Source organism: Ursus americanus, chromosome 11 (genome assembly GCF_024610735.1).
Source record: "Ursus americanus isolate L20-20 chromosome 11, mUrsAme1.1.p, whole genome shotgun sequence".
Lineage (NCBI taxonomy): Eukaryota > Metazoa > Chordata > Mammalia > Carnivora > Ursidae > Ursus > Ursus americanus.
In genome coordinates this window covers 19,474,279-20,627,711 of record NC_142137.1, presented here as the reverse complement: position 1 = coordinate 20,627,711, position 1,153,433 = coordinate 19,474,279, and the positions used below count along the sequence as shown (strand labels likewise).

The 1,153,433-nt window shown below is 35.2% G+C and overlaps 1 protein-coding gene and 3 pseudogenes across 3 annotated transcripts; 1 reads left to right on the top strand and 3 right to left on the bottom strand.

Annotated features, from left to right (window-relative positions):
• Window positions 1-96,069: 96,069 nt before the first annotated feature.
• LOC123798594 (nucleophosmin-like) lies at window positions 96,070-96,932 on the bottom strand (annotated as a pseudogene).
• A 58,851-nt stretch (window positions 96,933-155,783) lies between these two features.
• Window positions 155,784-156,749, top strand: LOC123798595 (ras-related C3 botulinum toxin substrate 1-like; annotated as a pseudogene).
• Window positions 156,750-328,649: 171,900 nt separating this feature from the next.
• Window positions 328,650-971,048, bottom strand: GRIK2 (glutamate ionotropic receptor kainate type subunit 2). Of its 3 annotated transcripts, XM_087865344.1 has the most exons (18): window positions 970,906-971,048; window positions 965,255-965,661; window positions 719,087-719,254; window positions 713,690-713,947; window positions 676,511-676,692; window positions 670,218-670,271; window positions 666,817-666,990; window positions 580,454-580,597; window positions 577,624-577,731; window positions 561,585-561,698; window positions 528,596-528,802; window positions 487,245-487,468; window positions 453,047-453,165; window positions 448,959-449,176; window positions 363,371-363,596; window positions 342,803-343,053; window positions 332,683-332,817; window positions 330,237-330,353 (listed from the first exon to the last, which is right to left on the bottom strand). In XM_087865344.1, exons 2-17 carry the CDS (start codon window positions 965,367-965,369, stop codon window positions 332,698-332,700), a joined length of 2,682 nt encoding a protein of 893 aa, XP_087721470.1. In that variant the 5' UTR covers window positions 965,370-965,661; window positions 970,906-971,048; the 3' UTR covers window positions 330,237-330,353; window positions 332,683-332,697. The 3 variants fall into 3 exon arrangements, with proteins under 3 accessions (XP_045662944.1, XP_087721470.1, XP_045662945.1); XM_045806988.2 differs by lacking the exon at window positions 332,683-332,817 and having other exon boundaries at window positions 328,650-330,353; XM_045806989.2 differs by lacking the exons at window positions 330,237-330,353; window positions 332,683-332,817 and adding an exon at window positions 334,357-334,519.
• Window positions 971,049-1,040,256: 69,208 nt separating this feature from the next.
• LOC123798492 (small ribosomal subunit protein eS19-like) lies at window positions 1,040,257-1,040,831 on the bottom strand (annotated as a pseudogene).
• Window positions 1,040,832-1,153,433: the final 112,602 nt, after the last annotated feature.

The following is a 1,153,433-nucleotide window of genomic DNA, read 5'->3' as shown; positions in this document are numbered from 1 at the left end:
TTTTAGATACCAGTCCTTTATCTGTAGTGTCATTTGCAAATATATTCTCCCATTCCGTGGGCTGCCTTCTAGTTTTTTTGACTGTTTCCTTGGCTGTGCAGAAGCTTTTTATCTTGATGAAGTCCCATAAGTTCATTTTATCTTCTGTTTCTCTTGCCTTTGGGGATGTGTAATGAAAAAGGTTGCTTTGGCCAATGTCGTAGAGGTTGCTGCCTATGTTCTCCTCTAGAATTTTGATGAATTCCTGTCTCACATAGAGGTCTTTCATCCATTTGGAGTTTATTTTTGTGTATGGTGTGAGAGAGTGATCAAGTTTCATTCTTTTGCATATAGCTGTCCAATTTTCCCAGCGCCATTTATTGAAGAGACTGTCTTTTTCCCACCGGATGTTTTTTCCTGCTTTATCAAATATTAGTTGCCCAAAGAGCCGAGGGTCCATTTCTGGGTTCTCTATTCTGTTCCATTGGTCTATGTGTCTGTTTTTGTGCCAGTACCATGCTGTCTTTGTGATCACAGCTTTGTAGTACAGCTCGAAATCCGGCATTGTGATGCCCCCAGCTTTGTTTTTCCTTTTCAACAGTTCCTTGGATATTCGGGCCTTTTCTGGTTCCATACAAATTTAAGGACTATTTGTTCCAGTTCTTTGAAAAATGTCCTTGGTATTTTGATCAGGATAGCATTGAACGTGTAGATTGCTCTGGGTAGCATGGACATTTTAACTATGTTAATTCTTCCAATCCATGAGCATGGAATATTTTTCCATCTTTTTATGTCTTCCTCAAAGTCTTTCAAGAGTGATTTATAGTTTCTAGAATATAGGTCCTTTACATCTCTGGTTAAGTTAATTCCAAGGTAACAGATGGTTTTTGGTACTATTGTAAATGGAATGGATTCCCTAATTTCTCTTTCATTAGTCTCGTTATTCGTGTATAGAAATGCAACTGATTTCTGAGCATTGATTTTGTATCCTGCCACATTACTGAATTGCTCTATAACTTCTGATAGTTTGGGAGTGGATTCTTTTGGGTTTTCCATATAGAGTATCATGTCATCTGCGAAGAGAGACATTTTGACTTCTTCTCTGCTGATTTGGATACCTTTGATCCCTTTTTGTTGTCTGATTGCTGTTGCAAGGACTTCTAGTACTATGTTGAATAATAGTGGTGAGAGTGGGCATACTTGTCGTGTTCCTGATCTTAAGGGAAAGGGTTCCAGCTTTTCCCCATTGAGAATAATATTTGCTGTAGGCTTTTCATAGATGGCTTTTATGAGATTGAGAAATGTACCCTCTATTCCTACACTCTGAAGGGTTTTAATCAGGAGAGGATGCTGTATTTTGTCAAATGCTTTTTCTGCATCAATTGAGAGGATCATATGGTTCCTGAGTCTTTTCTTGTTGATATGATGTATCACGCTGATCAGTTTGCGAATATTGAACCACACTTGCAGCCCAGGTATGAATCCCACTTGGTCATGAAGGATAATCCTTTTAATGTACTTTTGGATTCTGTTAGCAAGGATCTTGTTGAGGATTTTGGCATCCATATTCATTAGGGAAATCATTCTGTAATTCTCCTTTTTGATGGGGTCTTTGCCTGGTTTGGGGATCAAGGTAATATTGGCCTCATAGAATGAGTTTGGTAGCTTTCCTTCTGTTTCTGTTTTTTGAAATAGCTTTAGGAGAATAGGTATTATTTCTTCTTTGAATGTTTGGTAGAATTCCCCAGGAAAACCGTCCTGGCCTGGAGTTTTGTTATTTGGAAGGTTGTTTATCACTGACTCAATCTCTTCATAATTAATTGGCCTGTTTAAGAAATCAATTTCTTCCTGTTTCAGTCTTGGTAGTTTATAGGTTTCCAGGAAGGCCTCCATCTCTTCCAGATTGCTTAGTTTTTTGGCATAAAGCTGTTGATAATAGTTTCTAATAATCCTTCCAATTTCATTGGTGTTGGTTGTGACCTCTCCTTTTTCATTCATAATTTTAATAATTTGGGTCCTTTCTCTTTTCTCTTGGATAAGTCTTGCCAGTGGTCTGTCAATTTTATTGATTCTCTCAAAGAACCAGTTTCTAGTCCTGTTGATCTGCTCTACTGTACTTCTGGTTTCTAATTCATTGATGTCTGCTCTCATCTTGGTCAACTGCTTCCTCGTGAGTGGATTAGGCCTGTCCCTCTGTTGCTGTTCCAGCTTCTTGAGGTGAGAATATAAAAACTGCATTTTAGATTTTTCTGTTCTTTTAAGTGTTGCTTGGATGGCTATGTATTTCCCCCTTAGGACTGCCTTTGCAGTATCCCATAGGTTTTGGACCGTTGTATTTTCATTCTCGTTGGTCTCCATAAATTGTTTAAATTGATTTTTGATTTCCTGGTTTATCGAGTCATTCCTGAGCAGGATGGTTCTTAGTCTCCAAGTGTTTGAGTTTCTTCCAAATTTTTCCTTGTGGTTGAGTTCCAATTTCAGAGCGTTGTGGTCTGAGAATATGCAGGGGATAATTTCAATCTTTTGGTATCGGTTGAGACCCGTTTTGTGTCCCAGAACATGGTCTATTCTTGAGAATGTTCCATGGGCATTAGAATAGAATGAGTATTCTTTGGTTCTGGGGTGTAGTGTTCTATATATATCTATGAGGTCCAACTTGTCAAGTATGGCATTCAAAGCCTTTGATTCTTTGCTAGTTTTTGCCAGGGTGTTCTGTCTATTTCTGATAGTGGAGTGTTGAGGTCCCCTACGATTAATATATTTTTATCTATATGTCTCTTTATTCTGGTTAAGAGTTGGCTTGTGTATCTTGCTGCTCCCCTGTTGGGGGCATATATATTTATAATTGTCATATCCACTTGTTGAATACTTCCCTTAAGAATAATATAGTGCCCTTCTGTGTCTCTAACTATAGTCTGTAGTTTAAAATCCAGTTTATCTGATATGAGAATTGCTACCCCAGCTTTCTTTTGAGGTCCATTTGCGTGAAAGATGGTACTCCATCCCCTTACTCTCAGTCTGAATGCATCTTTGGGTTCGAAATGAGTCTCTTGTAGACAGCAAATGGATGGGTCATTTCTTTTTATCCAATCTGCAACCCTGTGGCATTAATGGGAGCATTTAAACCATTTACATTGACACTAAGAACTGAGAGATAGAATTTTAATGATGCCATGTTGCCAGTAAAGTCAGTGTTTGTATCAGTTGTGACTTTGTGTTCTGTATCACTCTTGGGGCCTTTTTACTTTTATAGAACCCCCCTTAATATCTCCTGTAGGGCTGGTTTCGTGGTTACGAAATTGGTTAATGACTGGCGATTCTGGAATGTCTTTATTTCTCCATCAATTCTGAATGACAGCCTTGCTGGATAAAGGATCCTTGGCTGCATGTTTTTCTCTGAAAGAGCTTTAAAAATGCCCCCCCAGCCCTTTCTCTCATTCCAGGTCTGTGTAGACAAGTCTGACATAATTCTGATGCCTTTGCCTTGGAACATGAGAAATTTCTTTGCCCTGACCGCTTTCAATACTGTATCCTTGGATCTAATATTTGCGAAATGCACTATGACGTGACGTGGCATAGGTTTGTCGTGGTTGAGCTTGGGAGGGGTCCTCTCTGCCTCTTGGACACGAATGTTTGTTTCCCTCGCTAGATTAGGGAAGTTTTCAGCTACAATTTGTTCAAATATCTCTTCTAGACCTCTGTTTTTCTCCACCCCCTGCCGATGATACTGACATTGGATCATTTCATTGAGTCAGTAATCTCCCGTAACCTACATTCGTGGGCGTGGATTTTTTTAAGACCAGCTTCTATTTTCATTTTTCCTCTATTAACCCATCTCCAATTCACTAATATGTCCCTCTGCTTAGGTGACCCTGGCCATAACAGCCTCTAGTTTTGCCTGCATTTGGCTCATAGAATTTTTAATTTCTGTCAGATTCGCTCTCATTTCTGTCCTTAGGGATTCTATATTCTCAGTAAACTTTTCGTTAATACTTTTTTCAATTCTACTCATCATTTTGACCATCGTTACTCTGAATTCCATTTCTGATAATTTGGTTACATCCATATCCATTATTTCTGTGGCAGAGGCCAGATTCACTGTTTTTTATTTGGTGGGGGGGGGGGCTTCTCCTTCTTGTCATTCTGATGAGGAGAGGTTGCGGGGTTGTCCAGAGCCCAAATTATTGACTGGGGCCCAGGCCGTGCCCCTTATTTTATAGGGATTTTAGGGATGTGGGCTTCTTCTTTAAAGATTTTATTTATTTATTTATGTGGCAGAGAGCCAACCAGTGAGAAGGGAACACAAGCAGGGGTGTGGGAGAGGAAGAAGCAGGCTCCCAGCGGAAGAGCCCGATGAGGGACTCCTTTCCGGAACTCCGGGATCACGCCCAAAGCTGGAGACAGGCGCTCAATGACTGCGCCACCTAGGCGCCCCAGGTTGTGGGCTTCTTGATTTTTCAGCTTGCCTTCTGTGTTTTGGGGGAGGGGCCTGCCACGCCGATACTCAGGCAACCCTGTTTGGGTAGAGTCTCCGTGTCCCCTGCGAGGGGGGATGGGGATGGGCACTCTCTGAGCCGGTCTTTCCAGGGTTTTGTTCTCTGGCGGCTTTCCCTGTCGGTTTGCTGTGCCTCTTCTGAGAGTCAGAGCAGCAGTGGCCGAATCTCAGCCTCTGTCACAGAACAGAGGGATTGCGGCCCGTTCTCCACTGATGTTCTGGCCACTTTAACTCCGTTACTGTTGGTGCTGCTCAACCCTGCAGCATCCTGGGATGTGCGCCCCACAGCCGGCGTCCCAGCCCTCACTTCCAGGGCCGGCGCGTCTCTGTCCTTTGTGTTTCTAACTCTGGCAGCCGCCAGCCGCCCCCGCGCTCCGGAGCTCCTGGTCTCTGTCTGAATCCAGTGAGCATACCGGGTTTCTGGAGTTCCGCGAGATGCCTGGCGGCGCGTGCTCCCGGCTCACGGTCTCAGTCTGCTGTTTTGCGGGTGCCGGTCTGCGAGCCCGCCCGCTCCCCCGTGCAGGTGGCTACCGCTTCCCGGCACCCGAACGCGGCGGCTCCCTCCCCCTTCCGTTTATCTTCCGATATCTGTGCGCGGTTTCATGGCTCCCCGCTTCGTACCTCAATACTCAGCGCTGGAGATGTTCATTTGTAGAGATCCAGATGTATCTTCCTGCATCTCAGGCTGATTCCGTGGATGTTCAGGCTGGTCTGGTACCTATCCAGCTCGACTCGGGGGACCGGCTGAAAAAGGCGTCCCCTACTCCTCCGCCATCTTAACTCCTGTGAGAGGGAGAAACTTAAGCAGACTCCACTCAGAGAGGGGAAGCCCAATGGGAATTGGATCTTACACTCTGAGATCATGACCTGAGCTGAAACTAAGGGTCCCACAGTTAACCAACTGGACCACCAGACACCCCTTCTCATGGGTTATTTTTAAATCATGATTTTATGTTTTCATTTTTCCTTTGCAGAATGCTTATCTTTTTATAGTTATTTTGTCATAAGTTTTAAACTTTTATTTTGAGTGTGGAAATGAAGGCAATTGATTTATGCATACATGTTTTGCATCCAGGATTCAAGAATTCTCTTTTGTTTCCATATGTCTATATTACTTTATTATATTTTTTCTCACTGCCACTATTTTGTTTTCTAACTTTTAAAATTAACTATGAAATATATTTAAGAAGTAAACTAACTGAAAAATATTTTTTTCTTCTATTTATTTTTATTTTTATTTCTTCCAACTATATAAATCAGTCTTTTAGGAAATTACACTGGAATCAAAATTATAATTTACTATGGATTCTAACATTATACATTTTATATAGTACATTTGTCTTCTACTATAATTCCAGAGGTTTGTATAATTTATTCCATCAATTGAGATTATTTTCTAAATTAACCTTTTAATATCCTTAAAAAATAAGTACTATCTTCTTTCCTTCCACCAATAACTTTTAAATAATAAATTTAAAACAAAACTTTCCTTGAATTTTGACATGATTTGAAAATATTTAACATAATAAACTTGTGCCTGTTACAAATTAATGTTAATTTTGCTCTTCAATCCTGTTTTATTCTGTGAGGACTTAAACCTTTTTTCTCAACCATTTCTTCTGAGTTTTCAGTCAAGGTTTTTGACATTTTTGTGGACATGAGACAGCTAAAGAATATTAAAGCATTTTATTCTAAAACACTGAAGACAATATCACTTTTTAAAAGTCTTAGTTGTAATCCCTTTTTGTTATTTTGCATCAGTTTTTACATTTGTGGAAATTTAGCCTCTCACAAAGCTTGTTTCCTGTTTGTTTTAAACTGCAACAAACACTGACATTGTTGCCTCCTATCCGTCCTTTTCTCACCACTCCCACTCATTTTCCCTCTGTCCCCTTTTCCTTGCTGTGGCTTGTCTTCTTAGTTTCCATTCGTACTGCAAGTGGTCTACAGGTGTAGGACTGACTATATAGTTAGACCATATCATCAACCTGTTATATTGTCTTCTATCTTTAATCTTTTAGGTCCTTTTCTTTTTCTATATTTTTTTCTCCTTGGAACTTGTTTGGCCTCAAATTCTAGATTACTTTAATGTATCAGTTCTTAAGCAATTCCTGAGCACATAAGTAATGAACTTCATTATATTCAACTTTCTAGAATGTGGACCATCTCAGCTATGTACAGATCTAAAAAAAATACTTCAAAGTGTAATTTTTAACATTTCTACTCCAGAAATGCCTTAAATGGCTAGCACTGAGGCAGAGTTTCAGTGAAAGCAGTGAAGTCCCTTTATACCTAATAACCTCTGAGGATAGAGGCTATTTTGTTGACTTTGTCCTTAGTCCATGCCTTTTTCAATGCAGGGAAAAAAGCCATTCTAGTTCCATGGTAAGATAAGGATGTTTTAATATATCAAAAATATCTGCTAATCAAATATTTATAACTTTGAAGTTATAATGAATAATAGAAATTTCCATTTCCATCTATAATATGGCCTATCATGACAAGGCAACACTTTTCTGCAAAAATTAGGAACAATTAGGCATATTACCAAAATTGTATTTTAAATGTATCTCAGAGTTGCAAAGCGATAAGAACTAAAGTTTCAAAGAAAGAAACACCCTCTGAGTGAACTGACCTGCCCCATTCTCTTCCCCGATTTCATCTGCCAATTATGGATGCCAGCTGAAGTTGGAGCTGACCTTAATGGAGGAAATACACTGAAGGAAATAAAACCAACGAACAAACTTCAGCAGTTACTTGAGCCTGGCAGGAAATAAATTTGGAAATGAGGAGCCCAAATCCATGGTTATCTCATCTCAAAATATTTGCCAGATTTTAAAGCTACATGGAGCCTGAAAATTGATTACTAGCCCAGGAACTTGAAAAGTCTGCAGACTTTCAGGCTTCTATTTAGTAGTCATCTCTGTTTTTTCTTAAGTTCATATCATTGTCCATACTTCTTATATTATGCTATTTACATTTTTAAGATAAAAAATTAAATAAAAAATGACCAAGTCATTTTGTCTACTAACTTGTATGCCTCTTCCATGGAGAATATTCTCTGTCAAAGGCTAACATGTGGTACCAAGATTTTAACACTTTTTAACATATATGCATATAAATTAGGAGGTCTGTTTGTAATCTTTCTAATCTTCCAATCTTTCTCCTTATGGCCTCTGACTATCCAGCCAAGACATTCACAAGTGATTTTGAATCCACACATATTCTAAATTCTAGCAACTTCCCTTTCCACATCAGCTAAATGGCCAGGTCTACCATTTTCCCTCTTTCAGTGTCATCCCTAAATAGAGTGGTTGTGCAGTTGTCTATTTGGCCTGCACCAGTATATCAAACTGGCTCATCTGTGAACCAAGCTTGAGCTTTCCCTCTTCCATCAATAAGTTGGAAAGATTCCCCATATAACCTTATTTGTAACAAAAGGACATTGACATATGAATGGATGACATGAAGATGGGTTCCATACATCAGGAGCTCACTTGCACCCTCTGGTCCTATTTATCTTGAGATTCTATAATTGTCACTTTTAACTTACAGTAAACTGTCATCAGGTTTGGCTGATTTCATGACTTAGTGAGTTTGACAGAGCTAGGTCATGATAAGCAATTGTGGCCACATGGTCAGTCACCTCATTTTCACTGAGACTCAGTAGCAATGCTAGGGGTTGTTTTTCAAAAGATGTGTAATTCTTTTCCATAGATGCTTAGTTTTTCCCTGGAAATCTAGGGGTATGTATTGTGATATTCCCCTAGAAGTTTGCTGTTCCTTTCACATGGCAATTTTTCACACTATTGATACATCTAATACTAGGATCTCTCTTGCCTTATAGCTCAAGTCCAGGGATATTTGCTCTGGAGCCTCAACCTACTATAGAACATTTTCCTATTCTGGTCCCCATACAATTCAGGCAGGCTTTTGTGTCAGGCAGTACCTAAATCAAAGTAATATTCCCAGGTGTGGTATGCTGCCTCCAAAATCCAGAGATGCATACTAGATGCTGTATTTCCTCCATAATGGTGACAGGTGCAATATGCAATAACATATTCTATGCTTTCTTTAGTTTTTCTTGCCATGCCCATAACCATTAAGACCCTAAACATTTTACAGAAATGTCAGACTCCTGAATCTTATTGTTTGTGTCCCACCATCTGGAGTACATTTTCATACCAAGGCCTGAAATGTAATATCCTCTTCTTCCTCTTCTGGTCCAATTTACATGATATCATCAATGTAATAGATCAAGGTGACATTCTTTGGAATATCCAGTTGACCCATATCTCTTTAGGCTATTTATGAAAGAAAGTAAAAGAGTCAACAAAACACATGAGCAACACAAACTTTCACTTGGAAATACTAAATATGACTCTTTTTTAAGAATTTGTATTTTGTTGTGGTGAGAACACTTAGCGTGAGATCTACCCTCTTAAATCTGTAATTGTACAACTCATTGTTGAGTATAAATGTAATGTATAACAGATTTCTAGAGCTTATTCATCTTGCTGAAATGAAACTTTTATCCTATTGATTAGTAACTTCCCATTTCCTCCTTCCCCAACTTCTGACAACCATCATTCTATTCTCTACTTCTATGAGATTGACTATTTCAGATACCTCAAATAAATGGCATTGTGCAGTGTTTCTCTTTTTATAATTCATTTATTTTACTTAGCATAATGCCTTTAAGGTTCACCATGTGGTATATTACAGGATTTTCTTCTGTAAGGATGAACAGTATTTCTATGTGTATACCACATTTTCTTTATGCATTTTTTTGTCAATGGACACTTAGATGTTCTACATCTTAGCTATTGCAGATGTTGCTGCAATGAACATGAGAGTTCTCGTACATCTTTTTGAGATCTTGATTTCAATTCTTTTGGATAAATATCCAGAAGTGGAATGCTGGATCATATAGTAATTCTATTTTTAATTTTTTGAGGACTCTTCATACTGTTTTGCATAACTGCCGCACCATTTTGCATTTTTACTACCAGTGTGGAAGGGCTCCTATTTCTCCGCCTCCTGGTCAACTTTTGTTGTTTTTTGTCTTTTTTTAATAGTAGTAATCCTAATAGGTGTGTGGTGATAACTCATGATTTTAAATTGAATTTCTCTGATTCTTAGTGATGTTAAGCATCTTTCATATACCTGTTGGCCATTCATAAGTCTTTTGAAAACTATGGTGCAACAGAATAAAATTGGACCCTCATCTTACACTATACACAAAAATAACTCAAAATGGTTTAAAAACTTAAGTGTAATACATGAAACTGTAAAGATTTAGAAGAACACACAAAGTAAAAATTTCATAATGTTGGTTTTGACAATAATTTCATGGATATAACACCAAAAGCATAGGCAACAAAAATTAAAAAGTGGGACTACATCAAAATAAAAAGAAAATAATCAAAGTAATAATAATCAAGAGTGAAAAGTCAACCCGTGAGATCAAAGAAAAATTTGCAAAACATGTATCTGATAAGAGGTCAATCTCCAAAATATATAAAGATGTATAATGGAATAGCAAATAAAGCTAATAACCTAATTTAAAGATGGGCTAATCATCCAAGAAAAATGACTCATTTTAAAGACCAAGGACTCAGTATGAGGTTTTTACCAGTTACCAAGTATATGTTTATTCTAATTTTACATTTGAGGGAATATCCAATGGAATCACTGTGATGCCAGATCCTGGCCAGAACTTTTTTTCCCTCCCACCCCCAAATTTATTCTGAGATGTTAACTATAGTGATGTTTTGAGTCTTTGGGCTTCAGTGCTAATGTGGACTCTTTATCCAGAAGTCCTTAAAATAGTTGGATGACCCCCTTTCCCTAGTGTTCTGTTATCTAAGTAAATGACTGTAATGCCTCGGAGAAGGGAGAAGGACTAGGTGATCATTATCATGTAGACTTGTAGAATTACAAACTTCTTCCTCTTGGAAATGAGGATTTTTAATAAATCATTTTGTTTCAGGTTTTGAAACTGATTCAGGTTTAACTGGGTGAGATGTTATGACTTTTTTTACTGGAGCACTGCTCCCATTTTACTGAGCCTTCATCATTGATTTGTTTTGATGATACAGATTGAGTAATCTCCTTGTGGGTCCATCTGATTTGCTTATAAGAATGCTAATTAGGACCCTCTATACTTATGCAGCACCCCCCACCCTTTGCCAGCTGCTTGTCTGATCTCACCCTTGATTATCATATTTATATTTTAATATTTTCAATTTTTTAGTCAGTTAGGTGCCACCATCTGAGTTTCATCGTTTTCGGTGTTGTTTTAGACCCATTGTTATCTCTGGGCCTAATTTTGCAATGATGTCTCCTACCTTTGGCCATGATCTATACAGGAGAGACACCACTGAAATTCTTAGTAACGCTTGTGCCCTTCTCCTTAGTGTATTTCTTATGGCCTTCATAAATTGCCATTTTGGTAGTTTTGTGGAACAAAGTCATCTTGTGGGTCTCCCAAAATTACATGGACTATCACTTTATATTGACCACCCTGAGCCTTTAATCCTTTCTTCCACTGATTGCTACAGTAATTCACCACCACGAAGTGTGGCAATCACTATTTTATGCATCTCAGAGCTACCCTAGTAATGAGTTCACACCACATTGAAAGATCCTTATTATAATGTTGAATTCTGTGGCCCAGGAAATTACTCCAAAATGAATAAACTCTTGTTCATCTAATTTTTTTGTTCAAAACCTTCCTCATCAGTCAACCTCAAAATCAAATTGCACATACACTGTTCTAGTTCTTTGGTATATATTTTTAGCTTTAGATTTTGTAACATCTTTGGAACATATTCTCTTTCCTTCCTTACCAGACCTAACACAATCTTGAGACTATGTTGTGACAGATTCAGGGACAGGGGAGGACCATGCAAATGTCTTGAGGGCAAAAACCTCAGTATTATTTCCAAGCAAGTGGTGAATACTAGCTCTTAATATGGAAGAGTGGGTCACTTATGTATGTTCAGAACATTTACGGGGATAATCTGGAGATTCAGTGTTTTCTGAGTCATTAACTAAATTGTGTCCATGCTGCATATTAGTACCTCATTCCTTTCCGGGCAGAACGTGGCCATGAACTTGGCATAGCTGACCTTCCTGTTAGAAAACTTAACTTCCTTGAAACTTGGATATTCTGAAGATTATGAAGTGGGCACAAATTATATTTCTTTCTCAGTTGCAATAGATACAAGCCTATTTGCAAGCTGCCAAGAAGGTTCACCACTTCTCACACTTAGCTTTTAATTAGCAATTAATTATACTTAGCTTTTCATTATCATTTTTGAAAGCATCAGTCAAGCTCAGAAATATCCAAATATTCCATTGCCGTCATAGTTACTATTTGTCTCATACATTCCAAAAGCCTAAACAATCACATCTGATAATGTATCCTTTTTACCAGTTTACCATTCCAGTTCACCAATAGTGAAAGTTTTAGTTATCACCTGTGCAAAGGGATATCTATGTTTCACCTATATCCAATGATGAAGTCCTCATTGTCAGCCAGGTGTCAGATAATCCAGATCAAATATCCCATCTTTGTGCTTTCCTTCTCTGATCATTCCTGACCCACATGTCACAGGTTTATGTACCTGAGGAATAGAATCTAAGAAGAGTTTAGTGTACAGAATGCGCTAATAGCATCTTTGGGACCAACACCTGTGAAAAGGAACGGAAGAAAGCAAAGTTGTAAAGAGAAAGAAGTTGAGCCAAAATTAAAATCTAAGGCACACAACCAATGTGTTGTGGCTTAGCTGACTCCATAGGAAGTTTTGGACTTTCAGAGTTGCTCCTATTTGTGTACTCCCACATTGATCAGTCTTCGAGTGGGGCCTGTACCAAAAATGAACATGATCTTGAAATGGGTCTCTACAGCTGAAGCAATTACTGAAGAAGTTGAAAACAAAGGCAGTGTTTGATAGTACTCCCAGAAATTATGTCAATAAACCCTCAACAAAGATGGATGAGTTGATAACCAGTGTTATTATCCAAACATATATCTAACAAAGGATTTCTAATCAGATTATACAAATAATTTCTAAAATCAATAACAAAAATACAAACAACATGATTGAAACCGATTTTTAAAAATAGAGAAAGGTATGACCAGTCATTTCACAAATGAAGATATACAGAGGACCAATAAACCCATGAAGAGTGAACACTATTAATTATTAGGAAAATCCAAATTAAACCCACACCAACATAGATACCAACTAGAATGGCTAATATTTAAAGATACATATACTAAGAATATCAGTTGTTGTCAAGGATGCTGACCAAATGGAACTATCATACGTTGCTCTTGGTTGTGTAAAATGTTGTAAGAAATTATAGAAAACTTTTCAAAAACTATTTTAATAAAGTTAAGCATTCACCTACTGTATTATTTAGCAATTTCATTCCTAAAAAAGTGAAGTCCACACAAAAACCTGTAGTGACTATTTATAGTTGTTTTATTCATAATATTTAGAAAGTGAGGAAGAAAGCTATACACAAAAATAGATGTGTGGATAAACAAATTGCTGTGTATTCATACAATTGATTACTATTCAGCAATAAAACAGAGTAGATTATCAGTATATACAAAAACATGAAATCCAACAGTATTTTGATGATTGAATGAAACCAGATACATAAAATATGATTAGAGGATTTCATTTATATGTAATTCAAGAACAGTTAAAACTAATCTATGGTAATAGAAATCAGAAGAAAGGTTGCCTGTGGTGGTAGTGGTGATTGGTACCATGGGAATGGGAATTAATTGGGAGGAGGCATAAGATAATTTTCTCAGGTGATGGAAGTGTTTTATATATTGATCAGGTTGTGTGTGTTGGTGGATGGGTATTGGCTACATGAGTATATATATTTATCAAAACTATTTAATTTTATAATTAATATTTGTATATTTTGCTGTATGAAAATTTTACCATAATTAGAAATATTACCATATTGATCACTGTGGATTCACAACCACCTGAGAAGGAAAAACTCCTATACATAAATCAAAAAGTGACCATAAATCAAAAAGTTGCCACAGAATGAAAAGCACACGAAGGAACATGTATTAGGAGAAATAATGCTAGCTAATGTGAGAAAAACCCATAAAATATCAGTGACAATAGCATAATAAAAGTTTATATTTCTCATTCATATAACATCAAAAACAAACAAACAAAGCTTGGTGTCTCCCCTGAGGATTTTCATTCTAAGCTCTGTTTTAGGAATCCTGCTTCTTCCATTTTACAATTCTGGCATCTAGGATTATTTCTTTCAGCTGCATGGATATGCATGGTAAAGCAAAATCTAACAGATGATCTTACAGGCTAGTCCTGAAATTTGTTCAAATCACTTCTGTAAATGTATATTGACTAGAATTAATTATATAATATCTAGATGATGTTGCTAGATACAGATACAGATATAGATGACTCAGCAAAGGAAGCTGGGGTGTAACCTTTTTGCATACACAGGGAAGAGAAAAGGGAGAAGTTAGTATCTAGCTCTTCTTTACCAAAGGACATATTATTGCTTTTTATAATATTTTAGAGAGTAATAAAGCACATATGTAGCCTCATGAAAACTGAGAGAGGTCTTTCTACAAATGTATAATTAGTAGCAAATATTTTGATTAATGTAATGGAAGAAAATAAACAAACTTAAAAACCTTGTTTATGAAAAATTGGCAGTAAAAATGTGAAATTAGAGCAATTGAAAGTGAAGAATGAATTTAAAAAAATAATGTAACTCAAATTTCTTCAGTCATTATGAGTCTGTGGGAGGTAATGATATCATATTAGTATTTATATCCTAAATCAGAAGCAGGTGGCCACTGCTGTTTTGCTGCCAATTTTCTGATGGGCATTTATTTTATATCCTGGACACCAAAGTTTCCACTGCTAGTCTGTCATTATTTCCTCTAAAGCAGCTATGTTGCCCATAGTGCCACCTCTCAGGACCAACCTGCAAAAGATTTGAAGAATCAAAAATAATGTTTCATTTCTTTCTGTATTTAGAACCCTGGGGCCACCCTGTATTTAACACAAATATGTGTTTCTCTTCTGTCAAACTCAAAACTCACAGGTCCATGATGTCAGGATAATCTTTGCATATTTGTTTCTTTCTTGTCTTTCTCTTTCAGCACATGTACGATATACTTTTTTCCTGGAAGATTTCTTCATTTTATGCAAATCAGTCATGCAAATAGATCCTAGCAAGTTGATAACTAGTGTTAATTTAGGACCAGCCAGGGCCATCCTTCTAGACTAATAAGGTCTCTGTCATAAGATATGGAATAGGAACAAAACATATGAGGGAGATTTGTAAAATAAAAAACAGACTGCATCAAAATAGAAAATATTATTTTAGTCATATGGCTTTAGGGTTTTCACCAATTATAGAATGGAAAATAAATGAGATCTTATAGTATCTCTGTCATTCATTCATGATGTGTATACTTAATAGTATTTATATTATAATATGTATGCAACCTAATAATTATTACAACTACTGATAGAGATAACTACTTGATCAGAAAGGACTCTGTATATAACTATTAAAATTAATATTCTGATGCCCAGCATTTGCAAAATCCTTTATACTTTTCCACAACATACAAATATATTTATGTGTTGTGGTAAATTATGAGCCATGGTCACAAATAATTTATTTTTATTACTAATTAAAATGCTAAATACTGTAAAGACTCACTATTTTAAATGTTAACAGATTCAAGTTAACTCATTTTGTTATTTTCTGTTAAGCTATCTTAAGTGAGAAATAGTCATAAATAGAAGAAAAAACAGTGTGAAAGAGTTAAGAATAATGGCTATATACATCATTACTTTAATGTAAGTTACTTATCTGAATGTATGATGAACATTACATTTTTATTTACATTATCTCATTTATTTTTTTTCACATTTTTATTTAAATTCTGGTTAGTTAATATAGTGTAATATTGCTCTCAGGAGTAGAATTTAGTGATTTATCACTTACATATAACACCCAGTGCTCATCATAACAACTGCCCTCTTTAATACTCATCACCCATCTAGCCCACCCCCCTGCCCACCTCCTTTCCAGCAACCCTCATTTTGTTCTCTATTGTTGAGATTTTCTTATGCTTTACCTCCCTTTCTTTTTTTCCCTTCACTTATGTTCTTGTTCTTTTTTTCTTAAATTCCACATATGAGTGAAATCATTCTGTGTCTTCTCTGACTTATTTCACTTAGCATAATATACTTTAGTTCTCTAGTTCCATCCACATTGTTGCAAATGGCAAGCTTTCATTCCTTTTGATGGCTAAGTAACAGTCCATTGCATATATATACCACCTCTTCTTTATCCATTCATCAGTTGATGGACATTTGGGCTCTTTCCATAATTTGGCCATTATTAATAATGCTGCTATAAACTTGAGCAGTGCATGGGCCACTTTGAATCACTATGTTTGTATCCTTTGGGTAAATACTAGTAGTGCAATTGCTGGATTGCAAGGTAGTTCTACTTTTAACTTTTTGAGGAACGTCCATACTGTTTTCCACAGTCGCTGCACCAGTTTGCATTCCCACCAACAGTGTTAAGAATGTTCCCCTTTATCTCACCAGCATCAGTTGTTTCCTGTGTTGTTAATTTTAGCTATTCTGACAGGTATGTGGTGGTATCTCATCATGGCTTTGATTTGTATTTCCCTGATGAGTTATGTTGAGCATCTTTTCATATGTCTGTTAGCCCTCTGGATGTCTTTTTTGCAAAAATGTCTATCTGTGTCTTCTAACCATTTCTTAACTGGATTATTTGGTTTTCTGGGTGTTGAGTTTGATAAATTCTTTATAGATTTTGGATACTAACCCTTTATCAGAAATGTCATTTGCAAATAGCTTCTCCCAGTCTGTAAGCTGACTTTTAGTTTTATTGATTGTTTCCTTCATTGTACAGAAGCTTTTTATTTGAATGAAGTCCCAATAGTGCATTTTTGTTTTTGTTCCCTTGCTTCTGGAGACATGTCTAGTAAGACGTTGCTACACCAAGGTCAAAGAGGTTATTGCCTGTGTTCTCCTCTAGGATTGTGATGGTTTCTTATTTCACATTTAGGTCTTTCATCCATTTTGAATTAATTTTTGTACATGGTGTAAAAAAGTGGTCCAGTTTTATTGTTCTGCATGTTGCTATCCAGTGTTCCCATATCATTTATTGAAGAGACTGTCTTTTTTCATTGGATATCTTTTCTGGCTTTGTCAAAGATTAGTTGACCATATACTTGTGGGTCCATTTCTGGGCTTTCTATTCTGTCGCACTGATCTATGTGCCTGCTTTTATGCCAGTACCATACTATCTTGTTGACTACAGCTTTGTAATATAGCTTGAAGTCTGAAATTGTGATGCCTCCAACTTTGGTTCTCTTTTTCAAGATTGCTTTGGCTATTCAGAATCTTTTGTGGTTCCATACAAATTTTAAGAGTGTTTGTTGTAGCTCTGTGAAAAATGCAGTTAGTATTTTTTGATAGAGATGGCATTAAATGTGTAGATTGTTTTGGATAGTATAGACATTTTAATAATATTTGTTCTTCCAATCCATGAGCATGGAATGTTTTTCCATTTCTTTTTGTCACCTTCAATTTCTTGAATACGTGTTCTATGGTTTTTGCAGTATAGACGTTTTACCTCTTTGGCATGGCATAGTCAACTGCTGAATGGGAAAAATATGCAGCCAAGAAAATTTCCCTAGTAAAACTGTCATTCAGAATAGAAGGACAGATAGAATTTCCTAGACAAACAAAAACTGAAGGAGTTTTTGACCACTAACCCAGCCCTGAAGGAAATATTAAAGGGGACTCTGAGTGAGAAGACCAAAAGCAACAAAGACTAAAAAGAAACAGAGAAAATCTCCAGAAACTATGACTTTACAGGAAATACAATAGCATTAAATTCATATCTATCAATAATCACTCTGAATGTAAATCTACTAAATGTTCTAATCAAAGCACATAGGGTATCAGAATGGATTAAAAAACAAGACCCATCTATATGCTGCCTACAAGAGACTCTCATTTAGACCTAAAGACCTCCAGATTGAAAGTGAGGGGATGCAGAACCATCTATCATGCTAATGGGCATCAAAAGAAAGCCAGAGTAGCCATACTTATATCAGACAAACTAGATTATTTTTTAGAGGGGGGAGGGGCAGAAGGAGATGAAGAGAGAGAATATTAAGTATGCTCTGCACCCAGCACAGAGCCCAATGCAGAGCTCTATCTCATAACCCTGAGTTCATGACTTAACCCACAATCAAGAGTCAGATGCTGAACCAACTGAGCCACCCAGGTGCCACAAGACAAACTAGATTTTATACCAAAGACTGTCACAAGACTTGAGGAAGGGTACTATATCATAATAAAGAGGTCTATCCAACAAGAAAATCTAATTGTAAATATTTTTGTCCCCAGATTGGGAGCACCCAAACATATAAATCAATTAATAGCAAACACAAAGAAACTCATTCATAATAATATAATAATAGTAGGGGATGTTAACATCCCACTAACAGCAATGGACAGGTCATCTAAACAGAAAATCACCAAGGAAACAATTGTATTGAATGACACACTGGACCAGATGGACTTAACAGATATATTCAGAACATTTCATCCTGAAGCAGCAGAAAACACATTCTTTTCTAGCACACATAGACCATTCTCTAGAATAGATCACATATTAGGTCACAAATCAGGCCTCAATAAATACAAAAAGATTGAGATCATACCATGCATATTTTCAGACCACAACGCTATGAATCTTAAAGTCAAACGCAAGAAAAAATTATGGAAAGACCACAAATACGTGAGGTTAAAGAACATCCTACCAAAGAATGAATTGGTTAACCAGGAAATCAAAGAAGAAATACACAGACACGCACACACATATACACATACACGGAGACAAATGACAACGAAAACGCAACAGTCCAAAACCTTTAGGATGCAGTAAAGGCAACACCTTGATTTTAGGACTTTGGCCCTTCAGAACAGTAGGGTTATAAATGTATGCTGTTTTAAGCCACTGAGTTTATTTTATTTGTTATAGTAGCCATTGAAACCAAATGTAATCAATACAATTAAAATTTACTCTTCAAAAAATGCTGATTTTAAAAACCAGGAAACCGGAAAAAATGCTTACTTTAGGTGTCAAGGGAATATTGTTTATGAACGAATAAAAGCACAACTTCTCATGGATAGATTTCAATATAGTTTGACTTATTTTTTACCAAACTGCCTTCATCCCTTCTAGATCATTTTAGACAGACAGATAGATAGACAGATATAGATTAGAAATAGTTATAAAATGAGTATTTAAAAAATCATTAAAAGTAAAACAAACAAAAATTAAGCATTTATTTTGTATTTCAAATTAGAAACAATTAATTAGGGAAAACAAAGAATCCCAGTTTTTAATGGAATTTTTACTATGGAAAAGAACATAAGGTTAAAAAATTTAAGTTAAAATAAGTTAAAGAAAAAAAATCCATAATTTTTCAGCACCTAATGAAATTTTTGTTCCACATGTATTATCAAGTGATGATAAAACCGTAATTCTCAAGATAGAAATTTTATTAATACCTAATTATGACCCCACAAAATACTTTTTGGTTACAAGAAGAAAATATGCTTTTAGTGGAGAGATCAGGATGTTGTCACCCCAACCCAGTGGTTAATATTAGTATTAATAATGGTAGGAAGGAACATATTATATGTCTGCTGATATAGTCCAGTATGAATTACATCACGTCACATAAATTGTTTTGAACTAAGAACCTTTAATCTAATTAATCCATCTTATAAATAATATGAAATAGATGAGACAGAGAAACAAGATAAAATTACAAAAAGTTGGGGATTTTTACCAAGTGTCATTAAAAATAGGCTGTTTACATGAAAATAATAGAATTGTTGAACAAAGCTAACATTGTCTGGATTGAATATTAGTTAGGAAAAACTATTATAAAAAACAATTTGGAAGAAGAGAAAAAATGTGAATATGGAATGAATTATATGATGCTAACTAATTATCATTAATTTTATCACATGTAATAATGTCATTTTTTCAAATAGAATTTGTTCTTGTTTTCACAAACACATTATTTTGGAGCAAAATATCAAGATCTCCACTTTTCTATATTTCAACATAAGATAATGGGTTAGAAAATGGACACAAAATGTTTTTTAGCATTCTCTTAATCATATTTTTAAATTTACAGCAACTCAACTTTGCTCCTCTACTCATTCTAGTGTTATTTGTGCTTTGTCTTATTTTTAATCAATCAAATTTTCAGAGCTTTATCAACTTTATTAGTCTTTTTAAGGAATCCGTTAAAACTATATTTTGTATTTGTTTTCTATTTCATTAATGACATTTTTCTTATTTCCTTTCTTTTACTTTCTTTGAGTTTTCCTATTTTTTTTTCAGCTTCTTAGTTTGAATGTAACTAGGTTTTTGTTAAATCTTTCTCATACTATCTTTTTTTTTTTTTTTAATTTGATAGTTGACTCAACTCATGCTTCTTGGCACTTCGTTGTGATATTTGAGGCCCATGTCAAATCTGGGTTCCTTCAGAGAGGATTTGTATTTACTTCTGCCAGTTGCCCAGGTTCACTTAAAATCTGGCACTACTTGAAACTCTTAATTTACCGTTTGGGGACTATCCAAACAAGTGTGAATTTGGAACTAAAACCTGAATAAGAATCAATACCTGATTGTGAAGTTATTGCACAATTTTTTTTTTTTTCTCACACAGCACAAAATTCAAGCAGGAAATTTCTTGGCTAGGCTAGGAGTACATATTCATTATGGTAACACATTTATTTCTTATTTCATCCTTGTATTGAGAATTTTGACCTTGAAGACTCAACATTGTATAGGATTCTGTAAATAGACTCCATTTCTTCATTAGAACAATTCACATTCTTATTTCAAAAAGAAAATATTTAGAAGCAATAGATTGTGGAAAATATATGAAATTTCTTTAAATACAAACACATTTTGCATTTTGTATTAAAGCATTCTAATTTTTATTTTTCTAGTTGGATAAAATCCTTTTGAAACAAGATGTTAACGGAATAAGTTAATGTATATGAAATATACATTTCTCAAGTAAAGTTGTAGTCAAGTGCCATCGTGATAAGTATAGTCATAGGTTAAATAAAAACATATTAAGATTTTAATGACAAGAGGGTACTTGAAATGTTGATACTCATTTATTTTGTGTTCTAAGTATAGAAGGTTGCCTTGATGAAGACGTTGGATATGGAAGAAAGAAATTGGTAATTTCTCCTATCAGTGTTACTTGCCAGCAGTGTAAATTTAGACAAGCTACTTGTTTGAATTCCAATTTATTCATTGATAAAAAAGCATAAATAATAACCAATTCTAAGTATTGATTTTCTGATTAAAATTATATAATTTTATATTATCAATTATTTAAAAATTATGGTTTTATTGTGCATTTCATTAGGTTATTTTTTCTGCTTTTGGTTACTCATTTTTTTTAGATTCCATTTATGAGTGGAATCATATGGTATTTGCTTTCTCAGTCTGACTTATTTCACCTAACAATACCATTTAGGTCTATCCATGCTGTCTCAAGTGGCATGATCTCATTCATTAGGTTACTTTCAATAGTCTCATTGCCACATGGAAGAATAAGACAATTCAAGAACTCTAATAAAGAAAGATGTATAGGAAATACAGATTAAAGATCAACAAAAGACACTTGATTTTTAAAATTATTCATGACATGATTCTCTTAAAGTACTTAAAAAAACCCATGTTTGTTTGTTCATTTATTTATTTCAAATTTTTATTTAAATTCTGGTTAACATATAATGTAATATTGGTTTCAGGAGTAGAATTTAGTGATTCATTTTTTATGTATAATACCCAGTGCTCAACACAAGTGCCCTCCTTAATACCTATTTCCCATCTAGCCTACCCCCCCTGCCCACCTCCCCTCCAGGAACCCTCAGTTTGTTCTCTATAGTTAAGAGTCTCTTATGGTTTGCTTCCCTCTTTTTTCCCCTTCTTTTAGGTTCATCTGTTCTGTTTCTTAAATTCCGCATATGAGTGAAATCACATAGTATTTGTCTTTCTCTGACTGACTTATTTTGCTTAGCATAAAACACTCTAGCTCCATCCAGATTGTTGCAAATAGCAAGATTTTGTTCTGTTTGATAGCTGAATGATATTCCATTGTGTATGCATACCATATCTTCTTTATCCATTCATCAGTCAATGGGTATTTGGGCTCTTTCCATTATTTGGCTTCTGTTGATAATGCTGCTATAAACATCAGGGTGCATGTGCCCCTTTGAATCATTATTTTTGTATCCTTTGAAAAAACTCATGTTTATTTAAAATATAATTCCATTAAGAACCTGTCATATTGAAAATAACTATAATCTATAAAATAGGCTTAAAATATTAAAACTGACTAAAAGTGGAACATTTTAAACTCTTCTTCTCAAAAAGTAATATAGTGTGAAGTAATCCCAGATTAACATAATATAATTGATTTTACATCTCAGACCGTGCTTTCTTGGTTGATCTAGTAAATACTGCACAATAGTGATGGTAGTAGGGGTTTTTTTGTTTTTTTTTTTTTTTACTCCTGATCTTAAAGAAAATGCATCCAAGATATTCCATTAAGTATGTTGTGAATTTCTGGGTTTTGGTTGAATAGGTTTTATCAAATAGAAGACATTTTCTTGAATTCCTGCTAAAAATAACTTTATCATTAATGTATCTTGAATATAAAACATATTTTATCTCTATTTAATGAATTGGTTATGTAATTTTTATAATTTGGCTCATTTATGTGATGAATTATGCAGAGAGATTTATAAATGTTTATCATCCTAGACATATAAACCCTTCTAATATTATAGTCTCCTTTTAAATTATGGTTTATATTGGTTTTCTATTGCTGCTATAAAAACTTACCACAAACTCAGTGGCTTAAAACAAACAAATTTCTTATCTCTCAGTTCTAGAGGTAAAGTCCAAAATGGGTCAACTGAACTAAAAACAAGGTGTGGTTTGGACTCTTCCCTTCTGGAGGCTATAGATGAACATCCATTTGTGTGTGTGTGTGTGTGTGTGTGTGTGTGTGTGTGTGTGTGTGTCTTCAGCTTCTAGAGGTTCCTTGCATTTCTTGGCTCCCAGTCCTCTTCCGTCTTCATAGCCAGTAATGGACATTTGAGCCTTGTACATCTCAAAATGTTGTAAAGTCCCTGTGGTTGCATTGGGCCTACCACATAACCCAGGATAACTTGTTTATCCTAAGGTCAGCTAAATAACAACCTTAACTTCTTCTGCAACTATTATTCCCCTTTGCCATGTAACATAACATGGTCATAATATTCATAAGTTTTGGTGATTTAAATGTAGACATCTTTTGAAGGCTATTATTTCACCTACCACACAGTTCCCATTTGGCTTTTATCTATCATTCATCTATCTATCTATCTATCTATCTATCTATCTATCTATCTATCATCTATCACATATATGTATGTATATACACATATATATGAAAAATAGAAGAGACAGAAAGAATCAGAAAGATGGACAAAGAGAGGTATTTATTATAGAGAATTGTCTTTCACAGCAATTGTGGGCCTGGTTAAGGAAGCCCAAAGCCCACAGGGAAAGCAATCTGGAAGGGAATATGACAAGCTGGGACCCCTTGAGAATGAACTTAGTGATAATTCCAAACCAATTGAGAGAGTTTTTATAAATGGTCTATGGTCATGTAAGGTGTTATTATAAGGAAAAGCTGGATGAAAGGCAATAATGACTGTGTATTATGTTTATAACCTGTCTATAAACCAAAAATTATTTAAAAATAAAATTCAAAAAAAAACAAAACCAGAGCATATTGATTAAAGAAAGAATAATACAGGTATGGAAAAGAATAAGCCACATATACTATTGAGCTAGATACATCTATTATTCAGAATTTATTAGACTAAATCTTTCTAGTTCTTCTCAAATATTATACTTTATATGGCATTTCATAAATTTCAATACATTAACCAAAAAGCAGATGGAGAATAAAGGACAAATTGCATTCACTGAAACACAATAAAACTGAATGCTCTGTCCTTAATAAACATAATAGGTGAGAAAAGGAAATAAAATAATATATTTAGAGTGGTGATGGGTGACAGGGGATAGGAGATATAGGCTTCCAGGTATGCAATGAATAAGTCATGGGAATAAAAGTCACAACATAGGGAATATAGTCAATGATATTGTAATAGCATTGTATAATGACAGATGGTAGCTACACTTGTGGAGAGCATAACAAAACGTGTAGAGAAGTTGAATTGCTATGCCGTACACCTAACTAATGTAACATTATGTGTCAACTATACTCAAGTAATAAATAAATAAACAAATAAAAATGGAAAAAATAAAGTGCTGAAAATCTTTTAATAACTATTGACTATGTAATACAATAATAGAAATCTATGGAAACAAAGTGGTGCAAGGTCAGTGATAGTGTCTACCACACATACAATGAAAGGCATAGCCTCAATAATGATTTAAGATATCCAAAGTAAATCAACAATTACACAGGGGAACATACACAAAGATGGCTAAAATTAAAAGTGTTGGTAAAGGGCACCTGGCTGGCTCAGTTGGAAAAGCATGCAAGTCTTGATCTCGTGGTCATGAGTTTGAGCTTCACGTTTCGTGTAGAGATTACTTATATGAATAAATACATTTGGAAAAAAGAGAAACAGAGCCTTTAACATTTCTGGTTAGGGTACATAGTTTTAAGCATTTTTTGAAAAACAGTCTGACTTTATCAAATAATACATACTGTGTATATTAAATATTTATTACTGCATAGTAAGTCTCCTCAAACTCTGTGGCTTAAAACCACAATACTCATTGATGTTCTTTGGTGTTTTTTGGGGGGGGCAAGGGATTCAAGTGTGAATTGGTAGGATTTTGCAGACATACGGTGTCTGGATCATCTCAAGATTTTCTTCACTCAGATGGTTTGTGCTTGGACTGCAAGTGCTAAGAACTAGAAATGAATCATTTCTCTTTATCTTAACATAGGCTGTCTCTATAATCTCTTTAACATTTTGACTGTAGAGTAAGCAGACGTCTTACACATCAGTTCAGACTCCTTACACACATGGTCCAAGAGAAAGAACTAGGTGGATATCATATTGCCTTTTATGATCTACACAGCATAGTTTCTAACACATTCTATTGATGGAGAAAGTTTCAAAGATTTACTCATACTCAAGGGAAGAGAATATAGCCTCTGCTTCTGAAGAGGGATTGTCAACGTCATGTTTTGAAAATACAATCTACCACAACCTATAATCAAGTAATTCACTCCTGAGTGAATAGTAATCAAAAATCCATGCCCATCACACCAAATAAAATATGACAGTATATTTATCATCACATTCAAGTAGGAGAGCCCTCTTGAAATAATATAAGAAGCACAAAATATAAGTAATAATTCTAGCACACCTAGCTACTTTAAAACTATAACCTTTGCCACTAAGGTAAATAATACTAGCTAAATAAGCCAGGTTAGAAAAGATACCTGGAAAACATTTAAGACCCTATTAATCAGGGTTGCAAAAATTACAATATCATTTATTCTTTCACACCCAATAATATAAAAGTTGGGTAATATCAAATGTTTAGAAAATATGTTGGAATGTGGTGTAGATTATTATAACCATGGTGTAACTAGCATCTAGGGCTCAGATATCCCACTTCTGAGGATGTGAATCTTAGAGAAAAACTTCCAAACACAGTTTGCAAATATGATATAAATATATCAAGTCTATTTTTTGTTTTTGTGTCAAGACAACACCAGCAATCAATCAATCATCAATCAAAACACTGCCATAGCGGCCTCATATGTATGCACAAAGACATGAACAAGAATGTCCATTGCAAAATTGTTTGCTGTAGTAAAAGAACTGAAAAAAATTTAAAGGATATTTAAAATGATAATTATATGACCAATGAAAACAATTAGAAATAAATGGGTCCATTTTTATTCACAAATACAAAGAAATCACAAAAATCTTGGGTAAAAAAGAAAAGTTGCAAAAGGGTAAGCAGTGTAAAGATCATTTATGTAAATTTAGAAACAATAGTACTGTTAATTGCAAAACAATATTATGTATTAAATTATTAATGCCCTTTTGAAACTTTTTTCCCCAGTTTCATTGAGAAGTAAATGACATCTATCACTGTATAAATTTAAGGTGTACACATGATGGTTTGATTTACATATACTGTGATATTATTGCCACAATACACTTAGTTAACATCCATCATCTCATATAGATACAATAAAAAGAAAAGAAAAAAAATTCTCCTTGTGATGAGAAACTTTTGAAACCTAAATACATCAACTTCCTCTAATATCACTCATCAGATAATGTACATTTTTCTCATGAAATCTTGATTACATATTTGTCTACAATTTTCTTCTTTTTAATAAAATTATAGCTATTCAGTGGGAGATACTCAAGGACTGTATCTTAATGGACATTTAACTGGTGAATCTAATTGGATCAAAATTGAATTTTTAAAAACTAAAATATCTATTATAGTTACCCAACTTTTTTTACACTGAAATGCCAAATACATTTATTGTTATTATTAATCTACTACCAAAAGCTAACACATACACATGACTTACTCTATTATTTACACACCTAATTTTTTTTATGTGAACCCAGAATTAAACAGAATGTCTATAAAAGTGGAAGAGGTATAGAAAATTCTGTGTGTGGTGGCAGCCAGTTTCCTGATTCATAGGTGACCATCTTCTCAAAGTGTGCTCACATATGGTAGAAGGGGAGAGGACTCCACCATCGTGACCAAAGTACAGTCCAAAGGGCTTGCTTCCTTATGCTAGCACATTGATAGTTAGGATTTCAACATATGGATTTTGGGAGAACACAAATATTTAATCAATAACACAAGCACTTAAAAAATGAGATATGAAGCATTGAGGAACAGCCATTTCAACATTATTGTAAAATTATCTGAATAAGTGAATATAGTAATTTTTAACTTTTTAATCTCCCCTATATTTCTAGTTCTATTACTCTGTAATTGTATTTGTTTTGTGCTTTTTTCCCACAGAACATTTGTGTGTGTGTGTGGTTTCTCACTATTACATCTTCCAGAATTTATAGATATCATTGTTTAGTTAAATTAATTGAGTTCTATTTCAAAAGTTTATTGCAACTTTAAAGATTTATTTTTGCAAAGTTCTTCCCTGTATATTCTAGTCTCTGAAGTCAGTTACTCAGTGATGGACATTTTGGACACATTCAGTCTCCAGAATCCACACTCAATTCTGTAGCCTATGAACAAAAGCCACTATTTGTTGTTCATTACACATGGCATTCTCTCTGTGTCTATGAGGTGGAGTGGGACTCGTTCTGCTAATGCTACTATAAAATATACATTTTTCCCCAAGAGATTACTCCCACTTTTTATTTTTGAACTTGAGTTGATTTTGAGTTTATCACTGGTCCAAAACTAGTCTTGTCTACCTCCAATCCCATAATAATGTTCTGTAATGATGTTCTATGTGCATATTGTTGTATGGTTTCTTTCAGCTATATATTCATGGTTTGTCTCCTATCCTTTTTTTTTTTTATCTTTCAAGGATTTTCCCAATTCTCTGGATGATTAGTGTACATTATGCTGTTCTCCAAACCTGTTATTGACAACATTTATAAAAAAATATGCTTTCTCATTTTGAGTTTTTTGAGCTGGGAGACGTGTGTTTAGTTGACCATGTTTTCTCAGTCTCTGATTTAGACTTTATATGCCATAAAAATAACATATACATTCTCCATGTCATCAAATGTTCTTGCAGAATATGAATTTTAATGGCTATAAAATAGCCAATTGTACTAAATAATACATATTTCATTTAATCAATCTTCTATTATTAGATTTAATATTCTATCTGAAGAGTTTTATAAATAATGCTTCAAATAAATTATTCTATATAAAACTTTGTGAACATTTTAATTATCCATAAGAATAAATGCTTAGCAGCAGAAATGCTGAATCAAGTACATAAGCATCCAAAAGTATTTAAATATATATTAGATAGGCCTTTATGTTCTTATTTATGAGGTTATCTCAAATGTTATAATTTTGCATAACATTTTAATTACTGCTATTAATTACTGCTATTTGATTCTTAACTCAGAAGATCTGAAAAATAAATATTTATGGAAATGCTTCCTTAACCATCTAGTTACTTTATGTGTTATTTTCTCACACTATCTAAGGCCAAAAATACTGCAATACACACACACACACACACACACACACACACACACACACATTGTGTTCTCAATGTTTGACATCAATTATTCCATATTTAACTCAATTCTGTTTGGGAAAATAATAATTTCTTGTTCCCTTTGGTTTAAAATGCCACACACAGAAGAGTAATGGGTTTCACATTTTTTACCTCACTCTCTGTCAAAATAGTTCTCAAGTAATTAATTACTCTCTTGTGAAAGTCACTAAGGCAAATTTTCAAGTAGAGAAAAAAAACCCACATGCTATTTTGGGTGCCCCCTAATATGCTGCCTCTTGCCATTCTTCCTCTCTCTAAACCTACACTGCCACTATTGAGTATCCAATGGCTTCATGTTTCCCTCATCATAAAAGATCTGTATCAACAGTTTCAAAATGCTTTAAGGCTGTACCAACCTGCATATGTAAGAGGAAATCTGCCATATCCCACACTGAGAATCTACCACATACCACAGGTGATATATTAGGCACTATATACACAAAGAAGAATAAGGTACAGTTCTTGTTCTTGAGAACTTCAAAGTTTCACAGATAAAAATAAAACTTAAAAAATTCTAATGCCTCTGGATAGGTATGTATAAAGAAGTCACATATGGAGTGCTTGTGAGTGCACAGAGACTAGTTATCTACAGAAAGCCTCATTGCTTCACAAAGGAGCTACTAATTGAATACATTTTAAATGAATGTACAATAATTAACTAGGCAAAATGAAAGGAAAAATATATTTCAACAAAATAAGTAATTTTGTCCAAGAGGACAGAACTGTGATTTAGATCAAATGATATGCAAAATATTGAGTTTCCATGTGGTGTGGTTATTATAAATGTATATTTTGAGAGAAGAGAGTATAGTGAATATGAACAGGTAAGTGAGAACTAATCTTTGCAAGGTTTTCTATATTAAATCAAAAAGTTTGGGCTTTGTTCTAGAGACAGTCGGAAAATGAGAGAACCCTTAAATAGAAAAGAAACATGTACTACATTTTGTTTTAGAAAAATGTTGAGCATATAGGCAGGAAGAATGAATGAAGCATTTATGATTCAACAACTGGGACCACTTAACAAATCTGACTGTAATGGTCAAAGGAAGAAAGATGATAATGGCTTGAACCAAGAGAAGAGTAGGAAGTAAAGAGAGAAAATATATCTTCTATTTTTTTATCTTTTTCATCTTAAATAACATTGTTGCTTCATTAAGGGAAAATAGATTATCATTAGAGGCGAGGACAGAGATTTTACTACTGTGGGTCTAGAGAGGTCTTTCCAATACTATGAATAGACAGCTGCTGACCATGCCTAAGAGAAGAACATTTTGAGGAGACTATCAATTGGGTACCACAACTTCAAGGAAGAAAGGAAATAAAACAACAGAAAGTTTATGAACATTATGTATTCATATATGAAATAAGAAGGAATAGGAGTAGACGTCAGTTTGCAAGGTTTCTTGATGATTCCCTCCTCTCTATTTTATCCGACATTTTGCATAATAGGGTAGAAAGAAACAAAGAGAATGCACAAGGAAGTTAAGAAAAGTCTGCTTTGTTCAACAGACACATCAAATTCTAGATATTTTAGATATTTTCAGTGAATGTTTTTGTCAAATTCTTATGCAACTAGCCAAGGACTAATCCCTACAAATTATGAGATTTGTTTTTCATTTATATTAACATACGAATTTTTCAACCAACCCTAAAAGCTTTTAACTTGGCTGGTGGTCAACAAGTCCATCACCATGTATATTTAGACAGATTTTTTTCTCCTGTCCATTAAAGAAAAAAAAAAAAAAGACAAAAAACCATGAACTCTCCTGGAACCAACCGATTAGTTAGTATGTATGCATGAATGTATTGGAATGCTTATTTTGATAAGTCTTTCTAAAATACAATTCAAATTATTTGGCTCCAAACCAGGCCTAAGTGTTAAGGAAAGCTGTTAAGTTTTTAAGAGGGATTTTCCCTTTTGCAATTTGATAATTGTAGATTTTTCTTTTAATTCCAAATACTTTCACATTGCTTTTTCTTGGCATTGGAGGATGTTAGCTATTTCTCAGGGGTATTGCTGTGCTCTTTTCCTGGAACACTCTAAATGAGAAAGACACAGTAACAGGTTAAAGCTAGGGCTAGCCTCACTAATTCTCTAAACATATAATGTTAAAGAGCCAGATGTAGGAATGAACTCCTCAAGTGCCAGCTCCTCAAGTTAACTGATCTTTAGGATCCTGGCCTTGGGAATACTACTGTTATCCTCTAACAACCTCAGGAATATGATCAATCTAAGTAATAGCTCATATAAGTTGGAAGAGATTGGATACCTGTTCCGTTTACAGTTTGTTCTCCATATGTGATGGTTTTGTTATAGTCCTTTGACTCTAACCTGGTGTAATGTGAACTGCCAAAGGATGGGATTTTTTTCCCCAGGTAGAAGGTAGGAACAAGTTCAAAATTTGATACTGTTTTACTATATCTAATTAAAGCACATAGTGTTTAGGCTGGCTTAAAGAGAGAAAGAATGTACGTTGTAAAGTCAACCATTATTGGTTTTCCAATTTTAATTGTATCAGAAAAATATAGAGGATAGAGAATATATGGTTAAAGAGAAGATACCAGAAATTTGGATTATAATCATTCAGAAAACAAAAATAAAATCCTTAAGGGCTTTCAATTGTTTGGGGGATTAATATAAGAAATATAAGGGGCGCCTGAATGGCTCAGTTGTTAAGCGTCTGCCTTCGGCTCAGATCATGATCCCAGGGTCCTGGGATCAAGCCCCGCATCGGGCTCCTACTTGGCGGGAAGCCTGTTTCTCCCTCTCCCACTCCCTCTGCTTGTGTTCCCTCTCTCGCTGTGTCTCTCTCTGTCAAATAAATAAAATCTTAAGAAAAAAAATATATAAGGCATTATGCAAATTCATGGAAGAGAAAGTGAGATAATTAACTATCAGCTTTCATTAATGTAGGAAAGAAATATATTGTAATTTAGAAGAAAAGTGTCTATCAAGATGAAAAAATTCTGGAAAATATCACTGAGGATTTACAAATAATTATCCCCAAATTTCTCCAGAAGAAAATAATCACACATTTTTGGTAGTTTTATCTCATTATTTAAATGAAAATAAAGCCAGTTAACAGATGATTAATGAAGGTTTCTATCATTTCTCTGATTTAATATATTACCAGTGGCATAATGAAAAATTTTCTAAAAATTTCCCATTATAACATTGCTTGATTAAAGTCTTCTATTGGGACACTACTAAACCATTTGTTTTTTATAGCAAATAATAGCCAACCAAGTGTTGAATGTTTATTGACCAAAGTGTTACTGGAGTGAGCAAATGGGCTGTGCCTGATTTCATCTAAAGCTCACTCACAGAAGACCCACCAGATATATTTTCGTATTGAAGAGATTGCAACTATTTAATTTAGCTATAAATCTAAAAACAGAAAAAGGAAATCCAGAAGTATCCCTGAAATACCTGTTTTGCTCGTTCCTCAACAGTTATAATAAGTTCTATAAAATAAATAAAGTTTGAAGATATATTAAAAAAATGACCTCTGCATATAGTAACATGATTGATTTATTACATTTCCAGTCACTTAGTAATCCAACAAACACTTGAAAGCTACTGAGTAAGACATTATGCTCTCCAAGTTGGGGCCATAGTCTAAAGATTATTTCCATTTAAAAAAATCTGTAAATTATGTATTCAATTGCAGACAAATCAATTTGAGTAATATTTTGAATAAACTGTAAATTCATAGAATTGTATTTACAATAGAAATTCTCATGAAGGAAGTTTTCCATGACTGTGTGATTAACCCATATATCTCTAAAAAAATGATGGATATTGCTGAAGTCTTCTTGGGGTACTTTTCCAGTGGTTTTTTAGCCTATCTTCACTGGAAAAAAAATAGTTTTAACCATTTTTAATTATCAATGTGATATATATATATATATGTTTTTTAAAAAATTGGTATTACCCAAAGACTAATACAAATAAAAATAAAATTCTCTCTCATCACTAAATCTAATTTTAGCTTAATGATTTCTTCAGTGGATTGACTTGAGATCCCTAAAAATTATACTTACTCTGGAAATTTCTTATACACTCTAATTTATGCATTTGTTTCTTTATTTTTATTAATGTGAAGCATATACACAATCAGAAAGAATCAATGATTGGGGTTCCTGGGTGGCTGAGTTAGTTAGGTGTCTGCCTTCAGCTCCGGTCATGATCCCAGGGTCCTGGAATAGAGCCTACATTGGGCTCCCTGCTTAGCAGGGAGTCTATTTCTTCCTCTGTCCCTCCCCCCATGCTCATGTTCTCTCTCAAGTAAATAAAATTTTTAATTTTTTTAAAAAAGAAAGAATCGAAGATTAAGAAAAGCTCATAATAAGGAAATAGAACTCTGCCCTACCACTTCCCAATCAAACTTTCATGTCCTACATGATACATTTCTAAATATTTGTTTTGAGAGTTAACTCCTGAAATTATTCGTGTTCCCGGAGTTTTTCTTGTCTCATATTAATAGGATTAATTCAGTTTCTCACCATTAGGTTTGTATGGTGTATCATTTTCCACCCTTGTATTTTAAATTATTCTGTGTATTTGTGTTTTATAAGGGTTTCTTTAGGCACTATTTAGTTTGTCAGTATTTTGGTATTTAATTATTTTAATTATAGTATTTAATCCATTTGCTTTCAATGTCATTAACAATATGTTTGATTTTAAGACTACCATTGAATTATTTATTTTATTTTCATGTTCTTTTTTCCCTATTTCTTGCCTTTTTAATTAGCTGCTCATTTTTCACTGTGTAGTTCTATATTGAATTAGTCAATATAACACTTTAATTTTTAATTTTTTGTGTTTTTCTAAGATTTTATTATATGCATCTTTAATTAACATGCCCTACCCTAAAATCATTATCTGATATTTCCTTGTTGTTGTTGTTGTTGTTGTTGTTTTTCTTTTTGTCCTAGTTGTTGTTGTTTTAGTTTTAGGTTTCCTGTGTGATCATCTTTACGGTTTTTATATTTTGATCTTTCTCTTTCACATTGTGAGGTCTCCTCAAGTATCTATGGCTCTCAATTACCTAAACATATTTAATGATGAGGCAATAGAAATTCTGCTGTAAACATTAGGTAAAAAGGATTCGCCTTGTTGACTAGAAGGTTCTGCTTTTGAGTGTGGTTAAGTGGCAATCAATAAGGGTTAAAAAATATTTGGGTTCATTTGGTTGCTACATGTATTGGAGAGCACTGTGAATAAAAACAGCTAACCCCAATTCAGTGCTTATAATATTCCTGTACGAATATTTGCCTTAATATTCTTAATTCATACAACTGGCATATGAGGTAAGCATCAATATTTTTGCTCTTATTTATTATTATTAACATGTAAAGTATTTTTTGTTTCAAGGGTACGGTTCTGCGATTCATCAGTTTTACACAACACAGTGCTCACCATGACACATACCCACCCCAGTGTCCGTCACCCAGCCACCCAATCCCCTCACCCCCTTCCCCTCCAGCAACCCTCAGTTTGTTTCCTGAGATTGAGAGTCTGTTATGGTTTGTCTCCCTCTCTGGTTTCATCTTGTTTCATTTTTTTTCCTCTCTGCCCCTATAATCCTCTGCCTTGTCTCTTAAATTCTGCATATCAGCGAGATCATATGATAATTGTCTTTCTCTGATTGACTTATTTTCACTTAGCATAATAGCTTCTAGTTCCTTCCACGTCGTTGCAAATGGCAAGATTTCATTTCTTATGGCTGCATAATATTCCATTACACACATATATATATATATATATATATATATATATATATATATATATATATATCATCTTCTCTATCCATTCATCTGTTGATGGACATCTGGGCTCTTTCCATAGCTTGGCTATTGTAGACATTGCTGCTATAAACACTGGGGTTCAGGTGCCCCTTCAGATCACTCCATTTGTATCTTTGGGGTATATACCCAATAGTACAATTGCTGGATCATAGGGTAGCTCTATTTTCAACTTTTTGGGGAACCTCCATACTGTTTTCCAGAGTGGCTGCACCAGCTTGCATTCCTACCAACAGTGTAAGAGGGTTCCCCTTTCTCCACATCCTCACCAACATCTGTTGTTTCCTGACTTGTTAATATTAGCCATTCTAACTGCTGTCAGGTGTATCTCACTGTGATTTTGATTTGTATTTCCCTGACGCCGAGTGATGTTGAGCACATTTTCATGTGTCTGTCGGCCATTTGTATGTCTTCTTTGCAGAAATGTCTATTCGTGTCTTCCACCCATTTGTTGACTGGATTATTTGTTCTTTGGGTGTTGAGTTTGATAAGTTCTTTATAGATTTTGGATACTAGCCCTTTATCTGCTATGTCATTTGCAAATATCTTCTTCCATTCTGTCAGTTGTCTTTTGGTTTTGTTAACTGTATTTTTGCTCTTTTCATTTGAGATCTTTTAGTCTAGCTTTGGTATGTAGTGTGGCAGGTGCCAGACATTCTTACATGTAGGAAAATCTTCCTCTCCTCTACCCAATTTTTTAATTGGCCTTCACATGCCTATTCCTTCTATGCAATTAAACTTTTTTGACAAAATAGATAAAGTTGGAAAGTTGATAAAGTTGATTAAAGTTTTTAAAAATATGCAAGCCAAAAGTTAATGTTCAGTGCATAAACGCCAACAACAAACTGGGAGAAAATATTAATTTATAAATAGTGATATATATATATATATATATACACACACACACATATATATATAACACATGACTATATATGCAATATATATAGTATACGTGAGTAATTTATATGTATGCAATATATATATATTCTACATATATACATATATAGTGAAAATTACCCAAAACCTCATTTATAATTATATAAAAATGTGTTAAAATGTCCCTCAAACATATTAAAAGATGTTCAGTCTCTCTTACAGTAAGAAAAATACAAATGTATAATATAGTGAGACACCACATCTCTCTTAACAGATTGGCAAAAATTAAAAAGTTTTATAACACATTATTGTGGGAGGCTTTGGGGAAACAGGGACTCTCAAATATTGCTGATAAGCATGCAAACTGGTGTAACTATTTCAGAAAGGAATTTGGAAATATCTAACAAAATTATAAATGCATTTACCTTTTGACTCAAGCATCCCACTTTTGGGAATTTACCCTGAAGTTATATATGCAACAATATAAAAATGCCTATGTACCACATAATTCATTACAGCATTGTTTGTAATTACAAGACTTTGGAAACAAACCAAATGCCCATTATTAGAATTGTTGAATAAACTATGATACCCCACAGACTTATGAAAAAGAAAGATTTTATTTTGTAATAACTTCTGGTTAATGCAGTCAAACCTTGAAAAATATGAGTTTGAAATGTGTGGGTCCACTTATGTGCAGATCTTGTTTTCAATAAATATAGTACAGTACTATAAATGAACTTTATCTTCTTTTTGATTATAATAATATAGCTTACTTTATTTTACTTTTCTTTAGCTTACTCTATTGTAAGAATACAGTAAATAATACATATAACACACAAAATATATGTTAATTGACTGTTTATGTTATTGTTAAGCTTCTGAGCATCAATATTTTGTATTTTTTAGCATGGAAGTTCTGTACATACTTTGTTAGATTTGCACCAAAGTATTGAACTTTTTGAGGGATTATATTTTTAATTTTGGTGTTCATCGGTTTGTTTCTACTATATATAAATAGTATGTATATTTTTATCTTACAACTTGCCTAAATTACTTATTAATTCCAGTTTTGCTTTTTTTGTAGATACCTTGGAATTAACTATAACAACAATAACGTCATTCTACAACTAGGGGCAATTTTATTTTTTTTAAATTTCTGATCTATATGCCTTTTTATTTCTTGCTTTGCATTATTGCACTAGCTGGAACTTTGAGAAGTATGTTGAATAAGAGGGGTGAGAGTGAGTATCCTTGTCTTGTTCCCAAATTCAGGGAGAAAGTGTTCAGTCTGTCATCAATAAGTGAGATGTTGGCTATAGGTTGATGTTATATGTTCTTTATCAAATTTAGAAAGTCCCTTACTCTTCCTATTTACTTGACAGTTTTTATCATTAATTGGTATTGAATTTTGTCCAATGCTTTTGAAAAAAATTTTATTTATTTAATTTGAATTTAAATCCAACTAATTAACATATGGTGTATTATTAGTTTCAGAGGTAGATTTAGTGATTCATCAGTTGTATATAACACCCAGTGCTCATTACATCAATTGTCCTCCTTAATACATCACCCAGTTACCCCATACCACCACCCACCTCCTCTCAGACAACCCTCAGTTTGTTTCCTATATTTAAGAGTCTCTTACAGTTTGTCTCCTTCTCTGATTTCATCTTACTTTATTTTTCCCTCCTTTCTCCTATGATCCTCTGTTTTGTTTCTAAAATTCCACATGAGTGAAATCATATGATAATTGTCTTCCTCTGATTGACTTATTTTGCTTAGCATGATACCCTCTACAAATGGTAAGATTTCATTTTTGATGGCTGAATAATATTCCATTATATATATACATACATCTTCTTTATCCATTCATCTGTTGATGGGCATCTGAGCTCTTTCCACAGTTTGGCTATTGTAGACATTGCTGCTGTAAACGCTGGGGTGCAGATGCCCCCTCAGATCACTATGTTTGCTCCCTTGGATAAATACGTAGCAGTGCAATTGCTGGATCATAGTATAGCTCTATTTTTAACTTTTTGAGGAACCTCTATACTGTTTTCTAGAATGGCTGTACCTGTTTGCGTTCCCTCCAACAATGTAAGAGGCTTCCCTTTTCTCTGCATCCTTGCCAACATCTGTCATTTCCTGGCTTATTTATTTTGTCCAGTCCTTTTTTTCTCTATCAGTTGATATGATCATATAATTTTTCTTCTTTAGCCTATTAATATTCTACTACACAGATTGATTTATTCCAGTAATAAATCCCACTTGCTCATGGTAAATACTTCTTTTTATACCTTGCTAAATTCTATCTGCTAATATTTTGTTGTTAAGAATTTTTTGTGGGTTGCCTGGGTGGCTTAGTCAGTTAAGCATCTGCCTTTGGCTCAGGTCATGATCCCAAGGTGAGAGAATGGAGCCCCTGCTTGCCTGAGAGCCTGCCTCTCCTTCTCCTCCCACTTGTGCTCTCTCTCACTATCTCTGTCTCTCTCTGTCTCTCTCTCAAATAAATAAGTAAAATCTTTAAAAAAAAAAAATGTGACTCCGTCCATGGAGGATAATTGTCTGCAAGGGCTTTTGTTTATTTCCTTGTTTATCTTGTCTTTGTCTGGTTCTGGTATCAAGGTAATGCTAGCTTCATTAAATGATTTAGGAAAAGTTCCCTCCTCTACTGAGAGAGATTGTGTAGAAAAAAATGTTGATTCTCTTTAAGTCTTTGATAATATTCTCCAGTCAGTGGGGATGGGATCCCAGCAATCTACATGGCCTTTTCTCACATCCCTCCAGCTAGGCTGTTGCACCTTTCTTCCTACAGCTTCACTCTACATTCAGCCTATGATGGTGTGAGATGGGGGACACCTTTCTCTTGTGTTTTGGTGGAGTAGAGTGCTTATGTCTAATAGGTTTTTTGTTGTTGTTTTGACAGGCTGCTCCTTTCCTTTTGCTAGAATAAGCAGTCTTTGGGATAGGGGGTTCTTTTTTTGTACCTGTTGGTGTTTCCTGTTTGTCAGCATCTTCAGCTCCCAGTTTGAGAAATATGAGGCAAAAGAAAACCCGGGGGACTCATCACTGTTCTGTTCCTTAGGTCCTTATATCCCTAGCCAGGGTACCTTCTTTCCTTATTTTTGAATCTTCCTATGTTTCTTTATATGTTTCTTTATACATATCTATGTTTCTTTTACATGCATATATATACATGCATATGTATATGTATATATATATATATACATATATATATATATATATGGAGGGTTTTGTTGTTTTTGTTTTTTTCTCATACATGATGAGAGGATGGGGAAAGTATGTCGATTCCATCTTTCTGTAATTGGAAATCTCACTCTTTCTAGAGTTTTTAATGTGAAATTTTAAAACCAACAACAATCTGTTCTAACACATATGCTAATTTAACTCTCAAACCTTTCATCCTAATTATGATAAATGCTTGAGTCAAATTTAAACATAGATCATAATATTCAGAATAGGGAGTGCTCAGTTAAAATATCAGTCAGTTATGATTAAGGGATTACATGGACTAATACCTCTGATACTTTCATACAATGAAAACCTTACCCAAGAAATAAAAACACTTGAGATTCAAGAAATAGAAGACTTGGCTTAGAAGAGCCATAGAAAGAAATACAAAAAGAAAATCAAGCATAATAACTAGGCACCATTAAATTATTAATTTAAGAGTAGAATAGAACGTTAAATAACTATGTATACTCCCACCCTAAAAAAATTAAGTTCCCATTAATATACTGTAATTAATAATTTGAATGATTTTGGTACAAAACTGGAGCATGGTGTAATAAGGACACATTAAAGGTTATGATATATTTACTCATGTTCCTGCCTTTTCCCATATTTAAAGTTCTATTTTTGTCCACAAAGTACAGTTGAATGCCATACAGTAACAACTTATTATTTAGTTTTAGATGTATAATTAAAATTTACATATATTGTGATATATGCATGATATCATAAACACTGATTATTGCAGAAATTATTTTTAAAACTGATTAAAATAAGAAAAATATAAGACAAATAAAATTAAAATGAAATATTGGAATAATTTTAGACAAAAGAGCTTTTAAATAATAAAATACTATAAAATTACATGTCATTAATTTTTCAGTGTAACAAATTATAAAATAATGCCTTGAAAAAAATGTAAAATGCAAAGTGAAATAAGAAATGGGAGATGTAATTTAACTAATGGCCGATAAAAATGGTAGTAATAAAAAACTTACCCCATCCCACATCTGCCAAAGTCCTACATTATTAGAATTTTTTTAAAGCAATGGAGCTGCCATGTTTGCTTCAAAAGAAAATGTTGCCCCCAAATTGTGCCATGTCATGGAATAAGGGAAATTTTACAACTCATTTAATAATAAGAAAATATAATAATATAATTTATTTAAATCAGCGTGAATAAAACCTACATTACTATTGTGGAAAAAATAATATAGAGAAAAATGCATATAGTTCAATGTCATTTATGTTTGAAGGCAGTGTGCACATCTGTTAAACCATTGTTGTGTAAGCAAAGAAATTAAATGAAAAATATATGAAAGTTTTCTTCTAGTGATAAGATTAGGCAGGTAAATGTAGATATGTTCAATTGCTTAAGCTGGGTTTTGAGTACATGATATTCAAGGCATTTGTGTTTTTTAATCCAAGTATATATAATACTATTATATATATATACATATATATATACACATATATACTATATACTATATATACTATAATACATATAGTATAGTATATATAGTATATAGTATATATATATAGTATATATAATATATATTATAGTAATGCATAGTATAATATATATTATGGCATATATATAGTATTATAATATATATTATAGTATAATATATATTATAGTATAATATATATTATAGTATATAGTATATATATAATATATATTATATTATATTATATATAATATACATATTATATTATATTATATATAATATATATTATAGTGTATATATAGTATATAGTATAGTATATATAGTATATAGTATATATATATTATACTATAAATATATTATAGCATAGTATATATACTATAATATATATTATAGTATATATATAATATATATTATAGTATATATATAGTATATAGTATAATATATAGTACAGTGTGTAGTATATATAATTATAATATATATTGTAGTATAATATAATATATATATTATAGTATATAGTGTAGTATATATAATATAGTATATATTATAGTATAGTATATATAGTATATATAGTGTATAATATATATTATATAAATATATAAATTTATATATTTATATATTATATAAATATATATAATATATTATACACTATATATATGTAATAATATATATCATAGTATGTATTATATATATAATATATATACTATGATATATATTATAGTATATATGTATATTATATGTATATATATTTATATATTATATATTATATAGAGATGTATTATAAGTTATTTCTGAGAAGTTTGATTTCAAGAATAGATAGATGATTACTTTTAACATAAAATTTAGTATGTATTTTTGCACCTTATATGTGTGTGTGTGTGTGTGTGTGCACAGAAATACCTATACTGAATATGATGTTCAATATATATTGAAAAAGATTTGGAAAGCTATACATCGAGTTCTGCTAGTGCTGTTTCTGAGGTGTTGGAATAAACACTGGGGATTCAATGATGTCAGAGTTTTATTATGCTTTTTTTTTTTTTAACTATTTGCCTATTGTTTAAATTTATAATTTTAGATTTCTTTCTACTTTAAGAAAAATTTTAAAGAAATCAATTTAAATTCAAAAAAGTTAAAAAAGGAAGCTTACTACCAAGCAAATAAATTTTTCATTTTTCCTAGATCAAAATAGAAGTCAATGATTTCTTAATTTTAAATGGAATATTCAGTAATAATGTCCTTTTCAATTCTTCTAGTTCTTATGTAAACTTGAAATGATTTCTAGAGACCCTAATAAATAGAAATTGATTTTATTACTTATTTTTCCTTTGTCTTAGAGGAAGCTCATGGGAACATTATAAATCACTGCCACCCATATATATGTAATACAAAGATTGGCCATTTTCTATTATATAATTTCTTACAGTCATTTGGAATTCTAGCCATACACTACAGTTCATCAGATATCTGTGTTACTAAGATACCTATTTACCAGAACATCTTTAAAAAAAATTTCAGTCTTCTGTGACAACTACCATGCACTGCTACCGCATGGTTTTAGCCCATTAAAGGGTATAATCCTTACTCTAGTCCTTACAGCCCTTGTAAACTAAATGTATCTTCTTGCATGTGTGTTTGCCTTTTTTCTTTTCATTTAAGTCTGCTCTATCCACTGTGTTCTTCCTTTCCATATTTAACAATCATCTCATTTAGTCAAAATATCTGAATTACATAGAGCCTAATGTATTTTCAACTCTATTATTTAAAAAAAGATATATCTTGTTATTTGCAAAAGCATTACCCAAATATTTTTTCTTTTATAATTATGTGTTAAGACCTACTACTTCCATTTCTTAGTTGCTTGTTTTTTTCTCATTATTGTTTCTATGATCTACTACTTCCATTTCTTAGTTGCTTGTTTTTTTCTCATTATTGTTTCTATGACCTATAAATGAATATCAATATACATATGAAAATATTTTTAAAAATAACATCTAATTATCATTTCAAATTTATTTTTTCAAATGTGCATTTAATAAGTGAGGGGAAAATAATGTTATGGATTGTTTTACGTTTTGAAATTAATAAATTAGAGAATAATTATTTCATAAGAAATAAGGATTTGGCCTGCGATCTGAAAAGGTTATGCCATTGTTCTTATGTCAGATTGTGCGGAGGGGAGCTAAAATCATATAGTCTTAAAAGGTAGGGAGAAATAAAGCAATAATTCAGATAATGTAAAAGTACATGAAATCCATTATAATTTGGAAGATAAATAAATTAGTTAAACCATATCTCTAAAATCTGTAGATTAGTCATAGTTCCCCTGGAATTATTCTAGTATATTGCTAAGCTAATTTTCAAAATTTTACTAAAAATTCCAAACATTTGCTGAACTCTGCATTGTATTCTAAAGACACAAAAGATTTTGTTGCATTACTATTGAAAAACTATTTTGTTACCCATGAACAATCTGGAGCAGAATTAACTAATTATATTATGTAGGCACAATGGCCTAAAAAAAGCAAACAGATAAAGGGCAATTATCAATAACACAGTAAGAAAAAATTGTCCACATCAATTAAATCTATCAAACCAGTAGGAATTAAAATAAATAAGTTGCATGCACATTCTACTCCCAGAAATATAAGAAGGTTAGATAAAATATCTATCAATAGGCTTCTTGCAATACTCAAGATTGACATTCCATTTAAACATTTTGTCCGGCAAAAAAGATTTCTCATAGATTAAAAGTGAGACCCCAATTAGCATCTACTGATTTGTCTATGTTATAACTGGCAGAAGTCTACTTGGTAGAGAAGATTTTACTGTGGTCAAAAGATAAAAATCCACATACTCAATATACTCTTGAGAATCTACTACAAGTATGATTAAGACCATGGCACTACTTCCTAGAAACAAAGTTTTCTCTCATTTAATGTCCACCTACTGCTATTTTCACAGTCTTCATCACAGTAGAAATAAACATTAAAAGATTCTAAATACTATATTTGGATTGCAATTTTCTGGGAGCAAAGTAAAAGCCATTTTTAAAAAGCCCATTTGGCAGCAGTTGATTAAATTCTGTTCCATCCATTATTTTAACCATGTAGACTTTGTTCTTTTTTGGTGTGTTAACAGCATCTTATCATCTTTAGAAAATTTGCAGAAAAGAGATTCAATCTGGATAGTGGCTATACTTTCAGATCGATGGCCCTTTAGTTACTGGTTTATTTTCTGCTCACTTTCCTAGGACTCTTTCTTCATAGAATTGTGTTTTAGCTAGTCGACCAAAATAAGTTGAGCTGCAAAGAATATGAATGACTTTGTGCCTGGCTGGTTTGGCTTAATACTTGGTCATTAACTAGACAGTTTACATTGATATTCCAAGAATTATCATTTGGGAAAGTAATTTCCTTTCTCCTGCCATCTGGTTTAGCACGATATTTCAGCAAAGCCAAAGTAACCTGAAAAACAAAAATCTGTAATGTGGACAACTAATATTGAACATGATGAGGTCATGGACTTAGCTCTAATCTAAAGTTTAGAAAATGTTAAAAGCTGTTTCTACGGAGCATGGTAACCTGGCTCAAAATTTAATAAATGCAATTGTTTCTAACTTGTCCTACTAGCCATTATGATGTGGTAGTTCCCTTGAAATCCTACCTTATTTGTGATATATGCCATATTAGTGCAGTGTTGCCACTGCAAACAAAGGATTCATTCTTACAGTCTAGGTAAAATGTTTAAGGGCTATCACTAATCTACATTATTGTTTAGGTGTTTATCTGCCTAAAATCTGACATAAACCTTTTGGATTAACATTCCAGATGATTATGTTATAGGCTTGTACGTGGTTACTCCTAACTCAGAAAATATCTGTTACCTGAACAAGAGATTTTACAAAGCATATTTATAAACATAATCTCATTTGGCTTCCTCAACATCTCTTAGAAATAATTTGTTTTAATCTAGTTTAAAAAAATTAGTAGGTCATAAAATTTAAAGAATTATCCAAATATATTTAACTTGAAAATGAGAAATCTAAGATTAAGCCATTAGACTTAAGACTAAAACACCATTAATCGCCTTTCTTTTGAAACTTTATTTGCATTTTTATGTTTTAACAGCAGAAAATAGCACACATTTAATTAAAATTATTATTTATATTATTATTTGCTCAATACAGAGACCTTTATGTGAATATTTATAATAGCTTTATCTGTAATCACCAAAAACTAAAAACAACCCAAAGACCTATCAACTGGTGAATTGTCAACAAATTATAATATATCCATGCAGTGGAATACTACTCAGCAATAAAAAGAACTAACTACTGATAGACTCAATAAGGTGGATGAATCTCAAATTCAATCCAGACTCAAAAGCCAAATGCAAAGTCCGCACAGTATATGTAGTATATGTTCTATTTTATGACATTTTAGAAAAAGGCAAAATTATGGGAAAGAAAACAAATCAGTAGAGTTCACAAGCTGGTGTGGGAGAAACAAATGGAGTATAAAGAAGCAGAAGGGAAAGTTTTTGCCATGATGGTAGTATTCTAATTCTTGATTAGTCTGGTTGGGCATGTGACTGTATACATTTGTTATGACTCACAGAACTGTGCAACTAAGAAAAGTGAATTCTTTTCTTATTTAAATTATATTTTAATAAATCTGACTTTAAGGGGCACCTGGGTGGCACAGTCAGTTAGGTGTCTGACTCTTGGTTTCGGCTTGGGTTGTGATCTCAGGGTCATGAGATTGAGTTCCATGTTGGGCTCTGTGCTGGGTGCAGAGTCTGTTTGAGTTTCTCTCTCCCTCTGCCTTCTCCCTCAGATAAATAAATAAATCTTTACAAAAATCTAACTTTAAAACATATATATTTGTAAATTTTCTGAATATATGAAGAGATATACAGTTTTCATAATTTTTCTACCTGAAGTGGAGACACATGTAACAATTTGTTCTAAATAAATCAACCTCAGGCATACACTTAGATATTATTAACATATTTTCATTTAAGATTAGCTGTGGATTTGAAATATATTTTAATTTAAAAACAGATTAGAAATAGAAAATGAAAACCTTTCTGAGAGCAGTCAGAGGTGACAAATACAGTGGCAATGAAAATAGAAACCCTTATATTTTTGTGTTATGATACTCCTTAATAAAGCCAGCATCCTCAAGAAGTGATACTCACTGAAAAGGTAAATAAGAAAAATCTACCTATAGGCAATAGTCTTTAACTGGAAGAACAGTCTTCCCCCGACACCCAGTATCCAAAAATCCCTAACTATAGCTTAAGCAGGTTTGTGCCTAAACTTTTATAACTCTTATAACTCAGAATGTCAACATTGTCAAAAAAAAATGGACAAGTTAAACAGGCAAGGAGGGACTTATTCTAGACTATTGAAATAGGGGAGAAAGATTGAAATTTTAAGCACTGGGATGAGCTAGTGTCAAAGTACCGGAGGACATCAGTGGGAAGGTTGAACAATGTGAGTATCCATCTGTGTTTGCCAATTGGGACTTACTGAGGTTGGGCTCCTACCCTCCCACAAAGACAGGGAAGTAGCAGTACTTTCTTTCCTGGTGGTTACATTTCAAAGATACAGCTCTTGGGTCCTGGAGAAATATATTTCTAGGTCATGAAACTTGCAAAAGTTTTGGAGAATAGTTACATCTTGAAGAGGCAGAGAAAGAATTTATACCTGCAAGTTTTCTAAAGAAAATAGTCTAAGGGAGGCCAGGAGACTATAGCTAGGAAAAAACCTGTCTAAGGGGAATGTTAAGGTAGTCTTAGTAAGCATAAGCTAAGTTCCAAGACTGTCAAAACTCTAAGAATCCCCAAACCACTCTATATAAACATATCATTATGCCTGTTCCTAGAGATTTCTTCCCAAAAATGCATGAGAAGATGATCCTTAATAATTATTAAACAGCAGAAAAACAATAAGACCACCTACATGACAAAACAATATGTAAAATATTTGTAAAATACATACATTTGAAATGATGACATACACCAAAAGAAATTGAAACAATAAAAAAATAGCAAGGCAGTGTAATATTTTAAAATTAAATTTTGAAAAGAACTTTCTGATAATGAAACATCCCTTCCATTATGTTCAGTGGACACTTCTTACATTCCTCTTTTGCTGAACATCACCATTATACCTCAACACTTATTATGTTCTCTACCCTGGCATTTCATATCTTTCAATAGAACTATAAACAAAAAATTGAATCAATACTTGGGACAGTGTTTGCTTTGCAACCCCCTTGAAAGAGGGCTTGGCACTTTGACCCACATCTAAAAAGTACAAAACAAAAATGAAAGAAACAAAGATTCAGACCCCAAGGAATAACCACCAAATGGATATTTTAAGAAAGGTGTCATGGATATATGAAGCAGGATATACAAAACACAATACCCAGTCAATTCCATAACCCTGCTCCAACAGACAGCTCAGACATTTCCCCTTCCTACACTGAGTCTTTGAAATAGTACCCTCTATCATCCTATTAATTCAGCTATCAGCTTCATCTTGCATATGTGACTCGGCAAAACAGAAGTCCAAATATTAGCTGAACTATCATTTGTCTCCCTTAGGCACCCTTCCTGGGGTCTGCATACTCACCCCAGCTGACCAAGTTTGGCTTTTTCCTTTTATGTTCTATCTTATATTGTTTTGTCTTGTTTTGCTTTTTCTCTAGAGGTGATTCTGATGTCTATATATATCTATATGGTAAATAGAAGATAGATGATGGATATTCCTTCCATATTGCTAATGAGTAACTCATTACTCTTCTACTTTTAGACTATTTGAATCTTGAAGAAAAATATTATTAATAAATAAATATGCATAGATTACAGGAATGAATGAATAATGTAAGCGTATTCTAAACAAAGCCAAACATTGGAGAATAGTGTTTGATATAGAGCCATCATTAGAGAAACTTTTTTTGGATAGAAAACCTGGAGTAAAATTCAGTAGGAAACTTTGGTTTACAATATGGAGATATTTCAGTTTAGAAAACAGAGCAAATATATGATAAACATTTTATACAGATATTGAAATGATAATTTCATGTAGAATGAATTGAAGAGAGACACTTCATTTCAGAGGTCTCATTTTATAACACAAGTATCTGAAAAACACTTATGAGTTATATATTGCAAGACCATTAGTTTTCAAGTCCCAGAAGGAAAAGGGGAATAAATATGTAAATGAAAATTTGCAAGACACTTCACAAACAGGTATTTTCTTTTGGAATTCTGAAATAAAGTTATACTGTAATTATTATCGGTAATAAAATAGGTGAATGGAATGGTAAGTTGTAAGTGATATTCAAAATATTAGTTTTGTGATGATCAATTTTGAGTTTAAATATTTATATTATTGTTATTGAATTACAGATTGAACATGAACCATTTTATGCTTTACATGTAGAAGAATATCTATTAAAGGTGCACTAAGTGTTCCACTACCACCGTAAAATATATATATAAAATCTTGTTTCTTGAAAGGTTTCAAGGGGGCACATGTCTTTTCAGAATGAAAATCAGATCATTTTGTTTGCTTGCTCAAACTCTTGTATGTAATAAAAGGCCATTAGTGTGTCAATAAAAATAACAGCTTCCTGGCGTGAATATAGAAGCCTCCCTCACATAACTCCAGTAATCCATTAGAAAAACAATAATTATGCCACAAGATGCTATCAGATGGTCTATTTCCCATTCTTCTAAATGGGACATTTATTAAGAATTCCACATTAGCCTAAAATCCCCAACTAACTTCCTAAAATGTAATTAAAAACAATAAAGCACCTGTGTAGCAATTTATTATGTAAAATACTTAAAACTTTGTTTCCTGATGACTGATTAAAATGGGTTGTTAAACTTTTGGCTTGTGTGCTTTAACACATACAGTTTGCACACTGTGTTATAAGCATCGTCACACAGAGAAATACGTAAATACATCAGAAAACGAGTCAAATATTTAAGTAAAAAGCAATGCAATTTATTGTTCCTCACCAAGTAAGTTGGACGATAAAGAGGCAGTAAGTTGAAGGACGAAGGGAGAAGAATAGAAGCAGTGGTTGACATTCTTGTGGAAGGTGATGCAATGATTAACTTCAAGCAAACTCCCAGACTCAAAGGAACTGTAGATAATCTTTGTTGTTTTGATGCTGTCAAAGGGAAGGCTATGAAAAATCTTCTGGGAAAGTGATGTACCATTAGGGTTAAAAAAATTCAAAATTGTCCTTTGTACACCTGTGTTTATGTTTGTAAATTCCTTACCTGATGAAAGATATTACATCCTTTTTAAACAAAAGTCATCTCAACATATCACTTTCATGTTCATGGTTGTTAATTATTTTTGTCAATTTGACTGGGTCATGGGGTGCCCAGGTATTTGCTTAAACATTATTTCTGAGTGTGTCTGTGAGGATGTGTGCAGATGAGATTAGCATTTTGAAGTGGTAGACGGAGTAAGGCAGATTGCGCTCTGAAGTGAGTGAACATCCTCCAGTCTGTTGTGGGCCTGAATAAAACAAAAAGGCAAAGGAAGGGAGAATTTAGTTTCTTTGCCTGGTTGATTTAGCTTTTCATGGATCTTCTCCTGCCCTGAAACTTGGACTACACCTTAGGTTTTCCTGATTCTCAGGCCTTTGGACTTGTACTAGTATTACCAATGTTCCTGATTTTCTGGCTTGCAGACACCATAATCTCATGAGCCAATTCTTCATAATGCATCTTATATATATATTGTGTGTATACATACATCTACCCAATACACACATACACAAACACATACAAACTCTTATGTATATATACATATATATATATTGTTTCTGTTTCTATGGAGAACCCTAATGCAGAGTTTGGTACCAGGAATGGGTATCATTGAGTCCTAGTAGTCGACTACTCTGTGGTGCCTGACTTACCACTAGCCAAATTCAGGAAGCACATTCATTTGCTAGACATATTAGTCGTCTTTTGGAATGTCAACATTCATTTTTAGGGTGACTCTTGAGAATTGTCTTGGTCATCATTTTGTTTAAAATGTATTAAATTAGGCAAAATGCACACTTTTTCTTTTAAAAAAAAGAATTTACGTATTTATTGGAGAGAGAGAGAGAAGGAACAAGCATGGGTGGAGGGGGAAAGAGCAGAGGGAGAGAGAGAAGCAGACTCCCCGTCAAGCAGGGAGCCCAATGAGGGACTCGATCCCAGGACCCTGAGCTGAAGGCAGACCCTCAACTGACTGAGCCACCCAGGTGCCCCCATACTTTTTCTTATAACAATAGCCAGAATCATCCAGTTTATTTTTTATTATTAGTTTTTAGAGATAAACATCTATAAAATGTAAGCATTGGAAACCAAGAATCTTTTTACCAGCAAAACCTGCCTGCAGACCACTGTTTAAGGACTATTATTGATTATTGTTCTTGATTTAAATACACACATTTTTCTTATTTATCTTGTACCTTCAGGTACATCTCACTCAAACCAAGACTGTAGTTAGGCCATTAATAATTTTAATATCAATAGAAAAGATTAATTATTAACAATTTACACATTCATGAAGTACATTTAATACTTTTATTATAAAAACTGTTTTATAAAAATTAAATAAGAACTATTACATTTTGGAGATTAGTCATTTTAGTGACAGTTAAATATTACTTATCCTGAAGTGTAGATCATTATACAATTTAATTACCTATGTGGAGGATACCCTAATTTTAGAATGCTTTCAAACTGCCTGCATTCATCATTTCCATATAAATTAATAACCCAAAATTATTGTATATATTTGTGTGGAATCTATTTTAAAAAATAAAAAGGATACTTTCTAAAAACCACATTAAATAGAAATCTTAATTTGTAAACAAGTTAATTCGAAAGATGTTTAAAATAGATTTTTCTTAATGAGGAGACATACTGGAAGTTTCATTGTTTTTATCAATTTGGTAGTGAATAGCTTGTAAAATCTATAGGAAACTGGTAAGTTTTATTATGATCATTTTCAGAAGTATTACCCCTTTATGAATCACCCTTATATCAGTGAAAGATCCAAAATCTTTAGCATGGCAGACAGGTTGTTAGTGTTTTGATCTTTCCTAACTTCTCAGCCTCATGGATTTAAGTTTGAATCACTCCCAAATGTGCTATGTTCTCTCTAGTACTATATTCTATGCTAGCGTTCCTTGACTTTCGTCTCATCCCCTAGGCTTCCTGGATAACTTCTACTCATAATTCAAGATCCCACTCATATCACTAACTCTTGAGAAGCCTTTTTTTTTATACCTCCGCAGTCTAAATAAAGTTCTGTCTGTACTGATAAAACACCTTCCTTAATCAAATCACATAATGACTCATTTTCTTACCCCTCTCCCTTCCCACCAAAGATCATGAGCTCATTGAAATTCAGAAAAATATTTTATTCATTTTCATGTTTCAAAAGCCTGGTTTAATGTTAAATAGAATTCCATAAATGATTATTTAGAAAGATCCAAATTAATGAACTGAAAGAGTATAGCACAAAAATAATAAATCCCACACTGAAGATTCATTATGTGATCTAGAAAAAATAATTGAGATAAGTTGTCTTTCTTTTTAAGATTTTCAAAATTCCTGGAGAAACCCTTTATAGTATTTTAGGTTTGCTGTCTTTAGGGGTAATTGTATATTTTGTTATATTATAAAGTAATGTCTTTAATTTATTCTCTCTGGAAGTCAAAGTAGTAAACTCTATGTCATAGTTATAGCACTAAATGAGGCATGTTTAAAAACCTGGGACCTGTTTACATTATGATAAGGGTTGATCTTGTTTATAACCTTAAAAATTGATGCATATTTAATATTTACAACTTATTTTATCATTTATCTTAAAACATTAAGTAGTAGAGAAATATTAAAATACAATCTTAAGATTAATGTAGGGTCAATCAAAATTATTATATTATCATTCACACAGTAGGTCATCTCTTTTTCTTTGGGTATGTGATAAAGTTTCAGTTCTCTAGTATGTTATATTCTGAACCACATGTGTTCTTAATATGTAAATCACTATCACCAAACAATTTTATTCTTCAGATATGATTTATAAAATAAATTAGTAAATGTAGCTTAGGGATTCTGTAAACTCCCTTTTTAGTCCTTGTGAACATCCCTAGATTTGGCTAAGAATTCAGTTGGCTTCAGAATCATACAACAAACCTCAATTTCAAATAATCTCCAGAGAAGTATTACTTCTGGGAATATGTGTGTAGTGTTCTAAATGTTTTGGAGACTTGCTACAGTGTTTTCTCTGCTTTCCTTCACTTCCTTTCCTCTTCATATCCCCTAAGAAAACCTCAGGCACTAGATATAGCAATAAATTGTTATGAGTGTTATGTAAGAAGAGAAAAGGTGCTCTGAGATACAGAACAGGGCATATTGTCTATTCCGTGAGGTCAGGAATGTCCTCCCTGAGGAAGTTTTGAAGGAAGAGTATGAATACTAATTATATGGGGCAGGTTTTCCAGGCAAACATAATAGCATATTTAAGGGTTTGGGGAAAAAATAATGAAAAAAAAAAAAAAGATCCATTTATCTATCTATCTATCTATCTATCTATCTATCTATCTATGTGCGCACACATGTGTATGTCCTCATCGTTAGCTGAGGTTACAATGGCCATTTACCCACAGATTAATCTAGATTGTCTAAGCAGAATCTGCAAGGAAATGCCCTAAACCCAATATTCTGGGCATTAGTTCACCCTACTCTAAAAAGGCTTATGTTGAAAGAAGCTGGGAAATTTACACAGAAGATATTTTTGGAATGTTATAGTATGTACTCTCCTCTCCCAGTGAAAAGAGGAGATGTTTGCCTCCCCCTCACCTCAAGTTTGATAAGCCAGGTTTCAAGGAGCAACATATATAAGGATGAAGGAAGAGCACTTCATGGGCTCAGCTCTTTCTTGTTCATAATTTCCCATTTCCAAGTTAACCCTAAGAGGGAGTGAACTCACAGACACTTCCTTATTACCTCATTCTGACCAATGGCTGCTCAGGAATACAGGTAAGTTTCCCCAGGAAAATAGACTCAGAAGTGGAAGTTTGAATGCAGACAGTTTAGTGGGTAGTGCTCCTCAGAACAACAGCTATGTAGGAGAAAGCAGAACAGTGATGCAGTTACAACAAAATGCTCAGCCCAGCTCCAGAGCCCCTTAGTCAATCACAAGCCAGGCAAAGGGACCAGACTCGTATTTCTGTATCCACTGGTCTTTACAGGCAGTCTGCATCCAGATTGAATGTATAACCTTACAGGGGCCAAGGGAAACACTTAGAAAAGCCCCTGCTGTGTCGTCAGTACACAATATTTCCAGACACTAAAGAAATAAGTTCCTTGTCTTTGGAGGGGCATTCAAGTGACTCATTGCAGTGTCCACCACATACTGTCTCGTGATATGCTTCCTATTCAGTGGCAGTGGAGAACTGACTCCATCCAGTTTGTGGACGTGCGAGGCATGTTAGCTGGGGAAACTTTAGCTAGCTGGGGTGGCTCAGCCAAGGTGAGACTCAAGCTATGCCTCTGGGATAAAAAGATAGTTGCTGAACTTGTGTAGGCATATAATGTATGTGTCTAATTCAGTCGGTTCTTTATATGTAGTAGTTATTACTCATATAGTATTCCGAGATTCACAGAGCACTCAGTTAATTGGAGAAAATTCAATATGATGAAAGGTTAAGTACCAGTGGGGCAGAGTGAGAGATATACTTGGAGAGTAAAGCAAGCACCGGTTTATATCCTGCCTAAGAAGCCACATTTGAAAATTTGGACTTTATCCTAAGATAAATCAGAAAACATATCAGAAGTAACATGATCAGATATGAATTTCAGAATGCTTGCAGAATAAAGAATGAAAAAAATATATTAAAAATTGGAAAATTACTTGACCAGGGACTTCACAAATAACATATTCAAAACAACAAAAATCATATAAGCTGGTAAGCATAATTAGTCATTCAGGAAATGATATTTTAACCAAAACAAGATACCAGATAGCTATCATAAAAACATTTTTTGCTAGAGATATAGAAAACTAGGACCTCTCATTACTGCTGGTATTTGGTATCACTGCTTAGAAAACCAGAAACCTGTACTAAAGCTAAACATAGGACCTATGACCCAGCAATTCTACTCTTTGGAATATATTTAACAGAAATCCATTCATAGATCTGTAAGAAAAAAAATCACAAAAAAAATGTTTATAGGAACCTTATTCATGTTAACTAAAATTGGAATTTAACAAAATGTCTATCAAAAATAGTCAATAAAAATTCCTGGAATGTTCACTATGGAATACAACTTGCAGTGAAAAAGAATGAACTATTAATATATGCAGCAGGATGAAAGAATCTCCAAACGTAATATTGAACAAAAGAAACAATACATTGAGTTCATTTGGCATAAAAACAGTGAAAACATTTGTTAGGAGGAAAAAAGCTTTCAATGAGAAAGTTAAAAAAAATAAGAGCCATTATTGGGGCAGATATTAGCTGGGGGAAAAGTTTGTGTGAAGTTTAAGCAGATGCATTTATAAAACATGATTACATATTTTTCAATGTATGTAAAATTATGTAAAGAGTATGTATTACATATTTTTCAACATAGATATCTAAGGACCTATATTGAAAAAATCAGAAAGGATATTATTGGTGAGAAATAAGACTAAAAATGGGTAATGAAGGGAGCACCTAATATAATAGTGTACCATGAATTAAGAATTAGTACTGACTCTCCTGCACCTGATACACTATATTAATGGAAAAATTTATATTTTAGTTATTGATATTACTGGGGAGGTTTAGTAAGTATACTGCCCAGTCCATGAAGATGAGTCCTCATATTTATTCTGCAGAATGAACATTAAGTACACTTAGCTAGGTCTGGAGAAGGTACACCAATAAAATAATAAAAGCCAGACATAGTCTGTTGAAAATTAAGAGTTCGTCTGTATAGTTTGTGATTCTCTTTGAGGAGCTATTACTTTGGTCAGTCAAGACATACAACACTGTTGGTTAATTCACTTGCATATTTAATCAATATAAATAATGTAAGACCAAGTACTTGAGAGGGAAAACATTACTCTGGACCCTAACAAATCACGTGGAGGGTATAGACAAGTGAATCGTTCGCTACAATATGTTACACTATAATTTGCTATTGTGTGACAGGAGGTATGAGTAGAATGTTTTATGAGGTAAGATAAATACATCAACTAAAAGGGTATACTAGGAATGCATTACCCTGAAAATGAGAGAAATCGAACTAATAGTGTTTAAAATAAATGTTTACTAGTAGTGGTTCTGGCAATGATTTTGGAACTCAACAATGTTAGATCCTGGGAATACATTTTTCCATTTTATTCTTGCTTCTGGTCTGTAGTCACAGGTTGATTGCTGCTGCTGCTCTAGGAATCATGTACCGTTCTGTGTTCCAAAAAGAAGAAAACACTTTCCACACCTTTATCTTGATATTTTGAGGGAAAATCCTCTCTATATGATTTCTGATAACAGTTCATCAGCCAGCATTACTACATGCTCACTCTAACAGAAGTGTTGATTAGTTAACACTTCAATTCTCATCCTTTATAGCAGAGGAAGACAAAGAAAAAGTCATTGGGAATCGATGTGTATGAGCCATCCTCATTCTCTACTGCATAGGAAGAAAAATCTAAAAATCCAATAGAAGGTATTGTTTGAGTTTCGTTTTTAGTGTCAAGCAGGGTGTAGTCTAAGTGTATACAGGGAGTGGAGAGAGAACAGCATTGCACGAGGAGAGTACTACTTTTAAGAAAAACCATGAGCCCTGGGTAAATCTATAACTAATTCTATGTGGGTGAACAAAAAGGAGATGTTTGGAGTGGTATGACTTGAGGCTAGAATGGTTAGCAAGAATTATGCCATGAGATGTATTCTAGAGTAAGTTAAGGAATTTGAATGTTAGAGTAAAAATACAGAAAAACATTAAAATACCTTTAACAAAATGTTACATGGTCTTATTTGCATTACTGAAAGATCATTCTTATAGAATATGGAGGATGAAATAAAGGGATGCCCGACAAATGCTAGGTGGGAAGTCATGAAAAGTCGGATATAGGAATAGAAAAAAATATGATTGGAGTCGGTGAAATATAGTTAAGACATATTAAGGACATTATATCTATTGAATATATAAATGACCAGATAATAAGTAGTAGATAAGGAGATAATAAGAAGAAATCTAGGATGTTTGTCATGATTGTGGATTGATGAATGAGAGTCAATCCATTTAAAACATAAAAAATACAAAAAGTGAAGCTGATACTGTGAGAAAGAAATCAAATTCCTTTTTGTATTTACTGAGTGTTAAATGTCTCTGGACAATCAAATGTAGGTACCCAGGTTGTGAATGGACAAGAGTAATAGTTTGAGACTATGGGTAGTATTTGGAATGCTGATTATAGATCAAGTTTACTACAAATTTTATGGAGAGAGGTAAGAATAAGATCTTGGGAGGAATATCAGTATTCAAGGGCAGTGTAAAGTGTGATGGTCCCATGGATGAAACTAAGAATAGATAGCCCTCTACAGACATTTTAAGAATACTTCAAGAAAGTCACAGAAACTGGCAGCAGGTATGGTCAAGTGAAAGCAATGAAATAAAGAAGTCAATAAGTACAGAAAAGAGCATATTAAAAAGGAAGTTTTGAATATATTAATGAGTGCTGTTTCACTAAAGTGTTGGTAGAAAAGATAGGTTAATGAGTGAGGAAGAGAAGTACATGCAGATGGAAGAATGAGTATAGAGTATGCTCTCAAAAACACTTTCCGAATCATATATATGACCTATGAGAGCCTATTTGTCACATTGTACTGACTTACTTCGATGTATGCATGTTCAGTAAAAAAGCATAAGGCAAAGGTTTTTAATACTTTCAGTTCTTTTGATGTCCCTCTCCTACCCTGTATTTTTCCATTTTATTCCACTACAAACTGCTCCTCCAGCTTTAAAATAGGCCTGTGTCTTGCTTGAGCTTACCGATTAGTAATTACTGATTTCAGCCACTTGTTAAGTGAATATTTATTAACCCATCCTACCCTACTCCATGGACACATTATCTTAAAACTGAATAAAGTAATTATATTAAAATAATTTATATTAAATTATAAGTGTTCAAACTGTTACCCATGGTAGAGTTGCTTTTTCAGTGTTTTAATCTAATGAGATCTCTATTGGTGAAATTCACAAGGGATGTATTTGAACATGAGTCCTCTGGGCTTTGAAATGGACACATGTTTCAGTCCTATCCAGTTATCTTCCAGAACCCAGACATTTTATCATCTTTCTAAATGCCAAATTCATTATCTTTTCTGTTCTTTCAAAGCACAGTAAAACACAGATAGCACCTAGGGAGAGACTGAATCAGTACAAAGTCTAAACCTAGAGGGCAGAAATGCCATAATTTATTTATTTTTATACCAATGTCCTTTCTTCAACTTAACATAGCTCTTTGAATATATCAGGAAAAATAATACGAGAATATAAGGTAATTAATTGTGTAATCACACATTCACAAATATTTGTTTTAAGATATAAGAAAGGAGTTTTACAAATGACCGTGAATAGAGCTCAAATGAAGAAGTATTCTTGAGTACATAATTACCTCCCATGAGTGCTATGAGAATTAATGAGTTAATGTTTAAAAAGCAATTTGAAATATTTTGATGAGAAATGCCATTAAGTACTTTATAACCCCAACTTGTTAATTAAATTTCCTAAGGAATATCATTTTATTACTGTCAAATGAAAGTACAGGGTGTCCCCTTCAATGTGACCTGCAGTATAAAATTATAGCTTTTACCCCTGGAAATTGCAAAGACAATAGACTGTCTTGTCAAACTTACATGCATAGCGTTAAAATCGGGGGGGGGGGCGGCAAAGGAGCCTCTTCCTATCCAGAAGAAAAAAAAAATACTTTAGTACATTTTTGAACATGGATTTTACCTGAAATGAGGCTTTTAAAATATAAAAGAACATATAGATTTTTGATAAAGTGGTTAATCATTTATAAAATACCATTTCCTAGATGAAAGCTAAATAAATAACTATATGATACTCAGCAGAAGGTGATGTGAAAACATTTTAAATCTGTGCAGTTAAAGGCTGGAAGAGATGGCAAGACAGGAAGTAGTTATTAAACCTTTGCAAAAGAGATGTTTCCATATTAAAAAAAATATATGCAGAGCAGATAAGCAGTTTCTGTGGGGCTTTTGACTCAAGACACATTTATATGAATGGCACATCCAATGCTCATTCCAATCTGTAATTCTATAAAAGTTTACAAGAGAGAACTAGAAAATGTATCATTAGTACGAGTTCTAATTTTCATAATCTATAGAATTCAGAACTCTAGGCAATAATAAAAGCAGCATCAAATAGTTTGGTTTATGTCATTTAGTGAGTTTCTTCTTTATATGATCATGGTTAATTCTTTCACTTAAAAGTACTTCAAATCCTCTATTAAAAAAAATAATCACCAAAGCAACATCATCAAATCAGGAATAAACTGAAATTAACAATATTTTTGTCATCCACAATATTACAAGGTTTTCAACTGATAAGGAGAGAAATACTGAACATTGCCTGTATTTAATAGATCTTGTGTCTATTAAGAAAATACAATAAACTCTATTTATTTATCTATTTATCTATTTATTTATTTATAAAGATTTATTTATTTATTTGAGAGACATAGGGATAGAGTGCATGTGTGCAGGGGGAGGGGCAGAGGAAAAGAGAGAGAAAGAGAATCCACAAGCAGACTCCCCCCTGAGCACAGAGCCGTACAGGATACTCCACACCAGGACCCTGAGATCATGACCTGAGCCAAAACCAAGGGTCGGTGGATTAACAGACTGTGCCACCCAGATGCCCCAAGAAAACTCAATTTTAAAAATTTACACATTTCCTTTTTTAATGTTATTTGAAATATATGCAATCAGAAAAATGAGATATTGCCTTAGTGGCTCTATTAGGAGGAAAAATGTCTTCAAAAAGTGCCGAACTGGCCTAAACACTAAAACCTTGGCTTTATAGTAGGGTCTGTGTTAATGGCCAACTTCATTATCTAACTTTAAAAAAACATCCACCAAGTATCAATTGAAACATTTAACCATGTAATATGAGACAAATATACTTTAAAGTTCATGCTATTTAGACAGTCATTGATAAATATTAATTTCTGTTATATTAATGGACTATAAACATATGCTTTATGTAGTTTTATGTGAACTCTAGAAAAATCTAAAGATTTCCATGTTGCCTCTTTTCTTAATAAAACTGAAATTTTTCTATTACTAGGTGCATTTGAATCAGAATACGTTTGTAACATTTTCTTATTTTAAGAGAGTTTTAATGCATTTTTAAAGTAAATTTCAGCAGTGAACTATTACTACAATTATAGATGCTGGGGTATATTTTACTTACTGTAGAGGATTTTAAAACTTTATAATCTCACCAACATGCTAGGGGCAAAATAAATCAGTAGTCATAATTTTTTTTTCCCAGCCACATGATTTATTTTTCTCTTGTGAAGTGGTCAGAAATCTCTCCTCTGCTTCTCTGAAAGTGTTGGGTCATGGCCTGAGCCTGGGGCAAAGGAAGCGGAGAGAGTTCTTAAGGCAAATACTTTCTGGAAGATTCTGGAAAAATAAGCCTTGGGGTAGATTCGACTGACAATTATCCTTGTTATAACAGATCACAGAAAAAATATTTCTGTACCTTGAAGGGAAATGTCCTCAAAGGAGATGAACTTTGAACTGGATTCCTAAAGGACATAGAATTCAGTTAGGTAAAAAAGGATGTGGAAGGCTAATCTAAATAGGAAAATAATATGAGATATTAAAATACTATAGAAAGAGTAGTGTATAAAACATTATTGGTGGCAAAAAGATGGAATATATGGGAAACAAAATAGGTTAGAGAAATAACTTGGTATCTTTGATCTATCAACAAATGTGTGACCTATTTTAATATCTCCTCCAGATTGTGGAGGGCATTCAGTTCTAAGTTAGAGTGTGGCATTATCCTATGGGTTAAAGATCACAAAACTTTTGATCACAGAACACATGAGTTAAAAAGAAAAAAACAAAAACAAAACAAAACATGCACTTTGTATGTTATCTATTTCTGAGTAGCAAACTACCCCAAAATGTAACATCTTAAAACATAAGCAATGTACCTGTCCATGATTTTCTAGTCAGCCATTTAGGCTAAGTTCAGCTAAGAGCTTGCTCATCTGTCTATTTATCTATGATCTATCTATTTTTCCTACATGCTGAGTACTCCTCTAAGAGCTTTACAATGATTATAATTCTTCCTGAAAACTCTTATGCAGTTTTATTATCACTCCTATTTAGAGCAATGGAAACTGAAACAAACACATTAGAGACATGCCCAAAATCACAAAAGAAATAATAGATGTAACCTGGCTATATTATAGAATATAATATAATATAGAATATATATATAATATATATATATTCTGGCTATATTATAGAATATAATATAATATAGAATATAATATAATATAATATAGAATATAATATAAAGTGGGATTTCACCTCTCAATCATAATTGATGGATAGGAATGTGTGAAATGGTCCATAGAGAAAAGTAGACTGGGGGCTCAGAACAGAATCCTGAAGAACACCAACGTAGAAAAGATAGGCAAAAGAAGAAAAGCCTTTTATCAATGGTCACAAGCCTGGCAGTGCACCAGAACCCTGAGGAGTTTTAATGAACAAATCCTTATACCCCAGGACACAGTAAATATGGTGTGGGGCCACAGAACCTATATTTTCTCATACTAAAATTAGGTAATTCTGGTGCATCCACTTCACAAACATGCATTTAGGAGTTTAAGAGATTATCTAAAATCTCTACATGGGACCCTGGGTGGCATAGTCAGTTAAGCCTCTGACTCTTGGTTTCTGCGGAAGTCATAATCTCATGGTTGTGGGATAAAGCCCCTAGTGGGTCTCGCACTGAGCATGCAGTCAGCTTGAGATTCTCTCTTCCTCTCCATCTGCCCCTCCTGCTCGTGCTCTCTCGCTCTGAAATAAATAAATAAATATTAACAAAATAATAATTTAAAAAAACTGTACAAAATAATTTAAAAAAACTGTACAGAAACTTGGTAGACAATCTGTGAGAGTTCAGGAAACCAAGAGGAAGTATTTCAGGTAAGATGTGGTTGCTACAATGGTAGAAGACACTTGAGCATTTCAAATTCTAATGAGAAGAAATTAGTAGAAAAAGAGAAGTTGAAGACAGGAGGGCGAGCTGATAGCTGTAGAGTAAGAACCTAGAATGATAAGAAAGGGTTAAAGCATCGATTGAGAGTTTAGCTTTTAACAAGAGGCAAATTTCCCAAGTGTGCACAGATGTGGGATGTTTCAGTATAGAAGGTGTGAACAAATCAATTTACAACATATGAGAAATAATTGCCTAAGGATACAAGTGAAACTTATAGAAAGATTTCAAAGCCTAATTTTAGTTAGAGGAGAATATATTTTCTTTGTACTGGTGTGAAAACTCGTATATTCTTCCCATCAGCTCCCAGCAAACATTGTATAGGACAGATAAATTAATTCAAGTTCAATGTTTTGCCAGGCATTTTATAATGAAAAGGAAGTGAAACTAATTGCCCTTGTCAGGGTGGAAACATCAAGTCTAGGTTGCACGAGGAAGGGAGTTGTCAGTGGGTAGCTGCCTCTTTGAAGATGTGGGGAGAGACAAGATGTAATGATTTTTTTTTTAAGATTTTATTTATTTATTTGACAGAAAGAGAGACAGCCAGCGAGAGAGGGAACACAGGCAGGGGGAGTGGGGGAGGAAGAAGCAGGCTCCTAGCGGAGGAGCCTGATGTGGGGCTCGATCCCATAACGCCAGGATCACGCCCTGAGCCGAAGGCAGACGCTTAACGACTGTGCCACCCAGGCGCCCCTGTAATGATTTTTTTTAGACCAAATTATTTCAAGACGGAAGAGACCAAGTACTCACGCCAGTTTTGCCATGAACTAGTTTGATGATCTTAAGTATAATTTATTCCTCACTGTCACTTCTCCAAGACTAAAATTCTGCAACTTCATCTCTTTAGCACAAAAATTCAATCAAATGAATATATTCAGTTATTCAACTGTTGTGCAATCAAAGCGTTCTCTCCAAGTTTTGTCCTCTCACCTGGCAATCTGAGGAAAACTGACAAAGATCCCTAGCATCGTTTTTACCTTGTTCCCTGGAACATTTTTCCTAATGTCTTTCTTTCACTTTTTTTCTGTCTTCTACAGACTAAACACCTGCACACAAATGTTGGTGGGCTATTTATTTAAGCGGAAACTTAAGAGATCTCAGTAGAATTCAAAGGGAAGGGATTACTCTCTCAGTCTTTTTAATTTCAAAGCCTGGTGCTGCTATTTACACCCATCTGGATGAGTATGTACTTTATCTGTTAAACTTTGCTAAATTCTCTTTCTACTGATACTACCATTCTCTACTTTCATTCACTTACTTCTCAGTTAATTCCTTGCACAGTTTTGCACCACTGCTTTCCTTTCTTTCTTCTTTTTTCTTTCTTTTGTTCTTTCTCTCTTTCTTTCTCTTTCTTTCTTTCTTTCTTTCTTTCTTTCTTTCTTTCTTTCTCTCTCTCTCTCTTTCTTTCTTTCTTTCTTTCTTTCTTTCTTTCTTTCCTTTCTCTTCTTTTTTCCATTTTTTCTTCTTTCTTTCTTTCTTTCTTTCTTTCTTTCTTTCTTTCTTTCTTTCTTTCTTTCTTTCTCAGAGACAGAGTGAGCACAAGCAGGGGGAACAGTAGAGAGAGAGAGGGAGAAGCAGGCTTCTGGCTGAGCAGGGCGCCTTATGTGGGGCTTGATTCCAGGACCTTGGGATCATGACCTGAGCCAAAAGCAGACACTTAACTGACTGAGCCACCCAGGTGCCCCAATTTTGCACCATTTCAAAATGGTACATTCTTGTGTGTGTCATTCAAATAGGTCTTGCTATTACTTCATCCATCTGATTTAACTGTTATGCCTGATAAACTTTCATTGATTTTATTTATATATATCACTGTTGAAATTAATGTGTTTTTTAAAGGTTATTTATTTAAGCAATCTCTACACCCAACTTGGGGCTCAAACTCACGACCCGAGATCAAGAGCTGCATATTCTACTGACTGAGCCAGCCAGGTGCCCCTGAAATTAATGTTTTTGATATAGTCAAGAAAGTGTGTTTTCTCTTACTAATTTACCACCTAAGTATCTACATAAGCTTAGAACATATAATTTAATCTTTTATTATCATTTATTTTTTTCATTAGATAATTCAGATATATTACATCATCAAACTGAGTGTGCCATCCTCATCTCACTATTATCCGTGGTCACTATACAAGACAGAAGCCACCCTGGGCATGTATCCCCTTATGTACTCATTGTCATATTACTTTTTTATTACTTTTCTTCCAACCCAACCTTCCCTTGGTGCCCCATCACTATCTAATGTGCTAAATCAAACCCCTATTATTTTATAAACCAACAGCTGGCATCCTCAGCCATTTTGTTGAAGGCTTCACTTTACTACAACTTAATTGAAAATTGTCTCCATTCTGAGGACACAGTTTTCATGGTTTTTTTATCAAGAGGAAGAAAATTGCTTTTTCACAGATCATAAATCTCAGGAGTAGGATGTAAAGTACATGTCCTCTTCATTCTACCTTGCTGAATTAAGATTTTCACTCATGCACTCTTATGGGGGAACAAAATCCCAAAGCCCAAATCCTTTTATTTTCATACTCTGTGGCTATCTCAACATCTGTTCTTTTCACTTGCATTTTATGTGGTTTTGCTTGTTCATTTGTATACTTCTTAACCATTGAGGCAGAACATCTTTCCATGTCCTCCTAAACACACTGGGCATCATTTTTAAGTCTTCTTCGCAGTTAGCAGGTGCAATGTGATTGAGTTCTGGCCAGTAGAATTTAGGCAAAAGTGATATATGACATTTCTGGGATTGAAATAAATCTCCAGTGTTCTTCTCCATACTCTTTCCCAATCTGCAAGTTAAATACAGAGGTGGAAGTGGCATTTGGATTGGGTATTTGGATTGGTCAGTTTGATTCAGATACTCCTCCCTGGATTGAGATAAGAGCAGTGTAAGTTGGGAGAGAGTCAATATCACAAGTAACTGAGAACTTTGGATATCATAAAAAGAAGAAAGGGACAATAAACAAAAACAGATACAATAAATGGTGACAGTCCATTGACTTCTTGTTACTGGTCAGTAAAAAGAATTAAATTGAAACGAGCAATTCAACTAAAGAGCATTGAATCTAACATAAATGGGGATTTTATTACACTTTTCTAAAAATTCATCTTACTGCAGTTTACAAAAGTATCCACCTTCAATGGATTTCAATCAAAGAATAAGCACAGTCTTTCACCATAGTTGGAGAAAAACTGCACTACACTTTCCAAAATCTTCTCTTACCTTTCAAAGAAAAGCTATTGATGAAGCCATCAAAAGCCTTTTTAAACACTTCTTATAAAGTAAATTATAACATGTACTAACATTTTCTGTGTTGGTCATCATCATCAATTCATTACTATTCTTTTCTGATATTTGATGGTCTCTGTCTTTCAATTAAAATCCATTTATACTAGTCAAATTTTGTTCTTTAAAGTGACCAGAATATTCTGGACCCAAAAATGTAAAGCATAAATAATTGTAGTAATCAAATAAAGAAACATATATTTGCCTTCATAATATTGATTTACAATTGATATCTATTCTAATACAAATGTTAGCCACCTTAGACATTTTTCATTATTCCCATCTAAGAATAAAAAGTGAAAAGAAAGAAAGAGACAATGAAAGAGAGAGGTAGAAGGAGAAACCATCACACTACGCTTCAGGAATTTAATATTTCCTCCAATGAGCAGTTGGAGACCTTTTTTTTTTTTCAGCAAAACACCTGCAAAATTATTCAAATGAAGAAATAAATTTTTTTTACTTTAAACTTTTTTATTTTTTTTACTTTAATGAAAACATACATATTAAATCATACAATATTCAATTCTTAGATTACTTAAATTTCTATGGTTCCATGGAGCTTGAGTAAATATCTAAACTACTATTGTCCTTGCTTCAGGCATTTAGTAGCACTCAGTAAGTAGGTGAGTCATGTTGCAAATGCTGGCTGAGAATGAATTGAGCCAGGAGAAGCAGCATGCTTAAGTGATCTCTAAATAGCAATGGGACTTCTTTCATATTTTACATCTATGAAAAGAAAGAAGGAAGGAAGAAGGAGGGAATGAGGAAGAAAGCCAGAGGGAGAGAGAGGGGAAAAAAGAAAAAAAAAGAAAGAGGAAAACAGAAGAAGGAAGAGAAAGCTTCACACAATTTTTTGATAGGAGTATATCATGGATATATTGCTCTGATGAAAACATCACGAGGATAGATAAAATCATGTCATGACACATTTGAATCTTTTTTAATCAAACATACAAATAATCCACTTTGTTATAGGCTAAATTCTTTTGGAATCAAAAACACATGATTCATTTTAAAATATTTTAATGGATTAGCTCAACTCACCACATTTGGTGTTCTTATTCCATTGTATTATTGTAAATATATTGTACATATTTACATAATTTTTATGTCACTCTACTTTCTTAAGATGTTTTCAACTGAAAATAATTGCATTTGCACAAATGCAGTAAAAATCTGTAAATAGGATGAACTCAATTCCTTTGAAAGATACGTTATCTATTCTTATGTATTTAAAATAGGAATTGGATTACATATATTTGAACAAACTTTGTTATCTTTATGCTACAATAATAAACATTCTTTTTTTTTTTTTAAAGATTTTATTTATTTATTTGACAGAGATAGAGACAGCCAGCGAGAGAGGGAACACAAGCAGGGGAGTGGGAGAGGAAGAAGCAGGCTCACAGTGGAGGAGCCTGACCTGGGGCTCGATCCCATAACGCCAGGATCACGCCCTGAGCCGAAGGCAGACGCTTAACTGCTGTGCCACCCAGGCGCCCCAATAATAAACATTCTTATAAAACCCCAAAAAAGGCAATTCACGTGAAGTAATTATTTAGTACAATTTTACTGAATCATGGACCAATGATTTGGAAAAATAGAGTGTGTATAGTCTTCCAAAGATATCTAACTTTTTCTAAATTAGACTGCCAACTAAGAAAAATGATTACAGTAAATAATGCATTTAAAAGTTATCCTTGAGCATCACTCTCAGAGTTTATTATTGTACAAACTCTCCCTGTCTCCCACTTTAGTCTCAACATCATTTTCTTCTCTTAACCTGACTTCTTTTTTAAATAAAATGTTTATAGAGCTATGCAGTTTTATTGTGATTATAATACCACAGTAGACAACTGATGGAGAAAATTATTTGGGTTTGAGTGAAAATACAATAAAGTGTCATTCAAGAGGCATAATTAGTACACTTCACAATGCCCAAAACTAAGTATTTCATTTATTCCGGAAGACATAGAGATTAATTATTATAAAATCATAGCTTGTAACTACAAATGACTAATCTAAGGAGGATCCCAATTATCAACATATACTTGTCCTACCCTTTAAGAGAGTCAATCTCTTCATAAAATTTAATAGTACTACAGTAAATACATATGATCTGATCTTGAATGTAAAGGATACTAAAGTCCTTACAATATCATTACATCTTGAAGTATGACTGAATATATTAATTTATTTAAAATGTTTATTTGTTAAAATTCTGTATCTGGAAATACATATTATTTTCACACATTATCAGTCAGCTTTCTTTTTTTCTTCTTTTTTTTAAGAGAGGGAGGGAGGGGCAGGGGCAGAAAGAAAGGGAGAGAATGAGAATCTTAAGCAGGCTTCGTGCCCAGCTCCGAGCCTGACATAGGACTCTATCTCACAACCCCAAGACCATGACCTGAGCTGAAATCAAGAGTCGGATGCTCAACCAACTGAGCCACCCTGGTGCCCCTAAAAGGCATGTTTTTAAGAATAACCAGTGTATTGGTTAACTAGTGCTACATAACCTGTCCCCCCAAACTTTGTGGCTTAAAAGAATAAGCATTATTAATGTTCATGAAGCTTATCTGGGAGGTTTTGATAACGTGGTCCATTTTCCATTGATTTTGGCCAGAGTTACTCATATGGCAACTGCTAACTTATCAGTTGGCTTGGGGGATAGATGGCTTATGATGACCTTATAGATATGTCTGCTGATTGGATTGATTCAAATAACTTAGCAGTATATCTCTTATTATCCAGTAGGTTAGCCAGGCTTGTTCGCAGGGCAGTGGAAGACTTTTTAGAGGCTTATAAGACCTCTCGAGATTCATGCTGGGAATGGGAACACTATCAAGTGTGCCACATTCTTTTAGTGAAAGCAAGTTATAAGCCTAGACCTGATTCTAAGAGTAGGAAATTCTAAGAGACCTGATCTCTTGATGTGAGGAGATGCAAAATCACATTACAAAGGGTTTGATTAATGGAAATGTGGAGAACTGGAGCCAGTTTGAAGCCAATCTATCACAATCAGTCGTAATTTTTAACACCACAATACCATTTAAAAATATTTAGAAAATAATCTCTAGAGTTGCCAAATACTCCTAAGAGTTTAGATAAATGGATTATAATATTGTTAATTATAAGCATAATTAGCAAGAAGGTTATAATTTAAAATCATCCACATTCTTTAAACAGGAGGCAGAAGTGAAATATAAAATTACAGGTCTTGGATAGAGAATGGATCTTCTGGTACTAAAATGGACACAGCTCATTAATTAAATTTATTGTCTTTAGTAGTAATATATGTTTAAGTAAACATATGTTAGAAAGAGTAAATAAAAGTTGGTGGTGATATTTTGCCTTAAAAAAGGATACAAATAGAAAAAGTCCTATCTGGCAAGCTGAAAGAATGATTTTAGCAGAAGTAATTCACCAAAGATAATAACCAAATCCCTGTAAAAGGATTTAAATTGACTTTAAAGACATGGGAACACAATCCACCACTTCTGCAATTTTGCATCAAATTGTGTCAAGCAATATGCAGAGAATTGATAAGCAAATGAGTTAAAATAGAAAGCAAATAAGAGTACACATGCTTTTTAAATTCATTTTTATAAAACTAGCCCAAAATAATCATGCCCTGAGATTCCTCAGGTGCCTCTATGTAGGAATATAGGCAGTTTAAAAACGAGACGTTCTGAGTGAGCCAATGATAACCTGATTAGCAGAAAACTATTTCAGTCATGAGATAGTTCACCTGCTTTGAGCTTTAATTCCAGTAAATTTCCCTCAACAAAATAAAAATATAATACATTTTAAGATTTACATAAATTAATTTCCCTATCTATTCAAGTAGAGAAATTCTTGATCCTAAGTCACATTGTGAATGAAATATAACACTGTAGAATACAGTATTAAATAGAGGAGCTTATATGTTTCATGGATTAAGTAATCTATTACTTTCAGAATTCTTTATATATTACTATTCTCTTAAGAGAACCTATGCACAACTTAGCTGTGCTAATTCAAGGTGCTTATTTGGTGCTTATTTAAAAGTAAAATTTTATACTGAGGGGCACCTGGTTGGCTCAGTCAGTTAAGCGACTGCCTTTGGTTCAGGTGTCTGCCTCCCTGCTCAGCAAGGGTCTGCTTCTCCCTTTCCCTCTGCCTCTGCCCCCCGCTTGTTCTCTCTCTCTCGAATAATTAGATAAAATCTTTAAAAATAAAGAAATAAAAGTAAAATGTTAAACTGAGCTCAAGATATGTTTTTGGGTGTAGTTTATCCAAATAAGTATCACATTATGCAACACAAGAATAAATAAAATGTGCATGGTATATTCAGACGATGGACTATTTTCCTTCAATTAAAAGACATAAACTCTTGTCATTTTCCACAAACATGGGTAGAATATTAAAAACATTAGGATGAATGAAAGAAACTAGAACCAGAAGATACCTACATTGTATACTCCTGAAGAATAAGTAAGAGCATGGGTTAACAGAGAAAGGCATGAGGGAAATTTCTGTGTTGGTATAGATACTCTAAATCTTACATAGGCAAATGAATATTCCAAATTTCACCTAATAGCACACTTTAGTTTTATGCATTATACTCAAAGCATATAAATGCCTAATAATAAATAATGTGTAATTCACAATATGTTAAACAGTAAGTAATAAACAAGTAGCTAAGTATAAAATAATTGTAAACAAATATTGCTCTCTAGTTATTTAGTTTGGTATTCCCTGTGGTATGGGTTAGCAATCTTGAAATTTTTACATATTTTAAGTTTGAACAAATAAGTAAGTACATTAAAGAAAATGAGATGCAGATTTTTCATTGTTGGGGAAAGGGGCTACAAATTAAAAAAAAGATTACAATGAACTTTGCAATGTTGGATTGAAATTATGTGAATTCATGGCTTTAAATGTGGATATTTGAGATGCCTGGGTGGTTCAGTCGCTTAAGCGTCTGCCTTTGGCTCAGGTCATGATCTTAGAGTCCTGGGACCAAGTCCGGCATACAGTTCCTTGCTCAGTGGGGAGCCTGTTCTCCCTCTGCCTGTTGATCTCCCTGCTTGTGCTCTCCCTCTTTCTCTCTCTCTCCACCCGACAAATAAATAAATAAAATCTTTTAAGAAATAAATAAATAAATAATGTGAATAGTTAAGGGGTGCCTGGGTGGCTCAGTCAGTGAAGGCTCCGACTTGATTTCGGCTCAGGTCATGATCTCAGGGTTGTGAGATTGAGCCCCACGTCGGGCTCTGTGCTGAGTGTGGAGTCTGCTTAAGATTCTCTTCCTCTCTTTCTGCCCCTTCACCCCCGTGCTCTCGATCTGCAAAAAAAAAAAAAAAAAAAAAAAAGTGTAGGTAGTTAAATATATAAATAACTTATAAATAAATATGTAAATATATACATATGTGTATATAAACATATACTATATACATATTTTATATATATATAGAAGGAGATATATTAGATAAATAGTTGACATGATATAATATATCCTGAATTACTCTGTCTGCTAAGAGGACCTAAAAGCAATGGTATAGAAGTAGCAATGAGTACTCTAGCATGAGTATCATGGTTTATAATAACATTCTCTAGAATAAGGAATCTGACTCTTAAGATTTAGATGATTCCAGAATTGGGTCATTAGAAAACATCGTATAAATTAGCAACATCTTGCTATAGAAGAAACTAAAGTAGGTGCTAAAAAAAATAAATAAAGGCGAGTCTGTCAAAAGGTCAGAGAACCAGCTTGAAAGGGTTTCCACTGGCCAAAAGGGTAAGTATTAAAATTCTGGTAATATCAGCTTACACTTCATCATGTCTAATTTGCTGGTCAGAGGATCAGCAGCATATTTAGCAATGGCTCCTCGCAGTGATGGCAATCAATATAACTGAATTAAAAGGAGGTGCAATACTTCCTTTTTTATTTTTACTTTTTTTTTCTGATATTAACATGGAACGGCTCTGTTTCCTAACACTCATATGTGCTCAGTTGGTTCAGTCTTCTACTTCACAGCAAACAATTAATTATACCTATTCAAACCTCAAACCAACACATAAATCTCCATTGCATTATGCAATTGTCTAGTGCATTTTTAGAAGGAGTCTTATTACAAGAATAAAAGACTGGAAAGCCCTGTCCAAAGTTAATTTTCTGGCAGTTTTGCTAAAATGGCAAAGAATGTACAATGAGAAGGCCTGAGCTTAGTCTTGGTTCTGATACTTTAAAATGCCTTGGGATATTGGGAAAATCACTTTATTGCCAATATTTGTCATAGCTAAAAATGTAGGCAAAAAAATCATATCCACCATATTTCCCTCACAGAGTTTTTGCCAAAGTCGTTAAGAAGACCTCTTCATAGCTATGTGATCCTATCTTACTTCAGCCCTACTTCAAGGCCCTGATAAAACTTCTTTATCATCCAACAAGGTTTTACCCCTATTCCAAAGTCCTTAATAATATGTATCATTAGAAATTATATCTCATGGAAAATGATTTGTTACAAATAATGTAAAAGGAGAATGAGAGCCCAAAGAAAAGCATTAATTAGTAGAGTCATGGCCTAAGTGTTTGATTCTTCAAATTTTTTAATTATGTTTTTCTTATGAGCACATTACAAATTTTTCATGCAAGAATAATTGAATGGGAAAGGAAAATCTTCAAACATCTCTAAGAAGGTTTTATACAAGAGACCTGAAATTTGTTCAATATATTAAAAATTTAAATTAAAAGAGACAGTCATATTAGATTTCATTAAGGGGATAAATGAACACAAAGCCTACACACATATTCCATTGGTGCTTCATGTCAAATAGCAAAATAAAATGTACTGGGATCTATGCACTTGTCAACGAAACAATAAAATGCATTTTGTTATAATCCCCAGTCAAAAAAGATATTGTAAATCAAGTTTGCATGCTGAAATGCTATTGTAATGTCCTAAGGTTATATTCCAGCATTCAAAATAAATACTCAGTATTCTCTCTGTGGGATAATATAAATATAAATAAATGCAAATATAAATTCCTACTCTAACTCCACATGTTTACAATGAATCCCAAATGTCCCTTAAGGTTGAAAAATGTTATGGCCTAAAACCAGAATTAGATTTGAACTTCAAAACTTTAATTTTTAAATATGCATATTTCATAGGATTTTAAATTGTACAAAGTTCTTTTTAATTTAAAATTGTAAATTTTATGGACTTATAAACATACGTAATTCATTTTTTTCTCTTAGCGTATAATTTTAACAAAGAAATTCACAAAACAGAACTTTTTCATATTGCTTCATTCTTTCCATAGTGTATATACTACAGATCTCAAATCCTTTATTTATAGTTCAGAAATCCAAAAAGCTCTGAAAGCTAGAAGTTTTGTTTCAAAGCTTTGTAGTACATTTATTTGGTGGTGAAATATGTCTTGCACTGGCCTAGATTATTTGTAGTCTTTTGGAAATCTCATCAGCTGTGAATATTCATCATTTTGTTGAAGAAATATTAAAGTGATTGCTTATGGAGTGCTGCTCCCTGGCAGTGTTACATAATCTATTCTATATTACCTTCTTCAACTCTGATATATTCTGAGTAGCAAATCACATCATGCCCCAAGTTTTTTAAATAAGGGACCAAGGACATGTACAATCCATGCTTTCAGTTCAGACTAGGATTACAGTACTTGGCTAGCATATAAGGAATAATTTAGGTAGAGGTAGGATATCCATGCAGTTGAGAACATTTCAAAATATTATTTAGGTAAGTAACCTAAGTTAAGAAGAACATTTTAGAGTCTATAACATCTGATAACTCCATCACCTGGAATCCCTTAGTTTTCTTTCTATTGTCCTTACTTTTCCTTTGTTGCATTTATGTGTTCTTTCCACCTTTTGTGCCTGGTAATTTTTTATTGTGTTTTAGATATTGTTCATGAAAACTGTAAATATAATTCGAGGCCTAGAATTGTATTCTCTCTCTCTTAAGAGGTTTCTGCTTGCATCCTGCAAGCCCCAAGGGAAGTTGGGATTTGGTTCACTCTTAGTCCCAGAGTGTTGCCCTTAACGGGATTCCAAATCAGAAACAGGCTTTGCAAGTGTACCTCCTAATCTTGAAAGACGTCAAGCTCCAATGTTTGCCTGTCTATTATTGAGATGCTTTTAAGTGTGTAATTTGACTTTACTTCATCCAGAATTAAAAATAGCTCTAGAGGAAAAATAGCCCACATTAGCCAACTTAACTCTCTGGATCACTATCTTCTCTTGGCTCTTGGTTCTGTAATTCCTCACTACCTTGCAAATAGCCAATGCCTCCATACATTTTTTTTTTTTTTAATTCTCATATTTTCCATTGGTCCTTACGTTAGCGCAAAGTCCTGTTCCCTGGCCTGGGTTCTTAAGAAAGAACTCAGAGCCAAATCTTAAGCAAGCAAGCATTTAATAGTGCTCAAAGCAAAAGTACATTTTCAAGGTGGAAGAGCCAGCAGGGCCAGAAGTGGCAACTCTGCCAGGGTCAAGGCTGTCTTGTTATGGGTCATAGCTAAGGTGGTCTCTGACCAAAGTTGCCTCCAGCCATCTAAAGGACTCCTCCTAACAGTGGAGAGGGGGAGTTTTGGGCCCTATATGGTCCTTGTCTGAACTATTATGGTAGCCATCCTCCACAAGAAGGGCCAAAACATCAATATAAATGTATTGTAATAAAGCTATAGCTTACTTTGGGTAGTGGTTATAGGGAAGAGCACATGAGTGTTCCCTGGGGTTTTCCCTGGCTTTTCATATTTCGGGGGTGGTTGGCAGTTTCTGTCTTCTTCAACAGTTGGAAAGTCCTGTTTCCTGCTCTTATCTAGCTAACTTCCTACTCTATCACGTAAAGGACAGTTTGTAAGATTATCTAGTCTTCCATTTTCATAATCAGATATCCTTGCATAATATTGACTGATTATATAAGAGAAAATGCAGCAATTGCTAAAATAGATTCCAGGGTCCAGTTTGCCAATTGCTTACAAATAATTTAATTTTCATTTTTTAAATGTAGTGAGCCATAAAGCCCACTGGAAAATTATATACACATCTTATATCATCTTCTGGTATCATTTTCCTTCTTAGAGTATTGTTTGTTTATGCATATAAAGATCTGTTGGCAGAAACTTGCTTGATTTTATTTATCCGAGAAAGTCTATTTTGTTTCCATTCTTAAAAAGGATGTTTTTTCTAAATATGAAATTCTAGGTTGGTGGTTACTTTTTCTCAGTACTTGAATATATTTTTACTTTGTGATAGCTTCCATATTGATAGTGAGAATTTTATTATCAATCTGATTATAACTTATCTTTAAGAAGTCTGTTATCTTTAAGAAATATATTATTTTTTCTGAGAAATCTATTTTTTCTTTTTGTTTTTGGAATTTGATGTTTTCATATAGATGTGTAGATGTGGATTTCTTTATATTACTGCTTCTGGATATTTACTGAGATTTTTGAACCTGAGAATTTCTGAAATACTCACATTCATCATAATCTCACTTGCTGCTTCTCCTCTTTTCTTTCTTTCTTTTTTCTTTTTTTTTTTTTTTAGATTTTATTTATTTTTTTATTTGACAGAGATAGAGCCAGCACGAGAGGGAACACAGGCAGGGGGAGTGGGAGAGGAAAAAGCAGTCTCCCAGTGGAGCAGGGAGCCCAATGCAGGCCTCAATCCCAGGACCCTAGGATCAGGCCCTGAGCCAAAGGCAGATGCTTAATGACTGAGCCACCCAGGTGCCCTGCTTCTCCTCTTTTCTTTATTATTTCCTTATGAAAATGTGGTTAGGTAGGTGTTAGGCCATTTCATTCTGACCTCTAAATCCCTAAACTTCTCACATATATTTCATCTTTTTTCCTCTCTATACTGAATTATCTGTACTTTGTTACAATTTATCTTTGGTCCACTAATTCTCTTTTCTGATATTTCTAACATTTGTTTTATGGTGCTTATTTCATTTATGATTTTTACCATATATTTATCTCTATAAAATTAGTTGCATTTTTGTATCTGCTTAACTCACTTAGGTATCTGTTTAATAATATCATTATACACACACACACACAAACACACACACTTAATATTCTGTAACTGATAAGTCTAGTGACCATAGTCTTGGCAAATATAATTCTAAATTCATTGTTTTTTCCAGCTATAAATAGTGGCTTATTTTCTCATGAGCTTCATATTTTATCGTAAGCTCACATTACTGGACACTTTTTGAGCTCCACTTATAAGCTATAATACTTGAAAGAGGATGTGGTTTGCTTCTGCCGGGTACCAGAGGGGAGCTAAAAATCTATGACCAACTTAAATTAATCATCAGCTTATTTATTTTAAAACCATAAGGTATTACGCATTCTGGTGTAGAATCCTTTTAAGAGTACATTTTTTTCTTAGAAACTGTAGGGAGATACTTATTTTCCATCCTCACATAGAGCCCAGTGTGAGACAGGTATCACCCTCAGCGAAGCAGGATTTGTGTGTGTGTGTGTGTGTGTGTGTGTGTGTGTGTGTGTTTTGGTGGATTTATACACCAAAGGTGAATTATGATTGGAGAACCACAGAACCAAGCTTAGTCCTTGTTTTGGCCCTAGGCTTTGTCTTCTGCTCCCAGTGAAAACAATAGTCTGGGATAGTCACCAGAAATTAGCAGATGCCTCCAGGGCAACTGCCAGATTCTTTGCAGTTCCTTTCCCTTTATTTCTGGTTTCATGCTGCTCTGGGGCTCTGATTTCCTTGTGCTTTCTTTTACAACACAGTAATACAGTCAAAGCCATGATTCTTGTACTTTATCCAATGTGGTTGCCGAAGTCTTTCAGCACATCATTTAAGATTTAATTTAGCCTAATAGTATGGATCCAGATTGCTTAGGTTTGAATCCTACCTCTTCCATTTATCAGCTATAACACCCTGAACAAACTATAAAACTTCCAATGTTCTCAGTTTCTTCATCTGTATATTAGAGAAAAATAATAGTAACTGCATCAAGGCTTAACTGTGAAAAATGCATGATTAACTTATATAAAATAATGTTTGATATTGTTGGAATACTTGGTAATCAGTATTGCTGGAAATGGAAAGTTTCAGTTTTTTTTTTCAATATAATAAAACGATCAGATTTCAGAATCAAAATCAGAAAATAAACTACTTGAATCCAGCATGAGGATTTTAGGAAGTAGAAACAGCTCTCTTGAGATCAGGATAAGGATGATTTCAAGTTGGTCCATTATGTAGAGTTGCCTTGATTTCAGAGAAACATGTTCATTTTAATCAGCAAGTATGGTGGAGAGTTGCTATATTACTAAAGGAAATAATTCTGCCCTCCAATACATTTAAAGACATCATATGAAAAAAAAGGGATTCTTAACTTCAAAGACTTGGAATGAAGCTTTCCAGTATTAAATAATTATTAAGTTGCTTATGACTTTGGAAAGGTGGGAATCAGAGCTCTTGGTTTATTTCTCAAAATTATTAGTTTATGTATTTTATGCATATGAAAAAGCCTCGACTTCTATGGCATATTTCTTATAGACCACTTTTCTAAAAAAAAAAAAAAAGAAAGCATTTTTGTGAATTTGATGCCAGTTTAGAAAGCATGTTCTTATCTGGAAAGTTGTCACATGATACATGTCTGTTAATAGAGAAGTATGATGATATGGAGCCAATAGATCTCTCCAGTTAAATATTTTGAGATTTCAAGTCAAAGTTAACGTAATTTTAAGAGAATAATAATGTAAAATGTGAATCTCTAAAGCATCAGTTTATAGAAACCAAAGGAGGGAAAAATAGTTTATTATTTTCCATTTGGTTATGACTTATTTTGTCATTTAACAATAGCTACCTATCTTTACAAAAGTCTAAGAAAACTTGTCATCTAGAAGTTAAAAAAAATCATTTAATATAGATTTACTTCAGGTCAATCATTAAGGTAACTCAATCACTGAGTTTGACACCTTCTAGGCATTCATTAAATATTTCAGAAGGAATCTGTCAATAAATTATTATCAGTGAATTGAAGAGGTAACTTTTCTGAACTTTGCCATATTCATAAAATCTATGACATTCTGAATTTTACTCTGTTAATTTCATTCTAAACACTTTACTAATCTTGCATTTTACAAAATAAAATAGACATCTATTACCTTTGTATATTTCTTGGGTCTAATTTTCCAACTAACCCTTTTCTTCATTCATTTGGCATCTTAAATGATTTATGTTGGTTTCCAAAATGCACAAATTTCACAAGTTGTGATGTCCTAAGTTATACTGTTGTTTGTATCCTTCTCTTTTTAGCATGGTGTTTATTTAATTCTATAATGCTAACATCCATTCCATATATTACCCATTTTTCTAATTCTAATATAGCATTAATAACTACACATTCCTCTATACACTTCTTTTCTTTTAACAGTCCCTTTAAATTCTTGATCAAATGTTTTAAACTGTAAGGAAATATTGTACCTTCATTTATTTCATCAGCTTTTCAGAAGTGTCCATCTCAGCAACTTCATTAGATATGCAACAGTTAGGTCTATCTTTCTTAAAATATGCAATTACCTATGTTTCTATTTTTTCAAAGTAGCTTTCACAGTGAAAGTCATTCTCTTTTATGGCATTAGGCCTGTAAGTGGCAGCAGATGCACTCACATGTAATGAAGCACAAGGCCCCAATTTGGCACTGCTAGTCAAGAGTTTCCTCTTATAGGAGATGTCACTTTTTGCACTCAACAAGCTCTCCTGCTAAATTAATCTTTGGTTGGCATTTATGTCTACTTGAAACTAGCTTGCCACTTCCTCAGTGTGGCACCATGACAACCTAACAGATGGGCCTAAGGACATGCATGCCAGATGATCTGAATGACAACCAGGTTTAAGTATTATGGGATAGATTCCCATCCTCAAATATTGAAATAATGATCCACACCAAATATGTGTATATTAAAAAAATTAGAAAGTGTCTCATTTCAACCTTACATAAATTTTTAAATACTTATTTCAGGTATATGTGAAAATTAAAGATACATCACACCTCATACTTACACCTATGTTTTTGTACGTCCAGATACCAGTTAAATGAAATTGAGGCCACACTGGTATCCTCAGGGTTCTTAGAATCACAGAGGATGTTAAAGGCACCTTCCCTCTGATGAAACATTGAAATTACTAAGGTCAGATATTCGATTTTTTACTCAACTTCTTCTTAAATACCTTGTCTCAGTTACAAGTCAGTTTTCTGTCCTATTCCTTAGGATAGGTGCTGTTCATCTTCCAGCTACTGATCTACCGTGCTCTAAATTATTTACTTTTTCTTATTCTTTCCTACCTGTCTCTTTCATATTTTTCCCTCCCAGTATAACTTTTTTAAAAAAGAATTTATTTATTTGAGAGAGAGAGTGAGAAAGAGGATGAGGTGGGGGTGGAGGGAGAAGCAGGCTCTCGGCCAAGCAGGGGAGCTTGATGCGGGTCCCATCCTAGGACCCTCAGATCATGACCTAAGCCAAAGGCAGATGCCCAACCCACTGAGCTGCCCAAGCGCCCCCCCAGTGTAACTTTTATTCTTGTTATTACTCCAAACTCTAAAAACCTTGACTCTTTTTTTATCATTCTAGTTGTACTTATTTTAATTTATTGTATTTACTACATTATTATTATTATTTATTATTATTATTATTATTTTGTGGCATTAACTTCCCCTTTAAATTGTGATGTATCTTGCCACAGGATCCAGTGTTTGGCCAGCTTTCATTACCAATACTTGTATGCATTTACCTCATTTTTTATCTTCCCTTTTTCTGTTTTGTTATTCTTGTGAAGAAACCTCAGGTTTATATATTTCTTGTGCTTAGTGACAATATTAACAAAATTGGTTCCAAAATGTGGGTGGATTAATATTTGAAAGTGATATGGTTAAATGTGACTGTGTTCTTCCAAAATACTATTTTCTCCTGAGGGTAGGAGGATTTAAGGGCTCTATAATTTGGCTAGGTTTACCCAATACAGGTTAAAATAGAAAAATTAGTCAATTAAACAATTTGGAACCAAAAACGTTTTTATTAAATCATTGCTTTAGGATAGCCTGATATATGCTGGAAATGTTTTGTTGCCCTAAACCTTCCCAGCTAAACTTGGATTCCCACTATACTTTCATAAAGTTTTAGGATGTAGTTAGAAAGGAATTTACACGATAACTTAGCACTTTAAGAAGTTAAGGCCACATGTTATTTTATAGGTATATTAGTAAATCTCAGAGAGCTTAAATGTTTCCTATAGTCACTCAAGGAGCTTCTTAAGAAGGCTTATAGACCTTCTTTTTTTACACCTTTTGTAGATTCGTTCTAGCACATTTATACCCACAGCTTATACTTTAAGGTTATTATTATTATTATTTTAAAATAACTATTATTATTTTTCTCCAAACATATTTTAGATAATTCTATAAGTAGCAATTAAATAATTCTATTAGTAGCAATTTAAAGCATACTGAACATTTAGAAAGAGAGAATGACTAATAGAGTTAATTCAACATAGTCTACAGTCAATATAGACTAGCTAAGTTGAGCTCTTGACTCCAGCTCCAGGACTTTCTTTCTTTCTGTGAATTTCTGGGATCTTTAGGCTCAATTTTTCCTTCTTGAATTTAGGTCTTTTTACAATAACTTACTGCATGACATTTTGCCTAGTCAAATTTTGTTTTGCTGGGTTTTAAAACTATAGTTTTATTTGAATATGATGCCTAACCAAGACAAGAGCATTGCCTATAGGAAGCTGGCTGCCCACTGATCCACCCCTGTGACATTACCTTATGCTGAACTGGGCTGTTAGAGTCCAGGAGCTGGACCTCATCTCTGCAGTCTCAAGAATTCTGCTATTATTATGTCAAGAGATTATTAGAATTTCATGGAGTACTCACTCATTTACATGAACAAAACTCAAAGAGACTGATAAAAATTTAATACTGACTATGAATTTATACATAGTTAAGCATGATAATTGAATGGACTGGATATCCACGCTACCAATTTGTTTATTTTCTCTTTGTGGGCATATCCACATAGAAAGTCTAATTCTAATCAGAAGATTTCTCAGCAAACTTGGAGGCAAAGGAATGGTTTTCTGTGTTCTTTTAGATAATGGTCAGTCAAGTACAACCGCAAAAGGGGACCAAGAAGAGGCACAAGAAAACAAAGTTTATTCTATTCACAGATCCTAGAGAAGATGCAGAGCTGCTTAAATGGCCACATACTCATATTTAAAGCACCCTCCACCCTAATCAGGGCTTGGAGAGACACTACTTTTTTTTTTAATTTACTTGGGTATTTATTTATTTATTTTTACTTTTCTAACCTTCCCTTATCTGTGCCAGCATTGTTTCTGATGGTCTTTTTGTTTTAGGTATGTTAGTAATTTTATTTAGAGTACTTACGACCTGTGTCTTCTAACAATGCATATTGTGTTTATCTCTCAAAAGGAGAAACAATCCTTTTGTCAAGTCTTTGGATTAGGAGACCTTTATTGATGAAAATAACTTAGCAGCAATGTGGAAAAGATATTTTTAATGTGTGTAACTTGCACAACTGTGCCACCTAACTGAGGCTGAGCTTTCATCCTAAACTTTTAGTTCAGTATTACCTCCTAGTTTCTGAAATTCTGAAATTGCACTGGAGTGCAATGAATCATTGAAGCCTTTTAACTTCTCTAAGTCCCATGCTCTCTGGCTAGTTCACTGCAGGAGGCTAATAGCCTGGCCAAAACCCTGCAGATCAAAGACATCACATTTTGAAAATTGGGTCAAATATACTCCTTTTTTTGTTTACAAGTCTGAGTCTCAGATTAATCTCTTGAGACAGAGGTGCCTCAGGCTTATTACCATATATCTGTTATAAATTTCATCCTTTATATCCTACTTTTACTATATCAGCTCCCAGTCTACTTTCTTATATCCTAGTAAGGCAGGCACATTAGACACCTGTGGTTTTGGTTTCTAAACAATTTCTAAAAACCAGTTGCTGGCTTTTGCTTCTATTATCTATGCACTAACCATGAACATGTATTTAATTAATCTCACCAACTTTGATCACTCTTTTCTTCAGCCAAACAAAATCTGCTTTGTCTTATTGATACTGCTGACTTGGGTTCTCTTTTACAATGGAAGCATTTGTACACATGATTTGATCTTGGGCTCGTCTTTTTTATTAATGCTTTAGAGGCCTAAGGATATATTTGACACCAAGGATAATATCTATATGCTTTCCAGCCATCATTTCTTCTACAACCTGAGCGTGCCATGCCTAGAAATTATCTCCTGCTATGGAGAAATTTCTATCAATGCATTCATTTCTTTGACCTTGACTATTGTCTAGATTTTCTTTATGAACTAAAACTGACAGCTCTTTCGAAACTCATATGTTTGGTTGGCATTTGTCCCCTTCCTCACCTGTGTAATGGAGCATTAGGAACTCTAGATAAAAGATAAAAATGCTGTATACAGATGCATGTTATTTGATTAATTTCTCACCCAGTGGGGAAAAGGAGACAGAGTTTAGGGTTATATTCCACACTGTGTTTTCTACAGTAAGGATAATAGCACCTGTCTGCAACCATCTCATTTAGTAGCTGCCAAGGGAACAATAATTTTAAGAAACATATAAAGACTTTTAAAGTTCTTAGAAGAAGAAAAACTTGAGATAAATTCCAAGGAGATGTTTAACTTATAGGTAATGCAATGATGGCAGTGTCTTTTTTTTTTTTTTTAATCTTTTCCTGTGCTATATTCAGTTCCACATTTTTGCCAGTGGACTATCTTGATTTTCTTACATTCTCCTCAAAAAAGAAAAGAAATAAACAACGAACAAAACTATACTAGGTACACATATATAAATACATTCTTATAATGAACTCTAAGATTACTCTATTCATACATTCTTATTTAGAATTAGTTGGATGTCATTATTTTAAAAGACAACTGAAATATTCAAGGTAAAGTTCATATGAAATTGATATTATTAACATCATAAATTGCTAACCTCTTTTTTCAAAATTCTGAACAGCAAAATTATACTGAGTATTTTAATTTATACAGCTTATCGACAGATTAGTTATTCCTATCAAGAAAACTAAGAAGTGAGATTTTATTAGTAGTAACACTAGAAGGAATTCCTTCCTGACTTGAAATCTATAGCACTATACTTGCAGCTTTATATTATTTTACCTTCTATTATAAGAATGCACCAATCTGATCTTTCTTATTAGACTGCATGCTCCTTGAATATAGAGTCCACATCTAATGCAAATTAACATCACCTGTGCTGCCTTACGCTTAGAATAGGTCAATAATATATTATATCATGTCAACTATTTATCTAATATATCTCCTTCTATATATATAAATTATGGTCAGAAAGTGGGGATATAGGTTCATGATAACCATTTGAAGAGCACATCATAGCGAAAGAGCAGGAAATGAAATAAAATATGAGTCTTAAAGCAAGCTTTTAGTGCTTCCGTTAAGGTCCCTGACAGGTTATCTTCTACATGGGATGGATTCAGCTCACTGTGATGTAGGTAAATTCAAGAAGTATGTTTAAGTAGACTTCCTGAATTTGAAATTTGGTAGCTACAGAATCTTGGTAAAGTCCTTTAAGTTCTTGGAGTGAGTTGCCCAAGTATAGGTGGGAATAAAGAAAGCTCGGGCCTTGACAGTATTTGAAGATTTCTAAGGCTTCTTAGCCTGATCTACAGACGTGCATGCTGTGGTCCAAGCTTACACTGCCTTGATTGGCTGCATTGGACAGAATGGTGTGTAGCTGGCACTGACTCAGGAATGTTTTTAAAAGCCTCTAATACTCTGTTGTGTAAGTAGGGACATGAGAGATGCTCTTGAGCCTTGAAAAACACATGCTATACTTTTTGTTCGTTTGTTTGTTTCCTGGAGCTGTGAGCAGCTATCTTTTCTTGGTGTCACTTCAGAACTTCTGATAGTATTACTCCCGGAGCAAATCATTAGTACATATTGGAGTTTCTTGAAAATATATTCTATATTTAACACTTGGTCAGTTATAACTGAGACGAGATCCCACACATGATTAACAGGAATATTTCCCAGGGGAACTGTCAAAAAATTGGGACCCAGAGAACAAAAGTTAGTGGCCTTGGACTTTTAAGAGGATTAGCCTTGCTTATGGACTGGTTATTTGAAGAATTAAAATATGCCAGAAAAACAAGAAGATGCTAAGGAATAAATAGGAGAAGGCTAAAAAGATAAAGAAGTTACTTCCTCCATTGAAAAAATATATATATATATAATGGACAGTAAGGGAGACTGGGAATGAAGTAGTGTGGGAGTTTTCTGAAAGGGTGACTAGTATGTGTATGTTTAGGCAAAGAACATACTCCTCTTGGGGGTGGGGTTGAACAACCCGTTTGAGACCCAATCACAGCTATGAGAGAAATTATCATTGAAAATGAGGTAGGAAAATCCTATAACAGATACATACCATCCAAACACAGGGGGGAAAAAAATGTACTGGTGGCTGCTAGAAGGGGTGATAGCAGGTAACCATTGCTGAGAGTAAGCAAGAAAAGCAAACCAGGAGATAGGACATGATAGAGGAAGTATTGGGATTCCCTGGTGGATATGGAATAGAAAATCTACCTCATGTTATGCCGGGGTGAATTCTGTATGTCACAGATCACAGTCACCAAAGTAAACGACCCAGTTGGGAAGTTTAACATTCCAAAAATAGAATGTATGAGTCTTAAGCTCTGTTGGATTCTCCAAGTCAATGGCTTTGCCTCAGGGTCTCACATCTGCCAATCTTGGATCAAAAGATCAAGGGCAAAAAAGTGGAAAGTGTTTTAGAGAAGGGAATGTTTCACTGACCTTTTTGATGTAGTTAGCTAACAAAGAGAAGAACACAGAAGAGTATTTTAAAAAATGCTCTCATGTGGTACCTGGACTAGTTGCAAGTGATATTATTTTCTTTGATTCTACAAGAATCTGCTTAAGACTGTGAATTTAACTTTTTTTTTTTTTGCCGTAATGGCAAAATATGTTTCTCTTACAGAAACCCTACCTTTGAAAAAATTTAAATTTGTTCACAAAATCCAGTAGTAAGAGATTGCAGAGTTTAAAAATAGTTAATTTGGGAAAGTTACCTTCAAATGAATGATTAACACTGCTTTACTGGAAAAAGAAAACCTCATTGTTAAAATTATGAGTTTTCTCACCATGAAACCATGAATTGTGCTTGTGTTTGGTTCATGTGTTTCCTGCTCAGTATCTTCTGCATCTTCTCCTTAGCTGTTTGTGTGCATTTATAATTTCTCACCTTCCTCTCTCGGATAAGATGGAGCTATGACTTGATCAGTAAAAATTTACACACACTAATATGATTATTGTAATTAGTGGATTAATTTAACTGAAGAAAAAAATGGACTTTCACCAAATTTTTATTAATTAAATATGCTTAATCACTAATTTATTTTTTTATTCGATCGTAACTTTCCTCTGTTGGCAATTTCTTTTTGCACTTCACCCATAATTTCTTGATTTTTGAGTTGATTTGTTGATGCTGCTGCAGCCACTGTTAGTATCGTCATCATTTGTGTTTCAAGAATAATTTCCCCTGCCTTTCAGTAAGGATTTTTTTTGCCTTTTAAAGCAGAGTTTATTGATCTGTAGCATTGGAAATCAACCACAGGTAAAGAGTAGGGAACGTTGAACACATTCTATCTGCTGTCTAACTGCTCTCTCTCAGTAGTTAGGTAAATACTTTTACACCTCTTTGAATCTTGCGAGATGGCTCAAGGAGTCAAGGATAGGAGACGAAACAACTTCCTCCCTTATTTAGAAATAATTACCTCAATAAGTGATTTTATTTTTAAATTAAAAATAAAAGGTGGAAATAATACAAGACATTTTTAACCAAGAGAATTATTATTTTTAACCTTTGGGTGAATTTTTTTACCTGAATATCTCAATTACAGTAGCTAATTTTATATTTGGTAATTGGATTTGTGTCTGCGTATGTGGATGTAGGGGGTGTTTAATGTTGTGTAAGTAAATATGTCTTTTTTTTTATCTCAGCATGACAGTACTATTACTAAAGAATGCTGCATTATGAACTGCAAAGACTTTGGAGAGCTCAGGAAAACAAATATGACAGTTTCTCTGTCTATGTAAAGCATTTTGGGTATAGATTAAAAATGTCTGAGAATAATAATGTGTAAATATAAAGCAAATATTATGAATTCTCATATAACTAAACATATGTCACACATATTGTGTCCTTCAAAAAAACCCACAGGAATTAATATTATCTTACTATGATTAAGATTAATTCAGTTTACACATATTTAATCCCTTGATAGTGGGTCTGAGTTTCCTTATTAAATTACTAGGAAAAAAAAATTCTGAATTTATCATAGAAATATTTGGCCAGGGGGCGCCTGGGTAGTGCAGTCGTTAAGCGTCTGCCTTCGGCTCAGGGCGTGATCCCGGCGTTCCGGGATCGAGTCCCACATCGGGCTCCTTGGCTGGGAGCCTGCTTCTTCCTCTCCCTCTCTCCTGCTGTGTTCCCTCTCTCGCTGGCTGTCTCTCTGTCAAATAAATAAAATCTTTAAAAAAAAAAAAAAAAAAAAGAAATATTTGGCCAAATTGAAAGGAAGTTGTGTTTCTGTTGCAAGGAATGTGAGCAACAGAAAGGAGGTACGGAGAGATGGTGCAGTATCACATGATGTTTTCAAAGTCTCCTTACATATTTTATCATAGTTGCCATAATCTGTCAAATCATCCTTGATTATAATCTTTAAACTTACTCCTGAAAACATGCCTTTTTTTCAGCTTTGCTCTTCTTGCATATGCTTTTTCCTGCACAAAACTAGCAATAAATCAGTAATTTTTATGTCATTGATTTATAATGTAATAGTCATCTCTGTATCTGATTGTCCTTAAACTGCATAATGGAAAGATTTCTCATATTACATAGTTATTTTAATAACTACCCAAACTCTAAGAAACAGTCTCCAAAATTTAGTTTCTCAGAACTTATGCCCAAGAAGATATTTATGCCAAATATATAGAATTAATTCCAGATCTCTGCCTCTACCAGTACTTTGCTTCATACTCTCTTATGAAACTGAAATAAACATAGCATACACACAAGAAAAACTTTATGCAACTTAAAGAATAATAATAGCTGGGCCTTCTACTGTTTATACTCAGACCTATGAACGAGAACTTTACCATATCTCAGAAGACCCCAAGGTGTCCTCCGCATCAGGATAGCCTCTTTCTCCCTCAAATAACAAGATACTATCTTGAATTTTCTATGAATTATTTCCTTGCTTTCCTTTATAGTGTTTATCATCACTGTGTGTATTCCTCCCCAAGTATATTGTTTATTTTACCTCTTTTTGAGGTTTGTATAAATGAAATCTATTTCACATATTTTTTCTGACTTACATTTATTTTGTTTTGAGATTGATGGTTGTGGTCCTTTTTTTACTACTATAGCCTACTCTTTCCTATAGATGCCCTAATTTATTCTTCCAATCTACTATCAATATTTATCAATTCCAGTTTTTTCTACTTTCACAATGATATAAATCCTTTTATATATGTCTTCTTATGTCCATGTGTTATTATAGCTTTTAGGGGAAGCAAATATTTAACTTTACTAGGGAATGACAAACTATTTTTTAAGATGAATATATCAATTTACACTTAGGCTGGCAGAGGAAGAGAGTACACTAGTTTTCATTCTTACCATCATTCCTAATTATCTGATTTCTTCCTGTCACTTGCTTGTAAAATTTTGTTATATTGTGACTTTATTCTGCATTTCCATTTTCAAATACTTATTGATAGTTTGCTTATCTTTAAAAAAATCTGTGTGTTTTATTGGTTCACTTTCTATTAGGTCATAACTTTTTTGACTCATGTCTTCTGTATTTCCGTATATTATAGACATTTATCATTTCTTGGTTGGTTGTTGGGTTTTTTTTTTTTTTAAGATTTTATTTATTTATTTGAGAGAGAGAAAGTGCATGAGTGGAAGGGAGGGAGGAAGGGGAAAGCAGACTCCCTGCTGAGCAAGGAGCCCAATGAGGGACTTGAACCCAGGACCCTGAGATCATGAACTGAGCCAAAGGCAGACACTTAACCAACTGAGCCGCTCAGGTGCCCCATTTGTTGGTTACTCGTATCACAAATATCTTTTCATTGTTTGAACATGGATTTTGATTAACAGAATTTCATAATCAAATATCATCAAAATCATCAGCATTTTCAATTATTATTTACACTTTGGGATTTTATTTAAAAAAATCATTTCACACACCAATATCATAAAGAAATTGTTCTATCTTCTAAACTTTTACTTTATTAATGTTTAGTAATATTATTTGTGGAATGTATTTGTTTTGAATGATGAGAGGTAGAACTCTATTTTTCCACATGGCTGGCTATGGTTCCATCACTTATTTAAAAGTTCATGTTTCCTGATTGATCTGCAACTCCATCTGTCACATAACAAGTGTTCATATGTAGGTGGTTTTCTTCTGGCTTGATGTTTTATTTAATTGTTCTATTTGCATAATATGCCATTTCTTTTTTTTATACTATAGATTTCTAATACATCAGGATATATGATAAAGCTTATCCTCTAATTTTGTCTTCATAAACATTACTACAGAGTGATTATGTTTTTGTCTCATTCCATCACGAACAAAGAATGACTGTGTATGACATTACTATTCTGGAAAATTGTTTGGAATTAGTAGGGAACTCCACAGCATTGCCTTTTTTCCCTTTTTTTCTAACATCCCTAATTTTCATACATTTTCATAGCTTCCTAAGTAGTACAATGCTGGGTAGAAATGATAATAGTGGGGGCACTTGTTTATTCTTGACCATAATGGTAATACTTCCAATGTTTTATTATCAAGTACTCTGCTGTGGAGGTTTTATAGACATCTTTTATCAAGGTAAAAATAAAGTTTCTATTTTCAAGATTTTTTATGAACCAATTAAGATAACCATAGTTGTTATTTTTTGTTTCCTAAGAAACATTTGTGTATGTTTTCTTTTAGAATTATTACAGTTTAATATTTTAGATTCATATCTATTTTCCATTTTGAGTTAAATTTTATGTTATATTTTCCTATATATTGATGCCCAATTGTTCCAGTACCATTTCCATTTATTGAGATTAACTTTTCTTCGTTTAATTACCTTGGCACGCTATATAAAATCAATTGTGTGCAGAGGAGTAATTTTGGATTCCCTACTTTCATCCATTGATATATGTGTCCACTCTTTGGCCAACACCAGACTGTCTTGATTATATAACTTTTATAATATGCCTTTAAATCAAGTAGTTTGAATCCTTTATGTTGCAATTTAATTACATTTTTATAACAGTATATAACACACAATACCAAATTTTATGGAGCGTGTGTGTGTGTGTGTAAGGAGACATTATAAATCAATTGAGATCATCAACGTGATCTAATGACTGTAAGAATTTATGCGAATACTCCATCAGTGACACAAGAAAATAGTTGCTGGAAATTCCTCTAGTTATTTTATCAATATATGCATAGCATCCGAACTCTGGCCAACTCACTTTTACATCATGATAGAAATCAGAGCTTTGGTGGAATGTTAGCATACCACCACAAACAAGGACAAAAGAAGATGACTCTCAATTTTATTGTGTCAGAAAACAAAATTGTTTTCAAATATGCTTGAACTGTGTTGAAAATAAAAACAGGAGTTCAACTTAGAGAGAACACCCACTGGAGAAGTAGTCACTGAGAATTAAGTAAATAAATTTAGATACACGTTATATGCATACACACATCCCTCCCCACTACATGCATCTTTTTTGTTGAAAATATAGATATTACTACTGTTGTCTGACAGTTAAAGTGCCACAGAATGTAAAATTGAGAGGAGGGGCAACAGGCATATCATACTGCAATCTATATGTACCATTTTATGAGTTATTACTGGAATAAATCTAAGTAATAAGAAAATTATCAAAATAACATAGAGCTGTAGTAAAAATATTGATTTTCCAAGTCTATGTAAATAAACTGTATATGAATGACTCTTCGCTCGGTAAAAATTTTTCTCTAGGCCTGACATCCTTTCTACCAATTGCTAGAAGTTAATAGAATGAGAAAGCATAAATAAAGTGGACTGGGAAACTCATAAAATGTGAGGGAATATTGGGAGGATATTCATGTTAACCATCTAGAATTTAAACCACTGTTATTGTAAAGATCTTCTTCACAATTCTGTATCCATATTTTGTTCACAGAAATATTTTTCTTAACAGTGTCTTTTCATATGCCTCTTTTATACTCACCGTTTTCCTAAAAGTGCTTATTTCCTCCTCTGCTCCTTGTACTTTTTTCTTTGTAAATCAATCCAGTGACCATCAGCGATGCTTCCTGTGGGAGTGTTCTGGAGTATATAAAGTACACCGAGAGAAGAATCACGGGTGTTAATTACAGTGCAAAATCTCAAACTACTGATGGTCATAACCTACTGCAACATCTGGAGCTTATCTTTTAAAAATCGTCTAAAAGGTTACTACTTTTAGATTTTAGCATTACTATAGAGAAAAGCTAAATCACAGATGGCATAATTCTTTTTATATATCACCAGAGAGCTTTAATATGTCATATTACAATGGAATGCTTTAGACATATGAGCTCCTTAAAATATAAAATTTATCATATAGTTTCTTCAGCATATTCTCTGAGGCCATAACATGGAGGTCAAGCATTATTAACCTTGAAAAATAAAGACAATATAAAATGCTAAAGAAAATAAAATGCCACTTACTTTCAAAAAATGTAATAACCTTATCTTCCATTTTTAAATAAATAGCAATATCTCCTCTCCAATTATGTTTAATTTTAATGAATTTAAATATACTATCAGTTTACTTAATTATATAGATTAGTAGATATATTTGCTTTTAGCAAAGGTACCACCTCTCTGAGTCTTTTTATATCATATGTTTATGAATTAAATGTACAGTGTTTTATATATATATATATAATGTGTGTGTGTATATATGAAAATAAAAAGAGACTAGAAATCTGTGATCTTGGTTGATTAATAAAACACTGGATGAAGAAATATAATAAAATAAAATGGATAATATAAGGGAAATATAAAATATATACAGAAATCAGTGAAACAGAAATACATATTCCTATATATATAATCAACAAAGCCACAACTTACTTCTTCAAAAAGATTAATAAATTCCCTAGATCTATTACTTTAGAAAGAAAATAAAACATTTCTTATAATCAAGAAGATAAAAGACAGTCACCACACAATCTATGGACATTAAAAAGTTAGTAAGATAATATTATGAACTTGTTTTTGGCAGCAAATTTGTCAGTGAAGTTAAAATGGAAAATTTCTCCAAAATATAATGTTTCAAAACTGACAGAAAGAAAAATGAAAATCTGCATATTCTACCATTTAAGGCAACTAAACACATTCTTAAATATTTATCCATAAACAAAATCCCTGATGAAATTAATTTACCAGTAGATTATTCCAAACATTTAAGGAGAAAGTACTACCAATATTATCTAAAAACCTCCCAGTAATAAAAAAATATAATAAAAAATAAAATATTGAGGGGGGCGCCTGGGTGGCTCAGTCGTTAGGCGTCTGCCTTCGGCTCAGGGCGTGATCCTGGAGTTCTGAGATCAAGCCCCACGTCAGGCTCTTCCACTGGGAGCCTGCTTCTTTCTCTCCCACTCCTCCTGCTTGTGTTCCCTCTCTCACTGGCTGTCTCTCTCTCTCTGTCAAATGAATAAATAAAATCTTAAAAAAAAAATTTAAAAAAAATATTGAGGAATACTTTCCAGCTATTTTATGTATCCAGCATACCTAAAATCAAAATCTGACAAAGCCATTACAAGAAAAATTAAAGATCTGTATCTCTCATGGGCCACGATGCAAAGATCCTAAAAAAAATGAAGTATTATATAAAGTGCAATTTAAGAAAAACTTTGACATGTAAAATAAAATAATTTGACATGACCATTAGGGTTTATTCTTTAAATTTGTGAATAATTTAACATTTAAGAACAAAGGGAAAAAGCCATGCAATCATCTCAATATATTTTGAAATCATATTTGCTGAAATAAATTGCTGTTGAATTTCAGCAAATATGATTTCTGTTTAGGATTTTTCTTTTTCTATCTTTGTCCAAGAGAGGTATAGAAGGAAGAAATGAGGGAGAAAAAGCCCTGTCTTTGAAGGAATCAATAGATGTGTAAAATTGATAAATCTCTAACCAGTTTAACAAGAAAAAGAGAAATGACACAAATCACCAATATTAGGAATGAAAAAGCAGTCATCACTTCTGATTCTGTAGATATTAAAAGGGTAATAAGGGAATACTACAACAATTCTATGCCCATAAATTTAATCATAGGTGAAATGAGCAAATTTTTTGAAAGACACAAATTTTATATATATGTATATATAATTTATATTTATATATTATATAATTTATATATATTTATTATATATCATAATTTAATTATATATTGCATATATATGTATATATGACTGGGCTTGTATCTATTTTCTCTTTTTTCTTTTTTTTTTAGAGAAAGAGAAAGAAGAGGGGCATTGGGCAGAGAGAAAGGGAGAGAGGTAATCTTAAGCAAGTTTCATGCCCAGCTCAGAGGCTGATGCGGGGCTCAATCTCACAACACTGACCTCATGACCTGAGCTGAAATTAAGGGTCAGATGCTTACCTGACTGAGCCACCCAGGCACCCCTGGGCTTATACGTATTAAGGAAATAAAATTCACAGTTACAGTCCTTCCACTCCAAAAAATTCTAGGTCCAGATTTTTCACTGGTGAATTCCACAAAGCACTAAAATATAGATAATACACCAGTTCTTTACAAGATTCACCAGAAAATAGAAAGAAGGGAATACTTCTTAATTCATTTTGTGGGGCCAGACTTACGCTGATACTAAATTCAAAGAATGCGTAAGAAAAGAAAAACATAGACCCATATTCATCACAAGTATAGACCAACAATTCTGAAAAAGAAAATTAGTCCATCAAATCTAGCAGTATAAAAAAACCTCACATTTAAGTAGGACTCATAATAGAAAGCAAGCCTGGTTCAATGTTCAAAAATTAAAATTAAAAAATCATTCTTCAATAAAAGGAAACAAGGGTCTTTGAATAAATGGCTTATTCTAGGACTAGGGTATGGAATATACAAGATGAGTTTGGACTTCTTGCACAATGCCAGAAAATACAGAAGTGTCCCCACCCCTCACAAAAGCAAAACAAAATAAAACACAATGACCAGATTATGCCAAAGGGACACAAGGGCCAATTGATAGAGATACCAATGGCCGAATCTGGAACAATTTTAGCAACAATATCAATAATGCGGTATTGTATTATACTACATTACATTACTATATTACTATAAAATGAATATATTGATATAAAAATGATTAAATAAATAAAAGTCTGAAAAATAGACAAATCTTTTGTGCAGAAAAATTCCAAATAATTTATGTAAATATCCCTCCCTCAAGCAGGTGTAGCATAACTTCCCATTTATAGAAAGGGGTGAGGGAGAGAATAATTTTACAATGGAGAAATCTAACAAAACTAATTCAACCTGAAAAATCATGATAACATGTACATTGATATGATATGATGAGAATAGAACTTAGTCTTTTGGTCTTCTCTCCATTTACTTATGAGGAAACATAAGACAAATCCCAGTTGAAGGACATACTAGAAAATGTCTGATCAGTACTCTTCAACATTATCAAGATCATCAAAAAAAAAAAGTCATAGCCAAATGGAGCCTTAGGAGATATGATAACTAAATGTAATATGGAGATAAGATCCTATAACCAAAAAAGGATAACAGATAAAAATTAAGGAAATTTGTAAACAGATGGACTTTATTAAATAATAATTGTATTTATATTGATTCATTAGCTGTGGCAAATTTAGCAAACTAATATAAGATGTTAATAAAGGAAAATGAGTGTAGCCATCTAGAAACTCTACATTATCTTCACAATATTTCTGTATATCTCAAACTATGATCATATCATTTGGTCTAGAAGAAAATTAGACAATATTTGACACATATTCATGTTAAAAATTCTCAGCAAACTTGAAATAGAAGAAACACTCTTATCCTGATAAAGGGTATCTAAAAAATACTCACACTCAACATCATACTGTATGATTAAAGATTGAATAGTTTTAACTCTAAGATCAGCAACAAAGCACAAATGTTCATTTTCATCACTTCTATTCAACATTGTATTAAAAGTTTTAACAGTGCTTTAAGGCAAGAAATAAAAAATAAATGCAAGCAAATTGGAAGGGAAGAAATAAAATTGTCCCTATTCACAGATGGTAAGATTTATCTTAAAAATACTAAATAATCTACAAAGTTCTTGAAATTAATAAATGAGTTTAGGAAAGTCCTAAAATACAACTTACAAACATAGTTTAAAATCTTATTTCTATATCTCACACTGAAAATGTAGAAACCACAATTTAAGTAGATACTAATTATAATAGGTTAAAAAATTGAAATGCTAAATTACAAATCTTACAAAACATGTGCATGAAATGTGGGCCGAAAAGAAGGAATCGAAGACCCAAATAAATAGATAAATATACTATGTACATTGATTGGAAGATTCAGAATACTGAATAAGTCAGTTGTCCCCAAATTAATCTATAAATTCAGTGGAATCACAATAAAAATTAGTTAGGGATTTTTATTAAGTATCTACATGCTAATGCCAAATTTTATATGGAATTCATAGGAACCAAAATTACTAAAACATTTTTGAAAAAGAAAAATATAGTCAAATAACTCACACTAAGCAATATCAAACAACCGATAGTGCTGCATGCTATAGTAATTGAGAAAGTGTGGTAGTGGCAAAAGTATGGTCAAAAAGTAGATGGGAAAAAATAGAGTTCAAAAATTAATCCACACAAATGTGGTCAGTTGGTCTTTAGCAAAAGTGCAAAAGCGTAACAATAGAGAAGGTATAGTATTTTTAACAAGTACTGCTGATTCCATTTATATAAAATTCTGGAAATTACAAACTAATCTAGAGTGCCCAAAAAGAAAGCAATCATTGTCTTATAATTAGGAGATAAGAAAGAAAGATCACATTTTTGGGCAAAGATATAAGTGATTGATATTTGGGGCATGGTTTCTTGGAACATATGTACAGTTTATGGCATGTCAATTATACTTCGATCTATAAAAATTTTTAAATAATAATGGCAAAAAAGCATACTTCATGTTGTTATTTTGATTTATGGCATCCAATAATCAATTTTTTAAAGAGATATTTTAGCATACAAAAGACATTTTTTTTAAAGACAGTTATTGAACAAATATCTGTCAGGCAGTGTATTAGCGCTTATTCAACTTAATCCTTACTACTACCCTTTGAGGCAGTAACTTTATTTTAGAAATAGAGTTAGAAGTGCAGAGAGGGGCGCCTGGGTGGCACAGGGGTTAAGCGTCTGCCTTCGGCTCAGGGCGTGATCCTGGCGTTAGGGGATCGAGCCCATCAGGCTCCTCCGCTATGAGCCTGCTTCTTCCTCTCCCACTCCCCCTGCTTGTGTTCCCTCTCTCGCTGACTGTCTCTATCCTGTCGAATAAATAAATAAAATCTTTAAAAAAAAAAAAAAAAGAAGTGCAGAGAGGGGCGCCTGGGTGGCACAGCGGTTAAGCGTCTCCCTTTGGCTCAGGGTGTGATCCCGGTGTTGTGGGATCGAGCCCCACATCAGGCTCCTCCGCTATGAGTCTGCTTCGTCCTCTCCCACTCCCCCTGCTTGTGTTCCCTCTCTCTTTGGCTGTCTCTATCTGTCAAATAAATAAATAAAATCTTTAAAAAAAAAAAAAAAGAAGTGCAGAGAAATTTGCAATTGCAGGTAACACTGCAAATTACAAAACAATGTTAGAGGAAAGTTTTTGAAAATTGCTGAACTAAACTTCTCTAATAAAATGTGTATCTCTCTAAGAATGTACTTGGTATGTCTGGATATGACACCATCAGATGTACAATTTGAAAATATCACTCTAGGGGCACCTGGGTGGCTCAGTCGGTTAATCATGTGACTCTTGATTTCAGCTCAGGTCATGATCTCAGGGTCCTGAGATGGAGCCCGTGTTGGGCTCTCCACTCAGCAGGGAATCTTCCTGAGATTCTCTCCCTCTCTCCCTGCACCTACCCCCACTTATACTCTCTCTCTCAAATAAATAAATAAATCTTAAAAAAAAAAAGAAAGAAAGAAAATAAAATTCTAACTTTAATGTGGAAAGCAGGTTGAAAGGATGTTTGGGAACAGATAGTTGTAAAAGGACCAGATAGCAGACTAATTTCAGTATTTTATCCAGCAAACGACTACAGTCTGGACCAGAACAGTGGAAATGAAGATAAATGGACATTGCCAAAATCTATTTGTAAGAAATCTCACTCACACATATCCTAGTGACTGAGAACTTGAGAAAGTATTTTCATTGTTTAGAGAAAATAAAATTATTAATAAGAAAATTAATTACATTTGTTCAATTTGGGCAGGTCTCTTTGAATATATTAAAGTTATATTCTCTAAATACCACTTAATCTCAACTCTATCATTAGAATTAATTTAAGTTATATTAAGATCCTACATTATTCATACTACGTGGCTAAGAAAATGTATTTTTGATTTTTTTATATTTATTTTTTTTAACATTGAGAGGTTTTGGGGTTTTTTTTAGATTTTATTTATTTATTTGACAAAGAGAGACAGCAAGAGAGGGAACACAAGCAGGGGGAGTGTGAGAGGGAGAAGCAGGCTTCCTGCCTGCCGAGCAGGGAGCCCGATGCGGGGCTGGATCCCAGGACTCTGGGATCATGACCTGAGCGAAGGGCAGATGCTTAACAACTGAGCTACCCAGGCGCCCCTTTTTTGATATTTAAAACAGCTGCTGGGAAGACCTCTTGTGAAACCAACTGATTTGTTTCTACAGGAAGAATCCTTTAATGATAGCTTCTGGCTTCCTTGATCTGTACTCCGTCCAACCCATATAATGGGTGAGTTAAGTTTCTAATCCCTTGTATGCAACCTGTATACTTGAAATGCAAATAATATTTTCTGCTCCTCCTGGTGGAGCCCCAATTCGAGATCTACTTTCAGATTTTATCGGACTATGTAAGACTACTTCAGGTGCATTCGTAGGTTTTTACTGTGTTTCCCCACACCTCTATATACTTATATATATAGCTCCTTTTATTAAACCCACAATTTTTAAACACAGAGATCTTTACCTTTGGATCTCAGTCTCTGGAACTGCTGGGCTGCCTGGCATCAGTAAATGCTCATTTAGTGTCTTTTGAATGATTATTGAAATGTTTATAACATTAAGTGAATTTATTTTTACCCAGGGGTCAACTATTATGCTATATATTTTGAAAATAATAAAAAAGGTATCCACATGGACTGGGGAAGAAGTATAGAGATATGTTTTATATAAAATTGTATATTATCCTGCCCTCTGTATAGTAAAAGAATCTGTAACCAGTATTGGGGAATTAATGGTGTGCAGCCATAGTTTTATTATTTTTAACAGGTCTAAAGTTTGAGTAACCCATAATAGTTTTTGATAACTTAAAAAAGCAAGAAACTTATCTCATTCACTTAAAAGAGAAATGTGAAATGAATTTCATGAAGAAAAATTACCCAAGGGATAGTCCGAATTTTGCAGTATAAAAGACTTACCCATTCTCCTTTTATTAGCTTTGTAGACATAACTGCAAAATTAACAAACCATGAAATTCAACACCACACCAAACAGTAACAGATGCCTGACTTTGCAGTTGCTAGAGCAAAAACCCACGAATATATTTCAAGAATTGGAAGAGAGATCGTTTTGCTTCCTTTGAACATTCAGACATTTTCATGCTTTATGCGTACCCACTTAGAAAAGATTCCTATTAAATGTACACTCTAGATCATTGGTGAAATAGAGGAAACATTTCAAAACTCACTGAAGCATTGCCATCATGTGTCATACTTGCAAATATAAGTTGTAGACAACAGTGATAATCACAGATATTTTACAGAATAAAAATTAAATACCACATCTCTATGTGTGTTATTACAGATCTGCTCACATCTCTTTCTAATGAGATATTAAAATTACAAACTAAATTTTATCACTAATTCAAGTAGGTGGTAATTATTAATGGATTTTTTCCTTCATACATTCATAGGATTACCAATATTAATTTTTTTGAGAATTCGGTTATTGTATGTGCTTAAAATTCTTTTAAAATACTTAAACTTTGTGTAAAATTACTTTGAAATTATTCAGATGAAATTTAGTCCATTTATAAATCAATTACTGCCTTAAAAATAAAATCATATTCTTCTTAAAAATATTAAAATAAATAAAATAAAATAATCTGATCCAGATATTTCAATTCTTAGGACCTTATCCTAAGGACAGAATCAGAGATGTACAAGATTTATATACAAATATGATGAGTCATATATTGATGATATTCCTAATAGTGAAAAATTGTAAAGAAGCCAAATGGTTAAATACGGTTATCCATATAACGCACCATGTGTCCATGTGTGTATTTTAGAAGAGACTATTAAATCACATAGAGAAAATGTTTACATTGTTTTTTGTTATTTTTTTTTTTACTTTATTAAAATACTGAGTTTATTTCACAGGTATATTTATGTGTCCCCACCATTTCCATTTGTCTAACTACCACTACTACTATGTCCTATCATAACATTTCATACATACTCAAAACCAAACAAAGAGTGGAGGAATTCCATCTTTAAAAACTAAACAGGCATTTTGGACAACACATTCTTGGCAATGGAACCTGGACAACACTTATCAGACATGGTAGGGGAGGTTCTCTCTCTGCATTATAAAAAGGACAGCCAGATATCAACTGTTACAGAAATGAAATAATAGAAAATTTTAACAAACTGTTTAAACTATTTTCTTAAAGACACTTCCTCCACTGCCAGATATCTTTAACAGCCTCTTGGTCAGTCATGTGGAAGCAATTCTTTACACAATTGATGAACTTAGCTTCCACTTTGGGAAGAAAACCACCTTTTTCTATATTGTCTTTAATGTCTTCTACAGAATTCTGTCCTTTAGGTGTTTTGGGAGTCTTTTCCTGTTTTTTGAAGGATTCTTGAGCTTTTGATCTTGGTGTTGATAGTTTTGAATCTTTTCCATTCTTGTTTGATTTTCGTGCATTTTTGGCTGGAGTATCTCATACAAAGTTCTTTATTGAAGACTTTTCTTCAGATTCCTCATCACCAAAATCATCATCATCATCATAGTCATTGTCGTCGTCGTCATCTTCACATCATCTTCATCAGCAGCAAGATTTACTTTTTTTTGTGGAAACCTGCTACCACTTCCAGATAAGCTAAGGAGTTTCACATCCTCTTCCTCTTCATCTTCTGACTTTGCATCTTCCTCCAGAGCTACTAAGTGCTGTCTACTGATATGCAGGGGCCCTGAACCATATTTCAACCTAAGACCATGGGTGGGGTTATTTCAAGCCTCCAAGGAAAACCATTCAGACATTTTCAAAGTTGCCAGTGTGACTTTAATTGGACTGCCTTCCTAATTCATTGCCTCTGATTCAACAACGTGTAATTCATCCTTTGCACCAGCCCACAAGCTGACTGGTCTTAAAGATAACTGGTGCTCATTTTCATCATTATACCTTAAAGTGATCATCTTTGCCAGCCTTTAGTTCACAACCAAAAAGATAGTTCTGGGGCCTCAGGGGGCTCATGTCCACATCCATCGAATCTTCCATGTGGTAGTGGCACACAGGTAAGATAGAAGGTGGGCAGAGATAAAATGACTACTGTTCTAGAGAGCTGCAGTGCAGGATAGAATCACACCACAAAAATGTTTACATTGTAATGAGTAATTAAATTATAGCAACAATATTTAAAGGTTATGAAATATCACCTCCCACTCCAGTGCACAATGAGAATACACAAACACACACTGACACACATACACAAATGAAATCTGTCCCTGATGTATGTAAAGCAAAATGTTAATAGTGTTTATTTCTGAGAAGAGGATATAGGTAGGTATATCTCACCCTTTGCACATTTCTATCTTTTAAAATTTTCTTTTTTTTTAAGATATTTATTTATTTGAGAGAGAGAGAGTGCAAGAGAGTGAGCGCAAGTGGGGGGAAGGGACATAGGGAGAGAGATAAGCTGACTCCCTCCTGAACAGAGAGATGATACCCATACGGGGTTCAATCCCAGGGCCCCAGGATCATGACCTGAGCCAAACGCAAATGCTTAACTGACTGAGCCACCCAGGCGCCCTATCTTTTAGAACTTTCTATCATAAACATTAGCAAAAATACAAATAATTGCTGTTGTTTTAAAAACTGAATAACAGAACATAGTTTGACCTGTCAACAGCTTGTACAATAATCAAAGTATTTCTATTATGCCAATTTAGTATTACATGAATTGTGTAAATGATAGTATGAGACCTGCAGATCTGTAAAGTTTTGACTCAGAAATTAAGAGATTGCACAATTTTTTAGATAACGATTAGGTACAAAGTTTCAGAATATTAAAATGTACTCAGTCAAATTCAATACTACCCATGGAAATATCAATTTTTGGTAACATGCCAGAGGTAAGAATTCAGTGGTTATTTAAAAAAAGAAAAGAAAAAAGAAAAAACAGGTATATCCCATAGGTTATGTACTATGGTGAAGAGTAGACATTTTTTAGTTTAAAGATATTTTCAAGTATTCAGAGTATTATCAAATAGTTTCAAGTACAGAACAACTCACAACAAGTATACCTACCCATATATGGAAGGAAGGGTCTATTTTGTGAAGCCTTCTCAGAGAAAAACATTTAAGCTGAGACAAAAAAATGAATTGAATAGATATAGAATAAAATAGCATTTTGAACAGACAATAGCTTTGGCTAAGATGCAAAACTGGAATAATACGCATTTTAAAAACTCTAAAATTCCAGCATTGGAATGAAGATGACACTGACAGAGTAATGCAAGGTGTTCCTGGAAAGGTATCTAGGCCCCATTCAAGCAGTGTCTTCTACCATCTGAAACAGGTTGTCTTTTATTCTGGGGACAATGAGAAGCCACTGCCTAGTTTTTAATAGAGAAATTCCATTTTTTTTTTTTGACGTTTATTCGCTCTGTATTGTAGAGACTGGATTGAAGGAGGAAAGATGTTACTAGCAAATAGATGTTAGAAGATTGCCAATAAATTGAGAATGATGGTGACCTAGACCATGGTTGTGGCAATAAAGATGGACCGTATTAAGCAGATTTGTGAGATTTGGGGCTGATAGATAGAAGAAATCATGCGTGGCTCACAAGTTTCAAGCTTGAGCAACTGGGTAAATAATGGTGACATTTATTTAAACTGAACACTGGAAGTGGGGAAGATTTAGAAGAAGGTAGTAAGTCTAGTTTGACATGTTTAATTTGAGGTATCTTTGTGAGATTTAGGTTGAGATTTTGAGTAGATGGTTTGATATTTATGGATAGAACTCAGAAAAAAGTCCAGATATCAAATTTGTGAGTTTTACTGGAGATAGATGGGAAAATTTCATTTTGTGGCCGTGGGCATCTATATCTTATCACTTGCCATTCAAATAATGACTTTTAATTTGTTATCCTTGAGGGAAATATAGGATTAATAACTGATACATATTAAGTAAAATATACAAATAATTGTGTGACAAGGGAAAGAATAATAATAATGTCACAATTCTGGTGTAAACATGTATGTGATTGTGTGTGTGTGTGTATGTGTGTGTGTATTAGGATAGAACAGGATGTTCCACTTAATCTTGCAAATGAGATAGGCAAATTGTGATAGGATGTCACTAATAAATCCATTCCAAATGTTAATGGAAGTATGTGATGCCTGGGGTCTGCCATTTCTGTCTCAAGAATTTTATAAGAATGTATCAAAAAATGTACCCAATTTGAAAGAAGTTCCCAGACTTACCTTGAGAGCTTGTCGAGTAAATGTAGATAAATCCCTCTTTGTCCACTTATTTATTAAAGTTAGCTCTGATAGTTTGGTTGCTGTGAGTACTTGGAAAGTCTCTCCTGCAGTAGAGGGCCAAAAGCAGTGCTAATAACATCTAATTAGCATTTACCTGAAAAGGAAACAAGTGGTCTGTTTAAAATACTACAAACAGAAACCCCATCTCTTGGATTCCTGAAACATCCTTTACATTATGTATAAAACAAATAAGGCAGATTCTATGTCTTTATTAAGATCTTTACTATTTCCAAGAAATCCTTATGAGTTCTACCTGTATTATCTGAGGTGCTAAACACATTAGAATATTTTTCTATGAATTATAAGTTGGATAAATATTAATTTCTTAGAGTACACATTTTACCCCTCAAAAAATGCATATAATGGATCCATTATTTCCCAGCTTTAAATATAATTGGGGAGAAGTCTGAGGTCAATCAATTTTATTACCTGTTGTCATTGGTATGCTTCATGGTCTTTCTTGCCCTGATAGTTTTATTTTGTCCCAATGTTCCAAAGCTTTATAACTTCACCCAAATAAATCTACATATTGCTGATTTTCAGTGTAGTTTTTTCTTGGATCATTTATTTTTTTTCAACAGATTTCTTTCTCTCGTTATCACATATAAATTTAGGAAAAGAAAAGAAAAGGAAATATCTTTTCTCTATTTTGGTTTTGAGTCTGTCAATTGGTCATCTTTTCCTTCTTTACTTGAGTTATATGAGTTCCTGTGGTATTGCTTTTGTCACAACCATCCCTATACCTTAACCTTCTCATCTACGTGATTTTTGTCTCCATAGTTTCCATGTTTATTTCAGACCTTTTCTTCATGTCATTGATTCACTATTAGATTTTCTTCTATTCTTCCTGGTTTTCTTTTTATTTTTTTAAATTTATTTCTAAGTTCTATAATAGTTTTCCTTCAGTTTAGCTATTCCTCAACTTGGATCTTACTCATCAATGTCACATTTCCTAGCCCTTAAATAATCTTATATTTGTTATCTTCTTAACCTTTAATGTTCCTAAGAGAGTATATTTATTGTTATTTGTTTCTGTACATAAAAAAAAAAAAGTTGTTGATCTGTCTTGTTTAGTTTATATTACTTTTTACTTTTTAATATTTTGTACTGTTTCTGTGTGGTTGCTACTTTTTTCTGGTAATTTTTTATTTAATTCAATATTTTTTCTCACCAAATATATCTTTGGTGTATTCTCTTTGTGTTTACTACCATAACAAGTTGTTTTTGTACAATTACTTCAAAACACCAGTTTGAAGACTGTGGGCTGATGGGCTTTATTATGTTTTGTTTTGTTTTGTTTTGTGTTGTTTGAGATTTTGAGAGACAGCGAGCAAGCAAGCATGAGCGGGAGGGCGGGGGGAATTGCAGTAGTTTTACAAGAAGGGGGTGGGTGGGCAGAAGAGAGAGAGTAGCAGACTCCCACTGGGCAGGGAGCCCAATGCGGGGCTAGAATCATGACCTCAGCCAAAGGCAGATGCTTAACTGACTGAGCCACCCAGGCCCCCCTCTGTGTTTACTTCCTACATAGCTAAGGGATATCAGGTCAGAGGATAGGGGACATATATGCTTATTTTACTCTTCTCTCAACTGCCAGAGTCCTTTGGGAAAGCCATTGTGTTTTGGAGTACTGGAGTATGCATAAATAGTGAATGCAACAATAAGCTTTTACTTCTGCCAGGGACAACCAGTCCATTCCTCTAATTCACCTATCTTCTTTCAGCTACTTTTCCCATTCTCTTTGCAACTAGAAACAGACAAAACTTAGGTCACTTTTGTTTTAGCCTACTGTTATTTATTTATTTTTTTCTTTATGGTAATTTCTATTATTGCAAAAGCAGCAGCTTGCCCAGAGTCATTCAATTGGTGGGGACCATGGCTTATTTGAGTAAATAAAAGTCCAGTGTGGATAGGAAGCAGAGAAAAAGACAGCATGGGTGAAATGCAAATGTTGAAGTTGGAGGAATACACAGTAACCAGTCTACACAGTCTATGTATTAAATATTTACAAGGGTTTCAGCAGCTAAATGTTATGATGTCATTATTAGATCAGTATTTTTGAAAGCTATATCTTGTTACAGTATGGATAATAGATTAAAAATGGTGAACAAGGCCATCAAGCCCAGGATGATAATCACTTTTATTTGATTGGTATAATGAAAATTGACAGAAGCACATGGAGTTATGATTGATTTAGTTGGCAAGATGATGGAACTTAGAGAAGCCTAATTAGGAGGTAGAAATTTGAGAAATACTGACATTAGTAAGTAATTAAGATTATAGGTATGGGCTCCTTCAGAAATATAATATTGATTGAGGAAATCTGGGAATTTAGAATTAGCCTTGCTAATTCCCACTATGCAAAGAGATGACAAAGAAAAATAGTGGAGGGCGTGGGGAAGGGAAAACTACAAAACTTTGGTTAGGAATCTAGACAATGTCAACTATTTAATTTGGAATACATTGTTTCCCTTAGGCAAGATCTTTGCTATGCAGTAGTTTTACAAGAAGGCATTAGCCTGAAATGGTTAAGAGCATGAGTTCTAGCATCAGGTAACTCGACCATTCTCAGACCTTGGCCCTACTAACTGTTATGAAGACAAGTATTATATTTGTGAAATTATTCTAAAATTATAGAAAAACTACATATTCAAAGATTATACTAATCCATTTATTTTTATTATTTTTTTAAGATTTTATTTTTAAGTAACCTCTACACCCAACACGGGGCTTGAAACTGCAACCCTGAGATCAAAAGTCACATGTTCTACCAGGTGAGCCAGCCAGGCACCCCTGTATCAATGCATTTAAAGGAAAGTAGTCAGAGGTCTACAAGTCTACAGAAATTAGAAAAGTCTGCATGAAGTTTATCTGTTCAAATAGCTTTAAATGTAGTGCCATGTTTGGAGTATTAAAAGGAATGCAGTGGTACCAATGATCAATTACTGAATAACAAAACAGCCCCATGCTAAAAAGAATTCATTCAAATTCTCCGTGATTCAGTGAGTTGCCAGTTTGGATTGAGTTCACCTGGATGGTTCTTTCCTGATATCATCTAGAGTCACTTGTGTGGCTGCAGACATACGAAGGCTTGATTGCAATGGGATTGTCCAAAATGTTCCCAGTCACATGTCTGATGCTTGAGGCTTGCTGTCAGATGGTTGGTATAAGGAAGTTTATCTGGGTTGGTTTGTCTCTGCTCCACTCAGTTCCTTACCCTCTAGTACACTAGATCCGGCATCTGCCCAGCTAGTGTTTGGGACAGCAGTCCAAGAAAGAGAAAATAGAATCTGCAAGACTTTTAAAGACCTAGGTTTCGTATTCCCACAACTTTGCTTCCTCTGAATTTCACTGGTCAAAGAAAGACGTAATGCAAGAGAATGTAGAAATGGGTTCTATTTCTTGAAGGGAAAAAACAACAAAGCCTCATTGAAGAAATAAATACACCCATATAGAGATGGGAGGAAAGCGTATCCACAGGGATATTGCAGATGACAGGAAAGAGGAGCATACATGACAATAATATGAACTACTGCATGTTGAAATGTTAAGGCAGGCTGGTCTGCTTAGACTGGAAATTTGTGTGTGGAGTCTTGAGTTATATAAAGTATTAACTCATGGAGTTTCTAGAAAAACACTATCTGATAGAATTAAATTTAAACTACAAAAGTGAGCCAAATATAAAACTTTCAATTTAAAAAAAGTAAAAAGAAGTAGGTGAAAAATATTTTTCTTCACTCCACAATAATATTCATATATTATTATTTAAGTGGGTAATCAATGCCTTTAAAGCCTTAGAGACATTTGCTTTCTTCTCTTTGTAATAAGAATTTTAAATAGGGTATGATCTTAGGACATTTCAATTGAGACAACACACCTTTTACATGCACAAAACCCAAATGTAGCTACTGGTCAACCTATCAAATAGGTCAGGTATATAATGCTGGATTTAGAATTTTTCATTTGACTATTTTAGAAAAACATAGTTTCAGGGGTGCCTGGAGGCTCAGTCAGTTAAGCAGCCAACTCTTGATTTCAGTTCAGGTCATGATCTCAGGGTTGTGAGATTAAGCCCCATGTTGGGCTCTGCACTGGGTGTGGAGCCTGCTTAAGATTCTCTCTCTCCCTCTTCCTCTGCCCCTCCCCCATCTATAAGTAAGTAAGTAAATAAATAAATAAATAAATAATAAATAGAAATAAATAGAAAAATATAGTGTCTAGTTTGTAGGAATAAAAAGATACTAGCCTGGAATGATTGTAACTCTGGCTTCTAACTCTGGCTAAGCCACTAATGTGTATTTATATTATAAAGCTATTAAATGCTATTTTTATTGCCTTGTCAAACAGTAAGGGGATTGGCCGATATTTGCGTTAATGTGCTTTGGATCTCTAATATTGTATAATCTTATTATTCTTAGGCCAACTGGGAAAATAATTTAACTTCATCATGCAAAAAGGAATATAGAATTAAAGTATAGAGTAACACTGAAAAATAACACTGAAAAATTGAAGAATAGTGCAGCTAAAACAAGACCACTAATTAGGAAATGTCAGTGTGAGGAAAAAGGACCGAAAGCAGAGAAGTGAAAGACCGATGATTAATCCTCAGAGAGAGGGGGGATGGAGCCAACACCTTTTAAAAGGCTTAGTAACTGATAAAAAAGCAAATAGAAAACAGCAAGAGTGAATCTCAAGGAGAAACCGAGTGTCTTTCTATAGTGATCATATCTGAAACCTGGAGAGAACCTGGAGAGACTTTTCTCTTTAGAAGAAGGTAAGGGGAAAATCTAGGGCAATGGCTACATTAGGTTACAAAAGAAAAAAAAAAATCATTGATGAAAAAAAATAAAAGGAAGCAGCCTTTTAGTATAAGGTGAAGGAAAAGTTAAGAAAATATTTAAAGAAAAAAGGTAATATTTAACATATTCAAAAGCTACAGGAAATCAAGAAAGCTGAGGATTAAAGAAAATAATTCAGTTTTGGAATTAAGAAGCAATTGGTGTATATATATACCACATCTTCTTTATCCATTCATCTGTCGATGGACATCTGGGCTCTTTTCATAGTCTGGCTATTGTGGACATTGCTGCTCTAAACATTGGGGTGGAGGTGCCCCTTCGAATCACTACATTTGTATCTTTGGGGTAAATCCCTAGTAGTGCAATTGCTGGGTCATAGAATAGCTCTATTTTCAACTTTTTGAGGAAACTCCATATTGTTTTCTAGAGTGGCTGCACCAGTTTGCATTCCCACCAACAGTATAAGAGGGCTCCCCTTCCCCTGCAATCTCGCCAACATCTGTCATTTCCTGACTTGTTAATTTTAGCCATTCTGACTTATGTGAGTTGGTATCTCATTGTGGTTTTGATTTGTATTTCCCTGATGCCGAGTGATGTTGAGTTTTTTTCTTGTGTCTGTTGGCCTTTGGTTGTCTTCTTTGGAGAAATATCTGTTCATGTCTTCTGCCCATTTCTTGATTGGATTATTTGGTTTTCCAGGTGTTGAGTTTGATAAGTTCTTTATAGATTTTGGATCTCTAGATTTGGATCTCTAGATTGGATCTTTAGATCTCTAGAGATTTTGGATATTAACCCTTTATGTGATAAGACATTATATATATATATATATACTCAGCCATCCAAAGAATGAAATCTTGCCATTTGCAATGATGTGGATGGAACTAGAGGGTTTTATGCTAAGTGAAATAAAGCAATCAGAGAAAGACAATTATCATATGATCTCACTCATATGTGGAATTTAAGAGACAAAACAGAGGATTGTGGGGGCAGGAAGGACAGAATAAGACGAGACAAAGTCAGAGAGGGAGACAAACCATAAGAGACTCTTAATCATAGGAAACAAACTGAGGGTTGCTGGGGCGGGGGGATGAGGTAACTTGGTAATGGGCATTAAGGAGGGCATGTGATGTAATAAACACTGGGTGTTTTATAAGACTGATGAATCACTGAACTCTACCTATGAAACCAATAATATACTATGTGTAAATTAGTTGAATTTAAGGTAAAAAAAAAAAAAAAAAAAAAAAAAGAATATGGCCTGAAACTGTAACAGTGAAAAGACAGCAGAAAATGTCACACTGATTTGGGAAAGTATATTACTTCTAGAACTCATATGATATTGCTCCTTACACTGTTTGTTCCATCATTATTAACTCAGGTTGTTAACAGGATTTCCATCAGGCATATGGACACTTCTAATAATAAATCAACCTGTTTATATAGGTGTGGGGGAGGAAAATAATTTTCCTTTTACTCTTCTGAGTTCTTGGCTAAGTTCCACCCCTACAGTAAAAGACCATTAATAGGAGAAAGACAAACAGAAGTTTAATAACAGGTATACCTCCTGTATACATTCGACAGACCCAGAAAAACTGAGTTAGTCCCCAAAATGGCCCAAACTCTCACTTTAAAAACTATCTCCAGCTAAAGGCAAAAGATGTTGTGGGTGGGGGGGAGCGGCAGGCTAGCCAATTATGGCAAGCTATCAGAAAAAGCACAGTAAACAGAGATAAGGTTGTTACCTAGATTCAGGCCATTGCCTTCTCCATTGATGAGAGTTTCTATAGATTCTCTTTCTGGTACAGAGTGGAAGACACACTTACACAAGGAGAGTTCCCTTCTAAATGTAAATGTCTCTTACAAAAGGATAGCTTATACACAGTTTTTAGAATTTTTCCTGTCTGCTATTTAAGTGGGCAGCCTATAATAATCCATATGCCCAAGAGACATATTTTGGGGTGGTAACTTTTGCTTCCATTCTAAGATAAACTTTTCTATAAACACAGTTGCTAAACTGCTAAATTAGAACTTAGATATTTAAATAACCTCTAATAACTGGTATAGGGATTGGTATTTTGCTAAGTAATAAATATTAATTGAATCAGGCATATTCCTGGAAAGCTACTCCACAAATTTCCTTCCTGTAGAACCCAAAATTTTATAGTAGTTTACTAATAATTAAAACTATTACCAGCACTATCTTGTCAAATAAAAACTGCAAAAAATTTAAGCTACATATGGTAGTATATATTAATATAACTGACTAAAAAAATCTGAGGATCCCAATTTAGCAGTTTGGAAAATTCAAGTAAAAAACAATAAATAAGATGAAGTTAGTGTGTCAGATACAATTAAAAGATATATATTATATATAAATGCAAATTAAAGAAAATTAAAATTGTTCTGTGCACTGAAACATGTTAAAGAATGAAAATTCAACCTAGTAAATTTAAAGATCTGACTGGCTTTTGTCAATGATTTATGAATTGGGCAGCAACAGAAAGGTACTTTGAGGAGGTGTATAACATGCAGGCTTTTATAAGCACAAATGGGGTAGGACAAAGAAGTTATTAGCTAAAGAAAAGAGAGGTCACCTACCCTTGGAGGGAAGGGCAGAGGTCTTATCCTGTGATTACCTCACAAGTGCTGATCACAAATTCTAGACTAATTGGTTTAAAATTCCACTCCTAAGAGAGGCTGACACTGCAATTAGGTTAGGTATTAAGTCTTGGTGGCCTGTATCATGAGTGACTACATTTTGGACCTGTTGTTTCTTTTTAACAAGGATAAATTGTTAACATAAGAGAATTCATTAAGAAAAATTGGATTTAAAGTATTTTCATGTAGGTAAATTAAAATGTTAATGAGTTCCCTGATAGCTATGTTTAAATCTTATTGTAGTAAGTTAATAGGCATTAGAACTTTGAAATTAGAGCATTTCTTAGAATTTTGAAAGCATATATATGGTATATAGTCCCAAGACAACTATATAGTTTGGCCTCAGGGAACCTGGTCAACTATATGAATAGTATTGCAATACTATTTGGGATCTAATTCCCAGTCCCCACCTACTTGGTTTTCTACCCCCCTAATATTCCTGCTAGTCCTCCAGCTAATTTCTCTTCACAGTGGGTCCTAACTAACATCTGCTCCTTGCTTATCACTGACATTTTACTGCTGCTGCTCCATTTTCTGCTGATGACAGAATGTGTACCAATATAGTTATATAACTTTGCTTCCTCTGCTCAGACGCACAGAACAACCATGCCTCTTGCCACTCCTTACTGTCCTATCTGCAATGCCTTAGAATTGGGGGAAAGTCTTTTGCTCTAATGATTGCAGGACTTTTAATCAAATCTGAATTGAGTTTTTCTTGTGATAACAGATAACTCCCTACTGAGAGGAGTGAGTCTTATTTTCAGTAAGTAAGTAAGCTTTTCTTTTCAGTTTAAAATTCTGTTTATCAGGATACAAAGAAGATTTTCCCTAGGATATTTAAGGTGCACCTGTTAGTACTGTCCCACAGATTCCTCTTTGTTTTTTTTTTTTTTCTCAAGATTCTATCCATTAACTTGACAGAGAGAGACAGCCAGCGAGAGAGGGAACACAAGCAGGGGGAGTGGGAGAGGAAGAAGCAGGCTCACAGCAGAGGAGCCTGATGTGGGGCTCGATCCCATAACGCCGGGATCACGCCCTGAGCCGAAGGCAGACGCTTAACCGCTGTACCACCCAGGCGCTCCTCCTCTTTGTTCTTAAATGATGTCCCAGTTTGAGTCACATGAATTTGGGCTGCCTAATACTCAAAGTAGTTTCTTTACTACCCTCTGAGAGACTATGCAATTATGTTCTTCTCCTTTGTGTGTTTTACTCCCCATGATACTGGAAAATGCACTTGTCAGCATTTGTCACTAAGGTCCCAGGTGTTGGTGCAAACATGTCTCCTGGTGGTGAAGGGGAGGAGAATTTGCCACCCCAATATATGACTCTTTGGCATAAGGATTATCTTGAGCTGGTTATTTTTTTTTTTTAAGGTTTTATTTATTTATTTGAGAGAGAGACAGAGATAGTGAAAGCAGGAGTGGGAAGGAGAGAGAGGAGCAGGCTCTCCGCTGAGCTGGGAGCCCAACTCGGAGCTCAATCCCAGGACCTTGAGATAATGAATTTAGCCAAAGGCAGCCACTTAGCTGACTGAGCCACCCAGGTGCCCCTTGAACTGTTTATTTTTAAGAAACAGCAGACACAGGAGAAGCTCTGAAAACCTAGTAGAAGTTACTCTTTTGTAAGGCACATTTACATTTAAAAGGAAATCTCCATTTGTGAGGCTGTCTCTCTCTGTACTAGGAAAAGGAAGATGATTAAATCTAGAAACTCTCATCAATGGAGAAGGCACCAACATAAATCTGCATAACAACCATAATCTTATTTACGTGCTTTTCCCAGTAACTTCTCATAACTGCCTCCCCCCACCATCCCCAATATCTTTCTTTTGCTTTTAGCTGAAGATGTTATTTAGAGTGGTATTTAGGCTTACACCATTTCAGGGAGTTATTCAGTTTTCCTGGGTGTCTCCCATGTATACAGGAAGTATACGTGTTATTAAACTTCTGTTTATATTTCTCCTATAATCTGTCTTCTATCACAGGGTGGTCTCAGCCAGGAGCCTAGAAAAGTAAATGGAAAATTATTTTTTCCTCCCCTACAGTGGCATACCTTGATTGCAGTTTCTGAGTTCTGAAATAAACATGTTGATTAATGTTACTCTTTACATTCTTCCAGTCCTCTCTACTTGCCACTCTCTCTAATGAGACTGACATGTTTTTCACCTTATAAAACCTTTAGTTTATGCAACAATCTATCTATTTAATAAAACTTTATTTCTTCCTTGAGAAAAACTAGATTAGGGACATTTTTTTTTCTGTTTTTTTTTTTTTTTTAATCCCCATTTACAAGTTTCTTGTTTTAGATTGTATGAATTTATAAAGGAGAGGTTTATTGGACATTTTCTTTGGTAAATCATTCTCTGAATTTGGAGATATAGCCAAATAAATTACTCTGATATAGTTACAGCTTAGTATATCTTTTCAAAATGATCAATTTGTCACAGATTTTTAACAGAAGACTATATTCTAAAATGTCCTTTTCAGAATTGTATTTTAAGTACCAGTTTTCCATGATATTTTCAAACTTATAATGTTCTTGGTGACAATCTTAAGCTTTTCTGACAGAAGAACTAATGATTTTCTAATTCAGTCTACATTGTATAAACAATGAGAAGTTATATATTTGAAAAACATATTTATCATCTTCTGAAAACTGAAAGTGACCCAGTTCAAAGTATAAGTTTATGATATAACCTGACAAAGATAATACTGAATAAAAACTAGATTAATCTTACTTATGTGTAGGGTAAGCATATACTTCTCATCCAAACTGTGATACATTTGAGAATAAAATTATGTGCTATTAATGATTATGATAAGAAAACAGTCATAAAATTCAGGGTTTCTGAACAAAACAGAACATATGATCACCATACTTATGTAATCTTGAAGTGTTAGAATATTAGTTGAATGGATAAATTCATCACTTCCAAGCCAGGACTACAAGAATAATTGTATAATACCCCGATTCAACTGTTGTTTGTGAGATACAGGATTCATTTAACAATATAATCAGTTATAAGAACAAGGAGAAAGAAAGAAAATAAAGATCCCTATGGCAATTCTGTATCAATTATAAGATAAATCCGTAAAGTTGAAACTTAAAAATGCTAAAAATGCACATCTTAGAATTAAGGAAAGACTGTATCATGAAGCTATTATTATAATATACCATATTAAGTTAGCAGATAATTTAAGACAATATGAAAATTGTAATAAGCATTGAAAAGACAGTTAAAAACATGAAATATTTTTGTTACAGGAAACAACACGTTGAAGACAAATGTTTCTGTGTAAAAATATATCTATTTCAAATCATCCTCACATTTCAAATCTGAGACTTAACAGTGTACTATGAAAAGTACAATAAGCAGTATCTTTTCTCATTTTAGTAGGAATAGTAGTAGACTAGTGCAGTACACAATTTAAAAAGTGATATATTTTCAAAACAACTGGAAAATGGTGGCCAAAGTGTTTGCCATTGAAAGGTAAATTTTTTACTGCGCAGAGAACAAATCAGCCATACTTCTGGCATTTGGAAGGCATCTTTAATGAATACAAAGAAACTGCCAACAGATTCCCCCCACTGGAAAAAATAATAATCCTTACTCAAGATGCATTTGAATATATAGAACATCTATTTGAAAACAGGCCCCATTACCAATTTTATAATAGCCTTTTTCTAACAGCCACATTTGATGTAATGAAACTATCAGTTATATACAAAGTTTGAAATATCACATATATCAAGACCATGGTAATGTTTGTTGGACTTGAACAATTGCAGGTCTTCAGATCTTCATGAACTTAGTTATCTGTGGTTGGTGCTGTGGATACTAATCATATCCCCTCTACCTCTACAAGTTGTGATATAATTGTAAAGTAGTCAAAGAGGATATATAAGGATGAAAATATCAGCTTTATTAATTGTAAGATTTGATTAGAAAATATCACCTGAAATGAAATCAGATTCCTGTTATGGATTGATTTGTGTGTGTTGAATTTATATGTTGAAGTTCTAACCACTAGTACCTTGGAAATACTGCATAAAGAATTAGTTAAAATGAAACCATATTAAAGTAAATAGACCCCTAGTTTGTGTCACTTCTGTTCTCATATCAAGAATGCCACATGAAGAAAAAGAGTCATACAAGAAAGATGATATAAAAAGTACAAGAAGAATGTCATCTACAAACAAAGGAATACCCAAGGCTACCAGACGGTAGGAGAAAGGCATGGAACAGCATAGTCCTTGGAAGGAACCAGGCCTGGGGCGCCTGGGTGGCTCAGTCATAAAGCGTCTGCCTTCAGCTCAGGTCAGGATCCCAGCATTCTGAGATCAAACCCCACATAGGGCTCCCTGCTCAGCGGGATGCCTGCTTCTCCCTCTCCCACTCCCCGTGCTTGTGATCCCTCTCTCACTGCCTCTCTCTCTATCAAATAAATAAATAAAATCTTAAAAATAAATAAATAAATAAATAAATAAATAAATAAATAAATAAGGAACCAGGACTGCCAAAAGCCTTGATTTTGGACTTTTAGCTTACAGAACTGTAGGAACAATAAAGTTCTGTTGTTTTAGCCACCTCATATGTGGTTCTTCCTTACGGCAACCTTAGGAAACTAATATAATTTCTTACTTTTCTGCACTCACCCATTACTTCCAGCTGAATTTAGAAAGTGGGATCAGGGGCACCTGGGTGGCTCAGTCGTTAAGCGTCTGCCTTTGGCTCAGGGCATGATCCCAGGGTTCTGGGATCTAGTCCCACATTGGGCTCCATGCTCTTCTGGGAGCCTGCGTCTTCCTCTCCCACTCCCCCTGCTTGTGTTCCCTCCCTCACTGGCTGTCTCTCTCTCTGTCAAATAAATAAATAAAATCTTAAAAAAAAAAAAGTGGGATCAGAATGTTTGGATTTTTGTTATGATTTGTATAAGTTCTTCATATACTTTGTATATAAACCTCCCCCCACTCTCCACTCCCGTATCAGATATATGATTTGCAAATACTTTTTCCCATCTAGTAGATTACATTTCCATTTTATTGATGGCTTCCTTTGTTCTCCAGAAACTTTTTAGTTTGATATAGTCTCACCTGTTGATTTTTGCTTTTGTTACTTTTGCTTTTGGAATCAAATCCAAAAATTCATTGTCAAGACCAATGTCAAGGAGATTACTGCCTATGTTTTCTTCTAGAAGTGCTGTGGTTTCAGGGCTTTCTTTCTTTCTTTTTTTTTTTTTTAAGATTTTATTTATTTATTCAACAGAGATAGAGACAGCCAGCGAGAGAAGGAACACAAGCAGGGGGAGTGGGAGAGGAAGAAGCAGGTTCATAGCGGAGGAGCCTGATGTGGGGCTCGATCCCACAACGCCAGGATCACTCCCTGAGCTGAAGGCAGACACTTAACCGTGGTGCCACCCAGGCGCCCCCAGGGCTTACTTTCAAGTCTTTAATCCATTTTGAGTTAGTGTTTATGTATGGTATAAGATAGTATTCTAGGTTCATTCTTTTGCATGTGGGTGTCCAGTTTTCCCAACACCATTTATTGAAATACTGTCCTTTCCTCATTGTGTATTTTTGACTCCTTTGTCGTAAATTAATTGACCATATATGTGTGCATCTCTATTTCTGGGGTCTCTATTCTGTTCCATTAATTTATGTGTCTGTTTTTATGCCAATACTATACTGTTTTGAGTACTATAGCTTTGTAATATACTTTGAAATCATTAAGTATGATGTCTCCAGCTTTGTTCTTTCAGAATTTATTCTAGTTCTGTGAAAAATGCCCTTTGACTTTTGATAGGGATTGCATTGATTCTGTAGATTGTTCTCAAGAGCATGAACATTTTAAAAATATTAATTCATTTAATCTATGAACATGGAATAATAGCTAATATTTTCTATAAAACAGGCTTAGTGGCAATAAATTCCTTTAGCTTTAGGTTTTCTGGAAAACTAGTTATCCCTCACTCAATTCTGAATGGTAATCTTGCCAGGTATTCTTGATGGATTTTTTTTTTCCTTTCAGAACTTTGAATATACCATTCTACATCTTTCTGACTTCAGAAGTTTCTGCTGAAACATCTGTCTAAAGGGGGTTTCCTTGTATGTAACATGTTTTTGTCTTGCTGCTTTTAAGATTCCTTCTTTATTTTAGCTTTTGACATTTTAATTATAATGTGTCTTAGTGTGGATCTCTTAGGGTCCATCTTAATTGAAACTCTCTGGACTTCCTGATCTGGATATCTGTGTCCTTCCTCAGGTTAGGAAAGTTTTCAGTCATTATTTCTTCAAACAAGTTTTCTGCCACTTTTCTGTCTCTTTGCATCCTGGGATCCCTAGAATGTGACTACTCTTCCACTTGGTGATATTCTACAGGTGCCTTAAGCTATCTTCACTTTTTAAAGTTCTCTCTCTCTCTCTCTCTTTTTTCCCCCCTACTTTGTTTGGGTGAGTTCCATCTCTCTGTGTTCTGGACCACTGATCCTTTTTATCTGCTTCACCTAGTCTGCTGTTGAACCCCTCTACTGTATCTTTCAGTTCAATTATTGTATTCTTCAGCTATGTGACCTCCGTTTGGCGTTTGCTTATATTTTATACCTCTTAGTTGAAGTTCTCACTGTGCTCATCCATTTTTCTCCTGAGTTCAATGATCATCTTTATAACCATTTCATTGAACTCTTTATTAGGTAACTTACTTATCTCTGTTTCATGAAGGTACTTTTTTCTGAGGTTTTATCTTTTGTTTGGCATATATTCCTCTGTGTTTTTTGTTTTGTTTTGTTTTGTTTGTTTTCCATTTTGCTTGACTCTGTGTTTGTTTTTATGTAGGAAATGAAAGTTACGTCTTCCAGTCGTGAAAGAATGGCCTCATGTAGGAGATGGAAGTTATTATTCAAGACTGCCCTAGTTCTTTGTTGTCTCTCAAACCTTCATGATTGTCTAAGTAGCCTGATTTATTTTTATTAGGCCCTAATTCTTGAAGGTGTGCCAAGACCTGTCAGTGTTCTAAAGAGAAGGATCTCAGTCAGAATCTCATTTCAGGCTGATTGGAAGCCAGAACTTCAGGCTAAAGCTTTTAAAGTATACAAATGTATAGAGTCCTATGGGATCATAAACTCTGCTGGTCTCCAGACCTGGCAATCTGAAAGTGACCTCTGGATAATAGATGCAAAAATTGTGTGGGTAAATATATCAAAACAAGCTCCAGACAAGTATATAAGCCCCTTTTGGGAGGTACCAGTGAGCTGCAGCAAGGCCAAGGGACAGCACAGTGATGGCATCCCTCAGCCTGCATACCCTAAGAGAACCTTTGTAGCCTCTGGATATGTGGTAAACATGAAGCCTGCTAGCTATTTAACTAGTTTTCTAGTCTTTTTCAGAGGGAATTGTTCCTTAAGTAACAGTAGTTGTGGTTTGTCCGTGGGATTTGGTGAGTTCAGGCTATACTGCTATTTTTTTGAAACAATCCTATTTAGATTTTTAAACAGAATGCCTGATCAGTTAAAATTTGATGATACAGCAAAATATTAACAAATATGACATTTAAATTGTAACTTGAAAAAACAGCATCTCTCCAATAATTGGATTATAGGTTTCAAGCCCTAATTTAGGCTCTGGAATAACATTTATTGCTTGAATAATAACATTTAAAGCTATCAGAAATAACTAGAATTATGTGCAATCTATTTATTATTAGCTTCAAAAATGAACCCACATTAAGCACAGTTTTTTGTAGGCATCCCAGTGTATTTATTATTATAGTATATTTATTTTAAGGAAGGTATCTTAAATGTAGAGCTTTTTTTTTAAATTTCAAGCCATAATAGTGAAGATGGATAAAACTGACAATTTTTAAACAATTTTCAAGGTAAAAATGTTATATTTTCTCATCACAAAATATGAACATCTACAAGTACATTTTGAAAGATTAGTTAGAGTGTTGTCATGGAAACATTCCTATGCTACCACTCCATGAGGCTGTGGCAAAATTTCCCAGACTCTGCTCTTAGTAATCTCAATATTTTCCAATAATGCCATCAGATGTGGTGCATGCCTCCTGTACCAAAGATACTGAAATTGGTATAAAATCCTTTATTTTCCATCTAAAAGTAAAAAATAAAATCTATTTAAATTGGCAGTAAGACATTTTTAATTCCTATATTAGTAACAGCTTACTGAGAAACTAGAATATAGCAAAAATTTAAAAATTATTATTTTCTATTATATACTTCCAAATGGCTTCATATATATAATGAATATCTCTACATATGTATATTTATGTAGTTTATATACTTATAATGTATTTACTTTTGCTCATTCATTTATACTAAAACTTTTTATAGCAAGATGGCTCAAGCTACCACAAAATTTGCAATCATGTTTTAAGATGGTTGTAATTCATGGTGGAATTTGAATCTGAGTGACACACATTAATAACTATTAGAATTAACTTTCATTTTACTGGGCTCAACTTATTGATTATTTTCCAGACCATTTAACACTCAACTTGTTCTCTGGGAATGAAAATCATGTAAATAAGATTACAATGACATTGATAAGTTATGTGTAATTCATAATGCACAGACAGGGAATAATAGTAACAACAATAATAATAATAAGAGCTCTTAATATTTTATATTTTCTCCATTACAGACACTTTGATTAGCACTTGCAAATCTCTCTTTAATTCTATGAGATTTTATTTCTGTTTTATAAACTAGAAAATCTATGCTCAGAAAGATTATGTAATTTGTCTAATATTGCAAAATTATTAAGTGGTTGAATATGGAACTAAAACACAACTTTATCTGACATTAAAGCCAATTCTTGTAGCACTGATATGTACTGTTCCTCAGAACAATGGACTCTGGTTATTATAGTTGAAGCTAGCTACAAACAAGATACACACATTAATTTAGATTTTAAAATATAAGTAAGAATTCATTAGGCAAAAGGAATCATGAACAATAGAATAAAAAATATATGTTATAAATCTTGCCCTACTGTTTATCAGCATTGTGATGTTTGTTCAGGTACTTAATGGGTAAATATATCAAAACAAGGAAAATAGCATTATGTAGTTATAAGCTCATTTTGATAATTAAATAAAATTAATGAATATAAAGAATGTAGCTCAATGCCCATCAAAAAGATGCACTTAAAAAGTAAGTATATAAAAGGTCCCATAATATTAAACAACTTTAAAAATCCTGGAATTATTTTTTTTTAATTACACCAAGAAGAATGATGGTATAAATTAAGGCTTATGGGAAGTCCAGTTTTATTGAAGTAATCATAGCAAATATTTCATGACCCTATGAACAATGAACTACTAACATGATTCACTTATTGATCTTACCAATACTATGGTTCCTTCTGTGAGAAGCCATAATGTACAAACTTCTATGGTGTTATGGGTTAAATTGTGTCTCTCCCCAAAAAGATAAGTTGAAGTCCTAAAAACCTAATGCCTTAGAATGTGATCTCATTTGAAAATAGAGTTGTTGAAGATGTAATTAATTAAATTAAGATGAAGTAATATTAAGTGGTCACTTAATCCAATCACACATTAGCTGAAGTAATAACTAAGAAAAATTTTAAATAAGTTACATCACAGTAAATAACAAATACACAGTAGAGAGAGGTAAAGTCACATGTTAGTTGAAGGGTGAACAGAAAGACCAAACTAGAGATACATATGAAAAGAACAGCTGGATCAGATTAAGAGCAGTATTGCTTGAATGAACATTGGCAGATTCTAATTACTGAGGTTCCAAAATTTCTTCAGATTTTAGAATGACGCTTTAATCTCATACTCTCTGGGGCATAAAGTTTATGTTGAATTAGCCCAAGCTTATTTATTGCTCCATATAAATCCTATGATAACTCTTCTCTTTTTAATTTTTTAACTGAATAATCTACATTTCTTGTGGAATAAGAAGTTCCTACTAGCAAAAGTAATTTTTTCCCTGGTAAAGATAGAAGTATTTTAAAAAACTGATTTATCTTTGCTTTCTTAAGTCTTTATATTTGTCTCTTTCCTGCCCACCTCACCTTTTGTTTCTTTCTTAAATCTTTTGCTCACTTATAACACAGAGAAGCAAAGGGCTGAAAAAAGGCTCACTTGATAAAGTGATTCATATTAGAATCCCATGCTAAAGAGACCACCAATGGTAGGTACAGTAGGTAGTCAGCAGAAGACACACACAAACAATGAAGATGGACTTGGAGAATAGAAGTATGAGAAGTAAGAGATTGGGAGAGTTTGAATGATAAGGGATTGTGATAAAAGAAAATGGGATATTGGTTTGGGGAGAAATAATTGCTCTTATAAAAGTAATTAAAGTGTAACCCAAGCCAAAAGTTTATACTGATAAAAAATTTTAAATTAATCTTTCCAGATTCCTTTATGGATATATTTTATAATACATGGATATAAGTAAGCAATATATATCATATATATATATATATATATATATATATATATATATATATGACTATATGTGTGGACTATATGTGATTATATATTAGATACACACACACACACATACATAGGAAACATATTTATCTGCCAATTGTAGTAGAGCAGAGTGTTACAACCATCTATAGAATCAAAATGTATGAATTTGAATATTTTCTTCACAACTTTCTAGCTATAAAATTTGGGGTATTATTTACATTCTTGTTGCTTCCGTTTTCACATCTACAGAAGTGATATATAACGTTATCTAAACGATCTATTTGTACTAAAAATTAAAAAGAGAGTGTTCCTTAGACATAGTAATCATTCAACAAATCTCACTTCAATTTTAACTAAGTGTATCTGGACATGCTGCCATCTTTATGCAGTAGAATAATAGAATTTAATGTAACATACTGTAAGCTGAAAGTTTAAAATCCATCTAAAATCTGATTTCCTAATGTTTTCTCTGATTAAGCCATTATATTGCCCTCTGTTTGATGTAATAATTCTTGATTGAAACTCTTAGACTTAACTGCTTCAGATGTAGTGTGACTTACTGGTTTTAGGAGTTCCTTGGTTCATGTATGTTGAAGGGATGTAATACTAAAAATACAATATAAGAAATCAAGTGGTTTTGCTTTTGTTTAGGGTTTAGAAGGGCACAAGGGAACATCAGTCCTATCCTAAAATTGATTTAAAAAACAAGAAAACCATAATTTTCTTCAAATTCATGATTTTTTGAGCCCATCAGAGTGCTAAAGTCACAAGTTTACTAGGTGAACTGAATTCCAAATGGTGACAAAGCCTCACTGTATGGAAAGAGACATGCATACTGTTTCACTTTGGGAAGATCATGGAAGGAAGAAGTAGTTACCATAAAAAGTATGTAAGAATAAAATAACTAAAGATTTAGCAAGTTTTTGAGGGCTGAGTGGACTGGTGTGATACTTTGGAATCTCTGGGAGTCCCAGACGGATGAGGAGTCTGTCCCAATTGCCATCATTTGCAAGAACTTTCCTCTTAGACTTTATTTACATCTGTGACACTAAGCAATCCTATTACTTCAAGTTGTAGCTTTTAATTTCTTTCCCAAGGTTCACATTGCTGATCACTGAATCACAGAATATTTTCTTTTCTAATCATGCTCCAGTTACTTTTTACATCATCCTGGGTTGTGCTCCAAGGAGATTTTAGGAATTGAGCCTTAAACTTGAAACATTATTAGCTTACAGCTAATAAGCTCAAATGTTCATTTTTATCATTCAGCAGGTAGTGAAATAAAAACACTGGAATTTTATGATAGTATTTTGTAGGACATAAGAAGAGAGTATAATCTGATGGAAAGAGGACAGATTTCGGCATTAGACAGACTTGGTCTTACCCACATACTCACTGTGTGACCTTTAAAATAATACTTTAATTTTAGCTCTTGGTGTCTCATTTTTCCAATCTATAAAATGGGATTAATAAAATCTACCCTACATATGTCAAGGATTTGAGGTAATATATGAAAATTCATTCCATAATTAGTAGTCATTATAAATTCAAGTTTTATTTCCTAACACTACATCCATTGTTAATAATAGTCTTCGGATTTTCAACTTTTTGTTTATGTTAATGGGCTTGTGAGAGAGTTGGAGAGGATTATTTTTATAAAAATAAAATTATCTGTTAGTATTTTATGTCAATTAACATTTCTAATATTGGAATAATTTTGTCAGTAACCTACATTATCATCATCATCATCAAATCTTTCCCCACAGGCCTAATGGAAAATCCATAATGATCCATAAATCTACATGAAAGCCTAACTATGTAGAAGCCATTAATATTTTATTAGCAACATAGCTGTAGCTGTCTTTACAAAAATTTGATTTTAAGAAAAGTTTTTGATAGATTTTTCTCCATTAAACAATTGAGGATATATCTATTTTCATTTTTTAAAATATGGCTTTTAACTTCGACTGTGTCATTGGATTCAAAAAGGAACATTCAATCATGTTTAATGGAAATAACTTATTAAATATTGTAGAGAGATGACTTTGATGATACTTTCATTAATTGAAGGTTGCCATAACAACTGAAGGTCTACATTCACCACCTCATAGTTACAACGGGAACTCACTGTCCTATATCACCTTTATTATAATTCTTAATACTTGCACATGTGTGGCATGCCTAATTTATCTCAAAATGATATTGAGGTGAAAAGGACATGATAAAAATGCAAATACAGGGACTCATGTCCATTTTTGTTAGCACAAAGTATCACAACTTAACTAATTTTTTCTGTCTCTGAATATCTTAGAATGTATTTACTGTTTTCAAACATGTAATTGTACCTAGGCAAAACTGCTCAAATTGGATCTTTATGAGATTTTCTTAATATGTTATTTAGAAATTTCTTTATGCATATCAGACAGATCTTTTTATCCTATGTAACATTTGCACTAGTTAAGCAGTGAATACATGTTTGTTGGATGAATATCACATTAGAAAGTAAATAAGGGATTTAGTTAACAAATAGAAAAAATTACTGTCCTCTGGAAAGCAGCATAATGTAAGGTTGCCATATAGTAGTATGTATGTAGCTCCGCCATCATCTTTTGAGGCAAGACATATGGCAATCCATATAAATCTACATGGTTTCCACTAGATAGAATATATTCTGATTCCAAATTCCCATTTGGAACAAATCATCTAAAATTTATCTTCAGCCCTTTCCAGGGTTCTTTTTCCCATCCTTTGGACTGATCACTGTATTTGATTGTACAAAAAACTAGCTAGTATTTTTGTGGAATGAGAAATTTTTCTGTTCTATTTTAGAATGGTCAAAGGCCTTTCTTTTACTCAAATTATTTACTAGCTGCTATTATTGACCTAGAATTCTCTCTTACTATACTGTTCAATTAGTTGGATTTTATTAATATTTTTAAAATTCTGGGTAGGAAGGGAGTTTTAGTCAGTCACATCTTTGCTTAAACATTGTTAACAGGGCCTACATTCATCTGAACCACCAGACCTACCTACCATACCCGAATATTTAAGCTCCCTTTCCTCTGCCAATATAGTTTCAGACATACTAAAAAATATTCTCTACTTTTTCCTGCCTTAAGTCCATCTTGCATGCTCTTTGATTTACACTGTCCTCATCTCAGTGTGATGGAAGCTTTACCCAGGCCCACATAGCCAAGAATGTGAGGCTCCCTTCCCCCACAGCTCCCAGTCTACAGAGATGGTTCTTGTGGGAGGGACAGGTGACCAGCATGTCTTATGACCCTCAGCCCCATGTTGCAGAAGCATTATTTTAGGAAAGTACAGCTGAGATGTATTAGGCTTTCTTCTTTCACTCAACTTCTACTTGTAAGGTAGAAGCCCTAACCTAGACATGGCAGGCCAAGGACACCAGGCTTTGCTTGCTCTCAGTCTATCTGACTCTTAGGATGGGTGTTCCGATCCAGGAGGGGCAAGCTGAAATCAGGACTACCATCTCCACTCAGTGCCTCACTAGTAGAGCAGAATAGTCACCCTGAGAGAAACAAGCAAGAAGACAGTCCTTAGTCCTGGGATCAGATGTATCTAGCAAATTTTATGGCAAATTCTTATTTCTTTCTACTTGTTGCTTTCATAATGTCATTCAGCTCAGAACCACACAGTCTGGATTTCCAGAAATAATACCTCTCAGTTTCTTTCTAGAACTCTAACAATCTTTTAAATTTCTGCTCTTTCATCTTGTTGCCATTTTTATTACTAATGAGAAAGAAAATATCTCATTTTCTTTCTAGATTCGTGGATCCATAACATCTATATATATAGATAAATCATGTAACATATTTGCAAAGAAAAGAGCAAAACTTTGTTTGAAATACTTTTCGAAGTGCATATAATACATTAAGCAACATTTGTTTAATTTTCTAGAATGGGTAGCCAAAAATTCTGAATACATTTATCCTAGCTGGAAATCAAGGCTTTGTTTTTGTTTTACATACTAATGTGTTTAATTTTTAAAACTCAAGTTTAGTATAATTTATTCTATTATTCTGCTCAGGCCGCCATAACAGAATACCATAGATGAGGTGACTTAAACAACAGAAATATTGTCTCACAGCTCTGGAGACTGGGAAGTTCAAGATCAAGATGCTGGCAAATAGGTTTCCTCTGAGGCCTGTTCTCTTGGTTTGTAGATGGCTGCCATCTTGCACTGGGCTCACACAGCCTTTTCTTTCTGCAGGGGCAGAGAGAGAGAGATCTCTCTCTCTTCCTACAAGACCACCTAAAAGATTAGAGCTCCACCCTTATGACCTCATCTAAACTTAATTACTTCTTGAAGGACCTATCTCCAAATATAGTCACATGGAGGTTATGGTTTCGACAGATGAATGGTGGGGGGGCACAATTCAGCATTTATATTGGGCTTTTACTATGAATATGTACTGGAATATTCAGCCATTGCAATAGTAGGAGTCTATTTTAATACTATATTTTCATATCCGTGAAAATGTTTATTGGTGAGATTTCCTAGCTTCATGCAGTTTAATATTTGACCTCGCTTTCCTTTTAGGATGGTTGCCAAATGGTCTATGACCTCTGCTATGACTAATTTTATAGTCACTTTCATAGCAAAGTCATTATCTTCTAGCAGTTTCTGAACGATTTTCCAAGGATATTTCACATGTTGAGCCTGTAAACATTCCAATGTGATATTTGCTTCCAATTTCATTGTAGCATTTTCAAATATGCCTGCATAAAATAGGTTGGCTAAGACTGAATTTAATACACAACTTCAATTTTTGCTTTGGAGAGGAGAATAGATCACAAATGGCAGAAATCTAAAATGTATTTTCCAAATAGTGGGTGGTAGCCTAAGGATACTATGGAAATGATCTGAATTAAAATATTTAATTTGATGTTAACATAGTTTATATGTGCAAAATGTCAAATGTTTTAATGATGATAATAAATGCAATATTGAATTGTTACTGTTTTCCTCTAAATTGCTACAACTGATATTCACTGGAAATATCAACATGAAATTTTAGAAAATTGTTTCATTAAAAGAGTTTTATTACCGCTATTAGGAAATAGAAATAAAAATAAGCAATAAAAAAAAAACAACACGGTAAAAAGATATAGGAAAACAAGCAGCTTCAAGAGAATTTTGAGGTAAATTAATTTATAAATAGCATGAAGATAATAAATCTGACTTTTGATAATTATAATTAGCAAGATTTTTTATTAAAGAGGGACTACATTACTTAAATAGTAAATAGTTGCAGCTGAGATGTTTAGCATCTATAAATTTGAGATTCCGATACTTAAGGTTTCTTTTTTCCTTAACCAAATTTGTGATCCTAATTAGGAAGCAAGTGTGTTGTCATGAGTTACAAATGTTTTCATGGAGGTAATGAATGTTACCCATCCAGGATAAGTGACAGCTCTTTAGTTTTGCCATTTAATTGTAGCAGAAGGCATTCAGATTGATAAAAGTAATCCATTTTAACTTTACTTAGCTATTGCATCTGAAAACTGTGTCGTCCATGGCAACGAATCAAAATATATACTTTAATGTTAAAAGCAAAAACATCTTCACATGACTTGATGTTTTAAAACATTTTTTTATACATTCCTATTTTTAGTGTTTTCAACTTGCTGTTTTTTATACTAATTTTTCTTAGTTTGGCTCATGCACATGACAAGCATAATTATAATTTGCTCTGTATTAGAATATTCAAAGAACATAGATAGCCTGTTCTGATCAAACCAAATTGCGAGAAAACATTTCTCTTTACTCTAAATCACATGTTTCTTAAGTTCCCTTTCATTTCAAACAAAAGGAATGTAATTTAAAAGGGGGGGTATCCTAAATAAAAACCCCTGCTATTTTGTAGTTATTGACAATGGATTCAAAATTTATATGAAAACACAAAAGATTGAGAATGACCAACACAATACTGAAGAAGAACTAAGATTACTAACACTACCTGCTTTCAATACTTACAAAGCCATAGTGTATCAATACAAGTTGGGGTTGGTGAAAAAATAGACATACAGATCAATAGAATCAAATAAATAACCCAAAAAGTGAGTGGCACAAATTTAGTTACTTGATCCTTGGCAAAGGTACAAAGGTAATTCAATGGAGAAAGGACACTTTTTCAACAAATGGTAATGGGAAAACTGGAGTCCGTATTCAAGAATAAGAATGACATGATATGGAATGCAGCTTATACTTTCACAAAAATTAATTTCAATGTGGTATAGCTGGAGTAAACTACAGATTCTAATAGTTACAAAGTATTCACTATTAAGTAGTTAACTTGACTTTTTGTTTGTTTCTAATTATATATATATCCAGGTTTGCATAATCTACGGATATTAAACAAACAAAAAAAATCAGTGATTATGTTTGTTAATTCTATTGTTTTACTAATGAATTGATTTGTCATTTATTTTTCAACATACATTTTTAAATCAAATTTACACATTTGCCTCTAAATATTTCTGATATCCCTTGAGTTTGGTTATTAGGCACTTTTTGTTATTTAGTTTTAATAGTTTTCCATTATGATATATTTTTTCTATCCATCATTAATTTTGTTATTTTCAAAATTTTATTTCAGTGTTTAACATTCTTTTCAATTTGATTGAATATTTTATTATTTATTTTCTTTTTTTTTTAGGTCCTTGATAATTATGGTAATTATTACTTCTAAACTTCAAAACATGGAAAGTGTTTATTCACCTAAGATATGACTGTTTTGGAAAATTGTCAATGTAAATGTAATCAGGAATATAAAATCAATTTAATAAATGTAGATTTATGAGCAAACATGATAATATGTCATTTAAATTTCCTATACTTTTCAAGATTTTTCTATTAACATATAACAATAAAGGCATGGTTAATGTTTTAATACAATCGTGGATTTACCAACTCACTCTTGTGATTTGGTTTAATTTTTTCCAGCTTTATTGAGATATAATTGACACATACCATCGCTAATCATCAGGGAAATGCAAAATAAAACCAAAGTGAGATTTCACGTCACACCTTTTAGAATGGTTATCATTATAACCATATAACCATATCATTATAACCATATAACCATAACAGGTGTTAGCAAGGATGTAGAGAAAAGGGAACTCTTGTGCACTATTGGTAGGAATGAAAATTGGTACCATCACTATGGAAAGAAGTGTGAAGGTTCCTCAAAAAATTGAAAGTATAACTATACCATGTGACCCCGCAATTCCACTTCTGGGTATTTGTCTGAAAGAAATAATATCACTATCTCAAAAACCTATCTGCATCTTTATGTTCACTGCAGCATTATTTACAATAGCCAAGACATGGAAACAACCTAAACGACCATCAAAGGATGAATGGTTAAAGAAAATCTGATATAGGGGCACCTGGGTGCCTCAGTCGGTTAAGTGTCCGATTCTTGATCCCAGCTCAGGGCTTGATCTCAGGGTCATGAGTTCAAGCCTCATGTTGGGTTCCACACTGAGCATGGATCCTACTTACAAAAGAAAAAATTATATATATTTGCCTGATGATTAGTGATGTTGAGAATCTTTTTTATGTACCTTTAATTTTTTCCCTCTCTTTTTAATAGTAACATACAGTATTCCATATTTACTGTTTGGGATGAAAAAATATTTGTAGCAAAAGTTTTGGTAAGATTGGGAAGTAAGGAACATAGGACCGAGTATGTAGAAAGACTTTTCAGTGTATGGAATTATGTACTATTGTGTTCTCAGCAAAAAAGGGATACTCTCAGGTGATAAAGATTTCAGCTGTAGTAAGGAGAGATTTTTATGTAGTGATAATTTGTATATCAGGTATGGATGTGAGCTTCTTTGTACAGAGAGACCTATAAATAGTCTGCTCCCAGTTCATACACACCCACACAAAAGTAGCAGACAAGGACAGAATAACCACAACACTCTCTTTTATGGGAAATAGGACAGTTCTGAAATCCTCCTAGTGGGAAAACACGTGAAGGCTGCAACCCTGTGGCAGAGAGCAATCCTTGATTCCATCCAACTTCTGCTTTCTGCACTGCTTTGTTCATTTTTCTCTGTGGTCTCTGGGAGAACTCCTTTTTCCATTAGCTTTCTAAAACTCAGGATGACGTAGGCACTGGGAAATATACTCTTGAAATGGCCTGCATATTTTTAAGATTACTTCAACCTAAAGGATATCTGAGGTCCAGAATTCTAAGTCTCAAAGTCACAACCACAACCGCTAGCCTGTTTTTTCCTGGAAGTGCAACTCTCACACAAATATTGTGGAATTTATGTCTCTTTGATGCCTGGCATCTTCATTTGCCAGGAGCTATCCTTACAGTTGTTTTCACACCTTAGTTCTTGAATATGCACGCTGTGGTTCTCCTCCTATTTTCTTGGGGCAGTTTATTCTTTCTCAGTGTAAATAGGACTACCTTAAAGCTGTGGGATTCTGTGGAAGAGGTTTAATCAGGGCTTTGCCCTGAAATATTTTTTTTGGTTAAAAAGATCTAACAGATATCACACTTTTGGTCTGATACTAGCCCTGATTCAACTTTATTTGTTTAAAATGTCTATTCAAGTCCTTTTTGTCCATTTTGTAATCAGGTTGTTTTTCAATAGCAAGTTAGGTAAATTGTTTCTGTATTTGAGGTATTAACTCCTTACCAGACGGATGATTTGCAAATAACATCTCTCATTCAACAGGTTGCTTTTCTATTTTGTTGATGGTTTCCTTTTCTGTGCAAATCTTTTTAGTTTGATGTAATCCCATTTGTTTATTTTAGCTTTTGTTACTCTTAAAAACACAGAAACCTTGAACATTATAAAACACAAAGAAGGTGAGAAAGATGGAAACTAAATATATGCCAGACACCACTAGATGTTTTATTCGTATTGTGGCATATAATCTCAAAGAATGACATTATTATTATTATTCTATAACATTTTTCATAAATATACTCAACCATAAATTAATTAAGTGCTAACACCTCTGGGAAAATTACTACAAGTTATGATATGAAATCAAGTCACAAATATATATATTGTTCCACTTAAAGTCTCTATTGTGAGCTTATAAAATATTTCCTGCTGGTAGGTAATGGTAGTGTGCTATTATCAAACACTAATATATTAAACAATGACACCTTTAGTACATGTTCCAGTGGCACAATAAGCTACTCTTATATAATAAACCCCTCCAGTTTTATTGTAAAGCCGGGAGCTGTTTCACTATTGTGAAACACACGAAGTAGAACATTTATTGCTATTATGCCAAATAAATGAAGTGAAACAACAAAGAGGCCTTTAAATGAACTGTATTTTATGGCTAAAGCACAGAGAAGATTAAATGAAAAACCAGCTTGGAATTCATTCAGTCATTTTACTTATTCGTTTGTCTGTGTGAGAGCACAGTCCATTCTGAACAAGAGGAGAAGCCCTAAATTCTAGTACTGTCTTATTATGGCAGAGTTATGAACGAGCCTAAACCAAGAGTGAAGAAAATAGGCATAGTATATAATATCTGAATGATATAATTTAAAATACAGAGACAAAAAGGAATAAAAACTGGCTATTTTCCAACTTCATATGGATATGATAAAGCCAAAGAGGTTTCAGTTTCATCAGAAAAATGCTGATATTTAAGCATATAGCACAACCACAAATAACATTTTTATTTATTTATTTTTTAAAAGATTTTATTTATTTATTTATTTATTTATTTATTTATTTATTTATTTGAGAGAGAGAGAGAAAGAGAGATGGGGGCAGGAGCAGAGAAGGAGGGAGAAGGAAGGGGAAGGAATCTTAAGCAGACTGTGCTGAGCGTGTTGTCCAATGCCACGCTTGATCTCAGAAACCTGAGATCATGACCTGAGCCAAAACAAGAATCAGACGTGTAACCGACTGAACCATCCTGACACCCCGCCAAATAACATTTTTAAATAGCCTATTTAAAACCCAAATTCTTGAAACTTTAGTTTCCAAACTTTAAAAAAATGTAATTTTTTAAAAAATGTAATTTTTTTGTGGAGAGGTAAAGTATGAATTTGTTTTTTCATATCTTGATAAATATCTTCTGTCCTATTTCTTTATGTTCCGTATTTTTTTACATTACTTACTCGCCTAAAAGGTGCACGTTCCTATACAAAAATTTGCTAATATGGAAATATTAATTTGTGTGGACCTGTGTCAATGTTGACACTAAAGACAGGAGCTTATACTGTCATAAGCAGTTGTAGAAAATCAATTTTCATACATATTTAAAATCAGTATGATGTTGGGTTACAGTGATATGTTATTGATCTCTCCTTAAAATATTATAACAACCATAAATCAGTTTTCTGGGACCATAGCATTATCTATATATGAGGCCAGCAGGCAGAAGGCAACAAACAATATCTGTCCCTCTCAGCACTGCTGGAGTTTGTTCTGCCTGTATGTTTAATCCCTCCCTTTCCTGAGCCACTAGCCTTCATAAATGCACAAATTTGAAAGAAAAAGAAGAGGAAAAGGAAGAAGGAGGTGGAGAAGAAGAAAGAAGGAGAGAACAAAGGAGAAGGGGGAAGTAGAGAAGGAAGGGGGAGGTGGGGAAGAGAAGAGGTAAAGGAAGAAGTGAGAGAGGGAAGAGAAGGAAAGAAGGAAAAGATGGAATGTACTTAATCCCATTGCTAAAGGTATATTTGTTCTTTTCTCACTGCTAATAGTTTTGGGGAAAATGTGGTTTATTTTAAATATCTCCATTCTTCTTTCAATCCCTTTTCTTTTTCCCCTGTATAATTGTCCAAGAAATCCAAAGCCTCTCTCCCATGGAATTTGTCATTACTTTGGCTTTGGGTATACTGTATTTTCCTAGTTCTTTGCTGTATTTACAGTAGATGCTTCTATCTCACTCAGTGTTTCATATTCTGATCTAAGGTTGATCAAAATAGTTGATCAGCTTTATTCTTACCAGTGTTTCTATATTCCATATGAATAAGAAGCAGATTTAAATCTTTCCCTTTTGTTCTCTCTCTTTTTTCCATCTTCTTCTCCCCTCCCCCCCACCAAAATAAAAAAGAGCATATATCCTAAAAAGAGTAGTATAGTACTGGTATTATTGCTGGAATTTTTGAGGGGTAATTTAGTGAAAATAGTATGAGGATAATGTACTTGTCTCGTAGGAGCTAAAATTCAATCAGGGTTGTAGAATGTACCTGATCTTCTAGGTGACCTCAAACATGCCAGTTGAATAATTTAAAAAATAACTTGGCATTTTGCCCACCAAAAAATCTACCCTAATATGGATTCTATGCTCTTATTACCTGCATGCGAGCTCTATATGAGCCCAAATCTATCAAAATGATATTAATCATTTTGGAATAAAGACACTGCCTGTTTTCCAGGATCTCCCAGGGAGGGAATAAAAAGGAACAAGTAAAGGGAATTGACTTAGGTTGTTTGAAAATAGGTTATTTTAGAGTTCTCCACCCTAAAATGGTATGGGTGTTGTCAGCTGAGCCTGAGGCTTATAGCACACCATAAAGTGTTTCAGAAACAAATACAATGTGAATGTGCATATGTATACACACATGCCAAGGAAAAGAACAAAAGAGAAAAAGCCATAGAGAGAATAAAAACCAAATGGTGCAACAATGTCTGAATCAGGAAAAGAGGGTATATTGGAACTTCTTGCGCTATTCTTGCAACTGTTCTATAAATTTGGAAATAAAATAACAAAATTTGCAAACACATAAAAGTTTTTACATATAGAAGGAGAAAGATTGGGCGAGATGGAGAAGAACCAAGATGACTTTGGAGAAATAAATAGGGACCAGATCATCTAGGGTTTTGCGGTGCATGGTCTGGGCTTAGATTTTACTCCAGCTGCATGAGAAGCATTAACTGATTTCTAGTAAAACCTGATTTGATGGAGGGGTTTCAGGTCTTTGAGCTGCAGCTTGGATGAGATGGTTTTTTTGTTGCTTTTTGGTTATTTGTTTTGTTATTTTCATCTTTCCCTAATAACTGCTATCAGCATGTAATGTGCACTTTGTCTCCCAGTGGAAAGCCAGTTTACTTATTGACATCCGTCTAGTTCATAGCTTTTCAATCGCTTTTAGTTTTTACAGCTGTCCACTTAATGAAGCTTCTTCCTGCCTGCAGGACAATATAGGATTGTGGCTCCAAAGAGTGAAGTCCAGGATTGGAGAACTCTCGCATATTCCCTTCTTCCCCCTCTTTGTTTGATTCTGTGCTCTAGTGTCTGAGAGAAAACATCAGAGAACAAAGGCAGTTCCTCCTTTGCAGTTTTTGGGGATACTTGTATTTGCTTTTTAGAATCAATGTTTCTAAATCAGGGCAACATTGTATCCACGAGAGTGAACAAGCTGACCCCTCTATGCTAGCTCTCATTATTTAGCTTAGGTTTTAGCACCTGGCTGAGAATTTGACTTCAGGTCATATTTAAATTCTCTTTGTTAATCCAGCCCAATATTTTTGTCAATAGTTATATTTAAACGTATTTATCGTTTTTAACTGAAAAGTACTGCTTTAGAAAGCAGCATAATTAAAATAGGTATTGGTTCACATAGATTTTTTTTAAAATTCAAAAAAGTTTATTATACACAAAAATAGGAGTATGGCTAACATGTCATATATACAATTATGGATATAACCAATAGAAGAAAATTTAAATAGCAAGAAAAATAACAACATGATGCTGAATTTTTATTATGAATCAACATATATAGATCATTGATTATTTTTCCCTAATTGTTTCCTAGAATCCTTCATTCAAAGAAAATGTCACTTGAAACTCATAATAAAATAGATGAAATCTACTATGTTCCGGTAAAAGCACTGGTAGTTGTCCTAAGCCCCACCTCTTCAGCCCTTCCTAATTCCTTCACGTGCAGACCCCCAAATCTCTTCAAAGCTCTGTGGAATAAACCAATACTTAGCTAAGTGATAGTGTTTTCCATAGCTCTCATTTTTCTTCCTAAGAAAATACGTCTAAAGTTAGTATAATAGTTTATTAAATAGGATATTATAATTAACATAACATTTTTATAAATACAAAGGTGCCATTGACATTATATTTAAGAAAACCGTGATATAAAATGTATTTGCAACAGGTCTCAATTTTCTAAAAGAATGAATAGAAATTTAAAATATGTTGAAGTTGAGAAAAATGTTAGTGTGTTTATATCTGTGTTGTAGGATTTTGGAGTGAGTTTTACTGTATTTTGAAAATGTGTATGTTTTCTCAATTATCTATAACACATAAATATAATATCAGGAAAACATTTTAAACTTAAATCACTCTTAAAAATCATTGTAAAACTTGTGTTTAAATTTTATGTAAATTTCTTTAATCCAAACTTTTTCTTAATAAAATTATTTTTGGAATTACAAAATATTATAGTTAAAGAAAAAAATATCGATCTTCTACTTAAGTCTGTATAAAAATCAGTGTTTTGAAAACACTGCTTTGTTATTATATAATATAACACTTCAGGAATTACCACATAGTATTCTTTAACTTTAGAGATTTATAATTACATTAGAATTTTAAGGACTAAAAAATTGGAGATTTTTAACTTTGTTTAACTGACTGTTTTCCAAATTTATTTTCATGTAACATTCATTATACTTTTTGGTAGCACAAGATGTAGTATTAGCAATATTACTATAAGCTGTTCATTTTATAGGTGAGATAACTTGAATCTAAGAATGAGGTTCCCTCCCTGGGACTACATTATCAGGGGTGGAATAGGAACTAGAACACAGGCTTTTATTTTTATTTTTTTAGAGAAGGGTGGGGGGCAGAGGGAGAGAATCTCAAGCAAGCTCCACCCCCAGCATGGAGCCCTATGCTGGGCTTGATCTCATAACCCTGAGATCATAACCTGACCTGAAATCTAGAGTTGGACACTTAACTGAGCCACCCAGCTGCCCCACAGACCAGAGGATTTTAAACTAGGGTTTATAGTCTGTAGATACAGTCCAATGCTTAGTACTCAGCTCTAATAGTTCCAAAAAATCTAAATCCTGGATATTTAATTGGAGGCACACCAAAAGGTTTATTATACTTAGACAAATAGTTAAATTGTGTTTTAAAAAAGTATTATATTTGCTACAGGCTTCAGAAATTATAACAAGACTATCATTCTCTTTCAAATATTAATCCTATAGAAATGCCTTTCTTGCAAGATAAACAAGAGAGGGCGGGGCGGGGGGGGGGTAAGAAAGCAAGAAAAAAAGGTGAATATAAAGAATTCATTCAAAAACAATTATAAGGAAGACATTATGTATCTGCATATGTGTTTAATTCGAACGTAACTTTTTGCTTACCTCATTCACGATATTTCTTTATTCATATTTTTAACTCAAAATCCAGAAAATTCAAGAGAATGAAATGGTCACTACTTTTTTTTTCTTTTCTTTTTGTTACATATGAATTTTTAGTCACTGTTTGATTACATAGATACCATGATTGTTCCTGACATCTGTCACTTTATGGAATGAAAATCCCACATGCTTATGAAGGATTCCACAGCTTATATTTGAAAAATCACCACTGATATTCAGTTTTGTTTAATGGAAATAATGCTATCTTAATGATGTCTTTTATCTCCAAAAGAAATACTTTTGAAAAAATAGGTCATACAAGGAAGAAAATATTATTTGAAAGAAAAATGTTAGATCAACAATTTACATAAAAATTGACTGTTAAGAATTAAACTGAATATAAATTGACAAAGCCATTGTTAGAACAATCTTCAGTTTGTGTTATGGTTCAGTTATATTAGTTAGATAAAGTTACTATAACAAATAGACCCAAAATGCATATTGGGTTAAACATAATACACATTAATTTTTTACTGATATTGCCATCTAGTTTTGGGATTACTGATCAGTAGGTGGCCCTATTCCACATGTTGACTCATACATGGATATAGATTTTTCTCCATGCAGCTTTTTATTTCCCAGTGCCTTATTATCAGCATGCAGCTGTGGGGAAGAGACACAGCTATCCCTTAAAAGCCTTAGACTGGAAGAGCACATTATGACTTCTATTCATATTACAGTGATAAGAACTACTTACATGGTCGAGAACTAACCATGGGAAATGTAAGCTTGTTAATGTAGTCCTCGGCTGTTTTTAGCTACAATTGTATATCATGAGTGGGAGATTGCAAATTGATAACTAGACACCTCTACCATTAAAATATATATACCAAGATATGCATGATAATTGCAAACAACCCTTAATAAACATTTACTTTTTATTAATTATAGTGCATTTAAATTCTAAAAAGCTTAATTGAAACTAAGAAGCATTTTAAATTTCAGATTATCAGAGAGTAAGAACAACTTCCACCTAAAATGCATGTATATGTGAATCCTAGCATATCCGGACTAAAGTAGAAGTTATTGATTATTCTTTTAAACAGTGCTTAAATGGACTTACATGTGACCTTCCCGCCTCATTTTTCTTTACTGTAAATAGTAACCCTTCTCTGAACAGGCCATCACTCTCTCACACATGTACAGGATGATAGAATGAATTCATTTTCTTTACTTGATGAACTCGAAATTTCCCTTAAGTAGACCACTCAGCTATTACCTACTCTAAAACATTCAATGGCATTAGATAAAATGAATGCATTTCCACACTGTTCTCCTACAGCACAAAGCATAAGTAACTAGTGGCAAAACCAAAAAGAAATTCACTTCTTAAAATAACTCATTCTAAGGAATACTGCTTAATATTAGCCACTGGGGCCGATTACATTTTTCAAAAATGGCCACAGGAATATTGCGACCTTACATGATCTTACAGAAATGGGGCAGAATATGTTTTCCCTTTGAATCTGCACAGAATTCTGTGCCTCAAGAAATACACAGAAATGATGCTATATTACTTCCTAATTTGGGTCATAAAGATGGTATGGCTACTCGCTTTCTCACTCTTGCTCTCTCTTGCCCTCTCTCCCTCTCGCTCTCTCTCCCTCTCCTTCCCTTATTCTCTTTATCTCTCTCTCAGAACATTTGCCCCTGGAGAATAGCCACCATTCTGAGAGAAAGCCCAAAGTAGCCCTCCCAAAGAGAACACATGAAAAGAGAAACTGAAGACCTCTAGCCAACAGCATCAACACCCGGACCTGTGAGTTAACTTGAAGTCACATGATTCCAGCTTCCAGGCTTCAAGTTCAATCTGTGTCCCCAGACCTTGTGAAACAGAGACAAGCAACATTGCTATCCCCTGTCTGAATGCCTTACCCTCAAAAATCTGAGCATTAGAAAAGGTTGTTTTTGTGTGTGTGGTTTTTTTTTTTTATAATTTTTATTTTGTTATATTAGTCACCATACAGTACATCCCCAGTTTTTGATGTAATGTTCCATGATTCATTATTTGCGTATAACACCCAGTGCTCCATGCAATACGTGCCCTCCTTAATACCCATCACCGGCCTATCCCAATCTCCGCCCCGCCCCCAAAGCCCTCAGTTTGTTTCCCAGAGTCCATAGTCTCTCGTGGTACATTCCCCCTTCTGTTTACCCCCCCTTCATTTTTCCCTTCCTTCTCCTACCAATCTTCCTATTTCTTATGTTCCATAAATGAGTAAAACCATATGATAATTGTCTTTCTCTGCTTGACTTATTTCACTTAGCATAATCTCCTCCAGTCCCGTCCATGTTGCTACAAATGTTGTGTAATGTTTTATGCCACTAACTTTTGGAATAATTTGTTATGTAGCCAGAAATACTGATATACCCATTTTAGACACAAAAAGCCAGGTGGGTTGACATACTTTAGATACCTATTAAATATCAAGAAGAGATTAGCGATATCATGGGATTGGTAAAGAGTGTAGTTGAGAATGACTAACACAGACAATGGACTTAGGCTAGAAACACATTACAATATCAATAATATAAGCATAAACATATCCAAAATCAACACAGTCAAAACCTTTGTGTTCTGGGGTGCCTGGGTGGCTGAGTCACTTAAGTGTCTGCCATCAACACAGGTCATGATCTCAGGGTCCTGGGATTGAGCCCCACCTCAGGCTCTCTGCTCAGTGGAGAGCCTGCTTCTCCCTCTCTCTCCCTCTGCCTGCTGCTCCACCACAATTGTTTCTATCTCTCTGTCAAATAAAAAAAATTAAATCCTAAAAAAAAAAAACCTTTGTGTTCTAATAATAATTTATAGTTATCTTCTCAATAAGGAATTAGCAAAGAATCCCTAATATAGTACACCAAAGGAAAATGTCTCTATTCTGATCACATTCAAGTATTTTCTAAGTTTTGTTCCTTTTTTTATCTCCATTCTTTGATTTTCTTACCACATGTAAATTTATGTTGGGCTATCCCTCCCATCTCTAAGACCCATATGTTACTAAACATCACAAAATTTCACTAAAGTACAGTTTCAATCAATTAATTGTAAGCAGACTGACTGCCTCCCACTTTCTATGAAATAGCTGGCCACTTACTACCAGTTAGCTTTAGAAGGCGCCCCCCTTTGTAGCTTTGTGACCTGGCGGCTTTCCGATCTTAGTTCTAAGCCCAGGGTCAGGATACAATGTCCTGCCTATGCTGTGGCGATGGTTGGGATTAACTCTCATTCTAGTCAGCAATGAAACGTACCTCCCTGTGTTAGAAGCTAATGATTGACTTTCCCAATTGGACAGCACAGAAAAGCTGACCCTGTCAGTAAGGCTTTGTTAGATACCTGCCCTGGCGGAGGAAGCTTGGAAGCCCTCTCTTTCACTCAGTCACCTCTGCAGTAGGGACTATCAAACCCAATTATATTTTATTTTGTTGTTATTCACCTGGCTAGAATCTCAGCTCCACAAGAGCAGAAAACCTGTCCCATCTTCGTTTCCACAATGCTAAGAACAGTGTCTCATGGAGAGGAGATGCTCAATAAATATTTTTGAGTGAATCTTTTATATAGAAATCTTAAAATTAAAATTGCTATCTGGCAATAACACTGTTCTTTGAATTCTTACCAATTATTCACACTACAGTTGTTCTTTAACTTTTAGACATCCGGTTTTTAACTCCTCTCCTTTCTCTCAAACTATAAACCCTGCCATATGTTCTTTTTTAAATATATGTTGTTCTCCATGTGGGCCACTTCAACCAAACCCCTGTCTATACCCACAACCTCAATATGCAAAACTGCAAGGACAGAGTAACCAAGATATATGCCATTTCCCCCCCTTACTAAGGTAGCTAGACCTAAACAGAGAAACATGCCATTGAATATATAAAGCATTGTTAGCTCCAAAAATTCTCAGTCTCCAAGGTTCATGGCCCTTTAGAGCTACCAGACAATCATTCTGTTTTCCCAATAAGTCCAATCTCCCATTATTTCCAAGGCTACTTCAAACCTTCTTCACTTACTCAATTCCCTTATGCATTACCTTTCTACTCACCCTGGATGGATGATCCCCAGTTGACACAAAAGATAGAATCTATCAGGCACTTTGTCATTCCTCTGTGCTCTTGTGGTCTTGTGGAAGCTTGGCTCTATCCTTCCACCTGTCCACCCATTCTTTTTTCTTACCTAACAGATGAAAATTGTCTCCCACCATTTGCTCCAGATCAAATCTACCATCTATGCCAGGCTCTTCACTACAAAAATCTGAGAAATTATTCCAAATGTCTTATTCTTCAACCTTTCACTTTTTGTTGGCTCATCACTTCAACATTTAAACACAAAATTTCTCGCAAATTTTGTGAAAAAACAGATTCTTTCTTCCTTTCAAGGTACCAGCCTATTCCTCTATCTCCTTTCAGAAATTATCTTCTTTACTTGAGGTTTCTACTTCCACACTTCTAATGAACTCTTCAAATACTTCTTCTTCTCTTTCTCCTCTTCATTCCCCATCCAACCACCTCATCATTGAAATAGTCCCTCACTTATGGTAAATGTGATTGGTATTAATTTATATATATATATATATATATATATATATATAAATATAAATATTTAAATATATAAATATATATATTTAAAGATTAATTTATTTGAGAGAGAGAGCATGTGCACATATGTGAGTGGAGGGAGTTGCAGAGGGAGAAGGAGAGAGAGAATCCCAAGCAGACTCCCTGCTATGTGCAGAGCCCCATAGGGGGCTCCATCTCAGGATTCTGAGAGGCTGACCTGAGCCAAAATCAAGAGTCAGATGCTTAACCGACTTTGCCACCCAGGCATCCTGGTTATTTTTATATTTTATTACCAAACCAGATTCTAGCTTTTAGTAGTTTTAATTTTGCCTTGATGTTTTCACTTCCATTTACACCACTCTGTTTTTTTTTCCAAGCACTTCATTTTCTTAATAAGTTTGCTTTTCTCTTATTATACTTTCAGTGCTTGTTTGTTTCTTTGTGTAAAATACTGCTTTTCCTCTCTTCATGCTATACCATTTCTCTGGGTGTATTGTCTGTCTCCTGTTTAAATTATTGTATCTGAATGCTCTTAAATTCTAAATGCATATGTTCATCCCAGATTTATCTAATGGGTTCCAGACCTATATAACCAACTACCTAATGGACATCTCCACTTGGGTTTGCACAACTCTTAAAATTCATCTCAGTTCTTATAAGTTCCAGTTATTACAAATACTAAAGTGACCTCATAATTTACATATCTCTTAAATTTTGTTCATGTCTGTATGCCTTAAATAGTTAAGGCAATTAAAAGACCTTCTTGCAGTTTTGATATTTCTAAACCAGATTTAACTACAGGAAATTTTGGTAAAATTGTGCAAAATGCATTTTCTGTATATGTTACCAGGAATCAGGGCACAGATCCTCCCCCTCCCCTTGCCCTAAGGTGCCACTGACCTTGGACCAATGTCCAGTTAGTGAGAACCTTTAGTTCTTACTTCTCAACTCTCATGAGGAGCCACTCACCAATCCTTCACTATATGCCTGGGATCTCCAGCATAACTCCAATGGTGTTTTACAAAATGCAGAAAGTTTCCTAGAAGCATCTTTTTGTTCAGTCCTACCATAGATCCCAGAGGAAATAATCTTGGTGAGGAAGAATCCAGAAAGGAGAAAATAGAGGGAGACTAAACAAAATGTAATTTAACATTTTAATTATCTTGTCATATTTACACAAACTTAATATTTTAACAAAAATATTTTAAGTTAAAATGGGAAGTCTACCATAATTGTATTGTTTCTCTAAAAGGATCTTCCAATCACTGATGTGTGAGAAACGTAAATACACTCTTTATTTCTCTTACATGAAAGGTTGTAGGGAAGGACTCTAAACCACCAAAGACACATTCTAGACCCCGCTAATCTCCCACTCCAGGGCACATGAGCCAACAGCTGTAGGTTTGCTTTTCCAAGTCCACAAACCATTGCCCAAACCACATACTGAGAGATGTTTTGGAATTCAGATTTTTTTTTTCAGATTTTACAAAGGTAACATGATGCATGCACTAAATATTATTACTAAACAACTCTGACAATCTCTGAAACAACACTTTGTAATCATAAACATTCACATGACTTCAGGAGGTAAGTAAAGACTTAAAGAGTCATGTGTAAATTTAGGTCAGGTTTTCTAACTTACTAGAGTTACACCAAACTTAAGCACAATGCCTGTTATATTTTTAGAGACTTTTAGATTTTGTAGCTGCAGGCAAAAAAATTGTGGGTCTATATCTCTTGAGAGTCAGATTGCAGTGAACAATAATGAAAACGAAAATCAAGAACTTCAACATATAATTGGAAATATAAGTATATAATCCCTGGACTGCATAAAGTGTGTTAAATCAAACTAGAAATAATTACCTTTTTGGAATTTACTTTTAAGGTCACAAGAAAATGGGACAAAGAAAAACGGAAGGAAACAATGACTAGCTAGAGTACATTCATAAAAGTTCAAAGCTGTTCTTGAGTATTATCGTGGTTTAGATAAAGTAATCAGCTATTTAGTGTTTCACATGCCTACCTCCTGAAATGGAAAACTATCCCTGTTCTCTCTTGCCTCTAAGAAAGATGACCTAAGCTCAAAGTCTGTATAATAGAATGTGAAGGTCATGGACTAAGGACAACAATTTTTGTGATGATTATTTAATTAAAATATATTTCTCTACTTATTTGAAAAGAATTAAGCTTTAATGAGTTTATAATAAAAATAATTAAGAAATTCTACTTCCCAGGGAACATAATTGTTTTTATTAAAATATAACATTAAAACGTTGTTCTGAAATAAATACTTCTCTACATTTTTAAGTGTTTAGAAATGTTCAAAAGTTACAATATCACACCAGGCTTGAAAGACTAATGAACACGACTAGCTCAAGTAATGCTCTCCATTTAGTTTTATTTAGAAGAACTCAATTTAAAATGTCAAATTGATGTCTTTATTACAGAGTATAAAAAGATTTTAGGGGAGTTTTTTTCCTTTTGTTTTCTAGATGGAACTATTTGACATCTCACCAATTTGTGGTTTAATTGAATGATAATTCCATTTCCATTCAAGATTTTACATGCCTTCATAAATTTTGCCATACGCTCTACATGTTCTTTGTAGACATCTTATTTTACCTCTAAAATAATCCTTAGGTCTGTTTTCATTTCTTCATTCAATCCTCCATTGCCATAGCACATGGGTTAACCTCCTTTAAGTTGGATTGCTGTGACCTTTACTGGTTGAAATATTCTATAATTCTTAGAGACTTTTACTTATGGAAAGAAATAACTGCAAAAAGGTGTGTTTTATTTAACATTCAATTATCAAAAAGATTCATCCAAAAACAAAACTTTGTGTAATCGTCAGGGTTCTTTAGAGAAATAGAATCAATAGGGTATTTTAAGAAATATATGTAAGAGGTGAATTACCATAGGAACTGGTTCATGAAGTTACGAAGCTCATGACATCCCCCAATCTACAGTGTGCCAGCTAGGGACACAGGAAACATGGCATAATTGTTTGAGTCTGAAGACTTGAAAACCAAGGAAACCAATGGTTTTAAATGCCACTCCAGCGCTGAAGGCCTGAGCACCAGCAGTTCTGATGGCCAAGCACAGAAAAAATGGAAGTCCCAGCTCAAGAAGACAGAAAGAATTTGCCCCTCCCTTGTGTTTTTGTTCTTTTCAGACCCCCAGTGGATTGGAGGATTCAGGTCCATGTTGGTGAGGGAACATATCTTCATTCAGTCTACCGAATCAAAAGCTGATCTGCCAGAAACACCCTCACATACACCGAGAAATGTTTTACCAGCTCTCTGGGCATCTCTTAGCCCAGTCAAGTTGACACACACAATTAACCATCACAGTTTGAAATTTAAAAAAAAAATTAGATTTATTTTGCTTTAATATATTTAAAATATTAAAATAAATTTGAAATTTAAAATATGAAAAAATTTGATCAATTAAATTTCAATCAAATCAATCTGAAATTGTAAATTCATTCAGATGATTGTTTTGGATAGATTAAGCACAAGAAAATACATTGTTAATATGAAGCAAAAAGTGCCTCATCACAAGAGAACCTACAGCTGCTAAAATGTTAGGCAATATTAACATATATATTTCAATACTTTTGACAACCCAGAACAGAGCATATAGGCCAAATGTTCCCACTGCCTATTTTTATGTGGCTTATGAGCTAATTTTAAATGACTGAAAAATAATCAACAGAAGAATAACATTTTGACCCATGAAAATTACATGACATTCACATTTCAGTGCCCATAAGTACAACTTCATGGAGCATAGCCACACATGTCCATCTATATATCGTCTATGACTGCTCTTATGCTATAATGGCAGAGTAGAGTAGATGCTACACAAAACTTATATAATGCTTTCATATGTGCTCTTCTGCACAACACGAATTACAATGAAACTGTTGCCACTTTATAGTGTTTCAAGTTAAACTCCATGTAAGTGAAATGTAATCTTCCAGAAAAGAATTTAATACTTCTCATTAGTCAGTTTGTGTTAAAAAGTATAGTAGATCTGTATTACAAAATAATAATCTCTTGTTAATACATTTTGAATTTTTCTGTTGTTATGATAGTATTTAATTACCTTGATGTTGAGTCTTGGCCTACACAGCCTAAAATATTTATGATCTGGTCCCTTAAAGAAAAAAAACTATTGACTTCTGGCAAAGATGAAATAAATTACTTGAAATATACATATTACCAAACAAATGTAACACAGAGAAAATTGGAATAGTCTTCTATCAAATAAAATGAATTTATAATTTAAAATTTTTCCACAGAGAAAACTTCAAGCACAGATGGCTTCGCTGATAAAAATTTCATGAAACATTTAAGGAAAAATAAATGTATTCAAGAAAAAAAAATACATGTTTGTGTACCATTATCTACACAAACTCTCATAAATTAGAAAAAGGTGGATCACTTCCCAACTCATATTATGAGGCAATAACTCTCTGGCCAGACAAAATATCACAAGAAAAGAAAACTACAGAAAATAGCCTTCATAAACCCGAACCAAGAAATCAAAATTGGCAAGTGAAATCTAGCCATATATAAATGGATCAGATATGATGACCAAGTGGGGTTTATTTAAGGAAAGCAAGTTTGGGTTAACTTAAAAAAAATTAGTGTAATTCACCATACTATATTTTTTAAAAAAGTAAAACTTGATGCCCAATAAATGGGAAAATCTTGATTAATTTTATACTCATTCATTATAAAATCTCAGCAAAGTAGGAATATAAGGGAGTTTCCTGAATCTCATTAATGATGACCATATATAAAATCTGCCATCATGCTACATGGTGAAAAGCTGAATCCTTTCTCCTAAAGATAGAGAATAAGTGAGAAAAGCCTACTCACATTTCAATTTGTTCTAATCTGTTGCATACGTTTGTATGGTTGTCTTTATGTCAGTACAACACTGCCTTGATTGCTGTACCTTTCTATAGTATGACTTCAAATCAAGTATTATGAATCCTCAAATTTGTTATTTTGTTGAGAGAGAGAGGGAACACATGTGCATGGGTGGGGGGTATGGAGGGAGAAATAGAGTCCCCACTGAGCGCAGAGCCCTATGCCTGGCTCCTTGCAGGGCTCCCTCTCCACTGGGGGCTGATCCCAAGACCCTGAGATCATAACCTGAGCTGAAGTCAGATGCTTAACTGACTGAGCCACCCAGGTGCCCCAAGGTTCTTTGCCTTTCTATATAAATTCTAGAGTAAGATGGTTAACTGCTTTAAAGAAGGAAGGAAGGAAGGAAGGAAGGAAGGAAGGAAGGAAGGAAGGAAGGAAGGAAGGGAGAGAGAGAGAAAGAAAGAGAAAGAAAGAAAGAAAGAAAGAAAGAAAGAAAGAAAGAAAGAAAGAAAGAAAGAAAGAAAGAAAGAGAAAGAAAGAAAGAAAGAAAGAAAGAAAGAAAGAAAGAAAGAAAGAAAGAAAGAAAGAAAGAAAGAAAGAAAGAAAGAAAGAAAGAAAAAAGAAACCTATTGGAATTTTTACTGGTGTTGTGTTAAATCTGTAGATGCATTTGGGAAGAATTGGCATCTTAACATTATTGAGTTTTCTGATTCATGAATGTAACATCTCTTTCCCAGTATTTATCTAGGCTTTTAAAACATATAATTCAGAAATACATAGTGTTCAGTGTATAAATTTTGCACATCTTTTTTAGTTTAACCTTAAATATTTCATGTTTGAGTATTGCTGATGGTATGTTTGTTTTACATTTCATTTGCCAAATTTTTCATTGCTAGTATATAGAAATAATGACCTTTGTGTAATAACTTTGTATTTTGCAGCCTTGCTAAATTCACTTGTTATTTCTAGAGGCATTTTTTTTAGGTTAGTTAAGATTTTCTAAATGTACAATTATATCCTCCATGGAAAAAAAATCAGATTTTTATCCTGTTCCAATTTAATATTTTCATTTCTTTTGGTGCCTTATTGCATTTTCTAGGATGATCATATGGCATGTAACAATACTATCTTCTACCTTTATTTGTTTCTTTAATGTTCCATGTAACATGCAAAGTATTTTCTTATGATTTTGGACTGCTGATCTCTAATCTGATCCCACCTATTTCCTCATTGTTAACTATTTCTACTTCTTATTTTAAGGACAATGCATATGATTAAGGGAGTTTTGAACTGTCAGATTTTATAATCGCACTTACTACAAACGTGCCAGCCACTCTCCCCATCCGGAGTCTTCACCTTTCCTGTTCTTTCTGCATGGAACAAACTTACCCCAAATACCCACACAGCACATTCCCTTGCTTCTTTCAGGTCTCTGCTCATGTCTCCTTATCAGTGAAATCTACCCGAACCACCCTATATAAACTTAGCAATCACTTTCCAGAGGCTCACTTAGACCCCTTCCATGCCTTATTTTTTTCAATGCCACTAATTAACATTTAGTGTATTATTATACTTATTTTCTCTCCATAATAGAATCTGAACATCATAATAGGGACAAAATATATTTCTTTCATTGTGGCATCCTCATCAATTATAACAGTGTCTGACAAATTACGGGTTCTCAATAAACATTTTGTGGAGGAATGATTGAAAGAATAATGAACGATTCCAATGGGAACTCAAAATACTTTATGTGTATTTGTTCACTATATTAACAATTGCTAGTTATGGTCAATTCAAGGGCAAGATAATTTGAGGATTTATAGAAGCATTTTAAAAATATATAATATTTGGTGAACATTAAACATGTACAGAAAGTATATAAACAAAATGTGGCATAGAACACTTATTTTAAAAGTGGAATGAATAGCATGTGTTTCATGAATTAGTTGAGGAAAACATGACAAAGGAAATAAGTTGTTTCCTAGGTTCTTCATGAAGTTCAAACCTGTTGCTTTCTGTGGGCCAGATTTTGACATACAAGAAATCATATTCCATATTTTCCAATACTGCAGAAAGATTTATCATACCTTTTTTAGACCAGCCAGAAAAAAACTCAATTCTTTCAGTGAGTAACTAAATATGATACCTCCCATTTTTATTTTTATGATCTAGTTTAATTAAGATACTATAAAATGACCAGATTCTCTAAACTGTTGCAGTGATTATCCACATGGGCATCAGCAGTGGTGGAGTAATTACAGAAAGATACAAATGGTTTAAAGGAGCTAGTGTTGCTGCACGGGGATGGATCCACTCAGTGGGAAACAGTGCAGTATAGCCCTAGTCAGAGATGCACTTTGCAGGTCTCCCAAGGTTTTTACAAGATCATACAGCTGCTGCACGCTGTGTGGTGAATTCCCTCCAAGCCCCAACACGAGTTCTGGCTGTGTCATTGCCCTTTTATCAGTATTTTGGAAGAACTGACACTAACAATCTATGTTATACTTTTTCAATAAACTGTTAATGACAGTAGGAACTTATCAGCAAGGATACATATTTTTCCCTGGGCATGGGAAGGAGGGGTGAGAAGAGCAGAGGAGGAATGCAAGTATCCCTAAAGAGATTCTTTGTCCTCTGTTTTATAGGATCCAAGAAAATCTACTTCCAAGTAACACATGTAAACTTACAAGGAGGATGACACTGTAAATGATGCACCCATAGGAAGGTCTGTGCATATATGTTTGCCTACGTAAATATTAAAATTGGACATGTTAAAAATTCAAAAATAGAAAAGAAGGTTTTATTTCATTTCTATTTACATCTCAGAAGGAATGAAACATATTAAAGGAAAAAGAAGCCAAAAGAACACAGGCTGTGAAATTTCTTACCACTGTTATTACTGTTTCTGACACCACAATTATTTCCCCACTGTAAATATAAATATATATAAACATATTTATATTTATTTTTATATATATTTATTATATATATTTATATTTAGAGTAGGAAAAATATATAAATACACGTGTATACACACACAAATATATTCACCAATATACAGTGGGTAAGAATATATAGCAGAAGGTAAATTATTTTTTCTAAAACTTGAGGAATTATTTAGCAAGTTGGAAAGTTCATTTATCATTTTCAAATATAATCACAGCTTTTTCTGTGAGTTAATCCACATGCTATTGTTCAGTGTTGCCTACACTAACATTATTCAGCACTTTTCTGGGTAATAATAATTCCAGGACAAATATGTAAATAGAGTACTTTTTTATTGTAGGTTTTCTAGAATTTAGAATTCTCTCAATTCACTATATTCTGTCTTATTTTTGATAATTTTTTTCATTGAGAAGATTATCAATTCCAGGTTAGAACTGAGTAAAAACCAACGAAAATTGGAAATAAAAGTTAAATGTCAGACTGGCAAATGTCTGGCTTTCAAGAAATAAATATTTTTAGGGAATTCAGGAAACATATATTTTTCTTAAGAGCATCTGAATGATATTATCTAGTATTAAAAAACATTAATACTGTTTCACGTAAATAAATGTATTTTATCTTTATAAAGAAACCAAAGGCTTTGACATAATTATTATATTCTTATAACACCAATAGTATATTTTTATGATTAACAGTATTTACAAACTCTTTTGTGGAAACCAGGGAGGCTGGAAAAATAGAGATAAATCTCAATGAACAAGTTGGTAAATGCAGAAGCAGAAATATAAAGGTCAAAATTAGCATTTCTGGCTAGATATATTAAGATCTTTTATTCTTTTACTCAATTTGTTTAAATATTTTCATGTTAAAAAGTCGGAGGGATTCATATTAAAATTTTATAGTGGAGTTTGTCTTCCACAAGCATGGGCCAACTATCACGTAAATGGTAGAGAGTAACCAGAGTTAACAATGAAATTAGATTTTGTAAATGAACTAAGACATGTTCATCTTTGATATTCTAGACTTAAATTTCAAGGAGCAACCTCATATGCCCAATGTGGTAAGCATATTAATGGCCTCTCAGAGACGTCCACGTCCAAATCCCTGGAACCTATAAATGTTACCTTATATGCCAAAGGAAGAATAAGGTACCAGATAGAATTAAGGGTGCTAATCAGTTGCTTAACACAAGGAAATTATCCATGTGGGTCCAATGTAATTGTAAGAGTCTTTAATGTGAAAAAGGAAGGCAGAAGTTTCAGTGTTTGAATAATGCTATATGAGAAAGACTCCACCAGATATTACTGAGTTTGATGCTAGAAAAGGATCAGGAACCAAAGGTATGTGAGCAGCCTCTAAAACCTGGAAAATACAAGGAATTGGGATTCTCTCCTAGATTTTCCACAAAGAAATGCAGCCCTCGGACACCTTGATTTTAGCCCAGTGAGAAAGACACATATAAGATTTCTAACCTATGTAACTGTAAGATAATGAGGATAATAAATTTGTGTTACTAAGTTTATGATAACTTGTTATAGCAGAAATAGGAAACTAATACATTTACCAAACATAGATATTAAAGAAAAGAAAATATTTTCTGAGTTAAATTTATACTCTAATTTATTTTTGTATAAATTAATATATAATAAAGTAGAAAAAATTAAATCTATTAGGTTGTTCCCAAAATGTATTTTTATATCTAGTCATGTTTTAAGACTCTGACCTTCTGTATCTGACCTTTCCTGAAAAACTCAAGATAAACCTACTGTTTCATATTTTCTAGTTTACATGAAATTAAAAAGAAAATTTTGAGGTGTAATACATAGCATCAGCATAATCAATTACATAAATCTGAAGCGAGCATTCAATCAATACTTAAATTTTGAATCATTTAGAGCATTAATTGTTTTTTAGAAACTCAGCTAGATTTAGAATATTATCAGAAAACTCAGAAGCCTTTTACATTCTTCTTCCCAGAAGATACTCTTGCTAAAGGTAAATACTATTCTGAATAGTACCTTTGATTTGTTTTGATAGCTTTTGAGACTTATTTTTTTAAAGATTTTATTTAGTTATTTATTTTAGAGAGATTGTATGTGAACTAGGCAGAGGCAGAGGGAGAAGGAGAATCTCAAGCAGACCCCTTGCTGAGCACAGAGCCTGAAGTGGTGCTTGATCCCATGACCCTGAGATCACGACCTGAGCCAAAATCAAGAGTCCACCACTTAACTGACTGAGCCACCCAGGCACCCCAGTTTTTGAACCTTATTTACATAAACAGAATCATACAGTATGTACTTTTTTTACCTGGGATGTTTTACTCAATATTATATCTGTATTAATCATCCATGCTGTGTTTTCTGTAGTTCATTCTTTTTGATTGTTGTATGTTATTTTGACATATGTATATGCCAGGAGCAGATGGAATTAAACTTGCTAATCAATTAACTTTAACATAGAAAGATTATCCCAAATTATCCAGGTGAGCCCAGGGTAATCATAAGAGTCTTTAAATGTGGAAGAGGAAACATACACACATGATCTATTGAGATAATTATTAATGAATTAATGAATCAAATCTTTAGAACATTTTGGAAAGAATTGACATCTTCACAATATTGAGTTTTCTACTATGTGCCTTCCAATCTACGAAACTCTCTAGCCTCTAATTATTTGGGGTTTTAATTTATCTCAAGTAACTTTTACATGTTTTCTTGTACCTACTGTTCAAAAGAAGAAAACACAAAGACAAAAATTCATACTCAGAGATGACACTGATGCCTTGGTCTTGTAGATATTTTTATTTGGATTGATGGTATTCTGTCAAATACTGTTCCGTGAGGTAATAAGAAAACTATAAATGAACTGCAGTTGAGCAAATATCTATCTATCTAGCTATCTAGCTATCATCTATTTACTGATCTATCTATCTCTCAAGTGGCAAATTACTCTTTTGTGATATCCTTCTTTAAATGTAAAAGAAAAATAAATTATAGTATAAATTACATTTTCTGTCCTAGACTGTCTCAAACATCTGCAATGTAAAATTCAACTTCTATGTTTATAACTGTTGCTTGGCAAATTATGCCAACTTATGAAATATATTCTTGTTATATTAAATTATATGATAAAAAGATAATATATGTTATTTGCTTTTTGCTTTCTGTTTTTGTTTTTCTAACTAAATATATTTGTATATACACTTTTTTGTGAAAATATGGTGAGGATATTAATATTAGTTTCTGAAATGATCTTTCCATTTTCAGCAACATATTTTTTTCTGGGAGGTAGTAATTCTTTTACTTCCATTTACTTAATTTTTATCAATTACTATTTTTTCCCTTAATTTGCTGCATCAGCTTTTCAAATACATAGAAATATCTTATTTTTTTACAAATGCCTAAATTTATCAGATAATCTGCCCATTGCAAGGGCCATGGGTCTCCTCTTATAATCTGCAGCAGGAAGTAGATTTACCAGTCTGATGCTAAATTGTGGTTCTGAGACTCCTGTCTACTATTCTCCTGTGTTGGATGCTTATTTATTTTTAAATGCAATGCCCTATTTTTTTCTTGGTTTCATGTTTTATCTTCTGAAGAAGACTCCTTCAGTTAATCCACAAGGAAGACTACATAGGATATAAAAATATTAGTCTTTTTACATCTTAAAAATATTTTTATTAGACCCTTGCTATTAATTGTTTGGCCTAATATGTCAGTTTACGAAATATGTATCTGTTACATTCATTACATATTAAATATAATAAATGTCTTTATTTTGCTTTTTGTTTCCTATTTTTGTTCCCTTAGGTCTTTTTGTGTGTTTCTCTCGCTTATTTTCCATGTGTTTGATTCTCTGCTGTTATCTTTGAACCCTTCTGCTAATTTTATTTTCTAAATTTTAGTTATCATATTTTAAATCTTTAAAGGTGTCTCTTATCCTCAAAACCTTCATCATGGCATTTCTTTCTTGTTTTATGGCATTAATAGAGCTTATCTCTGAATACACTCAGTACAGTAGTTTTGTTCTGCTCCCTGCCCTACCCTTCTTCCTTCTGAATATGTGGTTTGTCTCTTTATTTCAGTTTGTTCTTCATCCCTAAGGATTTACTTAAATATCGGGTGATCTTCAACTCTTCTTGTTTAAGATGAGGCACTGAAATGTGAAGGAGTCTGTCTGTGCAAGAGTGTGTGAAGGACATGTTCACGATTTTACATGTGAGTCTTCTCATTTGGCGATTCCCATGTCTCAGATGTGACAGTGTTTTTCCTGGGGCAGTTCAGTTTTTGCAAGATTTGGGGATGGGGACCATGAACTACCTGTGGCTGTCTACTTTTGTTAAGAACGTACAATGGAGAAAAAGATACCAAAAGTTAATAGCTACATTTGTATTATGTCATTAAGTATAGCTTCAAATCCCATGTCCCATGCCTGTGAGTTTGGTGTCCTGTGATGTCTGGAGTCCTTTGGTTCAATTTCCCCTGTGAGAAAACCTCTGTTTTCTTATGGAGGACATGGAAGTTTAGGTATCTGGTTACTTGGTACATGTTACTCTGTTTTCTTCAAGTTTTGAATATCTCAGGAATTCTATAAAGAAACTGATACCTATGTTAGTCCCTTTTCCTGCTTAGACTGTAAATTCTTTTTTTCTAGTTTTTGTCTTTTATCAAAAATCAATTCGCATTCTTTTTTCTAGTTTATATCTGTCAAAAAATTTTAAATGTTTTATTCACTTTTTTCCTCTCTCTAGTTCTCGTTGTCTTTGCAGTATAACACTTTTGTTCCTCTAATACCAATTCATAAGACTGGGGAAAGAAGAACATATAAAATATGTTTTCCTGGAAGTCTCTCCCTTTCTTTTCTCCTTACAGAGAGATCCCAACCATTATTATGGCTATAAATTGTCAAGTATGCAGTTAGCTGCAAAAACAGTCACTTTATTATGACATCACTACTATCTTGCAGCCTTCGATGTCTGTGGTATACCTGACATCTCATTGAACAGTCTATTGCCACTACACATGCTTTCAATTTTAAAGCAAATTAATTAATTCTCCAACTTCCCACTCCTGTTCATGTTTCTCCACTTTAATGGACATTTGAATTGTTTTGAGTTTTAAAATGTAATGAGTAGTTTACTATAAATATTTGTGCACATGTGTTTTGTGAGATATACACATAATATCTTAGGAACTTATTTAGGTACGAGATTACTGATTTAAATGTGTTGTTTGATTATTGGTGCTATCTTTAGATTGTGTCTAGAATCATCTAAAGTTGCAACTGAACCAGAAATTGAAATGACTCAATCCTGTAACAGACAGTTAATGCTGTTTGCCAATTGGGAGTTATTTCAAATAAATCATTTACTCATTGCTTTTGCTTCTACATGTTGTTTGGGATTCTCAAAAAATGGACATTGGGGTCTATTAGCGTCCAGGAGATCTAAGAGGTTGTTGCAAGGTTTCTGGTGGCCAAGATTTGATATCTCAAAATATCACATCTACCGTATTCAGTTGTTCCAGCCAGTTGCAAAGGGCAGGCTGATTCAAGAGCAATAAAGATAAGATTTGAATGCTAGGATTGAGAGGCCATGTTTGGAGACCATCTACCAGATATATTACCTTTTGTAAACATCCAGTTTTCCAAAATAGATGCATCAATATATGGATGCTCCAGGCCTTCCACACCTTCATTAGTACTTGAAACTTTCAGTACTTTTAATTGTAGCCACCTTGGCCAACATGTATAGGCATATTATTGAGATTTTAATATGCATTTTCCTAATGAGTATATTGCTGAGGAACTCCAAGTCTGACCACTTGACTGTTCTCTGGGGTAAAGTGTCTATTAATTTGTGCCCAGTTTTTATTATGTTGTCTCATTTATTTTTCTTATTTATAGGAAATTCTGTATATATTTGACATACATATTGCATTTCAAATATATCTATTGTTCATATGCTCTTGTATGTGGTTTGTCTTTGCATCCTGACAATGTTGTCCATTTATGAAAAACAGTTCCTAATTACAGTAAAATCCAAAATATTTTTTTTCTTTTATGTCTAGTGTGTTTATATTCTGTTTAAGAAATTTTGTCTACTCCAAGGTCATACATATATTTTAGAAAATTTCATTCTAGAAGCATTATAGTTTATGTTTATTTTATTAGGGTCTATAATCTACTCAAACTATGTTTTCTATTTAATTTGAGGTAGGAATAAAAGTTCATTTCATTCTATACAAATCTTTAAATGTTCCAAATTTCAGTGGAACTTTTGTCATAAATCTGGTGACTATATATACGTTCAGGTCTTTTTCTAAAGTTTCGATTATCTTTCTGTAGTCTATTTGTCTGTATGCTTTGCACATGTTTTGTTATATTGTATTTTTTTGCTAGGTACCTATGTTGATAGTATTTAAATCTCTAAGGAAAGTATAGATGATAAAGTCTTAGTAATTTGCACAAAATTAACAGCTTGCAAGTGATGGAACAAGGCTTTGTGTCCATGCCTGTTTGCCTAACAATTTGTGTTATTGATACTTTAAAATACAAATTTCTATGATAATAATATCACTTTCACATAGAATTATGGTGCAAATCAAACAGAATAACAAAAGTGAATCCTCTTTACTAGCTGGAAAGCACTAAAAACCTGAACGAATTATTAAGAGATAGATGTACTTTTTACTGGGTCAGAAGACATCAGTTGTGAGTCTTGTCATTATTAGTTATATGGCATTGCAGAAGGTACTTACACTTCCCGTGACAGAGAATATTTGCCTTCAAACTATCTTAAATCCTTGGCATAAAATTAGACTATACATTTTCTAACATCCTTTGTAGTTACTTATGACTATGTGATTAATTTCGGCCAGTGAAATATGGTCAGTGAGGCACCTGGGTGGTTCAGTCGGTTAAGTGTCTGCCTTCGGCTCAGGTCATGATCTCAGAGTCCTGGGATTGAGCCCCACATCAGGCTCCCTGCTCAGCGAGCAGCCTGCTTTTCCAACTCCTCCCCAATAGTGCTTGCTCTTGCTATCTCTGTCGCTCTCTAAAATAAATAAAGAAAATCTTAAGAAAATATATATGGGCAGCAGTGATGTACAGCTCTTCCAGTGCTACCCAGTAAAAGCTTCCCATGCATTTTCCTCCATTATCTACCTTGCCTAATGTGCTGGTTGCATATTAATACACAGGACAAATTCAGAAACCAAAGCTGAAAGAGGCAGAGCTCTCATCAGCCTGCATTCCAGAATGTCTATGTGAACCAGAAAACTTCCCCTCATACCAGATTCCTACAAGCTTCTATTAGAAACACCATGAGCAAGAAATAAATATCTGTCAAATTAACTCTCTTGGATTTCAGAGTTTATCTATTTTATAGTATACTGTATAGTCTTCACATTTAATCTGTATAGTATTTTGCATTTAGATTGGTACCCATATAAAACCCTTTTTGAATATTTTTAAAAATGTGAAATTTATCCTTTTCCGTAAGTTTGTCTTTCCTTGTACTAGTTACATTTATAAACAATATATTATAGCAGTAGGAAAAAAACAACAGCAACAACAACAACAAAAAAAACACACCCAAAAACCAAAATAAAACCCCATAGCACTGACACTATCTTTGTATCACAAAGAGAAAAATAAGCTCTTTTAAAAAACAAGTAGGTGCTTATAGTAAATTTTAAACAAAATGCATATTGAAAAATACTCCTTCATCTCGAAGTCTATTGCCCTTTATTACATGCTATAAATCCTAAAATTAATTAGAACTGCACAAATGATAAGAATAAAATCCCCAAACTATAAGCATTGGTTTCAATGCCAATCCAGATACCCAGATACACTAATATGAAATTTTATATTACACTTTCAAGTTGAGAATAACTTCTCAGGTGCACTTATATTGGAGTTTTATATTGAGGCTCTTTTCTGGAATAAAAATATGTATTGTTTATAGAAACATTGATGTGTAAAATGTAGTTTAGAAAACATTCTATAAACTTAAGCATACAATTTTCCATTTTAAAATGGCTCCTTTATTTATTTATTTATTTATTTATTTATTTATTTATTTATTTATTTTTACTTTGTGGAATAGTTAAATGGTCAAGTTTTCAAAAGGACTAAGGAATGTAGCATATTAATTCTTGATTTATTTGTATCATTTTTTTCCTCTTTCTCTCTATCAGTATCAGAGTCATAAAAAATAAAAAGTAGCACAGAAGCCTTAGTTCTGGGGCTGCTCCATCTCTCGTCAGGAGTACAATTGACAATGGTGCTAGCGTCCCTGCATTGCCTGGGGCTCTGTCAAAGATTAATCTGCTGAAGGATAAACTGTCTTTAATACATGGCTCTTTCATAATCTCTTAGATTTCTGTGATATTACATTATATTACAACTCCTACTTCAAAGATCTCAGAGTGCTTCACAGATGTCATGTATTTCCTTCTCAGACTCCCTCCAAGGTCAAATCTACCAAAAAAATTATATCCTCTTTTTTATGATGGGATTTCTCCAAACATGCAGCAACCATAATGAAGTGTTCAGCATAAATAACTCTCAACCTACAATCACAATTATGTGGAGGAATATGCAAAAGTAAAAGTAATCATAAGATAACTGAATTTTTAGTTGTAATAAATTTTTCAATTTAAATTATATCATTATGACTATTAACATAATTGATGAGAAAATTTTACAAAACCTTCATTATTCAGCTATAAGCATCCTTTAAAATCAATTCTTACAAAAATAGTTTCGCTTTTTTTTTTTCCCAAAACAAGGCAGTATGCTCTCATGGAAAATAAATTCAATTTGTTTTGAATTGAATCAGCTTTCTATCTTGATTCTGACACTAGCTATCTAACTTCAATATGAGGATCATCAACTAACTATTGGGAGTTTTGTGCACTGTAAACTATTACTGAAATTAATCCAACCCAATGGATAAAATGGGAGATAGGAAAATATTTATGTATACATGTATATATTTTTTATTTAAAATTGCAGGAAACTAAGGAAAATATATAATAGCTCCCTCTTGATGAGTATCTACTATGCATCAGAAAAAAAATGAATAAACTCTATTTACCAGCAAAAACAAAAGTAATATTTTGTAGGTCAGAATATTCAGAATGAAGTGACTTTCAAATTCATCTAATAAGTGGATTAGCTTAAATGTGAATCAAGGATCACTAATCTTTGAATTATCTGTGATACTGTAATGACATCTGTTATGCAGTGAATATCTCATATAGTTTAAGGGAGAAAGCCAGAACTATATACATAAAATTGCTTCAAAACTAATGGGCATATATGCTGAAATGCCCACTATTTTCTACCAGCAATAGTAGTCTTGGTCTTGAACAAATGTTCACACTCCTGGGACACAGTAGACGAGGTTTATTTAGCTTTAATGAAACACAGATGACAGCCAATAGAGCACACATAACAGACTAGCAGATGTCTCCTGACTTTGAGGACAGCTTCTGATTGTATTACTTGGTAAGACAATTACTTGGTACTGAGACATATGTGATCAAAAGAGACTCAGCCAAGTAGATGAGGAACTCCTCATTTTAGGGAATTGTCCTCTTTGACATCCCTTTAGGTCTTACTTTGCTGGTCACACAGCCTTCTCAGAATGACGTGAGTAGCCCCTATTCTCTAGCTTAGCAAATTTCATCATTTAATGGTTACTCATCAATTCTACATTATAAATTATCAATCTGAGCAGCCAGATGGCAACTTCAGCAGGATTGTCATTTATTTTGTATCTGATCTATTCCTATATATTGCATGACTAAGGAATACAAGGAAGATTAAATGGAGAGTCAAATTCTCAGGCGTTCTTGATGTTAGAGGAAAGACTACAGGACAGTTGTTTAACCACTCCTTTTCAGATCTTATCAAGCTTATGCACTGGACTTAATTGGAGATACCTAAAGCCAATTCCCTTCTGCCAAGGGTTCCTATAGTTGCTGCTTCTTATTTTCTATTGAGGTGTTAGATTGTTTTGTCTTCATACAAAGTCTATTCCCATATACGTCTAATCTGCTCTTTTCAGGTTGGAAAATGTTCTAAGGATAAAGATCTCATGCAAAGGAAAAAATAAAAAAGTTAGAGACAGAGGACCTATGTTCTAGTCATACTATTCCCTAACTTTAGGACATCAAGGAAATATGTTGAACTCTCTGATTATTAATCAGTACAAGAAGTGGGATTGACTAGATGATATCAAAACCTATTTACAAATCAAATACTCTTTTTTTTGAAGATTTATTTATTTGTTTGAGAGAAAGAGAGAGAGAAGCCCAAGCAGGAGGGGTGGAGGGAGAGGGAGAGTGAAACCCAAGCACACTCTGAGCTGAGCACGGAACCCAAAGTGGGGCCTGATTCCATGACCCCGAGATCTAGACCTGAGCTGAACAGATGCTCAACTGACTGTGTCATCCACGCACCCCTACAAATCAAATATTCTGTATATCTCTGAGTCTACCAAAACACTCACACCGAGTATAACACTAGCTCAGAGGGAGATTTGGGATACATTCTATATAGCAGTATGTATTTTTGATGCTGATAGGAGAAAGGGAAAATCTGGGACCAAGAGAGGCAGCTAGCATATATATTTTTTTCGATTATTTTCATTCTGAGACTCTGTAACGATTGTACACCGCTGCCCATTGCCATGTAACTTGCAGTGCTTTCCTGTGGGAGGAGTTGCCCTTCCTTTCCTTGTTGTGTGGCTTGGCCATGTGAATTTGTTTAGGGTAAAAATCTTTGTAGAAGTGACATACGACAGTTTTGAGGAGAACCTTTAACAGCCATTACATGTTTCGTAGCTTCCTTGAACTTTTCCATCTGTTCCAAAGTCAGCATGTTTCAGTAGTGTTGATCCCATCGAAGGCATAGAACACAAAAGCACAGCAAACTTGCAGCCTACATGTAATGAGAGAAAATACATCTTTGTTTTGAAAGTCACTGAGACTAGAATTGTTATCAGTTCATGAATTCCAGATGGTTCAATAAGCAATATCAGAAACCAGATTTCTACATAGCAACATCTAAATAAATTACACCTCAAAGGAGATTCATGTGTGTATCTCATTTTGTGGAAGTATTTAAGCCTATGTAATTTAACCTCCCCCAGAATATATGTGTCCATGTATCTGAACATAATAAACTAATTCAGCCTGACACAGAACATAAAGTAAAATTAATATTTGATATTTTAATACATCAGATGAAAGTAAGATGCATCAGCTGACTGTAATTAAATTTATATTACTTATCTATTTGGATTTGGTGATTATCAAAATACCACATACTAAATTGCTAAAATTGTATGATTGAAATAAACTCATTTGACAATTTCTTTACTTCACAAACGCCTTAATATCATCCCCCAAAATTGTCATTAGCATTGTTATTGTCAATGGTACATGATAAGAATTGGTTAGTAACAGATTGTAATAAAGGAATAAATGATATATTGAGTAATTAATTTCAGAATTCTTTCTAGGACTCTAAACCTTACTCAAATGCAACATAGAAAGTAACATTGAGCAAATATTAGCAATGATTTTGAAATCATTTAAAATTCATTTTTGGATATTTTTTCCAGATTGGTTAGAAAAATATATGACCAAAATACTATTCTCAATGAGGTCTATAAATGTAGATCTAACCATTGTATTCATTTGCTTTATATAAAGAGAATTAATAAAAGAAACATTGAAATATTGCTAATTATGTTGGGCTCTGGCTTCAGGTCACTGGAGGGTGAGACAGCCTGGATGGCAGCCCCCACCCTGCGCCTTGCTGCCAGGCTGAGGTGCACAGAGCCCGCAGAAGCGCCCAGATGCAGGCCATGGGGTGTGTAGTGGTGGGAGACAGAACTGTAGGTAAAACTTGCCTATTGATCAGTTACACAACCCATGCATTTCCTGGAGAATGTATCCCCACTGTCTCTGACAACTACTCTGTCCCTGTTATGGTAGATGGGAAACCGGTGAATCTGGGTCTATGGGATACAGCAGGACAAGAAGATTAACGGATTATGTAGCCCATCCCATTCGCAAATAAATGTATTCTTAATTTGCTTTTCTCTTGTGAGTCCCGAATCATTTGAAAATGTTGGAGCAAAACGGTATCCTAAAGTGGGACACCACTGTCCCAACACCCTCAACATCTTAGTGGGGACCAAAATTGATCTCAGGGAGGACAAAGACATGATTGAGAAACTGAGGAAGAAGAAGCTGACTTCCATCACCTACCTGCAGGATTTGGCCATAGTGAGGAGGTCCGTGCTTTAAAGTACCTAGAGTCGGTGATGGGTATTAAAGGGGGCACATACCGGGGCGCCTGGGTGGCTCAGTCGTTAAGCATCTGTCTTCGGCTCAGGGAGTGATCCCAGCTTTCTGGGATCGAGCCCCACATCTGGCTCCTCCGCTGGGAGCCTGCTTCTTCCTCTCCCACTCCCCCTGCTTGTGTTCCCTTTCTCGCTGGCTATCTCTCTCTCTGTCAAATAAATAAATAAAATCTTAAAAAAAAGGGGGGGCACATATTGCATGGTGTACTGGGTGTTATATGCAAATAATGAATCATGGAACATTGCATCAAAAATTGGGAATGTACTGTATGGTGACTAATATAACAAAATAAAAATTATTAAATAAATAAATAAATAGATAAATAAATAAATAATAAAGTACCTAGAGTACTGCCCTCTCATGCAGGGAGGCCTCAAGACAGTGATGAAGCTGTTAGAGGAATTCTCTGCTCCACTGGCATCAGGAAGAGGAAAAGAAAATGCCTGCTGTTGTAACTGGTTGGGCCCTCTGCTGCCGAGTGCCCCTCGGAAACTTTGTACACTGTGCTCAAAAATGGTATAGACTTCACATGCAATTCCAAGTTTTTGTGACAGATTAGTTTTTCCATAAAACCATTTTGACGAATCAGTAATTTTTAAGTTTTGTTTGTTTAAGTGTAAGACTTCAAACTTTCACATTATATTAAAATTTAGCCCTAAAATGACAAGATTTCTTAAAGACATATTTTTCAAAAGCCCCTATTCTCTCTCACATTAAGAGTTGTCAAAGTGCGTTGTGAACTAAGTTGCATTGTTGTGCTGAGAACACTAAGCACTAAACCTTTCATGACCTTTGTCTTTAAGAAGAGACTGCAGTGTCTCTTTGGAAAAGCAAACACTTCCAAAGTAGTTTCTGATGTCCTTCATGAAATGTTGCCGTGTAATGCACCCCTATATCAACCCCTGTCTGTCCCCTAACACTGTACTGTATGTCATCATGGAATGAGTGTAATGACTCAACTCTTCAGATCAATCTTATTGATTTTGCAGTGAGATTTAAAAAAAAAAAAAAAGGAAAAAAACTTAAGAGTATTCTCTTTTGCTGAGATTTTGAACACACCTCTTACTCCCTTGACCCTCTGGGGAAGTATCTGCTCTAGCCGTGGGCGCACCAGGGTGGGGTGCGTGCAGTGGAGATTATGGAGATTATTTACACTGTATTGTACACGCCAGAATCAAAATGAGTAAAAGTGTCATGGGTGAAATTTTAAAAGGTTAATCTCTGTCAAATGCAGTAAATGACAAAGAAAGGTCGGTATTATCACTAAGTAGCTTTAAGCTTTCCCTTATTAGACTTGCTATCCTTCCTGAAATTGGGCATTTAATTCATCTTTGAACTGGTCATTCCCATAGTTGCTAACTTAGTGCTTTTCTTGCAGAACCCCTTGTTAATGAGCAATATGCTTCCTTGTATTATAAAATCTTTCTGAGAAGGCAGTAGGAATTTTTTTTTTGTAGGTTAGTAAAGGTGCATTCCTGTTTCCTTGTTGCTTTCCTTAGTTTTCTAGTAAGTTGGTGTAAAAATCATGTGCGGCAGCTTTATAGTTTTTGAAGTATTTTAGATATTCCTAAACTAAGAACTTCTTAATGTCACTGTCTTGCCAAATGCTGTAACTTGTACTTGTACCTTGACTAATGCTGACCCTCCTCTTGGGCTAACCCCAATGGACATACCCTTCCGGCTACTCTGCCTAACTATGTTCCTTTGGGTCTGTGAGGTTCTGTAAGCCCTTGGTGAGGCTAACAAAGTTCTGTACGACTTACACACTGGCAAGAAGACACCTTTCAACCACTGGAACAAAATTTTTTAAACTGACAGTTGTAGAATTGTGGAGTGTTTTACATTGATCTTTTGCTAATGCAATTAGTAGTATGTTTTGCATGTATGACTTAATAAATCCTTGAATCATAAAACAATACTGCTAATTGAAAAAATCCTAAGTAAACCTTTGTACTTAGTAGACTAAATAGAAAAATATATGTTGAGTGTCTTCAAAAATTGTCATATTGTAAAATTTTATGGGGATAATATAATCTTTCACCCATGTGCTGTTGCCATATCAAAGTATATTCTTCAGATATATTTCTAGTGTTTTTTTTATTCTTGCATAAAGAAATGCATAAAAAAGATAAATACCTACATTATTTATTATAGTAGTTAAAAATAATTTCCTTTCCTTAAAGATGTCTACATCCTGATCCCCGGAATCTGTGAATATGATAGGTTATACGGCAAAGTTAAATTAAGGCCATAGGTGGAAGTAAAGTTGCTGATCAGCTAATCTTAAAATAGAGGTTATCTTGAATTATCTATGTGGGTCCAATGTAACCACAAGGGTCCTTAAAAGTGGAAGAGGTAATTAGAAGGGAGAGTCAGAAAGATGGCAGCTTGAAGACTGGCCCAATGTTGCTAACTTTGATGATGGAAGGAGAGGGCCATGAGCCAAGGAAAATGGAACCACTAGAATAATAATAACAAAGACAAAGAAATGGAGACTAGATCCTCCCTCCAGTAAGAGCGCACCGTGACAATGCCTTAATCTTAGTCAGTGAGATCTATATTAGACTTCTGACTTATAGAACTGTAAGACAACAAATTTGTGTCATTTTAAGACACTAAATTTGTTATGACTTATCACAGTGACTATAGAAAGTTAATACATCTATCCAATACATCTCATTGCAATTCTTGAGTAGTATGTAATTTTATTATAAACCTGAACAAATTTAAAAGAATATAGGTCATATCAAGCCTTTCTCAGGACGTAATTTAATTAAACCATAAACCAGTAAGAGAAAGATACATGGAAACTTTCCAAGTAATGTGAAATTAAATGATACACATCTAAGTAGCTCATGCACTCAAAGGAGAAGACTCAAAGAAAATTAAAATTACTAGGACACCTGGGTGGCTCAGTCAGTTAAGCGTCTGCCTTCAACTCAGGTCATGATCTCCAGGTCCTGGTATCAAGTCCCACATCTGGCTCCATGCTCTGCAGGGAGCCTGCTTCCTCGTCTCCCTCTGCCTCTTCTCCTGCTTGTACTCTTTCTGTTTCTCTCTCTCTCTCTCTCAAATGAATAAATAAAATCTAAAAATAAAACAAAACAAAAAACCCCAAAAATTTCAAAAAAAAGAAAATCAAAATTATTTTAACCAAACACAAAAAAATAAAATATCAAGTCTGTGAGATGCAGCTAAAGCAGAGACTCAAGTGAAATGTATAGTATAAAAATGCTTGTATTAGAAAATAGGACAAATCTGAAAAAAAGAAGAAAAAAGCCAAAAGTGAGCAGAAGGAAGAAAATCATAGGAAAATAAGAAGAAATCGATTAAAATAAAAACACAAAAACAGTACAGAAAGTCAGTGAAAGATTCTAATTATTTAAAAAGAATAATTAAATTCACCATTTCTAGCCAGACTAACCAAGAAAAACAGATAGAAAATAAAAATACCAAAATCAAGAATGAAAGAGGTACGTTACTACCAATCTCAAAGACTTTCAAAAGATGTTAAGAAATACTGTTAACAAATCTATGCTCATCAGTTTGACAATTTAGCTAAAATGAACCAATTCTTCAATAAGTGCAAACTATCAAATCTCACCAAAGAAGTAAATAAACTGAGCAGTTCCATATCTACTAAAGAAATTTAATTTTTATCTAAAATAGTCCAAAAAAGATAACTCCAGCCTCACATGACTGCACTGAAAAATACTATTAAATATTTAAAAAATAAATAATACAAATTTTACATATTTTTCTAGAATACAGTATTAAAAGCAGATAAAATCACTAGTAGAAAACTACAGAACAATAAATTTTATAAATATAGATGCAAAAATTCTCCACAAAATACTAGCAGAATACACTTATTTTTAATAGATTGATATGATAGACAAATATAAAAATATAGGTATTTGCATATTTGCATATAATGAATATATACGTATGTATGAATATATATATATATATATATATATACACACACGTTTACATGCTAGCTTTTTCTCTTGAGAAGGCCTCCAACAAGCAGTGACAACATAATAGTGATGAACACATTGAATACATCTTGTTTTCAGATCTTGGTTTCTAAATGTATTCTCTAATAAAAAGAACCAGGATTCCTTGACAAGATGACTGACTCTAGTTAGGAAAAGGAAAAGACAAGATGAACATGGAGCATCTTGTAGTATCAAGAAGTGTTTAAACAGATAAATAGTTAAAAAAGGATTGGTGGCATATCAAAAGGACACAGGAGCCAACCACAAAAGCGCTCCCAATAGCCAAAGTTGGAAAAACTAGAGCAGCAAAATAAATAATGTTCATTATAACTCAAAGAATCAAATAAATACACATATATTCATGGGTCCAAAATAATATAGATATACTATTGAAAAATAAAGAAGCTGGAAAAAAGGCAACTCTTCATTACAGAAAAATCTCAAATAAATATTATAGAAGGTATGTGGTCGTAGAAAATCACCATTGGCACATCACAGTAATGAATACGGCAGGTAAGAGCCGCTGATGAATACTGTATCAGCAAGCTAACAAGAGATCTGCATACCCTCAAATAAACTTAAAATATATATTAATTTATGTGGTAATTTTAACATGTATTTACAAGTTCATTATTACTCATCTTTCTGGAGATAAATTTTAAATACCTTTTCTTTGAATATTGGCTGCACTTGGTGAATTGTTCTAACAAGTGAAGTATGAAAAGTGAAAAATTGTAACTTTAGAGAGGAGAAACCATCTTTTGTTATTTTTTATTTCATTATAGTTGACACATAATGTTACATTAGTCTCAGGTATACAACTTAGTGATTTAACAAGTTTATACATTTCACCATAAGTGTAGCTACCATCTGTCCCATTACATCACTATTAACACTGACTATATTCCTTATGCTCCATTTTTACTTTCCTTACTTACTCATTCTATAACAGGATGATTATATCTGCCTCTCCCCTTCACCCATTTTGCTCAACCCCCATGCCTCTGGCAACCATCAGTTTGTTTTCTGTATTTATAGTTACAATTCGCTTTTTGTTTATTTATTCATTATTTAAGATTCCATTTATGAGTGGAATCATATGATATTTGTCTTTCTTACTAAAACATGGTATGGCATATATTTATATGTACTTATATATATTATGTATGTATTATATAATATATATTATATACATTTCATATATAAATTGTATATATATAAAATTTCTCAATTTTGATAAATGTAGTGTTTATGTAAGATGTTAACATTTGGAGAAGCTGAGTGAGGAGTACATAGAATCATTCCCTACTATCTTTATAATTCTTCTGCATATCTAAAATTATTTCAAAATTTAAGTGTTCAAAAACAAGAACAATAACAAAAATAACTAGAAATTCAATAAGCCAAAACTATCTGACAAAAGAACATGAAGAACAACAGTCAATAAGAACAGATTTATAAGTAATCCAGATAATACAATCATCACATGCAGACTTTAGAATAAGTATGGTTAAGATGATCAAGGAAATAAAGGACAATATAAAAAATTTCACCAAAGGACTAGAAACTATAAAAGAAGAACCAAATGTATATTTTAGAACTTGAAGCTACAGTAATTGAAATTAAAATCATCAAAGACCACATCACTTTATTGAAAAGACACTTCTCTGTTCCAATTTTACTTGGGTTTCCGGAGTATTTGAAATTGTTGACCAACTGTGTCTTTTAGCTCTTACTGCTACGTGTTAATTTGGCCCCAAGCATTCTTTGCCCCATCAGTCTCTAGAGTCTCTGCCTCCTAAAACTCCTTCCATTATGTGACTTAAGCTCTATACACACAAGATTTCCAAATTCGTGTCCTATGTCATCCTATACAATTTCTTTCTTTCTTTCTTTTTTTATTTAAAGATTTTATTTATTTATTTTGACAGAAGAGAGAGACGCCAGCAAGAGAGGGAACACAAGCAGGGGGAGTGGGAGAGGAAGAAGCAGGCTCCCAGCAAAGCAGGGAGTCCGATGTGGGCTCCATCCCAGGACCCTGGGATCAGGCCCTGAGCAGAAGGCAGACACTTAACGACCGAGCCACCCAGGCACCCCTATCCTATACAATTTCTGATCAGTTGCCTTTGAATGTGTATAGCATGCACCTCAAATTTGACAAACATTTGCTTATCAGCATTTTTCTCTGCTTTTTAAAAAATTATTTGTTTTCCCAAAAAGAAACTAAGCTCCTTGAGTATTTGTGTTTCTTTGAAACCCTAAAGTGTTTAATGCTGTGATTTGCACATAGTAGACATTCAAAATATATTGACAAATACAACTTCTACGAGGATCCTTATTACAGTTTAGTGTCACATTATTACAGTTTCAGAACAAATGCAAATATTCTTAGTATTTATGGCAGTTATCAGGCTTTCAAAATTAATCTTTAATAATCTTTTTCATTATGATGACATCATTTAACTTGTTAATGTTTTAGAAATGACTTACTTGGAAAACTAAAATGTCAGTTTTAAAAATCCTCTATGTAAAGCAGAATTTCTTTATTTATGGTTCTTAATTTTGAAGCTAAATAGATTATTTTCTCATGTTATTACATTTCACCATTTTAATTATTGAAAGTGTTCAAAGATGAAAATGACTATGAAATGAAATGCTTTTTTTTTTTCCCCACAAGGAGCATTTACTGATTATTTTGCTCTAACAGGTACTTTGGGAATGAAACAGTTATTCTGTGCTTACAGCCTATTTGTCTTCTGAATTACCAGACATAGTCACCAGGCATCCACTTATGCAGCAGAGGAGCTAATATTCCTGATGAAGGCAATAGATAAGGCAATCTGTGGTCCTAGGGCAGAATGTGTAAAGCAAAATGCAAAAACTAATCAAGCCAACTAGACTGTGCAGTGATGAAGTGAGATGAGGTATATGAGTTCACTTTTTAACTGGGAAGGCAAGACACAAGTGTAAGATAATAGAAGCATAATTATTCTCATAACTTCTGTTTAATGACTTGTTGAATTTAAAAATATATCCAAATTTCTTATTAAATGTTATGCGTCGATAACAACTTTAAAATTTTTCACATGAGAGAAAGCTTGAAGGAAAATGGTAGTTCAGAACATTTAGTACCTGAAAGCCAAAAAATAAAAATAAAAAATAAATTTAAAAAATTTTTTTAAATGTGGGGGAAGAGAGAATAAAGAAGAGGGGAAGGGGAAAGGGATAATTCCTACACAGGACCCAAGACAGTATGGCTGAAGTGGAAAAGCAAACTAGCACAAAAATTTCATTTATTATTATTATTTTTATTATTATATAAAGCAGTCAGCTGAGCTCTAATGAACTTAATATAAATATATGTATTCTATACAAGTCCCAGTGTACCTCGGCACCCTAATCAACCACATCACATTTCTCCATTGAAGGATGAACGGCATTTTCAGAGCTGTTTAAATTCTGAAAAAGAGGACGCAAAGTTATAGATTGGTAATACATTATTCAGAATCATGAATTCAGAAGAAATCTTTTGAGTACACCTTGAGATCTGTGTTTGCGATTAGATTATGATGTGGTTTAAGGTCAACTAGCATGCTTTGAAGAAATTGATCCAAATGCATGTATTTTACTGTTCTTTTCTCCATGTAAATTGCCCTGCATTAACTTCCATCAGATTGTTGATTTCTATGTAGGCAGCTACTCATCAACAGATTTTTAAACCATAAGATCATAGGAAGTATATTAGTTTAAAAACATGTCAACACAACTTTAATTTCCTCCACACTTTGTTCACACTTCAGTATTGCTTCACAATATTAAAAATCCCAAAAACCTTGTTTTATAATATCACCCAACTCAAAATGCAATGGAAAAATGCATTCCTTAGTCTTAGTATTAAGACTTTGCATGTTAGTCCCGATACTTGTTCATTGCTTTATAATAGAGATCATGACAATAACAATTTCAATAACTTTTATTTTCTTGGTGGTCTTCAAAGTTTGAAGCATTATGAAAGCATATGGAACATTAATATTTCAACAAGTCTGTTTTTTTTCCTTCACTCAGATATTCCTTGTACATCCAAATAATTTTTGACCTTTAATGTAGTGAATATATTTCAACCATTTTAATAATATTTACTTGGGAGTGGTCTAATGTAAATACATCCAGCTAAAACAGCCCAAATATTGTATGTTACCGTTGTCCTCAAAATTGTTCTTTTTTTATGCTTTAATTTTGAAGAATCGCTTCTGCCTGCATTTATTGGGACTTTAGCTTTTTTTTTTTACGATATTATTTATTTATTTGACGAGAGAGAGAGAGCAAAAGCAGAGGGAGCTGCAGGCAGAGGGAGAGGGAGAAGCAGGCTCCCCACTGAGTAGGGAGCCTTCCTTAGAGATCAATCCCAGGACCCTAGGATCAGACCTGATCCCAATGCAGATGCATAACTGACTGAGCCACTGAGGTGCCCCTAGCTTTTTTTTTTTTTGCTTTTTTTTTTTTTTTTTAGTGACCTGTATAAGTGCTAAAGGGAGGCACAGAGACAATGCCCTATAGGAAAAGAGCCATACATTTGGAGTGAAATGTGTTTGCCTCTTAACTGTGAAATTTTTAGCCACATTAACTTATGCAGTATACTTAAGTTCTAAAAACCCAACTTCCTTAGATAAGATATAACACAGTTTACACATAAAAAATATAATCATGACTTCTGTATGAATCACTACTTTAATAAGCACATAAGTTATACACATAAAAGGGTTTTTACTTACAAAAGCCTAAGAGTACATATAACAATATTTAATAGACTAGGCTGTGGGAAATATATTTATATGTCCGTAGTTTGTGCATTAAAAATAAAAGTGGATAAAATTAGGCATTAAATGTGAAATGATAAAATAGTTAAGACTCTATAAATTAGTTCATATTGAATTCACTGATAGACACTAAGCATATTAACTAAATTCCATTGTTTTAGGAATACTAACTATCTTGCCAAGAGCTTTATTTTTAATTTGTAGCTAAAATAATGCAAGTTTGCAGAATTTCATTTGAAATGTGAAGCAAGATACAATTAACAGGGGAAAATACGTGAGCAAATTAATGGTTGTTTTCATGAGGGATTTAATCTTCATGTTCATTTAACAGTAGGTGATTATTTTGTGTCTAAAATTTTACTGTGATAAAATATTGGTCCTGAGTATGTAAAATAAGGAATTCATACTGTTTAAACTAAAATATTATGATTTAGTTTTACATTGACACTCTTCCATGTTATATTCTCTGACTTTTGTGTGAGAAAGTAAAAAGTCATTTCAGGCTTAAAAAAATTCATGTGGTATTAAGTACAATTTCAATACTTTCTAATATGTCTTCTAGGTAGACTTGATTTAAAAGGAAAGAAATATTTAGATAATTAAAGAAATATATTAAGTCGATACACAGACACTGCATCAAAATTAGTTCCATATAGTCACTGCACATTGGAAATACATAGAGAAAAAGAGGAATAAAAGAGATATATGCTAACATCCCAGGTTAACCTACAGTAGATGTCGATTCTAATAATGTCTCTATTCAACTTCCCCTACTTGTACCACTTGCTTTCAGTCTACAAAAATTAAAGACAATTCCATGATTAATTTAAAGGATGGTAACATAGTCTGTCAAATACATTAGAAGATAAAAGCATCTACAATTCTGAAGAACACTTACTTCTTTCTTAACAACAACAACAAAACATTCGTCAGTAACATCAATATTTTAAATGGTAGTTTTTAAATATTTGCTTTTGCTAAAACAGTACAAAGATATACATGTGTTGTTGCTTCACTTGAAATGCCCCAATAAATCAAATTAGTCTCTGACCTCTGTCTTATCAACATTTCAAAGGTCATTAATAGCTCTTATTAATAAGGTAAAAGTTTAGAAACTAATACATATTGGTAAATGCATCACTTAAACATAATGGATGACATTTACAATTATATGGTACAACAGATCACCTGAATATTCTTTATCACTGTAAACTAACTTTAAGACACATTTTGGAGCATAAATGTTTTATCACATTGCCATCAATGGAAAAGCCTCTTGATGTTGAAACCACTATCTTTTTTTTTTAAGATTTTATTTATTTATTTGACAGAGAGAGAGAGACAGCCAGTGAGAGAGGGAACACAAGCAGGGGGAGTGGGAGAGGAAGAAGCAGGCTCCCAGTGGAGGATCCTGATGTGGGGCTCGATCCCAGGACTCTGGGATCAGGCCCTGAGCCGAAGGCAAACGCTTAATGACTGAGCCACCCAGGCGCCCCTCAAAACCACTATTTAATGGCTATGGAGGTTAGTTGTATCTGAGGAAACTCATTTATGCCTTCCAGGCAACTACGTAGGTGAGAAAATGTTTTATACCATTAAGTTATGACTAATTTCAATATTAGTTTTGTTCTGTTTGTGCATACATACAAACTATGTCCTTCAGTCTTTTAAAAATCGAACCAGCTGCCAGATTTATCATTAAAATATTTAGATTTAGATCAAATGTTGATTTTAAACTTCTTTGCATATTCATTTTATAGAAAATTTTTTGTATTATGTTTGACTGCTAAAGGCCACCTGTACTGAACTGAAAAGACATGAATAAAATGCACAAATTGTATTATTGATCAGAGAAGGACTGAATGTGATAGACCTACATGATGGGAATTATCAGAGGAACCCACTCTGTGACAGGGCAGGATATTTTTGTCAGTTGTCACTATGGCCTATAAACCCATAGAGGAGCATATGAGAATTTTCTCCTTGGAGAACGCAAGGCACACAGACAATTTTTAAAAACCTCACATTGGGGGCACCTGGGTGGCTCAGTCAGTTAAACGTCTGCCTTCAGCTCCGGTCATGATCCCGGGGTCCTGGGATCAAGTCACGCATTGGGTTCCCTGCTCAGCAGGAGGTCTGCTTCTCCTTCTGCCTCTGCCTGCTGCTCCCACTGCCTATGCTCGCTCTCTCTCTCTCCTTGTCAAGTAAATAAATGAAATCTTTCAAAACCAAACAAAGCAGAAAAACCTCCAAAAACAAAAAAACCCTCACATTGGTTTCAGTACTTCTATACAATGAGTCATTGCCCTAAAAGACTAGTTTTTTCAAATGTTGGGGATCAAATCAGATCACTTGGAGGACATGTTAAAACACTGATTTGTGGCCCAACCCCAGGATTTCTGGGTAGAGTCTCAGATTTTACATTTCTAGGAAGTTCCCAGGCTCTGCTGATGCGGTTGGTCCAGGGCCCACACCTAAGAATCACTGCCCTACAAGGTCTTGCTTTTCTAAGTCACAGCTGTCCTTGTGAGACCCTGTCCAGGGGTGGGAGATGGTTTTTTCTCCATAGATGATTCTACTCTCTGGATCTTCAACTGATATTACCCACTTAGGCCTGCCTTTTTATATACTAGAAAGATAAAGGACTTACAATTTTTACATTTTTTATTTATTTAGTATCTATGATATAGTAGACATGGGGATACTAAAGTGAATTAGCTGAATCCTTTCTTTTAACCTAGTATAACCTAGTGCAAACTAGCAGGGTTACAAAGAGATAAAACGTGATAAAAAGAGACAAGCCCATGGTAAAGAAATGTTCAAGGAATATAGAACATACAACTAATGCAATATGGAATCTGAAGCCAAAAAGGTTTTGTGAAGAGCTGATGAAGGATTATACCTTAAAAGATAAACGGCAATTACCCAGTGAAATATTTTTAACAATGGAATACTCTGTAATCGATCCCATTTTTCTGATATGTGTGAAAGAAATAAGACAAAAGAAGTTTTCTATTATAATCTCCCCACAAAATAGTTGACTCTGGTCTATGCCCTGTTCTTTTTTTCCTTTTTATAATCTTATCCCAATCTGAATATAAGTTTTTTGTTTGTTTTGATTTTCTGTTTGTTTTTTAAGTTGAATTGGAGTTATATTTGTATATCCAGGCTGATTCTAACTTCATTTTTAAAAAGTTTAAGACTTTTTTTTAAAAAGATTTTATTTATTTATTTGACAGAGAGAGAGACAGCCAGTGAGAGGGGGAACACAAGCAGGAAGGAGTGGGAGAGGAAGAAGCAGGCTCCCTGTGTAGGAGTCTGATGTGCAGCTCGATCCCAGAACGCCGGGATCACGCCCTGAGCCGAAGGCAGACGCTTAATGACTGAGCCACCCAGGCGCCCCAAAAAAGTTTAAGATTAAAAAAAAAATTTAAGATTTCTTGACTCAATCTTGGAAAAATTGCATCTTCAAAAGTTCCAAATAAATTCCTATGTGTAGTTTTTCAAATACAAACACAGAGCGGCTCACTCATCTCTCATATGGTGGCACAAATACCAGGACATGGATATCATTGAGGACCACCTTAGAGCCTGCCTAACACAGTAGCATATAAGCTGAGGTTCTGCCTGTGCAGAAATGAGCCATGACAAAACCAGGGATAACAATACTTCAGACAAGCCAATGACATCAGGTAGTTTGTAATAATACCATTTTAACCAAATTGTATTTATAGACTTGGGAAACACACACACGAGTATTTTTACCACTCTGGCGGTGGTCCTGTCTCAAGGTCTAATATGTTTTACTTACTATTCCCCCTCAGCTTCTTCTCCGGTAATTTCCCTTAGCATAACCTCTTTCTGCTCAAGTCACCACACTTTACTAGGTTACCTTTTGAGGCAATCTGAGCTGTACTACTCTCCTTGCAGTCCACGGGCATCTTTGCCTTTCTAAACTCTGAAAATACCAGCTGGCTGCATTCCCAAACCATGTTTTGCACTCTTCTCTGATAGCACGATGTGGTGGTCCTACATGTATTTGCAGCTGAGTGATATCTGGTGCATCAGCTGTCTCTATGAATCATTCTCCTAAATTATCACTTATTTGGAACACAGGGAGAGAAGGGAAGATACCACAGCATTCCCCGTGGAGTAAGACAGCAACCTTTTTTTTTTAAGAACCAAATTATTTTTAACTTCTTGTATTTATATACATAGAAGAATCATGACTGACATGTCAGAAGAGCAAACTTTCCTAATTCAGAGCATATCCTATAGATGCCAACAACATCTCTATTTAGAAGGAGAAGGTACTTAAACACTAAGACAAAAATATTCCTGTGTAACCTCCTGTTACAGTATCATAAATAAAACCTTGATGAGAAAGTTTGGTAGAGTAAATAATTGATGGATAGATAGACAGATGCCATAGAGATTTATCTTCCATATTTTTTGGTTATTTAAAGAGAATTTCCTATACATAGAATTACTGGACAAATATATATGAAACATCTTAAATCTCTTCATAAATATAACTTTTAGAAGAGACTTTGGAAGATTATCTCATGAAGAACACAACTAAATAATAAGAACACTCAGAGAAAAAGAGAGAAATAATGAAATCCAGGGTGGTATAGTGTAAATATTCCAAAGATAATAAAGAATTTCCACAGGGCATGAGATAGGAAAATATAAGTCAGCTTACAATACCATTTTTAGGGGCGCCTGGGTGGCTCAGTTGTTAAGCGTCTGCCTTCGGCTCAGGGCGTGATCCCAGCGTTCTGGGATCGAGCCCTACATCAGGATCCTCCGCTGGGAGCCTGCTTTTTCCTCTCCCACTCCCCTGCCTGTGTTCCCTCTCTCGCTGGCTGTCTCTCTCTCTGTCAAATAAATAAATAAAATCTTTAAAAAAAAAAAAAGAATACCATTTTTAAAGATCACAAAATTGGAATATAATAAGTAAGAGCAACCCTCATACATTTCAAATGAACTTCCTTCAGCATTGGGGGAGAGAGCCAATACTTGGATCATAAATTTCTCTTCAAATGTCCTCTTGGAAGATTTCTCTTCAGCGTTACATCTTGTCCTATTTCTCCTCATTTTGATGCAGTCCACTGTTGACAATGTTGCTGATCACTGCCTGGAATGATAGACTTTGCCTCTCAGAGGATTATACTCCGCTCCAAAGTGAGAGAGTTCTGTGAAAGGCAGTTTTCTCTTTTCTGTCCTTTTTCAAACTTTCTCAATCTTCTGTTTACTTTTCCAAATAATTTTTCCTCATTCAAAATTCCATATGCATCAGTCATTTTTCCCTGACATTCCATGTTTTCTTCCACAGAAGTATTACTAATCTATAAACAAAAAATAATGGATTACCCAAAACTTTATTTCCTCTCACCAGTGTAGGCAATGGCATCAAATTTATCTTTGTATACTGACTTGCTAAGTTTTCCTTCTAATTTTAAAATCATAACAAAACAGTATCTCACTGTAACTAGGAAAGTAAACATGATTTATAATCACAAATTCAAATATAAAGAGATCCTTATTTCTGAATAAAAGCAATATTGAAAGATTCAAAAAACTTTCTAAGAAAACTAACAAGTTTACATGCAGCTGTACATAAAGAGAAGGAACATGTTCTCTAGAAAGAAAAGAAATGTTTAGGTAAAATCAGTAAGAACAACTAATGTCTCAGGAAAAACAAAGTGTTTAATTTTTTTTATCTCTACACACTTATAAAAAGAAAAAAGAAGAAGGTGGGCTCTGGATGTTGCCCATTAATAAAATGAAAATGTAGAACTCTGATATAAAGCTTTGGTTATTTAACTAAAATAAAATTGTAAAATTTCTAAATATTTCATAAGGCATTAAATTGTATAATGTTAAAAGTATAAAAGACATACGTATCTGTATGAGAAACTAAACTGGTTGAAATTTCTAAAAAAGCAAATTAACATGGAAATACCATCTGTCTGAGTGATGATGTACTTCCTGTTATATGAATTCTAGAAAAATTAGAAAAGCTGACAGTAAAATATGCATAATGCAATATTGTTTTGAATAGTGACATTATAAATGATAGTTAACACATTTTGACTGCTTTTTATATAGCAGTAACTGGGGTAAGTGTTTTATATGTAAGTCTTGGGAATCAGAAGATTTTATATTCAAGCTTCACATATGCCATTTACTCTATGGTCTGAAGCAATAACTTACTACTTGTGAAAATCATCTCTAAAGTGTGGTGATAATAGCAAATAGCAAGAAGTGTGGTGTCTAAATTAGACGACACAATACACACGGAACTACCTGGTAAAAAATGTGTTCTCTTTAATTAGCATTTCTAATTTTCAGGAATAGGTTGAAGCCTGGTTAATTTTTAAAAGTCAATAGTTTCAATATTTATATTTATTTTAAAATTTGCTGCTACTCTAAATGTTAAAGCTAATATAAATTTCAAAAAAAAAGCCAGTTGCTAAGGGTTATTCAAAGGGAAATTATATAAGCAAGGATATCAGTTTATAACTATGCTACATATATTAGGTCAATACTGAATGCCTGCCTAAAAGGAAAAAAAAAATAACCAAGTCTCAAAAAAAAAAAATGTCTCCTATGATTAGGAATGTTCAAGACATAGATAAAATACTTTTTTAAAAAGTGAAGTGATGCTGGCTTGCAATTACAAGTCTTTTGTTCTTTTTTCTTGATTCTCAGAAGATTAGGCACTGGAAAGATGAAACTTCATAACACGGGAAAATATAATTGAGACAGCAGGTTTAGAAAAAATATAGAAACAAGAAAAGATGATTTAGGCCAAATATAACTGTCCGTCTTGAGTAAGTAAGGTCATTCAAGAACAGAGAGTTCATGTATGGAAACTTTAACAGAGAAAATAGAAGGAGAAACCCTCTTTTAATTCATTATATCATTTTACTACTGCATGCAAACAAGAAAAATACAAGGAGGCAGTTTTAATGAGAGTAGCAGATATTATTTATTTCAGTTTTTGGTTTAAAAATCATTCCAAAATGAGTGGCATAAAACAACCACCATTTTATTGTGTGGGGCAGGAATCGTGATAGAGCACATCCGAGAAGACATCTCTATTTCATACCTGGGACCTCAGTAGGAGAGACTCAAATTGCTGTGGGTGAATTGTACAACAGAGGGCAAGAGTTATCTCAATGCTTCATTCACATTTCTGTCATTAGGCTGAGATGATTTATAGACCACAGTCAACTGTGAATGGTGACCTACATGTGGCCTCTCTGTGTGACCATCTAGAGGCTGAACTTTTTACTGGGTGGCTGAGGGCTCCAAGAGTGGGTGTTCATGTAAGCAAGGCAAAGAATAAAGGTTCAGGTAAAATGGACAGAGAACATACACCCTTTCTTGGAAGGAGAGTAAAAGACGTAGTCATATGTTAAAAACATCATACTGCTTTGTGCCACATCCCTTCAGTCTATCTCTGATTTCAGATTTATGTGCAAAAGGCATAATATCTGTGGTATGGGTTCCCAAGTGGGATGGATGATATACTAGGAGAACTCACAAAACTCAGAAACACTATTATAGAAAAAAAATCTATTAACTGGCATTGGCCAATTCAAACATATATAAAGCTATGAGAATTAAATATTTAAAAGAAAATTATAGGGGCGCCTGGGTGGCACAGCAGTTAAGCGTCTGCCTTCAGCTCAGGGCGTGATCCCGGCGTTATGGGATCGAGCCCCACATCAGGCTCCTCCGCTATGAGCCTGCTTCTTCCTCTCCCACTCCCCCTGCTTGTGTTCCCTCTCTCTCTCTCGCTGGCTGTCTCTATATCTGTCGAATAAATAAATAAAATCTTAAAAAAAAAAAAGAAAAGAAAATTATAATAAAATAAGATACCTTGGGCCTCCAAGTTAAAAAATATATACTCAAATCATAGATAAAAGAAAGAAAATCACGATGACAATATTTATCTCCAGGACAATGTATAAAAAAACACAGCAGTTTAGCAATACATCTCCAAAACTCATAAAATGAGTGAGCTGAGCATTACATACTCAGTTGAATCCCCCTTTGATCATTAAGGTTACAAAGAACCACATTTAAATGTGAAGGAACACAGGGAATAATGTGCCTATGAGTCTTTACTTAGGAATCTAACCTAGTGTCTAGAGTTTGGAATCCAGTGTCCATTCTCTAGTAAAAGGAACACTGGGCACTAATGACTAATTACAGGATCTGGGGCAGGTAAGGTACAAAGAGATCCTGGGATATTTCTTACTTGAGAGCAAGTAAGAGAGCAACGAGTAGTGAGGACATACACAAAGCATACAGGATCAAGCTTGAAGGAGTTCATGTTTACAAAATTTGGGACAATTTGAGTATCAAGAAGAATAATGTCTTCAACTGACTGTCAAGTAGGAATAAATGTAAAAAACACTGTGAGTCCATATTGATATACAAAAAGAGAGAAAGGACAGAAAAAAAACTTACCTGATCGCATTTGTGGTGATTATAATATCATCTCCTTATTCTAGAAATTGCTAATTAAAGGAAACAAATCAACCTCTAATTCTCATCCTCGGTTGATGAGAACAGCTCTTCTAATGTTAGAATGCCAACTAATTAATATAGAAAAGATAACAGAATTTTTAAAAAAAGAAAGCAGGGGCGCCTGGGTGGCATAGCGGTTAAGCGTCTGCCTTCGGCTCAGGGCGTGATCCCGGCGTTATGGGATCGAGCCCCACATCAGGCTCCTCCACTGTGACCCTGCTTCTTCCTCTCCCACTCCCCCTGCTTGTGTTCCCTCTCTCTCTGGCTGTCTCTATCTCTGTCAAATAAATAAAATCTTTAAAAAATAAAAAATAAATAAAAAAAGAAAGCAAACATTGTAGCCCCTGATAAGTAATTGATTCAGGCCATGATCATCAATAGATGTTTCAACCATTAGATAGTCACATAGTGCCAGAACAAAACCATATACAGTTTTTTGCTCTTCACAAGCTGAAATATTTTAAAGTATTTAAAGTATCTTTCAGTACTTACCTTATACACACAATAGTGTAGTTTGCTAATAGAGGGTCCACCAACCTAATGTGTTTCCCGATGTCACGTCACCTGCAAAGAGTCCAGGCCAGATGAAGTTTCACCCGAACCTAATCAGTTCTTTAAACCCAACTTTCAATTTCATGAAAATTCAAGAGATGGAGAAATCAGTTTAATACCCAGGTGCACAATCAGACAAATCCAGACTACGTGACATTCTACAAGAAGACAACCTTTATTTCTTCAAAAGGTAATGCCATGAGGAAAATCTAAGAGAGTGGTCTCTTTCTAGCTTCAAGAAAGCTAAAAAGTTATCCAGTATACAATGTGTGCATGTTGAAAAAGGCAGTAAAAATGATTTTTTGAGATAATTACGAAAATTTGATATGGACTGGATGTCAGCTGTTTAGAGAATTTAATTTTTTTTTTTTTTTTGCTTAAATGGTATCATTTACTTAGAAAATATCCCTATTTTCAGTAGATGCTGCTAGAATTGGTGCTTCATGTATATGTGGCAAGTGTGGAAGTGTGTTAAAAATGATTGAATCTTTTTGATGTGCCTATGGGTGTTCATTGAAATTTTATTTTTTATTTAAATATTTCAAATAAAGTATGTAACTATTAGGGAACTTAAATTTATTTATTTAAAAATGTTGAAATTAAAATATACTTGCCTCTAGTTTCTCAGTCTCCATACATTCTTCACCTTGCTGTCAGAATTAACTTGCTAAAACATAGGTCGACAAAGCTATTTATTCCTCGAGGCTTAGTTTAAATAACTACTTCCTCTCAGAAGTTTTATTTAACTACCCAGGAATAATCTATTGCTTTGCCTTTTTTTTTTTTAATATATCCCCTCTATTTTGTGTCAGAACAACTACAGAGTTGATATTCTTAGTCTAGTTTTTAAATTTTTCTTTCCCAACTTTAAATATAATGTCTTTTGGTATGCAGCTGTATGAGATTTTGTCGGCTAAAACTCAACATTTAATTTTATAATATCCAGGCTATGAAGTTAGAAATTTTAAAAGTTATGACATTATTCAATATTAATATATAGGTGTTCAATTTGTTGAACAAACATTTCATATTTTGTGTATTAAAAATAATAAGCATATTGTAATAAGCACATCTAAAATATTCTTGGGACACCTGGGTGGCTCAGTCAGTTAAGCATCTAAGTTCAGCTCAGGTTATGATTCCGGGGTCCTGGGATCCAGCCCCATGTGGGGCTCCCTGCTCAGCGGGGAGCCTGCTTCTCCCTGTCCTTCTGCCCCTCTCCCCTTCTTGTGCTCTCTCACTCTTAAATAAATACATTAAAAAATAAAAAATAAGATAAAACATTCTTAAACATTTTAGCATTTTATTTTTAAGCATCAAATCAAATAAAAAATACAACTTAATTAAAAGTCATTATTAACGATTGTGTCAAATATGAAACGTAAGTTTCATAATATATATTAAAAAATAAAAAATTCCTAAAGGTCCAATATGTTACTTTAAATATTGGAAATATCTACATCAAAGTTACTATCAAACATGATACAGCCTAACACATACATTTTGACATAAGCTATGAAAATTGATACTCAGAGAAGTTTAAGCTTTTTTATTTCAAAATGCCTTGGTAATAATATAGACATTTTATGCTAAAACCATAAATGTTTTGAAAGAACTTTTGGCAGTGTTTTCTTCCTGAGTTGTTTTTAAAATAATGTATAATAGATGTGCGATAATATCCCTCAATAATAGAAGAAATTCTGGACACCTAAGCTACTCTAATATTATTTCTGCATCTGGGTCATTGATTCCATTTCTGTTGGCATCTTAGGTTGTTACTGTTACTGACATTTTAATACCATCCTTTGTTGAGAGAAAATTTAGGTAATGAGAGTTTTGCATTTAATTAGCTCTCATGGATTTTATAGTCTGGATGACAAATCAATTCCCTTAATACACAAAACTAAATGAAAAACAAACACTACCCCATTTAGTCTATTGATTTCCCCCATGTTTTTGCTGTCTCACTTTTATTTATTTATTTTTTGTATTTTTCTTGTCATGCTTGAATTGAAGCCTAAGCTTCCAGGCACAGTTGCTACCATTCGAGCTAGTCCTAAAAGTGAAATGAAGTACGCTCCTCTGCTCCTCTCGCTGACCTTCCTGGCCTTAGCTTAGTGTTAGATAACATATTCCCTCTCATACCAATAGCAGCGCTACTCCTTTCATGAAAAGCTGCTCCATCCATATGTATTAGGTAAGGCGTAAAGCGCTGACTGCTATGTAATGCTTTTCTAGCACATAGAGCTTGCTCACTGCTTATGTCTCAGCTCAGGGGACAAAGAAAAGGCTTAAGAAGTCGTCTATTTGTTCTGAGGTCTTAGTTTATTCTGCCAAGAACTACAAACGGTTTTATATTTCTATATAGTTTTTGATGATGAGTCTACAAAGGAAATAATTTATATGGCTTCCTTCTTGATACATTTCCTCTTACCCAAAAGAAATACATTTAAAAATAATGGATATAATTAAATTAAACACTCAAAAACACTCACGGACTCTAGCCTCTGCTTTCTAGACAGACTCTGACAGGATTCTTTGGTGGTAAAACAGAAATAAATATTATTTTCTAAATTGATACTGAAACAAATGAGAAGGCGGTTGTCATTTTTCTTTTGTCATATTGTATTATTCCACACTGAGGAATAGCAACACAGCTATTCTAAAACATTCCCATGTTGTCAACCCCAGTAATGATTGTAAAATGACAACCTTTCCTGTAATCATATACATTTACCGACATATGCCTTGGATTCTGTGATATGTATATGCATTTAATTTTGTATTTTTTTGAGAGACCTCTTGGGTCAAGCGTGTCTTAGTTTATTTATGTCTGAATTGACACACCACTCTTTTATATTCAAGATGCCATTTTCTAGAGGCAATATATCAGAGTGGTTAAGAATTAGGATGTTGTTGTGGCCATTTCTTTTGGAAAATACAATTCGTGACAACATAGAATATTCCCTTAATCTTGATACATTTTAGCAGTCTTAAATTCTGTTGTTTCCCAAAAGGATATTTTTAATTCTTCCCTAGTTATTAATGCATTTAAAATGTACAAGACATAGGTGATTTTTAACATATAGTTAAACATTTTTATATGATTATAAAAAGTAATTATGTTGACAAGCAATTGATTTGAAAATGAGAGAAACTCATGAAGGTTCAGTGTTATTAATGAGCATGATGACTCCCAAAAATGCGATAATAAAATAAATGAAATAGAGAAGCCACTTTGGCATAACTTCTTTGGCACAATATTTTAAGCTTTATAGTTTTTCTTATAACCAAATAATAAAGGAGTCTTTCTTGAAATCTTTAATCATCCGTATTGAAGTTAATTACTTCAAACTAAAGATTAGCCGTGAGCTGGGTAAATGGTTTCAGAAGATAATAATATTATGAAACCACATAGTCATGACAAGAGATACTTAAGATATTAAAGAAATTAATATGGTCTGTTCTCAGTGAGCTAATAGAGATTCAAAGGATTTGAGTAATAAACACATACTTGGAAACTTTACAAGATGGTAAAGGGAGCTGTGGTGTACAAAATTAGACTTCTGGGTCAAAGTGTTACTCTGTGATGTAGTCCTTTTGAAATTGATAATTAAACAATCATATTTTCCCAGCTGACACAGGCACATTTTCTACACGATGAAAGTTTATCTAACTGTGCATTTTAACTGGAAAGCATGAAAAAAATAATATGCTCTAATTGTTTAGAATGGTGCTTTTTTCCAAATGGCTTGATGATTTCCCACTCTAAACTAAAAACACGAAGTTCCGGGTGAACAGGCTGGCACTCTGTGGAAAAGTTGTAACTTTGTCTTACGTAGTATGGAAAAACACAACAGCAACAAAAAAGGAGACCTTTTATGATAGCTGAAACCCACAAGCCAGAAGAAGCTGGTTATAGATACTGAAGTTTAGAGCTGGTAATGTGAGAAGTTGAGCAGATGCTGGAGGTTTAAAAAATAAATTAAAAAGACTGGAGAGATCATTTATTCTGAGAAAATTTAATAGCCGTTTGAGAGCCTTTAACGCTCACGATCAGCAGCAAAACTGTACTAATAAGTTACTTAATACCTTTATTCCAACTGTTAGCTGAGCATAAGCAAAAACGATGTTTAGAAAAGGAGAATGGACTGAGATTTATCATGGGTAATAGAAAAGATTTTTAAAAACCCCACAAAAACAAGCAATATAAGAGATTAAATGGGAGTGAGAGCTCTGGCTAATAATACAGTCCTTCAATTTCAAATTAGATTTGTGTTTCTTTTAATACTTAATTCTAACATCTTCCATCGGTTGTTTAAAAACAGAATTAAACAAGTGGAGAACATCACCTAAAGGAAGACTGGTATTTTTATGTATTAAAAAGCACAATCAAATAAGCAAACATATTTAATTAAGTTAGGTATCTCTCGTTTCCACTTGTCCCCATGTTGGTATACATCCTTCTCCTCCTCCCAAGTACTTGCATCTGATAGTACTGTTCAACTGCTGGCAAATTACAGAAATAAACAGAGAAATTAAAAGAATTTGTCACTTGTGTCAGTAGCAAATATTAGGCGTTTGGGAAACCTTCCTTATCCCACTTCTCCATGCATAGCTGGTGCTGTTATTTATCGTGGAATTTACCACACAATAATAAATAAGTACATGTTTCTTACTTTCATATCACAGATTGTTTTTAAATATAGCAACCTCTAGAACTAGAAAGGAAAAAAGGATAAAACAACAGTTTCAGGAACTAAGTTCAAAAAATCCATAATCTCTTATATTATCATGGGCATGTAACAAAGCACAGGTTAGGTGCTTAAGCAGTACTGAATGCAATTACAAGTTTATCTGAGTATATATATAAACTGTCCCCTGTAACTCATCAGTTTGTGGTTCCGGTAAGAGTTGCCTTAATAGTTCATCTTTAAACCTCCCAGCTATGTAAAGGCCTTAGGCCTTTCGCTTCCTCACACTGTGGCTTGTTAGAAATGGGGATGAGGATGAGCTAGAAAACGGATCGCGGGGATTGCATATGCCTCGAGCGGTTCTGTAGACCTTCTCACACACCCTCCGTGCCCCTTGCTCGAATTCCCCTGCCATGTCTCCTGCCTAGTAAAGAAGTGGGGTGGCCCACCCTTGATCTTTTAGATCTGTAATGTTGTCAGCTGTAGACAATTGAAAAAGCAAACAAAAAACTCCTTACCCTTGTAACACCAGTAATTTTAGAGGGTTTCATCTGCAGATAACTCAAAAAATTAGCAATTCCTTTCCTTCCTTCCTTCCTTCCTTCCTTCCTTCCTTCCTTCCTTCCTTCCTTCCTTCCTTCTTAACTTCCTTCCTAACTTCCTTCCTTTCTTTCTTTTTCTTTCTTTCTTCCTTTCTTTTTCCTTCTTTCTTTCTTCCTTTCTCTTTCTTTCTTTCTTTCTTTCTTTCTTTCTTTCTTTCCTTTCTTTTCCTTCCTTCCTTCCTTCCTTCCTTCCTTCCTTCCTTCCTTCCTTCCTTCCTTCCTTCATTCCTTCCTTCTTATTTTACTACCATACTCCTCTTTCTTAGGACATATAAGTTAGTAGAACTCCATTTTTTTTCTACAACTACACATCTGAGGAATATGCATATTTCTCTTTTTATCAATGAATCACCATTTAATAATTTAATGACAAGTGTATGAGGTTCTGTGTGTGTTGAGTGGGCTGGTGAGAGGATGAGAAATAGATGTGTAGAAGGAAAACAACTTTCAAAACGTCATATTCATATCTCCAGAAGTGCAATGGTTGAAAAATTTACCTCACCGTCACCACCACTACCACTATGATTTTGAGAAAGGTCCTTGGCTTAGAGTCACCAATAACAGGCAATGAGGAGAGGGTTTTGAACACCAAGAGGCTGCATGCTCACCTTATGCTGTATCTACAACCGCATCTGGCCCACTGACACACAAATCATCTTCTGTGCTCTGTCCCGTTGCCCTTCACTGAAACTTGACTTTTATTGCCCCTCTCCAGTCTGTCTGTATGTCAAACCAACTGTTAAATGAGAACATTTCACTAGATGCCCATTGAAATGTTTCAAGTACCCTGACAGTTAAGAAGGGTTTGTCTGCTCAGAACAGATGGAAGCTCTGGGCAGGGCAAAATGGGATGTTACCTGATCCACATATTGGCACTTCAAAGTCTAAACTTGAGCCAAAAAAAAAAAAAAAATACCAAGAGACGTTGTCACAAATATACCAGACTCTTCAAACCTTTTTCCCCCCCTTCAAAAAAAAAAAAATCAGTTAGGTCCTGGAAAAGGTCTAAAAAAGTTCTTATATGGATGAAATCTATTTCTAAGGGTTGCACATAGACTAATAACTTGAAAAGCATATGAACCATTTGTTTACACTAGATGGCCATCTCCTTAGGGCAAGAAAAAAGGTTTGATCCATTTTTATACATTCAAAATCTATCCATCCGATAGTTTATGTCAAATATTTAAAGACTATTGTGTTAGGCACTTTCCTAGGACCTATACCCTTCCATCTGGATGTTACAGTCTCCCTTCTCAGAGAAAGACATTTAAGCCAATTAGTTTAATATCTTTTCATAACCAATCTGCTGGAGGTGTAGACAGTGTTCTGTGGGGGCACAAGGAATGTTGGGGTGGCAAGTTCAGAGTTTCTTGGAGGAAGCCACACTTGAGATGAGCTATGAAGGATACCAGAACACAGATAAATCAAGTTTGCAGGGAGGAGAGATGAAGTACCATTCAGGGAAAAGTAACAACACCGTAACAAACTGGTATGTTTGGGGAACTAGAGGTAGAGGCAAGGTTGAGCTTGAGAGGGAACACAGAAGGAGGGATTGTGTTCTTTATTCTGAAACATATGGGACCACAGAAGGATTTTATTACAGGGACTGGTATGATCATATTTGGATTTTATAAATATCCCTTTTGTGGCAGCAAAATTTATAGGAGTGGAAAAAGACTGAAAGCAGAGGTGCAAGTTATATTTTACTAAATATAGCATTCTTATATGGTTCAGATATTGCATCCAATACAGTTTTAAATTGGCTAAGCTTATTTATTTTCTTATCAAGGCCTTGTGATGAATAGTTTTATTAAAATAAGCCAGGGGTGGGTTTGGTACTTGGTACTTCCGGCTCTAACATAGTCTTATCCAGTAATACGTGAGTCTCATATGCAATGAAGAATCCTTGCATTTACACATGGTAAAATCAGAAAGATAGTTCTTCTCTGTTACCCCTACACTTGTGACTCAGTGTAACGCCTACCTCTCTCAAGAGCAGCTAGCAGGGCACACACTAATAGACACAAAAGGGACTCAAATCTGAGCAGGTAGCAAGGACTCAGTGGTTGAATGAGCGGGGGATGGTGGTGGGAGAGGCATCATTGCCACTTGGCAGGGCAGTAAGTTGTACGAGAGTGGCCAGTGACTTAAACTGCACACAGTTCACCACTCACCAGGCCGGGGTTCGATGGAGTCACTAGGAGATATGGAAAGTTATCCTAGGAGTACATGAAATATGTATAGGAAATACAGACTGAGGTTCCCTATCTGCCCTACCAAATATCTCCACATATGGGAAGAACCACAGTATGGAATTCCTATATTTAATTGGGTTAATAGGATAAATTTATAGACTGTGATTTTTCAACACTTGAATTTGGCAAACTCTTTAAGAGAAGCATATAGGTAACATTTTGATGTTGTTGAAGAAAGCACTCTGGTTGTATCTTTTTGTGTCTTTTATGGCAAAAATATACTGATTGTGCAAACATATGATCTGAAATATTTATACACCATAAAGAAAAATCTTAAATTGAGACTATCCTCCATTCTGCAGCATTGGCTCTGAGCTTATGAGGTGAACTTCCATTGAAAAACCAAAGGGAGTATGCGAACACCCTAAGTTGGCTTTCCTAAACACAGGCAGCTCTTGAGAAAGGGATTGATTGAGGGAGAGCTCTCAGGAGAGGAGTGCAACAAAGTAGGGAAGATCAGGGGAAGAAAGGTAAACAGGACTTTATCTTGGCAGGGGATTAACTTCAGCCTGGGCCTAGGGAAAGCTCTGGAGTGCAAATCACACCGAACAGTCTGTCCCTTGTAATGCCTGGGAGCTAGATTTTTTAACTCCTTTGGTGGAGAGGGTAATTTTCTCCAGCAAGACAGGCAGAGCTGTTCTCTGCCTGTTGAGAGCTATTCTCTAGAAGGATGGAGCAGCTAACAGTATGAGCAGCAATACCCACCAGAACCCGGATGAGATAATGGTCCTGCTGAGAGGATGGGGAGGAGGAGTGTAAGAGGATCTGTTACAACTGCAAACCAGATTTGTGCATTTATAAGTTAATTTTCTATTCATTACATATGACTCTTCCACAGAATTTTACTTTTACTGTACATGTGCTGCTACATTTAAAAATATATCAAATCTTCAAATGGCAGCTTAAAAATTATGAAAATGCCTTCTTATTCTTAACTGGCTCATCGGTCCAAATTACCCCATTATTTTTCTAATTTAATTGGAAAAAATACACAGTTACCCTTTAAACATTAAATGCCAATTTTCAAATTTTCATTGTGCGATTTAAAATCCTTGAAAAATAGGGGTTACAGTGGAAGTGCCAAGACAGCCTTAATTATAGCACTGGGGAAAGTAATGCTCTAATAGCTAAATAGTAGATTGTATTTCAAGTGAAGAAACAATAAAATTGTAAACCATGAAGTGCAAGTGGGAGGATGAGACATATGTCTTATGCATTCAGCCTCGACTAAAGTGACAATTTTGAGACCCAGTTGGATTCTTAATCAGATAACTTTATCAGGTGCAAAGAGCTGTCTTTCTCACTGGCCATTAAAAAATAGCTTTTAAAATGGTGTTAAAAGGGATCCCTGTTTCTTTCCTTCTGTCACTGGCACCAGAGTGGGCCAGCAATATATCCGTGTTCACTTCTAAGAGCCCAACTCGATCTCATTTAATTTTTTCTTGGAAGTAACAAAATGATAAACACTGAAGAGTTTAACTAGACAACATCCACGGCAAAAGAAATAACTAAAACATTTTCACACTTGCAATGATTTTTCTTTGAGAGCTAACTCACAAGTTCTTTCTAAAAGGGATAACCTCGAAATTTCGATAAGGGTTGAAAAGCTTCTGAACAAATGGCAAGGAAACGTATTTGTCCAGTGTAGGTCACTGTAGAAAAAACAACTATATAAATCGTGACCTATTATATTCAATGACGAGTTTCCTTTAAAAATGAAATAAAATGCAAACATAAGAGCAAAAAACCACTTTTATTCATAAAACAGATTACCCTCGCCTTTGACAATAGCACTTTTAGGAAAACTATCATATTTATTATTCTTCTATTACATCCCACAGACTCATGGGAAAGATTGAATGATGAGGGAGTGATGTATGTGAGATTTGGTCTCTTAGCTCCCCTGTTCTTGTTCAGTTTGAGGTAGTAATTCCTATTACATGGTCTCCTGTTACTAAGATTGAAAGGAGGAAGCCTAAAAAGAATGAATGATGAGATGAAGGAATATATATTTATGTAGATTACATCCATTATATACATGCATAAATATCACGTATTCACACACACACACTGCTTTATACAAATCTTATTCCCAACCATAGAATATTGTTAACTATGTGTCTTCATTCATCCCAAACAATGGAATCCAAATTTATTTTCATTATCAGGTTCTATTCCCCCAATATTAACTAAATTTTTTCACTGTAACAATGTATGATAGAAAATAGTCAGTACATTAATTAAAGTTAGACAATGATTCTTACATTTCTGAGGCTTCCTGGAGTGAGATGACTTGCTTGCATTCATAGCCAGAAGTAAAGCAACTGGGTTTGCATTGCAGGGATCATCACCTTTCTATCACACAGAACTGATAATCTCACACTCTCAAGGGCAGGAAAAGAACCTGAGAATTTTGGTAGGAGTTGAGAGACTGTGCCTGGGTGCAGGTGACAGAGAGCCCCCTCCCCACCTCACAGCACTGACAAACTATAGGGAAGTGGGGATGTAGCAGATAGAGGTGGGCAACAATAAGGTTCTGGAAAACAATGACAAAAGCAAATATAAATTGTGCAAATATAAATATGAAAGCAAATATAAATACAATAAAGATAAATATAATAAAATACATTTATTAGAATTGTTTCACAATTTAATATATAAGAAGGCTGATAAGGAGATTAAAAAATAAAGCCAAACCTAATGGGTATAGAGCATTGGTGTTTGGATTATTGGTCCCCAGTCACATCAAAGTGTGTATGGACTGACTTTGCACATTCTTAGAAGGATGTTAGTAAGAATTGCTATGGTCATTAAGAAGCTTATACTTCCTTAGAAGTTTGAATTCATACTAAAAAAAATACCTTTTGGGAAAAAGCCATTGGTTATTAAGAGAGACAACGATATCTAGCTGCCAACTCCAAAGGACCAGTTCCTGTTTTTCTCGAAGCATGGGTTTCTATTAATTCACCTTTTTCTGACTGCATATACGATTTTATATTCAAAATCTTTACAGATAAACATTTTCATTCTTAAAAAAGAATACAAGTTATTTTATAATTTATGAAGTGAAAAAAATACTTAAGAAGATTACAGATTATCATAAAAATCTGCATGCAAGATGTCTTTCTTTTAGGGATTTTTTTTTTAATCAAAGATTAAATCTATAAAAGGGGGAAAACAATGAGCTAGCAACCCACAGAATGCCACCACAACTTGCATTATTCTTAAAACACTTAGAACTTAGTGAAGTAGAAAATGAGAAAAAATAGTAAAGCAACCCACACAAAAACCAAGTAACATAGGAAATTAAACTATTCATAAACGTGGCAAAGCTTGATATAAGCAAAATGGGAATTGACTTTTAAAGCTCAATCTTCTGAAAAGTTAAATATGGTTTAAAAAATGGGTATCAATAGGCACCATAAACCAGTAGCTTTTCTTATTTACACTGTTGCATTTGTCAATAATCCCTTCAGATTCAATATATATTAACATACATGAAAGAACTCTATACATCTTAATTTTCCTAAGTAATTATACAGTATAACTGTGAATGCTTACATGTGTAATTCTTTCAATAAGTGGACAAACTTTTAAAATATTTTTAAAAAGTTCACTCATAGAATCTGAGTGAAAAACTTACTGAAGGCAAATAAGGTTATGGTTCAGTTTTGTGATTCTCTGATTATAAAAATTGCTGTTAGGAAATATCCCACGATATTATGCGCAGACACTTATTTGGAACTAATTACATTATGTTGTGATTAATTCTTTACAAGTTTGTTTTATATAGGAGTCTGCATTCATCTAAGAAGGAACATTTGCTACAAGGAGATAGCCAAATTCTTAGACTAGATGAAAGAAGTACATTCAGAAGAGCCAAAAAATATATAAAACATACAGAATTCTGAGAAGAGTAGATTGGCGAGTTTATAATTGTAACAATGAAAATTCGAGTTCTCTCTCTGTCTCCTTTTTTTCTCATTCTACTTACAGAAACATAAAAGCTTATTTAAGTGGTTATGTAGTACTACCAAAGTTACGTAGTAGTTACATAGTCCTCTAAGTACTTACATGTTAAATATTTACCTAAGCATAGGCTTTTAATTTCAAAACATAAGTGGTTAATTTCAAATTTTTGCATGATTTTGAAAGTTAATTATTTTGATATTTAATACATTTTAGAGGAAAGTGCAAATTATAGCATGATTGAAAACAAGATAGTTGTAATCTTATTTAGATCATTTGAAATTTAGGTCTATGTTAAATATCAAAGGACAGTACAATAGAATTAATTTTAAAAAGAAAGTGTGTATTTCAATATTCCCTCTCTAGGCATTATATTTTGCTCAGTTGAGGTCAAATTAAGAACATTAATACTAGCAAATAAAATTTGTCTACTAAGAAATATAAATAGGTCAGTTCTTTACAGTGTCTCTGTGGTGAATTCTCTGGTTCTGTAATTTGTATATTAATTATTATTTTTTCTTTCTGAATGTAATTTCTGCCATTTGGCTTTATACTTAGTTATTGCATGATCATTGTAACTGAGAAAAAAAAATCATATAACATGTCTAGAAAATTCATTCATTTTCCCAAACTGAAACTGATTATAATTTGATCAACTAATGAATTAATAGTAAATCTATTCCAAAGTATATATCATTTGCCATTGATTCTGAGGCTATGCTTCTTATATGTAGCACTACCACGTTAGAAATAATGAAATACTAGAGCTAAAAGAATACTTCATCAATTCAAGTAAAGTACTCAGAATACTAATTCAGTACAATAATATGATCAGTATTACAGTTTTGAACTTAGAACATCATCCATTAACTCATTTTATTTTTACAACTTCCTTCAGGTTATTAAGCAGTGGCTCAATTCCAGAAACTCACTAGAATTTTCATTAAAAATTATTGAACAAAAACCAAGCTTCTACTTAGTTTTATCAAAAAGGAAATCTTTCCAAGGATAAACAATTATATCAATATAAGAATATTAGAAAATTCTAATTCATAATTGAAGATAAAAAGAATACAATCAATTTAAATATTTTAATGAATTGGAAAATCACCCCTAGCAATTTATCTTTAAATCAATTTGGGGTATCCATTGCCAGCAGGAAATGGTACTTCAATGACCGTATTCTATAAATGGTGCCATGAATTCTACGACCTTCTCAGTCTATAAGACAGACCCCCAATAGTGTTTCATATTTGGACTGAATAATGCAAGGCTGTACATGTAGTACTGCTCCATTCAGTCTTAATAGGAATATTTCTAATTAATTAGAAAAAATTTCCCTACTCCTAGCTGCCTTCATTTAGCCATATCAATTCCAGATGAATTCTTAAGTTCAAGTTTGCTCAAGAGCCACACAGTTAGAAGGAAAAAGTATAATGCTAATTATCTCAAATAAACTTTTTCGTATTTTATTATATAAAATACATACATATTAATATATAATGTACAATATATATGATCTAATATAACATATGATCTTATATATAATAATTTTATTTTAATAATATATATATGATCTGGAAATATACAACACAATATTTATGGATTCCTGTTCTGTCAGGAGAAATAGCAGAAGGAATCATTTTCCATTACGGATGCACACAAAATATATTGGAGTAGGTAGATGAAACACTCTTTTCAGCATAATAGGGAAGTGTTGAGGTGACATTTAATATCTTTGCTCTAATAATCACCTAGCAAGACCTACAGATACCTCAAGATTTTAGAAGTCAAAGGTTTTAAAAATTAGGCAGAAGCCTCAAGCAGATTTGTGAATAGACTTTATAAAGTCTCAGGGTTTGAAGAATCTTTTAAAGATTTTTAGTAAAAGTACTTACATGGTGTTTGAATTTCTTCTAACAGATCCTCACCTAATGGTTGCACAGGCAGTCTATGACAGAGAACCCATCATCCCTGAGGCAGCCCATTCCATCAAGACTAGTACAAAGTTCACCTTTATAAGCTAACATTTGCCTTCTTGTAGTTTAGTGTACCATATAAACCAATATTTCACTTAAGTATCTGTTATAGAATTGTAAGCATTATATGGCCACATGTCACTTTACTTCTCTGCCTCACCACTATTTTATGAACTTTATGAATTATTTGATGTGTTAGTCATAGTTTGATAATCTTCGTATCCTTAGCCCTTAATATGGAAATATGCATGTAGTGAATATGCAGAACAACTGATTCTTAAATGAACGAATTGCATCTGAAATGTAAGCTCATCTCAAAAACAAGACACATTATTTTGTCACAAAACTGATATGGGCATTGTGGGAAATGTAAGTGAGAAGTGAATTAAGGGACAGCTATGGAGAAGTGTGGCCAATATTTCCAAACATTGCCCAGATAGTTGAATCCAAGGCAAGGTCTGGGACCCCTGTTATTTAACTTGGACATATGGAACACTGATGATATCCAAGCAGGAAAGAGTATTTTTAGCATGCCTTCACATGTGTTCCAAGAGAAGTAATAATCAGAAATGTGACATTTTAAGATTATTTGTTTACATCATTGGGAAATTACGATCCTTTCAAAATCTAGTAATATTCAACATATCTGTCTTTGGGAATGTAGCATGAAATTTTAAATGTCAAAAATTTCTAAAAATACATTCAAAAAGATTTTAAAAATGGTTTATAGAGAACACAAATGGAAAGATATCTTGTGTTCATGGATTGGAAGGATAATAGTGTTAGAATATCTGTACTATCTAAAGTGATCTACAGATTCAATGCAATCCCTATCAAAATTCCAATGGCATTTTTCACAGAAATAGAAAAGATTCCTAAAATTTGAATGGAACCACAAAAGACTCCAAATAGTCAATGCAATCATGAGAAAGGAATGCAAAGCTGGAGACATCACAGTTTTTGATTTTAAAATATGTTACAATTCTGTAGTAATCAAAACAGTATGTGTTGGCATAAAAATAGACACATAAGGCAAAGGAACAGAAATAAACCCATCCACCCATATACAGATCTTTGACAAGGGAATAGAGAGCACACAATGGGAATAGAAAAGTCTTTTTAATAAATGATATTGGGAAAATTGGATATCCAGATGCAGAAGAATGAAACTGGGCCCCCATCTTATACCACTGCCAAATATTAACTTGAAATGGATTAAAAACTTCAATGTAAGCCCTGACACCATAAGACTCCTAGAGAAGAACATAGAGAAACGTTGATCACGGCAATGATTTTCGGATATGACACCAAAAGTACAGGCAACAAAAGCAAAAGTAAATAAGTGGGATTACATCAAACTAAAAAGTTCTCCACAGAAAAGAATCTATCAACAAATTGGAAAAGCAACCTATGGATTGGAAGAAAATATTTGCAAAACCATATATCTGATAAGGGGTTAGTAGCTAAAATTTATAATGAACACATACAAGAAAAATTAGGTTAAAAATGGGCAGAGAACCTGAATAGGCATTTTTCTAAAGAAAACATCCAAATGGCCAATGAGGTACATGGAAAGATGCTCAACATCACTAATTATCGGGGAAATGCAAATCAAAACCACAAGTGAGATATCACCTTACATGTATTGAGGATGGCTTTTATCAAAAAAACAAGTGTCGATGAGGTTGTGGAGATAAAGGAACCCTTGAACACAGTCAGTGCGAATGTGAATTAGTATAGTCATTATGGAAAACAGCATGGAATTTTCTCAAGAAATTAAAAACAGAAGTACCACATGATCCAGTAATCCGCCCTCTGAGGAGACCTAAAGAAAATGAAAACTCTTAACTGGAAAAGATGCATGCGCCTTTATGTTCCTTGCTGCATTATTTACAGTAACCAAGATACAGATGTCCATCAATGGATGAATGAATAAAGAAAATGTAGCTTTACTCTGCCATAAAAAAGGAAGGAAATCATGAAACAACAGGGATAAACTGGAAGTGGGGGGACACTATGCCTAATGAATAAGCCAGACAAAAAAGACAAATACTGTATAATCTTACTCTATGTAGAATCTTAAAAAAAAAAAAAAAAAAAAAAAAAAAAAAAAGTTGAACTCATAGAAGCAGAGTAGAATGGAAATTGCCCTGGGTTGAGGGGTGGGGAAAATGGGAAGATGTTGGTTAAAGAACACAAATTTGCAGTTATAGCATGAATACATTCTGGGGATCTAACGTACAGCATGTGACTATAGTTAATAATACTGCATTGTATACTTGAAATTGGCTAAGAGAGTAGATCTTAAAGTGTTCCCACCACACATACAAAAAAACATGGTAACTATCTGAGGTGATGAATAGGTAAAATAAATTTAATTGTAGTAATCATTTCACAATGTATACAAAAACAAATACAAATGCACTTTAAATGTATACAACTTTGTCAGTTATAACTCAATAAAGCTGGAAAAATAAATTTATATAAAATTCAAAACCCCCCTCAAAATAAAGTCACTCCATGACATACAACTAGAATTTTAAAAATCTTTTTAGACATGATCCTTGAAAAATGGACACGCTTTATCACACACGCTTGCACACACATTTTTAAATTTTTATTTAGATTTTTTTACTGATTTAATTTTTAATAGAAATATAGTTAACATACAATGTTATTTAGTATCATAGGTACAACATAGTGATTTGACAATTCTGTACTTTACACTGTGCTCACACTCATTTTTCTTTTGATGCTGCCACAATTCTTTAAATACCTCCTGTTACAACCACTGGCAGAAAGGGTCATGCCTCTGTGATAGTCAGTGCTCCAAACCAGTGGTTGTCAAGTGCTCTGTCCCTGAAAAGGGAGAGAGTTAGAGCAGGCACAGTGCTGCATGTGTCCGCCATGTCCTCCCCGCTCCATCTGGTAGCTCAGCAACGCACAACACAGCCTCTGAGAGTAAGCTGTGCGTTCAGCAACATCCTGTACGTATCAACATTCACTTGGCTGATTCAGACATACCTTCCCTTCACCACCATGAAAATGGATTTAACAATTTGAGCAAAGGTGCTAACGTCTTTGTTACTTCTCGGTTCTCACAGCCTCAGCTACATCTGCTATTAAAAAAAATTGTGTTATCTTAGACACTGCTTGTTTCAAAAAGATTGAAGGAATTTTATTTTATTTTTTTTAAAGATTTTATTTATTTATTTATTTGACAGAGATAGAGACAGCCAGCGAGAGAGGGAACACAAGCAGGGAGAGTGGGAGAGGAAGAAGCAGGCCCATAGCAGAGGAGCCTGATGTGGGGATCGATCCCATAACGCTGGGATCACGCCCTGAGCCGAAGGCAGACGCTTAACCGCTGTGCCACCCAGGTGCCCCAGGAATTTTAATAAAATAAACTGGGCATCTGCTTCAAAACGAGAGTAAGGAAACATGCCCACCTTTCTCCATTTGAATGAACAAAGAAATATCTTCTTGTAACAAGAGAAAATGTTATTAACAGGGAAAAATCCTGCAACACAACACATACTGGGGGAAAATGCCACCAGTAGACTTCTCCACATAGATAACATAACAGATATCACATTGATGGGTAAACTAATATTTGAAATTAGGAGGGAGAAAAGGGAGAAAGCAGTTATTTTCCATAAGGGAAATGCAAAAGTGCTGTGTTTACAATATGCGGTCATTCTAAAATTGGCTTTCAGAATGAGTAGGTTCTCTAGGCTGCTTGCCTGTTCCGCCACCAAAGTACTTCAAAATGAAGATTGTAAGGCACTCTTCCTTTTGCTTACAGTATGCCTTCTATTTGTGGAGAGACAGATTGGAGACTCACGGAGTTATAAAGAAAACACACACTAGCTCTATATTAATGACGTAGTCCCTTACTGAAATTTGCAGAAGCAGGGTGAATGAAAAGATAAGGTATCTAGGCACGTTTTGGTGAAATTTTGGATAATCAAAATGAAGATTAGAATCCAATAGATTCCAGAGAGGAAAAAACATTGTGTGCAAAAGAGAGAGCACACATGCAAATGTCACTTAAATTTATGGGGAAAATATTTTCAAGCTAGAATTCTATACCATGCAAAATTAAATGAAAAGGCATTTTTAGATATAAAATATCTCAGAGATTTTCAGAAATATATTTAAAAATGTACTCTAGGGCACAAAATATATCATAGATTTTCTGAAACACTTATTAAATACTCCAGGGGCGCCTGGGTGGCACAGCGGTTAAGCGTCTGCCTTCGGCTCAGGGCGTGATCCCCGTGTTATGGGATTGAGCCCCACATCAGGCTCCTCTGCTATGAGCCTGCTTCTTCCTCTCCCACTCCCCCTGCTTGTGTTCCCTCTCTCGCTGGCTGTCTCTATCCTGTCGAATAAATAAATAAAATCTTTAAAAAAAAAAAAAATACTCCAGCATCTTAATATGGAATACACCAAAGAGGTGTTTTAAAATCCTAAAAACCACGGCACTAATATATATATATATATAATATGTATTATATATGAAATATACATGATGTATATATATCTTATATACTCAATATATTATATAATAAATACATTTAACTAAAGTGCATTTAATACATATTTAATATATTAGATATTTAAATATATATTCAAATATATTTAATAGACTTCATAGATTTACATTTATTAATATATAAATATAATGTACACGTTTTATTATATTTAATATATTCATATTATATTTACTATTAAGATTTAATATATTAAGTACATAAATATATATTTAAATATATAGTTAAAATGTATTTAATATATTTAATATATTAAATATTTAATATGTATAATATATAATTATATATGTATTACATTGCAGATAGTAATATATATAATACATATTATATATAGTACAGTTTCAGTAAAATCTTTGGCACTAATCTAATATATATACATACATGAATGTATGTGTGTATTGTGTATATGGTCGTATGAGTGTATGGCATTAGTCTATGGTATATACATACATGAGTGTATGTGTGTATATGTAATCATATATGTATTACATTGCAGGTAGTAATATATATAATACATATTATACATAGTATAGTTTAGTAAAAACTATGGCATTAATCTGTTATATATACATATTGAGCATACGGGTGTGTAATAGATAATTATATATACATTACATTGCAGGTAGTAATATATATAATACATACTATATATAGTGTAGTTTTAGTGAAAACTATGGCATTAACCTATTATATAAACATATATGAGTATTTGTGTGTATAAGGTCTGTTGTAAGAAATGATTAACAGACCTACAAAGCATTTATCTCAAATTAATTCAGAAACTCAGAAGAATGCAGGAAGAATACCTTCAAAAAGAAAATGAATTAAAAAAAGAATTTCCGGTAAAACCAGGAAGATATTTATGTACTGTGTAATAATAATAAAAAGAATATAATTGGAAGGACAAAGAAAGATTATGATCCAATCAATATGGACAAAAATCCCTAAAATATTATTTTTACATTTTTGAAATAGAGCCCTTAAGGGAAAAAATCCTTTTGAAAAATGTTGGGGTGTTCATGGTTTCGCCCAGAGTTGATGGCTTATAACACAGATGATTAAGCATATTCATACTTTTTTTCACTTATGACTTTAATGTATATTTATTTTTGGGTTATCACAATAATACTATGTGTGTGTGATAAAATAACAGATTATGTAATAATACAGATGTCTCCTGCTCTTTGAAGGTTCATGTTATTCAACTTTGCTTTTAGGAAAGACCTACGTTAGCATCTGTTTTCGCTAAGCAAAAGAAATCTGAAGAGAATTTTCGCTTTTATCAGAAAAAGTGAAAAGTAAAATAATGTTAAGCACTTGTTTTGCAGTAGGCCTTTAGAGGCAGAGCGAATCAGGAGCAGCTAGAGTGGCGCCACCAAGCGCCTTCCCAGGGAACTACACGCAGCATCTCAGCCTCAAGCCGCCATAGCTTTGAACTGTGACGGTGTGAATCAGTGCTTTATCTTCACTTGTTTTGCTCATCCGTTAGCAAGATGTGTCTTAAGGTATCAGAAAAGCCTAAGAGAGTTTATTTTTTTGGGTCTGGCAACGCTAAAAATTTTTTCCATGTAAATTAATGGTAATTTCTTGTTTCCTTTATAGGATTTCAGCTTATGAAAGTTTTTTGTAGAAACGACCTGCTTTTGGGTAGTGGGGGAAACCTGTAGTTTATTATCTTATGATGAATGTTCCAATTATTATTTTTACAAATCTAATTAGTGCAAAGCTTAGGGGTCTAAAGCAAGCCTTTTTTAAAAAATATTTTATTTATTTATTTGACAGAGAGAGAGAGAGACAGCCAGTGAGAGAGGGAACAGATGCAGGGGGAGTGGGAGAGGAAGAAGCAGGCTCCCAGCAGAGGAGCCTGATGTGGGGCTCGATCCCAGGACTCTGGGATCACGCTGTGAGCCAAAGGCAGATGCTTAAGGACTGCACCACCCAGGCGCCCCTAAAGCAAGCCTTTTATATGACACTGAGTATATTAATTAGAATTTGTTTGACGTTCTCTTCTGTTTTTAAATTATCTTTTTTTTCCTACGCTGTATTGTTTTGTCTTTCTCTGACATATTAGTGACATATATAGTGATTTATATGGATAATATATCAGCTGATTCTAGTAATATCAAGGTTATGAATAAAAAGAGTGGGAAAGAGAGTGGAGGTGGGCTGCCTCTGTTGTTGGATGACTAGCTCATTTCCCAGCTGGCACCTCTCTTCAGGACAAAGTCTGAGTGATAAATGCAGGAGCAGGTTTTGTGTAGTCACGTGACAGTAGGTGATCTTGAACATGCCCTAAGGTCTTCAGATGCCTGGAAAGCTGAGCCTTGTTCTGAGGCGTTCACAGCCACAGTAGAGCTATTTCTATAGAAAATCATCTGTTTTTTCTTTTACATAAAGGGCGTACAGATTTTGTCAGATCATAAGCCTTGTATTAGTTCTACTGTGGGAGGGCGTTATAAGATGGCCACGGAACACAGTTATACCATAAATAGAACTTGAAGTAACTTTATTGAGCCAGTCCTATTTCTCTTCCTCGCTCTCAGTTGTTTCTGCTGATGTTGGAAAAATCACTGGGATTCTGACAACCAGGACTCTTTTTGTTTTTGCAGGATAATTTACCTCTTATTTTATTTAATTGTATAGATTCTTATCATGAAAATGTAAATGCACAAGAGATTGTCTAGATCTTACAACTCTCTGACCAAATTTGGATGAATTTCTAATTAGCTACCCTTGTACCTATTGACGGTAAAAAAAAAAAAATTCTTAATTCTTAATGAGAAATATTTTACCCATTCTACTTCTAAGCTAAGGATTACATTTTTGTTAATATCTTTGGTGATTTTAATAAAAATATACTACAATATAATAGACTATTTTTAGTATATTAAACTAATATAATTCATTTACCTTCAGGATAAATATTTTAGAATGGAGCTTCAAAATATATGTGTAATCATTTGAGTAGTGAAGTTTCATCTATATTAGAGCATAGATGGATTTTAGTTTGTTATAAATGTTTAACATCCTGGTTATTTTATAATTGCTTCACCTCCAGTTCAATATGGTTTTTAAAGCTTAGCAATATCATTTGAAAATTAATTTAAAAGAAGAACTATTTTGTCCAAGTAATTTGAAAGTCTAAGACAATCAAACTTAATATTGACCTCTGAAATTATCTCAAGAATGCCCGGACTTCTCATTTTCTCATGATTGAAAACTGTGGTGATACTATATTTCTTAAGACTACATACTTACTACTCATTTTATTTGATTTGAATGATTTTTTTTTGTACAAAATGTAGTTTTTGGTATAGCAGAAAGGTTTTGTTTCACAATTAAAGTCTTTGTTCCAAACCTAAAATAACACAGAAATGCATTTGCGCAAACACTACACCAAATCAAACAAAATACAGCATGTGTGCACAATTCCACACACATACATGAAACTATATCATTTTAAAATATCAAATTGTTCTTTTATGCTACTTGTAGGTATTTAATTGTTAGGGTCCACTAAATCTTTTGAAAATTACAAAAAGTAAGTTAAATCTGCATCTAAGCAAGACCCAAGTCCATAGTAAAAGGTGTAAAATTTCTAAACAGCTTTGCTTTTGAAAGGGGGCACCTGGGTGGCTCAGTCGTTGAATATCCCACTCTTGATTTCAGCTCAGGTCATGATGTCAGGGTCCTGAGATTGAGCCCCATGTGCAGCTCCCCTCTCAGTGGGGAGTCTGCTGGATGTTCTCTCCCTCTTCCCCTTCCCCGACACATGCACACACATATCCACACATACTCTCTCTCTCTCTCTTTCAAATAAATAAATAAATAAATAAATAAATAAATAAATCTTTTAAAGAAAGGAAAGTAGCATACTTAGTAAACTTACGTAAAGACTATTCTTATCTAACTTTAGTTTTCAGACTATATATCCTGCTATGCTTTTGCAAAGTAATAAAATGTCTTATGTTTATTAGCCTAGCACTCATGATGCAAAAAAAGGTGATCATTTACAAAGAAAAAGTCATCAGATATAATTAGTAAAAGTGTTAAATAAATAACTTACATGTTTTAATGAAATTTCGTATTAAACTAGGCACCTAGGCTTTAATCTACATAGTTTAAATGTATCTTATTTTTTAAGTTCTTATTCGTTGATCCACATATGAATCAAATAATCCTTATGAATACTCACCAAAGTACAAGAGATTCAAATATAAATTTGATATTTAAGTGACTGATTTGCATAGAAAAGACATTTGAAAGTAAGACTAATTAACTGCTAAATTCATCTCTAATAGAAGAAAATTCAACTAGAGGGATTTTGAGCTCAGTGCATTTGGCACAGACTTAATTCAAAATTAAAAAAAAAAGGAAGAACCTATAATGAAAGTTCGAATTATTGAAAGATAAAATTAAAATATTTAGTCATTTAATCAAAAATTTGGAAGTAGAATTTTCAGAATTAGGTGTTAGTTTCACAGAATTCAATTTTCTAACTTTCTCAAGTTACTTCAAAAGTTTAAAGTTATGTATTTAGGAACAGATGTTGTATTGAATTATATGCTCTTGTGCCCGTATGAAACAAGAATTATAAGGATATATAATAGGATTTTCATTTTCCAGATAATTAGGTCTGCCATGGGCCACAAGACAAAGCATTTTAGATTGCTGAATTCATTCATATGGAGGAAAAACAGTTTCAAAAGATAAAAATGGAAGTATTTCATTTATAGGGAAGAAGATTAGTTTATTTTCAGGATTATAATATTATAAGAAACATAGCTCCTATAACGCCACAATAGTTGTTTTGCAAAGTTTAGGAAATCCAGAAAACATTTCTTAGACTATAAATAAAGAACACTTTTAGGTTTAACCAATATCTGAAAATCATCCTCAGATTAAATAGTAACTGTATTTCTTCTATGCTCACTTTAAATTAGGAACATTTGAGGGAACTTTAGATATTCTGTATGTTTCTTGGTGTCTTATTAACATAAGTCCTTCTGACCTCTAGCAATGAAGTACTAAAGGAGGCTCCTATTACATCTGAGAGTTGATTGTTTTTCTGTTTTTTGTTTTGTTTTGTTTTGTTTTGTTTTGAGAACTGATTAGTGTTCAGGAATTTTGTGACCACACCGGTAGGTTGAAATCAGCCATGGTATAAGTATTTACGCCATGTACTTGGCAAATGCAACAAATCAAGGTTTTTTTGTTCATTTCTTTCTTTTCCTGTTTTTCCCCTGGAGAAAAAGTTGTCAATTTTTTACAAGCACGGTAATGGTTTTATCATTCCCAATGTTCATATATGTGAGAAGTTTTTAAAATAGCCCTGACTGTAAATACAGTTATTGGTGAATTTCTTTGTGAATGAACCATTGGTTTCTCACAAAATTCTACTCCTGCTTCTCTACTCCTGTCACTCTGTAGAAGGCCACTTTCCACATCCCAAAATATTATTCTTCACAGAGCCATCAGAGAAATCTTCCCAGATTTTCAGCATATAATTTTTCTGTTCTTTTATCTGATACTTCTGTTGATCTTAACTCTGTCCTGAAACTCTCTATTCAATGTTCTGTTTCTTTGCATACCACCCTAGTCAAATGGGTCAGCTTGCCAGTGCTATATTTTTTGTTTATTTTTTTCTCTTTTCTTAGAAAGTTCTTTATGCTCTCTGAATTTTTGAACTCCTACTCATTCTTCAAAACCCAGGTCTAGATTTTTTCCAATTTGTAGGAAGAAATATCAATACGATAGAAGTATAACACTGCAAATCTATCTTCTTGCATAGGGATTAACCAAGGGGTTATGGAATAAAGCATACATGATTTAGGAGGTACCTGGGGGGTGAAAGAATCCATAAGTGTCACTGAACCACCAGAAGCTAGGAGGCCATGATTACAATAATAAATGGCAAATTAAGAGGGGAAGTGAAGGGAGCTTGGTCTGGAGGAGTTTTCAGATACAGTTAAGAGAGTCTGGTACCCTTAAAAGCAAATTAGATGAACAGAGAATAAGGACGCTACTGAACATTCATAACCAGGAAATAAGAACAAAAGGGCAAAGGCTGAAAGCAATCATCCCCCCAAAATGTCATAAATCCCTTGCTCACTTCCTAGATTTGAAACAGTTTTTAGATTTGAAATATGTTAAGATCCAGGAAAAAAGGAACCTGCAATAGCAGAGTAACTACATAAATTACTGATCCCCCCGAGTCCTTCCTACAAAGGGTCTATGACTATTGGGTGACTTCATACTCTAAGGAAAGGCAAATACCCAGACAGGTATATAACTGGACTATAGGACACAGCAACTGAGCTGACACTGGAAACTCAATTACCCTCATGGCCTACTTGGCACAGTGGGGACTTATAGGCACCAAACAATAAATGGATTTCTTGTTAAAGTCCATCTCAGTAGGCCCACTTGTTCCATGGACTTGCTCTATGATCATTTTCTCAGACCCTGAGTATAAAATTGGAATGGATGTACCTGGCAATTTGAGTAGCCACTACATTGTTTCTTTGACCTTTGGGTATAAGCGTGATAGTGGGAAAGGTCAAGTGAAAAACCTCTGAGACAAAATTAAAACTAAAATTACATTCCAGAAGGATGGATCAAATTAGCACCACCATTGGAGACTTAAAGTATGTATTCAGGATCAATGGTTCCTATTATGTGGCTGTTTAACATACCATTCTGGCCCCTGCAAAAACAGAATGAAACTTGGAGAATCGCTGTAGTCTATAGACAAGCTCAACCAAATAGAAGCATTGATTGCAGCCACTGTGCTAGTTGTAGCATCATTGCTAGAAAGATTACTAAGGTGCAGGGTATACAAAGGTCCAGGGCATACATCCATTGATTTGGTGACAGCATTATTTTCTATTCCATGTACAAAAGAGAATCAGAAACACTTTTCATTCATATGGAGTGGAAAATAGTATCCATTTACTGTTTTGCCTGAGGATTATGTCACCTATTTTGCTTTCTATAATAATACAGTCTGGAGAAATCAGTACAAACTGGGTATCTCAGAAAGCATCATACTGATCCATTATATTTATTGATACAATGTTGGTATGATATGTCACGTGTGAGGTGATTAGTACACTGGAGAATTTGCTGAGATACATACCATCCAGAAGACACATGATAAATCTACAAAGTTTAGGAAGCATTCTAATTTGGCCAGTTCTTAGGAGTACAATATTCAAGGGCATGCCAGATACATATCCTTTTGATATAAAAACCAAATTAATAAGTGCTGCATCCTCTACTACAAAGAAGAAAACACTTCAAAAATAGCATGATAAGTACATGAAAGGGTGGCCATACTGGCAAAGATAAAGATTACATGTAGACCCAGTAGTATGCACTCCAACTTACTGATGCTAATATAACTACTGTGGTCTATGAATGTCCAAATTGTGAGCAACAGAGATGAATACTGAGCTCCCAATACTAGAGTATTCCTTGAAGAGATCAACTTGTAACTTGTCTAAATTGAGTCCCTTCCATCTTGGAAGGACCAACAGTTTGCCTTCATAGGGGTAAAGATCTATTCTAAGTACAAGTTTTCATTCTGGTCTTCAGAGCCTTAGCAGGCAACCATTCGGTGTGCTTATGGAACACCTGATTTACAGGTGCAGACATAGCATCTAAGTAGGCTACTGACTTCACAGTGAAGGATGTGCGGGAGTCAGCCATGACCCATGAGCTATTCTATCCAGTAGCAGCCAGCCACATAGAACCTTGCAATGACCTACTCGAGGCATAACTGAAGTGACAATTTGAAGGCAATACTCTGAAAGGAAAAAGTGCCACTTTTCAAGATGCTGTGCATTCATTAAATCAGAGATCTTTTATGGTGTTTTGTCCTTAGTAGGAATAATATACTGGTCCAAGAACAAAGGGCTGAAAGCATAAGTAGCTTCTCTTACCATCCCTTCCTTTGAACCCATAGGAGAAATCTGTGAGAAAATTCCAATCCCCATAACTCTGAGCTCTACAGGGCTGTAGTTTTGTCTCCAAAGAGGGGAAACTCCCTCTAGAGAACACAGCAAGGAGTAGTTCACATTACACTACAAGCTATGGCAGCCACCAGGATACTTTGGATTTCTGAAATCCAAAGACTAGCAGATAGATAACAAAGTTGCCATCTTTGCAGGAGCAATTTATCTTGACCATCAGAAGGTAGTAGGGCTGCTTTTACACAATGGGTACACAGAAGAATATATGTGGAGCTCATGTGATTGATTTAGGTGCCACCTGGTACTTACTTTCCTCATATATCTATATATCTATAAGTAGACAAGTCCAGGATCTCCAGCCTGAGAGGGTATGATTTGCCTCAGGCTTCCCAGGAATGTTGGTTTGGATCATCACCAGATGACAGTGGAGGGTCAGAGGAATTTTGAATACATAGTCTTTGAGGAAGAGGATGGATATCAGTTGCACCCCAGGGTCAACTACAGTATTGAGATCTATAGTTCTTTCTATTAAACTCCCTCTTTATTTATTTATCTATCTATCTATCATCTATCTATCTATCTATCTATTTATTTCTTCAATTGGTTAAACTTTTTTTAAAAAATTTTTTATTATGTTATGTTAGTCACCATACAGTACATCATTAGTTTTTGATGTAGTGTGCCATGGAGCACTGGGTGTTATATGCAAGCAATGAATCATGGTAAACTCTCTCTTTTAAATTTCACTGAGTAAGAGAGGTTCCTGGGAAAATGGGGGAGCTATTCTTCAAACTCACATTGAACAGGAAATTCTGCAGCATATGCTGTAGATGACAGGGTCCATAGGGATGCGCCAATCAGATCTATTACTTTGGAGAGTATAGTTGACTGATAGCTCCAGTTCCCATCCCTCTAATTTACCATTTTATTTATGCTGAGGACACACTTTCCCTTGGATGGTCTTAGTCAGTGATAGAGCTTGGCAGAGGTAGTGGTTCTGACCTCTTCCGAGAGAACTCCTCTCATGGACAATTTGAGTGTATATAACTTTTAGTAGAATTTTTATACTAATTTTGGAAAATCATTATCAAGTTTCTTTCATTCACAAACTGTTACATAGAGATGAAACTTCTATCATAGGACTTCTACAGTTTGGTGCTCTATAAACACAGGAATTCTTTTCCATTTTATATTTACCCACCAAGAGAGAGAAAAGTATATGGAAATATAGCATATTTATAGTTTTTATGCTACATTATTGAGTGTATTCCTGACATGAAAAGTGATACATTAAGCATCAGTAAGAACTGAATTGTCAAATCACTATGTTGTATACCTGAAACTAATATATGTCTACTATACCTTAATTAAAAATTTTTAAAAAATCCCTGAATCCCCCATTTACAATTTTATATATCTGATGATTGGACAAATTTTCCATAGATTGCCCTCTGACTCAGCACATCTCAAATCCTGTTTCTCTTTCATGACTAGATATTGCTGGTGCCAAACAATATGGAATATGTTAGTATAAGACAGTCTCAGCTCTATGATTTTAGGTCACATGATGGGTGGCTTGGCACAGAGTGGACAGTAGAAGTATTTCTGGAAGTCATTCCTACAAGACGATGGTTAATGGTAAATTTACCTGAACATAGAAGGTTATCTGAATATAGAAGTGTCACAAATCCCACTAAAAACAAACTGTATCCCCAACTCAAATTCTGCTTAGCCAAATCTCAGTAATCTCCCAGGCTGTTCAATATATGAGCCCAAAAAGAAGCCCAAAAGAAGTATGATCGAGGGGAAGTTTGAGTTGAAAGAGATACCAATTGCAACTAATTTGGATCTAAGTGAACACGCAAATCTTACCAAAATAAGAAATAAAAAAAACAAAACAAAAACAAAACACCACCATATATTCTTGTGCATACATTGCTGTGAAGACCATTACCCAGTGTCTCGGAAAGTGTCTGGGAAAACACGTGGCCCTGAAGTTTACACCTCATTAATTTCATGTTACCTTATTCTTTTGCTTCCAACAAATTGTTAAATTTACTTTTACTTTTGCATTGTCTACCTTAGTTAATAAAATTATCACAAGTTCAAGGTAGACCCTCAAACCCATCTTTGATTTCTACCTGTCATTTTTTCTTTCATCCAGGCTGTCACAGAATGATCTCAAATCTATCACAAATATTTTATAAACTTTCTTCTTATCCATTCTTTTTGTACAACTGTATTCTAGGTCTTTCTTTTGTCTGGGCTGTTACAAAATTGCCCCACCCTCACAATCTCTCATGTTAATGCTAGTTGTCACCTGGCATAAAGGTAGAAGTGTGCACATCACTCCCTTACAGAAACTGGGAAGAGAATGAAGCTCAAACTACTCTGCATATACAAAAGGCGTCTCGTGTCTCCTCTTACCTCTCCAGCTGCTGTGTCACATGTGGCAGAGTCCTTCAAATATCTGAGTCCTTCAAATATCTGAGTCTTACGTTCACTTATCCATCTAGATAGAATATTCTTTGATCTTTTCTTCATTTGACAAATGCCCAGACATCTATCAAGAGCTAGAGCCTCTGTCATCATCCACTTTGTGAAGACCACTCATTCCATGTCTTCTTAGTAACGATTTACTTAATCATTTTCCTAGGATGTGAACCCTCTAAATTTAGGTACTGCCTTGTTCACATATATGTTTGAAGTAGCTAGTAAAGACTTCATTAAATATTTATTAATTTGTCACTTTGAATGCCATTTAATTTGTCTATTGCCTGAATCATCTTTCCAGTCAGATTCTAATTTTGGGTGTATGTGTGTAAAAATGTTCTGAACAAGTAAGTCTTTGTATCTCTATAGTTTTACCTTGTTGCCATTTCTGCCTTTGTCTTTCAACACAGAAGAAACAAGCACACAAAAAACTGTAACAAATAGGAATTAACAGAAGTTGGACACTCAAAAGAATGGATAATGTGTCCTAATAACCTTTGATATTAATTACCCTATAGATTTACATGTAATAAATTATTATTACTCAACTTATTATATAGTAAAAGTTTAAAATTACTCTATCACTTTTGATATGAAAAAATAAATCCAGTCCCATTAGACAAAAGGGACCACATTTTATTTAACAGTGTATTTCCAGTGGCTGTTTCTAAACTGTTTTCAATGGTGATATTTTTTAATGATATCATTATGACAAGAAATATGTTAAGTTATAACAGGTGCTATTACAGATAATAAAAAAATGAAAATAGTCAATAGACTCTAATGAGAGATGACAAATACTAAATATGTACAGTGAGGGAAAAAGATAATGACAAATATTTGAGTGATAAGTTAGAGGGAAAATAATCCAGTACTCCACAATGGATCAGATGTAGTGTCAATATAGACAGAAACATAGAAAGGTAAATGTCACTGCCAAAGAACTCATTTTACTATTTATAAAAGAGTAGAATTTAAAACAAAACACTAATAGCATCTCCAAAGAGATCAAAAATGAAATGAATAATAGTACTTTCTCAGTGGAGAAGTGGTGGAAGGAGCTACTTGCATTTACTCCTTTCAGAGTCATGTTTTCTCCTGTTTGTTCTATGACTCCCTTGTCATTTCCAGGCTTCAAACCTTACACAATGGCTCCAGACACATCAGTATGGCTTCTTTGACTGAGATATCTCTATCCCTTTCATTTTAATTTTGTAGTAATTATTGTATTTGCTTTGTTAATCTGAATTGACAAGCAGTTTCATTTTATACACAGGATAGCACAATCAAGCTGAATATGGCATGAGTTGAGTTGGAACAGGTAAGCTATTGCAGTCACAATACACTAGAAAGAATCATATAGAAAGAATGAATCTACAATGGTAAAGGGCCAAATGGATCGGAGGCCAGGGAGATAGAAGCCTGAAGACAATTGATTTTTCTTTAATAAGAACCAGAAAGAGAACAAGGGATTAATGAAAAATCACAAGTAACAAGTTTAGGAAATTATTCAAAGGCCGAGAAGACAGTAGTTAACATGGCACTGGATTCTTGAATACTAAATGGGAAGCTCATTATCTGATAATACTGATTATCCAAAAATCCCTTGTGCGTCATCAATACCCAACGCATACAGCAGTAACAAGATAAAGCAGAATCACATTATATGTCTCTTTAACCATGAAAGTCAAGGAGACAACAAACATAAACAAATCCCATCATATTTTACGTGCCCTAAATGAGGAAATGGTTACGTTACGCACATTTATTGCACTTTTTGTACACTGACCCTGAGATAAGCGAGGGTTGGATATAGAGATTTACCATCTGCTTAAGGAAGAATGTGATTATGATAAACGAATCTTATGTGTCAACTTGACTGGGCCAAAGGGTTCCCAGACACTTGGTCACACATTATTCTGGGTGTGTCTGTGAGGGTCCAGATGTGATTCACATCTGAATCAGCACACTTATAAAACAGCTTGTCCTCCTTCACACGAATGGGCCTCATCCAATCTATTGAAGACCTAAATACAACAAATAGCCTGAAAAGAGAACTTCTGCCTGACTGACTTAAGCTGGGACATCTTCCTTTTACTGCCCTGGGGCTTGAGCCTGCTGATTTTCAGACTGGAGTTGATATCATTAGCTCTCCTGGTTCTCAGGCCTTCAGACTAACTGGAGATCACTGTCAGCTCTCCTGGATCTCCAGCTTCCAACTTCAGATGTGGGACTGCTCAGTCTCCATATTGCATGAGCCAGTGATTTATAATACATTTCTTTTGATATATCTATATCTATGTGTATATCTTTATATCTATATCTATGTGTGTATGTGTCCTATTGGTTCTGTTTCTCTGGAGAACAGTGACTAATACAATGATATTGCATGGTTCCAAATGCCAAGTGTTCTATAATTTTTCCTAAACCTTTCTTTTTGGCATATAGTTAGACAGATACCAAAAAATACTGAAAAAGTATGTGAATCACTTTGGTACACACAATAGCGAAGTGGGAGAAATGTGGTCTTTTTCTTAGCTTGTTTTTAAAGATTTATTTATTTCAGAGAGAGAGAGAGAGAGAGAGACAGCATGGGAAGGGAGGGGCAGAAGGAGAGGGAGAGAGAGAATCTTAAGCAGCCTCCATGCCCAGTATGGAGCTTGATGCGGGGCTCGATCTCACCACCCTGAGATCATGACCCGAGCTGAAATCAAGAGTTGGAAGCTTAACTGACTGTGTCACCCAGAATAATCAAAATTATTCTTAACTTTTTAATTGCCTGTGCTCCTCTTTGCTTATACTCATTGTTTTACAAAGAAAACTCTGCTTCATTCTTTTTTTTTGCATGTATAATTTTTATTTAAAGCCACACCTACTTTATAATTCTTTATTTCGTGTCCCTCACAGTGAATGACCATAAATCTTATTACTTGTGATTTCGTATAACCCTTAGCATTTGGAACCATACAATGTCACATTTCTTAAGTAGATGTGAAGTCTGTGTTCTGTATCTATCAACACTTATCTCTGTCTCAATATACTGCAAATGCAATAAATGATAAGTGTAACATTTTCTTCATTAAGGATCATTAAAAATAGTACAACTTGATAACATTTTTTGTTCTCTTATTTGCTCATTTTGCTTTTAATCAGAAAGCAAATAGGGTATTATTCTTTGTAGTTCTTCACCCAATGCCACATATTACATATAATAACTATATGTGCATATTTGTACACATACCTTTCATGACCATACATATTGTTGCATGTCATATTATAATAATTACTTCAGTTAAGTCTTACAAATATGGATCACTAGCCATGGAAAACAATGCTGATTGGCTAATGCAACTGCTATAATAACCGACAATTTTTGCCTTGCCATTTTTTCTACTACACAGGCTACAAAAGGCCAGATAATTGCTTTCTTAGCTTCTCTTATAGCTTTGGGTGCCAGTGTGATACTTATCTCCACAATATGTAAAGGAAATTTATAATTCAATAATAAGGCAAGCATTCCAGTAAGGTGATCAAAATATTTTAACACTTCATAAAAGAGGACATACAAATGGCCAAAAAATACATATACTAACCAATATTAGCCATCCGAGAAAGGCATATTAACACCAGAACAAAATATCACAACACCCTCACTAGAATTGAATCTACTGTGTATTGGTGAGATTGCAAGGCAACTGGAATATCAAACATTATTGATGCAACTAAAATTTTACAACTACTTTGGTGGGCGTTTCTTATCATGTTAAACATACACTTAATCATATGAACCAGCAATTTTAGTCGTAGGTATTTTCCCAAAAGAAATGAAAGCACAGGCTCAATGGAAGACTTGTATGTGAATGTTTAAAGCACTTTTATTATTAATAGCTCCAAACTGGAAACAATTCCAATCTTCACCAAAAGTAAATGGATAAACAAATATTGATAGAGTCATACAATTAAAATGAAAAGGAAAAGGAATGACCTACCGACAAATACAACGTGAATAAATTCAAAAGCATTATGTTGAACAAAAGAAGCCAGACCCAAAAGAGTACCTACTGTATAATTTCATTCCTTTTTTTTCTCTTTCTAGTTTTTATTTTCTCTTATTTTTTAAAAAAGATTTTATTTATTTGTCAGAGAGAGGGAGAGATTGAGCACAAGGAGGGGGAGTGGCAGGTAGAGGGAGAAGTAGACTCCCTGCTGAGAAAGGATCCTGAGGCAGGACTTGATCCAGGACCCTGGAATTATGACCTGATCCAAAGGCAGACACTTATCCAACTGAGCCACCCGGGAGCCCCATGTATGATTCCATTTCTATAAAATTCCAAAATCCACATAACTAATCCATGGTAATAGGAAATAGAGTGGTGGTGACTAAGAGCCCGAGGTAGAAGTGGGATTGACTGCAAAGAGTCAAAAGGAATTTTCTTGGGTGATGAAATACTTTATATTTTGGTTGCATTGCTGGTTTTGAAATTGTATTCGTTTGCCAAAATGAATCAAACTACACATTTAAAATAGGTGCATTTTGTTGCGGATAGATTATAGTTCAATGATGTCGATTTAAAAGTTTAAAAATAATAACAAAACAGTGTTAGTCAGGTTCTCTGTACTTTTCACTGATTATGTCATTAATAAGGCATCAGAATGGCAAAAATAGACAAGGCAAGAAACAACAATTGTTGGAGAGGTGTGGAGAAAGGGGATCCCTCCTACAATGTTGGTGGGAATGCAAATTGGTACAGCCACTCTGGAAAATGGTGTGGAGGTCCCTTAAAAAGTTAAAAATTGAGCTACCCTATGATCCAGCCATTGCACTACTGGGCGTTTACCCCAAAGATACAGACGTAGTGAAGAGAAGGGCCATATGCACCCCAATGTTCATAGCAGCATTGTCCACAATAGCTAAATCGTGGAAGGAACCTAGATGACCTTCAACAGATGACTGGATGAAAAAGTTGTGGTCCATATATACAATGGAATATTACTCAGCTATCAGAAAGAACGAATTCTCAACATTTGCTGCAACATGGATGGCACTGGAGGAGATAATGCTAAGTGAAATAAGTCAAGCAGAGAAAGACAACTATCATATGATTTCTCTCATCTATGGAACATAAGAACTAGGATGATCGGTAGGGGAAGAAAGGGATAAAGAAAGGGGGGGTAATCAGAAGGGGGAATGAAACATGAGAGACTATGGACTATGAGAAACAAACTGAGGGCCTCAGAGGGGAGGGGGGTAGGGGAATGGGATAGACCGGTGATGGGTAGTAAGGAGGGCACGTATTGCATGGTGCACTGGGTGTTATACACAACTAATGAGTCATCGAGCCTTACATCGGAAACCGGGGATGTACTGTATGGTGACTAACATAATATAATAAAAAATCATTTAAAAAAAATAAATAAAAACCAATCGGCAGAGCTCAAATAAATAAATAAATAAATAAGGCATCAGGTATCAAGATGTCCTCCTTCATCGGTAGTTCTAAGCATGTATAGATTTTGATCTCTCTAGTTAAATATCTGTACTCCTTATGGCTAAATGGTACCATGAAATGTGTGTGTGTGTGTGTGTGTGTGTGTGTGTGTGTGTGTGTGTGTGTGTTGATTTTTACTACTTCCACTCTCAGAATTCAAAGATTTTGAGAATGAATATAAATTAATTTGACTATAGATTCTCATATTAAGATTGTGTCAAATAAGACCATTACAATCCAATATGAACTTCAAGGATATTCATTCCCCTGGAAGGTTTTTAGCCTACTTCAGGAGGTGAATACCAATGCAGTAGTAATGGGATAATAATTGTGATCAAGGAGGTATGCACACTCTGGAGCTGGGGGAAGAGTAAATTGCTTTACACTGATGCAACTACAGTAATTGGTTTGTTCTGCTCTGAGTTCAATTTAAAATGGCAATTATTTTTGAATATGTGATTTAAATCTTTCAAGATATATTACAGTAAAAAAGGGGGAAAAAAGCTTTAGAATTGAAATGTAGACTCACACAACTAGTTATGGCAGAGAAAATTAGTGTCCACGAGATAACATTTAAATTTTATGTTGTGACTTCAATCAAAAATGAATTTGAATTTTTAGGATGTATTATAAAAGCATGTGAATATATAAGACAAACCATCTAAAAATGACTTTTAAACTTACAGTTAAACCCTAATTAAAGATACTAAATGAGGTCTCATTCAAGATGGCCAGCTGCGCCACCGTCTGAGTACAAGAAAATCCATCTAAGGCTGTTCCACGTCATCGCATTCGTGTTTCCACAGTTACATGACATTATATTGTAGGTAAGGCTATCTAGGTTAAATGATCTTGGCTCACTAACTCTAAATTTTGGAACTGTTCCAGTCAAGGAATAATGGTTTATTCCTTTTCATCACAAATGTTAATCTGCAAATAAATGCTGTAAAGGTGACTATAGAGGAGTCCAATATTTGTGATTTTACAAAATGATGAAGCCTGCTTCCAATAATTCACGATGCAGTGTAAAGCAGAAACATTATCATTATGATCAAAATTCAGTAGGATAAGAATCTTAGGAACTAATAAATTACAGTGAAACTAGTGACAGTAAAATTACACTAGAGTTACATCGTTTCCATGCACACCAGGATAATGTCATTTAATAACTCAAAAACATATTGAGGAATGTTCTTTTCTATGCATAAAAATAAGAGGTTGGTCCAAGGAATTTCTTTGAATTTATTACTGAAGAGATTTCTATATTATTATTATTGTTCCATATCGTTATTTTTTCTTTTTGTGATGCACTAGAATTTGTAATGTTTGTCACTTTTATTTTATAGTGATTTTTGCCCGTTTTCCTATCTAGTTTACTAATAGTTGGACAAATTAAACTAATCTATGGCTGACTTATTACTATCAATATTGCTTCATATTTATTGTATGGAAGGGGACCTATAAGAGTATACTTTTACTCTTTAAGTTTGCATTTTAATTTTCATTTCCCCATTCTTAGCCCCATCCCCTAGGATGATTTTAACTAGCGTAATTACTAAAGCTGTGTTGCCAGAAGGATGAGGGAATGGAAGTATAGCAGGTTTACAGGAAACAATGGCAAAGAAACTGGCTTAATGTCATTACAGGGGCTCTAGCAAGGGAACATCTTCAAAACAAATGGGTCTTTTTTCCAGTTAGAATTTAATTAGGAACAAAAGCAGGGTAGTCTGTGTGGGGAGGGGCAATAATAATTCCACTTAATTACATAATTTTTCTATACACTGTGCTATGTATTTTATATTTATTCTGGATCTCCCCCAAATTTATTAGCTTGATTATTATTACCATCAGTTCGCAGATGAAGAAATAGAACAGGATGTTCAAACCATGTGCCAAATTGAGGCTGAAAGTTTGAAGTGTGATATTTTATGTACATATACACATTTTCCAAAAAACTTAACTGATTTTTCAAACACATCTGATTTTTTAAATATTTATTTATTTGAGAGACAGAGCAGAGCAAGCAAGAACAAGAGTATGGGAGAGGAAGAAGCAGGCTCTCCGCTGAGCAGGGAGCCTGATGTGGGGCTCGATCCCAGGACCCTGAATCATGACCTGAGCTAAAGGCAGACGCTTAACTGACTGAGCCATCCAGGAGCCCCACACATCTGGTTTTTAATTTTATATTTGAACTTCTCTATGCCACATACTGTGTAATGAGATACATATTGTATCTGCCAGGTGCAATCTTGCAGACCCTTTAACAGAATTAATTACACTTTAATAAAATATATCCACTATTTCTGGATGAACTTCAATTGTATTAGTTTCTTGGGGCTGTCATAACTAAATATCACAGACTGAGTGGTTTAAACAACAGAAATTTATTTTCTTACAGTCCTGGAGGTTTGAAGTCCAAGATCAAAGTTATAGCAGTTTTGATTTCTTCTGAGGCCTCTCTCCTTGGCTTGGAGATGGCCACCTTCCACGGTCCTCTTTCTTTGCACATGCATGCCAGTGTCTATCTTTTCTTCTAAGGATACCAGTCATATTGGCTTAGGACCCACACTAATGATCTCATTAACCTTAATTACTTCTTTAAAGGCCTTATCTCCAAATATTGTCTAAATCCAAGGTACTCAGGTTTAGGACTTCAACATATGAATTTATTGGGGGTGGAGGGCATGGTTCAACATATATATACCAGCTCAAGTTATTCTTATCTGATTCCCTCCCTTGAATGTAGCTCAAAATAATTATTTTACACAAGCATAAAAGCAATGTAATTAGTATCAAAACAGGAAAAAAATTCCAATTAGATCTCTTTTTAAAATGCATGTTTTGTCTTGTTAAAATATGAATATTCAGAGGGAGAATAAAAGCAATTAATATCATATATTTCACCAAATAATGAAATATTTCAGATTTTTTTTGTAGAACAGCTATATCGGATCAGAGTTTTAAAGGGACAGACTTTAATTACTCTAAAAATCATTTCAAAGTACATTTCGAGAGATTAGGAGAGGATATTGCCTTAACTTCTTGCTACTAAATGTATGGTTCAGACAGGAGAATAAACATCACTGAGGTGCTTACTAGAAATGCAGAGTCTTGTGCTCTACCCCAGTCTTACCAAATCCAAGTCTACATTTTAAATATTCCTTGAGGTGACAGTTATGAGTAGTAAAATTTGAAAAGCTTTGATCTAGAATGTACCAGGTTTTCCCAAAAAGCAGCATATATAAGGAATCAATGCAGATTTAAGTGGGGATAAGGTCAGGAGCAAGAGAAAATGATGCAGAAGATTGATTTTGCTTTTGTTGTATTTTTGTTCTTAGAGCTACCCAACTTGTATATGTACAGACAGTATATCAAATAGTATTATTTAAAAATGAGTGGTAATTGCTCCATTTGTTGCTTTGGAATAAATGTTCTCCAATAATCATGGTTTTATAAGTGCTAGTATTTCAATTCATGGAAATACTAGTACTGAAAATATTTTAGAGAATGAAAAGGCTCTGGTCAATAACTGAGCAGTTCTGAATATTATATCCTTATGTAATGTGTATTAATTCACAGTTTGTATTAGCATATAAGAGACTTTGAACATATCAGCAGTAAGGCAAATGTCCAGTGGCTAACTCTGCCCATGTGCCAAACTAATTTTACCCCGGACACTTTTTATCTCAACCTTTACCAACAGGTGAGAGGATCAGTTTATAATTGATATGTTTCCATAGACTCTGCTGTGCCCACTTCCAAACTAAAACTCCAGCTGCATTACTTTGTAGATATGATTTTGGGCAATATTAAACACATCTAGGTCCCTTGTAAGTAAACTGAAGTGTGATGATATTTACCTATATCACAGTGTCTCAGGGCAACAAAAAGTTACCCAGATTCTGAATACATGTAAGCTACTATCATGGAAGGTGTCTTGGGGAAAGCTGAACAGTATATATATGGAAATATGTGTGTGTGTGTGTGTGTGTGTGTGTGTGTGTGTGTGTGTGTATGTGTGTGTATCTATATGACCTATGCAACATATATACAACAGTATGTATATAAATAATTGTAATGTGCATGTGTACAGTTATAATACATGCAATTATATATAAAATAATTATAAGTTATATACATAATTCTATAGTAATTCCATGCTTTCAAAGCTCATATAACATTAACACTTTTCATGCTTCACAAAAACCCGAACTTCATATATAAAAATGTACTAACTTCATCAATTACTTTCATTTCAAGAATGCATGGTTTTATCAAGTTTTATCCATATTATTTTGTAATTCTCTTTGCTCTCATTCTATAATTCTCCTGTCAGAGTGGTCTTAAATGATTGGTTTTCTATAACTCCTATTTGGTCTTATAAAAAGAAGAGAAAAATCACTGGAAGCCTAAGACACAGTTTGAAAAATGGATTTCTAATCTCCATTAATAGACAAAGTTATAGTTTTTCATGTAGACAGAAAAGAGTCTATGCTTAAGTTTTAAAAGGCTACAGCTCAGTGTTCTTCAGGTGATTTCTTCAAGAAGCCAGGCAAGTTAGTATTCACATACTCAAAAATATAACTAAACAATGAAACCGAACAAGAATTATAGTGTTTGCATAAAAACAGATTAAGATACTCTCAAAGTCTCCTCTTTCAAGTCATCACTACTAGTGATCTGAAAACAAAAATTAAAATTTTCCTGGGGTGCCTGGCTTTTTCCTGGCTCAGTCAGTAGAGCATGTCATTTTTTATCTTGGGGTGAATTTGAGGTCCACGTTCGGCTTAGAAATTACTTTTTAAGAAGCCTACAAAAGAAAGTAATCACACATACACACACAAAAAACAATCACACGAAAAATTTACACAAAAAAGAAACAGTCACAAAAAAAAGTCACTACACATAAAAAATTTTCTTTAAGAAATACGAAGGTAATTTCTAATTATCTCAAAAATGGAGATTTTTCCCTTGAATTCTCCATGTTCCGGGTACATATTCAATTTGACAGAATATAGACCAACTTTATATACATTTTATGTGGCATGTTATTTGCTTTTTAAATTACTTTTATTTATTTTGTATTAAAATGTTCTAATTAAATTTAGACTTACTGCTAAATTGTGATGCCTTTCAGCGTAAGTTCATTATAAAATAAATATAGACTTCCTTTAGTCGAGAGCTTTTATCATAAAAGATGTTGAGTTTGGTCAAATGCTTTTTCTGCATCCACTGACAGGATTATCTGATTTCTATCCTTCATTATATTAATGCAGTGTTCTTGACACTTTTTAACAATTCTAATTAGTTTCAACAATTGATTACAGGAATTCTCAGGAATAAAATTACTAAGTTCAATAGTATGAAAATTTTTGTTCAACTAAACAATAAATTAATTAATTTTAATAGACGTGAAATTTCTGAGAGGATTGTGCCAATATACTTTCTACCGATATTGTTTAAGACTCTTTTTTTTAAAACAATCTTAACTGGAATTGAACATTGCAGTATTAAAATGTTTTCAAAAATTGATAATTTGTTAGGCAAATAAAGAGATATTTGGCTGTTATGTATTTATATATTTATTTGTTTATACTGTAATTAAACATTGAGAAAATGTTTGGAAGTCCTTGTGTTTTTAAATCTAAATGTTCTCTTGCTTTTTGCTACTTTGTTCAGTTGAGACTATATTAATATTTCTATTGATTGATATTACATTTACTTAAGAGTATTGATCTATTTTTATGGTTGTAGCAAATGTTTTTCATCTAAATTAATTTAGCCTTTTATTTTAATTTTAAGCTTGTTGTGGTTCTATGGTTTTTGTTTTGACAGAAACTTATGGTTTTATAGAGACAAATTTGTCAATATCTTATTTTGAGATTGATTTTGCTTTTAAACAAAACATTTCTAAATTCATATATGTATATATTCTAAGTTTAACTCTCCCCTATCCTGTATTTTGTCTGTACTTGTATATGTGTGTGTGCTTTGGCCTGATGACCTGGATATCCATTTCCTTCTGAAATTATTGACTCACTTGTTCAATAATTATTCTCTTATTACCATGTTCAAATTTTGTAAGAATTTGATTTATTTCTGGAATGTTAAGCCAATTTATGCTATTACTGGGCCAAGATCATACTATTGGTACTTTTCTGAGGAAAAGCTGTTCTTTTTTTTTTTTTTTTACTTCCTGTCACGTAACATTGATTAGCACAGTTAGAAAGTAAAGAGGAAATGTCTTTCTTCCTCCAGTATGTTTATCAATCTCTTTTCTAATACACAGAAGTCATTTCTCTTCAATTCCATTCACGTGGAAACCAAATTAGAGCAAAATGACCCCGGAAAAATCATTCCGCAATGGATCAGTTGGCTTTCCTTTATCTCAACACCATCAATCCACGTACCCTGCGTATTTCATTTTTGTTTTTCTACAACCCCAAATTGAGCCAGGTGAATATAGGGAAAGAGAGGTCAAGAGGAATAATTGAAGAAGAGTGACTATATATATTTTCTATATTATATATGTATGTACACAGTATATTTATATGTTTGTATAAATATATAATCTATACATTTAGAAATTTATACACTCATCTATTTATATGTTATACATAAAAAACTGTATGCATTAAGTTATATAATTGTAAAAGTTATATTACATTATATATCATTCCATCTATACATAAGTTTATACCTATATAATATTATTACCTCTGTACCATCCTCTTTTTTCCTTTCTCTCATTTTTATTCAAATACTACATTATGTAACTGTACTTAGGTAAGAAATTCATAAAAATAATCAAATTTCAGAGCAAAAGTAGGTGATTGCTTCAAAGAGAAAATGTAGGAAAAATGTATAGAAAAACATTTCTCCTCCTATTTCCATCAGATGTAATGAATGTTGTAACCTGCAAATCCAGAAAGAGAAACCTGGGGTGAATGACGAATGTTTTCTTCTCCTTGCCACAGTAGATTTGTGGCAAAATGGATCATTTTAGAGCCACTACATAAAATTGTATATTTTCCCCCAGAATTGTGAGATTTTGATATGCTCATTTGTATCTTAAATCAATCTTTTGTCATCCCACCTTTCTGTAGTATTTTGGTCATCTGGTCACCTCCTGTCTTTTGCTATTTCCCCTGATTATAAGAGCTTGGCATCTTTCAGATTCTTTAGCCCCATACATAATGTTTTAACTATGGTCTCAGTCATGCCATAGATAGAAGGGTCAACACCAACTAGTTTCATAATTTAATGTCTCTGTGTACTCTAGGGTGTATTTCTTTCTGCGAATATTGTTTCTTTGATTGTTTTAACAGAATCGATGTCTTTTCCTAGGGTTCATCTATCACAAAACAATTTACAGTGCCTCACAAAACCCCACTACCTTGAAAAGAATGTATTTATGTTTTTTTGGCTCAGAGTGAATGACTCAGGTAGTACCATATCCCTGAGGCCTTGTTCTTCAGGTTCTTTCTGTTTAAAGAAAATACATTTAGGTCAGATACTGAAAAAGGAACTATGTTTAGATAGCTGTGAGAACTGGTGAAAAATTGCTTGACAAGCAAACTTAGCAAAAGTTTGCTGAACTTAAAGTTTAAAGAGCCTACAGTCGTACAGTATTTAAAATTGCAGAAAATTTTAAATTAGTGTTAAAGAAAATAACTGCAACCTTTAGTTAATAAGATAATAAGATATTGCTATGGTTTTCTATCCATGTCAATGATATTCCTCCTCTTTGATTCTAAAGCAAAATGAAATACATTGTTTTCATTCCTTGGACAATTTTAATTGGGCTTAGCATGTAATTATATACCTGACATGCACTACTCAGTCCATAGTATAAGAGTTCCTTCATATGCAGAACTTCAGGGAATATTTCTTTTATTTTTTATCCATATAATTAGTCCACAATCAGAATAATATAGTTATACAGTGCAGTGGGTTTTTTCAGGGACTGTAAATTGTTTTATGATAAGTTGAAGCTAAGTTGGCAATATATTGCCTAGTTTTCCATTCCTTGAATGTTTCTGGGTTCGGCTTGGCCATACATCTGTGAGAGACTGGAAAGGGAGAAGTAAAGCTGGAGCCAGTTCCCCTGGTGACCAGCACAGAACTCAACATCTTGCTGCTGATCTCCTCCCTCACAGTGCAGACACCTCGATTACGGGTCCCTCTCCTATGCAAAACCACCTCCTTTAGTTTGCGTCCTAGCCGACCCATGTGTGCGGGTTTGTGAAAGGGCACTTTTTTCCCCCCCAGATCGTGTCACCAGGGTTAAATGTGGTGAGAGGCAGAAGTGAAGTCCGGTCCTTCCTCACAGGTTCCACTTCGACCTTGTGGATTCCAGTTGGTTCTTGGGGTTTCCTGTCCGTTCTGTGTTTTCTCTATTTTGGAGGGAACGTTTATTCTTGTTTCCCTGTTCTGCTGATCTACAAGGTCAAGCCAACAGCCTTCTACAGACTTCTTCCTAACTGCTCTCTGTAGTCCTTAATTAGTGTCTTTTCCCATCTCTGCTAAACGTTTCTTTCCAGGAGATTACTTTCTAAGTATTCCAAGGATTGTGTAAGATTTAAATCCAATAATATACTTTTGATTCCATTTCGCTCCAGTGGTTCTCTTTTTCTGCTCTAACCATACTGACACATTTGGTGTTAAGTAAGGGGAACGGAGACAGAGGCAACCTTAGGTGTTCACTAAACGTCTTTTCTCATGTTTCCCGGGCCCAAGATTAAATTAGGTTCTCCAGACTTGTCTGCAGTTTGGTGGGCACAGGTTCGTCTAATCCTTTAAAAAATGTTGTATTATTCTCTAATGTTCTCTCCTTGTTCTTCTGCCTGCTGAATGCAAAGTGTCCCAGGAAGGCATCTGAAGACGACAAAGAAGTCTGAACCAGTAGAAGAAAGGAGACCGGGTCCCTGAATGATGACACGGAGCAGAGAATTCCCCTTCTCCAGTGCAGGCTGCCCAATGACGTAGTGTGAAATAAACCTTATTTGAATAAAGCTTTGCGATTTCAGCATTGTTCCTTGTTCATAAAAGCAGTTAGCCCACCCTGAGGAAAAGGTTTGGAATAAAAGAGAAGAACAGAGCTTAACAGATATACATTTTTAAGGTGTTTTTAAGTTAAGAAAGTAGATAAACTTCCATAAGGGACTGGAAAGAAACAGATAATCACACGACGGAAAGAATTTCCCAACTAGTTTACCAAAACTGGGTGACAAGTGTTTGAATACATATCCCCTCAGCCCTCCTCGCGGCCTGGCAACATCTGAGTTGGCTGGAGATCCTGGAGTCTCAGGGAAGACTTATTAGTGTATTAGTTCACAAGAGTTCACAATAAATATCACTATCAGCATTTATTATTATGTTTATTTTTAGTTTTCTCAGTATTAATGAAAATTTAAATTTTTATTCATCATAGCATTTGCAATTAAAACTGATGAATCAAAAAAATTTAACCACACACTTTTTGATAACTGTATTTACCATATACCAACTTTATCTATTCTGTTATGGGACCTAGATTTTGTCCTTAAAATAACAAGCTAATGTCCACATAAATTTAAAATCTTAACTTCCAAAATATTTCATGATAATAGTAAATTATTTAGAATTCCTCAATCTTTTAAAATATTAATGTCTAGGCTTTCTGAGAGTAGCTCTTGGCATTTTATAAAGTTTAACTCTGCATTAAAAGAAAAAGGTTTATTCAAAGCCATTGACTCTCTGGAAGGTTAGTACCCTATGTTGCTCTTAAAATGTTTAAAATGCCTTGCAATATCAAGTTAAATAAAATTCTATAAACACTGGCAGTGTCTTATAATCAGTACTCGATTTACTAGTTGTTTACATTAAAACTGCCTTTAACTGAAATTCATGCAAAGGAAAGTTTTCAAATCAAATGTGTAATGCATGCTCAGCCTGACATCAGGAATACCTTTTGGTTGCCTGATTTGCTCAAAGGAGAATATTGATTAAAAAATACATGTTTTGGGCTTGTCATCTCTAGAATCTATACAAGAACAGATAATCTCTCAGTTTAATCAAAGAAGAGGAAAGGAAACAAACAAACAAAAGAACAGAAAAGGAATATAGGCAAAAGAAAAAGACCTAGAAGAATAGATTTGAGGAAAATTAAGAATAGAAAACCTTATGAACAGGTGATTTAATGTCAAGCTTATCTGTATTCTTATCTTTTGTATCTTATTGTATTTTACCTGTATCTTATCTTTTGAAAAAATACAATTTTTAGTAAATGTAAAATTTTTACTATTTTATATTTTTAAATATTTTAATATGTCATAAATAATCTCCTTTAGAGGATGTAGCAGTTTATTAATCTTTTAGAAAAAATAAAGTAATACCATGAAAAGAACAATTTGAATATTATATATTCTTTAAAGGGAATTTCGACATTAACAACCACTGAAGAATTATACAATTTGAATTTAAATACTTAGGCTTCTCAATAAAAATAATTTCTCAAACATTTTTTACATTATATTTCAGAAAGGTCGTTAACTCCTTTTGCCTCATTTGAACCTAAAAACAAGCCAGGGAAATATGCCAAATGAAAGGTTTATTATTTGTATTGCCTCAAATTCAACAAATCAAATTGCAAATATTTCATTTAAAGAGTAGAGATGTATATACCAGGATAAAACTAAATGAAGAAACAGCTGCACAAATGTTCTGAGAGAGAAACAATAAAGAGTTAATAAAGCAAAATTTGACCAAAATTTGACCAAAATTTAAATCAAAAATTAATTTTTGTGTATGTAAAGAGTGAGACAAAATATAGCAAACCCCCACCTTTGCATTAAAGTTTTATGACATTTTAAAAACTTCTTCAGGTTTTCATATCTATGCTATCTTTTTGCAATTTTCCAAGCAATTTCCTTTTCATCATTTTCTTGACATTTGAGTTACTTTCACAAAAAAACTTTTTGCCAAATAAAAGCTGTTTTTCCTGCCAAAGGAAAAAAAAATTCCTTAAGACAATTTGAAAATCTGAACTGAAATAGAGTGTATCTTTTCTACTCTTTACAGCATAAATCCAATATGATTCTCTCTCATATGCTTTACTTCTCTCACACACTGACCTCAGGGGGATCCCCACTTTTTATATCTTCAGTGTCTACATGAAAAACAGTGACTACAGTATTCATATTTGTCTCCACAATTTGTTCTTAATATTACTGCATTTTATTTCTTATAATTTGACTTATTTAAATGTACATATTCTACAAAGCATTGTTGCTTATTGTGTTCCTTGAATTGCTTAAATGTAACGTAATTTTAAACTCCGAAATATATGGTTATAAAGATTTGAGGGCTCATAGCCTTTTGAAGTAAATCTACATTGTATTATAAGAAAACTCCCTGAATCTAATTATTTAAATCCTTCTTACTGCCATGTTCATAAATAACAACTTTAAAAAAGATATGCAAACTTCAGAATTCTAGGAGATATATTCAATCTAATTCAACGAACAATGAGCATCAACTGAGTACCTCATGACACTGTGCTAGTTACGGAATATACAGAGACGTGTATGTCATGATAACATCATTAGTCCTCTTTACCAAAACAAAGGTTCAGCCCCAGCTATTATTTTGATGTCTGGAAGTTAATATACCAAATGGTTAATCTTATCTTGATAGATACTGGTGGTCAACTAAATAACTCTCTACTATCAAAAAAGCCTTATTCCTGTTCCTTCCCTTGGCAACATGTATCCTAGAAGCTACTGAAGTGGCACCTGGAAAACTTTGGTCCGGAGGCAAGTCACTTGGCACTTTTGTTCTTAGGTTCCATCACCTAGGTAATCAGGGGCTCATTCTGGGTGAACATTCAATAAAGAATGTTTTACATTGTGTTTCTCTCTCCACTAGTAGAAGTATGAGTAGTTTCCTTAGCACCAAACAAGTTGATTCTTGTACTGATTCTTAAGTTCGGTAAGAAGGGATTCAGTCAGTTGAGTACTCACCAATAATGTTTAGTTTTAAGAATTGGTTGTGAGAACTCAAATTGTTTTTTGGGTAAGCATTTAGATGACCCCAAAAAAGAATGATACATCATATCTTGTTTTATATTTTTTCCTCAAATGTTCATTTCCTTTGTTAATTTTGAGATGTTACTATTTAGATTTCATTATAGGCAACTGATGATTGGTTATATTTTATATAGGTTGTAACGCTTTCAACTATAATAGTCTTTTATATCATACAAAGAGAAACTAAAATACATTGAAGGATAAAGTTTATTTTTAAAAGTTCTAAATTTAATGCCAAAGTTTCTTCCAGCATATTTTAAATTCTTTTCCTCCTTTTTGCTTAATCTTCTCATTGACATACCCAATGATCCAAAAAATTATAAATATTGGATAAGCAATTTTTAAGGAATGTCGCCATATTTTTTAAACAAAACAATTGAAGGCTTCTGTTTCTGAATAAAATTGCAATCTTTGGAGAGGATTTATCTTATTTTGCACGTTAAATTTATACCTTCAAAGAATTCTGCCATTGAAGAATTGCACTGTGCACTTTTACACTTTTCACAGATACATAAGGATTTAAACAGTTTTTTAAAAGATTTTATTTGAGAGAAAGAGAGCACAAGCTGGGAGGAGGGGCAGAGGGAGAGGGAGAAGCAGACTCCCCACTGAGCAGGGAGCCCGATGCTGGGCTCAATCGCAAGATCCTGGGATCATGAACTGAGCCGAAGGCAGATGCTTAACCGACTCAACCACCCAGGCGCCCAGGATTTAAACAAATTATTAACCTCTAGCTCTCTTGTTCTACCTTTTACTCTCATAATGGATAAATCAACCTATGTCTTTGCTCCTTGAAAAGCAGTTCTTCAGAACTATCTCTTATATTCAATAGAGAACACACATTCAAAGTTATATGCCGGGGCACCTGGGTGGCTCAGTCAGTTAAGCATCTGCCTTCAGCTCAGGTCATGATCCCAGGGTTCTGGGATAGAGCCCCAAAGGGCTCCCTGTTCAGCAGGGAGCCTGCTTCTCTCTCTCCCTCTGCTGCTCCCCCTGCTTGTGCTCTCCCTCTCTTTCTCTCTCAAATAAATAAATAAATAAAATCTTAAAAAAAAAAAAAGTTATATGCCAAACATTCCCCAAAATGTAAGAAATGGTGTTCAACGTTTTCACTGGAAGAAAAAGTTAATTGAAACATTATAAATACTGTCATGGCTATGTAATCTAATGGATTAAAGGATAGCAGATTTTATTGTTTTGCATTTGCAAGCTAATTTTAAGATTTTTAAAACAAGATAGAAAAAATATATTTGATCTTTCTTTTTTTAACATTTGAATCCATATTCTGAGTAAAATTATTATATCATTTGATGATCATCAGTGGGTATATTTTCTCCTTTTTCTTACTTCAAACACATATATAAATGTTACTATGGAAATATACACACTATTACATTTTATCAGCAAATTGAATACATGTTACATTATATTTATCAAAATTTTGTTTTAGAAATTATTTTATAAGAAATAAAATTTTGGCAATAGAAACATTTTACTGATAACAGTCTGTAACAAAATAGTAATGTATTAATACTTTCAAAGTCTCTCATCTGAGGTACAAAGCATGAAATAATGCTCTGCTAGGCAGGAGAACAGGACTCTACTTAGAGAATCACTAGTTGATTGGCTTGGGAAATTTTCTTTCTTTCTTTCTTTCTTTCTTTCTTTCTTTCTTTCTTTCTTTCTTTCTTGAGATATAATTGACATATAACATTGTATTAGTTTAAAGTATACAACATAATTATAACCCAATTTATTATCAAAATTCACATAAATGGGCAATCATCATCAGGCTTTAAAAGAAAAGTTTAGAAGTAAAGTTATTTTGTATTACGACCACCATTAAAGCCAGGTTTGGTATGACCCAAATCTTACACAATTTGTAGTCTCACTTTAACGAAAAAAATTCACATTAGGCATAGGGCATCATAAGTAAGTGAGAGTCTATGAAACCAAAACTTCATTTGCTTCTTAAAAAACTAATGAGAAAAATGGAGGTCAATTAGAAGGAATTAGATAAAGATGGATACAATGGAAAAGAGGAAAATGTGCTCCAGGACCCTGTGGTTGAAGGCAGTATGGTGTGTTCAAGGAACTAAAAAAAATCTGTGTGGCTGGAGTAAGGAAACCTTGGGAGAATGTGAGCATTAATTTAGATAAGGTTTATAAAAATGCTTTACAAGCTGCCAAAAAGTATACAAATATTGAAAATAATTATATATTTAATATTGCCTAGACATGGCAATAGGGGAAGCATGGCTAGAGAAGATGCCAGTGGGGTAGACATGGTCCAAGAAATGTAAGGCTCCATAGGCCATTTTAAGAAGTTCGTTCTATATCTTAAAGCAAATGTAACTTTCTGAAAGTTTCAAATTGGGTAGGTAGGGATAATGGCAGGGCAAACAAATACAAGCAGATTTGTATCTCATCAAGATTACTGCTATGTCTACAGCATGTTTTAAAGAAGAGTAAGGGACAAAGATGCAGCAAAATAGGCAGAAATAGTGATTTAGACTGGAGGGGTTATGGGGAAATACGGGGCATATGGACTGGTCTGAGACATATGTAGAAGGGAATATTTATTGGGAAATTTAAGTGGTCAGTGACTGTGATGATTTGGTTTTCTACTTACTTCTTTAGACAAGGGGTGGAATCTGGAAGAAATGCCTATTTGGATAGAAAGAAGACAAGTTCCTTCTTGTTTCTTTAGTCATAAGTAATTTTCAGAGATTCTAAGACGTAAGTCCGAGTAGGTCACGGAGGGGACTAGATCTGCATAGTTTAACCAGTAGCCACTAGCCACAAGTGACTATTTAGGCAAAATAAAAAGTTTAGTCTCTCTAGCCACATCTCAAGTCCTTGGTAGTACCATGTAGCTAGCGGCTACTGTTTTGGTCAGTCCAGATACAGAACAATTCCAGGACAGTGGACTATTCTGTGCAGCTGGACTGATCGAGGTAAAAATTCAGCTTGTGATTTGTCTGTAGAGAAGTGTAAATACAGACATTATGAAGATTAATAGGTTAAGTGGCAACTTGCAGAATTCCATCCTCTAATGAGAGGAAAACAATGCACAGAGCTAATTACAAAGGCCAGGAAACGCTGGCATCATAAACCTAAGGGAAGAGAAAGCTTCAAGATAGAGAAAATTGTGAACAGGTTTGAGTGCTGTTGAGAAGCTAAGTAAGATGAGAGAGATATTTGGTTCTGGGTTTAGTTATAGAGGGTTTAGTAACAGAGGCCTTTGAAACAATTCCTGAGACTAGCTGCTTTCAGGAGAGTGTTAATGGTGAAGCCCAGAAAGCGGATTGCAGAGCTAACGGGAGGCGGGGGGGGGGGGGGGGGGGCACAGCATTATGGGTAACTCCTTGAATGCTTGGTTGTGAGCGCAAGGAGACAGAGTGTAGTAGCTCCAAGACCGTGAGAGGTCAAGTGGGAGGCTGACCTATTTATTTTTTAATTTTTTAGAAAGAATACAATGAATTTAACTTGAAGGAAAGTGATCTTGCTGAGAAGACAGATAAGTATATCAGAGTGAAAAAGAATAGTATCTATACTGTAGAGCCCTGAGAAAAGAAAGAGAAGAAAAACAAAGCAAAAAACGGAAAGATTAACCTGAGATAGGTTCATATGATTTACCAGAGTTCCCGTGATTTAATACCATCTGCGTCATCTTTGGATTCATTGGTTTTGTTTTGGTTTTTCTATCATGAAGCAATCGGAACATCTGGTTTCTAAACACACGAAATACGTTTACTTACAGGTGTTTCTGGCACCATGCTTGCCTGTTACTTAAATTTGTTTTTTCCCCAACAATTTCACCTAAATCAGTCAATGAAGTTCAGTTAATCCATGCAAGTCTCCTCTGTATTTCTTCCCTATGGCAGTCACTTACCAAACGTTTCCCTCAGAGAGGGAAAGGAACATTGTTAAGGAGTTAAATTTAATAACCCCAGGTTTGTGTTTTAGGTAGTTTCTTCCTCAGGTGGAGGAAGTTTCTAAGCCAAGGGAAGACTACCTTAGGGAGAATAATAGTAGGTGACTGCAGTGAGCAAGAGAAATGACAAGAGCCAGCGTTATCAGGGATGGGAATGAGCAACACCAAGACAACAACCAATAACAGACGGATATAGAATTACCTAGAACAGAAAGCATTCCATTGGCTTCCTGTGTCATTTCTTTAATGACTTAGTCTAAGATTTAATATTAGTTACAGGGTTACAGTATATATTACTTCTGTCTTGCATTTGCATGCATTAATATATTATGGATACATAGTATATATATATATATATATATATATATATATATATATATATATATATATTGAATAGATGTAGATTATCTGTATACCTACAGCTATACTCATACATATGTATTAACTAAATTTGTATCAACTTTATATGCCAAATTCTCATTTCATGAGTGTTCAGTCTTCTTTAATAATTTTTTGCCTTTATATAGTTTCAATTTTTCAGATATATTCAAAGATTGATAAAAGGACTAGGTAGACAAATTTCAGCTAATAAGTACAAAATATTTCAGGAACTTGGAGTAGCTGGTCCAGCTAAGTAGTGCTTATTATAGATAAACTTGGGTTGTTACATTTTAGAGCATATTGAGAAAAAAATGTAGATAGGAGTAGGAAATCAAGACTATTTTGAGATAATGAGATTTAATCATCTAAAATGTATACATAGATCTCAGCATGTTGTGTTTTCCTGAAGTGGAAACCGATGTCTTTCCTAGATATTCATATACCTCTAGGGTTGGGATAGGACCTAAATTATTTCTCTGTTTTCTATATGTTCTCCTAATCATAAAGCTTAATCTTGATTTTTTTTCTAGCTTTGGGTTTACACATACAATTAAATGTCTCCATCTGACTGCCTCAAATTACTACAAAATCACAAAATATCACAATGGAACCAATCATTTGTACAACAAAATCTCTTTTTTTCTATCCATTTCTTATCTTGGCTAATGTCTTCAGAATGTACCCAATCACTGCGTCCAGAAGCTTGGATTTCTTTTCTTTTCTCCACTCTTTTAGTCAGAGGTTCTGATTCACTTATCATTTCTGTTCTATGACAATCTTGTTCTATTCCATTTCACTAGACAATATTCCCTTTAACAAGAATGACAATGACAACAAAAGAGAATTGTAAGCTCAGTTCAAAACTTGTGTAAAATGTATTTTCACTATTTTTGCACTCACAGCCTCCATCATGCTCTGAATACCATGTGTTCAGAAATGGAGTCTATCCCCTAGCTTCTACTCAGTTTTTTGGTTCATTCTCATCTCCTCCATTGCCATAATAAAATAGTTATGCTTTTGGAATTTTCATGTAGGAGTAATTTCCAGGTTAATTCTGAACGAAAAATGCCTCTGAATTTCATGAACCCTCTGTCACATAATCTCCTGAGCTACAATTTCTGAGATTTTGTTAAATAACTACCTCATACCCACTACATTTTTTTAGCCTTCATTTTTTTCTTCAAAATTTACCCCAGAAATTTCAAAAATCTTTTTGTGCCAGGTAGGAATAGAGTTACAAGTAGAAAAAAAAAAAAAAACCTCAACTAAATTATTTGGATCATTGACTAGCATAACTCAAAAGAGCATGTAGAAACCTGATCCAACATACCACCAAAACCAAGGTTTCTCTACTCTGTTTCCATTTCCCTTTTGTCTTTACTTCCTGTCATTCGACTGAATTCTCCAACCATGATAAAGATATTCTATGTGGCTGTGGAAACACTTTTCCAGAATCCTGAGTTTATATTCTAAAAGCATTACAGAAAGATTTTTTTTTTATATCAGCCATGCTTAGAGATATGCTAGGAAGATCTTTGATTCACTGACTTAGGTTGTATGACCACATTCATAGGCTAATTAATAGGGTTACGTGTGCAAGTTTTGTTACATGAAAAAAGGATGGAAAAGGCAGACACAATTACCAGCAACTCTGGTAGTTACAATAAATATATTCGATAACAAAAATATGCTCAACGTGTTTTGTAGTCTTTGATTTTTAAATATTACCTTCAGTCGACACTTATATTTAGAAAATGTGTTGATTCTCATTTATGTATTATAAACAGAAAGGAAAAATAATCCCTTTCTTCTATGTCTTGGTACGTTTTGTTCTACTGCTTAATGAAATAGCAGAAAAAAGAAAAGATCACCTTATTCTTCCTTGTTCTTCCATAGTGACTGGAGATAATGATGAACATGAATGGATATACACAAATTATGCTAAAGTCATCATGGCATAGTATTTAAAGATGTGTGCTAAAAGTCAAACGGCCTGATTTTAAATGCCAACTCCACCATAAACTGAGTGTAATTAGAAAATAATAATGAAAGTATTGAGAGGTTATTTTATGCCAGGATTTGTTCTAAACACTTTGGATATATGAGACCTAAGGGTTAACTTGTCTAAGATGGATCCTCTGTGGGTTGGTCTCCTACAAATTTCCATGAAAACTAACTACCCCTGAGCTCTTAGGGAACCAGCTCTGGATGAGGTTGAAATGGAGGAGCATGGTGCTGGTCTGGCATGTGATACAGATGCAAACAGAAGGCTTGGAATCCAGCCTGCTGACATACCGTGATGGTCCCCACATTGGTATTCCTCCAACCGCAGATGCTGAGCTGGGATATCTGGACTGGAGCCAAGGTTCTGCCCTTCAGAGTGTTGTTCAATCCCAGCTTCTTATCAGGCGAGGGAGGGGAGGCCAATTTCTTATGATTGCAGTTTAAATATCCTCACAGCACAATACTTAAGTCCTCCCAGAGACTGGCAGTGTCCTGCTCTATTCCTGGGCTCCACCCCAGAATGTAATGGGTGACAGGGAAACCACATTCTTGCCACTGATCCAGTTTCATTGTTTTTCCCAATAATTTTTGTTCCACTAGCCCTGATGTGTGTGTTCCCTGACCATTTATTTGACCTTGTAGCTTGATATCATATTCATAGTTGTTCTTCTCATTTTTCGTAAGACTTTTCTACATGTTAACTCAACGCAGCATTATAGCTTCCTTGTATGGCTTTACACAAACTTTCACCTCTATCCAAAACATCCTTCCCCTTTGCTTATTAAACACCTATTCTTTAGAACCCATGACAGGTGTCATTTTCTCTTTATGCTTTACCTTATTTCCCTGACAGAAACAGATGGTGATAATCCCAGGACTTTGTAACAATTTTGCGGCTTCTCCATATTTCTAGAAAAGCACAATAAAAGTCATAATTTGAATTATTTGTCTAAAAGTTTTGACTCCCCCAACAAAATATGTTTTTCAAGGACAGGCAGCATTCATCTTTTTATCTCTATCTCTCAGCAACATGCCTGGACTATAGACATATGATAAACTCGTTCAAAGTGAAATCTACATAAAAACGCCCCTCAGAATCCAATGTTATGGAAATAACCAAAATATTTAGTTAATAAAGTTCAAAACTACATTTTGAATGAAAATGATGCCACCATCTGGCTCATCTCAAAGGAAAAGAACTTCAGAAGTTATCTCTCAGAGTACTGATTACAGAGTCAAAATGTATTTAATAACTGCTTGAGGAAATAAAACTTTACCAGTAACATTTTCTTAAAATGTCACTCATAATTTCAAAATTTAACTGGGAAACTTGAACAACTATCTGGTTAAATTCCCATGACAGTTGATGGAACATCTGCGTATACTGAACAAATGGTCTCATTTGGTCACAATACCTGACCCACTGGTCAAAAAGAGAACTTGCTATTCCTGTCACTTGTATCATTTAGTTAGAGATGTAGTTGTGTTTTGCGCTGTTTTGTTTTTTTCAGAAATTGGTAGCTTAATGATAATGACTGATTTAAAAATGTAATTTTTATCCAGTTATTCATCCAGCAAAACATCGCCCTTAAATATGTGTTACAATCATTTCTTAAGTTAGTGGCTAATTTATACTACATAACATACATTTTATTTTTCATAAAGATTTATCTTTTTCTATACCACACCGAATGTTCTTACATCATTGATAATAATTTACAAAGATATTAGACATTTAGGTTTCTCATTTTGGAATGTAGGTATGAGTTCAGGGAAACTCAGGGAAGTTGTCTTTTATCACATGGGGATAATTAGACAAGTTGACATTCAAAGAAAATGTTTCCAGTGGGAGGAAAGCCCAGAGCAGTTGCAGAACCAGTAAAAGGAAGGCAGCTGTCCAGTAGTCCTGAAGGGCACTTAAACCCAGGTAATACATTCACCAAGCATTCTAAGTATTCACATTCTCAACAATGGAGAAATTGTCCTTAGACCGAAATTAAAATAAGCACGAGAAAACAAATAAGAGCAAATCTTCATAGAGAAAACTAATTTCTGCCTGATTAATTTTGCAATGAGCATACAAATTCTCAAATGAATTTTTAAACTAAATATCACATGGTAGATTTTAGTTAAACCGAAAAAGTGATCAGCCTTATTACCTAAATCATAGACATCTCTATTCTTCCAAAATATTATCTAAGTTGAAATATTTCTAAAGCAATCTAAAGAGAAAGCAAAACTATAGAAAATTCAGAAGTGTTTTAGAGATTTTCTTAAAAACAAGAAAGCTAGGCAAGGAAGCTAGTCTCCTTTTGTGTGTACTTTTCATTATTAGAAAGTAATCATGCCAATCCCACTAAACACTTGAGCATGAGTTAACAGAAAGGATCCGATTGAACTCCAACTCACAGAAATCGAATATTTTATTCAATTTCAAACTTTATTAATAATTTCAAGTAAATAAGTTTTTAAGAGGCACAGGTGATGCAGGAAGAGGTCCAGTATTTGCAGTGTGTTTTTCTACCCACACTGGATGTACCCTCCTGCCCAACTTAAAAGTTGAAGTCTCCAGTTGGAGAAGTGTGTAATCTCCTAACTAACAGAATCAATTATTAGTACGTGCATAAGAAATTACACAAGGATCCACTGCCATCTTTCTGTCTGAGTGAGCCCCCCAGCCTCAGAAATGGGAGCAAAAGGGATTGCAAGTTGCTGCTTAAAATCTTTCTTCCCAGAGTGCATTTAACAAATGTAGCTTGAAGTAAGAGCAAACCATTAACTTTCTCTGGTCACTCACCTGAACTGGACGTTGGATGAGCCAGGAGCAAGAGACTTATCAGAGGACTTTCAGGTTCAGACAAGCAGCAGTGAAACACTAGACAGTGATGTTGAACCGCTCACTTTAAGGAGCCAATTGCAACTCTGGTGAGGTACAAAATATCTTTCCTTTCACTGTGAACTCCTGAAGGATTTAGCCAAAGAGGAGCATGATAAATATTTATTGAATTGGATTTTTTAAGCAGAGACCTCCGTGATTTTTGAAACAAAAAACATCAGTTTAGAGATTCGGCTTAGCTTTCATATATTCTAATTTAAACCTCTAAAAAGTTTTTAATCACTTTCGCATAGGTAAGCTACATTTGACAAGTTTCGGCATTATCAAATTTTGTATTTTAGCACTAACAAAAATATATAAATATTCCTTGGGTAGCAGATAAAAATAAATAAAGCTGGCAGAAAAAGCAGTGCTGTTCTCAAGCTTTCAGAAGTATGTTACAAAAATTCATAGTGGTAGTAAAATATACACACTGGGATAAAAATAAACATATCTGACAGAAGTGTTTAGTTGACTCCTACTATACTTTATTAAACAGCACAAGCATTAGCCGCAATCAGTCATACTTTAAACTATTGGTTTACTTTACTAAAAAATAAATGTTACTGTGGTCATATTTGTTAATAGTTTAAACATATACATATAACTTCCTTAAAAATATGCATTGTCTCTTTCACAATTTGACTACTGCTTTGTAGAAACAAAAACAACACTCATCAACCCAAGTATCTCTTTAAAAAAAATGAATTTCTAAAAGTTCATTGTCTTCTAAAACTAGATACTGTAAGGTGAAACTATAAATAAATAAAATGAGCATTATGAATTATGAGAATTAGGTTTTCAAATTAAATTTGAGGTAGTTTAATAGAAAATATTCCCACCAGCTTATGAGCTAAATAAATATACAAAATAAATAAATAGATAAATATAAATAACAACAAGTAATTAAAACAAGTAAATACATGCATAATGATGACTAATATAAATTTCTACTTTCCCTTTGTCTATACTGAATTTATTTGAGTATCTGTACCCTGCCTGTAACCAAACTCCTCAGAATATGTGATAACTTGAAAATGAGTAAATCTTTTTGGAAATAATTTACCATGCAAATTTGTGTAGGAAAATGTCTTAAATAATGAAATTTTCACCGTATTTCATATTTGTTCATCTTTTGATTTGAGGTGATTTCCAGGCAACCCAGATGAGACTATAAAACAGTAGACTGTAGGCTTCTTCTATGATTATTAGTTTTGGCACCAGTTTGAGAATTTGTATTTTTCTTCTTTGAGCTAATGTATTGAGCTAATGTGAAATCTTTTTTTTAAGACTTTATTTATTTGAGAGAGAGAGAGTGAGTGAGAGAGAGAGAGAGAGAGTCTTTTCTTTTTTAATTGAGGTATAATTAATGCCGTGAAGTCTTATAAGCATTCAGAGTTGACTTTGTTTTCACCGATTTAGGAGTGATATTAGAATGTCAGGAAAGAAAAAAAAAATGTCAGGATTGCTGAGGTGTTTCTAGAACAAGAAGCTGTGACCTTCTTCATCTTAATGTTGATCATTTTACATTTGTAATTGCATTTAGATATCTTTGTAGCTATGCTAAATTCCAATAACAGACTTGTCTCGTTAATAATTGCTCTCTTTTATCTTAGTTGATATGGACTAGGCAAGAAGAGCACTTATGCATATACATTACTACTTACATTAAAGATAGTGTAAATAGTTATGAAGTAAGAATTATCGGATCATTGTACAATTTTTCTCTGATTTTCTATAGTGTTCAAAATGATTATAAAAATTACTCTAATGATGAAAGTGTTAACTTATGTTGTATATACGCATTCCACATTTATTTTTACTGTTTTTTGATATTGGAAGACCACAGAAACATTTAACTTGGAATTAATTGACTCAGAAATTTTTTGGTCTATTCTTTAATATCACAGACTGATATTGTGATGGAAAGGCCTGATGATCCATGAATCCAAGCACACTATAATTTACATTTGGAAAGTTCTAGCAGGCTTCTTTTGTTTTTTATTTGCTTAGCTTTGAAACTATATTATTAAAAGTTCAGAGAAGAAGTAATCTAAAAGGGAACAAAAATTACATTCATTTTTAATATGTATATATTGAAAAAGACAATATATTTTGACAGAAACCATAATACATGCTGAGCTGTTTATTAAGACTAGTTCTTTTTTTTTTTTTTATTAAGACTAGTTCTAATGCGTACTGAAGTATAAAAATGGGTCAAGAACAATGGTTCTTTTATTTCTGAGGCCGTGTTTTTCTGGATTTTGAAACTGTTTGAAGTTTTAATAAATGACTTGAAAATGAGGTGATGAAGTATATACATATTAAACATGGCCATAATGACCACTTAAAACATTTATAAAGGTATTAAAAGAAACCCTTCTTGTTTCCTCACCACTGTTTGGAAACCATTGTCGTAAAGAACACCAGAGGGGTAGACGTGTGCAATAAATGACCACTTACATCAGCTGTTTCAGACGTTCTCGTGAATTAACAAGTAATAGTAATTCTGGAAACTTAGTAACTAGAGATTTGTTTCTTAAGTCTAAGGTTTTTATACTAGATTAAAGAGATATAGACCTTAGTCAAATCACACTTGCAATTTTTTTTCATTGTAAGAGTATGACTAAGTTTCTGTGGAAGAAACTAGAAAGATAGAAAATTAAGTTTGCTGGATGGGGCCTAATAATTGCACTTAGGTTCTGGCTTTTGTACAAATCTTAACTTGTACATTTGAAAATGCAGAATATTGTTTTATCACGAGCACACTGGCCCTCAAACAGACTGTGAAAGATTATATAGTTAGTTTACAATCTTTCCTCCCTTTTTTACCATTAATTAGTATGATCTGCTGGGATTGTAACTCAAGCGCCACCTCATTGCTGTGGGTGAGTCCGTATGATCTGCCTTAGCCAATAGAATGTACGTAGAAGAAAAGAAACACTAGTAACAAGCTGGGCGTTTAATAAGCATCACCTGTTCCTGCTTGCCCATGTGATGGTCCGCCATCCGCTGTAAGAAAGCTCATGCTGGGAAGTCAGGGACCCGAGGAGAACAAAGGTACACCTTAGCCTACACCTGACCTATATGCCACCCCTGCTGCTTACCAACTCACGAGTAAGAAAACATTAATTTTTTTCATCATAAGCCAATGTGATTTGGGGGTTATTTATTAGCTGACCTCCAATCAGTTTCTCTTTTAAAGCAATTAGCCAGCCATGATAATATATCCTAGCTGTACTTGAACATGGATATATTTAAAAACTTAGTGAGTTGATTTTTTTTTCCTGTAAGGGAAAGCTGAGTGTTGGTCCGTGCATTGCTCTGCTGCTTTTGCCTTCGCTGACTGAGAATTCCCACATCTATGTTTGCAGTGTCCCAATCACACCCTTTAGACTATTTTACATAACCTATGCATGCTTTTTTCCCCATCTTTGTGCCTAGAAAACATTTTATGTTGTTGGTTGCTATAAACTTTAACCTGACATTCAGGACTCTTCACAGAATGGTTCCAATCTATGATTCAGTGCTCATCTTTGTTCTTTGCGATACATGTAATGTAGGTCAGTCAGTTAAGAATGCCCTAATGTGTCCAAAATTTCAGGCAATTGTGCCTTTATTTATATGATGTTCTCTGCCTGGGAATCATTCCATGTTCTAGCTTTTGTATTCCCCACACTTAATTCTTGCCCCAGGACCACGATGAAGATCTCAAATTGAGCTAGTTGTAACAGTTTCTAACTGAAAAATAAAATAAAAAATAAAACCAACTCAGAAAATAATATATATAAAAAAGAGAGTAGAAATTATTTTCCTTTTGTTTTCTTTTGTAAATAAAATATCAAAGAAAATGAAAGATGATTATAAGAAAGATACAGAAAGTATGAAAAGATACTGAGAAATCCTGGCTTACAAAAAAAAAAAGATATAAAGAAAAAGATATCAAAGCAGATATCTTCAAAACTCTACCAATGGAGCAGGAACTAAAGTAAAAGAGAAGGTCACTACTGTGTGCAGTCTTGCCCAAAGCCAAGAAAGAAAACGATAACCCATTTTTGAGATTTTATTTTGAAGACCAAAAAGATAAAATACAAGCTATTATAGTCTAGAAAAAATACTTCTTTGAATTCTATTTAGTGTCTATCATGGTACATTTATTTACTTTTCTCTGTATTAATGGGCATTACTTAGAACAAACCAATTTTAGTATCTGTTAAAGACTGAGAATATAGAAAATTAGCTCAGCAAAACCTGTTGGTTAAGAGTGATACGTTTTATAAATCTTGCAGATTTGTTGTGGTTATGACAATAATAGTAGACTAGTACAATTTTCTACATAATGAAAATTCAGAATTCGTTATATAATGTCCTTTATGAAAATATGTGAATGTAAATGCACAAATGACTTTTTTTCCAGGATGGTGGAAGATATACTTGCCTCTGCAGAATCAAAATAATATGAATTATGTGATCATTGCTTATACTGGAACAAATTCTCTGTAAGGTTTCCTTTCTTAACCCTTATATCTCTACGTAGCACTTTTTAAATTTATTTTTTTAATGTTTTTTTATTATATTATGTTAGTCACCATACAGTACATCCCTGGTTTCTGATGTAAAGTTCGATGATTCATTAGTTGCGTATAACACCCAGTGCACCATGCAATACGTGCCCTCCTTACTACCCATCACCAGCCTATCCCATTCCCCCACCCCCCTCCCCTCTGAAGCCCTCAGTTTGTTTCTCAGAGTCCATAGTCTCTCATGCTTCATTCCCCCTTCTGATTACCCCCCTTTCTTTATCCCTTTCTTCCCCTACCGATCTTCCTAGTTCTTATGTTCCATAGATGAGGGAAACCATATGATAATTGTCTTTCTCTGCTTAACTTATTTCACTTAGCATTATCTCCTCCAGTGCCGTCCATATTGCAGCAAATGTTGAGAACTCGTTCTTTCTGATAGCTGAGTAATATTCCATTGTATATATGGACCACAATTTCTCAATCCAGTCATCTGTTGAAGGGCATCTCGGCTCCTTCCACGATTTAGCTATTGTGGACAATGCTGCTATGAACATTGGGGTGCATATGGCCCTTCTCTTCATTACGTCTGTATCTTTGGGGTAAATACTCAGTAGTGCAATGGCTGGGTCATAGGGTAGCTCAATTTTTAACTTTTTAAGAGACCTCCACACTGTTTTCCAGAGTGGCTGTACCAACTTACATTCCCACCAACAATGTAGGAGGGATCCCCTTTCTCCACATCCTCTCCAACAATTGTTGTTTCTTGCCTTGTCAATTTTTGCCATTCTAACTGGCGTAAGGTGGTATCTTAGTGTGGTTTTGATTTGAATTTCCCTGATGGCTAATGATTTTGAACATTTTTTCATGTGTCTGTTAGCCATTTGTATGTCTTCATTGGAAAAGTGTCTACATAGCACTTTTTAAATTTATAAATTAAATATGTGCCAAGAAATTATAACACCTTTTCAAATAAAATGCATTTTAATCTTATGTTAAATTGCAATGACGTGAACAATTTTTAAAATTCTAATATTTTTATTTCTGGTAAACTGAAGAAGCATAATATTCTGTACAAAAGGGCAAGGCAGTTATATGGCTTGGTTAAAGTTGTTATAATGCTCCCTTACAGGGAGCTCAAAGAAAAGTGAAGGTTGAACCTAAGAGAATTTGACAGGATTATACAGAGGAACATATATCTTTCTGATATTTTATAGGTTAAAAGCTTCAATAAAACAAAAGATATTTGTATTTAAAAATATTATCCAGAGGAAAGCCCTAGATATGTCAGAATTTGAGGGAAATTGGTATTGTACAATTTTCAAAAGCTGATGTATTTTAGAAAACAATCACATTTATTAATTAAATAACCTTAATAAAATACATAACAGAGACAAAAATCAATCTAAGCATGTTTATATTAAGTCTGTGAAGTAAATTTAAATTAGCAACAATTTTGAGCTCTTGCTGTATGTCCTGGGAGCTATGCTAAGAATATTATAGGATAGCATCATTTGATCCTTGTAATGATTCTACAAAAGGTACTATAATTATTTTCCAGGAGAAACTGAAGCTTAGGACATCATTTATCTAAAATTTCGAAGTGATGGACCTGGAACTTAAACCTACATTTATTCAGATTGAAATACTTACCTATTATACTTTACCATTTATTCATTTACACTTTATCATTTACTCATCCTATTAAGGTGAACTCGAAGAAATAGTTACTGAACCACTATGTTCTAGGCATAATTCTAGGTAACAGGACAGTACCAAGCAGAAAAAAAAACCCTGCCTTTCCTGTGAAACAGGCCAGAAAAAGCTAAGGAGGAACTGAAGTGGGGATTGAGAAGAGGGATTATGGGGTTGAGATATTTGTAGTTTTAGAGAGTTGGCTAGTGAAGGTCTAACTGAAAAGGAGATAGCTAAGTAAAGCCTTGTGAATATTTTGGGGAGAGAATTCTAGGCAGGAGGGAAGAGTGTGCAAAGAACTTCGAGGCAAGAGCATGCCTGCTGTGTTCAAGGAACAGCAGAGTATAGTGTGGTTGGAGCAGAGGAAATGAGAGAGGAACAACAGGAGATGTGTTCAGAAAGCTAATGAGAGGCCAACCATGCATATCCCTGTAGCTGGTGGTGGTCAATCTTATGTTTCACTCAGAGTGAGTTGTGGGATATTGAGAGCTTTAAGCAGAAGATAACATGAACTGGCTTATGTTTACTAGGATCGCTGTGACTGCAGCGTTGGGAATAAAATGAAGGGGAGCATGAACAAAGGCAGCTTACTATTTTAGTTTAAAATAGTATTAATTGTTAATGAAATGCACAGTAAAAATGAAAGTGGAACGTGGACTACATGTTAGGGTAAGAATAGAGTAAAAACTCTAGAGTCCAGAATCTGGTTAGACATTTTATCAGAGAAGATATACAGATGGTCAACATCATGAATCATCAGGGAAATACAAATCAAAACCACAATGAGATACCGCCTCATACCTGTTAGAATGGCTGTTATCAGAAAAACAATAAATAACAACCGTTGGCAGGGACATGGAGAAAGGAAACCCTTGTGCATTGTTGGTGGGAATGTAAATTGGTGCAGCCATTATGGAAGAGAGTATGGTGGTAACTTAAAAAACTATACATGGAATTACCGTATGATCCAGTATTTCCACTTTTGGGTATTTATCTGAAGAAAACAAAAACGGTAACTTAAAAAGATAAATATCACCCCCATGTTCATTGCAGAATTATTTACAATAGCAAAGATTTGGAGGCAACCTAAGTGTCTTCTGATGGATGAATGGATAAAGATATGGTGTGCACACGCATGCACACACACACACACACACACACACATTTATACACACAGTGGAATACTATTCAGACATAAAATATGAAATATTGCCATTTGCAACACCATAGATGGATTTTTGAGGGCATTATGCTAAGTGAAATAAGTTAGAGAAAGACAAATATTGTAAGAGCTCATTTATCTGTGGAATTAAAAAAACAGCAGCAACAATAAAAACAAGCTCATAGATACAGAGAATGGTGTTGCCAGAGGTGGGGGGGAGCGGGCAAAATGGTGGAGGTGGTCAAGATGTACAAACCCCAATTATAAATAAGTCACGGATGTCCTGCACAGCAGGGTGACTATAATTAGTAATACTGGATTACGTATTTGAAAGTGGCTAAGACGGTAAATTTTACAAGTCTTCATCACCAGAAAAAAGTTTTGTAACTATGTATGATGATAAATGCTAACGAGGTTTATTGCGGTGATCATTTTGCAATATATACAAATGTCAAATCATAAAAATAGAAACTGTGGTGTCCAGTAAACCGTGGTCCTTAGAAAAACATATCATATGCTTTATTAAAAATTAGACACTAAAGCAAAAGTTATTAATAGCTCTTGCCAACCCTTATTGAAATGATTGAAAAAGTGTAAGATCCACAACAAATTAAGTTCAAGTAAAGCACTTAGGAAATTACTGAAATAGTGAAGGGAATAGAGATCAGCTATTTGCATTAGGATGGTGGACATGAAGAAAACTGGAGAGATTTTAAAAACACTTAGAGCATAAAGATCAACAGAACCTAGTGATGGGTTACATATGAAGCATCAAGTGAAGAGGCAAGTGTCAAGAATGTACTTGTCCTCTAAGTTTCTGTTTGTGAAATAAAAGTGAAATTCAAAGAGAGAAAGCAGGTGCCCTGCACTATCCATTCCTTGTTACACGGACATGGGGAAAGGACAATAAATAGGAGGGGACAGAACGAATACTGTTCTAAACACAGGCAGGCAGTGATGGTTTTAAAATGTTCAAAAGTGGGGCATCTGAGTGGCTCAGTGGGTTAAGCTCTTCATTTTGGCTCTTTTTTTTTTTTTTTAAGATTTTATTTATTTATTCGACAGAGATAGAGACAGCCAGTGAGAGAGGGAACACAAGCAGGGGGAGTGGGAGAGGAAGAAGCAGGCTCCTAGCGGAGGAGCCTGATGTGGGGCTCGATCCCATAACGCCGGGATCACGCCCTGAGCCGAAGGCAGACGCTTAACGACTGAGCCACCTGGCTCTTTGTTTTGACTCAGGTCATGATCTCATGGGTTATGAGATCAAGCCCCATGTCAGACTCCACGCTCCGTGGGGAATCTGCTTGAAGATTCTCTCTCTCCCTCTATCATGCACTTGCTCTCTCTCCCCCCACCCAAATAAATAAATATCTCTTTAAAAAAATGTGCAAAAGAAATGCCAAGGTGTCAGGTCTCTATTCATAAGAAGGGTATTGAATGAATGGAATAATTTATGATTGATTTGGTTATGGGGGATAAAGCTACTGATGAAGATAAAATCACCTGAGGAAGAAATATAAAACAAGAGACCCTGACACAAGGAGGTGTATTCCAACGTTTACTGAAATGGTAGAGATAGGGCTAGAGTGGAGACATGCATGGAGAAGCAGCTTGTAATGTATTTTCTATGGAAGCAGCGTGGGATATCCTGCGGGGCAGAGTCACAGTAACTTTCCCTAATTTTGAACACATATGCCTGGAGGCGTGAGTAGACCACAGGCCAGACAGGGAACACAACAATTGGAATTGATTCCACCTGCAGAGCATCAAAAGCATTCAAGAGCCACTGAATAGGGAAGAAGCAAGATTATGCCGTGACTGACAGAGTGGTTGGGGTTTTCCCCGATGCGCTAGAGAGGAGGTTGGACTTAGCTATGAAACAGATACAGGGCAGCGGCAAGAAAGCCAGGTCAGTCCTAAAGCTCAAGACAGAAGCCTTGCTCCCAGGGCAGCCACCTCACTCACACAGCGAATCAACAATCCCGAAACGAAGTTCCTCTGCTGGAACTGCCCAGAGCTACGGTTCCCTTGCTATTCGAGTCATTCTGTTAAATCGCTGGACAGGAAATGTAAATTGATATCAACAAGCCCTCCAGCTTAAGATCTGAACAGAGGACTAAAATAGCAACTAGGTAAACAGGGAGGAAATTTCAGTAAGAACACACTGTTGCAAATTATGAACATTTGCTAGATGGGGTATATACACAAATTCAAGAGAAAATAAACAGAAATTAAAGAAGGGAAAAGGAAAGGAAGAATGGATAATCAGTGTAATCCATAAAAGAGTCTATGAAATAAAAGGAAGCAAAATAAATGTGTGAGTTTTTGTGCAGAAGAGTTGCAAAAATGCCAGTCATTTTTCCTCTCCCCGTGTCCCTACCTACCCTTGTTATAAAACTTTGAGAGCCCTCTCCATCCGACTCTGCTCGGTCCTGTGATTTGCTTTACTCTGGGACATCAGCAAATGATTAAGCACATGAGAAGTGATCCTGCTTTGGGGCTTATCCTCTCTTGGAGCCCTGCTGCCCTGTAGGAAGTTTGGGCTGGCCGGCTTGCTGGGTAAGAGAGACAGGTGATGCCAGGCACATAGCCTACAGCCAAGTAAGTGCAAGTCCCTTGAGTAAGGCCATCGAGAACCAGCCAGGTGAACAGCACAAGCCTGGATGAACTCAGCGGCGCTCAGAGCAAAAGAAACGTGGGCAGAACTGTGAGCTAAATAACTTCTTGTTGTTTTAAGCCACTAAGTTTTGAAGTGATTTATGTGAAATAAAAACTAATTGATGCAGATATTTATGTTCCCCAAAAATTCTCTAATAAAGTTTCGAAAAGAATATAATCTAACTCTGATTATGTGTCTACCTATGATCATGTGGCCGTTGATACAGATCTGAGCCAAATGAGATAAAATTAGGGTGTCATGGCTTATCAAGAAGGACAGATATTTTTTTTTAAACCACTGATAGTAAACTATAGTTTTTAAGCAAGTTGCAAATGTAATAAATAACTCTTGCAAACAAAAGTATCTAGCAATGAGAACACGAAAACAGTAATCTAGTAATAAGGATCTGAAATTCCATATTATATGAATAAAAACAAAACGGGGGCTGTGAACAAGGAAAAAGAATAAGTAGCATGATGAATATTTTGATTTATGCAATAGAGATTTGAGATATCCTTTTATTTTAATATTATTAATTAAAAATAGGATCAACTATGTATATATTAAGTGTCATTGTTAGTAGACTTAAAAATAGCATGAAAAGGGGCGCCTGGGGGGCTCAGTTGGTTAAGCAGCTGCCTTTGCCTCAGGTCATGATCCCGAAGTCCCCCGAATCTGCCCTGCCTCGGGCTCCTTCCTCAATGGGGAGTCTGTTTCTCCCTCTCCCTCTGCTCCTCCCCACCCCCACTCATGCTCTCTCTCTCTTGCTCAATCTCTCTGTACTAAATAAATAAAATCGTTAAAAAAATAGGATGAAAACTTAAAGCATGCAGAATATATGTAAACTATATTTTAAAACCAGGCATATAAATTACATGATAATAAATGTGAGATAAAACAAATCAGTTTTTACAAAATACATAAAAGGAATAAAATCAACATTGAAAGACAAAGCCTCACAAATTAGTTTTAAAAATCCACATATTGGGGCACCTGGGTTGCTCAGTTAGTGTCTGACTCTTGATTTTGTTCAAGTCATCATCTCAGGGTCGTGAGATCAAGCCCCAAGTTGGACTCTGCGTGGAGCATGAAGTCTGATTAAGGCACTCTCTCTCTCTCTCTCTCTCTCTCCCTCTGCGCTTCCCTCTGGTCCCACTCGTACTCTGTCTCTCTCTCTCTCTCTCACCAAAAAAAAAAAAAAAAAAAAAACCTAATGAAAAATAAAAATCCACATTTTATTATTACCAGGGACCCACTTAAAACGAGTGATAAAGATTAAGTATAAAATAATAGAAAATATATACTGGGCAAATGCAACTAAAAGTAAACTGGATTACTGCAATACCTTCACAAGAAAAATAAAATGAAAAGAAAACTAATTAGAAGGTACAGTCATTGATTGATTGAAGGTATAATCTACAATGCATCAACCTTCACAAGCTGAACAAAGAATTGGCAGAATAAAAGCAAACAGCTAAAAAATAATAACCTTAGAAATGTAATAAGAAATTAATATAAATTCTGTGGTATAATATTTCATCACACTTCTCCTTCCCTCTGGATAAATGAATTAATAAATAACTAAATAAGAAGTCACCCAATCTGAATTATTCAAATAAAAAATTAGTGTTATATCAAATTCAGAATCCTGCGGAAGAGAATATGACTGCCTTTTAAATATCCTTGAGCAGTTTACAGAAATAATATCTACTTCAGGCTGCTAAACATTTTATGTAGCAGAAAGTACATAGTTGTTTTTCATAATTAGAATGTATGAATATTAAAATTATTATTAAACATGTAAACAGAAAGAACCCAGTCACCTGGAAATATTTTAACTCTTTTAAATAATATATCTTACCAACCCCCCACAAAATTGTGATTGAACAATATTTACAAAAAATAAGGACATGTCAAAATTTCTGGAATGAATCCAAAACTGTATTCAAACAAAATTGTTCAGATTAAAATATTTTCATCTTTAAATTTAAAAGAACACATAAAGTTAGCAGTTGATTCAATAGCTATGACAACAAATAAGTCAAATAATATTTAGCAAACATAAACACACAGACCCAGGAAAGACAAATGTCTCTCAGACGATAGACAGTGAGTGAAGAGAACGAGAAAGCGAAGAAGGCTCTTCCTTCTCACAAGACTCCTTCATATAACATTCCCTGTATCTTCTCCTTTACCTGCTGGATTTCCTCAGAGCATTTCATTGGAACAAAGATTCCAAAAATTAAAAAATTGTTTAGAAAAGACTGTTTTAGGACAATGCTACTTGTGGATTTTGATGTAATCGTTTTGTTTTTAAATTTTATTTTATTTAAATTCAATTAATTAACATACAGTGTATTGTTAGTTTCAGAGGTAGACTTCAGGATTCATCAATTGCATATAACACCCAGTGATTATTGTTGTAATTGTTTTGAACAGATGTCAGTCAAATACAAAAATAACATTACTTCAGCTATAGACGTGGTAACTTCACTGCAATACCTTACTATTATAAAATCTAAAAATAAAATGCAAATCATGTGTTAGTCAAAGTCCAACAAGAAACAAAAAAATCTTCATGGATATGAAAATGAATTGAATAAAATTCACCGTGTATATTGATTTAAAAAAAGAACTTTAGATTGAATAAGATCAGATGATTTTAAAGTTAGGAATAAGACTAAGCTTTTGTATCACTACTATTATTTAAAACATTTCTAGTAGTTCTTGTTAATACAAATAGAGGTGGAAAATAACAATCAATATAAGTGTTAAAAAGAAGGAAATAAAATTATCACTGTGTAGATTTTAATAATAACGCTTGAACAAACCCAAGAATATCAATTGTAAAACAAAGGAACCAATGTAAGAGTTAAGTCCTACAGACAGCTGTAAAGTGGATTTAAAATAGCTAATACCAAACTGAGGACCTCAGAGGGGAGGGGTTGGGGGAATGGGATAGACTGGTGATGGGTAGTAAGGAGGGCACGTATTGCATGGTGCACTGGGTGTTATACGCAAGTAATGAATCATGGAACGTTACATCAAAAACTAGGGATGTACTGTATGGCTGTATGGTGACTAACATAATATAATAAAAAATATTATTATTAAAAAAACCACACAAAAAAATAGCTAATACCTAAAGCTCCCAACATACAAATTATAAAGAGTTTTAAAACACTCCTAGGAAAATTTAGGTCATATACAGTAGCGTTACAGTTGCGATGAATACATTTAAAAAGATATATTAGAGCCTATAAAGAAAACAACAAAATTTTACGAGGGCTAACGAAAGAATTCTTTTTTTTTTTTTAAAGATTTTATTTATTTATTTGACAGGATAGAGACAGCCAGCGAGAGAGGGAACACAAGCAGGGGGAGTGGGAGAGGAAGAAGCAGGCTCCTAGCGGAGGAGCCTGATGTGGGGCTCGATCCCATAACGCCGGGACCACGCCCTGAGCCGAAGGCAGACGCTTAACCGCTGTGCCACCCAGGCGCCCCTAACGAAAGAATTCTTAAATAAACATCAGAAGTTTCAAGGTTCTGTTAGGGAAAATTACATATCCTACAGTTACTTATAGGTATTTATTGCCACATTTGTAGATTGCACAGTTTACAAAATAATAACTGATTAATAATAACTGAATGAACATCAAAAGTTTCAAGGTTCGGCTTGCGAAAATTACATATTCTATAGATATTTATTAGCACATTTTCATATTCAGTAGTTTAGAATAATAATAGCTGATCATGAAGCTTCTGGTCACAAATATTCTTTTCTTTTATGGATTGCCACTGTCAACACTGAAACATAGCTGTTGTTTCATAAAACATGAATCCAAGGACTCCACCTCAGAAACTTTCAAAGTTGGATACAAAGAAAAACTGGATAACAATAAAAATCCTTGTTTGGGAACATAATTAAGGTTCAAGTCAATATAGGATTTAAAAATGAGAATGTTATTGTTTAATGTAAAAGCAACTCTTGTGGATTCAAAGAGATTGGCATTCTTTAATTCTTTTTAATTCGAGTCTAGTTGACACACATTACTTTAGTTTCAGGTGTACAGCATAGGGATTCAACTTCTTTCTAGAGTGTTCTATGTTCATCACAGGTGTAGCTGCCATCTGTGGCTATCACACAACACTATGACAATAGCATTGACTATATTCTCTGTGCTGTGTCTTTTATTCCCATGACTTCTTCATTCTAGAATTTGAAGCCTGTACGAAGAGATACTACTAATCTAAACAGTATCATTGTCTTTCAAGCGCAGAGATACATCTAATAAAGGCAATAATATTTCAGTTCCTTTACTGACTAGGTAAGCTTTTGTTACCACACTCTTCACTATTTCCTGGCAGGACCAATTCAAAGCAACCTTTTCAGCTCTTCCCTTGTGAAGGTAATCTAAGAATGAGCGACGATAGATTGAGATGATGAGTGCAGCGAACATTGCTGACAGATGCCACGATTACTCCAGCTTCGCGAACCTCCGCACATTAAAGGGCCTCTATGATATGATACGTATGGAATATCTTAAGCGTTACATGGATTTGAACGCTATGTGTTTTCTGAGAACACACCTAGACTTACAGGCTTACTTCTTTTTGCCGTTTGAGAACTGGGTATCTTTATGCAGTTCTCAATGAACAGTAAGTAATTTAACAAATCTAATTACACGGAATGTTCTCCATGCTGAAATGACTACATGAATCTCTCCACATTGACGACCATAAACTCAAACGCCTAGCCCCACCGGGGTAGTCATTGAGTGAAAGGACCAGGCTGGAGTAATGTGGAGCGGGATAGCACATTCTTTCTCAAGGAGGGCAGCTGCCACTGAGCTTTGGCTCATTATTGCCTCAGGTGGATGTGGCTCTTTCATTTTTCACATAAAATCTCCCTGTGCTTAATTATTAGGAAATAGTTCAATTTTCTTCAAATGGTGTGCAGGTCGAATGCACAACATTTGGCATGAGAATTATTTGTTGGAATCTCAGTTTCACCCATCAGTAAAAACGTAGGTATTTTTTTGTAAAATAACAAAGTGATAGAACTTTGGGATGTGACTCCTAAAATCTCTAGGACACAAAATAAGCATGAAAATATACAACATATAATACAACAAGCAATAAATATGTCAACAGAATGAGGAAGAAGCAGAGCTTCCAGAAAAAGGTGCTAGAGTGATTATGAGAGTCATGCTGAGGTCTCATCCTAATTGTATCAAACTACAGACGCTGCTGTGATTACACACATTCCAGGGTGGGAAGGAGAAAGGGAACAACCCAGCTTCTATAACATCCTCCGGCAACGGCCTGCTTTCTAGTATGCCTTTTTCTTAAAACTATGGGAAGAAAGTTCACAACTTTGGGTGTCCATGTGCCTAAAGCAAGGCTCAAAAAATAACACTCTCACTATACCGTTTTGCTGGAGAAAAATCAGAAAGCTGTCGAGTTAGAAGTTCCATAGGGAAGGATGTCCTAAAGGTATAAAAGACATAGCACACTTATTATAAGGAAATCCTAATGATGGAAGGGATAAAATACATTCACTAAATACTACTACATCCCAGGTGCTTTATCTGCATTCGCTTTGTTTATTCATAGCAGCAACCGATACAGTGTTATTACCTGTGCTTTTTGTAAAACAATTGATGCTGAAAGAGGGTAATTAACTCACCAAAGGGCAAACAGCTAGTAAAAATGTAGATTTCAGAAAGAAATGTAGTTACATCTAGCTCCTTCAGTACAATACAATCAGTCCCTTCAATACAATCCAAGGAGAGGGGAAAACACTTCCTGGTCAAGTTTCATTGTCTCCAAAAAATATGGAAGAAAAGAGGGGCATAATTATAGTCTACTCTATTATTAACTCTCTCACTACGGTCTTCTTGCCTCTCTTGTTTGTGAAGATGAACATAAGTTTGTTATAAAGGGTCATCCAGGAATTTTAGATTAAGTCCCTTTACCTCCCATAATCATAGCAGTCTCTCATTATTAAATATATATGTATATATGTGTATATATTTATAAATGATATATATATATCACATATATATGTGATATCATATATATGATAAATTAATGATATATTAATATATATAAATAATGATTCCTTTGAAGTTAAGTTACATTATTTTATTTCAAAATAATATATAAAATAGGGACACCTGGGTGGCACAGTCAGTTAAGCATCCAACTCTTGGTTTCAGCTCAGGTCATGATCTGATGGGTCTTAGGATCAAGCCCCAGATAAGGCTCCATGCTCAGCAGGGAGTCTGTTTGAATTCTCTCTCCCTCTGCCTCTCCCTCCTCTCTAAAAAATAAATAAATAAATCTTTAAAAAATAATAAAATAATATATGAACTATATAGCACACTATACAAAAAACAAAAAATTCAAATACTAAGAAACACATACAGTAAAAATTCTGCATTCCTAACCATAGAATCTATTCTCGTTCCAGAGTAACCATGTCTAATAGGTTTTTATGCTGTCCTACAAATGATATAGATAATGGATGTGCATGTAGCTATACGTCTTTCTCTATATAAATATGTTTATGTGTACAAATGTATAAATGTGTGTCATGTGTTTATATATGTATATATGCATATGAAATCATAAATTCAGTGATTACTAAAGTAATTACTAAAGAAGACAAATTCCCCTGAACTTTAAGCTTATTGTTATTTCATATATGAACTTTGCATCAAATTAAATTTTATTGTGACTTCAATTATATCCATATAAAAATAAGATTAAAAGTGTATCTACAAGGTGCTTAGTACCCTTTTTTGTGATTGAAAAAAAAATGGAAACCTCCTGTCTCAATACAAATAACATGATTGAAAATTTTCTGAAATATCCTTGCTTTCTTATAAGTAGAGAAGAAAATATTTATATACATTGATGCCAAAGAGTGTTCAATAAAAATAAAAATCAAGAAGTAAAGCACAAGTCGGTTCAACATGTTCTTTTAGTATTTTTAATTCTTAATATAATTGTATCTGCTTGGCATACTCATTTTGGTTTTGTTTCATCTTTCTGCAATTTTGTATCCTCCTTAAGAGAGCTTTCATGAAATAATAACAGATGCTATGCCATAGAGTACAGAAAAAGTCTTTTCTAAGGTATGGAACATTAACACGTGAAGAAAAAAATGCTTCTATTAGTATTAGAATATTAGTGTGCGGGGCACCTGGGTGGCTCGGTCAGTTAAGCAGCCAACTCTTGATTTCAGCTCAGGTCTTGATCTCAGGGTCCTGGGATCAAGCCTGTGTTGGGCTCTGCATGCCGCAGGGAGTCAGCTTGAGATTCTCTCTCTCCCTCTCCCTCTCCCCCTTCCCTGCTCATGCTCTGTCTCTCTCTTCCTTGAGAGAAAGAAAAGAAAAGAAAAAAAGAAAGAAAGAAAGAGAAAGAAAGAAAGAAAGAAAGAAAGAAAGAAAGAAAGAAAGAAAGAAGAAAGAAAGGAAAGAAGGAAAGAAAAAGAATAGTAGTGTGTGATTATACTAAAAGTTCTGCTAGAGATTTATTTTTTTTTTTTTGAAGATTTTATTTATTTATTTGACAGAGATAGAGACAGCCAGTGAGAGAGGGAACACAAGCAGGGGGAGTGGGAGAGGAAGAAGCAGGCTCATAGTGGAAGAGCCTGATGTGGGGCTCGATCCCATAACGCCGGGATCACGCCCTGAGCCGAAGGCAGACGCTTAACTGCTGTGCCACCCAGGCGCCCCTGCTAGAGATTTATTTTTAAAAATATATTACTAATTTTTTTTTTTTTGCTCATTCATTCAACAATAATTTTTGAGACTTTAGTAGTTTATTTACAAAAGAAAAAGAAGTATTCCAAAGCTTTTGGTTTTCCAGTTTGAAATCACTAAGACTTCAGATTTAAACTTCTAAAAATGAAAAAACAGAAACAAAAACAAAAAAGTCAGCTCTGGGTGTTGGCCTAAATGTAGATATTCTATAGCTGTTTACAGCTTGGTCATTACAAATCTTCATAACTGCTTTGGCTGTGAGAATTTAGAATCCATCACATTTTTGTGCTTGAAGCAATTTCAGTGGGAAAAAAAAAAAAAAATCTGTTTCATGTTGATCCAAGTAAGAAGGCCTAGGTTTTTAGAACTTCAGCTGGGTCTGTTTCAAAAGTATCCATCATTTAATGAGGGGCTTGCCTTAATGCCTTCCCTAGGAAATGTATGCTGGATTGCTAACCTCCACAATCAGGAGGAAGAAAACAATGAAAGCCCTTTATAGCTTATCTCATAGCTGCCCCCACCTAGCAGAGATCGAAAAATCACCAGGGAGGATCATTCCTTTAAGGGAAAGACTCCGTGTTTTCACACATGTTCTTCCTTCTACCTGGGATGTTCTTCCTCCCTCCTTTGTCTGGCTAATGTTTATCAGGCACGCATTGGTTTAAACTTTATTTCCTCAGGGAAGTAAGACTGTGTCAGTATTCAGTGCCATCTGTCCGAACCCTTCGCATTACAGTAATGCTGATACACAAGGCTCTGCTGGACAGACCTATGCATGTCTGCCTTTCTGCCATCACACACCTCCCTGGCTCCCTTTCACTCCCCATCAGCCACAACAGCCGCCTTGCCCTTTCTGGAACATGCCAGGTATATTCTTTTCTCAGAAAACAAGTGTGCCATTGCTGCTTCATTTCCCACACTTGAGTTACCACAAGTCTGGCCCCTTCACCTCATTCAAGTCTTTACTCATGTCATTTTCTCAGTTTTGTCTATTCTTTTTAAAATTGAGTTTCTTGGGTATGCAGCAAACTCCTTCCCTGATTTGTTTTCCTCCATTGCACCCACCGTCATCTGATACACTGTACTATATTATTTGCTCCAGACAACAAACTTCAAGAAACCAGGGACTTTGTCTGTTTCATTGACTGTTGAATCTCCCCCATATTGCAACAATGCTCAGCTTTTAGTCGTGCTCAATAAATAGTTTCCAGTAAACAAACATTAGGGACTTTTAAACTGAGGTCTATTGACCAGCTTGGGCCCATAGATTGACCTCACAGATTCAATGAACCTCTTGAAATTGATTACAAAATATTCACAAGTCTATGTATTCTGAAAAATGTGTGGTGAGCTATCAGCATTCTGAGACTTAAGAGATGACAAAGGTAACGTACCATTCAATCTTTAACACATATTAAGGTGCTCAAATTAGTACTATAATAAATGATAAGTACTTATTTATATATCTGTTTCTCGTATTAAACTAGAAAGTTCTCAAAGAATTTTACACCCATGTTATCTAAGGTAATCTTTGAACTTGCATTATCTCATATTTGAAATTATCCCTGAGCTCATATAATCAAGCATAAAGCAGCTAATCTTGCTTAATAAATATTTGATGAACTGAATAATTATATTAACAAAGTCTGTAGAGAAAAAAGAGAACTAAGTCAAGCTAGTAGATTGAGTGAGCACACACGCTCATCTCCTCTCCTTCCTAAGACCCCATTGAAACAGATTAATAAAACAAAATTTGTAAGACAATCACAAAAATTAGAATAGGATATGAAATCATTGAATAAATAATTTTATTAAAATTGTGGAAGATGGAGGGTGAATGGAGTCGCTGGTGAATTCTATCCAACAATTAAAGAAGAATAAACATCAATCTTCAAACTAATCCAAAAAGTTGAAGAGGAGGAAACATTCCAATTTCATTTTATGAGACCATAAAATGATAGTATCTGATATTCTTATGATATAAAAGCCAGATAAGGATATCACAAGAAAAGAAAACTACAGGCCAATATCTCTTATGAGTATTGATTCAAAAGTTCTCAACAGGCACCTTGGTGGTGCAGTTGGTTAAGTGTCCAACTCTTGGTTTTGGTTCAGGTCATGATCTCCGGGTCATGGTATCGAGGCTCCTATCAGGCTCTGTGCTGAGTGTGGAGTGTGCTTGTGACTCTCTCGCTCAGCCCCTCCCCACTGCTTGCTTTCTCTCTCTCTCATTCTCTCTCAAATAAACAAATAAATCTTAAAAAAAAAAGTTTTCAACAAATTCTAGCAAATCAAATTAAATAGCACATTAAGAAGAGTATACACCACACACCATAATCAAGTAGGATTCACTTCTGGATTGCAAAGATGGTCCAACACGATAAATCAATGAATGTGGTACATTGCATTAATAGAATGAGAGATAAAATTCAGATGATTATATCTTAAAAGATACAGAAAACACAACTGACAAAATTCAACATCCATCCACAATAAAAACTCTCAGTAAATTGAATACAGAGGACTATACCTCAACATAATAAAAGATAGATATGAGAAGCTCATAGCTGACATCGTACACAACAATGAACGTTTGAATTCTTTTCCTCTAATGCCAGGAATAAGACAAGGGTGCCCACTCTTGCTGTTCCTATTCGACATAGTGCTGGAGTCCAGCCAGAACAATCATGCAAGAAAAAGAAATAAAAGGCAACTATCAGAAAAGAAGAAGTAAAATGGTGTCTCTTTGCAGATTACATGATCTTATAGAAAGAAAACTTTAAAGACTCAACCAAAAAAAAAAAAAATCTCACAAACTATGGGAACTAATAATCAAAATTGCAGGATACAAAATTAGCATACAAAAGTCACTAACAATGAACTCTGTGAAAAAGGAATAAAGAAACTATCTCGCTTATAATGGCACCAAAAATAATTTAAAAACTTAGGAATAAATTTAACAATGGAGGTGAAAGACTTATGCACTGAAAACTATAAGGCATTGATTAAAGAATTTGAAATTCACAAATAGATAGATATGCTCCAATGTTCATAATTCAAAAGAACTAATATTGTTAAAATACCCATACGGCCAAAGTGATCAACAGATTTAATCCTATCAAAAGTCCAATGGCATGTTTGTTGGGTTTTTTTTTTAAATAAATAGAAAAAACAAATCTAAAATATGTATGGAATTACAAAAGACCCTAAATAGTCAAAGCAATCTTGAAAAAGAAGAATAAAGCTAGAGGCATCACACTTCCTGATTTCAACCTAAACTATAACGTTGTAGTAATCAAATAGTGTGGTACTGGCGTTCGAAAAAAGTCCACAAACATGAATGAAACAGAATGAGAGCCCAGAAATAAACCCACACATATATGGCCAATCAATATTTGAAAAGAAGCCAAGAATACCCAATGGGAAAAGATATTCTTGTCAACAACTAGTATTGGAAAAATTGGATGTTCACAGGCAAAAGAATAAAACTGAACCCCTACCTAACACCACTCACAAAAATTAAATCAAAATAGATTAAAGATATGAATGTAGACCTGAAACCATACATTCCTAGAAGAAAATAAAAAAGTAAAAAACTCCTTGTATTGGTTTTGGCAATAATTTTTTTAATATGACACCAGAAACACAAGGAACAAAAGCAAAAACAAACAAGGGTAAGCCCATTACGCTAAAAAACTTCTGCCCAGGGTAAGGAACAATCAACAAAATGATAAGGCAAATTCTGGAAAGGGAAAAAATGTTTGCAAATCATATACCTGGTAAGGTGTTAATTTCCAAAATATATCATAAATTCATACAACTCTGTAGCAAATGAATAATTTGATTAAACTATGGGCAAAGAATTTGAATAGATATTTTCCCAAAAGTATAGAAATGGCCAACAGGCATATGTGAAAAGATGCTCAACACCAGAGACATGCAAATCAAAACCACAAGGTAACACCATATACCTGTTAGAATGGCTATTATCAAAAAGACAAGAGATGGCAAAGGCTGGCAAGAATGTGGAGAAAATGGAACCCTTGTGTGCTGCTTTAGGGAGTATAAATTGGTACAGCCACTATGGAAAATATTATGGATGTTCCTTAAAAACTGAAAATTAGAACCATCATATGATCCAGAGATTGCACTTCTGAGTATATATCTGAAGAAAATGAAATCATTATTTGAAAAGATATCTGAAGCCCCATGTTCATTGCAGCACTATTTACAATAGTCAAGACATGCAAACAACCTAAGTTAGTCAACAAATGAATACGTAATTGTGTGTGTGTGTGTGTGTGTGTGTGTGTTCATTTAGCCATTAAAAAATAAAGAAATCCTGACATTTATAACAACATGGATTTGGAGGGCATTACACAAAGTAAAATACGTTAGGCCAAAAAAGACAAATGCTGTATGATCTCCCTTATATGTGAAATCTAAAAATATCAATTCACAGAAACAGAGCAAATTGGTTGCTGTCAGGGCCAGAAGTGGAGGAAAAGGGCGAAGGTGGTCAAATGGTACAAACTTCCGGTTACAAGATGGATGAGTTCTAGGATGTAATAACGCACAACACAATGAGCACAGTTAACATTCTGTATTTTATACTTGAAGTTGTTAAGAGAGTGGATATTAAAAGTTCTCAGGACACACACACACAAAGGTAACTACATGAGAAAATGGATGCGCTCACTAACCTCTGCGTGGTGATCATTTCACAACAAATACACATATCCATTCATCACTTCGTATGACCTTAAACTTACACAATGTTATACGGCAGTTTTATCTCAATCCAGCTTGAAAAATTAATACAACAAAAATAGCATTTTGAAGATATAAATTAGAAGAACCATATTCAAGCAGGCCAGTGAATTTATTTCAGGTAAGTGGGTCGGTATTTCAGGTAATCCAGCAAAAATGGTGGGGAGTCAGAGGAAGGCAGTGCAAGATGGTCTTAGATTTTACAGAAGTTCTTATGGCTACAATTTAATTTATTAGTATGTACATGTGACATATTAAGAGACTATATTAAATATTTAAGGTAAAAATGGCTGATTTTTTGCTGGAATACTTGCAGTATAAAATGGGATATGGGAGAGAGGAATTCTATAATGTAAATATTCTATTCCTAGTTAAGAGTGATTTAAAAGACAGCAGGGATTAACCCATTTTGACACAAGACAGATTTATGTGAGTTTTTTTCCTTAAAAAATCAATCAAAGGGGGTCAATAGCAATCCTTTTGTTTTGATTGTTGATGAAGCAGAAAACTACTTGTTTTCTGGAGGAATCTTGGCTATCTCTTCTGTCTAAAATGGACAAGCCAATTAAGGGCAATAAACTTATCCATTGGTACTAACATCCACAGAAACTTTAACCCAGAAGTCTCTGCAAGAATGCACACTCATTTCCTGGGAATAAATTAATGTAAATCTATAAATTGTTAATTAGCAGTTAACATTTAACAAATAGAGAAGGTGCTATATTTTCTCTTAATCCTAATACCTAAGTGTATTCTAACTGTTCTATGTCTTTTAGAAATTTAACTCCATAATTTACAGACTTTTCTTATCTGAAAAAAAAAAAAAAAAGAAATCTCCTTTAACTAGTCACAACTAATAAACCATTTTTCATGGTTACATTTTCTTTCTGGACCATCTGCCTATGAAACAGGAATTCAACGCTAAGTTTGAGTTCAAAATAGTAGGACTATTTCCAAAATCTCGCATTCACCTTTAAACCTGAATGTCCAAAATTAAATACATCATCTTCCCACAGCTCCCCCTCCTCCCTCACCACCAGGTCTGTTCAGACTGCTTTCCGTAGAGGTCTCCAAAAACTAACCCCTTCACGTCCCACCTCTAACTCCATTCTGTCACTTTCTTTGCTACAACTGTTCTCCCAACTTTAGTTCTTATGCTTTGGTATCTAAAAATTGTTAACAGCTTAAAACCAGTCTCCTTTACACAAAGAGTTGTACTCTTTGACAAGCCCTACAGATGATTCCAAAGTGATCTCAATTTTAAAACCACTGCCTTTGAGTATTACAAACTTCGAAAGATAGAGCACACTGTAACATTCATTTAGTAGGATTTTCTTTTTTCACCAGTAAAGAAACTAGAAGTTTCAATATGGTTGCCCTTTTGAAGTTCTTATAATTAACAAGTGGCAAAGCAAAAACTAAAGTCTGGATATCCTGATTATCAGTTAAAATCTTTCATTGCATCTTAGTGAGAGATTTTTACTTGTAGCACATGTCACATTTTGACTGTCAATAGCACATAAGTCTTGTTTCAAACAGAATCAAAAGTGTATATGCATGTATAAACTTATCTAGATACACTGAAATGACAATTGCTCTTGTAAGGACACGTGCAGAGAATTGGCTCTCAGCAGGCTAGCAAATCCAGCTGGAGTAGGGCAACGACAAGTGAGGTTCACAAAAGAAACACGTTAAGGACACATTGAACCAGCATGGTTGATGAGGCATGATTATAGAGTGCTGAGACATAATCATAGCATAAAGAACAGGCTGGAGTACCAGAATCAGAAACGTGCAAACATCTGCTTTAACGCAACTCAAGATTACTATTCCCATGTACCCAGGGTAAGAAAATCAGCTGGTCACACTTTACCACACTTAAACAACAATTCTGAAACACGACAAGGCAAAGAAAATACATAGGTGCATACGTGTGTTCAAATGCACAGAAATACTCAGAAAACAAATTTTCAAAAATATATGTCTATAGATACATATACAACACAGATCTAAATACATCTGTATATAGGTATATACGTATCTATGTGTGTACATAGAGATGTATTTAGACCCATGGCATTTTAGTGCTCCCAAAGCCATGAAATATCTTTTAATACTTTGGTACGTTTAGGAAAAAATTAATTATCATAATCTCTTGGAGATTTATATGTATTTTAGTGTACAAATTATCCTTAAGGTGTCCTACAGAAAATAAAACCTGTCTTAAGCCTCCATTACCCATTCTTATTTGAAGATTTTTTTATTCTTTTTTTTTTTTAAATATTATTTATTTATTTATTCGACAGAGATAGAGACAGCCAGAGAGAGAGGGAACACAAGCAGGGGGAGTGGGAGAGGAAGAAGCAGGCTCGTAGCGGAGCAGCCTGATGTGGGGCTCGATCCCACAACACCGGGATCACACCCTGAGCTGAAGGCAGACGCTTAACTGCTGTGCCACCCAGGCGCCCCAAGATTTTTTTATTCTTAATTTACAGCAAGTGTTTCACCTGCCACTAGGGACAGACACCCCAGCGTCCCCATTGCCTATCCTGCTGTGGGAAGAGAAGGAAGAACTACACATAACAAGGAGCACTAATGGTCTTGCGGAAAAGAAATCACAGGTTGGAGGGACTTTATGTAAAAATCCTGGTTTTGCCTTTTCTTGAAACAAAGAGGAATCTGGAAAGACTGTGCTCACCTTCCTGCAGGGTGACAATGAACTATTAACCTATTAATAGCAATTACCTATTAACAGCTGCTGTTTGCAGAGGCAAGGCCTCCTCTTTTTGCCACAGTGCCCACCACAGCCTGAGTCCCTCCATTATTTTATCTGCTTGGCCCTGTCAGTTTCAGAATTTGTTATCCCTGCTGCGGGACTTAGAGGGAAAAGAGTCATCCACTTCAGATGACAAGAAATTGTCAGTGACTTAGGTGGAGATTTGTCATTAATTACTTTGCAGCTTAGTGAATTTTACTTTTGCTTCAACTACTTGCTGATGATGGCAGTGGGTCGGAATGCAAATGGTCACATCATTCTTCACCTGCATGCTCACTCCCATGTTGTCTGATTTTAGTTGAAAATAATAAAGGAACTATTGATAGTTTGTAGTCTGAAATATACACGTAAATCAAAACACTTTCCCTTATGTTCTAATAAGATGATTTAAAAATCATATCATCTCTGCTCTTTGGAAACCTAACTTTCGTTAATTAATATTACAGGCAATGTTATTCCTGTCCTCGCCTGGTCCGTGAGGGAATCAGATTGCCATTTGCTTTTATTCTATTTCAACATCTATGAGGAACAAGAGTGGAATGATAAATATGCTAAAGTTCTTGTTTGAATTGCTATTTAATACAATGCCTGGATTTTATTGTTTGAAGAATATTCCTTTGGCAATAAAATAATTATTATTTAAAATGAAATAGAGAAAGTGTGGGAATAATACACTGTATTCAGGTTTTCTCTCCTCTGGTTTCTAAAGGCTGCTTTTCTTCTTCCTTCTGGGCATGAAAAGAGGATAAGCCTTTCTGACTTTCTCCTTCTGCTCATTTTTTTTCTTCTGGCTCTCTGTTCCTGGAGGGAATAGAAAGTGTCAAGAAGCTTAGAAAGCAGCTTATGTGTTAGCTGGGCTAGTTTTTCCATGCTCTGCCTGCATGATAGGGAACCATCACGCTCAGTACTGTTGGGGCTTTTTGGACAAAGATGACGGTAATAGGGAACATTCTTTAAAACTTTCGTGTGTAGATGATCTTAGATCCACAGAAGAGTTGCAAAAATAGTACACAGAGTATCTACATCCTTTTCAACCCACTTCCCTTATGCTAACAATTTATGGAACCATAGGCTATTTATCAAAATGAAGAAATTCACATCGATACAATGTCATTTAAATTAAAATATAGAATTTATGTGAATTTCATCACTTTTTTTCTACTCCTGTACTTTTTCTGTTCCAAAGCCAATCTGGGTCTCACACTGCATTTGTTGGCATGTCTCCCTGGTCTCTGCCAATCTCGGAGTGCCTCAGTCTTTTCTTGTCTTTCGAAAACTTGACACTTCTGAAAAGGACTGGTCATTTTGTAGAATGTCCCTCAGTCTGGGTTTGCCTGATTTTCTCATGATTTCTCTTGATTAGATTGAGGGTATGCATTATTAGGAATGATATCTCAGAGATCATGTGACTTTCTCAGTGCATCATATCAGGAACACACGATGTCCATTTGTCCTATTACTGGTGATGTTAACCTTGACCACTTAGCAAGAGTAGTGTTCGCTAGGATTCTGTACAGTTAATTGTCCCCTTTTTAATTACTAAATATTCTGTAGGTGATACCTTGAGACTATACAAATATCCTGTTTCTACTTAAACTTTTATCCACTAATTTTTGCATCCATGGCTGGATTGGTGATTTTCCATTTACTTCTTTCCTTTCACCACTAATATATGAAATTATTTTGTGAAGGGATATTTGTCTATTCTCCTCTACTTATTGGTTTATTTTGTTATTTATTATATCGTATAGACTCATTAATTTGTACTTTTTTGGGGGGTTGGAATTCAATACCATTTTTATTTATTTTGTTGTTCGAGGTCTGTCTTTGGTCACTGGAAGTTCTTTCAGGCACATAGTGCTGGTTTAATCAAGGTAAAAGAGACAGGAGAAATGGAGTTGGGGAAAGTTTCTATTTTAAATCAGATAGAGTAGATCTCACTAAAAAGGTGATTGGGGGAGCAGAGAAAGATTTAAAGAAGGTAAGGGAACAAGACTTAGAAAAAGCTGGGAACTCAGAGTCCTTAGGAGAGATAAGAGTCAGTGTGAGTGAGATCTCTAAGGTCCTGAGGCCAGTGTGCCTGTAGCAGAGTAAGACAGGGCAAAAGAAGCAGGAACTGATGACAGAGGGATGAAGTAGACTGTTTTGATTCAATTCTGTGGAGACAAATAGCTTAGGCAAACAAATGGATGCCAAAATTTAAGAGGAAGGAAGGAAGGAAGGAAGGAAGGAAGGAAGGAAGGAAGGAGGGAGAGAAGGGAAGAAAGAAAAGAAAAGGAAAGAGAAAGAAAGAAAGAAAGAAAGAAAGAAAGAAAGAAAGAAAGAAAGAAAGAAAGAAAGAAAAGGGAAGGGAAAGGAGAAACGAAGGAAGGAAGAAAGAGAAACAGAGAGAGAGAGAGAAAGGGGAGAATGAGAGTGGAAGAGAAGGAGGGGGGGAAGTGTTAAAATAAAATAAAATGCAGATCAGGCTCGAAAATCCTCCAAACAGACAAAACCAATTAAGTCATGTAAGCAAAATAAAATCTAATTTATTTCATGAAAAAGGAAAACTTAGGTTATTTCTTCTAAATGCTGCTGATAATAATAAAAAAGCACATCATCTTTAAAGTGGTATAAGATAATCACTTTTAACCAATCCCTTAATATCTGGAACCCCCATTCTAATAACCGACCATTGTAAAGGCTAAACTATTTCCTCATTTTCACTTTATAAAACCATCCTATAACGTTAAGCCTCTGAGCTTCAAATCAGTTTTGGTTTTGAAGGCTCCCACTTTATGAACTGTTCTTATATGCACAATAGACTCTTACTAAGTACTATTTCATGGATCTGGTTTTAAAATTTACTGTTTCTAGATTTTTGACAGAGGGAAGGAGGGAAGGAGGGATGGAGAAAGGGAACAAGGGAAACAGGGAGGGAGAGAGGAAGAAAGGAAGTAAAGAAGGAAGGAAAGAAAGGTGGAACAAATGTACTACTTAAAAGAGATTTAATATGTATTAATATAAAATAATAAGTAAAATCTCATAAGCCCAAAGAGGGTTGTATTTTTGTAACATAATACTAATAAAATATAATATTTAAAAGAAGTAAACTTCATCGTGAGTTTATTTTGTGCCAAGCATTGTATTAAGCATTTTCTACACATGCTCTTATTTAATCTATGCAACGTAAGTAGAAAATCTTCATGGCATTGTTTTAAAACATCCATAATTTGGAAATTGGTGACTGATGACTATATGTCTTTTCAATGTCACACTAGAGTATTGTCTAACAGGACTAGCCAAGAGTTCTGTAATTGTCTAGTACTATATACATTTTATGTTACTTTACTCTATTTTATTCTATTTACTAATTGCTATTGATTGAGGATTTAAATACTTTGTAAGGTAGCTATTGATTTGTATTAAATAGATAGTACTGCAAGTATTTCATGTCAAATAACAACACACATTGATTTTGAGATGTATACAGAGATACAAGGATGATAAAGATTTCACCCCAAAGTTTCATTTATTTTTTAATGAGTTATATATATGATTAGAAATCTTATTCTAGCTTCTATCTTTCTAAATAGAAAAGAAATACTTTGAATAGAAATGCTTTGTTTTTTCTTAAACTTTTAAAAGCAATCTTACCATTCTGCAGATTTCTCATTAAGAAGTTTAAAACATTTTGACATGTGTTTATCTACATCTCTATGAGAATTATGCCTTCAACTTTTTGAAAAGTATACTTTGACAATTTAAAATGCCATGCCTCTGATGAACCTGGGAGATAGGAGAAACTCTCAAATGGCAGAGGCTGGAAGATTAAGATTTTGGAATTGTTCTTGATTAGGAATACTTCTGTGGAGTGGGGTCTACAGAAAAAGAGAGAGAAGATCAAGAAGCATAGGGAGGATAGAGACAAGAGGTGGAGAGAGTCTTGACATTGTTCAAGTACGTGAGTACTTGAGTCCACTCTTTCCTAAAAGCTAGGTCAGATTTCATCTTGACTTCCATTAGACAGACTAGAATCGTTATTTTAAAATCACTGTTTCTCAAGCTAATTTAAGTGGTTGTGTTATTTGGTAATTTGTTTGTAATGCAACTCCAAATACAAAAAATTAGTATTTCAACTGTAACAGATCTCGAAATCTATAGCTGGCTATGGTGCATCCAAGGAAGGATTCCTTCATAGTGGGTTGACAGGCACCAGTCCCTTTGCTATTGCCTATTATCTCTAAGGCACATGCTAGGAAACCACAGGAACTGAAGATTTAATGTGATTGGTGGAAAATAGCAGGTGTCAGCTCGTATCAAGTATCTGCTCTAAGGACTTGGAAAGTACTAGTAAAGTAAGGTGATAAAAAAAATATGTATTTCACTTCAACGAGAAGCTTGTATTTTGGTAAAGAGTTGTTCTTAATGAAATCTTGTCCTCTTCCGTACGGTCCACCCGAGAGTAATTAAGGACAAGTACAAGCTAACTTTGTAAAAGGAGACACTGTTTTCTGCCTTCAGATATATGTGAGAGAGTGTGAGATTTCAAGATCAGGAAAGACATTATGGGAGATGAGGGGGGGTGGATTCTAAGTTTGTAACCAATACAATTGCTCTGAATCCTTTCCAGGAGACAAATGACAATATATTTAAAGACAGAAAGACTGAGTCTTCACACCTGTTACTAAGAAACAGAGCCAAGTAATGGGGCTCAAATTAAACAGCAAGATTTCACAAGATTTCTGGATTGTGGTTACCGGCGAATGGACTCCTTCAGCAAACTTTTAAGGATTATAAAGTTTAAAATTAACTGATATAGTTTATATCATTTTTGAATGATCACTATTCCATAGAAGCACCCTGAATTTACCAAAAGCTTTAATTAAAATATGGACATGATTCATATCTTTGAGGAGCTCATAATTAGGCTATGTAAAGCAGTGAGGAAATAAATAACAGAACAGAGTAGAGAAGAAAAAAAGTCTGGAGGGATGAGCAAAATCATAGATACTGCAACTGCCAAAGGGCCTAGATTTACTCTAAGCCTGAATCTATACACTTGACATTCAGAGTAAAGCCAAATCGCACTTTAATGAGACTATTTTATCATTGGCTTCAGCTTTTCCTCATTTCAGTAGCTAGCTGGTAAGAGCAGTATGTTAATAATCTACTTTCAAAGCAAACTTTGAAATAAAAACTCCTAGAAAATATTTCCTTATTCATGCATCATTACATTTATATGGCAGAATATTTTTAATCAGTGTCTATGCTTTCTACTATGAATATATTTTCAAATAGTGCCTTAGTGCCTTGCAGAAGGAAGAGACACAGTACATCCAAGAGTAACAATAATAACAAAGGAATAGAATCAGATAAAGAGACCTAATCCATGGACTCTCACATTTAGAGCCAGAAGAGAGTTTAGAGATTATTTCCTTTATTTTGAAGTTAAGAAAAGACCAGATAAGTTAATTCCATGTATAGAGCCAGGAATAAACAAAGATATTCCAGTCAAAGTGGAAGCCGGAACCACAGAGGAGCCATAGAGTTCAGTACAGTCTTGCAGCTGAATAAGACACACACACACACACACACACACACACACACACACACACACAGAGATTCACATCCACAGAGAGAAACACACACACAAAAGAGCCCCACTCTCTGGTGTCCTTTGTTCTCATTGTTCTTTAATGTATCAAAGCACAAAATTTCATTGTTTCAGTAAATATGTATTAAGAACGTACTCTACACGAAAGCACTCTTGTAAGTATTAGCAAATGCAGTGTCTGCTGAAGTATTTGTCTTCTGAAACAAACAAAACCTGCGTGACCATGCATTGAAACAAAGATTATGTTAAATCAGGCCTTACCTATGCAATGAGGCTATGACTCCCAACTCTCACTAATTTAAAGGCATAAATATTCCTCGCAATAATATGTTCAGAAAACTGCAGCGTCTGACATAAATTGATGGCTTGCCATGCTTCAATTTACTATAAGAAAGAGCAGATGAAGTGATGATTGCCACAGGATGGGAATCAGAGAAAGTGGGAGAAGGATATTAGTCTCCTGCAGGATCAGGCCATTAATTCAAGAGGAAGACAGAGAGAATTCAAATACCATCCAGGCTAACACCGGTGGCCAACAACGCTCACTCTGAGATTATAGACAGTAACGTGTGGAGAGATTACTGTAAAACAGCCATTTGCCATAACAGCAATTTTTCTAAGTTATAGATTAGGGGGTTTATCTGGTCTAATTAGAGGGATCCCAAAAGCTGGCAGTAACAACAGCAAAGGTCCCAGAACACAGAGTAGAGTGTGAGGAAGTCAAGGTTTCTAGATAAAATCTGCATCATGGCCAGGTTCCAAATGACATGGAAAACAATTCCTGGGACATAGTGGGCACCTCATAAAATTGTCGAATTAGTGAATAAATTAATGATGTCATCATTCACCATTGTAAGTAATCCATTACACTGAATCTTTTTTTTTTTTTTTTTGAGCATATGTTGCTTTGGTACCTACAATATTCAAAGTATTTTGATAGGTTCTATTTATGACACAAGGTAAAATGGACACAATTCTGACCTCAGAGTACAGAGGTCAGCCAGAGAGCTTATGATTTCTAAGTAGGCACAATAAATGCAAGTAACTGACAGGTATAAGATTCAAAGGAAGGAGAAGTCACTTGAAGTTAAAAGAAAATGTGCAAGCTATCATGTGATTATGAGCAAGGGGGCAAGGGAGACGGAATAGGCAGATACACACTGGCATCTGTGGGTTCTAGTGTGGGTTAGAACATAAAGTTCTAGCCGCGTGGAGTATAAAGTATAGAAACAACAGGTAGAGGGGCGCCTGGGTGGCACAGTGGTTAGGCTCCTGCCTTCGGCTCAGGGCGTGATCCTGGCGTTATGGGATCGAGCCCCACATCAGGCTCTTCCGCTATGAGCCTGCTTCTTCCTCCCCACTCCCCCTGCTTGTGTTCCCTCTCTCGCTGGCTGTCTCTATCTCTGTCGAATAAATAAATAAAATCTTAAAAAAAAAAAAGAAACAACAGGTAGAGTCATAAGAAAAAGCTTTTACAAGCTACAATGGAGTCAAATTCTGAAGCGCCTTGTAAATGATTCTTAATTTTCACTTTAATGGTATGAAGGATCAGAAGGGCTATGAGCAGCAGAGTCAGATCCAAGTGGTTTATAAGGTCATTTTGACCATCATTAGCCAGTTAGGTAGAAAAGAAAAAAACTGGATGTATATAAGTCATTTTGATGCCTACTACAAAGGTCCAGATTAATAAACTTTAAAAAAATATTATTTTTCATGAGTTTCAATATAGGAGCATGTAATTTCATATAAAATAATACTCTGGTTCACATAAACTGAATATTTTATAGTAAACTCTAAAAAGTCAAATATTGAGTGTTTTAGAAATGTCAGAAGAAGTAATAAAAAATCAATGTAATATTAGTTATCCTACTTTACATTATAGCAAACTCATAACCACTATCGACTAAAAGCTTTGAAAGTTCTTTAAGGAACATTATAATAGAGTTTTTAATGGAAAAAAAGAAGGACAGTTTCCCAGCAAGAGAGGTCTCCATCAAATGATAGGAGAAATTCTTAGTTCACTGCCTTTTCTGGAGTGCATCTTCTGCTTCTGTTCTTGCCTGAGTTTGGGGCCGATAACAATGGCAGGTGGAGATGGCAAAGGTCAAATTGCTGTGGAGGTGATGAACTAAATCATTATAGAGAAAAAAGATGATAGAAAAAGCATGAGCAGACTTCTCCAAGGAAAAAAATCTTAAAATAAATACTATTTGCAGCTTTCCTACAAAAATCCAGATTTCTGTTCTCATAATGTTGCAATCAATTCTTGATTATCCACACTAATTGGGGAAGTAGGGCCACATTAATCTCAAATTCATTTGTATGTGGTGACTGACTCAAGGACACTTGATCATATTCATGGCCTGTTGAGAGTCTCCAAGGACGATGTTCTAATGATCTAATACCAGTACTCTAGCACCAGTTCTTAGGAGTCTTCAAGTGCCCTTGAGAAAACTGTGAAAAGGAGTGAACAAAACAGAAAAAAATGAGTATTCCATTTTACTTCATTAACTGTAGAGAACAGGATGGGCGTGACAACATCAACTAAAATACAATTTTCACAGCGCTGTCCTGGGATACACCACCTAGGCAAAGTTGTGAATTCAGTGGTCTAATGGAAACAGCTGCTCTTCTAAAAACTTACAGAAAATATATCTAAACCAACATACTGTAGGATGAAGCCTTGTACAATTACATCAATTTAAAATCTGATTCTAGAGACCAACGAATTCTGCCATTCATCATTTCAGATGAGTTAGACTTCCAGGAATTAATCCAAAAGCACTTTCTCTCTCTTCGTATACGCATGTGGGTATGTTATATATAAGTCAATTTGCCGAAATTTCTCTAGTGCTCATCGTTCACCAGTTTGTAACCAGACTTTTCCTTAGCAACTTCCTTATCAGTTATAGGATTTATTAGTAAAAGCAGACTCACATAGAAACGTGTTTGGCTTGGCCTGGTTTATTATAGTTGGTCTATGTTTGTAAACAGGTCATCTGCAATTGTGTTAACAGATCTTGGACCTGAATCCATGCAATGTTTCAAGTGTTAAGTAGGTTACTTGTTGACATTTTCTTACTGTATCAGTGAAATCCATACTGCCATGTTAGTTCTTGCCAGGAATTTCTCAACAAAATGGAATTTTTTCAGTATTTCAATAAATATTGATATGCTCCCCAAACAAGTCAATTTGCAATTCTGATGAAAGTTATATACCCTAAATTTTTAAAAAATGTGTCAAATGTGCCTTATAATCTGCATGCAGTTTGAGGATGTTCAGCCATCCCCTAAGACTCTCTCCAGCCAAACAGTGAAGTGTCTTGTTTCAGGCACAAGGCCTTCAATCCCAGTCAATGCTACCCAGTAGTGAGTAATGCCCTGTGTTATTGAGAGCAAGCTGTTCTGTAAATTTGTCTATGCTCCAGTGTGGATGATGGGGAAGTGAAAACAATCATAGTCCTACTCATGATTATAAAAACATCAGTGCCAATACCAGTAACTGAAAATTTTATTTAAATTTCTTATTTTAAAACAAGCCCCTTGTTTAAAATAACTAGGAGAAATGCATCATTTGTTTTTGTAAGTGCTGATAAAATAGGAAACTGCAAGGTTTTTAACAGCTACTTAATCCAAGATTGTAAACTTAGTCTAAATGTTCCTTTAGAATATGAAGCTTTTAATACTGAACCCATGTTGGGGTGTCTGGGTGGCTCAGTGGGTTAAGTGTCTGCCTTTGGCTTGGCTGGGCTCATGATCCCAGGGTCCTGGGATCGAGTCCTGCATCAGGCTCCCCGCTTAGAGGGGAGCCTGCTTCTCCCTCTCCCTCTGCTGCTCCCCTTGCTTGTGCTCTCTTGATCTCTCTCAAATAAATACACAAAATATTAAATTTTAAAAAAAGGAACCTGTGTTAACTAAAGCAGAGCTTTGTCTAGGATGTAGTTCTTTAAAAGCCTTGCATTACTTTTCTTCTGATTTTAGGTATGATAGGGGCCAAGGCTGCCCCAAAATGTAATACTTTGGCAAACTGATTATTTAAAATAAAAATTACTTGAGTCAGCCTATGCAAGAAGACATTCAGCCCCTCCTTTGTCCCCTGAAAGCAGAAAATAAATCTCCCATATGAAAGGTGTCCTCCCTGTACCGGGGATGTAAAGAGACAATCTGATCACCAGAGATGGGGAATTTAGAGCCAAGTAATCCTTGTTACTTTTTACAAATTTACCACCCCAGCCCAGATTCTGTTTAGAATCCTTACTAATTGGAGCTCCCAAAGTTAATTTTTCTTTGTCCTGTCACTTCCTCAAAGATTTATTATCACTTTGTCTAAAAACATAAAAACTGCTTGCCTTGACCATTTGTTTGGGTTTTAATTTCATTATTGGGCCTCCATGTGTATGTAATAAAATTGGGGTTTTTTTCTCCTGTTAATTCTTCTTATTTAAATTTAATTTTAGTCCAGCTGGAAGACCTGGAAGGTGCAGAAGAGTTTATCCTTCCCTTCAATACTTTATCAATTTTATATCAGTCATTTCTCTAATCTATGTGTGACTTTGTGATACACAGGACAATTTTTAAGTTATTTTAAGAAAAGAACCAGAGATTCCCTTTCTGGAAACCTAGAAGAATGGTAAATGTGAATATTTCACCATTAAGGAAAAACCATATGTCTGGTAGTTATAAGCACTGATGTGCCCAAGAGGTGGGCAGAGAGATGGAAAACCAGAGGCCTCGAAGCAGTTGGAAGATCATGGAAGGGTGGAAATCCCACTGTGAGAATGACAAGGGAAGGTTTTGCAGGTTTGGTAGGATCCTCCCTCAGATTAGGTGACACCAAAAGTAGTGGGATGTGGAGGCCAGGGAGCTTGTCCTTCCACCGAGGGGCACTGCTAAGTCCTCTGTGTGCTTTCCCCACAAAACACCTGAAATCAAAATATTTGCCTGGGAATTTTGGAATATTTTTCTTAACCATTGCCTTCTTTGTGACCAACCCAGTTACACATCCATTTTAATGTGAATTAGAAAAACAGAGGCATTCTATTCATAGTAATGGTATAAAGCTCAGTTTAAAATATGTCAAAATAGGGTGCTCTTTGGGGTCATCCCAACACTCATCTACACCTTCCTCTAATTCTTTAATGGTGACCTCCTTCCTTCACCCATTTTTAGCATACTTCTCAAGATTGTACCTTTGGTTTTCTTCTCTTTCCCCCTTTCTCCCATATGTGGTGCCAAAGTAAAACATAAAAAAAAAAAAAAAAGAAGAAGCAACAAAAAACATTGACTCTATTTTCTCAAAAACTGCATGAATTAGTTTCCCCTTTGTGACCCCACTATTATAAGCTATCATTACCTCTCCAGCAGACCAGTGCGCTAGCCCACGGTACGCACCTCTCCCCACTCCAGCCTTCAATCGCTCCTTCACACAAGAGCTCTTACAAGGACAGAACAAATGCCAGAGGATATTCTGCACCTTGAAATATTTGGACCTAATCTTCCTTTCTATAGGTATTGCCAATCCTCTCGTCATCCACCACACTTCCTTCTCAGAACATGTGTTTTCATACCTTTGCTTCTGCTTAAGATGCACCATCTCCTGCCTCTGTCTTGTTTGTTTTTCTTTCATAACCGATTTTTTTCATGACCATTTTTCTCATTATGATTTTCATGACCATTTCATGAAATCTCTCATTATGATTTTTTCATGACCATTTCTCTCATCTATGATTTTCTAGGTCACCGTACTTACTATCTTCTCAGGCACCACAGGACTATAATTAATTTTCCTTTTCTATTTTTGTTTGTATTAAATTTGCTTAGAATTCCTTGAAAAAGCTTCACTTGTGGAGAAGGCTGCCCTTTTATAAATGTTTAAATTTGTACCATTAAATTTATATTCACGTTTCTCCACTGTTCCATGCTATTTTCATTCCCAACTTACCTCTTTCCATCCCACTCTTGGTCATCTTTTTCCATCTGAGAATTATTCAGGAATCACTCACGTACAATTTTTTTTCTTCCCTGATGTGTGAGGGAGGAAAGTTCCATGGTAGTGAGGTTAAATGTGGTCAAATTGTTTTGTGATCAGAGTCGTGTTTGAATTTTCTTTTCTTTTTTTTTTTTTTTAAAGATTTTATTTATTTATTTAACACAGATAGAGACAGCCAGCGAGAGAGGAAACACAAGCAGGGGGAGTGGGAGAGGAAGAAGCAGGCTCCCAGCAGAGGAGCCTGATGTGGGGCTCGATCCCGGTATGCCAGGATCACGCCCTGAGCCAAAGGCAGACGCTTAACCGCTGCGCCACCCAGGTGCCCCCGTGTTTGAATTTTCATCCATGCTGCTTAGCTATGTGGACTTAAGTTACGACCCTTATCAAAACTGCCTCATTTATGATAGTTACTATAGTGCTTGTCATTTAGGAATTTTTAAAGGTAAATGTATGAGTGTATGTTAACTGTTCAGCCAGTAAAGACATTAAAACTTGTCCCTTCTCTTCTTCCTCTTGTTTATGTTTCAGCACAAGTAAAGAAATGGGTAAACTTAATTATAAACCACATAGAGCAAAATTCCCACACCGGGTTTTAATTATAGCAATAACAATGTTCTTTTATGATTCATACTTAATGATGTCAATATCCCAAGTGTCCTGCTTGTGAAAACAAGGCGATACAGTGAAAGAAGCCTGAGTTCCAATCCCAGCTGTGTCACTCCCATGTTGTATGACTATGGGCAAATTAATTAAACTGTCTGAGTCTCAGTTTACGTATCTGTAAAAACTCAGTGTAATAATGCTTCCCCCTCAAAGGATTGTTTGAGGATTAAATGAGTTGGATGCATAGTTATATCAATGCATGTTGTTAAATACCAAAAATTCAGCTGAGTACATTTAAAGATCTAATTGGCATTATTAAATGATTCATGAATTAGGCAGTCCCCCATCTAGCAGGTAGAGGGGTGCTCTGGGGAGTTGTACAAATGGAAGGTTTTTAGAGAAGGAGGGTGGAGCAAGAAAGTTATTAGCAAAAGAAAAGGATTGTTCTAGTCAAGGCTGCTAGAAAAAGCAGGAGGTATTATCATGTAGATGACCTCATCTTCCTTTCCGGGGAAGGCATAGAGCCCAAGTGGCAGACTTCGTACTGATCTAAAGATTTCTTTTTTTTTTAATAATAATATTCTTTTATTATATTATGTTAGTCACCATACAGTATATCCCTGGTTTCTGATGTAAAGTTCGATGATTCATTAGTTGCGTATAACACCCAGTGCACCATGCAATACGTGCCCTCCTCACTACCCATCACCAGCCTATCCCATTCCCCCACTCCCCTCCCCTCTGAAGCCCTCAGTTTGTTTCTCAGAGTCCATAGTCTCTCATGTTTCATTCCCCCTTCTGAGTACCCCCCCTTCTTTATTCCTTTCTTCTCCTACCGATCTTCCTACTTCTTATGTTCCATAGATGAGAGAAACCATATGATAATTGTCTTTCTCTGCTTAACTTATTTCACTTAGCATTATCTCCTCCAGTGCCATCCATGATGTAGCAAATGTTGAGAAATCGTTCTTTTTGATAGCTGAGTAATATTCCATTGTATATAGGGACCACAACTTCTTAATCCAGTCATCTGTTGAAGGGCATCTCAGTTCCTTCCACGATTTAGCTATTGTGGACAATGCTGCTATGAACATTGGGGTGCATATGGCCCTTTTCTTCACTACGTCTGTGTCTTTGGGGTAAATACCCAGTAGTGCAATGGCTGGGTCATAGGGTAGCTCAATTTTTAACTTTTTAAGGGTCCTCCACAGTGTTTTCCAGAGTGGCTGTACCAACCTGCATTCCCACCAACAATGTAGGAGTGATCCCCTTTTTCCACATCCTCTCCAACAATTGTTGTTTCTTGCCTTGTCAATTTTTGCCATTCTAACTGGCATAAGGTGGTATCTCAGTGTGGTTTTGATTTGAATTTCCCTGATGGCTAATGATTTTGAACATTTTTTCATGTGTCTATTAGCCATTTGTATGTCATCATTGGAAAAGTGTCTGTTCATATCTTCTGCCCATTTTATAATTTGTTTATTTGTTTTTTGTGTATTGATCTAAAGATTTCTGACAGACTAGTTAAGACTACACTTCTGGGGGAAATTGAAACAGCAATTAGATTATGTATTAAGCCTCAGTGTGGGAACTCCATTTAAATAATGTTATTTTAGGCCTTCAGTTTTCTTTTTATCAATGTATAGATGATGATTCTCAATGGAAATAGTCCTATGGTTTAACTGTTTCATAAGTTGGATAACGTGCCATCCAGAATTGACATGAAATCTTATAGAATAATCTAGTCATTCCTAGTAGGAGGGTCTAGAAGACATGTCCCTCCATAATGGGCTCTTCTCTTCAGGATACAAAACAAACCAACACACAAGAAAAGACTTAGCAGAGTGAATATTTTACAATCTTACACACCTTCTTTTATCTTCACTTTATTTTTATCCATTCTGCTCTTGTTCTTTATGAATTTGCCTCTGTAGATGCGTAGACTTCTTCCTATTCTCTTCTGCTGTTTTCATGGTTCGCCACTCTGGCTGCATGTTAAAATCATCTGAAGAGCCCTAGAGCAAATATACTCCAGATCAATTGAATCAGAATCTCACAACTGTTCTTAAACTTTATCATGAATTAGAATCATCTGGAGAGCTTCATAAAATACAGTTCTCGGTGACTTCTCCCCACCATTTCTGGTATAGTAGGTGTGTAATAGAGCTCAAATATTTGTATTTCTAACAAATTCTCATGTAATGCTGATGCTGCTGGCCCAGAGAAAATTTTTTTGAGACCCACTGCACTCAAGAGTAAGACTCAGAAGTCAGTGTTTTTATAAAAAGTTCTCACATGATCATGATGCATACCAAGGGTGGGGAAGCCCTCTGCTATCATTCGTTGTCAAGATAGTAGGGATAGGCACATCATCCATTCACTAATCAAGTCATCCATGTATTAATCTATTCATGTAACACTTAAAATTGAGATAAATTACTTGCCATCAGATTTCAGGGCCTATGGAGGATGACTAACAAACAAAAATTTCAGAATCATATAAACATGATTAACCTGAAGGCAGAGGGCCAGGGAAAAGGGCTCCTACTGACCTCATCTAGTAGACAGTGTAAAAGTCAAGTCTTCCATTTCAAGTACTAATTCAATAAGTGAGCCAAATGAGGAAGAAAATTCTAGAACACATTTTTGGATTTTTAAAAAAATATTTATTTTTCTTAGAAGAAGTATGCAAATTATAATTGCTTCATTTCTTACAGACTTTATTATAAGAGCTGTTTATCACTAAGTGATCTAAACTGTGAGATACTTGGGTGGGGGTTGGGTGGGAAGAAGACAAATAAATTTGGTCAAGCTATACTGAAATTCTGTACAGGTTTTAAAGTCCATGTCAGCACAAATCCACATTCTATAACTCAGAATAATCCTTACTTAGCAGAAAGAGTAATAGGACAGAGGTGCAACAATTTTCATCTCAAAATGTATCCTAGCTATTTATTGTGGAGCCCCTCCAAGGCCCCCGCTGCACTTGGCATCCGGAGTTACTTACGCCTGGTCAGTAGCAGCCCCGCTAGGCTATAAATCAGGCTCTATTCCTTGACCTCTGTTGTTGCCACGGAAAAAATAATTAGCACCTGCACCACAGGCCGAGAGTCCAACTTTGCTGCCTGTTTATTCATCATTCCAAGTAAAAAAACAAAAAACAAAAAACTACTTCTGCTGCCTATTCTGACCACCCGCCACCTTGTTCTTTACTCTTTCCTCTAAACATAACCTTCAGAAGTAGTCTGAGGTGTGACAGACAACCTACCAGCTTTTTTTGAAAGGCACAGTTCATGTGCCTGTTCATTTGAATGCTAAGTGCCAATTATGTGCTTCTTTGTACTGGCGCCTACCTGCTAAATTGTCGCTGCCAGTTTCCATACTCTTGCTATTAACGATCGCTGCTATTGCCAAGTCTCCGTTTAAATATCTGAGGTGAATATACAGTTCAAATACACTTGTGACAAACGTAAAAATGCTTAATTTGTTCCCGTGACTCCAGCCCTGAAGTAAATAATACCCGCTCTGCTCCTGTCTGACACCCGCAGCGAACCAGCAAGTCTCACCTGCTTCAGTTTCTGACTCCACTTCCTTGAAATATTTCACTTGTCTGTATTTACCAAGCTGTTTCCATTAATAATTCAAATTAACCTCAACTAATTTACATTATACGAAAATAATAATATACACCTTTTCGTAATGCCTGCAAGGTTTAAAAAAGTATTTTGGCATACACATCCAATGCAAATAGAGTATTTACTGAACTAGAGAGTCATAGAACTTTCAAGAATCTTGGATATAATCTAGTCTTAATTTACACACAAAGAAATCAAGACCTGGTAAGTTTGTGTAACACAGACCCTCAATGAAAGAACTAAAATTCCAGATTTTCCAACTTCGTAATCAGGCATATTTTCATTAATCTTAATTTTCAAAATGTGTCCTAATAAAAAGACTTCCTGACAATGGCAAGGATGATGTATAGAACTAAAATAAAATTATTTGTTATTGAATTAAAATAACCTTTTTTAAAATTTTTGAAGTTGTACTTGTTCAAAATGGTAAGTGTAGACTTTAGCTGTTGTCTGCGTTCATTTGTTAAAGATGCTCTTACAGGGCTATCGTAATTTATTCGTTCTGCTTTAATGATGCCATTTTCTACACTTTTAATGTGACAACAGTATTCACTTGTCTTTTCGGAGCATCACAGACAGCTGCAGAAGAGAGATCCAACCGCATGTTGGCAGGAGCCCACAGACATATAAGGCTGTTTGGGGTACAATTGCAGTTCAATTTAGGTTGATGAGAAAACACACCAGAGTTTGCTTGTCAGGAATTTGGCCACATCTTTTGCTGAATATTTATGTGTTTCTAAATTTCTACAATTCTTTAAAAATACAATTTTTAAAAATCTGCTTAACAGTCTGTATACTGAAAACCTTAGAGCTTTCTCACAGCTCTTACAAACTTTAGGTTCTAAAATTATTTAGTATAAGCAGAAATTTCACAGATAAGAAAACAGATCCTGAGAGGTAAGGGATATTCTCAAAATCACCCAGCTAGTTCATGCCAAACTGAATTTCAGGATTCCCAGTTTATTCTAATGACCACCTCGGTTTGTCAGGAGGCAAGCATCACGTTTGAAAATGGTGTTTTCTTACTACAATTATGCCAAAGTCATGACTTCTCCTTACCTCTCACTCCCTCACCTCATCTAAATTACCACTGTGCTCTCTACTAACTGAATAGCCATGCAATCATTTTCTGCTCTATTTTGTTTAACCGTAGTTAGTTTTCTACATTTCTCTAAGTGCCTTAGAATTAGGCCGTGCCTGAGAACCATCTTGGACTGTCTTTCCTGTACTTTGTAACTCTACACATCTTTCCACTGTGTGAATTGTCTACTCACTCGTGAACACTTTTAGTTTGTCTCATAAAGTGTCCTTTATTAGGCAACTCTAAGACATTCAGTGGTTATTTTATTCAAGTTAGTATTTAATCTAGTTTACCATGAGCAAAATGGTGAGAAATGCATCACAAGTGGTGACATCAGTAATTCATAGTCCAGAGGAGGACAAAAAATAATGCTTGTATGCACATAAGCATAATGCAAATTAAAACTGATAAATTTGATAAAATATCTAGATGAAGTAAAGAACATTTCTTGAGTCATTTCTCTCTACCAGACACTGTCCCTGGAAGAGTGAAAAGTGTTCAAGGGAGGCAGAGACTGTCATCCTCTACATAGCACTCATGAAGAAGTCAGAGCTTGGAACGTCGAAGGCCGAGTCAAAGCCACACAGTGAGTGAGTGTGAGTTCGGATCCAGAATTAAAACCAAAGTCCGCTTCTGACCGACACTTCCACACTATGATACGCTGGCAATCTCAAAGGAAGAAGAAGATTAGTAGATTTAGAGGTAGGATAAAAAAAAACACAATAAGAGAATAAAATGGACAAAAACTGACAGAAAAAAAAGCTTAGATCATGAACAATAAAAGTGTTCCAGTTTCAAGAAAGATGACTGAGAGAGGATAAGGTAGGCTATGTGGACTGCAGTCAGATTACAGAGAACCTGGAAAGCCGGCCTAAGATGTTTGTTGGTTATTGAGGAGCTATTGAAATTTTTGAGCATAAAAAATGACATAATGAGAGCAAACTTCAGGGACATTAATTCTGGAGAAGTTTGAGAAAATGTTGGGTAAAGCAGAGCTGAAGAGGCACCTAGGCTCAGTGGTGTCAGGGGCAATGAAAGTGTTGCTGTTGTTTTATCATGAGCCAGCATATTTTCCGTACATTTTTTATATTCTTTTTTTTAAAGATTTTATTTACTTATTTGAGAGACGGAGAGAGCAAGCGAGAGCACAAGAACAGGGGGAGGGAGAAGCAGACTCTCCGCTGAGCAGGGAGCCATGACTGGAGCCGAAGGCAGATGCTTAACCACTTAACGGATTGAGCCTCCCCAGTGCCCCATTTTTTTTATCTTCATTATTCTATTCCTGCCTTCTGGAGTGACAGAGAATACATGCTCTGATTTTTTTTTTTTTACAACCTAATATGTGGTTACAAGAAAAGAAATGTATATCTTAATGTATTCAAATCACAAAATATAAAAATTATCTAATGCTTTACTTGCCAAATATTCTATTCTAGAAACCTAGCTTATAAATGAATATGTGCTTCCAGCTCCCTTTAAAATATACAAGTGCTATTTACACCAATAGCACCTAGACAGCAATCATATATCAGATTTATTAATGGTTTCAGGATTTATACAAATGTATTAGAAAAATTTCCTGAATGCATAATGCACAGTAATGCACGTTTGCATTTGATTAAGTGATTTATGAGAAAGATAAATAGCGTGTTTATGGTCTGACAGTAGGAGTACGGAAAAAATATTTTTATGAGGTCCAGCACTATAGAGAAGTATATAGAAATTGATTATACCAATTATTAGAGAACTTATAACATTAAAATAAACACAAACATTTATTCTCAACCTGCATTCTAATACTTTGTCTTTAAGCAACAGAACAAAAAAGCAACAAAAACTAGTACTTATATTTTGACTTCTTTTATACATCTATATTTATATTTCACATGAAAAGGGGATGCTAAGACAATCTTTTTGTTAAAAAATTGATCCATGTAAATACATTCAGGATTAATATCAAAAGCCCTACAAATGCACACACAATATGAACTACTAATTTCAATTTATTTTAAGGATAGACTAATGGATATATGCCAAAATGTAACTGCAAGAATGTCTACTATTCCCTTGTGTCTATTAAAGAAAATTTGAGGATCCATTAAATAAATAATAATAAATAATACTCTAACAATTTAAAAATTATTTTCATAATGAATATTTAATAGACAGGAACATATTTTAAATTATTTAGGTAAAAAATCCAGGCTGAGAGACAATGAATAGGGAATGATAAATTACATGTATATCTAATATATTAGATATTATGTGCTTGTATGTCTATACATATATACATATATATGTATCTATATGTACATATATCTAATATATGTGATATGTATATCTAATATATGTAATATATTAAGCCAGTTTTCACTGGGTAGTACTTCCATAGGTTTTTTTATGCTTTTATCTATTTAGCAAATTTTCTGCATTAGGACAGATTGGAAAGGGCATCTTTTAATAGTTTTTCTGTGAGCTGCAGTCTTTTTAGTCTCCATACTTTGAGGCTATTCATTTCACTGTGGTTTTCTTCAATCATGTGTTTGACTATGGCTCCCATCCCAAATTTTCTGTTTCCACAGAAACACATAGAATTCTCGGCTCAGATTTTTTTTTCCTCCAAGTGCGCTAGCTTCTTACTGGTTATTTTTATTCATTCTTAAGCAATCTGTAAGAAATCAGTTTTACCTCCAAACTAATCACTCCATTTTCTACCTTGTTTACTTATCTTTACACTGCCATGCTATTGGTATTTTTAGTCTGTTTTCAGCCATCCACTTCACACATAATATTTTAGTAGCATTTTTTCTTCTCCATGTATATCATCTCCATGGTGTTTGTTTTTCTCTCAGAATGCTCGGCTTATTAACAAAAGAGGAATGTGTACTGGACTTGTTCTGAGTCCTTTTCCAGGTGAGTCTCAATCAAATCTCCTTCATGTACACAGATTATAAACTTGTTGAAATGCACCATTCCCAGCTTGATTTCCAGTATCGAATGAGTGTTCTCGCACCAAGATTATCCTAGTGTAGTTGTTAAGAGCATAGATTTGGAAACCAGAGCTTGAGTCCATTTACTAGTTGAACTTGGAAAAGTTACTTAAACCTTTGGTGACTCAATCTCCTCATTAAAAATGAAAATAATATAACACTTACCTTATTGGTTGTTATGAAAGTTAACTAAGCTACCGTGCATAAAGTGTTTAGAAGAACACTTCTTACATAGGAATTTTTACGAAAGTGTTGGCTACTATTTTTATACCTTTCTCCACTCCCACCACCATTCATTGACTCTCTGAAACTAATCAGAGAAAAAATAAGAAAAAGGAGAGTTTCAAGTGTACAATACCACTTTGTTTGGAATTCTCTGAGCTCTGTCTCAATTTATAGCATATAACTATGGGTATCAAACCTTGGAAGAAGTGACTTACTCTCAGGCCACCTCACCCAACACTCTTTCATCCACCGTGCTGTCTTGTGCAGGAGCGTTTTGTGACTTACAATTTCCCGGTGATTATTCAGAGATACCAATACGGCAGTGACGGTGTGTGAGGACAAAGCACTGTGGGTTACTCAAAATGCAGTTTACACACTATAGGAATGCTATCCATTTTTTATTTTTTATTTTTTTAATGATTTTTTATTATGTTAGTCACCATACAGTACATCCCTGGTTTCCGATATAAAGCTCAATGATTCATTAGTTGCGTATAACACCCAGTGCACCATGCAATACGTGCCCTCCTTACTACCCATCACCGGTCTATCCCATTCCCCCACCCCCCTCCCCTCTGAGGCCCTCAGTTTGTTTCTCATAGTCCATAGTCTCTCATGCTTCATTCCCCCTTCTGATTACCCCCCCCCTTTCTTTATCCTTTTCTTCCCCTACCGATCATCCTAGTTCTTATGTTCCATAGATGAGAGAAATCATATGATAGTTGTCTTTCTCTGCTTGACTTATTTCACTTAGCATTATCTCCTCCAGTGCCGTCCATGTTGCAGCAAATGTTGAGAAATCGTTCTTTCTGATAGCTGAGTAATATTCCATTGTATATAGGGACCACAACTTCTTAATCCAGTCATCTGTTGAAGGGCATCTCGGCTCCTTCCACGATTTAGCTATTGTGGACATTGCTGCTATGAACATTGGGGTGCATATGGCCCTTCTCTTCACTACGTCTGTATCTTTGGGGTAAACACCCAGTAGTGCAATGGCTGGATCATAGGGTAGCTCAATTTTTAACTTTTTAAGGGACCTCCACACTGTTTTCCAGAGTGGCTGTACCAACTTGCAGGAATGTTATCCATTTTTTAAATATTCATTTCTGCTTTTTATTATTTTGAGCCAAAGACCAGACATGAGGGAGAAGTAGATCCACTTACTATTTTTCAAGAAACAGAAATGCTACTTTTTTATCCTTATTGTATGCTTATATGATTGATATTTTTATGGTTATTCGTTGTTTTTTGAAATCCATACCATCATAGTTATCATTAGTATAAATGTTTCCTGAATTTTATTAATACGTTGAATTTCATATCTAGTTTTGGGTTGCATTCTGAGCTTTTAAATTTTTGTGTTTTTGTAAGGATTTTAATGGGAATTTGAAAGAGGCAGTAGCAAGTACTGTTGTTAGATTCAACTTTAACCAAGGTTCCTTATAAGGGATAGTCTGTTATGTCAGGATTTAAGATATCAGGTTTTTGTTTTTTTTGTTCCTTTCCTAAAGAGCAAGAATAATAGAAAGAAGTGCAAATGATTTACAGTGCTAAACATTTAACACTCCCTAGGAAGAGAGCAATTCTGATGCTTACTAGCTTTCCTGCCAACAGGCCATTAATATACCCAGTATGAATTTCACAGTGAACTAGATGAAATGATAGATATAGATAGATAGATAGATAGATAGATAGATAGATAGATAGATAGATAGATGATAGATGATAGATAGATAGATATTCCTTCAGCTGAAGCTCAGTTGACGAAATTAGTGACTAAATGAAGAAGGTCGCTAGGCGGGTGGAAGAGAGGACTCGTGTTCCTCGTTTGAGCGGCTGCGTTCTATGTTACCATTTAATAGGATAACAAATCATAAAGAAGACACAGAAGTTTGGGTATTGATAATAAGTCAATGTGGGGAGATAGTGAACTTGATAAATCAATTAGGCATCGTATAGAAATAAGCGGTAAACTATTGGAAAGAAGGTGAAGAGTATAGCAATATTAGTTTGCAATTTATTTAATAAATATTTCATGTGACATACAGTGTGACAAATACTGAACCAAGATCTGTACTATGACCATGAATGAGACAAAATCCACTCTCCTTCTCCTGCTAGGGACTTACAACTTAGCAGACGAGCCAGAAGCAGCTGCATAAGCTATCACTGATAACAATAACAGCTTACATTCTGTTCATTGTTTTGTTCTATTTTGTGGTTCACTTTTGTTTATTATTAAACCAACACAGAACATGCAAAAGGTCATAAAAGGTCCTCCTACTCTTCCTCCTCCACCTCCTTCCTTTCTGTCTCATCTCTCTCTCTCATGCCTCTCTCTCACAAACACACATATGGGAGGACTCAGCTCTGCTTCAAGGCCTTCCAGATGATTAATTCAGACCCACACAAATGATTCAGAATAATCTCCTTTACATAAAGTCAATAGATTGGAGACTTTATTTATATCTGAGACGTCTCTTCGCAGTAGCACTTAGTGTTTGGTTAAACAGTTGGGAATGATGGTCTAAGCAATTTCAAAAACAGCCCATCATGGCATATTACCTGAAAATCGTTCAGATGAATTCCATTCACCTTTCACTGGGAAAAATATAATAGTGTAGCTCCACATTGTTGCAAAGGAGACTGAGAATGGTAGTCATTAGAGGGGCAGTTGTGTATCCAACCCTCCAGAATTTATCTTTTCTGTATGACTTGCTTCTCTTCAACCTGTACTCCAGCCTCCATCTTATCCTTATTTCCCTTCCCACCCCCACTGTCTTCTGTCTCCTCAGTAATTACAGAAAGGGTTTACAGGTCAAGCTGACCCAGTTCAATGCTTTAACTACCTTTTATCTTTCTGAATCCACATACGGTCAGCTTTCATCCATCTCCTTTTCTCCCTTGTAGTAAGTATCCCCTTTCTAGGGTCTGATTCCTATCTTCTTTTCCATGAGTAGATGGACTTTAGATTAGAGGAAGGAGATAAGGGGGATCTTACTAATATTTCCAAGAATCCACCCCACTTCCCAAAAAACTTACCAGGGAAGACCTTTAGTGGGAGAGGAGTGGAGTGCCCTCCTGAAGATGACATATCAGTTGGTGCTCCCCAGACATACTTTATTTCATGTATTTCATGTTAGGACAGATTTTTGAATATATATGGAGACCCTAGAGTAGCAGTCTAAGTGATTGGATTAGGAAATTAATTCCCCACCCCTGATATCTATTAGCAAGATAAGTATAAAAGGTTTTTGAAACAGTTTATGAACTGTCAGAGACAATCGTCGTCAATTTTTTACTGTCCTTTTTCCAATGAAAGTTGATGTAACATGTTCTCGTATCAGAGGACTCAATTAAGACCCAAGCAAAACTAAAGTTATATTTATTCTTATTGGCACGAGTCAAGTATTTAATCTGATTGGTAGCAAAGGACCAGACACTTCTATCAGAGTACCCATTCTCTGTGCCAGACTACTGCTTTGCATTTGTGCACTTTGTCCTCTTCCTCTTCTCTTTCTCCCTCCCTCCCTTCCTCTTGCTTTCTAAAATCTTCATTTTCTCCCTCCCCTGTGAATATTTATGCCTTCATGGTGAAACCCAAGGGGACTGTAGCTGGCTCTTAAAATCAAACAGCTGTGCACCTATATTCGCTCAAATGTTAGCTATACCTCCCAACTCTCAACTAGATGATTTTGCATCTCGTAAACACCATCTCAAATATTCTATTATTTATTTTCCTTTTTATTAAGGCAACTACTAGGCAACAAAGTGGCTATCTCTGTTCTATCGACACACTTCAGTGCGGCTATCTTAGCACCATGAGTTGAGTTGGCTGCACTTCAAAAGACCAGCAGTAGTGGTACTTTGCTGGGACATTATCAAGTCCTGTCCAGTGAGACTGAAGAATTCTCCAGAAACATTGAATGGAGAAAATTACACATGAACTAAGAACCCAGAGGACTGTGTTACTTAAGGGCCATGAAATTACTTGGAAACTTAATTATGAAAAAGCATGGGATGATTCTAGGGCAGGAGGTCACTTGCCTCAGATTTTTACTCCTATTAATATGGAAAAAAATCTTTTTACATGAAATAAAATTCCCTAGGCATCTCCATTAAGTTTCTTATTATATACTTCCTAATTAAAAGTCTTTTGTAACCTTTAAAAGATAAATTACCAGTAAATATCTCCATAATAGTCACATACCTGATCTGATATAATTTCTTTCATAGCAAAAGGAAGCCACATGGCACTATTTATTAAGAAGAGAAATTGAGTTCTTCATAAGGTACTGGGAACACATTCCTCTGGCATATTCTAAACACAGATCTTTGAAAACACTCAATTAATAATGTGTTGAGATGTATCTGTGCCCTACCCACTAATCATAGGATGAAAATATACATTCTTTCTGTTTTTTCATTTTTAATGTTTAATCTCAAAATGTAAATTTTCCCCTACAGAGAACATCAAAAGACAAATTCCCTTAGTGGCATTTTACAATTAATTTTAATATCCGTGAACTAAGCACATAAATTCTTCTAGTCATAGCATATGCAAATGTATTTCTGCATATCTTTGAAGTAGCTGTTATTAAATGCAGATACCATCTCTGCTTGGGGCTGAGCATTAAAACAGTTTTTATAAAATAACAAAAGATTCTGTATGTTATTTTCTAGATGGTTTATTTTATTCAATAAATCTCTTCAGACAGGAAGCACAAAAATGCTGTAACACAAATTCCATAACTTATAACTCATGGAATGTGAGTCTTCGTATGAATAAAGGTTTTAAAATCATTAAAGTCCATATTCTCAATCTAGAGAAAAAAACATAATGAAGAGGAAGCCTGGACAAATAAAAATAAAAATTCTACTCAGGAAATTTAAATTAGGTATGTGATAAAATAAATTATCCCAAGTGATGAAAAGCCTGCAGTATTTTCTGTATCTGTGTCCATATTTTGGTAATATCCTCTTGCATTAATCAGTGTTCTCCAACAAAACAGAACCAAAATAAAATATGTACATATATATTATATATTATGATGTGCATTTATATAATAAATTATATTATATACAATATATTTATATATTTATAGATAAATATAATACATATAATATATATATTATATACAATATAAATACATATCCTTAGTATGTATCATATATATATATATATATATATATATATATATATATATATACACATATATAAAAAATAAGAAATTGGCTCACACACATATGGAGGCTGGCAAGTCCAATCTGCCAGGTGGGCTGGACAGGTTGCAGACCCAGGAGGAACTGTTCCAGTTGGAAAGCCATTAGTAGGAAAAGCCAGTGTTGCAGATGTCTGAATAGAGTCTGCTGGAGAATTTTCTCTTACTTGGGGGAGGGGAGGGCTTTTTGTTCGATTCAGACTCTCAACTGATTAGATGAGGCCCACTCCTGTTATGGGGAATAATCTGCTCTCCTCTACCAATTATTCATTAGAGAGAGAGAAAGCAAGAGACAGAGCTAGAGCAGAGGGGGTGGGGCAGAGGGGGAGGGAGAAGCAGTTCCCTCTGAGCAGAGAGTGAGATGGGGGACTTAATCCCAGGACCCTGAGATCATGATCTGAACCGAAGACAGATGCTTAACTGACTGAGCCACCCAGGCACCCCTGATCAGGTTTTCACATCAAAATATCCATTGGAATAAAGAGAAATAGTCAAATCTGTAGCCTGATATGTTCTATAAGGTAAATTAAAAAAAAAAACTTATCAAACCAAACTTGAGAGAAACAAATATTAATTTCTATTCTATGTATTTATGTATGTATGTATGTATTTAAGTGGGCTTCATGCCCAATATAGGGCTTGAACTCAGGACCCTGAGATCAAGAGTTGCATGCTCTACTGACTGAGACAGATGCCCCCAAATATTAATTTTGAATTGAAAAATCTCATATCATATTCAGTGTACAGAAGGGACTAAGAGTTTGGCAGTAAGATAGAACAGCGCTTTTCAAATGACAAGTGACTGGCATTAAGTGTTACTGGATAGTTTTCAGGAAGTCGTGAAATTGAAACCTGGGGCAATGAGTTAAGCCCCAGGGAACACGTAGTGGATTTGGTTAATCTTGTTCTAGGCAAAGAGCCTTATGGTGGTAAGTGTTTATCTTATCTTAAACAAAACATATATAGATTAGTGGAGGAAGAAAATATTTATGAATTTGGAAAACTGGCTCAGCATCTAAAATTTCCAAAATTCTAGAACTTTTTATTAAATAAATGCATTTAGGGCACACCAGAAGTTATTTAAGTAGTAATTGAATCCCCTCAGTTTTTAAAAGAATTAATAAATTTGTGTATCAAAATAATGACATTGATTAGTAAATTTCTATACAGAACAGGGCAATAGTGTGTTAGACAAGTTGAAATTAAACTGAACAACCATTCTGATGATTCAATTTCAACTCAGAGTAATACTTGGTGGAGTTACACAGGCCTTTGCCATATTTTCCCCCTGTTTATTATTTTTCTAATGAATAAGATACAGTTGTAGGGGGAATGTCTGGTATAGAGGCAGTTTCCAAAAGGGTGAAAAGTTTACTTAATGAGTTGTGATTCAAAATAAAATAAAATAAAATAAAATAAAATAAAATAAAATAAAGATTTCAAAATTATAGCAGAACTTTTTTGTTATGGAACAAAACTAGGGAGATTTCACAGATATAACCGTGTTCTTATATTTTGGTTTTAGAAAGCAATATTTCTTCAATAGCTCATGGCCGAGATTGTGTGGCAAAAAATCTAGGAAGAGGCTTCCATTTCTGGCTGTATGACAGACTGGAAATCTTAAAAAATTGCATCTTTAAAAAGCAATTAAAATAACGGCTAAACATTTTTTAAGATTTATATATTTATTTTAGAGAGAGAGCATGTGCCCGCGCACACGCATGCTTGGGGTGGGGCAGAGGGAGAGGGAGAGTCTTACGCAGATTCCCAGCACTCAGCTGAGAGAGCGGAGCCCAAGGCAGGGCTCGATCCCATGAGCCCTGAGATCACAACCTGAGCCAAACCAAGAGTCTGTCGCTTAACTGACTGTGCCACCCAGGTGGCCCATGGCTAAATATTTTTTAAAATATCTTTAATTTAAAGACTGTAAGGCAAGAAATTCCCTCAGGAGCCAGATGCAGTTTTTCTTAAACGGTTTTACCGAGTTATAACTGGCATTCAATAAATTGTACATATTTAAAGTATATGATCTGATAACTTTTGAAAAATGTATACATCACAAAAAACTCACCACATTTAAGAAAATGGATTTACCTATCTCCCCAAAAGTTTCCCTGTGACCCTGTTATAGTCCCTTCCTTACATCACTCCCCATATCCCAGGCAACCATTGGTATGCTGTCTGCCTCTATAGATTAGTTCTTATTTCCTAGAATTTTAATATGTATCAAAACATACAATACAGTCCCATTATCCCTTATTGACCGGAAGCAAAATTTGATGCATGACTTTTTAATAGATGAATTGAGGTGACAAAGGACAGAGACAAGATCTTATACAAGGTGAAAAGTCAGAATGAAGACTTCTGCATAAAACTGGGGCTGCCTAAATGCAAATCCTCTGTGGAAGGGTGAAGAAGAAAAAAAAAAATTATCCCAAAGGGAGACAGTATGGAAACTTGCTTCTACAGCTATTGTCTCTTAGATGAAAACAAAATAATTAGAACTGAGATTGTTTCCATTACCTAAAATTTATGGTTCAAAATAATCCAAGCTGAGAATTTAGTATAAAAGGATTGCCCCAATGGTAGAGATTTCAGATACTTGGGAGAAATACAAGCAAATTCTCTCAGAAAGAACATAAGTTTCAGTTCATGACATCTGAGAAGCTAACAACATCAAGACGAGATTAGATCAAGCAAGGGTTTCATTTGAGAAAACACCTGTGAAATATAAAAGGCTTAGAGAAGAAGTGATTAAGAGGAGTTTTCAAATTGTCCTACAGGTCTGGCACCTGTGAAAAGTGAGAGTGAGAAGGCAAATTGTGTAGAAAGACTGCAGCATAATCAAATAGCCAGTTCTTTTCTGATTGGTGTCCTCAGTGAGTAGTGCCATATCGGGCGCTAACACTGGTCTCTGCTGCTGGCAGTCTGATGTTGTGAGCAAGCAGTGGCTTCTCAGTGGCATATGGATTATCACATAGATCAAAAGAAGTGAATAGGGAAGTCAGAGATAAATTCAGACATATATGGAAACTTGATATATAACAAGGCAGTATTTATGATCAGTAGCAAAGAAGGGTATTAAAAGAAACACTAACTCAAAAAGATGCATGCACCCCTATGTTTATTGCAGCATATTTACAATAACCATGATATAGAAGCAGCCCAAGTGTGCACTGAGAGACGAATGGATATAGAAGATGTGGTAATTAACACACACACACACACACACACACACACACACACACACACACATAACTCAGCCTTGAAATGAATAAGATCTTGCCATTTGGGACAACATGGATGGACTTAGAGGGTAATATGCTAAGTGAAATAAGTGAGACAGAGAAGGACAAATACCATATGACTTCACTTACATAAAAAACAAAAACACAAAAAATAAACGAAAAGCAGAATCATACCTGTAAATACAAAGAATAAACTGATGGGTACCAGAGGGGAGATGGGTGGGGGATGGGCAAATAGGTGAAGGGGAGTGAGAGATACAGGCTTCCAGTCATGGAATGAATAAGTCACAGGAATAAAAGGCTATACAATTCATAAGGAATATAGTTAATGGTATTGTGAGAGGGTTGCATGGTGACACACAGTAGCTACACTTGCGGGGAGCGTAGCATAACCTGTAGAGTTGTTGAATCACTATGTTGTATACCTGAAACTAATGTAGACTTGTGTGTCAACTATGTTCAAATAAAACATTTTTTTAAAAAGTACTATAACACTTTCCTAATTACGGTGTTTTCCTAATTAAAAAGAGCAAAAAGGAAAATTATAAATTATTTTACAAGTACTTATATTTTCAAATAAATTTTGAGCTGAAATGTGAAATGCAAATGTTCAAAATGCTTTAAACACTGTAGGAAATATATTCATGATTCTGAGGAAAGAAAAGATACTTGTTCTGCACTATTTTATAAATAAGATAGGCAAAATGTCACAGAAAAATTAAAAAACTAAATTATAAACAATTATAAAATTCTGTTGTGAAGTAAGTGAAAGCGAGTGAAAGTAAGTGAAAAGTAAGTGAAAAACCAAGAGGCAGCATTTCAGCAGATGCAACAGAAAAGTATTAGTGTGGAGAATATACACAAATTTTTGCAAATCAGCAACATAAAAAGAATCAATCTAGTAGAAAACTAAAGAAATCCTATGAAAAGACATTTTACTCAAAAGAAAACACAGATGAACAATAAATGTAAGGTATGATGACCAACACCAGGAAATGCGTATTAAAACTGCAGTGAAAAATATTTTATAGTTAACAGATTTGCAAAATGTCAAATGTGTCGCTGGGATTACGGAGCAGGAAGAACTAATATACTGATAGTACAAGTGTATACGGTTGCAAACACGCAGGAAATAATTTATCATTAGCTCTTAAAATTGGCTGTGTGTATGTCCTGGGCAGGCAGCGACGTAGGTGCAGCACGATGGCTAGGAGAAGAGATCCCAGTTTGCAGAAAGACATGTTTTTCAGGACTTGGTGGTAAAAATTTAGGGGTAATAACAAATGTAGGGATAACAGCAATCTGTCACAGGTGCAGAAAAGGGGCAGCATCCTCTCTCCAAGTCATCTGGGGAACAGTAACAAGACCTAAGGGAGGATTTTAAGATACAGATTTTTTAAAATTAATACAATTGTCTGTAGAAGAAACATTCTTACTCAGCATACTCACAGTAGCAAAAAAAAAAAAATCCAATTAATGATGTATGTTCAAAATATTATTTGTGCCTAATTAGAGGAAGAATAATTTTTAAAAACTAGATCAGCTTTAGAAAATACTGCCTTTCAGAGGTAAAATGAAATATCTCCAACTTACCTCTAAATGATTGAATTATTGAGGAAAAAAATATATATAGAGAGAGAGAGTGAGTGCAGGTGCTCAAATAGTCTCAAGATACCCCCCCCCCCCAAACACACATCCTGTATAATCCCACTACATGGGTACAGGCAGAGCCTGTGAATATGATAAGATATTCCTCTCATAATTAGGCTACTTGTCAATTAATTTTGAGTCAATCAAAAGGGAGATTATCTGGTTGTGCCTGATCTAATCAAGTGAGCCCTTGAAGTGACAAGATTGGAGGGAACTGTGTGGCAAGCACCTGGGTGACAAGCCATCAAAAGAGTGGAGGTAACTAACCAGCGTGTGGCTTCAGGGAGATGAATTCTACCAAAGACCACATGAGCTGGAAAAAGAATCCAACCTTTAGAAAGGAAGGATATCCAAACAGCAACTTAATTTCAGCCTCGTGAGACACTCAACAGAGGACCCAGTGAACCCAAGCCTAGACAGGAGACCCACGGAAACTGAACTAGCAAATTTGCATAGGTCATTAGGTTTGTGATCATTTGTTATACAGCAATAGGAAGTCAATGCAATGTTAAAGCTGAATAAGAAAGATGACTAATACTGGTGATCTGGGTAAGGTAATAGGATATTGTTTGCACACACACACACACACACACACACACGCAAAGAACCTGGGCTTCTAGTTTACTTGAGAGCCAGGTGTTTTGGTTTGTTCTGTTTCAGGTAGTGCTAGCATTAATTGCAACATGTTCATGCAATTGACATAAGTCATTCAGAAAGTTTTCTGAGATTGCTGTGTTTCCATCACCTTTTGAATCATATGCAATGCCTGAGTCCCCTAAATCTTACCCTCATAGACAGATCCTGCAGAAAATGAAAGAATATGCTAAATTCTTAAACTAAAAAAATAAAGATTATAGCTTTCAAATAAAAGTAAGACCACTGACATGAATGGTGTTTTTCTAACACTCTGTATCTTAGGAGTTTAAAATATTTCATGAAATTTAGGGGCGCCTGGGTGGCACAGCGGTTAAGCATCTGCCTTCAGCTCAGGGCGTGATCCCAGCGTTCTGGGATCGAGTCCCACATCAGTCTCCTCTGCTATGAGCCTGCTTCTTCCTCTCCCACTCCCCCCGCTTGTGTTCCCTCTCTCGCTGGCTGTCTATCTCTGTCAAGTAAATAAATAAAATCTTTAAAAAAAATATTTCATGAAATTTAGATCTTCTGGTTCAATATTTTAATAAATAAAAAATGTGCTTCCTAATACTTCCTCCCCCACAAATTTTTCATCTCTCTCTCTCACAAATACTGACTTACTCCAACATGGAGGGGAGTGAACACTTCAAAGGACCCGTGGTATACACAGTGTGGCAGGGGGTACAGGAAATCCAGCTACTTAAAAGACGTGATTTGTCTTTCATGTTAGTGGAAAACAAATAATTTTAATATACCCCATGGTAATATCAATGGGATTTTTATGATTATTATTAAAGGCCTCATGCTCTCCATTACTTTCGTTTCTTTACAAATACTGTGTCTTATTCCTACCTCCTTTTTGTGTTGGTCCTTTGGTTACAATACAGAACAAATCTGCTTGTCACTATCTTCCTCAACATCATCTTTACAAATAATTTCATACAGTAGTTGAGAAAGATCACTATTGAACTGTTCATACGATCTTCATAGAAACTGAATATGGTTATATTTGGCTAAAAGAATCTTCCCAGAATTTCCTTGCCCTATTAAGATGGAAGGATTGTTGCATGTTCACTTCATTTTTAGTAAATATCAAAGTAAATATCTGCCAGGAACTAGGGACACAAAGTAGTGCCAATTTACCCCCAGGAAAGTTTGTACCAGTTTGAACTTCCTCCTGTACACTCTCATAAGTGTATACTAAATTTGGTCATCATCATGTTAAAAAAATTCCCATTTTGATAAGCAACACATTTTGATATATTAAAATATTTTTAATAATTTTTTTCATTATTAATAAGGCTGTTAGCTAGTGTTTTCATGTAATTATTGGTCATCTATTGTTTCTTCTTCCCTGAATGAATTCACATTTTCACCTAGTCTTAAAACACTGCTTTTAATTTAATTACCTTGAGCTTCACACAGGTTTCTCCACAGATGGCTCAAACACCTTCCTTTTGGTTTCTCAAAAAAAAAACAAAAAAAACTTATAAAGGAAAATTTTTGGCTTTCTCAGTAGGAGCCACATTAATATATTGGAAATAATAAAATGCTTTTTTAAAATTTGTGTATTATTAAATTAACTGTTCATTATGGCAATTACCAATAGACAAAGACTCATAATTAATTATTTTAAAAAATACTTATTAACTGGAAGTTATTGTTCAAAAGATAAAATGCATAATCAACCTTAGTAGAAAGAATTGCTATATAATTTTAGCAAAATTGGAATTCAATATTGTAAGATTTTTCCCATATCTTATTTTTAAGTTTTAATATTGGCTAATATATAACATTGATATATTTTATCACTACGAAATTCACCATCTTCATATAATTTCTATTACAGTCTTTTTCTATGTTTCTCTTCTCCAGTTCAGGCATGCCTATAGTTAAAACAAAGAGTGAGACAAAATTGAAATATTTGTAAACAAACTATTTGACTTCATTTATTAAGATTTAGTATAACTATATAATTCTAATCTATGAGATGACAAATCAAATCAGTTGCACGTTTCAATGAAAGTGCTTATTAAACCCATTAAAAATAAATTGTATATACTGGGTTTTAAATAAAACTATATAGGTTCTATCTTGACAAAGTCTGCTGTTTTATGAAATACTTTTATCATTCAAGGAAATAAACGTTAAAAAACTTCAAAGATTTTCCTACTCATAATGTTCCAAAGAGATTATAAATATTTTCATTGTACATACATTTCAACATATATATAATCCATATTTTCGGCATATACATAATACATAAAATAGCTGTACTTATAGATTTTCACCTTAACTTACTTAAAACATTGATATAAATTAATTAATCACTTAAAAAAAGAAGTGTGTTAGTTTTCTGTTGTTGTACGTATTACTACAAATTAAGTGGTTTAAAACAACACAAATGCATTATCTTAACTGTTCTGAGGTCTGAAGCTCAAAAGGAGCATTACACAGCTGAAAACAAGAGGTTGGCAGAGCTCTTCGCTTCTAGATGCTCCAGGAAAGAATCCGTTTCTTGCCTCATCCAGTTTCTTGAAGCTTCTGGCTTTCCTTGGCTTGAGATCACATCACTCTGGTATCTGCTTCTCGGGTTGCATCGCCTTCTCTTCTCTGTGACTTCCTGCCTTCCTTTTAGAACGATCCTTCTCACTACATTGGACACACCCAAATAATCCAAAGTAATCCCTCCCCGCCCCGTATCAAAATCCTTAACCTATTCACACATTCATATCCCCCCTTTTCACATATATGGTAATATGTCTTAAGGAGTCGGACATGGACAGGTCTGAGACAATGGTATTACTCAATCTTTTGCAAGAAGCGCCTCTGTGTCTTTTAAAATGAGGAAATAGGATATAAAACTGCTATCTAGAAATCAGTAAAGCTTTATCTGCTCTTTGGAAGAGCAGTCTATTTTCCCTACAATAAACCCATATGAACCGTACATTGCACCAGGTAGAAATCTGTAACAGAATTTATTTTTTACTCACAAGCACAATCGCCAAAGTATTGTTATATCCTGAGAAAAGTCTGACAGATTTATAATTGATCCATTTTTGTTCCATGCTTTTTTTTTTTTACTAAATATTTGTTATTCTGTTCTGTATGTTCAAATATATTGAAAAATAAGTTTAAGAAGTTTCAATAAGCAAATAAAGAAAATTTATCCTCAGCTTATAGTATACACTGATTTTCAGCTTCAAGGCTATCTTTACTACCAGAAGGACTGTAAAGTGTACTTTAAAGAAGAGTTTATATCCTATAGAGTTCATAAAGTGTGAGGAAAATACCTTAATCTAGAATTCAGGGATTTTCTACCTTCATGGATTTCCTCTGTCTACGTTTATCACTCCACTTGACCTTGAAAGAAAATTATCAGCAAGGTTCTTAAGAAACAGGCAATATTTCAAATAAGTAAATAAATGTTTGTATGAAAATACTGGCAGGCCAGCTGAATGTTTTCCTGCCCTGCTATTTAAATATTCTACTTTGCATTATATTACTCTGCCTCAGCTTCTGATCTGAACCTGGAAATAAATACAATTAATCACATTTCACAGAACACTGTCCCCATTTTAACTCAATGACATGTATATTCTTGGTATGAATCAATTGTCAATATTCTTTGTCTCTTACTATTACTATTTACTCTGTAAAGTGTAGAAATTCATATACTAAAATGGAGAAAGAAAACATTTCATTTTCTGAGACACGCTCCAAGTTGCCAACACAAATAAATGAACTTTGAAAAGTGAAGTTTCTTTCCGATTCAAAGAAAAGTTGAAAAATTTAAAGCATACATGTTTTTAAAACAATAGCTAATCAGATATGTTTCAATTAAATTACAAACCAAATGCCTACACAAAATCATGTTTACTCAGCCATATTCAGAAGTTATTTATCAACTAAATACTTAATTATAGTAATTGCTATTTTTATCCTATTCAGAAAATATTAATTAATTAATATTATTAATTAAGCAACAAACAAACAGATCAAATCCCTGCCTAAACAGAGCTGTGCCAGAGCTGGTTGGCATAGCTGGTGAGAACTGATGGTCCCAGCCTCAGTGGCATCATATCGATTACTGCAAATCGGCCATGATACAAGTATTGTCACCATAGAGAATAAATGTACGGATTCGGGTATATTGGGTAGATGTAGATGGGAGTGGGAGATGATAAACTTTCTATTGAGATTGTTTCTTTGTTTTTCAGAGAAGTAGGAAATAAGGTCATGAAGTGAGAGTGAGGATAGAAAAAAATTGCAGATCTTTTGAGAAGATGGGAAAAGGTAGAAACTAGTTGAGAATGGGAGAAAGGTATCATTGTCAAACAACATTCAGAATTTTTTTCTGTTACAAATGGCACAAAGTAGGATAATTCACAGAGAATTAACACTCAGTGAGATTATTTACAAAGGTGTAGGTATTAGTGCAGTAGGTCAGGGTTAGTGTCGCTCAAGCATTCACCTCGAGTCTGAAAGAGACGGAAAACGTTGCTAAAACCAGAAAGAGAGGAATGGGTTCTTCAGAGTACACTGCCTGGAAAGTATCAATGACACACTCTTGTGTTCCCTGCAATGCGTCCCTGCAGTTCTCCGCAGTTCCCTGCAGGGCCAAAGCCAAACAGAAGTGAAAAGGGGCAAGGGGCTCTGTTGATACAGCACATGGTCTCCTAAAGCAGAGTTTAGAGTGAGTCGATCTAGGAACCATGGGAAGATATCTTTTAAATTCCCATTGAAGTTAGTAATCATAATTTTAAAGTTAGGAAAATCAATATTATTCTTTATTTTTTTCCAGTCATACTTATATTCCAGCACAGAGTAGCAAAAAAGTTGGATTTCAGTGGGATCGCAAAAACTCAAATCTGTAAGGAATGAAGAGAATAATTCCATGGAAGTAGAAGACTGAAAAAAGAGGCTTAGCAGGTGGCAAATCTGTAAGAGGACTTCAAAATTTTGGTGCTGAGGAATCTTAAATTCATATTTCTAAGTGAAAGTGGTCAACCTGAAAAGGCTACAAACTGTCTGATTCCAGCTATACGACATTCTAGAAAAGGCAAAACTATGGAGACAATAAAAAGATCAATGGCTGCCACAGGGAGAGGAGGAGAAATGAATAGGCAGAACACAGAGAACTTGTGTTGGCCGTGAAAATACCCTGTATAATATTATAATGATGGATATATAACATCATATTTTTATCCAAACCTATAGAATATACAACATCAAGAATGAACCCTAAGATCAACTATGGGTTTTGGTTGATTATCATGTGTCCGTGTAGGGTCCGTTCGTCTTTAGTAAATGTATCATTTTAGTGAGTGGTATTAATGAGGAAAGTGATGCGTGCAAGGGGACTGGGGATTTATGAGAAATATTTATATCTTCGTCTCAATGTTATAAATCTAAAACTGCTCTTCAAAAATAAGTCTTAACAACAAACAAAAATCTGGGTGCTTTAAGAGAGAAGCAAGTGAGTATGATTTAGATTTAGAAGCAGGGATAAGAAGTAGGTCAGCTGGCTGAATAGTACTCTGTGGTTTACAACATGCTTTTAAATGTTAACCCATTGAATTGAATTACCTGAACATTCCTAAAAGCTAGGTATCTCACTCTTCACTCGGTCACATAACACATTTATTGAGTGACTGACTTGTGCCAATATGTGCTTACATGGAAGATACAGTGAAGGATAGTCTCTGACTTCTTTAAGTTTTTTGAGAAACTAACTGGTATATTGAGAGGTGAAATGACAATTAAAAGGTTTTTCTAGAATTAAAACGAACCTGTCCCCACTCATGAGGTGCTTTTATACATTATCATTTCCCACCATCCTGTGTGTTTTTGAGCCTGTTTATCTCTGGAGGAAGAACTGAGATGTACAGATTGTCACATTACGGACAGGCATTTTCAATTTACCAAACACTTTCCAATTTTATCCTCAAGGCCATGCTGTGAGATTATTTGAAAATTGACAGAGAAAATTGCCTTAGGGATTCTAATAAAAGCTGAAGAATTTGAATTTGCTGTGATTATGGTGTATTGAGAATGTTTTAATAGGTAATACAAAATGATACAGTCATGGTCGAAGGAATTTTAACATTTAGTTTTATGTCTGTAAATTTTGGGCTACGACACCAGAGTTTATACACAATTTTGTAAAAATGTCAATATGTTATTTTTAAATATACTTACCCTGCAGTTTGGAGGGAAAAAAAGTAACCCAAGAGATCCCTGAATCTACTTCATTATTTTAAGGATTTAAAAGAGGCATAACTGAAATGTTTCCAGTTTGTATTTAAGAGTAGAAAAATAATTTCTTCAGGATTACTCCTATATAGTGAAACTTTCTCAAAATGTGGATTTATTCTTCATTCTGTTTTTTCTTTGTATAGAAAGTACCAGAAATAAACTAAGACAGTAATAAATTAATGCCAACATAACAAACTGAATGTTTAAAATTCAATATTTAGTTGAATCTTTTAAACACAATTATAAAAATAATTTTGGGGAAAATATTTTGATTTTTTTGTTGTGGTTTTTCTGCCACTTACAGGACTGATGTTAGGACTTAATACTTCTCTCTGTTATTTAGGTTATGTAATTTGTATAGTTCTGCCTTCCAGTTTATCAATTTTTTCCTCTGTCTCCTCCATTCTACCATTGAGCCCACTCACTGAGCCTTCATTCAGTTGGTGTTTTTTTAGTTGTAAAATTTGGTTGTCCTTTATATGTTCTATTTCTTTGCTGAGATTTTCTATTTTTTCACTGAGACTTTTATTTTATTTTTAAAAATATTTTATTTATTTATCTGAGAGAGAGAGCGCCCAAGCTGGAGGGACAGGCAGAGGGAGAGGGAGAAGCTCCCTGCTGGGAGACTGCTTCTTCCTCTCCCACTCCCCCTGCTTGTGTTCCCTCTCTGGCTGGCTGTCTCTCTCTCTGTCAAATAAATAAATAAAATCGTAAAAAAAAAAAGAAGAGATGTGTTTCAGTTAAAACATGGACATTTTCATATTATGTTATGAGACTTTGAGTCTTACTTAAACCTTTTTTTTCCATTGGATTTCTCTTGACACCATGCCCACAGGGGAAGGGGGACTATCTTCTCAAAAATCTTCAAGGAGACAGATACCAGTTATCCTCCACTGTATTTTTTATGTGAGCACATATTGGCACATGGAAGCCATTCCGTAAATGTGTTGTGTGATTGAGTGAAGAGTGAGCTATCCAGCTGTTAGGAGTGTTCAGATAATTAAATTGAAATGTCAAGTGAACGTAAAAGTCCTGTTTCACCAATCAGCCTCCAGTGACACTCCGCAGCTGGGGGCAGGCCAGAACTCATACTGTGAGAACAGGATGAAGGTTCCAACTCTTCCCATGATCTCCACTGACACGCTGGTGACGGTCCCCCCATTACAACTGGACAACGGTGAAAGTCCTAACTCTCTACTAGGCCTCCTTTGATAGCACCCCCATGGGGAAAGGGAAAAGGCATCTTGAAACTGCTAGGTGAGAGTGAGATCCACGTTCCTCGTATAGTCTCTACCAATGTGAAGAGGGTGGCCTTATTGTCAGCTTGCAGGGATGAAAGTCCCAGCTCCCTCTTTGGCCTTCTCTGACACTATAACCTCGTGGTTATATTGGGAGACCTCATTATAACCTTGCAAGTGTAAAAATCTAAACTCACTACTCATCCTTTGCTGGCACTGTGGTACCACAGTTTTTTTCCTGTGATGTTTGCCTGGAGTGCAGACGTAATTATCTAAAAGGTTTCTGTTTTGTTAGGTTGAAACTTTCCTGGTCCTTTGGCTAAAGAGCACAAGCTTTTGTTTGGACTTTTTGTGTTAATGTCTATTAAAGTTTCTGGTATGCTAGATCTTTAATTCCAAGTCTAAGATATTTTAAGGATAAAGAAAACCTGGGAAACTCACATTTTGTCATTTCCTGCGTCTCAAGTTCCCAAGCTAGTCTGCCTTCTCTCCATTTTTCAAAGTCCTCTTATTTTTTTTTTAATACATAATGTCCAGGGATTTCATTTCATTAGAGGTTGGAATAGGCAAAAACACATCTTTGTCTCTTAATTTTTAAAACTAGTTTTGATGTATGTTGTAGTACAATAAATATATTTTAATTTGCTTGTTTTGTTTTATGTTGTCAATGCTTATTCTGCCTCTGTTTGTATGCAGAATGACAGGAAATTATTAGTTGCTGTGAAATTATTAAATCCTGACCAAAAAAGGAAAGAAATGCTTGCTTGGTTCACCCCAAGGAAATCACTTGAGGATAATGTATTTGTCCATTGAACAGCAAAGCACTGGCCTGTGCCTATCATGAATAGATTTTCAGGCAAAAATTTTCTCTATATGAGAAATAAGCTGAAAACATTAAGCTTATGATGATCTATTATTGGGGAAAAAAGTTAATTGCTTATATCACAAAGTCTTTGCTTTCGACAGAGTTGTAAGAACCTATAAAAGTAAAGAAAAAATAAAACAAGCTCACTTCTATGATATAAAGCAAAAATGATTTCCGTATTTCAAATAAAATGATAATTAAATTCTTTATAGAAGGCCTCAGTAAAGGATCCCAAAATGTTTTCAAGGAGAACCTCATTAGCAGTATATAAATTTGGGGAAAATGTATTCAAAGCCAGCCAGCTTAGATAATAGATTCTGAATCCTAATGTAAACTATGGTGTCAATTGCAAAAACAAAAACAAAGCTGTTTGCCTACACTCCCAAATGGAAAGGTGTGGTTCTATGGAGCCATTTTAAAATGTTTGCCAACTTTAATGGTCCTGGTGATTTGGTAAGCATCTGGGTTAGACTCTCTCACTTACATATCTTTCATATTAGAAATTACATCTTAGTAAAGTTGCTCTGAAGGTCAGATTACAAAACAGACTTGATATATATTCAGGATAAAATATCGTCTCTTAGTAATCTGAAAGTGTCAAGGCAAAAATAGTCAAGGAAACAGGCTAAAGCTGTCTAAATACAAAACATAAGCATCCATTCAAGAACTTGTAATCAAGAGAAAGTGGTTTTTATTCTAGTTCTGTCATTGAACCATCAGTCAGCCATTCTACAAGTCGTTCTTCATTTGTGAAATAATTTTTACTGTGTGTGTCTGGTGAATTGCATCAGTTGTGTCCTGAGAGTCTCAAAAATCCAGTAGGAGGACCAAATAAATGCTTTTATTTCATTCATTCAACACATAAAGATTATTTGCCCCTTACATGACAGACACTGTGGAATCAGAAATGGGGGAAGCAAGATCTGGGCTCTCAAAGTGATCTCATTGTCAGAAACAGTAACGTCAAGAGATCAGAAGACTCCTCAGGAGGGTGGCACCGCAGTCTCGGGGTAATTATAGAGGAGATGAACTTTTGAGTGAGAGTAGATTCGGGGGCAAGACGAAGGATCATTCTCCTTTTAAATGTTGAGCCAAATGCGTATATGCGCTTTGTTTTGTTGTTGTTGTTGTTGTTGTTGTTGTTGTTCTGTTTTGTTTTGAAGGAATAATTCCATAGCTTTCACCTGAAGAGCAAAAGGTCAATGACTTCCAACGTGTCAAGAACTACTGCCTTAGAGGAAGAGTAGAATTTGACCCAAGTTAGAAGAAGGAAGGTGAGGTGTCCTAGGCAGAGCAATGATACAAAGATACAGAGAACAAGAAATACACCCCAGGGTGCAGTGTGCTTATCTTAGAGATAAGACTTTATCTTATCATCAAAAGGGGATAGTAAAAGGAAAGCAGATTCGGTTAGGATTAGAAAGATCACTCTCGCAGTTGCCGGGAGGATGAATCCAAGAACTAAAGCAGAAATTGGTAAATAGAAGTCCGATACTATATTCCAGGACACAGATGATGATAGCCCATGTTAGGCAGTGTAAGTAGGAATGTACAGGAAGAGATGAACTTCAGAAAATTTTAGAATAAAAATGACCAAAAGTTAATTAGGATCGAATAAAAGAAATTCATTGAAATCTATAAAAATGCATATGAAAGTGAACATCCATTTCTAGCAATATGAAAAAATAGAGATACACTGTTTTAGGTTGGTTTCCCTAGAAAATACAGCCAGATGCAAAGTGCTTCCCAGAATCGTTTCCTGGATCCTTCAGTCCACTGCAGGACACATCGGATCCATGTACAGAATAAGGCACTTCATGGAAGTCTGGAAGCGATGGGAGAAGTCAGTTTCAGTTTTCTCAAGCCCTACGAGGGAAGACGTGGGTGCCAGAGCTCCTCAGGCCCGTACGACAGTGGGCATGAGGGGCCTCTGAGACAGCCCCAAGCTTAGGAGATGTGCCAAATTGGCTCTCACATGGCGAAAGCAGCCTGGGCAACAGAAGCAGCTAAAACAAATACCAGAGCTATAACACCACAACGTGAACACAAAAGAGGAGGAGAGAACTCAATCCTTCAGTGTGGTGGCCAGCTACAATCTCCTAAAAGAGCTATAAATATAATTATAAATCAAACTGCCCCTATTTGTAAACGTTTCTTTTTTATCACTCTGACTTTAAATATCAGTGCCCCTTAAAGGATTTTGACAAGAATTGGCCCTAATTCTATTTCCCTCTCCCCTCCTCCTCCCCTCCTCTCCTGTCTTCTCTTTCCTCCCCCTTCTCTTTTCTTCTTTCTCCCTATCTAACTCTTTCTTCCCCCCTTCCTTCCTTCCCCCCTCCCTCCCTTCCTCCCTTCCTCCTTCCTTCATATTCCTAATGGAAAATCTAGGAAGTCAAATTAACCATCACTATTATACTGAATATTAGTCAACTAGCTGAAAATATATAGACATAATCTTTACTCTTTCAAAAATTTATCATATTTTATTTAGATAATTTTCTTTTTTTGACTTGCTTTTTATTTTAATTCTTAGAATCCATTGACTTGGATATATTCCATGTAATTTCTCTCCACTTCGACTTGGTATTTTTACTCTCAAAGTTTAATTACTTGAAGACAATTTTTTTTAAATTTTAATCTCAAACAGTGAAGAAAGATAAATACCTATTTCTATAGAGGGAAGGATTTGGAAATACATGAGAGTCTAAATATATATTTGTGTGTGCGTGACTCTGTGCATCTGTGTGGGGGGGAGGGGGGATGTGCATTTCTTCGTTGTTCCCAAAGTGTAGGAAAGTAAAATCATAGTAGTGCAAGCAGAGGTGAACTAGAGAATATTTTGAAACTGAATAATTTGAACTTCATGAAGAAGAAGGAGAAAAAAAATCTCTATAACAAAAGGTATTTTGAATTGATGGGAATCAGAAAAACTCAAACTACAGATCAGCATGGAACTTGGAAGATAACAAGTAGAAACACATCAGTACTCCCCCTATTATCAGTAGAATTTATAGCTTCATGGAAGACATCCAAATAAGTTAAAAAAAGAGGTTGCATTTTGTGTATTTGTTTTTGATAGTATATCACCCGTCTCAGAGACATGTAGTGTTTAAGCACTTAATACTATGGTTACTTATTTTACTTTAACTATTTGTCTATTCTTACGTTCTATGCTTTCTAAAGTTGTTTAACTCAAGTTCAGTTTTTATAATTAAGTGTCACCATCAACTCCTGAACACTCTGTGTCTTTTATAGTAAGAAAATAAATATATCCCGCTACTCTTAGACTAGGGTATTGGGCAGGGATTCAATTTGTACCATTGTGGAAGGCAACGTCTCAGTTTTCCAAGCAGCTCATAAACCATAAATAGGTTTATGCCTATTGTTCTGTCATAATTATTAATAGAGTATCTGCTCACACTCAAAAGTATGTTAGTTTGGATGATAAATAAAAGAACTCAAAACTGAGGGCAAGAAGATTGTCATCAGGGAGCTAAAGTACGAAATTAACAGAATAGATCAAATCAGAGACAGATAGGTACATCTTAAAGTTAGAAAACAGTAATTAGAAGGTAATATACTAAAGAAATTCAATTTTAATCAGGAAAGAATTACTGAATAATAGAAGCCTAAAAAAATCATTGTCACAGATTCTGTTTTTGCAAAGCATGACCCAAGTGCCACAATGCCGTGGATCAGGACATTTTTATAGCGTTTTAAGCACACAGAAGTCCTCACTGCATTATGAAGATGAATGTATATGACAATTGTAACCCAACCAGATTCATCATTTGAAGTCTCAAACTTTCTTCTCGTGCTTTAATTTTGCATTTATCAATCAGCCATCGGGTTATCTTTTGTCTTTCTGTAGAGATATGTACACTCCTTTTTTTTTTTTTTAAGATTTTATTTGTTTCTTTGAGAGGGAGAGAGAGAGACTGAAAGAGAGAGAGTGTGCATACATGAGCAGGGGGAGGGAGAAGCAGACTCCCCACTGACCAGGGAGCCCACAAGGACCCTGGGATCATGACCTGAGCGGAAGGCAGACGCCTAACCGACTGGGTGTCCCTGGACACTCCTTTTTTTTAATTCAACCGTCATTTAACACCTACCATGTGAGAAGAATTATGATGCACATTGGGGATACTAAGCCGATCCTGCTCTCATACAGCTCACAGCCATGTTGGGAGAGAGAAGGAGATGAAAAAGGAAAAGGGAGAAGCAGGGAGGAAAGAGAAGGAGGAAAGGAGGGAAGGAGAGAGAGAGAAAGAAAGAGAGAGAGATAATTACTGTTTGGGGTGCTGTGGAAGCACCTAACTATGGCAGCGGGGAACAGGGAATAAAGAATGTCACGGGAGGTTTCCTAAAGGAGGAGGTATTTAAGTGAAGTTAAAAATAAACTGAATGGAAACAGTTTGTCCAGAAGGAATAAGAGAATATATATTATAGGCAGAGGAGGACAAAAGAAGCAGTTAAGGGGTTTGAAACTTACATTTGAGGATACTGGAGCAAGGTTTTGGTTTTGTTTTATTTATTTATTTATTTTTTACTGTTTTAGATTTATTCCCTAACTGATCTATGTAGTCCAGGGAGGCTAACAACCACATTTCTCAAAAAAAAAAAAAAAAAAAAAAGTGAATTGAGTTCCCATGGAGGCTTGACTAAAGGGAGTGCCATCCTGATTAGAGTTTTATTAATAAAAGGATTTTGAATTTTATTCTCAAATAGGGAAAAAGCTAGATTGCATATAGTGGTTTTATTTTGAAAATATATCCATTTTATTTTATTTTTTTTAAGATTTTATTTATTTATTTGACAGAGATAGAGACAGCCAGTGAGAGAGGGAACACAAGCAGGGGCAGTGGGAGAGGAAGAAGCAGGCTCCTAGCAGAGGAGCCTGATGTGGGGCTCGATCCCATAACGCCGGGATCACGCCCTGAGCCGAAGGCAGATGCTTAACCGCTGTGCCACCCAGGTGCCCTGAAAATATATCCATTTTAAAAAATATTTTATTTACTTATTTGAGAGAAAGAGAGAGAGCATGAGCAGAAGGAGAGGTAGAGGGAGGACAAGCAAACTCCCACTGAGCATGGAGCTCGAGGCTGGCTCAATCCCAGGACCCTGGGATCATGATCTGAGCTGAAATCAGACGCTTAACAGACAGAGACATTCAGGTGCCCCCTCTCCTTTTTTCTTACATATAGATCACGTTCCTTGGCAACCGTTCCAACATCATGGACCTAGAAAATGAAAGACACAAATAACATGCAAGAAAGGAGGAGTACAAAATGCAGGCAAAATCACTAACTGATAGGAAGGTAGGATGTAAGGAAAATGCTGGGTCTGTGTGAAAGAGAGGTCAAAAGCAAGGAGTGCTTAAATATGCACATCCTTACTGGCCCATCTGGAATGAACTAGCAATGGACTTGGTGCCAGAAAAGGAGAAGAAAGAAGTCTTAAATATTGGTTCCTGATTTTGAATATCTGGGGAGAGAAGGGTACAGAGTTGCTTTGAATCAATATAGGGCAGTCACATTAGGGCAAAGGGACAACATGCCCTACTTTGACAGAGAGAAGAGCCTGAGCCCTCTCACTCCTACACTCTTACCACTCCTATAGCTCCTTTGGCTCCGAGGAGGAATGGAAGAGATTCAGATTTTGTGGAAGCTCCATGAGGTTCTAAGAAGATAGCTAATAGAAAGAATAAGATTACGTCTGGTAGGGGAAACGTGTTTCTGAAACCAGACTCAGGATAAGCTGGAAATAGCAGCAAAACATCAAAAATTTCTATAGCACTCACAACAGACAAGGTGGTACTGAGTGATCACAAAAGGACCAGTGAACTTTACCAAACCAGGAGAACAACAACGCATTTCCCAGCTATGGTAATCCTACAGAACAGACAAGCCACCTTACCCAGAGATCAGAGAAGATAAAAAGGGCAAAGGGCAGATATCAGCCCCTGCCACAGCGCCATCATACCTTCTTTCTCAATACCTCACTGCCATCTTGGGGAAGAGGACATGAAAGAGAAGAATTATGAAAAACTAAACATTTACCCAATAGAAATCAAGGGATTCTAAAAAGCTCTTTAAATCAGAAAGGTCCAAGAGTAAATTGACAATTACAATTCAGACACATGGACTCTGAAAGTTGGTGCTCTAATGCCCCTTGCATTCCATGAAGTATGGGAGGAATCTAGAAGTTCCTCCATGTGTGGTGGTGATACTGATTTGAATGTGGACTGTGGACTTTCTCGCAGAGCCAGAAAGATGATTATGGATTTCTCCACTGTGAGTTGTTCGGTTAGCTCTTGCTACGCTTAAAAAAGCATGAGAGCCAAAGCCGACACTGTATTATTTTTACTTTTCTGTAGGTTAGAATTACTCTTGCATCCATAGTCATCTGACAGCTCTACTGGGGCTAAAGGGTTCAAGATAGTCTCATTTATGTGCCTGAAAATGGGTACTGGCTATCGACTGGGTACCTTAAGTCTCTCCTACGACACTTCCCACCTTGTAGTGGGTTAAACTGGACTTCCTCACAGCATAGCGATCTCAGGATCTCAAGAAAGAAAAAGAATAAAATCTTAATTTTATGCAATTCAGGCAAACAAAGATTCCAAAAGAAATGTAGACTCTGCTGGATTAGTGAAATTTTGTTCTAACGATTACATTGTTCTCAGCTGGTTCCCTGCTTGTTGGCTTTGAATGATATAATTATTTCTCTGCAGTGAATTAACTGCAGGGGAAAATAGAGTTTCTGGTGCTTGAAACTCATTTTTTTAATAAATTTTTTTTCTATTTCGTCCATCCCCTCCACCCACCTCCAAACCACAGTTTGTTCTCTGCTTCAGAGTCTGTGGTTTTGTTTGTTTGTGCCTTTTTTCCTGTGTTTGCTTTGCTTCTTAAATTTCACATATGAGTAAAGTCATTTATTATTTGTCTTTCTCTGACTGACTTATGTCACTTAGCATAATACCTTCTAGGACCATCCACGTTGTTAAAAATGGCAAGATCTCATTCTTTTTTCACGAGTCAGTAATTTTCTTTATATTTTATATACTTGGGCACAGAATGTATATACTTGACACTAAAATATCAAGTCAGAGGACGAGTAGCCTTTAGGAAATCCATACCCCCTGCAACTATGATATGCAAGTTGCCTCATGTTTGCCTGACTGCCGAGCTGCTGTTTGTGGTGCGTTTCACCGCAAGGTCAGAGGTATCAGTGATCCGCAAAGTTAAGAGCACCGCACAAGAGAAGCAACGGGCAGGAGCCGACAGTGTAAAGGACAGTTGAAAGAGGTTGTTGGTTAATGTTTAGTTCATATCCGACCACCGGCCCCGTTCTCATTTCCCTTTTCCATTTGTCTTATTTCTGTAATTAGTTGTGAACTGTTCGAGACCTCCGGCCTGTTTCCTGGGGTACCTCAGTCAAGCTATCTGGAAGGGCCGAGGGTCAGTAACACACCACGTTTGCAGATGTATTTGTGATCAAAACAAAACTGCATTATATAAAGTGTGCCGTTTTTTAAAAATGACATTTTGGCAGTTCAGCTAATTAGCAACGGGTATTTCTATTGTTCATTCTGACAGTTTCGAGGAGTTCGTGCTATCTAACACCATATTCCTTCAGAGTTTCAAAACATTTGATTTCCTAAATTTAGATATTTGCCTGTGATAGAATCATTAGTATGAAAAGTATTTCTCAAAACTCCATGTAGTTCACCTATTATTCTTGCCGAATAAAAAAAATTAATTTACTTAATAAAGTTTTAGATAAATAAATGAAATAATAAATAAAATTAAATAAAAACATAGCAGGGACAAAAACGTCTTTCTAACTGATCACTTGTACACATATATTACAATGTACATTCTTCCATCACTTTAATAGTTATTTTCTTCACCTTATGACTAACTCTATATTAATTTTTGAATTGACAGAAAATAACTGTTCATGCTTGATGTTGATTTGAATGTCACATTGTGCCTTTATGGTCACAAGATTGAATCCACAGCAGAAAAGAGCAATTTTAAAAATTCATGAATGGTTTCTACTTTCTCGAAGTTAATTGCTTAAGCAGAAGGTTTAATCTTTATTACAGATTGTTCAGTAATTGAAAGCTGTTTGTATTTCACACCAGAGAGGTCAGGTTTATGTTCACAGTAACACCTCAGATTAAGGAATAGACCTCAGCTAAAGAAAGAATTAACCTGGAAAATAGAAATTTATTCAAACGCACAGCTTGTGATTTTTTTCCCCCTTTCAGGTAAGCCCTAGTTCTTAAAAAAAAAAAAAAAAATGGCTACAAAGTCTGCCAGAACATAAACCCTTCCAAGCCACCACTCTGCATCACACACACACACACACACGCACACACACACACACACGACATGCACGCACCCGTGCACGCACATGCACCCACACACATCTGCATGCACACACGAGCACGCACACACATGCTCTTATACTCTACTAATTTCCCCAGGGCTTCTCCAATATAAAAGCAATTTTCTTCCTTTTCCCTCACGAAGTTTGTATTTTCAAACTGCTGTGAAACCATGCATTTAGTCTAGCTCTTCATTTCTTTTTCAATTACCTAAAAGAAATATCCATCTTTTAAGTGCATTTAGGAATGTATCATCATAGTTCTATAACTGGATAGCCTTTCTTATATTGACTCTGCTTCTTATACTTATGGTTGTAATTGATAAGCCAATAGATTTACATTGAAATTAGATTCCCAAACACCCGCAGTTCCATACCGATGGTGATTTTACTTATCTTTACCCGAATGTCATTTGTTTCTGCTTAGATTCCACCAGCAACCTTAATGTAGTATTTACAAATAAATAATGGTGCTAATATTTTATCAATAAGCCCTCTTTTTAATCACATTTAAGCACACTAACATTTAATATGATTAATATTTACTAAAGAATGTACATTTGTTGGGCAAGAAAATATTCTAGGTATTTTTTAAGCTTTGTGTAGGAAAATGTTTCAGTTAATCACAGTAAGAGTTTATATATAGCAATATTATATTTATTATATTTTGTTTAGTTGTTTTTTTACTTACATGTCCTGTACATTCTGGTCCTAGATGATAATTCCAAAGTCAGTATTAGTCGTTTAAAAGCAGAGTATAATTTCATTCATATTATTGGAAGTTAGACTTTGGTTGTAAATAATGTCTTACGTAAAGAGTAATGCTAACATACTGGTGTTTAATTTATTATTTTTGTTTATTTTTATTTATTTATTTTTTCTAATAATAATTTTTTATTATATTATGTTAGTCACCATACAGTACATCCCTAGATTTTGGTGTAAAGTTCCATGAGTCATTACTTGCGTATAACACCCAGTGCACCATGCAATACGTGCCCTCCTTAATACCCATCACCAGCCTATCCCATTCCCCCACCCCCTTCCCCTCTGAAGCCCTCAGTTTGTTTCCCAGAGTCCAGAGTCTCTCATGGTTCATTCCCCCTTCTGTTTACCCCCCCTTTCTTCCTCCCTTTCTTCTCCTACCGATCTTCCTATTTCTTATGTTCCATAAATGAGTGAAACCATATGATAATTGTCTTTCTCTGCTTGACTTATTTTGCTCAGCATTATCTCCTCCAGTCCCATCCATGTTGCAGCAAATGTTGAGAAATCGTTCTTTTTGATGGCTGGGTAATATTCCATTGTATATACGGACCATGTCTGCTTAATCCAGTCATCTATTTTTGTTTATTTTTAAATTAAGTGGCCTAAAATCTGTCACTTAAAGTATATAAAATTTCTCATATTTAATATGAGAAAATTGACAACTCTTACTAAGATAATGATAGCTAGTATACTGTGTGTTAACTATCCTCACTGTGTCAAGTACTTTATATGTGATTTAATTATTACACTGTGTCAAGTACTTTATAGATGATTTAATTATTACAAAAAATAAGTAATGTCATATTTATTATTATAAAGATGAGGAAAAATAGATATGAGATGGTTAAATAACTCAATTAAATTCAGACCACAGTGAAGCCAAGATTAGACCCAGACTTCTAGCTATCACAAAGTCTGTTCTTTACTACTAGGCCTATAAAAAAATCAATTCTGTCCTTCCCACAGCACATATTTGAATGCTTTACTATACACTAAGACTTCAAACAAAATAGCTAAATAGATGCAGGCCAAAAACCCTAGGAAAATATGTCCAAAAACATATGTTAAAATATTAGTAGGATTTGTTATATACAATTTAATAAATTTCCGAGGTAATTTTCAGGTGAACAAATGTTTAGGAAAACTGCTCTCTCTTTTTTAAAAAATGTTTGCATTCTTTAAAATTCCATAAAGGCCATACGTATTTTAATCCCAGGAAAAAATACAAAATGTCTCTTGTGGATTTCTGCTTACTCCAGGATGTTGTTTGACCATATTCTACATTTATTTCTTCATTACATCCTTCTAAAGTAAACAAGCAAGTAAATAAATCTTTTTCTAATTTATGTTTTTTCAGCTTCATTTTTATTTGCTCAAAAATAAAGTTGAAATCTAATTATTTCCGTTATTATTATGACTCTCCTTGCTCTGTATCCCTGATTTCTTACCATACATTCATATTCAAGGAGGCCAAAATATAGCTCCAGAGAGATTCTAAGCACTGAACTCTCTGTTATTAATGGAAGTGAAAGAGGTAAGTTTGGAGCTATCAAATTTTGGGATTTGGAGTCATGTTCAGGGCCATCTTAACCATCATTTGAATTATCCGAGCCAGTAGGATGAAGTCCTTTATCCATTAAATATTCAATGTCATTCAACGTTATGCACAATTTCTAACCCATAATCAGATGAGTGGAATTTGAAATTAAAATTCTTCCTTTTATCTATTATTTTTTATTTAGAGTTTTGTTTTTATCCTTCAACTCTGTCTAATGTTCTTGGTACAAAATTCTCTTTTGTGCATATAAATCTGACTATTCATTCCACTTAGCAAACATAGCAAAGGAGTCTGATATAATCTGAAGGGTCAAAGTAGGATCTCTGGAAGAAGTAGAAAATACACGAACAAGGAAGATGAATTCTCCAGGCAGACAAAAAGAATTTTAAAGAAATTGAAACAAGAAATTATACAGTGTAATCGAAAATATGTTCAGACAGCAGGTAGCTCAGCTGGCCATGGGTGGAGAGAAAGAATAGGATGGTGCAGAGATGGAATTTCAATGCTATTGGGAGAGAAAGACAGAGTTAAACAGAAACAATGCTTGAATATGTCATTTTTATATGTCATTTTTAAGTGCTTTCTCATGTGGAGTCAAAGGAAAAGCTTTAAAGTGGGGAGCTGGAATGTTCAAATTAGCATTTAGAAATACCACTCTGGTTCAGTGTTGTATTAGTCCATTCAGGCTGGACTATATGTTCTAGCCTGGACTATATGTGTGCTATAACAGAACACATCGACTGGGTGGCTTATCAGCAACGGAAATTTATTTTCCACAGGTCTGGAGGGTGGCAAGTCCAAGATCAAGGTACTGGCAGATTCAGTATTTGGTGAGAACCTCCCACCCACCTCATAATGTCTGTCTTCTCTCTGTAAGGTATAACCTCTGGTAGCGGAAAGAACAAGGGAATTCTTTGAAAGGGTACTATCCCATTCATGAGAGCTCCACCCACATGACCTAATCACTTCCCAAAGACATCACCTCCAGATACCATCTCATGGGGGATTTGGTTTTAACATATAAATTTGGGGGGATATACAAACATTCAGTCTTCAGCAAATGGTCGTGGGAAACTTTGGACTAGAATTAGACTTGATATTCTCCTCTTTTCCAAGACATGTCATTTCTTCATTTCTTTGTATAAGGCATGGAATAAAAATCTCAAAATTTCTGAGATAAGAATCACTCATATTATTTTTCCTAGTAATATTTTTATTATGATATAATTTAGATGCCATATAATACACAGATTTTGACAGTTTTCTTGAGGTATATCTGACATACGGGCTTATAGGGTACAATTTGTCAAGTTTTGACATATGTGGACACTTGCAAAACATTAGCTCCAACAAAATAGTGGACATATCCATCACTTCTGGAACAATGTAGTGTAGAAGCAGAAAGAGCAGTCATCCTGGTCCGGTTTCTGATCTTAGGGGAAAAATGTTGTCTTTCATCATTAAGTATGATATTAGCTATTAGTCTTTCAGACAACCTTTACCAAGTTGAATAAATTTCCTTCTACTGACTTTTTGATGAGAGTTTTTATCAGGAATGAATGTTCGGACAAATTTTTAATTTCACTCATTTTCTCCATTGTGTTTGTTTTCCATTTCATTGATTTCCACTCTGATGTGTATTATGTTCTTTCTTCTATTTAGTGTTTTGTTTTCTTTTCCCTTTCTTGTTTCCTAAGGCAAAAACCATGGTCATTGATTTGAGATGTATTTCTTTCTAAGAAGTTCCTTTTTATGTTCTGCTATAACTGCACCCCACAAATGTTGACGTATTGTGTTTCTTTTTCATTCAGTGCTAAATATTTTAAATTTATCTTTTGATGTCTTCTTGGACTCATGTTAAAAGTATGGTGTTTTCCCAAAATATTACAATATTTGGCTAAAAATTTTATTCTTGATTTTTTTTTTTTTTAAAGACTCTATCTATCTATTCGACAGAGAGAGACAGCCAGCAAGAGAGGGAACACAAGCAGGGGGAGCGGGAGAGGAAGAAGCAGGCCCACAGCGGAAGAGCCCGACACGGGACTCGATCCCGGAACGCCAGGATCACGCCCCGAGCCGAAGGCAGACGATCAACCGCTGCGCCACCCAGGCGCCCCTTATTCTTGATTTTTAATTCAGTTTCATGTGGGCAGAGAATGCATTTTGTTTTATTTAAACACATTTCAATTTAATAATACTGGTTTTATGGCCCATGATATGGTCCATCTTGGTAAATATTCTATGTTTCTAGTATCACAACATTAGAGTAGTTCAATTACTTCTCTCCAAGTAATTTGGGTTTATGTCACACATTTTACTTCTACATATGTTGTGTAATTTGAAATACACTTTGATTATTTTTTGCCTGGGTCAATTCATTTAAAGGTGTTAAATAATAATAACTCTTTATATTTACTCATGTAGTCACCATTTTTTAGTGTTCCTTATTATCTTTTGTAGAACTAGGCTGCCTTCTACTATTACTTTCTTCTTTTAAAGGACTCTTTAAAATCTCTTATAATAAATGTCTCCCTTTGTCTGCATAAGGCATTATTTTTTTGAAAGATGTTTCACTGGACAAAAATTCTAAATTGACAGTTATTTTCTTTATTACTTTAAAGACGTTGCTCCACTGTTTTCTATCTAGCATCACTTCTGAAGAAGTCCTTATTTTTTGTTATTGTTGTTGTCCCTTTCTTTTGCTGTTTTAAAGATTTTCTATTACTGACTTGAAGCAATTTGGTTATAATGTAGGTTGGTGTAGTTCTCTTCATATTTCTTGTTCTTGCAGTTCTTTGAGCTGTTCGAATAATAGTTTTCACTCAATGTGGATAATTTTCAGGCTTTATTTCTTCAAATTACTTTGGTCTTCTTTCTTCAGGGGCAATACTCACATATCTAACTGGCAGGTTAAAGTTGTTTCTCAGATCATTGCTTGTCAGTTTTTTTTTTTTTTAAGTGATTTTTCTCTTCGTATTTCATTTTGGGAACTTTATATTGCTATATTCAAGTATACTGAACTTTTCCCTTGAAACGTCTAATTTAACATGGTTCCACCCAGTATATTTTATTTTTCATCTCAGACATTGCAATTTTATCTCTAGAATATCTTAAGATCTTCAACCTTTCTTCTAGCTTCTTTAACATATGGTATATAGTCATAAAAATGTTTTAAATACCCTTTATAATATTTTCATCATGTGAGTCACTTGTGGGTCTAGTTCTATGAGTCATTTTTCTCTTCACTTGGGTTGCATTTGGCTGCTTCTTTACATACTTACTAATTCTTTTTATTGGATGCTAGACATTGTGAATTTTACCTTTATAGACATTGGCTATTTTTTGTATTCTTTTTTTTTAAAAAAAGATTTTATTTATTTATTTGACAGAGAGAGAGACAGACAGTGAGAGAGGGAACACAAGCAGGGGGAGTGGGAGAGGGAGAAGCAGGCTTCCCGCTGAGCAGGGAGCCTGATGTGGGGCTGGATCCCAGGACCCTAGGATCATGCCCTGAGCCGAAGGCAGACGCTTAACAACTGAGCCATCCAGGCGCCCCTATTTTTTGTATCCCTATAAACGTTTTTGAGATTTGTTCTGGGACTGTTATTAAAAATCATTTAACCTATTGAATGAGAATGTCTTACTCTTCATCTTCACCAACTATAAATTATTTCTCATTGCTACCAAATTTTAGATAGAGAAGCATACAGAATATAGTATTTTGTGTCTGGTTTCTTTTGTTTGTTAGGTTTTTGAGTTTCAACCATGTTTTCGCGTATACCAGTAGTTTTTCTTTTTAGTGTTTTATAATCCATTGTATGAATACACAACACTTGGTCTATCCATATTGATGGATATTTGAGTTCTTTCTAATTTTGGACTATTCTGAATAAAGCTGCTACAAACGTTCTTGTCCAAGTATCTATTTGAACATATGTTTTATAGTTTTGTTCTTTATACCAGTGGGTGGAATCACTGCCTCATTGGGTAGATGTATAAGTACATAAGAAATTCTCAGACATTTTACTGGAGTAGTAACATTCTCTTACAGTCCTTCCAACAAGTTTTTTGTCAGTTGTTCCAACACCCCACACCATTTGCTTTGTCAGATTTTAAGTTTTTTTTTTTTTTTTTGTAGCCATTCTTGTGAGTATTATGTAGTAAACTTTTAATTTCTGGAGAAAGTTGGACACCTTTCGTCTGTTTTTTTTTTTATCATTTTTAAATTTTTATTTACGAAGAATGTATTTCATACCTTTACTTATTTTTTATTTAGCTACTTTGTATTATTGGTTTTTGAAGTCCTTTGTATATTCTGCCCAGGAGAACTTGAATTAGGTATCACTCTTGTGCATATTTTCTTATAATCTGTAGCTAGTCTTCCCATTTTTCAGTGGTGTCTTTTAGTGAGCAGAAAACTTTAATCTTGATAAGTCCTATTAATCCATATTTTCTTTTACATTTAGTAAATAGTATGTACATTCTCTGTAAAAACTCAAATATAATCTCATATCATTTTTTAGAATCTTCATAGTTTAAGATTTAATGCTTAGGTCTGTGGTCAATCTGCGATTAATTATTGTATAGAGTGACTTAAGTGTTGATCAATTTTTTATATGGATTTCTGGTGATTCCAACATCATTTCTCAAAAAGAAATTCTTTCTTCTGGGGGCGCCTGGGTGGCACAGCGGTTAAGCGTCTGCCTTCGGCTCAGGGTGTGATCCCAGCGTTATGGGATCGAGCCCCACATCAGGCTCCTCTGCTATGAGCCTGCTTCTTCCTCTCCCACTCTCCCTGCTTGTGTTCCCTCTCTCGCAGGCTGTCTCTATCTCTGTCAAATAAATAAATAAAATCTTTAAAAAAAAAAAAGAAATTCTTTCTTCTCATCAACTCAACTTAGCAAATTGGTCCAAAATCGACTGTAGATCTACTTCAGGGCTCTTGAATCTCTTTAATTGTTCCATTTATTTATCCTCATGACAATACCACATTCTTTTGCTTACTATAGTTTTATATTATGTCTTAAATTAAATAATATATACCTTCCAATTTTGACATGAAATTGTTCATAACATTCCTGTATTACCTTCTTTCTGTAAAAATTTTAGTAATATGTTTCAACTATGATATTGGTCATTTGTATTCTTTGTCTGTTTTCTTGCTAGGGCTTAATTAATAGTTTTAGTTTTTTCTAAAAACCTTCTCTTGGCTTTTAAATATTTCCGTAATGATTGTGTTTTATGTCATTGATTCCAATGTTACCTGTATCATTTTTTATTTATTTTATATAGTGTTTGTTCTTTTTCTCTAGCCTCTGAATGTGAATACTTAGATCATTGGCTTTAATGTTTTTCTTCTCTAATAAAGATATTTAAAGTTATAGTCTTCCATATGAAGACTTATTTAGCTTTACTATGTAAACTTTCATATTTTGTTTCTGTTTTCTTTGAGTATAAAATATATTCTAATCTCTTTTGTAGTTTCTCACCAACTTACGGGCGATTGTGTATAAATTTCTAATCATTTGCAGATTTCATTGGTATTTTGTCATTGATTTTTAATGGAGACTTGTCATTTCTAACTTAATGCCCTTGTGATCAGAGGTTACAAACCTTTTCATTTTATTGAGACATTTTTAAGATCCAGCATATGATCTATTTTAGTGAGGGTTCCACATGCACAGTTGAAACAATGTGTATTTTACAACTCTTGCAAGTAGTGTTCTCTGACAGTAGGGTAGGTCACATGGATTGATGATGCTCATATTTTCTATATGTCTACTTACTTGTCTATTTGGTCTATCAGTTGCCAGAAGTGGGCCTTAAAATAAAGATTTTAGCTTTGTTTAACTATGATTTTTAACTGATTATTTTTAACTATGACTGTGGATTAGATTTGTCTATTTCTCCCCTTAGTTCTAAGAATATTTTACTCTGTTATTTAGTGAATGCACATTTAACCTTATTATATTTTCTGAATGTATTCATCCTTTTATCATTATGAAATATCCCTCTTTTTCTTTAGTTAGTACCCCAGTTTTGAATTTTATTTCCTCTGATAATAATAGTCATCAATTTTAATACTATATATTACATATATAATATATATTTTGACATATATACATTATATATATTACATACTTTATTTTCATCTCTACTTTCAACCTTCCTTTTATTTGCTGTGGATCACTTATAAAAAGATTATCTTTGGGATTTGCTCTTATATGTTATGATGATTTCTGTTAGATGGAAGAGATGCCCATACTGGTATTCCCATACCCATCTCCTGAAAGTTCCCGATTTCTAATAGACACGTGCAGTTTCAAGCCACAATTGTATCACAAGATCCTACTGAATCACTAAGTAATAGAAGCAAATCACCACTCAAACGGAATCTGATTTCATTTGTATGTGTATCTTCTAGAATCAAAATAGGGAGGACGTTTTTGACCATCAACTAATTTCTTTGTGCTGATACTAAGAAACAACTTTTTTCCACATAGTAATACCCTTTCTTATCAAATGTCCCATCATAACCGATCACTTGGCACCTTCACACATATACATTATGGCTACAAAATCATCTCTATTTAATAAAATCTATTTTCTTGCTTCCAAATTTTCTATATTAAATTAAGCAAAAAGCCAGAAAGCATTTTTCCAATATATACAAATTGCAAATATGCTAATAGTTAATTTTTAATGAATATGTGATTTAAACCAATTAAAAAGCAAAATATTTTGTGGCGTGTCAACAAGACAATAATTGCTTTTACACATATAATATCGTTGATACATGACAATCATATTATTGAATATTAGAATTTTCTCAATAACTCATCTGCTTTATTTTCTGATAAAGTTGTCATTAATAAAGGTGATTTAATTAGTGGCTTAATAATAGTACAGTGTGAATATCATTATGTCTTTTTAATATTTTTCTATAAGCAGTATTAATTTAAATAATGCTTTTTAAATTATTTGTTAAATTATTTAAGATTTCTTGACAGATCAGATGAATTAAATCTAATGTTTGTTCCCTGATTTGATCAGTCAATTAATTGAAAACAATTGAGAAATCTTGTATATGTAAGCATGACAAAAGCCATTGCAAAGGTTAATAATTTGGAACTTGTGAATAAAGATACGTTCTGACAGAGAAACTAGACTGGGACTGTAACTAAAAAGATGCAAAAATTATTTTTCCTTGAAGGGGAAAGAAAATTCAAGAGGAAGGAGACTTAGTCCATCTGAAGCATGGAAAAGGAAATTCTCAGTTAAATTAAAATCCATATGCCTGCAACATTCTCCCAGGAGATGATGTGTGGTTCACTAGTAGGAGAGATCTTTCCTTCCCAGGCAGGTACACAGAGTGGGTTCCCTGATGATGTTTCAGGAAAAAGGTAACTTGATGCTCCAAGCTCCTGAGTCATAAAACTCACTATCTATAGTCTGAGTTTCATATCACTAGCAAGTCTTGTACCACTTCTGAAAATAATAATTGATTTCCATTTTTCTTCCCAATTCTCACCTTTCTTAAAAGAGTAGAGAATACCTACAAACCAATATACATTTATAGTCATCTCAGGTAAGACTTATACTCTTCATTCAGATTAAAACATGTATATGGTGATTTTTGGATAATGCTAATTGGCACAATCTGAATCCACATCTAGAAAAGACATGGCTGCCAGAGGCAAGATGCTGCAATTGAGAACCAGGTACAGAACCTCAGACTAGGCAGTACTTAATGCCAGGGATTCTCTGCAACTGAGATTGCGAGAGGCAGTGAAAGAGATCCAAGATAGGTTTCTGAGGTACAATAAAAGAAGGCAAGTTGACAATCAAATGAGGCAAACCAGAGGCAGACGCAAAACCTAAAGTAAAAGTTATATATAATTATATACTAGAGTCAGTTAAGACTCCATAAATCAACATGGGAGAAAAGTTTCCTTCCTTATTGTAGAGTTGCAGTGTGCAATGAAGAAGCCACTAGCTACATATCAGTATTCACACATAAATTTAAAATAATTAAGTAAGATTAAATGTTCTGTTTATCGGTTGGTCATTTCCGCTCTCAATAACCACATGTGGCTAGTGGCTACTTTACTGCACACGCAGGTCTAGAGCAATTCCTTCACCACAGAGTGTTCTACTGGACAATGCTGGTCTACAGTAATAGCCTCAAACATTTGTAAATAGCATAGCAACTTGCATTTGCAGGGATAAATCATCTGGTTTAAATGTACGACTTCCCAAAACACAATTCTACAGAGGCCAACAACTCAATACAGATGAAAAAAAAAATAGTTTCAGACTTTTTAAGCTTGTGACTAGATCTTGAACTGTGATGAAAACTTCAAGGTCTTGTGGAAACACATGTATGTCCTCCCTGACATCTCTCTCTAAAACTTCAACACATAGGAGTCTATTTCTGGAAGTTAGTCATGGATTCATTCATTAGTTCACCCATTCAGAATTACCCATTGAGTGTAATAAGCTATGGTAGGAGGTAGAAATTAAAAAAAAAAAAGGAAGATACACATTGTTCCTACGAGAATCTCATAGCACAAAAGTGAAGGTATGAATGCAAGAAAATCATTCCAATATATTATGTCATTAATGTTATAATGGAAACAGTTTTAGCTGATTTTTAAAATGTGATGTTTTTCAGCAATTTTGAGGGTGATTTAAGGGAAAATGAAGATTGGAGAAAATAAGTTAACATATCAAGACTGAAGTAAAGCAGTAGTAGAGGTAATAGGAGAAGATAAATTCATAAATACTCAGAAGGACTGTTGACTATGAAATGGTTGAGTATAGGTACTAACTCAGTATAACCTCTAGTATATTATTCAACTAAATGATCACCTGTTGAATGAAGAAAATGGGAGGAAAAGTTGATACAATTTAAGGATAACTGAGTGTAGATGTGATGGAGAATGAGGTGTGAAAGAATCTCACACATCTGTTCCATCCTATGTTCTCTTAACCCTATTGTAAGTCATACTATCCCATGCTGTTGCCCAAACCAGAAACTCTGGAGTCACCTTTTTGTCTTCCTATGTCTCTCCTCCACAAGCAATTATATCTCATGACTCTAACTCTTTCATTTCTCTCAAAATTGTTCAAATTTCTTCATCCCCATTTCAATTGATTTAGTTTTTTCTTTTTGTTTTGCTTGTCTTTATAGGGATTAAATAACAGCAACCATTTTTTTTTTTTAGACTCTAATCTAGGTCCCCTCAAACTAATTCTCACCCTGCCACTGAGGTGACTTTTTTTTTTTAAGATTTTGTTTATTTATTTGAGAGAGAGAGAGACAGAGAGAGCATGAGTGGGGGAGGGGCAGGGGGAGAGGGTCAAGCAGAGTCCCCACTAAGTGCAGAACCCCACATGGGGCTTGATTCCAGGACCCGGAGACCATGACCTGAGCTGAAGTGAGATGCTTAACCCACTGAGCCACCCAGGTGTCTTTGAGGTGACTTTTTAAATCTAAACTATGAATATAATCAAATCACCCCCTCTTTTATTTCAGTGAGTATTCATTCCCTAACAGGTAAGTAGAAACTCCTTAGAAAGGAATTACTTTATAACATAGAATACTTCCTGTCTCCTCCCCATGTATATTCACAACTTTAAATGTAAACTTTGAACCATATTTAAGCTTTCATAATTTTCTTAATAAAGTGTGTTCTTGTTCCTCTTTTCTGTCTTTAGACGTATCCCTTACTGGCAACTCTCTCCACCTCAAACCCCATACTTCGCCTGGTTATTTATTTTGGTTCTACCAAGCCATTTTCTGTACCACTTCTTGAGGGGGTTTTCCCCTTTCATTCTTTCTGGCCCCCCAACAGGATTGGATACCTTTTCCACAAAGTCATGTAATCCTGTAAAAGTCTAGAAGAGTACTTTTCACAAGGGATTTAGATCTGTTTGTTGTAATATATTTGCTTTACCTTCTTCAGCATCTAGCGAAGTGCTTAGCATTGACTTTTACCAGGAAATGGAATACAGAGAGAGGAGATTTGGGAGAAATGTATAAATGCTCAGTAGTTACATAGAGGTGTCTGGCAATCAGAGAAGTATTCTAGGCTCAACATAAATGTGAAGTCACTGAAATCTAGCTAGTAATTTAAGGAATGAGGTGGTATAAAATGCCCATGGAGAAAGACAAGAAAGGCAATGTCTCTAGATGATTTCTTGATTTCCTCTTCAGCTCAAAGTTGTTATTGTTTTTATAAGATTTGATTTATTTGAGAAAAAGAGAGAGAAGGAACATGAGCAGAGGGGTGAGGCAGAGGGAGAGGGAGAAGCAGACTTCCCACTGAGCAGGGAGCCTGATGCAGGGCTTGATCCCAGGACCCTGGCACCATGACCTGAGCTGAAGGCAGACCGACTGAGCCACCCAGGCATCCCTCAAGGTTTAATATTAAAAGCTGAATTTAAAAAATCATCTATACTGGTTACCTATGCTCTTTTCTATCTTTATATCTGCCTCTGTTACTAGTTTTGTAATATTAATGAAATTTTTCATATTGTATTTTCTTGATACTATTTATTATAATTTCTTTAATTTTGAACTTGGTTCTCCTAACACTTGAGCATCACCAGATCACCAGGACAGCCTCTCTGCCACTCTCCACTCATTTTTTGCCAATGGAGTTTTAACATTAATTGAAGACCTGTTATTTTCCTGTGATACCACTGTTCACTTTTTTAGCAAATATTTATTGAAAATCTAATAGACAAAAATAAATCATGTAAAGAAGAATGGGCATTGCCTCCTAGCTGCTTATTGAATAATCAAGAAGAATTTTTCCCTACTAGTAGATATGATTCATTTTTCTTTTTTTACTGAAAAACTCAGCAAAGTAAGTCTTTACAAATGTAGGTCTATGCATTTCCAACATTTTGTTTAGGGTGACAGGCTCATGAATGCCCTAAGGGTTTTCTAGGTGCTCTTCTTAGAATCGCAATTGCCAAAATTGCCTGTGAAAAAATTAAATTTAATCACATAACTCTCTTAATTAAAAACTTTTAGTGCTTCTGACTGTACTAAAAATGCAGAATTTTTTACACGGGCAACAAAGTCTCCAATGATTCAGTCTGCGGTTAAATGCTGATCTTACTCTCAAGTCACTTTGCCCTGGCTCACTGTGTTGTGGCTGTATCAGTCTTCGCTCTTCCCTGACTGTGTTTTCACACATGCTGTTCTTTGAGTGGTTCTTCTCCAGAACTTTCATCCTTCTTGTCTCTCTTCTGGTGTAATTCCAATTTTTATAGTTTATCCTAAAATTTCATTTACTCAGTCACTCTTTATTCATGAATGTAAACTGCATCCTCCGTAATGCTCTCTACTCACTATATTGGGTAGTTGGTTTAATATGTGACAATATATTGATTTGTGTAATTATTTGTGTAATGTTTGCCTACCCATTATACTGTAAGCTGTGTCGCAGGAAAACCCAGTCTGCTAGGTAATCATTCAATCCTTAGCTAATACCATAATATCTGGCTCCCAAGAGGTGTTTAGGGAACATTTGTGGAATTAATATTCTTCAAAATATTTTCTTTAGAAGGAAGTTAATCATAAATCATAGTTTATGGACTCTCAACTAGTCTTAACAAAAATATTACTGACACATGTAACAAATGAGGTTTACTTCAGTAGAGATCGAATAATAAAACCATAAGCATGACAATGTAGAGTCAAATCTGTAAACATATCATTACACATTTGAAACTATCATAAATGAATCATGTATATCAGTTCTGTCAATTGGCACTGCAATCACAAGAATATTTTTCCTTAAATTCTATTTTCATTCTTCCCCTACTGGAATTTAACTAGTTTTAAAACAAACTTGCTTACATTTTTCAAGCTATAAAATAGAAATTAAAATTATTTTCCAAAAAATTGACATGTCACACATAATTTACACCTACTATATTATATGAAAGACTGAGTACTGGAAGTCTTCAAAAATAGATCTTAGATACATTTCTACCTATGAGTTAGACCATGAAAACTGACCAGAAAATTCTGATAGGGAGAGACGGGATGAGAACCTTTCAGGTATAGCAAGTGCACGAAATGAGAAAATTCTTGGCAAAATTATTAATCAGTTATTTGGTATGTTTGAAATATAGAGTATATGATGCAGTAACAAAGCTGGGAGCTAAAAAAGCAGTTTGGAACCAGTTGGTGTGGAGTTCAAAGTGTAAATGACATTTCAAAAGCTGTTATTTCTATTGCAGGTGACAGGAAAAAAAAAAAAAACCCACAACTAAAGACTCTTTTGCTCTTTGCAGCAAACAAATGATTTATCAGATTCCTTTTGTAAACAACTATATTGGGAGTGTGAGGAGTAGATTAAAAAACAAACTATTGGAAACAAGAAAAGATAGAAAGTACTCACACTGGGATAGAGAAAGATAATGAGGGTCTGTCTGGCTCTATATAGGTGTACAGGAAGAATCCAAAATATGTGAGCTGTGTACTGTTTGCTTTTGCACCACCTACGTAAGGTCTGTCCCTGGGACAGACTGTAGTTCATATATGTTTAACTTGGAAGTCAACACAGCCTTGGAAACATAGTTGGAGATCTAGACAAGTGCTGAGGGGGAGTGGACCTGGTGATTTCAGCAGTAAATTCAAAAGAGGGAGGTGAAATGAGGAATGCCAAATAGGTTGGAAACATCTTCAAAGTCAGGAAGAAACAAAGATGTCTACCAGCATCTATTATGTTCAACATTTCCTTAGGGGTCATAGACAGCTTTGTAAGACAAGAAGAAACTTAAAAGGAAAAGATTGAAAGAGGAAATAAGACATTCATTATTTGCATATCATGTGACTGTTTACATAGAAAATCCAAAATAATCTAGAGGCAAATGTGTAGAAATAAAAGGAAAGCTTAGCAAGGTGGCTGAATATATGATATCCTTATATACCTTTATATACTAGGAACAAACAGCATAAAAACAGTATTTTAAGAAAGACACCATTTATAATAGCTACAAAAATTATAAATTACCTAGGAACAAATGAAACAGATATATGCAAGAACTATATGCAAAATAAATTGCAAAGGACATTAAAGAAGGCAAGTAAGTGTTCATGAGTAAGAAGATAGTATCAAATAAATGCAAAAATTATTTCCAAATTGATACAAAGATTTGACTTCATTCTGATTAAAATTCCAGCAGTTATGTTTCGGTGTGTGTGTGTCACTTAAATGATTGATTATGAAATTTAGGTGATATAACAAGATACTTCTGAAGACAGAGAAAAGATTAAATACAAAACCCAGAGAAAGACCCACGCATGTATGATAGGTTCCAGATGTAGCATAGCAGTTCACTGAAAGAAGGAGATACCGTTCAACAAATTGAGGGAGAAAACGTGTTTATACAGGTGGGGAAAAAGGAAATGCACACATTTGAATTAAATTAAAATTATAAAGTAATACTTTAAAATTTTCAGAAAACCGTATAGATAATATCATTCTGTTATCAATAAAGGAGGCATTTCTTAAACAGAATATCAAAAGTGTGAGCAATAAATTAATAGAATGATACATTTAGCAACATTAAAATTAGCAACTTATGTTCATCAAATAGACTTTTTAAAAAGCGAAAACACACAGGTCACACAGGAGAGGAGATGTTTGCAGCAAATAAAACCAAATAACAGATTAGATAATATCAATAGTATTTAGGTGCCTAGAAATCATTAAGAAAAAAAATTCAATAGAAAACTGGGTATAGGTCCTGAGTAGACATTTGAAAGAATGTGAAACACATGTAATAGACGTGGGAGATGATACGTAGCACTAGTCAACAGGAAAATGCAAATCAAAACCATAATGGTATTTGACACATTTGATGAGAAAAATTAGAAAAAAAAAATCTGAGAAAGACCAAGACTTGGAGAGGAAAGGTACTCCTACATATTGATGATTTAGGTGCTGACTGGTGCAGGTTTGGCAGTGTTGGAGAATAGAACATTGACATGCCCCAAGGCTCAGAGTATGTATATCTAATAAATATCTTAACACATGGATACCAGAAGACGTACATAAAGATATATACATTCTAGGACAATATATAACTTAAAAAAAAATTCTAGTAGCCACTGACTAGAGAACAAATAAATAATGGTAGATTTAGTCAATAAGTATTATACAGCAGTGAAAAATGGTGAACAAGAGCTATCAGAAAAAACATGAACAAATCTTAGTAACATAATTTTAAGTTAAAAAGAAGTTTCAGGAAACATAGAATATCATACTTCTCTCTCTCTCTCTCTATCCCTCTGTCTCTCCGGAAATTCTCGTTTCCGCTGTTTATTGTCTGGAGGAGGTAAGTAGAGGGAAGGAGAGATAATAGGAAATTACTGAAATTACTGAAAAGCTTGGGAACGATGAGGATATAGGTGAAATGGGAGTAAAACAAAGTGGGTGGGGGGGAAAGAGCTTATGTTCAGAGACAGTAATTTCAAGTTCAATACTTAGAAGTGAGGGTTTATTCCTAGTGTCACTGAAGGCAAGGGTGCGGCTAGACATGTCGGTTATGAAAATTGCTTTGGAGCAAAGGGGCTCAGGATTGTTATTGGGTCCCTATTGTAGATGAAGTTTATTTTTGTTGATGTTCTTTAAAAAAGGGGGGGGGAGTGTATTTTCTAGCAATCTTATACCACAGTCTGTTTAAGAGCTCATCTGAGAACTCAATATGCTATGCCTATGTGTACTTAGTCAATAGCCTAAAAAGTGCTTGCTGCTCACCGTGTTTTACCACAAGATGAACACCCCAGTGTTTTGTAGGGAACTGCCAAAAATACACACAAAGTATCTGCACACCTTTAAATTCAGATGCAATCTTGCTTGGGCAAGAGAAAGTGTTAAGAGTTTGAGTGTCTATTCATTCTGAATCCCTTCCTGCCCACAGCCTTTTCAGCAGGGTCCTGTTTTTCCTTTCAAATTTTTATGGACCTGGACATAAATAGAGATCAGGCATGACCTTCATGGGTGCTCACAGGAAATGGCGCCCCCACGGGCAAGACTTCCTAGGACCGCATCAATTACATTAGACCCGCTAAGTGAGTTTCCTTATGTTACAGAATGGCGAGGTTCAAACAACATAGAGACCATGTTACCCAGAGCAATGGTGGAAAGATTGAGATAAAAACCCTGTCTGCTTGGATTTGGTTTAGTGAAGTTTCCAGAAGTGAAGCACCCAACCAACTTCACTACCACATGCTGGCCAGAGTTTCAGGAACACATGACACTGATGTCCGTTTGATTTACAGTATCAATAACAGCCCGAGCTGCCAGCAGATGCCAAGTACTTTTTACCACGTCTGAGTCCTAACTGTTCTACTGGTCATCAAATCTAGTATAAGTTAATCACATTTCTGTAGCAAAGAATTTGAGGATGTTCCCATTTCCATCTGTAGGACATTAAGGGCTGCAGACATTAACTTAAGACAAGGCTCTATAGACCCCTCTCTGGTTTGCTTGGAAAGATTATAAAGTTGTGAAACATCATAGTCCCATATCTCTGGCAACACGTTCACTATCTCCTTTATAAACCCACCCCTATTATCCAATAATTAAAGTTTAGAGACAGGCGAAGTTTTGTCCCAGACCCTCATCTCTTCTTACTCAGTGCTCCTTACTGAGACTTTCTTGTTTACATTCACTATTTCAGTAATATCTTTCTGATGCCTATTTTACTATTTATGCATTTACTCCAGACTCTAACTCTAACTCATACATGTATAATGAATTGAAATTTCTTTTTTTTTTTTTAAAGATTTTATTTATTTATTCGACAGAGATAGAGACAGCCAGCGAGAGAGGGAACACAAGCAGGGGGAGTGGGAGAGGAAGAAGCAGGCTCATAGTGGAGGAGCCTGATGTGGGGCTCGATCCCATAATGCCGGGATCACGCCCTGAGCCGAAGGCAGACGCTTAACCGCTGTGCCACCCAGGCGCCCCATGAATTGAAATTTCTTACAAGAAATTTCCACTAGGATCTTTCAGAGATATCTCCACCTGTGTCAAAAACTACATGCATTCTCTTCCTCGTAAATCTAGAAATTTCTTATAAGTTCTTCTATTTATATTTGAGTTGATGACAATTAGTTGGGAAAACCATAAATCTGCATGGATTTTCATAGCATAGTTGATATTATTAGTTCTCACAAAATCGATTTTGCTCTCCCTCCAGACTGCAAACCACTACAGCGCTTGTGAGTCCCTTAGAATAGGTTAGGACTATGTGAATTGATCCTACTAAGCCTTTCTGAGGGTGTTGTGGGAGAAAGCTTCATGAGGGCACTAAAAGACTGAAGCAATCTGGATCATGAATTACCACAGGGAAGGTAATGGCCATAGAAAGACATGCAAAAACAGAAACAGAAACAAAAACAAAAACAAAACCCACAGCAGAGTTTTCATGAATGAGAAATAAACTTTCATTTTGATAAGCCACTGAGATGTCATTGTTGCTTGTTACTATGACCAAATAGAGTGGCAAACAACATTGCGGTCATTCTGTCTGAGTCTGACAGCTGTAAGACCTTTAAATTAATTTAAGTTCTCCTGTCAGTAGTTTTCTTGTCCATAAAATGTAATAGTATTAATCCTAACCTCATAGGGTTGCTCGAAGCATCAGAGGAGATAATTCGTACCAAGCGCTCATTCACTGTGAGTTATGACGCAACAATTATTAACAACCCTTATATTTATTATTGAATTCACCAGGAAATTATGTGAATTTTTGCCTGCTAAATATCTTTTGAATCTGTCTCTTTCTATTCATTTTTACTGTTACCAGTTGAGTTTAATCTAAACTAACCAGACTACTTACTGATATGGCCTCTTCACTAATCTCCCCACTCTGGTACCTATTTAAACTATGCTCCAAATTGCTGCCTGAATGGTTTTTACAAAATGAAGATCTTATCCAACAATCTTGTTTCTGCTTAAGAGATTTAAATAGTTTGCCATTGCTCTTTGGATAAAGATCAAATCATTAAGGTCACTTGCCCTGCCTTGCTAAGGTCTGGCTCCCAGCTATATTTTAAATATATCCCAGTTATGTACTCCCATGCCTTCTTTGGGCCCCATCAAAGCATCTGTTAGTACATGTCATCGTCCTTCCTGTCACAGGACATTTACAGGTACTTTGTCACAGGCTTGTGAATTTTTTTTCTCTTTGCTGAGTGCCTACTTGTCATCATTCATTGTCTCAATGCAAACATCACTTACGCAGAGAAGCTTACTTACCCTGATTCTCTAGTCTAAAATTAGGTTCCTTTATTAAAAACTCTGATAAAACACTGTATCTTTATTTTCCACCACCTGTGTGAGAAAAACTCAAGTCCATTTTTGGCAGACTTTAGACAGGGGCTGAATAATGGGGACTTGACTCTGTTTCACCCTGTTTCAACAAGGATGTTGTCAGTGTTATAAAGTTGATTGTTGGGTCACTGTTTACTTATACCCTACAAGAAAAGTAAGGACCTTTTGAAAAGGCGCGGGGGAGCACTGGTGAATTTTTTCTTGTAAGGACAAAGGGAAAAAAATCAACACAAATGGAAATAGCATAGGTCAAAGAAAAATTTAGGTGAAGTTTTCGTGTCATATTTTGCATGTAATGGGAAATTGCCACCCTGAGTAATAGAATGGCAGTCATGTACTAACAGTACTGTTAACATCTCAGTTTCTGTTCTCCACACCTGGAAGACTCCTACCCTGTGCCAAGGTTTGAAGTCAGTAGAAGTTATATGCTCCTGGGAAGGAGATACAAATCCGTAATATGTCTCAGTATACCAATATATGCTTCTCCGTGCATCTTTTATAAATATAAACCATTTTTTAAATTTTTACCTCTTAAATTGTGCTGCTTGAGAGCTACTGAGGGAAGTCCCATCATTCATCAGAATCTAACAAAAGGAACACTTCTTTGACATCATTTTATCATTTCTATTTATGTATTTAACACATTTGATTAAGATCAGCTTCCTCTTCTAGACCGTAAACCATGACAGCGGGCAACATGCCTCTTTTTCGATCAGCACTGCCACAGTATCTAACACAAACCTTGGTGGGTAATGTGAATTCACTGGTTTTTTAACATAAACAAACAGGCACACATTTAATCAATTAATATAGGCAGGGCAGAGTAACAGGCCAATTCTAACCAAGGTGTCTAAGTTGTTAAAAAATGAGAAAAAAAGTATCTTGGGAAACAAAGTAATGGTTAATATAAGTGAAAGTTTCCTGTGGAGCAAAGAAATTGTGAACTACTTCTTTTGTTGAGGTTTCAAACAAATAATGTCATAAGGGAAAACCCAGGTTTCCATCAGGGAAAGAGATATAGGAATGTAAAGGAAAACAGTAAGATATGAGATTATCTGATAGAGAGAGAGAGAGGGAGGGAGAGAGAAAGGTGGTGGTAGATGGCACATGAATGGGAAATGACCAAAACAGGGGGTTCAGAACACGGTCAGGTTTAGTGGGCTGCGTGAGAGACTATAAAATACTGGGGATGGCAGAGATTGTGGTTTGTTTCCCGTGCTTGTTTATACATTTTCCTCAGTGGTCGAACCCCTGACGTTTAGCTGGCACACGGTTCCCCGAATTGAAGTCAACATTTCCTTACAACTACTGTGGGCATATGACTAAGTTGACCAATGTTAACATGCGACTTGTGTGTGATATGTTACCTTATAGGAATGAAACGAGACCTTGTTTGTTTCCTTTTGCTCCTCCCTCCTTGTGGAAATGTGCATACAGGGGCTGGAGGTGTAGCAGCTGTCCTAAACTATGCGAAAACCTTAGATTGCAAGCTGAGATATGGGTAAATGTCAAAAAAATACTTTTAAAATATAGAAGGAGCATATGTGCAGCGTGTCTTTTATTTCCCCTTTTACCTTATGAATTTTGATCAAGGTGAGTGGAATATATGATTTATGATAGATTTTTTCAGTGCATTAACAATGTTGGATTAGATATTAAATTCTACAGATTGACTTTAAGGTAAACTCTACTGGTAATTGAGAGTGTTATATTTTTGGAAATATAATAGTATAGAAATCTCCAGTTAAAATATAGGAAAACAGCAATTCTCCTTCATAAAGAGTCAGGGATATATTTGGTTATAAACTTTTTTTTAAGTTACGCTCATAATAAACGTGAAAGCAAGATACAGTGTAAGGCAATATATTAAAGAGGAATTCTTAAAATCCTACAGTTCAGCATGGTTTACTGACAACACGTTCCTTATCTACATTATAACACGTGTTTCTTGAGCTTTATATAATAGAAATTGGAATGTTTTGAATTAGACCTAAGCCCTTAGGGTATAAACTACACTGGCTTCCAAATTTAGCATTATTTGACAGATACTAAAATAGAAGTATTCCCCATTTCAGAAATATTCTTGGACTCCATTTCATGAAATCCGTTTTTGTGGTGAAAGTATCCCCTTTACATACAGAGGTAGAAAAACTATTTAGTAAGAAGAAAACATTGGCGATATTAGGTTCTTTACAATTAGAAAAGCAAGGTCTGTTCTGCCTCCACTGTATTAGAACCAAAGCATTTCTAGTTTTGATTTGCTCCCTATATTGTATTTCTGCATAATATTTTCTTTAAAAGGAAGTCTTGTTTCAGGTAAGAGTGAGAATTAAACGCATGCATCAAATTTTGCTCCTTCTCAACCATAAAAATTACAGTAGACAGATTTTTTTAAATGCATAAAACTCCAAGAATACGGAGAACAGAGAGGTGAAAATTTCAACAAAATTTTGGGAGGAGACAGGCATATGAACAAATGGTAATTAACTAAGCAGATTCAAAAAAATAGAATCCGAAGTGGGCGGTGTGAGGAACTGTCAACCAATCAGATAGTATCACAGAACTCTTCTTTTTTTTTAAAGATTTTATTTATTTATTTGAGAAAGAGAATGAGACAGAGAGACCATGAGAGAGGGGAGGGTCAGAGGGAGAAGCAGACTCCCCACTGAGCAGGGAGCCTGACTGGAGACTCCAGGATCATGACCTGAGCCAAAGGCAGTCGCTTAACCAACTGAACCACCCAGACAGCCTGTATCACAGAATTCTTAAAGGCACAGAAACCAGGTGTACAAAGTACATTAATAACTAGTAATAGAGGAGGGAGGAATACAGTAAGGAGGACCTCCTGAATGTATTCTGAAAACGGTGGGTTCCTATATCCCCTCCCTCTTCTTCCCCTCTGGGAGCCTGTTCTCCACCAATTCAGCAAAGTGGTAGTGTGTTATTTCCAAAAGGGAAAAAAATGAAGTGCTCCAGGCTAAAGGATGCCAGGTCCAGTTGAAAGCCCAATTACTAAATTTGAAACAAGTGTTTAAGGGCCCTTAGTCGTTCTGAATTCAGAATGTGGAGAACTCCAGTTCTCTTAAACAATGCTTACCAGGACACTGGCAATCAGGGCTTTAATCTCTAGGCAAGAAACTAAAAGAAAATTTTCACGAGAATCTAATAGGCCCAAGAGGAAAGATCCCAAGATAGGGACATTTTGAAGGATTCATTAACAAATAGCCCGATTAGATTAATCTATGGCAAAGCTCAAATTAGATAAATATTCTCCCTTACACGTCTGTGCATGTAGAACTTCCAACTCAGATTTTAGTCCCCTTTTCTTAATCATTAACAGGTTGCTAGGAATTAGAGACAAACATTTGAAGAAAACCTCTAAAATAGAAGAGAGGAATCCAAATAAGCAAGCAGAAAAAATGCACCTGGGAAGAAATGGAATTCTTCTCAGGAAGAAGGGAATTTCATAGGATTGCTATTAATGTTTTCAGAGATATGAGAAGATACTGCAGTCATAAAATAAAAACTCATAAAAATTAAAATAATTTAATGTTAAGAGAAGTTGTCAGAGTGAACACAGGAAGCTGAGAAAAGGAAATCCTCAAAGTTATGGTTCAGAAAGTTTCCCCAAACTGGAGGACAATAGTGACTAAATTGAAAAAATTAGCAAGAGCCCAGCACAATGGATAAAAGTAGATACATGCCTATCACTTGGGTATTTTAGGATGCTGGGAACACAAACCTAAAAGACAGCTTAAAAAATCACAAAGCATCAGGGATCTGAATGATTTTAGGTTTTTTTCACAGTAGCTTAGAGGTGAGAAAGCAATGAAAGGATACATTGAAATAGATAAATTAGCTCTACACCCAGCAAAACTAACAATTATCTATGAAAGTAGAATAAAAGCATTCAGACATATACAGCCTTTTTCAGAAATATCTCAAAAAATGGACTTGCCCTGGAATTCTGAAGAAGCCACCAAAATTAGAGATAAACCTAGAAAAGAGAGGACATATGTTTGTTAGAAGCAACAGGAGATTGCTCAATATGGTTGAGACTAAGGGGATCCTAAGAAGTCAAAAGAAGGGAAGAATCTCACAATAATAATTATGCTGCAGACACAGAGGGTCAATCATCAGTCCACGCTGGAACAGTGTGATTCAAATTACAGACACATTCAGGACTGTCCTGACCCAAATCTTTGCTGCCATCGTACCACCTTTTAAACCTGAAAAGATAATTCTCAGGTGAGCCTAGTCCACATTGTCATTCATACTTTGCTTTCCTTGATCAGACATTGATGAAGTTCTTCTTGATATTTTGTGCCCTGTTTCCTGAAACAGCTGGCACTCTCTTCTCTCTATGACAGTACTCTGCTTAAAATTACATTTCAGAGCTGGAGGTGAGTGGCAATAAGCCCAGTCACAGAATATATAGAACAGCCTATTCCCAGGGAACAATTTTTGGTGCACAGAACAGCCAGATCCCACGATTCTGTTGTACATATGCGTGGTTTGCAATTTGTCATATGTATATTTCATAATAAACAAATATTAAAAGTATCATTGTGCTAAAATACTTTTAAATCATTAGTGTTTAATATATATACTCATTCAATAGTAACAAGAAACTTGTATAAAATTGTAACTGAGTTGCAAAATACTAGAAACATTTTAATTAATAAAATATCCTTATCCAAGTTACATATTTGTAAGATAAAATACATCCACTTGGTGTTCTCATAGTGGTTAGGGTTGTTCATCTGTAAATATGTGAATATCTCCTTGGTATTCTCATAGTTGTTAGGGTTATTTAGCTGTAATATATATGTATTACAAATACGGATTTGTGTGTTTATGTGTGTATATATATATATTAATATATAGTATTGTGTGTATGTGTGTATATGTATGTATTACAAATATGGATTTGTGTGTGTGTGTGTATATATATATATATATATATATATACTAATATAAATCATTGCTATTTTCATCTGGTTAGGGTTATTTGGTTATGGCATATGTAAATATATCCCCCTCATGTTTTATAGTGGACAGAGTTTTTTGTGGTATGTGTACCTCCATTGATTACCTGCAGTTGTCAGGTTATGTTGTTGATTGTAACAGGTTCTCTTCCTTTCCTTTTTATAATTTAAGTGTTACGATAGAAAATAATGCTTACTCCAATATATTACCTTCTCAGAGAGAGGACACATTTTTTTTCACTGGTTGAAATTATTTTGAAAGTAATCAAGATTTTATTAAGATTTAGAATAGTATCTCAAAAAATAGTATCTCATATATAAGTATATGAGTATAAGTGTATGTAAGTACCTAATAAGTAGGGAAATATCTGTTTTGGCGTTAATGTAGAAACCTTTTAGGAAATGGATAAAAATTAAATATTATACAGTGTTTATATATTCTCAATTACCATTAGAGTAAAAATACAGAAGTTTTTTTACACTTTTCAAAATTGTTAAATTTAATACTTGAATAAAATAATTGCCACATTTTACCAAAAATCGAAATAATTATTTCCTGACCACTTAAAAAAAGTTAAAGTCATCATTTCTGGCCTATTATTAAATTTGTTTAATATAATGAAGAATTGAACTTAAAAAGTGCTTTAAAATCTGATTAGAATCTGATTGATAAAAAACTTAGTATTATCCAAAATCTGAACATTTTTATGAGATATGTTGAAGCTGTTATTTACCATGTAAAAAAACAATGCTGAGATTTTTAGTAGTGGCCTGCGTAACTCTCTAAAATTAAAAATGGGGACAAAATTATCATTGAAATATGAATTTTAATTGAAAATATCTCTGACACTAGAAATTTTGAAAATACTTGGGCATTTAATTTTTAATTGAATCAGATATTAGCAATTTGATTATACAACTTTTATGAGTTTAAAAAATACAGAGCTTTTTCTTATTTATTTATTTATTGGGGGTCACCTGTAATTAAAATGGTTACCTTGTTTGCTTTAAACAAATTCTGTTAGAATGTTAACATCTAAACCACATCATTACTAATTGCTGGTATTCAGCTTATCTTCTCTTCTCCTTTTGCTGAATTACACTGAATTATCAATGTACAAAGGAATTCTTAAACTGGACATAAGTTGAACTTCGAATATCATATAAGTAAACACTATACAGTCTTACACAACCCTATCGAATATAGTCAATATCCACTCATAGAAGAAGCAAGATCATGACTGCTGCTTCTAGAACTGCTATTTTTCTCATTTAAACTGCCCTAAACTGAAAGATTACAAGTTCTATCCCAGTCCAGCTTTTCCTACATCTGTATAGTTCATCACTGAGGCTTTTTCTTCTTTTCTCCAGGTGGTTGGGAAGTGGCCATTCTTGATGACCCAGAAGCCTTCGGGAACTGGACTTGCCCTCAAGCAATGAACATATTTCACATTCTTATACACATACAAGAGAAAAATGAAAGTCAAAGCTGAAAGTAAAATGGACATAATTTTAATGATTTTTTTAAATTTTGTGCATTGGATTCAAACAGCAAACTGTGTGCACTCAACTGTTATCACAATGTTGTCAAGAGGTCTGTGTCTTTTACCATTTTACACACAATTGTTCATTACAGTATGTTATCAGCCTCGTGGAAACCAGGGGTGTGGCATGGTAAGCAGTGGTGGTAGTGCACCTAGCTTTTATATTATCTAACTTGAAAATATTTCTCTTCTATGATTCCTTTTTTTCTTGATAAAAATAGTTTTCACCAAACGTTGGTGGTGCACACGCACTACCATTCATGCTTGACATCACACCCCTGACAGGAACACGTGTTCTTGTTTTGTTGATAAAAAGTATTACAAAAATTTCCATACAAAAACTATTTTCATAGAAATCTTGCATTTCCACAAATAAACCTGAACATTTTTTTGAAAAAAACTGCTCAAGAATTTTGTTCATTTAACATTGTGACTGTATTGATAAATGCAGTCCACTTCAAAGTTCTCCACACATACTTTTCTATGGTTGACCAGTCCCCTTTCTCCTTTCACCGAGATCTGCCCAGGCTCCATCAAGTTCGTTTACAGCAGGAACGAGGGTTTAGATTAACATATCTGAATGTTAGAATGAAAGCTTCAGTCTTCCATATAACCATCGATACTCAGCCCTCTTTTACAACTTACGACAAAGATTGCAAAACATCATCCTTTTTAATTCAGAATCTCTGAACCAACTGTTGCTTTTTTATTCTTGGCACGGGATTGTGGAAAAGGTGTAAGGGGATAGGTAGGGACCTGGTAGAGTTGTATGTTAAATCTCCTGCCTTCGCAAACTTAAGAAAAAAACATTATTGCCTTGGTCATTGACATTTCTATCTCAATCAGTGACACAGACTGTCAAAAGAAAGAAAGAAAGAAAAACACTGATGAATATCTGCTTTATATTCCACTTGCCATGAAATTCAGATTTGTTTTGCATTACATTTTTTTTCACATCCTATAAACACATATCGTCTATTCAGATGATCATTATACTGAGTAGCTGGGGGGCTAGTAACATCACCACCTCTATTATCGGGGTGTCAGAAGACTGTACTGTCTCTCGTAACACTACAGTTTTTGCTGATTCCAAGTATTTTTATTCTTAATGATTTTTTTTTTTAACTGGTTACCCTTGGGGCATTGATATTCCACCTCCTGGCAACAGTTGGACTTCAAAAGAAACCTGTAATTTCTTACTGGACTGCATTTGAAACCAGCCACAAAATGCGCATGTAACATTCACTCAAAAGAAGGGAGGAACCCATGATAAACAGTGTAACCCAGTGTAACTTGGTTGATCCATGATGCTTGTAAATCAAGTCTGATCATTGCAACTGCTTAGATCACAGAGTCTCTAGTTCATAGACACAGCGGCATGAGGTAACTCATTTTATTTTGCACAGGTTGCATATTTCCACAGGAAACATTCTCGCTAAATTGTTTGGAAAAAAGACGACAGTTTGTGCTTGGGTGTGTGGCCTCCCAGCTTTATGCCATGGTTTCTTTACCTGGCAACCTTCTGTCGTTAAATGTGTGCATGTTGATAACTTCTTCTGTTTTCACAATAACTGGGGCCTGTGGCTTGTGTTTTAACCGACGCTGGCATTTCAGGGACATCCTCAGCTCTTCCACCATGGCGCTACAGAAGGACCTCTAAGAATAACACAGAGAGTGAGATATTACAAAACGGATCGACTGCAACTGCCCAGAAATCATATTAAAGTCATTTTCAAGAGACTTGTCAACATAGCAGCCTTGAAGGTTTGAAAATTTTCATTATAAAGGTGATGGCGGTTGTTGCACTTTTTATACACAACTCGTGATCATTAAAGTCCCTTTGTCAAGTGGGCTAGTTTAAAGAAAATCTCCACCTGAGAGTGAAATAAACTGCCAACGAGAAATGCAGAGAATATGGGTATGTTGAATAAGATTTTCAGATGTAAAATTGATTAACATCATGAAATAGAAATCTACCTTAAAATTTAAATACAAACACAAATACACAAATCAATAACCAGAAATCCACTCTTGATCTTTAAACAAATTAGGAGAAATATACTACTTTTTTAGATCACAACATGACATATGAAAATTTTCTTTAAACATGGATTCTTCATTGTGTATCTCAAAACAGAACAAAAATAGTACACATTTACACACAAAAACATGGAAAATAATTTCTGGTATTCATTATATCTTTGTGTGATTATGCCTATAAAACTATTGATGATGATTACAAACAAATATGATTTACTCATGAAATGACAAACTGTAGCACGTTAAAAATACATGAACAAATATTAACTTTTTTGGTCAACATCAGCTTGATAACTGAAAGCTGGCAAATAATTTATCCCATCAAGAAAAAATGACCTTATAAATATTATTTTTAATTCCCATTTCATTGGCAATAGATTTGCTAGAAATTCTGTGTATCTGGGGCTTATTACACACTTCTTATGATTCCTATTACAGACTCATATATGTGAAACAAAATTTTATTAGTCTTCTTCTCCAACTAATTGAGATACACGTGTGTTAGTTACATATAAATCAGATTCATGAACCAGTTGCATATTGTAGTTGGGATTCAGATCGGCTGAGACTTGGGCTTTTTCTGTGTAAGAGTTAAAAATGGGGACAAATATGAAAAAATTTACACAATTCCAAAAAGTGATATGAAAACAAAACGAAACAAACCTACTCGAATTTGCATGTGAAGACTTATTTTTTTGCTTTAGGTGTTGCTGCTTTATTGTTTATCAGCTTAGGTTAATTCCAAACAATATTTAATAGCATATATGTGATTTATGTTTTTTTAAAAATATTTTGCATGCATAATCTTTTGTGACACTCAAACTAATACTTTGAATTAAAGTAAGCATCTCTGTGACAGAAAACTGATTCAGAGAAAAGAGAAGTCACTTTTAGCAGCTCATACCTGAGACACCAGCAAGATATCCTGATAACCCAATTTTGTGATTTTTGACCTTGTCTTAGTATCTTCTTGTCCATTCCTGGCTATATCTTCATTTCTCTTCTATGGGTTCCTGAACAGTTTCGTTAGTGGTCTTCTCAACTCTATGTCTAGGCTATTCCTTCCCAAAAGGCTCACGGATACCAGAAAAATCTACTTTTAAACCAGTTATTAATGGCATTTCTTTGTCTAAGAAACAGGTAAAATCCAAATCCGTTTTTTCCCATCATGACTTATCTGATTTAGCTTTCCCCCTTCCTCTCCACCCTCCTCATTTCTTTTTTCTCTACACAAACTCTTCTCTGCTTGGACCTCCAAGGTTTTTCTCCTTTGCTTCCCCTTGCTCTAGGACCCTACAGAGTTCTTTCATCCTTCATATCAATCCGACTTTACCCCTTTACCTTAGGACATCACTTTTTAACTTATGAAGAAATCACTTTCCAATTGACCATGTTCATTATTTTTGCTCAATTTGGTTTTGTCCCTTTAGTATTTTGCACTCATTATCGTATTTTTCTGTCTGGCCTCTGGGACTTCTATGTATCTATCTCACTAAATTGTAAAGAGTAGAAATCAAGTTCTCATGGCACTGACTGAACACACATGTGGTCTTTAAATGTTGACTGAATTTTAACTGTAGCTACACATGACCCTAATATTTGAATTCTTACTTAACGATGTGTTTGATTCAATTGCTTAAAAAAGTGTTTTTCAAAAGCTTAGTAAAGTGCATGTATACAAAATACCTGATAAATCAAGGTAAAACTTTGGTATTTGTTTAATAACATTAAGTTAGTAAAAATATTAATTTATTAGTACTTATAATGGGTGATGATTAAATGCTACACATGAATTCCCCATTAACTACAGTTACTGCCATGCATTATTTATAATGTGTTAAGTTATACAGTTCAGAAGTTCATGAATTATAGTTCTATTAAAGGATTTATATGACACCTGACAGCCAGTATATGGACACAGTGTTTCTCATTGCTTAATACCTACTATTAGATGTACTTATTAAGAACATGATGATAATGATGATGAAGATGGTGATGATGACAACACTGTAGAAATGGAAAAATCTGACTCCAAAAGGGGGAAGAATACATAGTCTTGAGGTAACTTAGTCTTGGCTCTCTGTTGAAACATTTAACAGAAGAATTGATTAGATAATATAACAAGGTCAGAACTTGATGCCATCGACACTTTAAAATGTTATAGGACGTGAATAACGTTGAATTGTTTGAAATAAGCCTTCATTTAAAATGAGTAAATTTCCCATATGTTAAATAATTGATCATACCCTCTTTTTGGCAAACTCGAATTGTAGACATTTTGAATATATTAGTTTCAAAAAATAATGGAATAGATATATTAATTAATTTTTGTCCATACTAAGAGAGTGGCCTATACACCTGATTTCCTTTGAAAAAAAGTCTTATAAATATACATATCCATTCAAAGATGAAATGACTTAATTTTATTTCTAGTAAGTTAAAGAGCAAACTGAATTTAGTACCCTACACCTAACTTCAGACTACAAAAAGGCATATAAAACTCTTTTTAGGCAATTTTAGATAACGCGTAACATTTATAATGCTGTGTAATATAAAATGTAGGTAAAAAATCTGCACTCAAGATCACAATACTTTCATCTTTTATAAATTAAATAATCTTAAATGAACTCTATTTACAAATTTAGAAACTCTGAAAATTATAAACACGTAACCCCACCATTACCATTTTAGGCTTTATTCTACAAAGCTATTAGAAAGTGAACATTTTAATCAAACAGCCTTCAATCAACCAACCAATAGCTTTGGCTATTTAATGTCAAATTACTCCTTTTACTCTGTTTTTTTCTCTGAATGAGCTGAACTTTACCAGTTCTCTTTTGATCTATCACTGTAAGTTTACCTAAAAATAGTTTTATTTTCGGTTACTAATGAAGTCACTGTGAGACCATAGGTTCTCTTCTCATATGTAGAATATTTCTAATCCTTCAGAAAACTATGAAAACCTTAAGACCTGAGCAAGAGTTTAGAATCAACATGGGAAATTTAAAGAATTTAATGATATCACAAAGTACTGTTCACTTGTGGCACCAGGCAAACACATGTTCGTTACTTTTTTTAAAGCTTTGGAATGCAAATTTCATATTGTAATCTATGTAAGAATCTAAAGCTGAAACTATAGATATGCTTGCGGATTATAGTTGTTTCTTTGTGCTGTGTGTTGCCGAAAAATTACTATGCCTAACTTTTAAATAAAGTTCTAACGTTGTCATTCGAGAGACAGTGTCTTTCCTGCTTCATGTAATAATTGAAATTTTGAAAAATGTCTTTTTGTTGAACTATGAAATAAGGCTTTGAAAAACCCAAATGCACTTAACAGGAGTTTCCTGGCTTATGATAAATAAGAAGGAAAAGTGGGGGGAGGGAGGAGGAGAGAAGTAAGGAGAGGCAGAAGAAAAATAAAAGAAAAAGAGAGAGCAATAGAAGGGGAAAGAAGGAAGGAGGGAATGTGGGAGGGAGGGGAGGGGGGAAGGCAAAGCAGGAAGGGAGGGGAGTGGGAGGAAGAAAAAGAAAACGATGTTGCTTTTTTTCAAATCACTCTTCCTTAGGAATGGAAAACCACAAATTGTGTCATTAAATAAGGTAAGTTTCTTAGAGTGAAAACAACCACAAAAATGTTTCTCCACATTAATATAACAGACTACAAAAAGAAAAAAGAAAGGCACAAGGATACTAACCATTATTAAAAACCTCTTTTAGTAAGTTTCAAAAGTTTACTAAACAGTGTCTGGATGGTAGGGTGGCACTAACCAAATAGAAGATTCCTGAAAATGAAAATTTAAATCTTTGAGCTGTTAGCATGTATAATTGCATTTAAATTAGTAAAACTCATTATAAAATTCACTATATTTAATGAGGCAACCTGTATTTACACATCACTAATTCTAGAAATGATGAAGGTCTGGAAACCTTAAAAGCATATATTTGGCTATATTTACACTGTTTTTTAATAAAGCTGTATTTTTATTTTGAGTATAGTAAGACAACATAAATAGTCCACAGAAAAATGTTCTCAAGAATATCATTATTGGTGTATAGAATAATTTATTAATAGCTTAATTTTCTAATTTATAGATGTGTTTATATGATCACATGATGTGACCGTACTTGGCAAAGCACCTGAGTTTTTAAAAAGTAGAAATCTTGGTGTAAATATGTTCCACACTGAACACTGGCATAAACTACATTTTTAAGTTAAGATCTTTATATTTAGCAATGTCTTTTTTAAAAACAGCAACTGATTGAAAAGAACCAATTTGAATTTTTAAACTTTGAAGCTTGTCACTTTCATGTTGCATATATGTATCATTTATCACCCAAAGGCAAAATAATCAAGATATTATGCACTCCGTATTTATATTTTAAGGACGAAACTCTATTTTATGTGTTTGCTGTCCTATTCTTTGATAGTATAAAATGAACTAAATAATACTCCAATATTCATTCAGAATAATTTCCAACCATTTTTGTGTATGTACAGTTCCTATTGGAAATCCCACCAAAACATCTTCAAGCTACTTCTATCAGATTTGTAGCTCAATATTCTAATATATACTAGCATGTATTAACTAAACTTGTTTTGTGTTTGTCCTTTAGTTTGTTAACTGAATATGGATAACTAGTCCATTCTCAGACACTTTTCTAATTAATTTCTGATGCCATAAGCCATTTGACCAAGAATTCCAAGTCGCATGTCATAAAGACAAATCCAAACAGTCACTGTGATCCCTGCATAAAATTATCTCACATTAGATAATAACTAAATCAACTCAATAGTAACTAAAATGGCATAAAAGTATATAGAACATAATATGTGATATTTTATATACATATTGGTGTATTAAATGAGGAAAATACTTGTCGTTTAATATCACACATTCCTTTTGATTTATATTCTTTTTAATTGACAGGATTTTTAAAATATCAAAGAGCTAATGCTATCCATCAGAAGTATATAAACTGACCTCAGGCTATATGAATGTAACAGTGAAGCAATGAGAGATGGAAAATGGCTAGTTAAGACACTCATATCAAAAATGCATAGCAACTTTGATCTTGGTATTCGGTTCCAGAGCAGCTCTCATTTTGAAGAAAAAAAAAATTATTTAGATTAGCTGCATGGCTGTCAGAAGGGACGTTTTACGCTCAGGGTCTGCAATGATCTTACTGCTTCATCACTTTAATTTTACAGCTAAAGAAACTCAGACTCAAGAAGTCAAGTTATCTACCCAAGGTTATGCATAAAACTGGTATCAGAGCTCAAAGAAGAGCACTGTTCTCTTGACCACCGTTCTATGAATGCTTTTATTATATCAGCCTGCCTCCTGAACAGTGACTTGAATTTCACTGGAGCCGTTACCTGGACTCTGTTCTTAATCACTGTTAATTTTTGAATAGTAAGTAATAATCAGACAGAAAAAAAATACGGGGCAAAAAGAAATACATTTTTTAATGAATAAAATGACAAAGCATCCTATGCTTTAGCCGGGGTTATATTACAATGATAAACTTAACCAAAGATTAAAATATTCTCAGAAATCTTAACTCTTACAGAAACAGTTACTGAATATCTTTATATTGCATTTAGCAAATACAGTGAGACAGAGAAAAATGAAGCATCATTATACATTTTTACACTTCCCCTACTTAAGCTCAAAAAATCAATGAATAAGGTCTGACAAGCTTCAACACCACTTTAGTCAATAAAGCTATGAAATGTGTTTTAAGAAAAAGCAATGTTAACCATCACATTCTTGCTAGTAGTCATAATGATACAATTTTCAACAAAACATATAACATCCAAATATCTAATGCTGAATTCCAGGAAAGCTCTCTCTTTTTAAGATCCAGCAGTTAAAATGGCTCAGCCTTATGAATAATAATAAGTATATTATAGCAATAGCTGCTTATTGTACGTCAGACACACACAAAATACTCAATGTATATTAACTATCTTAATTTTTAAAACACTTCCATTTATGGTGTATTCATAACCCATTTATTTGTTTATTTTAAGAGATGTATAGAAAGGTTTAGTAATTTTATCCAAAGTTGAAAAAAGTTGAGAAAGGAGCTCAAATCTTTTTTTTTTTTAATTCCAAAACTCATGCTTACTTGTCTAGGAAAGTGAAATAACTAGACAGTGGTTAAGATCAAAGCCCACAATCCGTTTATCTAATTCAAACTTTCACTCCACATATAGCATCAGTGCAACTTCAAGAAGAAAAACTATCAGGAAAAATAGTTTGATATTCTATCTCCATTTTGTGCAATATGCTATAGCTTAAGAAGTGTGAGAGTAGGCATCTTTGACTTTGGGAAACACTTGACCCTTGAGACACTTGTCCTGATGTGCACAATACGGATATTGATATTTGCACAGTTCTCAGGGTAACTTTGTATTCAAATGAGATATTACTCTTTAGAAACTCTAAAGTCATTTATAAAAATAAGGTAGTAAGATTACTATCCATCCAGTTACAATCTTAATTTTAAACCATCATTTATGTGCATTAAAAGAGGCTGGCTTAATCATAAACAAATGACTTAAAAATCCTTCGAATGATTTGGAACTTGATTAGTGAATAAAATAAAGATTGGCATCTCATTTTTAAGTATGATTTTATATTTATATTTAAAAACATTTTTAAAAGCCATCCAATTAATCCTTACATAGGTCATTGGTAGAAATTGAGAGATTCTCTGCTCTCAGAGAAAAGCAGTAACATAAAAACAATACAAAATGGACTATTTGTCCAAAGTCTATTTGCAACTTTTAACTTCTGAATAGCAACATGCTTTACGGCTAAATTTTATTATACTGAAAATATACTTAGAACTTCTAACTTCTAAAAAGTTAAATGCTGTTAAAATTTCAAAGCACATCTGTTCTGTGGTTTGTTAATAGGCACTACTTGCAAAAGGTAAATATTGAAATAAAATCTTTACTGATGATTTATGACAGTGTTTGCATTCCTACACCTTGTCCAATAAATGGCCTCTTTTCAAAAGCATTGCTCCTGATAGAGCAAATTCTTCAGCATTCTGAAAGCAACAACCTGTTTTCATTCTTCTAGTTCCATGAAATACAGATTCAGCCAGTTTTGGAAAGTGTTTTCCTGTGAATAATCTTTCATCCAGGATCCCAAGTCTCATAGGATTAAACTAACTCACTCTGATTTTCTCTTTGTCGTTCCCCCAAATTGTACTGTTTCGTTCACTGGTCCTTCTACTATGAGTTACAGCTTCCTTCTACATTTGTTATTCAACTATAGACTGAAGAACATTCTATGTGCCCTCCACAGTTTTTTTAAACTTTCGGTGTCTGGAAAAACACCTTTATTTAGAGATCATCTGGAGTATGACATACCAGTGTTCTATAATACAAATAACAACATTGACTAAAATGTACTATATCCTGGAAAACAACAGTACCAAATAGATCTTAAAATGTACTTCAATCATCTTAAAGGAAAGTTCAAATCAATACAAATTCGGTATCTGAGCAATAATTTATATCTTTTTATTTCTCAGGCATTTTGACTAAATTTTGTTAATAAGTAATAAAAAATAATATTTTTGTTGCTAAGTCTTTTCATGTCAGGAAACTCAAAGATTCATGTTCAAACTGTTCAATAAAGACAATTTTTACAGGCAAACCCATATTTCTGTATATAAATCAGACAAAAAAATTAAACTGTGTAAGTTACATTACTCTTCTTGCTGGAAATCAAAAGAAGTCAGGCTTATGTACATCTTTTAAAAGAGGACATGTTAAAATATTTAAGAAATGATGAATGATTTTAAACATGAATTGAACCATAATTCTGTCAGAAAAAAGTTTAATTAAAATTAAAATAATTACAATCACTTCTAATTCACGCTTATAAAACCAATATATTATCATAAATATTACCAGACAAAACTTTGTATCCTAAGTAGCTTTCTTCAGTTATAAGTAAGACTTAAGAGGGTGAAACAGGACCTTTTAAGCAAATTCACGTAACCTGAAATTCACTGATGATCGCCTCAGATGTATACAGTTTCTTGGATTCTTACTGAATGAAACTTAAGTACTAATATTTTTAAAATCAGGAAACAGGTAAGGAAAGAAGAAAATCAATGAGAAAATGTACATGTTGATTAGTTACTTTTTCAGACACATTCAGCAAAGAAAAACATTTTGAGGATCTTTCCAAATGGTCAAGTTATACTTTGGAAAGATCAGAAAAATAAATGCCTATATTTTAAAAGTTCAAATAAATGAAAAGCAGTGTATCTTTGATGTATTAATATTTGCATCAAAATTAAAACTATGAAGTATTATCAAAATTGTAATACACCATCTTGTGGTTATCTGAAAGGAATGCAATTTACGGTTTTTGAATTAGGGTCCATATATTTCAGCATTTTCTTCTGTTTTCAGTTTTAACCTTCCTTCATTTAAGAATGATACTTTCTTACACTACTCCTAATTATCAGAAATATAAAAAAGTTACAGTCATCAAGACCTATTTGCTCTACTAATATTTTACAAAATGCATGCTATTTGTTATTCATAAATTTTGTGTATAAGGTTCGTATTCAACTAGAACTGTGTGTATATTGTGTCTGGCAGCCTATTTAGATAAAGATGGGAAATTTCATTTTTTTTAAATCCTGGAATACTATAGCCTAAAGAAAGAAGGAAAAGAATGGAGCAAGAGAAGGGAAGAGAGATAGCAAAGCACATTGGGGCTGGAATTATGAATAATATATTATTGCCTACATACAATGTGCAAAATATAATTCCTTGCATGTTCAGTTCTTAATAAGTAATTATTGAGTAAATGAGTGATCACAAATATTTACCTTATTTTTAAAATTTAAGACATGTAATTAAAGTCACAAATATAAGTATAAATAAACTGAATTTCTATATGTCCTCCTGCATATCCTGTGATAAAATCTAGGAATATTTTATGGATAATTTTAACAAATTAAGTAAGGTGTTAAACAAACTGTATAGCTCAACTAAATAAAATCTTTTCCTCGAGAAAAATAAAAAAGTTGAGTCCAAGAACAAATTTATCACAATAAATAAAAATGGGATACTTCTAATAAATCAATAAATATTTATTTTACAAACACAGTTCTTTTGAACTATATGGAAACATAGTTCTTCTTTATTCTTCATGATATACTTTTCCAAATAGTTTCCTGGAATCAACTTCATTATTAATTTAAATAAACAGAAAGAAAGACATATATAAATAATTAGATGATAGATCAATCTATCTTATTGCCAACAGGCACCGTTTGGGACCTTGAAAATACAAACTAAAAACACTAGGTCTTTGTACTAAAGGAACTGAGAGTCTAGTAGGGAGAGAGGCATCCACACAGAGAAACAAATGAATATGAATAAAATAGTGTGTTGAGGGAGAATGGAGATGTGCATAGGCTTCACAGAAAAGGTATCTATGCTTAATGATGGGTGTGGTTTAAAATGAGCAAAATACCCTCCCAACTTTCTCAAAGGGGTAGGAAATGTTTTTGGAATGATGACAGTACTTGAAATCACCTAAGTAAAAAAAAGTAAGATATGCACATCATATTCTTTTTCACTGGAATAGGAAATGAAAATGTAACACCACCTTGTGGAAATAGCTGTGTCCTGTACTCACATCCATTACAGCTATTGATTAGGGAAAGCTTTCTGGGCAAGTTGATACCTAGTCTTGAATGATACTAGTCTAGAATGACTAATGGGAGTTTGCCAGGTTGAAAAATGGGCAAGACTTGCTCAAGTCAAATGAAAGAAGATTTGAAAAAGCTGGATGACCTTGGAAAATTGAAAGTAATTTACTTTGACTAGAGTAAAGGTGCAAATTGGGAAGAAACAAAAAATCGAACTATAATGGTAGACAGGGACCGATCCTAAAGTGCCGCATGTGCTAAGCTAGGGAATTTGGATTTCATTATGGAAGCCATGCGGAGACAGAGTGCGAAAGCATTGGGGAATGTGACTAATAATCCTCATGTAACATCAACACAGTTGTTTCTTCTGTTTCATCTGCTTCAGTCAAAAAAGGTACATTAATTTCCTCTTCCTAATTGTTTTAGAAGGTCATACAGGTCCATAGAAATTCAAGAAAGCTGAATTTCAACTAAACTAATTTTTTATAGTAAGTATGAAGAAGGTTATTTTACAGAATTAAATCCCTACGTTCTTTGTTTTTGGGTGTTTTGTTTTGTTTTTTTACAGAATGCTTATAGACTAATTGTGCATAAAGACATGGCCTAGGCAAATCATATGACTAGGACACAAAGAGACAAGGGCAATAGAATACCACAAAGATCAAGAGATTAGTTCTTTGGCTTTATTTTAACACTGAGCTCTAACTGAAAGAAAATCATTACATATGGAGATTTGAGATTCCAATTAGAAAACCCAAATTCCTTCTGTAATTTTGGGACTCATTTTAAGTATTAACTAACCAAATGACACATTTATTGCCAAATTATAGTAAAAATGGAAATCGATGAGTTAATGTCTTTTTGTCATTGATTAGTTCTTTGGATTTGATTTAAAACTGATTTTGACACTACAGAAAGGATCATAACATAATAAAAAGTGTATTGAGACTTATTCGTCCGTCGCACCAGTGCAACAAATATTTGATTTAGCCAAGTCAGCAGAAATAGCCATCCTGAATGTTGTGGGGAAATAAATCATATGATTTTCTAAATTTTTCAAACTTCTGAATAGGTTATTTTACTCAAAGACAAAAGGAGACTATCGAAATACTCATTTATAAAAACGGTATTTCTAAGTGTTAAATACTGTAGTCAAATAATAATATAGAATCCAAAATTTTGATTTCAGAAAGGAGAAGTAATTGCAACATAAATTACCAAAGACAGAGGAAAATGGTTTTGTTTTTAAAAAATAGTTTTAAAGGTATCAGTGTTCAAAGAATATTAGCAAAATATATTTACCTTATATTAATGTATGATATTATTTTTAATTTCATATTTTGCTCTCATATTTACTAATAAAAGTTCATAAATCTTTTAAATACGAAAGAGAATATAATCTCACTGTGACACAGGGTCTAAAGGTTAGGCCCTAAAAACATTTTTTTAATTAAAAACGAGAGATGTTTATATACAAAAAGTAAATGAGGTGCCAGAAGACTTAAAAATGGTAAAGCAGTATTTCATGTTCAGAGCTATAAATTCACATACGCAAAGTGTCATGTACCATCTGAAAGAGAGATTTTTCTATAAATATTCTTCATATTTATAGAACTGAGGAAATTATAACACTAGAGATATATAATTTGAATGAGATTCACAAATTTTTCAAGAATGGAACATAAAGACAGTTGTACAAAAGACTAAATGTATTAACAACTCAAGAAAAAATGCCAGAGTCTCAATATTTTTGAGGTTTATATATATTCTCCTAAAGACTCTGGTGCAAAGGAATAAAGGACTTATTAATAATAGCATTAAACGGCAAGAAAGGAATGAATATTTGCACACATTCACTAATTTAGAAAATTAACTGTAATTTCCACCATGCAAGTAGACTTTTTTTCAATTAGAAAATTATTGGACTAAAAGGCTTCAAATAAAAACTTCATCTACTCTCTAACCTGAAACTGTTCTTCAGGATTGTATTTGAAAACACTTTTTATCTATAGAAAAGTATTTCTTCCTTCATATTACAATTTCCCACTTTTGCTTCCTTCATTAATTGCATTTCTCCATTAAACTAACTGCAATGAACTTCAAACAGCAAAAGTTTCTCTTTTTTTTCAGGCTTTAAAAACAGGAGAAATAGTCCCTTGTTCTGAAGCTGGCTTTAATTTAAACACATTATTTTAAATTAAAAATCACAAAGGTGATCCTGATTCTTTCTGTGAACCTCCATCCGATAAAGACTCGCAGGAGACAATTAGCGGTCATGGTTCTAGGCATTACCCTTGCTTGGAAAGATCAAAAACCGTTTGTTTTATTATAACAACAATTGCTTTAAATTGTAAAAAAGTGACATTTACCTTTTCCAATTGAGCGTTTTTTTTGGATTTGTATAAAAACTCTCCCACTGCCACAAAAACTGAGAGCACCAAGCCGGCTGCCAGAACAATGAAGATGCCACCAATATTTTGAACCCCCAGGGCACTGGCCTCTTTGCTCTCCTCCTCTGGACAGCCATTGCCCCTCCACCACTTCTCCTTCATCATGTGCAGCTTGCCTTCCTCTTGCAGCTGAAGAATTGCTATGGTGATTTTGTCTCTATATGGAGAACCTAAGAAAAGAGAGGGTATGTTAACTCTTTCAAGGAACCCAGAGTTTTATAATTAAAGGTTAACATGATGAAAGGAGGACAGAGCTTTTTCCAAATGCCCCAGAGGATGCCAATATTTATTTTTCAGTAGAGAAAAACAACTGGAAAATGACGAAGGGTAGAAATTTAATGAGAGAAGTAAGTAGTGACATAAAGTAATGGCTTTCTGATTTTGAAGGGTACAAGACAAGTTGTTTTTAAGGAAGAAAACGTCTCCTTTTAAAAGGCAGGCAGTTCAGAGTACTGGAAAATAAGTAAAACAGAAGTAGAAACCTAAAAAAGAAATTGGTGCAGAGCAAGGATTTCTAGCTAATATATAGGAATCACTCCACGCTGAACCAGAGCACTGATAAACCAGTAATTCTATTTTTAGGGAAGTTGTGGGAAAAGTTGTGTTTCCCGGGGTTAAGTGCAATAATTTAAGGTAATCATGATCAACAGGCTGTATTCAGGGGTAGCTAATACTTTGTGAATAATAGGTAATCACTCCTATTTTTTATTTAATCTGAGTAACAGAAATAACAGGCTTGTACAGACTTGGATCCTTCAAAAATCATCATGGTAATGCATTGTAAGGTTTTTCTTTCGTAGTTTATTTATTATTTTATGCTTTTGGGGGAAATGTTCTCTCCAGTTGAGGCAACAGTGTAAGTGAAATTTAGTATTTATGGTGATGGAGTCAGATATTCATCTGTATGAGCTATTATATGGTAAGTAATAACTTTTCTAAGTGGTTGCCAAAAACATGGACTAATACCAAACTATGTGCATCTTCCAACACCCACCCCAAGGGATTGGCGTTACTTTTTCCCACCCCGAAATAGCCTATATCTAAGTTTCATCTTCTTTCCTAAAACACTATACTGCCCGTTCCATTTGTCTGCATCTTCTCATTCATAAGTTCTCCTGCTTACAGAAAAATACTAATTTTAGAATTTTAGTTTGTATTCAATATTGCCTGTGATTTTTTTTTTTTTTACTTAAATATACCTACAGGGACCTATACTAAAACTTTATTTTTGCTAAGAGTGATTATAAACCTCATCAGGAAACTTTCCTGCCTCATAAGGGACACCACTATATATTTTGTTTTTACTTGTTAAATATAACAAGACCCGCTTAGCATCATTCTCTTAGTAAGACTAGTCAGGCGAAAAGCAGAAAGACAAGGAGAATCATAGGAAGTAAGTAACCTGTTGAAAAAGTTGGAGGGGTGGTGACTGAAGTCAGCTGGAGAGCTGTTTCTTTAACATAATCCTTAATCTTACTCAGAAGAAATGCGCATTTCTTCTATACAACATTTTCCCAGTTTTCCTTAAAGAGAGCATTACCCATGCCTATATTTAGAACTAAATATTCAATTTAAAATCTGCCCCTCAGCCACTTCGGGTCTCAATGGACAAGCCTTTTGCCCATACTACCTTCTACCTTGATCACTAAGTGGACACAGCCTAGGTCACCTAGTATTATCATTATTATTATTTACCTTTCAGGGTGTGATTTATTTTCCTGTGTAGATTATAAACCCTCTGGAATAGATGATGTTTATCTATCTATGTATCTCTATCATTTATCTCTGTCATCTATCATCTCAATATTTTCTCACATAATTCTCAATTCTGAATATTTTTTCACATAATAGGCTCTCAACAAATGTTTCATATTATGAGGAGCATAATATCTGACTGAGGCATTCCTACCATAATGTAAGAGTAACCTAGTGCTTTCGGTCTGACATGTATTTAAAAACCATAAATTAAGGCCATCTGTTGGGCTATCCAGTTTTCATTAATTCACTGCATCGAACCTAGCACCAGCTTCAAGGTCACTCTTACTTTGAATTGCCGTTCTGATTAACCATGTATATTCTCTGCAAAATAAATATTTGAGGGAAAAAATCCCCTTTAAGCAGAATTGCAGTTCATCAAATATGTCTTTTAATTAGAAATACAGCAGCTGAAGCAAATTTTGTGCTGATAGTACTTGTGAAAATGGCCACATGTGACTAATATAAAATGTGGTTTCTCTTTTGGAAGTACAATTGTAAGCAAAATTTGGGGTGATAGTGACTTGAAAAGTAGACCTCAAATATGGAAAGTTCTTGATCCAGCTAAGTAATATTTTGAGTCAGCTTATTTCTCAACCTGAACAATACCGAAAGAATATTATTTTATTGCCAACTCACTATACCCATTAAACTGCATTAGGATCTTTATTCTAATATCTTCAAACACAATATTCTCCCCTACATTCTCAAAATAAGGAACAAACAGAAGCAACCCACTTTCTGACAAATGATAGATACACCTTGATTTCTTGCTTGGCTGAGCTTCCTATTTCCAGCGCTTAGAGTAAACATAAAAATTCCCCTTTGCTAGCAAAGCTCCCTAAACTTGTTTTCCAATATAAACACAGTAATGTGTAAATGGAATTTGGTAAAGCTACAAAGTTAATATACCTCATTTTGAGGTTTTTAACAAGATAAAATAATATAGGGAATATAATTGATGACAGTAAATCCTTGCCATGTTTTACTTGTCATTCTGTCATTGATTTAGTTTAATTATTTTTTTAAAGAAACAGCAATTCAACAATAACTTATTACTTCTTTGGTACATCTTTTGATGCTCCTGGGGAAGCATTTCGATACAGATACTAGTTGAAGTCCTCCACGGGCTGAAATTTCATCTCCTTGAAAAATCTCAAGGACACATTGAGATCAAAGAACAAAAGTATCTTTCATCCTCCTGTGACATGAACAGCCATGTGCTTAGCTCTAATGAAGTGAACAGCCATTAGTTAGATAGATAGAGCTCACTTTTTGTCCAGACCCCAACCCAGCCTCAATCCATATGCTGGCAAGCGAGGAACCCTAAGAGCATTGAGCGTCAACGAGAGAAGCTGCCTCCAAGGAAGATATGTATTTTCGCAGGAGGACTCTAAGATTGATTAGAGCACTACTTAGGAAATTGTAAATATGTCTATTATAACACATACTATTGTACCTAAAAGTCAATCCTCAAATGCTTAAGGGACAGAGAGATAGCCATATGAGTGAAGAAGCACTTTAGACAAAAATATCTGAAAAACTGCAACATCCACAGTAGAGAACTTTTTGTGAGAATGCATGAAACATTCTGTCTAAAATTCACTACTTAAAATATTGGCAAATAAATCATTTTTTGGAAAAAAAAAAAAAACCATGCAGGATATGCCAAAAACCTCGTAGACCTGAATTCAGCCTTTTGATTTTCACTATGCCATCTCTGAGTATTGGTTCTTTTATATTCTTGCTCACAATGAGATTTTCTTTGTTTATTTAAACATATAGTCCATACTGACAGAAAGGGACTATTATGTTTAAATTTTTTTTTACAAGTTGCCAAAAACCCCACTTACCAGATAGAAAAGGTTGTATCTTACAAAAGAAGGAAGAAAGGAAGGAAGGAAAGAAAAAAGAAGCAAACAAAACATGATTATTATATAGTGAAGCCTCTTGATATGTCAGATGCCTAAGATCTGGGGCTCAAAATGAGCACGGGGGAGGCATAGAGACAGTTTCAAGTGGTACATAGTAATAGTGCATGCATGGGCACAAATAAAAAATAGAAATGCACCTATTCAGAATTTCCTCAATAAAAGAATTACGGTCTCTAAATGTCCCTAAATGTTAAATTTTGATCAAATAATTTTACATAAAATTATAATTTCATTAACATCCCTCCCAACAGATAGATTAAAAGCTCCTTAGGAAAATAAACTGTGATTATTATAAACAATACAAATCTCACCAAGTATTTCAGAGCTAACTTGCTGGGCTTGGTAAATTGAGTTGATTCCTTCCTTCCTTCCTTCCCTCCTCCTTCCTCCCTTATGCCTCTTCCATTCCTTTGCCGTTCTTCCTCTCTTTCTCATACTTTCCTCTTTTTGTTCTTCTTGCCTTCTCTTCTTGTGTCCTTTCATTCTTTTCCTTCCTTTCTCTTCCCTGCCCCCTTCCTTTCCTTGTCTTATCCTCCTCTCTTCCCTACCCTTCCTCCTTGCCTTCTTTTTTACCATCCCAAATTTCTTACTTGTAGGACGAAAGCCACATGTTATTATATATACTTGGTTCTAAACAGATACACAATTTATTGATTTGCTCATTTGATTGTCCTTTTCATTTTCTTTATAAGCTCGCAGTTTTAAGTATGTGCCAACATTTCCTTCTCCTATTTCAGAACATCCAGATAGTATAGAAATGATAAAACAAGTGAAGTCAGCATTATGTGAAATTCCTGGGGAGGCAAACTGATTGATAAATAGCTTTTCTTTAAAGGTTGCACATCAGGTTGTCTAATACTTGACATGCTTTAGTGAAATATGCTAAAATTACATTATCCATATACTGGCAATCTCCTCTCCATTCAGCCAAAAGTTTCTTTACTTTCAAATCAGGCTTCTGTATGCTTTAATCAATTACGAAGGTCAGAAGCAGGATTACCTTTGCTTTCTATAAATGTCTTGTTCTAAAACTCATTACAACAATATTTCCCAAACTGGATTTTCCCTCACAGACTTCTTTTTTTTGGTAAATGTACATCTATGTTTCATTTTTAAAGGATTCCTTGGTCAGATAAGCTTGAAGAATACTCCATAACAAATACATCTTTTATAAATTCACATTATACAGTCGCAAAACACAGGCTTCTATCTACCCATTAAAAAAAGGAAAAAAGTATCAAAAAATTGTTTAAATGATTAAATTATCTTTAAGGAAAGAATTTTCTCCTGCACATCTATTAATGTCCTCTTCAATTATTTTATTTTAACTTCAATTTGAGAAGTACTGCCTTAGAGAACAATAATTACTACTCTTTTTTAAAAGATTTTATTTTTTCATTTGAGAGAGAGAAAGAGCATGAATGGGGGTGGGAGGGGGAGAGGGAGAAGCAGACTCCCCACTAAGCAAGGAGCCCAACTTGGGGCTTGATCCCAGGACCTGGAGATCATGACCTGAGCCGAAGGCAGATGCTTAACCATCTGAGCCATCTGAGTCACCCAGGGGCCCCAATAATTACTACTCTTATTACATCAGTACTCTGTCAAAAATATGTTATTCCTTATTAGATCTTTCTGCTTGTCCCTGCTTAGAAATCTTCCTCCCTGTCTTTGAATTTACACATCATTACACCACAGCTCATTAAGTTGCATTTTCTTTTTTGTATGTTCTTTTTCATTTATTGCTAATATGCCTCATGAAACATCAGCTCATAAAAATTCACATCACACTGCTCACCTTAAAACATGTCTCTACACCTGACTTTCAAGTCTCTTTATAAGATCCCTTTGGGGATCAATAGTTATAAGAGTTATTTAAGTATATTTCTATATCAAATTGATTAAAAAAACAATTTTGGGGGGAAATACACAGTTTTCATCCTTCCTAATTGCACTCGAATCTTTCAAACATTTTGTTAAATGTTCTCAGGGGCTGGCTAAGTACTGCTGTTTTTCATAATGACCAACCCTTTCCAATTGCTAGAGGACTTCAGTTTCTTTTGTTTCATAATATAATTCATATAATATTATGTGCTATGAATGACACAGAATTAGGTAACATCTTAGTAGCTGTTCTCTTTAAGTCTGAGAATATATTTCTATGAATGAAGTAGATTACTCATAATTTTAGATTTCTCCTAGCTGGTCATTACTCCAAGATATTGTGTACTTTCTGTAATATGGTTATGTACATGTCTTGTGGGTATGAGACAATACTCGAATCACTAAGCATATATTATTTCAAGGACTTGACCCAAAGAACTTTAATCATTCCTGAATTACTCCTCTTCATTGAAAGAGTTTTATCTGATCAATGTTTCTAAGGCATATACCCCAAAACTCGAAGCCCTTTAAGTCTTGGCCTAATGCCAGGCTACTTGTCACTTATTGGTAATCAACTATCCTTATTCACCTCATTTTATCCACCATCTAGCACAGTGCCCATCACACAGCAAACATTCAACAACTGCTTTTTGAATGAAATATTGTATCAATTATAATATATCAATTATGATATAGCCAAAATAAGTCAGGGTAGAGCTTCTGATATTGGATATCTTCTCAGGCGCTTGTTAAATTTAGTAGAATGAGTACATAAACAGACTTATTTCGCACTTCTAGTATTGACCACCTAGAATAAGTTAGGGCAACAAATAAGTTTATAAATTCTTATGCAGTTCTTGCATTTAATCACCAGTCAGCAGTTTCCCTTGGTCAGTGCCTTAATAAGAAAAACACTGGTTAGCCCAAAATTGAGGATGTCTGCCGGAACCCTCAACTTCCATTCTTAAATTACAGTGCTGCTGGCAATGTTAAATTTTATGAAATGGCTTCCTGCTTCCTACGCTGAGATCAGTGCCAGGTGCCATAAATGCGCAATAAATTTCAGGTGCTTTTAGAGCTGTATCTCTTTTTACCATTCTTTCCATGATAAAATCTTCCAATAAAGATGGAACCAAATCACATTCTCTTAGAGCCTTTCTCTCAGCAGAAGATGGATTTTATTATCTCAAAGGACACTTTCCCTCCCATATTTGTTTTTAAGAAGTGCTAAGACAAATTTTACATTTACATTTTAGATTCAGTTTTATATTGCTGTATTTCCAGTTTTATGTTTTATTGAGTCAATAATGTTGTTATACAATACCACAGCATCATTGTTCATTTTCTCTTAGAACTTGTCTCTGTTTGTAACTAAAAAATAACTTCTGTGATTGCTTAATGCCCATTGACCCTAACAAGCTATAAATTCCATAAGGACAGGGGTTTTATCTGCTTATATCTGCTTTCTCTGCTTGGTATAACACCTGGAACAGAGTAAGGATACCATATTTGTTGAATGAACACATGCATAAATAAAAGAATGTATTAATTACTAAATAATTGGTCATTCATGTTTGCAGTGTTATCTTTAGTAATTTCTTTTGAACCCAAACTATGTCTAGATATTTAATCTATATCTGATAATTATAATAAATATCAAATGAAGCTTTCAATATATGTAGCAACTAAACACTTTCATGGGGCCCATTTCACACTTCCTGTTAGATGACACCTAAATTGGTTACTGTTTCCTTCTTTGCATTTTCTTTTGAAGGTATCCCATCAAAGCCTTCAAATTGATAGGACTATAAGGAGTCCATTAATGAGAATCACAGAAATAGAAGAAGAGTAATCTTATCTTGAAAACAAATTATCGACATTTTAATCACAGAATAGTAAATGACAGATAAAAGTGATCCATTCTCCATGATACCTTGTAATCTTTCCACACTGGAAACCTAGGAACATGGTTTCCTTGTTTAAAAATTTTCAGTGGTGCTCTAGAGCCATATAAAATCTCCATTCCTAAAGGTGTCATGCAATCCCTTTCTTCAATCTATCACAGACTTCTTTTCTGATTTTACCTCTTCTCCTTACACCTAACCTGCTAGCAATACACACTAGTTGTACCTCTCATAGCCTAGAGGGCCCCATTTCACACTTCTCCAACTTTCTGGTTGACCTCCCTCTCATTCAGACAAACTTCTGCTCATCCTTCTCTATATCTGCACACTTTTTCTTGACTACCACAGATACATACGGGATCCCTCTTTTTTGGTGCCACAGCACATTGCAGATACTCTAAAACAGCATTTGGTGCATCATATTCTAATGTTTTCCATACTTCTTTCCTTCCTAGATGATGCTATGAATGCCCTGGGGGCAAGGACCATGTCTGAATCATGTTTTGTTGTTGTTGTTGTTGTGTTTTTTCTTTACTATATGACACACACAAATATTACTTGGCACAGGTGCTAGATTCTAGACAAATAGTGATGAACATTGTCACGTGAGCCCTACTCTTCTAGAGTTTTCAGTGCAACAAAAAACGCACACATGGGATAACTTTTTACAAATATGAGGATCATTATAATAAAAAACACAATATTATAGAACCCTGTAACAGATGGAACTAAGTCTGCTGAGTAAGTACACAAAAGGGTTGCATTACTTTGAAAATAAGGGTTGGGAAAATAACTCTCTTTAGTTGCCTTTTGCCTACTTTTTTTTAAGATTTTATTTATTTATTCAACAGGATAGAGACAGCCAGCTAGAGAGGGAACACAAGCAGGGGGAGTGGGAGAGGAAGAAGCAGGCTCACAGCGGAGGAGCCTGATGTGGGGCTCAATCCCATCACGCCGGGATCACGCCCTGAGCTGAAGGCAGATGCTTAACCGCTGTGCCACCCAGGTGCCCCTTGCCTACTTTTATTTTCTTTCTATCACATTCTTGTTTTTGGAAGGTATATGTGGGAAAGAAAAATGATAGTGAAAGCATCCCACACCCACTTAGTTCTTTCTTCTAGAAATAGAAGATAGAACTAGGTAGAAGACATCAGGGACATGATGGAATGAAGCCAAAGATAAATGCATCATTAATGTAGAAATGAGAAAGGAAAAGCAAAAAACTGTAAGGCAGAGAGTATATGGATTTACAGAGCAAACACATATATAGATATCAAGGGGATGTACTACCAAGGATGTTGTGGATATAGTAAATTTTAAAGTTAAGTACTTAGATTCAAAATCAATAACTAGCTTAAGTTGGATAGAGGTTGTATTTTTTTCCTCTGTTGTAGACCTCAAAATGCAATGTCTTCATGACCTCCATAGAAAAGCAATGTAAATGTATTCTATTTGAAGGAATATTTGAGGAATCCTCAGGAGAATATTCAGTATTTAAGATCACAAAAGGAGATGCTTATATGAGACACACAAACTGTATCAATAAAAAATTCAAATTATACAGTATGAGTTTTAACCAGTTGCCTTTTATCCATATTCTGAATATACTCGAACTTATGTGAAAAGAATAAAAAGGGCAAACATCAGCATCTAATGAAAAAGTAAACTATTTTCACTGGATCTGACATCTTTCATATATATTAATTAAAAGTAGCTGGTGAAGTAGATTTGTAGTCACGTTTCTTCCCTGGGTATTAAATCATGAAATTCTGACACTAAGTATTAAAACAGAAATGGTTTTATCCTAGAAACCCTGCCTTCCTTACAATTTTTCATCTGCGTAGTAATCATTTGAATGTAGTAAGAATGGAAATGTCAGGAATATTTTCCTAACTTTGCTGTTTTCATTCCAAATGTAATATCAAACTATAATGAACAAATTTGCAAAAAAGTTGCACCATTTTTAAAAAAGTCATCATTGTAGTTAATCATCAAGAACCCCAAAACGGGGGGATGCCTGGGTGGCTCAGTCAGTTAAGCATCTGACTTCGTTTTGGCTCAGGTCATGATCTCATGAGTCGTGGGATCGAGCCCTGGGTCAGGCTCTACACTCAGCAGGGAGTCAGCTTGAAGATTCTCTCCCTCTGTCCCTCTTCCCACTCTTGCATGTGTTCTCCCTTTCTCTCTAAGATAAATAAATACATCTTTAAGATAAAAAAAAAACCCAAAATTGAGAGAGAGAGGATAACTTTTTGAAGACAGTAAGTACATATCCTTTAAGGCAGAGCTCAAGTCTGTTTTCAATTTGGCCTGACTGCTTTATCCTCACTGAAAACTGCCCACTGAGTCTCTGCATCATATAACAGACCACTTGTCCATGTTGTATATTTCCCATTTGGTGTTAAATTTGTTTTTTCACATTTGTCTCCTTAAGGAAGGGGATGATTCATATCTATATTTTGTGTTCATTATTTATAGAGCCAAACAGGTTGAAGAGTAATAAAATTTCTAATAGATTAACCAAATACTAAGGAAGAATAAATGTCTTCAGAGATAATCTCTGAATATATCTCGGGATTCAGTTCAGGAAATGTTTGGAGAAGGAAAAACTTCATTTTACTTATCTATATAATGCTCTACAGTTCAACTGCCTCATCTTTATCAATCACCTTCTTCCCCCAAAATGATGGTTAACTAACTACGGTATATTGATTAAGTGATGGTAAAACCCTAGCTCGATCCCATGAGCCATGAGATCATGACCTGATCCGAAGAGAGGAGTCACATGCTTAACCAACTGAGCCATCCAGGCACTCTGAAAAACATTTCTAATTGGTTAGGAATGGGTTGTATTAACAATCTGCCTTATCTACAATATATTCAATATGTCTGAATATATAAAGAAAAGAGGGCAAAAAGATAAGATACTAGTAACTTAATATCTAATTTAATAACTAATAACTTAAAAACCACAGATATGTAATTCTCTGTGGTACATGTGTTCTGAAGCAAATACTATAAATATAATAGGTTTAATCCTTATTACAACACAATTGTGTAGACATGATTCCCCCCGTCTACAGATAAGGATGCTGAGTCTCAGAAAGGCTCAGTAACTTCGGCCAAGACACCTGCAACACTCAGGTGAAAAGAGGAATTGTACATAAGTCTTCTGACTACAAAGGCCACACATTCTATTCAGTGTGCTAAGAAAATGCTTTTCACATGAGGGCCAGAAAATGCAAGGCAGTCATCTTTGGAATTTAGTATTTACACATGTTACCTCTGTGCTTTGACTTTTTCTTTTTCTAATAAGAGTGATTCATTGATCTTACTTAGTCCTACTAACCAAAGGATAACAATCTGGCATAGTCAATCTGGCTAACTAATCTATAATAGAGTTTGAACCCATGGCCTTGGACTAATTAGCATGACACTAAATGAATGAAATGATCTAATGTTTGCATAAAAAATCTATCAGAACTAACTCTGTTTTCATGAAAATTATCCATTTATGCATTGTTTGGGCACCATTTGGTCAGCCTTTACAATATTAATGAGGACTGCTCATGCTGGTGCTTATAAATCATCAAATTCCCTCTGGAAGCTTCCTAGATTCTAGCATGAGGAGTCTATTGATGATGTCTGTGGAGCAGGCGTAGTTTACTGAGACTCTCATCTGTTTTCAGTGACGTGAAATCAAGACTTTAACAATATGCCAGGAATATACAACTTCGACAAGCATACTTTGACTTTTTTTTGTTTAATTCAGGATCTGAAAATTATTAGATCTTGATTTAGCCTTGCAAAATCACTTCACCAACATTAAAATTATACTGCTTATGCAATGAAAAAATAGAACGCATTTTAATGGAAGGTTTGACCTGCAGAAAGATGAATAATTTGCATCAATTTTTGTGCATTATGTTCAACTAATGAAGACAAATGTATTCATTCATTTCAGTAAAGCTGAAGAACTGAAGGCCAGCAATTTTATGCATCTATAATGACGAATATTACAGTACTTATTATATGATGAATTGGGAATTCTAGAAATGGATGGTGAGCAAAACAGGGGAAAAAACATGCTTCTCATACTGATTTCTATTTTTATAAACACTGGCATCTGCCTTAAACAAACAACATGCCTTCCCTAGTATCAATTCTATATCTCTCGTGTCATCAAAGAACAAGAAATAAAGAAGCAGTGAGATCTCACGCATTTAACATTAGAATAGAGAAGTGAAGAAAGAAATTTCACATTGTTCATATGTCAAGGTGGTTTACTTCTACCATAAAGATTCAATGGTACAACCTATTGCAACATTTTCTGCTTTAGGCTAATTATGTATAACAGCATCATAAGGAGATAAGTGTTACTTGAGAATCTTTAATAGGACTACTGCTACTCTGTATTCCTTAACATAAAATATATTATAAAACAGCTTGTAAAGGTAACATTAAAATCCTATTATGAAATAAGAGTATATCCTAACATTTATAATTAAATAAACAAATATGACAGAAATAAAATGTATATAGTAATTTTGTGTGTGATAAAATTATCTTTAGGGGCTCCTGGGTGGCTCAGTTGGTTAAGCATCCGACTCCAGATTTAGGCTCAGGTCATGATCTCATGGGTGGCGGAATCCTGCATTGGGCTACATTGGGATACCTGCTCGGCAGGGAGTCTGCCTAAATATTCTCTCCCTCTGCCCCTCCCCACTCTCTCTCTCTAAAAAATAAATAAATAAATCTTTAAAAAAATGATCTTTAAATCTAACCTTAGTATTAAAAATCACGATAAACACATCCACTTTACATTAATCTCTACTTCATTTTTATATTTCTGTCTTATATTTTTCATGTATTACATATATGTCAGTAGGTTGTATGATTATATGACTAAGTTAATTTGCATTTTCTTTACAGAAATAATTATTCACTGACTGGAAGAAACTTACTATTGATTTAACCCAACAAGTAAAATGGGAACAAATGATATAATAGAAAATTTTAACATCAACAATAGGCACAGACATGAACACAATCCCTCCATTCCCTTCTCAGCTGACACATATTTCATGTATGTTATGAAAATCATGAGGAACTAACGAATGAAGCATGCCACTAGCTCATTGTTAAAAATGGAAATAGTTTTAATGATTCCCTTCAGTCACTTTACAATATTTCTACCAAATTGAACACAGCAAAGCAAAATAACCCCAACTGGCCATAATGGATTTTTTCCAGACTGCTGCTTTCCTACCAGCTCATGGACCACTGAGTCTGCCTAGTCCTTGAAGTGCAATGTGCACTCAACATTCGAAAGAGAGAAGCCAAGAAGGCTTTTAGTCTGGGCAGTAAGAAGGGAGGTAATGCAATAGAAAATGCCATTAAGGAGAAATGCTCCCTTTTCAGATAAATAGATTATCACCTACGGTGAATTAAAAGGCATGAGACTGCAACTGCTCACACATTTTAAATATTCCCTAATGTAAACTGCAGCGATTTCCTTTTATGCTTTACCCCATCTAGAGTTGTTGTTTTTTCTTTTTTTAAATTCTTTTGAATGAAATAGGAAGTTCAGTTAAGAGTAAGAACACCTACAACTTCAAAAATCTACCATACAGTAAATATCACGTTGAAATAACATTGCTGCAGTCAGGAAAACTGAGAGGGATAGAATGTCACCCCGAGCTTAATTAAACCAGCTTATGCTTATTTAGCATTTACCTTCACATCATTGTTGACTGCTCCAGTAAAGTATTTTTGTGTAAACAGACCTTCCCTAATTAAATAGCTTATATTGGAGTCATTCAGCGATTTCACAACACACTTTGGGCAGTTCTCATGACACTCAGAATGATGAATGGTGATGGCAGGCCCCTAGATGAGTCACACTGGAGGAGGCCTAGCAAGCTAACAAGAGACTGCACGGACTTTGGGTGGTAAAGGTGCATATATATATAATTTTTGAAATATTTCTGATTTCCCACGCCAAAGGAGACAAAAGTATTTTCTGTTTTAACCTCCTGCACTTAACCACATGTGCCTCTATGAGATTGTCTGACAGTCTGAACAACAAAAAAAGCAAAGGGACTTCCTCTCTTTAATTGCATTTACAGTATTAGTAAAGGTGAAATTTTCACTATGGATTATGGCTCCTCCAGAATATTAACTCGAAATCCTGGGGAATTTCTGGTACTGATCTGAATTTCCAGAACTTGAGCCCATATTGCTCTGCTGTGAATATATTTATCTCATTAACTCTTGCTGTAAAAAGAACAAGAGCCTCAAACAACATTTTTTTCACACCTGAATGCATTTTTTTTGGTTTGTGATTAAACAAAATTTTGAAATTAAGTAAATATGATGTACTACAAATAATCTTCAATATGCTTGAACAATGATGACATAAAAGGCAAATGCTAATTAACTAGTTAAAAATGCAGCTTATGATATTGGTTGAAAGTTTACGGGAAGTCAGAATCTCATTCAAGTACTAGAGTTACACATCCTTGTGTTTATTAATGACTAAATAAATATAAATAATTCATGAAGCCGTATTTCTAGTAGAGGTAATAACAGCAAATCATAAATTACTGCCTGGAATCTTTTCCTCAGAAGTAAAGTATTTAAGGGAGTGAAGTATGAGATGCCTCTTTCTAGATCATACTTCTCTGATGAAGTTATATAAGCGAGTTAAGACTCACTCATCATGTAGTCTCAAAATTATTTTAATTTCATGCCATGTTATGAATGAATAAAATATAATTTGCTAAAGAACTTAACATTATCATGTCAAAGAGAAGAAAAGTTATCTGAATAAGAAAAACAAACTACATATTGCAATACCTGCAGGTGAGTGATTTGACTATTATTCCTTTACATTCTTGTTTTCAAATCTACCTCATTCAGAATTAGGATAAAAATAAAATATATACTCCATGCATTAAATAGCCTTTAATGATAATGAAAATTTAATAAATTTAAATTAATATTTGCCAGTGAAAATAAAGGAGAATGTGCTAAAATCTTCTTGGTCTGTCGTTTTGCTGTGTCATAGTATTTTTCAGATTTTTTGAATTTTTATTCCTATGTACTGATAATTTTACATTCAAATTCCAAGAATGTCCTTATAAGAGTTAGAAATTTATCATGTGCTATTGCCTAATTTAAAAAAATTATTTCAATGAAAACATTAATATACTATTATACCCCACTAATCTACACACTACAGAAAATGATTCCACTTAGATATAATACAACATGATATCTCATGCATTGCCCTTGCCAATATCAATATTTTCCACAATAACTCAGCTTTCTTCAGAAGGACAAGAGTTGATCTGATCAGCTAAGCTGAACAGATAAAAGAAAAAAAATCAACATCCTAAGGCTTATAGTTTTATTTGTTTTGTTCTTTCATCTTATCTATAAGATAAGCTTAAAATTAGAGGAAATAGAAATTCTAAGTGCTATGCCTGGTATTTTCCTCAATTTAAAAAGTTACATTAAATATATAGCTCATATATCTATTAATATTTTGAATTGTTTTATATTTTATTTATAAGTCTCTACTAAAGAGTGTCAGGGGGGCGCCTGGGTGGCACAGCGGTTAAGCGTCTACCTTCGGCTCAGGGCGTGATCCCGGCGTTATGGGATCGAGCCCCACATCAGGCTCCTCCGCTATGAGCCTGCTTCTTCCTCTCCCACTCCCCCTGCTTGTGTTCCCTCTCTCTCTGGCTGTCTCTATCTCTGTCGAATAAATAAATAAAATCTTTAAAAAATAAAAATAAAGAGTGTCAGGGGTAGGGAGGGATTGAAATTTTTTTTGTATGTTTCAATAAACTATAACAGAGAGCTTCCTTAGAACTGATTCAACTATTATCTTTCTTTTTTAAATAGTTTTCAAACCTGAAATAACCTAGTGGGTTTTGAGATTTGTATAATATACCATTTTGATTTATTTTTAGTAAGCATTTCCTCAAAATGAGAGTATGATCAGAACATTTCTGGTACACTAGTACATTGTATTTACAAAACAAACAAGAGAAAACAAAACCCCTCAAGTTTAAGGTTTTATATTAAGTAGAAATCAAAATTATTAAGAAATTTTGAAATTATGAGTGCTATTATGTGACTATTATTAAAACACCTGTGCTAAAGCTTCTGCACAGTGAAGGAAACATTCAACAAAATTAAAAGGCAACCTACAGAATGGGAGAAAATATTTTCAAATGACATATCTGATAAAGGGTGAGTATCCAAAATCTGTAAAGACATTCTCTAACTCAACAACCAAAAACCAAATAATCCTGCTAAGAAATGGGCAGAAGACGTGAATAGATATTTTTTCCAAAAAGACATATAAATGACCAACAGACTCATGAAAAGATGTTCAACATCACTCACCATTAGGGAAACACAAATCAAAATTACAATGAGATATCACGTCAAACCTATCAGAATGGCTAAAATCAGCAACGCAAGAAACAACAGGTGTTGACAGGATGTAGAGAAAGGGGAACCTTCTTACACTGTTGGTGGGAATGCAAACTGGTGCAGCCACTGTGGAAAAGAGTATGGAGGTTCCTCAAAAAGTTAAAAATAGAACTACCCTATGATCCATCAATTGCATTACTAAGTATTTACCCAAAGAATATAAAAATACTGATTTGAAGGGACACATGGACCCCGATGTTTTTAGCAGCATCATCAACAATAGCCAAATTGAGGAAAGAGCCCAAACATTGATCGATTGATGAATGGATAAAGAAGAGGTGGTATATATATATATATATATATATATATATATATATATATATATATATATATAATGGAAAATTACTCAGCCATCAAAAAGAACGAAATTTTGCCGTTTGCAATGACAGATGGAATTAGAGTATAATATGCTAAGCAAAACAAGTCAGTTAGAGAAAGAAATATATGAATTCACTCATATGTGGAATTTAAGAAACAAAACAGATGAGCATAGGAGAAGGGGGACAAACAAAGAGAGGGAAGCAAACCATAAGAGAGTCTTAACTATAGAGAAAAACCTGAGGGTGGATGGAGAGGAGATGGGCGGGGGATCAGGTAGATGGATGATGGGCCTTAAGGAGGGCACTTGTGATGAGCACTGGGTATCATATGTATGTGATGAATCACTAAATTCAATTCCTGAAACCAATATTACACTATATGTTAACTAACTAGAATTTAAATAAAAACTTGTAACAGAAAAATAATAATAAAATAAAATACCTGTGCTATACTGCAAAGTTCTCACACATCCTCCTCGAATCTTACTCCTCATTACCCTGGATTACTCAAGCTTGTTTAATGAGGTCATCACATTTAATAATGTAAGATGCCATATTTATTATTAGCTCTAAAAGTTATGTGTTTTCTCTGTTTATAAATCTTACTGCACCATCGTATTTTCAGATGTAGAATTCATGTACTCAACAAATATAGAGGATCCACAGAACATAGGTGCTGTTGTGTATGCTTCCAAAAATGAAGAAACAAAGATCCATGCCCTCATCCAGCTAATGTAAACTGGCAAAAGATGGTAAGGACATACGAGAATCTCACTCCTTTCAGAGACAAAACTGAAAAAAAAATGCATTTATTTGTTCCAGCTCTTTCCAGATGAAACTATAAGGCAATGGGAGACTAACAAGTCACTGCTCCCACCCCTCATAAGTGCGGAGTTTGCTCAATTTTTAAAATTTGTTCTAAGACATTAGCTAACTGTATTTCTCCATGTAGTTCCTAGCCCAATTTAGAACAAACTCTCAGAGTTTGCCAAGCACATTCAGAAAAATTGTTGTAAGTTTAAATTAAATAGACCTTAGGTTTTCCTATAACCTTCTAATTTTAGTAATTAAAAAAAAAAGAAATCTAGAAGTCATAACTTTCATGTGACTTGTCCAAGATTACAATGAATGACAAGGCTAAATCTAGAATATCATTGTGCATAATACTACACGACGACAGTTTCTCTTTTTTAATCGAAGTATAATAGACATACAATATCCTATTAGCATTAGATGTACATCATAGTGATTCAATATTTTTATACATTATAAAATGATCTCCATGTTAAGTCTAGTTATCATCTGTCACCATACAAAGATATTACAATTATTGACCAGATTCCCTATGCTGTACATTACATCTTCGGGACATTTATTTTATTATTGTAAGTATTTCTTAATTCCCTTCACCTAGTCCACCTGCCCTTCTACCCCTCTCTCCTGTGGTAAGCAGCAGTTTGTTTCCTGTATCTATGAGTCTATTTCTGTTTTGTTTTCCTTCTTCATTTTGTTTTTTAGATTCTACATATAAGTGAAATCACACAGTATTTGTCTTACTCTGTCTGACTTACTTCACTTAGCATAATACCCTCTAGGGAATTGCAAGGTCGTTGCAAATGATGATACTTTCTAATAGCACATTATCAGTCTATCGTCTAAAATATAAATTTGGTTATACTCCAACTCATAAATGAGTAAAGTATACTTGAAAAAATGACAAAGAAGACACTCCTCACAAATTCCAAATAAATGGTACATGAACTCATGAAGTTTCTGAGTTCATTATGCAATTCTTACTGAGGGAAAGAATCATGCCAGACCTAACCACGGCAAATGCCACAGTTTGAGCACTCCATCAACAAAAAACTTTGCTCCTCAAGTAGTAATTATGAATTCAACAATTAATAAATATTTATCATATATTAAAGTTAATTATAAAACTTCTGAATTAATACATACATTGGCATAACAACAGCAAGGCTTTGTTTGGGAGGTTTTTCCCTGGTTCAGGCAATAAAGGGGCTCATTTTGTGTGTAGAATTTAAAAACAGCAATAACATCAACTATTACAACTATCAGCAAGTCAAACATGTCAAAAATAAAATAGTCCACCTCAAAAATATCTTCTGTGCATCTAATTTAATAACCCACTTATTAAACATTTAATAACCCAACTTTTATTAAACTTTGAATTAACATACATTTCATTTCTTATTCTTTAATAAACATTGTATTCTACTTGGAAACTAATTTGGAGAATTTCCATTATATAATTTACCCTCCCCCCACAACTAATGTGATCTCAGCTACACTTGCATAACTGGGAGTAAGAATTCAGGGTTTTTTGTCTGCTTGTTTTCACTTCTACAGTGACTGTGAATTATTATTTGGGTCTACTATATAAATACAGCAATATGTCAGGGCGCCTGGGTGGTTCAGATGGTTAAGCATCTGCCTTCAGCTCAGGTCCTGATCCCAGGGTCCTGGGATTGAGCCCTGCATCTGGCTCCCTGCTCAGTGGGGAGCCTTCTTCTCCCTCTCCCTCTCCCCCCCATCCCCCTGCTCTTGCACGCTCTCTCTCTCTAATAAAGAAATGAAATCTAAAAGAAAAAAAATCACCACAAATTTAGTGGCTTCACAAACACAAATGAATTATCTAATAGTTCTGAATGTCAGAAGTTCTAAAAGTGATATGTCTGCAAGGCTGCATTCCTTCATCGACCTCAAGGAAAGAATTTTTTCCCTGCATTCTAAACTAACTCCTAAAGGTCATTTGTGTTCCTTGGCTTGTGGTCCTTTCTTCCACGTTCAGTTCAGTAGGTAGCATTCTCAAATCTCTCTCAGTCTCTTTCTCCTTTCAACTCCCCAACACCATGGTCTGAATGTTTGTGACCACCCAAATTCCTATACTGAAACCTAATACTCAGTATGACGGTATTTGGAGGTGGGGCCCTTGGGAGGTGATTAGTCATTAGATGGCACCCTCATGAATGAAATTCGTGCTTTTATAAAAGGGACTCCAGAGAGATCCCTGACCATTCTGCCATGTGAAGACACAGTGAGAAGACAGCTGTCTATTTAACAGGAAGCAGGTCTCACCAGACAGGGAGTCGGCTGGCACTTAGATCATGGACGTCCAGTTTACAGGAGTGTGAAAAATAAATCTCTGCTGTTTACGTGCCACCCCATCTCTGGTATTTTGTTATAGGTACCCGAATGGATTAAGACACTCTTCCTTTCACTTCTTTCATCATCCTGCCTCATTGACTGTGGCTCTAACCCTTGTTCCTCCTTCTTACAAGGACCCACCTAGTTAATCCGGGATAATCTCCCCATCTCAAGATACTTAATTACATTTGCAAAGTCCCTTTTGTAATATAAGGTAACACATTCACATATTTTGGGGATTAGGCTGTGGACATTTGGGGGGAGCCATTATTATGCCCACCACATGTACACGGGTACTGTAACGTTATGTATGAATACACTTGTCATATGAATATATATACATATTCATATATATTATACACATATGTGAAGTTCAATAAATCAAAATTTTCATTGTTTGTCTCTTCTGGCAATTATTATCCTTTTTCTCTTTACTTCTTTTTTTTCATCCTTTATTTCATTTCATGATTATTATTGAAAATAATTTTGTCATATGAAAGAGAAAGGATGTTAAAAATAAGTAATCCCGGTGTCAAATATTCTAGGTATGTTATTAGTGAACAGTCAGCTATTTCTCTAAAATAAAACAGTAAAACATATATCCGCAGAAACCAATGAACCATTTGTGGCTCACTCTTTTAATTCACTCTCTAAGTCAAATACTGTACTCAAAAGCCACAAATCTGAAAAAAACAAAATGCAGAAACTTTTATTCATAAAATATTTTTTAAATATAGAATTGAGACGGTCTTTTACATTAATGTTGTGGGTTTTTTCAACACTGATATAGTAGAAATGGCTACTGACCATTTTGGTAGAAATCAATTTTTCTTTTGTTACTTACCTATTTAGAAGCAGATGTCCAAATTGCTTCCTGATTTTATACGGTAACAGGACATAACAAGATAGATTTGTTAAAAACAGAATTCCTTATGGCATGTGGAGGCACTGGTTTTCCTCCTTCTCACAGCAACTAAGATTAATGAACAAAGAACCAGTGACTGACATAAAACCTACCCATGGGGGTGCCAACGCCATAACCTTTGGAGTCTATAAGGCCGCCAATCTGTGTCAGGTTACAATTCCGCTGGGTAACAAACTCAATGGTTGTTGACTCCATTAGGAAAGCATAATCAGAGGTGAGGACCCTCTGGATTCCTTCTTCATTACTTTTGACGAGTACTGACTGCCTCCTGCTACTCATAAAGGCCCACATTTTGTCATACGTAGATATTTTTGATTTCTAGGAAAAAATAAAATAGGTAAGAAAGATATTCCTTAGTTTCCATGTGTTCCTACAATATTTAGATGGAATTGACTGTATTTCATTTACTCATACTAACTTATAATTGTCTTACTAATAATAGTAATATCTACACAAAGAAATAAAAATCTGTATAAAAAAAGTGTCTCGTAGCAATTCCTCATCTCATATTTCCAGGTATAACACTGACTTATTTAACAAACATATCAAAAATAACATAATGTTCAAAAACGCATAGCTAGTAAATCATAGAATGGAATATAAAGAGAAAATAACAAGATTAATAGGAGGAACTTCTGTGCCTATATCTCACATGAGTATCTCATCTGTATGATTTTATCTTTCAACATAACTATAACATCGGATTTGGAAGACACTGGACACCAACTGACACTGCAAAACCTTGAGTTTTTGTTTGCTTGTTTTTGTTTTTCCCAGTATGGCTAACTAAAAGACTGATGTCAGATTATCCTCCGGGTATACACAAAGATAGAGGATGAACAAATAATGGAATTTGTTACAAATAAAAATTTCCACTGGGACACAATCTGGACACCACAGAACCTCTTTTAGCCTGCCTCAGGACAATAGGAAGCCTATCATTCAGATCTACTAACTAACTAAAGATTCCTGGACCAATAAAATTGAATAGTTTTTATGTCCACCTGAAGTTCTCAGTAAGGCTTCACTAGGATTTCATTAGTGAAAGAAAGAAATGGGTTTTGTTCAGAAGGCACTGGTAAAAACATAACCACGGAAAAGTTTAGCATCTGCTTATGAAAAGCTCATCTGTAAACCCTTACCCTAGTTAAATTCTTATGCAAATACAAAAAAATAATACTGAAGCTATAAGCATTCGGAGGATAGTCACTATATTGGTTGCACGGGCAGAAAAAGTTAAAACTGTTTTCAAATGAATAGATGTGCAATCTTTTTACAGCTTAACCATGTATTTAGTCCTACACGTACCAGGTCATAAATGAGATATTACCACTCCTTCCACTGAAAGGCAGGTGCACAATAGTATTAAAAAAATTCAGACATTATTTCAATGATGATAGAAGAAAAACCTTACATTTACTGGAGGAAAAAAAACTAAACATACAATGAGTGCTTTCTAAAAACAAGTATAGCATTAGGGATAAGAGAGGGTAGAAATGCAAACCTTTGCTCTGCAGTGAACCACTAAAGCATGCTAAAAGGCCAGCGGCTCAAAGTTTGAAAGACAGCAGCTAGAACATCGAGAGTAAGATTGATACGATTACAAATGTGAAAAGCTATGGTGGCATGCCAATTATTTTAAAGTGAAATAATCATATGCTGGAAATAAAAAAGAAAAATGAAAGGACTATTTTAGGTTATGATGAAACTCTTATTGGAATAGTTAAGACCAATAGTGAGATTTTGCATAGACTCATTTGACTTTCCAAATCAGTAACGTAATAAGGATAGCCAGAATAAAGTTGCTTCCTTTCAAAGGTAAAGAACTTATTTCCCAAGGCTTTGCATTAAGAGAGGCCTAAGTACAAAATAAAATCAAAATTAAATCTCACCTGCAGGTTAAGGAGCTTTCACATAAAAAAATTATATTGGAAATAGTTTTTGATTTAGTAAATCTGTGGCTGATAATAGATAGATATACAATCCCATAAATAATAATTCATGTATGTCATCAAAACTGCACACTCATCAGTTGACAATTTAAAATGTAACTCTTTTTTTTTAGGATTTTTTTAAATAATTTTTTTTATTATATTATGTTAGTACATGATTCATTACTTGCGTATAACACCCAGTGCACCATGCAATACGTGCCCTCCTTACTACCCATCACCAGCCTATCTCATTCCACCACCACCACCCTGCCCTGAAGCCCTCAGTTTGTTTCCCAGTAGAGAGCGATAGTGTAATAACATAACATGGGCATACTCTCCGAGGCCAAAACCAAGCAGGGAGATAAGAGAGTGTACAAAAAGTTATTTTTAACTTTGCATTGGCCATAAATTGCCTAAAATCTCTCCTTTGTTTCAGTTATAAAAACATTAACAATCGATGTTTTATTGCTTTAGTTACATGATTTCCAATTTCTGGTAACACATTTCATTCATTGATAAAAGTTGGTTTAAATAAAACTTGAACACTAGTATTTTTGTCTCAAAGAGGGGGGAACAGAATATTTACAATGGCACTAATCATTTAAATATGTCTATATATACATAAAATGATACATAATTATGTCTTTCTCTTTTTATAATATTTTGTTATATGAATTTCATAATATTATGTATTATAAAAATTTTGTATTAGTAGTAGTTTCTAATTTAAAGACTGTCACAAGAAATTTAAAAAAGAGAATTACATTTTTAACAGTATAATAACATATCCATTATTAATATGTTGCTGTGTAAACAGATTAAACTTTTTTAACAACTGAAAACCAAGAAATTAAAAACTAATTCTAATCTATCCTTTACAGATGTATAGTTTAATTTTAAATTAATGTGAAAGTAGAATTATTTTACATTTGAAATATCTAATCTACAACTTTATTGATGAAATAAAGATTTTACAAAATGTATTTTCATATAAAATTCTTTGAATGCTTTCCTGCATGGGTATTTTATTTCTAAGAGTACTTCCTAGAATTACTATTGATATTCATTTTGAAACTAATCATTTCCAATCTTCCATTGCTGCACAAGTATCTCCTACTGATTTACTTCTGATTTTTCAGAAATCTATTGCCCATGATTTTTGTACAGCTTCACTCATCTTTCCTACCTGCAGAAGATATAAATATTTCTATTATTTTTAAAACTGTAGAATAGGTTTAGATAGAAAAGTCACCCAAATTGTTTTGTTTCTCTTAATAAAAATAAAAAACCCAAATAAGAAATATTTCAATTTAGAAATATTGACTCTCTGCTGGTCACACCTAATCTATGTGGCTTGTTTGCTTGATTTGTTGTCATTCTTTGACCTCAGTTTCCGATTTAGCACAGTATCTTCTTTGTACCTCCCATTTATGGCTATAAAGAGATATCATTGAAAAATTTCACTGCCTCTGTGGGCTCTGTGTGTGTGGTGGTGGGGAGATGCCATTCAATTCTTACCCATTTCTACAGAAAGTTGAAAAGGCTGAATAATCTTTATCATCTTCTGGCAATCCTATTACATCTATTTTATTTAGTAGTGAAAAGAATCCAGTGCATCAGATTTAAAAACAAAAGGTCTGCACGACAAGAATTTCACCGAAACCCTCAAATTCAAAGAAGCTAAGACAACTTACAAAGTATTTGAACAAAGGATCTGAACAAACTCATAGCCTGAATATGAAACTTAGGATGCTTTTTTTCTCTATAATCCTGACCATTCAGAAATAATTGATTACCTATTACTTAAGTAATATATAGATCTGAATAATGTTGGCTGAGTCAGAAGTAATGATCACTAGCTGTAAATCTCTTACTAATGGAATCTATGTTCTTATGCAAGCCATTTAATACCTTTGAATTTCAGTTTGCTTAACAGTCAAATATCTTTGCCAACTTCCCAGTATTTTTGTGAGGATCAAATAAGATGCTACGTGTAAGCACACTTTGCAATAGTGAGATATTTTTATAATTCCAATCATTTTTTTAAAAGAGAACCTACCACCAAATGCTTATATGTTAATTTTCTTAAAAAAAAAAAAGACCAAGAACTGTGGCAGAGTTGGCAAGTTGAATACCATCTTTGAGTATGCGTTCTCTCCCATGGTATGAGACCACAAGGTGAAACAGAATGGGACAATGTACAACAGAAACAAAATTTGGGAAGCTGGAAGGCAGATAGGTGAATTGTAACTCAGTTAAGTAAACTTCAGAACCCTCTCCTGCCCACAAAATTTTCAGAGATTGGCATTTCTATATCCCCCTCAAAGCCAAAGGGTCAAGGATCTAACAAAAGTAAAATTTATTGAAAGAATGTCTTTTGAAAAGTTAGATCCTTGATGCTCTTTCTTTCTCTGAGCAGCAGAGTGAGTGCTCCATCCTACCCAAGCAGAAGATTAGAGGTTTTATTCTCTGGATATGAAACAAGAGCGCACTGGACACAGGTGAGCCAGGGAAGGCCATATTGAAACCCGAAGAACTGAGTGGGAGTCTATAATCAATGTCGAGGCCAGTCAGCCCTGTTTCTGTCCTGCTCCTTAGAATCCCTTCAGGAGAGACAACGGAAGGTTTTTTTCAAGCAAAACTGAACTGCACCAGACAGATGATGATGAGTACTTAACACAGATAAAGTTCAGCATGTGTGAGACATTATTCTAAATTATTTATAAATATTAAATCATATTAATTTTACAAGATTTCTATTCGGTGACAAGTATCTTTTCTGCCATGTACAGATGAGGAAACCAAAACACAGAAAGGTTAATAATTTGCCCAAATTCATGTGGCAAAACCAGGAATCAAACATGGACAGATTAGGTACCTAATTTATTCTTAATCATTATACTACATCAATTCTATGTAAAGACACATATCATGGATTCGCAACAAAACTGATCCAACACACCACCCTATAGCAAAGCTCACAGTGTTTCAGCCTTGAGCAAGCGCCCAGTGCTTCCAGGGAGCCTTTTAGAGTCTGTTATGTATCATCAAACAGCTGAAGATAACCAGATATTTGAAGGGAGCCTCTACCATGAAATATAAAGAAAAAAGCAAAATGGCATAAATGTCTTCAGAGAGGTAAAAGATACTGCGTAATGAAGACAATTAATTAACTAATTAATTAACTCTGTTGAAAGAAAACAGCTATCAAAAATGAAAGCCTCAAGTGAAATTTTAGAAAACAAAGTTTAAAGAAGTCTCCAGAAAAGTAGGGGGAAAAAAAGTTAAAAAGACGGAAAAGAAAAGAATGCCCTGAGGAAGAATCATGAACTGATCTTTAAAGGCTGAGTCCTGGGAAACAAACTGAGGGCTTTGGGGGGGGGGGTGTTGATAGAATGGGATAGGCTGGTGATGGGTAGTAAGGAGGGCACGTATTGCATGGTGCGCTGGGTGTTATACCCAAGTAATGAATCATGAACTTTACATCAAAAACCAGGGATGTACTGTAAGGTCACTAACATAATATAATAAAAAATATTATTATTAAAAAAATAAATAAAGGCTGAGTCCATGTCAACTACATAATGAGAGGTGAAGAACTTTCTAGACAGGGGAAAAAGCAGTTAAGAGATGCCATCTTGGACATGAATTTGTTGGGTTGACATAATTGAAGGAAGTACACTTTGGCTGGGGCACATAGAGTCAAAGAAGATGAAAGAGAAATAGGTAAGGGGTGACCAAGGTGACCTTGCTATTTCTCTCAGCTTTCTCAACGTTAGCTTCTTCCTGTGTCCAGGCCCCTGACCTCACTTTTACCCTGGCCTTTCCAGAAACCAGATGATCTAACCACTGAGGTCCCTCCTCTCCTTTTCCTTAGGTTATTCAGTTTAGAAATTACATAATTGTCAATTCTTTTCTTGCATCTTTCAGATGCAAATCTTTTTACAAGCCTCTCATCAGCTTTGCAGTCCAGGACCATCTTTCTCAAGGACCCAGGAGCCATCCTTCAAATATAATCATCAAAGAAGAGAAGCACCTCTACCATCCAGCCTCTCTGGGAAGAAAAGAGCTTAATTTATGTGGGCACTTTAAGTTATAAAACTACCTCCTGTCATGAAGGCACTAAAAGTTTATTTTTCCTTTGGGTAAGACCAATTAACAAATACAGATGGCTATGGTGCCCCACCACAGCTCCGAGGAACACACGGCAGCAATCTAGGTGGGAAACAGTGCTTGCACTAGGGAAGTGGTGTTGGAGATAAGGAGAAAACTAAGACTTCAAGGTGTGTGTGTGTGTGTGTGTGTGTTATGGCTAAGGCTTGGTCATTATTAAACTATAGGACGTAAGAAGAGGTTTAGATCGAATGACTCATTCGTTTCTGCTTTAAACTGAGAAAGAAAAAAAAACCCACCAAAACAAGGTTCAGGGAAAAGGTTATATCTAGTAGGTTGGAGGTACCTAAGAAACATCTAAATAGGTCTGTTATGTGAAGTTAGATACCAAAGTCTGAAGTACAGGGGAAAGGTAAGGGCTAAAGATATAGATTCTGGAGTCCTCTTGGATATACAAGACAAAGAAGTGGATAGATGAGGAAAGAAGATCAAAGAAGAACCCCAGGATCAAACTTAATGCAATTTTGAATTTCAGTGGCTGGCAGAGAAAAACTGAGCCTGCAAACGAGACACACAAAAAAGTGAACAAAGATTAAGAAAAAAAATATGGAAATGGTGGTGCTGCAGAAGTCAAGGCAAGAAGATGTTTAGTAAACAAAAGCTCACCTGTAGTGATTTGCCAAAAAAAAAAAGTATACAATGAGAACTGAACGTACTTTGGCAAGAGAGAGTTCCTTAGTTATTTTAGGAAGAACTAATTTAGTGGAGTGAAGTACGTAGAAGTCACAAAGAAGTGGATTAAGGAAGGATTTGGAGAAAGTTAAATGGAGCCAGTAAGTGCCAAAAAAGATACATATATATATCAATAAGTAGGACTCTGAAGAATAGGAGATCCATGGCAGTAGATAGAAGAACATTTTGGTTTAAGTAAGATTTTCCAGGATGAAAGAGATTGAAGTGTGTTTATATGCCAGTGGGGAGGTTTCAGGAGAAAAGAGAGGTTTAAAAAGCCAGAGAAAGAAAGACAATTACTAATGCAAAATTTCTAATAAGATGAATCTCAAGTAGAATGGATTTAAAACACTGCAATTAGCTTGACCTTTGATTTCAAAATATTTATATTAAACACATGTGGAATTATATTAATACTCTAAGATGTATTGTGTAAGGAGAAAACAAGAAGCCTCGGCTAGATTTATTTTTAATAAGATAGAAAGGTGTCGAACATTTTCAAAGTAAAATAGACTATAGGATCTTTGAGGTTAAAATCAACAGGTAGAAGCTGTACAAATTAAAGACTGGCAATAAAAACACATTTAAAGTCAGTAAGCAAGTAATTAAAACTGAAATTAACAATCAAATATTTGTATACTGAGTGTGAAAGTTGTATGTAAACTTACTTAGAAGAAAGGACATATCCAGGTGCAATGTGAACTAAAGATTGGAGGTGAAAGATGGGACATGTTGAAAGAACCTCATATACTATGTTCTGCTTAATCTGCTGTGTTTAAGATTGGTTTCATTCAATGAAGTCGCTACTGACCATCATCAAGGGACAAGACAAAATCATGAATGGGAACTAAGCTGCCAAACTAAAATGTACAGTCTTTGAAGGTTTTCTGGGTTTGGTATTACAGAGAGGTAAGGACCTACATAGAACATTAGGAAAGACTCAGGAATTGGGACATAGCCCTGTGCATCACTGCTGCCAACCTGATTAGGAAAGACTTTCCAGGGGCGCCTGGGTGGCTCAGTCGTTAGGGGTCTGCCTTCGGCTCAGGGCGTGGTCCCGGGGTCCTGGGATCAAGCCCCACATCAGTCTCCTCTGCTGGGAGCCTGCTTCTTTCTCTCCCACTCCCCTGCTGTGTTCCCTCTCTCGCTGGCTGTCTCTCTCTCTCAAATAAATAAATAAAATCTTTAAAAAAAAAAAAAGGAAAGACTTTCCAGAAGAATGTACTGTTTAAGAGGAATATGAAAAATGAAAGTCAGGTAATGAGCTAAGCATGAAATAATACAATTCTCTGTAAGAAAAGCGTTGAGATAATGACGAGTTAGAGCACAATGGAGAAGCTGTTCAGGTAAAGGTTAGCCAAATAAAACAAATATTCAATTAGTGGAGAAAGAAATCTTGTTTTACTTGTTTACCACACAGATGAGAGAACTAAAGTTATTTCATAAGAAAAAAAAAATTGCCAGTGAAGGTAGATTTATAAAGTGATGATAGGATTTATAAAATTATGATTTTATAGAAGAATTTTAATTACATAATAAGGTATGTATTTAGCCAAAAATGAGAAACAATACTTATTATCATTACAGTGACGTTGTACATAATAATTTAGATAAATAAAGTTAAGCAAATAAATTAAATAATGACTCAGAGACATTTCTTGAAATGCATACGAAAGTCAAAACACTACAGAGGAAAGGCATATTAAAAATTTTCCAAATAAAATCTTATTTTCTCAAGCAACTTGCTCTGTCCTTCTGAAGACTAGAATCAATTTCTTTTTTGTTGTTGTTTTTGTGCCTCACATTAAAGACACTTTTTCTTCTATGTTAAATTGGAAGGATGTCAATGTTTAGCAGTGTTTATTTTATCAAAATGCTGAGATTTGTAAGCTGACTTGGTTTTTGCTATATCAGCACAAAACAAATAAAACTAATTCATAAGGCACGGTCTTCTTAGAATAGTTTTATGGGCTATGAAACATCAACAAAGGATAAAAAAAAAGATTCTCATTAAGGATCAACTTACAAAGAATAAGAAATACATTTTCTTTTTTTTTTTTAATCTTTTAAGATTTTTTTTTAATTTATTTATTCGACAGAAACAGAGACAGCCAGCGAGAGAGGAAACACAAGCAGGGGGAGTGGGATAGGAAGAAGCAGGCTCATAGCAGAGGAGCCTGATGTGGGACTTGATCCCATAACGGAGGGATCACGCCCTGAGCCGAAGGCAGACGCTTAACCGCTGTGCCACCCAGGCGCCCCAAGAAATACATTTTCTAAAATTTCACAGATGCCAAATGATTTGTGCTTTAAAAAAGAGCATTCAGTGTAAATACTTAAAGTATTTTAAACATATAGCTAATGATTTAAAATTTAAGGATATATTAGTTTTTGTTTCTGACAGAACTCAAAGTTTGCCACCTGAAATTATTTGGCTCTGCAGATCTCAAATAACTAATGGTTTCAGGCAACGCTTTTCCTGAGCATTTGAGAGATTTTTAGAACCGGTAAGGTATTACTGTAAGAGTAGTGCTTTGAAATTTTGTTTCTATGTCTTGTAAAATGTTATGAAAGCTAATAGAGTAAGGATTACTCTTGTACCATTTGTATGGATCTTTTCTTATTGGGAAAAACGTATTTTACAAATACAAAGGCATCTTCTTTTTAAAAAAAATATCTTTGGCTTAAATTCTTTAGTACACAAATGACATCTTTGTTTTCACAAATGAATTCTTCATCTTCATTTGTTTTGCTTCCTGTCAAATACAAATTAAACTTTAGAAACCATATTGTGACCACTGTAAACCCTGTCAGTGTAAAAATGATAAGAAAGTAACATTATCAATATTTGTGTGACCTCCAGAAGCAAGAATTTAAAATTAACTTTATAAGTACGTTCTAGAAGAAAGTTTATTTTCATGAATGAAATGCAAAATATTTAACATTAATCTTGCTTGAACTATCATAGCCACAAAGTATTAAGAACACAAAGACGATCCAGTACTATTTTTGATATAGTTCATTATAGATAATATTAGACGTATTGACTACAACTCAGATTCTTTAAAAATGTTAATCGAGTGGTTCAACATCCAACACATCTTAAAACAACCTAAAAGAGACTTCCTGTTAAGAATCCACTTACATTGATTTAAAAAACTAACATTCATGAAAATATATTTTGCCTTCTGAACCATAATATCTGGCAGAAGTCATTGGATGTTAGTGTATGGATGAATATGGTGAAATTACTAAAAGAAGAGACAGGAATTTCCAACCAATTTTTCAGAATTACCAAAGGAAATTTGGTGGTATTGGACACTTATTCCAATTATTCCCTCTCAAAAAATCCACAGGACCAATTCTGTTTCTAATATTAACCTAAATATTTGGATATAAATGTTATAATAATATTTCTTATTTTGTTATGAAAAAGTCACATGTAATAGTCCCTATTGCATGGTTTTAAAATGGCCCTGAGCAAGGTCTCCCTTGGTAAAGGAGAATTTGGCTGAGATTTGCATTTTAATTTTTTATTACAGTAAATAAATTACCAACAATACTGGAACATATGTGCTAGGTAAGAACAGCTGAGCCCTATCTGGACCCATCTGACCTCGGTCACTAAGAAATTAGAGTTAATTCAGGAAAACAGGACTGAAGCCATATGTGGTTCATATCAAAGATGGATCTGAGGCTAGTGCAGTGATCTGAAAGCATTTGGTTGTTAGCAAACCTGTCAGTCCTTGGAATAATTCTGGCAGTTTTATCTCAAGGCATCTGCAATCTCTTAAAACAGGATATTTGAAGAGAAGGACAATGAAACAGAATGCTTTTCTCGGTGTTACTGAGAGCGAATGCAGGAATAAGAGACAGCGTTATGACTGAGCATAATATGGTGGGCAGCAAGTTTAAAATGATCTGGTACAGTTAAAGGGGAGTATTGTTTTTTGGTGGTTGAATCAGTATTTGATAACTCATTCTGCACTATTCAGAATCCATGATATAATGAGTCTTCTTCTGGTTATTGCATCTTATTCTTTAGATGAGATATCTAGAGCTCTGGTCAAATGTTTTCTTTTCTCTTAAATAACAGTAATCAACAATATATTTTACTGTCATTTGGCTAGACTTAAATAAAATTGGGAAACTTGACTTTACCAAGTCAATAAAGGACCTTGACTAAGTCACAATTTCTTGGCTGTGTCTAATAAAAAGGTTCCTTAACAATTTCACAGAAATGTTATGATGAATAAATGAAAAAAAAATATATGAAGTCACTTTGACAAGCTATCAGGCTCTCTAAGATACCAGGATATCACAAATTTATTCTTATCTCAAGTTTCATGTAATCAGTCAATGAGAAACAGAGTAACTCTATACTATGACTGCAGCATTTGCCCACCATGTTCTTCTTTACCTTTAGAATGAGTTATAATTTTTAGAAATATGGAAGCATTCACTTGCTTACTCATTTACTCAGTTGTTCTTTCATTTTGATATTTATTGCGCATGGGCTGGCTGTAAAGGATCATGCCGAGGCTTTGTGCATGCAGAGATTAGCCAAAAACAAAGCATGGCCCCATCGAGTAAAGCTTAAAGTCTCATAATACATGACAAGTAAACTACGAATTATGAAATGGTGTGATAAATGCCATGACAAATGATTGATACGGTATAACCTAAATTAAAGGAAAACATGACAGAAAGTCAGAGGAAGTTATTCTCTCCTTTAAGATTCAAATCAGCCATAGCTTTTTTGGGCCCTTATCTCCTATAATTGAAAGGCTGAGCTTTGAATAGTGTGGGAAACACACACACACACACACACACACACACACACACACACACACACACCTACAAAAAATCCCTCAACATTTGAAACTTTTTTTTTAAAGATGTATTTATTTATTTGACACAGAGAGCACGTGCGAGAGAGAGCGAGAGAGAGAGAGAGAGAGAGAGTGAGCAGGGGCAGGGAGAGGCAGAGGGACAGAATCTTCAAGCAGATTCCCTGCTGAGCATGGAGCCCAACACAGGGCTAGATCCCATGACCCTGAGATAATGACCTGAGCTGAAACCAAGAGCTGGGTGCCCAACTGACTGAGCCGCACAGGAGCCCCAACATTTGAAACTCTTAAAAGAGTCATCGTTCTCACTTTTAGCCAGCATCTTTCCCAGGGGTTCTTCATTTTATTGGGAAATGATGCAAACCTTGCCAAAATATTTTAAAGATATGTATAATACTTGTGTTGCTATTATCTTTATACATTAAAATATACCCAAAATGAATGTTTTATTTCTAAATAGTAAATAAAGGGCCTCAGTTGCATCCCAGGGACTTATGGGAGAAGAGATGAACAGCCTTATTAACATCTCCATTCACTGACTAGACAAGCCTACTTGATTATAATATTCATGAATTTAATATATATAAAGTAATTGTTTTAATGACTATATGAATCCTTAATCTGAGGTACATTTTAATTACAAGAACCACACTTTAACCTAGGGGCTTGAACTTTCCATTTTCTCCAACTGGAACCCACTTTCCTTGCATATTTGGGTGCCTCACCCCTTCACTTCCTTCTGATCTTTGCTCAAATATCACCTTTTCAAGGGAACTTCCACCATTTATCTTATTTATAATTCCCACTGCTTGCTTAGCACAGAAATACCTCTTGCTTTGTTTTTACCAATATCACTTAATAACTATGTAGCATATTATTAATTTCCTATTTTTACTTATGCTCCTGTTCAATTTCTATCTCCATCCACTATGAGATAAACTGCATGAAGATGGAGATCTTTGTCTTGCTTTGTTCATCCCGATGCCCCTAGACCTAGAACAGTGCTTTGCATATACCAATGGGTATTTTTTGAATAAAAACAAAAATGCATAGACGAATGAATAAATACATAAATGGAATTATTTCTATTAGGCTAAAATTTAAAAGACAGGAATATCAGTCTCAGCTATGGTGTTACCAAGCTAAGTGATATTTGGTGAGTAATTTCAACTCTCTAGAACTCAATTTGCTCATATGCAAAATAAATGGGTTAAACCATATAAATGCTAAGATATCTTTCATCAAAGAAGGTCTATATAACTATGTGTATTCAGAATAACTAGGTAGATTTACTTCTTTTATATTCTATTCATGCCTTAATTTAATAAAGAAAAGAATACCGCTGGCCTAGTTTTAAAACAAAGCATAAAGAAAGCCCCATCATTGCACTGCACACAGAAATTTAAGTTCCATTTCAATGTTAAAATGTAGTTTTAATGTATTAACAAAAAAATTCTAGAATGTATTTCACATTCCACATATCTCAAGGATGGGAAGTAGGATTACTGTCCTCTTTGTTCTTTTCCCGGTTCTAAGTCATCACTGTCCCAACCCCTTTTGAAAACAAGCTAAGGTACAAAACCCTACTCTTTTAAGACTCATACCCTACAATCTTACTACCTACCCCCTCTTACTATGGTCTTCTACTCATGTCTGGGTATTGCCATCATTCCTAGAATACTGCAGGACCCGGATATCTGTTTCTCTCAGTGACGAACTAACAAATGTTTAACAACTGAATTCTTGCAAAAGGGGAAAAGTCCCAGATTCCTATGGTTTCCTTGTGTTTATAGTTTAAATATCCCCACTATTGCCATTTTAAGTTAATGGACATGGTATCAACCAAACTATAAAATTCTTGGAAAAGTTAATTCCTGCAAGTCAGTACACGCCAGCTCCAGTACACCACTGTTCATCCTTTACTGAAAGTTCTTTTTTTTTAATTTTTTTATTATATTATGTTAGTCACTATACAGTACATCCCTGGTTTTTGATGTAAAGTTGGATGATTCGTTAGTTGCGTATAACACCCAGTGCACCATGCAATACATGCCCTCCTTACTATCCATCACCAGTCTATCCCATTCCCCCACCCCCTCCCCTCCGAAGCCCTCAGTTTGTTTCTCAGAGTCCATAGTCTCTCATGCTTCATTCCCCCTTCTGATTACCCCCCTTTCTTTATCCCTTTCTTCTTCTACTGATCTTCCTACTTCTTATGTTCCATAGATGAGAGAAACCATATGATAATTGTTTTTCTCTGCTTGACTTATTTCACTTAGCATTATCTCCTCCAGTGCCATCCATGTTGCAGCAAATGTTGGGTAATCGTTCTTTTTGACAGCTGAATAATATTCCATTGTATATATGGACCACAACTTCTTAATCCAGTCATCTGTTGAAGGGCATCTCGGCTCCTTGCACGATTTAGCTATTGTGGATAGAGCTGTTATGAACATTGGGGTGCATATGGCCCTTCTCTTCACTACATCTGTATCTTTGGGGTAAATACCCAGTAGTGCAATGGCTGGGTCATAGGGTAGCTCAATTTTTAACTTTTTAAGGGACCTCCACATTGTTTTCCAGAGTGGCTGTATCAACTTGCATTCCCACCAACAATGTAGGAGGGATCCCCTTTCTCCACATCCTCTCCAGCAATTGTTGTTTCTTGCCTTGTCAATTTTTGCCATTCTAACTGGCGTAAGGTGGTATCTTAGTGTGGTTTTGATTTGAATTTCCCTGATGGCTAATGATTTTGAACATTTTTAACTGACTTCACAGTTATTTGACAATCATTTCCAGTCACTTACTTAGCAGAGCCTTAATCACCTAAATCCATTTAGTTTAACACCTAAATTTTCTTTACTTTAAAAATCAATTACTCAAATATCCTACTCCATGATTATAAGCTCTTCCTTTCCTAGAGTGCTTTTTTCAATTTCTTTACTGTTTGCATTTTCCAAACTTATTGGTGTTTCATGCCCATTAATAGCCTACATTCCAATTCATTAGTACTTTCCACTTCTTCATGTTTCACTTTGTTCAAGTGAGCTCTCACAATCTGTAATTCCAAAATGAATGTTGCTAATATCCTAAACTCACCAACATCCTTCTCTTCTTTGGACCACCTAACCTAACCTTAATCCTGAATAAACCAACTACCCACTTCCTCTAAATCTGTATCAAAGCAGCAGCATTGATGGAACATGTCGTACTACAAAGTGTGAAGCTAAAGTAGATGCTCAATACTATTCAAAGTTTAAAACTTCTCAACTTAGTTTCTACAATGCCGATTGCAACTTCCTCTCCTTTCCTGAAACTCAAAACCTTTTGTGGACTCATTCACTGTTGGCAGTTGACCTTGCCTTTACTTCATAGTGAAAAGTGAAACCACACTTGGGAACAGATTCAAGGACCAATCCCCGTCATAGCAAAAATCATACATTTTCTATTGCAATCTCTCCTCTTCGCTTTCTGCTCTGTTCCCCTTTCTCCCACAGTGAATCCTTCATTCTGTGGTTTAGACTCCACCACAGCCTTTTGTCTTTTTCGCATATCACTCCCCTTTAACTGACAACATTTAAGTATGTTTGAGTTTTCTAGGTCTTAACTTCCCTTTGAATAGTTGGCATTCTTTCACAGGGCAGTTAACATACTTTCTCTTTCCTCTTCTTTACAATCGAGTTGTCTTCATTATCCCATTTCCTGATTTCCTACCTGGTCCTCTATCCACTCCAATCTGCCTTCCAGTCACATCTTTTTAATAAATCTGATGAACGACATCGGCCAAAGCAACCTTTTTCATGACACATCTCCAAAGGCAAGAGAAACAAAAGATAAAATGAACTTGTCGGACTTCATCAAGATAAAAAGCTTCTGCACAGCCAAGGAAACAGTCAAAAAAACTAAGAGGCAGCCCACGGAATGGGAGAATATATTTGCAAATGATGCTAAAGATAAAAGACTGGTATCCAAGATCTACAAAGAACTTCTCAAACTCAATACACGAGAAACAAATAAACAAATCATAAAATGGGCAGAAGATATGAACAGACACTTTTCCAATGATGACATACAAATATGGCTAACAGAAACATGAAAAAATATTCAAAATCATTAGCCATCAGGGAAATTCAAATCAAAACCACACTAAGATACCACCTAACACCAGTTAGAATGGCAAAAATTGACAAGGCAAGAAACAACAATTGCTGGAGAGGATGTGGAGAAAGGGGATCCCTCCTACATTGTTGGTGGGAATGCAAGTTGGTACAGCCACTCTGGAAAACAGTGTGGAGGTCCCTTAAAAAGTTAAAAATTGAGCTACCCTATGATCCAGCCATTGCACTACTGGGTATTTACCCCAAAGATACAGACGTAGTGAAGAAAAGGGCCTTATGCACCCCAATGTTCATAGCAGCATTGTCCACAATAGCTAAATCATGGAAGGAACTGAGATGCCCTTCAACAGATGACTGGATTAAGAAGTTGTGGTCCATATATACAATGGAATATTATTCAGCTATCAGAAAGAACGAGTTCTCAACATTTGTAGCAACATGGACGGCACTGGAGGAGATAATGCTAAGTGAAATAAGTCAAGCAGAGAAAGACAATTATCATATGATTTCTTTCATCTATGGAACATAAGAACTAGGAAGATTGGTAGGGGAAGAAAGGGATAAAGAAAGGGGGAGTAATCGGAAGCAGGAATGAAGCATGAGAGACTACGGACTCTGAGAAACAAACTGAGGGCTTCAGAGGGGAGGGGGGTGGGGGAGTGGGATAGACTGGTGATAGGTAGTAGGAGGGCATGTATTGCATGGTACACTGGGTGTTATATGCAACTAATGAATCATCGAACTTTACATCAGAAAGCAGGGATGTACTGTATGGTGACTAACGTAATATAATAAAAAAAAACGTTAAAAAAATAAAAAATAAATCTGATGAAATATACCATTGACCTCCATATTTTTAAATTTAGATGAATTTTTTTTGTTTGTTTTCAGGTTACCTGTCACCCTCCAACATGCAATGGTCTTAACCATTCCTGCATTCCTGACACCCTCTCCCAACAGCTCTGTTCACATCCACTGCTACAGCTACACTGAGCCAGAATGATCTTTCTAAATCTCAAACTTGGTCATGTCAACCCACACTTTATTAATTCACTGATAATGCTCTCTGTTACTCCCAAGCTGAAAAGATAATAATAACACAGGCTATAAACTCTAACAGGCAAAACTAGTTGTCTATATATTTTCTCCTTACTCCTTTCTAACAAACTTCTCTCTAACAGAATATACATTTCCTATCCTCTCATTCATTGCAGGTTAGCCATGTGTCCCAATTTTGTCCAATGACATAGTCAGAAGTTGTTAATGAAGCTTCTGGTGAATTCTTCTCAATAGGGACAATTCAGTTGGCACGTTCCCCCATGCCTTTCTAGACTAACTGTGTTCTCATAATACATTGAAGGCAACATTTGTAGATTTTAATTATACATTCTATTTAATGATTATTTGGTTAATTTCTGTACTCTTCATGACTCTTACTGAGTTATGGTGTCCAGGTGTATCTTTACACCTATTACAAGTACTGACAGAAAGAGACTCCATAAATATTTGAAAGCATGAATGGAATGCACTAATGAAATGATAGACAATTAGCCATAAAACTCATTAAAAATGCAACCTAAGGAAAAATTCAATAATATAATTTTATTAATTCTAGAATTTAGTTTTATAAATTCTAAAAGTTACTAACTATACATATAGTTATTATAGAATAGCTGAAGAAAATATGTAGATCAATGGTGAGAATTTATTAAATCTCATTTTCATGCAGATAAATTTAAATGATAGGCTAATTACCATTAGAATCCATTAAAGGAAGACTTGGGTCAATATTGCCACTGATATTATATACATGATATATTCTTAGCGGCTTTTCTTAAAACTTAATTGTGAACTCATACACAAAATGCTATGCTAAGCATTTTAAAAACATGATGTTATTTAAATTCTCATATCCCTATGAGATAGGTTTTGTGATATCCATCACCAAAATGAGCAAAGTGAGATGAGGGTAATTAAACATTTAGTCCAAGGTTTAAGGTAGATTCTTAACTTATATGCTAAAGTAAGTTGCTGTGAGTTTCAACAGTAGGCACAATTTTGCTGAAATTGCTTTTCTGTAATTAGTCTTTGGTATCATTTAGAGCAGTGATTTAGAGATAAGCTAAAATATACTCTCCAAAATAACTACTATAAGATGAAGTAAAATAGATACAAAAGAATAGATTCTGGCTAACAGTAAACAAGAGTAAGATTGGAAAGAAACACCCTAAATACTTATGCTGAAGAATAAAATATGTAATGAAATACAAAGAAATGCCAAAGGAAAAAATCCAGTAGAAATACCAAAACCAAAACAAAACCCAGAATTATATGCATAGTACAACTGAGTTAATAGCTTTAAAAACCATCCTCTGAAGTTAATTCCAAAAATGATAATTCCTAGTATGTGTTAAGTGATTCCTAAGTAAAGCTAAATTTAATCTTCAGAGCATGGTAAGAATAGTTTGGGTGTGTGAGTGGGTGTGTGAGTGTGTGCTTGATATGTTGACAACCTGTTCAACTCCCTTTATATCCCCTGAGCAGGATGAAATCCACTGGAGAGTGCACGAAGACTATTTTAAGAAGCTAGAGGCTAAAATTGATCCAATCCCAGCCTAACTTACAAGGAACATGAGAAAATATCCACCTCTTGCCAGCATGGGGTTTCTTCCAGGCAGCAATGCCAAGGAGAACAGGTGAGGCAAAATGGATATACAATTTATCACTTTGCATTGGTATCCACCAAAGACAGTAAAAGAAACAATTTGCATGCATTCTACTCTTAACACTTTTGTATCTAACTAAATTTACTTTCTCATGACTTCATTTTTTCTGTTAACACAAACTAGACTACTAGAATCTTCTCCCATCTGTACCATAGAGTGGAGATAGCTAGATCATATGTGGCAAAGCCCCTAATTAGCATCCACTTCCTATCATCCAATCATCATTATAATTTGGTAAACAGACTTTTGTGTTGTCTTTTATGTACTGCCTCAATCATATTGGCAATTAATTTTGCTTCTTCTTCTATCCAGGTATTCAATTTGGTATATACCTCTTTAAAATAAATAACTTCTCATCTCTGAGTTAGAATCCCATACCTGAGTGGCTATAGGTCTAATTCCAGTTTATTCCTATTTACAAAAGCTTAAGCTTTCTTTTTAGCTAGTAGGTTCCATAATAGGGATTTCTATGCCAGACCTCTCTTTTCCTACACCACAGTCACTCAAGAAGAGTAAACCAAACCAAACTTTTTAATACCAGTACCTATGTTGTTTTCCAAATAGGCCCAAACTTGAACTTATTTGATCACAGATAGCCTTCTTTGTAATGTATTGAACTTTCAACTTCTCTTCCAGGTGGAGTGTCTGCATTTTTAGAATGAATTATAAAAGTACAAGATACAGTAGTATCAAAAAAAAAAAAAAACAAAACAAACCCTTAAAACAGGGGCACCTGGGTGGCTCAGTTGGTTAAGTGCCTGCCTTCTGCTTAGGTCATGATCTCAGGGTCCTGGGACCAAGTCCCCCATCGGGCTCCCTGTTCAGTAAGAGTTTGCTTGTCCCTCTGCCCCTCCCCCTGCTCATGCACTCTGTTCCTAATAAATAAATAAATAAATCTTAAAATAAAAAACCCTATAAAAACAAAGTATGGTTCAGTAAATGTGTGTGATGTGTGTATGTTATTTAATCAGCCAATTTTATAAATTTTGGAATGAAAAATCCATAACTGAAAAATCCATCTTCCCACTAATTCATTATCAAAGTACATGAAGCTTTTTATCATATTTTAATTGACTTTATTTTGAAATGTTACCTAGCTAAGTGATAAGTGATCTGTCAAATTATAACCAAAATAAAAATTTTAAAAGAAAAAGGAAAAGTAAGATAAATTGTACAAATTAGAGAGGAGAATTATTCTCTCTCTTTCTTTCTCTCTTTCTCTTCAACCTCACTATTTAACTCCAATCAAAGCCGAGAAAACTGACTTGTCAAAGATTACATTGTAAGAGGTGGAACCAAATAATTATTCTTGACAATGCCAATGGACTTAAAAAACAGTATGGAATACTTGGATGAATTTCTAAATCTACCTATACCTATAAAAACCAAGATGATTTTCTGACATACTTATATCCAAAACTTTCATCTTTAAAGGTGTCAACATCAGCCTGGCCATATTGTGGTTGAAATAAATGAAGAAAGACATAATCAACTATTTAAGCCACAAACTAATCCACACACACAAAATTTCCTTTTTGCAATTCAAAAGTCATTTCAGATTGGGTTTAACTTTCAAGGTCACTTTAAAAAAATTATAGCCATAATTCAACCTTCTTAATCCCATGGGAGCTCAGTTCTGACTCAAAATGCATTACATTAGAGATGGATGAATTTAGTTAAATAAAAGAAACAACAACGGCAAATATGGTGCCAAATGAAAAAAATAAAACTAACCTGGGAATATGAATAAAAATACCAATAAATCTCTAAAGAGTTAAAACAGTAAAATTCTGGGTCATCACCTTCACTATTATTAATGAATATTATAATTCTATAAACACGTAAATAAATTCGTAACTGAAAGCCAACGAAAAGCATTAGTGAAAATTACATTATAAATAAAATTAGCTGAAAAGAAACTAAAATTCAATAAACATAACATAGATGGACTTTTTATTTGTAGTAGTTACATAATCATTCATTCTGTAAAGAGTATAATTTTAACCATTTTATTACTGTCAGAGAAAGTAAAAATGAAAGATTATTTCATTTGTAAAAATATTTCTATGTAATAATAATTTGGTACTCACTTATGCATTTGAGAATTTTATGAAAACAAAGTACTTCTCTATTCTGATACTTAGTAGCCAGGGAGACAATAATAACAATAACAATACTTAAGACTATCATGCAATATTTTTTGAACTTTTACTATTTAGTTGGCTATCTTTACCTGCCAGATTTTCTATCCTGCCTAAGATAGCAAAAAAAGGAGAGGTCTTTCTTTAAAAAGCACTAGTCTTTTCACTAGAATGTATTTGTTACATTCTTTACTTCCTATGTAACTGCTTGGGACCATGTCTAGAAAGCACATAGATCTCTGTAAAGAGAAAATGAAACAGTAACTTTTTATATGGATATTTTCAAATTCACACATGAAAATAATTGTTGCATCTTTAAAACAGTCACTTTAACTTTGCTGCATTTTTAGAAATACCATTTCTGGAATTGCCTTCAGATGTTATGTTATTTTGACTATCCTTATTATTAACAATTTTAGTCATATTAGGGTAGATTTTCTTTTTGAAAATAAGTCAAAGCATTTGGAGTAAAATAACACGTGTGTAAGCAACTCACTATTTTTGCTGTCATTGTTCTAAAAGCAGAGCTAACTGTAAAGTAAAGGAGTTGGCTTTCTTGTGCTGTAAGTGTATCCCATAACCAAATTCAAAATGAAAGCTCTAAAAATTTTCTTAGCATAAAAGGCAGTCTCCTGAGGTGTTTCCTCAGTGCAATGGTATTCATTTCCTGTACGTAATCTATAAGATTTGCATGCAATGTAGTCTTTTTTTTTTTTAAGATTTTTTTAATTTATTTATTCGACAGGATAGAGACAGCCAGCGAGAGAGGGAACACAAGCAGGGGGAGTGGGAGAGGAAGAAGCAGGCTCACAGTGGAGGAGCCTGATGTGGGGTCGATTCCAGAATGCCGGGATCACGCCCTGAGCCGAAGGCAGACGCTTAACCGCTGTGCCACCCAGGCGCCCCGCAATGTAGTCTTTTTTAACCTAAAAGTTTTTTATTATAAACATTTTTTTTTTTTGCAAAAAACTATGTTTATAAAAAAAACAGATCAGCCTGTAATCTCTTTAACATCTGTATGGGTAATGTAATGTTAAACTGGACGTTTCACTTGTAGTGCCAAGAAAAAGTTGACATAGAATGCTAAGTGTGAAATGGATAACCATGAAGACATTACATAGGGGATCTAGAAGCAACTGATGATCGATCCACAAGGGGAATAAAAAGATAGTGAAAGATTAAGAATGGATATTTTCAGGACAGATTAAGAAAGAGCTGTTCTCTGGCTGTGATTCTCAACACTCTTGGTGGGGATGTGTGGGTGGCATGTCCCTCATAATCCCAAACTGGTTGAGAGGCATCGACCTGAAGAGATTGATCCAAATCCCATTCAAAGGTTAACACAGAAAACTGGTGCCCCTTCACACAGTTAGGAAAGCTAAAGAGTACATGCCTACATTTGAGAAGTCACTGCATCCATTTCCAGGGTGGCAGCGAGGCATTTGAACCCCCAGGATGAAATGCAGGCACCTGAGTAAGAATGTTTGTTAGTCTGGGGCCAGTGAGACAGTAAGTTCACCCAAGAAGGCTGTTGCCTTGGGAAGAGGCAGTTTGCTTTCCAGCTAGCACAAAGTCAGCATTTTCTGAGGTAGGTGTCACCGCTCCTTCACCGGAATCCTGTTGCTTCTAAAGAAGTCACAGATGTTGAAGAAGCTGCCTTTGCTGATGGAGAGTTTCTGTTACACCATCCATCAAAAAGATATTATGTCAAGAAGACATCAAACCAGATGGTAAAGACAAGTTTTGAGACGGCAGTTTGACTAACTCCAGACCTAAATTTTGGCTGATAACATCTTTTCAACTTGATGAAAGTAAGCAGAACTGTTAGCATAACCAATTAATTTGCCTAAGTAAGTGCTACTAACAAAATATCTATTTAAATGAAACCAAGTCAATTTTTATTTGTTTGATAAAACATAGGTAGTCAACTGAAAACCATACATAACAATTTCTTAAAATCCTTTGATAAGAAAAAAACCAAAATGCTTGAAAATTTATTTCAAGCAACAAAAAATACCATTAGAATACCTCACAGAATGTTTTTAAGTGTTGCTTACTTTTAGAAAACAAGTTGCATTGTTATTCAAATAATTAATTGGAATAAAGCTTTCCTTAAAATCCTTCCTAGCAACATTGTCATGTAAAAAAAATATTGCTTGATCATGAAGTTGTAGTTATTTATTGCACTCAAATTAAGCAAATATGCCTTGCTCTTACATTTCATGATTTCCAAAGTCTCCAAAATAAAGTAGTGTTTTTGAGCCATTTTCCCTTCAGAGGTTGCATACATTTATTTGACTAGGCATCTGACACTCAGGGATATGATTCCCTACCTAAAATAGTATTCAGTGTTCTTCAGTTCATGCATGTAGCTGATAACAGCAGACATTAGACAGTTATACAGAAAAAGGTCAGAGAAGTGAAGCCAAGGACAGGGGGATATGTGGGCAAGAGGATGCTCATTGGACACCTGGGTGGTTCAGTCAGTTAAGTGTCTGCCTTTGACCTGGGTCATGATCCTAGGGTCTTGTGATCCAGTCCCGCACACAACACACAGCTCTCTGCTCAGTGGGGAGTCTCCTCCCTCCGCCCCTCCTCCCTGCTTGTGCTCTCTCTGCCTCTCCCTCAAATAAATAAATAAAACATTAAAAAAAAAAAAAGCGGATGCTCATTAATTCAACAAAGGAACTTAGGACATCAAACACTTATGAACTTTTCTGTATATGATATTTTAGGTAATAATCTTAAGGCAGTGTCTTCCATTCAAAGGCCTTGTCAATCTATAACTTTCCTTTACTTCTGCCACTTGGGGAAAGAGACCTTTCTCCTCCTTAGGAATGTCTGTCGATGGCATTTCACAGAGAGTGAAATGTAAAGAAATCAAGAACTTTATCTTTTAAAAAAAATCACATTGATCTAAGCTTTAGTAAGCTAGAAATAGCAATAGTACAGAATTATAGAATTACAGTTTCTGGAGATGCACACAATCTCTTAAATTTAAACAACTGTAAGCAGAGACAGAATAAACTTGGAGTTTTACAAAAGCCCTGCCAGAAATAACCATTTCAATAAAAGCAAAGTGGGACACTGTTCAAAATGGGTCAAATAAAAGTAAGTCCATGGTACTAAGCCACACACACAAACACACACACACACACACACACACAGATCTCATTAGCTGAATCTGCCAATTCTTGTTCTTTTGTGTGGTTAGAGAACATAGAGTATATATCTACATGATCATGAAATAATCAAAATAAAAACTGATGTAATAAATATTTAGACATAAAATTTTCAAAATAATTAGACTAATTTATTTCAATTAATTTAAACAAATAATCACCTGTGAGATCAATTTTAAGCAATTTGATCTCAACCTGCTCTTCCGTAATTTACATTAGTAGAGAATTTGTTTTTCTGATACGATTTATAACGTGTTCTCTGTCATCAGATGACTTTGCCTTCAACCTTGCTGAAGCCATTTAAGTTTAGTATCTTCGAATTCCTTACGTCCACCTTGTACATGATCAAAATTATTCCCTCCCGCATGTTTTATCCTTCTGCACTGTTGCCTGATCATGGTTTTTCTGCCTCTCCAAGTCTTCATTCCAAAGAGTATGCTTTCTCTTCCTTGTCTTTTCCATCTTTACCTTCCAAATGACTCCTTCCTTTTTTCACACTGAGCCTTGAAAGCCATGACTAATAGTTTTCTCACATTCTTCTCCACGTCTTCCTGACATGAACACTCTTCTCTCTGGCATTATATAAGGATTTACTTTCCTGGTTCCACCTTTCTAATCCACTTTAAGGTGTTCTTTTTTTCTTCTTCTTCTTTTTAAAAGATTTTATTTATTCATTTATTTAGAGAAAGAGAGAGCATGTGAGCAGGGCGTGTGTTAAGGAGAGGGAGAGAGAGAATCTCAAGCAGTCTCCATGCTGAACTAGAGCCCAACACGGGGCCCGATCTCACCACCTTGAGATCATGACCTGAGTCCAAACCAAGAGTCAGACCCTTAACTGACTGAGCCACTCAGGTGCCCCTTTTCTTTTTTCCTGCCTTCTAACATTTGATTTCTCTGAAGTTCTGCCATGGCGACTCCCCGCCCCCCCACTTCACCTTTAATGAAACTATTAACTTAAAATTTGAATAATAATACGCTAATGGCATTGTTTTTCTCATCTAAGTCTCCCTTCCGAGGCAACAAAACAGATCTAATAATTTATTTAACATTGCCATCTACCTATAATTTCAGCCTCTTAAACTTGAATTGGCTCAGAGTGAATTCACCTATACCAAGAAAATTTTATTTCCAACTTGTGTTTACATAAATGGTATTCTCTCTTTCTACTTTCCCCCCATCACCTAGAAGCAAAATTGTGGATTCCACCCATTTTGATACAATGCAATTTTTAAAGTTTCCTAGGAATGTTTTTTTTTTTTTTTTGTAAATTCTTCCATGATATTTTCTGTGAGAGAAACAAAAAATGTGCTCCAGTGTTCTGCCTCCATGCAGCGTAGATTCTAACAGGAATGCAAATGTTGGTGATACAAAGTAGAAGCTGTAGAGCCACAGAGTAAAGGTGGCAGGAAAATAATATTCTAACAGATTAGAAACCCTGTTTCTAAATGTTTCTGTCGTTTACCTCTCCCTTACCCATTCCTGAATGTTACTTTATTTCAGGACCTTATTACCTTGCACTCGAACTCATACTATGAATTCTTAAATTGATCTAGTCTCCTCCAATTTCTCTCCTTTTCAATTACCTTCTTAAAATATATTTTCTGATCACCCCACTCTGCCCCAGTTAAACTGTAACATGATACAGTTAAAATCATGTATTTCTACAAAACTCATAGGCTGTAACCACATTCCATGGAGTGTTACCTTTAAGAAAATGTCCATATTCAAATTGGTATAGGAGCCTCACTAGAAACAATTATCTTAAAAGCTGAAAATGAGTTTTGCTCACATTTTATCATGCACAGCATCCAAGGTAGTATTTTATATTTAATAGGCACTCAACAAATATTCACTGATTTCCACAGAATTCAGATACTGATTAATGCTGTCAAAATGCACAGGAAATAAGAAGTAATGTTTTTAAATATAGTACATCCATTATAGTAGAGAATTAAATTTTAATAATATCAATAAGATATGTGTTTTTAATGGTGCACATTTAAGAACCAGAGAGTTCTAATATGATGCTAAGCAATGAATAAAAAGCACACATAATTATATATACATATATATACATACTTTCATAAATAAAAAATGCATATATATCAAGACAATTAAAAAATCTCTTTACACTTTCCATTTAAGGATAAAATAGAAGGGAAAAAGATAATAGTGATAAATGAATATAAAATGAAAAAGCAATGGTAAATCATAACTTAACAGTAATTAAAGTAAATCTAACTAGGTTAAAGCTATCATCAAAGCACTCACTTCAGATTGGATAAGAAAACAAACTGTAGGTGTCTATTGTCTACAAGGAAAGATTAAAAATAAGAGGATAGCAATTCAAATACAAGACAATCATAAACCAAAGAAGTCTATGTAAGTTATTTTACAATTAAAAATAGAATTTAAGTATGCAAATCATAAAAGAAGAACTTGGATGCTATGTGGCAAAGAGAAAATAGATCAAAAGAATATAACAAGTATAATCCTATACAAGTATCTAAAAGTGGAACCTCCATATAAAGGAAAAACTGATAGCTCTAGCTACATATAGAACTTTTATTATATTGCATATAATAAATATGAAATGCTATCATATCATATAAGCAAAGTGTAAACTGAAAATCTCCAAAACCAATTCCTGATAAATACAATTAGAAATCAAATTAACAGAGAGATTAAAATCATCAAATTTTTAAGAAGTAACAACTCCATATAGCCCATGAGTGAAAGAAGAAATCAATGAATGGAGAAATTGAAAAGTATATTAATCTGAATGAAAATGAAAATAAAATGTATCAAAATGTGTTGGTTGAAGACAAAGTAGAACTACATACACATATTTTAGAAAAGAAAAAAAGAATCAAATTAATTACTGCAATTTCCACCCTAAGAACTAGAAAAAGAAGACCAAATGAAACCAACGGTAAGCAAAGTCAGGATATAATATAGATGAGAGTGAAAATCAGTGAACTAGAAAACAGAAAAACGACAGAGAGAGTCAATGAAATCAAATCAGTCTCTTTCAAAGATCACTAAAATTTGTAACCTTCAAACCAGCTGATCAGAATAAAAGAGAGAAGACGCATATCACAATATCAGGAATGAGAGAACTGACACCACTACAGTTTTTATTTATATAAAAAAATATTAATAAAACAATACTGTGAACAAATTTAGACCAATAAGTTCAACAACATAAATGAAATGGATAAATTTCATGAAAGACACAAATTACCAAAGCTCACTAAAAATAAAATAGATAACCTGAGTAAATCTATATCTGTGAAAATAATAGAATTGTCGTTATGTTTCCAAAAATTTCTTTCCATAAAGAAAACTCGATGCCTAACTCTATTAGAGAATTCTACCAAACATTTAAGAAAGAATTAATACAAATTATAAACAAACTCTTCAGAAAATTGAAGATGCTATACTCCTAACTTATTCTATGAGGTCATTATTACTCTGATACTAAAACCAGAGAAAATATAAGATGAAAACTGTAGACCAATATCTGTCACACATATATACACAGAAGTTCTTCAGAAATTTTAGCAAATAGAATCCATAATATATAACATGGATAGAGTTTATCCCAAAAATGAAAGCAGAAAGCAACATCATTTACCATATATACATACAATCATCTCAACAGATGCAGAAAAATCATTTGGAAAAATCTGATTTCCATTCTTTATTTTAAAGAGAAAATTTCAGTAAATTAGGAAAAAGGTAAATTCCTCACCCCGATAAAAGGTTTCTATAAAACCCAAAGCTAGGGATGCCTGAGTGGCTCAGTTGGTTGAGTGGCTGTGTTCGGCTCAGGTCATGATCCCAGAGTCCTGGCATCGAGTCCTGGCATCGAGTCCCACATCGGGCTCTTCTCCTCCCTCTCCCTCTGCCTGCTCCTCCCTCTGCTTGTGCTCTCTCTCCCTTTCTGACAAATAAATGAATAAAATCTTTAAAAGCAAAACAAAAAACCAAAGCTAATGTCATATTTGATGAAAGACAAAATGTTTTCCCCTAAGTAGAGGGACAAGAAAAAGAAAGCTGCTTCTCTATACTCTAAGTCAACACTTTAGTGAAGATTCCAGCCAATACAGTAAAGTACACACACACAAATAATAATAATAATAATAATAATAATAATAATAATAATAATAGCAGCTTATTTATCTGGGTTAGAAAAGAAAAGTAAAACTCTTTATTCACAGACCACATGGCTATGTAGAAAATTCTATGGACTCTACAAAGAATATAATAGAATTAATAAGTGAGTTTAGTAAATATCTTGGAATTCAGAGATGCTATAAAACAATAAATTTTGTTTCTACATGTTAACAATGGAAAATACAACTTTTTAAAAAATACTTTTTATAACTACCAAAATTATGAAATATTTAGTGATAATTTTGACAAAATTTATATAAGATCCAGACACTAAAACTAAAAAGTATTGCTGAGAGTAATCAAATAAAACACTAATAAATGGAAAAATATACTGTATTTATAAGAAGTCTCAATATTTTGACATCAATTCTTTCCACTCCCTACCAAATAATCTGTAGATTCAATGCGATCCCAAAGAAATTATCAGTAAGCATTTTTGTAGAATTGGACATGCTGATCCTAAAATTCATATATAAATGTAAGGGCCTAGAATAGTCAAAATAATTTCAAAGAAGAACAATGTTGTAGGCCTATATTACCTGATTTTAAGGTTTATTATAAACCTATGGTGATCAAGAGAGTGTAGCATTGACAGAGACAAATAAACAAATGGAACAGACTGGAGAGTACAGAAAAAAATCTAACATACACAGTCAATTGATTTTTAGACTAGGGACAAAGGAAATTCAGTGAAAAAAGAATAGTCTGTTCAACAAATGGTGATGGAATAATTGAATATTCATATGCAGAAAGAAAAAGAAAACACTGACATGGTATATCTTATACCACATACAAAAATTAACCGAAATGAATCCTAGACTTAATTTTAAACCTAACCCTACAAAAACTTTTGGAAGAAGACATAGCAGAAAAATTTAGTGACTTTATTTAAAAGAACACCAAAAACACAATCCATAAAAGAAAAAAAATCAGATTTTATTAAAATTAATTACTTCTGGTATTTGAGCACCACTTATATGTGGATAAAAGGACAAGTTACGGAGTAGGAGAAAACAACATGGATGAATCTCAAAATAATTATGCAGAATTCAAGAAGAAGACTAAAAAAAAGTACATATTCTCAATTACATTTACATAGAATTCTAGAAAATACAAACTAATCTACATTGAAAGAAAGCAGATCAGTAGTGGCCAGGAGTTAGGAATGGTGCTGAGGAGAGTTAGGGAGAACAAATTACCAGGGGGGGACAAGGAAATTTTGGGGAGTAATAAATAAGTTCTGTGTTAAATATTGTATTGTGTCATGGGTAGAGTCATATGTCAAAAATATCAAATTTACATTTTAAACACACACAGTTTTTTTATGTCAATGTTAGTTCAATAAAGATAAAATCAGGCATATTTCTTTTTATTTCTTTGTCAGACTTATTCCAAAGTTTGTGTATCATAATAAACTACTATCGAAAGGCTAATTTTCAAAAAGAAGGGAAAGAAGAAATTATTTACCCTATCTAACATTAGTATATACAGTTGACACTTAAGCAATGTGGGAGTTAGAAGTCCTGACCCCCTTGCAGTAAAAAATACACATATAACTTTTGACTCCCCCAAAACTTAACTACTAATAGTCTACTGTTGCCTGGAAGCTTTCCAGAACAATAAATAGTCAATTGACACATATTTTGTGTGTTATAGGTATTAAATACTATATTCTCACAATAAAGTAAGGTAGAGAAAAGAAAATGTTATTAAGAAAATTATAAGGAATGGGCACTTGGGTGACTCAGTTGGTTCAATGTCCAACTCTTGATTTCAGCTCAGGTCATGATCTTGGTGTCATGAGATCGAGCCCCACGTTGGGCTCCACACTCAACAGGGAGTCTGCTTGAGGATTCTCCCTTGCCCTCTACCTCTCCCCCCTGCTCATGCACATGCTCTCTCTCTCAAATAAATAAATATTAAAAAAAAAGAAAATCATAAGGAAGTGAAAATAGATTTATAGTATTGTACTGTGCTTTAGAAAAAAAATCTGCATATAAATGGACCCACACAGTTCAAACCTGTATTGTTCACAGGCCAACCATATTACTAATATATATTAGTAAAAACAAGTTGGGAGAAATAGATCAAAAGATCAATGGAATTTAATTAATTAGAACTTCAGAAATAAATCTATTTGGATGACACAGATAATAGATGATAGATAGATGGATAGATAGATCGAGATAGAAAGATATGATAGATGGACAGATTTGATACTCAATATAACTGGTACCATAAATCAGTCAGGAAACATCGATCAATGCATAAAGACAATTACTGAAGAATAGTTTGTGATAGCAGGATAGTTTGAAGACAACGTAGCTTCTATCACTAGCAGAAGAATAAATAATATGTGATGGACACAAACTATGAAAAATTGTGTAGAAAGCAGAAACAATTAACAAGAATCATATTGAATGCAAAAGAAGATGAAATGGTAGATATAAATTAAAAATATAAAATTGTAAAGCATACATATTAAAAATTTAAAAGAAACTTTTTAAAAACACTTTGTATATCTTTTAAAGATATGGCCATAGTTAAAGATATACATTATATACATTAGAATGGCTTCCTATGGGAAGAATAAAAAGGGAGTGGGGCTTGGGTTTCAGTGGGGCTAAAAGGGTAACAAAACAAAATTCTAAAAATATTTTTAAAACATTAAAATAAAATAGGGGCCTTGCATATTGTATCAACAGTGTAACCAGGGAGTGAGATTAACCCAATGCACCATGCTTCTAAATAAAAGAAACAAAACCAAACTACTCCTTACCCTAGTTGTTTAGCATAGTTCTCCTTTAGAATTCTTGCTTTTTACATAGATAAAAGAATGGAACTACTATTAATTTTAGCAAGTGATAAGCATTTCTATAAAATAGAATGGAAAAAAAGCACAATTGGCCATGCTTAGTATTTTTTAATGGAGCTCAAATATGGACAAACAAAAATATACCTAAAAATAATGTTTTTAACAGAGTTAAATCCAGGACTTAAAATAATTCAAGTTATTTGAAAAAATGAGAAATTCTACCATTGGCAACACTCATAAAAATAGGCCAATGGTGGAGGAAACTCAGTTTCTAAGTAATGATTCAATGCAACAAATCCATGGTCATGCCTTGATGAAGAAGTGTAAGGGGCACAGATCTGTGGGGGTGCATCTCCAAGCAACCAAAAGAACATTAAGGCCAACTAAAGAACTCTATTCCTCTGTGTCTGCTTTCTGAAGCAAGGGCATTCTCATGAGGGCATAAGCAGATGCAAATTACGATGCCTAATCTTCAGCAATAATAACCTCTTTCTTGTCACTAGTGAGGCTCCATTTTATATTGGCAATTACAAAAAATACTGCTGTCAAGTTAACACTCAAAGCAAATGAAAATAGCTTTATGCTCATCTTGCACATGAAGATTGTCCTGCTGAAAGATTTTAGTGGAAACAGAACATTTTTTGACATTTTTTGTCTGCCTACAAAAATAACGAGTGAATAACTGGACCATAATTATCAAATACAATAAGAAAGAAAGAAACCTGATTGTAATAGTTGTAAAAAATTACTTTTCACCATTTGAAATATTCAACCTTACCCACTCTGTTGTCAAGCATTTTCCCTCCAACTACAATGACCTCCCTTGATAGACAATCTAATGTAATAAAAAGGAGGGAATGAGAACAATTTTTAAAATAATTTTACTGAACTTCTCACTGCCTCTATTACACAGGATTTTGAACCTCAACACAGTGGGAAACTTCCAGTAATTTTAAGAACACAATTGATCAAGTAGTATTATAGTATTGTATATGGTAGAATCCCCAATAATAGTTGAGGGAATCAATGCTGAAAGAATTCATTCAAGTAGCTCATTGTAGATTTTCACTCCAGCCACGTTCAGTAATGCTACATGGACCCTATAGTTCATAACTCCTTGAAATAACTCCAGTTTAAACATACTACAAGTGTATCTAAATAGATGTATAAATTTTAAGCCAAAATAGTTATCTGGGATGGTATAAAGTAATAGTTATGCTAGTGTCTTGTTTTAAACCAAATTATTTAAATGATTTTGTGAATAGACATGTTCGCAGATTTTTCATTCTTGTCCTGTGTTTTCCATAATAAGATTATGAGGAGCAATTTTCTCTAGGTTCTTTGGAAGGGTTATGTTCCCTTCACACACACACGTGCACACACACACACACACACATATACACACACACACTCCTCTCATATCTCACGTATATATCATATGCATATTGTGTGTTTAATAAATTGGAACATATCTCAATCTGTCAAATCTTTTCACATTTGGAAGTATATTTTTAAAACAACCTGTTTTGAAAAAATATTGAGGGGCATTAGAGTAGTCTGCTATTTGCTATGGAATAGTAACAATAATTAGAACTTTCTAAACAAAATAGATTTTTGGAACTGGACAAAAGAGCCAAAATCATTAACATCAAGAGTTCACTTCTGAAGAGACATACATGAACTACAAAAGAAAATAAGCATCTGTCAAAATACACTCAGTTTTCACACCACCAGTTTTAAAGTTATTAGATCAAAGAAAACTGGGAAAATATTAGTTTTGTTAGCCAGTTATCAATTTATAAAAGTACCACAGCTTAATGCCCATTATAGCTTGGGTTCTTCTAATCAGACTTGCATTCTGATTAATCAGAAGTAGCCTCTTTCATTTCACTCAACCTGACTCAGTTCTTGGAAAGCAGGAGTCTCGGATTCCCCATCCCATCTGCTGGGTGACATGTTAGACCTGACTAGTTTGGATCTAGCATGGGTCCATTTTCATAGACTGTAACACCTTAAAATTGTTTAGATAATATTTACAGATACTCATAATTCTATTTCCAATATAATAAATAAAATAATAAGGATCTATATCACAATTATTATCTGTTAATACAGTAAATTTTCTATCCTATGAGTCCTTTAAAGAAGATGATTACATCATTAATGGTCATAAACAAATATGATCTGATCAACACTGCAATCAAAGTATTTTATCTTTGGTACACCCTATTTCTGATTTTTTCCCTCAATTCTCACTTTGAGGTCTAGTTATGGTGACCATATCATTTACTGATGCTATTGAGAGTTGAAAAAAAAAAAAAAAGACACAAGTAATGATCAGTTCATGATGCCAGGTACTAAGTGAGACTTTCCTGGAAAAGTTGTGGCATATGTACATCCTATCTCTAATGGGAAAAAATGAAGGATTCATGGTCAGGAGTGCCAGATGGCATTACTAGTTTATCTTTCACTAGGGGAGAAATCTTGGATAAGTCGCTTTATCATAAAGTTTCCCCTCTATAAATTAGAATATTTATTCCTGCTGTGTCTAATTTTCAAGAGTACTGTGAATATTTAATATATATTTCTATGTATTAGAACATGTTTCTATGTTCTATGTTCCAAACAAAAAATGTATTAAAAATATTAGTTCATTTTTACTGTAATTTTGTGTGATTTTGAAACAAGAGAACAATGGATATTTCATTATCATTATTTAAAAACTGTAGATATGCATGAAGTAGAATAAGACATCTTTTCATCTTATGAATTATTTTGTCTAATAAGCTATGTAAAATGCTATGCATTAAAGATGCAAAAGCAAATAATTGAGGCTAGAAATGTAATTAAATGTAAAAACTGGATATTGAACCTGAGATCACTGAGAAGTTGGGAATGACTATGGGAAGAAGGTCCAATAGAAGACTACGATAATCCAGGATGCCTAATTGAACTAATTGGTTGGCATGGTGAATGTACAGATTGCAACATTAGCTTGGTAAAATAAGACAATAAATATCTATATAGTAGTGCCTAATATGATCCAAAAACATGCCAGTATCAATAGATTCAATTATAGTTCAAGAAATACTAAAAACAAACAAAAACAAACAACAAACAAAGAGAAATACATCTATGTATAGATAAATAAATGTGTTCCCATTGCTAAAGGAAAAGGACCAGAAATTGTGAAATTATTTTAGCACAGAACTATGGCATTAACCTTGAAGTACAATTTGCATAAGCAAATTTGCATATTTTATTCTAGATACCCAAAATGTCCAAATTTATGGCTACTTATGAAAATCACCTTAGACTGTAAAGCATAGAATATATATATTTTATGATCTTGGAGCCCTTTAGTCCTTGAAAGATACCTTACCAGGTAAACAAGTGAATTAAATAATAGTAAATATATTTGAAAAGAAATCCTGAGAAAAATAAAACTTGTTTAATGCTCAGGAGGAGAATTAACAAGTAACTATTCGTATTATACACAATAGGATTTTGTGTTCCTGTTTCCGTTTTCCTCCTGGTCCTTCTTCTCCTCCTTGTCTTTAAATGTAGACTACAAATGGTTTGATGAATTGAACGGCTTAGGGAATGAACTTCATCGGCTCTCTCACTCAGCATTTATCAAAAAGGGATTTAGCAAGCACAAGGATGTAATTTACCGAAATATTTTAAAATACTTATAAATACGAAAAGTACTTATATTTAATCATGGGAAGTATCTTATAAATACATCTTTAAAATTACATATGGACACGTATGTACATGTTGCTTCTCTGCGATATAAGGCAACATCTAAATTATGTGTGCTGAATAAAACCTGCACGCATTTTAAATCCTTTTTAAAAAGAAGCGACTTTAATCATCCAAAGTAGTAACACTCCCTCAATAAAAGCAACTTTTATAATTCCATTTAATCTTTAGAATATTCCATCTCTTTTCCTGTTGATTAAAAAAAAGTTTAGTTTGTCTGAATAGTTCAAACTTGAGTGCTTTTCTTAAAAAGCTCTGCTGAGAAGTCATTAAAACTTGCCCACTGTGCTTCTGCAAACTGAATCTGATTTTGTGACCTTTATGTCTCACTTTTAAAATTTCAATCTGTCTGAAATCACTAGCTTAGTTTTTCTTTTTGCCTTTACCAAAATCCTCTCTATTGACCTCAGCTGCTTTGACCCTCACCCACATACAGTATGATTAATACCAAAGTGGAGCTGCATTAAGCATTTGCTTTGACGGGCTCATTATCTTTCTTCTTTGTTATTTTTCTTTGAGCCCTTTTTGATATGTATGAATTCATTGGAAACTGACAAGAGGCTTATGGTGATCTTATGCCCCCCTAAATAGGCTTTTATCTACACCATTTCAAATGCTACAGCAACATTAGAATGTATCACCCTTTTTACTTTGAGAACATAGAGCAATCTATTTATTCAAAAAAATCAAATAATAGGGAAGAGACTAATCTGAGGTCATGGAACTGTGTCTTTCCTTGGGAACAACATTCTGAATCTCTGTGTAAAAGCTGTTTACAGCTGATTTCTGCAACTGACTGGTCTTTATTTTTATCTCAATTAACATAAATATTAACACTATTAACTCTAAGTACACCTGCACAAAAAGACTTTTTTAAAATTCCAATTATTGCAAATAGTATGGCTATATTCTACAGTAACCCAACTATAACTGATTTAACTGGAAACAAATTTTACCATTTCTATAAATTCCAAAGCAGCATAATTTCTACTCTTAAATGTAAAATTATATATGTAATTATGGCATATATTATATTAAATATATTTATACTAAAAATAAATCTACTAATAAATATAAACTTTTGTATATAAAAATATATTTATATTTACACTAAATACATCATATTCATACTATAAATCAAATTCTTGGCTCTGGAACTCTATATCTATACGACTTTCAACAAGACATTTGATTCTAGAAACTTTAATTGCCTTACTTTTATATGTGGATAATAGGAACATCCAGATCATAGCTTGGTTGTGAGGATTATATAACAAAAATGCATGGGAAGTGCCTAACATGGTGCCTGGTGTACATTTGAAAAAAATGAAATAGTGAACACTCACTGCCATTTTAGGGCAGCAGAAATAAATCATTCCTCCGAATAAAAGGAAATGCACTTGTCGGTGACCCCATATAATTAAAATACTGGCATTGCTTAATGTACTATACACATTAAAATGAAGGGTAATAGGTTCCTATTATATCTATATATAACAAATAGAGAGAAGCACAAATAACTATATATTTAGAAGAATGTTCTTCGAAAATGGTTTATTTCTCTGGATCAATCTCACGTTTCTTCTAATGACTCAGGAGCATCCATGGAGCAAACTCTTAAGACTGTATTAAATCCTTTGTCTGCTGTAATCATATTTAGTAAATGCTTGCCTTTACAATCTAATATTATGAAAATGCCCTAAAATAGTAAAATACTTTTTTCTTTAAATTTCATCGTTTCCACTAAAGAAATAACGAAATAAACATTTATTGTAGGGGCGCCTGGGTGGCTCAGTGGGTTAAGCATCTGCCTTTGGTTCAGGTCATGATCCCGGGGTCCTGGGAACAAGCCCTGCATCGGGGTCCCTGCTGGGCGAGGAGCCCGTCTCCCTCTCCCTCTCCCTCTATAACCTCCTCTCCCCCGCTCATGTGTATGTGTGCCCTTCCTCTCAAATAAATAAAAATCTTTAAAAAACAACAACAATAAAAACAAAAACCATTTATTATGTATCAATGAAGAGTGCGGCTTTCTGTTGCATGTTTTATCCTGCAAGGTAGCCCTGTGGCGTGCTGAGAAAGCTGAGGTTTAGGTGAAACAATTTTTTAAGGCAGCACAAGTGATAAATAAAGACTTGCAAGTTCTTATAAAATAAAAGTTACTTTCTTAAGGTAATTGATTTTTTTTTATTTGGACAAAACCATTGCTAGTTCCAAACTTTATTACCTACTAATTTTTCTTTACAATTAATTTGCTTTCTTCTCCCAAAAGAACTGACAGGAAGATGTGATAGCAAGAAAAAAAAAATCCTAAATGATATAAAGAATTTAAAAATCTGATGTTTTATCCAAGCATGCATGTCTCAATCCATAATGTAGATAACATACTCCAAGACTCTAACTTAATTAATAAATGTCTTTGATAAAGTAAGAATCTGAAAACATCAAAACCACTGTGAAGTATTCATGTACAAAAAGCTTTGAGGTGTGCGATAGAAATGGAATGTTTGCAAGGACATCCAAAAATAATTAACAAGCTCCTTAAGTTTCTTTTATAAAAATACATAAATTCAATATACTTTGACTTTGAAATTGGGGCTAAAAAATAAATGTATGATATTTCTGCAGTTCAGTATCAGATTTTATTGACATTTAAACCCAGATTATTAATTTAGAAATATACATTAAATTTCTCTTTAGATTATCAGCAATGTATGACCATAGGTTTTAATTAAAGTTTAAGATCAATTCTTTTCAAGTCAGTTGGTTCAATCCATAACATATATGAGCCATATATTCTAGGGTACTTACAAGAATTAACCTATACTAACTCTATGAGGTGGGGTCTTTTATTATCCCCATTTTGAAGGTAAGTTACAAAGCACTAAGTAGCTCGTTCAGGGTCAAACAGCTAGTAATGTGGTAGGAATAGGATTCAAATTTAGGCACTGCAGCCCCAGAACCTCTATTCTTTGTTATTATATTTTTTTGCAATCTCTTTTGCAATCTGTGACTTCAATATGCAATCCCTCATAGAACAGACTAGAGTTAAAAATAACCTGAAGCAGACTGTCTAATGCAAACTATTTTAATATTGTATATATCTTACTGGTGAAATACCACATACTGCAGATTCAGATGTTAGAATACTCATAAAAGAAATTATCTCAGAATTCAGTTTTTAATCACAGAGGTAGCCTCCCTCCCAAATAATAATGCTGTGAAGCAATGCACAAGATCATTATGATTAAGTTTTTATGAATCATTCACAAACATGCACATACACATATACACACAGACCTAACACTGGCATAAACCCTGAGCTTATCAGTTCCCACAGCACTGAGCTATGTGAAGCAGCAGATGAAGGAGAGAAGGCAGTTTTATGATCTGATAAAACAAATAGTAAAGCGAAGATGTTCTTTAAATAGTTTCCAAGGTAACTGGTTATGGACTTGGAATCTATAAATAGAGGTACAGAGGATTTTAAGCCCAAGAAAAAAAAGGGAAATTAATGCTACCATTTCTTTAAAAATGAATGCAAATCAAATGAAAGGAAAGATGAAGCCTGTAGAAAACAGGAAAAAAGAAGTTACAGAAAATGTATCTATGTTGATTGCATATGAACCACATTATATATACTTCACCAACCTGCACTTATTGAAATTTAGAAAAATGAAGATATTAAAATGTAAATCTAAGTATCATCTGATCAGTATATATTCATATAATTAAATATAACTATGCATAATTATATATATTTATACTAATAATTAATATATATCTAATTAATTATAATAGAGGAAACTAATTGATATTTAATTGGAATTCATTAATAGGAGTTAGCACATACTTAATTAATCCCATATGTCTTAAATTAACTATCACACCTAATAGGAATTTAACAAGCAGTTACATTTTCATTACATTTATACAAATATAAAGTTACTGTTAAAAATATCAAAGATCCATCAGCATTAGGCTTTAAAATTTAGACATAATACAATTACTAAAGCAAAATAAAGTAATCACTTATGGAATTAATAATAGTTACCACCTATCTTTTTGGTTTTATTGTGCGTTCTTACTATTAGGAGTTCATTTGCTATGATTCTAAAGAACCACTAATGTAGCCATTCTGAATGTAGCCATCTATGCCTTCACTAATGCCTTATGCATGTAAGTGTTCCAAAAAGTTACTATAAAGTGAATAACAATATACTTCTCATACAGTGATATGTAGACTATAGTTCTTAAGCTTAGTAGCTTTGAACTTTCTTCGTATATGTAATAGATTTCTTTTTTTATTTTTATTTTTATTTTTTTTACAAATTCATTCATTCAACCAGTGCTAGGTGCTGTTTCAGGCATGAATCATAATAGAATGATTCTTTGCTAATGGTCTGGTGCAATATCATACTTAGGTCTAGACATAATATTCTTTCACAACCTCACCAGCTCATGCAGGAAGTGAAGTACCAATGAATCAAACAAGATGGAAAGTATCGGCATCCATGCTCAAGGTTACCTAATAGAAAAAGCAAATAATCCCCCAAATGTTTCATTGTGACACTATTTAAGATGCTTTTACCTTCTGGGGTGCCTGGGCGGCTCAGTCGGTTAAGTGTCTGCCTTCAGCTTGGGTCGTTATCCCAGGGGACTGGGATTGAGCCCCATCTCAGGCTCCCTGCTCAGTGGGGAGTCTACTTCTCCCTCTCCCTATGCCCCTCCATCCTGCCTCGTGCTTTCTCGCTCACTTTATCTCAAATAAATAAATAAAATCTTAAAAAAAAAAAAAAAAGATGAGGGCACCTGGTGGCTCAGTTCGTTAAGCACCTGCCTTCAGCTCAGGTCATGATCCCAGGGTCCTGGGATCAAGTCCGGCATTGGGCTCCTTGCTCAGCGGGAAGCCTGCTTCTCTCTCTGCCCCTCTCCCTGCTTGTGGGCTTGCTCGCTCTCTTTCTCTTTCTCTCTCTCAAAAATAAAGTTTTTAAAAAATAAATAAAAATTAAAATTTAAAAAAATGCTTTTATCTCCTTATGACTTTTATCAGGGCTGTTGCAATGACAAAAGAGAGCTGTCAAGGTCAAACTATGCAGAAGAAAATATAACTAACTAATGTGTGGTTAGTTCAGGAAAGTATCCAGTCAATCCACACCAATATATTCACCAATTGCTAAATCACTCTTCTCTGTTTGAGTGTGAGACATAACTTTGACACATACACTAAAATATAATGATTTTCTAATTAAAAGAATAATTTAAAGGTAAATCTCCATTATTCTGATTGAGTTCAGTATTCCATTGTCACTTGAAAAAATAAAAAATAAGTTTTCATTTTTTTTGAATTTGTAATTGTAGCTCACTAAAATAAAATCATCATATTTATGAGTGCTCTGAAAAAGAATCAAATGGCATTTAAGTCATATCAAAAGTGCATTTAGTTCAATTTAATTGCTAATTTGAAAGAGATTGAAATCCAGACACTGAGATAAAAGTGCATAAATTCATATTCAAATACAGTTCTTCATACTATAAAATGCATATGGCATGAACTTTGTAAGAGAGACACGATTTCTCAATAGCATGAGTATAAAATATGCCATAGGTCTTATATCTTCTCTTTTTTGACAGAAAAAAATATGATGTAACTACGTAATGAGGGCAAAAATATTACATATACCACACAATTTGTTATAAATTAAATTTAAACATATGTGAACCTTCTCACTGACTTCCTTTTATTCTTCATTCTATTTCTTTGCCACTTTTTTCCCTCTCTTCCACACTCTTGTACTACAGTGTATGCTCTCTGCTACGATCCTAAGAACTTCCTTTCAAGCCCATCCTGGGCTATTACTTTACATTTTTTTCCACCCAATGATTACATTTTGGCTTCCTTTTTTAAAGGCTAAGAGTCTAATGCATATTTATAGCCCCAGAGTTTGTCTGATAGAGATGAACCATCTTTATTGACCACCTCTCCCCCACTAAACATGGCTAACATACATATATTCAGGATAAAGTCCAAGACATGCAGATTTATATCAGAAGGCACTCTCCAAAATCCATGGAAGATTTCACATTCTGTGTTCAGAGGACATACAAAAAAGCCAGAATGTCACTGAGAGAGATGTGGAACTAGTTCTCTAGACAGCTTGAAAGGAGTTAGGACTTTATCATATTATTGGACCTGAAATATTAAAGAGCTTGATGGCTTTTTGGATATATGTCCTACATACAGTGAACAAGCAAGGTTCTTCTAGCAGTGTAATCATGTCTTGTGTAGAATATATCACAAAAGTACCCCTCAGGGGCAAAATATGGTTTATAAAAGTATTTTCTCTGACCTGCAAAATGTTTTCACTGAATTTGAATACTTTCCAGCATGGTACAAACCCCAAATTAGCTTCAATCTTACCATAGCTGATTGTCTAGGACAGGCACATTTACTTAATTTGCTTATTATCTGACCATTTGCTGAGTTTCATGACCTCTAATTCAAAGCAATATTCTATGGAGTCCCAGGATTTCATAGAGAGGTCCCTAGAGTTTCTGGAGAGGAAGACAGGGTATGGAGAAGGTAGAAACCATGGGACAACTGAAGAGCTCAACTTCCACATATTTTATATATTGGATATCCATGTATTATTTTATTTGAGGAGAATATATTGCTTCTTTAAATAAGAAACTATGTTTTAAAATCACTGCTCTAAAAACATGGTTTAATTTGATTACTGGGGTCTGATTTGTGAATCATCTTCCTGGAAAATAATCTTATGAGAAGGCCCTTTTTTGCTTCCATAACTAATTGTCCTTGAAGACGTGTGTGTGTGTGTGTGTGTGTGTGTGTGTGTGTGTGTGTGTGTGTGTGTGTGTTTGGTGTGTATTCCTATATGTATAAACCACAAATATATCTGTAATTCTACTAGGGTATCTGTTCCCATTTAATTCTTCCTAAATAACTGCTGAATTATTGCAGAACTGGAAATATCCTTGAAGGTTCACTGAGGCCCAGAGAAAATAAATGAATTTGAATTCCAATGTTCCAGTCAAGGGAAATGCTATTAAAGATACATTTTGCTTGGGACAGTTCTTTGTTGGCCAGGCACGACTCCACACACAGGTACAGGGAGTGTAACATCCCTGGTGCTCTGTGCCATCATGACAGCCAGACAATAAATCTCATTGCTTACATTTCCAAATGACTTTTCTGCTGGGGATGCTAAACTCTCCAGTTTAGAATGACAGAATATTATTTAAAATTTAACATGAGCCAAAGCTCTGCATTCCTAGTTCTGTTCCTACCCCTACACTACACTTCTATCAATTAATTTTTTTTAAGATTTTATATATTTATTTTTTTTTTGAGGGAGAGTGAGAGTGAGCACACAAGTGGGAGCGGGGAGGGGCAGAGGGAGAAGCAGACTCCTTGAGAAGCGGGGAGTCAGATACGAGACTCAATCCCAGGACCCTGGGGTCATGACTTGAGCCAAAGGCAGACGCTTAACTGCCTGAGCCATCCAGGCCCCCCTAATTAATTAATAACTTTAAGCATGTTGAGTCTTTTTAATAATTTTACCCATTTGCCATATGAATATTAAATCTAACTTATGAAGGATTACTTTCATGTAGCTAAACTTTATGTAGAACATACAAGATTTTTTTAAAGCCTCGTTTCGTTCTGTCTGCAAAAATATTTAATCTTTTATTTTGCTCAGAATAACAAGATGTCTGTTACAAGCAATCTGACAAGCATGTTTTCCAAATGTTCAAAAAGTATGGAGATTTTCAAGCTCACCTTCCGAAAATAAAACCAGGATACAGATTTCAAGAACTCAAAACCTAAGGTTTAAAAAAATCAACGAACCTAGTTTAAGGAATTATAGGTAAATGGTAACTATACACTGCTCACGTAGTCTTATTCAAACACAACATATTCTCTTTGAAGCTGATAGGAAATTGTAGGGTACTCGCAGGTGAAAAAAATTAATATCTGTTTGCACATACTCTATATGAAAGAGTGATTTCAAGTAAATTTCCCATTAAGCAAAATATTTTGATCATTAAACCAACAATTACATTAATATACAAGATAATAATAATTTAAGCCAATGTGCCATGTAATGTTGGAAATTCAATAAGATTTTGACAGGACGCTTATTAGTGCATAAATGTATTTAAGCAATAGAGGAAAACTCTAGGTTTATGGTTGCACTAAAGATTTTGTGCCCTAAAAGGGGATGACAAGGAAACAGCAATTAGAGACATAGCAGCAATACTGTCCTTTCACCTCACACTGACCTGTCTTTCTAAGATTGATGCAGCAGGCATGAATGTAAACACTTAAACCAATGTGCAAAAAAACCATGATTTTCTTTAGCTAACTTCATTATGCTGTGAGTTTGAGTTTCCAGTAGCAGTGGGGTAAGCAGGAAATTTTGGAGGAGGGATAGGAAACCAACCAAAAGCCAACTGCTGACTAAATTTGCCAACTTTACTCCTTTCCAGGTTAAAACCATCATTTTAGTGTATTTATTAAACCAATTAAAAGTTCAAGTTCCCTGTTATCATTTATTGTCCAAACTGGAACAATTATGAGAATGAAGAGAGGGTGCTAAAATAATCTAAAGGACTTAATTGATTTAAAAAGGTGAAAATCGTGGGGCACCTGGGTGGCTCAGTCATTAAGCATCTGCCTTCAGCTCAGGGCGTGATCCCAGGGTCCTGGGATCAAGCCCCGCATCGGGCTCCCTGCTCTGCTGGGAGCCTGCTTCTTCCTCTCCCACTCCCCCTGCTTGTGTTCCCTCTCTCGCTGGCTTTCTCTCCCTCTGTCTGTCAAATAAATAAATAAAATCTAAAAAAAAAATGAATAAAAAGGTGAGAATCAGGACTATCATAGGAAAACTGGATATTCTGATACCTCCCACCTTTTTTTTTTTTTTTTGAGGTGGGGGGGAGCGAGCATGTGCTTGCACATGGGATGGAGGCAGGTAAGGGATGCTGAGGGGGCAGAGGGAGAGAGAGAATCTCAAGCAGGCTCCACACCAGCACAGAGCCTGACATGGGGCTTGATCTCACAACCCTGAGATCATGACCTGAGCCAAAATCAAGAGTTAAACACTTACCCGATGGAGCCACCCAGGTGCCCCTGGACTCCACCTTTTAAAGGTGTTTCTCTCTTCCCAAAGGAACTTTAGTCTTCCTCCTTTTCCCAAATCCAGAATTTGAGTGTAGAAGGAAGCAAATTTATCTTTGTAGGAACGAAGTTGGAGGTCTCATTTTCCTACTGTCTCTCGGCTCTAACATGCCACCATTGAGATGCCATTCATTTGGTAAGTCAGAGTATGTGCAAATGGTGCCATTTGTACCTTTCGGAGCATTTGCTCTAGCCTGAAATTTTTGTCCAATCCAGTCACATTTTATCCCTGATATGGCACTGAAAAAGTTCTGAGTTACTATATACAACACAAGGTGTGATCACATCAGTTAATGATGAGAAAATGGCCATGGCTTTTGCATTTCCATTCCTGGTTTTTCATTTTCTTAAGTTTTACTATGCAGGATCAGAAAGGCTCACCTCCCTCCTGCTTTAAATTACATGTACAATTTAGATGACACTGAAGAGAAGTCACCTTTTAGCTTGTCTTCCTTCACTTTTAGATTAAAGGGCTCATTAATCAGTCTACCACCCAGGTTAAATCAGGACAGCTTAACTGCCATATATGCATGGTAGAGCGACCAAAAATGCAAACATCATGATGTTTTAGCTTAACTCCACACCAGAAAATTTTATTTCTGAAGAGACCATTTAGGAAACAGAGTAATTAGTGAAAGACATGGGGAAATAACATGAGATATTTTCCCCCTAAAAGAGGAAAAGAGTAGGCCCAAAATATCTAAGCAGTCAAGGTTAAAGATCAAAAGGACCACCAACCAATTCTCTTTGCTGAAATTTGATGACAAATTAATATAAATGGATCTTCCTAACTCCTCCAAAATTGTAAGATTTCAGTCTCCTTTTGTCTTCAATTTGGCTTGAAATAGTGGATGTGAAAATATACTGCTCGGCAGAGACTAAGAATTCAATAAATGTGTTTCCATATTTTCTGTATCTCTTTCCTTCCATCTGTCCATCAACCTTCTCATCCACTCAACTATCTTCCTACCTTTGATTCCCTACCTCATTCTCACCGACCATACAACTCTGCCTTCCATCTGCTCACCTAATAAAACCAAGGCTATCTGAGTGAATTCTACATGTCATTTGGATTTTAAAATACTTTTTAACCTCTACTTTACTTCTCCTTTCCCCAGTTCATCTCAGAGGAAGGAGAAAGCATTTTCTTTTTCATTGTTCCTTTGAAACTTTTCTCTTCTTCAAGGCATTGTTCAAATGATAGCTCTTCTGTAAATCTACTCCAATCTCCCTCCTTTCCTGATTTCCCATGTTACACTTAATTACCATTTCTTTGAATTCCTACAGAACTTTGAGTGTATCATCATTGTAGTAACTACTTTTTCCTCTCATAGTATTGTAATCTACATGGCTGACACCTCTATAAACTGTAAAATCTTTGAAGTCAAGGATCATTTACCTCTTTAAATTGGCTATTAATGTCCAATAGATTTTGAGCATTAAAGATGCCTAGCCAATGATATTTGAGCTGAATGATGTTGATGGTGTAGACAATGTACCATATAACCTTTTAACTTTCCATACCCCTGTCCTTCTAAATGATTGTCTGCACTAGCCTTTCCCAGGTTTCTAAGATGTTAAATTTTAGTCAACTTGTCTTTTTTTTTAAGATTTGATTTATTTATTTGAGATAGAGCAAGTGAGAGAGAGAGAAAGAGAGAGACAGAGAGAGAAGTAGCAGTGGGGAGGGGCAGAGGGAGAGAGAAAGGGAGAAGCAAGCTCTCCATTGAGCAGGGAACCCAACATGGTTCTCAATCCCAGGACCCTGGAATCATGATGTGAGCTGAAGGCAGATGCTTAACCAAATGAGCCACCCAGGCGCCCTTCAATTTGTCTTTGGTCATGTATTTTCCATAGATTAACTCATAAGTTAAGAAATATATCAGAATTTCTGATAAAGGCTATATAAAAAGAGAAAATTTTAAATCCATGATGCTAAGAAAAGACGAATATATTTATAAACTCGAAACAAACAAAATAAAACAAAACAAAGTCCGAAAGGTGGATGGAACAATGCCACCAGCCTGCTTGGGTCTGCATCAGGAATCAAGCATGTGTAGCTGAGAATTCAGACTCATGTTGTAAACAGAACACATGTGTTCCAGGACAGGTGGCAGAATGGAGCCTGGCTCACTGTTCTACATGACAGATTGAAGCCGAATTCTATTGCCTGGGAATCTGGTTTATAAAAAGCTGCCTGAGTGGGGACTCAGGAAGACATAGAGACAACGTACTGACCAGGAACAGAACCAAGCTGCCTGTTCTGAAAAAAAATTTTTTTTTAATTCAAAAAAAGAGGGGGGTAGGTCATAATTAATTTGCTGCTTCTAATCTTCTACTTCAAAGAACATCAATTTTCATTTATTTGCCATATGTTCTGTGTTGTGGACTAAATGTTTGTGTTCCTCTAAAGTTCATATACTGAAGCCCTAACCCCCAATGTGGTGGTGTTTGGAGTTAAGGCCTTTGGGAGGTAATTAGGGTTAGATGAGGTCACGCAGGTGAGGCCCCCATGGCAGGATTAGTGCCCTTATGAAAAGAGGAAGAGAAGTCAGGGCTATCTCTCTTCCTTTCCTCTATATGAGGACATAGCAAGAAGACAGCTGTCTACAAGCCAGGAGGAAAGCCTTCACCAGGAACTGAATTGGCCAGCACCTTGATCTTGGACTTCCCAGCCTTCAGAACTGTAAGGAAAAAATGTCTGTTGTTTAAGCCCTCCAGCCTGTGGTATTTTGTTACAGTAGCCCAAGCCGACTAAGACACTCTACTTACTTTCTTGTCACTAATGCAAATCTTTTAAACAACTCCAGGTGGCATTATAATTATTTCAGAAAAACATCAATAAACTATCAGAGACATGAAAGATTATGTTTATATACATAGGAATCCAAATGAGGTAAACCCAGAAATCCCAATATTATTTAAGTATACATATCATATCTTTTAAAAAGGGATATTGATCAAAGCAATATACATATTTTGGTGGCATGGAGTAAGGAATTAGTAAATATTGCTCACTTACAATTCCTTAAAGATTGTTTACTGTACAAAGTCTATTATTAAAAAAAAAAGAGAAAATTTTTTTAAAAGGCTTCATCCTGCTGAAAAATAATCATTTCTACTTGGTCAAGTTCTCTTAAAAACTTTCAAAAGGCTTTTGCTCTTTTTTTGTAATCTCAGAAGCTATGTGTATTAGGGAGAATATGAGATTTAATGGGAAGTGGTGGGAAATTATGTAGAATACATGAAAAACACCCAGTTTAGAGCTGCTTCAGTTCCTTATCTATGGATGTTCTTCTACTGTCATGCTTGCTTACGTCACCATCATCCTTTCAAAAAATGTTAAATGCCTCATCTTCAAAGAAGCCCCTCTGGCAAAAAAACAAATCTAGATCCCCTGTTATATGCTTTCCTGACAAATGAAGTTGTCCTCTGTGGAAATTCCCAAAACTTTAATTGGTCATTATTTGTGAAATAATGGGCTTTGTCTCTGTCCTATGCTCTTGGCTGTAGCAGGCAGAGACTAAGCCCTCACCCAAAACTTAGGAAAGATTCAACGAACAAGTACTGAATGAATAAGGAGAGGGAGAATTACTTAGGGGCTTAAGGTATAGAGAATATTAACTTAAAAAAGAAATTATATTCTTTAGGGTCCCTCTATCACCAAGGTGAAGAGGGAGCTCGCATGCTAAAAGTAAGAACCAGCTTCATCAGAGCCTCACATGCAGTATGAACCCATCTCGTCCCAAAGCAAATGTGATTCCTGGATAACTTTATCTCTATCAAGAGGGACAAAGAGGTAGCCACTTCTTCCCCATCTCTTCTTTTACCCCAACATTCATGAGTCTTTCACTGTGCCCTCTGGCACTCAGCAAATGCTCCTCCATGCTCCATTACTTCCATGAACATTCTATTCACCTTCAAGCTTTAACAGATGTCTAGTTCTCTCCTAAAAATGGAGCTTCCCCCATGGTCCTCTCCAATGATAGCTGTTCTTCCCAACACTCCTTGTGCCACTGGGGTAGACTATTGGCTCTCTTTTCCTATCGGCCCTTTCCACCCTATTTTTGTTATTCTTCCCTAATTATGCCCTACTTTAAAATCTCTTATCACCAGATCATCTCACCTTCTCTGTGTTGACGCCGCCTTTTACCAACTCCCACTTTTCAATGAGTTGTCCTCCCTGTTCTAAGCCACTTTCCTTTATGTTACTCCTATCTCAACTCTTGGTATATTCACTCATAGTTGATAATATCCATAGCCTGTCCTCAAAGTTCTTGAACTTGTCTTTTTTCCTGCAACTTAGCCATTCTCTCCCATAATCATATCATAAGCCTTGCCATCAGTAAGAAATGCAAACTTTCCATAATCAGATTCCTGCATGCTATTCTTATATTGATACTTCTGATTTTCTAACAATCCTTCAACCCTAACACTTTCTTACTGTATCCTATCCTTTAATACACTCTTCTTCCTTAATTAATTAACTTAAATTAGTTTACATTTCCTGCTTAATTATAAAAGTTACTACCTACTTAGAGACCACAGTTGACTTACCCTTTTTATACTTCTTCATCTATCTTGGCAAAAACACAACCCAGGTTATATCTAGCTTTCTGCCTAACTGCTGCACCCACCCAGCTAAACATGGTTAGAGAAAAATTCACAACCACAAGAGTAAGTCTCATTTTAAATTAATAACCAAAAAACTTCACGTAAATTTTACTTACTCCATCGACCTACTTGCATCTACACCAACACATTCTGCCTTCTCTTCCTTTACTGGCTCCCAAAGAAAGTCAGTCACTCCACTTGTTCTAGACATCATCCCCTTTTGCCTACTCAAGGACATTATTTCAAAAGTTCCTCCCACTTCTATATCATCTTTTCCTTTCTACTAGATTATTGCCATTAGCATACACATATTTCTTCCATCTGAAAAACAAAACACAACAAAATAAAGCTATTCTTTATCTTTACTGTGCCCATAAATTATGTAATGTTATATCAATAAGTCATATTATGTAATGTTATGTCAATAAGTCATATTAACACAAGACAACTTATGTTTGTGGCCTCACTGAAGTTTGGGTATCCAATTATGGTGACTATGTGTATATGTGTCTTTATCTTAACCCCTCCTCACCATTATTCAAGGAAACATAAAAATGTCACTGTTATTTCCAACCAACACAATCTTGCCAAAAAAGCCACTTCTTTCTGTGATGGCTACTTGTTCTCATCTTAGTCATAGATCTTTCAATCTTTCTGTCTTCTATTGATATTCTAACTGCAGATACCAAAAATGCGAAAAATGTGGAGAGTAGAAGGAATGGTTTATAAGGAAATAAGAGCCATGAGTTGTGGGGAGGGGGGGTTGTCTGCTGGATTTGATCGATAGTTACTGATGAGGTCTTTCATCCTTTGATTACCTCTGACCAGTAATTACATTTGTAATCCAGCCGCTTTACTGATACAATGTTTTAAATAAAAGTATATATAAAAGACTTTTCAAAGAGTATAAATTTAGTTTCAATGGAATAAATTTGAATTTAAACTTCACTTTACTAAACTTCATAATTCCCAAATGGTATTCAGGAGAAGTAAAATTTTGCTCACGATAACTGAATTTGGAGAGTATAACTACTTGAATTTGGAAAAGTATTACTGCTTGTTTTTTTACTATGCAAACATCTGCTTACATGACTACTGGATACAACTAATTCACTGAAAATATGTTATCCAAACTGACCATGGGGAATGAGATGTTCTGACTCATGATTAACATATATAAGTAAGAACAAAATAGCACTTGAGATATATCCATAGTTATACCATTAAGTGGTATAAGAAGTTAGAAGGAAGGAGAGATTTAGAGTGGGCAGCTAATACTGCAAAATATTTGTCATTTATTTGCTAACAGTAAATAAATACAGTTTTCTAATGAATAAAAAACAGGTAGCTAGTAAATGATTCTAAATATTATGTACATGCTTTCCATACCAGTGAACTGATTATTAATATTTATTCCCCGTTGACACAGTTTAATTCAACCATTCTTTCATAACATTTATATGGTTGTAGAAGTATCAGCAATAGTACCAGGAAAAAAAAATGAGGGAAATTGGCTTCTATATTCTAACTTCTTTCTGTCAGGAACTGCCAGATTGCTTCAACTCTTTGACATAAAGATATTGAAGATATAATGAGCTTTAAGTGAGCATTATTCAAAGAAAAAGTAAGATGAGTGTAAGTACCCAACAGCTGCCAATCAGAATTTAAAAAATACCATGAGGTTACTACCTGACAGTCAAAAAAAGGACAACTTCTAGCATCAGTCCTTTTGTAACAAATGCCATTTTAAAAAGATCCAGGTAAAACCTGACAGAGATATGGATATACACTTCTTAAACTCCTCACAGTTGGGGTAGAAATGTACAACTGAGTACATACATCAACCAGCATTTCTCTGATTAGGAACTCCCTCCACTTTAATCTTGAAACCTCTGGATGTACAGAATTTTGACCCAGCAGATTTGATCTTTAACACCCTGACATCTAAGCCATACTCTTCATGAAGATAAGAAGCTAACTGGTAGTTAGACTTATGGTCTTAAGTCTCTGAGACAAAAATATTTGGGGGTCAGAAAAAAACCTTACATCAGCAGGAATGCACTGTCATCATTTTTTAAAAAGATGTTTACATCCAGAATGGAATGAAAATCACTTTCTTCTACAAACAACCAAATACATTGCTTCACAGAACTCATGAGAATAACTGTTTGAGCCATTTTAAGTGTGTTTATCATGTAGTTCACTTCCAGGAAAGTTACTCAAAGATCTTTATTGAGCAGATTTTTTTTTTCTGGATAGAGTATTTCTAGAAAAGTAAAACAAGTTACAAAACAAAAGCCATGAGGATAGAATTAAGAGCTAAAGTTCTGTGTGGATGTAGTGGGATGCCCAACAGGACAGAGTGTACCGAGTGTAGAGGTCTTCTGCTCAGATCTCTCTTCAAGGGAACTCTGTGGAAGCAGAGTTGGCTGACAGCCTCCAGTTGCTGCACCTTTGGATCCACTATGGCTTTCACACCAAAGCCACATTTCCTATGCTTTGTTCATAACCAGTGACTGAACATAGTGGGGCTTCTATGTATGGATCCTGCCTGCCTGATGCGGGACTCTTCCAATGCACAGCATTGGCTTGGAAACTCTCCATTGGCCAGCCTGTGGCTTTCACAGAATTGCTGCATGGTCTTAAGTTCTCCCCACCCAGTCCACCTTCCTTCCTTGTATCCTTTCATGGGTGTCAGTCCGGAATTTCTGTCTGAAGGCATTTCTTGCCCACTTTTGCTCCTCTCCTTCTCTTTCATCCCTCACAGACATTTCCAAACAAATCTTGGCATCTCTAATTCCATCTTGGTGTCTTTTACAGAGGACTCAAACTCACCCACATAATATACGCACAGATTAATAGGAATGCACTATATTCTACTCATTCCCCATTACACCCTCTCTTATAAAAAGTCCCTTTTCTATTTAGTTCACACCATATGGCTTTACAAGTTTCTCTGTCACCACTTTACTGTCATATTGAATGCACAGCTCCTTCACTCATTTAAGACATTAGCAACTGTGCCACAGTGTTTTCCACTCCAATTCTTGATACAATATTGGCAATTTTATGTCCATATAGACAACTGGTTCAAGGCCTAATCTCTTTGTCTTCTACAAAAATCCTCTGCTGTTCCACAGCACTGCCCACTCCTGTAGTAAGTCAACCCATCGCACAACTACAAACTTTCATCCTTCTTGCTTATTTGCTCAGTTTATTCCACTGCACTTTTCTTTTGGAGAGGGATCAGTCTGTCCACTGGCCTTTCTTTTACTCCTTATGTCTTCTCTATCTTCTAAGATTACTGACCACTATTCCAAATTCAGATTCCACAGACCATTTTGCAACTACTTTTTTTTTTCTAGAGAGCCTAAACTCCTCTGCTTCATTATCCTTTCACAACACTCATCTAGAAAACCTATATAAATCCATTAGTCTTTATTCCTTGACTATATTTAGGCTCCTTAATTCCACTGGGAAAAAAATATCACAGAACAGGAGAAGATAAATACCTTCAATGTCACCCATCCCCACAGTGTTCAAAAATGACTTACTTGCTGTTGTTACTCAATCAGTTCTTCTGCAATTCCTCACAGTTGATCTTAACCCAATTTCCATTTCCCTGAAATCTCTGGTCTTCCTACCCTCCACTTAACCTTGACTGCTTTTCCTTCCTCTCTTTCCAGTATGGTCAGAGACACCCCTACCCCTGCCCTCCATTCCAAGCTAAATAATTTGTTTCTTTTCTGTATATCACCCTCTTCAACTTTTTAAGTTATGTTATCAAATATTTCCCTGTGTCTCTACTCTTTCTTTTTTCTAAGATTTTATTTATTTGAGAGAGCAAGTGAGAAAAGAGAGAGAGAGAGAACATGAGCAGAGGGAGTGGCAGACTCCCCAAGGAGCAGGGAGCCTGATGTGGGACTCCATTCCGGACTCCGGGATCATGACCTGAGCTGAAGGCAGATGCTTAACTGACTGAGTCACCCAGGTGCCCCATCTCTACTTTTTCAATCACTTTTCTTTCTCTTTCATCATTTAACCCAAGAGAAAAAATACAGTAGATAAAAACATAGATAATATAATTAATTATAATTAAAAGACCAAATAACTAATCCCTCTTCCCTTCGTCATTGGCACTCTTTCCCCACTATTTGGCAGTTAACCAAGCCACTTCTCCACTCATACTATTTTCTATTTATTTCTATATCTGTTTTCTCAGCTCCAGTTTTTCCTCCCTCATCTCCAATTATGCTTCTGAAATGGGCTCCATGTCACAAAGGCCAATGGATTCTTCCCTATCTCTATCTTGTTTGATCTCTAAGAAGCATTTTACATTGTTGATCACAACTTCTTTCCCAGGACAAGCCCTTTTGGTTTCCCAGACACCATACATTTCACATTATCTTTCTACCTCTCTGTTTTCTCAAAGTTTCCTTCTTGGGTCATTGTCCTCCGAAATACTGGCTTGTAAAGTGCCAGAGACCATTGCCTAAACACTTGTCTCTTTACCCTACAACTCTCTAGGTGATATTATCTATTCCTAATGTTTTAATTACATGAGTTGATAACTATCACACATGGGCTCCCTGGACCCCCATTCTTATCTTCTTTCTATACATCTCCATATGGAGGTTTCAAAAGCATTTTAAAGTTAATGGATCCCACATTGAAGTAATGATTTTTTTTTTCATCTCTCTGGGTTTCCATAAATTAGTGTATAGAACCAAGACATATGGGGTGCCTGGGTGGCTCAGTCGTTAAGCGTCTGCCTTCAGCCCAGGGCATGATCCCAGAGTTCTGGGATCGAGCCCCACTTCAGGCTCCTCTGCTGGGAGCCTGCTTCTTCCTCTCCCACTCCCCCTGCTTGTGTTCCCTCTCTCGCTGGCTGTCTCTCTCTCTGTCAAATAAATCAATAAAATCTTAAAAAAAAAAAAAGAGCCAAGACATAATCCATGACTCCTCTTTTTTTTTCATTTCCTATGTAAAAATAAGCAAACAATATAATCAACACTATTCTTTCCACTTTGGACTATTTCCACCTAAAATTTCCTTTCTTATTGAGCCAACCTTATCCTACACTTTACCCTCAAATTTTTCTTAGCTAACTCTCTTTTTGACTCATTTCAATTTAAACGCCTATTTTTAAAGGAAGCCTATCTTAAACCTCCCAGACTGACTGGTTAACTGTTACATTTATACAGATTCAATCACTAACAATAACTTTCAGAATTTGAATTAGTATAATTTAATATAGAATATGTTGATTGTTAATTAAAAAACACTAATTCTATGATTCACACAATTTAGTGCATCCAAAAGCGTATTTCCTCATTATGTAACATATTACTTATGGCCAAATACCTTAGTTAAGTTAAACAGTAGTGGAACAGAATGCAGCACTCTAAGATTTCTCAGAGCTTTGATATGTTAGTGTGCATTGTGACTCACTGTGCTGAGATGTGCTATACAATGCAAACATTTTTCATACTACTTGACCACCCTAAAGCTTTTGGTTCATACTACATCCTAATGAATAGTGTTCCAAGGATTTGCTTTGGGTAACGTTGATAATTTGATGAGTTATGAGTCTCTGAGAGATGATTTCATATATGCTAATATTATTGCATGCCTGATCCTTTGAAATTATTATTTGATACAAATAATCTTATAATAGGTAAATATGTTTAAAAAGAGATGAAAAATGACTCACGTTGAGTCCCACAAATCTTTTGAAAAATCTTAATGATTCTAAATTTCTAAGGAAAAGTCAGCAAAATTCTTTTCCAGAAAGGTGATGACAGTAGGAATATTTCTGAATATATGTCTTCCTTTATAAAAGACCCCTACGTTATTGGATTTTTAGATTATTAGTGAGATTGATTGTTTCCTCTATAATGCATATTTGCAACAGTAAGCATAAATGTATTTAAAAGTAGCTATCATCTCTTAAAGCGTTCTGGCTTTAAAATATAGCATTCATAAGCATCACTTAGAGAGTTTGCTAAAGATGGAGGCTTGTAGACCCAATGGTAGTTTCTGAGTCGGTAAACTGGAGAAAAGGCCCAGAATTTTACATTTTTAACAAAAATTCCAGGTAATTTTGTGGCCTATGAACCTTTTTTTATGCCGTAAGAAGGTAATTATAAGTATAGAGGTATTGATCTAACACAAATCTCTCTCTTCCCATTCTCAAACTGAGCAGTTGCTGGCCAATCCCTTTTTGTTGTTCTTTACCATTAATCTCATTTATACCTCACTTGGGCTTATCTGAGACATACATTAAAATTTTATCTGCAGAGATTATTGTTCTTCATTAAATATTATATGCTAAGGCCAAATCTATCCTATAGGCAAAGAAATAATTCTATTAGTGAGAAAAACTGAAATTATCTTTTTGGAAATGATTCTTCATGCCATTGAAGTGACTAAATTCTTTACCATAGATTTCAAATACTGACAATTATCTCAACATTACGCCTTGGATTTCAAATACTGACAATTATCTCAACATTACCCCTTGGATTTCAAATACTGACAATTATCTCAACATTACCTTCAATTCTGTCTTTTAGCACTTTTATTGTTCCAAATGAACTATTGAGGCCATTGTTAATATTCTCATAAATCTTTCTCTTAAAAATAGCAAGTAACAACTTATGAGAAAATGCAGATAAAATCAAAAGTATGCTTTTGAGGAATAACCTATACATGTAAATACGGGCTACAAAGTATTTTAGAAGCTACAAAAATTTAAAATTTTTATCACGGGATTAAAAAATTACATTTGATGTAAATTCCAGCATCCTATAATTATTCATATTTTAAAGAAAAGTATTATGTTTTTAAATGCATGCCGTGAAATATTAATACTATGGCAACTTGCCATCCACAATAATGTGCTTTGAAAATACATGATCAAAAAACAAAAATACATGATCAAACTCTTTTTTAAAGCTAGAAATTGTATATAATTCCTTTTTAATTTGAAATTATATTGTTATTCCACATCTGCCATAAGATTTTATCCTAAAGAAATATACTTTAAGTTCTAAAAGTGAAATGTGAAAGGGAAGTGAGAAGAAAGAATAAACATAAAGGTTGTACCCATAGGTTTGTTTTCAGGTATTTCAATGTTAGAAAACATACAAGTAGAGGAGATAGAAATATTAAAATTATTGTTTCATATTAAGGGGGGTTGGATGTTATCTGGAAGACCCTTTGAGAATTATCTGGCATCCTCCTTTGACTGACTTTCTATTGATCATACTATTAGCAATTTTGTAGGGATAGAAGTTATCTTGTGAAAAACTAATAGTAATGCAAATTATTCTTGCCCGTATCAATGCAAATTTGCTATATGTCCTAGAGGAAAAATTGGTTTCCACCCTATAGATAAGTTAATCCCACTTAAATTTATTGTTTTGATGGATTTTAACAAGTTTGACATTAGCAAATGCATTTCAGCATTCCTAATTGTGTGTTCCTATGTTTGTGAGTTTTTCAAATCCTCTTATGAATAATTAAATTCAGTAAATTTTTCATCATGTGTTCAGTTTCTATTTACATGAGACTCATGTTTTTAACTTTTTGGAAATTATATTTTAGTATTTTTGTAGTTCATTTACCAAGATACCCAAGTGGATTCACCCGACAGAGCCAAATAAATTTCATTGCTGGAGAAGTGTACCTATGGGGCTTCTTAAACTAAGGTACATCTTTTCTTGGTTAGCAGAGTGAATCCCTAGTGTCAAGAGAACTTTAACTTTTCTGACTTCAATTCTCAGGATTTTTTCTTCCTTTCCCTCTACTGTTTTTATGTCTTGTTTCTGTTTCTAGATCTTGCCTGCCCAATAAATTATCCCCCATTGATGATAGCAATGATTGAGGATTTGGTTTTCCGCTTTGTCCATTTGATGATCTCTGTCACATGGATAATGGAAATCTATTCTCTATTGGCTGAAAGATGACTGAGAATCTGGTTTATCTGCTTTTTATTTGTCTGCTTATGAGTTCAAATTCATTAAGAAAATGTTTCATGCCCATTGAGAAGGAAAACATTTATCTGATACCTGAACCAGGAAGTTTTTATTTTTCTGAGTTTACTTTTGACCATTGACTGAGGTGGTAGGGCTGTAGCTATATGGGGACTTTTTTTCGTAAGTAAATTTTGACTATGTGTCTCTATGTCTGCAGTTGAGGAAAGTCTTCACTTGTACTTCCAGGGGGTATTAATAAATTATAGCATCTTTTAAATTAAAAAAAAATCACTGTTCTGATTTATTTATAGAAATACATACATGCTTATATAAGGTGAATATTCCCAAATACTCAGAAAACACAAATAAAATTTCTAATACCTGAATTATGATAACTACTAAAAGATGCTTGCACAAAGGCCATTTTTTATAAAAATCAAAATCACCTTGGTTTAATAATTATGATTTAAAGAATAAAAAGTAGTTACATGACTTCATATAAATTATTAATGTTATATAATACACAACAGCATATAAAAATTTCATTTTTATAAGGTTTAGATGGGTTTCTCATACAAAATCTATTTAATCTAAATTTATGAAAGTTATTATGCTTGTTTACTAATAAAATAAAATTACTTCTATATAAATATTAGTGTTATTAAAAATATAATTTTTTAAAGATCTTTTATTTATTTATTTATTTATTTATTTATTTATTTATTTATTTGGAGGGGGGCCAGAAGGAGAGAGAGAATCTTAAGTAGGCTCTACACCAAGCACAGAGCCTGACGTGGGGCTTAATCTCACCACCCTGAGATAATGACCTTAGCCTAAATCAAGAGTTGGATGCTTAACCAATGAGCCACTCAGGTCCCCCTAACAATTCTATTTTTAAGTAATCTCTATACCCAACATGGGCCTTGAATTCACAACCCCAAGATCAAGAGTCGCAGACTCTACTAACTGAGCCAGCCAGGCTCCCCAAAAAAATAATTTAAAAAATAAGGTGAATTATAATTTTCTCAAACTTTTTATATCAACAATATTTTGTTTTGTAGTATGTAGCATGTCAGCTACAGTCTACCTTATTGGTGACACTGTTGGTAGGGGGCCATTTCTTCACTCTTCCTCTAACCTGCTAGTGCCAGTGGGCACACCTCAATCCCACACCATTCCTGCTACTCACCAAAACCAATGGTTGAGTGTCCTGCTCCTGTGCCACTCCTGCAGCCCCTCCAAAGCCAGTGGTGCACACAGCCCATACCAGGGAAGCCCTTTGAGTGCCCAGCTATGGTGGCCACGGGGATTGCATTTCTGGTCTGAAACAATCTGGTAGACAATACTTGGCAGGCTACCAACTCAAGGATACTGTATAGACTGCAGACTAAAACGTTCTCCAGTCTTCCTGTGAAAAAGATCTCTTTACTTGTCCTGTAGCTTCAGCCTGAAAAGCAGGCTTCAGATTTATCTAGAATCTACATAAATGCTCTCAGGTAACAGAGGTCAAGGTACACCATCTTTGTGCTCTCCCGTGGCCTCACTATAGCTCACTGGTACCTCCCAGAAAGGAGCTAATATGTTCATCTGGATTCTTGCAACAGTCACCAAAGGGATACCTCCGAATCACTTGGTCTGGAGGCCAACAAGGTTTACGGCTGTATCCCCAAAGGACTATGTATATTTGCATATCTTAAAAACTGCTGCCTGAAAGACTAGGCAGACTGAAAGTAGGTGCTGATTGAGATCCCTCTATCTGGAACACTAACAGGTCTTGGCATACCCTAAACTGAGACCTATCAAGAATAAATCAGGCTACCTAGACAACCACAAAAGTTCAAGAACCAACCAAGAGCTAGGGCAAGGTTCAATAATAAAGTTTCTCTCCTACACAAGGCCACATAGGATTGGAAGTCCTAGCCAGAACAATTAGGCAAGAAATGAAATAAAAGGCATCTACATTGGAAAGGAATAAGTCAAACTGTCCCTATTGGCAGATGACATGATACTATCTATAGAAAACCCTAAAGACTCCACCAAAAACTATGAGAACTAATAAATGAATTCAGTAAAACTGTAGGTACAAAATCAATATACCAAACTCTGTTGAATTTTTATATACTAATAATGAACTATCAGAAAGAAAAGTTAAGAAGACAATTCCATTTAAAACTGCGTCAGAAAGAATCAAATACTTAGGGCTATGTGGGTAGCTCAGCCACCAGGTGGCTCAGTTGTTTGAACATTTGACCTTGGCTCAGGTCATTGTCTCAGGGTCCGGGAATCAAGCCCCGCATCAGAGTCTCTGCTCAGCGGGGAGCCTGCTTCTCCCTTTCCCTCTGCCTGCCTCTCCCTCTACCTGTCTCTTCCTCTGCCTGCCACTCCCCCTACTTGTGCTCTCTTTCTCTGTCAAATGAATAAATAAAATCTTAAAAAAAAAAAACCTAGGGATAAATTTAACAAAGGAAGTGAAAGACCTGTACACTGAAAACTATAAGGCATCAAGAAAAGAAATTAAGGAAGACACAAATAAGTTAATAAATATTAATATTATAGATATTATATATATCTATAGATATATATAGATATATATAATATTATAGTTAATAATATAATTAATATTATAGAAAATTAATATTATTCAAATATTTACATTACCTAGAGTGATCTATAAATTCAATGCAATTCCTATAAAAATTCCAATGGCGTTTCACAGAATTAGAACAATCAAAATTTGTATGGAATCACAAAACATCCCAAACAGCCAAAGCAATCTTGAGAAAAAATAACAAAGTTGGAGGCATTATGTTCTCTGATTTCAAACTATACTACAAAGCTATAGTACTCAAAACAGGATGGTATCAGCATAAAAAGAGACACAGATAAATGGAACAGAATAGATCCCACAAGTAAACCCATTCATATATGGTCATTTAAATTATTACAGAGGAGGCAAGAATATATAATGGGGAAACACCAATCTCTTCAATAAATAGTGTTGAGAAAATGGGACGCTACATGCACAAGAATCAATCTGGGCCTCTACCTTATACCATACATAAAAATTAGTTTAAAATGGACTAACAATTTGAATTTAAGACTTGAAACCATAAAACCCCTAGAAGAAAACATAGATGGTAAGCTTCTTGATTTTGTTGCAGTAATTTTTTTGTTCCTGACTCCAAAGGCAAGGGTAACAAAAGCAAAAATAAACATCAAACTAAAAAGCTCTACACAGTGAAGGAAACCATCAACAAGATGAAAAGCCTCACTACTAAATGGGAGAAGACATTTGCAAGTCATATATCTGGTTAGGGATTAATACTCAAAATATATGAAGAACTCCTACAACTCAATAACCAAAAAAACAGACAATCCAAATAAGGACAGAAATCCCGAATAGACATTTTTCCAGAAAAGACATACAGATGTCCAACAGACACAAATTCATTTTATAGTTCTAAATAAAGATATAAATGACTATTCTTCAGATGTATAATCTGCCTAAATAACAGAGATTCTGTATCTTACAAGAGTAATTTTCTTATTTTTATTTTGATTTTAACATGTCCTTATTTAAAAAAAAAAGTTTCTTATTGAAGAGTTAAGATACAATGATACATATTTAGGTTCACTTAAAATAAATTATTATTAAATAGATAATTAGGTACTATTGTTCAGATAGCCATGATCCTGTCTTTATCAAGAGACCAAATCTTCTCTGACAACTTTTAATTTTGACTTCACTAGGACAGATTGTAAACTTTAAAAAAATGTTTTAATAACTAAATTATCAGAACACCTTTTATAGGAAAACTATCTTTGGGAGTTCCCAAAAGATTCCTAGAAAACCTGAAAGATTTGTACTTTTACATTATTTTTTAAAATGTGAGGAATGATGAGGTTCACTTATATACTCCGTATTACTTATTAAGCACTGAGTTAATTGGGAAGAGCTGAATGGAAGGGGCTTCAGATTAGAGACACTTCCTTAGTTAGGTTGTACAGGTCACATATTATTAGTATAACAATTAAAGCAATTTTAAGCTTTACTAAAAGCCCTGGAATTTTTACAGTGCCTTTATTACCTACGTAGTATTCTTACCTTCAGGGGAAATATTGATCAAATTTTAATGAAATAGTTATGTATCGTACTCTAAAAGAGTATTTTTACACTTCTTCTTTTTTATATTATTGGTTAACTGAAACAAATTATTCAGACTCTGATGCATGTCTAAAACCTCTACTGTAAGTTACAGGACAGGATTTGTACCATTAACAAACCATTCTCAAAGTCTTATGGAAAGGCTGTACCAAGTACTTTGAATTCTTCATACTTTAAAGAACAGAATCTAGGCTTTGAGGTGACATAACTTAGAAAATATCCAGACTGTGGGGCACCTGGATGGCTCACTTGGTTAAGCAGTGGACTCTTGGTTTGTCTCAAGTCATGATCTCATTGGTCGTGGGATTGAGCCCCTCATCAGGCTCAGCAGGGAGTCCAGGGAGTCTGCTTGAAGATTCTTTCCCTCTGTCCCTCCCACCACTCATGTACAGAGGCCCTCCTAAATATATAAATAAATAAATAAATAAATAAATAAATAAATAAATAGTCTTTAAAAGAAAAAAAGGAAAATATTCAGACTGTAACAATGGACTGAATCAGAATTTCCAGGTCTCTTCCACCCCAAAACAGGCATACTTCATGGAAACAGATTGCTGTTCCATGATTAAAAGAACAAGAATTAGGGACTGCCTGGGTGGCTTAGTCGGTTAAGCGACCGACTCTTGATCTCAGCTCAGGTCTTGATCCCAGGATCATGAGTTCAAGAGCAGCATTGCGCTCCATACTGGGGGTGGAGCCTACTAGTAACAACAACAACAACAACAAAAGATTTAATTATAAACAAATGAAGGAAATTTAGTGGTGGCTATTTGTTCAAAATATTGTCAATATTGTTTTTTATGTTCTATTTTCATGACCATTACAAAGAGACACTTTCTTTTCTTTCATGAATATTGCTGACGTTCAATTTGGTAGACTTTGGTTTTGTAAATGGAAATGAACACATTTAAATGATTCTGACTCATTCTCTGAAATTCAGAAACTCTTATTAAGTCCTCTTTTTTCTATGGCAATAAATTATTTGCACAGGTTCTAAAAGAATGTATTTTCATTTTTACTGGTTTGCAATTGGACAAATCAATTTCGCAACCAAGACGACATCTGGAGCGTCACATTTGATAATAATTCTCATTTAATCAGGTATGACAAGCCTATTATTTAAAAATAAGGGTTGACTTTAAATGTGCAGCCAACAACTACAAAACCCTCCTAGGAAAACAGGTCTGTTCTTCGGCTTAAAAGATCTAGCCTTACCAGTAGAAAGGAAAATTACTTCCTCCTAGGGCAGGAGACTTAAAAAATTCAGAGAACCTTAAGAACAAAGGAATTCATCCAAGTTCATTGACATAGTAGGTGAAATTCAGAGGGAAGTTTTCCTAATTTGGTCCAATAATAGAAGTTTTAAAAACTGTGATACAAGGCTATTTATAAAATCTTGCAGTTAAAAATTAATTCTATGATTTAGCAGCTGGCAAATAGTGCCTAGCTTTAGATTTGCAAAGCAAAATCAAGAAAGCCTACATAGTTAATTAAGACTTTTGTTACACATATATAAGTAATGCAGCCTAATCTAAGAGACCAGTGTTTTTGGGATCAAGAACAATCTTTAGAATTTGTGTAGGATAACAGTGGGGGAGACATTCAGAAAATATTGTCTAAGACTTAGAAATGGATAAAAGGATTCCTGGGTGTTCTTTCAATAGAGGATTGGATATTGTCCAGTGGATCACCTAGGAATTACTTGATTCTGTAGGAGTGTTCCCTGACTGAATTTATACTGACTAAGCTATTAACCACCCTGAAGACATAGACATTATCTTATAGAAAACTGATTGTGATATAAACAGTTCTTGTCCAAAACAATGTAAATTAATTTTATATGTTAGAGTTAAAACTGATTTACAACCTATAGAATGGTTACTCCAAACATTATATTTAATTAGACTATAACAAATCAACTAATTTTACATATATTAGCAAATTCATTTTTGTATCCCCAGTTGCTTCAAATTCTCTTTTGAATGAATCTTAACAATAAAATCTTTGATACATGTTCATTTATATTCTCATGAAAGTCATATTTTTTTCCTAAAGAAATATTTATTTATTTATTTGACAGAGAGACAGACAACGAGAGAGGAAACACAAGCAGGGGGAGTAGGAGAGGGAGAAGCAGGCTTCCCACTGAGCAGGAAGCCCGATGCGGGGTCTCGATCCGAAGACCCTGGGATCATGACCTGAGCGGAAGACAGACGCTTAACGACTGAGCCACCCAGGCACCCAGTCATATTTTTAACTTTAAAAAATTATTCTTTAGCACCACAAATATTTGGGAAAGTGGCTATGTACCCCCAAGTATATACTTACCCGAATTTGGAAACTGAAAATGTGAGAGTCACTTTTCAACATTGCCTCACTATACCCTATGAAATGGCTTTCAATCTTTATATGTTTTTCAGAATCACTGGGAGATTAAAATATGAACAAAATAAACAAAAACTGTTTTGGCTTCACTCCTAGAGTTATTGTTTCAATTAGTCTGAGCATTTATATTTTTTAAAAGCTGCCCTTGTGATTTTAAGCCATAGCTGGGATTGAGGAAATTTCCTTCAACCATCATCTCGGACCACAGCTGAGAAAAGAGGGGAAGGGGACAGACCTGTCAAATACTAGTTCCTCTCTCCTGTTTCAACCCAAATTGCTCTGCTTTTAGGAGTTTTATATTTAAACACCTTTTAAATAAAGGGCTTCACAGCTTTAAGAAGTTTGAAAATCACTCCCCTTACCTAAAGCCACCCAGCTGTAACTCCTACTGCTCCTTCCAAATTTGACACTTAATCGAAACCAAACCACGCACTCTTGACTGTATATGCTCTATTTTCCTCCTCTTATCCTACTCCCAGGACAGCATTCCCCTCATCTCCACATTTCCAAATCTTGCACATCTGTTGGTACCCAGCTTGAAAGTCATGTTCTCCCATGAAGATTGTGTAAATTTTTATTTTTAAAAAAGTGGAGTTATTTAATTTTCTTGATTTCTCCTAACAGTTTATCTTTCATATATATTGATTATAAAATTACTCTCTATCATGACAATACATATTTTAACAATAACAGGGTCATATTCTCTACATCTAGAAGTCTCCTTTCTTAACTCACAGTCTCTCAGTCCCTCCTCAAAAAATATACAAAATACAAAGTCAGAAGGAGAGCTCATACAGGCAAACATTGTCACATGCCTTGTGATATAAGTGGATGAAAGAATAAAAGAAGTATAATGTTCTATTAAAACATCAATCCAGTACTGCTATGTGCTCTTCTTTTATAAATATGCAAACAAACTCATAGAACAAAAGATTTATTCAATAGATTAGGTACTGAGGTGAGCTCTTGAATTCTTCTACTATTTCACTTGCTTATCTGACTCAGTTAAATATTAGTTATAAATCACTTATCTCAGTCTCTCATTCATTGAATCATTTATGCATTGGCAGTTTCTTGAGCACCTATGATATGCCATTGGCTCCATATGTGCTCAGGAAAATCAGATGACTAGAACATCCATGCCCTCAAAATATCTTGTTGGAGGAGTTAGGATTCCCCCCCCCAAATTAAAATAGAGTGAATTTAGTAATGTGCTTATCTTCTTCCACAAACTCTCTTTAGTCCTGTCAAATCCTTGTTCATTCTGTCAATCGAAAAATCTATTGGAACATCACTTCTTTAAATTTTTCTAATTCTTTCCAGCCTGTGGCATTTATCCAGGAATATAAGATTGTTTAAAAATGCAAAAACCAATTAATGTCATACATCTTATCAGCAGAATAAAGGAGAAAAGCAACATGACCATCTCAAAGACTCAGAAAAAGCATTTGACAAATCCAGCTCCTCCCCAAGATAAAAAAATTCAAAAAATAGGAAAAAAATTGGAAATACATATATACACCCATGCGTGTGTGTGTGTGTGTGTGTGTGTGTGTGTGTGTGTGTGTATGTGTGTAGGCACACATGGTTATGGCTGCTGAGAACTCCCATGATCTGCCATCTGCAAGCTGGAGACCCAGGAAAGCCAGTGGTATAATTCAGTCTGAGTCTGAAGGTCTGAGAATAAGGGAAGCTAATGGTGTAAATCCCAGTCTAAAAGCAAAAGACCCATGTCTCATCTCAAATATCCGGACAGAGAGAATTCAACCTTTTTCTGACTTTTTGCTCTGTTTGGGCCCCCAAAAGGTAGGATTGTACCCACATTGAGGTAGGCAATTGCTTCACTCAGTGTCCCAGTTCGAATACTAATCTCTTCCAGAAATACATTCACAGACACACCCAGAAATAATATGTAACCAGATATCTGGGTACTCTATGTCCCAGTCAAGCTGATCAATAAAATTAATTATCATAGATTATCTTCATCATGATATGGAACACCTATAAAAAATCTATACCTAATAACACAATAATAATGAAAAACTGAATGCTTTCTCCCTAAGATCAGAAACAAGACAAAAACGTGCACTCTTGCCAATTCTAATCAACATTATACTGGATTTTTTTGTATTGCCAGGACAATAAGGCAAGAAAAAAATAAAAGCCATTCAGATTGGAAAGCAAGAATTAAAACTATCTCTCTTTTTTGATGACATAATTTTACATATAGAAAATTCAGAGTGGCCTACTAAAAAACATTAGAAGTAATAAATGAGTTTAGACAAGTTGCAATATACAAGATCAGTACAGAAAAGTCATTTCTATTTCTGGAAACTAGCAACGAACTATCAGAAAATAAAATTCTAAAACAATTCTATTTATAATAGCATTAAAAAGAAAATACAGATGAATACATTTTTAAAAGAAGCACAAGATTTATATAATAAAACTTCAATACATTCCTGAAAGACAATTAAAGACCTAAATAAATGGAAAAACATTCTGTGTTCAAGGATCAGAGACTTAACATTGTTAACAATACTTTCCAAATAGATACACAAGTTCAACTCGTTCTCTATTAATATTCCACCTGGCTTTTTGCAGAAATTGACCAGTTATCCTTAAATGTATATGGAAATACAAGAGGCCCAGATAGTCAAAACAATCTTGAAAAGAAAAAAATAAAATAAAATAATGGACTCACACTTCCTAATTTCAAAATATACATCAATGGAATAGACTTAAGTTTCCAGAAATAAACCCTTACATTTATGGACATTTGGCTTTTCACAAGAGTGTCAAAACAATTCAATGGGGGAAGGATAGTCTTTTCAACAAATGGTGCTGAGACACCTGGTTATTGACATTCAAAGGAGTAAAGTTGTCCCTGTTCCTCACATCATACACAATAATTAACTCAAAGTAGATCATAGGCTTAAGTGTATGAGCTAAAATTATAAAGCTCTCAGAAGAAAATATAGTAGTAAATCTTTAGGACCTTAGGTTAGGAAAAGTCTTCTTGGATGTAATATTCATATTACAAGCAACTAAAGAAAAAACTTATATAAATTAGAATTCGTCAAAATTAAAAACTTTTGTGCATCAGTGGACATAATCAAGATAGTTGAAAGACAACCCAAGAATGAAAGAAAGTATTTGTAAATCATATTTCTGATGAGGGCTTTGTATCTAAAAAGTGTAAAGAACTCTTAAAATTCAACAAAACGATAAATAACCCAATATAAAATTGAGCAAAAAATATGACTAAACATTTCTCCAAAGATATACAGATGGTCAATGAGGACATAAAAATTGCTCAGTATCTTTAGTATTAGGGAAATGCAAATCAAAACCACAATGAGATACCACTTCATTCTCAATAGAATGGTTATAATCAATAAGATAAAAAGTGTTGGTGAGGATGTGAAGAAATTAGAATCCTGTATACACTGTTGCTGGTAATATCAAATTGTGCAGCCATTTGGAAATCTGTCTAGGAATTCCATAGTTAGTCAAACATAGAGTTATCATATGATCCAGCAATTCTATTTCTAGGTATTTCTACCCAAGAAATACGAAAACCTATGTCCACTCAAAAACATGTATATAAATACTCATAGCAGCATTATTTATATATCCAAAAAGTGTGGTAAGAACATATAAGATCTCCACCTTTAGCAACTCTCAAGTATATATTACAGTATTATTAAACATAATGTTAATTATATATTCAACCCTTTTAAATATCTTGTATCCATCATGTTAAAAAAGACTGGATAGGAGATGCAGAAAGTTTCCTCCACAGTTCAAGGGTTATAATGACTATAGTTTAGAAGGTATATATACAGAGTACAGAGTACAACATTTAAAAGTTACAGAGTACAACATTTAAAAGTAAATAAATAAAGTAAATAAATAAAGATTATGGATTTCCAGTTTTAAAAAGTATTTGAATAACTGCACCCAGTGATTTCTCTAGTAATCTCACATACATTACACTAATATAGTAAGAAACACAAAAAGATGACTTCACAACATGGAGAATTAGCACAGATAGACAACTTATTGCTGGAGTCTAAGATTTCTTTTAATTATAATGATGCTTCAACCGTATTAAAAATAATATCAGTGACCCACCCTTGTTAGAATAAAATTCTACTGCTGGGTTGAAAGGATATAGGCACAACAGTTTCCACGTGTACACTCTGCTCCTTTTAAATAAACTTAGTATCATTAGTATCAGGGAAATGCAAATCAAAACCTTTGGATACATTGGGCTACAAATTATGCATGCAATCCTGCTTTCAAGATGTAGTAGGCAGATTTATTCAACTGGTTTGTGGTCAACATCAAATCTCCATCACATTCTTTTCACTTAAGAGTGAAAAACCTAAAACTGTCAAAGTAGGATCAATTAATATAGAAAGAAGTATCATCTTCATAACTCAAAGGGAAAAGCATATTTCTGAAATGAGTATCACTATCAACAGAAGAAAAATTTAGAAACATATTTTTCAGTCCCAATGTGATGTGAGACTGTAAGATTTTTATACAACAGGTGGAAACTCAAAGCGAAACAGGCTGGGAATTTTAGTGTGTTTTTGTAATGTGAGATATTAGTGAAAAAACTAAAACATACTGCCATTTTCTTAATCTTTGATTATTAAAAATCAGGCAGTCATTTCTTTAATTTTATGAAAAATTCGAGTTGAAGTTAACAGTTCAGTACATGCTTATATGACTTCCATGAATCAAAGAACATTGGCCAAAAAACTGCAAAATCATCACTAAACCACAAAATTGTTTTCTTTTTCTTTTTTTTTTTGAAGATTTTATTTATTTATTTGACAGAGAGAGACAGTAAGAAAGAGAACGCAAGCAAGGAGAGTGTGAAACGAAGAAGCAGGCTATCTGCCAAGCAGGGAGCCCGAAGCGGGGCTTGATCCCAGGACCCTGGGATCATTACCTGAGCCAAAGGCAGACGCTTAATGGCTGAGCCACCAGGCACCCTGACAACATTGTTTTCTTGTATTTCTTTCAACAGTTCTACATACTGCAGTGAGTCATAGCATCTAAACAGGTATGCTAGAAGATGCTAATAACTGTGCCATAACACTTGTCATAGAGTCTGCTTCAAAACCAAGCACAATTTTAATATCATAAAGCATAAGGAAAACATCACTCTTTTGTTTTAAAATGCTAACAAATCAGGGTTGTTTTACCTAACATAGCTGGTATATCAATCACCTTGAAAGAGACTAAATTTCCTGTTTTTAGCTGAAATTCTTCTTTGATATCCATAAAAGTTTAAAAAATACCTATGCCAGTAGTTCTTTTTTTTAGTTTAAAACTCGACGCTTCTTTCTAAATTTGAAAGTCCTTTGAGAAAAAATGTACCCAAAGTAGTAATCAAACAGTGTCTCTTACACTGAGTAATTCATCTACATCTACAAAAAAGTGCTTGCAATTTTGAAAATTTTAAATCAAATGATATTTACTATTATTAGAAAGCTCTTGTATACAATGGGCAATTGTTTGGTGGTATAATTGAAGATCTTTTACTTATTGTACAATATTACTTTTAATCTTTGCTTTATAATATTCTAACATTTCCACAGTTGAAATAATACCTTTTATCAACTTCTCATCTACTTTATTCCTCCTATGTTTAATAATCCATGTTATTCAATAGCAGTCCAAAGGCATAAGCTCAGATCCTATTAAAAATCATTTTTAAATTTTTGGAACAGTTGACTCTGATTTCAGGCAACTAATTTCATTGATTCTTTTACTGTCAAGAGACTTTATCAAATTCACTATGTATTTTCTGAGAATATTTCTTGATAATGACTTTATTATTGTTAAAAATCCTTTTTTTGCAACAAATAGCTTTTCCCTGTGCTCTGCCTCGGCAAGTTGCAATTGCCATTTATGGCGAAATCTGTAACATATCTTCATCCAGACTCTTATTCTTTACTCTTCCAGTTATCTTACTAGTTTCTACACTTCTACTCAATTCTGCTTCAATAATATACCTTCACTTTAAATTTGAAAACTTGCCCATATTTTTATTATACTTAATTATATTTTGTTTAAAATAACAGGATATATTTTAATTTATTAATTTTTTAAAGCTTTTATTTATTTATTTGAGAGAAAGAGACAGAGCAAACATACACAAGCAGGGGAAGGGGTAGAGGAATAGGGAGAAGTAAACTCCCTGCTGAGTGGGGAGCCTGACACGGGGCTCGACCCCAGGACCCTGAGATCATGACCTGAGCTGAAGGCAGATGCTTAACTGACTGAGCCACCCAGGTGTCCCTATATTTGAATTTAATTGCCAGACTAAATCACTTGAACTGGGTCAATCCATCGCTACTGCTATTGTTGATTTGTTTATGAGTAATACTAAAAATGACACAGGCACTGATCACATGCTCTACAATACATTTAATATGATGCAAAATTTAAAATAAATATATAATTTGGTGTTTAATGGGAAAATGTCTACACCACCTCAAGTTCAAATTTTCAATTAAATTAAATAAATACAAGTTAAAATTTTGTACTAGTTACAGAAAGAATAAATAATGGAGACAAAAGGCACAGCATAGGGAGTATAGTCAATGGTGTTGTAATAGCATTGTATGGTGACAGGCAGTAGCTGGACTTGTGGTGAGCACAGCGTAATAAATAGACGAATCTAATCACTATGTTGTACACCTGAAACTACTGCAACATAGTGTGTCAACTATACTTCAATTTTAAAAAGAGAAATTTTGTTCCTCAGTCTCACTAGCCACATTTCATGTATTTAACTGCCACGCACATTGTATTAAAAGCCATAACAAAACAGAACTCCAGTCTTATTTGTTAGCCTGAGATAGTGATATTTCTTTGACGAGTTTTATAGCAAACGACAGCTCTTGACACTGTTAAAAGTGTTCCCAAATTCAAAGAAAGAAGCACAAGCAAAACACTCAAGTGTTTCTTGAGGTAGTAACAATAAAACACTGCAACCTTATTTCCAAGATATAGCAGGGACAATAAATTAGGTCTGAGATTTGGAAAGAAACAATTGCTAATAAGGATGAGTGAGAAGGATGGTAAGATAGTTACTGCATGTCTACTGACAACACACACAAACAGGCGTAGGAAGAGTTTAGCTACCATCATTATTTTCAAAATACAATTAATTTTGTTCTTCTAGCTATAAGTTTTACTCTTAAGAATTATGCGTGTTATGGTATCAGTGCAGAGTAAATGGAAGTGGCAACTTGCAATGTTGGGCCCCAGAGACAAAGCAGCTCTGAAAGAGAAGCCTAGCTGGTTTGATGCTTATGCACAAGCTCCTTCATTATGAGGAAGGTTACATCCCACGACCTCAGGATTCCTGTTTCCACAAAACTAATTTTCAGACACCTTCAAATAAAGATGTCTTTCTGACTTTGGAAGTTACCCACTTGCTAATGTTAGTTTATTTGATTCCTTGAGAATAAATTTTGCTCGTTTTCTTAAAGTCATCTCTATTGCTTTTAATTCCTAGACATAAATAGCTCTAGTGTTTTCCCTGGATGTCAGGGGGGGTCTGTGTCATGAACATCAGCATCTTCAATGTCATCATCATCATCATCATCATCATTGTCAGCATCAAATTTGGGGAATCCTTTATGAAATGTTTTGTTTTTAAACATGATCAGATATAACAAAAATATCTGTATAAGAATACTGATACCACTGTGTTGGGCATCCCAGTATAATTGAGAAACCGAATTCCAACCCAAATGCATTCAGTGTCAACTCTTTATGAGAGTATAGCCATGCAAATGCTCTTTCTCACTTATAGACATGGAAAGGCTAAACTGCAGCTAATGTAGATAAAGAAAGATAATCATTCTTCTAAATATATACCAATATAGCTTAACTGAAAGAGGTTAATGACTCTCCTATATATTTCTATTACCAGGTTTTTTTCTCTTTCACTTAAAGACAAGATTGTACCAGGAAGCCTAAACAGATAACCTAACATCATCTCTCTACCAATTTTCCTTTAAGGTTTGATTAAAAACACTTATTAAATTTAATATTTTAAAGCATTAAAATTTCTGATGTTTTAATGCAATGAACATTAAAAATGAATATCTTAATTGGTATCTTAGGTATTTAAGTTGTAAGTTATTTCTTTGGTATACATGTGTGTTTATATATTAACATAATTTGAAAGTTTGCAAGGACTAGGTAAATGGGTTTGGAAATTTGCAAAAGGCTTTTTGTTGTAGACTTTATTTCAAGAAAAACAATATTTCTGAAAATATCATAAGAATATTCTTATAACCCTATTTTACTGATAATGAATCTTTAAAGCATATTCCTGAAAAGAGCATCAGTACTTGTGTTCAGTGAAAATATGATATTTTTAAAACTATATAAAGGCTAAAGGTCTTTAACACTGAAACAAGAAAGAAAAAAAAAACACCATGAGATAAAAGTATATCCATAGAGAGGGGTACCTCAGCGGTGCAGTCGGTTAAGTGACCAACTCTTGATTTTGGCTTAGGTCATGATCTCAGGGTTGTGAGATCAAGCCCTGAGAGGGGCTCCTCACTCAGCAAGAAGTCTGATTTCCCTCTGCCTCTGCCCCTCCCATCCCCATGCTTTCTCCCTCTCTCTAAAATAAATAAATAAATAAATAAATCTTTTATATATATATATATATATCCATAGAGAAAATACTGGAGACTTGTAACAGGATATTAAGGCTTGTCTTTGTAGGTTGAACTTTGGCATTTTTTTCCTTTGTTTTCCTAAAATTCTATAGTTCTCATGAGTCATATGCATTATTTTTATAAGAGAAAAAGAAACTTGCTAAAATTACAGTGGTTAATATTTATAGAGAGGAAGGAGTTTCTCTTCTATTTAAGCATTAATTCTTTATTTTTATTTTTATTTTTTAAAATATTTTATTTATTTATTTGACAGAGATAGAGACAGCCAGCGAGAGAGGGAACACAAGCAGGGGAAGTGGGAGAGGAAGAAGCAGGCTCATAGCAGAGGAGCCTGATGTGGGGCTTGATCCCAGAACGCCGGGATCACGCCCTGAGCCGAAGGCAGACGCTTAGCCGTTGTGCCACCCAGGCGCCCCTATTTAAGCATTAATTCTGAGCATGAATTGTTGTCAAAGTAAATCTCACATGTTAATAAAAAGACCATTAATTAAACAACCATTAATAAAAAGATCATTAAGTAAAAGATTATATATAATATATGGATGGAACTGGATTCATGATGCATTTTATCTTTTTAGCAGTACAAGAGAGTAATGTAGAATATGTTTTAATAATCTACAGTCAGATCAAATCACAAATCAAACATAAATGCAATTGAGTGTCAGATTTTGGCATTGACCATAGGTAAACTAGATGTATTTCCAGGAATGCAAGCATTCTTGTTGAGGGAAATGGTTTCATCTGCTACAGAATTTAATGATTCAACTATTAAGGTCCTTAAAATAAGGATAGCAGTAAATACATACTAAGAGTTTATCACATGTTTAGTGCTTTATGAGAGCAATCTATAAGACATAAAATTACACCCCAGTTTACCTATAAAAAGTCTGGAGAGGTTAAACAAATCCCCAGTGAGTGACAGATGTATGATTTCATGACACAACCTAGGTTATGCCTTTAAACATTTTGTTAAACTGCATTGTATTGACTCAACAATCTTTATATCCATTATTAATGTTGCTTTCTAATTATTTGGTCTTTATTTAATTGTTTTTGTAATAAATTAAAATGAAGCATAAACTCATAGTGTTCTGAAAACAGTCAAGGGACCTATAAAGCAAACTAATTTATTGTGTTACCTCTAATTAGCTGTAATTACAATATTTAATAAAGGAAACACCTACCTTTAGAGATAATCAAATCTTTTCACTGAACTCCACTAGTGCTATGGTATATACAATAGGCTAATAACAATCAAAATATTATTCAAATGCTGTCAGGAAAAATAAATTACAATTTATTGCCAACCCTGAACTGTTCTTCCACTAAAACAGATTTAATATGGAAACTGGGTAGAAGAAAGATAAATTATGTAATCATTCATAATTTAATTCCAATTAAGGTAGCATATCTTTTTCCTATAGGACACACTCACTCATGTACGTACATACACATGCAGACACATTCACTCATCTGGAAATTTCTTTACTTATGAAACTGTTAAGGAATTTCTCTGAATAGAGGAAGAGTGCTCACCAGTATGCAAGACACATTTACCAACTGCCTCAGTCAATAATATCACAGCAAAAAGAACTTGGAATAATTTCAGAATCTGACTTCACGCCTAAGACATTTGGCATTAATGTTTAATCAAGTCATATTATCAAAAGCAATATTTTTGAGGAATCTATTATATTCAGTTTGCAATTATCAACACCTATGAATAAGCTCTAAAGTTTATTTTGTCCTTTCTCCAATCTATGTCAGGGTAGGGAAAGGGTATAAAAAAGAAAGGATGCTTTGTGAGTTATGTTTCCTACTTGGGAATATGTGTGATGTAGTAATAAGGTCATTGAAAATATAAGGGCTGATGATCCTACATTTTGCTTGCTGCCAGGGGAAAACTGTTCTGCTTTGTCTTTAAACGAAAGTCTAAACATCAAAGATGGCAGCAGCAGTAAGTAATAGTAAACCTCATTTTGCTTTATGGTATAATGAAAGAACCAACTTAACTACCATATGATGTCTTAATCAGCTCTTAATATCAAAGAACAAAGTGCTATTATTGCCATTAGCACTTTTGGAAAAGAAACAGGAAAACAAATGAACGAAAGAATATTCAGCTGACCAAAGATGTTAATTACTTTAAAGTGCATTTGCAAAAATAAAAAATAGCTCCTCCCCCAAAAAGGCATCATGGTGCATGAAAAATCAAGAACATTAACTGCCAAGGGTATTCTGGATTAAGTACAAGTTTCACAGTATTCAGTCTGTAAAAGATAATTGTTTTTGTTGATACCCTAAAGTTGGATTCCCCCTACCCCAAAAAAAACCTCACTATGCATTATTAATAGATACTTCTTAGCCACAATGCCAATTAAGATAATTTTCTCAAAGAATTTACAAAGCAGAGAAACTGGGTTTTTGTTTGTACATTTGTTTTAGAAATACCAAATGATGCTTTTATGACACAATTTCTATAGAAGAAGAGGAATTTTCATTTTAATTTTTATCTGAGAAATAAAACATTACAAGTTTTAAGTAAGAATTTTTATATTTATCTAAGCCTACATTTTTATATACAAAAAATATGCCTTTCTCAAATCCCATTCAAATTGTTGCCTACCCAGTGGCTATAAACTCTTATAGTGACAACTATTATCCATTATCCAGTACTTGACATGCCAGCTCAACATTGCTATATTAACAGACTTTTCGAGTTTTCTCACTCCCTGTGGGGCCCTCTCTCCTAAGATTGATGAGGTGCAATGTTGTGTTTGAGCTGCCATGCTGACTTGAAAAACAGCAAGAGTGGTCCCTGCACAGAGTGGAGGAGGGAAGGCAAAAGAGAGACAGAACCACAGTGTATCCTGGAATGACAACAGCCTCATGCACTTGCCTTTCAAGGCAATTAAAACATTGTTTCTCAGATTTTACAGTTCAGTCAAACACAAAACTTCTTTCTTCTATTAAAGTCCCCCAAAGCTTCATTGGTCCATATTGAAAATTAGAGAGGGATTCAACTTTTGTCCCTCAGACATTTTAGAGAAGCTAAGATAAAAGTTGCTTCTCTTTCCAAGTTTAAATACGTTGAAACTCTAATCACTTCTTATAATTCCCCAAATGGTGTTATCGCTTACTTTTTAACTATTGAATTCACTCTGGCAGAGCTAAGGTAATAAAACCCATCATAGGCCGATTTTCAGACAGCTTGATAGAACCAATGTTCTTAGTATAGATAAAGTGTAATGAAGCACTTTCTTTCCCATAGGAAAGTCTTCGACTCATATGCTTTGATGCCAACTAGCCTTCACATCTGCTGTTTCACCATTGATAGCTGTAACTTGGCATGCTAAACTAGTGTCTGATGAAGCAGCTTTACTCAAAGGCACCATTTTATTTCTTGCAATGGGAACATAGTAAAATGGTGTTGGTTTCCTGTAGGCCTTATGCAAATCCCTGTAATAAACATAGGATCAGGCCTCACATACAATAAATTGTGTGTTAGATGAGAATGGGGGAGGGAGACAATCTCCTTGGGTGAAAATAACCCCCTTGCTATGCCAATAAATTTTAAAATGCATTATAAAGAATTATTTTAAACATTCATTTCAAGACCAAGATACTAAAAATATATATAATAATTTTAAAATGCCAACCTTATTTAATTAAATAAAATATTGCTACTTAACTTAATGTCAACATTAATCCATTACCCATAACTAATATCTTAAAACCATTAATGAAGAAAAAAAATATTTGGGAGGAAAAGAGAAATGGTACGGCTACAAAAATCTTTGCTGAGATATTTCTTTAAGATTTCTAGAAAAGCTGTTTAATTAAAAATGAAGAAAACATCAACTTGGACAGATGAAAATTTCAGGAACAGTATTAATCACTAATCTAAACTGACTGCCCAGATACACTGGTGTTCAATCACATAAAGATTTCAGGTTTTGTTTTATTCATTGAAGCATGCAGAAAAATCAAAACAATAAACCAGATTATACACAAACTTGAAACATGAAATAAAAAATTCAGAATAAAGTTTCTATTGATACTACATAATCATTGAATTATTACTTTATTAGTAACTTTCAAGCAAGTTAGCAAGAACAGTTTTTGGCTTGGAAGCTCAAGTATATCTGGTTTTCCTTTACCCACATTAGAGCAGAATGCCATGTTTGAGGAACATTTGGTTTCAGCTTGGATATGCAAAGGGATAATGAGGAATTCCGAAGTAAACACGCAAAAAATATATCAATTTCAATTTGTCCCCATCAGTTAATATAAGTGCATTTTTTTTTCCATAAGGAAAGAGTAGCAGTAGTTCACCAAATATTATAGAATAGTACACTAAGCTCAGGAAACAAAACTACATGAGCCCAAATCTTGCACTGCTGGGCGGAATCTAACTCGATACATAACTATAGAGTAAGGTACTTCATTTCTTCTTAATCTGGTCCCCATAAGGTAAACACAAAAGTCACATGTACAATCCTTCCAAGACTTTAATATGCCTGCTTATGGGTCTCTAATTTCTCCTCCCTCCCCCATGGTAGAAGAACCTGCAATAAAGGCTTACAAAGAAAAGTTTCCAGTCCCTAGATCCCATAGAATATAAATTTTCTCAACTTTTACTCAGAGACACAAACAAAAGTCAGGTTTTACCTTCCCTCTCCATAATTCCCAGATAAAGGAGAAAACTCCAGTTGTTTTCATCCTACTACATGGCAATTCTCATGCCCACCAACTGGAAACTTCCAGGAATGGTGTCAGAAATGAAGACGTAATTAGATTATTTACTCTCAGCAGATCTCTTTTGAAAAAGGCTTTAAACACAACCCAGGTAAACAATCTGAAAGGAGTAAGAGTATCGTCAACAGATTTATCATCATTTCACTCTTCTGTCTGATATTTTGTGAGGTCTGGGTTTCAGAAAGAAGAATGCCCAAATTAATATGAAAGGAGCAGAAGCAAATACAAACAGTTACTTATTAACCACTGATGCCAATAATGAAGGGATTATTTATGTTTCAAATTAATTTAACTCTTCCTGCACATTGGAATCACCAGAAGAGGTTATAAAAAAACTCAGATGTCCAGAATCCCACCTGAAGATATTTTTAATTACTTAGCCTAGAGAGGGACCTGAGCCTCCGTATTCTCAAAAAGCCCCCAAATGATTCTAATGTTCTAATGTACAGACAGGTAGAGACTACTGATTGAAACAAATGGATATTTTAAAGATTTTTAAAACTTAGTGAATGATATACCCAAATAAGACAAAATAATGGCTCTATCCCTTGAAATAGACAACTGATGTAAAAATCAAGGCTATCTTCCTACTTGCCAGAGTAATGAGATTGCCTATCACAGATAAGAGCATATTCCCACGTAGCATCCATGCCATCCAGTCCCACTGGCTGCAGCTCACCTACATCTACCATTTTTTTTTTTTTAAAGATTTTATTTATTTATTCGACAGAGGGAGACAGCCAGCGAGAGAAGGAACACAAGCAGGGGGAGTGGGAGAGGAAGAAGCAGGCTCATAGCGGAAGAGCCTGATGTGGGACTCGATCCCGTAACACCGGGATCACGCCCTGAGCCGAAGGCAGACGATTAACCGCTGTGCCACCCAGGCGCCCCCTACATCTACCATTTTGATGGATAAAACACTGGTCCCATAAGTTGAAGTAGTGCTTTAATGGGGGATCCTGATAAAATAGCATCACTAACTTTGCTGGCTATGATCCAGAATTTATGATGTATACTTAGGGACGTACAACCTATCAACAAATAAAAAACTTTAGTCGCATAATTTTGATGCCAATATACACATGTTCATATCAATACTCCGTTTTTAAACTAGTTTTTAGGCACAGAGACAATATCCCCCAGATGAGACCCAAAGCTGAAATTTGAGATCTAAATTATTGAGGAGAAAAGGGCAGTGTCATTACTAAGCATAAATTGACCCCAAATAAATAAAAATGACTTCAAAGCAAAACTTTGTGGCAAGTTAGACACGGCAACTCTTATACAAGCAAGTAATTAAGAAAGAATCCCAGTGCTTACTGAGGTAGCATAATGAATTTCTAATTATTATATTGTCAAAGAGTTCCTCCCGGATATGTGGTAGAAAATGATTAGAAAACATATAATAGTAAATTGTGTACACGATGAAAGACATATCCAATTAGTATCCATGAACAGACAGCTAGTGAACACTTTCTTTGTGATGACCATACTTAACTGGGAATTTGCTACATAGAATATGAAAGGCATTTAAAGAATAAGTTCTGGAGATCTAATGCACATCATCGTGATTATAGTAATAAACTTTAAAGTCACAGAGAGACTAGATTTTAATTGTTCTCACTACTAAAAGGAAATGATAATTATGTGATGTGATGGAGGGCTTAGCTACTGTTACATAATCATATTACAATACATAAACTAATCAAATCAACATGTACCCCTTACACTTACACAAGTTGATGTCAATTATATCTCAATAAAAAAATAAAGTGAATTCAAAAGTCATTTCAGATTATCTTTCCCATCTTTGTAAACTGCTTTAGGTCAATTTTATGCATACACAAATTCAAAATGTTTTACCACCAATATAGTACGAGGAAACTAAACACTCATTTTGTAAAACCCTTTTTCAATGTGAAAAGTAACTATAGACGCCACTTTGAAAATTTACTTCTCCAATGTGTAAATCTCCTTCTAGTAAATATATTATACTTTCATGACTAACCGCTGCTCTAAATAAAAACAACAAACAAAAATTATGTTTTGCAGAAATAAAGAAAAATATGAGAAATGTCTAATGAATGGTATATGTTTCTAAATCCATTTATTAAGTATATGCAGTAAACTGCCATTTTTTAACATTCTATCTCTCAACTCAAAAATTACTTATGTTCTTTTGGCATTTAAGAAGCAAAAATCACTCAAGCTTTCAAAAAATCATTACAGGCATGCCACACAAGCAATTCAGGCTTAAAAACCTATACTGTCACCATAGCATAATTTAATTTTAGAAGACCATTGAACTGATAAGCTCAGAATAAGTAGCAGATCATAAAGAACATGTGACAGCTATAACTGCCCCAATAGCTTACAGCAAATGTTTTAGAAATTTAATATGATCAAACAGTTGAGGGCATGTGGGTTAGCCAAAATGACTAATGCACTTAGCTCTTCTGAGTAAGGATGGTTATGCCATGATATCTTTAGCTGTTACTTTTATCGTTGATACTATCAGTCCCTTGGTTATTGCTTTCATAATTAATAAGTCACTTGACCTCTCCATGGCCCAGTTTCGTCATCTGTTAAATGAGAATAATGATAATTGCTTCCTACCTTCCTTAGGGGTTGAGGTAGAGATTAATGAGCTGGCATTTAGAATGTACTTTGAGTTCTCCTAAAGAGGGAGACTATGCACAAAGAAAAACAAAACAAAACACTCTCTCTGGCTAATTACCAAAAGATAAAACTTTCCCTCCAGATGGATTAATCCACTTGCTTGCATTCCTAACACTATAACGTCTACTTCCAAATAAACTGAAATTTAACCAAAGTTAAAATGGAAATGCCATAGAGAGCTACATATTTTGAAAACACTTTTTTAGTTCTCTACAGATTAGCAAACTTCAGAAGATAATCACACATTCTCCCTAAAACCCTTTGTCATGGGTTTTCCATTACTGAATGCAGTACTCACTGTGCCAAGGGACTACTGTACAGAACTGGTAAAAAAAAAAAAAAAAAAAAAAGGTGAGTTGCTGCCATAAAGAGAAACTAAATATGTGACACTGATTTAGGGTCACATAGTAGATTGCAATGAAATTATTAGAAGAAAATGGGGAAATGGGAATCTGTAAATATAGGGGGAAATAATATTTTTAAAGTGTGCCTTAGAGTAAGTTGGAAGATTGAAATGCACTAATAATATTTTGGACTTGGCCAAAGAAATTCTAGACAAAATGACAAAATATTCAAGGTATCGGCTAGTTACTTTTAGCTACATAAGACAAGGTGGTACAAGAAAGATATAGAATATTAACAATCATAAGAAGAACAACAAAGAGAAGGAGGTGGAGAAATAATTTAAAAGAACTGGGCTGTTTGCAAACAGTACCTAGAGGTGTTACAGTGGAGTTAGAATTTGCATGGTTGGGTAATTTTAAGTGTTCCTAATCTTCAATGTCTCAAGTCAGTAAAAGTTCTCTAGATTGTTTCAACATGGCACCAGTCTTGAATTAAAGAACAAATTAAGCATATTGCTTGAGGTGCTTCGTTAAGACCTCTGAAAAAGTTAAGGCCATTCCTTGTAGATTTTTTCCTCCAGTAAAGAGCTTCTAACCATAGCAACAATCAGTCTAGAGAGAGGCACATTTTAAAAAGAACTGTGGGTGTAGTTTTTAGATTATAAGTGGACTCAACTGGATATATTTAAAGGCCACGAATGTTTAGCAGAAATGATATTGGCAAAAGCACTGTCATCCTGGTGTAAAAGAATTTAATTTAAGAAGACCAATGAACTGATAAACTCAGAATAAGGAGCAGATAGATCATAAAGAACATATGATAGCTCATCTGCCCCAATGGCTTAAACCAGATGTTTTATAAATTTAATATGATCAAACAGTTGAGGTCATGTGGGTAAGCCAAAATGACTACTGCACTTAGCTCTTCTGAGTAAGGATGGTTATGCCATGATATCTTTAGCTGTTACTTTTATTGTTGATACTACAAATCCCTTGGTTATTGCTTTCATAATTCTGTTCAAAATGTACTAAGGTCTCTGGGCTTCCAAGTTTCCAGAAATAGGACTGCTGACTTGTAAGCTAAATAAAGGTTTATATTACATGTTGCTAAGAGTTTTTCATTGTTTGTTAAGCAATGTCGTTGTGGCAATCAGTAACTAATAAAGTCCAAACCATATGCAAAGCCTACGCAGGGAATTAGAGTTCCAGGTGTGAATGGTACAGGTTCAATCCCTGCCTCCCTACTAGTGTAGAAACAGATAAACCAAGCAGACAGCTTCAGTTGAAAATTTAATGAGAACTGAAGTAAAAAGTGCTCAGAGAACAGAAAGGAGGATTACCTTACCCGAACTGGGTAGATTCAGGTATGGAAAGGATCAGGAAGATTTGCCTGAGATAAGTGAAGTATAAATTAGAATTTAAGGAATAAAGAGAATCTAACCAATTATGTTGACAGGAAGGGACAAGGATGAAAAAAAATGCATTACAGGCATTGGAGAAGCAGGTGCATGACACGCTTGTGGCACAACCTGGGCTAACAACTCAACAGTTTGGCTCTAGTTTCAAGTGTGAGAGCAGGTGGCTATGAAATAGAAGTCAGTTCATGAGGTGTCTTGTAAACACACCAAGGAGCTAGGCTTATATCCTAAAGCAAAGGGGAGAGGGTAATTTTGGAGGACTTTAAGTCACTCCTGTAGCACCAGAGAGAACAAAAGGGACAAAATTGGGAAAAAGAAAAGTTAAATGGTTCTACAAGACCTGGTCAGAGATGACTAATCTTCTGAACCAGGACAGCAGTAAAGGAAATAGATCCAGAAGATAGAATGGACAGGTGTAGGGATGTGCCTGGAGATGTAGGCTGTATTCTAAGCTTTAACACAATTCTTACCACATAAGAGATGATCGGTAAGTATTTCTTGAATAAAACTTGGTATCTTACAAATGAACAACCATATGATGTAACTGAGAACATAAGATGCGTGGCACCGCTGGCTAACGTAGGACTTTGTGATCATTGGGTTAAAAGAAAGTTAAAATTAAGGATAAACATTTTTATATTAAATATTTTTATAGTTCCCTTTACCTATGACTTGAATAAATTCTCCAAATAATTGCTACATGTACCTCAATATACCATTTCAAAATACACAGTCTAGAAAAGAGCTTTCATAGTTTCTTTTTATTTCACTTACAAATTACATCTTCTTCACGACAACAATAATCAGAAGACCGAAGAAATTTCAATTAGATAAACATGATGTGATCTCTTGTAAAATCTAGAAAATCTAAAAAAGTTTGAAATAATTTATCCTACTGTGGGTCATAGAAACATAATTGACTTGACTATGTTTAAAATCATCCTAAATTCTGAATATTTTTAATTAGCCATGTATTCTACTAGTGCTAACATATACCATCTGTCAAGCTTTAACTAGATGGTTAGCATATCATGTAGAGCTTTCATTTAATATTCAACAAATACCGTGAGAACGGTCCTGTTAGTCATTCCAATTTAGAGATGAGGAGTCAGAGGTTTACAAAGAACAGTATCTTATCAAAACACAGCCAATAGGTGGTGGAGCCAGGAATTAAGCCCCAGTTCTTATGATTCCAGTTTTTTTCATTAGTAACAACTATTCTAAATTGTAGCCTCTATGGTTTTGGAAGTATTAAGTGATTTACATTAGCTATTTGCTACTATTTAAACATCCTTTAAATATGTGGCAGAACTTTTTTTTAATAATTGTAAAAGAGAACATGTAACTCCTTTGATATCACCTTTTTTGGAAGAACAGACTGTCTGAGTATATGCAACAAGCCAGAGATGTCGGTAGACCAAACCCAGAGGCAGAATTTGTAGAAGTTGGAAAACCTGAGTCATGGGTTGATTCAGCATTATTTTGTAAAACATATGACTCACTTTGAAAATCCAGAGAGTCTCAAAAGAAACTATCACACTTATAGGCTCTAGCTGAGTTATTTTGAACATGTAATCTATATGTATTCATTCTTCTAATCTTTATACTTCAGGGAGAAAAGAATGTGCTTGTTACTTGGTAATATTCTGTATAGCGTTCAGCCCTGGGGTGAGATTTCAGCTGTACTACACCATGTTCCCAGATTTCCAAGAAGGAGGTTTTGACAACTCCTTTATTGTTTTTCAATAAAATCCCTGGGCCTTCGGTTATTTTATCATTTAAATATGATTAAGAACCTATTGGTGATATCATACAGTTTAAAATTTTTTACGTGGACTAACACCGAAGAACTACCATCCTGCTCAATTTTGAATTATTTTACCAGTCATAGCTTTACATTTATCCTTGGGAAGAATGTATGTGGAGTGTAATGTATATAAAAGAAAAGAAGAAAGAACTCTTCTGGAAGACAATATACATGTAAGCTCTATAAACAAAGTCAAGCATGTTTTTTGGAAAAATAATCATTTAACGTCGTGGAATGGCATGACTCTGGGTTTTTGCAATACTGAGGACTTACCCCTTTAAGACCCAGGTATCTCGAGCCAGCTCTTCTTGCTTGTAGTAACAAAACTATACTATTCTTAAAAATAATTTTCTGGAACTGAGCATTCCAGAACAATTAACTAACAGCAGGGTCTTGTTAAATTTGTAAAAACAAGATGGAAATTCCTTTAGAAATCAAAGCCTTAAGGGTACTTCCTAGAGTGTTTGTATGCATTGCTGTTAATTAAGAAATAAAAGAACGGTATCAAATGTAAATAGAATACACACACCACTCCCTGGTTCATTGCAGAGTTGCAAAACAAGCATGCAATTACTTCAATTCCAGATTGCTAGGGAATATTTTTTTTTAATTTTATACCCATGGCTGGTATAAGTGTATAGTTTAACAAGCTAAAATATGAGGCTGAAATTAGTATCATTGAGGGGTACACTAAAATAAGTAAAGAAAAATCAACATCTAATGATTCTTTTAAAAATCTTATTTTCTAATTTCAACAGTAAGAATTCAGTATGTGATCAAGTCATCAACATAAGGTAGTTGTCAACTTCGTGATTATCACTGTGTGATTTTTATTGTGACTAGTGTAGATTCCAGAAGGGCTTAATTCTACAGAAAGAAAGTCTGTGCTGTTGGAAACAGAAAATTGTTCTATGTCAACTTTCTCTTGGTGCTAGAGGTAACCCTGCATGTGAGAGTGAAAACAAGAGATGAAAGAGGGAGAAGAAAAGTCAGTAGCAAGAAGATGTGAAAGTAGGGAAAAATGACACTAACACTGCAGAGTAATTGAACTAAAAAAATTTTAAATTAAAAAAAATTAAAATTAAAACATTTAAAAAAGAAAGAAGAGAAAATTGAAAAGACTGAAAAGACAAAAAAGGGAGAAAGTAAGCCTAAAGATAAGAAAAAAATAATTTTTTTCAAATTGATTTTCCAGAGATAAACCTTGCTCATAGTATAAAAGAGCTTCGAAACTTAAGATATTTGAGTCTTCCAGAAAATAATAATGAAATGAAAACTCTGATGTATTTTTGAAACAGATTTACCCAACTTCTGGTATCAAATTACTTGCTTTGGGCACTTTGTGTTATTTTACAAACTCTTCTTCAAAAGTCTCAATACTGTAATAATTTTAATGCAACATATATTCACTTCCTACAAAGTTATTGACACTGACAATGTGCATTTAGCATTTTCAACAGCTGATTTCCTTTTGAAAACAAAAAAGCTATATAAGAAAAGCTATCTCTATAAATTCTAAGTATCCAATTGGGGAAAAATTGATCAATTCCAATTAATATAGTCAAATAGCATTGTACTGATCACAATACTTGGCTCATGTTTGGTTATTCAATAAATGTGATTAAATAACAATGATTTTCTATCTAAGTGTAAAATATACATTCAACTTCTCATCTAACCATTTGAGAAATTCACTTTGAAAATAATTAAATGTTAAGAATTACATAGATTTGATTAAACACTCAATCTATCTCATTCTTTGGATATTCAGTGTCCTCCAGAACTCTAAAATAAAAGCTGATTTAGTTTTGTAAAAATTTTTACAATGAAAACTACATAATTATTTGGCAAAGTTGCTGTTTTAAGTCACATAAAACCCAGTCCCATGATTGTTGATTTAGTCCTCCGTGTGTCCAACTAAACTATAATCTCCTTGAAAGTGAGAAGTAGATGTTATTTGCTCTAGATTACCAACGTTCAGTGCAATTTCCGGTACTCAATAGGTACTTGATGAATGTTTGATGAAAGAATTTATTTTATAGCTTGAGTCAATTATTAAAAAAAAAAAACTCTACCACTTCTGCATACTTAAACTGCCAATTCCATTTGTATGAGCAGTGAAGGAAAATTTCAATGCTTAAATTTTTTGCCCAACCTACAAAGAATTTAAAAAGACTTGGTAAAATATAAAAAGACTTATGCAGTGAGACTGACTCCCTAAAGTGAAATTTCCCCATTTAAACTACTTTGGCCCAGTGAGGTCAGCTGGAGTAAGAAGAAAGGGATAATAAGGAGGAGGGGAAGGCACTCCATATGCCTGGAATTGGTTACAAGCACACTTTCCAGTTAAGTGTCCCTCAGGGCTGTCCCTCTGGAAACCATTGATAGTTCAGTGGCAGATAGACTTTGTGCCTTACAGAATATTAGGCAGATGAATATATGGATAACAAGAATTGTTTCTGCTTGTTTCTATCATTTATTTTCCTTCTTTTCCACAGGCTTCCGGACAAGTAAAACTTGTCTCACCTTAACAGAAAGAAATGTATGTATGAGAAATATTCTTGCATATAATCATTCTATTCTTCTGGAATAGCTAAGCCTTGTGGAGTCTGAATCTACTACTATTTAATATACATATATTAGTACATATATTAATATACAACTAATACACTATCTTAATATACTCATATTAATTATGTATTAATATATTATATTTATATATACTAATAAGCATTTATATATACACATATACATATTTACAGTCAAAGATAAAACCTTGTTGAGAAAAAAAAATGTTACCTGTGGGCAGATTTTCCTTCGAACAAAAAGGGAATCCTTATAAAGCAAAAACTCCTTGCCATTTGCAAGTATTCAAATGTTTTGCCTTGATGACCACGTATTTAGTTTTACACCTCTCCAACCCCTGAGGCAAACACTATTGATTATTCTGCACAAATAACAGTGTTGCTACACACTTACATTCATTAAGAGAGAAAGGTTTATTTGCACTCTATTATTTAAGTATGTAAATTGTAGATAATCGGAATGGCTTACCTTGAAAAAAGTCATGGTTGCACCATCCTCCACCGCACCGTACTCTATCTTGGTTTGTTTAGCTAAATCATCAGCAGAATCAATAGGGGATTCCATGCGCTCCACTGTCAGAAAGGCGGCTAAGTTAGCAGTATACGAAGAAATGATGATAAGTGTGAAAAACCACCAAATGCCTCCCACTATCCTGGTGGAGAGCGCTTTGGGCATGAGCTCAGAACCTAACAGAGATTGGGGGGGAAAAGGTGAAACGAATACAGAGAATTCGATCAGCAGTCAGATACTTTTGGTCACAGTGGCAGAATGGAATCACTGTGTAGTAAAAGCTTAAATCATAGGTTCACATATTGCTTTAGTAAGCAAGCAACAACCATTAGGAAAGCAGAGGCTAATTTCAGATAATAAACCATCTCTTAGGACACTTTTAGTATAGTGGCGGGAGACTCAAGTTCTACCTGAGACAGTATAAATTAATTAGTAATAACATTTATAAAAATAACATTAGAAGGAAGAAAAAAGCTCTCTAGTTTATAAACTACTTGTATAGTTTTTCACATTCTTGTTAGTTACTTCAGTTTTAGAAGAAATGAGTTAACATGTTCAGATCAGTTTCTTAACAAGCTTTATGTAAAGTTTCATTTTTCATGTGTATGAAAGCTCCTAAATTTTGTCTATCTTGCCATTTTAAAAAGTTATGTTTTATAAAAATACATTTCAATTACCTACATTCCTTGAGATATGGGGTTTTAGTCCAGGTTTGTTTTAAAATAAGGTAGTAAATTTTTTCCTTTTGTATAAACAAATGTCTCCGATCACTATAGTTAGTCTCAATGAGAAGAATCAGAGTAAGAATAAATAAATTGTCACAAATTTATTTTTACATATATATGAGTATTTCATAAATATATTACAAACATGGCTGGAGTTGCCTGCTCATGGTATTAATAAGAGAATGGGATCCAAGAATTATATTTTACTTTTGATTATTATAAATTTTAATTAATTTAGATTATAAAATAAAATCCTAACAATTTAAAAATCAAGTCTTACAGATTTACCACATTGTTTACCTTAAACACACTATTTATAGTCTTAATGTTGAAATGAATACATATCGGCATATGTGATTTTTTTATAAAAGCATACTAAATTAATGGATATATGTAATATATTACAATACACTTTTAATCATTTTGAATCTATAATCAAGGAAGCATTGGCTACCAGTTACTTAATTTTGAATAGGGTTTGAGTAAAATGGAATGAAGCAAAGATGGACTGCATTTGCTGACTTGTCTTATAGTCATATCTTTAATGTAGTCACTGGTGCAATAACCTAACACATCTTTAGACGGAAAGAGAACTACAACCAATCATTCATGTTAACATTGAAGAGAAACGGTATCAGAACTGGAATATATCAAAACAGCCCACCTTACACTGCAGTTCATCTTACTCTTATAATTTCAAACAAGCAAACAAAATTTTAAAAAGCAGACAGACTTGGACATGACAGCCAACTCCAGCTCCAGACTCTGCCTACCACTCTGTGAGGAAAAAAAAACAAAAAAACAAAACAAAACAGGAAAGTACCTTTCTGATGTAGTTGCTCCTAGGCCCTGCCAGACACACACTCCAACACTGTAATACTAAAATATTCCCAAGATGGTCAGCAGCAGCTTTGGCTGCCCATTCTACTTTTTTTTTTTTTTAACACCACCACCAATAAAGTCAAACAAAACTGGGAAAGAAAAGAACAGTGGAGACATTTGACAAAAATGGCCCAATTACCACAAGTTCATATCTTACCCAAGGACTTAAAGCGAGTACCTCCTAGGCTTGTGAATCAGAGCCTGGTTAGGGGCTGACTGTCATGTACTCAAGGTAACGTCATGTCCAGCACTATATCCCACTAATTCCTGGGGAGCTGGGCATCAGCCAGTTTAGTATGGGTTCCTCTTTCATGTATCCACCAGCCGTGAAGTAGTTATGTGGCAAAGCAAATGTATATTTGAATTTTTCATTGCTTGGATTACTTGTCATCAATTTCAGAGATATCAAATATTATCTCATTTCTAATTGCTAGATGTATAGATATCAAGTTAATCTTATCAGTACACAAATCTCAAAAAACTCCAAATATTTTAGAAAATGTAAGTGAAAAAAAGAATTTTATTTTTCAGAGTGGTAGCAAACATAATTTTTAAAAAATCTTTGTTATGTTTGGGTGTTTATTATCAGGATAATTTACTCTGGACTATTAAGGTTAGTTATTGGCATGTGACTAGCAGTTTGCCTGGGTGAACTGTATTACCCAGTACTGCTTGTAAGAGATGTCTGTCTCCTATGACAGGCTTTTATTCACTTCTAGTATTTCATAAGAACTCCAGTATTGTCTTCCAAGTGTTGGGTAAGCCTAAGGAAAAAAAAAAAACATTGGACCTAAAATGTAGGAAAGGGAAAATATTGACTATTCATTTTATTTAGAAATAGATGCCACAAACTTGGATTAGTTCATGTAAGAGTTCTCTGAATTCTCAAGTTTTAGGTTTAAATATCTATAAAGCTATATATATGGATGCTCAAATTTTAATTTTTTAAATTCTTTTAAAGATTTATTTATTTATTTGAGAGAGCGCGCGTGTACAGGTGCATGAGTGGGGGAAGGGGTAGGAGGAGAGGCAGAGAAGAAGACTTCCTGCTGAGCGCAGAACCCACGCAGGGCTGGATCTCACCACGCTGAGATCATGACCTGAGCAGAAATCAAGAGTCCAACGCTTAACTGACTGAGCCACCCAGGCGCCCCAGATGCTCCTATTTTTAAAAGAAAAAATTTATTTCAACTTAGTAGGCCTTGCTTACAACATGTATCTGTTAAATTAATTTTTTGGATATGTAGTTATTTATTCTCACTTTAGGAAATAGTTTATAAATGCAACAGTAATGAATGAATAGATTTATGCATAATATTAAACATGCAAGAACGAAGTACCTTTTTATAAACAGCTTTTTATAATTTAACCATAAATGTTCACTTCTTCAGATCTGTCATTCAATTACCAAAATAATTTCTACAAAGTGGATAATAAGTATACAACTAAAACTTAAGGTAAACCTTTGTAATAGGTGTGGTAACTCTTATGAAGGAGTATGTTTTTCTCCCTAATGCAGTCATTGTCACTTGCTCAAATTTGGGGCATTTTGCTTTATTTGCTAATTTTAAAACTTTAAAACATTACATTTTTAAATGCATAAAATAGTCTTAGATCTTGGCTAACAAAATCTTTTGAGCAGTAGGTTTGAAATATCACTTTATTGAACTTTAAATATTAAAGGATTAATTAAGAAAAGTAGCAGCAAAAATAAAAATAAATTCGACTTGGGAGAACGGAGACTAAAATGAGGAATTCATAGTTATATATAAACCCTTAAGACATATTGCATATATTATGTCACTTTCTAAGAAGTATAGTCTTTTATTTTTAACATTAATATTATAAATTTTAAATAATTATGAAAGTATTTTTGCATGCACTTCTGACATGCATTATTTTATATTCTTATATGCTATCAGATGCAGCTAATATTTTACTCGTAAAGGAAACTCTAAATGGCTAAATATTTTAATTTTGCAAATTTATACACAGATTTATTAGTCATGCAACACAAATGCATCTAATCATCAAGAATTGATATAAAACAATTTTTTACATCAAAATGAGTCAGGAAACAGGAACATTTCACTGTATTCTTGTCTCAAGGAGATGTAATCTTAGTAGTACTTTAAATGCAGCTACTAGCTAATGGATCAGGTTAGCTCGGTTATCTATGAAATAATGTACCTACTGTGGGTTAAGAAAAAAAGATTAGATGAGTATACTGTATGTGCATTTGCAAAAGCTAGTTATTTTCTCAGAATCTCTCTTGGATGGGATTTGAGAAGGCCTAAATGCATCAGGTAGATGGAGAAGCTGGATTATGGTTACATGCACAGAGGCACCCATGCAAGCGACTTGTGCCAGCGAGAGCTGTCACCCCCAGCAAAGAGTGGGACATGGTGCCCAAGGGAAATAGCAGGCTGAATCGTATACCTTGCTGCATGAGAGCTCCAACTCCAAACCAGAAACTATTTAGCAAGGTAAAATTGTTTTCCACCACGTCTGAGTCGGGATTGCAAGGGTGTGGGTTATACCACTCATAGGGGCTAAACCTGTGGTAATTGACAGAAGAAAAGAATATATTTAAATGGCAGTGAGAAGAAATTCTATCCAGCATTTTCGCTGCAAAAGAAACAGAAAGACAGGTAAGATTAAGTAGAAACCACAAATAAGCATTTCTATAGTACAAACTCATATGCACGACAGCAAGTGTGAGGTTTTAAAGATCCCTGTCCTTATCAGCTAATTTCCCTACTAAGATGATAAATTGCATTTCTTTACTGTACACTACTTGTGAGAGGAAAATCTGTGTATCAGTAAACCAAGATTATGTTTCAAGAATTAGGTTTTTTTCATGTACAGAATAAAAATTAAAAAGTCTAAAAAATCATTAAAGAAGAAAACAAACTTAGCTATGAAATAAACATTTTTAAAACTGTGGAAAAATTGTTAAAGACAGAAGAAACAATATGAAATCAGCTTAAGATTTTTTTATGATATAATAGAAACTACCAAAGTGACAGAGTTTAACATAATCAGTGAATAATTATATATCTAAGAAAATAGTACTACGGATTTACATCTTTCTGTGTTAACTAACTCAACTCTAAACAGAAAACCAAATCAGAATGAACTGCATTCTAATACATGCTTTTGACATAATTATAGGTTTCAAAGGGTGTGGAAATACGCATGATATCAAAGCAGTGTTAGAAGCAGGAATACATATTGAGGCTGATTGGTTTCCACTTATTATTTGGTTTCAAGTCTATAATTCATTTGAATCACTGTTATAAGACAAAGAAAATGAAATCTAATTTTTGAGGCTTGTTCTAGATGGTTTTAGAAATATTGGTAATGTCTCTCAATTAATTCAAACTGAGGAATTGCTAAATCGTACACATTAATTTATTCTAATTATAATCCAGATATATTTATTAATTAATGGTACTATCCAAAAATATCACCACCATAATTAAAAATACTTAGTCTAATTACTCAACTAACAAAATATTTTCCCTAATATCTCAAATTTTAAAGCCACTCTTTTATAAACCAAATTAGTGTGCGTGCCCTTTATGAAAGCATTAAAAAATCTTACATTCAATCAAAGTTATTTGAATAATGTATCTGTCACTTCAGAGAGCGCAATTTTCTTCACAATAATCTTTCTGACATATTAAAATTCAGAGGATCAAACAAACCATTTTCATCTTTCTAATGCAATTTTAGAACACCCCTTTTTTAATAGCCTACCCTTGACAAACAAAGAAATGTTTTGTTTGGTTCTCTAAGTTAAACTGACACACTGAGCAGAAAGGTTGATTGGATAGTAATTAAACGTTCTGATCTGATTTGTTGTGTCTGACACAACAGGAGAGCTAGCTTTAGTTGTAGACATTTTATTTTTATTTAAATTCCCCTTATTACTTTTACCCTAGTGAAAATGATTATATACATCTTTAAAAGTATATCCAAGTATCAGAATGTTAGCCATCAATCTTCACACATCTTCTAGCAAATATTACCCATTTTAATTAACGATCGAAAGAATGCATTGCTCATCAGAGAGAGCGTGATCTAGCTGTATCACCCAGCTCCACGCCCTTGACAAATTGCATAACCTCCCTGTACGGTTTCCTTATCTGAAAAAGAAAGACAGTAGTAAGACCTAACTTTTCTAGGTGTTGGAAGGACTGCACAAGTTACTAGCGCTGGCAAACAGCAATCATTCAGTAGTTTGACACAACGGTATTAGTGAATATTGTTAAATGTTGTGACTTTGCCTGTAGTTATATACTCATACTCCTATTTTTATTTCTTAATAATTAAACCATTCTTTCCCTACTCCTGCACGTGTATTAGCATAAACACAGAGCTGGTCTCTAAAAGCTGGATTTAGTTTTCTCACATGGCAAATCATAGAAACAGAGTGAGAACACATAATTTGACTGACTGACATCCCTAGCTTTCACATAGAATTCCATGAGCCACTGAGTTTTATACAGGTGCTTCAAGGGATTCCATGAAAGGACAGACGAGAGATGTGGTGGTAGCAATTGGAGAAGTGGAAATATAAATATGTAACATTCTGTCCTCCCATTCCAAATATATATATATATTAATTCTGAGAAGGAAAGGAAGGAAGGAAGATGGGAAGGAAGGGAAGAGGAAAAGCAGGAAGGAGAAAATAAAAGGAGTTAGAGAGGAGGAATCTGGAAATGATGGCGCTGATTTCAAAGGACTAACACTTCAGTGAGGGAGTCTCACATAGTTTATTTGAAAGAGAGGAAAAAAATGTACAGTAAACTAATACTTAAATTTGAATTCTGTGCACTTCTCACATCCTCCACTTCCTTCCTCTGCTTTTTCCTTTACGATGGACAAAATCTTCAAAAGATACAAATCTAGCCAAGAAAAATGCTGTCTAACTTGAATTTACAATTTGTTTTTCACAGTGACCCCTAGGAAGCTTTTCCTCAGTCTCCATTTGATTCATTAGCATATCCTAATAGTGGATCCTAATATAAATCACTCCTTTCCTCCTTAAATCCCTACCCCCAAACACACACACACACACACACACACACACACACACACACACACACACACACACACTCATACTCCCTCCTTCCCTCACTCCCTGGCCTTGCACTTCTTAGTCTGTGATCAGCTTTATCTCCTTCACATTTAAGTAACACAGCTCTGATTCTAGTTTCATTCTCTATTATTTTCTAAACTAAATTACCTCTCACCTCTAAGAGTAACTGCCATGCTCAACTCTATGCTCTCTATTTCCGATAGGTCTTGTTTCAATATCTGTCCCTACCTTCCAATATCTGTAGATTCAATTTTAAAAATTCTATTGGCCCCATAATATTTTTTCTGCTCATAAGTTACATTTCAGTCCCCTTAAGTCTATATATTTAACCCTAATCACTCTCTTGACCTTTTGTGAATTCCCAATGGCCTGAAAGTAGACTTTTCAATATTAATACGCCCAATGTGAATGTGCGATCTTTCTCCTAATGTTGCCCTCTTAGTGCCTTTTCCATCTCTGTCAATAGCATCACCTGCCAGCATCCGTCAGTTAACAAACTGCAGTGGTCCTGTCAAGAGCCCTTAACTCACTTAGGTGTCACAGTTTTTAAGTCAACTTCAGTTCTTTACATTCCTTTGCCCCACAACTCTGACCTCCAAACATTTGTCAAATTACATCAGGCTGCCTCCAGAACATCCCTTTCATTTCTTGCCTCCCTTTTCCCTGTTCATTCCACTGGCATTAAGTCTAGTTCAGATCCTCATATCCTATAGCAGTCATCTCCTAACTGGTCTTTCCACTTCTTATTCTAAACTTGTCATCTCGACATACTGCTTCCCAGTTAATTTTCATGTAGAATAATCCCCATTATGCCACATCTCTATTAAAAACAAATCTTCAGTCATGCCCAGTCTATAGACAAATTATCTAGACTTTTAAGCATGGAATTCAAGATCCTCTACACCATACTCCGAATACCTCTCTGTGATTATGTTCCATTATTTTTCTCCTAAGCCTTGGGCTACTGGCCACTTTACAAACAAACAAACAAACAAACAAACAAATGAAGTCCTACATTGATTTTTAACCATTTCTTTGCTCATATTGTCCTTCAGCCTATAATTCCCTCCTCTCTACTCCAAAGATATTTAAATCCTATACGCACCCCTCAATTCCAGCACAGGACCACCATCTAGCTGCAGTTTTCTTAATTCTTTCATGGAGGCTGTCTATCTAAGGTAAAGACTGGTGACTATCCCTAGGATTCAGTGTCCTGCCTTGGTTTTAGTAGAATATTGCTGTCCAGCTAATAAAACTATCCTCTTATTTTCCCTCGAATGCAACTAAATTTGAGCCACTGGAATTTGAGCAGAAGTAATGTGTAAAATGTCTCAAAATTCTCCATAAGGATATTTGCCTTGGACTTTCTTTTCCCTCTCCATCTTTTAGGAGATGGTGATGACTAGAGATGTATTAGAAGCCCTATGTTGAGAATGACAGAGGTGTTGCACCAAGCTTGGACTGTACTCCTCTGCACTGTGAAGTAAGAGAGTGACATGTTTTCTGATTCAAAGCACTGGTTTTGGTTTGGTTTGGTTTGGCTTTTTGGCTATCTTTGTTAACGAAGCTTAACCAGTATTTGAATGACTTAGGTTACTTTTTCTTTTCTTCATGTCTATAGCACTAAGAGCTTCAAGTCATACTTACCGTAGCCTGGCTTCTTCACTACAAATTAGTGCATGTATATCTCCCTTCTTCTATTAATTGTAAATGAATTCACCCAAATACAGTTTCTGATTTATCTTGTGTATCTTATGATATCTAGCACAAGATTTTAAACCTTGTTGGCATATAAAGCATTTTGAATTATTCTGATGCTCCTTCTACTCCTCTCTTTCTTTTTCCATTTCTGGTCATACATATGAAATGATAATCTTATTTTCCCACATCTAATTCCTCTTTAACCCTAAGCTTCCATCCCTGTAAAAATCTTGTTTTTGAACCCATTTCACTTTTAAAATACCATCTTTTAATTATTTTGCATGTTCTAGTAACTTATTATTAAACACCAGCCTTATGATTACCTTCCATTTAATTTCTGTGACATGCACTCCTACTTCTATACCCTATGCCCCACTAACAGGAGATTATTTTTGGCTGTCTTAGCTCTCAGATCTTTACTCCTTTTTTGATAACCTAGCACACTCATGGCTTTAGCCTCTGTGCTGATAATTTCAAAACCCTCTCAATTTATAGCCATCAATTCTTACTCAAAGTCTTTCCATCCATTTTTGTATATTCCTACTTAGGCAGCTCACCATTACCTCATACTTCAAAGACTTTAACACTGAACCCAAGAAGTTCTCCCATACTAGCTCTCCTTCCCAATGTCTCCATTTCTAAAATAACTTCTCTGAGTTCTTGAGGCTTAAATTTTATTTCCACTTTCTCTTAATCTCTTTCCTTAAATACAAAAAAATATGATATGTGTAAGCCATAACAACTTTTGTTTGATAATGCCTCTTTGCTTTATCCCGTCAACCTCCAGGGCACTTTCATTTCAGTTCTGAATCATGGGTTTTCAAAATTAATTCCTACTTGGTTCCCGTTGTTTCTATATTGTCTTGAAAACTATCTTCATTTTTAGGTTTGCACCATGCAACTCCCCTTCTCTAGAACCAATCAATTTCTCTTATCTGTTGAATTGGTTTAACATTCTATGCTTCTGGATTTCCAGATTCTATATGATATGACTCAATATTTTTAATCTTTTTCAGAATGTTACATAGACTGGCCAACAGTTTCATTATGTCTTTGCTTATGCTGTTCTTAAGTGAGAAGTCATCTTCTCTTCAATTGTTTCACCCAGCTAGCTACTATCCTACACCTTTCTAAAATTCCATACTGTTTACTTTTTCCCTGAAGCTTGCTTGTCTCAAATCTCTATGTAGGATCTACTGCTCTGGGCTCTAATTGATATTTTATGTACCCATTTTGTATTCCCAAAGTTTTACGAGGTCCTTGCGAGATGGAATTTTTATTATCATTATTATTATCAATATTAATATATTTGTATTACTTCAGTTGCCTAAAAATAGCATAATAAAATGACTACAGGTTCGGAGACTAGAGGACTTAAGCTCCAGCCACAGGTATGTTTTGTAGTTGGTGACAGACTGCTAATCTAATTCTGGAATTTTTTTGTCACTTTCCGCTTCAGCCATGCTGAATTGTTCACTATTACTTAAATGAGCTACAAAATTTGTCAGCATAGTGATCAGGCCAGGTCAGTGCTAATACAGGTTAGCATGGAACCACCACTATGCTGAGGACTTACCTGAGAAGCAGAGCATAGGAGTAGGTGTTATAACCAACTCCAGCAGAAAAGCACATAGCTGGAAATGCAAGAGTATTTCTAGAAATTGGATCTAAATGGACTGAGAGTCACAAGGGTAGCTCTACTTCTAGAAGAAGTTACTATTAGTTTAACTCAGGAATGCCCTGAAGAGAACTAGCCGTAAGAGCTGTCATACTTGGATAGAAAAGTAGATTAAAGTCCAGAAGGAGAAAGGATAGAGTATGCACATTCTGCTAAAATTATGCCGTTTTGATGGCATCACTTGTGGGAGCAGACATTAAAGTGGGAACTTCTCAAGCCTTTAGAAAGGAGGGTTGCCTTGTACTAAAGGAAGATTTTAACACAAGGCATGAAAAGACCAGCTGAGGTACTCCAGGTAAGGCAAGCTTAAATAATTGCTTATTGAAAATGAGGCATACAATTAAAAATTACACGATTTCCTCATGTTTGTGTCATACTTGCCAATTATAAAAACAAATTCAGCTATATACAATCTCATTTTGAGCTGCAGCAAATAACCCAAGATAAGAGCAATATTGTTATTATTTAAAACTGAGATTGAGTGAGATTCAGACGACTTAGGGATTTGCTCAAGTGCATAGAAGGCTGGAGCCAGGTGTGCAATGAGGTGTCCTGCAGCAAGTCCCTGCTCTCTTATTGCTACCCATCCCAGTCCGCGTGCAGTCTTTATTATCATCTTCCATAAAAAAAGAAAGAAGAAGGAAAGAAAGAAAGAAAGAAAGAAAGAAAGAAAGAAAGAAAGAAAGAAAGAAAGAAAGAAAGAAAGAAAGAAAGAAAGAAAGAAAGAAAGGAAGGAAGGAAGGAAGGAAGGAAGGAAGGAAGGAAGGAAGGGAGAAAGAAAGAAAGAAAGAGAAAGAAAAGGGAATTTCTATGATCTAATTCAGTTCCCAGTGATAGAATAATCTTATTTCTAATTTGCCTGCTCTCTGGTCAATGAGGAATTGCTTCTCGTGCAGAATAAAAAAGACTTTCTGTTTTACCACTTTTGTTTTTAGCATACTTATACTCTGCGCTCCATAGAGTTAAATTTTGTGCACTGAAAGCATTCAAAAATTTAGGTTTGGTCATCAAAATTAGATTTTGATGTCATCGGAGCACAAAGAAATAGTCACAAATGTTCAACAAAAGATCATGTTTTGGTTAAAAATACATTAACTGCCATCTGATTTCTAGTCAGGAATATTGCAAAATTAATGTTATTTTCTATTTACCACCATACCAAGCCTAGTAATATAAACTTTTAAATGTCAAAATTAAGTAATATATGCATATATACATAATCCTTAAAGGATGTTCATATTTATCTGAATTGTGAACTATTTTTACACTACTATCTTTGCCCTATATTTTGCCATTGCCACTTCAATTCTAACTATTTTGCACATGGAATATAATATTGCTTCTCTTAACACTGTCAGAAAAAGTTATCTCTTTGAATCATGAAAAAAAGTCGAAAAAGAAAGAGCTTCAGCAATTTTTGTGAACCATCACAGTATCTTTGAGATGAAATAAATCAAGTTAAAGGAATTTAACTCAACATATTGGAAAAAGAAAAAAAAACCTTCTCAGGTAGAATGCTTATTTTTCAAAACTGGTCATTTTTAATTACCTTTGATTTCAGAAAAGCAAATATCAAGAAGTACCCTTAAAATATTTTTATGTGCCTATTAAAAATAATAATCAAAGTTAATGCTGCATGACCTTGGGAAATGCACCATGTCAAACATGGTGCTGTTCAGTTCTCTTCCTAACACCTGTATAAGACACAGGGGTCTTATGACAAGAAATTTCTGGAAAAATGCCCTTGCCATTCCAAAGCTTAGTCTGTCCAATTATCTTTTTTGATGTTACCCAAAGTCTAAGAAATGCAGACATTTCCTCTAATACTTTTACTCTATAGCAAACAAAATAGTACTGTTTTCAGCATCATGTTCCACCAATATACAAACTCTGACTCTGAGCAATTGCTTTACGGGCAAGATCTATTTATATTCAGCAAGTATCATTTAACTTTCAGTTTTTCTTCATTTGATTGCTTTTTACCTTCTGAATCCATACTACCAAACAGATCACTTCTAGTGCATAATTAATGCTAACAACTATCTTTAGCCAGAAACTTAGTATTGTGATCATTTCAAATAAAGTTTCTATAATTTAAGTAACAATTTTTTTTCAGAAATAAGGATGATTGATATTCTGTGGCATTTGATGTTATATACTTTATGTTACTAATTATCAATAAAAACATATTTCCCAAAATAATTTCAATTGTTCAGTAAGTTAAATTCGCTTTCCTTAAAAAGTAATTGTGTGGATCAGAATATGAGTCACACCAGCCCACACTGGAATTTTTTAATCGAGCATATATTAAGTACTTTGAGAATTAGTTTCTAAGAAAAAGACTTCCTTAGCTATAGTTAATTTTAGTTACCTTCCAAATCATTAATGAGCAGGATATTAGTTAAGGTTGTATTGCGTTTTTTATGCTCAAATGTAAAAGGCTTCAAAATGTAAAAATAAAGTGGTGACGTTTTGAAGGTGGATGAAGTTAAATTGTGGTTAAGAAAGAAATGAAAAGAACAAAACATTTGGAAAAACTGTTATATAAACCAGGAAATAATACACAAGTTTGCAATTTACTAAGATAAATAAAAAAAAAACACAACTGAACATAAATATATTTAGTTCAATTAAATGCAGTTCAAAGCTTAAGAATAATCTATCATATACTCATGACCCCATTTGATAAGAGTCGATAAACTCTAATGCAACATATTAGCTAGTCACTACTATATCAAAAGATGTCCAAATAGAGTGACCATTGAAAAAAAATTTCATTGAGAGAAATAACATGACTTCACACTCCAAATCAAAGTAATGCTAATACTGCAAGAACTATGGTATCAATAGATTCTTCATGCTGTTCCCATTATTCATATCTCTGTAAAACTAGTTCTGTGCTCTTTTTTTAATATACTCCCTTGCTGACATTTAATTAACTTGAACATTTAGGTATCTGAATTTCACCTGAATCTCCAGTGTCCCCATCCTGTATTTCCAGCTCCCTACAAGAGATTTCCACCTGGATATACAGCCAGACCTCAAGCTCAGAATGACCAAAACCAAACTGGTCATCCACCCCATACCAAACTGACCCCACGTCCAAGCATGACCATTTTTGCAGATAATATAGGCATTTTCCGACAATTGAGATGAGAATTCTTGAAGTCATCTGTCTTCCCACTCCTTCAATGTCTGTATCTGGCATATCAACAAGGTTTATTATATTTTTTCTTCAAAATAGTTATTGGATTTGTCTTTAAATTCCCATTTTACAATCCCCTATTATTATAATTTTTGCTTAGTCTTTGTTTACCTCTAACTCAACAGGTCCCTTTGCCTTTTGATTCTCCCAACTCCATCTCTTTTGTCCATCCTACATATAACTATTAGGCCAATCTTCCCATATTGTAATGCTGTTTATTCCTTCATCAAATACCCACAAGAAATCAGCATTTCTTTCTGATAAACTACAATGTCTTTTGCCCAACTTTCAAAGCTTTAGAAAGCTGAGTTATCTCACCATGTTTCCTACTGTGCCCCCCAAATCGTGTAATTTATGCAAATAAACCAATAAATATCTCATACATGATATTCATATTAACATTTCCATACTTTTGTTAATGTTGTTCTTTACAGCTAAAATATTCCCCTACTACAGTATATTAATATCCTATTTACATTTTAAAGCATAAATTATTTATTGGATGATAAGCCCTTTGACAGGAAGGAATATGCCATGTTTATTTTAATCTTCTCCACCCAAAATGTTTTCTCCATTTTCCTCCATTTAATATAATTCCTGTCATCTTTTAAAGCAAAGTTCACTTATTGGGATAATAGACTCTTTAAAGGAAACAAGTATGTCATTTTAATTTTGTATCTCCTATAGCAGTAGAACAATACTGGAAATAGAATAAGCACTCGGTAAATACTACTATTTTATTGCCTCTCAAAAATATAAAAGTAAAATCCTTTAGCACTTTGTTCATTGTTATTCGAATGTGTGATATAACTGGAGGTAGAAGATAGAGTGTAGAGTTTCTTTCTTAGTGAATAATTAGCATAACAATGCTTCTCAATTAATAGCACAAAGAAATTTCTTGGTTACAGCTAAGGTATAAAGGTATATAAAGTATAAAGGTATTCTGGAGTCTACAAAACAATTGCTAAGATTTCTCTGGTCTTTAATCTCCATGTTATCAAGCAAGTGCACTGTGGTAACATTGTCAATATTGTCGGCTAGTAGCAACTGTGGACAAAGTATTTGTCTGAATTCCCCGTTTACTCTGTCTACCTGTGTCTTTTGTGACCTACTTCCTGATCAGGATTTACTATTACTGCCTTACATCCAGAGATTATAATATGAACTTAAAATCGTATCACTTTTCTATTTTATTCAGTTAACTCTTTCTCTAAAGAATAAGCAAAACCCTTGAAAGACTATAAGCTTATGCATGCAGAAAAAATGGGTAGACACTAAAAAAGGAAAAGAGCTTTCTTTACTCTCATCGTAAGCTTGAATTTCCTCAAAAGAGTGACTGGTGGGACGGAAGACACGAAGTTTTGTTTTGAAACACTACCTCATACAACTCATTTTCTTTCAAAAGTAAAAAATAATAAGACCTCCAGGCAGCTAGCTGCTAGATGGCCAGCCCAGTAGAAACAGCACACCGAAAAAGTGGGCACGGGATGTTTCTTATTGACACAAGAAAAAACAACACGAAACTAGAGGAGGTAGCTCAGAAATACTAAGAAACAATAGATCTCTTCATGAAACTGAAGTCTAGGCACAATAATGGACCCCGCCGTTAGCAGGATCTGGGCTATGAATGAAAGCACTGCTTTTAAATGTGCACAGAAAGAAGTCTTGGCCATTATTCAGCCCTTTCAGGCACAGCTTTCCCACCACTGGTGACCATTGTTGATAACATAATTCTTGAACATGACTTAAAAGGTGCATGTAAATACTGAATGCTGACAGGGACGTAGGATTGAAAGTGGGCATCCCTTCTGCACTTAGTAATTCTAAGTACTGGGAGCGGAAACATTAGATTAGAAAGCTTTTTTTTTTTTGGCTGCCCTGAAAATGATTGGAAAAAAAAAAGATTCTAATCTTTGTCTAATTATCTAAGATTACCTTTTTGTTATATTTGCTTGGCACTTATTGAAATAATGCTTTAGGATAGCTGTGCATGCTAGATGGATGCCTAATAGAGAACATAATTGGTTAGCGTCTTGGTAAAGCAGATTATGTAGTTTTCTTTATGAGGTCTTCTGTTTCTCTCTCTCTCTGTCATTCTCTCTCTAATTGTGTAATAAGACAAGTCAGTTTGCCTCACTCATTTCTCTTGTACTCAGTTAAATGTCCTCAAGTTCTCTCCACTTCCTGAATGTCATGATTTCTAAATATGGAACAAAGAATGTTTTGTGAGAAGCTTGGATGAGACCATTGTTTGCACTGTTTTAATGTCAGATTTTGAAGAATAAGGACTTCCACTGGGTTAGATTCAAGATAAGGCAGAGGAAGGTCAATGTTAAATCTAATGTTGTAATTATCTAACAATACTTAGACATTAAAATGTTTGAACAAATAAATGTAAGAATTACAAATAGTTATTACCTATAAAGTTTAAGGAATGTCTAGATTAAACTTCAATTCAATATCTCCTAAAATAAACATTCTAAACCAGCAGCAGATGCCCTAAATCTACCCAGATAATTTTTATTACCTTTATAGAAATAGATACATTTTTTCCCTGAACTCCTTAAACTTATAAAGAAAATTTTATGTATATTTATAGGTCTTTCCTTCATTCATTCAATACAGCTAGTGCTTTTCTACTTTACACTACATTAAACTATTCACTGAAATATTTATAAGACACTGCAACAAGAGTACAAAACCTTATGTATATTAACACCTCAAAGAATCGAGTCATTACTTAACATCATCTTCTGCAACTTTAAAAGTATGCTGTTGATTTCCCATAGCAAAATATTAGAAAAACCTAAAAATTAGTCAATTTGCATTCAGTTTTATCATTCTCAAATATTTTGTCCACCAAATATGGACAAATCCATGAAGACTTTAAATTTAAAATACATCTCATATGTATAAAATATATATGTGTGTAAACAGTTATACACAGAAATTTAAGAAAACATTTAAGCAAAGTTTAAGAAAAAAACTAAAAATTAATTTGTCACTTTGCATTCAATTTTATCATCCTCAAATATTTTGTCTATCAAATATGGAAAAATCCATGAAGGCTCTACATTTATTTTTTTTTAAAGATTTTATTTATTTATTTGACAGGGAGAGAGACAGCCAGCGAGAGAGGGAACACAAGCAGGGGGAGTGGGAGGGGAAGAAGCAGACTCCTAGCAGAGAAGCCTGATGTGGGGCTCGATCCCAGAACGCTGGGATCATGCCCTGAGCCGAAGGCAGACGCTTAACGACTGCGCCACCCAGGCGCCCCAGGCTCTACATTTAAAATGTATTTTGTATACATAGAATATATATGTGTGTACACTGTTGAACAAATAGAGAGATAGAAAGAATTCTCGAGAGGTGTTTTCCATTATTAATAGTATTCTAATCTGTCACCACCTGTCTCCTCCCATCCTCCGTTTCTTAATCTGTAGAGTGAGGAGCCTGCCCCTGGGCATCACTAAAGCTTCCTTCTAACCTAACATTGACAATCCAAGATTTCATTTATATGGGTAACTACTTAAACAGCATAAACGGGACAAAATTTACTTTGTAAGTAAGTCCTTATAAAAACTTTACCAAAATACTGCAATTAAATCTCATCTCTTTCAACATACATATTCAAGTTATGATTGAAAAAGAAAATAGTTGTATAAATTTGCCCCTAGTAAGAAGTTAGAAAATTGGATCACTCTCAGAGGATAACTTAGTGCAGATTTATCATTTATTCCTTACTATTGTATTTTAGAGAGCTGGAAAACTGGTTTAGCTTGCAAAATTTTTCATTGGGACCAAAGTATGTTGATTATCTTTTGTTTAGTTAGCAAATATATAGATAGATGGAGACAGAGACACAGGCTAGATATAGAAAGATATGAAAATAATCACTAAATTCTACTCCTGAAACCAAAAATCAATCAATCAATAAAATACAATAAATTTTATTTTGAAAAAAGAGATATGAATATATATATAAGGGAGATAGGACACTTCTTACTACAATTATGAAACAGGTTTTTCAATCAAATAAATACAAATCAAGATTCTATTGATGAAATGTTATACTCAATTAGGTCTGAACATTTGACCCATATGTAAAGAGGCAGGTGGTTCTGGGTTGTGGCAGGCATCCTATGCTGGGGAGTGAAGAAGTTATAGTTAAAGTACTTGGCTGTAGTTCTAACTTACAGACAGGCATTAATTATTTCCTCTACTATCCTCTCTATCCTCCTTGTATGTTCAAAACCCACGCCCCAAACTGGCGGTGATTTTTCCAGTTTATTGTCTCCTTTCTAGCTCATTTCTTCTTTATTTACTGTATCCTTGTCAGAAGATAAAGCAGCCCTTATATTTAAACTACAGTGACAAAAAGCAGTAACACAAATACAGTGATTAGCTGTCTCTCTCTAAGGGACCACTACACATATATGTGAAGTAAGTTCCTTGAAGGGCAAAACAAACATTATATTTGACAATGGACAAAGTTACTTGAAGAATTATTAGCCAGACCGAGTGTGTGTATGCATAGATGTATGTGCGTGTAGTATTTACTATGAAGCCCTTTGGGTATGATCATCTGATTATTTTGTTACCCTCTATTTTAATTTGTTTTAATTTCAAGATAAATGGTAAAATCTAACATTTAAAAAACAGTATGTTTTACTAGCTAATCACTGTAATTTTTACAAAATGAAAAAGAAAAAGGAATACATCTGAAAGCCATATGATTTAAATGTACCACATGATCAAATATATGATATGATTAGAACTCTGTGCCTTATAAATACAGGCTACGTGCTACATATTTACGACCAAAAACACCTCATGAAATTACAAACTGTTTAAACTTGGTTTGAATTGATGATATTCTATCTTTATCTACTTATTTTCTAACTCTCACCAATTTAAGGTTGGAAGAATAAATTGTGTTTGTTATGTTTTCACTTAAGGCCAAAACAAAGTAAACATTAGATTAGTTTGGATTTTGCACCTGGTTAAATTATTTCAATGCTCTAATGCATGAACCACTAATATGTTTAGAGCTTTTACTTTCATTGTAAAACAGATTGGTTTTGATTCAATTAAAATTCCTTTTTGCAAATATGAATTACAAGTTCCTCATATTAGAACAAAGTTAGTTAAAAACTTAGTACTAGCAGTACAGAGCAACTTTGATTCATAGCCACTGTGAAGAGTATTTGAATACTATAAAAATGGGGATAAAAGTAATAATAGCTTTGTATGCAAGTGGTGGTTTAAAAAACTTAAAACATTAATGATTTGACTTGTTATGTGGTTTGATTATCAGAAAGTAAAAATAGCATTTGGCATATTTCCTTAACACCAGAAAAAGATTATTTCCTGAGATTATTTTATTAACATTGGAACAAGCTCTAAAATATAAAAATATTCTTTGGTGCAAGTATTTCAAAAATTGACACATATTTGAAAGAAAGATCATCTTTCTAATTATTTTTACCCATATGACATCAGGTGAACTTCACGATTAATAAACAGCTTTGTAATGGCACTTAAAATTTTACCCTGCAGCTCTCCCCAACACCCAGCTCTACCTATTCACCAAAGCTTGCTTCCCATCTTGGAAATTACAGTAAGCTATATTGATCTGGAAGATCACATGTGGGTACCTACTGTTTTTTAAATCTATGCAAAGTATGACCATGGAATTATTTTAATGATTTCTTATGATTTGCCATGGGTAATAAACAGGAGGGACAATTTCAGTTTGCAGATATATTTCATTTGCGCAAAATCTATGCCTTAATCATTTTATTATTTATTTATTTATTTATTATTTATTTATTATTTATTATTTATTTATTATTTATTATTGTCCACTTGTTCCCTAAAATCTTTTTCTTTCTACTATACTATCAGAAAATAACTATGCCTAATTTTATACTTGAATGCTTATTTTAGTTCAACTACATTTTTCTTATTTTTGCATCTTTAGCAAAGCAATGTTTGTTGTTAGAAATATGTTACACAAAATACAACCATATATAATTAGATGCATCTTGTATAAAGCCCACACAGATTCTGTGATCACCTACCCTGTATGTAATATTTGGTTTATTGGATGCACAAAGAAAGCAGCTTTAATTTCACAAACTGTATAAGCTAGACTGGAAACTTGGGGTCAGGAAGATAAAATGGAATACCAGTTAGTTATCTTTAACCATGAAAGCAAGTATTCAAAGGGCATTTTATACTTAAAAGTCAATATATGATTCCAGTAGTTCTATTTTATTCAATCAACCAAATCAACTGATAATCATGACGGATAAATCGATAGGGAAATTGTGAAGTAGCTTTAAAAAGCTATCTAACACTTATTCAGATAAACATAAAATATAGAAAAGTAACTATAAAATATAGAAAAGAAAAAATTCAAAGAGCTGCAGTTTTATGACTCGAAAAGAGATTGGTAGATAGATAATAGTGCAGTAAAAATAGATTAGAAACCATTTGCTAAAATTTAAATCAAGACATGAATTCTCTATCACTTTAATCTATGAAATTATTTTCATTTGTATTATTTCCTTCTACATCATATGTAAAATTTTAGAACGAAGTTAATAATTTTAAGGGAAAAATTAACGTTTTCTAAATTTTACTATCTTTTTAACCAAAAAAAAAAAAAACCTCCCTGATTATGTGGACTTTGAAAATGCCATAGAATTATACTGGTCAATAGTCAAGAAAGTACCACTCATTTACAAAATTTTAACTTGCAAATAATAGTTTAGAGTGGATATAATGACTTTAAACTATTATAATCTAATCTAATCTATAATTAGATTATATTCACATCTTTCTTTTTTCTTTTTTTACGTCTTAGATTCTTTTTTCCCAGTTTTATTGAGAAATAATTGTCATACATCACTGTATAAGTCTAAGGCATACAGCATGATGGTGTGATTTACTTAATTTAAGAAATGATTACCACTTTAGGTTCAGCAAACATCTTTCTTCCCATATATATTCAAAAGGAGAAAAGAAAGAAGAAAAGAAAAAAAAAAGATTCTCCTTGTGATGAGAACTCTTAGGATTTACTCTCTTAACCACTTTCCTGTATATCATACAGCAGTGTTAGTTATATCATCATGTTATATGTAACATCCCTAGTACTGATTCATCTTATAATAAAGAAGTCTGTACCTTTCCATCACTTCCTCTAATTCTCTTCCCCCTGGCCCCCAACCTTTGCCTCTGATAACCACAAGCCTGATCTCTCTTCCAGAGTTTGGTGGGGTTTTTTTTTTAGATTGCATATGTAGTAGATCTTACAGTATGTATCTTTTGTTCTTTAATGCAAAAAAATATACCACTGATGAATGTTTCTCTTATTCTTTACAAAATACTAAAGATAACTATAAGTGATTTTAATATTCAAGTTTTACAACTGCATATAACACAAGTTTTTAGAATATATGTGTTTTTAGAATAATTATTAAATAAGAACTTAGGTATATTATAACACTGATATTAGCTTGTGTTCTCAAAACTCTAAGCATTTCCAATTTTATCATACTTTTTTGTCGCTGCTTCTTTATATTATGTTTATATAATTGAGTTGTTTCTTATGCAATTCAGAATTGACTTCTGGTCAACAGGAGTTCATATATAGTGTATGGGTGTATGTACGTATGTGTATATGCACATACTTATACACACACTTGTATATATTTACTTTTTCAAAGAGGCAAAGAACATATTTTATGCATCTCTAAAAGATGCATTTTTCTCATCTGCATTTTGATTCTTTAAATAGATTTACTTATCCCAAGCCAATAAAATAGGAAATGTGCTCATGAAAGAAGGCCAAGAAGTCCATCTGTGTCTGTTCATTTCTCTGAGCTATCAGTTCCTTAATTTCTCAAAATATTTTTTCATCTCAAGCTTGACTATCTGCTTCGCTAAACAGAGACTGTTCCAACTTCTAGCAGTGGGAACCTTTTTTCTAAATCCCAAATGAACTTATTTAAAAAGAAATTATCTTCTTCCTTCAGCATCTAAAAATTCTCCATTCATTCTGAAACTATCTTAGTATATATTGAAAACATTTAAATTACTACTTCCTGTCTCTCTTTATAGAGATTTCCAGGACATTATCTCAATAGTCATGTTTATAAAAAGTTGTATCATTTGATGTACTTCAATAGAATTTCTCATGACACTTAACATCAAAATTCCTTCTGCATTTATGACAGAGCCAATGATTTAATAAGATTCTTATTAGTGATGTTTTACTCCTGTGTAACACCTCATGGTTATTTAATAAACTTTTAAACTTTGAATTTGGTTTTACTGATAATTTAAAACATACTTCATAATCTCTTTTTTGAAGAGAGCTCTTTAATTTCTAAAGTATATTCTAGAGACCAATACTAGTCTTGTTATGTGTTTCCCTCTATGACTTCCAGTAAGTCTGTTAACCATTCAGTGCCTCAGTTTTCTTATATATAAAATAAGAGGATCACCTATAATCATCTTATCATTTCAAAACAATTTTATAATGCTATTAGTATGGTTGTTTTATTTTATTTACCTTCATTGCATCTGCTACATTTTGGGAACATTAGGTCTCCGTTTCTATTCTTTTTCTCTTAGCTCTCTTTTCATAGGAATGCTTCTACTTGCATGAATGTTCTCACTTGTTACATATAGTCTATTCTGCAAATTATTAACTGAATAGTGAATTTAATAAATTATTCTACACTATTTTATATAATTATTTGTTATTTCTACTAAATCCTAATATGTATTTCCCTTGTGCTCTTCCCCTGACTTCTCCTGAGGTAACATTGACTTATAGTTCCTGAAATCTTTACAAAAATGTCATGTTATAACTAAGCAATATTTACTTTCAGTCATACTCTAACATGCTGAAAGGAGATGATAATCAAGGAATAAGTAAACTGGCGGAAACAAAATCTTACCTCATCTCAAATACCTTAGATAAGGAATGCACACATCCTCAAAACTACATGAAAGATAATAAAGAGCAAACATAATAAGTATCGGCATGTGAGGAAGCTGCACATAATAAGATTCTCTGATGAATCTAGCCTCGCTGTGTATATTTCATTGATATTTTAAAATAACTGAAGACAATATAAGAAATTAAATTGTCAGAGGATTTTAAATTAGATCTGTACCAAGCAACACTTTGGACCAAACAAGAAAAGACTGAGAAAAAGTGGTCTAATTGTGCTGAAACGCTCTGACCAATCAAGGATCGAGAGTCAGGAGAGGAAGAAAGAAGAGAGAAATTCAGAATCGCGTACTTTATATTAAACGGAAGAGAAAGAAGGCAGAAGAAGGCGGGAAGAAGAGAAGACAATTCTGATGGCCCTGAGCACAATTAAAGATGCACATTTGATTAGGGTGTATTTAATGGCCTCAAAAATAAATGAAGGACTAAGTAAAAGCTAAAATGTAACCTATTGCCTAATGCTATGTAGCTGATAGAACTCTGAATTTATGCTACCGTCATGCTTCCAAGATTAGAAACATGTTAACCTCTAGGGAAAGAAAAAAGTGACCAAATGTAATAACCCAATACCTAAAAAATTAATTGTCGGGAAACAGATTTCTATTAAATATTGCAAAACAAATTGTTAGCTATACCACTTCTTAAATTCTTGCAGGTTTGAGACTTTAAACTTTGAACTTTAACTATAATTGTGAAAGTGGAATTCTGTTTACAGCTGCCTCAATTTTGTCCTAATGCTATGGTGCCTTGCATGCTGTTACCACTCTGGCTCCAGTTCTTTGATTAACTCTGATTAACTACTCGACCTTTGTCAGAAACCTTCGTTTCTTTAGACTTCGATGTCTTCATTTCTTGGCATGAAGTTCTAATGATTATATGTTAAAATTTTGTTTCCCGGTCACAGACCCAGAAATTTATAGAAGGTTATTTTATTTAAAATCGTGTTTGTACTTGTATTGTTATTAAACATATAATTCAGTTTTCCTAAATGTCATCATGCGTTTAAATGACACAGACAATTCCCGTCATTCCACTAATCTAATTTGTTCTATCTGAAAGTGCTTCAAGAATTTACTTTGTACTGTAAGATAACATACATATGTCTTATTTACATATTTACATATATATCTGAATTAAATTTCTTAATATTTTTATATTGTTACTACATTTCCTTTACACTGCAAATCTCTGGCCATCTCTTAGCAAGGGTTTTAAGATAGTCATTTTATTGCTTTGTTCATGATGCTTTGCGCCATTGTTCATAACTTGGTAAGTATACAGGTGCTTAGTTTTTAAAATAATAAATGAGGGGAAAATAATGATCAAAAGCAATGTGTTGTTGTTTGCTATGCTACCACCTCCTAGTGAGGAGTAACAGTCACTAATATTTATTAGGCCAATAAATCAAAACTCAGGTAGGTAACAGGTGGTTCATAGAGCCAGAGACTACAAATAGAATCGCTGTTTGTTGTAGTGTGGTATATGGCCTTTCAATACGTTATAGACAATCCTATCAACTGAACAACATCTTCTATAGGCGATGCTCAACACTTGAACACCAGTTATTCTTTTCTAACTTCTTGAGCCTATTGTGAAGATTTTGTGCCTTTTTGGAAGGCCACCTCACTTTTCATGCCTTTTAGAGTACTGTCTCTGGATGGACTAATTTCTTATTAAATGGTACCTTCCCATGTATGTTTGTTCTTATACAATGTTAAATTTTTAAATCCTTCCATATAGACTGAACACATATTAAGTCTGCATTTCTCCACATTGCTTAGTCAATATTCTAGAAATAGTGGGTGCTTGAGAATTTGGGGATGGATTTAAGTCTCTGGAGTTTATGTTCTTAAACCTAGGGTTTAAAAAAGACATACAAACATACACAGGATCTTGCTTCCTGAGTAAAATTCAAAAGCTAAAACATCTGTAGGAAATCCTTCTACACAAAATTCCCTTAAAATACTCTGGTTAAAAGGAAAAAGCAAAAAATGTAGCTTCTTTAACGAATTGGATTTTCAAAAAAATATTTTGCATATATTTTATTGTACAATGGAATTTCTGAATAGGTTTTCATATTTGAATCAAGGCGATCCAATTATTTTCTCCAGCTGTTCTATTTTGTATTAAAAATATTTTTATCATCCAGAATGTTCATCCACATAACTGTCTTATGTAATAATTTTTCACTTAATCAAAATTGAAAAACAGAAATTCTACCTTTCTATTTCTGAAATAGCTTAAGTATAGTCCTTAGCGGGTTATCTCAAATATATATTAGGTTTTATGAATGGAAAATACATAAGGAAATATCCTTATCATATTGTGATTTATGTAGCTAACAGTGATATGTTGATGGGCAGATAGGGAGAGAAAGAGAGAGAGAACTGATAGGTCTAGATGGAATAAATTTCAAACAACAACAAAAATCATAGTGTATTATCATTTAGGACTCAATCAGAATTTATATAATCTCAATCTTGTTATAAGCCATGATCATTGACAACACGCTGGGTGCATATTATCTTATGATCACAAAGAAATAGATAATATACCTTCATTGATTCTAAGAAAGAAATAAGCAACACTTGGTCTAAATTTGAGAAAGAGTTGCTGTCATTTATGAAGCTTTTATCTAACAGCATTTTTTATTTGCAATAGGCTAAGACCTAAGCTATAATACTTTCCATTAACTACAAATGAGAATTTATAAGAGGAGCTAGAAGGCTGCAAACAAAAGATTAAAATGAGTGAATGCCTTGCAGGATGGACCATATAATCCTTTGATAATTGCATTCATTTTAAGATGAGCCATTCAAAATTGCTACCTGTCCAACCTGCATAAGATGAGCAAACTAGAAACATGGAGATAAAAATGCTGGTTGTCAGGCCATTTTAATATCACTGTAGTTAGGTTTTAGACACTCTAGGCTTTCATGTGTGCTGAATATGCTTATTTTCTGGCTTTTTGCACTTATGCTACTTATACTCTATATAGAAGTAGAACATTAATAGCTATCATTTGATGTTGTCTAATATGTAAATGAGATTGAAAATACAGTGACCTCCTTCACCCCTGCTTACAGAGTGTGGGTCATAAAGTAGACAAATATGACTCTAACAGAAGATTACAACCTCATAAAATATGTAGCATCAAAATATGTATAAGATTAAAATCTACATAATTCATCTACCTAGACTGCTGATCATTTATAGAAGAATAGGTAACTAACTTCTTCCTTACAATAAATACAAAATAAAGTATCGACCATCTTATAAAATACTCCTCTTTTAACAAACAAGGTAAAATTACTAATAAAACTGGAATTTATTTAAGCCATGTACTTGCTCTCAAATAATAATTTGTCTGTATGAAAAAAGCTTTATTGCTAGGTTTATCGTTATTCCAAAATAAGGTCTTTTGCTTTTTCCAATTATCTAATTTTTTTTAAACTTTCCATAAACGTAGGGAACTTTTAAAATATTCAATGAGTGTCTTTCTGACAATAGCAAATCTTGATTTTATAACCAAATTCACGAATAAGTAATAATGAGTTGTCCTGAGACCAGGCATTTTTAAATGAAGGTTAATTTTTGAAATTCCATAACGGAATTAAAACTTTTCACATTCACTATTTTATTTTTAAATAAAGAGGAAAAAATGTTCCATGGCCAAAAATGTTTAGAAAATGCCGAGTTAAATAAACATAACCAAATTTCTTTACTGTAAGACTTTTCAGAGCCTTTAATCTGCTAATAGTGAATCTTCAAGAGGAGGATCTAGTGCACATTTCTCCTGACCTTCTTTGATCATAGAACTCTCTTGGGTTCATTTCCCCCCCTAGAAACAGTTCAGCATCTGATGTTTTGTAAATACTGCCCTATGATATGCTATCGTACACTTATCTTGTATAAATATTATGGAGCCTACCACATTTAACAATTTTTTGCAACAACGTCTTCATTGCTTTATAAAAGTTAGGGGAAACATTGATGTACTGGATATTCCACATCAAAAATAAACCAGAATTGTTTTCTATGGGACTGAAAATTTATATTTTGATAGCATCATTTAAGATAATATTAGAATAACAGTTCATGCTTCCTGCACCAAAACTAATTTGGTAAATTCATGTCTCAAGAATATAGTGGATATTCTAGAAATGGTGGGTGCGCGAAAAGAAAAGCGGCCAGAAATAAAGTACAAAAGACCTCTAACATATGAAATATCTATCCTTACTTTTCATACATTTTTAAACAAGCATCTTTAACTTGTTTTAAAGAGAATGCCAGCTGAAAATAACTAACAGGAAGGAAATGGGCTACTCAGAAACAGGCAGCCTGATAACAGATGAGAAAAACGGAGAAAGAAAACTTCAGAAATGTGCATTTGAAATAAGAACTTTAAGAGAATTTCATTTAATAAACCTGTGGCAGGCACAGCTAATTCATACCTGGTAACATGGCTCTTACTTACAAAAGAACTGAGCCAGCAGTACACCCAGATAAAGGAAACATATCTGCATCCTCTTTTACAGCTAGGAAATAAAATAATTCTAGCCAATAAGATGTAGAGAAGAGGAAGCTTTTTCCTTTCTACCTTCTTCCTGCCTGAGACACAGATGGGATGCCTGGCGCTGCAGTGACCATTTTGCAGTCTTGAGGAAAAAAGCCTCAGTCTAGGAAAAGTGTAGCACACAGACAGAAGGTGCCAAGTTCCTGATATCACCTGTCAGCAGTGGTTTCAGTCGTGCCCTGCCTACCTTTAACCTCCATGAGAACAGTAAACCTCCTGTGTATTTAATAACTGCTTAGTCAGGTTTCCTATTACCTACATGTGAAACTATTCCTACTAACATAGGCTGTGAACCTATTACTAACCTTTCAGGGGACATTAATTCATGTATAAAATATCATTACTGAATGATCTTGGACAATTTTATTCCTTTCAGTATTTTTGATTAAAAATTATAAGCAAGGAAAACCATTTCACAGTTAAAAACTTTCCATGGAAAGAGTTGAAGATTTCAAATTTAATGATAACATCTCAATAATTCAGAAAATACAGGAACCAACAAGGACTCATTCCATGAGATTGTCATTTAGCTAAAGTTTTCCTTAGTGTACTTTTTCTTTTCCCTAGAAATTTTAATATGAAGTTAACTTCAAAAAAATCATGCTAATTGTTTAGATATCAAATTATTTTCATGAGCGAAAGGCTTAATTGGTATTTACCTTAAGTTTAGAATTACTTCAAAGATTCTAACTGTATTAATAAAAATCCAACTCTGTAATTCTGCTTTCAAGGCTCCATGATCTTACCATTACCGTCCACATATTTTTCTGATACATCCTGCGTATCTGTATAAGCATATCCACTGGATTACCTGCTATCTGCTTTTATGATCTATGCCTATCCTTTCATTTGAACGTGTTACATATTAGCAGTATTCTGGAGCCAGCTCATATGGCTGTAAGATCCAGTTTTGCACCTATCTTCTCAACTCCAGATTCAGTAAGACTCCATCGGTAGCTGGATACTAGTTATATTGGTAATATTGATACCACAAAAATTGCTGATTACTGCAAATCAGATTCTCTCCTTGTTATAGCAGTTATTAAGCCAGTACCATCAGATCACTGAACAATATACACCATTTATATTAAATTTTCATGCCATATGTTGCTCATTAATTAAACTCAGCATTGTTTAATTGGTAGCTTTAGTACCAGAAAGTCACCAGATTTACACAGAATGAAGTACAAGGATTATCTGTATATGAATGCTACAATAATATGCTATTGAACATATTATTTAGTAGATCTAAATGGGTTGAAAGGGCTTAATGAGATGGTGACAATGATCAGTTCCACTGATTTGTAAATTTATTAATGGAAAATTTAAATTGTGATCAATTTTTGTTAAAAATATAATCTTGAGGTAAAATAAAATTACTATTAGGTAGATGTATAACTAGAAACAATAAACAATAAGTGTTTTCCAAATGTAAGGCTTCCTCTTAATTCCCATTTAAAATTTATATTTGACATAGGAAATTAACTTCAACAATAGGCTGATTTCAGATCCTTATGACCTATTTTTATCCTAAGTGATTTTTCCAAAAAAAAAAAAAAATTTAAGTCATAATGGTATACTGCAACTTATTCACATTTTAAACTACCCAGGATTGTTTTTATTGTTATGGAATAAAAAAGTCCTTATTATAATCATCTACTGATCATTTTAAGACTCCTGAAGCATTATTTTGGTTGCCATAAAATTCAGATTTAATGGTATAAAGGTAAAATAAAAATACATAATTCTACATTTAAAGCTGGAATCTATTTTTAAACTATGCAGTAGATTTTATATAATCTCACTAAATAGCTACTAACACAGTTTTTTAAACACCTAATTGTCCAGATTAAATTAAGAGTGGCTTTAAATTGGGAATAATAAGGAAAATGTCCCACATAGCAACATTGCATAAGAAAGCACAGGTTTGTTCTATCAATAATTTCTTACCAATATAGCTATTTGTTTGCAAGTAAAGAGCTAAACATTAAAAAAGTTTATTTTTAAATTGGTTGGAACATACTTTACATTTAAAAGAATTCTTTCTTAGACATTAGAAGCAAGTGTTTAGCTTGCAACACACTTGCTAAGCATTTTAGAGCAGTTAAGTCCAGTATTGAAAAGCTCAAGGCAGACTGTCCTTAGATCAGTCCGGTCGTTATGTGGTTTCTAATACTGGAAAATGAAACAGACTATGCTTTTAGAAAAACAGAGCCTCAACAAGTGAATGATGTTCTCAACAAGAACCTGAAGCTACCATTAGACAGGTAGCATCTGATTTTGTAACATCACGTGGATGTTTACATTGATTTAGCTAATATGCAAATATCTGGATTATAAAAAAATATCAAACCAGCTACCATGACCACGCAAGGCACATAAGGTTTTTTTTCTCCTCATTGAATTTTTAACTATAAAACTAATTTTAATAAGTTTCATGAGGTCTAATGACTTTTGGGCTTTCTTTTCTTCCAACTAAATACCTTTTGAAATTATACTCTATTGTATCAAATATACCAACAAAATATTTAAAAATTAAGTGGATGCACTTCATATGCAGTTTAGTATCTAAAACAACTGAAGTATGTTTGGAAAGCATTCATCATTTTCGTTTTCAACTCAAATATCTGAATTAAGAAATATCAACATGAATATTTTAAAATTTGGGGCAGAAAGAATATTTTAAATAAAATTTTTAACATCACCACGATTGAGAAAATTTGAAGACCTGATTGAAAATCGTACTGATATGAAAAATTTGAGATCAACATACATTTACCTGAATGTGAATAATGATTTTATATCTCCTTCTACAACAAAATTTTCACTCTTTTCTTTTTTTTTTTGTTTAATAATCTCACTTTAGTAATACCATTCCAAAACATATCTTCAGTCAGTCTAGTGAATTGCTAAACTCATATTGAAACACACCTCCCAGCACCCCCTTTCTCAGTACCAATAATAATAAGGGAAGCAGGGAAACACTTACCTAATTTTATTATGTTAAAATAATATTCAGGTGCATATTCTGAACCAACTTAGATGACAGTTGTAGCCCTATTCTGTTTATAATGTTTATCATGCCAGTAACATTCAAAACCTACAATTTCACCTTTGCTTCAAATATTAAATACATTAATTTAATAGGAAAATCTATTATAAATTCATTTACCTCATTTTATCATTTCAGGAGTAGTCAGACAGGGGCACATGAAAATGGGAAATATTTTAAAATAATTAATTAAAGGTTAAACATCTTTCATAAAGAATAGCAGGAAACTAAGTTATATCCAGGCTGGGGAGGGGCAGAGAGGGTTACTTTCTATGTATTTTATAAGGTATTGAAACTAAGATTATGTTTCAATCCAATGTACATTAGACTAAAAAGCAAGAATTACTATAGTTTTAAAGTGCAGATGTGTATAATTACTTCATTAATAAGGTTTTTGTCATAAAGTTTGTCAGGTTAATTTCTGGGCTTCCGAACAAAACTCCAAAAGTATCTCTAACAGAAATAACATCACATTTTAATCGTGTTCCTCTTTATGTAAGAGTTAACTAGAAATATTTAAAATTACAGGTGTTGGAAATCAATAGAATAGTTTGTGTTGCCATATGTTTTGCTAATTCTATTTATATACAAGATAGATATCAAGCACTTACTATTCAAATATCATATTGAAATTCCTTTAGCAATTTGAGAGACAGATGACATTTCTCCTAAAAAATATATATGTATATATACCCAACAGGATTGATATGAAAACAATTTAATTTGAATGATGTAATTATGTAATGGAATGTAAAAAATTATAGCAATTAAGGTGCTGTGACATGCTCTAATGAATGAAGTTACACTGGTTGATGACACTATATCTCCTACTCATTAATTATTTGGATAGAGTGCATTATTTTATGTAACATGAGGAAATAAGTCATAAATTACCACTAAAAGTTACAGCCATACATTTTCATTTAATATTAATGATATTTTTCCCACATCCATGAATTATGAAAAAAAAAAACAAAAAAATACCAATAGCATTTGAGTCTCTAGAAAAGCTCGTAATGTGGAGCAATTCTTTGACTATATGCAGCTCATAATTTTCAGGGGAAGAAAGTGAGCATTCCTAGAGAAATGGTTTAGAAACCAAATAGGTTTATATATTTATGAGGCAAATCTGCTCATGTGTGGCTTGCTAATGTGTCCTGTTTAGGTGCCTAAGTGATTGGAAATATTTTTTAAGCTTTCTTATTTGCAAATCTAAAGAGAAAGACACATTTCTTAAGTGCAGCTAATCGAAGTGATTCTTTCAAATTATTTTAAAACAACATACTGCTAACATGCAGTACAATATTTTATATGGGATTCTTTTAAAAATATTAATTAAAAAGGTAGCCAAGCTCTTGTTTTTCCTAAAATCTTAGAAGGAAACGTGAAAGGTGAATTTAACATGATAGTCAACAGAACAAGTAATACAAATTCTTTTTTTGTTTTCTTCTAAATCTGTTTTCCATAGAACAACTTCCTCCCTATAGTAAATTAGAATTTAAAAAGTAGAATGCTAGCATTAAACAAAGGGAAAATATTTCTAACCTCATTTGCTAGGGGTAAGGGGGTGTGGTTATGTACACCTATTCATTCTTCACATCAAAATGTAAAAACACACAGTTACTGAAAAAAGAAGCTAATAAATGAATCTCTCCATGGTTCTCAGATAAAGCCTGGCCACTGTTGACATGCAATTTGTATTAGTTTCCTTCCTTTTCTCTCTCAGTGACTTCTTCCACATAACCCACCAGCCCAGTACAAAACTATATAGGAAAACATCCATCTGACAGAGCTCTTACACCAAAGAATCTAGAGCAAAAGAACAGCTTTATCCAGGTAAAAATGTTACTAATTTAGGTGTCAAGCTTACTATTAAATTTTTACTATTAAAAAAATTTTTTATTAAAAAATTTACCTATTTCTCTACATTTTTCAAGACACCTGCCTTTTGTTGAGCAGAATACCCTCAATCATTGTACAAAGACATACACACACACAATGTTAAATATGTGTTTCTGTTTATATATGTGTGTGTATATATATATACATATACGTAGATAACATATACATATGTTTGTGTGTGTGTGTGTGTGTGTGTGTGTACATATAGATACCCTAATTTCAGATTGTAAAGACCTTTCTTAAGTGACTGAGAGCCCCCCAAAGTCTGAGGGAACTATTTTTCTGGGGACTGTGGAAAAGCAGAAGCACAATTTTGTTTTGAGAATTAACACATAAAAAACAAGCTGGCAAGATGGCTTCTTACAAAGACATCACAGTACTCTGCAGCTATAGAAGTAGCTATCTAGAGACTGCAAAATGGGGAAGAATAATATCACTTGATAAAAAACGCTTTGTTCTCTTTATCTTGTTGGTTCTTAAGAGTCATCTCAAAGAATTTCTTTCTTATGGTTAAAAAGAAAACCCTAAAAAAAGGAAAGAAAAAAAGTAGAGTAAGAGAAACAGCCATTCACAGTATCGTTCTTGTCTTATTAGCTTTTCACTCTGAATTAGCTGATAAGAAATGTATGAGATGTAGTGGCAACTGTCAAAGATGACACTACACTGCTTTTCCAAATCTTTCAAAGAAAAACAGTAATTTCTTACAAGACTACCGCTTCTCATCAGGACGTGTGTGCGTGCGGGTGTGTGTGTGTGTGTGTGTGTGTGTGTGTAAAAAACAGAATTACATATTCCGTAAAGGATTCATTAAAAACAGAGGTATCATTTTTTTGGTAGCAAATATAATACGTTAATAAACATTCATCTTCAAGATTTTAGCATTCTCGAGTTTCTGAATGTGACTCTATATACTGTAATTTATTAAAATTAGTATCTGTGATTTACTAAGCTAGACATTGTGGAACTCCTAAATTGAAACAAATTATAGTTCTCAGAAGCTCATTGGCCAATATATTTATTGAGTGGACACACTTGCAATGACTAGACAGAGAGGCAGCTTTTTTCGCCTCTAGAAGTCTTTGAATTCAATTTGGCGATGGAAGCAAGGAAAGACAAAGAGGGAAATAATTTATCCACAGGGTATGAAAAATAAAAATGGGCTATCAAACTTCTGCTTTCTAGTTTGTATTTACTTTTGCCCTAACAATAAAAAAAATTGTGTCAAAAACAATTTTGGAAAAGAGATCAAAACTTCTAAAAGATATTGAAGCACAATCATCTTTAAAAGAAAATGCCAACAAACTTTTGATTACAGAAGACTACCAATAAAAGCCCTTTAATTTCAAATTGTTTTTTTCTTAATTATTTTCAAATCTTTTATTGTTGTAAATGTCTAGCATAATTATAAAATTGAGAGGTGGAAAATTCGTTTATTTTTTCTTAGCATGACTGAGATTCTGTTCTTCATCCTATACAGATAATTTCAGTCAAAATCCTGCCTCAATTATCTAGATACAATATTCACCATAAGCTGAAAAGACGTCACCAATTCAACTTACTTTCAATTAGTTTGGTTCTACTAATTATACAAATGGATTTTTTTTTTCCTGGGTTAGTGACTCCATGTCTATTTTGCAACCATGAACATCATTGGAACCCTTACAAATAAAGAGGTAAATTATTTTATAATAGAATTACCAAGTAACACTTGTGGGGAAAAAACTATTAATGTAGAAGTAACCTCATTTCCTATGGAAATGTAGTTTGAAAGTGCATTTAGTTTTAATCAGTGGTGACTTTTAGGTCCATAATTGAGGTATTTGGTAATATAATCAATTTTAATAATCACTTTCATATGTGTGAAAGGCACACTAGCAAAACAGCACTATTTCAAACTAAATTTTCATTAAACTCTAGGAAAATTGCTAAATGGAAAGAGGAATAACAGATAGGGTTTCCTGTAATTTACTTAGTAAAAAAATGACTAAAAAATAAAAATAAAATATATCTAAAATTATGTTATGGAAAGGTAAAACTGAAATGGTTTTCTAGTAGGAGATGGGCAAGTTGGTGGCAAAGGCAAGCAACAAAGTTGGCATTTCACTTCAATGTGACAACAGTCTTTTTGACAGCATATTTGTTTAACATCGAACATCCCACCAAAACAGTTATCCATTTCCAAGTGCATAATAATTCATTGTTGCCCTTCACTGTACATTAAATGTCACCCATCACTGTGACAAGAATATAAGAGCTATTGCACACTAGTCAGGAGCCTAGATTAAAGCTGTTGATGCAAGCACTTTGGACATGGTTTTCTACACTTAGTTAAACCATCAAAAACACTATGTTTAGAACATTTTTACCTCTGAGTACCAAGAGAAATACAGACTATTTTTATAAGTAGAAGAACTTTCAGTAAGGCAATAGCCTTGTCATCTTGTGACTGCAGACCATGTTAGTGTCAGAATGTATGTCAAGACAGTCCTGGTGGTCACTGTATTAATAAACCCTCAAGCAGATTCTAGGGAGACCATCTCCTGCTCTCTAATCCAATAATACAATAGATGATATTCTAATATTCTAAAAAGTCATGCAAAGTAATTTAACCCCACAACATAAAAGAAACTCCTACATTCTTTTTAACTTAAAAAAACTAGTGTTATGTACTTAACACATTGAATATTCTTTGATTTGTTATCTTTGCTAAGAAAGCCAGGTTAGTCAATATCACTTGCCTTCTTTTCCTCTTTTTCCTATATTTGATCATATTCACTTGTTCATTTAAGTAACCTAAGAAATTTCTGTGTAATAATATTCTTACTAAAAAAAAAAAAAACTGATGTAGTATTACTTTTCTCCTCCAGTTTATTTGTATTTAATTTTAAAATGTCAATCTCAGAATAAAATATGCAATATTATTATAAGCTTAGTGAATTATTACTAAGATTCCATCAATCCTGTTGGAGGGAAATGTGTATAGCATTTTGCTGTTCTTTTAAGTTTAGTCCTCAGTTATTCACCTCTATACCAAACTACTAAGAACTCTAGACCAAGATTTACACGCTAAATTTCAAAATAGTTCTGGTCTTGTTAAAAGCAAAAAAATAAAATAAAATACTCTAACATTATGGGCATTTAAATCGACTCATTTTATAAATAGTATCTACTGCATTAGTTTATCTGTTGTTTAATAAAGAAAATATTTGAAGCAAGGTGAAAAAATACCTCTCCTTCTGAGTATAAAGGGTGGATTTCCTAACCAGACTCTTTATATGACTAACTACTATCTCTGTCCTAATATAGCTAGGTCAAAGGAAAATATAATAGAAAGAGAGAAGGAAAAGGTTTAGGGACAATATGATTCAATGCAAGTTTGTCATGTACAAGATTTCTTCCTACTTCTCTGTCAGCCAAGAGCCATGGTTAGGATATCCGGGATAAGGCCATTCCATGTCCAGAATGCCAAACCTCGGCTCATCTTTACTGTCAAATGAGAGGTCTCCACTAATTTGGATAAGCATGCTGATTATGTCATTATGCTATAAACAATAATGCAACTGTTTGCAAAAGACCATAGATTATAAAACCATACCAAGACAAATACCATATATCTTGTTCTTAATACTGGTTTAAAAAAAAACTTAGAACATTTGTTAAGTATTTGTTAGATAATCTTTTTCTTATACAGTAAGGGTGAAGGGAAATTTTTAAAAGCCATCACAGTAACAATCTGCTTTTAAATTTAATTTTAGAAAACCCAAATTCCAACAATTAGGATCAGTACTTAATTTATTATAAAATTTTGTTGTTGGCATGGTATTATTTTAGAACTTCATGATTTTCAGTGAGAATGAAATACATATCTGAGAATTTTTTTAATGTAATTTGTCTTTCTTTTTTCTGTCATCATTATGGAGATAAAGAGAAAAAATGGACCTAGAGATAAAGAAAATGCCATATTTATTTTGACATCGATAATAATGTTAAGTTCATCAGCGTCTCTATTAAAACATAAGACATAGTCCTCATTCATAGGTTAAACATCAAAATACTACATTTATTTTGAATTGATAACAAATATCATAATATTTAAATTAGGAAGGTCATTAAGTTCTGCAATTGAAACTTGGACACTGTCTACATTTGCACGTCATGAACTTCTTTCATGGTAATAAGAGTTCACTGCCATATCAGAGTGATTTTTTTTTATTGAAGTAAAGTAGATTTTAATTTTATAAATATATTTGGCTTTGGAGGTTCAGTTTAAAAGTTAAATGGACTCTATTCAAGATATTTTCTTTTAATCTGAGTTTTTAGTGTGTTGTTTTTAAATTTAGCAATATTTATATAAGATTATTTTAATATTGAGAATTGAACAAAATATTTCAGAGACAATCTACAAATAATTTATTTTCATATTATGTATTATTTACCAAGATATCTAATATTATTTATTACTTAATATAGGATATCTAACATTGTTTATTATTTAGTAGAATATATGTTCATTTGTCCATAAATGAAGATATTATACTGAATTTTTGAATTTGTATGAGACTGTTTTCACATCATTGAATAAGATGCTGAAACAGAATCACTTTCAAATTCATTCATTTAATAACTAATAATAAAATATAACAGTAATATTCCAGAATTTAAAGACACTAAAACATGGCACACCAGCTAATGCTGTGTTCTCAAAAAGAATGATGCGGATGTATTTATTTTGTGTAAAATTAGTATGGGTTACAATAATTATACAGATGCTATATTATTATTTTATTTGACTGTTTATCAAACTGAGAGTTAAAGAAATATTTTGAAACTTAGGTGAGTGCATAGCCAAACCACATGCCTCTATTTGCAAATATATCTTTAAGCTGGAAAAGAATTCAGATGTTTCAGTATTTGCTTTTGAATGTCATCTCAGAAGATTTGGGCTCAGAAAATTAGTAACATCTGAAATTCCTAATACGAATTTGAGGTAACCCAATAGTCTCTACAGGAGACTTACTTCAGCTTGATTGATGCCTGCACCATTGCCGCAGAATGGTCTCAGGACATTTACTTCTAGGTTTTGATTTTATCCTTCCTGGGAACTTCGTCAATTTGATTAAGAAGGAGCAGGTGTACCTGCAGACGGCAAGAAAGTCTTTTTCTTACTTCGGAGTATTTATTTTTCTGTCTGCCTCGTGGGCAGGCTGTAGGGTTCTCCAGCCATTGAATTATTTAAACTGTAATCCTTGAACTCATTTCTCTGAAGACATATAAAACAGGATGGTTTGTATTGGTCACTATCAAAAATATGTAAGTGACGCAAAGGTGCTCAAAAAAGAAAAGGCTGTTTTGTCTTCACAAGATATGGATAAAGCTGGAGCGAAAAGTTTATGAACTTCCTACTCCAAATGCTCATTTTGGGGGGAGAACTCTAAACTCCAAATAAACACTTTAACATGATCTACCACACAGCTCCTAATGCTATATGTACACATGGTCCCAATACAAATTTTCAGCCAAATGCAAATGATAGTTGTCTGAAGGACTCATGTGTTAATTTAAACCAATTAGGTAGAAAAATTATAAATTGCATGGCATTTATACGTAAATATCAAAAAATATCTGTGTGTAACTATAAAAAATGTACAGATATCAAAAATATTATGCTACTTCTAGAAGTGATTTCATTCCTTTTTTAATTGAATGAACTAAGTGTTTTTTTACTGCTAGGAACAAATACAGGACTTCATTGAGAAAAGAATAAGTTCAAGAAAGGATAAATATCCTTAGTGAAAAACTTATCAGAAGAACCTATATAATATAATTGGAAAAAATAACCCTCTTACTTAATACTTAATTTTGATGATAGAGCAAAAAATATTTGTAGTTATACATTATTTTGTGAAAAAAATGAGAAATTTCATGTGGAAAATAATGATAGTCTTTTTATAGTTAAAATGCTTATTTTTAAAGAGCCCTGGTTCATTAAAAAAAGCCTCCTTTAAATATTACCACTTTGGTTTTCTCATATGACTGATTTATTAGTTCAAATTAGTAAAATATGTTATTTTGCTCTCTGGCTCAAGAGAAACCTTCAAAATGAGGACATAATTTTTATGTCCTAATGATTTTGGCTGCTTTAAATGCTGATTTAAAAGGGTGAACTCTACCAAACTTATAGCTTACTGACACAACCAGCATGCTTTCTGCCCAAAAAGACAGCATAGTATATTTTAATAACTTATGTGACTCTTCAACATTCATTAATCTTCAGCACCCCAAGGGAAATAAAGAAAAAGAAAAGTAAAATTATTGTGACTTTTGACAATTATTAGTTAGAAAAAGGAGGTAACAATTGCCAAAAAAATCACAAAAGTGAGCATGTTACCTGGCTATGACAAAGAGCACACAACTGACACCCAAGTAAGCCAGCAGAATATACATCCAGATATCAGGGGAGAGAGGATTCAGGAAGGAGAAGACGCCTGGGTTTGTACCATTGGGCTTGCGGTACAAAATACTTATTCCAAGTGTCATAAAGGGCTTGGAAAAGTCGATGACCTTCTCCCGAACGTAGGTAATAGCCAGTGGGGCAACTGCAAGGTCAGCTTTCTGTAGAGAGAAACAGAAGAAAGGGGGGGGAAATTGGTTCTAAGTCTCAGGAACGATGTCAGTATCCAAATCAAACAAAACAAATACTTTACACTTGAGAATTGTCAGAGTAACTATCACATTAACATTTAAAGCAGTCTTGACTCTGAATTGAAGCATCTCCTTTTTCTGCTACTCATTTCTATGTCCTTCTAGATTAGCAAACCAGCATTTATTGTACCGAATAGAGAAAGAAAAAAACTGTACAGAATGAAAAAACTGAAGAAACTATTGTACATTCAGTACCTGAATTATTATGCTATGGGATCTTCTCATAATTATTTGTAATCTAAACTTAAAAAAACACTTAGTATCAGTTATGACTTCCTAAATACCTTGGTCAGATTCTAAATAGTAATAATAATACTATCTACTTCAAATTATTTAGCTGATAATCAAGACTCATGTTTTCCTGGTTATAAGTACAGTTAAAAGATTTTAGTCTTTAAATAGTTAACATTTTGAAAATCATCTTGTAATGTGATTGTGTTTACTGCCCCTGAGTTTTGTTTCTATCCCTCTAATTTGTTTTTATATTATTTAATGAAAATCCTTGCAGCCTTGCCTAAATCGCATCAGGAAATGAGTTTTTCCATTTTCACAAAGTTGCTAATTTTCCACGGTAGCTTAAATATGTTAAATCACTAATGCTCTTCACTCATCATGCTATAACCATCTGTCAGGATGAACTTCAGCTCCAATATATTGAAAGAAATAATTATAATGTTTTAAAATAATAAAGGCACCTGTTCCCATATATGATAGGAAGCTATATTTCCACATTCCTTTTATTTTCATAAACACACTGGGCTATCAGAGATAAAAAAGTGCTCCCTGTAGTGAGCTACAGAAAGATATACAAAATAATGAAATTGGGCCTTCACAGTTTCCTTACCTCAAGGATTTTTGGAGAACTTAGAAAAGAAACTTCTCTAAGAAGCTAACTTTGTTGACAACACTATTCTGGGTACGTGTTTGTGTGTATCTGTGTGTTGGGTGTGTGTGGGGAAGAGGGAACAGTCAGATGTTTGAAGAGAGTATCTTTGAGTAGCAATGCAGAGAGAAAAACATTTCTCTAAAAACTAGGAAGGGAAAAAAACAGGTCTTAAGGGCCCTGGAGAGGACATCATCATATTTCATGTTCATAAATCAAAGAAAATATCAACTTAGCAGTAATAATTGCTCATGTCCTTTAAGCATCTGCTATGCAACAGGCACTGCACTAAGAACTTTACATGAATTGTCACATTTAATCCTTACATAGTCCTATTATTATTCTCATTTTCGGGTAAGGAAACTGAATCCATGAGAAGTCAAACACTTGTTCATGGTCAGAGAGCTAATTGAGCATTGGAACCAGGACATAAACCCCACGCTTTTGGGAATCTTTACCCAGAACTGACCATGATACGCACCTCAGAAGCCAGAAATGGAATCATGGAGACATTCATTCACTCATTTATTAAGGAGTTCGTAGAGATGGAAAGGGGAATGTATGGAAACAAGGACAGTGATTAATAGATTACAGTCACTGAGAATTTATAAGGTCAGGTGAAGAGTTTAGGCAGATGGAATGCTCTCCACAAGGAAGAGAGAGCACTTCATCTGAGACAGAAGGGAAGGAAGTACAGATGGTTTGTTAGGGGAAAAAGTAATCATTCAAGAAACAAAGATTCTAGTAAAAAATGGACAACATGAAATGGTGGAGGCTGAATATACAGCACAGTGTATCTATGTGCCATTTCACTTTGTAACCTCCCTTGGACCAGGCACATGAAAAGCAAAATTTTACTACATGTAAGGTATATAAGTGAATATACTTTAAACTGGTAAAATATTTTTAAATTCATGATAGATACCAACAAAACTTAGGAAACAATTCAAATAACATACATTAAAACAAAACTACTGCATTATTCCAAAAAAGTTGTTCAATAGGCATATGTTAATATGACTCACTAGTCGTATATCAAATTTTAAAGAATTTATTTATTTGTTTATTTTAGAGAGAGAGAGCATGCACTCATGCATGAACGGGGCAAGGAGGAGCGAGAGGGGGAGGGAGAGGGAGAGAATCTCAAGCAGACTCTGCGCTGAGTGCAGAGACCAACACGAGCCTCGATCTCATGACCCTGAGATCATGACCCGAGCTAAAACCAAGAGCCGGACACTCAACCGACTGGGCCACCCAGATGCCCTGACATACACCGAATTTTAAAATTTATTTAGCATTGCCTAAAATAAAATTTCTATTCCAAATATATAATAGAAAAAAAGACAAAACATTACACAGTAAAATACTTTCATTGATAAAAGAAATCGGTCATTTGAAACAAAAGATACAGACACCTTTAGACATTTAGTTAAAAAAAATAAATGTATCGACAGACTGTACATCCACATGACAGCATATTACCCAGCAATCAAAATGAAATTAACTATCAAGACATGAAAAGACATGGAAGAAACTTAAATGCATATTGCTAAGTGAAAGATGCCAGTCTGAAAGGCTACATTCATATGACATGATTCCAATTATATGACATTTTGGAAAAGGCAAAATATACAAGCAATGAAAAGATCTGTAGGTGCCCCAAGGACTCAGGGAGCAGAGTGACAAATAGGTGGAATGAGAACATGTTTGCAACAGTGAAACTATTCTGTAAGAAATCATAATGGTGGGTACATGACACTGTGCATTTATCAAAAACCATAAAACTGTACAACACAAAGAGTCAACTCTAATGTAAACTACGGACTTTAGCTCATGTCTCAATAATGGTTCAACTGTAACAAATTTAGTACACTGATGGAAGCTGTTAATAATAAGGGAAACGGTGGTGGGTGGGTAGAATGGGAGAAGGTATAGAAACTCTACTTTCTGCACAATTTTTCTATAAACCTAAAACTGTTCTAAAAATATCTATTTTTTTAAATAACAGGTTGTTTTAACCATATCCTGTTAGTAGTATTTAATGTTATGTTGATTAAATTAATTAGAACTTAGTTATTACTATTAATAGTAAAGCACACAAAACTTATCAAACATCAATTGTCAAAAATAAGCAGTCTCTAGTTACATACCAAATATATTTTTAAAATTCATTTAAATGATCAGATCTCCAGATTATCTCACAGCGGTAAAGAACATTATTTATACATAATAGCACTGTCTATGAAAAAAATCTAACTTCATTACAAGTCTATTAATAATATAATAATTTTGAAATATAATCAAGATGCTGTATTAAAGATGTTTATAATGACAGATTTGATGTTTTCCCATCAACTGCCATTTTATTAAAGACAAGTCATTGGAGAAAAGAGCCTGATGGTAAATTGCATAATCCAAGAATCTTTTCTCTCTGTAGGTGACGGTTATGATTTCATTAACATAGATTTAGTAATTGGCATCTCATTTTATTTTAAGACTTTAAGTTTTTATTTAAATTCCAATTAGTCAACATCAAGTATAATATTAGTTTCAGGTGTACAATATTGTGATTCAACACTTCCATACAACACCTGGTGCTCATCACAAGTACACTCCTTATCCCCACTGGTGTTTTATTTTAAAGAATAAAATAAAAAATAAAGTAATCTTGCATTAGGAAAAGCCAATGGTCAAAATTGTTTAAAAAATGTATTTCGGCCAAAGAAAAATAAATAAGTAAACTGTTATGTGTCATATGAATAGCACAAAGGAAAGAAAGAGCTCACTTCTACCTGATTGGGTCAGTGGAGGCTTTACCAAATGATTACACTTGAGTCTTGAAGAAAGTCTGAGATGACAAAGGTCTGAATTGAGAGGGTAGCAATAGCAGGGGAAAAAAACTCATAGAAGCGGCTTAAATTAAACATGTCCATTATGGGCCAAGACCATATTCTTTGTTCATATCCCTTCCATTAATCCTCACAACAGCTCTGCCAAATTTGTAGTGTGATTTTCTATTTACAGATGAAAAAACCAGAATTGTGAGAGTTTAAGGAATGGATGGCTCCAAAGATGACTTGACCATACTCATTTCTCACTATTTTTCTGTGCAATCACATTCATCATAACTATTTCTTCTGCTATAATGTTTCTATATTTCCCTGATCAAAATGGTCTTTAAATTGAACTTGTGGGACTTTATCAAGATAAAAAGCTTCTGCACAGCTAAGGAAACAGTCAAAAAAACTAAGAGGCAGCCCACGGAATAGGAGAACATATTTGCAAATGACACTACAGATAAAAGACTGGTATCCAAGATCTACAAAGAACTTCTCAAACTCAATACACAAGAAACAAATAAACAAATAAAAAAATGGGCAGAAGATATGAACAGACACTTTTCCAATGAAGACATACAAATATGGCTAACAGACACATGAAAAAATGTTCAAAATCATTAGCCATCAGGGAAATTCAAATCAAAACCACACTAAGATACCACCTTACACCAGTTAGAATGGCAAAAATAGACAAGGCAAGAAATAACAATTGTTGGAGAGGATGTGGAGAAAGGGGATCCCTCCTACATTGTTGGTGGGAATGCAAGTTGGTACGGCCACTCTGGAAAACAGTGTGGAGGTCCCTTCAAAAGCTAAAAATTGAGCTACCCTATGACCCAGCCATTGCACTACTGGGTATTTACCCCAAAGATACAGACGTAGTGAAGAGAAGGGCCATATGCACCCCAATGTTCATAGCAGCATTGTCCATAATAGCCAAAGCGTGGAAGGAACCGAGATGCCCTTCAACAGATGACTGGATTAAGAAGTTGTGATCCATATATACAATGGAATATTACTCAGCTATCAGAAAGAACAAATTCTCAACATTTGCTGCAACATGGAAGGCACTGGAGGAGATAATGCTAAGTGAAGTAAGTCAAGCAGAGAAAGACAATTATCATATGATTTCTCTCATCTTTGGAACATAAGAACTAGGAAGATCAGTAGGGGAAGAAAAGGATAAAGAAAGGGGGGGTAATCAGAAGGGGGAATGAAACATGAGAGACTATGGACTATGAGAAACAAACTGAGGGCCTCAGAGGGGAGGGGAGTGGGGGAATGGGATAGACTGGTGATGGGTAGTAAGGAGGGCACGTATTGCATGGTGCACTGGGTGTTATACGCAACTAATGATTCATTGAACTTTACATCGGAAACCGGGGATGTACTGTATGGTGACTAACATAATATAATTAAAAAAACATTAAAATAAAAAAAAAATGGTCTTTCCTTTTCTCCAGCATGCACATTCTATAGGACACATAGAGGTTCTTTTCGTCTTATGCAGCCCTTTTCGAATAGTCCATACACATTAATTTCTCCTGAGTGAATTTTTATCGCACTTGTAAACTTCACCATGTAATTTAATTGTAACTATACTTTATGTTGTATTGTGTCAACTAATATGAGAGACCTGAACATACATATTGTAATTATGTTGTCCCTGTTCCTAGGAGAGTGTACGCACTTGGGAACCTGCAGGCATGCCCTTCATAAAGCATAGAGTTCTGAACTGAGAAAATCGTAAAGTATCCCTCCCTGGAAACTTCATAAAGATGACTTGCCAGCAGCTATCTTAATATGTTTTAATTAAATATTCTATCATTCTATGGGAAACTCTTCCAAATTGTTTTACAATCATAATAATCAATCTAACATCCCCAGGACATTGGACAAAATCTGACACCAAGGAACTCCATGATAAATGTTTGATAAATACAGTTTTAACTTACTAAAATACAATTTAACTTACTAAAATTTTCAAAGAAAATCAGAGAATTTCAAAATTAAACTTTTTCTGATCTTACTCTAGAAATAAGATTTACTTGTACATTAATGTAATTTCTGGTGAACTAACCCATCTAGGGGAGAACAGAATAATTCTTCTTATGGAGTACTATGGCTACGGAGTACTATACTATAATGGTAACATTTATTGGTCTAATTTCCAATTACCTAATACAAAAATTAGATAACAAAGCATATCTTCATGAATCTCTGATCATGTTGAGAAAACCTTCATGACTCTAAATTTGATCATGTTGAGAAAACCTTCTTTACTAAGTCCTAGCATTCAAAGAACGTAATGATATTATTTTATAATACAAGCTCTGGGCAGTGAAACATCTTATGCATGCTTCTGAAAGTTCTTGTAATTTAACAATGGAAAACCAGTTCTAAACACTTTTCATTTTCATAATGTTGTGAAGTGCTTAGGAAAATGGGTAAAATATAGTGGTAAGTACATTTGAATAAGTTGTAAATATTTTAACTGATTTAGCTAAGACATTTAGGCTAGTTAATTATGATATTAATTTTGGGGCACCTGGGTGGCTCAGTCATTGGGCATCTGCCTTCAGTACGGGTCATGATCCCAGGGTCCTGGGATCGAGCCCCACATCGGGCTCCCTGCTCAGTGGGAAGCCTGCTTCTCCCTCCCCCACTCCCCCTGCTTGTGTTCCCTCTCTTGCTGCCTCTCTCTCTGTCAAATAAATAAATAAAACCTTTTTAAAAAAGGCAAATATTAAAAAAATTATATTTTTTTAATGTAACTTATAAGTGACACTACATTCACCTAAACTCTTCACAATACATAAGGTGAACACATGCTTTCACCTCTATGTGCACTTTTAGGGAAACATAGTTTACTTTCTGTAAATACAGCGTACCACCTCCACCACTATCTACCTAGTCACACTGCCTGCACTCTTGCAGTGGCCTCCTCATTGGTCCCCTGCTTTCATTCTTGCCCAACTAGAGTTTGTTCTTCATCTAAAGAGACAAGTTCTTTTTAAAACACATACCAGATTATCACTTCTGGCTCAGAATTCTCCAATGACTTCTAGCACACATAGAATGAAGCCTAATCTTGGCCTACAAAGCACTATGAGAAATGGACCCTAATTATTTAATCAACATCAGTTCCTATCATTCTTCTGGTCTTAGTGTGATCACTCTTGTTCCAACAACTCTGGTTGCGTGGCTAGTATTTAAATGTGTACACATTTCTGTCCCAAAGACTTTATACTTGGTTTTCCTTTTGCCTGGAAAGGTTGTCCCTCATACATCTACATGATGGATTATTCACTCACTTGAATGTTCTGATGTGTCTGTTCTCATATCAGTCACTCAAAGGGATCTTTGCTGACCGCTCAAATCTATCACTCTTTATCTCCTTACCATGTTTTCAGTTTCTTCATAAAACTTAACATGACCTGAAATTATATCATTTCTTGTTGGCCTCCTTCCGATAGAACACATCTCTTTTGAGTAAGGAGTTCCTCCATGTTGTCCACTTCTGCATCTCCAGTGCCTACTATAGTGTCTGAGTCATTAAATATTTTTAAATGATTTAGTGAATGCATAAAACTGTCATTATTGCTAATTCTTCCCCAGTACTTCCCTAAACTTCTTTACAGGAGAAAATATTCCTGAGGTTTATCTTCCCACAACAGTGAAATTTTCCATGTGCATGATTTCTATTTTTATATAACTAAAATAATAATTAAAAACTGATAAAATATTTCATATTTCATATTTCTGTGATAAACTGGCCTTCAGTTATTACAATGAAGTTACCTCATACCATTACGTTAGTACTCACTACATTGTGTTTAAGAAAAAAATGTGATGCGATTAAAGTTACATGTTTCATATATGTGAAAACCTAACTTCAAACTTCTATAAATTATATATGTTACATACAGTATGCAAACTAATATCTATTTGCAGTTTTACAAAAACATAACCTTATATTTTAGAAAGATGCCTTCAGTTGCTTTTCACCACACCAAGTACTATCCACAGTGTATGGGCAATTTAGTTATAAAATACAGAGATTTCTTCTACATATGAAAGGCCTGAACAGGGACAATTAAGAAAGAATTAAACACAGACGGCAGCATTAAACACAAGCCACAGCTGTTACTTTATTAATGCTTAAGTAAGCCTGCTGATAATTTCAAACGATACTGACTACATCTACCAAGCTTGCCATTAATGCCTGAATGAAAAATAAACTTCCCAACTGGTAATTCTTTAGAAGAGCCGTGGCTCCAAAATATTTCTAGAGTTTGATGTTTTTTTTGCAGGAGGGATTGTGGGTTGAAGAGGATTTAATTGTTTTCATTTTGTGTTGTGTTCTTCACGTTCAGTTCTGATTTTGTTGTTAACCCTCAACTGGATGGCTTGTAAATATTGACATTTCTGCACTACAACTGTTACGGTATCTTCCTTTCTCACTTCAATATTTCCAAGGGACTCACTTGTTTTTTAATGTAGTAGTTTAATTAGTTTAGCTCCCTTGAAAAAAATCGGGTACGCAGAAATTGAGGAGTGTTTTCCACACTGATAATTTCAAGAAAACTAAATTTCAATTAAAAGTAATCTGAAATCATTCATATCAATAATTCAAAGTGGAATTTGGGGGCACCTGGGTGGCTCAGTTGGTTAAGTGGCTGCCCTTGGCTCAGGTCATGATCTCAGAGTCCTGGGATTAAGTCCCACAGGGGGCTCCCTGCTCCGCTGGAAGCCTGCTTCTCCCTCTCCCTCTGCTTGCCCCCCCCCCACTTGTGCTCTCTTTCCTCTCTCTGTCAAATAAATAAATAAAAATCTTAAACACACACACACACACACAAAGCAAAGTGGAACTTAGTATATCTGTTATTCATGAGCAAAGCACTGAATGATGGTGTCTCTGACATTTTTTGTTCTGCATTTTGGATATAGATTTCCTGATTTTAAAATAACTAATATCTTTTTAAAAGTATAACATAAGTGAAAACACTTTATTCTAAGGCAATCGCCCAAATGTGAAAAATATTCTATTATATTCTATAATCCTTATAGTTACATATTAAACATACATAAAAACAAAACAAGGAAAAATCTACAATAATACTCAAACTAAATGTTATTATACATCTATCAAGCAAATAATCTCTTGAAAAGAGAGAATGAATGGCTTCTTTGAAACAAATTTATATTAAAAGTTTCAAAATAGAAAACAGAAGCAATTCAAAATAGTATTTTCAATCTCATGTTATTTCTTAAACCTATAAAACATTTACACAATTTCTTGTTACTGATTGAAGGTATTATATTTTCTGCTAACCCTTTTCTTCATTTCCCAGTGTACATGCTATGGGATCACAACCAGTGGACCAAGAAACGACTACTAGCACTAAGACAGATGACTATGAACTATGGGGAAACTTCCTAATAGAATTGTGAATTGTAATTCTGCTCTGTAAACTGTTCTTCAGTGGATAGGGGATTAAGCACATTGAATTCTCAGGATCTGTTTTAAAATAATAGGTAGGGGCGCCTGGGTGGCACAGCGGTTAAGCGTCTGCCTTCGGCTCAGGGCGTGATCCTGGCGTTATGGGATCGAGCCCCACATCAGGCTCTTCCGCTATGAGCCTGCTTCTTCCTCTCCCACTCCCCCTGCTTGTGTTCCCTCTCTCGCTGGCTGTCTCTATCTCTGTCGAATAAATAAATAAAATCTTTAAAAAAAAAATAAAATAAATAAAATAAAATAAAATAATAGGTAAATTATAACAGCTGTAAATAATGATATAAAATGTTTTATTATGATCAGTTTATTTTAAAACTGTATATTAATTAATTTTAAATAATTTTAGAAATAATTTTGGAATCAATTTATTTAGAATGTTTGTCACAATAATAAATATTCTTTGACAAATATTATCAAGATTCCCTATGCAACAGGCCTGGGGCAAAATATAGGATACAATGGTATTTAGGACAGTCTCATTTCTCAGATGCTCGCCATGGCATAGGAAAGATTAACAATGGAAACAAGCAATTGGATAAATATTTCAGCTGAAATGTGTATTAATAAGTTGAGCTATGTATAGTTGTGATATAATTTTACTGGATTGCCCACTTGTTGCTCTAATGGATTAACATAAAATGATATTCATTATTAGAATTTACATTAATTTTGCAAAAACCCAGAGTTGACATGGGACCTATACACAAACACTCGTTTTTAGTATTTTAAAAAGTACAAAGGATTCAAGAGGGAAAAATGACAGTATTGTAACCCATCTTATAGCTTCTGATTATCTAGTCTTTATTACTAGATTTTTTTAAAACTATGACTCAAAATGTAATTAAACTTTTAATTTTAAAATTAAAGTGATATTTAGAGAATCAATGTGAGAGCAACAAGAAGAGTCAAATGGTAAGACTTGTAAGCCACATAAGTAAACCGGAAGGCACTCCTAGCTCAAACTTTTTTATTCCCTTTTCCAGTTAAAAAGGGACTTTTTCTATATAATCTCATTATTCTTACCTAAAGTCCTTTGTTACACTCATTTAAATACTGTACAGAATAAATCATATCAAGATCTTCAGTATACCTTCTGACAGAATATGGATTTTTAACTTTTTACTCCATAGAACGTACCTTGGTTTATAAATAGATTTACATCGTATGCTGAATTACTAAGCAAACCTATCTTTGAATGGGTCAAATCAAAATATAAATTTACTTAAATCCCTACATTCAAAGTCTGTATCATATGCTCATACTTAGAACATATTAGTATTTGTTAAATGGGTAAACTGTTAACATACATGGTAAGAAAGAACTTTGTGTAATAAAAATATTTACATTGATATAATAGCTAGTCCTTATTGATGTTGCATGTGGATATCTTTACAATTAATTCTCAAACAAAAAAATATTTTGCAACATGTCTTCTTTGGTTCACATGACTAATAAAATTCCCTGAATCTGTACTACTTAAGTTTTGTAAAGGTTTAACTGTACTGATTTATTCAATGTCTGTTAAAATTTTTGAGGTATGCAGGAACTTAAAATCCTGCCATCTATCTTAAGTCATTTATTCACTAATTTATTAAATAATTTGTTATTAAACAATTCACTAATTTATTCAACAAATATTTATTCTTGAGTGACAGTCCTATAAGAGTTGCTGTTCTGATGTTCATAGTATTGGCAGAGCCAGACAAAGTGAAGAAAGAAGACAGACACTAAGCATGAAAAAATTAGAGGATGTAATTTCAGGGAGTAAAGAATGTTAATGAGTGAAGATAAAGCCGGTAAGAGGATTGGAGTATGACTAGGGAGAAAGGAGGGCGCTGTTTTTTATAAAATGGACAGAGGAACCTCTCCCAGGTCCTGACATTTGAGTCCAGATTTCAGTCAAGTCACAGATAAAGCCCTGGGAGGGTCTAAGCAGATTTCTCCTGGTGGAGGAGATTGTGAGTTACAAAGGCTCTGGGTTGGAAACAAGCTGGCCAGGCCCGAGGAGCAGGGAACATGTCTCTAACCCTCCCGACCCCTCCCACATTAATCGTCCTGTTGATCCTCTCCAGAAAATCCCATTGATTATAGAAACATCACATGAAAAGACATTCCAACCATAAACAAAAGGTATCCGATTTAGAAGAGAAAATTTGTGTCACTGCACCCCTCATGTCATTCGCAGTATATTTTTTCCACTAAAATTAAAATACCATTTTGATTTATTCTCTTATCTTTATTCTATAAGCGTGATCCCTACAAATTATTGGGTTCAAATTCAACAGCAAGAAAACTACTTGTGGCTTAGAATTTGTTAAAATACCTATTTAACTACCGATTAAAAGTTTAATCAAGATACTGATCCATGATATTGTAACTCTGCATTAAATAATAATAATAGAAGAATAAAAAGATTACACTGTGCACAATATTTCTGAACCTGTGACATGACCTTTTCCTACAACACCTACGTGATCTCCTGCCTGCACAAAAATCTCCCGTTGATTAATAAGAACGACTTCATGCCTTTCTGTAAATATCATTGGGGAACAGCAATTTCCTTCTAGAATATTTGATTTTCCAAATAATTCAGGTATAATAACTGAACCTAGACCACTTCCCCATTTTGTTAACAAAAATTGAGGTCATTCCCATATTTGCTCATGAGATTTTAACAATATATCATCACCACGTATTTAAGAATGCTTGGGTAACTCACAGGTAAATCTGAATATAAAGGTTAAGCAAAACAACTGCAAAATAGCAAACAAAAGTCTTTCAATACTAGGTGCTTGCAGTTGCAATAGTGTTTGATGGTAGAAAACTGGATGCAAAGAATAATAAAAAGGTTTCTAAGAGAAAAGTTAGAGTATTCCATCTATTATTTTATACAAACTGCCCTTCCTTCCTTCTTTCCTTTTTTTTCCCTTTCTCTTCTTTCTTTCTTCTAAAACCAGAGAGAATGATTTTTTTTTAATTTTTAAAGAGCATATACAATAAAATTAAGTGTCAAATGGCAGGATTTCATTGAAGGATTAAATAAAAGGATTTAAGACAGAGATCATAAGCAAGGAAATTTTTCTACTGAATGGCAGTGGACCACCAATTCCAGCCTGCAAGAGCCTTAAATATATCTCTAATACTTAACACTGGAATGTCATACCTAGAATGTTTAAGAAATAATTCTAAATTCAGGAACAGGCTAATATACAAAGGTATTCCCCCAAGATCACCTATAATCTGGAACTGTAAGTAGCCTACATGCCTCAAAAGGGAATGGTTAATAAATCAGGGTATAACAATAAAGAATTACTATCCACTGTTAAATAGAATTTTATGATGTCTCCAATAAAAGAGAATGGACACTGATAATGTTAGTGAATGTAGAAATATATGGTATTAAACATGAATTCAACTAAATAAAAACATAATAAGAGGGGGAATCTACAGATTAAAATGGGTCTTGGGATATATCAACTCTGATCACAAATTAAAGAAAATTTTTAGATCCCAGTTTAAACAAGTAAATTATAATGAATGAGTAAATACTTTATAACAATCAGAATCAGAAAAGTGGAAATAAATACTGTTGGTAAAATATTTGATGTCATTAGGAATCATATTTTTTCCCCCGTGGGATAATGACAGTGTGGCCATTAAAAAAAAAAATTAGTCCCTTTTTTAGTGATAAGTACTATTTATACATGAACATATGAAAAAATATGACATGATATGAAGTCAAGGAATTGCTATAAAATAATGCAGGTGGCAAGAAAACTGGTGAGAGTTGAGATGAAATGAGATTATTGAAGAGTTTTCTAATCCTCGAGGGTTGGTGACAGGTACATTGCCCCTCACTTTACTTTTCTATTTGCTCATATTTGAAAAGTTCTATAACATTTTAAAAGTATAAAATCAATAGTGGAAAGAAATCGAGCAAAATTTTAGTATTGTTGGTCAAAAGTTGTAGAATTATGGTTTTCCATTATTTCTTAATTTTGTAATTTTTGTATAAGGAAATATATGACATATGAAATACATTGCTAATCAAATAAAACACAATTATAAGCGATAAAGTAAATCCATAGAATTTTTGTGGTCATTATGTTTAAGAATACAAAGATTGAGATACACATGCAAAGAGTTATTTAACCTAAACTTAAACTTCAGCACAAATACAACTCTTTTCTGAAAATAAATTATTAAAACATGAAATGAGGAAATAAAAGTACTGCCTTGCTTTAATTTAATTTCTGAAAAGCAGACGATGTATTTTGCATTTTGAGGATCAGGAAAAATAAGCCCCCCTCCCTTTCTTTAAAAGATTTTATTTATTTATTTGACAGAGAGAAAGAGTGCGTGCACGAGGACAGGCAGGGGGGGGAGGGGCAGGGCGAGGGAGAGGGAGAAGCAGACTCTCCACTTAGCAGGGAGCCTGACCCAAGCTGGATCCCAGGATCTCAAGATCATGACCTGAGCTGAAGGAAGATGCTTAACCGACTGAGCCACCCAGGTGCCCTTAAGCTCCCCTTTCATAAGTATTTTAATCTGAATGATTCAAATGGAACCTCTGATATCAAATATTAAATAACATCATGGAGAAAATGCTACCATATTTCAAGGCTAATGATTCCTATCTTTTTCATTCATCCATGTAGTTTTCCATGTAGGATTAAGAGGGAGCAATAATCGACTAGATTATCTTTCTGTAGATGTAAAAAAAAAAAAAAAGTGGTACAAAGAGTAAATTATAAAGCAGCAAATACCCATGGTTTTAGAAGGTAATTACTATTCCTTCACCAGTTTAAAAAGTTTGCATAAATACAACCCATAGTAAAGTAAAATCAGCTTATATTTTCTCAGCTGTGAAATAATATGACAGGTTCTATCAATTAGTATTTATTGGTAGACTAGACAGAGTGGGGATGGAAAGACAGTTAGGCATGATCCCTCCCAGAGCTTATATAAGAGTCCTTGAAGCAAGAAATATTCGGAGGAGCTATAAGAACACAATGAATTGTATGAGGAAGAGATCAATGGAGTGGATAGGAGAAGATTCATGGGATATTAGAGAGTTACACTATGAATGAGAAAGACCAATATAGCAGTTAATAAGCTTGGATTCTGAATTCATTAGAAATCCAAACTTTCCAATCAAGAGCCACAACTTATTTCCAACGTTGGTGGCCCACAAGAGGGGTATAATTGATCTGCCAGTCTTTAGCTTTCCAAAGGGCAGACTAAAACCCAAGCTTTTGACAACAACTCGAATCATAGCTACAGTTATAGCTAATGGCCTGAGCTCTGGCCACCATTAAGAAGGATCGTGTCCAGTTTGGATTCTGTATAGCTAGCACTGATGCTGGATAGCCACAGCAGCCCAGTGAACACCATCATGTTTCAACTTGTCAGGGAACCAAGCCCAGGCATTTAGAAGAACCTCTATGAATCAAGGTTCTTGTTTAGTCTGTATTTCAAGCTGTAGGATGGGGGATAAAATTGCCACCTAAGGGGTAGCTACTTTTTTTCATGTAAAGCCAAGATGTCACAGCTGCCTGGCTGGCTGAGTTCTTGAATATACTATTTCAATTTGATAAGAGAGACTTTTGAGGTCGTTCCCACATTGTTAGTTAAAAAAAAAGTTGACCTACCTCAAAATAGGCTCGTCAGGCCATAGAATGACAAGATTTCTGTGGATCAGTCATATAGTTTCAATAAGGGTAGCAGCAAGCTAACAGTTGCTTTTAAAAAGGGGTTTACATGGTAGCTGTGTCTAAAAAGTGATTAGTACAGAATCTGAAGGAAAACTTTAGGTACAGGATAACAAAAGGCAAAATCATCACAGAGGGGTCCTTAGAGCCATAGGGTCCCAAAAAGTACTAGGATTTTTCTACACTTAACTGTTTACGATTGGGAGGATGCTCTCTGAGCAAATTCCAGCACATCCTCAGCTATCATCTTTTTAAATATTACTTCCTTCTATTTCCTTCTGGAACTCCTACTAGAGACATAGTGGAGTTTACCACCCAATCCTCCATGCCTCTTAGCTCTTCTTTTAGAAGTTTATTTTCTTGTCTTTTTGTGCTGTGTGCTGATTAATCAGTATATTTTTTCCATTTAACTTCCTCATTAGTATACCTTATCTACTGAGGTTTCCTTTTAATACCTTTTATGATACTTAAAAAATGTTCATTATTTCATCATTTTTCATACTTTAATATTTCATTATTTTTACTACATAATTTTCTTTTTTGCCAATATTTTACAGAATTTTAAAAGATATTTTATCTTTAGATTTTACTTTAAAATCTTTGTCAGATATGGGGCAGTTGGCTGGCTCAGTCAGTGGTGCATGCACTCTTCTTCCAAGGGTTGGGGGTTTGGGCCATGTTGGGTGTAGACATTACTTAAAAAAATAAAATCTTTAAAAAAATAAATAAAAAATAATGTCTTTGTCAGATAATTCTACAAAATGTACTTCATTAGGATAAAATTCATGTTCAATGATATTTTTCAATACAAGCTTGTTTTTTGTTATTTTTCAATACAAGCTTGTTTTTTGTTATTTTTCTCTACTTCTCTCCCCCCCCCCCCCCCAGTCTCATATATCCTTACAGGTACCTTTCTAGGAATTCTGTTATTCCTTTCACTCAGTGCCCCCTCCCCAGTCTTCCAATCCATAGCTATGTTTTATACGGGTGATTTGAGGTTCACATCTTCTGATGATATTGGTGGTATTTTGAATCTAATTCCTAAACAGTTAGACAGTTGGAGAGAGTTCCCAGTTACCTGGCTGAATCTGTGCCCTTATATTTACCTAGGACCACAGCTGTCAAATAAGCCAAAACCTCAGGAACCAGTATTTTCGTGCTGCTTTCCCAAGGAAAGAAGCCACATTCAAGGCCCTGGTGTCAAGCGGTAAGCCTGCCTTCAGACTTGGATTTCACATGTAGCACTTTTAATCCATGGATAATTCCAGACCAACATGCCCTGCTTTGGGATCAGAAGCCCTGAGTCCCATAGCTTTAGTTAGGTTTACTCTACTTATTTTGCATGGATTTTGTTACGGGTATTAATCAAAGAGGAGTCTGTCGAAGCTTGATGTTACTACACCATCCTGACAAGAAATAAAGCGCTATTTTTTTCTACATTTACTATAATATACATTCTTTCTAGTAGGGCTTAAAAGTTAGAAGAGGTAAAGATAGCAAATAGAACTGGGAAGCAGTTACCTAAGAGAGGCAATTGGAAAATGAAGAGAATGTTATGGGGGAACTGGGTGGCTCAGTCTGTTAAGCTTTGGATTCTTGGTTCCCTCAGGTTCTGATCCCATGGGTTGTGAGATTGAGCCCTGCTCCATGCTCAGCAAGGAGTCTGCTTGAAGTTTCTGTCCCTCTCCTCCTCTCTGTCTCTCCCCGTCTCTGTCTAAAATAAATAAATAAATCTTAAAAAAAAAGAGGGTGTTATGGAAGCTAGTACAGAAGAGTGGTTCAAGAACAGAGTAGTAAGCTGAGAAAATAGCATCTTAGAGGTCAATAAGATAAAGCCTAACAAATATCCATTGTTTTAACAACTTGCAGATATTACTAAGAACAGTTTTTTGTTGACATGTTACTTCAAAGATTATCATGGGTTAGGATGTGAGGCAATGGAGCAGGTAGTGCAGCCAAGTGGTAAAGATTTTTAATTCGGAGGGTAAAATGAAACACTGGGTGGGGGTGGAAATGGATTTTTTTAATGGAGAAATCATAATCTTTTAAAAATACAAATGCAAATAAATCAGAAGAGAAAGGCCAAGATGTCTAGAGAAAGAAAGAGACATGGGTATAAAAATTCCTGAATAGGCAAGCTGGAATGGAAAAGAAAGATGAAGAGAATATCTTCAGGCAGGAGAAGAGCCAATTTCTCCATGAAATTAAGAAGAGAGAAGGGGTGTTAATGAAGCCGTGCTTGACAGTTGGATGATTGACGTAGAGATAAAACATTCTCATCTAGTCATTTGTACTTCTCTTAGGAGCAGGAGACCAGGTTTTCTGCTCCAGGTTAAAGAGGGACTGTTAAACTTAAGAAGGAGAAAGAAACATTTGAAAACAAGTGTTGCAGAATAGAAGAGTGTGGTGAACAGAGTTTCTAGCAGTTGCGGCAGGGCTGACAACTCTTTTGCGAATCCTGACTATCAGTTTACTGTGGGTCCATTCTTCACAATTGGTTGATTTTCTCCATCTGAGTTTACTCTTCCAAATCAGGCACAGTGAAGAAGATGATGACATTAATACAGGAACAAGTCTTGAGGAGGTAAATGCTTAACAATAGAGAAAAAATAAATTTGGTATCAGAAAAGAATGGTTGTAAGAATAAATCATAGAAACTAAGCTGGATATAGAGAAATGTGAGGAGAAAAGATAATTAATATATGGAAACATACAGATAATCAACTCCTGGGTCTGATAGGGTCAAAAACAAATGTAGTGGAATCAAATGAATTTATAAGCAAAAAGGAAAAGAGCTGAATTTCTGAGTTATTGATCTAAGAGTTAGTGTACTTTGGGCCATGATAATGATTATGATGTAATTACAAGCATCTGTAAGCATTATGTGGCTAAGAGGCCACATAATGAATACCTCCAGAAGCTTAGAGCCCACAGTGATGGATAAGTTTTCTGTAAGGACACTGAATTTATCTAGGATCACGAAGTCAACCATCTTAAAGTGAAAGGCTATGATCCTGTGGCTGAAGTTAACATTGGAAGAGTAACTGTGATTAAGAAGTGAGTAGAGAACAGCGAAAGCAGACTAAGAATATCCACAGACATGAACCTTGAAGAAGCATTTTTTCCCCCCCTGGAGCTTAGAGAATTCATGAACTAGGAACAGCAATGGGGAGTATGGTAGTAGGGCTATTCAACTATATTCCAGTCTGTCTTTTTCTGAGTACATGATAGATTGCACCCTCTCTCCCCTTTGAAGTTGAGCACAGCCAAATGATTTATTTTGGACAACGGAATATAAGCAGACACGGTGTGCTTTCTTTTATGGGAAGAAACTTTTAAAAGTGAGTGTCCAGGTCACCATGTTCCCTCTCTTTCCCCAGTGTGCTAATCAGCAATGTTTGTGTGGGGCATCTCTATCAGCTTGGTTTCTTGAGTGAGAAAACATGGAGTAGAGCCCTCAGCTGGTCTTTGATCTATATGTAGTGGGAGTAAGAAACAATCTCTGTAGGTATAAATTACTAAAATATTTGAACCTAGTTCATGCTGCATAATCCAGGCAGCCAAGAGGATATGACCCAGTCTCTTGAAGTAAGTGGAAGTGAAAGAGATAGAGTAGCCACCATTGACAGGGCTACAGAGAGAGCAATTTCAGCAGTAGAGAGGCCAACCAGGATTAAAAATAATCAAAGGAGAGATTAGCAATGAAAGGAGATTATTGGTGATGGAGGGAGTAGGGATCCAAAAGGTATAATGAATGGCTTGTAAGAAAGGGAAAGAGTGGTAACTTCGGTCATAGCAAAGTCAACAGAATTCAGCATTTTCTGGAAGTAAAGATACAGGGAGAATTGCATACACTGGATAGACTTAACATTTTTACAACGTCTGGTAATAGTAAGTTGTAAGATACAATTTGTTTAGATTAACTAAAAACTCATTTTCATGTTTAAAAATACACTACTGAAGATACAAATTGCAATCCCATGGCTTTCCACTAAATTCTCAAACATATGGCTATTTTGTGAGAGTGGGTTCAGGTTCAACCTTCTAGTTTTTCTTCTCTTCAGTCTCATATACAAGTAGGCTAAGAAGAAAAAAGAATGTCATTTAGATGACCCCAACCCTAGATTCCAAAGTAAATGCAGATTTTCCTTATTTGTTTATTCTATTGATAATTTCAATGACAAGTAGGGTGAGTGGAAGAGGAAGTGAGATGTCTGAGTTTGGGGTATCATTCATTTCAGATATTTTGCTGCTATTTCTATCAGGAAAAAAATTCTAATGACAACCAACACTTATCGAATGCTTATAATATACTTGGTATTATTCTAAGAACGTCATATGTTTTATGTCAATCTTTAGCATGAACTGCATGCTTTTGTCAATGCTTTTTATAGTTATGAAAAACGAGACTCAGGAAACTTACAGGTTGCCCAAGATCACACTTCTGATAAGAAATGGAGGGCATTTGGAAATTTGACTGAATTCCAAAGTTATCCTAGTGGTTATAATTACGAAGCTTTTTTAATATCAAAATATACCAGCGGACTGGTTATCTTTCAACATTGAATAAAAATATATTAAGAAATAATGAATTGAAAATAAATTTCAGTGAGAATAGCAAATAAATCTGTGATCAAGTCTTCACTAAATTGCCCAAGTTCATATTGACATTTAAACAAGAAGCATTGTCCTTGACAACACACTGAATCTTAGTTCGTTCAAGCAATATCTGTTTTTTACTCAGTTTTATTCTTTTAAAACTGTTTTTAGTATACACATATGTATACTGTTTGTATGCAGTCATAGACATCTATATTTACTGTATGTGAATACAATGTGTATATATATACACACACATCATGGGCATATATAAATATGCATAAACATGTATGTGGGTGTGTACTTGTAATATTGTACCAATTACTTTAAAAAATTGTGAAAGCCAAGTTTCTTTATTTTTTAAGTGCACCATGATTTATAGAGAGGCAATAAGAGAGCATATCAGAACACTGGTATTATTTATATGCATATTATGTATTCCATTTTAATTAGAATATTCAATCTCACCTGTTATGACAAACCATAACATAAATAATTTATGTAAAGAGATGTATGGGAATGAATCCATCAGTGAGAGCACAGAAGTAACATTCTTCACTTAGGGTTTTGGAATGACCTACAAACACTGACTGGCAGCAAGATTCATCATAATTCAAAAAATTCTTTACACAATGACAGATTGAATGGAAAACAGAAGGACACTGGTTGTTTTGTTACTATGGCTATTCCTGGCAGTTATCCAGGGATTACAACTGCACAACCCTACAAACAGCATAGAAATGGCCTGTTTAACAAAGGGTCTCAGCAGGGTAATGAGTGGTGCACATTAATTCTCACTGTGCATTGATGAGCTCTCTTTGAACTTTGCCAAGCTTTAGACAATGGTGACAGGGCTCTGGCACTGGCAGAAAATTTAGGCCTTGAAGAGTGCTTCAGGGATGAGGTTTTTTGTTTGTTTGTTTTTGTTTTTGTAGGAAACCACATTTTAATGATTTAGACTAGTTATTGGTTCTAATTAGATCTGTTGTTGTAAGAAAGCTTGTGAAATATCAAAAAAAAATCTTTGCAACAACTGTCCTCTAAAGATAAAGATCTAGAAGTGATCTTAGATTAACCTATAAAAGTTATATATTTAAATTTCAAGGTAGGAAAAGCTTCTGCAAACTTCTTAATGGTATCATGAATAGGAAAAATGTACAGGATGGATCGTGTGAAATTCCTGATATTTCATCTTAATCTACAAAAATGACAATTTTATGTTTCAGCCTAATATTACCATTTACTTAACTAACTGATTTGCTTACACATTTTTTTCCTTAAATTTTGACTTTTCAAAAATTGACTTCAGATTTTACATATGTTTTAAATGATATTTTTATTTGTAATGTTGATCCCAAGGTGGGAGATCATTATCTTATATTTTTAAACACTAATTTGCCCTTTTAAGCTAGACAAATTGAACATAATAAATTATTTGTGTGCTTGTACCCACACACGCATATTCCTACAATTGATTCATCACAGTTGTTGACTGATAGATGATCTTGACCAGTGAATAATACCTTAGGAAAAAGTGATTAGAAAGCATTTATACTAATTTCAATGCAGTGGCCTTGACTGGTGTTTATAAAAGAACAGTCTCCCTGAGCATATTTTTCTGATACGCAACTTTGATCGTGTTACATTGACCTTTTAAGGTCCATTCAGTGTCACCTTCCCACAGGGCTTTTCACATGCCTCCAATCTACATATATTCTCTCCTTGCTTGAGATTTACTCTCCATCCCTCATGTGTGTATCATGATACTTCCATCAATCTGTTATGGTAATCCTATATTCATATGTAGTTTCTGTACTGTATTAAATATGCTGGAGGGAGGAGTCCAAGTCTAAGGGGTCTTTATGTCATTGTCAGTGACTTGCACAGAACACTGCACGAAGTAGTCTCTTCAATAAATAAATGAAATAGAGGTATTTTGGGCTTCTTGTTTAATATAATTATTTATACAATGATATTAACTGCAGTGCTTTTTTAATTCCCATGTTTTTGTTTAATAAATTAAATACTAAATTTTTAATTTTCATGTCTTCCCACTTAGGGGTTGGGGTCAGGTAAATGTCATTTCACTGAAAATAAAATTGACAATACCAAAATCCAATATACAATGTGAAGAAATAAGTATTTGTAGAAACATCCCACCCAACACATTTCCAGGAAGATTAAATGACCAGAAAAACACTTTTAATTCAAAACAACTCAAAAGAAGAAAATATAAATCCAGAGATTTTGAGCTGACATTTGCTCTGAGGGCATCTGAAATCCTGTAATCCTCATAGGCTAGAGTTTGACATGTGATGGCCCAAAAGCCCAAAGCAGGAGGTAAATCCGGGATCTCATGCGAAATGAATGATTAGATTGAGATTTTATTATATACAGCCAACACACCCTAGCACACCCATACTCAGTGGGTCAACTAGAATAAAGCCCACCCCATAGAAATAGATAATGGGGACTCATTCCTGATTTAGCCTTGGCTTTAATTAAATGTGAGGGGGGAAAAATGTCTGCTCTGGGAATTCTTAACCACTTATCCACGCTCATATGATGATCTCCCCCCAAAAAAAGTAGAATGCAAAATTTCTTTTAATAGGGTTCTAGTTTGGTTGTGTCACTAAAAACCTAACAGAAGCTCATATAAAATTTCTCTGAAGAAATTCATATTAACAAAAGTCTCAAGTGTTTCAACAAATGATGTTCCAAGGATTATGTGTACTCCAACAATAAAATATCAGAAAGTACCCAGTAAAACAAATCACTCTGGGAAGAGTCAGCAGAAATAATAAATTGCAGGATCAGATACTCAAGCATTCAGATATTTAAGTTATCTCTATATAACATAAACATAAAATAAGTATTATATATCACATTTAAAGGAATGAGAAGACATGTGAAACAGAAAGAGCAAAAAAAAAAACTATTAGAAATTACAAGGGAGGTTTGCAGAAAAAAAAACTATGTCTTTCTTAAAATAAAGATTATAATAAAATCAGAAATTCAATGAATTAATTATACTACAGATTAGGAAAGCTAAAGTATAAACCAATGAAAAAGGAGGTATGTCAGAAGTACTTATATGGAAAGCAGCATGGAGAGAAGCAATGGGAAAATAGAGTTCATATGCCAGAGAAGTTATAAAATAAATCTAATCAGATTTCCAAAAGGGATAACATATATGATGAGTAATGGCTAGGAATTTTATGGAATTATAGATGTCATGAATCCTTGTGTGCTCTGTCAATGTAAATTAAGCAAGATAAATAAATGGGAACTGAGATTCATCCAAATGAAGCTAAAAATACCAAAGCCAGGGAGAAGATTTTAAAAGCAGCCAGCGGAAAAAGATAAGGAAATATGATGGAATAATAATCAGATAGCAAACTTCACAAGGACAACAACCAAGTCAGAAACGAGTGGGCTGATATGCTCAAAACTCTGAGAAAAAATAACTGTTAGCTTAAACTGGATAGCAGCAAAACTATCAAGAATGAGGGCAAAATTAAGACATTTCTAATTAAAAAAAAAAGTTGTTAAGAGAAAGAATTTACTACCAACAGAAAGGCACTACTTAAGTGTATTACTCTAGAAGAAAATATGATCCCAGAGAAGAATGTCTGTGATATGAGAAAAAAATGAGAGTAAAGCAAATCATTGTGTTAAATGTGTTCAATCTAAACAAATACCAATTATATGAAATAATAGTATTTTTAATATTAAATAAAAATCAAGTTATAGTTAAAATAATAGTAGATGCTAGCAGGGGGTTGATCAGTTTGGTTTTCTAAGGTCTTTGTGATGTTTTGGAAAAAGACAAAGTATTGATTAATTGGTATCTTATTAAGTATCCTTGTTAAAATAGCCACTAAAATAATAAGTAAAAATAAGTTTGTAACTTCAAACTCATAGAGGAAAAAAGGGACTGAGTTCCAAAGAAAACTGATTCAATCCAAAAGGGATCAAGAAAAGAGGAAAAAAAAAAAAAAAGAAGAGAATTTAGATGATAAAAATGAAACTGTTTTAAGAGATTAGAAATGTGTTCCACTTCCTTATTAATCTAATCAGACAAGCAGTTGTTTCTTTAAAAAATGATAGCTCACTTAATTGTATTGTAACATCCTTGAGATAAGATATTTTATCCAAACAGATGTGTGATGGTTTGCCTAACCAAATGAGAGATAAAATAGTACGTCTAGATTTTTATCGCCAAGAAAGGGTGCTCTGACTCTCAATGCCCTGCATTAGTAATTAGAAAGAGACATCACTAGAATACAGGACAAGAGATCTGATTACCTGAGCCTTGTCCTTTGTCTCTTTGTCCGCTGATTTGTAAGTTGGCTTCTACTTGTGTCTATGGAATAGGCGTAAGAACGCTGCAAAGCACTGGTCCCTGGTACACTCACGTAAAAACTAATATTCAGATTTAAAATCAGTTCTGTGTGTTTAGTTAGCTCAAAAACAACTGAATAACTGTGCAATAAATACTGGGGACTTGCATAACTATGGTCCAGACCCAGAATCAAGAGATCTCTGCTACGGAATCCTCAATATGTGTGGGTAGCTCTGCTGAGCCATCAATGCCAGTTTTAAACATATTTAACTGATTCTTATCCTCATTTCACCAGGCGCAGCTCATCAATGAGCTTATCATCAACACATTTTTTAGAAGACTAACTTTCAGTTATTTACATGCTGGTTGAAAACGGACACAAAAGTTACCAAGTCTGTGTAACAGTTTGTGTAGGAAAGCAGGTAAAATGTATGGGAGGAAGTTTGGAATAAATACAAGATACTAGGTAGTAAACTGAGGGAAATAAGCTGAGATACAGTGGGAAGCAAGCACATGGCTCTTTCCAGGCGATGGGAAGTGGGGACAGGGTGAATCAAGGGCCCATTTGAACCTACAAAAGAGGTAAGAGGGTAAAAGAGTATGGTTACAGAGCAAATGTTTGCAGCATTTCAATCACAAGCCATTTCACAAAATCACAAAGAAATTTTGGTAGACAGGAATTTCATATTCATGGGTGATGGCAATGTAAAGTATAAAATTATCGTGAAAGCATCAAGACAAACGTGAGGTTTTCGACTGGAATTTGAATAGAAGTGCACTGCAGTTTCAAAGAGTGAAATATTTGTAACGCAGTCTAAAAATGTCTGCATCCAAAAAGATTGGATTAAGGTGTTTAAAAGATAAAATTTCAGATGACCAAGACGACTTGTTTTCTTAAGGTACTGATGCTAAAATTGTGACTTTTATACTGATGACCCTTTGATTACAGAACACACGTTTCTCTTTTGCTCTTGCCCTGAAGACAAGCTCTCTTTCAATAGAGTCAGATGCAATCAAGTCTCATTTGACTTACGCAAATATAATTGTGACATTTCTGACCTTTGTGTACTATTATTTTGGGGGATTTAAGGACAAAGTCACTTTGTTTAAGCGTCTTACCCTGAGTGTTTTCCATAACTCATGTTCTCCTGTTATCTCATTGTTTACTGTCTGATATATCTGACAGTATCTGTTTAAGAAACCTTTGAAAATAACTTTCCTATGTGTCTACATTAGGAATAGTAAGTGTTTCAGAATGTCTTTATCTTTTATTCCATAGGTATGAATCATTTCTCTACTTTAAAATTCAAACTTCTAGTAAGTTCAACAATCTCAACCGATTTTACTTTTTTCAAGGAATCTGCAATGATATAGCTATCGTTCAGGGGAATTACAGGTATAATGTAAAGTTTATTGCATTTCCCTACTGTGGAGAGTAGAAGAGGCTGGGTGGATCATTTATATCCATCTATATATTTTACAGACACTTATTGACCATCCCTACCCTGCGTGGGACCCTGGGGTGGATATTGTGAGAGACGCCAAGAAGAACATGAAATCATTTCTGCTTCAGTCAAGACACTGACATCCGCACACAGGAGACAAGGCATGTGTGTTAACAGCTAGAATATGCTGGCTGGGGAAATTCATTTGAGGCATATCCCTATTTATAAGTAGTTTTGTAAGTGGAGTTAGCCAAACTGGCCAAGATAAAAAATAGTTAATTTATTTAACAAACCCTCATTAAGTATCTATTATGTGTTAGCCATAGTGTTCAGTCCTAGAGATGCAGTTTCCCCTAGAGTTTATATTCTGACTCGGAGAAAAGCCTGAAGACGTATGCATTGAAAAACAGAAAGTGACATTAGAGAGAATATTTTTTAATCTACATGTTGCTAAAAAATTAATCTGCAGTGAACAAAGGGAGCTGAGGGCATTATCAGGTATCAAAATTTACCACTTCCATGGAGAAGAAAACACGGTATAAATGATAGTTTTGTATTGTCTAATATTGTTAATTATTGTCACATAAACAAGTAAATAAATTTGTACTTGAATAAATCCCACAGATAATACATTTGATCGTCCAATGATCCAAGTTGGATAATGCTTAAAAAACAAAACCTGATCAGAAATATTATCATATTTAAATATGTTAAAAAAGCAAAGACAACTCTGGCGCAGTGACTATATCTTTAGCAAAACTGAATGTCTTAGGGGGCCAGGAAACCTTAAAATGTACTTAGAAATGATCAGGAAATTACATGGGTAAAGACACATGATTTCGGCATAAAACAGTGGTTAATGTTAGTGTAAATGTATGCTATCAAATAAATGCTTTCATAATACATTGTTCTTAATTAATTAAAAGAATCTATTGGAAAAAAGATGCAGAAACCTTTTTTTTTTTACTTCATGTTAATCTTCTTGAACAATTTTCTGAGTCAGATCAGAGTTTATCTTGAATTGTTTTTCAATATATTTAAATGAACCTGATCAAGTTATAGTTCACTCCTTCAGTTACGTGTGATGTTATATAAAATAATATCCTTCAGGTAAAACTTCATGCTGAAATTAAATTAACTGCAACACTAAAAATAGTATATTGGAAAAGCATCTGTCATCTTCTTAGAATTAAAGCTTAATGACTTTCTTGATCATTTTCCTTCCAGCCAGGATTAATATATACCCCTCAGTTTTCCCAAAATATCTTGGGAATATCTCTATTATTGCATTACCTGAAGTATATAAAAATTATTTAAGTGCCTATCTCACCTAAGATTCAAGTTTACCTTTATATTTTCAGTGCCTAAATTTGTGTTAGGTACAAAAATGCTGAACTAATAATACTGAATCATACAGCCATTAGAGGACATCACGAAGAATATCTTATTTTAGAAGTTTGTTTTCCATTATTCAAATTTACTTTGAAAAGAAACCTCACATTAATTTCATATGATAGGAAAATTCAATCACAGTTAACAAAGAAATGATATCTATTCTATTGAGAAAATTCATGCTGTGGTTTCCCTTTTTAAAATTTTATTTTTTGTTTAGGACTTTGTTTTGTTTCTGTTTAGATTTGTTTTATGTTCTAAAGCAAATGTCAGTTTGAAAAACCACATTTGTTTATATCTGTTTTCAGTTACATTTATTTTGCTTTTCTGGTAATAATAGATGCAAATCAGTGTTTATTATTTAATAACACACAGATGTTCCACATACCACAGATAAACAAACTTTCCAGCCCACTGCTTCAATAGTGCCACTGTAAATTCACTCTCTGAATCAAATGCAAACTTTCTATTGTTGAACTCAAGTAATTTTAGATTTTAGATCTGCTCATGTGGGTAATTTCTCCCAGAATACCTTCTCCTTAATTTATATTTCTACTTTCATTTTTATATAACACTTTAAGCTATCAAATTCCCAACTCAAGCCCTCCCCAATTCCAATTTTATTTCCTCTGTTCATTTATGAAGATTTTGACAAGCTACTTTCTAAGTTTTTCAAAAAAATTTATTATTATTTTTTTAAGATTTATTTATTTATTTTAGAAAGAGAGAGAGCATGTGTGCACATAAGCACCTGGGGGAGGGACAAAGGGAGAGAGGCTTAAGCAAACGCCAAGCTCAGTTTGTGCGCCACCCCCCAGCGGGGGAAGGGCTCAATCTCACCACCTGAGATCATGATCTGAACAGAAACCAAGAGACCGAAGCTTAACCAACTGTGCCACCCAGGTGCCCCTAAAAGATTTTGTTTTTAAGTAATCTCTACAACCAACGTGGGGCTCAAACTTAAAATCCCAAGATCCAGAGTTGTATGCTCTACCGATTGAGCCAGCCAGGCACTACCCACCCCCCTTTTTTAAGAAGGCTTGCCTAAGGATTAGGGAAAAACTTAAGGAAAAGTTTCAATGCCCGGCAGTGTGAGACTGACTTACCATATACTGTTTTGTATGCGTAGAATGTACAGGAGTGTATAGGAATTTCTCTACATCTATAGGAGTCTCTGTAGTATCAACTTTAGCATTGTACTTCCTCTAACACTTCAAATTATGTTTTTGTACCATATTTTTCTGGTAATATTTATGTCCAAACATTTACTTTACTGATATTTTAAAGTATCTTAAATTCAGGAATCATATGAAGAGCTTAAGTAGTATCCATGAGAGATATTTATTCAGTAATTTATGATATAATAGCAAAATAAAACAATCCCTAGCTCTGTTTTTTTTTGCTATAAATTACAGTTAAAGAACAAATTAGCAAAAGATTGTAAGTAGGGAATAAATTCTTTTAAAAATCTTAAGACTATTGGGGTGCCTGGCTGGCTCAGTCAGTTAAGTGTCTAACTCTTGATTTCGGTCATGATCTCAGGGTTTTGGGATCGAGTTCCATGTCAGGCTCTGTGCTGAGCATGGAGCCTGCTTGAGATTCTCTCTCTCAGCCCCTCTCCCACACCTTGCTCTCTCTTTCAAAAAATAAATAAATAAGTAAAATTTAAAATATTGTGAGTACGTGATAAAGAAAAAAAGTTAAAAAACCAAGTATTTCTAAACATAACCTCAATGTTACTATGCAATCACATAGTAGGAAAAATTCTTTTTACACTAATATTAAAAGAAAAATAATACTTATCATGTCTTATTTCCTTTTTTTAAAAAATATAATCAATATTTTTAAGAGATATTGTTAATGCTGTAGTTAACAGTGTCTTTCTCAGAATAAGCATTCAACAAATGGTTGTTGAGTACCAATTGTGGGATAATTTCCAATGAATCATCATCTCTTATTTGGTGCAAATCAGAATTATACTGGTCTGTGATAGCTTACTTCTGTATTAACTCTCTCATCTTTGCCTCTGAGTTATCTGACAGCACATTTTGACTATGACAGCTTGCTGTTACAATATGCTTTGAGAAAAAAGTTCCGTCAGAAAGAATGCATTAGCCCTTTTTAACATGTCATGTACTTTTCCTAATTCCTTGCCTCTAATATCTGAGATAATAGTCACTGGATTTCTCATTAAAAGTAAAAACCACTTGCTTTCCAAAGTACTATTTTTTTTTTTACAAAGAAATGAAAATTATTAACAAATATGTTGTAGCTTAGAGAATTTTAGGTCTATCTTTCATGAAGGGAGCAGAAGAATCGAGACTTTTACTTAAGCTGAAGTCCAACCCATGTGGACTTAATGAACAAATTGCAGGGGGACAAAAGAGCTAAATTTGAAAGACAAAAACCTTAGACTATATATATATATATATATATATATATATATATATATATATATATATATCTTCATGAGCTCCAGTTAAGGAAGAATTTTTCCAACAAGGCACAAAAATATCACAAGCCATAAGGAAAAACTAATAAATTTGAGAAACTCAAACTTTAAAACTTTAATACCGGGGCGCCTGGGTGGCACAGCGGTTAAGCGTCTGCCTTCGGCTCAGGGCGTGATCCCGGCGTTATGGGATCGAGCCCCACATCAGGCTCCTCCGCTATGAGCCTGCTTCTTCCTCTCCCACTCCCCCTGCTTGTGTTCCCTCTCTCACTGGCTGTCTCTATGTCTGTCGAATAAATAAATAAAATCTTTAAAAAAATAAAAATAAAAAAAATAAAACTTTAATACCAAAACACACACACACACTTTGAACAAATTAAAAAAGAAGATCCTAACTGGGATAAATATTTGCATATTAATATTCAGAAAATATAACAAATTACTATGTATCAGTCATAAAAATCAAAGAAAGTAAATGGGAAATTCTGAGGGGAAACTAATATATAAATGTAGGGGGAGGAGAAAGAGGCTACAGTCAGGGAATTGCAAATTAAAGCAATGAGATTTCATTTGCATGCAGATTAACCAAATTAAGATAGTGAGAACTTGAAGTTAGTGATTTTGCAGACGAACAGAAACTTTATACTATTATTGGTGGAAATGTAAATTAATAAAATAATTTGGAGAACAATATTTTCAATATCTTATGAAATTGGAAATATATATGAACTCTGAACAATTCCTTTCTCAGTACACCCCTTAGAGAAGCTCTTACATAGGTGCTCTAGGAGACAAGACAAGATAGGATCTTCCTAACAACATTGGTTTTTGTTAACATAACACTGGAATCAACTTGAGTGTCTCTCAGTAGAAGACTAGCTAAACAAAGGAGGCATATTCCTATTATAGAGTACTACTGAGCGATTTACATAAAATGGACCAGAAAAATACCAAATTTAAGATAGCGGTTACATGTGGAGAGGGATGAGGGAAATGTAATTCGATCTTTCGTGCTTGACTTAGAAGATTACTAATTTGAAAAACTTTATGGTGACTAAGGGACTTCAACATGGTCTGCAATGTCTTTCGTTAAAAGGGAGAAACTTGAAACAAAGGAAACATGTTAGCAGTTGTCACTTTTGGGTCATGGGGAATTATAAGTAAATTTGCATGTTTATTTTTTAGTTCTTTTTACTAAAATTTAAAAAATATAGTGATCATAATATTACTACTCTTCAATGTTTTTAACTGAAAACACTAGAAGGCTTCCACTAGAGTGCAAAATTGAGACAACATACTATCAAAATTCAAAGCTACAGTGCAAGTCAATTCCCATCTATTTGAAACTGTTTTTGATTTAGCCTTTCCATTCTTGTGATAATACCTGGAGCCTTTTTAAGTTCCCTGAAAAACAAATATTTGATTTCCTCCCTAGAATATAATAAAAGAGCAATCAGGAGGCAAAAGCAAAGTATAGCGAGGTCCTGTTAGGCTCATTTATGAATCATAAAAGGCTTGATAATGTTAAATACCAATTGCAATGCTAAGACAGCATGCTGGGAAGCATTCATGCAGCTGGAAATCCATAGCATCACGGGTCTTCTTCAGAATAATAAAAAATAAGAGTGAATTAGATCCCAATAGACTTCCCACTTTGCCATAGTTGTTTTATAAACTGAAACAGAGTTCCTGTCTCACTGTTTTTTTTTTAAAGAAATCTGTCAAATGATCAAGCTTTTGTTTGTTTGTTTTTAAGATTTCAACAGCACTTGAAGCTATAAAAAGGAGCCTCATTAAAAAGAAAAAGCTTTTATTGACCAGTACACTCTTACCACCCACAAATGGTTAATGATATTAAAATACAAGTCTCTTTAAGCACAGAGAAGTTGTAACCTTTGGAAAATAAGTTGACCTCTCTAAAAGATCTAAGTTTTAAATGTTATTTAAAAAAAATACACTTCTAATAGACTAGTACTTTAATCTATATAATTCTTTTTTTAAAGATTTTTATTTATTTGAGAGAGAATGAGAGAGAGAGAGCATGCAGGGAGGAGGGGCAGAGGGAGAGAGAAAGAGAGAGAGAAACTCAAGCAGACTCCCTACTGAGTGCAGAGACCCACATGGGGCTCCAACTCACATCCCTAAGATCAGGACCTCAGCAGAAACCAAGAGTTGGTCATTCAACTAACTGCGCCACCCAGGCGCCCCTGATTTACACAAATCTGATGAGGTAAAGGGACCGTGAACACGGTTTTAAGAACCTCTCATTTTTTAGTTGTAATTATAAAAAATAGATAGCATCCAAATTCCTAAATTTGCCCAGGTAAGAAGTAACTGTGGATTTGTGGACATAATATTCCCTCACACAGTTTATTTGCATTATGACACTAGGTCCGAAAAAGCCCAGACGATCACTGGTTTAAGAGTGTGCTGAAATTTGCCCCCAGCTGGGGCGTATTCTGCTGGAAAGATGAAAAATCAAAGAATTTCAAATAACAAGGAGTGTCTGTGATCTCTGGCCTATTTTTAACCTGCACGTACAGAGACTGCATATTGCTGTATTAACTTCTGTATGGATGTTTACAGGTATAAATTTTCCTGAAGTTTTCCACTGCCAAGGCAAACATCACCAGAGATTTGGAAGTACTTTAACTGCCCTTGTCTCCTTTAAGTAGTCCCATAATAATATGTGCTGTGAGCTTATTGCAGCTTAGGTATTTTCCCTCATGCTTATGAATAACACTAGTTGGCTTTATGAATAACATACTCACAACAGTAGTCTCATGAGCCCATAAATGAGTTATTAGCCATAAAGAATACACAACCCAAAACTACAAGTAAAATTTATGTCTAGCTTAATACAATGGTTGCTTTAGCAAGTTTCTGTGTTCTCTACTAAGTCAGGCTCTGATAGAGTAGGCAGTTAGTTAGACATGAGCTGGAGGCAAGGGGCGGGGGTGGGGGGGTGATAAATAGGTTACACATTAGAAACCTGAGGGCACAATACTCCCACTTTGTGGCTTTCAACCTCCTGGCTTAGTAGCTTCCAATACCCTGGGGTGGACTGCCCAAGAGCCACAGGTGCAGAACACGTGTTCTGCTCTTCAACCTCTGTCCCCAGGTAACCTATAGCTTCGTTATAATATCTTTACATTGGGGTTTCAACCCCTTCCCTCCAGGGAGGAAAGACGGCCATGACAGTTTGGAAAAGAGCCTTGTAGGGCCTAAAACTACCCCTCCTGACCAGGAGGTAGGAGAAGTCTCTTAGATGATTGGAAACAACCTCAGTCAGAGACACCCCCAGCTATGACCCCTAACCTATGCAAACGTGAAAAGAAAAGACACTCCTAACCCCTGCCCTCATCCCCGTGTACTTGCCACCTCCAGGCCTGCCCACTCTCTCATCTTGATTACGTACTGCCCTTAATAAACTGCTTTGTGCTTGCTACCTTCCTTCTTGGCTATATTTATTCGAGCGCGGGTCCTCAGGTAAATCTTTTGTGGGGAATCCAAGAACTGAGACTCCCATTTACACAACACAGACTCTGCCACCTGGAATACCTCAATAGCTAACTTTGGCTTAAGATGGAAAAACTTTATAAAATATTTCATAAAATATTATATAAAAATAAAATATTTCATAAAATATTGTATAAAAAGTTATGATGCTTTAATTTCAAAAGGAAAGGAAGTTACTGCGTATTTCTTTACTTGGTCCTTGAATAGAAACTTTCATTGGGGCCTTCAGAAGATATGTAGCATTTTCTCTAAGGAGAGTGGTGCTTGAGTTTAACATTTGTTGTGGAACACTGTCGAATATGTGTCATTCTTTCAATAAATATTTTTTAATGCTGAACACTTTCTGCAATTGTATTATTTGTGTCTCCCAATTATTTTCAGTATATTTGAAGCAAATGAATACTACCAAGTATACAGCATAATACTGAGGACCACAGATGCAGTGAACTAATAAAGTGAAATAGTGTCTTGATTTAGATTTTAATTAGTCTGATGGCTCACAAAAAATATCAACCTTATAGCTGCCCAATAAATTTAAAATAGAATGGCCCATGGCACCAATCATCATAAACACCCAATAGATAGCCTGATGGGAAGACCCAAAAAAGCAGGTCACCTATACAAAGGGGAAACTGCCTAGATTGCCCCTCTACTTCCTCTGTAGTAGGACATATGCTATTAACATTTGTTTTTTGAAATTTACCAAATCATTTGTTTCTGAGTAATTTTTATTTTAAAAATGTATTTAAGAAGTGCCAGATTGAGATTTTAGAAGATTTAAGCAAGGATATTATAGCTCTTCACTTTCAGTTTTAATAGAATTCAAATTTGACACATTACCAAACCATAAAATAAATACAGGAGGTCCAAACATGTTTTGATTTTACCTATAGTGATTACTTTGATTTAAAAAATATATATATTAAATATAATTAAATAGTAATTAAATAGTAATTTTTTAAATTGGGTGTCTCTACTTTGCTGGTATCCTAAATATCATCCCCCCCCATTTATCTTGCCTATTACCAGTTTTACACTGAAGTTGACTTTCTATTAATTCTTCCCTATGTTTAATTCTAATATATAACCACCAAGACATAGATCATTTAGGTAGAAAAATAATGAGATATTTGAAGACCAAAGGTTCCAATTAATAAACAGTTTTACTATTAAAATTTAATGCCAATATTATTGACTCTAATTCAAAATTACTATCAACAGCAACCCTAATCCATACATTTTTCACACTGTGATAGTGTCTACATGTTTTATTTTTTAGTCCTCAACAAGAATACTCATTAACAATATAGTAGAAAGAATAAGTAAGAAGACACAAATTTTGTACTTAATCTGTCTGTATTGCTTATCTACTATATGGCAGGCACTGCATTAGGGAATTTATATATATCTTCCTAATTATGAATATGATATTATCTCTATTTTAGTTTTGAGAACACTCAGGTTCAAAGAGTTTAAGGCAATGTGCACAAGGCATAAAACTACATAGCAGAAAATTAGGATTTGAACCCACATCTGCCTTAACAGGGACTTACCAGTACGCCATGTTGTGCAGCCTTACTGTGGAGGTAATGAAAGAGGAAGTTGTTTTCAGGGGGAAGGCTTGTCACTTTTTAAGGACTAACTGCCTCAGGGAGCCACGTTCTCCTAATATCTTTCTTGTATCTTCATGTTACATCACCAAGGAATCATCTCTCATTAGATCATAATAAGTTTGAGAGATACCAAGCCCTGTACATTGAGGGTCTTCACGAAAAGGAGAAATGGAGAAGGTGGTTAAAACCCTCTTAACTTTGTTACTAAATAACAAAGACTTGCAACTGTAAGGGCACATACAAATTAAACACAGGAGGCTCAATTCTCACTGTTGAAAATAAAGGAAGAAATCCCCTCCTTTCTTAGAACACTTACTTTAGAAAACTTTTAAGTCCTTTTTCTTTTTGAAATATATATAAATCTTTAGAAGTTAATTAAGGCTCTTGCCAGCTTTATGATCCAGGAATGCCTTTCCCAAGGATCTGGGAAGTATCTTTTTTGAAATGCAATCACCATGGAAGATAATACCCTATTTCCAAATTTTTGTGGGAGAGGAGGAGCCTAACTTAGGTGGGTGGGAGCCTAAAGCCCACCTTTCTCATAAAGACTTGAGAAAGTTTATTTTTCTTTTAGATAAAACCAATTAGCTAACACAGATGGTCACCCTAGTTTCCAAATGAATTTAGGAGGAACTATATGTGATAAATGGTGCTTTCAAGACTTCTTACTTGAGGACTAGGTATTGTTTATCTTGAGAACATGTATGCAATGGGTTGTGCCTTCTTGGCTATAAAAAAAAAAGGTGAGACTTCTTTCTATCTTTCTAATGTCTTAGTGAATTGCCTGTGGTGTGCATCTCATTCTGGTTTAATGCCTATTCATTAATAAAATTATTTTATTTTGCATCTACCTTTACGGAAAGGTTTTCTGGGTTGGAAAGAAATTTTATTTTTAGTTTTATTTCCCTATCACAACACTTATGTAAATATAGCCTCTTGATGGCTCTCTCCCTTCTACTTAACCTAGTAAAACTTAAAAAAACTAGAAAATGGACTGGCACATAGTTCGTATAAAAGAAATATTAGTTGCCTCTACACCCAAATTCATCTAAAAATAAGTAGCATAATTTAGATGGGGCTGACTCTGTCCCATAGTTTCATGTATGGACACATGAGGCAGGTCTGGCTATTCCAACTACCACATCCCCAGTCTTGGCCTTTTAGATTAGTTCAGAGAATGAGCACCTTGTTCAAGCTGATCCAATTGATAACCCTCCCATCCTACTCCAAACCCCCACCACGGATTTTGCTGAAACTTTGGCAAAAGAAGACCTCTATCTCTTTCAAAAGGAGGGGTCTAAGAACCAGATAAGCCCAGAGTAGAGTTTCTTTCTTCAGCATGACTGATACTGGGGCCAAATAATTATTTGTGTGTGTGTGAGGAGCTATCTTGCACATTGTTTAGAGGTTAGCACCACTAGCCTCTACCCTTAGACGGCAGCACCAGCACCTCCTCCACCTCCTTAAGACAATAAAAAATGTCTTTCAACATTGCCAAATGTCTCTTGGGAAAAAACAAAAAATAAAAAACCTCCCCGAGGTTGATAACCATTGGCCTAGAGCCACCATGGTTCACCTTGGTCACCATATGGAAAGATGGTACTTAACAATAAAACCTACAGAGAGGAGAGTAAAGCCAAGAGATAACAAGGCAGCAAGAGAGGTCAGTCATTAATGACATACTTTAAGATCCTGGAGCCAACTACACTTGAAATGAGAACCACCATTGGACTTTTTTAGTATTATGGGGCTTTTAAAAAAGTATATCTGTGTAAGCTATTTTTAGCCATGTTTCTGACACTTGCACCTGAAATAGTTCTGACTGATTGTATAACTACCATATAACTTACATACAAATAAGTATGACAGACATTAAGCTGGTAATTAAAGTGTGACAGGTGTTATGCAAGAAGAGTAGTGTGAAAACTCATAGCAGGTGGGATTTCTGGGGTTGGGGGGGAAGCATCACTGGGGAAGTGTTTCTGAAGGTAAATTGAAGTAATTCAGATGAAGTGATTGAGGTGGAGGTTGAGGAGAGGGGTGCACAGAGAATTAGCCTGGATGCAAAAAAGAATAAGACTGAAAAAGTCCACATGCGTTTGGCTGGAGAGGGCAAAATAGATGAAAATATAGAAAGGTGTGCCAATTAAAGCCTCAGTAGAAAACAGATGGAACACTCAAATGATAATAGCTGAGCAGGATTTATTTACAAAGGAACTAGTTAATTACACAAGTCTGGGTGGAGGGTAGGACACCAGGACACTGATTCTCAAATTTCAGAGACTATCAGAATCACCATTGAGGTTTGTTAAAAGAAAGAATGCCAGTCTCCACCCCAGAGTTTTAGATCTAGTAGTTCCAGCGTGAAGCCTGAAAATCTGCATATCTAGCAAGTTTGAAACTGATACTGATTCTGCAGGTCTGTGGAACACACTTCAAGGACCACTGGTGTCAGAAAATTTTAAGAGATAGTGCAGGAACCCAAGGCTAATAGCAGCTAAACTGTAACCACCCCTAAGATCTGAAGAAACAAAACTATGTAGGGTGTAAATTGGAACCGAGAACAGGAGAGAGATTTGTGTACAGTAGGCATCATAATGAGAAACAGAATCCCTTGTGAGGATGCAGCCAGCTCAAGGCAACATCTCAGGGAGTGAGGAGGGAAATAAATATTCTGACCTCACTCTCTTCCTTCACTTGGTTCTCTTGCTGGGAGCCCTGTTGATTTACTCCATGTAAGACAACCTTGCAATATAAAAAGCATGGTGGAGAAGATCTAAGATTGATCTGAAGGGTAAAAAGATTTCCCTAACAGATAAACAATGACTAAATATGGAAGGGTTTATAAATATATAGTTGGTCCTATACCCTTTGAACAATGGAAACTACTGAAAGATTTTATGCAAGAGAAGGGCATGATCAGAGTTTCCTGTTTCAGAAGAAAACTCCGATCATGCCCTTCTCTTGCATAAAATCTTTCAGAACTATGGACTATGAGAAACAAACTGAGGGCCTCAGAGGGGAGGGGGGTGGTGGAATGGGATAGGCCGGTGATGGGTAGTAAGGAGGGCACGTATTGCATGGTGCACTGGGTGTTATACACAACTAATGAATCATCGAGCCTTACATCGAAAACCGGGGATGTACTGTATGGTGACTAACATAATATAATAAAAAATCATTATAAATAAAATAAAATAAAATAAAATCTTTCAGAAATACACACACACACACACACATACACACACACACACACAGATAATGGATTAGAAAGGAAAGGACCTCATATTGGGGTATTACTCCAGATGACAGTTGAGATGGAGATAAGTAGGCAGGTTTTGAAATTACTTAAGGAGCACACTCAATAAAACACAGTGGAGTGAGAAATAATTAAAAAATGACTATTAAAAAAATGACTACTAAATTTTGGCTTGGGAAACCTATTAAATCATTACTACATGTACTGATACAGGAAACTCTTCAGAAAGGAAAGTTTCAAAAAAGAGAAATAATAAATTTAGTCTGGAATATGCTACCTTTGAGATGCTTATGAAACATTTAAGCAACAAATATAACAGAGGTGGGTTGATAATATGGGTCTAAGGCTCAGGGGCGCCTGGGTGGCACAGCGGTTAAGCGTCTGCCTTCGGCTCAGGGCGTGATCCTGACGTTCTGGGATCAAGCCCCACATCAGGCTCCTCCGCTATAAGCCTGCTTCTTCCTCTCCCACTCCCCCTGCTTGTGTTTCCTCTCTCGCTGGCTGTCTCTATCTGTCAAATAAATAAATAAAATCTTAAAAAAAAAATATGGGTCTAAGGCTCAGGGCTGAAGATACAGAATGATGAAATTTCAGTAGGAGAATGGTAATCAAGCTATGAGACAGGGTAAGCTTATCCAAGGAGAGCAAGAAGTTTAGGGTATTTATCTAGTTATAAGTAAAAGTTACTACTTTGTGTTGAAATTAGCATATTCAAAATATGCAAACTGGGTTGAGGTTGTACAAAGAAAAATATATTGACTGTAATCATCATTCTATTTAATACGACTTGTGCTAAATATTAAAAACCAAGGCTAGGTCAGCACTTGGCACCAAGAAAGGGGATACTAGTAAGGGAAAAATGGAAGGTGAAGTGACAGATTTGGCACCTAGAAGAATAAAATGATTCAGTAACTTGAAGCCCTCATCAGTGGTCTCAACTCAATACCACAGGTAATTTTCTTGAGAAACAAATAGTAACTGATAATATTCCCCTTACTAATTCCCTCATTTGGTGTGCTATCATCTTTTATGCCATAGATCTAAATCATTATTTCCCAAGCTACATTTTCTACTTTTAATTTCCTTGAAGAAATATAGATAGGAAATCTAAAAGAAACAAATTCTAGAAAACTAAAACCTTCAATTCATTTTGAATCTCAAAAGCTTAATTAAAAGACCATTAATTGAGCACCTATGACAAATATATACATAAAGACACTGGTGATGTAAAACTCCTGTGTTCTGACTCAAATAAAAACTTCACATAAGGGGCGCCTGGGTGGCAGAGCGGTTAATCGTCTGCCTTCGGCTCAGGGCGTGATCCCGGCGTTCCGGGATCAAGTCCCACATCAGGCTCTTCCGCTATGAGCCTGCTTCTTCCTCTCCCACTCCCCCTGCTTGTGTTCCCTGTCTCGCTGGCTGTCTCTCTCTGTCGAATAAATAAATAAAATCTTAAAAAAAAAAAAAAAAACTTCACATAAGCTACTTATGCAAAGGTCTGATAGTGGATATCCATTGTATTGATCTGTGCAGCATCTTTTCTACTTTCCTCAGGTATACAAATCCTGATTTTCCTTTAAAAACCCACAGTTCCTCATATCTAAATCTATGTGGTTTTAAAAGAGGTTGACCCGTTGGCCCCATTCCTAGCTTCCTGAATGAATATATATGATCCCAAGCTATCCAGTGAGAATAGCACCTCCTTCCGAATAGGATAATTGGTTCAGGATTTAGTTTATGACCTACCTCAGGCCAATGAAAACAAATCTGGGGTCTCTTGATGAAATTATAGGGTCCAGGTGTTTTACTTCTACCTGGATGTTCGATGTAGAACTATTGGTGGCAACTGCCACCTGTTGAGAGGCACGTGTCCAAGAGCAAAGCAAATACAAGGAAGCAAAGACTAAACGGAGGCAAAATATCAGAAAAACTAAATGTTCATACCCTAAATCCAGCCACACTACCTCTGGACTTTTCAAAGGTGCCAACCAACGAGTTAACGTTTTTGCTTAAGCTAGCCTGAATTAAATTTTTGATGGTTACCACTATATTAATAGAAGTGAATATAAAGTTTAAGATGTTAGATTTGATTCCAAATCATATATATTGTCATCATCTTTAATGGATTTTACAAAGTCAAAATGTAAACGGACCATTTAAGCAGAATTTTTTAGAAATAATTGATCGAGTCTAGAACTTTGGGACCTTATTGAGTAAATTTCAGATCATTAAAAGAAGTATGTTGAAGATTTAAAGAAAAATAAATTTTAAAAATGATTGTTTGTCTTATTATTCTGCTTCTAACCAAAGCCTAACATCTCCTTATTGATAGAGATGATAGATAGATAGAGGATAGATAGATAGATGATATAGATAGATAGATGATAGATAGATGATAGATAGATATATACATACATACATACATATATATATAGATAGATAGATTCAGATCTCCCTTGTTCCCTTATTCTTGATAATAAACTTTGTAATTAATAGCAATGAAGTATTTTCAAAATGTTGCAAAAACTGCCTGTATTTGCTACTTCCATTAGTAAGAACTTTTATTTAGGGTACAGTTCACATTGTATTTTAAAGGAAAATTTATTTTGTTATTTTGTAGAATATTTAGCAATAATTATATACCTTAATTATATGGAAAATGTCAAAATAAACTTAAATGTTCCAAAACACAAAACCAAATGCAATGCTATTTTTTTAAAAATGAGAGCATATTTCAAAGTGATGAATTAATTGACAGTACTGAGAAATAATGAAATAATGCTTTCATTGTAAATGACAATTATTAATTATAAAATTATAAATTATGAAATAATGCCAAAGAAGGAATACCTGGCTTATTCAACTAAATAAATACATAAAATCTCTATCCTCCTGCTTCAATATGCTTAATATACTTGCTTTATTTTTATTCAGTATCATATTCTATACTTTATAGATTTCTTTCATCTCTATTTTAAAGATAAGAACTATCCTATCCTCTAAAGATAAGAAGTATAAAAAATAAAAAAGTAAAAAGTAAAGATAAGAAGTATCCTATCCTAGTCTAGGAAATTTTTATCATGAAATTTAGAGTTTGCGTTACTCATTCTTTCTGTCAATTATGAAGTTAGCATTATAAAAGTGAAAAAGAAATGAATTGTTGGGCACCCATATTATAATTTGCAAATTAGGACTAAATATTTAAAGATATTAATTCACTAAATACTAGTTAATTTAAAACAGACAACTCTTTCTAATAAAACTATAAATCCCTCTTAGATTCTTTAGTATTTAAGGGCAAAAGTAATATATATTTCCAATAGAATTATTTAAGGAAATACATACTTGAAATATATTATTGCTCTTTGTCATTAACCCATGACCATCAAAAAAATTTTTTTTAAGTAAATCTTTTAAGCAGTCTACCAGACGTAATGATAATAATGAGAAAAGAGACTTACGTGATCAATCAGTTCACGGACCATTCCATTCCATTGTCCATTGGCATCATCCTGAGCTCCATATTTCCCATCCTCCACAAGTCTAATTTCATATGTAAAGCCAAGGATTGTAGATAACTCTCTCAGCAGGTCAATGCAATAGCCCTCAAATCGATCATTCCCGTAGAGAGGCTTGTCAGATTTCTTAAACAGGACATAGGGTTCTTCCTGGAAACAGTAAACATGAAGGTAGGAAGGATTAGTTAATCATGAAACTATGACAATTATAGCTTTCCTTACAAGACAGAATATTTCACATTAATTTAGAACAACAGTCAATTTTTTCTGCTAATTGTAATTAATATAAAGTGAAAGCCTAAGAAGGCAGACTACTTTGGGAATATATGTGCTTCAAAAGAGAATATTTAGTTATAATAATTTCACCATGACTATATAATAAAAATATGATGCTATTTATCTTATATCACATGTAAGAAATAATATATAATGTGATATATGCTATAAAATACATAATCCATAACATATAATTTCACATGATTACAATATCCCAATTTGAATCATATCACTTATTCAATATCTGCTGTGCTATTTCAGTGGGATGTATTGATGAAAGAATGAAAAAAACTCACTGCCTAATTGCCTACTATGTGCTAAAAATGGGAGTAGGGACTTTCATATATTACCACATTTTGTCCTAACAAATATGAAAATTATAACTACTGTATTTATAGGAAAAAAATAGTAAATTACTTTGGAATTAGAAAAAGAAACATTTATCAAGTGTTACGCATTCATCCAACATTTAATGGAGCACCTACTATGAGCCAGATAGAAAAGAGAAATTTCTGAGTCAAAAGTCATGATATAGATGAAGAAATCGATAATAAATGCTTAAGCAAATAGAACACATAACTTCTGATGCTGCTAAATGGCATAAAAGCATAAAATAGGGCAATAGGATACTGAGCAATTTCAAGATAAGAGAGGACAAGACAAAATTGAGTAATATGCCTGGAAGTCCTTACGGAGGAGATGAGAGATGAAGTAGAACCTAAAAGATGAGAAAGAGCTTAGGCATTTGAAAATCTGAAAGAAGAGCATTTCAGGTCAAGTACACAGCAAGTAAAAGCCCTGAGGCCAATATGATACTGAAGTGTTCCAGAAAGAGGACTACTGCCATCAGCGTGACTGAAGTCACATCCGGGAAGTGAGGGAATCAGTTGAATAAGGTCAGAATGAAGAGAGAGTGTCAGGCTCTACACAACAAACCCTGTTAAAAATTCGTATGTTTAATTAAGTACTAAGAGAATCCATCCAGTAGCATATTTTTGTGGGGCAGGTGGAACATGGTACCCTGTGAATAAACCAGAATGCACTGGCTCTACGGCTTACTATCTGACCATGGGTAAAGCCTCTGGAAGGTGCTTTCTTAGAGAAAGACACCACAGAGTGGAAAAATTTAGAGGAGGTTGCCATGCCAGTCTGTCTAGAAAGGCGATTACCGTCTTCCCAACCCCTGGAGAATAACAATCATCCATGAGGGTCGTCACACCTAAGGGCATTTTAGATACGATAGTAATGTGTCCTCTTGCTTATACTCATCTCAGAAACAAGACTAACCCCATTTTTCTTCCCACCCTGTTGACCTGGCTTATCCCTCTACTCTTTCCTACACACACTAGCCTGACCAGTTGCCGTTCTTCTGAAGCTCCCCTGCACTGCCACTGTATGCTAAAGAACTCCTACTCAGAGATCAGCACACTGTTCCACACTTTCAACTAATTTTTGGAATGCCCTTTCCTCCTTCTGCTTTATTGGACCATATCCCGATAACAGTGCTTCTCCTTCAGCCCTCTTTCATGGAGATTATCTTGTCACCCTCCCATCCCTCAGGCACAAAGGCCCATTTGGTGTCTTTCTTGCCCCTCAGTGCTACCCCCAGATCATTTCTTCCCTCCTTCATGCTTCTGCTCCTCTAAGGCTCATGCCATTTTGCTATACCACGCTCTCTCGTTACAGTTGCTGTTATCGAATGAAATCTGAATCAGAAGATGTACTAAGTGGGAAGGGAAGCCTTTGCTTTTCAGATGTTTACCTACCGGATGACAATTTTGCTTTCTTTCCCAACTCTTATCATTATTCTCTATGTATTCAAAATCCACTTACATGAAGCATCCAACATGGTGTCTCAGTCCTTTTACCTTCTCATTGCCAAGTCCTTTCCCTCACTGGAATTTATCCTCCCTCTCCCATGACCACAGCTATACTCTGCAATTGTCAGAAAATAATCTATCTCTATATTAAGATTTCTAAAAGCTCATTCATCTAGCTCATTGTTCAATAACACCCATCCCTACAATTCTTTGGTCCTATAAAGACCTCTAACCCACTGACCCCAACACTTTCCCACTCTCCGTCAACCCCCTTCTAAGCTCACTTCTGACCTCCAAACCTTGTCTGGCCTAGGTCTCATGGTCCATTAGCATAACTTCTATGATGTACACATCTTCAAGTCTTTCACCACTTTTGTGCTGGGGTAGTTGGCCTTACAAAAAACATGCCTTACATGACTTTTTTTTTTACTTTCTCCATGCCTACTCCTGAAGAGCTGAACCATGCTAATTGTTTACACTTAAAATTAATACCCTCAAATGTTATTATGGCAGGATCTATTTCCAACTCTATGAGATGAACATCTTATCCATTTTTCTTTAACCTCACAACTTCTTACTCTAATACTTAGTTGATTACCTCAGTAAGAAAACAAAAGCAATCACATGCCATGCCCTTACATGTCCACTGCAAACCCCACCAAATTCATCTACCTGTATCCTCTTTCTCAGTCTACTGCTATAGAGGAACTAGAACTCTGCTTATTGGGTCAGTCCTAATAATCATGTTCTGATTCTTGTATTAGTTAAGGTTCCAACACAGGATGCCACTTTGAGCAGAGTAGTGCTCTTCAGCTGAGAAATAAAACCAGTTTAACCCAACCACAGAATGTTTCCATGGAGATAGAAACCATGACCTCCTTTGTCTCCCTTCCTTTGATCTCTTGCTGGGGCTTTCCACTGGTCAAACTGAATCAAAAGACAAGGGATACATGAGTCTATTGGTGTAACCCACACAAATCAGACACCTGGGACAGACAATAGAATGAAAAAAAGAGGAGAATGGATCTGGGGACAAAAAGGATGATACACAGTACATTCCCACTACCTTTCACTTGCTCCAAGTCCTGATTAGCTGAGTTATCTTGTATCTCCTTCATAACCAATCTGTCCCTTTACGTAGAATCAAAGTATATATATATATATATTCCAGTAACCTTCACTGAGTCTCATAACCCCCTTCTGCCACAGCCTAATTTTTCTGTTTCTCCTCGTAGACAACTATCCAGAAAGATTTGTCTACACATGCTACCTTAATGTTTCAGTTACCTGTCCAACTACTGTGGTGACTTCTAGACTCATTCCACCTTCTAGACTCATTAACACAGCACTAACAATCTCCAATTCGCTGAATCCAAGAAATGTAGCTCTATTCTCTTTTTACTCAGCCTCTCAGCTGCATTTGCACATGAGCTATCACCTCTGCCCCCCCCCCACACACACATTTTTTTTAACACTCCCGTCTCTAGCTTGTGCAACAGTGCTCTTCCCTGGCTTTCCCCACCACAATGGGAACTCCTGTCAGAACTCTTTGCTACTTTTTTTCCCTACCTTATTCTAAATGTTGATGATCCTCAGCACTTGGTTATAGCCCCTATCCCTTTTTTCTTTTTAATTTGTCCCTAAATGATCTTACCCACATACATTAAATTCAATAACATCTTTATGCTGATGACTCCAAAATTTATATACCTGACCCAGACCTCTCCTAGTGAGCCTTAGACACATATATCCAGCAGCACTTGTCAGGACCACTTTAAGCTCATTTACTAAAGAGCAACAAAATTATCTTCTTAAAGTATACATTTAATTATATCCCCACCACTACCTCAAACCAACCAATAGATGGCCAATGCATTTAGAATAATATTCAACTTCCTTGCCGTGACCCCTGGAATCTATGTTTTACCACTTGTTTTCACATTGATAATGGCTCCAGAACTCACAAAATTGATCAAGTCAAAAGCTAGGAAATCACTCTACTCTCCATCTTATTCTTTAGAAATCTTGCAAGTTAATCTATCAATACATATCCTGAACCTATCCATTCCCTCCATCTTCCCTGCTTCCATCATGGTTCATGTAAACTTTATTTCCTCTCTGGATTCCTACAGTAGCCTCTTACCTCTACTTTCCATTTCTATGTTCACATAGTCAATTTTCCATAGAAAGTCATAGTGATCTTTTAAAAATTAAATATGATTTTATCATGCATCTGCTTAAAACCTAACAGTGGCTTTTTATTGAAACTTAAAAAAAAGACAAAACTGCTTACCCTGGTGGTCACAGGCCTGCACACTTTCCTCTCTGACCCTAGCTTTTCATTCCTCTCTCACTATATCCCAGACATATTGGTTTTCCTTCTGTTCCTCAAACTTGCCAAGCTCATTCCTGACTTGAGGTCTTTGCCTTGCCTTCCTTGCCCACTGTTTCTGACTGGAAAGATCTTTCCTAAGATCTTCACATGGCTGTTTTATTCTCATCATTCGGGTCTCTGCTCAAATGTCACTTCTTCGGCAGTAGATATAAATAGTGTGTATGTGTGTGTGTGTGTGTGTGTGTGTGTGTGTGTACTTCCTTCTAAGTTATTGCTTTGTTTGCAAATGTTTTGTTTTTCTCATAGCATTTATTCTAATATGAAGTTTTATTACTTATTTATCTGTTTATTTATTATTATTTAAATTATCTTTCGTGGGGGGTGTGTTTCTTTCTTCCCCTGTTATCATAAATCATGAGGGTAAGGGCATTAAAGATTACATTCATCAATATATCTCAGTGCCTATAAAAATGACTGACAACCACACTTAGGAAATGTGCTGAATGAATAAAATATTCATCATGAAGTCTTATATTCTACATTTCCCTCTTCAACTTCATCTTTTCCTTAAATTCTAAGTATTCTGTTTTCTTTCAGTTTCTCAAATACAAAGCAATTTTCTGCCTCAGAGCCTTTTAACATATTGTACTATGTGTCTATACTGTTCTTCAAATGATGAGCTCCCTTCTTTCCTTTAAGGTTCAAACTAAATGTGAAACCTTTCCTGAACTTATTTAAAGACAGTCCTGTTTTCCCTATCTCAATACTTTATTTCCTCAATTAATTCATTTTTAAGTTATTTTGTTTGTTGGCTTACTTGCTTTTTGTTTGTCTCACTTCCTTGGAATATAACATCTATATTGATTCATTTTTTAACACTGCTTGGCACATAGTAAATGCTAAGTAAATATTAGTGGAATAAATGATTGCTAAATTAGTGAATTCTCTGACTCAACTTTCTCATCTCTAAGCGGATTTAACAATGCTTTTAAAATTGTTTTGAGAACTAAATAAAAGGAACCTAGTAAATATCAGCTTCTTAATGTTATTTTATTACTTTAGCTTCCCAATAATTTTCAATGGACTTTTAATTGACTTTATTTTTTTTTATTTTCATTTTTTTAGAGAGGGAGTGGGAGGGGCACAGGGAGAGAGAGGGAGAGAGACAGTGTAGAGCCCAATACGAGGTTCAATCCCACAACCCAAGATCATGATCTGAGCTGAAACCAAGAGTCGGACATTTAACCAACTGCACCATCCAGGTGCCCCAATAGACTTTATTTTTTAGAACAGTTTTAGATTCACAATAAATTTGAGCGGAAAAGAATTTCCATATAACCCCTGACTCCACACATACCTAACCTCCCACACTATCAACATTCCTCACCAAGGTGTTACATTTGTTATTTTTGATAAATCTACATTGACATATCATTTTTAAAAGATTTATTTATGTATTTGAGAGAGAGAGAGAATGTGTGAGCATAGAGGGGCTGAGGGAGAGAAAGAGAGAATCTCAAGCAGACTCCACTACATGTGGAGCCCAAACTGGGGCTAGATCTCACGACCCTGAGATCATGACCTGAGCCAAAACCAGAGTCAGTTGCTTTACCAACTGAGCCACCCAGGTGCCCCTACATTGACACATCATTATCACTCAAAGTCTACAGCTTATGTTAGGGTTCGTTCTTGGTGTAGTACTATCTACGGGTTTTGACAGATACATAAGGATACATTGTAGTCCACCATTGAGGTATCATACAGAACAGTTTCAGAGCCCTGAAAACTCTCTGTCCTCTGTCTATTCATACTTTCCTCCCCTCTAACATCTGATAACCACTGATCTTTTTAATTGTCTCTGTAGTTTTTTCTTTCCCAGAATTCATATAGCTGGATTCAAACAGAATGTAGCCTTTTCATGTTGACTTCTTTTACTTAGTAATTACATTTAGGTTTCCTCCATATCGTCTCATGGCTTGATACTTCATTTTGTTTTAGTGCTGAATAGTCCACTGTCTAGATGTACCACCGTTTCTTTATCCATTCACCTATTCACCCACTGAAGTATATCTTGGCTGCTTCCAAGTTTTGTCAATTATGAATAAGGCTATTATAAACACCCATGTGCAGGTTTTCATATAGATAGAAATTTGGTAAAACTCATTTGGAAAAATACCAAGGTATTCCATTGTTAGATCATATGATAAGAGTATGTTTACTTTTGTAAGAAACTACCAAACTGTCTTCCAAAGTGGCTGTACCATTTTGCAATTCCATCAACAATGAAACCCACCCTCACCAGCTTTTGGTGTTGTCAGTATTCTGGATTTTGGCCATTCTAATCAGTATGTAGTGATTTTTCATTGTTGCTTTAATTCAAAATTCCCCAAGGACATAAGATGTTGAGCAACTTTTCATATGCTTGAATGGAGTTTTATTAAGACTATTTTACTACTTCAACTATTTTACTAGTTGGACTATTTTATTTACTAGCAGGACTATTTCACTAGCTTCTTTTATTAGTTGTAATTTTTCAGAGAGGCTAGATAATTTTCCCAGGCCGCACAGCTAAGAAGAGATAAAGTTAAAAGCTAAGAAGAGGCAAAGCTAAGAACTCAGGTTTTCTAAATTCCAAAATACACACTTCCCATTATTTTGCTTTCTATACCATAAAAGCATTTGTAGAAAATCTATGTGTGCTGGATTTTGAAATGGAATTAGGTCAAGCACATAGGTATCAGAAATTAACTAATTAATTAATTAACTGTAAATTCACAGCTAGATATTTGGGCTTACCATATGGTAAAGTATGGTAAGAATCCTAATTTTTAAGTATTATGTGATCACATATAAAATTTATTCTCTAGGGGTACAGAGAGTACTACCAATGTGACAGATACGGTTTTCTTCCACCCCTGCAGTTATTATACACTTTTTCTTTTCTACTCTTAGTGGCATGCTAGTCTTTTAAGTTAGATAACACATATCCAAGGATGACAATTTAAATGCCCTTGTTACCTTGGAAGAGGAAGAAGACTTGCAGTTAAACAGATTTCTTTGCTGGGTATTTACATTTCAGGGATAGTCAGATGTCTGTTTTTCTGGTTTCCCCACAGAAACTTTTTGAAAACTTTTGAATACGTTAACTATAATATTTATCTTATTGAGTAGTAAGTGCTGATATATATATATATATATATATCATATACTTATGATATATATGTATTTATGTATAGTTCAGAAGATATTTCTTGAGCAATTTATATGGCATGATAATTACTTAAATTTGCATCAAAAGCACCAAACATCATCATCACCAGGCACATAGCAGGCTTACAAATAAAATGACTATTGTACTGAATTGAGTGGAAATAGATTGTTCTGTCCAACTGGGGAAGCCAAAGGAACTTGAACTTGAAACAAAACATTATACGACAGGTAAATTCCCCTATGAGGTTTGGGTATGGCAGTAACATATCTTCAGGTTCCTAACCCATGGGCAGAAAGTCAGAGATTTGAGAAGAACATAGCGTATTTCCCTGCAGAAGAGGGGATGGCCTAAGGGAATGGGAATCAAAAAAAGCATGTTGGTATAATACATTAATCTTATCAAATTCATTCTTTGATTTCATTCAGTTTCTGATTTATAAACAAATGGATGTGTTGGTGTTTTTTTAAGTCACAAGAACTGACCATTTGTCAAGCTCTATACACTAAGTAATAGAACTATCTAATATTTTCCAAGCACCTACTTTGTGCCAGACCCTGTTCTGGGTGCTTTCCTTGGATAAACTTATTTATTTTTCACTATAATCATGTGAAGTCCCTAATATTATTATTTCTATTTTACAGATGAAGAAACTGAGGGCGAGAGTGCTTTTGCCCAAGGTCAATAGCCAGCATACAACCTAGGGAGTCAGACTATTGGACTATTTACCTCCACACTGTATTTTCCACACTAAATGGCTTCTAGTGATCATTATGAAGTTCCATGTGAATGCATAATTGCACATAGCTCATTAGATAACATAATATATATTGTATGACTTTATTATTTTTTCAATCAACTGGGATTAGCCACTAGGTTAATGCAATGCATGCAAAATAGTAATACATTTACTAATTGAAAAATGCAGTCAAAACAACATTGCAGAAAAGAAGTAAATACACAATCCAAAAAATTCATTTTCTACATCATAAATGATCTCCTTTCCAAGTAAGAACACATTTTTAAGATAAAAGTGTCTCAAGAATTTGTGAAAACAGCATATTTTAAGCCCTACAGATTTACGTAGTAACATATGAGTGTCTAAAAAATGCTATTCCCCCCATTTGCATTATTAAGTCATCATTGTCGCTCTTTAAAATTTTTGTTCCAAAATATTTATGGTATATTTTTCACACAAACTCACTTGAACATTAGGAAAAATATGATGGAATTTAGTGATTACTGAAGTATATTTGAGACATGTGAGGGATTTTGTGCAAAAGGTACAAAAGCAGAGCAAAAATTTTTTGTTTAATTATTATGCTATTTAAATCTCATTAATTCAGCTTTTCCTAGTAACCATTCTACCTTAACTTGATTTTCATCACCTATAAGCTAATAAGAAAACTTCTGTCATGGGCAAATAAATTTGTTGATCCCTGTGAGATTAAAGTCTATTTAGGTATATATTTTAAACAGCTTTTCATATCGCTAGAAAGAAAAATGTGGTCTGAGTGCATCTTTCTAGTATTTACGGATCTCAACAATGTCAAATATCATTCTTCCCATATTTAATTCTGATAAGTAAGACACCATTTTCCAGTTCTGATTCCTATCTCCAGCTACACTGTGTCACAAGATAGTTTACATCGAGTTATGACTCTCCTTTAGACTCTCTCTCTGTTTCACACAGCACAAGGATAAATAATAACCTCATGTAGGAAAAGAAAAATGGTACCAGAAGCAATTACTGTACCACATACTGAGTTCAATGAATAATATGATAAAACTCTCCTGGGCAACTTTACTGATTTCTCATATAGTCTTAAATCTCCACATCAGCATTTGCTAGAGGTAAAGGCACTTCATTCCACTGGCATCGGTAATAAGGATTTGTCAGCATTTCCACTATCAACCCCAGTTTTAAGGAACCCAATAACTCATGTATTTTTATCTGCATTAGACTGGGAGTTGGCAAAGAATATAACCAAAATGAAGTTTGAAAAAAGTAAAATATGTTTTAAGGTTGAGGGGAACAAAATGTTTTATTTAAATATAATAAAACTTTATAATTTTTAAGTTATAACTCACATATCCCTCAGCCCTTACCTAGAGCTAAATTATTTTTTCATATGTTAACTCCTGAACTATCACTGTCTTACTCATGATATTCAAAAGTTAGGGTCATAAAAATGCAATTTAATTTTAGAGATGTATAAAATATCCCTTGCCATTTCAAGGATAAGTCTAACCTAGCTAATTTATTTATTTATTCAAACACATATTGAACTATTATGTCCATTTTAGGTATCAGGTATAGAACAATGAAAAACAAAACAATACAGAAAAGTTTCTGCCTTTCTGGAAATCCCAACCTAGTGGTGAATATGAGATTCTTATCTATTTTACAGTATTCTGTATTAGTCACATCGTTACTTTGCTTCATGAATTACCAGAGGGGAAATATTGCCATAGAATATATTTTTGAGACATACGATTATGTCTTATTTTAGAGTAGGACCTATGACATGGTGACCCTCAATTTATTTGGGAAAACAGAAATGAATATTCAGTTAGCCTTAGTCTGATTCTGAATTTACCCTTATGACAAGAAAACTTTTAAATGGCAACCAGCTGAAACTCCAGTTGCTATAGGTAACAATATTCTCAATTAAGAACAGTATCGAAGCATTTAAAAAGATATTTTTAATGGTTCTTAATTTTTCCTTAATGAAGATAGGGTTCCCTCTCTCTCTCTCTCTCTCTCTCTCTCACACACACACACACACGCACACATTTTATAAAAAATAGCATTCCTATGGGTCAAATGAAAAAGGTACTATTGTGACAATAATAACGTCAGATTAAAATGAACTTATGGAGATTAAGTTTAAAACTGAGCAGTTCATATGTTTCTGAGAATCACTTATCTCCCTCAATCTTCTTAGTCTTGTATACATACTCTGTGTATCCTATCACAGCCTTCACACTGAAAGCATTAAATCATAAATAAAACTATAATAGAGCAACTTGGTTTTCAAGGAGATCAAGGTGGGTGCTGTGAAACTGATTGGAAGTAGAAGGCTAATGAATGGGCAGCGTGAAGGGCAGGAGCAATGCTGCTGCTGACATTGGCTCCTGAGGAAGGTGAGTCAGCTCTGTAAAACTATAGAACTGACACATTAACATGAGGGAGAAAAAAAAACAGACCTCAACATCTTCCCCTGGCATACTCAAGAGAACGCAAAGTGGAGAATTATACTTTTAACAGGAAGATTAAGGATGAAAGGACATTACCCTGGACAGCAATACTAAGATGGGTAGTTCTTCAACAAACAAATTATCAGCTCACTGTAAGTATCTGACCTATCTATTGCTCTAATAGGCAATACTTCTGGGTAGATTAAAAATACATAATGCTTGATGTGATCTAGGAACAAAAGAAACAAGCTTATGATAACAGTTGGAATGCTTCCCCAATACTAATACATATTTCCATTTGGCATGTTTTAATTTTAAGTAGCCACCACCATTTCTGTATGGAATAGTGACCTACAGGTAAAAACAGCAACTCTAAAAATGGTCAATGAATTACCATTCTCTTAAGATTACAATTCTAAGCTTTTATCTGATGCTTCAGGAGCCAAGTATCTACATTTGATAACTTCATGATAAAACATAAATGTAAAATATTTTTGTTTTCCACCTAATATTTCATCCACCAATCCATCCATCCATGCATTCATTAAACAAACACTTTTATGTGAATTGTGTATAAAGGTGTCTAGAATAGAGGTCAGCAAAATCTCTCTTAAAAACTAGATAGTGAATATTTTTGTCTTTGCTAAGTTGCAACGACCCAACCCATTATAGAGCAAAAGCAAACCCAGAAGCAGTGAAGAGGCTCGCAAAACTATTACAGTTTTTAGGAATGTACTTTTTAGGAACTCTGGAATCTAATAAAAAAAAGACAAACTTACGACAACCAGGGGGATGCTTTGTAAAGAGAAAAACTGTAGAATTTTGATCAGAGAGCTCTGTGGCATATCAATTTTCCCTGTTACAACTATCCTCCAAGCCCAGTTCCATAGCAGCACTGAAGATGGCAGCCTGCATTCCTGATGCAGGTTGTGGGTAACAGGGAACCCTAGGGGCCTAATTCTCAAAGAAGGTAATTCCATGTTTTGACCTGTGTAATGACTCCCTGAGGATATTGGCTCAAGGGCTGGCCTTTGTTTCACCTACACAGGAGCTTCCTGAGGGTTGAAGTCACTTCACAGGTGGTGTTTTCATAAACGTTTAGAGGCAAATATATTAGCCACTTCCTCCTGTGCAAGATACAGCAGAGACAAGAAACGGACCAAAATGCCTGGACAGAAAAGGCTGGGGAAAGAAATACAGTTAGGGGGGCGCCTGGGTGGCTCAGTCCTTAAGTGTCTGCCTTCGGCTCAGGGCGTGATCCTGGCGTTCTGGGATCGAGCCCCACATCAGGCTCCTCCGCTATGAGCCTGCTTCTTCCTCTCCCCCTCCCCCTGCTTGTGTTCCCTCTCTCGCTGGCTGTCTCTGTCAAATAAATAAATAAAATCTTTAAAAAAAAAAAAAAAGAAGTACAGTTAGGGCTATAAAATACTCCACACAGTCAAGGGATTCTAGAAGCCCATGTACATGCCTGTGGCAGGAAGTATGCTCAGAAAAGACTTGGAGACCCTAACCATTTACCTCTGGCTGGACTTCAGGCTCTGTGCAAGCAGGAAAGGAAGAATAGGGCGTAACTGTAAACTGCTCGCCTAAACGGTAAAAACTAAAAACATTTATGAAAGAAGCTGAAGAAGACACAAATAAATAGAAAGATATTCTGTGCTCATGGACTGGAGGACTTAATATTGTTAAAATGTTTATACTGCCCGAAGCAATCCACAGATACAGCACAATCTCTATCAAAATTCCCATGACACTTTTCACAGAAGTAGAATAAATACTTCTAAAATTTGTGTGGAACCACAAATTACCCCAAATAGCCACATCATCTTGAGAAAGAGGAACAAGGCTAGAGGTATCACACTTCCTGATTTAAAAGTATACTACAACGCAATAGCAGTATGATATTAAGAAACGAGGCAGAGGATCATAGGGGATGAGAGGAAAAAATGAAACAAGATGAAACCAGACAGGGAGACAAACACTAAGAGACAATCATAGGAAACAAACTGAGGGGTACTGGAGGGGAGGTGAGTGGGGGGATGGGGTGACATTGGGGAAGGTATGTGTTGTAATGACCACTGGGTATTACATAAGACTGATGAATCACAGACATGTGTCCCTGAAACAAATAATACATTATATGTTAATTAACTGAATTTAAATTAAAAACAAACAAACAAACAAAAAACCAGCATGATATTAGCATAAAACCAAACACATAGGTCACTGGAAAAGAACAGAGTTCAAAAATAAACTCCTGCAAATATGGTCAATTAATTTATGACAAAGGAGGAAAGAATATACAAGGGAGAAGACAGGGCCTAACAGTGTGACGGAGCATTTGCTAGGTTTAGACTCTGCTGGTGTCCTTTTGAAATTCTTAATAACTTTTTTTTAAAGAATTTATTTATTTATTTGACAGAGAGAGACAGCCAGCGAGGGAGGGAACACAGGCAGGGGGAGTGGGAGAGGAAGAAGCAGACTCCCAGCAGAGGAGCCTGATGTGGGGCTCGATCTCAGAACGCCAGGATCATGCCCTGCGCCAAAGGCAGACGCTCAATGACTGAGCCACCCAGGCGCCCCTCTTAATAACTTTTTAACAAGAGATCCTCATTTTCATTTTACACTGGGGGCAGAAATTACAGAGCCAGTCCCATATGCAGTCAGGAATGAGAACTACTGAATTAAACAAAGAGTAGAATAAATGAAAATATTTTGGAGAGAGAAAATGACTCATATGGATGGTGGAAAGAATGAATAGCACTGTATGATTTAAACAAAAAGAAAGTGTGGAACAAAAAAAGATAGGGGGTGATAATATCATGAGGACCTAAGTTAGGAAACAAACTTTATTCCTATAAAATTCTGAAAAAACTATCTAGATGTAATCACTGTGGATCATCAGTGCTTGAATTCATATCCTGCTTAGAATGACATTCTCTTTTCTGAGATTATTTTTAAGCATCTACCTAAAAATCAATTTTGATGTAGGAAATGAGGTTTAGAATTTCTTTTTCCAATATTCTCCCTTTAGGTATTTTCTCACTATTTAGATATTGGATAAATTTGAATTCATGCTTGAGAGAGTGAGGAAGCAAGCCAATGTGGGGCTCCATCCCAGGACCCTGGGATTTGACCTGACCCGAAGGCAGACCCTTAACTGACTGAGCCACCCAGGCACCCTTCAAGTTAGTATTCTAATCCCTTTTTTAATCATCATATTTCCACTCTTTTTAGAGAAATGTAAATAGAGCTTGAGGACAGGTAATATTGGGTCCTAAGACAAAGAGCCTTCAAACTCAAACTGTAGCACTAAATTATAAGAAACAGAATCCTAATGATTGAAAACCCCACTTTGCAATCACGTGACAAATCATGTCCTGTCCTTTGGGCTCCCTGCTCAATAGGGGAGTCTGCGTCTCACTCTCCCTCTGCCCCTGCTCGTGTTCTCTCTCTTGCCTGCTCTCTCTCTCAAATAAATAAAATCTTAAAAAAAAAAAAAAGAATACTAACTGTATTTCTACCCTCATGCCTTCCCCAAATTGAGCAGATTCTGGCAACTTCTTCAAGACTCCTGAATATGACTGTAAAGCAGTCATAAGAAAAAGTTCTTGTACAATGAGAATTATCTATCAATGGTCAGTAGTAGTTAGCAGCACGTGTCTGCTAAAAGTTCGTTTTTACATAACGGATGGTGAACTTAACTTTCAGCTGCTACTCTTGCTAATCAATAAAATCAACAAATGTTTATTGAGTGCCTATCATTTAAAAGAAAATACCTACTATAAAACAGTTGCTTCACCTAAGCACCTTTTAATCTAGCTGAAAATAGAGAACTTGCACAAAAATGCAAACTAATGATACAAGTTTTCATATAAGTGCCTGAGGAATAAATGGTATAGGTGAAAGGACCATTAGGTGCCAGCAAAAGTCAAGATGTCCCAAGGAAGTTAGATAAATCATCCTAGAGAAAAGGCCACCTCAAAAATGGATTGTAGAATGAGTACAAATTAGATAAATAGGGAGAAGTAAGAGTTGCTCAGGCAAGAGAAATGAAGTGAGAAAAAAAAAAAAGTCATAGAGAAGAATCTTACTGGTTCATGGCCTGAAGAAGAAGAATGATGGTTCGTAAGAGGAAGATGTTATAAAGCCTTGGGGGAAAATAGTAAATGTAAGCACCATTTATTGATTTTTAATTTGTAGATTACTTTGTATCCCTTTAATATTATCATTTGCTGATAATTTTGTACCAGGAACTATGTTATATATTTTTTCAAGTTTTTATTTCTAATACTTCAAGTTGCATATCATTATTATCCTTACTATAAAGTTATGGTAATTTACCCAAGGTAAATCATCTACTAAGCGGCAGACTCAAGATTCAAAGCTAGATTTTCTGGCTTCCATTTGTCCCTTCAACCTGCAGAAAAGCCCTTTCTCAATTAGGTATTAAGTTCAGACACCAGATAATAACTCATTGTAGAAAGAGTCCGCTCCTCTGCCGTTCATTAAAAGGTTTAGCAGTTCATGGATTTGCATTTGTAAGTAAATTTCATCTTATTTATCAACAAAGGTTTCAAAGTTATTATGGTCTAACCTAATGTTGTCCACAGTATATTCTTCTGGGAATTATCCCACAAGTTTTCAAGAAAACATTCCGCAACTAAAAATATTTGGAAATTCTATGCATTTTCATTCCTTTGAGATAGCCACAATATATATGAACTTACTAAAGACTCAGTGATAAAGAAACCCAGTGAATTTTTCTTAACTCAATATTTTCCAAAAACTATGTAACCACACAATAGTTGTACGGTGTCCCTCGTCACACACCTGTCAGAACTGTGGAACATACTATGAAATTCTGATGTAACCAAATGGTGAACATGGAATGTTATTGCTACAGGGCATAGAAAGTGCTCACTGTATTATGGAAGTACATTTTGTCTGTAATATCAGAGAGTATCATATATGCCAAAAATTGCTAATTTAAAAGTTCAACAGGCAAGATATAAATTTTTTTAAAGAATGCAAAGCTGTGACATATTATAAGCAAATATTTTATGGTCTGTGGTTCTAGTCACATTTGGCTGAAGTATAAAATATTCTGCATATAATATGAAATGTTGTCCACACAGCCATGTGGCAAAGACATTTCTTTTCTATTAGTTCTCGGATGAAGTGGTAAAAAATATTTTGTTTATTTGTCCAATACTGGTTTATTCAAACAAGATGGTGAAAACAAATTCATGAGTTTTTTTTTTAACCAATTACTACATAGAACCAAAGCTAAGAAAGCTCAGAACATAAAATTTATAGGACTCTAGTTAATAATACTCATTCTTGTTTAGGTATCTAATTAATGTCATAAATGTCTTATGAGGAATGCACTTAATGAAATACATTGACTGATGAATGGATAAGGACCTGGGGACTCATCTGTTATTCTGGATTTCTAGGGGAAATCACTTTAGTGATGCCAGCAAAGCAAAACCTGTATACATTTTCTACCAGGAGAAGAGATCTGTACCTTCCTTTTTGAGTCACTGTGGTGGGGTTAGGATACAGTCTGTCATTAAAAGTACCAGTTAAATCTCAAATAAAGAGAAGCAGTTAGGAATCAATGTCAAGTAATGAAGCTGTGGTTCAGAATGCAAAGATCAGAACCTGATAATCAGATATTGATCAAAAAGTAAAATTAGGTTAGGGTATCTGACATAATTCAGGATTTATGGGTCTTGAAAGTCTCATGATCGTCCCCTTATCAATATGGATAAAGGACTCTTGAGCAAAAGACAGTGTATTTTTTTCTATCCCAGACTCTTTATCTTCCTGGGAAGCTCTGATTGTGTAGTTGTTTGTTCAGCCAGAAAGAATACAGCAAGTTTTAAGAGATAATCCACAGAAACATCAGGAAAGGAAAGAAATGTGCAGTGGTGTAGATTCACTGATAATTCACGCGTGCTAAGTAAACAATACCACCTATATTCATGATGCCAACCACCATCTATTTTGATAACTCCAAATCTCATTTCCAGTCCAGATAGTTCTCTTCAGCTATAGAACTATATGTCTAACTGCCAACCAGATAAATACACAATAGGAAATTTAAATGTAATATGTTCATCTTTTATTACCCCAATTGCTTTTTTACATCAAGTATGTTTCCAGCAATATTTATAAGAAAAATAAAAGTCTTCCTAACCTCTGACCTCTTTTTAAACTTCAGTTTGTAAACTGTTACCAAAAATCCCCCATTCTCCACACTATATATCTTGTGAATCTGACGTCCTTCCCTTCCAACCCTTCAGATAGCGCCATACTTTGGACCTTATCAGCTCTCAGGCTTGCAATATTCCTTTGGTTGTTCTCACCAAACCCTATCTCATAAACTACAATTCTATCTCCAATTCTAAGAGAGATTTTTTAAAGTCCTGACTTGATCATATTGTTTATGCCCTTAAAATCTTTCAAAATCACCCCATTCTGAATAGATGAAAATCTAAATTTCTTCATAAGACCTATAAAACTTCCACTCTTCTATTCTGTTGTCTGCCTGCTCATCCTCATCTATGATTTCTCTTCCACGTTCTTTGCACTCCATCTGTAGCAGACCTTACAGTTATTTATATAGCTCAAAGACTTGTGAAAAACAGGCACTGGCTCCACCTCTCCTAACTCCTTACTGAAGTAGTTCTGAGGCTATGGGCAAATACAAAAACTCACAACAGTGAACAGTAAGAATAACAGAGTCTTGACAAAAGTTGAGGGCATGGAATCACATATGTACAGACAACTACGAGTGAAGGATAACCAGTAGCGTAGGAATGTTGTAAAAACACTGGAACAAAGGCATAACCACGTCATCAAAAATGGCTTCATTGTACTTAAGAGATAAAGCTTGTTATATTTGGCTCTTAAGAAATAAGTTGTCAAACAGAGTGAAAAAGGAGGGCTGAAAGTTGTGATGAATTCTATTTTAGAAAGAAGAATGGCCTCTTGCAATGGAAAACTATGGGTCCAAAATTCAGTCTGCTTTCTTGTCAGATGTAGGTGGCACCAATGTTCCCTCATTGTAATAGCATATTGACAATAGCAGGGAAGGGTAGTCAAGCTGGTCTACTCATCCAGCTGGAATTCATAACCTTTTTAATTTTAATTCTTGAAAATATACAGAGTTATAATGCAATTGATGAAGAAACTCCATCTATCATTTTGAGATAATTGACATTAAATATAAGACAATAGGAAACCAAGAAGTCTTGGTCTCCTGGAGGCATGTGAAAAAGTATTTTATTCTTTTCTCCATAAAAAGTCCTTGTGCAGAGATTCATACCCTGTACCAACTAGAAATATAGGTAAATTCTCCAATACATTTCTAGGAAACTATTCACCCTCCCATACCCTGCCCCTTGCAGAAAACTGAAGGAGAAATTGAGTCCAGGTGATTTTGGATTCAGAGAGGATAGGTACCATGTCAAAATCTAGAGGAAAAATTAAAGTTTGTATCAGTGAAAAGTAAGTTCTCGAGCCTGTTTTCCCTTCTTAATTGAGAATGTTGGCTGCAAATCTGAGGATTCCTTTCAGAAATTATGCAACACAGAGAATAGACACATAGATTTAAGTATTGGCTAGACCCCCCCCAGATGGAAGGCCAGATCCCCTTCCAAAACACTCTTTGGTGTAGTTTACCTGTTGGTTAATTCTCTTTATTTGCATAGAGATTCCATTCCCATTTATAGAGCCTTACTCTAAAGTGTGAATAGACATTTGAGAAAATTTGAGTGGAGCCTCTAACATCAAGACAGAAATAAAACAGAAAAATAAAAACACAAATAAAGAAACAATATATGGACTAGACAAAAACTTCCAAAAAAATAGGAAATATAATGAATTAATGTTACTAAAAAATCAGAATGTATAAAAGCTCTTCAAAATTAAAAATAGAGGTAAACATAAATAAAGTGCACTAAAAAAAAATGAGCTACCAAGCTATGAAAAGACATGGTAGAATCTTAAATGAATATTAGTAAGTGAAAGAAGACAATATGAAAAGACCACATATTGCATGATTCCAAGTATATGACATTCCAGAAAAGACAAAACTATGGGGAAAATAAAAAGATCAATGAGTGCCAGGAGTTGAGTAAGGGTGTTAATAAGTAAAGCACTATTTTCAGGGCAGTGAAAATACTCTATATGATACTCATAATGGTGGATACATGTCATTATACCTTTGTCCAAACCTATAGAATGTGCAACACCAAGAATTGAAATGTAAACTATGTACTTGGGTGATTATGATGTGTCAGTGATCAATTACAACAAATGTACCACTTTGGTGGGGGATGCTGATAATGGCGCAGTCTGTGCATGTGTGGGGGCAAGAAGTATATGGGAAATATCTGTACCTTCCTCTCAATTTTGTTATGAACCTAAAACTGCTCTAAAAAATTGTCTTAAAAATATAAACAGGGGTGCCTGGGTGGCTCAGTCGGCTAAGCACCCGAATCTTGGTTTAGGCACAGGTCATGATCTCAGGGTTGAGCCCCACAATGAGCTCTGCACTGGGCATGGAGCCTACTTAAGATTCTCTCTCTCCCTCTCCCTCTTCTTTGCTCATGTTCTCTCTAAATAAGTAAATAAAAATGAATTAATTAAAATTTATATATGTACAATAGATAAAATTTATATATATATAAACAATTGATGGGCCAAAGTTGAGGAACTCTTTCAGAAAATAGAATTAAAAAAAAACAAGATGAAATTACATGATAAAATTAGAGGATTATTATCATCTAGGGAGATTTCAAACAATACTAATGTTTGAGGAGCTCATCAATTAAATTAGAATGTCTGGGTATGGGATCTATGCATCAACATTTAGAACAAAAAAACAGGGATGCCTGGGTGGCTCAGTTGGTTAAGCGTCTGCCAGGGTCAAGGTCCTGGAATTGAGTCCCACATCAGGCTCCCTGCTTAGTGGGGGTCCTGCTTCTCCCTCTGCCCTACTGCTCCCTCTGCTTGTGCACTCTCTCTCTGACAAATAAATAAAAAATCTTAAAAAAAATAAAAATAAAACAAAAAAACCAGAAACTGTCATTTACGTGGTGCTGAAAAGTCTAATAGTCAGTTAACCCACACCTGGAGGGAGAGAGACAATGAGAAAAAGGCAAGGAGGAAATCATTAAATAATATTTAAAAATATCTGAGAACTTAAGAACATGTGTTTCCAGACTGAATGATCCCAGCAAGATTCTGGACCAGCGCTGTTGAACAGAAATATAACGCAAGCCACAAATAGGAGTCACCTACATAATTTACAATTTTCTAGTAGCCACATTAAAAAAAGAAAAGTTAAAGTAACAGGTAGAGTTAATTTTAATAGTATATTTTATTTACCCTAATATATCCAAAATATTATATTTCAACATATAATCAATATAAAATTGAGAGCTTTTCCTTCTTTTTTAAATATCATCTTTGAAAGCCAGTTTTTATTCTGTACTAACAGCACATCTTTATCCAACCTAGCTAAATTTCAAATATTCAACATCCATGTGTGACTCTTAGCTACTATAATTGGACAGCCATGGATCTAAACTCTAGAGACTGTTCAAAAAAATTAATTTTAAAAAGTTCCACACACCAGAACATATCATTCGTGAAATTTCCAAGCTTCAGGAATAAAGAGATGATCCTAAAATGGTCCATAGGAGAGAAAAATACAGTCCACATACAAAGGATCAGGAATCAGAATGACCATGCACATCTGAAAGACTGCAAAAGAGGAGAAGATAAATGGAGCAATGCCTTCCGCAGAATTCAACCTGTAATTCTATACACAGGAGGCAATGTTTTTCAATATACAAGGGTCTAAACTGTCTCTCATGTGACCTTTCTCTGGATGCTATTAGAGCTCATACTCTAACAAAATTAAAAAATAATTAAAAAACAAAAATCGTAGGATCCAGGAAGTAGGGCTCTCGTAAAGAAGAAAGGCAAATAGAATTTTCAGGATGATGGTGAAAGGAAGTCCCAGGATGACAGCTGAGTAAGAGGCCCAGAGCAGAAGGAGACCAGTTTGCAGCAGAACACATGGCTTCAAAGGATGCCCCCAAAGTCATAGAAGAAACTCATAGGTAATCTGATACCTCTGCCTATACTAGCACAAGTTTTTTAAAGCTCAGTAAGAGCATTTGAAGATGAATTAGTGATATTTGTATAGAAAGCTGCAGATTGATTTATTATTACTATTATTATTTTAACGTAGGCCCACCCTGGCCAAGATAAATATATAAAAATCAATCACAACGATAAAGGAAGAAGTAGCTTTGTGAGCATTAAATAGTGAAAAATAAAACTGGTTAACCAGAAAAGCAGAATTATACCAGTGAAAAAAATATCAAAAGTGTTTTTAAGAAAAAAATCTTTAAAAATTTAAGAATTTTATATTCTAGGCATTTTGCCATGGAATTTATGAAAGGAATGAAAATTAGCAAACATATAATCTTCATTAAAAAAAGGAAAAAGTACTTTCTGATAACGATCAAATAATAGCCCTAAGAATGGCAAAATTGACATCTAAAAAGACCATAAACACTACATTTAGTAAAACTAAGTTAAATCTAAGTTTCTCTTAATACAGTTAAAGAAATGTGTAGAATTTAAAAAAGAATTTTCAGAAAATACGTTGTTCAAATGCATTATCTAATGACCCTTACATGGATTTCAAAGCCTGGTGCAGTTCGCGAGATGAAGTTTCTGCCTGACTCCACGGCACTCTGCTAACCACTAGGCTATGCTACTTTCATTTAACCAAAAGAAGAAGGAGGAGGAGGAGGAGAAGGAGAAGAATCTTCAACGCACTTTTCAGAGAAAAATTAGCCCTTATATGAATTTATCATTAAATCATTAAAAATAAAATAAATAAACGGCACATTTAAATAGAAAGCTAGAAAACTGACAATTAAAAAACACAAGAAAAACAGAAGGAGGAAAATAAGGAAATAGAAAAAAAAGTGAAGCAGTAAATAGGAAAGGAAATGATTACATTATAGACATCTTTTAGTAAAAGCAACAATAATAAAATAAGTTCTCTTCCTTAACCAACTCTAAGGAAAAAGAAAAAATTTAAAAACAAAGAATTTCACGCGAGAAAGGGACTCAATAGAAATTATAAAACTCGTATGATGACATTATGTGAAAATATGTTGATAAATGTAAATACCTTGATATATATCAATGTACAATATAACATTGGTTCTAAAAGAAGAAATAAAATGAATAGATCAATAGCTATAAAAGAAATTCGAATGTTTCAGAAATCTCCAGAAAATATCGAAATAGTGTGGAATTTTTATTTTTAACCCAATATGAAACAAATGATCTCATGATACACAGGCTGCTTTAGAGCATAGCAAATGCCCAAATCCAGTTCCGGTCTTTCTAAATGAGGTCATCATAACACCGATGTAACAAGCTAACAAATTGGTTAGATGCTGTAACCACAGAACAGTCACTATCAAATAGTACCTAAGAACAATACAGCAAATAAAACACAGCTGTCCACTGAAATATGTCTATCAAATAGTACCTAAGAACAATACAGCAAATAAAACACAGCTGTCCACTGAAATATGTTTCAGTCACAACCCATAATAGTCTATCTCTGGACTACAACTATGGTTACCTCTCAGAAATTGATTAATACATTTACCAGAATCATAAGTACAACTAGAAAAATTAATGATAAGCTGTATTGACAACCAATGTATTCAATAATTCCTGAAAAATAATTAATTTGAAAACTAGGTATGAAAAGTCTTCTTAAGAATAAATCTATTATCATATAATAAAAAGAAAAAAAAATACCATTAAAATAAGGAAAACAGGCTCAGAGAATGAAGGTCTCACCAAATGCAAATAAAAATAAAACAGACAAAAGCAATTAAAAATCAGTAAAGGGAGAGACGAAATTTAGCTATCTATAGGCTGTATGATTAAATTCCTAAGCAACCAAAGACAATTAATTATAGATCTCTTAAATATAGAAATATTTCCACAAAGTGACTCAAGGTAAGGGAAATGTAACATAAACTATCTTCCTATATTTTTGGCATAAAAACATAAAATCGTATCATTTGACTCGTTAGTAGGGTCCACAAACATGCTATTTTAGAAAACGATAAGCAGTCTGTCCCCATAAACTCTATTTGACGGATGTTCTACTGAAATTGTGGCATATGTCTCCTTTTAACTTTAGCTTATGTATCACTATGTTTTGTTCCTTTTATGTTGATTTTTTTTTCCTGAATCTTCCTGAGACTTTTATTGGAAAGTTAAGAGGAAGTATATCTTTCACAATGTTGATGAAGATAGCTTCCATTATAGACATCTAGTGAGTACTTTGATTACAAATTTGCAGACAGTTCTAATCATTACACTATAAAACCAACACCAGAATTTAGAAAAGGAACTCCAATACTGACAGAGCAAATTAGAGATGAAAAACAGAGGACAAGCCGAAACAGAAAACCAGGTTCTTAATGAAGGGAAATGCTCTGCTTTGTTCCTTCAGCTTCTGTTTTGCTCTATTTAGATCTGACCCGGGAACATTGTAAGTAGCTCTTCTAAAGTAACTGTCCAGCCCTAGTGTCCTGCTTGACAGCTGGCACAGGGGTGCCAGGCCATCTGCCAGGTGAGAAGCCGAGCCATAGTCAATCACCCATAAGCAGAATAAAAAAGCAATATTCTCCTGTTCTAACTTTAAACAGTTTGCATTCTTTTCTTCTGAAAATAGTTGTTTGTTATTGTATTGACCCTAATAGCTTCAAAAATATATATTTTTTTACTATGTAAGAAAATTGCATGGAAACAATTATTATGATGGTGAAAAATAATAGAGATTTTTGGAGCCTTATTTTTAATTAGCTAACTTTTGGTTAATGAGGATGAAAGAAACTGTGAATTTTAATTGGAAGATGATTAAAAAATAAAAGAATTCTCTATTTATGAATATTATGGAATAAAATATATTTAAGTGGTTATTTAGTTCATCATGTTTTATAAAGTATTTTTTAAAAATTCGAAAGTGAAGATTGCTATATTATACATAAATGATTCATTTATAAGGTATTCAGTTGCATTAATTTAAAATGGTATTTTTAAACCTGATGACATTTAACAAGCATCTAGTATCATTAACATTTGTAAAGATCAATAACTATTTGGTTTTATAACTTCTTATACTAGCCAAGGTCTGCAGACAATTTGAAGCTTTTAATTTTATTTCTTTACCACCGCTGTCCAAACTACATTTTAATCATTTTAAAACAGTCTTGTAGTTTTTTTCTTAGCTAAATTACGGAAGTTTCATAAAATGTAGGTAGTAAACTTTGATCTTAAAAATGGAAAGGGGTCATAGATTTAAGGGAATTCGTTTAAGTACTAGTATTTCATTACATTTTAATGATTTATATTACTCTAAATGTTGGGAAAATATGTAGAAACTTAACTGGACAGGCTAACGATATTTTCCAATTCACAGTCACAAGAAATGGCCAACAAAAATAAGTAAAAGACCAGCACAAATAATGGCAAGATTGATTGTTACTACTGCACTGACAGGAGAGTGTTATTTATTTCTTCTGTTAGCCTCTGCCATTCCAACTGTCCTGCTTTCACTGCTGTAGAGTTAAGAAAGGACTTGCCATTGTCTGAGTCCCGGTCTTTCAAATTCCTCCTATTCACCAGGGCTCTTAAAGTCTGAATTCTGCCATCCCTAATTAACATTCATGTCAGAAGCCTACCGTGCACTACAGGTTATCACAATGGGAAGTAAGAATACCAGGAGAAAAAAGTGAAAAAACCTAGCAGCTACTATCAGAACAACTTAATATTTTCAAGAAAGGCAATACTAAGGATGACTGGTTTGTTAGGATCAAAAACTACCCATGAGAGAATCTCCACATGTGCTTATCTATTGTTCTCTTGGCTGGAAAACAAACCCCATTCCAATATCTCAAGACGTTATTAAAAAGGCACTTTCACATGAACTTCCTGGATAGAAAACGAGTAACTCTTAGAATCTGGAACTTATGTTTTAAAGCACCAACAAAATAGTGTAGCAGGCCTGCAGAGCAGTTTTACCTTAATAACTTTTTAATACACCATGTTTATTATTTACCTTTTACTTTTTTTTTTCAGAACTTAAGTGCATTCTGAGGCAACCTATGAAGTTTCACTTCCTTTCTCTGATTTTGTTTTGCAAGATTATTAAGCAAAGACATTCTTTTGAATACCTGATTCACACACACACACACACACACACACACGGATCCCTTAGTACACTACTGCAAATGTACAAAAATAAATAAATCTAAGTCTTTATTGGCCATAATTATTGTTCCAAGAAAAGTTTTTGTTTTTATTTTGTATCTACAGAAAATCTGCTGGGATTTGGGAAGGTGTAAGAACATCTTTCTCCCTGAAATGTAATACATAATCATTGAAATTATAGTAAATCCTATAGAAATAATAGTAATATGTTGAAGTTAACTTTTAAGGAAAGGGTTAGAATTTTGCTAGTTGTGCTGTTCACCAATATTTCAGGAAAGAGCAATAAGGGTTTAAGGAGGATTGGGGTTAGTGATAATCATTCATATTTTAGTAAAAACTGATCTGTTATCTAATTCTGTCACTTGACTGAATTATCAGTTTAGATTGGAGATTTGAGTTGTCACTTTCTACTGGTATTTGTATTTTGGCCATTAAATATTTCATTAGCTTAATTCCTAAGGGAAAGAAGAAAGAGGAAAAGGAAAAGAAAAAAGAAAAACACACACACAAAACAAACCCTCAAGCTCAAAGAAGCCATTTCACTGCTTTTCCAGTAAAAGGTTTGATGGGAAAGGAGACTACCTATTAGCTAATTTCTAAACTGCATTTCATTTCTGAATCTAATTTATTAGCTCCTTACATGAATAATCAAGTTTTGACTACACAAAAGTTATTGCCAATATCTCCATTCATAGATGACTAAATAGAGCTCACTATCTCCCTTCTCAACATCCTTATCATGCTCTGTGACAAGGCTAATGCCCTATCCCTTTGCTTTTAACCTGAAGTCCTCATCCACATTCCTCAATTGTTGTTGCCCTTCATGTAATCCACCCCCAATAAATCTCACACTTAAGTTTTCAATGTTGTCATCTCTTCCTCTTCTCCATAAGTACAATATCTCTCAAATCAGACTCTGTAAATCTCCCATTCCATAGCACCCATGAACAGACCATATCTCACTAGTTCTGTTCCTTGACTCACTTTTGTTAAACTGTCTTAGAATAATATCCTTTATTATTATTATTATTATTATTATTATTATTATTATTATTATTTCTGATATCTAAATTATGAATATGGGGTTTAAAGAGACTGAGGTATCTAAGAAACAAACCACTGGTTTGAGTGAATAGAAAAGTACCCGAAACAAACAGTTTGGAAATAGAGGAGGAAGAGGTATGGTAAGGCCTGAACTGAAGAAGGAGTTTTGATGCATGCTGCGTTTGATATTGGACATCCACTCAGATCTAAACTGCAGCTAAAATTGAGATTGTATAATTTTACATGGTTCTATCATGATAATATCTTTGGCGATGAGAAAACTAGAGCAAAACTACTGCATCTCCATGCTGCTTGCTGTGGTTAAGCTGAACCAGAGATTCAGATTTCTTTATTCATTCTTCCATGCCAAACTTAATACACCGTTCATAACAAAATAAGCTTCAACAAAATTACAGTACTGACAATAATGTTGGCAATGAAAAAGAATATAACGACAAAATAAAAATACTTCAGAATCTGTATTATGGTGGCATTTGTAAAGTAGATTTAATAAAGAAGGATGAAGGAAGCACGTGTGTGTATATGAGATATTATGTGGTTAAAAAAAGGAGATGCTGGTCGCTTATAAAACCTTTAAAGACTAAGACCCTACGTTTTACACATTATGCCTTGGCGTACCTGGTCGGCTCAGTTGGTAGAGCATGCAACTCTTGATCTAGGGGTTGTGAGTTCAAGCCCCAGTTGGTTGTGGAGATTACTTTAAAATAAAGTCTTTGAAAAAAAATTATGCCGAATTTCACATTAAAACACAGATTTCTTTCTGTATGGTACCACCACCAACAGCCTCATGTTTATCTAGCTGACCTGGCGGTCTAAGAGAATATTAATAGTTATTTGAAATAAAATACATTGAGCTATTAAAGCAAGAATGAGAGAGAGAAATGTAATGCCAGCAGGATCCCTGAAATAGAAGAAAAAAATATGGTGAGAAAAGATTTGGTTGCCTTTGAACAAGCCAGTTGCAGGAGGAGGGTCAGAGAGTTGGAGTTTGAATGAGGCACTCTCATCTCATGCGTTAACGTTTAAGTAGTACTTGTGTGTGGATATTTACTATATCTTTCTTAAATTATTTTGATCTTATTATCTCCACAATACATGTTTAAAACTGCTTAGAAATGGTGGAAGGGTTGCTAAGAATGAAAATCTTTTTCTTTGTGAAGCTGCGGTGTCTGGGTTGCCAAGTCCCAATGCTAGCAACTTAAAGAACTACGTGCTTGACGGTCCTTCTGTAACAATGGAAAGAGAAGAATAGAAGGGAAAATGTATTGCAGCGGCAGATTTGAAGCCCTAGAAATCTGCTTTTGTTGATATTATAGAAGAAGCTTCCGAACCATTTAGGGGATGATTCGGTCACTTCATCTTTTGCACCGTGAAACCTTCCCATTGTCCTGGAAGCTTGCTCCCAGATAAGCCTCCTGTATCTGCGGGCTGCAACAACAAAGCTTTACAAGCCTAAGCAAGTAAACTGGATACTGAGCTATATAACCCTCCAGGAGGTGCTAGAAAAATTTTAAAAATAAAATAAAAAAATAAGACTAGGTTACAGATGCAAGCACATTTTTTTAAAATTCATTGAGCAACCAGGAAGAAAGGACTTCCGTAAGAATAAGTGATTTTTCTAAAAAAATACCCAAATTCATAGTCATTTGTACACTGAAGTGCTACTGGCCATGAAGGGAAAGAACGTGTACAGTGGCATTGAAGTGTTAGTAATCTTTTGACGGACAAAAATCAATTATTATACAGGAGCAGAACAGTGGGAAGCACTCAACATATTTAGACAGGTCTAAAAAAATCTGCTGGCAAACCAAGAGTTCAGAGGGAAAACAGGCATTCCTTGTGTGAATTTAAATACTCAGTCACCTGATACTGCCCCTAGCTAGTGGATCCGTGACAGTAAGGACAACAGGATCAGAATATGGATCAGATTATAAACTAAAGATAATAGCACATACTGTTCTTTAAAAGCACTCAATATAAAAATAAAAAAAAAATAAAAAATAAAAAAAAATAAATAAATACATAAAGTAAATAACACTGTCTTGTTCAGATGAATATTTTTGTTTATTATTTTTGGCAATTAGGGATTTATATTTTAACATTGCTATGAAATAAATAAAATCCTCATAAATGAAAAAACGATTCTAAGATTAAATTTTTAGTTCCATTAATAACAACAAACATAAAAAGCAAGGGGATTTTAATAGCAACTGAACTTGAAATTTAAAGATCACAGAGATAATATGAAGTATATTAAGGAGAGGACATGAGTAGACTAAAGTTTTAGTTCCAGAACTGCAGATAAAGTTACATAAATTTCCAAATTATATGATATCATAAACCTTCATTCAAAATCTTAAAAAATAAGGAACGTTTTAAAAAATATGTAAGTCTTTCTAAAATGAATTATTTCATGATATAACCATACACTGCACCCATACAATATATTGGGTGTAGGTTGTATTGTTGAAGGGGAGTAAAAGATATTTATAAACAAGGTGCTTAATCTCAATTCTAAAGAGAAAAAATAAGGTGTCCAGATTGTCAGAAAAATCTGAAATTATGGTTTAAAGAGACTGAAAGAAAACCGTGGTACATTAAAAGAGGAAAAAAATGAGAGGGGCAAAATATCCAACCAAGCATAGTCTAATCTTGGCCTCTGGGGAATGTCTAGATGTTTGGGGATACACCCATCATAGCAATACAGTGTTCTAGCATATGTGGAATTTCGGAATAAGAAGTGTTGCTTTAGGGGAACAATTTTCAATCAAGATGTTATTTTGGTCATAAACTATAGTTGCTATACCTTTCCATAGTTGGCCAATGGAGTTTTCATTTCATAGTATTGGTTGTTCAGGCTGGCTAAATACATGGGTTGGAATCTCACTGCTCTACTTTTAACTGTGTGCCCATGAGTAGGCTGTCTAGGCAATCTGGACATTAGCTATACCAATGGTAATAGTATTAATAATGGTATCTACCTCAAAAGGTTATTATGACAATTAACTGAGTAAATACATGAGTAGTGCTTTGAATGGGGTCTAGCACATAGCAGGCATTCAATAAATGTCTTTTTTTTTTTTTTTTTTGGTAATGGACTGTGTAATCTGATTCTATAAAGCTGAGAAGCAGCTTTATAGAAGCACCAGCCCCATCCATCCTAGTCTTCTTTCCATTTTGCAAATTTGCCAAGACTTTCAGGCTCTAGGGCCCTTGAGTGTCCTGTTCTCTCTGTCAAAAATACTCTTTTTCTCTTTCTTTACCTTGCTAATTCCTTCTCAAGCTTCAGATATCTGCTGTCTGCTCCTCTCTACAGGGAGGCCTACCTGACTTGTCCTTTCACTCCTGACTCCCAGTATAACTCAGGATTATCCTGTAAAAGGATTTAAGCCATTTATCTTTTCTTTATATCCTAATCACAAGGTTTGGTGTGTGTGTGCATGTGTGTGTGTGTAAATGTGTGTATAATCCTCCCTATGAATCCTTACCATTTTCTAAGCTCCCTGAGGGCAGACACCGTGTCTATTTTGTTCATCAAACAAAGCTTTTAGCACGCCATCATCACTCAATTCACGTTTGTTAAATAAAAGAATAAATAAAAATAAATTCAAGAGAAATGGAACCGATTATTATTAGCACACTGATAATGCCAAATCCTAGAATACTTCACTGTTTTTTCTTAAGACACACAATAAATATATTGAACAAGAAGCATAAGTGAACTTCACTTTGGTAACTCCACAGCTTCTCCTTGTGGAAATACCATTATTCACAACACAGCCAGAATCTCCTCTGAGATTTTTCCAAGAGAGAAAAGAACAAAATAACGAAACATAAATCAAATGGTCATAACCTCCTTATAAAATAAAAATTAAATGTCAGTAAATTACATCAAGCATAATGCTTACTGAGTAAGGCAACTAATCTCTTCAAATCTGTTCTTTTCTCGATTGTGGATATTTTGTAATCAGAGTATCCAGAACAAGAATTTTTTCACTAAGTGATATAAAAACAAAGTGACTTTCATTTTAACAAATACCAGAATCACTTAAAGACCAACAGAGGGACATACTCAAAAACAGAAATAACTTATCTTTCAAAATGTAAGCTTAGTGTATGGCTCCACAGTTGATCTTACATCTTAGTTATACAGAGTAATGATCTGAGCAGTTGTTCTCCATCATTGTTACAGACCAGAATTACCTGTGGATTTTTTTTTTTTTTAATGAAGATTTCCAAAGTCCAAAGCTCAGAAATACGGTTTCAAAAGGTACGAAATGTGTTTTGGGTACAAGTATGTTTTTAAAAACTTTATGCCTGGTTTTAATATGAAACTAAGGTTAAATACCACTTGTTTATCAATAGATGCAAAATTGTTCATGATTGAGAAAAATATCTGAATACTTCTTATAAAACAACCCTAAGTAATTAAGATTGAGAAATTATATGCATAGTCTTAATCAACTTTTTGGACAAGAAGTTTGCACTAAGCTTCACAGATGAAAAATATTTAAGTATAATCATTCAAAAGTTGCTTACTTCTTCTAATATTCCATTCAATTAAATACTGTTTATTTAACTTAATTTGACAAATATTTGAGTGCTTGCTATGTCTAGGGCACTTTTCTCTGACATTGAAATATCAAGAAAGTGTAAACTTTGATCATAGGCCTTATATAGATTCATGTCAATAGACACACTGATACATACAGATTTTCTAAGATTAAAAAACGGTGCATAGTAAGTGCCATAATAGAGTATTATGATACATAAAGTGAAAATCTCCCCATGTCACACACCCCCTGTGACATACACACAACTTAATGGAGAGATCAGACAGCTTCCTGGAGTGGTTGTCATTTGAAATGGGTTGGAAAGGATGAATAGGATTCTCAAAGGGAAATGTAAAGAACTGAGCAAAGTTTTGGAGCCGTAAGGTAAGTGATGTGTCTGGGAGTCTGGCTGCATCAAGGAGAACACAGAAAGACATGCCAACTGCTGAAGACTATAGATGTCTCTTATATAGCACTCATTATGAGCACTGTAGAGACACATATGATGTAAAAATAGGAGACATAGTCAGATCCTATTCCTCAAAGAAATATTCAGTGATGTTTGGAGAAATAATGCATACATGAAATAAGCAAAGAAGAGTGTAATATTAATTCTAAATAATATAAAGCACTGGAAAGTACACAAATATCTCAGAAATGGAGAGAAACATATTACAGACAAAAGGAACTGGGCTAACACAATCATGGGAGTAAGTTAACTGACAGGGAATTTTGGGAAATGAGGATGGAACTGTGGGAGGAGACAAGATTACAGAAGGTCTTGAACATCAGGGTCGAAATTTGGGGTACTTTTTAATGGTCAATAAGGATTCACTATAGACTTATAAGGAGGGAAACAGGAAAATGACAGATCATTACAACGAAGAGTGGGGTGCATTGTAGAGGAAGAAGGCTGTCAGCTGTAGGGATGGTTACATGGTTATTGCAACAGTCCTAGCAGGAGGAAATGAGATCCAGGATACAGGCAGAGAAAAGATGTATTAGCATCTTGTGAGAGCATTTCAACTGAAGAACAAGGGCAGTTAACTGGTGGGTATGAGAGTACCTTTGAAAAAAAGAGGGAAATATAAAGAGAACTTAGGAAGTTTGGATATGATAGATAGGCAGCAAGTATTCACTGAGGTTTTCAGCAAGGGAGTGATTAAAAAAAACTGATGAACTTCCATCACTGTCATTTTATGATTACCAGCTTTGCTTCATTATCAAGAGTCTTTAACCCAAGGTATTTTATTTTGACATGCCTAGAGATCGGACATCCCTCATTGTTAATAAAAAGACAAGATTATGAATTCCTCCTGGCTTGATTTGCCACCATAAATCAAATTTAGAAATTACACAAAAGCTAAAAGTGTGTGGTGGTTTGTTCTGAACATTAATCTCACATTCTTATTGACTACCTGGGAAGACAAAAAACTAGCATTGATAAGCTTATTCTATAGGTAGAAAGTACTAACTTAAAAATATAAGAGTTCCTTGATTATTCTAAAATTAAAATTCCCTTTTCAAATGGCATTGTAGGAATAGGAAATATTACTATGTGATCTAATTAAAATATATAATTATAAGGGGTGTAAAAGTATCCAGTGCATCAGTATTAAGTCTGTTGCTGGTGAAAAGTTTTCTGGCTTAAAAAAACACTTACCATTTAATTTTATTAGGGAGATAAATAAACTAAAAGCTATTTTCCATGACGAAAACAATTGAAAGCAAGGTTGAAATATAACGATAATAGAAAAAATCCTGAAAAATAAATGACATACCCTTTAAAATATATTTGCAGGAGATGAAAGCAAAAGTAAAGTTCACATGCAGGCCCTCACATAACTTATTTATACATCTGCATGTCAATACATTTTTCAAATCTTAACATTAAAAATTCTTCAATGGTACCTAATTTTGCAGAAATGTAATGATTTCTAGTAATACATTAAGCTGTATCAACATAACCAGCCAAACATTAATGCAAGTTACATCATTAAAGACTAACATAACATAGTAATTGCTAACTGACTGCAAAATACATTTTTTTCTGCATTGTTCAAATTATAATGTCCACTTCCATGTTTATCTACATTTATCCGAAAAAAAAAAGAAGAGAAAAGCAAACACTTACCAAAATGGTGGTAACAATCAAAGAACGATTGGATAAGGAATCTGTGATGTTGGCTGGCTTTCCCTTTTGACTTTCTGTCATATTCAGGCCACTGGCTGGATCCCAAGTTCCAATCTATAAAATAGCATATGTACTTTGTAAATTGTCCATCAGGCATCTGGGAGAAAGTACTGCAAGAGAAAGTTAAGACTGCTAACACTTATTATTCACCTCTGCTGCATTATCTGCTGTCGTTAAAGTAAAGGCTGCTTGTTTTAAGCATGATTCACCGCTCTGTGAAGTGTGTCCAGTGAAGTGTGACATTAAAGAACAAAATGATCCACTGCACTTCTACAGTCAGTATGGGAGCTTAATTCTCCATTCAAACTTTAATTCACCAAGATAAACCACATTTGATGGTACCTTGATAGCTGGCTAGAAACTCATTAATAGTGCATATCTTTTACTGTAATGGATCTATCTCATCCTCTCATTACAAAGATAACATGTCATGTTATATAGACAAAGCTAAAAGACAGAGCAAAACCTGGGGATCCAAAGTAAATTAATAGGTAAAGGCAAACTTAAGAGCGGCATTGATTGGTTTTTCTCACGACCTCCGATAGGGCAAAATCATACCCAGAATTACCCTTGGAGTTTTTATAAATACACCTTTGAGCATTCAAAATACTCCAAGAACAGATTACGGCACAATTCCATCTGAGCAACCCATTCCAATACTTCCACCTGTATGCTATTTAATATGTACTTTAATTTAACTAATACTCTCTGATAATTAGGCCATATACTCTCAGTGTTCACACATTTTATACCCCCCCTGAACACAGCCTATGAGAGGATACAGCACACCTCTGGGAGACCCACATGAGCACAGGATGCCACTGAATGCACACACTGAGTGGTTTATGTGCATCGGCACCACTGTCCTGCCACATAACGATGGTGAGCACTGAAGAATGGAGGCAAAAGATTCGAGCCAGTAGTTCTTTTCTCCAACCTCTCAAGCCTAGAAGTCATGGATAATAAACTTTGTTTTCCATATCCCTCTAGCCAATTACCCAATATGTTTACTCAAAGGAAAGGAAAACTATCAATTATCCGTTTATCTTTAAAAGAAAGCTTTGTATATAAATTAAATAATTTTAAAGTGACATTGATTTAGCAGGTAATATTACCCTGGTCTACCTAAATATGCTAACAAAGGTGTAATCAGCATATCTTATCCAACTTAAATATTATGATCATTTTTATTTTTATTTTTTAATATTTCATCGCATTTACTCTTTTTGAACCTTTTTTCATTTCCATAGTTTTCTAAGTAACCTATTAAGATGTCTACCTCCCTCTAATTGGAGAAGCACAAAAGTAGAAACATTAGTAATTTCTGTACTTCATAAGAATAGGTAGGCCATTTTGATACTTGTATGTAAGTGCAAACCCAAGTATATTTTTTCAAAAATGCATTAACTATATCAGGGATTCCATATAATGTTTTTTTAGTGATGTCTAAAAAAAACCTCTTGAGGCGCCTGGGTGGCTCAGTTGGTTAACATCTGCCTTCGGCTCAGGTCATGATCTCAGGGTCCTGGGATCAAGACCTGCAGTCAGGCTCCTTGCTCAGTGAGGAGTCTGCTTCTCCCTCTCCCTCTGCCCCTCCTCCCTGCTCATGCACACTCTCTCCCTCTCAAATAAATAAATATTTTTTAAAAAATTAAAAAATAAAATAAATCTCTTGCCATATTTTCTTATATTGAGTTAATTTTCCTCTTACCATTAAAAACTATATATTCCTGATGTTTGTGTCAATACAGGAAAAAGTCAGATAATACAGTGAGAAAAAAAGAAAAAAATACTGATTTCAGCATTCTCTCCAACGTAAATTATTTATTGGTCAATTAAATTTCTTTACTTTAGCCTCTGACTACATGAAGTCATAAAGATGAGGTTTAATTATAATTTAGGGTCAATAATGATTGAGGGCCAGAGAGGTAACAGCCACGTGTGAAGAAAAAAGACCATAAGCCAGTAGTAAGAATTTCCAGGCAAAGGTATGCAGTTTCTAAATTTTACAAACTCTCAAGGCAGAATAGCAGGTAATAGCCACAATCCAGACCCTGCTCTTCTCATAGCTGTGTACCTGGGGGCTGCATGCTCCCAGAGCAGGTGATTTTTTCAAGTTCCTACTAAGGCATCACTAGAGCTAATAGAGGCCTCATTAGGAACCTGGATGGGGAAGGACAGAGAGGATATTGTAAAACCTAGAATGCCTGCTGACCTGCTTAAAGTGTTTCAAATTCAAAATCATTAAAAAAACACTGTGTTGGCTAAACAAGACACATGTGCAGATCGGATTTTGCAGTGACTGCCACTTTTCTGCCCCTGGTCTATAATTAATACCTATTACTCATTTGTCCCCTTAGATTTTCTTTCTTCTTCTTTTTTTTTTTTTTCACATTAGCTAAATAGCTAGATTTTTCCAGACGTGTAATTCTACCAGCCAAATTACTGGCAAACATCATTTGCCCACTTTCGTCTGCCTAATGACATCCTCAAGCTTGATCAATTAGTTTTTCAACTTTCTACCCAAATCACTAATATAAAATATTGCCAATTTCACTTACCATCATCCTCTATGATTACTTTTATAAAAAATAGTTTAGCTAAACGTCCACTCATCTAAATATATTTATCTAGTTTCATTTTCTGTCAGTTGCTTTTCTAGTACTATCTGGTTCATAGTATATTAATCCATAATTTCCTATAATCATAAATATTAAATATCCCCTTTTATAAGTCTAGGTTTCTGAACTGAATATTATACAGTTTCAGAAATTTCAGTGACATAAAATTTTAAATAAAAAAAATTTGTGTGATCCTTAGATTTTAAGGCTACAGAAAATGTATAATTCAAAACTTTTAATTATTGAGGGAATTGTCACCAGTGGATCTTTTGGCTTGTTTTGTTTTAATCACAAGAGCCATAAGCTAAATCAAGATGATCTTTTTTTCTTTTAACCTATTTTCAGAACCATAATTTTTTCATTATATGATTTAACCAAATTTTTACAGTACTTTTTTTCAGCTCTAAAATGGAATAAAGATATCTAAGCACTCGACTTTATAGAGTTGTTTTAAGTAGAGTGATAATTCTCAACAAAGTGGTATAAATGGAATGTATCTCAATAGAAAAAAGGGTCATATATGACAAGCTTACAGCTAACATTATACTAAATGCTGAAAAGCTAAAAGCCTTTCCTCTAAGATGAGGAACAAAACAAGGATGCCCATTCTTGCCACTTCTATTCAACACAGTATTAGAAGTCCTCATCATGGCAATTAGGTAAGAAAAAAAAATATGAATTGGAAAAGAAAAAGTAAAAACTCTCACTATTTGCAAATGACAGGTTATTATATACAGAAGACTCCACCAGAAAACTGTTAAACTAATAAATTTAGTAAAGTTTCAGGATACAAAATCAATATACAAAAATGTGTTATGTTTCTATACACTAATAACAAACTACCAGAGAGAGAAATTTTTAAAAATCCCATCTACAATTGCATAGAAAAGAATAAAATAACTAGGAAGAATTTTAACTATGGAGGTGAAAGATCTGTACATTGAAAACTATAAGACATAGCACAAAAACAGACACATAGATCAATGGAATAGAATAGAGCGCCCAGAAATAAACCAATGCTTATATGGTCAATTAATCTATGACAAAGGAGGCAAGAACACACAATGAGGAAAAGACAGTCTCTTTAATAAATGGTGCTGGGAAAACTGGGCAGCTACATGTCAAAGAATGAAACTGGACCACTTCCTAAAACTATACACAAAAATAAACTCAAAATGGATTAAAGACCTTTATGTGAGACTTGAGCAATTTCTCTGACATCAGCTGTAGCAATATTTTTCTAGATACCTCTCCTAAGGTAAAGGACACAAAAGAAAAAAATAATGGGACTACATCATAATAAAAAGTTTTTGCATAGTGAAGAAAACCATCAGCAAAATAAAAAATAAACCTACTGAATTGGAGAAGATATATGCAAGTGATATATTTAATAAGGGATTAATATCTAAAATGAATAAAGAAACGTATACAACTCAACACCAAAAAAACCCCAAACAATCCAATTTAAAAATGGGCAGAAGACATGAACAGATATTTCTCCAGAGAAGACATAGAGATGGCCAACAGACACATGATGACATGCTCAACAGCACTCATCATCAGGGAAATGAAAATCATGGCCTCAATGAGATATCACCTTACGCCTGTCAGAATGGCTAAAATAAAAAAATAAAAAGAAGTAACAGGTGTTGGCAAGGATGTGGAGGAAAGGGAACTCTTGTGCACTGTTGGTAGGAATGTAAGTTGGTACAGCCATGGTGGAAAACAATATGGAGGTTCCTCAAAAAATTAAAAATAGAAATACCATATGATGCAATAATTCCACTACTTGGTATTTACCCAAAGAAAATGAAAACACTAATTCAAATGTTTATTACAGCATTATTTACAACAGCCAAAATATGAAAAAACCTAAGTGTCCAAAAATAAGATGACTGGATAAGGAAGTGTGATAGGTAGGTAGGTAGGTAGATAGATAGATAGATAGATAGATAGATAGACACAATATTACATAGCCATGAGAAAAGATATCTTGCCATTTGCAACAACGTGGATGGACCTAGAGGGTATTATGGTAAGTGAAATAAGTTAGACTGAAAAAGACAAATACCATATGATTTCACTCACATGTGGAATCTTAAAAACAAAATAAAAGAATAAAGAAACAAAAAGCAGTATCAGACCTATAAATATAGAGAGCAAACTGATGGTTGCCAGAGGGAGGTGGGGTAGGGGGTAGCAAAATGGGTGAAGGGGACTGGAAGATACAGGTTTCCAGTTATAGAATGAATAAGTCATAGGTATAAAAGGCACAGCATAGAGAATATAATCAATGATTGTAATAGTGTTATATGATGACAGATGGTAGCTACACTTGTGGTGAGCATAGCGTAATGCATACAGAATTTGAATCACTATGTTGTACACCTGAAACTAATGTAACATTGTGCATCAAGTATACTCAACCCCTCCCCCCCCACACAAAAAACCCTACAAGGCATTAATGAAATTGAAGAAAACACAAATAAATGAAAGGATATTCCATGATCATGGATTAGAAGAATCAATATTGTTAAAATGTCCCTACTACTCAAAGTTATTTACAGATTTAATGCAATCCTTATCATAATTCCAATGACATTTTGCAAAGAATAGAAAAAGTAACCCTAAAACAACCCTAACACACACACACACACACACACACACACACACACACACACACACACACAAGCTCAAATAGTCGAAACAATCTTGAGAAAAAAGAACAAAGCTGGAGGCATCACACTCCCTGAATTCAAACTATACTACAAAGCTATAGTAATTAAAACAGTATGGTATCGGCATAAAAACAGACAAATGGATCAATGGAACAGAATAGGGAGTCCAGAAATAAGTCCACATATATATTGCCATTTAATTTATGACAAAGGAGCCAAGACTATGCAATGGGGAAAGTACAGTCTCTTCAATAAGAACCAGACAGCCACATGCAAAAGAATGAAACTGAATCACTATCTTACTCCATACACACAAATTAACTAAAAATGGATTAAAAACATGAATGTGACATCTGAAAACCTAAAACTCCAAGAAGAAAATAAAGTCAGTAAGATCCTTGACATAGGTCTTGGTGATGATTTTTTTAATCTGATGCCAAAAGCAAAAGCAACACAAGTAAAATTAATAAATGGGACTACATCATACTAAAAAACTTCTGCACAGCCAAGAAAACCATCAATAAAACTAAAAGGCAACCTACTAACTGAGAGAAAATATTTTGAAATCATACATCTGATAAGGCGTTAATATCCAAAATATATGAAGAACTCATACAACTCAACAGCAGAAGAAGCCCCCCAAACAATCCAAATAAAAATGGGCAGAAAATCTGAATAGTCATTTTCTCAAAGAAGATATAGAAATGCCAACAGGTATATGAGAGTATTCTCAACATCATTCATCACCAGCAATATGCAAGTCACAACCACAGTGAGATATCTCACAGCTGTTAGATAAACTATTATCAAAAAGATGAGAAATTACAAGTATTGGCAAGGATAGGGAGAAAAGGAAAGCCTTGTACACTGTTGGTGGGAATGTAAATTGGTACAACAACTATGGAAAACCGTATGGAGATTCCTCAAAAAATTAAAAATAGAACTACCCAGGATCCAGCAATTCCACTTCTGGTTTTTACCCAAAAACAAAAACAAAACAATAATCACTAACTTGAGAAGATATATATGCCCTCATGTTCACTGCAGCATTATTTATAATACTCAAGAGATGAAAACAGTCTAAGTGTCCATCAACGTATGACTAGATAAAGTAATTGTGGAATATATCTTTCTTGAGCAAAGAGCCTAAGTGATACTTTTCTAAAGAAGGTCTGCATGGTGACCACAAGAAACCTCTCTGTATATTATGTTTAAAACAGTCTAAGCACAGTGTGGAGTCCCCATCATAAGTGTTCAAAAAAATATTACTAATAAATAGTTGCCTCCAATCATATGACACATTAAGTTCAGTTTGCTTTGAAGGATTTTTACCATTCCTTTTAGAAGAGGGGACATCCCTGATAGTACTATTGGAAAGTATTGAGAAATGGAAAGCACGAGGAAGGTATTGGTATTAAATGCTAACTCATATTTTGGAGCTGAGTATTCTCTCCAATTGATGGAATGTAAACTGGCAGAACGTAAATTTTTCTATTAACTAGTACACCCATTCTTTCTAGATAATTTATAAAGTCAGGTTTCAAACCTATATGGTGTGATATATAACAGTAAAAATGGAACTTTTTCAACACAGTGGTTGTTTTGCTAAGTGTTGCAGGCAAATTAGAAACTTTTTTTTCTCTTCACTGACCTCCCCCCACTTCCAATGTTGAATTTTTTAAATGAAAAGTAGAGATAGTTATTTGTATTACTGTCCAATAAAAGTACTGTCTAATAATAATTGATAGTTGTTTTTTTCCATTGGATCACATATTAACAGATAACTTTAGAAGGAATTTACACCTGATGCCCCCAAAATAAACATGAACCATTTCACAGCAATGCCTACCTGTTGTCTGATAGGAAGAATTCATACTAAAGAACAATTATCCGGGAACTGAGCTACCTTTGTATGTAAGTAATTTGGCCGGTGAGGACCATGCAGAGAATTCCTCAGTTAATTACTTTCCTGAAACTAGCTACCCACCAATTTCCGCAGGGAGTGGAATTTCACCATTTGAGAACTACGGCGTTAATATGAGGACAATAAATCAACATATATATGGTCATCTAACAGAAAAGGATGACTAATCCAAACATACATTTTATTTTTATTTTTGTCTAGGGTAAAGTCAACACTAAATATTAAGAAAGAGTTAGAGACAGGTGGTAGTTTTGATTTTTTAAATAAAATTTGAATCATTGAATTAACTGTTTTCAAATGTAACAATGTGGTAACATTCAGTTAATTAAGGGCCATTTTTCCAAGATTAAAAATGTAGTTTAGGTATTACTTTAAAATCAAAGCAATGCTTTAAAAATTATGTTTAGTATACATGTTTAATTCAAATTCAGTAGTTGAAAGAAAAAAAGTCAATATTTGGAATTCTCTGATGAGCCAAAATAGGAAACTGTATGCTCTCAAATTTAATTTCCAAACATAAATATAATCTGTAAAGAGTTTTCTTAAATATTTCATCATTGTGAAGGTTAAAAGTTATCAAGCAAAATCACAACTGTAAACCTACTGACACACAACCTAAAAATTTCAGCACACTTGTGAGACAGGACATACAATGAATTCTATGTAAGAGTTAGAGAAATTAAATGATTAACATCTCCAAAGGAAAACAGTAGGTTCAGATCTGGACTAGGATGCATTTTTGCTTTTTAAGAAACAAACAACACATTTCTGACTGGTAAACATCACCATTAGCATTGCTTGCCTACAGAGAAGCAAAAGAAATCTCAGTTCCTGGGAAACTTGGGGGTCATTGTTGTCATGGGGACCAGAATACATGTATCAAATGGCATCAAAGAGAGAAAGATTAAAAACTGCTATGCATCAGGTATCTAGAAATCTATCAAAGAAATAGTTCTCACCTATCTAGTGTGGATTTTCACACTTAGATAAATTTTGAAGACTGTAAATTCCATTCAGACACCTTTTTCCCAGGGAGTTAATGAGTATAGGATTCTACAGGCTAGAGAAAGGTCAATAGTAAAGACTTCTATAGAAATTACCACTTGTTCTAAAAATATGTATGTTCTACAAAAAAGTTTTTCAAAAAGCAATTTGAAACATGTTCTGATCCTGGGACATCTATGCTTGTAAACTCAGGCAGGCAGGGTTTCACTACTAATTCTCACCCTCTCCATACATTGTAAAAATATTTGAGGTTTCAGTAAGAAGCCTATGGATTACTGATGCCAGTTTCTACTAGTGGGTCCAAATGTAAGTAGTAAATATTCAGAAAAACAATGTTGTCAAAAGTTGAAATGAAGCTTCACTTGAAAGTAAAATATGACAAAGTTACACTTTATAAAAGCTTGTAAATACTAATTATCTTCCTTTATATTATATATATAAATTCTTAATTTTGTAGAAATTGGCAAATATATAGAAGCCATAAAATGGCTTCTTGTAGCCACTTTTCTTTTTCAAAACTTCCCCCAAGGATATATAAGTTAGAAGCTGATTTTATTATAAAAACATGTCAAGGCCAACGTCGTGTTATTGTTCATAGTCCTAAACACTTGCAGGCTTCTTAGTACCATCTCTGGCCAGAGAAATGTACTGATTTTATCCTTACATGTTTTTTTTTTTCAAAATTGATATAATATTAACACACAAAGCCAATTTTCATAAGGATTAGACACTTTCTAGCGAGAAGACAGAGAATTCTATTCACCACATTCAAAAAACTATCAACAAAATAACCAAAACAAATAGCTAACTATGATGCTAGAGAAAAGATAGGAGAGGTACACAAGAATTATTTTAGTTTAATACCTCTACTTAGAAGTTAATACTCCTAGTACAATAAAAATTCATTTGAACAAAGACTTTTGTTGTTGTTTTTGTTTGTTTGTGTTTGGAAAGCACATGATGTCTACATAGTGGTTGCAAAACACATTTGGTAAGAAAACTCAATCATGTGGTAGGAATAAGTGATTTTACTATCATTTTATTTATTGTTAATTCAGGTATAATTAATATACAGTGTTATATTAGTTTCAGATGTAAGTGATTTTATTACTTTATTATAGTTTCTCCAAAAAAATATTTTTTAAGTATAAGTGGTTATTTTCCCAAAAACAGCGTCTAGATAACTCACCTTGCAATGGAAATACAGCATCATCGCGGACTGTCATCAACTCCATTCAAACCTCTCTTATGTAAAAGCTTCCAACTGTTTTTGCTCTACACAGAATCCTCATGAATTCTCAATATTTCTTAACATCTTATGCCATTTAATCAAGCTTAGTTCCAACTGAAGCTGGTCTTTCCTAAGCACATAGCTAAGCTTCAGAGGACTAGGTAAGTAAGGTTAAACCATTTCCAGTGGTAAATCATATCCTAGTTACACATTCAAAGAAAAAAAAATAAAACTAAAAAACTTCATTTTATTGTCAGTTTTGATGACATTCTTACTTTCCTCATGTCAATTTTCCTGACCTTACTATTTGTGCTATTTCTTCCTCTCCTTCCAAGTGACTTCCATAATTCTATTGACAGATTGAGTATACAAATAGACAACAGTCTGACCACGTATGAAATAGAACTCGACCCAGAGCCTCTGGAGCAAACCATCTGGGAGCCAAACCACAACCTCTGCGGCCATCTGCCCAAAATGGTCAAGATCTGTTCAATAACACCCAGCTTCCCTATTTTTTGCCAGCGGTCCACGTTTCCTCCTGCCAACAATCTCCACTCAGAGCACATCTGAGGCCTTTCCTTTTTTCCACTGTAAAGCTTTCCCACTGACCCGCCCGCCTTCGCATCTCTGCCAAACACAAGTGCTACAGCAAGCTCTGAATAACAACGTGCGTGTTCTCGTTTAAGCGATCTTCGTTTATTTTTTCATACCATAAACGTATATGGTGAGAAAAGGGAACTTTCACAAATAGAAGAATTATGCTTCCTCTTTGATGCAGAATGGGGTGTCAGGATTACACTGCACTTGGAGGGTGCATTGTGCAGCCTCGCAGCCTCAGACTTCAGTGTTGCCTTCTCGGGCACACTAAAATCCTGGAGCCCTTGAAGCCTGGACTCACAACCCCAGCCCACTGACTGACTACTGGATTTCTCTGTTCCTACTGTGTAGGTAGGGGGCAAACTGGGAAAAGTTTAAAAAAAAAAAATGCTGTTCCATAGGAAAATAAATTTGCACCAGACACTTGAATAAGCATTCTACAGGAAGTATTTCTTATGATTCTTACAGTGACCCTTCCTTCATTTGATAGTCAATGAATATTTCTTGAGGATCTACTTTGTGCCAGAGACTTTTCTAGGCCTCGAATATGTAAATACTGGGACTGGGAGCATACATAATTACACATGGTGATAAGTGCCAGGAAGGAAAAGCACAGGGCTCTGTGAGAAAGTTAAATTTGGTCAGGCTTATAGGACGCCTATCTAAGAAGAAAGATCTAATCTGTGACCCCCCCCCGCCCAAGATGAGTAAGAGTTAGCCAGGCAACGGGCTAAGGGTGGGTTTTCCAGGCTGGGAAAGCTCTACTGCCAAAGTAATAGAGAAAGCTTTGTGTCTTGAAAAAATGAACAAAAGCCAGTGTAATTAAAGCATAGAAAGTATCTGAGATGGTAGTGAGAGCTGAGGGGGAAGGTAGGCAATAATCATATTTGTAAATATGGATTTTAATCAAAATACAGTGGGAATAAGTGAAAGGATTTAAACAGAGCAATAACATGGATCGATTTGCTTTAAAAGACACTGGTCTGGCTGCTGTCGTCTGGGGACTAAATTGTAAGGGGGAATTAGAACAGAGAAATTTGGTGGGGTTCCAATACAGATGTCCTGGTGAAAGGTACCCTGGCTATGATTACAACAATGGATGTGGAGAGAAATAGATGGATTCTAAACATATTTTGGAAGTAGAATAAACAATATGATCTTTGAACTGAACAGAAGAATTCTGTTGGGAAAACCACTTATTCTTACTTTCCTTTTCCTAGTCTTGAGTACTGAACACCAGGATCTTAAAGAAAACAAACTGTCCTATTGCCTGAGGTAGAAAAAGTCTGGAATGGCACCTACGGTTTCCTCCCACCCCGTTATTCCTCCTCCCCTGTTCCAAAGAAGGCACTGCCACGGCCTGGAGAGCTTGTTTGGACAAATGTGACTGGCTGTGTCTGCAGTATTAGTGACCCTTCTTGGACAACGGCTAAGTGGGCTGGGTTCCAACCAAGGTTCCTGTCAAGGTGGAAGGGAAAGACTCAATTTGATCTCTGGGTGCTAAGTGGAAAAGATGTGCTCATAGTCTCATTACAACCCCAAACTCAGTTCCCCGAACATATAAACAAGTCATCTTTCTTTTTATTTTTTTTTAATGATTTTTTATTATATTTTGTTAGTCACCATACAGTACATCCCCGGTTTCCGATGTAAGGCTCGATGATTCATTAGTTGCGTGTAACACCCAGTGCACCATGTAATACGTGCCCTCCTTACTACCCATCACTGGTCTATCCCATTCCCCCACCCCCCTCCCCTCTGAGGCCCTCAGTTTGTTTCTCATAGTCCATAGTCTCTCATGGTTCATTCCCCCTTCTGATTCCCCCCCTTTCTTTATCCCTTTCTTCCCCTACCGATCATCCTAGTTCTTATGTTCCATAGATGAGTCATCTTTCTTTTTAGCACTCATTACTGCATAATCATATATTGTACTTGTGTGTGTCCATTTATTATCAGCAGGTTTCCTTCACGAGAATATAACCTTCATAAGGGCACAAAAGAGAAGTCACTCTATATTTGTTAGAGGATCAAATGAATAAATGAAGTGTGCTGGACATAGATGACCAAGATAAACCTAGGAAAAGGCAGTAGGCACAAGGAGAAGTAATGGATAAAACTAGCATTTTACACATTTTTTGTTCATTTTCCTCACCCAGTCATGATAAAATAGAATGGAGGATAATTAAATTCTTAGTCTTGACACCTATAAAGATTGTATTTCCAGGTTCTCTTAGAGGCCATGATATTCTCACTTTTGCCTGTCTCAGAGGGAAGTCCTTTGCACTCTTCATTTTTTGAGGTGAGGAATTTGGCACAGAGAACTTGGGTGGAAGGGTGAAGTTCACACACTTGCGACAGAATTGGAATTGTAATTTAAGCCTCTTGGATCGCTATCTGTTGAACCTTCCAAACTGTGAACTCTATCAAGGTAGGAATCCTGTCTTAATATCTACGGATTGGTAACTATATTTTTGAGGACAAAGTAAAAGTAAAGTTGGCAAGACTCATCAGTCTTCATGAATTAGATACTGCTATCACCCCCTGATGTGTTTTAGAGAGGTTAAGAAAGTTGTCCATAAATAGTAAATGGCAGAGCAAGAATTTGAGCCCAATTCTGCCTGAATACATACCTGGACCTCTTAACCATTCCACTAGATTAAACAAATGAGTACATTTTTCTACTTAGCAGCACTTTATTCCTACTACTCAAAGTCAAGTCTGTCACAATGGCATTGCCAAAAAATTCCCATTTTTCTTAAGATCTGACTAAACTAAATCCAACTGCCTTCTTTTAGCCAATGACTTATGTATTAATTTTTTTTTTTTTTTTTGAGAGAGAGAGAGAGCATGTGATGTGGGGTGGGGAGGGGCAGAGGAAGAGGGAGAGAGAGAATCTGAAGTAGACTCCCTGCCCAATGCAGAGCCCCATGTGAGGCTGGATCTCACAATGCTGAGATCATGACCTGAGCAGAAATCAAGAGTCAGATGCTTAACTGACTGAGCCACCCAGGCGCCCCCTTATGTACTAATTTTTGAAGATACTAAAAGCATTTGATTTTACCTTTTAATTCCACTTCTCTCTAACTTACCTTCATCGAACCTCAGTACTTTATGTGCCTCTTCAGATTTGTTCCAATTTCTTTTTTGTTTGTTTGGGTTTTTTGGTTGTTTTTAAAGATTTTATTTATTTATTTGACAGAGAGAGAGAGAACACAAGCAGGAGGAGCAGCAGAGAGAGAGGGAGAAGTAGGCTCCCCACTGAGCGGGGAGACTGATGTTGGGCTCGATCCCAGGACCCTGGGATCATACCTGAGCCAAAGGCAGCCACTTAACCAACTAAGCCACCCAGGCGCCCCTCCAATTTCTTTCTAATGATAATTGTCTCCACTAATTTCTTTACCAATCTTTGATTTATGCCTTTATCACTGGCTTCTCCTACTTTTATCACCTGGTTCCTCCATTACTCCTTAAAAGCTTAATCCCAATGCTCTGCTATTCCTTGAACGAACAACACTGCTGAAGATTCAGTTACCGCCTCTGTCACTGTTTATTCCTCTCTCACATGTACTCGGAACAGCTTGAGATTCATGGCTCCATATTAAAATTATTCCAAACTATAATATCTTTCCACACATCCCATAGGCCTCCAGGCTATTCTATCTTTGAATTCATATTGTATACTAATACATTGCAAACTTCTCAACATGGTGCTCCCTTTATGACTTAAATTTAGCATTTCAACTCTGTCTCTCACTTCTGAGTGCATATCTGTGTGTGTGTGTGTATGTGTGTGTATAAAATGATCAAATCAAACACTATGCTATGTCTTTCCTCATATTGTTACCTCTTTCTGCAATGACTCAATCTCTACCAATCAATAATTCTCCATTATTCAAAGGCTAGCTCTAAGTACCTCACATACCATGACTCTTTACTTAATTATATTCTTTTTCAGAAATACTCTTATATCGCTCTTTTAAAGCTTGAAAGTTTTCCATTGTATTTATTCTCAAGTGTGTTATCTGATCACTCTATATAAAAAGCCCCTTGAAGATAAAAATTGTGTGTAATTAATTTATCAAAACAAAATTTCAAATTTCAGAAGAGTATACAAAATATTTTTGAAATCTCAAGGCAACATGTATAACTCTCATTGTTGTACCTTGCTTATCAGTCTGGCTGACTGTCCCATGTACTTGGTAACCTTTATATTCAGGGTCTTTCTATAATCCACACTATTGCCTAAAGAAAGCTCTCTAATGTTTCCTTTACAGGGGCTACAGTAACAAGAAAGGCATTGCCACTTCTTTATTGATGTGTTGAAATACAAACAATGGCCAAAGCTCATCCTAGTCACTTGTAAACTTCCAAAAAAATAAGATAACAACATCTCCAGTAAATACTGGTATAAAAACTATAAGAGCTGACTAAACCACACCATTCAATTCCACTCTTGGGTATAGAATAATATTCTCATTATGGGAGCAAGGCAGTTAGGAAGTGACTGCCTCATGAATATTTGGTTTGCAGTTTGTTATGAAAGATTCCTGACTTTGCATGGTTTTTGCATGGTCTTTCAAAAGGTACAATCTAAAACTCTCAGTGGGCAGAGGTCCTGTTAACTCTAGTCATCAGTTGGTCATGATGTATTTCTCCCTATCTTGGTAACATTATCAAAAATGTATGTTTTCTCTCTCCAGAACCATTTGAATCAACATTCAAATATGCCATTGTCTCTTAGGTTAAAAGACCCCTTCTTCTGACTCAATTCCCTTCTTCAGTTTCCATTTATAAATAATGCTTCATATTTAATTGCTAGATGAAATATGAGACATATTACTATCTTGAAAACAATATTATCTCAGTAAAATATAATTTTTTCTTAAGTTCTTCTTTTTAAAGATTTTTTTTTAGATTTTTATTTTATTATTTATTTGAGAGAAACAGTGCAAGAGAAAGCATGAGCAGGGTGACGGGCAGAGGGAGAAGCAGACTCCCCACTGAGCAGGGAGCCCAATGTGGGACTCAATACTTGGACTCCAGGACCATGACCTGAGCCGAAGGCAGATGCCTAACTGACTAAGCCACCCAGATGCCCTTTTCTACAGATTTTTCTTATTTATTCGAGAAAGAGTGAAAGCAAAAGAGATCACAGAGGGAGAGGGAGAAGCAGACTCGCTGCTGAGTGGAGAGCCTGATGTGGGGCTCAATCCCAGGACCTGGGGATCATGACCCAAGCCGAAGGCAGTTACTTAACCAACTGAGCCACCCAGGCACCCCAATTTTTTCTTAAGTTCTTATCAAAATATCTTTTTAATAAACTTTAAATGAGTCTATCAGAAAAAAATATATTAATGCATATATTACCAATGTAAACAACTTATACTAAAATATTTTTAAAGTAAGCATATACCCAAATTCTGTAATCATTGTCTGACTTTGTCCTAGAAATATAATCAAATAAGATAGACCAGTGTAATGTATTTCTGTTCATACCTAATTTACTTTGTGTATATTAAGTCAGAAATTTCATTTGAATATGACCCAGCAATGGAAATATGCTTCTGTATTTAATTTTTCTTTCTGACCTGCTCCAAATAGGAAAGTCTATGCAAACACAAGTGTACATATTTTTAATTACTATATTAAATCTTAAGGCTAATAAAGATTATATGCATTTCAAAGTATAAGAAAAATTTGGTGAGAAAATAAAATATTTAATTGTCCTAAGACACTTTTTATCCTTGAACACTAATCCTCAATTATTGTATTCAATATAATGAATCGAATATGTATTTTAAGACTTATTCAATAAAGTTAAATGTTAATAAAATGTGACTATAAGAGGGAATATTTCCCTATTTCTTCATTAGGATCTGTTTCAATTAATAATTAAAGTAAATAAGTTGAATGACTCAAGTACCTTTTCCAAACCTTCTTCCTTGAGGCTGATCACATCCAAATCAAAATCTGTTCGTAAGCCATTGGTTTTGTTGAAAGTTATTCTGCCTGTGAGACCTTCCCAATGTGCCTATAGGAAAATAAAAATAAATAAATAAATAAATAGGATTAACAAACAAGTAGAGGAAGATAAAACATTTTTCACACAAAAAATAGGAAACATTATTTTCATTACTTCTCATAAATTGACATGACTACTGATTTTTAAAACATTTTTTCCTCTTCTGAACTTTGGAGGATTTTTGTCTACAGACATTGTCTTAGTCTCAGTATAAAAGTTATTATAAATTTTTCATTTTAAATGCATTTTCTACACATAATTTTTTATGAGAAACTTGAAGATTGTTTTAAATGGCACATCTCTTTTTGCAAACTGAGAATAATTTAGTCACTTATTATAATACATGAGATAGTGAATATCTCATTGGAGATTGCAAATAGAATTACTGTTATAAAATACCACTCCTAAATTCATACTAATATGAACATAAACTTATTTTATTACAGAGAAAGAAACTGAATTTAGGAAAACCTATGTTATACAACTTCAATTATACACTTTCCTCTTAGAATAATTAACTTATTACTTCATTTTCCTGTAAGTGAGACTGGGAGAAATATATCAAAATTACTTCATGTCAACCTATACTTCCTATAAAAGGAGCTTTATGTGTAGAAGGAAGTGAAAATATAATAATCTAATTACATAATGGGTTGAACCCATCACAGGTGAGCAAATTTTTGAGGTTGTTTTTTTTTTTTTTAATACAAAAAGTTTTCTCATTCTGCTGGCTACCTAGATAAAAATAATGTTTTCCATTTTTTGCCATTTGGAAATAGCTTGGAAAAATAGCTACATATGAAAATTTTAAGTAATGTAACATATACTCACAGCTATAATGTTTGAAAGAATATACACCAAGATCCAAAGAAATAAAATCAAATAGATTATAGGTAACATTTCAACAAGGACTACAAATGGATATCATTATTACTACATTTGTTAGGCTCCATGTATTTCTATACTTATGTATAGAAATTCTAAAATAGTTTTAGGCTAATTAATTACAAATAAAACAGAAACAATTATAATACATATCTATATACACATTGCAACATATCTATATACATATTGCAACATGTCATCACTGAGTTTAAACATGCGTTAACTGGTCTCCAATAAGGAAGAAAAATATATTTTTAATCTATCCTTTTCCAAAGAAAATAATTTTAGGGGAATAACAAAAATGCATTTTAGTACAAAAATAGACAATTTGATCAAGAAGTACAGAAGTATTAGTAGAGAATAGTAAAAAAAAAAATCTGGGGTAGAGGCAGCATAAAGAAATGTTTGTCGGGTAAGAATGCACAATAGAATACAATCACAAATTTTATTCTGAACTTCCTAGCAACCAAAGCAATGAAGAGAATGTGATATAAACACAACATACAGGGTCCATAATTTAAGACATATCAGCTGCCCAGGAGAAGCTCAGCTTTTCCTGGCATTGAAACCTGAGAGGAATGTCTCCTGTGGGTCCTCAGAAAGAGGCACAACATGTGATTTAGTGGGCGAGGTCCTCGCCAACACCTTACTTTTAATACAATAGTGAGCTTCCTACAACTGTTTGTTGTAAGACTGTGTGACACACACCTCAGTATTCAGGTCCTGCATTCAGAAAGCAATTCTTCAACCAGCCAAAGCTGCACACTATGTAAGCAGCTCTCTGATGCTCAGTTTTAAAACAGACATAAACATAGAACGTGAAACAAATAAACGAACTACATATTCATCAGGGAGTGTCATTTCACCCACCTGAGAGAACATTAAAAATCGCACATGGAAAATTCATGGATATTCTTTGCCAAGGACCTGGAGATTCTTAATTATGACCCTATTTTCACTTTTATTTTCGAGATGAATAATTTATTATATGCTGAATTGATTATTTCTTTAAAGCCATTAAGAAAAATCTTTTATGGTGATAATCCCTGCGATTTTCCTAGCAAAGATTACATTTTCATAGTTGCACTTTCATATAGAAACTCCTGTTATAATCAAATGAAATGTATCCTAAGCTGACAGAAGGATTTCCTTCATGATAGGATAACTAGGAAGAACGTGTGTGTGTGAGTGCGTGTGTGTGTGTGTGTGTGTGTGTGTGATCTTTAGAACTTTGCCTTTTTTTCCCTCACTGTAGGCATTCTTGGTCTATAACCATGACAGTTGTAATCAGAAATGATATATGGCCATAAGAATGATTGCATTACGCAATATGAAGTCAATTTTGCACTTTTCTGAATCCAGGTATTCTGTTTTATATTAACTGCTAATATAATTAAAATAACTAGATGTTATATTTAGGAACCATAGATCTAAATAACAATTCTTTAAGACATGAAATTTAGTGGAGTACAAATGGCATTCGTGTTAAAAACTGTTGCTTAAAATATAAACATCCTTTAAACTATATCTCCACATAAATGAAAAGTAATACACATAAAGATTCAGGAAAGTGAAAACTAACAATGACGTAAATCATAGGTCACAGATTTTCATCTGTTTGCACAATCATAGATACTTTGAAAGATACCCATTTACTTGTCATGTAATTTTCCCCCTTTTGTTCCACATCACTTAGCAAAAGTGTTAATTTTGCCTGTATGGAGGAAGACAAAGTTTAATTCAAAAGATAAAGGTAAAAGGTCACCTGTTAGGAAAACTGAAATAATCTCAATGCGTTCACCTTGAAGACAAAAGAGACTAGGCAGACGTGATTCTCTTGACATACCTCTTTAATTAGGCTCATAAAACGGGTCCCAAAGCGCCAGGGTTTGTGTCTGTTACACTGTAAGGAACTGACTGTCATCTGCGGAAACTGTTGGACGCCCACAGACACCACGTGCACAGCATCGTACATTAGAGCAGCGTCAGTCTGAAGGCCGAGAAAAAGGAAATACGGAGTCAATACAACCAGCGAAACCCACGGTAGGAGGTTTGGAAGGGGACTGTAGGAAGGAGTAAGAGAAATAAATACTCATTTTACCTTCATGTAACAGAAAAAAACAGTATTTCTGATGTTCTGGTTCTCTTAAATAAGATACTGTGATCAAATGACTAGATCAGCTCCATTAGGACAGTTGACCTATCCTCCCTTTCCTGAAGTAATAACCCAGTTTTATATTGTCCTACTATCTCCGTTAAAGTAGGAAATATGTGAAGACATTCATTATTTCACTTTTGTCATCCCCTCTGGCTCTGTTTGTCTCACTACACACACATACACACACACGCGTACGCACACGCTCAGGATGAATGCAACTGGAAACATTTTGAATGGTTACATAAATGACATATTGTATATAAAAGTAAATAAACAAGTTCCTTGCATGGGAAGAACAAAAGAGATTTGAAAGGAGATTCACCCAAAAAGCTTAGATAAAATTCCCGATCTTTTCTTCAACTTAATTTTTCAAAAGGTTCAATCTCAGAAATGATGCTACAGTTTTGAATCTCAATACACGTATTAATCCCTTTTTAAGAAACTAAGCTTAATCCCCTGTACTGTTTTCTTTTCCCCAAATTTCCATATGAATAAAAGTTCATTTTGTCTTCTCAAGTAAAACGAATATGAATTCCACTGTGTTTGCACCTGCTCAAATGACTGACCGCTTTAGAAGTTGATGATAAAAAATAAAATGTTTATAAGTATAACAAACCAGAGGCTTAGTGACTGTCAACTGCTGTGTTAAATGGACCCTCGCATTGTGTCTGACGGATGCCAGGCTCACTACCTATGCACCAGGGCCGCACTGACTGTACTGCTAGCAATGAACTTTGGGCCATCTGCTTGGCATGCTTCGGAATAAAAGCATATATTTCCTCTTCTCATTCACACAATTAGTGAGCTGTGAAATGAATTCCAAAATGAATAGGAACCCTGTAGATTATAGCGTTTGCCACAATACAATACAAAATCAGTACACACAGTCGCTTTCATGCAAATGGATCCTAAGGAGCTTTACCACATAAAATGGAAGACAGCTAAAGAGCACAATGCAGTGACAGAACATAATAATAATGCTATTTTATAGTTCATAAATCTTTGGGGAATATAGCTCAGATTCCTAACCTTCACTTTGTAAATACCAGCTGACTACTTTCGGATCCTCTGAAGGCTGCAGAGTGAAAATAGGCTCATGGAGTTGATACGGGCATACATCATGAGCCCGAGGATTAGACTGATATTTGTCTTTGGCCTGAGGTAACATTCAGGGGACATATTTTAGATACCGCACAGGTGGTCATAAAAACACTTACCAAGACATGAAAGACACATTTGATTTCAAAATAAAATGAATTTTTTTAAAAATATCACTGTGAACAAAGGTATAGAGGCATGAACACTTTCACACACCACTCGAGAGAACATAAAGGACAATTTTGCAATTTGCACCACAAAAGAGCCCTTAAAAATATCCATGCTCTTTTTAACCCAGTAATTTCTTTCTGGAATTTGCCCTAAGCAAATCAGAGATAAGAACAAAAGCTACATACATGATTTATTTTCTTTAAAAAGTGGACACCTACTGAATGTTCAAACTAACGAAATATAGTAAAATCACAGTGATGTTTTATATAACCACTAAAAACTATGTTTTGAAAAATAATCAGGTGAGAAATTGCATGTGATATGACGCTAAGTGTAAAAATAGATAATACAGAGCTATATGTTCAGCATAAGCCGTTATATATCTTTATAGGTACTTCATATGTACTACTTTATTTAATTCTCACAATAATGGTTCAATAAAAGCACTACTATTGTTCCCATTTTACAAATGATGAATCCAAGTTTGAAGATGTTAACTAAGCAAAGTCACAGTTAACAAGTGGAGAGGCCCCAGACTCAGCATCTCTGCTCATAGCTAGTATTCTTAACCACCATATAACATGTTGTATCAACAGCAACAGCAGATCGAAAAGAAGAAAATACACTAAAATGAAACCAATGATTACTCTTGAAAGTTAGTAATTAATGGAATTTAAATTTTTTCTTTTTATTTATTTTCTACAGTTTAAGATAGTTTGCTAAATACCATTCAATAATTTTCAAGATGAAAACTTTGATCTATTTCCACAAAATAACTAAAATAATATAAATATGATATTACTACTATTCTGCCATGATTTACTGACTTACATGATCTTATATGACTTATATGAAAATCCTAGAGTAGTAATCTTATCTAAAATGACAATGTTAACAAAGAATTTTGCCAAATTAAGAGTTTGAAAAATTGTTTTTGGTACATAGTTTCAGCATCAAGATCAGAGGACAGACTAGTTGATAATAAAACTATTTGAGACCTGTGATTTTAAATGTAATTATAAAAGATAGTATTTATTAAATAGAATATAAATACTAGAGAAAAAAATTGTGAATTGTTAAAAAGATGTTGATCAAATTACTTCCTGAATTTCCAGTTTTAAAATATGTTGACTTATGGTAAAGTGATACACAGAACTTGAGAAACTACTCTCGATGATATTTTCATCAGTTTAGAGTGTTACTTTGGTCCTACTTTTAGACTGGTTGTTTTAGGTAATAATATAGAGTTATTTTCCATTTATACTTGCTATCCTGTCGGAGTCAACTTTACTGTCTTCTTTGCAAAACCATACATATGCAAATTCTTTCACCTTTGAGTTGTGAAAAAACTCTAGTGTTTCAAAAGTGTTTTTCTGATTTTCACAAGAATGCATAAGCTTGAAAATCTCTTATACTAGTAATAGTATTACTTAACACTCATTTACTATGTATGAGACATTCTCTTTAAATCATTCCCTTTAAATTCTTGCAACCAAGCACCAGTTGAAAATCCACGGAGTTTGTACCAATTAGAAAACTGAGGCAGAGAACAGTTAAGTAACTGGCCTAAGCAGCCAGCATGTGGACGTGGAGTTGGATTTGAAACCAGACAATCTATCCAGAGTTCACAGCTTATTCTCTGGTTTTTGCTCAGAGCTCTACATTTAATAAAGCAAAACAGTTTAAATGCTTTTAAAGTTACAAAATATAAGAAATGTCAATACGTATTTGAATGTATTAATCTACATCATGTTTCGATAAGTGGTAAATACATAACAAAAATGGGCTGCAAAGTAAGGAAATGTATAGATTGTGGAGAATGGATAAATACAACCTCACTAAAAAAGAATACATCAATATATGGGGTTGGGTCAATACTAGGTTAGTCAGGAAGTAACATTAACCAGAAATGACTTCATGAAAGTAGATTTCTTCTATGCAGTTGCTGCTCAGGGGGTTCTTAAAAGGAAAAGTTCCCAGAATGTCTTCCAAGATCAGGCTCAAGGGGCGTCTCTTACTCCCAACTCTAAATTGTAGAGATTGAATGAGCTGTTCTTCTTAAGTGTTGCACCCTCTCATATTGACTTTATAGTCTCTTGCCTTGACTTTTCTCTTGATGGAAAATAGGAGGAAAAAAAGGGAGGGTGGAAGAGAAGAGGAAAAAAGTCCAGGAGACACACCAGTTAATTACTTTATCATTTTTATAATATTATTACTATCAAATTATATTGCATGCTTACTCTGTACTACACAACTGTGTCAATTTCTTTACCTGCATTGTCTCATTTAATTCCACCAAGACCATATATTTTAGGTGATATTACTATTATGATTTTAGAAAGAAGGAAACTGAAGCTTAGCAAGGTTAAAGTAATTTTCTCAAGGTCTTATCACCTTGAGAAAGAAGACTCAGAAAACAAGACTCAGGCAAAGCTTGGCTCTTTGAACTACTGTCCAAACTATCATAACAAGACTGGCAGAAATAAGACTTAGAAACAAGACTCAGGCAAGACCTAATTCTTAGACCCACTATCGGAACTATCATAACCAACTACCTCTCTTAAGCTTATTCCTATTGAAACTATGAAAGGCAATGGAGGATAAGCTGATGGCATCAGGTCTCATATCTTCGGAGGCTCTGCTGAACACCAATTATGTCCCCGGGGCCCAAAGAGAATATGTCTCTGAGCTGTGATACAAATTAAAGTTCCTTTGACTCCCGAGTCAGATTTTTTTCTTTTACAGCATAGCTACCTCTAAAGAAAGCTTCAGGGTTGAACATAACTGTAATTTAACCAGTGAAATTAAAATAGAGTATGTGTACAATTTGGTCATTAAAATCCATATGAGGGGTTTAAATAACTTTGTAGTCATTCACACCCTAAATTACAAAGACAAAAGCTAAGCAGAGAAAAAAAAAAAAATGTCAGCAATGAAGATAAAACAATCTGTCCTATTTTCTCTCTTTTAAGAATAATTACTCACTTATATATAAATAGGTCACACTTACTGGAAAGCTAGAATAGCTCTTTGCCCTGGGAATACAGCTCAGAAGGAAGTGCAGACCAGGCAGGTATAGACAGATCTAAGTGCAAACCTCCATGCTTCACTGCTAGGTCAAGTATCTATTGATAGTCATCGGAGCACCCTTGAGAGACTACCTCAGACTAGACTGGAGTTGGAACTTTATTTTTCTTTCCAAAATAAGTTAGTTAACCTACAAAGAATGTCTGTCAGCCAAAAACTTGCTTTGCAAACCTTTGAAATTGTGTGATGCAGTCTTACACATTTCAATAAAACTGTAGTGATCTAAACGGGTGACTTGAAAAGATCATGAGAAGTGCCTTCGCGTACATTTTAAACACGCAATAACCATCTCCCTAACTTATTGCTGGCTGTATCTCATACATTGTCTAATTACTTTTAGGCATGGAGTGTGTACGAGGAATGCAGGTGGAAGAGTAACAAAATGCTAATTTCTATGGCTGAGCTATTGCCACAGCAATTGGTTTAGTCACCCAGTATGATTTCATCTATTTCAAGTAACCTCAAGTCTGATGAGACTTTCAAGTATTGAAAGAGCAGTTTATATTTCTTTTATGTTCTGGAAAAGTCCACTATGCATTTTTAAATAATTGAAGAATCAGGGGAATTAGATACTCTCAAAAGTTTCAAATGACAAAAATTACCATTGTTTAAAATTTTTGATTTGGTATATATAATTGAAACATTTCCCAATATATAAAAGCAGGAATAATCATAGATGTTGTGAATGGTCAAAATGTTTCTATATATTTAGATTTCATTTACAGAAACATTTAGTACAAAGCAGTCGCTACAAAGCAGGTCCATGTTGACTGCATATGTTATTTCTGGTTTTGATCACTATAATCATCATCAATAAACATCTCCTTTGTAAAGTTCCGAGAGAGATAGGACTTACGACAAATTTAAACATGGGTTTTATTTATGTGATGCATGAAGCAAATAGCTAGAAATGAACAATCCTGAACTCCATGTAAACATACAAGAGAATATTGGTACGTAAAATCTCTCAGAAACACTAAAGATTTTTAGAAAAATAAAAAAAAGCTATCAAAAGCATTTATTTTTCTTTCCAATGAGAAGAGCATTCCTCTGTTTCCCAAATAGTGTGGGTTTTGGGTACCCCCACTGAATTCTCACCGGGGAACCTGGAACATAACCTTTTCACAATTTATTTTCTGTATTAAGCTAAGCAGTTAGATTTGTGACAGCATCATTCTGCTTAAGCACTTTTTGCATATTTGGGCTCTTGGGCTGGGTTCCAATCACACCCAATGTTGTATGCAATAATTTCATTTAAATATTATCACTCTTTTTTTTTTTTTAAAGATTTTATTTATTTATTTATTCGACAGAGATAGAGACAGCCATCGAGAGAGGGAACACAAGCAGGGGGAGTGGGAGAGGAAGAAGCAGGCTCATAGCAGAGGAGCCCGATGTGGGGCTCGATCCCAGAACGCCGGGATCACACCCTGAGCCGAAGACTGACGCTTAACCGCTGTGCCACCCAGGCGCCCCTAAATATAATCACTCTTAAGAGTGATGTGATGTATGTTTATATCTTGATTTAGTGATGGTTTCATGGGTACAAACTATTTCAAAACTTATAAAATTGTACAATTCAAATATGGGAAATTTATAGTACGTCAATTTTACTCCAGCACAGCTATTTAAAATTAAAGAGTGATCATGCATTTTTCTGAAAAGATGATTCTTAGATTTCATTTTATTCTAGAAGTATCTAGAATCCTCCCAAACTAAGCAACACTGGTCTGTATCTTTCTTCGGTTTTAATAAAACTGTTTATGCTTCCTCACTTCTTTTCTTTCCTGCTAGACAACAAGCATCTTTTGGGTAATAACCATGCCTATCTTTGTAATACTCTGCCCAGTACTCCATACACTGTCATGTCCATAGTAAGTGTATAAAAGCATTTTTCAACAAATTGACACATTCAACCCCAAAGGTCATTTGAATTGTAAAAGAAATAGGTATTAGGAAGCTCTGAATAACAATCACACTTGGCCACCTAGCTAGAATGTACTAGCTCCCAAAGGTACAGTGAACCAAATCCTCCAGCAGCTCCGACCAGGGAGGAATGTGAGTGCAGCCTCTGTCCCGTTTCTAAATGAATTTATAGTAACAGTTTCGTGAACACATTTATCTTTCCATTAAATAAGTGCAGGCAGGTCCCCTCTGAGATCTGAATGCTAGCTGGCGGGTGGCAGATCCATTCTGGAACCCCTATGTCTCAGATTTTGCTCATTTCTGAATTCCCATCTGAAGTATAGTGCGCAGCACAAAGAGCAGCATGGTCTAACAAATGGAATTTAGGTTTGATGAATTCTGGCTCTTTCATTGACTTGATCCTTTATCTAAAACAAATACTAAAAAAGAATTAAATCCCCTTTGCCTTGTTTCCACATTTTATAATTGGACATAAAAAACGATCTGCCCTATCTCGTCCTTGTTGGAATATCACTTTTAAAAACCAGATAGTTCCAGGAGAAAAACCATTACAAATATTCTTCTTCGATGAGAAGACATTAGGATATTAAGGGCAGTGGGGAAAGGGTGGATTCTGACCTCTGGAGCACCCTTGTGCAATCAGCACAAGCCTAAATGGGACAGAGAATCACCCACCCCTCTGAGCAAGGGTGAGGATCACACATGGAAGGCAGGCTGGTGTTCAGGCATTCGGCTGGCACGCTGCACCCAGCACTCTGCCCGGCTCAGAGCAGGTGCGCAGTGGCTGCTAGCTGAACAGAGGGGCCTGGAGAAGAAATGCCCTCAGACCCAGTCGGGAGCCAATTGTCAGAGACAATTCTCCCAGTTACACTGCAGCTGCCATCATGCTTTCTCTGTTGCCGGCTCTTTGTACTACTCTGAAACAGAGTCCTTTACCAGCAGCTGCGTGGACCGCACAGACTGCATGAGATAATACATTAAAGCAGTGTGCAGAGTCTCTGGCACATGGTGCATAGGCAGGTGTTAGACGATGATGATGATGATCACCGGAAGAGCGGTAATCTCTTCAAGATGGCTACGATCCAAAACAAGGAACTGGTTTAGAAAGTATAATGTTCCAACCCTGCTGCACCCACTGTTACCCTAAATGAGGGAACAGAACTCATGCTGTTCAAGAAAGCAGACCAAGTTCTGAAAGGGAAAGAAGCAAGAAGGAAATTATCAAACAACAACAATGTGATCCCTATAAAATGTGATGTGTACACAATGCCACAATTCAAAGCTAAAAAAAAGACACAAATAACCTACATATACACACATTACCTGAAAAATTCAGAATTTAAGGAAAAATATAAGTGGTAAAGTATTATAGTGTCTTGTGTTTGTTACTAAAGGAAGGGCTGCTGTTGGACAGATACGTACACAGCAGACAAATCTGCCTTCTATTTTTTCTTGTCTTCAGATTCTTCATCTTTAAGAATAGGGGCGGGAATGAGCTGGATTGTAAGGTGTTTTGTGGTTTACATTCATATTCCTAGGAAACTTGCATTTAATTCCAATTTTACTTTGGCCTTTACAATACAATCGTAATCTTAATTTATCTTCTTCCCATAATTATTTAGGCTTTATGTGCTTCTTTGATAAACTTTTGTATCAACATTTCATATGAATTAATAAATAAGGGAAATCAAAAGTCACTTTTCTTTATCCATTGTCTGTGCTCCATACTCTACCCAATTCCTGTGTGGCCCAATAAAGTCTTCTAATACTTGTATTGTATTTTCTTTGTTGTTTTAACTTCACTGTTAAAGTATCTATCCATGTTAAAACCCACCCCGGCTTCCCAATACTCTGCAGAGGAAAAGTAAAACCCTTTCTCTCCTATCCAAATTCATTCACTAAGATCCCAGGATTTTATCTTCTTTTGCATCCTCTTACACAGTAAGAATATGGACATGCCTATACTTCACATTTTTTAGCTGACCAGAGAGATTCCTCTATTGCAGATTAGTTGAATAAAAGGAGATGCCAAAAACTGCATGATGAGAGATCCTTAAAAGGAATATGAATTTTTGTAGCTACCTGTATGGCATTCAGCACCCATGAAAGCTAGAAAGGGTAAGAATTTAAGGGGAAGATAGAAAAAAGAGAAGGGAAAAGAACAGAATGGGTTTCAGCTTCACAGCCAAATTGATGAGTTACAAAATTCAAGTTTCAGCAATGCCCTGAAGACGAAGCGAAGAAGATGGTACTGGATGATAGTGTTGCTGGGATTCGGCAAAGGAATGGGTCTGGGCCAGGATTAATGCCATGAGTGATTAACATTTGCTTGATGTCCCTGTGAATTTGTGAATTTGAATAAATGTCTATGTCTCTTCAAACCAATGCTCTCTGGCTTAAACTAAAAGCTACCAAAAAGTAGTGACAGTTAATTAACCTATTTTGAATAGCAACTAGTAAAATACAATCTAAAATATGATCTATGCTAATTTTGACAGTAAGAGTTTTCATTGGCCCTTGATGTTTATATTCAATTTTTGGCCTTCAATTTTGCTGGATGACATTTTCCTTAACAAAACTCAACAAAATAATTTTACAAACAGTAATATTTTCCTGTGAGCTTTTTAGAGTGCCAGAAGGTCTGAAATTCAGTCCATGGAGTTTTAACACTACAAATGTGAAAGCTTTAGGAGATGACTATTTTGCATTATTTCCAAGAATTATATGTATTTACCATGAATATTTCTGTATAATTTTTCTTTCCTACACATATCTTTAAAATGTACCATTTCCCAAGCAGAAAATCCCTCTTTTTAAAAATTTTTTTCTTTATTGCTACACTGTCTAAATTCCTTTAAACTTTTATATACAAATTCCAGGATGTTTAGATGTTTCTCAAAACCATGTAGAGAAACTCTTCACTTCTTAAATATAAATGATTAGGGAAAGCTGTGAAGCAAGTTAGAAAATGCCAACAGGTTTTCAATTAAAAATTTCATTTAACTAATGTAATTATTCTTACCTAATTAAATTTTTTCAACTAAGATCAGTCCTTTGAGATATCTTATTCTTTTTTAAAATGTTGCATGAAGCTCTTACCAACGTCCATGAAGAATGCTGTATTGATGGGATTGTTAATGAACTCTCTAGCAACAAGGCACTAGCCTTAATAATTTAGGCCCTGTTAAATCTCGTGTGCTTTTTACTACATTTGGAACTACTATTGATCTAGAGAAGAGTCAATATCAAGGGGAAGTATTCTTTGTCCTTCCAGCTGGTCTCCAATATATCTAATTATTTTGATATTTGGAGTTCAAAGTAGCTTCTTGCACTTAAAAACTTATATTTTTCAATATTGTTTATATTTTCTCTTTTCAATATGATGAATCAAAATTGATTTCTATGTTGTTAACAGACTATTTCTAATTTGAGATCTAGAAATATGCAAACCAAAAATACACCAGAAATTTGGGTTCATGAGTTTAAATATTCACATAAATACTAAATCCAAATGCTTATAAAAATCGAGAACCTAAAACTTCATATATCATTTACTCAAACCAAAAATCAAATTATAGTAAGGATCTATTTTAAGCATGACTTGAAAGATAGTGAAGAAATTAATAAAGACATTTCTGGAAAAATAAAAGAAGAGCTATGCAAATAAATCATATTAATATATATCCTTTATAACTTTTCATGTTCTCATTGTGTGTTTTGGGTTTTTTTTTGTATTGTGCTTATTACTCTATAAAAAATTATAAGTAATTTCTAGCAGAAATGCGAAAAAATAAAATTTTCATAGAAAGCTAATGGGACTTAGTACTTTAATTCTGTAACTTATTAGTCATTATGGGAAGTCATGTTTTCTTTCTTAGTGTCCTTTCCTCATCTATAAAATAAATAGAATAGTAATCTACTTTATAGAGTTGTAAGGATTGAATTGGATAAATTTACAGAAAAGTGAAATATTAAGCTCTTTATGTCATAATTTATAGAGAAGAGTGAGTATGTTAGCAATTCATATCAATTTAGATGAGGCAAAAATCTTTTAGGAAAACAATAGGGATTGATTTGCATACTCATATTTTACGGTGTACCTTAAGTCCCTAATTTGAAGACTTCCCATCTCTTCACTATTTAAATTAACATGATTATTTTCTACATTGGAAAATACATTGATTTAACTAATTATTGTTTTAGTACCATGAAGAAATGCCTTTGTTTACTCATTCTTAGGTCTCTTGAATATCTTTTCCCATATGAACATATACTCTCCCAATTGTCTTTTTTCATTTGTCTCTAAGTGCTTTGCAGTTTGATTCACTCATTCAACAGCATTTATTAATGTTATTATTGTGTTACTGACATCAAACATAATTATAAGCCTGAGCAATAAAACTGAGAAATCAATGATTTAGACCCTGGGGTATTCGCCATAGGTGAGTGGAACAAACAAGTAAACCAAAACCACATGCAGGCCAATGTGGGGGTATCTAGTTTTGCCTGCAGTAGTACTATGTTAGAAAGTAGTCATCATTTGAAGGAGTTCTCTATCAATATCCATAGCTTCAAAAAAATACAAGAAGTGGGAAAAAGCTAAGAAAACAAAAGTTGGAAAGAATGGTGGGATCAAGGGAAAAGGTAAATCAGAATTCTCATAAGTTTTTTTTTAAGATTATATTTTGTTCACATTCTGAGATTCCTAACATCTCCTTTCAGACATTAGAATATGCTTGTCCTTTTACAGGACAAATATTAAAGGATTTCCCTAAAGTTGAATTTTTACATATCATTTCATTTTAGAACTGATCTAAGTGGAAGACTAAAAGAATGATATGGGACTGAAGACCAAAAATAGGATTCCAATTAAGTCATGCAACATCTTAGATGGAATCTATTGTTTTGCCTCCTCAGCATCTCTTCTTCTGAAATAGAACCTCTTCCCTCGAGTCCATTCCCTGACCCAGTATCTTGGCTCCAGGTGTTCCAGGTCTGGTAACAACCACTGTTTCAGGCATGGCCAAGTGACAAGGTTTTCTGAGGGAGCCATTTGGGGAAAAGGTACATTCCTTCTCCTGGAGTTCTGTACCGGTGGTTATAAACCCTGATGCTGCTTCTGCATGGTTGCCTGAGAATGAAGCCAATATAAAGAAAAAAAAAAAAAAGAGAGAGAGAGGAGGTGGAAGATGTAAAGGAACCTGTTTATGACTTTTTTTGTGCACCTAAAGCCAAAGGTATCCGAAGATAGATTATCCTGCTCCTTACAAGCCAGAAGACCAATGTGCTTTCTTTTTGCTATTAACTAAGGGAATTTTTAGACAACTGGAATTGAAAGAATCATGAATATAGCCTTAGGCTTTGGTTTGCCTCAGGGCAAAATGAGATTATGATTTTTTTTTACCCCCCCGTAGAGTTGGGATAGTCTATATTTAAAAAAATAGAAAATGTATGTAAAAGCATGCCATATACAATCATCCATATGAAAATACTAAAAAGATCTGCTATGTTAAATAAATTCACCAAATATAACATTATTATCTCTAATTATTAAGACCCTTAATTCTGTGCAGAAAAACATTTAATACTGTAGGAAATTTTTAGATAACTACTAAGATATCTGTATAGTATTGTCAACTGGTTCCACTTACAAAAGCACAAAATGGGGCAACTGTGCTGACACAGAAGGATACACTATGCCTGCCGGAATACATGGATCAAAACTGTGCCTGAATCAACACTACCACTGTGAATTACACAGGTTGAGGGACAATCAGAATGTGAACTGAAGCAAAAAACTGTAATGGTACACTGCTGTGAACATTATTAAGGAAGAAATCATAGAGGACTCTAAAACCAAATGCAAACTAATACTCCACAATGCCCTTTTAGTCAGCAGGCTAATAGACTGACATCAACATTGGAAATGACCGATTAAGCAGTATCAGTTAACTCTTGACATTTACACTTTTGAGTTTTATACTCGATCAAACAAATTATAAATCACAAACCAGGACATAAAAAACTTTCACTACATTTTTTTAAAACTGAATCCTATGTCATTCAGGAAATTAATTCAAAGTAGGCAAAGAGCAGGAGGTGAGGGTGACACAACTTGACTCAGGAGAGAAAATAGTTTGATAATCTTCGCCTACTGGATTTGACAACTGAACAGCTGCAGCCAAAGGAAGAATGGAGGGCGATATATGGCAGGGACTCAGGGAAAAGCCAGAAGGAATAGCAATTGCACAGAGGAATTAGCAGCAAGAGGATGTTAGAAATGTTTTAAAGGCCTTAAAAAAAAAAAAAAACCAGCAGAAGAAACAAAAAGCAGTTTAAGAAATGACGAGGCAGTATTCTTTCCTTGTTTGTTAAAACACAGAGATCTGATAAAATTGGTAAAAAAAAAGAAAAAAGAAATTCAAATTAAAAAACATCCAGAATGTGTTCAACTTTATCCTTTATCCTTGCTTATGAGCTAGCTAGATTTGGAGGTCTTATAAAGAATGCATTGACTCGAATCTCAATAATGACGTCTGAGTATGTCCAAGGAACCTCAGTACAAGGCTGTAAACTTGAGTAGACTCCTGTGTTTCCAGAGTTTGAGGCATCAGATGATATTTCTTCTGCTACTTTGCATTCCAGATACTAATCCCCCCATTTCTCTCTTACATAGCTATATATCCTTCACTGTCTTCTCTCTCCTTTCTCTTCACCTCAATATGGGCCCTAAGGAATATTCACATTTGGTTAATTTTGAAGGGAAAAATAACTGCAAATATAAGTATCATTTTATGTTAAATGCTGAACAAAATTCAACACATTTTATACTTAGGCATTTGCACCTACTTTTGTTCCCAAGGAAACCAGTACAAAGGTTTTGCACATATCCATCATATAAAGAAGAGTGAAATTACTTTAATTTCATTATTCGTTGAAATTAGCTGAATCACAGGGACTACCTTTGACCAAAAGTTAAGAGTGAAGTTTCAAAACAGATAGGAAAAACCAGAGTAATAAGACCATCAGTTATAACTTTAGTCTATCAGATCTGTTTTTAACTATATGAATAATATTGCCCTTTTTTAAAAATCAGAAAGAAAATAAATATTTCACAAACAAGTTATTTGGTCAAAAGATTGGTTTCTATAACACCTACCATATGGCACGGTGGTAGAAACTTAACAGATATTATTTAATTTAATTTTCTTTAGCAATCTAATAATGTAAGTAATAGATCCCAAGGAGTTGAGGTTCAAATCAACCCAGTAAATGACACTCCTGAGGGTGAACTCAAGCTTATCAAATTTCAAAGATTCTATTTTTTCTACTAACCATGATAATTTATGCTAACATAAATTGCTGCTATATACAACATGCTTAAAAACATAAATCAGACACCTACTTTAAAGATTAATTCCACTTATGTTAAGATAATGCAGTGTACTCTATAAAACAGAGATCATTGAGTGGTGTCTGGGTGGTTCAGTTAAGTGTCTGCCTTTGGCTCAGGTCATGATCCCAGGGTTCTGAGATCAAGTCCTGTGTTGAGCTCCCTTCTCAGTGGGGAATCTGCTTCTCCCTCTCCTACTTCTCCCTCTCCTGCTTCTCCCTCTCCAGTACCCCTTTCCCCTGCTTGTGCTTTCTCTCTCAAGTAAATAATTTAAAAAAAATTTTTTAAATCATTGAAAAGACAGCTTTCATTTTTTGATGACATGTATTCACTTTCCTGATCCAGAGATGAGAGAGAATCAGTAAAATTTCTAAGTAAGAGAAATCATAATTTCTTCACCAGACATAGGTCAGTAATGGCATGCTAACATCCACAGTTGGGTACTAGAAACAATTGGTACAACTATTCTGGAGAATATTCTGGAAATATGTGGCAAGCACAAACTGGGACAATTTAATTTTACTTGGAGAATTTAGTTCATGGAAATAAAAAGACAAGTGCACATAGATCTATATACAAATATGTGCATTATAATGTGGTTTATATTTTTAAAACAATACAGCAACCTAAAGGTTCCTCATAAAGTTAAGCAAATTACATTATATTTGTGTAACTGAATATATTGTAACACTATTAAAATTATTGTCCAGAGGTATATTTATTGACACATAAAGATGGATGTTAAAATTTACATATTCACATTTCAAAATAATATATTCCTATTATAATAGCACAGCATTACATCCAGTAAAATATTTTAGAGTCCACCATCTGTGCTCTAAACTTCCTAAGAGGTAATTATTCTCAACAACATAGATCTAAAAAGATACATACACATAGATATTGTGTTTATTTTCATTGTTTTAATCAAAAGTGTGACATACTACAATTTGCTTAAAAAAAAACAACTCTGGTGTCCTTTCAAGTTAGTATTAATAGACCCACCTCACTTTTAACAACTGAACAAATTTCAATTATGTCTAACTTCATAAATACATACAGAGAGAGAAATAATGGGATTACAGAAAAGTCTACCATCTTTATATTTTTATATTGTACGAGAATACTTTTAGGTAGAAAAAAAGGCTACAATTATTATTCTTTGGCATAACATAAAAATAAACAAAGCACAATTTTACTCATGCTTGATATTTAAGTATTATGTGTTAGGCTTATAAACAGCAAAATTAATGGACCAAAGGCAAATTTGAATTTCTAATTAAAAGTAGCAGTTGTTTCTTCTGAATTCTAGGTAATATTCATGTTTACCTGAGTCACTTCTAATTTCTCTGAAGTTAAACTACAAATTTTCCAACTTCTCATACATAAACCCAACCAGAAATAAGAGTCAGACCGCAAGACTGCCAGGTGAGTTAAAAAAGGTGCTTGGGTGGCACATTAGTTTGAAGACAGCCCCTTGGGGATGTCTACCACCAGCCAGGGCATCTCCTGCATCAGGGGACATAGAGAATTATTTTCTAAACATGGACATCAAAAGGAATAAGTGATTAATCAAGCAGTATCTTAAAGCTTTTCTGCAAGCATTGTTCTGTTAATTAACATGGTGTCTACTTCCTGCAAATGAAGCCCTGAGCTATTAAATAAAATTACGGCAGCGCACACTAAGAACGGGGCTCATTTGGAAAGGCACTAATATGCTTGCTTTCTGTCTTGAGCACGGTCATTAGCACGCAGCTCAGTTCTAGAGGATGACACTCCCAGAAGTCATTCGGTTATAAAGACATGCTGTATTTACCTAAAACACAGTTTGACAATTACATGTCATGACTAGATGTTTTCAAACATAGTTGTTTGATGTATCTTATTTACACCCAACTTTATTATAAAAAAAGAATTTGAGGTAAACGTAGCAGATCTTATTCTCTCAACTGAATGCTATAGAAATCCAAAACATGTTCATTTATGTCAATCATGGCTCTGAGGGAGGCTTAAACTATTTCAGGAACTGTTGAGGATATCATTTTGATACCCTCAATGATACTAAATCCTTAGCCACAAGAGTTAGAAAAAATACTCAGGAGCAATTATTAAAAATATGTAATTAATGACATGGCTGTTTCACTTTTTAAAAACATCTGTTAAATATTAAGATTGATTTTCTTAGTTTTTAAAAGCAAGTCTCCAAATCATGAGCAGTTATATGGGCATAAGTGGAATAAATACATAGAGTATATCAGGCAAATACTGTTCTAATGATGACCAGCCATGTTTATAACCTTCTTAAACAAATAATCTCTTCATGTTAAAAGTATTTTAGATGGGTATTTGGCTCCATATTCTAATCAATGCACCTTGCGAAACAAAGGTAACCTAAAATGTTGTTTTAATCAAGAAATGTTTAATTTAAATTTTAATAGCATTATATTCATATACAACATTTTAAAATTTAGCCTTTATTTGTGAGGCCAAAAAAACAGAATTTCATAAAAATGACTCATGGCATTTTTTTGAGAAACTAAGTTTCAGTAGATGCATAGGAAAATCCGAATTTTCTATGCTCCTAATTTCCAAATAAATGGCCATTTACTTACATGCACCCAAATTCACCTCATTTAAAGACAGTGTCTGCCATTTCTACAGATTTTCAAAAATAGGTTACAAGTTTAATTTCTGCTTTGTGGAGAGAGAGGAACTGATTTTATAAGAAAACTCTTCCTGAAGGACCAAATATCTTGCCTTTGTTTTCTTGTGCCGTCTCTAGGTAGCATATTAGATCTCTGCCTCTGTGTTAGGCTGATTCACTTCAAGACTAACCCAGGTAGTTCTTGCAAAAGAGGCAGTAAACCTACTCTTTAAAACTGAAATGCAACTGGATCATTTCACTGTTCTTCCTAGAAAAAAATACCAATGATGAAAAACCCAATTTGATATGCCCAACTGCTGTCAGCATTTGTATTTAGATAAGACTACATTAACATATACATAACATCATTTAGATTCAGAAAGAAATCCGAGATAGACACAAATAAATGGCACAAATACAATGCATAAGGAGCTGCCCCATGCTAGGCACTGCTCTAATGCTAGAGACAAAAAAGTAAGCAAGATGGACGTAGCGCCAGTAAAACGTAATTGAAGACGCACTAAAAACAAGATGCATTGCATGCTAAAATTGAAATGGGGGGACAGGGTGCCGTAGCAGCCACATACAAGAAACCCTAATTTAAATTGGGTAACTCAGAGAAGGCTTTCAGAAGAAAGTGATATTGACACTAAGAAGGCATAAGAGTCAGTCAGGTGAAGAGGAAAAAGGACGTCTGATAGCTCAGAAATGAGGCAAGCAAGACAGTTTTGAGGAACCTGAGGAAAATTCCCTATGGCTGAAGCACGATGAGAGTGGAGGTTCATAGTGATGAGGAAGAGATGGACTTACTGGCAAAAATCAGAAAATTGAGGATTTTGTCAGCCATGCCCACGAATATGGATTTTATCCATAGGCTAAGGGAAGCCATTAAAGTGCTTTCAGGGGAGACACATGATCAGATCTACTTTCAGAAAGGACTACTCTTAGGAGTGTGGAGAATGACTTGCACTTTGAACAACTGTCATCACTCATTGGGATTATTTTAACATGTCTGAAGGTCCCCTTGTCTCTAGTTTTGCACCAGATGAGCATATTAAAAACAGAGAGAAAAAATGGATGAATTCAGGAAATATTTATAAGTAGACCTGATTATTGATTTTTGGGGAGAGGAAGGGAGTCGTGCCAAACAGAAAGGAGGCTACGGTAACTCAGGTTTATTACTATTTGGGCTAATGTGAAAATGGTTAGATATTCTCGGAGATAAAATAATGTAGGTCAATGCTATGAAAAATATGCCTTCAATTACTCTTTATTCTCTTACCTTACCTTACTTTTTTTCAGAGCACTTACCACATACAAAGGATTATTATCATCCCCCTCCTTTAGAACATAATCTCCAGGTGTATAGAAACTTTACCTATTGCTGTATCCCCATCAGTAGACAAGAAGTTCCAGGAGGGAAGATGAGGATAGATTTGAGTTGTCTCTGAAACTTCCAAGTAGAAGTGTCTGGTAGATGGGCTGAATGTATGACTTCATGTCTTAGGAGACGGGAGTGGGCCAGGGATATGAAGTTGAAAATTATCAGCTTAGGGAAAAGGATTGAAGCAGAGGAGCAAATAACACCCAGGAGTAAAGGTACAATGAGAAGAGAGCCAATGCATAAGGACTGATAGGAAGAGGATCATAAAGACAGGGACCATGAATAGAGAGAACCAGGAGATGATTCTACTTAAATACTAGCTGCAGTCAGGACTGGTTATATAATTTGCAGGGCCTACCTAGTGAAAAAAAATATATATGGCCTCTATTCAAATATTATTAAGAATTTCAAGATGGCACCAGGATAACATTAAAATGAGCATGGGTCCTTTCTAAGCCTGGGATCGTGTGTTACTACACAAGTCACATGCCTATGAAGGCAGCCCTGGACAACCTTTATCTTTCAGTTTCAATCAAGTTTAAATCAATTAAGGAAGGGGGCACCTGGGTGACTCAGTTGGTTAGTCATCTGCTTTCAGCTCGAGTCATGATCCTGGAGTCCCGTGACTGAGCCCCACATCAGGCTCCCTGCTCAGCGGGGAGTCTGCTTCTCCCTCTGCCCCTCACTCTGCTCTTGCGCTCTATCTCACTCTCTCTCTCTCTCTCAAATAAATAAATAAATAAAATCTTTTAAAAAATCAATTGAGAAGAATATGTTATTTTCTATAAAATACTTACGCTACTTCATCTGGCCAAATTTCTTAAACCTTGAGTGAAAAAGGGAAAAGAATTCCCCCTGGTTACTTTTAAAGTTGATAGCAGCACAGGAATATGGCCCCATTAAAAGGGAATTGATTTGAGTAGAAAACGCAGATGATTTTGACTGGTTGAATAAATTGAACATAATTATTAGATGGTAACTTCCCTATACTAAGGGGGGAAAAGGGAAACGGGATGTTTATCTTCCGGGATACATAAGCATTTATAATATATCCAAACTGCCAGTTAATTTGAGTTGTTTAGTCAGATAACTGGCAGTAAGCAAATAACAGACAGTGACCATGTAAGGACAATATTCCATTTCTAGAAACCTCCAACTCAGAGTCATTTTGAGGATCAAGTGAATCAGGACAATTACACCGGCCCAGAGCTTTGGCGCCGGGGGAATCATTCGGTTGTTAAAAACAAATCCTGCAACTCCAATGTTCTCACCACACTGTCACTGAATCAAAGCGGTAGGGAGAGCCCCTTTGATTTTCTGCCAAGACCCTCGATCTGTACATTGTCCTTTTGTCATTACTTGCTCCTCTGGAGGATGGCCTTGATGTTCTCTGAAACATTATTTCATTTGTACATGCGCGTCTCCAAGGAACCCCCGCATGATTTGTCCTGGCTCTGTAGCTTCTTACAGACAGCCCCGGGATCTGTACCTGCTGCAGACCCTGCCCGGTCTGACGCCAGGAGATGCACAGTTAAAAGCAAGCTCTTTATGTCTGATGATTGTCATAATGAAGTTTCTCAGCCAAACGATTACCCAAATAAGAAGAGCAGAATGTATTGAAAACATTATACTTTGATGGTGACTTTGGTTTGCTTCTAGAATAACCTCATGGGTGTCTGAAACTGACCCATATGACATTGCTACTTTTTAGCTGAATATTAACTGGACAAGAAAGTTGTAATTAGCATCTTGAATTTGGACAAACTTCAAATCCTGTCAAGGCATGTACCTAATGACACCATTTTAGACTAAGTCATTTATCAAACTAGACCAGGGAAATGCTGGTCCTGTCACTCTGAATACCCAGATTCAGAGGCAAATATGAACCTAAGTCATCCCCTCTAATTCTGAGGAAGATTAGGAGGTACCTAATTAAAACAGGAAATGGGAACATTATGGTAAGATGTGATTAAGTAAAACCTTTGCATCTGGTTTTGTTAAAAATATAACCCTGAAATATCCCGGCCAGAAAAGCTTTTACTATGAGGATGAGCAAAGGCAAAAGCTTAAGGTCATATTCTAGCAAATGATTTTGTAAGATATAAGTTTGCTGCTACAATATAGAGTTTTGCTGTAGTCAGGAAAGGAATATCACAGAATGATGGGGAAAAAGAAGCACAACCAACAGGAATGGGGCGTGTGGGCTATTAGAAACCGTCTGGAGAAATGCAGGGGTCACAATTACAAAATTTTGTTCCCCCCCTCATTTTCTAATGGGTCTGTTATATTGGTTTGAGGGACCTGTTTTAACTTAAATTGCTGCTTTAAAAAGAAAAGAAAAGAATGGTAGCTAAGGGGCGCCTGGGTGGCACAGCGGTTAAGCGTCTGCCTCCGGCTCAGGGCGTGATCCCGGCGTTCTGAGATCGAGCCCCACGTCAGGCTCCTCCGCTATGAGCCTGCTTCTTCCTCTCCCACTCCCCCAGCTTGTGTTCCCTCTCTCGCTGGCTGTCTCTATCTCTGTCAAATAAATAAATAAAATCTTAAAAAAAAAAAAAAAGAATGGTAGCTAAAACCACAAGAGTCTCACAGATGGTAAGTTCTCCTGCTTCCCTTTATTTTTTCCTCTACAAGTGATCAATACTAGATGTAACCAAAAAGTCTACCCAACAATTGACGATACACCCGTTTGTGGCCATGGCATGCCATAACACTGGCCCTCGAGGCAACTTCTGTGTACAGGCGTGTTGAAAGGCTCATGTGCGATCTGCACTCCTCTCCTGGCTGAGCGCCATGATCTCTCTAACTGGAGTCAAAAGGGGACACTCAACATGTGAGTTTTTGGGAACATTTAACTGGCTTTGGACAGTTCTGTTCAGATTTACTACTCAAGTATCACTGAGACTTCACATTGTCCATCAACTAACAGCTCACATTTGATTCTCATTATTGCTTAACATGTACTAAGTATCTCATGTGGGACAGATACTGTACTGATGATGTAAAACACGACTGTTAACATCAAGAGATGAAAAATTAATTTTGTCTGTGCTAACTTTCTCAAAAATTGCACTTCCTAAGCAAAAATCTCAAAATAAATGATACACAGCACCACTGTAATTTGTGTTAACCTTGTTACATATATTTTTAATTCTAACATTCTACGCCTGTAATCAAATATAGGTAAATTCATATATTGAGGTAGCCTATTTTCTTCAACTTAAAAATGTTAAACAATTTAAAATGTTTTTGTTTAAAAGTAAAGTGCTGTAGTTATCTAGCTAGTGATCACTGAAAGACAAACCTTATTCTAATGAAGTGATTATCAGAATTGATCAAGAGGTTTGAATAATTACAAATAAAATTATAACTCAAATAAAATGATTAAAATCCTCAAAAACTAATGATATTAAATGTTGCTGTTTAATATGCAGCAAAGAGCCTTAATGTTTTCATAACTTGAACACAAATGACCAGGACCAAATCTATTCTGCACTTAACAGCCACATGTCCTCTGGTAAATCATAACCTCTCCAAACCCCATCTTTTTCAGCTATACAATAGGGGCAATGATACCTGCCCTACTTACTGCACCAGGATGTAATGAGCCTCAAATAACACAATGTGTGTAAAAAACACAGTTAAATCTTTACACAGTCATTAGCTGCTATTTTTGTTATGCAAATCAGGAGACATCAGCTTTGGGGAAGGATTCTTTTAATCAGAAAAAAATTTTTCAACCCCCCCAAAATAAAAAAAAAAGTAGCAATTTTAGATGCTATATAGGAGGAAATCTTCTAATTATAACTTATTATACTAAGAGTGTGCTTAAACCATTTAATACTTTTCTAAATAATATGAAAGGTAGGGAAAAACAAAACAAGTTTAAAAAATACAGTATTATCAATTTTTAGCAAAGCTTTAATAGAATTGATCATTACAGATGCAGAGAATATGCCTAAGAATTTTTTAATATACTACTTGATATGCAAAAATGACACTATCCGAAACTGCAATGCTGTCAGGCATCATTTAGTTTGGGAGCACTGTAAATGGATTTAAAAAAAAGAAAATTGGCCAATTCTCCTTGAATACAAAATACTTCAACTTGCAGTTTAAAACATTTCAGCCATAATCTCATAAAATTTCAGTAGGATGGTTTTACGCTTTTGAAATGAAACAAAGTTAAACAAAAGCTTTCAGTTTTTCCAATTTATTTATTTTGTCTGCAAAAAGCTTTCCTATGTAAGCCAATTATTTCCAAAGAATGAATTAAGAAGAAATAGCTCGAAAAAAAGAGAATGAGTTCCCTCCTTTATCAGGTAATAAAATCTATTACCCCTGAAATCATTTCACTTAATTCTCACTTGCTCTCATATCCCATACTCCATTTTGCTGAGTGAAATTTAATAAATCTCTCAGTCCAGGATTAAATTTTACTGTTTTATGAACTGTTAAATTGCATTGTATGCTTATTAAAGCTGGTGTTCTCTCACTTCTAGACACATTCCCATCTCTACCCTGGGGCACAATTAAACAAACAGCAGAAATTTTCTTTTCACCACTGGAGTGTCTTCCAACAGGGAGCAATCCATGAACAGCAAGTCATTTAACTATAAACAATGTGCACCTAATAATCTGTGTATGCCTTGAATTACATAAACCATATTTTAAAGAGGATAGTACCTCAAATGAATAATAATATCTGCATCACAGGCTCTGACTTAGTGAAAACACGATAGTTACTGAAATGCACTGTAATATATTACAATGCTTTACATCACTTCTACATACTTTCTTGTAACCTACTGAGGTTTAATTATTTTTTCATATTCATACAATGTGTTTGTCTTTTAATGCCAGGAATGAAGCTACCATTTATAATTCAGATGTCAATTATAAACAGGAAATTCTACTAAAGGTACAGAATGGAGTGAGTAAAAGACAAAACTTTTAAAGCAATGCATTTGAAAAAGAAAATGCATGAAAATATTATTTTCCACCTGCAGACTGTTTGAGTAGACTTTCCAATCTGTACCCAGGAGAATCACAATTCTATTACAGCAAGGTCTCCACAATTGATGTCTGGACTTATAAGAAAGAGTCCTTAGGAACTCAGATTGTGAGACAGGAGGGAAGACAGGCTTCATTGTTTAAATCTGGGGCTATGTGTCTATGGGCAAGCTGCTCATGCCTTCTGACCTCAAGTGTGCTGACCTATGAAATAAAACTAACAATTGTGTTTTCCTCTACTGGTTGAGGGGAAATAAGTGAAATTCAGTCTCAGTTTGAAAATTTAAATGAAATAATGCATGTAGCATGCTTCACGGGACCATTAACTCAAGAAAAGTTAGCTATAATTATTGTCATTATGTGCAATAGAATTGTTTGATTTTTATTTAATGTTTACATTTTAATAATTCTGCATATTCATGACTGTATATGCTTACTATATTGTATATTCAAGGAAGAGTTTTTTTATTTCTCCCATAACACATTAAATACTATATATTTATTGATTTAATCAGAAAACAGTGGCCTAAGCCTCAGTTCCCTGTTTAAAAAAACATATGTTGATTCAATGTCCACAAAAGCATGAAAACCCAACATGATATCAATAACTGAACAAATGTTTTCTGTTTTCCTTCCTTGCCAACCCTCTATGTCTCATCAGCTATTTAAAGCAATTTTTTTCGAAACTTGAGCCTCAGACACTGGAGTTCTTAGCAAGGAATTATTTACAAGATTTCGGAAGATCAAAATTCAATTCAACATTATATTACATTATATTATGTTATGTGTAAATACATACTATATTAATTTTATATATTATATATTAGTACTATATGTATCAAAGACAACTTTGCCTTTAAGAACTTCTATTTTGTTTAAGAATTAAAAGGATTAATTATTAGTAAATGCAATAGCAAAAAATTAATGTCAGTTGGTTGACTAAGCTTCATGAAAATCAGATAAATTCATGAATAGTGACTGTCAGACGAGTCAACTCTGTATTTTAAATTAATACTGTGATTAAGCCTACTTGCCTAACAAACTCTAGTACTCTGTTATTTTCAATTAACTCAGAATTGAAAAGAAAGACAACTTGTAAAATTAAAAAATTGGCCATCTAACAGAATTGTTTTCAAAGAGGGCTGAGTATTTATTTTCATACCAAGCCCTCCTAAACCTGTCCTTTGCTAAGAGTCTGTAACAACCTTCCAAATGAGGAATGGAGCAGCCCCTGAGATTCATGATTGGCATGAAGCCTTTGCTTAGGCGAGAACGTATCTTTTAAGCGGTACTGAATAAAATGTTTAGATTTTATAAATGTAGCCATTTATAAGTGTACATTACTGTGGGAAGAGGAAATTTATTTTCCTACGGAAAAATTATCACCCATGTTTCTTTTAGAACAGTGGTGGGAAGGCCATACAGCAATCTTGGTTCTCCCATGATTCTTATTGCTCTTTTTTGTTCTTGCCTGTGTTTGGTCTTGACTCTAATTTGTTTTCTAAATATCCCAGTGCCTCCCTCCATTTAATTACTTTCCTAACTACTCCCTTAGGGAAACTTACCTCTTCTGCTAGTCTTGTCTGAACTGTGCAGCAGTGGTACTAACAAGGAATGGCATCGCCGTGGCCTCAGATGTTATTAAGGAACACAAAACCTGGAGGGAGAGAGCTTTACATCTCCTATAAAAGTCCTCTGGTATAAAACCTTTCAAATGAAGTGCCTACAGGTCCTCTCTTAACAGAAACTATTCCATATAAACATTTTCCCCCAAGTGTTAAAATCTCCGTGTTCAACAACTAATTGAAAAAACACAGTTTCCATTATAATAACGTTTCATAAATTGCTTTCCTAGGGTGAAATGCACTATATAAATCAGTTTTGCCAATAAGCTGGATATACCTATAGGTATAAGAAAATATTTCACAATATTTAGCTATTATTTTGTCATATTTTATTAACATTATTCTAGTGTTACATCTGCTACTACTCTGCTCCAAATGACCAAAAACCTCCCGTACCCACTTGGTAGATAACGCTTTCAAATTAGGTTTTTATTAGTGTGCAGTGTGATTTCTGCTGTATCTGTCAAGCGAGGGCAGATAACACACTAGTTTATCTGGAAGATAGAATTAATTTCTTCTCATCATGTCTCCATGGAGAAAACCTTCCTGAATACTCTCTAGCATCTACACTAGTCAGAAGAGATTTTAGATTCATAAGTGTTAGGGGCAATTTCAGAGATGATTTATGCCAACCCTGTCGTGAGGCACAGCGAGTTTAAATGACAGGTTGTCCCTTGCTTCTGGGATCAATTTGCCAGAATCCATTCTCCACACATGTAAGCCTGTGTGAATTTTACAACTCTTCAGAAGTGCTTCATTGCTGACAGGCTCTAGTCCGTGCTCTTCCATGCGGCTCCACAGGCACGTCACAGTCTCACCTCTTCTCATCTGGCCCTTTTCATGTGGCACTGCCCCATCCCCTTGATTTCTATGATCCAGCCGTACTGAATAACGTTTCACTTCCTCACAGGACCCACATTTTCTTACCTCCGAGCCTCTGCATATGCCGCCCTGCTATGTGGATGGCTCATCCTTTCTCCCCACAGCCTGATTCCGAGGTAGTACAGACCTCAACTCCCTGACCCCTCAGGATGTGGAGTAGCAGCCTCTGCTCTGTGTTCACCTGGCTCCCTGTCCTTCCTTTTCACAGCACTCATCACACTACATAGAGATTAATCACATATTTGTTTCCTTTGTGAGACCTTAAGCGCTGTCAGGAGAGGGGCTATGGCTATTTTGGTCACCTTTATGTCGTGGCTGGGTATCACAGGTCTGGTGTATGTGAGTGCTCACTAAACGTTCAATAGTAAATTGAAAGACCCCAGGTGAGAGAGCTAAGTGGGCCAGAGAATCTGAAGTTGAACCCAGAGACCCCGTAGCATAATCCACTGCACTACCTTCTGTACCACAGTATCTCCGTATCTTAAGCAAATTTGAGATGGGACAACCACTTACATACAAAACAGAACTTGGGCAGCTATTCACTTTTCAACAAAAATATACTTTGATATAAATTATACTCAACATTTTTGGGGTGAGATTATCATTAAACATTGGTACAGGCTAATTAGAATATATGTATACTTTTACCTAACTCCTAAATTCCAAAAATAATCTTAAAAATAAACAATGAATCACTTTACCAACACAAATTTTTATCGTGAAGATCATATGCTTTTAGAAGGAGTATTCTATATTGACCGTTAATTGGATATTTTCTTCTATTATTACCTGTCAATCCATAACTCAACTCACGCAATTTTTTAATAATATTTGATAGCCTCGGGGCACCTGGGTGGCGCAGTCGTTAAGCTTTTGCCTTCGGCTCAGGGCGTGATCCCAGCAATCTGGGATCCAGCCCCACATGAGGCTCCTCCGCTAGGAGCCTGCTTCTTCCTCTCCCACTCCCCCTGCTTGTGTTCCCTCTCTTGCTGGCTGTCTCTTTCTCTCTCAAATGAATAAATAAAATCTTAAAAAAATAATATTTGATAGCCTCAATTTATGAAAGCAAACATATTAATTGAAAGTTTAAAAGGTACCATGCAGAACATTCTTTAAATTTAACAAAATTTTAATTAACAAAATTACTGTATCCAATAACATAGGACTATTTTTAATTGATTTTATTTGTACTAATATTTTAATGTATCCTACATTATCAGTATTATATATCACTTCACACAGTAGAAACTCCTAGCAATACTCAGTATGTAAGGAAACTATCAACTATCCTGTAGTAGAAATACAAGCTACAGATTTTCAATAGAGTTCTGGTCCCTCTGTTTCTTTCTCTTTGTCATATCAATAGAAAATTAACTGACTATTGATGGTCAGAATCTTTTAAAAGCAAATACATAAGAAAGAAAAGAAGTATTATAGAGTATTATGCCTGAAAACAAATATTTATCTTTCATCGGTGGATTCATAATTATATACCAAATTCAGTTTCCCCACAGACTTTGGACCATCAGTAACACCATATAAGGAACATACCAGAATGTATTGCGAATTTAAGTTCTTGATCTTAGGAAAGAAGAACAAAATGGTTACTCCCCTTAAAATAGAATGTCATCTTTCTTTGGAAATCTTATAATGACCATAGAAATATTCCAACAAAAGGTTTTGGAAGTAGGATGATGATGATCATCTTATTATTTTCTATGTTGACTTAACATGTTCAATGTTGCAGATTTACAATGAAAAGTTCATCTGCTAATGAAAGTTCTGTATCAGTCTATATCGTATATCTAACAATCTTTTCCCTTTGGAGACTTTGGGAAATACTTCCAAAGTATGCTCATGATTCTGTTTAAAACAACTTATCTTTGTACAGAACTTGGGATTTACAGAGTACTTTTACATATACAATATCATTCCTCATATTTATTACCATTTCATGCGTAGCATTGGTTCTGGTAATTCCAAAGTTAATATGTGGGATAAAACAAATGACTTACTAGGTGATATTCTAACTATCATTTCTGGTATCATTGAAAAACTGGATTCTCACTGTTGGGAAAAGGAGATATAGATGTAAAACTGAAGAAAATAAATAAAATTCCTGTAGCTCTAAACCTGAATTATCAAAATAAACTCATGATGTGTTTTATTATAATCAAGAAGAAAATTTAAATATTTCCCAGCTCTACTGAAAAGGCCTAAAAACAAGCCCAGCTCAAAAGCAATGAGTACCACCAGTGTTCATATTATAATCTTGATATACCACTTCCCAAAAAAAGGAAATAGGCTCCTTGGATATATTGCTGATTCTGGGGCTGATGCAAAATAATATATAAGATAAACCTGAAAGCTAATCAGTACTTAATAAAGGATGCTATTGATGAGAAATAGGTCTGAGTCAAAACTGTTCAGAGGCTCTCTTGAAGAGATTCAGAATGGAAAAAATAAAATAACTTTCAGATCAAGAAGAATAATAGCTAAAATGGATTTAAACATAATAAATACATTTCATTATAGTTTGTAATAATACAAAAAAATAACTAATTGACCAGAGTTGATAGATGATAATGAGTCAATTTATTATTTTGGAAACTGGTACATAAAGGGAAATAAACATTTATCTTTTCCTTTCCTACATGAAATTGTGTAGGAAACAAGAAAGTAAATAAAGAAGATTTTTCTTTCAGAACTATCCCAGCCAACAAATGAGAAAGAAATGAGAAAAATAGAATCTCTCCATTTGGCCCCTTTGAATCAATGGGTCTGAGCATTAATCATCTATTGGTTCTTAATATTGTAAGAAGAAACCAAACGTTAGTGCTTCTGATAGAAGAACATGATACTATCTATAAAGCAGTTTTGCCCAAAAAACAAGCAAAACCTATACGTGACTAAGTCTAGAACCAACCACCAATATACAGAAAATACAGACACCAGAGGAACACATTAAAGAGTAACATGGGGATGCATTCAGCAAAATCCAGACAGTGGGATAATGTCAGCCTACCATAATGAGCAGATCTTATTTGGATCCCAATTCTAAAAACCCAACTGTAAAGAAAAAAAAAATCTATGAGATGACTGAAAATTAAAACACTTGTATATTTGATGATAATTAGTTAATTTTATGTACTATACTGCTATTTCAGTTATATGTGTTTTTAAAAAGTCATTTTTCAGTGATACATAATGTAATATTTATGAATAAAATGATGTGATAGCCAGGATATACTATGATATAACATGGGAGAGGAAGACAGGAGGGAATAGAAATACAATGAAATGGCATGGTGAGCTGGTAATTTTTGAAACTATGTTGAGTATATAAGGGTTTGCTATGAATATTCTGTCTGCTTTTATACCTATTTAAAATTTACCATAATAAAAAGTAAAAATGAAAAATAAAGGAACAAAAATTTATGACTTTAGAGATTTACAGTTAGTACATGGTAGAAGAGACTCTCAGTGTTTTGTTTTCAAATCCAATACCTTTTTCCCTGTACCTCAATAGTCCATCATGTTCAGAGAACTTGACATAAAATGACAGTATCGTTTCAGAGGAATAGTCTTGAATCAGTTGCCCTGTTTAGTTTAGAAAAGATATGAAAAGCAAATGAAAAAGCAGTGAAGAAATAGCCAGCAGGTGTGTGTGAAAGAAAACATAGGGAGTCTACCATTCTTCTACCGGTCCTACGTCCAGCAGCAATTAATCCACAAGCCTTGACCAAATTATATGCAGTTGCAATACTTCTCTCCCTCTGACCATTCGGCTGCTAAGCATCCAAAAACAAGAAGCTTGGAACTACAGGAAAATAATTGCATCATTCTTCTTGAATGCTTTTTCTTGCCATAGCATCAAGACATTGATGAATCTTGTAACTATAGCTGGTGCTATAGATATGTGCAATAGCCCTGTGACTTAGGTGCCATTAATCAGCACCCATGGAAGAAATACTGGTTATGCCGTTGAGAGGAGAGAAGATTCCGCTACAAGGTTTGATATTTATATTTCTATCCAATTTCCAACGGATATGATTGAGCAGTTTTCAAACATATTTATCTGCGCTTCTGTGAGCAGGGTAAAAAAAGAAAGCATCATGTACACGTCACAAAATCTGATTCTTAGGAAAAGGAAAGTAGTATTTATTGTGATTACTGAATATGGGCTTTGGATTTCAAGAAACTTATGTTCAAATACCAGCCCTGCCACTTACCTACTGTGAGAAACTAGCCAACTTAGTCTCTCTAAGCCTAAGTATATACAACTGCAAAATGGTAAAAATAATATCTCAACCAGGAAATTAGTTGAATGAGGCCATTTTTGATAAAATATTTATCATAAAAGCTGGCACATATAAGTATCCAACAAGTAATAGTTGTCTTGTCTTTCTATTGCTGTAGCTCTAGAAAGAAACCAAGTGAATACACATTGAACAGTTGCTTTTATTAGTCTTGCTTTTTCATCATGAAAGGAAAACCATTTTTCTTTACATAGATCATACAGATATAAGATGCCTAAATATATGAAACAAGTCCAGTTTTTAAGCCTTACTGATAGACAACTATGAACAAATATTATCATCATCTTCAGTTGAAGGAAAGCTACACGTTACGGGCCTTATTTATTATCAGGCAGGTTTTAGGTCAGGCTCTGGATGTAACTTCTCAGAGACTCTGCTTTGAAATCTCTTTAGCAGAAATAATACTTCTTTTGTGATGTGTAAATTTATAAACTTAAATAAATTTGCCTTTCTTATCCAGCCACTTAATTAACATCGGTCCTCTTCTTTGCCCTCATTCATCTTCTTTAAAATAAATAAAGAAAAGCAAAACAGCCAGATTTAAATTAGGTCACTGGTTCTTTTTAAGCACTTGTTGCAAATTTAACAATTATTTTTAGACTAGAATTTGACAGTTCTTCTAAGCCATTCTCCTCTTAGACCAAAAAAAAAAAAAAAAAAAGTCAAAAATTTCAGTACTCGCATATATGTTTTAATATGTACATAGCATTCTGATTAATTAGAACATAATTCGTAACTAAATAAGTATACATACATTTAAGCCATAGTCAATCAAAATGCAGGAGATGATTATCCTGGAAAATAGTGTCAGGTTCTTATCCAACTAATCTCTTCAATTCAACTTTTTTTTTTTTTTTTTTTTTTTTTTTTTAGCACCTACTGGGTATCAGGTACTGTAATATATATCCTGGGGGCACATACATCAATAATCCTGCCCTAGCTGAACTCATAGTCTGGTGAAATAGGAGAAATTTATATAAATATTTATAATGTAAATAATGTATTGAAACTATTTAGATTGAAGCATTTGAAATTATGGAAACCAACCATTTTTGACTTATAAAAATGGCAATTTCATATGGTTTAATGAATATATTTAATGTCCTTCTTAAAGTCTTTAGTTGTACCAGAGTTCCCTAACATTAATTTGTCCTTTAATTGAACAAGGATGATTAACTCCCAGAATACAAATTTTATCACCACTAAATAATTTTTATTTAATTATCTGCTTTGTGCTAGATTGATCAAAGAAATGGTAGAACCAAATTATGACCGTATTCTATGACATTCCCTAATAGATAATACATCTTGGTCTGTTTTATTTCTAACAACTCTTAGAATACGGGATAGCTAATTCCAAAGTATTCATTTATTTTGCCTGTAGGGGAATATTTGAATATTTTTCATTTATATGCTTTCCATTTCTGCATCATGCTATAACTTATATTAATTCAAGCAGGATTTGTCCCTGGTTTTATATGGTAGGTACTATTGTAACATCATTTTGTTTATTTTTGCCTACAATATGAACATTTTCAGAGAAATTCTAGCAATTGCAATGCCAGATCCCTTTGGCTGGTATCTCCTTCTGACTTGGCAGTATTTGACATCCTCCTGCAGAGACTCTGGCTGTGGTCTCTACAGCACATGGCCTGCCAGCCACAGAACAAAGTAAGATATAATTGTTGTTTAATAATATCCAAAGATAAATTCTGTATTGCAGCTTTCTCTCTTAAATGCACTGTGACCTCAAAAGCCATAGAGATGGTCTTTCTCTCTACTTTCAACTGAATTTAATTAGTATCCAGATGTAATTTATACAATCCAAATAATAGTGAATGATATTTCTACCAATGTTAATGTCTATATTATTATTACAAAATAGTATTATTAATCTTTGAATTATATTTTTGAAATATATTATTATTGGTCCAATAAATTAAGATATCCATATGTATTTGAATTCACAGAAGCACAGACATTCCAAAAGATCTAAGAAACCAAATGTTAGTGATTTAGAAGGAAGTAACAGTCAATTTTTCAAGAAAGAATGAAGGCCATCTAATTGGATAAAGCCTGTCATTCACCAAGAAGGAAGAGTGAATTTTATATGGACTTGATATGGCCACATAAAAAGCACAGTGTCTTTCTGGAATATACATCAGGGACATAATGGAAAAAACGTGAAGACTTATCTGTCATACCTGTTGACAACTACTCATGTCTGCTGGTTCATGCGGGTATGAACGATGCCATGATAATAAACATACAAAGCTTCTAGAAGCTATGATGACCTAGGCAGGAAACTAAAGGGCTCCCAGGACACAGGTGCTCTTTTAAACTCTTTCTCTGATGTAACATATGATTTAGAAAAGGAACAAATGCTGAGCTGCTAGTTAAATAAGTGGTAGCAAATTCCTGATTTAAGATACCAATATAGGTGGGCATTGGCTAAGTATGGAATACATTTTCATATGGAAGAATATTAATTCTCTGCTGAACTGCTGATCTAATTCAGAGTATTTCAAAGTAAAATTTATGGAGAGAAAAAATACATAAAAATATTAACAAAGCTTATAAAAATTATATTAGATATGGCAGAAAGAAAAACGTTAGGAAATTTCCCAAGGTGTTCATAGGAGAACATCACTGGATTATAAAAAAATACCTGTGTCCTCAGATAACTATATATGAACACCCAGAACATTATAATAAAAAGGATATGTGTGTGCATGTCCATTCACTTGTGTGCATGTGTATTTGCCAAGGGAAATTGAGAGATTCAATATTAGAATGCAGCAGTGCAAGTGCATAGTTTAACTGAAGAAACAAGTCTGTTAGAAGGAAGGATAGCATAATGAAATCTATCTTACCTGCCGAGATAGAAATTTGAAGGTAGCAGGATGGTGACAATAAAAGAAGACAGGATTATAAGTGGAGCCATTTGTGAGGATAATATAGACTATGCGGGTACATGATTGAAATGGATGATTATTCCATGTTCACACACAAAAACGCTAGAATGATGAGTTATATAAACGATAGGAAGGAGGGAGGAAAAAGAGCACTCAACTCTCCTTGGAGTGTTATTCAACTACAGAAGTGATTTCTTTGTTTGCCTGGCTGGCTGGCAATTTAATACCTCAGTTGCCAGAGGAAGCAGTACAATGACTTTGAATCAATAAGAAGAAACTGGTGGCCAAGTTGGAATGTTGGGTCTCCATATGACTTGCCATCCTAATATTGAGAATCATCTTGAGGAAGGCTAGTTAGGAGATGAAAATTATGGGATTAAATTATAATTTAGTCCATGTTTTAAGAAATCAGATTTCAAAGCTTTCAGAAAACAGAAAGATCTACGATTCTGATGATGAGATAACTCAACCGGAAAGAAATAAAAAGATGTCCTCTGAAAATCTAAATTAAAATGTTACGATGGTAAGTGATCCTGATGAGGAGGGATACTGGGAAACTTCTAAAAATGGAGCTGCATGGGAAGCACCGTGAACAGCTAAGGTTTTAAAAAGAAATTTACAAGAGACAGAAATGAGGACGGGGCTAAGAAATCTTCTTTCCTTATTTTTAGTTTTGTAAGTGGCACCAAACTTTGAGACTCTTTAAAAAAAACAAAACACTAAATTTTGCAATATAATCTCATACATCTATTCATAAGTAAAATGTCCCTCTGTCCACTAGGGTAAGAATACCAATCAACCTTTATAAGTGCATAACTTTGCCAGGTACTTTTTAAGCACTGATCCTACTGGTAATCAGCACTTGAAGAGCAGACCCACCACGTTCAGCTGTTTGCTATGCTGGTGCTCTCAAACAGAGAGGGCATAGGGATAAGGCAGCTGTTTACTCTGATGTACTCCCTAAGTTGTATGTATCTAAAATTTAGGTCTCCAAAATCTAGTCTTGTTTGTAATACTCTTTAAAACCAGAAGATATTCTTTCATTGAATAATATGTTGATATTATATCCTCAGCTTTTATCAAAATTGAAAAAAAATGAAATAACTCTGAAGAATGTTATATGCAGTCTTTTAAGATTGTGTTGTTTTATGTTCCTTATATAAGAATTAACTCAATAAATTTCTCTTAAAATGTGAAAAAAATCTTTGCAAATGAACTAATAATTTTTTTCCCTTTAGCTATGGGAATTGCATAAATCATTTTGCTTGCTTTTCACCTTACCTACAAGGAGACTCAAAATTAACTTAGTTCCAGATAAAGCAACTATAATGTCTACTCTAATATTTCCTTAAGTAACTCTTACTTTTTAATTATTTTTTGAGTAAGGACAAAAAAAAAAAAAATAGAAATGATAGAACCTACCCTATAAGGTACTTGGTATCCTATGTTGAAGGTTGGTGTTGATGAGGTTCAGGACACACCACCCCAAAATATGGCACCTTGTCAGACTGTATGGTTTAAGCGGAAGGAGTTTGAAAAAATATGGCAGAAACAAGAAGGTCACTTTGACTTCCTCCCCTCAACTCCCCATCTTTCTTCTCTGAAACACGTCATAAAACCCTCAAGTGAAAGGAACCCTCTCTACACCTGAAGGAAAGGAGCAGCCTTATCTCAGAAGCCAAAGGGATGTCAAGAAAATCCTAACAAACAGGCCTTGCTAAAATTTCTCCCAGTTTATTACAATTACCTCATACTCCTTAACCTATCATATTCCTCCATAATTGTCCACACTTCATCAAACCTAGCAGGTCTGTTTCTTCTGGCCTTTATTTCTTTATAAAGGCTGCTGTACCACATAAAACTTATATTAAATATATTTATATGCTTTTCTTAATGTCTTTATCAATTTATTTATTTATCTTATTTTTTTTAATTTTATTTATTTATTTGACAGAGATAGAGACAGCCAGCGAGAGAGGGAACACAAGCAGGGGGAGGGGGAGAGGAAGAAGCAGGCTCCTAGCAGAGGAGCCTGATGTGGGGCTCGATCCCATAACGCCGGGATCACACCCTGAGCCGAAGGCAGACGCTTAACCGCTGTGCCACCCAGGCGCCCCTGTCTTTATCAATTTAATTTTCAGACCCAACCAAGGACCTTAAGAGGGTTGAAAAAAAACTTTTTCCTCCCCCGCACTGTGTGTGTTAGGGACCAGAAGGAAAATAAGAAATCATAGAACTCCAATTTTAATTCTTTGTTCTGTGGCAAAGAGAACACAATTTAGATGGGAAAGGAGGAAAAATACGGAAAGAGGCCTCTGAAGGCCAAGATAGTATTAGAAAGACAGCTCTTAAATTTCTACACTCAAGTGAATTGCATCCTAGTGTGCTGAGAAAATTTTCAAATAAAATGATCAGGCCCTCTAAGGTGCTAAATACTGTAAAGAGGCCTAAATTTGCTATTTCCAGATATAGGAGAAGGTATTTTCTGATAATCATCCCCAGTAAAATTTTGTGATGGCTTATTAAGCCAGTTAGAACTCTAAGGAGAGGGGCGCCTGGGTGGCACAGCGGTTGAGCGTCTGCCTTCGGCTCAGGGTGGCTCAGGGCGGCTCAGGGCGTGATCCCGGCGTTGTGGGATCGAGCCCCACATCAGGCTCCTCCGCTATGAGCCTGCTTCTTCCTCTCCCACTCCCCCTACTTGTGTTCCCTCTCTCGCTGGCTGTCTCTGTCTCTGTCGAATAAATAAATAAAAAATCTTAAAAAAAAAAAAAAAGAACTCTAAGGAGAGCAGTGATCGCTAGGGAATATTAAGAACAGCATAGTATAATGGAATGTTCACCTTGGAGTCAGGTAAACCTGGGTATAATCCTGGCTCTGCTATTTATTAGCTATCGACCATGGGCAAATTATTTGGTCTAGCTGATCAAATTTAGGACACAGTGAGCACTCAATTATGTCATACAAATATAATTTGTTTTTTGGATGTAGTTATGGGTCACTCCATACTTACTGGTTTTAAAAGTTTTCAGATGAAGGGATCGCAGTTTTGGCATACAAATTATTTTAAAGTGAAACATCTGAACTACAGAAGATACAGAAATCTGAATCTGCCTCATCTGACTAAAACCCAGCTGCCATTAATTCCCCTCCAAGGAAGTTTCTTAGGAATTCAGCGGCCGTGGAGAAAGGCTGCCCGTTCTATTAGCTTCAGAAAAGTCCAATAAAGTCTTTGAGAGTTTTTTACTGAAGCCTGAAACCTCTCACCCTCCCCACCCCCACACTTTTTAGGATGTTCTATAAGCTTTACTTCTGACTATTCTTTGAGTTACTCATCACTGAGGACTAGTATGTGCTCATATGCACGTCAGAGTCTTTTCTCCTGTTAAGGGTCTACTGTCAGTTAATTGGTAGGGCCAACCACTGGAACCTAAGACAGCAGAGGAAAAGTTTCCCTTCCAATAGACAAATTCTGTAGATAAGGTATATCTGGATTTCAAAAGGGTACTATGTGAAAAGTCTAGTAATAGCCTTGTAAAGAGAAAGAGAAATCTGGGTGAGATGGTCTATTTTAATGGATTCTTTACTATTTGAATATATGGTAGCTGTCGACAGCTTCACATTATAATCACCTGGTGAATTTTTAAAAATTCCAACACCTAGGTCATTCCTCAGTCCAATTTATACAGTCAAAGTTGAGAACCACTGTTCTAAGGGGAAATTACCAGTTGGATACAGGCATACTTGTGGCTCTCCCTGACCTTATCCTCCCCAGGGTAGTAGTTGGTTTATTTTATTTATTTTTTTCTTTTTTTTCATCTGGGATGAGAACCGTAAAAGCCAATTAAATTTGCAGATGACAGGCTGAAACATGGAGTCAAATCTAACAATGTAAAAGAAAAACAGAAGCAAAGGTCAAGCTCTGAATATAGCTTAAAAAATAAAAGGAAAATAACCACTGCACAAGTACAAAGCACCGTGGTCCCCCTGCCCTTCTTTTCTATTTTTGCCTGTGGTTATTAGGTATCAATAATAAAGAACACCCGTGTTTATCAGGTACTGTACACGGCGCTAGGTGCTTTCTAGGTATCCCCTCAGTTAATCCTCACAACATTAAGAGCGGCAAAAAGAACGCCATTTTATAGCCAAAGAACTGTTCAGACATCAAGTGACTTCAGAAGGATAAACCAGGCTGGAGAGCAGGGGCTTACCAGGAGATCCTGTTGGCTGAGTCATGGTCTCACCCCACAGAGCCACGGTAGATCTGGACTGGAGGAATCTGCTAAAAGGCTGTTGGGAATGCAGACTCCAACTTAAGAGTCTGGAGACACTAAAGCATGCATTCTCAAGGATGGGGGAGGGAAGGCTGTGCCACATCACTCCCAGAGGGCTAGTTCCCGAGCAGGAACAAATGTGTGGCATTAACATTTCCTGGGGTGAGCAATTAGGAAAACAATGTCTAAACAGGCTCCTTGGGGGCTGGCGAGTAATAATGAAAAAGAAAATCACTGCTCTAGAATGAAAGCTTTTAGCAGTCTCACCACAGTTTGCTGGGTAAGCTACACCTTACGGATAATTATGTTAAGCTTTCAATAGAACTTGGTAAATACGTCTAACTGGAGGGAAATTTACCAGAGTAGCACAGAAACCTAAAAGGTGAAGCAGGTTAGATGAGAAAAAACACAGAGCAATGGGAATACTCTCCCTCAGCTTCAAGAGTATCTGAGAAATACAAAATTGTCCTTAATAGATTTACCTACTTAAAAAATACACATATACACGTAAATATATTTATTTATAATATTTTTTAAATGCTCTTACACTTACTATGCCATTTTTCATAGAAAACCATAAAGTAATAAAGTGTAATAGTCCCCTTTTAAGAGAAGATGCCCAAGGATAAAATGATTTGGCCCCTCCCCTCCACTAGACAGTAACAGCCTGAACTAGAATCCACATCCGCCGTTCTTTGATTTATTGAGGTATTACAGCCTCTCCCACTCAGAGTTCTGACAATTCTGAAATCAAAAACTGGCAGACCCGCTTTCAGATAGATTAAATAATGTAATAAACAAAAATTAACCAAGTGGTTTTAAATAAATATATCTTCTAACCACCCACTGGGGGCCTATGTGACTTATTGATCCTCATGTTTCTCAGTGGCAGAAACAGGACAGCAAAATCAATAGCCAGCGATAGTCCATTTGAAGTTATAAATGCGCTATACAGTTGAGGTACTTACTTGACATATTCAAAAAACATCTTACTGTGACTGTGGGCATTTTGTAAATAGTCAAGAACCAGAAATAATTTAATCGTATAAATAATATAGCAGGCTCTTGCCTTCATTGACAATTTCATAGACAGGCTGTCAGTGAATGATAAGCATCTGCGAAAAGAGATAGAGGGCTTCCTGTGTCCGTGTACTCCGCCCACTGCTGTCCTTGATGAGAAACCTTCGCAGCTCTTGCCCCGCTACCTCTCATCACAGTCCTGGTTTCTATGTTACTTCACGGTACTTATCACCATTGATATTATGTTTGTTTATTGTCTGTTTCCTCCCTGTAGAACAGTGGTCCTCTGCACGGGTGTTTTTGCCAAGTAGGGGACATTTGGAGCTGTCTGGAGACATTTGTGGGAGGTGCTAGAGGCGTCTAGAATGTAAGCTCTGTGAGAGTAGAGACTTCCCCCTTTGCTTAATAAATATTTACCACAGGAATGAATGCATAGGTGAATGAGTGAATGGTGCCAGTGTCTCAGAAGATAAAGAAGGTAGGGGGTCAGAGAGCTGTGAAGATAGAGCAGGTGGGAACACCAGAACAATTCTCAGGGAAAAAATACAAAAACTGAAATTTGCACTACATCATCAAAGTACAAATTCTGAAGAGTGTAAAAAAAAAAAAACAAGCTATCAATCTCTTAAAAATTTACCTCACATAATTTTAAACTAATTCGAAAATAATTAAAAAGGGAGATGATTTTTTTGAATATATACATATGTATATATACATATATACATATATACATATTTATATATATTCAAAGTACCAATTGTATTGTATTTTGCCTATAATGTTGTGATTTTCCAATTCTTCCACATAACAGTTTATTTCTAGGTTTCAAATGAGAAGGGTTGTCTGTTTCTTTTTCACCGGAGGTGGGGGGAAGGAAGTCATACATCTCAACTTCTATCTTCTTGGACCTGATATTTCTGAGTAATCAATAATTCATTTGCCTCCAAAGCTCATTTAATTATTCTCATCCTAAATAGCCTGTTGACATTGGAAAATTTTCCTGATTTTAATCGATTCTGAGGTAGATTGTTTTTTGCTCAACCTCTCCCACAGCACGCATGCCACCCACTTTCACATCTACAGCCAAAGTAAACCTTCAGCCTATAAAACCGTTTTGCTGACAGGTACAAAAATCAACATAACAGCCATAAAAGTAGAAATTCATTAAAGCATGACCCAAACCTAGAGATCAAATGGAGTCATGGTTTCTACACATTTTTCACCATAATACGATTTTTTTCCGAACTCTGATATTTCTGAGATATGAATGTATGAATGTTGACATATTGACTAGGAGCAAAGGACAACTGAGGGTGCCTCCAGTGCCCCCCTGCTCTGTCCATTAAGTATGGGATACCTTTTCATTAAATACTCTTTTTCATCTCAACATTCCCTCCATAGGGACTCTGGGCCACTCACAATGAGTAAGATCACCCCAGACTACACTTCTGCTCCTCTCCGATGTGATCACCAGCTCCTCAAACTTTATCTAAAACTGGTATCAGCATCTTTCCCTCAAAACTTACTCCTTCCTTCATTTTCTCTTTTTTGGTAAATGGCACACCATAAATATATTTGCTAAAACTGAAAACTTGGCAGCCATTGTTGACTCTTCTCTCTTATATTTCACATCAAGTCAATCTTTCAAAACTTCAAAACTTTCTACTCACTTCAGAGAGACAAACTGAGAACAAACCACAATTTTGAACTATGGTATTTACTACCTCGGTTCCGTTTTCTTCACAACAACCCCACCCCACCTCTTGATCTTTTTCTATTTTAATCAGATTACCTCTCTCTCCTCCTTCAAATTCTACAGTGACAAAAATCAATTCTTTAATGTGCCCTTTAAAGCCCTATAAAATCTGCTCCTACCTCTTTCTACCATTTTCCCTCAGGATCTTTATCTCTAGTCTCCCTGTGATGGTTAATTTTATGTATCAAATTTGACTGGGCTGCAAAGTGCTCAGATATTTGGTCAAACATTACTCTGAGTGTGTCTGTGAGGGTATCTGCAGATGAGATTAACATATAAATCAATTAGAAGACAGAATAAAGCATATTACCCTCCCTAAGGTGGGTGGCCCACAATTCAGTCAAAAGCCTGAATAGAACAAAAAGACCTTTCTTTGAATAAAAGGGAACTTCTCCTGCCTGACTGCCTTAAGCTGGGACTTCAGTCTTTCCCCGCCTTTGGACCTGAACTGAAATACCAGCTTTTCTTAAGGCTTGAGCCTGCTGTCTTTTTGACTAGAACTATACATATTGACTCTCCTGGGTTTCCAGTTTGCGTAGTACAGATAGGTCTTGGAAACTTCTCAGCCTCTATAATCACATAAGCCTATTCTTTATAATTAATCCCTCTCCGTGTGTGTGTGTGTGTGTGTGTGTGTGTGTGTGTGTGTGTGTGTAAACATATATTATGTATTTTATATATTTTAATATTTTATATATTATATATCACCCATACTCTGTTTTTCTGGAGAACCCTGACTAGTACAGATGATTTCGGTACTGTGAGTGCTACTCTAAGAAATACTTAAGCATGTGGAAACAGCTTTGAAACTGAGTAATTGGTAGAGACTGGAAGAGTTTCAAGATGTATGCCAGAAATACGGACATTAAGGGCAATTCTGGTGAGGTCTCAGATAGAAATAAGGAATATATTTCTGGAAATTGTCCGGAAGGTATCCTTGTTACAGGGTGGCAAAGAATTTGGCTGAACTGTATTCTGTTTTGTGGAAGGTAGAACTTGTAAGCAATAAATTGGATATTTAGCTGAGGTGATTTTTTTAAAAGATTTTATTTATTTATTTATTTGACAGAGAGAGAGAGCACAAATAGGCAGAGCAGCAGGCAGAAGGAAAGGGAGAAGCAGGCTCCCTACTGAGCAGAGACCCTGATGTGGGGTTCAATCCCAGGACATCACCTGAGCCGAAGGCAACCACTTAACCAACTGAGCCACCCAAGTGCCCTTTACCTGAGGTAATTTTTAAGTAAAATGTTGAAGGAGTGGCTTGGTTCCTCCTGACAGCTTACAATAAAATGCAAAAGGAGAGAGGAATCCAAGAAGGAATTGTTAACAAAAGGAACCAGACCTTGAAGACCTGAGAAATTCTGTCTGTATTGCAAAACAGTGAGAACGCTTGTTCTGAAGAAAACACTAAGGGTGTGGCTGAACAACCACCTGATGAAGAGATCATGAGTGGGACTCATGGACTTAATCAGCCACCTCAGCAGAGACCAGGAATAGAGATAAAATTATACCAGCCAAGACACTACTAGTTTGAACAAAAAGGGACAGAGCGCATGAGTCAGACTCGAGTATGGTTGTTGGACTTTTTGGATTCTACACATCTGGACCATAGAGCTCTTCAGCTACTAAAGAGGGCTATTCTCCAAGAAAAGGTAAGAATGATCACAAAGGCAATTCACAGATCATCAGGGCTTCCTCCTCAGTTTCAAAGGGTGGGACCATCACATCAATATCAACAGGCCAGAGGGCTTCTACCTGTAGCCTTGGGGTTGGGGGCAGGGCTGCCCAGAGCCTTGGGGACACAACACCTACCTAGCATAGCCTTGTGGGAGGGATCCCCACCTTGCAGAACCTTGGAAGAGTGACCTCCACCCAGTACAGCTGCAGGGCCAGGACAATTGTTTCACTGGGTCTGGAAGACAGGACGTTGTGCCAAAGATGATTATTCTCTAGCCTTAAGATCTAATGGAATTTGCCCCTGCTAGGTTTTGGACTTGTTTAAGACCTGTCACTTCTTTCTTTCGTAGTTCTTCTTTTTGGAATGGGAATGCCTATCCTATGTCTGACTCACTATGGAATTTTGGAAGCACATAACTTGTCTTGTTTCACAGATTCACAACTAGAGAGAAATTTTTCCTTAGGATGAATCAGACTTTGTCTCACCCAAATCTGATTTAGATATTTAGATGAGACTTTGGAGTTTAGCCTTTAGAGTTGATGTTAAAATGAGTTAAGACTTTTGGGACATTTGGGATGGAATAATGTATTTTACATTCAAGAAGGACCAGAATTTGGGGGAGGGGGGCCAGAGAGGAATGCTGTGGACTGGATTGTGTCCCCTCAAATTCATATATTGAAGCCCTAACCTCTAATGTGATGGTATTTGGAGATGGGGCCTTTGGGAAGGGATTAGGTTTAGATGAGGTCATGAGGGTGGGGACCTCATGATAAAATTAGTGCCCTAATAAGTGAAGACATCAGAAAACATGGTTCCTAACAAGTGGATATAATTACAAGCTGCAACAAGGGCTAAGAAGGAAAGGTCAAGATGTTGTGATTGGGATGGTTGGTCTAGATTGAGACATCAGGGAGGTTGTAACCTTAGGAAATAAATTCTGAAAGTTCAAATGCAGGGTGAATAGTTGACTAAGTAAGTAAAGGGTGTGGGCCAAGATTAGGTAAGAGAAGAGCCTTTAACAGCTAGAAGACAGACAGTATTTCTACAGGACAAAAGCAAGGAAAGGATGAGGAGATTGGGAACTACAGTCTAGAAGCCAGAGGAAGCAGAGCCTGGTACACCTCAGTAACACAGGTGACTGAAGGGTTTCCAGCAGGGAAATGAATGCTCAGATTTGCTTGACTTCTTTTAAAAAATAATTTCAGAGATATGTTTGGATTTAGACATGTTTCTTTCCAAAATACAAAAATAAGCTATTATATTCTAATCAGAATCCATTATAAAGATAGTGAAAACACGGAGATCATCAGAATATGAGTATTTGCAATTCTCTATAATAGGTGATTTTTTTTGGTGGGGCCTTGGGAAAATTCCATAGAGGATTATCTGAATTGGAGTTAAAAGAAATTGAACCACAGAATAATGATATATGTGTAGTTGTTGTATTGACACAAAACTGGATACTTAATAGGATCTTTAAAATATTACAGAAAAACAATCAAGTATCTTCTCTATAGAAAAGTAAAGAAATAAGATTATAATTATTTAATGCAGTCTCAATAAATGATAGTGCCTCAAAATAGAGCCTAATTAACTAAATAATTATACCACTTCCTCTACTGCAAAACAGATCCTGTAACTCTACCATTAATCAAACCTTTACACATTTCTTTTAAAGATCCAGACAGGAGGTTAATTTGTTTTATCCATAGAAGAAAGAAAATACATCATCCCAGAGGACTAGATCAATTGATTAGAATAAGTGAAATGTTAAGTTCCCTATAAAAGGCATAACCGAAATATAAAGCAATTATCATATTAGGGGAAAAAGTGTGGGTGGGAGAAAAATGTGTTATATAATACAATAATTTGTGAAGTCAAGGTTTCTATCTTTTGTAATGTTCATGAGATGCTGTTCATACGCACTTAGAGATGATGTGATGAATGTTATTAAGGTTCTCTTGGTTCTTGATCTTAGTATTTCAGAGAAAACATTTGTAATTCAAAGGAAAATTATGTATTGACTTTAGCACCCTTGGCATTGGCAGGCCAAGATGATTCTATGGAAAATAGTTTAAAAGTCTGTAAATTGGGGGTGCCTGGGTGGCTCAGTTGGTTAAGTGTCTGCCTTCCTGCTCAGGTCATGATCCCGGGGTCCTCGGATCAAGTCCCTCATCGGGCTCCCTGCTCTACCAAGAGCCTGCTTCTCCCTCAGCCTCTGCTTCTCTGTCTCTCATGAATAAATAAATAAAATCTTAAAAAAAAAAAAAAGATCTGTAAATTGTAGGACTCTGAGAGACATACAAATTTTTTGTCTGGTAGAGGATCCATTTGACTTCCCTTCCCCTCTCTGTGGAAAAAACAGTTTTGCCTCATTTTGTATATTCTTGAAACAGTGCCACATAGAGTTGAAATTAGCAGAAAGTTTAAAGCTTGTTTTTCAGGGAATTATTTCCCCGTAATCAGTTATTGTCTCTTTTCGGACCCCACTAAGGAATCTACTCGCTGTCTCCGCAGAAGCCTGGATTCAAGGTCAACTGACAGGGTTCCAGCCTAGGAAAAAGCAAGACCCTGCATTCCTTACCAGAGATACCCATCCAGTTTGGACCCGCTCTCAGCGCATGCCCAGAGCCCCTTCTCCTTGTCCTGACGTAACCTCCTGACAATAGGGGCTGAATTTCACACACTTCTGACGTTAAGTCTCCACCCCAAAGTGAACATGGGACTTATGTTACATGTATGTTTGCTTTGTGCGCATGCTCCATCTTTCCTCTTGACTAGTCGAAAGTTTCCCAACCCTTTCCTCAGTATGTATGAAATCTCAATGATTATATGATTATAAAACCCTGTTCTCTCCCCCTTTAGAGAGACAGGGCGATGTTGGGTGCCTCTGGAATAAACCCTTTCTTTGCTGAATACCTGATGTCTCAGTGATTGGCTTGGCTGCACATCTGGCTGATGGACTTGTGTTCGGTTACATTCCTAGTCTATAAATCTATCCTTTGACTTATCTTTTTAACTGGTATTAACATCTGCCCGGTTCTTTTGTGCGTTAAATAACATGTGTAACACATATTCATTTTTATATCTGTGTGAGACTCCTGATTTTTATCTTTTTATTTAAATGCCATTATCTATTTTGCTGCTTATATAAAAGATGGGTTTAGGTTCTCTTTTGCCAAACTCCCTAAAAGAACCCTTAAGTGTGAATGTCTTGTCATGAGTCTCTCCAATTCTTTCATTCTAAAGTTTACACTGTATTTAATTTTTTTAATTTACATAGTCTTTGAAATCATTCATGAGTTGTATCATTGTGTCCATCTCGTTTTCCTAATTACAGTGAACTTCATAGACTTTGCGCACACTTTATGTTCACTCCTTCCTAAAGTTCTTCGTACAGAGAGATTTTTCTGGTGGTCCCCTTTCAGCACGCATCAGAAAAGCAATAAAGTAACTGAGGACAGGGATGAGAATTAAGTGAAGGAAGCAGAACGGTTTCTTTGGCAACCGAGTCAGGATGGGAATTGCCTATTTATAAAAGAGTCATATTTCACTTTTAGTTTAAACCCATTCCTTTCTTAAGATGTGTAATGCTCTCTTCACTGCTGGGATCATTTCTAAGACTTGTTAGCTACTGGGACTGAAACCACGTAAAAGTACTTGAAGATCTGCTTGTGAAGGAAGTTGAAGAACTATGAATAGTAATCAATCATTGACTTTGCATTTCAAAGCAATGATAAGATATGACAACACTTTGAAGACGACACTGAAGTAAATTGCAGTATGTGAGGAGCATGGTTTACCAACACTTCAGACTCCAACGCTTTCTCCCCCCTCTCTTTCCCCCACTCTTCTAACTACTCAGTATTAACTGCCCGTCTTACTCTCTGCAGTCCTGGTGGATCCTCTCATCCTTGCTTCTTTTTATGTGGCTCTTTCCTCTCCGTGGGGTAGCTGTTTTTCTCTCCCTTTTTCTTGCTGTTCCTCTCCCTTTCTGTTCTCTTCTCCCCTCTTGTTTCTCTTCTCTCCCGACTCTCATTTTCACTTGCTTCTTTCCTTGCTTCTGATGCATGTTAAGAACGGGGGAAAACCCGGAGTGGGGCAAAAGGCAACTACTACACAGTAACTGTACATATGAAGGGCTTAGTGTATGCGGATGACAATTATTTTATAATAACTCTTTTTTGTTGGGTGGCAAACAGCACACCTCTAAGCACTTTTTTTTTTTTTTTTTTTTTACTTCGGGAGTTCTTGTGGGAGAAGAGAAAAATGCAATTTTAACATCCAGGGAGGAGATAAATAAACTCCCGTCGAGACAGACCAAACTTGACTTCACAAGGCTACCTCTGGCTGCCTCAAAAGAGAGACGTGGAGGAGGTTTTATATTGTGTATTTTTAATCTATATATAGTCTCCATCACATTCTCACATACATGTTAAATGTGCTTTAACATGTGAGTTTCAGTCTGTTGTGACTGTTGATTTATTCTGCTCTTTAAAGATCAGGAGTTCTCAAGAGAAAATGTTCCACTGCCTCAGATGGAGACGTGATCTGGTGCATGTGCGCATCTAGATTCTGCAGAAGTAAACAGTTTTTTATTTCTCATAATGAAATGAAAAGGAAGGTAATAAAAGATAGCTTAGTTTATCCTTAGCTATTCTTATGAAGCCTCTGACATTTCATTTATTAAAATTTATGGATCTAAAAAACCTAAGGCTATTTACAAATAACTTGCAAATAATTATGTAAACATTGACTCAATAGTCAACCAGTTGCAGTTCAGATAGTTCATCACTGATGATAGCAAAATTAAAATATAGATGCCTGTCTTCTTCAAATGTTTTTTAAAATACCATTATTATTATTATATTAAAAGTAAGATGACTATAAATTTCAAATGTCCCATTACTGAACAAACGTGATTAGATAAACCTATTTTTACAATATGAAAAACGAACATATCACCACATCAAAACTATGCCTCAATGATTGGTCTTTTATGCCTGAGAAAGATCAGAATTGTGTTTGGTCTTTTTGTTTTGTTTTCTTTTGTTTTTTGGTTTGTTTTCTCTTTCCACAATCTTACTTCATTCATTGGTAAACTCAGTAGTTCAGGATCCGCAAATGGTATTTTTCAATTCTTTGGAAAGATGATCAATAATATCTTAGTATTTTAATACATTGACTAATGTAAAATATTAGAAAAGCTAACAAAACTGGAAATTGCCTCCTAGGTTATTCCTAACATAAATTCTATAATTTTGTAATTAGTACTTTCTATACATACTCTATGGAACAATTAGCCAAGGAATTTTAACTCTTTCAAAGTAATAAAATTAATATCTAAGAAATGCTCTGTATAATTCTGTGGGAGGGTCTGTGTGTGTGTGTGTGTGTGTGTGTAGATAGAAAGGTGCATAGATAGATCAATAGAAAAATTAGAAAAGTGGGGGAAGCATACTTTAATTAAATGCATAATCATGGATGCTGATCCATGTTACTGATGCTAAATGGTTCCCACTTTAATGAGCCATTTTAAATGAAATGGTTGCCTGCAATTAGACATCTGCAATCCAAGGAAAGCAAGCCAACTCTGTAGTCTGGCTGCCAGAATTACAGTGCATTCCTCAGCAGGACAATGAAGAGAAAGGATAATTGTAATTATAACATATACATCTTTGGTGTTCTGTGGTTGAAAGAGTGTGCAAAACAAGCCTTCTTAATATATTTAATTGCTAACTATTAATAAAGGGTTGTCAAAAAGAGTTGCTTTTAATGCATCCATATTCCATTAGCAGTATTACTACCCGATAGTCACAAAGTACGTATTTCAACACAGGAACCTGCATAAAAAGAAATAACAATGGGCTCTCACATTTTATGAGCCTCAGCTATATGTCTGGGGTCGCAATTAAGAGATCGGATAGGTTTGGGTCGCCTGGGTGGCTCAGTCAGTTAAGTGTCTGCCTTTGGCTCAGGTCATGGTCCCGGAGTTCTGGGATCGAGTCCCACATCGGGGCTCCTGCTCAGTGGAAAGTCTGCTTCTCCCTCTGCCCCTCACCCTGCTTGTGCTCTCTCACTCACTCACTCTCTCAAATAAATAAATAAAATCTTAAAACAAAACAAAAAAACCCAGGTCTGGCTTTCTTTAAAGCCCTACACTGTCCACCACTCTAATTAATTAACTTAACCTCATTTTCTTTTTTCAAACAACTCCTGGTGTCAGAGATGTGAATGCAGATCTTGGCTGTGCCACTTCACTGTGTGATTTGGGTAAGTTGTTTTGCCTTCTCAACGTCAGCTTCCTCGTGTATTAAATGGAACTGAAAATACTTACGATGGGGAGTTATTTATATAATTCAGTGAAATAGGGGGCATATTGTATCCAGCACATAGTAGGTATTCAATGGGCTGATCTATTATTATTAGCTGATGACAGCTATCTGACTTACAGCATTTAATTCTTATACCTGCCATGTCTGTGGTAAGTTAACCCGATTAATTTCAAACATCTTTGGCTTTCAGATTTGATGTTTTTGTTACCTCAAGAAAACAATTTATTGAAATTATTTTTAAACCTAATGTTACTGCATTTAGGCAAGTACCGTTTGGTAATTTATTCACAACCATCTGCACATTTCATCATTTCTGTTTTAGCTATTATTTTGTGTACAGTTCTTAACCTCTAAAATACACACACACACACACATACATGTTCATGTGCACACAGATAACCCTCAATCATCTATCTATAAGCTATAACTTTGGTTTACATTTTTAAGCCCTCATCTCTAGAGGTGCACCCGCAGGACCTTTTCCCCCTTCCATCTCCCTTCACACTCTCATCTCCTCTCTGGTCGTGTGTATTTTGTATTCTGTGCACAGCTCAATGGGAAACGGACTGGGCCCTCATTATAGCACAGTCACAAGGAAGAGCTCTAAAACCAAGATTTCAAATAGTTTCCCTTTCCTCCCAGGAAAAGTAGAAATCAGCCAGACAAATCATTAAAAGATAAAAAGTTGAAAGAGAGCTTGCAACAAGTGATGTGCCTATCGTGTACTGGTTTGGTGAGCAACACCAGGCGAGCTGTGTGGAAGCGAGAACAGCCACAAAGGAGAGCCGGGCAAGGGCCCCCACATGGAAGCTTCCCTGACTTACTTTCCTGGCGAGGTTTTTATGCACTCCAGGAACATCAGATGTACCAGGATGGGGCTTTATTCTTTAAAATACATTCTCATATCAAATATCCTGTTCTATTTTCTACTAGCTCTGCATCATTCAGGATGGTATAACTTGAAATATGAAATAATACTCATTTTTCTGTGATATTTCCCTCCAAAGGGTTGCCTATTGCTGTGTATCAATATAAAGAGCGTGTAAATCAGAATTAGTTGTCTCATATTGTTAAATAAGGCATATTTGGGAAGAATTTTCATGTTTCAGTTGTTAAATATAGTTTAGTGCCTGGTGTTCAATAAATATTTAAGTAATTGTATATATATGAATGAATTGATAAAAAACATGCTTATATTTTACCATATACAAGACAATATTTAATATAAAATGTGAGATACTGAGAACAAAGAGCAAAATAGAGTTTAGGGCAAATATTGTTAAAAATTAATCCTGATACTGTCAAGCAGGTAGTAAGTTTCCATCCAGGCAAGGTGGCAGGCAGACCAATAAACACAACAAATTGAAAATCTAATATTACTTTGCTTTTCTGACTTGGTTCCTATGTTGTGGAAATGTTATGAACATAAAATGATTAACAAGTACAGGCTTCCATTTCAAAACACAAACTCAGTGTTTTGTTCCATCTGTATTTTTTTAGTTTTTAAAATATGTAAAAGACATACAAATTCAACTGAAGAGAAGACAGTTATGCACATAAAATGCTAAAAATACATAGCATTCACATAATTTTATAGTCTCTTTATGTACATTTTCCAAACATGCAATCATTACTTGGTATTTTTGACAATATGCTACTTTGGATATATGATATAATTTCCACCAATATAAATTCCTATCTTCATTTGTAGGACTGCAGTCATCAATTAAACTGTCACAGGTTTGGTTCCTATCAAAGCAAGTGATTACAAATGTTTATGCTCCTTGCTGTCACAGTTGATTCCTGCTTGTATGCATATCTGAATTACAAGTTTATTATCAAAACAGAACTATAACCAATTCATGAGGATATTATGTATTCAAGTTTTCTTTAAGCATTTAAAAAATGCACGAGTTAGATTATTGATTTGTTTTAGTACCTTTCATTGGCTTCTAGAAAATCACTGCTATAATCTTCCGAATCAACAGACACTATCTTTGTACTAGCGAGTCTTGATTTTCTGTTAAACATAGAGGCTAACCAAGCATAACCACTTTTAATGAGGATTAGATCTTTTCTCTGGACACTGTTTGCATAAGAGGTTATCCAATACATGAGGATTATTCTTCAAATCCTCCTATGAAGAGAAAATTACAATAATTATCTAAGGGCTGTCTTAGTGTTGTTATGTTTATAAGTGCATTTTTCAATCTTCAGGAGTTTTTAAAAATCCTGAAAAACCAAAGGCTGTATTTAAAATTGAGTGGTTGACTTTAAGATTCAGATAGTTTCATTAATCAAATTCTCACAAAAGTATTGCTGCAACTAAACCTCAATAAAAACTGGTTATGTAATCACCATGTAATTTACATTATGAAAACCAAAGACAAATATCATTTATCTTAAGAATGTATAAAATAAATATTAATTTTCCTTGTTGGGTGGAACAATCAGGTGAGTACAATCTGCCATGTTAAAAATATCAAAATCAGAACAGTCTTTGGCCTGTCAGTGACCAGTGTAAAGTGATGATCCCTTGAATTATGTCCAGAGAACTGGGGACTTTATAAAAATTGAAGAGAAAAATTGTACATTTAAGAAATAATGGTATAGCTAAGGTAAACATGCATTAAAGCCAAAATTAACCACTGAGTCATTCTTATGATTATACTAGCTATATAGCAACATAAAAATATTATATCTCTTCCCAGATGATTCACTCATGAACATAAAAGGAAAAATGTCTTCTGCACAGAAATAAGTAAAAGATAATCAATGTGTCTATTGTCCACAGATTGGTTCAGATTAACTAGAGGTTATTTAAATAAAATACTTAAGAAATTATAATAGTGATGACTCTAGGTTTAACATTCATGGAATCCCATAGAACTAAAATCGGACAACCTTCAAAATACGGGGCAATCAACCACTCGAATGTTCTTCCTCATAGTGATTTCTTTTGGGAAATCCTGCTTTGGGAAAAGGTCAGACAAAAGGAAAGAAATCAATAGCTGTATCAATTCACTTTGAAGGGCCACATATGTTGGATATAAGAGCAGCCATTTAATATATGAATAATTGTTATCTGTGAAAAGCCATAAGCCTGGATCACCATCTCAAAATAGCTCCTTGATACACTGAATTCACAAAGGGGAAAATAGCTTTTATGGAGGTTAATGCTGAAGGAGATGGGAGCATAGGAGAGATACCAATATAGAGAGAGCAATAAAATAAAGGTAAGATAGAAAAGCCATGTCCAGATTGCAGGAGTCCCTCAATGAGATATCTGTGGGATAAGGAAATACCAGAATAGAGAGAAGGGGGGAACTTCTCATCATTTCAGCCCCCAAATTTCCCACCTCACTGAGCTCTTATATTAATTGATCATATCACGTATTCTGTCACTTTGTTAGATTTGTCTTAACAATTTAAAGTGTTTCCTCTTCCCCCAACTAGGTACCAATTTCTAAATACAGGAATTATGACTTGATCATCTTTCGTTAATGCCTTCTCACCTAGCAAATGCTCCCATGCACATTTTATGTGCCCAATAAATCCATTTGACTGCATGTCAGAAAAAAGACTATATCTAAGACAAGAATGACCATATAATTTTTTTATCCAAGCTGAAGCATTTTTTGAGAATGTGGTAGGAGGATACATTATTAACTATTATTCTCTGACAATCAGGAATGTCCAAAACACAACAGAATGTATGATCACCCAACCTAAGATAAATATGGCCGCTGTGCAACTTCGCTGAAGGTTAATATAAAGTCAAGACTACGTAAACAGAACAATATTTACTGACCTACCTGAATGGCACATATGCCTTCAGTATTTTCAAGACCACACCATTCTCAGCTTCAGTGGGAGTGTGATCTTCCAATGGAAGGAAGTTTTTCTCTACTGAACACCATCTTAAAACTCATTAAATAATGGCATTGATTCTCCCACCCCTAGAACATATTAAGTACTAAATGATCCTAGAACTGCATTTAAGCTGTTGCAGTTTTTTTCAGGGTTGACATTGGCTCAGTCCTGGTTTTTCTCAAGAGAATCAAAGTATTGTAAATGAGTTTTTGCAACAGACATGGTAATGATCTTCATGATTGCTGTAAGTTCCTTTCAAGCATTTAAGCTTGAAATAATTAGTGGAAATTGAATGTTAATTTAACAGAAAATAATGTCATACTCATTTCTATTTTTAAAAAGCAAAGACTAAATTATAAGTTAAGTCAATAATGACCATGTCCTTAGAAAATTACAAATAAATGATGCAGGTAGTTGAAATACAATTTAGAAAAGTCTTCCGGAAGTCAATTTATAGTATTAATTTTAATGTGAACGTTCACTGATTATTCACTTTTTTTCCTGTTTTAACCAATTTGGTTTCCTCCTTTTAATTTCGTCCTTGCTATCTCTTCTCAAATTATACCATTTTTTCTGGTATATTCAGGGTTTTGTCTTTAATATTATAAGTCAAATATTTACTTAAAATGTTTGTATTTTAAGTAAATACACTCAATTCTCACACATACACACACAATTGGGCAAAGTAATAGTAATAATAATAATGATGATAAAGGAACAATGTCGAAAGAGGAGAGATAACATTAGAAAGTATTTTAAATATATCAGTGGTGGTATAGACATTTTTAGTAACACTATACAATGTAAAATGAGAAAATGACAAGAAAAAGACAGAGGCTTTATAATAATATAAATTAATATAATCTCTATATAATCTATAAATCTAACTTCTCTCCTTTGCTCTCTTTGTTGCCCAACAGTGATGTCTTATTTTGAATTTATGTCTAATTATTATTTATTATATAAGGGCTGTTGACTTTCTTGCATGTTTCACTGGATTTCACTTATTATTTATTCACTTAAATGCTTTAGTGTTTAGATTCCTCAGCTGTAAAAAGAAGGGATCACACCAATTGATCGCTAAGGTTTCAATCAACTCTAAGATTAAGATCTTATAATTACATATATTCAGTGTGGTACAAAATATATCTGCAGCCACAGAGGCAGGCACTTGCAAGATATTCATGAGATAAATATATTCTCAAGTTTCTAGTAATTGGCTTACTCAAAAAAAAATGTTGCTTGGCATTTTGCAACCTATTCTTATTTTTGAGATTTCTAAAATAATTTTCTATCTTAGATGCTACAGTGGAAAATTTTGTCACTTTGCTGATATGACTCACAGTTGAGTCCTATTATGTCTAGAACAGAATGATAAACACTTTCTCTTATTTGTGTGTATGTGAAAATTTTACTTTTGCAGTTTATAGAGTTAGTTTCTGTGAAACAATAGACTTGTAAAGAAAAAGATAAATGTTGAACATGAGTCACTTCTATTTCAATCTTAGCTATCTAGTTATCCTTTGTATTTTGACGTAACACTACTGACCCACTCACTACGTTTTTAAGTGGCTATGGATTTAACTACTTATCCATTCTTTCTGTCTTACCTATATCCAGACATGACCACATATACCTTTCTGTAAGATGTTTGATATCAGGATGCAGTTTCTGAAGATGATATCTTTAAAATGGGCAAATTGTATGTATTCCTGACTAAGAAGCTTTGATCTCTTAAAAGAAGAGTTGCCAGAAAAAACAACTGGCCCCCTTCCAAATTATTCTATAATGATCACATCTTAAATAATGAGCTCCCACATCCTGTCTGTTTGTTCTGTCCTGTCAACTTTGGACTCAAACTTTCTTGGTCTCTGAGTGATGCTACCATCCTACTTATTTCCTTGAACTAGGAATTAGGAGTTTCCCTTCTCTTCACCATCTCATAGCATTTCATTCCTTTGGTCCTCAACTTGCCGAACAATGACCAATTCCAAAAGTAGCTCTACAGTTGGCATCCATTCCTCCATGCATATCATCCATTTGGGCTATCTGGCCAAGGAGGAGGCAAAATCCAATAAAATGGAACTAAAAAATGGAATTTCAGTCACTGGACTTGTACTCATTAACATCACTTGTAAATTCTAGTGGCATGAGTGATCAGATCTAGTCACTTTAGCTATATATACAAATAATTTCATCAGTAATAAAAATGGTGAAAGACTTATAAATAAATATAAGGACAACAGATTATGTACAGTCAAATACATAGATTGTACTTGGATCTGAAAGTAAAAAGAAGGAGGAGAAAAATAGCAAGAATTAACACATTTCAAACGTAGCACTATGAAGTTGAATCATGAAAGTTATTTTTAAAATGGACTATTAGAGAGATTTACTACATATAGGTTCTAGTCTAGTTCTACCATAACCAGTAAAATCTTGAAATAGACACTAATCTCCTCATACTATAATTTGTTTTGTTTTGTTTAATTTAAAAGAGAAATACTACTAATGACTATATATTTTTCAGAAATACCTAAGATATGGATGTAAATAATACTAGCAACTACAACACCACCATATTTGATCCTCACAACTGGTGCTTTTAATAAAGTAGAAACATTACTGACCCTTCTGATAGTATACTATGGTTTAAAATAATATTTTTAGAGTTTACACAGACTAAATTTTTGTGAAAATGTAAATCTGGAGAAAAGAGACAAGTAAAAATATTGAATTCCTTGAGAATCATGCAATATTGGAATTTGGAAGTAATTTCTTTAAGGCTAGTAAAATAGATGATAAATACATGTTATATATTTGACAATATATGTGTTGCATATAAATATGTCAAAATTCTGTAGTGGGTTACAAAAAGTTAAAGAAGCATGAAATGAAAATAATGGAAAGACCAGAGCAAAGAAGTATAATTTAAAAAGGAGATGATAAAGAAAACTAAAGTGCAAAATAACATTGACTAAAGGAAAAGAGAATATGCAAAAAATTAACAAATATTAACAGTTTATTTCCATGTAAGTCGTTGCTATAAAACCTGCCTTTTAAAATAGAAAAAAAAAGTGGGGGGAGCACCTGATTAGCTCAACCGACCGAGTTGGGTGAGGGTAGCTCAGTGGGTTAAGCATCCAGCTCTTGATTTTGGCTCAGGTCATGATCTCAGAGTGGTGAGATTGAGCCCCGCATTGGGCTCCGCACTGGGCATGAAGCCTGCTTGGAATTCTCTCTCTCCCTCTCCCTCTGCCCCTCCTCACTCACTCTCTCTCTCAAACTCTCTCTCAAGTAAAATAAAATAAATAAAATAAAATACAAAATAAAAAATGGAAAAAAGGGATATTCACATGTTCTGACAGCAAAAAAATGAAGCAACAATCAATAAACTAAATTGTCCTAAGTACCTATAAATTAAAAGAAGCTACCTGATTTAAGGAATGGCAACATTATTAAAAATTTCTCATCCTGATAAACAAATGGATGCACCTTGTCCAAATGTTTAAATACAACTATTCAAGTTTGCCAGTGAACTGAGAAATTACAAGATTGCTTATGTTCGATTTCTTAAGTCCTGGCATGAGTAGTACCTTTACAGTAAAGAAACCTAGAAGTGAAAATAATTCATATCTGAGATAAGAAGAAATACAAATGCTAAGATTCTGGTCCTAAAGGTTTTATAAAGTGATCTGAAAGTAATTCTTTTTAAATTTCTTTCCAGTTTTATTGAGATGTAATTGACATTGCACTAAGTTTGTAAAAATAATTCCTAATATAACAATTTCATCTAGCAGCAAAGTAAAGATGAAAGTACAGTTTTGAGGGGTATCTGGGTGGCTCAGTCAGTTAAGCATCCAACTCTTCATTTGGGTTCAGGTTGTGATCTCAGGGTAATGAGATCAAGCCCTGAATTGGGCATAGCACTCAGAGGGGAATCTGCTTGGGATCCTCTCTCTCCCTCTGCCCCTCCCCTTGCTCTCTCCCTCTCTTTCTAAAATAAATAAATAAAATCTTTAAAAAAAGGAAAGTACAGTTTTGAATTTCAATTATTCTTATTTTTTATACCAATGTGTGAAGTGAGTTCAATTCAAATTTGTTATTTTTTTTCCTTCCAGGCTCTTTTAAATTTTTACTGTAAGGCTATTAGAAGGCTGACATTTCCATATCTAATCTTAGATGACTGAATCTTAGATGACTGAATCATTACTTATCTGATTATTTTCAGAAGTATATAAAAATATATGTCATATGAGAAACATGATGCTAGTAAATAAACAAAGATGAAGAGTCTAGAATGTCTTAGGGGGGAAAATACCAGTGTCCCAAGTTGCTATTAAGACCTAGGGCAGAAGCACCAGGAATTATTAATAGATAATGCCAAATGTATATTTTAATTTAAATCTAAATTAAGCAAAATTCTGTTAGCTGAGTAGAATATTTGTTTAAGAAGAGACAAATTAATTGTTACGCTTAAACAAATGATGAACTAATAAGAGATTCAGGTATATTCAACAGACTCAGTATGAGAATATAGGACACATAGAACATAAGAAAGAGAAAAATAATATGAAAATGCTTTCAGTGTAAAAATTCATTAGCTATTTAGTACACAAATGACAGTCTAAAGTTTACGAAACACAAACTCTTTGAGGGTATTGGGCTGAGACTCTCATAATTACACTGGGAACACATTCAAGATACAACACCCTTTTCTGAAATTCTGCTATAGCTCCACAGAGGATGAATGACCCAGGCGGGGTGGGGGAGGGGAAAGAGAAAGAAAAAAATCATTCTGAGCTACAGTGAATATTCAATAAAAATAAAAACAAAAATACCTTTCTTAGAATGAATAATTGAATTAATTCCATCTATCTTTAAAGCAAAACTTAATGTTCTTCCTTCCTCTCTCTTTCAGAAAATGTCTGAGCTCAAAACTATCACAACAACTCGTGCTTCTTTGTGAAATGAAAATAAAGAGCAATGCCATCACCACGGTGGCTCTACGAGGACAGTCAATGGACTACTAAATGGGAAATCATCTGTTTTCAGATTTTGCTTTACCACCATTCCATTCCTCCAGTGAGCTGTTATCTGGTAAAGGGGGCCTTAATCGCCTCCTATGCTGGCAGAAAACCTTCATGCATTTAGTACAGTTATTCATACTGTAATGTGCAATCACCTCCACATAAGAATTCCAACTAAAATATATGCTTTCTCAACAAAGCATGCCATTAGGACATGTAACTGCCCACTGAACTCCAAAGACGTAATGTTATTCTAGCCCAGCCTATTAGAGGCTCATATTTTAATCTGGGCCTATTTGATGGTTCACAGTGACTTAGTTAATTTCTCCCTTTTTTTTTCTTTCTCGTTTGGGGTGTTAGTCTCTTGCTGTTAGACATACAAAGACCTAAGTAAATGATATAAAATCAAATATTACCACTAGGTCATGTATATGTTTGGCTAGCAGTGAACGTATATTTTGCTCTGGATGCTGTATAAGTTAATAGTGAGATGAAATGAAAAGCATAACAGCAACCAATGGGCCTGAAGAGAACGTGCCCGATACTTTCCCCAAACAGCTGCTATTTGATTCAGAGAATCTGCCATGCAACAAATTAAAAACACTTAGGACAATTAGGTAGTCATGAAAAGAAAGCCCCTGCCGTATATTGCACATTTCAGAACATATATTTATATGGCTTCTTAAAATATATTAGAATAAAAATATTTCATACATATTGTTCTTGGGAAGTAGAATGAGAAAATCACAAATCTGAGGGAGAGGGAATGCAAACATTGAAGGAAACATTTGCTTTGCAGAGCGTTAGGCTTATATTTTGCATACTTAATAATTGCAGAAATTGTCATCAATTTGTATTTTCTTCAGAGACAGGACGGAGTTATTGGATAAGTTATATAATACAGCGATGAGTGTATTCAGAGCATGAACACAGTGTGTCAGCATCGAAAACCTTCCCGTGGGTGAGGATCACATATTAGATTTGGTATAAAATCTCCACTTCCAAGCAGTGCAACAGGATAAGCTAAACTAACCTCTATGGGCCTCAGTGTCTTCGCCTAAAAGCAAAAGTGATACATTAGATAATCTCAAAGGCCCCCTTCCTATTACAAGAGTAGAGTCTCTCCATATTGGCAGCATGGTCTCACAAGGATTTTTCACGATACGCTAAGAGAGTCACAACCTAATAAGGGAGGAATGGCCATAGTTGGGGATATAAAATTTTTAATCTTTTCTCCTTCTTCTAAAAAATTTTGTAGCATAGAAAATAATTTGCAGTACTCATATATTTTCAATTGTTCTTGGAATATTAGTATTCATTAATAGTAAAAAAACTCTTTTACATCCAAATTAAGACCTGAAAGTCTGACCTTTTTTCTCTGATGTATGATATTTGTCACTACTATCCATAAAAATGTTTATAATGAAATCGTTCTTCTATTTCCTATCATAATCATGCAACTGACACTCAATTGTTTCCTAGTGGTTTTCTGGTGTATTCTCCCGTCCCCAATATATTATAATCTCCTAGAAAATAACAAATATGATTTCTCTTCATTTTTCTTAAAGGGCACCTAAAATAAGATAAGTGAATCTGCCAATAGCAGAGTTGAGTTTTGTTAGGGTAGTCAGTTAATATCAGTATGCGGTTTTTTTCTACTTTAATAAAATATATAAAAGCAAACATTGTGAATCAAAAAACAATTTGGGGGTATAGACAAGGTAATAATACCTAGTACGCCAACATTGGCAGGAGGGTAACTAATATTTTATTAATAAATATGTTTTCGTTATTAAGAAGAATGGCTAATATAATTTAATATGACATTATGTGATTTATAGAACCCAGCTATTTAGGAACTTCGGTAGTACAGCTTAACAAAGAGTAAATAAAGACTTTCCCCCAAATACATACAACATTTTGCTAAATTCACAAATCAGTTTCGGAGGATTATTATGGATCCAGTGTTGTGAATATCAATTGCCTTAGTTTCAATGATAAATTTTAATTGGTACGATTTGTTCATATGCTTACACATTCATTGCATGTGTGCTGAAGTACTTTTCAGTATCAAGTATTAAAGATAACATTCAGGCAACTGCGTCAGTTCCATCACAGAAGGAAGCGCGCGCGCGCACACACACACACACACACACGAACACGCACTCTTTTTTCCTAATCCCACTAAACATACAAAAGGGCAGAGGTTTAGCCCATTAATTCTGCTAAAAACAAGATGATAGGCCTCAAATGAGGTTGCTTATGCTAAGTCCCACCCCACCAAACCAAGGCTTAAATTAGTTTTGACTCTTCCAGAAATGGAATCTTAAACCAGTCAGTCAGGAATCAATCCCCTGATCAGCACTAGTTTGGTAATTACCCTCACAGACAATGCCATCCCCGTAATGCAATCTTGACACAACCAACCCATTTTTTTGGCCTAGTATAACTTTCTTGCTCTCACTCCCTCCTGCCTTTAAACGTCTTCTTTTTCATACAGTTCCTTGGCACTCCTTTCTATCTGCTAGATTGGGTGCCCCCAGCCAATATGAATCGGTTTTTGCTCCAATGACCTCTTAAAAATTTTTAATGTGCCTCAGTTTATCTTTTAACAATTCTCATCGCAACAAGTGACTTTTTTCCTAAGGAAACTTCTTGTAGCATAATTCAAGGAGTCAATTTTTTCCTAATTAAAAACATGTCGTGTAAGTTCTGAACCCTTAATAAAGTTAGTAATTTAAGTTTGAATATATCCATTTCCAATGAATACTATGTCAACGTTAATACCCAGAAGTATGAAAGGAAATAATATCTTTCTCATTATTAAAGTTTTATTTTACTTTAAAAAATGCATTACCATTCAGGAAAGAATGAAAGATGAAAGGTGGTTTACTTTCCCATGAAGGTTTGTCAGCCATTACACTTGAATTTTCTCATCTTATGCCACCCTGTTGCCTTTTTTCTCTGCTTTCATTGTTTGCTCCCACTCACAACTCCTTTTTCTATACCTCATTCACAGGGCTTGCTAAACCAGAAACACCCCTAGAACAAATCCAAACACTTTCCATTCTTCTTTTAAAAATCCATTTCCTCCACAAAGCTACTTAATTAGATGGAAGTAAAGTGCTAATTTGCTAAGGGGAAAAGATCATTTGCATATCAATTTACACACTTTTCTCCAAGTATTTATAATTAGAGAGCAATCAACAAGCTTTTGAAGGGTGATAGAAAGGGGAAAATGATTCCTGTGGAGATTAAGGAAGCAGTAAAGTATGGGGAGAAGGGGCATTGGAGAAGGAGCCAGACATCCTCACATTGAGCAATAAATTTAACCTTTTGGGATCTCAATTTTTTTAGCTATGAAATGGGAATAATTGTGCCTATTTTAAATGTTCATAGGCTGTGAGAATTAAGTTCGGCATGCATGAGGGCCTAATACAAGAGGACTGTCTGTCTATTGGTTGTTAATGGAGTCAATAAGAAGCCATTATTTAACCCCTTTTATTAGAATTACTTTCTTTGCAAAGAGGAATTAATGTATCTACCTTGGGGCCATTGGATATTTAAATAAGACCAAAATATTTAAACTATCTGAAACATAATAAGGAGTCAATGAGTAAGTATTTATAATCACTATTTTAGTTCCGTATTTTATTATATCTTAATGATTTTTCTAATCAACCAGAACATCAGATCTTCTAGAACCTTCCCTGGCTATTACTTTCTTCCATTATAGTATACCTTTACTATTCATTAGATCTTGCCTCTGCAGAAGGGAAATGTCTAATTGAACCCAATTGTATTTTTTGCCACTGCCCTCTTTGCTCTGTTCCTTTTCTCCTCATTATTTTTATTTTTATTTTTATTTTTATTTTTTATTTTTAAAGTAGGCTCCACACCCAGCATGGAGCTCAACGCAGGGCTCAAACTCACAACCCTGAGATCAAGACTTGACCTGAGCTGAGATTAAGAGTTGGATGGTTAACTAACTGAGCCACCCAGGTGCCCCCACTATTAATTATTAATTAAACACCATTCAGGTATGAAAAAATACTGTCTAGAAGAATATTAGAAATTATCTGGGCAAACATTTTTCAAACTGTATTCATGAAGCCTTAGGTTTATCCACAGATACTCTAGAGTTGATACAGGAAAGAAAAAGTAGAAAGGAAATTGGGGACGGAGAAGAGGAGCAGGTAGAGGGGGCAGGGTGGAGGAGCTATAGAAGGAAGGACTATGAGTAGAAAGAACTGGATTTCAAAATTTCTTTCAGGATTTCCAACAGAGACAATCAATTTTTCTCCCTTGAGTAACACAATTTTGTGAAAACATACTAACGCACACTACTTATTTAGGTCAAATATTGTTCTATATTTAAGAAACATAGAGAAGAATATGACTTGCTTAAAAACACAAAGCACGTTTATGAACTGGTGTTAAAACCAAGTACCAGGGGGCACCTTTGTGACTCGGTTGGTTAAGCCTCTGACTCTTGGTTTCAGCTCAGTCATGATCTCTGAGACCTGAGATAAAACCCTAAGTCAGGTTCCGAGCTCAAGTCTCCTTGAGATGCTTCTTTCCCCCTCCTCCCCTTCTTTCCCCCTCTGCTCCCCCCACTGTTCACACTCTCTCTCTTTCTCTCAAAAAAAATAAATAAAGTCTTTGAAAAAAAATAATAAAAAAACAAGTACTAGCATTCCCTTTCAATGGTTCTTCCACATTTATTACTAAATCTCAAGTTTCTTTTCAGCTTTCTCCTTCTTCCTCCCTCCACTTGCAAGCATGCTAGTTTGGCAGCTATGTTAGAAATAATTCTCTTTCATAAAGGGATTAATGAAGATCACTAAAAAACAAACAAACAACCAACCAAACAAAAACCCTCCCACATAACTTAAACATGTACGGGCAGCTATTGGATTATATTTTACTCTTGGTATAATTAAAGATGTTGGTTTGATCTTAAATTCCTACATGTAAACTAGAATAAACTATTCGTAGTTTCCTAAGTATTCTGTACTATTGTGTATTTCCATGACTTTGGAGAAACCCCTTTCTTTGACTACATAGCTCCCCCTCAGCCTTACCTTCCTTCTCCTCTACCAGTGAATTCATCCTCCACGGTTCAGCTCAGCCTCCCATGCTCTGTGCGGGCTTCCTTCAGAACAGACTACATGCTCTAGACTGCCTCTCCTTATTACTTGTTCATTCTCTATAAGCACTTAGCATCCTGAATGACATTTATTTGTTTACAGGACTGTTTACTCACTAGTCTATGGCACCTGGACATGCACTATATTAGCTCACTTTCATTTCATCTGTGCCTACCAAAGAACCTAGCAAAAGCCAGATTTTCAATGATGTTTGGAAGTTGAACAGAAATTGAAAACAAAACTTATAATCTTAATGAAATTTTCTAAATTTCAGCTATATCTCAGACAAAGCCCATATTTGTGGTATTTTTATCTGAATTCATTTTATATGATTCATTTCCTGACCTTGTAAGTGAATTTGAACAGTTTTTTTCAGTAGAATAATATTAGAGTCAATACTGGAACCAAAGTATGCTCTTAATATTAGAGTCACACAGTTTATACATTTTATATTAATGTATTGCTTTACATTTTAATTTTTTTACATTTTAATTGTTTGGCAACACTTTGGCAACACTTCATATTACCTTAGTGTATTTAATATTATAATATTTTGTTTGCTTTATATCATAGATTATTTTAAAATCAATTCTTCTGATTTGGAATTCAAAATGAAAATCATGGTTTTTTAAAAAAGATTTTATTTATTTATTTGAGAGAGAGCAGTCATGCACACGCATGAGTCAGGGGAAGGGGCAGAGGGAGAAGCAAACTCCCTGATGATCAGGGAGCCCAACATGGGACCTAGATCCTGGACCCTGAGATCATGCGCTGAAGGCAAACACTTAACCAACTGAGCCACCCAGGCGCCGCAAAATGACAATTGTTTTTAAGAATTTTAAGTGGAGAGGTAATCACATAAAAGTAAAAAGAAATACATGGCTACAAAACAAGGACTTGTGACAGAGCAAAAGAATTAAGAAGTGTTAGAAGTGAAAATAGACCTTGTATACGATAATACTTAAACTTGAGAACAGCTACTGTATCAAAAACAAATGAGCATGTGTGTGGTCATGTCTAAAGCGAGTCTCCAAAGAGAAAAACCCAAATGGGTAATTCAAGAGAAAACATTAACATTTTAAAAGTTAAAATCAAAATAGAATTTTTGAAAGAATTTCTCCAGAATTTCTCCAGTATGAAAGCCAAATTTTTAACTCAAAAATTAAGTTTTTGTTAGATTATTTTTAAAAAGTTTTGTTGAATTATTAATTGAATACTTTTCTTAGGGAAACAGACACAGAGTAAGACACAACAATTTATTAAAAGCATGGGAGTCAAGACATCAGAAAGCATGTTCATTTCTGGTTACTAACCATCAGAACAGACCATAAAAGTCGTGTGGAAAGTGTTTCTAATAGTTATTGTAAAACTCGATTTGTTAATTCATTTAAATTTTATTTTTGCAGGTATGAGTGAAATTTTAATTTTGGAGCTATAATCATTTTGGTTCTTCTCATATTAAAAAAGAAACTTCCAACAGTTAAAAGAAACACTTCCTATAAATGGATAATACTAAAGTGCTTTATCAGCTCAGGAGGAGTGTTCTGGCAACCTACGTCCATTCTGCATGACCCCCTTAAATAGAAAGTGAATATAGTACTCTAAAATGCATTAGATATTTCTTTGTGTTTCAATTTAAGAAAGAAGGAGGGGGGAATTTATTTCCCTAAGAAGAAAGCTTATTTTGAAAGCAATAAACTTCATCTGACAGCTTAAATAAAAAAGGGTTTCTAATTTTAACTTAATGTAATATAAAGGAAACAAAGCAATCCCAAGGCAAGCTTAGGGTTTTAGGATACTATACTTATCCCATTTTCACTTTTTAGAGGGTAGATGACAAGGAGACAAAGGACAGCTAGGTTGTTTTCTTTGCTTCAAAATGGAGAGATATTTCAAAAGACAAGGGTTAGAAAGTTTGAGTTGTGCTGTCACAAATATTGCCATATTTGCTTATTTCTAATCAGTCATTAGAAAAAAAAAAGTTTTCAAGGTCTTGATTGATCAGAGAGATTTAACACCAGTACGGAAGCTAGCAAGAAATAGTTGCTCCTCATGCAGATTTCGACTAAACAGTAGCTGGAATGGATATGTCAAAATAGCTACAGTGAAAAGAAAGCGAATCGTCATTATCTTTCACTGAATATCTTTATAGCTTAATAGACCTCGTTCTAGAACATGATAAAGCTCACTTTGAGCCTTCCCTTTGACAAATATATTTCTTGAGTAACATCTATTTATTTTTGTTAAATACAATTCATATGATGACATTATTTATTTATAAACAAAGTATCTAATTGGCTTGGGTCTCCACTAATCCAATTACCTGAAGGGAATTTCAGCATTCTGAGTTTTCAGAAAAGCAATAGCAGCATTTACTAAGTCCTTAAGGAACACTATCCACACGTTATAAAATTTAAAGAAGAAACGGTTAAGAGGTTGTTGTTGTTGTTTTCATGTATATAAATCAGTATTGATAACAGACATCACGGCTGTAGGTAGAGCACCGGTATAATTTTTATTTTTAAAATGAACAGTCTCCCCACCTCAAGGATACTGGGCGTTTAGTCATAGCCATCTTCTTTCTGACAGCCTTCCCTCCTACACTCACAAAGAGGACTGCATTCATGCCTGCCTTTTTCTTTATTCTTTGTGACAAGTTCCTATTATAAAAGGAAAAACTGGAGGGTTTTGGGGTTTTTTTTGTTTTGTTTTTTCTAATCTCCACCAAACACCTTAGAAGTATATTTTAGCTTATATACGTGCCCCAATATTAGTATAGAGATAGGCCTCGTCTTGAAGAACTCTACTTTTATTGAGGAAGCATGTAAAATATCTGAGGGAAAAGAGTTCTGATTATATGAGTATTTAATTATTGGGCCTGTTGTGTGAGTTTTAAACATACAAGAGCCCTGTACCTAAACTCCAATTGGAAACAATAAATAAGGTCTAAACACTATGTTGGTGAGCACTGTGATTTGAGCATGAATTTCCTGGTCAGTTAATGACACTGGATACCTGTGAGAATATTGTGTCCCTCACTGGTGATAAGAGTGAAAATTTAGTTCTGATACTTTATTGCCCACAAACACTTTGTCACCTGAATAAAGCATTTAGATAGTTTTAAATCTTTGCTAGTAATAAAATATCAATACCTAGTTAGCAGAAAATAAAATACATATTGCATAGTTCACTCTTGGGAATCCGGCTTTTCTCATCCTCAGATAGATATAGAAAGCCTAATGGATATTTGACATTTTATGACAAAATTAATATTTTTACTGCTGTCCACCTTAGTAAGTGGCGTACATCCATTATTGTAAGAAAAAAATGAGGAAGTATATAGTGATGTTCTAAATCATCGCTTCTCCAAATTTAACAGGCATACAAATCACTGGGGATCTTGTTAGGAGGCAGATTCTGATTCGGTAGGTCTGAATGGAACCTGATGTTCTGTATCTCTGCATTGATACCGATGCTGCTGTTCAGTGAACATAGAATAAAAAGGTTCTAAATGACAGCAGTCAACTATAATCCTATGGTCCAAATAAAAGAACTTTAAAGTGTTGAGAAGCTAAATATATTTTTTCTATGATTGACTCCATTCAATTTCAATTATGTTTCTAATCATGACTGAAAATTCTAATTTCAGCTTGGCTGCAAATTTACTCAGTCATTTGGAGTGATTAATTTGACCTATCTAGGGGATAATTTATAGTTCATATTTTAGCAGTTAAAGGAAATTTGGAAAGCAAAATAAATATAATTTTAGTATCAAATTGCAGTAGAAATATTGATAGAAACAACTACTATAAGACGCTGTTCTAAATGTCAAGTATAATGCCACAGCCTAGCATTTCTGAGAAAAAAATCCTGCTTGCTAGCTTTTATCACGTAATATTTTGGCCAATTGTTGCTGGTTTGTGTGCCCAGAATGCATGAAAATGTCACTATATGTTTTTAGTTATGATACTTTCAGTTCAAATCTGAGATGAGAATTCTCTACTGATTCTGCTTTATCTAACATAACACACTTCCTCTTTTGATCTTACATGTAAGTCAATAGTGTCCTTTGACATTCAAATTCTCATCATAGCATTAAAGTAATTTTATCTTGATGCTTTGCTTCAGAGTGTTTGGTTGTAAGTCGCTGGCTTCCCAAGGAAAGTATAAGTAATGAAAAAGCTATTTAAATTCAATTGTCTCTTTTAATGCATTTTACTGCATCATGTAGTTTATTAATAGTTAATATTACTACCACATATTTAGAAAGAACATGTGTAAGCATATGGTCATGAATATTACTCTCTGGAATTTATAATAAAATTACAAACTTTTTGTATCGCAAATTATGGAACCAAGTTTAGGATACAGATGGACAAAATGTAAGCTCAGGATGAATTTAAAATATTCTTTGTGGGATTTTAAAAATATATTTGGCAATGTATTTACTATCTAGTCAGCGAATTTCATCATCACACTGAATTTATCTTGAAGAATGTTTTAAGTTTTCTAATTTTAGTCATCAACATTCACAGTTTATCTTCTAAAATTCAGCAGCCAATTAAGTTGACAATGTAAAACACAGCAAATGTTAACTGGGATACACAGGTGTAATCATAAAAGCCAATTTAGAAAAGGTGTGTGTTTTTCTTAGGCAATCCTTTATCGTTGTCTCAGTGATTCCTACTGCACCAGAGAATCCTTACTAATGTAACACCCCCAAAGGGGTAGGTGGCTATCTGAAGGTGTCCACACAGCCACATAGCAAGGTTCCATCCATTGAACAAAAACTTCAAGATTACTAAAACCCCAAGCGGGTGGCAGAGTTGAGCAAGATACAAACAGTCTGAGTAAAACAAGTTAGATCTTTGCAACAATTATTCTAAGGTTAAGAAATCAGATATGAATCCAAATACACTTATTTAAATTATACTTTCCCTTTCTATCTCAATTTCCCTGATCTCTCCCACAGGAAATAAAATAAAGTTTTTACCTGGTGCTACAACTTTCCTCCTCTGGATAGGTGCTTTTTTTTTTTTTTTTTTTTTTTTTGAAGTAGGCTCCATGCCCAGTGTGGAGCCCAACATGGCACTTGAACTTATTACCCTAAGATCAAGAGCTGATCTGAAATCACGAGTTGGATGCTTAATGGACTGAGCCACCCAGGCACCCCTGGATAGGCATTTTTTAAATATAAGTATTCATTTCCCTCAACAGTCAGTATTTATAGTCCTGACTAAGCACTGTGGTAAATACTTTACATATGTCTACATTCATCGTTTCGTATAATTATTGCAAGAACCCTATGAGGTAAATGTTATGATATGTATTTTTCAGAGTATGAAACTGAAGTTCATTCATTTATTCATTTAGTAAATGAGTTTGTTCTAGAGGCAGGGGCTACCATGGTAAGCATGCCAGGCAAGATCTCTGCTTTTATGGAACTTACATTGGAAGAAGAGCCATTACACAGTTAACACATAAACAGAAATGAAAACTGTGAAGGTAGGAAAGCAGGTGACTCTGGGTGTGTGTGTCTGCAATGAATTAGATGGACATTCCCTGACATTCACTTCCCTGAGGAAGTGTGATACTCAAGATGAACCCTGAACACAAGAAGGGGTCCACCAAAATAGGTGTGGAAGCAAAGAGCCGTAATACTCCAATATTTCATCACAGGAAATCATCTCCTGAGAGAAGAAATATTCTCCTGAAATTTTCTGAGCCAAATGCCAGAGACTGATTATTTACTTGTATAACAAAAGGGAAGAAGGAACATAAAGAAAGCAGCAGGGTTCCTAAAATATAAAAATTAATGGTGTTTCATTCTGGTTTCTAGGTTAGGAAAATAGATATAGAAAGTCTCAATGATCTTCATTAAAAGAGTTACATGATACAGAGTCTTGGTAATTGTTACAATAACAAGTGCCATATAATCAGGAACTTTCTTATTCTGGCCCCCATTCACAACCAACCTGAGCCCTCACTCTCATAAACAGAGCTGTGCCTCTACTTTGAAGTCTACATCTGTGACGGCTCTGACTCATTTCTTTTCTTCCTGGTTTAACATTAGGAAGAGAAGGTGAAGTGTCACCAGAATTGTTTTGAAGGGTCAACTCAGCTGTCAAAATGCCTATCAATTTTCAAGCAGCGTACAGAGTGACCCTAGTTGCAAAGAGATGGATCAAGGCAGATTTATATCTTAAATAGTTTTTCCAAATATCAACTATGCAAAGATAGTTTATCAAGATTACTAGTTATCAGTTTGTCTCTTTTGGAACACATAGACCTCAGGTTTATAATGGGCCCACATGGAAAGTAAGGATTCTTAGAATAGGAAAATGAGCGAGCCACCAGAGGGACTATGAACAACTTCAGTGACAGTACTTTTTTGCTATAGCGAGCCCCAATCAAACAAATTTTTATTTATCATAGTTTTTATTTTGTTTTTAATCTGTAGATTAAATATGACTCAGATTTATTTTAAAAAGGAGAAATAATTTAGATCACAAAATCCAATCACTCTTAAATTCAAACTAAAATATTACGTATGAAAACATTTTACGTATGTTTAGCAGTAGGCATTTCCAAAACATTTGCATAGATGTTGTCTCATTTGATCCTCACAATCACGTTTTGTGGTATAACTCTGCAAGCCCATCTAACTGATGAGAAAACAGAGATTCAAGTCATCTTTCCAAAGATGCATAGCAAGTTAGCAGCGAAGCCAGGACTCAAAACAGGTCTTCATGTGACTACCTGCTCTCCCATTTCACCATTCCTGCCTCTCACACTCTGCAACTAGCTCATCATCCCAGGAGACGACATTTTAAAAGCTTCCTATTTGAAAAAACTTCACAATAAGGACTCATCAGTGGGCTCTTCTTTTACTTAAAACATAGTAAATGTCATCCTGATCAAATCAATTTGAGACCAACCATCTCTGACAGTGGCATTGATGAATGCTTTGTGTGAGGTTTTGCCTCTTATGAAACAATCCCCAGAGGCTAAGGGTAAACCCAGAACATCCCTGCATTGACACTGTCAGGAAGCTCTCTCTCATTCAGAACCAACTCTTGCTTATTTCAGCAGCATAGACAAACTCTTATGAGAGCAAGGCTGAACATGAATGGCAAGAATTCTCTGCCTTCTATCCCATAGAAAAAGCAGATGATTCTCTGCCATCCTAGGTCTGTGCCAAAACCTGAAGCTAGGAGATAAGAGGCTAGCCAGAAATCATGAATATAAGGTTTTAACCCCACAAGCCAGTTACCACTAGAGCCATCAGTTTAAAACCTTAGGTCTTGTGAAGCCCAGTTATTCAGCTTGGGAGGGTGACACCCAAGCTAAGCTACCTATTTACTTAATGGAAATTTCTCTTCTTCAATTTTAGAGCATTTTTCTATACTAGCTGGAGGACAGTTGCTTAAATTCTTTTATAAAACAAAGTAATAGGTAGGTCTGCTTAAGGTGTGAATGAATGAAATTTTAACTAATCATCAAAGGGAGAACAACTGATTTGCTTGCCCCCTGTATCAGCATCACCCAGGACAATGCCTGACACATGATCAACACTCACTGTACTCTGTTATTGAGTTTTAAGCTATATTAATATATAATAGCAATTAATTTTAAAATAATTACAGTAAATTATCATCTAGAAATACTGAAAAATCCAACAGTCTTTGTGATTAATTTTATGAATCAAAGATTTTGTAGTCAAAGGACTAAATTATGATTTATTAATTAATAAGGTAAGTTGAGCATCCTTCAGAGCTCAGAGTAGGAGATCCTATTCACTGCCTCTCTTGTAAAGTTTCAGTTTCAGTGGAAGTATATTATCATAATTCTTTAAAACTATATAATGCATGTGTAGGTCATATGACTATTCTCAGTTAACTCCATTAGTAAATCTATGTGCCTTGTTTTCTAACTATACGATTTTCCATGCTTTCTTCCAAGTGTTTCTCCCTGTTTTGTTGGACACTGCTGGGCATTCCTCACTGAAATATAATAACCTTCTTACAATTTTGGATTAGCTTCGTAATAGTATTATGTGTCAAGTGAAAATATGTTTATTCATTTGTAAATACATATAAGCCTATACTGTCCTATAATCAGAACATATGCTTTGAGATTGATTGATTTGCTGTTTTTGTTGTTTTTTAATCCAGAGCCCATGATGCAGCTATACAGTGCCTCCTCTTTTTCTCTCCTGATAACACTTATAGCACCTGGTTAAGTTAAGGGCGAGCATTATAAACTAAGGAAACCAAGAAAGCAAATCTATGTTTCTTGACAATAACTCCACTCAAAGGCCCAGAATATATATGTGTGATGGCCATGGAGATGCCCTACTGCTTGAGTCTTGCTTCAAGACAAACAGCTACAGGAAATTCGGCTAATTAATAGCCTCCAGCTTCTGCACATTCGTATACACCACTGTGCTTATGACTGAGCTTGGTAGGCTTGCTAGAACCAGGGTGGTCCTTCCTGAAATAAAATTTCTTTAGTGGGAAGCTCTGTCTTAAGGAATCCCCTTCAGCATGGCTAAGGATTTCTGCATTGTAGTCTAAGGCTCTTCCTACCCAGTTCTAACTCTCCTCTCTCCTCTCACAGATTTCAGACCTGCATCTTGGACTGAAGACTCTACGTATTCTAGTTTCCTCCTTCTTTATCTTTCACAGGCACATCTGCCAATAAATCTGTTGTACATCTAATCCCATTTTGGGATTTGCTTCATGGAGGACGAAAACAGACATTATATTTGATATATTCTGAATTACAAAATTTAAAACAAATTAATGTACTGCATAGTATACAAAGATGTTTGCGATATATAACAATAAGAGAAAATAAAATTTTTGAATAATAAATATGCCAATAGGCATGTCTTGGGATGGTATTACATGTTTTAAAGGGTGGGGGAACCTACTTTAATGTTATCTTGTTCTGGTTAATATTTTCTAATATATTTTTAAATGGCTTATTTTTTTAAATTATGTTATGCATGGAAGGTATCTGGTAGAACAAAGACAAGAAAATTCAGTTTTTATTATAAGAGATCCGAAACAAAACATGATAAATCTCTCTCTGGGTGGTGCCCTCATGGTGTTCATCTTTGAACTAAAAACAAAAATCAAAGCCTGAAGCACATTCACTGATTCATAGCTGAGTCATTTATGGGGCAATACAGAGCTACTAAAGATCACAGAAAGATATTCTGTCCAGCTGTGTTCCTGTGGGTATGTGTTGATGAAGCCAAACTATTGAATACAATACCAGCAAGAAGATTAGAATTCTGCATGTCTCCTTACATATTTCCTAACACTGTTGATGTATTCTGTATCATTGCACTTCTTAAAGAATTTATTTTAAATAACTCATTAAAGACACAAAAACAATGCCATTTAAAAAACTGTATGTTCAATATTTAATATTTAAAAAGCATCAGAGCAGATGGAGAAATTAATTGCTATGCAAAATATTTTTTACCACATTTAACTTTGTCATTTGCTGGCAATTACAAATGATTACTGTCTTACATTGGTAGCATATTAAAGCAATGAATTCTTACTTCAACTGTCACTGGTCTTATTTTTCATACAATTTGATACATTTACCAAACATATGTTTCCTTCAATTTGTCACCACTTGAAACATATGTACACTGTTCATAAAGATTTTTCTATTCCTTCTGAAGTAATATTGTTCTATTATACAAAGAGATGGACATAAAAAGAAAATGTCCTACCAACCAATGACCAGTTAAGTCCAATACTCATTTGTAAAATCCCTCCAGGGCTTTCACTGCCTTTTGATCAAAATCCAAATTTACATGTTCTTCAAAGACCTAAATCACAAATCTCATGACCACTTTCTGTTCTTCTATCATTTTCTCTCTTATTCCAAATTATTTAGCACACAAATCAACTCAACTCTCCTGTTTCCATTTCAGGGATTTTGCACTTGTTCCTTCTGCCAAGATGTTCTGATAAATCTTTGCATGGCTACCTATTTCTCATTATTTGGACCTATCTCACACATCAGCTCCTGGCAACTAGCTAAAGAGCCTTACCCATCCCTAATCACTCTCTATCTTCTTACTCTAACTACTTTTCTTTAACTTATTCTTCTATTTACCAAATAGAAGATAAATTCCATCTTTACCACTACATCTCTAAACCAAGAACAGTGCCTAACACACAGCAGATTTTTTAAAATGTTAGTTTAACTTTAAGAAAACATCATGCAAACTATATACCATATAATCCCATTCCTAATGAAATATGTACAAGGGCACAAAAATTAATAAAAATAAATGCATGGATGACCTCTTTTCTAAAGCAACCAAAGCTAACATTTGGCCAGTTAATTAAGATGGTTGGTTAAAGCATATATACTTCAAAAGTTTTATTTTAAAGTAAACATCTAACTGTAAATCTATCCCTAAATATATTAATGTAGAGCCAAGACCCTTTCCATGGGTCTGCTGCTTAGAATCCCTCTCCCGTTTTGCATAAGCCCCAAACATAATGGATTAGCCATGATTTTCAGCTTTGGTTTCTTTCAATTGAAAGAAGAATAAAGAGACTTGCAAAACAAACTATGTGCAGAATCTACCTTTTAGAGCTGTCTCGCTCACACTAACATAAAAAAAAATTATATTTCTAAATGGCTTGCCTTTGCCAAGTTTTTCAATGTAATCAACTTAGTTTTCATGGAAAAATTATGATTTACCTTTGTATTTCATTATTTTAGGCAATATTTAACTGAATTATGTCATTAATAAATACAACAAGCATAAACTGGTTTTGGAAGAATCATTACTGACCTTTTGAAAGAATATACAACCGTGAGAGAGAAATACAGAAACTTGATAGAGTAGGCTGCTGGCAGTGAATTCTCAGGCTGCTATGGACATCAGTTAGTTTATTTTAAACAGTGAATAGAGAGCGAGCTTTGATAACTCTTATGAATCAGTTAAGGGAAAGTAGGTTAAGAGGGGTTCTACTAGTTCCTAAAATGTTAGTTGTCATTCTCTTGACTTGCCATGTTAATAAATAGAAAATTTTAATTTTCCTCCACAATTTTTTTAGTTTACAAATTTTCTACAGTATCATCCATACAAAACAATTTAAATAATATTAAATATTCAAAATATTTACAATACTTTTAAAAGTGTCCAAATGAGTAACATCCATTTTTACCTTATTGTTATTTTAATTATTTCAAATTTACCTAAAATGAAATTGTAGTCTAGCAGACTCTCAAATCTAGAAAACTATGCATGGTTTTTGTCAGTTAAATTTATGTGCACCTTCCTTAGGGCTAGAGAAGTTCATATTTTAAAGGTATTTCACCGTCTTTAATTCTTCACTTATTCATTTCCCTTTCCCTTTGATAATGTTAAAGGATTTGGAGAGAGGAATAAGTATTTAAAACCTGAGAATGGAGTCTGGGAAGTTGATTTTTAAAAACAACATTTAGCAGGAGTAATATTTTCCTTGAAAGACAGCACCAGAACTCAGATGCACATCTCTTTTCCCAAGGCATATTCCCAAGAGCCAGGACACATTTGGTGGAGCCTCAGGCTATTCAGGTACAACTGCAGAGAAACAAAGGCACTAAAAAATGCAATTATTCCTTAACCAATATTCAATATGGCTTAAATTTTCAAACTTTCAGGGTTGCTTAGTCTAGGGGGACAAATAGGTTGGCTAGATCTTTTTCTATGAAGGGTTGTAAACACACACCCATCAGATCTGGGATGTTCCCCTCAGTTCCTGACAAGGAAACTAAGACATTACTGCAATGAGAAACAATATTTCAGCTTCCAGCTTTTTGCCAGACCCCTCTTCTTTTAGTTATCCTCATCATCTCAAATCCTACGTGTCTATCATCAACACCATCCCCTTTCCAAGGCACCTCCTCCTTCAGATGGTCCCATTTTTATTAAAAACATTAGTGTCTTCCCAGTTACCAAAGCTGGAAAGTCCAAAGGCCTCTCTTGCCTCATTCTCCTTTCCCATCTCAAAAAAGTCTCCCTGTTCCATCATTCCTTTGAGCTCTCTCTGCTCTACTTCCAGTCACTATTACTGTAGGCTTGAATCACAGCTTCCTGCCTCCATTGGAGTGAGTCTTATGCACCTACACAGAGTCATCAGAAGAGACTTTCTGGGGGAGGGTGGAGCAGGAAGAGCCCAAGCTATCAAATGAGAAAAGGCCTAGACATAAAGCTCAGCTCCACCTTCTAATTTGAATGTCCTTGGACAATGTACCATACATATTTGAGCCTCAGTTCCATCATCTGTAATGTGAGAAATAATATTCATCTTGTAGCATTTTTGTGATAATCAGAAGTAATGTAAGGCAAGTATATCTTTATATGACTACCACAAATGGCATAATGTTTAGTAAAGAGTGGATACACAATAAATGCTATTACTTTTATTGCACTCTTCTATTCTAAAACATTTAATAATGTCTTCTCATTCTCTTCTTTCAACACGGCCTTCCTGTTCTCATCTAGTCCTATTCAAAATACTATTTATTTTATGTTTGAGTTCACATTCAAGATCCAGCTCAGGCACTACCTCCTCCAAAATTCCTTTCCTAATCACAATAAACTGTCAAATTCTTATACACTGTAGTCAATGTGCCCAGTACTTGGTGATGCTGAAATAACAAGAACAGTCAAAATAATAATAAGATTATTCTTATTCCAATATAGAGCTATATTGGAAGATAGAAACATCAAATTATCTCAGTATAGGTTTTCTTGTTCTGAAGAGATCCATCAAAATGACCTCATTTATTCACTTGAGTAGGTGAGGGCTAACTTTGCACCATCTCTGTGGTGGCCATAGCAACCATGAATTTGGTTCTACAGAGACCGCTCTTTCTTCCTTGGTACCAAGGGCTTGAGAGTTGGTGGGAGGTGATGGAACATTTGCAAAAGGGTCAAGGAACTCCTTGGAGAACAAGAGTCAAGACCCCGATTATACAGAATGCCCCAGGTGAGAGATGGCACAGTTTAGACAAGGCCTGAGAGAACTGGGGAAGGGCTGGGACTGATGTGGGGCTCCTGACTCAGCCACACTGGCGTGATGGGCAGTCTCCCAGGTGCCCGTTTGTTGTGTAAACGAAATCACTAGGTAACTGAAAGCTGGAACAGTGGGCATCCAGGCCAATTTGAGAATGAATTTGAGCCCTAGCCCCAGTGCTGAGTGACCAGACAGAATGTAGAGAGACAATTGGCAAAAATAGCCTCTAACACCAGAGGCAACAGAAGCATGGGTACATAGACATGACCATCTGCCTGCCATATTTTCAGCAGAAATGTCAGGACCCCGTGTCTGACAGCAGTGCCAGGACTGCGGTACCACTTTTTAGAATGCTTCAGACCTGGGAGCAGCTACGGATTCTCGGGCTGGAATATGCTATGTTTAAGTGGAGCACCCTACAATGGAACCCTGGTCCCACCAACTGGCCTGATCAACCTGATCATGTCTCTAAGTTTCTGGAACTTATCACAGGATGGTGGATATTTGACCATGTCCAGCGAGGAGGGAACTGTAAAGAAAGAGAACTGCTCTTCCTGTCAATTTGGGCACCTAACATTCTTAAACTGTGATTTTATGTGAAATTGCAATTATGTCCTAAACAAAATGTGGGTAAACTCCCAGCTAATCACTATTTTCTACATATATTTCTTATTACATGTCAGTGGTTTTCATGATTATTTAAAGATTTTTTTGCTTCCCTTATTAAATTGATAATTCATCATGTTAATATATATTTTTTCTTATCATCCATATGATCTAATACCGCACATTGCATATAATAGGTGTTCAATAAATATTTGGAGAATGAATTAATGAGTAACAATATGCAGGGATTTTTCATGAAGGATTGATCTGGTACCATTTCAACATCTGTGTCTGTTTAATAACTTTGCTTTTCCCTTCTGGTTCAATTTGGTCACAGGGTATTCTGAAGATTAATGAATAAAATATTTATGAACTCTTTTAGAAAGGCAAATGAAAGATCAACATAATATTTCCTCTGTGCATAATAAAGAAAGAGAATTCCTAATATCCTTTAGGCAAATTCACCTTAAAACTCATTTCATTTTGTCTGAAATATTCTTTTCATTTATTAATGTGGATTTAAAGAGTACTGGCCAAGCGTATCTTGGATATTGGTGCATCAGAGTAGGTCTTTGACCATTTCTTAAAACTTTATATCACAAAACTGCACAGGCTACACTTTTAAAAAAATTGTCTTTCTAACGTAAATATAGTTACTTATGTACCAGTGTTATAAACTAATATCAACAATTTAATAGTAAAACTAACAATGATTCTTGTTCATTCATTCACTTAACCTCATCAGTGCATCAGAGTAAGCAACTACCTATTCTAAGCATACATATTTGTATGCTTATTCACTTGTCATATTTGTATAAACAGGGTATCATAAGACTTTAAGAAAGATAAACTTTACCCTGCACAGAAATATCACTTACGCTAAAAGGCAGAAATGATATTTGCCTTGAAGTAAATGGATACCATTTTTGGAGGATTTACTATGTGCCAGACACTGTCTTTGAGCAGAATCAAAGTTATGTATTTAATTTTCACAGCGATACCTTGATGTAGGCATTACTATCTCCACTAAATAGATGAGGTGATTGAGGCTCAGAGATGTTAAGTAATTAGCAGAAGTTTATAAAGGAAGTAATAAGTAGATCTCAATTTCAATAGTCAGATGATTCTGATTCCAAAGTTCTTGCTCTAAGATGGAAATAGATTTAACAGTCTTTGATAACTGACAAAAAAATATATGAGCAAAAAATCCAATTTCTTTAATTCTATACCAACAAGCCATCTTTTTAATCTAAAAAAGAAGGGGCCTGACATTGGGAGGAAATAAATGACACATACAAACAGAAGTTTTTGTAAACTTCTAACTACATTTAAAAACTTGTTCAGTAGGGATTTGTCATTCTAATAGTACATTTCAAATTATTGTGATTGGGCACATTTTTTAAGAAGATGACTAGATTCAAGTACTAAGTAGATTCTGTATGAATTTTCCGAAGTTTTCTATGTCGATTAAACATCAAATACATACACACGCACGTCTACTATGGTGTTAACGCATACAAGAGATATGCGTGCCAACAAAAGATGTTGAAACAATATGAATGAATTGCTTTTTTCTAAGTAATCTCTATCCGCAACATGGGGCTCAAACTCACGACCCTGAGCCCAACAGTCGCATGCGCTACTAACTGAACCAGCCAGGCATCCCCATGATTGAATTAATTAAATAATAAGCACCACATCAAAATTCGCTCTATATTTGGAAGGCACCAGGAGATTAAGAGGAATCAATAATATAATTTATAATTATAAAAATACAGGTAGGTTTCCAATATTTTTATATGTTAATTCATTATCCCTTTCAATCTTTAGGTCAACACACTAAAATTTATTATTTCTATTTGACAAGTGAGGCCCAAAGAGGTTAAGTATCTTGCCTAAAGTAACAGCATTGGAAAGTGTTGAAAATGGGATTCAGATGCTGGCTTCTGATCCCTATTTATTAATTTAATTTATTTGGGAAGAAAACAGGACGGTTTAATAGACCAACTATTCACCAGCTCACTCCAAATTGGTGTGAAACCCTATATATTAAAGTTGAAGAAGAAACAAAGAATGTAACATTTTTTGCTGGTTTCTAATTCATCGTGCCTAACTTTGACCTCTGTAACTTAAGGATTCCTTTATATTTGCTTCAGACTATAGAACAGGGATCTTCCTTTATATATAATCTACCTATTCTATGTACCTGTATCTATAAAATGAGGATTATAACTGCCCCATGATGTCGTCATGAGGCAATAACAGTACTAGGAGGCAGTAAGTGTTAAATACATTTCACGGTTTGGTCATTTTATAGTAGAGATTGTCTATACAAAAGGTAACGTGCATAAGGAGCCAGATTCAAAGTTTATATACAAAGCCATTGTTTGGATCAAACTTCCTAGGGCTATTATACATTCGAAGGCCCTTAATATTCACACTTCATATATGTGTATGCTCCTACTTCTAATAACAGAGTCAGATAATTCTTGGATTAAACAGGCAAGAGCATTTATGTATTGGTAAGATACAGAAGTAGGTAATTTAAAAACAAAAAAAGGAAAATATCTACTGTTATATATATTTACATTAAAAAACTCAGTTATGATTGTTGTTTATTATATATAACAAATTTCATTATATACCATGTTCTTGATTTATTTGCAATGTTCTCTAGCTATCTTAATAATTCTTCTGAAATTGAGCATGACAAAACAAGCTGAAATTTGTTATAAATCACAGTAGTGAAGAAGGAAAATTTGTTAAAATTTGACAGACATACTGAGTCCAAAATTAACAATATCTACAGTTAAATATGTTGCATGTTTATACATATTTTTGTAGTTGAGTTAATATTTAATAAAAAATCTATCAAAATCTTATATATATTTAGTGTCATAGGAGGACATATATTATAAATGCTAATTATCCTAATAATATTATGGCCACTAACATTGTCTTTCTAGTAAATAAATAAGGATATAGCTTACTTTTCATGATAGTATCTAAAAGTAATATAAATCTATATAAATATAAATAATAAACATGATATACTTTTATATATTTGTTTTTATATAAAATGTATATAAGTATTTAAATGGAAACTTCTGTTATTATTTATTATTTAAAAATTTGAGTGCCTGCGTGGCTCAGTCAGAGGAGCATGCAACTTTGATCTAAGGGTCACATGAGTTCAAGCCCCATGTTGGGCGTAGAGATAATAAATTAATAAATAAATAAACTTAAAAAAAATTAAAAATGCATTTTATTTAAAGACTATAGTGAGGACAAGATATCTTTTATCTGGTATTATGTTTCAATATTTTTTAACATAAATTCCAAAATTATAAAAATAACAAAATTCCTAAAATAAATTTCTAAAATTATGAATAAAATGGAATAATACAAAACACCATAGTTTTGATAGTACTTATCACTCCTTGTCAGTCCATCCCCTATTTCCAAATACAGAATGTAGCTTAGCTCTGTGTATTTTATTCTGAAGGTAAACAGTCAAAAAACATGTTTTGTACATTTTAGAAATAGATCCACTCTTTCTTTTTATTTTAGAAATAGCCTATAAAGAGAAAGTACTATGGTTTATAGCAATTGTTAATCTTTCTTAGCCAGAATTTCTGTAGTTCATTATGAAACTTTATCTGAGTAATAATATTTCTTGTTATTTAAATGCCTCAGTGCCATCTCTTACTCTCTGCTTTTAAATAATTTCAAGCACCTGACTTTAACTATTCTGAATTACTATATATTAAATGGGTACATTTATAAATGTCTATTAATTAGCTGATATGCAAAAATTTTATCCCACCTTTTCTCCCCTTGTTTTCTAATCCATTTTCCTCTAATCCAAGAGAATGGAACATTATGTCAAACTTGTTGTTAGCCCCCTCTAACCTGAGTGCCTGCTCTAGTAAAAGAATCTATTGCTTATTTTCTTAACCACCTTGTATTCCCTTTGTATTGTACCCCTGCACTTACTTTACTTTCATCAGCTGTGATTGGTTATATCTATATGTAACTATATAGCCATTAAATATAAAATTTCTGAGGGAAATTGTGAACAGAAATGTATCAATCCATTACAAGCGTCTATTGCATGATCTTAGATCAGTGCTTTACAGGTAAATTTTGCTTTTGAGGGTAGAAGAGGTAAAAAAAAAAAAAAAGTCTCCTGATTCAACCTTCCTTTTTCTAAGTGAAAAGTTTAAAAATTGCCCTAAAAAAATAACATGATTATGAAGGAAATGATTCATTGCAACTGCCATTTTTCATGTCAGGAACAATTACTTAAAATGGAAATTCCAACTCTTTATCAGCTTTAGGTAAATGCTGATTATTTAATCTGTCAATGAGCAAAGGCAATTAAATGGAATGTTGTATGTTAATGAAACAATGGAGGTTGTTAGGTCATCCCAATTATTTATATTCAGATTTAACTTGCAGCCTAGTACATCATGGAAGATTAATAGGTATATAAAGTGAAGGAATATAGTGCCATTCTGTTATTCATGCTACAAACTCCATGTCCTTGTACTCTTTATTAAATCAATCATATACAAATGTAATGAGTGTTGTGCTTATGACTTCATAACATACTCTGAAATATCTTACACAAATACTTCTGTCATATTTGATTATGATATAGACTCCTAAATATTTCTTCTGTGGTAAAGACAAGAATAAAACTAGCAGTTATGTTGACAAATATTGTGAAATGTTATACATTTTTCAGCAAAATACTAAGAAATTATGCAAAACTCCTGGTAAATATATGTTTGTCTCTTACCATCACAAAATAAAATAGAAAACAGGGAATTGTAACAATTTTGAAGGAAGACTTAGGAAACTAAATCAATCGAAGAAACCACAAAATTGGGAAGAAGTCAACAATTAAAGTTTGAATATGGTTTTTGTACTACTAAGATGTGCGATGTGACCAGTAAGACACTATCTTCTAATTTGGTCAATTCCCTAAGATCTGTGAGGAAATAGATGTGTTATCTTCATCACCAAATTCTGAGTGCCTGGTATCAAGTCCGGAGTACACGGCATACACACAATTAAAATTGATCAAAGAAAAAGTAATTAATTCATCATTTTGCTACTTTTTATATCTTTGGTGTTTTAGTGGGGTATAAGATAAAGTCAACATTTTCAAAATGTCTCTACTGATTAAAAATTGGAGAGTTCGTTTGATTCGCTGTCTGGCAAAGTCTTATATTCTCTTTTCAATGAAATCGAAGAAAATAGCTCCAGCTAATTAAGAAGACAGTGGCAAGGACAGGCTTGTAGTTCCAGGAGTAAATGAAAGCCTGCCTGGTCATACTTTATTTCTCTGTGATTCTATTTCCTAAAGGTAAATCTTTGTACAGTAGCGGAGTGATCACTAGTGCCCTCTTAGTACATAAGCTAACTCCCTGTCGTGAATTGGGTATACAAAATTTATCTTTGAAGTTAATCAAATGATGAAAGAAATTATAAAATTTCTGGGCTATGGTCTGCTGTTACAGAAAAATAATTTTTAAGAGGACATTGGAACTTAAATACATAAAAACTCATCTCTCATAAACATTTTCACTTTTTTGTAAAGGAGAAGAGAAACGCCTTTTCTAACTCACTAAACTTGCACTAGTTAATCAAAAGTGTTTCTAAGCTTTTGCCTTTTAAGATATTTGCCTAACAAATATTTGACACTAGCCTAATTGCATTTTCCAAATGATTAGATAACTTGACAACAAAGTGTAAGTACATAAATTTAAAAAAAGCTGTCCAGAACATATTTGGGAAAATGAGAGAACCTAGTGATTTGAACACAGACGTAATGTGATTAAAATAAATTAACGCACACATTTATTCAGTCAGACAGTCCCTCCTTCATTATGAACACCCTCATAATGCATTCACTTTGCATCAGGCACTTAACTAGGTACAGGGTCTTCAAGGATGATGAAACCTACGTCTTGCCTCCAGAGAGCTACAGTCTTTTGGAAAAGAGACGTGAAAACAAAACTACCAGTGTTAAACTTTAACACGCAGTTAAACAAAACGTGCACAAATGAAAGAGCACACAGGTAAAATCACAAAAAAGGTAACAGATGACCTGAAAATTAGAGCACAAGTGGGAATATGCCAGGCATTTCAGGCAGTGGAAACAGCCTGCACTGAAATGAGGAGGACACAGCACTGTGGTGAGATGGGTGGCTTCAAAGAGCAGGCAGCCAGCAAATAGGAGGCTAGACAAGCAGGAGAAGCCAGATCATGGACAGCCTTGTAGGCTTGGCAAGTGAATACAAATTTTATCCAGTAAATGACAAGGAGTCATTAGCAATGTTCACATAGAAAGAAGGTAACCATAGAGGAGGGATGTTAGGAGTGGAACTTCAAGAAGGAGACTATTACAACAGTCAGAGGAGAGATCATGGGGTCCTTAACTAAAGCGTGGGTCTGGGGGTGAAAGAAGAATGTAGTGAAGAAAAATACTGAGCCAATAGACTTGAAAGTGTTTGATGACTGACTGATGGATGTAAAGAGAGGGGGAAGGAAATGGAGACAGCAATTGGCATCCAGAGTTTATATTTCCAAAATAGCAACCTCTCTGTAGACATCCAAATAATATAGCCAACCACCACAGTCATTATCGACTTGTGTTTTAAATTTACCTATCAAGGAATACGTGTGGTATTACATATCAATATAAGAAAAAATGGTACTTTTAAACTACCAGATAAAGTACAGGTCCATTAGTATTAATATGCATGGGCGTAATGGAGGAACTGGGAAAGATTTCTAGGACATAGATAGATTGCTTAAAACTGACCTTGAGGTATTTCTACTGGATTTCGTTCTCTTGAATTGAGATGATTGCAAACTCGATATATCAATAATAAATACAACCATTGTCAGCTCTGATGGATTCAAAAAAGTGAATCCCTCCCCTTGGGAACTGTGCCTGGAAAAGGCAGACATCTGGGCAGAAGACTAGGAGCTATGTCATCTGATCATGCAGTAAAGAACAGTGGTAATATCCACTTAGGGGACTTCCATACTCCCAGGAGCATGGAAACATATATATGCTTATACTCAGCAGATAATGCACAGTAATAAAAGGGTTTTATAGTAAGGGCTTGTGTCTGGGGAGGAGTCTAGCACACTGACTGGATAGCAGTGCACAGGCACTGGGGAAAGCGTGAGAAAGGTGACGTCGTGAGTTAGAAAAAAAACCCTTATTTGTGAAGGAAGGGGGTTGGGCTTTTTTAACTTCCTCCTTAAAGAGATTGGGCTTGGATGTACTGTGCAACTTGGTCTCTTGGTTGGATTTATGCCAAATGGAGATAAAAATTTAACTGAGCTAATATCATTAATATATTTATTATGATGACCCCAAACCATAGAAGAAACCACAAGTACAGAAGAAATGGTCTTGTATTCAATAGTCATTTAGCAGACAAACACTTAACCCAGGGGTCAGTTAAGATGCTAACTCAACCAGAAAAATTCTTATGTATCCAATTCATTGTTTCCTTTTATAGCTCAACATGAAGGAAGAATGTGAAAGTCTAAGCGCTATGATCTTACATACTGACAAATGACTATGATACTGATAATAATAGGTCTTGCTCCAAGCACCAGAGACTTTGCTGATAATCCCATTTCTTTATGGGACCATCGGGATAAAAAAGAACAAGAGATATATAAACACTGAGATCTCATGAATTCACTGAAGGAACTGTTGCCAACACTACAATGCCAGGCTATAATTCTTTTCTTTTTAACTAGAGTCCTCTTAACTTCCTGACTCCATTCATGGTGGAAATAACCTATTAATTCCTTTTCTTAAACATTTAATGACTGGGAAAATGCTTACAATATGATCTTAAATGAAAAAGAAAAATAATACTCATGCAAGGCATAAATATAGCAACATTTTTATACAAATCCTACATTGGTTTTATTTTTATAATAATCATGTGCTATTTTATAATTAAGAATTAATGGTTTATAATGAAAATACTTTTCATATAATATTTTCTCTCATTATATAATATTATATATTGAGAAGATTTTGAAAGATATTATCATTTTCCAAAAGAAAAATTTTTTAAAGTGATCAATCTGTATCCATTTTTAAGACATTTTTATTTTAACAGCAAACTTCATGTCTACTTCAAAATAGTTTGTGTTCCATGCTCTATTCATAAATAAAATAAATAGCCAGTACACATTTTTAGATAAGAAATATTATTTGAAAAGTACTCATACAAGTAAATTTATCTTCAGCTCATTCATTTTAAAAATGTTTTCACTTTTAAATCTCATCTCGAGTTTTCTGGTGAAATCTTTATATTTTTCAGTAACTTAAAAACATACAAATGAAGAGGTAATTATCTCTTATATGTGAATATTTTCATTTTTTAAATTTAATATGCCGCTTGGAAAGCACTTCATGCCTGTAACAAAGGTAAGAGTGTTGGCATTGAATATTCTTCTAAGATTTCAAAATCTGTTCTATACACAACAGAATTTTCAATAAATTTTCAATAAATAGGCTAATTTTCTCATTTTCTTATCAGTGCATTTTTATTCCATCACTCATCCTCTCCTACTAAATCACCTGCCAGTTCAGAAGGACAGAATTGAGGAGGAATGGACTCATGGCTAGGAAAAAAAAAAAAACCACAAAACCCAAGCCTGTATTCCTCCTAACACCTTGTCTTTTTGTTCCATCTTCTGAAGGTTAATTCCCTTTAAGAGCCCTCCCTAGACTAGAAATTAATAACCTCTGCTTTGTACTTATCTGTCTTTCAATAGTCTCTATAAGCTACTTAGAAGTTATTCAGCACTTTGTTTCAGGGGATGACATGTAGCGTCATATAGGGAATCGTATAGAAATGCAGAGAATACCTAAGTAAAGTTGGATAATTTTTGTGGTTTTGATATATAAAGGAGAACGGTAATCCTTGGACATATTAGTAGAAGTCTTAGAGTTAAGTGCTAAGTAAAAGTGTTAATATTGTCATGAAACCTATTGATTTACTTTTCTTAAAATCATTCAAAAATGGTTTTAGAGTAACAAATAATAAGATATTTATCCTGAAATTAAAGAATGATAAAGACAGCTAGAAAACATATATTGAAAAAGTATATATACATGATTAAAATAATAATGAATAGTACATATTTTATTTTAGAAAATAACATTTCCTTATAAAGTTCCAAAAGTTTAATTCAACATCTTCACACTGAGTATAAAGCATAATATTTGTAATTTTTTAAGGTTGCATTTTATTTTTAATCTGGATATACTTTAGAGAAAAAAATCTTTATTTTAAAGTTATTTAGTTATTTTCCTCCCAATAAAGTTTCTCAAATATATCTTAGGTTAATACCAAAATACTAGAACTAATCAACAATCTATTTTTATACAAAAGAATAAAATTTCCCTCATATTATATCTTTTAAAAAAATTCATGTGGGTATAAGACATTTTCAAATTCTAGGAGGTTGTTTTCTCACTAAAAGAAAACAAATGTCTTTTTTTTTTTTCCATCAGAAGTTTGGTACCACCAAGGCAAATATGATTTCAGTCTCTATGAAGATACTCAATTTGTATGACTGAATCTATTTTTAAGGAAAAAATAATGGAACTTTTCCTTTATTTTGTTACAACACTAAAAACACACTTTGAACCTCTATTGCAGTAACTAATGGAAAAATTATTATCATAATAGAAAAAGCTTTCCACACATCAGGATAGAGATTGTAATGCTTATAAAATTTCCATTTAGACAGACACTTAATAAAAGCAGGTTGTAATGACCTACGAAATGTAAATATTGCCAAAATGCTTAGCTAGTTCCTAAAATGTAGCAATAATTTGGTCTATAGAAAACAGATTTAATGAGAATCTATCAGACATTTATAATTTGCTTAAATAATATGGTATAAAAACAGTATAGTATAAACCTACCTGGTCTTACAAGGTGGCTAGTACCTACATTTGGCTATTGAGCACTTGAAATGTGACTATTCTGAATTAATATGTATGGTGTCAAAGACAACTTTCAAAGACTTAGTAGCAAAAAGAAAATGCAAAATATCTGTCATAATTTTTATATTAACTGTTCAAATAATAGTAGTTTTAATATAATCAGTTAAGTAAAATAATAACATTTATTTTTACTTGTTTTTTGTTTTACATTTTTTAACAGACATGTCAGAAAATTTTAAATTTTATATGTGTCTTCCATTAGGTTTTCATTGGCAGCAGTGGTATAAACAGCTAAACTTATACCAGAATGTACCCTCTTTTATAGTTTCTGCATTAATCCAGTTTCTACGTTTAAACAAGGACTTGAAAGTAACAAGTGTGATTATTGGTTAGTCTTAAGCCTTAAAGAGTGAATAACTCAAAGGAGATTTTTGTGTAATGGAGGTCATCCATATGACATCACAAACCAACAGTATAAAGAATAATCGTGTATCGATAGTTAAGATCAAAAGTATAACTATCAGGTTAACGTCTTCTTCTCAGGCTCTAATTTATCCTAATATGGCACTCATTAATCTTAGAGAAATCCCTACATTGTAGTATTCTAGCAATAGTTGTAATGTCTTTTGAGATACTTGTATAAAAGTACAAATTTGCCACATAAAATTAATTTAGGAAATCGTTAGTAGAATTATTTGCAATAGTAGTTCTTATATCATGCCTTTAATGTCAAACAGTTAAACCCAAGTTTGTATACGGAAGATTTAACAATTTATGCAAAATTACTTAGAAACACACAAACTAATCTGTAAGTGGGAATTCATACCGTCATAAATCCATCCAGCAAACCTGAATCGGGTTTTGGTGGAGCTTGCAACCGTTCCATCGACCACTTTTCAATGATGGAGGAGACTTGTGTATTTTCTGTATTTAATATTCTGAACCCTGTCATGTTAACACCACTGTATCGGTAGGGCTCTACATCAAGAGCAAAGAGATCCTGAAAGACAAATTTCTTTGTGTTGGTATCAATAGAGTATATTCACAGACACGTATAATTAAAATAGTCAATTATTCTTACTTCCCTTAGAATAGTTAACATGATTGTTTCTCAAATGATGTTAAACATCACAAACACCAAGATTCAAATAGACTATTTTTATGTTTTTCCAAGTCAAACATGCATATTCTAGATAAATATGCATGTACATATCATATTCTAATTATACCAATGGAGCAACAGGCTTTTCTGTAACCTCCATTTAAGATTTGCATAAGCTTTCTTCTCCATGTTAAGGATAGCTTGCCCTTAAATTTTATGCATTATGTTTTTTTGTTTCTTTTTTTTTAACTGACTAGGTTTTTTTCTATGCCCTGCTTCCTTGACTGGTTACTGCTACTTTTTAATTTTGTCATATATATATATATATATATATATATATATATATATATATATATATATATAGTTCATGTAATATGAATATTCTAACTAATGAAAATTATATTAAAGCTGAGGGCAAAAAAACTGGCCTTTTTGGTCATGGAACTCTTGGAGTTCCTTTTTTTAATACCTTACCCAACAAGTTCACCATAGGGAACCCTTTAGATTTTGGTTGTGGGTTCCAGGTGTAGTGAATGCCCTGGCTTTACCTTTCGGTTTTCCCAGGAGAGAGGAGGCCAAAGCATCCAGAGGAGTTGTATGTCACCATAAGCACATGCAGCATGTGGAACCCCTGCCCTCTTTCAAGCTGGCATTAACTAACTCTCAGATCTTACAGACAATATTGGGAACCAGAGCAAAAGTAATGCCATTGGTCCTGTGAGGTCTGTCTTGGATTTATACAGCTACATAAACTACAAAATAGAAGTAAAATTCAGTGGAGAGCAGATGATACTGGTCTGAACTATGCTCTGTGCTGTGAAAAATATGAGGGAGTTTTAGGTTTTTATTTTCAATATTTGCAGTCTAGCCAAGGAGACACTCACTCACACACACTAAGGGGCAAAAGAGTAGAAGCAATAAGTGCAAGGAGTCAGAAGCAAGACAAATAACTTTCAATTTTTGTAGTCAAGAATAACTTCATAGAGCAGATGGGATCTAAGCTTCCATTAAAGAATGGCCAGGCTTTTGATAGGCAAAAGGAAGAAGGATGTCACTCAAAGTGTCAGTAAAGGCACAAAAATTAGAAAACATAAAACTTATTCAGGAGACTGAGCTAGATCAGTTTTGCTGTAAAAGAGGATTGATGAAGGAGAATAGCATCAAAAAAAATAGGAAAGTTAGCTTAAAATCAAACTAAAAACAAGGCCTTTAATTATAGGCTAATGAGTTCTATATATCCTAAACTATTTAAAATTTTTTTCTTATTAAGAGATACTTTTGATTCCTCTAAAATCTTATGATTATGGTGGAACTGAGTTGTAACTGCACTGAAATATAATTTGCTGATGAGTAAAGGCTTCCAATCCCACCCCTCCAGCCTATTACTAAGTTTCTTACAGGCTGTAAAAAGTGACCTGGTAGGAAGTAATACCTCTATTAGAGTGAACGGTAGTATACCCGTAAAATACAAACTACTGTGTGAAGAATCTCTATTGGAGGAGAGTTGTTATTACAGGAAGCTACTGTAATTTGTAATTACTACAATTACTGTAGTAATTTGATCTGGTAGCTTTAAGACTCCTAAAATCAAGGAGACCAATCAGAATACGTCTGAGTTAACAGAAAGCATTGGTTAGACTGGTCATTGTGGGAATGGAGATGCATGCTAGAGACAGTATGGAGGAAAAAACAGTCGAATTTTGGTGATGATGTAGGAGTTAGACAATGGAAGCTTTGAAGGAAGTCAGAGAGGGGTCAATTTAGAGGACAATACATTAAGGTTTAAATAATTTGAAATTAATATGACAACAGTTAGACTTGTTCTGTAATGTAGCAGTATATAACAACTCAGAAATACTACAAAGGGACATTTAGATTTCATTTCAATGAAGGTAATAATTGAAGCTCTAAATACATACCGGTTCTGAAGAAAATCACTGAAGTGGAAAAAGGAAAATAGAGTGAAGCCTCAAACTTGGAGATATTCTCATACTTGGGTCAACAAGGCAATAAAGGGGAACAGAATATGCCACCCCCAATTATACCACTTGAGCATGTGGATTACTTTGATCTGAAGGCAATCAAGACCCAGTAAACTCGAAAAATTTAATGTCTGCCTTAACTACCTAAAAGAATTTATGTAGGGGGCCAGTACCAGAAAAAAAAAGCTATTACTAGAGATAACTTTTTTATCTGAAAGATCTTTCTGCATGGCAGGGCAAACTTCTAATTACCAAATATCTGCTCTTCTTATCGGTTTGTGAATTACCCTCCTCCCCTTTGAAGCCCCAGTCCCTCATCCCATTCCTTAGCTCAATTACGTGACCTGACCTTGAGTCTCATATCTTTGGGGCGCCTTACATATGAAATTAAATTTGTTTTTTTCTCCCATTAATCTGTTTTATGTCAATTTAATTATTAGACCAGCCAAAGAACCTAGAAGGGAAGAAGGACAAATTTTCTACCCCTACAGCAGGGAAAAATTAATGACAGAGACAGACAGTCGTTTCACAGAAGGAAAATCAGGATAACATATTAGTAAAGAAATAGAACTAAGAGTAAGTAGGTTTGACAAGGGTAAGGTCATATTTTCATGCATATTTAAGAAAAAACTGCGTGGAGGGTATGTAAAGACAAACGATAAAGGTAACATTCAATTTGCTAATTTTAAATTAAGTCAGACTGACTTTTAAAAATCCAACTAAACATAGGCAAAAACAGGATAGAAAATTTAGTCTACTGAAAGAGCAGTTTCAATGAATCTGTTTTTTTGTAAAGTAAATAGAACTGAGATAACAACAAAAAAATGTGTGCTTTTCTAAAACACTGATTTCTCAGCAAACTAATTTTAAAATCTATTATGTTCTGAAAGTTCTTTAAAGTAACATATAAATAAGATATATTTTGAATTGATATCTGAAATAATATTATTTCAAAATCATCAGCTTCCCACCAAAAATTATTCCCCATGAGGATCAATTCCTCTTGAGTTTTATCGAAATAAAATAAATGACAACTACAAAGGTGCTAGTCATTATTTCTCACTCAAAAACCCATTTTCCATACTGAAAAGTCATAATAATAAAATTTAGAGCATTAACTTTATGCTTTAATAAGTTACTTACCAGAGTGGTAAAGATATAATGATAATATTCTGTCATCATTCCCATAGCTAATGCCTAGGAAGTAAAAAATAAAAAAAAATTAATATTTAAGGTACACATTATGAAATATGTCAATAATAAAATAGTAGGATGTAATGAAGAATCTGAGTATAATATTCAGGTCAAACTAAATCTTTTCGCCATAGTTAAGGAAGATTAGTGGTTACTGAAGGAATTTCTGAACCAATTTTCTTGATAGAAAAGCCATTAGTTAAAAGTTTCCAATTGTAAAGGCTATGGCTTTACATATTAAAGGAGGCGTTAAATTTGACACAAACCTGAAATTAGCACATCTTAGTTCATTATATTTGTAATGTCTCTACTACAAATACCCTAATGAGGAACGCCATTTGGACGGATCACTTTTATTCAATTAGGAAAAAAAGGCTATAAAGTCCAATGCCAGTAGGAATTTTTTTTAGCACTTTAGAGACTTTCCTTAGCATTGATGAAGCAACTGTAAATCACCACTGCTATTCCAAAAGTACAAAGAAATGTTTTTTACTTTTACTAATAGACCAGTTGCAAATTACTATTTTATTTCATACTTCTATAGTCCTTGTCAATTTTAGACTATCAGTCTTAAATTATGGACTTTCGGATTAGAACTTCCAGTCACAGAACTGTCAATTTTTCCTCTGAAAATGAGAACACTTTTGAAATAGCTGTTTATCAATGAACAGTAGTTGGTGATGATAATTGAAAAATGATGCGTTTTTGAGCTGAATGAAGAGCTCTTAGTAGGAAACGAGTATTCTCAGGTGCACCTAATACTCTTCCATAAAACACGAACTACACAAATTCATTTGCTAAATAGCTGCCCCAGCTCTACCCTATGTATCCTGTGCTCACAGGTAGGTGTTAACCAATTAGCTAAGATAAAATCTGGGTATCTAGAAGTGAGTTGTTCAGTTAAGAAAGAATAGCTATTTGTGAAAATTTTTGGAACATATAAAATATACTTTTAAAAGGGAGGAACATTTGTTAATAAAAGGCAGCAGCAAAGAATTAAACAGAAAAAAGGAATTTAGAAATTGTGACATTGGGATTTAGAATAAGAATACATATTTGGTCTTCCTTGGTGAACTGCCCCCCGGCCCCAACACACACACAGTGGTATTGCGTGCATATTATCAAATTACATTTCCTGAATGGACAAAGATTGTATGAGCCAGTAACACTCTGATGAAGTCTGAATCCTAAAATAAGAGAAAATTTCTCTTATTAGATAAAGGTTTATAAGATTATCTTTGTAGAAGGTATTCTTTGTTTCTGATGGATATGCACCAAAGGTTTCTCAACTCCAGCACTGTGCAATGACAGCTCAGCATTATCCTTGTCAATAGTTTTTATTTTATCAACTCAACAGGTATAGAGATACAAAGATAACTGAAAGAAACAGTGATTCAGATGTACAACTATAAACAGCACACAATGCCTAAAATGTGTTAAGTACTAGTCTAAGCATATTGCATATTTTAATCAGTTTAAGCCTTGTAGAGGCTGAAGGGAAGCAGACCCAAGATGGGTCACTTTGGCATGAACAATATTCTGAGCTGAAGGCAACGGAAATCCTCTGGGCTCAAGAGAAACTTTTGCCCCTCCCTTAATTACATAGAAAAACCTAAATTGGGGATCTTTCCCAGAATAAGGGTTATTAGCAGAGATAAATTTTATCTGAGTGATCCATCAGAATGGCAGGACACACTTCTAATTACCAAACATCTGCTCTTCTTCTCGCCCTATAAATTGCATTTTTTCCTCTGAAGTCCCTCTTCTCCTTAGCTCCGCATGACATACATAACTCATTTTGCCAGACTGTCTTTGGAATTTCCATGTCCGTGTGGATTCCCTACATGTATGATATTAAATTTGTTTTTCTCTTGTTAATCTCTCTCATGTCAATTTGATTCTTAGTCCAGCTAGAAGGGCCCTTGAAGGGGAAGGAATTCTTGCTTCCTGACAGCCTCGTTAAAAACCTTATGAGGTAGGTCCTATTATTACACTTATTTTATAGGTAGGAAAGTAGGACAGAATAAGAATGAATAAACCGGCCAACAAATTGAGATAGTGGATAAACCTGAACTCTAGGTCTCTAACTCTTGAAGTTTGGACATAATATGCCATTTTATAAAATGGCATATTTTATATTCCCAAAGATGTAGATCCATTATAGGATCTATATAATCTTTAAAATTTTTGCCTGTTTTTTTCCTTGATAGTTTGAAAACCTCAAGCATCTCAAGCCAGTACTGAAAATTGTGTTGTGGAGGGAAGAATGGAAGGGGTTAAGGAGATGGTGGTAGGGAGAGTGGTTTGCTTCTGACATGGGTGTTCTGCACTAGCCACAGGTCTCTTCTTCAACACCTCGAAAAGAAATCTGTAGGGGTAACTGAGGACTGCTTATGCCTTTCATTGACCTTATTCAGCCTCTGATTCTGAAAACAAGAATCAATTATGGACTATGATATGTGCTCAAAATAGAAAAGGGTAGTTATTTTTGATCGAGTACCTACACTGTAACATCAACAAAAATAGACAACAGGGATACTCCATTGAAAGATAAATTAATAATTTCCAGTGCGATTGAAAAAGAACTTTGTAGAATTTAGACAACAGGCTTGAGCAATGGAAACCTGATGAAGGCAAAGGGGCCCACAGTAATGATTACCAGGATGAATACAGATAGCCCCAACAGGCAACTCACCTCAAGATATCCATAGGCCCTAACTGACCAATGGGATCCTTACAACTAGGCACAGTTACCAACAAAGGGAAAATTCCATACGTTGCCATACCTCCTCACCTTCCTTCTTTAAAAATAGCTTCCACCCACTGCCTCGTAGCAAACAGCCTCTCTTTTGCTGTTCTGCCCACCACTCCCTTATGGTATATTCAATAAACTTCTGTCTCCTTTGTTCTGGCTTACGTGAATTATTTTCACTGCCCACCCCCACCCACGCCACTGGCTTCCAACCAGTTGTTGCCCCACATTTGGGGCTCTCATCCCATCTGGAGAGACACCACATTTAAACACTACAAGCTTGTTCTGGATGTTTTTTAAATTATAACATTTATGTCTTACCACTGTTTTTAAATGAACTGTATGCACACTCCAAACCACATTAATAATAAAATTAATATCTTCTTGTGTATAAATAATATGAGAGTAGTCACAATAGAAAAATTGGATATACAATAGAAAAATCAGTTGTACTGTATTATCCCTCCTGGAAAGAAACACCACAAATTCATTTTTCCAAATTCAAAATCTTATTAGAAATTCCCAATATTTAACTAGTGTAGTGTTAACAATAGCATATGACAAACTAACACATCTAGGCATATAATTTGCAGTTATCCTTCAGGTTATATCCAGAAGTTATATTGCTCAAAGCTAACAACTGAAGAGATGAACTTCATACATATTTCTTAAACTTTAATTTAATTTTCTTCTTGCTGCTGTGGGAGTTTATTTGAATCTGATTTTACATTTTTCCAATATAAAAATTTTGATTTCACCCTCTCTAATCCAGACTTTCAAGGTCTTAATAATACTTTTTCTCTGTGATAGAATGACCTTGTGAGGTTTAATTGCAGATCATCTTGACCCTGCCATAGGGAATTCTCTGACAAATTTGGGTGGAGGAGGAATCTTTTGTTATTAAGGCATGTATACCAATTAGTACAAAGAGCCAGTCCCAAGCTTCACTCACTTTCAAAGCTTTCAGGGAAGAAAACTTCAAATTCTCTTTTGTTCAATATTTAGGAAAAGCTCACTTAGTTTAAATAAATAAAACAATGAAACAAATAAGGCTAACCTGATAAACCGATCCATATTTCTGGATACTTCTAATATTCGTTCTTAGATTAAGCCAGACAAGCTGAAAGCCCATCTATGCCTGCTCTCCAAGTCTTATACCATCTCTTTGGACTTCTGTCATTAACCGATGTTGAGAAATCTCAGAAAAATTTCATAAATCATAAAATAGAGTCCTATTAAATGGACTGCTTCATTTATAAGAAGGAAGCTATTTGCTTTCTTCTTGGATTGGTTTCTAGAATAACTGAGATCCATATGTGGAACAAATACCATATATGTGGTTTGTTAGTGTTACAGAATCTAAAAACATACATTCTGTGTAATAATGTTACTCTGAATTCATCTTAACTATCATATTATCATGTTACCTTTGCTCTGATTGTTCATCCACTAATCTTACTAAAATTATTAACTTTTTCTGTTGTATTTATTTTATTTTTTTTTAAGATTATTTATTTATTTATTTGAGAGAGAGAGAGAAAGAGCGTGTGCAGAGGGAAAGGGAGAAGCAGGCTCCCCAGTGAGCAGGGAGACTGACTCTAGGCAGGGCTCCATCCCAGGACCCAGAGATCATGACCTGAGCTGAAGGGAGATGCTTAACCGACTGAGCCACCTAGGCGCCCCTGTATATATTTTAAATATTATCTTAATTGTGTTTTCATTTTGCAAACAGAGTAGTTTACATATAAGAAAACAATTATAAAATAATGGATATATCAAATAGAAGGCAGAATGGCAATTCTATTATTAAGGTTGATGGGTACTATAACCTCTCAGATATGCAAAATAAGTCAGTTACTCTAGAGACAAGACAACTGATCATTTACATACTTGCTGGAAGCCTAGAGAAAACCTACCAAAGCTCTGTCCCTGACAAATTGCAGAGTGTTACTCACTCTGGGCATAAAGGATAGCTCTCCTTTCCAAGCCTATATATTTTAAATATGAGCAAGAATTGTTTTTGGTATATATGAAAAACAAATCCGTATTCTAGATTTCACTACTTACTTTATTGATTCATTTTATCCACTACCAAAAAAACCCAAGAAACAAAAACACACCCAAATTTCATATGCTTTACTACCCAAATATAACACTAGAGCAATTTTCCAAATCCAATTAAAGATTTTACTGTAATGAAACCAACATTCATAGTGGAAGATTAGACAAACATCTGCTTAATAAACTAACCATGTTATAACAGGCATTTACTGTTGATAGTTATATTTTATGGGATATAATTTGACATCTGAATCTGCATAATTCTCCAGTAGAGATATTTTATCTTATACATGAGAGGTTTTAGGACAGTTGACTAATCCCAAGCCACTGTGATATCAGCCAGTATGTATAAAAGAACTTAAAAAACAAAGTCCAAAAGACTTGAGTCCAAATCTAGACTTTATTGCATAGTAAGTATATGGGCTCATACTAGCCATTTAACCCCCAACATCCATGTCTTGCCTCATCTGTAATATATAGGAGAATAATAATTGCTGCTTTGCAGTGTGCTGTTAGGTTGGAACAGTGCAGAAGCAACATTAAAAGATTTCACTGCTATGAATTATTTCCTTTGATCGATTTAGTATTATCTTTTGAGTCAGACAATGCTTTATTCTGAAATGAATACTTAACATCACTAAGTGAAATATGAATCTCTCTGTTTTTCTTGCTTTTGGTCATTGATCAAGTTACTCAATCTTTCGAAGACTGTTTCCTCAACTCTGAAGTGGAGATAGTCTCTACTTCGTGGGATCACAGCCATGATTAAATAAGATCTAATGTGTAAGGCATCTCCTAGAAGATGCCAGCTAAATAGCAAATCTTTTTTCTCTTTTTTCAATGGGTTGATTGTAATAGTTGAGATGCTCAATCATTGACTCTCAGTTTATTCCTTCATTTCAGTACAAAATAGAAATATCTACCTCAATAACCAACATTCATGAGAGCAAACAGCTTTGTAGCCACTTGAAAGTAACCTCAGAACTTCAAACAATGTGTTCTGAAGACCATCAATATTTGCATTACTTTTCCTTTAAGACAATTAATTAAAAGCAAATGTCAGACTTTTTATTAGAAAATTACATCAAGGTGATTTCTCTGACTCATTTTAACTTTGTGAAAATAACACTTTGATTTAAAAAAAAAAAGGGAGCAACCGAGGGTCTCAGTCCATTAGGGGTTGGACTCCAGATTTTGGCTAGGGTCACGATTTCAGGGTCCTGGGATCTAGCTCAGAGTCAGGCTCTGCCCTTAGTGGGGAGGCTGCTTGAGGATTTCTCTCCATCTCCCTCTGCCCCTTCCCCACTCGTGTTCACCATCCCCCTCTCTAAAAAGAAAAACAACCAACCAAACAACAGCAACAAAAAAAAACATGCTTTAAATGCAAATGTAATAAAGAAGCCAAGAATTTAAGTAAGTTAAAGATTACCTGTTTCAAAATGCCTGCTGCCATTTCATGGCTACAGTCAAAGATTACATGGAACTCCTTGCCTCTTTTCATTTCCTTTAGTAAGGGTTTTGCATCCTTTGTATCAGCAGGGAGTTGACGGATTTTAAGTCGAAGATTGTACCTTGATGGAGCTTTGATGAGCTCCTGCAAACGAATGAGACCTTTAATGAAACAGGGGGAGAAAAAGAATATTAGAGAAAAAACAGAGTAGGTTTTCCATCTCATCTCTGTATTTCTCTAGATTACTATCTTTCCTGAAGAACTACCTTCATAAATATTAGTGGAATAAATAATAATAAAGTAATATATTTGTAAATAACTAATCTGGAGCTTTCTTTTTGTGAATGTGTGTGTGTGGTGGTGTGTGTGTGTGTGTGTGTGTGTGTGTGTGTGTGTGTTACTTTACTTGGAAACTGTAATAACAGGAATAAAAATATATCTTAAAATGAGTAAAAAATCTGTGTATTAAAATAACATATGATCCAGAGAGTAAAATCTAAATCTAATACTTTTTTTATTCAATTTTTAAATAAATAGACCTTCATACATATAATGGTACACTTCAATATGTTGCAACATAGTTAATAAAAGTAAGATGACTAGTTTTCAGTATTTTCATCCTCAAATGAGATATACAGTTTAAAAAATGTGTAAATTCACAAATATACCTAGTATCTTTTGCTTTTAAAATATTGTTCCACAAAACTTACTTCATCACAAGTTTTTTTTAGAATTTTGCCACTTAAAATTCTATAAATAATGGTTGCATAAATTACACAGTATACTGCAATTGTCTCATTTTGTTTTATAAATTTAAATATTTACTAACTATAGTGAAATAAATATTACATAATTGATATTAAATGTACCCATTAAACACAATTCAATCTAGAGAATTAACATGTCTATAATGAGTACAGATGTTAATGAGCTAAACAAATGTGAAAACAAATATTTGAATTTATAACACCTATAGTAGTTTAACACTGAGCTTATAAAATCCCCCCAAATATGTATAAAAGTCTATATATTTATTTGCATATGGGAATCATTGTTTAACTACTGTTTATAAATAAACCAGAGTATAATTGCAGTAAGGCAATGGCTCCCAAACTTGGAAGGTATGAGAGTAATCTATGAAGCTGCTTATAATCTAAACAGCTGAATCAGAATCAGCAGAGGATATGACTCATGCATGTGTATTTTTAACAATCTTTCCAGGTGACTTTCCTGGTCATCAAAAAGTGAGGCCAATTTCCAAAGATAGGTCTGATTTCAGGTAAGTGTCATATGGTAGTTCACTTTCTGAACCACTTTGGCATAACGATATTATAGGATAGTAACTGTATTATATTAGCTAGTGGTATAAGACAAAATAATTCAAAGAATAAATTCCAACTTCATTGGGAAAAGTGAATCAGAAAACTGTAAATAAAGCTGACTGTAGGAATAAGGGAAAGAAAAGAAGACATCGTTCATTTATTCCCACATCAAACAAATGTTTATTAAATTCTTACCATCGGTCAAGAATTGTTCTAGATATTGGTAATATAATAAAAAGTAAAATAGACAAACTTCCTGCCCATACCATGTTAAAAATATATGGGGGAGGACAGGTAAAGTTTATTAAACAGCAATTATAAATGAAAAATGACAAATAATATTTTGGTGAAGAAAGTGCAATTATCGAGGAAGAATACAGCAGAATCATCGAACTTGGAATGAGAATGCTCAAGAAAATTACTCAGAGGAAGTGACATCTACGTTAATACCCGAATAAAAAGAGTAAGAGTGGAAGGAATAGATAGGAAAACATTTATTTTTTTTTTAATACTGGCAGGGAGGTGAGAGAGCGTGGGCAACGAATCTTAAGAAGCAAGGAAGAAGTAGTGACAAGTATAATTTAAGAGGGCATGGGGCTGCTTAAGAATCCCATGAAAATTATTTTAGAGTTAATGTCTTAAGGGTAGTGGAAAGTGCCCACTTGGAATCCACATATCAAAAGAATCACTCGGATGCCTGGATGGCTTAGTTGGTTAAGCATCCGACTCTTGGTTTCGGTTCAGGTCATGATCTTAGGTCATGATGGAGCCCCATGTTGGGCTCCACACTGGGTGTGGAGCCTGCTTAGGATTCTCTCTTTCCCTCTAAGCTCTCCCCACTAACCGCCCCCCCCCCCACTCCCGCCGCTCTCTAAAAAAAAAAGAGAAAAGAAAAAAAGGAATCACTCAGATTTTCAGTATAGAGGAGGGAAGAGAAGAGCTAAAACTAGAGGAAGAAAGAGTTGGAAGACAGTTGTAATAAAGCAGGTTAGGAAAGGCCAAGATGTGTGTGCAGGACAAGATGGTAGGCAGAGACAGAAGCAGAGAGAGATTTTTGAGAAAGTACCGACAGTACTTGGTGAGGAAGAGGGGGCTGAGTCAGGGAAGTTTCCCAGGTTTCTGGTTTGGGCAGCTAGGGGGAGACAGTGCTTCCACTGAGCGTGAGATCATGGAAGGATCAGGTCAACTGAGGGTTCAAAGTGAGGGGAGTGATCAGCCATGTCAAGGGTTGCTAGTTAACAAAGAAGTAATAGTTAACACTTTAAAAAGTGTTTAGTAAATTTAACGACAAAAGTCATTGATGACCTATGCAAGGACAGTTCTACTAGGGTGGTTTGGGTAGACTGTTGTGCCATTACTAGGAATGGGAGGGAGGTAAAAAACAGACCCCCTCAAAACCATGTCCATGTATTTCCATATGTAACTTATCATATCTAATATCCTTGAAGGAAAGTAGCAGCCCCTTCCTAACCCATCATCAACTTGAGCTGAGGAAAAGACAGACAGGACACTTTAGTTTCCTATCTATTAAATGAGTTTCACCCAGATCAGTAGTTCTCAAAGTGTGGTCCACACACCCCTACACTCTTATAGGGGGATCCCTGAAGTCCAACTATTTTCATAATAATACTAAGAGGTAATCTGACTTTTTTGCTTTCATTCTCTCACACATGGGCAATAGAGTGTTCTAGAGGTTACAAGACACAGATGATGTCACAGCAGATTGAATGAAGAAACATGAAAATCCCACTTCTTCCCATTAAATCAAATATTAAAGAAACCTATGAAAATATCTTACAAATGCTTTTAGAGATCTTCGATTATTATTAAGAATGTAAGATGATATAAAAACCAAAACATCTAAGAATTATCAAATTGGATTATCTTTAAACTTTTGCTAGCTCTGAATTTCTATTCTCATAAAATTATTTATATAGATGCAGAATATTCTAATACCAATCTCTGCCAAATAAAGAAAAAGAGAAAGCGATCTTTGGCTTATTTATCTCACAAGATTTTATGCAAGTTAAATATAAATTTGGGGGATTTAGTCTATCATTGTAGAATAGCTTGGGTGTTGGGTTTGAATCTCAGTTCAAAAATGTATGATCTGCATGATTTTGTAAAACATTATCTCTCTCTGCTTTGCCTTCCTCTTCTCTATAAGGTAAAACCATATATGTATTAATATATAGAACACCAAAAAAGGAACTGTCACATATCAGACTCTCAAAAAGTGGCAGTTGTCAATGTTTTTGTTATTTTTGCTAAGATTAGGAAGAATACAGTTATTTTTTTTAAAAAGTGCTGGTTATTAAATCTGTCCTTGGAAGTTATTTTGACACTGATCGCAACTGAAAACCTAACATCAAAATTTTAATCAAAATTTTAAGAGATTAACTCATTACAAAAGAAAAAGGAGCTACATAGTTACAGATTAGTCCAACGGTTTTGAATTGAAAAATCTCAAGTGATTCAAAAAATAGAAATTTTCAAAGGATAAAATCCACAAATAGTATTTGCAGAGTTCACCCTAAGTATAAATACTGCCAAGTATTTTCAGGTCTTTAAAGAGCTCACGCGGATGGTCCATTGAGCCGTCAAGTACAATAAATGTTTACTTATTCTCTTCACACACATATATCCCTGCTGGCATTAATGTAACAGATTTCAGTTTGTCAGCTTCCTTGAGGAATAATATTGAAGAGCTAAAATAGAAAAAAAATTAAAAAATAAAAACAACTGCTGCTAGTAGGAAGTGCCATCTCCTACTTGAGAATTAGAGTAAAAGGTTGCTTTTATTCATTCATTCAACAGATATTTACTGCATGTCTACTATGTGCAAGACATTGTTTCATGGATAAATATAATGATTGGAATCATAGCATTTATTCAGTCTTGAACTGCATAAGATACAGTTTGACTCTGGCACTTTTTTAAAAGATTTTATTAACTTGTCAGAGAGAGAGAGAGCACAAACAGGGGGAGCTGCAGGTAGAGGGAGAAGATGCTCATGGCTGGCCGAGGACTGAGCCACCCAGGTGTCCCAACACTTTTTTTTTTTTTAATACAAAAGTTATTTCTGTAATGCTTTTCACTTTCAGTTTTTGGAATAAAATTGGTTCAGCTTTCCAATCAGAGGAAAGAAATCCAGAGAGCTGTTTGAATACTGAAAGTAGAAGCATGATTTGTAAATTTCGCTTTTCACCATCTCCTGCACCAGGTGCTTAGACTTCTCTCTTGGCTTCCAGGTCTTCATTGCTCTGTCCTGTGAAATTGTTTCTCTTTTTTCCATATTTCCATTCTACATCCTTTGCCTTCCCCATTATCTAGTAATTACATACAAATCTCTTTGAGTTTTGTTATTTAGAACAACTTGGAAGAATAAGAGAGGGTTGACAAAAAGGAAGATGCATTCAAAATATCCAAAGAATGGATGTTTACCCACCTTATTTAATGAGTTATTTGATGGCATCTTTGCAATTTAATGTATGTGGACTGGGGTTTTATCCAAAGGGAAATGGGCTTAAACAGCAGGAATGCCTAGTCACAATACTGGGTATGTATTTTCTTCTGTGGATCTATATTGATCTTCCTACCTCCCCCAGTATTCCTCTGCAAATTATCTTTCTAAAAAATGCCTATCTCAGAAAAGATTACCTTAATCAAATTTATCATATATACTTAACTATGCATGCTCTGTAAAATAAAATAAGAAAAAGTAAGCTTCTTAAAATAATTGGGGTGGTTTACATGTGGTCATTTCCTATGATTCTTTGGTCAAAATGGAGAAATAAAAGACCCATTTATGAGACAAAATAAAAGGGTGAAATTAATTTTGTTGAAAATGTGGTTAATACAAATAATTTCCAAACAACAGTTTTCAGAAATGTAGTATACTTTAACAAATTTGGCATCCGGTTAAGTTATTTAATGAAAGAGTAGAATTATAACTCCTTAAAACAATCTTTTAATTAAAATGCCCCCTCTTTCCCTAATGTAATTAGTTGATGTAATGATAATAAAAGAGAAACAATCTGCACAGATGGGTTCCTGAAAATCTTCTAACAAAAAAGAGCACCACATTGCAATTATCCCTTTATTTTGGTAGATGAGTAACATTCTATTCCCTTTAATTCTTTCACTGAGAGTACACTTTTTTTAACCTTTTTCTGCTTTCAGATATTTTACAGTAGCTGAAATCAAGGTTTATCTTCAGCTTACAGGGGACAGAGGCCTGAGCTGCTCTTTTCAGAAGGTGCCATCAATTCAGCTTTTAAGGAGAATCCAGAAGGAGCCATTTATGCACACTCCAGCTGGCACTGTCTTCTAAAAAGATCAATCACACCGCCTCTCTGCAGGCCCAGCCTCCCCCAGCCCCAGGAAGGGAGTCCCAAGATTCCTTCTATACCCAGGTATCCACTTCAGCAGCCACACAAACTAGAGTTTTGCCACCTGGCTCACTCATCAGGCCTATTTATCATTTCAGTTAATGTGGTCTTTGTGCAGGGCAGACCTCTCCCCTACCCTCCAAATGCATTGTATAATAAACTATACAAAAATGACTCATCCGCATTCAGTGTTTCATCATCAACCCCATCCCCTTTTCTTTCAGTTGAGAAAAGAGAATTCATTGAGAGACCAAACATTTTTTTTTAAGATTATTTATTTATTTATTTGACAGAGAGAGAGACAGCCAGCGAGAGAGGGAACACAAGCAGGGGGAGTGGGAGAGGAAGAAGCAGGCTTCCAGAGGAGAAGCCTGATGTGGGGCTCTATCCCAGGACCCCGGGATCACGCCCTGAGCCAAAGGCAGACGCTTAACGACTGAGCCACCCAGGTGCCCCGAGAGACCAGACATCTTAAGGAGTTATATTTATGAGAATGTTTTATTTGTGCCATAGAGTGTTTTAGACTTTTTTTTTTTCCTGTTTAAGGTAGGCTCCATGTGCAGCATGGAACCCAGTGCGAGGCTTGAACTCATGACCCTGAGCTCAACACCTGAGCCAGATGCTTAACCAACTGAGCCACCCAGGCACCCCCGTGCTACAGAGTGCTTTAAAGAAAACTGAATAAAATATTTATACCAGTTATGGATTTTGCAATCTATCATAATGCTTTAAATATAGACAAAGGAGCTAATCATATTAAGAAGATCAAAAGTGACTTAGACAAGAGAGGTAGATTGCCATTGAAAAAAATTCTGTCTCCAAATTTTTGTCTGCCTTCCTCCCTTTAGGGATGAGGGAGATTTGTTCATCAGTACAGGAAAAATAAAAATAAAGAAAATTGGAGTCTAGAATAAAAAGGAAGAAAAAGGAAGGGAAAATGAGAAGAAACACTTCCATAGTGGTTTTCATCTTCTTAGAAGAAGGAGAGAAAGCTATGTGGAGTAAAATTAGAGGGCTGGTCTCCTGGGAAAATGTTCAAATCCTAAGAATAACCTTACAGAGACAGAATGCCTTCTCTGTTTTTTGAAATCTGCTGTATCTTTAAAGTATGATAGAGCCTAATACATTCAAAATTCAAAACATGTAAAAACACTTTAGCGTGATATATTAGAAACCAAGTAGCAAACGAGTTTTAATATACATGCCAAGGTGAATTGACTATCTGTGGCTCCGTGGAAAACTGTGTAAAAAATGTTTTTGAGACCAGTTCTGTGTTCAGAGGTATGTTTCAATAAGGGATTTGAATCTGAGTGATGGGGTAAGCATAGGGGCATTGTGTATTGGTCATCCTTATATTAAATCTCCTCCGTACCTATTAATGTCATCAAATCCTATCTATGATACTATTTTATTGATGGCAAAGCCTTTCTATGCTTCAGAATGGAAAATAATACAGTGCAGACTATATATTTTAGGTACCATGCTCTTTATGTGAAGGCTAGATCCATGGTTGAATGCTGAACCATGATGCGTTCAAATAAGTAGAATCCAAATAGGAATTCTGAATTTTACATTTAAAAAGTATATAAATTGTCGGAAGCAACTCATTAAAATTCTATATTACTTCTTCTTTTCAAACACCCTCAAATTCTGAAAACTTGCTTTGACCACATACACATACATGTGTGCGTTGGTGTGTGCACAGACACACAGGCTCACATGCATACACACACAGACACACAGACACAGACACACACACACACACACACAACCACACACCTCCTCTGTTTCTATTTCCCTGGGAAATCTTATTTATGTTTGCTCTGACTTCTCCCCACAGGATAATCTGGCCATGGTGTTTCTATTCTTTCTGTTCTGTTTCCATTTCTAAAGTCCATACCACACATATTCATAATACTGATCTAGCAAAGCATAAGCCTCCTAGGAAGGCCTAAGTGGGGAAAGCATTAACTAGCAGTACCTCAATAACCTTTAGCAGGTCAGTCATGGAGAAATGCTGAGACCTTTCAAACATATATGTAACCTTTTCATAAGTCAACTTTTATGTTGCATCATGATGCCAAATTTCTGAACCGTTGTGGCATGGCAGTCTGCATCAATCCTACCTCATTAACTTTCTACTGAATGACTACAGACAATACTTAAATTTTCCAAATTTTAGTTTTCCCATCTGTAAAAATGTGAGAATAATTATGACCAGACAGAAAAAATCAAATGAGCTAATGCATATAAATCAGTACTGTGCCTGGAACAGATTAACCCTCCTTACTGGCTTCTAGTAATTACTTCTCCCCTGGAACTCAAAAATCACTGTTGTGTGCATGTGCATGTGCGTGTCAATAGGCTCTGTTTTCTCCCCAAACTCTGCCTGCAATCTTATGAGTGGTCTCTATCAAAATCTCTACATTTCAAGCATCTAAGTAAATCCTGCTTCCTGCTAGAAACCTAATTAATACCCCATCTATATGCCAATAACTCCCAAATTTATATCTCTTGCCAGGTACTTCCCTGAACTCTAGAGTCCTAAATTCATTTTCCTATTTGACAACTGTGTAGTAAAAAATTAACTTTGTCAAAGAGAGCTCTGGCCTTCACTATTGGCTCCTGGGAGGTAATCTCTAAGGCCTTGGAACATCCTGTCTGATCAAAGTGTCTGTTTATCTGAGAGACTTGGGCCACATAGGACAGTCTAACAATGTAATTTATGGTAGGGACTTTGGGTCATGAAGTATCAGCTCAGCGTCTGGAGGGGCTAGAAACTATACATCAGCCAAGTGCATGTTCAGCCATGTTTACGTGATCAACCCCCAATAAAAACTCTGGACACCCAATGCTCACATGAGCTTTCCTAGTCGGCATTATTCCATGCATAGTGTCACTCACTGTTGCCTGGAAAAGTTAGCTCTGTCCACAATTTGAGCTGTTGGGAGAAGACAACTGGAACCTCTGAGTGTGGACCTCTCCTGGACTCCACTCCATGTTCTTCTTCTCTTGGCTGATCTTAATCTGTACCCTTCTGTCATAAATCCTAACAGTGAGTATTACAGCTTTCAGTCATTCTGTGAGTTGTTCTAGTGAATTATCAAACTTGACGGTGATATTGGGGACATGAAATTTCAGTGTCAGAAATGAGGGTGATCTTGGGGACTCCTGAATAATGCAACATCTCTACTTTGATGTATAGTAAATACTACCTAGCATTCCAAAATTGGCTTTTTATGTCCCCAGCCTCCAAAACTGCTCCCCACTCAGTTTTCCCCACATATTGGCAACTCTTATAATTCCACTTACTCAGGCCAAAAACCTTGGTGTCACCTTTGATCAGCTCTTGCTAGCATACCTCACATCCAGACTATTAGAAAATCCTTTTCTACCAACTCTTACTGCTTCTAACATACTCAATTGAGCTTTACGATCTCACAAATGGATTACTGTAAAAGCCTCCTAACTAGCATTGCCCTTACACATTTTTATGTCCATGTATATCTAGTAGCAATTCATAACCTGTTAGGCTTATTTCATAAGTCCAGTGAGTGCAGTTATCGGGAGCTTCTAAGATAGTAAAGTGGGGATAAAGACAGCAGGAACACGCAGAAGAGTTTTAGTACAGGCCTGGATATAATAAGAGCAGAAAGGTGGAACTATGCTTAGCGGCCACTGAAATATGGAGTCCTGAGGCTCAACTCAATTCCAAAGAATTGAGTCAATTCACAAGGAATTCTGAAGCATGAGACACATTATACAAGTGGCTTATGGTTTTCTAGGACAAGTGGAGGGAGACATTGTGCTTCCAGAAAACGAGTCCATCTAAACTTATTCCAATAACAATGCAGAGAGCACAACGCAGTCCTGCTGGGTAGGGTCTCCCAGAGCTCTTGAATTCAGAATGCGGGAAGCAATAGGGATAATGGGGACAAAGTAGAGAATGCCAGAACTCCTTCCATGTGCTTGAAGCTGGGTTCAAGCTGCAAGACTAGCTCCACATCACCTCACAAGGCTCCTACATGGTAAGAGCCTGCCTCAGAAAATGGACTGAACTGAGGTATTACATGGAGTGTATCTACAATCCCTGGAAGGCAGAGGCTGCCAGCTGGGGATTACTACTCCTTAAGTCAATACCAAAATATGTTGTCCCCGTTCTTCCCTCACTGTTCTGAGAGAAAAGCAATTATGTCATTATTAGAAAGCAAACAGTGCTTTTGACCATGCCAAGGCTAAAACTCTTTGGCTGCTATAGCCTCGGGGTCTAAGTTCAATGTGTGCTAAGGTCAATTCTCTATTTAGAATACTTCCATTTGTGAGAAGCCAATAGAATAAATGTTGTGTTTGTATTTGCTTACTGTTATTACAACCTGCTCGCATCTGATTCATGAGAGGATAAGCACGTTAGTGTTAGAGACTGTTTTTCAGCCGAGGTAACTTAAGTGCTATGCATACGAGGGGTGCCACAGTCACGGTAAGTGGCTTGTCCTAGGCTGACCCAGCCCCAGGTCCACCCCATCATCTCATTTCTCTTTGTCTTCTTCATGTAGCTGCTGAATGTGGGCCTATGCCTGGTGTAATGAGAGAGGGGAAGTAAAAAGCAGGACAGTTGAATAAGAAGGCAGTTGTATTTGTCAGAATTCTTTTGGTAATACGTACAGACCTTATTCACATTGCACTGAACAAAAATGGAGCTCACTGCCTCCTATAACTGAAAGTAAACTCCAGGCATGCTTGAAGACAATAATTCGTTCTCTGTTGCTGTTCTCTCTTCCTCTGTGTTGCCTTTGTTCCCCCCTCAACATTTTCCCACTTGATGGCACAGATGACCAATGGAATCTCACACATAACAACAGGGATTTTTGCCCCAAATTCTGTCAAAATCCTAATAAGGACTCTCTCTGGCCCAGATTGGGATTATTTGGTGGGAGCGGAAAGGCTGAAGTTAGATGCATTAGCAGGTTCTGAGAGAGAAAAGTGAGGCTTGCCTGAACCATACAGACTAAAAAGATTCCCTCAAAGAGATTCTGGACAAACATATAGATGTCCCCGAGAAATGCATCACAACAATGTTTTAGAAACTCTCTCAAAAGAAAGTACTTTGATTTATGAGCACAGTTTGGTTATATTTTGATTTCATGGTGGTTTACTATTAATTTCACTTTATTATTTGTCATCAAACTGGGGCCCTTTTAAGAGTCTAAGAGATAGAGACATTAAGTACATAGTAATTAGACCAGGAGAGCAAGCACAACTCAGGAACATTCTAGGCAAACCGGGAGTTCTGTACAGTCCTCCTACTTCACAGCATTCTTTGTCCTTCATCATAGCTACTTCATCACCTGCTGTCTTGGCAGTGTTACTGACCCACCCCCAGTGGGACTGGCCCACCCCATTGTTCAATTCTGATGGCCACACTGCAGGCTCTTTGTCTTGAGACAGTCCTGCTCGGGTGCACACCTGTTTCTTTCTATCGCTCTACCCGCCCTCTCAGCTTGCGATAACCCAACTTCCACCCTCCAGACGGGCCGATTAGCCAGCCTGCTGTCGTTTAATCCCCACTTGTGTCCAGGTCAGTGCAGTTATGAAGCTGCAAATGATCCTTCAGAGCTCTGATTTTTGGCTCTGTCCCAGGATGCTGCTCTTCCCCGGTTTATCCTGCCACTTAATACATCGAATATGATTTAAAGTTGATGCTGATGAAACAGCATAAGAAGTTGTATGTGGTGGGCCCATGACTAACAATAAAGACCAGAACTACTATGTGCTGGTGGGGATGCTAAGTAAAATGTGACCCTTCAGGAGCTCAGATTTTATTTTATATTTTTGTCCCAGAGAAGAATACCATTAACCGAATGCCTTCAGCAATTAAGTTCATTGAGCATATATGAATGGTTGAAAGATGTGACTATATCAGAAATACATGGCAGCACATAACATGTGCTTTGAATTGGGAATGCAGAAGTAAAATATAAAATATATAGGTAGATGTTTGCCAACTATGAGATTATAGCATAGTGGGGAGATAGGCATGCAAATCGTTTTTCTACAATGAATTCTATGTAATAGTGTGAGTGTCTCTAAAGTTGCAATGGACACGGTAGGGATAGAATACCTAAGGAGAGGTAACCATTTGGTAGGGGAAAAACATGGATGCATGGAAAATAGAGGAAAGTGCATGTAAAAGTGCATAATGATATGAGAGCAGGGAAGTTCCAAAATCTTGTGAGCTGTTTGGTTGGTACTGCTGGAAAATCAAGTATGAGCTGTGATATGGTGGGAGGTGAGGCTGGACCAGCAGCAGGCAAGAGCTGGTTATGAAGGGCATCTCCTTGGATTATACTTTGTAAGTGAAGGAACTTCATAGTTGCAAGTACTTAAAGAATTCAGGCTGGTTTATGCAGACAGAGAGAACTGATTAGAAAAATTCAGATAGTTTCATGAAACCCCAGTGTGGGAATTCAGTCATTCCTTAAAGACCAGAAACAAGTAGGAACAAGGCTATAAAGATATCACCATCTTTCGCTTGTTCTTTTTTGTGTGCTGGCGTCATTCTTATCTTCCTAATGAGACCAATTTTCTCTGCTTCACAGTTCAAATAGGAGACATGGCCATCTTTCAAATTCACTCCTGAATTTACTTGTTATAGGTCCAGCAGCTGGCAGAGACCAACTCATATCTCTTGGTTCCAATTCCACATTCCTGGATAGGGAATCCAATTGGCCCAGCTATGTTAACTCTTGGTCTACTCAACTGTAACCACAGACAGACTTACCTTAAGCTATGAACATCAGCCTGGGCCCCACCTCTGAGGGTGAGGAAGCTAGGGGATTTAGGGAGTTAGACGTGCTTCCCTTGTCCACTGTGGCATCAATAAGGAAATTAAGGCAAGTGAGATGAACAAATTTTCCTGTTAAAAGGTCACTCTGGTGGTATTTCTGAGGATGGATTTGTGGGTAGTATACTAGGGGACATTGACAGTCAACGATATTAATGAAAAGGAGGTTGTCTTGTGTTTTAGCCTCTATCAGCATAAGTGAGAGAATAGCAGGAGGCATTTCCTCTACACTCTGCTTCATCCTTGGTTTGACCAATGTCCCACCACATGTCTGCATGTATTCCCTATTATTTATTTCTCTGAAAACAGATTTTGTATAAAGAAGAATTGTCACTGAATTTAACTACATCCTTAAGTGAGGCAATGTGTATTGATTTTTTGAATTTTGACTTCAGCTCAAAAGACTTTTAGGTTGCTCTGAAACACATGCCGCATGGCTAAAATATTAGACTTACATTAATCAAGATCATGAGATGATGTGTAACACTAGAAATTCAATCTACTAATTTATAATGAGGAATATATCTGTCACAAGCATGGCAATATTTGAATTTCATGACCACATTCTCAAGTTACATCAGAAACCATATCATAATCTGAAGATTACTTAATATTATTTTGGCATCAGCCCAATGAATGTAATAACCATTTGTTGTGGGTTTGTGTTTTATCCGTAAGAACTCTGTGAAGAGGTGCTCTTGTCAGCCCCAATTTGCAGATGATGTGAAGACACTGATATCTGGGTTATTATGTTCAAAGTCCCATGGCTAGAAAGTCACAAAGCCACATTCAAACCCTGGGAATCTTTCTCTAAATCCAGTACTCAGTCTTTGCATCCCAAATGCAATAACTTTGGTCTTACTGGTAGTCTATCAGCTAAGAATCAATTTTTCATTAACAATTTTTAGATGTGTCATCTGTGTTTTCCTGTGTAAATCTCTGTTTTTAAGAAATTCAAATATCCAACCAATTCTCTTTCTGATGAACATATTCTTTGTTGTTTTTGTTGTTGTTATTGTTGTTGTTATATTGGTACCTTCAGACAAGATATAACCACATCGTGCTTAGCTGGAAAATATTCTTTTTAGGTGGTTTTGCAACTTTTCATTCTTATTCATTATGTTTTGATTTCACTATTTTAACTCTCAGAGGGTGACTTAATTTCCAGGTGTTTCCAGAGTACTTTACTCCAACCTCCAACGGTGACAATGGCACCTATAAAGTCCATTGAATTGTGCTGTAGGTTATATTACACACGTTCATTATGAGTTTGGGAAGTAAAATTACTCTGTTTGCTATCTATTTGTATACAAACATAAATTCTGTCACTGCATTTAAGCATAAATCTTACTTCTAAATTTCTATTCTAAAATATTTTTAGAGATTAAACATATATATGTATGTATCTTCTATATATCTTGCACATTTTCCTTTTTTGCTTCTGACTATCAGTTTCCATTTCTATGGCTTTTAAAGCCCTTCTCACTTTCCTATAAGTCAACTAAGAATATTTCAGTTTTAGTAAGAGGAAGGAGGAATCCTTCTTTACTAAATCTTTCTCAAGAAATAAGCTTATGCATTCCATGGTCTCTCTCACAACTAATATTAAACAATAGTCCTTAATTATCATTCCATGTGAAACTCCTGAATATAGGGTCTAGTTGGCAACCCTCTACCTCCTCCCACAATGGATTGTTCCTTGCTACTCTTGCTTATCAGTCCAGTGCAATCTTGCCACCTCCACTAAATAGTCCCTTAATTGTATATCCATGATCCCTTAAGATTCATTCTAAATTCTTTCATAAAAAAGAAAGTAAAAACAAGCTGTTCATTATTTTTATTCTTTTGCAACCCAGAGGATTTTTGATAATGCTATTTGATAATATTTAGATTACTTACTCCACACAAAATTTTGTCTTACTAATTCTTCACAAAACTTCTAAGAGGTAGTTTTTCCTCCTTATATAGGAAAAAGAGGCACAGGAATTGGAGCTAATTGAAAATGGCTTAAATCTAATAAGGAGCAGAATTAGAATTTATTCTCATTGGTACACCTATGTTTTGCTTATGAGCAATTATTCTTAAGAGAAAGGTAGTTAAATGAGCTCAATTGATTGGTCTGTCCTATTTATTTTTGCCAAACTTTTATACAGATAATGATTTGCCTTAAGAATATTTATCTACTTACATGATACGTAGAATAAATTGCTACAAAAAATTCCTATGCCACCAGAAATCTATGTATCAGACTTTTTGGCAGAACACAGACTCTGCAGTCCACATGCTCAAACCTAGAAGGCTCTTAATGGTTTTGCTATATGAAAATGCATTTGGACCTTCTTGGACAATTGAAGGAAATATATGAACTTGAGACTTAGGGAAAGGAATGGGCATGAAATAAATACCTTAAAGTCAGAGGCACTCTGGAAACTGTTAGCTTTTCATTAGAACTAGGAGTCAAAACCACTGATTTATCATCCTTAGCTATTGTTTTTATAGTATATAAAGGTCAAAGTTAGTAACAGTAGGACATTCAATCCCTATACATGTCCCACGTGCAATTTCAACTTCTGAATAAAATTGAATAATACAATAAAAATATGACATTGTCAAGGAAGGACTGAGAGTAGTCCGCGCAAGGTGAAGAGTAGAAATGAGAAAGATTTCAGAGAAGAGGTAAATAGAGAAGTGGGTTGGGTGTGGAGAACGGTTCAGAAGGCAGAAGAAATGGCAGACACGTTGTAGGTCATGTGGCATAGAAGCTTGAGTGAATCCATAACCAGGCCTCATCCATGAGACATATTGACACCTTGGGTGGGTGGAAAGGAAGTGAAGTGTGAGTTGGAGCTAGCATGGCTGAGGTAATGCAGTAGGAAGACCTCACTTCCTCCCAAATTGAAACCTAAATCCAAATCATAAACTTTGCTTTGATGTGGGCTGGTGTTGATCTTACATGCATCACAGAGTTGAGTGAGAAATAAGGGTGAGAAGAGTCCTGTAGCAGTGGGCAGTATATAATTTCACCCTCCTAGCCATTCATGTAGTAGAGCTCCTAGGCCAGCTACCCAACCTGTGGAAAGGCTCTTTGAGCTAGGGATGTAGAAGTAGACGTCAGAGAGAATAAAGCTTGAGGTTAGTACCCTAGTCAAATCAGTTGTAATTCAGAAGCAACCAGTCCTTAATTCCAGCAGAAGTTTGGCAAAAAATGTAAAACATAACAAAATAAACAAACAAACATCAAGATCCCAGTTGTAACTTAGTATAGTTGTAGTTGCCAGAGAGTCACCATAAGATACAAAGACCTTGATTTACTTATTTATTTTTAAATCCAAAAAAACCAACAACAAAAAACAAAGATCTTGATTTAAAACAGGAGATGAACTCTAAACCCAACTTGTATGAGGTCAAAGCTTATGTTAAGCTACTAGGCTTGCTATTCACAAATTTTAATATTAGATGTTTATTTGATTTATGATAAGCATTTATTAAGCAGCTGCTATGTAACAGACCTTATCCTAAGTGCACAGACTACCATGAACTGAGGACCATTGAGACCTCACAGTTTAATGGGGGAGAGGGACAACACACCATCAGTTACAATGCACTATGGTAAGTACTGCCAAGGGGGAAATGGAGAGGCAGGGACAGTTTTCTAGTAGAAAGATGTTTTAAATGAAATTCTAAAGAACCATGAGTTAAACAGGCAAAGAGGAGGGCGTGACTCTTGGAGAAGAAGAAAAATATTTTAGGCAGAGGGAATTTAATGCACAAAGGTATTGATAACAGCATGGTGAGTCTGGGGAACTTCAAATAGTTCAGTTTGCCTGGCACTGAACAAGGAGGAAACAGAGTAGTGAGAGATGAGGAGGGAAAGGCAAGCGGAGGCTGTGCTCCTAGGTAGGCTAGGATGACAGCTCAGAAAATCAGAACCAGGTATGTAAGTAAATTAGGAGTCAGGGGTATATGTTCCCAGGCGAAACTTTGAAGAATGAAGCAGGTATAATGTTCTGAGTGGGTAATTTGGTATAAAATAAATGAGAGCTGCCTGGGGCAAGCAATGATGACAGAGGTTTGGTAGAGGGAGTCAGTTCCATAACCTCAATGTGGTGTCCTTCCACGGGCAGGCTCTGCTTTCACTCTTTAAATCAGTTTCAGGCAACATTCAGCACATTTTGACATTTTCCAAAAGAAAATCTACAAGTGAAGATTCTACTGAAAAGTTAGTGGCAGAGATAAGAGAGAAGATTATATCAGGAGACATACCCAAGTCTCTCTTCTTGGTTATGTGACACTTAATCTTCCAAAGCATGTAAGGCTTTTCACTGCATATGTAGTCTAAGTCTCTCTCTCTTTCCTGTGGCAAATATGAACTCCACCTTACCTCTCTCAGTCTTAAGAAACAGCTGACAGAGAAGCCCCGGAGGTCCATCCACCAAGTGGGCTTATTAGAGCAATCACAAATTGGGTCTCTCCTTCAAGGAGACTGCTATGCTACTTGCTGTGAAAAATCGCATTTCCTTCATAGTATTAGAATTGGCCACAATACTTTCAGTTCTGCACTATCAAGTCTTTCTTCTCTACTGGCTTATTTTCTTTAGAATACAAGCATCCTATTATTTAATTTTAAATAAATTTTCTCTTGACACTAATTTCCCCACCAGCTATCCCCTCATCCCTCTGTTTTCTTTTGTAAGAAAGTTCTAGAAAGAGTTACCTATATTCACAGTCTCTGATTCCTCACCTCCCATTCTCACTTAAGCTCTCTCTAGTCAGGATTTTGGCCTCACCACTCACTCCCCTGAAACTGCTCAACATCACCAATGACTCGCAGGATGCTAAATTCCAGGGTCAAGTTTCAGCTTTCATTTCACTTGACATATCAGCAATACAGCTCCCTGCTTCCTTGATAGGATTTCTTCACTGATTTCCGGGATACCCCATACTCTTGTTTTTCACTTTCTCTTACAGCCATCTCATCTCCCAGTCTTCTTTTAACTATTTACACTCATTCCTATGGTGATCTCACCTAATTTCATGGTTTTAATACTACTCTCAAATGAATATTTCAGCCCAGACTCTACTGGATCTCCAGACTTCTATATGCAACTGCTTATTCCATCATACCTGTATTTGAGTGTTAATAGACACCCAAAACTTAACATCTCCAAAGCTGTACATTCTATTCCATTCCCAGTTCCCGGTTTTGGCAACTCCATCATTCAGGTTCCACCTCAGAATATTTTCTTTGCTTGTAAATGCTCCTGCCTTGCTCTCTCATCTACTTTGACCACCCTATTCTCTGTCTTCTTCCACTAGAATATAAACTCCATGGAGGCAGGGCTTTTCGTCATTATTTCTTGGATGCATCTCAAATGATTAGAGCACATCTAGCACATGATAGATGTTCAAAAGCATTTGTTGAATGGATGAATGAATTACATGATCTTTAATCCCAAGGAGCTTGCAGTCCATTTGGCAAAATAAATGATATGTTGAAGAAAAGAATGTTTGCCAGGCAGAATGTGCCAATGATAAGTGAGTAGAATAGACCCAAAGTGCTAAGACACTGTTTTTTCTAAGGATTCAGAAGATTGGGCTCAATTTGAATAATTCATTCTGGCGGAAAATTGATCATAATCTAGGGAAGTGAGGATGGGAGTAAAACATTTTAGATGAGAGCAATTTAGGGCCTCAATGCCATTGCATTTCTGAATTTAAAAGGAAGCTATTTGTTGCCAAAAAAAAAAAAATATACAAAAAGAGTTTGTTCCAACTGGAGGTCTCTTTCTTCTTTGTCTACAAAACTGCAAAACAATACCCCACTAATGGGTCTTTTGGTTAATGCATATGCAGTGGTTGTTACTAGGTGCTGGGGGTGGGTGTACAGAAGGAAAGGAAAAAACCAGTCTGTAATCCCCATTTCAAATCAGATTTTTTTTTCAAGTCAGTTAACTGCAAAATAAAAAGGAGAGGGAATTAAATAGTTACTTAGAAACAAAAGAAAAAATGTAAGTGGGCCAAGGGAAAAGCTTTTAGCAAATGTGAAAAAAAAAAAAATCATGCTGGCACTGATGATGGGCCACTTAGGTGTGATTATTTCTAATGGAGCAAAGAGGGGCAGTGGGTGCTTTGAGGTGCAGGCTAGAGTCTCCTCAAAGAGACCCTGGGCTTCCTGACTGTCATTCTCTCCTGGGGCTAGGGCTGACTTTCTGTCAGTGCACCCCTATGCCTGCATCAGCTGTTCCTAGGCACAGCCAATTATGAAATGAAACCATTTGGGGTACAGCTTTTCTTTGTTCACTGAGTATTTTTTCAGGGGCAGTTGAGGGCTAAACTGAAATGAAAGCAGATAAAATTTATCTTTGTCAAGACTCCCCTCTTGTCCTTCCTTTCTCATCCGTGATCCCTCTAATGCTTCAGGAACCAAGTGGACTGCAGACTTTTCCCTCTCCTAGCCAAAGAGAGGAAGATATGTTTCTGATCATTTAGACTGACATCTTTACTAATTGGTTTCTAATCTTTCCTCTCTTGGGGATTATTAGTGTTTTAAACCTTTGCTCTTCAGTTGTGAGATCTAAAAAAATTCTGCCTACTCTGGAAGGTTAAACAAAATTTAAGCATCTCAATTAATTCTAAGAATGGAGTCCAACCTGCTTTCAGGTTGTTTTGGTCAAAGGAAATGGTAATTTGTCTGGATCTCCCAAGAAGGCCTGTCGTGAAGAATTTGTCAAGGAGCACTGAATCAGTTTTAACTGCATGATACATCCCTGGAAGATCTAGGGATGCAGAAAGGTTCTCCTGGCCTTCACTGCTCTCATCTGTAGCCCTAAGGTGTGGTCTCTGCTCAGACTTGCTACAGAGGACCCCATGCACCTTCTTCCTCCTCATATTATATAACCTCGTTTTCTTCCCTTCCTCAGCCACCCGGTATCAGCCATCAACAATCCTGGGCTCATACTCTGGGCTTTCTCCCTCAACTCTTGGCTGATACCTGGTCAGCCAAGATTTCCTTGACTCTACCCTGAAGTGTGGTGATCCTGATGGTACCTTGGCCATTTTGTAAACTCATTTGCCCATTTGCTATAAATCTTAAGTCTCCAAGTTTATTATAGGGAGGATGTCCAGAGTAGTTTAGAAAGAAGACACAGTTCTAATAATTTATGAAAATACAGGTAGAAGCTCAGGTGTGGCTTGTACTTATATGTGGGCTAGAATGATCTCTGAAAGTCAGGGCTGATTATCAGCTAGTAAACAAACATCTTTTGGTTGTATCAGCTGTTGGTGGATGCCTATGAGGAAATTGGTTGTGAAATATTTTTAATATTACCCCAACCTACTGTGGCCCAGAGGCAAAGTTGTAGAAAGGGAAAAGCATGGACGTAAGATTCAGCCAGACACGGTACTAATGAAATGTGTGACTTTGGCCAAGTTACAGAAATTCCTTACTTCTTCTATGTTCTCTATGGTTTTTCTGCGCCTCCTGCAAGGATTAAATAACATGACAGGAATAACAAATATATATCACAGTTTCTGGAGCTATTATTATTTTGCTTATTTATTTGTTTGTTTGTTTTTATTCCAGAACCTGAACACTCTCCTTGCAGGAAAGTAAGAGGGGGAAGTAGTTAGAAAAGAGCTTCTCGAAAGAGAGAGGTTCTGGCAATTACTCAGAATGTGTAGTCCCTTTAGTTCCTATAATTTAAAAGCATAATTACTATTATCTCAAACAGTAAATACATAAACTCACAGGCTGATAAACAACCCTTACGGCTTTGAACTTAAGCCTTAGTTTATCATGTGAATCTCCGCATTGAGGACATCAAATAGCAATGGTACACAGTATCCTGACTAATAACTTAAACACACACACACACACATTTTTATATGTACCTACCAGGGAAATCTAGATAACTCGGTGAAAGTATCTCTATACAGATATGAGGTAATAAGGCCTGGAATCTGTGGTTTCTGATGATCTAATAGAGTACCAGAGTAAATCTTTAATCTGGATGAACAGTTTATGTGATCTTTGGTCTAATTCAAATCTCAACTATGTTCTTCATTTTTGTACCTCCAGAACCTGGAACAGTGTCAGGCATTTAGTAGGTGACTAAAAATTACTCATGTGACCAATGAATAGAGATATGGCTGCCCAATCCCAATTATACCGAGCCTATGTATATTAATTTATAAGCTACAGATAGACTTCTAAGTCCTTCTTATCTAAAGCTATAGTGTATCTTTATTGTAAATCTGCAATGTAGTTAACAAAAAACAATGCCTAGGAACATACTAGGAGAAGCCAGTGGGTCTTCATCAGGGGTAATATTGCCTCCAGGGGACATCTGGCAATATCGAGAAATATTTTGATTGTCTGAACTAGGAGTGGGGAATGCTACTGGCACTTAGTGAGTAGAGGCCAGGGATGCTGCCAAACATCCTACAATGTACAGGACAGCTCCCTATAGGAAAGAATTATCTGGTCCCAATGTCAATAGTATCAAGGACGAAAAACTCTGACCTAAGCAATGGATATTTGAGACCGGCACTTAGCGCACATCACTGTTACATGTAATTCTGCTTTCTTCCTCCCATGCCAAATCCTTTAGTACTCATCCATAAGATGTGTATTCCAGGGGCGCCTGGGTGGCACAACGGTTGGGCGTCTGCCTTCGGCTCAGGGCGTGATCCTGGCGTTATGGGATCGAGCCCCACATCAGGCTCCTCCGCTATGAGCCTGCTTCTTCCTCTCCCACTCCCCCTGCTTGTGTTCCCTCTCTTGCTGGCTGTCTCTATCTCTGTCGAATAAATAAATAAAATCTTTAAAAAAAATTTTAAAAAAAAGATGTGTATTCCAGCCATTCAGGTAGATTTTCCATTATCTAACTTTATTTTTCCTTCCCTTTTACTGTATGGCAGAAGCTATTCATCTCTAGTAAAAAAAAAAAAAAAAAAAAGCAAATGACTGAGTGAGTTGTACGAGGGGCATTATGCATCCTTTTTACAGTGGCAGTCTGCTGGTTCAGATATAATCTTTATCTCTGTAGAACTGGAGATACTATATGCCATTTACTCATATTTTTGTTTGGCTGCAATTTTGTAATCTCATAAAACAAAACACTGGCTTAATGTGCACTTCTGTAGCCCAGGAGAAAACTTTGGGTCTTCAAAAACGCGTATAGAGCAAAAGTGGCAAAGATCATATCATGCTATTACTTCTGTTTAATGCTTTCTGCAGACATTAGCACTTCTCCACTTAGAGTCAATTGTCTGCATCAGAGCATAATCACGCAGAGATACGCACAGATAAACAAAGACCCTGGATCCCAGTTTATCTTCGGATGCTAAGTCTCTGCTTACCTGTCATTACATATAGGAGTCTATGTATTTTTGTCATCACCTCTTACTTGGGGTTTGTTGGTTTTTCCTTACTTGTGTCTGTTGTGAGGATGTAGGGAGTTGTAATGAAGACTATGAGTGTCACATTCAAAATTTTGGGGTTCAGATTCTGATTCTGACACGTAGTAGTGTTTTACTTTGGAACGTGTCTTTACAACTTAGATTCCACATTTGTTTATATGGGAACAATAACAGGGTTGTGAAAATAGAAAAATGAGGAATGTGCGCTGAGTACTTAGATTGTAACTGCCATGCAGCAAGTTCTCAATAGCAGTTATTGTCCTGATGATCAATATTGATATTTGTCCCTCATGCATTATTTATATCTTTCCTTTCTCTCTTCTCTGTGTTATTAGTAATGGGATGATTTCCTCTCCAAATGTCTCTGTTCTCTTCTTCCCATATATTCCTGGCTGAAAATTGAAAACTTGAAGATAATGCTGATAGAGACAGAAATGCAGCAGTTTTAATTACCTGGCAGGAAATTTAGTGTATCCTGTTAACAAAGAATCTCAAAAGTTATCCTCAAATTTCTGTAGTGATATGCAGTGATGTAGGAGCAGAATCTTTACAGAAAATGTAACAGAAAGCAATTTGATACGTTTTTTGTTTCTATTTTTTCCCAGTATAAAGTAAACTAAAGTGCACATATTTAAAGTGCAAAATTTGATGGGTTTTGACATCATGAAATTATCACTACAATCAAGATAATAAATATTTCCATCACCAAGATTTCCTTATGCCTCTTTGTAATTATGTTTACTTTTTACTTTATCATAAGGCCAAGGGGTAAAAATTAATTAGATTTAGATCAACACAAGTAAATCTTGTACTTTCCCTACTAGACACATGGAATTATAATTTAATTATTATTATAATTAAATCACCATGAAAATAACAAAAACTGTTCCTTTGAAATCCAAGTGGGATATGTAATTGTATCAGAACATAGGTTCTTGAACCCATAACTACATAATATTCACTCACTTATTTACTCAACGTATGTGCATGAAGCATCTACTATGAACCAGGTACTGCTCCAGAAGGTGAGGACACAGTGCTAGAGAAGATGACTTCCCTGGAATGGCACACCGGGGAGAAAAGCAATAAACTAAAAGTCTTATGAGAAGAGTAGAAAGTTACAGATTATTTTTTCCTCTAATGTAATGAGAAAAGAAATGGCAGAAAGAGAAAATACCCCCAACGCACTAAATTCTGATAGGTTTTATCACAAATAAAAAAAAAAAGAATTCATAAATATGATTTGTATGTAATCAGGCTTCAATAACAAAGCCAGACTTTTATATTTGACCCTAGCATTAGAGACACAGTAGAGAGCAGAAGCGCTACTCATCTTCAAAATAAGTGCATAGCAACAAATTTTAAAATGTTATATTAACATCAAAATTCTTATAGGGACAATAGGACTGATCAAAAGCAATGAAGTGCAGGATTTTTTAGACAATAATGCAATAAAAATTAATCGACTTATAAAATCAGTTCTATAAAGAAAATTTTCAACCAAACAAGTCCATATATATATATATATATATATATATGGTTTTTGTTTTTGTTTTTTTTTCCAAGAACAACATTATGTTTACTTGCTCAGGGGAGATGGGGAATTTTATATTATGCTCCAGTTTTGTTGAACAAAAGTGGTTTATATCTTAAAGGTATCAGATATTTTAAAATTTTAATGAAAAACCTTAAAGACAAAACAGACCCTTTAGCATTTATTGTTTCGCCTACCATGTGATACTTATTTACATAATATCTTCTATCAATCTAAAACAACCGTGTTACGTATCATGTTTTCCCATTTAAGGCAGAAATTGATGACAGCCAGGTGACACATTTCGGGACAGAAATCTACAGTCTTTTGATTACAAGGTGGGTCATAACACAGAAAAGCTGACAGAAAAGCTAATCTCCTGAGAGAGCTAGCAAGAGTGCATAACTTCACCAGATGAACATCTGTCACAATTAAGTTAATAATTGACATGATGAATTAAACTTCTGTGTAAAATAAATATAGTTTGACAGGTAGATATCAAAATTGTTAATGGCCCTCACTTTTTTTTTTGGTAATATTATGATTGATTTTAATGTTTTTCCTTCTCTTTGTTATCAAGTGTTTTTATAGCCAATATGCCTTACTTTTTCTACCCAGTCAGGATAGGCTAAATTATATTGTGATAAAAACAGCCCCAAGTCTCAGAGGCTTAACAACATATAAGTTCAGGTCTTATATTTTGGTTAACATGGATTGCTAGGATGGCTCTGCACATTGTCATTACTTCAGGGATACATGCTTATCACCATCATGGCATGGAGAAGAAAATGTGACATTGATCAGTAACTCCTAAACCTTCCACTAAGAAGTGATTCAGTACTTTTTGCTCACATTTCCCTGGTGAAAGAAAAATCACATAGCTTTGACTTGCTTCAAGAAGGATGAGAAAATTCAAGCTTGTTCTGTACCTAAAAGCAGAGCCAGAAATATTTGGGGAATAGCACTAAGAACTATAAAGCTTAGTAGCTGTATAATTCTCTAAAATGTGTTATATAATTTTTAGGAAATTTTATTTAAAATTATTTAAATCAATTTTTAATCAAGTTCATTGACTCTTGGTAACCAACATTATGAAGCCCAAACCAAGATTATTCCTAGTGTTCCCCCTGGGGGGGGGGGGAGGGGCGGGGGGGACCTGCTCATGCCTCCAACCTGTCCAGGGATAGTCTGCCATCTCAAGTTCCAGGGCTAGTTCTTTCCACAGAGTTGCTTTGACTAATCTCTCTTACTTTTTAAATGCTTTTTTGGTATGATTTTAGGGCATGCCAGACTCTCCACCATCTCTTTTGAACTACTTGTTCTTATTATTGGGCGCCCCTAGCTGACATACCCTGTATTTCAGCTACAGTAGACATGTCTTCATGCTACAGATTCACCACGTGGTTTTACAGCTCTCTATCTTTGCATTTTCTCTCCTCCCTACCCTTAATATGTCTAGAGACACACTTTAAATGTCATTTATATTTACTTTCTCTAGCCATGTGATTTCCTTGCTCTCACCTCGTGTTTTACCATAACACTTTCATGTTACTCTTTTAGTGCTTAGCATATTGTATCATAATTTGTTTGCAACACCACATTTTAAGTACTCTGAGAATAGGAAATGTTTGGTTCTTCTTTGAACAACAAAGTGCTTGATAACGAATTAGTTTATGGAACCAGTATACGTCATCAGTATATAATAAGTTTATGAGGAGGGAAACAATTTTCAAAATAATAATTATCTTCAACTATGTTTTCAAATTAAATATGATACTGCAGGAGTTAATAAGTGATGGCCTCCCTCTGGCTACCATCAAGAACTGATAAAATGAGCCCAAATTAACGAAGAATGGTAAAATTTAGCTGAAACACCACTCTTTTGGGATCCAAAGACTTTAAAGTTTCTATTAGTTGACTGGCTATAAAATAGGCTAAGAAATTTAAAAATCAGTGTTGTATTATTTACAAAGTATACTTTAATATAACTCAAATTTGCCTGGATTTAGAAAATCTGAGTACATTATCAAAAGCAATCTACAGATTTGAGGTGATCCCTGTTAAAATCTGAATGGCATTTTTTGCAAAAATAGAAAAATCCATCCGAATATTCATTCAGAATTTCAAGAGATCACAAATTTAGGTGTGACTCTGTGAACTGCTTTGGTTGATGAAATGTGAGCAATAGTGTTGCTAATTTTTAGGTGGAAAATTTAATTGCCTGGCACTTAATTCTCCAGCTTACCCATTCTCTGCCATAGCAATTGTGCTAGAGGTTCAACACATCCTAAAATGCTGAGCCAAAATATCAAAGATAGCTGCCCTGGAGAATTATTTAGATTTACAGTAGACCTTACTTTTACAAGACATAACATCTTGTTCTATTAAATTGCTGTGATCTGGGGAATGATTTTTTCCTATAGCATAACCTCATCTGGTAGTTCTCAAATTTCGGTGTGCTTTGAAACCATTAGGAAAATGCGTTAAAACACTGCTTGCTGGCCTTACTCCCGGTTTCTGATTTAGTAGGTGTGCACAGGATGCAGCCTGAGAGTTTTTCTTTCTAATAATTTCCCAAGTGATCATGATGTTGCTAGTCTAGTGACCACACTTTGAGAATCACCGATCCATCAAATCTTAAATAATATGCAAATTATCACATTTTGTAAAATACTTGACAGTAAGTCAAACTTGTCAATATAACAGACAAAAGCATACATTTACAGATAAAAACAAATTTAAAAAATTTAAGCAAACCTAGAATGGTTTTATAGTGATTTAACACTGATAAAAATTGCCAATCACTCATGAAAAATATTTATTCAGTTGTCTGAACATTTCCACTCCAAGTAGTTTTAATTCTGCTGAATATTCTTGTCCTTAGAATATATTATACAGTCTCAAATTAGTTTTAATATGGAGGAAGACCATTATACCATAAATATAGTAAAAATTGTTAAGTGTAAATTAGTAAGATTTAGAATCATCTAGCATTGATATAATGTTTTATAATATCTGTTTCAGCAAATTTATAAATAGTTTTACTTTTTAACTTTAAAGAATTTTGCAAAAAGTATTAATTGCATGACTGATGATTCTGATTTGTCAATTAAGCATTTTTTAAAAATTCCCTTTTCCATTTTCACAATGAACTTTTTATTCTTTTATCCAATTGAAATAATTGGGTTGGCATTAAAGAAAGAAAATTAAGTCAGCCCTTGAAATCTTAACACTAACTTGTTAATTACCCCCATTAATTACACAATAAGGAATGACAGGCAATAATTCCCTTTCCTAAAGTATGGCTGAAGGTCAGAGAGCTATCTTATTGGCATACTGAGAGACCAAAGTAAATGGTGCAAATTTTTTCTTTTAAATACTATCAGATGTCATTGGAAACTCAGCAAAGGAACTAAATTAATGTGTTGTTTTCTTTTTTAAGATTGATTTACTTTCTAGAGACAGAGAGAGTGCAGCATGGAGGGACAGAGGGAGAGGGTGAGGGAGAGAGAAACTCAAGCAGATTCTGCACTGAGTGTGGAGCCCTACATGGGGCTCAATCCCATGACCCTGAGATCATGACCTGAGCCAAAACCAAGAGTCAGAAGCTCAACCGACTGTGCCACCCAGGGGCCCCCTAAATTAATGTTTTAAACATAATCTTTAAGCATCATTTTTATCTATTCTTAAAGGAAACAGTACTTACTATATATTAAGAAGTACCATGACAACACCAAAAACACAAACATTCAATTAAAAAATGGGCAGAGGACCTGAATATACAGTTTTCAAAGACGACATATAGATGGCAACAGGCACATGATAAAATGCTCAGTGTCACTATCATCAGGAAAATGCAAGTCAAAACCACAATTTTATCACCTTATACGTATTAGAAGGGCCATCACCAAAAAGACAAGAGATAATAAGTACTGGTAAGAATGTTTGGATCATTCATTTGCAATGTAGACAATTTTTTCCCCAAATATACTTTACATACTTTGCATTTAAAACAAGATAAACATTTAAACAATGTTGAGTAGGAAACAGAAAACTGTCTTAGAAGGCAGTTGTGTTAATCCATTCAAGATCTAAATTTTTAAGAAGTGTTTCTGATACAGGGTCAATTCATTTTTAATCAAGTATCCAATAAATGATCTGTAACATCTTGCAGAAATGGATATGTCTTAGACTTATTTCTTTGCTTCTTTACCTCAAGTTTCATTGTAATTTAAAATGAATGCTATCTTTTTTTAGGGGTCAATGCTTTAGACCATAGTCATTATAAGTAACTCATATTAAAATGAGCACCTGCATTGAAACCTTTACAGTGAGGTATTTGTAAAGAAATAACATTGTTGTTATTCTGCTATTAATTTCTAAGGCATCCAAAAAAGTCAATAATGGAACATATACATATAAAACTACATATGTACATACACAAATATAAACACATATACACATATAAAACAAGTGGTAAATATCTCAAAAATCTTCAGTTTCCCAAAAATCCTTCTCTAAACTAAAACAAACAAACAACAATAGAGATCTCCCCTGCCTCGAAATTCTTTATTTCTTTCTCCCTTGATGCTTTTTGTCTGAAACACTCTTACCTTCAGATAGTCCCACAGCATATTTCCTCAGCTCATTAAAGTCTTAACTCAAGTGTCACCTTCTAAGGTCTCTTCTGACAACCCAACTTAATATTGTAATACTCCCTCCCTTGCACTCTCTATCTTCTTGCTTTATATCCCTCCATAGCCCTTACCACATTTGATACAATATAATATACATGTTTATTTTGTTATTGTTTATCACACTTTACTAGAATACAAACTCCACAAGTCAAAGAATTTTTATCTATTTTGTTCACTCTTGTATCTCCAGTACCAAGAACAATGATGACATATATTAAATGTCTGATTATTATTTGCAAACTAAATCAAGGAACAAACTTAAAATAAAACAAATGAAGAGACAAATAAGTAGACGAATTAATTATAAAAATTTAGCATTCTCATACCCAGGAAAGCATCATTCCTGCTAATGGGTAACATGAATATGCTGAAAATAAGATTTACTACAGAATTGATGACGAATTATTTTATCATCCAAAGTCTTGCATCATACAAAGAACAGATATACCAAGTCACGTGGGTAGGAGTCAGGGAAGGTTACTTCACATTTACAAATACTTTGTAAGAATATTTTAAGGTACATCCTCAAAGTGGTGAATAGATCACCAAATGGGAAGGGCATATCAGGCAGAGAACAGTTTGTGCACAGCAAACAGCCTTGAAACAGTACAGCATGATTGATAAGGGGGAATTAAATTACTCAAAGAAGGCTGTGGCATAAGTATTGAGAGAAGAAATACCAGGAAAGCAAAATCAAAGAGGCATGAGAATGACACTGACAGAGGCTGCCTGTATCATTCTGAGAAAATAGAACTCATTCTTCCAAGACCAGAGGAGTCACCAAACAGTGTTAAGCCTGGGAATGACATCACCAGATTGTCATTTCAAAAAAAAAAAAAAAAAAGCATTAAGATGAACTTAAATAGGGTACCAGGTAGAACATCGTCAAGGCTGTACACAAGTGTGTTAACTAAGACAGGTGGTGGGAATGGAGAATAGAGCTAAATTTGAGAATTACAAGACAAAAATAAGAAGGAATAAGTGATCTGTTGGAAATGAGGGATGAAAGAAAGACAAGAATCTAGCATGATCACTATGGATGTGGCTGGGAAACCCAAGAAACAGGGAAAACCAGGAAAAAAAGCAAGTTTGGAGTAAAGACAAGTAGTTTGGTTTTTATCATGTTGGGTTTGATGTGCCTCTGAGACATCCAAATAAAGACGATCAGTGGTGGCTGGATCTATGAGCATGGACCATGGTAGAAACAACTGAAGGTGTAGCTCAGTTATCTATAGAATAGAGGCAGAGGAAGGTATGGGTCAGAGGAAAAGCTTTAGGGAGAATGAAGTAAATAAACAGAGAATAAGACTGAAAAAACACTGAATATCAGTTTTTAAGGAGCAAGGAAAGAAAAGGGAGTTTATGAATATAAAAATGGAATAAAGGGCTGAAGGGAAGGAGGTAACAAGGAGAGAATGATAACACAGAAACCAAAGTAGGAGAGTTATTTTTTCCCCTGAAGATGGAGTAGTCAGGATTGTCAAGTGCATCAGAGAGATAATACAAACACTCTCCTTCTCCCTATGCTGCATAGAGAAGGAGATAAACAACAGGAAAAGGCTAGGGGAAAAGTAACTACCAAGAGGCTCATGCCAGATTTATCACGTTCCGGTTTTAAATTTAGGAAAACTGGCAGGGTCTATCACCAGGAAATTATTCTCACTATTATTATTTTCTTCTCTTCCAATGAAAGCAAATTCTACTGATCACTGAGGTCTGGTAAAAGACCTGTCCCTTCTATTTTGTTAGACCCGCATATATGTAGGAATATGACTGTGTAATTGTTGTGGATTAGAAATTTTATTTTCATGTTTTAGGGTTGGCATATATTTTAAAGATTTTAAAGCTTAAGAAAAATTAGTTCTTCGAATATGTTTAAAAATATTCACTGTCATGTAATCAGAGCCCAAGTAATAATATTCCAAATAATTTTTATGCTTGCTTAAATAGGAATAAAGAAACTATGTTCAAGCAAAACCAACTTCGTGGAAACACTAATATACCAAGCTATGTAATCAACTATATCCAAATAATTAGGCTTAACTCATAATTGCTAATTGTATGTGCACTTGGAATTAAAGAACTTGAAGCTTTGTACTTAGATTGTACAACATATAATCATCTTAGATCCAAATTACCCCACTTCCTGAAATAAAATTGAAATTATTTGGTTAAAAATTTTGCAATACAAAATTGTCATAGTATTGAAAATTAGTGTCTTCCAGGAATATATATTTTCATATTAACTTATTCTCTGAATTATTTTATTTTATCCTACCTAAACACAGGTCCAAGATAAAAAAATTACTATTATTTGATTTTACATTTTATTAAACTAACTCCAAAAGCACACACAGATGTGTCTAGAACATAGTCTATACATATACTTTATCCAAGTTAATAAAGTTAGTGGAGAAAGCATTTCTGCTTTCTTTTAGGATAAAGACCTTTTTTTCTATATTCATATCATAGAAATTACTCAACGATCAGCCTGTTAAATATTATAATCCCTTAAAAATGACTGATTTCCTTCATTAATTAAAATAATTTATATTCTCTCCCTTAAATTCTTCCCATGTCTATATTGATCTCAATGACTTCCTACTCACTAACATAACTGAATTTTTTTGTACCATGACCTTGTTTTTGACAAATTTTCTTTATTTCCTCATACCGCAAAGAATTACAAATGAAGGGCAGAACAAATGGCAATGAAAGCATCATATGCCCATTTTTAAAAAGATTTATTTAAATTTTAGAGAGGGGTCGGGAGGGGGAGAGGCTGAGACAGAGAGGAGAGAGAATCTCAAGCAGACTCCCTGCTGAGCACAGAGTCAGATGCAGGGCTTGAGCTCAAGACCCCAAGATCATGACCTGAGCTGAAATCAAGAGTTGGCTGCTTAACCAACTGAGCCACCAAGGCACTCCTATATGCCCAAGATGCATTTATGATACCTCCAACACCACTGGATGATTCCAAGGAAATACTTTATAGACACTTCAAGCTAATGTGTTAAGAACCAAACTTACTCTACCCTCTCTGAATTCTCTTTTTTCTTGTTTTCTCATTTTAGGTAAATATGCCAATGATTAATAGCCCAGACCAGAAACATAAAGGTCATTCTTATTTCTCTGTCTCCATCACTCCCTCCTCTTATTTACTTACTAAATCCTATAATATGTATCTCCTGTAACTTCTTAGAATTCTCTACCTCAATAGCATTCCATCAAAAGTTCCCTAAGTGAGATTGTCTTTTTTTTTCAACTTGACTAATTTAGAAATTCTCTTGCTTCTGGTCTTGCCTTTTTGCCCACCATTTCCCAACAGCCCCAGTATGTTCTCCACACTATAGCCAGACAGGCTTTACCAAAAATAGTTCTGACTGTCATTCCTTTGCTTAAAATAATGACAACAAAAATGACACAAACCAAACCAACTAACATTATATAACAGTATTTAATTGCACAGAGTGCGTTCTCAAGTTGACTGCCTAGAGTCAAAACCCAGATCTACCATTTACTTGCTGTGTAACCTTGGGCAAATTATCTCAACTCTCTGCATCTAAATTTTCTCATATTAAAAAAAAGTGGGATTAATAATTCCTTTTTCTCCTGGAGAAGAGTAAGGAATAAATAGCACACAGCCATGACATTTGCATTATTGTGAGTTTTAAGCTGCTACTCTGGGCTCTATGAGGTACGACGATAGTCCTCTAAAGTATGTATTATCTTCACTTTACAAGTTCATCAACTCACACTTTTAAAATCAAGAAACTTGCTCAAAAGTATATGACAGAGGCAGGATTTCAATGCAGAATGTTTTGACACCAAAGACCATAGTAACCATGATAGACCAGGCTACTAGATGTCCCTCCCTTTTGAGTTCATAGGAAGGAAACTGAATGGGTATCTGCCTATCTCTAAGACACACTCAATGGTGGTTTGGGAAGCAGGGTCATATCATGCAAACATGACAGATACTGTTATAGCCATCAGATATCAGGGCAGAGGGGGAAGAAAAGTCAGAGTGCTTCTTAAAAAAGCTCTTTGTGATTTCTCCTATTGTGGCCTTTTATAAATTCTCCTTCATTTTTTCCTCATCATCCTTGTTTCTGAGGCTCAGTCATAATTAAGTTCTTTCATATCCCTGAACATTAGCTCCCTCAAGCACCATCACATTTATACATTTTGCTCCTTTGGCCTCTTCTCTATTTGAATCATTTATACTTGTCCTTCATAAAAACTTCATGGTAATGTCACCTTATCCAACACTCTTCTCTGCCTTTACCAGACAGCTTTAATACCTTCCTCTCTTGAGCTACCACAATATTGTTTTCTTATCTCTAACTGCATTTGTTATACTGTAATAATGGCCTGATCACATGTCCCCTCCCCTCCTCATTCTACTCTGAGTCCATGGATGCAAAGTTTTATTTATAATACTGACCCTATGCCTAACATACCACCTGGTATACAAAAGATGCTTATAATGACTGTTTAAATAAGTAAATGAATAAATATATATTTAATTGTATTTGAAATAGGATATAAGCACAATTCATGCTAGCTTTCTTATAAAATTTTTAATTATAGAAGAAATCATGTCTTTCTATAATTTCTGAAAATTGTTGAATCTACTTATTCAATACAAGTACTAAAAGGTGACCTAACCTAAACTAACTTTGGGCAGATTACTTAATCCATTTGAGTTTCATTTTCTAAACAATGGATATAACAATACCTCTTTACACATTCATTCCTTAAATATTTATTAAGGTATATCCACGAACCAGGTAATACCTAGGTGCTGATGACAAAATAGTTCATAACCTTAGGGTTCATTCTGCTCAGATGTATTATTTGATCCAGTGTAAAATATAGCCAAGAAAATTCATTCATAATGTGATGAATGTTCTCATGGGTGAGGGTCAGGGAAATACCAGGTGCTAGGATGTGTTGGAGGAAACCTACTCCAGCCTTGGGACCCAGGATTGGGGTAGACTTTCTTTGTGACATCTAAGCCAGACGGTACGCATGAGCATGTATGTGTAAATGTGCATGAGCACATGTGTGTGCATTTAGTGGATAGGAGGAGAGGGGGCAGAATGAGAACTTAGTAGGTACACAGAATAGGATATTGGGCAACTTTAAAGAAGTTTAATGGCTCATTTGAAAAGACAGAAGCGAGGAATTCAGCCTCAAATGTCACTGGAGAGCTACAGGAACTAGATCATGTCAGGTCTTAGAAGGCTCTTAAGAAAGTTTTGACTTTATCCTTACAGCAATGAGAAGCTATTAACAAGGAGAATGGATCACAATTGCATTTTTTAAAAAATACTCTAACTGCAGTGTGGAGACTGCATTAATGGATGCAGACTTGAAGTAGGGGGTCAGTTAGAAGGCTGTTAATAATAATCCAGGTGAGAGATGATTGTGATCTTGACCTAAGAAGTGCTAGAGAGAATGGAAAAAAAGATTTGAGAGATCATAGAGGTGTAGCATTGATAACTGTTACAGACTGACTGAGGGGCTTGAAGAAGGGAAGAAATGAAGGAAGGTGTTCAGGTTTCTACCTTAAACTGTTGGTGGGCAAAACAGCCAGACATTGAAGGTAGCCAGAATGGTGTGATGATAACTTATTTCCTTTGGGACTCGTAGAACTGTTTTGATGATTAAGTGAAATAGTTTATATAATAGCAACTATCACAATGCCTAGCACCTTATAGCTCTTTTCCGTAGTTATTTTCATTCTGTTCTCCTCATTTCCAAAGTTGTACCAGTCATTTAGTAGCAAAATTGGGACTAGAATTCCAGGCTTCTGTTTACCAGTCCAGAGTTCTTTGTTAATGGACTGCTGGTCTATAAACAAAGATGAAACACAGGGATTTTAAAGCAAATATTCAGAACTTATCCTGGAATTGCTTACGAGCTGACAGCTATCCAACTTATTTTTAGTTTATATTTAAAGTGAATCATATGTTCCAAAATGACTGACAGAAACACAGCTTTGTTTCTGAAGCCAATTCTTCTCCATCATTTTTGGACATCATTCAGAGCTAGAACAGACTTTCAGGGTGTTTAAAAGCATTCATCCACGACAACAACAAATGCTAATTATCATAAAAAATAAACAGCTCCTGTTAACATCATTCTAAGAATTTCTCCTACTCCAGCACTATATTTCATCTATCATCCCATCTGTTTTGGGGGTGGGAACAAAGACTGGACGAAAGTATAATTATCATGTATCAAACTGGACAACACAACAAAATAGAAATGAATATAAATGGGAGGAATAGCATACATAATAAATAAATCTGGAAAGGGAAAAAGGAAATGTAAATAAAATGGCACAGTGTGTCCTGCAGTAAACAGCAGATACATAAGTCCATAATGGAGTCAATAATGTTTATCTTCCTAAGTATGAGGTGGATTTTTCCCCATTTCAGTTCACGGTCCTTGCTATAATCAGCTTTCCTCCCACACGATCAAATAGGCATCTTTTTCACTTGGGAAGTTTACAATTCCTCTCTGTTGAATTCTATCATTAAAATTCTACCTTGAGACTTTTAAACATACAGGACTTTGTTTTATTGGCATAAACACACCTGCACTGGTCCCTGGCATGTAGTACATGCCTTATCAATATATTTTAAATTAAATATTGCATGAAATAGAGCAATTATAAGCTTTTACTCTCCTCAGAGTACTTTTAAGGTGCACCTACTCTACGAATAATTTTGTAGTGACTCTTAGTATTAATATTTAAATAATCAGGTTTTAGAATCTCCAAGTATCTATGTCACTTTCCCAGTCAGGAGTGTGGCAAAGTTTATTTTAAATAGTAACAAACTATTTTAATAAATTTAATCTGAGGTCAAGTTTCCATTTAAAGTGTATACACCAAATTAACTAATTACATTTATTTCTCTATTTAAATTTGTTTCAATGATATAAATGTTTAGAATAATTATTTAGAGAAAAAGATCAATTATATATGAAGCTGTACATTACCACATTGTGATCTGATCTTGGTCACAAATCCCATTATCTTTTTAGTCAATCACTCAAGAATTACATACGTGAAATAAAAATGTCACAATACACAAACACACACACACACAAACAGAATAGTGAAGTAGGTGTTATATCCATAAACATTTTGAACATTTGCCAATATCCTCTCTACCATCAGGAGTTTTAATATAATAAGAAATAAATACAAATATCACATGCACAACATACACCTATATGCATTCATATGTGTATATATACCATGTGTGTATGTATGTATATATGAAGATATGTGATATTTGGACAGCATTCATCCAAATTAAATCAGAGGGAATAGAGAGATAAATAACCCATGGATTCACAATGTGTGTGTATTCATATTTATATAGTTCTGTATATGAACATTCATAAAGAGTTATGGACCAATTTGTAACTGAGGATTTCCTGGACCATCACATTATAACATCCCAGAAAAACCATTCACATAGAATCTACCATTTATAACTTGATATAGAGAACTTTATCAATGAAAGAAAAGTAATGATTTGGGAGTAAAACATCATACAACAAACTTAATAAGTCTAATTTGAGTTGAAAGACACATCAAAGGTACTTACTAAGTTATTTTTTGAAGGGGTTTATTTATATTTCTAAGTTAAAATTATTTATGAACATTTCACTTTTTAAAATCAGAGAAGTGAAATTACTCTATTAATATGTATTGAGACTCAATCTTTCTTACCCTAATGAAAATGTTTTTTAAATTATTTTCATTGTTTTCTCAACCCTATAACTCTCTGTTCCCTTTTCCTCCTGGGAGAATTCCTACGTCTATTTGGTCAATTTTACGGGCAAAGGGACTAATTTCTGCACATAGTTCTAAATCTTGTATGTATGAACAAAGTGTGCTACTAGATTACTTTGGGAGAATTTAAATTCAAATGAATTTCAATTTTTGTATAAACATGAAGGTATAGTAAAATATCTTAGAATAAAATATTATTTTCACATTCTATTTTAAAGAGCACTATTTGGACCATTGATAAACATCCTAATGCAAAATTCCTACCACTATATAATAACCAAAATAGTATGAACTTCTTCTACCAATGTAACTGCCAAGGAAAATAAATACTTAATTTTTAATGTTTACTTTCATATATTTATCTATGAGACTTATTTTTAATTGCTACTTCAAAACAACCATTCATATATAAAAATAATAACATACATTAAAACCACAAAAAAACTCTAGCTAGCAAACATGCATTAAAATATTCATCAAAGACACTGTAATAAATACCACTTAGAAAACCCTATTTTCTAAAAAAATAAAAAGAAAAAAAAAGAAAACCCTATTTTCTAAGTCTCTAAACTATGTCTACATATGAATAGTTCTAAAAACTTTTAGTATTTCAAAGGGTATTACATTGTTTCAAATTCGAGGGAAAAAAACTTTTTTTTAACTTTAACATGCTACACAGATATAAAAGTTATTATTTTTCATACATATTTTTTGCACATAAATAGCCAGAGAAAATGTTAAGGCAAAATGCTGCATTTCTTGGTAAGTTTCACTAACAGTCAATCATAAAACTTAACTTCAGGAAGCTAACCTGAACCTGGCAGAAGAATTCTTTGAATAAATATTTCAATATTATATTTCATACTATCTCGGTTCTTTATTCAATATTATAGTTCATGCTAACTGATCCTTCGCAGGAAAGAAAAGTGCTTATCTTACAAATACAGAGAGAAAGTATGTGATTTAGCTGTTCTTTGGATGTGTGAAATTAGTGTTGATGTTTGATTCCAAATGTCTTTCCATCCTTTACCATAATGTAAAAAACCAAACAAGAACATAGCAAGAATCTTGGATAAGTTTCAGAACATTATGCATATTTAAAGCATAGCCCTGAAGGCTACTGATTTTTCTTACCAGTGCTGTCATCATACACAACTGTGACAGTTTTCCACTTGAAGAACTGCACCAAATCCAAAATGGCACGGCTGAGTGAAGAGAAGTCTGGGTAGAGACTGACATAGAAGGAATCTTTGTTGTCTGACACCTGGTGCTTCCAGCGGGTCTGTATGTGGGGAACCCCCAGAGCGTTGCAGATGGACTGCACAGCATTTGCTGAAGAGCTGTGTGAAGGTCCAAAGATGGCAGCCACCCCAAGAGACAGCTGATCGCAAGCTAAAGAGGAGATAGAAGTCTGTCAATAATGAGGAGAAATGCCAGCTTGCCAACATTACCACATTATTATTGTAAGCCTGAGGGCTTATCCTGAAGAAAGATTTTGTTTTCCTTATAAATAACATCTACATTTAGATAATTTTCATATTTTGTCAAACTCCAAACATTTTCAGTTCTTTAGAAGAGAAATTCTTCCAGACATCTGCAGCTCAATGTTCAAACAATTCCACAAATAATGTCAAAAGAGGGAAAGAGGAATAATATTTTAGAATTTAAGAAGGAAGGGGAATGTTCATCTTGCAAAAATAGATTACAGTAGGGAGTTGGAGGAATAGTGTTCCTTTGCAAATTCACTGACCATCCTCTACTACTTCGAATTCTTAATCAGAAGCCATTTTGTTCCTCCTTTCCATCTAAGAAGCCAGGGCCACAGATAGGTAAGTATTTGCACAAATCTGATCAAGGTCAAGCAATGCATACAAATACCCATTCAAAACCTGATATGGCTCATCAAGGGTGATTTCATATGGATTAATATCATTGAGTAGAAAGAATAAAATCATTGGATAAGTATTTAAACATCTTTATTTACTTGTCTTTTGTATACTGTAGGTCTTTTATATTGTTCTAAATTATTTTTTGAAGTTTACATTCATTCACTCATAAATTTTAATCACATCAGTAATAATTACAGTAATTAAGAGAGGAATAAAAAAAGTAGAAGCTATTCAGATGAGAACAGATAGATTATGATAGGACTTCAAATTCTATAAGGTCCTCCAAAGCAATTAGGGAGTTTGGGCCTAGAAAGTAAATAATTATTGGAAATGTGAAAATTATCTTTAATATTTGAAGATCTGGCCTATGAAAGAGGCTTAAGTTTGTTTCATTTGGCTAGAAAAGGAAGAATTTAGGGCAAATGGCTAGAAGCTTCTCACAAATGTTGACACAATTTAAATTAAAAAAAAAAGGAAGTAGGAAATGTCCAAGAATGGAAGTCTGTTCCAAGAGCCAATGGTTTACCCACCCTGCAAATACTTAAACAGGACTAAGGAGAGTTATTATTGGGATTTAGGCATCAGTTATTATTGGGATTTAGGTGTTCAGACTGAATCTCTCCAAAATAGTTTATAATTCTATTGTGAAATTTTCTGATATTTTCCCTTAGAGATTATACCGCATAAAACACAATGATATGGAAGGATTCTGAAGCTTAGAGATATTTAATAAGTAAATAAATGATAGTTGAAAAAACTCACTTGTTTAAAATTTTTTCAAAAATTCCAGTATGATCTAAGTAAATTTTTTGAATATATAGATTCTTACTTTTTAAATAGTGATTGGAATTCTGAATCAGTAGTCAGGTTGGAGCTTGAAATTTTTCACTAATATGGATTTTAATTTGTATACGTTGAGAATAAAAGATCTTCCTTTACCAGGTTTTTGACAAGTCACAGACCAAAAAAGGGAAAAACATTATAATAGTTTATATAGAATGTTCTGAAATGCGTTTCAAATAAGAAATAGTTTTCAGTTGTCAGAGGAAACATTTAAAAGCAATATGATTCAAATAATAATTCAAGCTCTAATATATCGAAGTTTCTACTGAGCTAAACATTATTACATACCAAAAATATAAGACCATATATCAGAAAAAATGTTAAAATTTAAACATCTGATTTCTTATTTTCTTTCCTTAGAAAAAAATTTTTTAAATTTAATGTTCAAATTAATATTTAAATTATTTAATAATTAATAATTAATCTCTCTATATATAAATAGATATGTACTGAGCTACCTCACATTCAAAAGTTATATCAGATCTCTCTCTTATATCCTTTTACATACTGCTATGGCCTCCAACCAGTAGTAGCCCAGTAAGTAAGAGCTCCACAAGGTAAGACCCAAACCATGACTTCTACCCTTTCAACAGCTCACAGAAAAAGTTACTTGTTATCCTTATTTGAGCTTTCCCTACCTTCAGCCAATAGTCAGTTAATGAATTTGATTCTCAATGGATTTTAGTGGGTGACAAAACTTGTAAACCCCTTTTTACTATTCTGGAAACCAAATGAGTTTAACACCTCATAATTCCGAAGATAGTAACCTGTTTGTTTTTAGAATATGCCAGTCTGGGGGCACCTGGGTGGCTCAGTCGGTTAAGTAACTGTCTCTCTTTGCAGATGACATGATACTTTACATGGAAAACCCAAAAGACTCCATCCCTAAACTACTAGAACTTACAGAGCAATTCAGTAATGTGGCGGGATACAAAATCAATGTTCAGAAATCAGTTGCATTTCTAGAACATAGGCTGAAACCTCTTTGACATCAGCCACAGCAACTTTTTTCATGATATCTCCAAAGGCAAGAGAAACAAAAGAAAAAATGAACTTGTGGGACTTCATCAAGATAAAAAGCTTCTGCACAGCCAAGGAAACAGTCAAAAACACTAAGAGGCAGCCCACGGAATGGGAGAAGATATTTGCAAATGACACTACAGATAAAAGACTAGTATCCAAGATCTACAAAGAACTTCTCAAACTCAATATACGGGAAACAAATAATCAAATAAAAAAATGGGCAGAAGATATGAACAGACACTTTTCCAATGAAGACATACAAATGGCTAACAGACACATGAAAAAATGTTCAAAATCATTAGCCATCAGGGAAATTCAAATCAAAACCACACTGAGATACCACCTTATGCCAGTTAGAATGGCAAAAATGGACAAGGCAGTAAACAATTGTTGGAGAGGATGTGGAGAAAGGGGATACCTCCCACATTGTTGGTGGGAATGCAAGTTGGTACAGCCACTCTGGAAAACAGTGTGGAGGTCCCTTAAAAAGTTAAAAATTGAGCTACCCTATGATCCAGCAATTGCACTACTGGGTGTTTACCCCAAAGATACAGACATAGTGAAGAGAAGGGCCATATGCACCCCAATGTTCATAGCAGCATTGTCCACAATAGCTAAATCGTGGAAGGAGCTGAGATGTCCTTCAACAGATGACTGGATTAAGAAGATGTGGTCCATATATACAGTGGAATATTCCTCAGCCATCAGAAAGAATGATTACCCAACATTTGTAGCAACATGGACAGGACTGGAGGAGATTATGCTAAGTGAAATAAGTCAAGCAGAGAAAGACAACTATCATATGGTTTCACTCATTTATGGAACATAAGAAATAGCAGGGAGATCGGTAGGAGAAGGAAGGGAAGAATGAAGGGGGGGGTAAACAGAGGGGGAATGAACCATGAGAGACTGTATGACTCTGGGAAACAAACTGAGGGCTTCAGAGGGGAGGGAGGAGGGGGATTGGGATAGGCCAGTGATGGGTATTAAGGAGGGCACATATTGCATGGTTAACTGGGTGTTATAGGCAAATAATGAATCATGGAACATTACATCAAAAACTAAGGATATACTGTATGGTGACTAACATAACATAATAAAAAATTATTTAAAAAAAAAAAAAGTATCTGCCTTTGGCTCAGGTCATGATCCCAAGGTCCTGGGATTGAGTCCTGAGTCAGGCTCCCTGCTCAGCAGGGATTCTGTTTCTGCCTCTGCCCTTCCCCCCACCCCCTCTAGTGCCCCTTCTAGTGCTCCTGCGTGCTCTCTCAAATAAATAAATAAAATCTTTTAAAAAATTTAAAAAGAACATGCTAGTCTGTTTTTTTTACATTGCTCCTTTGAATTCATCATTAAGAAATCTATTAATATTTTTTATACTTCACTCATATTCCTTATTCTTAGGTCTAAATGATTTCATTTGAGACAGAGCTGCTTCTTCCTAATGGAAATAATCACGAACTATGTCACTAATCAAATGCACTTGTCTTGCAGTTAATGACTTATTTTGCAATTATGATGACAAATGTAGTATTTCACAATAACCTTTACCCTTTTTTTCCAGCCCTTAAAACCTTTCGTCACCCTAACATGGTTCTGAAATGTGGAAGCTTATTTGTATTCATAAAGATATGAATTCAAAGGGCAGGCAGAATATAGGCTTTGATAAACACTAGTTAGCTGGGGGATAAAAAGGATACTTTCATCTCACAGAATATTGTACCTTATCAGTTGCCATTAATATTAATGAAATTAGAAGAAATCTAGACCAAGTTAGAATTATAAATAATTACATACATTTCTATCAAGTCAGGTAGCTAATAAAACAATATTAGCATTACAGAAAAGTAAATGTTTTAAAATATGAATTTAGAACAAATGCTTTGTAAGCCCATTCCTTTGAGAAAAATCTATATTATGAAATTTAATTCCTGTTAGATGAATGCTATCTATGCAAAAGAAAAGATCACCCACATAGACAAGTAAGACTATGGAAACATCTCTCGAAACACATTTACTACCAAGATTGTTGTTTGGTTAAAATAATGCCTTTATAATAGTTCTCTTTTACCTTCCTTACTTTATAAATATTAAAGTCATATCCACAGTTATTTTTATATTCTTACCATTAAAAACACAGTTCACAACATAATAAAATAACAAAATTTATAAAGTATTCTAATTATGTCTTCCTATAATTCAATTTTCATATCATTAGCCACTTATTTTCAGTTACAAGAAGAAACATCAACTAGTTTAAAAAATGGGCATGGAGTACACATAAATGAGAGGTTGTTGAAAATTTTCCAATAAAGTTTTAAGATTGGGCTGACATTATGAAGTCACTTGGAACTACAGAACTTTCAAGGTAGTCAGTAAATTGAGACAATAGTAATGTAGTGGAAGTGACAGATAATAGAAATTAAAATGTAAGAATGGATTCCAAAACTTGGTAAAATCCACTGATGCACAATTTTATTTAGTGGGGTCTTAAAAATAAGAATAGTTTAATAAGAAAACAGGATTATTAGGGAAAAAACCAATTTCACAACAATCATAGACCTAATTGCATTTCATGTTATAAGCATTTTTTTTTGGTAACAGGTAATCATATCACCTTACCTTCCCTAATAAAATTTACATGCATTTTGAAAAGAAATATTTGCATGAAAATATTCCTAATGACTTATTAATTACATTTGGAATTAAGAAATCTCTCAAAAATACCTGAAAATTTGAATTCCAGAAAATATAAAGTTAAATATTTGTTGATTACCTTTTTTGGATGCTTCAAAACTGTCATAGAGATTTATCTTCTGGGTGTCATAAGTTAGGGTGGTATTGGGCAGCAACGTTCTATTTCTGTTGATTGTGTTCACAGCAAATCTGAATGCAAGTTCTTCAGCTCCCATCGGGCCAGATTCCACATATTCAAAAATGCCACCTGGCAAAAAGAAAGAATAATCATACAGTTCTTAGAAGACAGAAAAAAAATGTGCAAATTTTACTTTACTTTTGTGTATGTGTACACTTATGTGTGTGTGCACACACACGTGTGATTTGCTTAAGTACATGGAATTTGTGCTTACTTCTATAAACTTGAATATTTGAGATGTGCCCTTTTAGATAAATCCATATAGTACAAATTTCTTTGCTATTGTTACTATAATTTAACATGGTTTAAATATGATTTTACTTTTTTTCTTTTGGTAATTGCTTCTTTCAGAGCCTAGGTATATATAGATCTTGCCTTAAGTACTGAGCATTATCCCTCAAACTTTTGCAGTTTCAGAATAATTAATCCTCTATACTGCTATAAAGCTATGAAGTTAAGCATCAGGAAAATTATATTAAATTTGTCTCCATTAATTGAGAAATCAGAAATCTTTAGCATAATTTCTATGGCACTTATTGTGTTAAAAGCCCAAAATACAAATTCACTTGCAAATTCTAACGAATGAGCTTGCAAGAAAAGACAACAAAGAAGCATTTCTCTATTTGTTCTACTCTAAGTCTTTTTTTTTAAGATACTTGGACATTTGTGAAAGATAACTCTTCAAAAATGTACAAATCCCTTAATCAGTGAATAATAGGGAAGCATATAATTAGGCCATAAAATGTAGGGTACAATTCAAAAACATGTCCTTGCCATTTGTCACCTTTTACCAGTTACGTCTTAGTCCAATTTCCCCATTCTTGTCCCAGCCTTGCTTCTTAATATCCTCTCTATTCAGTTATGAGTGACCTATAGGACCTCTGCCTCCAACAGAATCTCTTCTTTATCGTTACTTTGGTAAATGGAATGAAAGGGGGAGCATCTGATATTTGACACTGTCCAGCCTCTGTCTTGGAAAACTAGTACTACTTTAACAATAGAGAGCATTTATCTTTCTCCCTTTCAAATTTCATTCCATGTACTCTCAGCACAGTCATTCACAAATTGAACACCCTTGAATATTTCCACAGTTTGCAATTCATACCTCATCAAAAGTCTTCTGACACATAAATGCCAGGTGACTATACAATCAGCAAACTATCTATTCTAAATTAGTAAGAAGCCATTGTATGCTAACAATTCTAAATTAGTAAGAAGTCATGGTATGGTAATTATTCCTCTAAATATGAAGAATTAGGACTCAAGAAAATACCACAGTGCTCAGACAAATTTATATTCAGGAAGAATTAGAAAATTTGTTATTTGACACCATATTAGTTTGAAATATTTCTCTTATTCTTTCAACTAAATTGATGGTATAGTTACTAGAGCAAACAACTTATTGTGAAATAGTACTTTGAATACATTTAAAATCTTTAGACACTTAGGCTAAGCAGAACAATAACTATTTACATGCCTAACTGGTGTCAAGAACCCAATTAGATATCTTGTATATATGAAGGGGAATAGTGGAATGAGCCTAGACTCTGAAGTCAAATTGGATTTACGTTCTGTATCTGCAATTTGCCATCCATGTAATTTGGTCAGTTGCTTAAATCCTCAGTCTAAATTTCTTCATCTCTAAAAAAAGGATGATATTGAAGGTGACTGCATAAAGTTATTATAAAAATTAAATGTTATCTCATAACAAAGCACTTAGATTTGTGGCTGCATTAGAGTAGGCACACCATAAGTGTCTAAGGTTTCACGGAATCTTCAAAGTAATCCCAAGTAGTATTATTTTATAGGAAAGAACTCTTTCAGCCAAAGATCATATAGCTATCAAGTGATAGAGCCAACATTACAATCTGTTCATACAAAAACTTCAAAGCCTTTGCTTGTTCTACTACAAACTAGCATTTTTCTTCCAAGTTTCATTCAAGTAAAATATACAAAACCTCCTAAAGCAAGACATAATGACTTTGATAATAATATATAATTAGAAATGTAAGAGCCTACATATGGAACAGAAAAATAATTGAGCAATTATAAAGTACTTCTTAAAGTTAATTAGAAATAGTTATAGAAATGCAAACCTGAAGTTGTTTCTTAATGGCAAAATAAAATGAAAAACTAAATCTTCTACTTTCCTCAGTTCAAATTATAGTTTCTATGTGATATAAATACAAAGGATACAAAAATGATCAATATTTGATGATAGTGGATTAAAATGTTCCTATTCTTTATCTCTCTTGAAAATAAATAATTCAAATTCAAGTTTACACATTTATTACTGGTTTGAATATTTAAGGAAATCTTTGTAATTCCTCAAGAATTAATTATCTTAATTAAATAAAATAAATGATTATTATTGATCCAAAGCCAGAATTTAAAATTTTGTATAAAAATCAAAAATATCCAGATAAGGCGAGGTTTCTAGGCACAATATCTTCTATAACACCTTCCAGCCATGATAACTCAAAAAAAAAAAGAACAAAAGAAAGAAAGAAAGAGAAAGAGAAAGAAAGAAAAAGAAAAAGAGAGATCACTACTCCTGATTTGTGGAGGGCAAGTATAGACAGGGAGGTAAAAGATTTTAGTAAAGAATTACTTTCCAAAAAATATTGGGTGGGTGCCTTAAACTTATGTGGGAAACAAACCAAGCTTTTGTAATTCTATTTAAAATTTTGGAAAGTTTGGTAACATCTAACATAGTAATTGATCAAAGAAAAAAGTACAATCACCATATTAGATGGTATAAAGACACCTGATAGGTATCATTAATTATTCTTGATTAAGAAAATATTTTTAGGAAAAAATAATGGAGTCAATGAAATTTTACTAAGATAAAAATCACACATTAATAGTAAATGTTATAATTAAGAGCAAAATAGAAAGGAAGTCCCAGTAATGTCAGGAAAAAGATAAGAATATCTACAATATCCACTTTTACTACTATTCTGGAAATTTTAATAAATGTAATTAGAAATAAAAATTACTGAGGTGCCTGGGTGGTACAGCAGTTAAGCATCTGCCTTCGGCTCAGGGCGTGATCCCGGCGTTATGGGATCGAGCCCCACATCAGGCTCCTCCGATATGAGCCTGCTTCTTCCTCTCCCACTCCCCCTGCTTGTGTTCCCTCTCTCGTTGGCTGTCTCTATCTCTGTCAAATAAATAAATAAATAAAATCTTAAAAAAAAAAAGAAATAAAAATTACTTATTAAAACATACAGTTTCATTTTTATCTCACTATATATATATATATATATATAGAGAGAGAGAGAGAGAGAGAGAGAGAAGAGACACAAATATCTTTTGCCAAGGATGTTTAATCATAACAATGAAAATAACAAAATTGAGAGAATTTGATCATGAATAAACCTCCACTAAAACGAATTTAAACAAATGAGCTCTTTAGGCAGAGGAAAAATGACCCCAGAGGGAACCACTACACTGCTTAAATGTATGAAATATAAAGAAAGGGTAAATACATGGGTGAATATCAATAAATTTTAACCAATTGAAGCAAGAACAGTAAAATCTTATGAAGTTTGTAATGTATTTAAATCAAACCACATTCTAATAACACAAAATTTGAGAAAAGCATGAATAAAATTAAAGAATGTTAATGTTCTAGCAATATTGGGACAAAGGTAAAGATCATTATTTTAGACTGTAATAATGCAACAATCCACATTTAAATTTCTAAGATAAAGACTAAAATAATGAAAATCATATGATCAAAAATTTAACAGAGGAAAAGTTACAAAATAATAAAAATATTTTATTTGTCCAAAAAGAATAAGAAATGTAAGTAAAATAAATAGAGAAAACACTAAAAGAATTAGTAAGATGGGGTAAGTGATCTAAAACAAAGGTATCAGTAATTACATTAAGGATAAATGAAATAGATTCACATGTAAAGTTTAAACTTTAAATCACCCAATAGGATAAAAAGGCACAAAAACGGTAAGCTACCTGTGAGAGCACTAGTGAAAAATAAGGAAAAAGAATGGGCAAAGATTTGTTCTAAAACCACACTAGCCAAATGAAAGTTGGTGAATCTATTCCAATGTTAGATAAAGTAGACTTGAAGAGAATCAAGGGTGTATGTCATAATGATAAAGAAGTCAATACACCAGAATGATAAAAATTCAGATTACGTACACTAATTAAAAAAAAAAACAAACCTCCAACATATCAATAGAACTAGAAGGAGATAAAGATCATAGTAGGAAACATTAAAACACCACTCTTGGTAGCTCATAGAAGAAGCAGACCAAAAAAAAAAAAAAAAAAGCAGTTAAATTTAGACAAAATAGGGGCGCCTGGGTGGCTCAGTCATTAAGTGTCTGCCTTCAGCTCAGGGCATGGTCCCGGGGTCCTGGGATTGAGCCCCACATCAGGCTCCTCTGCTGGTAGCCTGCTTCTTTCTCTCCCACTCCCCCTGCCTGTGTTCCCTCTTTCACTGGCTGTCTCTCTCTCTGCCAAATAAATAAATAAAATCTTTAAAAAAATTGTTTTTGACGAAATAAATATATTTGACCTAATTAACAAAGATGAAACACAGTACCTCAAAATGACAAAATACTTTTTTCAAGTGTATGTTTCCCAAAATTGATCATAAGCTTGGCCATATATTAAATCTCAACATATTTAAAAGGATTGAAATAATTCAGAGTATGTTCCCTCACCACAGTAATATTAAACTAGAAATAAATAATAAAAAGATAACCTGGAAATCCCAAATTTAGAAATTAAAGAATATATGCCTAAGTAATCCATGGGTCAAGAATGAGATCAAAATGGAAATTACAAAATTGGGGAACAAAATAAACTGAAAATTTGGCACTTAAAACTTAGAATACAGCTAAGGCCATGCTTAAAAGAAAATTTAAGACTAAAAATCAAAATTAAAATTAAAAAAATAGGGGTGGGGGGATGGGCTAGTCCAGTGATGGGTATTAAGAAGGGCACATATTGCATGGAGCACTGGATGTTCTACATAAACAATGAATCATGGAACACTACATCAAAAACTAATGATGTACTGTATGGTGACTAACATAACATAATAAAAAATTTTAAAAAAATAGAGGACTAAAAATCAATGCTCTAAGATTCCATCTCAAATATCTAAGAAAAAAAAAAGAACAAATAAAATCCAAAGGAAATAGAAGAAAAAAAATAAAGATCAGAGCAGAAATAAATAAAATAGTAAATAAATACAATAGAAAACACACACACAAAGCCAAACTTTGGTTATTTCAAATATTATTAAAATATATAAAATCTTAACAGGTCTAATCAAGAATAAGAAGATAGAACTTACAAAAAAAAAAGTTACACATCAACTCCTCATGAACATATAGATGCAAAAATCCTGAATAAAATGCAGCAAAGTGAATCTAGCAATATATAAAGACAAAAATACATCAAAACCAAATGGGAATGGAGGTTGCTCTAAAAGTTAAAAATAGAACTATCTTAGGATCCAGCAATTGCACTATTAGGTATTTACCGAAAGAATACAAAATACTAATTCAAAGGGATACATGCACCCCCACGTTCATGGCAGCATTATCTATAATAGCCAAATTATGGAAACAGCCCAAGTGTCCACTGACTGATGAATGGGTAAAGATGTGGTGTATGTATACAATGGAATATAACCATAAAAAAGAATGAAATCTTGCCATTTGCAATGATATGGATAGAGCCAGAGACTACTACGTTAAGGGAAATAAGTCAGTCAAGGAAAGACAAATACCATACGATGTCATTCATATGTGGAATTTATGAAACAAAACAAACAAGCAAAGGGACAAAAGAAGAGGGAGAGAGGAAAACCAAGAAACAGACTCTTAACTACAGAGAACAAACTGATGGCTACCAAAGGGCAGGTAGGTGAGGGGAATGGGTGAGACAGGTGATGGGAATTAAGGAGTGCACTTGTTGTTATGAGCACCAGCTGATGTATGTAAGTTTTGAATCACTATATTGTACACCTAAAACTACACTGTATGTTAACTAACTGAAATCTAAATAAAAACTTAAAAAGAAAAAAAAAAGCAAGTGGGGTTTATTTTAGGAATTCAAGATTGCTTAACATTTAAAAATAATTCTATATAATTTAAAATATTAACAGAAAATGGAGAAAACTGAACAGTCCTTTTGACAGTTATGACAATATCATTGATAAATTTCAACTTCAAATCATGATTCAAAACTCTGAGCAATTTAGAAATAGAAGAGAACTTGTAAGCAGATACAGAGTATCCATAAATAACCTACATCAAACATCACACTTACTGATATAATGTTGAAATCTTTCCTCTTAAGACTGGTAATGAAATAAGTGTGTCCACTATGACCACTTTTATTTAGCATTGCAATGAAGGTCCTCTTTACTGCAATGAGTAATGACACTAAAATAAATAATTATACTATAATAAGGTTTGAAAAGAAAGAAACAAAATTATGATTATTCTCAGATGAAATGATTGTATATGTAGAAAAATAATACAGATAAATTTTTAGAATTAAAAGAGTGAATTTAGTGAGGTTTCATTGCTATGATCCATATAAGATCAATGTATAAAAATAAATGGTATTTCTACATACAACAAACCAAAATGTAAAAAAAAAAAATAAGTATCATTTTCAATAGCATCAAAAAACTTAAGATACTTTGAAATATAACAAAGGATGTACAAAATATTGTGGTGAAAAATATAAAACAGTATTAAGAGAAAATAAGAACTAACTAAACAGAGGGATATACTAAATTTATGAAACAAAGAACTCAAGATTTTAAAGATGTTCATTCTCCACAAATTGATCTATAGTTTAGTATAATCCCAATCAAAACCACAGCACACTAAAATACATACAGAAATGCAAAGGGCCTAAAACAGTAAGAGCAATCTTAAGAGAAATAAAAGCTGGAAGACTTACACTACCATATTTCAAGAACTGTAATAATTAATTCAACTGTAAATTACTCAATTTGGTATTAGTATAAAAGTAGCCTAATGGAGGGGTGCCTGGGTAGTTCAGTCAGTTGTGTCCAACTCTTGATTTTGGCTCAGGTCATGATAGGGTGGTGGCATCAAGCCTGGCGTAGGGCTCCTGGGTGAGCATGGAGCCCGGTTTAAGATTCTCTCTTTCCCTCTCTCTCTGCCCCTTCGACCCCTGCTCATGCTCTTTCTCTCTTAAAAAACAAAACAAAACAAAAAATGAAAAAAAAACAAAAACCAATGGATAAATAGAACAGAACACACAAACCATAAACAGACTTTCACCTATATATTCACTGACATGTAAGTAATAATGTGTTAGTGCCAAAGAAAAAGAATTGTATTTTCAATAAATATATCTGGATCAATTCAATAATCACACTTAAAAAAGTCATTTCAATTACATGGCTAAATGTGAAAGTTAAACAATAATGTTAGAAAAGATTTCTTAAAAAGAGACAAAAAGTATTAACCATAAGGTAGAAATATGATATATCAGACATTAAAATTAAGAAACTTCCAGTTCAAGAAAAAAATCCAGAGGATGTGTGTTATGTGTGTGTGTGTCTGTGTGTGTGTATGTGTGTGTAAGACAGATTCATCTCTTTAAAATATTCATAACCAGAAAATGGCAGTCAAATCAATAGAAATGTGGGTAGAAAACTTGAACAATCACTCCCCCCTAAAAAATTCAGAGGGACAATAAACATATGAAAATGAGTTAAAGTTCATAGCAATCTGGACAATAAAAATTAAAATTACAGTTCAAAACAATTTTCATACACTCAAATGATTACAATGAAAAAGACAAGTAGTATCAAGTGTTGAAAATGTGGAGCAAGTAGACGTCTCATACATTGCTGGTCTCTCTAGAAGCTGGTACAACCTATGTTGAAAATTGTGCATGAGAGTCTTCTAACACTGAAAATGCACAAACCCTGTGACCAAAATTTTACTCCAGGATATACACCCAAAAAAAAGTGCATGCATGTTCATCATAAATCATGTATTCAATAACCACACCCAACAACGTAAGATGAATCTCACAAACAAAGTGAGTGAAAGAAGTCAGACACAAAAAAATACTGCTGTATGAATTCATTTTTTAAAAACTTCAAAAAATAGTGGTGGGGTAGGAAGGGCACATGATGTGCTTCTGAGATGCTGGTGATGTTCTGTTTTTTAACCTAGGTGTTTGGATGTGTATTATTAAAGCTTTACTCTATAATTTGTGCACTTTGGTATATTTAGATCATCCTTTAATAAAATTTTACTTTAAAAAAATTGCATAAAAGTGCTGAGACTTTCCTAAGTTTGATAGCACAAGTAGTAAAAATAAAGGCAATATTGTTAAATGTGACTCGAATGTTTGAAAAATAATCCATAATCAAACACATAGATATGATTAAAGAAAGACAAATAAGATATAAAAGTATATTAACTAGATATAAACATAACATTAGAAAACAAAAGGGCGGGGGTGCCTGGGTGGCTCAATCAGTTAAGCATCTGTCTTCAGCTTCAGGGTCCTGGGATCGAGCCCCAGGGCTGGCTCCCTGCTAGGGGGAAGTCTGCTTCTCTCTCTCCCTCTGCTCCTCCCCCTGCTTGTGCTTTCTCTCTCTCTCTTAAATAAATAAATAAAAATATTTTTAAAAAAGGGTTAGTATCTTCAATAGATAAATAATATTAATAAAAAATATGATCACTGCCTGCAACAGAAAAATTGGCAAAGAATATGAATAGCTAATTTATAAGTAATATATGCAAATAACTAATAAACATATTAAAATGTTCAAAAAAAGGAAAGGAAAGACTAAAACAGAGAATTTTTAGAGATTAAATTTGTTAAGGTGTGTGAGAAAAAGCACAGTTGAAAAGAAATATAAATTGATACACTGTCTTGAAAACCTTTCTTTAAATCTATCAAGCTTTAAAAACATCATACACTTAAGTCTGCTAATTCTACTTGTAGGATGTAACCTGAAGAAAAATGTGGGTGATTTAGCTGCAAGGATGTTCACTTTGTTCATAAGAACAATATGATTAAAAATGCTCTAACCATCCAACGGTAGAGAATTATTTACATAAATTATGGTACATTTAATTAATAAAATAGTATGTATCCAGCCATTTTTAAATTATTCGATAGAAGTTATTTGATGACAAAAATGCTTTATAAGCAGTTACAATATGTACTTATGCATAACAAAATATTAAGTATGGTTTATTTCAGATGATAGGTATTTGATTAATTTTCTTCTTTTCATTTGTTTGTACATTTAATATAATTAATTAATTTATTTACTTGCTTACTTATTTTTTAGTGTGAGAGGGGTAAGGGACAGAGGGAGAGGGAGAGAATCCTAAGCAGTCTCCACATCCAGAGCCCAGAGGCAGACATGGGGCTTGATCTCAGGATCCTGAGATTATGACCCCAAGATCATGACCCTAGCCAAAATCAAGACTCAGATGCTTAACCAACTGAGCCACCCAGGCAACCCCTGTTTGTATATTTTAAATTATTAACAGTGAATCTGTATTAATTTTATACTTTTTTAAAAAATGAATAAAATATGTTTTATGGTGAAGCTAGACTATTATTAAGGGGTGGCCGAAAACAGGAAAGTAGCTAGAGGATACTATGAAATCTCAGGGTGTTTATGCATTTCTTTCTTTTACGATGAGAAAGACAGCATGTTTATATGATAGGGAGAGAATGATAGAAAGAGAAAGGTTACCAGGTAGAAAAGAAAGTATTATTGATGAAGCCAGGTGGTCCAGGAGCAAGAGATCAAATACAAAGGAAATGGTAGGTAAACCTGGGGAGGAGGACACTTTATTCATTAAAGCAAGAGGCAATTATCTGTGATCTGCTGATGTGAAGATGGGCAGGACACTGAAAGAACCCGTATTTGTCTATTTTCTTTGTGAAGCAGAAAATAAGGGCCTATAAATTTGATTCTCTGAGGAAGAAATCAGCTATTTTTTTCCTAAAAGTGTATCTTTGGCTTTAAAAATTGCCAATAAAAAATTGAAAGGCAAAGCATTTTGTCCACCTGTTCATAAACCCACAAAAGAATAATTGTTCACATGATTTTGAAAAGGGCTTTTTCTCTATATAGCTTGAGAAAAATAATACTCATTTTGCACTATGTACCTCCTATAAAAAGTGCTTCTAGACTTACTAATTTTATTATGAAGTGTCAGAATTGTATGTAGCATTTCATAAGCATGTGGTACATGAAGAAAGAATTGCTACCCTAAGAAGTTCACAAATCATGTTTGGTGGGTAAAGTACATCCCAGAGTAATAAAGAACACAGAAGAACTATATGACCCTAAAGCAGCATCTTAGTAACTTATAATTATGGGCTTTCCTGAGACTTGTACCAAGATTCACCCAATTTCACATTTTCAAGAACCTAAAGCCTACTTTCTCATTATCATCAAATTCCCTATTCTCTGTAGGATACAAGCAACACTTCACTGCTTTCTTATACTTACCTTTCGCTTTTTGAAATTAAAAAAAGAAATCAGCTATGATAATCATTTTCACAGCTTTATTTTTGTTTGGTTTAGTTGTTTTGTTTTTGTGTGTGTTTTAATTCAGAAAGAGCCACCACATCTCACATAACCTCTATCTCAAGCAATAAAATGCCTGCAGTTCTTTCTCTAAGCTTATTGTAAAAGTTAATAGTTCCCATCACTCTGTAGCAGGCTTGATAAAGAAAGAAGACAAGAAACAGAGGAGAATAGCCTTCCTTTCCACGGGTCTATTTGCCCACCTTGTTTTGTAGCTATGAAAGAACAAACGGCAAGGGAATCCCTTGTTTACACAAAACTCCAAACACGGAAACTTTCCCCATCACAAAAAAGCAATATTAAGCAAGACTTGAAATAAAAGTTTTATATTAGCTAACTGCTGAAGTCTATCCAAATCTTTTCTCATTTAGATCTATTTTAACTACTCCTGAGGATTGCATGACTCATAAACCTGTGATGGATGTGCCAACCAACGTCACATCTAACTTCTGAGACTGTAATAGGTCCTTCCTTAAAGTAGGTAAAAATCAGCATTTTACAGATGTTCAATTTAATAAAGAAATCAATGCTATGAGTAATATGCTATTCTCTCAGAAGATATGCTAGTTTTTCTTCCATCAACAGTTATAATAATCTTATTTTCTATCTAAATAAATGCAAAACATGTTCTCCTCACTTTAATCTTGTACAAATCCTTATCCAAAGGATAAAATCATCATGCTTTATTGTAAATGTGAAAGGCTATGTTTAAAAATGCCCTAGATATTAAATGGCATTAGAGAATTATTTGTTTCTTTTTCTCCTTAGGCAAAATGATGCTATAGTGGTTGCATAAGAAAATACGATTGTTCTTAGGAGATTCATGATGAAGTGTTTGGGTCTCATAAAAACAAAGATGGAAAGTGTTAACAATTATTTAATCAAGGTGGTAAGTATATGAGCATATATGCTACCATCTGATCTCTTCTGTGTATTTTTAAAGTTCATAATAAAAGTTTGGGCAGGGGGAAGAAAAAGAAGAAGAAGAAATAGAACTCCTATACTTACCATTTTGTTATTACTGCATGTTTTTAATAGATTTCTCAAAAATGCCATTAAATTCATCTGCAAGCATTTATATAAATACTATATACTAAAATTGTACTATTATTATAGGTGTAATAGAGAGAGGAATCTAAGAATGACATAATCAATAAATCATCTGGTCTACCCATCCTTTGGATACTTAGATTTCTTTTTCTACTACAGTGGGTCTCCAGGAATGGCAAATTTGCTGCCATCTGAAGGTTTTCTTTTACTTCCTGGGAAAGCTCAAGAATCAAGTTCTTCTACATTATTTACCCATCATTTACTTCCCTGAACCTTCTAACCATTTGCTCTGATTAGAATAAATTTAAGCCCAACTTTCATATGGTCATCATCCAGAATTTGAAAACAGAAACCATCTTCCTACTATATTTTCTTTTTTCCAAGTTAAAACTTTTAAATCTTTTGCTTATCACATGAGTATTCTGATCTTTCACTTTTCTAGTTATTTTTTTCTCTGAAAATACTCCAGTGTATTCACAGCTCATTGTGGGTCCATTTTTTAACCATACTCCAAGTGGGTCCAAGCAAAGCAAAGTACAATAGGGCTGTCAATTTCCTAAACTCATGTAGTATACATAATATAAATATATTCTTTTTAGAATACAATATCATAATTTGATTCATCTTAAGCTTAGTGTTAAGTTTATTTCTAATGTACTATTTTTTAAATTTTTCATATGTCTCTGATAAATATCATCTATTTATTGCTTATCTAATTTTCTAATTAAGACTATTTGGATTCCTATCTTATCATCAACTCTTTATTAATATTAGTTTATTCAACATTCTAATGCATCAAGACAAGTTACTGATACTAGAGAAATATAGGAAATGTGCTTCTTTTTCCTTTGCCATGTGAATGATCACATTCAGTTTTGTTTCTATGTCCAAGTCAGTGATAAAAATGATGGGCAAGACAGAGTTAAAGATAAAACCTCAGGTCCTAACCCCATGGATATCCCACTGGAGGCTTTTTGTACTATTAAACTAGCTAATGATCTTCTTAATTATTCTAGCTAACAGTTCATTGATCTCCATCATTTCTGCTGGAACATCACTGTAAATCTTTCCACATGCTTGACTAAGGCCAGACACACTATGTCTTCCATGCTGTAATAATGCATCTCCACTGGATTTTTCAGACTTGCCCCTACTCTGGCTTTCTTCTGCAACTGGAGTAATATTTCTAAAATGCAATCTTGTCATTTCATTTCTTAAGATCTTTCAATAACTGCCAATTTTTAAGCTTAGTGCCATTTACAAAGTTCTTCACAGTCTATCTTCTGCCTCTCTCTCCGGGCTCCTTTCTTGCCATACCCACTTTCCCAGTGCCACAGCATATTAAACCACCTACATTTCTCTGAGTGAACCAGAATCAAATGCCACCATTCCTTCCAAGTGATGTTCCTCTGCCTAGGAACCTAGTTCCTAACACAGATACACATATATACCTAGACACACACACATTGACACATACATCTGCAACTTTCTCTCTCTCCTAATGTATTGTGAGCCTTTGGCATAGTCACTGTCTCTGCCAAGACATTCCTCATTGGCCCTAACCCTCACCTGACTAAGTTGTGTCTCTGATTTGTATTCCCTTAGTTCCAGATCACTCCCAAACATCATAATGTATACTCCTACACAGTGAACCCTAAGAAAGTTAAATCAATATGAAATATGTTTAAACTTGAGCTCACTCTGAAGAATGAAAGCTTCTAATAGTCAACATTTATTGAGAGCATACTCTATATCAGGCGTTGTGATAAGTATTTTACAAACTTCAATAGAAAGTCATCAAAAATGTTAATTGAATCACATTTTCTGTATTTAATGTATTTCCCATTGCTGTAATATTTTATATTTTAATTCTGAATATAACTCTGACATTTAAGTTGTCTACATTGTTGAGTCTAAGAATTGCTTTCCTCCTTTATGCTCTATAGTCTCTAAAGCAATTTAATTCTTAGGCCAAATAACTTGCTTTACTGAGTCTAAACTGCTAACTGCTTCAGCAAGACATTGGAACTGGTTCAGCACCCTAAGTATCTTGCCTTAAGACAGTTACACAGTCAGTAAATGATGGATGCTGGATTAGCACACAGGAGACCACAATCCAGGCCCCAGCTTTTAATCACTATGCTGTACTGCTTTCTGCTAAGTAATACTGTCACTCTGTTTTCAATCTCTAGTTGTTTTCACAGGAACTTCCCTTTTTCTGAATGGTAAGCACTTTGAAAAATTTCTTAAAGTTTTATATTGATTTGAAGTATGACTATAACATTCTGAAGCTGATTTTGTGTGAATTTGATGGATGCCATCCTAGTGACCTATGTATATGCTGGTAGAAAATCACATGTGCACATGGACCTGGTGACTGACACACCTTGAAAAAATGAAAACAGGTCACAGCTCCCCAAAGGGGGATTGTGTGGGAAGCACATAGTACAAGGTGTGAATTTTCCAAGGAGAGAAGTGGTGACCCATCTCTACTGCATACTGAGAGGCACCTCCTGCTCTTCCCACTTGCTTTTGATTCCCCTCAGCCATGAAGCAACAGGTATTTCTAATTTAATGAATAAACTGACTCCAGTATTTTGAGTGATATTTCTAGTAACAATAATGTTCTTCACTCTAATGTTTCTAAGTCTCATCAAACGTACAAGCTAGTAGTTTTGATAATATTTCAAGTAAACTAAATACTATACAAACATATGGCTAATGAAAATTTTGTCTGTATAATGTCCTGGAATTTTTTGAAGTTCTAGCACTCTGCAATCCTTCAACTATAAAAGGTATGAAATCTACTCTTGCATACCTCCTCCTCCACCTATCATACTCCGTTCAACTCAAACTTGTGTTGGGCATTTGGAAAAAGAAAGCTGCTGATGCAGTGTAGAATAAAGAATATCTGGGGCGCCTGGGTGGCTCAGTGGTTAAGTGTCTGCCTTTAGCTCAGGGCGTGATCCCAGAGTCCTGGGATCGAGCCCTGCATCGGGCTTCTCCGCTGGGAGCCTGCTTCTTCCTCTCCCACTCCCCCTGCTTGTGTTCCCTCTCTCGCTGGCTGTCTCTCTCTCTGTCAAATAAATAAATAAAATCTTAAAAAAAAAAAAAGAATACCTGTTAGAAGGCATTATATAAACCAAAATCAAGTTGTAGGAAATAATGTCATAGTCCCACTAAGCAAAGATTGGTCGTGCTCAGGCATATAAATGTGCTTTCTTATTATAAAAATAAATAAGCTTTTAATTTTACAAACCTCCTACTGTCTCCAACATATTTTATGCCAGTGGATGGAAAATAGGGGTTGATTTTTCCTTCTACAAACAGACCCTTGAAATCATAGAAAGAACCATGGAGTTACATATTCAAATAATATTACTTTTAAAGCAGATGCACTACATACTGCGAGGAAAATTGGGAAATGGGTACTTAAATGTTAGCAATTTAAGACCTAGAAGGAATGCATACTGATTGGGAAAGCAGATGCTTGAATAATATCAAGATATAAATAGGACAGATCAAACTGAGATAACAGGGAAGGCAGCCACATGAATAATCACCATATAAACAGTATAAATAATACCAACTATTTGAGGCCAAGAGCACACACTTTAATTATATTGATTTTTTAAAAATAGGTCAGCTAAATAAAAAGAAAAGGCAAAAAGTGATTGAATGAGCAAGTCCCTCCACAATCCTGACCTCCGTTTTTTTTGTTGTTGTTTTGTTTTGTTTTGTTTTTTGTTTTCTTCTGCAAAATGTAGGGAATGGGTAAAATGATCTTGAAGATCAGAGAGTCAGAAAACTTTCATGATTCTAAGACTGCTTAAGAACTGCAAAGTAAATTGGGGAGCATGACTGATTATGTCAGAATTTAAAATGTGGTTAATTGCCAATCTCCTGCAAATATGGCACGTTCTTTAACACCCTAACATTAATTTTCAAAAACTATATTGATTTGAGAAACTATGTGTCCAAATATTACTGAGTTCAATCAATAAAAATATAGACGGAAATACATTTTGAGTTTGCAAAGAACTATGCAAAGATGTTTGGAGGATATATTAGAGACATTAAAATAAACTTTAAGTTTTAATCCAGAAAGAGTAATAAAAAAGATGGTTAGAAAATTGATGTTTTAAAAATCCAAAATCAATTTAATAGCCATAGTGTAATCCATAAAGCAGTTTAAATATATAATTTGATATTACATACAATAGAATTTACATTACTTTTATGGACTACTACTTCAAGAAAGTCTTAATTTCCTCTTATGTAATTTAAATTTCTTTAAAAAAATCTTCATGCTATTAGTTGGACTATTAACTATTGTATATGAGCCATGTTATTTTTGTGTGTTTATTATTTTGTTTTAACTAAGGAGATAGAGGGAAATAAAAAAGTATCTTTATTTTCACCTTTTTAGGCAAGGTTTCTTAAAACTCTTAAAAATATTTTTGTTTAATAATCCAATCAAGAAATGGGAAGAAGACATGAATAGACAATTCTCCAAAGAAGACATACAAATGGCCAATAGACATGTGAAAAAATGTTCAACATCACTCGGCAACAAGGAAATACAAATCAAAACCACAATGAGATACTACCACACACCAGCCAGAATGGCTAAAATTAACAAGTCGAAACGATGTCGGTCAGGATGCAGAGAAAGGGGAACCCTCTTACACTGCTGGTGGAAGACAAGCTGGTGCAGCCACTCTGGAAAACAGTATGGAGATCCTCAGAGTTGAAAATAGAGCTACCCTATGACCCAGCAATTGCACTACAGGGTATTTACTCTAAAGATACAAATGTAGTGATCCAAAGGGGCACCTGCACCCCAATGTTCATAGCAGCAATGTCCACAATAGCCAAACTATGGAAAGAGCCCAGATGTCCATCAACAGATGAATGGGTAAAGAAGATATGGTATATATATGCAATGGAATACTACTCAGCCATCAGAAAAATGAAAACTTGCCATTTGCAATGATGTGGCTGGAAACAGAGGGTATTATGCTACCTGAAATAAGTCAGTCAGAGAAAGACAATTATCATATGACCTCACTGATATGTGGAATTTAAGAAACAAAACAGAGGATCATAGGGGAAGAGAGGAAAAAATATAACAAGATGAAACCAGAGAAGGAAACAAACTGTAAGAGACTCTGATTCATAAGAAACAAACTGAGGGTTGCTGGAGGGGAGGGGTAACTGGATGATAGACAATAAGTAGGGCATGTGGGGCGCCTGGGTGGTTCAGTCGTTAAGCGTCTGCCTTCGGCTCAGGGCGTGATCCCGGAGTCCTGGGATCGAGCCCCACATCGGGCTCCTCTGCTGGGAGCCTGCTTCTTCCTCTCCCACTCCCCCTGCCTGTGTTCCCTCTCTTGCTGGCTGTCTCTCTCTCTGTTAATAAATAAATAAAATATTTAAAAAAAAATAAGTAGGGCATGTGATGTAATGAACACTGGGTGTTATACAAGACTGATGAATCACTGAACTCTACCTCTGAAACTAATAATACATTATATGTTAATTGAATTTAAATTTAAAAAATGGAAAAAAATAAAACATTTTTAAGATAAAAAAATTTGACCTTTTTAAAAATCGTAGTATTAATCAGACATAAAGTATTTTGAGATTGCTAAAAAGGTTAGCATTCATGTGACTGTTAATAACACCTAATTATCTCCTCGGTGAAGCTCACCTCTCCACAAACTCCCCAGACAGAATTCATGCCTTCTACTTGAAACACTTTTTCATTCCTCTTTCTTGGTACTTCTAACAGCATCCACTGGCATAACCTTCTATTACCATGCGTGTTTCCTCTGAAAACTCTTTGAGGACAGGGAAGATAACTTTTTCATCTCTAACTTGTTGGACTTAATTTAGTGCCTGGCATACTTTGTGTGTCTAATAAATGTTGAAGATTAAACCACTAGTACGGGGAGGAAATATGACAGTGTTGCAAGTATTAATACAAAATAAATGGAAGGAGGCGTGCCTGAGTGGCTCAGTCAGTTAAGCATCAGACTCTCGATTTTGGCTCAGGTCATGATCTCAGGGTCGTGAGATCAAGCCCCACGTTGGGTTCCATGCTGAACAGGGAGACTGCTTAAGATTCCCGCTCCCTCTCCCTTTGCCCCTCCCCCACTTGCATGCTTTCTTTCTCTCTTAAAAAAATAAAAAATAAAAATAAATGGAAGGAAATTAGAATCATATTTTTATATCAATATAAAATAAATATTGTAGAAATCGATCAAATTGCCATTATCTACTTTTCTTTTCCCAGGCAACTAATAGAATCATGTGGGTCAGACCATGTCTTTTCTCCGTGTTTTTCTTCACAGCAATCCAGAAAGCCTAACTTATTTGCTAATGCCCTTTGTAAATTATAAAGTGTTATGAGTTATTTTTATAATTAGAACAGTCTGTAAACTAAGAGACTTTATCTTTAAGGCTAACTGGAATTTATGCAAAAATTCCTACTCATCAGAGCTAGTTTTAACATTCAATAATGGATATTATTTGCTGAGAAATTTAAAAACTGAAAGAATCTCGAACAGGTGTGAAAAGAAAATATTGTAGAAAACTGTTTGTCATGAGAACTGTAAATATATAAATAAAGTGTTGAAGTTAGTAGCTTTCCTTTTCCAAACATCTAATTCAAAAAAGCATGCGGAAATTTTAAATGCTGTAATGTGGCTAAGCCAGTAGAGATCTAATATAGAAATAATGTACATGTAAGTGATGCCTGCAAAAGCGGTATATGCCTATAAAGACCCATACATAAGCAAGAGCTAAAGAAAACTTAAATGACCAAGTAGTTAATCCAGAGACAAAGGTGGGAAGAAAAATAGAGTGGCCTAACACTGTGAAACAAAGCAATAGGTCATTGACAAAAATGTTTACACTGACTCTGTGCAGACATAACCTCAATGAGTCTATTTTACAGTCAAATGAAATGATCCAGTTGTAGATTATGGATCTTTGTGTGTTCAGCGTGGAGAGTACATACACACGTGCACACACACACACAACAGGTTTTCATTTAAAACTGATACTACTCATATAAAGAGCTCCTGAGAGTAAACTGTAGATCTGTAATCAAACAACCCCTTAAAAAAAAAAGTTCCTAAAATTCATTAGTGAGAATAACAGCCTGTAAACTCTTGTGAATTTGCTCCATGTTGAATTCCCACCTTTTAGCTAAATGTCTGTCACTATACAGATGTTGAGGAGTTAGACAAATTATACTAAAATTATGCATGTTCAAAGACATTTCTAGGAGTACTATTTTTAATATTATAAGAAACTAAGAACAATCTAAATGTGTGTTACCTGTGGGTTGGTTCTATATAGCATTGCAAAACACTGGAATAGTGTGCAATTATTAAAATAGTTGGGTAGATGTACACTTACTATCATGTAAAAATACTCAAAATATATTGTTAATGAAATAGCAGGTCAAAAACTAGCATGCTTTTAAGAGACAATATTGTGTAGTGGTTAAGAACAAGGTCTCTGTTGTTGAATCACAATATTGTACACCTGAAACTAATATAACACTGTATGTTGATTAACTGGAATTAAAATAAAAACTTAAAAAAAAAAAGAACAAGGTCTCTGAAGTCAGCCTGCTTGAGCTCATAGTCCACTTCAGCCTTTATGCTGAGCAGCCTTAAAGAAATCACTTAATTTCTTTATACCTGTCTCCTATTGGAAAAAATGCCAACTTATTTGTATTACCAAGTACCAACTTCATAGGATTGTTATGAAGGTTAAATGAAAGGATAAATTAAAATTCTTAGAACAACAGTTATATTTCAATAAAACTTAGCTATTTCATTTTAGTTATGTCTAAATACATATTTATAAATATATAAATCTAAAATAAACATACATATATAGAAATATGTCTGAAAAGATACATATCAAAGTATTAATGGAGGACAGCTACAAATAACTGAATTAAGATAATTACTATTTTCTAAACTTCTTGAAGTAAAAAGAAATTTATATATCTGAGATACCTTTACAGGCAGAAAACAATTTTTGATGATGGAGTAATTTGGGACTGAACATTATATATGATTTTAGATTCTTAGTATAAGAGAACCCAAGCAAAAGGGAGAATGTTTCCAGTCTTAGGGAAATATCCAAATACAGATTCAGCAAATTTAGCTCATCACTATAGAAATGAACCACGTTAGTTTAGGACGATCCCATTTGTTTATTTTAGCTTTTGTTTCCTTGCCACCAGGAGACTGGTCCAAAAAGATATTGCTAAAACTGCTGTAAAAGAGCTGCCCATGTTTTCTTCTAAGAGCTTTACAGTTTGAGGTCTCACATTCAAGTGTTTAATCCATTTTAAATGTATTTTTGTATATGGTGTAAGATAGTTTTCTAGTTTCATTCTTTTGCATGCAGCACTCCAGTTTTTCCAAAATCATTTATTGAAGGGACCATCTTTTCCTTATTGTATATTCTTTTCCCCTTTGTTACACATTATTTGGCCATATGTGTGTGGGTTTATTTCTGGACTCTCTATTCTTATTCTACTGATCTATATGTCTGTTTTCATGCCAGTACTGTACTGTTTTGATTACTATGTCTTTGTACTATAGTTTGAAATCAGGAAGCATGATATCTCCATCTTTGTTCTTATTTCTCAAGATTGCTTTAGTTATTTGGAATCTTTTGTGGCTCCATACAGATTGTAGGATAAGGATGTGGAGAAAAGTGAACCCTCATGCACTGTTGGTGGGAATGTAAATTGGTGAGGCCACTATGGAAAACAGTATGGAGGTTTCTCAAAAACTTAAACATAGAACTACCATATGATCCACTTTTAGTGACCCAAAGAAAATGAAAACATCAATTAGAAGAGATAGATGCACCCTTATGTTCATTGCAGCATTATTTATAATAATCGAAAATTGGAAGCAACCTAAATGTCCACTGATAGATGAATAAAGATGTGGCATACCATTATGTGGTATATATACACACACACAATGGAATATTATACAGTCATAAAAAAAGAATGAAATATTGCCATTTTTGACAACATGGATAAACTTAGAGGATATTATTCTAAATGAAACAAGTCAGATAGAAAACAATAAATACCATATGATTTTACTTACATTTGGAATCTAAAAAATGAAACATATGAACAAATAAAGCAAGACAGAAACACTCATAGATACAAGAAACAAACTTTTGGCTACCAGAGGAGGGAGGGGGTTGGAGGGATAAAAATGAAGGAGATTAAGAAGTACAAACTTAAAGTTTTAGAAAAAACAAGCCATGGGGATATAATGCATGGGATAGGGAATATAGTCAAGAGTACTGTAATAACTTTGGTGACAGATGACAACTAGACATCATGAGAATCACTATACATTTATACAAAAATACTGAATCACTATGATGTACACCTGAAACTAATAGAATATTGTATGTCAACTATACTTCAATGAAAGAAAGAGAAAGAAAGAAAGAAAGAAAGAAAGAAAGAAAGAAAGAAAGAAAGAAAGAAAGAAAGAAAAGGAAGAAAGAAATGAATCATTTTACCTTTATGGAATAATGACTTTGAAAGCTGAAAAAAAAAAGTGACCTAGTTTGAGAGAAGCAATTCAGATCAGGCAGAGATAATACGACTTCAGCATCAACCTCCAGAACACCACTTTTCAATATTTGTTGAGATGTGAGTAACTTGGTTAAAATTTTCTCCCAAGTCTCAGATGTGCTAAGCAACTCAAAATCAAAATTGTTGCTGTTTAAATTAGAAACCAACTGTAAATTCAGTGAATACACACACACATACACACACACATGTGTGTGTGTATATATATATATATACATATTGAGTGTGTGTGTGTGTGTATATATATATATATATATATATATATATATTAAAAATCAATGAATGCATGAGAAGTAATTTTAAAATAGTATGTAAAAATGTCTTCTGCTTGCAGCCAAGCTGATGACGGGAAAGGTCACTGCTAATTCTCCGGAGATTGATTAGCATGCTGCAGTGAAGAGGGTTTGCAAATCAGAAGAATGGGCAGAGGTTCTCATGCAAGGTGAGCTCATCATGTGCTCCTAGATCCAGGGTCTGCAACTAATCATTCATTCTGGGAGAAGAATGATAAGCAATATTCGTTTTATCAATTCTTACCCCACAATTCTTGGCTCCTTAGCCCAAAATTTACCAAGGACATATGGAATTGATGCCGATTGCATACTGAAGAAGCTTAGCCGATGTCTTGAGGTTATCCTGACGTTATTGGTTACTCTAAGCTGGCGCCTTCCTGCAGGATCTAGAGTACTTAAACTGCTACCCAAATCGCTATAAAGGTTAACTTAATTGATTCCAAGAAAGACAGATAACTCCCTAGCTGGGCAGCACCCATGCGAGAACAATAAAAAACAAGCTCTCTTTCTACCTCTGGTAAGTTAAAGAATGACAGGTTTCAGCAACATTTTCAAACACTCTGATTTGCATAAAGCCACATATCAGAAGAGTGACTTTTAGTACTTTACAATGCAAAAATCAACTCTCATTCACTGTTCCGTTTACCATAACAGATGTTCTGATCAGCATTCCCAGGTCACCATGTACAGTGTACATGTTTATATAATTACAAGAGAAAAGAGGTTAAAATGTTGTGCCTCATCCAATACTGTCAGAATGAACCGGTACAACAATTCACACAGGGGAACAGCAAGAGAGTAAATGTAAGCACTATAAATATACATAAGCCACAACCTAAACTGTTTCCCAGCCCGACCTCCAGAAATGGATTTCTCCCAACAGACATATAAGAACCAATATATATCCCTAACTGCCTCGTGTGACCTAGTTGAAGGCAGCCTAGAGGCAGAGATGGAATTTCCACTACATTTGTAGGATTCCATGAATATGTATTTAGCTTTTGTCAGAAGACAACAAATATCCCATCGTTGTAATGTGAATAAAAGTGCCATTCGTTTCCCTTCTCACATACCTGCTTGTGACATGGAAAATGTGGCACAAAGTACACTTTAGAGGAAAGAGAGGGAGGGTTATTTATGGACAGATTCACAGAATGAAGATACAAACGTACACAAATGTAAAGATACAAACCTAGACAAAGATATTGCTCCTCTGAAGTGGAAAAGTTTTTCTTGGGCTACGATGTAACCTACCTGCACCTAAATCCACCTGAGTTTTCTTTGGCATCTGTCGTTTATTAACTTAAATATATTTAAGCGCTGATACAAATATATGATGCTCAATCATACTAGACCATGCTTATGTGAATTTATAGGAAAAAATTAAAAAGCATCATAGTTATGGCAAATGCCAAGCAGGGTGGTAGTTTAGAGCCTGAGATTCTAGTCCTGGCTTGGCCATTAACTAACTCTGAACCTGAAGGAAGTCAATTAAGTGTTCAGTTAACTGGGCTTCAGTTCATCTTTCTGTGAACTGAGGAGCTTGAAGGACTCAAGTGACGTCGAGGCTCACGCTGTTCTTTTTCATCTCCTTAACTCCGGTACCCAACACAGCACTTACCACACTGGAGATACTCTATGAGTATTTGTGGAAATGGATGAATGAATGATTTAATGAGTCAATGAATAAAGGCACCCATATGATCCTTGCCAATCTAAACCATCATAACATTATGTAGTTAATTTGCATGACAAACAAAACCTTTAAAATTAAATCCTGGTTCACAGGCGAATGTGTGTTTTCTGAAATGGGTGTTGGTATCTAGAAAGTAATATTACAGCATCACGACCTAAATCCCCTGTCAATCCAGTCTGACTCATGTACCTGTCTGGAGGAAGCAAAGTTAATATAATGACTTAGCTGAGTCATCTAGTGAGAGCCCAGTAATACAGGCAAAGTTGAAGACCTCATCCGTGATCGAATTTCCACTGATGGTGTCTTAATTAACCATTGACCTTGCACTGAACAGCTGAAATCATAACTGTGGATTTCTGTCAGCCTACGGCCTTTTCTATTCATGCCACATCCACTAGAAAATTATCATCTTATCCAAGAACAGGAAGTGGGCTCTACTTTCTAGAAATAGGTTATATATTTGAAATAATCCAATCATTATATTTCTACCCTATGAAATTATTATGCTAATAAGCTACTTTCTATAAAACCATTTTCTATGGCTTTTATTAAAGCTTGGAAGAAAAGGTTAGGAAGAAATAACACTTATTTTAGCTTACACCAAGGTAATCACAGAAGGTATTTAGTCATCTTGGACCTACAGGACACTTAAATATCTGCATAAAAAGCCAAAAATTGAGTTTAAATATTTTTAAAATCATACCCAAATTTTAGCAATTTAGAAAGAAAGTATTTAAGCTTTGATTTCTTGTTGTTGCTATTGTCGTCATTTTTAGACACCTTCCCTCATATGGATTGGAAGGAAAACGAAGGAAAGATGGAAGAAGAGAGGGACGTGCAGGGAGGAAGGAAAGGAGGATGGAAGGAAGGGAAAAAGATAAGAATACAAGAACTGATGACTTCAAAACACCTGGTAATGAACACAGCAGGAAGGTGACACAGGCAGGACTTCAGCCACAACTATGTATTTTGTTGAGAGGTAGTAGAAAACAGGAATTTAGTAAAAAATGTAAATAGTGATAATTTATTTCTCACAGAATGGTATCCAATGAAAAGGGAAAGGTATAAATCAATAGGATTGTCTCATCTGGTAATTATATAATTTCAAATTATGTAATTTGAAAAATTATTAACAATTGTGAATCCCCTCATTTCACTATATTATTCTTGTTATTTCTATAGATTTGTAGGCTTTCTTTAAATCTCAAGGCTCGGCCACCCACTATTTTGAGGACTTAGTACATTTAACTGTACCTTAAAAAGGAAGCTATTCAATATGGTTTTTTAAATGTTATGTATTACCATAAAGAAATTAAAATATCATATCTTATTTAGTAAAGAGCAGAAAAAGTGTTCATCATCAAATAGGTCATTACATATTTAAATAAATTATTGGCTTTTTAAACTATCATTATCTGGTTAATTAACCAGTCTTCTTATCTTCTAATGGCCCTTCAAATAGCAAGTTTATCATTCTTGGGTCTGAAACTTCCTTTTGGCCATTGATTAAAATGAATAAAATGAGTGTTACAAGATCTGGAAAATGTCTATGCTCCTTAAAGGCAATATTTACTTCTGCTAAACTCTATCTAACAGGACTTCAGGCTGTACTATTTATCACTTAATTATACATTGTCTTGCCTTGTTCTTTATTTCCATCATAGTTTTGTGTGTACTAAACTAGGTTCCCATGAAATCTCATGGATCCAGAAGCACAAATGGGAAGATGTCTGAATTTTTTAAAAAAAATGACTTATAGTTATGGGGTACCTGGGTAGTTCAGTCAGTTGAGTGTCTGCCTTCAGCTCAGGTCATGATCCCAGGATCCTAGGATCCAGCCCTGCATCAGGTTTGGGATCCCTGCTCAGTGGGGAGCCTGCTTCTTCCTCTCCCTCTGCCTGCTGCTCCCCCTGCTTGTGATTGCTCTCTCTCTCTCTCAAATAAATAAGTAAAAAATCTTAAAAACTGACTTATTGTTAATTACTAATGTCATCCATTGGATATATCCATATACATGCCTCTCTTGTCATATCATAACTGTACATTACATATTACATTTTTACTTCAATACTTATATATTTTATGAGCAAGGAGATTTTAAGCCAAGTTTTCAAATGGGAACAATTAACCTTTTAATGAGAAGCAAGGGGTATAATCTGCTTTTTAATTTTCTTGGGATCATTTGTATCTAACCTTTTCTAATCCTAACAAAGATAAATCCTTAAGAGAATTTCAATTCTAATTTTAGTACATTGCTACTATGCCACTATATACTTTCAGAACACTTATAGATAAACTTTTATACTTTACATAAGCATGACAGAAGTAATTATTACACTTTATATTTTATATGACATAGTATCTCCTTACACCTAAAATCCAATCTGAATAGAAACTACAGTTGTAAAACTTAAAGAAAATGCATGCACATAGTTCTTTTTTTCTTATTCTTAGCAATTATAAAAGTAATTATGAACAAGATTGCTGGTCAGATGTGTGAAATTCCTAGTTGTTAAAGCCCCAGCTCATAGCCTCTGCTTTAATGAAATATGTCATACAATGCATAGTTCTCTAATATCATTTAACCTATAAATTGTGCTTCTGACCCTTTCATCACTCAAACAGAGAATACAAAGAATAGAATTCATTATAAATTCATGGGGCTTCTAAAACATGAAGAGATACTGGTTATAATTCATTCATGAGTTATTTTCAGTTTATGAAGGAAGGTCTTGCCAAAAGAGAGTAAAAAGCAAAGCATGTTAAATCATAAAATTAAATGCACACTTTGCTGAGCATGGTTTTTAAGTTCCTCCACAAATAGTCCCAGCCCCAATCTCAGTCCACCCCTGAAATTAAATAACTCTTTCTCCCCACATGAACTTCAATATCCCAACCAAAAACCCAGCTTGCCAAAATTATGCTATTCTCTACCCTTACAATGATCTATGAGACCATGTCTTATCCAGAAGCACAAACTTCTAACCACTTCCTTCAAACTTTTAACAAAATATTCACCTGCTAGCTCTGATTAAGCCAGCCAAGCCGACTACTCTATCCACCTTGGCTTGACGTGAGCACATTCAAATTCATGAAATTTCTGAGAGCAGAAATTTCTGTCCAATTGACACTGATGATGTATTTGTTGATTATTTGCCCTCTTATGTCTATTTCACATCCATTATTTTCAGTTGACTAGTTAAGGTCTTTGAGACCAGGGATTGTGTCTGATATGCTGGCTAAAACAAAGTTAATATATTAAAATATTTTGGAATCTATTACGTAAATGAATTCAATAGTAGAATGTTTTCAACAAGTAGACTGAGAGCTGTGTAAGATCCTAGTATAAGAAAATAAAAGAGAATATAGGAGATACAAAGATGTCAATCTTACCCTTAAAGATAATCTTCTTTGATTAGGCTTAAATCAATGTGGTGTGACTCACTTAACAATTCACATAAGTGATGAATCCACATTATTGTTGACCATTCACCTTGAAAGAAGTATGAAAACAGTTGTTTTTTCTATGCTGATTCAAGGTAAACACTACTGATGTTGAATTTTATTCTAGAGTTATGCTAACACCAACAGGGAAGAGTGCAGGAATAGTAGTATTTAGAGTTGCTTGGCTCCAACCCTGTTATTGAGACTCAAGACTCTCTTCAAGTCATCTAACTAAATGGGCACAAAGTCTTCATTGTTAAAATGTAGGGAGATATACTGTATTATCTGAGGTTATACTTCATCTCTAAAAAAGAATCTATCATTCATTGAATCTTCCCCTCTGAGAATCCATATCATTCAATTTTTTAAATGAGAAAAAGCATGAAATAATTTGTACTTAAGAGGTATTGTCTGGTGCCTTAATCATTGTTAGCAGAATTGCAAAAAGAATCCTTATTCTATTCAGTTACTACTAAAATCCTAGAAGTTACATTTTTCCAACAGAAGTGATGCTACAAAATTATACCATAGCATATCTAAAAAACAGTGAACTCACCATAAAAAATAAAAGTATCATGATCACTTTCCATAGTTGGAGAGAAAAACAACTGATCAAAATGAGGGTATGACGGCTTCTAGTTTTAGATTAAAGAACTACAATATGTTTTCTTTAGCAGGGAGGAAATAATTTTACTTTAATATTGACCATTGAATTCCTCGTGGTGAGCATATTTATCTCTGTTTAGTGAAACACTGATAGGGTACTTTTTAAAAAATGTTTTCGTTTCTTTTTTTTTTCTTTTAAGAAGAGAATCCTTGAAGCAAGAAAATACTAATAATTAACATTTAATGAGAACTTTCTACCTTACTATACTTTTCTAGGTGCTTTACATTTATTAATTCATTGTATTCCTGCAAAAACATGTAAGAAATGAAATCAGGACACAGAAAAGTAAAGTAAATTACCTAGGGCCACATGGCTAATAAAAAGCAGAAGAGGGTGAGTACCAACGAGCACTCAGTCCAGAGCTCACACACTTAAACACTGAACTTTGTTGCCCCGAGGATATGTTGAGACAAAAGAAAGACACACTACTCCACTTAAGAAGGAGTAAAGCAGGTTGGAGACAGAGACGAGTGAAGCAGGAAGAAGAGATGTAGAGGGAGGTTTACAGTGACTGGGAAGTCCAGCAACAAGCCAGTTTGATGCATACAAACAGGAGAGAAAAAGTGAAAATGTGGGAGGAGAAAAAAAGAGCACTGTCCAAATAACTTTTAAAAACTAGGTAGGTTTAATATTCAATTGAATTTTAAACTACTACATGTGTTTTAGCCATACAATCACTCAGTTCTGTCCTACTTCATGTCTTTGGGTGGATGGTATTTGGGGAAATCAAGGAGTAGAGACTTTGTTTCATATTTTGAGGGATGTGAAAACAGCTGCAAGTAGTGACAGACACTGAAGAATTCAGAGGAAACAATTGCAGCCACAGGTGACGGGGTAAAACGCCAACCCCACCCCTACCAAAGGATCCTCAAAGGACTGGAAAGGCCCAAATGGCCCCAGTGACTTCATGGTTTTACTTCAATGCTCTCTCTAAAAGCTCTTTAACAATTCATACTAAAAATAAAGAAAATCCTTGTTATGATACAAAAAAACCCCTTGCTATGATATAATGATGCCAAGGGCACAGCAGACAGGACATGCATGGCAATCATGCAGGAATCAAACTCACTCTGAGACTGGAAGCTAACTTAGACTGTTTCCTGATGCTTCTAACAAAGTGTTGTTAGATACCATTAACTTCCAATTATTTTAGAACTGAGGATGCTCTAAATTAAGTAATTCAATAAATTAGGATGCAGGATCTACTTAGTGCCAGGGAATAGAGCACTGTACGAAATATCCTATGCTCATGTGGTTTACATTCCAGTGGGCTTATATTCTTTTTTGTTGTTGTTGTTCAACATGTATTTTACCAGTAGAGTATACAGAGGCTTTTTCCAGCAAGAATAAAACATTAACACAGAACGGGCTATCAATAAATGCTGTGTCGAAGACGCAGAAGCATGTTAATTATTTATTCATTTATTTTTTTAATTTTTTAAATAATTTTTATTTTGTTATATTAGTCACCATACAATACATCCCCAGTTTTTGATACAATGTTCCATGATTCATTATTTGCATATAACACCCAGTGCACCATGCAATACATACCCTCTTTAATACCCATCACAAGCCTATCCCGACCCCCCCCACACCGAAACCCTCAGTTTATTTCCCAGAGTCCACAGTCTCTCGTGGTTCATTCTGTTTACCCCCCCTTCATTCTTCCCTTCCTTCTCCTACCGATCTCCCTGCTATTTCTTATGTTCCATAAATGAGTGAAACCATATGATAATTGTCTTTCTCTGCTTGACTTATTTCACTTAGCATAATCTCCTCCAGTCCCGTCCATGTTGCTACAAATGTTGGGTATTCGTTCTTTCTGATGGCTGAGGAATATTCCATTGTATATATGGACCACAACTTCTTAATCCAGTCATCTGTTGAAGGGCATCTCGGCTCCTTCCACGATTTAGCTATTGTGGACAATGCTGCTATGAACATTGGGGTGCATATGGCCCTTCTCTTCACTACGTCTGTACCTTTGGGGTAAATATCCAGTAGTGCAATTGCTGGATCATAGGGTAGCTCAATTTTTAACTTTTTAAGGGACCTCCACACTGTTTTCCAGAGTGGCTGTACCAACTTGCATTCCCATCAACAGTGTAAGAGGGATCCCCTTTCTCCACATCCTCTCCAACATTTGTTGTTTCCCGCCTTGTCCATTTTTGCCATTCTAACTGGTGTAAGGTGGTATCTCAAAGTGGTTTTGATTTGAATTTCCAATGGGCTTATATTCTGATTCAGTATTTACTACTGGCCAGCTTAAATGATAGTGATCCAACCACTGTCTTTTTTACACATACTGAAATCAACACAAAAGTGCAGATAGGGATTTGTTCAAACTCACATAAAGACTTTTTTTTTTTTAAGTTATTCACTTTGCCTATCCTATCTCAGGGATCACCTGCATTTTTATTAAAGGAATGTCTCCTGGGATCTAGAAGAGCCTTAATTATTGTTCCTATCTCCCCATGAACTTAAAACATTGCCTCTATTCAAGGGTTTCTATGATTACATTTATGGGAAGGTGATAGAAGGTGAATCAGGTGTTATTCATCATCTCTCATCTTAACCTAGAATATTATTAAGCCCACATCCCAAACACACTGAATTCTAAATCCCTTCACGCACTCCTAAAGAACCTGCTTTTGCTCTTCATTTTGACTGTATCTCTTGACCCTCCTCAATTCTTTCTGTCATCTCTTTAAGTGGGAAAGACAATACCAACCATACAGAGCTGTAATCACACAGAGTGACATAAATGAGATGATCTAGCAATCCAGACTCTAGTAAAAAACAAACAAACAAACAAAGACACACAAAACTGATATTGCTTAGAACAAATTAGGTCTCTTAGGTAAAAAGGTGAATTTCTAGAAGAAGGATGTTGGTAGAAATGAAAATAATGAAAAAGATAGCTGAATATCTCCCTGTGACACACTATTCACTCAGTTATTTTGCCTGAGAGTAAGAAAAAGAAAAGGACACAGACAGAAAAATAAATATCAGTTTAAAAACAATTCTGTGTGGGTCAGTTGACCACTGACCTGGGATTCTCCTGGTGGCTGATGACTGAAAGGCGTTGTAAGAATATGAATGTCTAAAATCAGTGTTGGGGCGCCTGGGTGGCACAGCGGTTAAGTGTCTGCCTTCGGCTCAGGGCGTGATCCCGGCGTTATGGGATCGAGCCCCACATCGGGCTCCTCTGCTATGAGCCTGCTTCTTCCTCTCCCACTCCCCCTGCTTGTGTTCCCTCTCTCGCTGGCTGTCTCTATCTCTGTCGAATAAATAAATAAAATCTTAAAAAAAAATAAAATAAAAAATAAATAAAATAAAATCAGTGTAAAGTTTGAAGTTGTTTGCTATGTAATTCATGATATGATGACTCTCAGAGACCCACATACCTTTAATAAAAGAAATGTAGCATTCCATACAACGTTTTTATATTTGTGGTTTGGAGATGAGGTGTGGGGAGACAAGGACAAGAAGCTGTAAATCATAGTTAGGCTAACCCTGGGGCAGAGGTAGAGAAAGGGGTGCAAAACACAGAGAAAAGTATCGGTAGAAACAAAAATTCAAAATCAGAAATGACCAAGAGAACCTAAGGCCCAGAAAAACTGGGTCTGTGACAGGCTGATCTTACTCAAATTCAAGAAGTTAGAGATTTTGGATGACTTCTAGTATGTGTATATATGTATGAACATATATACACACATACATATAAACATTTACATATATACATATGCATACGTATATGTCTGTGTATGTATACACAATGCCTGTTCTCACATTTAGGAAAGTCATAAAGCCATGCTAGTTTGGTTCATCCAGAACCAAACAGATTCTGGCATCATCTGGATCAAGCACCAGCAAACTAGTCCTGTAGGTCAAATCTGACCAGCCACCTATTTTTGTAAATAAAGTTTTATTGGAACAAACTACCACCCATTGGCTTATATATTGTCCAAAACTGCTTTTGCACTACAAAGCAGAGTGAGATAACTGCAGCTGGGTTCATGGCACTCAAATTCTAAAATATTTACTCTCTGGCTCTTTACAGAAAAGTTTGCCTACCTTTGACCTGGACCATCACCCTCCTAATCTCCTGACTTCTTGCCCTCTGTCTGTCCTTCATCTCCCAACTCTCCTTTCTCTTCTCCCTCTCTCCTTTCCTTCCTTCCTTCTAGTTCTTTTTTTATTTTTAAAGAACATTCACTTATTGAGTGCCTACTATTATTATTTTGTCATATTTAAAAACTACTTTTAGAGCAGCTTTAGGTTCACAGCAAAATTGAAAGGAAGGTACAGATATCTTCCATATCCCCCCTGTAACCACACATCACAGCCTGTCCCATTGTTAACATCCCTTAGCAGAGTGGTACATTTTTTTCTTTTATAATTGATAAGCCTGCACTGACACATCAAAGTCACTCAAACTCCATTGTTTACATAAGTATTCACTTTTGGCTGTACAAGGGTTTGGACAAATGTGTAGTGACATAAATCCATCATTACAGTATCATATAGAATATTTTCACTGCTCTAAAAATCCTCGGTGTTCCACCTACTTATCCTTCCCTGCCCCCCACCCCTTGCAACCAGTGATCTTTTTACTGTCATACTTTTGCCCTTTCCAGAATGTCATATAATTGCAATGACACTGTATGTAGGCTTTTCAGATTGGCTTCTGTCATTTAGTAATAGACATTTGAGTTTCCTCCATGTCTTTTTCATGGCTTGATAGGTCATTTCTTTTTAATCCTAATATTCCATTGTCCAGATGTACCATGCTTTATTCATATTCACCTACTGAAGGGCATCTTGGTTGCTGCCAAGTTTGACAATTATTAATAAAGCTTCTATAACTATCCACGTGCAAGTTTTTGTGTAGACATAAATGCTCAACTTTGTTGGGTAAATACCAGGGAGTGTGAATGATAGATTATATACTACGAGTATGTTGAATTCTGTAAGAAACCATCAAACTGTCTTTCAAAGTGGCTGTACCTTTTGCATTCCCACCAGCAATGAATCTGAGTTTCCACTGTTCCACATCCTCACCAGCATTTGGGGCTGTCAGTGTTCCGGATTTTGGCCATTTTAATCGGTATGTTGTGATACCTCATTGCTTTAATTTGCATTTCTATGATGATATATTATGTGAAAGAACTTTTCATTCTTGACATATGCGTATTTTCTTTGCTGAGGTGTCCGTTGAAGTCTTTGGCCCCTTTTTTAATCGAGTAGTTTTCTTACTGTTAAGTTTTAAGAGTTACTTTTATATTTTGGAAACAGTCCTTTATTAGATGTGTCTTTCGCAAATATTTTCTCTCTGTGGCTTATCTTCTCACTCTCTTGAGCATCCATTCTTTTTTCCTTTTGTTTTCATGGTTTTGAATCCCCATCATGTTCTTTAAAGTAACAATTCCAAACTTTTCAGGATTTTGGAAAGTCTAAATGTTCAACTTGAAGTTTCTCTGTACCTATACTTCCCTCTTTCTTTCACTTCAATGTTCCTCAAGCTTAATCACCCAACTTTGCACTGATCCAATAGCCTCTTGACTTCATTATCTTGCCCAAACTTATTCCTATGTGCTTGTCTACTAATATTCTCTGTTCTCCTTTAAAATCAACATAAAACATTCCTCCCATTCTTATTCCCTGTAATTCACCCCACTATCTATCTTTACCCATGTTTTTAAACTACAAATATTTATTTAAACATTACCCATATGTCACTGCCTCTCCTTTATTACCAGCCACCCACACCATAAATTCCTTCAATCTGGCTTTGGTGGGCTACTCTATTGAATTTTACTTGGAAGTCACCAAGGACCAACTGATAATCAGTTTTCTGTTTTCTTCCTCCTTAATATCTCTTTGGAATTGGATTTTGTCATATCTTTATTGAGACTCTTTTCTCACATGGTTTCTGAAACTAAAAATTCCACTAGTACCCAAGTAAAATACATTACTAACTTTTCCTCAAACATAGGCTATGTTTTAGAACCTTAGACTAACTTTTTTTTTTTTTTAGTTCTGCTTTCTTTGAAATAAACATGCTTTTTGTGTGGTACAAGCTGTATCTACTTCAAGTTGTGATATGACAATCTGTGAAATACCTGATACTGGTATCTAAGATTCAGGAGCACAAATGTTTTTTTTTATTCTCCATTGTGTCTTCAGTAACAGTTACACATTAAATACTAGACAACAATTGAATAAACATATTTAATATCTGAAAGAAAATTCAGAGATCATCTAGTCAAGACCCCTTCAACTTTCCCATTGTTAAAAAAAATAAATTACTGGGAAAGCTGTAACATTAGAGTTCATTTCAGTATTTGTTTCTACATTTTAATGCTGCTTCTATTATATACTAAATTATTATGGAATATTTTCCTTTTCAAAGTATCTTTAAAAAAGTAATGACGTACTGAATTAAGAAAATCACCTACTATCACCTATTATCAAAAATTATGAACTTAATGTATTATTCAACACTTAATTTTACTCTTCTATATATTTTTTCCTGTGATTTGGTTCAGGTTATGTTAGTATATCCAAATATGTATACATTCTTCACTGGGGGTATATTCATTTTAGAGAAATACTTATAACACATTCTATCTGAAAATTCTGTAACATTTTTCAATACATTGAGACAAAGGTCCCTCAAATATGATATTATACCTACAGTAACATATGAAGCTGTCATCTATTCAAAAACTAAATCTTTCTCGTTCAGAAGAAAAAAAATGAAAAAGTCAACTTTAATATTACTTGGAGTCATCTGTTGGCAGCATAATCTATAATACCTAATTTTATGAGACTGAGCTCAAATATAAGCTCCCACTCATCCCACTAAAATTTGTTGACTGCTTTTCATATTCAAGGCACTATTCTAGGTTCTGTAAGTATAGAAATAAACTCTGTAGCTTGAAGAAGTTATAATGATGGGAATAATAACATTATGCAACTGGGCTTTAGCTTTCATATCTAAAAATGATGATAAAAATTCCTGTCCTGCCCAGCTCCCTGCATGCTTGGAAGACTCAGATGAGCAGTGAAAGCACTCTGTAAAATATAAATAATTTTACAACTCTTAATTATTATTTTTATGCTGACTACATGATAGCAAATCATTAAAGACCAAAATGTGTAAAGCAGTGAGGCCTGTGGCAGATAGAGGGGGAGGAATCAGCTTGGAGCAGAGAGTTAGCGATATCTTTATAGAGGAGGTTTCTTGCTTCCATCATCACCTCTGCCACCTCACCTAGATTCTAGAAGTTGTCTATCAGGGTTTGACTTTGCTCCAGTCTCTTCTTACTCTAATCCATTGTTACCACCCCCAAAAAGTTCTCACCAAGTTTTCACAATCCTTTTGTCAACACCTTAAAACACTCATAGAATTTGGAAAGGCATAGTCTAAATTCCTTTTTTGGAAGTGTTTCAGCCTATGTCCAATTGCTCAGTTTTCTTTACTTTCCACACCAACTAAACTCGTGCAACAACTATTGCCTATATCATTAATTTGGTAATTTATTTTTATTTGTTCCAGCATAGATTTAACGTGGCTCATTTGCCAATTAATCATGTAATATAATTCCTTGTGGCATCTGTTCTGCTGTTGTATCAAACTGTTACTTATATTTTCTTTTCATTTATACAGCTTCCTTTTTTTTAACTTTTTTTGGCGGGGGGAGGGGTCTTCTGGTCAGACACTAACTGCTGGTAAAAACTGAAGCCATGTTTTAATCTTCCCTTAATACCACACTCCCAGGGTCATGCATATGGTTTTGTTTCTATCCACAAATGTACTGATGGACAATTCTGTAAAGCTCAGTCCTTCCTACTAAAGAGAGATTATACAGTTCTTGTCTTTGAAAAGCAAAAAATATAAGATATTAGCAATTCTGTCCTGTGCCTCCCAGATCCCTTTTCAAGACTGAAGAATTTATTCCCTCAGTTGCTAGGAGGGTTGTCTGCTGGCCTTCCCAAGAGTACTCCCTGCTGAACAGTCCCTCCACCAATACACACTTCCTTCTCAGGGCACACCACACCCAAGAACTCATCAGTGCCAGCAAACAAGGTCCCAGTATCTCTCCCCAACCTGGGGTGTCTCTTAAGGCCACCTCAGCTTCATAGCACCCCTGAGGGGTCAGCTGAGTCCTTCTTGTGACTCCAGTGCAGCCAAATTTCTCTTCTTGCCCAATCCCACTCCTCTCTCATTTTTTTCTATAGAACTTGCTGCATGTGAATATACATTTGTCTCCTTCCCAAAGAATCCAACTTCTGGCCAAAAATATGAAATAAACACAAATGAACTCAAAGCTCATCATGTTGCCTTTTTCATTCACCAACCAGGAACTCTTAGCTAAATTTAATGCTCAGTTAAGGCAACTTATCATGTTTAGTTTTCAGTTATTCTCACCCCAGGCTTCACTGTTAATCCATTTCTTATATTTTAACAAGTATCTACTGTATATCTTTCTTATCAAAATCAGTTGTTAAAACATTTTTTAAAGTATATGAAAGAAAAAATAATATTAAGAGAAGAAAAGGAGAAAAAAAATTTCCCTACGAGTGAAGAGAGAAATTCCACAGAATTTCAAGAAAGGAATATTTAATGTTTGGTTGTAATCATCAGGAAAATAACAAAACCAAAATCTTTAAATAAGTTGAATTTGAGATGGATCTTAAGATTGGAACTGGTACATAAAGGAGTAGTAGATGATCTGAGAAGGGCAGGGGTAGATAAGCCTAGAAAGATTGGTGGCCCCATAGCATGAGCTATACCACAAAGGATGACTAGCATTAGAAGAGTATGAAAGGAGAGAGAGAAGTACTATGTTGTATTACAGAAAATCTAAGTTAGCGAGATGAACACTATGTAGACTTATGTGGAACAATTAAAAGATATCTTAGCTGGAACAAAAAGATAGACCATTGCTTCTGAAATCAATGCCACATCTAAAAGTCAGATACAGAATCTGATCAAGAATTCTGAAAATACAATTTTTTAAAAAATGAAAGTCAGCAAAAATGTCATGTGAAGGCGCCATTATTTTAACAGATGTCAGATCATCATTTTTGTTTCCTACAAAAGGATAATGTTTTATTTCTCTGCTTATGAAAATTTCTGCTTTCCAGTTAACTTCTGTAGTCCATTTATTAGTCAGGGTCACAGTGAAGGGACACAAACTACACTGATAAGTTAAACAGGAAAAATTTTAGTATAAAGGATTATTAACTAGTAAAAAGTAGTTATTGCCTAAAAGGGGCAAAAACACGGGGCGCCTGGGTGGCTCAGTCGTTAAGCGTCTGCCTTCGGCTCAGGGCGTGATCCCGGCGTTCTGGGATCGAGCCCCACATCAGGCTTCTCCACTAGGAGCCTGCTTCTTCCTCTCCCACTCCCCCTGCTTGTGTTCCCTCTCTCGCTGGCTGTCTCTCTCTGTCAAATAAACAAATAAAATCTTTTAAAAGAATAAAAATAAAAGGGGTAAAACAATTCTTTAAAAACTACAGGAATAGCAAATTTAGAGAGAAAGCTCTATCTCTAGGGCTAACAAGGAAAACCTAGGAAAGGGCCAAATTTTAAGTTCTCCCATCACCTCCCCACAAAGTTGATACCCACACTTTGTTGGGAAGGGTTTGACAGCAGCTCATCGGATGGCCAAAACCTTTTCCCAGGTATCCTGGCTCAGAGCTGGTTCACTGAAAGCCCCCCTCTGGGTTGCCTTCAGGGTTCACTGGAACACTGTGGCCTGGAGCTGGTACATAGGAAGCTACCTGCTGGGCAGCATGGGTGGGGGTCAGTCTACAACTATTGGGGTGCTGCAGAAAGTCTCCAGGAGTTGAGTGGAGAAACTCCCTGAAGCCCAGCACCACAGGGGTCTTACCTACCTATCCCCACATGCTAAGAGGAAGTCACACTCTTTCCTCTGCTATAACTTACACTGCCCTCCAGCTTCCTCTGTTGACAAAACCTAACACTGAATCATCTGACAAAGGAAAGATGTCTATAGGGTCCAGCTCCAATACGTCAAAACAGGGGAAAGGAAGGGTGGATTTAGACCTGAGAGAAAATAAACTGACAGCTGGTGCAGTCAATCACAGAATTAACTTTGTTAAATGAGATAATAAGAAACAGAAGCACCCATTGAGGAAAAATGAAATGCTTTTTCAAATACACTATGTTTTAAAAATGAAGAATGATGCCCAAATGCATCCTAAGTATGTTATATAGACGGAAAAGTCCATTTGGTTCTATACATAATAAAAACTTCAAAGGCAGGCAAAAATCAGTCCACCTTTCTGAAGAATGTTAAAAAGTTATCATTATCCAGGTTATGAATATTCTCTCCCAGTATATAAACAAATAGAGTTAGTAAATAAATAATTCGGTTACCCAAAATGCCTAAGACCAAATTTTCTATCTCCAAACTACCTTTCTCCTGAACTCCAGACACATTCAATCTATTATGTACTAAACATCACTATTTGGACGTCCAATCAGTACTTCAAACACCAACACCCAAATCTCAGTTATGTGTTGGTCAACTAGCACTCACAAATAAAAACCAACCCTGAATGTATCTTTTGCCAATTTCTGCAGTGCAAATACTCCCAACATGGCCTTTTTTAAGCTTCTGACGACTTCACAACCATTAAAACTATTACCCATTCAGTGTCTCAGTGAATCTCAGCCCTCGTCACCACTCCAATAGCCAAGCCAGAAACCTTGGTTTCATCTTTTATTTCTTCTCCCCCTTCACCACTCACACACTTTTCTAAATTATATCAATTTTTCAGCTTTATTTCTCCAGTCTGTCACTGCCTTTACTCCCACTGCCCCCACCTTATATCGTGCCATTTGTGTGTTTCATTAGCCTAACTGCTGTTCTGGGCTCAAGTCTGTCTTTCCCACATATTGTTCACTGAAGGAAAAATCATCTTTCCTTTTTTTTTAACCGAAATATAATTGACATAAAACATCGTATGAGTTTAAGGTGTACAACTTTTGATTTGATACATTTATTTATTATGATATGATTACCACAATAACCTTAGCCAACACCTCTATCATGTTACATAATTATAATGTGTGTGTGTGTGTGTGTGTGTGTGTGTGTGTGTGTGTGTGTGTGTGTGGTGAGAACATTAAAGATCTGGTCTCTTAGCAACTTTGAAGTTTATAATAAGTATTTCTGATTGCAATAACTCTGCTGGGCAGTAGCTCTCCAGGACTCATCTATGTTCTAGCTGCACCTTTACGCCATTTAATATCTTCCCCCATTCCCCTGACCCCAGCCCCTGGTAACTACCATCCTCTGCTGTTTCTACGAGACCTGGTTTTGTAGATTTACATGTTGGTAAGATCATACAGGATTTGTCATTCTCTGTCTGGCTCATCTCACTTAGCATAACGCCTTCAAGGTCCATCTATGCTGTTGTACAGTGCACATAAGTCTGGCTGCTCCACTTCTCTTAAAACACTTTTGCAGCTTCTGGTATGAAATACGACAATTGCTTTGTGGCTCCCAATATCCTCTCTAGCCTCATCTTACATTCCCCCTCACACCTCAGCCTATCTCCTCTTCAGCCACCTTGAACTACTTGTAGCTCCCAGTGTGACTGCTTTCCCTGGCTTTCAGCTATTTACATATAGAGCTTTGTGTGTTTAGACTGTATTTTTTGCTTTTAATTTATACTTTTTATACCTTTTTTCTGATCAATGACCTGATTGATTTTTAATTCCCCCATTGTTCATCTATCAGCTTCAAAGTTGTATCCATTTATATTTTGATTACTTTTATATTCTAAGTTGCATTCACATTTTATCTTAACGAAACAGAACATTAATGAAATTTCTACTCTCCTCCCTAGCACAAAGACCTGAGAATGCTTGTGTATAGATCTTCCCCAACAATACTCTTGTATTTTATTTCCATCTCCATTTTAGCTGCCCCAGTTATTTTTAGAGCTAATTATTAATATTTGCTTATATGCTTACTAATTCTTTGCTCACCATTGCTCATATGTCTTGCATTTCTTCTACCTGGTTTCAATTTCTCCTTTGTTAAGTATGTTCTTTGGTTGTTCAGAGTGTCTGTTCATAGAAACCTCTGCAGTATTTGTTTTTCTGAAAATGTCTTCATTTTAACCTCAATTTTCATCAACAATTTAGCAACTCTATTTTAGGATTCCAGTCTGACAATTATTTCCTCTCAGCACTTTGAAGATAACATTCTCTTGTTTTCTAGCCTCCAATATTGTTTTTAAATCTATTGTTCAGGGGCGCCTGGGTGGCACAGCGGTTAAGCATCTGCCTTCGGCTCAGAGCGTGATTCCAGCGTTCTGGGATCGAGCCCCATATCAGGCTCCTCCGCTATGAGCCTGATTCTTCCTCTCCCACTCCCCCTGCTTGTGTTCCCTCTCTCACTGGCTGTCTCTATCTCTGTCAAATGAATAAATAAAATCTTAAAAAAAAATCTATTGTTCAAGAAGTTATAATTCATTTGTTTGTGATATTTATACATTGACTTTTATATGCTCAAAACTCACTCTGGTTTTCAATCTGAGGGTTAATATATTTCATTAATTCTGGAAATGTCTCAATTATTAGCTCCTTAAGTATTACTTCTTCCTCATTTTCTCAGCTCCTTCCAGAAATCCTATTTCAGATGAACAGGTGGGTAAATTCTGTCATTTCATTCTCCATATCTTTAATTTTTTTCCCATATTTTCTGCCTCTTCTTCACGTGTGCCACGTTTGGGGAATTGCCCCCAGATCTTTTTTTCTTGAGCTTGGGAAATTTAAAGAAAATTTTAATTATCTTTAAATTTGCCCTATACCCCTGATCTTATGTTTTTATTTTTTATTTTTTTATTTTTTTATTTTTTATTTTTTAAAGATTTTATTTATTTATTCGACAGAGATAGAGACAGCCAGCAAGAGAGGGAACACAAGCAGGGGGAGTGGGAGAGGAAGAAGCAGGCTCATAGCAGAGGAGCCTGATGTGGGGCTCAATCCTGTAAGGCCGGGATCACGCCCTGAGCCGAAGGCAGACGCTTAACCACTGTGCCACCCAGGCGCCCCTGATCTTATGTTTTTAAATTTTAATATCTAAAATTTTCATTTCTGGGGGCGCCTGGGTAGCATAGTCGTTAAGCGTCTGCCTTCGGCTCAGGGCGTGATCCCGGCTTTCCCGGATCGAGTCCCACATCGGGCTCCTCTGCTGTGAGTCTGCTTCTTCCTCTCCCACTCCCCCTGCTGTGTTCCCTCTCTCGCTGGATGTCTCTCTGTCACATAAATAAAGTTTAAAAAAATAAAATAAAAAAATAAAATAAAATTTTCATTTCTAGAACACTTAGGGGTTTTTCCCCCCATTTTGCCTGTTCATTTTCTGTCTTGTCTGTTTTTTAAAGATATTTATTTATTTATTTATTTGAGAGTGCACATGACTGCACACACATGCACAAGCTGGGGAACAGACAGAGATGGTGGGAGAAAATCTCAAGCAGACTCCCTGCTGAGTGAGGAGCATCATGGGACTCCATCTCATGACCTTGAGATAATAATCTGAGCCGAAATCAAGAGTCGGATGTCAACACACTGAGCCACCTAGGAGCCCTTGTCTTTTTTTTTTTTTTAATAAATTCTATTTCCCTTTGAAACTCCTTGTTTTAAATATATTAGTCCATTCAACAAATTCTAGAATTATCCTCAGCACAGTGGATACAACAGGGAATATAACAGACAACCCTGGGGCACCCGGGTGCTCTGTTGGTTAAGTGTCTGCCCTTGTCTAAAGTCATGATCCCAGGGTCCTGGGATGGAGCCCATATGGGACTCCCTGCTCAGCCAGGAGTCTGCTTCTCCATCTGCTCCTCCCCCTGCTCATGAACCCTCTCCCTCTCTAATAAATAAATAAAATCTTTGAAAAAAATATATAACAGACAAGATTCTTGTCATCATTAAACTTATATTCATATGTTACAGTCTTTTTTCAGGTTGTCTTATTAAATCAAGTTCTCAGGGATTCTGACTGTCCTATTTGTTGTGATTTCTAACTCTCACTCAAGGTGGATGACTTTTGTAATGGTGTAGGGTGGGCGTAGGGCTCATTCTGAGTGGGAATTGTTTTTCTCTATGGGACTGTGTACAGCTGGGTTGGAAGTATTCCTGCAGAGCAATTTTACATTTGCATTTTCTTCTGCCAGATACCCAAAGGATTTCATTGTCCTAAGATCAATTTTTATGTTACGGTATCTACTTAAAGATCCCTGTACTATGAAAAGAGTGAAATTTGTATATCATACTCTACCTGAAACAAGTTTCGAATTTTGATTTCTTATAGAAACATGTTTTTTCTTCTTTCTTTCTTTCTTGCTTTGTTTTGTTTTCCATTCAGAGCCCTGGGCAGTGTTATGCCTTTCATTTCTTTCTGTGACCTCGTAGGTGGGGATTTTAGTCCCTGTTCCACGGAAGATTCAGCCCTTCTAGCTTATAGCTTATAGCTTTATGCGGAGATCTCAGCTTCAAATTCATGCTCTGTGCGGACCTATTGTTTCTTATTCTTGCGTGGCAATTAAAGCCTAAGTGCCTAGTTGCAAGGGCCTAGCTTCAGGACCAATGTTCCAAACCCCAACCCCAAAACCCTGCACTGCATTATTACAGCAACTAGCATTGTTACTGCTTTGGTTTTAAGTGCTGTTTTCCCTTCCCCTTTAATTTTATTTTTTAAAAATAATTTAAAAAAAGACTTCCTTTTTGTTTAAAAGTTATTTATCTGTTTGTTTGTTTGTTTTTGTGGAGGCAAAAGTTTATGTTAGTTTGGTCCACAACATGACTGGATCTGGTCATTTATACTCTCTGCCTAAGAACCCAATTCACTAGGTCCCTAACATCAAACACCACCCATGTGTATTCTTACTGCAAATGGATACTGTCCTATGAATATACTATATAATTGTTACCTCATTATACTGTATTTGTCTCTTAATTATGTTGAACCTCCTTTAGAATATAAGTTGGTTGAGATCAGGGTGTGTGATTTACTTATCATTATATGCTAGCACAGTACCTGGGACACTATAGACACTGTTGGATGATTAAATGATTGAATAAATAAATGCATGAAGTCATTTTATCATAATAGACCAGCAGACTCACATTCTTACACATTCAACATATATATACACATATTTACACACATCTATAAATACATATACACAATTTTTACATTTTAAAATTAATTTTATAAAAAACTGCTTTGGAGTTTATATGCATAGTCCCAGAATCAACAAATTATTTTGAAAATGCAATAGTAATTATTGGGCAAATTTCTGACATTGAAAGATTTTAGTAATTTATTAATGTTAATTACTTTTGAAAAATGTCAACTTTTTAGATTATAATCGTGATTGAGGATTTTCAGCACATTACTGTAAACTTGTTCAATTATTTACATAGCTGAGAAGTAAGTATTGTGTGGAGGATTCCTCTACTTTACTTTTCAAATGGAAAAAAGATCCTTACTCAGAGCTCAGGAAAATGAAAATGTTGGTTTACTGATAATAATCCTCCTTCCTATAGTAATACCCCCATTTATTGGAATTTCAGCATGTAACTAAGTGCCACTTCCAATAATTTTGCATTTTTGCAACTTCTGACATATGTGTGCATGTGTTTAGAAATAGTTATTGCATCCGATGGTTGTGAATGTCTTGTTACATGATCCATTATGTCAGTTCTTTCTCTCTGTCTTCTAGGTAACATTGCTATAACATTAGGTGATTATGCTAATATCATTTTTCCTGCTATTTTCTTTAAAAATATTATGAAAACTTAAGCAACAGTGCAGCAGAGAAGCAGGAGACAATAACTTCAATGCTGTTTCACTTGCCAAAGACAAATGACTACTCTCTTTGTCTTTGTTTTTCCAGATTTTGTTCAAGCAGTTTCCCTGTACCTAGATTTCTTATGGCATTTTTTAAATGTTAGTTTTGCTACTGTCTCCTAATGCTAAGAAAATATTTCCTGATGTAGAGCAAAGCAGCAGACTTCAGTAGTACCCTTTTGAAAAAAATTAGTTCTGTGAAATTATATTAAACTAGACCATTTTTACTTAAAAATTTGAGTAGAATGTGTTGCCTTACGGAACAAAACCTTCCTCCAAAGGAAAAGAAATAAATTCTACTAATGCAGGAAATAGTTTGAATTATGTTTGACTAGATGAGGAAAACAACGGAGAGGAGAAATTTCAATTTATTTTAATATTGCATTTAAGTGACCTGCTTTGCATCACTAGGTCCAGGAAAGCAAAAGTAAGTATTACAAATGAAGTAGAATTAAAATATCCCTCTACCTTATAAATACAAATTTATGTCAAAATATTACAATATTTTACATTTTTTCTTTAAAAGAAAATTTGGAAAATAGTACACGCATAAAAAACGTGATCCATTTATCATTATATTTATGCACATAATAACATCAACTGCAGCCATCATGCCAATACTCAATGACAGATGGCATGTGATATAAGGAAATCTCGTTATATACATCTATATCATATAAAATCTGCCTTATTAAAAAGACTTTTGCTCATATTAAAGCTACTTCTAATTTTCTCTGCCAGAGTAAGCAATTTATTAGGCAGCATGTTTGATGAGAGCAATTAAATTCCCATCTTTCCAGGATGGTAGCATCTTTCATGGACAAGACATACAACTTCAAACAAAAGCACCAAAGGAAATGAAAGGAGGAAAAAAAGTAAAAGCCAGTTGCATGTTTTCACCAAACTAGGTTTTTGTCTCCAGCTGTCAAAATATAACAATGGGCTACTTTCTGAGAATACTGTTCTACATGGAAAACACACAAGTAAACATCCAACAGGAAAAAAAATAATCATAGATAATTTTCGTTCCTATAGAGATCCTTGAAAGATACCTAGCAAATCCACTTCATCTGGTACATCAGAGGTCAGAAGGAGAAGCAAATGACAAGAGGGCAAATGGTTTGTACAATGATCTTTGAGTTGCCAGTATCAGCAATTCACTCGGGCAATCTTAAATGATGGGGATATATGATAAGGCTCCAAAGCTGATAAGGCAGGGGACTCCCGTAGGAACCAAAGAAAATGAACTTTAAATTATCCAAGATCCATGTAGCTCTCATCTTGTTGCTCCAAAGCAGTAAGAGCACGAGTTTGTGCATCTTCTAGACTTTAATGCTCCTCATTAACATGGCTTAGGATTCACTAAGTCCTGGCTTCTCTCGGCGTGTTTTTCACCAGTTCTCCTTCTCCCAGTGAGGCTACCCTTTATTCTGTGTAGTATTTTCTCACCTCAATGAGCTTCCTCTCAAACATTCACTAAACATTTGCTTCATCTGAGCTTCTTTATATTTCTCAGTATCTATAATCTCTGTTTAACTAATGTTTCCTCATGGTCTCTCTCTGCCTGGTGACCTTTCCATTATGTTCCCATAGCTCTTGTCTGATTGTCTTCTTATTTCATCATTCAAGTTCCCGAGAAACAAAACCTGATTCACCTGAGTGATCTCTACTATTTTTAGAGGACAGGGCTTCCCACACCAGGCAATTCATAGGCCTATTTCCACTACTGATTTTATTGGCTACGGACAAAGGAGAGGTTAGAAAAGGGGGTGAGTAACATGGAAACCAAATAGTTTCCCCTGTTTAAGGAATGGGTGCACAGAAGCTTCTAATTGTCAGGAACTATACGTGAAGGAGTGTCCATCATACATAACCACCATCTTCTACTCCCTTCATGTGTATAATCCATAATCCTCTCAAACTGAAATGGATACTATTCTCTCTACATAACCTACTTTTTCCATTTCTACATAAATTTCCTTCCTATTCCTTCTGTTTTAGCAATCCTTCAATTCTCATTTCATCACTCCTGATTGAAATCCAATTACATATTCAAGGTCCATTCTTAAAGGCCAATTTCTCAAAGAAGCCCACCTTATTTCCCTTAGCATTTACTTCTAATTTTTATGCCACTTATATTGTCTTACACTGCAGATATTTGTGTACTTCATTTCCTAACTTATATTTTAATTTTCTTGAAGGTACAGAGAATTTTTATCCCCTCTTTATCCTAAGCATCACCTAATCCAATGCTCTATATTCAGTTCTCATGAAATCCTTACAGAATAAATTCATTCAACCAGACAACACACGTTTATTACATGCCTAATATGTACCAGGCACTACTGGACACAGCAGTGAGCAGAAGAGGCAAAAATCCCTCCTCTCTTGGAACTTACACTCTATTGGAGAAAATAAGCAGGTAAGTAAATATATAGTATGAGACTGGTGGTTATTGTTATGGAGAAAAATAAAGCAGGGAAGAAAATTCAGAGTGCTAGGGGTTAGGTGGTAATTTTAATAGAGTGGCCAGGGAACTGCTCACTGAGAAGGTGACCTTTGTGCACAGACCTGATACGGGGAGTGGGAGATGGCTCTATCTGAAGGAAGAGCACTCCAGGTAGAGAAAATAGGAAAGTGCAAACACCCACACGCAGAAGCATGCCTGACATGTCCAAAAAAGAGCAAGGAGGTCATGGAGGCTGAAGGAGAGAAAAAAGAGTGTAGGAGGGGCCGAGAACAGGGAGGTCAGTGTAGGGGGTGAGGTTCAGGTAGGGCCTTAGAAGTTGTGGCAAGGATTTTGGTTTTTCCCAGCAGAGGAGTATTATGATTTTACTCACAAGAATCACTTTGTTACATTCAAAAAAACTAAATGGGGACAAAAATAGATGCTAGTGGGAGGCACCCGTTAACAGTCAAGGTGAGAGATGATGCGGCTTAGACCAGGAAATTAGCAGTAGAAATGGGGAGAAGTGCTCAGATTCTGGATATAATTTAAATGTAGAGATGACAGATTCGGCTGACAGATCACGTAGACAGTGTAAGGGAAAAGAAGATCTAAAAATGATTTCCAAATGTGATGGCCTGTGCAACTGGCAGGAATGGAGTCACCATTTACTGACTCAGGGAAAATTACAAAAAAACAGGTTTGTTGGGGGGATAAAATCAGGATTCCAGCATGAGCTGGGTGTAAGAATGTACATTTCAGAGGTGAGAGCTAAACATTGAGATACAAATTTGGGAGTATCAGATTATAGATAGTATTTAAAGTCACAAGGATGAGATAAGATCACCCAAGAAAAGAATGTAGAGAAAAAAATGAAGAAGTCCAAGACTTTCCGAAATGTAGAGATGTGTGTTCATTCATTTAACAGTATACATCATAGTAACTTCTATTAAACTTCCCATTTTACAGGTGAGGAGAATGAAGTACATAAAACATAGATGCCTCAGTCTAACTGCATTTTCTACACTTGAAAGTGGCAAGAGCTGTAATTCAAACCTGTGTGATCTGGCTTCAGAATGGCTCTTAACCACCGTTTCATTTTAAATCTCCATGAATACAATCTACATGTTGTCCAATGCAGAGTAGATATTCAATAAGTTTCCACTGAATTTCAATGTGGTGCATCAGCAACAATTCCACTCCTAAATCCAGAAGTAAGCCTTCATCAAATAGCTCTAAGGCAGTTTGGAAAAGCATCCATGAAGCCAAAGAGGAATTTTCATGTGGGCAAGGTGGGAAGGCCAAGGGAGTCATTTAGACCACTTACAGGTAGAGTGGTCACAGCTGTTGTATCCCCTCCCAGCTACTCTAAGATTACCAAGGAAAACCCACATGCTTTAGAAACAGTCCAAACACAGACCAGGTACTTAATACCCATTTCCCTGTTCAAATGTCCCATATGCTGGACTCTGATTAGCTCTTTTGGCACCAGCACACAAACTAATCCGGGCTGGTTGCTTTCTGGCTTGTTATTTTCTGTAATAGAGCAGAGACTCAAACAAAATGAGCTAGTTCAAGTGCCAAAACTACTCCGATCTTCCCATTTTAGTCAACAATATAGAAAATACATAGACGGAGTTTAGATTTAACCCGGTTCCTGCGATGCTTTTGGTAATGCATAAAGGACATAAGTACTTTAGCTTGTTTCTTCTAAGTTAGGCACAATTCTATATAAACCAAGAAGAGAGTGAAAGGAGACCATTTAGTGGGGACCCCTGGGTGGCTCATTTGGTGAAGTGTCTGCCTTCAGCTCAGGTCAAGATCCCAGGGCCCTGGGATCGAGCCCCATGTTGGGCTCCCTGCTTAGCGGGGAATCTGCTTCTCCCTCTGCCCCTTGCCCCCTTTGTGTTCTCACTCTTTCTCTCTCAAATAAATAAATAAAATCTTTTTTTTTTTTTAAGGGAGACCATTTAGTGTTGTGAGGAAATGAACCAGTGTATCCCTGGCCCTAGTGAAATGCACTGTTGGGTATAAAATGGCTAATGGCTATTGGAATATTGGTACTTCCTCCTGGATTAAAACTCACAGGTCCCTGAGGTGCACAGTTGGGTTTTAAGGTGTTATTTATCCATACTGTATGTATGTTTCAGCTTCAGTAAGTGTTTGTGATCAAAACACAGACCTTTTATAAATGTTCTCACTCTACTTTTCCCCCTCCTTTCCCCCCCTTCCCCCCACCGGAGCTCTCTGTCCATCCATCAGACTAATAGTACCTTCCATGTGGTCCTTCTCTCTCAAGGCTGTTTCATTAGGAGAGATTATATATTACATTGGCTTAAAACAAAGTCAAAGTAATGAGAGATCTAATTAATACTTTATTAACTGCTTTATCACACTAAGGAAAATATGTTTAATTAGTCATACATTCTTCTGATTAGTTGCACTGACCTCTGTTTTTTAATTCACAATGTGATTTAAGACAAATATATTTACTTATATGTGCTCTAAATAGCCAATGCTCCTGTTTTATTAAATGTTTTTATAAAACATTTGGTTTTATTTTGTGGTTTAGTTAAAAGCTTATCAAGTTATTATATGTGTTCTAATTTGAGGTTCACTTGTGGATTTTTTTTCTTATTTAAAAGAAAATTATGATTGCTGTGGGATTACTTTGAATACTTTCTGGTTAATATACATGATTTGGTGATTTTCGTCATAAAAATAATCTCTGCTGGGCTCAGAGACACCACTTAAAGGCATTCAGGGAATACTGTTATTGTGTTATTAACTATCATTTATATAGATTTTTAAATGACATATTCCTGACCTATGAAACCAAATATATCAATATAAAGTCATTTCTTTACAGGGCAAAATGGCCAATTAATTAGTTTCCTTTAAGAATTCCTGTGTCAGATGCAAAGTTACATTTAGCCTGATGTTGATTTTTTTTTTACCCATATGTAACCAATTATAACCCAGCTGTCGAAGAAAGCAAACCAGATCCAAACAACAATTACTTAATTTCTAATGACACCTTTAAAACATTTAACTTGTAACACCCAAACACAACTGTAAAGACCTTTCTTAAGCAGGGTTGAAATCCTCATTATTTGCTTCTAAAAACAAGCTGGTTAGATTTCCAGATATAAAAACACAATGTGTTCATTATATACTTATAGAATGTAGCTTCATTTATGTATCAGAAGGGTTTTTTTTCCCCCCTGAAATGGCTCTCTAGTACTTGTGACAACACAATTCTTAGATAAAAGTACACACTTCAGACAGATGAGCCAGTAGTCAAAAATTTGAAGTTCAGGTATCCTATATCTTGTAGCAAGTCCCCTCATCTGCATAGGGAAGTAATATGCCAATGTTATTTTTACTTAATAGTCATATACCTAGATATGTTTATGCCCTGATAGGAAATAGCAGAAGAGATTAACTTAGTTTTGGAAGTCAGTGTAAAAATTCATCTTGCTACATAATGTGACATTATTTGCCCAATGGGTATTTGTGGATATTTGATAAAAATCTTGATAAATGTGTCTCTTTTTACACATACACACACACACGGAGGTAGAACATACTTACCACCCTCAATCCCCAAAACAATTTCCTCTGGGCAAAAATAAAAAAGAAAAACGGGTGATTTTTAAAATTTTATAATTCATACTGATCCTAGAGAAATATCAGCTTTAGATAGCTTAACAATTATCACTGCATTAACATAATAAACACCATGATTATAGTAGTGACTAAAGACTCCTGCAGATTGCAAAAGTTCCTTCAGGCTCAAAAAGTTTAGAGTAAGGATCATGGTTTGAAGTGCTCCCTAGAATTAGTGACTCCCTTGGAACCCCTGCCAATGCCTGCTGACATTGCAAGTGCTTAGAGACAGGCTTCTCATTCGTTATTGGTGGTAGCTAAGCACCTTGCAGAGCATGTGCGGAAATTTGCTATACTCAAAGAACCACCTATATTTATTCGACCATAATTTGTCCTGCTAAAGACACAAACTTTAGATTCAAATATGCTAATTGTTCAGCTGAATGACAATTGTTTACTAATTACCTTTTCTAGAAAAATCTCTAGATAGAAAGCACAGGGGGTAAAAACATATAGATTCTCACATAGGTTACACAGAAAAGAAATATTTAATGCCAGGTGAGGGCATGAAATGGAAATGATGATGAGAGGACATGAAGATGAGGCTACAGATGTTATTTTAAGACAATATAATGCAAAATGTGACCACCTGCAAAAGCCCACAAATTAATCTCCGACCTTACTATGTGAAGCTTATAAAGCTAGAGTTCAATGGTTTTACTAAGAACAAAAATGAAATTCCATGTCTTTGAGAGAGCCTCAGAATTATACGCAATTAGTGGAATTAAGCAACAGAATGCCATTTATATTTTCTATGTGAAATCATGGTTCAACTAAACACAAATGACCAATATGCAAAAAGAAGAAGACGATGATGACATCTTCAGGTATGTTTGTTTTCAGGTTACCAACAAAATAAAAGATGTATATCCTGAGTGAAATGGTTGCCCCCAAATGTCTCAAAAACTACTAAATAGAAATAACTTAAAGCTTACGGACTTAGAATACAATTATTTATATTTGATACTATTGCATGCATTTATTTTTTCTTAGATTTTATTTAATTGAATCACTTTTTCAGAAATTAATGTCTAAATTTTGAACCTGTATTTAATTAAAATGCTGGTCTACTAGCAAAAAAAGAATAGAAAAGTATTACATTCATGAATTATATATATTAAATTAATGTAATATTACCTAGTACAATGTTATTGCAATGTTACCATCTATATAATAGGAGAACTTAATTGGCTGAGGCTTGTGGACAGTTTCATTGTGTACCATCTCTTATCTTTGAAAATAAAGAAAATAAAGTAACATACATTGCAAGCAAGAAGTAGTAAAATTATTCTTAAATATGAATAAAATGTATGATAATATTAAATAATATCAGGTGCAACGTATTTGCATTTGAAAAGTCAACTTTTCATAATTTTACAGAAGTGCTTATTTCAATCTAATTTTCCCAAGCATATAATAAAGAGCATCATCCCTCAAAAAATGAATATAGGAATTGTTTATTAAAGGTAAATATTATCTTAAATTACCTGTCTAAAAGCCTGACATTAGCTAATAGCTGAGTTTTGAAAAAAAATACTATTTTAATATAATTTTCTGATATTGTACACCTTAGATTAAAAAAAATTAAATGTAGTCTTAAACTCAGTGTTCCAGATTCACACTTTTCTCCATTGAAACATCCAGTAAACCAGGTGCTATGACACATTATATGAGCAGTCTGCTTTGCTTTGTGTTTTACAAAAGTAAGCCCTGCATATCTACGGTGCGAGGCAGTCCTAAAATGAGATGAAGGTTTAAAAATGATCAGTGAAACACTGAAAGCACTAATTGGCTACTTTCCAATTTTTCATTTTTCTGCCATGGCATAATCCTATTGTCCAAAAACTGGGTATGGAATTCTTCACTTACGTGTCTTCCTTTTTTTCTTAAAGAGGTAAATAAATTACGTTATATTAGAGCTCTTCACAAATAGACGTATAAACAGCTTATTCACACCACAATTGCCTCAGTTGGAATTGAAACTCATCTTTGCTGTTTTTAAATCTGCAGTTACTTTTTATTACCCCTTATTTTTTAATAAATGGTTTGTACAACACCTATAATTTATCCTCAAAATATTTCCTTCCGTTTTATGTACTATGATACATTTTTGTACATGATCACCATAAGAAGGGAAATCAAGACTAAAATCTTTTCACGATATAAACTAAAACTTTGAGTTCATTACAGAGAAGCAAACACAACATGTTGGGAAACGCATGTAAGTTACATAAACTTTCTTGAGGGCAGCGAGGGATGTCAACTAACTAGAATCTAGTTAGCATTTACTATTATTGCACAATATTTTTATAAATTAAAGGACATTTCCTCTAGAATAACCTCTTAAACTCTACCAGAAAAAGGGGGGAAAAACATTCCTTAGCTTTTTGTACTTCCTAATTTCCAATTTAAATTTGTAAATACTGGTTGCTAATTTGTGTTTATGTGTTACTTGAGCATATCTGATAGAAAGATTTTAAGTGGCATATAAAAAAATGAAAACCCCTCAAAAAATAAGCATATAACATGTAGAAGTCACATTTGGCAAAACCGATCTATCACGAGATTATCACATATTATGGCACAATGTGCCAGGCACTGTGCCAGCCCCAGAGATTTAGAAATAAATAAAACTAAGCCTGCAATTTGCTCACATATGAGCGAAGATGATAGAAATCCTCTAGAAGAAAAAAAAAATGAATCATTGAAAAAAATGAATACTAGGGCTGATTCTCAGCACAATTATTAAAGACAAACATACATCTTCAGAACGGCGGCTTCTTTCAACAATTAGCTTTGTTTCCTTGGACTGCCTTTGTCCCCATCAACATGCTGCTTCCTTGCTGTTTAACGTGAAGATGTACTCCTAGACTATCTCTGACCAGAAATCCCATCAGCCCTGAACTCATCAGGGTAAACTTTATAATGGGAAAATATGCTACAGAAAAGGGTAAGAACAAATTCTAACGTCTTCCTATATCCTTTCATGCCAAAGAACTTTAGTAGAGAATGCATCCACCACCACCTACCAGAACATCACCACTACCACACACCAATTATCTAATTTAAAATGATTCTAAAGACAGAAACTGTGGCCAAGTACAAGGATGAAGTATCTATACTAGAAAATAATGCAGATGCTTTGGGACAGAAAATATCTTGCAGTAAATTTTGAATTATATTTAGAGAATCTCTACCTCTGTTTATGCTTGAGTGACTCTAAAGGAGACATATATCTCCAACAGATTTTCACCTCTAAGGAAAAAAATAAAACAATTAACCTTGGCCTCACTGTGATGGCAAAGCATCTCCTGTTCTACTCCTCTTTGTTTCCATCTTTTTAGTCATAAAATGAATCCACCTTTAGTTTAGCAAAAATATTTAAAATGTTTATGCCATGTTGTATTACGAAAACTTAAAGTAAATATTGGCTACACAAAAACAAACAAACACCTAACTAGATAATAGAATGATCTCAAACTCAGAAATACCTGTGGTAATAGGGAAGAGTGATGGTGTGGGGTAGGGGAAGAAATACACTCTTTCAGAGTTAAATATAAGAAAAATAAAATCACCATAGACAAACCACTTAGCTATACTAACCAGGAAAAAAGAAAGAAGACTTGAATAAATGAAATCAGAAATGAGATACTATAACTGATAACACACAAATATAAAAGATCATAAAAAACTATGGTAAACAATTATATATCAACAAACTAGACAACCTAGAGGAATGGATAAATTCCCAGAAACACACAAACTTACCAAGACTGAATTGTGAAAAAGTAGAAAATTTTTACAGACTAATTACTAGTAAGGAAATTGAATTAGTAATCAAAGCCTCCCAACAAAGTAAAGTCCAGGGCTAGAAGGGCTTCACTGCTGAATTCTATCAAATATTTAGAGAAGAACGAATACCAATCCTTCTCAAACTCTTCCAAAGAACAGAAGAGAGAAAACTTCCAAATTCATTCTATAAGGCTAGCAATAACCTGATACCAAAATCAGACAACCTACTATCAGAAAAGAAAATTACAGACCAATACACCTGATGAAAATTGATGCAAAAGTCCTCAACAAAATACAAGCAAACCAAATTCAATAGTTTATTAAAAGGATCACATACCATGATCAAGTGGAATTCATGCAAGAATGGTTCAACATCTGCAAATCAATCAATGTGACACACCAAATTAACAAAATGAATAAAAACCATATGATTTTCTCAATAGATGCAGAAAAAGCATTTAATGAAATTCAACATCCTTTCATGATAAAAACTCTCAGCAAATTGGGTATAGAGGGGATATACCTCAACATATAAAGGCCATATATGACAAGCCCACCTCTAACATCATACTCAATGGCGAAAAGCCAAAAGCTTTTCCACTAAGATCAGGAATAAGATAAGAATTCCCACTCTCACTACATTTTTTCAACACAGTCCTGGAAGTTCTAGCCGGTGATTAGGCAAGAAAAATAAGCAAAGAAACAAATAAATAAATGGCATCCAAATTGGAAAGAAAAAAAGTAAAGTCTGAATTTGCACATAGCATGATATTATATATAGAAAACCCTAAAGACTTTACCAAAAAACTATTAGGACTAACAAAATCAGTGAAGTTTCAGGAAACAAAATCAATTTATAAAAACCAGTTGTGTTTCTATGCATTAACAACAAAGGATCAGAAAAAGAAATTAAGAAAATAATCTCACTTACATTGCATTAAAAAGAATAAAACACTTAGGAATAAACTTAACCAAGGAGGTAAAAGATTTGTATATTGAAAACTAATGAGGCATTAATGAAAGAAATTGAGGAAGACACAAATAAAACAAAAATATATTCTACACTCATGGAATGGAAGAATTAATATTGATAAAATGTCCATACTACCTAAAGTGATCTATAGACTGAATGCATCCCTATCAAAATTCCAATGGGATTTTTCACAGAATTTTTTTTTTAAATGTAGTTTCCTTTTTTTTTTTAATTTTTTAAATTATATTATGTTAGTCACCACACAGTACATCCCTGGTTTCTGATATAAAGTTCAATGATTCATTAGTTGCATATAACACCCAGTGCACCATGCAATATGTGCCCTCCTTACTACCCATCACTGGTCTATCCCATTCCCCCCACCCTCTGAAGCCCTCAGTTTGTTTCTCAGAGTCCATTGTCTCTCATGCTTCATTCCCCCTTCTGATTACCCCCCTTTCTTTATCCCTTTCTTCCCCTACCGATCTTCCTAGTTCTTATGTTCCATAGATGAGAGAAATCATATGATAATTGTCTTTCTCTGCTTGACTTATTTCACTTAGCATTATCTCCTCCAGTGTCGTCCATGTTGCAGCACATGTTGAGAACTCGTTCTTTCTGATAGCTGAGTAATATTCCGTTGTATATATGGACCACAACTTTTTAATCCAGTCATCTGTTGAAGGGCATCTCGGCTTCTTCCACGATTTAGATTTTGTGGACAATGCTGCTATGAATATTGGGGCGCATATGGCCCTTCTCTTCACTATGTCTGTATCTTTGGAGTAATACCCAGTAGTGCAATGGCTGGGTCAGAGGGTAGCTCAATTTTAACTTTTTGAGGGACCTCCACACTGTTTTCCAGAGTGGCTGTACCAACTTGCATTCCTACCAACAATGTAGGAGGGATCCCCTTTCTCCACATCCTCCCAGCAATTGTTGTTTCTTGCCTTGTCCATTTTTGCCATTCTAACTGGTGTAAGGTGGTATCTTAGTGTGGTTTTGATTTGAATTTCCCTGATGGCTAATGATTTTGAACGTTTTTTCATGTGTCTGTTGGCCATTTATATGTCATCATTGGAAAAGTGTCTGTTCATATCTTCTGCCCATTCTATGATTTGTTTATTTGTTTCTCACGTATTGAGTTTGAGAAGTTCTTTGTAGATCTTGGATACCAATCTTTTATCTGTAGCATCATTTGAAAATATATTCTCCATTCCGTGGGCCGCCTCTTAGTTTTTTTGACTGTTTCCTTGGCTGTGCAGAAGCTTTTTATCTTGATGAAGTCCGACAAGTTCATTTTATCTTTTGTTTCTCTTGCCTTTGGAGATGTGTCATGAAAAAGGTTGCTTTGGCTGATGTCGTAGCAGTTGCCGCCTATGTTGTCCCCCAGGATTTTGATGGATTCCTGTCCCACATCAAGGTCTTTCGTCCATTTGGAGTTTATCTTTGTGTATGGTGTGAGAGAGTGGTCAAGTTTCATTCTTTTGCATGTAGCTGTCCAATTTTCCCAGCACCATTTATTGAAGAGACTGTCTTTTTTCCACCGGATGTTTTTTCCTGCTTTATCAAAGATTAGTTGCCCAAAGAGCTGAGGGTCCATTTCTGTGTTCTCTATTCTGTTCCATTGGTCTATGTGTCTGTTTTTGTGCCAGTACCATGCTGTCTTTGTGATCAAAGCTTTGGAGTACAGCTCGAAATCCGGCATTGTGATGCCCACAGCTTTGGTTTTCCTTTTCAACAGTCCCTTGGCGATTCGGGGCCTTGTCTGGTTCCATACAAATTTAAGGACTATTTGTTCCAGTTCCTTGAAAAATATCATCGGTATTTTGATCGGGATAGCATTGAAAGTGTAGATTGCTCCGGGTAGCATGGACATTTTAATATTGTTAATTCTTCTGATCCGTGAGCATGGAATATTTTTCCATCTTTTTGTGTCTTCCTCAGTGTGTTTCAAGAGAGATTTATAGATTCTAGAATATAAGTCCTTTACATCTCTGGTTAAGTTAATTCCAAGGTAACATATGGTTTTTGGTGCTATTGTAAATGGGATGGATTCCCTAATTTCTCTTTCTTCAGTCTCATTATTCGTGTACAGAAATGCAACTGATTTCTGAGCATTGATTTTTTTTATCCCGCCACATTACTGAATTGCTCTATAACTTCTAATAGTTTGGGAGTGGCTTCTTTTGGGTTTTCCATATAGAGTATCGTGTCATCTGCGAAGAGAGACAGTTTGACTTCTTCTTTGCCGATTTGGATACCTTTGATCCCTTTTTGTTGTCTGATTGCTGTTGCAAGGACTTCTAGTACTATGTTGAATAATAGTGGCCAGAGTGGGCATCTTTGTCGAGTTCCTGATTTTAAGGGAAAGGCTTCCAGTTTTTCCCCATTGAGAATGATATTTGCTGTAGGCTTTTCATAGATGGTTTTTATGAGATTGAGGAATGTACCCTCTATCCCTACACTCTGAAGGGTTTTAATCAGGAAAAGATGCTGTATTTTGTCAAATGCTTTTTCTGCATCTATTGAGAGAATCATATGATTTTTGAATTTTTCTTTCTGGATAAAATCTAAGACACCAATTGATTTGCAAATGTTGAACCACCCTTGCATCCCAGGGATGAATCCCACTTGATCATGATGGATAATCCTTTTAATGTACTGTTGGAGTCTATTAGCCAGGATCTTGTTGAGGATTTTGGTGTCCATATTCATTAGGGAAATTGGTCTGTAATTCTCCTTTTTGATGGGGTCTTTGCCTGGTTTGGGGATCAAGGTAATATTGGCCTTGTTTGGTATGAGTTTGGTAGCTTTCCTTCTGTTTCTATTTTTTGAAATAGCTTTAGGAGAATAGATATTATTTCTTAGAATGTTTGGCAGAATTCCCCAGGAAAACCGTCCGGGCCTGGAGTTTTGTTTTTTGGAAGGTTATTTATCACTGACTCAATCTCTTCATAATTAATTGGCCTTTTTAAAAAATCAATTTCTTCCTGTTTCAGTCTTGGTAGTTTATAGGTTTCCAGGAAGGCCTCCATCTCTTCCAGATTGCTTAATTTATTGGCATAACGCTGTTGACAAAAGTTTCTAATAATCCTTCCAATTTCATTGGTGTTGGTTGTGACCTCTCCTTTTTCATTCATAATTTTATTTATTTGGGTCCTTTCTCTATTCTTTTGGATAAGCCTTGTCAGTGGTCTGTCAATTTTATTGATTCTCTCAAAGAACCAGCTTCTAGTCCTGTTGATCTGCTCTACTGTACTCCTGGTTTCTAATCCATTGATTTCTGCTCTAATCTTGGTCAACTGCTTCCTCGTGCGTGGATTAGGCCTGTCCCTCTGTTGCTGTTCTAGCTTCTTGAGGTGAGAATATAAAAACTGCATTTTAGATTTTTCTATTCTTTTGAGTGAGGCTTGGATGGCTATATATTTTCCCCTTAGGACTGCCTTTGCAGTATCCCATAGGTTTTGGACCATTGTGTTTTCATTCTCATTGGTCTCCATAAATTGTTTAAATTGATTTTTGATTTCCTGGTTTATCAAATCATTCCTGAGCAGGATGGTTCTTAGTCTACAAGTGTTTGAGTTTCTTCCAAATTTTTCCTTGTGGTTGAGTTCCAATTTCAAAGCATTGTGGTCTGAGAATATGCAGGGAATAATTTCAGTCTTTTGGTTTCGGTTGAGACCTGTTTTGTGTCCCGGAACATGGTCTATTCTTGAGAATGTTCCATGGGCATTAGAATAGAATGAGTATTCTTTGGTCATGGGGTGTAGTGTTCTATATATATCTATGAGGTCCAACTCGTCGAGTATGGCATTCAAAGCCCTTGTTTCTTTGTCGATTTTTTGCATGGGTGTTCTGTCTATTTCTGATAGTGGAGTGTTGAGGTCCCCTACTATTAACATATTTTTATCTATATGTCTCTTTATTCTGGTTAAGAGTTGGCTTGTGTATCTTGCTGCTCCCCTGTTGGGGGCATATATATTTATAATTGTCATATCCACTTGTCAGATACATCCTTTAAGAATAATATAGTGCCCTTCTGTGTCTCTAACTATAGTCTTTAGTTTATTTTTTTTTTAATGATTTTTTATTATATTATGTTAGTCACCATACAGCACATCCCCGGTTATAGTCTTTAGTTTAAAATCCAATCTGTCTGATATGAGAATTGCTACCACAGCTTTCTTTTGAATCCGTTGGCATGAAAGATGGTATTCCATCCCTTTACTTTCAGTCCGAATGTATCTTTAGGTTCAAAAGGAGTCTCTTGTAGACAGCAAATGGATGGGTCATGTCTTTTTACTCAATCTGCAACCCTGTGGCACTTTATGGGAGCATTTAGGTCATTTACATTGAGACTGATATTGAGAGATATGATTTTAATGATGCCATGTTTCCAGTAAAGTCTTTGTTTCTATCGATTGTGACTTTCTGTTCTGTATCACTCTTGGGGCCTTTTTACCTTTATAGAACCCCCCTTAATATCCCCTGTAGGGCTGGTTTCGTGGTTATGAAATTGATCAATGACTGCCAATTCTGGAAGATCTTTATTTCTCCATCAATTCTGAATGACAGCCTTGCTGGATAAAGGATCCTTGGCTGCATGTTTTTCTCTGAAAGAGCTTTAAAAATGCCCCCCCCAACCCTTTCTCTCATTCCAGGTCTGTGTAGACAGGTCTGATGTAATTCTGATACCTTTGCCTTGGTACGTGAGAAATTGCTTTGTCCTGGCTGCTTTCAATACTGTATCCTTGGATCTAATATTTGCAAATTGCTCTATGATGTGACGTGGCATAGGTTTGTCGTGGTTGAGCTTGGGAGGGGTCCTCTCTGCCTCTTGGACACGAATGTTTGTTTCCCTTGCTAGATTAGGGAAGTTTTCAGCTACAATTTGTTCAAATATCTCTTCTAGACCTCTGTTTTTCTCCACCCCCTTGGGGATGCAGATGATTCTGACATTGGAACGTTTCATTGAGTTAGTAATCTCCCCTAACCTACATTCCTGAGAGTGGATTTTTTTGAGTCCAGATTCTATTTTAGCTTTTTCTTCTACTAACCCATCCTCCAATTCGCTGATATGTTCTTCTGCCTCATTCACCCTGGCCGTCAGAGCCTCTAGTTTTGACTGCATTTGGCTCACAGAATTTTTAATTTCTGCCAGATTCACTCTCATTTCTGCCCTTAGAGATTCTATATTCTCATTAACATTTTTGTTAATACTTTTTTCAAATCTACACATCATCTTGACCAATGTTACTCTGAATTCCATTTTTGATAATTTGGTTATATCCATATCCATTAGTTCTGTGGCAGAGGCCACAGACTCATTGTCTTTTCTTTGCTGGAGGAGATTTCTCCTTCTCGTCATTCTGATGAGGAGAGGATGCGGGGTTGTCCAGAGCCCAACTTATTGACCGGGACCCAGGCCGTGCGCCCTTGTTTTATAAGGATCTTAGGGATGTGAGCTTCTTGATTTATCAGTCTGCCTTCTGGGGGAGGGGCCTGCTGCACCGATACTCAGGCAACCCTGTTTGGGTAGAGTCTCCGTGTCCCCTGCGAGGGGGGATGGGGATGGGCACGCTGTGAGCCGGTCTTTCCAGGGTTTTGTTCTCTAGTGGCTTTCCCTGGAGGTTTGCTGTGCCTCTTCTGAGAGTCAGAGCAGCAGTGGCCGAATCTCAGCCTCTGTCTCAGAACATAGGGATCACGGACCGTTCTCCACTGATGTTCTGGCCACTTTAACTCTGTTTCTGTTGGTGCCGCTCCACCCTGCAGCGTCCCGGGATGTGTGCCCCACACCCGGCGTCCCAGCCCTCACTTCCAGGGCTGGCACGTCTCTGTCCTTTGTGCTTCTAACACCGCAGCCACCAGCCACCCCTGTGCGCTCCCAGAGCTCCCGGTCTCAGTCTGGTTCCAGTGAGCGCACTGGAGCTCAGTTTCAGTCTGGTCGCGCGCGTTCCCCAGCTCACAGTCTCAGTCTGTTCTCTCGCGGGTGCCGTCCATGAGTCCGCCCGCTCCCCCGTGCAAGTGGCTGCCGCTTCCCGGCGCCCGAACGCGGCGGCTCCCTCCCCCTTCTGTTTATCTTCTGATATCTGTGCATGGTTTCATGGCTCCCCACTTCGTACCTCAATACTCAGCGCTGGAGATGTTCATTTGTAGAGATCCAGATGTATCTTCCTGCATCTCAGGCTGATTCCGTGGATGTTCAGGCTGGTCTGGTACCTATCCAGCTCTACTCAAGGGACTGGCTGAAAAAGGGGTCCCCTACTCCTCTGCCATCTTAACTCCTCTAGCCCTTTTTTTTTTTAAGTTTTTATTTATTTATTGAGAAAGAGAACGCACAAGAGTGGGGGAGGGTCAGAGGGATAAGCAGACTCTCTGCTGAGCAAGGAGCCTGATGTGGAACTTGATCCTGGGCCTTTGGGATCATGACCTTAGCCAAAGGCAGACACTCAACTGAGTCAGCCACCCTTTTCACAGAAATTTTTAAAAAGTCCTAAAATTTGTATTGAACCACAAAAGACCCTGAATAGTCAAAGCAATCATGAGAACAAAGTTGGAGGCATCATACCTCTTGATTTCACAATTGATTATAAAATTAGAGTAGTCAAAACAGTATGATATTGGCATAAAAACAGACACATAGATTAATGGAACACAATAGAAATAAACCCATGCATATCTGGTCAACTAATTTATAACAGAGGAGCTAAGAATACATAATGGAGACTGGATAGTTTCTTCAAAAATGGTGCTGAGAACTGAACAGCCATGTGCAAAACAATAAAACAAAGGGGGAAAGATCCTTGACATCAGTCTAACTAATGATTTTTTATTTTGACTCCAAAAGCAAAGTCAACAAGAGGAAGAATAAACAAGTGGGACTACAACGAATTAAAAAGCTTCTATACTGTAAAGAAAACCATTAACAAATGAAAAAGCAACTTATAGAATGGGGAAAAATATTTGCAAATTATATATCTAATAAGAGGTTAATATCCAAAGTATGTAAATAACTCAAACAACACAATAGCAAAATATATATCCAATTTAAAAATGGGCAGATGAATCAAATAGACTTTTTTTTTCCAGAGAAGACATACACATGCCCCAGAGATACATAAAAAATTGCTCATTACTAACCATCAAGGAAATGCAAATCAAAACCACAATAAGATATCACCTCACACCCGTTAGAATGGCTATTATCAAAAACACAAGCAATAACAAGGGTTGGCAAGTATATGAAGAAAAGGGAACTCCTGGGCGCTGTTGGTGGAAATGTAAATTGGTGCAGCCACTATAAAAACAGTATGGAGGTTCCTAAAAAAATTAAACATAGAGCTACTACATCATCCAGTAATCCCACTTCTGGATATATATCCAAAGGAAGTGAAAATAGGATCTCAAAGAGGTACCTCCATCCTTAACGTTCATTGCAGCATTATTCACAATAACCAAGACATAGTAATGAGCTACATATTCTTCTTTGGATGAATAGATAAAGAAGCTGTGAAACACACACGCACACACATATACACACAGACAATGGAATATTATTTAGTCATAAGAAAGAAGGAAATCCTGCCATTTGCAAATATATGGATGGACCTAGAGAAAATTATGCTAAATGAAGTAAGTCAGACACAGAAAGACAAATACTGCTTGATTTCACTGATAGGTGGAATCTAAGAGAGCACAACTAATACAGAGACTAGAATGGTGTTTACCAGGGTCTGGGGTGTGCGGAAATAGAGGGGATATTGGTCTAAGAGTACAAACTTTTAGAAAAAAAAATATAAATGAAATAAAAGCACAATAGAGGGGGAAAAAGTAGATAGAAAGAACGAGCTACTAAGTATCATGACTTGTTTGCTGAATAGAAGATTAAATGTCCCTTCTTGGTGAATAAGACTCACTTTTTCATTTTTTTAAAAAAGTAACTTCTAGGCACCTGGATGGCTCAGGCGGTTAAGCCGCTGCCTTTGGATCAGGTCATGATCCCAGGGTCCTGGGATGGAGCCCCACATCAGCCTCCCTCTTCAGCAGGGATTCTGTTTCTCCCTCTCCCTCTCCTGTGTGCTCTCTCTCTCTCAAATCGATGATAGATAGATAGGTAGGCAGATAGATAAATTTTTTCTAAAAAGTAACTTCTAAAAAATGAATATATCTAGAAGGGAATAGAAATCATTAAAATAGGTATAAACTAGTAATCAAATAGCAGTGTTGAGAACCACTAACGGAAGTAAAGATTCACGTGGTAACAATATATGGTTTGGCATCATAAAATAAGAAAACCGGATATAGAGAAGAAAATAGACTTTTAAACACCTAATATAATTTTTACCTTCATTTATTCTGACTTGTCCTTTTCTAATTTTTGCACTGCTGTCACTATCTGCTGCTTGTAGAGCATCGCCACAATTTGAGTTTTTATTACATTGTCAGTGGGTGAGTTTAAGTGATTTACACAGATCACCTCATTTGTTCCTTTACCTAGTTTATGAGGTTGATACTATTATGTCCATCATTCAGAAAACTAAATTTTGCAGAGGTGAATAACCTTTCCCAAGCCACCATAAATTGTGGAAGTGGAAGGTCTAGGATTCATGTTGAGCCAATGTGTTTCCAAAGGCTGTGCACAGAATGACTAATTATTTTCAGTGACCAAGAAAGAATATGATTAAGCTGTTTCTGCAAGTTTTGGGCATCAGATCCATATGGCTCCATTTTATATCCCATTTATATCACTGTCTGTAGCTGAAACTTTAGTGATTCACAGTAAACAAAGTTCATGAAGATTACTCTGATTTGATAAGAAATGTTTGCATCAAGCTTAAAGTATTATTTATTTAAGAAGGCAAAAAAGAAAGTAATTCAAAAAGATTTCAAGCAATGGTATTTAAAATAAGTATATCCAGGCTTAAGGGATAACACCTTTAACTATCTAGGATTTACTCATCTTTCTAGAATTATTCCTTCTGCAAGGATACAGTTGGCTAATGATTTACCCTAATATCAGTTTTTTGTTTTTTTTTACAAAACCAATTAATGCTTTTGTTTAAATGCATGAATATTTGAAGATTCTTTGGATAGAAATGTCAACATACAATGCAGATATGAAGAATTCACCAGATAATTACTTTTGGGTAACATACATAGGATATACTAAGAACATATATATAAAGATTAGATCAATGTGGTTGTATATCACTATATATCATCTATAAACACACTAAATATATTTATTAGAAATCAGCAATAAAGTTAAGCCACTCAGTTCTATACCACTTATATTTTATGAATTTATTAATGAAATTACCTGCTATATATATTCAAGGTAGTATCCATAAAATAAATTTTGATTGAAATGTAATTCCATTCGAATCATAAAGCTTAATATCTACTTAATTATTTTTAAAAGCTTTATTTATAATAAAAACTTAAGAGTATAACTTTTTTTTAAAAATTACCTTATTATGACCTTTGGCCACTTTGCTTAGTTTTATTTTTCCCTTATATAATTTAAATGATTTAAATATTTTTCTTTAATAATTTCCACTAATGCCCAAAAGTAGATTTTTTAAGGAAAAATTAAAACTATATTGAGAGACTAAAGTTCATGTAAGGTATATCTATTTCAAAAGCCTCACATATAACAAAGCTATAGATTTCATACAGAATATGTGTTCCTTTCAAATTTCAGAAGCTTCTCCTTCATTGGTATACACTCATAGCTAGGAATAGATGTGAATGTTCAGGCTCTCAATTCAAGGTCTTTTCCACAGAGGGTCCTTGTCTTTGTAATTACCTCCTACTCCAGCTCTGTAAGAGTCTGTTGAAACACAGGATTCCAGGCAAATTGATTTTCATTGTGAGAAGGAACATAGTTGATATACAAGGACTTTTGCTGCTGTAGCATAATGTATTTTCATGCTGCACTGTTTTTTGTAGACTTTCATATGTGAATGAATGGGTTTGCATCAGAGTAGAAATCAACAAATCTTTAAAAATAATTTTAAATGATTGAAAGAAATAACCTAAACAAAAATGTCCTGAAGGCAAATTTTAATATCCTTAGAACTGGTCATAAGGTTATAGAAAAAATTGATTGTGGGCATTTGCATTGTATTTGAAGATTCCCAGAAGATTAAAATCCTCGGCAGCATCATTCACATCTTCAATTACATTTATTAAGCATCTACTTACAAATATATGCAATGCTAAGATTTCTGTGTAATAAGGGACATGGGTGTAGCCTATGTTTTAGAGAAGATTGTTTAATAAAGTACATGAACAAAAGAAAGTCATATAAACAGGGCTGGGCCGAAACCAGGATTTATTACTACAATCAGTATTTCTTAGTATATAGCTAAAAACGGTGTCTGCAGGAGTGAGATATAGGACAGATGGCCTAGTGACAAAAAAAAGAATAATGTTAGGAGTTGGCCAATAACAAATATAACCTTACATATTGGTTTAAATCTAGCTCTGTATGTAAGTAATCAAAATTGACAAGTACGAATAATAATGGGCACTGTACTACAAAAACATTTTTAGCAATTATACCTTTTTAAGCTTTTTATTGAGCATGGTACCTCTAAACATCATAGAAATATCATCATGCTTCATATATTCAAGAAGCTGTAAGTTAGGTACCGCTGGATTTTGCAGTAACTTAAAGACATCAAATACTATTCATTTGCATCTGGGGAGCTACTTTTTACTCTTAGAAAGAGAAAAAGATTAGATACCCTCATTTTAAATGAATAAACTACTTCTGGATTCTCATACTCATGAGAATGTCTTCCTTCAAAGAAACTCTATATCCACATTTATTATATATGATCTATAGTAGAAGGAGAGAAAAAGATGATTTGGATTTTCACCGGACCTCTCTTTTCCTGTGTCGGAAGTGAAGAGATATAAATGTTTGTTAAGAAAATGAACAGAAGAAAAGGAAGGAAGGAAAAAAAGAAGGGAGGGGGGGAGGAAATGAAAAAAAAAAGCTAACAGACTCCAAGGAACAGTAAAACTCATAATCTTTAGGGCTAATATCAATCTCTGACCCCAGTCTCATCCTCCTATAGTGTATCTTACACCAGTGCCATAAAAGGAGAAAGATCTGGCTTACAGTTTTTCAGTGAAAAGTTAAAAACCTTTTTAAAATGTGATATTTTATTACATCTGCCTTTCTCAGTAATCAGATTCTTCACAACTTTTGTGATTAAATAAATCTGGAAGAAATGGCAGTCAGGATTATAAGTATGTTTAGTGTGCAGAGAACCACAAAGGATTTAGATAACCTTGGCCTTAGTCTTTATTTCTGCCAAACTCACTTTAGAATGTTGAGCAGCAGCATGCCTCACAATACAATATAGATATATGAAAAATAGATTAAAAAGTAGTATAAAATAGTCTGAAAAATGAAAGATTAACATGTATGTATAGTTTTATTAATTTGATAAGAAAATTATACTTAGATACAAAAGTACTTCCTTTTTGGTTAAGATAATGTGTATTCTATAAAATTCTCTCTAGATTTCTTTGCAATTTTCAGTACCAAGAACACAAAAGTTCAAACCTTTAAGACATACAGATTCTTTTTAAATTATGCTTCACAGGAAATTATTTGCTTTTCTTTTCTGCATGTGTAAATAATAACTTTGTTTAAAATGTGGGATTCGTTTTCTTCTATTCATTTTATATATTATCTTATAATTGCAATTAACTGAATTCCATTAAGAAATATCATTTTGAAAAATAAAGAACAAAGTGACAACTGTAGAAGCAAATTCAAAAAGAGCTAGAGTAAATACATAATTGGTGAGTTAACAATTGATTTAGAAAGTTTGCACAATAAGTTGATGTTATGGAACGAACCAATCATGCTCTTCCACCAAATATCTCTGGTACCTTTCTAAAAGGTAGAATTGTAACTCTGTTGAATAAGATTTTCATTCCAAATAGATAGCAAACTCAAACATCTGCTGTGTTTCTAAATTGTGATAAACGCAATGAAACAAATATATTTATAGTCCAGTAGGGACTTAAGTGTTATGGTTTGAATCCTACTTTAAAAATTCAGACACTCCCTGAAGATGGCAGCAGTATAGCTGGACTTAAAATGATTCCAGAGAATAAGATGATGAAACAGGTTATTCCATTTGCCCAGAATATGAGGTTGATGAAGAAAACATGTGCTATAAGAGGGAAAACAGAAAACCACTATCCAATAAAAAAATACTACCAATGTTGAGATTTGACATAAATTCAGAAAAAATGAAGAGTCTCTGGAGTCTTTGAGGAAGGTAGTGACATGACAGAGTCATATTCATGAACTTTAATGAAGCTTGAAATAAGATAGAATAAGAGTGAACAAGAATCTAGGTATAGGAAGGTGTAAAATGAACAGATCCCATCACTATTATTACCAACAAATATTTAAGGTGCCTACTACTGTGCACAGGGCACCATGCTCACTCAGAAAATACAATGAAATATACGTTCATAGGTAAAACAATTTCCGCCCTTCAAACTGACAACACACTAAAAATCACAGAACTACAGTTTGTTTTTTAAAAAACTCTCCCAAGGAAATTTTTATGTAATAAACATATATACATGTTCACAAATGTATAATAATCTTTTTCTTGTGCTATTTATTTTCATTGATAAATAAATAGACTAATTTTGAAGTGGCAGATAAGAACAAAGGAAAAGTAACAAAAGGTCTTTTGGTTATGCCAAAGATAATTGAAATTCTTTCATTTTTAGGTTGAAAGACTATACTGTGGAAAGACATCTTAGTAAAGTTTTTGTTTGTTTTTTAGTTTGACTTTTCATTAAAAATTTAGTTTCTAATATCTTTAAATAAAAAATTATGTGATACTAAGAAAATCTTAAGGCATACTTTTGTTTTTTAAACATTTGGAAATAAAAATTCATTCAAATATATAAGGCAAATGGTGCACTTGGTGAGGGATAAAATAGCACAAAGGTATATGTTTTTATGTAAAAATAAACCAGTGGTTATCAAAGACTGATGAGAAGTATCTGTAGTATTAACTACGATTCCACATAGTATGCAACATTATTCCCTCAGAAGGTGAATATTTCTTTTAATACATCTGAAGATTAATCCAATAATCATTCTGCCATCAGATGAAATTTAATCTTTCCAAATATACATTGAATGATTATCATATGTATTATAAATAGTTACAAAACTTGGCTCAGCCTTGGCTTATTTTAAGGAGACAGAACACTTGTATTTGCTTTTTGATAGTTAAAAATTGAAAAAATATAATCCCTAAAATAAAATAATAAACATTTTATTTGCTGGCATGGAATTCCTTTTAGAAGTTTCTTTCATTACATTTTATGCCTTCAATACATTTTTCTTTATTAAATGATTTGCTCACTGTAGAAAGAGGTGGCATGATTAAATTTATATCACCATTTTCAGGTTTTGTTACTTGGGTGATATGAATATCCCAAAGAAAAAATATATATGTATATGTATATATGTATTATGTATGTGTGCATATATATATATATATATATATATATAATGCATAATGTTTACAGAAACATGTCCATTTAGAAACTCTTCAAAGCAGAAAAATTAAGAATTATAAAAGAAATAAATTGTGCTGACTGGTAAAGGCTGAAACTAACACCTTTCTTTGTAAATGTTGGGAAAAGTTTGCGCAAAAGTTACCATTTCTTTCTGCCTTCTAGGACAGAGACTGACAGAATTATACTGAGAGCCAACTAATCCTTTGTTGTCAGAGGGAACACACTAGAGGCCCTACTTTTTATTCTGATATTCATATATAGTCCTTTTGGGGATGGCCTAAATACAGTGAGGTAAATCAAATGCAGATACTTCAGACTGAGATGGAAAGCATTCTGCTTAGTAATGTAATTGGTGTATCTTTTGGAATAATCTAGCCTCCATAAATTATATTAGATATATTCCTCCTGAATCTTAAAACTCTAGATATAGGTAGCTTCCTACCTGAATATCAAGAATTAGTAAAGAATAGTGGGAATGGAGATAAAACAACTGCAAGGGGGAAAGTACAGTCCTGGTATTCTCCTCCCTCTACACAGTGAATGGAATGAAGTGTTGGGTAATGTACAACATGGATCAGAATGCTATTTTCCCGTACATGTATTACTAAAGACTGAACAATAAAGACTTTGAAAAATGTTATTTTGACCCGAGATTATCATGTTGGAGCCATGGTACCAGATCACATCCTAAAACAGCTATGGACCAGGAAGTTCCCCTGAAAAGAACCATCAGAGAAAGAAGGTAATCCAGATGAGCAAAGTGATGGGGTTTAGAGGAGGCAAGGGGGCTACTTAATCTCTTCCCAATGGCTGGTAATAAATGGGGTGACAGCTTGGTCAATTCTCCAAGGCAAGTAAATGTTTGAAAACTATTTAAATTAAGGGGAAAACAGACTCCTGCCAGGGGAGGCCAGGTGGAAACTAGACAAAGAGGCACAGTGAAGAAACCTGAGGACAAGTTGGAGCATCTGGCTCCCAAGAAAAACCATTCCCAGTACCAGTTGATGTTATATCTGGTTATTCTTTTTTATGTTATTCTAAAGGCTCTGACTCAATTTTACTAAAGTTTATAACTTCAGTTTCAGTTTTGTTGTGAAGAAGCAGGAAAGCATTATGCAAACTTTCGAAGCGTCCAAGAAAAAAGTCACACCCATCCCACCTGGTTGCCGGCTTCCATCAGGCGTCACCAATGAGAGACAGCTATACCAGGAAAGCAATCCTCTGGGGGTCACTGATAGTGGAGGCAGCATTGATGTAACTAGATAAGAAAGATACTGAAGTACCTACATTGAGGACACATGAAGCAGAAAACTAGAAAGAAACCTCTCAAAAAGAGCTTAGGGGTGATTCAAGGGGATTTAATTAGCACAATGAAGGGTAAGCTTTAATAATTTGGATATATAAATAAATGTGTCTTATTTTGTGTTCAGGCTAGAAGGGATCTAGGATGTATATGTTCAAATAATATACATATATTGGATATATAAAGGTATGTGTATATAATGGATATATATATACCCACATATATATATATAATGAAGTAATTTAGGGAAATATTCATAAACAGCATATTAAATTTTAGGGAAATATTCATAAATAGCATATTAAAATAGAAATATTGCATATTACATCTCCCACATTATAATTTTTGGATTCTTGGTTGTACTTTTTTTTTTAATTGTTAAAGCTCATGCTTTGTGCTTCTGATAAAAGGAAATAATGGAAGACTAAAATGTGTTAAAATGAGAAAGTCAAAAATAATAGCTGTCCAAGTCAGTCTCACAGAGTTTATGGAAAGGGTGTTTAGATAATGTAGATAAAAAGGTATTCTAAACCTTAAAAATCATACAAATACAGGATAGTCCTATCATTTTAAAGTTCTAATTTTAAAATTTTATTAAAAATTATTTAATGCCTTATATTTTTATGAATTATAAAACCTCTTTTAACTTTAGAAATTTAGATCTTCAGTGTTTCTTTCTTCTTAATTTTAAAATGACTTCATGGGAGAAAATTATGTGGGGGAGAAATGTTTTAAAAAACCACTGCTTTTTCTAATAATGTAAGTACCTAAGTAAAGCAGTGGAAAGCATCCAGCTGAAGTTAAATTATTAAAACTAATGCTCTAGATGTTACAATACAGAACAACACAGTGCTTCAACAAATCTAAATAGAATTATCAAAATGTTTGTTGGAAATATGCTCTTCCCTTCATTTATAAATAAAATTATCATGTCAATCAAAAACAAATTACATTTTCTTCTCTCAGAACATGTGTTTTAAGCTTTTAAAAATCAGCAGTGATTTGTTTTTGACATTTTAAGATACTTAATGGAACCAAAAAATACAATTAACAAAAGATGTCCTGCTTACTAGTGCACTGTCCTAACCCTCATGCCTAAATTGCTATTGTCTAGTTTGTAGTGTTTAAAAGTATATATATTGTACATAAATAGGTGAAAATTAGGGATATGGTATTGTTTGGGGAAGAGGAAAGGACCAAGGATGAAAACTGATGCAAGCTCCAGAGATCTGGTAGGTGCAGCTCCCTACCAAATACATTCTTGGTGAATTTGCTATGAGAGAAGTTGTAGCCCCATCACCAGTCTGGCAGTTCATGAAGCTTCACTCACCTTTTCTTGTTTCTACTAGTCTTATTATTCGTTTGTTTTTGATCATCATGACACAGAATCAAAAAGAAAAGTACAGAGACCATAGACTGACATTTGAATTCAAACAAACAAAAAGGAAATAATTTGTTTGGTGCAAAAAGCATTGTCTTGAAAACAAGAGGAAAAATATCGTTTATTTAGTGTATAGCACTCACCTTGACATTTTATAAATATTATTTCATTTAATCACTAAAACAACCCAGAAAGACAGATATGATAATTCCCACTTAACAGGTGAGAAAATGGGCTCAGAGAAGAAACCTGCCCCAAATCAAACAGCTGCTAAGTACTCAGGTTGTATGATGTTCTCTCTGTTCTGCCAGAGCTCTCCTGCTAGAGAAGAAGGCACTATGCATCAAATAAAAATTAGAATAATAGCCTCCATAAATGTTTTTCTGAGGGAATTATAGCAGATCTAAATCATTTCAGTTTGTGGATATTTCTGAAAGCTGTCTTGTAAGGAACATGAGAGAATACAGTAGATTTTCCCCCCTTTCCACAGACATACACTGAGCTGAAATTAGAATGAGAACAGGCACAACGCTACGGTATCGCCTTCTGCACTTCGGCCAGGCTAGTGGGAATGATCTCCACTCCCATCAAGGTCAGGTTAACCCCTGCCAGTGTAACTTAGTTCAACAATAGTCAAGATAATTAACAAAACAGGGGCGCCTGGGTGGCACAGCGGTTAAGCGTCTGCCTTCGGCTCAGGGCGTGATCCCGGTGTTATGGGATCGAGCCCCACATCAGGCTCTTCCGCTATGAGCCTGCTTCTTCCTCTCCCACTCCCCCTGCTGTGTTCCCTCTCTCGCTGGCTGTCTCTATCTCTGTCGAATAAATAAATAAAATCTTTAAAAAAAAAAAGATAATTAACAAAACAATATACACACCAACAACATATCTTTAAAAAATGACTTCCTTCACCATTCATCCTTCTATAACTACCACTTAATTTCTCCGACTTTCACAGCCAAATTTCTTCTAACAATACTCCCGGATATATTCCAGTCTGATTTCTTTTTCCCTACACTTCAAATTCATCTTCACTATGATTACAATGTCTACCAAGCTGTTAGTCATTGGGTAGTTTTCAGGTCTCTTTCTTGACTGTACAGTGGCATATGTTGCTGTTTACAGTGTTTTCCTTCATGAAAATACTATAATATCGTATTCACCTTACACCTCTATCCTCTATGGCAAAGTCTCACTCACTGCAACATCTCCTCAAAAATAACCAATCCCACAGGTTCTCAAGACTTAGTCTTAGGGTCTTCATCTGTCCTTTACACAAAGACAATCTAATCAACACCTATAGCTTCACAACTGAAGAGTTACCAAACCAGTATGTCAAACTGTCTATGCAACTTGTGTATTATAGAGGCACCTCAAACTCTGTCAGAAACTGAATTCACCATCTTCTTCCAAAAGTCTGGTCCACTTTCAAAACTTGACTGGTTGTGTTGGTGAGAAACCTGGAGGTCATCCTTAACACTTCTTGCCCCCCCGTCACTCCTACTCAGTAAATCACCAAGTCCTATGGATTTTGTCTCCTAAAATACACTTTGAATCCTCCAACTTCTCCCCAGTTCTCCCACCACCACCCAGTACAATCCACCATCACCCCTCACCTGGAATACTTTAATTGCCTCTAAGCTGGCTTCCTTACTTCTATCCTTCCTCCTTCCAATATTTTCTACAAAATGCAGCCAAAGGGATCATCTCAAAATGCAATATGATCATGTCACTCTATTGTTTAAATTCTTCAGTTGCACCTCACTGATCTTAGGACAGAAAACCGATTTCTTGGCATTAAGTCAATCACATTCTGAATAATTTGGCCTACCCTGTCCCTGATTCGTACGACCCCCTCCTCAGGCTCATTGTCTCCGTTCCCAGGCTTGCTTCCAGTTCCTCAAATGTGCCATGCTCCTTCTCTTAGAGCCATTGTGCAAGCTATTTTTTTCTGCCTGGCATTCTCTCCTTTTGCTTCTGTATAGAGTTAATTCCAATTCCTACATTCCTTTTAGTGCTCAGCTCTTAAAGTTTTCTTCAAGTTAGGCATTCTCCAACTCTAAGATTAGATCAGGTCCTGGGGTGCGCACTCTCATGGCACCAGGCAATTCTTCTTTATAACATTAAATTTATAATTGTAATTAAATGGGCAAGCAGTTATTTAATGACTTTCATTCCTGCCAGACTAAAAGCTCCATGCCTGCGGGGACTAAATTATCCTCACGGCCGTATCCCAGACACAATGTTCTCAACATCATAAGTTTACAACAAATGTATGTTGAAGGAATGAATTAGGCAATAGTTGAAAATTATCATTCCTCTTTCCTTTCTAATCCATTCCCCAACATACCTTACTCTGGTTTCTAGTCTCCACCTTCCAATAAAATTATTTTATTTCCAAAAAATCACCGATGACCTCTAGCTGTCATATCTGGTAGATATACTATATGCTTATAATACTGAATTTCCCAAATCCTTTAGCCTTCTTAATCATTTTCTTATTTTTGAAATTATCTTTCACCTTGTGCTCTATGGTATGACATAGTTACCTTCTGTTTTTCCCATTTTTCTGGCCTTTGCTTTGAGGCCAGTATTTTTGGCATACTGTTTCTCTGCTCATTCTTTAAATAATGATATTCTTGGGGTTATAACTCCAGTTCTCCTCTTCTACACACTCTCCTTAGGAATACAGCTAATACTTGTTGAATATTTTACAGTACTTTTGGATGTTATAGATATTATCTCTTAAATCTTCACAAGTTTTTATTATTATACCATACCTATTTTACTGATGAAGAAATTTAGATATTAAAAGATTAATTGACTTTCTAACGTTACACAGTTAGTAACTGGGGGATTTGAGATTTGAATCCAATCAGTATGGTTCAAGAACATTTCTTGACCTCTTTCAGTATTGCAACTAATTTAAATTAATCTAAAGTCATTGAATTGACTGTCCTTCTACAAGGATGACTCTCAGATTTTTTTCTCTGGCTCAAATAACTCTAACATGCTCTGATCATTTAGAAATTTAAAAAAGCATAGACACAAAATGGTATTGCTTTGGTTAAGGACACAAGTCAGTAAACCAGGGCTTAATACGTAATGTAATTGCAGTTTCAACCTCCCCTAGAAATGTAGTCTCACTTGATCAGTCAGATATATTCTGGTGGGCAGAAATATTCTAATTAGTCTGTCACATGGCCTTCTCCATCCTTCAAAGGAAGATGAGGTGATCTGCATGATAAGACTCCCTGGGCTGATCGGTAGTAAGGAGGGCACATATTGCATGGTGCACTGGGTGTTATACGCAACTAATGAATCGTCGAGCCTTACATTGGAAACTGGGGATGTACTGTATGGTGACTAACATAATATAATAAAAAATCATAAAAAAAAAGACTCCCTGGGCTTCCCTCTAAGGGAAAGTGACCATGCCTAGAACAATCCTTTATTTTTTTTTACTTTTTTGCTTATAAATTTATTGTCTTACCCTCCTTCCTATAAAACCTTCCATTTTGTACAATTCCTCAAGCCACCCCCCATTTGTTAGATGGGAAGCTGTCTGATTCATGAATTATTTAATAAAGTCAATTAGATCTTCAAATTTACGCAGTTGAATTTTTTTTGTTTTGTTTTTTGTTTTTTAATATTGTTAATATACACCTGTCCACCGTACATCTCCACCTGGTATCCCACAGGCATGTTGAAGGCTACATGAACTCAAAACTGAACTCTCACTTTTGCTCAAAATATTTTTCTTCCAAATTCCTTGCATTATAAAGCATCACCATGATCCCCATATAAGTCCCAAATATCCCAGTCTAATTCCTCTGACTCTTCCTCATCCCTACTTATCTCTCTTCCAGCACAGAAGTTCAGGAGATTTTTCCATCTGTATATTTGTATATATATCCTTTATTTTCCATTCCCATAGCTGCTCTCATAGTCTATGTACTCATTATTATTTGTCTATACAATACTGGCTTCCCAACTGGTCTGTCTAAACAATCGTACTGCTCTTTTTATATCTTTCTTAATTCTGCCCACACGAAATTTCTAAAACATAAATTTGACTGTGACATTTCCCTGCTTTTCAGCATTTAATGCCTCCCTAAAGTTTTCAAAATAAGGGCCTTAATGTTTATCAGAAAGCACAAGGGTCTACATCTCTGTCTGGCCCTTGCTTACATATTCATTCTCACCTCCTATCACTTTACTTGCATCCTACATTACAGCCATACTAGACATTTAGAGTTCTTCTAAAGTGCTTTCCTTTGGATGGAATCCATTTAATCCCATCGTGAACTATTCATACTTAAGGCTGAGCTGAGATGTTGCAACTCTTAAATGAGCTTTCCTTGACCTTCACCCTGGGCCTAGTTATCACAAATATACAACCTATAGCCTCCCTTAGAGCTTTCATGTTCTTTGGCAGAAAATACTCTAAACCTTACTGAAATTATATATGAACAATCTGTTTCTAGTGTCCATGGTTGCTATCTCAGTTCTTTCATCACCTAGCCCAATGCCTGGCCCATAGCTGAGGTCCTCAATGAATGATAAAGATATAAATAAGGCCTACATTTATTTCCCATTCCCTGTAGTACAAACATTATCATTTAACATTTATGTTCCCAGGTCTACATTCTTCAGAACATTGACTATGGTCGATATTTTTGCAAATATCTTTACCATTTTTATTTTAAAAAATAAAACAGTGCATCTTTAGAATAGTACTTTCTCTTAAAAAGCATTCTGAACAGCATCCAAATAATCATGCTATTTTTTTTATCACAAAAAAATCCTATCTTCAAATTGCTAGCGCACTGATAAGAAATGAATAGAAATGGTAAGTTTTGGACTATTAGTAATAACAACATGACTTACACTTTTATAAATAGTGAGATTTCGTGGTGTATTTTTTTTCATTTAAGAATTATTTTTTTTTTTTGCTTTGAGAAAATAAATATGTTTACCACTACAGAAGTCATCAAGTTATCTAACAGAATTTAGAGATGCCTGAATGACTTATATTAGAGTTAAATAATGTCTTTTAAATTATTTGTCAATAAGCACATTGTTCAGTTTTAAAAGTTTATCTGGTTATTTAATTTCCCCTAAGATTTTCTGGAATTTAATATCCAGTTTCTAATTATCTACAGTTTGCATCCAAATGGTAATCAAACCAAGTTGTCAAGACCATTGGAGAGGCTACTCTTGCATTGGAAACAATGACACGAGACCTTTAATGTCAAGCCTGAAAATACTTACTAGCTATAGTCAGGTGGAATTGACCCTAAAACCCTAAAAGATATTTTTTTACTACAAAGTACTAATTTGTCCATAAATTCATTAATTTATAAAATCCAACTCATCAACATGTAGTATAAACTCTAAGTTAAAGAAATATTGTGACGATAAAATTCACATTGGACCAATAAAGTAAAATAAACATAGAATATTGAACGAATATATCCCAGTCTCTCGATACTCATCTGATATAGGTGAGCCATGCTATCCCACAAACTATCTATTGTTGGCACTGCTGGAGACAGATATTGGGCTGTGAGGACTATACTTCTACACGAAGGTAACAATTCTTAAGCATCTTTTATAATAGCACATCAAATAAGCTGACCTCTTTCTCTGATATGAAGCAGTGGCAAGTTGGAAAAATCCTCCAGAATCCCTGCTTTGTTCACAGACTGTGCCCATTTCTCTCACTCTTAACACTCTCTTTCTTAGACTATTCCAGGCTTCCCTGATCCCTGAACTCCTGCTCCTAGAAGAGGACTTCAACTACTTTTATTTTGACCTTAGTTTATACTAACACTTTCTAATTGATTAAGTTCTTTCTAGCTTATCTTTTAACTCAGGCAAAAGATCCAGTGGGCAAAGCATCCCAGGATAAGACTAAAACTACACCCTCAAGCAATAAGGACTGCCATGATGCCAGCAAGACCCACATGATTGACCTCATGACAATGATCCACCTGACCTTTACTACACACCTGCATGTTCCCACTGACCTTTGTCTCACATTTTTCTTATATAAACCTAGAAGGATTTTCAGCACTTTGAAGACAGCCTTTGAGACACTAATCCACTGTCTTCCTGGTGTTGGCTTCACTGAAATAAATCCCTTTCTTGTTTTACCATCACTCAGTCTCTCTGCCTTTGGATTTCGTCAGTGGCGAAGAGCTGAACCTGGTCTGCTTGGGACCTCTGAAGCCAGGTGCTCTTGCACCCCTGAATCCCAGTTATACTCCCTCCCATGCTCCCTCATGGTGACTGATGTGATACCTTTGGCACTAACCTTTGTTACAAATTTGTTGCTCCTCTGTAATCGGAGGCTCAGCCCAAAACTTTCCTACAGAGTATCATGATTAGCCCTGAAGTTCATGTATTAATCAGGGTAGGCTATATTGAGCTGCAGTAATAAACTTCAAAATCTCTGTGGCTCACTCTAAGTCTGCTGCAGGTCCAGCAGCTCTATAAGAAGACATCAATTCAAGCAACGATTCAGGGATTCAGAGGGGTCCATCTTATGGCCCCACAATCTGAAAAGGAAGCTTCCATAATCACTGTGACAGGAGAAAAAGAGATCTCAAGAGTCTCACAACAGTTTTTAAATGCTCTGGCCACAGTGGGACAAAGGTCACTCACAGCCTAGACAATTAGCTAGACAATTCACATGGCCCCACTTATTCTAAAGAAGATGAAAAATGTGAAGGAACATATGCATATTTGGTAACAAATATCTCATTTGAAGAACTGAATACCTTTTTCCACTAAAAAAAGTTCATTCCCAAATAAATTAGTTTTATACTCAAATAAAAAAGAACCTACTAAGTTAAAAAATATTTAATTGACAATTTTTTACTACTAAAAGCCACATATCTTGGATTTCTGTTATTTATTAAATGAAAATGAGACCCTTAAAATTTAATATAAGTTTTCAAAAGTGGCAGTGAACCTGGACTCTTGCTCGCATAAATTCCTGTATCTTTTATAAAATGAGAATATCAGAAAAAAATGGAGTGGGGTGATTATTTAGCAAAAGGGCTATGCTTTATAGGTATTTTTAAATTACTACACTTAAGCAACAACAGTTCTGAATTTCATAGAGATATAAACCACATCATCTTTCATTGTTCTCACACACAGACACACATACACTGAAAACAACTACTGACTTTAGTGACTTCATAGTCTAATGAAGACGGCTCTGAAGTAAACAGGTAAATAGGAATACAAATTCTGAAATGAATATGATGACAAAAGAAAGTCCAGAGTTTTTGAGAGCCTGTGGTAGAGTCAGCTAAATCAAATGCATTTGGTGGAAAGAGGGAAGGAGATTCAAAGGGATTATAAATATGCATGGTTTACATAGAAGCCGTCTCTCCATTGTTATTAAAATTATAAGGCAGTTAAAGATGTAGGTATTAAACTAACAAATACTTGAACATAATTATATGCCCAACATTGCTGGGAGTAATTGATTGTAAATATGGCTAAATCCCTGTCCTGCAGATACTTACAGTCAAATAAATACATCACATACAGTCTTAATCTCCAAACAACTGAGATACCTATGGTCAACACAAAGAACACTAGAACTTGAACAGGAGGTTGACTTGAACTCACACTACAATGTCCAAGTAGTAACAAATACAAAGTATTATTCTAATAATAAAAATTGATGCAAAAACATCTGAAGTGCTTTTAAAAAATCAAATCCAATTAGATAAATAGATAAATTAACTACTTTATCTAGGTAGAATAGAAACAAAATAGAATACAAGGACATTATTAGAGCTTTAAATCATGCTAAGGAAGCACCAAAGACCAATTAGTTTCCATTGGAGCTACACAATAAAGTACACGGAAGAGGACCTAAAAACACTGAGCCTTAGAAGAAAATGGGAGCTCATTTCATGAAGTGGAAGTGAGGTGAGGAGATGGACATATAATATTGAATGAATCCTCAGAGGAACACACAAGCATATTTAGTGAATTGATGGACCACAGAGTAGGGGTGGTCATGTAGGGGATTTCAGGAAGAGGCAGCAAGCAAGATTGTTGTAGCAAGATTGTAAAGCTCCTCTGGACTGGAATGGCAAAGCTGGATTTTATTTATTTATAAAATAAATATTATTATTTTAAATTATTAAATTTATTATTAATATTATTAAACTATTATTTATATTTATTTGTAAATCTAATTGATTTGTTAATTCTGGTATAAAAGACAAATTGGCAAAGAAGCTCCACATAGTGAAATAACCATTAAAATACTCAGTTTAGGTCAAAGTAATGAAGGCATGAACTAGGTGAGTATAAAAATGAGTTAGACACAGCAAGTATTTTAGTAGAATACTGATTGTATGTAGGTGCAGGGGCCAAGGGCAAGCTGCCCCAGAATGTGCCACTTGGCATATTGGGATTTAAAGTAAAAGTTACTTAAGAGGCAGCCAATGCAAGAAGGACACTTGGACCCTCCTCTGTCCCCCTAAAAGCAGAAAATAAATCTCCCATGTGAAAGATACTCTCCCTTGTAGTAGGAGTTGAAGAGACGTACTATCCCAAAGATGGGAAATTTAGAGCCAAGAAGGCTATATAAACTCTTGTTACTTTTTACTAATTTAATACCCCTGACCAAATACTGTTTAGAATTCCTCACTCACTGAACTCCCAAACTTAAGTTTTCTTTGTCCTGTCAATTCCTCACAGGTTTATAGCCTCTTTATCTAAAAAGTATAAAAACTGCCTGCTTGGTAATTTCTTTAGGTCTCAATTTCGTAATTGAGCCTTCGTGTGCACACAATAAAACTTTGCTTTTCTTTTTTTCTCCCATTAATCTGTCTCATGTAAATTTAATTTTTAGTCCAGCTGGAAGACTTTGAAGGGTAGAAAAGAATTTTCTCTTCCTTTCATCAGGGTTATCCAGAGGAAGGAAGGAAAAACTCACATAATACCTTCTTTCCTTGGTAACCAAACGCTCAGTGGCAATTCCCTGAAGAGACAACGAATTCTAAAGAAACATAAGAAGTTTTAAGATTAAATATACTTTGACTTTGACCATATTTGTTATGAGGTGAACTGACATACAGCAAAAGATGAAAACGCACATCTGTAGTTCAGAGGAGAGGCCAGGGACAGAGATTTATAGATGACAGTAAACTGCATGTGCCTACCAGAATGCTCGAAGACATGAAGTAGATAACATTCCCTGGGACTGGGTGTAAAATGATGCCATATCATGGAAAAGTAATTTTTGAGGGGTAGCCTGAAAAAATGGGAGTCAATCAAAGAAAACAAGAATTAAATGGGAGGAACAGGGGCAATGGGAAAAAAGTTTCAAATCTGTGATCTGGCCCTGAACTGTTTCCAACTTCCCATTATACTCACTCCCATCTCATCCTCAGGCATTGTAAGCTTGAACCACACTCACTATTTCCAAAACATGCTGTGCTGGTTCTCAACTCCGTGTTGCCTTGTACCTTTTAATCTGCCTGGAATTCCCACCCACCAATCCTTTCAGATGCCACTTCCTCTGTGGAATTTCCCCACTCTTGGCCCTACTGTCTTACTTGACAAACAGTTACTTTAAAGCTGTCATCTCCCTCTGTGGTAACTGTTTTTGCATAGGTCTCTCTCATTTAAATGGGGGCTCCAGGTGGGCATACATGGGCCTTAATCCATCTTCTAAAGCCAAAGCCTTGCACATAACGGGCACTTAAGGAACATTTATTAAATATGGAAGGCTTGGGTGGGTAGGAACGCTACAGGCTTCTAAGTGGTTGAGCAGAATGAGCACAGAGAATAGGAAGTTGGATTTGGCTATTTAAAGGGAAGTGATGACCTTTGTAAGAATGATTTCACTGCAGTGCTGTGGGTAGAAGCCAGATAATAAAGGATTAAGGAAGGAGTGGGTGGTAATTAGATAGGAAAACTGCAGATCACTTTCGCTACACTTTGCTACTAAAGGGCAGTGAAGAGATTAGAGAGTAACTTGAGGGGAAAGCAATGATGAGGGAAGGAATTTAAGGAGAAGGAAATCTTGAGTAAATTTATAAGCTGGAAGTAGATATTTAAGAAACCAAATAACAGGAGTACTTGTTTGATGTGGACAGAGATGAAGAGGAAGAGATGCCAGGTGCACAGGTAGCTGAAAGTGAGTAGGAATTGTCCCTCCTCTGAGACTGGAAGGCAAAAGAAAGGAGGTGTCACACTAGAAGTTTTCCGTTGTAGATGAGAAAAATTAAGACCTTTCATTTCTTATGAGTCGCTACTGTGAATAGGTGGTGATGATTCTGCCACCTTCTATGATGAGGAGTTAGGAATGGGAATATGAAAAAAACAAAACCAAAACCAAAAACAATGGATGCAGAAAAAAGGAAGGCTGCATGACTATATAATATAGAAACAAAGAAACAAACAAAAAAACCCACTTTATTGAACTGAGGCTAAATAAAGTTCCATAGTTAAGTAGCAATTTAATAAACCTTAACATATCTGGTACACATAATAAATAGGAGTCTGGTGAACAAACACCTCAGTTAATAGAGAGCTGGCTTGAAAATTATTACTGACATATATATTTTTAATTGCTCTAGCACCAAAACTAGATGAGTTTTAATTCTGACTTTACAGTAGACAATACTTAAGGATCTTACTCTGAGAATCAGGGATATCACCTCTAATTTTCATGGTACTTGAATTGTCTAAAAAAGAAGTCGAGAAATTTCCAGTAAGTAGGAATCTAGAAAAATAATTAACAGTGCATGTCATGTTATACTATATACGTAAGTTTACTATATTAGACTGTATTAACTCCAAAGCCAATTTTTCAGAACAAAGATTTTAAAAACATAAGTGCTTATATGAAGTCAAAACTAATTTCAAAATTCTACAGAACTTTCTTTCAAACTCTAATGATACTTAAAATTTTCTAATTCTAATCCACCGAGAAGTACCACAAATTCATCATATCGTTCATCTTCCTCAAAATATCATCATGAAGCAGGTACCTAAGATATAGTATAGTATTTAAAAGCCTGAGGTTTGTCATTAAACAGACCTGCTTAAATACTCAATCCACCATTTACCAGCTAAGTGATCTTGGCAAGAGGCTTACACTGTCCACACCTGTTACCTCTTTTGTGCAATGGGGATAATAGCACCAATCTCACAGGTTTGTGGAGAAGACAAAACAACCTGCTGCACGTAAACCATTTAATAGGGTGCCTGGCACAGGGTAAGCCCTCAATAAATGGCAGTTATTGTGAGGGCTTCCTATAGTTCAATCATTTTCCTTCTGACACGTTTCTTCTATAATTGAATTTAAAAAAACAGCAAAAGCACATGAAGGGAGAGCTGTTAAACTTGTGAAACAATCTTAAAATATTTCCAATATCTATCACAGAGTGATAGTAGCATTTCTTGAACAAATCAACTTTTTTAAAAAAATCTATCATATTAGCTAAATCTGCTAATGAAAGTAGGAAAATTAAATGAAGATTAAACTTTTACTATTGTAATGTTTTATAGAAAAAAGACCTTTGGATAACTTTCAAAAGTGTCCTGTCCTTATGATTAGCATTTATGGAGATATATAGACATTTGCAATTTGGAGACACATCTGCAATATACATAGCATTAAAAATAAAAATGTACTTGTTCCAGCACCTTCTGATTAAATGCTAACATTAAATAGTGTAATCAATTACTGAAAACTTCAGTGTTTAATACTCCATTCATAACACTGTTCCTATTGTCCTCCTTCTCCTTCATTACTAATTAGGTAATTTTGGTTTTCTTTCTTATATTAATACATAGTGTTCCAGCGGTTAGCTAGACATTTATTACTCATATAAAAGACCCCCCTCCCCAAATTCTCCATTCATTACCAATGTTTATATTTGTATTTACCTCAACAGAAATAGTTAGGTAAAAAATTAAATCAAATAATGTTGTCAAAATGACCAAGAATTTAAAAGTGTTTGTTTCCACATACATGAAAATGTAATTTAAAAAGTAACAATTACTGAAATAATTCATATTTAAAAGTTTTACAAAATATTATAATTGTGGATTAAATAAGCGCATATTATAAATGTTTCTTGTAAGTGAAAGAACGTACCCAACAGAAAGACAATTACGTAAAATTATGGATAAAAATGTTTAATTATGATGTGTCCTTCTCTTGACTAAACTTGAAGGCCAAATTCCTCTGGATAATAGAAGTTACTCTAAAATAGCTACATGTCTCATAATGCAGATATGTCAGATTTGACATTGAAAAGAAGAACGAAGAACTACAGCTAGCTGTTTTCTAAAAATCAAGAGAGCCATCAAATGCATGCTGCTTGCGATTAGGGGCTATATTCCACTAACCTTTCTAAGGACCCTATAATTACAACAGCGGGGTTGACTGGAAACTAATTCTACTTAGAGCACAGCACACCTCTGCATATCCAATCACTGTGTGAAAACCTCATTTATTTTGAAGATTAACACGACTTTTGTTTTGAGTCACTAGCATAGAAAGCACTGTCACAACAGAAGCAGTAAAATCCAAGTATCAAGCCCTAGTGTGGAAGGAAACTCCAAAACGAATTAGTGAATGGTACAAGGCATCTAAACAGCATACTTTCAGTATTCAGTATTGAAATTTTTCTCAATAATATTTCAACTATCAGTACAAAAAAATGTCCAGGAATGATATGAAAATTAAATTTAATTGCAACTCATTATTGTATTCTTTTCTTGTCTTTTGTATCCAGTTATAAGATCACCAGGTCACACTGTAACCTCATCATATATTATCCATTCACTTTTGAGTGGTTACATAAAAATATGGTTAATTCGGGAAAAGATTCAAAATTTAAATCAGTATATTTAATAACAAAGAGTATCCTTTCTACACACAGGTACAGATTTTGTTTTTTAATAGCAAACATGTATCAAGAACATACTCAGTGCTGGACATTATTGTGGCACTGTGGTGGGCAAAAAATCAGTGATTCACAACCTTACTGCCAGAAGCCCCCCTTCTAGTGGAGAATACAGACATAGAGTCTTATTAAGAGAGCATTTTAAAGCTATACTGATGGCTGTGATAGTGATATATACCGAGTTTAATGCATAGCTCTGGAAGGCCGCCTAATCCAAACAGGAGTAGATATGGGACAGTTAGAAGAAGAGATTTGAATTTTCTTCCAAATATAACGATGGAAATGGTCTGACCTACACAATTCTCTTGATTAATTCCACCTAATATTCCAACAGCAACAAATCAGCAGTTTGAATATTTTAATCAGCTTTGTGGATGGATTGCACAGAACAAATCTAGTGTGTGGGTGTCTAAGTGTGTCGGGATCGTGGGGCGGTGAATTCTAAAGACATGGGTACAGGGAATAAAAAATCTTCAGGTGACTTGGCAACCCGTCCCTCTTGTCTCTCTGGGGCTGATTGGTGTCTCTTTCACTTGGAGTCTCCTCTCATCCTGTATAATCTGCTCTTTTCCTTCTGACTTCTGCTCCCTCATAGCTTCACCCATGACTTTCCTAATTCCATTTCCCGGCTAATGGTTTTAGCCTCTGCTTACATAGAGAGACACACCTCAAATTCTGATGCCAAGTCAGGCCTAGAAGCATGGGTTAGTTGTGCATGGATCAGGAGTCCATCCAGATCTTACCAGGTACGGACAAGGAAGTGGCCCAAACATTATCAGTCCACTGAGGCAGCTATGCCTGTCAGTAGGCAGCTTTTTGGAAAGTGGTATAGACAGGGAAGCATGGACTGAGCACTGAGATATAAGATGTCTCCTGATAAGGTTTAAAGCATTTTCTGGCTCTTTTCTATTTTAGCTCTTATTCTTATTTCTTTGTAGACTACTGTGGTTCCTTCCAATTCTCTAAAATTTCATCTATGGCCGGCAGAACCTGGTTGTTTCAACTGAACTCCCAAATATCTTTCCCTGCTGCCTTCCATGATACAAATTCAACTTGCTCATACCAGGAAGGAAACTGACTTTGGTCTTATTAGTTCTCTGCACAGGCTAAGCCCTTGACTGTAATCTCCCTGTGGTCATTTCTGCTATGAATTTGTAATAAAATTCTGATCGTGATTTTTTTTCATTTAAGGGTCATTCACTTATTCATTAGATATTTAGTTAGCTTGTACTATGTGCCAGGACTTGTTGTAAATGCTGAGGTTATAGGAGGGTACAAACAAAATAAGTTTTTACTAATCAGAAATTTCTAGAAAATAAAATATTTTGAATAATGACAGTTTCTAGAACTGAAACATATCCCTTTAATTAACACATTTTGAATTAACTCTTTCTATGATTAATTTGATAAATTCCAACCTTTTCATCTAGAATCTTGGAAACATTTAACTACTTCCTAATGACAAAGGATAATCACTTTGAATATTTATTGGTGTGTCATATAATCCTATGATACACTGTATATAACTCTATTACGGTGTTCGTGATATTGTATGTCAAATGTTTTTTCTGTCCCTTTCCAAAAATATGAGCTCCTGGGAAACATTTTTTATTTTTGCTCAGTGCCTGACAGAGAACTGGCCTCGACTAGTGAATGAGTGAGGATGAGATATTCACAGGGATAGCACTGAGGGATGAATAATTCGATCATGTACATTTCCAACATGATTACAAGCGGGAGTTAAAGAGCATGCTGTCGTGCAGAACTGCCGAAACTTATCAGAGTTCAATAGTTTCAACTTCAGACAGAGTGTTTTGAGAGTATTTCCTATTGATCACCTCGGAACACCAATGAAAGAGTAAAAGGAAGCCTCAGGTGGCAGGGGAGCCTTTTTCATTAGTGGCTTTTGAAGTGCCTCGAGAAATAAGCTTATAATAGAATGCTGAGCACATTACCTTTCCAATTCTCAGGTGTACAGACACCAGGTTAGACACATCTGTGCTGGGCAGAGTGTCATATTAGTGCCACGTTGTGTGCAGTGAACTGTCCCAAAGGCCAGTGGAGCTGATGCACACAGTGAGATTTCCCACCCATACATAATGCCAAAAAGCAGCAGGGTCAAATTTTGGATAGGCAGGAACCACTCTCCAAGAACTTTTAATGATTATCTTCTCTAACCCTTTTACTGTTCGCCCCCTAGAAAATGAGGAGATAATGTGGGGATGGGAGAGAATCCGTAAGTTTTACTCAAAAAATATCCAGCCAGAGAATAAGCAGGAGACTGTGCAGCATGAGACCCATAATATATTTCCAGGGGGGGGGGGAAGCAAGGACTAGAGATCCTCTGGGTAGAAGCTCAGGACTGCCCTCTTAAAGCCAGAAAGCAGAGAACGCTAAATTCACCACCTCAACGCTTCAGCATCAAAAACTTCTGAGTAACTTTCTGTATAATTCTGACAATTCACTTGAAATCTTTCCGTTCAAATTTCCTTACACTGCCAAATGACAGGAATATGGGATTTGTACATTATGCCTAAAAATTTACTCCTACTTCCAAGGTCTTCTCTTTTCTGAAATACAAGTAGATGGATAGTCTTTCTCTCCCACCCCCCAGGAATGGCACTGGGAGAAAACCACACATGCCTCCCTCTCTTCCAGTCACTCCTCACCATGACCAAACCTGATGACAGACCAAATTAAAATTCACCCAACGTTTCTTATTTATGATTTACTGGTTACCTTAGGTCAGCACTGTGCTTGATGCTGAAGCTTTATGCCCATCTTCCCATCTCAGAGTCCTTGCCACAGATCCCAAAGTGAGAGGCCACTATATAATCACATAGTCTATTACACTAATACTTCACTGTTTCCTAGTACTATCTGTTTTTTGTGACAAGATAGAATTCCAACAACCAAAAAGGAAGCAGACTAGAGGGGAGAATTACATAAGTGGGCATAAAGGTGATACTTGGGTGAAAGTCAACTCCCATCTCAGTGCTGAACTCTTCTTGGCATATAAAGTCTTATGATGCCAAAGGTTTTGTCTGTCTTATTCATATCAGTGTTCCCAAGGTCTAGAAAAATGCCTGACACAAGCTAGGTGTACAACAAATTCTTGTTTTTAGATGAATGAAAGAATTCATTCATTCTGGGATTCAGCCAGATCCAGGCATGGTCATACCCAATAACTAACTGAAAACAGATGTAGGCTTCTGATCATAAATGTCCCACAGTGTCTTCCTACTCCCCTAAAATTTTGTTTCCTTTAACCCTATTCCCTAGGTCTCCCATGCCTATGGATGGTGGTAAAAATGAATAGTAGGATAAATTATGCATAACCTAAGATGGCATTCAAAGATGAACTAGAACAGTTTTTATGGGCTCAAAAAAGTGACCACCAACCCTCGATTCTTCACAGCCAGGAATAGCACCTAAGCCACCTACTTAAAAATGTTATATGAAACAATTCTAAATAAGAACAACACCTTGAAGAATCCGCTGGAAGCTTACTGTGCCCCAGGCTCAAAAAGAAAAATCCCAGGGGCACCTGGGTGGCTCAGTCGGTTAAGCGTCTGACTTCAGCTCAGGTCATGATTTCAGAGTCCTGGGATCAAGCCCTGTGTGGCGTGGGGCTCTGTGCTCAGCGGGGAGTTGGCCTGTCCCTCTGTCTTTCCCACTTGTGTGTGTGCATGCTTTCTCTCTCTCTCAAATAAATAAAAATAAAATCTTTAAAGAAAAATCCCAAATTCTTATAAATTTCATTCTCAATGTTTTCTGGACAAGCTTTCAGGAAACATGCATCTCTAAGGGTAACAAGGTCGGAGGAAGTTTGAGATGACAGTGATTTGCCTATGGATGTCCATTCTTGGGGAAACTGTAGAGTCAAGAGGTGTGCCCTACCTGGCTGCTGACCTGAGGCTTCTTCAGGATGCTGGAGCAGAAGCAGCACAGAGGTAAGAATAACAAAATTCTCAAGGTTACAAAACATTCATGATTCTATCCCAAATGGATTCCAAAAGATTTATATAACCTTTTTATTTTACAGTTAAGGAAATAGAAACCCAGAAACGTAAAGAAACACACCCAAGGTTACTCAACTTATTAGTGGCAGATGGGTGTTCTCTCCAAATCATAAATGCTTTGAAAGGGAAATTGTACCCACAGCATATTTGCACATGCTACATCTGTCTACTTTCACTGCATATGCAGGCACATGCTATTCACTTTTGACTAGAAAGGTAAAATTGGGCCAAATAATATTTAATTCCCCACTGTAATAGTAGTTTTACATTCCACATTCAGACAGCTGGCATAATTGAAGACAGCTCGGAACCCCTGAGGATATCCAAACTGTCGCAATTGGAGAAAAGATTTAAGTATCCTGCAGTTTAAGACCTACTCAATGACATTATAAAGCTGATTCAAAATATCATCTTTGTTGGATCCTCAATATCCAATCTATGAACAATAGACATAATTAAACATAAAAAGCTGTAAATTAAGCAAACTAAATGATGGAGCAAATCATTTCGTTTTTGCACCTGTGAAGTACAGTATGCCATTGTTATTCTCCCAAAGAAGAGAGAACAGACTCTTGCATGGACAATTATCTAAAGGGTTCAGAGCAGTAGCAGCTATAATGGACAATAGATTTCTTTCCAAAGACTAAAAAGATATCAATGAATGTAGTTTTCAAGTCAAAGTGAGAATACACAGCTGCCGCCACAGAATCTATTTAATGTATTTCAATGTTACTAATTAAAATAAAAACTTAGGTCTCCTATTCTCAAGCTGGGAAAAAGCAGAAAACACAGAAAAACAACTTCAACTTGTAATTTTGTATGTCTCTGTAAAAGAGCTTTTAGCTCATTTTGTGCTTGACAGCTACAGGAAAAGTCTGTGCAGTGACGCCCCCTGCCAAAGTATGGCTGTCCGAAAGGAGGTGGCGTCAGGTTAGGAACATGGGTTCTGGAGACAGAAGCCTGGGGGCAGTATCTTACTCAGCTACCTCCGGAGTAGCATCAGGTTTAACCCCTCCATGTCTTGTTTTCCTCAGGGATAATATGGGGATTGTTATAGTTCCTGCCTCATTGGACCATTGTGAGAATTAAAAGCTATAATCCGGGTAAAGTTGCTGAAACATTGACACTCTGACTCCTCAGCAAGTATCAGCTTTCATTATTTCAGTCCAAAATATTGCATGTGAGATTTTTAAATAAGTCAACAAGAACAGATATCTAAGAAGCTATTCTTAACCTGCATTTTAATGGCAGACTCATAATAGCAATCAAGGAAATTTCATCCATAACATGGCTTTCTAAGAATCTAAATTAAAAGAAAAACACCTGCTGCATTGAAATCAGATGAAAATAGAAATATATTCTAATGTGAATTGGTAAAATATTGGCAAGGTCATTGTATGTATATCACCAGCAGAGATACACAGCGTCCTCTCAAGCCGGGATTGAACTAAAAGAGCCAAGGGAAAGATCTGCCAATGAGCCCACCATGAACTAACATAAAACCACCTGCAAAATCCATTCAAGCATCTGTCTCTGTGAAATGCCAAGCCTTCTCCTCCCACCCCACTAGGCTGGCCCCACCTACCACAGAGCAATCCTGGAGGCCATTTTTTTTTCAATTTATTATAGTTAGAGCTCCTCCATTTTATCATTCCAAGAGGCAGGACACACAACCCCACACAGCAACTCATTCTCATTCTATGTCACAATTAATGTGGTACATGCTTAGAGCCTGCCAAAACCAGTCAGACTAATACATATGTTCAAGTATTGCACACAGTCTCCTAAAATAATCTTCAAAATTGTCATGGGGGAAATGATGAACATAGCATCATCCTTTAATGGCCTTGTGTCATCTTCAGCAGGGAAGGGACAGTAGATCACCTATAAGGGAATGTTTCAGCTATAATGGTTCTCAGAGTCAGTGCAAAGGTAAGACTTAGAAGCAGGAAGAGTAACTACACTCCTTCCACATTTCCACATATGTGAGGATACTATTACCTACTTTATGTGATTTTTGTGAAGATTAAATGATTCAGTAAATGTAAAGTACTTAGAGTAGCTCCTCACAGGTCTTAAGCACTCAATAAAGGTTAGATACGATGAGATCATAATCATGATCAAGTGATGGTGATGACTATGATGATGATGATGGTGATGAAAGAAATTACTAATTGGCAATGCACCTAACACCATGCAACAGACTAATCAATGCAATTCGGAGAGGATAGTTAGGATATTTAGCTCACCCTCTGCTTTCACTGATTTCACATGTTGTAGGAGAAAACAGGAACTACAACACTAGAGATGAGAGACATTTATTTCATAATGAGTCATAAGTTAGAGAAGCAAAAATTGATGATGATTATAGGAAAACAGAAAAGCCACAAGGCATAAAGGGACACTAGAATTAGGGTATTATTAACAGTTTAATTCAGGAGATAATAAAATAATATCACAGAACAATATTAATTAATAGGCACCCAGCCCTTGCAACGTGTTAGGCACTGTTCTATATTCTTAACATATATCACTAATGTAATCCACATAATAATCCTGTGTGTAAGAATTGTTATTATCCTCTGAAACTAGGGCACAGAAAGATTAAATAATTTGCTCAAGGTCTCATAGCTGATAGGTGGTGAAACCAGGATTTAATACCTTCAGTTTGTCTCTGATGTTTGCTTTTAACTGCTTTGCTACAATGTTCCTCAGTATATGAAGGAGAGGATCTTTCAAGAGCCTTCACACTTAGTAGAAAAATTATTGGTGGAAATATGGAAAATTCTTTAACAAAATGCCAACATAAAATTTCAACATTTCCAAGGGTATCAGATTAATCCTTAGAGGTGATTATTATGCAATGTTTTCAGTAAGCAGATTTCTGAAATCATTTTTGAGAGAATTTCAGTATTTTTTACTCTCATTTTAATAGTAAAGTTGCTTAGCTCAGAAAAGATGTTTCTTGTGTTCATTATTTGTCAACACAACTTATATTATTCTTGTCTATCGCATAAGTGAACAGAAATCATCCATGCCCTTTGAGTGACTGCAATTCAAAAGTGAAAAACCATGAAAAGTGCATGTAATACATTTAAATAAATAGGATAGAGATTGTATTCCATTCAATTGCATGGGAGAGAGGAATGGGGCACCAGTTGCAGGGGAGTGAGAAAGCTTAAGGGATCTGTTTAGAAAATAGTATTGTATACCTGACTAATGAATCATCGAACTTTACATCAGAAACCAAGGATGTACTGTATGGTGATTAATATAATATAATAAAAAAACATTAAAATAATAATAATATTGAGAATTAAATGGCATCATGGAGAAGCAAGAATTCTGATCTCATGGAAATAGGAAAGAAGAGGTAAAGGAGTGAAAAATTTGGACATGCAATAAGGCTAACTATAAAAAGGAAATCTAACTATAAAGTCTAAATAAATCTTTAGGAAGTCTCTATGAGAAAGGCTTAAAGGTTTGTTGCTTAAAAAGTGAGTGATATAATTATGGTTCTAGTATCTCAAATTAACTCAAAATTAAAATCTTAGCCAGGAAAAATGTTGCTTTTTTGAAAGAAGAGTATACATATGGGCACTATATTGGCTTATTTAACAAATTCATAGTCTATTTTTTATATCCGCCCAAACCATGCCAAGTATTTATGAAACACGAATAGGCACACTTATATATTTTATAATTATACACCATCATGTGTTCTCAGAAGGGCTTCCATAATACAATTGTGCAGGTTCTAAGATCAAACATAGCTCATCTTGAGGTCCGTGTTTCTGAGTGTGGTACTTCTATCCCTTAGAACATCCATCCTAGTGCCGGGATACATAAATACACAGGAAAAAACATGGTACCCTAATCTGGTTAGGAGCATTTGCTTGAAGATTTGAAGAATACCCTATTTTTTTATATTTCAGCAAAAATCTCTGTATTACAGAGGAAAATGCAAAACATGCATAAAATCTGAAAAAAGGGAACAGTAGACTCCCAAGAAATTTGCTCTTAAAATAAGTCAAGTAATGAGGCTACTCAAACTGAAAATATGAACACGGCCTACTAGGCCTTTACGGGCTCTTAGAAGACAAAGGGTAAGAAGCATTGTTGGCTTTGTTTTGTGAGAAAGAAACAGTAGTGAGGTGGTACACTGGAGCCTTCTCTATACCTGGGAGGCAGAAGACCAGACAAGCACTTCCTGCTTCAAGAGTCAGGAAAAAAGGTCAACCTCCTGTGAGCATCTCCCCAATGACATAACTAAATACTCCCAGAGAAGTATTAAGAAGTCGTGGACACAACCTAAAATTAAGAAACAATTCAGAAATGTGCTTTAAAATGTTCAAGAGAAGAGAAACTTCAGAAGGAAAGGAGGAAAGAATGTCAAGGACAAAGAAATACATATCTGTTTAGCTTTGAATATATGACTTGAAGAAACAGAAACCACCTAGGGTGGTCTATATTATTCTATGAAAGAGCAAACACTATTTGGAGGCACTTTTCCATGTTTACTCCTTCAGTACAACTCAACATGAGGCTCAGAAGAAATCGGCGGATTGTAGAGCAAACCAGGGTTTGAATTTCAGCTCCACCACTATCTGGTCGGAGAGCCTTAAGCGAGTTAAATTTTCTGACTCTCAGTTTCCCCAACTGAATAATGAGCAGCATGATAATTGTATCAAAGAGCTATTTGGGGGATTAAATTGTGTAAAAGCACAGAGCATGGACTGAGGAGGCACTCAAAGAAGGTTAGTTGACTTGAAAAAATATGTTGAGATAGCATAAAAAGAAGGAAGGAATATCAGAGGTATGAAATCCAAATAAAATAATAATTGAAAGGACAGGCAATAGTGAGAAGCACTATAGTGATGATTTATCTAGGATTCACAACGGCACAGTTCTTACAGCACACTGAGTCACACACACTTCCAAGGCAGGACCAGGGTCTGGTTTTCATTCTCCGTGCGTGGACGGCCCAGCGTAACTGTCACAGAGGTTCAGTGAATCAAAAAACACAGGCCATCTTGCTTTGTCTAAATGATGACATATGACAAGAATGCCTTAAAATTCTGTTTAGAAGAGAAGATACTCTACAGAGATAATCCGTCAGTCTAAACTCTCATTTTTCTCCAGCATGTTTTTCAATAATAAAAATATTGCTGTTGTTTTCCTCTGGGTAATATCCTTTTTCTCCATTTTTTTAAATAAAAGGAAAAAGGAAGAAGAAGGGGAGGGAGAGGGCATAAAAGGAAGAGGAAAATTAAATTGGTTATAATTATTGAAAAGAGGTGAGGGGCGCCTGGGTAGTGCAGTCGTTAAAGCGTCTGCCTTCAGCTCAGGGCATGATCCCGGCGTACGGGGATCGAGTCCCACATCGGGCTCCTCCGCTATGAGTCTGCTTCTTCCTCTCCCACTCCCCCTGCTGTGTTCCCTCTCTCGCTGGCTGTCTCTCTGTCACATAAATAAATAAAATCTTTAAAAAAAAAAAAAAGAGGTGAAAGCACTAAACCCAGTGTCAGTGCTGTTTTTCATATGCTTCCATCAACACAATCTAGTGTCTGTTTATTTTAAGTAATTATAACACTGGGTTCTTGACATATGCTCAAACAGCATCCCACTGAGATCACAGTACTACTTCTGCTTTATTATACCCTGCTTACTCAATTATTTTCTATCACTGGGCATTATGTGAAGATCATCATTAAAAGCAATATTTTGGCCAACTCCTTAGTAAGCGTTATTCCATAATTGACAATTTATTGTTCCAATTGCATTTTAGTTATCTAACAAAATGTTTGTAGTATTGGCTGAGGGCCAGCCACCGTTAAAGTATTTTATAAACAATAACTCATTTAATTCTCATAAAAACTCTAGGGGCTAAGGATTATTATCCCCGTTTTATACATGAAGAAACCTAGGCACAGAGAGGCTGAAAAACTTGTGCAAGGCCACACAGCTATGTGATAATGCTGGTGTTTGAACCCAAGTTCAGGAGTCCATGTCTTTAAGCAATACCTAAAGCTGCTGTTCATTTGGAATACATGAGTTAATACAGATAAATGCCATAGAATAATGCCTGGCACATAATAAGGGCTAAATAACAAGTTAGGTGTTCTTCATTGTTTTTATGATAGTGCTGGTGAGATCATGCATAAACATATTGGGTGTAAATTTGGTTAGGGTTTATTTGAAATATCCCCACTGGCCAAAATTATGGCCCACCCTTTGTGCATTGGTAGAAAGGTTTACATTTCCCAGGTTGTTAACTGGGATCTAGTTCAGAATAGAAGAAAGCCTCACTAAGTCAAGTTATATTGAAATTTTGACTTCAGATGGGTCTACTAAGTCTGTCACACTGGCACAGAAGGAAATTAGATTAATCCCACAAGAAGTGTTCCTCATGGAGTCACATTGATTTCTGCCTGCATTAGATGTGCTTCCATGTGCTTACAAAATTGATCTATTCCAGGTGAGCAGAAAATCTATCATTTTGGGGTCTGTCCTTTTGTTTGTTTGTTGCTTGTTTTCTTAATGGCTTTGAGCTTACCTGTTCCTAAGAATATATTCCAAAAGTACAGACAGAAGATAATCCAATTTTCCCTGAAAGACAATTTTTTTTCTTGTGTAGCTTAATGCATAGGTAGTTCTCCATTAAGAGAAGGTAACCTCCCAATGATTACTGCATGAATTTCTTCTATTCCCTGATAACAATGGGTTTGGAATAAATCAGCAGTAATCTAAACACATGACAGCCATTAAATCAAATAGCCATTGATGATATTCTAAAAGTAGAATGGGCTATATAGTTCACTAATGTAGCATTCTTACTATCACTGAAATTTCATTTTATGTGGAAACATTAATGTTTCATAGTTTAGTTAATTTCCTGCTTGAGCTGTGAGGTCATTTATACTCTTATAGTTTTTATATAATAATATAACTATAAAAAAGCTTGAATGCCTCGTAGTCTTCCCAAACAGCTACGTGTAAGTAGGGTCTAAAAATTGCTGACTTGTAAATGCTTTGAACTTATGCATAATACTGGAAATAGTACGAGCTATTATCTTTTATGTACATTTGCCGACAGAAAGAAATGCATTTTAAAGGAAGATGCTACCACTTCTTCTAGACTCTGTGCATCAAACACAATCTTCTCGGTATGGTGACTACTCTTTAGGTATGTTTGTTACTGATATGGAAGCATTTATACAGATTACGTACCCGTAAAATGCAAAGAACTCTGGCTAGCTGGTGATATCTACTCAAACATGGATACAATGAACATGACATATATGCAATTCTTAAAAGACAGTTATTTTCTATTTCAACAACAATTTTGACCTCGTTAACAGCATTTGGAATTTCTTATGATTCTTTTTTTTTCTTCAAGTCTATAAGAAAAATCTCTCAAAGCTCATTATAAACTATGATTAGGTCTACTTTTTAACTGGATTTCATCAAGCTTAAAAAGATGAGAAACTTTATTATTACAGTTTCCTTAGAAACACGGGAAACAGTAAAAACACCTTAGGATCCAAGGCTTTTTGGCAAAGAGTCTTATAGTCCATCTGCTGTGTTCAACTATTATGAGAATACAAACAAAACAGCTAACATTCAAATATCACTGTATATAATTATATTTACTTAATAAGGGAAAGAGTTTACATTGTCTTTATGACCTATAACTATATAATTAATACATATTAGAACAAAGCCAGAAAGGAAGGAACAAAGGAGAAGGGAGGGAGGGGAAATGGAAGTAAACAGAAAAAGAATATCGCTTAAATTTATTTAGTTATTTACTCATTTGTCTGATCATTGAATATTTGCTACACTAAAGCTATGTGCCAATGACTCCTGTAGAGGCTGCAGATTTAACAGCAAGCAAGATATATCTTTGACTTCAATGAGATTAGGGACCAGTGGGGAGAAAGAAATAGAATACAAAATTACACTGTGTTATGTTCTTAGCACCCCTCATCATCTCCATCCCATTCTTTTTGTAACCTTTCTTTGGGCAACTCCTAACCCATCCCTTCTTCAAGATACCACTCTTAACCAATATTCTTCCTAGACCTTGGTTCTGGTGGGGCTGGCCATCACAGTATGCAGGGGCTCCTCTCCTACCACCTTCCTCTCATACTCTCTGCTTTGGCCATAGGAGTATTATTACTTGATGTAGGTCCATCAGTTTTTCTTGGAAATTTGAATACTGAACACAGACACCCAGGGATAGAAGGGTTTTGAAACTGAGTCATCAACTCACAGTCCACAAATTCTGCTTGAGAGATTTAGGGCTGCCATGGTTCCCATCTTTGTCCAAAGCTTGATTTCAATTGTTTATTCAATTCTGCAAAACTATGAACATCCTCCAAAGTGTCTCTTTTTCTCTCTCTCTCTTTTTTTTTGCTTATGCTTATCAGATTGGGGTTGAAATTCAGGCTTAATGCCTCTAATTTATCATTGTAAAATATCAGGACTTCCTTCCTATGCATTAGCTGAGAAAGACAGCTGTTCTGAATCTAATTCTTCACGGAATCCTTACTCAAGCAAATTTCCAAATCAATATAATTATATTTTATTTGGCACTCATAGCAACTTAAATGAGAAAAAAGCCTTGAGACAAGGTCAACCAGTCACAGGTTTTGAAAATCTCCATGGTAAAACTATACAACTACTCTCTGAATACACCCATTGATTGGGAACTCACACTGCGCAAGGCATTTAGTTTCCTTTTGGGCTGATTCTAGTTGTCAGAAAGACTTGGCATTTAGCTAAAGTTTGCCTCTCATAAATTTTCATCATAACTTTTCAATGTACATTAGATTCTTTGCCATTTCCTACGAAGGGCTAAACAATTTGACACTTGCACCATCAACCAGTCTTCTTATATGTTTCAATACAAATTGTCAAAATAGACTCAAAATCCTAGAAAACGGAATTGCAAAAGAATGTACATCTTCACAGACCACAAATCTGACCACAGAAAAACAGCCACGCTTGAATGAATATTAAAAGATCAGGTGAAAAAATGCCAAGAAACTCTGACCTTTCATGACAAGCTGCCAAGAAAATAATTATTTCTTGGCAGGTAGACCAGATCCAAAGGCCAAAAATCAATGGACGCACACTCATCCTGCAATCTTTAATATGATTCAATGAATCTTAGAGTTGGCAAAAACTTTAGAGATCATGTAGCTAAAATCCCACCATTTTAGTTTTAAGAAACTGAGGCATGGAAATTAATTTCTATTCTGTAAATAAAGTTACTGCCACCTTTTGAAAAATCAGAGGTCTAAGGCAGAATTCCTAGTGTTTTAAGACGTGAGAAAAACCTATAACTAAAAATATTTTTCTTGTGCAGATATGACTTAGGCCATTGAAAGTTGGGTTTATGACACTCATCTAGAATGCAAAATAGGAGACAAAAAATTAATGTACTTGAGAGATGTCTTATTAGCAAAGAAAGCAAGAGAATGTCCATTAAAACCCACACAAAGAAATGGGGATTTCTTGTCACTTAGTACTACCCCTCCTAAGCAGATGACTTGCTACAGACACCTAGAAATTAACTTTAAAACATATGGTAATTAATTTGAGATCCTAAATTAGTCATTTCAAAATTTTAATTTGCTGTTTTAATCACTTAAAATTTTTAAAAGAAAAGCTTGCAAATAATCTGGTTATTTCCTTTCCTCCATTTCCATGATAGCTTCACTAGGGTCCTGCAATTTAGTGGTAAGTTTACAGTAACATATTTATTATATGTGCCCATTAGGGATATATTTTCTTTAAAGAGCCTATTTCACCAAATATTTACCTGTCTCTGTTATGTATGGTTGTCATATACAATCTGATATGTCGTGATTTTTTTCTTTTAAGATTGATTTATTTATTTTAGAGAGAGAAAGGTTGGAGGGGGAAGGGCAGAGGGAGAGGAAGAGAGAATCCTCAAGCAGACTCCCCACTGAACACAGAGCCTGACACAGGGCTGGATCCCAGGACCTTGAGATTATGACCTGAGCTGAAACCAAGAGTTAGAGTCTGAACCGACTGAGCGATCCAGGTGACCCTCAATCTTTATAAAAATGTAAATAAAACTGAAAAGTTTAGCTTTACTCTCTGTATCAGAAGTGAATTACCATTCAGAAATGCTAATTTTTTATTTCAAGAGTCTGTGTTAATCATTATCTAACCAATGGTATGAAGTGACAGTTCAATCTCTGCCTCTAAGTAATGATTATTTGTTGATTGATTCAATATTATTTAATTGACTTGCTAGAGGACCCCCGAAACTCTTTTTTTCCTACATGACAGATTTTTTCATTTGCGCAGTATTTTATCCAATAATTTCAAAATAGAATAGTAACTCCAGTTATCATTAAGTTAGCTGTCCCACATTGCAATCACATGAAATTTGGCTAGAATTAGATATTGATAAAAGACATCTTTGGGTAGCAGAAATTAATTTCATAAAATAGTCATAAAGGCACCCACATTTTAATCATAAGAAAAGTCTCATATGTTTACTCAAGACTGTTTGTTCTTGTTCTGTAGACATTTTTAACCTATTCACATAGATAGGAAATCATAATTAAAAATAACATGAAGAAGGAGCACTATAAAGTGAAGTTATAGCTGGTAGGCAGGACAGACCATATTAGATCAGAGTCATTTGGGGTGGATACAAGCAGGGCTAAATAAACAAAAGTTACTGAGGATATCTATGGGTCACGGAAAAATACTATAATTTATAATTATGAGCCCAGACTGTCTGGAAAATTTTAGATGTTCTTAATGTACTAGGTATAAGAAAGTTAGGTAAGAATATACTGCCTATAATAAAATTTTCTATGGTAAGTTGTAAAAACTTTAAAAAATTACTAATGCTTAAAGTGGTAATTTTAATTATATGAAGAATTAGGCTGGGGAGATAATAGTCGCTGGCACTGTCAAATAGACAATGCCACAATAAAAACACAGATCAGTGTAATTTTTACTCTCCAAATTATTTGTATACCTGGGAGTCCAGTTGTTACTACTATTCTTAGATTAATTCATTCTATATTCTGAACATAGAATATATTCTGAATAATTCCATTGAACGTCATAGCATCTTGAGACAGTGCTCGTCCTGCAGAGACAAGCCACAGGTATGCTTTATAGTGAAAACACAAAACCAAAATTATTCAGTAAGCAAAAGATGATAGGTTATAATGTATTGTTATCAAAAGTCATGTTGGTTTCAAATGTATTTGGCATTATGCATACATTTTTTAAATTGAGATACAATTGACATATAATATTTTATTAATTTCAGGTGTACAACATAGTGATTTGATATTTGTACACATTGTGAAAGGCTTACCACAATAAATCTGGTTACCATCTGTCATCTTACAAAGTTAATAGAATGTTACTGACTATAAACTCCGGCTGTACAGTATATCCCCATGACCTACTATTTTATATATGGAAGTTTGTATTTCTTAACTCCTTTCACCCAGTTTCCCTCGCCCCAACCTCCTTCCCCTCTGGCAATCACCCATCTGTTCTTTGAATCTGGGCTTTGTCTTGTTTTGTTTTTTGTCTTGTTAGTTTATTTTGTTTTTTGGGATTCCACATATACATGAAATAATGCAGTATTTTTCTTTGTCTGACTTACTTCAGTTAGCATAATATCTTCAAGGTCCATCCATGTTGCTGCAAATGGTTAAGATTTCCTTCTTTTTATGGCTAAGTAGTATTCCACAACACACACGCACACGCACACACACACACATATATCAATCACATTTTCTCTATCTGTTCATCCATTGATGGACACATGAATTGTTTGCATATCTTGGCTATTGTAAATAATGTTGCAATTAACATCCTGTTGCATATACCTTTTCAAATCATTTTCTCAGATAGATTCCCAGTAGTAGAATTGCTGGATCATATGGTAGCTCTATTCTTAGTTTTAGTTTTTTTTTTCTTTTTCTTTTTTTTTTTTTTTAAGGAAATCTCTGTACTGTTTTCCATAGTAGCTGCACCAATTCACACTCTCACCAACAGTGCACAAGGTTAGTTCCCTATTCTCCACATCTTCTCCAACAATTGTTATCTCTTGTCTTTTTAGTCATTTATTTCTTGTCTTTAATGGTCATTCTGACAGATGTAAGGTGATATTTCACTGCAGTTTTGATTTGTATTTCCCTGATAATTAGTGATGTTGGACATCTTTTCATGTGACTGTTGGCCATTTCTTTACCTTCTTTGGAAAAAAATGTCTATTTAGATCCTGTGCCCATTTTTTAATTGGATTATTTGTGGGATATTTGTTGTTGTTATTGAGTTGTACGGGTTCTTTATATATTTGGATATTAACCCCTTATCAGATACATGATTTGCAAATATCTTCTTTCATTCAGTAGGTTGCCTTTTTGTTTTGTTGGTGGTTTCCTTCACTGTGCAGAAGCTTTTTAGTTTTATGTAGGCTGTTTTTGCTTTTGTTTCCCTTACCTTTGGAATCAGATCTAAAAAAAATCACTAAGATCAATGTCAAGTAGTGTACTACTTATGTTCTCTTCTAGGGGTTTTATGGTTTCAGGTTTTACATTCAAGTCTTTAATCTATTTTTAGTTTATTTTTGTGTGTGGTATAAAGTAGCGGTCCAGTTTCATTCTTTTGCATGTAGCCATCCAGTTTTCCCAATACCATTCATTGAAGAGACTGTCTTTTCCCCATTGTATATTCTTTACTCCTTTGTTGCAACTTAATTGACCATATATAAATGAGATTATTTCTAGGCTTTCTATTCTGTTGCATTGATCAATGGTTTTATGTCAGTACAATACTGTTTTAATTACTATAGCTTCATAGTATAGTTTGAAATCAGGTAGTGTGAGATCTCCAGCTTTGTTCTTTTTTCTCAAGATTGCATATAGCTATTCAGGGTCTTTTTGTGGTCCACATAAATTTTAGGATTATTTGTTCTAGTTCTGTGAAAAATGTCATTGGAATTTTAGTAGAGATTACATTGAATCTGTAGATTGCTTTGAGTAATGTGGACATTTTGATATTATTAATTTTTTCCAATCAATGAGCACAGTATATCTTTCTACTTATTTGTATCTTCAATTTCTTTCATCAGTGTCTTTAAGCTTTTAGTGTATAGGTCTTTCACCCTCTTGCTTAAATTTATTCTTAGGTATTTTATTCTTTTTGCTGCAATTGTAAACAGGATTGTTTTCTTGATCTCTCTTTCTGATAATTTGTTATCAGTGTATAGAAATGCAACAGACTTTTGTATATTAATTTTGTATCCTGTAACTTTAGCGAATTCATTTATTAGCTCTAACAGTTCTGGGGCATAATTTCTTGTTTCTCTAGTAATAAGTAGCTCCCTTTACTGCCGTTTCCATTGCAGTCAGTCCAATCTTGAATATTTCATCTCCATTATGTTTCAGACTTCTTTAAGCAAATAGTGCTATGTAGATGGTTTTAGAAAAATCTTAGTGTGACAGGAGTGTGCTAAGAAATGATTGCTCACGCTAAGGTATTCCCTCTAGCATTGCTGAATTGTTTTGTTCAATGGCAGGGGCATATGTAAAGCAGTGCACTTGAAAAGAGGAGTCTTTGGTTCGCTTTCCAGTTGTGTCACTGATGATTTGTGGAGGTCAACTAATGACTCTATGCCTGTTTCTTTAATTAAGTAACAAATTAATAGTTTTTCTAAGTTTACAGGACAATTTGAAAGCCTCTCAAGCCATTCCACCTTGCCAAGATGATCACCTGCTCTCTGTGGCACAGAGGCCCATCTGGCCACAAATACTGGAACACAGATGAAGAAATCACTAAAAAGTCATTGCTTTCTGCCTCTTCCACTCCCTGAAATATTGTCTCCCCAATTTGCTCAAAAACAAAAACAAACCAAAACCAAATCAAAACAACTGCCACTCTCATTTTGTAACATAAAACAATTGATTAAAATGCTAATTAGTTTTTATCAACTGGCTTTGGAGGGCATAGCAAAGGGCCCACTCTGGCTGGAACTAATATTCATCAAACAAAATAAGATTATCTCTTGATTTGTCTACAAAATGGAAATAAAATATATTTTAAATTCCTTTTTAGTCTTTATTGAAAAGAATGTTTCATATTTAATATGAATTATAAATAACAAGGAGTCAAACATGGAGAGCCAAAAGTGCTCCATGAGAATAAGTGGATCCGTTTCAGAAGTACTTTAACTCCTCTTGCCTACTTGAATGTCATTTCAAGTTCTGTCAGAATAATATACTAAATAAAACCCAGGGACCTAAAGGAGCTAGCATGCCTCAATGTATTCTGATCCACTCCACAACAGACCAACAGCATACCATTCATTTCAAAAGCCATATATTTAGAATTTTTATCTTTTTGCTCTTCATTTTAAAGATAAAAATTGACAATATTAAGCTCATTTAGATTGCAATAATGTGGAATTGATTAAAACTAGAATAAATCTGGCCTTTTAACTAGAATTATTTACCCATTGGAAAAGTCTGGATGAATGTGTATGAACAACTTTTCACTAAGGGAAATTTTGATATTGAAAATAATAATCTGATTATAACCCAAATTGGCAGATAAATATCTATCTAAAAATATTAAAAGCAATTCTGGAACAAGAGGAAAGTCATGTTATGTCTAAAAGCATAACATAAGTCAGAATAAAAATAATAATATGCAGATACTTAGAATTAAAAGGATGAGATTCCTGTAATTGGTTTTCTAAGTACTTTTCTTATTTGTTTGTGTGCTGCTCATCCCTACTACCACCCTGCTGGATTCTGTACCTGGGAAAAAATTGAATGTACAGATTTCCTTCGAATAAAGCCTAACATATAGGGTGAATTAAAAGAAGATGGACATGCTAGAATGAAAAGATGTGCCTGTTATGCCTAAGATCATTCTTGAAAATTGAATGCATTTTTTCCTGACTTAATAGCATTCTATCTAAGGTATTGCGAAAACCAGGTCATCTCCAATGCACAACGTGAATAGAGTATGTTGGAGCAACATACATCATTCCTGAACACCTTTCAGTACCAAAAAGAGTGGGGGGGGGGGTTAAAAATAAGTTCAGAAAAACAATTTCCTTTATCTTTTCAAAATGTCAAGGAAACAAATGGAAAATGGTATTAATAATAGTTAATTAGTACAATAATTATCTTAGATGACCATAAAATTATAGCTTGTCCCTTAAGATTTTTCTATCACGCAACTAGGAAGAATTAAATCCATTAATGCAACTAGAGAAAAAAATGCATTAAAACCTGCTAGCAGTCTGTATACTTTATCTTAGAAGCATGGCTTGCTAACTGGTTTGATGTTTTGCTTAAACACGAAAGTGTGCGTGACCAAAACATTTGCACAATACTTCATTTAGGTGCTTCCTCTCAGTAAAAGCAGCATTTTGCAGCAACGAGATGTTCTGTCTTCATGAAATATGTCAACATTATGAAAGAAAAGGGAAAAATCACAGCAAATGAATTGTTCAACATAGGTCATCCATATCATCTACCAGGATAATACTACAATTGCTTTTTAAATAGAAGAGGAGCCAACAAGTCTACAATGTGGCCTCATTTATTTTATAGACTAGAGTTAACTCAGTGAAGGAAAGATGGGATGCGAGCAAATATATTAAGAACTCAAATAACAGCACTGGTAATTATTTAATCACCACTTCAATTAAAAAATGATCAGCAGTTTGTTATTTCCTTGGTTTTCCAAACAAAGCTATCTTGGGGTACAGTTGCCTGGCTCTTATTTTCTTTACATTAAAAACAAAAAGTTATTCGACATGGACAGGAAAAGAATTATAACTTCGATCAAAAAGTGAATTTTCATTTTCATGTGATACAACCAGGCAGTTACATTCCGTTAGTTGACAAGTGCGATATTGCTATCATACTGATGTGATCTCAGTTTAAGCCCAATATTTCATGAATGTTTCTCATTTCTAGCCAAGATTTAGAGATATCAACAGTAAACACATCATGCCTTTATGGGGGTTTTCATTCCCCTCTGACATACCATTTTAGTGATACATTTTGTTACATTAATAGAATTCTGGGGTCTTTTTTATAAGACTGGAGCAATACCCAGTTATTTGCAGAGAAATCATACTTTTTACTACTTGTAGAAAATGTGGAGTATTATGTCACAAAATGAAACTGCTTTGCGTTTAGTCATAAGCAATATGTTAATGATGTAGCTCAGAGCCCAGCAAAATAATGTCAAACTAATCCACAATCTGCCCAGAAAAAATGAAATGTCAGCCAATTCTACCAAATGGCAAATGGTTTTGCTGTTCAAGTACATGGCTTATAAATCTGCTGGTTTAGAGTAAGAAAAGAAAAAAAAAAAGGAAAGAAAAATCAAAAGCCTTGAGAAAAATCACTATGATAGTAATCTTTTATTCTTCCTCAGAGAAAAATACTAAAATTTTGTTGATGTTTTAATTGGCAAGTTTTGTTTTGTTTTCGGTGCTATTAGAATGATTTATTTAGCAGCTCAAAGATATAAGTTACCATTTTTCTGGTTTTGTAGGTTAATATTCTTCAAAGGAATTATAAACAAAGAAAGACTGCATTCCTCAAACATTATTTATAAAAATAGCCCTTATAACTAAAACCATTAAGTGGAATCTTATACGTAAAGTCATCTCTCTGTGACAATGTTTACAAAGATTTCCACCAACTGCACTGAGAGTGCATCTTACATAAAAGTAAGGCCAGCATAAACACATGTCTTTCACAAATGGTTTAGGTAATTTGGGATGCCTTCAAAACCACTCACTATAGTATTAGCATGTAGATTTAATATTTGGGGGGTAAGAAAACAAAATAGTATATCCAGAAACAGTATATCTTAAAAAAAAAAAAGATTCCTTTCTCAAATATGTGAACACCACAACTTGGCTGAAGCTTTTCCATCTTAGAAGCAGAAACTAAAAGCATTCAGTAGTACCCTTTAATACCAGCATCTAATCAACCAATATCAAACAAATTGAAGTCATTAATAACAAGAGACACAAAGTTGTGAAAAACTGTTTCTCAACTCAGATTATTTTCCGAAGACCTGAAATGTAGCTAAGTTGTGTAGATCATATATATTTTTTAGAAAGTTAAAACTTGATTTATAAAATAGCTTTTGCTTCTGATTAGCTTCCCACCATCAATTTTTTTTAGATAATTAGGAAAAATGTGTGTATTTTCTTGGTCTGCGTGCACTGTTTCTGTAAGGATTGCTTCTTGAATCTGTAAATTCTTTTCTCTTAATGGCAATGAGTCAAGAAGGTATGAAGGAAAAGAAGATCTATGATATTAAAAATCAGAACTTCGTAAGTAGGAAAGGACAAATGCAAAATAAATGTCAAAACGCTATAAAAGTATGATAAATACATTCCAGTGGCAGCAACAACTGGATAGTCATGGGCTGTGATTAACTATGAGGGCAGATGTTTAATTTCCTTCATAATGAAAATAAGTGGTTCAACAGCTGTCATGTAGTAAAATCACTGAACTCTTGTAGCTAGGAACTCATACTTAAAACCAGAGCACAATTCACATCGTCTCTACAGTACCCTATCAGCATGAATGGTCTTAACAGTATTGTCAACATGCAAGGTGTGAAAGCCTTGCAAGGCATTTCAGCTATTTTTAAAGACCCTTAAAATCTCCAAATAGCCTTGCCTTCTCTGGACAGTTGTGCAGACTAAAAATCCTTTCAAATACATATGATATCTTTCAGAATAGAATAAAGGTTGTTCTAAAGAGAGTAGAACAAGGTACAAAAGGTACCATTCTCTCCTTCTCCCAGACTTTTCTCAGCCTCTTCTCTAGTCCCCACGGGAACTGATCCGCAATTTCTGCCAATTTTCCTCTGATATATTCACATCAGTGCTTCTTTTTGTTCTCACTGATTATTAATCCCTACACTGTTATCTCTGCTTGGATACTTGTATTAGCTTCATAATTGCTCTTCTTGGAGACTTTCTCACTTCTTCTAGCCAGGTAAATTTAATCGAACTAAAGCACCACTTCCAAAAACACACTTGGGATAGAAAAAGGTTTCCTCTGCATAAAAGACCAAAGCTGAAGTGCTTACAGTGGCATTAAAACCTTCTACACCCTGGTCTCAAGTTAGGGTTATGGATGTGGTTATGGATGGTAAGTGTGTTAAAAGACAAGGATGAGGAAAGACCTATGTTGACAATTAAATGGAAAAGTTTGAGATAAGCTGGACCCAACTGTTCATTTTGTCTTAAATATTAATTTACTCAGCTCATCCTCTTTCAACATCTTTTCCCTATGTCTTTTCCATGCTTTCTTCTCTTCCTCATATCTACCCTTATTCCTTTCCTAAAGTTCCATGTAAACATATTGAATAATCCAACGTGAAAAACATTGAATATACAAAGACACATAGGACAAAGTCCTCTCCCTATTTACCTTCATCCCCTCTTCCTCACAGAGGACCTCATATAGATCCTCTCTTCCTCATATAGAATCATATTCTTAAAACTCAAATCTGTTTGTTTGCTTGTTTGTTTGCATTGGTTCCTTTTCAACAGCCCACACTCTTCTTTAGGTCTCTTCCCATCCAAAATCTCTTGGGTCTCTGATACACCTTAGAGATTCCATATATTTTTCTTTATCCACATTCACTGAATTTAATTCTCCACTCTCTAATTTCCTTAAACTTCCGAAATCTATCCTCATTCTTACCTCTCTCCTAAAAGTGTTTTAGTGAGGTCACAAATAAGAACCTAACTAAAAGGAAAGAATGACCTTTTCTCAGTCATCGGTGTTCCTCTACACAGTAGTTGATTAATATTTATTCAGTGTTTACTAACTGCCAGGCACTGCATCTGGTGCCAGACTAAAAGATGGCTAAGACAGGGGCGCCTGGGTGGCACAGCGGTTGAGCGTCTGCCTTCGGCTCAGGATGTGATCCCCACGTTACGGGATCAAGCCCCACATCAGGCTCTTCCGTTATGAGCCTGCTTCTTCCTCTCCCACTCCCCCTGCTTGTGTTCCCTCTCTCTCTGGCTGTCTCTATCTCTGTCAAGTAAATAAATAAAATCTTTAAAAAAAAAAAAAAGATGGCTAAGACAGTCTCTACTCTCTTGGAATTCTTAGGGTAAATCCCTTTTTTATAGGCATGTATATGCAATAATGTGTGACAGTAACTATACATGGCATAAGGTATATTCAGAGCATAATAGAAGTAGTCAATTCTATCAGAAGTCAGAGAATGCTCCTCAATTGAGGTAGTAATTGAGATTGTTCTTAAAAGATGAACAAGAATTCTTCAGAATAGGAAAAGAGGGCATTCCAAAGAGAGGAATTAACAAGGTACAAAATGGTCTGGAGTGTTTGAAGAGTATGGCTGGAGCAGTGAGTAAAGGATAGCAATGAAATTAGAGACAGTTCAAAATACAGCAGGCACCCTGCCACACCCACTCTAGTGATTTGTAACCTGAGCAACCGAGAGCCACTGCAGCATTTTTAAAGAAACAGATAAAATTATATTTGTGTCTTATAAAGGTAATTCTGTTCTCTAACGATGGGGGCTTGAGGACACAGGTACAACTGGAGCCAAGGGACAAGGTGGTAGGTTATTGCAATGTCCCCTGTTGAGCAATTATGAGAACTGTAATCATGAGAAGCAGCGGTGGAATGCAGGGGCAGAGCAAGGCATACATAAATGAGATGCTCAGGAAGTACATTTATTTTTTTTTTAAGATGTTATTTATTTGTCAGAGAGAGAGAGCACAAGCAGGGGGAGCAGCAGAGGGAGAGGGAGAAGCAGGCTCCCTGCCAAGCAAGGAGCCCAATGAGGGACTTGATCCCAGGACCCTTGGATCTTGACCTGAGCCAAAGGCAGACGCTTAACTGACTGAGCCACCCAGGCATCCCAGGAAGTAAATTTAATAGAACAACAATCAGATTTAGAGCACTAGAAAATCTCAAATCCCAAATTTCTGATACACTAGATGCACAATTAACCCAGCTAGGACTTAAAGAGGAGAAACAGACTATAGGAAGACAGCCATGATTCATTCAATGTTGGAATCCTTGATTTTAAAGGAACGATTCAGGATGTTGGCTTATCTGTAATGCAGGAAAGAGATTAGAACTTTAAATATGTGTTTGGAAGTCTCCAGTAAAGAGGTAGTATTCCTTTATACCCATACTTTTCTCTATACCTATGTGGGTGAATGAGCTCAAACAGGGGAAGTGCTTTTGCAGTTATATAGTCTCCCTTGGGGACTTTCACTCCCATAGATTTATTACAACTTCTAGGAAGACTCTTAGATCTGTGTGTTCCTTGCCACCTTTCTTATTTATTCATTTAAACAATTTTGAGTGCCTACAGTATTAGCACTGGACTAAGCATTGTATGCATATTTTTTAAATGAATAAGTCATGGTCCTTTCCTTCCCAAGGTATCAGTAGAGACTAATAATATGAACAAACAAAATACAATTTAGTAAATAATATACTAGAAGTATGTATAATTCTATGGGACCACAGAGGAATTATTAATTTTGACTGAAGAGCAAGATGGGGCTTGACAGAGTTCTCAACTTATATTTCTAATGGGTTTATCAGATATCCCAGTGGAACAGTCTATCACACTTCAAGCACAATGTATTTAAATTCAACATTTAACTGTAAAACTTGATGAGTCACCTAATCTCTCTCTCATCATCCTACGTGAGAGGAAAAAAATAAATGGTCATTTCCAAATCTAACACTCCCCGATTTCTCTGAACTTTTCTTATAAACCTGTAGCTCTAGTATAACTGGTTTACTTAGGCTAACACCACAGGTATTAGTCAGTGGTTCCTCCCTTTTCATTGCTTTCCTTACCTTGACAGTGTGTAAATTCCATTTATCCTCCCCCCCTTTTTTGTTTGTTTGTTTGTTTTCTATATTTCTCTTGCATCTCTACTGCCACTGTCAAATTCCATGTCCTCCCTGCCTCTTGCAGATTATTGCATTAACCTCTTCAATATTCCCCTTAATTCCAATCTTGGTCACCAAAAATCTCTTCTAAAGATTATTTCTAAAACAACTTCTATCTGAAGATATTTTTAGTAATCAGTACTCAGCTGAAAAACTTCAGTTGCCCCTCTCTGCATTTGCCAATCACATAAGGTCAAATTAATATTTTTTAAAGTTTTCCAGGATTTTCTAACAATTAGTTTTCCAACTTTATTTCATCTCTCTTTTTCTCATCTTTTTTTCACCTACTCTCTGCTCCTGCCAAATTGCATTATTTTCATGAATACACAAGCATAGCTACAATTTCCTTATAATTGTCATGTCCTTCATTAATTTATGACTAACAGTTAAAATATTGTTCACAATGACTTTTGACATAACAATTTTTAAATTACTTGATTTCTTTTGTAAAATTAACTCATAGTCACTATAAATAATTCAAATAAAATAGAAAAATACAAAGAAGTAGGTAAAAATCATTTGAAATGCTACTCAACTTATGCTGAACATCTTTTCAGACAATTCTTTACGTGTATAATTTTATACACATAGATTGTATTTTACATGTTGCTGTTTAACTTGCTTTTTAAAAATGCAATAGCATGTTCCATGTAAAGAATTGTAAGTCTGTATCATTATTTATCGGTAAAGTTCATATTCAGCCAGCGTGTACCAGTATAGTGCATAGGCTGCCATCCGTTCATTCTGAAAAGTCAGACATCTATTCTGAATTGTCAATGTACACACAGTATTGGCTCTTAAATATTTTTAATATCAACTTGAATTTAGAAGTATACCATTATTTACCTAGCTAGTCTTCTCCTGATCCACAAAAAAGTAATATTTAAATTAATTTTTTAATAAAAAATGAATTTCATTTATCCTTTAATATACTACTTAAAGCAATTTCCTCCATTAAACCATTTTTTAAATCCCCAGCAATAAGTGGTCTCCATACTTCTGAATTCCCATAGGATTTTGTCCACTTCCCTGCATTTGTCACTTCAACCTTGAATTCTTTCAGTTTTTTTCCCTAAAAGAATATAAGCTCCTTTAGGACAACAGCCCTTTTATAAATTCCACAGTATTTGGATTAATGCCTTGCCCATCATAAACATTCAGAACTTGTTTGTGGAATAAATGGTTGAATTAATGAATGTCAAAAATAGAACAACAGAGAACATCGTATCACAAGGGCAATTCAGAATTCACTACGTTGAAATTATTTGCAAATGCTCAAATAAATTATGTAACTTATCCTAAATTATCTAGTAAGCAAATTAGCAACTGTCAATGACTTTAGAAAGAAAAAGGAGAAAAACCTATCAAATAGCAATTTCTCATAAAGCAATTAGCAAAGCAATTAATGAGTGGTGAGCCTTGGAGACTATAATGGAATTATTGGGTGGGAAGGCATTCATTTAGCCATAATTTTTCTAAATGTCTGGCGAAATTCTACAAAGTTAATTCGCTGATGGTGTTACACTGTAAGGAAGCTAAAAAACAGAAGGAGATAGATAAATTGAATCCTATGAACTGTATTTTGAGTTTTGCCATGATCAGTATATCCCAAAAGAATTTCAAAATCTATAAAGAAACAAGGTAAATGAATACTAATGCAAGTTCAATTTCTGCAGACGTAGGGCTCCTAGGCACTCCAGTTTTTTGTTGGTGAGAAAGAAATCCAGCTTAACACTCCATTTGAACCACTAATCGGATGGAGTTAAAGGCATGGAATTTGCCCTTAAGAGAAAATCTTCATAGACTAAGTCTTAGCATAGGTCAACCTCGTGTTTTAGCAAATTAACTTTTCTCAGGGCCAGTTAAGTTGTATAAAAAGGCCTTTTCTCATCCTATCTTAAATTTCATAACCCCCCAAATGCCATGGGGTGAATGGGATAAAAATAAACAAAAGTAAAAATGAAAAAGAATGGCATGAATTGGTAGCACCATCATGTAGTGAATATACAGAATGGGGGAAACACACAAAATGAGTTATGATTTCTGGACACACATAATTAGGTAGATGGTTTGGCATTTTCTTATCTAGAACTTCCAATCAACCTTCCAATGAAATCCCATTGACCACATAGGCATTACTTTTACCTACTGATAGCAAACGGAGAAATGTGGGACTTTCAGAAACTTGGAGGTAAGCCCCTGGAGCTTTCTGAAAGAAAATGGGATGATGCAAAGCTAGATGTTTCGATGGACAAGCGATCTAGTTGGAGGTACCCTGAATGTCTGTTATAGAAGAAAATTTCTGAAGCAGTGAAGCATGCTTATGAAATTATGAAAACATGTTTTCTGAAAATTAAACAGAGTGATTTTAGTAAGGAATCATTTCATTCCATGTGTGATGTGTGTTCAGTCCTAATTGAACAGTAGGACCCTCAGATGAACCAAACTCCTCTATAGTGAGGCCTGAGTCAACAATACTTTGAGAACCATGTGTTTCTCTTAAATAAATAAATCTTTTAAAAATGTTTCTGCCCCAACCCTAAAATAGGTATTACATAATAGAGAACAGACAACTTCTAAAATCTGAAATATTTTTTTTTTAAGATTTTATTTATTTATTAGAAAGAGAGAGAGAATGAGCAGGGCGAGTGGCAGAGGGAGAGCTAAGCAGGGAGCCTGATGCGGGCCTCTATCCCAGGACTCTGGGCTCATGACCTGAGCCCAAGTCAGATGCTTGCCACCCAAGTGCCCGTAAAATCTGAAATATTCTTAATTCCAGAACCTATGGCTCCACAGATTTCAAATGTCGTCAGCTAGTATTATTATAGTTAATATTTACTAGGTAATGAGTACCAGGTACTTTTCTCCCCACTCTATATGAATCAACCCATTTAATTCTCATTGCAGGAACTCTATGATTATCTACATATTACAGTTGAAGAAACTGAAGTAAAGGTGGGTTCAGTAACTTGCCCAGTATTACCCATCCCACTAGGTAGTACAGCTGGGATGCACACCCTGCAGTTTGACACCCTCGCCCATACACCTACCAACTCTATGCCACGCCTCCATGCTTTGTTGGAAGACATTTTAAATTAACCTGCTCTTGAAAAGAATTAACTAGTTGAGGGACTCTGTGATAAAGCCTCACACTACAGGGGAGGAATAAACACATAGCCATCACTTGCCAAAATTTCCTTAGAGAACAGTGGGTGGACAAGAAAAGAGCACCTATTTTTGTAATATGTTTTTACAGAACGTTACTGAAGTACGCATACTAGACTATGCCTCTAAGTATGAGATGTCATTCCTTTAAATGAACTGTTACAATGGTCACTGCTGGCATCTACTCCTAATGTGATCTGAAGAGCACCAGGAATACCTCTGTGCACAGCTTGGTGTTACTCTCAAAGTGATGGAAATAGCAGGCAAGACTGGCCTTCATCAAAATCACAAAATCAAAAAGTGGTTGACGAGTTCTGAAAAAAACATCCATTCTGGTAACTGAAAGTTGATTTTTTAATTGGAAATTGACTTTTTAGTCATTTTTTTCTTCCAAATTTTAGTTCTATGTTATCACCATGATATATCTGTCTTGATAAGAGGTTCCAGAGGCCATCTTCTTTTGCTGAGCTTTAAGGGATTCTTAAGCAAATACCATTTTGTAAAGAGACTTCCTTTCTTTTATTCCTGAAGGAGATGAGATAAAGCCTAAGGGCTTCTAATCTGAAATTAGCTAATGGAGTTTGATCATAATGTGGCCATTTTAATTTGGATGGCAGTACTCTGTGTGTGAGTGTGTAATAGGTTAATAGTTAACTTTCCTAAAAGGACAAGCAGATCGTTTTTGCTTGGGGGGATGGTGGGGCTGATTTAGGCCACCTGCCCTCTTTGATGAAAGTGGATACCTGGTGCCTTTGATCTGTCTACTCTGAAGAACAGAGGCCACAATCTGTTGGACCCAACAGAAAGAGAATCTGAAGACTTCACTCTGGGACAGCCTGAGGGTATTGGACACAGGTCAGGTCTGTAACACTGGTGTGTACCCACTGGAACCTGCTAAGAGAAGTGTTGCCTTCTCTGAACCCCAGAAAAAGTCCATTTTCTTAAGGACCCATGGCCTGAGGGGTCACTCCTTTGCCCCCTCTATGCCATCAGTTTGTACTAAAATCTGTGTGCAGGGGTGAGAAATTGCCTTCCTCTCTGACTAGTGATCTTCTTCTCTAGGTGTCATGAGAAGCTGCAGGCAGCATTAAACTCTGAGACTATGTCCCCTATATAAAACCCCACCCATCTAGAGAAAAATGACTTTCTCCAACTACATATCTGGAATTAGAAAATTGGTACTAGTCAATAGATCAGCCATTATTTGATCTTCCATATTTAAGGTGAGAGAGAGAATGTAATAAAGCAGTTACCTTTGTAATTTTCAATTATCCAACAAGTACCTCAGCAAACAAATTGAAACACACTGATTTATGTTTATTTTCTTTCTGTTTTAATATTTCAGAACAAGCAATCTTATATAGTTTTATATAACTACCCTAATTATTAAAAATTCTAACAACTGTCCCATTCAATTTTCTACTTTTTTAAATGTCAGGAAGTATCAGTTTTTAAAAGTATTATATATTTACTAAATCATGAAATGTATTGTAAGGGTGAAAATTAAAGCAAATTATTACCCTATTAAGAATATTAATAATGAGCACAGTGATGAAAGTTCTCTTTTCTGAAGTTAAATGTGATTGTAGAGAATAGCACAAAGCGAGCCATCTGCAGAGACTAGCCAGACAGGATCCAAAAGAGAATAGCTGGTCTGTGTACACATCTAGGGATTTCTTCTACTCTACTACTTTTCCAGAGAGCATTGGCCTTTTCAGCTTATGCATGCTGACTCCATGGTCTCAATGTACCCTCCTGTACTTCCCTCTCATTCCATTCTTTACTATATCACACTTTCTACAGCACTGGTGCTGTTTGTTTTTCTCTCTTTTTATTTGTCATATTATATGGTCCTTAAAACAGCACTGATACTCAGAGGAGGAAAGTGGGAAACTCTTCCTGATTAATACTCAAAGTTGTTCATTCTCCTCATATAACAGAATTGACAGTGTGTAATTACACATGCACATTATTTTCATAAAGTTGCTCACTCAGGTTATGTCTGAAATTCACAGTAAACTTCCTAGTTTTTATAAAGTAGGGTGCTGGACAACAGGGAATTTTGACTTACCCTGAAGCACAGGAAATTAAAACCAGAATATGAAAGTATATGAATGATTTTAAAAGCTTTCTCTTCTCTGAAATTCAGGAATTGGTTCTTTTTTATTGTTGTTGTTCTTTAAAGGTGTCAGATCTTTAAAAGTAAGAGGAGAATTATTAACTAAGCTCCTATAGGTTTCTGTATCAGATGTGTTTTTCTGGGGCACTGGGTGTCTCAATTGGTTAAGTGTCTACCTTCCGCTCAGGTCATGATCCCAGGGGACTAGGATCCAGTCCAGCATGGGGTTCCTTGCTCAGTGGGGAGCCTGCTTCTCTCTCTCCCTCTGCCACTCCCCCTGCTTGTGCTCTCTCACTCTCTCTCAAAAAATAAATAAAATGTTAAAAACAAAAACATGTTTTTCCCTATTTTTACTGTTTCCTACATATCTGGTAGTAGGACTCAATCTTCCAAAAGCTGAAGAGTTTCTAATTCTTTGTCATTAACAGGAATCTACACACTATCATAATTGGTAGAATATCGAAACCCCAGGATCAGTAACTCATGTGGCTGCCTTAACTCCTGGAGCTGACCTAGCATCAGGCTCCCTGCTCAGCAAGGGCGGCAGCCTGCTTCTCCCTCTTCCTCTGCCCCTCCCTCCCACTCATGCTTGCTCTCTCTCTCTCTCAAATAAATAAACAAAATCTTTAAAAAAAAAAAAAACAACAATTAAACGGTGTTCTTCTTGGGTTAAAATGAACATGTATGCATAGCCTTCTTTAAATAACCTAACTTCTCATCAGCTTTTTGTCAAGACACATTTAAGTGTCTTTTTAGTTTTTGAAAGCCTGTCAAGTTACACATTTGGCATCATGTGGACAAAGCAAACAAACAAACATCAACAACAACAACAAAACATTTTAACTGGTGAGATAATTTGTCCCCCCAGAGGGGGAGAATTGGGGGGAAGGCAGAAGGAGAGAGAATCTTAAGCTGGGCATGGAGGCTGATGTGGGGCTCAATCTTACAACCCTGAGATCATGACCTGAACCAAAATCAAGAGCTGGACATCCAACCAATTGAGCTACCCAGGTACCCCTGGTGAGCTAAATTTTTTATGCTTCCCTCCAGAGCTTGCAACTCTTAAGTTTCTTCCTAATTTAAAGAAGAATTAATTTGTAAAATATGGTATGAGGTGGTCAAATATATGCCAAACAATTGGTAGTCTCCTTACTGTTCACTACAGTCTGCATTTAGGAATTACATTATTCAGGCCTTAGGCTTTTTCTAAGTATCTCATCTAGTAAACCCCATAATCTTATATTTAAAGTTGACAGAGAGGGAGATGAACACAAGATGCCAACCACACCGCTAGGAGATAAAATTGATTGCTATCTTAATTTTCTAATACCAACTCTTAGAAACTTAAACATCTCTTACAGATATATGTATATGTATGTATATGTGTGTGCATACACATACATACATATCAAATTCAAATGTCAGTGGTTTTAAAGAACAAACGTTTATTTTTTGCTCATGCTACATGTCCAACAGGTGTTGACAGAGGATTCCGATCCATGTTGCGGAGGGCCTACATTAATGAATACTCTACCATTGTATGACACTCCATCTCAGCCTAAAACTTCAAATCTATTGAAGACCTAAGAGGTAGTATGGAAAAAATCAAGCACTGCCTCTTTAGGAATTTGGACCAGAAATAACAAATATCACTTCCCATTCTAGTCCATTGACCTGATTAGCCTGTGAGCCCACCTAACATTAAAAGAGTTAAGAAACATTGTCTTCTATCTTTACAATAAGTAGAAAAGAACTAGAGAATATTGATGAGCACTACCCATGTTTACCACAACTCCTTAATCAATGTGCATACAGTAGAGGGTCCCTTTCCACTCAGTTTGAAATGGCCTTCTGCCTTCTCAACTGCTAAAGAATTTAAGACCCAGATCCAATGCCACTTTCTCCACAAAACTCTCCCTCATATCCCTAGCTTGAAGCTGTTGTTGACAGTTGATCTAGGAATCATTGCCCCAGCTCTTACACTTTATACTGCTTTCTGCAACAGTCACGCTTATATGTATATCTTATCCTCAGGAGATGGTCAACTCTTTGAGGTTAGAGATCATGCCTCATTCACCCCTTCTCCTGTATTCCCTCTGTCAAGTCCCTACCAAAGTGTTTCTCTTAGTAGATCTATAATTAGTATTTTGTTAATTGGGTGGAGGAGTAAGTTGACAGAAATATCTTATGAAAAATTTATTTCTGGCTGCCAAAATTTTCTCCTATGCACACTGCAATATAATCATTTCCTAAGGCAGATTTCCTCAAATAGTATCAAGTATATAATATGTACTAAATAAACAACTGATCCATCCATTAAGAAAGAATTCAGTTATTTCATTCTATGTGCACAACATCACACATGAAACCATGAGAGAGGCAAGAGCAATCAACATAGATCCAACTTAATTACTTAGTACTCTGGTTCATTAATTCAACAGATACATATTTAGCTGCTTATTTTATGCTAGTTATTGTGAATAAAATTGTGAGCAAAAAATAGTTGTAGTTCTAAAAGTCATGGAGCTTACCATCTAGATGTAAAAAAAATGACAATAAAATAATTCATTATGATAATGATTATGAAAAGAAAGAACAAGGCATTAAGGGAGTTTCTGGAGAGGATCAGGACAGAGGGCAGTTTTTAAGAAAAGACACACAAATGTTTTTTTTAAGCTGAGTTTGGTAGACATTACCAATGCCTACGAGCATTTTCTTTCCTATACATGTAGGCAAATTGTACTTCCAGAAAGAAGTACTTAAAAAGTGTTGCATGATTTTTCATGCTCTCTTCCTCCATATTCTTCCTGTCACAGAATCACATGTTACAAGATAAAACACACCAAATAAAGGACATGACAGCCAAAGACAGCCACCTCCATCTATAGTAGACTTGTGTGAATGAGAAATAATGTGTTATGCTAAACCACTCAGATTTGGTCTTTTCTCATAATGCATCATAACCTAGCCTATCTGGACTAACACAGAGACACCAAAAGGATGAACAGTGATTAGGTAAATGAAAGGGGAAAGAACCTGGAGTCAAGCAAAAAAAAAAAAAAAAATCAGGTGGGGCAAAGCCCTGACATTAGAGACAACAGATGCTTTGGAGAAACTCACTAAAATTAACTTCATGGCTTAAATTGTTGCAAAAGAACCTAAGTGATTAGTTTCTAAAGAAATTGTTGAAAGTGGTCATTTAGCATTAAAATTCTAATAACTTCTAAGGAGCTACAAGGTACATATCTAATCTATAGTAATGCAATTTCTAAGGAGACATTATCTCCATAATACTTTCAAAATATTCATGAAAACAAATGTCCAAAATAGTCATTGAAACGTCATTAAATATAAAGAAATACTCTGTCCTACTTTGAAAGTCTTACTTTTGATTGAAATTCATGAAATCCAAACTGCATTTTTCCAGAAAGTTAAACTTCCTTTTTTTTACATGTAGATTAGAATAAAGTTGAGCTTCTTATATTTTGTTATTTCCTATCTTCTCTATGAAATGCATAAACCAGAAAAGAGGAGAAAGGAAAGAGGGAGTAGTTATTTTACCCCACATTACAACTTATTTCAAAATAATTCTAATTTACTATTAAGAAAACCAGACATTTATCCTTTGTATGATAATAATTCTAAATTAAAAATACCTTACTTTATTTCATTTCATCTTATTGTAAAATAAAGTAATTCTACTCTACTCAATTTCTGATTAATATACTGCTAATTTTTTTATCAGTCTTTTAACTTTGGTCAAAATTTGATTTGAATAATTGAAGATCAAAAATTTCAATCATTTTGGAACACAGTTTGGTGCTGCTAATTAATGTGATATAGAATTTGAGAACAGAAAGATAATAATAAAAAAAAAAACCACAAATAAAAGTCTGCACAAAGATGCTTTAAATGACCAATCCCCTAAATGAATGATTCCATAAAGTAATACTTCTAAAAACATACAGAAAAAAAATAGTTTGTTAGGTGTTGATTTGCTAGTAAAATTAATGATTTGTCTCAATACTTTCATTGTTAATAAATTCCAAGAAACTGGCCTTCTATAAAACACAGCTCAAAGTTCATTAAAATCAGATGGAGTTTAGTCTATATGATAGTTTTCTCAGACAAAACAGATAAGCAATTTTAGTTACTAAACATTGAAATTGGCAATTATCTTCGAAATAGTAATTTTTATGTTTTCATTTCTTTGGAAAAACTAATTATAGAAATTGCTTGTAAATCTTCTAATCTAGAAATCTTATTTTTTTCTGGAAAAACACATGATCATTATGTGAGTGATGAAAAGCTTGCATGGTCAAACATTATAATTTTCTTTTAATTTGGGGGAATTTTTTTTTTTTAGAAACCATTTCCTGTGTATGTGAAAACATGGTATGTCAATGCATATATAAGTTAGTAATTCTGAAAACTTTAATATAATTGGATATATTTTCCATGAAAAGAATCATAAACAAAACTAATATTTTCTCTCAGACCTCAAGACATTACTCTGCTTCATGGTGCTGTAATTATGTCATTTCTCATTGCACAGTATATACACTGAGAATATTTAGGAGGTTGTGCTTTACTGTCTATGTGATCACTTGCTTTTTTGTATTTTTATAACTCTCATTCATATTGTTTACTATCACATACACTTACACGTACACAGAGTTGCAAACAAAGTGCCAGAGGAAAATGGATACCAGATAAACAAAAAGTCCCGGTCCTTTTACTGTATAAGATCTGAGGGGTGCCTGGATGGCTCAGTTAAGTGTTGACCTTCAGCTCAGGTCATGATCCCAGAGTCCTGGGATCAAGCCCCACGTCAGGTTCTGTGCTCAGCACAGAGTCTATTTCTCCCTCAGCTCTCCGCCCCCCAACCCGCTTGTGCTCTTTTTCTCTCTCTCAAATAAATAGATGAAATCTTTCAAAAAAAAGAGCTGAGAATATTAGAAGCATAAAATAATCAGTGTTTTGAATGTACTCCCTTCCTTAAGTACTTTTTTCTTCCTGTTCTTGACTATTCAATAAATATAATAGCAAACATATAATAGCTGCTTATTAATAGCTACTCTATACTCTGTACATTATTATTTCTGATGCTTATTGAGTTCTATCAAACATCTCACATATTAGTTTGATGTATGAAAGAATATATAAACACTAAAGGAAGTGCTTGATGTTAGAGAAAAAAATTCCCTGGAGAATAGGAGTTTACTATAAAAATTCAGAAAAAGTTGAAAAATATGGATAGTTATTTAGAATTTTATGGGATGGGAAATATTTCTCTTCTCTGTATAATAATGTAGAAAATAATAACTTTATGCATTCTCACTACTTTAGTATTCTAAACATGATCCTCATTAATAACAGTTTATAAATAAGTTGGACTTAAAAAAAAGTTAGAATACCTTTGGAATCCCCATACGTGCCCTGTAATTTTTGAGGCAATCTATGTCTTCCAGTCAATATTTGCAGATAGATACATTTCTCATACATTCTGCTATGGATAGTGCATGGATCAGCTCATTTAAAAACCAAACTTCAGTCTTAATTCTGGCTGATTGTACTAAAAGACAAAAAAACCAGCCAGCTCATCAAAACTCTCCCATATAAACCCTACAAAAATTAGAATTCATAAAATTTCTTCAGAGTCAAATATAAAGGCCCAAATAAGCAACCTAGCTGGTTTCATTTCAAAGCAAGAGAAGTTCAGAACTAAATAGTTGGGCCTTTTTTTTTTTTTTTTTTGCATATGTACACTTACAACTCAAGGAACAGTGGTGGTTCATAATCTTTTCTATTTTAGTATCTCAACAATAACTGAATCAAAGAATGAGGGTTTCAGTATGATGAGGAAGAAATCACATTTTCCTCAAGAATGAGATAGAGAAGGTATTTTGTACTTGAGGACTTAATTAGACGATCCTCTTACAACAAGGTAAAAAAGTGGCTAAAATACAGGCTCTAAAATGAGATTATGAATCTCTAACATCCACTAGCAGTATAGCCCAGGAAGATAACATGAAATCTCAGTCTCTTTATGTCCATAAAAGAAGAAAAGAAGAATATTCATTTCATGGAATTGGTTTTGCAGACTAAGTGAGATATAATAAAGTGCTTAGAACACTGTCTGACATAACAGCACCACTAGCCAAAAAATATGTGTGTGTGTGTGCATATGTGCATGTGTGCGTGTGTGTGTGTGTGTGTGTGTGTGTGTGTGTGTATTAGTCTTTAATTAACTCCACAATGTGCCAAGTGCTCCTTTTGGATTTAGAATTTGGAGTATCAAGTGTAGAATGATGTCTCTCCTCCTATCAAAATATTGCCCATCCACTGAGGCTGATTTAAGTCCCACCTGCTCCATGAATCTTTTCCCAACCTTTCAGACCTCCATAAATCTGTCTCTACTTTTCATCTCAGCAACACATATCGTATATCCCAAGGTGTATTGGGAAATGTTATGGAGGATATTACATGGCATGCTGATGAGATTATCCTTAGTTCAGAGGCAAGGCTTAGACATTAAAAGCTTTTGAACATGGGTACATTTCTAGAAGTATGATTTCTAAGCCAAAGAGCATTTATATTTTTTTATATTTTTGCATGTTTTGCCAAACTTTCTGCCTGAAAAGGTGTAATAGTCTCCACTGCCCTCAATAATGTATTTTTTTAAAGTGACACTACTATTAAATCAGCATTTTATCATAGAAAGGAAGCTTTCACTTCCTTTAAAAGGATGCTCAGTTGGATTAATTAGATTTTAAGTCAAGGAGCATTTCTAAAAGTGGATTCATTCTATGGGAGATACTCAGGACATAGCCAGAATAAGCCTGGAAATTTTCTTGTCCAAACAATTTTTACCGGTGTCATTATTGCAGGCCTTCTCAGACTCTTTAATATGCTAGAGTGTACTGTAAACCTCTAAAAGAGCTATATATCTGACCACATTTCCCAAACACATTTGGCCATAGAATATTTTTCTCAGAGCGTTTCAAAGAAACAATGTTTCATAGATACTTTGGGAAATACTGTTTGTCACTTACTCATATATCAGCGAATATTACTGTTTCAGGTAGACAACTTATTATGGCTCCCATGTGACGGGAAGCTACTTACCTTGTCTTACAATCTCTGTATTCTGCGTAACTACCACAACATCCACCACAGAAAAGATGTGAAATAAATCTTTGCTGGTCAGCTGACAAATTACATATTTGACAAAATTACATATGCTTGAAGTTCGGAATACGTGAGAAAGTAATGCTCCTAAGTAAGTAGGACCCAAGCCATTTCCATCTTTTTAACTAATGAAAGTACTTTATGCTTTTATTATACAAAGAAGTGTCATTAAATGCTGCAGTACATTAACAATGACTGTATTCTAACTACAATTAAACAAACACTAGCTATAGCATTTTTTAAAAACTTTTTCACCAACATATTCGTCTTGACAACAAGACACACTCCAATAAACACTTCATCTTGCAGTCTTAATAAACTCAAAGCACTTGGGATCCAAAAAATTCACAACGGCTCTTTTTGTAAGGAATAAAATAAAATATTTTTCTATGTCTAAAGAAGATTACCTTTAGGCTGAAAAAGCTGCAGCTTAAAATAATCACATAACCGTATGGTGACACCAGAGTGTCAATTCCTAACTATGAGAAGTGTAAAACAAAAAGAGTTAATACGCACTATGACTATTAGAACCAACATTTGCTCTCTCTGTACACATATCTCTTAAGATAACTTTAGCCTATTAATACGATTCTTTATTAAGTAACCAAATATTGCTTGAAGAACAGAAAGGCACCAAGTAAAATCACAGCTGTTGATTTTAAGTACGCCACATCTGCTCAGAAGGCAACACATTTTCAATAATTAAAATTGAGGTTTAAAAGTCAAAACCGTGTTTTCCCACTTCAGTGTTGCCTGACGTAAAATACATCATGCTACCTGTTTTAAAATAGAATATATTACATTTGGAGACCTTTTGGGGGTGCTTGGACTCTCTACACAAGATAGATACCATATTTAATATTTTAGTAAAAGTAAAAAATAAACTGGCTCCAATTTTCTTTGGATCTTGTCTAACAATAACATCTTCATATAATTTACTGATCATCTACTACGAGGACTTCTTCTCAAACACTACATTTTAATTCTCTTAACACTTAACCTCCCTTCTCAGCTCTGCAAATTGAGACTCACAGAAGATAAGAAACTTGTCTAAAGTTTCACAGCTTGCAGGTAGTAAGGTTGGGTTTCAAGCTCAGAGTCTGCCTGGTTTTAAACCAGCCCTCTTTCCTCTACAATATGCTGGCTCTCCTCCAGATTTTTATATCCTCACACAAGGCCTCCCATTCAGTATTTTAACATGTCCTATAAAACATACAGATTTGTTAAATGAAAAGTAAAAAAAAATGATGCAGATAAGCACCTTAATTTAACTTATTCAATAAGAAAAGGCAGGGGACAGAAAATGTATTCCAGAAAAAAGCAACTGACCAATGCTTATATAGCGACCTGAAAATCTGGCCAATTTGTTCCATAAATGAAGCCTAACTTGGAACACAAGACTACCTTCTATTAACTACCAGAGTCAAAAACACAGATTGTTTTTCTGCTTGGAAATTTACCAAACAGAGTGAAAAGATGTCATGTTATCACTAAATATATATATTAAGGACTGAAGAGGCCAACTTGTTTAACAGATGAGGATATTCAGTTTTTATATACTTGCATTTGCTGGGAAGGCAGCCAAATTTCTAACTGAATATTATAGCTATGTGCATGTAAATGAACAGTATATAAAATATAGGCAGCCTCCTTTTGGGTTATTTAAACTATAAGGGATCAGTATGCCATTAAGAAAACGTTCTCTATTCTACCTTTTTCAGGAACTAAAGATTTAAAGATGTCTTTAAAAATTATGTATGTCATTTCAGAATGTCAATGTTTCTATGAATCTAGACAAAAAGAGCTGACTCTATTCTCAAAAAAATACTGAAAACATATTCGATCATTATTTTATATGTTTCCATACTGCATACCTTTTGTGAGGGGTATAGTGTACCATCATAAATTTGTCCCACTGAAAAAGACCTTTATTCCATCACCATCACTTTCATTCTTTTGTAAGTGATAGGATTGCTACACAAGACTCAGATGTGTCTCTAACATGTCTCAGATTGGGGTATTACACTGTTCCAATAAAATAAAGCATGTTCTACTTTTAATTATTAACCATTAAAGGAAAGTTGCATTAGATCATTTATAACCTTAACATTAAATGAGTTCCTTAAAAAATATTATTTAATGGAAAGACTGTATAACAAATGATAGGTTATAAGTGTGAGCAGAATTTAAAAAAATACCAAATCAAAGATATACTAATACTACCATACATGAAAATCATTGTTTACGTTAATCATAGGCAAAATACTATGACAAAGAATTTGAAGCCACAAGTTTTCCAAGTGTGACAGGATATTGTAAAAGTAGTTGATTATTTGAGGGGCACCTGGGTAGCTCAGTCGGTTAAGCGTCAGACTCTTGGCTTCAGCTCAGGTCATGATTTCAGGTTTGTGAGATTGAGCCCTGCATTGGGCTCCACACTGGGTATGGAGCCTGCTTAAGATTCTCTCTCCCTCTGCCCCTCCCTTCTCCCTCCCGGGGGTGGGGAGGGTGGAGTAGTTAATTATTTGAAAAGAAGATTTTTAAAACACAGTTTTAAAGACTGTTTTACCAATCTTTATAATACTTTGTATTGAGATGGGGGTGAGCATAAATGCCATTTGTGTCACACAAAGTTTTGCTGACTATATTATGGCAAAATGAAAGAGTGGCTTATTGAAAAAATGTAAATACTATGAAAAGAATATGGTCAAAGTTGATGTTTACAAATATTTTCATTATGAAAAATGTTTTACAGAATTTTAAACCCACCTGTTAAAAATGTATAAGTTTAACACCTTGTGACCAGTTTATTAGAATATCTGACTTCAATTGAGTTGGAAATTCATCAACTGAATTTCAATAAAATCTTTGGCATAATTTTGGCTGACAATTTGTTTCCCACATTTTCTACATTTTGTGAGGAATCATTTTTCAGTTATAATAGCAATTAAAACCAATAAACTAAACTTCAGAACCAGACTTTCAATTCCTGCAAGTTGAAGTGTTAAGCCAATTTATTTTTTAAATTTTTTTAAAGGTTTATTTATTTCTTTGAGAGAGAGAGAGAGTGAGAGCAAACTCCTCACTGAACACAGAGCCCACTGCAGGGCTCGATTTCATGACCCAAGAGATCACTACCTGAGCCAAAATCACGAGTCAGACACTTAACCTACTGAGCCACCCAGGCAGCCCACTGTTAAGCCAATTTAACAAACATAATGATTCATATCCAATTGCCTTACCTCACGAAAAGTGTTAGCCATTATTCCATTTCTTTTCTTTTTTTTTTTTTTTTTAGATTTTATGTATTTATTTGACAGAGAGACAGCCAGCGAGAGAGGGAACACAAGCAGCGGGAGTGGGAGAGGAAGAAGCAGGCTCCCAGCGGAGCAGGGAGCCCGATGTGGGGCTCAATCCCAGGACCCTGGGATCACGCCCTGAGCTGAAGGCAGATGCTCAACGACTGAGCCACCCAGGCGCCCCATCCATTTCTATATTTTAGCAAGAACAAAAATGTTTCTCCAACGAATGAAAGTAAATAAATTTATTTTAAAAATATCAATTATTTCAGGGCACCTGGGTGGCTCAGTCATTAAGCGTCTGCCTTCAGCTCAGGGCGTGATCCTGGCATTATGGGATCAAGCCCCGCATCAGGCTCCTCCACTGGGAGCCTGCTTCTTCCCCTCCCACTCCCCCTGCTTGTGTTCCTCTCTCTCTGGCTGTTTCTCTCTCTGTCAAATAAATAAATAAAATCTATAAAATATATATATATATATATATATATATATATATATATATATATCAGTTATTTCATCATTATCTTATCCTTTTAAATTTCTACCTTGCATATTTTATAATACATATACTATAGGACATGTATACATAATTCATAAATAAATATAATAGAGATATATATTTAAAGAATTGTATGCATGTATTTTTTACAAATAGACATATTAAACAAATATTTTTTAAAACTATGGCTTTCACAAATGACACTTTTAGGGCCCAACTTTGTATGAACTTCTTTCTTTGGGTAGTTATCTAGTTGTACTTCATTGTTTAACCAGAAAGTGGTATGTACCCCTCTGTGTTCTATGTGTTCAAAATATTAGGAATTATGTTACAAATCCAGTCATTGATCAGAGGTAGCTTCATAAAAGATTCAGTACATTTTCTAAACAGATCTTTTTTTTTTTTTTTTTAAAGATTTTATTTATTTATTTGACAGAGAGAGAGCACAACTAGGCAGAGTGGTAGACAGAGGGAGATGGAGAAGCAGGCTCCCCACTGAACAGAAAGCCTGATGCGGGACTCGATCCCAGGACCCTGAGATCATGACCTGAGCCGAAGACAGACGCCTAACCCACTGAACCACCCAGGTGCCCCTAAACCGATCATTTTTAACCAACATATAAACAAATCATAACTAAGTTTCCTTTAAAATACTTGATTGTTTTACCATATAACTATGATTAAAATCAGTCTTATAAATGAGCACTGCCACTTTCTATTTGTATTTTGCTAATGTTCTAGGAGAGAAATCTTGAGATAATAACCTGTTTTATACATTTGTATCTTTCTAATAATAAATTTAAATTATTAGAAAGTTTATGTATTTTATAAACTTCTTGGGATCCAAAATGCTTAATACAATGAGCAATGTACAATTGCAACATTGTACATATAAATTTAAAGTAAACATTAAGGGGCGCCTGGGTGGCACAGCGGTTAAGCGTCTGCCTTCGGCTCAGGGCGTGATCCCGGCGTTATGGGATCGAGTCACACATCGGGCTCCTCCACTGTGAGACTGCTTCTTCCTCTCCCACTCCCCCTGCTTGTGTTCCCTCTCTCACTGGCTGTCTCTATCTCTGTCAAATAAATAAATAAAATCTTAAAAAAAAAAAGTAAACATTAAATAATAATCACATTAATAATTCTACATAGAGAATTTTGCTATACTTAATATTCATTTTATTTATGCCACTCAGAACAATCTGATCACAATATTCTACAGAATTGGGAGGGATACTAAAGATCTTCCCCATTAGCTTCACTTCACAAATAAGGCAGCAGGGTCTAAGAAATGTGCTAGTTAGGGGTAAAGAAGCCAGAATGTGTAAATCTTTATCCAGTACTTTCTCAATTAAAGTGCATGAATGCATGGTCCCACTGGTGAATTAAATTATAATAATCTGTTATTGGGATAGAGAATTTCCAATGATAAATAAATTCTTAAAATACTCCCTTTCTTGTAAGGTAATTATAATGAGTATTCCCAGTCCCATAAGATATTTACTTGGTACCACAGCAACTTTCATAAAGCCCAGGGAACTGGATGTTCATAAAAACTCCTGCAAGTTTCCTATAATCACTTAGTATGATGGCTGAATTGATAAGGTCTCTAACATGATTTCCACTATAAAAAGAATACATCATCTTCTAGTCAAAATTTTGTTCTAGTTTTATGAATCCTGCTCTACTGGATATTTTTTGTTGATTGCCTGCCTGCAATGCATTACACCTTCTTCTTGTATTAGCAATCTATTTTTTGTTTTGTTCTGTTTAAAGATCTACTCCTCCCCAACTCTCAGACCATGTTCTTACCTAGATAAACAAAAAACACAATAGTCTCTTTTGCTGTAAATACGAGAACAAAGGCAACTCAAGAAGACCTTGAGAAGATGAAGGGACTGGCCCTGCTGCAGCAACATTACCCCCACCTGAGGCCTGAGAATGCTCTTCATCCTCCACCCCCTCATTGCCCCCTTCATCCTTTCGTGATAAGGCACAAGTCTCCTCCCATGCCAGAATCCTTGACAGTATTTCCTGTTAAATCTGAAAAAAGTCACTCTCTGTCATGCCAGGGGTTGTATAAATCACAGAAGGGCTAACATGTCACAAATGTTAGTTATGTTCACCTCTTTATTTATGTGCAAAATTATGATGGAAAATTGAAAGCAACAATCATAAGGATGCTCACTGGGATAGTGCCATATACAACCAACCAGTTTTTCTCATTTCCTTATTGATATCATTAGATGAAATGATACAGTTTCAATTGTTGCAACAAGTCTTTCCATCTCTCCTCACAGACATCGCTTCATCAATAGGTTAAAGTTTTACCTTTCAATTTTGGCTGAAATATACTAAAACAAAGAGGTACCATGCTAAAGTTTTGGTTTTCATATCTGGAATTATTATTGATGAATAATAAATAATTTAGTATTGCTTTTCATATAGTCCATAGTCTGTCTTTTCAAATTTTACCAGTATTCCATTTTGAATAGATGAATACATTTTTATTACGAAGTATCAATTCTTTAAAAGTTTGTTCATATAGCCCATCTTATGTAATTTTCCAATTTGTAAATAATAGAACCTATAAATGTAGATTTTTAAAATATGAATAATATACTTTCATCATTTGTACAATCTTCACAATGTTGAGTTAGTAACAATTTTGGGCCACAAGACCTTTAAGTACCTATTAGACCAGTGCTTCTCAAGCTTCATTGCACATATGCATTACCTGAGGATCTTGTTAAAATGTAGATTCTGATTCAGTAAATCTGGGTTAGAGCCAGAGAATCTGCATTTCTAACAACCTCCAAGAAAATGTCAATGCTGCTGGTCCTCGGAACACACTCTGAACAGTAAGTTAGTAGACTATGAAACTAATATCTGTTGTACTTCTAGACAACTTTACTATCCTAATTGTGTTTGGAATCAAGAGCTGAACTAAATATTCCTTCCTCTTAACTGTAAGAGGCTTAGATATATGCACAAGTTTCCTCAAGTAGGAAATGCTTAATACCATGTGCTATATTAATGCAACCAATGACCTTATAAATACATTGAAAGTCCATTTCAACACACATTTTTTTTTCTATACACATGCACAAGTCCATAGATCATGAATTGCTTGGTAACATCTAAATGTCATTTTCTCCAGGCCAATGTAAGTGTTCTACAGAAAATAACATAGGATTAAAAATAAAACTTTGAAACCCAAAGGAATCCTGTAAGACAGCACAGCAATTCCACAACTAATTGTGTTTCTTTTACAAAGAAATGGTATTTAATACAATTTCCTAAATTCAGCTAAGATGTACCAGAGAATAGAAAAAATAGTCCCAATTTTGTATGTTCTACTACTTAGTGGTGATCTGAGTCTTTTCTTGCTCCTCAAAAACAGGTTCAAAAAGCAAAGATTTAAACCACTCCACAGGATATGTAAGTGTGCATATTTGGCCAAGTTCAGGCAACTGCAGAATTACTTTCTTTCATTGAAATCCTAGTTTGCCTTCTATCAACGTTCCTTTAAAATCTTTAGATGCTTGCTTTCCAAATGACTTAAGATTAAGATTTCCAGGTCTGCCTGAGCACCTCTGAAGTAATTTTGCTGTTAAAGAAGCAAACCATTGTCAAAAACTAAGATGTACCTATCTAATTGGAATTAAAACTACTGTTTAACTTGTAAAAAGAAAAAAAAGTACATGATGAATTCATTTTAAGTATCTTTACCACTCACCCTCACCCTCCCTTCCCCCCCCAAAAAAGATAAATTGCTTGAACAGATGCTTATTAGAATCAAAACCTTCTAATCATTTGTTTACAAAGACTCAAAATAACCTTACAAGCTTCTTCTTTTTTTTTTTTTTTTTTTGAGAGAGAGAGAGAGAGCAGGGCATGGGTGGGGGCTAGGGGCAGAGGGAGAAGGAATCTTAAGCAGGCTCCACACCCAGATTGGAGTCTCATGTAGGACTTGATCTCAGGTCCCTGCGATCACGACCTGAGCCGAAATCAAGAGTCAGATGCTCAATCCACTGAGCCACCCAGGTGCCCCAACCTTGCAAGCTTCTAATTACTAGGTTATGGGTATTGATTTTATTTAAGAATAAATAAATGAAATCCTACTTCAATGTCATTGAAATAAGTTTACTTATACCTCTTTAAAAACTGAGATAGCCACTTATTTAAAAGGAATTAAATGCATATTTCTATATTAATAAAAATATATGACAGAAAATTTAATCAGTTAATTATAATTAACATATATCTGAAAGAGAGTTAGATATGTTTCTAAATAAGTAGGAAAACACTGCATATTTATTTATTTTTCACTGCATATTTAAAATACCTCATGAATGTTTGGTTCTTTCTTGGAAAGAAGGTTGAACAGAATAGATGAAAGAGACTGAAATGTCTACATTCTTTGCTACATTCTTTGCACTGTGCTGTGCACATAGTAGTGACATTTCAACAGTCATCTCCAATGATTCATGCTAAGAGAGCAAAGCAATAGAGCAGAAAATACCAAATTGCAAATAATACAAATATCATTTGGAATGCATGTGTTGCTTTCTATTTGATTATAAATACTCTTGATATTTTGGAGTTTATATGCAGAGCTTCAAACCAAATTACAAAGCCAAGGTTAATATATAATTCAGAAGCAGATGGAGAGCTTCCCAGATTCCTCATTCTCTACCTGGATCATTCCCTCTTCCTTCTTTGTACCCATTCATCCCAAGCTACAGAGACAAGGGAGTCTGAGCTTCTCCATAACTCCTTAAGCTTTCAGTTCAGAGCAAGAAGATAACTGCTCATTTGTGGGGTGTTGTTTTTTTTTTTTTTTAGATTTTATTTATTTATTTGAGAGAGAGAGAGAGCACGTATGTGCAGGGGGGAGGGGCAAAGGGAAAGGAAGGAGCAGACTCCCTGCTGACCAGGGAGCCCGATGTGGGGCTCGATCCCAGGACCCCAGGATCGTGATATGAACCAAAGGCAGATGTTTAACCAACTGAGCCACCCAGGTGCCCCTGCTCATTTGTGTTTAAAAAGATATTTGCTGTTAGCTTTGAGAGTAGTCTTCCAACATCCTCAACTTTCAGCTTTTAATGGCTAACTCATATATATATATAGTCACTCAACACACACAGCATTCAAAAACTAGGGAATTAATAGTTCAGTGTTTAAAAAAAATCCAATTTACATGTACTAAAGATCTGATCTTTAAGTGACCTTAAGTCTTATCTGGCACTCTAGCGTATGTAAACAAATAACATCCACTGTGGTCAGGTTGGTTAGGGGCTTGTAAACATCATAAAATTTCCTCCTCACAGCTTTCTCTGGCAGGTACTATCAAATGCATTTTTTAGGTGAAGAAATTGAGGCTTGAAGAAGTTAAATAATTTATCTAAAGTCATACAGACATAAAATGTCAGAGATGGAATTCAAAGTCTCTCTAAAACCTGATGCTCTTTTCAACATACAAACTGATTCCAAGAGAAGGTACAGGACTTACTAAATAAAAATAAGTTATAATACCATCCAGGCTAAGAGTCTCTGGTATAAACGTATCTTTGAACTAACGTATCACAATTATTTCATGGAACTGAGACATTTGCATTCATATGTTGATATCCTAAAAAGGAAACTCCTAAGGATTGGGAATATACAAGCTTATTATATAATCAAAGCAAAGTGAGAGTTGACAAAATTTAGAAGTCTCATGTTTCTCTATATAAGCTGTGACATAAAGCTTTGCTTTATTCCATTTTCTTATAATATTAAGGGATGGATTAGTCTCTAGTACTTCCTTCACTTAAATTTACTTAACACTTTATGTTTTCAGAATTTGTACTAACTGGAATTATGGTCTCTTGTTTGCATTGAACTTCAAGATCCTGAAGAGCAGAAATTCATCTTATTCTCTCTGAGACTTGAGCAGCACCCAGCATACCATCTAACAAGTTTTGAGAACTCAATAAATCTTTGTTAAATTTAATTTTTCTTATAAGCTTTAATTTGCTCTAAAGTGATCCTCCCATTGAAATGAAGATTAAATAGTGAAACAAAATACACACACATACATGTATATATGTATCAGCAAACTTATTATTTGATCCCATATGGACATAACAACTACTTTGCTTATTTTTCCCACTTCTCTAGTTTCTTTGAAGGCATATAGAATGATAAGCAGACAATTAACTATTGTCTTCCAGCTTTTTCTATTATTGTAATATATGGTAAATTCAAAATAACGTATGTTTATGTGAGTTATGATCCATGATGCTAAAACTAGTACTTGGGATCTCATCATTAAGTTAAACCTAGAATTTATTACCATTAACTTCTCCCCAAAACTCAGTCCCTTGCCTCCCGCTAGGGGCATTATCCTGACTTTCATATTTACTGTTTCTCTTGTCTCCTTTTAAAAATAGTTTCAACAGGTATTTCTGTATTGCTAAGTATGGCATAGCTTAGTTTTTTATTCTATTTAAGCTTTGGAAAATGGGACTATATGTGGTCCTTTACAATTTGTATTTTTCATTCCACATTATGATTCTATAATTCATCTTTCTTTATTTTAACCATAATCCATTCATACTTACATCCACTGATTAATATCCCATTGTCCAAATATATACATCTTCATCTTTTTTAACTTTAAAGTTTTTGGATTTTTTCTTTATTTTTTTTTAAGATTTTATTTATTTATTTGACAGAGAGAGAGACAGCCAGCGAGAGAGGGAACACAAGCAGGGGAAGTGGGAGAGGAAGAAGCAGGCTCCCAGTGGAGGAGCCTGATGCGGGGCTCGATCCCATAGCCAGGATCACGCCCTGAGCCAGAGGCAGACGCTTAACAACTGAGCCACCCAGGCGCCCCTGGATTTTTTCTTTAAACCTAAGTACTCAAAATTCTGATGAAAACCTAAGTAGTGGGAAATATTTCTAATATATGCATAAAATTACATCATTGAGATATGTAAGCATACATACAACAAATAGATACATCTCTAAGGCAATAACCAATTATCCCTCTAAAACTAAGTAACTCTTCTGCTCTTTGGAGTAGCACAATTTATTAAAATAAAGTGCTCTCTAATTAAAGTACCTATTATGTGTAGTTTTGTTTATTTTATTTTTTTTTTAAGATTTTTTATTTATTTGACAGAGATAGAGACAGCCAGCGAGAGAGGGAACACAAGCAGGGGAGTGGGAGAGGAAGAAGCAGGCTTCCAGCGGAGGAGCCTGATGTGGGGCTCGATCCCAGAATGTGGGGCTCGATCCCAGAATGCCAGGATCACGCCCTGAGCGGAAGGCAGATGCTTAACAACTGAGTCACCCAGGCGCCCCATGTGTAGTTTTAAACGACAGACTTTCCAAACTAATAGTGATTATATATGCAAAGAACATGAATTTCTGAATGAGGTTCTAGGACTCAATGTATGATTTCAAGATTCCTAAAATAGTTAATCAAATTTTCAAAGGCCATGAAAAATAAAACGTCTGATCCTAACAGTCATGTTTAACAAATACACGAAAGAATTCATGTGAACACGGTGGTCCCATTTCCAAGCTTCGTGGAAAGTCACATGGTTATCCTTCCCACTTTCCACAGAGAACAGTCTGAATAATTCAAGAGAACATCACTCTAATAATACTAACACAGGATTTTCATCAGTGAAGCATTTCCAACCTAATTTAGATAAATCTCAAATTAGTATAATGGTTTACTTGGTATGAAAACCTAAAATGCACTTGGTATCAGACTAATTTTTGCAAAATGTCCCTTATATCTTTACCCAACTCATAAATCTCACAAAATATGCACATAGGTGTACAGTTTGAAGACCTTTGAATTTATAAAACTCTTAGTCTTTTAAAATACATCAGGAGCTAACAGTATTGGCAGCTGCTTTCCAAATTAGAAAGAAAAGCTCTATTGATCTTTCCCAATCGCTAGTCTACCCAGTCAAGAAATGAAAACGAAAATGAAAACACCTGTAAATGATGATTTTAATTGCATTTTCATGGAACTTTGCTTTTTCTAAACTATGTATTCATCTAGTATACATAAAGCCAAAAACATAAGTGGAAGTTGAAAATTTCAGTCCTAAAATCACAAATTTAGAAATATCCATGTTTGTACTTTTTAAAAAAACATTTTAAATAAATGTTTGGAGTCATTCAGGCATAGAACACATATTCTCTATACTTCTATAGTATATTGAAGAATTAAGGCAATGAAAAGGAAATAGATATTTAAATTTCATATGAAAATAAAAATTTTTTAAAAAGAAACATTTAGTCCAACTTTTTTCATTTTGAAAAAAATCACACTCTCTGAAATGAAGTCTTAATTCTCAAGAAGAATGTTCCTAACTTAAGAGTGGCCCAGTAGGGGTGTTCAGCCTGTGGGTGCTAGGGTTAGCTGCCTGGGTTTAGAAGCTAGCTTCACCACCCCATACCTGGATAAGGTAATGAATCTCGGTATGCATTATCCTCCTCATCTGAAGAATGAGAATAATTACAGTATATATTTCACTGAATGACAATAAGCATTAAATTAGTTAATTTATGCAAAGCACTATAGTGATGCCTAGTACATAGTGAGTACTCAAAAAAGTTTGTATTTTGATTATTAATTTGCAATTTGTTAGCATATTCAGTATATTCTGTCTTAAAACTTTTATGTGCCTTTTAAATTTTTACTTTTAATATATTTTAGCATAAAAAAAAAACTTTATTAAGGGAATGATTAGAGATTGCCACTCCTTTTGCTCCACCTTTCAGACAAAAAATAAAATGTCTTCTGCTTTTTAAGTTTTTCAAGTAGCTATTGTCTGTACAAGAGATTGTGTAAGTCTACTCTGCTTTAGCGTCTTATCTTAGAATTGAGAGTTAACTGTCCTTTTTCCCTCCCTTACATCTCAATTTAAATTGGTACATTAGCTAATACATTTGGGACTTTGTGAAACAAGACCAAGGGGACCCCCATGCATTCACTAAGGAAATGTCTATGTAATATGAATGGTATTTTTCTGGTGCCATTACCTCACTTTTCCATGCCTAGTACAATAGGACCAATCACATTTTTAGTTTAGTGCTGCTGCTAATAACTACAGAAGTCAGAGAGATCTGAAGCATTGAAGGATGGAGTCAGCAGGCCTGAGAGAAGGTGTGGAAACACACTTCACTTTTCTCTAAGGAAGTACCAGGCTATAGCCGGCTGATCAGTGTAGGGAAACTTCCACAAGTCATTGGCAAAGGACATCAGCTTGAGCAACATTTTCCAAGTAAACAACAAATGAACTTCTCTTAGCACAAAACGTGCCAGATTCTAGAAGACGTGAAAGCAGTGCCACAGAAAACTCATAAAGGAAATGAAACATGGAAATGTATGTTAACTGAACAATGTAGAAAATAAAAATAATGCAATCCTTGGCAATCTAAGACATCAGATCCACCAAAGACTACATAAACAGTATTTTTTAAACAAGGCCAGAACTGCACTTTACCAAGTAAGGTTTTTCCCTAAAACAAACAAAAATTATTTTCCTAGTACACCTATTTCAAGAAATACTGACTTAATAAAATAGGACATTTGAATTGCAAAAACTAACCATTTCTCGTTCCTCTCTACAACTCACCATGATTGTGTCTAGGAACACATTCTTTCATGCAAATTTCTGATGGTATGTGGGAAATATATAGCTCACACAAGGGGTATTCGGGCTACAAAACTAATAGGTGACTTCTTGCTTGAATAAGATTTTGCCTTATTTCTTTATGCATAATCTCACAAGCTCCACAAAAAATTTAAAACAATTTACAATGAATGCAATAATCAATAAAACAGTATATTTTATATAATACCTGTTTAACTGAAGATTCTATTGCTAAATACAAGCTGTCAACTCCTAATCCTGGCTATAATAACCAATAAAATTTACATTGTTGCTCTTATCCTGTGTATCACTAACATAAAATGTAAAGGTATTTCAAATGAAAAAATAAGTCCGAAAGAAAAAAAACTATTAAAAATTTTATAGTGGTAAAATCTGAATTATGGTAGTGGGTTTTTTCTTAATTTTCTACAGTTTCCATATTCTTCTATAGTCATATCTTAAATCAGAAAAAAAAAATCAAAATGTAGCTTACTGACCTGGTAACATGATTCATATCTTTGTACCTGAGTATTATTAATGACAAATGATCCCTTGTAAAGCACAACATTTTAAATATATTTTATCTATATCTCAGGGAACTAGAAAAAATTCCATGCAATATTTAGGGTGTTCCATGGATTAATGCAATTACTTGAGTGGGACCAAAGATAAAATACGTAATTAAATATTACCCACTTTCCAATTTCTATGATATAGATATATAGCCTCAGTTTGTCTATAAAATAAAAGGAATACTATTTAAAGAAGTCTCTTAGTTAAACCATGATGCTACAAGTTGCTTTCTCCATGGTTTGTACCTTCCTGATAACCTCTGCAGAGCATTTTTAGATAAGCCTATCTTCTCCCTCCTCCTTGTTACACTATCTTGCCTGCTTCTAAATCCAATCTAGAATATGAGGAGGTATAGAGTTTGGTTAAAAGAAAACCATACGCAAGACCAAAATTTTACTAATTAAAAACCGAGGAGAATGTCAAATCACATGAGGAGTTTTGGTCAAGCCAAAGAAAGAGTAGAGAGGAACACTCCAAAACTTACATCATGAAACATAGATAAAATAAATTTAGACTGGGAGATGTGTAAGGGTACTAAACACCTCCTTTAACCATCAAAAATCGCAGCAAACTATCAAGAAAAATGTCAAATTAGAATAACTTCTTTGGGTACCTTCCAAGAATAGCTAGTTACAAAATGTATGCCTAGGGAATGGAATTAATTTGCTTTTCAGTTAATCATTTGTTGCTGGACTGTCTATCAAAAATGATGGCTTTGGATAAGTAATTCAGTTCAAATTTCCTTCAAAAACTCAGTAAGATTTAGGAGATCAAAGAGCCTCTCCTCATTTTTCCCTCCCTTTTTCCTACTATTCATAGTGAAATGTCTTGAAAAAGAGTAGTCTACTCTACCTGAGCTCTCATCTCCTACTTATCAATTTACTCTGGAGTGGATCCTAACTCCGAGCCTCCCTGCATCTCCACTGAAACTGTTCTCACCAAGGTTAACAATGAACACTTTAGGGGCGCCTGGGTAGCGCAGTCGTTGAGCGTCTGCCTTCGGCTCAGGGTGTGATCCCGGCGTTCCGGGATTGAGTCCCACATCGGGCTCCTCCGCTGTGAGCCTGCTTCTTCCTCTCCCACTCCCCCTGCTTGTGTTCCCTCCCTCTCTGGCTGTCTCTGTCAAATAAATAAATAAAATCTTAAAAAAAAAAAAAAAAACAATGAACACTTTGTTCTAAAAACAAACAAACATTTTTAATACCCAATGTATTCAATTTCTCTACAGGTTTTGACATGGTTGACCTCTCCTTTCCTTCTGAAAACTTTCTTTTCCAGGCTCCAATCTGTTGGCTTTTTCCTATCCTTTTGCTTACTCCTTCTTGGTCTTCTTTGGGGATCTTTTTTCCTCTGCTCTTCCCTTGGATGTTGGGTTTTAATTTTTCTTAGGTCCTCTTCTCCTCTGTAAGCAGTATCGCCTACAGCACATGAGCCTTCCTATCAATCACACCTCACTGGAGCAGTCATCCCCAGCTATAGAAAGGGCAGGCAACAGATAGGAAGGACATGGGAACTGTAGCTTGACAAAGCCCTAACGTTCTACATAGAATTTATTTACACTCTGGAGTATCTGTCCTTCCCGCTTTGGGTGAGAATCTAGTAAGTTAATGAAAACCTTGAACTACAATGATGGCAAGAGGATTAATAACAATGGAAAGAAAGCATTACCCCATTTTTAAAAAATTGTAATTATTTGTTTTATCTTTAGTGTTTCAATTCATACATTACACATGAATGCACCCACCAGGCCCCAACATCCAGCTGTCCTTGCAGTCTCCCCACAAAAGAAACCACTGTCACTAATTGTGTATCATTTTAGAGCTCTTCAATGTAGTTACAATAGTACAGAAAAAGTACATATTGAGTTAATCAATCATATATAATATGTAATTACATATTAATCACCTTTATTGTTACATTTGTGCATAAATATGTTATACTTTCCTAACCCAAGATTTTTCACTTATTCCATTTCAGAGATCTTTTCATTTCATCTATTTTTTTTTTGTGCTGCATGACTAAACTGACTCATTTACTTTTCCCTAATAACGGATATTTAAGTGTTTCCAAAATTAGCTATTATAATGTTGCAATGAACATCCTTGTTATGTGGCTATTTCTACAATGCATTTCTGTAGATTATACGCCAAGAAATGGTATTACTAAGCCAAAGAGAATAGATGTACTTTTTAATGTTTAACAGGTAATGCCAAATTGCCCTATAGATGTTTTAATAATGAATATTCTCACCAACAGTAAATGAAAGTGTCTACTTTCCTATATCAATTTCATTAATTTTTGCCAATAAGATAAGTAATATTTTATTATTATATTAATTACTATCACAATATTACAGATGAGGAATCTAAAATTCAGAGACGCTCAGAAACTTTCCCAAGGTCACAACACTGTTAGTAAGCTTTAGAGACAGGTTTCAAATGAGATTATTCCAGTACTTTCTACAGACTTAGCTGCTTTTGAAAAAATACAAATGGGTAAGCCAGATGTAGAATCTGCAGGATATGCTGACTCGTAATTGTCTCACTTGTCAATATGAATGTAAAGCCCATCAGAATACGTCTAGACACAATGAAGTCTGGTCATAGAGTAGATAAACGTGACATATTTTGCCACTGAAATATCTGTGCAGCAATTAAGCCATCTAAAATTATAAGGCATGATAATTGGTATAAGTAATTTGATAAAAATCACTGCTTACTGTAATGATTTCAAACTTTATATTATGTGCATAATATTAACTGGTCTTTGAATTTTTAATTAATGGCTTATCTAGAAAAAAAAATGAAACTATCTTCATAATCTGCCTCCCTAGTTAGTTTTAAAAATTGTTTAAGAACAGTTGTCTAGAAAAATAGTCCTCCCTATTTAATGGAATTAAAAAAAATTTCAAATATAATTACGAAGAATCACATATTAATGCTGAACTACAGATTGAAGTGCTTGAGAGTTTTTCCCAGATCCTTCTTTTATTCAAGATGTTTTTGTGACTCTGAATAGGTTCTGAAAGCTTGGTTTACCTCTAACTCTATACTTATATGATTGTCAAGGGACTTGATCTTTAATATGAAAAAACATTCCTGTCATTAATATTGAAAAGGTAATATTATAATTATCTCAAGATATGTGTCATTCTACATTTTTTGATAAAAGAACCATCTAGAAGAAAGTTATCAGAGCTTATAAAGTATTGATGATAATAACTAGCATTTATCAGCTACCTCACTAGGCAGTGATCTAAACATTTGACATACCTTATATTATTCTACATTAAAATGCTGAAAGGTAGATATAGCCAGTTTACAGATATATTCAACCTGATGAAATTGGAGAGCTGAGTTGTGATACACGCCTAGTTTTGGTTTTCGTAGTGGACATTTTCCACTATATTGTATTGATTAAAGATGCGGAATGAGTTATTACCAATATCATTAACTGCTAATAAATATGAAAAAGTCTTTGACAAATAACAGTTTTCAAACAATAATTTTAGTCTTTCAGAGATGTGCTTTTGTGTTTACCTCCCATCAATCATGTTGGACAAGAGTACTAGCAAGAAAAACAAATTCACACTTTTCCTAACATCTAGTTTACCTGTTTAAATTCAGGCAATATTACACAGAGGAAAATTCATCAAGTATATTAAAATTCATCAAGATCAAGTTGAAAACCACTCACCAAAAGTAGTTTTCTACAAAGTCACCTTAACCTAAAAATTAATCAATTGTCTGTTCCAACAAATTTAGTTCAATATAAGAACGGTATGGTTATCTAAAAACTTACAGATCACTCCAAATCTCAGCAATACAAATTGGGATTTATAACAAAAATAGACCACCAGAAAACCTCTTACTCCTAATGTAAACCCCATATATCTGTGAGTCATAAATTCTGACTTATCATTATAGTGATAGACTTGCACTTAGTTGAGAATTTCTAGACTCATCTGATTTCTAAAAATTCGCTATGCAAAAATAATTGATTTTCTCAGGGAAAAAACAACTCTTTCTATGAATATATAGATAATCAATATTGACAGTTTGATAAAGGATAGAATTTACTTAAGGCCTTTCATCTAGAATCTACCACTATTTAATTAATTCCTAGGTCAAATTATTTCACTTCATAGTGTTTCAGGTTCCTATAGCCATAGTGAGGATGACATTTTCTTCCAACAGTATTCTAGAGAATCAAAGAGCCAAAAGTTATATATTACATAACAAATAATTGTTATAAAATTGTTTTATATTGTTATATAAAATAGAGATTATCTATGCAATACTAAAAACCTAGAACTCAATCTGGTCCTTTCTTGCTACTTCAAGGAAATGATCAGTTCACTTTGTCTCTTCATCCATTAATTAAATAAGGAAGTAAACAAATATTCAATGAGCACTAAGTAAGTGCCAAGCACGGTCACAGGCTTTGCAGTATAGTTGCTACCCTAAAACGCTCCTAAAATAAAGTATATGCCCATACTATACCTATAAAGAAGCCTACAAGTAGCAAGAAAACAATCCAATTTGAAAATATAAATTTTAGTGGTAGAAATAAGAACTGTCAAATACTGCAAATATACATTTCTGCAAAATTAATGATTTTCTTCAAAAAGACAAGAAATACGTATTGGTAAGAATGTGGAGAAAACGAAACCTGTGTGCATTCTTGATGGGACTGTAAATTGGTGCAGCCACAAAAAAACAACAAAAAAAAACCAGTATGGAGATTCCTTGAAAAATTAAAAATAGAACTACCATAAAGTCCAACAATTCCAGTAATGGATATTTATCCAAACAAAACAAAAATGCTAATGCAAAAAAATATGCATTCCAATGTTCACTGCAGCATTATTTACAATAGCCAAGACAGAGATGCAACTGAAGTGTCCACCAATCGACAAATGGTAAAAAAGATGTTGCATACACACACACACACACACACACACACACACACACACACACACACACACCATGGAATGTTACTCAGCCATAAAAGAATGAAATCTTGCCATTTGTGACAACATGGATGGACCTAGAAGGTCTTATGCTAAGTGAAATAAGTCAGAAAAAGACAAATACCACAAAATTCACTTACTTGTAGAATCTAAAACATGAAATAAACAAAACAGAAAGATCCTCATAAATACAGAGAACAAATTGGTGATTACCGGAAGGGAGGGAGGTTGGAGAAGAGCAAATAGGTAAAGGGGATTAAGAGGTACAAACTTCCGATTATAAAATAAATAAGACGCGGGGATGAAAATACATCATTGGGAATATGGTCAATAATATTTGTAATAACTTTGTATGGTGACAGATGGTAACCAGATTTATCATGGTCATCATTTCATAATGTATATATATATGTCAAATCACTATGTTATATTCCTGAAACAAATATTGTTTGTCAACTATACCTCAATTAAAAAAAGAGAGAAACAAAAAGAAAAACATAAAAATAAAGCAGAGATTTAAAGGAATCACAAAATCAAAGTACATTAAAATGTACCTAAATATCATTGCCACTTTCATAACCCTATACAATCAATCCCAGGCTTTATTTGCTACAGAATTAACTGAATGTTCTAAAACAGTCTTTACATTATGACAGCTATAAAATGTACTCAAATATCAATAAAAAACATAAAGTTTGCTAAAGAAAATAGAATACTTTATTTTAAATTGTCCAAGATATTTGTACCTAGTAAGTGAAAGAAAATAGCATTGCTACATTATCAAATTTTTCTAAAGCAAACTTTGTCATTGCATATCTTTTGGAAGATCCCATCTTTACAATATTTATAAGTGTTTATTAATAAAAATGAGTTTGTAAAACTCATTGTTTGTAAAACTAATTGTAAAAACAATTAATGTTTAACATTTAAATTGGAATCTTTAATTAGCATAATTTAGAACATTCTAACCATAAATTTCTCTTATTTTAAAGTTAAATTTTACAACATTTTAAAAATTCAGATTATAAAGTTAACTTTAAATTAGCTATGAATGTGAACATATGGAACTTTTAAGATAAGGATAAATCTTATGTACTAAGTATGACATTTTATGATATTAGGTACATAAAGAAAGAATAAACGATGACAGATTCAGCACCCTTTTTAACTTCATACTCCCATCTGGTGGAACAAAAATGTTATTACTTCATTTTAAAATGTGAAAATCAAAGATGCAAAATATCATATTTTGACAAAGCTCAATAAAAAGTGAATAGATTCAACCCCCCAAACTGAATATTTATGATTCATTCATTTAGTCATTCATTTTAAACAAAAATATTTATTGAGCATTACTATGTGCCTGACACTATGGCAGGCATTGGAATCAGATGGTTAAAAAATTAGACATGATCTCTAACACTGTGGAGCTTATCATCTAATGCAGGATTGTATACGCAAATGGAAAAATGACTACAGAATCCCCGGTTGTGGTCAGGCTATAACGGAAGGAAAAAAGTGTGATGGGAAAGAACAGAAAACACAGCTTTAAGTTGGTTTATTCAAAGAAGAAAAATCATTGAGAATCAAAAAAAGTAACTAAAAGAGAGAACACATCAAGAAGAAAACAAGGGGTATGAAAGCCTTGAGGTAGAAAGGAATGTAGTGTGTTTGGAAAGACCACAGTGGCTGGAACAGTGAGAAGGGCAGAGGAGCTCAGAGTACATTAGATATAATTAGTCTCATGAAAAGTGTGTATTTTTTAATTTAAAAACTTTTGAGCCTACTTAGTCCCTTCTACCAAACAAAACCAGGAATCATCGAGTCAAAAAGTTATTTCTCAAACCAAGATCAAAGCTACTTCAAAGGTTTATTTGATCAGTCTCTCTTCAAATCCTTATGTTATCAGCTAACCTGAGTAAATTAATGTGGGCCTAAAATACAAGTGACCTTCACGCTGAGGATAACTACAGATTTGCTCACTCTAACTCATTATTTGGGGCTCACATTAGTAAATGATCACTTAAATTTCAAAAAATCCAAGAACACGCTCTTCTTCATTAAATGTGAAAGCAATAAATTATATTTCATGGGTGCTTAGTTATTCTCCAAACCTTGTTACTTTAAAAGGCACAGATTCTGTTTTTCTTGGGCGCTGAAAATGAAGCATTTTTCTAGATGCCAAGTTAATCCTTGTTGGCAAAATACATACCATGCATAGTGTTTGTGCAATTTGTAATTACAAACTGACACCCACTGACAATACAGAATAGCTTCTACCCCAGCAAGTAGTTACAAATATTGAAGACCATTGTCTGATCCCATAAGGCACGTCATTAACTTTCATTATTACTAATGGGAGTTATGGGCATACTTCCAAAGTAAATCACAGGCATTATGTCACATCACTGCTCCTAAAAAAGGCTTTATTTCAGGTTGGATATTTTTGGTCATGCAGGCATTTGGCTATTTTATTTTTCTCCTTAGAAAATTCCAGATACACAAAATACCAGCGCACACTTTTCATTTCTCATCTTCCCCCCCCCATTAGTATATAATTTTGGGGAAAAAAAAATCAGTGTAAAATGTATTTAGAAAAGTCTCTCTCTCTCTCTCACACACACACACACACGCAAAATATGCATTTGTGTAATAGCGCCCATTATTGGTAAGTGAAATATATATTTCCATATACTCTGTTTGACATATAAATTGATATGACCTTTATGGTATCTGGCAATGTGAATTAGAAGCCTTAAAAACATTCCTAACATTTTATTAAATAATTCCACATTAAGATATTGTCATAAAAAATAATCAGGGATTGTCTATGTGCCCAAGAATTCAAACATCTTGGGGAAGTCAATGAATTCTCCATAATGCATGGAAACTAATCCAATCTTACCTGTATGTCAAAGTCTGAATGACACAATTAATAAATGGGAATTTAGATAGTTATGTAGGTAGGTAGGTAGTATAGAAACATAGATAATAGATTATACAATATGTACCATATACAAGTATATTAATGTTAAGTTTATATATTGTAGATAACATAGTAGATAAAATAGACAAAAGGCTGAAGAGGATGCATCAAAATATTGACAATCTCTAAATGAAAAAATTATAATTTTCTTGATTATATCTCTATACATATATTTATAAGGTATTAAATAATATATTATTTGTTTTCAAATATCTTCGGATGTACATTTACCGTGAACTATATATAATTTGGTATTCCAAAATCTCTATAACAAAGTTACTAGTTTTATAAACAGTATAATCAGTAAAATAATTGTTAAAGTTTTAAAAAAATTTTCCATCATCTTTAATTTTTTTAATTTTTTAATTTAAATTCCAGTTAGTCAACATACAGTGTAATATTAGTTTCAGGTGTACAATATAATGATTCAACACTTCCACACATCACTGTGCTCATCACAAGTACACTTCTTAATCCCATCACCTATGTAACCCCCCCCAACCTTCTCTCTGGCAACCATCAGTTTGTTTTCTATAGTTAAGAGACTGTTTCTCTCTCTCTCTCTCCCTCTTTTTCTCCCTTTGCTTGTTCATTTTATTTCTTAAATTCCACATGTGAGTAAAATCACATGGTATTTGTCTTTCTCTTCCTGACTTATTTTGCTTAGCATAATACTCTTTAGCTCTATTCATGTCTTTGCAAATGGCAAGATTTCATTCTTTTTTATGGCTGAGTAATATTCCGTCATATATATATATATTCCACATCTTCTTTATCCATTCATCAATTGATGGGCACTTGGGTTATTTCCATAATTTGGTTATTTTAGATAATACAGCTATAAACATTAGGGTGCATGTATCCCTTTGAATTAGTATTTACATATTCTTTGGGTAAATACCTAATAGTGTGATTGTTGGATCCAAGGGTAGTTCTATTTTTAACTTTTTGAGGAACGTCCATACTGTTTTCCAGAGTGGCTGCACAGTTTGCATTCCCACCAACAATGTAAGAGGGTTCCCCTTTCTCCACAACCTTGCTAACACCTGTTGTTTCTTGTATTGTTGATTTTAGCCATTCTGACAGGTATGAGGTGATAGCTCATTGTAGTTTTGATTTGCATTTTCCTGATGATAAATGATGCTAAGTAACTTTTCATGTATCTGTTGGCCATCTGGATGCCTTCTTTGGAAAAATTCAACTCATTAATTGATTTGCAAATATTGAACCACACTTGCAACCGAGGAATAAATCCCACTTGATAGTGATGAATTTTTTTTTAATGTATTGTTTGATTTGGTTTGCTAGTATTTTGTTGAGGATTTTTGCATGTATGCTCATCAGAGACACTGGCCTGTGGTTCTCTTTGTTTATGGTATCTTTATCTGGTTTTGGATTGGAGTGATGCTGGTCCCATAGAATGAATTTGGAAGTTTCCCTTCCTTTTCTATTTTTTGGAATAGTTTGAGAAGAATAGGTATTAACTCTTATTCACCTGTGAAGCCATCTGGTTCTGAACTTTTGTTTGGAGGTTTTCGGTTACTGATTCAATTTCTTTCTTTTTTTTTTTTAAGATTTTATTTATTTATTTGACAGAGAGAGACAGCGAGAGAGGGAACACAAGCAGGGGGAGTAGGAGTGGGAGAAGCAGGATTCCTGCCAAACAGGGAGCCCAATGTGGGGCTCAATCCCAGGACCCTGGGATCATGAACTGAGCTGAAGGCAGACGTTTAACAACTGAGCCACCCAGGCACTCCTACTGCTTCAATTTCTTTGCTGGTTATTGGGCTGTTCAAGTTTTCTATTTTTTCCTTTTTCAGTTTTAGTAATTTAGATGTTTCTAGGGATTTATCCACTTCTTCTAGGTTGTCCAATTTTTGGCATATAGTTTTTTCTAATATTCTCTTATAATTCTCTGTATTTCTGTGGTATTGGTTGTGATTTCTCCTCTCTCATTTGTAATTTTGTTTATTTGGGTCTTTTTTCTTTTTGACAAATCTGGCTATAGGTTTATCAAGTTTATTATTTTTTTCAAAGAACCAGCTCCTGGTTTCATTGATCTGTTCTACTGCTTTTTTTTTTTTTATTTTCTATATCATTTATTTCTGCTTTAATCTTTATTTCCTTCCTTCGGCTGGCTTTATGTTTTGTTTGTTGTTCTTTTCCTAGCTCTTTTAGGTGTTCTTTTCTAGCTCTAGGTGTAAAGTTAGATCGTTTGAGATTTTTCTTGCTTCTTGATCTAGGCCTATATTGCTATATACTTTCCTCTTAGGAGGGCTTTTGCTGCATCCTAAAGGTTTTAGACTATAGTGATTTCATTTATTTCCACATTTTCAAAATTTCTTCTTTGATTTCCTGGATCACCTATTCATTGTTTAGTTGCGTGTTATCTAACATCCATGTATCTGTGGTCTTTCTAGATTTCTTTCTTGTGGTTGACTTCTATTTTCATAGCATTGTGGTCAGAAAACACTCATGGTATGACTTCAGTCTTCTTGTCGAGGCCTGTTTTGTGGCCTAATATGTGATCTGTTCTGGGGAATGTTCCATGTACATTTGAAAAGAATGTGTATTCTGCTCTTTTAGGATGGAATGTACTTTTTTTTTTTTAAGATTTTATTTATTTGTCAGAGAGAGAGAGAAAGCACAAGCAGGGGGAGCAACAGGCAGAGGGAGAAGTAGGCTTCCTGCTGAGCAGGGAGCCTGATGTGGGACTTGATCCCAGGACCCTGGTATCATGACCGGAGTCAAAGGCAGATGCTTAACCAACTGAGCCACCCAGGTGTCCCTAGGATGGAATGTTCTGAATATATCTGTTAAGACTATCTGGTGAAGGTTGTCATTCAAAGCCATTATTTTCTTGTTGACTTTCTACTTAGATGGCCTGTCCATTGATGTAAATGGAGTATTAAAGTCCCCTATTATTTTATTATTATCCATTAGTTCCTTTATGTTTTTTATTAATCGTTTTATATATGTGGCTGCCTCCTGGCCGGGTGCATAAATATTTACAATTGTTATATCTTCTTGTTGGATTGTCTCCTTTATTATTATATAGTGCCCTTCTTTGTCTCCAGTTACAGTCTTTGTTTTAAAGTCTATTTTGTCCGATATGAGTATTGCTCCTCTGGTTTTCTTTTGACATCCATCTACATGATGCATATTTCTCCATCCCCTCACTTTCAATCTGCAGGCAACTTTAAGTCTAAAATGAGTCTTCTGTAGGCATCATATCGATGGCTGTTGTTTTTTATGCATCTGACACCCCATGTCTTCTGATTGGAGCATTTAGTCCATTTACGTTAACAGTAATTATTGACAGATATGTATTTATTGCCATTTTATTACTTGTTTTGCGATTATTTCTGGAGATTTTCTCTGATCCTTTCTTGTCTTTCTCTTTCATGTTTTGCTGATTTTTTTAGTGATATATGTGTATTTCTTTCTCTTTATTCTTTGCATGTTTATTAGTGGTTTTTGATATGTGATTACCATCAGATTTGTATATAACCTCTTCTGCATATAACATTGATGGTTGTTCACATTTGAATCCATTCTTTTTTCCTGTTTTCCCCACATTTTAGGCACATGTTACTATATTGTTTTTGTGAGTTCCTTGACTGATTTTTTGCGGAAATACTCATTTTACCTGCTTTTGTGTTTTCTGCCTTTATACTATCATTTTTAGTCTCTCCTTTCTACTCAAATAGTCCCCTCTAATATTTCTTGCAAGGCTGGTTTAGTGGTCACAAACTCCTTTAATTTTTGTTTGTCTGGGGAACTCTATCTCTCCTTCCATTCTGAATGATAGCCTTCCTGGATAGAGTATTTTTGGCTGCAGATTTTTCCCATTCAGCACCACAAATATATCATGCGCAGCCTTCTGGCCTGGTAAGTTTCTGTTGAAAAATCTCCTGCTAGCCTTTAGGTTTTCCCTTGAGAGTTAAGGACTTCTTTTGTCTTGCTGCTTTTAACACCTTTTTTTTTTCTTTTTCACTATACTTTGCACATTTAATTACAATATGTCTTGGTGTTGGCCTGTTTTCGTTGATTGTGATGGGATTTCTCTGTGCCTCCTGGATCTGGATGTTTGTTTCCTTCCCCAGATTAGGGAAGTTTTCAGCTATTATTTCTTCAAATAAGTATTATGCCCACTTTTCTCTCTCTTCTTCTTCTGGGACTCCTATAATATGAATGTTATTATGTTTGATGGAGTCACTAAGTTCCCTAAGTCTATTCTCATGTTGCGTAATTCTTTTTTCTCTCTTTTGTTCAGCTTCGTTGCTTTCCATTACTTTGTCTTCTAGGTCATTAATTCATTCCTCTGTTTTTTTCCAGTCTGCTGTTCATTGTATCAAGCATGTTTCTAATTTTGTGCCTTACACCTTTCTTCTCTGATTGATTCTTCTTTAACTCTTCTATCTCTGTGGTAAGGGTCTCACTGATATCTTCCATTATTTTCTCAAACTCAGTGAGCACCCTTATGATTGTTGCTTTCAATTTTCCATCAGGCATGCTATTTACATCTGTTTTGCTTAGATCTCTGGCTATGGCTTTATCCTGTTCTTTCATTTGGGATAAACTCCTCTATTTTCTCATTTTATCTAAGTCTCTGCCTTCTTCTCTGTGTTAAAAAAAAAAAATCAGTTATGTCTCCTGCAAAGTAATGAAAGTAATGGCCTTATGAAGAAGAGGTCCTGTAGTGCCCAGGGCCTGGTGCTTCAGGGAGTGCCTCCAGTGCGTGGTGCATCTACTCTGCTGTTACGTTATGGCTGCTCTATCCTTCAGGCCAGTTCATCTGCAGTTTCCCTTTTCTGGCTGTGGACAGTGTTTGGTCCCTGCCCTAAATATGGTGAGTTTTAACTAGGTGTGCTTTGGTCCCTTGTGAAATGAGACCTGTCGCCACCTCTATGAGAACTGAGGCCCTGAAAAACTCTCTGGTTGGAAGATGTAGTGTGGGTAGTGGTTTGGGCTGGTCTTCTGTGGGGGTTCAGGCGGGTAGGGCTTAGCATAAGCAAGTCAGGCAGCCAGTGTTGATGCTGCATTGCTTCCTGCAGGTGGCTCTGGGTTTATGCCAAGGAATGTGGGAGGGAAATGGTTCCAGCCAGCTCCTTTGCTCCCAGAGATGTCTCTGTTAGTCCTGCCTCTCAGGGGCATGCTCTAAGAAGAGCAAATAATGTCCCCACTGTACACTCCAGGCACTCTTCAGATTGCTGTTTCCAGACTGTCTACTCCCAGGTTGTTTGCCTGCTTTCTTTCCGGGACAGCCCAGTGCCCTCTGGGCTCTATCCCAGCCAAGCCTGCTGACCTTTAAAACGCCAGGCTTTAAGGGGTGCCTGGGTGGCTCAGTGGGTTAAGTGTCTGCCTTCAGCTTGTGATCCCAGAGTCCTGGGATTGAGCCCTTCATCAGGCTCCCAGCTCAGCCAGGAGTCTGCTTCTCCCTCTCACTCTGCCTCGCCCCTGGCTTGTGCGTGAATGCTCTCTCTCACTCTCTCTCCCAAATAAATAAACAAAGTCTTTAAAACTCCAGGCTTTAAGCCTCTCTGGTTGCAAGAACTCATGAAATTCAATCCCTCTCATTTTCCAAGTCAGTAGCTATGGGGAAATGATCTCCTTGTGTGTTCCGCTCTCTCTTTCCTTCTCCACTACAGCCTCCTTTCCTCCACAGCAACCAGGATCCATTTCTCTCCTATACCTCCTCTCCACCCTTTCTACCTTCTTCAATGTGGCCTCTTCTCTACCTTTAGTTGTGAAGTTTGTTCTGTCAGTCTTCAGGTCAATTTCTGGGGTATTAGGATGATTTGACAGTTATCTAGTTGTATTCATGGGATGAAGCAGCCTAGGGTCCTCCTACTCTGTCACCATCTCTTCACCACTCCAATAATTGTTAAAGTTTTTAAAACTCAAGGGTCCTAATGTAAATATTTTTAGAGAATATGTTCTTATACAAGCAAGAACTACAACCTGCTCAAGCTCCTTGCCGGGACTTCTGATTACTGCTACAGGTCCACTCTGTGCTTTTTTCCCTAAATATTTATTTCTGTTCTTTTCATGGTTACTCTAAAAATTATAGTATACACATTAACTTAACATTATCTAACTTTAACCAAAAGAATGCAAAGATAACAGACTCCTTTAATTCCAATCACTATCCTTCAGATCTACATTCTGCTTTTGTTTAGTATTTTAGCCTTGTTTATAACTTTACAAATTAGAAATCATTTCAATTTTCTACAATCCATGATTGTTCATATTCACATATATATTGATCATTTTCTTTGATAATTATTTTTGTTTTGTTTTGTTTTGTTTTTATTTTAAAGATTTTATTTATTTGACAGAGAGAGAGAGAGACAGCCAGCGAGAGAGGGAACACAAGCAGGGGGAGTGGAAGAGGAAGAAGCAGGCTCCCATCGGAGGAGCCTGATGTGGGGCTCGATCCCAGAACGCTGGGATAACGCCCTGAGCTGAAGGCAGACGCTTAATGACTGAGCCACCCAGGTGCCCCTGATTATTATTTTTGTATCCCTGACTTCACTTCAAGGCTTTTTTTTTCTTCTTCCTAAATTATATTCATTAAAGCTTCATTTAGTGATGATTTATTGGTTAGTAAACATTTCTCATTTTTTGTGGTCTGAGAATGTTTTTATTTTGTCCATGTTTTTGAAAAGTAATATTACTGAGAATATAATTCTTAGAAATCTGATGATATTATTTCACTAACTTCTGGTTTCCACTGTTTCTATTCAGAAGTTAGCTGTCAGTCTAATTTTGTTCCTTTGTAGGTAATCTATATTTTCGGTCCAGTTGCTCCTATGACTCTTCTGTCTGTTCTTGATATTATGAAGTTTCACTGCAATGTATTTAGGTATAAATTTCTCTTTTGACTTGGATTTCCCTAACCTGAGGATTCATGTCTTTAATATTTCTAGAAACTTCTTAGACTTTACCTCTTTGACTATTGCCTTTCTTCTATTTTCTCTAATCTCACCTTCTAGCAGCCTGATTAGATATACATTATGTCTTCTTCTTCTATCTTCTGTATCTAAAACTTTTCTCTTTCACATTGGTGCTATACTATGAATATTTTGCAGATCTTTGAGTTCACTAATTAGCTATCTCTAATCTAGTATTAAAGCCATCTAATATACTTTAAATATGTTATTTTTGATAGTCTTTTTGTTATTGTTTTTATTCCTTTGATAAGACATCAACCCCTCTTTTAGTCCTATTAATATAGTTATCACATGTGCTTTTCTGAATATGATAATTATAATATTCATAGTCTTTGAAAATGTGATTTGAGAATTTATTTTCTGTCCTGTCTCCAGTGATACTTATCTCACCATATACTTCGTTGTTAGTATTATTATTATTTATTATTATTTTGTGTATATACATGTGAGAGAGAGAGAGTCCATGTTATTGGTAAAGTTGTCCAAGGGAATTGTCTGTTGATAAATTTGGGGGGTCCCTGGATAAGTGCCCAACTCCAGGTATGGGGCAGGGTAAATAAAAGTATAGCCTAGGACTTCTTGTGCTATACAGATAGAAACCCTCAAAAGCAAATAAGGGCATGTCAACAAGATACAGGAGATAGCTTAGGGCAATGTGGCCTTGAAAAGAACAGTAACTGTAGTTTATTATGACTCATGAAATATATATATATATATTTTTTTAATGAGACTATTGTGATGCTTATAAGAGAGAAAAAAGGAAGGAGGAGAGACTCATTTATTTGTCATTAGAGGTGACTGTTATGCCCATATCTCTGAGAATTGGCAACTGAAGAGGAAAAAAAAATAATGTTTAACCTTTTATGAGGAACTTTGGTTCTTTCCCAGTTGATGAAGGAAAATTTATCGTTAGAGCAGAACATCAGCTAATAAGTGTTAAGTATCAGCTGATGAATATCAACTCTCAATAAAGTAATTGATTCAGCTAGTATCTTTATAGGATGCTGAAACTAATAGTTACAGTTATTTGGAAACAAGATATTCAACTAGAGGCAAAGCACTCTAAGTATACTTGCCAATGGCAAGGGAAACAAAATAATTATATTTACAAGGAGATCTGGTAATCACCACCTTAACCAAGTGATCAACCTTAGCCTCACTAAAAGTGCAACATCCTAATTTCTTGCATCTCCTGATGAGATGCAATGGAAGTACATAATAGAAAGAGGTTTTTGCCAAAATTTTTAACTTATGAGCATTTAGAACTTTCAATTACTCAGGCATGTGTGTGTGTGTGTGTGTGTGTATGCATAAAATATATGTAGTACGCATATATAAATATGTGTATGCATGTGTGGGTGTGTATTCACGTGTGTGTGTAAACTATGTAATGTACAATAGAACTCTAGTTAGGGAATATAATGACTGTAAGAGACAATTTAGCATCACCCATGGAAATCTGAATATAGACTAGGCATGAGATGATACTAAAGAACTATTACTAACTATCTCAGGTGTGATGAAAATAATAGTAGTGTAATATGAAAGTATTTTTTTGGAGATATATGCTGAAATATTTATGGGTGAAGTATCATTATCTCTGCAACTTACATTCAAATGGTTCATTGTGAGACAGAAATGAAAAGGCAGAGACAGAGACATGAGACGGATATAAAGCAAATTTGGCAAAATACTGACAATTGTTGAATCTCAGATATGGGTATATGAATGTTCACTGTACTACTCTCTTCATATTTATATGTTTGAATTTTTTATAAATAAAACATTTTCATAAGTCAAACACTAACAAATTAAAGTACATTCCTCCAGAGCAGATTTGTGGTTTGCTTTTGCCATGTACCTGGGAACCGACATAAGACAGCCATAATTCTGACTTGGCATTTTTTAGGCCATTAGTACTAGCAATGTAAATCCCAACTCCAAATGAGTGTGAAAATTTCTCCCCCTCACCCAAAAACATGGTCTAGAATGACAGGCACATTTCTGTATTTGGACAAACGGGGTTTACTTCCTTCTTTTTTCTCATTTACTCACTGAAAGAATAGCTACTTGGGGGTTGCAGCCTTATGGAAGACATTTTAAACCCAACCTCCACCTTGTTAAGGCCCTGGCTTTGTCCCTGACCTTCACACATGTGGCTCAGTGAAGTCAAAGGCCACCAAGGAGTAGCAGACTTCTTGGGATGTCAATATTCTCACTGCTTCTGATTACTGAAGATTTCTCTTACTTTCTCACAAGATGACTCCCACTTTCAAAAAAATATGTGTGTTTGTGGTACATTTGTGTGTCACTAATATTTTTTTGCAACACCCAGTTCAACATATTATCAGAAATGGAAATTAGGATTCAAAAAACATCTTATGAGAAGCACTTAGCCTAGTGCCTATACTAAAACGAAGATTTTGTTGTGTTGCTCTTGTCAGTGTCATTACTTTCTTAAGTCTGCTGTGCTATATAGTTTTCTATATTGTTCTTCTTGTTGGAAGAGTTATACCAGAGAAAGGCCAAATATCAACAAGGAGAAGTACATCTAGTAACCTTATAAATAAACTTAAAATCAGTGTGACTGTGATCTCCTTTATCAACATTTATCCTATAGTAATGCCTCTTCAAGACAAACTAAAGGTTTGTGCTCCCCCCAAATTCATATGTTCAAGCCCTGCTCCCCAATTTGATGATATTTGGATGTATGATATGGGGCCTTAGGAGGTAATTAGGTTCAGATGAGGTCATGAGAATGGGTCATGCAACAAGTGTTCTTATAAAAAAAAGAGAGAGCAGAGCTCCCCCACTCTCTCCTCCATGTGTGGACACAGTGAGAAGACAGCCGTCTACAAGACAGGAATAGGGTCCTCACCAGGAACTAAATCTGCCAGAACCTTGATTTTGATTTTTCCAGTCTCTAGAACTATAAAAAATAAATGTCTGTTGTTTAAGCCACCCAGTCTATGGCATTTTGTTATGGCCGTCTGAGCTAATACAAGACACATTTCTGAACATAGTTAAGTCCCTTTCTTCCATGATCTCTTCCTTAACTATCACTGCCACCTCTGGACCCCTACAACAATTCTTGTCTAGACTATAGCCCTTGATGAATTCAGGTTCATGGGGAGGTTAAAAGCACAGACTGTAGTCAGATTTCCTAGGTTTTGACTCTCTCAGCAATGTGCATAAGCCCTATGACTTTGGAGATGTCTTAAGTTTTCTATGTCTATCTTAACAACTGCAAACTAGAAATATCAGTAGTCCCACTTCATAGGGACCCTTTTGATTACTTAATGAGATGACCCATGAAAGATGTTTAGCATAGCACCTAGCATGTAGTAAGTTCTAAGTATATTATTATTCAATGCCTATAGTTATCTCTGTAAACATCCATGTTTCATTCTTCCATGCAAACAGTCCTTGTAAATAAAGACCACAGTACTGCTCCATCTCTTCACAGGACTAGTATGTTGCTAAGCATACTCTTAATCAGATTAAGTCATATTTATGACAGTTAACAGCTATAGTTATTTAAGAATATCACCACCATATTAACACTTTCCTTTCGCTATTAGCTATATTATAATACTGAACCTGAATCTGTCTTTCAGAGGAAAATATATCATATTTTTTAAATTGATAAAATATACTTCTAGAACCACCTTCATTTAGAGAACAAATTCTCTAAGGATGAGATTTCATAATCCATAATACCTGCTGGAGAAGTATTGATGGATACTTGGGCTTATCTGGAATCCTCTAAAATCATATCACACACTTAGAAAATGAAAATTTTGTGGAAGAGCACCTTGCCGGAGAAAGCTGGCTAGTCAATTGAACAGCCTCTAAGATTTCCTTGACTTCCACTGTTCAATTACAAAAGACAATAAACTGGTACGTTTGCCATGAAAATCAAATACTATGTCACCATAATAGTCCAAATGGTGATTTCACAAATTCAGCTTTTTACATATGTGCTTCAAAACACCACCATTTTCTTAAGGAAAAAAAATGAATAAATCAATGTTGGGGAAACAAAAATGCCAATTGGACTTTACCTGTGTTTTAAATGAATGGGTTTCCACAGTAGAATAATCAACTGGCCTCCAGGCATTTCCTTGGCTCTTCTTGGAGAGTTCCCATGGAACATAAAGTGCCCCACTTCCACTTTTCATGGGTCTCCAGTGACAGTCACTTAGTGGAAAAAAGTGTTTTTCTAGGATGACAGTCATGGTGATTTTTACTTCTGAAATAAAAGCTAATCGTGTATCACCTTCCTATGCAAATAAGGCATAATCTTCTCTGAGTTATTATGCATTTTGGCAAAATCTGGAACCACAGATGAACGGGGGCATTCTATAAGTAGGTTTATGTTCAAAAACTAAATCTAATGGTCACAGTATTCAAAGAGCAACATTATTAGAATTCTAATTAAAATATAGATGTTCAACTCTATCATTACTTTAGACAAAACTATTTTAAGCAGAATTGAATTTGTTTTTCTAAAAAATAATCACCTTTTGAAATACTCTTCAGCTTCTCTTTCCTATAGCCTGTCCCTTCTTCCTGTAATTCTCAGCATTATGAAGCAAACTCCAATAATTATATTTACATATTTTCTATAAATATAAATTCATCCCCTGTAGTAAAGACACATCTACCTGTTATCAGGAGGGCAAAATCAAGAAAATCATTTTTAAAAATAAAGCAGAAGCCTAACGAGACAAATCAACAAACAAAAACTATGTGTATGTGGAAATGTAAGAACCTAAACAAAAGAATTTAGATCTCATTGGATCTGGCCACTTTATTTTAGATGAGGAAACACAAGTCCAGAGAAGAAAAGTAGCATCTAAATCACATATGGTAAAGCTAAATTAGATCTCAGGTTTCCCCAAAACGAATAGAGACATACATCCATATTACTTAAAATAACTGGAACAAGCCTCCAAAGTGAAGATGACTTCAGCAACCTCTCAGATTAACCACACACCAACCTCACCCTACCACTTGTGAGAACCTCTAACATGTTCGTACTATAACAACAGGCACTATTCTCTTCTGTTGATAAAGATATTCTCCCACAGAATACAATCAAAGCTTTTCTAAAAATCACAATCCATGACCTCTTTCATATCCTCTACCCACATGGCCTGTGAAGGGATTGCATTACTGAGACTCATAGACTATGGAAGTTATAACTCTACGGATGGAGAGGACTTTTAAACTTTTCATAGGCACTCTTTACATTCTTTGATAATAGTTAAATGGGTCGGAATAACTTGGTTAAATACGGGGCAGGAGATTACTTATAAGAAAAGTAGAAGATGTTATAAAAATATCATTAGAAGCACTAATAATTTTAAGACTTGTGTTTACTTAGAGCTTCCTTATGTTCAGTTTTCAAATACAGTCTAAATAAAAAGAAGGGCAAAGATGAGAATTTATACCTTTATAGTTGATGCCCATTTTCATCAACAATCAAAAGCATTAGACTTTATATTTTTTAACCTTAGAGAGATTAGAGTGGTTGTATACTTCTTGATAGTTAAAAAATAATACAGATTTGGGGTGCCTGGGTGGCTCAGTCAGTTAAGCATCCAACTGCTGATTTAGGCTCAGGTCATGATCTCAGGTCATGATCTCAGGGTCGTGAGACTGAGCCCCACATAGGGCTCCCCACTCAGTAGGGAGTCTGCTTCTCTCCCCTGCCCCTCCCCCCACTCACTCTCTCTCTAAAATGAATAAATCTTAAAAAAATAATAATACAGATTTTCCTTCTAATGGGTAGTATTTCTCCTACTAATGAAATGACATAATGAAACTTATTCAGTTTTAATGTGTCACTTCCTATACAACCCTGAAAAAGTTCTTTCTAATTTTGCTATTTCCCTGACAAAAGGCAAGCTCCATAAAACTAAATATTTGTATTTTTTTTATTTAATTCCATATCCCAACACCTAAAGCATTACATAGTACAATTATAATTTGGGATTAATAAATATTTGTTAATTGAACAAATGACTGATAAAAACAATGTAGGGGCCATTATGTGTAAGCCACATGATACTGTTCCTATACATATGTCATATTATGTCTGCTACTATGTGTAAGTCACATTGAATATATGTTTTACATGTTGGTGATTTTCATATAATTTACAAGATGGTTGTCAAAGCTCTTCATCAAAAGGCTGTAAAACAACAATATTCCCATCAAGTGAAAAATAATGACAAGTACCATTCATAAACATCATCTCATTTTATCTTTATAAAAATGCTATGGTTAAGTTAGGACTGATACCACTACCTCCAGTTTATAAATGAAGGACTGAGGCTTGAGAGGAGGGGAGACATCTGTAATGTTGGTCAGAAGCAAACTAAGTCCTAGAATGGTCTGTGGCTTTGACCTTTTAGACCAGTATTTATTTCCATGAAATACTGGCTCTGATTTCCCGCTGTCAATTCATGGAAATAGATTTGATGGAATGGATCTTTGAGGTCCACTTTTAGATTAAAAAAAAAAAAGCATAAGCAAAGAGCTAATAGATCACTTAGATTCTTTCCCAGACTGGTCTACCTTCACCCACTAAAGAGTTGGTGAAGAGGGCTCCAATGCTAAAAGTAAGCTGGAAAGAAGATACTTTCTGGGCATACCACCTCATGATGGTTCCTGGATCACATGCCTTGGAGACTTCCTCTCATCTATAGCTTGGAGCGAAAACCCTTTCATTTGGTAGGTTTCCACAGTCTGCTTGCTTACCTGCCACATTACCAAATTCCATTTCCATTATGCTGTTCTGATAATAATACAATGGACACCCCACAAGGAAGCAAGCCTCATAAATACTCGGTCATTACTGATCCACAAACTTCTGTCTCCCACACCCTCTCAAACTAAAAATTTCCCTTGCTCACATCACTTGTCTTTCCACTTTAAGGCTGTTTTCATTTTATTTTATTTTATTTTACCTGTTAAAAATTTTAGGGAGAAGGAGACTGAAAATACTAGAGCATGGTTTTCCGCAGGCAACATCTCTCCCAGGGAAAATCTTGACACAAGATTAAGACCCACCAAAACTCATCAACTGTGTTACTAAAAGGTTGATAGGTTGAATTCCATGTAATCAGAAAACAGCATAAATAGAAATCATAACTAGAAATCTATGGATTTTGTATCACAATGCTTTATACACATATCACCAGTCCTGGTCCCCCAAAAAAGTAAAGCTAGTTTACTAAATACAAAATAGCATAACTGTGCCTGCTAATTACATTTTCCACCAACCAGAAAAATGGCAGCATACATTGAAAATATAAAGATCCTTTGGATCACATATCATAGTCAAAAGAACTGTAGCTTTCCTTTGCCTATTATGCAGAAATGTAGCTGTAATTGTGTTATTTTTCTAAAACAAATATTCATATTAAAGACTTTCATTTTATATTCATGTTTTATCATCTAAGTGTATTTCAATATAATTGCCCTTATCCCTATAAAACCTCCCTGACTGTTATAATCAAATCTACTAATATTTATGGTGCAAATCCTTCTCTAAATTTCATAAGAATTAGTTTTCAGAACTAACGACTGAAACAAAATGACTAACAGACAAAATTATCACCATATTTCATGGAAATATCATAGAGCAAGTTCCCCAAAAATGTCACAAGTGTATTTTGCACTTAATTTAGGAGTTTTCAAAGTTACACAAAATTCCCATAAAAGATATATATTTGAAAGGCTAAAGAAAAATTGCTAATCATTCAAATTAGTTTATTATGCCTAAAAAATAAGTATAATGCAATGCAAAAAGAATACTGTACTGGTATGAGATTATGAGTCTTGCTCATAATCACTGCTCAGCCACTAACCAGCTGCTTGATCTTAGGAAACTCATTTAACCTCTAAGGGACTTGAATGTTCTCATCTATAAAATGAAGAAACCAAATCATCTCATTGCTAAGGTACCATCAAAATAAATGATTCTAAAAGTATAACTAGTTTTCATAATTGGGAGTAAGATATAGGATTTAGTATACAGATATTTAGACCTATTCTTTCTGCTGTAGCAAATGATCTGTGTTTAGTCAAGGTTGTTGTCATTACACTACATAAAGTCAAGGGTATTTGATGCTATTTAGTTTTCCTGATAGGAGAAATGTGTTTCAATTGAATTATGACATGCTTCTGCAGCCTGATTCCTGCAAGACAGCAGCAGTCTGCTGTCTGTCAGCTATGCCAATAAAAGTGATAAATGTTTCCAGTGATTAAGATATTTGTCAATAACAGAAGAAGCATTCTGAACTCCTAAATTCTGCACTTATAATTTCATACTTCTCTAAAAATGTATAATCTATTTAAGGATTGAAATATAACAGAAATAATTTAGAAAAAAAACAGTATATTTTCTAGGTTAAAGAAATACACTTTGATGCAAACTTCTCCGCTGTCTAAGAAAAATCTCAATAACCCCTAATAATAATAATGAGGTTTTCAATGCCCCTTTAAGACAACCATTTGAATGTCACCTTAATATTATCTAACCAGATATCATTTCCTCACATCAATGATATAAATATGAACTTACCAATATATAACTATAATATGTATGTATTATATTTATAAATTTTTAATGTCAAACAGTAGAAGAGCCAATTAGAAAACTTACAGAATAGAATGTTTTTAAATTTTTTTTAAAAATCTGATCAGATTCCCCAGGAAATCTTTTCAGAAAACTCAATGGAGGATAATATGCTAAAGTAGTAATATTCAGACTGTAGTGGGTCTTTGGGGAAATATTCAATGCTCTCTTCAGCTTTCATTGAAAAACTAAACAACCACAAGCAGCAGGACAGTTTTCCCTCTGGAAGTGGATGGTTATAGATGTATTAAGAAGTATAACGTATGCTATTAAATATGGATGGTGAATAATTCATATGTGCTATCAAAAGAGCCAAGCAACTGGGACTAATATCTGCTTTGCTGAAATTCTCATTTTGTTCTTCATTGTCTTTTGCAATCAGCAGACTCACAGAATATCTGGTGTAAATGAAAATAAGGTTGACTGCAAAGTTATAAGAAAATAAACAAATTAAACTCAGGTTATAAGCTAATGCTGACACATTTCCCTTCACTTGAAAAAGTCTACAAAACACTCTAAATAGCTGCCCAGTATTTCTCATTGTAATCTAAGTAATGCGTTGGCAAAATGTTCATATTAATTTCCTATTTTTAATAACTCTTTGGTTGAGTAGATAGGAAAAGTAAACCAACGAAAGTTGACACAGAGCAATAATAGAAGAAACAGTCATAGGAATTGTTACTTAGGGTGATGTTTTTATTTTTATTTATTTATTTATTTATCTTAAAGATTTATTAATTTATCTGAGAGAGAAAGAGCCTGAGTGGGGGGAAGGGCAGACAGAGAGGGAGAGAATCTCAAGCATACTCCCCGTTGAGCATGAGCCTGATGCAGGGCTCTATCTCATGACCTGAGGTCATGACCTGAGCAGAAAATAAGAGTTGGATGCTTAACTGACTGAGCCACTCAGACACCCCAAAGGTGACATTTTTTTTTTAAGATTTTATTTATTTATTTGAAAGAGAGAGAGATAGAGGGGGAGAGAGTGTGCACAAGCACAGGGCAGGGGCAGATGGAGATGGAGAAGCAGTCTCCCCGTTGAGCAGAGAGCCCTGCATGGGGTTCCATCCCAGGACCCTGGGATCATGACCTGTGGCATAGGCAAACACTTAACCAAGTGAGCCATCCAGGTGCCCCAGCAAAGAGGACATTTTCAAAGGTGATTATTTAAAGGTAACATTCTGCTTAAAAGACATGTCTGGATAAGTAAGAATGTGGTTCAGGAAAACATTTACACAGACTCAAGGGAGTCAGAAGTGATATTTCTGCACTCCTTACTAATCATGCTACAAAGATCTGAAAGAAATAGAAGCTGCTTATTTAATAAATATTCTTTGATACTAAAAATTACTATAAGTTACAACATTGCCCCTTGCCCAGCACAGCCTTTGTCACAGTGAAAACCCTAAGGAGGACAGGTATCAAAAACTAGAATGCCATAAAAAAATTGAACACCCACTATGAATTCTGCAACATTTTAAGATCTATTTTTAAAAAAGAAATTTAAAAATAATGATTACTGCTTTTGAAAGATACATAACAAAGGGAATAATATAACACTGCTATGATTCATTTGTAAACCCATTTTCATTCAAACATCTTTATATCACACAGCTAATATATAAAAAAAATTACACATTGGATGCAAATAAGTGCTTATTAAAACTATCAAATACAAAATTATTCTTGGTTTTACATTGTACAATTTGTTAAAAAATGAAGCAAAAACATCCTCAGACAGACATTGGGAAAAGATTTATGTAAGTTGTAGATAAAGAAGGAGATAATTTTAAAGTCCTCCTTTCCCATCATTTATCACTTCCACTTGGTCCCTAAATCATATTGAGTCAACCATCTGTTCATCCTTTCTTCTCCATTCCTACTCCTACTGCTTTTGTCCAGACCTCTCATTTCTTATCTGGATTACTCTAATAAAGTCTCTTAACAAGTCTCTCACTTTGCTTCTGTATTTCAAATCTACCTAAACTCCTCAGCCTGCCCCACACACATCTTACATTCCCACTATTTCCAGAGTGATCTTCCTAAAATGCAAATCTGATGCCATTCCTTTGCTTAGAAAACTTCAAAGATTTTCCATTATTTTTATGCTGTCATTCACAGTCCTTAGTTCAAATCATCAAGCCTTTCCTGATCTCATTCCTGCTTATCTCCATAATCCCACCTTCAGTTCTAGCCTCACATATACCTTTTTTTTCCTAGAAAAATGGAATTACTTGATACACCCAGACAATACAGAGCTGTGTCCCACCCAGTCTTTCTCACAATGATTTCTCTGCATAAAAATGCCTTTCTCATTTGTTGCACTCACAATGACACGTTCTTTAATGTCCGGCAGGTATCACTTGCTTTGGAAAGCTTGAACTGTCCAATCTGTTGTAGATCTTCATGTTTTGTAACCCCATTTAATCAGGCCAGCATATTCTAATCTGAGACATATCACTGACAGCCCCTATCTCGCCTGTTGATAAAGTTGGGAACTCCATTGAGAAGAGGGAGCATGATAGATTTTATTTTTCCAGTGCTGAGCATAGGCCTGACAATAGAAGGTGCTCAATAAGTGTTTGTTACATGAATGAATCTAAGGGAGAAAATTTACAGGGGGCATAATAATATTAGTACTTTGGTAACACTGGTGTACATAATAATCATTGACATATGTCTGTACTCACTCACCTATTAAATCCCAAACCAAGTACTTTTAAATTGCAAAATGCTTTAGAAACATTCCTTCCTTTCTTTCTTTCTCTCAAGATTTTTTATTTTTAAGTAATCTCTATACCTAATATGGGGCTCAAACTCATAACCTCAAGATCAAGAGTCACATGTTCTATCAACTGAGTCAGTCAGGTACTCCCCCAAAGTACATTTTCATAGAGAATCATTATATGTTTGGCTATGTCATTCCTGTTTATCAACACACTCTTCATGGTCTATTTTCCTTTCATTACATACTTACTTTATGCTCACTCATGCTTTTTACTGCTTTCAAGCTCTCAATAATTAATTCCATATTTCTTTACCAATATCTGTAATTACAGAACACTCCTACCTGTTTTGAATAGGCTAATATTTCCAAGATTAACAAAACGACTGAGGGAAAGCAAAAGCAGGGACCACTAGTCACATTTTGCATGAATCCCAGTTGTTTCAACCATCTTTTACTAACAAAGTAAAAAATAAATAAATAAAGTGCTATCTTAAAAGTTGGCACAAAAAATTCCAGTAGGGATGAAACTTTCTTTGTCTGGAAAAAAAAAACACCTTACCAGGCTATAGAAAACAATACTTTTGCAGAGGTGGAAGCAAAGCAACAAAGCAATAGCAAGCCTCTGTAGGAAGCAGAAAATAAGATTTCCTTTATAGTATGAAAATGGTATTTGTTTTCCTCCTGGTGAAAGAGAAAGAGAACATTAGATAAGAGGATGAGAGGAAGAGGAAAGGGAAGCCAGTGAAATGCTATGAAATTGGAGCCAAATACAATTCCTGAGAGCTATATCAAGGAGTCTTAGTTAAGCTCCAACTGAAAGTCATTTGCATTGATGTGATATAACCTGCCCCCAACTTTGCTCTCCTAAACTTATCAGCAAGGTTTACCGCTCTTAGGAATAATTGATTTCACTGGTTGTTTTGTGGGTGTTGATAAAGAGGCTTGGTTTCTTCTGTGAAGTGATGCTTTGCAGAACAGAACCTTCTCCAGAATAACCAGAAATTCTTTTGGCAGGATAACCAAACCACATGAACTTTCCTCACCACCACAAGCCTTTATAAATTTGCAGAAATCCCAGGAAGGAGAGGGATTGGACTTGCCCTGGAGCACAGTAGGGGAGGCTAAAACTAATGTGTTTTGCATTTTCTGCTGATATCTGTGCTGCTTTACAAATTTATAGACTTGGCAAGTCCCACAGTTCTCCCTATTGAATATAGTCTGATTTTTGCCTCTCAAAATTAGAATATTTTACAGTAAAACAATTCAGAATAGACAATTAGAGGTACTGCCCAAATAAAATAACAAAAAAAAAAATCAAGAGAAATTCTAAATGAAAAACATTTGAGTTTCATTCACAAAGTAAAGCATTTTCAGTAACTAAATGTAAAGATTAAAAGGGCATCTAAGTGATGACATTTGACGTTTGGCGTGTACAAATATCAATAACAGAACCCATTTCATTAAATAGGTAACTTATATCTTAATGTTAATAACTTATTTATTGTTCTAACAGGTAAGAAAAGAGTTAAAGTTATCCAAAGATAAAATATGTTGAAAATAATAATTTCAACAGTAAAAGGTTTTAGAAAACTCAAAAATATAAGCATTTATTTTTTTAACTAATTTTTTAAAATCTGTTCGAAAGCCACAGGTCCAAGGTGGAGTCACTTGCCGCTGGGATGGCAAAACAAGACTTAATTGCAGTTTAAACCAATCAACCTGGAATTGTCTGGTCAGCATCAATGAGGTAATCCATCACAGCGACCCTTCATTCCCTAAAGGAAGAAAAGGAAATCCACCTAATCTGATCCTCTGCTCCTCCCCCTAAGGGAAAGTGATCTTGCCTAGAACAATACTTTATTTTCTTTTGCTAATAACTTCTTGCCCCACCCCCCTTCCTATAAAAACCTTCCGTTTTTGTACAACTCCTCAAAGTTCCCCTCTACTTGCTAGATAGGATGCTGCCTGATTCACAAATTGCTTACTAAAAGCTATTAGATCTTTAGATTTACTCAGTTGAATTTTATTTTTTAACAAATCAAAGCATTGTCTGGTAACTTCAAACTTAGGTTTTCTGATCTTCGTGGAGGCGTCTATATAAACAAACATAGTAAACAGCCACAATGATAAATGAGTTGGCTAGTTTTTCAACTATGCCAAAGTCATGTCAATCTTAAAAAACAAGGACAAAATTCTCCCTCATTGAGAAGGTAACATTTATGCTGTATAACTATTCATACAGCACCTTTGCAGGTATTCTCATAATCACTGCTAATAAAGTTAGGATAAGTGGTACAGACCGCTAAGAAACAAAGGTTACAGAAAAAAATACGGTCAAAGAAATGAGATTAGTGACCATAGCAATACAAATGAGAGCTTGGATCTGTCTAGACATTTTCTCTTTAATTTGTATAATTGTGTTTTGAAATTTTGAATTCCAATTTTTGAAAACCAAAATAAAATGAGGACAAGTTACTATCAACTTCCGTGTTCGTGATTACACATTCTTTTTGTTTGTTTATATTTGTGTGTTCGGTATTCACATGCCTGTTGTGTCTCATTTTCCCCTCAACTGAAAAAGTCCACTGATTTTGTAGCTACGAACAGCAGGATCTATTTCAATAAAAATGCCCATACAATGGTTGAAAATTGAAAACATACTGCTACAAGTATTGTACAAAAGGCTAAATACAACCAAACCAAGTAAAAATGGTGGAATGAGGGAAATGTATGTTACATTCATTAACATTAGATCCAGGCTTCAATTTTTAACACAACCTTTTAAAGCAGATGTTATAAAAACACAAATATAGTTCATTCTTTTGCATGTAATGCATTTTTTAAAATCTCAACATTCTGATTTTATTTAAAACCATTTTTAAATCATTCATCCAGTCATCATTGTGAGTTGTTTACAGAACATTCTGAACAGAGTAAACATTCACTATAATACACAGGACGCAGAGCTACAGCAACAAAGTGTCATACAGATAGCCTCGATATCCTCTCATCATGAAATTCTGGTGATAGAATCTGATTTTTGAAGTACCTAATATTTTTCAAGGACTCAAAAAAACCCACTCAAGTGAAAATTTGGGTTTAAGAACTATATTTATTAAGTTTCCTCATTTTCAATGAAGTTATATTAATCAATCATAAAATCCCATTCATATTATACATCCCCATTTAAAAATGTACTTTATCATAAAGATAGGTCATAGTCCATAATCTACCTAAACTTTGTGATAAAAAAAAAAAATCAAAGATGCTCGCTCAGCTGTCTCAGTTTAAGTTTCAAGAAGTGTCTGGCACCAACAGCGGATATTTGATTTTGAAGACATTCATATTTTTAAAAGCTACCTGTAGTGCTATTTCTAGGAATGGCAAGCATGATACACTGATAGATTCCACAGCTGTTACAATGCAATTGACAATATAAAATGTAAATTATGGTCTAAACTGAGGAAGAGAAGAATCAATTAGTACTTAATCTATTTGAAGTTCTTTCTAAAAGTCCCTAAGAATGAAAGACACCTTCCTCCTGTTGCTCATTTAATATTGGCATTTCTATGTAGCAGATGGTGACCTTATCCCTGTGCTTCAGCTAAAAAGATTTTTATGAAGGCTAAACAAGTGTGAACAGTGCTAATTTCTTGCAGCAGGCAGATATGAATAAACCTCTAGAATGAATATAAGTGCCTTGTCTCACCATATGGTTAAGGTCCACAGCTTGCCAATAGAATGGACTGAGAAGTAGCCAACATGTTTGAATCCTGCCCCAAGCCCCATGTTTCATCATTAGCCACCCAATCGAAGAACAGCTACAAAGAAAGGGAGATCATAATGAATGAGAAACATAATCTGTTGAACTGTTTGGTCGGTGAAGCTATGAAGAAAGGCTGGTCAAGAGTAAATTCTGAAATATGAAACATTTGCCTTTCAGTATCCCTCACTATACTTGTGATGCTTTTGCCAATTTTCTCCCTAATACAGACTTACTATCCCCTTCTATCAACCCAGAGCCCAATGATGACTGATACTTAATCATAGCTCTGAGCATACCATCCTAAACAGCTCCCTCCAGTTTATGTTCCAAGCTCTTAAGATATGTCTCAAACTTAAAAACTGTATGCACCTTCTTCAAAGAAGATGTGCTTTCACAGACTCATCATTTTAACTTATTTTATAGTTTCTTATACATACAGAGAATAGGTAGAATTTTTGTTACTTTAGTCCATAGGGAGTTTAAAAATTTACAAAAATAACATTTAAAAACCTCTACAACTAATAAATTTGAATTAACTATAGTTTCCTTCTTTGCTATGATAAATTGCTTGATATTTGATGATGGGGTAATTTCTTCTAGATTGGCTATCCTACTGTACCTTGCGTGATGATCTAAGATCCTAACTCTTTGTTTTCCTGTGACCATTGTAAAACTTATTTGTGGATCCTTGGTTTGACAGCACTTGGTTTGAATACGGTGCGAATGAGAGAGTATATTCTTACCCTCTGGTCATCTCAGTGGTTAACCACATAAGGCAAAATGATTTTTTTATAGATCATTAAAATGAACATTAAAAAGGTAAACATTCTCATGAGGAACTCAAGGCGTATTTTAAGAACCACCACTCAAAAATTTCACCTCTTCTTTCTCCTACCTTCCAAAGTATAATTACTATACAGTAAGATTCAGTGAATTCTTTCATGTGCCATGCTTCTTATATGTCTTATCTCTGTGATTCTCCCAAGAATCCCAAAAGGTAGATACCATAATCATTAACATTTTATGGATTTAAAAATTAAGATCATACGATCAAGATGCAAACCAAGTCTTAATGGACTCCAAAGCCTTTTTCCTTAATTACTACAATATACACTGTCCACCAACTTGTCTCAGGTAGTTGTCCATTGCAAAGTTCTTACCAGTTAGCTACCCTTAAAGAGTTGACTACCTCTCCTGAGAATATTTGCATTTCTCCACTTCTTATCCCACCAAAACGAATAAAAATAAAAGTAAAAATAACAGAAGATTGATGCAGAGATGAACAAACAATTCCGCAACTGTGGAATATTTCAAATGCAAGATGGATGAAGACAAAATAACTATATAGATAGCTACTTATTCTCTAGTAGTTTTATCTGCACTAGAGAACACATAATGGCTGAATCCATTAACAGTTATGTTCTAAATTTATTGTACTGTGTTTTCTGGGGGTTAGTTGTATATTTGCTTGAATGAAAGAAAAAAATGGCATAACCCTCTTAATATTTTTCAATGTCTTACAACAAAGAAACTGAAATGTTTCATCTTATGATATGCTTTTATCCATTTGTCCTTCCATAAAATTTCCCCAATTAAGCAGATCAAATGTGGTATTTTCCTGACTCTTTTCTGTATGTGTCACTGTACCTCTCAAAGTATCTATCTTTTATGTGTTCCTATAACATTCAACTACTCTTCTACTCTTAATCGGGGCCGGTTATGAAATTTTAGTCTATTTGCATAGATACTAATGAGTTTCATTCCATCTATGTTTTTCTTAGGTTCCACTCATCCACATAATATTGCCTTTTTGTCATTTAAATTCCAAGGCTGTATAAATTTTATGTCATTAAGACATTTTATATCTATCACATAGTGCCATACGTCATCAACAGAAAAGTATTGAATACTTTATGCAACTCTTTGCTTCCTTTTGCTTTGGGAAGAGAGAAAAATTTTAGTATACCCTGAACTCTTCAAAAAAATGCAACACAAAATCTAATGGAAACAAAACAAACCAACCAAAAACAGAAATAAAAGTTCTCATTAAAGAGAAAAACATTAAAGTGATAAAACAGCTATTTATAATTTATACATTTTAAAAACTTGATCCAACTTTTAAATGATTAAAGTTTAAAGTCTACTATACAACTTTTATCTTAGCCAAAATAATTTCTTTTAACTACATTCTCTATAACACATTTCACATACAATTTCAACATATCATTTTGATGGTCTCTGACAAATAACAATATTTGTAATGTTAAAAAATACAACAAATTCAGGCACCTGGGTGGCCCAGTAGGCGTCTGCCTTCCGCTCAGGTCAGGATCCTAGAGCTCTGGGATGAAGCCCTGGAGGGCAGCCTGCTCAGCAGGGAGTTGTCTTCTCCCTCTCCCTCTGACCCTCTCCCACTGCTCAAGCTCTCACTCACTCTGGCATTTTCTCATTCTCTTTAAAATGAATAAATAAAAAATCTTAAAACAAATATAACAAATTCAGTTACGTGTTTGCCCACCAAGTTGACTTTTCTAAATTCACTAGACACAAGAGAATGATAGAATTCTAGTCAGTGAAGGAAAGCATCAGATCTCTAGGGCACAATACACCTTTCCTAAATGTGTGTCAGCTTCTAACATGTATTAGCCGTTAGATGTGTTATCAGTCATCAGAGAGAGTCAGGCAAAGCAGATAAGATTTCTTTCAAGAATTCTTTTTCTAAGGCCTCAAGGGAAGTCTCCTATAATTGATCAACACAAGTGTTACACCTTCTGGTTATCTAGGAAGCACAAATGATCCATGTAATGAAGCACTCAAGTGTTTGTTTGCGTGGGACTACCAGAAGAAGAAAAATTTGTCTGCTACAAGAGTAGAAATCACTCATGTAAAGATTCACATTTTAGATTTCCTAAAAATTTATAATTGTAGATATTGTGATAAACAGTACGATATGAGCTTTCTTTTTTTTTTAATGTGAGCTTCCTTTTAAATAGTATCACATATAATCAAATACTTACATTACCTATATAAGTTATATAATACCCAATATGCCAGTGCAATAGTGAAAGCACAAAGTGGAGAAAACATACCACTCTTCTATTTTTCTCCTATGGAATCTTAATTTATTTCACTGACTTAGATATAACAGTGATACATGTAACAGCTTAATAGGAATATGAAATAGAGGGTAAGGGTCTTGGAATATGATTATCACAGAAATAAGATTTTTAGAGGCATAATGTTTTCATAATATATTAGTAGAAAAATCTGCAGCAAAAATGCAAAGCACAGTATTTAAGTCTGAACTTCTCATAATAAGCCAAACATTTTAACTGACCAAATAAATCTTCAGGACATTTATTATATTAAAAATAAATAAGATTGACATTAGGTAAGAAATACATACTAAAGGTTTTCCCATATTCTGGCTTTCTTGGTCCTCTTCAAATAAGCATAACATTTAATACTCTGTGAGTTTTGCTGCTTTTTCATTACCCCCTGACCCCAAATCCACTCTACACCACTTCCCTGAAAGCATCCCACACAAGATTCATTAATAGGACAATGTGGGGGAGAGGAGACATTAAATTAAAAAGAACTGGGCAGGAGGGCTTGTTTGTTCTGTTTTGTTAGCTATCCAAGAGCGAGAGTATGTACTGTTCAATAGTCCTACAAAATTTTATATGAGTTTAATTTGTGATATGTAAAACAAAGCAAAATGAGAAAAAGTAACATCTGCTGCTCATTTTTTGTGCTTTCCATTTTGTGATCGATCATCATATCTATTCCTCAAAGCTATGAACATAAGTGTTTTACTTTATGACAGAGCAGATAAATAAAATGCGCTACAAACCTAAGGGCATCCAGTATGTTGAAAATATGGGCAAAAACAGGCCCATGACTAGTAATACAACCAACTGATTTAGTTATTATTTGGTTCTGGAACAAAAATATCAAGTATCTCAAAGGTGGGATGTGTAGTCTCTTAGAACTAGTCATTGAAAATTTTTAGTTGAGCTTGAATTCCTGTTTTGTTTGCTGGAAGAAAGTATTTCTTTTCTAATAAGTAGTGTTAGGCCAAATAAAGCACAAATTACTAGCACTGTAAATTAAGTCCGACTAAAGTTTTTACATGAACGATATCTATGTTGTTCAATAACAAAGAATGGCATTCTAATTGTTCTCAAAATCTAGCTCGTGTATATAGAAACATACAAAGAAAAACTGGGTGCCACCTGTCCTAAAAGCCTTAAAATTCCCAAAAGAAGTAATGAGTGAATGAAACCTCAAAGCTGAAATAAACTATTAAAACACTTTCCTAAAGAAGCATATCAGATTCTGAATTAAACATAAGGGGCTTTAAAAAAACAACAACAAAACCACAAAAAGTCAATTTTATTTTCTGCTTGAAACTTAAAAAAAAAGCATTTTCTTACTATAGGGCTGAAGTCTCAGAAATAAAGGAAAAAGATGTATTATTAAAAAAAATCATACAGAAATGAGAGCATTTCCTTGAAATGGGCTGAATAAACACAGAAAGATATGATCAATTAGAGACAGTCTCAATTTTAGTTATTAAACCTCTTTTTCTTCCCTGCTCACATCTATTCTAAAGTTTCTGTTAAACTAAAAAATTGAAAATGAATACGATTTGTTGCTTTCCAATTCTGAATATATAACATTTCTCTCATTTTGAAATGAATATCATTCTTTAAAATTAGCAATCAAAGAACTTTGAAAGCGGACAGTGCAGCAAACTGCATAATGATTTTAAATCACTGGAAGGAATAGCTGCCAATCAGCTAATTGTAATTATGTATTGTGCCTGCTCAAAAAGGACCTGAAATGGAAATTGTTTCTTATTCACACACTTAAAATAAATTTCAGTCTGCATAAACTTCATGAATTTTGAATAATCTTTAGGCTGTACGTTTTATCTGTCAAGTCATAAGAGGCTTTCTTGATTTTAAAAGTAGGGGGGAGAAAAACCCAGCACTTTTATATTTCTGTAAATATGTTGTGGATGTATTTATTTTATATGCATATGTTCAGTATGGGAAATCTAAGATGTGTCTCTTAGGACTCTATATTGAATATTGAAGTCAAAATAAATAACCTTCGATATTTTGAAAAATACCAAAACAAAAGTTAATCTTCAAAATCACTGGTTCTAAATAGTATTATATCTCTATAGAAAAAAAAAATTCAAACAAAAAATAAGGCACAAAGGAAGGGATGTCTTTGAAAAGGCAATCTTTTTGGTGCCAAAATTCCCAAAAGGTAAGGTATACCAAAAGAGGAAACTTAGGAGAAATCCAGATACCTTCAATCATATACCACTTAAAAGAAAAAGATAAAAAAAAAGATAATTTATGAAGACGTATTTTTTAGAAAGATTATTGCTCTATGGCAAACAAATACTGTAATTAATCTATGTTAAATAACAATAAAAATGATTAAATATACAAATCTAATATCCAAGTATCTTGAGAGAGCTATATTTCATATGTGTCATGACAATAGAAAAACATTCTTTATTGAAGAAAATGTCTTTATGGATACCATGACTTATATAGAACTTATATTTTATATATATGTATGTATATATATATATACCAAACTTGTGTTATTAACGAAGGAGAAGCACACTAAGGGAAAAATAATTTCTCTCAATACCAATTTGCCGATATGCTTATGGTTTGGTTACATATGCATGTTTAAAGGTTTAATGATCTTTAACCCATCCAGTTAATGGATTAGAAAAATAATAATTTTTTTTAGTTTAAAATATTTTATTTAAAGAGGAGACTAAATTATTTTAAAGAAATATATTACATTCCTCAAATAAATAACTATAAGACTAAAACACCAATATCAATCTTAATTTTAAAAAGATAATTTTAAAAATTAAAGCATCTCAGTTCCATGTTAGCTACTATTTATAATGTTTAAAGTCATTTTGTGACTCTGGTGTTTAGCTATAAGATATGTTTATTACTTTGTCTCTAAATTGTTATATGGCAGTAATCAAAATATGTAAGTCAGGGTGCCTGGGTAGTGCAGTCGTTAAGTGTCTGCCTTCGGCTCAGGGCGTGATCCCGACGTTCTGGGATTGAGCCCCATATCAGGCTCCTATGCTGGGAGCCTGCTTCTTCCTCTCCCACTCCCCCTGCTTGTGTTCCCTCTCTCGCTGGCTGTCTCTCTGTCAAATAAATAAATAAAAATCTTTAAAAAAATTTGTAAGTCAAAATAGCTAAAGATTTACTTTAAAAGATCATGTAGGGGTGCCTGGGTGGCTCAGTTGGTTAAGCGTCTGCCCTCGGCTCACTCACGTCATCATCTCAGCATCCTGGGATGGAGCCCTGCATCAGTCAGTCAGTCTGGCTCCCTGCTCAGCTGGGGGCCTGCTTCTCCCTCTCCTCCCTCTCCTCCTGCTCTTGCTCTCTCTTTGCGATCTTTGTCTCTCTTTCTCTCAAATAAAAAAATTCTTTAAAAATAAAAGAAAATAAACATCCATTTAACAGGATCATGTAAAAGTTACAGATACCAAATCATCCTAGAATATCAGGTTTCTGGGGACATAGTAAAATCAGGTGACACTTGGAAAACATTGAGCAAAACACATTATGTCATTGACTCTATGGCATTTTCTAAAGAACATTAGGATTAGAATTCGGCATAATACAAGAGATAACCTTCCAAAGTGTTATACATAAGGCTCCCAAATATTAAAGTCCAAAGAGGGTAAAGGATTGCCCAAAGTCACAGCAATGCAGTTACCCAGAAAAGGCTAAATTTGAACTCAGGTTTTTCAGATGTCAAGTCCCGAACTCTTCCCAACGTATGTGCAAATAAAAAATGCTATTTGCACAGTAAGAGAAGAAAGTAAAAATATGGGACTGATGCAACCGTGGTTATCACTTTGCATAATAACACAAAATGAATACATCAAAAGGTAGCATTTATGTTTGAGTTACTGTATTTGCCTTAATAATTTCTCCCCAAATGTGTGCTGGTATTTCTAATATAATGGCTGTACTGTAGATCATTCAATCCGCTAAATGTTTTCACACATATAAAATATCTGATGGACAAAAGATATAGAGTCTTGGCTATTACACTGTCAAATATTAGCTAAGAATCTGTTAGGTTGGTTTCTTGCTACTTTCCCTGTACAGTCTAACAGCAATGTGTAGAAAAATAGTGAACAGGGAATTTCCTGTTTCTCAGTAGTTGGTGATAAGCTCACAGACCAAGGACAAAGACTCACTAAGTCTCTGAAGATGATGACCTTCACACAGAGCTTGAGCCCACCCTTCCAAGACAGACCATCCCCTCCCTTCCCCCACCCCCAGGATATAAAAGGAGATCTCCTGGCAGGAAGAGAGAGGGTTTTCACAATCAACACAGTAAAAGGGCTTCTATGGGAAAGAAGGAGAAATCCACTCTCAAAGCTAAGTGCTTACGTATGTGTGAGGGTAGTACAGAATGACATCTAAAAATTGAAGTCTCCAAGAAGGGGGACTGATGTTTTGCTCCACATTTTAGAGATCTGTTTGGGAAACAAACTTCCTGGTTGCCCCCATCCAAAGTAAAAGAGGAATGGAAAGAGATGGCAGAGCAAGGAGAGAGGGGCTACAGCGAAGCAGCTCACACTCCACCAACTGCCATGCAAGAATGTTAAGAGTGTCCTTCAGATGAGGAGAAAAGGACCACATTCAAGTCATTTTGGGGAATACACTAAGAGAACTATACATCCGTAAGGAGACCCCAGAACCAAGCTGCTGAGCTGGCTGAGACAGAGATAAAGCGGAATGGCAGAAGTCAAGGCCATCCTCTCTTGTCAAGGGCCTGTCCAGTGGGAAGGCCCCACAGAGCTTCTGAAGAACTTTCATGTGCCCATACCAGCCACATATCAGGCATCAGCATTTAGGGAGTGTTAGCCGAACCTCTGATCAACAACACAAAGACCTACAACAGCAGTGATGTGAGTAGATGGTGCTCATCCTTCTGCCTCTTGCTCCTCTGCATCCTGCAGGAGCCAGGTCCTGAAGAAAAGGAAAGAAGAGATGTCTAGAAGCACACTATATGCCCAACACTTGCATCACTCCAAGAAATCGCCACCCCCCAACTGCTTCAGGCATGCAGTTGGAAGATGACACAGGATGAAATAAAAAGAAAATATTAAACTGGACTGATTTTTAAGAAATAAAGGGACTAGAAAGTTATGGAATCTGTTCAAGGTATTAATAAAGTATGGGAAGGGAACACTCAATAAAGCATAGTTAAAACAGAGAGTGGAGAAAAACAAGACCCTTTAGGGTTTATACCCCACCAGCTACTTAATTCAGAGAGTTAAATGAACCTGCCTTTATGAATGTGTAACCCACTGGTGTTTACTTATCAATGATATCAGTTCTTCATCAGTAATAACAGAAATTCTATTTGGAAGTTTATACCCTACCAGCTACTTAATTCAGAGAGTTAAATGAACCTGCCTTTATGAATGTGTAACCCACTGGTGTTTACTTATCAGTGATATCAGTTCTTCATCAGTAATAACAGAAATTCTATTTGGACAGACTCTCAACTAAACAGGCCTTGTGGATTAACATCTTCTAGAAGAAAGAGGAAAAGGAATGCTATTTTCTATTTTAAATAATTTCCTTTGACTGGGGTTGAGTCATGCATTAAGGACTGTGAGGAAGAAAGCTGTCCTGTCTTGAATGCCAGAAACAGCTTCCCCTTTTCTCATTTGCACCTTGTTTCACTCTTATAAAAATGACAAATAGTACCACATGTGTTAAAACAGTTTAGCTCATTGATCAAGAAATCGGAAATCATAAGTTCCAATAGTCTTGAATAAACCCCCTTGCTTTCTCTGGAATGAGGTTACAGCTATAGAATGTTCGAATGTTCTAGTTGGTAGGTATTAGAGACTATATAGTAAATTTCTCACTCACACTGAGGTGTTCCCTTCAACAGTTCTGCAAAATGACCACCCAAATACTATAAAAATATTTCCAGTGATTGCCATCCCAGTAGCTTCACCGGAACTGGAGTAGTCTTCTTGGCTACTCACTCCTCCCTGGGGCCACACTCGATGCTGTCCAACAAAACGAATGTGAGTTATTTATGTTGTGAGGAGGGGTAGAGAGAAGGATCGAGTGAGAAAACACAGCGGTGTTGTGATACCTTGTAATATTGGTGAAGCTTCTTCTCTCATAATTGGATTTGGATTTCCGTGGTTTATTAGATTATTATGGTTCGAGAAATCTCTACCTACTCTATTTCGTGGTAAGTTATATAAGGATCCAGTAAGGATAGTTGTATAGGGGAACATGTCCCAGTACCTGTTTCCAAAGGGAATGGGTTCTTGCAGCTGGTTCAAAAGCAAACTAAAACTGCAAGAGGAAGCCACCCCTCTTTCACAAGTTATTTGTTGAGAACATTTCAACTTTTTTTTTAATTATTGAACTAAAATCTGCCTGTAATTTTCCATTGTATTTCACATGGAAAACAACTGAAGCTTTTGGTCCTTCCCAAAGGAACGCGTATTATAAAAGGACATCCAAGTTAACTAGAATTGCAACTTGGGTTCCTATTTGATCTAGGCCCCCAATATAAACAAAAACTCAAACACCGAATCTTTTCATCTGAAGTTAAGCTTTAATAGAGGAATAGAAAGTGAAACTGGACTGATGGAATCTAGAAAAAAAATGAGAAAGAACTATGGGAGCAGCATAATCTAGATTACTTTTCACTGTAGGAGGTTTTATATGTGTATTCAGTACATAAGCTAAAATGTAGCATGATGCATATATGCTCATGTTTTATATGTTGCTGAACTTGGATAATACAAGAAGGTTGGGATAGAGTAGATAGGTATTTTTAAATGTTAACACTCAGGGTATAAAAAGTGCTTCCTTAGCAGTGTCCTATCAGGATTTTTCCCCCTCTTTCTTCTCACTACATCAGGTATGGGCACTATTGGGTATTGGGAGCTAGAGCCCAAGTTTATTCAACTGGTAAAAATAAGGATGAAAGACTAGCTTGCCCTACTCTGCATTTGCATCATTGTGCATTTGTACCAGGCTATGTAGAGACATTGAAAACCTTTGTCTCTGATCCAAACCTTGAAAGCTTTTTATCTTTTATAAAATCTCTGATTATGTTAATAAAACACAATCCATAATTGGCCTATCTATGTTACTTTAGCATCTGGCAGTTTTACAGACTTGACTAAAAATATATATTTAAGGCCCACTACTGTATAATTAAATGAAAGTTTGGCTTTATTCAAAAATGCAAATGAATTCTTGGCTTTTCTCTTATACACTTTTCAATTATTTACATGTATTCCCCATTCATAGTACTTTCTCTCATCCGCAAACAATTCAATTTCATCAAATTTCCAATTCGTTTAAAATTTTACAATAGAAAATGGCTTTAAATTATACAATAAATTCATATTTCTGTTGCTGGAAAAGAGCATGAAATGCATCATGTAATATGCAACTTGCCAAACCAGAAATGACTGAAAGACATTTCATTTTCTTGTGTTAACCAATACAACCACTATTTATGTATATTAGCATGTACTTAAATCTCAGAAGAAAGGAAATTATTTTTTATAAGTTATTTGAAAACAATAAATGAACAACTTCAAATTTCACCCATCCTTTGAAATCTAATCAATGAAGAAGTAAATGGTTTTTTTTTTTAAGATTTTATTTATTTATTTCACAGAGAGTGGGAGAGACAGTGAGAGAAAACACAAGCAGGGGGAGCAGCAGAGGGAGAGGGAGAAGCAGGCTCGCCACTGAGCAGGGAGCCCGATGTGGGGCTCGATATCAGCACCCCAGGATCATGAGTTGAAGGCAGACACTTCACTGTCTGAGCCATCCAGGCACCCCAAGAAGTAAATGTTTCTAATATCATTTTTTTAATGACTATTTCTTAAATAGTCCACAGCAAACATTTCTAGAGTAACCCTTCATCCTCTGCAAGGGTTCCCAGCTAAACCTCATGCAAACACAGGAACTCTTTCAAAATACACCAGAGCTATTGTAGTTGCCTAAAATAGCTGATGCCTCCTTCTCTCAAAGAAAGGTTTACTTCTCAAGAGAGTTATTTATGTCCTAGAAAATGGGTAAATGAAACAAGATATATGCTACATGACAAGTTTAAGTACAGAGACAGCTTTTATTTTAGAAATATTAATATTTCAAAGTAACAAACATGTTTTCACTAACTCAAAATGATTTGATTTACACAGCAACTGACTACTAATTGTGAAGTAAAAATGCAGGGCAAGCCGCAACAAAGAACTTCCTATTGAGAATTGGTCATTTTCAGAGCTATTCAACTCATTGAAATACTACGAGCAATAGTAAGATACCAATATTAATCTAAGGTATAAAAATGGCCCAAATTGCATATTAATTGTTTTACTTTATATATAAAATAAAATTAATAAAATGGAAGCATATTAATGAATATTGTATCAAATCGTATAAATTCATAGACTAAACTGTGCTTCTCTGAGGTAAATGGAATGAGTTTAATAATAAGTTAGTTTAGGGGCGCCTGGGTGGCACAGCGGTTAAGCGTCTGCCTTCGGCTCAGGGCGTGATCCCGGCGTTATGGGATCGAGCCCCACATCAGGCTCCTCTGCTGTGAACCTGCTTCTTCCTCTCCCACTCCCCCTGCTTGTGTTCCCTCTCTCGCTGGCTGTCTCTATCTCTGTCGAATAAATGAATAAAAAATCTTAAAAAAAATTAAATTAAATTAATAATAAGTTAGTTTAGATGCAATGAATGGATGAAGTTTGAAGAGTTTCAAGGTGATGAAACCATGACCCAGAAAGAAATCCTCTGACAAATTAAGAACACTGGCATGACAGAAGGAAATATTTTGGAAACAACTGAACAAGTGTGAACCAAAACAGCCTAGAGTGTCAATGACAACAACGTTGACTGGAGGCCAAGATCTAAATAAACCTGTCTTTGATTTATTGTTGTTCTTGTTCTTGTTTTTGAGCTCATTTGGGAAGATGATCTTACCTCATGCTTTTAGACAGTGCCGCCCTCTAGTCAAAACAGCACTCAGCCTCCATAAAACTTGAATTAATCTAATCTTATTCTCCAAATTGAGGATAATTTTCTTTCTGAGAAAGGCTGCTAAACACTTGACCTGACTGGAAACTTAATATATCTGAATTCCTTTGATCTAAATAACACAAGCATTCTGTTTGATATTCTCCAGCGATAGGAGAGATCTTTTGGCTACCAGAAAGGTCTTAGGATATTTTTCTCAGGGTGGTCCCTGGGCCTCCTAGCTCACAATCATCTAGACAGCTCACCAAAAATTGAGAGTCCTGGGTTCCACTGCTGACCTACTGGGTCAGACACTCTAAATCTGCAGTCCAGGAACATGCTTTTATAATACGTTCTCCAAGAAAATTCAAGATCCATTGCTCTCAGATGTCGCCTCCTTGGCCACACTGCATTTCAGGACTATTAAAGTGCTACAGGTCACGAAACAGTGGAGCAAGAATTTAGCAGTCCTGTTATCAAGATTGGCTTACAAAGAACTATTGATCTAACCTCCACATACTCCAACTCTGTGAGGTGTAATCCCTTTAAAAGACTTATACTGTTCCATCTTGAAGAATCCACCACAAAATCTTTTTATAAGAAGTTATGATAAAAATTAGAATAAAATTCAGTGCAATTGCCTTTAACCACAGGCGAGCTTTATACCTGTTCCACTGAGATTGGCTCCTGCCCAAGAGGAAGCAAAACAAAACAAAACAAACAAAACGTCTGAAATCCAGAGTAGTAAGTAGTAATCTCCTTCATTAATCATGTTTTCTTCATCCTGCTTTGCTTCATGCATCTATCCCTGTGCTGTACGTCATTTACTAAACTCTATTATTGCTAAGGACACTGGCCCTCTCTTTAGGCTTAACTGGATCTTGTATAGGATATCCCATTTTCCTGTTAGTCTGTTTTCTGCTTCTGTCTTCATTGTCAGCTTCCAAACCTGGGCTGATACTCTGTTCCATGTGTGTTCCTTTGCTAATCCTATCCACAGCCACTTCACCTAAGCACATTCCCAGAAATAAAGAAAATATGTCACAAACTCTATATATGAGTGCATTGAAGGGGCTGAGAATGCTTTCAGTAAAGAAAAGTCTATAATATATTCTAATCCAGTATTCCACGTGAACCCTTTTTTGGATGAACACAACCATATTTAGCATAGTAGTGCTCCTCAGAACCAATCTTAGTAAATGCTGTTCTCTAGTCATGTTGGAATCCCTTTGCCTTGTGCCCATGACCTGATTCAATCTGTGTAGTAGAGCTTAGAACCCTGGAGTTGTCCTTGGATAGAGGTAAAGTTCTGGAGGTGCCTACAAGAAGAGAACCTTCTTATCTCATGTGCAATTAAGTGGTTCCCCAAAAAAAGAACTATGGCATTTTAAACCATTCTCCAAAAGACCAGATAGTATATTCCTAGTTGAAACTAAGTTTTCTAGTTTGATGTAAAGACACTCAATGTAGAACATGAAATACAATTTATATTCTTCCTATTTCAGTCCCATTCCAACGATTATGTCTGGCACCAAGACAGTCAATGACCCCCTTAACTAGGAAAACAAAATTATCTTTTTCACCATGGATTTCATTACAAAAATAATAGTAACCATTACAGTAAGAAGGCATTTATTAAGTAATACTGTAATCAACAAATGCTATCCAAAGATAATTAGGAATAGTCTATAGTTTATTTTTTTAACTTATATATTTTATGTGGCTTCTTACAGACTATGGACACTTTGTCTCTAAAATACTGCCTGTAAAATGTCATTATTTAAACTCTTAGATTATATTAACAGAATATTCTTTGAAATGATGATTTGTCATATTGTTGTGATTCACTGAAATTTCAAACTATCTTGATAGATAATTTATCAAAAAGATGTATCTGAAATATTTAAGATGACTGTTAATCTATGGCATTTCAATGGATCAATAAAAAAGGAAGGTATTTGCTTTCTTGAACACAATAATCTTCAACATTATGGACTCTTACTTATGTGAAAGTCTTTCTTTTTCTTTTTTTTTTTTCAACGTTTCATTGGTTTCATTATGGATTTAAAGTTCTCTACAGCCAGTGCTGTTTGTTTGTTCACACTAGAGCTTCCCGCCACCCTTCCTACTCACCTGCTGCTGACCAAGTAGTCAGTGTGTCATGCCTAAAATAAAAACATCCCAACCCAACTGCATTCCTACAGTATTTATGAGAGTCTTTTCTTAATGTAATTCAGATGTTCTAAGTTGTTGGAAGACTTCTTTACTACAAGACCCACCCAGCAGTCATCCAAGCCCATCCTTACCTTTTATTGACCATGCCCCATCTCCCCTACTTTTGAGAATCCCTGTGCAATATATCCACGGATGGTAAATGAGTGCTGAATGCTAACTCTCCCCTTGTCAGAAGCCAAATCCAATCCCTGCCCTGTTCTTCTGCATAACACCTCTCTTTTCTCCTTTCTGTCTCCACTTAGACTACACCAACTAATTTCCTCTTTACAAATTCCTTACAAACACTGGCACAGGCATGACTTTAACTCCCAGAGCACAGATAAAAGAAAACCAAAGTACATAATGAGACATTTCTGTAGGCTTTGGGGAATTTCATACCATAAGCAAAGATTAAAACTGTACTCTAGAAATAAATGTCCCCAACATCTACAGGCTGAGCCCCAAGCTGCCCTAACAATGCATAGAAGGCTCTCCAGTCCCCATGCCCATCCTGTCCCCATTCAAGTCATGGGCCCTTCACTATGGTTTTCTTTTCCCAAATCCTAGTTTCTTATTCAGCCAGAGTTCCAGAAAAGACAACCTTTTTCTTTCCTAACAGGAAATATTATTTCTAATATGCACCTATACCTACAATTTAAAACACACACACACACTTTCTCTAAAGAAAAAAAAAAATTGTTCCTCAATATCCAGAAGATCTCTTACGTTAGAGGACTATTTTGACTCTAAACTTTTACTGAAAGAAAAAGTCCAGTGACATTTTCCCCCTGAAACAAAGACAACCTGCCCTCTTAGGTGAATGTAACCTTTTCCTGAGAAATACGAAATATGCTGCTAACTTTAAGACAACAATTTCTCATGATACCCACCTACTTGGCCATCAATTTAAAAAAAAAAAGAAAAGAAAAGAAAAGATATTAGATCCAGGTTCAGATGGAGCAAATGTTGTATTAGAAAAAGATTTAGTAAGTGAAGAACATTGTGGGTACTTAGTAGCAATGTATGGTTCTACAATAATTATACATAAGTTACACAGTGCCAGTCACTAATAATTCTCACTGAAATACATATTAACATATTAACATTTAACATCCTGAAATAAATTACTATTAGCATTTCTGTTTTACCTAGGCAAAATTAGGCCCTGGAAGGTTACATGATTTCCCCAAGATCACACAACAAGTAAGTCAGGACTAAGATTTAAGGGCAGACAGCCCTGTGAAGAAATTCTCCACTCCATGTCTCTTAAAATAGCTAAGAATGTCAGAGAATGCAATATGCTGGTTCTGTAGAAAAACTATTGGAAGTCAAAAGACTTGGGATTTAGAACTTACAAAACTAAGTTTTTATTCAATGCTTTTCATTAGCCCAATTTAACCTAAAATGATTATTTTCCCGGTAATCCCTAATGCTAAATGATTTTTAGCAACTGAGAACTATTAAGATTATTTTCCTCAGCACCGTGGTACATATAAACATTGTCTTCCAAATATGTCCATGTCTTAAACCTGGAACCTGTGAATATGTTATGTTACATTGCAGATGTGACTAAGAGTATGGACTAGGAGATGTAGAGATTATCATGGATCATCCTGGTGGGCTCAATGTAATCACATGAATCCTTAAAAGTGGAGAATTTTTCATGGCTGTGTTGGGTTGGAAAAAATACAATATAAGGACTCCATCAGCCATTACTGGTTCTGAAACTGGAAAAAGGGGGCCATCAGACAAGGAATGTGATAATATCTATAACCTAGTAATAGCCTTCCACTGACAGCCAGCAAGTGAGCAGGAAATCAGTCCTACAACCACAAGGAATGGAATGCAGCCAACAACTACATAAGCAGAAAGAGAATTCTCCCCTAGAGCCTTGAGAAGAAATTCAGCTCTGCTGACACTTAGTCTGGTGAGACCAATAGCAGACTTACGACCTACAGAACTGGGAAAAACTTCAAGCCATGAAGTATCTATCAGCAATAGAAAACTAATATAAGTACCCAGAGCCAACACTTACAAGTGTCTACATGGCCTCATCTCCAGGATTTAAGAACTGGAAAATTAGCTAACTCTTCTGAGTTATCATTTCGTCTCCACATTGTATCATCCTGTTATATGTCTAGAGCAATGGCACACACACGGGGCACGCACACACTGCTACAAAAAATAATCATATGTCACCTCCAACTCTTATCATAAAATGACTACCTACATAAACTTCATTACAAGGGGTCGATTTGTTATAAAGCCAAAATAAAAAAGACAACTTTTCATCAAACTAAAAAAATTACTTGTCAGGAATGTCCTTCTATTTTCCCTCAGGCTTCTAAGGACACAGAATTTGATATTTGAGAACCCACGTTTACTTCCAGGTGTCCTTCCAGAGAAAATGAAGAAACTGCATAGTGAAAATTGAAGATTCTCTGTATGGAGATAACCCCCTGCTGTTCAAAGATTACATGCTAATTTCTCCAGGATGGGATTGTAAATATCCTCTCTATCTATACAAAATGGGTCAAAGGGTTAATGTGATGTATCATTCTTACTGTATTAAAAAAGTAATCCAAACTGCAAAGGACTATTCCAGTTTATTTGCAACCCCTTCTGCCCATGTTAAGAATATATGTTGCTACAAATTAGATTTTAAACCAGTGTCACATTACTAATAAGTTTATTTTAGGAGCTATTCTTCTAGTCAAGAAGAAACAAACTTCCAACTGAGGAGGAAGAACTATCATGGCCCTTCCCCTCCTCCCCGCCCCCCACATTAATTACATTAGAATGTTCTATACTGGGTCTTTGGTCTATAAAATAGTTACTCTTGAGGAATGCTTTTTCTCGTTTGAACATCTGTCGGTGTATAAACAGACCCAAATGGCTCCAGGGAGAGCACACTGGCACACTTCTTGGAAGACAAAGTTGGAGGAGCTAGGAAGGCTTCACAGAGGAGGGGCTATTTGCACTTTGGCTTCACAACTGTCTCGGCACATCTAGAAAACTGGGAGATGGGAGTGGCAGAAGTAGGGGCAGATTTTGGAGGACATAGTTGAAGATTGAGCAAGTGCTGTGCAATTTCCATGTTACAAAGCAGAATACCATCTGTAACCGAGAATGTAAGAAGCATGCATTGAGGATGCCCTACAGTGAACCTCTACATTTTGAGACGTGCTCACTGGCCACCACAAATGGTCCAATACAGTTGAAACACTATAAATCTCAAATTTCATATATAGATAGATATTTTTTTGCATAGTTAAGATATACTTGTAGGAAGAATCATCACTACCATGTTTAAATAAATTGTGCCTTCTACAAAAATGTGTTTAGTCTCTCTCTGTCTATGAATATACTAACAAAGATTGGGAAAGTTATTTCAGTAAGAGTATATAATGATAAATTTTCTTAAAATGCATGGCAAATGCATTTGTGCTTTCTAAATGGAAGACTAAATGATTTCTTCCACATCAACAGAAATTGTATTATTGGCTATAACTCTTTCTTTAGACTGATTCTTACATGCTTTAAAATGACAACATTCAAAGGTTCGATTCAATTTAGGTAATCATCAGAAATGTCAGCTGCCTTTCAAAGGACCCTTGGAGTTTGACAAATTGGGCTAGAAATCATGCATGGATAGTTTTCATTACATGTGAGCTGACAGTTCCTGCTTCTGGTCAGAAAAAAAAAAAAAAACCTTTCTTGCAAAGGAGTGCTGAATGTCTTAGCCCCTACCCAGAATAGCACAGAGACAGAAGGTGGCAGACCAGGAAGTTTTTATTTTTCCTGTTATCAAAGACTCCAATTTTGCAAAAATGAGAATCTTGATACTTTACACTTTCAGAAAATATTAATGTAAAAAATTGGGGATTATAATTACAAAGAGAGATGCATTTTAATTTTTTTAGGCAATACTGACCATATTCTTTTGGATTCAAAATTATTTTTAAATCAATAAATCTAGCCTTTTGGAATGAGAATTCCTATGTTTTGAAATAAATTTAAAATGGTAATATTCTATGTGGATAAATGAGCCTCTTCAGGAGGATCTCTGTCAGAGAATTGGCAAACATGCTGTTTTTTTGCTAACAAGCTGCTGCTGTAGGGCTAGACGCAGCTGCAAAGCAGAGGTGGGCCAGGTTTCACCAAGTGAGCGTCTGTGTGGCAGGCACAGGATAGAGAGAAGGTTCTGACCCTGTCTGATGGAGCTGTATACCCAAGGAGCCTAGAACTGAGGTTGAGTCAGTGCTCAGTGTCAATTATATCAAAGCCTCCCAACCAATGCACATGTTGGGGGTGCACTGCAGGTGGCTGGAGTGGCCCAAGCCTGGGCCAGCAACCTGTATTGCCAGCATCCTCATTCCTCTGTTTACCCTCACTCGGCGATAGATAATCTGATCATTTTCTACTTGTGCCAAAATGTGAAAAATACTGGGAACACTGAACTAAATATATGAATTTCCCCATTAAGGAAATATTTAACAAACCTGGTCAAAAAAAGAGATTGTGTCATAGCTTTTCACAAACATATCATGATGGGCTAAGTCAGTTGCATAAGATTCTTGAAGTAACAACATGGACTCTAGATTATTCTGGAAATTTTCTTTAACACTTGTAGAATATAGAATAAAAATAATTTAATCTGATATCAGTGCAACAATCAGGGCAACAAATATCTATCTTAACTGAAATCTATATTTTAATGTTTTTACAATATATACAGTGTGTTTTTTTTTTAAAGATTTTTTATTTATTTATTTGACAGAGATAGAGACAGCCAGCGAGAGAGGGAACACAAGCAGGGGGAGTGGGAGAGGAAGAGCAGGCTCCCAGCAGAGGAGCCTGATGTGGGGCTCGATCCCATAATGCCGGGATCACGCCCTGAGCCGAAGGCAGGTGCTTAACCACTGTGCCACCCAGGCGCCCTTATACAGTGTGTTTTTATGGAATACTTATTTTCCACAAAAGAGTCTTTAAAAATGATGGTTTGAGTGCTTCCACTTTTTGCCTTTCAAAATAAATTACTTTAAAGGCCTAATGTGATTTTAATCATTTAAATAAAGGCATTATAAAAAATTTAACGATCTTAAATTTACTGTAAAACATTTTGCTCACATTCACTGCTTTCCACCCTTGCTTTGCTTTTCCCTTCTCGTATCATTCCAACTTTAGTATTCGTGCTGCCGAAGTGAGCACTCACCTTTGCTTTTATTCAGAGTAGTAGCCATAGGATTTTGTGACATCCAGGAGTTGCTGTCTGATCAAGAAGTTATAATTTCTAATTCCAGGAAAACTTGCTCATGTAGAAGAAAACATACAAAGGAATAACTTTCTGTGAAGCACTAAAACCCTAAGTATTAATATAGTTGAAGCTCCTAATTCGAGAAAAGGGATAAAAGAACCCACTGGAGCAGTTAGCAAATAACTATAACTTGGCTATGTTCAGAGACCAAAGATTATGTTTAGAAACTAAAATGGACATCTATTTCTACAAATAGGCAAATGTTAATTAAGTCGGACTTAGCCATAAATAAGAAAATTAAGTATCCCGTAAGAGCGAAATGTGGAGAGACTAACTTGGCTAATCAAGGTTATACACATGTGTAACAACAACAACAAAATGAAATCCCAGGGTTGCTAAATGCCATATTGCTGTACTGTTAATTTATATTTGATACCACCCTGCCAGAATTTCCAAAAGCAATTATTCCATTAAATGCACATTAAAGATACCAAGATTTGTTTTTAATCAATATGTGACCTCAAGAAGTATAAACTGATTAACATACGCTATGCCTCACCAAGTTTCCCATACTCTGTTACAATTGCCTAGTTCATATTGATGTTGATATTAAAATTATGTACATAATGAAAAAAAAAACAGATGCACACTCAGAATTTGCTCATAAATTCCTATGCAATGGCTTAGGATCTGAATCTGCAGCCAAATCAGGATGTCATTCTTACTCATTCAGTACTTAGCTTCACCTAAGCATATACACATGCAAAAAAGACCACAGTGCTCCCTTTAGAATTGTTTAGCAGTCAGCCCAACAATTCAACTACACTAAATGCTAAATTTTTTGTCATAGCTTCCTTTATTTAGGTGAACTTCATTACATTTTGTTTGTCCCCCAAATAATCTAGAAACAATCATCTAAACTCTGGGCTTGTCCGCTAGCATTGTGATTGTTTTGGTATATTTTTTGAAGATTTTAAAAAATTAAAGTATAATTAACATGCAGTGGTAATTAGTTCCGGGTATACAACATAATGATTCAACTATTCTATACATTTAGTCAGTGATCATCATGATCAGTGTACTCCTAACCCCTTTTATCTATTTTACCTGTCCCCCACCTACTTCCTATCTGGCAACCACCAGGTTGTTCTTTATATTTAAGAGTCTGGTTTTTTGTTTGCCTCTTTTTTCTTTGTTTGTTCATTTGTTTTCTTAATTTCCACCTATGGGTGAAATCGTATGGTACTTGTCTTTCTCTGTCTGACTTATTTCAGTTAGCATTATATCTCCTAGATCCATCCATGTTTGCAATTGATAAGAGCTCACTCTATTTATGGCTGAGTAATATTCCACTGTATATATATACCACATCCTCTTTATCCATTCCTCTATGAATAGACACTTGGGCTGCTTCTATATCCTGTCTATTGTTAATAATGCTGCAATAAACATAGGGGTATATATATCTTTCCAAATTAATGTTTTCATTTTCGTTGGGTAAATACCCAGTAGTGGAATTACTGGATCATATGGTAACTCTATTTTTAATTTTTTGAGGAACCTCCATACTGTTTTCCACAGTGGCTGCACCAATTTGCATTCCCACCAATAGTACATGAGGGTTCCTTTTTCTCCACATCCTTGCTAACACTTTTATTTCTTATCTTTTGAATTCTAGCCATTCTGACAGGTGTGTGGTGATATCTCATCGTGATTTTATCTGCATTTCCCTGATGACTAGTGATGCTCAGGGTCTTTTCATGTACCTATTGGCCATTTTTCTTTTTTGGAAAAATGTTTTGGCATATTTTTATCTATGAATGCTATTTTTTTTTGCCTGATTATAACATCTGAAAAGACCAAAAAAAAAAATAATAATTAAGACTTAGATATACAAATACACATAGCTAAAAATAAAAGTCTTAATATTGCCAAAACCCAAGATTTATAAAGAAATACAGTATATAGCTTACATTCCTTTTTAACCTCTCGATTTTTTCAAAATTAAGTTTGTATTTACATGCAAATGCACACATGTACATACCAAATACACATCTGAAGCTGACTCATTTTCATTCTTTCAAAAAAATTTTTGAGTATTTATTATGTGCCAAATATTGCTCTCTAGGTAGAGTATATACAATGTTTATTTCAAATAATTACTGGTTATTTGGGTAAACTTAACTACTCGGCTTTTTAGAATTTGATTTTCAGAACAACTCTAACTGGGGGATCCTATATCTCTCCTCCCCTAAGTCCCACCACCAAGTAGCTTCCTGGACAAACAATATTCGGCCTAATCAAGTTTGAGTATAAATTATTTCAAGGAAAGCATTCCATCTCAGATTGAAAATATTTCAGTACCTCATTCTGGATTCTACTAAAGCATTTCTGGATTCGAGGCATTCATAATATCCTTTCCTATCAATTTAGGCCATATGCAAATCAAAATTTATCATGTTAATGAAGTTTTCTTTCAGTGTGTTCTAAAATTCTTTTCAATATCCTTCTTTTCCTTTTAAAATCTGCCCCCATTCCTGACTGTGCCCAACCACCTTAAGGTATCTAGACACACACACACACCCAAGACAAGTTCTATATTAGAACTAACTTGTATTCCAGATCAAGTTCATGAATCAAACATGCAAAATTATCTCCTTTTTCAAATAACATGAGTGTCCATCGAGGGCCTATTCTGTGTCAGGTCCCACACCAATACCCGTTTGAGACATTTTCTCTGATGAATGCCAGTCAGTTCATCTCATAAGCTGAGCTAATGCATTAGTGAGTCCTATTGGGATAATGGATTACTTTCACAGTAACGTTACATGTTAATAAAATTTTCCTGCAAATAATGCCTTAATCTGTAGAAATTATCATGGTAGCTGAAACTTCAGGAACTGGAACAAGCCTATATTTAAAGGTCATTTCAGATCTGGAATGGACTTTCTAGACTATCTAGTCAAAATCCATTTACAAAAACCCAAAAGTGTTACATTACATGATCTACCTAAAATTTTACATCTGACTCCCAGAAAAAACAACATTTAAGTTTTCTTGTACCCCAGCCTTTTGAGTTTTCCCTTCTAATTCAGGGTAAGCTACCAGCTATTTAATTCGATTATATATTGAGCAGACCGTGTTCTCATGCAGCAATTCTGATTCTGATGACATCCACCATCAGAAGTACTATAGTGCAAGCAGATCACACACCAACATAAAACAAACTACTCTAGCAAGCCGTAAATAGCACTATTTTCTCTCCTACTAAACCCTTAAGATATCTAAATGAGGCCACAGCACAAATATAGGTTTGCCATGTTTATATGAAGATTTCCAAATCAAACCATTATCTATCCATATTATTCAGGTAGTCAGACCACTATAAAAGAATTTAGGAAAATTACTGAACCCTCAATTTATAGACTCCCCGACTCCCCAAAATGTCTACATTCTATTAAAATTAACTTGAGAAGTGTAACCCTAACTTAGGTCTAGTTATTTTATGGCACAGCACCAATGACGCTGCTATAACAATGGAGACTGGTCCATGGCAAGCTAGGAGGAGGCAGACAGGAACAATTTAGCAGAGAACTGGGGCAATAAGAAAATAAATTTAGGGACGCCTGGGTAGTGCAGTCCTTAAGGCGTCTGCCTTCGGCTCAGGGCATGATCCTGGCGTTCCGGGATCGAGTCCCACATCGGGCTCCTCTGCTGGGAGCCTGCTTCTTCCTCTCCCACTCCCCCTGCTTGTGTTCCCTCTCTCGCTGGCTGTCTCTGTCAAATGAATAAAAAAAAATCTTAAAAAAAAAAAAGAAAAGAAATTTAAAAAGGACTCTCCATTCTCTTGAGAAGAATTTTGCTTTCCTCCCATTCTAGTCACATCAAAAGCATTGTCTTGAATTGTGGAACACTGGAAAAAAGGTGTTCAATATATAAAATACAATCTATTGCTAAAATCTTTGAGACTAAACAGAACATTTCTAAAAACATGATCCACCATTTGTTTTTTCTTCTTTTTTAGACATATAAAACACAGCAAAAATAAGCAAATCAACCCACTTGTCCAGAAAGTTTCTGCCCCTTTTCTTACGTCAGCTTGCCATATCCTATTGATCTCCACGGCCCTCCACACAGTACCTCCCCCAAATGATAGTTGTATTCCTGTTATCACTAAATCCAGCAGATAAAATAGGAAAGACAAAATGGAAGATAAATTGAAGGATTATGAAATTGTTTCAAATAGTAGTTGAAATGCAGTATTATATGAAAAAAAGGAAGAAAGAACACTGTCAAAAGTAATACATTTGCTACATATAAAACTGTGAACGTACAGGTATGTGTAAAGGAATTCCAGGATCCTAGTGTAATTTGAAGCATTTGTAAGAAAAGAATCTCCACAGTTTAGGTCTATTAAAAAACCTAACAGAGTATAACCCAGGCCAAAACAAATCATTCCGTTAGTCAGACATCCTTGAATATCTGGTGAATCCAATAACATTGATTTGGAGAAATAATGTTTAATATTAAAATATTGATGCCAATTATCACTGGTACCTGCTTATTGATGGACTGACTTAAATCATGGGCTGCCCCTTCTTTGTTTATTAGCTTTCTGTCATCTTTATAGCCAGCTTCCTTCATCATTCTTTTTTGTGAGAAAAAGAGGTTTCACAGTTACAGCCAAATCCTAACCTGGGAGTAGATTCTGGATTTCTAATCAATTGGAACTGATCACAATTTAAAAACAACCACAATGTTTTTAACCTAAGAAGTAAAAACAAAAACAAAATCCTAACGGTTATAAACATAGCCATATGGGAAAATGTGTATAATTTAATCTTATATGAAAAAGCCAGACACAAAATTGTTTATGAAAAAAATGCATAAAAATCTGAAAGAAAATAACTGGACTGCTAATGAATATGTTAGGGACAGGTATAAGTGAAATTTTTTCTTGTTCCTGTCTTCCAATTTTTCTGTGATACCATTGTTTAACTTCTATAATGAAAAGGTTTAATTAGAAAAGTAGGCTTAATTATTAATTATATTGTTATCAAAACCAAATTTTTCTTTCGTTTACCTTAAAGTGAACATTCCTTTTTACTCAAAACACTGTCCGTATAATATTCAGAATATTTTCATTCTGACTTAGCAAAGTCACCATATCATCTTAAAGAGCAAATACATTGCTCACTCTCTTTCATAAATAGCACACAAGTTCAGAACCTAAAAACAGATTTATTTAATTTAAAAGGTGGAAAAATAGTTCTGATTGTGCGTTGCTGATCTAATTTAGAATCCTCAGGTAGAGCTAACACTGAATTTCACAAAATACGGCTACTGTTGTATGAAGAATTATACACATGCTCATGATCAACGTCTGAAAATCTTGAGAACCCATCAAATATATAACAATAGGATTAACTCCTCTCTCTTTTTTTTTTAAAGATTTTATTTATTTATTTGACAGAGATAGAGACAGCCAGCGAGAGAGGGAACACAAGCAGGGGGAGTGGGAGAGGAAGAAGCAGGCTCATAGCAGAAGAGCCTGATGTGGGGCTCGATCCCAGAACGCCAGGATCACGCCCTGAGCCGAAGGCAGACGTTTAACCGCTGTGCCAACCAGGCGCCCCAATTAACTCCTTCTCTTAGCAGAGACTAAAGCTGATGCTTCTGTAATCCTCATAAGCTCTGCCCCAGTGAGGCTTATGTCTCACTGAAGCAAACAGCAACCTGTGGTTTCCACATGAAGAAATGTATCAGAACTTCTCTCTACCACTACAACATAGAGAGTAGAATTTGTAGAAGCTAACGGTTGGATTGATTGGACCCTCCAAAGGTTTTATTTTAGAAATTATTTTTAAAAAGCTCGGAATAGGGCATGTTATACTAGACAGTCTCATGGCCGGGCCTATTGCTATGACTAGTTAGTCTCCTAAGTTGAAATCCGAACATTTAAACAGAAGGCATAAAACAGCACCAGCAGCTAGCCTGGGACAGCTGCACTGGCCTTCAGGTTCTTCCCCTGGTAAGAAGGTCTAGCATGCTTGGTCATACTCATGTGAGGGCGGGAGGTTGGACCACAGCAATTCCCACTGGCATTTCATGAATCTATATTGAATCTTTCAGAATGTTTTAGAACTGCTCCATCACATAAATCACAGATCATTCTACTGTCATTAGAATCTATGACTATAAATAAATAGCTTTTGCTACTCTGGAACTTAAAAATTCTGAATAGTTTCTTTATCTTGAAGGAAAGTAAAGGGAACAAACCTGTTTTATACAGTCAGATGCTTCAAATCTTCAACTGGTAATGCCACCAATCAAGAAAGAAGACTAAGGAGGGGGAGAAGGGGCAGAGGAAGGAGGCAGCAACGAAACAGGGCTGCTTGCTTTATCCTGCAGTAGAAATAGCTCAATTTTGCCCCTTGTATTAAGAGTGTGAGTTCAGTTTCTTCTCCTTTGCTTCCTTTATTGTTTCATGTACTGATTATTTGATGCTCGGCTTTCTTGATTACATCCTTTTTGATATATTATGCTTTGTTCAAACAATTGGGAATCCTCAAAGGCTGTCACTGGGAAGTAAGCTGATGTTTTATATAAAATTTAAAATGTGTGTAAGTTTAAGGAAACATGCCAATGAAGTAAGAAGGGAATATTAATACAATAAAATTGAATGTATATGTGTTAAAAGGGTGCTTATAAAATCAAAGTATAGCTATAAAGCACATGGAATGGAAGCATCTATATATTTAATAACATAACATTCTGGGGAGGGGTATCATTTCCAATAGATAATTCAGAAGAAAAATATTATACTTGTATTGCTCTAGTGACTGGAAAATCACAAACAAATTAAACATTTTAAATGCATCACAACTAATAAGACTGTGGAAACCTTTCCTTATTAAACTAGGTTAACATTATCAATTTAAAGCATATTTCTGACAGTTCAAATACATTTTTTGGCCATGTAACAGGTTTGCAAATCTTAAATGGTTTCACATTTCTCTAAACCATAATAAGAGCATAACATGAATATTTAAGCAGCTTAGCTCTGATTTAAATATATTTGCTCAGGATATGCTGGCAGCAACCCAAAATGTAGTGTAATACCCTCAAAGCTGGCAATTCCAAACTCATTTAAGAAAGCAGATAATATGGGCTGGCAGCATTAAAGCAAATAAAGTCAATTAATTTTTTTTCTTAATTTGTTTCTTCTAGCTCGAAATTGCCAAGGATGGATAAATCTGAAGATGAATAAAAAAAGAAATTACTGGGAAGGGAACAAAAACAAACAAAAAAAGATGAAAAAACCCAAAGTTGCTATTTCTTATTCTGATCTTAATGGCAGGTTACAGTTGAATAATAACATTATCTATTGGAGGTCACTGAAACGTAGAGAGGGAAATCCATTTTGAAAACTTTAATATCTGGAAAGTCAATACATCATTTTCACAAGCAATACCCTAACCAGGAAAAATCTTTTAGCACTATCATGTTACAAAAAAGCCTGCTTTTTTATAGTAACCGAAAGATGCAAACTTACTGCAAAAATAAAACTGTCATTTTCTTTTATTACCATCAATCATATGGTTTGAGTTTCGATCTCTTGTTGAAGTCCAGACTACTGACTGGTGAGATATTCCTACAGACCACATTCAGACAGTACTCTCAATTTACCACCCCTTTTTAACCCACATGGTTTACATTGAACTGTAATACCATTTTTTTAAAGATGGGAAAGCAATAAAGGAGCACATTGAAATGGAAACCTAACTTGCTCTCCAATAAAGATACTGTTTGCATTATTTAGTTTTTGCTCGAAGGCACTTCAATTTTTGATGCTTAGAACTGACTCAACTTAAGTGTTGAGCAAACATATCTTTCATACGATCATTGCCACCTTTTTAGGGGAAAAAAATTACCTATTGGAGTGGTTTTAAAGGGACTTGAAAGCAGTGTCTTATTTGATACTTCAAGAGCAATAGTTTTCAATCTTAACTGAACAACTTAAAAAAAGAAAACAAAAACAAAACAAAACACAACTCCTCATGCTTGCATTGCAACCCCAGAGCAATTAAATAACAATGTCTTTGGGTGAAACCTCAGGCATTAATAGTTTTTAGAAGTCCCAAGTGGATTCTAATATGTAGCCAGACTTGAGAACCACTGCTCTAAGGGTAAGTTATTCTTAAAATGTTAGTAGGGTTTTTACTACTACTAAATGAAGGATTCTAATCTTTAATTAAATCAGGGCATCATACCATACTGATTATCAATAGTATAGCCATGTTTCTTGGAGAAAGTGTTTAACATACGGAGATCCATATGCTTCACTTGCATATCCATATGCTCTGCTTCTATGTATGTTTTTTAAAATACCATTTTAGCCTTTGTGTGACTTTTATAAGAAATGTGCCCTCCAAAAAAAAGTGCCCCCCATATTTTGTGAATTGATTACAGAAGAGTATCTAAATTATGTATACATATATAAATACACACACATGCACACACACTCATAAATATATAGTGATTTACATTAATTACAATATTATTTCAAGCAATAATACACTGAAAACTATTTATTGGGATAAGGTATTGGATATTAGTGGGTATTTCTTTTTGCCCTTTAATAGATATTATTAAATATCAAGAGTGCCTCCTTAGGGTAAAATTAGAGAACAGAATAAGCATTTCAAAACAGTTTCTAATATTTACTAAAAAAGGTATAAAAAGGAAACTGACAGAAGGTACATCATCTGGCCAGTCACATTAAATGTATTATTTCATCTGTCTTTAAAAAATAAATTAATAATAATAATAAACCCTGAGAGGTAGATAGCACCCACCATCAAAGTTGAATAATGTGATCTCAAAAAAATTAATAATTTGTCCAGGTTCACACAATAATTAAGTTCAAAAATGGCATGCAAATCCAGATTTTATTCTGTACTTTTTCCTACCACTCCATTATGTGTCCCAGAAAGGGAGCTTTTGCATGGGTAACTTACATAAGACAACATAAACAAGTATCTTCAAATACCATAATCAATCCAATTCCATTGAACTAATTTATTGACTGCCTAATATAATCAAGGGCTGCTGGTACCTATGAAAGTTACAAGAATGCAAACCCAGATGACCCTTGCCTTTAAAGACACTACCATGCAGGTAATAATTGATGATAAAATATTATTAAGGACAATAAGAGAGGTACAAGCCAAGAAGTACTACATCAGCGCAGAGGCAGGAGGAATCAATTTCAGCATCGGAATCAAGGAGGCTATAGGAATGACAACCGAGCTCCCCATGAAGATTAAGTAGAGCTGCCACAAGACAAGGGGTATAAGAAAACCATGTAGTGAATAATCTGCAAAAGGGGAAGAATAGTTTAGAGACTGGTAAAAAGTAGTGAGATCTGGCTGAAGTATAAAATACATGAAAAGATGGAGTGGGAAAGGAGAAACAGGCATTGTAATGGGGTCAAACCCAAAAGACCCAAAAGCCACCTTAAAGATTTTCAAGTAGGATGTTCTCTGTTTACACTGAGGAAACTGAGGCCCACTAATAACTGCCAGGGCTTTACACAAAAAATAATACTTTATTGCCTTTTTTCCTGTGTGCTCCCAACAATCCATCCTTCCCTCCTTCCTTCACTCCCTCCTTCCCTTCCTTCTTCTCTTCCCCTCTTTTTCTCAGTATTTTATATTTTTTCTTTTTTCTTCCATTTCATTTCTTTTGTGTGTTTTGTTTGTTTCTTCCAGGGGTATTTTTAATAACACTCTATATTAAGTACAATAAATACCATAATAAAAAGGTTTAACTAATTTATGTAGGCAATGATGAAAAGCAAGGAGTAGTTTCTGCCACCCTCATAGGTGCCATTTACTTACCAGCAAAATAAGTGTTTTCTCTGTATACACCACACTGTAAGCCAGTTGGGGTCTGGACCATAAGACCTGAAGCTGATCCTGAAATTGCATCTGGCCCTGAATCACACCTTGATGTGGTGTTGAGACCACACAATCTCTGGCATATTCATTGCTTTCAATCTACCACATTTCTTGAACTCCACAGAATCAATAACAGTAACAAAGAGGGCAATGTTACAATAATATATTACCCTATTTTAACAAGGTTAATCACCCCAACTTACTGTGAATTCATTTAAACAGACTCTATGTCATTTTTTACCTTCACTCTCTGAATCTATTATTACTAGAGCTACAAAATTTCATTGTAGCTCTGGATACAACTTGTGCTTTCCCAGATTTCTGTTTTGTGTGTGTGTGTGTGTGTGTGTGTGTGTGTGTGTGTGTGTGTATGTGTGTGTTGTGGGTATTTTTGTTTGTTTCTTGGGTGTTTTTTGTTTGTTTGTTTGTATTAGAAGGCCATGATCCATATACTCATAAAGTTTTTATGTACTTTATCTGAGCTCTGGAATAGTTTTCAATAGGCTCAGTGATATTTTTGAGTCTATTAGTCAATGTACTGAACAGTAAATTTACAAGAGCAATTTATAAAGAGCAAAAAGTGAAAATTTTATACTTCAGGAAATCATGATGTTCTTTTACTTTTCTCAACTTTTCTGAAATTGGAAAACGTTCACATTTTTCAACTTTTTTTCCGAAGTTTTTTTTTTTGTATTATAGTCTCTGTACTTGAAGAAAATCACGTTCAATGTCTTCTTTGATTGTCCTCCTCCTTTATATTTTGAAATATTTACTAAAGGTATCTGAAATACCTTGAAAGAACTATTTGATTATATGTTTAAGGTATTCTACCATTGACACTAGCCCTATAAATTTTCAAACAAAAATACTTTTAGAACCTCTTAGCATAAATAGTTTAAAAGAGGTGTAATTTTTATAGATTAATTGTACTTTGCAGTAAATTTATTAGATACTTTGATCCATTCCAAGAATATTGATTAAATCAACTTATCCTAAATCTAAATAGAAGTTATAGCCAATGTTAATAAGTAACATAATTCCTAAAATTTGCTCACTTTGGCATTATTGGTATGCCAAGCATAGAGTTAAAAACACAGAAATTCAAATACCTACAGAGCTCAAAATACTCAAATGTGAGATATCATGTTAACAAATTATTTCCATGTATAGAAAACCTTTTTTGTACAAGCCTTAAAGTGAAAATTAAGAAATTTTGAATATTCTGTATATAACTAATATATGTATGCATATATACATGCACATTCAGTACATAATTTCAAAATTCTTATAAAGTAAATTTTCACCATATTGTTAGGAAATACATTTGTGTATGACCGAACACAAATTCATAATGTAGGACTAGACAGTTATGTCAGCTTGTCCGTAATCATAACAGAATTAAAACCCCCTCATCCCGCTCAAGCAAACTGATCTTCCTTTAATATCAGAATATCTGTATTCCAGGCACGCACCAGAAGATTTACCCCTAAACTGATTACTATCCAAGCTTTGTCAAAAGTGCAGCTGAAATAGTTGGCATGTCAAAGGGGTGGGCAAGTCACCTCTTAATTGATAATTAGCATTATATTGTCAGATAATTAATATTGCTCTCACAAAAGCCCAACCATGTTGCATTTTAATATAAAGTCCTTGGATTATTAAAGGGAAAGATCTAGAAATAACCGAAAGTGTTCCCAATAAAGACATTGTTAAGGCCCTTGTCCATTCTGCTTTACTGTTTCTTATGTACACCCTGTATATATATATACCAAAAACTATACCTTCATTTATCAGATTATTATATATACTGCTAAGTGTTTCATGTTGCCCTGGCTTGCAGGACATCTAGAGCTAAATTATGTTTTGTGCTCATTTCAAATGTAAAGTAATATATTTATTTTAAAAAAATGAAAAACACAGAGTAATATAAAATAGAAGGTAAACATCATTTTGTTCTCTTGCAAACAAAGAATACACTCCTTACCGGTTTATTAATTAAATAACTATTTTAATTTTGTTACTGCATTTATTCAATTACTGGTGAGACTTAAAATATTATAGTAGATCTATGCCCTTTTTACTTCTTATTTAGAAAATTTACATTTCTTGGTATGTGAATTTTTTTAACTTCATGTCCTTTGTTAACTTTTCCATTGATACTTACAGACTTTTTTATAAACTCACAAAAACTCCATATACAATGGTATTTCATACGTTTCTTTCCAATATTTTCTCTGCTTGCTTTTTATCTAATAGGCATTCAGATATCACATGAACAATTATTTAATAAACAAGACTCCTTTTTCCCACTAAATGGGTGATGCAACTTTTCTTATATATTAATTTTTTTCCTAAAACTAAGATCAGTTTTGACTTTCTATACAATTATGTTGACTCAGCAGTAAATCAAATGTTATTACCATAACTATGTATTACTGTAACTATGTAAGCATGGATGGTTAAGATACTTGTTCCTTTTATTTCTTATGTATTTTAATGCTTATTTCTATTTTTCAAAAGTTATAAGCCAAATTCATATTAAAATATCCTATTAGGATACAAATACTTCAATACATTTGTTACTATTATCATTGCTATTACTATTGTCAAATCTTGGGTATTTTTTTGCCAACAACTTTATAACAATTTTTTTTTAGTTACTTATAAAATTACTCTATCATGTGAGAGTCTTGAGTCTTGACTATATTAATGGATGAAACACAAATAATAATCCAGAAAGTAAATAATGAAAATAAACTTATTACTCATAACTTTCTATTTCTATATATTGACCTACTATTTCAGTTTTTTTCCTTCTTATATTATGTACCTGGGTAAGAACTGTACATTTTATTCTCATTTTTTTAGCAAACTCCAAAGCCTACACTGCTTTATTTTTTTTAGAGTTTATAATTTTTTTATTATTATGTTCAGTTAGCCAACACAGAGTACATCATTAGTTTTTGACATAGTGTTCAACAATTCATTAGTTGCATATAACACCCAGAGCTCATAACAACACGAGCCCTCTTTAATACCCATCATCCAGTTACCCCACCCCCCAACCCCTCCCTTCTGTAACCCCCAGTTTGGTTCCTGGAGTCCAGAGTCTCTCATGGTTTGTCTCCCTCTCTGATTTCTTCCCCTTCAGGGAATGAAGGTGGTCCTCCGTACTATTCCTTATGTTTCACATAGGAATGAAACCATATGATAATTGTCTTTCTCTGCCTGACTTATTTCACTTTGCATAATCCCCAAGTGGCTGCTCTGGTAGAATAATTTCTGAAGCAGAGCCACTTTTTCTTTAGACTCTGTATTTTCCCCCACTCTACCATAAGCCCTTTTGAATTTTATAAAAGAAAAACAAAATGTGATTTCATGTATTAGATTTCTAACGGAATCATTTAAATTAGTAATTCATAAATAATTGCTGATGTATGAATTGTCAGTGAAGTCACTAATATAAAAATCTTATCTTTCTCAATAAATAGGTATGGGACTCTGCATATCAAAGATGATATTTATTTCTACCAGAGTAAAAAACATTAATATATCAGCAAACTATTCTGGCCTACGGGATATATCAGTTTCAGGTTTCTTCAGGTAGAGCCTGACTGTCAATGTCATATATATAGTATACAACAACCTGTATGCATCAACAAAAAGTCAATATGAATTAGTATGTAAGAGACATGGACATTGTGGCCATTAAGTTAAGCATATTACTTATCTAATATATTGGACATCATCGTTGATATATGTGAAACTTATAAAATATAGTCTTCCAGTCAAAAAGACACACACACACACACACACACAAACACACGTGCGCGCACATATAAACTATAGATTCTTATTTAAAACTGAGGGTTGCTGGAGGGGAGGTGAGCAGGGGGATTGGTTAAATGGGTGATGGGTATTAAGGAGGGCACTTGTTGTAATGAGTGTTGGGTGTAATATGTAAGTGATGAATCACTAAATTCTACTCCTGAAACTAATATTACACTATATGTTAACTAACTTTAAAAAGAATTTAAATAAAACATTGAAACAAAATTTAAATAAAACACAAATAAAATATAACAGCAAAGATTTAGAAGAATCACATCTTATATACATAGAAGACAACTTTAAAAACTTACAAATAAGATTTTTTAAATACCTAAAATGTGAGAAAAAGCATTGACGTATACTTCTTCATCTGTTAATAGTAGAGATTAATTTCCATTCCCATCATTGCTGGCTGGGACTAGTCTCTCAACTAAGTCACGTTTCCACTATTTCTCCTCCACTATCTATCCGCCATACAACAAAGAGGGATGATTTTAAAACAAATCAGTTTATATAACTCTCTGCTCAAAACCTTTAAGTGACTTTCTATCTCCCTTGGAACAGTATCCAAAATTCTTTCAAGCCTTTGTATGACCTTGTTCCTGACTATTTTTCCTATCTTTTCTATTAATCTCCTTGCTCATAAATTTTAGTCACACTGGCTTTCCTACAATTCCTCAAACACCCAAGTTCCTTCCAGGCTCAGAGTCTTTGCATTTGTTTTCTATGTCAGAAATGTTCTTGCCCCAGGTATTCATGGGGATCTCTCCCTCATGCATTTAGGTCTCTGTTCCAAAGCCATGTCCTCAGAGAGTCCTGCACTGACATTCCTATATAAGACAGCCTAACCCCCCAGCATTGATCCCACCCTAACTTTTTCCTTCCCCTTTTCCTGCTTCACTTTTCTTGGTAGATAGAACTTAATCAAATTTAATATTACATTTCAGTTATGTTAATTCTATATTCACCACTAGAAAGTAAACTCCATAAGAACAGGGGATCAGAACATATCTAACTTGCTTCTTACTGTATTCTCAATAATTAGAATCACACACAAGGTACATAGTAGGTGCTCACTAAGTATTTATTGAATAAACTTTTAGTATTTTGATTTTTACATAAGTCAGTTTTTGTAAGAAACGTAATTTAATAAAAATATCATCCATGTCTCTATTTAGTCTTAACTTTATAAAATTGTCTTTTTGTATGTCAAAATGGCCAAACATTAGTGATTACACATGGTTCAGTCTAATACAAATGAATAATTAAAAACTGGTTAAAATTTTTGGTACTCTTTAGGTAAGCAAATATCTACTTACCAGATATTACTTGTCAGATATTTGGTAGATTAAGCATAACTGAAAATCAAACTATTTCAAATCCAGTTTTTTAGTTGGTTATTTGTATTTGCTTGGGGTATGTGTGTGTGTGTGTGTGTGTGTGTGTGTGTGTGTGTGTTACACAGATACAGAAGGAAGCAAGGAAGGTAGAAAGGAAGGAAGGAAAGGGAGAGGAGGGGGGAGGGGAAGGAGGGAGGAAGAGGGTTCAATTTTCTGCATAAATAAGAAAGCTATACATCTAAGACTACCAAAGCTTTAAGAAGGTTTACTCAGCTTCAATTCTTAGAAAATAAAACTTAAAAATAATAAATAAAATGTAGCATTTGAATGATAATCTTTTTACAGTGTAGTTTCCACTTTCCATTGCACCTAGATAATCTATTGGCCCCAGGGTTACCTTTGTTTATTTGGAACACCAAGAGGAATCTGAAAGGTGGGACCCTATTATAACACCAGTATGCTCTCAGGGCCTCCTGCAGTTACAAAGAGCTTTCTAAGCTCACAGTCCTAGCCAAAGTCCAAGCTACTGAGTCTTTTGACTGTTTTTGTTTGTTTCTGTTTTTGTATTTGTTTTTAGTGGGTGGTTGCATGTTTTGGAAAAGAGAAGTATTATGTCTTCTCCCTTTTCTGAGGATGTATCTGTGAATTCTTGCGATCTTCTTGTGGCTGTCTGTAGAGTCTGCTTCCTCCCTTTCCTTCCCTTCCCATATCTCAAAATGGCTCATAAACCAGAAAAATCAGCTTTATTAGAGTTACATATATATGAGTGAATACATGCTGGAAATATTTCTTTAATATACAAACTTTGTGCCCAACTGTATGATTGTGCAATAGGTACTCACTAAGTATTTGTTGAATAAATTGTTGGTTGGGTCAGATTAACTTGAAAACGTTTATCTGGGAAGAAATCAAATTTATAACCTACAGTCCTCCACTGGAAACTTGTGTAAAGGGGCACAATTTCCTAGGAGAACATATTTATAAATCTTAGGGGCCTTTTTCAAACAATTTCCCTCCAAGTCTCCAAAATTCTGTTTCTCCCTGGTTCTCTCCCATGGCAATGAGAAGTCACTGCTTCAGGAAGTGAATCTTATAGAAAAAAATGGGTTAGATCACATAGATGAGTTGAAGGGGAAAAAAAAGGTAGAGAAACACTGTGGTATCTGCATAAAGTCCCTTCCATGTTCAATGTGTCTTAGAAGCAAAGAGAAAAGGGGCTTGAAGTGGCTCTGGTAATTCAGAGGTGGCATTTCCATAAATTTCCTCACAAAAATACTAAGGAACTCATATGTATAGAGTTTTTTTAAACATTGTCTTGATATTTGATCCAGTCATCCTTCAAGATTCAGAACTTTTAAGAACAATTTTGAAAACATAGGGTTAGTTTGAATAAAGTTATTCTCCCAAAGAGATGGCTTTAAAAGTGATCTGTCAATCTGTTTTCCTTTCTCAGGGATGTTCAGAAATACATCTTACTACCAAGGGCTTGATTAGCAAATGTGATTAAACTTTTACAAAACAACCATCTTATGCAACTGAAACCTAAAATTGGTGCATAAAAGAAAGATATTACCAACAAAGAGGCACCAATGCTGCTTTAAATCTGTTTATTTAATGACGTATAATTTTATTCTATGCAATAAGGATCTTACTCTTTGTTATGGAATGTAAGCAATGAACTATAAAGATACAAAGGATGCAAAATTCACAAAAATCCTATAAATTCACCCATAAATTCACTCAAACCTTTGCTATCGGGAACATGCTTCTAAATTTGAAAAAATTATAATTCAGTTGAACTTGGTTCAGCAAACATATAGTCTATCCATCTAGATACAGAGCACTGGATTAACTACTACCAGAGGCACTAGGACCACAGAATCCTGTAGGCAGGAATATCAAAAAGATAAAGATTCTACTCAGCAAAACCAACAGGAACAAGCTGAGTGCTAACTGTGAAGAGGTCACAAAGAAAAGAATAGTATTTAAGTCTTGGAGTTTGGAGAAGGATATCACAGATGGAGATCAGGATGAATGACACGGAGGTGGTTAAAGCATGAGCTGGACCCATGGAATGACGATACCAAGCCCTTAGAGATGCAAAACTATATGCTTACACACATTATTTCACTAAGTCCTTACAATGTCCGCTAATGTAAATAAGGCAAATATTTCAGTCTCAATGATAGTCAAAGAATCATATAGAAATAGTTTTTATGTGTGCCATGACAGGAAAAATCCTACAGGCCCTGAAATCTGGAAAGGTTTATCACAGCTACTTTAGTACATGAGTCAACTAGAAATGGGAAACGTGGCTGTGACCAAACTCCCGTAAAATTGCAAGAATTTATTGTGGAGTTAGCACTGATTTTGTTCCACAGCTCACATCAACTAAATTTTCTGGCCCATTACAAAAGAGAAAACAGACACAGGAGAATAACTAGGGCTATGCAAAGATGAAAGGAAATTGGTAGAAGATCAAAGAAACAATGGATTCCAAAGTGGTAGCAAGTATGCTTTTGAAATGGCTATCCCTGGAGTACCAGCTGAACATTGAAGCAGATGAACCAGAATGAACAAGATGTAGAAGGCATATGAGAAGGACAGAAGGAGCCGGGGGAGGAGATAAATAAGCAGTTCATTATGGGGGTGGAGGGGGGAGTAGAGAATGGAAAAGAGGATGGGATAAGATGTAGTGTTCACAGGAGGTATGTTCAGAGTTAGAAATTTTGGAAATAGAATACTTTCAAGTAATGAAAGAAATGTAATCACAATGATAGGTAGCTCTCAAACTGGCTGAAACTGAAGAGACAAATGGCACTCGGTTTCAGGAGGTAGAAACAATGAGAGATAGAGTGGTCGCAGGTCATCAACATGAGTACTGTTTCCAGATGCAATGTCAAGAGAAAGCCACTGAGGAAGATCAAAGCAAAACTTAAATTACTAAGGAAGAGGAGAATAAAATCGTGGAGATCAAGATGTATGCTGAGCCTGCCTCTTGGTTGCAAGATTTTTAGGGAATTGAAAGAGAGGCAGTCTATACTGGAAAGGAATCCCAGGGATGTTGTCACATTTTGGGTAATATAAGAAAGAGAAGGAAAAAATGTCTGAGAGGAAGTTCAAGTCTGAGGATTAGTTTGTTCAAAACCAAATGAGATATGCATACAACAAAGTAGAGGCAACTAAATAAAAAGCAGATGGGTGGAGGGACATTGAGGGCAGATAGGGAAGAATTGGTAACGGTTAAGAAGACAGGAGGATATGGTAGTAAAAGAGAGAAACTTTCATCCAAGGGGAAAAATGCTCATGGTTCAGTAATGATACAGGGAGTAGTGAGTAGGCAAAGTAGTTAATAAAGAAGGTGTTAGTAACACCGACCACATGGGTCAAGTTGGTACCTTTTTTTCTTTTAATCTAAAAAACAAGGTATGGATTTTTAATAAGAAAGAAGAAGGGCAATCCCCATGTTGGAAATTCTTACCTCATGAGCAAATCGTATGGTTCTATAACAAAATGCAGTTAAGGTGAATTCAGCATATGTACTTAAGAGGTTTGGTTAAATTTGGATAATTACCACCTTTAAAAGAAAACTAGAAGCAAAAGTCACCACAGCCTAGTATAAAACAGTGTTTTCTAATTCAGACACCTTAATGCATTTTCCAAATAGTATTTTAATAATCATATTGTCAAATTGACAAGACTTAGAGATAAAACATTTTGACTAATTGGGTGTAATATTTAATATAAACCTAAAATATTTCTAAAAATTATTGATGTCATGACTATATAAAAAATAGAAGAAAAAATTCCATCTACACCTTATCTCAACAAACAGGCTATATTCTGCCTTGAGAAGGAAAGAAAGTAATTTAAGAATGAATATAATTTCAGACTGAGATACTGCAAATTAGACTTAATACAGTGCAAATGAGTTCAGGTAGTAATCATATTTTTAGAGTAAGTAATCAAGAAAAAGAGAAAACTAGCATCTGTCTTTAGTTTGGAGTTTCCTAAGTATGTGCACATATTGAAAATATCCTACAAAAAGTTTCAGAAATAGTTTTCATTGGGGCGCCTGGGTGGCACAGTGGTTAAGCATCTGCCTTCGGCTCAGGGCGTGATCCCGGTGTTATGGTATCGAGCCCCACATCAGGCTCCTCCGCTATGAGCCTGCTTCTTCCTCTCCCACTCCCCCTGCTTGTGTTCCCTCTCTCGCTGGCTGTCTCTATCTCTGTCGAATAAATAAAGAAAATCTTAAAAAAAAAAAAAAAAGAAATAGTTTTCATTGATATGTAATAAATGATAATTACTTTTAAAGTTATTTTTTAAAAAATATTCCCTTGCATCTAAAATTTACTTACCAAGTTTAACTTTATTATTGCCTCAGAAGATAAGGCTGAACAAAATTGAATTCCCTGATTAAAACTTAGAAACATGTATCCACTCATTTATCTTGAAGAATAATCACAATATGACCACATAATTTATTTTGATATTTAACATATTCTGCTTTTTCCATCAGTCACCAGATATTTTCAGGGGTTTTCTATATAATAGTACAATTGGCCCTGAACCACACTGGTCTGAACTAACTGTGTGGGTCAACTTATACAAGGATTTTTTTTTAACATTTTATTTATTTATTCATGAGAGACAGAGAGAGAGAGGCAGAGGCAGAGGGAGAACCAGGCTCCCCACTGAGCAGGAAGCCCAATGCAGGACTCAATCCAGAAACCCTGGGATCATGACCTGAGCCGAAGGCAGACACTCAACCCACTGAGCCACCCAGGTGCACACAAGAATTTTTTTTTAAATAAATAAATGTACAGTACTGTAAATGTATTTTCTCTTCCTTACGATTTTCTTTTCTCTAGCTTCCTTAATTGTAAGCATACAGTATATAAGTAACATACAAAATATGTGTCAACTGACTGTGTTTTGATAAGGTTTCCTGTCAACGGTAGGCTATTATTAGTTAAGTTTTTGGGGAGTCAAAATGATATGCCAATTTTCAACAGCATGGGGGGTTGGTGCTGTTAACTCCCACATTGTTCAAGGGTCAATTGTATTTCTCTATGTAAACTGGAATTCAATTACTTAGTTTTTGAGATATGTATTTTCCATATTTAGAGATATTTATGCCTTTTATTTTCTCCCAAGTGAGCTGTTTGATCCTTGAAAAGAAAAAGTAATACTGTATGTTATTCACTTTTTAACCTTGATATAGAATGTTATTAGCTCCCCTTGTTCCATAAGTATGTACATCTGCACTTTTTCTTGAAAACCCCTTTCCTACTTTGAATATTTGAAAGAGGGTATCAGCCAATCTTAGAATGATCACTCTGTGATGCATTCTATTACATTGAAAAAAGTGATGAAAATGAGGCAGTGTAATGCAAAGAGAGGTAATAGCAGAATCAAAAGTATTCATACCCAATTCTATTGCAAACATTACAAGAAAAAGAGTGAAACTGGAAAAATACCTTGTGTTGTTTCTTTGCTAGTTCACTCATGATTTGCTAACGATGCACAGTAATAATCTGATTTGTAGAAATCTAGGAAAAGTCTAGACAGAGGTAAAAACCATCATCCCTGGGCCAAATCTATCCACTGCCTTCTTTTATAAATAAAGCTTTATTGAAAACTCAGCTGTGCCTATTCATTTAAGTACTGGCTAGGTTCACGGTACAAAGGTAGGGTTGGGTAGTTACTATGAATACCATATGGCTTGCAAAACAAAACATTTACTATCTGGCCCCATAGAGAACAAGTTTGCCAAGCCCAGGTGTAGTTCAAAGGGGCTCTTCATTAATTTGTCCTTCTATCACTCTTCGTATCTTATACTCCCTTCTAAACCCACTGTCGGCATGTAGAAAACATAAGCTTCTGGTGAGTCTTTCAAGAAATCTGGCAGCACATGAGGCAACTATCAAGCTTCGGGACACATCTGTGGCCAAAGCCAGAACTCCATGCTATTCCTTCCTGCCACCTAACAGACCCTGTAATCTCAGCCAATGTTTCTTCCTTCTTTAAAATTATTATCACCCACTTTTATCCCTTGAAATTATCTCTCTCTCAAGAATTAAAAAAAACTGCTCTGCTCATCCTTTTCTTGTGTCTCCCAAAAGTGTACAAATTCTTTCACTACAGAAGTTCCCCCAAGCCCTTTTCTTGTACTCTGTGGCTCCAGCAACAAAATGAGGCAATATAGATTCCTTACTTCACAGAGCTTTTCCCAGACCGTAAAGCCAATCAAGGCAGAATTACTGGTGATCCACTCTCACAAGCAGGTAAATCAACTTCTAAAGTGGTTAACACCATCTTCTGGGTAGCATGGGCATTTCAAGTGTTAAAGCAAAAACAAACTAACTGACCAAACCAAAAAACAGAAACTGTTCTTTCACTGGTAGTTGAACAACTTTCAGACCTTCTAAAAAAAATAGAAAACTGTGACCATTTTTTTTTCTTAATCTCTGGTATGGAAATAATATCTGATTCACCAGCAACCTAGGAAGTACAGGCTGGTCTGGCAGGGGCAATCCCCTCAAAAGCAGGAATCCTGTGGTGACAGGATGGAGAAACTAGACTACACAGAAAGTATCCCTTAGTGAGGAGTGATATGTGTGGGGATGCTGGCTTTTGGAAAGGATTGAGCTTGGAGAGAGTGTAAAGGTTATTGAAGCCTGCAAAATGGAAGATAGCTACAAATCCTACAATCTAACACTCTCCCCTTTGTGAATCTTCAGTAAAACTGAAGTAAGTGTGTGTATATATATATATATATATATACACAAAAGCAAACAAAATATAGCATTTCTTGTGGCATCTGGCAAACAGGATGAGTCTTTTGGCCCAAGTCTTAGGAGGTCTGGGTCCTGAATGTGCTTGCAGATTTAGGAGCAGGGGATGGACAACAGGAGGAAGTAATATACTGCCAATCTAGGAAAAGGGGTTTGAGCTGCTTTCGGCCCTCAGATGGAAATATGAATAAATGTGTCCATATACCCCAGGGCAGAGAGGGGCCCTCAGTTGGAATCTGGCCATAAATTTTAATTTCTTAAACTGAAAAGAACTAGGCGGGAAATATAGATGTTGGGTAGCCTGCATGGGTCCAAGTTCTATTCACAGAAGAAAGATAGACAGCTTTCAGTTCCTCAGTCCAGTTACTTCCAACTGGGCGTAATGATCTTCTTCAAATGATTTTCCTTCAAAGTTGACCAGTCTTAGAATTGGCTGATTAACCAGATCGACAGTGCAAGCATTTGTCCTTGGGTTCTTGTGGATCCAAATCATTGGGTAAAAAAATAGAGATTCAAGTGCCTCAGCAGGATTATCTTAATTACTGATTAAGTTAATGCACTGAGCCAAATTGCAACTTTGTTCATTTCTACATAAAATCTAGTATTTCCCTCTAGTTTTTATTGACATCAATCCACCTTTGTTAAATAAGATTTGGTCCATGCTGTGTCTTATACCTATTTCTGTTGAATTAACCTCTAATTTTACCTTCATTATTTCCTAGTGTTTTATTATTTTAATAGATTCTTTTTCAAGGACTTGCCATGGAAAGGTTATTTTTTATTTCATATTTCATCATCTTTTTCTGCAACTACATGTAAGGGATCTTGTATGTATTTCTTGAAAATTTTTTTTTCCACTGGCATCCACTAACATTTGTTCATTCCATAGCATTTTCATAATCTCATTGAGATGGTCATCTGCCAATAGAAACATTATTAACATGATTTCAGTTTTTTAATCCCAGATTCTACTAATTGTCATGAACAAGATGAATATTCCCTTAGGAATCTTTTCAAGAGTTTCTTTTCACAAGACTCTAAGGCAGAACATTGTTTTTCCTTACAAAATGTATTTGAGTTCAAGCAAATAGGTATACCTATGTAACCCAAAATTCTAAATCAAATATTCATCTTAACAGAATGTTATAATAGATAACTATCTGTAATACCTACATCTCAGAGATATTTTATTTCTGTTATTTCAACTACAGTGTATTTCACATCAATTTTTAAATTAATTTTCAATATACATATTCATATGTATAATAATGACTTTAACAAAGGAAGTGGACAAAAAAAAAGGAATGTTTATTGGAGTCACTAGAGTATAATGGAAAAATCCCATATCTTTGGTAATCAGAAAATCCTGGGGTCAAATGTTCATTTGTGTGAACTCCGGCAACTTAGCTTTAAAATTCAGTTTCTTCATCTAAAAGGTGAGATTTGGTTTAATTTTCTTATGGGGTTGTTATGAGGATTAAATGAGATAATACATGTGTAATGGAGCCTATGAAGCATTACATAGCTGCCAGATTTATGCCTACCTTCTAAAGCTAAAAGTCCCATGATGTTTTTTCTGCATAAAGTGGTTACTTTGATCCCTGAGCATCCAGTGAAACCATCACTGCTTTCTAGAACAACATTAACTGGGCAAGCGATTGATGGCCAAACTATAGGCAAATATAAATAAGTTTCTCTCTGAGATGAATTCCATGGAACAATGAACTGTAGGAATAATCCACATAAATATATATGGACCAAATGGGACCTACTTTCAGGAAGTAAGAATGCTGAGTGCACCCAAGAAAATGGTAACCAAGCTACAAGCAACTGAGCAATTGTTTAAGGAACTGAGCAATTGTTTAAGGTACATATGAACCTATTTTACATTAGGCTTAGAAATTCTGAAATAAAATTAGGACTCCAGGTAAATGAAATCAGGATGACCTAAAATATGCAAAACCTCATTAGTTCTATACACTCATCAAAAACTTCAATAGTCATTGCTCTTATTGTCATAAAAATCAATAGAGCTTATGAAAGTGCAGGTCACCTTGTAGACATAGATGTGTCCTCTAGACCATCAAATCTATTACCAGGGATTCAATTGCCATCTATATGGTGATGACTCTTAAAATCCCCTTATTTGTGACTTTGTTTTAAAGCACACTGTTCTCTATCAGTTTACTCAGGAAAAACACTAATCATATTTGACATGTCACTTTTAAATGTTACTTTATATATATTTACTGGAAAGTAATGATGTCACACAGTTATTAATTACAAATATGGCCTCATTGGAAGAGTGTGGCAGGAACAAAAAAGATGTTGAGCACATGTTTGTTGATGGTGATCTCACAATGAGGCTGCATTATTTTGGTCTTTCTAGAGGACCCTGTATTAGAAAGATCTATGTTCCATTCAAGAGTTCCTCACAAACATTTATTTATAAGTGCAATAATGGAGCTATTCACAGGATGCATTATCCCCTGTGATTTTAAATCTCTCAAATACAACTCATCTAAAGAATTAAAGCAATTAAATTAATGGCCAGTGTCACTTCAGAACAAATTGTTCTGGTCAATTATGTCATTCTGTGAAAAATTAAAACATTTCAGCTGGCTATGATCAAAACAATAACAAATGAATTTCCTTCCCCCAAACTAACCAAATCTTAATCAACCTCTAAAGCTCATTTCATGTCCCTCTTCTTCCATGATATCTTTTTAATCACTTACTTCCAATCAATGAGGACCACTAACTTAGTAGAATTACAATAAGCCTATTGCCTGTATAACAGATTTGGCATTTAATCAAAGAATACCCAGTTAAACTTTCATCTAATGGATAAATGGAGACACAGAAAGACTTCGTGATCAAACCAAGGTTTTATAGCTGTTTGGTGGCAAAATCAGGACTCCTAGAGTTTAGGGGATTTCATGCCAAGTTTTGTTTCCACCACATTCTATGTTCCCTGCCCACTGCTTAATCTCTCATTTCTTTTGATGTATGTTTTTGTCTGTCAAAATGAAAATGTAAGATCTTTGCGGGAAGAAGGGGGGAGTGTGAAGGTGAGCTGGGAAGGAGATACAGCAGTAAGTATCAGGCACCTTCTTAGCTTCTTTACGTATATCATTTATTGTACTCATTTCAGTATTCTTGTAAATATCTCTCCATATTTTACAGGTGAGTTTCAGAGAAATTTTGTTGGTTGCCCAAGGCCACTCAGATGGCAAGTTGGACAGTTTGGATACTATGGGAAAAACGATTAGTATTATACTGTATGTACTGTAAGGATATCACTGTACTACTCTTTCCCCTACTCCCTCGGATGTTAAGAATGTACCCCCATTTATTTAAAACACCCTCTTTTTCCTAAGAAATCTCCTATAAAATTACAAGTTCTTAAAGGCACAATAACAGAAATAATACAGGAACAGAGTAGGAAATTTTTAATCACAATATTTACTGCATAGCAACCAAAAATATAAAAAGGGTCTTTGAAATAAATGGAAATAGAGCAATCCTTTCTGTCCTAATTGGCACCGTTTTTGGCAATTGTGAAGTACATTAGATGCTCACTACATTATGCTTCTATTATGTAGCTAAACCATTATCAATAAAAGAAAAAAAAATATTTGCTAAGATTTCCATTAAGTAAATAGGTTTCATGAAGGAATGCAAAGGGACATTTTTGCTAATGCTCTTCCCTTTGTGAGAATTGAAAACTGAAAGTTTTTCTGAGTATGGAAATGAGCCAGCAATGTGGTCTGTTGATTGCTTACCAGCATCAAGTGACAGGAGTTTTATGTCTCTCCTTCCGTCCTTGGTAAATTTCGGAGATTTCTTTGCCAACTATTGGCTGCAATAAGGACACTGTGAGGTGTTTTTTTGTTGTTTTTTTTTTTAATTTTGTTTACAAATACAATATATATATCCATATAGGTAGTTAAATCTGAAAGTATTTTAACAATTACATGCAATATATTACACAATTATAAAGTAGATTAAAATCTCTACTTTAAAACCATGATGTAGGACATTTCTAATCTTAATTTAGAAGAAATTCACAATATAATTTTATATCACCTAGGACTTTTTTTTTTACTTATATCATTGTTGATTTTTACCAAGAGCAAAAAAAGCCCCTAATTATAAACAAACAAAAAACTATGAGATCTTAAGTGTAGTGATTTAGTTCTAGGAAAATATTACACATGATGAACCAAGAAGAACCTAAAAATTTGAAGAAAATACCAATTCCCCAAATTACATATTCTTTATCCAGACTAGTACTTGCTCCCACATAAAAATCTTGCTCCAGTAAGAGCAGGGGTAACATAAATCATAGGATCTAAATATGGAAGAAACCTAATTATTCACCACACCCCCACTCTATTCAAGCTTTGCCACAGAACATTTTCTCACAAGGCAAATGCTAAATGTCTCCGTACATAGCCTTGCAGCTGAAAAAAAAAAAAAAAAAAAGAAAGAAAGAAAGTAACAATGTCACTAAGAGTTCAGTACCAAAAAAAAAAAAAAAAAAACCAAGCAAAAAAACCTGTCATCATCTCAATCAAGCTTTCTGTTTTGTTGAATATTCTGAGATACTCAAAAAACATACTGTAAGACTATAATATACATGAACTTTCAAAAACACAGTTTGGGGGAAAAAAAAACAACTCATTGCCTGTTTTGCTCATGAAACTAATAATTAGAAAAATGCAGCTATATAAATATTTAAATATATATATTAATCCATCAACTTGTTCAAAAGTTTTACTCCTGAAGAATTCTGAATAGAATCTATTAACCAAATTTATCTTAAATGCACTAAGCAACATTACACTTAGAGAAATCTTTAAATTGAATTTTAAAAAGATAAACAATGGATCCTAACTTAAAAAATTATGTGCACATTTTACTATTTCCACATGAATCAAAAGAAGGGAAGAATGAAAACAGACAAATAAATGAGGAGACCATTGGAATCATCCATGTAGAAAAATGAGCACCTAGCTATGAACATAAAAATAAGCCAGATCCAGATGCCCTGAGAATGAAGAGTCTCCAAGTGTTGGGAAATGTTTAGCCATGAGAGTAAGGAGAGGAAAAAGTCAAAGACAAACCCAAGAGTCTGAATTCAAGTAAATGAAGACTATCAATGGCATTAGTAGGAATAAAAGCATGGATTCTGGGAAGAAGAAAATGAGAGCTGTCTGGGCACATGATTCTTGAGGTGACAAAGGAAATTTTGATGGCATGAAAAGAGGACAGGACTAGAGATAGAGATCTAGAAATCATGTGTGTAAAGGAAATTGCTTGAGCCACCGGTACAGAGGCAATGGCAGAGGGAGAATGTAGAGAGAGAGGCCTAGAGGTGTTACCAGCAAACTGGGAGAGAGAGAGTTACACAAGGAGAAAACTAGAGGTGTGGCTCATTTGGGGAAGGGGAAGCCAAGCCATAGCTACATCCTGCTTTAAAATGTCTGTTTTAAACCCTCATCTGTTGAAAAAAAAAAAAAAGTCACTTGTGTGTCTTCATAATGCAGTCGCTAATTGGGGAATTGTCTAATCCTTGGCACAGTTCAAACAGGGCAGGCAGAGATTGAATCCTGAGGGTAATGATCTCTGCTCTGAACAGTAGAAAGTACCCACATCAGACCAAGGTCAGAGTGATTCCACGGCTCACAACAGCTATTGGGAAATGAAGCACAAGACATCATTCCTGCTGCTGAGTCACAATATATTAAAAAAGAAGAATAGGAAAGTACACTCATGGTACTGGATAAAAGCACTCAAAAATCTGATCTAGAAATTGTTATATAGTAAAAAAAAAAAATGGTGCCAATGAAAAAGAAAAAAACAATTTTAACTCTAAGAGCTGGGACTATGTGATCTATTATTTTCTTTGAAAATGCAAGCTCAGTTTGAACAACCTAAAATCTCGATGGACACAATTTTCTTTTTCTCCTCAGATTCCTCCTCAGGAGCAAAAACAAATTTGCCAAGTACCCGGAGTCCTCACAGGGCAGCTATGAGGAAATAAGAAAAAATATTCCTTATTTCTTGTGGTTTTGTTTTCCCTTCAGGGATTACAGTGACCAGCTGGGGAGAGAAGAGCCCCATCTGTAGTGGTGTCTTCACTAATACGTCTGACAGATCCTTGAGAAAAAAGGGCAGCCCTCCATGTGGGATCAGGTATGTGACATATTAGATAACCACAGAAACATTAGGAAAATCTTCCTTACCTATAGACAGCTTCATCTTGTTCCAGAAAGTGGTAGGAAAAGTGAACATTTTCAATCTCCTTGTCCAGAAGGTGATATTCCAACCATTAAATTAAACTCAATAGAGCTATAAAATTTTACCCAAGATTCACAAATGTCTCAGGGGGGGAAATATATAAATGACTTGTCCTTCTCTTTCCTCTTCCAATAAAAAAGGATTCAAATTAGTGAGAGAAGTCTACATGTCAGCTCTTCTGTTCACTGAATCAGAAACCTACAAGGTGCTTTGAAGTTTGAACTGGATGTCTGCGGATATTCAAAACCCCTTCCATCTCTGAGATTCTACTATTTTGACTTGGCCTGAGAAGACGGAAACTTTCTGAGAATCCATTTCTTGGGAGGTCACCCGGACCATGTCTCCCCTTAGGCTGGATGACAGAAATCTTCCATGAGGAAGATCCTAGGACACCCATTCTATCGCTCATCAGCTCCTCCTTGCCTCCAGGTGGAGCTTCTGCTGCAAGCCTCTAGAATTCTACTGCCCTGACCGTGGTCCCATCTTACCCACGGGAATAAGTAGCAAGCATGGAAGCCCACTTTGCACTATTTGCCTGTCTTAAAAAAAGACCCATGGCCAGGTGTTATTCTATATTTAAGGATGATCTATAAAGCACATATATATACCTGTATCAGTGGGCCATGGTGAAATTTGGGGCCACCATGTGACTGTGACTAGCCACGCACTGTTTATTCTAGCATAATAAAGAGGGACTTTGAATCCCTAGTCACTATTTCAAGATCTATTCCTGGTCTGCAAGACTCATAAAGTGTTCCTTAAGGTACTCTTGGGAGTAATGTGCATAGGCAACTGGTGATCATTAATTGGGTGACTGCAAATGTAGGCAATAGGGGATAAATAAACGTAGAGCTTTCTTTTTAATCACACTGCTCACCTCTAGGTTCAGAATAAAAAAAGAAGTTCTTATCCTCATGAACCACCTACTCTATTGTGAAATACGAAATACAAAGCTATATACCTTGCTCTTTAGCATACATAACATGGAGTTAAAACAATAAAAATAAATAAGTACCTGAGGTAGGACCTTTCAATGAAGAAAAAAATTGAGGCTAAGTTTTAGGCACATAAAATAAGATAGGAAGAAGGAACAAAAAGTATAAATCTCTATTGTCAGAGACATAGAAAACATTTATTATACCCTTACTTCATGCAAAACACTGGGCTAAACCCATTAAAAAATTATTTATTATTATTTTTTAGTAAGCTCTATGCTCTGTGCCCAATGTAGGGCTTGAACTCACGACCCTGAGATCAAGAATCACATGTTCCACTGACTGAGCCAGCCAGATGCCCCAAGCCCATTTTTATATAATATCTCTTTTAATCCATATAACCATCCTACAGCGTAGTTACTAATATTGTCCTCATTTTATAGATGAGGAGATTGAGGCTTCAAGAGCTTAAGCAATTTGCTCAGGGTCACACAGCTAGAAAAGTATTGAGCCAGGCCAGTTTTTGTTTATGTTTTTGTTTTTTGAGCCGTTTCAATCATTGAGGAAGTTACTTTATTCAGTCCTTCCAGAAGGCAAACTGAAAAGAAATGGAGGCAACTTGTACTTCTCAGGTTTTCCCACATACCAAGCACTTCACTGGACACTTCACATACTTTTTTTTTTTTTTTAAATAGGCTCCATGCTCAGCATAGAGCCCAATGCAGGGCCTGAACTCATGACCCTAAGATCAAGACCTGAGCCAAGATCAAGAGTTGGATGCTTAATCAACTGAGTCACCCAGGAGCCCTTTCACATAACTTTTTCTAGGTTATCTACATAACAGCTCCTAGAGTCGTTATTATTACCTCCAATTTACAGAAAAGATTACATGGGATTCTCCCAGTCCCAAAGCCCTCCACAGCTTCTGTCTTAGGTCACCTGCTCCTGTTGTGAAAGATCCATAGCTCTCACCTCGGTGTCTGTGCCTCAGACACTCAACCTTAGAGTCCCCTAGGCCTGAACACATTGTGTCGCCCAGATTTCTCTCTCTACCTCCTTAAAGTCATTGTCTGGAAGGGGGTAGGGGTTCTTCCTCTGTTTCACATCTTTTTTCTCCTCTGGCTATAAAGCCAAAATAGTAGAGAAGGTTTTCCCTTCCACACGCAGTTGTCTTTTGTTGATTTGCCAAAAGAGAAGAAAAAGATATGTAGAATATCTCTTCTCAAGAAAATAGCCCAGTTTATAAGCATATTATTGTGCTCTTTAATTCTACTCTTGAGTGACAGAAACTGGATATTATCATGCATGGTCTTTTCTTAACAAATTCTAATCATCACCTCCTCCTATCACCTCAAGCAGATGGGTGCTTTGAGAGACTAGGATGAATTTGTTCCAAAAAGGCAAAGGAGAAGTACACAATTATTTTTAATTATCATCCTCAATACATAGGCATCAATCTTCTTCCCTAGACTACTGGAATACAGAAGTGAACCTTATTCATCTTTGTATGCCCACCACCACATTAGGTGTTCAAAAAATGTTTACAGAATAGATTTCTGTTGAGTGCTATATGGGTAGGAAATATCACTTAATCCAATGTTTGAAACTGATACCACAGTACAAATTTGTTTAGTAGAACAACTACCCCAAGAAAGGTCCAAGGAACGAGGACACCAGAATATAAATTCCATTAGAATGAGGATCTTGTCTTAGTAAGCACCTAGGGCAGAGCCAGAGATAAAGCAGGATCCCAGTAAAGATGAGCTGAATGAATGACTCATGAAGCAATACTTCCTAGGGGAAGCAGGAGAGAAAAATCTAAAATACAATAACGTATTAGAACAGGGACCTGATATGATTACAGGTAGAGAGCCCTAGAAGGAAATTCTGAGAACATAGGGAGAGATATGAGGGCTTGGGGTATCTGGGGAAGAGCACAACAGGATCTAATGAGAAATACAATTACATAGTCACGAGATTCCTAATTGCGCATAAAAGTATTCATTTCTTTAACAATTGCTCAAAATGGATTATTAGCTTTTTGTATATGGAAAGTAGAAAAGAATGGAGATTCTTGCTTCCTAATAAGGAATTATATTTTTTTTAGGAAGCTAGTACATGGAACATTTATGTGATTCCTGCTACCAATTGCCCATGCCTGAAAAAAACTTTCATGTGACTACACTAAAGCACTGTGGTCATGGTCATGTGCCGGAAGCCTCATGCCTCTTAACCTAATTCAGTGTTGGACATTATTTCTCTGTACAAAGAATTACTGTTATAAAGGTATTTGTGGAAGCTCATGTAACAAAACAATAACATGTAGCCTCATTTGGCCAAACTGATGTTGGAGACCAAGTCTGCTCTGGTAAATAATAGGGTAAGTTAAGCTTTTTAGGTCACACATTGTCCTTCACACATACACAAACACAGCAAGCACACACACAAGGGAAAACCCTCCCTTCTCTGTGGAAATCTGTTCTTTTTCTCCCTTCTTATTGGCCTGAGACCTTTTTATGGCTCCTGACCAAGAACTTTTCCAGGTTGCCACTGAGAAGAAAGATGTTAATTATCTATTTAGCACTTTCTTTTTAGACTCTCAGTAGTAACTGCTCTTCATTTCTCTGCCAAGATAATTCTTGGTCTATTATCAGAGCTCTGAGTTCCTTATGCCATCATTCTGACTCACAGCTGTGACTTGCCCTGCTCAAAACATAAGGAAAGAAGGACAACGCATATATAGTTAGGATGTGCACTACATCTCTCTTTAGTTACATATTAATCAAACATTTAGAAATGACAAGGTTATCATTTCTCCTGGTCCTATGTGAATTCTTTCATCTGCAACATTGTTCTCCTCTTAACATGCTCTGACAATATCAAGGTTCTTGTGGTGCTCCAATTAGGAATAACAGATAAATAACTACATTTGAAGCATTTTGCCTGAAAAAGATCTGGCTCTGCTCACATGAGTTACTCCCACTAGATGCTGCTGGAGTTACTCCCAAGATCGCCAAGACTCTTACTGCTCACAAGAGAACTTAAAATGAAATGGCAACACACATACACAGAATAGTATCATCTTGACTCAGGCTGCGATGCAAATATAAACATGTTTAATTTTTGGTGAATAAGAAGTCATTTGATTTTTCACAAGGCTTTATCTTAGAATTCCAATGTAGCAAATTCTACTAAGAAACCTAAAAATTTGAGAGGAGAAAGAACAATAAAATAAATTTGAAAGAATGACAACATGATACAGTAGAGCTCAGGGCTGGGGACACATGAGTGGGAGCCTAATCCCTACCCCCACCTGCAGATTGAAGCTAGTAAGTGACTACTCTGACTCGTTTCTCATGAGAGGGAATGAGGGTATTGAATGTAATGATGTTTAGGTTACTCTCTGCTTTTAAACTCTATGGCTGTGTAGATTCTCATTACATTTGCTTTTAAAAAAAAAACACACAAATATATGGATTTTCATTCATATTTGATTCTTTATAAAAGCAGAAGTTTTCAAACGATTTAATAATGTTAACAATTTCCTTATGTAACTACGAGAAGCCCTTTTGATTTCAATATAGTTTTTCTTGTATCTTATCAAAATCACCTGGGTCTTTTGAAACTCGAATAAGAAATAATATAAAGTGATATTCTCTTCCCACCAAGATTTTAAAAATTATTTCCCAAATGTTAATTTAAGGACCAAAGCTTTAAGCTCTTTCTTTTGTGTTGACAACTAACTGACCAAACACATTCTCATTTTTGTTCTTCTCATTTAATGCTGTAAAAGTAGCTACCATCGGTGAAATGTATTTCCCTCACTTCGATATGGAGGGCAACATAAAAAAGCTGTATGTTAACATATCTGTATGTACTAAAGAATTCTCAGGGGATAACTAGCCAACAGAGTTGACAACAAGGCAATCACCAGGCTCAAGAGAACTCTAGATTTTTACTTTTAATTTTAATGTCTGATTCATATTCAGAAATTATCATTGTTAGTTGGTTTGGTTCACAGGAAAGAAGAAACACTGACATTTTTGTTTACAAATAAAAAATGTGGGCTGAGTATTACTTCCAACAGAAGTATTCGTTCCTAATGAGCTAACTAAAGATAAACCTCACAGTAGGATGTTTTGAGAAAAAGATGGCTCGAGAATCACTTTCTAAGTAGATAACTCTGAGGGTTAAAAATTAGAAAAGCACTTAAAACTGATCCTTAAAAAAAAGGTTACATTTTGCCTCTGTGATGCATCAGACTGTCCCAGAAATTTTACAACAGCTTAGAGACCACCAATATCTTTTAGTTGTGAATTGTTTGCATTCATTGGATAAATGAATAATGAATGAGTGAACAACAGACAAACTGACAGACTGACAAGCTAAAGGCAGAATAACCAACAGAGTGATCAATTCACTTAAATAAATCACTTAATTTTATAAAATATTTCAGATTTTTATTTTCTCACAGAATTTGCAGATACAAAATACTACCATAATTCAAACCTGGTAATTTGTAATCAGAACGCAAAAGTACTAGTGAGCACAAGTATATTCCTTGGCAGGAAAAAAAAAAAAAAGTATTGAGTAGTGTTGGTTCAAAGTTATTCACTCAGCAAGTATTGACTGATGAGAGCACCAGGGTACGGATGCAGAGATGAAAAGCTTACAGTCTCTGCCTTCAAGCAAGTTTTCTAGCTACTTAGATAATCATACATAATTATATGTGTTCAAGTACAAAATAACTACAAAAAGAGGCAGACAAATGTGTAACTTCCAAAATAGAGTTATTTAGATATGCTCTGGGATTTCAGAAAGGTAGAGCAGTAAGAATGAAGGTGGCATTTCATCGAGGTCTTCTTGACCATGTTGGAATTTCAACAAAAGCTCAGTTAAGCAAGAGGAAAGCACTCCAAAGGTACGCACCTGGCCTGAGCTGACATTTAGTTGGTACGCCTCACTTTGCCCATAGCAGTTGTTAAAATATTGACATATCTATACCTGTGGGTAACCAGCCTCTGCCCCAATTTTCTCCAGAGCCTCCCACCATCCCAGCTGCAGGGGACCCTCTCACAGGACTTCCTGCAATTGAGCAACCAAAATTTTAATTTGTGGCACAGCAAGGCTCCCTAAGACCCTGTTCCAGTTTTCAGCCTGTGCTTTTGCTATAAAAATTGTTAAATATATTATATGTCAACCTTATACTGGGCATTTTAAGAAAAAAAAAAAAAGAGCAACCTGCAGTTTGGATGGTCTAGCGTGCAGGGGACTACTGGAAAGGGTTCTTGAAATCTGATTATGTAGGACTTTAAATACCAGGCTAAGTAGTTTGGATTTCATTTGGAAAGCATTATGGGGGTTGGAGAATGAGGCGGAAGAAGGAGGCAATTGGGAGGAGTAATACTACATTTTAGGAAAACTGATCTGGAAGTAGTACATAGGATAGAGTACAGAGGAAGAGGTAGGAATCAATATAACAGGCGCTACACTCTTTCGGTGCTTACTAGCTAACAGATACTCTGCAGTCCTCACCACAACCTTGTATAGTAAGTACAATTGTATTGCAGACCAGAGACAAGGAGAGGCATTAAGAATCTTGCCCAGACTCATACATTACTACATAACAGAGCTGGGATTTTACCCCAGTTCATCTAGCTCCAGAGCCCATCTCCTTAAGCAGAATGCTACACTATCTCTCAACAAACAAAGCAGAAGATAGTGAGGACTTGAATTAGGAATTACACTACAGTTAACCCTTGAACAATGAGGGGGAGGCAGGGTGCTAACTCCCACACAGTCAAAAATCCATGTATATCAAAAATCCCCCAAAATTTAACTAATAGCCTCTCGTTGACCAGAAGCCTTACTGATAACATAAACAGTCGATTAACATGTATTTTGTATGTTACATCCATAACATACCATATTCTTAGAATAAAGCAAGCTAGAGAAAAAATGTTATTAAAATCATAAGGAAATTACATTTACAGCACTGCATTATATTTATTTTTTTAAAACTCCGTGTATAAGTGGACCTGCACAGCTCAAACCCATGCTATTCAAGGGTCAAATGTACTTAAAGAAAATATTTTTAATGATTGCAATATGACATGTGCATAAAAAAAAGAGAAAGAGAAATCAAAAATGCCTCTAAGCTTCAAAGTCTGATAGAATGAAAGGTCCATCAGGGAAAAACAAAACAAAACAAAACAAAACAAAACAAAACAACAACAACAACAACCCAGGAAACTCAGGTGGAAAAAGTAGTTTGGGAATAATAGGTGATGATTTCAGTGCCAGTGAGATTTGCCCATCAGTGTGCCCTTCAGTGCCCTCTGGGAGAAGGACACTGATGTTCAGGAGACAGGATTAAACTACATTCTTGAATAATTTTCAAGGAGAGTTAGTAGAAGCCAGGAGAGTGCTAGTCAGAGACAGAGCAGAATGAAAACTCTGGAAGACACTTAGATTTAAAGGTCTAGGAACAAAGCTTATCTTAAATCTGAATTTGCCTGTGATATATAGGATAGATTGCAGGAAAAGTTAACTATTTACAAATACACATCCTGTGCTATCTTTAACATTTTTATCTTATACTTCATGTTAATGAATACTTTAATGATACAGAGTTTAAAAAAAGCATAAAATTGCATATAGTCGGAGTAAAAATTCGGGGAAAAAAAAGATGCATATTGGAAAAGAAAAAAAGAAATTCAATGTGCTGAAATTCTATCCAGTGGTTGTGTGAGGTGTTACTGTTATGAAAAATTTAATTTACTATTTTGATTTTCCATGTTTTATGCAATAGGATCATATAAATTACATAACAAGATACATTTATTAAAACATAGCTGCACTGGCACACCCCAGCACTGGTCAACATTAATATAACTAATTGTTCTACTAATAATATAATCAATTGTATTGATTGCATTGAATGTCTGTACTAATTTTTATGCTTGACCAGTACAAATTTGGGTACAGTAAAATTTATAACACTTGTTATTAATTCTAAATACTTTATGCAAATTGGACTTCCAGGTTGGTTTTGGGTTTTTTTCAGAAAACAGTAGGAACTACCATACACATGTATTTTCTGTAGGAGATACCAACCCCCATGAGCAATCTGTATAATCTTTCCTCAGGCTCTAGACATTTTCCACTTCCACAGCTACCCAAAGCTGTGCTCCAAATTTTGGGAAACTTCCCACGGGAAGGGACCCAGACCGTCCAAGTGGTCAAAGCTTTAATGAGTACTTCATTAAAGATAAATAATAGCTTAGTTCTGTCCTATTTTGTAAAGAACCCAGTTCCCTATAAATGTCGAGGATAACATGGATTTGTGAGCTGCTCTACAAAAATGGGAATAATAAGGTATGTAAGTCAGGGTTTTTTTCAACTTGACTTGGAGTCAGCTCATCTCTGTTCTAAAGGGGCAAATCTCATTTAATGCCAAAATAGAGAAAAGGTGTCTATTTACTTTCCACCTCATGGTCTCTTCAGGATTCAAAAATCCATCTGCTTCCAAATTCCATTTAACCTGCTCTCACTTTCTCTCAATGCCCCATGCCTGAAAATCACCTCTCTTTCCTCCTGCACCTCTGTCAAAATCTGAGGAAAGCAATAAGAGTAAGCTAATATGTACTAAGCTTTGAATAACAGGGAGTTTTTCCAAAAATATTTTCATTTCCACAGTAATAACACATATTGATAACTGTTCGCACAGGTGCATTAAGTAGTCTCATGTGTCTTCTTCCTTGTCCCCCCTTTATTCTTTTTGTTTGATTCCTCCTTTGATCTTCCCATTTATACCCACATTTTTCATATATATCCATGCCTCTTCTCTTCCAGGCATCTATGTAAACAATCAATGGGTTTTTCTCTGTATTTATATAACCTCACACAGCGTCATTCTTATCAACACACGGGCAAAAACACACACACAGAACACACAGTACACTGATAGACATAACATAAGCATATACATTTACACAGGGATTTTTATCACTGTTTTACCAAAAAAAAAGGAGGAAAATAATATACATATTATACATTATTATATATTACATGTTATTATACAGCATGTTATCTATTGTTATATAGGTATGTATTTTTGTTCTTGTTTTGTTTTGTTTTACTTATTGCTTTTCTTATTCAACAATATCTTTTGGAAAGCTCTCTAACTCATCTGGTGTAGTACTAATTTGTTGTTTTTAATAGTAGTATAATGTTACATGACATGAGTATGACATAATTTATTCAATGATTTTCCTCTTAATGGAAATGTACTGTATTTCCTTTTTTTTTTTTTTTTTGGCCAAAACAAACAACACTGAAATAAACATCCAGAATTTACGCATATCTTTATACATAGTGTTTTATTTCTATGAAATAGGATCTTATGAGTATATAGCTTTCATGTGTATATTTAATTTTAATAGATGCTGCCAGATTGCTTTCCAAACAGGCTGTATGCTTCCCACTTCCAGCAGCATTGTATGAAGCACCCTCTCCCCCACATCCCAGTCAGCACTAGATTCGACAGCTCTATTCTGGTTCTGTCAGGCAGACGAGTGTGAAGTGATATATCACTTATTTTCAATTTGCCTTTTTCTGACTGCTAGTAAACTGAACATCTTTTCATACGCATACTGGTCAAGTGCCCTGAAAAATAAAGAAGTGTTTTTTGTTTGTTTGTTTTCATTTTTCGGGGATAATCTACTGGGGTTTTTTAAAGTGTACCTAAGAAAAAGCTTAACTGACCCATCCATGTGAGTAAACGGGGGTCTGTCTAGACAGCTGAAACTAAGTCAGTCTGGAAAAGATACTCAGCTGTGCGGTGTATAGAATCATTGAGGAATTCCCTTATTCCAACGCAAAGTATCTAAGAGTGTTCATATTGGCCAAGGGTTTGTTTTGTGTGGTTGTGGATTGATAGGGAAAGAAAGTAAAGCGCAAAGACTGAAGTTCCTTCAGCTGAGTCGTCAGCATTGCCTTCGGGCTTTTTATACTTCTGCATGGGCTACAACGCACAGGCCCATGTGCTCTCTGGTAGGACACATCCCATTGGGTAATAAATTATAGTGGTGAGGTATTATGGCAACATGAACCTTCACATGAATTCCCACAAGAGCCATAAGAAAGAAATGTACTGTAAATCAAGGAAAATACACAGAAGACTCCATACAGAGTTCTAAGAGATGTCTACACATATATGTGTATATATGTGAATATATATATATATATATTCCATAATTAGTTTTCCTGGTCATGTTCCAATGTTGAATAATTCAGGGAGAAATACACATATAACATTAAAATCGTGCCATTTCATTTTCAGTGGTAAGGAAAAATTTGTGAGCAGTACATTGAATTTATATTCAGAAGTGTCTCTTTATTTTTTTCTTCTTTTTTCCTCTTACATGAGAGTAGTGGTGGAGTAAATATGAAAGTCTGGGATTATTTCCTTCCAAGAATGTACTCAATGAAATTTTAAACTTGAAGTGTTTCTCTAAAAGGACTGAAAAATAAAGGAGGACCTCATCAGGTAGGTCATAAAACCACTAAACATTGGGAAATCAGAGCTGTAATGATGCTCCAATTAGCTTCCCTGAGGAGGGGATTCTGGCCGCAGCCTTTGTTAAGTGCTGTAATGTGTAGTGAGTAAAATGAATTATTCATGTAATACTTGAACATACTCTGGGAATTTCTGAAGGACTCCAGGAGAAAAATATGATTTGTCTTTCAGGGAATGAGAAGAATCTGGATCCTGATTTCAAGCAAATGATATAATCTAAGAGCAGCTTGCATTGATTTCATAACCTTTAGAATTTCCCCCCCACTCCGTAAAAGCAAGTTAATCAATTGGGTGAAAACCCGCACTGTTTATGTAGAGCATTCTTCCGAATTCTCAGAGGTGGGACTTCCATTCCTGATGCATGAGTTGCATTCGCTTGCCTTTGCTATGTACACAATTGCTGTTATTTGTGCATATGAATTATTTCTCCTATAACAAGGATGGAATTACATTTGGGAATTTAATTCAAATTAAGTATTAATAATAGGAGCAACCTTCTTAATGTCATTTTAAAAAGTGCCGTCAGTACTTAAAACGTAAGTCATCACAAAGCATCCTCCCTTTCCCTGCATACCTTCGGGTTCTAATTCCATCATTAAATTTTCTGCCAAATTATTTTCTAAGTTGTTACCAAAGGAAGAAAGGGAATACAAGTGAGATTCAATGTTCATTTACTTGAGATTGCCTTAAAATACTGATTTCTTTTGTTAAAAAGAGAATATACAACACATGTTTATTCCCTTTTTGGGCAGGGGAGGGGGGGCTGTTGGTGGAACAACTGACCTAGAAATGCTTTCAAAACCAAAACAAACCAAAACAAAAAAAACAAAAAACAAGATTTACTCTAGCTTCATTACTTGTGCTTAAGTGTTATTTATAAAAAGTTGGCTAGTAAAGAATTAAGAAAATATGCACCTAAGATGATTCTAACTTTAAAATATTACTCAGCAAAGTAATGTTCTTTAAACTTTCAGGACTTATGCCTTGGTTAATAGAAAAGTATTAGGAATGTCTCCCTTTGGGATGACAAAGTATTAATGAGTATATATTAAGGAACACACCCCTCAGACTGGTGGAGACCCAGACAATGGAAAGGTCCCAGTCACTGCTCTTCATACCCACTGACTCCTGCCTTCTCCTCTTCCTTCTATGTGACTATATCCTAGACCGACCTCCAGGCTACTAAAGGCAACCCATCCTATATATCACACTAATAGCTTACTAAAGAGAGACACACAAAATTCTGGAATGAAGTCTTTTCTGAGACCTTGCCATTTGCTCACAAAATGAAGCTCCCCAGAGCAAGAGGTAGCACATCTGTAGCTTAATGAAGCAGCTGGCTAGAGGCTGACCGAGTCCTACTTCAAACATTCTTAGTTGTCCTGTGCTGAAAAGAGGACTGAGTGCACTTCTCCCACCCCCAACAGGGCCTCAAAATGCAACAGAACCACCTCGAGAAGCAGTGTGAGAAAGAGGGCAGAGAAGGGGCCCAAGCTGTCTGGATTTGACGGTGCTGAGCACGGCCCCAGCTTTCTTCCCACACCCTCGTCCCTGGCTCTGTGTTGGTCTTGATTGGTCCTGCCCTCCCATGTCATGGGAAGATAACCCTTTTTTCACTCTAATTTTGCCTCCGAAGGTTCCAGTCATTTGGCAGAGATCTAGAAATCTTAATAAAAATATAAATACCACTAAAAAGAATAATATGATATTTATGCTTCTCAAAACTTTGTCCTTTCCAGTAAAGTATAAATTATCTGAGGGCAAGAAACCATATCCATTTCTGTTCATGCTATAAACACAATGACTAACACAGCACCTGACACAGAGTAGTTGCTTGATAAATATGTTAACCAGTGGTTCTCAAATGTTAGTGGGTAGAATCACTGGAAGTTCTGTTAAACCACAGATTACTAAACCCCATCCTCAGTTTCTGATGCAGTAGATCTGGGGTACGATCTGAGAATTTCCATTTCTTTTTCTTTTTAAGATGTATATATTTATTCAAGAGAGAGAGCACCCCGTGGCGGGGGGTGGGGGGAGGCGGGGGGAGAGAGAAACTCCAAGCAGACTGAGCACAGATCCCGATGAGGGGCTGGATCTCACAACCCGGAGATCATAACCTGAGCCGAACCAGAGTCCGAAGTTCAATAGACTAGACTGCACCACCCAGGTGCCCCTGAGAATATACATTGCTAGCAAGTTCCCAGGTGCTGTTGCTGCTAGTATCCAGAGACCAAGAAACACTGCATTAAACCACACAAAATTACCATTTTTCTTGGTCCAAAATGGCCAAATATTAACAATCTTATATGATTTGACTTAATGCATTTATGAGTTAATATGCATAAATGAATGGATAAATATAATGTAGGCATTTAAATTCTTTGAGTTTATTCATATCCAAAAGCCATAACAGTGCATATGACAAACTAGGAAACATGGGCTCTGGAACCAGACAGACTGGCATTTAAATTCTTACTCCAATGCTTACTAGGTGGGGAGCCCCAGATAAATCACTTATCTTCTTGGAGCCTCAGTCTTCTTGTCTCTAAAATGGGGGTGATGCACTGGCTGTGAGGACTGAATGAAATAATATATGAAAAACCCCTGCACTGTATCTGGCATGTTGTGGATATTGAGTATGAAGTAACCATCATCATTATTGTTAGTTTCACCATTACTATTATCATCTTAACTTTGTTGACACTCTAGAAAGTAGAATAACTCATGTTCTTCTATGTGTTTTCTCTATGTAATAAGTAAACCAAAATTGGGAAAGGCTACTTGAGAATTTTTTCAAAACAGCAATGGTTCTTGCTGTGGAGGAAGATGTTCTTGCTATAACATGTAACACCTGTTCTAGTCCCAACAGTATGCTCAGGGAACCTCACATCCCAATCTAATAGTAGCAAAATTCAACTAATTTCAACTAAAAGTTGTTGAAAGGATCAGAAGACAGTGTTGGAGTTGAGCTTCATACTCAATATTTGGGATAGCTGGGCAAAGTTATTTAGCCTTTCTCAGCAACTGGGAAAGGAAATTAACAGTACCTACTTCTTAGGCTTATTATGGGGATTAAATAAATATTGTGTGTACAAATGCATATAATATGCAAAACACACACAAGCATTGTTTGTGTAATATGTAGTGAACAGTCCCAGTTTCAACCACTGTCCCTATAAGTCTACCCTACATGTCACACCTGTGTGTTAACTTCGAGTTTATAAAACATGGTCACTGTAGCTGCAGTCTGTGTTATTATATGTTACCAGATGGCCCAAACACCTCCACCACTACCCCAGCTTCTCTGCACAGGCCTCTGTGAGATTTTAGGTATTTAACAAAGCCACTAGCTACACAAAGAGGGAAAGAGATACACTGAGAATAGGATGATTATGGGCAGAAGTAAATGGAAGTGAATCCTGGAATAGCAGAAGGGTGATGGGAAAAGACCCGACACCCATATGAAGAATAGATCATGTGATAGAACAAGGTAAGAGAAATGATTAAAGCCAGTCTGCTGCCTAGATTGAGGAAGGAGAAAAAAAAAAAGACAAGGCATCATGGTTGTCTACCATAGGGAAGGAATGAGACAGAGAAGGGTAAGAGAAAACAATGTAAGCTGTATAAGAGGCTTTCTTCATTCGTATCTTGGGCGCAGCTAGTTGAGACTTATCTCTGCTCTTAAAGGCTAGGGAAGTCAGAAGGGGGAATGAACCATGAGAGACTATGGACTCTGGGAAACAAACTGAGGGCTTCAGAGGGGAGGTGGGTGGGGGAATGGGATAGGCTGGTGATGGGTAGTGAGGAGGGCACGTATTGCATGGTGCACTGGGTGTTATACACAACTAATGAATCATGGAACTTTACATCAAAAGCTAGGGATGTACTGTATGGTGAATAACATAATATAATAAAAAAACATTATTATAAAAAAATAAATAAATAAAGGCTAGGGAAGTCGTGCAGACATGACCATATTAAAATAGCACACTTGATAAGTTCCAGTAAAGATTTTAAATCCCTTTGGCATGTCAAGGTGACCCAGTTACTGGGGCTCTCAAATAAATGAGAGAAAATGGTAAATTACCTGGGTTTGAGGGCTCATTTTCTTTCGATTTCATAAACATCATTTTGCAGATGCTGTTTAAAATAGCTATTTCTCATTCAATTGATGTTAAGAACATCAATGTTCTACTATGAGAATTTGGGGAAAGAGGAACAGAGTGATTAATGAAAGCAGAATAGCAGAGGGAACAAAGGAATCCCCCTCCCACCTAACCTCACCTGCCCAACTATCACCCTCATAGAAAATCCAACTACCCCCTACCTCCTTGGAAAGATCTAATGGACAGCTGTCTTCTTGACCAATCAACATGAAGAAAGCAAATGAAGAAACAAGAGACAAGCGTTTCCAAGGCTTAGAGTCTTAAACTTCGGTAGAGTAGTATTTGACTCATGGAAACTTGAATCCAAGATTTTACAAACATCAGTGAAAAAACTGTCTTCACTCTACCCCTCTACATGTAATCTAGTGCAGGTCCCTAAAAGGGCTGTTAAGCTCTGCACAGAGCACTTTATCATAATAGGCCCTTTAATCTGATGCCGGAGAGCAATGAAAGAACGCTTGCATGTCTGTAGAGATTCTAGGATTATGTTAGGATGGATAATAGAAAGACAAATACTTACTAAAATACTGTCTGTTACTCCCAGAATCACTATAGCAATACCCAAGCCAAGCAGCAAAGAAAAGCCTTAATACACTATGCAATTCAGCTGCAACTCATCACTGCTGCTATAATTACAGGTGCCTGCCTTCCTCCTCTCAGATCTGGGGATAAAAGCCTAGGGCTGAATTTGTATCTCAGCTGCACAGAAGCTGAAGCTAGCAGTCAATAAACACACAGAACTCTGCATTTGACAGACAGGCTCTTATAGAATATAGAGCTAACCTATTTATTGTTCAACATCTCTTCCACACTCAGATTTTCAGGATAACAAAAAGGAAAGAGATGTTTCTGGATGCTTCCTAAGTGCAAGGACCAATTTCATTTAAGCCTCACAAGAATCCTGTGAGTTGTTATTATCCTTAATTTTTAAATAAGAAAAGTGAGGCTCAAAGGTTGAGTAAGTTGCCCTAGGTTACACACCTTGTACATGATGGAATTGGCTCTGGATTCCTAATCTTTCAGAGCACATTATCCACGCCTTTTCCGGATCAGTCTGGAATCAGCTTCCTGGCAAAAGTAGGTTATTGGCAATGGGTTGTGGCTCTCATAACTTGGAAACAACTCTTAAAAGCTGATATGTGACAATATTCAAAGAAGAATTCTGTATCCACATCCTTTTAGGGGGAGGTGGAGTGATTAGGATTTAAGATTCCACCGTGGATGTATCCATGTATAGGCAAATGAGAAAATACTGAATTTAAAGGTAAAATAAAAGATTAGGAAGAGCACATCAGGGTAGCTAGAGAAGGGATGTTTAGGGGGGCAAGAGTGGCAACACACAGAATCTCCAGAATCTATGTCTTATAAAAATGGGATTGAAAACATTAGTGCTGAAGTTCCATAGACTATTAAAGGAAGAGGATAGTGTCCACCAGCCACATGGAAATTTGCCTTCTTATGCAAATTGGAAGTCCCCCTCAGGCATTGTTGCTGTGCTAACAGTGAAACCACTTCCTTCTCTCTGAGCAGACCAGTAGATGATACCTCCATCCATTTGAGAGTGATACAGACTCCTCTCGAACATAGAACCCAGATAATCACTTACAGTTCCCCACTCGGAAGATCACAGCATTATTCTGGCTTAAAGGCTCCAGCCACACATTTTTATACCATTTTATTAGGAATTTGTGAAAACTTAACGTGTCCAGTTTTAAAAAATATCATCTCAAATAAATAGAACAAATAAATCTACTATTTAAGAGAATGCCCTTTAAAGAAAAACACTGGGTAAACTAACGTAGCAGCAAACCCTGAGGAATTACCCATTTCCAAATGTTAATTGTTATGTGGAAGTGGCTTCTGAAGTTCAATTTAATTTCCTGAAAGCCCCAAACAACTCTATTTCCCTACAGAAAATAATTAAGCATCAGGGATGATAATGTGATTAGCAAGTAAAACACCTGGAATTTGCTTAGCAAATCAAAAAGCAAAGAGAGGAGTGCTGTGAAGCCACTGCTGTTCCTCCCCTACCCCTACTCATCATCAGTGCTACAGGGCCTCATCCTTGGAAGCAGGCAGAGAGGGCCAGGTCTATAACTGCAGAGAAACACCATGAAATTTATATGTCACCTGTCTAATGGTCTACTGGGTTCTGGTTGACCATCTGGCCCCATGTTGTTAAAGGCCACACTACTGGCCTGAAGGACGTCACAGGACTTCTGTGGGGTCCAACCACCCTTGTGAGAACAGCATAAGATCCACAAGTATCTAATCTAAACGAGCCTGAACCAATTATAGAAATCAAGTACTCTGTATGGCAAAGTTAATTAAATGATTCATTATATTAACACCTATTAGGTACTTATATGCCAGGCACATCACCAAGCACCATATGTGTATTATCTCTTTTAATCTCCAAAATAACTGTGTATGGTAGATAATATTAACATTCCCATTTTACAGGTAAGGAAACTTGGGAAGACTCAGCAGCATATGCCAGTCATATAGCTCACGGCAGTAGAGCCAAGTTCAAAGTGAGGTATGTCTGATTCCAAAACCCAAGCTCATGACCCTATAATAGAGGGACTGGTTGATAAATGACAAGCATCTATACGATGGAAAGCCAGACACTGTTAAAAATTGTTAGAGAAAAATACTTGATGACAGAAAAATATCCTAATAAACTGTTGAGTGAAAAAAAAATTAAGTAACCAACATGTACATGTACAGTAAGATTCAAGGATAAATCTCAAAATGTCACCTATGGTGAGATAATAGGTAATATATACTTATATCATGATTTTCTATATATTTTCTATTTTCTGTAACGAATACGTATTACTCTGATAATCAACCAAAGTATTCTGTTTTGATTTTTTTAAAAACTAGTAAATAGAAACAAAATGGTAACAGTGGTTTTGGTTGAATGTAACAATTATGAGAAGTTTTATTTTCATTGTTACATTTTATACTTCTTTATATTCTCCAAATGTGTTACAAAGCATTACTTTATGACCACACACACACACATACACACACACACACACACACAGAATTGAAAACTCTAAAAACTTCCTTCCTAAAATGTTCAATTGGATGCCCGTGGCAGAGAATAGCAGAGAATAGCAGTGATGCTTCAATATTCTCTCTCCATGTCTTCTATAGGAACAGACCCTGAAATCGCCAGCTGTGCACATTTCGTGTAACAGGGCTTCAATTCTCCGCCTCCTGTCTGTTCAGGTGTAGCCACATGACTCAGTTCCTGCCAATAGAATGTGAAGTAAAATGCTCTGTACAACATCCAGGAGGTGTCCGTCACCTTGCTATTAGGAAGGTGCATGAGATCACTAAAGCTCCACTTGAGACCATGAGAAAGGCCACACCAGAAAGGTCACACACAGATGCTAGAATAGTGAACTGAAAACACCATGAACCCCAGAAAGCTGTAGATCTGCTACACCATCCCTGAACGACCCAAATCTAGACTTCTGTGTGAAAGAGAAGTGAACATCTATCTAACTTTGTTTTGATTTTTCAGGGAGTAGAGGGATGTTTCTGTGATATGTCACTGAGTCTACATCCTAACTAATGCAGTACTCAAATACTTAAAATAATTTAGACTAGTTCTCCTTCTCTCACTTAACCCGTGTGTGTGTGTGTGTGTGTGTGTGTGTGTGTACAGAACAAATACAGTAATGGCATCACTGTGATTTGAGACAGGAAGCTAAAGATTCCTGGTGCTGGGGCCAGTGGAGAGAATGAAAACAGACAGTACAGCCATTCTAAGCCGATAGTAACAATGGAACTTCAGAATAAAGCCCTCAGTGGATCACAAGTCTTAGAGAAAGGTGCAAACAACACACTTTAGAAACCCCTCCTTGTAGATGCAGTTAGATATTTCTCTTCATGTTAGAAAAATTATTTACATATTACTGTGTGCACTTGTCACATTGTTTTGCAATTTTCTTTTCTCTGTCTGCTTATACCTAAAGAATGTGAGAAACCATGTTCTTTTTACTCTCAAAGTCTTAGTTGTCCTAGAGCCCACCACAGTATCCGGCATATGGTAATCAATTAAACATTTGCTAAATGAATGATTAAATGGATGAATGAACAGATAATGAGTTGGAGCATTGGTTGCTTGCACAGAGATGTAAATATTATATATTTATATATATATATATATATATATACATATATATATTAGAAATATGCAATATATTATATGGTATATATTAGAGTGTATACTCTAAATATTAGAGGAAAGTTATTTCCATATATGTATATTCTAATAAATTATATCAAACTAAATGTAAATTCCTTACAACTCAATAAGATGAATCTTCATTCTAGCAAGGTATTGAAATAAAATATTGAAATAGAACCTATAGAATGGAAATGACATGAAAAACACACATCTTGGGTGCTTGGGTGGCTTAGTAGGGTAAGTGGCTAACTCTTGATCAGATTATAATCTCAGGGTTTGGGGACCGAGCCCCAAGTCCAGCTCTGCACTCAGCGGGAAGTCTGCTTGAGGATTCTCTCTCTGTCCCAGCCCCTGCTCATGCTCTCTCTCGCTCTCAAATAAATAAATAACTTTTCTTAAAAAAAGAAAAAGAAAAAGATACATCTTGCTGCCTATCAGTAAAAAACAGCACCATTAGGAGCCTTCCTATGATGTATTTTTTTAAATAATCAATCATATTTTAGGTAAACTTTCATATTTACTGAAGCTTTAATTATATCTTGCTTCCCAAATATTGTATTATGTCAGTAATCAAAAACTGAACCAGATACCAATGCTGAGAGAGAATGAGAGAGAGAGAGTGAATTTATTCAGCATTCATATCTGGTATCTGGTAAATCGTATCTGGTAAATTCACCAATTCTTGGTGAGCTCAATGGCAATTTAAATTAAAAATGGAATCAAAATTGAGAGTTGACAGGAAGCTTTCAGCATCCTCCTTATAACCATAGTACAAAGCATTACTTTATCTTCTGATAAATAATTTAGCTTTATCACTTTCTTGAAGAATAATTTTAATAAAAGAGAGGAAGAGAGATTACTTGTACCAAATAGGGCTTTTTCTTATTAATATGTAGTGATTTTTTTATATTCAAGTGTAGTGGCCTTATAATATATACAGTATAGAAGAACAATAAACAAATTGGAGGGTTAAAATTCTCTTCACAGTTCACTTACAAAATATGGCACTTTGAAAGCTAAGATTCTATCTTTGTATTAAAAATGCTGATGTAGTCTGGCTACCTGCTAGGAAATAAAAGATGTACAAAATTCAAAGAACTTAGAGAAATTCACTTCCATTAATATTTACTTGCAGCTATCAAGTTTAATAAAGTCAGAGACTCTAACCTAAAGCCAATAAATGAATATCCTTGAGTAAATGTAAATTTATTAATTTTTCTCTATTGTGAGCATTCTGTATATCCTACATATATATAAATTCATCCTACACAAATGGAGAGGCTAAAAACATAGTAATTCTGAAACTTCAAGTGGATGAATATATATATATGAATAAAATCTAGTGTGAAATTCATGTCATATAAAATAATTTTTCATAATTTGTCTTCCAGAGAACTGTGTACCAGGATTTTTCTGAAATTACTATTTACATGTTAATTGTTAAATTTACATGTTAATTGTTAAATCCCCTCAGAACTGTTTTAACTAAAGACTATAATATTTGAACACATATTGGTATAGTTGAGCCCAATTAAAAAAAAAAAAACTTCTGAGGAATAGTAAATTTAATTTGATGAATTTCTTCAATATTTATCTTAAAATTATGATTATAATGCATGTGATTATGATGATTTTAATACATTAGACTATTTAACCAAACTATGTGTACTAAAACTGGACCATCAATAAGGTGTCTTCTATATATAATTCTGTATAGTCTCCCAGGCAGCAAGTTAAGTTATAGAAATATACTTAATAAACTAATGTTTTACCTAGTAGGCAATATATATAAAAAACACTTATTTACCAATAATTTAGACAGATAAAGATGTTACAGTTTTTTTATAATTTTTGTTATATTAGTATCAGTTTTAATGTTAAAGTGGCATATGGAATTACTGACAATGTCTCTCTTAAACAAATACATAAGAGCATTCTGGTTTCAATTCAAACATTGTGTCCAGATTTCAACTCTTAGCACCATGACCTAACAATGACCCAGAGACTGTAATCAGAGCAATGAAGCTGGGGGGTAGGGGTGAGCATAGAATTGTCCAAGAGACTTCTAATGAACACCACCTAGGTTAGACTCTATTTTTAGCCCCGATTCTAGGCCATTTGCATGTACTCATGGCAACCAAATCAGTGTCCTCTCAACTACAGCAACTGTCTACTAGAATTATTTTCTGATAGATTTTGGGGAAACTAAATTTTAAATTGATCTATTAGGGGCTCCCTTGGTAGAAGGTTAAGAGGGAAAGGTCCCACAACTACATATCATCTTAGACATTATTTGTAATATAACACCTGTTTAAGGTCCCTTTGGGCTGTGGGCTCAGTTATATGAATATTCAAATGCTTAGGTTTTAAAGAATCAGTCAGCTTTTCCAGTGGTATGCTGAGAGCCTAACAGTATGTATGTTATGAGGGGTAATAAAATATCTAAGCCACAACCCTCATCTATAAAATATATTCATTGTTCTACACAGTCTAGTCATGATCATCAACTGCCAATCCAGAAAGTTGAAGCATCTGCCCATTATAAACAGAGGAATTGTAAATTTTAAGGTCAAAACACTTTGGAGTATCTAGCTCAGTAACTGATTCTCAACCTGCCTTGGAGTTTTGTTTCTTTTATGTACATTACATAGGAGTTTAAAAAAAAAAAAGAACAAAGGTACTACAACTGTGCAGCTGTAAAAAATGAAACATTTTAAATAGGTTAAAAACAGAGAGGGAGAAAATTTTAAGAGGCTCTGAACTGTAGAGAACAAACTGGGTTGCTGGAGGGGAGGTTGGTGGGGGGATGGGTTAATTGGGTGGTGGGCATTAAGGAGGGCACTTGATGTAATGAGCACTGGGTGTTAAATGCAACTGAGGAATCACTAAATTCTACTTCTGAAACTAATAATACACTAATATATGTTAACTAACTTGAATTTAAATAAAACCAAAAAATGAAACATTTTAATCCATAAAATACCTAGGTTTGGGAACCAAATTATTTAAAGCTCCTTCCATTCTGAGTGAAACAAAGTTTGGGAGCCTGTGGTCTGATCAAAGTTTGTTGCCAATGCTTGAATTTACCCTGCAGAATCCCCACCTAAACAGAGACCTTTTGGAAGAAAGAAAACTTGGTCCAGATTGCAAAAGACAATCAATGTATGGAACAGCAAGAGGAAAAGAAGTGTATCTTACAGAACAAGCTGAGGATGACTGACTGGAATATTAACCCTGATCTCCAAGAAGGCTTCGTGAGGGATCACCCTAGAATCCTCAGGGAAAGATGAATGAATGGAAAACTGCTCTTTCCTTCACTCCCTGGAGGCAAGAACTCAACTCTATTTTCACCTACTCTAGCATCAGTTCTGCCATGATGGGTGGGCTGCTTCCAGGAAACCCAAAAACTAGACAAGATAGGAAAGTGTTTTTCAACCTATATTTAGTCCATTCCTCCTACAGATTATCATAAAAATCTTGAGACTGCCTCTCCTTGATTCCACTCTTGACCATTGAGAATCACTGATCCAAAACCTCATTATCTTCAACATCCAAAAAACTTTCCTAATAAACTTCATATTTTGAAGTTTTGAAAACTTAAAAAAAATTCCAAATATAAAAGTGTATTATAAGCTGAATATACTTTTCCAAATGGTCCCCTGAATTCTCCAATGTGGTGGGTGGAGGAGAAGGCATCTTCATCTGTCTGTATCCAACTCTACGCTGAGCCCCCCAACACTGGGTTAGATCTTGGGGAAAAATGATCCAAAGGTAAGTTAGAAACACCTTGGGAAAGATAGTGAGGTTAATGGTGTAAGGGTGGCACCAAAGTCTATATTATGTCTTAAAGAATAAGCTCCAGAAAGACTGCCTAACACAGCTCCTTGATAAAGATGCCAGTGTAATCACAGAAAAGTCCCACTTATCTATCCCGAACAACTGTAACAAATCTGTTTTTGAAACTTTCCTGAATCAACACAAATGGATCAAATACATCCATTACTGTGACTTGAAATACAAAACTTGAATAACAGCTAAAAGTTCATCATGGGCAGATGGATGAAGAATGAAGTATATATGAAATCACACACAGCTTTCCAGAAAACGTCTGTGAATAAAAACTAGAAAAACTATGCAGTTGTGAAAAATCTTAAATCAAAGAACTTAGCATGATATCTTTGCTTATTATTTTTTATTTTAGCTATGATTTGTTTCTTCCTTGTTCTGTATATGTGATGATGCCAATCAAACTCCAAATGTTAAAGAAGAAACAGAAACGATGGCCCTGCTCTTCTATAAAACTACCAATTCAGAATAAGTTTGTTCTATTAGACAATAAATCCTTTTCAATGTGTTTATAATAGCTTCAAGTGCATTCCAAAGAAGAGTATTTGAGAGTAATTTAGAAAAGACAGACTATCTTAAATGTTTATGCACAGTTTAAGAAGTTGAATTAAATGTACATGAAATTAACAAGTATTACTTTGCTTCAAACATACACGGTAAACAAACACTTACACTTTCAATTCCAAAAGTCATTTTCTGCTATTAGGCAGAATGTTCTGTATATTTTCCTATTAATTCCAATATTATCCTTGGAAGATAGACACGTAGCAAGTAATATCCATTCTATAGAAATGGAAATCAAGGCCCAGCACAACTTAATTATTTTTCCTAGTTTATGATTACTAGATGACAAAGTCAAGAGTAACATTCAAAACTCAAACAACTAAACTCAGAGTCTTGGGTCCTGAATGCATGTAGAATTAGAAAATATTATTAACAATGAACTTACTCTACTAAAATTATTTTTAATTTTAATTTAACTTTTAATTCTGATTTACAATAATTTTACTACATAATAAATATAATTACAACATAATGATATATATATATAATTATTATATAGATACACATATGCTTCAGGGAATAGAGAGCTCTTCAAGTTAGACAACAAACATTAAGAATTTCTCGGAGGCAGTTTATTTTTATTCCTCAAAGAAGCTAACAGTACTTTTAAATTGCCCTCCAATGCATTTTTCCTTAGATTAACTGGAAACTTTTCCTTGCTTAACCATGTCATCTGGCCATATGTTAAAAGGACATTGCTTTATTTCATTCCAGGATTTCACTTCAGAGGTAACTGTGACCCCAGACCAAGAACTTCTTAAAGGCTTCAATGATCAAGGACAAGGATGGATCCTTCGTTTTCATTTCAGTAAGACAGAGAAGGGAGAGCCACTTATTCTTCATGAAACACAAGCAACAGACTGAGAAACCACTTGACTGCTGGTTGCACACTAAGGAAAGCTCATCCTTTCACCTTCAATGGCTTTCCAGAAGCTACTTACAGGAGTCCAAATCCTATGACCTAAAAGCAAGGCCTTACCTATCTCCTTACCTATCTTCCATAGATAGAAAGCGAGATAGGAGGACAGCGCTGGTCCATTCCCTCTCCCAAAGCTCACCTTAATTTCTGACTAAATTATTTTCTTGTGCTGAGTCTTTTGTCAATGATACAGCTCTCTGCTCCACCCTCATGTTCCCTATCACACGATTTTTTTATAGGCCCCAGCCAGAGTCCCATCTGTTCTATAAAAATTCAAACCCACAATAATCTCCTTTAAACAACTATTGTATATCTATTCTGCACCTCTCCCTCTCTCTCTCTATATATATAGTTTTTTTTCTTTAATTAGACTACAAACTCCTTGAGGCAGAAGCTGGAGCTTAGATTTCTATTTGACTGACACATAATATGTACTCTGTTACTATTTATTGTTTGAGAAGTGGTTAAAGCTTTGGACACCAGGGAAAGAGGACCTTGGCAGTCACGGAAGAGGGAAAAGGAGAATGACGAAAAAGGAGAAAAAGAGAAAAGGGATGATCTATGAGATAATGTTCTATGAAAGGAAGATGAAGAAAACAAGGTAGGCAAATGTCTAGGGGAGCTACCAGAACCCAGTGGCTTTTCCTAAAATTGATACAACGCACAGAGTCAGGGGCTACATTGGAAAAATAACATAATTTACTGAAAAACATCGCTAGGCGGACAGTCAGGATATTCATGTTTGGGTGTAAAATCTGACACTAATTATCTGTGACCGGAACAAGCTATTTAACTGATCTTGGCAATTCATCTCTAAACTGAGGATACTAGATTTGATGATCTCTAAAGTCCCCTCCATCTTGAGAGAATATTCATTTCTTCTGGGCAAGGAAGGGCCTCCATTACAAGCTATGACAATCTGAATACAAAAGCTTCAGTTGGTAAAAAGAAGGGCAATATTAAATAGACAACATAAAATAGATCAAATGCTATGACTAAACTGAAGCAGGACATTTCTTTAGTATTTGATTTGCTTATTTGATCATTTAAGCTGAGAAATATTCCCATGGTGATGGGTCAAGGACTCAGAGCCAAGACTGAGATGGACACTGAAATGGGAATTAGAGGCAACACCTTACAAATACTTACTCTAGTTCAATGATGGGAAAGTAGTTTGTTGATTTTAAAGGGTATGCAAAGCATTTAAAGATCCTTTTGATTGGGAAGAGATATGTCACTGACATCTTATTTGAAATAATCACATACGCTCAAAGATTTGGATGAATACAAGCAAAAGGATCAATTTACAAAGCACTGAGATGTCTGGCAGTAAATCTAGGAAAGACGGCATCCAATAGCATTTGATTTCTCTGTTTTCTCAGTTTTCCCTTCACATCAGTGCTAATCACTCAGCACTCCCTTAGGCACCCGGTATTCTCTTTTGTATCTGAGCATCTCTGTCACAGACAAATCAGTCAATCTAATAAACTCATCCTAACTTTACAGTCTAGGGACTATGTGCTCACCCTCCCAGAATATATGTGTCTTACAACAAGCCATGAAAGAGGGCAGATGTGTAACCAATAGGGAAGACTGACAGAATTACATGTATCCATGGGGAAAATATCTGAAAGTCACAACCTCCCCAGGCTCTTTCGTTTTTTAAAAAAGATATTTATTTATTTATTTATTTATTTATTTATTTATTTATTTGAGAAAGAGAGAGAGAGAGAAAGCACAGAGGGAGAGGGAGAAGCAGGAAGCCCCTGCTCAGCCACGGAGCAGGAAACCCCATGCAGGGGCTCAATCCCAGGACCCTGAGATCACAACCTGAGCCAAAGGTAGACACAACCAACTGTACCACCCAGGGCCCCTCCCCAGACTCTTTCAGATCTTCACACAATAAGCCCTGCTGTCTAGTGACCTGGCTCTCCACTAAATCCAGAGAAGAATGTTGAGTTTTTAGTTCAGAAAATAAATGTTTGAAACCAATCCATAAGCAAATACTATATTTGAGTGCTGCCACAAATGCAGAGGTACGTCAAAGCCCAAATACAAAAGTAACGTGAAAAGTTTTTTTAAATCTTGCAGAGAGATTTTGATGGTCATCTCTAACCTCCTACTCACATTGGTTTTATCAGATTGGTTTTATTAAACCAATTGCTTTTAAACTTGTTGCTTTGAAAATACAACAATATGAAATGTTTGGCCCTAAAGGTGTGAGGCCAGAGACAAACAAGACTTACTTGTCTGGGGATCAAGGAAGAGTGAGAAAAGTCGTGTTCCTTAGAGAACCTGTGGAATGTGGGGTGGGCTGGCAGGTGAAAACTGGTGACCTCTAGGATGCTTGCTGCTTTCGATTTCATCAACTCAGATTTTTTAGAACAAATTTTTTAATTGGGTACAATTAAAATCTTGGAGATTTTTATATGAAAACTTGGGTTTGGGGTTTTTTTGGAATTATCAAAGGAATGGACAGCTTTCAGTAGACAATTCCACAAGGAAAGAAACAGCTGAAGGGGTGAAAAATCTCGTAATAGACTGAGGCTTGACTTTTACATTGGGACTGGCTGCCTTCGGTGTTTCCAATGTAAAGCAGGGAACTACCCTTTTTTTGGGGAGAAGGGACCTGAATGGATTAAGTGTGGTAACCTGAATGCAGAATTTTCAGTAAGAAAAGAAAAAAAAAAAAAGGACAGAATTAAAAAGACAACGTAAAACATCAGAAATCTATGACTATATTGATATCTTCTTTATTACCTCTGCAATCTCCCGACTATAGACAAGCTTTGTTTTCAGGGAAAAAAAAAAAAAAAAAAAACAAAGATGAAACTTTAAACAAAAAGTCAAATTTGTTCTTTTCAGTTAAAGAAAGAATTCATCGTCAACACTTACCCTCAACACCCTGTATACTCTCAAAGAATTTTAAATGCCTTTTGTGTTTGAAGTAAGAGACATATAATTCAATTTACTAGGTCAGCTCTTAAAAATATTTCCTTATTGAAACTTGCTCCTAAACCTGTGTTCACATATATGATGAAGATCTAAAGAAAGCTTATTTAACCTACATTAAATCTTGATAATGCATTAATGAGTCTTTTAAAGGGATAATTTTCATTCCCCAATCTTCAACCATAAAGACTATAATGTGGTAATCTGCCTTGCCCTTTCGATTAAACTTGTTAAGGGCATTCTATTTAGTCAGCACCCGGAATGGGCCATTAAAATTCTTGTTCGGTAAGAGTTGTGTTCAGTGCTCTGTTGTTTTAAATTCCATTAAATCCAAATGGTCTTTATCACCCCATGACCACCGTGACTTCAATCAGCCAATTTAATTACCTTACAAAATTGTCAGCAGAAGCAGCAAAGAAAAACAGGAAGCCCTATGACGTTATCAGATTGAAATCTTCCTCTTTGGTGTTTAATCTAGACCAGTCAATAATGATGATGTGCACCTACTTCCTTCCCTTTCAGGGGGTTTTGACCTTACCTTACATGCTAAGATGTAGGGTTTAAGATTCATTTGAAGCATTTCTAGTACCTTGATAACTGGACTATGAATTGAATGCCCATGGAAGGTAATGCTACATCATCACCCAAATACGGGACAATAAACAATTACATTTTAATACATCAGACCATTCTACTGGGGAAAACTGAGGGTCTCCCACCAACACCAGGTATTATGGATGCAGTGGATTAATGATTTAATGTAGTGCAGTTGAAAAATAGTCCACTGCTTTCTACTCTGATGTGTAAAAATGGACACTGATAATTTTCAGGGAACAAGTATAAGTGGACCTACTATAATACGGTAAAATCTTAAGAACAGAAAGAGAAAATGAATTCCTCTCCCTTGAATTTCTACTACAAAAGAGCAAAGCATTTTCTGTATCAGAAATTTTGAGTATTAAAAGAAAATCAAAGATTATGCCATCTTTATCACAGGCAACACTTTATTTAATGGTGCGTAGACTTGAAAAGGCTCTGATAATCAATGATACATCCTGTGTTTGGTCTATGGTATGTTCCTCCTTTGTGTGGGAGCAATTCACATTAACTTTCCTGTGCTGAGTAAATGTTGAAACAGTGTCATTTGAGAATTCAGGGAATGAACACACTGCAATAATCACTGGAATTAAACTAAAAAGCAGAAGGTGTCTGTCCAAAGAAATGTCTACTGACATATAAACCCCTGTTCACTTCTGAAAGATAACCTCACAAAGCCTGAAAATGTGTTGAGTTCCATATGTCTGGGTGGAGAAGAGGTGCTGTTTCTAGAGGACGAAAAGATCATTTTTCAAAGTCATTTTCTGAAACGAGTGCGCCTCTGTTGATGGATCCCATCAGAGTTAGTCTTTGAAGCTTTAAGAATAAGTGAGAACTTATGTGAAAAACATATTTTTTTTTAGTGGCCCTTGTGTTGGCAATTCTTGGAAAGATTTCCCTCCCCTGCTTTCCAGAGCTCAGCTGAGCAGGTGTTCGGGCTTTATCTGTTTCAAACAGTAGCCGCTATTACTCCCCCATCCCCGCCTCTCAAGAGCCAGTTTTCCTGCTTCCAGATGTAAGGCCACTCCTCCCTCCCGCCCACCTCACCTCCCAAAAGAAGAAAAATCTCTTTCAAAGAACTTGTAGAGAGCGGCGGCTTCTAAGCGCAGTCAATTCACTCACCCTCCTTGATGTTGTAGTACATCTGCTACTAATTATTGTATCTGGGAGCACATGGGATGTCCAGCAAATAGGGGGATTTCCAGAGGAACTCTTTCCACTCCTTCTCACGTCGTGGGTTTAATTATCTGAGCTGTCCCTGAGCTAGCTGTCTTCACCTTCCGCATGTGTGCTGGGAGGTGGCTACGTGCTGCGCCATAGAGTGCTGGCCAGTGCGCAGTGGCAAGGAGGTCTGAGTGCATCTGGGGGAAAGACCTCGCCTGCGAAGCCTTTAAAGAAAGTCGTTCTACTGGCCAGCTTAAAAGAAAAGCTAGGTCGAAACAGCTGAAGGAAAGAAATGGCCTATATCACACGCTCAGCTCCTCGGACTCGACTAGCTTGGAGAAGCTGCCCAAGAGTTTGGGAGAAAGTTTGGGTGGATGTCTTCACTCCTGAGGTTCTAAACGCCAATTCAGATAAGGACTGAAAAATAACCCGACCTCGAAGATCTGAAAATAAGTGGTAGCTTGAGGGAGTGACTGCTCAAAGAATATGTCAACATCCCCAAACTACGAAAGGGACTGCTAGTCCAGTATAGCACGCCTCTGCCCCCACCCTCCTCCTCGCAGAGCCGCTTTCTAAAACCAGGAGCAGAGGTCTGAACAGAGCTGGAAGAAAGGGAGGCTACTGTAACAGATGCAGTGTTCAAGTACCGAGAGCTGCAGTAGTTTTAGCAGGGAGACTGTGGTATTGGGGGCACGCCCCCGCGAACGGAAGGGAGAATCCTGCCTTTGCCCTCTCCAGCCACACGCAGGGCCAGGACGCAGCTGCGGAGACACAAAGGTGCCTCATTTACATAGCCTTGGGACCCAAAGTGCCTGGGCAGTGGTGGGAGTGGGGGCTTCTCAGGCACCTGGAAAAGCTGGCTCTGAGAACGTTTGACCTGACCTGGAGTGGGGCAACTGACTCTTAACTGTCCGGTATCCATCTGTCCCTTGATATCCTCTCACTAGGTGGGCGCTGTGGAGAAGCCAAGATGTGCACAGCCGGGATCAGAGACGAAAACAGCCGCAACCCACGGAGAAGCGCCAGCCCCCTCGCTTCCGAGGAGTTGACTCTTAGCTGACCATAGGTGCCTTCCCTCACTGCTCTGGGCTGTCTTAAAGCTAAGGAAAACCGCGCTAGGGTCAGTGCTCCAGACACCTTCTCTCGGAGACGTTTGCTAAGCGGTACGAGGAACAGGCCCGGGTGTGAAGCTCAGAGGAAGCCTGTCAGGGTAGGAGGGGTGTGTGCCCGGACAGAGGCACTCCCAGGCGTAGCTGCCTAAGTTTCTTGGGCACTAGAGAGGAGTCATTGTGCCAAAGTGTCAGACTTGCATCGCGAGAGTGCATTTGCCTGCGGTGTGTGTGTATAATCGAGAGAGAGAGAGAGAGAGAGAGAGAGAGAACGCCAGAGAGAAAGAAAGAGAGAGGGGGGGAGAGAGAGATGAGAGCGGGTGCGCAAGAAAGCCCCAGTGCAAGCGATTGAGCTTTGTACCCGGAAGACCTGCGGAGGATCGCAGGGGATTAGGCAAGGGTCGGCGTCCTGTGCAGACAGCTCCCCAGTCCACAGACTTTGATAGGAGGACACAGGGTCAGGGTCAAGTTACGGCCCTTGGGGGGTAGGGGGACATGGAGGGCGGGGGTTAAGGGTAGAAAGGACAGCATAGAGCCCTAGAGGATGGTTCTCCACCACCTGATGGGAAGGGGGGCTGGGACAGCTTCCTCGCGGGGCTCAGCAGTTGCCATAGTACTGAGGCGGAGTCGCTGGGTGGCTGGCGGCTGCTAGTCAAGCCTCGTCGGTGGGGGAAGTGGGGAAGGGACTAGTTACCACCTCTTCAGCATTGGTAGCACTTCTCACCTGCACCTGGCAGGCCACTGCCGGGGCATAGCTGCTTTAGCAGCAAATCCAAACCCTACACTTACAAGACACCGAGCTAAGGAGGAGGCTTTGGTTGGTCCTTTGAGTCGAAGTTGAAATTAACCTTTCTCAAAAATGGCTTATACACTCTCAACCAACCACCCAGTCTACTCAAAACATGTTTTCCCCAGAATGAAAACAAAACAAAACCATAACAATAACAACAACAAAAAAAGACCCAAAAGTATTACCTCCAAATAGCCCCAAGAGGGGAAAAGGTCCAACAATTACAATGTACAGAATCCTTCCCCATAACTCAGGGCAGAAATCAGAGAAAATAGATCTCCACGTGGAAGATGTTTGAAGTTAATGGAGAAAATAACAGGTTACCTAAAAACTGAGCTGTTGGTTTAGGGTATCAAGGCACTGTGAGAAGGTCTTTTCCTACTCTCCTATTTCTTAAGGACATTCTTAGTAAGCATTGGTCTAGGAAAATATATTTTTGTGTGTGTGTCAGCTCTTTTAGAAAGCTGCTACACACTCTGCTACAGTCGCCAAGATTTTTAATATGAAGATATGAAATGATCAGCGAATGTAACAATCTAATGATTCAGCAAATATTGTGCTGCAAGACCAGACCAGCAATAATTAAATCTTTAGAGTATTGGTGGCAGTTTTTCGGCTCCAAGTCTCCTTTTTTTTTCCCCACCCAGTCCGCAAGCAAACACACTAAGGCACACTCATTCACAAAGACATTTCAGAAGATACCTCAGTATTCCAAATAAGTAAGTTGTACTACTCAAAATATTGGGCAAAACTACCTTACAGTAGCATTTACCATGCTTGAAGGAGAACAGCTGAACACACACACATTTTCAACGATACAGGAACCTGTTTAATCTCATCCAAAGAAACAGGCATTCCTGTGGACGCTTGTTGCTAAGAGCAACGTGCTTAAGTACCATCTAAAGGCATGAAGAAAGCAAAAAAAAAAAAAAAAAAAGCTACAGTAAGAATTTAGATATAACCTGTAGTCTCTCTCTTGTCATTACCAGCCTTCTGGACTCCAGGTGTTCACGTGTTGAATGAGGGGAGGGAATGGTAGGATTCCCTTTTTTAAATATGTGAAAAGCATTCCTACCCTGGTTTCACATAGCCTGCGAAAGATGAGAGATTTTATCATTACAGAAAAAGCACATGGGAAAAAGGAAAGAGAGAAGATGCTGCTGACATGATAGGAGATGCAGGCAATCACTTCAATTTAAATTTGACTGACTTAATGTATCTGTTTTGCTCCCAAAGACACATGCTCAGGATTATATGGTTTCTTGCACTCTTTGGTCTAAATCCACTTGAACTGTCAAAGAAGGCGCCCACAGTGGGAGTGTTTACCTGGTTGGCTTGCTTTCTCCTCTCTCCCTCTTATCTACTTAAGGGAACTTTCCCTGACTAGTTCTGCTCCTACTAAAACTCCATTGGCCATCCACAGCAGCTGAGCGTTGCTAACGCTTCATTTCCTCCAAGCAAACCCTCTGACCAGCGTTTTCACGGAATCCCACGTTCAAATTTTCCTCGGAGCTCTAAAGGAACCCTGATTCCTTAGGAAAGTAATAGATTCCTCTACTATATAACTGCCACTCTACTCTTTTATCATGCCACAATGAAATAAAGATGCATACTTAGACGCCCATACACAGCTACTCTCCGCCCCAATCACCACTGTTAATCATTCATTAGATCAGGACGCGGTAAGAAAGCTGTGAGAGGAGGACTCACAAGTTAAAAACAAAACAAAATCCTTTTCTTATGACGCTATTTCATTTCAGCTAAGCAGCAGCCTCCTCTTGCTAAGTAGAGCCTTCTCTCTTACAAAAATATTTTGAAAAGCGCCGTGTTCCCGTAAGGGCACCAGGGGCTGGAAAAGCGGTGAAATTAATCTAAAAGGCTCTCCGAGGACAAAAGAAATGAAAAGGGTTAGCGCTTTTCACTTGCGGACCTGTCCGGGTCCCAGACAGAAGCGGACAGACGCCAACTTGTCAAAGAGTTACCAGATACTGACTCTTGAGCCCCGCAAGCTGAGAGGCGTGGAGCCCCGGCGCGCGCTTCCAGCCCGCCAAGCCCGGAAGGCTCCCGCGGAGACCTGCGGGCGCAACCGCCGGCTGTGCCCCCCGCGTCATCACCATCTCTGGCTACTGCGTGGAGGTAATGCAGCGACCACCACCACACACTGGCACTCACTTCACCCTCCCGGGGCCAATTTTTCCTCTTTTTTTTTTAATAAAAGAAAGAGAAAAGAAAATGAAGTGACACGCGGGGGTTCTTTAAAACCCCGGGAGGCTCCGGAGCAGCGAACAGGTCGGAACGCATTGAGCCCACCCGCCTGTCAGAGTGAGCCCGCCTGTTTACATCCGGCTGCCTCGGAGGCGGATACCAGGCAATAGAGAGAGATGGGGAATCTTACCAAATCTTAATACATGTGTGGTTCCTTGGGAATATCCAATCCACAGTAAGCAGAGCAGGAGTTTAATGGTGCGCCTGAAGACTGGATTACTTAGAATCGGGGAAATAATCTTCATGGTGTTTCTGTGTCCACACGCGCGGCACCCACTTCCCCGATCTAGCGTTAGGCTCCCGGTTCGGGTAGGAATGAGGATGCGTCGAGTGGTGGCCGCAGACACGATCACGGCATGGTCACAGAGAGAGGAAGGAGTCTCCGCTTCCCAAACCCATTAGCAATCGCTGCATGTTCCTCACTCACTGCGCCAAGGAGCAACCTTCCACTGCAAGGGATGGTGGGACATCCATGTTAGTCGGGGAGCATCCGGGAGAAATCCAGCACGCACACCCACAATGTCCGGCCGCGCGAGCCTGGGGAAGCAAAGGAGGAGGAAATCAATAGGAAATCCAGCCTTGGAAACCTCGGAGGCGTCCGTAGCGAGCCACAGTCCCAGCACAAAAGGCGCTTTGCTCGCAAAGGTTTTGCCAGGCCCTATTCTACTGCACTGCTGCACAGCTTCTGACGTGAAGCCAAGATTAAGTGAGAAAAATTGAGATAGCTGCTTGCCTGTTAAGGCTCCCTGCCAGCGAGCTTCCCAATATCTCTTATGCAACCGATCTCATCGCCCGCCTTGAGTTTCAAGAAAGAAGTAGGATTTATTTACGTGGAGAAAAGTGCTTTTATTTTCCATAAGAGTCTTTGCTAAGAGAGTGACTGGTGTATGCAAGCGGATTTCTTACAATCAACTGATGAATTTTAATAAATGACAAGCTATGCCAAAGTCACTTTGCCTAGGAGTTGTAAAAAGGGAAGTGGTCTAAGGCAGAGGAATTTACTGCAAATATAATCTGTGGTTAGGTTGAAAGAAGGTCTTGTTTATATTCTTAAAATTTTGTCCAGGAGTGAATATAGATTGGAGTGCAATTGCAGAAGTTAAGATAGTCTTTAAAAACTTGGGTGGACATTCCTTGATTTAACTACCCAGGAATTAAAAAAAATAGATTTCTTCAAGTGGTCTTTTAGGAGGAAAGTGTTGAGTTAAAATGAAGGAATCATATTTTCCCAGCCATTTTTTAGCTCATCTAAAATAATTGTGCCTATATAAAAAGACAATGATGTTTAAGTTGGTATAACCAACTCCAAAGGCTTCAATAATTTATGCCCAAATTTCTTATCATTTTGGTTTTTTGAGTATGTTTTTCTTCCAGAGGCAGAATGTGGGATCATAGCTTGGGCAACATTGAATGTCACAGTTTTGTCTAAAAATGCCTTATTATTGTCTAGTGTCCTGGTCAGAATATTTAGAGTCTTCAAGCAGTGGCTGACTGTCTTGGCTTTCACCAGGTGCAATTTATTCAAGGAAAAGAAAAGTACATCAGTATATATTCTTTTAACATGAAAATACATTTTGCTGTTGAAATAAGTAATATGCTGTCATCCAGGCATAGAGATTAAAATACCCAGTCCTAATATTTTACATTCACTAGTGAAACTGAGATGGTTAGTAATAAGTATATTACTACATTTTAATATTTTAAGTGATCAAGTAGTACAAAAGGCAAACTGCTGGACCTGTTTCTTAAAATTAATCTGTTTTTCATAACCAACTAACAAGGCATTGGTTAAACCTTATGAAAAAATTGTAAGATTCTACCTTATTTGAAGAATATCTAATTTTTTAAATAAGGAGGGGTATGAATGCTATTTATTCCAGATAGCAAGAAAATGATGTAATGCTTTCATTCCATCATAGTGATTTTTTTCATTCTATTTTTTTCTTAAGGTATTATAAAATGCTGATTTGAGAATAAAGCTACATTTTGCAAAAGCATTAAGTGGGCATTGACTTTTTTTAAAAAGATGGAGGCATAACTGCAGTGTCAAAAATAAGTATCATGAATGACTAGTTCTGCAGTGTAGCAGGCAATTCAATCAAATAATTTGACTATTTGAGCACTTTAAAAGGAACACCTTGTGGTAAAACCAAGGGTATCTAGCGACTCCTTCAGTCCATGTTTAAAATATCTCCTGTAAGACATGTATAGTTCAATACGTTCTGTATTTGTTGTCTCATTTATTCTAGTCTATTTGTTCTTTCTCCTTTTGATCCTAGCAGATATAATAATGACAGCCAGAGCAACAATAAATATTCTTAGTTTTTTCACCTGTCAATATGATTGATATATACTACCTGAAAATAGCATGTTCTATTGTGACTAATCAAAATACTGCAGTTTTGCAGTATAGTTAGCATTTAATAAAACCTGAGAAAACAAAATGTACCATAACTCCTTGTTCACATATTCTGTTAACATAATGGCATTTGACATTACAGTTGCAACTTCTCTACTTAAAACTAGGTTCTAAACTATTTGGCTTTTGTGGGATTATTTATTGGATATCTAGCTGGAAAAGTGAAAGATCAAGTTTCCAGATTCATAAAGTTCTTACCCAGTATATTAAACAGTAAAAAGTCCATCATAAATTTTTCTTACTATTAATTGGTCCCCAAAGAACCAGTTTTGCACATATGCTAAATTAGGTTCATTTACATCCATCAACTAATCTGAAAGTCTTCAGCATCACAAACAGCAACTCCACCTGTCTAATTGAACTTCTGCAAGATAGGAGACGACCTTTCTTCAGGACCGCGGACAGCGCTCCAGGCATTGATTTATTCTGGAGTACATTGAAAGTAGTACATTGAATGGGTAATGTGCCATTTGAAGTGACAATGTGAATATTTCTACTACACAGAGTCTGGGACTTTGAATTATTGCATTGTTCACATTGTCAAGAGGAGTATTTTGTCAACTGTGTCGTGTGTATATTTCAGCGTGACTTACTGGGATTGCTTAGCATACCCAGAATGTGCTAATAGTCATCCCTTTCCAAGGCATACTACTACAAAAGCCATCTACATTAACTGTGAGTTCCCTCATGAGCACTAAACTACTGTTTCTCTGTATTTAAAACAATGCCTGAAAGACCACCAAGAATTCAGAATGCTGAATAACATGCTGTCAATGTTCAATGGCTAAAGACATTTCTAAAATGTACGATTAGTTATTGCTTGAATTCTCTACCTTCGGCTTTTCATCTGCTACAAAGGTAATCAGATTAATTCTCTTCTTTTTCATTAAACTTTGCTCACTCCCAGGACAAAAACAGCAACAACCCTAAACCCCCCCCAAACCTAAAACAAAAACAACGAAAATCCTAAGATTACCTCCCCAATAATAGAATGGAATGACTTGATGGTAGAGAAGATACCTCAGAGGAGGGAAATTTTGAAGTTATTGCAAGTTTCTCCCCAATACTGATACCATACACCATAGTTCTAAGGCTATATGAAGGCTATATGAAGGATTGATAAAGTCATTATATAGTATTCACTGATCCGATTGAACTCTTTTTAAAATTGTGTCAGTTTTGTAATTTGCCTCTTTCTCCAGGGAAAAAAATACTATTTGGTGTCAGACAATCATATATTTAGTAACAGTGAGATTTACACACCTTAATACATAGTTTCATTTGCTTTTTGTCTATTTTAACCATATGGAAACCTTGATTTCTAGGAGCCAAAGCTCTGTAGGTTCCAAGGTCAGACACAAACTGCAAATGCACACATATATGCACACACAGGGAGAAGCTGTATCTAAAGTAAGCTTACACACTAACGCAAACACACACACACAGAAAGCTGACATGAAGAGATATCAAGCCTATGATAAATTAGCAAAGAACAAAACGCATATCGTGTTCATGCAAAGCTTGTTCCAACAACAACAACAAAATGCCATTAGCTTCATCTTTCATTGTGTTTTTATATTTACTGACACTAGTGACCTCTTATTCTTGGGCACTATTACTTGAGAAGCAATTTTAGTTTTCTATTCTCCCAGTGAAAATGAATCTTATTCTAGTTAGCTGCCACCTGCTGGGGCATGTACAAATGTGTAATAATCCTTACAGCATAACGTTTAAAAAGACAATGCCTATACCTTTTGCAAGAAACTGCAAATACATATCCCAGGACAATCTGAATTTCAAAGGTGTTTCAAAGGTTCTTCCGCGCCATATCTATATTTAAATTTTTTCACATGGAATTTTTCCTAAGGATTCCACTTCACTTGTCACCGAAGTCCCGCTGTTATGTGACATTTGAGAAACCTCATCTTACAGTAACACCTGACCTATTCTTCCATGTGTGTGGCCTGTTGTATGGAAGCTAAGCTAAAATAAACAGGCTGTTCATCCATGGCATTAGAGATGCCAGAGAATAAAGTCAGAGGTGGTATCAGTTAAAAACACACTGTTGCATACTTGCACTCCACTCTTTCTAACTACGAATGCTATCCTGTGCAATCCCTTGTGATTCCGAACACATATTAGCTGTTCCACCAACATTCTGCTGCAGTGATGATTAATGACATTTAGAGTTTTAATTAATTTTTAGATGTCCAAAATAAGTGTGTCTTAATTAAGAAATTGAATTGGAATAGCTTTACATGTCCTGGAATCTTTTTTTTTTCTTTTTAAAAATTTTAGTCTGTGCAATCCCCAGTGGGTTTTAATAGAAGAAAACAAACAGGTAAGACTTCCAAGCATCTCTTATTTCTCAATAACCTTCCTTCTGTGTGTTTCATTTTGTTTGTTTGTTTGTTTGTTTGTTTCATAAGTTTGTAAGGCCATTGAAAGCCGTGTTGATGGTTACAGGACTGGTTCCCATAAAAAGTTAGGCAAATCAAAATTGAAATATTATTACCTATCGTCCAGTAACTAAACTACAAGCTAATTAAGACTCAAATGAATCAATCATCTCTTTTGAAATAAAAATAATCATTAATCCATAAGATAATTTCTGATGACAGAATACTTACAGTATGAAGATGAAGAAATGCTAGAAGGTGATCTGTGTGTTACCAAAAGGATAGTAGTAGTAAGTTTTCTAACGTCCCCTACTCCCTAAACTGGAAATTATTATCTAAGGAGTCTCAGCTAGGTCGTGGTGTTTAGTAAAGAACTCCTTGAAGGTAAAAATGTCAGGGGATGAGAGTCATTAAAAGTTTTTAACGTTTATGATCCACCCTGGTGGGTGACTCCCCCTACCCTAATGGGGCGCCCTCCGAGAGTTTTTTCAGAAGCTCTCAACACTGGCACTGGTTAAAATGAATGTCTGTACTTCACAGAACTAAAGAGCAGGGTTAATGGAAAAATGGGCGGATGGAAGGAAGGCTGAGGAGTTCTTCGGACCCGCAGGCAGATACACAGATTCTTGCCATCTGTCCCTCTTCGCCTCGCGTGAGTCCCAGTAGCTGAGGCCACTTCCTGACACGTCCACTTATTAAATTATTTTCTGTGGAGAACGCGAGCGCCCGCAGCCAAGCGAGCCAGTTGTATCCTTGACGGGAATTGGCTGAGGCGAGCGGGACAAAGCCACTCACAGCGAATCGGTCCAGCGGGTGCCCCGAGCGCACCGGGCTCCGCGGCGCCGCTGTTCGCCTTCTTCCGCTCCGGGCGTTAAAAGCCCCTCGCCCACCCCTGGTCCCTCCTGTGGGAACATACACCTCCGGAGGCAGCCCCGAGCAGAGCCCGCCGGGGGGAGTCCTTACCTCTCGCTGCGGGTGAGGCAGGCAGGGAGGGGGAGGGGTGGTCCTCGGGGAGGAGCTGCCGGAGGAGGTCGGGCGGGAAGTCTGCGGCTCCCGGACAGAGGAGCGCAGCCGCGGGCGCCGAGCGCGAGTGACGGCGGCGGCGGAGACGGAGACCGTGGAGCAGCGGCGGCGGCGGCGGCGGCGGCAGCGGAGACAGACACGCCTCCTGGCGGGGGTTCCTCGCCTCTTGCTTTAAAGGCGCCGCGCTCCTTTCCCCGCGGCCCCTGCACACTCCCGGCGGCTGCGGCCACTAGGACGCAGCGCTCGCCCCTGGACCACAGGAGCGAAAGTGCGAGAATTCTGGGCACCTCCAGGCTTGGACGTTAAAAATCCCCTGGCCGGGACTTCATCTCCTGTGCACACCCCCCGCCTCCTCTGGGGTGGAGGGACCGGGACTGAGATGTTCGGTCAGGGAGTGATGCAAACCCCCAAGGAATTCGCCGGGCCCTGCGTGGTGACAACACATATAAGGAGCCCTAGCACGTTTGGTTCTGGGTGGTGGGGTTTATACCTCTTCGAAACCATAGCAACGAAACTTGTCCACTGTCAGGATTTGGGTAGCAGCTAGTAGCCTCCAAAGTGGCCCTTTTAGCCCAACTACAGTCATTTCCCTTTGAGGTTTGCGGTAAAAATTTTGACCTGCGACTTACCCCCACCTACACCCCCTGTGTACACTCTAATGCGCTCCCCCCGCGCTGCCCGTACCCACTTAGAAGCCTAGAATCCGCGCACCTCACCTCTCCTCGCCTCGGTTGCTGGAAGCTCTCTCCCGAGGGTCGGGGGAGGGGGTGTTGCCGAGAAGTCTCTGTGCCTATCTGGTGCCTAATGACAAACGGCTCCCCCGCCCAGGTCCTTGAACTATCAACACAAGCAAATTGCAGAAAGAAGTTGGGTTTGAGATCTCGCGGGCGCCAAACCTGAGGTCGCAAATTCAAAGACTGGAAAAAAAGGAGCCTGGGGCGCAGTCCGGGCCAGGCGGCCGACCATCTAAATTCCCTAGAGGATTTTTTATTGGGCCGGAGGTGGGGAGGAGCACCTAAAACAGGGAGTCTTCCCGTGGCTCGGCTTCAGGGAGGAGCCGCTAGCGGCGAGCACTACAGGCTTCCCCTGCTTCTCGGCAGAAACGATTAGCTTCTGCAAACAATCTCTGATTCCTGCTCCTCTGGGTCGGATAAGTCAACATCTATTCAATACCATTGCTATTTTATCCTCGGCCCTACAATATTAACTAGAGCAGAGACTTAGCAAGTTGCCCTGGGAGGAAGTTGGCGAGCAGAGATTCTCGAGAAGGTTTAAGTGAGGCTGAGCGGGAACAGGCCACCCCTGAGCCTGGAGACAATTTGCAAACGGGCTGTAAGAGGAAGGGGCCAGGTGAGATCCCGAGGCTCTGCGGAGTCCTCAGCAGCCCTGATCCCCGGAGGCACTCAAATCTAATTTTGAAGGCCCGGAAGTCGATAGGCTCTGCGCCTCCAGGCACTGATTGTCTTTCGCTGGAGACAAGAGTTTGTCCTTTAGTTGTTTCTTTCTTTGCAACCCCCTAGCAATTAAGCCGGAGCCTGGCTCAGCATTACCACCCTCCATGCCCTGGGGCTAGCGCCTGATTCAGCCTAGTCCTCCAACACACCGAAACAGTCCTGCCAAACCCTACCTGGATCTCAAGCAAAATCACCAGTCTCTAGCTTCTTGGACACCACCGCGGAATCTCTGTGCCTCCTACATGCCTACTGAGCCCGCCCAGGTTGGGGAGACTCAGGACTCATAGAGGTTAAGGACAGATTAGTTAGCTGCAATGGAGAATCTTTTAGTCATTTAAAGATCCAGGGGGTGGCAGGGAGGCTCCCGTAATTAAGTCAACAGCAGCCTTGTTGTACGGAGTAAATAAATAGTCAATGACTCCATTGTGCTTCGTGGAGCGGGCAGCACAGACGCGTGACTGGCTCTGGGCGCCTGGGCTCCAGCTGCTGTGACCTGCAGCCTAATGGGCCCTCGAGGCACAGCCCAGTTTGGGCCAGGCCCGGAAAAAATACCCTATTCAGTCCCATTCCCCCGCAGGAGGAATGGAGACAACTTGTCTACTGGCCAAAGACACTCTCCTTGTCATCATACAATCCGGCTTCCCCACTTCCAGGGAGGGAGGAGCAAAACGCTGCACACAGAGTAGATGCCAGAGCAAATCCCTGGGTGAGGGCATCCTGCTCTGTTCTGTTGTGGCTGTGAGAGAATAGAACAGGGAGCGTGTCTCATTTGACTTTAAGTGTTAAGCATAGGGTTTGGCATGCAGTGGGTGCTGAACGAAAGAATGAGGGGATTACTGGATCAACCTTCCACATCCCACACAGTTGTCCCCTACCTCCTTTTATCTGGGAGAGGAGAGGCTTCAAACAACTTCCTCTAAGTGCTATGTGTATTCTTAGAACCTAGTCATAAATTTCTTTTCCAGAGCAACCAGGACACATTTATAAAGAAAGAAATAGCAGGCACTAGCAAGGGCTTGGAGGGCAGGGGGAGAGAGCTAAGAGAATGAAACAAATCAAAATTATGCATGTTGTGACAAATTCATTTCCTCAATAACAAAATGTTATCTGAATTCTAATGAGAAAAGTAGAATAACAAGGGAGCATTAGACTACACACACCCATTTAACCCTTCAAAATAAAATTCTTCAACACTATAAGGAGATATTTTCCATAATTTATTTCAGCACTTATGAGGTTATACATGAAACAATCAGATTCCAAGTCTCTTTAGGGGCAACAGTGAAGATTTTTCTTCTCCATTCCTACTCATCCATCTGTAAGAATTAATCTTCTGTCTCTGAGGAGGTCACTGAGTCCCTCAGCTAGAGTCTTATGCAGGAACCACCTCTCTATCTTCCCTCTCTTACCTCTCAAAGTACTCTTAGAACTTCAGCAGGTCTACAGTTCTGCCTCCTGAGGGCCCAGCAAGGACCAGTCTGAATTCCCGAGCTGACTACAGGTTTTGTTTGTTTGTCTGTTTTGGTGTGTTTTGTTTGTACTGAATTACAATCAAAAGGTATTACTTTGGATCATTTAGTCCCAAGCCTTCATGTACAAGTCACACAAAACAAAGCGAGAAAAGAGGAGTGAGTTGCTCAGGCTGTGGCAGAAGGAAGACCGCTAGCTGTGCAGAGCGGCATCAGGCTGTCTCCTGTTATCCTCTTTCAAAACTTAGAATCATATGAAGTTAAGACTAAAAGAGACTTCAAGGACTTCTACTCCATTTCAGGGTCACAGAACTTTCTCTCATCTGGAAAAAAAAATGTACACGTTTACATGGCCTTGAAATTTTTCATACAGCAATAGAAGATACACATATCCCCTGAAACTCATTGTGCGGGAATCCAGTCCCTAGATCCTAGGCTAAAAACTTCCAATCTAGTCCGGCAACATCATTTTACAGCTGATGAAATCTAAGCAGCAACAAAAAGAACCTTAGAGTCGGAGTGCATTAAGGATGATTCCTGGATGCTAGCTGTCCTGATTCCCACCTGTCCCCATTCCCTCAAGTCTTCTTAGCTGTAATTGGACATAAATTACACTGAGGTATTAATAACTCATAATGACTTAATGGATTTTTCTCTCAGAATAATTAATATTTGACCTTGAAGACTGGGATCTATTATTCATTTCTGAAACCTCTCAATATATTTACTGAGTACTTACTATCTGTCAGGCAGTGCTCCAGTGCTAGCAAAATGGCAGTAAACAAATTAAACAAAATCCCTGCCCTCACTGAGGGCAGTTAAGTGGCAGGAAGATAGACAATAAATAAATAGACAAGCAAATATACAAGATGTCAGACAGCAAGGTGTGTTGTAGAGAAAAATAAGACAAAATGAGCAGAAAAGGGCATGATGGGAACATGGGCATGGGGGAAGGTATTGCTTTACATAGGGTGGTCAGGGAAGGTCTCCCTAGGTAGTTGACATTGGAGTAGAACTCTGAAGGAAGTAAGGGAGAGATCTGCGTACATAGTTGGGAGAAGAGGAAACAGCAAGTGTCAAGGTCCTGTGATTAGAACAAGTGTAAAGCCCCTAAGGAAGATCAGTGAAGCCAATTCCCAGAGATGAGACAGGAGATTGATAGAAAATCCAGTCAGAGAGGAGTGGAGGGTTGGATCCTAGAGGATTTTGGATTTTTCTCTAAAAACAATACCGAAGCCTTGTGTGTGTGTGGGGGGGGAGCGTTACCAGAGGAGAAGTACGATCTGACATAAATGTAAAAGGATACCTCTGACTGTGCTATTAAGATTGCCTAGACTTAATAAAGGGCGGCGTGTAAGCAAGACAACCATTTAGGAGACTACTGTAATAATCCAGAGAAGAGCCGACTGTGGACAGTACCAGGAGAGTAGCATGAGGATGGTAAAAAAAAAAAAAAAAAAAAAAAAAGGTCAGATTACAGATTATTTTTAAGTAAAGCTGAGTGAACTAAGATTTTTCCCAAAACCCTAGTAAACAAAGTAATCCCCCAAACGAGTGTCTGCTCAGCTATGCTAAATGCTGCTGATAGGTGAGATGAATGAGCACTAAGAATTGGCCACTTGATTTAATGATGTGGAAGCCACCAGTGAGCTTGATGGAGCAGTGGTAGAGATTAAAGCATGCCTGAAATAAGTTCAGGAAAGAATAGGAAGAGAGGAATTGAAGACAGAGAATAAAACCATTTTTCCTTCAAGGAATTTTGCTCTAGAGAGGAGAAACAGGGCAGTATCTAAAGAACAAGGTGGAGTCAAGGCATTTTATTTTTAAACAGAATATAATACAGAATATTAGTATTCTGATGGGAGTAAATCAACTGATGTTGGAGAAGAGATGGATGGATGTCCTTAACTAGTCAAGAGAGGATGGGATTGAGGAGACAAGCAGAGGGGTTAGCCTTGGATAGAAGGGTCCATTAATTCAAGGAATAGGAGGAATTGGTAACAGGTAAAGTGGTTTGTAAGTGTGGTGTCGAGGGCCTACTTTTCCTACGTGAGTTCTAAAGCCCCGTGGTGGGCTGCCTTGCTCCATAGATACCTTCCTTACTATTCTCTGGCTCCTACCATCCTAACTCTTATAAAGGTGCCTGCTTGCTTGGTTCTACCCAGTCGTTAACATACTGAATTTTTCAGGAGGGGAAGAGAAAGGAAGGAGAAAACAGGAAGTGGAAGAGGTGGTGAGGTCCTCTTGTTATTCTTTGCATTTTCTTTATGAAATAATCATAAAAAAACATAAGCCAAGGGTCTTAGAAAGGAAAGAACATATTAGATGTTTAGGGAGAATAGAAAAAGTGTAAAATTTTTTTTAGGATTATGGAAGAGTAAAAGGATAATGAAATGCAGTTAGATATTTGACCAACACTCAGAGCCTCTTGAAATTAATGATCAAGAATCTAACCAGTGTGGGGCGCCTGGGTGGCACAGCGGTTAAGCGCCTGCCTTCGGCTCAGGGCGTGATCCTGGCGTTATGGGATCGAGCCCCACATCAGGCTCCTCTGCTATGAGCCTGCTTCTTCCTCTCCCATTCCCCCTGCTTGTGTTCCCTCTCTCGCTGGCTGTCTCTATCTCTGTCGAATAAATAAAATCTTTAAAAAAAAAAAAAAAAAGAATCTAACCAGTGAGCATGATTGTGTACTTTTCTTTTAAAGTTTTATTTTTATTTAACGTCTATACCTAACGCGGCTTGAACTTATGACTTAGAGATCAAGAGTCGCATGCTCTCTTGACTGAGCCAGCTAGGCCCCCTCCTGGTACTTTTCTTTAGCCGTGTTTAGTGTACACGTGCAGGTTTGGAGTAGGTAAAGAGTTGCATTTAAGAAGGGTTTAGATTTTGCCAGGCAAGTGTGATGATGAGATAGGGAGATAATGGAGTTAAATGTGTATGCAAGGTTGTTCTTATGTTGATAAACCTCAGAGACAAGAATAAAGTGAGGATACAAAGAAGCACTGAAGGGATCAAGAAAGCTGATAGAATTAGTGTGGTCACTCTTTTGTAGAAGTTTTGATGTAGCTGAGGTAGTGAAGATAGTGAATGAGTTGAAAGGTAGGAGGTAATGGTTTAAGAGTTGTTAGTGATACTTGAATTTAAAATTATAGAGAGGATATAGCTTTGGATAATGATAAAGTCTAGGACCTCATTGTTAAAGATAGTGACTAGCCACATGTGGTGATTTATATTTAAATATTGATTAATTAAAATTAGCTGTCATGGTGAGTTTGCTGTAAAAGACTACCAGCTTTGTGGGATTGGCTGTATGTGAGAATCCACGCAAAAGGCTAAGAATTGTTGAGTCCAATCAGTATATTTCATATTTACTGCATCCCAACCTTATTATCAGTGTGAAATTTTGGTCACTTAGTCACTTTATTTTTGCCTGGATTCCTGGGATCATACCAAGACCTAAATACTCCTCAAGTACTCTACTTTGATGACTTACAAATCTTTAAATGTTCCAAAGATTCTCCCTCATCCTTTCTACCAGTATAAATTTTAGATTCCTGAGATTACTTTGTACTGTCTCCCCTCATCCACCATATTACTACTGTCCCTTCTCTCACTAATTTCTATACCTCCAAGTCCTACTCAACCCCCAGCTAACTAATTAATTTTTTTAGCCTTCAGGAAAACTAGGACAAAACAGTGAGGGAAAAACATGTAGACAATACACTTTGTAAGGTATTTCTAAAGATATACAGCAACTTCTGTTAGCAAGACTAGGCATTCTTGCTTCTCCCTTTGTAGGAAGCACTGATATAAAGGCAGACATGGGGCACCTGGGTGGCTCAGTCAGTTGAGTGTCAGACTCTTGATTTCAGCTCAGGTCATGATCTCGGGGTCTTGGGATCAAGCCCTGGCATCAGGCTCTGCACTCAGCATGGAGTCTGCTTGTCCCTCTCCTTCTGCTCCACCTTAAATAAACAAACAACTTAAATAAACAAATAAACAAATAAATAAAATCTTTAAAAAATAATAAAGTTAGGAAGGTATAAGCAGTATATACCTAAGCGGCATCTGTTAGAGAGGCATTACTAGAAAATATTTCTTACTGGACTGCCCATCCCACCCCTAACAAAGGAGGAGATAAGCTACACAAAGTCAGTGAAGATCATTAGGAGTATGAAAAAAATGAAGGATTCCCACTCTGGGTGGGATAAGTAGGCTTCAGGGACAGAACTACTTGTTTCCCCAAAGCAAAGGAACTAATTTGCCAGATCAAGAGGGAATTGCCAAATATAAATCCTCAGTATCATACTCCACCTAACCTGATCGATCTCTACTCTTTCTTGGAGGCTTAATGCCAGGTTTCAAGGGAAGGAAATTATTATTTACACAAGTCCTACTCTATCCTAGGAACAATTTCACATAAAATATCATATTTAATTCTTTGAACAGTCTTATCAAATGCATAATTCCTATTTTAAGGATGATAAAACTAATACAGAGAGAGGTCATGTAACTTGCCTATGGGCACACAGCTAGCAAATGCAAAACTAGGATTCAAACATTTGTAGTTTATTGTTCTTGCAAGCACATCAGAGAAAGCAGGTAGAATACAGTAGTATTTGTCCCAGCTCTCTGCCTCCTTTCCCAAAGGGTGTCAGACGTTGCTTATAAACTGTTAGGGATAAAGCCCTACAGATTACGCTGAGGATGCCCAGGGCTGGAGAATGTGGAGCAACTAGGATTGAGCAGATTTGCTCCCTCAGCAAACCCCTGAGAAAAGGCTTTGTCTGGAGCCCAAAAAACAGAAACAGCTGCCTCTCAGAGGGATGCCAGCTTAAAAGCAAGCAGAAGGCTCTTCCTCTCAGACTTTATCAGAGTTCAAGGAAAATCCCAGAGCTTGATCTGATCCCTCGAGTGTACTCAACAGAACCTAAAGGATATTCTTCACCAATTTTCATTTCTTGCAATAAGTCAGAACTAAAGACAAAAACTTTTAGTAATGACCCTTTATCCATAATGATAATATCTTCCTAGTTATTCCTTCTCTGGCAGAATCTATACCTGTTAGCTATGTTCTCACTTTCTGACTATAAAACTGTTTGGTGCCTTCCAAAATGGGAACTGGAGATTATTTCTAAGAACACTGTGTTCATGGGTTGCTTCAATCTATGATAGGCTAGAATTCATTTGTCTATGTCACAGGATTCAAGCAAACTTTGTAAACTGGTTCAGAATATCAAATAGGACTTTATGGTTATTTTTTTATTCAGCACTGAAACGTTCTGATTGATTTACTTCATCATAAAAGAAGTTGTTAGATACAGAATTAAGGCTGTTTCCTTAATGGGCCCTGCCTGGAGAAGTCATCTATGCTGCAGAAAGCTGCTATGTAGGACCTTTAGAAACTGACCAGGGTGCCAATAGATTTTCTTCCTTTACTTTAAAGTGGTGATTCTAATTAGCAAAGTTTTCAAATTTCTTGTTGCAGGTGAGCCCAGCTTCAAGGGCTGGCATTCATTAAGGATATGGACACTGCTGACCACCTACCTTTCATACTCCTTCCCACGGAAGGATCACATGGGCTGCTGGAGCAGAGCTGTCACGGCCCTGTTTGGATGTGCACTGTTGGAGAGCACACAACAGAGGTAATAGAATTCAGTTATGGTTTTTAATTCTGTAAATTAATGGATGAGGCAATAAGTTTAAAATGAAGAGGAAAGGAAAGGAGGCTAGAATCGAAATATAGGCCCATATTCTGTATACTAAAGGAAAGTGTGAGAAGTGGAAAATAAACATTTATTTTGCTGTCTGTTGTCCTGACAAACTTTTATTATATAACTGTTTTAATCTGCTGACAGATCAGTGTCCCTTTGTAAACATATGTTAAATTTGAGTGCAAAGAGATGAACAGTAGCAAGGCATCACTTAACTGCATCAACATTTTATAATTGATCATGTAAAAATCAGAAGCCGATTTAGCCTTCTCTGTGGACTGTAGGGACTAAGGGTCTGTTGACAACATTTCCACTTCACAAACAGAGCTATTCAACCAAGACCTGTTTACAAACTGCAAATGTGGTCAAACACACTGTCCTTGATATTTTATTTGCTCTTCTAGACTGACGAATTGATAACTTTGGAGTTCTTTCTACAAAACTAGATACATATACAATTAGAAAAACAGAAGAAAAGAATCCATGATATGGAAATGAAAGATATCTGATAATTAGAAATTGTTATTTTGGTGGGTAAAACAGAAGAAATGTAGTAATTTCCATATTTTCCAATATTTACTCATTTTAAAGCAAGACATAGGTTTCATATTTATATGCACTTCATTATATTTATAACATTACAATAAGGGAATTAGGAATTAAGATCCAATTGTCTGAAGCCAGAATTATGGAAATTGGTCTCAATTACAAGAGGGTGAATATAGGATTTGCAGATCTCTTTCACATATTTCTCCTCATTCTATACTTATAATAACCATTACAGAGAGTCAAGGGATATATTCTCCTCACTTTATAAATGAAGAACAAAAGGTTCAGAACAATTTTATGGCACAGCAAAAACAACACTACACTAAGAGTTCAACCAACTAAATTTCTATTTAAATATAATGTCTTTGGTAATTCAGTTAACACCTATACGCTTCTGTTTTCTCATTTGTAAAATCAGGAGCAGGAATTTATTTTGAAATCTATGAGGTCCTTGCAATTAAAACAAACAAAAAAGAAGAGTTTCTTGAACAGAACCAGGATCTCATTAAAGTCACTGGTGGAACAGGGGCAGTATTCAGGCCTCCAGACTGACTATTATCCAGATAATGAAACTTATCTGAAATAAAAAGCTAAGCTGCATAAGATGTATAGTTGTCTGCTTTTTTCCTTCATTTAGAGTCATCAGAAACACACAAAACTTAGAATCTAACTTGAAAATATATCTTCTTACCAAAGAAAGATAATTTTTTTTCACTTACCAAAAACCAGTGTTTGCCTAAAGTTAACATATGCAGGAAATGATAATATAAAAATTTACATAAACATCACCCTGATTAAACTCACTCATTATTTCAACCCAAACAACTAAACATTTCTAAAGAAAATTATACAACTGAATGTACTGGGTTGAAATTCATGTCCACCTAAAATTCATGTCCAACTAGAACCCGTGAATCTGACCTTACTTGGAAAGAGAGCCTTTGTAGGTGTAATCAAGTTAAGATGAGGTCATACTGGATTAAGGTGCCCTAAATCCAATATGGCTGGTGTCTTAGAAGAAAAGGGAAATTTGGACACAGACACACACACAAAGGGAGGTATGCCATGTGAAGACGGAGGCAGAGACAGGAGCGATACATCTACAAACAAAGGAACACCAAGGATTTCCAGTAACCACCAGAAGCTAAGGGAGGGCATGAAATAATTGCTCCCTCAGAAATCCCAAAAGGAACCATCACTGTCAACATCATTTTAGATTTCTGACCTCCAGGACTGTGAGAGAATAAATTGCTGTTGTTTTAAGTCACCCATGTTGCGGTACTTTGTTATGGTAGACCTCGGAAACTAATACATGGACAGTCCGACCAAACGATATTAATAACTACTCATTTCATTTCAGCTCTCAACACAGACCTGCAAGTTTGTTCTCTGACTGTTCCATAAAATTATTTCACGTCTCCTGCTTTCCCCTCCAAACCCTCATCTCAGCTTTTAACATGCTTCGTTCCTGCTCAAGACAGAAGAAGCCATCAGACAGGTATTCTCCCATCACCCATCAGCAAGTATACTCTGCTATTACCATCAGTTTCCATATCATGGCATATCCTTGATCTTCCAAAAGAGGGCATGATCCCACTTTATCTTTTGAAGGTCATCCTGTGACTTGTGTCTTGGATTCTGCACCTTCATACATTCTGATCTGGTCATTAAGCATCTCCTTCTTAAAAAAGAGAAGAAAGAACTTTCCATCCCATGTTTCTCTTTGGCTACAGTCTGTTTCTTTGCTTATCTTCAAAGCAGAAGTTTTTGAGTCATCTGAGCCTATTTCGATTTCCCTACATCACCTTCTTGACATACTCCACTTGAGCATCTATGCCCTTCACTCCATTAGAATTGCTCTTGACAAGATCGCCAGCCTGTTCCGTGTTGCTCAATCCTGTGTTTGTGTATCGCGTATAGTGTTTTTCCCTTTATCTTCTTGATTTTTCAAGAGCATTTCACACTTGTAGACCAGTATAACTTTCTTCAAATGCTTTTATTATGAAGACTTAAAATGCTTTTATTAATGTCTTTGTTCTTAATTAATTAATTAATTCTTTTAATATTGGCTGTACCATGTTTTTCTGCTTTTCTTTTTCAGTCTCCTTTATGGGATCTCTCTTGTCTTGCTGACTTCTACATGTTGGAGTGATCCAGTTTTAGATCTTCTGTTACACTTCCAAGTGAATTAATCCAGTGCCATGGCTTTAAAACACCACCTATAGGCTGAAGACCTAAAATATTTTATCTTTAATTCTTACTTCTCTCATCAGCTCTAGACTCTTATACTCAATTCCATTTGAATGTCTGATAGGACCATGTCCCAAACAGAACTCCAAATCCACCTGAAACCTTTTACTTTTAGTCTATCCCATATCATAAATAGCAGCAGCATCTACTCCATTGTTCGAGTCAAAACCTTGAGTCACTCATGATTCTCCTCTTTCTCTTACCAGCACCCCCACTGCAAATTCATCACCAAGTCCTATTAGCTCTCCCTCCAAAATCTATCAAAAATCTATCCACGTTTTCATGTTCATTTCCATGATCTTGACCCAAGCCACCATCATGTCTCGTCTAGCTCACTGCCATAACAAATTAAACTGTATCTTTGCTTTCTGCTCTTGTCCCCTACAATCCATTCCCCATGTAGCACTAAAGTTATTGTACATGGCATTTTCCTGCTTTAAACTCTCTGATACCTGCTCCATTCAGTGAAGTTTGTAATACTCAACTCCTTCACATGGTCCTACAAAACCTACTCATCTCTCTAACTTAATTTCCTATCAAGTTCACCCTCTGCCACAATGGCCCCAGCCACACTGTTTCTTTTTCCCTTTTCCCTGAACACATAATGTATCTTTAGCCCTCATGGTCTTTGTGCTCATTTGCTCACTTTGCCATACTTCCTGTTCCTTCTGCCTAGAGTTCTCTTGCGTAGATCTTCATGTGGTTGAATTATTCTCATCTTTCCGGTCTTAGTTCAGTTGTTACCTTCTCCAAGATGGCTTTCCTAGCCATCAAACCCCACCTGCTATAGTCCGTCATGTTTTCCTGTTTCCTTTTCTTCTTAGCATGTATCACTATTTGCTTCACTATAATATAAGCCCCATAAAAATAGAGACCATGATTTCTTTATTCATCATTCTCTTCCAGGACCTGACATAGATTAAGTAGACAACAAATATTTATTGATGAAATCTTATTATCTCACAAGTACTATGCAAAATACAACTGACTTAGATACAGAGATATTATAATTTCTTACATGTAAAACACCGCATATTATATTTATGTCATATTTTTCATCATATGCAATATAAATTATGAATTATGTCCATTCATAATTACTAGTTAAATAGTATAATAATTATTTCTCTAAACTTATAAACTTCAAACCTTTTTTTTTCCTTCCAGAAATAGAATTTCACAATTAAATACAAGGAATAAAGTGATCACTGCAGGTGACCAGTTTTCAGAGGTAAGTATCTGTTTTTTTTTCTGGTCATTGGACAGCAATTCCATCTGTGCTCAAAAGGACCAGGGCTTTTAGTGCGTATATGAGTTTTTACTGTCACCAAGACAAAATTACTGGGAATGTCCCTTATATTCTAATTATTTCTTCTTTTCCCAAGATTACTTGTTTGTGATTGTTTAAGGCTCTGTCAGGTGATCTATATTCAGCTTTCCCCTATAATACCTGATGGGAGCATAGAAAAGAGAAAACCTACGTGTTGTTTTTTCTGGGTCCTTATACCACTTTGAGGATTGAAGACGGAACACATCTTTATTGACAACTTTATATGCAGACAGTCTCTTGACTGTTTTGCATATTTTACTTCATTAAATTCTGCTAAAACAATCCTTCAAGGAAGGTGTGGAGATTAACTCTGAGGGGTCTTCAGATGTTAGGTCTACTCAGTGATTGTTGGGCCTAGTTCTGCTTAGTTCCAAAGTTCACACTCTTTCCACTCCACTCTCTGAGAACGACTTTGATAGCAAAGAAATAGCGTTTTTAAAGTGATATGTATTAGGCCAGATAGGAGGCCTTCCCTGGCTGAGCATATGCTTTGATAATATGCTTGGTTTCACATCAGTACCGTCAAGGAATTTTTAAAATAGTGTTCCCTATTTTCTACAAAGGTTGTTTTATTCCAGGAGGACAACTCTGAAACATTTTGAAAGTAAACTAATTTTCAGGGCCTTTTCTCAGCATATTTTTGAAATATCTCATTTATATGTCAGTTTTCTTATACTGTTTCATACAACAACAACAACAAAAAAAACCAGTTTGTTTTTTTCCTGGTTGAAATACTTTCAAACAGAAAAGAATCCTAACTTCCAACTCCATTGACCCTATATAATATCTTCAAGTACAAAATTGATGTTAAGTCTGGCAGTTTCTATTGCCTACAATGTAAAGGTGAAGGAAATCTAAGATTAGACCTTCAAATGTGGGGAGGGAAGATGTAATTGATAGAAAACAGAAGATGTGTGCCCCAGCTCACTTCAACTGCAAAATGAGGACTACCCCATCTTGGGTAAATATGTTTTTGAAGATTGGAGAGTATTGATGAAAAAACATTCTAAAACTATGGTAAAATCTTCTTATACAGTAATTATATTAACTAATTTATATACATCTTATATACTCCTTAATGCAGGTTTAGAACACATGATCTGAATATAGGACAAAATAATGGAAATCAGAAATTTTTGAGAATATTTTACTTATATTTACAGATGAATGCATGTTTTCTAATTAGAAAACACACACGCACATGAAAATATCTTATAATATGGGTACTTGTTTACAAGTATAGAATTTCTGAATTTACTTTTTAACCTCCTCTAGCTCCCTTAAGAGTACACAGACATACAGAGATTTTTGTCTTTGTCAAAGAAAGTGCTACAATTTCTAAAGCTGCCCATTGAGTGTTTCTGAGCCATAGCCAAGAGCTATTTCAAAATGAGGACAGATTTCTTTTCTCCCCAGGGACAGACAGCATGATGCTTCTTCAGCCCTGCATTCTAAACCTTTTCTCCCTCAGATCTTGTCCAGTCCCAGGCACAAAAAGACACTTCTTCCACTATTAAAATGCTGACAGCAATCAAGGTGGGAGTAAGTCCATTTTTTATTCATTTCATGTTAAATTAAATCATCTGTAATTCTGTAACCATGAATTTAGCCATTCACTTAAAGAGGAACAAAAGAGATTTCAACCACTCCATTGGAAAAGAAACAACTACCAAATTGTTCTCAGATATGGGGTCAAGAACAGGTCATTGTGAATGAAGTTAAACATAATCATGACATACATTCGTAATTCCTGGCATTGTTTTCATTCTCTTCAAAGACCATGCAAAGACGGTGCTTTAGATACCAGTGGTTACAACCATCTTATCTATCTGACCCATTGCTGTGTTTTCTCAAGCCTGGCTCCCCCCCCCATCTTATTTGCATCTACTATAGTAAAACAACCATGCATTTTGTTATTGTTGCATTGTTTTTCCAATATAGTGGCTTTTTCATATTTTCATAGGGCTTGAACAACCTGCATATAAATTCTCACAACATGGCTTCAGACTTCCCACATGGATTCAAACACAATATGCAATTATGTCATTTATGCCAGTACAGAGAAACCAAGAAAGGTTAATGTTCCAATGCTTTTAACAGAGTTCTTTCTGCATCATACCATTTTATTTCTCTGTGAGGAAAAAAAATGCAGTTATAGATGGTGATAAAAGAATTGAACCAAATAAGTCAGTATTATATTAGTGATATTGAGGCAAGCCCTGGCTCTCAGATTCTCTCTAACTTGCTACAATACTAGCACACATGAAGCTACCAACATCTTTCTCCACTATTTGGATTTCTACCTATTTAGCATCAGGATGGGAGGGGGAATGGGAGAAGGGAAAGTAGCACATTTTGCATGTGAATCATTTGCTTTATAAAGGACAAGGGAAGGAAAAATAAAATAAGATAAAAACAGAGAGGGAGGCAAACCATAAGAGGCTGTTGACTATAGGAAACAAACTGAGGATTACTGGAGGGAAGGTGGTTGGGGGGATGGGGTAACTGGGTGATGGGCATTAAGAAGGGCACTTGATGTAATGAGCACTGGGTGTTATATAAGACTGATGAATCCCTACATTCTACCCCTGAAGCTAATAATACACTATATGTTAGCTAAATTGCATTTAAATAAAAACAATAGCAACAACAACAACAAAATGCTTCTATCTTCAGGGGAAAAAAAGAACAACAGTGTTAATTGGTAAGTTTCAAAAATCCCTAATATCAATCCTATTTTGAAATGAAAACAAGAAAAAGATATTTTAATAACTCATCTCAACACTATTTCAGTGTTTTTGTTAGTTTGGTGGGGAGGGTGTATGTGTGTGTGTAAATTTTTTACTGAATGCATCTGACCACTGCAGAATTCTCTCATCAGGACCAAGATTCCAGTTTGTTGCTTGGAACAGGATTACATTTAACCAGGAACAAATGCACAAACACTTCTATAGCATTATTGCTGTCCCCTATCAACTGCCATACCAGGGTTCCAGCAAAAATAGGACTTCACACAAGAGAAGGCCAAACAAACTTGTGGGTTGAACAGAAAGCCAGGGACTTTACACAAAGGACAGTTGCCAGTGAGCTATCAGGCTACGCTCATGAAGAAATATGGATCTAAGATGAGAGATGAATGAGAAAAAGAAGGATAGCAAACAGAACTCAGTTTCCACAAGTGAGGATCAAGATCTAAGCAGCAGAGTTGGAGACTCAGACACTTAGAGGAAGCACACGGGGCAAATCTAGGTACCAAGAAACTTGAAGTCAAGGGCAGGAATCCAGACAATTAAAGATGGTGCCATCTTCATCCAAAAAAATAAAATAAATAAGAAAAAAAAAGAAAAGAATGAGCTATCTGATCATAAGAAGACACGGAAGAATCTTAGATGTCTATTAGTAAGTGAAGGAAGCCAACCTGGAAAGGCTACATATTTTATGATTCCAACTAAATGACAATCTGGACAAGAAAAAACTATGGAGACAGTAAAAAGATCAGGTTATCAGGGGTTAGAAGAGAGAGATGAGTAAGAAGGGCACAGAGGATTTTTAGGGCAGTGAAACTATTCTGTATGATATTACAATGGTGGATATATGTCATTATGCATTTGTCAAAACCCATAGGATGTACAACACCAAGAGTGAATCCTAGTGTAAACCATGAGCTTTGGGTGATAATGATCTGTCAGTGTAGGTTCATCAATTGTGACCAATGTACCACACTGGTGCAGGATGTCGATAGTGGGGAAAGCTGTGAGTGGTGGGTGTACACAGGTATATGGGAACTTTACTATCTACTCCATTTTTCTATGAACCTGAAATTGCTCCAAAAAACAAAATATTAAAGAAAAAGATGATACCATTAAGGTCAGAGTAGAACTAGCAGTAAGACAGCTTCAGCACTGATTCAGAACATCAGGCAGAAAGAATCTCAAGCATCTTGCTCTCCAGAGCCAGGCCCAACATTAGGGATAAAAAAACCCAAGATTGAACCTAGAGTCTGATGATGCTGTAAACTAAATTATGTTCTCCCAAAATTCATATTTTGAAGCCTTAACTGTCAATGTGATGGTATTTGGAGATGGGACTTCTAGGAGATAATTAATTTAGATGAGGTCATGAGAGTTAGACCCTCATGATGAAACTAGTGTCCTTTTAAGAAAAGATACCAGAACACACACACACACACACACACACACACACACACACTCTCTCTCTCTCTCTCTCTCTCTCTCTCTCACTCTCTCTCTCACATGTGAGGACACAGTGAGAAGTTGGCCACACGAAAACTGGGAAGAGGGCTCTCAGCAGAACCCAACCTTGCTGGCACCCTGATCTCAGAATTCCAGCGTCTAGAACTATGAGAAAGTAAAGTTATATTGGTTAAGCCACCAAGTCTATGGTATTTTGTTATGGTAGCCTGAGCAGACTAAGGTGTTATCTGCCAAGTCTCACTTCTCTTAAACAAAGGTCCTTAAAGCCAACCTAAAAATTTTGATGTGGTAGATATTGACTATAGTTTTCCATACCTGCAAACTTCCAGGCCTTTCTATCTTTGCTCAGTAGCCAGATGCATCTAAATCTTTCACTAGGTGTAGAAAAAATTGCTGAAGTTTAGAAAAATTATTTCGATAATCCAATTTGCTTTCCAAGGAACACTATGTTACTCTAGAAGAATATCTATTCTCTAGTATAAAAATGTGAAAAAACTTTTAAGAATATAAAATAAATATGGTGGTAAAGGTACCCACAGGATCTGTTGGCGTTTCTGTGTTAAGTGTAAGAGAAAAAAAAAAAAAATGGAGGAACTATGAATAAATACGATGCTTTATTTTATTGTTTTTAAAAGTCTGTCATTAAAATCACTTCAAAGAAGAGTGGCCCTTTATTTTTCCTTATTCTTGGATTTGCTAAATAATTCCACATTCATCATAGCCATTCCCTACTTATCCTGACTCTTATTTCCAGAGTAACGCAGTCTTATCATTTCAATCTATATTCAGAAGTTGCCCTAGTGTTTTGTTTTGTTTCATTTTTGCTCTTCCCTCAAGGGACAATGATTAGAATCTGGTGATATGCCCCAGGCAATGGCACACTGAGGCTTTGTGAAGGGTCACTGATAAGAGTTGTCTGTACCTCTCCTGACTGTGGTCAGGGGCTGAGGGTGAGGGTGTGGGGTCAAGACCCTGCTTCTGTGAAGCCATCCATATGCACAGAAAGCATATGTAATGCAATCACACCCTGTGCTTTCATCAGCCACAGTAAGAAAATAAAACTGAAAATTCATTTTTAATTTGAAGCCTAAGAGACAATAACAATACTAGAAACTCAAAATGAACTTGATCTCAGCTAAAGAATTGCAACATTTCCATAGACATTAAAAGAAGTCTGAGGACCTTCTCCTAGAGAAGGAGGAGTGGAAGAAATAACATTCAGGGGCAAAGGCAGCGGTGAGTGGTCACCTTCCCCCCACGTAGCCTATTCCATGGATATGATGTTACTAAAGTGTCACACGCAAAGGTGTGGCCAAAGCTTTTCCTCGCTCCCCTGCAGGGAAGGCTATGGCTCCACATGCTTAGTCTCCAAAGTCACTTTGCCCTGTCAAGATACCCTCTTCTGGAGGCAGCTATTTCTGCCCAGTACTACAATTCATTAAAATGACAAATGTTTGCATTAGTACCATGTATTAAGGCCAGCCTACTGAGGGCACATTCTCTCATTTAATACTTAGCGGAAACTCTAGAAGGTCTTTTCTCTCCATATTCTATACAGGACACAGAGATTCAGAGCTGGGAAGTAACTTGACTAAGGTCACAAAGCCAGCAAAGATGAGAGACATAAGTTTAATCCATGCTTCTCAAACTATAGTCCATTTAGCCAGAAGTATGTGGTGTGGTATTAGGGTTTTAACTAGAAAGCAATTTGACACGTAATTTTATATTAAAATAAGTATGCATGACTTTTTATGTAACACACTGTCAATTTTATAAAGATTTTAGGAAGACATGGGACATCAAAGACATTTCTAGGTGCATTAGGCCACTTTGGGCCATGTCCTAGATCCTCCTCATTATATTCTCCTGTGTTATCAGATGTTGTTGGGTTGAAAAGTGGGGAGTATACTTCTTTCATGCAGCTACTTTTATAGCAGGCAGAATTGCAACTTTTATAAATAAATTTTCTGAGAACAAATGGAAGAAAGCATGCCCCACAAAACAAGAGCTTTTACATACAATAAACAAAATTTAGAATCCATTGTGTTTGGGTTGACATGAATTTCAAGTTTCCATTTCACTCCTCTCTCACTGGGCACTAGACAAAACTACCAGGACAGCCAGCCTGATGTGGACTTGAGTTGCCACTGTGCTTAGATTTGGACAGTCTGTGGTTCTTCCACAACCTCGTCCCTCACCCCCTTTCAGGGACACTTGCCACAACTGGTCCAGACTCTGCACCACAGCCATCCTGACTTTACACTAACTCTAAAGATAACTTCGCCATCTAAGAGCCAGGGACATGTGCTTACAGATTCCTCACCAATGGTGCTTCCTTGTTGCAGCATTCCCAGAACAGGACTTACCCCTTTTCACCTTCTTAATTCCTTTGAACCATAACAACTCTCCCCACTGCTGTTTTAAGATGGGCTCACCTTCCAGTCTACATGAGTACAAGAAGCTGCCTGAACATGCAAATGGTCTCAATATCTGCTGATAATCATCCAAGCGGAATTTCTATCTCATGATACTCCCAACCAGGTTGCGGCCATCACTACCTGACTGGAGTGTTTTCCCAAGGTGGGAAAATTTGGCAATGACAGCTGAGAAAACCTGGAGTCCCCCAGGTTTCTGTAATCCAAAACCAAGTAAAAGCCTATTATATACAAAAGGCATGAGGTTTTCAAAATGGAGGCAAGACCTTGGAACACGTATCTGAGCTACATGTCTCCAGAGGCACAATCTCCCTTACCTCTTTTTCTTTTCTATCTACTGTGCTCCCATCACAATCTCCAGTCACTGAAACAAATCTTAAGGCAGTTTACAGGAAGTGATAAATGAACAGTAAGCCTAAACTTCCCTCCCCAAATGAGAACTTACTGACTCAAATGAATCTCCCCTCTAGTGGGTGGGAGAGTTCCTGCTGCAGGCAGGTGGCCACTGCTGGTTCCATCACCACCTTACAAACTAGAAGAGCTGGCAGCAAAATTCATGAAATCACATGGCCTAATGCCATTCCCCTGCTGTCCTTTTACCTTTGAAAACAGCTTCGTTCCCCCTTAGTAAAACAGTAAAAACAGTCTTTCAATTGCAAAGAATATATTTTAGAAATGTATGGTGGAAAGTATCCAAATATAGAGGTTTCCTATCCTGCTTTTTCCTATTTTTGCTTTGCAGCAAATTCTATAATGAAAAACTGGAAAGAAATAACTCTTCATTGTCCCCATCCTTTTCCAAATGAATTTGCAAATCTTCTGGTTTGCCCTTCCATCAAAAAATTACGAGTTTTGAAAGCCTGCAAGATATGACCCAAATTCACCCCATTCTGCCTCCAATCACAAAAGCATAATACTCTTTCATTTTTTAACAGAACATGACTTTGGTGTAGAAGTTCTTTATTTTGATACAAATCTCATCCTGCAAGAAAACATGAATAGTCAATATTTCCTCATGTATCATGCTGTTCATCTACAATAACCAATTTATTCAAAGAGATTTATTACCTTGCCCCAGCCCACTTTTTAGCACTGACAAAGCTGATAAGAAATCCACTATATTTATGAAACTACAATCTTTTTGGTTAGGTAAAAAGGAGGTACACATAAAGATGTGCAGTGAGTATGTTCTTACATAACTGGAGATGGAATCACAGGGTGTTGAAACTGACAGAGCTATCTTAAAGAGCCAAGTGCTGGCAAACTCTGCTGAGGGTCCCCTGGGCTCCCACTTAGAAGCACTTCTATTAAGCAGAAACCGTATGTATGAAAATGCCAACTCCTCCGTATCTTGACAAGTATGTGTCAGTGTTAAGTTTCCATTAAATGCAAATTTGATCTTTTATAAAATCATGCTTAAAGCTAATATCACAGAGCATCAATTAGACTTCTGTATGCTTTCAGAAGGCTGAATAATTGCATTCATTTAGAAGCTACCTTGTTATATGCATAAAATCAAATTTCATCGTTTATTTACAACATAAGTCAAATTCCATTCTAAAATGTAAATAAAGCCATCCTACTATTTGTTTACTTACTTCGTTTCCTTTTCCTCTGAAGAATTCTGGTCCTTGAAATCAATAGTAACTGATTTATTCTGTAGTACTGTTTTCTTTACTGGGCATGAGATTTTGGGAAAAGGGAGGACTGTAGTTCCTTTAAACTATATTTTTAAACCATAAAAACTGTAATCATAATAACATAATCTTATAAATGTACTTTATATATTTAAATTACCCAATGAACATACATTTTTCAGTTAGATTTTATTCCTTTCCTTTACTCTGCAAGTTATGAAAAACAAGTGCTTTTACTGAAAAGAGGGAAAAAACTAAAGCTCAGAGAAGCTAAATGACTTTTTTCAAAGTCACTAAGTGAAAGAACACAATATCGAAATCTTCAGACTCAACAAAAGTGCTCTTTTTGTCAATATAGTCTTTTGAAAATATATTTAGTTCTCTGCTTTATAAAATAGAAGTTTCTCAAAATATTTCAAAATTTTCTTGATGAATCAAAATTTTTTATGAATAACTGACAAATTGAACCATGCAGTAATATATTTCTATTTTCTGCTCTTTGGAGTATGAAAGATTGCTTTCCCCAACACTGTATAATTCCAGAATGCTGTGCTGTTCTAATTGGTGAGCTTTCGTCTTAAACTGGCACTAAGAATCCCTAGAGGGTTACTGAGTCGTACAGAACTTTACTTGCCCTTATATTAAATGTCCTCAGAACGCTGTAGTGCTCAATGGATGTTTCTCTCCCTCTCTCCATTGTTATCTGCAGATACTCCCACCATTGTTCAGGTGTCAGCAAGTTGTCCCACCACCGTTTTTAATCCCCAAAGGTACTTCCAATATCACCTTTTTTGCTGTTTCTATTTTTCCCTGTCTCTTTCTTCTTTAGTCTTGCTAAGATTTAAGTTATCACATTCAGTGAGACTATTGCTACATTTTTATGTTTGTATCTGCCATTCTTTTCAGCAATTTTTCCATTGTTCTTATCTATCTATCTACCTACCTACCTATCGATTTGAATTTGTGGTTGCTTAAAACTGATTATAAATAAGTGAGAACATGGCTGTTCTAAATAGAACAAATTATTCAGAATATATAATACTTAAATTGTCATTGAATTGCTAAAATGAGAGAAAATGATAACTCCCAGTGTAGTAGGTGAAGTAAGTCAAAGAATATTTTGGATCCCTTTGGTCCCTGATACAGAGAATGAGGGATATCTCTAGTGGAAAAAATGGGATCATGGAATGCTATGGAGGAGAGAGCCTAGTGACCAACTGAATTCGGTCCTGAAGTTCTCAACCTCTTTTTCTAAATCCACATATAAGATGATTCTCACAAACATAAACTACTTTCTAAGTTTATTCCTGATACATAAACCACAATCTATCCTTTTTTTCTCCCACTCAAAATTACATATAGGAATGAAAATTAGTGTGAATGATATTATTCTAGGGATATCCACCCTAAAATAAAATGTAAATCCTTCTTGGCAAATTTGGCACTTCATCTATCAGTAGAGACAAATTAATCACAAGACATAACTTACAGGACTGCTATAGCAAAGTGACAGAATGAGAGTCCAAATCTTTATGCAGAAACTGAGCTCCAGAGAGGTAGAGTGACTTATCTAAGATCACGTCGTAGGTGGTGGCAGTGCCAAGGTTGGAGATCACATCTTTAAGTCTACTGATATTCATAGCATATTCTGCAGCCTCACAATTAAAATGTAAGGCCAATATGTCAATTATACTTCTATAATAAAAATTTTTAAAAAAACAGGAAAAAATTTAATGTAATGATATTTTAAATATAAAATAAAATGATATTAAAACACCAGAGAAAGACAACGCAATGATTTTCAAACTGCATTATTAGGGCAGAATATTATTTTTTTAAACAATATAAGCCATAATAATTATTAAAAAGTATTAGCAGTGATAAGTTAACAGCCAATGAGAAATTTCTGGCATGTAAAAATTACCCAAAGGACAAAAAAAAAGTCCACAAAGACTTTTAAAGTGGAACTAGTTAGCCCATTGGTTATCACAAATATCCTATTTCTATACCATATTAGTAAATAAAAAGTTCCAAAGCAATAGCACCATATAATCAATAAATATCTATGCGATACAAGATGCAATTTTGATACTGAACAAAGCAGTTTCTAGTAAGCTTGTATCTACATGTCCAAACTAGCAGGTGGAAAAGTAAAACTGTCACACAATTATTTCGTATATCTGACTTAATTCTTTTTTTTTTTTTAAAGATTTTATTTATTTATTTGACAGAAATAGAGACAGCCAGCGAGAGAGGGAACACAAGCAGGGGAGTGGGAGAGGAAGAAACAGGCCAATAGCAGAGGAGCCTGATGTGGGGCTCAATCCCATAACGCCGGGATCACGCCCTGAGCTGAAGGCAGACGCTTAACTGCTGTGCCACCCAGGCGCCCCTGACTTAATTCATTTTTAACTGACTTGGCTGATGGAATTGGAATCGGGTGGAGTCCTTGCCCTTTTAGCACTTATAGTTGAAAGGAGACAACATCTTTGTTGGTACTAACAGTAACCAGTGAACTAAAGAATCCACCACAATCACATAGTTAGAAAAGTTAGTATACATTTTATCACAAAGCTATGTAAAATTAATCTAAAGGGAAAATATGCAAAGGAACGATGGATCTATCTTATTTCAGGGTGCTCTAACAACATACCATACACTGACTGGCTTAAACCACAGATATTTATTTCTCACACTTCTGGAGGCTGCACAGTCAGGTTCTGGGGAGCATCCTCTTGCTGGCTTACAGCCTAGTGCTTTCTTGCTGTATGTAGCCTCACATGGCAGAAAGAGAGAACACCCCTTGGGTCTCTTCTTAAAAGGGCATTAATCCCAGCATAAGGACTTCCCACCCTCATGACTTCCTTTAAACCTAAGTACCTCCCAAAGGCCGCATCCTCTAATACCATCAAGTTGAGAGTTAGAACTTCAACATAAGAATTGGGGGGGGGGGGGGACACAAACATTCAGTCCCTAACAAGATCAAAGTGTTAGGTTTTGTGATTTAATGGCAGAAGTAGATTTTCTCATTGTCTAATAATTAGCATACATATAGTATATTTTTTAAAAAATTTATACATTCAAAAACACTACTTGTGATTTAATAGCCTATATCTTGCTGACATAGTGATTTTAATTCCATTAGGCTAACTGCGGACAATCTGCTTGTCAGATACATGAAATATCCCGTCTATTTCACACACAGTTCACTTATCTGCAGTGATAAAACTGCATTCCACATATTCTTTGGGAGTGAAAAAAATTCATCCTACTCTGCTTGATCCTGAACCACCTCTTCTATGCTCTGTCATTGCCTATTACCCTTTATGGGTGATAATGTAAATTATATAGAATAAGATGCACTTGACTTGAAACCATTCTGGCATCAAAGCAGTGTCTAATGCTTCCACCTATCTGCTTTTTTGACTAGGATAGAAAAACCCTCTACCTAAGTTTAGCACCCTTTTAAAGTACAGCAAACCAACAGACCATTGGAAAACAATCAGGACAGATAGGTGAAATTGGCCATTGTCAATTAGAAGCTTGTGATTTGTCTTGAACAAAGATCCTAGAAAACAAAACCAAAAACAAATTGAGTCACAAACTAATGGTTGCTTGAATTGTATTCTCACCTTTCAAGAATAAAACAGTCTTTAGACATCCAATAAAAATTTTCTCCAAAAGTGAAAGCCAAGTCTTGTAAAGCTTGTTGAATAGTTAAATAATTTTTGTAAAACCTGGGCAACAGATTCGTTTTTCAGCAATCTTCTCCCAATGAACATTAGGGAATTCAGAATGTGCTTAGTATAAATAGATTTAAATGTAGAATGATTTCAAGTTGCAAGTACGCATCTAAAATATTTAATGCTTCGCAGACTATATATGTCAAGTACTTTGAACTTACAGACAACCATCAACAAACAATCATTAGCCATGGTGGGGGGCAGGAAAAAAAATCTAGGTTTTCAACTTCTTAAAGACACAAATCTATTTTAGAAAGAGTTGAGGCTAATTGAGGACATTAAATAAGTGGTAAGAAAAATAGGAGTCTCAGTTAAACCATTTTGTTCCAAAGTTTAGTAATATAGATTTTATTCTTTAACTATCAGCTTAATACTCATAAACTTGTGTTAATTTAATTATGAAAAGAAAATTAAAAAAAAATCTCTACATAGAAACCTGAGAAATTTGGTTATAGTTACATAAAGTAATTTGAAGAATTTTGACCAAAATTGGTATGTTAGAAAATAAACCTCTATTCTAAATACCTTTGAATTCTAAATTCCAACCGTAATATAAAAACTCAATACATTAAGGAAATTTGAGGAGTAACAAATCAAAACTATTTTAAAGCACTTTAAAGGTATTAATTTTGTAATTAATTTCAAATACATACAACAAACCTAAAATGTCAATTAATCCATACAGATTCTACTTTTAATCATCAGATTCATTTCCTATATATTTCACTAAAGTTCATAAATTGTTTATGAATGTGCATTTCTAAAGCATTTAAGAAACTAATTCCAGAGTAGTTCAAACATCACTGAAGTCCAAGTTTATTAACCTGCATCTTTAATAGGACGATATTTCTAAGCAAAACAGAACAAACCCAGCCCCTGTCCAATTTTCTTAATCTAAAATTAATTTAGATTTTAGGAATCGGTATTGATGTGGTTTTATTTTCAAGAGTGTAAACTCCTGGAGGGTATCTTTGTCTGTTTTGCTTTGCACTTTATCTGCAGCACCTAGAATAATGTTGAGCATATGATGGGTACTAAAGTCTTTGTTGAATGTTGAATGAATACATTGTATTGCTAGTCCTACTCCCTGAGAGTATCTCTTATTCCTTTATCTGTTAGGGCAAGGTTTGCAGGAGAGAGGCTCTACAGTTTGACTTTTTCATGTGGTCCAGACTTGTCGCAGTCTCAGAGTTCTTATTTTCTCCAATAATTGTGTGCTGTTATTTTTAGAAATAAGATTTTATTATATGATGTCACTTTTAATCATATTGAATTGCAGTATCTTTTAGAATGTATAAAGTCACTTGGGTATACTTAAGGAAAAAAAGCTCCTTGCTAAGCTTCCTCCTCAAGGAAGTTAACTGGCTAAGTGCAAATGTTCCAATTTATTCACTGTAACCAGGAGACTGATGTGAGCTGAAAATTTTTAAATGTTCGAAGGATTAGCATTTCAAAAAGACATATTACTAAATCCTTTTCTTAAAACTCCTAATACTCAATTTACTACGAGAACATTTCTCAAACATTAGTAGAAATGTTTCAATAATGTTTCAAAAGATAAAATAAGGAAAATCACAAAGATTAGAAAAAGTCCCCCTTTTTTTAGCATACCCATTGACAGAAGTTAATAAGTAGAACACTGCATGGAGTTCATCTCCTTCAAGGCAATATATTTCAGAACTCATATAAGAGAGATCAGATTGAACATTTTGCTATCTATTACCCAGAAATAATCCATCATTCTTTATTTCTCAGAAACTATGTTTAGAGATACTGTATACATCTTTCAGCTTGACTTGTAGTCTTGGATCTGTTAGATGAAGCAAAGACCCAAAATATGTTTCAGAGATGTCTTTACATTAACTGCTTCCTTTTAATCTTCTTAAAGCTCTCTTTTTGCTTATCTTTAAAAAAATACACACTCACTAAAAAAATGCAAACACTAGCAAAATGTGTGCCTTAAAAACTGAAAATAACCAAACCCCAAAACAAATGACTATTAGCAGGTAATGAACATACTTCCTCTTTCTTTCATTCTGTGTACTAAAATGTGTGCTGTGTGTCAGATAGCTATACTTGTATGTTTTTACAAAAATGTAATCATACAAAATAGAGTGTATTATATTGTATCCTTTTTTGTCCAACAACATACCTTGTAAACCTTCCTATGTTAGTAAAAGTAGATAAATCTCATTTTGTAAAACAGCATCACTCTATGACACTACTATAAAATGTTTATCAAATACCAGACTTGTAGGCATGTAACTTTCTCCTTTTTTCCCTTTTACAAGAAATATTATTGCACTCAGATCTTCCTTGTGCATTTCTGTAAGACGAGTTTTCTAGAAATGGAATTTCTGGATCAAAGTATATATATTTAAAAATTTTAATAGCCAAATTTCTCTAGAAAAAGAATATATCAATTTAACTTTTCACCAATATGAATCAGAAATACTTCACTACACTTTTGCCAACACTAAGTACTAATGTTTTTAATACCTGAAAATATTTTAGATAATAAATATTTTAATTTACTTCTTAATTATTAGTTACTGGATAGTTTATGCAGTTTATTTCTTTGTGGATTATTCAAGAAGTCTTTGTAGATTAGGAATATTTGCCTTTAGCCAGCCTCACTGTTGCAAATTTTTTCCCATTTATTGCTTATTTTTCAGTTTGATCATGATATTTATATATTTTTGCCATAGAGATGGTTTGTGCCATGCTTAGTAAGATCTTCCCTAAATATAAACATATACAACATAAGTATATTCAAAGGTGGGAGAGTAGCCTTGAAATATTTAGCACTATCCCAACTTGAGTTTAGATTTATGTACTAAAATTGTAGACATAGATACTCAGATATGCTATATATCCCATGCTACTAGTATGCTTGCACTGGTTTGCACAAGCTGAACATCAATCCTGCTTCTATGTTTTCCTTTATTTCTTTTATGGTTTAAATTCTTACATTTAAGGCTTTCATTCACATGGAATTAATTTAGCATAAAAAATGAGTAGGAAATATAACCCAATCCCCCAAAAGGTTAAATAATTATTTTATTATCATCTATTGAATAATCCATTTTACTCCAGTGATGTGAAATGCAATCTTTATTTTGTGTACATTGTACAGATATTTCAGGGGAAGAGCATTCCAGGAAGACAAAGTAGCTAGTGCAAAGGCTCTAGCAGAGGAGGCCTAGAGTGTTCAGAAAAGAGCAAGGAAGTCAGTGTGGCTGGAGAGGATTGAGCCAGAGTGAAAGGAGGAGATGGAGGGTTACATGGGAAGTGAGAGGACTCACATCATGTAGCGCCTCCTAACCCACTCTGCATCTGAATGATTTTTACTGCTTTCCTTTGCTTAGACTAGCTAATTGGTTGGATTGTTGGTAGGTAGGGATGGGTGTAGATTTTTTTTTTTTATTCTCATAATTTATCTCATTGTTATTTGCTCAGTTAAACTGTCTTTCCTTTTTAGAACGATTTTGACTATTTTCTTCAATAACATCTATTTTATACAGAATTTTCCCCAAATTCACTAACATGGAAAGTATAAAGAAATTTTTTAACATTGAAAGCATATATTTTTCCTTCAATTCATAAGTAAGGTTTTTTCTTTCTATCCCTATTTATGCTTCCCTTTCCTTTTTGTCCCCCTTCATTAAGCTATTTTGTAGCTTAGTTTTTTTTCATGGTTCTCAGATTTATCTGTGTTGCTACTTTACATTTTTCTAATTCTTTAATTTACATTTTTATTGTTTTCTATATTCTTTGAGTTAATTTTTTTCTTAATTTCTTGAGTTTGATATTCAAGTAATTCATTTTTATTCTTTTGTGTTCAATGTTGAATGTTTAATGCTTGGAAATTTCTTATGGATAAATCCAAACCATATCCTATAGCTTTTGATATAATGTGGCATCGTTATGTCCTAGAAATTCTCCAGTTTGTTTTGATCTTTTCTTTGATCTATGAATTGAATTGTGTAGGAGAGATATTTGGGTGTGTGTGTGTTTACTGCTTTCAATATTTTCAGTTCCTATTTTTGCTATAACTTCCTATTTTATTGTTTTATAAAAAATATTGTTTCTACTGCTCTTATGCCTTAAGACCTTTAAGTTTTACATTTGTAGTCAATACGAGATTATTTTAAAAAAATTAATAGGTACATTTATACTTAATAGTGAGCCTGAATTCAGTATTTGAAATCTATCCAAAATATTTTTCACTATTTCTCTGAACTGATAAGAATCATAGAATAAATTGAAATCATTACTTATCATTCAAAGAATAACCTGAAATTACTACTTGGCATTAATACATTGATCCTATCAATGCAATCAAATTCATTCAACCAATCCAACCAATCCAGTAATGTGTTAGACTCTGTACTAATATGTGGGATAGAATCATCAATGAGCCACAACCCTTTCTCTCTCACTGGAAATGATTTAGCCATTAAAAAAATTGTGGGCAATTACCGAAAAAAAAAAAAAAAAGACAAAAGGTCACACACAAAGTCTGGTGAGAGAGCACGGTAGGGAGAAAGTAATTCTGAGAGGAGAATCAATGAAGGCAATAATGAATCATTGCCTTTCTCGAACAGGGTCTTCAATATATATTACTCAACACAGCCTATGACAGAGATCAGAAAAGACAGATTGTCATAATATATAAATTTGGTCTCAAAATATCATGAAGTCTGTGCTATACATGTCATGGTTTGGATCATAAACCTAAAGTTAGAAATATTTCATTACGTATCTTCAAATGCAGATTTTCTGGCAAGACTTACCAAACTATTTCTCAGATTAGAGCAACCCCCTACCCTGCTTCAACCCACACAATTGAAAAATATATGTCTTAAGGGAATTTATATTTGAAAGCATGAATCTCTGAGGCCATACTAAAAGCTAGTAAGAAAAAGACTGTCAGAAAGGGAAAATAGGTTTTATAAAACAAAACAGGACATTTCTCTTATTATTAAAAGATGCCAAAGAACTCTAGGGATTGTGGTGCTCAGGTGCAGAATAATGAGCCTTCATCTGGCAATGGAAAATTCCATGAAGGGGCCCAATAATATGTTATGCTTTGTTACTATAAAAATTTTTACATTTATATTGTGATTTTCATCCTTCATTATCCCAAAATGCTTTATTAACTGAAGCTACTATGAAGAAAGTCTCACCACTAGCTTGGGAGAAGTTCCTAGTGATATATTTTTAAATTAAAATATCAAAAACAATTTTGTTTAAGAAATGGAGAACAAAATGATACCTAAATGGAAGTTTCAGAAATAACCTAAATCTAGCAAATATTAGCACCATCACATTTTAAAGTTTAGATTTTTACATTTATTTGCACTGAGAATAAGGGCAAAGGGCTGGCCTGAGGTGACAGTTCATCCACCCTCTGCCTGGCAAAATCCTTGAGTGACAATCTCTGGAACGCTTGTGTTCACAACACTTGTGACAAGAAATTCTGTAGTCTGTCCAATCCCCTGCCCCTGAGAAATATATTTTAATTCTCACCTGGCCTCTTCCCTTCTACCTAAGGCTTTCTCTGATGCTCTTAACAGAAGAAATGTGGAGAAATAACACAGGTAAAAGTGGAGGCCTTTCCCTAGACTAGGTAGTAAAGGGGAGATCTCCCACCCACTGCAAAAACACACATTCCCTGGACAGAAACTGGCATTTCCTATTCTAGTTTGGAGCAGCCAGAGTCAGGGAGTCACACCAGTGCTCTTGGTTTGGGGTTCACTGAGGAGTGCATGGGCTACTTCCAAAGGCACCTTCCCCAGGACAGAGGAAGAAGCCTCATCCATAGCAAATTGTCAGGGAATAGCCAATAGTCAGTAGCGGCAGGGGAAAGTGGTCAGAAGGAACAAATTGAGTCTCTCTTCCCTGACAATGTCACCATGATCATGTCACCTCTCTAGGCATCTGCTTTGAAGCAAGATAATATATGAAATGATTTTTCAACAAAGCCAATGTACGTTTTTATGCATCAGAAAAGCAGATTAGATCTGATCTCTAAAAACCCTCTACTGCCAAAAAATTCTTTCAGACCTTGGGTGTGCTCTGCCCAATATATAATCTTTAATACCTATGTCCTTGGAACTATTTCTTATGTTGACTTTTTTTTTTCCCTAATAGTGTAGGAACATGGACTCTTGAGCTTATGATTTGAGTGACCTTGGGAAAATTACTGATTCATTCCTTGCCTACACATTCCCTCATATAAAATAGGGAAAATAATCTTACTTACTATCATAGGTTAACAAGGAAAGCACCTAGAATAGCACTTCACACTAGAATGTACTTTATACAAATTGTTATTTTTAATGGTCAGGTTTTACAAGGTATAATAAAATACAAAATTTTGAAAATACAAAAGAAGAAACTATATAAAAATTAGAAATCAAATTAGCCACCAAAGCAACCCTTTATACATTTACATATTTAAAGGCAGAATGTTTCACATTTTATCATGCCCATTTCCCTTAATAATATAATGGGAGCATGTTCTCCTGTCATTAATAATGTCAATAATGGTTTTAATGGTTTTATTATAGTGTCTCATATGAGGATTTATTGTGATAAATTTAAATTTCTCTCTTTAAGAAACAGGCTATTCCCAATCTTTACTATTTGAAAATGCTACAATAAATATACTTGCCTGCAAACATTAGACTAAACAATTGATTTTTATTTCCTCAGGATGTATTCTATGAATGGGATTTCTTGGTCGATAGGAATTAACATCCTCAGGGCTCTCTATACGTAGCTCTCAATCGCTTTCCCAAGGAGCTCTCTTAATTGTCACTGCTACTGCTGGAGTTTGAGGGTCCTTGTGAATTATACCTTATTCAGTGTTAACTATTACCTTTAAGTAATCTTTGATAATTTGATAGATAAAAATTGTATATCAATTAATATGTTCCTGTGAATGTCTATTGTATTTCCTCTGTCAATTGTCTGTTTACATCTTCTTTTCCTTTTTTTTTTTTAAGATTTATTTATTTATTTGAGTGAGAGTGTGTGAGCAGGGGGAAGGGTAGAGGGAGAAGGAAGCAAGCAGATGGAGCCTGCTGTGGGGCTCCATCCCAGGACCCTGAGATCCTGGCCTGAGCTGAAAGCAAGAGTCGGATGTTTAACCTACTGGGCCAGCCAGGAGACCCTGTTCACATCTTTTGACCATCATTTTATTATACTATTTGTGTTTTATTATGATATTGTTTTATTATATAACCCTTTGTCATATTTTGACAATTTTTTTCTTCACAGTCCCTATTTATGCCTTACTTTTGTTTTCAGTGATATTTTATTCATTCAACAATTATTTATTGAGCACCGACTATGTGCTGGGCACTGCTCCAGGTTCTGGGGATATCAGACAGTGTACTCGGCAAAGTAAATTAGAGAAGTCCTTGATTTCATAGAACTTACAGTTTAGTTAGGGAAATAGATATTAAATAAGAAAATAAGCAACAAATAATATAATAAAATTGATCTTCAAATGGTATTGATCATTTCCAATCTGCTGGAATACTACAATATATGTGTCATTCACTGATTATAAAGTTTAGAGAATATTTCCCAGAACACAAAAAACTAGAGTTTTTTTTTTCCCTGACAGGTTACAGGGTAATAAAAGCTTTCCTTTTCCTCCCAAATGAGGATTCTCAACTCTAGCTGCACACTAGAAGCACCAGCTTTTTAAATACACATTCCTATCTACCCCTCCTACCCTATGAATTGGTTTTGGGTAAGTGTTGGGCATGGATATTTCTTTAAAGCTTGTTGGATGATTCTAATCAGCTTGGATACAAAAAGACTAAGACCTGGCTTTTATGTTGAAACAAAAGATCCTAATCTAGGTCATCTTGGGACATGATGAGAGATAGAACTCTCCTTATTTCTGGGGGAAATCCAGATGACTGGAAATCAGATCTCAAATCATCTGCTAATAGTTGAAGGGACGGACTTTGGGAATATAACTAATACCATAACTGAAGATAATACTAAGAGAAATACATCGTGTGAAAGGAAAACTGAATAGTAGTAAAACATATACACCATGAAAGTCTGTTTTAGTCAGAACAGGATTATGTTACAGCATTAACGATAATTTTTAGTGGTTAAAAACCACAGAACTTTATTTCTTGCTCAGGGTAAATATCCTATAAGAGTTGGCAGGGAGCTCTGCTTCATAGTCACTCAGAATTTTAGGCTAACACATGACTTTAAACACAAAGAAATAAAAGAAAATGAAAATCAAAGTGCCATATCTTTCTAAGTTGCCGTGCCATAAAAATACTGCTTTTGCCCTACATTCTCAAAAAGAATGGTAGCTGGTAGCTACTCTGGTCCCTGCGTTGAAGTGTTCCATAGACATTTATTATTATTAATGGCCAGATATACCCCAAGGCAAAACGGGGCTTATAATTCCCTATTCAAAGCTGAACTCAGCAACGTGAAGGAAGAAAATAAATGTGAGTTAATGAATTTGTAACACAAACCAGAGGTATGGTTTCAGAATGTGACCGACTAGATTAGCAACTCCTCCTCACATCTGGATGGGTGTAAGGGTGGCTGGTGGACAGAGCTAAGAAAGAAGGTAGCGACACCAAGCTGTTTACTGCTCCTCCATGGTACTTCACAATTATGAATAATGAAGTGAGTGGAATGTATTCTACTTTTCTAAACTGCCATAGCATATAGTGAAGTAGGTGAAAAAGAATCGCAAGACCTGACGAGGTCAAGAAACAAAGGGAATCCCTCCTCCAAAAGAAAACATCAAGTAATACTGACACAATGTATTTTTTAATATCATCATCCGACACACGCTGACTCAAGTGAATGTTGTTGTATGGGGCATTACTTCGATTGAACGCCATGTTCCTGAGAAATCAGTCAACAGTGTGATCCAAAGAAATCTCTTTCCCAGATCCCTATGTGACCATCCACCTCTTAGAAATACAAAATGATAATATGAAAAAGGTTATACGGATCAGTTTAAATACTTCCCCATAGTCAGGGAAAGAAGTCAGAGTATGAGTATGGGTCTCTTTTAATCTTAACTACCACGTTCCAGGAGTGAACCAGTAGTCCTTCCCCAGCTTCTGCTATGTTCTTGAAATATTCTGCCATAAAAAAATTCACTACTGAGGAATTTAGGATGAGGTGGAAATGGGTTTAGGGAATTGATGACATAAGGAGACCCGTGAAAGCCCTATAGATATTTTTACATTAACCAAAATAAAAGGAAATACAGTAGATTAAGTAGAATAGCAAGAATATCCTTATCCTTAAATATCCTTACATGAATAACTAATACTTAGTTTCTATTTTCTGTTCCTTCTTTACTGGAGTTACTTTGGGATCTTCTGTCCCCATTTTTTTAGTAAGTGACTTATAAATTGTCTTTCTTTTGTTACAGTTTATAAATATACCGAAGAGGAGTCTGGTATTGTACAAAATTTTTGATGTCTTTCTGCTCTTATGACCTAAATTGTTGAGCTCTGCTTCCAGAGATCCAAGAAAACCAAAATAATTTGTATACTTGTTATACGAGATTAAGGGGAAAAAAGTGATAACAACAACAAATATGGGGTAATCTTGTAACTTTTTCAGTGTATTACAGAAAAGTAGATCTTGTCAAGGCCTAACTCCCACATCATGAATGCCCCCAAGACCAAAGACAGAGTTATTCAGGATTAGCTTCTTCTGTGAACCTAGCCAAAGCCAGGATAGTTAAGAACACAGCAAAAGACTTGGACCTGGCTCTGTGAAAACCTCAGACATTTTTAAACAGCTTCCTACCTAACAGAGAAGGTTTATAGTTATTTGTTATTTGTTTCATTTTCCTATTTCTCTCTTAAGTCAGCATTGCAAAACCCTCTATCATACATTGCTGACCACCATTGTTTTACGTATTGTTATGCCCCCTTCCTGGGGTGTGGTGTTAAGTGCTTCCACATTTGATGGACTAGTCAATCTCTGTTTTTATCTTCTTCCTTGACCAAAACACAAATAAATAAACGAAAAGGAAAAAAGAAAAAAAAGGTAAAAAAAAAAAAAAGCTTATCACCCTATCTGTTATGGACTGGAATGTGCCCTCCCCACCCCCAATTCATATATCGAGTCTTACTCCCCAATGTGATGGTATTTGAAGATGGGGTCTGTGGGAGGTAATTAGGTCATGAAGGTGGAGCTCCCAAAATGAAAATAGTGCCCTTATAAGAAAAAACATAAATTTCACTCAGTCATCCTTTCCCTCTCCCTCTCCCTCTTCCCCTCTATCTCTCTCCACTTGCCATGTGAGTACAGCAAAAAGATGGCATTCTGCAAGCCAGGAAGAAAGTCTTCATCAGGAACCTAATTGGCTGACACCTTGATCTTGGACTAACCAAACTCCAGAACTGTGAGAAATAAATTTCTGTTGTTTAAGCCCCCCAGTCTATGGAATTTTGTTATTACATTCAGTGTAGACTAAGACACTGTTCTGGATGATGATTTATTTTTCATAGGTGAAGATACTGTGGACGATTCTAGTATGCTTCTAAGAGTTACTTTTTTTTTTTGTCTTATTCAGAACCTGGGACACTTTACTGTGATACTGGGGACAGGCAACCAGACTATCCTCCACCCTGATCTCTCCCTGCACTTCCCCCAGGCTCCTTTTCTCTACCAAGTCTCCCTCCCTCCCTAATTTTCCACCACAAAATCACTTCAAGATCTACATTGACTAAAACTGAAATTCTCTGTGTTGATGAAGTACTTTTTGAACCAAATTTTCAAGGGAAAAAAACATATATGAGGACAGACTAAATTAAGAAGTTGCAACTTGAAAATCTGCTATTGTGTTTTTTGCATTACACATATGGTACTGTACATTAATAAGGTAAAATTTAATTTAACACAATTAGTTTCAAATGGAAGCATTTGTTCTTTCCCTAGCTTTACGCAGACCTTAAAATTATGACTGATTCCTTGTCAGTGTTATCTGTAAGAGGGTGAGGATATAAAAATAACCTCACATTTTGATTTTAGAAGAAAAAATATTATTTTGTGTATAAAGCCCTGTAGGCTGTGTGTTCAAGGCCTTCTTAGACACAATTTGGTGAACATAAGTATGTTAGAGATGTGATCTCTTTTGGGGCCGGACCTCATTACTGACCCTAGGGAGAGGTGGACTATTTTAGGATACCCTTATGTGGTTCTGATCTACGCTGCTACACTAACCTTGGTGCCTTAGTTCTTTCTCTTCAAAGGACAGTCTGGGTCTCAAAGGACTTCAGTGTCGTCCTCATGTTTTATGGGTTCTTTGGACTATAATATCCAAGGTGGACCTATAATGGCATTCCCAGGGGAGCTTAGAGATAGTCTGAAGCATGAGTTGGAGACTTGCAAAATTAATATTCATTTCTTGAAGACCTACTGTGTTTCCCCCACATTTTTTTCTTTCCTTCTCTATTTGCAGGTAAAGGTTCAGTTTACCAATTCACAGCTGCATTTTTCTTCAAAGGCAAATATTTTCATGGAGTCATTTTGATATTCTTCCATCTAATAAAATAAGGCAGCATGATTTGGAACCTCTAACCCCTTTGCAAGAGTCTCAGAAGATACTAACCTTATAAATCACCACTACTGCTAATCACTCCAAACTCTAAGGACTGCCGTTATGTTTCTTCTGTATTTTCCTTTATGTTTGTTTTCCATGTGTTTAAAGTGCTAATGACATTCGTTGCTTTTGAGATTTATCATATTAACACCACTGTAACAGTTTATGGTGTTACATTTTACAAGATTCACTTAATATAATTTTAATTATCACTGAAAAATAGCTTTTAGTCATAAAAGTACTTTAAAAATTACAAGCTAAACCCACTCTAAATTAAAAGTCAGGACTTGTGCTGTTAATAATAATTTTATAAAATGAGAACATGACATGACACGGTAGCTCAAAATTGAAATATCCATATTTTAAATAACAAAAATACGTTTTAAAATATAAAACTGCCAAATAAAATGGCTTCTTTGTGATCATATTTTATAGCGTTGTAGAAAATTACTGGTATGAGATTTAGTTTGAAATCTTGGTATTCTATCACCATATGGTGGCTACAGAATGTTATAATGTGATGGTGAAAACAGTGCAAGAACCATTGGACGCTAAGCACCATGAAGATTATTCTTTTTTTTTTTTTAAAGATTTTATTTATTTATTTGACAGAGAGAGAGAAAGCGAGAGAGGGAACACAAGCAGGGGAATGGGAGAGAGAGAGAGAAGCAGGCTCCCAGCTGAGCGGGGAGCCCAGACACAGGGCTCGATCCCAGGACTCTGGGATCATGCCCTGAGCGGAAGGCAGATGCTTAACGACTGAGCCACCCAGGCGCCCCACCATGAAGATTATTCTTGCATAAAAGACACACCTAGTTTTGAATCATCTACAAATAGAGACTCAATAAAACCTGTAAATAATGATTCTGAGAAACCAACATTGCCAAGGATCCCTAACGATTTTGTGAAATTTTTTAAATCTAGAAGTTCCACTTTAGAAGATACTATAAACAAAAGTATCAAAACTCTTTATTCCTATCAAAGCCACTATATAAATTAGGACATTTATTATTTCACATAATTACGTCTTCCTTCCTAAACATGCTAGAGGATGTTTTCTAATCCTCTAAACCTCTCTAATTTGGCTGAAATTAGTTTTCTTACCTCTTACTAGGATGTTTTCTCTATTTCTCAATAATTTCCTACCACCCACCTCAATTTGTATTAGGTCTGATAAGACTTTGCTCAAATTCGAGGGCTATAAAAAATTCAGGATTATACATAATTCCTGTCAAGGGTTAGACAAGTGCTGGGTTCTGAAAGGTTGGACAACAATGGCAGGGATTAAGGATATTAGTAACTTAAAGCATGAGATCATAGGTCCGAGGACAGATATGAAGTTTGGAGATGAGTTAATCAGGCAGGAAAAACACATAGTATCAAAACATGACTAGTCTAAGATTCTCTACCTTTTCTGAAATTCAAGGCATCCATTTAAGCCAGGCATTTAGTGAAAGCAAAAAAGAGCAGGGAGATAAATAACTAGCATTTGGAAATCTTGCAACAGATATTGGAAAACCAGTTCTGAGAAGTTGACTCAAAGACAGAAAATTCATTCTCTGGGAGGTCTGGGGCAGCAGGTATGGACTCAACAACAGTAGCCCAGTGGAGGCTCAATTACTAGGAACTTGAGACATAAGACAAGACTTTACTCACAGATTCACAATACAGAAACTCAGATAATGGGGTGCTGAGCTCAGAGTGGAGGCAAAACACCTAAGAACCAGATTGGCCTAAGGCTTTAGGCAGAAGACAGCCTACACTGCGAGTCAGGAGCCTTAGCCATGAAAAGGAGAAAAGCTGACTCACCCATGAAAAATAACATAGAAACAGAACTTCCCATGCCATTTCAGGATATTCTTGCCATTTATGAATTCCATCTGTGGATCCTTTGGTGGTACACAGATCATTTCACAAACAACTGGGTCTCAAAATATGGAATTGAACCATAGAAGACCATTACGCTACTCAATGGAACTTCCTACCTGTCCCAGCTTCGCCTTTTGAACTCCTGGAGGAAGTATTATTTCCCTCATTTATCTGACATTTAGGATACGCTACCAGTGTAGTTTAAAAGTATATATTCATATTTATTATTTTCTTTCCCCTGAAGTTTGAGATAATATTTTTAATCTCTTTGGTCTTTATTTCCCAGGAGCATGACACACTCCGTACCTATAAAAGTTTGCAGTTGATGGTGAGTTTATAAGAAAGGATGAGCGGAGCTGGCAAAGACATTGATTTTGGACACTGAAAATGTCTAACAATTTTGAGGAAAAGGGGTAAGTTTATTTACCTTGAAAACTGGATATGCTCCAGTGAGCTCCCAAATATCAGATAAACAGCTGTTCAGATTAGCCAGATAAACTTCACATCCTTGCCAGGGGAATCTTACACTCCTCAGTATTATGAGAAAAGGAGGGAGGGTAAGAGGGAGAGAGAGAGAGAAAGGGTGCAGTATGATTAACTTAAAATTATTTAAATGAAGAGAATTTTTATAATTATCTTTCAAATACTCAGAGAAAAAAATTGATTAAATACATTGAAAAGAGAAAGTGTTAAGAGGCTTTACAAGTATATCATTAAGATGAAATGAATGGAAAGAAGAAAAAGAAAATGAGGCTCGAAATCAGGAAAGATTTTGGTAGCAGAGCCATTATCCTGAAGTATACAGAAGCGCATAGCAGGATTAAAGATACTGTGAATAGACAAAACTTCTCATCACCCTAGAGAACAGACTAAATTTCTGAGTTAATCTTTCCCCATCCAACTAGTGAGATGCTTTGTGAACTAATTGGTACTATTGTGGTTCCAAAAATCTTGCTCTCATTTTGCTTATGAGTGTTTGTATTTATGAAAGGATTGATGGTTTTCTATTCAGGATCTTCTTTTGTGCTTGTGAAGGCTCATATATACACATTCATTCAACAAGTACACACACACACACACACACACACACACACACACAGCAGATAAGGAGAAACCTGTGTTCCACGTAGCTTTAAGATATGAACTTAGAGATACCTTATTTGAAACTTCTCGAGTACTGTCATGACTTACTTATGAGTCCTACTGACACTAACTGGAAAGACAGAGTCACTAGTCCCATAGTTAATTTGTCTCACCAGCTAGCCTTGGTGATTGAAGTATGGATGCCCAAAGCACTGCTCAGGGACTTAAAAGTTCTACCTACGTCAATTCCCCAGTAGGGGAGGGGCAGAGGCGTGGCAATGGTAAGTCACTAAGAGCAAAGGGGAGCAGGAGACACACCTCTAAAATGCACTGAATTGTTAGATTGCCACATACTGTAGCCTGCAAGCAGCAGTCAAGGTAGATCTTAGAATGTAAATTCATAGGCTATTACTTTAGAACGTACCTATAAGCTGTCCCGGAACAGCTTAACATGTGGTCCTTAGGTGGAGAAATTCAGGCACAGTGAATCAAGGTTATTTGTCTTAGGTCATATGCCTGGTTAGCAATGGCAGAACGACCAACATCTCAGACTTTTGGAGCCAAGGCTTTGAGTAAGACCCAGTGTTACAGGCAGTTTGCTAGCTAATGCCTGCAACAGATTTTCATTTAGAAAACAAGGGCAAGTCTCTATGTATAAATAATGGAAAAATGTATTGGCTGCCATATTTTAAAAACTCCTTCCAAATATGTAGATATCTATTCCTGTTAGTAGTGACGTCTTCACAGGACAGCATCAAGCAACCATCCATAAACATAATAAGCAGTATCATCTTTACTCAAATCTCTCACTTAGCAACAGTAGCCCTAACAATTGAATTCAGTAGTTTTGCTCTACTCAAGGGAAGCCCCTGCAAATGCAGTATGCTTCCTGGCTTAAAAAAATGTGCCCTCATTTTATTCCATTAGTCTCCTAAGCACACATTCATTCTTTCATTCACCCTGTCATTCAATAAATATTTGTGTGTGTCTGCTATGTTCCAAACACATAGGTTACAGGAGTAAGTACAGTGACAAAGTAGAAAAGTCCTTTTATCACTGAACTTAAATTCTGGTGGATAAAATAAAATAGAACAGACAAAATATCATGTGACTTCTATGAGGATGCACATTTATAATTTAAACTATCTCTTACAAAGGGAAAGAGAGATTTACCTAAATAATTTTCTACTGTCTTTTTCAGCTTTACCATTTTAGACCTGTCACAGTAATTGCTAGATATTAGAAGTGTAATAACAACAGAGAATTACAAACTCCCATTCAAAGTACAAAACCACAATATCCAAATATGTTGCTTTCTCTCTCTCTCTCTTTTTTTCCATTGGGCAGTCCCATTATATTTCTATGGATGATCACCATTCCTGTCCCTCATTTCAGAGTAATAAATTATACCAGGGAAAATTTGAAAAATTCTTACCCAGTAATGTAGGAACCAGACAATCTGAGCCAAGTTCAGGCAACCTTAGCTCCATTTTAATCCTTCTTCCTTCACTTCTTCTTGCTCTTCCTCCCACCACTGCTGTGATACCCAGGGCTCCATGGATGGAGCACTTGCTGTGATGAAGACAAGAAGTCACTTTCCCCTTGATCCCTTCTGTGGAGCCCAGCAGAGAGAAAATGTACCAACTCTGTTTTCTGAAGCTAATCAATGTAGATTCATACCCTGAATGTAACTCAGATCAAATGTGGGGAAAAATGAGAAAATAAAATACCACAACCTCAAAAACTTCATTCCTTTCTATTTTGATATAAGTGCTCTGATGTATAAAAGATTTACATAGAAAAAAACTAAAATAAAACCTTGTGATAATCAGCAAATAGTTTGCTTTGCATTTATCAGTTTTGTTCTTAAAAAATACAATTACTAGCATTTCTGTGTTCTCTAATTCCACTCTCCTAAACTTGATTTCCTGAGGAATATTAATATTAAATCACTGTGAAGTGGCATATTATTCATAGGAAATGTAGTTGCCAACTAAACAATGTATCAAAATTCAAGTTTGATTTTTTTAAAATTTCATGTTTTTATTTATTGCTCCTGAGAAATGCTTGTGTGCCTCTGAAACCCTAGGAGAGTGTAGGGTCCTGTGCTTTTCTTAATCAACAAATATTTATGTGGTAAATAGAATGCCTGTGGCCAAGAATTCGCATGTCGACTTGCATCCTGATGAAAATTTAAATAGCTGATTAAACTTCTCAAACACAGGCTTTATAATGGATGCCACTATCATTTTGCAAAGTAATTTAATGCATATTTAGTGCAATTATTATGTGCTCTCTTTTCATAAGGAGACCCAGCTGTGATTCTGCAAGTGCAAGAAAGAGCAATTGGTATAAGGACAGCAGTTTGTTGAGATTAGTGTGAAGAAGGTCTCCTGAGCCTCACTTCACTGGAGATATACAATTGTAGCTTTGAAAAAGAAGAACTTCATGATGTTGTTACTATGTATTGTATGCACTTTGAGTGAAGCAGATAAACAAATGTAATATTCAACACTCAAGGATTGAAAAAAATCTATTTGGAAGTTCCTATCGCTAATCAGATAAAGACATTTAAATGAGCTCACTCCTATGGTATATCCCTTCTTAGATTGTAGAGGACTGAGTGAGCTAAAGACTGTCGCAGGTTAGCAGAGTAATGCCGTATAAGGCACACACACACTCACACACACTCACACACACACACATACACACGCACACACTCTAACAGAACAAAGACAACTAACATCAATCTTTTACCTCTATGTGAATGAACCAGAAACATGAATCTCTATCTTAATTAAGCCAAACAAGATTCCTCTCCCAATTTTCAAAGATTTTACGTTCCTCAGAAATTATCCCTGGATTTCCTCTCAAATCGAGTACTAATTCATTAAAATTATTATTATTATGAACTCTTCATGTTCTTCTAAAGTCATAGAATGTTCTGTGGAGAGAGACTATCAAATCAATTTTTGCAAAGAAACCAGAGAAAACATGGTGTTTCACAGATAAAGAAAAGGAGGGAGAGAAGCCCCAGAAATGATGGGAAATATATTCTCAGACGAGAGTTAAAATGAACAGAACTATGTAGTTCCATAATTTATTTCTAAGTTGTCTGGAGTCTTCCCCATTAATGTGTTCTCATTTTATATCCCTTTATGAGAAGAAAAAAAGGCTTATTCAGTGTACCACATTTTGCATGTTTTCTTTCCGTTGCTTTTAATAAAAATGTTATCAAATCTTTCCAGTGCATTTTGGCGCCACTGACTCACAATATCCGGCCTGTATGTGCATGCCTACAGCAGTCTTCTCCCTGCAAGCACCTGAAATCCGTTATCAGCACCTTTTCTCCTCCCAAGAAGCATAATAAATACCTTGGTTCTCTGAACCTCACTTAAATTGACATGTTTAGACTACTCACTAAAAATATGTCAATTCTCACCTCTCTTTAAAGTAAATCCAGGATTAGCTATAAAAACTGAAAATAATTGGGAAAAACTGGTCTAGAAACTAATATTCTTTAGCACAATATAATATTCTTTAAGAAACATGATGAATATTTTGCTGTAAGGAAATGTAATAAAGGTGCCATGTGCTATCTTTATCATTCCTTCAATGTGATGCTCTTGGGGGGATACAGTGGGGAGGGAGCAGACTCCTCCTACATTCTAAAATGGGAGAAAAAGCAATAAACAGTATATATACAATATGTATGTTATATATATACATATATATTATTTTTTTAAGTTGGGTTTACATCAATATAAGGGAATGCACTCGGGCCTTGGGAGCCTCCGCAACATTTAGTCAGTTTAGTTATTTGGATTTCTATGAATCAGTCCTTTCAATTTAGTGTTTAAAACCAAAATGTTAATGAGGGGGAGCCCGGGAAAAAATACTAGTCCAGAGCTTCATTTATCATGTCTTCTCTTAACTAAATTCTCAAGGGGGTTCCAATTTTAATACTTTTGAGACTATATAATAACCACTGTTGAATTTTTCAGTAAATGTTTATGTTCTTGTTTATGCTTTTCAGAAAGGCCTGGAAGGGAAGGAAAACATTCTTTCAATAAAATAGCTTAGCTCTAATGGGAAGGAGATGAGAAGTAGTAGGGAGTAAACAGGAGAGACAGACTGAAATGACTTTCCTTCCAGAGAAGTCAGTAAACTGAGGCGGAATTTAGAGTGTTTTGCTCAGAGTACATCAACTTTAGAGATCTGAACTCAGCACTGAGAGGGAAAGAAAGAGGTTAAAGGCTCTCCAAAGCACTGGGGTAAGAAACTGAAGATTTTTTTCCCCTAACTCCCTCTGAATTATGTTTTCACAGAATAATTTAATATGTGCTCTTAAAATGTATATATTACAGAAGTGTCAGATACAGTCATATGCAAAACCAAAAATAACATTAAATTATTTGGCAGTCAATATTTGCAATCTTGCATTACAAGCTTCACTGCTCCGTTTCACCAGCCAACTTCAACCCACAGTTTAACAAGTCTATCTTAAAGCTCTACTGTACGTGTAGTCTGGAGCTACAAATGTAGGGGAGGGATTAAGAAGGAAAGGAAAGAAAACAAACAAAAACCCTGGGACCTGTGAGATGGTCTCGACCCTAGAGAAACTTAGACCTTAGTTGAGGTGTCTGCATCCACGGTTTTGCTACTGACTGCATGAAGGTTTGTCCCCTGGTCTGGGTGCAGGAGAAAGAAAGCTTAGTTGAGGGATTTTGGATGACGAGTGCAATTCACTGGCAGGCTGGATCAGTTCAATTGACTTTGCTAGTTTCATGTTATTCATGAATTCATGTTAATAAAAAGGGCTTTTATACTTATTTAGAACTAGCATGACAGATTGTTCTGTGCTCTCTTGAGCTACCAACCCAGCCAGTGAATTTCCTACAGCCTATCCTAACTTGAGTGAGTTCTACAACCTACACTGTGTCTCTGCTGTTACCCCTGCTCCTGTCATTTACTTTGTTCCCTGGCAAAGGATTTTGACTGATAAGGCAGTTAATGGGTGTGTAAGTTACATTGCTGGAACTGCTGCATCAACACAGGGGAGGATTGTCAAACTAGAACTCATGACATAAGTTTTGGAGCAGCTTGAGGAATCTTCAAGGAGAAAGATCAAAGAAACAGGCAGTGAAGATCAACAGGCATTTAGGGATTAACATAATTACTGCAACTGGGGAGGACCCACCAACAAATGCACCAATAAAGCTGGAAGAAAGTGGGCCAGAGGGGCATCATGACACCAGGGATCTGAGAAGAGGAGTGATTACTAACGTGAGCTTCTGGGAGCTAGAGTCAACATAGCTAGACTATGATAACCCTGTAGAGAAATGATCTGATCATGTTCCCACTGATTTTAAGTCCAGTTTATTTGAATATATGATTTTATTTGCAATCATAATTGAAAAGATAGCTGGAAAATATACCGGGTTTCAAACACAAGTATATCACTAGTTATGTTTACAAAATCATGAAACTCATGTTTCAGTCCCATCCACCAAATATTCAAATTTTTGCCAAAATTCAGATAGCAAATTTCCATCTTCCCTGATATTAATCAGTTGTTCTTAACAAATTAATTGTAAGGCAGTTTTTCTGATTTTTCCCGTCTCTACCCCAATTTTTCTGATTTTTAAAATAAATGAGTTCAAAATTCACCAACTTCAGGTTTTTTAAAAACAGGTTAGGAAATTTAGTTTCTGAGTTTTTTAAGTACATAGAGTTTGTAAGTACAAGAGTGTTTATAGGTGATACATTATCTTCAGCAATAAAATTACATAACAATGGAAACATTTCCAAATATCCACTTTTGAAAGCTCTCTCTGTAGAAGAGATTTTTTTTTTTAATGTAGCATTTACTTTCTCACTTTTTGCTTAAATGTCACCTTTTCCTTTGAGAGAGACAGACTTAGGAAGAATTTTTTTCACTATCTTCTAGATAACTTATTGTTGAAATCCACTTCCCTCACAAAAGTATTTAGTAAATTTAAAATATTTATCTTTTTATGAAATAAAAAACATAACTTTGAAATTTCAGCAATTATTTTAAATATTTTGTCACAAGACAAATGACAAACCTCTGTGTGGAACATATTTTCAAAGTCATTCTACCTCTTATTACAAGGCATTTAAAATTATAATATTTCTGGGTCTTGCTTTTATGAAAATAATCACCTTGGTGGCAATAAATGGTAAGTAAAAGACACTCTTGTCATGAGATACCAAAATCAAATGAGTGAGGGCAGCCCTGTCAACACCTCCACTCTGAGAAACTTCTATTTTTTTCTTCAGGATACCTCAAGGATCTAGTTTTATTGGCTGGGATGCCAACAGGTATGGGAACCAGTGTTAATTCACATACTGATTATTAGAAAAACTTAACTTTTTATTTGAAAAGTAACATAAAGAAAAGCTCTACTTATTTTTTCTCTGCTCTAATAACTGCCCCTGCAAGCCCCAGGGACCATAACCACTATGAAGACCACTGTGCTTCGTGGTAGCTCTTGTGTGGATTCCTTTACAAAACTCTGAGCGGAGGTACTGTAGAAGAGGAAGCGAAGATTTGGGAACCCAGGTGCCGTAAGCTCCAGGAAGCATCTTTAACCACCTCTCACACAGTTTCTGCAGTGGAGGGTGGAAATAACTGGTCTGTACCACTCACCCAGATGTGTATATGACAACAAAGATATTAGAGACCCCTCTTCTAAGAACCTAGGCATCAGGAGGAACACAGCTTGTTTCTACCCATAGCCACAGAGACTTACAACCATTTGTATAAAGGCCATTCAGCGCCCCAACCTTTGGCCAAAATATCATGCTCATTCTTGGGTAGAATGACCAAAAGGAGAAGTAATGAAGGAGCGAAATAATTCCACTGACACTTCCAAATTGAACAGTAAAGGAGCAAAACCTTCCTGTGGGCTGAGTTCTCACAACACTTCTCAGCAGTTAGGAGAATTCATCTTTGAGCCTTTGTGTCCTCCCTCCTCTGCAAAAGAGAGACTAGAATTCCTGCTTCCAAGGCTAAATGAATGTGTTTAATAAAGTATAAAATACTATCAATGTGAGATGGATCAGATACAGACCAACGGCAGAGAACCCTCACTGTCCACACTAGTTCCAGAAACTGAAAACATCCAGCGCCTGGTGAGTGAGGGAGAAAGAGAATACTTTCTAACTAAGGCAATTTCAAAGAAATTAGTTTTTAATTCACAGCTTGGGTGGGTACAACTCTTCCACCCACAGCCAGCTGCACCCAGAGAAAACTTAGTCCTGTATTGGGTGGCACCTGGTCTGCCTAGAAAGTTTGAGAAACAGTTCTATTTCTGGCCATCTCAATACTCCCCAAGCACCCCTCCACAGCATGCAATTTAATCAGTGATTTCCCTGGACAGCCTACCTTCTTCTCTTTATTCATATGACATACTACAAAGCCTTTGGAGACTCAAAGAACGCTCATTAACACCTCTTTATGTCTTCTTAAAAGAGTTAGTCCAAAACATGACTCCCTTCCCTCAAGGTTTCTTTTGCGAACCTCATTCAGCAAAGAAAAACAAACAAACAAAAAAATGATACCCTTGTCTAAAAATGCTGTGTTTTTTGTTCTACAAACCCCTGAATTTCACTCTTATAGAATTGCTTATAAAAGCTTCTTTCAATCCAGTATTGGGTACAAATGATAAATGAAATGAACAGCATAATTCATAATGAGATAATTCATTGGTCTCTTGCCTTTGCTAAAAGTCAGAACTCTACCACGGTTCCCTTTTTTAAAAGCTCCCAAATAACCCAACTTATTATAAGCCTGATGCTCTGAATGTTATACATCTGAAAGGCGTATATTATATAATAGATCTGAAAATAAACTTCAGATACAATTATGAATCAGTTTTCTTTCTTCTAAAGCTCCTACCCCAAGTTTCTCTTTCCTTTGCCATTATACTTCTACAATGAGCGTCAGTCTCATTCTATCACCATGGAACGTGCCTTCTTCCCCCATCACTAGACTGGAGCTGCTCTCGGATATCATCGGCTGGAACCTCATCCATCTTAAGGCCATGAAACATTTGACAGTAACATCCCCTCCTAGAAATCCTCTCCTACATTGATTTCTAATTTCTTTCTCAAGTCCCCCTCCCTGCTCCAGTGGCTGGTACACAGCTGTCTTTGCCAGCCCCTCTCCCTCAGCTCCCAGCCTTAGGTGATCCACTCACAGCCTCCCCCCACCACCCTGTCCCCTTTTGATTCACTTTATAAATGCACCTGTTGCTCAGCTCTCTTCATCTCTGACCTATAGTGAGTCCTTATAGATTAGGACTGCCTTGTAGGTTAGACGTAGTCCTTCATCTCTAAATGTGTATCTAATTGTTTGCCAGCTTTCAGGTTATATTTTACTTTAACTCTTTAAATTTTTTTCAGAGCTATCTACCCAAATACAGGCTACTTCGTATCATTCACCTCCTTAGAAAACTCTGTGGTTTCCCATTACTTTTACAATATTATGCAAACTCTTTAGTGCTGATGGCTGATAGCATTTAGCACTCTGCCAAGATCTGATTCCAGCCAGGTTCGAGCCTCACTTCACAGACATCCCTATGAGAATTCTTCTCTCAGGGGATGCCAGATGTTTTATTGCTCTCTGAGTGCACTGAGCAGTTTTCATATCTCTGTTCCCTGGAATGTTCTACTTGAAGAATGAATGGGATTTCAATAAAGCCCAGCACAAATGGCCCCACCTCTGAGAAGCCTTCCGGAAGGCCAATGAGATTCCATCTCTCCTTTCTTTGCCCCTTCGCCCATCTCCCTCTACACATACAGCATGGAGCCTGTTGCTTCTGCTAAAGCATTTAGGTGATTCTAGTTTGTTAGTTGTCTACACGTATGTTTAGCAAAGGAGATTTGAAGACAGACAGATGTTCAGTTAATATCTAAGCAGAATCTAAGGACTTATTAGAAATTTTTTAAAAAATATTTTATTTATTTGAGAGAGAGAGCGTGAGTGACAGAGCAGAAGCAGGGGGAGCAGCAGAGGGAGAGGGAGAAGCAGCCCCCCGCCCCCGCCCCGAGTAGGAAGCTCAATGCCAGCTAGATCCCAGAACTCTGGGATCATGACCTGAGCCAAAGGCAGACACTTAACTGAATGAGCCACCCAGGCGCCCCAGGACTTATTAGAAATCTTATATGGAATCGCTCTCAGTGAGTGGGAGAGGGGAACAACTTTTTAAAATATTACATAAAATTCTAAAATAAAGGGCAGAAAATATTATAACAATATAACAATATGAACCATCCAGAAATAATAAATAACAAATGTTGATATTTTGTGTTATTTGCCACAATTTTTTTTTAATTTAACAAAGCATTTCTGATACAACTGTGGCCCCTTAGTATTCAGCCTGCAGGTATACTTTCCTCTCTCTCACTAGAGTCAGCCTCTAGTGGAATTTTTCTTTATCTTATTCATTTGAGTTTTTTATTTTTTTAAATTTTTAAAGTTTTTAAAATTTAAATTCAATTAGCCAACATATAGAACATCATTATTTTCAGAGGTAGAGTTCAGTGATTCATCAGTTGCATATAATACTCAGTACTCATCACATCACATGCCCTCCTTAATGCCCATCACCTAATTACCCCATTCCTCCACCCACCCCCTCCAGCAACCCTCACTGTCTTTCCCATAGTTAAGAGACTCTCATGGTTTTTCAAGTGTTTTATTTTTAATACTTTTTACACATTCAATAATCTAATGTTAGCATTGTTTTGTGCATTTAAAAAGTTTAAGTAAGGGGTGCCTGGGTGGCTCAGCCATTAAGTGTCTGCCTTCCACTCAGGTCATGATCCCGAGGTCCTGGGATCTAGCCCTGCATTGGGCTCCCTGCTCCACGGGAAACCGGCTTCTCCCTCTCATACTCCCCCTTGCTTTTGTTCCCTCTCTCGCTGTCTCTCTGTCAAATAAATAAATAAAATCTTAAAAAAAAAGTTTAAGTAAATGGTATCACTGTGTAACTTGCTTTTTCCACTCAATTAATATGCTCTTGAGATCTGACCATATTGGTACATTAGGATCCATTTCATTCATTTGAACTGACCACTATATATGCCACTTCATAAATAGACCACAATTTATTTATTCATTCTCCTATTAATGGATATTAAAAATTTCCCCCCAGCTTTTTGGTGGGGAAACGGTGAGCACACTTGTGTCTATCCCCTGTGCATATATTCATGTGTTTCTCTAGAATATATGCATAGCAGCAGCATTGTTGGTTCATGAGTGTTTTTTGGTTTTTTTGCACATTCAACCTTAATAGATATTGTCAAGTTGATCCCCAAAATGGTGGTTGAGGCTAGAGAAATTTTAATGAAATTTGAATGTAACTGACAAAACAAAGACTTATTTGTGTCATCAGTGATGTTCAGAGCTAACCAAAATACCAGGAGGTTGAGGAATATATTTTGGGAATTCACTTATTGCGGGCCAATAATCAAGTAGGCCTAATTTATAAAGATACTAGTGTCAATAGTTTCTGGGCTGATTTCTAGTATATAAATTCTACCATTCTTTAGCAGATATGAATCTTGAAGAAAATCTCAAGTATGCAAAACTGGAGCATTTCTCTTCTTTTTTTCCTTTAAATCAACTAAATTTTGAACAATATCTCTGCTCTTTTTGTTGTTGTTGTTCCTCCCCCCCCCCCCAGATATGCAAAGTTCCCAGCAATTTACATAGTCCTCCCAGGGACTGATCTTGGCTTAACTTCGAAACCTCTTTTTCCCCGTGGGTTGTGGCCCATTCAGAGCTGGCGGCCTTGCTTTTCATTTGTCACAGGTAGAAGCAGTGAGTCCCTGTGCTCAGAGTCCAGCAGACTCAGAATGCTATGCAGACTTTGGAGGTCTTTGCCCCCTACCTGGGCAACTCTTAGGAACTAAGAATCATCTAATCTTGGGACTTTTCTACTTCTGTTCTTTTCTAAGTCTCCTGGAATCGTCTCTGTCTGCCCTCTCCCTCACTTCTCCCTCTCTCTCTGTTTGCCCTCTCCCTCACCTCTCCCTCCCTCTCTTTCTCTCACACACGCACACAATCTTTCTCCCTTTCCATTATCTTCACCGGTCTCCCTCTCTCTTTCCTCTCTACTCCAAAATAATTAGGAAAATACCCATGCTTTTCAAACACAAAGAACTTATGTCTTGTGATCTGTGGGATTCTATCAATTTAAAAGAAAAGTCCAAGGTATTTCAGGGACAACTGCCACTTTTCATTGATTAACAAAAAAAGGTAATTAGGGATACCAATTAGCCAGAAGTATTGCTTTAATTAGATGAAATAATTATTTTCTGCAGGACTTAGAAGAAACATGAATAACCAGTTCTTAAACTACTGAAGAGTTTTAGAGGATGGATTTGAAATTACCAGTTCCCAACTTTTCTCAAATATGTTGGGCACAGAGTGTTCAAATGCAGAATGAGCCATCAGTGCTGGAAAGTTACCAGCCAACACCAGTTGGCAACGCCCTGCCAATTATAAAGAAATAAAAATTACTGGAGGCTTAACAGAGCTGTGAAGAACTGTTCCCAGGGGGTTCCTGGGTGGCTCAGTCAGTTAAGCATCTGCCTTCAGCTCAGGTCATGATCTCAGGGTCCCGAGATCAAGCCCCAGCATGGGAGCCCCTGATCAGCAGGGAGTCTGTTTCTCCCAGTTCCCCCTTCACCCCCTCCACCCCCTCTTTATGTGTGTTCTCTCTCTCTCTCTCAAATAAATAAAATTTTAAAAACAAAACAAAACCATTCCCAAGTTACTAAACTGCTTAATAATCTAACTCTATTTTATAAACGTACAGTTGAAGAAAGCCAGGAAAATCAGGAGAAGCTCATTTGATGACTGGATTCCCAGTCCAACTCACCCCCAGCCTTCCATGTTTTCCTAGAGCTCTGGGTGGACACCAAACAGATTGTAAGAACCTGAAAATGGTCTAGTGTGAGCTTCACCTTAGCCTTTGCTGATCATGCTCTGTAATTCCTTGTTTATGCAGGTCCTGGCTTTGAGGGTTTAGAGCTATACCAAGACAAAGAATATGGAATAAAGGCCAAAAGCTTTTGTGAACCTGTCTGACTGAAAATGAAAACCTGTATTCTACTCACAGATTAGGACCTCTGTGTTAAAAGTAGTTGTCTATGGACTCTGGGAAACAAACTGAGGGCTTCAGAGGGGAGGGGGGTGGGGGAATGGGATAGGCTGGTGGTGGGTAGTAAGGAGGGCACGTATTGCATGGTGCACTGGGTGTTATACGCAACTAATGAATCATCGAACTTTACATCAAAAACTAGGGATGTACTGTATGGTAACTAACATAATATAATAAAAATTACTATAAAAAAAAAGTAGTTGTCACTAACAAGGAGTAGGCATGTGGCTGGCCAGAATCTACTCTCAACATGCACGGTAGAGCCAAATTTTATACACCAAGTAGCAATAGTTGGTGACCATACCAAATAACTAGTTTCTCCACTTATCTCACATAAGGTTTCAGTAACAAAGATGCAGAGGCACTTTCTAGTTGCTTTGTTTGCAGACCAGTGAAAATATACCTCTAGAGGGAGTCGATGGAATTTGGGGTAGAATAGAGCCAAATTATGACCCCAGAATTGGCCTCAGCTCTCTTGCCAAGGTGGTGCCTTTGGTAACCATACACACATGACAGGAGACAAAAAAATATCCCCTCTGTTGGTGAGGAAGTCTGGAAAAAAACCCAATAGGTTGATACTGAACCAAAGGAAGGCCTCACAGACCTTGCTCTATGAGTTGTTTTTCAGCATATGGTCTCTAATTAGGAGTAAAATTTAAAATCTTTTGGCAGCAGGATTATTTGAGCTTGCTGGAGTAAAGTAATCAAGGACTAGCCTTTTATTTTATTTTTTTCCCAAGATGATCATTCAAATAGATATAACTAAATTCTGTTACATGTGATAGGGAAACGTACTTGTGAACAGAAGACCCAATGAATCTAATACATGCCTTTTTTAGGACTTGATGAAAATAAACCTCAATTGCCCTTAAATATTAAATACTTTGAAGATGGGAAAAGGAGTCAAGAACAGGGATCACTGTTCAACATTCCACTCAGTATTTAGCTAAGACAAAGGAAAAAATTAAGAGAGTCACCACTGCTTCTCACTCCATTGGCTGGAATAAGCAACACTATGGGGCCAGTTAAGATGCTTGCCAGAAGGGAGGTGGGCGGGGGGATGAGTGAAATAGGCGGTGGAGATTAAGGAGTGCACTTGTGATGAGCACTAGATACTGTATGTAGGTGTTGAATCACTAAATTGTACACCTGGAAATAATATTACAGTGTATGTTAACTAACTGGAATTTAAATAAAAACTTTAAAAGAAAGATGATAAGAGCTGTTAAAAAAGGAATCCACAGAACTGGAAAATTCCTGGAAGGTTGATAATACCTGACCTCTGATAAGCCAATCTCCTCTCTATTGGTAGGGCATCCTAGGATTGCTCATTGGTACAAAGGGAAGAACAAGAGTGGGGCTGAGATTTAGGGCAGTTGGGAGAAATAACCTCATGCCCATGGGAGAACATGTGGACTGAGAGCAGGAATGTTGGAAACCAGTAACCAAATAGATTGGAGTGAGGAGAGGAAATCAAGCACTGAGGCACAGTGGAAGATAAGAAAGTGTTTGCACATAGACACAGGTCTTAACATCTGTGCAAAACTACTTAAACTGGAGAAATCACAAAGATGACTAGAGACTGATGGGTACAGAAGAAATAGGATATCTAATCCTGTAGGGAGGAGAAACTTTCACAGGAGGAATGAACTTGGAAGAATGAGTGAATTACAAGTATCAGATGAGCAAGATACCGTAAATTAAAAGGTAACAATAGTCTTACATAATTTGTGAGCAAAAAAGGAAAGAAATTGTACTGGAAATTAGACAATATCTGAAAAAGAATGATAATAAGCTTACAACATAGCAAAACCATAGTGTGGAGTCTAAGTGTTCCTTAAAGGGTTACTGATCACCTAACTATTTACAAAACAAGTTATAATGAAAATTATTGAGTTATCTGTTACAGTTATAAAGTCAGAAAAATCACAATAGACTAAATTCAAAGAACAAAATGAAATAAATATGATGCTAAACATCATAAAATAGAAAATAAAGGTAAAATAGGGTCAATGGACCCAAAATATGGCTTTTTTTGAAAAGTAAGGAAATGGACAAATTTATGATAAGATTTATCAAGAAAAGACATATTAACAATGATAAAAGTGTCATAACTACAGATAAAGAAAAAAACTTAAGTATAAACAATACTATTAATGACTTATTGTTGAGAAATATGAAACCATAAACAAAATAGTTTTCTAGATAAAGAACTTAATAAAACTGAAACAAAATGGAGAAACATGAATAAAACAAACCATTAAATCAGTCATTAAAATATATCAACTTGTGCTTTGAAAGAAATAGGGACCAACTTTATCCTATTTCCTAAAATAAATCAGGAAATGAAAAGAATGATAAGGTAATAAAAGGAACAACTGTATTCCAAAATTCAGATAATCTAGATAAAATGGGCAAATTCTTAGAAAGACACAAACTATCAACATGACTCAAAGAGGAATACAAAATCTGAATAGACCTGTAATCAAAAAAAGAGTTGGAATTATGACCAAGATGGTTTTAACTTTTCCCTCAGACTCTCTGAACTTTAGACAGGCTTCTGCATCCCCGTAGTCTCCTGACATCCCTTACTTAGAGCATTTACTTTACATAACTTATGACTGTAAATTCTTTCTCTGCACCTTTGAGATGTAACTCTTCCCGCAGCCTCTTACAAGTTTTACAACCCAGGAATTGCTTTCTCAAAGTATAAAACTCTTAGAAAATTTAGGTGCAGGGGTGCCTGGGTAGCGCAGTCGTTAAGCGTCTGCCTTCCACTCAGGGCGTGATCCCAGAGTCCTGGGATCGAGCCCCACATCAGGCTCCTCTGCTGGGAGCCTGCTTCTTCCTCTTCCACTCCCCCTGCTTCTGTTCCCTCTCTCATTGGCTGTCTCTCTCTGTCAAATAAATAAATAAAATCTTTAAAAAAAAAGAAAAGAAAAGAAAATTTAGGTGCAAATCTGGTGCCAATAATTTGATCTCATAATAATAATAATAATAATAATAATAATAATAATAATAAAATAATATGATCTGTTCCAATTACTGACTTTTGCTCATGTCCCTTTTCCTAAACCCTCAGATACCATGAAATGCACATTTTAATCCCACTTCAGAATATACCCTCTTCCAACCTTCAGCTATATTTAAATTTGTCTGACCATACTGATTTTTCATTACATAAAATAGTATTCCAGGTTTAAGGTAAAACATACAAGCAGACTGTAAAATGAACCAAAAGGTATTACTTTTCCAAATTATTGTTATTTAAGAAAAATATACTACCTCGGGGTGCCTGGGTGGCTCAGTCGGTTAAGCAGCCGCCTTTGGCATAGGTCATGATCTCGGGGTCCTGGGGTCAAGCCCTGCATTGGGCTCCCCTGCTCTGTGGGGGGCCTGCTTCTTCCTCTCCCTCTGCCTGCAGGTCCCCCTGCTTGTTCTCTCTCTCTCTGTCAAATAAATAAATAAAATCTTTAAAAAAATATATACTACCTCATCTTTCAGGTGACTGATTTGCTAATTATAAAAGTAAATAAAAGTTTTATTAAACATTTCCTAAAATTAAGACCTAATCAATGAAAAGAAATTGAATATTGATATTTTATTACATTTCCTCACTTAATACATGAATTTTTCTTACCTAATTCATCATATTTCCTAGATTGCAAATGTGCAGTATTTTCACCTTCTTCAATTTATATTGCAGTTTGAATAATTGTATTGAATATTTAGAAATACAATTAAATGTTTCCTGTTGATTGAAAGATTAGCCATGAAAGAAAGAATCTGAATTCTCATTCAAGGGGATAGCCATATATGTTTAAAATGCCAATATTTCTTTCATGAATCAGAGAGCCCAGAGAATCTATGGTAGATATTTGATACCAATTTTAGAGATCTATTCTAGGCTGATGAGATCTAACAATAAAATGAAATTATCTTTTTTGGAGAACAATCCATTAATTAATCCATATATTAATCCATATATCTTTAGTTTCATCTTTGCAAGTAAGAACTTTGACAGCTAAAATGCCTACTCTTTCTTCTTCTTTTTTTAATCAGAGAGAGAGAGTAGCACAAGCAGGGGGAGTGGCAGGCAGAGGGAAAAGCAGGCTCCCCGCTGAGCAAGGAGCCCATGCAGGACCTTTAAGATCACGACCTGAGCGGAAGGCAACCGCTTATCCAGCTGAGCCACCCAGGTGTCCCACTACTCTTTCATTTTTAGCATGAAGAAAATTTTAGGTTTTTAAATGGTAAACTGAGACCTAACTGACATACCAAGATGTTGTATTTTTATTTTCATTTGTCTCTAAGTATTTCCTAATTTTCCTTATGATTTCTTTTTTGACCTTTCGGTCTAATTTTCCTTATAATTTTTTTTTTGACCTTTGGCTTGTTTAAAAGTGCATTGTTCGATTCCATATATTTGTGACTCTTCCTGTTTCCCACTAATTATTGATTTCTAACTTTCTTTTATTTGTGGTCAGAAAAGATACTTTGTATAACTTCAGTCTTTTAAAATTTACTAAGACTTTTTTGTGGCCTCACATATGGTCTATCCTAGAGAATGTTTCATGTGCACTTAAGAATATCTCTTCTGGGGGTTCCTGGGTGGCTCAGTTGGTTGAGCATCGTGCTCTTGGTTTCAGCTCAGGTCATGTTCTAAGGGTCTTAAAATCGAGTTGAGTGGTGGACTCTGTGCTCAGCACAGAGTCTGCTTGAGATTCTCTCCTTTTCCCTCCCCTCTGCCCCTCTTCCCACTTGTGTGCTCTCTCTCTCTCTCAAATAAATAAATAAAATCTTAAGAAAAAAGCATGTCTCTTCTGCTGTTGTTGGGTGAAGTGTCCTATATATGTCTGTTAGGTCTATCTAGTGGTTTTATTTTGTTGTTGTTGTTGTTCAAGTCACCTATTTATTTACTTTTCTCTAGTTGATCTATCCATTATCGAGAGTGGGGTTGCATACTTTTCTTAAAAGCTTAGGTGGTTCTTATGTGTGACCAGGATCGAGAACAGGAACAGTATACAAATGATTTGAAAGTGTAGTTAGAAACAAAATCCTTCTTATGCAGCAATAGTTGAGTGTTTCATGTCATTTACTTTTGTCCAGAATGGAATTTTTTTTTAAAGATTTTATTTATTTATTTGACAGAGATAGAGACAGCAAGCAAGAGAGGTAACACAAGCAGGGGGAGTGGGAGAGGAAGAAGCAGGCTCCCAGTGGAGGAGCCTGACGTGGGGCTTGATCCCAGAACGCCTCCCAGAACGCCAGGATTACACCCTGAGCCAAAGGCAGACGCTTAAGGACTGAGCCACCCAGGCGCCCCCAGAATGGAATGTTTTCTTATTTAGATGAAAGAGTTACTAACTGATGTATTTATATGGTAGTACAATCTATTGCTGTTAATTTTTAGTGGGTAATATCTTACTAGAATCTCTTCAATATGCAAATAGACTACTCGATGTGTTTTTTTTTTTTTTTTTTTAGAAACAGATTTATGGACAAAAACTGATCATCAAATTCATATGGAATTGAAAAGAATTCCAAATAGCCAAAACAATCTTGAAAAAGAAAAATAAAGTTTGGAGTTAGAGAACTCACATTTCCTAATTTTGAAACTTAACTATAAAGCCATCGTAACCAAGAGAGTATGGCACTGGCATAAGGATAGACATATGAACCAAGAGAATTGAATAGGGAACCCAGAAGTAAACCGCCACATATATGGTCAATTGATTTTTGACAAGAGTGCCAAGACCATTCAATGGGAAAAGGACAATCTTTTCAACAAATGGTGGTAGCAAAACTGGATATCCATATGCAAAAGAAAGAAATTGAACCCTTAACTAACACCATACACAAAAATTACCTCAAACTATAAATGACCTGAATTTAGGAGCTTAAACTATAAAGTTCTTACAGGAAAACACTGGAGGAAATCTTCATGGTGTCAGATTTGGCACTGACTTTAAGGATATGACACCAAAAGTACAGGCAACAAAAGAAAAAATAAACTGGACTTCATCAAAATTAAGAATTTTTGTGTATCAGAGAATACTATCAAGAAAATAAAAGACAAATTACTGAATGGGAGAAAGTATTTGCAAATTCTATATCTGATAAGGGATTGATATCCAGAATATATAAACAAGTCCTAAAAACAACAACAACAACAATAAGCAGCTCAATTTAAAAATGGGCAAAGAACTTGAATAGATATTTTCCAGAGCAAATGGCCACTAAATACATGAAAAGATGCTCAACATCATTAGTTATTAGGGGAATACAAATTAAAACCACAATCAGATCCCACTTCATATCTATTAGGATGGTTATAATTTAACAAACAGAAAATAACAAAAGTTGGTAAGCGTATGGAGAAATTGGCAGCCTTGTGCACTGTTGATGAGAATGTAAAATCATGCAGCCACTGTCAAAAACAGTGGTTTTTCAAAAGGTAAAATATAAAACTACCATTTGACTTAGCAATTCTACTCCTAGATATACACCCAAAAGAACTGAAATAAGGATCTTGAACAGATATTTGTACACGAATACTTATAGCAGCATTATTCAAAATAGCCAAATGTGCAAACAGTTCAAGTGCCCATCAACAGATAATGGGAAAAAAATGTGCTCTTATATACTGTATAATGAAATATTGAATACTGAAATATTATTCAGCCATAAAGAATGACTTTTTGATATATTCTTTAACATTCTTTAATTATGCCTAGGACAATTAGCCAGAAGCAGAACAAATAGTGTACATAAAATGACAGAGTACACAGATGAAGTATCAAGAATAGATAAACTTATAGAGACACAGAGTAGAATAGAGGTTGTCAGGGCTGGTGAGAGGAAGGAGGGGAGAACTATTGCTTAATGAGTACAGAAATATTTTTCAGGGATGATGAAAAGGTTTTTATAGATACTGGTGATGGCTATACAATATTATGAATGTATTTAATTTCACTGAAATGTATACTTTAATATGATTAATATTATGTTATGCATATTTTGTCACAATAAAAAAATATATTAATGCAAAACGCAGACCAAAAACCAAAAGCATTACCAGAAAGAATAACTATAGCCAAATATCTCTTATGAACAAAGATACAAAAATCCTTAACAACATATTAAAATCCAATCACCAATTATATTGATAACCAGGTGGGATTTATTACTGTTTTTCAAGGCTGGTTCAACATTAGAATATCAATGAATGTATTTACCACATCAACAGGCTAAATAGGAAAAATCACATGTTCATAACAATTGATATAGAAAAAGCATTTGACAAAATCCAACCTTATCTGTGATAAAAACTCTCAGCAAGCTAGGAATAAAGAGAAATTTCCTCAGTTTGGTAGAGAATATCTACCAAAAATACCTAAAGTTAACATCATACCTAATTGTGAGAAACTGGATGTTTTCCCTCTGAGATTGGGGAAAAAAACAAAAATGTCCCCTCTCACTACTTCTATTTGATATCAGACTCTAAATCATAAGTAGTGAAATAAGACAGGAAAAATAAAATGTGTAAAGACTGGGAAGAAAAAAAATCTATCTTCGCAGATGGCATGACTTTCTATGTAGAAAATTCTAAAGAATCAACAAAAAAATCTCCTGAAATGTTATTAACAGGCAATTCTATTGTCACATGATACAAGGTAAATAGATAAAAATCAATTGTTTTCCTTTATGCCAGCAAAGAATGATTAGAATTTTTAAAGATTTTATTTATTTATTTATTTATTTATTTATTTATTTATTTATTTAAGAAAGAGTGAGAGAGCAAGATAGCATGAGTGAGCAGGGAGAGTGGCAGAATAGTCAACACAATACTGAAGAAGAGAAAATTGGAGAATGGATATTACTAGACCTCAAAACATACTGTAAAGCTACAATGTTCAAGACAGTGTGGTACTGGCAAAGAAAAAAAAAAAAGACAGACACATTAAACAATGCGAGAGAATAGAAAGCCCCTAAACAGACCCACACAAATACAGTCAACTAATTCATAACAAAAGAACAAAGGAAATTCAATGGAGAAAGGATAGTCTTCTCAATAAATGGTGCTGGGACAATTTAATTGGACATCTATATGCAAAAAGAATCTGGACACAGCCCTTACACTTTACATATAAATTAACTTAAAATATAAATGTAAAAAAAGTCCTAAATGTAGAATGAAAACTATAAAACATCTAGAGAAAACATAGGAGAAAGCTAGGTGACCTTGGGTTTGGTGATGAGTTTATAGATACAACACCAAAAGTTGGATACATGAAAGAAAAATTGATATTGGACTTTATTAAAATAAAAGCTTCTGCTCTTCAAAATATATTGCTAAGAGAATTAAGAGGTAAATCAGAGTAGGAGAAAATATTTGCAAAAACACATTATCTGATAAAAGATTTCTATTCAAAAAATACAAAAACTCTTAACTACCACCCCCCCAAAATTAAAAATGGTAAAATATTTGAATACACCTCAACAAAGAAGATATACAAATGGAAACTAAGCATATGAAAAGATCAACACCATTTGTCATTAGGGAAATGCAAATCAAAACCACAATGAGATATCATTACATACCTATTAGAATGGCTAAGATCCAAAAAAACTGAAATATCAGATCCTAGCAAGGACACAGAGCCATAGAAACTTTTATTTATCGCTGGTGGGAATATGAATTGGTACAGCCATTTTGGAGGGCAGATTGGCAGTTTCTTACAAAGTTAAAGTCTTATCATACATTCCAACAATCATGCTTCTTGGTATTTACACAATTTAATTAAACACTATGTCCAAAACAAAACAAAATAAAGCAAAACCTGAGCATGACTGTCTATAGCGGCTATATTTATAATCACCAAAAGCTGGAAGCAATCAAGATGTGTAATGCAGTTATACAATGGAATATTACTCAGCAATAAAAAGAAATGGACTGTCAAGCAGTTAAAATATAGGGGGAAACCTTGAGTGTTTATTGTTAAGTGAAATGTCTACACATCGTATGACTCCAACTATATGACATTTTGGAAAAGGCAAAAAAACAGAGAGAGGAAAAAGATCAGTGGTTGTTAAGGGTTCAAGAAGATGGGTTAGGGATAAATAGGTGAAGCACATAGGTGAAACTATTCTGCATGTACTTTAATAGTGGATGCTTGACACACATTTGTCAAAACCAATAAACTTCACAACACAAAGAGTGAACCTTAGTGTATGCAAATTTTAAAAACTCATTTATATTATTTTCACAAAAGATGCTAGATTATTGACAAGATTTTTAAAATTCCATGCTTTCAGTGGTGCTAATTACTGCTAATTATTAATTTTGCTAATTATTCACAATGACATGGGAATTAAAAATGGTTGATCAGAATTCCTTGGGAAAATTCTGATTTGGAGACTGTAGTAGGCAGAATGGTCCCCCAAAGATGTACCTATCTTGATTACTGGAACATAGGGGAATATTACACTGTGTGGCAAAATAAATTTATTTTTTTAAAAGATTTTAAAAAAATTATTTGAGAGAGAGAGCATGAGTAGGGGGGAAGGACAGAGGGAAAGGGAGAAGGAGGGCTCCCCACTGAGCAGGGAGTTGGATGCAGGGCTTCATTGATCCCAGGACCTTGAGCTCATGACTTGAGCCAAAGGCAGATGCCTACCCGGGTGCGCCACCCAGGAGCCCCATGTGTAGCAAAAGAAATTTAGAGGTAATTAAGGTATAGAGTTTAAAATTGATAGATTATTCTGGGTTATCTAGGTGGGCTCAATCCAATTATACGAGCCAGTAAAAACAGAAAATTTTCTCTACCTGAGGCAGAAGAGAAGTCAGAAATTCAAAGTGTGAGAAGGACTGGATATGCAGTCGCTGCCTTAAAGATGGAAGGGTGACGAATTCAGACAGGCTTAAGGAAGTTAGGGAGGCTCCAGCTGACATTGATCAAAGAAACATGTACCTCACTTCTACAGTCACACAGACCTGAAATCTACCAACATCCTGAATGAACCCGAAAGCAGTTTCCCCTTGAGAGCATCTCAGTAAGAATTCAGGGTGCCAACACCTTGATTTCAGCTTTGCGAGACCCAGAGCAGAGGACCAAGCTGAACCCACTCGGTCACCTGACATATACCACTGTGAAATAATGAATTTGTATTGTTTTAAGCCACTAATTTTGTGGCTTACAGGAGCAACTTGTGATTTTGCCCAACTTGAAAACAGCTTCTAGTTTAATAAAAGAAAATGTTGAGAAACACTCATAGTTTACTCTTCATCCTGTGTGGAACTGAGCACCATCCAAGAAAATACCAGCCCTGGGGGCACCTGGGTGGCTCAGTTTGTTAAGTGTCTACCTTCTGCTCAGATCATGATCCCAGGGTCCTGGGATTGAGCTCCACATCGTGCTCCCTGCTCAGTGGGAGTCTGCTTCTCTCTTTCCCTCTGCCTGCTGCTCCCCCTGCTTGTGTTCTCTCTCTGTCAAATAAATAAATAAAATCTTAAAAAAAAAAAAAAACCAGCCCAAAGAGCACTATATACGTATTCCCAGACACTACACTACCACTGCTATCCTGATGTCATTCCATTCCATTCATTCATTCACTCGGCAGGTATTTTGAAATGGAAGAGCCAAAAAGTCTTGCAAGAGAAAAACATGAAGAGAAAACAGCAATATGAATTTAAGTGAAATAGAAACAACGAGCCTCAGGGGGCTGAAGAAGAAAAGAACAAAAGCATAGAGAAGGAACAATAAGAAAAGCTAAAACTCATGGAAGTAGAGATAGAAAATTAACAATTAGTCACCTGACAGGTGGCTTAACGAGGAGAGTGGTAGAGGTCTGGGCTGGTGTCAGCTCTGCCTTTGGCTGGAACGAGAACTTCATTATCTCATTAACTTTACTGGACCCTCAGTGAGCCGATAGAAATTTTCTAGGCCCTTCTGGATTGCTAACTAATTTAGAGAGAGAGAGAGGTAGTGGGAGAGTGGTTCAGGAAAAATGTGAAGTCAGGAAGCCTTCCCCTCTGACATCATTACTGTGGACTCTAAAGTATCTCAGATCCCCAAATGGTGCCATGACTTCCTCCAGTGGAGGAATGTACTTAGAGAAGGCAATTAAAGGAAAAGCCAGAGAACAGTAGGCTGGTAGGGAAACAGAAAGGGACTGTTTAAAACAAAGTTCTCTTAAGGGACTGAAGTGGTACAAATGAAAACAAACTACACAATCATGAATATGTTTTGTTTTGTTTTTTTAACCAAACTGATAGCTCTGAAGACTAAGGACTTGGCAGACTATTGAAAACTGAGTTTAAATAGAAAGTTTCACCAGTTTGTTCTTCTGTACTGACATCTCATTCAATTACACTTCTAATTTAGCTGTTATTGAGATAGTCTTATGCTAGCAAGCTGACAATTTAGTGGGGGTATTAAGGGAAATTCATTTTGGCCATTAACTATTCCCTAAAGGTTTCCATCTGAATGTGCCTTTCATTGAAGCAGAAACTAAGCTTGTGCAAAAGAAGTCCCCGTAAGTGTAAACTGCAGATTCTCTGTTTCTCCGTTTCTGTGAAAATTTGGTTAAGGTAACATTGGCAATGACAGGAAACTATTACAATAAAGTCATTTTTACCTAATTACCACCATTACAAGCTTTACGTGAGAAACCTGAGGGATTAACATGTTGTTGAAAACAAGGTTGTGTAAGTTGTTGTCTGAGGACCTGCCAACTTCAGGGGAGAGGGCTCCTCTCAGGCTGAGGGGATGAGTTTTCTGCAACCACCTAGGTGGGAAGGGGTGACAGGGTCTTCACAGAATCCATTATGCTAATATGAACTGTGGTTTATAAGATTGTAAATTGTATGCACGCTATAAATTAAGAATGATTTGGGTGTTTGAGGAAAAATTGAATAAGACATTGAGTGAGAGAAAGCCTGGATCAAGGAAACTGAATAGAGGAAGGGAGGGGGTCAAGGGGAAGCAATTGAAGTTGTTTCATAAAATTTCCAATTATCCTGATTTCTCTGACTTGGCAATTTCTAAGATATAGCGTTAGTTTGTATTTGAATGATGTCAACTAGGGTTAAGAGAATCTGTTCACATTGGGAAAAAATCTTTTAAATGCTCAATCTCATGAAAAATAGGACGATCAGATAAGTAACAAATACTCATAATGAAATTCATTATAAAATATCCAATACTTGGGTCACATCTATACCATAAAAATATTTTTAAAGATTTTAATTTTAGCCTTAAGTGCTTTTTTTTTTCTTTTTTCCAGTCAAGAAGACACAGTGAAACCAGTTTGAGTATCTGTCTCCACGCTCAGTGTTACAGGGCTCAGCTTCCTGAAGCTGCACAATCTCTTTTTTTTAGAAAACGGGAATGGAAATGTTTTTTAAGAAACATGTTCTTCAAAATTATTTTCACATTTTTTAGTTTGTTTTTAAGTTCATACATTTGTCATGTGAAAAAAAAATAACACTTCAAAAATCCCATTCTTCCATAATACCAGCACTTCTTGTGGTGGTGGTGGTGGTTTGTTTTTGTTTTGTAGTATTTAAACATTCTGGCTACCTATAGCCAATTCTCTGTCTGGGAAATGAAATAGCTAGAAGAACCAAAATGAGAGACAGTCTTTGACCACTTCATTAGAAGCAGAAAGGGAAAAAAAAAAAAATAGGCAGTTCAAACGAATTTGAATTGATTGTCTTCTCTACGCCCGAGTTTTCCTTGCCAGGCTGCAGAGAGGAGAGTTCCCCCAAGCCCATGGAGAGGCTGGAAGTGTGAAGGTTCTGTTAAGGGTGGAAGATCCCGTCCCAGTCTTCCATGGTGCCCGGAGACCTGGAGACTTGGGGACTAAGTGGCTGCCTGAGAATGATTATGCCTCTCAGCTCACCTGGGCAGGCTCATTTCAGGCCAGTTAGGTCACTATGGACCCTGGTTACTCTCAAAATGTATTGATTTGGATTATAAATGTTGTGCAGCTAGAAAAGCTGAATGCCAGGCACCAAGTGCAGTCCAGCATTCCAGGTCTCTTCAGCAACAGAGGCAAAATAGTGGCCTTAAACTTTGAGCATTTTCGGTGGCAACCAGGGCAGACGAAGACCAGGAGCCTTCAATGTTTTGTAAGGCCTCAGACCTCTAAGCCAGGAGGCTTAAAAATGGGAACATGTCTGTCAGTCTAGTACACTGGGATTTGGAAAGTCATTTTAATTTAAAAAGTAATAGTAACATAATGTAAGAGTTCTACACTCGACGCTTGTGAGCAGGGCAGGCTTCACAAGTACGCGGCCTAGGCAGCTGCACAGGGACTCATGGTCAGAAAGACCTTGTGCTTGGTTTAATGTTCTGCTGTGGCCATATTGAAATTCTTAGTTTTTGCATGAGAGACCCTACATTGTCATTTTGTACCAGGCCCTGCAAATTATATAAGCAGTCCTGTTTATGAACATGCAGAGTTAAACCCACACGTACTATATAGTATTTGGGATACTTTTTATATCTCCACGCCACCTGACTTGAAACTTAGAATAAGTCATTAAATCCTAAGGCTGAGTTAAAATTGTACACCAAATGCAAATATACATAAAATCTCACACCAAACATAATTTTTCTTTGTTTCACAATTTAGTAATCTTGTTATCAAATTAAATTTTAGAACACAAAACCTTCCAGGCAAAGTAGGTTAAAAAAAAAAATCCTTGTAGAAATGTATATTTTAAAGCCAAGTAATAATTGAATCCCTGCAGACTAAACAATATCACTTAGCAGCCTGCACAATGTGAAAGACTAAAAGCTTTTAATTAGACTTTTACTCTATAGGGGAGGAAAAAATAATTTAAAAGACTCAGGGCTAAAGCTGAATTGTTAGTTTTAACTTTGAACACAATGAAGGAACAATTTGACTAAATTAGTTTAGCTGTGTATTCATTAGCCTTTAATAGAAATGTGAATGCAAACTGACTCCAGGTTATTGTACTTAGAGCCAGCTTTTTAATTAGTGATTGGCAAAATGTTTATCTAGTTTGTTGTTGGAATGTTGAACCGTTTACACAACAGGACTGTTGTAAACCTTTATGTAACCTTAATTGGATCTTTCAAAAGAACAAGATTTCATGTACATAAAATCACAAACTATAGTAATAAAGTTAGCTAATTTATATCAAACTTGGCACTTAAAAAGAAAAAGTTGTGCTACGTGGCTTAATGAGGTAGAGAAATGGTTAACATCTATTTAAACCTAGTTAAATGTGATGCTCAGTTGAACTTGGCCAAACCTTGGATATCTCTGGCTTTGAGGTTAGACAGACCTGATTTCCAGGTGGTTAGTGAGCTATTAATTCTGTAATATTGAGCACATTAATTAGTCTCTGCGAGCCTCAGTTTCCTTATCTTTAAAATGGGGATTATATAATGGGTCTTAAATAGTCACTATGAGCATTGATAACATATAAAAGATAATATGGGCCGCCTCGTGGCTCAGTTGGTTGAGCATCTGACTCTTGATTTTGGCTGAGATCATGATCTCAGGGTGGTGAGACCGAGCTGCCTAGGGCTCTGCATCAGGCTCCTAGCTCAGCGGAGTCTCCTTCTCTCCCTCTGCCCCTCCCCCCACTCAAGGATGTGAGTGCTCTTGCTCTCAAATAAGTGGAAATCTATACGATAATATATAAAAGCCCCTATTTGAGGAATTCAATATATGGTAGCTATCATTAACATCAGCATCATCAGAGTTCTTTATTTTTAACAAATTTAAGTTAAATACTTTTGAATAGATGAAGTTAATCACATGTTGCAAAATTCAAATGCTACAAAATTCAGAATGTGCAAAAGGTCATATGGAAAAAAGGAGTCTCTTATTCACCATGAATAACGTGGCAATAGGTTTCTATTTTGTCATAATATTACATGATTACATAATACAATAGTAACTTCTAGAGATCATTCTATATCAATACATATAAAACTTCATCACCTTTTTTAAAGGCCACATGAATATGCGTAATTAAGTAGTGCCTTATTGTTGGAAAATTAGCTTATTTCCACCCTTTTTGAGGTTGTAAATAAAAATGAAGTAAATATCTATGCATAGATTATTTTGCACCTGTGCCAGTAGCCCTTTAGGATGAATTTCTAGAAGCAATATTGGTGGCGAAAGCATATGGGTTTTCTTTTTTTCATTTTGATAGATATTACAAATTGCCCTGCACAGAATTATACCAGTTTACATTTCCACCAGTACCTATGAGTGCTTATTTCCCTGCACCTTCACCAACACTGCATCAACTTTTAAATATCTCTGTCAATCTTATTCATGAACATTTTCTTTGTAGTTTTGATTGTCTTATCTTGTATTGTGAAGTTTAGACTCTTCTTATACATTTAAGAGTATACATTTATACAATATGTATTGATATAGAATGATCTCTATTTTCCCTTCTATATACTATTTCTTCATGGTCTCATCTCACATTTGTTGGATTACTGGTCTTTTTCTGAAATTTATTTTTGGGAAAGCTATATATAATCTGAATACCCATCCTTTGTCAATTGTATTTATTTTTCCCCATTTTATCTTCTCATACTTACTTTATTTTTATGTAAAGTTATACATCTTTTATAGCTTGTGTCTTATATTAGCTCTAGAAAAACTATTTCTCTTCAAGAACATTTTTTTTAAGTCTTTCATGATTTCTTCTAGTATATTTATACTTTCACTTTTTACATTTAAATCTTTGAATTTGTTTTAGTACCCATTTAGCTGTTTCATCCTTATTTACTGAATAATTCATCTGTTCACCATTAGATTATAATATTATTCTCACCAGATGCCAAAATCCCTTATTAACAAATTGTACCTTTTTCTGGATTCTCTATTTACTTCCATTGATCTACTTGCCTATCCAAGCAGTTGTTGTTTTAAATTCTGTAGTATTTATACTGTTCCAGTATCTGTAACATAAGCAATTTATTACTTCTCTCTTTTTTCCACATAAAACTTAGAATCAGATTATTTAGTTCTAAAAAATACTTATATTTATTGAGATTGAATTAAGTTTTCAGATTAATTTAGAGAAAACTATGTTTTTATGATACTATGTCTTCCCACTCAAGAATAGAAAATGCTTTTTCTTTTTTCAGTTATACTTTTGGGTATTGTATTAGCACATTAGAGCTTTCTTCGTGTATATCATTCATATTTCTTACAAGTTTGCTTCTAAATATTGTATTTTTTCTGTAATTTTATCTTTTTTTCTCAATTATATTTTCAAATAGGTTTTTAAGTAACTACATAAAAGGATCATTGATTTTGGTTATTATTTTTTATAGAATGACCCCTAGCAACATTATTGATTTTCTTAGATTTAATTTTTCAGATTTTCCAGGTATGATCTTATATCATTTGTTGAAAAAAGAAATTTACCTTTTGCTTTCCAGCTTTTTATCTCTCATTTCTTTCTCTCTTCTAATTGTTGATACTGATACCTCCAGACTATGTTAAGTAATACTGGTGATAGTGGATACCACCACACTAATAGACACTTTAATTATTGCACTGGTTTGAGTGTTGAGATAGATATATTTTACCAAGTTAAGAAATTATCTATCCAATCCTACTTTGTTAAAAATATTTAAATAGATATTGAATTTTATCAAGGCGTTTTTAATGTCTTCACAAATAATTTTATGATTTCTCTCTTCATTTAGCAAATTTTATTGAATCATTTTTATGTCACAGTGTTAACAATAGAAATTTTGGTTCAGACACTAAGGTGAGAGACAGGAACTACCAAAGTGAGTGGTAAGACAGAACACTCTGAAGAACTTGCAAAAATTTAATGACCTGAAACTAGCTACAATAGAAAGACACTGACGTCATCATTGCCTACCTGTTTCTATTAGCAGTAAGTCCTTTCTTAAGGAGAGGGAAATAGAAGAAAATCCGAATGTTGATTCTACTTAAAAGTGGACATTCTAATTGCTAAATTAATGCAGTATTTTATTTTTTCAGTGTGACCAAGAAAGTCATAGGGCTACTCCATGCGCAGAGATTTAGAAAGAAAGGAAGAGAGGAAAAGAGGAAGTGAGAAAGAGAGGAAGGAAGGAAGGAAGGAAGGAAGGAAGGAAGGAAGGAAGGGAGGGAGGAAAGAAAAAACAGGTCCACTAAGCAATTTCAGAGGACAGTAGGAGACAAGAGAGAACTTGCTTTGTGATTGAACCTCTAATTACAACTCTTCCTCCAGGCTGAGGAAAAGTTTGCAACATTTAAAAGTATTTTTATTGGTGTGCCTGGGTGGCTCAGTCAGTTAAGCGCCTGCCTTGGGTTCAGGTCATGATCTCAGTGTCCTGGGATCCAGCACCTGGTCTGGCTCTCTGCTCAGGAGGAAGTCTGCTTTTCCCTCTCCCTCTCCATCTGCCCCTTCCTGGACTTGTGCTTTCTCTCTCTTCTGTCAAATATATAAATAAAATTTTTTTAAAAGTATTTTTATTTAATGACCCAAGAGAAGTCACATGTAATATATCTTGTCCTGATACATTTTGTCTTAATGTTCTTCAATAACTTTCTTTCTACTATGGTAATTGGTTTGTTTAGAATTTCTATCTTTCTAAATTCATTTTTAAAAATTTATACTTAGAAATTACATTCATATTTTCCTCCATTTATATTTTCATACAGAGTCTCATATTCATTAAAGTCTCTTACTCATAATTTCCTCCAAAGATCTGGTTATTTCTTTATTTTCATTTATTGATTGGATTAGCTGAACATTATCTCTTTTATTGTCTTTTTTTTTTTTTCAGGATTATGAATGAAGCAATTTTTTACCCCAGCATGTGTTCTAATGCTTCTTGTTGGCAACTGCCACCTGTCCAGCGATTCTTTCCAGATCCCTCTCTCCCTGAGGTGTCAGTTTGCAGCCCCACCCTGGTCCTTTTCCGCCATTTTCAGGCTCTCTAGGGCTTAGAGGAGGCTGTGGGCCATGCATGCTCTTGGAGCCCCTGCTGAAGTGGCTGGGCAGAACCCCGTTTCTCTGACGTTGCCTGCAGGTCTTGGTCCTGGAGGCGACCCTGGGCCACGCGGCCCCAGGGGTACCGGTGCGGTGCTCTGGAGGCAGGTTGTGTGTAGAACCAGTTCTCATCACAGCGAGCAAGCTCTTTGCACTTGGCCAGCTTGGCAGTGCAAACCCATTCAGGGAACTTCCTGCTTCCAGACTGTTTGAGGAAGGCTGCCAGAGCCCTGAGGAGCTCCTGCTGCTTCACGTCTTCTACAGGAACTCCATGCATCCTGCAGCCTCCGCGCTGCCCGCAGGGGACTCTTTTCTTGTCTTCTTTTCATGTTATTGATATCGTTGTTTTTACTCAAGCAGCTCTTGAGTTTGTTTAGTTATGGAATTTTTTGTTATCCAATTTTCAGTCTTTTTTGTCAATTCCTTTCTTCTGCTTTCATTTAACCAATTCGTTCTTGTTTTTATAATTGAGTTGGGTGTTTATTTTTATCCTTACTGGTTTACTTATACAGGTTCTTAAGTATATTCTCTGAGTGCTATTTTAGCTGGATACAATTGGTTCTGCTAGGTAGAGATACAATTACTATTTTCTAAATATTCTTAAATTTTGGTTAGGAGTTCCTTCAATAATAAGGTTTTTGTTGTTTTTTAAAAAATTATTTATTTATCTATTTTTGAGAGAGAGAGAGAATGAGCAGGGGGAGGAGCAGAGGGAGAAGCAGGCTCCCTGCTGAGCATGGGACCCAAGGCAGGGCTCAATCCCACGACCCTGGGATCATGACCTGAGCCAAAGGCAGATGCTCAACCTACTGAGCCACCCAGGAACCACCCCCCCCCTTTTTAATCCTAAGTTTTCTTAATGAGTTTTTAATTTTCAGGTGACAGGATTTTTATTTTCTAGTTTTATTTACCTCTGAGCAGAAAATATTGTCTTCACTCTTTCTACTTTCAATATTTGTTTCGTTTTTGATGTGCATAATCCATAGCCATATTTCTAATGTACTAAGAGCACCTTAAAAGAAGGTATATGCTGTTTTCTTTAAAGAGTTTGATATTTATCTGTTTATACTAAATTAAATATAACACTATTATTTAGTTCTATACTGCTCCTTATCTTTCATCCTTTAATTTATAATTTTCTGAGAAATAAATTAAAGCCTCCTTCTACCAATACGATTCTGTCTATATCATATTGTATTTTGTATATTTTGAGTCTTGCATTCAGTGAAATAAAAATAAATAAATAAAAGGGAAAAATCATAAAACCAATGGTGTTTAAAAAAAAAGATAAAATTGATCAACTCTAGGCATACTAAGACACACTGAGAGACATCTAGAGAGAGACAGAGACAGAGAGTGCAAAGTCACCTACCTCAAGTATAAAAAAAGGATTATCATATGAGGTCCTAGAGGTAATAAAAGAATAATAAACAAATACCAGGAGTATATTTATGCCAATAGATTTGGCAACTGAGATCAAGTAGACAAACTACTTGAAAGACAAAAATTATCTAAAGTGATTCAAGAGAAAAATAGAAAATCTGAGATGCTCTTTAAGTATTAAAGCATTTCAATTTATAGCAATAAGAAAGGATCTCTTAAAGCCAAACACAGGAGTGCCCTGTTCAAAGTTAACTCTGGTCATCAAGAAGGGGAAAGACTGAAGGTGGCAGGTCTATACACGCAGAGTTGTTAATGGGTTTTATAACAGGTTCGAAGTTGAGGACTTAACTATAAAAGTAGAATGATTAAGACAATATGGTATTGGCATAAGGATAAATATATAGAATAATGTAACAGAACACAGAAATGCATTCATTAATACAATACCAAATGATTTTGAATAAAGGGGGCCAAGGTAACCTAATGGGAAATGGATACTATTTAACAAACAGTAATGGAAAACCAGATAACCGTACAGAAAGATAGGAAACTCTATGGACTATGGACTCTGGGAAACAAATGAGGACTTCAGAGGGAAGGGGGGTGGGGGAATGGGATAGGCTGGTGATGGGTATTAAGGAGGGCACGTATTGCATGGTGCACTGGGTGTTATACGCAAGTAATGAATCATTGAGCTTTACATCGGAAACCGGGGATGTACTGTATGGTGACTAACATAATATAATAAAAAATTATTATATAAAAAAAAGAAAGATAGGAACCTCAACCTTTATGTCACAATACACATGAAAATTAACTAAAATACCTATAAACATAAAAACTAAGCTTTTAAAAATTCTAGAAGAGAGGAGAAAATATTTGCAGTCGGGATAGGCAAATATTTCTTACCTCACAAAAGAAAAATCAATAATTGGACTTCATCAAAATTAAAAACTTTGGCTTTTCAAAAGACACTGTTAAGAAAATAAAAAGGCTAGTTACAGATTGGCCAATTTACTTTTTTAAGCTTTTACTTAAATTCCAGTTAGTTAAAATACAGTGTAATATTACTTTCAGATGTACAATATAGTGAAGATTGGTTGATTTAAACACACACACGTGTATGGACATGCACACACACACAAATATATATACACACACACAAAGATTTGTACCCATAATATAGACCAATAACTCTTACAAATTGTCAATTAATAGGAAATATATATGTTGGTCTCTGCCCCAAGTTCCTGCTAATATTTGGGTTTTGACCCCAGTTCCTGACACAGAGCTCCTAAATCCTTTAGAATTTCCTGGGTTATAGGAGCATCTTTTGTTCTAATAAGGAAACTCTTGGTGGCCTCCTGGATATGGGCCTGAACACTAAAGACCAAGCCATGACAAGAAACTGGAACTTCCAGATCTACACCCCATTCCCTGGAGGGAGAAGAGGGGATGACAATTGAGTTAATAATTGACCATGCCACTCCAGGAAACAAACTGAGGGTTTCAGAGGGGAGGCGGTGGGGGGATGGGCTAGCCTGGTGAAGGGTATTAAGGAGGCCACATATTGCATGGAGCACTGGGTGTTATATGCACACAATGAATCATGGAACACTACATCAAAAACTAATGAGGTACTGTGTGGTGACTAACATATCATAATAAAAAAAAATAATTGACCATGCCTATGTGACGAAGCCTTCATAAATATTCCAAAAGTACAGAGTTCAAAGAGCTTCCAAGTTGATGAACATGTCCATGAGCCAGGAGGATGGAACACCCCAGCTCCACAGAGACAGAAGCTCCTGCATTCAGGACACATCCAGACCTTGCCCTATGTATCTCTTCATTTGGTGGTTCATTTGTATCTTTTAAAACACCCTTTGTAATACATCAGCAATAGTAAGTAAACTATTTTCCTGGGTCCTGTGAGCCACTCTAACAAATTATCAAACCTAAGAAGGGGGCCATGGGAACTTCCAATTTACAGCCAAGTCAGACAGAAATTGTGGGTAACCTGGGGACCCACTACTTGCAATTGACATCTGAAGTGGGAGGCAGTCTTGTGGGATCGAGCCCTTAATCTTTGGGTGTGAACAAACTCTGGTTAGTGTCAGAATTGGACTGAATTATTAGGACACTCAGTTTCAGAGAATTTGTCAGTGTTGGAAAAACCCACATATCTGGTCTCAGAAGGGTTATGAGAAAAGGAAATAAGTGGGTTTTTAAAATTCAGCTTAAGAAAACCACCTAATAGAAGATAAGTGAATGGCCAATAAGCACCATAAAGATGCTTAACATCATTAATCATCAGGGAAATGCAAATCAAAGCTACAGTGAAATCCAATACATACCCACCAGGATGGCTAAAATTAAAAAGACTGACACTACCAACTTTTGGGGAAGATGTGGATTAACTGGAACTCATATATTGTTACTATAAATGTAAAATGATACAACCACTTTAGAAAAGCTTTGGGAAGTTTCTCATAAAATTAAACATAATATAACATACAAAAATTCCATCCCTAGATATTTACCCAAGAGAAATGAAAATATATGCCCATACAAAACCTTGTTCGAGAATATTCATACAGCTTTATTCATAATAACCAAAATGTTGGAATAACCTAAATGTCCATCGATAGGTGAATGGGTAAGCATATTGTGGTAATATCTACGATGGATGTACTCAGCAAGAAAAACTAGCTACTGATAACCATGCAACAACATAATTGAATCCTAAAAAGCAGTATGTTGAGCAAAAAATCCAGATATAAGAGAATAAATACTATATAATTCCATTTATATGAAAGTCTGAATATAGGAACATTTAATCTATAGTGACAGAAATTAGGTTAGTAGTTGTCTGGGGTCAGAGCGGGGGTGGGGATTAACAGTAAAGGGGCAGAAGAAAACCTCTTGAGATGATGAAAATCTTTTATATTTTGATAATGGTTATGTTTGTCAAAATTCATGGAATGCTTATAATGGAGGTTTTTCACATAAAATACTTCAATTAAATTGATTTTTTAAAAGTGAAAGCTGACTCTTTAAATTAGAATTGGTTGGGGCGCCTGGGTAGCACAGCGGTTAAGCGTCTGCCTTCGGCTCAGGGCGTGATCCCAGCGTTATGGGATCGAGCCCCACATCAGGCTCCTCTGCTATGAGCCTGCTTCTTCCTCTCCCACTCCTCCTGCTTGTGTTCCCTCTCTCGCTGGCTGTCTCTATCTCTGTCAAATAAATAAATAAAATCTTTAAAAATAAATAAATAAATAAATAAATAAATAAATAAATAAATAAGAATTGGTGGTGATTCTGTATGTGAGTGATGGATTTTATATAAGGCACTTGGTTTGCAATGGGAGATTTTATTGAGGAAGTTCTATAAGGGGGTAGATTCTGGACTTTGGATTTGGCCGTTTGAGTGCAGGATACTCAGCTGGTCCTGAATGATGCTCATTGATTTCCTCTCCCCGCATATAACTGTGAGTTTGAGCATAAGGGGGCCAAGCTCTGGGGCACCTGGTGGTGCAGCCACTTAAGCATCTGACTCTTGGTTTTGCTCAGGTTGTGATCTCAGGGTCATGAGATCGAGCCCTGCGTCAGGCTCCATGCTCAGCGTGGAGTCTGCTTGAGACTCTTTCTCCCTCTTCCTCTGTCTCTCCCCACTTTCTCTCTCTTTCTCTCTCAGATAAATAAAATCTTTGAATAAAAAATAAAAGAGGTCCAAGCTTTTAGCATAAGACAGAGAAAATTGTTCTGAGGCATTCTCCTCAGAGATCTTTAAATAGTGCCTCATTTCTATGTAGAGATTGTGATGGTTAATTTTGTGTGTCAACCTGATTGGACTAAATGGTGCCCAGATAGCTGGCAAAATATTATTTCTGGGTGTGCTCATGAGGGTCTGGACTGAGTGAAGAAGATTGCCCTTACCAATGTGGGTGGGCATTATCCAAGCTGTTGAGGGCCTGAGTAGAAGAAAAAAGCAGAGGGTAAATTTGCTCACTTGCCTGAGCTGAACAAAAAAGACAGAGGGATGGTGAATTTGAACTCTTGCTTGAGCTGGGACACCTATCTTCTCCTGCCTTTAGAAACCAGTGCTCCTGGCTCTCAGGCCTTCGAGTTTGCACTACAATGACAACATGAGCTTTCCTGGGCCTCCAGCAGGCAGAGGGGGCAGATCATGGGCTTCTCAGCCTCCATAATCATTTGAGCTAATCCTTCATAATAAACTTCTTTCTATATATATCTATATATATACTATTGGTTCTGCTTCTCTGGAGAACCCTGATAAATACAGACATATAGGAAACCCACTGTTTGCCTCAATTCAAAGGGCCCTATTTATTCTTATGGAAAAGTGGAGTTGTATGTTGTACACTTTTATCCTTTGTATAGGTTTGTATGTATGTATATCCGTATCCAATTTCTGATTTTCATTATTTTGTCATTTTATCCTTTTAGTGTGTTCTTTACTTTTATTTTACTTTTTAATTAGCAAAGTCTGTGGTGGGCAACATTGTTGAATGTAGTTTTCTATACTATGTGGGTAACTATTGTGCTGTGTCCAGATATGTAAAATACATTAAATCTGGGGGTTCTAAGTTCTCCTCATGAGAAATGATAAATCACCCAGTTGAAAATAGAATATCTTTGGTTATTTCATTATGAGTAGATAAGAAGGTTAAATAAAGTTATTTCTAGGTTTCTAATTCTACAACAAAAGAGCAGAGGCTTGAAGTTCTCTTCCTATTTGTTTTCCACAGCTCTTTCCTTATATTTCATGTATAACTAAAAAACACATTTTTTCAAGTAAGCCAGATCTGGGTTCAAATCCTGACTTTATCACTTGCCCTGGCCCTTGCTTGACAACTCTTTAATTTTTCAACTTTCTCTTTTATTAGATGGGAATAATAATATTACCCTCCATGAGTGAGAGAGAATCCATAGAGGTTGGGCATATCAGTAAGGCTTCATGGAGTTAATGACATTTAAAATTCCTTTATTCACAGGTAGGTTTCAACAAATGGGATGAAGAATGTAGCATTTGAAGCAGAGCATTGCTCTCAGCAAAGGAACAGAGGTAAGAAATTACAGGGTGTATGTGACAGCTATACCAGTTTGTACATGGAGTGAGAAAAAATTTAAGATTAATTAATTAATTAATTAATTTTGGGAGAGTAGGCAGGGAGAGCAAAGAGAGGGGCAGAGAGAGAGAATCTCAAGCAGACTCCACACCGAGCACAGAGACTGATGTGGGGCTCGATTCCACAACCCTCAGATCATGACCGGAGCTAAAATCAAGCTTGAATACTAAGACACAGAATTTGGATTTATATAATTACGAATAAGGATAAACAAACATTCTTGCCCAAGACAGGGATTAATCAGAATTATACTTTAAGAAAAATATTCTGGTAATGATGAAAGGAATACCTGGAGCTTGAGAAAACAATTACCAAAATCAAAGAGTGTGGCAATTAGGAATTTACATAAAGCAGAACATCAAATGTAAGACACCATCAACTGTAAGATGCATCATTAGTCTATTTACTAAAATGAAAGAACAGAAATGCTGCTTATTAAACTATGACACAATCCTAATACAACACTGATTGTAGGACGTATTCCAGTTTCAGAGATGTTACCATTTGAACAAGTATGGTAGAATTGATGAAATATGGTATAATGGTTGTAATGAAAAGGACGAAGAGATTAAAAGTTTTGACAGAATCTGATAACTGAATTACCAAAAATAGAGTGGGAATAGAAGGAATCAAACATGGAACTGGGATTTTTAGTTTTGCTTCTTAATGCTAGTATCGAAAAATGGGAATGATGTCATTGTGGTACCACTAGAACTTCTGGGATGTTGTCGATCAAAGTGTTGGGAATGTGAAACAGAACTTTTAGGCATGGTTGTTACTTGAGAGTGATATCTGAAAATCACATAGACATAATCATTGAAGTCATGGGTATATGTGAGCTCACTAGAGAACAAAGAATATAGAAAGAATGGAACTAAGGACAGAAAGGTACATTTTTGCAGGAGAAAAAAAGAACAAAGAAAACATAAAGAGAAAGAATTAAAGAATAGAAAAATAGTCATTCTAGGATAGGAAACCCAAGTTGGGAAAGAAAAACATTTCCAGAAGAATATCTGTTGGTCATTAGTGTTAGTGGCTGTAGAGTGGTTAAGGATGAAGGAAGCCAACTACTGGAAACAAAAAACATGGTTCTGTTTCAAACAAAGTGAATTAAGTGAAGTTAAGATTTTACGTGCTGAAAAATATTCTCAAAGAAACATGCTGAACAGATTTTATGTTCTTTTCTTTTTTGAGAACTTTCCAGCATTTAAGAGGACACATTTTGTTTTAAAAGCTAGTATATAGGTGTTTAGAATCTGCCCCACATTTTTAAAAGCTAATGCATGCAATTTACCAGTAATCTTAACCAAATCTGAAACATAGCTGTCATAATAACTTCTCTACTTCCCAGTACTGCAGATGGTCATTAGAATTTTCAAAGAGAAAAAATAAATGTAGCATCCAGAAATATAAAAACAGAGAGCAAAACATTTCTCCAAATGAATAAATAAATATTAATATGACTCATATTACAAATTCTTTCTAACAGAGGATAAGGATATATGGCAAATATTCTTCCAGAGCCATAAGCTCTACCTCATCATACCTTCTCATAGGGAGCATATTTTCACTGGGAGGAAGCCCCTCATCTTGTACCCAGCTCCTCACTCATCCCCAATACAACCTATTATGTCACATGAAGGAAGATTGGAACTTTCTGGGTCCCCACATGCACGGACATCTCTTCTTCCATGCCAGTTTTTTGTTTGTTTTTGTTTGCTTGTTTGTTTTACAACTATGTTGTATTTTTCAGTGAGAAGAATAACCCAGCATCCAACTCATCTATTGCTGGACATCATGACCTCTGAGGAAATTGTAAAACTAAACGTATTTCTAGGACCATGCCTGGAAAAAGGGAAGGAGGCTAAGAAGACACAAATCACTGTATTAGACTACTTCTACTCTGAACATTTTTCTTGTAGCAAAATCATAGTAAAATGAGCAACAAGGAAAGCCTTGATCTAGAAAATGTAGGCTCAGAAAGTAGGGACAGTCTGTCAAATAAAAAAATAATCTTAAAAAAAAAAGAAAGTAGGGACAGAAACTAATATTTGTTGAGCATGTAAATATGAGCCAAATCCCGTTAAGTGTTCTAGAGATATTCTTTTATTTTATTCTCAAAACTACACCATGAGATGTATCTTATTGGTTCCATTTTCCAGATTCTGATACTGAAGATGTGAGAGATTATTTGTCTACTGTGTGACAAATCAGGATTCAAATTCAGGTCTCACTCCAAAATTCATGACTTTTCCACAACACAGTGTTACCTGCTTGAATAATTGGTGGAAGTGAGGACTGAGACCCAAAGCTATGCTTGGAGCATATTAATAATCAGTTTTTTTGAGCTGATTGTGTATGGAGGGCTCAGTCTTCTTGTATTTTTTTTTTTTTTTTGCCATCAACTTAAACAAATATCACCTTCCCATCATGTGCTTCTGTGTGATCACCTGTCTGCGGTAGGAAAACGTCAAAGTAGCCAACCTAGGATTTAAATCTAGTTCACACTTTTATTTTTACTTAATTTTTAAAAAGATTTTATGTATTTATTTGTCAGAGAGAGAGAGAGAATGCAAGCAGGGGGAGTGGCAGGTGGAGGGAGAAACAGGCTCCCCACTGAGCAAGGAGCCCGATGCAGATGCAGGGCTCAATGCAGGGCTCGATCTCAGGACCATGCGATCATGACCTGAGCTGAAGACAGATGCTTAACCGAGTGAGCCACCCAGGCATCTCACAGTCCACACTTTTACATACTATATACTGCTTCTATAAGTTGGGTAAAAGTGGTTTATTGTTAGCTATTTCTATCTGCATATAAATAATAGCCTAAAACCTTTTCAAATTATATTTTTAATGGGACAAATGGGCCCCAGCACATAATTTTTCTTACAAAAAATCTTCTGCTTTTTCTATTCTATATGCTACACATTAACTTTTGACAAGGAACTTAAAATACAGCTATCATATCTCAAATGCCCACCAAAAATAACTAATGTGGGAAAGTGGGCCCTAATCTGTGACACAAAGGTAACAATACCTACCTCCTAATATTGTTATGAGTATTAAAGATAATTTATTCATTCAAAAATGATTTGTTGAGTACCTGCTATGTGCCAAGAATAGTTCTAGTTAGGTAAATCACCCAGCAATGTGCATGGCACATACCTTGTACTGAGTAAGTAAGGGTGCAGTCCTCACCTCATAGGATCCCAAGAGAACAGACATGCAGCTATTAAAGGGACTGCTCGTGACTACTGAGAGATGTCCTTTCTCCTTTGTCCCCTGGCAGCCCAGTGATCACTGAAGGGCAACTGCTATTTCATCAGCAGAGACTGCCCTGTTTCCTTTCTCTACAGCTACTTACTTGGATAATACAGTGCTATATAAATGACCAACGATGGCCCCTGCATATTGGCTTTTATGTTGTTTACTTCTTCACAGCAGGCTAGGATTTTTATGCCAAAGCCCGCCAAACTTAAGTTCTTACACATGCAGTGGTTTTAAATATAACCCAAACAAGCATATTTTTAGCCATTTAGAGCCTGCCTGCTTTGCTTACCCCGTAAAACTGTACCCCCGTGAAACATCTGCTAATCATAGATAAGTCAAACGAAGTATGCACAAACAACAAAAAAACACTCTTAAGAAACTAGAAAGTTGCTGTTCAAGGGGTATGAAGTTTCAATTATACAAGATGAAAAGGTTTTAGGGTATTATTTACATGCAAATAGAAATACCTAATAATAAACAAACTATGTTTATCTAGTTTATAGAAGCAGACAGAGTCTTATATTTATATTTATATTTAAAAGTGTGAACTGGGTTTAAATCCCAGGTGGGCACTTAGTAACTGAGAACCTGGCCAAGTTACTTACCTTCTCCAGGCCTCAGTGTTTCGATCTGTGGAATAGAGAGAATAACATTTAGCATAACCCATATAAAATTGCTGATATTTGACAGTTTTTGATCTGGAAAGAGGGCAACTTCATGCAGTTTCATCTAAAAACGAACTCTAATATGTATGCCGAGAGGATTATAGAAATAATATGTGGAGAGCATCTAGCACACTTCCTGGAATATATTCAAACCACAATAATGTTCTCTCATATTTCCCCTCAATTCTCCATGGATGATGCTGACCTTTACATATAATCTGGTCTTAATTTTCTGTGTTAGTGAAGATAGCCAGGGGATGGAGAACCAAATACTGCAAGTGATAGTCATAATCTCTAAGAGCTAAATTGGACCTTCGGTGTGAATTACTCCAGCCTGCTAATTTTTAGGTGAAGAATATGAACTTGGCCGCTAATGGAGACCCCCTTCAGCATTCCAGGTGAGGACCATGATCTATAAACCCCCAATTTTTTCATATAGAACGAATTCATCTGGATGTCACAGGATAGCTCTCAACTCAAAATTTAAATGCCAAAACATGTAAGAGGGACTTTTGGTGATCATTTTAAAGTTTAAAATATAATTTAACATCACTGGCAGTTTAGACCAATATGAATATGCTAAACATTACAAACTGCAACCATTTCACAGGTTTAAGTCACCAAGAACATGTATTAAAACACTTAGAGAAAAAATCCCTAAAGTAGAGCTAAAATATTCAATTCGCTCTAATTAAACAATATAGATCTTAATACATTTTCCATGCTACTTCCTCTAAATTTCTTCCCCTCATGTCAACGATTCATATACCTTTAGGGCCTCCTAGGTTTACTTAGCCCATGTAAACTTTGACATAATAATATAATATTATTCACAAAATCTTTAAAAAGTACAGGCCACCCTTTTTGATTGTAGGCATGCTATTGGTTCACACACTGCTACAGTGTATATACAGGCTATATCCAAAATAAGAATACCAGCTGCAGGAAATAGCAGAGTGTCATGACCACTTCAATTAAGAAGTATAGTCATTTGTTAGCTTAATTAAAACTCTAGGCTTTGATTCAGAAAAGTGTTGACTAAAATTCAGCCTCAACTAGACTGCAAATTGGCAAAAAAGCAAACATGTTTATATATGGTCAGTAATGGCAGACAGCCTTGGAAAAATCGGGTTGAAAAACAAGGAATTATTTTCGGGGTATAAAATGTAAGCATACCATAACCCATTTTTCTTTTGCTTATACCCGTCAGTGGTTTTATTGCATAGCCTATGGAATTCAAATTGTGTTGCAATCTGTTTTTTGCTAATGTACTGTGCCAAGTAGGCCAACAACTCAGAAATATAAAACTACAACTATGGCCCATTTTTAATAAAGAGTAAGTCATTGGCTAGGTTTTTATCTGGAGGAGTGGTGTTAGTGTTCATAGACAAGGGGACAAGTTAAATGGAACAAATTAAGAGAGGAAAAAGAAAAAAAAGTAAAAGATTGCCTCAGAGATGATGGAACAAGGCCACCAAAGATTTAGGAGCATAGCACTACTCTGTCATTTATTTTCCTACCGAATATTCAAAGGTTATTCCTAAGCATTCCTGGCAGTACTCATCTTTGCATCCACTACACTGCACTTGCTGCCTAGCCTAGCTGGGGATCAGTTCATTTTTTTCTGATTAAATTTACAAGAATCATGCAAAAACAATTGCACTGCAAGTTTTGCCTCTGATACCCCAGTCAACCAAATGTAAAAGTGGCATATGGTGCGAAAGCAAGCTGCAGATGGCCCAGCAGCAGCCGTGCACATCTGGCACAAGGCTGTTTGAGTTTGTATTTGCCAACTCGCCAGATGACTCTTTCTGGAGAAAAGCCCAATAAGAAAAATTCACTCATCTTCCTTCTTCTACGGGCTCAACACTTTAGCCACTCTTCTTAGCCTCATCTGTATAGCCCAAACAATCACAGATTCTCAGCCCTTCTAAAAGAGAGAGGGAACACACACACACACACACACACACACACACACACACACACACCCAACAACTCTAATTCCGTTTGATTGTAAATAGTACCCAGGTTTTCTAATTTTACAACCTCTGTGTAACCACTTCAGAGCTTTATCTCTGGGAGCTAGTTAGATAGCCTATAAAATGGAAGAACATTTGGTGCAATGATTACGCAGTGGTAAGAATACATTGATAGAAATTCAGGAATATCAATCTCCCTCCAAAAGCTTTGCAGCTAGATATTGGAATCAAGCTGTCAAGATATTTTCAGTCTAACCCAATTTGACACCAGGGGTCCAACTGGAGTAGAATGTGAAGAAATCACTCTTTTGCTACAAAAATTATTTTATATGGTAGGTAATTTATATGTTCTAGGAGAAGAGTGCATGCTCCCTTTAAGTATGAACTATCTGTATAAGATATCTGCAGGAGTCATTTCTGCTAATCTCCTCACATTTCCAATTCTCTCAAATAATTTGCATTTACCTAAACATACCATGAGCTAGCCTGTTTTCCTATATTTACATATGCTTTTCACTCTTATCTGAAATACTCTTCTTCTACTTTTTGCCTTAATACCATCTTATTCATCAATCAAAAATCAAAATGTTATCATCTCTATAAAATTTCTCTTCTTCTTCCTTTTCACCAGCTCCCCAAAATACCTCCTTTGTGTTTTCATAGTGTTTTGAGTATGACTTTTTTAAATACAATCTCCTAGTTTATCTCCTTGATTAGCATATTGGCTTGTGATGGCTGCCAAAACAAAGTCTTATGGACTGGGTGGTTAAACAACAAAAACTAATTTTCTTATAGTTTTAGAGGCTAGAAGTCAGAGATCAAGATGTCAGCAGGGTTGATTTTAATGAGGTCCCTCTCCTTGGCTTTTAGGTGGCCACCTTCTCCCTGTGTTTTCACATAGTTTTCCCTCTGTACATGTTAACATCCTAATTTTTTTCTTCTTACAAGTACACGAATCATATTGGATTAGGGCCCACCCTAATTACCTCATTTTAATTTAATTAACTCTTTAAAGACCCTCTCCCCAAATACAGTCACATTCTAAGGTTAAGACTTCAACATATGAATTTAGGGGAGACATAATTCAGCACTAGAATACTTTGAGAGTAAGATTGTTTTCGTTACTTCTACTTTTCCAGTTTCTAGCACTACCTCCATTGCATACCTTGAGAGCAAGATCTCAAATAATTTCTTCTAGGAACAATGGAAGAAATGGAATTTGAAGGTAGGTCCAAATCCATAGGGAGGAGAGGTCATAGGGAGGACATGTGAATAGCATTAGTGTACAAGATTCAATTAATGACCTAGGGAGCCTATTCACTCATGCTGTTATCTGGGCAAAGGGTAATCATAAAAGGTAAATGTGAAGAAGTTATTGTCACTGGAAGTAGGGTGGTTTCAGCCACAAGTATTGGGAAACCAGGACACAAACCAGCAAATGCAGTTCCTGACAGAAAAGAAGAGTAAGTCAGAAATCCTAACACTGAAATGTAAGACTGTCATTGGTGCCAACTTTTTAGCACCTGTGGTCTGCATCACTCAGCTATTACCATATGATGCTGTGTAACAAATCACTCAAAATTCATTGGCTTAAAACAGCAATCATTTATTACTCAGGTATCTGTGGTTCAACTAGGGGTTTGTTGATAAACTGTGGCTAAATTGGCTACTGTGGCTATCTTTGCTTTAAGTTTTTATTGTGTCTAGACTTATTTTCTCATTGTGGGAGGATCAGGCCAGCTCTGTATATGTGGATAGGCAGCATTTACCCAGCGGAAGCTCGTCTCATGGTGATAGCAAAAGTACAAGAAAGCAAGTTCAATTGTTTCAAGATTTTGTTTGCATTTCTTTCAACATCCCATTGGCCCAAGCAAGTCACACAGTTGAGCACAAAGTCAAGACGGGGAGTTCTCTCTACCTTTAGTGGGAAAGATAACAATGTCACATGGAAAAAACCATAGATATAAGAGTGGTAAACAACTGGGGCCAGAATAAATCTACCATAAGCCCTTTGAGATCTTGAGGGTAACTTTACAGAAGAAAATGAAGAAGTTGACTCCCAGTCACTTTGTAGATTGTTTTACCTTTATCTAAATAACCCTCATTTAAAAAAATAAAGAGAAAAAGAAGAAAAAACATAATTCCTCAGGTAATATACAAAGAGATTTATATAGTCATCAACACAAAATTATACAATCTCTCCTCAATTTTAGCTCCCTCCCAAAACAATATCCTGCATGTGGCTAAATCCTATTCCTCATACAGATCCCAGAATAGACATACTGTCTATGTTGGACATGCTACTGTGTGCTCTCACAGCACTCTGAACTTGTCCAATCTTTGAAAATCTCCTGCTTACTTCATTGCAGAGACAACCAGGTCTGTGGCTAGATTGTTAACTGCTATGACCTGAACATCTAACAGTATCCGGCACATAGCATGTACTAAGTACATTTGTGTTGAATGAGAAGGAATGATGTCCTTGGCTTAGAGATAGGCTTCTCAGAGTTAAGGAGTAACTAATCCTGAAGGATCAAGGTGAAAAATTTGAAGCTGGATTCAGAGATTTTGATGAGAAAGAGTATTACTGTATCTTACAAGGGCCCAAGCTTAAGTCCTGTATCTCAGTCAAAAGGACTCCTAAAGGGTGGATCATAAGGCCTCTGAATACAAAGTAAATGCAATGACTTTTAAGTTCACATTTTAAGTTCACATTTGGGTTCTTCTGGTCTACGGAATAATGCTTTTTTTCCCCCTATCATTATACTTCTTTACTATGGCATGTAAGTGTTCCTTTAGGATGAATTTTTGGATTTGGATTCTCAGGATCAGAACATATAGGTTAAACTCACTTTGGGGAGGTCAGAAGAACGTCTGAAACAGAATTCAGGTATCTTGTTAATAACAGAAATCCTTCTGGCACTAGGGGCTAACTCAGGTCTATGTCTGCCGCCTGAGTGAAAACCCCAGATGATCTGTGTGCATGATGAACCAGCAGAGGCAGCAGTGGGTTTCAAAGGAGTCAAGGCTGAGGCATTGGGCTCCTTGGGAGAGATCAAAAGGGGTTCTAGGAAACTAGTAATGCTTCTAAATTCATTACCTTTTAACATAGGTTGTTGAAAAGCACTAAAATAAAATAATGAAGGTCATATGTTAAAACAACAATTGTATTCCAGTTTTCACCCCTCAAAATATTGTTAAAGGCTCGTTTAAAGATAATGCCCAGTTTGAGCTGCTTTTGAGGTGACTAAACAGCAATGTTAACTAGGCAACTGAATAGAAACCATCCAAACCTCTCACCACAGCTTTTCAGGGCCTTGGAGATCTTACCTCTCGGCCTCACCAGCCCCTTCTCAACCCAGAAGGATTTGTGTTCTCTACAGTCTAGAGACACAAGTATTGATTCTGACCCCCTGAAATTCAAATATACCAAACTCTTTCTTACCTCTCTGCTTTTATCTCTCCTGTTACCTCTACCTGGAATGTTTTCCTAAAATATCTTCCAGTGACATCTCCATCTCCTCATTCAGATTTTTGTCCAAATGCCCCCTGCTGAGAAAGGCCTTCCCTGACCACACTATCTGGCACAGTCTCTCTATCCCAGCTACCCTTGGTTCTTTCACTGGATTTTTCTTCATAGTACTCATGATTTTCCAAAATTATCTTGTCTATTGATATATTTCTTATTACAACAACTCCTACAGAATACAAGTCCCTTGAGGGCAGAGAGTCAGTAAATACCTGTCACATAAATATATGCCTGAATGAACAGAATGATGTAAGCAGACCCTGCAGTAACACTGACACTGAACTTGAGACTATTGGTACACGGTCTCATATCAGAGAACTGCCATACCTTGTTATAGGATCAATCTCAAAGTTTAGAAGAATTAGAATGATTATTAATAAATATCGATGCACATATATATAGAACATTTATATGGGCCAAGTACTATGTGAAGCACTTTACATACATTAACATTTAATCTTCAAATAGCCCTATAAGATACCATTTTTACCTCCGTTTTATAGGTAAAAAAACACTGGTGGTTCCAATGGTGAAACTACTTGCTGAAGGACTTTTGGTAAGCAAGGGCACAAAGATAGGATGCAGAGATATTTTACTTACACTACAAGGCCAATACTGGGCTGCTTCACTACCCACATGTAGCCCCTTTCCATACTTCGTTTTTCTAGAGGATGTATGTAACTCCTCTTAGCTTTCCGTTTTGGTCCCTTTTCACTCCTCCTGTCCCTCATGCCGCGGAGGACTTGCAATCTACAATAAATCTTGTTTCAACTTTCTCTTTCTGTCCTGGGTCATAGTGACCTTGAAGGCCCATGGAATTTCTGCAGATCTCTCCTTATGGGTCCCGAAATCCTTGCAACATTGATTTCCTTTTCTGTCTGTCTATTTTGGTTACTTCTTGGCAGTCATGCTTTCCTTGCCCATTACTCATCTTCTGCTGTCACTGACTACTGCATTTCATAGAACATTCTAACTAAATTTATAATCTCTTTAGTACATAAAACTAGATTGTCCATATACAAATTGAAAATTCCAATTTACTAGTGGATTTACTTTCTGTTTTGAGGACTTCAATATCCCCACCTGGGTTAAAGCAGTTCAAATAGAAAGAGACATCTCCCAGGTAACCTCCAAGTTTCTAATTTTCTGTTTTGATTTCTATACCTGGCATATACATAGACATTTCAAATTCCTAGAGTCTACATGAAACAAGCATGTCTGTGATTACAGTTTGGGGGCCCAAATAGTTTCTTCTTTTCAGTGTGTCCACAAAAACATAATGATGAGCAAAAAAGTAACTGGCATACCAATTATCTCACCAGACACAGGGATTAGGCTTAGAGTCCACAGATACAGTGGGAGGGGCAACTTGTAAAACAGCTGAGTCTGGTCAGAAGTAGGCTATACTCCCAGGAATTATGAATCGTGGCCTTGGAGAAAGGTACCATGGAATACGGTTTTGTTTTGTTTTTTTCCGAAAGTTCACTTTTTTTTTTTTTTTTTTTTTTGGAGAGAGAGGGAGTACTAGAGTGCACAAGCAGAGCAAGGGGGAGGGGAAGAGGGAGAGAGCGAGACTCTTAAGCAGCCTCCACACAGGGCAGAGAGGTGAGGCAGAGCTCAATCTCACAACCCTGAGGTCATAAACTGAAATCAAGAGTCAGATGCTTAACCAACTAAGCCATGCAGGTGCCCCTCAAGAGTTCAGTTTCTAGTGCAGTGTTCTTTATACTGTTAGCATATCCTAGTTTATGCAATAAAAATATATTGTTTGCCAGCCAATACAATTCAGACTCAGCTCCACGTTAGTGCGTTGGTTTAGCAACTGGACCCTCGTTATGATCGAAGTTCAAATAAATACTAGCTCCTATCTATGTATTCTAGAATTCACAACTCTAAATGTGTACCTATTCATTTACTTTTGGCATATTTTCACATAGTTCTGTGCGCTTGTATTTTTTACATGTGACTGATTAAAGTAGCATGAAAGTCAAAGTTAAGTAAATAGTAATCAAAAGGGCAAAGCAAAAAGAGTCCACAACAACAGGGCTTTGTAAGGAGGTGGCTTAGTGGTAACTGAGAAATGTGTTGGAGAACTGCTTCTGCAACCACTACTCTGGTGATATATCTATGTCCTAATCAGATTCAATCTTAATACAAAATGCCATACACAGAATACCATGTGTAAGAAGGTCTAAGTTCATGACTTTGGAATTAATCCCATACTAAACCCACGCATCAAACTCCATGAACTTTAACTGAAGTGGGGAAAGACAATTTCAGAATCTGCCTGTAGGTGGATAATTTATGATATAGTGTGAAATAGAGGACTTTCTACACCTGAGTAACACAAAGGGCCAACTTTACTGACATCAGTTACTTTTATACAACAGTGGGGTCAGCCTCTGCCCCCAATTACTCAGGTGCAAGAACAGAACTGGTATCGAGAAAATCAACAGATCCTTGGAGGTTGCAAAAGAAACCTGGAAGGGGGCTAAGCAGTTAACACTGATCTCTCTATCCTCTGCCCTGTGTACCAGGGAAGCTCTGCAACCTTAAGAAACTCACACTTTCTAAAATTCTGATCTTAATAGAAGGCTTTGAGTTTGGTTTTCATTATAGTATGGAGGAGAGTACTGTACGGGGAGGAACGGCAGCCTACTTGGAATATCTCACACCTCTTTTTTTTTCCTTCACCGATAACTGAAGCAGGCCAGGAGTGTCTGAATACCAGAGGAGCTCCTGCCTGAAGAAATTCTATGCAGAGGGGAAAAGTTTCACCCACCAGCTCAACAGGATTTAGCTTCTCCGTTTACACGGCACGTGTCAACCCTACCAAAGTGAGTAAGACAAAAGTTAGTCATGACTCTGCCAAAGCACAAGCCCAGTCTTTTCCCCATCCCCATGGCCCATTTTCTGTTTACATTGTGAGAGCATGGTCCTGGATCAGCTACTGGCCACATCTTCTAACCTCGAACTCAGTTGTTGCCAACAGTGCTCCAATATCTAGGGTGTCTCCTACTCCTCGATTCAACCAGAGAATCTCTGAACTTATTAGATTTACAGAAATGGGATCCCAGGTAAGCTTTTATTAGAATAAAGGGCTATGTGGCTTAAGATTTTGAAAATCTTTGCAGAAGTGGGAGCTCAAATTTTTCTTTACTCCTCATTTCCACACTTATGTTCCTCTTAAAGAAATGGCCAAATGTAGTTCTAAGGAGACAATGAAGCCAGAATACAGGGAAGTGCAGCTTGTAGTAAATGGAATTTTGCATCGAACTCGAATGAAACCACTCTTTTGGGGGCGGTGCTTATTTCCATTTTTCTCTGCAGAGCTCTCCCTATTCACTTCCATTTAAAATGGAGTTGAGGAGGGTAAGAAGGAATATGGGATAAGGGTACCTTCTACTGAAGAAGCCTTATGGGATTAGTGTAGGGTTAAAGGCAGGAGACACAATTAGGGTACTCCAATCTATGTGAGATGAAGTTCTCCTTGTCTTCTTTCCCATTTTTTTCTTCCTGATTTTAGAGTGGAAACCAAAGGCAAAATCATATGCATATTTAGTGGAAAGAGAAAAGGCTTTTTCTGCCTTTCGGCTGGGCCATTATGTAATGGAGGTAAAAGTGTTGTTGAGGCTCACTTGTGATTTAGTCCAGCTTCATTGGATAAAAGCTAAGATAGGGATTGGAGTTCAATGCTTTAGCTAGTGAAAATGTGAATGCACATAGCTGGAGTGTCTCCTGAGGATATAGCTCATGGGTGACAGCAGCTATGATAAGTTCAAGATTCAGGTTGCAGTTTCACAACCCCAGGGATCTTTCCTTCTAAGAAATATGAATAATAGAGTGGTCTAAGAGGCAGAGATCAGGATTTTACAGAAGTGAGTTGTGCTTTTTCTGAAATGCCCACAATGGGTAGAGACCTCTCCAAGGGACAAACTTGAGATGATAGTCCCCAAGCAGATGTATTTTCAGGAAGGATAGATATCTAAATATGTTTTCTTGCCTTCAGCAATTTCTTCTGCACCTAGTAAAAGATTTAAATGCATCTGGCTGTGAAGCAAAGATAGAAAATCCTGGAAGTCTGCAAGAATTGAAGACTATGGTCAATATTTAACATATACAAATTTTAGGTTGGGCTTTAGGGACCTTGGTTTAGGAGAAGCAGGACCTGGCAGATATCACTGCCTTAGTCTACTCAGGCCACCATAACAAAATACCAGAGACTGGATGGCATAAACAACAGAAATTTATTTTCTCACATTTCTGGAGGCTGGAAGTATGAGATCAGTGTGCCAGCATGGTTAGGTACTGGTGAGAGCTTTCATTCTGGCTGGCAGACAACAACCTTCTCATTGTGTCCTCACAAAGCAGGGCTGGGGGTGGGGGGTGGGAGGGAGAGAAAAGAAGAAATAGGAGAGAACAGCAGCAGCAGTGGCAGCAGCAGGAGGAAGAGGAGGAGGAGAGAACGCTCTCTGGTGTCTCCTCTTTGAGGGACACCAATTTTATCATGAGGATCCTGCCCTCATGACCGCATCTAAACCTAATGGTGTCCCAAGGGCCCCATCTCCAAATACCATCATATTGGGACTTAGGGCTTCAACATGTACATTTGGGAGAGATAAAATTCGGTCCACAGCAGAGGGTTTCTGAATATAATATTGCTTTGTATCTATAAGTACAAAAATGCCAAATTTATTATGATGAAGCAGTAAGAAGGTCCTCAGGAACAGAATTAAACCTTTAAGAGATGCAGCATAATGCAGTGAATTAAACATGGGTACTTGGAGCTAATAGATTTGTCTTGAAATCCTATTCTGGCACTTGTAATCTCTGTGACAGGAGAACTCTGGACCAGGGTAATACTAATTCCTGTTTAACAGAATTATTGTGAAGATTAGTGAAATAAAGTACAAAACCCCTAGCACCAGGCAGGTACTTAGTTACTACTCATAAATATTAGTTCATTCTTTTACCTTACATCGATTAGAAATGTTTTAACGCAAATAACAGTAGCCTTGTCACTAAACACACTTGCCTGTCTCTCAAAATTAACAAAAAGTCTGGAAGTAAAAAGATCTAAGCTTAGAACAGTACCTCGATAATGCCCTCAAGGACTTTTTGTATTTTCTCCACGCACCTTAGTGTTGCTTTATCAAACAAGAACATCATCAATCACCCCAACAGAAATGTGTACATGCTTGTATCCAGTTGGCTTGGTATACATGTTTGTCACCTCTTGGTCACCAGATGGTTAGTGCAACTCCAAGCATCATACCTATATTCCATAAAAGAAGGGAAAACTCCAGGAGTACCTGTTTATTTTATCAGGAGAGCAAATGTTTCTCAGGAGCCTTCCAGTGAATTTCCTCTTAATGTTTCCTTGGTCCATTAGTCCCCCTCCTGGAAAGAAAGCTGAAAAGCAGTATGTAGCTCTCCAACTTCCATACTGGCTGTGGTATAGGAGAAGGCGATTAACAGTGGCTGATAGGTTAGCTATCTGTGGTAGACAGAACTCGAAGGTGCTCCCCTCCAAAGTCTAGTATACAGCCTCTAGTGTACACAAACCTCTCAGTTATACAATCACACTCTAATATAAGTACTGCTAAGAAGGGATTTTTACAGATGAAATTAAGGACCCAAGATAGTTGACTTTAACAAAGGGAGTTTATCTGGATGGTTTTTGACCTAATCACATAGCCCTTTAAACTTGAGTCTAGATGTCAGAGATAAAGAAACCAAGGGAAATGCAAGGCACCTTTGCTTGTGGGATGATAGAGGAGGCCACGTGACAAGGAATGTGGCAACCTCTAGGAGTATAGAGTGGCCCCAGCTAACAGCTAGCAAGAAAATGGAGACCTCAGGCTATAACCTCCCAGGAAGTGAATTCTGTGAGTAACAAGAATGAGTTTAGAAGATTGTTTTACCCCCAGCGCCTCCAGGCAGGAACTCAATTCAGCTGCTGTCTTGATCTCAGCGTTGAGAGACCCTGAGCACAGCCACGCTGTGTTGGACTTCTGACCTACAGAACTAGGAGCTAATAAATGGGAGCTCGTTCCAAGCCACTAAGTTTGCGGTAATTTGTTACACAGTATTAAAAAACAAATACACCATCCAACGCTGCCCACCACATCCCCTGATTTTACTATTAAAGTATTCTTATAAAACATATAACAAGTTATATTTATTTAATCAAAGTAATTTAGGAAAATAGTGTGTGGTGGGGAGGTGAGAAATACTTTGAGGAAAAAGATTTATTTAAGTCAGCATAATGAAAAGTGGCAGAAGTAAGTTGTAGTGAGTTTTGACTGAAGTCTCTAGATTGGAACAATTTGAGCCTTAAACTTGAAAGTGACAGGAAAATTAAGTATTTAGCAAGTAAATTAAATTTTCCTAGTGATAAGGAAGTTTAAAAACTTAATCCAAAGGATGGCATTGTTTTCTAAAGCAAGGACACCGTCATTTGTCCCAAGAGACACTTGGACATTAAACAAAGATATGAACTGGGCCGTTCCGACCTTACTAAAAAGGCCTATTCCATACCTGCATCTTGAGAGGCACTTTTATTAATTAAATTTGCTTAGATTTTGAATAAAAAAGAGCTTCAAAAGTCATAACTGACTACCTGATACAGCACCCTCCTGATATTATATCTATACAAACTAAAATATTGAGTGAGAAAATAGTTGAAAAGCCACCAAGATAAACATGCAGTAGCTATATCTATGTCAGATAAGTTGATCACCATGGGAGCCTTCGACACTTATTCAGAAATGGAAATCACACCTTGATTCCATAGGGTCAACGAGAACACTGACCCCATAATAGCCGGGGCAGGTGAGAGTTAGGTAAGCTTTCCCTTTCACTGAAAAAAAGAAAATAAGCCAGATGTGCCCACCACCCAAACTCTGGCATCTTACAGAAGACATGGCCATTTGTCAGAATGACATCGGGATACTTTGAGGAGAGTGTGAAGCCTAAATATCATCCAGCACATTAGGATTCTGGAAGAGAAAAGTAAAAATCACCCTGTCACTTGGTGGAACTGAAGGCTAGAAAAATTAGACTTCCTCATGATTAATGTTAGTACCTTCAGCTTCCACTCTGTCACCTACTTCTATGGAACCTGGGTTTACACTGTGGGCAGGAAGAAGCAGTTAAAGCATGCATCAAGGCAAAAACAGAACCAGCTTTTAAAGAAAGATTGCTTTAACTCTTCAAAGAACCTCCCCTTTCACATACATCATGTCTCTTTCTGTGGCTGGCTCAGATCAGCGAGTATAATTAGACTGAATCTCTGGTGGCAGGGCAGGTGGCAGCTGAATGGCTAGAAAATTACACACTTTGCCTCTACACTGCCAGAAGCTCCCGTTTTCCTGTTTCTGACTTTGTTCTTCGAAAAAAACAAAAGTTTTCTTCAAAAAACAAATTTAAGTAGAGCTGCATTCAAAATCACTATAAAATAGCTAAAGTTGTGGGAAGGCAGTCCACAAATACAAAGTCTTGTCAAATATGATCAGTGACTTAATAAAATGTAATATTAATACCAACCAGACGGGGTAAGGAAGAAAAGTAGTGATATCAATTATACATGAATTATTTCAAGTTCATTTAAAAGTCTAATCACACTCTTCCTTGTATAAGTTGAAGGTAAGATCTTGATTCTTAGACCCTTAAGTAAGCATGTTTATTTTCATCTTGGGGAACTTTAAGAATTAGCTAAAATTACGTATCCTCTCCATAAGAAAAATGCATGCACACATATGGTATATAGTACCAGGACTTGAAGAATTCTGGTGACATTGGTTTCAAATCTTTCTCAATTAGACTTATATTCATTATAGATTAAGAGATTCTAGAAATCCAAAAATATGGGAAAGATATAAATATGAAAGAACAATCTCTTCCTTCAAGAAGCGTATATCCCAAGGTGAACAGATGTTCAAATGTGACAGTTCCTTTCTCAGAAGTAGACTTTAAGGTTGTTGAAGGTGGCTACGAGATTAATTAAGGAAGGACGTCTTTTTAAAGCAAGCTTTAAATTTAAAAAGTGATTGAGAGACCAGTAAATTACTTAAACAAAGGGTTAGATAAGGCTTTATTAAATGAAGCAAGCAAATAGAGAGGATGGTTATTTGGATGGAGTCAGGGGAAAGAACAAAGGATATATAAAGATATACAAAAGGGCACTAAAAGGGTACTCTGAAACCAGGAAAGGAATTTGTTGCAAAGAGCAACAGATGGACATGTGAAAACTATAAAGGGTGAGGATCATTTTCAAAGTGCTGTCCAAAGAAAAAAGCAGAGGAGTTAGAAGAAATGAAGTTGATGGAAAGAAACTTTATGACTTGACTAAACAAAATTAAGAAACACAAGGCATGGAATTCAAAAATACACGACAATGCTTAAAATACATGACAAGGCTCATGATTAATGTTAGTACCTTCAGCTTCCACTCTGTCACCTACTTCTATGGATCTGGGTTCACACCGTGGGCAGGAAGCAGCAGTTAAAGCATGTATCAAGTGCCTCAAGTGCATCTAGAAATAAGTGCCAGAGGCCTGAGGGTATGATGGATTAATAGCTATCGTGATGATCTTTACAACTGCAGTCATTATACTTCTTGACTCATGGATGCAAGACTGTGCTCCAGACATGACCCAGGGGTTGGGGGATGGGGGTTGGAGAGTTCCTTTACTGATTGTTCCTGCTTACCTGAAGGCTTACCTTTCAACAGAATACTTTCAGGGATTTCCAGAAAATCTGCATTGCAATAGATACTCCCTAACATCCATGAGATATCCTCAGGTCTCTCAATTCTTTCCCAAACAAGGATCCATGCACCACACCAAGGGAAGGATTCTTGTCCCTGAACCTCTCAACTTCTCCTCTTAATCTACTGGCCATCTCTGGTTGAAGTCAGTTTCGGTGGCCCATGTCTTCAGATCTGTCTTCCTGTTTTGCAATTACTTCCGTTTACCTATAAGAAGTCAAGATTCTTCATCAGCATAGGGAAGATCTTTTAGAATTCCCTGTTGATTTCTCCAGCCTTATCACCTTCACATCTTGCTCCGTATTCCACTTACAGCCAAATTCAACTTCCCCAAACACATGAACAGTGTGCTCCTTTAGCCTGACCAGGAAAATCCTACCTACTTTTCACAAAACCTCAAATATTACTTCTCAGAAGCCCCTGCCCTCCTTATACATAGCTATATATTTGCCCCTCCCATGATACTTCGAGGGCCTAGAGATATATATGATGATATTCTCATCTCTGGTTCTAGTACAGTGTCTGCTATGTCTTGTTTCTAAAAAAATGTATTTCATAAATTTCTTCAAACGTTGTGGCTTTACATTGTTGTTTCAACATAGAGTTTTCCCTAAATACACTGATATTTTTCTCCAATGTACATGTCTATACCACTAGAAAAAAAAAAGAATTAGAATATAACAGGAAAGAATATTTTGCCAGGTGCTTAGAAGTAGCTAGGCGAGGAATTAAATGCACACATATAGCTTTGCCATATTATTTTCAGGGCCAGATATCCAAATGTAATAGTTTGGATATAGCATAATACAAGTACAAATACAAATCTGTATGTAACCAAATGGGTGATTATCACAGGCATTAAAGAACATGGGGAAAATAAGAACCATTGGGATTTTCTTCCAATAATTAAGCTAAGAAAGCAAACACAATAGCAATAAAGACAAACTCTTCGGCTAGCAAGAATTGACCATAACCTAATCAACATTATTGATACAACTAAGAACATGCCATTTGAAGGAAAGATTCAAAGGCTATTAAAAACAACAACAACAAAGACAGAAACAAAAAACTCCCACAGAGGCAAACACCCACAATGATAATACAGACGCTACCTAGGACAGAAGATACCTTTTCCAGGCAGGCACAGGCATAAACCTGATTTGGTTGAAATACTTTTGTTATATGGCTGGATACAATAAGCTATCAAAGATGGCCGCTATCACACACTGAGCACATCTAACTAAGATGCCTCGTTCTAATTATATCATCACTAATCCCAAGTAGTTTGTCTATAGAGAGAGAAGGGCAGGTCAGGCAAAGAGAAATACCTGACCTTTCTAATAGTTACATTTCTCATTATAAATTAATAAACTGCATTCTTGTTTTATATGCTGATCTTTTGTGAGATCCGTTTGCATGATTCAACATGCCAGCATCTTATCACTCTGGAATACAGATGTGATTAGATTTCTGACTTTAGAAAGCTGAGCGCCAGATACACCAGTCATCCCTATGACATACGCTTTATAATCACATGCTTTCTCTCAATACAAATTTTCCCAATACAAAGAAAACTCTCTCCCAGAAAATGATGATAATTGAGATAAGTAAAAACAACAAACAAAAACAAAAAACTTGTCACAAAGGTCAAAAGATCCACCTAAAATAAAGAGCTAGAATGGAAGGGGAAAATTACACATCTGGATCCCGAAGTGTGATTTCAAGGAGGAAAAAGAAAGAAAGGCAATGATGAACTCCAGAAGGATAAGTAATGAGATCATACACTTAGAATTGGTAATAAGGACGTGATTTTAATGGACCAGAAACTAGACTGCTGAGAGTCAAGGAGAAAGCAAGAGGAAGAAAAGTAAAGGCAATAATATAAATCTTGTACTGCACAAAGAAAAGTGACACAGTAAGATTTACACCTACACAAATCTGGGAGCTCTGGAGTTTTGCTCTCAGACCTACAGCAAACTATTCTGCTCATGTGACTGCAGAAGTGTTTGGAAGCAGGAGTTTCAGAAAGGCAGTCGCCAAGAAAAGAAGATGGTGATCAAGGCTGATTACATAAAATAAAAATGAAAATGGCTCTGCAATCCTTGCTTCTCATATCAAACCAGCCCCAAAAGGGAAAGAACAAAGTTCAGGTGGCAATCCAGGAGACACCACATCCAGTGTAGATGCCAACATTAGGCTCCTGCTACTTTACAACAAAATCAAGACCACTGTTGCCTGTTCCGTGCTCAAGTACAGATTTTGCCACCGATTTACAGGAAACAGAAGGGAAGCTCTCAAGCACAATTTTATAAAGTCAAGACGCTTTTATTTTACTGTAAATACAAGTGAACTCATCTGACATAGAGGGATGAATCTTCACTATTTTTGAAATGGAAACTTGAAGAATAGAGGGTCAGTAACACATACTTGTCAACCCTAATCTAAACCACTGCCTTTTATCAGGATTTATCTAGCTTTCAGTGCTTGGAATGCTTTCTATTTAAATTTGAACATAGAACAAGATAAGCTGAAGGAGTTACGTGTTCTCTGAAATGGTCTCCTAGAACAAGCAGTTCACGTTCAATAATTTAAAATTTCTAAAGTTAAACTGAAAATTATATACAGGGCTATTGAGAAGGTAATCCTTCATTGGCACAGGACCAGGCCACTAAACGGGCCTTTCCATCTTTTCCTTCTGTTTGGAGAGTAAAAATTCTAAGACCTTTCAACCCTCACGGGATCAGACAAACAGGAACAGTAAGCTTTCTCAGCGTTGATGAAACTGCCCTTAGAGCAAGGCTTTCTGTTCTAACACATTATAGCAGCCGAGCAAAGCTTAAGCTTTGGAGCAAATTGTGTGATATTGAGCAGGATCAGTGTTTTTCTTTAGTTCTGCAGGGAGCTGGAGTGATGAGAAAGGAAGAGCATGAAATGTATAACAAATATGTTGTATTTATTTGAATTCTTGCAAATATTAATAAATTGCTCATGTAATATTAAAAACGTATGTAGAAAAAATTGGAAACAATATTCCCAAGCATCATTTATATACATAATTATTTCTTTCTGCAGATTATGGACCACTTTTAGACTTTCATGGCTCTTTCTACAGTAAAAAATCACATACACACACACTCATACGTAGACACACATACACATAAATTGACACACCTCGCAATACTCCAAAGAATTTCACAGGCTTCATAGATCCTCTGAAGCAAGAACTGCTGTGTCCATCCTGACCCTCTCCAACCTCCTTCCATGATAAAAATTTGCTCTCTGTTCTCATTATGTCCCAAACTTACTGGTAATGGCAGCCCATCAAGGGCTGACAAAACCTAAAGCAACTGCAGTTTGCAGAGGTCAAAACTCTAAGAATTTCACAAATTTATGAAAAAAAAATTTTGTTTAGTGAAACCTAACAGTATACCACAATGAGATACCACTTCACAACTAAAATTGAAAATACTGATGATACAAAACGTTAGTAAGGATGTGGAACAACTGGAACTCTCCTACATTGCTGGTGGGATTATAAAATACTACAACTTTAGAAAACTTTCAGGCAGTTTCCTATGTTAAACAGGCCCTCACACCATGACCCAATAAATTCCTTGCTTGTTATTTACACCAGAGGAATGAAAATGTATGTCCATACAAAGACTTGTTTTTGAAATGTCCATAACAGCTTTATTTTCAATATCCAAAAAGAAGAAAACAACCCCAAAGTTCATCATTTGGAGAATAGATAAACTAAATGTGCTATGAATGAAAATTATTTGAAATATTGAAATAAGAAATATTACTCAGCAATAAAAAGAACAACATGGGTCTCTAAAAAACTACACTGGGTAAAAAGTCAGATACAAAAGAATGCATCTTGTGTAATTACCTTTATATGAAGAAAAGAATACTCCATGGATAAAAATCAGGACAGTGGTTATTTCTGAGGAAAGAGAATGAATGGAAAGGGACCCAAGGGAACTTCCTGAAGTACTGGAAATGTTTTATATCTTGAGTGGGGTATGGGTTAAATGGGTGCATTCACCTTTCAAAATTCATCAAGTTTTAGGTTTAAGATCTTCATTTCAGTGTGTATAAATTACATGTCAATTAAAAAACTTAAAAAAAAATCTTTAAGAAAAGGATAGACATGAAGTTTATCTCCAAAGTAAGCGAAATAGTAGGAAATAGGAAAGGCCGAGTGAAACCAGAAGGAAAATTCTAGAATGAGGATAGCTAGGGATCCTACTACAGGGATGTTCTCTGGCAAAATATAGTCATAAATCATAGAATCTGCATGTCGAACTCCACCACACATATCAACCGGCCATACCTCTTTAGTCATAATATTTCCTAGCACTCACCTTTCTGGAATTTAATTCCTGACTCTTTGGTTCTGCCCTATCATAGTCACAGATTATAACAAGTCATTTCTCAATGTAATAGCATTTAAACTATTTACTGAGAGTTATCATGCCTCCAGAATTTAGTCTTCTCTCATCCAAGCTAAACAGTGCTGATTTCTTATGTCAGTTCATCTACACCCAACATGAAATTGGAGGCCCACCTCCACACTGATGGCGCCCTTCTTAACAGATCTTCATTTGTTAACGGGCTGTGCTTTTATTAATCCATCACAGTTTATATTAGCATTTAATTTTTTTAAAAATTTAAATTCTAGTCAGTTAACATGCAGAGCAATATTGGTTTCAGGAGTAGAATTCAGTGATTCATCACTTATATACAAGGCCCAGTGCTCATCACAGCCAGTGCCCTTCTTAATACCTATCACCTGTCTAGGCCATCCCCCACCCCACATCCTTCCATCCATCCTCAGTCTGTTCTCTATCTTTAAGAGCCTCTTATGGTTTGTTTCCCTCTCTCCTTTTTTGTTTTTCTTTTTCCTCCACTCCCATATATTCATCTGTTTTGTTTCTTAGATTCCACATATGAGTGAAATCATATGGTATTTGTCTTTCTCTGACTGACTTATTTCGTTTAGCATAATATACTCTAGCTTCATTCACATCATCGCAAATGGCAAGATTTCATTCTTTTTGATGGCTGAATAATATTCCTCTGTTTGTGTGTGTGCACACGTGCATGCGTGCACCACATCTTCTTTTTCTACTCATCTGTCAGTGGACGCTTGGGCTTACATTAGCATTTTTGGAAGTCATATCACTTGCTCAAATGAACTGCTATTAAGTCATGTTTCTCCTAACCTGTACATAAGCAATGGATCAAAATTACAGAATGTTAAAGTCAGAAGGCATATCAAGAATTGTCTGGTCAAAACCATTCCTTCTACACCTGAAGAAATTGAGATTCAGAGACTGATCAATTCAAATCAGTCAGCAAGTTTATGAGAAAATTAGATCAATGTCCTGTTGTTGTTCCCTTACACTAGAACATTTACTACCACTGCGTGTGGAGTCTTAGGTCTCTAAAGCCCAAAAGGATCTCAGAGATCTAAGGTTCAAGTGAAAACATAAATGGAACTTCACATTAAAAAATATTAATAGGAACCAGATAGATAGGAACCAAATTACTTAATAAATATTACCTGTTTTTCATCATTACCATCATCATCACCACTATAACAATATGCCGGTGGGAGATCTAACTTAGTGAGGATCTTAGGCCTGGAGAGTCGTTAGAGTCCAAGTGTGTATTTGATTTCTAGCTGCATGCTGAACACTGGATTCATGATTTTATTTAATTCTCCAAAGTGCTTTAACAGGTAGATGTCATTTTATCCTTATTTATTGGGTGAATTAGAGAAAACTGAGGCCTAGAAAAGGTTAATTACATATTTTTAAGAACTTAAATGTTCTCACCAAAAAAAAGGGAGGGGGTAAATATGTAAGATGATGGATATGTTAATTAACTCAATGGGGGAGGGGGCAAAAGAAAAAGGAAAAAAAAAATTAAGATCACATAAGTAGCAAAACCGGACCTGTAACCTTCTGACCACATGTAGTTACTTCCAAATTATAAATCACAGCCTTACTCTTAACCACAAGAACACTGTATCCTTATTATATGGTTTGAGGAGAAGCAAGGATTATCATTTTTCCATACAATATTGGGCAGATGAATTTCTAAATAACTTATTTTTATTAGTATTCTTATTAACATTGTATTAATATTGGAATCAAGCAACTGCCATAAATCTCCGTATGCTTGCCATAAATAGTACCTCTCCAAAATAGGATACAGATTGGCAATCTTCATAAGTCACACAGGCTTGTCTGTTTCAAGTAGACTACAATCTTCTCAAAGATGGAGACTATATCCTCAACGTCTATCACAGTGCCTGGAACCTGTGCACAATGCTAGTAGCCTATAAAGGGTACACAATTAATGCTGTATCATATTACCTATGTCATTGCTTAATGTATGTCAGGTTACCACAATCATTTGCACATCTGTTAACCACCAGAACTAACAAAAACTGAGTTGCTTCACACTGAACTGTGGTTTGATTAGTGGGTACATACAAAAGATTATATTTTATAAAAAGAATTTTTCTTTCTGGAGTTTATGGTTTATTTAAAGAACAAAGATACCATGGGAAACCAACAGATATTTTAGTTACTAATTAATATAACCAAAGGTTCAGTATGTGAGATAGGAAATGCAAGAGAAAGAGAGAAAGGAGAAATCAAGGTGAAGTCTGAGTCGATGGGGAGGATTTCATGGAAGAGCAATACAACTGCTAAATAGCAGCTGGATCTGGAAAGAGGAGAAAACAAGGCCTATTATGTGGGTGGAATAAACTGACTAAAAGCAAAGAAGGTGGCGTAAGTATGGTGAAGGAAGAGGTGGAAGTACATGTAAAAGAAATAAGAAACTACAGGCGGAAAACCTTACTAGCATAGGATTTGATGCTAGAAACCAATACACGTGTTCCTGAATGAAGATCTGATAGAGCAAAAGGGTTGTGTGTGTGGGATAAATAAACAGAGTGGACTCGAGAGTCCTGCCATAAGGAAGAAAGCACAAAACGAAAGATCAAAGCCAGCTGGCCTAGCATCTTGTTAGTTATCAGAGCTCAGGTTGATGTGAGTCATGAGGGTAGGACTGGGCTCAGGAGACTAGACCACAGGTGACAGGGAAGACAGGGTTGTCCGGTGTGTGGAGATGGTGGTCAGAGAAGAGAGCTAAGCCAATGTGAGGCAACCAAACATTTTGTACCAAGAAGGAAGCAGGACTGGTCTCAGCACCGAGAAGCTCTTTAATAAGAGTCAGCAGTGAAACGGTGCTTCTTTATGCTCCAGCTGGCTCTTCCCCAGAATAAAGCCTGGGCCAAGACAAATCTAAACAAGGATGTCCTTCGTTACTATAGAATATTTCTTACTGAAGTGAGAGTCCTATCTGGGCAGATATTTTCCTCAACTTTCCACCAAGACAGACTGTGAGGGAGGGGAAGGAATCTTGAAAAGCAGGCTCACACCTCTTCAGCATCATAATTCTCTTTCTTACTGTCCCTGGTCTATGTTACCACAGCAAGTATCCAGAAAGTAGGGAAACTAAATCTTGACGGTATGGAAGAAAGGTTAGTTTGGCAATTACTTAGCAGGATAAACCACAGAGACTCAGTTGGTAGTCTCAAACCTATTGGGTGATAAAGCCAGAGTGATTAAATAAATAAATAAATAAATAAATAAATAAATAAATAAATAGCAATAAGATATCAATGCAAAAAAGGAACTCAAAGAAATGTATCTACCTAAGGCTGGGGAATAAATACAAGGGGTAATTTAAAGATTGTCCCCTCGGTTTTGAAGCTGAGAATATAAAAGTGGCATGATTACAAGAGGACTTGGTTTGAGTTTTGTTTGGGAAATATTAATGTAGGAAGGAAGTCCCTAGGGCAGTGAGTTAAAGGCAGGAGACTTAATCTCAGGGTTGTCATCAAGGCCAAAATTCTGGATTTGGGAATAAGTAAAATGTGGAACCTTGAGGATACAGGAAATACAGAGGCCAACCAGAGAGTGGAGATGAAATGGAAATATCCACAGAAACATCATCAGTTAAAATGCCAGCTACCCTTCCATCTTCTGACAAGTTGCCCATTCAAGTAGAATCCCCTCAAGAGAAAATCTGCTGAGTCTCATTTATCTTCATGTGCCAAGCACCTAACACAGTGCCTGGTCTATAGCATATAATCAGCAAGCTTTACTGCATTTATATCAACAGAAAAAAAATCAGACTTGGGGTTGTATTGTATTCCATCTCACAGAGCTCCTTTTCTGGGTTCAATCCTCATCCTAGCACACAAACCCCTCTTCTCTGGCTTCACCTGCCACTGCTCCCCAAGGCCCATACTACATAACCATTTAAGTTCATACAGATAAATCGCTTTGCTTCAAACTGCATGGTATATATGTGGTGTTTCTGCTAACAGAATCTATGTCCCTGCCCATCCCTTTATCTAGCTAACTCCTATTTTTCCATCAGTTTCATTTCAAATGTGGATTCCTTCAGGAAGCCTTCCTTTTTGTATCCCTAGACTGACATAAAAGTAGTGTTATGCTGGAGCTGCTTCAAACAGGCCGTTTCTTTCCAGGTCTATGTTCTGTGGTATCTGGCTGACAGACTAAAATCATCCATGGTAGAAGTATTTGCACCAGGGAATAATCAACTGCTACAAATCGGGGTTAGGAGGTTGGGTTTTTTCCTCCATAGAACTAATTTTTAAACCCTTACCAGTACACTTTGCTTAAAATTCCTTTTCTCTATTAACTTCCCATAAATCATCTTACCATAAATATTATCCCACTGTCCTAAAATGATTTGTTTACTTTTCTCCCTTTCCAAATCTTAGGTTTCTTATAGATGTTGTATCCTTAGCTTCCATCACATATACTAAGTACTCAAGAATGTCTATTAAATAAATAATAAGAATATGATTGGTTCTATTTTATTGATGCTTTGGAATTTTTTTAGCCCTGAATTATATCCTAACTCTGATTAAGCTTACCATAGAGCCTTAGGAAAAAGAGACCAAGCGGCTTGGTCCATTTCCCTCCAGGTAAGAGTTACAGCTATGAGAGTAAATGAGTTATGTTCAGAAAGAGCATATACTGAGAATAGCAAAAATCCAAGGACTGAACGTTGGAAAACATCCATATCAGGAGGCATTTGTTGGGTGGAGGAAAATAGAGATAGGGAAAGCAGAGATCAGGGAACAGAGGAGGCAATAAAAAGTATATTCAGAGACATCAGGATAATGCATCCTGAAAAGATTCACGAAGACGGGGCTAGTCAATTATTAAATACTACCACGCATAACTGATAACCCTCAATGAGGAATAACTCACCCAATTTTCAGCACCATTGGGGACAGACCCAGGATCACATGATCACAAACAAGCTTTAAGGTCACACACAATGGTTTCCATTATTTCGTTAAATAGAAATGAAGGACTTATTATGCACTTTCCCTGGGAAAAGTTTTATTCTTGAATAAGTAGCACAAATATTGGTGGTATTATAAAATAAGTATACCCATATACACATGCACACACACATACATACAGGGAAAACTTACTTCATTGGGAAAATCATTTATCTCTTCATGAGATTTTAGCGGTAGAAAGAAATTTAACATTGATACTTATTTAAAAATGTTATAAAATGTCAAAGTAATAAACTAATCATTTCACTGATCCTTTCAAATGATTTTTCTTCATTTTAATTGTGGTAAAATACACATAGCAAATTTACCTTCTTAATTTTTAAGTGTACAGATTAGTAGCATTAAACATATTTACATTGTTGAGCAACTAACCTTCAGAATTTTTGATCTTGCAAAACTGAAACTCTGCCCATTAAATAACAATTCCCTATCCCCCAGCCCCCAACCACCATTCTGCTTTTTTTTTTCTATGAGTTTCACTTCTCTTGGTCCCTCATATAAGTGGAATCAGACGGTATTTTTTTGTGACTATTTCACTTAGCATAATGTCCTCAAGGTTCAGCCATGTTGTAGCATGTGTCAGAATTTCCTTCCCTTTTAAGAGTGAATAATATTCCATGGTATGTCTACATACCACATTTTGTTTACCTGTTCATCTCTCAATGGGCACTTGGGTTGCTTCCACTTTTTGGCTATTGTGAATAATGCTGCTATGAACACGGTATGCTCAAATGGAAACTTTAAATTATTTTTCTTAGTAGTTATAAGTGATAATTATAAGTTAGCAAAACTAGAAACCAATAAATCAAACATTATGCTCTTGGCAATAGACTAATAAAAGTTTCTATATAAAGTAAAAACAGTTTAAGTCTTTACCAAGTTCAGTATGAAAAACTATGTACTTGCCAGAAATATAATTAGAAGAAACTTTTAGAAAATGAAAATAATATGCTTCAGTTTTACATACATTATATTTGTAAAGACTCTAAATTTCACTAAAATTAGTTGAATAATTAAAAGCTAAAAGCAGATATAAAGCCATTGCTTTAAAATTACTCAGTGTAACACAAGGAGATATTTCCTTATTGATCACTATAACTAAGTTGCCTCAAGATAAATGACCTGAAAATATCTTGAGAAGCATTCCATAGGATTTTTGGACAATAGCAGCTGAAGACTTTTTTTTTTTTTTACTGTATATACTGAATAATAGAAATGATTTAAACATATGGTTAGTTTTGCAGCTATAACTTAGCAGATGGTTAATAATAAGTTTGAAAAACTGAAATGACATTTCTCAACAGCTTAAGATATCATGTGATCTTATTTACCTGTTCAACGACTACGTTGTCTTTCTATAATGTAAAGTGCTTAAGTCATGACTATAAGAGGCAAGACTAAGGAAAATACTTATTAAATATAAGAAAAGGAAGTGAAACAACCATAACTATTTACCACAAGAATAATAAACACTGGTTACTCATGAAGTCTTTAAATAAAAGTAGAGTAACGCACCAGTCTAATTACCTTACAGATCCCATTAACTCATGTCCCTGATGTCCTGTGTGGCAGTCTTGCTCTGAGGCAAGGAGCCTCTAACACTAGTGTTCATTACTCTGGTTCTCCCAACCCCACATGTATGATAGAGTTCTATGCCTCCAGGACCAATGAAATATCTAAGAAGACAAACACCCTGCCCCAAGCCAGGCTCATGTGTTTACTAGAAAATTATCCAGCTGGATTTTGATATGGCCCCAGAGAAAAAGTATTTTAAGTCTTAACTACATCTAGTCTGCATATTTTAATTTTCTAAGCATAGAGTCTAAAGTGTCGATTTTTTTCATACATGGAATAGATAAGAAGTGAACAAAAATCCATTGCATTGTTCAGAGAAATGAATATCTAATAGTTATAAAAACGATTACTCACTGATATAAAGTAGCAAAGAAATTCAATTTGGTAGAGAATAAAAGGAAGGTGATAAAGTATGTATAGTTGATTCTCCCTATCTGTAGTAGTTACGTTCTATAAAATTGTTATGAACTCTGAACTATTGCACTTAGGATAAAGATGAGACTTCTATGAGCCTCTGCCACAAAATTTTCTTCAACCAAAATGCCACTTGCATTGTATGGACTTGCCAATGTCCTTATCAAAAAATCTAGTCTCATCAGTATTGAAAACCTGTTCTTCCACATAACTCTTTCCCTGTATAACACTTAGCAGGTAGTTTTTAAAGTCTTCTGCGGCATCCTCATCTGCAGAACCTGCCTCATCTGCAAGTTTAACATGTTTCACATTGCATCATCTTTTGAAATGTGGGAGCCAGCCAGCATTAGCCAAGAATGGTTAAACATTTTCCTGACCCTGAGTAATGTGACCATAATTCCTTTGGCTTTCAGCCTCACAACAATACTATCCACTACATTTTTGAAATCAGTTGTCATCTCATGAATCCACAAATGTGGCCACTTCCCATAGCTTCATCGCATACCATAGATGTTACTTTAGCACTTTCTGGAGCAGCCTCACATCAGACTGGGGAATTTCTTCTTCCTTTTTCTGACTATAAACTGTTGTCGATCCATTAATATTGAACTCATGCCTAAACACAGGTTATCTAACACTCGCACTATCTCCGGGAGGCACACCACCATCTACTTGCACTAAACGGCTCTTCAGCACTACAGCTGGGAACCATTTTAAACAACGAAATCATCACCAAAAAGTGTAAAATACAAAACCAAAACAAAACATCATGTCAAATAGACTACAAGAAGGATACCTATTTACAGTGAGAATGGCAGCAAAAAGGCAGACCATCCTCATTTTCAACCCCTGCGGGAATGTGTAAGTCAAGTGGGCTGCTCAGATTTATGCAGCTCTGCACATGTCTGGGAGTGACGGTGAAAATGCTGGGGTATTAATTTTGGGGTTACAAATAAAGCTTAACAAGTAGGTGAATTCAAAAATATAGAATTAACAAATAACAAGAATCGAGTGCATCTCATAAAGAAAAATTATAAATTTGCCTCTGGGAGCAGGGCTGACAGAATTGCATCAATATGGCAGAAAGTCCCATAGCAAAACTGAGCACTTTTAAAGAGGTTCTAACACATTATTCACTTACCACAAGGATCAACCTTCTTCAGCGTTTTTTTTTTATTGTTATTACCTGTAAGTTAATTTAACATCAATTGGAAAATTAAAGTCAATCACAATGTCCTGATATATGGACAGCACAGTGGCACAAAACTAATGTTCATTTCAATTTTAGTGCTCTTGCAGTAAACTCACCTGAAAATAGAGTGATAAACACTAGTACAGTTTGGCAAAAGTTCTTGAAAATGAACAACCACAAACAAGAAACAGAAGAGAAGCAGAAAAAGAAAAATATATGTATTTGCCATGTGTCAGAGCTGAGAATCTAAATGAAAGGGGAAAGGAGAGCTAACATTTATCAAATCCCGTCCTGTCAGGTATTTCAATATTCCCGTTCTACAGAGGAAGAAAGTTAAAGTCAGAGAATATCATGCTCAAGAACACAGTTCAAAACCAGGATTCAAACCTGTAGTTACAGGTTTCAAACACAAGGGGAAGTTCTTTCCAAACAATAGCTAAAGACTGATCTAGTTTAAGGAACAACTTAGCTTTTGCTAGGGAGTATGTAGAGGTATCTAGGATTGTAAGTAGGAGTTGGGAAATGGACTTATCTCTGGCCCTACCCTTATTCCATCCTTTCTCTACCTTTATTTGTTGTGGGCCCTGACCCTTGGAACCTGCATTATCAGGACTCTTGCCCTTTGCCTGACACTTGGGTTTAGCCAACGGGAGGTGCCAGGAGAAGAGGCCAAGGTGACCCTCATAAGTATTAAGTTGGCTAATGTGTTCATAGTTTAAAGAGATGGGCACAGTGAGCAGTCTCCAGCTGAATGTGTAAACGGGAACAATGATACATTGCAACACTGTTCTGAGGGTTAAATATTAAAATACATAAAACGGGCTGTGGGATTCATCAAAACCAAGCAATTGCATAGCAATTGTCTTATTTTTATTTAAAAATTGGGACAAAAAATAAAAACTTTATAATAGGAAAAGCTAAATGACATGAGATCAACAACAAATCGCAGAATTGTGAGTGAACTGGAAGTTTCTCCTGTCTCCTTTTTTTTCACTATACGAAGTTAGTAGAGTCTCATCAAAAATGACAGTTCAGTCAGTCCTGTGAAGTCTTCCCACCCCAGGTCCCGCCAGACCCCAGGCCGAGGTCACTTTAGTCTAGCTACAGACCCCAGGTTAAGTGTGAGTCTGAGGAACTTGAGCACTGTGGCCTTTAATCTCCCTGACAGGAGGACAAGCTCTTCTTGCTCTTTTCTCTCCCCATGTATCTATAATCCAGAAACTCAAAGAAATAATTTTTAAAGTCTAGAGGGGCTTTTTCTGTTTTTTTTTTTTTTTTTAAACAGCAGTGTCATGGTAAAACTGATGTTAAATAAACTGCACATATTTAGGTGTACAATTTGCTAGGTTTTGACTTATGTAAAAACTCTCGAAACACCATCAACACAATCAAGATAATGAACATATACACACAAGAGTTTCCTTGCACCCTTTTATCCTTCCCTCCTACGCATCCCCATCCTTCTTCACACTGTCTCCATGTAACCACTGATCTGCTGCTTTTTGTCACTATAAATTAACTTCCATTTTCTAGGATTTTATATAAATGAAATCATCCAGTATGATTTTTTTTTTTTTGGTCTGCATTTCTCATTCAGCACAATTTTTTGAGGTTCATCCATGTGGTTGTATATTTCATTAGTTCATTTCTTTTTATTGCTAAGTGGTACTCAATTACATGGATTTAACACAATTGTCTGTTCATTATATTTCACATTAGGTTCACATTTGTATTGTGACCATTTTTGGGCCATGAGCATTCACGTACAAGTTTTGTATGGACGTTGTTGGGAAACAATGCTTCATAAATATTTTCACTGTTCTGCCTGGTCAGGGCTTTATGAGCAAAGAACACCAGCATTTGGGTTTGGAGATAACTAAGTAGCAAGCCTAAAGATAGAGACAACCAGAGAGATATGAAGTCTTATCTCTCCCTTAGGCCATCATTCATTTCCGTTTCAAAAGGTAATGTACCTAGAAACTTTCTTTCCCCTTCCCAAAGAGAATTTGCTTACATTCTATACACTCCACAGCAAGCTTGCTCTCTCTCTAGAGGAGAAAAAGGGGTACATTTGCCTATTGCTCGAGATTCATAACTTCTAAGTTTCTCTCCTGTGGTGCAAATCCCTGTCCGTGCACAGAAACATTAGGTCCTCATTGTGTTAGTTCATGAAATATTGGGGTACAGAGAAATTGCATGGAGATGCTCTGTGAGTAAATCATTGTTTTGTCCTTTGACCCAGCAACTTTGTATTTCCTGTCAGCATAAATAAATATAGACATGAAAACTTAATTGACATGTGCATTTATTTCTCTTGGATAAATAGCTGTTAGTGGAATAGCTCTATTATATGGTAGGTACAAATTAAACTTGTAAAGAAATGGCCCAAGTGTCTTATCAAATGGATATACCATTTTACATTCTCACCAGCAAGCAGTGTATCAGGCCTCCTGTTTCTTCTGATCTTCTCCAACACTTGATACTGTCAATCTCTTTTCACTTTACCCACTCTAGTAGATGGATAGTATCATCTCATTGTGATTTGCATTTCCCTAATGGTTAATGATATGAAGTATCTTTTCATGTGCTTACTTGCCATCTGTAAATCTTTCTGATGATGTATCTGTTCAAATGTTTAGTACTTTTCAAAATTTAATTGGGTGGTTTGCCTTCTTATTTTTGTACAGACTCTGAGATACAAATCCTTTGTTAGATGTGTGTTTTGCAAATATTTTCTCATTAAAGGGCTTGTTCATAATAGTGCCTTTGGACAGCTTAACAAAAAATTAATTTGGAGTCCAATTTATTGGCTTTTCTTTTATAGTTTGAGTTTTAGCCCTGTTTAAAAAAATCTTTGCCAAACCCGAGATCATGATTTTTTACTATATTTTCTTCTAGAAGTTTTAGAGATTTATATTTTAAATTGAGGTATATGATTAATGGTGAGCTAATTTTTATATATGTGCAACATATTCATGTCTAACATATGGATCCCCAAGTTGTTTGTTTGTTTGTTTTTTTACTATTTTGCAAATGGATATCCAATTATTCAGCACCATTTACTGAAAAGACTATTCTTCCTCCATTGCATCTTTGTTAAACATAAGTTATCCACACATGCCCACATGTATTTCTCAACTTTCTATTCTCTTTATCCCACTGCTACATTAGCTTGATAACAGTAACTTTACAATAAGTCTTGAGACTAGGTAGTGTTGGCCCATTAATTCGTGTGTGTGTCTGTGTGTGTGTGTGTGTGTGTGTGTGTGTGAAACTTGTTTTGCAACCGTAGGAATTTTAGAATTAGCTTGTATTATTTATTTAAAAAGACAGCTTGTATTTTGACTGGGCCTGCATTGGAACTATACACCAATTTGTGAGGAATTGACATCTTAACAATATTAGGTCTTCTGACCCATCAACACACTATATCTCTATCATTTTTAAGACTTATGCTTTCTCTCAATAGTGTTTTCAGCTTCCAGTATATAGACCTACACAACTTTTATTAGCTTTATCTCCAAGTAATTTGTATTCTGGTGCTATTATATTGTCTTTCAATTTTAATTATTTTTGTTCCTAGTATATAGAAACACAGTTGAGGGGTGCCTGGGTGGCACAGCAGTTAAGCGTCTGCCTTCGGCTCAGGGCGTGATCCCGGCGTTATGGGATTGAGCCCCACATCAGGCTCCTCCGCCGTGAGCCTGCTTCTTCCTCTCCCACTCCCCCTGCTTGTGTTCCCTCTCTCGCTGGCTGTCTCTATCTCTGTCGAATAAATAAATAAAATCTTAAAAAAAGAAACACAATTGATATTTGTATATCAATCACATATCCTGTAACCTTGATAAACACACTGCTTTTTGATTAGTTACATTTTTATAACTTTTTAGTTACTTCTTTATAGATTCCATAGCTCACTGATGCCCTTTTCTTTTTTTCCCATTTTCTCCTCATTTTCATTTTGGGTAGTTTCTATGGTGAAGTCTTCAAATCATTCGTCTCATCTTCATCAATGTCTAATCTGTGTATATTTATCTCAATATATTAATCACACATGGTGTATTTTTCATCTCAGACACTGCAGTTTTCATCTCTAGATGTTCAATCTGGGTCTTTTTGATATTTTCATGTTTCTACTTAAACTTTTGAAGATAAGGCATACAGTTATAATTGTCAATGTCCTTGTCTGTTAATTCTAACACCTGTGTTATTTCTGAGTCAGTTTCTATTGTTTATTTTTCCTCATGAGTTGTATTTTCCTGCTTCTTTGCATGCCTGCTAATTTTTAATTGGATACCATAGATGGTGAAGTTTACCTTGTGGGATGCGAGATATTTTTGCACTCATATAAATATTCTTGAGCTTTTTTTTGGAATGCAGTTAAGTTGCTGGGCAACAGTTTAATTCTTTCAGGTCTTGCTTTTTGAGATTTGTAAGACAGGGCCAGAGTCATATTTAGTTTAAAATTATTTCCCTCTACTGAGTCAAAACTATTCTAGGTACTCTATCTACATCTCCGTGAATTGTGAAATCTAGTCTGGTTTGTAGGTCTATTCCTAGTCCTGTAGTGAACATTTGTACTATTCCCTCTAATGGGTGGTTCTTACACAGAGGTAAGTACTTTTCTTGCATGTATGTACTTATCAGTATGCCACTGAATACGCAAGGGGTACACAGATGATCTCTGGAGCTATCTGTACAAATCTCAGATATTTGGCACTCTCTCTTACAAACTCAAATTTTCTTGGTCTCCTTCAGTCAGCAGTCTGCCAGCCTCTGCTTTTGTTTCCCTCTCTGTGAGTCCCAGTCTGGAAATTGTTCTAAGACAATAGCCTGGGACAATTGCTGGGCATACCTTGTTTTTTCCCCCCATTTCTCAGGGATCATTGTACTTTATTGCCTGATGTCCAGTATCGTGAAAAAAAAATCATTGTTTTACATACTATGTCCACTTTTTTGTTGTTATGGCTTCTCATAGGAAGGTCAGTCTGGTCCTTGTCTTTTGTTACAAACCAAAAGTTCTACCAGTTCTGTTTTTTTTGCTGGGGGAGTTAAGTAACATTGTCAGAAAGCTCCTTCCTTTGATTTTATGAGAATTTTCAGCAGTTTTAGACTTATATCTTCATAGCTTTAGACCCAGAAGAAAAGATTCAACTCCTTTCCTAGTAACTGAAATAAAGATTCCTAGTGTGGTTCTGATTAACCCCTGTCAACCCTGGGTGCGGGGTGCACTTAACAGCACCACACTACATGGGCTGACAAGGTAGAAATGCCTCCCCAGAAGACAACCAGAGTGCCATTGCAAGAAGCGCAGATGGATGGCTAAGTGGAGAAAAGCAAAACACAACAAAAAATGGTGTCTATTATATGCTTCTTATGCTTATTATGAGAAGGTAAATAGAGGAAACTTTAATCATTTGATTAAAAAGTTCTAGGTCTTTGTTTTATTTTTTGTTTTGCTTTTGAGTCATTTTGTTAACAGTTACAGCTTCATAATAATTCATAATAATAATGAATAATAATTCATAATAATAATTCAACTGACCTAAATTAATTCTCTGGTTCAACTTATGCTCTCTGTTCAAGGTCGTAAATGAAGTAAACTTTTATTAATAAAATATTCTTAGTGCAGAGAAAATAATACCGAAAACAATAAGAGTCCTTGACTTTATCTTTAGCCTATACTATATGTTTGTATCATTAAAAAAAATATTTAACTTCTCAATATTTCTGTTTTCAATTCCGTAAAATAAAGACTCATGATTTACTTTGTATGAAAGACCAAGAATATGCAAACATATAGCCATTGCTAGTAAAGATTTTGAAAATTTATCTTATCCTAAATTCGTTTAAATAAGGTGACCTATCTTTTGTTGACCAATGGATTTCACACTGCTTCTTGTGATTAAAGCAAATAAGGTGAAAATGCATATACCCTACCCCTAATTTGTATTTCTAAGGAACTTATGAGTAAGTAGATGTGCCTATGGAAGATGACATTATCATCCAAGTATATATTACTTATTTTTCAATGATCTTTTTTACATTTTGTAGAGTTTCTTTAAAAGTATGATCACCATTAAAATACAGCTTAAAAAGTGTTATTCAATACATCTTTCTTCTTTTCTTTTTTTACCATGAATGAGTAACAAGTAATCAAGCAGCTTATATTAGAATCTTTTCCATCTTCCAACTCCAGCTGTTTAAAGTGGCATGAAATTCATTTGGAAACTTTCAGAAGTATTGGACTAAGAGTTCTCTAAATCAAAATTCTGTGACATAAATAAAGGTATAGCTGCCTGGCCTTCCAAACAATGCAATACCTACTGGGAAGTGCTAGCTGGGACTTACCTCATTGGATGCACTTAATTTACACCTGGCCTACTCCTCCTCACAAACCACCCCTGATTGCAGACAGGTAGTTACATAAAGTTTGAATGACTTTTTTTTTTTTTTTTTGATGCATCAGTGCCTCATTTCACATATGCTTAAGCCTTCTGTTTGTCCTCTATTATTTCCTAAAATGTTAGTTCTTTGAAGAAAATGATATGGTAGCTCATCAAGTTAAATTGAACAATCCTTTTCATCCTGAAGACTACATCAATGCAATCTAAACGATTTTATTATTTCGAATTTTAATTGGATAGTGTTGATTTGCCTCTACTTAAAATTTAAAACTACCTAAAACCCTTTTCAAAGTCTTATAAAAGCGCTCTTAATTATAGGACTATTACCGACTCAATTTACAAAGACAATGAGTCAGAATGATGGTTGGTAAAACAATTAGTAACATTTTCTGGTTTCTCTTAGCTGGCTACATGATGTGGTTTTATTTTTCAAGCTATTTTTACAAACTTTCCTTATTTATTTTATCTGACCACAGTGTCAGTTGAGCTGAGTAGCTGCTATTCAGGGACTAACATATAGCCTTAAAAAGAGTGTATTTATTTGTAACACAAACTTATCACCTAGCATATTTAAAATAACCAGCCATTAAAATATTGTTATTATTTAATAAAGCCGCTTAAAATTAAAAATTAAGCACTCAGAGTTGACACTGAAGACACTAAACTTCCTTGACAATAGGTTAAATCTATATTTTGTTAAAAAGCAATCATAGATATGACCAGGAATTCCAATCACGGCCATGGTGAAAACACAAAGACCAGATTTACCCTGACACTTGAAACAATTAAAAAACAGTTCTCAGGCAAAGAAGGACAGCAATGCCTAAGAGTCAGGAAACAAATAAGGTAAGCCCTACTATTGCTCCAACCACTGCCTTGAGAACATTTCTGGACTGTGACCTAGGAAGGGGAACACAGGCAGGGTCTAGAAGAGTCTATAATTGAGGAGATGGAACTGAGAGTCTTTGGAGATCAAGGAAGCTAGAGTTGTAAGGACAGAGAACCAGAGATGAGAGAGCAAAACAGAGTTCTGAATGGGGTTTCCCTCAAGTACTCAAAAACTAAAAAAGAAAAGTCATATGATCATTATTTCTTTATACACGAAAAAATCATTTGACAAAATTCAACCACCATTCATTATCATAAAAAAAAAAAAATCCCCCAACAAACTAAGATAGAAGGGAACTTCCTCACCATTGACAAAGGGCATCTACAAATAATCCTACAGGTAGCATCATGATTACTAAATGTTTCCTCTCTAATATCAAAAACAAGACAAGGATGTCTGCTCTCTCAGGAAAAAGAAACAGCATCCGTATTTGAAAAAATACAAGTAAAGCTGTCTTTTTTCAGAGCTGCCATTATCATTTATGTAAAAATTCCATAGAGTCTATCAAAACACAAAACAAACACACAAGCAAAACCAAAAAGAATTAATAAGTGAGTTTATCAAGGTTGTAAGACAAAAGATAAACATGAAATAACATGTTGTATGTCTATATACTAGCAATGAACAATCAAAAATTGAAAGTGGAAGGGATACAAAAAAGACAACTGTTAATCCCTCAGAAAATGTATGATCTTCAAAATAATAAGCATAGCTCTTTTTATAGTTCATAATAAAAGAGATACATGTTGGGAAAAAATTGAAATTAGAAATCAATACCATAGCATCAAATGTGAAATAATTAGGGATGAATCTAACAAACAATGTGCATGGCCTATACACTGAAAACTAAAGCACACAACTATGAGAACTCAAAGAAGACCAAAGTAAATGTAATGATATACCATGTTGCTGGATCATCAGACCCTCTATTGCTAAGATGTCAATTTTCTACAAATTGACAAGTAGATCTGATGCCATCCCAATTAAAATCTCTGCAAGCTTTGATTTAGAACTGACAACCTAATTTTACAACCACATAGAAATACAAAGGATTTACAATGAGCAAAAACAAACTTGATAAAGAAAAACAAAGTTGGAGGACCAACACTATCTAATTTCAAGACTTAGTTTAAAGCTATAATAATCAAGACAATCAAATTATCAAGATTTGGTATACATATAGAGAAATAGATGAATAGAACAGAATAGAGAATGCAGCAATAGACTCACACATATGGACACATATATGTCCAATATTTTGGACAAATATTCAAAGACAAGTCATTAGAGAATATATAGTAATTTCAACAAATGGTGCTAGAGCAACTGGATATCCATGTGTAAAGAATAAACAAACAAACCTGAACTTTGATCCATACCTAGCACCATATACAGAAGTTAGCTTAAAATGGACCATATGCCTAAATGTAATACATTAAACCATAAACCTCTAGAATAAAACATAAAGGAATACTTTTGTGACTTTATTTTTTTAGACCATATGTATGTATGTATATACGTATGTATGTATGTATTTATTTATTTATTTTGTTATGTTAGTCATCATACAGTACTTCATTAGTTTCTGATGTAGTGTTCCATGATTCATTGTTTGCATGTAACATCCAAGTGCTCGTTGCAATACATGCCCTCCTTAATACCCATCACCGGCCCATTCACAATTTGGCAAAGAAGTCAAACTCTCTCTCTTTGCAGATGACATGATACTTTATGTGGAAAGCCCAAAAGACTCCACTCCAAATTATTAGTACTCATACAGCAATTCAGTAATGTGGCAGGATACAAAATCAATGCTCAGAAATCAGTTGCTTTCCTATACACTAACAATGTAACTGTAGAAAGAGAAATTAGGGAATTGATTCCATTTACAATAGCACCAAAAATCATAAGATACCTTGCAATAAACCTAACCACGAAGGTAAAGGACCTATACTTTACAAACTACAAAAAAGTTATGAAAGAAATTGAAGACACAAAAAGATGGAATAACATTCCATGCTCATAGATTGGAATAATAAACATTGTTAAAATGTTTATGCTGCCCAGAACAATATATATTGTTCTATACTTTCAAAGCCATCCTGATCAAAATACCAATGGCATTTTTCAAAGATCTGGAACAAACAATCCTAAAATTTGTATGGAACCAGAAAAGATCCCGAATTGCCAAGGAAATGATGAAAAAGACAAAGCTGGGGGCATCACCTTGCCTGATTTCAAGCTACATTACAAAGCTGTGATCACCAAGACAGGATGGTACTGGCATAAAAACAGACACATAGATCAGTGGAACAGAATAGAGAGCCAGATATGGACCCTCAGGTCTATGGTCAACTAATCTTTGACAAAGCAGGAAAAAATATCCAATGGAAAAAAGACAGTCTCTTCAATAAATGGTGCTGGGAAAATTGGACAGCTATATACAGAAGAATGAAACTTGACCCTTCTCTTACACCATACACAAAGGTAAACTCTAAATGGATGAAAGACCTCAATGTGTGACAGGAATCCATCAAAACCCTAAAGGAGAACATAGGCAATGACTACAGATTAGGCAAAGCTTATATTAGATACAACATCAAAATCATGACCCATTAAAAAAAAAACTTGATAAATTGGACTTTCTAAAAATTAAAATCTCCTGCTCTTTGAAAGACACTTGGAATAAGAATGTAAAAACAAATCACAGAGGCACCGGGGTGGCTCAGTTGGTTAAGCAACTGTCTCCTGGTTTCAGCTCAGGTCATGATCTCAGAGTCGTGAGTTCAAGCCCTGCATTGGGCTCTGTGCTCAGTGTGGAGTCTGCCAGAGATTCTCTCTCTCCCTCTGCCCCTTCCCTAGCTCATGTGTGCTCTCTCTCCCTCTCTCAAATAAATAAATAAATAAATAAATAAATAAATATCTTTTAAAGAGGTAAAAAATAAAAATAAATCTCAGACAAAAGAACATATTTAAAAATTACATATCTGATAAAGAACTTGTAGCTATAATATATAAGACCTCTCAAAAACTCCATAATAAAAGAACACTACATCAGTAATCACTAATCAATAATAAGAAAATACCACATCCGGGGTGCCAAGTACACTGCTGGTGAAAATGTAAAATAATACAACCATTTTGGGAAACAGTTTGGCAATTTATTAGGAAGGTAAAAATATACCTATCCAATGATCCAGTTATTCTACTAATAAGTATTTACCTAAAAGAAATGAAAGCATATGCCCATACAAGGGCTTGTATATAAACGCTCATAGTGGTGTTTTTTTCTTCTCTTTTTTTTTTTTTCAATAGTCCAAAACTGGCTACCACCCTAGAATCCAACAAGTAAATGGATAAACAAACTGTGGTGTATCCATTCAAAAGGATACTTAGAGAAATAACAAAAATTAACAATTGATACACGTAACACTGTGCATGAATTTCAAAATAATTATACTGAGCAAAAGAAGCTAAACAAAAAAGAGTACACACTGTCCAGTTCCTTTTAAATAAAATCTAGAAAATGAAAGCTAATCTACAGTGACAAAAAGAAGAATAGTGGTTGTCTGTGAATAGAGAGGGAGATGTAGGATTATAAAGGAGCAAAAAGAAAGTTTTGGGTATGATAGATATGTTTACTGGTTATATACATACACCAAAAATATCAAATTATACAGTTTTGAGATGTACTTTTTACGTTATGTCAATTTACATTAATAAACTGCTTTTAAAATTACCAGGTCCAGATAGCACGTTGGAGCTAGCTGAGCCTGAAGCCAGATCTACCCCAGCACTTTTTACTTAAGTGTGTGAACAAACTTAATCTTTGGGCAGGTTATTTTAGATTAGACTTAGTGTCAATACAAAAAAAAAAATCTTAATTGATGTAAAATGTCCTTTTTGTCTTATGTCCTGGGGTGAATTGCCAATCATTGAAAATTACACCAATTATACAAATTACATTAAAAATTGACATATTATACAAATTACCAATTTGCACCAATTATACAAATTACATTAAAAATTGACATAACCAAATGCCTTGGTATAACCAAAAGCCTTGCTTTTGTATCTGCTTCATTCCCAGCAACTACAGGGATTCATTTTTCCTGCATCCCTGAGCTGGCAGTATCTACTGGTGATGAATCATTACCGCTTTTGTCCTAACTAGGTTCGATTAGGGTTGACAGATTTAGCAAATAAAAATACAAATATTGCATGGAATGTACTTATTCTAAAATATTATTTGTTCTTTATCTGAAATTCAAAATAATTGAGCACTCTACTATTTATCTGGGACTTATGGGTGAGATAAATAAATCCCAGATGTGTATCTTTGACAACAATTTTAGTTAAACAGAAATCATTTTAGGTAGTTCAAGTGGAAGGACATTGAATAAAGAGAATTCTATACCCACAAATATGTTGGAAGGAGGAAGAATAAAGGTCAGGAGTGGCCCCTTCTGTATCTCAACTGTTCCACTAGATTTCAGGAAATCTAGTACTCAGGTACAAAGCTGCAGGAAACAAGTTGCATTGGTCATGGCTACCTAGAGGCAACTAATTAATGGAGCAGGAGAAAACACTTGCAAACCACCTTTCTGATAAGGAGTTAATATCTAAAATATACAAGGAATTTATACAACTGAGTACCCAAAAAATAAATACACAAATTTAAAAAGTGGGCAGAAGACATGAATAGAAATTTTTCCAAAGAAGACATACAGATTGCCAACAGATGCACACTCGTCACTTATCATCAGGGAAATGAAAATCAAAACCAGATTTAGCTATCACCTCACACCCGTTAAACTGTCTACTCTCAAAAAGACAACAGATAGCAAGTACTGGCAAGGATGTCAAGAAAACGGAACTCATGCACTGTTGGTGGACATACAAACCGGAAGAGCCACTAAGGAAAACAGTATGGTGTTTCCTCAAGGGGTTAAAAAGAGAACTACTACTATACGAGCCAGCATCCCACTTCCAGGTATATATCCAAAGGATGCAAAACCAGAATCTTGAAGAGATACCTGTACTTCCATGTTCACTGAAGCATTATTCACAATAATCAAGGTATGGAAACACCTAAGGGTCCATCAATGGGTGAATGGATAAAGAAAATGGTGTGTGTGTGTGCGTGTGCGTGTATGTGTGTTTACACACACATAATGGAATATTATTTACTTTTATTTAGTTTTATTTTTTAATTATTATTTTTTCAACTTGAGTATAGTTGACACACAATGTTACACTAGTTTCAGATATACAACTTAGTGATTTGACAAGTTTATATGGTATGCTATGTTCACCATAGGAATATTATCATCCATAACAATTGCTACAACGTGGATGAAACTGGAGGGCATTATGCTAAGTGAAATAAGTCAAATAGAGAAAGAAATATGCTGTATGATCACACTTATATGTAGAATCTTAAAAAATAAGTTGAACTAATAGAAACAGAGCAGAAAAGTGGTTGCCAGGGGCTGGTAGGTGAGGCAAATAGGGAGAGGTTGGTAAAAGATACAAAATTTCAGTTATAATAGGAATAAGGTCTGAGGGTCTAATGTATAACATGGTGACTATAGTTTATAATACTTCATTGTATAATTGAAATTTCCTATAAGAGTAGAACGTAAGTGTTTTCACCAAAAAAAGGTAATATGTGAGGTGATGGGATGTGTTAATTAACTCAGTAGGAGGGGGTATTCTTTTCACAATGTATACACATATCAAATCATGTTGTACACTTTAAATATGTTCAGTTTTGTCAATGATCACTCAATAAAGCTAAGGGGGAGAAAAACAAACACTGTGTATGTCACTTTATATGAATTCCAAAAAAAGGCAGAGCTGATCTAAGGTGTTAGAAGTCAGAAGAGTTGTTACCTCTGAGGTTGGAGGATCAGAACTGATTGACACTTGATAGGAAGCATTGTTTTTACGTGCTAAAAATATTCTGTGTCTTTATCAGGATGTTGGTTACATAGATACATATATAAATATTCATCAAGTTGTAAACTTAATATTATGGCATGTTTTATAAGATACATATTATATCTTAATAAAAAGGTTTTTCAAAACTCAGGTTTGCTGAAGCCCACATTCTTATTCACCACCACTGGAGGAAGAACAGTATTCTTTTCTTTCCTCACAACTTTCAAATTGCATGAAGTACCTCTTCCTGGTGAAAACTGGAATCATACCAGCAACAGGTTCTGGGAAATTCAGTTCCTAGGATCCTGACCCCATTAGTGTAAAATGTAATAGGAATAAATGTTGAGTATCTCTCACAGTGCTTTTGTCTTGTGAGAAGCTAATAAAAAGCAAAGAATAAAAAGTGTTCTAGAATATGGCACTACAGATGATATTTTAAAAATATTCCTTTTGGAATATCCTAGGATCCATAAATCAAATCCAAGAGAGGTAGGTGTGTGTGTGTGTGTGTGTGTGTGTGTGTGTGTGTGTGTACTTTAACCAGGATAGCAATGGGAGGGAAACATTATAACACATGGTTAGCTAGGGACTGTATATTAAAATTATGAGTCCCTATACAATTGCATGATTAAAATTTAAATATTCTTAGAATGTGGGAACAACAATTCTAATTAGACTACACTTTAACTGAACAAAGCACAGGTGTGATTCTCTAACAAGATTTTTATCAAAATGGTAGAAACAAAATAAAAATAACACATTTCAATAACTTTCTTACCATTACCCATGATATAAAATATATATACCAGATTTGTTTTTTTAACTTTCCTTGTTTTGTTTACTTTGCTCAGAAACATGAATGTACCATGTTTAGTTTCAAGCCTATAAATCCAGTTTTATGACTATTTTAATTAGCATGTTTTACTAGAGTGAAATATTTTGCATATTATAAAGTGTATTGCCATTAATGGTATACTTTCAGGCTTTTATTTAAAAAAATCTGTGATTACATATGCCATAAACCAATAGTTCAATGTTCTATCACACCATATTACAATTATAAAATATATTCCAGTACATAGAATCATAAGTGTTATAAGCCTTACAAAGTACAGTGAGAGTATCTTTTTAAATATCTGTTGCCTACTCCTCTGCTAATTTTCATCTTTCATACCACCCCTACTATTGCAATTTGTCATGCATTCTCTACCACCCTCCTGTTATTGCCCAGACAACATCATCTGACAATCGAAGGCCATCTAACTCCTTTTCATTCAGAAGCCTCCACTTGTAGTCTTAACTTGGTATAAATTTGGCATGTCTCCTTATGAGGAGGGACATAGGATTACCCAAATACTAAAGATACTGTAATTCACCCCACCTGTCATTTCACCTTTTCCCACCTCGCCTGAGTGTGGGCATGCGTTCGTGTGAATGTGGCGTTCTCACACATCTCAGCATGGTCCTGGAGGGAAAAACACAGTCTCTCTAATCTAAATCAAAGTATCCTCCCCACCTTCCTCAAATAGAATATTTTGTGATTTCAAGTTCACTGGTCATTTCCTTCAGATTTATGGTACACCACTGTGCTGCATGTGTCATCCAATAAACTCTTCATGAGAACATTTGCAGCAGGATTATTGGGGGAAAGAAAAGGCAACCTGAAAACTGCATCTACCAACGTCAAGGTCCTCTCTCTGTCTTACTGTTCTCTTTTTAAAAAAATTATTAGCACCTTATTACAACACTGCAGTCATCTGACATTTTCCATACATCATTCAAGACTTTTTTCTGAGTTTGATGAGAACATTTCAAACACCTAGAATGCAGCACTGCGTGGCTCAGACCCACCATAATAAAACATCTGTAACTTTTCTATGTAAGCTTTTGTCTCTGCATCCCTTCTTGGACTTCCATGTGGTATTTGGCATTCTTTCCCTAATTCTGTTTCTTTAGCGATCTCTAAACTCCTTTTGTAAAATATTCCTAATTCTACCCCTCTTCTTTATGTTCATCTAAATCTGAAATATTTTTCTTAAAACATTCAATACATGTTCCTCGAATGTTTTAATATGTGTAGGTTGTACCCACTTTATTTGTGTGTTCTTTTTTCTCTTTTTCTCACTTATTTGACCATATTCTTTCTTCTGTTCTTTTAACTATTTCTGTTTTAATTTCCACTCTCACTTTTTTCCTATCTATGCTTACCAGATACCCCAGTATACAGTGGGGAAGGATGGAAGAGGGAAGAAGTCTGGGGTTAATCCTGGCATATTAACTGTCTTTTTGACCTTGGGCAAACCACTGTACCTCTCTGGGCCTCAATTTCCTCACTTGTAAGTAAGAAAGGTGATCGGCTTGTCCTGTGAGGTTATTGCTAGTGCTAGAAATTCTGTAATTGCAAGAATCAATAACTATATCCATACCTGTTTGTCTATATTTATACCTATTTTCCTATTGCATTCTATTTCTTTGACTAAAATAGAATCAAACCTTTTTTCCTCCCACTTTCCAGTTGTAAATTCTATAATATTATATTGCTTATTTTTCTTATTTTTACTTTATTATACTTTTTAAATCTATTTTCTGTTTGAACTCTAGAGAAATTGTATTGTAAAATTTGTAAATAGCCTGCTCTGTAAGTCTCAAACCTGGGACTTCATTAAGCTACTCAGTTTGTGAGCACATGTGCGTACTTACACACACGCACATGCACGCTTTGATACATACACACGCTTTGCTGCCTCTGCAATCAGACTTTCTAAGTTCAAAGCCTAGCCATATACTTCTCTCTCTGATCCATAGTTCCCTCAAGTGTGAAAACAGTGTCTCTACCTTAGAGCTCTGTTCCGAGGATTAAATCAAATAATTATGTATAGTGTTCAACACAGTCTCAATACATCGTAGCTCTTAAACTGTTTCCCTTCTTCTCCTTCTCATTATTTTAATATTATTTCAATGGAACATGGAACTGAGCTCCTGTAGCAAGCCGCCTTGCTTCATCTTCCACAGTGGGCACCAGAACTGTGACTCCAGTGAAAAGGTGGGGTCCTTCAAATCCCTGGATCTATTTTTAATAACACCTAGAAGAGTTCTTTATTTGAAGATTTTCTGGCAATGATAAAAGGATTTGTTGGAAATGACTAAATCTACTCTCTATAAAGCAAACTATGTAGAGTCTATTATTTGGTGGGCGCGTCAGCTCCAGATCACTTTGTCTTCAGTGAAGAACTGGTATACCATGGAGCCACGGAAATCAAGGGGATAATATTTGTTTTGGTTCTGCATGGAACCTCTTCTGGACTTTGTCTCTGGCGGGTTCCTCCTTCTTTGACCAGACAGGACTCCTTGGTCTTCTCACCATGAAACTGATGAACCTATCACCTGACCCTCATCCTTTGCCTTCTCTTCTGTTATAATGGAAGACATGACCTGCCAACCTTCCACTTTACTCCAGATCCTGTTTCCCCTCTGAGGCTTTTATTCTGCCATTTGCCCATTTCTCCTGCATTTCACCTGCATTATCAATCCCTTCTCTGCCATGTCAATCCATCAGCTGTTGACATGTTCTAGGATATACTCTCTTTAAAATTGAAATCTTTGGCCGTCATCCTAAATCCTCCTGTGGTTAATATTCCATCTCTGATCCTTTTCACAGAAAAACTTCTCAAAAATATGCTCTCATGGTCTTCACGTCTTCACTTCCCATTCATTCTTCAATCATGCTGGTTTTTTTCAGTTTTAAAACAAAACTGTTCTTTGTATGGCAACCAATAAGCTATCACCTGGTCAAATCCATGCTTATTTCACTGGTTTTCTCTGCCTCAGTCTCTCAGAAACATTCACAGAGCACTCACGTTTGCTAAAATATTTTCGCCCTTCACCTCCATGATAATCACACAATCTTGGTTTTCCTTTTATTCTATCTTCTATCTCCTTTGCAGGATCATCCTTCTCTCTAACTTCTAAATATTGGAGAACCTCAGGACTTAATCTTTCTATATTTAATCTCTCCATCTGCAATCTCTTCCAGTTCCATGGATAGAATTGCTACTTTTGAAATGACTTCCAAAATCTTATCTCTAGCACCCAAGCTCTGCTCTAATATATCCTGTATCTATACTAGATATCCAATAGGCATCTCATACTTGACACATTCTAAATCAATCTCTTAATATAACCCCCTTGGTTATTCTAAGCTTCCCTGTCTTATTAAGTGGCACCATCATCTTTCTTGTTATACAAGCTAAACACATAATCTTATCCTTGACTCCCCTCTTCCCTCACTCCCCACTCAAATTTAATTTACTTGAGTTCTACGTGTTTTTTCTACCTATTAAATATATCTCAAAATATCCATTTTTCTCTACCTCAGATGCCACAATGCCCGGTTAAGCCATCATCATCCTTTCATATTACCGGAGAAGAGAACTTGGAGCAAAAGGGGATTAAGTCATAGTGCTGATGTGTTTATATGGCTGATATGTTTACATTCTTCAGTCCTGGCTTTTCAAGAAGGAATTTTAATGGATAAGAGAATGATAAGAAGTATTATACTTACTCCATTACAAGAAGGACTGAAGTGAGGAGGAAATGGGAATATAAATATATGGAGTACATAGACCAAATATATATGACATTCCTTTTATGGAAGATCCCTAAAAATTGACTGGGAGGAAAACATAAAGGTAGTATTTTTGAAAATTAAAATAAAAATAAATCCATTTGAATGTGTCAATCCAAAATGCATCAGTTCGGTCTTTCTATTTTGAATATGTTAAATCAGCAACTTTTTTTGAAGGACCAGAATCTTTGTATTTTCAATATGCTGTGGTAATAAATGAGATTTAAAATATCCTTTGATAGAAAATATCTCTTCATGTGTGAAATTAGAACTTTAAACAATTCTCACTTATTCCTCTTGTGCCTTTACATCTCCAACTCTCACACAGCCCAAGAAATAGTCATTTAGGACATTATTATGTAATCTCCTCATGCTCTGAAGTAATACACTGCTGGCACATAAACATATGATATATATTGACTCAGTTTTTATTGTGGGATGTAGCAAATATCTCTTTCCATTTGTGTTAGTCTTGCAATTCTCCTAGGGTCACCTCACTTTGGGGAACAAGGAGCTTCTCAATTTTTTTTGTTCATTTATTTTGCTTCTTCCTACGCTACCTTTATGGAGCCTGGCATGAACAAGAGATGCAATGTAATGATGGAAAGACTCTGCTCATGTGTATACATTATGAACCTGAGTGATTGGCTTTCCCCTTCTGTAGAAGACAGAGACTGTACTGTGATCTTTCCAAATATCTTATGATAACTAAAATTTTACTTGGGTTTCTCCCATTACCATCTTTATTTCCTAGTTTCTACCAACCAATAATTTTTCTTCTGTCCTCCACCTCCCAAGACGACTTTATTTTCCTGTTATTTTTCAAATATCTGCCAATCAGAACTCTAATGCTGTCCTACTCTATAGCATGTTCTCACTGCAATTTTGCTGAAAACTTTTGTGTAGTTTACTCTCTCAAGATTTCCTTTGAGTTCCCTCTCTTCCACTGTCATTCTGTCTAACTGTATTTTCCATTTATACTTCTCTCATATTCTATAGTTCCACTTCTGCTATAGCTTCTATATTTTTACTTTTATCACAGTATCTCCTAACCATAGCTTTTCTGACCTTTACTTTTTTTGTCTGTGATATTCTTTATTCTTGGCTTATTCAGAAGAATCACTAAAATCACTTCAAAGTCCTGGCTTCTTTTTTTCCTCATGTATTCTCCAAAGTCTGATCCAGTTCTTTCCCCACCCAATCTGAAGCTTACAGCAAATTCATTATTAACAAGGATTTTAATTATCTCAAACATGCCTCTTGTGTTCAGTCCAACTGAGTCTCTAATCAGTGTTCCCTGGTTAAACAACTCTTCTCAGCCCCCCTATGACAAATCTTCACTGTGATTCTTCCCTTGAAAGCATCACCAGCAGCCTTCACATCCTCTTAGAGACTGAACAACTTTCAAGCTTACTCTTAAGCTCCTCTCAAACCAGTCCTTATTTAAAAATTAAAATAAAATAAAATAAAAGCTAACCCAACAGGATGAGTTTGCTTTCCTTTTCCTTTCCCTTCATTTCTCTTTTCCACACTGAATCAGCTTCTCACCATTGCTTCTCTCTTACAGAGTCCACATTTGCAGGTAGCCTGGACACTGAGAGTGAGCTTGGCTAGAAGACCACTTAGCTCATCACACACGAACTCTGCCTGGTGGACACGTGCTGTGGCTCTCCTTCTCCACAAGGACCACAGTAGTCTGAGCACGTACTGAACTGTTGCTTTCCCCTGACTCCTCCAACACTTGGACTACCTGAGTCTGTAGCCTTAGATTAAAAACTGAAAATAGTTTTAGGAGTACTGGACACTTAGATTCTGATGTTTTCTTTAAATTAAATGTGCTTTGTTTTCCTCACTCTTTGTTCTTCCTCTACCCCTCATCCCAGGGACAGTCATACTGCCTCGTCAGAAATACAAGCCTCTTACACAGGATCCACAAACTGAATTCAGTAGGAACTCTATTTGAACTGCATTTGCTTTAGTATTTGTAATTAACTTCTAACCTAGAAATTACAGAGGTGTGCTGTGATCTAGTCTGGCAGGGTATCACAATCAAAGAAATATAGTTAAACAAAACTAAATAGAAATTATTTCAAATCTGCATTAATCTCTTAAGAAAGCCCAAAAGGCACAGTGCAATACCTTTAAAATCCTTTCTAGCCATCATTGCCACACTCTCAGATTCTCAACACAGATGGAAATCCTCACAAAACCTCAATCCACACGGCTCTTCTCTCTTTCCATATTTTCTCTCTTATGTTAATGGCTAAAAATCAATTTTTAGTTCATCACTATAGCTCTCTCTCTTTTTTTTTAAAAGATTTTATTTATTTATTCAACGGAGATAGAGACAGCCAGCGAGAGAGGGAACACAAGCAGGGGGAGTGGGAGAGGAAGAAGCAGGCTCACAGCAGAAGAGCCTGATGTGGGGCTCGATCCCATAACGCCGGGATCACGCCCTGAGCCGAAGGCAGACGCTTAACTGCTGTGCCACCCAGGCGCCCCTGTCTACATACTACTTCCAAATTTTCCTTCCTGCATACGTATGCCACCACTTCATCCAGACTATGCCGTCCCCAGAAGCCCAAGCTCTCCACTTATGGAACACCCCATAGTGCAGAAGAAAGAGTTGCTGTGAATCCACTTCTCTGACAAGAATCAGAACATCACCCAAACTCTGTACAAGAAAGGAGAGCCCATGAACTGACCCATCAATCAAGAATAGACCCTTCCCTCCTTTGAAGCAGGCACAAGAGTGAGAAAACATATGAATATGGTAAACATGTTAATTATATTTTCTTTTAATAAAGTTGAAATCCATATTAGTTGAAAATCTCTTGCACAAAAAAGCTAAGAGAGATATTTTCTGACTCTACCTGCATGAAGTGTTTAATGTAACCTCTCTACATAAAGGTCTAGAATCATATCTAGAAAATTTCTGGAATGTGGTAGTGACAAGAACACTGGTCTAAGAGTTGAAAGACCTGGAATTAAACCCTGCACTATCACAGGCTGGATGACCTTAGATAAGTCACTTGCTGTCTTAGTTTAGATTTCCTAGAAGCAGACCCTAAGACAAATATTTAAGTACAATTAGTTGACTTGGAAGATGACTCCCAAAAACATGAGTGTTGAGTAGGGAAGTGAGACAGAAAAAGGAAAGAAGCCAGCAACAGAGGTATTACGAATCAAGTTACCACCAGAGGAGTTAAGATGGCAGAGGAGTAGGGGTCCCCTTTTTCAGCTGGTCCCCTGAGTCGAGCTGGATAGGTACCAGACCATCCTGAACATCCACGGAATCAGCCTGAGACGCAGGAAGATACATCTGGATCTCTACGAATGAACATCTCCAGTGCTGAGTATTGAGGTACGAAGCGGGGAGCTGTGAAGCTGCGCACAGATATCGGAAGATAAGCGGAAGGGGGAGGGAGCCACCACGTTCGGGCGCCAGGAAGCGGCAGCCACCTGCACGGGGGAGCGGCGGACTCGCAGACCGGCACCTGCGAGAGAGCAGACTGAGACCCTGAGCCGGGGAACGCGCGCCACCAGCCTGAAAACCAAGCTCTGGAGTGCGCCTGAACCACACTGAAACACTCCGGAGCACACAGGGGCAGAGGGTGGCTGGCGGCTGGCGGTGTTAGAAACACAAAGGACAGAGACGCGCGGGCCCTGGAAGTGAGGGCTGGGACGCCAGCGGTGGGGCGCACATCCTGGGATGCTGCAGGGTTGAGCAGCACCAACAGAAACAGTTAAAGTGGTCAGAACACCAGTGGAGAGCAGTCTGCGATCCCTCTGTTCTAAGACAGAGGCTGAGATTCGGCACTGCTGCTCTGACTCTCAGAAGAGGCACAGCAAACCGCCAGGGAAAGCTGCCAGAGAACAAAACCCTGGAAATACAAGTTCACAGTGTGCCCATCCCCATTCCCCCTTGCAGGGGGCAGGGAGACTCTAACCAAACAGGGTTGCCTGAGTATCGGCGCAGCAGGCCCCTCCACCAGAAGGCAGGATGAAAAATCAAGAAGCCCACATCCCTAAGGTCCCTATAAAACAAGTGCACACAGCCTGGGTCCTGGTCAATAATTTGGGCTCTCGACAGCCCCGCAACCTCTCCTCATCAGAATGACGAGAAGGAGAAACTCCCCCAGCAAAGAAAAGACAATGAGTCTGTGGCCTCTGCCACAGAACTAATGGATATGGATATAACCAAATTATCAGAAATGGAGTTCAGAGTAACGATGGTCAAGATGATACTCTGAGAAACAAACTGAGGGCTTCAGAGGGGAGGGTGGTGGGGGAATGGGATAGACTAGTGATGGGTAGTAAGGAGGGCACATATTGCATGGTGCACTGGGTGTTATATGCAACTAACGAATCATCGAACTTTACATCAGAAACCAGGGATGTACTGTATGGTGACTAACATAATATAATAAAAAAACATTTAAAAAAAGGAGAAAGCAGGGAGCAGAGAGAATAATGAATGAAAATAAGTGGGGAGTTTAAGTGCTGGTACAATTAATAAATAGGTTAGGTTGGAAAAAAAAGATGATGTGCAGACTTGAAAAAAAGTATTAACGAAAATATTAATGAGAATATAGAATCTCTAAGGGCGGAAATTAGAGCAAATCTGGCAGAAATTTAAAATTCTATGAATCAAATGCAGTTAAAAGTAGATGCTCTGACGACCAGGGTGAATGAGGCAGAAGAACGTATTGGCAAATTGGAGGATGGGTTAGTAGAAGAGAAAGCTAAGACAGAAACTTGGCTCAAAAGAATCCAATCTCAAGAATGTAGGTTACAGAGATTACTGACTCAATGAAACGTTCCAATGTCAGAATCATTGGCATCCCCAAGGGGGTGGAGAAAAACAGAGGTCTAGAAGAGATATTTGAACAAATTATAGCTGAAAGCTTCCTTAATCTAGCAAAGGAAACAAGCATTCGTGTCCAAGAGGCAGAGAGGACCCCTCCCAAGCTCAACCACGACAAACCTACGCCACGTCACGTCATAGTGCATCTCACAAATATTAGATCTAAGGATACAGTATTGAAAGCAGCCAGGGCAAATCAATTTCTCACATACCAAGGCAAAGGTATTAGAATTACGTCAGACATGTCTACACAGACCTGGAATAAGAGAAAGGGTTGGGGGGGGGCATTTTTAAAGCTCTTTCAGAGAAAAACATGCAGCCAAGGATCCTTTATCCAGCAAGGCTGTCATTCAGAATTGATGGAGAAATAAAGACCTTCCAGAATCGCCAGTCATTAACCAATTTCGTAACCACGAAACCAGCCCTACAGGAGATATTAAGGGTGGTTCTATAAAGGTAAAAAGGCCCCAAGAGTGATACAGAACAGAAAGTCACAATCGATAGAAACAAACACTTTACTGGCAACATGGCATCATTAAAATAATATCTCTCAATAATCAGTCTCAATGTAAATGGCCTAAATGCTCCCATAAAGTGCCACAGGGTTGTAGATTAGATAAAAAGACATGACCCATCCATTTGCTATCTACAAGAGACTCATTTTGAACCTAAAGATACATCTAGACTGAAAGTAAAGGGATGGAATACCATCTTTCATGCCAATGGACCTAAAAGAAAGCTGGGTAGCAATTCTCATATCAGACAGATTGGATTTTAAACTAAAGACTATAGTTAGAGATACAGAAGGGCACTATATTATTCTTAAAGGATGTATCCAACAAGTGGATATGACACTTAATATTACATATATGACATATAAATATATATGCCCCCAACAGGAGAGCAGCAAGATACACAAGCCAACTCTTAACCAGAATAAAGAGACATATAGATAAAAATACATTAATACTAGGGGACCTCAACACTCCACTCTCAGAAATAGACAGAGCACCTAAGCAGAAAATTGACAAAGAAACAAGAGCTTTGAATGCCATACTCGACAAGTTGGACCTCATAGATATATATAGAACACCATACCCCAGAGCCAAAGAATACTCATTCTATTCTAATGACCATGGAACATTCTCAAGAATAGACCATGTTCTGGGACACAAAACAGGTCTCAACTGATACCAAAAGACTGAAAATATTCCCTGCATATTCTCAGACCACAATGCTCTGAAATTGGAACTCAACCACAAGGAAAAATTTGGAAGAAACTCAAACACTTGGAGACTAAGAACCATCCTGCTCAGGAATGACTCGATAAACCAGGAAATAAAAAATCAATTTAAACAACTTATGGAGACCAACGAGAATGAAAACACAACGGTCCAAAACCTATTGGACACTGCAAAGGCAGTCCTAAGGGGGAAATACATAGCCATCCAAGCCTCACTCAAAAGAATAGAAAAATCTAATATGCAGTTTTTATATTCTCACTTCAAGAAGCTGGAACAGCAACAGAGAAACAGGCCTAATCCATACACGAGAAAGCAGTTGATCAAGATTAGAGCAGAGATCAATGAATTAGAAGCCAGGAGCACAGTAGAGCAGATCAACAGAACTAGAAACTGGTTCTTTGAAAGAATAAATAAAATTGACAAACCACTGGCAAGACTTATCCAAAAGAATAGAGAAAGGACCCAAATTAATAAAATTATGAATGAAAAGGGAAAGGTCACAACTAACACCAATGAAATTGGAAGGATTATTAGAAACTTTTATCAACAGCTTTATGCCAATAAATTAAGCAATCTGGAAGAGATGGAGGCCTTCCTGGAAACCTATAAACTACCAAGACTGAAACAGGAAGAAATTGATTTTTTAAACAGACAAATTAATTATGAAGAGATTGAAACAGTGATTAAAACCTTCCAAAAAACAAAACGCCAGGGCCTGATGGATTTCCCGGGGAATTCTACCAAACATTCAAAGAAGAAATAATACCTATTCTCCTAAAGCTATTTCAAAAAATAGAAACAGAGGGAAAGCTACCAAACTCATTCTATGAGGCCAATATTACCTTGATCCCCAAACCAGGCAAAGACACCATCAAAAAGGAGAATTACAGACCGATTTCCCTAATGAATATGGATGCCAAAATTCTCAACAGATCCTTGCTAATAGAATCCAACAGTACATTAAAAGGATTATCCATCATGACCAAGTGGGATTCATCCCTGGGATGCAAGGGTGGTTCAACATTTGCAAATCTATCAGTGTGATAGATTTTTTCAACAAGAAAAAAGCCAAAAATCATACGATCCTCTCAATAGATGGAGAAAAAGCATTTGATAAAATACAGCATCCTTTCCTGATTAAAACCCTTCAGAGTGTAGGGATAGAGGGTACATTCCTCAATCTCATAAAAGCCATCTATGAAAAGCCTACAGCAAATATCATTCTCAATGGGGAAAAGCTGGAAGCCTTTCCCTTAAGATCAGGAGCACAACAAGGATGCCCACTCTCGCCACTATTATTCAACATAGTACTAGAAGTCCTTGCAACAGCAATCAGACAACAAAAAGGGATAAAAGGTATCCAAATCAGCAAAGAAGAAGTCAAAATGTCTCTCTTCGCAGATGACACGATACTCTATATGGAAAACCCAAAAGAATCCACTCCCAAACTACTAGAAGTTACAGAGCAATTCAGTAATGTGGCGGGATACAAAATCAATGCTCAGAAATCAGTTGCATTTCTATGCACGAACAATGAGACTGAAGAAAGAGAAATTAGGGAATCCATCCCATTTACAATAGCACCAAAAACCATACGTTATCTTAACTTAACTTAACCAGGGACGTAAAGGACCTATATTCTAGAAACTACAAATCACTCTTGAAAGACATTGAAGAATACGCAAAAAGATGGAAAAATTTTCCATGCTCATGGATCGGAAGATTTAACATGGTTAAAATGCCCATGCTACCCAGAGCAATCTACACTTTCAATGCTATCCCGATCAAAATACCAATGACATTTTTCAAAGAACTGGAACAAACAGCCCTTAAATTTGTGTGGAAACAGAAAACGCCCCGAATCGCCAAGGGATTGTTGAAAAGGAAAAACAAAGCTGGGGGCATCACAACGCCGGATTTCAAGCTGTACTACAAAGCTGTGATCACAAAGACAGCATGGTACTGGCACAAAAACAGACACATAGACCAATGGAACAGAATAGAGAACCCAGAAATGGACCCTCGGCTCTTTGGGCAACTAATCTTTGCTAAAGCAGGAAAAAACGTCCAGTGGAAAAAAGACAGTCTCTTCAATAAATGCTGCTGGGAAAATTGGACAGTGGTCAAGTTGACCACTCTCTCACACCATACACAAAGATAAACTCCAAATGGATGAAAGACCTCAATGCAAGACAGGAATCTATCAAAATCCTAGAGGAGAGCATAGGCAGCAACCTCTACGACATCGGCCACAGCAACCTTTTTCATGACACATCTCCAAAGGCAAGAGAAACAAAAGAAAAAATGAACTTATGGGACTTCATCAAGATAAAAAGCTTCTGCACAGCCAAGGAAACAGTCAAAAAAACTAGGAGGCAGCCCACAGAATGGGAGAATATATTTGCAAATGATACTACAGATAAAAGACTGGTATCCAAGATTTACAAAGAACTTCTCAAACTCAATACACGAGAAACAAATAAATCATAAAATGGGCAGAAGATATGAACAGACACTTTTCCAATGAAGATATGTAAATGGCTAACAGACACATGAAAAAATGTTCAAAATCATTAGCCATCAGGGAAATTCAAATCAAAACCACACTGAGATACCACCTTATGCCAGTTAGAATGGCAAAAATTGACAAGGCAAGAAACAACAATTGTTGGAGAGGATGTGGAGAAAGGGGATCCCTCCTACATTGTTGGTGGGAATGCAAGTTGGTACAGCCACTCTGGAAAACAGTGTGGAGGTCCCTTAAAAAGTTAAAAATTGAGCTACCCTATGATCCAGCCATTGCACTATTGGGTATTTACCCCAAAGATACAGACGTAGTGAAGAGAAGGGCCATATGCACCCCAATGTTCATAGCAGCAATGTCCACAAAAGCTAAATCGTGGAAGGAGCCGAGATGCCCTTCAACAGATGACTGGATTAAGAATATGTGGTCCATATATACAATGGAATATTACTCAGCTATCAAAAAGAATGATTTCTCAACATTTGCTACAACATGGATGGCACTGGAGGAGATAATGCTAAGTGAAATAAGTCAAGCAGAGAAAGACAATTATCGTATGGTTTCTCTCATCTATGGAACATAAGAACTAGGAAGATCAGTAGGAGAAGAAAGGGATAAAGAAGGGGGGGTAATCAGAAGGGGGAATGAGGCATGAGAGACTATGGACTCTGAGAAAAAAACTGAGGGCTTCAGAGGGGAGGGGGGCGAGTGGGATAGACTGGTGATGGATAGTAAGGAGGGCACGTATTGCATTGTGCACTGGGTGTTATACGCAACTAATGAATCATCAAACTTTACATAAAAAACCAGCGATGTACTGTATGGTGACTAACATAATATAATAAAAAAATATTATTATAAAAAAAGCATCATAATGACACCACTTATAAAAGTCCCAACTTGAAAATCACCAACATTAAAATGAATCAATAAAACGTGGTATATTCACACAAAGGAATACTCTACAGCATAAGAGAAGGAAAGAACCACAACTACACTCAACAATACTATAGGTGGATCTCATCAACAGTATATAAAACAACAACAACAACAAAAATCCAGGCATGTAAGATTACATAGTTTAAGATTAATTTATATGCATTTCCAGATCAAGCAAACTATATTGTTAGATAATTCAGATATTGGTTGCACAATGGAGAATGGTAATTGAATGAATGTACTAATGGGGCTTTTGGGATGTTTGTACTTTTCTTTTCTCGATCTGAATGATAATTACTCTAGTGTATTCATTCTGTAAAATTCATAGAACCAAACGATATGACTTGTGTACTTATCTGATGTTAACATTACATTGAAAGTTCTATATACTGTTAAAAAAAAAAAAAAGTTACCACCATGGGCAACTGAAGTTTATTTTGCTGGGAACTCCAACTGTATAGGAGATACCCCTTGAAGTTATCTCACTCCCGGATGAGGCAGATGGGGTATTTTAATAGTAATTCCTATCAGACATTTGTTGAAACATTTTTTTGGGGGGGTGGTATTAATTCCAGCCTTCCCTTAGAACAGACAGGGAAGGATGTATTGATCGGAGTAAGCAATCAAAATACCACAAATCCTATTACTTATAAGATTTGGCAGGGTGCATGGGAATAATAAATATCAAGGAACTATGGGAAGGAGACTTGTAGTGCCTTGCTACATTCTTCCACTGCACTACTTAGATTCACTCATACCACATATGAAGGTCACTCCAGCCTGTCACTGATTCACAATTCCTTTTGTAAAATTACATTAGGAGTGTTAGTGGAATAAGCCACAGCCTCCCCCCACCCCACGCTTCAGTGATCCTGAGACCATAATTGATATGCATTATATCCTTCCTTTATCACACATGCTTGCTCTTCCCTTATGGTCAACTGGTGCTTTAGCTTCTCTCGGTTGCTTGTCTGGTAGGGTGACTCAGACTTTAAACCCTGAGGGATGTGAGCTCCTGGTTACTTTGTTCTTGTCAGGTATGGCTGCTGCAGTGCCTACTCAAAGTTAGCATCAGGCATGGAAGCACTTAGAGGGAACTCGCTGGTTCTCCTGGGCCCCAAACATATTCTTTCTTGCTCCCGTTAGGTAGGAACAACTCTCTCTCCTCTTAAAAATCAGGATCAACCATCCTGCCAATATGATGACTTCTTTCTGGCTTGTTTGTCTACTATTATGAGAAGGAACGTTTACCATGTCCCTTGACAGAAGAGACTTACCTCTCATTCCTGAGAACCTCTGATCTAGCAAAATTTAAAGTGGTGTTTCCAGCCTAAGTTAAGATGGCGGAGGAGTAGGAGACACCGTTTTCAGCCGGTCCCCCGAGTCGAGCTGGATAGGTACCAGACCAGCCTAAACAACCACGGAACCAGCCTGAGATGCAGGAAGATGCATCTGGATCTCTACAAATGAACATCTCCAGCGCTGAGTATTGAGGTACGAAGCGGGGAGCCATGAAACCGTGCACAGATATCGGAAGATAAACGGAAGGGGGAGGGAGCCGCCGCGTTCGGGCTCCGGGAAGCGGTAGCCACTTGCACGGGAGAGTGGGCGGGGCTCGCGGACGGCACCCGCAAAACAGCAGACTGAGACCGTGAGCCGGGAGCTCGCGCCACCAGGCATCTCGCGGAACACCGGAATCCCGGTGCGCTCACTGGATCCAGACCGAGACCGGGAGCTTCCGGAGCGCGCGCAGGGTGGCTGGCAGCTGGCGGCTGGCGGCGTTAGAAACACAAAGGACAGAGACGCACCAGCCCTGGAAGTGAGGGCAGGGACGCCGGGTGTGGGGCGCACATCCCGGGACGCTGCAGGATTGAGCAGCACCAACAGTAACGGAGTTGAAGTGGCCAGAACATTAGTAGAGAACGGGCCGCAATCCCTCTGTTCTGTGACAGAGGCTGAAATTCGGCCGCTGCTGCTCTGACTCTCAGAAGAGGCACAGCAAACCGCCAGGGAAAGCTGCCAGAGAACAAAAGCCTGGAAATACTGGCTCAGAGAGTGCCCATCCCCATCCCCCCTCGCAGGGGACACGGAGACTCTACCCAAACAGGGCTGCCTGAGTATCTGCGCGGCAGGCCCCTCCCCCAGAACACAGAAGGCAGGCTGAAAAATCAAGAAGCCCACAACCCAGGGCGCCTGGGTGGCGCAGTCATGGAGCGCCTGTCTTCGGCTTAGGGCGTGATCCCGGCGTTCCGGATCCTGGCGTTCCGGAAAGGAGTCCCTCATCGGGCTCCTCCGCTGGGAGCCTGTTTCTTCCTCTCCCACTCCCCTGCTTCTGTTCCCTCTCTCGCTGGTTGGCTGCCACATAAATAAATAAATAAATAAATAAATAAATAAATAAATAAATAAAACCTTTGAAGAAGAAGCCCACATCCCTAAGATCCCTATAAAACAAGGGCCACGGCCTGGGACCCAGTCAATAATTTGGGCTCTGGAAACCCCGAAACCTCTCCTCATCAGAATGACAAGAAGGAGAAGCCCCCCCAGCAAAGAAAAGACAGTGAGTCTGTGGCCTCTGTCACAGAAATAATGGATATGGATGTAACCAAATTATCAGAAATGGAATTCAGAGTAACGATGGTCAAAATGATGAGTAGAATTGAAAAAACTATTAACGAAAAGGTTACTGAGAATATAGAATCCCTAAGGACAGAAATGAGAACGAATCTGACAGAAATTAAAAATTCTATGAGCCAAATGCAGGCAAAACTAGAGGCTCTGACGGCCAGGGTCGCAGAAGCAGAGGAACGGGTTAGTGAATTGGAGGATGGGTTAATAGAGGAAAAAATGAAAATAGAAGATGGTCTTAAAAAAATCCACGCCCACGAATGTAGGTTACGGGAGATTACTGACTCAATGAAACGATCCAATGTTAGAATCATCGGCATCCCCGAGGGGGTGGAGAAAAACAGAGGTCTAGAAGAGATATTTGAACAAATTGTAGCTGAAAACTTCCCTAATCTAGCGAGGGAAACAAACATTCGTGTCCAAGAGGCAGAGAGGACCCCTCCCAAGCTCAGCCACGACAAACCTACGCCACGTCACATCATAGTGCATTTCGCAAATATTAGATGCAAGGATACAGTATTGAAAGCGGCCAGGGCAAAGAAATTTCTCACGCACCAAGGCAAAGGCATCAGAATTACGTCAGACCTGTCTACACAGACCTGGAATGAGAGAAAGGGTTGGGGGAGCATATTTAAAGCTCTTTCAGAGAAAAACATGCAGCCAAGGATCCTTTATCCAGCAAGGCTGTCATTCAGAATTGATGGGAGAAATAAAGACATTTCAGAATCGCCAGTCACTAACCAATTTTGTAACCACGAAACCAGCCCTACAGGAGATATTAAGGGTGGTTCTATAAAGGTAAAAAGGCCCCAAGAGTGATACAGAACAGAAAGTCACAGCCAATACAAACAAAGACTTTACTGGCAACATGGCATTATTAAAATCATATCTCTCAGTAATCAGTCTTAATGTAAATGGTTTGAACCATTCCATAAAGTGCCACAGGGTTGCAGGTTGGATAAAAAGAAATGACCCATCCATTTGCTGTCTACAAGAGACTCATTTCGAACCCAAAGATGCATTCAGACTGAGAGTAAGGGGATGGAGTATCATCTTTCACGCAAATGGACCTCAAAAGAAAGCTGGGATAGCAATTCTCATATCAGATAAACTGGATTTTAAACTACAGACTATAGTTAGAGACACAGAAGGGCACTATATTATTCTTAAGGGAAGTATTCAACAAGTGGATATGACAATTATAAATATATATGCCCCCAACAGGGGAGCAGCAAGATACACAAGCCAACTCTTAACCAGAATAAAGAGACATATAGATAAAAATACATTAATACTAGGGGACCTCAACACTCCACTCTCAGAAATAGACAGAACACCCTGGCAAAAACTAAGCAAAGAATCAAATGCTTTGAATGCCATATTCGACGAGTTGGACCTCATAGATATATATAGAACACTACACCCCAGAACCAAAGAATACTCATTCTATTCTAATGCCCATGGAACATTCTCAAGAATAGACCATGTTCTGGGACACAAAACAGGTCTCAACCGATACCAAAAGATTGAAATTATCCCCTGCATATTCTCAGACCACAATGCTCTGAAATTGGAACTCAACCACAAGGAAAAATTTGGAAGAAACTCAAACACTTGGAGACTAAGAACCATCCTGCTCAGGAATGACTCGATAAACCAGGAAATCAAAAATCAAATCAAACAATTTATGGAGACCAATGAGAATGAAAATACAACAGTCCAAAACCTATGGGATACTGCAAAGGCAGTCCTAAGGGGGAAATACATAGCCATCCAAGCCTCACTCAAAAGAATAGAAAATCTAAAATGCAGTTTTTATATTCTCACCTCAAGAAGCTGGAACAGCAACAGAGGGACAGGCCTAATCCACGCACGAGGAAGCAGTTGACCAAAATTAGAGCTGAAATCAATCAAGCAGAAACCAGAAGTACAGTAGAGCAGATCAACAGGACTAGAAGCTGGTTCTTTGAGAGAATCAATAAAATTGACAGACCACTGGCAAGACTTATCCAAAAGAAAAGAGAAAGGACCCAGATTATTAAAATTATGAATGAAAAAGGAGAGGTCACGACGAGCACCATGGAAATTGGAAGGATTATTAGAAATTTTTATCAACAGCTATATGCCAATAACCTAAGCAATCTGGAAGAGATGGAATCCTTCCTGGAAACCTATAAACTACCAAGATTGAAACCAGAAGAAATTGATTCCTTAAACAGGCCAATTAATTATGAAGAAATTGAGTCAGTGATAAACAACCTTCCAAATAACAAAACTCCAGGCCCGGACGGTTTTCCTGGGGAATTCTACCAAACATTCAAAGAAGAAATAATACCTATTCTCCTAAAGCTATTTCAAAAAATAGAAACAGAAGGAAAGCTACCAAACTCATTCTATGAGGCTAATATTACCTTGATCCCCAAACCAGGCAAAGACCCCCTCAAAAAGGAGAATTACAGACCGATTTCCCTAATGAATATGGACGCCAAAATCCTCAACAAGATACTTGCTAATAGAATCCAACAGTACATTAAAAGGATTATCCATCTTGATCAAGTGGGATTCATACCTGGGATGCAAGCGTGGTTCAATATTCACAAATCAATCAGCGTGATACATCATATCAACAAGAAAAGACTCGGGAACCATATGATCCTCTCAATCGATGCCGAAAAAGCATTTGACAAAATACAGCATCCTTTCCTGATTAAAACCCTTCAGAGTGTAGGAATAGAAGGTACATTTCTCAATCTCATAAAAGCCATCTATGAAAAGCCTACTGCAAATATTATTCTCAATGGGGAAAAGCTGGAAGCCTTTCCCTTAAGATCAGGAACTCGACAAGGATGCCCACTCGCCACTATTATTCAACATAGTACTAGAAGTCCTTGCAACAGCAATCAGACGACAAAAAGGCATCAAAGGTATTCAAATCGGCAAAGAAGTCAAAATGTCTCTCTTTGCAGATGACATGATACTCTATATGGAAAACAGAAAAGAAGCCACTCCCAAACTATTAGAAGTTATAGAGCAATTCAGTAACGTGGCGGGATACAAAATCAATGCTCAGAAGTCAGTTGCATTTCTATACACGAATAACGAGACTGAAGAAAGAGAAATTAGGGAATCCATCCCATTTACAATATCACCAAAAACCATACGTTACCTTGGAATTAACTTTTTTTTTTTTAAAGATTTTATTTATTTATGTGACAGAGAGACAGCCAGCAAGAGAGGGAACACAGCAGGCGAGTGAGAGAGGAAGAAGCAGGCTCCTAGCGGAGGAGCCCGATGTGGGACTCGATCCCGGAACGCCGGGATTACGCCCTGAGCCGAAGGCAGACGCTTTAACTACTGCGCTATCCAGGCGCCCCACCTTGGAATTAACTTAACCAGAGACGTAAAGGACCTATATTCTAGAAACTATAAATCACTCTTGAAAGACATTGAGGAAGACATAAAACGATGGAAAGATATTCCATGCTCATGGATCGGAAGAATTAACATAGTTAAAATGTCCATGCTACCCAGAGCAATCTACACTTTCAATGCTATCCCGATCAAAATACCGAGGACATTTTTCAAAGAACTGGAACAAACAGTCCTTAAATTTGTATGGAAACAGAAAAGGCCCCGAATCTCCAAAGAACTGTTGAAAAGGAAAAACAAAGCTGGGGGCATCACAATGCCGGATTTCGAGCTGTACTACAAAGCTGTGATCACAAAGACAGCATGGTACTGGCACAAAAACAGACACATAGAGCAATGAAACAGAATAGAGAGCCCAGAAATGGACCCTCGGCTCTTTGGGCAACTAATATTTGATAAAGCAGGAAAAAACATCCGGTGGGAAAAAGACAGTCTCTTCAATAAATGGTGCTGGGAAAATTGGACAGCTACATGCAAGAGAATGAAACTTGACCACTATCTCACACCATACACAAAAATAAACTCCAAATGGATGAAAGACCTCGACGTGAGACAGGAATCCATCAAAATTCTAGAGGAGAACATAGGCAACAACCTCTACGACATCGGCCAAAGCAACCTTTTTCATGACACATCCCCAAAAGCAAGAGTAACAAAAGATAAAATGAATTTATGGGACTTCATCAAGATTAAAAGTTTCTGCACAGCCAAGGAAACAGTCAGAAAAACTAAGAGGCAGCCCACGGAATGGGAGAATATATTTGCAAATGACACTACAGATAAAGGACTGGTATCCAAGATCTACAAAGAACTTCTGAAACTCAATACAAGAGAAATAAATAAACAAATCAAAAAATGGGCAGAAGATATGAACAGACACTTTTCCAATGAAGATATGTAAATGGCTAACAGACACATGAAAAAATGTTCAAAATCATTAGCCATCAAGGAAATTCAAATCAAAACCACACTGAGATACCACCTTATGCCAGTTAGAATGGCAAAAATTGACAAGGCAAGAAACAACAATTGTTGGAGAGGATGTGGAGAAAGGGGATCCCTCCTACATTGTTGGTGGGAATGCAAGTTGGTACAGCCACTCTGGAAAACAGTGTGGAAGTCCCTTAAAAAGTTAAAAATTGAGCTACCCTATGATCCAGCCATTGCACTACTGGGTATTTACCCCAAAGATACAGACGTAGTGAAGAGAAGGGCCATATGCACCCCAATGTTCATAGCAGCAATGTCCACAATAGCTAAATCGTGGAAGGAGCCGAGATGCCCTTCAACAGATGACTGGATTAAGAAGTTGTGGTCCATATATACAATGGAATATTACTCAGCTATCAGAAAGAACGAGTTCTCAACATTTGCTACAACATGGACGGCACTGGAGGAGATAATGCTTAGTGAAATAAGTCAAGCAGAGAAAGACAACTATCATATGATTTCTCTCATCTATGGAACATAAGAACTAGGATGATCGGTAGGGGAAGAAAGGGATAAAGAAAGGGGGGGGGTAATCAGAAGGGGGAATGAAACATGAGAGACTATGGACTATGAGAAACAAACTGAGGACTTCAGAGGGGAGGGGGGTGGGGGAATGGGATAGACCGGTGATGGGTAGTAAGGAGGGCACGTATTGCATGGTGCCCTGGGTGTTATACACAACTAATGAATCATCGAGCCTTACATTGGAAACCGGGGATGTACTGTATGGTGACTAACATAATACAATAAAAAATCATTAAAAAAAAATAATAAATAAAGTGGTGTTTCCAGAAATCACAAATTGCCCCCTATCAGACTGATTTTAAGATAGGTCACTCTTACTTTCAGTCCTTGGGGTTTCTATATATCAGGAACAGAGATTGCCATTATATGGAAATCAATTCAAAATATATAACACCTCTTAAGCAGAGCCCTACCTCCTCAGAGCTTTATCCCCTAGTTGGCTCTATAACTGTGCCTTTAAGAACTAAAGTATACAGATTTCATCAGGCCAGCAGCTTCTGGGTGGGTAATGCACAAAATGGTAGAACTAATGGGTGCAAGGGGGATGTTCATTGTTGAGATTTTATGCCTGGAAGTGGTTCCTTTGATCCAAGCAACATCATGGGGAATTCCATTACGATAAATCAGGTACTTTGTGGACTCTCTGACTGAGGTGCTGGAAAGGTAAAAGATCACATTTACTGGCAGTTTGAAAGCAAGCTTATGTACACAGAAATAATAAATGACAAAGGGATATGGGTGGGACATTGACATTATCTGCTGACTTCCTGAATCTCAGTTTCTTCATTTATAAATTGGACCCAATCTATGGGAATCTGCTTTTGAAGTATTATAGAAATGTAAGCTATAAATATTGTTTTCTGATAGAAGATAAAAAAGAAATATCATTGCTCCAAACTCTAAAAAATGAGAACCTATTTTGAGTTTTCTTTTACATTTTATTTCATACTTAGCTACCTGTGATTAATATGTGACTTTAAATCTAACATATAAAAATTAGGCAACTAAAAAGAAAATCAATCTTAACTAAAAAACAGAAAATTAAGGGTTGCATTTCCAAAAAAGACTGTGGCTCTTATAACACATACAAAAGAAACTAAGAATAATTAATTTTTTAAAATAAAATCTGTAATTAAGTACTTGGACAATTGGTGGAGGGGAAGGTCATTTTCCTGTTAATGTTTGACATTTTGGTCTTATCTATTAAATCAAAGAATTCATTTATTTTAGAAAATAATATCACTGAATGATACCCTTGATTTCTAAGATTAATAAAAGTCATCCTTAGAGTAGATATTTAAATATTATTTCAGAACTTTCTGAGTTGCTCTAAAAGTCTTAACAGTATTTTCTTCCCATAAGCACCAACTAATGTTACTGTATGTTCAATAAGTACACATTCATTTTTGTCAGAATACAGTTTCTGTGAAGCTGTATTAATTTTTGTGGACTTTATAGGGAGTAAATGATGGGATAGCCTTAGGACCATGTGGCCACATAATGAAATGCAGGAGCCAGTCTAGTAGAAAGAAAAAGTCTACTAGGAAAGAAAAGGCACTGGGCTGAGGCTATAAAAAAGAAAGTAAGTTTAATGGCACAAAGAGAGCACTTTTGTACCAAGAAGTTATTTTCATAAGAGAAAGAACAGATCCGACCTAGTTGGTTCAAATGGTAATGTGCATGAGTGAGATATCCTCAGGGAGACAGAGTTCTCAGAAGAATGAGAATGTCAACTGACTGTTGGATTTGGTTATCAATTATATCTTGGAAATATTATTTTCAAACCGACAGTTTCCATTTTAATAAATTTGTTATCATGGTTAATTGTGATTACTTTAACTAAAAATTTATTTCTTATTATAAATAAATATCAATAGTAACTTTTATGATACTACTGCAAAATCTATTTGTACATTCCTGAGGCTATTTACCAGTCTGGCTATAGACCAATAACTAAGAAATATCTATTATCTCTCCTCATCCAGTGCCAGCAACATAAGAATGAATAGAAAATCTTAGTTGCATCTGAGAAGTGTAGTTAGAACTGCCTCAAACCCCAAAGCAATAAGAAAAAAATAATGCACAAAGTCACACTTGGTAAAAAGACGTGGTGAGATCATTCACATCCTTTTACAAAGGACAAACATAAAAAGCAAAAATTCATTAGTGACAACAAATACCTGTTTCAAGGCTTAGGGCTTGATGAACCAGGACTTATGACTACACCAACAATCAAGATTAATGTTCTCTTTTGTTCACATAGAGTACCATAGACATGATTAAAGGTCTGTCTCTCCACCACATCCTCTCTTGTGCTCTTCCCACAAACAAAGAAATGTTTTCTTTCTCATCAGCCTTGGAGATAGTGATACCATATTTTTATCTCCACACTCAGGAAAAATTTATATAATATTATAAAGCAGATTGACTTTATGTATCTTACCACCTGTAGTAAAAAAAGCTGTTTTTGTGTGTGTGTGTGTGTGTGTGTGTGTGTGTGTGTAGGTTGTTTGTGTATAGTTTATATGTTCAATAAATTTTATTCTTAACTTGACTAGTTATGCTTTTCTTTTACCAGCATGTAAGTATTTTCATGTAGTATCTTAAACTGGTGTTCCACAGGAAATAATATTTTTGGCAATAACTGGGGGAGAGGAGTTTATTTTTTTCCATCACAATGCACAAATGCAAAAAGGCTTATTTTCTTTGTACTTTTACACTCGGATGATATTTCAAATAGGATTTTTCGCAGTATTTTAAAATAAATGTTCATCTCAAGGTATTTAGTAATAGATGCAAACCCTCCCTAAAACAAGGAGATATGCAAAAAAGGAAAAAAAAATAAAATGTTTAGGGAGAGAAAAATAATACGATTGCCAGGACAGGAATTATTTTTAATTAGAAGGTAATGACTAGAATCAGGATTCTAAACTCCTGATCTCGGGGTGCTATGGGTGGTACAGTTGGTCAAGCAAACCTTGACTCTTGATTTTGGTTTAGGTCGTGATTTCTTGGTTTTGGTTCAGGTCGTGATCTCAGGGTCATGAGATCAAGCCCTGAGTCCAGCTCTGCACTTAGCGGAGAGTCTGCTTCCAGTTTCTCTCTTCCTCTCCCTCTGCCTCTCCCCACCACACTTGCGCTCTCTCTGGGTCTCTCTCTCAAATAAATAAATAACATCTTAAAAAAAATAAACTCCTGGTCTTACAGTTTGTAATAACATGATTTCTGTGAAATTTAAATAGGTAGAAATTTGATTAAATTTTGTCAAAATGGAAAACTAGATCAAATACTTCATCAAAAAATGGATGTTCAATTCAATTTGGAATTTTTAGACTGACCACCAGATAAATTATAGAAATAAAAAGACTTTTGTTCTATTCAAAGGATAATACAAAAGAATTTAAAGACATGCTTTCTGCATTTATGGTATTTGAAGAACAATTATTTTATGTACTCAATCTATTATGCTTACTTACTTAACAATTTGATTTAGACTTAATTTACATAACTGACAAGATAGTCAAACCAACCTGCTCACCATACCACAGTTCTAAATATTAAATATAAACAGATACAAGGAAAAGTTCCTTTCCCTATTTGCTTCAAACACTGGATTTTCAAAGACAGCAAATTTTAATGCAAAGGAAATTTTGTGAACTAAAGATGTCACCTTTATGTAATACTGCTGTTAAAAGCCTACTACAATCATCTTATGAATTTACAACAATCTGTTTTAAAATACTTTAATTAATGTATACTTATGATGTTTAACAAAAAATTGTGATTCCAATCTAAATTCAAATATACATAACTGTCATAGTAAGTAAACCTAATAAGTAAATGTATTTGAGTTTAACAGTGTGAATTATTCTGACTGTTTTAAATTCTCCTTAAATGACTACATAAAAACATGAAAAACATGGGGGAAAGGATGAACTAATATTTATTGAATACTTTTCTCTGTGTCTGTCTCTGTTTTCAGCATATTACATATATCCTCTTAAATAGCAATTGTCTTTCCTCCTATTCTTTAAGTCGAGGGATGGGAATCTTTTTCTGTTCAGGGCTAAGTAAGGACTATTTTAGCCTTGCAGGTCTCTCTTGCAACTGTTAACTCTGTCACTGTCTGTGTCAGGAACGGGTAGCATTAAGCTTCTCCTTCCATAGGGCTGAGTTGCTCCTGAAAAAAGGCTATTTTGCTGAGAAGGGATGACATTAAATTTTTATGTTTCTTTTTATCTCACCCTGTCAAAATTTACTCCCGAATTCATTTATTTTACATACTTGGTATATTAGTAAAGTAGTACATGCATGCAATGTATAAATAAATATGCATATGGTAAGGGCACATTGGCAAATAGTTTTGTTCACAGAGCTGTGCAATTAAACAAGTTTTAAAAAACACTGCACCAGACCATAAACACCACAAGAAGAGGGATTATATTTGTCTCTGCACCCTTTACAGGGCCTTGAACATGATTACCCCTCAATAAATTCTTGTTTAATAGGTAAATGAATAATAAGTATCTCCAACTCACTGTCTTTAATAATTAGTTGGAATTATTATATGTATGCTAGAGTAACTAAAACTGTATTTGTAAAAACAAATTATTCTAGGCTTGCTTTCATAAGTAGGCAAAAATCAATTCATAAATAATAGCATCCATTTGCATATAAACAATGTTCTAAAGTCTTCTAAAATTATGTTGTCTCTTTTATAAAGGTTAAACACCCCCCACCATCTTCTTTAAGCTATTCGTCTACTCAGTTAAAACTTTCTTCAAGATAACACAAAGGGAAATGTCAGCCTTGGCAAATGATCAGAAATTCCAAATTAAGTAGAATCTGAATTAATGAGGTTTTATCGTATCTTCAAACCAACAAAAATCATTTACTATGTTCAAGGTCATTACTTCCATTTTTAAAGGATAAATTTAACTTTTAAGTAAATGTGTGCTCAATAGTGATTCTCTAAGCTCTATGGTGTATTCATATCTTGAGAATCATGTCTTGGGAAACATTAAAATAATTATTGCTATTAAACTTCATGTCTTCAGTATAACTAACACCATATTTTTATAATTTTTCAAATCATGTAGTTGCCTTATCATTTCCTTTATTACAGCGTTCCTAGACATACTAAAAATATAAAGTACTGTTTTTAATGTAATCGTTTGTATACAATAGTTTTTTGTTTAAAGCAATTCCGATTATCTGCCCCCCCCCTTTTCTTTCTCAGAGGTCCTGCCTCTACTCTACTTCTCTTTCAACTGTAAGAAACTTCCTCCTGCAAGCAAGCAACCAGAATGAAGTGACAGAAAGCTTAGCAGAGCTTGATCTCTGATATTCCCGTTAGGTTCTCTGCAATCAAAGTAGGAAGGAAAAGTTGAGGAGTCAAGTTCAGTAGGTGGTGACAGACACTAACCTTCACATTCAGTTACTAGTAGGCTTTCCTCTCATTCGTTTATTCATTCAATAGTCAGTATTTACTCATACCCTTATATGCAAGTGTTACAGATTCGCAGGTGAACAAAACAGACTTAGACCCTGCCTTCATGAAGTTCACTGTCCACTAAGGGACTTTTACACCTGTGAGCAGATACAGGAGTATATTCTTGCAAATTGTGACAAATGCTAAAAATCAAAAGTACAAGTATTCCGATCACTTTCTACCCACAAACTGGTGATTTACTAAGCACAACCAACCATAATAGAGAGAGATCTTTTCTTTTTCTTTAAACTCCATTCTGGAATTGGCAAATAGATGAGAACTGGTTGGGACTTTCCTGGTTAGAATTCAAATACCGCTATGCTGATTTACTCTTGGTATTGTAACCACATCACACCTTGCTTTTCTTGCCAGCCTTTATCTCGGTAATCTTGAAACTTTCATGGTTACTCTGTATAAGAAAGTTATGAAGGATCAGGTAGAGTGCAGGGGTTAGAGGAAGTCCAGAACTTATTTTTTATTGTATGTATAAAATAATAAAGTGCTTACCATGGTAAACATTAGGAACATTGAGATAAAAGCAGGTAAAAACAAAATGCAGTTAAAATGCTGACAGTGCAACGGTCAATCTGAGGCACTAGCCAGAAAGAAATATGTATATATAGCCTGATTGATTTGGCTATGCATATATAAGCATATATATGTATGTGTATATACAAGTATACTCCTAAGGAATATATCCCTCAGCCAAATTCAAACAGGCCAGTTCTAACTAAATGAATATCTTGTCTTTAGTACAACCACATTGTGATGACCAACAAAATCCAACATACTCTTAATGCACACACATTCCAGGCCAAAATAGTATTTTTAGTTGTATGTACTGATGTATTTAACATCATCTAAGGAATAGTTCCTCTTCAGTTTCTTCTATAACTGAAATATATTATCTCTTTTTCCTCCTGAGTTTCCAGAATAATGATCAATTTAAACCTACAAGGCAGGTGAGAACACAGTTTAATTATTACCATTTGTTAATTTACAAACTCGGGAATTTTCTGGGTGAAATCTGAAACTGACCCCCATTCATAGAGGGCAAAGAGAGACTGAGGAAAGAGGCAGGCCCCTCCAGATTGGTAGGTGGCAGGTTTACTAAGCAAGGGAACTTACATAAGTGGCTTGTCTCGAGTGGCTGCAAGATGAATAAATCTCCACACCTGCCTGCCAGAATCTTAAAGGTTTATATACAGGCCTTAATGGTGTTCAGTCACACATACCATCTAGATGGTATGTGCTCTCTCAAGACTGCATCCTTGAAAATGCTCCCACTGTGGGAATGGCTGGCAGAATGTACATTCCAAGTACAGAGGAGAGGGTGCTCTCTCAAGACTCATCCTTGAAAATGCAGTGCTCTCTCAAGACTGCATCCTTGAAAATGCTCCCACTGTGGGAATGGCTGGCAGAATGTACATTCCAAGTACAGAGGAGAGGGTGAAGAGCCTCTGATTGCCTGGGTCCAGCTTGCAAGTCAACCAGAGGTTACATCGTCTCCATGACCTCCTGCAATACCATTAGCTCAGGAAATGTCCTGTAGCAATTCCCTGAGGAGGGGAAGCTCTGAAGGAGAACATGCTGTGCGGAACAGTATTAAGTACTGTATTTTCTACCCTCTTCCTCTTGTCTTTTCCTTTTTAATGGTCACTCTTCTTATTAATATTACTATTATCTGGAGTTTCTTTTATCCAACACACAGGGAAGCAAAATATATCCCTCTATAAAAATACAGGTATACCAATAAATTATTTCTCCATGCTAGCTTTCCCAAGGTAAGGTTCCTGGGTCATATTAATGCATTTTAATGTAATAATTATTTACTGATGTAATTAGCATTAAAAGAGTATGCCACTTTCTCACATTCCTAGGAAGACCTTAATATTTTCTCTAATTCAATTTTGTGATGGTATAAAGATGTCATTTTTGCAGATACCTATAAAGGTCTGAATTTTAGAGTTTTAGAACTATTGTATTTCTTCTATCATGTATTGACTAATCTGATTTTCTGTCATTTTTTTTTCTTGTTATTTACCTTTTACTTATGTGGGAAGATAATTTTGTGTGTGTGTCTTTACCATCATTGGTATTCTACCTCTCTCCTGCCAAGTCAGGAGAGGATATTTAACTGCTAAAGATTTTAACCCTTTATCATGTTACATTCTCTATATTTTTCTTATATTTAAGGGCTGAAATACATTTCAATTCCATGGCATCTTGGATTTCAGTATTGTTAGGAGAATATTCTCTACCTCTACAAGGTGAAATGGACATTTCTTTCCATTCCTTCTTTTTTGTCAGTTACTTTTTTCCCCATTAGCTAACTAGCAGCAAACTCCTGAGTGAACTGCTACTATATTTAGAGTTGCTGAATCCACAGCAATGTTTAAAAAAATAAAGAAAGAAAAGCAACTGGGACCAAATACACCTCACTCTTCAGCCAACTCCAAATGCACTGTAGTTCTGAGCTCCAACATGAGCTTCTTTGGTCTCTTCAGAAAGGACTTCAGGCTCAGAGACCAAAACTTGAAGTTGATTCTTCCTCTGAGACAGTTCTGTCCATGAGGTTGCCTGGGACAGTGCTCCTTCAGCTATCTTTACTTTGTTCCATGGTCTTTATAGTAATGTTCCACAACTGCACGTTCTATTTGAAGCAAGTTTTAATTCATTTCAAGAAAATGGCATTTCTCTCCCATCAGAAGAGGAAGGTAATGGATAAATGAATCTTGAGTAAAAAAGAGAATAGGAATGCTAGTAGCTTCATTTTTCAATGTAGAGAGTTAGTAATTCTGTCTAAAATTGACAGGACAAGAAAAATAATTGAAACTGAATTTTTTATAGTAACAAATCTAAGAAAAATGAACTGAAAATAACAATATAATCATTACTACATTGTTATTACATAATTGTTACATTAGGAAGAGAGGGGAGATAAGATGGAAAGATGGTGTAAATGAGCTAAATCCTTGTCTTGCTTAAATAGAATATGTTTAAAGTTGATAAATCAAGAAGAAGACTATAAGCATGTAATTAGAGAGCCAGATTCAATGACAAGAAGAACTGAAAATGGAAAGAGTTAAATTTGGGACAGGGAATAGTGCAGGGCAGAGCAGATGACAGAGAAAGTAGAACCGTATAAGACCTCTGCTCTGTACAATTATATATTTTAACCATGTACATGTACTGCTTCAATAAAAATGAAATATATGCACATAAAGGCAAAACAAGCTCAATGATCAGTCTTAGCATCCAACAGTTAGGCATTATCTCCTCATAATAAAATGAAATAACAAGATATGTCAATGGCTACATATTATTTTTGCCTTGAAAACAACATAAATGCAATAGAACATTTATTGCAATTGAACAGTTTATTGAAGATACCTGGAATAATTTTTTAAAAAGCTAAATAAGACAAGAAAGAACCAATCAACCAAATTCTGAAACATTGGACATTCTAGAGGACAAATGATCTAGTTTTATAACAAATAATGACAAAAAAATGACATAGCATAAAAGAGACTGAAGAAACATAAAATACAAACTCCATATGTGAAACACAATTGATTCTTGATTTGAACACACCAACTGTAAAATTACATCTTTGAGAAATAGGAAAATTTGAATATATATTGGATATCAGATAACGGTAAGAAAATACAATTAATTAGAATAGGTGTGATAATGGCACAATGAGTATGTTATAAATGTCTTTGTAGTTAGAGATGAATATGAAAGTACTTACAGGTAAAGTGACATGATATATTGGATCTGCTTTAAAAATATCTCAGCAAAATAAAATGTTGGCAGTAATAGTGACAAATGAAAAATGACAATAAATGATGCTTGTTGCCTCCAGGTGATGGGCATGTTGGGGTTCACGATACAGTACTATGTTCTCTACTTCTGATACATTTGGAAGTTTCCATAATAAAGATATTTTTAAATGTTAAGAAGTGAATGGGCTTAGATGTACTGGGAGATTTCCTTTAGTAATCGATGAATGTGTAGGAAAACAAAATTAGATAAGCAAAGTTAAGATTGAGATCAAGCAATGTCATTGTGACACATACCATTCTTAATCTTTTCCTAAGTATGTGAGTATATAAGAAAGTGATGCTTTCCATTGAAAGAAAAATGATTTATACTGAGAGACAGGTACTGAGAGTGGGGCTAAGCACTGACCTGATTCTAGGGTTGGTTTGTGACAACTTGGAAAACACTGGACCCAGCTTCTATAGACTTACCTTGGAAACAGGGTGATGAGTAGCAAAAAAGAAACATACATTAGGAGTACATCCAATCTTACTGTTGAGTGTTTCTGGTGAGAAAACAAAACAAAACAAAACACTGAACAAGGGATTTTCTTCCCTCATACCTTGAGGTGCCCTGGGCTGGCAGGAATGTTCACTGACAGACTGAGGGGGCTGTAAACAGAGCAGGAGCCTCAGCCCGAAACTTATCTTTTCATGCTAACAAAGTATGGGGGCAACATCTTCCTCCTGCCTTGGAAAGCTAGAGGTACAGTGACATATTATGGAGCAACCAGCATTCAGAGGTAACAGACAGTTCTGCCCTCAAGGCAGAGCTTCTCAATACTAGCTCTTACAAAATGTTTAGGGAAGCCAGGATGGGTCCTTCAGACATGAGAAAACAGCCTTAAGTATTCATGGAAATATCACTGAAGAAGGAACCCACAGAGAGAAAAACATTTTACTAGTCTTTGGAGGAAGGGGCTCCACTGTTGTGCTTTGGATACTATTGAAAAGGCGTAATTCACTTCGTAAACAATTAAGCAAAGTATCTCAGTTAAATACATATTTACATAAATATAATCATGAGTACATACGGTTTGCTTTATTCTACTTACTAAATTGTAAACATGTCATAAACTGTAATGTTATCTTGCTATACCAGTATTCCATTAAATCACTACTCTTCAGTTTGTTCTCTACTTCTAGATATTTAGACTGTTTCTCAATTTTTATTATTGTAAAAAATAATCCAATGAATATTTTGTAGTTAAATCATTATGCTTATCCTTATTTTCCTAGGATGAATTTCAAGCAGTGGAATTTCTGAGTCAAGCTGGTACTGTGAATGAGCAGAACAAAATGAACTGCCCCAAAACAGAGATGAGTATATGTAAATTACATATATGATAAAGTAGACATCATGGATTAGTGTAGAATAGAATTGTTTTACAATAAATGTTCCTAGGCCAATTGCTTAGTAATTCATCAGACTTATTTTTAACACCCCTCTTTGTTACAGAAATAGTTTAAGATGGCTTTCTAAGATATGTATCATAGAGAAAGATATGGTAAATTTTATAAGGAAGAAATGAAGAAAGGGGAAAACAAAGCTAGAAGAAGAGAGGTTTGTTTGTTTTGTTTTTTATGTATGCTTTCAGATACTATATACTTGCTGGACAAAAACCACAAACTTTTTCTAGCATCAAATGAGAAGACAGGAGTAGCAGTTATTGAATTCACATAATGAGATAAAGACAAACTAGTTGCTAGGAAGAAGCACAGATACTTGTGTGTTAACCCCTGAAAGAAATTCTGCCTAGGTTCTCTGGGAGAACAAGGTGTAAATGTAATGGACAACACCCTTACAGTATGCACCACAGTGCATTTCCTCAGCCTGGTTGCTGCAACATCCTTCAACATAAGTTAATGGCATTGTGTCAAAATACAAGTCAATACAAACTCCGCAAGGGAAGGTGAGCAATAAAATGCAGTCCACACAGGCAGCAACCTATTGTACTGAATTCATCCAGGGTCAGAACATCTGAAGAAGGATGAATAGCATATATTTTAAGTCAATCCTTCTTAAATATGGTTTCTCTCAACAAAAGCTTTGATAGATGTTAAGCAGCAGAGTTAATACTTCCTGAAATGTACTATGAGTGTAGTTGTGTTAAAAGCAATAAACAAAATAATGAAACCTTTTACAAGTATACATAAATCTTGGTATAAATCTATCTCCTCTCTCTGAAGTAAGCAGGGCAAGCAACTACACAGTTTAGATGAAATAACTAGTCAGTTAATGGGTTCATACTGTTTATATCATGGTTGTAATTGAATACTCATCTAATGATATATTTAATTATAATCTCCCTGCTAGACTGTAAACCCTGAGGGCAGGAATCACAGATATACTTCATCACAGAAATGAAATATTATAGGCATTACAACTCACCACCACCACCTCTATGCGTCTTGCATGGAATATTGGTTTATAAATTCAGGCATGTAATTTATAAGCTAAAGACTGGTACACATTTTGGACAGAATGTCCAGACTAATAGTCTGTAATTTGGGGGATTAAAAGAGCTTCTGTTTTATGAAAAGGAGTACATGAAAACTTGGGATGTAATCAATTCTATCTGTTGAGTTGATAAAGTTGAGCATGCAAAGTAAGAGTTAAAGGCCAAAGTTCAAGGAGATTCTTTTTTGTTTTGTTTTGGTTTTGTTTTGTTTTTTATAATTTTTTATTATGTTATGTTAGTCACCATACATTACATCCCTAGTTTTTTATGTAAAGTTCCATGATTCATTACTTGCATATAACACCCAGTGCACCATGCAATACGTGCCCTGCTTAATACCCATCACCGGCCTATCCCAATCCCCCACCATGCTCCCCTCTGAAGCCCTCAGTTTGTTTCCCAGAGTTCATAGTCTGTCATGGTTCATTCCCCCTTCTGTTTACCCCCCTTCATTCTTCTCTTTCTTCTCCTACCGATCTTCCTATTTCTTATGTTCCATAAATGAGTGAAGCCAGGGAGATTCTTGACAATGTTAACATCAAGAATTTCTCCCCAGTTGCTTCATTTAGCTTAAAATTCTAATCATATTTTATCTGAGTTCTGCAAAATCTGAAGCAGGAGACTTTGGTTTATATGCTGGAAAAAGTAAGGTGCCTTGTTAGCGCAGTAGGTAGTGCGTCAGTCTCATATATACTGGAAGAAGTAAATCTCCCAGGTGGTAATTTCTCAGAGGTATTTTACTCATAAAACAAATGAGTCTCTAATTGATAGAAATGCAGGCATCTGTGGAGTTCATATTCCACAGCTTGCTTTCTTATGATGTACTCTGCTTATTGGTACAGTGATGAAAGGTGGGTTGGGGGAGGAAGAAGCATGTGAATCCTCTTCTCTTCCCTCTTAGTCCTTGTTTTCTTCACAGGTGTTTTTCTGCCATGTAGGCCACTTTATAACACGTCTTGTATTATGGGGCACTTGTACTCTACCTTGCAGATACTCTATATTGTTAAATGAATTGTCATATATGTTGAATTTTTAATAATGTATCCAATAATTTTTTCTAAATAAACTAACAAAAAAATAACTCTCTTTGAGATTCTAGGATCTCCCATTCATTAGTTAAGAGTCCAGAGAAAGTTTAGACTCGGCTCTATGGAAATTTTGTGTTTTTTTATTCTGACAAAACATGTAAAAATAAGCAACCTCATTAAAATAACAGTGAAACATACATGAGAGGATGTCTTATTTTTTGCTAATACTACTTTAGATAATATGCATAATAAGACTAAAAATTTTAAGTTAAATATTTAAATATTTAAAAAATCTGTCCTTGATCTTAGTATCATGGTAAAAAGGAAGTTTCTATAATTATGATTGAATTTAACAAACTTAACATTTAATCCAGGAAACTAAACTAAATGCAGCTAATATTTGCTTATACCTCCATAATCAAAACAATAAATTTTCTTGAAAATAGGCAAAATGAAATCCATTATTGAAACAAAAGTTTGCACAATTACTTGTAATGAAAAACAAACAAACAGTAGAGCACTATGTTAAGTCAAACACAGGGCAGGGTGGCATATGTGTGTGATTATCCAGAGGCCTAAATCAATGCTGGCCATCCCTGGGACACTAATGACTTGGTGTACTAACTCTCCAGAAAATTCCAAAGGAGGAGGGGAGAGGTGTAGTGATGGCAGAGTAGAGGAGGCAAAGGGAGAATCAATGGTCTGAGACTTTAGGAGAGGCAGGCAGGGTCCGTGGGAGTTTGCCAGAGAAGACAAAGATAATTGAGTCAAGGGACACACGATTCGATACACTGAATCAATAAACATCTGAATACTTATAATACCCCAGATAATGTTATAGGCTTATTATGACTTCAATTGCAAATAATTGAAATAATACTTTCAAAGACATAGACCACAGTAGTTCTTGCCAAAATACTGTATGACTGAAGCAGAGTAAGAAATGTGTGCACCAAGGAATGCAGAACAAATGGTAAGAGTCTACGTGAGCAAATGATCAGGGCCAACATCTGCCAGCTTCAACTGTCGTGACTAAAACATGGCTTCAATTGAGGGATGCCAAAGGACTTGTTTCTTTGCTCTTATTTTCTATCTTGATAGAGAAATGTGCTTTTCACCAACTTGTATATTGGAACATGACTTATATTTCATCATTTAGAGTCCATTTTAAGTATATGACAACAATGATTTTTTTTTCCAGTAGCAAACATGGAACACATGTGGTCTCCTGAACCCTGACACACACACTTCTGATGTTCTTTTTATTTGGACTTATTTGCAAATTGGAGAAAGATTTGTAACAACAAAAGCCCTAAATGTAATGGTGACTAAAATTTTGTTTGACAAAATTAATAGTATTGTGCAAGATCTAAGATAAGAGCTTACTTTAGAACAAATAATATTTCAAGGTTCTAGGGCCATATATGCCCTGACAGCGTCAGCTACTCTCTTTTGACCCAACTGTATTTGAAAAACTGCTGTGGTGTCTTCTCTCTTTATCTGAGCTAAGTATCACATTTATCCTCTGGCCTTGTCCTCACTGAGAGTCGCTAAAGACCTGGTGTCCTCCTTCTGTCAGCCGTTTGTTACTCATTGCTCACTAAAATAACAAGACTCAGATAAAACTGCTTTACCCCCATTTATCTGAGGGGAAATTTCTTAGGAAAATAACAGGTGCCATGTATAAGTTTATAAATGTAACACAGTTTAAAAATAACACTAATCACAAACATCCAAAAGATATATTCTAACATCTTAAAACATAATAGAAGTTCAAAAAATATTTGTTGAGTCAATAAACAGATTAATGATAAAGAAAACCAATCTCCCTTTATATTCACTATTCAGTTGAATTACATTCATCTAGTGATACTATGTTCTACTTACTTATTTAATGTAATACTTTTCATAATTTTGATATTATTGTTCTCTTTTCTAATCTGTGAAATACTGTATTCTTTAATTTAAAAAGAAAATAATTGCAAGAGGCAAATCTGTAACTTGCAGTCTTTTCTCCTCAGTAAAAGCTATTTTGACCCAGAAGATAACAGATCCAAGACCACTTTAATACATTTAGTCTATGATAACTGATCTAAAATGTCCTAAATTAGGTCATAGCACAGGAGACTACAGTAGCTGAAATAAGTCATTAGGCTGTTTCAAGTTCTGACTTCTTCAGATTTTTCTAGATAATTATAAGAATGTAATTTTTTAAAGGAAGAAACACTTTTACACCCTCATGCAAACATGACATTTAGACCTTCATAGTTCATAATTTCCACAAAAGCCAAATGGCTGTTACCAGTCACCCAGAGCTGTCATAGGTTATAAAGCAATTAAGACCTTTTCAAGAGTTCATAATGACTATTTTTTTCTTAAAATACTATGGCAAGCAACAAATGACATTCAGCGCATTTAAGTCATTTAAATGGTTTGATTGGATCACATTTATCATTAGGACAAAAAACTCAGAGGGCACATTTTTCATAATCTCTCTGTACAAATTATTGCTGCACATGCATTACTTAACAGACCGTTCTCAATTCTTAGGTACAAGGGCATTAACGATAGTCTTGAAATTTTAGCTTAACTTCTATTACCTTGAATTGGTGCATTAACACTAGATTCATCCTCACTATTTTATGGTAACTCTTTCTGTTACCATAGGGTCTTCATGCCTACATATTTTTATGCATGAGAAGATATATACACTATGACCTGAAGGAAGCATTTTTGAAAGCAATCCATAACCATAGCTAAGTCTTTTAAATGATATGGAAGACAAGTGTAATAAGCAAATCTGTGTACTGGCTGGAGTGACAGGTGCAGATAAAGTCAAGTTCTGGTTATCAAGAAAGGACAGAATGAAGCTCAATGCTCAAGAAAAGTGAACAGAAATGTGCTGCCTGAAGGCTCTGAAGCAAACCTTGCGGTCTGGATGACAGCTTCTATTTTCACTTACTCCTTGCAAAAGATTGATGACAAGTGGTAGACAATGAAAAAAAGATAGCCCCAATTCTCTCTTTCTCTTTCAACACACACACACACACACACACACACACACACACACACACACACATTATTTCAACAGTTTTCTTGGGAATGTTAAAGTTATTGTTTTCACATCCTAAACTTAGATATAGTTCCAAAGAGTAATCAAGAATCTAACCAAATTTACATTAACCCATGGGAATTGAAAGCATGGAATAATGAAAACTAAAAATGCATTTAAGAAAAGAGGTCCAAAATTTAAACTAGTCTTTTATAATATTCAATATATAATTGATCTTATGCATGCACTTTACTTCATGGTGATGTAAATTATTATGTAGTGACATTTTATTTCTATTAAACTTAGGTGACCACACTTTTTTTGGATGTCATCCATGAGTCATTGTATATGTTGAAGTCATTCCTCTTTGGTAGCATGAATATATATGTCAATAATGAGTCAAAATTAAGCTATCTCCTATCATTTCTGAAACACAGTGGAGAAGACTGATAGAGTTGGTTATAGCTTACTGATTTTCTATTTATCAACTTCCTGATGTATCCTTTCTTCAGTCACAGTGTCGTCATTATCATTATCATCATCCCATCTGCTAAAATGACAGCATATTGGGGCGCCTGGGTGGCTCAGTCAGTTAAGCATCCAACTCTTGGTTTTGGCTCAGGTCACCATCTCGGGGTCCTGAGATCAAGCCCCACATTGGGCTCCCCACTCAGCAGAGAGTCTGCTTCCTCTCTCTCTCCTTCTGCCCCTCATCCTGCTCGTGCACACACTCTCTAATAAATAAATAATTCTTTAATAAAAAATAAAAACAAAATGATAGAATATTAGTACTTGAAGAAACGTTAGTAATAAAGTTGTCAAACTGCCTATTTTTTAAGAAATTAATGTCTAAAGAAGTTAAACAATACAAGACAATCTGTCAAAGGAGTGAAGATTTAAATATTCCTACACAAGGTTTGAAACTTTGGGTTTTCCTTCTCCCAACAATGAATTCTCCTGAACTCCCTTCACTCCTAGGCAGGTCACATGCTCTACTCAGATGCCACTGAGGTATGTTTTTCAGCTTTGCTGAAGATATGGTTCCCACTCTTGAAGTGAAGTCTCCCACCTCCGCATTTCTCTTCCTGTCCTTCTACAACTCAATGCTGAGAAGAATCTATAATTTTAATGCTTAGAGTTTTAGAGATATGTTTCATTTACCTCTATCTAAATAAATCTAGATTGCTACATCAAAATCGCTTTCTTTAAATTTTAAAAGTAATATAACCTATCACAGAATATTCCATTAGGAGGTATAGAAAGTATGAAATCATGTAGAAAGTCCTTCTCCTGTGTCTGCCCCTGCCCTAAAGTTTGGGTATACTTTTCCAGAATTTTATCTATGTTTAAAACTAGCATAATTCTGTGCACTCAAACATACAGATAAAGATATGTGGCTTTATTATTACAAGATACATGAAACTATCCCCACTGTTCTGTATTTACTTACTTAACTCCACAATACAGTGTGTACATGCACATGGTCAAACAGGACTTTGGCCCAAATATAAGGCAAATCTTCATTTGCCCCATGAGAAGAACCAATATTTTTGTATAAAATACAAATGAATTTGGCCAGCTTTACATTCAAACATTTAGAGATGTAGATAAAATATTCTATGTCTATTTATAATATTGAATTAATTTTGGAATGATACATGCTTTAAGCAGTTATTTAAAATATCATTATGTACTCCACAATTTCATGAAAAAATTGTTAAAACTCTTCACATATATGTTGGACATCAGTATCTTTGTGATCCCTAGAACCAGTTTTGGAGTCCTCTAACATAATTTTCCAAAGCCCTTCATCTTCTACTCCATCTAGTTGTTCACAATGCCATTACTGCAAACTTACTCAAAGCCTTGACAGGCCATCCACAAAATACTAGAACAATGATATTTATTATGATGGTTATTTGCATTTATCCAATAGATCAGTGATTACCAAAGTGTGAATCTGGGCCAGCAACATCAGTGTCACCTGGAAACTTGTTAAAAATGAAAAATGTCAGGTCTCATATCTGACCTATGAATCGAGATCTTAAGGTTGGGGCCAAGTAATCTGTATTTTAACAAGCCCTCCAGGTACTTTTGATGCACCCTGAAATTTAAAAGTAGGTATTTATTTCATTTTCTATAACATAATCACTTACTGCATTGTTTGTAAAATTGCTATTTAAAAAAATGTTTACATACAGTTCCTAACACTTCTGTTTGTGAAGGGACATGTGCAAGATAAATAATCAAATCTACACTAAATTTCTGTGAAATCTTTTTATTGATTACATCAGGTGATATTGACCAGAAACAAAAATGACATTGGTTGAAATTGTTTCAAGCTAACATCTTCTGCCAAACAGTATTTCTTTGGTTTAAACAGAATAGGGGAGAGAAATATCCTGTAATAGGAGAGATTTCAAAAGATTGGAATACAAATTAATTATGTCTATTTGAGTGATAATTTTGGGGAGAAAAAAGTCTTTCCTTATAATTAGGTATAACCATAGCTTCATAAGATTTACTTACTGTGGAGTATTCATACATATGGATTGAAACTAAGTTCTGGCCACAGTACCTTATCAGCACTTTATCAAAACCATAAGAACTCACTGCAACTAGTGAAGAATACCTAATTTACATATTTATAATCTCTAAAGTCAGATGGAAGTTTACAGCAGAGTCTAATGTTCACTATTCATATCTAGACCAAGATTTTAGGGTTTGTTAAACATAAAATCTTCAGTTTTCACTACTCATGACACTTGCTACCTCTGCAGGACTGTCTTTGCGCTTCCACTCTCCTATGGATGGAAGATTGAGTCTCTAGACACAGGCTCTGGACCTTATGCTGACAAGATATCTCAGGACAGAATCTTATCCATGGTGATAATCTAGTCAGCTACCTGGGGGAAATGCTACAAGGGGACTGAGGGGCCACTAACAGACACCACATAAAGGTTGACGTACTCTAGAGGATGCTTTGGTATCCCATCCAGATTCCCCATTAAGGACCAAGGCACTTATTTTCCCAGTTGCCAGGAGTGTTCACCAACAATAGTTCACAGCTGAGTCCTGCTACAGACATAACCTCAACCAAAGAGAGTCACTTCACCCAAGTTTACACCATCCTTGGGGGCAACCTATACCCAGTGACTGGTCAGTATGGGGATACAAAAACGCAGTACCCTTACCTTGAGTCAGGACAACTCTGAAGATCCATGTCATTCCCCATGGGGTCAACTGAGTATTGTACCTACATGGAAGTTCAGTGTCTCCCCCTACTGATCCATCTTTCCTCTCTCCCTTACAGGCATTATTCCCAAGAGCACAGCTGTCAGTACATCACCTGCATGCAAATCTCTGTCCCAGGGTCTGAATCCCAGGGAAACTGACATAAGACAGGAACTGTGGTCTTCTCCCTGCCCCCCTCCAAAATATAGGGAAGGGAGGTTTAATTTATATAAATTAGATTATTTTATATTGAATAATCTTTGTTGTGTTAAATAATTCTATAATAAATATAAGTATTTCCAAAAGGCTAGTTTGATCAGTTCCTATGTTTTTACATTAAATACAATAAATAGAATGTTTGACACAATGGGCTTTAGACTTGCAGTTATTTTGTTGTTGGGGTTAATGTAGAGCGTGAAATCAGCCATAATACCTGGCTTGCTAAAATGTAACACAGAGGCCTCTGAGGGCAGGGAAGGTCTCTGAGAAGGGCTTAGGCCTTTGGAATGCTGAGGCCTGGGTGACCACTCTGTCCTTGGAAGGCAGAGGGCAGTTGCCTTCCCGAAACTTTCCTAGCCCAAACAGCTGCCCTGTGACCTAAGAGATGTAGGCATTGTCCCTTAGGCTATGTTTAGCAGAACTCACAGAACACGCAAATTAGCATATCGAATCTTTCCCGTAAACAGATCCCAGTTTCAGTAAGACCCCTTGTCACACATCAAGTGCTTGAGAAACAGTGATAAGGATTTGTGATTATCCTGAAGGAACCAATAAAAGTGGGAGCAAAGAAGAGCAAAGGGCCTTCCCTCTGAGCATTGACCCCCTTGCCTTCTCCTCTTTTTCACAGCAAAGTTTGAGTAACCTTTCATCCATGGGTAGAGGGATTGCTGGCCATTTCCGGCATTTTGTTACTGTCATTACACATTTTTTTAAACCAATTGTTGAATTCTATTCTAATATACAGAAACATTACAATTTTTAACTAATTCATTGTTCATATGTAAGTTTTTTAGACTAGCTTATATATAATGTAAATAATTTTCTATATATGGAAGAGTATGATATAAGTAACATCTCCCTTCCCCTTCCCCCTGATTTCTAGGTCCCAAAGACAACCACTTTATATTGTCTGGTTTTTGGTCTTTTGGCACTGCTATTACAATTCTAAATAATAAAATTGAACTTATTTTTCATAGTTTATCAATTTAAATGGTGTCTGTTGATAACTCCTATTAAAGAAGAATATTTACAGTATATTTTACCACTCCTGCCATTTATTTCCTTTGTTTCATATATTGTTATTTTTTCATTTCATATATTAGTATATATAACTCTTCTAATGGTTTCCCTTTCAAGTTTAAATATTATACTGATTTAAATTCAAATTTAAATTCAATTTCTTGATTTACAATCATGAGACATTATTAACTCCCCCCCCGCCATTTATGATAATAGTAAGTAGTACAACTGAACCTAAAGTGAAATAATTATAATTCTCTTCCCCTTAAAAGAAAAACAACCATGCATCTAATTCTTCTGGATTTTCTTGTAATTTTTTTTTTCTGGGTTACTCCGCTTTTCTTAGGGATATTCAGCTGCATTTATTTATTGTATCCTGTTCCATTTTTCTTGTATTCGTTTAGTTGTTTTGGTAGTTTTACTGAAGTATTTTATGAGAATGATATTTTACACATAGACTGTGTGGATGGTAAATGTTCCAAGTATTATTACATCCAAATTTTTAAATTTCACCCTTATATATATTATTGATAACTTAGCCGGATATAAAATTCTGAGTTTAAAGTCTTTGAAACTCTTCTGGTAAGAAACTAGAAATCAATTACAAGAAAAAAAAGCTGGAAAAAAACCCACATGGTAGCAAAACAACAGGCTATTAACAACCAATAGGTCAATGAAGAAATCAAAGAAGAAATCAGAAAACACCTGGAAACAAATGAAAACACAATGGTTCAAAAATCTTTGGAATATAGCAAAAGCAGTTCTAAGAGGAACTTCATTGCAATACAGGCATAACTCTCATAAGAGAAATCTCAAACAGCCTAATCTTATGCATAAGTGAGCTAGAAAAAGAAAAACAAACAAAGCTTGAAGCTAATAGAAGGAAGGAAATAATAAGGATTAGAGTAGATATAAATGAAACAAAGACTATAAAAACAATAAACAAATCAATAAAATCAAGAGCTAGTTATTTGAAAAGATAAACAAAATTGATAAACTATTAGCCCAACTCGTCAAGGAAAAAAAAGGATTTAAATAACTAAAATTAGAATAAAGGAGGCAAAATAACAACTGATGCCATAGAAATACATCAGATTATAAGAGAATATTATGAAAAATCTATGCCAACAAATTGGACAACCTAGAAGACATAAATTCTTAGAAACATGAAATCCTTCAACAGCTAATCAGGAAGAAATAGAAAATTTTATCAGACCAATTTTTAGTAATAAAATTAAATCTGTATCAAAAAATTCCCAACAAACAAAAGTCCAGGGCCACCTTCAAAGGTGAACTCTACCAAACATTTAAAAAAGAATTAATACCTATTCTTCTCAAACTATTCCAAAAACTACAAGAGGAAGGAAAACTTCCACATTCATTCTATGAGGCCAGTGTTATCCTGATATCAAAACCAGACAAAGATACTACAAAAAAAGGAGAAAACTACAGGCCAATATCTCTGATGAATCTTGATGCAAAAATCTTCAACAAAATATTAGCAAACCAAATTCAACAATACATTAAAAAAAATCATTCACCACAATCAAGTGGGATTTACTCCATTAGATATAAGGGTGGTTCAATATTTGCAAATAAATCATCATGATAAAGCATAAAAATCATAAAATAATCCCAATAGATGCAGAAAAAACATTTGACAAAATACAACATCCATTCGTGATACTTTGTTCACTCTCAACAAAGTAAGTTTAGAGAGAATATAACTAAATATAATAAAGGTCATATATGAAAACCCCACAGCTAACATTATACTCAATGTTGAAAAACTGAAAGCTTTTCCCCTAAGATCAGAAAGAAGACAAGATGTCCACTCACCACTTTTATTGGACATAGTACTGAAAGTCGTAGCTGCAGCAATCAGAAAAGAAAAAGAAACAAAATGCATGCAAATTAGTAAGGAAGAAGTAAAACTGTTATTATTTGCAGATAACAGGATAACATATATAAAAATAACCCTTAAGACTCCTCCAAAAAAACTACTAGAATTGATAAATGAATTCAGTAAAGTTGCAGGATACAAAATTAATATACAGAAATCTGTTGCTTTTTTTTTACACTAATTACAAAATAGTGGAAAGAGAAATTGAGAAAATAATCTCATTTCCAACTGCATCAAAATGAATAAAATACCTAGGAGTAAATTTAGCCAAGGAGGTAAAAGGCCTTCACTCTGAAAACTATAATACATTGATGAAAGAAATTGAAAATGACCCAAACAAATGGAAAGATATACCATGCTCATAGACTGGAAGAAGTAATATTATTAAAATGTACATACTATCCAAAGCAATCTACATATTCAATGCAATCTCTATCAAAATACCAATAGCATTTTTCACAGAACTAGGACAAATAATCCTAAAATTTATATGAAACCACAAAGACCTCTTTAGCCAAAGAAATCTTGAGAACGAAGAACAAAGCTAGAGGTATCACAATCCCAGATTTCAAGATCTGCTACAAAGCTATAGTAATCAAAACGGCATGGTACTGACACAAAAGCAGACACAAAGATCAATGGAACAGGATAGAGAGTCCAGAAATAAACCCAACCTAACTGGTCAATTAATCTACGACAAAGGAGGCATATATAATGGAAAAAAATACCAACTTTTCAATAAATAATGTTGAGAAAGCTGGACAGCTATATTTAAAAGAATGAAACTGGACTGCTTTCTTACACCATGCACACAAATAAATTTAAATTCCAAATGGGTTAAAGACCTAAATGTTAGACCCCAAACCACAAAACTTCTAAAGAAACCATAGGCAGTAATTTCTTGGATGTTGGCCTTAGCAACATTTTTATGGCTATGTCTTCTCAGGTAAGGAAAACAAAAGCAAAAATAAACAATTAGGACTATACCAAAATAAAAAGGTTTTTCACATTTAAGGAATTCATCAACAAAACAAAAAAATCTACTGAAAGGAAGAAGATATTTACAAGTGATATAACCAATAAGGGCTTAATATCCAAACTATATAAAGAACTTACACAACTCAACATCATAAACATAAACAATCCAATTAAAAAAAATAGGTGGAGTACCTGAATAGACATTTTTCCAAAGAAGACATACAGATAGCCAACAGACACATGAAAATATCCTCAACATCACGAATCATCAGGGAAATGGAAATCAAAACCAATATGGCTAGTATCAAAAGGACAAGAAATAGTGATTGTTGCCTAGAATGTAGAGAAAAGGAAACCCTTGTGCACTGTTGGTGGGAATACAAATTGTGCAACCATCATGGAAGACAGTATGGAGTTTTCGCAAACAAAAATAGAAATACCATATGATCCAGTAATTCCACTAGCAGATATTTACCCAAAGAAAACCAAAACTCTAATTTGAAAAGATATAAGCACACCTATGCTTACAGCAGCATTATTTACATTAGCCAAATTATGGAAGCAACCCAGTGTCTATCCATAGATGAATTGATAAAGCAAATATACACCCACACCCACACTCACACACATATATATATATGTGATACACACACACACACACACACACACACACGCACACAATGGAGTCTTACTTAGCCATAAGAAAGAATGAGATCTTGCCATTTATGACAACATAGATGGTCCTAGAGGGTATTATGCTAAGTGAAGTAAGTCAGAGAAAGACAAATACCATATAATTTCACTTATATGTAGAATTAAAAAACAAAACAAACAAAAACATAGACACTCGAATACAGAGAACAAACTGGTGGTTGCCAGAAAGCTGTGGGTGGAGAGATGGGCAAAATAGAGGGGATCAAGACTTCCAGTTATAAAACAAATAAATCACAGAGATACAAAGTATAGCATAAGAGATATAGTCAATAATATTGTAATAACATTGTATGATAACAGGTAGTGACGAAACTTATCATGGTAAGCACTGAGTAATGTATAGAATTCTTGAATCAGTATATTATATACCTGAAATTAATATAACATTGTATGTCAATTGTACTTCAAAAGTAAGAAAAAGAAAAAAATCTTCAAAACTTTGAAGAAATTGTTTTATGATCTCTGAATATTTGTTGATGCTAGAGCAATTCTCATCCCATTATAGTGTCCTCCTTTTTTACGGTTGTTCCTCTTTAGAATTTTCTTTGTCTTATGAGTCTTGAATTTCACAAGATTGTATCTAGGAGTGGCTTTGGCTTTTGTTCAGTTTTTATTTTTCCTTTTATTACACTTTTTATTTTTATTACACTTTTTATTACACTTATTATTCTTTTTATTACACTTTAATACACTTGGCATTTAGTGGACACTTTCCGTTTAAAGACTATTTCTTTCTTCAAATCTGGGTTGGTGGTTCTTTCTTTCCTTCTTTCCTCCTTTCCTTTCCTTTCCTTTCCTTTCCTTTCCTTTCCTTTCCTTTCCTTTCCTTTCCTTTCCTTTCCTTTCCTTTCCTTTCCCTTTCCCTTTCCCTTTCCCTTTCCCTTTCCCTTTCCCTTTCCCTTTCCCTTCCCTTCCTTTCTTTCCTCTTTTCCCTTTCCCCCTTTCCCTCTTTCCTTCTTCCTTCCCCTTCCTTCCTTCCTTCCTTCCTTCCTTCCTTCCTTCCTTCCTTCCTTCCTTCCTTCCTTCCTTTCTCGCTCTTTGTCTCTCTCGCTTTCTTCCCTTTCTTCTTCTCTTCTTTTCTATTTAATGGTTCATTAGTATTCTCTCCACTCTTGACTTTGCTTCCCGCTTCTAGAACTAACATTAGAAGAATATTGCACCTCTTAAAACTTTCATCCATGTATTTTAGCTTCTCTCACTTTTTTTCTTCTCATCTCTTTATTTCTTAGCTCTGTGTTCTCAACTTTATCTTCCAAATAACAAGCTTGGTACTCACACAAGTCCAATTCTCAGTCATGTTTATTTAACTAAACATTTTAAAGTTCTTTATTGTTCTCTGTTTCCTTTTCATTGAAGCTTATTCTTAATTTATGGGCACAAATTCTTCTGAGGTCAATAATTATGTTTTTCAATATATATTTCTTCTTTAACTGAAATGTCCTTGTTTCTAACAGGGTTTTTGAGTCTTCATTGTTTATATGGTGTGCTTCCCTGAATCCCAACAAGGAAAAGCCTGTTACCCTAATTGTCAGAATGTTGTCAGCAGTCGGCTTTTCAGCTGTCAGCCCCATCAGTTCCAGAGAGCCCCATTCCACAAGGTGATGCCCCTTCCTAGGATTACCCATATCTCACCCCCCCACCTTAAAACTGGCTGAGGCTCTCATTAGACCTACATCACAGCTCAACTTCTAATCTTGCCACTTATTCCCCTTCCTTCTACAGGCATAAATCTCAGGGACACACCTTAATAATATACCTGTTACCCTTGTCCCAGAGTCTGCTTCTCAGGGAATCCAACTTGCAACATTATCCTACTTGTTTATTTTGCATTTTTCTTTCAACCTATTGGATTCCTTCAAATATCTGGCAATACTTAGCTTTTACTTTATATTTAAAAATGACTCTTCAGTTTAATTTGGAAAGCAATTGGTCAGTGATTTCTTGGAGCACTGTATATCCAGAAGAAAGTATCCCAACCTCTGAATAAGTGGGTAGAGGATGTCTGCAGGCTTGTATTTCATATGAGAAAATTCATGAAAAAAAGACCCAGTTACAGAATAAAGGTAGTGAACATAATAGTGAATTAATAATCCCAAGGTTGGCAGGTAAAAGTAAATTCCTATGACATAGTTTCCAACTTAAATGAATAAATATAGTTTTTTTTAACAGACATTTTAACAACATAGAAATGAAATGTATTTTCCCATACCAAATATTTCTAGTCTCAAGTTTATAAATCAGGAGTCCTTAGAACTAATAAAGCAAAGATTTCTTGCTTCAGAATGGATGTTACTCAAGATCTCTCAGAGGAGGTGGTATTTGAGCAGTAACCTTGGAAGAATGAAGAAGTGAACCATGCAAAAATCTAAAGTAAAAATATATCAGGCCCAGGAAACAAGTGTAACATCTGTGAAGGAGAAATGAACTTGGCATGATCAAGGAACAAGACCGCCAGCATGGCAGAAGTGATATAAGTGAGGGGAGCAGGTAACGAAGATAAGTTTGAGAGGAAGGCAAAGGCAAGATCCTATTTGACCTGGCAGACTCTACTAAGTGTGATTACCAGTGAATATTTTGAGTTTTGGAGTATAAGGATGTGGTAAGCATTTTAAAAGATCACTCTGACTGTGGTTGGGAGGATAGACGGTAAAACAGGAATACCAGCTGGCAGGCTATTGCAGTGGTCCAGCTTCAGGTGGCAGAGGTATATATGGTCCCTTGTTAGATCTAGATATGTTTTGAAGGTTCAGTTGGTGTACATGATATGGGATTGGACACAGGTTGTAAAAAAAGAAGCAGAATCAAGGTGACTCCTACATCATTGTTCTGATGATCTGGAAGAATGATGAAGCCAACTAATGCGATAGACTTTGAGGGCATTACACCTGTGAGATAAGTGAAACAGAGAAAGACAAATATTGTAAGACATCGCTTCTATATGGAATCTGAAGAAACCCAACTCATAGAAACAGAACAAAATGGAGGTTGCCAGAGGCTGGGAGAATGGGGGTTGGGGAGATCTTACTGGAGGATATAAACTTGTAATAGTAGATAAATAAGTTCTGGAGATCTAATGCACAGCATAGTGATTATAGACAACAATACTGTAGTAGTAACTTCAAATTGCTCGAAGAATCATTCTTAATTGTTCTCACCACAAAAAAGAAATGATAATTATGTGATGTGATAGAGATGTGAACTAATGTGGTAATCATATTGCAATATATAAATGTATCAAATCAATACTTGGTATATCTTAAACTTACACAATGATATAGGTCAATTATATCTCAGTTTTTTAAAAAAAGAATGAATGTGTCACTTTTGTTTCTTAATTGGAAAAAGGATTCAGAGAGGAGGTGCGATTTTATGGATGCCATTAAGATGATATTTACTTTGTCTCTTCTATGCATTCTGAAAAAGTTGGATAACAACAGATCTCAATGCATGTTGTGTACATTGCAGTGATATTAAATGAAAGTAACAGTATCTACTTATGCACCAAGATCTCTTTTGAGAGAGTGGTTTTGAGATAAGTATCACTAACTGACAAAGCCAAAGAAAATTTTAAATATTTTAAACCATTGCCTCATTTCCATTTTTAAAAATTAGAGCTTATTGAGCTCCTCTGAAGTCAAAGCAGCTTGGAAAGTATGCAAGAGTTTGAGGGTACGCCAACAACCTGATCCAAAACATTTCATATGCCTAGAACAGATATAAAATGCATCTCTACACTATAAAGACATGATTAATCCCACTCATATAGAGGGGGAAATGTGAGATAAAATTTACTATAAACTGATTATCTTCCTTCCTTTCCTAAATTCAGGTTTTTCTAAATTTCAAGCTATGAGTAATGACAAAGAAACGAACTAAACCCTATGTTGTCTGAATCTAACCATCTGCTATTCAAAATTATGTTTAAAAAAGGACACACAGGGACAAAGCAATCAAAATCTCTTCTACTGAAAGCATTCTTTAATTTTTTTAAAAAAATATTTTCCTTAAATAGCAAGAAACTTTGATGAAAATAAATCTTGAAAACTTAGTCATCCACTTGATCGTGAAAACAAAGCATTGAGACATTTTTAATAAAAATGCCATATCAGTTTCAGATTTGAACCTAATGTCTTTGAAATATAAAGTACTTAAAACTGTTTATAGTGTTCTTTTTGTTTTAACAAGACTGATTCCATATATATATACCTTTTTAAAAATGTCAGTCATGAGAGTAGTGAAAATTTGGTACTTCTAGTCTATAAGACACACACACACACACACACACACACACACACACACACACACACAGAGCAGCAACAGCAGCAACAACAACAACTTTGCAGCTACGTACAGATAAAAGTTAAATTTTAAACACAGTTTTTCCAGTGCTTATCTCTTCTATATACAGCAAGTGTTCTGGGTATTCCTATAATTATGTAGCTGTATTTTCTATGTCTAGTTTAATCAGTTCTTATTTTTCATGTTAATAAAGTAAACCACAAAGATAAACCAAAATAGTATACAACTCTGCCCCCCAAAAAACAACCAAAACGTTTTTTTAAATACAATTCTGTTCCCTAGTATCAAGAGGCAGAATGTGAAATGTTTAAAAATGTGTGTTTATACTCAAATAATGAATCATGGAACACTACATCAAAAACTAAGGACATACTGTATGGTGCCTAACATAACATAATAAAAAATTATTATTAAAAAAATAAAAAATAAATAAAAATAAATAAAAATGTGTATTTAGAGTCAGCCCATCCCGGGGTGGATTCCATGCCTTACTACATATGACCCTGTAATTTAGAGCAGGTGCCCTAATCTAAGCCCTCATGTCTTCATCCACAAAGTTGGAGATACTGAATAGTACCTACCTGGGATGGTGGCTATGTAAATTAAATTAGTTGCTGCACAGTGTTCCTTTGAACAGCTTCTAGCACATAATTGATTAATAAATATTAACTGGTAGTGATAGATACAGTAGTACTAGCATTCTGGAAATTCACTGCAAACAAAATTATAAAACCACAAAGGGGAACACTGACTTAGAAGGATTTAAAATCCAACAAACTGAGGGCTTCAGAGGGGAGGGAGGTAGGGGAATGGGATAGGCTGGTGATGGGTAGTAAGGAGGGCACGTATTGCATGGTGCACTGGGTGTTATACGCAACTAATGAATCATCGAACTTTACATCAAAAATAAATAAATAAAAAACAAATAAATAAATAAAATCCAACGTTTACCATGAGTACATCTCATAGAAAATAATCTCACCATAATTTAAAAGTTGAACATCAGAAGGTCTGACAGCTGAAAGGCTGCCTGCTGACAACACCTCACAATTAGGGTAATAAGCTTTTCCTTGAGGGGTATCTGGGAAGCACACCACAGGGTCCAGCATAAAAAATCAAAGACCCTGCTAGAATCAGGAATATTTCAGTAAAATCACAAGTGTGTGTGTATGTGTGTGTGTGTGTGTGTGTGTGTGTGTGTGTGTGTGTGCGTGTGTGTGTTTCATTATTATCCTCAGAGGAATTTGTACCCATAAATCAAAAATAAGCTTTAATGAAAAAGGAACAATCAGAGAACAAGAAAGAACTTAAAAATATGCTTATTTAACTAAAAAAAAATTTCAGTAGATGATTGGAAAGAAACCAATGGTGGAAATTCGCTGAAAGGTCTAAGAATGGCTACAAAATGCGAAAAATCAAAAAAATTCAGAGTTTACCAGAAGCAATAGTCTGATTTAATCCTAAAGAATCTATTTCACTAAGAAGCTAGTAAACCTAGAAGCCTAAACAGTGAAAACAAAGTGAGGAAAGACTGTCTCTAACAACATTAAGCTAGTTATTTTATCATTCCTATAACTCCCCTTTTTTGGAAAATGAATCCATGGAGTTTTAGCAAGAGAAAGAGATGAGAGCATCCCTGCATAACTTTTCTACATCTTTCTTGCCTGACTTAACTAACTAGGGAAGTAGGAAATATTAAATGATAATGAGAAGCTAAAAGGTAATTTGAAAACTCCCCTCGACATAAATATGTAATGAGCAATGAGCCAAACCTCTGATGTCCCATCAGTGGCTGTCTCAAAGAACAGAACCTGAGGGTTGAAGTGACAGCTTCCTTCGTAATGAGGCGGCAGTTCAGGGAGAAAGTCTGCAGGGATTCTGGGCCAAGGCACTCAGCTGCCAAACAGTGGCAGAGGTGCCCACCGCAGATGACCCTAAACACTTCAGCACAGAAAAAAAAGTTGTTTCAGAATAAGTGCCTTCACACAGTTAATTGAAAGGGAGTAAGGATGAGTGGTACTGAAAAGAGAAGACACTAAGTGGAACCTAGTTTTTTGTTTCTTTTAACTCTTGCTCTTTTTGTATGACTATATTTATCAGCTTCACGTAGCAGTGCTTATTTTAACAACAGTCCACAAGATCTTTTTTGAAAATGTTGTCTGTATCTGCCCTTAATATGTTTCCATGTTCCTGCTTGTAAGCCCCAGTCTGTACTCTACCACAAACGCCTTTTCCACCTTGTGCCAGTTCCTTCAGTCTGCAGAAATGAGCCTGAATACCTTGCCAATATAGTATGATTTCAGTGACAGCTCCTAAGATTTGGAACTGAAAAAGACATTAGCTATCCCTCATTTTGGGTAAGAATTCCGCTGTCAGAAAGGATTAAAAACAAACAAACAAAAAACATGTGTCTAAGGTCACATGGCTGGACAGTGACAGGTTTTGGACTAGAACCAGGTGTCCTAATACCGACACATAGGCAATCCCCACCATCCCTACAAACCACACCACCATTCTTGGGAAGTGAAGGTGAGGAGAAGGAGGAAGAACTTGCCTCTGCAGCTGGCTGTCAATCATACCTAAATCACATGCTGTTCTTGCAGAAGAGAGTCTGAAACCAAGGATACCTATCTTCTTTCCTTCTACCCACTTCACACAGTTACATAGGATTATCATTAATGAAAATGTTTTTAGAATGTGTACCAAATCCCCCCCACCCTCCCCAATTTACTTAGCTCTACCTTCCTTCTGGGTCCTCTGCCATAGGCTCATATAGAACTCACTGCCACCATTGCCTAACCTCCAAGTACAGTCAGCGTCTCAGTCTCCCCCAGAATGAGGACTGGGCCCTGTCTAGGCCTCTATGTGCTAGTGTAGGAGGAGCCACAGCAGCCCTAATCCCCATGCCCTGCTCTATTGGGACCAAAAAGGCTTTGGCTCCTACATCCACTTCTAAACTCAGTTGAAGTATCTTTTGGGGACACATGGAATCTGGCCCCCACCAGCACTAACATCCAGTGGTTTACAGAATGCCTGATCCTTCAACACGATACTCATACAACATTACTTTAGACTAGGAGACTCATTTTTAAAAAAATATGAGTTAAGACAATGGGCTCATGACTACAAAAGCTTTGTCAGGATCCTGGCCTGGTAAAAATGAAACAATCTGTTAAAAGCTTACCTAAAGTACTAGCTTGGGAAAAACACATTTCGGGATTATCACACTGTCCTCCACAAGCAGTATCTGCATTTAAACAATATATAATACTGTTTTCCTAACAGCTGGATTGTGTGGGGATGGGATTGGGAGATACCCTTTCTTCCATCTCTCACAGTGACCCCCTGAGAAAATTTGTGCTTTCTCAAATGGAAAACATAAGATCTACTGGCTAGGAATCCTGAACCTGGGAGTGGAGGTGGTTCCCACTTTTGCTGGAGGATATATTAAGATTTCCATTGAATCCGAGGCTAGTACAACCACCTAGCCTCTTGTAATTCTCATGTCAATGGACAAGTGAGAGGAAAAAGAGTATAGCATTTTGGGATTTAATTAATCCTAATTACTATAGCAAGCTAGGACTATAATGCAATAGGCCAGAAAGAAGTATGTCTAAAACCTAGGGAATACTGGAGATCCACTTACTACTTTCACTCCAGTAACAACCATCAGTAGGCAAACAATAACTACCTCCCAACGAAGACAAGGCGGTTCAGGACTCAGACCCCCTTCTAGAGGGGGGTCCTCATGGTAAGAAACCCTTAATAAGGATGATGATCATCAATTACACTAGGAAGATAAATTGACCTATTAAGACTCCTTAAACCTTTTTCAGACATTGGCTACCATCCTCAAGGAAAACCTCTTGGCTGGATTGATTCCTTCTCAGGAATTTCCTCTTAAAATGAGGGCATCTTGTTCTTATAAAAATGGAGGTCTCACATTATAGTTTCACAAGGGGGTATGAGCGTATTTCAATGGTGCCCAGGGAGGACTATACTGGACCTGGCTTATGTGTCTTCCTAGATTTGCACAAACTTCTCTACCTTCTGGTCCCTCAGCTACTCAGCCCTATTGTTGCCTCACCTTCTAACACTACCAGCTGTCTCTGCCAAAACTCTAGGTTAGGGCTATGCTGTGCCAGCATCTATTACACCTGCTGGGGCAGGAGTTGCCACAGCTCCAGGCCCCAACCCAACCCAAGATTCTGGCTTCTCCCACTCTTCCATATTTAGACGAAGTGCTGTGCCATGGCACATAAGATTTGGGTTTCCCAGGAGCTATCCAAAGGACTCAAGTGGCAAAATCCAGAAGTGTAAGAGATGATGATGAGAGGGAGCCAACAGGTTCTTCTTCTTTCCTCCCTCTGCGAGACTGTTCCAAAGTGCAGTGGTTATCTACAGCTTATCTCATCCACATAATCAAGCAATTAGATGTGGTTTTCATGGAGTCATGTCAGTTTGGTAATGAGCCACCTCATTCATATTTGTTAGTTCTTCTTCCCTGACTCTCCTTTTATTTTCCCTCACTATTGCCACCCTTGGATTATACTTCCCAATAAGACATCACCATGAAAAGTGTTGCCTCGGGCTTTGTTTTCTGGAGAACACTAAAACTAAATATTTTGAGTCATTCCTCCAAGAGATACTCCACAAATTGAAAAGACATTGCATGTGCTGCTCTCTGCACGTATACTCCCATGAAAAGGAATATACTACTACCTAAGAATTATACTGCAATAGATGAGCAGTCGCAATTCTTACTTGCAACAGAATTTTAAAAAATAATGTTTTAATGCTTTTCTAATGTTCTTTGTCCTTTTATAATTCTCAGATATGTGTTCCACTAAAATTTTGGTCTAAGTGTACTTGAAAGTCTTTTTCTTCTAGTTATTTTACTTTACCAAGCATCTTTTCATAAGCTTTAATTTGAAAGTGTATTGTTAAAACTTGAAATATTTCTACACTTTAAAAAGGCTTTGATGGCACATTGTTATGATAAAGTAAATTTTTTAAAAATTCTCTTCATAAGTCAAAAGTTTTAAAAGGGAGGAGTGTTGTTCTTAAAATTGCAGAATATGAATATATAAAAGAGAATTTGTAATATTTTACCAATTCCTCTTCTATCTAACATGGACATGTAAGATGCACTTTTTTTGGAGGATAAAATATAAAAAGAAGTGATAGTTGTTAGAATACTGCTCCATCACCTCTAGATTACTGAGTACAGGAAAGGTCATACCATCAAAAGAAGAAAAGTAATACATTAACAGGGAACACTGAAATGGTATCAGATTATAAATACCTCACTTATAAGAAGTATTTAGGAGGTCTTATTTCCATTGATTCAATTGAAGCTTTCAGATATTTTTACTAATTAAACTACTCAATAATAGTGATATGCTAGAGATGAATTTTATCTCCATTAATAGAATGTTCAAAGAATCCAGAGGGACTAGGTAGGTCCTAAAGGGATATTATAGATATTAAGTTTGCACTTGGGAACAGGATGTTCAAGCATTGGGAGATTGTCATAGGTCATCACAACCTGAGTAAATGAAGAATTCATAACAGTACAGGCTCTCGATAAAAATATATATATATAATATTAATGTCCTCCTTCTTTTTAAAATAAGTTTTCTATGAATTTTTTAGCGTTTTTTTTCATGAGGTATAACAGAAAGTTAACAAATACTCTCATTAAGCAGGTTCCAACACAACAAAAGAAAACACATCATTCAGAGAATATCAGTTGAAATCTCAGCGCAGAGGTGGTGATATCTTCCCAACAACAAATAATAGACCTAAGTGAATGTAGGTTAGACTGAGTGAACAGATGTCTACTGCTTTAGGGAAGTAGCTGCACATCCATCTTGTTCTCCTTTGTGGAAAGTTGGGGAGATTATGGTGTGTGCTCCTTTTCAGTTTTGACATGCTGGCCTTTGAGCAAGTCATCAAATCCCTGATAACATGGATTTCCTTTCTGCCAATTCAACCTTCATTTATATGAGGCAGCCATAGTATAAAGTTATAAAACTCATCTAAATGTGATGGTCACTCATTTGCTTGAATCAGTAAAATTACACAAGTTCATATATCTTTTTCAGAAAATTAGGTAAAAGTGGTCCATACAATTCATCAACAGGGATCATAAAGAAAGCATTTCAAAAGTCATGCTTTCTTATACAATGTGTTTGTTATTTTTGAAAATATGTCTGACAGGGTAGGAAGAAAAAAACAACTTTGAAATCAGTGTTCTATTTGCTTTGGTAAAGAAAACAAGTGTACCTTTAGGGGCTAATGATTAGGAAGGAAAGGAAAAGAGAAGGGAGGAACTGAGTAGGGTTTGGTCAGAATAAAAATAGAAATATTATGTGATAGAAGCTTGGAAACATATAACTATTGCTGATTGGAAGTTTGGCATCATGGGGAGGCAAGAGAGAAAGAGAGAGAGGAGTAGCATATTTGCTGTTTTTATCTGAAATAGGCAACATCAAGCAGTAGCCTTTCTAAAGTCTGTGCTATATACTAGCCTCCTAGGCTGTGAGATCTTGCAGAACTAGGTCTGTGTCTTCTCTCTATCTTTATCCCCAGCCCGTTACACTGCGTGTGGCAGATAGAAGGTGTGCAATACATGTTTATTGAATGAATAAATGACCATGCAGCTATTTAGTAAGAGGGAAGCACAAGCAAGCACGATAGAGAAACACAAGGAAGTGAGCCCACAGAGGATGTTATCTGTCAGTGACTGCCACATACAGAGGAATAGGGAAACAGATGCAGCCTGAGAGAGCCCTTGGCTTTTATCTACTATCTCTACCATTCAAGTTTTATGAGATTCCTAATGGAAACCTCCTTGTGCAAAGACGTCTTTGTATTTTTTTGTATTTTAATCACTGCTGAAACCTCAAATTCTTCCTTAAAATACTACATTATCTTTTGAGATGGTACTATTAGAGAGTAGAAAATCCATACCCCACCTGTGGTCTCACTCTTGTTTCTCTGATCTCTCTAAGAGCAGTTTGGTTTTACCCCTATATTAGAGACATGCATATTCAGAATCACATTTACTTTATTTACTTGCACAGCTCACAAATTCATTGCACCCATTTGATTGTGGAATGGCTTGGAAATGTATTCTAGTCATATTTTATGTTTATAATTAAGAAAAATGTTGGCTCAAATCCCAATATGTAGAAATAACTCTTCCCCATCTACCGTGAAATGTATTCAGTGGCTATTTGTTTGGGATGTTTTCATGCCCTCAAACACCAATTCAGAAAAGAACCCAGGGTAACTCATTACTTAAAGCACAGCTATACTTTAAATTGAGTGTTTAAATGACCTTATGAATTTCTGTTTTCTCTAGGTGACATTCACTTTAAGTTTATGGTTTAACACACCAGCATGTGATTTCCCTGAATACTAGCCTGAAAATAACTGCTCACATGAGAGGCTACTCTCCATGATGTTCCCCCAAAGCAACTGTGCCTGTCCCAGAAGCACACTCCAGTGTGCTGGATACAGGGATATCCAGACCCGAGTCCTCCTTTACAGTTGACTCCAAGCTAGCTGACACCTTGTTTTGACACACAATCCCGTCACTCCTAGTTCTAACCTTGTCTCTTCTCCTGCTCATGGCTCCATCTCTCCACTTTGGCAAACACTACCCACACCATAACCCTTGGACCCATATATCACCCCAGGAGGCAGTATTCATCTGGTTTTTCCTGCTGGCAGAAGGAATTTGTGCAATATTTTGTGCTACAATGGAATATACCATACAAAATGTGCATCATTGCATGCATTGATAATGTTTAATTACAGACTCTCAGCATGACAAATTATTAACCAAATAGATAGATGAAACATTCTTTTAGCACTCTTTTGACAGCTTCATCAACAAAATATTATAGTTACAAAAATATGTACCAGCTGTCACCACACCCATTGTGATTTCCTGTTGTTCAAGGATTAGCAGACCTCAACCCAAGCAATGACCTCATGGCACAACTCTTTTTTGTCAGATTCCTACTCTTAAGCCTCATCTTCCTTTGACATTTCCTTCTGCTTCATTTTGACCATCTCTCTCTCATTGTTCTACTGATACCTACTTACCCTCTTAAGGATACACTTCCTCCCCAAAATAATATACAGTAAATTGCTATAGCAAAGCTTATTATGAAATCATATCTAGAGCAGCTTCATTCTCGTGATGGACAATTGTTTATTAATGGTGAGATCTCAGTCATTAGCAACAAAATTAAGAGGACATATCCCAAAGAAGAATCCCTTGTCATAAGAAACTACTTACCTCCTCTACTTAAAACGGACCTACCTTCTATCCTCAGTCCTCAGCTTTCCAATATGTAAATGATCAATATGATGAAACCTGAAGCATTCCTGAAAGACACTAATTTACTGATAGTCTCATCTATCACCACCAGTAATTAGATTTCCTATGAAGTCCTATTGTTTCTTCTTAACCAAGTATCAATTTCACTAATTCAATAAAATAGTTAGAACAGTATCCCTAGGATGCATCTGATGGATTCTACGGTGTTCTGTATTCAACCAAATATGTTCTTGACTTTAAAGTCAATTATTTCAAAAAAGAACACCTATGATTTAATTGAGCAAAATTTAGCAAATTCCATTGCTAAGAGCTTCATCTATGTGCCACTAAATGATCAGGCCATGATATTAAACTAAAAGATCTCTGACCAGATTTGACCTCCATACCACAGACCACAAAATATCTCTTAAGATAAAAATAATAAACCTTTCCATTAGGTAAGATAAAAGAAAACTTGATTGGTAAGAGTGACTGAAATAGAAAAACCTATGTTTAGCAGGAGTATAGAATGGCCCAGTCTCAAGTAATTATCCTAAAAGTAATGGTGAATGAAATTGAGCTTAAAATACAATCCTCAAATTGAAGGGCATTATCAATTCTAAATCTGATATTAAAAAGAAAAACAAAACTCACTAGTTTTCATAACATGCCTTTGTATGATGATTCTGCCTTTGTGTTCCCTCCTCCCTCCAACTGGAACGCCTCATTCTCCTGACTACTTGACAAGACTCTTTCAAAACCCTATTCAAATGCGGCCTCATCCAAATTATGTTCTTCCAAATTATGATGGGACACTAATTTTTTTTTTTATTAATAATGATTTTTTATTATATTATGTTAGTCACCATACAGTACATCCCCGGTTTTCGATGTAAGGCTCGATGATTCATTAGTTGTGTATAACACCCAGTGCACCATGCAATATGTGCCCTCCTTACTACCCATCACCGGTCTATCCCATTCCCCCACCCCCCTCCCCTCTGTAGCCCTCAGTTTGTTTCTCATAGTCCATAGTCTCTCATGTTTCATTCCCCCTTCTGATTACCCCCCCTTTCTTTATCCCTTTCTTCCCCTACTGATCATTCTAGTTCTTATGTTCCATAGATGAGAGAAATCATATGATAGTTGTCTTTCTCTGCTTGACTTATTTCACTAAGCATTATCTCCTCCAGTGCCGTCCATGTTGTAGCAAATGTTGAGAACTCATTCTTTCTGATTGCTGAGTAATATCCCATTGTATATATGGACCACAACTTCTTAATCCAGTCATCTGTTGCAGGGCATCTCGGCTCCTTCCACGATTTAGCTATTGTGGACATTGCTGCTATGAACATTGGGGTGCATATGGCCCTTCTCTTCACTACGTCTGTATCTTTGGGGTAAACACCCAGTAGTGCAATGGCTGGATCATAGGGTAGCTCAATTTTTAACTTTTTAAGGGACCTCCACACGGTTTTCCAGAGTGGCTGTACCAACTTGCATTCCCACCAACAATGTAGGAGGGATCCCATTTCTCCACATCCTCTCCAACAATTGTTGTTTCTTGCCTTGTCTATTTTTGCCATTCTAACTGGCGTAAGGTGGTATCTCAGTGTGGTTTTGATTTGAATTTCCTTGATGGCTAATGATTTTGAACATTTTTTCATGTGTCTGTTAGCCATTTGTATGTCTTCATTGGAAAAGTGTCTGTTCATATCTTCTGCCCATTTTTTGATTTGTTTATTTGTTTCTCGTGTATTGAGTTTGAGAAGTTCTTTGTAGATCTTGGATACCAGTCCTTTATCTGTAGTGTCATTTGCAAATATCTTCTCCCATTCCGTGGGCTGCCTCTTAGTTTTTCTGACTGTTCCTTGGATGTGCAGAAACTTTTAATCTTGATGAAGTCCCATGATGGGACACTAATGATAGGACAATTGCACCTTATGTGCTTCATGATATGGATGTGATACATTTGAAAATACCCACTTTTACCTATAAATTATTATTGTGAAAACGAGTGAAACTTCCATCTAATCAAGCTACTCAATCTAACAGTCAGTTTATAGGAAACAGTTAAATCACACCCCAGAGAGGCAATTAGTCAAATCCAGAATATGGGACATTCTCCGGGGCCTATTAATGAGATTAAAGAAAAAAATTGGGATGACTATTACAGAATAAAAATTACTGATCAGACATAATAATGAAATGTAATGGGTAGATCTTGTTTTGGTTCTGATTTCCAACAAAACAAATCTAAAAATACATTTTAGGACAATTAGGCAAATTTGAATATGGGCTGAGTATTAAATGATATTAGAAAATGATGTTCAATTAGTTACATGTTATAATAAGATGACAGTTATATTAGACATTATTGAGGCTGGTGATAGGTACGGGAGTGTTCATTAAACATCATTCACTACTTTTGCATATCTTTAAAAACTTACATAATAAAAAGTTTTAAAATGTCAAATATCTACAGAGGGAAATAAAGCCACAGAAATCTGTGTATACCATGGTGAACAAGGGCCCCATGGAAGCTTACTTTCTTAAGCAGAAAATGCAATATAAATCATTTTTTAAACATATAATTAATAAATTATAATCTGTTAGTGCTCCAGAAGAAAAGTACAGTGTGTCATGGGAGTGTGCAACTGGGATTGTGCCTGGCTGCCTACAGGCCCCTACATGCCCCTCAATACTCACCTCCAGCATCACCCTAGCTCTGTGAGTCATCTTGTTCTCTCTAGGACATTTAGTCACTCTCTCTTTTGTCCCATAACTCTTATACTACAGGCAGTTTTATCGGTAACACCTATTATAATTTACTGCATATATCTAATTGCATGTCTGCCCAACACATGTCCACCTGCCCTTGTCCCCCGACAAGTTTATAAGTTCCTTAATAACAGGGACACTATCTGATTCAGTTCTGTGTTTCCAGTACTCAGTTAACTATGGACCCATGGAGACAGTACCTGATCCCACTATAACAAACTTTTTACCTAATGGTATGGGTACCCATTGGTAAACATTCCACAGAATAAATTTTTGAAAATAAAAGTTTGCGAAGGGTACAGCCTCCTGACAAACACTCCTGCCTGCCCCATGCTAAAGCCACCACATCAGGCCAGATGCCAGGACCCAGATAGACAGAAGTACCTTAATCTGGCTCCTGACACTTCTACTTCCTAACTTCACTGTTTGTGTCCCTTCACCTCTTTTCACTCTAAGGTTGGGGTGTGGGTCCTTTCTCTGTCCCTTGGAAAACCTCTCATTGGAGGTAGAAGAACCTAGACTTTCAAAGTAGAAAGAAGCTAAAACTCCTCCAAGAAAACAAAGTATCTCCCTTCTCTCTAATGTGCACAGAGGTTTCTGTACCTTACAGAATTTGTCTTACCTGATAACCAAAGGACCATCCAATGCCGGCATTGTGATAACAACCAAAAGTAACTTTTTATTTTTTTATACACCCGGCACACAGGTAATGTGCACACAGGCTTTGGAGAGATGAAAAGAACAGTAAGTAAAAACAAGAATTCCAACCTAAAGCTTTACTATGCCTATGGGAAAGCATTGTCCCAGTCTCACTAAAAACAAACAAACAAACGAAAACTTTCAGCTGGGTCCACCAACAGGGTCTATCTATAATTTAGTAATTTCATTTGAGCTCAACCTAAAATTTAGTAATTCCTGCTGATAAAAAAGGGGGGTGTCGATTAGACTCAGAAATGCTCCTGGTGTAAAGGCCTGGCCATTGTATATGGTTAAAGAGATACTGGGGAAGATATTACTGTGGCAGGCAGCTCTCCCCCTTCATGCAAGCTAAGATCAGGAACAAGGCAAGGGTATCCATTCTCTTAACATTTTGCTGGAGATTCTAAGAGAGGGAAACTAAAGATAACAGGAAACAGAAAGCAGTGGTATCCAGACTGGAAAGGAAAAAATAAA

Coding starts and splice junctions, on each gene's coding strand:
- GRIK2 (XM_045806988.2), bottom strand. CDS start 965,369: ATGAAGATTATTTCCCCGATTCTAAGTAATCCAGTCTTCAGGCGCACC. Junction 719,255..965,254: donor CACACATGTATTAAGATTTG/GTAAGATTCCCC, acceptor TCTTTTTGCCAG/GTGGCATTTTTGAATATGTG. Junction 449,177..453,046: donor TGGAGCTCTCATGCAGCAAG/GTATACGATTCA, acceptor AATCTCTGTTAG/GTTCTGAGCTCATGCCCAAA.